At 43.8% G+C, this 1025647-nt stretch overlaps 53 protein-coding genes, 3 long non-coding RNA genes, 3 other non-coding genes and 1 pseudogene across 136 annotated transcripts; 30 read left to right on the top strand and 30 right to left on the bottom strand.

Moving 5' to 3' along the window:
* Nucleotides 1-33157: 33157 nt before the first annotated feature.
* On the top strand, nucleotides 33158-63114 carry LOC124052803 (heparan sulfate glucosamine 3-O-sulfotransferase 3A1-like). Its single transcript, XM_046377478.1, has 2 exons — nucleotides 33158-34079; nucleotides 60703-63114. Exons 1-2 carry the CDS (start codon nucleotides 33505-33507, stop codon nucleotides 61322-61324), a joined length of 1197 nt encoding a protein of 398 aa, XP_046233434.1. The 5' UTR covers nucleotides 33158-33504; the 3' UTR covers nucleotides 61325-63114.
* A 60618-nt stretch (nucleotides 63115-123732) lies between these two features.
* Nucleotides 123733-129427, bottom strand: fbxw10 (F-box and WD repeat domain containing 10). The gene is made up of 12 exons (XM_046376655.1): nucleotides 128458-129427; nucleotides 128044-128205; nucleotides 127653-127783; nucleotides 127374-127478; nucleotides 127180-127286; nucleotides 126883-127086; nucleotides 126643-126764; nucleotides 126006-126160; nucleotides 125725-125867; nucleotides 125385-125543; nucleotides 125022-125293; nucleotides 123733-124932 (listed from the first exon to the last, which is right to left on the bottom strand). The coding sequence occupies exons 1-12, from the start codon at nucleotides 128969-128971 to the stop codon at nucleotides 124343-124345; spliced, it is 2664 nt and encodes an 887-aa protein (XP_046232611.1). The 5' UTR covers nucleotides 128972-129427; the 3' UTR covers nucleotides 123733-124342.
* Nucleotides 129366-129436, bottom strand: trnag-ccc. Its single transcript has one exon. It is a non-coding gene; the product is annotated as a tRNA-Gly (tRNA).
* Nucleotides 129437-129533: 97 nt separating this feature from the next.
* On the top strand, nucleotides 129534-133953 carry LOC124052427 (histone-lysine N-methyltransferase PRDM9-like). Of its 3 annotated transcripts, none has more exons than XM_046376653.1 (7): nucleotides 129534-129817; nucleotides 130169-130311; nucleotides 130396-130488; nucleotides 130652-130929; nucleotides 131037-131104; nucleotides 131222-131412; nucleotides 131523-133953. In XM_046376653.1, exons 2-7 carry the CDS (start codon nucleotides 130212-130214, stop codon nucleotides 133598-133600), a joined length of 2808 nt encoding a protein of 935 aa, XP_046232609.1. In that variant the 5' UTR covers nucleotides 129534-129817; nucleotides 130169-130211; the 3' UTR covers nucleotides 133601-133953. The 3 variants fall into 3 exon arrangements, with proteins under 3 accessions (XP_046232609.1, XP_046232610.1, XP_046232608.1); XM_046376654.1 differs by having other exon boundaries at nucleotides 130172-130311; XM_046376652.1 differs by having other exon boundaries at nucleotides 129535-129817; nucleotides 130189-130311.
* LOC124052429 (neurabin-2-like) lies at nucleotides 133951-153061 on the bottom strand. Of its 2 annotated transcripts, none has more exons than XM_046376657.1 (11): nucleotides 152689-153061; nucleotides 149991-151476; nucleotides 142753-142885; nucleotides 140611-140731; nucleotides 140236-140340; nucleotides 138602-138734; nucleotides 137023-137175; nucleotides 136862-136915; nucleotides 136486-136715; nucleotides 136302-136398; nucleotides 133951-135424 (listed from the first exon to the last, which is right to left on the bottom strand). In XM_046376657.1, exons 2-11 carry the CDS (start codon nucleotides 151368-151370, stop codon nucleotides 135374-135376), a joined length of 2457 nt encoding a protein of 818 aa, XP_046232613.1. In that variant the 5' UTR covers nucleotides 151371-151476; nucleotides 152689-153061; the 3' UTR covers nucleotides 133951-135373. The 2 variants fall into 2 exon arrangements, with proteins under 2 accessions (XP_046232613.1, XP_046232612.1); XM_046376656.1 differs by lacking the exon at nucleotides 152689-153061 and adding an exon at nucleotides 151723-152656.
* An 813-nt stretch (nucleotides 153062-153874) lies between these two features.
* On the top strand, nucleotides 153875-157959 carry sgca (sarcoglycan, alpha). Of its 2 annotated transcripts, none has more exons than XM_046378288.1 (11): nucleotides 153875-154006; nucleotides 154252-154380; nucleotides 154469-154620; nucleotides 155448-155514; nucleotides 155614-155812; nucleotides 155887-156055; nucleotides 156535-156743; nucleotides 156984-157010; nucleotides 157327-157506; nucleotides 157605-157631; nucleotides 157746-157959. In XM_046378288.1, exons 1-11 carry the CDS (start codon nucleotides 153940-153942, stop codon nucleotides 157750-157752), a joined length of 1233 nt encoding a protein of 410 aa, XP_046234244.1. In that variant the 5' UTR covers nucleotides 153875-153939; the 3' UTR covers nucleotides 157753-157959. The 2 variants fall into 2 exon arrangements, with proteins under 2 accessions (XP_046234244.1, XP_046234243.1); XM_046378287.1 differs by having other exon boundaries at nucleotides 153887-154076.
* A 2027-nt stretch (nucleotides 157960-159986) lies between these two features.
* On the bottom strand, nucleotides 159987-176487 carry col1a1b (collagen, type I, alpha 1b). Its single transcript, XM_046377124.1, has 51 exons — nucleotides 176260-176487; nucleotides 174527-174721; nucleotides 173944-173969; nucleotides 173691-173726; nucleotides 172879-172971; nucleotides 172292-172360; nucleotides 172101-172145; nucleotides 171910-171963; nucleotides 171545-171598; nucleotides 171267-171320; nucleotides 171109-171162; nucleotides 170951-171004; nucleotides 170779-170823; nucleotides 170563-170616; nucleotides 170385-170429; nucleotides 170167-170220; nucleotides 169089-169187; nucleotides 168850-168894; nucleotides 168666-168764; nucleotides 168497-168550; nucleotides 168286-168393; nucleotides 167958-168011; nucleotides 167627-167725; nucleotides 167448-167501; nucleotides 167207-167305; nucleotides 166971-167024; nucleotides 166788-166841; nucleotides 166648-166701; nucleotides 166479-166532; nucleotides 166322-166366; nucleotides 166115-166213; nucleotides 165114-165221; nucleotides 164915-165022; nucleotides 164640-164693; nucleotides 164473-164526; nucleotides 164214-164321; nucleotides 163949-164002; nucleotides 163779-163832; nucleotides 163524-163685; nucleotides 163294-163401; nucleotides 162941-163048; nucleotides 162744-162797; nucleotides 162465-162572; nucleotides 162308-162361; nucleotides 162080-162187; nucleotides 161871-161924; nucleotides 161652-161759; nucleotides 161279-161561; nucleotides 160994-161184; nucleotides 160634-160876; nucleotides 159987-160530 (listed from the first exon to the last, which is right to left on the bottom strand). The coding sequence occupies exons 1-51, from the start codon at nucleotides 176339-176341 to the stop codon at nucleotides 160384-160386; spliced, it is 4353 nt and encodes a 1450-aa protein (XP_046233080.1). The 5' UTR covers nucleotides 176342-176487; the 3' UTR covers nucleotides 159987-160383.
* An 8171-nt stretch (nucleotides 176488-184658) lies between these two features.
* On the top strand, nucleotides 184659-212141 carry LOC124052950. Of its 4 annotated transcripts, none has more exons than XR_006842086.1 (4): nucleotides 185095-185336; nucleotides 185671-185866; nucleotides 210623-210744; nucleotides 211948-212141. It is a non-coding gene; the product is annotated as an uncharacterized LOC124052950 (long non-coding RNA). The 4 variants fall into 4 exon arrangements; XR_006842084.1 differs by lacking the exon at nucleotides 211948-212141 and adding an exon at nucleotides 210959-211928 and having other exon boundaries at nucleotides 185099-185336; XR_006842085.1 differs by lacking the exons at nucleotides 185095-185336; nucleotides 211948-212141 and adding an exon at nucleotides 184659-184997 and having other exon boundaries at nucleotides 210623-211928.
* si:ch1073-13h15.3 (inactive all-trans-retinol 13,14-reductase) lies at nucleotides 202253-208322 on the bottom strand. The gene is made up of 11 exons (XM_046377778.1): nucleotides 208019-208322; nucleotides 206572-206754; nucleotides 205925-206166; nucleotides 205643-205838; nucleotides 205197-205394; nucleotides 204989-205108; nucleotides 204740-204878; nucleotides 204213-204322; nucleotides 203928-204094; nucleotides 203612-203771; nucleotides 202253-203296 (listed from the first exon to the last, which is right to left on the bottom strand). Exons 1-11 carry the CDS (start codon nucleotides 208263-208265, stop codon nucleotides 203127-203129), a joined length of 1932 nt encoding a protein of 643 aa, XP_046233734.1. The 5' UTR covers nucleotides 208266-208322; the 3' UTR covers nucleotides 202253-203126.
* gngt2b (guanine nucleotide binding protein (G protein), gamma transducing activity polypeptide 2b) lies at nucleotides 210211-211009 on the bottom strand. Its single transcript, XM_046377780.1, has 2 exons — nucleotides 210917-211009; nucleotides 210211-210714 (listed from the first exon to the last, which is right to left on the bottom strand). Exons 1-2 carry the CDS (start codon nucleotides 210998-211000, stop codon nucleotides 210586-210588), a joined length of 213 nt encoding a protein of 70 aa, XP_046233736.1. The 5' UTR covers nucleotides 211001-211009; the 3' UTR covers nucleotides 210211-210585.
* Nucleotides 212142-213767: 1626 nt separating the features above from the next.
* On the top strand, nucleotides 213768-217910 carry tmem101 (transmembrane protein 101). The gene is made up of 4 exons (XM_046378326.1): nucleotides 213768-213947; nucleotides 214921-215101; nucleotides 216476-216622; nucleotides 216914-217910. Exons 1-4 carry the CDS (start codon nucleotides 213817-213819, stop codon nucleotides 217220-217222), a joined length of 768 nt encoding a protein of 255 aa, XP_046234282.1. The 5' UTR covers nucleotides 213768-213816; the 3' UTR covers nucleotides 217223-217910.
* LOC124053263 (toll-like receptor 8) lies at nucleotides 216538-219611 on the bottom strand. 3 transcript variants are annotated; one of them, XM_046378328.1, is made up of 2 exons: nucleotides 218820-219611; nucleotides 216538-216667 (listed from the first exon to the last, which is right to left on the bottom strand). In XM_046378328.1, the coding sequence occupies exons 1-2, from the start codon at nucleotides 219358-219360 to the stop codon at nucleotides 216639-216641; spliced, it is 570 nt and encodes a 189-aa protein (XP_046234284.1). In that variant the 5' UTR covers nucleotides 219361-219611; the 3' UTR covers nucleotides 216538-216638. The 3 variants fall into 3 exon arrangements, 2 of the variants coding, with proteins under 2 accessions (XP_046234284.1, XP_046234285.1); XR_006842120.1 differs by lacking the exon at nucleotides 218820-219611 and adding an exon at nucleotides 216927-217067 and having other exon boundaries at nucleotides 216584-216723; XM_046378329.1 differs by lacking the exon at nucleotides 216538-216667 and adding an exon at nucleotides 217228-217366 and having other exon boundaries at nucleotides 218820-219587.
* Nucleotides 219612-221747: 2136 nt separating this feature from the next.
* On the bottom strand, nucleotides 221748-228276 carry lsm12b (LSM12 homolog b). The gene is made up of 5 exons (XM_046378327.1): nucleotides 228087-228276; nucleotides 225928-226061; nucleotides 224980-225089; nucleotides 224082-224208; nucleotides 221748-222346 (listed from the first exon to the last, which is right to left on the bottom strand). Exons 1-5 carry the CDS (start codon nucleotides 228211-228213, stop codon nucleotides 222254-222256), a joined length of 591 nt encoding a protein of 196 aa, XP_046234283.1. The 5' UTR covers nucleotides 228214-228276; the 3' UTR covers nucleotides 221748-222253.
* Nucleotides 228277-228485: 209 nt separating this feature from the next.
* On the top strand, nucleotides 228486-232157 carry g6pc3 (glucose-6-phosphatase catalytic subunit 3). The gene is made up of 6 exons (XM_046378323.1): nucleotides 228486-228834; nucleotides 229813-229919; nucleotides 230003-230093; nucleotides 230213-230331; nucleotides 230718-230859; nucleotides 230979-232157. The coding sequence occupies exons 1-6, from the start codon at nucleotides 228617-228619 to the stop codon at nucleotides 231319-231321; spliced, it is 1020 nt and encodes a 339-aa protein (XP_046234279.1). The 5' UTR covers nucleotides 228486-228616; the 3' UTR covers nucleotides 231322-232157.
* Nucleotides 232158-234340: 2183 nt separating this feature from the next.
* tanc2b (tetratricopeptide repeat, ankyrin repeat and coiled-coil containing 2b) lies at nucleotides 234341-361297 on the bottom strand. Of its 19 annotated transcripts, XM_046378297.1 has the most exons (33): nucleotides 360687-361297; nucleotides 357304-357359; nucleotides 356657-356847; nucleotides 344100-344215; nucleotides 324288-324395; nucleotides 298420-298491; nucleotides 295820-295999; nucleotides 276133-276249; nucleotides 270632-270780; nucleotides 266436-266619; nucleotides 265269-265517; nucleotides 259733-259864; nucleotides 253803-253841; nucleotides 252641-252922; nucleotides 252338-252462; nucleotides 250271-250502; nucleotides 249290-249459; nucleotides 248580-248858; nucleotides 247521-247688; nucleotides 246450-246610; nucleotides 245878-245986; nucleotides 245638-245760; nucleotides 245298-245534; nucleotides 244993-245202; nucleotides 244194-244287; nucleotides 242242-242375; nucleotides 242018-242141; nucleotides 241108-241283; nucleotides 240324-240456; nucleotides 237936-238027; nucleotides 237585-237731; nucleotides 237311-237411; nucleotides 234341-237201 (listed from the first exon to the last, which is right to left on the bottom strand). In XM_046378297.1, exons 5-33 carry the CDS (start codon nucleotides 324352-324354, stop codon nucleotides 235131-235133), a joined length of 6357 nt encoding a protein of 2118 aa, XP_046234253.1. In that variant the 5' UTR covers nucleotides 324355-324395; nucleotides 344100-344215; nucleotides 356657-356847; nucleotides 357304-357359; nucleotides 360687-361297; the 3' UTR covers nucleotides 234341-235130. The 19 variants fall into 19 exon arrangements, with proteins under 19 accessions (XP_046234253.1, XP_046234256.1, XP_046234272.1 ...); XM_046378300.1 differs by lacking the exon at nucleotides 360687-361297 and having other exon boundaries at nucleotides 356657-356865; nucleotides 357304-357322; XM_046378316.1 differs by lacking the exons at nucleotides 253803-253841; nucleotides 276133-276249; nucleotides 360687-361297 and having other exon boundaries at nucleotides 357304-357384.
* On the top strand, nucleotides 336640-337616 carry LOC124053267. The gene is made up of 3 exons (XR_006842122.1): nucleotides 336640-336767; nucleotides 337226-337354; nucleotides 337477-337616. It is a non-coding gene; the product is annotated as an uncharacterized LOC124053267 (long non-coding RNA).
* Nucleotides 361298-361329: 32 nt separating the features above from the next.
* cntd1 (cyclin N-terminal domain containing 1) lies at nucleotides 361330-365296 on the bottom strand. 2 transcript variants are annotated; one of them, XM_046378324.1, is made up of 8 exons: nucleotides 365176-365296; nucleotides 364889-365080; nucleotides 363249-363324; nucleotides 363003-363174; nucleotides 362750-362912; nucleotides 362500-362644; nucleotides 361756-361852; nucleotides 361330-361551 (listed from the first exon to the last, which is right to left on the bottom strand). In XM_046378324.1, exons 2-8 carry the CDS (start codon nucleotides 365055-365057, stop codon nucleotides 361447-361449), a joined length of 927 nt encoding a protein of 308 aa, XP_046234280.1. In that variant the 5' UTR covers nucleotides 365058-365080; nucleotides 365176-365296; the 3' UTR covers nucleotides 361330-361446. The 2 variants fall into 2 exon arrangements, with proteins under 2 accessions (XP_046234280.1, XP_046234281.1); XM_046378325.1 differs by lacking the exon at nucleotides 364889-365080 and having other exon boundaries at nucleotides 365176-365272.
* Nucleotides 365297-365298: 2 nt separating this feature from the next.
* On the top strand, nucleotides 365299-367204 carry LOC124053265 (cytochrome c oxidase assembly factor 3 homolog, mitochondrial). The gene is made up of 2 exons (XM_046378331.1): nucleotides 365299-365645; nucleotides 366523-367204. Exons 1-2 carry the CDS (start codon nucleotides 365450-365452, stop codon nucleotides 366624-366626), a joined length of 300 nt encoding a protein of 99 aa, XP_046234287.1. The 5' UTR covers nucleotides 365299-365449; the 3' UTR covers nucleotides 366627-367204.
* Nucleotides 367200-405948, bottom strand: wnk4a (WNK lysine deficient protein kinase 4a). 3 transcript variants are annotated; one of them, XM_046378317.1, is made up of 21 exons: nucleotides 405616-405948; nucleotides 403975-404640; nucleotides 388862-389034; nucleotides 388264-388484; nucleotides 387073-387230; nucleotides 383950-384038; nucleotides 383377-383596; nucleotides 381879-382239; nucleotides 381057-381208; nucleotides 380490-380560; nucleotides 378981-379113; nucleotides 378447-378563; nucleotides 376447-376620; nucleotides 374531-374585; nucleotides 374121-374240; nucleotides 372009-372865; nucleotides 371763-371850; nucleotides 369907-370519; nucleotides 369367-369572; nucleotides 369171-369265; nucleotides 367200-369052 (listed from the first exon to the last, which is right to left on the bottom strand). In XM_046378317.1, the coding sequence occupies exons 1-21, from the start codon at nucleotides 405946-405948 to the stop codon at nucleotides 369050-369052; spliced, it is 4905 nt and encodes a 1634-aa protein (XP_046234273.1). In that variant the 3' UTR covers nucleotides 367200-369049. The 3 variants fall into 3 exon arrangements, with proteins under 3 accessions (XP_046234273.1, XP_046234276.1, XP_046234274.1); XM_046378320.1 differs by lacking the exon at nucleotides 405616-405948 and adding an exon at nucleotides 404904-405131; XM_046378318.1 differs by lacking the exon at nucleotides 374121-374240.
* A 25-nt stretch (nucleotides 405949-405973) lies between these two features.
* Nucleotides 405974-410655, bottom strand: vps25 (vacuolar protein sorting 25 homolog). Its single transcript, XM_046378330.1, has 6 exons — nucleotides 410505-410655; nucleotides 408587-408732; nucleotides 408052-408105; nucleotides 407850-407938; nucleotides 407102-407177; nucleotides 405974-406815 (listed from the first exon to the last, which is right to left on the bottom strand). Exons 1-6 carry the CDS (start codon nucleotides 410549-410551, stop codon nucleotides 406703-406705), a joined length of 525 nt encoding a protein of 174 aa, XP_046234286.1. The 5' UTR covers nucleotides 410552-410655; the 3' UTR covers nucleotides 405974-406702.
* On the top strand, nucleotides 408634-414567 carry LOC124053266. Its single transcript, XR_006842121.1, has 2 exons — nucleotides 408634-408807; nucleotides 413954-414567. It is a non-coding gene; the product is annotated as an uncharacterized LOC124053266 (long non-coding RNA).
* Nucleotides 411129-432620, bottom strand: arhgap27 (Rho GTPase activating protein 27). The gene is made up of 19 exons (XM_046378321.1): nucleotides 432468-432620; nucleotides 431985-432084; nucleotides 430622-431464; nucleotides 420511-420987; nucleotides 419715-419957; nucleotides 418858-418938; nucleotides 418602-418724; nucleotides 417874-417960; nucleotides 416412-416479; nucleotides 416207-416294; nucleotides 415029-415130; nucleotides 414707-414805; nucleotides 414233-414344; nucleotides 414008-414142; nucleotides 413054-413152; nucleotides 412890-412967; nucleotides 412596-412727; nucleotides 412363-412468; nucleotides 411129-412248 (listed from the first exon to the last, which is right to left on the bottom strand). The coding sequence occupies exons 3-19, from the start codon at nucleotides 431402-431404 to the stop codon at nucleotides 412077-412079; spliced, it is 2985 nt and encodes a 994-aa protein (XP_046234277.1). The 5' UTR covers nucleotides 431405-431464; nucleotides 431985-432084; nucleotides 432468-432620; the 3' UTR covers nucleotides 411129-412076.
* A 752-nt stretch (nucleotides 432621-433372) lies between these two features.
* LOC124053298 lies at nucleotides 433373-433486 on the bottom strand. Its single transcript, XR_006842128.1, has one exon. It is a non-coding gene; the product is annotated as a U5 spliceosomal RNA (small nuclear RNA).
* A 960-nt stretch (nucleotides 433487-434446) lies between these two features.
* On the bottom strand, nucleotides 434447-443111 carry mfsd13a (major facilitator superfamily domain containing 13A). The gene is made up of 9 exons (XM_046378322.1): nucleotides 442917-443111; nucleotides 440716-440978; nucleotides 440376-440455; nucleotides 438985-439434; nucleotides 438748-438868; nucleotides 438458-438554; nucleotides 437514-437685; nucleotides 436454-436647; nucleotides 434447-435574 (listed from the first exon to the last, which is right to left on the bottom strand). Exons 2-9 carry the CDS (start codon nucleotides 440881-440883, stop codon nucleotides 435324-435326), a joined length of 1533 nt encoding a protein of 510 aa, XP_046234278.1. The 5' UTR covers nucleotides 440884-440978; nucleotides 442917-443111; the 3' UTR covers nucleotides 434447-435323.
* Nucleotides 443112-444685: 1574 nt separating this feature from the next.
* sema4gb (sema domain, immunoglobulin domain (Ig), transmembrane domain (TM) and short cytoplasmic domain, (semaphorin) 4Gb) lies at nucleotides 444686-476645 on the top strand. Its single transcript, XM_046376502.1, has 15 exons — nucleotides 444686-444765; nucleotides 449993-450281; nucleotides 461209-461357; nucleotides 461743-461805; nucleotides 462117-462215; nucleotides 462302-462395; nucleotides 463276-463389; nucleotides 463719-463873; nucleotides 466748-466923; nucleotides 468799-468937; nucleotides 469030-469252; nucleotides 469651-469766; nucleotides 470125-470279; nucleotides 471671-471732; nucleotides 472362-476645. The coding sequence occupies exons 2-15, from the start codon at nucleotides 450137-450139 to the stop codon at nucleotides 473327-473329; spliced, it is 2658 nt and encodes an 885-aa protein (XP_046232458.1). The 5' UTR covers nucleotides 444686-444765; nucleotides 449993-450136; the 3' UTR covers nucleotides 473330-476645.
* A 2225-nt stretch (nucleotides 476646-478870) lies between these two features.
* mrpl43 (mitochondrial ribosomal protein L43) lies at nucleotides 478871-481334 on the bottom strand. Its single transcript, XM_046376504.1, has 3 exons — nucleotides 481041-481334; nucleotides 480408-480514; nucleotides 478871-479542 (listed from the first exon to the last, which is right to left on the bottom strand). The coding sequence occupies exons 1-3, from the start codon at nucleotides 481169-481171 to the stop codon at nucleotides 479325-479327; spliced, it is 456 nt and encodes a 151-aa protein (XP_046232460.1). The 5' UTR covers nucleotides 481172-481334; the 3' UTR covers nucleotides 478871-479324.
* A 150-nt stretch (nucleotides 481335-481484) lies between these two features.
* twnk (twinkle mtDNA helicase) lies at nucleotides 481485-486161 on the top strand. The gene is made up of 7 exons (XM_046376503.1): nucleotides 481485-481607; nucleotides 481860-482520; nucleotides 482712-483417; nucleotides 483732-483972; nucleotides 484370-484477; nucleotides 484664-484805; nucleotides 485113-486161. Exons 2-7 carry the CDS (start codon nucleotides 481885-481887, stop codon nucleotides 485440-485442), a joined length of 2163 nt encoding a protein of 720 aa, XP_046232459.1. The 5' UTR covers nucleotides 481485-481607; nucleotides 481860-481884; the 3' UTR covers nucleotides 485443-486161.
* Nucleotides 486162-495441: 9280 nt separating this feature from the next.
* Nucleotides 495442-521522, top strand: LOC124052251 (leucine zipper putative tumor suppressor 2 homolog). 3 transcript variants are annotated; one of them, XM_046376269.1, is made up of 8 exons: nucleotides 495442-495718; nucleotides 506017-506101; nucleotides 508050-508183; nucleotides 517124-517666; nucleotides 517837-518433; nucleotides 518639-518761; nucleotides 519316-519462; nucleotides 520140-521522. In XM_046376269.1, exons 4-8 carry the CDS (start codon nucleotides 517151-517153, stop codon nucleotides 520845-520847), a joined length of 2091 nt encoding a protein of 696 aa, XP_046232225.1. In that variant the 5' UTR covers nucleotides 495442-495718; nucleotides 506017-506101; nucleotides 508050-508183; nucleotides 517124-517150; the 3' UTR covers nucleotides 520848-521522. The 3 variants fall into 3 exon arrangements, with proteins under 3 accessions (XP_046232225.1, XP_046232224.1, XP_046232226.1); XM_046376268.1 differs by lacking the exon at nucleotides 506017-506101; XM_046376270.1 differs by lacking the exons at nucleotides 495442-495718; nucleotides 506017-506101; nucleotides 508050-508183 and adding an exon at nucleotides 511169-511313.
* A 1147-nt stretch (nucleotides 521523-522669) lies between these two features.
* LOC124052254 (PDZ domain-containing protein 7-like) lies at nucleotides 522670-530880 on the bottom strand. The gene is made up of 18 exons (XM_046376276.1): nucleotides 530649-530880; nucleotides 530028-530123; nucleotides 529634-529928; nucleotides 528672-528809; nucleotides 528408-528582; nucleotides 528150-528326; nucleotides 527917-528064; nucleotides 526920-526980; nucleotides 526633-526810; nucleotides 526239-526465; nucleotides 525980-526144; nucleotides 525717-525832; nucleotides 525466-525557; nucleotides 525019-525110; nucleotides 524844-524915; nucleotides 524080-524679; nucleotides 523812-523912; nucleotides 522670-523513 (listed from the first exon to the last, which is right to left on the bottom strand). The coding sequence occupies exons 3-18, from the start codon at nucleotides 529794-529796 to the stop codon at nucleotides 523370-523372; spliced, it is 2649 nt and encodes an 882-aa protein (XP_046232232.1). The 5' UTR covers nucleotides 529797-529928; nucleotides 530028-530123; nucleotides 530649-530880; the 3' UTR covers nucleotides 522670-523369.
* Nucleotides 530881-531631: 751 nt separating this feature from the next.
* LOC124052253 lies at nucleotides 531632-533852 on the bottom strand (annotated as a pseudogene).
* A 343-nt stretch (nucleotides 533853-534195) lies between these two features.
* On the bottom strand, nucleotides 534196-537421 carry dydc2 (DPY30 domain containing 2). 5 transcript variants are annotated; one of them, XR_006841977.1, is made up of 9 exons: nucleotides 537318-537421; nucleotides 536912-537066; nucleotides 536320-536442; nucleotides 535923-536072; nucleotides 535483-535746; nucleotides 535211-535351; nucleotides 534802-534942; nucleotides 534480-534642; nucleotides 534196-534297 (listed from the first exon to the last, which is right to left on the bottom strand). XR_006841977.1 is itself a non-coding variant. In XM_046376274.1 (9 exons), exons 2-9 carry the CDS (start codon nucleotides 537056-537058, stop codon nucleotides 534268-534270), a joined length of 1128 nt encoding a protein of 375 aa, XP_046232230.1. In that variant the 5' UTR covers nucleotides 537059-537066; nucleotides 537318-537421; the 3' UTR covers nucleotides 534196-534267. The 5 variants fall into 5 exon arrangements, 4 of the variants coding, with proteins under 4 accessions (XP_046232230.1, XP_046232229.1, XP_046232227.1 ...); XM_046376274.1 differs by having other exon boundaries at nucleotides 534480-534617; nucleotides 535483-535740; XM_046376273.1 differs by having other exon boundaries at nucleotides 534480-534617; nucleotides 534802-534939.
* A 1628-nt stretch (nucleotides 537422-539049) lies between these two features.
* On the top strand, nucleotides 539050-561788 carry scn4aa (sodium channel, voltage-gated, type IV, alpha, a). 5 transcript variants are annotated; one of them, XM_046377057.1, is made up of 27 exons: nucleotides 539050-539281; nucleotides 545127-545430; nucleotides 545720-545838; nucleotides 545957-546046; nucleotides 546140-546268; nucleotides 546437-546528; nucleotides 546759-547052; nucleotides 547144-547207; nucleotides 547403-547544; nucleotides 547674-547871; nucleotides 548160-548330; nucleotides 548427-548556; nucleotides 549057-549295; nucleotides 549389-549562; nucleotides 549669-550025; nucleotides 553205-553681; nucleotides 553794-553835; nucleotides 553926-554058; nucleotides 554203-554357; nucleotides 554442-554615; nucleotides 554730-554852; nucleotides 555142-555423; nucleotides 555514-555567; nucleotides 556519-556656; nucleotides 556798-556902; nucleotides 557220-557490; nucleotides 557611-561788. In XM_046377057.1, exons 2-27 carry the CDS (start codon nucleotides 545176-545178, stop codon nucleotides 558903-558905), a joined length of 5703 nt encoding a protein of 1900 aa, XP_046233013.1. In that variant the 5' UTR covers nucleotides 539050-539281; nucleotides 545127-545175; the 3' UTR covers nucleotides 558906-561788. The 5 variants fall into 5 exon arrangements, with proteins under 5 accessions (XP_046233013.1, XP_046233014.1, XP_046233015.1 ...); XM_046377058.1 differs by having other exon boundaries at nucleotides 539050-539204; XM_046377059.1 differs by lacking the exon at nucleotides 539050-539281 and having other exon boundaries at nucleotides 544672-545430.
* A 1643-nt stretch (nucleotides 561789-563431) lies between these two features.
* On the top strand, nucleotides 563432-568345 carry cd79b (CD79b molecule, immunoglobulin-associated beta). The gene is made up of 5 exons (XM_046377969.1): nucleotides 563432-563605; nucleotides 564683-565000; nucleotides 565130-565248; nucleotides 566463-566516; nucleotides 567701-568345. The coding sequence occupies exons 1-5, from the start codon at nucleotides 563509-563511 to the stop codon at nucleotides 567788-567790; spliced, it is 678 nt and encodes a 225-aa protein (XP_046233925.1). The 5' UTR covers nucleotides 563432-563508; the 3' UTR covers nucleotides 567791-568345.
* Nucleotides 568346-568408: 63 nt separating this feature from the next.
* ifnphi4 (interferon phi 4) lies at nucleotides 568409-570340 on the bottom strand. Of its 3 annotated transcripts, none has more exons than XM_046377971.1 (6): nucleotides 569580-569717; nucleotides 569380-569473; nucleotides 569177-569269; nucleotides 568942-569091; nucleotides 568696-568767; nucleotides 568409-568609 (listed from the first exon to the last, which is right to left on the bottom strand). In XM_046377971.1, exons 1-6 carry the CDS (start codon nucleotides 569591-569593, stop codon nucleotides 568511-568513), a joined length of 522 nt encoding a protein of 173 aa, XP_046233927.1. In that variant the 5' UTR covers nucleotides 569594-569717; the 3' UTR covers nucleotides 568409-568510. The 3 variants fall into 3 exon arrangements, with proteins under 3 accessions (XP_046233927.1, XP_046233926.1, XP_046233928.1); XM_046377972.1 differs by lacking the exon at nucleotides 569580-569717 and adding an exon at nucleotides 570149-570340 and having other exon boundaries at nucleotides 568411-568609; XM_046377970.1 differs by lacking the exon at nucleotides 569580-569717 and having other exon boundaries at nucleotides 569380-569511.
* A 629-nt stretch (nucleotides 570341-570969) lies between these two features.
* Nucleotides 570970-572327, top strand: LOC124053120 (interferon a3-like). Its single transcript, XM_046378084.1, has 6 exons — nucleotides 570970-571251; nucleotides 571358-571451; nucleotides 571560-571652; nucleotides 571747-571916; nucleotides 572088-572142; nucleotides 572229-572327. The coding sequence occupies exons 1-6, from the start codon at nucleotides 571238-571240 to the stop codon at nucleotides 572325-572327; spliced, it is 525 nt and encodes a 174-aa protein (XP_046234040.1). The 5' UTR covers nucleotides 570970-571237.
* A 2533-nt stretch (nucleotides 572328-574860) lies between these two features.
* Nucleotides 574861-585222, top strand: plekhm1 (pleckstrin homology domain containing, family M (with RUN domain) member 1). Of its 2 annotated transcripts, none has more exons than XM_046377417.1 (12): nucleotides 574861-575365; nucleotides 575888-575978; nucleotides 577018-577259; nucleotides 577493-578155; nucleotides 578248-578719; nucleotides 579395-579542; nucleotides 580742-581722; nucleotides 581988-582133; nucleotides 582709-582902; nucleotides 582992-583055; nucleotides 583152-583309; nucleotides 583967-585222. In XM_046377417.1, the coding sequence occupies exons 2-12, from the start codon at nucleotides 575925-575927 to the stop codon at nucleotides 584073-584075; spliced, it is 3231 nt and encodes a 1076-aa protein (XP_046233373.1). In that variant the 5' UTR covers nucleotides 574861-575365; nucleotides 575888-575924; the 3' UTR covers nucleotides 584076-585222. The 2 variants fall into 2 exon arrangements, with proteins under 2 accessions (XP_046233373.1, XP_046233372.1); XM_046377416.1 differs by having other exon boundaries at nucleotides 574861-575044.
* An 878-nt stretch (nucleotides 585223-586100) lies between these two features.
* Nucleotides 586101-593024, top strand: LOC124052672 (kelch domain-containing protein 1-like). The gene is made up of 13 exons (XM_046377187.1): nucleotides 586101-586449; nucleotides 587146-587216; nucleotides 587371-587488; nucleotides 588172-588284; nucleotides 588739-588829; nucleotides 589011-589109; nucleotides 589241-589315; nucleotides 589815-589873; nucleotides 589967-590082; nucleotides 590510-590582; nucleotides 590856-590940; nucleotides 591572-591651; nucleotides 592625-593024. The coding sequence occupies exons 1-13, from the start codon at nucleotides 586345-586347 to the stop codon at nucleotides 592758-592760; spliced, it is 1221 nt and encodes a 406-aa protein (XP_046233143.1). The 5' UTR covers nucleotides 586101-586344; the 3' UTR covers nucleotides 592761-593024.
* Nucleotides 592847-601847, bottom strand: LOC124052673 (LIM and SH3 domain protein 1-like). Of its 2 annotated transcripts, XM_046377188.1 has the most exons (8): nucleotides 601632-601847; nucleotides 600320-600414; nucleotides 599269-599353; nucleotides 597332-597439; nucleotides 596287-596394; nucleotides 594372-594441; nucleotides 594199-594287; nucleotides 592847-593786 (listed from the first exon to the last, which is right to left on the bottom strand). In XM_046377188.1, the coding sequence occupies exons 1-8, from the start codon at nucleotides 601698-601700 to the stop codon at nucleotides 593613-593615; spliced, it is 798 nt and encodes a 265-aa protein (XP_046233144.1). In that variant the 5' UTR covers nucleotides 601701-601847; the 3' UTR covers nucleotides 592847-593612. The 2 variants fall into 2 exon arrangements, with proteins under 2 accessions (XP_046233144.1, XP_046233145.1); XM_046377189.1 differs by lacking the exon at nucleotides 597332-597439 and having other exon boundaries at nucleotides 601632-601845.
* A 797-nt stretch (nucleotides 601848-602644) lies between these two features.
* LOC124052843 (dickkopf-related protein 3-like) lies at nucleotides 602645-624609 on the top strand. Of its 5 annotated transcripts, XM_046377559.1 has the most exons (6): nucleotides 602654-602899; nucleotides 608022-608117; nucleotides 622742-622839; nucleotides 623114-623288; nucleotides 623400-623601; nucleotides 624256-624609. In XM_046377559.1, the coding sequence occupies exons 3-6, from the start codon at nucleotides 622759-622761 to the stop codon at nucleotides 624314-624316; spliced, it is 519 nt and encodes a 172-aa protein (XP_046233515.1). In that variant the 5' UTR covers nucleotides 602654-602899; nucleotides 608022-608117; nucleotides 622742-622758; the 3' UTR covers nucleotides 624317-624609. The 5 variants fall into 5 exon arrangements, 4 of the variants coding, with proteins under 4 accessions (XP_046233515.1, XP_046233514.1, XP_046233512.1 ...); XM_046377558.1 differs by lacking the exon at nucleotides 622742-622839 and having other exon boundaries at nucleotides 602657-602899; XM_046377556.1 differs by lacking the exons at nucleotides 602654-602899; nucleotides 622742-622839 and adding an exon at nucleotides 602916-603063.
* Nucleotides 602686-602757, top strand: trnac-gca. Its single transcript has one exon. It is a non-coding gene; the product is annotated as a tRNA-Cys (tRNA).
* LOC124052842 (plexin domain-containing protein 1-like) lies at nucleotides 603696-616322 on the bottom strand. 2 transcript variants are annotated; one of them, XM_046377555.1, is made up of 13 exons: nucleotides 615749-616322; nucleotides 610109-610278; nucleotides 607493-607636; nucleotides 607342-607411; nucleotides 606672-606794; nucleotides 606465-606583; nucleotides 606232-606322; nucleotides 605506-605601; nucleotides 605332-605413; nucleotides 605187-605247; nucleotides 604978-605101; nucleotides 604594-604754; nucleotides 603696-604497 (listed from the first exon to the last, which is right to left on the bottom strand). In XM_046377555.1, exons 1-13 carry the CDS (start codon nucleotides 615822-615824, stop codon nucleotides 604444-604446), a joined length of 1371 nt encoding a protein of 456 aa, XP_046233511.1. In that variant the 5' UTR covers nucleotides 615825-616322; the 3' UTR covers nucleotides 603696-604443. The 2 variants fall into 2 exon arrangements, with proteins under 2 accessions (XP_046233511.1, XP_046233510.1); XM_046377554.1 differs by having other exon boundaries at nucleotides 603696-604474; nucleotides 615749-616318.
* Nucleotides 624610-627249: 2640 nt separating the features above from the next.
* On the top strand, nucleotides 627250-631342 carry tectb (tectorin beta). The gene is made up of 10 exons (XM_046378177.1): nucleotides 627250-627398; nucleotides 627784-627974; nucleotides 628222-628373; nucleotides 628482-628554; nucleotides 628754-628857; nucleotides 629000-629083; nucleotides 629373-629535; nucleotides 629909-629987; nucleotides 630472-630504; nucleotides 630931-631342. Exons 1-10 carry the CDS (start codon nucleotides 627266-627268, stop codon nucleotides 631002-631004), a joined length of 1086 nt encoding a protein of 361 aa, XP_046234133.1. The 5' UTR covers nucleotides 627250-627265; the 3' UTR covers nucleotides 631005-631342.
* Nucleotides 631343-631399: 57 nt separating this feature from the next.
* gucy2g (guanylate cyclase 2g) lies at nucleotides 631400-640087 on the bottom strand. Its single transcript, XM_046378085.1, has 22 exons — nucleotides 639713-640087; nucleotides 639145-639493; nucleotides 638938-639062; nucleotides 638252-638434; nucleotides 637991-638135; nucleotides 637370-637505; nucleotides 637181-637284; nucleotides 636894-637060; nucleotides 636624-636764; nucleotides 636243-636326; nucleotides 635844-635948; nucleotides 635433-635504; nucleotides 635025-635193; nucleotides 634731-634886; nucleotides 634255-634432; nucleotides 633735-633875; nucleotides 633364-633556; nucleotides 632912-633086; nucleotides 632647-632745; nucleotides 632146-632237; nucleotides 631954-632061; nucleotides 631400-631856 (listed from the first exon to the last, which is right to left on the bottom strand). Exons 1-22 carry the CDS (start codon nucleotides 640085-640087, stop codon nucleotides 631761-631763), a joined length of 3393 nt encoding a protein of 1130 aa, XP_046234041.1. The 3' UTR covers nucleotides 631400-631760.
* A 1304-nt stretch (nucleotides 640088-641391) lies between these two features.
* acsl5 (acyl-CoA synthetase long chain family member 5) lies at nucleotides 641392-649795 on the top strand. 2 transcript variants are annotated; one of them, XM_046377540.1, is made up of 22 exons: nucleotides 641392-641529; nucleotides 642577-642676; nucleotides 643135-643294; nucleotides 643541-643652; nucleotides 644044-644108; nucleotides 644210-644311; nucleotides 644399-644498; nucleotides 644857-645035; nucleotides 645182-645214; nucleotides 645314-645365; nucleotides 645675-645748; nucleotides 645837-645914; nucleotides 646016-646150; nucleotides 646267-646401; nucleotides 646481-646576; nucleotides 647020-647092; nucleotides 647712-647800; nucleotides 648063-648179; nucleotides 648355-648498; nucleotides 648585-648686; nucleotides 648956-649027; nucleotides 649635-649795. In XM_046377540.1, exons 3-22 carry the CDS (start codon nucleotides 643139-643141, stop codon nucleotides 649770-649772), a joined length of 2052 nt encoding a protein of 683 aa, XP_046233496.1. In that variant the 5' UTR covers nucleotides 641392-641529; nucleotides 642577-642676; nucleotides 643135-643138; the 3' UTR covers nucleotides 649773-649795. The 2 variants fall into 2 exon arrangements, with proteins under 2 accessions (XP_046233496.1, XP_046233498.1); XM_046377542.1 differs by having other exon boundaries at nucleotides 641446-641529; nucleotides 642599-642676.
* Nucleotides 649796-651486: 1691 nt separating this feature from the next.
* On the top strand, nucleotides 651487-764535 carry LOC124052499 (ankyrin-3-like). Of its 21 annotated transcripts, XM_046376813.1 has the most exons (50): nucleotides 655020-655260; nucleotides 701988-702089; nucleotides 702472-702570; nucleotides 703487-703585; nucleotides 705423-705521; nucleotides 708345-708530; nucleotides 709051-709074; nucleotides 711065-711163; nucleotides 712149-712247; nucleotides 712674-712772; nucleotides 712923-713120; nucleotides 714561-714659; nucleotides 715545-715643; nucleotides 716144-716242; nucleotides 716756-716953; nucleotides 718222-718320; nucleotides 718619-718717; nucleotides 719166-719363; nucleotides 719645-719743; nucleotides 719924-720022; nucleotides 720122-720220; nucleotides 720433-720528; nucleotides 720750-720822; nucleotides 721205-721264; nucleotides 722758-722793; nucleotides 725271-725394; nucleotides 727406-727417; nucleotides 729386-729473; nucleotides 731075-731181; nucleotides 732004-732036; nucleotides 733123-733347; nucleotides 736864-737018; nucleotides 737105-737316; nucleotides 737440-737647; nucleotides 737758-737854; nucleotides 737967-738195; nucleotides 738556-738681; nucleotides 739563-739685; nucleotides 740209-740235; nucleotides 740831-740912; nucleotides 751909-751983; nucleotides 753540-753671; nucleotides 753835-753978; nucleotides 758622-759318; nucleotides 759400-759568; nucleotides 759689-759772; nucleotides 761328-761411; nucleotides 761626-761871; nucleotides 762403-762474; nucleotides 763055-764535. In XM_046376813.1, exons 1-49 carry the CDS (start codon nucleotides 655192-655194, stop codon nucleotides 762448-762450), a joined length of 6153 nt encoding a protein of 2050 aa, XP_046232769.1. In that variant the 5' UTR covers nucleotides 655020-655191; the 3' UTR covers nucleotides 762451-762474; nucleotides 763055-764535. The 21 variants fall into 21 exon arrangements, with proteins under 21 accessions (XP_046232775.1, XP_046232769.1, XP_046232767.1 ...); XM_046376819.1 differs by lacking the exons at nucleotides 655020-655260; nucleotides 727406-727417 and adding an exon at nucleotides 651487-651831 and having other exon boundaries at nucleotides 729371-729473; XM_046376811.1 differs by lacking the exon at nucleotides 727406-727417 and having other exon boundaries at nucleotides 729371-729473.
* On the bottom strand, nucleotides 691642-695303 carry LOC124052502 (microfibril-associated glycoprotein 4-like). The gene is made up of 6 exons (XM_046376835.1): nucleotides 695203-695303; nucleotides 695082-695123; nucleotides 694020-694217; nucleotides 693254-693350; nucleotides 692749-692916; nucleotides 691642-692657 (listed from the first exon to the last, which is right to left on the bottom strand). Exons 2-6 carry the CDS (start codon nucleotides 695085-695087, stop codon nucleotides 692407-692409), a joined length of 720 nt encoding a protein of 239 aa, XP_046232791.1. The 5' UTR covers nucleotides 695088-695123; nucleotides 695203-695303; the 3' UTR covers nucleotides 691642-692406.
* Nucleotides 764536-764903: 368 nt separating the features above from the next.
* LOC124052501 (zinc finger protein 260-like) lies at nucleotides 764904-769043 on the bottom strand. Its single transcript, XM_046376834.1, has 3 exons — nucleotides 768809-769043; nucleotides 767886-768077; nucleotides 764904-767697 (listed from the first exon to the last, which is right to left on the bottom strand). Exons 1-3 carry the CDS (start codon nucleotides 768924-768926, stop codon nucleotides 766121-766123), a joined length of 1887 nt encoding a protein of 628 aa, XP_046232790.1. The 5' UTR covers nucleotides 768927-769043; the 3' UTR covers nucleotides 764904-766120.
* A 2359-nt stretch (nucleotides 769044-771402) lies between these two features.
* On the bottom strand, nucleotides 771403-773700 carry g6pc1a.2 (glucose-6-phosphatase catalytic subunit 1a, tandem duplicate 2). Its single transcript, XM_046376526.1, has 5 exons — nucleotides 773441-773700; nucleotides 773241-773350; nucleotides 772860-772980; nucleotides 772421-772536; nucleotides 771403-772328 (listed from the first exon to the last, which is right to left on the bottom strand). Exons 1-5 carry the CDS (start codon nucleotides 773668-773670, stop codon nucleotides 771826-771828), a joined length of 1080 nt encoding a protein of 359 aa, XP_046232482.1. The 5' UTR covers nucleotides 773671-773700; the 3' UTR covers nucleotides 771403-771825.
* A 486-nt stretch (nucleotides 773701-774186) lies between these two features.
* Nucleotides 774187-777215, top strand: g6pc1a.1 (glucose-6-phosphatase catalytic subunit 1a, tandem duplicate 1). Its single transcript, XM_046376525.1, has 5 exons — nucleotides 774187-775008; nucleotides 775094-775203; nucleotides 775819-775924; nucleotides 776022-776137; nucleotides 776522-777215. Exons 1-5 carry the CDS (start codon nucleotides 774710-774712, stop codon nucleotides 777028-777030), a joined length of 1140 nt encoding a protein of 379 aa, XP_046232481.1. The 5' UTR covers nucleotides 774187-774709; the 3' UTR covers nucleotides 777031-777215.
* A 3031-nt stretch (nucleotides 777216-780246) lies between these two features.
* Nucleotides 780247-783919, bottom strand: psme3 (proteasome activator subunit 3). The gene is made up of 10 exons (XM_046376528.1): nucleotides 783752-783919; nucleotides 783184-783216; nucleotides 783018-783080; nucleotides 782593-782697; nucleotides 782453-782501; nucleotides 782219-782337; nucleotides 781928-782064; nucleotides 781728-781782; nucleotides 780756-780842; nucleotides 780247-780659 (listed from the first exon to the last, which is right to left on the bottom strand). Exons 1-10 carry the CDS (start codon nucleotides 783791-783793, stop codon nucleotides 780579-780581), a joined length of 771 nt encoding a protein of 256 aa, XP_046232484.1. The 5' UTR covers nucleotides 783794-783919; the 3' UTR covers nucleotides 780247-780578.
* Nucleotides 783920-783946: 27 nt separating this feature from the next.
* Nucleotides 783947-795369, top strand: nbr1a (NBR1 autophagy cargo receptor a). Its single transcript, XM_046376524.1, has 22 exons — nucleotides 783947-784173; nucleotides 784522-784584; nucleotides 784677-784695; nucleotides 784844-784866; nucleotides 785492-785674; nucleotides 785908-785985; nucleotides 786199-786422; nucleotides 786702-786821; nucleotides 787097-787396; nucleotides 787734-787893; nucleotides 788287-788535; nucleotides 789382-789507; nucleotides 789619-789694; nucleotides 789885-789995; nucleotides 790572-790751; nucleotides 790866-791015; nucleotides 791234-791388; nucleotides 791508-791929; nucleotides 792165-792247; nucleotides 792499-792586; nucleotides 792766-792865; nucleotides 793682-795369. The coding sequence occupies exons 1-22, from the start codon at nucleotides 784072-784074 to the stop codon at nucleotides 793868-793870; spliced, it is 3201 nt and encodes a 1066-aa protein (XP_046232480.1). The 5' UTR covers nucleotides 783947-784071; the 3' UTR covers nucleotides 793871-795369.
* Nucleotides 795370-796602: 1233 nt separating this feature from the next.
* Nucleotides 796603-800936, top strand: tmem106a (transmembrane protein 106A). The gene is made up of 8 exons (XM_046377532.1): nucleotides 796603-796899; nucleotides 798184-798377; nucleotides 798641-798704; nucleotides 798823-798976; nucleotides 799423-799563; nucleotides 799653-799696; nucleotides 799790-799843; nucleotides 800385-800936. The coding sequence occupies exons 2-8, from the start codon at nucleotides 798212-798214 to the stop codon at nucleotides 800491-800493; spliced, it is 732 nt and encodes a 243-aa protein (XP_046233488.1). The 5' UTR covers nucleotides 796603-796899; nucleotides 798184-798211; the 3' UTR covers nucleotides 800494-800936.
* A 145-nt stretch (nucleotides 800937-801081) lies between these two features.
* arl4d (ADP-ribosylation factor-like 4D) lies at nucleotides 801082-804157 on the top strand. Its single transcript, XM_046377535.1, has 2 exons — nucleotides 801082-801922; nucleotides 802725-804157. The coding sequence occupies exon 2, from the start codon at nucleotides 802884-802886 to the stop codon at nucleotides 803490-803492; it is 609 nt and encodes a 202-aa protein (XP_046233491.1). The 5' UTR covers nucleotides 801082-801922; nucleotides 802725-802883; the 3' UTR covers nucleotides 803493-804157.
* A 17892-nt stretch (nucleotides 804158-822049) lies between these two features.
* dusp3a (dual specificity phosphatase 3a) lies at nucleotides 822050-837005 on the top strand. 3 transcript variants are annotated; one of them, XR_006842089.1, is made up of 5 exons: nucleotides 822050-822402; nucleotides 827317-827549; nucleotides 830575-830922; nucleotides 832192-833697; nucleotides 833811-837005. XR_006842089.1 is itself a non-coding variant. In XM_046377801.1 (3 exons), the coding sequence occupies exons 1-3, from the start codon at nucleotides 822212-822214 to the stop codon at nucleotides 830802-830804; spliced, it is 654 nt and encodes a 217-aa protein (XP_046233757.1). In that variant the 5' UTR covers nucleotides 822050-822211; the 3' UTR covers nucleotides 830805-830996. The 3 variants fall into 3 exon arrangements, 1 of the variants encoding a protein (XP_046233757.1); XR_006842088.1 differs by having other exon boundaries at nucleotides 832192-837005; XM_046377801.1 differs by lacking the exons at nucleotides 832192-833697; nucleotides 833811-837005 and having other exon boundaries at nucleotides 830575-830996.
* Nucleotides 832228-841697, bottom strand: LOC124053122 (centrosomal protein of 63 kDa-like). The gene is made up of 3 exons (XM_046378086.1): nucleotides 841650-841697; nucleotides 840331-841071; nucleotides 832228-832339 (listed from the first exon to the last, which is right to left on the bottom strand). Exons 2-3 carry the CDS (start codon nucleotides 841050-841052, stop codon nucleotides 832228-832230), a joined length of 834 nt encoding a protein of 277 aa, XP_046234042.1. The 5' UTR covers nucleotides 841053-841071; nucleotides 841650-841697.
* Nucleotides 837597-858199, top strand: sost (sclerostin). Of its 5 annotated transcripts, none has more exons than XM_046377799.1 (5): nucleotides 837598-837692; nucleotides 837822-837914; nucleotides 838041-838287; nucleotides 852460-853433; nucleotides 856052-858199. In XM_046377799.1, exons 4-5 carry the CDS (start codon nucleotides 853178-853180, stop codon nucleotides 856459-856461), a joined length of 666 nt encoding a protein of 221 aa, XP_046233755.1. In that variant the 5' UTR covers nucleotides 837598-837692; nucleotides 837822-837914; nucleotides 838041-838287; nucleotides 852460-853177; the 3' UTR covers nucleotides 856462-858199. The 5 variants fall into 5 exon arrangements, 4 of the variants coding, with proteins under 4 accessions (XP_046233754.1, XP_046233755.1, XP_046233753.1 ...); XM_046377797.1 differs by having other exon boundaries at nucleotides 838078-838287; XM_046377798.1 differs by lacking the exon at nucleotides 837822-837914 and having other exon boundaries at nucleotides 837597-837692; nucleotides 838078-838287.
* Nucleotides 858200-872937: 14738 nt separating this feature from the next.
* On the top strand, nucleotides 872938-932410 carry meox1 (mesenchyme homeobox 1). 2 transcript variants are annotated; one of them, XM_046377795.1, is made up of 4 exons: nucleotides 872938-873415; nucleotides 924059-925040; nucleotides 928912-929084; nucleotides 931616-932410. In XM_046377795.1, the coding sequence occupies exons 2-4, from the start codon at nucleotides 924539-924541 to the stop codon at nucleotides 931736-931738; spliced, it is 798 nt and encodes a 265-aa protein (XP_046233751.1). In that variant the 5' UTR covers nucleotides 872938-873415; nucleotides 924059-924538; the 3' UTR covers nucleotides 931739-932410. The 2 variants fall into 2 exon arrangements, with proteins under 2 accessions (XP_046233751.1, XP_046233752.1); XM_046377796.1 differs by lacking the exon at nucleotides 872938-873415 and having other exon boundaries at nucleotides 922164-924333; nucleotides 924423-925040.
* A 37866-nt stretch (nucleotides 932411-970276) lies between these two features.
* On the top strand, nucleotides 970277-1000158 carry etv4 (ETS variant transcription factor 4). The gene is made up of 12 exons (XM_046377789.1): nucleotides 970277-970507; nucleotides 971069-971159; nucleotides 971314-971361; nucleotides 975981-976034; nucleotides 989994-990123; nucleotides 991007-991189; nucleotides 991612-992039; nucleotides 995149-995217; nucleotides 995921-995968; nucleotides 996969-997141; nucleotides 998929-999030; nucleotides 999631-1000158. Exons 1-12 carry the CDS (start codon nucleotides 970451-970453, stop codon nucleotides 999856-999858), a joined length of 1611 nt encoding a protein of 536 aa, XP_046233745.1. The 5' UTR covers nucleotides 970277-970450; the 3' UTR covers nucleotides 999859-1000158.
* A 282-nt stretch (nucleotides 1000159-1000440) lies between these two features.
* Nucleotides 1000441-1008420, bottom strand: LOC124052957 (ATP-dependent RNA helicase DHX8-like). The gene is made up of 23 exons (XM_046377788.1): nucleotides 1008190-1008420; nucleotides 1007965-1008050; nucleotides 1007816-1007882; nucleotides 1007625-1007716; nucleotides 1007372-1007478; nucleotides 1006909-1007241; nucleotides 1006495-1006639; nucleotides 1006197-1006388; nucleotides 1006003-1006090; nucleotides 1005629-1005726; nucleotides 1004996-1005143; nucleotides 1004284-1004465; nucleotides 1003937-1004131; nucleotides 1003649-1003834; nucleotides 1003345-1003555; nucleotides 1003068-1003249; nucleotides 1002737-1002877; nucleotides 1002401-1002556; nucleotides 1002105-1002242; nucleotides 1001791-1001919; nucleotides 1001427-1001623; nucleotides 1001118-1001297; nucleotides 1000441-1000920 (listed from the first exon to the last, which is right to left on the bottom strand). Exons 1-23 carry the CDS (start codon nucleotides 1008290-1008292, stop codon nucleotides 1000701-1000703), a joined length of 3576 nt encoding a protein of 1191 aa, XP_046233744.1. The 5' UTR covers nucleotides 1008293-1008420; the 3' UTR covers nucleotides 1000441-1000700.
* A 203-nt stretch (nucleotides 1008421-1008623) lies between these two features.
* On the bottom strand, nucleotides 1008624-1018541 carry LOC124052956 (ATP-dependent RNA helicase DHX8). The gene is made up of 23 exons (XM_046377787.1): nucleotides 1018360-1018541; nucleotides 1017959-1018044; nucleotides 1017754-1017826; nucleotides 1017340-1017431; nucleotides 1016653-1016759; nucleotides 1016048-1016437; nucleotides 1015682-1015826; nucleotides 1015154-1015360; nucleotides 1014946-1015033; nucleotides 1014365-1014462; nucleotides 1014009-1014156; nucleotides 1013282-1013463; nucleotides 1012833-1013027; nucleotides 1012528-1012713; nucleotides 1012222-1012432; nucleotides 1011948-1012129; nucleotides 1011665-1011805; nucleotides 1011419-1011574; nucleotides 1010749-1010886; nucleotides 1010506-1010634; nucleotides 1009956-1010152; nucleotides 1009681-1009860; nucleotides 1008624-1009593 (listed from the first exon to the last, which is right to left on the bottom strand). The coding sequence occupies exons 1-23, from the start codon at nucleotides 1018472-1018474 to the stop codon at nucleotides 1009374-1009376; spliced, it is 3666 nt and encodes a 1221-aa protein (XP_046233743.1). The 5' UTR covers nucleotides 1018475-1018541; the 3' UTR covers nucleotides 1008624-1009373.
* Nucleotides 1018542-1025647: the final 7106 nt, after the last annotated feature.

Consider the following 1025647-nt stretch of genomic DNA (forward strand, 5'->3'; position numbering starts at 1 on the left):
GTTTTACTGAGGGTTACATGAAGAGCCAGTGTTTGATTTCTGTGTCTGCAGCTCTGTGAAGCTTTAAGCTCAATGTTCCGTATGCTTGGCTCTCACCAACATCCCCATGGGGAGCAGTTTCCAGTAAAGAAACTCGCATAAGCTCTGGATGCACAGTACTTTGAACATTTGCTTATCTTCTCTGGTTTACGAGCATCAGCAATTCCGTTTGCAGCATTACACACTGAGCTCAGTGGCTGAAGACCAGCAATGCCCATAAAAATACAGCTCAGACATCAACTTTGCATGATTAGAGTTTTGGTGAAGGCTCAACATCTTGATAACACTGAAGTCTTGGTTTTGTGATTTCAGCATTCGAGAGAAAGCTGTCTGGTAACAAAATTTGAATTCTTGTCTTGTCTTTACATTAGCACAACCACAGTGTGTTCTTTACAAGGTATTTGCCCTTGAAAATTATTGTCCTTTCCAGAGGCTTGTGTTTTTTTCCCCCTCAACAAGTCCTCCAAACTAACCCACAAAACCGGTAAGATTGCCATTTCCTTCCAAAACCCTTGTAAGTATTTTCTTTTGGTAGGACAGCACTGATTTCCAGTGCCATATGAATAAAAATTGCTTTATTTCATAGTCCAAATTTTTGAGTCCGAGGTCTTCTTCTCCTCACACAAAATGGGTCAGCAGGTGGACCAGAGGATGAAGAAGCAGCTTAAATGGGTTTATGGGACTGTATTTACTTCATAAGTGCAAGAAGAGTCCCCGTGGCCAGATGTACTGGTGTATGTAACCTTTTATGTGCCCACATGTGTTAGATGATAATTCAGAAGCTGTGCTGTGGTCCGTCTCCCTGAGGGCCTTTGTCTTTCAAAAGACCTCTGTCTTCATTTCACCTCATTTACAAAGCATTAAAGCTTTCATTAGGCTGAATTCCTTGGTTTTTACACTAAACTACCAATTGCCTGATGTTACGAGGTACACGTCTCCACACTAAACATTTTACACATGGTTTTCAGAGGAGTGTGTTTCCTGTGAATGTGAATGTTTGTGCATCTAAGGCGTGCACATACGCCAGAATAGTGTGTGTGTGTGTGTGTGTGTGCGTGTGAGTTCATAGGATGACAGGACTGGTTGTTTGAAACTTGACCCGGGGGGCCAGTTGGATCCATGAAGGGCCTCTTTCATGTCCCCTTCCCATCCGGTGTCAGACTTGAATCGTCCTGTCTGAATCAAGTGCTTCCTTATGCCAAATATTTACTCGGCTACTTAAGAATATTAAACAGGCCTTTCTACGAAGGGGCAAAAAACACAGACGACGTGTAGCGAGTGTGTGTTGTGGTGTCAGTCAAACGCCTGTGGATTTTAACAGAAAATAGACACTCTGTCATCTTGGTTTTTTCTAATTCCCTCCCACATCTCCCCACCTGACGAGTCAGAAACGTCAGTTCAAAACTCAAGAAGAATCCATATGAAATCGCTTAATACGTGTATATGCTATATCAGCCTCGGCATAACAAATCGTACTGATTTATTTTTTTTCCCCACTTGATTCTGTTTCTTTTGAGGACATTTGTGCCAGGTGGGATAGTCATTATCTGGCATTCGCAGGACAGAAGACAGGAGGAATAGATGGACATTCCGTGCTCAGGAATCCCGGGATACTTTATAGGACTTGAGAGCTGTTGTGACCGTCTCCTGTGCTGCAAATATAAGTTTAACCACCAGCATTCCTGCAAAAACAGCGCAGAGAAAAAGATGCTGTCTCGAAGCTGAGAGCAAAAGGATGTCTGCGATTCCAGATGTGAAGAGGAGGAGACTTTTTCTGCTTTTCCATTAAGTCACATAAAGAATATAAATGAATGTGCACAACACGCTGGTGAACGCTCTGTTGTTTGTTACCTGTTTGTGTGTCCCACAAAGACAGCATGTGCACCTTCAGTGTGTCGCCCACCCTGTGCAGGATAGAAATCTGCAGTGTGTGTGTGTGTGTGTGTGCAGCTGTTTGTGCTGTAGCTAAAAACATCTCTTGTCCAGGTTCAGGTGTGTGCACACTTGGAAGGGCCTGTAAATACTGTAGGACTAATTTGATTTAAACTAAAATGGAAAACATGTTTTGACCTCTCAATGAAAAACAGCTGTGCTAGGATGTGGTAGCCAGGCTGAGAAGCCATCTTTTTGGTGTGTGTGTGTGTGTGTGTGTGTGTGTGAGTGTTTTTATTCCCCCCGTGGCACTTTGTCTCCAGCTGGATACCTTTTACCACAATGCGGACAGGATTGATAGTGTGAAGCTTTTGTTACTCTTGTTGCTGATCAGCAAAACATTAGCTTTAACGAATTGCTGGCAGGTTGAGCACACCTGTGCTCACACTGTCTGGCGGCTCCCGTCTTAATGAACAATAATGGAGCTGTCGATGGATTCCTTTTTTGCTTTAGCTGATCTGCATGTGATAAATTTGGTATATTTACAATATGAAAAAAAATAACATTGAATATTGAATATTTGAAAGCTGTTGATTACTTTCCAAAGACAGAACCAATATTGTGTTTTAACAGCCTGAAACGTAAAACCTTCTGAAAGCAGTCCAACATCTTCATAGCTTGAAAATGGCTGTGAATAGCCATTGCGACTGGTCACATAATTCTGATTGAAAGCCTTGATTTCCTTCTACAAAATTAAATTTGCCGATAAAATTCCCAATCTGCCTTGGCCATTTGACTAAACGTATTAGATTCGCCCATGTCCAGACCATTGGAGAGTTCATGTACATCGAGGAAATGCAGTGTGGGAAATTTTGCCGTTCTGACCTTTACTGAGCTGTAGGCCACCATCCCTGGGAATGAAGGACAAAAACACAGACAATGGTTCATATTTTGTTTCAGATGTGTTTTGACCTCTGCTGTTACCACTTGAAGGATGTTCTTCCCTCATGACAAGTGTTTCTAATTACACCCAGAGCATCACTGCTTTCAGCTGTAGAGGTACAAAAGCACACAGATTTGTTTTCCCCAGGGGGTGTGTATTTCTTTAGAGCAGAAACAGAAGGTGATTAACTACTATGATCATTGCAACATCTTTTCTTTTGTTGTTGTTACTTAAAAGTAAATAAAAAAGACCGGTGATAATGGTGTCCATAAACTTTGTTTCCCCTCGCTGCTCAGTTTTTGCAACACTTCCTGACATGAAGTGGTTCCCATTGCTGGATTCTTCCAAGAGGAGTTTTCCATAAACAAAGTGTTTACTGCCAGCTTTTGGAGGAAACCAAAATTCAGTGGTCACACAGGTCACAGCCTTAAAAAAAAGGCAGGAAGAGATTACATGTGGTATCGCACAGAAAGCAAGTGAAAAAAAAAACATCCTCACATAATGGCACCAGTATCCCGTAATATCCACTTTCAGACATTTTGTATACGCTAACAGAAAGTGGATGGAAAGGTTCAACTGAGGGCAAACCTCTTCATGAACGGGTATCGTTGGAACAGCATAGTCTTTTTAATTACGGGGTGCACTCGTTGACTGCAGCTGGAATTCGAGCCAGTTCCGGACACACTCCCACATTAGGTGTTGGAGGAGTCCCTGCCAGTGGTTTGGATCATGTTCAAATGGAGGACCGGAGAAGTTTGAGCAGGGAAACAAGGGTTTTTGGAGACGGCTACGTTTAAGCCAAGAATGAGTGTATTAAGAAGATGAAATTCCCTCCCACACTGGTGCCTTGCTTGCACAAAGTGTTATTGTCCTTAGGGAGGAAATCTACTTGAAAATATAATCCTGACAAGATCAGAGTGGCATTTTGAAGCTGGGGCTGCTCTGCACTAAGGGGGCATTTTCTAATCAAAAACAAGTGGGAACAACTTTTTTTGACCGTAAATAAATTTTTTTTTTAAAGCTGCACTGAACAAAATTTTTATACAAAATTGTGATCACTTCATGTGTAATGTCAGAGGGGCTTCTCGCAGTGAGAAAAGTATCACCACACTCTGCGGCTCCCCTCAGCTTTATGAAGCATTTCAGTGTCTTTTAGCTCATTGTTTTGGTTTTATGGCCTGCTTTGGTTTCCTTTGGTTCAGTCTCACTGATGTTATTTCACTGACAGAAGGCAGCTCTTTTCTAGAGGTGCAACAGTCCATCAATTTAGATCAATAAATTGATTCGGTGATTAATGATCCAATGTCATTGATGGAAAGCGACAACATTGATTCATATCATCATCTTTAAGATGCACCTTTATTTTGAAATCACCCCTGGCACATCTGTGTGACCGTTTCCAACCAAGTGCACCTTCTCCCGAAACATTCAGACAGCGCTAGCACCAGACAGGTGACGGCAAGCGGCCATGAAAAAGATGATGAAGATATCAGACAAAGATAGCAGCCAAAGAATGTTCCATTTGCGAACAGTTTTGTTACGAGATTAAAATACTTGGAAAAGACTGCGGTCAGCTAACTCGTTGCGTTGCTATAGTAATATTAACCAGCTAACTGCACTGTTTGTGCAAGGTTAGGCTGAGAAAACATGCATGAAATTCAATTGGGAAATACGCATGACTTAAACCAACAATGACTATGAAAAAGTATAAATAATAAATGGAATTTGTCAGGCTTTGAGCAGAGGAAAAATCCACTCGCTAATTTTTACATTGTAAAAGGCCATTGGCTTCAGGATTAATGCAATTTTTAATCCTCACATTTCTTCCTGTAGCTGTCAATGAGTAAAGGTGTGAAAAATATCGAACGTGCTTTTCTCACACAGGACGGCAGAACAGCATTTGGGCTTGTGCACGTTTTCCTTCGATGTACTCAGCATTCGTGCATCCGCGTTTGAGCTGACGATGTCAGATAACGATTACGCTCTAAAGACATCACACGTGCTAAACACTCCGCACATCCTCGTGCCAGTGAGTCTTATTGCTTGGAGCTCATGAATAACTCAGCCACTTTTCTCATGTTTAATTCAATCTCAGAAAAGCTGTTGACACATGCTTTATGCCAACTGCCCATTGCTTTTATTACAATTTTATCACCGCTTTGAGAGGAAATGAAGTGTTGCTGCATGCGCAACGTGTGATCATTACGAAACAACTTTGTCAGCAATGGGAATTTCGACCTGCTCTTTCTGCTGGAGTATTGGTATCAGGCAGTATTAGATCTAATTGGCTTGTGTAAAAGTGCTTGTGCGTGTTGAGCGCAGACACATGTTCTCCCTGTCCTCCTGAGTTCCTCTGCTGTTAATGTCCCCTAGAAGATGGAAAGGTGAGTTAAATCCCATTTTTTTAAGAAAAAAAAAAACATTTTAAGATAAAATGATAGTGCTGGCATTTGTCTCCACGCGTGCATGATTGTGTGTATGTAGCCGCAGCCTTGAGGACACAGCTAATGTATAGACATTGTTCTGCTTGGGTGGGCAGAGGACCAGGAGGTAATCTCTGTCACGCAGCTGCCACCAGCACCGGATAAACTAGCGCCGGTTAAACGATGGTTGTGCTCCGGTCTGGGGAGGGGGATTTGTCTCTGACACTGGTGTCATATTTAATGCCCTCATATATCAGTAATTGGCTGGAAAAAGAACAGGAAGGAGCCATATGTGCGGGAAGGGCTCAAGCAGATCCCTAAAGATAATCTTGTGTACATTTAAAAGCCCTTTTACCATTAGTAGGTTGGTTCTCTTTGGGGCCACAATAAAATATCCAACATTACTCTGCACCGCATGGAGACAGCATACTCCTCATGAGACCAGTGAGATTGTTTATTACTGTTTGACCTTTAACCTAACAGGCAAATACCAAGGACTGATAATATTAAGATCATTTCATACGCTGCTTTTCTGTGTCCCTTTACTGTGTTTTGGCAGTGAAACACCATGTTATCTGCCATGTGTAGCCTTGATTCGGTTACAGATATGGAAAAAAATGAAAGTGTGAAATGTAAAAAAGAAAAAACAAATAGAGCTGTAAATCTTTCCTAGCTATTCATCAGTAATGACCTCAAAAAGTCCGCTGCAGTCGGGATGACAGCCTGAGGTCGACTACGCAGGAAGAAAACCTCCTCCTCCCTGCTGTCTTTTGATCTGATATGACATGGATTTAACAGCATGTAACAACGGTATCTTACTGAAATGTACACTGTTTTCACAATGGGAAAATATGACGGCGGCTGGACACCACTTTGCTATCACTCAGAGACTAATTACACTTTTCCCTTCCACCCGTTCTCCTCCTCCTCACAGCTCTCTCTTTTCCAAACCACACATCCATTTCCCCTTTCATGGGCAGTGATATGCACAAGTTCACAGACACACACACACACACACACACACATCCACTCACTGACTTATTTTCCTTATCTTTCTTCTAAGCTGAAGCCGCTGCACCTCCCCGGCTACGCTGCAGTCAGATGTCTGGCTGCCTCAGTCACTCCTGCCATTTCTCTCACTAATTTAAAGCTACTGTATGGATTCCTTCAACGTCCCCGGGCTGATTTCCCTCTTCTCACTCTCCCCAATCAATCAATCACGCCTAATTGCACAATTACTGCAGTGAAAAGCTCAGGAAGGGGAGAAGGAGAGGACATTTTGTCAGCTTGGATTGCTTAGTCTCCTTTAGTAAACAGACACAGGCTGGAGTGATAAAGTGCGTCCTCCTAGAGGACGTCAGGGGATGAGATTCCCTAATTAATCCAAACATTAGGCAAGCAGGGGCTTTCCACAGGCCCCTTTCTCACACTCGCACAGATTTGCTGTACAAAAGACTCACAGACAAAACACAGCACTTTCACTGTGTTTTCAAAGTTATCATGACAAGTCAGTAGACGGAAATTATAAATTCAGTGCACTGGATGTTATGTTCAAAGGGAATGACTGATCATGTACACCAGAGTTACAGCAATCCTCGCATTCATATTTGTGAATATGAACTGAATGGATACCGAGACAGTTTTGTAGATGTGCTCATTTGCTGCTTCTGCAGAGATGAGGAGATCAATACCACGTCTGTTTATGTTTTTATGAGCAGAGCTGGAGCCAGGGGGCAGCTGGCTGTCTGAAGTTAAAAAGCTGTAAAGCTGACTAATGCATTGTGTTTTTCTTTCCACACACACACACACACACACACACACAAAACAACAAGTTGAAGACCTGTTGTCCCTGTGAGGTGGCCAAGAAATCCAGGAAGGCACTGCACCTGACTGCTGTTTGTACACTAATAGTTACACCAAGTTATAGTGACCCTGTTAAAGCACAACTCGACATCTTACGTTTCAGTTTTTCCATTAAACAAACAAGATACGCAGTGTTACTTAATAAAATGTTGTGACGCCGATGGGCCTACTTTTCAAACAGGAGTCACTGGTATAAGAGTGGTTTCTAAAAACAAATCCTATAAAGAAAAGCTCTGCTTAATTTGGCATCATTCCAGTTCAAAAATGTAATTGCACTCACTAACTGCTGAGATTTGGAAATGTTGCAGAACTGCTAAAAAGAATAGAAGCAGGCCATTGAGCATGAGTTCAGAACAAACTTATTTAAAAGTGAAAATAAAAGTGAACTGCTTCTATCTTTTATCCCCATTTGCAAAAAGTTCATCATGCACACACAAATGCAGGAGCAAACAAAAGCTCTTTTTCTGGTTATGGTTAATAAAAACTGTCCTGAGGAGAGACATATTTTGAGTCTGAAGCTCGGAAGTTTCATGTTTATTCACTCAAACCGTCAGCAGACAGAAACGTCGCTGAGGAGGAACGCTTGCTAGAAGCTAAGCAGCTGGGGCCTCTGCTTGAGTGCAGACGTTATCGCGGGCCTTAGTCCACCGTGTCAGGGCTGAGTCCTGCAGTTTGATGAGTCCTTCAACTGAGTCCTGTGCATGGCTGCCCTCACTCTGCCGAGCTGGCACTCGGACTGTGAGTCTAATGGCACACTGGCCCTTGCTTTTATTAATGGCCCAAATCCCCTCACTCATAAAAGTGACACTTCCAGCATAAGCATCCCCTGTGGCAGTGAGGTCATTCAACTCTTCAGTGACACTGGGTGGCTGAGATATCCTGTTTGTCTTTCAGTTCTGTGATGACGTTTGGTGTCGCAGTGCATTACACACACCACTGTGTTTTGCTTTTTTAATGCTTAATCCTCCAAAAACATACGCTCATTTGTCATATTTCCATTAAAGTAACAAAACAAGCGCTTTTCCCAATAGAACCTCCTCAGTGAGTAAATCTCAGGGAATGTGCATGTCCTTGTCTGTTGCTCTCATCCAGACAGGCCCACATTAATCCTATGGGTGATACGATTTATCTCCCGCCTGTACCTCACTCTATAATAAGTCAAAGATACATTGGATTGAGGGTAGGAATTTTCCCTCAGATGCCTTTTTCTCTCAGTCCCTCTGTTCAGTGTCTGTTCTCCAGGGTGAAGCAAAACAAGACAAAGGCGGAGTGGAGTAGAAAGGAGCGATGACAGAGGAGAGACAGTATGAGGCGGCAGAGGGGTTGTCAAGTGACAAGTGGGATGGGGAAAATGAGGACTGACTCACTGGGTTGCAAGGGTCAGGAAAACATTTTTTGTATGCCCTGAAACCTGTGTTTGTTCAGTGAAAAAACTGAAACCGCACTGGACTGCAAGCAGAGTCAAATTCTTGTCCGCTCAGGAGCAAATTAAGTGTCTTGGATGGCATCCAAAAGTCTTCCTGCACTCTGCGATTGCAGAGCTTGTTAATTGATTTTCAGCCAGGCACGACATCGACAAAACATTACGCAAGAGGATTAGGGCCAACGAGAGGCCCGGGGGCACTTGTGATTGTGGGTGGAGAGACCCCCAATTAAATCTCTTCTCAGCAGAGTGGAGTTTGGTGTGTGTTGTTAATAATATACTGTCTTTTATTTTGTCCAGTTTATATGCATCACAAGTCCACAGTGGAGAATACAGCAAGGAAGACCGAGTACGAGAAAAGGCTTCTCAGTCCTTAACCCTCTCCCTTGTGTAAGCTTGCTCAGCCAGAATGCTGGTTTAGGAAAAGCCTCAACAACAAGTGGTGTTTGCTTCCTATACTTCAGACCTATAAACTTGTTAGAAGTTAAGATGGAGGGAGAAGGATACACAAGAAAAGGAAGAAAATGAAACTGAGAAGAGAATGAGCTACGAGAAGTCTTTAGCCTGGCTGCTGTTGTGGTCATCTGTTCAATGGTCATGACCACCTTGGGAGTCTGTTGTCTGGACCAAACCACTGATGGAGGGGGGCAATGGAGCACTTGCAGACGGAGCTCATCCCACCTCTGCAAACTGCCACTTATCAACAGGAGGAGGAAGAGGAGGAGGTGGAAGAACAGGAGGCGGAGAGATGAAAAATGTGAGGAAAGAAAGAGGAAAGGTGTAAAAGAGAACGCTATCAAGAGGGCAGGTTCGCTTGATTTTAACTAATCACACCTACATGAGCTGTCAGCAATAACAGGTGGAGGAGGACAAGGAGGAGGCAGGTAAAATTAAAGAGTCAAAACAGAGCAGTTGGGAAGGAGAAAACATAGGAGGGGAGGTGAGAAAGAGAGGGAGGAATCATCAGCAAGGAATTACATTAGGCTTCATTGTGTTTGAATGCATCACACCTACGCACAATTTTAGCAGTGGACAAGAGGAAGAGCTAAATGGGTGGAGTGCAAGAGGAGGAGAGGAGACAAAATGAGGGAAAGAGGAGAAAAGATGCTGAGAAGGAAAAGGTGTAAGCAGGTTTTTGTGCTTCGTATTCCTGGCTTGTACAGAAACTCGATCACTAGGAGTCAGCTGATGATAACGTGAGTACAAGAGGAAGGGAACTGGAAGATTCAATGCCATCTTTTGAAATGAAACCAAAAAAACTGGACAACATATTCCATTTTTGGAAAACTGCCCCGTCTGAACTACAGCAAGGTGTGAAAGTGAAAGTTCATTTGTCTTCGTGAGGATAATGAAAATCAGGGCATCATACTGCTTCAGTACTGAGGGGAAGTAATTACGACTGAAAAAGAGAGATGGAGCGACATTTTAGACAAGTAGCATCGCAGATTGTATGTACCATACAACACAGGGCTAATATCACAGCTTTACAACTGGTCTGGTATCAATTCTCTCTGCTTGGAAGTTAGATGGAAGAGAGTGTGATTTTGTGTCCCCCTTGTGTTCTCTCTTGTCTTATTAGCAAATTTAGGGAACAGATGGAGCCAGTTGTTCAGAGTGCACCGCCTGGAACTCCGCAGGCGCCACAGCAACTCAACAAGTTCAGCGACTTTCATGTACCTCCAAGACATACAGTTAGAGTTGTTTCCTCGATACAAGCTAGAGGAAAATCTAAGCGCTGACGTTGGCAGTCGTCCTTAGTAGGGCATTCTGTCTTTCCCTTTCTCCCTCTCTCTGTGTGCAGTTTTCCTTTTCCTTTTCCTCTTCAGTGCCTAACATGTTCACTGTCTCCCAGAATGTGTTCCACTGCATGAGGATCACTTCTCCTCATTGTCCCTCTGGTTTAAATACTTAGTCAGAGGTGAGGAGTACCATTCAGCTCTTCATCTACCATACTGAGACACAACTCATCGAAACCCTGTTCCATGTGACTCCGTGATCAACGTTAATCTTCAAATTCCGAACTTAAAACTCAAATAAATAACTACGCAAAATTAACTACAACAAGTAGGCACTGCAGTGTTCATAATCCCTGATGAGGGAAACTAACCAAGCGTTACGGTGAACAATCCTGTGCTGATGATGTGTGCATTCTCCAGTCACCGCTCTCGCCATGTTCTCAGGTCTCATGTTCCTGCATGTCAAGAAAAGAATAATACAGCACTTTTCGATAGAACCTTGAAACAGCAACACCATTCAGGCACATTCAGCTGAATTCTCCTGCACTTGAACACTTGAACATGATGCTATGTCAGTTTCCAGATAAAAAAAAAACACAAAAAAACAAACAAATATATATATATATATATATACAGTGATACAGCACACATGCTGCGTGATGAGGGTCTCTGATTTATGTGCTATATGTCTTCAAAACCAGCAGAATATTTCCTCCATGAATCATCACAGAGGTCAGTTTTCTATGCCAAGATGAGCTGTTAGCCAATAAATGGTTGACTTTCAAAACTTTCTGACAGTCAGTACAGCTTCCTGTGTGGAAAACACCACTCATCTTGAACTACAAGCTGTTCTAGACAAACGCTAAACATACAGGCTGACCCGAGGTTGGAGCCTGTATGGTTTCCTACTGCATGTGTGTCCCACCAAATCGGAGCACCCCTTCCTATCTCACATCACTAGATAGCATCAGCTGGTGTGTTGCATAAAGCCGATGGACATGAGCACGATGTTGGTGTGACGCCCCGGTCCTCAGGCAAAACAGTGTGGCACCGAGCCTAATAGAGACATCGCGGAGGCCTATTAGCACAGATGGTTGTCATATGTATGCAAATAAGGAGCAAAGTGAATCACGTAGCCCCATCAGCACCACCTGTCTGCCTCACACAGCTACACCAAAATCCCCCTTCAGCATCCACACACACACACACACAATATCTACCATCCAAATCCCATCGGAGGGACAAGTCTGTTCTTTCTGGTCCACAGCTGTATATTAAGAGGAGTAAAGACATTACCATAACATTAATCATCATTTTGCTCTTTTTTTCATGTGCAGACATTAGAAGATGGAGCTGGCAGACAATGCTGACAGGCAGATACGAGCAAAATGGCGAGGAAGAGGGCAGATCAGTTGTTCTTTGTCTCTGCAGAGGATGCGTTGAGGCTGTGCTCACTGGGGTGAGGTGTTAAGTGTGGCTTTTGTGGTCAGAGAACATTACGCCCAAGGGAGCTGGCACATTGCCCATTTCTTCAGGAAGGAGTGCATGCAATTATACCTTCCTATAGGTTTGCAAGTGTGGGAAAACTGAAGAGGCTCCACCCCTATAGCTTTAATGCTCGCTTTCGGCACCTGCCAGCAAATATTTCCTTTACATGACAAAGAAGAAGTCCCTGAATGGCATGATGACTAAAAAGTCAGCACACTGGGTGAATGTGTTTAGTCCTGGTTAGACTGCTTAAACCTATAAGCATTAAGAAGTGACAGTGAAGGAAGCACCGCTGAGTTGGGTTACAGTTCACCCTGAGGGGGACATGATTGCGTGTAGCAAATGTAATGGCAGACGGGCCAATTGTTGTTGAAAAACTTCACAAAAACCCAAAAGTGTCAAGTTGTTTCTGGTGCGTCAATATCTGTAAAAAAAAAAATCCAATTTATGAGTGAGACAGACAGACAGACCGACATTGTCCTCCCTGGAGCCCGCCATGCTTTAAAATGCTACCGGTGTAGAACTGAGCATTCAGGTTTGCATGTCACAGTGCAATAAAAACTGAGTGAAAAATCTCTTTCCCTCCTGTCTGTGCAGCATTAGTAATGACTGGGCATAATCCCATGGGACGGCTGTTTTGATAACACATTTTGCTGGTATTCCTGATTGGATGCCAGTGCGTCGTTGCCAACAGATGCTGTGGCTTAATATTTACACTGTGGTTTCCTAAATTCCACTATATTGAAAAAGTGAGTTGTTTTGGACCAGCCCTCGTTATTTTTTTCTGCTTCTTCGCATTCCTTCCATTGTTAATGCTGTAATGAAAGTGACTTTGAACAAAAAGTGATTTCCCAGTGGGGAATAATTACAGTATTTTGTGCTTTGTTATCCTGGCTGCTGTCCACCATGACAGTCAAAAAAAGTGATATCACAATTTTGAGAATAAAATGCAGAGGATCAAAACCAGCTGCTTCTTTGAAACAAAACCTCCACTGTGTCAGCATTTTGACAAGAAAATAACTAAAACAAAAATAAAATAAGTACAATAAAAAGCTATAAGAATTTATTCCCTGTGCTTATTATTATGCCTACTCCCCTGTGTACTTAGTGATGGATCTGTGGATCTGAGGCTCAGTTAAATCTTTAGACAAGACAAAAGTGGTGTCCAGTTGTGCTTATCACTCTGAATTAAGGCAAAATAAACTTCATAATCCCATGAGTTTAGTAGCTTCACACTCACGTTAATCCCATGTTATACTAACGAAGAACTTGTTCTCCCAGACCTCCGCAGGCACAATCTAAGAGAGGATTAGAGCAGAAAAACAGGGGGATTTAAAAGCTGTTAATACAGAGCTTTGAATCTGAAGTTGTGTACTCAATGCTAACACCCCATTTAGGTGCTAACAACAGCGAAAGCAGTGTGTGAAGAGCCCCGGGAAGCCCCTGTAGATCCTCATCTGCACCACATCTCCTCCATGGACCTCATATAATAAGTTTTTCCTTTTTTTTTTACACCCCCTGTTGACCAACTGCCACAACTATCAGAAGGAAATTTTAGTGCCACCAAAGGCATAAACCACCAAGTCACTACCCACGATAATGACAGCCTGAAGGGCCACCACTGATGAGTCACAACCTCCACACACTGCGTGGAGGTCCCACCACCACTGGGGCAGGTACAGCTGTTAGCGACATCAAGGGAGATGTTAGGAGAATGTCTTAAAGTTACCATATGCTTTTAGTATACCACAATGCTTTGACTTATTTATTGCAGTTCAATCTCCCTTTCTCACTCAGGCTACCTCTCAGGTTTAGAGGTTTGTCACTAAATTAAGAGGCAGTTGTTACTTCTCATCACAAGGCGTATTTGCTGATGTTTCGCAGGTAATGTTTGTCATATTTCCATATATCTTAGTTTGGTGTGTTTGCATACTGAGACTTGCTAATTAGCTAATTGTTTATAATTGTATTATCATTACTTTTTGCTGCAATTTGCACCACTAGCATGACAGAAAAACTTGTGAATTTCTTCATTTTATTTCTTCCTTCACTGACAAACAGTATTTGCAGCACTTGAGATTATTTGTATATGCTTATCAATGAATGGGTCAGAGTTAGGAAGAGACATGTTTGATGTGTGCACGTGAATCAGTTTCAAAATATTCAATTTACAATTTTAGAAACGCTGCTGTGCTCGTGATGCCAGATTCCAGTGCTAAAGAGGCCTCAGTGCATCAATTTATTTTACCCAACTTACGAAACGTCAAGCTCATATCAAGTAAGCACCATCCATCAGACTGCTAAAGCAGAGGCAGCAGGAAAGGGAAATGTGCAGATAAAGAGCAGCTCAATACAGTATTTACAACAGTAACAGCTGTTATCACAACCTGCAACAATGATGCAATCTTTAGCAATCTTGAGTGCAAATATAAGATTTCTGGTCATCTCATGCAGAAAGATCCCATCTGGTGCTCACGTCTCTGCACGGCTGCGCTGGAGTTAATCACAATGTGTAAAACCTTTAAAAGCGGAGCCTTCATTGTTAATGTTCACACTCTCACTCTCACAGGTGGGTCTGCTCTCCACCTAAAGTTTACTTTGTGGGAATATTCTGGAGGCCACAGCTGAAAAAACATATCAAACATGTGATAAATTGAGTGTCTCACAAGTGTTTGACAGCGCTGGATTTGCAAAGCATACAACACATCCTTTCTCTGGGTTATCAGGTATTCAGCAGCGTAGATTTTTGGGTTTTGGAATCAGCCGCCTTTGATGGACATCCATCATTTAATTCATGCCAAAAAAGTGAACTTATTTTGACTTCGCTGTCATATCTGTCTCCTTCAGCAGGGACAAAGCAGCGCATTGCTGAGATACCTGTGTAATCATGAGAGTTTCTGGTGCCTCTTGCCTTTTGACCCCGGGTGTATTATCCACTCCACTCCCTCTCAGTCTTATCCAACGTGTGGCCTGAGGAGGACTGTCAGCCGGGGCTAACAGTAAAGGAAAAGTAGCTCAAGCTGAGAAGCCTGACATAATGACCATGTAAAACTGACCTTGGCCGGGGATTCCTTTCTTAACACGCAATACATACGCTACACAGTGAGACACATCATTTAGTATTTGAATTAAACAGTACCAAAACTGATACAACGCAGACCATATGTGTTCATTCTGTTTCACTAATTGCCATTTCTAATTTTTCCCTTCACTGCTTGGCCCAAACAACTCAATAACAAAGATACAACGCAAAATCCCGCCCGTGGACTTTTCAAGGCTGAGTCCTTTACATGTCAAGGCACCGTGGCAGTTGTTTGGCAAAAGGAGTCCGAGTCTGATTAGTCTCATACCTCTCTCTGTAACGCCTCTAACTTTACAGCAGGACTTCCACAGAGTTAATAAAAGGAGCCCGGAGCCTTCGTGCAAAGCACCTCTGTGGATGGACGACGTCTCAGCTCAGCATAATGGAGTCTTTGTGAGGCAGAGGGAGTATTATGGAACTTCATCGCTCTGTCGTGTCTGCCAGGCCCAAATTAACTTTGTCATCAAGTCTTTGTAAGGTGCTTGCTACATTTATCACTTAGCAGTGTCGAGTTCCTACGCCAAAAATACTGTTTGCACATGGCTGTTTGAGAGCAAGCATATTAATATGACTCTGATTGTGTGTGTCTTTCTTCTGAAAAAAGAGCTACTGATGTAATGAGCAGAATCGCGTTCGTTTATTCAGCTCATCTAAAACCACAATGAGAATCCCCCTGATGGTTCCCCCGTCTGCCGAGCTTTCCAGTCAGACCTCAGCGCAAACAGTTTACAAATGTGTTCAGCAAGGATGTTTAACAATGAGTCAGAAGATAACTCAATCAGCAGAAAGAAAGTCTCTCTAGCTACTTCGTGTCTGGTTTGCTTTTGAACATATTTCAGTGAAAGGTAAATAAGCAGAGAATTATAATTTGTGGATTATTGTTTTTCATTCATATCATCTCTCATTCAAATCACTGGACGTCACAGTGACCGCAGCCAGTTATTGATACGTCATTAACACACATTTCTCCAGTAAAGCTGACAGGCTGTCGTAACCTGTTGTCTCTGTAATGAAAAACGACAATCATGCACATCCCTTTGATTGATTAGCGTACGCAATTACTGTCTGGGCCATAGAGCTGCATGAAAAACAGCTCTGCCGCGACTCCCGCCCGCTACTCTGTGTGACATTTTAATCTACCGACAGATTAATGGGACACTGGCAGAGTGGAGAATATCCCACAATTGATTTTTTTTTTCTGATGAATCAAATGTCTCTGTTTTAGTGACAGGTTTACCATATATCTAGTCAGGTCTGCCAGTTTGTGTATGTGTGTGTGTGTGTGTGAGAGAGAGATGTAAATAAAGGGAGAGAGTCAGTAGCTACAGCTGAATGAATGATTGTATGACTGAGTTTGTGAGCGAGTGTGTGTGTCCATGCATGTACATGTGTGTGTGTTGGCATTCCTTACTAAGATAGGACACCCACAGCGGCGTCTGTGCTCTGTAAACAGACTCATCAGGCGTCTCCTGTTCCCTGCCTTACTTCTATTAAAGTGGACCTGTTCACATATTTGTTTGTGGCTCAAGGGGAGTCCTAAATTCTGTCTGAGGTGTCCAGCGAGGAAAAAAAAAAAAAAGAAAGAAATATGAAGGGTTCCTTGGCCCTGCTGATTTACTGCTCAACTTTAATTGAGTTGTAAAATCAAAACCAGAGTTGTTTCAGGAATGCCAAAATGTGATTCCCTGGCTTGTTTACAGGAGGAGCCCAGCAGTCAAGGACACAGAGAGATAGTGCAGGAAAGCAAGTAAGATAGTAAGGGATGTAGGAGGCAAAGTGATGGTGGGAAAGCAGGACAGATAAAGGGCTTGTTATAAGAGAGGGAGCAGGCAAAAGAATGGAGACAGATGAAGAAGGAGGGAGAGGAACGGAGGAAGTTGAACTTAAGTTTGGCCCATCATTTACAGACCCGGCCTGCGCTGCTTCACTCTGATTAAAACCGCCTGTGATTTATTTCAGCCGATGTGCCTCACCATGAAACAAGCAGCAGCTATGGAGGCCCCACACAAAAGACCAGTGCAGCAATGTGCAGCCACTGTACAAACTCAGCTGCAGGACACACGCTCATGTAGCAAAACAGACACACAGCCGGCTACAAGAAGTGATGTTGAACTTGGAATTAACAGCCTAGAGAAGAAGGGTTTACAACCCAAACGTTGTGGGCCTTTAACACATCCACAAACACAAACAGTGCATATTTTCCTCTCGTGTAGTGAAAATAAATGACGATGGTGAGGCAGAGTTTTCCAGCGGCGCGACTCACTCAAGCCCTGTGTCGCGGCGATTGAAGCCAGAGGGGGATTTGAGGATTTTATCAGCGACGTGGGGCTAATTTGCACATGATTAAGAAAACACACAGTGTAAAGTCTTGCAGCAACACATTCGGATTCAGAGGGGAGTGTGGGCATTGGAGAAGCTGACCCTGGAAATGAATGGGAGAAGGAGAAGGAGGGGAGGGAGCACGCAGACAACAAACTTGCACTAAAAGACTTGAAGGGAAATACCTTAAAGCAGCTATTACTTTATCACTCATTATGGGTGATTAGCGTGAGGGAGACACTCACAGAGGTCTCACAATTCTTAGGAATTTGTGTCTGATTTTTGTTAACTTGGAGAAATTGATTAAGGTAAATATTTATCTTCATCTAATCCTAGAATCATTAAAATGTCATTAGACACGAACACAATATTGAAAATCAATGGGAAAGCCATCGTTCTTTTGGAATGGCCGTGGCAGTATAAGCGCACAGACATTTATATTTTCTAATGCTCCTGCTGAACTCCTGAACCCTCATGATCCATGTCCAAAATATCATTCTTCCTTCTGATCATTTACATATGCATCAGACTGTTATTATTTCTATTACGATTATGAGACCCCTGCCTCACATCCATTCCAAAGAGCACTTAGGGGTAATTAGGTGTAAAGCTTTGCCGAGAAAAACTCCTTATATGGAGTGATACTCATTTGATTTCTCGGTATTACACATGGTTGCATATTACTGTGGTTTTCTCCCCACTCTTCACCATCACCGTCTGCATCCGTCTCCATTTCTCCCGTTGTGCCTCACCCTTCCCTCGTTATTCCTCAGTCACTGGAAAAGAACAATGCATTTCATCGCCAGTGCTGATTTAACCTGCCTCCAGTGACTCCTCGCGTTTTAATGCCCTTCTCCAACGTATACAGGCTCTGAGACATGAGAGGAGGAGGAGGAGGAGGAGGAGCAGGAGACAGAATGAGTGACTGATACAGAGACAAAGCAAGAGAGGAAAAAGCAAGAGGGAGCAAAGAAAAATGGTCATTATAAGTTTGAAAGAGAACATGCGTCTCTCTGAGGGGTATAACACTCTCAGCTGTGTTAAATACAACTGAAAGTCCATCCCCAATGTCTCCTAATCACCCTTTGTAGCCAGATGGAGGTTAAAATATCCTAATCTACCATACACCACTAATCTTTACATTATTTAACATGCTGGGAGAACAGCAGTACACAAACTAAACAAAGCCATAAAGGACAGCAACCTCCCTTTGCTGTAAAAGTAGGCCAGCCATAAGCTCTTATGTGTTCACAAATAAAAACCCCAGCAGAGGCAGCCTGAGCTGACACTGAGGCTGGGTGATGTGCTACAAAATAGTTTACACTGGAAACATGGTGTTTCATTTAGGCAGATAAGCTCGGTTCAGAGGTCTTTGCATGGGGCTCAGCCTCCCTTTGCTGTCAGTACAAAGCCAAGCTCAGAGGAGGAGGAGAGGAAGGGAGAAAAAGGGGAGTGAGACAGCCTCTAATTAGCTATGCAAATCCCATGCGCTGGTGGATTGAGTTTTGAAATGAAATTGGTCCTTTGGATCTTCTCATCATCTTTTTTTTTCTTTTTCTTTTTTTTTTTTTAAATCTCTGCCAGTGTGACCAGTTAAGCAGGAGTGGTTTGAAATGGTGAACAGAGAGGATAGAGTGGTTTCTTATTAGTATCACTTCTTCCCAGTTCGAGTATAAGACCCCAGTGAGCAGATATCTATACAATTGCTGCACACACACACACACACACACAGAGTATGTGCCTAAACACTGGGCTGTCAGGGAACGGGGGTTTCATCAGTTTTCTGTCCATTACAGCTCAGTGTTCCCATGGGGCTCCTAAGCAGAGGTCTGAATCTGTTGCTGCTTGCTTCTGCAGAAAAACACAAAGACGTGGAGGTGAGTGTGGCACAGACTTGCATGGTTTGTTGAAACAACCCAAGCGCACCGAGAATATATAGATATACCATCTGATATTCCAGCTTCCATATTACTAATACCATTTTGAAATGCCAGACTGCTTGCACCACCGAAAATCCTAAACCTCAAACTAATTTTCGAGTTGACCAAAGCATAAACTCAGTTACTCTGCGACACAATGCATAATTCCCTTATGCAAGCTGTATCTAACAATTTAACATTATAGTCAAAACTGTTTTCTTTTGCCAAGAAATCATTAACCTTAAACAGTGTGGCTGAAATCCTAGCAGTGGCTGTGGTGGGCTTTTAGGGTCCTCAGGGGCCAGGGGTTAGAATTAAACCATGTAACAAGCCAAAATGTGGCTGTAGATTAATAAAAACTGGCCAACTCAATTTTCAACCCTTGTGCCTAATCCTTAATACTTCAGGGTTCTGTCTGAGAAACAAGCCTCGCTTTGTAATAATAATAATAAAAAAAAAGAAGGTTAAATCCCGGTGGTTTTGAAAGAACACGTTGTTGCCCTCTCATAAAAGCTTGAATGTAATTGGACCAGTGCGAGTCCCAACCCCAACAGATCAAAGGTTAGCAAAGCAGGTACTCATTTAGCATGTCAGGGATTAGTTGGCTCGATACACTGGTTTGGCAAGGCATATGTGTCTGCATCAAAGTTACGTCCTAGTATGTGAGTTGTAATTAGGTTTTCAGGAGAAGAGGAGAGGAGAGAAGAGGAGCCGAGAGGCATTTCGGGCTGACGTTGATGAGTTAGAGCTGTGCATGACACGAGGCAGCCCCAGTGGAAAGCCTTCACGTTTGTTTAGGGAGAGCTGACATCCCTAGAAGTTGCCACATTGCAGCATTTGGAGATGTTCCATCTGTCTGCGCCACTGCACACTCATGTAAGTAATAAAGATTGATTTAGGTGTAATATAAACTGTTATATGGCGAGGGCACAATGTAAACTTCGGCTAAAAAGAAAATATATTCACAGTGTACACAGCATATCTCAGTCATAACACACAAATGTGGGCTAAAGATGTAAAGATGTTTCACCATGTGGTGTTAGAAAAGGCCTCTAATTCTACTCTTTTACATAACTATACACAATTTAAATGTTGGCAGTTTGTGCTCCACATTAAAATGATTTGGTGTGAACCTATAATGTTAGTTTTTTTAAAAACCAAACATAAAGTGCATGAGAAACTTTGAGTTTATTAATTAAATGATGATTGCAGATTATTACGGCCTGTTTCTCATTTTCTCTGTTTTCTTTTTTTTTTTGCCATTACGTCTATAATAACATTTTCCTCACCAAGTTGATTGCTAAGGTCACAGAACAGACTGAGGCGACTTTGCGAAAAAGAAAAGTGAGAAATACGAGCATTCAGAGCAGTTTTAAACAAACCCAGAGGGTAGCCAAACTTATTTAGAGGAGAAAACACATTTAAACTGTAAAATCATTCCCCAAACTGTAAACTGTAAACATCTATCAAAGTCTGCGAGCCTTGTTCGTCGAGTCCAACATGACCTAAATCTCATATCCTTTGAGCTGACTTTCCTTGTACGTCCAGATAAAGTGTTTTAGATACCAGTAATCTGTCTAAAAGTTCTTTCTTCACCATATCAGGTCTTTTGTACCACTGCTTAAACAGCACGCTAAGAGCTCTGTGAGGCTGTACTTTGGAGCTGTGTGGCTTTTATTCGCTAAAGCTAACATCAGCATGCTAATATGCTCACAATGTTAATGATAGCATGCTAAAATGTAACAAGTAACACAAAATGGGATGAAATAAAACCAGATTAGGTCACCAAAGTTATTAAAATTTCTCCTGCTTGTGTAACTATGTACTATAGCGTGCAATAGGCCCAGTTGTTTAGACACAGTAGCTAAAAGGCTAATTTATTAAAAGGTTTAACAAAAAATACTTGGCCATTCAACACTGCAAATCAGTTTCACGTTGTGTTTTGCTGTTTCTGTTACTACTGAGTGAACTGTCAAAAACAATTTTTAATCAAAGATAACAGCGGTTCCTAAGTGGCACAATTTCTGTCTGCAAAGCGTCATCAGAATAGCCTCTTTCATTGATTCTCATAGTGCAGGCCCTTGTGCTTCTTTGTCTTCAACAGCAGCAGAGTAAACAGTACAAATACTATACTGTCACAGGAGAATACAGCATGAAGTAATTAGATGTTAAAACATCACCAGCTCGCTTACAAGTTATTTTTACAATCAGAGATGATACACGACCGTCCTGAAAAAAATCGTCTTACCCTTCCTTTGCCCCGCTCAGTAAGTATATGGCAGCTCACATTTTCAAAGGCAAGACGGTAAATCAGCTGCGAAGACTGTGACAGCTGAGGATGTTGTGCGTGTCCCTGTATGTGTATATGCTCACGTGCAAAGGTTCGCCCTTGCTTGTGTGTCAGTGTGTATGTGCCCAGACCGGGTGTGGCGTGCAGACGAGACGGGGATTCATCCTGTCTGACTGAAGCTTATCACCGGACTGGCTGTCACCTAATGAGGTATCAGCAACCCTGTGTTTTAAATGTGGACGACAGAAATCCTGTGTGTAAACAGAAGAATGACTGCTGACTGACTAACGATTTGTCTAGACGAGTTCAAAGTCTGTCCATAACACTGATTAAGTTATGGCCGTCTCACTGTTTCCTTGTTGAATTGTAGCCACTGATGCTGCATTAAATAGAGTACAAACACAATGACAGACATATTGGTGTTGTTATTCTGTGATTTACTGCCTTATTTGCTGCGGATTTAGCCTTTTTATTGTCACTCCTTCAGGAAACAGCTGAGATCTATCATGTTGACATTACTCTGAGCTCAGTCAGGGTTCAGTCATCACAAAGGGAGGAAGCAGGACTACAAATGTTTGGAGTCCAGCGAGACATGTCCTCACACTGATCTTTCTAATGCCGCGAATGCCCAAACCACAGCGACAATGAGCGACAGTGCACATTCTGAGGATCATCCCCATTAGCCCTCATTGTGCCCGAAACCATCTCCACATTCCCCTGTAGGCCGGGTGTCAATGGGCTATAGGCTACGCTAAATGTGATGCATTAGGTGCCGGCGGGTAAACAGAGACTACCAAAAATGTTATTGGTGCCCTCGACAACGGGATCATACAGAGGTCCAAATAAAGAATAAAGGCTACGGCATGTGTGCTGCAGTTTTTGGATTAGTGACTTTGAAGGACATTCTTTCCAAAGACGAGGGGACTAAAAGAGGGACACCACCAACTGCAGCCAGATCCCACTTGATTCAAAACGCCCAAAAGAGTGAAGAGCCCTAATCGCTGTTGCTTAAAGAACGGAAAAATGTGTGTGTGTGTGTGTGTGTGTGTGTTTATGAAGCTGATGTTTTTCCAGCCCATCTGGAGCCATCATAGTCCTGTTGACCTCCGCCGTGAAACGGGTGGCTGTCTGCATCTGTGACGCAATGACAGCAGACATTACTTTTGACTGACAAGGTGGGGTGGAAGTTGAGGTGCGAAATAACAAAGTCCACAACTTCACACTATCTGGCTCTTAAAATACACAAAATACAAAAATAAATACACAAATAGTTCGGTAGAATTTTTCTGGGACAGACTGATGTTGTGAAATATTTTTATTTTTTTAATTTTTTTATTTTTAGTTTATTAAAATGTAGAACTTGGCACGACCTTTGCTATTAATGACAAATCAGACTGCCTTGTCTCCCTCTAAAACGCCCGCCTTGCGCCACCATTAATCACGACTAGCAAACAATAAACAATCCCAAAATGCACCAGGCGTGCGAGACGCCTAAAGCTTCCTCAAACAGACTATGACATAAACTGCAGGATTTCCCAGGTGTTTGGGAGGCATGACATCACATCGCCTCGTGTCTGAACACAATGAGGACTTTGAGAGGTGCCGGCGAGAACAGTCAGCAAAACAAGCTCAGCACCATACATCAACAAAAAGGCCCCCTTCTAAATAATATGGAAAGTGGAGATGAGAGCCAAAGCAGTTCACAGGCAGCTGAATCCAGTTAACGCCTGGAAAAAATTAGAGAAACATTTGACGGGGGTGGAGGGAACACACCAATGTCTGACAATGTGGAGGGGCGTGTGTGTGTGTGTGTGTGATGACAGCTGAGGGGGGGTACACATATTCAGAGAAACAACATTCTTTATGTCGACGTGAACTCCTAGCTTGTCTATTTTTTGATTCAGGGACTCTGGAAACAACTGGGTGTTTGTGTGCAAGTCCTAAGCTGTCAGCTTTACCTTATTAAAATGTCATTGACTCTTAAACTGCATATTTATGCAGTGTTAACCAGCGCCTGATGGCAGAGCTTGCATATAGTTTCATTCTGGCTGGCAGGCTGAGTCAGACAGACTGTGTCACCCAGAGATAAGCTTTATTACACAATGTATGCACAGGGCCTGTTTGATTGATGCTTCTCCATTATTATTATGTCCTGGCAAGGTAATGTATTCCAGGCTTCCATAAAAGACCAGTTCTAAATTAGTTGTGTCAAATCGTGGCAGCAGAAGTGGTGGCCTATCGCTACTATCTGTACATCCAAATGAGGTTGCGCTGACATTGTGGTGAGGCAGCAGCAGGAAGCTCTGCAATCCTGGATTTCTTTCCAATTAAATGGTAGCTTTTTCAGTCTCCATGTAAAATGGACTAACACTTCTCATAGTTCCAGGGAATCAATTAAGAGAAGTACGTGAAAGAACTCGCGGTCCAGATTCCGGCTAAGGCTAATCGGAAAAAGAAACACCTGACACATATAAATCTGTCTCTATCGTCCCTTTAATAATAATTCTCAAAGCAATCAGACTGATTGCTCTTGCGCATCTGCGTTCCCCATCCTCATCTCGTATGAAGGGAAGCTGATGACACCTTGGCCGAACTTTCATTTTCACACTCTCTGCCATCCTACGAGTGGTAAAAGTGATGTGAAAGGTTGAGTTATGACACCATGTTTTATTCTCATTTCCCCTCCTCTGGAGACTCATCAGAGCGAAACCGAACAGGTTGCTTCTTTTTTCAGCCACACTTTATGGTAAGTAAGTTGTGTGGAATGTAACACATCGACCAGGTTGAAAATTGAAAGAAAATTGATAAAGCACAGCACCTAGACGGACACACAGCACACTGCGACTTCAGCCTGTGAGGGCGGAGAGAGAGCAATATGTTTGGGGTACAGAGGGGAAAGCTCCCGGGAAACATCCACATACCTAACTGTTAGCCCAGATGTGATTCTGTTTCGATTGTCAGAGCAGTCACATCTGTCTCAGCTGGGTGTGTGGGTGTCCCCATGAGTATTAATGTGTCTGCGTGTGTCAGTTTCCCAGCATACGTGTGTGTGTATATGTGTCTGTCTGCGTGTACACTATTTGTCTGCATCCTCACTGGTGCTGACGGATCTCAGTTAATGTTCTGCAGCACAGGGACCTTAATAGCTTTAGCAGTTTCACCCTGTGAAGAGTCCACCTGACTTTAGCAAAGGCCTGAGGTAGTTATGACAGTTTAGCAACTTATGGTTTTGGTGACGTTAGATATTCGACACGTTTCCAAAGTTTAAGGTTATGATAGACCAACCTAAAAGAGAAAAGAGGTTCAAACACACACTGATTATACAGCTTGGATTGATCAGTGCAAGGAAGCATTAACAGAATCCTGTCATCTGTTGCCATGTTTTGTTGTTACAAGCAACTTGTTGTTGGTTGAATTATGGCAGCATCTGTCCACCAACCCTTTCCTTAAATGGGATGAGTAGCTTGATTTCAAAACTTGTTCACTGTGATGGATGATGCATCTGTTCACTGCGTTCCAGGTTTTAATGGGGAACTCAGCAACAGTTGTATAATGTCTTCTGTGGCTCTGGAAGAGATCTGTTAAGTCTGTGAATATAATGACATCATCAGGGTTATCTCAGCTTCAGTCTGAAATATTAAAGTGGAAAAGAGAACTTGTAACAATCACGGTTTGCCAATTTGGAAGTTTTGGACCTGAAAACATTAGGATATCTTTCCTCTGCGGTTTCATTTAGAGTACAGAGTGTACAGAGTGTATAAATTTTATTATGAACTGAATTAGGTTTAAAATGGAAAAGACATTGTACATTAGCACTTCCTTTTGAATGTCCAATTTAACGTTTCCAGGTTGAATGATGTTTTCCCCTCTATGCTTTCTCTTCAGCAGCTCTATTTGTCTGTAGTTGTATGTGTAAGGGTACAGATGTAAAATTTCTTGTGAATTCTCGAGACTCGTGTGTGCAGGAATGTCAACGGCTCCATCAGTGCCTTCCTGGGTCTCTTGTTCTAACATGCAGCAGTAGTCTGAGGCAGCTAATTGGCACCACACTTAAAATGCTTTATCAAACCTTTACCTTGAACCTGTTTTTAGGTGAATCAGTAGTCCCCATGTGTGGTGAAATTACGTCTTCTCCAAAGGGTCGATTATAGAGTCTTCATATCCAGCGTAACTAAAGGCCTGATATGTTAGGAGCTACTTAAAGCTGCAATACTTTAATAGCACTCCAACAGACAACAATTGCTGTATTTTTCAAGCAAAAACAATCATTTTGAGGCATTGACTGCAAAGAAGTTAAAAGAAAATGGCAGCAGAGTGGCTGCTGCATGCAAACTAAACACTGTCCCTGCCTTTTGATAATGCGCCGTGGCTAACAAGGTATCATCCTCACTGCAGCTGTTATTAACAAGTCATCCAAGGCAGAAATTTAATTAGACTTGTGAGGTGTCTGAAACAAAACAAAAAAGAAGTCGGTAAAGGGCCGAGGGCTCACATTATTTCAGGAGGCAACACCATGCCAGGCTCTGACATTAACAAATAATCTTCATTACAGATTTTCCATGTGACCAGGCAAGATCCTCACTGATGTAAATATTGCCACGGTGGGGCGAGAGGTTAGCCCCTCACCTACGCATAAAATATGAGCCTTATCAGCAATGGGAGATGCAGAGTTTATTGTCCAACTGACAAAGAAAAATCACCTCAGAGAATCATTTCCTATTCATCAGTCCTGTTCAGAAATGTAATTTGAAGTGGTGGTTTGTGGTTAGGTGAAAGATTTAGACATATTTACCTCCTTAAACTTAAAGTAATAGCATCTAATGTGGCATAATGATTTCTGCCTTTGAGTTATTGTTTGAATCATTAAAATAATACAATAACATTTTTTAGACTTATTTTACACCCAGAGAATCACTTTGTTGTCTCTTGCTCACAGTTATTAGCACTTATTAACAAATTGCGTAGTGTATTAGTTTTCCTCATGCCCTACAGGTCCCTTTATAAGTCATCCCAAACACACACACACTTGCTGCCAGTCATTGCAGTTCTCATGACCTCTTAGCTGAGTGTTTGGTTTCCAGTCTGGATGCACCTGAGAACAAAAAAAACATCTTAAATCTGACAGCCATAAAAGGCTAGAGTTAATATCACGGCACACCTCACAGATGGCCTGGGAAAAGATGAAATGCCTGTGGGCTAAAATGTAAGGAGATCAATCTCTTCCTAGTCACCTCGACCATCCATTTGTCATTAGCAATGGAGCACCTCTCCAGAGGTAAGGCAATATCCGCCATATCCAGCACCACAGCCTTCTCTATCACTGCATCTCTGCTTATACACCCTTTGGGGAGTTCATTAATGGGAGGGAGGGCAGGCTAGGATCTCCAAAAACAGCCCCTCTCCATACATCACGCTGTAGGCCATCAGGTTTCCCCAACTCTGACAGCTGCCCCCTTCATCCTTGGCTTTGTTTTCACTGAGAATTATCTGACTATGCACAATAATCACACAAACCGGAGGTCTTGTTTGCCTTGGACGACGTTCTCGACTCTCGCATGTCCATCAGCGTAGAAGTTCACCTCGCTGTGGGCTGAAGACCACACAGAGCTCATTTGCAGGCCGACGGTTTGAGGTGTCGTGTCTGAGATTGGTATCGCTTTCAAAGAAAACAGGTGAGAGGGACAACATGATATTGCTGGTGAGCGAGGTGTGCTAACTGTGCAACATCACACCCTGAAAAGTCGATTTAAATTGGTCCGAGTGCTATGAAATCATCAAAGAGGTGATTTAAATCCCAGTTGTGGTTGTGCAAAATGCTTTAAAACCACAACATCACATATGCAGTGCTATAGCTAATATAATTTCCATATGGTCTGTGATACTGTATTTTGTCAATTATTTGACATGAAACATGGTCATTTGCCAAAGTAAAGACGGTTGCTGTTCTGCATGTACTGTACTACATCAGGCCTAGGCTATTCAGTGGAACACAAGCACCACAGAAACGTCATGCTGTTATTGCAAGCCAGGCACCAAACATTTGATTGAAGAAATGATAGCTTTAATCGATTCTGCTCGGGGCTCCATCATCGCATTACGACAGCAAACAGCATGCAAAGATCCTGGCCAGACCGAAGGCCCTAACCTTCAGCCCCACTGAATTTCAGGCTTGGTTAGCAACACGGTTAATTTGAACTCAAGGTTGGAGCATCTATGCATTACCCTTCACTGTGGTGGCTAAAACAACCCGCAGCCTAGCTGTCGTCTTTGGATGTATGAGCAGATACTTATCTGCAGGAAATGGCAGATCAGACCCCCACATATTGCTTTTTAATGAGCACGGCACGTCGCTGTCCAGAGGGGGGTTCCAACTGGCTCACATGTGATGCATCATCTGCGCCGGTCATTTGGACGCCAATATCAATCCCCTATCGTCCATCGCCATCTCCATATTTTGGCTTCGTCCCACACATGAGGTCAAAAGGTCAAAATAGTGTGCATTTGTTCCTGGACTTTGTGACTCTGTAATGATGCGATCATCTCTTCCTGCAGCCTGTTCATAGAGGGCAATACTGAGGGCTGAGCCTCTGAGAAAGGAAGAAAAAGGAGGCGTCAGTCGATGCCTTCAGCTTGAGAATATGATGGAGCCCACCATATTGTCTGGATATTCTGAGTGATGGGGCGCTTCATGAACACAGTTAGAGTGAACGTGGTTATTTTGCCATGAGAGATTTCTGTATTTGCGTTTTCATCCCAACTCTTGTCATTGATTGGAAGTGAAGCCCAGTTTGTACAAATCTGATGACAGCTGCTTGCTTTGTTGTGGGGCCACAACTTCACCCACACAATCCTAATGAAGCATATAAGCTACGTTTTTGAGTGTTAAACTCTTCATGCTTCAGTAAGTTTTTTTTCTCTGAGCTTTAACTTTTATTATTGCTTATTCAGTCACCAGTGATAAAGCCCCTGAAAACCAACTTTTCAGGGGCTTTAAGAATTGAATAGTAATCTTATATTAAAACAATCCATATTTTTCTGCTGTAATATTTTCCATATGGGACATTTTAAGGTTGTTTCGCATAATTTAACTTCACTCAAAGTCACCATGACATTTTTTTCCTAGTGCCAACTGGAGATTAATTTGGACGACTGTTTGTGATACAACAAAGCCAGCCATATGTGCCATTAACCTTTCTGTACCCACACCAGCTTGTCTTTAAACCTGACTGCTGGCCTGTAGAGACGGACATACAGCCACAAAACCTTCTGACTCGAGCGGCGCCTGCCTCCCGCCTCTGTCTCAATCAGCTGCATCCTGCTGCCTCTCGGAGGAAGGAATGTGACACAGAGTGTAACACACCACACACAAGCTGCTGCGAGACGACTCACTCCAGACGCCACAGCACACGCTTTGGCGTCACTCATCTCATACAAGAAGGTTTAATCTCCTCATACACCTCCACGTGTCCATGAATTTATCATTCTTTTGTTTTGAAGCATAGCCAATGGAGCAGACTGTAGGGTGATAGAAAATTGCTTTTATAGTTTTACATTAAAGGTATTTATAAACTAAATTATAACCATTGAAAAGAAAAGTCAGACAACACCTAATTATGTGCCATCTCGTCCTCCGCTTGTGGCAAACAGCAGAAGACAAATATCCGAAGATAAGATGAACGGGAGTGTAATTGTTTGTGTGCTTAATTCAAATTGGTTGTATGTTGACATTTGGAGACTATTTAGTGACACGGGCCACTTCAGATAGCATTAATCTGATTAGGAACACAATTTATTTGGGTTTCCGTGCTCAATAGAAAGCCTTCCTGTTCAGCGAGCGGCCTGCCAGTGAAGCAGAGGAACCCAACCTCGATGAATGGCCAACAGCTGTGTATATAGAACGAGTACATTTCCTCTAGCAGTGGAAAAAAAAAACCACCCCCTTTCAGTAAAACATTGAGTCATTGCTCACACACCATATACACATGTGCAAGCAGTGTTTGAAATTTGTATATATTCTGTATTAAACAGGTTGTGTACCAAGATTTCTTATAGCAAATGTATTTTTTAAATATCCTTGACTGAATATGCTCAAATTACATTATAGCCATCTGGGTGGTAGATATTGTGCTGTATATTTTTAGCCTTTTTAAGGTCTTACCTAATTTAGCTCTTAAGCTCTTGCCATTTCAATTTTGCTCAGAATGAGATGGTTTTAGGAGATGAACTTCTGGAGCCAAGGAGCCGCTCAGCCTGTGTGGAAATCTGCGACGCTGATCTTAGTTCAGGCATGGAACATGTCGTAAATTTCATCAGTACAATTTCCATGCGTAAATCTTTTTCTTTTTTCTAAATCCAGCTGCATCTGTTCCTAACCATGTTTGCCACATGGGGCATTGTACCCTTCTCGACAATATTTCAATACGAGGCATAAATTTTAGCAAGTTATTAAGTTCGCATGGCATTAAAACTTGGCTGGTTGGCCGAAAGTTAAAGATGAACATTGTCCTGAAAAAGAAAAAAAAAGGCAGAATTTTATTGCAACGGATTTCAGGTCGAGAAACGTAAAGCCATAATATTGGCAGTAAAGATGTCTCCTCCAAACTGACAGCTCCCAAACCTCAGTTCATAAACCTGTCTGGAGATTATGTGCATGGCTGAGACACACAGGCTAACTACTTGGCCAGCTCAGCAATGGAAACTGTTTCTGCATGACTATATTCTCACTGTTGATGGTGCATTTGAGAGCGCTAACGCACAAGTCTCTGTATGGTTTATGCATTTCTATGAAGCAACAATCGGGTTCAGATCCTTCAGCCGTTCCATATTTGGTTTCGCCTTGGCACAGGTTTGTTTTCCCATGGCATGCCCTGAGAATTTATTCAATATGCAAAGTAAATGCATGATTATATTCAAAGGATAATAAACAGTTTGTGTTTGTGCTCACTTTAGACTTAAAACCCCAACTCTGCATCCAAGATTCCAGGAAGGCTGCGTCAGTGTGACCATAGTGCTGCAATTTGGATAAACGGTGAAGATGAAAGCCGAATTACGTTTTTACATGCCTTCTAGACTGCTTGCACATTTTTCTAAAAGCACCAATGTCTGGGTGTGTAATTACACACTAAATGCTGTTTTGTTTTGTTTTTTGTTTTTAAAGCAAGTATGTGTCGCGGCACAAACATTAAACTCGGCTGAAAATGGGCTGCTGCACAAGGCGCGCCTCAGATTTAGGGCACCTACTCAGACGCCACTGATGACAACAGAGCTATTAGACCAATCAGTGGTCTCTACTGGCGGCCCCTCGCGACAAATGTAATATGTCTGCGAGTCGTAAGCAGCGGTTTCCCCTTCCCAGAGTGTTTCATTTTAATCATGTTGAAAAGTCTCAAGGGCTACAATCAGAGGTGAAAAGTGAATAATACATTTGCTCAAACACTCAGGTACACTTTGACACATTTCCACCTTATGCTTTTTATACTTCTACTCCACTACAATTCAGAAGGAAACATACTTTTTACTCCATTACAGGTATTTCACAACCACAGTTACTTTGTATATTTGAAAAAAAAGAAAAATTACTCAGAACATCACAGTCATTTTACTAAATATAAGACACTGCTTATAGATTTAAACAACCTAAGAGTACATAATGTGGTTAAAAGTACCACTACAGCAATTATAATGCTGCGTATAAATTAAGGCATCGATATTAATAATTTAATAATACATACAAACTATATTTTGACAGGGGCCATTCTTGTCCTATGAGTACTTTTGCCCTTTATACCGTATATTTGTTTGTAATACTTTTGCACTTTTACTTTAGTGACATTTTAATGCCAGACTTTTTAAGGACTACTTTTACATCGCAAAGCGTGCCAGTACTGTTATACACTTTGTATACTCACATAAGCATTCCATAAAATGAAAACTTTGTTGCGATCTTACTCACAGCTTAATATTTATGTATTGTACTACTATGTGTACTGTACAACTTTCACTCAAGGGAGGCATCTGAGTAGTTCTTCCAGCACTTTGTGAAACTATCCACTGTTTCACTAAAGGACAAAATTACCACTGTTTTATTTGGAAGACATTCGTTCAGGTTTCTCTCCTTTCGCATTAATCACGTCGGGCCCCTCAGATTTATCTTGCGACCTCTTTAGGGGGTCCAGACAAGCAGGTCTGGAACCTCTGTGCTCTGCTGTGAGATTGTCCCGTTCATAACTGTGTAAAAACATAACTCTAACAGCAATTCTTTTAACACTTTAAACATCCACTTCGACGTGAGAGGAAAGACACCTTTTGTAAGCGTCATTATTTTGGCAGGATTTTCTACGATGAGAAGAAGAGTGAAGTCATTTGACCTCCGTGAGGGAATGCTGGGTGTCGCCACAGTTGGTTTGAGGGGGATGAGCATCTCTCCGGTGTCAGGGGGAGACAGAGAAAAGACACGGGGTGTGATTTGTTAAATGCGGGACAACCCCTTGCATTGTTTGGACAACATGGGGGGACATCTGGCACTGGCAATGCAGCCCAGTGTTGAGGTCTCCATCCTCTTTCTCGAGCAGTGAGCTGTGCAGCATTGAAGCACTGCCTGAACATTCTCATGCTAATACCCAAAAGGCAGCAGCAGATGTGAAACATTTGGTTCTGTTCTTGTTCACTTGTAAAGAAATAATGCGCCCGGTTATCATTATTTTACTTTTTTTGTTCTGCTGCGTGTCATAAAAGGAGTTCGTGGCAGAGGCCATCTTCTTTGGTGGCCTGACTTCAGCGGCATGCGGTCGCTGTCAGCGAGGGCGAAATGGCCTCGCGAGCGTTTTGAAGATGGAAGAGAATCGTTTCGGCATCTCAAAGCATGCCGTTACAGTGGGGAAAACTGGGGAAGATTGCACTAAACAAACATCACGCCTGTGAGCACCGCAGCAGCTTCTGTCTGCCTGCTTGTGTGTGTGTGTGTGTGTGTGTGTTTGGCTTTTAATGTGTCTTAGCTGCATGGGTTTTAGCATTCAGGAGTATGTAGCAGCATTTAGTATTGCATGTTGAATGAATTTTTGTGAATTTCACTGTATTTGTCTGTACCTGTGCTGTTAATTTTTGTGTACTGGTCTCATATGACTCAGAGTTGTTCTCTGAGAAAACCATTTAAATAAAGAATTTAACTGAAATACGTATATTTGACTGGATTTTGCAGTGTTTGTATTTTAGCGTCATTGCATCATTTTTCCCCATTTCATAATTAAGTAAAGATTTATTTTGGTGGAAGAAGTGCTCGAATCCCTCCGTGTAAAAATAAACCATTATAAGAATTTAAGACACAACAACCAGCAAGCATGTCTGAGAGCAAATGTAAGTTTACTACTCCTTTACTGCTCCATGGTGAAGGAGTTCCTTCCAAAAAGTGGAAGGACTTTAGTTGTGTGGAAGTGAATTGGTAATAAGTAACTTCATCTGTCAAATAAATGTAGTGGAACAAAAAGTACAATATATATCTCTCACATGGAGTGGAGAATAAATATAAAAAGACGCAGTAAATGGAAGTACTAAAAAAATTATCTAAAAAATGTACAATATGTAAATAAGTAAGTATACTGGGTTACTATCCACCACTGTCATTTTGTACACGAGCTTTCATTTGGCTGGAGATGTTCAGTGCATCAGTGCGCCCTCCCACCTGGAATATCATTGGCTCGTGTCTGTTTCTATCTTCATCTCATTGGTCGGAAAGGTGCCCGTCAAGCAACCTGACGTGCAGGACAAGTTTACAACTCTGTACACGTGCGGCTGATGGAGCAGGGCTCGCGGTGGCATCCTTCACAGAGCGAGGATCGGACAGGAGCTCGTCACCTGCGAGCGCAGAGCGGTGTACACCTGTCCGAGGGCGCCTGTGGGCCTGTTGTTCCGCCTATTTACAGTCAGTTTGGGCTTCCTCACCTGTGCGCAGCAGGTATCGTTTGCCACTTTTTGTTTGTGGAGGAGAGAGAGGTGTTATCCACAGTGCACTGTGGATGGAGACTCATTCCTCCGTTTCTTCATGGCAAGAAGACCCCATAATGTGTGCCTAGCATGGCTGTGGCTCCCCTACCGACCACCCAGGGACCGGTATGGCTTTTAGCCGCATCAGTAAACTGGACCCCCCGTCCCGAAGCATCTTCAGGAAAGCGGCGGTCATGCTGTGCTCCCTCCTCACCTCTCTCTTCCTCCTGCACTGCCTCACCGACTGCAGCAGCACCAGCGGCGGCAGCTCATCCTCACCGCTCAGAGCGTCCTCCGGCCGGCCTGTGGGGCTATTCGAGGACTTGAGGTCGCAGAGGACTAAAAGACTCGTGTACGAATGGACCGCCGGGTCGGAGTCGACGGGTTACGGGGCCGCCATTCGCTCCTCGCGGGTCCTCGCGGATGAGCGCGCGGGGCAGGTTTTGGAGCAGCGCGAGGAGCCCCTCATCTTGCCGCCTCCGGATTTAGTTGCCTCCAGGAAAGTGTCGCCGAGGTTTGCAGGTAAACTCAGCCCGCTCGGGGAAGGGAGCAAGAAGCTGCCCCAGGCTCTCATCATCGGGGTGAAGAAAGGAGGCACCCGGGCTCTGCTGGAGTTTCTCCGGGTTCATCCGGACATCAGAGCCGTGGGAGCGGAGCCGCACTTCTTCGACCGCAACTATGAGAACGGACTGGAGTGGTACAGGTGAATGTTTTGGTAATTACTACTGTCAAGAGGAAAAACTTTATTAACACAATTTAAACACTTTTTTTTAGACCTACATTAATCTTTTGCATTGCTAAACTAAAGATATTAGAATACATTAATTAAAGTCCCTCCTAAAATCTGAGCTTCACTTCTGTATATTGTTATTAGTCATTAAATTGCCACGATGATAGATTGTGTTTATCCAACTTTTTATTTAGCCCACTCCTACATCACTGATAAAGATTAGTCTAGAGGACCCATAAATCTGTGTTTAACATCTCAGCTTTTATAGAAGTAGCCTAATTGCTGTGAGATGAAGAAGCACTGCGGACAGCCTGTTGATTTATTGCGCTACATTAGGCCTGCTTTCATTAGATGTTATCAGGCTGCTCATTTTGTTGCACATTTTAGGGTTGAGTGCCTTTAAGTTTGGTCAGGGCCTTAGTGGGATCACGGTTTACAGCTTGATTAGGCTGGGAAATAAGACAAGGATAAATCCGAGTAGGGCTGTTTGAAATGTTGAACAAGTTGCAGTTTACATTTTCTCAGTTTGAAGCTTTAATGCCTCGTATAACCACATCTGCTCCTAAAACTTGAAACAACTTTCTAAAAGTGTAACTTTATTTCAAGTTCAGTTCTTTGTAGGAGCACACAGCAACGTTTAACTATTTGTTCAGTAAACAGATGCTTTCACTTCACACACAACTTTTTCATTTATTTTCTTTAATATTTTCACTCGTTTTCTTTAACCCAATCCAGACTAAGACCTTAAAAAGACTCGCCGTCTCAAACTAATTATTTAATTATTAACGTAGTTTATATTCACTTGTCACACTGCAAACGGTTTTGTTTGCTTCATAAAGGCTTAAAGGAGCTTCTAATCTAATAGTGAAGCAGGGCTTTCTTTTCGAAAAATAATAATAAAAAAATGCCTGCATGGTGCTTTGATGTTTAAAGAAAAGGCAAAACTTTGAATTAAGATAAGTAGAAATGAAAGTGTTTTATGCAGTTAAATTACAGCAGTGTAGATTTTCAGTATTGTTTATACTGAACTCATAATTTAGTACAAACTATGTAGGGTTTTTGTTTTTTTGGTTTTGGCAAACACTTTTACACTCTGGTCATTCCTTTACACCAAAGGGGCAGTTTCAGTTCAGTCTGCATTTGCTTCTACAGAATCACTTTCACTCTTGCCTGACACACAGTGAAACTCGCATAAACTCCCATATTTACCCTCCTTTGACGTCTCCGTCTCCTCGTGGAGGAGTTTTCCCTCGCTCAGGTCGCATTTGTGATTGATTTCATCTGTCACTGCGAGTGTGTGTGAGTGAGTGCTGTGTGTTCGCATTTCCACAGGCCTGTGGGGAATAATGGCTCTCCCTCTCAGTGGTTCTCTGTCTAATGGGGCATTGCCGACATTGCGGCTCTGTTATTAAGAAGGATTAGGGCCATAATGAAAGGTTACCTGAGTGTCTCAGGAGGTATAATTCACCTTTTGATTGAGTTAACACTACACACAGCACCCTCTAAAAGCCTGGAGACAAAACTTTTACTCTCCCTCGCCGACAACTCCCTCCAGATCCGTCTTGCTCGACCCCCACCACCACCACCACCCCACCCCACCTCCCCCGCCAAACACTCTGGCTCTCTCCCATCTCCCACTCACACACCTCCCTCTTTGTGCCTCTCTGAGAGTGAACATTCTCTTTTCGCCATCACTCTTTCACACCCTTCTGTTTACCTATTCATCCATTGTGGGGTTTTATATCCATGAGGGTCCCATCTATCCCGAGGAGTTGCCAAGATTCTCTGGAATTTGGACCGTGCCTCCAAGGACAGACCTTAGTGCCGGGTACCCTTAATGCTGTCCATTTAAAACAGAAGGACCCTTGAATTGAAAAGAGGAATAAATAACTGTTACAACAGCATGGCCCACTCTGCAGGAGTTCATCTTGTCAGCTCTCCTCGACAGCGTTTGAGAGTCTTCCCGTTGATGGCTTTTGTGTTTTTGTGGAAGCTTTTGATTGAGGCGCACGCATTTGAAGCTTTTGGGGCTTGAGATCACATAGGGGTGGGGTGTTTTGTTTTTTTTTGTGCACTTCAAAAGTGCTTGTCGAGAACCAGGAAATCAGTCTGATTGCATCGCTAAACTTAGCAGGCGACGCTTTAAAATTGCCACAGTCTCGCTGCCTGTGAGTTACTGCACCGATGGCTGTAAGATTTCAAGGAATGTTTAAAACGTATCCGACACGTGACAGTTTGAAAAGTAATGTGTTAAGACTGTGCACCAAACCTCAAAATATACCAAGAAGCTGCTCCACACATGTCCGGTACACACTGGATAAGTAATTCTGTCTTTTAAAATAAAAATCTGTTTGTGCAAAACAAGGCCGGATTTTCTGAGACTAATCACCGTGTCCAATTTGCTTGAATTATGTGATTCCTTTCATTAGCAACGGCGAATACTTAAAACGCAGAGGCTTCCGTCTCAGGAGGCTCTTTGTTTATTGTCAAGGCCTCAGCATGAATCACTCGTCTCTGTCCCTATGGGAATGTGCAGAACATACTTTTAGCACCTCGAAGCTCGCAGCTCTCTCAACATCTACAGCCTCCTTTTCCAGCTTTCTCAGAATTAAACTTGTCTGGCTTGTGACGGGAATTTCCATCAAGTGCCCTAAGAAGTCAGTCACACACCCAAAGCTGTGATGCAAAAATCTGTAATTTATTGAGAAGAATAAAAGTTGCAGTTTTGACGGCATGGGCTGTCAAAGCATGAAACATTGCTAGCTTTTAAACTTTTAAACTTCACTTTTATGTGTCCAAAGATTCCAAATAGTCGGGTAAAATTCGGTCTCACCATCTGCATTTATTCAAATCTTGGTACTGACTTTATAGATATATAATTTTTGGGGTTTTTTTAACCATATTTTACCGTACACCATTTAGTGAGATTTTTGGGGGGTTTGCTTTCAGCTAAAAACACAAATTTAGCTTTCTGAAATAAAATGTAATTAGCAACTTTCGTGCACTTTTTGTGTCCGGAGTCTTTCGGTAAACACGGGCCTTTTGTTAAACAGGAAACCAACACCCGACTTAATCGCCCAGTCAGTCAGTGTTACATTTCACTACACATTTCTCAGCGGTGTATCCGTATAATCACATACAACCTGTTAGGCTTTTGTTGTGGAAATGGACACTCGAAGTGAACAAGGAGGTCAAGCACAAACGCTGTGAACTAAAGCAGAGGTCCATGCTGTAGAGCAGTCAGTATTAAGTTTTTGGCCTTCTTGGGTTACTGGACTCCCAGCTTTCACCTGTCTAGACCCAGCCGCACTTCCTGTTTGATGTCTGCAGACCGGTTGGATTAGCCCTCACCAGATGCCTTAATGGGTTAATTACCCCTCCTGAAAGCACGTGTGACCCGTTAAACACGGAGGGCAATGTGCCACCACCTCCGCCACACGCAAATTAATCTCGATACAAACAAAACGCAACCATGTGCAGTACAGGAACACACATATTCTTCTTTTTTGCTCATATGCCACACACCAAGCCTGGATTTCTGTGTGTCTTCTAGTCATTTCAGCTTGGAAAGGCCTTGTAAAGTTGAACAGGGGTGTGTATATCCACTTCAGCTTCTCTTTCAGCGTTTTGCTTAACACGTCCAACACTTAAAACCACGAGAAAGAGCGAAAAGAGTCCGTCTAGCTGAAAAATCACATTAAATTAGGGGTTTCCCTCTTCATAAAAGTGGCCTTCTTTGAAAGGACATTCTGTGGTGGTTATAAAAAAAATGGTCCTAATCATAAAAGCAGTGACCCAATGGGAATTTGTGTTCGAAAGCAGCAGTGCTGATCAGATCTGTATTTCTGTGGCCTGTAGTGTTCGGTGTGGGAAGACAGCCTCAGATGTGAATATACACATTTAAATAAAGATCTAGATCCAGATGTAAAGAATACAGAATAATAATAACATGTGCTCTGCCTCTGTTTAAATTCCATGAATGTTTTTTCCTCACTAGCGATTAGATTTTTCTCCTATATTAGGCTAACATGTTGGGTTTGTTGACACAGCTCCATTAAGAAAAGCCCCCCAACCTGACAAAAAGCAAAGAAAATAAAGACACATTTGTCAAGTGTGCTGACGATGAAAAGCCGTTGAATTCCCAGCGTTTGAAATGAGGCCGACTTCCAAGTTTCTCATATGTTGGCTGTGTTTAGAGTGGGTGTCAATTAATTGGGTGGCAGAGTTTAAACTCTGGCCTTGTTTGCTGCTGCCTGACATTTCACTTGTCATCCTGAGTGCAGAGAGGTTTGGAGGACCAGTGGAAAGCATGACACAACTCCAAATGGGAGAGGCTGGATGTTAGCAGAGAAGAAATTACTAAAAGGCTCGTCAGTTGAGTGTGTGTGTGTGTGTGTGTGAGTGAAGCTGTTGTAGCAGTCGCTCTGAAGCAGCCAGTCTGAGTTCCTGTAATTTAACCGACTCACAGATGCGACGGAAACGGTACAACATACAGAACAAGCTGTAACATGCATGTGTGTATTGTTTATGGTGCACCAGGTTGCCAAGACAAAACCAGCTGAAACACGAGGCCAGATTTAACAGGAACCCTTGTGTGATCCTCTGTGTATGTGTGTGTATGTGTGTGTAGCCTGCTACGTGTACATATTTATGTGAGCATGCAAACTGTAAGCACCTCCAGTGTCCTTGGATGCAACCTGACCAGAAATAAAGGAATGACATGTTCCTTAGAGTTTTAAATACGGCGATTGAGTTCAAAATAGTCTGGCCTTCACCACCCGCTCCCTTTGCACCATACTGTACACCAACTGTAAAATACTTTGCTTCCATATCTGGATTTGAATAACCAAAAATATGGAGAGGAGCATATTTTTTTGCTGGTGGTATGTGTCTGTGTGTGTGAACCCTTGGAAATGTATCTCCGCGGTCTCTTTAGTGAGGCTTTGAGAGGAGCCATTTGTTTTAGCATTTCTCCAAGGCACAGTCGAGATTTTTAAAACAGATTTAACCCATTTCCTCTAATTGATCCCCTGATTGATTCACCCTGTTTTGAAACTACATTGGAAAAACACTAAGCAGAAATGAAATATTCCTAAAAGGTCCCCAGAAACAGCTTTGCACAGTAATTTTCTAAAGTAGTTAGACGAGCTTTGTCATGAAACAGAGTGTGTGTTTGAATGTGAGGGATTTCGAAAGGGAGATGGTTTTATATACTGGGAAAAAGATTCTCAGTATATAAAACTCACAGGTCTAACTTCAAGTTTTAAATAAAATCCTTAACAAAATAAAGCACTTTTAGCTGGGTAGCCTCAAAGTCTTTGTCCTTGACTAAAAAGTGTCAATGCTTCACGAGAGAAGGGTTGAATTTCACTATAAACGTTAACCAAACTGCGTGTCATATAATGATCATGAAATAATATACCTAGTGATATAAAAAAGGATGCAAGCAAAGCTTTCTTACAGAATTATGAACGAAATGGTTCACACAATTACATCTGCTCACATAGGAGCAGGTTTGCAGATGGCAGGTGGAGTAGAGAGGACTGGCAGGGGTGGGTGGAGGGGTCATGGTTGGGGTTGTAGAGGGCACACACACACACACACAGAACGGACGTAACGTGATCTCTAGAGACCTCCTGAGCACGAGCTCTGAGCTGCCTTTGGATTGTGAAAGTGATTATCGGTGAGTATAATTGTAAAACCGGGACACTCACCTCCTGCTGAAGGCATGCAACCCACCCATGACTGTAGTCCCTCGCCACTCCTTGCCAACTCCTTGACCTCCGCCACCCCCCCACTGACATCTTTGCATGCCCTTAGCAGCTGACCCTTGGAGGCCCCATGTAGGGGAGGTAGATAGAAGCAAGCGAACTATCCAGAGAAGTGCCTGTCAGCAGCTGCCCTCTGGCATCCTGGGAATCTGCCCCCAATGGGTGAGTGAGGACAGGCAGCAGGTGCAGGGCGCTCTGCAGACACCACCTGGATCTCCACCAGACGCTCACACCTGATGCGTTCACCTGACACACCTAAAATAAGAGCTGTTTGTTGACTTCTACAGACCTAGCAAGATGAAGGAAGCTAACTGGTTACTTTCATATGAATATTTCGCACCTCAGGGTTCGGGAACTCGGGGAGCTTTGATGAACATGTGCAGAAAAGCACGAGTGATTGATCTCGGTCAGGAGGGCCACAAAGTGTGCCACCCTCAGGGTTCACAATGCCACCAGATGGCACAGTAACATTAGGATCAGGTTACATTGTTTCTAGGATTCTGTTGTTTATTCACTTTTGGGTTTCTGTGTACACTAGTCAGCAACCTGTTTGACCCCGTCGAAACTCAGGCCCATTCAGAGTAGCAGCTGTTGGTCTTTTTATGAGGTATTAGCCCTTACGTTATGAAGCATTTATTCTGGGATTCATATTTCAAAAGGAGTACTTGAGGTCACTTTTTTATTGTTCCTGACTGAACAGAAATATATTGCTCTGAAAAACTGTGATGCACTGTAATCCTTTACTTTGTTTTATTGTTTCTGAAGGCGAGATGTTTGACCTTTTCGAGACATTACTTATAGATCTGTAGCTCAACCTTTTATTTTCAGGTGATAATACCTGAATCCCAGCTAGTTCAGTGGTTTTCAAGAAATTCATGTGAATGTCAGTGATGTTTATTTTCCTTTAAGTCCACTGGAAATCTGCCAGGTAATGTTTTCTAACATCACAGCAATTCTGCCCTCAGGCACTTTGTAAGCAGTATGACCGAAATGGAAAAAAAGAAAGAATCATGTTGGCAATTTTCTTCCTGTGCTATGTTTCTGTTCCTCTATGTTTTAGTTTTTTTCTTCTTGGCAGCCCAAGGTTGATGGAAGTTAAGTGTTATCCTTGCACAAACAAAGAAAGACTGTAACCCTATCATTTGGCACTGGAGAGTCGGGAGGGGGTTTAGACTACACTGTTTCGGCTCTCCTCGTAGAAGTGAACTAAACAAACCGCAAAACAACCTCCAGAATTCATGCATATCAAGATTTTCAAAGGATTTGCCAGAGTGCTTTGGAAACGTGCAGCTAAAGCCATGTTATTTGGGCACAGAGGAGCTTGGTAAATGATGTATGGATGGAGCATGTATGCGTTACAGCCCTCAGTGGTGCAGATTGGCAGGGTAAACCAATGCATGCACAGCGTGATGGATCTCTCTTTCCCATCTCTCAAGCAACAGCTTTATCACAGGAAAGGGAGCCGTCCATATTTTCCACCAGAGACAGAGACAGAGACAGACAGAAAGAGAGGGAGAACCAGAGCTCTGGAAAGCCTGGGAACCAATAAAAAGAAGGAAGCCCTCTCCTCTTGGGTCCTCCATTTTCCGTTCCAAATGTAGTGTTTTCTTTAAAGTACTTTTGCCACATATTCTTGTTTTGTTTTGGGTTTTTTTTCTGGCACATATTTATGTCTTGTATTTCAGTTCCCTGTAATATAAAAAAATAAGCATTTACTACTCATCTTTCAAGCCCTTTACTTGTGTTCACTCAACAGGAAAGTCTTTCACTCTTTTCAAGGTGCTGGCCAGTCATGGGGTTGCTTCCCCTCTTTGCCTCTGTGCTTAAAGGCATGGACTCTGACACTCTTGCCATGTGTGCTATCTGCAGCTGCCTGTGTGGTGATAGGATGGCACCAAACATCCTTTTTTTCTTGTTCCATCAGGACATGGCCAGTGCCAGTCGTCTTGGCAGAGTCCAAACTGCAGACATGGAAGGAGGCTTTGCCAGACGGCACCTCGGGCACAACCTCTATTTGACTGCCCAACCTCTTTCTCCATGCAACACTCAGAATTGTACTGTCGCTAGGCTTGAGGCTCAAGTCTCTGTGTGTGTGTGTGTTTGTGTGGCTCATGGAGTCTATCAGAAATGAAGGATTGGCATTTTTTTGGCATGACCTACAAAGAGGCCAACACATTACTTCCCTCAGATGTCATTTCCCAGCTTTCAGCACCTCTACATCCAGCGTATTCTTTGTATTCCTGCTAGATGACGAACAAAGACTTGCTTGGTTGTGTTGAGGGAAATAAAACATGCTGAAGATTAGGGTTTGGCAGTACTGTAGACCATGACCAGAAATCCTGCACAATTTTTAAAATAACTAATAATGGAGGTGGTGAATGGGGGGAGAATGACAGAGTGGCATTTAATCTGCCTTGAGAGTTACTTTATTCAGACAGAAGCAGTGCAGATCCATTGCATTTGCGGTTTTGAAAAGCTACCTGGTTGCTCAAGTAGAAATCCAGCTGTTCAAACAAATGCTTTGCATGAAGTCTATTGTGTTTTAAAACTGAATGGTTGCATAGCACAAAAGAGCCATTCACAGAGCTCGATAGCAGGATTTCTCCTGACAAATTATCAATTACAAAGTATCACAAATATTTTATGAGCTCACAGACAGAGCGCAGGTTTACCCTCTATTTCTATTTCTCATTCATCAGTCAAGTCAAGTCGCCTGCTCTATTTTTAATTTTCTCCAACATTTTATTCATCTGGATAAAAGATGGCGGACAGCTTTTACTAACTACCCCTCGAATGCCAGGCTGCTTGATGAAAGAGAGGAATGTGTTAGAAAATGAGTTTGCCACCCCAGACTCATTTATTGATAGATGGAGTGCAACAGCACAGCCTGCGTCTTTTTACATAAAGATGGAGGAGGGTGGTAAAGGGTCTGTGTAGCGCACAGGCATGATTGATATGCCCACAGCGGAGTGCAAGGAAGCCACCCAGTAATTCAATTAATCTTAACCTGAACACTAGTAATTGCTACTGTAACTAGGTCTGACTGTACATTAGACAGGAGGAAGATTGCTGTCAAAGGAACATGTCCAGCTAATAGAACTAGGAAGGAACATCTTCAGTGCTCTGGGATTGCACAAAGGGCTTCCTTTATTCACTATTTTCCTTCCTCCAGAAGATGAGGATTTGCATGTTAACGAGAGGAGCAGGGAACAGATTTCCTTCAGTTGTGGACCAGTATGGGAGAAGTTGGAGATGAAGCACGGCAGGGAAATTATAGATGCAAAGTCTCGGAGAAGCTTTCCACTGCCGTTTAAAAGACACGTTCTCACAATAAAGTTATGTAATCGTCTGTGATGAAAATGTTAGCTCTCTTACCAAGAATAAGATGAACCATAGCACGACCCATCCTGCTCTTATATCTGTCTGTTAAATGTGAAGCCGGCGGCTGGTTATCTTCTGAGCGTAAAAACTGGAAGCAGAGGGAAACCGCTAACCTGCCTCTGTCCAAAGGTAACAAAATCTGTCCACCAGCACCTCTAAACCTCACTAATTTACACATTCGATCTCAAAGTGTCTTACACGGTTTGTACAAATTCCATCCAGAAGATCTAGCATGTTGGTAAGCTTTAGAGGGACATTTCCCAAAAGTACATATTTTGTGCTTGGACACTCGAACCAGAGCAGGAAGTCACATTTCCAAATTCTCGGCTTCACGTCGGGCCTTTCTGCACCGCTTTTCATCAGACAAGCACAGGTGTGGCCTACGCTGGCTTCAAAAATCTGAGCAGGTCATTGTTTTTCAGTTCTTTTGTGTCTAGCACCTATTGAACTTTATAACAAATGATTTTGGATTGTCAGAAATCCTTTGAACACACCCAGAGATATTGATCCTATTGTTTCCTGTAAGAGCACCACAGCGGTTTGAAGGTGTTGACCCGAAGAGGTGGGAAGACAAGACTTGTTTATGGGCTGGTTTTATGCTTTAGTCTTTGGAAAGTGGACACCTCGAGAACAGCAGATAAATCAAGTTTACAGTAAAATCTATTTTTCTTAGCCTCCTATATAATTCTTCCTGTACTCCTATTCCTTCTCATCAGCTTCTGTCCTGCCCCCATCTGAACCACATTAGTTCCTGTCACTGAGTGCAAGCTGGGTCACCGAACTGCAGATCCGAAGCAGAGCATCTGTAAAAGAAAAAACATAAAACTGACCCCGTTACGTGAATAGCTTACGTTTTATTTCTGCATTATTGTAGTCGTTTTTATTTACCCAGCTGGCCAGTTCTGGGTCAGTTAGGATGGAGGGTGTAACAACATTGTGGAGCCTGTGGGACTTGACATGAGCCCAGGTCATTTTAACCGTCAAACATGTGCTGGGGCCGGGGCTCATTATGTCATTATGTTGTCAGGCCGATTGTTTACTCTGACATCTTCGTCTAACACGGTCACATCCTCCCCTACAATCATACCATCAATAGGAGGAGGAAGCTGGCTATTTGGAGCCAACCGCCGGCACAAACAGATGCAACAACCTATAGCATTTGACCTATAGTCTTTTCTAACAAAACGGTTGTATGTTTTTTGGGGTTTTTTTCATCCGCTGCTGCTCACCGCCGCCGCCTCCTCAAACCCCCCCCTCCCCATATCAATTATTAATCCAGCCAATTAGCAAGGCTGCATTATTCACCAGGAAGCTGTGATCAAATCCATTAACGGCACTGCCGTGCCTCGTTGTGGCTCTCCCATGCGGCGTTCATACAGCCCACAGTCCCGCTACCCACTGCAAGACCACATTCCAGCATATTCATGTGGTGCTCTATGCTCATTTTCTTTTTACTTTATCCAACATAGCAATACTAGTAATAGCAAATACTAATACTCTGATCATGTGGGGCCCATTCATTATTCCACTGAATGTTTGTCATGCCTCAATTTAGGCTTTTATTTGAAGTATTATCCAGGAAAACCATTAGGAAGAGTGTGAGTTGGCAACCTTTTTTGCACAATGACAATGAGATTAAAGGGACAGTTCACCCCAATATCAACAAAACATTTTTTCATTGCAAATATATAAATATCAAAGATAGGGAAGTTGGCCAAAACTAAACAAAAAAACGTAATTAGAACCAAATGTAGGAACAAAGCTAAATCAAAATCAGGAAATAAAATTAACACTGTACAATCATTACCAAATGAAGGTTGATAAAATGCTTCATTTTTAGCTCTGAAGAGGAAGTAATGTTTTTGCAGTCCTCCCACTGTTTCCCATGGCTCTGCAAACAGAGCAGCGATCCTGATTGCTTGTCACTGGGATTTATGGACCTTCAAATCTCGGAACAAAATCACTTCCTGTTTTTCCTGTGTTTACCGGACACACGGGCGGGCAGCCACACATTTGATAAAAAGTGATTTATTTTCATTTGCTTATCTGCTTAATTGATGTCCCCCGGGCCTCCCTGACAGCCATAATTTCATTATACAAACAATTTAGAGAAGTTTGATTAACACAAATGAGAGTTCAGGGCCTCCACCGGTTTACATGTTGTTCCTACACTTTTGGAGTCACGCTTTTCTTCACATCGACTCTCCGTCTGGCTCAGCCCTTGTACCACAGTCATTTATAACCACTCCCAAACACAACAGACAGCAGCAGTGAAAAAGATTTTAATTAGCATTCTATTAATCAATATGAAATGTTGTTGTGCCATCACTCCTTGATTACAAAACTGCTTCTTGTTAGAATTACACATTTAGTATGTCAGAGTGCCTGTTTTGTTTTAATCATTGTGCTGTGATTTAACATGTGTTTCACACCTTACTGAGCTTTAGCTCACTGGAATGAGCCAATATGTGGCTGATTTAAAATCCTCGCCTTTCAACCAGATTCTCATTATGGCCATTGAGACACAACCGTATTGATTTTGCTGTTTAGGATTCACCACAAGCATTGATTTATGGCCCTTCAGAGACGGCTGTGTGTAATTAGGCTCATATAGTCAAAAGTTCACCCCACTACGGCCTCAGCTGTAGTGGTCCTCACTGATGATTCTGCGCTTTGTTTGCTGCACTAAATGTTATGTGAGCGCTAATGGAGAGGCCTTAATACACACATATGCACACACTACGCACTGGAATGCACACATGCATGTACTCACACATGCATGCACAGACTGAGTGGCTGTTGAGGGCAGGTCTGTTTCTGACATGCCATTTATTACATCATATTATTTTCCACTCAGCTGAGCAGCAGCAGTGAATTTTCTCTTTCACCGCCCTGTTTTTGCTCTTATGTTTTCTTCTCTCTTTCTTGTATCCAACTGGCTTTTAAACTGGGGTCGGCTCTGGCAAGGCCTAAATCCAGCAGGAGGGATTTCCCCCTCACCCACAAAAGCTTTTACTTCTGGCAATCGAGTGCCAGTGTGCCTTTCGAGCTCTCCCTGATGAACTCATGGATGCACATTATAGCAAAAGAAGTGGCCCTTTAGAAGAGCTCTTTCGAGTCTCCAGGTGAATGTACAAGCACACACATGCAGACAGATTCACTCCAGAATACATACCAACACAAACATATATTTACACCCAGCGTATACTGTGTCACACTTTCCCTGACACACATGCACACACTATACACATATGGCTATACACTGTACTCCTTTATTCATCTTCTGCATGCACACATATGCATGTATTCTCATATGCTCCCATGTTAGCTGTTTGCAGCAAATGTTACTTTTGCCTCTGTTTATTCTGTAGGGTTACTATTGCATTAGAGGCCCAATAATGTAAATGCAAATGTGACTGAAAGTAGTTTATAATGGCCTCCATTCAACTGTCATGAATATGAATGGCACTAATATGCATTTCGTTTTGGTTTGCTTCTTTTCTCCCGAAATGTGTTCTCTTGAATGATCGTGCACACCCAGCCCCACCTCGTCATTGTCTTTACTCTCTATTTATTTATTTTCTAATTGTGATTTGGACGCAGCGAATTTATTCATGCCACAGCCTCTCTCGCTCCCTCTCTCTCTCTGTATGTGAGGCACATCCGTCATTCAAGCCTGGCAGAGTTTGACTCAATAACAGCGCAAATATCCAGCCATTATCTCTCTGCGGAGTACTCCCTCAATGTTAATGTGTTTTTAGGACGATTACATCAGTGTGAAATACTGAAAAATATCCCTCTGATTGATAACATGAATCATCAAGCCGGCGCCCCCTCCCCCCTTGAACACTCCATTTACCATCTCTGTGGCAACGTGCTGCCTACATGCAATCACCTGCTCACACGAGCTCAGGTTGCGGCGTTGGTTTAGTAATCAGATGGTCTTTGGCGAGAATTAGAACTGTGATTATTGGACCCGCACTGCACGTGGGCCGTGCCTCTGTAATGCCGTGCATAAATACACCACAGACCTGCTCGTAGAAGAATGAAGTGCACCATCCCTCACAGAGATAACTGTTAATCTATAGCTGTGCAAATGCGAGAGCCGTTCAGTCAGTCTTCTGGCTCAGCTCCAAGGCTTAACCCTTTGAACAGGGGAGGTAAAGTATTAAACTGAGGGATTGGTTCTTCGAAATAACCAGTTCATCTGGATATCATGGCAGTAGGCAAAATATCCATCTTAAAACCAGTCACAGTGGTTTCCTCTTCCTCGTCATTCAGGGCTGAGCGATATGGTTGAAATCCTTGTCACAGTATTAATAAGCATATTTTCTGATAGCAGTATATACCAAGATATGGCTAATGTACTGTCACACTGCTGGTCGATCTGCATACCCTGCCATTACACCCTGCCTGATGAAGTGAAGCGAGTGAAAACTCCACGAGTTACCAGGACAAAGAACGCACTCCAGTCAGCCTCACCAAGAAATCACACAAATGAAACTCTGATGTTTCAGATGACTTTAAAAGACACTTCATTCGCGCTGGTGGTTCGTGTCAGGTTTGCTTCTGTGCTCAAACTCACTTTCCAGTTTCAGGAAGGCGCCTTTTTTAACAGGGAGGAAAAGGAAACCTCTGGTACACCATACGCATTGTCCTTACCCCGACAATGAGGGTCTGCCCTGTAATTACATTCTATTTCTAAAACCATCCGTCTTTGCTCACGGAGAGCTGACAGGCTAAAACATTAGCACGTTGTCAGCATCTCCTCAGACGCCGCAATTCCCCGCTACACCTCATATTATCTCGCGCCCTCAGTGCAGCTTCCCAGATGGGGTTACCTCTCTCTGCAGTCTGGGGAGGAAGAGGAGGTGTTTTCCTGTTGCACGGCCAGTTTAGTTCAGCTGGGACGGGGCCTCCTGGTTTCTCACTGGGGGTCTGTTGAATTCTGGGTCACAGCCCAGCCCCAGGCAACCGCTGGCTCCGCTTCAGCCATTCTGTGTCGTTTTAGCCCTGTGACATTCTGCAGTGGCTCATTTTTCACCTTTTCTTTCAGCGACAACCTGTTCTCCATCCCGCCCCACCTCACTGCCGCTGCTTACAATCACTGTGAGCTCGTGCAACTGGTGCTGATAACACACACGCACACACACACACACACACCTCAGCATCACCTGTTCGTCATGCACGGCACTGCTGCCCCAACACAAGCGAGCTGCGCGAAGTTCCATTTTCCCCCGGGCTATTTATTTAATGGGTAATGCACGGGACACAAAATGGAAATCACGCATTCGACCATGTCTTTAACCCCGGCGCCTCTTTGCCTGCCTCCCCAAACTGCATTCATTCTCATCCACGGTGAGCATAAATCATTTTGCTACCTTGTTATTGCCAAGCTCATTATTTATTCTCTGGGATGTTTAAGGAGCAGCAAAAAAAAAAAAATGCAATGAAATATTTAAAGCTCCTAGATGTGAGTAAAGGAACATAATCTTCACCTTCCTCTGTCTGCGTCTCTCTGGCACTACGATCTAGGAAAAAATAAAACCCGGAGAGATTGAGCGAGCCTGTTTGTAATGAGTTTATGTCAAAGACACGATAAGAGGGAGCATTCATACATGCTAATCTCTGCCCCCACTCTGCTTCTTCTGTGGTGGCAGGACGGCGCGGAGGGCGCGAGCTCGTTGGTGTGCTCTGCTGCAGCTTGGCACACAGATGAGGAAAGCGATGTGACCGTGCCAGGCGCTTTGTATTCTGAGCCTGTAATGGAGGGAGGAAGGAGGAAGGAGAAAGTGAAATAGGAAAAAGGCAGCAGACAGAGAGGAAGAGAGCATGGAGACAGCGTAATCACACTCCCAGATACTGCTGTCCTCCCGACTCTTATCCCCGGCCTTCTCCACACTCACAATATCTCACGCTATCTGCCTTAATCAAAAACTTGAGCTCTCATGTTTTGTATGTGTTGAACTGTTTGGCTGTCTTGTTAACTTTTTCCTTCATCTAGGTAAGCTTAGACTCCAGACTTTTATTTGCGCCTGAAACTTGGTTCGAGTTAACCGTCAAACATTTAGCTTCCACCAAGTTACAGTTATCGAATTTCATATGGAAATGGTGTTTTACTGCGTCTTGCCTCTGCTGGTCCTGAGACAAAATACAGTTAGAGAGTAAAGCCTGTAATGCGATTCAACGCGACGCCATGAAACCGACACCGGCTGTCTGCTGTGAGGTAGTGCACAGTGTCTTTGAGTTAAACACAACCATGTTCTGAGTTCACAGTGAGAAGATCTGCCAGCCCGTCTACTCCAGCTCCGTTGGCTCGGATGCTACCTGACTAATTTTGGCTTCCTCTATATGCTTGCATTTGAACAGGACAATGGCTCCTTTTCAGAAGTTGTTCTATTTTAAAAAATCCCAGGCGATTTACAGTCAGAGCTCTCAGAAGTGTGCCAGAAGACTTGGGCTTTCAACCTGTCAAGTTCTTGCTTTAACTCTGTGTGTGTGTGTGTGTGTGTGTGTGTGTGTGTGTGTGGTACAGTATGATTTTGAGTTGTAGTTATGCCGCTGTGAGATTACCAGGACATTGAAGTGTTTACCTGGAGATGGAAATTAAGTTAAAAGAGATATTCTGAAGTTTAGGGGTTTGAGGAGGCACATGACATCATCTCCACAAGTTTTTCATCTTGTGGAAGAAACCACACACACACACACACACACACACACACACACAGTCATGCCACCACACCCAGCTCCTCCTAATTCCTTTGTTACTTTGTTAAGCCCTTCCTTTTCTCACTCCCTCAGATTGAATCCTCAAATGTCTTTCGTCTTCTAGAGATTAACATCTGGCTAAATAAAATAAAGCTGCTAATGTTCTATGTTGTTCTTATTGTCAACAAACTCCATGAAAAGGCTGAGAATAACAACAAATCGAGCCTACTAACGAGTATCATCCATGCAGCAAAAGCCTGATATCTCATTCCTCTGTGCTCCTCCATTGTTATTCAGAAGCTAAACACATGCATAAGCCACACCATCACAATGGGTGACATCTTCCTTCACTGTCACAAACACGGGGACTGTAGTTTATTGGAAATCAATCCCATATACAGCACAATGACTACACACTCTTTCCTCCATTTTGAAAACTTTTCAGAAAAAACTGCAGAGATCAAGTGGACGGGATGGCTGAGAGATGGACTAACATTTTCTTGGTTTCGGTCTTTTCGTGAGACTTGCTGACAAAGGAGAACAGTAAACAGCCTCATCTTTACTCTAAATGATACACAACAGGCAAAACTTCTTCAGCGCTCCTCCCTTTAGGAGACCGTGACACTAATTCATTTTTACAGGAGCTCCCCGCTGGATGCCCGTCGACCTTTCTGGTGAAACACAAGCCACAGCAAGCCCTGCTGCCATGCTTCTTATGCTGTAATGGAAAACAGATGCAGGCAAAAAAAAAAAAGAAAGAAAACTGCTGGGGATTAAAAGTGACTCTGAAATAAGCTGTAATTTATCATTGACCCACTGTCTCAGGGTTTTTATAGCAGGATCAGTTAATCCAGCAACGCATGATAAGGACGCACACTGCACCGACAAAAAATAATTAAACAGGTTTTAACATCAGATGATAACAGACATGCGTGTTGCAGCAGTGCATGAGAAGCATTTCTTAGCCTTGGACACACTTCTTTTAGCACACCACCGCTCAGACAGAGCAGTGGCATTTAAGAAGCTTCCCAAGAGTTCAATGACTGAATGCTTTTTCTTTTTTTGAACGGCTGATCTTCAATCTGCTCACGTTTGCTCGTGCCGATAACTGTAATGAAAGCCTCATCTTTGATTTTACACGACTGTGTTTAACAAGCTGCCTCCCTCCCTGTGATGAAATCACAGAGGAGGAGCTGAGGAATATGGCAGAACAGAAGGGGTGGGGGGCACCATCATGTCCTCGTGGAGCTGGTCCTCGATCGAAGATGCCAAAGGAAGTAAATCAAAGTGCAGTACACACAATAGGCTGAATATTTGGGAGTTTTCACCCCAATAAAAAGGAGAAAATGTCAAACGGTTTACGTTTTGCTGGTGAAATTATGGCCACCGCACTGAGCTGAGGAGAAATGTACAGGGTCTCTCAGTCTGCAAAGGGAGAAGGCGAAGGGGATTGTCTTTTTGCCAGCCCATCATTTTGTGTTTGTAGAAGGATCTGAAACTGGGCTTAAGTTATCAGACTTTTGCTTTTATATTTTTAAATCACAAGCTTTTATGCTCCCCCCCACCCGAGCTGTGATATTTGAGTTGTTTCTTCTCTCAGCAACAAGAGCAGCAGCAGCAGTGGAGGCACACAAGCAGAATCTGTGCCAGCAGAAATGTGGCTCATAACATTTTTTTTTTAGTGACAATCTATGTGGCATATTCAGCAGACTGAAATGTTTATATTGAATGTTTCAGCAGCTTGAAAATCACCATGGTAATGGTCCCAAAGACAAAAGCCCTCGCCTTTTGTCATGGGTAATTATCGCTGAGCCCGAGTCCCCTCAAAGCCTTCCATTTGGCTCCGAACAAATTCACATTTAATTTTGCTCTCATGCATTTGACACAGGGATTTTTTATTTATTTTTATTTTTTTTGTATTCAAATCAGGCTTAAACGTAGAATTTAAATACGCGTTGAAATGGTTTCCATTTGTGACTTTTTCTTTCCCCTCCTCAGATTATTTCAGTACCAGAAACTATGGAGAGAGGATAAGGAGGACTATGGCGAGACCACTTGAAATTTCTTAATGAAACCATCTTCAGCATATAAGTGAACATTTAAGAAACATAATACCTTGAAAATGAGCTTTGGTATTATACCCCAGTCGAAGTGTCTTATCTCCCACGGGCTGTTGAGACCTAAAAGAACTGACTTGGCAGAAAGAAAAATAGCATTGAGCTGTTAGCAAAGCTGATCCCGCTGAAGTGTCGTCTCGGCGTGCTCTGTCTCCGACTCCGTGTAACTCTGAACAAGTGGGTCAGGGAAATATGAAAAAGTAATGTGAGCACTGTGTCTAAGAATCCACTCAGAGATACATACGCCCGATGTGATGACAGCAGATACAGCGCCCAGCTACAGTTTGGGTTATATTTAGCGGTTAGCTCTCGTAGTAAATTTGGTTTAATGGAACATTAATCACTAGATGCAAAATACAGACTCATCCCTGCTGGCTGGCTTTGAATTTGTGTGGGTTTTTCAGGCTCTCCAGGCAATAATCAGATTCGGTTCTGCATCTCAGCTAATTCGGACTCGGGCTTTCGCTCGGCTCACTCTCACCACATTTTACATCTGCCACTGAAATGCATCTCGAGCGATCGCATGTCTGTGTAATCACACGTTTCCTCATGAAAATGCAGGTGTAAGCGCAGCAAAGTGGCATCGTGGACATATAAAAAAAACCAAAACCAAATAACCAAAATCACTGTATCAGTAGCAATGTTACAGATAAGTAGTGCACAGTGTTGTTTCGATCTGAGCAGAAATAAATAAATAAACTGCCTCGGCCTGTAGGAAAGTTTTACAGAAGTTGAAATATATTGCCGTCACCACTAGTTCCATTAGTCAGGCTTGAAACAGCATTTGTGACTTCCTGTGAAAAACTTGCCTGACTTAGACTTAACGCATAAATCTGGTTTATTAAAACTTACGATAACATACAGACAGGTTGTTATACAAGCCAGAGTATCCAATCCATTTTATCCGGAGATAAAACTGGAAATGTGATTATAATACCTCATTAGACATAAAAAAAAGTAATGCTACAGTATTGGGTGGTCAAATGTTAGACCATGAAGTGCACCCATAAACTTTTTCTTTAGTTTCTCCTCCAAATTGGTTTGGCTAACTTGGGGTTTTGCATGATCCTCTGACCACTTCTGCTTCTTGTCAGAATGAACCTTTAAAGACTTCTCTGGGGGGAAAAAATCATATGAAAGGCCAGTTGTAAAAAGGGATATTTCTGTCTGTGTTGCTATTTTTGAGCTCTCCAACCAACTCCCTCTCTTTCTTTCTTTGTCCCTCACCCGTCTCACAAGCTCCACACCTCACCCCATGTCCCTCTCTGCTGATATTTCCTGTCGGGATCTGGAAGTGGCCTGAACTCAGCTGGCTGATTTGTAAAAGGCTTCAGATGGCTTGAATGCATCCTGCAGCCTCTCTCAGTCTTCCACCACAGTTGGAGAGGGTGAATAATTCACAAGCAAGTTGCCATAAAGATAAAGGTTATTTTTCTCCTCCCCCTTACGCAATAAACCGAGGACTTGAGCCCAGCACCGAGGCAAAAAAGGAGGATTCGGTTAAAAACACTCCTGATAAATTTATAAGAACACATCGCAAAGCTAACTCTATAAATTTTTTAACCAAAACGCATAGCTGTTGTATGGCAAGAAAAAAAAGAAGAGAAGAAAAAGTCGACGTTCAGTAGTGAGCAGGGAGATTTATTTTTGCAGGACTTTATGAAAAAAAAAATGTTTTTACTACAGTGTATGATATAATATTATTCTTGTACTCCCATTTACTGTATAATCAAGTTCACCAAGTAACAAATCGCACAGGTCTGATTATTTTTTCTTTCCAGACATTATTTATGAGGTCTCTAATGTTTGAGTGTACATTTTTTTAAGAAAAAAAAAGACGACTTAAATTGAAATTTTCCAAGTGCAGCCAAACATTTCAGCCGAGATAAATTGCAATGGCAACAGGCCAGCACTATTTTTCAAGGCTCGTATTTAAAGCTAGGAAAGTGTGAATGAATGAGTGCTTTCACCAGCAAACAGCCAATGTGACTGAATCTTAAATGAGAACAGACAACACAACTCGCGGGGCTGAGCTCCATTTCCACTGTTGCTGCCTCCCACCACCTCCACCTCCACCACCACCACCACCACCTCCAATCTGTTCCCGTGTTGTTGATTAACTTTCGTTTATTGCTTTTAATCCATCGAAGCCTAAGGGAGGACAGCAGTTTTTATACTCCATAAAGCCTCCCACTCGTCTTTGTCTGTTAATATCACTGGGAATTTTTTAAAAAAAGTTGTTTTATTAATGACTGTAACTTAAAAAATGTTTCCATATCAGTCTAATTTCCTGCTCTCCTCCGAGACATAAGCAGCATTAAAAACTCATTCACATCCTTTTTATATGAAACACACCTAATCAACAATCTGACATTGAATTTCTTGTTATTTAAAAGCTGACACTTTCAAAGTTCTTCGTCTGTGACGTTGTTATCTCACGCGTCCCCAGCGTCGTCCAGGGTTTCTTTCCCTTCCTACTTACTCTTTATCAAAACCACGCCATTTCCCAGAGGAAAACACTCGACCCATTCCTCCCATTTTGTTTTCCACGAATAGCCCACGTTCTTATCTTGTGTGGTATGTGTCTCAAAATTGCTTCCTACCCCCTACAGTTCCCATGTACCGCTCCAATTTCACTCTTTACTTCCAAGAGCCCACCTTGAATAATTTCTACTGAAGTTAAAAAATGTTGTTTGAGAATTTGCTAGGTTCTGTATCCTTAACAAAGTCCAGTGTCCCATCTTCATCATCTGAAATGATTTTGATCGAGATCTGGTCAGTTTGCTTCACTGCAAAGCTGTAGTACTACTAATTTGTGGGAAGAAAACCTAAAACAATAGCCAGGGTTGCATCCACACTGTTTGAGAAACAGAGTACTTTCAGATGCTAAGTCAGACTCTAATAATTTGACTTTTTTGGGATTGATTGATCCAGCAAGCCAGAGTTTTTGTCCAGGGTTTGGGTCGCCGGGGCCCCCGCCCAAAGCTGTCGCCCAAGACACATTGCACTGGTGGGCCTACGGGAGGGTGGACCCACGTCGCCTAATTGGGCTGTACCCGGTCGGTCCCGGCCACCAGATGCTCACCTGCGAGCCCCAACCCCAGGCCTGGCTCCAGGGTGGGGCCCCGGTAACGCCAATCCGGCCGACATACACATCCTTGATGTCGTACTATTCATTAGAAGCCTGAACGCCTCCCTGACGAGGTGTTTTGGGCATGTCCCACCGGGAGGAGGCCCCAAGGAAGACCCAGGTTTGTACTGACGATGGAAAGCTAAAGATACTCAGTCCTGTGTGGCCATGTTGGAGGAACTCTTAACTGTGGAGAGAAGGATGTAGAGCTGCAAGGTGCAGGTGTGGAGGCAAAGGTGACACAGTGCATGAAGATCCAGTGGAGGAAAAAAATGGTCAGACGGGCAGATCTTGGAGGTCAGAGACTGTCAGGGTCATACAAGGGATGATTATCCCAACTGAGACTGTGTGCTGCTGTGAGGCTCACCCCTGTAATCCCTGAATTATAAGCAGCCGAATTTGTCACCGTCCAGCTTCAGCTACTCACTGCCCATCTCTAAAAACCAAAAAATATGACAAATATAAAGTGAGGTAAATTATTTCATAGTAAACATGTCATTTTGTCATTGATTAGTGTTTACATAGGATTCCCAGAGTAAATTGCAGGGATTGTTGCATGCCAACATCCCGCGTCATGTGTTCCTGTATGCCTTTATTTACAGCAGGGCTGTCGGCGATTGCACAAGGTTGGCAGAGAAGTAAAGCTCCGAGCTCAGAGGAGTGGGCTTTTCCCCTCACCACACAGCAGCCATTACTCTAAATCACCCTCCCACCCTCCTTCTTCCCCCTCCTCCTCTTTTCTCTCTGACCTCCGCTAACATCCACTGACCTGGAAAATATCTGGTGAGTCCAAGCCACCAAGAGCGGCGCTGGCCTTTGCTTCGCCTGCAAACAGCAGAAATATTGAGCCAATTACAAGATTATTATCTGGTGGTGGTGGCAGGGGAACACTGGGGGAGTGCAGTTATGCCTGCCAGGGCTCCCCTGCTAGATGAGGAAAAATGAATCAAAGGCTTGTGGGGGAGAAGTGGACAGCACTTATGCCCACTTGCCTGTATGTCTTTACAAACTCCCGTCAATTGACAGACATTGGCCCAGATCCAAGCCCCCTTCTCAAAGCTGTGGGATAAACCTCCAGGAAATGGCCCTTTTAGAGCTGATCACTTGTTAGTTTTTTACTCCTCCCTAATTAATATGTCAAAGTTGTCATATCATGCGTGCACCAGATTTACAGTAAATAAGACCTTATGACACAGCCAGCCTTTTTTGGCTTTTATATAACAGGCAGACATGAGTCACAGCCTGTATATGAGGGCAAAGTTGAGTTAGTTTGCGAGCGAAAATCGTTCAGGAGGGAAACGAAAGCAGTGATGCGTCAGGCCCTTTATTCCAGAGTGGTTACTTTATAGATGAGCTTACAAAGGACGCATTGAGTGATGTACTGCATGTTACTGTGTACATTGGATTTGGTTTTTTAATAGGGAATAGATCTGCCTGAACGAGTCTTGGCGTCCTTTTACAGCTAGTTAGTTCCATATGAGAGGATTGACGTGCAATTACAACATGTGTTGTTCTGTCATGTACACAAGCTGTTTGCTATGTTCTAAATTTCTCCTCATCCTAAATATTTTATTTTATTTTATTTTTTTTTGCCCGCCAGTACTTAAATGCATGCCAAAGCAGTGAATTTGATTTAAAGGGAGGTCGGGATTCATGTACCGTGTTTCTCATTTCGGTCCGGGTCTGTGTCTTGTTTCATGAGTGGATCCCGCTGCCTGTGTTTCATGCATCACCGTGCTCAGGGAGTCGTATTTTAGCAGCACGATGAAGACATCAAAGCAGAATCTGGAACTGCAGTAAATATCAAGCACTTGGATGGTTTGTCATCTGTTACATCACCTACCCTGCCAATAAAGTTTCATTACAAAGTGCTGCATGCTTCTGCCGTAGCATGGAAAGAAATACCCCAGAGTAGTTCACTTACTGTGAAACCAAATGAGCCTTACTCCTTCACCAGAAAACCAAACTAAAACTTAAAAGCTGAGAACTGATCTTGACTGACTTCATTATTAGTCTGACATCGGTGTGCGCTAACCATTTAAATTGATTAGTTTATCAACAGAAATCAAATGAACAATATTGATGTCAAAAATGAATTATTTCCATCTCTTTGAATTTGATGCTTTACATTAAGAGGTTTTCACAAGAAGAAGCTCTTTTTAAAACCTGATTACACTGACTATATAATTAGGAAAACAACTGGACCACAATTACTTCTTTTCTCAGTTTTATATGACTGCAAACTGAACATCTTTGAGTCGTGGACGGTTGGTCAAACTGTGTATAAAACCCTTCGTGACACCAGTGGGAGCTATCCCATGTCTAATAAATTGTCTCAATCGATGTAACTTGAGGCACCAAGTGTTAAGGCTCAAAACTGAAAGTTTGAAAATGAAAATGTTGAGTGCACTTGTCATCTCTGCTTCAAATTTTATTTGCCAAAAGAAAACTGACGAAAATGGTGTTTGTCCAGTATCTGTTTCATGTGTTTGCACTTCCCAGGTGAACCTGAAACCATTCTCCCAATAACTATTAAATTTACATCAACCTGAATACATAAGTGCGTTATGGCCTCCATATCTGGACTTCCAAACATGACTGTCTTCATGTTGCACGCCATACCACATACCTCACTGACCCTGAACCCCCCAGCCCCCCAGAGTGCCGTCGCACAAACACACCACCAATATGAGTGCATCGACCACAGAACAGGCCCGACCCATGCCATCAAATATAGATGCTTCCTTTAGTACAGGTTCATTTCTTTTTCATAAAACAATAATGTTCTCTTTTGCATCATGAAGTTGTGGTACTACTGTAAAGGCTGTTTCCGAAGTGTAGTTTTTCCCAAATCAGCAGCAGGAAGACACTCAGGAAGACCACGTGCGTGCCAGCGTCTGTTAGCATCCACTTATCGATAATTAGTCTCTGTGTCCTTTATCATCGCCTTTCAGCTTAGTAGCCATTGTACTCCCATGAGACACTGAGGTTGTTTTAAAGCACCATTATACAGCCTCTTTCTGGACTCTTGGAGCGATGGGGCAGAGCTAATGTGAGAGGAAAGGAGCCTTGTCCAGGTTCCTCTTTACACAGCTGCCGGAGAGGTCGCTGACACTGAGCTGACTCTGGAGGTCAGGTGACGGTCAATGATGCAGACGGATGTCGACACACCGGTGCACCTGTGTTGATGCTCTTGCTTTTATCGACTACATCCTGCAAGTCCCCCTTGTGCTGACCTCGAGAACATCCGCTCAGAGTACTCAGCCACATAGCATGGATGTGTTTTGACATTGGCCTGAAGGTATTGACTTATGGCTTTTAGATCCGTTTCACTTCGTAAGCTGAGGCCACCCGGCAGCTGTTTTAAAGCGTGAAGCAACCATAAGGAAAAGTGACAAAGACACACTTGCGCTGTCACCTCAGTAATCTTCAGCAGTCTGGGATTCAACCTCTTACATGGTTTTAGTTTTATTGTCAAGCTTTGATCCAGATCATTCATCAAGTGATCATTAATTGTTTTCCATGCGTGTCCAAAAAGTAGTCCAAATTTTTTTTATTATGTATCTATTCTCTGAGTGAAGAGTGACGGGAGGGGAGAATATTGTTTCCTCTCAAGAAGAACAACAGCATCACTTGTTTCTGCAAATTCCCAAAAACTTGACATTTGCGTTTGAGTTAGAAGGCCTCTGGAAGCCAAATGATCATGGAGTCTGGAAAAGGAGTGTGAGGAAGAACTAATGTGAGTGTCTAGAGCCAGAAAGCCCTCAGAGGGTGGAGATCAGGGTGATGTGCCTGAACCTAAACAAAACTTAGGGTTGTTGGGTCAGAAAATGCTTTTATTTTTGTTACACTGATTTGGATTTTGTTGTCCCTCTGACAGGCACATTAGATCAGTCTGTGCTTATGTTGTTCTGGACAGCAAATGATAAACTATGGAATTTGTCGACTTGATTGGGGAAAGCCGTCAGTGAAGTCAGCCATCACATTCATCTTGACAGTTGGTGTCTTCTAGAAGTGCACTCTGTTTGTGTAAAGCTTGTTCTCAGCAGAGATCTCAGTGCCCTCCGTCTCATTTCATTCTGTGTATGTTAAACGGACCATGATTGTTTACCAGCTTCTTTCTGCGAGGGAGAAAGCCTATGCCCTTCACTTCAGAGGAAACAGTACTTGCGCTACAGCTAGCGCTTGCCGCCGCTGCTCGTATGGTCCTTGAAAACAAGAGATTGAAGCGTTGAGCTCTATTCAGAAGTTTCAGGGGACCTCCTTCCTTTGGGGGCTCAATGGTTTTGTCATGGGCAGCAAATTGCGTCCACCTCGGGAGTGGCCCGGGCCACTTTGTCAGCGCCAGTCCTCGCTTTAAGCAGCATCAGCCGAGCAGATGAATAATTGACGCCTGCATTCTGTACTTTGGTGAATTTTAAAGCTGTATTCTGCAGAGGCTCTAAATGGCAGAGGGGGGGCGCATTAATCATTCATGGGCTGCTTTTACCCGCTTTGCTTAAGGTCACTGTCCTGAAGGAAGCTGGGCAGAAGTAAAGCAGAGAGAGAGAGGAGTGGGAGAAGAGGGGTGGCATGGCCGAATGGATTAGCTAGTTTTCCATCCCTTCTGTGAGATCATGGTGGAAAGGACTGGAAAGCACATGCGAGGAAACTTCGCCGAATCACTAGGACAGGAAATCATCACTAGGACATAATATCATAGAGGTGAACGCGTTTGGAATACCAGTCTATATATTTACTGTATATTTACTCAGATTTCTTAAGTGGAACTGTTCGTAACACCTACAAACAGCAATTCCTCAAATCATGTTTCAAATAAATACAGTGTTAAACCACAAGAACAGTTCTGTGAGCGCTCGTTTCTCACTGTACTCCAGAGGGGAAAACACAATATTTTTCTGATGTTCTTCTTATCGTTGAGAAAAGTGAAAGACAGGAAGATGATCAATTATGCTGAGAGAGCTTTTGGCTCAAATATCAATATTTTATAACCAGCACTACCACAGTATGGGTATAGAGATTGAGGTTCTTCTTTTCGGGCCATGTGAGAGTGAAGAATACTCCCTTTCAAATGGACCCAGGGGGGTCCCCTTCTTGATTTCATAAGCCCTCGGGCTACATTAAAGAACACTTGGGGTAGCGTCTGCATACTATCACCACATGAGTGGTGCCTAGTGCTGCGCCAAAACTGCAAATCAACATTTGGTCCCAGCTCTTGGCAGCTAATTGAGCTTGGAGAAAAGGACATTTGATAGAAATCAAATAAATACTCTGCTGCTAACAAACTGTTCCCAGTGTTGTTCTTGATTGATTGGATTCAACGTTTCTGATGACATAGCCCCGAGTTCGTCCAGTTGAGATGTTTATTGTAATAGGAGCGGTTGTACAACTGTGACAGTTGCTCAGTGTGATTCAGTCAGGAGGAGTTCAGGTCAAACAAATATCTCACTTCCTTTTTCCCCCTTTTTTCTCAATTTTTCTCCTCCCAGAGAGCTGATGCCCAAGACCCTGGAGGGCCAGATCACCATGGAGAAAACCCCTAGTTACTTTGTGACCAGAGAGGCTCCAGCCAGGATATCCGCCATGTCCCGTGACACCAAGCTGATCGTGGTTGTGAGGGACCCTGTTACCAGGGCCATCTCCGACTACACACAGACTCTGTCTAAGAAGCCTGACATTCCCTCTTTCGAGAGCCTCACCTTCAAAAACAGGACTACGGGCCTCATCGACACCTCGTGGAGCGCCATCCAGATCGGCATCTACGCCAAGCACCTGGACAACTGGCTGCAGTACTTCCCCATGGGCCAGATCCTGTTTGTGAGCGGCGAGCGTCTGATCAGCGACCCGGCCGGAGAGCTGGGCCGAGTGCAGGACTTCCTGGGGCTCAAGAGGATCATCACAGACAAACACTTTTACTTCAACCAGACCAAGGGTTTCCCGTGCCTCAAGAAGGCAGAGGGCAGCAGCAAGCCCCACTGCCTGGGCAAAACCAAAGGGCGGACCCATCCGAACATTGACCCTGAGGTGGTGCAGAGGCTACGGGATTTCTACAGGCCCTTCAACATGAAGTTCTACCAGATGACAGGACGTTTCTTTGGTTGGGATGAATGAATGTGTTTTTGTCTTTTGTCTGAATACTGCAACGGAGTAATGAGTACTCCAGGTGGGGGAAAAAAATTGATTTTGAGAATAAATTTTTAATAGTCCAAGGAAAGTTGTAACGTTAGACAAAGAAGTCTAACTTTTAAATAATGATGCTGAAAAAATTTGGAAAAATAGTCAGTTATGTTAAGTCAAGCAATGCTTAAATGTGCATATTTAATGTAATCCAGCCTAAGTAATTACATTAATTAATTAACATTTTGGCTGTTCTATTTATTGTTATATTTGTCACATTATGACATTTTTTTCTAGCAGTGAGGTTTTATTTTAACTATGGTAACATCAACATTAACAATATAATTCTCATCATCACGATTGTATTCTAAGAACTATTTAAACACAAATTTTACAGGACAAGAATCGGCTTATTCTCAAAATGTCAAGAGTTTTGCCAAAATATCAGAAATATTCTCACAACATGATTTTATTCTTCGAACGTTACAACTTTTCAAAATATTTGGAATTTATTCTCAGAATCTTATGTCTTTTCCCTGAGCAGAGCTCCTGTCACTCCGTCCTCAGCACTAACGCTAAGCAATATGAGGCTGTTACAGGAGCAGAAGAGGCCCAGTCTCCCCTCAGTGGCAGACCCAGATATGCAATATTTCACAGACACATTTTCCATCATCACAGCTGCCTCTAATCCACAATCATGGAGATATTTTCTTCAAAAAAGCATACTGAGTTGTTGAAGGATTTGCGTCATATCTCCCTGCACTATCTGAAGATTTGTTGTTTTTTTTTTTGTTTTTTTTTAGTTTTAAAACTTTGGCTGTGAACAAAAACTGTATGCAGGAAGATGGATGAGGTCACATTGTGTCCAGGGACTTTGGATAAAAGCCTTTATCGAGTGATTTAATGCCATATTTTAACACATACATAGCTGCTTTCAAAATTTAACATTTTTCTAGCAAAAGGAATATGGAAAGAAAGTATAAAAAGTATATGTATTTTTGAAATGTATTTATTCAAGAAGTACACAAGCAGTATGTATGTATTTTAGTAACTCCTCAGTGATTATTTGCTCGATTATTTTTATTCGGTCATGCCTTTAGAGGTTTGTTTCTTTTATACTGAACACTTAAAAAAAAATCCTCATTTTAATTTACTGTATATTTACTCTCATTTTAATTTCAGGTCATCTGTTCTAATATGTGCTTCCCGTTCGAGGACGATCACTTGTCTCCACTTTCATTTGCAGAACTGTGAGTTTGTTAGTTCAGGGGCCGTCGTCTCCACCTCCAGTTAATGAAGTTCCAGGCAAAGATAAAACTCACTGTTATTCAAGCTACAGCGACTTTGGTGGAGGGAAAAGACCTCCGAAGGGCCTTCCCAATCTGTGACTCAAATTTCCTCAACATGCCTCCTTGTGAACTGAATACACTTGATGTCACTGGCCTTCCTTGCCTCGAGGCGACGTGTGTGTGTGTGTGTGTGCGTGTGTGTGTGTGAGAGAGTCTCTTTAAACCCAGGGAGCATGAGAACAATGGCTGAGTTGTGTTCCTGATTTCTGTCTACTTGTATTGTGAGCCACTTTCTGAAAGCAGATGTGCCTCAAAAGACACAAAATCAACAGTGTTTTTTGGTGTGAGCAGGAAAAGAAAAGACGTTAATATACTGTAGATTTTGGGGGGTGACGTCGTGTTAACAGTCTAACCGTGTTGTTCCGACTGCTGTTTTCTAAAAGTTGTTGGGGTTTTTAAAGACACTCCTTGAATAAAAGATGTTATATGTTATTCACACTGGCCTTTATATATTTTTTTATGTTTTCCATGCTAATGATTTCACCTCACAAATATATGCACACAGCGTAATGGGAAACCATATCCCCAACGTTAAGGAGAGAACATTAAAGTCATTACAGTGCTGCTCACGCGTCTAACAAGCTCAGCTTCCTGCAGAATCATAAGAGCACTCCCCTGCCTCTTCCCTATCTCCACTGTTACACCTTCACATATTGTCTCTGCTTATCTCTGTCCAGCCTCCAGGGCAGAGTGTCAAAGGAGGCAGTGAGGATTTTAAAAGGTGCTTGCAATCTGGAAGCCTCTCCTGGCAGCTGCTTGGCAGCTTGAAGACTCAGGAGGTACAAGCTTTTTGGGGGGACCGAGTTACGAAAGTTGGAGTAGCACTCCTGGGTCTCCTGGCTTCAAAATGCTCCTAACTAATATAATATATAATTTATTGCCAATTTATGCACAACCAACAATGCTGAAATACACAAAGCAAATATCCAGTGATAGTACTTCAGCTGGATTCCCTTTTCATAACTGATCCTGATACTGTCACACAACAACATGTTATAGAACAGATTGTGCAACTAAAATTTCTGACGTCCCAGAAATTCATCCAACAGCCAGGTCGCGCTAGTGCTTGCTGCACATTTATAATTATGTTGATTAATAACTATATAACTGACAAACAAGCACTGTTTGAGGCCTGACAGATGCTACGGGCTATCAGCAGAGACACCTTACATTTTACCTCCGCCTTCTCCCGATGATGGTTTCATACTAAAACTGTAAACCTGAAGCAGCAAACATGCCTTTGCCACTGTACAGCATAACTGTGTTCTGAATGTAATGATTCATCCCAATCACAGCTTCGTGCCTTTTTTTCTGCCTCTACTCCCCAAACACGCTTGTCCTGTCCTCCACCATCTCCATCTCTGCTTGCCTGCTCCACTGCACCTGTGTGTTTTTCCTCACTAATGGAATCTGTTGGGCTTCCCCTCCCGCAGTCTGCTGGCTGACTTGAGAAACTGCACTGACAGGCACTTAGTAGATGAACCATGATGAGAGGAGGTAACCTGTTGAAAGTCCGCAAATTTCTGGAGCTCATTCATGCCGATCGTCAGCGCGCTGAGATGATGTTGTGACTTGAGCGACCTGCGTGGAGGCGTGGGAGCAGAGGGACGGGGAGGCTCGCGTCCATTTGTTGACTTGTTCAATTTGCTTGTTATTCCTCCCTGAGTGGGTCAGCGGGGCCTTTTCAGTGACAGTTCCTCACAGTAATAAAGAGAGACAGTTTTCGTCCTCCCGCTCAGTCCTCTGAAGGGCAGCTAACTATGAAAGAGAAAATGGAGCGGCAACATCTGCTGCTGGACGGCATACAGACCACCCCTGTCAGAGAGCATTCAGCTCAATATCAATGGCACGGACCTGATGAGAACCTGAAGCCTGTGTATTGAAAAACAGCTGACCGCATGTGTGTGTGTATGTGGGGTGTTTGAGGGTGGGGCGGGCTGCTGCAGAAAGACAGGCATGTCTGGTAGCCTTGGAAATCCCTTTGATGTACTTATATTCTTTTCTTTTTTATGCATCACCCTCCTTCGTGAACACACTCGTGTAGAGGCAGCAGCACCTGCGTGGAGTCACCTTTGCACAGTTAGCTCACGCCCACCCTGCTTTAACTCTGAGCCACCAACCTGCACTCCCATAAACGCAACTCTGAGCCTGGTTTTGCACACACAGAAGCAAGAGGTGGATGGGCTCTGTGATAACAGCCGCCGGCGCTATAGAAAACAAGGTTCTGAGCATGTATGTGTGTGTGTGTATGCTTGCATGTGAAGTGCTCTAAGCATCATACAGGCCATGCGAAATGTGAAGGGATGAGAGGGATTGCTTTGAAGGAGAAGGCAGCAGCGAGCGCTTTTGAGCACAACCAGCATCTTTCTCTAAATGCACACAGTCACACATACGTATATACATGTGTCACATCCATACAAAATCGCTCATGCACAGACACTGACCCACTCGGACCCACACGCTAACACAGCGCCGCCCACTTGTGCCCTGCGGTGGGACACGGAGGGGATCAGGCCTCTGTTTTCTCTGGATCCCAGAAGAGAATCCCTTAATCCCTGGCCAAGTCTGAGCAAATATCTCCGGCAGGCATGTTCCACACACGGCCTTAATCAAAACAGCCGAGAGGTTGACTGAGTCGCACTTTCAATTTCAAGTTTGCTTTAACTGTCACGGACTCTGTATCATAAAGAGAGATCTTCAAACTTCAAAGCAGAATTTCGACTCTTATCTGGCGCTTTATATGGCCAGATGTGACCAAGATACCTGTGTTTCCACTCCAGGCTGGTAAACATATGCATTTACAGCAAAGGTAGGGTGGAGAATGTATATATATAATATATATTCAAAGCATATTTTTGCCATTAATGTTGTTATATTTGATGAAAGTCTTGTGACAACAATCAATAAATCAACTTCTCTGACCAACAAACAACAAAAATAGAATAATCTGATGTTTTTGGCTGTAGCAGGCCTGTAATAAGACGATCCACTCGTTTCATTTGGTCTGAATGAAGTGATGGGACAAGGCTCGGCAGACATATCGCTGCAGTCATTAGCAGGCTAGTCTCAGAGAAAGAATGGCTGAGAAAGTGCAACTCACACCTGGGGGCAATGTAGAGTAGCCAACTAACCTAATGTGCATGTTTTTGGGATTGTGGGAGGAAGAACCCGGAGAAAACCCACGCAGGCACAGGGAGAACATGCAAACTCCACACCAAAGGGCCCAGACCAGGAGTCGAACCTGGAAAAGCTAAGACAGCTTGTGGACCATGGCAAATTTGCTGCTCACGTTTATGTCCAAGCTGGAATCAGCAGCTCTCAGGACAGTCAGGCATCACGTGTTCACGTGTTTCGTACGGGTGACTTTGCAGGGAGGCCTGGATTTTTTTAGTTCGATACTTTCAAAATCTGATTACTCTTGCTTGTTTTTCCAACTTTGCCAATCTTTAAGTATACACTATGGCATGCATTAGCCATCAAGAAATAGGATTTGATTCGTTTTACTGATTTAAATTGGGGGCGAGGGATCTCTGCAGATGATTCATATTCTGAGTTGTCATTTCTTAATTTTATTTTTGAACCACACTGTAGATTTTCCTGTCTGTGACAGAACAGAGAGGCTGTGGCCTGCAAAAAATGTACAGAAAGAAATGTTTAGCGATGCTGCAGCAAAATTGTTGGTTTTAAGTTTAAAGTCATTCTCATGAAAATGACCAATTGCTTGTTCGTGATGAAAAGGCATTTCACCAATGGTTTGCGTGGTAGTAATAAAGCGAAGGACTGCTCTTTGAACTGTCACTTCTTTGCCCAGAGTGCAGCACAAAACACAAAATTAGCAATTAAGATTGTCTGGGAGCAGGACTCTTTCCAGACATGTGTGTTTTGACTTTGGAGTTTTCACGCATCTCTCCTTAACACAACCTTCTTCAAAAGAGCTGCTGCTTTTCAAAAGGGTGATAATTGGTCCTGACACATGATTAAAGATGTGTTCATGTTAAGCTCAAATTTTCCTTCTCCTGGATGAAAAGCAGGATGACAGATCTCTAAACAAGTCAGCCAGATCGTCTGAGCAGTCGAGCCCAAAGGAAAAGTTTGCCCTGTTAGTCGAAGGCTCTGCCACTTAGGACTGCAGCCTTTTTAGTCACAGAATAGCTTAGAATATTTTTGGTGCTTTTGTCTGTTTTGTGTCAAATTAGAGAAATACACATTTTTAATAGTTTTTTATAAGACTTATTCCAGCTTTAGCAAATTTAGATTAGCATAAAGAAATATGGAGAGACAGCTAGTTCTGTCCAAAGTTCAATATCACACCTGATTAAATTAATTGTTTTGGGAAATACAGCTAATCTTGTTTTCTCATTTAAACAAAAAGAAAGTTTGGTTTCTGCATGTTGAAATCAGTTAATAATAAAAATGTGCAACTACACCTCATCCAGGCGTCTGATCGCTGTCTGTCCTGCATGCAGGTTCGTCCTCAACCTAAATCAGGTAGAAGTTATTTAAACAATGATTCATGCAAATGAAATTCTGAGCGTATGGTCAGTTGTTGGTGATCAGAAAGAAGGCAAAGTCCATCAGAGGGTGATAAATGCAGCAATGATTCCAGGCAGAAAGACACCAAAGCAGCTCCTCCTCTGCTGAGGTCAAAAAGTATTAAAAAGAAATGAGAAACCTCAGTCATGTTACAGTCATAGATATGAGGAGATGAACAACCTGGTGGCTCTATGTTCCAGGAACATATCCTGATATAATCATTAAGGCTCATAAGTGGGATTCTGCACGTGAAAGAATTTACTTTACTTCATGTTGATTTCCCTTTGTCATTTTGAAAGAATTATTATTATCATTAAAATATGACGGCTGGGTGGAATGGTACAAACAGCTCTGTTTGTTTTTCTGAAATAGTAAAAATGAGGAGTATAGTCAGAGACATGGGAGGGGGGTTGCACAAAGATTCTTGGTTATTTTAGAGGGAAATTAGCCTGTGTGGCCTGAAACAAATAGCGCTAAATAAATCATCACACACTTATTCCCATTCACTGCACCGTCTCTGTTTGCCTTATGAATAAATGAAAACTTGCCCCTGTTTACCTCCCACTCATTACAGACATTGGCCCATCATGCTCAGGGGTCCACAGACACACACACACACACACACACACACACACACACACAGGGTACATTATTGCTGAAAAACTCACCAACCTCCTGACACCTTGGCTCACTTTGTGCCCAGAAACAACACAAAGTTCCAAACACTGAAAGAGCACACACACACACACACACACACACACACACCAAGGCAAAGAGCAACTTGTTAATAATTGACGCTGTCGGAGTGCCACAGTGCTGAGTGAAGGGACAGCATGCAAACACCACAGAAGAAAAGTCAAGGCTCCAAAGAGTAATTATTTATCACCCAAGGCTATTGCTGTGGAGACAAAGTGTTACTGGAGGGAGTCAACATGATGAACTAGCTTAGAGGAGTAGCCTTATGAGGTGCTACAGACACATTCAATATTACTTCTCAGACTGTATGTTTTGGTGGAGCAGGTCATGGCACGCTTGGGACTGATGTAAAGATAGCGAGCAGGCGGGAAACCTGAGCTGTTGCTCTTCACTGCAGAGAAATGACGAGAATTCGTCCCTTCAGTCGACTAAATTAGCCAGTCTGTTGCTTTTCAACCTGTTTTGGGAGTCGGGTTGTTAATACCAAGCACCCTATGACATATTATACTGTGTGTTTATGTAGCGTCACTCCCCATTCTGTCACTCCACCCAACTTGGGGGGTTCTCCAATCCCCGACTCTGACATTTAGTTAAGCTTTGTCTCGCTCTAACAAATGACAGTGCCATAGGGGTCATTGTGTGAAGTATGTACCAGCTCTGGCTGCTCGAAACAGAGGCCCTTGCACTCATGAATATGACAGGTATGGAGTGTGTTGCCATAGAGGTTTGGGTGTAATCAGGTGATGGATTTGTTTCTGGAGATGCCACAGTAATCAGTGAGGTTGTATGGAGGATCATTTACACCTGCTGTCAAGTGTTTCTCCACACACTGACTGCTGCGAGCTTTGTTTTGAGTGTGATGTATTGCTGACCATAATGCCGCCCGGTCTTTAGAAAAAACAGTCGTAAACTTTGTGGACACTTCTTCTTAACGGTGCTCTTTTCTCAGCATGTTTCGTAGTCATGCTGATGCATGGTATTTACACTTTGTTTAACAAGAAAACCCACAGGGAGATCAAAAATGTCTCTTCTGAGCGTATCCTGGCTGAGGAAAAACACTGAGTCACAGACACACAGCAGCACAAAGTAAAGCACAAGCACAAACATGGAGACTGAGTCCCTGTGGCGCCACTTCTACTTTGGCTGTAGCAAACGTTTGGTTGTATTGACTAGTGGGACGCTTGTTTAGTTATCTAGTCTTGCCCAGTAAACAGTTATGTTATATTAATAAGTGAAATATCAATCTATGTTTCCTGAACAACAGCAATGTTTGATGACTGCACAGTAAGTGCGAGAAAGGAACACTGTTGGCATTTGCGTCTGCATCCATGTGTGCACGCACACAGCATAGTCTGTATGTGTGTCAGGTAAGCGATCCAGGTGGATGGCAGCAGAGGGGCTTGGTTGGGTGTCCCGTTTCAGGCAGCAGCTGGTGAGCGAAGCCTGGCCGAGGTCACCCTCAGGGACCCTGCTCCCGGGCTCCGCTGCACACTCGCCCCGTCATCGTCATCTGATATCCGCTCTGCATGCACCGGAGCAGCAGCTCTGCCTGCCCGACAATGGAGCTCTTTTAATTATCAGGGACAGTGTCCCCGCTCAAGTGATGACAGCTAAAAAAGGTATTCGCTCCAGTCATGAGACGAGCAGTTCAGGCACTCAGGCATGCAGCCTCAGCGGCACGGTGATAATTGATCGCATTGTGGAGGCGTGTACACGATACAAAAGGCCGTGTCGGTGAGTAGTGTTACTTTAAGCCCATATTAGCACAGTGTCAAAGCCTCATGCACTGGGTGTGTTTCAAATAAGTGCACATAAAATAAAAACTAAAATAAATGTGTCTGCGTGAAGAGTAAGACTGTAGGTTGATTACAGCCGGTGTTTCACACATGATACACGAAACAATGCAATCACAAAACCCGAGAGGCCCAAACTATTCCTTTAACAATTAGTGTGTTTTGAAGACTAAGACAGGACAGAAAGGTGCTTAAGTAACACCATGAGCCTCAACAGGGCCTCCTCAAGCAGACAGAAGGATCCTCAGGAGGTTTCGGAGTTGAGGTTCCTCACACCAAGCTGCTTCTCTTTTCCTGCTATGACTTCATCTTCTAATCTAAGCAAATCCACTGATTGCAGTGATTCAACTGAAATGAAATAATTCCCTCCAAAATCTTGCTGTAACAAATGCTGAAGTTAATTGGTGGCTTTGTTTTTGTGTTCATTGTGGGGTCTTTTCTGACTTTTTAATCTTATATTACAAATTAGGGGAATGTACCCAAAACACAGCAGTGCGGTCAAATAACATACGGGAATATATTGTATTTTCTAACAAAAGCAAACTGGTTAATTTGTTTGGCCTCGCTTCCTTCTGCCGACAAATTTTCCACATTAAGATAACAGCATAAGGACGGGATGACAGAGATGACACACACACAACAGAGTGTGTCATTATTATAGTTACAAAGGGTCAAGACTCTGAGAAAAATAGCCGGATAGACATCCTACTGCTGCTGGTTCCTGGGCTCATTCACGCAGGACTTCGTCTGTCCATACCAGAGTGAGAGGTTCAGGAGGATACTGTGTGTGGGACAAATTAAACAGGCTTTATGTTCTGGGTTTTAAAGCATGGCCTCTTCAGCTCACCAAGGAAATTGAGTTTGCGACCAAAAAAATGCACTTTCCTCTTAACCCCCTGACCAGCCGTCACAGACACGCAAACTTTCTCTTTGAAGGCTAAACGGGCAGAAACGAGGGAGGATTGGCTGTTCTGGGGAGTTATGGAAGCCCTGATCCTATTACCCGCCCTCCTGAAAAATGTGTCTGCAGGCCCCAGGAGCTTTTAACCTTTCGCTGCTCTGCGCTTTGATTCACGGGGACGGCGGTGCTCTCATGTGAGCTTTTTTTGTGTCAATACTTGACTGGCCGCTGGAAAATGTGGAACCCGTGCATTTTGGTCAGGAGGTAAGCTTGACATCTCGTAAAATGCAGGGACTCCCTCCATCCAGAGAAAAGGAGGGAAAATTCACCTTGTTTGCTAATCACAGTTAGCGATGGGAGTGTAAAACGCATCTTCCAGACAAACACTCATGAACTTGCAAGTAAAGGAGACAGAAACGGGAAGAAGTCTCAATTCAGGCGTCAGAGAGGGATTGTGAGATTTCACATTAATGAGACAGACAGACAGACACAAGTACACAATGCATGCAGATGGTGACAAAGCCACAAACATGTTTATTTGATAAGATTTCAAAATGGTTCATTTCACTCAGTGTCTCAGGAGTTGGGAAAAGTAGGGGAGTGTTTCTAAACAAAGATGTCTCGTCAGTCAGTAAAATGGCACACTGGAAATGAGGCGTATTTTGTCCAAGGACGTGTATTTAATTTATTAAGAGTTTAAACTGTACAGCTTTCACATAAACAAGCCAAATCACAAGAAAATAAAGACAGATTGGTAGGGTGATGTTGATGTTTTTTTTGATTTACCATTTTAAGATTTTTAGATTACACTATTTAGGAAACACACATTCTCATTTGTGATGCTTGGCTGTAGCACAACTTTGCACATAAATCAAGGAGCCACAATATTAAGAAGAAGTGACAAAAGACGGTTTGGTATCAAAGAACTTGAAGGTCTGCTGCTTTGTTGTGGAGCGACAAAGAGGGACCTCGGGGGTTTTCTGCCAGTATTTCATGACAATCGTGTATTCGTCGGCCTCTGCAATATCTACTTGTGTGGCAGTTCTTAACTCTCCGTGCACCTCAGCTAACGTGTTGGCTCGAATACCAGAGAGAAGCTCTGAAAACAAGCATTAAAGTAGGCTAAATCCCCCCAAGTAGCTGTGTGCTTAGCATGGTCTCTGAAAGGTATCCAACCGTTTATGTGAAACCTAAGCACTTCTTGATCAAAGGCTTTCAGAAGACTGCGAGGTGAATGAGGAGCCTTGTAGAATTCTCAGCTGATTACTTTTTTTTTTTAGTCAGCACGAACCTGTTTGTGTGTCTGTGTGTGTGCATGCACGTGTGTGTGTGTGTTTAGTGTCTCAAAAGACAGGAATCTTTCACCAGGGAGAGCGGATTAACACATCAAATCCAGCCCTTCAATCAATATGGAGGTAATGGAGCAATGGAAAATATCTGCACACTGCCTGTCTGCACGGTAGATTTAAGCAGCTTTTTCTCTTGCACAGCCCAATTTATACGCTGTACTACAATCCCATCAAATAAGACAAGCACTTTTTTTATTTGGGAACAGGAAAGATGAGCTCGGCGATGTTGTTCAGCGATAATGAAGAAGAAAAAAAAGGGTAAAAGAAACTGGTTATGGATACGATGAACAAGGCAGGTGAAGCGGAGAGCAAACGTGGTGAGTAATTGCAGTGTTGTGCTGAACTCACTTCTTTTAGTTTAGAAAATTTTGTGATAAAAAGACACAGAAAGTCCAACTGAACCGAAGAGGAAGAAAAGACGTTCAGCTGCACAGGCTGTAACAGATGGAAACCAAAAGTTTAGGGACTGCAAATGAAAACGAGCTTTAAAGCCAACTTTTCTTTTCAATATTGCACTCGGTCCCTCACAAGTAATGTTTACATGGTTTATACAGCTCTGTAAAGCAAAGCCCACAGAAACATCAGACTACAACAGTACTGTGTAAAGTGTCTTCACGTCTGCACAGCCTCTGACAGTAGCTGCAACACAGTGAGTTTGTGCTTGTACAAACTTGACCCCCTGACTTCTTCCTGCGGGCTCGTGACCCCTCTCGCTGACCCGTCAACAAACTCATTTGTCAACAGTGACCTTTCAGGTTTGAACCAGTCACTATGGTTTTGCGCCGCTCCGGCCTCTGCAGATAGGACTCGCCTCACAATCAATAACAGAACTTTGTAAACACTTAGACGAGAGATAAAGAGCAGAGCCGTTAGTGCTGACTCATAAATATTAACTCACACAGCAGCTCCTGTTTTACACAAGTTATGTGGTGTTTAACACTGAGCCTGTGCAGTCTTTTTACCAACTACAATTTATGCACTGATTTGTGTGCCTGGTAGATGATATCATTCTGAAACATTCTGTACCATGACATAAGTAATATCACTTGCAAAATGATAACGAAGATTATTCATACTAGTTAAGAGTTCATGCCTGGTGACTGTCAACACTGAATTTTAACTCCCTTATTTAACATTTATAAACAGTAAGTAAACTGTTGTAAAGTTTCTAAATGTAATTACAAGTACCTTTAAAGACCTGTTGGAGTCATGTTTGCAAGACATGAGCTGCTTGTAGCTTTATATTAGAAAGAAAAGACAGGAAAGAGGGCAAGAGATCAAATCCATGATTGGCACAGAGGAGGGAGTTCAACACATGATTGGCACGTGTAGTTAATGACTGAAGGTGGATCCTGTGGTGTGGCCACAGTCCACCTTGTCGAGCCCCAGCGTGAGGCCAGCTGTGGAAACACTTTGCTCCACAGTTTTTCCATGTCTCCTATGACATAAGATATTAGCAGCACCCTCTTTATGAATCAGTGTCATGCATGAAAGCAGGAAAAAGAAATCAAAGAAGTCCTGGTAAAGGTAGTGCAAAAAGACCATTTGTGATTTAATGGTCCTTCTCCTCACCCTCTCTTCATCATCGTCTCCATTCCCGACAGTTTCTTTCACCGTCTTCCTCCCTGTAGTCCCTCGCTAGCAGAAACACTGCCAGTAAAATCACCAATCAGTCTTGCTCTTCTGACTTATCCAGAATCTCAAACATCAGAGGAGCAAAGCGTGGCAGTAGCTACACAGTACACGAGGAGCTCAATGACGGGTTGAAAATGCAGAAAACAGGAGATTTACCTGGAGGGAAACCAGAACCAGCAAAGTGTTCATCATTCAAAGATCTCTGCAGCCCACACATGTACTCATTTGGATGTAAATGGTGCTTTAAACCATGAAAAGCTGACTGGTGGTCTAAGCTGATGACTTCCCACCTCTGAGATCGTCTGTTTTTGGTTTTGGTGGCCATGATTCCACAAAGCAGAGCAGTGCTGCAAGCTCTTATCAAGTACAGAACACCTACATGCATGTGCGCGCACACACACACACACACACACATATAAATAAAAGCTGCATGTAACTGTCAGTGTAGCGGGTTGCTTGTGCGGTGCCCAGTGCCTCCTTGGCATGCAACACAGCTTTCAACAGCAGATGGAGAGCGTCTGCATTAACGCTGATGGTACTGCGATTCTCTGAGGCCTCGTTCCTCTCTTTCTCTCTTTTCAAGCACTTCAGACAAAAGCGGCATTTCAAAACTGTCAAAGCTGCAGAGAGGACTGTGTGAAAATGTGTGATAAGACAAAACGGCCGAGCACCGGGGCACAAAGGAGGTTCTGGAAGGTAGAAAGACAGACCTCTCTGGGTTTAACTCTTGACTGACTGTGTTTGTGAGGTGAGTCAGGAAATAAAATGGACAGACATACAACACACAACATGTTAATTAGCTCAATTAAAAAAACAAAGTTATATTATCAGATTCTTTTGTTGACCGGATCGGTTGGAAACGGGAAACAAACAGCCTCCTACCTTAAGGTTAGCTGCCGCTGTGGACTTTGTACTACGACCAAAAGGTATTTTAATTCATTTGTTTGAACCACACCCTACCTGAAGTTATTGCAGAGTGTCAGCTAATGACTGGAGAAGTGCTAAATATTTCAAAAGTTGTCAAAGTGAACATATGGATGCAGAGGTCAAGGGAAGGCAAGAAGAACATTAAGAGGCATTAAAAAGGTGCAAGTTTGAATGTGTAGCTGGATGGAGGAGAGTCGGAGCAGGCTGAGAGGGAGGGCCCTGGCATCGGTACGCAATCCATTTGTTCATGGCCCAGGCGTTAATGGTTGAGCAGGTCTGAGCCAGAAACATAAGGGAGCGCTTTAATCAAACCTTGCATGCATTACCTCTGCAGATTCAGGCAAATGTTTGCAGAGGGTGGCCAGGAGGTGAGCAAAAGCCAGTTCGGTCTCTCCAGTGAGGGGATGATGTGCGAGCAACTCTAAACACAACTCAGGTCCCCATACGTGGACCACATGTCAGGGAAATGAGGAACGTGTGCCGTATCAGAATGGTGGCAGGCGATGGAGGTTTGAACAGGGAGGTGGGATTAAGGCTGTCAATAGACTGCAGTGTAGCTGATCCTGTCAGAGCTGTGCCAGGGGTTAAAGACCAGGAAATCAGTCCCATAGCACACACACACACACACGCTTCCTCTGGTGGCTGATGAAGTGTCTTAGCTGATTAATGCCACACAGAAGTTTGGAGGTCATTTCCAGGACTTTAATTAGGCCAGGCACTGACTAAATCACACTTACACTATTGAGTTCTCAGTTGAGTATCTTCAATTAGGCTCAGCAGAGGGCCAGCAAACCTGATTACTGTGTTTACTTGAGGAGTAGTCCGACTTTAAAGGTCATGGGCGAATAATGGAATATCGGTTACCTACTGTAGACACAGGAAATTCGGACAAAATGAAAAGTTATGCAGGCTGTTTTCAGTAGCTGCGATAAGTGCAGAGGTTGTGTGGGAGACTCATGCTGAAGCCAGACACACCCAAATGAGATTAACAAGCCAAATTCAAGCAATTTCTACCAATTCTATGGAGAGGTTGATCCCATTACAACAACGACCCCTCCCTCCTGAAACCTCCAGGAACTGGCTTTTTATGGCCTCTAATTAATTGACCATCAAACCTGCCCACCAGCACATCTGTGACAAGTTATCTTATTTGCTGATTCATAGCTCCTTCCTGTTTCCAGACCTTTGTTCAAATAAACTTGTCTTTGTGTCTCACTATGGGGCGGCACAGTGGTGCGGTGGTTAGTACTGTCACCTCATGGCAAGAGGGTTCCAGGTTTGAATCCCGGTCTGGGCCCTTCTATGTGGAGTTTGCATGTTCTCCCTGTGCCTGCGTGGGTTTTCTCCGGGTTCTCCGGCTTCCTCCCACAATACCAAAAACATGCAGGTTAAATGGCTACTCTACATTGTCCCTATAGGTGTGAGTGTGTGGTTGTCTGTCTTTGTGCGTCAGCCCTGCGATTGACTGGCGACCAGCCAGTCGGATAAGCAGTATAGAAAATGGTTGGATGGATGTGTCTCACTACATCACTACATCAAAAGTGAAGAGGTTCTTGGTGTGTGGTCACGTGCAATATGCTGTGCTGCATTATTTTAAATATCTCAATTTAAGGCTGCACTAAGTAATGCTCACAAGGTGTACATGCCTGAAAACATACATTCACATTCACCGAAAACCTGTTTCCTTTTTTTTCTGTTTTTTTTTTTTAAGACTTTGGGAAAAATTTCCAGTGAGCCAAAACGTGGTCTCTTTCTCAACCGAACCAAATGGTTTGTGTGCCTAAACCTAACAAGACCTTAAACCGACAATGGACAGTTTCAAGATGTTGATGGCTCACTGTAATGGCTGTAGAGCAACAACACGGACATTTAGATTGGTTTCATTTTGTCTGCCAAAGGGCACAAAACCTCCTGGGAAAATGAAGGCAGACTGACAAACCAGTCGGGCTGGCAGCCTGGCACCAGTTCTGTCTGCTTCCATGACAGACTAAATGCATGAACACACTCTTTTGGTCTGTGCTGTTGGTAGTTGCTACTCTGAGGAAAACGAAAGGCGATTTGGGTGTCTTTGTGACAAAGATGCCAACTGTACTATCACATGGAAACACCAAGGGGGCAAGTTGTCTGTTTACACTTTAAGCACAGCATTTTATCATAAAATTAAAAACTAAAATCTACACAATGCAGGTGAGAGAAACACGGCTGTAGACAGACAGCTGCTGCTTTGAATATTTTGCATGCCATTCATGCAATCCACAAAAAAGGACTAAAAAAAGAAAAAATGCTTTGTTACAGACACTTTAACAGCCTTTTCACTCTGACTTTTAACATTTATTACAGCAAAGGAGCACAGAAAATGTAAAAGAGCTCCAACAGTGAATGACAGCTAATAGAAATGTGAGAAGAATGAAATGAAAATTTCAGCCAATTAGGAGTTTGCCTGCCTGCTGCTGCCGATGTGTCGCGTTAGTCAGCACAGCTAAGAGGCAGACTGATGAATGAAAGCCGCCGCCACACAACACTTCAGACGGATCAGACCATGCGGCTGACGAACTCGGCCTTGTGTCCTTGCGGTGCCTACCTCTCTCCCACTCCCTGTCTCTGCCTCCAGCCCACGCCCGCACACAAGAGTTCATCAAGTGCCATCAAAGCCTTGTGCGCTCAGAAGGAACATGTTTTCTTTCCTGCTTTCACCGTTTTATGAGCGACCACAACATATTTCCCACGTCTAATCCCTCTTCCTGTCTCTCTCCTCTGCCTCCCTTTTCCTTTTCTTCAATCCATCCTCCTCCATCACTGTGATGGCCTAATGCTCCAAATATCTGGCTAATGTTTTAAATGTTCAGTTAAACACCCATGCTCTGGTTAAGGCCATTGCTCTCAGGGAGAAGGCATTCATAATTTACACAGAGAGGAGAGGGAGGCTTGGGAGGAGACCGAGAGGAGAGAAGGAGCAGCAGACAACAGCACATTAGTCTGATCACGAGGGATATTCCATCTTGTTGAGAAGAGGACTTTCGTAATGCGGGATGTTTTAATGCAGCTCTGAGGAAAACGGTCGGCTGTGTGCGATGCACAGCGGTGAAAAGGAAATAGCGCACTGCAGCCCTTCAAAGGACAGACCTGTAGGCCACCTGAGTTACTGTGTAGCTTTCTCAGGTGATCATTTTGAAGGAATAGATGCAGACTGTGTGAAGGGGGCGCCTGAAATAAAGCAGCTCCTCTCTGCACGGGGGTCCCGACAGATGATGGACAGCTTCAGTTTTGGGCCTCCTGTGTAAATAATCAAACCTCGACCGGGCCTCTCTCTAAATGCAACAGGACTGAATTATGTCACAGTTGCATCACAGGGTGCAGCAGGTCACATTATATTGAATTATCACACCCGATCACCTCAGATGGTACGTTAGCACATGCGGGGGTTTCTTCCCCAGTTCATGTTTGATAGAGTTTGAAAAGATGTAAACAAATGTAAAAAGTGGGGACAAGATCGAGCTCAGCTTTGCCTCTGTAGCGTCAATGAGTCTAACATTAGAGATCCTGGGCAACCGGTATCAAGTTCCCAGGTCCAGTGAGTCCACCATCAAGGTCTTGGAGGACTGACAGAGGAAAGTTCAAGAGCCTGTGGTTGTGCAGACATGTTTCTTCTCTCCCGGACATAATTATCATTATCATTACTCGACATGTTATTGCAAAAATACTTTGGCATGTCAGGATGCTGAAGGGAAAGTGACTCATTTTTTTGCTGTGATCTCATTGGTCAGCAGGCACATTGTGTGCAGGTTTTTAAGTTCTGAAGCCGTGCAGCTTCTTAATGCCGGGAAAACCTGAACCCACTAATCCAGCTTCCTCGAAACAGGACGGCGTGTTCTGCAGGCAGAAAAAAAGGAAAGCGTGACAGAACTGTTGTGACGACGGCTGTTTGAACTGGACGCATTGAGAGGTCACAACAAAGAAAACAGAGCAACATGGCGACAGGACGTGTGGTGACATTCTTCTTGTAAAACTGTTTTTCTGCTCTTTACAGTCGAAGGTTAACGGCCATGTGCTTGTCCTGCACTTGTTTTCCAGTCTTCCCTTGGAATCCCAATAAAACTCATCACGTTTTTGTCTGTGCTCAGTATCCTGTGTTTGGACACAGCAAGGAGAGAGGACCCACTGAGATCTCTTTCACTAACAGATGGGAACTTGTGGGTCCATTAGGCTGAGAAGCACGCTTCAGCAGGTTCAGTCAGGAACGCTGCAGAATCTATTGATTCTCCGGTGGAAAGAAAATTACAAACCAGACATCTAGTTTACAATTCTTTAGGAGCTTGCCGGAAAAGCCGTCCCATTTATGTGATAGCAGCTTGCCGAGAACTTTTTCTCATTGGCAGCTGTGTGTTGTGAGAGCGGAGAGATGATGGATTTGTTGCACATTCACCACCTGCGCTTCCACAAATAAGACATTGTTGATTTGTTTCATATTAAAACTCCATCCATTAGAACAGACAAAATTAAGCTCTGCAGCATTTTCCTTTTACATTGTGCTCTTGCTGATGCAGTATGATCCTCACTTTGCAGAAGCAGAGCTGAATCAACCTCATGGCCCTGATCTCCCCCCAAACCCCAACTTCTGCTGGCTGTAGGCTGTTAATGGAGGGTAATGGGGCAGAAACTGAAAGTCTGTTTGGTGGGTAGAAGTAACTACAGGGCCGCTGCAGATGCAATCACAACACAGCATGGCAGTTGCCTTGTATCAGTTTCTGTGTTTTAAACAAGCTGGTTCATACAAAGTAAAGGCAAGTGTGTCAGTATCTGTTGCAAAGGCAGGGAGAAAAGTTTGCCATCATGTCGACCGCTGCAAATTGCAAAATCAGGGTCATGTGGCCTAAGGAGACAGCCAAGGCCGTCGGTAGGCTGCCTATCAGAAGCCTGACTGACTTGTGTTACTTATTCTGTAGAAGACAGAGAAAACCCCAAAGAAGAAGTGCATAATGCAGCTTCATGCAGTTTGCTGATGGCTGACCATTTGGCACAAACAAAAGGAATCCTGGAAGCTATTCTGCCTGCTGCCAGTATTTCACCAGCAGCTGCAGTCTAACAGTTTAAATATCTTATCACAAATTTTAGACTAATTAGTAGACCCTAGACAGACCTTAACTCTGCTCAGTTTTACCTGTCAGAGTCTGTTTACAGGTTTTGCAGAGTACAACTGCCTGTGTGATAAAAGCCCCTAATGTGTGCACCAGGTGTTGAAAAGGAAGGAATAAAAAAAAATAAACAATATCTCTAGCTCAGCTTTCATCCCTGATTTAGTGCAATGCTAAATCAACAAACAAACTGACAAACTGAGGAGGGAGCACAAAGACTAAACAGACTAATGAGAGAAGATCAAACGACACGCAGGTGAAACTAATCAGCGTAATACAAAGAGCAGCAAAAAGGACAAAGACAGGAAATGTAACGGAAAACAAGACGCAAGAGGAGAAAACTACAAAATAAAACAGGAAGTGACACTGAGTGCTCTATTAGACATGGTTACCGAGCAGGTTCCCAGTGTTACTTTTTCGCTACAAATGAGTCTCTTCATTAGGATAACCGCTGATGCAACGAGAAACGAACGCACTGTCAAATCAGTGAGAACGTAGATGAAGTGGCCTGCACTCCTCCACGCTGACAGCATTGGTGGAGGTCAGATGTGAAACTTTTACAACATCGTGTTGAGCTCATAAGCCTTTCACAACACAGAGCACTGACTTACAGCTGGGTTCAGCCAGAATCTAATGATGAAACTTCTGCTTAACTGTATTCCTTCAGTCTGAACCAGATACTTGACTAAACGCAGACTTTAAATGGGGACAGAACTCAGACTGTGACTGAAGTCCATGAGACAGAACGCAGACAAGAATGCAGATTGAAAAAGTCTTGGTGTCCTGACAAATTCAGGCTGTTCCAGAGTATGAGTGCATTTTAGATGAAATTATTAAAGTGGATCTTAATTGTACTGCCAGTATATGGAGTTACATCATGAGTAAAGGGGATGAGAAAAATACAGGACATTGTGTACTGTTAACCGAGACAGTCTGACTTTACTTTGCTAGAGCTCAAAGGGTTGGAGTAATTTATTACGGAGAAACTAACTTGTTGGAGTAGTTTTGAAGTAACAAAAAGTCCAGAACAATTAAAGTCAAATTATTTTTACTTTAAGTCTGCAGTAAAGTTAGTGATTCAATTTTGTGTTCTTTGTTGTTCATTAAAGTCCAATTTTTGAGACAAGTAAACTTGAAATGTGACGTGTTCACTAATAAACAGCACATTTATTAAAATTGTATTCAAAACGGCACAAAGCAATAAAAAAACATGTTGTTTGCTGCTGACAAATTTCCATCCTAGTAATATTCATACTTCTTTTTACATTGTGTCAGGGCAGCCCAGCTCTACATTTGATGATGGAATCAAACTGCTGTGTGCTACGAATTTGGACGAGCATTTCTAAATGTTTCCCTTTTCTTTTCCCCTCTTTTCTCTGTTTGTTCTCCAGCACAACACACTTCTTGTCCTCACAGGTGTAATTGCTTCCCTGCTGATTGCTGAGTGTCAGTTCTGCCCTTTAAAAGGAGATCTCACTGATACCCTCAGATGAAGGCTTCATGCTGGAACACATCAGCAGATCTGTCAGAAATCAAAATGATCAAACATCACCTGAACATGACGGGGGCTTTTTGTTCTGCTCAAGTGCTGGCTTTTCCCTATAATTTTTTCTGGGAAAAAAAAAACCAAACACATTGTTTTCCCGAAACATATTTTGTCAGACACGCTCACACAGTAGCCTAGAAAACCTGTTTGGGTATGTTGGTGCCCAGAAGGGAAAAGTCTGAAAGCTACCACCATAGTGGAACATGTTAGAGAGTGGCAAAGCAAGGACAGGCTGGGCGGCAATCTGAGCGAGGACAGCAGCTTGTTTGAGAATCCTATCTGCTGTCGGAGCTGCTGCATGAGCTGCGGCTGCTGCTGCTGCTGCTGAGAGAGATAATAGTTTTGTCCCTCCTCCAGGCTCCCTGTCTGCTTCTGGTAAAGCACACTGGCCCATTTTATGAGACAGGAGGAAAGTGGGGGAGTGGAGGGATGGATGAAAAGATTGGAGAGTGGGGTGCTGAGAATCTGGCCTCAGGCACTGAACAATGTCATACTGCCATGATTCATGTGCTGGCAGTTGGGACACAGTATTTCATGCCTTGTTTTGTGGCGGTGCTGGTAGTCGAAGCTGTGGTTGTAGCAACCTGTATGTTGCTCATGAGCATCCGTGTGTGTGTGTGTGGTTGCCAACTTAGAGGTCTGTGTACGTACGGGATGTAGCAATTATGAACCAACATGTCTGTCTCATCATGGCTCACCTCTTGGCTCGTCACTCTCACGTCCTTGTGGTCGCACTTAAAATAATAAATAAGGCCAGGAGGAATTTATTTACTGTGATTTATTGTGGGAAAAGGCTTGGTGGAATAATTAGATGGGCGTTTGATGAAGACAAAAATCTTGTGGGTAGAAATTAGCAACAGCGTTGAAGTAGCTGATTCAGTACTGATGAGACTTAAAACAAAGAGAAGTTCCGAATAAATTTATTACTTATTATTCGCTTTGTAGTCTGTCCGGGATCACAATTTAGACACCAGTTGACTGGTATTAGGCACCAGTCATCCTTATGCATCATCTCTATATTGCGATTTAATAGCATGCAATCAATTTGTCGTTAAAGAGACTCAGAATACAACTATGACTTATTCACGGCGACGATGAGATCCACTCGTTTGCTTCAGCACTGACGCAAGTTTGCATTGGGTGTGTGTGTGTAGTACTGGAGAGTGGCCAGCATACAGCATACCTGTGGTGTTTCTTCTCACTGAAAAGTACAGGGTGGTGCAACTGCTCCCAAACAGAGAGGTTAGAGCAGGCTGGAGTCCAAAACTGAGGCTAACTCTCATCCTGGCACCGGGCTTTGGATTTCGAGTACAGCATGTGGAAGTGCTTTTGGCTTGGAGGAGATCTGGCAGTTAGAGAGACAGAGAGAGAAAGAAAGAAAGAGACAGAGAGGGGGAAAAAAGAAATGAAATGAACAGTGGAAAAAGCAGCATCTGCACAAGGATAAAGGAGCAGGGACAAAGCACATTACTCTTCATTTTTGTCACATCCAACTTGCCAGCAACCATACGGTGAAAAAACAACACGCCACAGAATTATGATGAATGCAGTCAAAAGGGGAAAGCGGCTGCAAACTCGTAACAAGCTGCATGCATACCATCTTTAAATTTAGTCTCATTTGAGGGAGCAGAACATTTCGCATCTCAGATTAAATTACCGCTGTTGCCAAACTAATGAAATTTCCTCTGAGGCTTCCTCGCACTGCTCTTATCATTTTTGCGTGTGGCGAGACGGTATCAGTGTGGATCGGACGTCAGGACTGATTTTACATTTTTACACAAATATTTAATCAGCGGCCTGTAAGGCAGCTTCCTCTTCCTCCTCCTGGTTTGATCTCCTCTCTGTGACACAGCCAACACCCTGGACTATAACAGGCTTTCAGCAGTGCTCAGGGTTATCATCAAGTCCATCCAGCAGTCTCAGGGCTAATATCAATGTCTCAGGGGTGTGCAGATAACCATCATTTTCCTCCCTCTAAACCCTCCTGTTGTTGGTCCCCAGAGTGGAGGCTCAGCTGTCTCCTAAAGCCTGTTTTTACTTCACCCCTTTGCTGTTGTCACAACATTTTCATTACATTGCAGCTTAAGCCCTTAATGACCCCCTTCTAAGGCTAAACATGAGGTCAAACAGGGTGTTGCCTGGACAAAAAGCAGGAGAGGCGACGAGGGATCTGGCTCATAGACACCCTCTTTACGCCTGCAAACCGCTGATGAAATTAGCGGGATAACAAATTCTTGCAGCAGAGAAAACATATGACGCCTTTCTTTTTAAAAGTATCTCACCTTGGCATATTTTTATTATATTTGAATTTTTTGGTGATTCTGCAGACACTCCAAGTACCACTCGTTTCCCTCCAAATTGAAAGCAGCACAAACGTATTATCCTCTATTGCCAGTTTATGGAAATGGCTCCATTTTGGTAAAAAAAGAAATAGAAAAAGAAAAGAATTGGAGAAGTTTCCTTGGAGGAATATGTATGCTCATAGCCAATAGTGCCTGAGAAGACAAGTTCAAGGGAAAAGCTCCTCATTTGATATTGAAAACTGACTTTGGCTTTTAAAAATGGTTCTGAATTGGATTATTTTCATGTGTAAAGCTGTGGCAAAAAGCATGAAACCTTTGGATTTTAACATTTTTCAGAAAAATCTGTGGGATTTGGAAAAGAAAAGAAAAATTTCTCAAATATTGAGATGCCTGGACAGAGACAGAGACAGTTAAGCAGTTAGTGTTATTTTAGCTATTTGAATTCAGAGTAATCGCCATGTACTGTAGCTAAAGGGGAAAATGCCAGAGCTTCAAGTTTTATTAATCCACAGTGATTATACCAACTATTGAACCAAGATTTTCTCTTTCCTTTTACATCATGATAAATGTGAAAGACAGGGTGACCGGGGCATTTATCCTGGATCAGAATTCCCACAATTAGGGTCTCGATAATTGACCATGTAAACTCGAGACACGACCGCTCATGTTGCTCCTGCTGTCTTGTTGTCTGTGGTGGGAAGGCATTCGGTTGCTGCTGTCTAACTCAGTCTTTAATCGTGTCAATTTATTTTGAGTCTGGTCTACATGGCTTGTGCTGCCGCCAGCTCTGTGTTGCTGAGTTCAGCAGAGCTAGCTAAGCTCAGAGCTGGGTGTGATTTTTCTATGTGTTTGCTTGGTTTTCCACTGCAATCCAAATGAAATGATTGATGGTTGTGAAGGGCCAGTGTAGGGCCGGGGCTTGTTTCACAGCCCACAGGCTTCTGAGTCTGATTAACTTGTTTACGCAGACAGAGGACGGGAATGGGTGTAGGCGGATGTAGAGACATGGGTTTTGGACTGAGGAGAAGATGAACAGAAAGTGTCTTTATTAGTGTGGATTCCGATCATCACTCCTCCCTTTGGAGAAAGTAACATAGTTTTGGAAAGTATGGCAGGAAAATCATGTTTGGCAGGTTTTTTTGATTGACAAATGGAGCATCTCAGATTTTCAGACTACCACTCCCATGGCAAGTCTGCAAAACAGAGTGGACAATAAAGAGGAGTCATGCTGTGTTGCGGTCAAGACATTAAGCTCCTACGATGACATTCAGCTTTAGTTGTTAGGTGTTTGTGTGATATGTTTGGCACAAACTGAGGCTCTCTATGCAAAGAGTTGTCTTGTGGTCTGGGGTTTGCATTCGAGATAAACCAAAGTCTGCATCATAGCCCACAAAATAGGCCCGCAGCTGCCAATCACTTTTTCCAGTCAGTGTGTGACGTAGGTCTTCCTCGCTTGTCTTCTAGAGGATTAACTAAACATAACTAAACATAAACATTTTCTCACCATTTGGAAACCAAGGTAAACTTTTCAAATGGGTCCAACAGGGGGCCCTTTCTCAAACTGTGCCGAGGGGACGTTACTGTAGACATCGAGCAAGTATCCTCTTGTTTTGTATGACCAAATGCCTCAGAATTACGGCACACTGTGGTGTCATTAGAGCCGTCATTTTAACAACTTCCAAACAGCTTCAAGAGCACTTGCAATGTTATTTATAGAGAACTTTATGGTGAACTTGCATCTCGACCAGCTTTTAAAACAGCAGAGTTCCAGCGTTTCATTTATTGCACTTCAAATATAACTCCTTGGAGATTTATAGTAATGCCCTTGAGCAGTTCCTAATGCAGATAAGAATTCTGCTCTGGCATAAGGAAGATAAGAAATACCTTAAGGCACCTGCTCCCGGGGGAAAGAAAAACCTCCCCTGTGTGGAGGTTTCTGAATGGCCTTTCGTACCTGTTAACATTGCACTCTCTTCTCCCCTCCTCAGCCACAATTAGCTCACCTTTCAGTAATAAAGTCCTTCTTGGCCTGCTGCTGGCCAAGGCAGCAGATGTTATGTTGGCCTGTTCATGCAGACATGCTTGATCCAAGATGATTGGCCGTAATTATAGGCTGTAAGCTGATAGTGGGGGAATAGGCGGCCCATTGAGATGTCAGTCCTGCCAGTGTTTATGAATGCATTCAGGCACTGTCACGAGTACAGCCTCAACACTGCGAGGGTTGATGGAGTGAGGGGAGGTAGCTGTGATTTCAATAGGAACACCTGGAGAAGTGCATTGGGTTAAACAGTGAAAGGTTTGTAAGAGTGTGTGTGTGTGTGTGGAGGCGGACACGTTACAGCTGGTGTCTGTTAGGAAACCTGTTTTGTAAATTTGTCAGCCAACATTTCAAGAATCTGAGGTGCGTTATTTACCTTCAAATGCACCTACCTTTGAAAGGTACAGCGAGTAAGATGCTGCATCCCGCGGCTGATTAGCTTAGCTTGGCTTAGTTTAGCACAGAGATTGAAAGTGGGAGGACACAGCTTGCCCGACTGTCCATAGGTAACAAATTCACCTGTCTGCACCGCGAAAGCTCACAAATTAACTTTACATCTTGCTTGTTTAGTCCTGATAGCCCTGTAAAATCAATTCTGCTTAATTTGTATGAGTTAAACAGATGAGATTACCTTTCTGCTGCTTCTGTTCTTCTCTTCTGTTCTTAAGCTAACCCAACAGTGTTCTTGCTGCGAAGTCATGTTTAGCAGACAGATATGAGAGGTGTCATCTATCAGTCAGAAAGCATATAAGCATGTTTCCCAAAATGTCAAACTGCTCCTTTAACTGCTTGTCTAATGATCCTTACTGTGAAAGTTTTACTTGAATAAAGTGTTTCTTAAACTATGAGCTGGGCCTGCGCCCGGTGTGTCCCTACACGACCAGAAATGTAATTTACTTTAACGAGCTTTGGTCCCAGTAGAAAAAGAAAGTTTGAAACCTGCTGCAGGGGGGCCATCAGCTATTTGTCATCAGCTCGCTGAACGAATCGCAGGCTCGTTGCTTCGTCCCCTCTAGACTCAAACAAAACAAATTTAAGCAAATGACTTCAGCAACTTTGTCAGTGCGGGAGACACAGAGAGACAAACCAGGGAGCTGAAGAGGAGGGAGGACTGCAGATGAGATGAGGAGAAAATCAGAGAGGTCTGTATGTTGGGAGGCACCTAATTGTCTACTGCAGCATGTAATGACAAGCTTAGTTCACATCAATCTTTCATTATTAAGAGCTATTCCTGTCTCGATGCAGTGGGCAAGCAGATTCGTCTTCAGGAGGGAGACACTGGTCTGTCCACCAATCAAACAGGGAAAAAAAACAAGAAGACAGAATTGTCAGTAAATTGAAGTGAGAATTAGCTGAGGAAGTTTGCTCGTAGATCTTAATAAAAAAAACATGTCATGGTAAGACAACATTTGGTGATGGAAAGTAAATCAGTTTTACGTTGGAGGTCATGTGTTGCATGAACAGAAGTCGGTGTGATCTCAAAATGTCCCAGAAATGGTCCAGATTACAGTGTAAATTTTGAAACTCACATTATTTTATATAATAACTTGTGCAGTGATATCTGCTGCGCTAACGTTATGTCTTCATTCATTTTGCATTGAGAAATGTCAGTCCCACTGCCTTCGTTTCACCAGTGGCCTTCAGTTCACAGCGTCAAGTCAGCCTCTTATGTAGTTCAGCTGTTTCTGATGGCACTTTACCTTTGAGAACACTGCCCCCTATCTTTGAAAAAACTATACAGCAACTCACAAACGCCTGAGTGTAAGCCTCAGAACAAGAGCTCAGCTGATACAGAACAAACGTGGTAGATGACAGAAGAGAAGAGGAAGGCTTAAGTGAAACTTTTAATTAAAAACTACTGCTTCACTTTGCATGTACTGCATACTGCAGCGGCCCATTCAGCAGCTATTAGCGTGAACCAGTGAAACATTGAAATTGCTGTGAATGGTTGAGAACGAGCGAGCTGGGCTCTGTGCCAAGGCAGGTCGGACGTGGAGATGAGGAGGAGGAGGAGGAGGAGAGGGGATCAAGAGTGGGTAAATACAGGGAGGAGGGGGGAGACAGAAGGGGACGTCCGTGAGGATTTCACTCATCTCCATCCTCCTAATAACCCCACTGGATAAAATATGCTTTGAGTGGAGATGATTACCTCTTTATCGCTGTTCTCTGTATTTATCCCCCCACTCTCTTCCTCTCTGCAGCTTGTAGCTCCTCTCTCTCATCCTCTCTCTCTGTACTCAGGAAAATAAGCCTCAGTCTCGGCGATGCTGTTCACTTCTCAAAAGTCCTGAGGAGATTAGCACTTTGAACTCGTGCGGTTTTCACTTTCTTAACTTTTAAAGGTAAAGCACATCAGATGACAGAGAAGTTTGCCTCGAAGAGCAAGAAACTTGTGCGGAAGAGAAGCCAAAGTGAAACCCGAACTTCTGTTTGTTCAGTGTGTGTTTCAAAATCAAACTGACATTTAGTAATTATTCAAATAAAATCCAGCCCTGGAAACAAAACCCTGCTAAACATTTGTCCAGACAGTGATGGTGCATTTTTAACAGGTTAAAATAAGTCCATATGCACAAAACCCCAATAGTCTTCATTTAGGCTATATGTGCACACTGGAGTCAGAGCTGGGAGTCTTAAGCTTCTGTTAGCAAAATATATATATATATATATATATATATATATATATATTATTAGGCAAAAATCGATCTGAAAGTAAACAGGCAAAAAAAAAAAAAAAACGTCTTTGCCACTGTGATATTCCCAAGGAATCTGGAAAATATTTTACTTTAGCCACATGAGTTGAAAGTACTCTGTTTTGAGTATTATCCACTACGTCATACTTCTGCTCTCGTGTGGTAAATACTGCACTTTTTAAATTTAGGTGACAGCTGGAGCTACTTTAAAGATTTTTCATTAAAGAAAAACATTCGATAAGCTTCTAAAATTCAACATGTTGTTAAAGATTTAACCAGTGGTTCTCAACCAAGTTTAGTTTAGTTTTGAATCCTGCTTGTGTTTCAGATGCTTAGCCGTTGTTGCTGTACCACCAAGCGGAAAATGTTGAGATATCCAAGCCTTAACGAATAAGGAGTACTCGTACCTTTGATACATTTTTCCATAACACCTTCATAAAAGTAGGAAATTGAATGCAAGATTTTCCCTTGTAATGTGTTTTTACACCGCTACATGAGTACTTTCAGTAAAGGACCTGGATGCTTCTACCATCACTGCCCATGTTGTTCTGCAGCAACACTACTGTAAAGTGCTCCGCGGCTGAGCGGCTCTGTGGTGGCCTGAGATCCCCATTGTATGTGCAAATCGTCGGGCAGAGACTGTTTTCCCAGCTGTCTCAGGCACGCCAGGCATGAGAGAACGACGGAGGAGTGACGGATCCGTATCCCCGAGGATTAGCATGCAGAAGACATCCTGGTGTTGAGCAGGAGCGGATTTAAAAGCACTTTACTGATAATAATGCAACTCTGAAGTTGGCAGACTGGGGAGGAGGACTCGCAGGACGAGACCCCTTTGGGAAGAAAGAGCAGAGTGGAAAAAAGCGCACATGCTGGAGAAAAGAAAACATGGCCTCATCCCTGCACTCTTTGAACTGGGAGCCACCTGCTCACTGTTAAAACAACTTGTCTGGCTTTTTATTATTTTGCTGCTCACCACTGTAACACATGCTCGCATGGAGCGATGTTTCATGTGTTGCTCAGAGGAATTTTGTGGCTGTTGTTTTATTTTATTCCATGTGGTCGCATTTTTCCCCACGTTGAAGCGCTACATTAAAGGATTTCATTTTGCTGATGGTATGACATGTGAAACGTCCCATCGTAGAGTCCGCGCATATGAGCTGCTCTCCTGGACTGCATTTTATTTCATAGGCACTTTGGGAGGCAAGTGACATGAAATCTGAGCGTACTTAAGTGTACTTAAGGGAGAATTGCCTCTGCATGAACACAAACATGTGAGTGTGATATTCAGGTACATTTTACAAAGCAGAGGAGGAATCATTTGAAGTATTTGGGCGTGAGGAATCACACATTCGTTCAAATATCGACCTACATAATTCAATTCAAATTAAAGCCACATTAAGCTATTTTTGTCAACTTCTTTTCCAACTTTAATTTTTAAGGCCAACCCCAAATAAGTTTTTATTCTTTCCTTGAAAGGGAAAGTTGAGCGATGCCTCATAAAGTTTGTTTTCGGAGCTCTCTGTGTGTGTCTAGACATCTCAATCAGCAATGATATGGAGGCTGTCAGTAAGAGATATGTTCATCCACTGCATTCATCTCAGCAGGCATCAAAAGCCCCCCGAAAGCAGCCTCCGTCACGCCACAGGTGGAGGATACGCTGTGAAATGGCACCATTGTCATCTCTCCGCACCATCTGCCTCACTTTCTCCAGCCTCACCCTCACCCTCCCCCACCCTCCCCACTGCCACTTGTTGTCATCACAGGGCAGCCACAAAGGGCTGTCACCTCGTAATGAACCCTGAGGGTGCAAGGCACTGATTTAAAGTCCCATTACCGTCACAGCACAGAGGGACTGTAGGAATGATGGCCGAGGTATGGCGGTTTGCTGGCTCCGAGCACAGATGGTGCTTTTTCACACAGTAAATGTTTCTGGGTAAACTGCGCTGAGGCTGTTGGACAATGAAGGTGAAAGTGTGCGCCACAACAGATTGGCGTTCTTGCTTTTCTCATTTGACTCCTTCTGGCCAGTAAACTTCTCCAGGAATCTATTTTGATGAGTTATTTCTGAAAACCGAAATAAAGCTCCAATGTTCTGCACCACTGAGGTGGAAAATGAAAACAGGCATTAAAATTAATACATTACAGAGCATTTATAAAAAATGCAGGTATGCCGTCAACGTGCACAAACTCTCTGCAGTGATGAAGAAAGAACACGACTTCTGTTCTGGCTGACTGTGTTGACTCTTGTTCCCCAAGCTGCCCCGTGTCTTCGCTCTCTCCATGTGAGCTGTGTTTGAAAAGGCAGCGAGCAGCATGACTCCGGAGCGACTGTGTCCGCTCGTGTCACATGGCTCTTTTCATCTCTCTATGCCGCCATTATGGCAGGTCAGGGGGTGGAGGGCACCTCAGTGGCAAAGCATGCTGGGATACATGGACTGTGAGTCGCTCTCCCGCCGGTGCTCGCAGCCCTTGTGGGTTTGACGGTACTTGTTGCTAGGGTACGCTGGCAGCTGCTTCAGTGCTGTGTGGAAACCAGCCTATGGGGCATTAGTTCTGGTCAGACCCCTGTAGGATGTTTTTCAGCACCTGCATTTCAATTCTTCATCTGTATTCAAATGGAGGACGCTACGATTTAACTCTTAAGTTTTAAAGACATAGCATGTAGCATTTCAGAGTTTGTGTACTTCCATCACCCTAAATGTTTCCAGCAACAAGTCAAGACGAGAGAAATTCGGAATTTGATTCAAGGTTCCTTTGGTTGTCCGTTGCTATAACTCTTGGAAGTCAGAGAGTAAGGAAGGAAGTCAGAAAACACGACTTTGCGTGACGTGTTTACACTTTAAAACATCAGCTCGTTGAAGAATTTGCTGAGTCATGTCACAAGTCCTTGAGATCTCGAGGAATGTGTTACTATAAAATGTCCACAAATCAAAAATTCATAATGGAAAGAGTCACAAATGACCTTGTTTGCAGTTTGAGGTGTTACACCAACGGTTTTACAAATGTCTCTTTTATGATGGGGCCCTATAAGTGTTTCATTTTTATCTATCACTTTTTTCCCTCTATGTCTGATTCTTGAAGTGCTGCAACATAAGACTTATTTAAATTAATACAAGATAATCATAAATTGTGATGATCTATTATAAATAAATATAGCCTAGTTTATTGATCCCTTGCTGAAATTCACAAGCTACTCCTCAGTAAATGTGGTGAAAAATAAGCCCCATCCTTACCAGTTGACAACCGTTCCAAAATGGTTCATTTTACATGAGTAGGCCTAATTTTATTTTTGTTTTACTTTAAATAGTTTTATGCTAACCCTTAGTACTTTTAAAAATACAGGAGTTACTTTTGACAGGGTATTTTTACAGTGTTGCATTACAACTTTAACATAAGTTAAAAACTCTTCTTCCACCACTGAACTATAATCATAGCTAACATTAGTAAGCTATGCTAACTAGCTTCCATTTTCCAAGAGGAATACAAACTTAACAGTGTGATGGGACCACCCAAATGCTGAATGCTGTAAAGGGACGAGTGCTTCCAACAATATGTCCAAAAGTCATTTAGTCCGCTTTGGAAAAACTATAGGCTACACGAAGGCTGCAGTATCATTATAGTTTATGTTTCCTCGCACAAAGAGTGACAAGAATTCAAATATGAGTTTGACTGGAAGTCGGGGATTTCAGGCCTTCTCTGTGATGGACATGCTACGTGTGGATTTTCAAACAAAAACAGCCAAGGATTACAGATGCTGAGCTTGTCACATCACTCACCCTCCGGGACGAAGAAACATTTGGATCAAACGCAATCTCATGTCTCATTCCTGCTCTGCTTTCCCAAGAATCAGTGAAATGACTTGTGGGAATGATGGGAAAGGTGTTGCATTACACACTGGGAGAAGTCTGTTTGAAGCACAGTGTCAACACAGATTTGTTCATGATGTTGATGGTTTACATTTAGCAGGTTGATTAGTATATCATGTCGTCAGAGCTGACAGTTTTTTGTTTCCTGCACCTTTCTGGTTTTCGCAAGGTTTTCTGAATTTAGCCACGTCTTCTGAATATAAATCCTGCTGACCTGCCAACAGTTCACCATTTGCTCCAACAATGTTCCCTCTCTGTGCGGAGCCCCGTCTTAATCCTCCCAGACGCACTGTTATAAAACTGATCAGGCACATCTCAGGGACCTCATGTAGATGGAATTAATTCAAATGGCATCAAGAGTTTTATTTGTCAGAAATAAAAGTGGATCCGTCCCAGAAGATCAAACCAAAGTGTCATTTTAAGGCTGCTTTTGGCCACTGCCTTGACCTTTATTGAGACAAAGTGATAATCTCTGGACGGCAGTACATGCTGAGTTCACACTGTGAATGAGCCCGTGAATGAGATTGGTGCATCCTCTACAACACTAGCCAGCTCATCAGACATGCGGTCCCAGCTGGCGTGGAGGCAATATGAAACACATAAACCCTTCTGATATTAATGACTCTGTCGAGCTGAAAGCCTCTGATGCTATTCGGAGATAGTCGCTAAATGTCCCTGAGTACTGAGAACACAACATTATGTGCATTCATATAAATATCCTCTCAGCACAAGCCGGCCTGTCCTTGAGTTCCCATGAAAATAATAAAGAGGTGGGCCTCTTGTAACTCAATACCCAGATATTGCCTGCAGTGGTGGCGCCGAGAGATGAAATGAAATCAGAACAAGGTGATGACAATGATGCCACTTGTGGTCGAGTTGGAGACTTAAGGGTCCATTCCCCTCATGTTTCAACTCCCCCCACCCCTCCAGTCTCCCGTGTCCCTCTTTAGCCTCCCCTTGGTGCTCCTTGACTTTATAATGCTGGTAGAAAACAACCGTAATCAAAAAACAGGCTGCAAATTGCAAACATCAACTGGTAAATTAAAGATCTCAAGAATGATCACATATAAATACAGCAAAATATAACAGTTTATAAAAACTTGAGCAAAAAAATCCCAGGAAATACAGAGTGCATTACTGCTTATGTTCTTCTGTTCAAATTGTTCAGTTCAACAAGGCCCAAACAAGCCAAGTTTACAAGGCTGATTGTCCACCCATCACATTGAGCATCTGCAGCAGCGTTGCAACCTGATGTTTTATGGTTATAGGTGACATTTTTGTGGAATTTGCAGTTAATTGTTACATCACATCTGAACCGAGCTTCAAGTCTCCAGTGAGTCAGCGACACTTAGGATTCAGCGCACAACAAGAAGTTGAAGATCTCGTCTGAAATTCACTCACATGACTTATGATCACATTAAAATGCGTTTCAAAATTCACAAGTAACTGACAAATCATGCACAGGTTCTGACGGGGCTAATTATGTATATTGTACCACATATCCTTTTTTAAAGAATAGGAAATCAGAGGATTTCAACCCTTTCTGTGGGCTGACACCACCAGTGCCATATGGAAAAACTGCAGTAGAAGACAGAGGCTTAGATGTTGGTCGGGCATCCCCACCAGCCAGACCCCCTAATCAGTACTTGTGATGAGCCAAGAGGCTGTCATCTCTGGGGGGTCCCAAACGTCTTTTAACGCCCAGATCTGTCACACACCTGCCACTGTCTTTTATGGGGGCTGAGAGGCAGCTCGTACACTGGATCCGTGCCGATGAGACCAGCCGTCAGCCCCTCCTGCAGCACTTCAATAACAACGTCAGTGTCAGGTTCCCCTTCAGCAGCACACTGCACATGGATGGGGGGCAATCAAAGGCCACTCTTTAACATTATGGGAGATTGGCCTGAATTTAACCCTTGCCTGTCCTTCTCTCTCGAGCCTTTAACAGAATGGAAACTCGCAGAGAGCCAGTGTCCAATTTCTCTGCTAGTTTACCCTCTGAACTGTGAGGACGGATGGAAGAGTGGCTTAAACTCTTATCGAAAGCTCCCGGGACGGGTAGCACTGGGACTGGATGGGCCCAAGAGGTCCTTGATTTCATTACATGTCTGCCACGAGATGCACTTTGTCGTCTCGCCGTCCCTGTTGTTTCCTGTGTGGGAATTCCCCGCGAACAGCAAAGGAGCGGTGTACCATATTATTACTGATGTGAGTCCTGATTAATTTGCTGAATGCTGAGCAGACTCTTGTTGAAGATCAGGCAGGCAGACGTGTTCATCAGATTATATGGAAAAACTGGTTAAGAAGTCACTCAAATTACAAACTAACACGTATATTTTCTCACTTATCTCTAGCTGTGTAACCACACAGATAGTTTTGGTTTCATCCACTCAGGGTTTGACATTTCGGCCACCAGCCCAACACGACTGAACTGAGTGGAATTTCATATGCAATGGAAAATTACAGTTAAAAAAATATCAACAGCTGTATGTCTAAATGGGTTGTGCCAACAACCAGATGCACCCACAAAACTTTACAAGTGAGTAACTGAGCTCACACTGAAGGTCAAGTTCAAAGATGGGTGAGGTATGTCTGAACAACGAGTTCATGTAATAATGTAGTAGTGGCTACTGAGTACACAAGGCTTTGAACATCAACATGTGGTTGGTGTCCTTGCAAGATGGTTTCTACTTTTGCGATTAAGTAGTTTGGTCATTTTTCATTTTGTTAGTCGTTAGACATATTTTACCAACTTTGTATGCAAAGCCAAGTGTGTGACAGTGGATTTGGATTTTAGATTTTTTGAATTATGAGAAAGTAGTAAAATATTAAATTGGCTGGGGTTTGGTTTTTCCCCCAGCAGTGCACTGTTGTTTTCACAAGTGGTTTCGCTTTATTTTCAATTTTATTTTTCCCGATTTTTTTTTTTTCCTCTCAAGAATTTACACATGCAGTGATAAATTGTGTGTCATGCGTCAGGGAATATTATGTGCGTATTACTCAAATCTGTTTTAAATAAAGACAAGAAATATGAACTAAAGAAAAAAAAGGATCAACAGCAATGTATTTCCCCCCCAAAAAACAGAGTCTCTGCTGTGCAGAATAATCCATAGAAACAAGCTGTAAGCAATTTGCTTTCTTCGGATGAAAGTGGCTCCAATGAAAACTGCTGAAACACTGATCTGAGGATTATCGCAGTGATTTTGCAAAGTGCTGTTTGATTTTTTTATTTATTTTTTTTTTATGTAATTTTTCATTGCTGTGAACACCACTGACAAAATTCCATTGCCATCCATGGCAGTCAGGGTGGTGCCACAAATCTAATAAGAATGAATCCCAAAACCTGGCAAAATAAAGTCAAAACTATGCCTGCCTAGCTAGAAATCTCAAGTGGTGAGTGAAAAAATATTATCTTTTATGATTTGGATAACCCCAACCTTTTTTAAATGGCTGCATCTGCTCTAAAGTGAACTGAGGAAACTTTGCAGTTCAGAGTACACTGGCCCTGATTAGTCTGTGTGTAACGGCAAATTTGCTCAAATGGGCTCAGATTGGGGAGAATGTCAAGGAAATCATTATCGCCTTCTGTTGCCCAGAGTGCGGTGCCATGGTCGATCATCAGCGCTCTGCTCTGCCAATACGTCTTGTTGCCCACCAAACACAACATTCTCCATTAGCGTCAAGCCCGCGGCTCCACATTGTTGGGAGATTGTGTAGCTTTTCTTTCCGAATATCACTCATGTACCTGTTTTCTCAGCAAAATGGGAGGTGAGAGGAGGAATTACTGAGGAATTATTTTGGGATGTTGTACTCACTCTGAAATCTTCATGCCCGACATTTAAAGGCGAAAGCCAATGTTAAATTATGGGTGACAGACATAAATAAAATGGTAAACCCAAGCTGGTTGCAGTATTTGAGTTGGACTGTTCTGCCCTTCGTGAGACCGAGACCTTTAAGCAGCACTGACAAATACCACCTCGGGCCTGCAGCAGATGGCATAGCAATCCACCCAGGCAATGAATAAAAGAGTAGGTGTTGAGCCCTAATATCCCATGTCTAGGACTATTGCCTTTCTGAGAAGTCAGTCACAGCCAAGTCAAACAACAAAACTACACTGTAGTATCCACTACTGAAAACGCCTCCTCTCCTGAGCGGTTTAGGCTACAAGTTATTCCAAGGTTTTGGTTCCAAAAAACAGATTACCTCTTGATTACGGTCACATCTGTTCATTTATACTCACGTTATCCCAATGAGTTGCTTTGATCTTCTGATAAACAAATATCCCTTTGCTTCAGTTGGATCGGTAAAAGCCGCTAATTGAAAAGAAATTGATGTTCTCCTCGGGTTGTGTTCAACAGCTTCTGCACGACCAGGTGATTCATCTGTTCCCTGTGAGCCCTTAATCCATGTCAGACTCCATTCATGTTTTTCTAGCCTGATTTTTGCCACCATTTTCTCCACAATTACCGGGCGCAATTCGAGGGGAAAAAAACTTTTGAAAAGAAAGCTGCGGGGTTCACAGGACTGTGTCTGCAAAAAGTGTGCTTTCAGCATCAGACAGTAAGTGTGCAGGAAGCAGAGATATAATTCATAACTCATTTACAGCCTGTCTCATAAGATCAGGATGACTCAGAATTTATGACAAGCCATTATTCTTATTAGGCTTGTAAAAGAAGGCATTAGCCCAAGGCAGGCATTAGTAAAATTCACTTTACCTAACAAGGGGCAGGCTGAGGTGAGAGAACAGTTATACTTAATCAGAGCTCTGCAAGGTGATGGCAGGATGCCCAATTTCATAACTAGTATGAAGTGTTCTAAATTGATAAATGTGACTAATTGTATAAGCTCAAGGAAGAAGGAAGGAGCACAGCAGAGGTTGAAATTTCAGAGGAATAAGCCCTCGGGCTTTTAAAGTCTGATGTTTGCGTTGGACAGCTGATTGCATGTGAGGGAAGACAAGAGGCAACTCATCACTGCCCGTCAAATTAAACTCAATCCTCTTCCATCCTGGAGATAATGGTCCAAGACAAAATAAAATAAACAAAGCACAGGAGCTGCGATCCCCCACTAGAAGGCCCCACCCGGATCCCGATTCTGCACGGCAGCTTTGAGAAATCCGGCTGTCCCGGGGTGTGTCAAATCCCACACGGAGGACCCCGGAGGAGTGAAGAGCACAAGCCCAGTTTCTTTGATTTTCGCTTCGCCTGACACGGTTCTCACATGACCTGATAACTCTGCAGCCTCTGTCAGACAGCTGAGCCGAGCCCGAGCGGGCGAGAGGACGGAACAGGTGGGAGGAAGCCGCGTCATTTGGACGTGGTTTGCGGCCAGTAGCTATCTGTAAGGATAAACAGTTGAGAGGAGCTGCTCACGTTGGCAGCACAGAGCAAACTCTGAGCGGCTGTGGCCACAGAGCTGAGGAGCTGATTGTTTGATTTACACTGTGCATCGAGACGGACTGCATAGATGGAAACGACTCCAGATATTTTTAATTTTAAAATTGTGGGGTTTGTCAACGTGGTTCTAAATCTCATATTTCTGTCAATTATGACCAGTGTTTATTATGACACTTAACTCACCACCTCTGCTGTAGGGATTTTAGAAACGCATACTCTGGCCAGAAATTCGTCACTCCTGGGCAAAGACGGTGAGCTTCTACAGTGTTCCAAAAAAAACCTAAAATTTAACTGGGCCAGTGGAGGCCTGGAGGGTAGAGAAGTGAGACTGTGACCGGGTCGTCGGTTCGGTCCCAGCAGGATAAATCTGGGTGGGGAAAGTGAACAAGCAGCACTCGCCCCTCTCTCATTACCACCTCAGACGTCCCCTTGAGCCAAGACCTTTAATCCCAACCGCTCCAGTGGCCAGCAGATGAAACTAAGGATTTGAAGAAAGAAAAAGAGATTCAAAAAATAAAGAGAGCGACATTATGGTGCTCAAGAATGTAGCTCAGGAGAGAGACAGTTTTTCACATTTTATGTGTGTAGATAAGACGTGTTTACAGTATTTAAAGTATCAGTCTGATCATTGCCTGCTCCAAACAGCAAATGGTTTGAAGTTCATCATGTCAGTCCATGAAGTGTAGGTGCAGTAACATTTACACAAGAAGATGTGTGTGTTGTGTGTGCATGTTTGCAAATGGTATGTGCTGTTCAGTTTTCACCGACTATACAATCAAGAGAGGCTCCAGATGTTGCTAACTGCCTTACAACTGCTATACAATCAAGTCTGAATTTCCTAAACTCCACAGCGGTGATGGGTGATGTTATCATTAAGACCAACAGTCATAATGGACAAAAATATGAGGACAATAACATCAACTTTCCCACTGAAGCTAAAGCTCAGTGAAATTTTCAGGCCAGACTCCCAAGGGGACGTGTTAACAACTCGATATACCATTTGAACAAAAGCGATTAATCTGTGTGTTTTGTGTCATACAGCTGTCTAACCTCCAGGCTGTGGTATTAAATTCAAGATGACTACAGTCGTCAGGAGCATCATTTCCGCCACAAGTGATTGTTGTCTACTCATATGCACTTCAGTGTGAGAAATATACTTTATTAAGTCCCCAAGGGTGCAGGCACCATTAAGGAATATGAATTCCATCCTATTCGTGCCATCATCAATCCACTAAGAATCAAATTAACATCTGTTGTTGTTTTACTTCAAACTGACATAAAAGTGTCGTAAAATTCGGAGGGGGCTGCTTTTAGCACAAAGGACGTAAATATTTTGCTCGAGAAAATGTAAAATTAAGGCAAAGTCGCTGCTGCAATGTGATGTGATTCCCCGCTGATAGTTTGTTGTGGTTTTGTTGGTGAGACATTAGTCCACCATCTCCAGCAGGCACCAACCCCAGATCTCCTCATTGATCCCACATGAAACAAATGGCGCTCCCTGACAGTGGGACACAATGCTTCATCCTGCCCGATCCATTCACCCCTATCACGAGGCTCCCGCGCTGGAGATGAAATGTGTTGATGTCCCGCTGACAGACAGAAAGACGGAGAGGAGAGGGTAGAGGGTGGTGGAAAAGGTGCTGTGGAAGGAGAGGGTGGAGACAGGAAAGCAGAGACTGTAAGACTGACAACAGAGGAGAAAATTAAAAAAGAAAAAAAAATTAAAAGTGAAGCTGAGGTTCTGCTTCACTGCGTCTAATCCTCGCAAACAAACGTGAACAAATTCCTCTTTTAACACAAGGTACTTCCTGCAAAACAAATGAGATTTATGAGTACATGTTAGTCAGGTGCCAGGTGAAGAATTTCCCCTCTGGGATAAATAAAGGAATTCTGATTCTGATTCTGATCACATATCTCAAGTGTGGAGCCTTAGTCACATGACAACACTCGAAAAAGATCCATTGGCTAAAAAAAGCTGGTTAAAGCTCTGAGAGATAGTAAGTCGTCCTATGAGCTTGACTTATTCTGTGACTTTATTTCCCCTCGGGGATGAATAAAGTCATCTATCTATCTATCTACTGTTTCCAAAGGTCAGGAATGGACTTCAACGTTACTCATAAATATAAATTTAGCTTACAGGCATTTTACAAAGAGACAAAATAATATTTAACACTCTCAGATCCCAGTCATAAAAACAGTGCAACATAAACATTTGTTGTAATTGTGACAGCTCTGAGTAATCAAATCCTAAACCTTTGTTGATTGTCCACAATGACCTGCAAATCTTTTGTACACAACAGCTCAGACCACAGTCTTGAAAAACAGCTGCCCTGGCACAACTGAGGTTATAATTAGGCTTTAAATTGGACAGTGTGTGCTCCTGGCTTACGGGAAAACGGTAGCACCAGCAGCCACGACGCATGCCGGCAGGTTGGGGAGAAGTCAGAGGGTCTTCATTAAAAGCCAAACCGCAGAGAGGGGAGGAGGGAGGTCTCGTTCACCCTGCTCTCTCTGGGCGGCGTTGGCTTTGTCAGCCCTTCTCTGTAATTAGAACAGACCTCCTCCTCCTCCCACTGTAATTAACAGCAATAGGATGTGTGCTGTAACTCAGCCTCCTGCTTTGTCATGCTGATATGTTTCTGGTCCGGAGCTGAAGCTGGGTGGGCCACATCTCACACTGCTGCAGCATGAAAATATGGATATCTTTCCAACATAGTAACTCATTCTTATTTTTATTTTTTTTACTTGTTTGTGAAATAAAAGCATATGTACTTATGTAATCACATCCTGAGCTTTCAATAATGTAGATAACAGTCCATAAATTACAGTGTAATACATGGTAGGCTACCAGTGAAATACTTACTGGATACCTGTACTTGGACGAATATTTAGGTAGAAGACAAACTTAATAATTACAAAGTACTCAATAACAAGGCAGGGAAGGTGGAGGAATGGGGTAAAAGGGCCAATTGAAAACATGTTCGTGCCCTGTTTTCCTCATTTCTGTGACCTAACACCCCAAACACAAGGTTTTTAACCCCTTAATCGCTGTATTGTGCAGTAGATATCATATTACAGATTTCATATTACAAAATATCCACGCTGTAATTTGTGTGCCGTAATCTTACATGATACTGAGGTGACTTTACAAAAGTTTGCCAGTGACTGAAAGCCTCTGCTGTCTGAATCTGAGCTGCTTTTGGTTAAAAAGTCGCGGTCGGGTCTTTAGCAGGTCAGAGCAAGCCAAGGTCAACTGATGTCACGATCCTTTCGTACCCTTTTTCACTCCATCACAGGTCTGATATCGGTTAAATAGCTCCCAGCTGCACAGAGGAAGATGGAGCCCCTGGTCACACAGTAGTGAAGCAGGGAGTGAATAAGGGTTGTGACATATTTAAGTAGCCAAGACATCAGTGTAGACTGCGCTTAAGCTTCAAGATATTTATCATACCACTCTCCCAAGGAGTGTATCTATTTATTTTCAACTGATGAGTGTGAACAAATGTTCCTCAGCGACTCTCTGCTGACAAGTCGAGACATAGATGACTACCGTCAGACGTTCTCTGCATGCATCTTCTGTTTTGATGTGGCACAGAAGAGCTGTGGTTGCCTAATCCTGTGGAGACGACGACAGGGAGTCCACCGGTGGGTTTGATGCTGTAGGGCTCAGGCCAGATATTCTCGGAGGGACATCTTTGTTGATACGAGGTGGGTGTGTCTTATGTGCGTTGGTGGATCTTAACTCTCTGGTTGTCCTTCAGCGAGCTCAAAATTACAAAACCTGCTGCTGAAGAAAGCCGCCCCTCCCTGCCTCACCCACTCAATCTTCTCTCTCCAAACAAGACTGTGATTGGATGATATTTTTAACCTGTTTGTCCAAAGGTCCTTGGCATATTGAGGAAAGAAAAAGGAGAGAGAGAGAGAGATGAGTTGGAAGAATGATGAGCCGTCATTGAAACACATTTGTGTCAGGTGGTGTCCGATGTGTTGCAGTAATCTATGGGAGCACTTATGTCTGTGACATGAAGGGGCATTCATCACATTCTTCCTCAGTCTGTGGCAGGAGAACGCTGGCAGAAGAATATCAATGCGGCACTTTGAGCAATACATCACAGTGGACGTCCCTCCGTGGCACGTTCAACACATCCGCCTAGCATTTTGAGGACCCTCAGTGTTGGCATCAGGGTGCACCCGAGATGTCGGATCGAGTGGGCTCAGATTAAGGTCTAGAAAAACCTCTAAAACTTTAAAATGAAGGCATCCATTATGCTGTTTTGGTTAACCCCGGGAAAGAGCAGGCACGGGTCAAAGACTGTAAACATCTGTGTTGAAATGCTTTCGTCTAGACAACACAGAACAGCAGAGCGGTGGCCGTGGGCCAGGTAAACATTAACTGGAGCTCCAACACATTTTTGTTCCGGCCAAAGACTGGAAAAGCACTTATCTCTGTAAATGGCACAATATCATTTTTCACCATCCTGGGAGTTTTTATCACAGCTCAAACGTTCTGGGGTACTAATTAAAACTGAGTTGTGTCTCTTCAATTAGCTTTTTCTCTATAAACCAGAGTCTCTGGTCTTTGTCTTCTTGTATAGAGACTGCATTTCCTGCATCTGTCAGTGTAAGGTTCTCAGTAGCTCTCACTTCTCTGGTTTCAAGTACAGTGCAAATAAGTTGTCAAAGACGGGCTCTCGAGTGATGCCACCACTTCCTGTAATGAAGGTATTCATTCTGGAAGGTCTGTTCTTTAATAGGAAACAACCAAATAGCCGCAGAATAATCAAGGGATTTCTCCTAAGTGCATCAATTTAAATCACAAACACGTTGGATTTAGCAGCTCGAGTGTAGACATGAGCTGCTTTTGACTGCTGAGCCTTCATCGTTGCCTCGTCGTTCCGTATCAAAGGTACGAATGGGTGTGAGACGGCGAGGTGCTGCAACTCGCAACCAGGAGATTTAACCAACTCAAAACAACACAGAACAGACAACATTCAACTTAACGTCCACCAGATGAACATAAACTTGACCAAACTGGTGGCTGATGCTGCTCTGTGTCCCCTGAATGAAAACAGCCACCATATGTAACAGGTTATTGTTGTGTTTACAGCTTGATCTGCCGTCTGAAGTGGCCTGAGATTATTGCAGGTTTTTTAACAAAACATACAACATTCTCATAAACTCATACGGCAGAGGTTGTTTTATTTACTTTGTGTTTTTGGACTCTGTCTTAACTCCCACTTGCAGTAAGCTGTAAGTTTCCTTGATGATCTCAAAATGCTCTCAGTGTCCCTGGTAGAGAAAAGGACAAAAAACAAGTCGAGGCCAAACAAGCAGTACTGGAGAACCTGTTTATGTTAAAGAAGAAAGACGTTTTCACAACATCGGTGATTTAAAAGCTGCGGCGGCTGTGCAGTTGAGCGCCTCCGGGCTGAATCTCGACTGCCGCTTGAGATAAAAGGATGTGCTATTAATCTGTTCAATCTCTTAACTTCTGGGTCATGAAAAACATCAAGCATTAGAGGAGCAGCAAATGAACAATTACCCAACAGCCTTGTTTAGACAAGACTGCATGTGGCTGACATTAAATTTATTAAGGCACTCGAGAATAAAACTGTCAGCAGTTTAAAAATCAAATTACCCCCGATGACAAAAAACATTACCCAGTAAAGATTCTGAGAGATAAAGCTGCACAACAGAGGCTCGACGGTGAGACAGCAATTAAGTGATCCAGATTTTGTGGTCTGATGAAAACCTGAATTGATATCACCTGTGTTTGTTTATACTCAGCTCTAATAGTGTGTCACAAATGCAGTCTCTCCCTGAGATTAGTCGGCCTTACGCTCAAACCGTCTGCCATGCAGCCGTTTGCTTCATTGGATTTTTTTTGCTGTTGTTGTTGTTGTTGTTGTTGTCGTTGCCGTAATGCTGATGAGATCAGTGCATGGATTACACTCGTTTGACAGCTCTGTGTGACAAATCTGTTGTGGCGCTGTCTGCGAGAACGGGAGGAGTAATCTGTGGAAAACAAACTGAATTTATGATTCATTCCACGGCTGTTTTTGTCCGTGACAGGGGTGGGAGATAATGAAACCCTGACCTCTTTTATTGGTTTATTACGGTCCCGTCTGTCTCCCACTGATTAGCATAACATCATTCGATTCTTTTTCATATCACACACCAGCCTCCCTCACAACAAATTAGTTTGTCAGAGCTCGAACTGATACCTATTCAGTGTGACTTTATGAGAAAAATACAGCAGCACTGAATCAGAGGACTGTATTTGCACTATTGTTAGGGCAGGACCACAGAGTGATGAGGGCCATGACAGGAAAGACCGCTTCCTGTCCAGACGGTGTGGAGGTGGTGTGATGTGCTGATGTGGAACATGACCTGGAGCACATCCCTGCCTCTCCACACGGTGCCTATTATCTCCCATGAGGTACAAAGCAGCCCTGCTATGGCGAGCATTTCCTGCTTCCTGTCCGGCGGCAGAGCCAGGTACTCAGCCGGAGAACAGAGGATGCAGAGGAGCATCTCGCTGGGTCGTGGCCTCCAGATTTAGTGGGCAGGAAGCATTGTTAAAGAACAAAGACCAGCCTGTGTTTTGGTGATACAGTTCTACATGGAGCATGTGAGGGAGTGTACAGCCAAAGAAAATCCAGTCTGACCCTGTCATTGCAGTTGAGCTAAGCACAGTAAACTGGCCAGCAAAAGAAAAAATTATCCACCACGGGAAGATGTGATCGTCAAAAGGATCATTAACTCTGTACATACTGAGCTTTGCTCTGAAGTCACCTGTAGACATCATTTCAAAAATGTTTATGTTTTTAACTGGCTGCTTATTTCAGGTGACAGTCTCCTCCCTTCTGTATGCTCTTTCAAATTCTCTGTTGCTACGGTAAACAACAACAGCCTCCAAGCTTGCAGCCTACACAGTGAAAATGGCAAATTACCGAAATCCTAAACCGCATCTAGTAGCTGTTACCTTTTCTGCGGAGGAGATTTTTCCGTTTTGCCAGCGCTGTGGAGATCACTCTGTAGTCCGCACAGCCAGACCAATGACCGCTCCTAACCGTGTCTAAATTGTTTTACTATAGATGTGGCAGACAAAAAAAAAAAATCACTGACTCACATTTGTCAGTGAAAACAAAAGATGTCCTGCTGAGAGATGATCATAATGTTATACTGAAGTTTTGGAGGACTTGTTGAACAAAAACATGCGTGTTGAAGTGAATTTTCAGCAAGTCAGTTTGTGTATTTCAGCCATGAATCCAAAAAAGTTACTTCTTCATTCCCATGGGCTTCAGGTGACTCAATTCCACTGTGAGGGGAAAACAAAGAGGATGCGCTGTTTTGCCAAAAAATGCAAAGCAGCCACTTTGTTTAAACACTTTTGCTGAAAACACGTCTCTTTTTTTTTCAGGCTCAAATGCACAGCTTGGGCCTGAACAAAACATTTTTCTTTTCGTTCATCTGACACTGCCGTCCGTCTGCTGCTTGGCTCGGCTTAGCTTGATGCATCTGTTTGTGGGGAAAGAAACACCTGCATATCTCTCTCCCAGCTGAATTGCTCAGACGTGCTGCCAAGTAGAACCGGACAGATGTGGGGACTGGATCTGCAGTAGACAACTCCATCACTCCCCCGCCCCCCTTCATCCCTCTATATAAATCTCTGTCTATCACGGCTGCTGCGGTTGTCCCCTGAATCCCATTAGTTTTTGTCTGCTGCAGAGGGCACACGGGAAGGGCGTTCTGAGACGAGGAGGGAAGTCAAAACGTGGAGACAAAAGGGTGGCTGCTGCTCTACACGCCGAGCGCTGCAGGTCAGCGGCAACGTGTGTGGTCCGTCACGTCTTGACATACAGTCGTCCTATGCGGTGGCGCGTCCAAACGTCGGGCTAATGACGTGTCTCCTCCAGAAAATGTGCTCTCGTTCAGCAAGTCACAGGAGAAGTCAGTGAGGACAAGCGATCAGAGGCCACTTCCTGTAAACCGCTCACACCCCTGACCATGAGTCTCTTCATCACCATTAAATGTGGTTATTTTCTCTCACGCAGTCCGGTCCAGAGCAGGACAGTGTTGTCCACAGATGTGGGCCACTAATGAGCAAGTTTTCTGGAAAATTCTGATCTCTCTGTCTCTCTTGCTGTCTCAGTTTGTCCGTCTGTTTGACTCATGTTTCGCTTCCACGCAAAGCTGAGCGCGGTTTTCCTTTTAATGGAGTGAAATATTTGCAGGCGAATATCTCACAAACATTTGACTCTTCCATCTCCCTCCTTTGGTCTTCAGTTTTTCACTTGTTCTTCCTCTGTCTGTCCAGGTCCAGTCTTGAAGATCAAGATCATGGACTGTTACCATTCAGCTTCCTGGTTTGACTTGCTTCATGGTGGTTGTGTCATGAGAGGTTACTTGAGGTTGTCAGTGTGGCTACGAATAAAAATGGCTTCGATATCTGAATACGATACTGATTGTCGTCATTGTGTTGCTCTGTTGGATTGATGTGACCAGGTTCATACACGTCAGGACCCACTTTGTATTTGACTAAATTCCTTTAAAGCCCCCTGAGAATTATTTGGTATAAACATTTGGAAATGTACCAATTTAACAAACTGACTAACCAAACCACATTGTTAGTTCATTCTGTAAAGTATAAAGCAACACAGTATTTTGTGTGTTTGTAAGGTGATCGCATCAAGAAGATGGGACTACGTTGTTAGTCCGGCCTTCAGTCTTCACATCGTGTTTTGTATTTTGGTGTCAGGGAGACACTTTTGCTTACATTCAGATCACAGATTGCACCTTTAACCTCCAAGTGTTAAGTGGTGAGTTGTCGGGTCATTTTGCTCCCTCTTTTGGAAACGGTAGAATTAATGGCCTGTTTGATCATGTGAACCAGATGTGTGAGATGGGAACATGCCACCATTAATGCTGCTCACCCGTAAGCCTGCGCGGAGGTTTTGGCTACGAGGTGATGTATTTCACATTTCTGTTTCACACTCTATTTGTAAGTCAGTAGGTCTGGCTTTCGCACTTCACGCTGGTAAAAATGCACTTTGGCACCACCAGGGTCCCTTTGGGGTATTAGTTAAAAGAGAGTTTCCCGTTACAGTCTCGTGAATTCGACGATGACATTCTTCACATTGTTGTGTTCTATTAAAGACACGATTACTTCTCGTATTTTGGGTCACAGCTTGGAAAAGTGTCCAATCCTTTGACCTGTACATTGGTTCTCTGGGCCCATATCGAGTGTGTAACATTCCTGGTTACTTCCTTGGCTTGTCACTCGGTACATATTAAATATTGGACTTGAAGGGCGAGTGTGGTGGGGAGGGAATGACTACAAAGGCATAATTCACTGTGAGCGACAGAGCGGGAATGAAATCCAGATTGGACAGAACCAGCGAAGGTTGTTAAGCAGAGCAGGAGATGAAAGCCCGCTCAATTGGTTCAAGTGTCCGGAGAGAAGTGCTTTTTGGACAGTTTTGAAATGATATGCGAGGCAATGAAAGTCACAGCTACGGCGTATGGTTCTGGTCACGGCCGTTTTAACGGCCTCTCCCCTCGCTTCCCTGTCATCTGCCGGAGCATGAAAATAAAAACAACACGTCTACTTTGACGAGAATATGGGACTAATCAGTGCCAAAAAAAGCTGGCAGTCGCTGCCTTGACTTAGATGCTTGGATGGTATGTGACTCTTTTTTTTTAAAACCATCTCCTGATTTTGGGGGGGATTTTTTTTTTCCATGCACATGAGTGTTTGATTGTGAATGTTCAATAGGTAGTTTGGACTGAACAGGACTGAACTTCAAACAGGAAATTTAAAAGAGAAGATGAATTACCATAATTATCAGTGTATGACTTGTTGTTGTGATGTTGGGAATTTTTTGACTTGATGCTTAATAATAACTTAATAATAACTTACTTAAGAATAATAGTAATAACATGGAAGTGTGCTGAAAACCTGAAAAAGTCTGTCACTTTGGCCAGTTAAAACCTAATTAGATTTTCGCGTATTTTGTTTTGTGTTAAAGTAAATATATATTTTTCTCTCACCCAAGCCCTTTGGTTAGCAAGAACAGCGCATTTGCTGGGGACTATTTTCAGAGGCGGATTGATGCACATTTTGTGCTCCATAGAGTATACACAGCAGCAGAACAGCGTATGTGGGACTGATTCAAAATAAGCTGCAGGAAAGGTCACCCAGTGCATGTGTACGGCGTAGCTTATTGATGTGAGTTTTAATATGTTTGAACAACATTAGAAGTCTGTGACACAAAGGAATAAGATACTCCAGAGCTTGGCAACACAGATACCCACAGTTATTACTCAGTTACCCACAATGCAAAGAGAATCTACAGCTGGGCGAGACCTGGGTCCAAAGAGCATGTGTAAATCTCATTAGCTGTATATCCAACTGTCCTGGTTGTCCAATTACTAAATTACAAATGTGAAATTAATCAGGAAAAAGGGCTTGGTGTTTGTGCGAGGGAATTAATCTTGTCCTTGTTGCGCCAGTGGCGAGAGACATTATTCATGAAGCGTCCATTTCTCACTTCCTCCCCCTCCTGGAATGAGAAATATAACTCTGAGCCAAGAACAAGCATTTACTCTCCAACCTCATAGACCCCGACAAAACAAAGTTGTAATTATGTGAAATTACTGATACAAGCAAACTGATGAATTTGGTTTCAGTGTGTACATGTGTTTTTTAATGATTAAATGATATTTGTACTCTGTGTGTGTGTGTGTGTGTGTGTGTGTGAGAGAGAGAGAGAGAGAGAGAGTGAAGGTGCATTTTGGTTTGGAAATGCTTGGAGGAGGTCTTTGTTTGAGTGAGAGTCGTGTGGTGTGAACTGGAGAGCATTTCTAAATACATACATTTCATATTGAAACTGTTTTTAGTACAAGCAGAGGATGGGCGCTATTTCTACTACTCATCAAATGTGAAAAAAATTAAGTCGCAGATGAAGAATACTGAAAACGTTGACGAGTCCAGGAGGCACTCGAAACTGGTCGTAGCACTTAACTGAAAGCGTACTGCTCTCAAGAGAAAATATCTGTGCCAAACGCAGATCTGCCTGGCAGTAAAGAGGAACAGTTAGGGAATCTTTAACGGGCCGCAATCCATTACGGAGAGTCATAAATGTCCTCGGGAATATACACATCACTGCAGAGTGGGATGTGACTGTACTCTCGCTAAGACTCATCCTCATTTAAGTGGCCATAAGCTGAGCTTTTATGAGGACTTTGTATAAGTTTGTGAAAGTAAAGCCGACGCTGCGCTACGAGGTTCTCAATCTCCGTGTACCACGTTGTGCGTGTTCTTTTGGCGTGAAAGTCCTGGGAACACAAAGTGCGGCTACCGATCTTCATCTGTTTTCACATGACAATTTTTCATGTTAAAAAAGCTGACTTGTTGAATTCTTCAATTTCCTTTTAATAATAATGAAAAAAAGATGGCTTCCTCTGCTCTCCCATGGCATGGTGAACATACACAATGAGTCCATATAGACCTCATTCTCTGCGCTTTGACTCCACTTACATTCATGTCAATCCTGGTGATATATTCAAACCTGTAACAAATTACTCACTCCCCCGCCACCCCGTGGACGACAAGGGCGTCTTGTCTCTGATTGGTGGGCCTTGCTCTCATTTGTCTTTGACAACCAGCGCTGGTCGGCCAGTAGTGCCATTCATCTAACGTGTCACCGACAGACCAGGGGAGTCATGCCGTGAAAAGACGAGCCTGGTCCTCCTTACAAACCCCCGTCAGTCTTTGTCTCAGAGTGTTGTCAAGACCTCACGGTGAAACTGGCAGATTGGCAGCTGCTCCAGCTGTTGCACTTTTAAGCCGTGTGTATGCAGCACTGCAGATGTCTGCTGAAGTGATATCTGCTTGATATTGATGAATCTGAATATCATGAACCATCAAACCTCAGAGGTGGCTGACATTTTTGAGTCACGAGCTGAGATTTAATGCGGTGTCTTCCTCTCATATATCATAGGTCACACAGGCTTCTGAATCTCTGTTCTTAGAATGAGACCGTCTCAACTTGCTCAGAGGGCTGCAATGTAATGGAAAAAAAACATTATTATTGCAATTCTCTGGTTAACGTGGAGCTGTTTGATGCACTGTTGGGTAGTTTATTCTCAAACAGTGTCTTCTAATATTTGTGGAAAATCACATGCCTTGACTTTTTATTTTAATCCATAAAGTGAAATTATGGTTGTGGAGTAAAAATATTTGCCTCATAAAAGGAAGAGAAGTAAGCGTAAGTAAATCTAAATTTGTAGGTTTCAAATTAAAACACCTCAAAATTGTGTTTAAGCACAGCACCTTCTTTGGTAAATGTACTTGGAGACGTCGCACCGGTGGGTAAAAGTTGGTTGTGGGCGTGAAGTCGAGAGGGTTGAGGACAGGGTTTGGGGTAAGGACATGTGGACACGTGTGTGTCAGTGTAAACAGAGCATTAATAAGAAGTCACACTAGGTCCTGCATGGCGATGGGACTTCGACCCCATGACCCCATCGACCCTCGCTCCGTCACCCAGAGGAGACAGTTTGCCCCTCAGCGGTTTCCATTGTAAATACATCAAGCCAAACAAATCCGCGCTTTGAGAATGATGCCGAGCTGCTTGCCATAGGAGAAATTCCTCTGGCGCTCATTAAGTTTTCATAAAAAAAAATCATGTTTTTTTAATGATGACCTTTGAAACATGGAAAGAAATGACTCAAGAGGAACCTCATCGTTCCCCTTTTGTTCTTTTGTTCTGACACAACGGCTCGCCGCTGGAAGAGCTTGATCCCGCAGTGTTGGCGATGGCTCGATGCCCTGTGAGGCTGCATCAAAAGATCCGTCCGCATGTGGCGCTGGCTGATGCCACTTCATGACATGGCACGGCTTCACATGTGCGACACATAAAGCCATGCCATCTCATGAAGTTACTGTGAAATTCTTATGAAATAAAGTCAGGCCCCCCATTCTCCCTTTGTAAACTTACTGCAGCTGACGTGTGCCTGTTCAGCATTATTCACAAAGCATTCTTTGATCCTCCGTGCCAGCTTTCACTAAAGCATATTTCTGGTTTTACAGGCACTTTGGTGGGCAGACCTGGAAATTTCTCCATAAAGGTCACAAATTGAAGTATTACGAGTGTTACAAATCTGCTCAGCACCTATCAGCCTTGCCAAACAACATTCCTGTTGAATACTAAGCAGTTTAAGTCAATTTCTGTCCGACATCCAAGTGCAAAGCATCCCACTTCATCTTCTTTACTCCATTTCAAACTTTCTGCATCTCCTCATTCTCACTTTGTTTCTGTATGAGGTGACGGAGACGAGCTTCAAGTTAAATTCCCTCCCCGTCTCTCCGTGCATCTACTTGGCTCTAATTCTTCAGTAGACTTTCCACATGCTATAAAAAGACAAGGTTATCTATCCTTTTAGCCGAGCCGGAGCAGTTTACGGTCCTTCTGGATCTCTGCCACAGTGTGAGAAGTCTGAAAGGCTCCACCACGCTCGCCAAGACAGACAAGAGTTGTGCTTGTTGACATCTTGTTTTTCTGCGGTGCCAGAATGTCTTCAACACGTTAAAGCCCTTTGAACGTTCAGCTCAGGACTGAGATGTGAGGAAACGTAGGAAATTCACTCTGAGCGTTACAACACCCAGCAGCGGTGGACTGCAGTTGGATACGTTTACTCAAGTGCTGTGCTTGAGTGCAAATCTGAGGTACTTGTACTTCACTTGAGTCTTTTCTTTTCATGCCACTTTATGCTTCTACTCAGATGCATATAAGAAAGCAGGAAAATGTGGTACTTTTTTATTTCATTTATTCGACATCTTTAGTTGTTTATTACTTTTCAGATTCAGATTTTTGCATGCAAAACATACAAAGAACTTATAAAACACTACGTTTTGCTATGGACTAAACTGAAAATGACAGAAAATTAATTGGTGACTGTTTTCAGTCTTAAATAGAGCAGAGCTTGCGAGTTAGTTCAAACTGGGCTGCTATATTCACTCTGCAGTCATCACCAAGCACATCCTCCCAGTTTGGCAGCTTATTTAAGCTGCAAAAACTCTCTCCCAACTCCCCCCCTCTGCCTGTTGGGGTCACCGCTTCCTGTTCCCTCAGCGCCAGCATCCACCTGCAGGCTCCGTCTGCAGGCCTCAAGGTGTTCGTTCATCCCCACCAGGATCCCGTGTGGACGCGTCCGCGGGGAGCGATCAGGTCGGAGCCTGGACGCCGAACTTCAGCCGCGTTCAGCTGCTGTGACAGACATTTCAGTCTTGATTTGTCTTTCCAGGTCATTTGGGTCATTTTTCAAGCAGGCCCAACTTCACAGGTGTGAAGATTTCTGAGAAAAGGTTATTTGTAATCACTTTGAGGTTCTTGACCATTAGCTTGACAAAAGCAAGTTCGGGGTAAATGTGACAGCATCTCTTACTACCTTCTGAATTTTTACAAACCAAACATAAAATAGTTCAAAATGAGCTCCACCTTAACCAGCTGCAACAGTACTTTTACATGTAAGACATGACTGATAATCTACAAAATGTAACAGTAGCAAAGTCACAGGGAACAGGTTTTTTTTTGCATTTTGAAATTTTACTTTAAATACTTTAAGTACATTTTCCCAACTATACTTACACACTTTTACTTCAGTAATATTTTCAGTGGAGTACCAGTATTTTTACAGTGTGGTATTAGTACTTTTACTTGTAAATGGTGTGAAAACCTCCTCCTCATCCTGCCAGCCAGCTTATGTTCCCACTATACGAAAACGTGCAAACCCTTTCATGCTATCAAATGAATCGGCCTGTGTTATTTGTCGGACAGCTCAGAAAACAGTCAAAACAAACATATCCAACATGAATTACAGTCCTAATGGGCTGTCCATTAATCTCCGTGGCCTGCAGCTACATTCATCAGCGGGTTGTTGTCATCACCATGTGTGTACTGTATTAGGCTCTGGTGTCGCTCCGCTGTGGAGCTGCTGATGGCTGAGGAATGATAAGTGGAGGGATAAACCTTTTGTGGGGGTACACGGCGACAAACAGACCCTCGACCACTGCTGAGCATCCAGTTTCAAGACTTCAGGGGCACACAGAGTCCCATTCAGAAAGCTCTTTCTGGAGTCGAGTCTCGATGTAGACTCAGTCACCTTTGTTCTTCACATGATCTGGTGGCTCAAGACAGCTAATGTCCCACATCAGCTTACTGTCATCGTCATTCACCTCGTCAAACAAGCGCACTTGAATCATGATCAGTTGGGAAACATACAAGATTTCTTTCCTCAAGCACATATTTAGGTTGTTTAAGGATGAAACTACTGGCATGTCAAATGTAAGCCTGCACCGAACATATTTAAAGCTTAAGGACCATGCAAAGTTTTGTTTGATTGTTGAATGCATCCAAATATCTGAAAAACTGGAAGCATCATTCCTACTACAACTGAGGGTGCTTTGGGTCTTTCTCCATCGGCTTCTGTTTCCTGTTTAATAGGATAACTTGCAAGCAAAAACACAGACCTCTCGCTGCAAATCCAAAAACGCACATTGGTTTTTCAAGTATGTTAATCAATACAACAAAAGTGTGATTCACTGGTGATTTAAAATTCATTCGTCAGCCGGTGGTTGCCGATAAGCGAGCGATTATCTCACAGTGAGACACGTTAAAGTATAATAGCTGTGGCTCCTTCATGGCTCTCCTTCACAATTCTGTTTGTACTTCAAAGGCTCAGCGTCATATTTGCACACACAATCTGCTTAACTCCAGGATGCTGAGTTTGAGGCCCAAATCTGACTTTGCCCACCCTGACACAGAACAGTAAAAATTGCGTAAGAGTAGAGATGGGTTTAAAGTATCTTGTAGCTAACTGGGAGAAAACCAAATCAGTATGGCGAACTCAACACGCTAGGTCTTCCTCCTCATCACTCATCTGCTCCCAGCTGAGCCTGAAGCACAGCTGGAGACAGGATCTCACACCTCTCTTTGGCTCACACTTTTCCTCCTCCACATCACTTTTTCCCTTCCCAAATGGTGAGACTTGCACATCTTCAATTTACTCTCAAGGGATGCTAACAAAGGCACATTAAGACGCGTGTCTGGCTGTTGTCATTGTACCGAAGTGCGTTAGAAAAAGATTTAATTGGCATTCACTCTCAGCGAGTCTGTTTTCACTCCTGCTGTTTGTTTGTGCTGCTCAAAGAGCCACGTTACCATGGCACCTATCTGCATCTTTCATTTGCCGCCTTATCGTGTTGCCGGCCCCCACTTTGTGGGTCTGCAGATATAATTTCCCTTCACACAGCTGATTTTACGGTTGGCTTTGCTCTTTGCTTCACCCTGAGGGGCTGTTACCTCACAGCGTGACCATGGCTCTGTTTGGACACCGGCTACCTCAGAGGGAACCGAACAGCGGATCGAGTCCAAGGTGCTTGCTCACCTGTAGTTTTGGCTCATTTGGTCCTGATCAAGGAAACAATTTTACCTTTAATTTCTGGTCTTTTCCCGAAAGCATTAAGGGTATATGGAACACTTTTGTGATAACCTTTTTCTTATATATTTTGTTGAGTTGTGTACTCACATTATCTACATGATGATGAGTATTAATAGTTAAGACTGGACCTCATGTATCATGAATAGTGAGGAACAGATACTGTGGGACACAACTGAGTATTTGTAATGCTGTAGGATAGGAACTTCTCCTTGCTTTTGATTAGACCAAGACCAGTTGTTTTAGTGTCTTTGTTCTTATTGCTCTTATGCATTTGTACATAGAGGTGCATGACCTGCCCTCTCCAAATACAAAATGTCATTGACTTTTTGTGCTCTCCTTTCATTCCCCAACTCCTGTTAGCACCTTTTTCATCATCCAAAGTATGTTTATATGTGCTGTAACAGCACAAGTGCTGTAGCCACTGACCTACAGCAGACTGTTTACATATCAGAACGGGCATGATAAGTGATTCTTATCCTTCACTCTGGCCTTGTATATTACACAGTGTGGTTAGATTTGTGTTATTCTTTGCCTGCGTGTTTGAGCCACACAGATCATAAAATACCAGTGGGTAATGGTAAAATAAATTAAAAATGATAAAAGCCTTTAAAAAATAACAATTGTATACCTCCAGCAAGGTCGCATCACCGGTGGAGCCAAATGGAAAAGAATGATGAGTGAACATGTGGCACATCTAACTGATAAACAGTCTTCTTCAAAACTACCATCATGAACAACACTCACCCTGCCATCACACGGCGAGCAAAGAGCACGGCGTTGACAACAGGGCAGGAGGTGGATGCTGCACCCTTCCGTCTTAAAATAAATGAAAATTTGAACATACATGAAAAGACTCTGAGTCCCCGCCTCGTTCCTCTCAACGCTGGCGATGCCCAAGCGCTGAGAACAGGAACATCGTGGCACAGTTGTGTTATTGTTGCAGAGGCTGAGGAGGGTGCGAGCCAGGTATACAGAGTTAGTTCAATAAAGCTTAAACCAAAAACAGCAAATTGAGTAGGGAGGATTGAGAAAAGTCAATACTGTGTTTAGGAGTGTCCTTGAATCTTTATTTTTTTTTTCATTCTGAATGTTTGCAGGTATGCATGTAGAATAACAACAAATGAATGAACGGTGGAAAGACAAAGGCTCAGCAGTAATTCACGTACATGCATTTCCATAAAAGCCAGACTATGCACAATTAGGTTTAACTCAACACGCACTCAATCCAACTGTGGAAGGAGGAAGAGACAGGAGGAGTCCATCCTTTGCCAGCATACAGTATCACAACCCAGATCTCAGGTTTGATGGTTCGACCCATGCCAACAGTTCCTGGAATGTCTCTCTTTCCATGTGGAAAAACTTAACCTCACATGAGATTTGAGGGGTATTCGTTTTCACCTACTGTCACGTTGACGCCTAGCCCATTTGGGACGGATCAAGCACGATGCCAGAATCCGCCTTTGTGCCACTTGAGAGACATTTCCAGGGGTAAACACTTAGCTGAGAGGAAGCCAGTCAAATATAAAATATTCACATGGATGCTTGGAGTAATATTCCGGGCGCCTGTTTTGCATGGATATCTCGACATCTTCAGAGTGTTTTTCACAACACAGTGATGCCAGATGTGGCCTTTGTGCCGTCGTCCAGCCCGGCACTCTCACTCTAACCCGCCTGGGACACGCGCCACTGTTTTGGTCCCGAGAATCATGGGTTCTCTTTTTGAGGCAGCGGGCTGTTTATATGGGCTACGCCAAATGGATCCGTGATTGCAGGCCACTGGTTTATTTTAATTAGCCATGGAGAGCAGTTCCGATGGATTTTGTGTGTGACTCACCCCTTTTTCAAAACATTAGTCTCCACCAAGTCCCACTGTTTCCCTTTGAGGTTGGGTTTCATTTCAGATTAGTAAAAAGGAGGGACCATCCCTGATGTGTGCCCTGTGCTGTGTGCTGTATGTGTGGCTGTGTGTGAGACAGAAACTAAAGGACACTCGTGCATGGATACAGTGGTGTGGCGAGGCACTCTTAAAATGTTGTCCGCATAGAGACTAAGGCATAATCTTGTGTGATGGGATTTAAGAAACACTCGGTGGTTTGCAGACTGAAAAATGTTTGAGATGGTGGTGATGTGAGTCGGTGAAAGAAAAAGTGGTTCCACTCACAAGACTTCAAAAACATCTGGTTTTCTGTCGTTGGCCCTGGAATATTACAACTTTTAAATGGAAATTTGGCTCAAATATATTAGATTTTACATTCAATTTAGTGCACTCGAGGTGGTCGTCCAACTCATCCACCATTTGAAGTCACAACCCTGAAATATCACAGTCTGCAGATCCTGCTTTTAGTGTGAATTAACCGAGGGATAATGCACACCAACTGAGCTACTGGCCCGCAGGTAAAACTTGTAGAAGAAGATGAAGAAACAGACGATTATTTGTGAAATCAAACAGTTGCATTAGAGTTACGAGCTTACATTCTCGGCCTCCACTTTATTCAATGTGCAGCCAAAAACAAACCAGCCGTCGACTTTGACTTTTTTGTCTGCTTTTCCATTAACAAAAGCGTATGAGTTTACGTTTTGTGTTTAATGTGACAGGTGACAGGACTCTACATTGTCCTGTGGACCGTAAGTACTGATTTTCTAAAAAGTGATCATAAAGTTCTCTGTTTTCTCCACAGCAGTCTTTGATAACCTCACTTGCATGCAAAAATCAAAAAATGTGTTTTCTGATGGCCACAGTTTAACCAAATGTTTTAATACTATTATTGATGTAGCTTCCTAAGTTTGAGATATCAAAACAAATATTTGTTGATTCATGTGTTGATAGCAAGAAATAATGACATGAATCAATGGACCATCACAATTCCAAAAGTTGTAAAGGAGAATATTTCTAATCACCACGCAGAGTTTCATGCTGCAATTCAACTGTATCTGACCTTACAGATGAAGACAAAGAAAGCGATTTACATTCTGTGTATGGCAGAATGTAAATCAAAGTGGTTTTCAAAGGTTTTCAAAGTGAATTATTTCATTTTATTTCTTAGTTATTACATTCGTCATCAGATTGAGATCGCATGGCTTAAATGTGTGTGATCTGATGAAAGCGATCAGAAGTTAAATGTCATTTTCTCACTTTCTCCAAATCAGAATCTGTTAAATGTCCTAGAACAGACCTTTGTTATATATTATTCAACAGTGATACGTGTCTACGGGATCGGCTGATGTAATCACGATCCCGCAGGCAAAACTAAGCACATAAACTAAGGGGCGGTGAGGGAAGGCACAATGTCTCAAACTTTTAAACCCTGGTTTACCACATTAAGATTTCTGAAGATACTCACATTTGTGATTATAATTTTTTTCCATAAAATACATAACAGAGACTTTTTACACTATAATATCACTGGGGCAATAAGAGTTTTCCCCCGTTTTGAATCTACTTTATTCAAAACACATGAGCTGCAGTGGTGAAGAGGCTGAGCCGCAGCTTCAGACGTGCAGCAGCAAAGACGTCTTGTGATGCAGCCACATCAATGCACTCAGTACACAAACGTAGACACGTCGACATTTCCAGCTTATCACATGGTATCAGGTTTCCTTTGTGTGGCTGTGCAGTGGCTGTGCATTTTTTAAGAGCTCGGCGAGATAGTCATGGACTTTTGTTTCATCAGCCAAAAGACTATGGAGATACAGTTCATTATTCCTGTAACTTTAATGTCTGCTATCTCTGTGCTTCCATGCAACATGCGACGTGTGGTTTGGAGCACAGTTCACATTGTGTGTGAAACAGCTTCATACAGCAAACCAGCTTGGTTTCCACTGCAACATGAATTTTAGCTTTTTCACAGGCCCTGAGCACAGTTGTGCCTAGATGGCAGTCCTGTCCAGTGACTCGTTCTGCCCTGCACATATAGTATATGAGATATGTGGGAAGGACAACTCCAGATATGTCATTCTTACTTCATGCTTTTATTGTTGAAGAAAAACAGCACCCTTAACCAAGCGCCTCAGCAGAGCGCCTTTTAACTCCTAGCTGTTAAAAGCTGCAGCTGCATAAGGATCGGTTACGTTCTTTATCTCACCTTATAGAGCTTTTCCGAATGAGAACTATAAATTTTCTGACTTGTGCTGCTCAAGAGCGCCCGTTTGTGTATCCATAGTCCCCTTTTTTATCTCATTTTTTCACACTGGCTTCAAATTAATTTTCTTGCAGCTGTTAACAGACGGTGAAAGAAAAAAAAATGGGTTGTAATTATTAAAAGTCTGCCGGGGAAGGTTACATAAAACATTTGACTGAGCAAGCAGCCAAAACCATACAGTCATGGTGCTCTAGAGAAAGAAAAGAAAAATTACTGGCAGACAGATTTGTAAGAAATGGCCAAGCCTTTTCTGGTTGAATCACTAATTCTCATTTAGTCATTAAGTAACATAAACACCTTTTGAAAGATGTAAGAAAAAATCTTTTTAGCACTTAATCTGTACCAATGTCAATCAGAGTGATTGTAATAGAGAAAAAAGACAAATCTGGAGCCCGTTAATTCCTATCAGCCAGTAAAATCAACATCACTTTGGAGAAAAGTTGCCTGTCTTCGTGTTAACTCCACCAGTTTATCCTCCATATTCATTTCCCGCTTCAAGACATGCATCTCAGACATGTCAGCTGGGGCCAGACAGATGGATCACTGTGTGAATTATTGCACTTGGAAGATTGCGAGCAAGAAATATTACAGAAATGTTAAACACAGCAGACCCAAATGTGACGAGGAGCCGTATCATCCAGTAAGCCTGAACGGAATGTCTGTGGGTCAATTATAGTGCAGTTCATTTTGTCGCTGCCTTTGTCCGGTTTTACTTGTTTCATACGACCAAATTAAACGGCAATCACCTGAAAATGAGGCGGCCACTCAGGGGAGAAATAGTCCAAATTTCAGAATGGGACAGAAGAATGTCAGTAGTCAGAAAGTACTTTTGCCTTTTGCACCGCAACAGCTCTTAATTCCTGACTCATCCAACTTGGCACATTAAAATAACAGCCTACACACTGAAACAATTATGAGAATAATGTGGGGTGTTTTAACAGCTGTAGACCGGGGGAGGGCAGGGTGAGAGGCCGGGATTCAATGAATCATGGAGTGCCCAGAGAGGAGAGACCCATCACAATACCAGCATCTCAGTCAGCGATGACAAAAACGGCAGTGAATCATGAAAGTTGAAAACGAAACGCTTGACAAAGTGTCTGATTTCCTGTGCCAGTGGAGGCCATCCAGACACTGAAACAACTTGGGCACAGAGATACCAAAACAGCTGGTATTTAGGAATATTTTCATATGAATTTGAGGCACTAAGTCTTTTGGAAGGCCAGTGTTTTACCCACAGACATTTCTAAGTGAACAGATGGACCTTTAATGTCCCGTTACCCCTGGCAGTGTAGTATAGTATTATCAAAGTACGAGAGTATAGTTTGAAATTTTGGATGAAGTTAGATGAGAATTTCTATCTGCTAAATATGAAGCCACGGCCAGCAGCTGGCTAGCCTAGCTTAGCACGACTGAAACAGGAAAACAGAGATACCCTGTTTTATTTTTTACCTAAACAAGTGCAGTTTGGGTTCAGGGTCTTGCTTAAGCGCCCACTGTCCATATATGTTGTCATATGTGGCTGAAACACGCCAGAAAAGCACAAGTGGAAAAAAAGATGTGTGCATGTAGGGCGACAGTTACTGATAAAGCAACCATTTTTGGCCTTTTACCTTTCCCCCTCCAGATTATCAGCGTGGTCTGTAGTTTCAAGTGGCATCTTTCCAACAACACACTCTTCCCTTCAGGTTGCAAAATAACATCCTCATACGCCTGCCCCTCTGGTGGCCATGAGTGATACTCCGCTCGCCACACGAGCCCCTGGGAAAAGCAGGAGATGCTCCACTCCATGACCCAAAACATCTGCTGCTAATATGGTCAGCTTTATAACCCAGGTGCCCTGAAAAAAAAAATCCTGCACATGACTACTAAATGAAAAACACAAATGGCATGAATCAACGAGGCTGTGTGTTATTTCCCAACACTTGTATCAACATGCTAGGGAACCCACTGAGCTGTGAAATATTTAAGCTAGGACGCCCGTTGGTTTTCCTCGGCTCCAAAAAAGGCTCTTCCTGGGCCAGGGTCAAGCAAGGAGAGAGTGACAGCGGTCGAGTTATTGTGTCTGCAAATTTGGATTTGTTGTGACTGGTGTTAGGCGGGTTACAGAAAAACTGTGAATTCAGCTGCAGGGCGAGCATTTTCAGAAGATGCCTGAATTGTTTTAAGCAACAATGTAATAAGCTTTTGTATGAAATGATAACCTCATGAGGGGAGACTTTAGTGGGTCACATCCCTCAAAAGAGTCATGCAAGGGCAGCAGCAGTTCACCTCAGCAGTTTGTTGATTAATGCAAACTTAAGATCAAAATCCATCTGTAAAAGCCCCTCAGAAAGACAGATTTTTTATGTGTGGGTATGCATGTGCAGTTGCCTGACCCTCAAGCCATAGGGGCCCTTTCTTATCAGGTACCGTGGACTTCTCCAAACAGCAAGAACTCAGCTGGTATCAGGATTCAGAGGAGAACAGACATGAGTGAACAGCTATTTGTTTGTCAGACTGCTATTAAGTGCTTAACTCAAACTACAGGGAAAGTACTGATAAAGATGTCCATTAGCTGTCCCACATTCCCTCTCAAACTGTCGCCATGTTGCTGAGACTCAGAGCCTTAAATAGAAACACTTCTGTTTATTGTGGTGATGGAGCTGCAGCCAGTCACCATTTACTGCATGTGACAAAGATTATATTCCTCATGGAAACATGATGGTGATGCCTCATCGGTGAGATATCAAGAAAAGTATAACTGTGTCCAACACAAACCCTCTAATCCTCCGTTGCAGCTCCAGACCCATTTAAGCGTTTTGCTCTTCTTCTGTGGCGCGTGAAGACTTTTGTCGTCCAGTGTTACAATTAATTTTCTGTTCCGTTAGTGGCAGGAAGTAAAGTCAGATGCCATTTGCCGTAACTTTTGGTCTGTGAATCGCCTTTTTGTTCCAAGGTGCCACCCCCACCCCTCAGACGATACGCGTCAGCCCACCTCTAAATAGGGAAGTTTTATGCAGTTGACCTTAGACTTTTACGCCTCCATATTTATGTCTGAGAAAATAGTGAAATTATGACACTTAACACTGTCGCCTGCTTGTGTCTGGAACTGGGAGCCATTGAGACCACAGGTCAAACCATTGACACCCGTCTCTCTTGTTTAATGGTGACACACTAAATTACATTCACACCAACATGCCATGAAAACTTAAGAATTGCCATATTCAGATAGACCGTGAACCCTGGTACTAAAGTAGTGTCAGATCGCATTGAAATTCATTTCTTTCACAGCCATTTAAAGAGCATATGAAGACAGAAAGACAGTATGGTGCAATTTCACATGCAATTTACACAATTTAAAAAAGATTGCTTCCAAATCGTTGTGAGGTTAATGCTACACATTATCTTCACAAAGACCCGGAGAGGTCAGTCAGAAACACATAGGAGAGATGAGTGCTGAACCTCAGCATTGCAGAATTGGTTGAAACATTCACAACTTGCCACTGGACGGGTCTAAGAACAGGTCTAGTGGGCCCCCCAGAGGATAAGTAGCAGTGCTGTCAGTGATGGTGCAAAAACATCCAGCATTTAAATGTAATACATGCTATAGTCTCTGGTGCTAAAGCATAGCATGTTAGAGTTTGTTCTGTGTAGGACTGAGTCTCAGACAGAAACCAATCTGTCTGCGATTGCTGATGTACATTACAGACGTCAAATAACAGATGACCTCAGTACAATTAGTCTTAAATGACTATAAATAAGTTACCAAATTCAAGAGCAAAGGAAAAAAAATCTCACTACCTTTTACAGTCCGATTACATTCTTGATACTGAAAGAAACATTCACATGGACATAAGCTAGCTCAGGTGTCACCACCACAGCCCATATGTGAGTTCTCTGACATGTGTTAGCACTGAGCCATCGGTGAGTGACAGCGCAGCACAATCATCTGTTGGGGGTTAGTCTCGTAGATGAGGAGCCAGAAGCCAGCAGTAGCCTCTTTGATCATCTTCCTGATGTGTGGTCACAGTGGTTTCACTTGGCTCTTTTTGGCTCAATCAAGGGCCCTTGAATGCAGCAAGGTCCAAGTTTAGACAACAAGAACCTGCCGGCTGTGGAGGCACCACAAAGATCCAATCAATGAGCAATCAGATTTCCTATTATCTATTTGGCTTGGCTGGACGTGGACGTTAATCAGTACCATATCTTGGTAATGGTGTTCCTGTTAATTGCCTCCCTTCGTTCTGGCTGTATCCCATTTCGTTTGTGATCTGTATCTGCAAATGAGGTCAGAAAATCATATGGATCTTGTTTCCAGCCTGACTCTGCTGAATCCTAACAGCAGTGCTGGCCGTGTGGCCCGCCATTTAAAGCTGTACTCAGATCAAGGCACTTGTCGTCGCTCCCATGTGTTGATGTCACTGCATTGTCAGGCCTTGAAGTAGTTCATTGTGATCCTTGTTTAGGCTTAGCTTCAGGTCTCCAGTAGTTTCTTCCACAGCACAGGATATGGCTGCCTTTGAGAGATTTAGCCTCTGTTCCCATCAGTTCCCCCTGAGAATGGTATGATTTACATATTCATTGAGCTTTTGCATCTGATGCCCGTCTAGCTAGACCTGGTAACCGTGTGATATCTGGACAGCTCCAGGGCAAGGCAGCCACCCGTCTGAGTGACATGCAAATACAAAAAGTATCGTATACTATGATTTGGTTAATCCCATTCGATACCACGACTGGCTTGGATTGGCCGGGTCTGGAAAAAGGGTTCTGGTCTGAATCGAGTTAAGGGTTCAAACCTGCTGCTGACACAGCATGACAAAATTTGAAAAATTAATTTGACAAATGAACTATAATGCAAATATCCGCCTTTGGAGGTGGAGATCCATGTAGAGCAAAGGTCGGCTGGGTCATACTGAATCGTCTTTTGTCGCCTTCTCTCCAACCTCCAGCCCTTGCAACCTTCTTTCAGTGTGTGAGGGTTAACTGTCATTTCTGTCAAGCTCCTCCTCATGCATAAATAAACCTGAACCCTCCTGTCTCCAGCCAATCCTTGGGTTTGCACAGGGAGGCAGAAGGTCTAAGAGCATCGCTCCATGAAGACTTTCCCTTTTCTAACTTTGCTTTCATTTTACGCTCATTATCCCCCCTGCAGCTCTGCCGGGTCCTTGACAAGAGACTCCATACCTGATGAAACAATAGGGGTGCTGTGCTGCATGGTGAAGCTAAGTCGAGCTTGGGGGTGGGAGGAGGGGACTGCATTGAGACACCATTATTCCCAGTTTTCTGCAGATCAAATTAATTAGCAGCAGAGCACTCCTGAAAGAAGAGATTCTCCAAAGTGGGACGTCTTAGCCAGTCAGTTCTCCTCATAATCCCTTTGTTATTCACGGGTGCCCAGCTGTTGTGCTGCTGCTGTCAAAGCAGAGGACCTTCTCTGTGATCTTCAACCTCCTCGGCCCTAATGATGCCCTCGAGGCAGCAGGGCCAGAGGGCAGGTGGCTGGGTGAAAGGTCTCTCTGGCTGGGACAAACTCCTCACCACTCTGATGACTTCACCCATCTTGTTTTAGCTATCACAGAAGCTAAAAATCCACAAAGGTTAGTTGTTGCTTGATTGCTGAAGACCATTCAGTGGATGAGAATATTCTTCCTATGTGAAGACGTTTAACAAAACTACAAACAACAGGTTTTAATTTGAGAAAACATGTTTGAAAAGCCATTTAACTGGGGAAAAAATTAAAAACTGTGAATAAGTCATAATTAAGTGTTCAAAATTACAAAAATAATATATTTTTTTTTTATTTCACAAGTTTGGATGCAATCAAAGTATAGAAGCAAACTACTTAAAGTATGTCAAAGCTGTTAATTCACAGTGTGGTACATTTATGAACTGAAACTGAAAAACTCAAGCTACTTTCAACTTCCAAGAAAGAACAAAACTGAAATATATTACCGATGATAATAAACAGATTCTGAATAAACTTTTAAAAACAAAGAAACTAACTAGTCTATAATAACCCTGAGTCCTGGTCCAGATACAATCAGATGATACAATACTGACCCCTAGTGGAGTTTTAATGAAACATCACTAAATTTGGTGCCTTGGACAATGAAGAGATCGGCTGATGAATTATGCCATATAAAAAGATAAATTAGCTCCCATCAGTGCACATGCACACTGTTTTCTCCTGCTTCTTATCGCTCCTGCTTCAATCTTTGCTCACAGCTCTGCATTAGATCACTCTTGGCCTGGATGCAGTCTTCCAGCAGGGTCACTGTGGGCAGCCCAAATCCTGCTGATCCTTGGCAAGCTGGTACTGCTTTTCATGGAGTATTCTGGGTTAGGTAAGGACTTCATGAGCCTGCACTCAGGAGCCCGTGGCCCCTCTGTGGCACCTGCAGTGAGTCCACTCACTGTCTTGATTGCTCTGTGTGTGTCAGCGCTGTGAAGCTGTGCTCTGCGCCGCGCTCGGTCTTGGGCTACGTTTGTCATAATTTGACTGACCGCTCTTTTTAAAACTGGAACGCAGGTCTTGGCCCTCCTGGGCTGACCCTCACATGTGGACCACAGTGGATGTGTCTGTTTCTGGGCCTGCGGCCTGGAGTGCAGCGGATCCTGAGATGTGTGAGGACCCCAGGAGTCTCGCAGCCTTGCGTTGCACTCCATGTTCACGCTGACTTCGTCCGTGCGCTGCGCCCTCTGGACGGCATTGACCCTGAGGAGGAGGGAGTCGCGTGTCAGAGGATGATGAAGGCCCCTCCTCATCATCCGCTCACGCGTTGCCTTTTCGCTCAGCATCACTGACTCTTTAGCACAGCGCTCTGTGGCTGCAAAGGAAAGGTTTCGTCTACAGTAACGTCCAAATGATCTTTAAACATGGTCCTAATATTATTCACATCCACGTGAGCATGCGTACCTTGAGCTGATTTAGCTGTGGTAGATGGGAAGAGGATGGGACCAAGCAGCTCATCTCTGTCTGGTTTCTTGTTACAGCTCTGCATCTTCTGTCTGGGCGAAGACACTTTCGCCATACGATCGGCCCCGACAGACGTGACGGGAAGCTTTCCGAGCGAAGCTGCAGATTCCTCTGAAACATCACCTTGGCCTTCCTCTGCTGACTCAGTGTAATCCCAGAACACTTTGGCAAACTGGAAGCGCTTCACACAGGATTTCGTGTTCACTAATATACTAAAGGAGGGAGACAAATGCAGACTTGATCTGATGCATCTGGCCGCCGCAATAACAAAAAACTAAACAAGCAGTCATTAGAGTGCATCACCTGTTGTCATGGAAATGCAGGGACAATATTCGGCCTGTTTCAGCCTCTGCCGTGATGTCTCTCAGACAGTCTCCAGTGAGGAAATTAAATATGCGAATCTTCCCATCCACACAGCCGGTAACAACACGGAGGTAGACGAGGGTCAGAGATTTTACCTCCCTGCAGAGAAGTCAGCATTCATTTCAACATTTAGGGCTATTAGAGTATAACTGTGTGAAACAGAAGGCAAAAGTTATTTAACATCATTTGTTCGAGGTGCTGATACAATGAGAGTATTTCTACAAGCTCATGTCAGGAACACACAGCTCTGTGAGAAAAGCTTCATCAGTTTCTCGCTCACTTTGGATGACTGAAGGTCATAAGACAGTGTTTAGTGTCACAGCTGACGCTCCAGGCCATGACCTGACCGTTAGAGTCCCCGGATAAGAAGTGCCATTCGTCGAAGAACAGGCACTTCACTGAGCTCCTGTGGGCATCAATCACCTGCAGGAAAGGTGGACATCAGACAACGCAAACGCACACCATAAATTCTAGATAACATAAAGGTAACTCTGAGCGTTTAAAAAAAGGGTTTGTTAAAAGCGTGTAATTAAGCGCACAAATGACAGATAATATTCTCACCCTGAGCAGCGATGCGGACTCCATGTCCCAGACTTTGACGAGGCCCCGATCACAGCTGCTGTAGACTGTCCTTGAGCCGATCTTCACACACTGAACAGAACTCGGGTGCTTGAATTTAAAGTGCTCAAACTGCTTTCCTGTGTGTAGACTCCACACTGGCGGTGCGGCAGTGAGGTTTCAGTTTAGGTGTAGCATATCGGGAAAAACACACAGAGTTAAGCCTCCTCTTCCTCTCACCGTTTCTTTTGCTCTGCTCTCCATGCTGCTCCATTCGTCACCTCAGGCCTCTCTTACGGTTTTGTCAGTTGAGTTTGAAAATGTAAGAAGTGAGTGAGACCGAGTGGTAATTGGGGTGTGGCATTTTGCAGGCCAAGCGTCTTCCAGGTGAACAAAGTGCACTGAAGGATGTGATTTAGGGTTTTGCAAAATGTGATTTAACTAAAGCTTTTGTGCTTCGCGTTTTGTTTTAGATAGATGAGCTTTATGAAGATATTTTTTCCAACAGCCGTTTTTGTTTTGTTCTTGATGTTATTTCAGTCTAAGCAATTATAAAAGTGTTCACTGGTTTTCGCAATTTACGTGAAATATTTACTGTTTCGAAGTACAAGATAAAGGCACAGCTGGCACGACCACTTACCTTTTGCTTGACAGTCTTTAGCTCCTGAGACGAGTCTGTCCTCATGGACATCCAGGCAGTTGACGGTGCCAGTGTGACCATACAGCAGCATCACACACCTGTCTGTCTTCAAACTCCAGCACCTTCAGGTGTGACAAAACAGGAAAAACACACCCAGCCTCTCAGTTATCGTACTCTGACCACATTATTATTCCAAATCCGAGCTCTAAAGACATGCACCAGCTTGCGTCCCCTCCTCACCTGATACTGGCATCGCAGCTCGCCGTTATCACCAGGTCTCGGTGCTGACAGAGCAGCACTGCCCGAATGCTGCCCACATGGCCCTTCATCACCTTCACCACGCTTGTTTCTGATGCCACATAAAGCAGACGCACCGCACGGTCCTTGGAGCCCGTGGCCATTAAAGTTCCACCTCTGTAGTCCACCACGCGATGAGGGTCTTCTCTGTCAAACACAACTGGATCACATCAGCCATATCACATAACGTGTGTTTTCATTCTAACGTGCTGGGTTTAGTCAGGCCCTCTTAACACTAACTTGTCCAGCAGCACTGTGGTAAAATGTGCGCCACAATAAACATTTCGCTCTTCCATTGGCACTGTCTTGGTTTTGACTTTGGCATAAGCAGCTTCAAATGGCTCCCCCTGTGAGACAATCAAAGAAAAAATAATCCAGTCGGATCTCTGATACAGAAACAGGCGTTTATAGAGCTAAGATATTGATTTGTTGACCTTTTGGACACTAGAATGAACGTCCGCTTTCTCCTCTTCCATGACAGGTACAGGGACTTCGATGATGTTGGCGTAGGTTGGGCTGACTATATTAACTCTGCACCTCTATAAAGAAAAAACAAATGCTGACTGTGTAATATTGTGAACAGCTAAACTCCACCACCGCACATTTGTCACATCAGAAAACTGTTTGAGCTGCAACTTGGAACACTTCTAAATATACAAAGCCACAGTGCTTGATGAAATATTTATGCTACTGAATCCCGTAAAAAGCCACACCTTCATCATTGCCTTAACTTGATCCTGAAAAATTCTTCTGAACTTGACTTCCTCCGTGGTTTCCTGTGCAAGATGCTGCCAGGACTGACAAACCTTCTGGCAGCTTCTCAAAGTGTGCTCATCTAACAGGCCTGGTAGAGGACAAACATGTTATAATATATTATCTACTTACAGTTTAGAATGCTTTGACAACTTTACACAATTCAGAGACAAAAGCCAGCCAATTGGCTGCTTGTCAGGTCTTTAAATGTTCACATATCCTCTTGAATGGAACCTTTTTCAGTTGGAATTAGTTTGTCAGGGGACACTTCAAGTAAAATTCCTGCACTGAAAATGGGACTATATCATATAATAAGGCATGTGTGCAAGTGTTACCTATGTGCTGACTTGCCTAATATCCTCTTTGACAGATCAACAGGTAGGCAGCCTATGAAGTCTCGGTATCTGCTGACTCCAGACACAGACCTTGAGGATCCTGGCACCACCGTAAGAGCAGGATCCTCCAAGTCTTCATCACTGTCCTGATCGTGTTCAGTGCTGCAGCGATTACTCACTAAAAAAGGACATTAGATTTCCGTGTCAGTAAAATTGTAAACGTTCAAAATAAACACAAAACCCGTGTGTCGTTCAGCAAAGATTTTGTTTCACTAAACCATTTCATAAATGGAGATCATATGCCCTGGAGCTGCTAACAGTGCGACTCTGTTGACTTTGCTGACCTCTAGTGGTAACCACAAGGAATTGCATTGCTAGTCAAATACACAACTCTTGAGGTGTATTTCTGTGTTCCTGTTGTCCTTTTTACCATTCAACTGCAGAAATCCTCGTTTCTGTCTGACCAGAAGCACGCTGGACAAATTAGCGACCATGCGCAACAGTTCCGAGTCACACAATGAAAAAAGACAGAACAGATAGCGCGATTTTATCCAGTCGGGGCTGCTATTGAACCAGTCCCAGATCCCGTTTATGTCCAAGCCAAGTGGTTTCCCCTCCCGTCCTGGGTCTGCACTGCGACGGGGGTAATCTTGAGGAGAAGTTGGGCTCCTCGACCTGGCGTATGTCAGTAAAGTCCACGACGTTACACTCAGCATAGTCTGGATGCGTTCAAGCACTTTGCTGCTTTGGCACCGTAAAACGAGCCCCACGACGAATCTCCTTTTGAATTCATCCGACACCCTCCACAAACACTGAGTGGAGCCCGGTGGCTTCGGGGCAAAGGCGCAAGATGGGCACATGCCGCACATACTGAGACATCCGTCCGTCGTTTCACAGTTTAGCTCGCAAACCGACGCACTTCGACCAGATTTAACGGACTTCATTTCGACGCAATCGGTAGCTTGTGGTGCCTTCTCTCGTCTACGCCGTTGCTTTGAACAACATAAACAAGCATACAGACGACATTCAGCTGGTTGCCAGGCGACAGGTTCCACGCGCCAGCAGGGAATGGATGCTCTCGAGGCAATGTAGCCGAGCTAGCTGGCTTTTCATCCTTAATCTCCCCGCAGTATCAAATATTCAACTTTTCCAATGTTTCTGTTTTTTCACCTGCTTGTACGTACATTATAGTTAACTGTGTATATACAAACTTTGGGAATTTATCGATCAAAACAGCGTAGTAGTTACGGCGTGCAAGTTTAGATAAGTTTTTCGTACATTTTCAGAAATGTATTCAGTTACTTTAGTCCATCAGACGGTTTTATCAACAAAAAGTGGTGCGCCGCCCGGGAATCGAACCCGGGTCGCAAGAATGGGAATCTTGCATGATACCACTACACCAGCGGCGCCCGTGGAGATGGAGCCTGAGGTTGGCGTTTTGGATTAAATGTGACGCAATATTTTGAGTCCGATTTAATTTTATGATGTCATAAGTTTGGCGACAATGTTGCTGGTTGAACTTAGTGGCAAAGCACCGTAAGCAGTGTCGATAGTAGATAAACCGCAAATAAATTAACTGACAAAACCACTTTTATTTGGAAAACAACAGATAAAGTGGACCCTTATGCTGAAAGAGTGATTTATTTACTTCCGGGGGAGCGTCATAGGTTTCGAATAGTTTAGTTTCTTGATTTCAGTCCGCGACCATATGTTAACAGTTGAAACTAGTTTGGAACGGCAGCTAACCTGGTTAGCAATATAGCCCGAGGATTGTAGCCGTTGGAAATCGAGTGGGTACAAACGTTTATTTGCATTAATGTAGAATGTATTAACTGGAAATACACCGTTGAGTAGTATGATGCCAGTGCTCATGTTGCCGATGAGTCTGTGTTAGCCACATAGCAGTTAGTATCTTTAGAGGTGGCTAAGATAATGCTGTCTTATTAGCCATAGCAGCTAACTTGACTCCACCTTTTAAAGCTAAGCTAGTTAGGGTTCTTCTCTGCTTGTATGAAATGTAATGCTAGCCGGCGAAATTGTTCCCTGGACGATGTTTAGTAAGCCGTGTTAACATGCTAACGTTAGCTGCCAGTGTGTTGTTTCAGCTTGTTGTATGTGGCTATTTGTGTCATAAACATTAGTAGTTAACGGTTTCCATCAGCTCTGTCCACGGAGACTGCATTCATGTCGGGCAGGAGCAACGGAGTAGAGTGGGTTGAGACGACCGAAGAGGTTGTTATCACAGAGGAGTGTGTATCCCCCCCTGGAAACAACACTCCTGCAGGTGTGATGGTTTTCCTCATTACGTTGTGCCGTAGTTACACATGTAAGCTGATCATTTGACCAAAGCTGTGACTTTGTTCTTCAGTGATACCAGTCTTAGAGCCAGCAGAAACGCCAATCCAGAGGTTACTGGACACGGTGGGACATGGAGATAACCCAGAGGCTGATGATGGCTTTTGTAAGCAAGAGACATTCATTTCCTCTTCTGGTTGTACACTCAGCATTTCCTGGGCTAAATCAAAGTTTCCACCTTATCTGAGACAACTTGTAGAAACACAAACAAAAGACATAAATTTAAATGCCACTAACTGCATTCTTCCACCTTTTTGTATATTTTCCAGATTGTGAGGAGTGTCTGACTCTGTTCCAGGACCAGAGTGATCCTGCTAACATTAATGGCCCATCTTTTATTCTTGACTTTCCAACGAGCACTGGCGTCCCCCAGAGGGCCCTCCTCACTCTTCCCTATGGCCTGATGATAGGCAGATCCAGTATCCCCAGTGCAGGCATTGGGGTCATAAATCACGGACCAGTAGTGTCTCCAGGAATGCATTTTGGACCATATGAAGGAGAGATGACAACAAGGGAAAATGCCATGGAGAGTGATTTCTCCTGGGAGGTGAGCTTGGACATGTTTAACTGTCATCAGTAGGATGCCAAATGTGACATCAGATCCCAGTTTGTAGTTGTTACATGTCCTCTCCACATACTTCTCAATTTCTGCAGATTTGCAAAGGAAAAGATGAGTATGAGTACATTGATGCCGCAAGAGATTCGCACTCAAACTGGATGAGGTATGCATTAGTGCCAGAAAAGAGCTTTAACACAGAGAATTAAAATGAGATAACAATGCAACTGAATTCAGCATTCAGTTCCACTTGATGTCTTTTACCGCACCTGTTCTCACACAGGTATGTCAATTGTGCTCGTAACAAAGACGAGACAAATTTGCTGGCTGTGCAGTACAAAGGCAGCATCCTGTTTCACTGCAGTCGCACAATACACCCTGGAGATGAGCTCCTGGTGTGGCCCAGCAGCAAACTTCTCACCCATTTTAGTGAAGCTTGGACCCAGGTGTGGTTGATGAAGCTGAATGCAGCAGGTACCTTAATCACCTAACTCGTCATGAAAAATTTGATATTTAAATCAGTTGTTTTTAAATCTGGGCAATTAACGTTTGTTTTTTTTTTCTTTTTCTATTCTAAATTGCAGCGAGTAATACGTCTGCCACATCTCCAGTCTTCCTGTGCTCCCACTGTCAGCTGTCCTTCACCACAGAGGCCTTCCTACAGCGGCATACAGAATACTTCCATATACAGCCTAAAACTGACTGTACGTCACCACCTGCTGAGGCAGGTGAACCTGAAAATCCAGCCTCCGGTGCTGACACGGGTGACTCTGCAGCATCCCTGGTGGTGTTATCCGTTGAACCTCTTGAGTCCAACACATGTGGTGATTGCGGGAAGGTTTTCAAGCAACTACCTCACCTTAGGAGGCACAAGCTTTGTGTCCACTCGAACAAACGCCCCTACTGCTGCCCAGAGTGCAGGAGGAGTTTTAGCCAGGCGTCGGGCTTAATCAGACACCAGCTGGTTCACAGAAAGCAGGCTGTGATAAAGGAGACGGTCACTGTTTCTAATCAGAGTGAGAAGGAGGAGAGCTTGAGGTCAGAACTTGCAGATCCAGCTGTAAGCGGTGAAACAGAACAAATGAATGTAAGCGAGACACTACACGAATCTATGGATGTAACCGAAACCGAGAATATGTCTGCAGGAGAGGCAGAACCTTTCCAATTCAGTTGTTCAGACTGTGGTAAGAGCTTCACAAATGAAGCATTCCTGAAAAAGCATAAGGTGACTGTGCATGAAAGGTTGCGTCCGTATGTCTGCACTGTGTGTCAGAAGTGCTTTGGGCAGTACAGCGACCTGACCAGGCACCTGCAGCGTCACGAAAAGCAAAGCAAAACGGGAGAAAATGTAATCCAGGGCCCAGAGGAATCTACCTCCATGCCCTTTAGCTGTGCTGAGTGTTCACTAGCTTTTTCTTCCGTGGACAGCCTTCAGCAGCACATAAGTGAGCATCACTCAGAGGCGACCGCAGTGGAAAATCAAGACGATGATCCAGTGTCTGCGAGTGATGATCAGAGCCGTGATCCAGACTTCATTCCTCAAGTCTCGTTGGCTCAAACAGTTGAATCTGTCCAAAAGAGTCCCTCTCAGAGGCCTCAGCGACTTGGAGCTCGATCTAAAATCTCTGCCATAACCAAGCTTATTGCTCCAAAACGAAGGGCAGCCATCTGCAAGAAGCCGTTAAACAGCCCTCCTCAGGATGATTCAGAGGCACCTGCTGCCAGAAATGGAAAGTTAGCAAAATACAAGTGGTTTAGCTGTAATTGCTGCAAACGAACATACTCAAACCCAGAGGAGCTCAAAGCACATAAGTGCACTTTGAGACAGCACAAGTGTGGTCAGTGTGGGGCGACCTTTAGTAAGTCTGGCTTCCTGAAAAGACATGAACAGATGGTGCATGTAAATGCAAAATCTTACAGCTGCGATCGCTGTGGCAAAGTCTTCACAACGTCAGGTAACCTCAAACAGCATCAGAAGACCAACACTTGCATGAAGTACCACTGCACGTCTGAGCTTTTCTCGTGCTCGTTCTGTCAGTTCTCCTTCACCATGAAGAGCTACCTTATGAAACACATCAAGAGGCACCATCCTGTGGAGTTCGTGTCACACTGCGAGTCAGACAGCCTCATGGATCAGCTGGAGGAAGAGAAGGGGGATAAAGAGTGTGTGTGCCCCCATTGTGGGAAGAGCTGCGAGAGCGCCAAAGCTTTCAAATCTCACACGTGCTTCCAGCAGGTGAAAGTGCTGTACCTGTGCACAGACTGTGGGAAGGGCTTCACAAACCACTATGGTCTCAAGCAACATCAGCGCATTCACACAGGCGAGAAGCCGTACAGCTGCCCCCACTGCAGCAAAAGCTTCTCCTACACGGGCCAGCTCAACGTGCACCTCAGGACTCACACGGGGGAGAAGCCATACTTGTGCACGCACTGCGGCGAGAGCTTTCGGCAGTCGGGAGACCTGAAGCGCCACGAGAGAAAGCACACAGGGGTGAGGCCCTATAGCTGCCCTGAGTGCTGCAAAAGCTTCAGCCGACCGCAGAGCCTCAAAGCTCACCAAATGCTTCACCTGGGACAGAGAATGTTTAAATGCACCCAGTGCGGGAAGAGCTTTTCCCGAAACTATCATCTCAGGAGACACCATCAGAAGATGCACTTGTAGTATCACGAGTGCAGAAGAGCACAAACTGTCTCCAGTGTAAATTGAATTGCACTAAATGGTCAAGTACTTCCTGATTCTGAAGAGTTGGGAGAGAATTTTTGAATGTCCTGTACATAACATCATTTTAACTTAAGTTTGTTTATAGCTGAGGCTTCACATCTAAAAACATGTGTTTTGTGTTATGAATTTTCAATGTTTGTTAATTGTTTGAGAGGTAAAAATGAATATAAATGTCTTACTCATTCCATCTGCAGCTGACAAAAAAAATGAAAGGTACTCGCCAGTCACATAAACAAATGCTTACAGTCTCTTGATGTTAGTTTGCTTTGAAATAAAAACGAACTTGACCATCACTGTTGACCATTTATTCCACAAAACATACAATGCAAAGCATGTGCACTGTACAAGCCTTAATATTATGAAAATACTCATAACCATGCCTGTTTTTTTTTTCAATTCATTAATCTTAATTTTGTAGTCATCCTGATCTTCTACTTCTTCACATGACTCAGTATAACTGTCTAATGAACATTGCTTTAGTCAGTTTTTGTCCTTGTTAGCTCATATTTCCACCTTGACTATATTATAAATATTAGGTAAAATTAAAATATTTCAGTCTTACCTGAACTATACAAACATACTGGTATGACAGTTGACACAAGTAGACTCAGTTTCATTTTAGACTGTGCTGAAATTGAAACAGGTATAAACCTGGCAGTGTTTTCCATGTGCTACACACAGCGGTGTCAAGTGCAGCTGCTGGTTAGAGACACAAGCATTTTTAAAATCTATACGATTGCTGCTGGTAACGGTTTCTTCAACATCCCAGTCCAGTAATGTTTCTTAAATCAGTAGTCCTAACTAATATCAGATAACACAAGTCCTTAACAACATCCACTTTTGGGGGGAGGAAGGGGATCCATTTTCATTTGTGGCACAGCAGTTGTAGAGGCTTGTCCCTGTGGTCCTTTTTTTTCTTTTTTCTTTTTTCTCGAAAGAAGCGAAGGGTTGAGACCAGAGGATTGGACGCTCATGAAAGAGTCTTAATGTGTAAAAAAAAAAAACAAAACACAGAAACACTTCCGAAAGGTAGGCAGCAGGTGGTTCTCAAGGTTAAGTGACAAGACCCCTACGAAGGTTGGGTTACTGTTTGTACAATTTTGAAGATACTTCAAACACTGTTCCCGTTTATGTTCTCCATTCCAGCGAAGCATCTTGTCGATGTCTTCTTCAGTGCAATCTCCATCCACACATCTTCATCACATAAAATATACATCAACCCTCAATCTCATTAGTTTATATTCCGTTAAATGTTATACACATTAAAATTTTTTACAAACCAAACTTGATTGTTAAACCACACAGTATCACGTCTGTACAAATTCAGAAAAGAAAGGTCACAAAACTAGGCAAAAGAAAGAAAGGAGGTTGGTTTTTTTTTTGGCAATTAAAAGCAACAGCCTGGTCTGTCACAAAACCACAAATTAAGGGATTAAATACTGAATTCTGAAAATTAAAAAGGAACCGTACACATCTAGAGCTCAATGGAGTCCGTATTTGTGATGAGAAAATCGTTTGTCACGTTCGCATAAATGCTAACAGAAAAACATGGTTAAAAGGGTTAAGTGGCCGAAATACAAAGTCTGAGGACACACGAGAAGAGTATGCAACCAGAAACCAATCTCAAGTTCTAGACAAGAAATGCCCTGCAGGTCCTTGCAAGTACAATAACACTATCTTCTGCTTTCTGAGATACGGAACGAACAAAGGCTTTTATAAAGGTTCTGATTTGAGCTCCTCCACCCTGCACTCCAGGTCCGCCACCTAGAAAGGAGACAGAAAACAGAAGTTATGACCACAATTAGTTGTTTTCTCAAACCACACATCTACCTTTTTATTCAAATATTATCACCTGCTACCATTACACACCAACAGGGACTTTAATGACTTCTAAACACACAGACAGCTTTGCCGCTGTAACAGCTTCCACTCTTCTGTGAAGGCTTTCCACAACATGTTGGAGTGTTTCTGTGGGACCATCTGCCCATTCATGCAGCAGAGCATTTGTGAGGTCACACACTGATGTTGGACCAAAAGGCCTGGCTCACAATCTCCGTTCCAGTTCATCCCAAAGGTGTTGGATGGGGTTGAGGTCAGGGCTCTGTGTGGACCAGTCAAGTTCTTCCACACCAAACTCATCCAACCATGTCTTTATGGAGCCTTACTTTGTGCATTTCTTGCAAATGAAAGGTAATTTCATCTAAAGTGACCAAGCAATCAGAACAACTAAAATTACAGTCAATAATGCTGCAAACGGCTGCCATATTATGGTAAAAACTGATCAAAGCTACTTCTTTAAGGACCCAACATGCCAAAATGTCATTTATCTTTGCAATCTACTCTACTGTTTAAGTTTAAATTTATGGATCCAGACAGAGAGCTTAGCCAAGAAGGCTGCTGTGCACCAAAACTAAGTTCTGCACAGCATGTTGTCTCTGATGGCTTAAAGGAAGATGATTCATTTTCCAGCACTACACTGTCCCTTAAACATGCAAGTTCTCGAAGGCCAGTTAGTCCAAAGAAGAGTGCTTCTTTACAACAGATGTGGTGCAAAATAGATCAAATCTGCTGGAGTAGAATCAGAGAACAAAGGATCTCACAGATAAAAACTAAAACCTGGATTCTAGTTCACTTCCTGTACCTGCTCTTGGAGTTGTCCGGACTCCTCCTTGAGAAGAGAGGCCTCAGCTCCAACTTGTGCACAACGCTGGGTCTCCTTCTTCAGGTACTCAATCTCCCTGTTAAAAGGAAGCAGATCAGAGCGTCAGACTGCAATATATCACTCAACTCTTCTAGTTTTCCACCGTGTAGTCACACTGTCTCACTTCTGCTGGTACTCCTTGATCAGACGTTTGGCTTTGCTGTACTTCCGCTCCAGGGCCTGATACTGGGCCTGTGTCTCCTTCAGGTGCTCGTCCACTGCCTGGCAGAGGCTCTGAGCTTCCATCCAGTAGCCCTCCAGTTTCTCCATACGCTCCTTGTTCTCCTGCAGGGTCTGTTCCAGCTGGGCCTTGTCCATACGCCAGCGCTGCTTCTCCTGCTCTGCGTGGTGCAGCTGGAAAGACAAGGGGAATATCCATTTCAGTCTGATGATAATATGAACAGAAACTCTTTGGTTCTTCTTCCTATCAGACTATTATGATGATGAACTATTATTTAGTATCAGATAAATTAACAGCAAATGTGTGATTAAAAACATACCTTTCTTTTCAGCTGTTGGATTTCAGCCTGGGTCACAGCATGCTTTATTTGGAGCTTTAGCGCAAAGAAAGTTTTAAATACATGTGTTAATATTAGCTACATGACAGGAAATAAGCTGTGATTAAACAGGAAATGCTCCACATGAGGTGCTCATTTCTCACTTCTTTGTATTTATGGGCCAGTTTCTCAGGGTCGGTCTCCAGAGGCGACATGTCCTCATTCTCTGCCAAGTCAAACACCTCGATGGCACTTGGATATGGTGGACTGACTTCCTCGTCCTCGTCCTCGTCCTCATCTGTGCCATATTCACCACCCTGCAGGGATGAGGTCAAGGTGAGAGATCCACTCACAGGCAAACATCATTACATTAAGGTTTAACGGGCCAGTTCAACCTAAGGGTTTCCCAGTGTGTTCACAGTGTGATTTGAAAATAATTCTGTGTACTGCAATGAAGTTCTACCCACCTCACTGCAAAAGCAAAAATGTCAGATACTGATAACCCAAAAAAATACTAGACTAGCGAGGAAGGTAATGAGGGAGTATAAATATGTTTGCATTCTTTTTAGGGGTTGAAGCGACCCTTTAAATTCACAGCTTGCTTCTTTATTTCATGCATTTCCAGTTGAATCCATGTATTGCAGCATATGTACAGGATTCCAGTTTCATTTGAACAGAGAACACTTACTTTTTGTTCAGACATCAATTATGTTTGTAATAGTAAGATTTCAGATGTTAAATGTATGTAAAGAAAGGGATGAAATGTCAAACAGTCATTTAATGGTGCCTTCAAAGTGTGGGCTTATGTGCAGTGACACCAAATGGACACTAGATGGTGCAAAACTCCAAAGACCAGACTTGACTTTCTATTATACAACCTAATGCTTTTCAAGAACCACCCACCATCACCTTAGCATGAATGGGGCAACGTCCTCTCTGTTATTGTAATGAAACTACACAGATTCTGAGCACAAGCTGTGTTTGTGTCAAACTAAAACAAGAGAGAAAATCTGATACACATGGATTAACAAAGCAAAGGGGATCAGACGTCACCAAATTTGAGTCATCCTGATTTGTCCCCATTTTGGAGCCGAGCTTATCGTTTGATCAGAATGGTACTACGGGCTGGATACAACAGTGTGGCTTTTTGCCAGAAACACCCAGCCACACTGGAGAGGGTCACCTCTGTCCACTGTGGTGCTGGGACAAATTTCATAATCCTAAAGAGGAACCAAGAACATGATTGCAAAATAATTTTTCATTTGAACGTCTGAAAAGGTCACATAAAACTTTAAAGCTGTTTAGTAATGCTTTCGCTACGTTGTCAAGTACTCTTTTTATTATGCAATTCTTCAGCTGCATGAATTAAATAATCTCATCTCATTTATTGCTTTCTGTCCTTAAATTTCGATAAATACGTTCAGATCTTCTTTGATTGTAAGGTAAATGATCAGCCAAGAAGAAAGCTGAGCTGTAGCAGATCATCATACTCACATGCTCCATTATACATTTCAGTAGTAGTTAGTAGTCAGAACCTTCCATTTAATTCTCACAAGTACGTTTGTGTGATTATGGTAGTATATGTCTGTGCATGCAAGTAAAAGTGGGGGAGGGGTGGGAGGCCAACTGATTAGTAAGCATTGCACCCTTGCCTCTGCATGGTGCATGTGCAAACGCTGCAGCACCACCACAAATCTGAGAACCATGAGCAGCGCTTCCTGAGCCCTTAGCTTAAAGACTGACCTCTTGTTCATCCATGTACTGGTTGTAGCGCTGCTCCATCATCTCCCTCTGCCAGCGCTCCTGCTCCAGGGTCTGCTGGATGAGCTGGGCCACTTCGCTCTGCTCTCCCGGCTTCTCTCGCCCGATCACAAACCTGCATTTTGACGCCAAGCAGTCACAGCTCGTTTAGGATTGACTCTGACAAAAGCGTTAAAACCCAAACGTGTTCAAAGCGGCGAGCTGTGCTGAAACCGTCCTGCCTCTGATACAGTATGTGCACGTTCAATAATACATGATGGGCCTTTTTTCTCCTGACCACTGAGGAACATTCTCACTGGTTTCAGGACAAAGAAAGCATCTTTCATATATAATAGAAAACTACAGTCCTTTTCAGTATAGTAGTGTAATGTATTAATGTAGTAAGGAATGTGCTGGCTCTCTGATGACAGAAAATGGCTTCCTGTTTAAAGCTGAACAAAGGCAGCCTCTATGGAATGTGCTTCTTCTGTGATTAAAATCAAGACCTCAGCTCTGCCACTACTGTAGCTCATTGTGAACTTCATTATAGCGGCTTTACATTCCCTGACCGGGGCTCACAAACCTCTGTCCAATTAAAGCTACTACATAAACAGCAAACAGGAAATAATACAGTAAATTATGACAAAAGCCACAGACGGTTATTAAGCCAGCCGCTGCAGCCTTTCAATTTCTTATGCACTAACGGGTAATTAAATGTTCACAAACACACTTCCCGCCCCGGACTATTTGTCTGCCTGATGTTTTTATGAATAGGCCAGAGCTCTATTGCTCTCTGCCATCACTGCAGAAGATCCATAATGTATGAGCTATCTATGGAGGTCTCTGATCTTCACAAGTCACACAACACTAACAATTACCCTACAGTGCTGACCACTAAACCTTGAATTATGAATGAGCATAGATGACAAAAGGAGCTCGTAGGGAACAGTCGGCTTCACCAAAAACACCAAAGAGCTGGGCTACAAATAGCCCTTTGGCCTTTCAAAAGGATACTTCTGATGCCAATTGTATTTGTTCCTGATAAACGTGTTTTCTGTGGCTCTCCTTTCGACTGTATTCAGGATGTCTCAAAAAGGAGCTTTTCAACACTGAAGGGTATAATCATGACCCTGTGAGATTTAAGATATGAATCTGCAGTCTGGTGAGCCAAATGGGCAGGATGTGGTTGGAGTCAGTCCTGCGTGTAAGACTGGCTGTGGGTATATATCAAGAGGAAACCATCTCTTCAAGCATGAATGCTGGATGTCATAGTGAGGTGTGGCAACAAAATGCGAAAACAACACATGTCCTGGTCACTGATAAGGCACATAGCAACCCCAAGGGCACCACAAAAAGGCAATATGTTTAAAAGAAAGCAGTACTTTGAGATAAATGCTAACAAGCTCAGAATGACAATGCTAACATGTTGATGATTAGCAGGTAATGTTTGCCAGGTTCTCCATCTTAGTTTAGAATGTTAGCATTTGTTAATTAGCACTGAACACCAGAGTACAAATAAGACAAGGGGGTATGACCTTCATTTTGTACACTACTGGGCAAATCCAAATTTTGACCCGACGTCTGCTGTGCAATCGGTCGTTTGCGGTAAAATCACGACCATTCGGTGTAACTCTTACTTGACAGTTCCCGAGGTGTTCCGGAGAACAGAGGCGGCAAAGCTCTGGGTGACTCCCACCAAACTGGTCCCATCCACCTCCACAATCAGATCGTTCACCTGGATCCTGGAGGAGGTGGTTAAAAGACAGGTTTAGGATTCACAGGAATAGCTCAACTGTGGCTTCTGTTCATCAGACTTAAGCCCACACAAGCCAAACACCATTTATAAGTCCCGGTTCTTGGCAGCAGGCTCTATTTGCAGTTGCCAAGAATCAGAAAGACAAGTGGGACAATGAAGCATCCGCTCCTGGATATAAAACTGCAACTAGGAAAGCAAACCTCACGCTGACATTTGGTTTACAAAGCCAAAGCCATTTCAGTTTGAATGAACATACCTGCCGTCCCTGTGTGCTGCCCCCCCTTCTGTGACTGTCTTCACGAAGATGCCCAGCTTCTCCAGGCCCATGTCAGCCCCTGCACCCATCCCGATGATACTGATGCCCAGGCCATCGCCATCTGAAAGAGTGTGAGGGATAAGAGACCAGCTTTTAATCCATGTTTAACAGGTTTCGATAACTGTTTTACTGTCGTGCCACTGTGAGTCAAGCAAGGGAGCTCGACTCTGTGGGTGGCAAACCCACGGAGTTTGATTCCATGTTTGTGTCATCACCCTTGGGATTTGAATGTTTGGTAATAATTTGCGGTGATGGACTAATTGTAGAGCTCGTGACTGAAAGATTGCAGATTCAGTCCGAGGACCATTAGGATTCATTTGTGTGGTCAAGTTAAACAGCAGATGAGATCCAAATTAAAGGTGCCCTGTGAGGTTTTCTTGTAAACAAATTTTTATATACACTCAGTGTTATTCACCAAAATGCATGTATGTCCTTGAAGGCTGACGCTGCATTTCCTTCCTCATAAAACTTTTAAAAGCCTTTTTTCCATTTTTTTTTTCCTTTTTCACATCTTCAAATGTTTGCATACAAGTTTGTTTGTTGGTCTCCTTCCCTATTCTAGATTTCCTTGCACACTACTGCCACCAACTGACAGTCTGTGAAACTGCATTGAAACAGACAGAACATTGTTGTCATGTGCATGCATGTGCACATGACAACAATGTGCTGTCATGTGCATGCATGTGCATCCCCAAAACAAGGAAGCACATGTAAAAACATGTCCACCCCTAGTGGTCAAAGTATCACCTTCTATTATTATATATTAATATACCTTGTGGCTCTTGCAGATTAAGAATCTAAAGACTGCATAAAAATGGTAACCCTTTAAGCTCCCTAATGTAGTTCACAGCAGCAGTGTAAGGGCATTTTTAGTGTTTACAATTGTGCAGTTTGTCATACATTTGTCATCAATAATAACTTCCCCTATGAAGACATATTTAATATGATTAAGGCCCATGAATATCTTTATACAGCAGACACCACTTACATGAGCCCACAAGAAAAGTTACAGTTGTTGACAAACATGTAGTGTTATAAATCATTTATTCAGAATCCTGCTTATAAATGTTTTAATAAAAGCAGTAAATTCTAAATTTAGTAAATTTTTAATTAAGCAGAAGTGTACACATTAGTGGACTAACAAGGACAGGTTCTGACTGTCTGACTACACTGTTCTCAGACTCAGTGGGGGACTCTGTTCCAGAGGTTGGATCCAGAACTGCAGACGGCAACTTCACCGCAGGTCTTTGTGTGATTTTCTTTTTATTATTATTACAGTGAGCAGCAGACAGTCTGTGGGCATGAGGGAAGGGGGTCCACCAGGGACACGGAGCACAGCGTTTCAGCATATCAGCCGCATGGTCAGGGGCTAGTCCATGACAAAATTTCTGAAGTGGATCTTCAGTCAACCCTGAGACAAACTGGAGGCTTTGCAAGAACACAGAGTGATGTGAGCTCCAACAGCAGGGTTCTCTACGTTCCTCTACGTTCTCTGTATTTCGAAGGACAGAGAAAATGTATGACCTTCACATATGCTTGAAAGGATAGAATACTTTTTCATATGTGACTGGAAAGTTTGATAAGAATCAGTGATAACGCCCAGATCTCCTGCCTGAGGTGTCATGTGGTGAGGTCTTGTATTCATTTTCACTGCCTCTCTGCTTGTGCTTTTGTGCCGACAACCAGCGCCTTTATTTTATCCTGATTAAATTAGCACAGACAGTACACACAGCAGCACATCATTTATACAGACCATGGTCACATATGCTATCCTGAGCAGCCTGCCCTGTACACAATTGTACACAAAATGTACACAATTCTAAATATAGTCTTCTCTAAATATATTAATGCACCATAATGTTTAAGGGATGTTGGAGGTGTGGGTCACTGAGAAGAGATGGACGCTTTGTTCTGGGAAACAGGATGGTTGACAGAAGGCAGCTGGTGAACACAGAACGTCTTTTAGCATTTTACTTAATCATACACACAAAAAGTAATTTCCAATTAAACTTCTTTCAGTTACCCTTAAAGTCAAGATGTTTTCAGGTATGACAAGGAGAGTTAAAGAGGAATGTTCAGTACCTTTCTCCAGCTCCACGGGGAACAGGTCCAGCCTCTCCACCCTCTTCTCCAACTCATACTCAGCGGACGCCGCCATGGGGTCCACGTCTTCATTACGCCTGTCATAGTCCTCGTTGGGGTAGGTGGCAAATACCTGCAGGAGGAGACGGAGACATCAGATCAGACGGAGAATCACACACAATAATAAAAACTTTTTGGGAAATACTTGGTTCTATGCTTGGACAGAGTGTCTTCATATTCGGCACACAGACAGGGCAATTTTATCAATTTTCCCACCTAAATCTGTACAAGAAAGCAAAAACATGCAAAATAATGTCAACCTATTCCTTTAAACAAGTCTTCTCTTTACTGAAAACTGATCCTCAGTCAGTCAGTGTTAGCTTTGTGGATTTTCTGCTGACTGAGGTTTAAGTTTCTGTCGATGACCCTTTATGTTCTTCGCAGTTGTGGTGGCTTATGACTGATTCTTCTACCTGATTCTTCTCGTAGTCGCTCTAAATATAACTGCTACCGAAAACAGAAAACATCACTTCCTGAGCGCATTGGGGCAAGTAAAATGGTAGTAAAACTTTTCATTTCTGTCATGATGTCAGTGGGGCGATAATTCAGTGTGCTTAGAAATGCTCAGGAAGTTTGAGATTAAAACTTGTGAGCACACACTCGGAGGTTGTGGAGATGCAGCTGAGATACATGGTTTGACGTTAACTGACCACCACTGTCGACTGTATCGACCATTTCAAATGAGACGGAGGAAATGTGCAGCAAACACAGGAGGGGGAAACCAGTCACAACCACCGAAGTTGCTCTCATGGAGACAGAGGCCTCTGTTTGAGACAGGACCCAACTTCCTACATTCACTCTGCTCTACCAGCATGACAGTTTACATAACCGCCTCCAGCATGTTAATGGAGGCCCTCCGCAGCTGCTGCTCACAGGCCTCACACACACACACACACACACACACACAGAAAGCTGAGTCTTTAAAAGCCTCACTTTCAGTCTTCCAAGGTGATTATGCATGCAGCACCTTGCATGCTCCGCTGGCCACACTAATTCAGCGCTGAACCTTCTCCTTTGGCACATTCTTTCGTTTGTTCGATTACATTTCTCAACTTTTCTCTCCGTAATGCTTTGTTCCCTCTGCTGCAGCATTTTAACACTTCTGTCTCGAGTCTTTGTTTTGCTTTATTCCGTGCATCTCCCACTTCTTCCTCTGATGTTCAGTTCGTCCATCTGTGCTGAGATGAGCAGCGTCATGTAACTTCATTGCTATCCTTCAGTCAGCCCCGTCTCCCTGAAAACCCCAGAGGAAAGAGCCGGTCGGTTTTTACAGCGCCTTTGAAATGTAAACAGCCCTCCTCTCTCAGAATTATTCAGTATCGTTCATGCATCTTCATGCATCATTGGACACTGTACGAGCGTCTGCTTCTACTTTTAACCCCCCTACAACCATAAGAACAGGGCTGAAAGTGTTCTCGCCTCGAGCCAAATTACTGCCGCCACTGTATGTACATACAAGTGACAATGAGGCTGAGGCGTAAAAATTCCACGGTTTAAAGTTTAACCAGGGTCAAAGTATGATTAAATTTCACTACAGCTACTGCAAGCACCAACAGCCAGTTAGCTTAGCTTAGCATAAAGACTGCTGGAAACAGGGAGGCAACAGCAATTTTACAGACTGAACCACTAACCAAAAAAAAAAAAAAAAACTAACAAATTATTTTAGAATGAAAATAATAAATAATCGCAGCTGTACTGGTGTCATTATTTGAACTGTGGTTTTACTTTCCACTATGAATGGAGTGACTCAAACTGAACCCAACCCTTCTGCAGATGACAGACAACACGGGAGCAGCACTGAAGTCTAATGGCTTTTGATTTAGGTTACCTTCGTATTTAGAGGGATTAGCAGAATGTGGATTACAGACGCACAAAATACACTGTTTGCATCGTAAGTAACAGAGCACAGAGCAACAACAGTGCACTGCGAGCCTGCGTGCCCACTGTGACGCTCTCACGTGGCACTGCTTCACTCCTTCACTTTAAAGATCAAGAGGCCACAGCTGGTGGCTTGTGGTGCCCTCGTTTCTACGCCCACGATGCTGCAGAAGATCAAACGAGGAGGTCCAGCAGTGTTTAACGTGGCGCCGGAGGGGAAAAAAACTGTTACGATCACATGTGTGTCACAACCTCCTGCTCCTGCTATGATGCAGACCAGGCTTCAGTCTTGGCCCACATTTGCTGAGATTTTCCTGACTTTACTTTCCTTTTTCTCAAAGGAAGATTTTCTCCCTTCTTATCTTCAATGATCCCTCATGGAGCAGACAGACTAATGGGATCCTGGATGATGCAACCTCGCACGACAGCCTCACCTAAGTTTGCAGAGTGGCACAGTAGATGAACTCCTTGAACAGTGAGGTGCCTATCTTTAGAAGACAAACACTGGGATTAAAGGGACGGTGGTGTGTGCGCTTTGGGGGGGGGGGCTGGGCGGAAGGACGCTGTTCCAGTTGTGGCAGATTGTAGGTCAGAGGAGCTAACAGATGGCCAGGAAACTCCCTTCCTCCCTCCCTCTGCTACCAGCCAGTCGCATGGGATGTCCTACAAAAGCTCCGTGGGCAGCTAGCTAGAGCCACTCACCAGCTAGCAGACTGTGATTGTGTCTCTAAAGAGCACCCACTTGGGACTGTAAAGGGTATTAAAAATAGCCCCTGAGTGACAACTGCCATTTTACAATGGCGTATCGTGACAGAGAGATGGTTAAATGACAGAGCTGCTCTGGAGGCCTCCGCTCTCCTGCAGTGTGGTTCCATCTTGACGGCCCTCTGGCTACAATGTGATTGGGCAACACTGTGGTGGTTTAACTAGCGAGTCAGTACCCCCTTTTTTCTCCCTCCTCCCACTGTCCACAGCAGCATGTCAACTGCTGTGTCTCTTCCACCCTCTGGACTCTCCAAAAGCAGGTCTAATTTTGGATTCAGCCAATAGGATGTGTGGAGGTGGTGCCTTTGGTTTTTCACAACAGAAACGGCGTGTTTCCACTCTGTCTGTCCACATTCTGTACCCAACTTTCCATCTTTTTTATTACTCGCACTATTCTTGCTTACTCTCGGCTGGTTTCGGGAATGTGAGCTTCACTGCTACTCTCCATTTCTACCACAAATGCCAGAGTGAATTAAGGTTATTACAATGCACAACATGGGATCTGGTCTTGCCTCACTTGTCTGAGCAGACGCTGCAATTAGTTCACTATTCTTAGGTTCAGAATGCATGTGTGATGCAGCAGGCAGATAAAGTTAAGCATATGCAGACCAAAAAGAAGCACTTTTCCTCTCATCAGCAACACCACTGTTAATTGCTTTCCAAACCACCACAGGTTAAACGTGTCCAGAGGTGGCAGGTAATTGCATCTAAATCCTCCTTAAAACCGGGGGGTTAATCCTGATCCCAGATGTGCAACACGCACACAGAACAGGCTGCCGCCGCCCTGGACCGCTCTCCCCCAGCCAATAAAACAGACATGGTGACTTTGTCATAGCAACGGTTGCGTGGCATCAGAGTTTGTCTGGTTTGGCAGGCCAGTCTTTGGTCAGCAGTCATGCTTAGGCTTAGCGCTGACCCTGGGGAGACACGGCAGCATGGGAATAAGGTCAGCCACAGCTCAGTATAGGGACAAACATGTACAGTGTGTGAAGTTTTATAAATTTGGCAGATTGTATACACTTATGTCCTTATTCATACACATATTATTTACATTATTATTGTAATTTATAATAAAATATATGAAACGTTTAGTATGCCTGCTTTAAGTACTACATTAGTAAGGCATTTCATTTATTTGATTGTATTTTATGTTATATTGTTGAGCATTTTTTTGAAACAAAGATTTAATGGATTAAAATGTGAATCACACGCTCTGTAGCTGATTTTGAGCATGAAATTTACGAACTCAAAACAGTCGCCAGCAAATGCACTACGTACTCAAGTCTGAGGGATGTTGACTCCAAACCACGTAGCCCAGCTCTTTCTGGAAAATATGTACTATTAACATATTATTATATATTATATATATCGTGCTATACAGCTGCTGCCTGCCTCAAACAGGACTGAGCCTTAAGAGTGAGACTAACACATTCAACACATTACTGGCTTTGGCCTTCTCATCTGTTTCACAGGAAACGTTGACAGTAGTAAAAACAATGAACAGCATCAGCCATATATTTCAGTTTCCCCCTTGAGGACGGGGAGTCGCAGTCTCACAAAGGACTGAAACCACTGTCTGTTTTTGAGCTCGCCGAGACGATGGCAGGTTGGACAGGGCACATCAGCACTCAGACATCATGAGCGAGACATTGCATAACACGGCCTGTCGCAGTAACCTGAGCGAGTGGGCACAGCGCATAAATGCTTGCAACCCACCACCACCACTGCAGGACTAAGAAGTGGGGCACAGTGACCTTGCTGATAATCAGTCTGGTCTCCCACCCCTCCTGGCTGTGAATAATGCACTGTATGAAATACTGCAGGTCCGCTGAGTCTAAGTAATAGACGGTTTGAGGATACCTTTGACATATGGTGATGTACTGCCTGTCCCTGGACAATCCCTCATTGGCTGACCTAAGTGGTGAACACAAACTGCCAAAGGCTGCATTTTGACTATTCTGCTTTTCTTTTTTTTTCAGTTTGAGATGGCTACCTTAAAAATACAGTTTCTCCTTCCATGTTTGTCAAAATTCAACAGCCTCAGTTTATTACAATATAAGAACAGTCATTGTTTGTGTTAATGATACAGTGCGAAAAGAAAATCATAGGTGCTCTTTGAGCAGCCTGGCAGGACTGTTGTTCAGAGTTGCGTAGGCAGCAGAAACCCACGAGAAAGTGTGTGTGTGTGTGTGTGTGTGTGTGTGTGTGTGTGTGTGTGGTGATGGGGGGATTAAAAGTGTAAGAGTAAGCTAGGTGATGAGTGAGCAAGGTGATTCTGGTGCATGAAACATAAATGTGATTACTTCTGGTTTGGAGGGAACACAGTGTATTTTATTTAATTGCTTTTTTAGAAAATATTTCCTCCGACAGCAGGATAAATAATTAAAAAGCACAACATGTCAGGTGACGACACTATGAACTACAGTATTTATACCAATTATAGACTGAAGCCAAAACAAACAAGCCAAGAAAATAAATAAGACATGAGAGGAAGCTTCCTGTGTTCGACGAGGAGGCGGCTCTGAAGAGCGAGGCAAGTCTGTGACGATAACAATGCTGCTATTTTTACTAACAGTAGGAGACTGGTGACAAAGAGCGAAAGGGAGAAAAGAAGGAGTGAGAGAGAAGAAGAGTGTCAGGAGGAGCAAACAAAGGGTCTAGTGTGAATTCTACCCGAAGCAGAACTGCTATTTTTGCCAGTTTCAGAAGACAGACAGACAGACAGTTTAGTGTAAAATGGGGGACAAAGAAAGACATGCGCCCAAACCGTCCAACCGCCATCACAACAGCAAGACTCATTAAAAGCTGAATTGTTGCGCAGTGGAGGGAAATATGCGCTAAAAATGGGCACTTCCTGTTTGGAAGAGAAACCAACTGACACTGTGACTTAAGAGCCGGCAGTTATACAGTCGCATGACATTTGAGCTGCATAATAACGCCCCTCCCATTTGACCTCGCCACCCCCCCATCCCCTTTACTCTCATCCACCCCTGCATCAATCTCCATAACAAAGGCCACACTGATACAGTGTGAAAGGACCCAGTGGGAGGTTATTCCCCGATGACGACTGCAGGGTCACAGCGAAATTCTGCCTTTTTAATCAAAGCCTGGGAGTTATGACTTCTTTATCACAGCTTCCTCCTGCGATCTACCTCTGATCTCATGAGGATAAAATAAAGTGATGGAAGTCGAGTTTCGTCTTTTTCTTCATACCTTACAACTGCATGATGTACATCAGAAACTCGGGTGTAATTTGTATGGGATTTTGTGGGATTTTCCAAATGGCAGAGAGAGTTTGCTTCCATCCATTAGTGCCCAACACTGGCTTACCACAGATATGTAGTATTTGTACTTGTGTACAATGAGCACACACACTCATACAAATTACTGTACATCAACGATTTATAGGCTGCCTTTGTTATCTTTCTTAATTCACGTTAACAGTACTGTATTTATGTTTTTATTTGTAGACATTATTTAAACTCTAATCAATATCTAATATCTTCAGATCCTTGCCTGAGCTCCAACAGCCAAAGATTAGCGTGTAAAAAAAAAAAAAGGAAATATAGCAATATCGAGCTCTGGCGACGAGACACTACAGGGCTGATGTGCAGCCATGAGAGGAGAGCAGGAGTAACTTTCAACTTGACTGCTCGTGATGCGGGACAGGAGCCCTTAGTCACTGAAATGGCTTTTCTGCGTGAGGGAATGTGTGCGATGTTTAGTGTCAGGGCCCACTTTGGCTGGCAGAGTCTCTGGATGCCTCCGAGCTGAAGGCAGAGCTCGGCAGCGAGACTGTGCTGGAGAGGATCTGATGCTCCTCTCCAGATCATTACACCATCCCCAGACACAGAGAGACACTTTAAATCAACACTAACCCCTCCTCTTTCATCACACTGGTCCAAGAGGAGATCACAGCCTCTCTCTTCTCACTTCCTGCCTCTTTCTCACACACACACACAAAAAAAAACACTCCATTGCTCACCCAGCTCCCCATACACTGTCTACTGGGCCATTGACCACAGCAGAGTATCCACTTCTCTAAAAACAGGACCAATTATCCAGGCCTCTTTGTTCCTCCTCCTCCCCCAGCAATTATTTACAGAAGCAGCTCCCACTGCATTACAGATAAGGATCTACATCGCAGCTCTTTTGAGGCCCGTGTCAGCTGCACAGTAGGAATGCAGGACCATCCATTAGCAGCTGGCTACTGTGGAGGGAGGGTGTTAGTACGTGTGCAAAGCCCCTGCTGAAACAGTGCAGAATCAAAATGTCAGCATCATTCTGACACAGGCAGAGGCTGAGTGAGTTCATTAAAACAGCTGACCGTGGCTCTGGCTAAGACTGCACCACAGCTGATAAGCTTTAAGGTCAAGTTCAGTCTCTCAGCACACAAAAAACTCACATACATTTAGGAATCCGAAATCAGCACCTCAGTCTAATTTAACAAGGCTCTGAGGGTGTAAACTGAGAGATAACATCTTCAAGTTCCATCTCCAGTTATTAAAATTCATTCTCACTGCATATTTTCTCACCTTGATGGGCTCAGTGCTGAAGCAGATCTTCCTTGAAGGGGGCGGGTCCTCCTCCACAGGCAGCCCGGCAATCTCCACACAGCTGGACTCAGGCTCGTAGCGGTCATCAATTTCATCCTCCTCCTCATCCACCTGGCTTCCTTCAAAGTCCTCCCCCACCGCACTGTAGGTACTGATATCCACAGATTCGCGTCCTGACTGGTCGTCTCTGAGCGTCCTGTCTTCCTCCCCCTCAGCATCCTTAGCCGTCTCTCCCTCTTGCATGCGTGTCTCGCCGCCCTGCAGAGAGCTTTGCTTCTCAGCGGCGGTTTCTCCATTCTCCACCGAGATGTGGATGTCGCCTTGCAGTGCCGTGCTGCTCAGCTCCTTGGCGCCAGGGTGCTCTTCACTTTTGACCTCAGCTTTTGCCTCAACACCTGCATCTGAAACAGTCTTTTCTCTCTGCTCATTTGGCTCTTCTACAGTACTGAAATGTTCAGTAGTTGGGGCACCTTGGCCAACACTTTGGCCCCTGTTAACGCTTTCAGATGGGAGGGTCACCCTACCCCTAGGGCCCCTTGGAGTCCCCTCTTGGCCATTCTGATTGCTTATTTCTTCCCCCTTGCCTGCTGCAAAGGCACTAACCCTCTTTGTGATTATTTTGGAGTTCAACACACCCACCTTGGCGCTGACCCCCCTGGAAGGGAGCGGTGGTGTGGAGGACAGGCGGTGGAGGTTGTTCCGGAGCTCAGCTGCCCGTTCAAACACAGCACTGAGCTGGCTGACTGTAGGGGACACAGCCTCGCTGGTGTCCAGGCTGTCCAGAGACTCGGTGCTGCCATTGAAGCGAGCCACCACGTCCAACCTGCCGTCCTGGAAGCTTGAGGCCTTGTCTGTCTTCAGTAGCACCCTGGTGGTGGCCAGCTTCTCCTGCTGCTGCCTCTCCTGCTGCTCAAAGATGCGCCGGGTCTCCTGCAGCTTAGAGTAGCTCGGTGACGAGGCCCGCTGGTGCCCGTTCTCCGGTTTGGTGTCGAACTTGTTGACGCGCTCGGACACGGTGGATCCGAGCTTTAGCAGCGCGCTGTGGTCCACGTTTTCATTCAGGCTCCCGGCTCTGGGGAGGGAGAGGCGCACCGATTTGTCGGCGTTCCTGGCGACGTCCTCTCCCTCTGCATCGGCTGGGGATGTGCTCTGCATCTGCTGGAACATGTTTTTGATACGGTGCACATTGGAGCCGTACCTGCGCCCCCGGGGGCCCTCCTGCAGGTCCCCGTTCGCAGCATTGTCTTTGACGGGCTTCAGGGCCTGCATCCCCGCCTCGTACGCGTTCCTGTGCGGGGATGGGCTCCTGAGCGTAGAGCCAGAGCCGGTGCTCTTGGATGTGGATTCGGTCTTCATCATGGTCAGTCAAGCGTCGCAACGGATGCTCAGCGACGGCATGTCTCAACCCCCGGTGGCGAATCTGTGTTATCCACCAGCACCCGATCCTCGCGAGGTGGCGCTCAGACTAGACCGGCAGATGGGGAGAAACAAAAACAACAGATCGTATTAAAGGCCTGCTTGCATCCGCTGCAATTCTCGTCCAATGCAACGGAGAAAGTGGGCACGATGCAGCTGTCATTAGCTCGCTTCCAGTTACAACAATTCAAACCTAACCTTCACAGATAACTGCATTAGTCATTAAAATATTTGCAGGGAGAAGTATAACAGTAACGAGCCGCGGATTTACCGCAGCTGACGACAGATTGCTTACGTTTAATCCCTTTTTACAGGCAGCATCATTTTGATCTCTTCATTCTGTGAGCTGCAGATTTCTGGTCCTCCTCTCGCAGCGGCACGGTGCTGCTGCATGGAGGAGGGAGCAGCTGGGTCATAGTGCCCGTCATGTAGCGTCAGTCCAACAGCAGCCTGTCCTGGTGCAAAACTACTGCATATAATCCTAATGAATTATATTGAACACCAACATATTTACCATAATGTGCAGTAGTGAGGGGTGGGTGTCGTTTCTCATGTCTGGTAAATCAGTTATTCAGGAGAAGGCCTGCTTGCAGGGGTACAGATGCTAAAGGGCACTTTAGCATCACTCTATAGTGGTTAAACTAATGTGGAGGAGAAAAAATATGATTTAAGTAAAAATATATATCCACATATAAGGTAACATTGATTACATGTAGCCATGACTGAGAGCATGAAAACAAAGCAGGCAGAGACATCTTAGCATTATTAGCTTAGCTAATGCGAAACTGATCGATAAACAGTTGACACAATTAGCTAAAAATATTACGTTCCCGTGAACAAACTAAAAAGTAGTGGATAAATGACAAAAGAAAGTAATGGGAAGACTGTTAATGGATAAATTGTTAAACAACTACTTTGATTACCGGATGAAAATGTTAGCTTACAGTGGCGGAAATATGGTTGAAACAGCTTATAATAATTGTTAAACGGGTTATGCCTGGATAGAAGTGTTGGATAAACAGTGGAAAAGTTAAAAGTAGTGGATTAATGGCTGAAATAGTTGGCTAAAAATAATTAATAAAGTGTTGAGACTGGTCAAAGTATGTGTAGTGTGTGAAAAAATAGTCAATAGTTCCTCATGTCAGCACCATAAAATTTCATCGCTTTGCAGGACTACAGAAGGGTAATTTTAGAAACACAAAATATATAAAAACCCTGTTATCAGAAGTTAAATAAAAAGTCAAAATGGTTGACCAACTACCTTCAAAAACCCCTGGAATATCAAAGGTGGCTGTGAGAGTTGACTCGCATTAGGACCCAGTGAGACATCAGTCACCTCCCTGGCTAATAACACATCCGTTATATGCAGGCCACATTGTTGCTTCCTGCATTCTGCATCTGTGCTGATAGATACATTAAACAGTATCACTGAGGGTAGACAAAGCACTTCCTTTTTTAGGTTGAGAGCTGCTTTCGAACCTGCCCACATCGTCTCGGTTTCTGCATTTTGTTTTACGGAGGCTGAATCACCTACAAGGCCAACACACTGAAGCAGCTGTCCCACACGTAGGAAAGAACAACACACAAGACTTGTCTGCACACCATCCTCCACTTTCACTTCAGTCATCACAACAGCCCGCTCACTTTATCTCACTGCAGCTGAAGATCGAGTCTGAAGGACGCAACTGGAGGAAAAGACTGAAGTACAGTCGAACAGGATGTGCATCACTTTTCAGCAAGGCAGTAGCGCCATCTAGCTTTTCCTTGAAAGTGTGTAATTGGTGTGCAAGTGCGGGCTTGCAACGCCAGGCCCGTCCTTCAGCCGCTGCCTGACTGAAAAAGTAAATTGATTTCCACAATAACTCGCTTTTACAGTAGACGGAGAGTAAAAAAAATAAAATAACATTAAAAATCCAAAATTAAACAAAATTGCCATTTGATATCTGCAGATACAAGAAAATTCACGGGCTATTCCCTCAAGTGTTAAACCATTAATTGCTCATTTTGTCAGTTATTTGTGATATTTTCTGCTTAAATGCATTTTGTGGTTACTATGTTGAGAGACGTGCATTAGTGATAACCCAACCAGTGAGGGAAGAAGCAGGCAGAGCAGTAATTTAAGTAAAAGCTGACTAATCAGAAATATCCCTAAAGTACAAGTAAAAGCGTCTCCTTGCATTATGATTTTATAATCCTACAGTGTTTTATACCACTGAATTATCAGTGTTTTTGATGCATTACATGTAGTGCTGCAGCTGATCTCAGCAGAGCTCATTTTAACTGCCTTATGGTTGGTGTAAAGTATATAATGATCCATAATGGTTTCTTTCTTCAGTAAACAGTGACTTTCCAAGCCACGCATATGATTTTACTTGACCAGAGGGGATAAGGCAGGTCCTGATTTGCTCCGCTCTCTCTCTCTCTCTCTCTCTCTCTCACACACCCACACACACTCACGGATGTTTTTAGGTGTGGGAGGCAAAAATAGCTCTGTGAGAAAGCCCCTCTCCGCATGGCTCTGTCAATCACAGGCCAAAACAAGATGGCAGGCTGCGGGAGTTGGGTCTTCTTTTCAACAGGCAAGTTTATTCCTGAAATTATTCAACTTGACGTCACATGACAACACTGGGAAGCCTGCTTTAGTATCAGGTCTGTGTTATTTAGCGAAAACATTTGGTCCTGATCTTAGCTGTCTAACTGTTAGACTACAACATCAAGGGTTGTGTGCAGCCATATTTGAACGACAACAGTTTTGAACATTGAGTTAAATCCTTTGCTGGGTTCTGTTTTGTTTTGTTTTGTTGTTGTTTGCACTTCCACACAGTTTGTGCTGTCACTTTGCTTGGGGCCAATGCGGAGATCAAATTTACCATTCCTGTGGGGAAGTTTTTTACATATGAACTGTTGAGAGAGACCTTCCAGAATGACTTTGAGCCTTTGTCAAAGCTCTACGGTAAGAGCCTGAGTCATATTAAGTCACTCTTTTGTCACTGCAAAACAAAATTACAAGATTTCTACCATTTGTTGTTTGTGTTATAAAGCTGGACGCTTGTACGATGACCCCATGATTTTTAAGTGCAACCGGCAGAATTTCCCTGACCTTCCAGAGTGGCTGCGCTTCACCCAAAGGCACCCTTATGATAATGGCTTCCTGTACGGCACGCCAACATCTCCAGGAAAAAGTATAATTGAGGTATGACTCCATCGTTTACACCGACAGTGGCGCAAGCCTGAAACACTTGACGTGGTCAGCACGCTGCACATGGCATTTCTGGCCCTATTTTGCTGCTTGGTTGGGTATATTTTTGGGTACATTTTTCTGTTCCTTAAGGACCACAACAATCAAAGACTCCAACGCAGCTGCAGCGGAGATAAATCTGAAAAATATGCAGCTATCTGACACATCAGTGGTAAATGTCAGGTTTTGTTGTCAGGCCCTCAGAGACAAAAGCTTTGGGTTTCTCCCTCCAGAGCTGCTGTTTTGAACCAGCATTAAAAATTCAGAAAGATGCGTGTCTTTGAAGAAGAACAGAGAAGAGGCACACGTGTCTGAAGTGGTGCTTCAGTCTCAATCAAACAGAATGTCTTCTAGCTGGAAAACATTTTGGATGCAACCACAGATTACACTTGAGCATCAGATTCAAAACACTCCACTGGTAAACTGAAATCCCTTTCTGGACACGTGATTTAGTTATTGTTTTGCTTTCTATACATTAATTTCTTTCTCTCTAATTATGTTGTGAACTTTTTAAAATGTCCTCACACCACATGCACGGGGAGAATTTCAGCATCCATTTATTTCAGCATAAACTCAGCTGCAAGTCTGACTTCTCGGTCTCTGAATGTGTAAACCATAAATCAAATCAAAAACATGAACAACATCAACACATACCCAGAAAAATAAAGGGTGAAGGAATTCGAGGAAATGTAGCAAAACATTTCCTTAAGTGTTGTAAGTATCACAAACCAACAGTGAAATCTGGCTCGAATGGTGACAAACTCTCCTTCTCTCTCTGACAGGTCTACGCCATCAACAAACGCAGCTACGAGACAGCCAGACACACACTCGTAATCAAAGTCACTGCAGGTACGGGTGATTGATGAATGATACCACAAACACACAAGGAGGTGCAATAATGACAGAGGAAACGGCTAACGTGTCGAACATCTCTGCTGTCACCCACAGAGACCATTCTGCCCTATCAAGCTGAGTTCTTCATCAAGCTGAGGGAGATTGAGAAAGTGCTGCCCTCTACTGTCCAGGATGAGATAAAGCAGGATTTACAGAAGCTGTGGGACAACGAGGACTTGGAAATAGTCAACATTACCAACGCCCTCGACCGCGGCGGCAGAGTTCCCCTCCCTCTTGCAGGACACTTTGAAGGGTAAACAGAGATTTGAACTGTGATGTTTAGTCTCTGGAATAAGCGTGTGCTCATGAAAGTCTGATTTGTGTCAGCGTGTATGTGAAGGTGGGCTCCGAGCAGTACTTCTCAGACTGTCTAATGAGGGTGCTGACACCAGAGCACCAGAAGCAGTGCACAGCAGGGGCCAAAGTCAAGGTCCCTGGAGGCTGCAACTTCTGCAGCATTCCCAGCAACTGTATCACCTGGTGCAAGACGGAGCTGGTGAGGCCTGAGATCACACCTGGATGGTCGGTTAACATACACGCTACATGATAAATCTGAATGAGCAATGTCATGTTTGTGTAGCGACTGGGGGGGGAAGCATTTCTGCTGCACAAAATAATATGAAATTTTTATGACTTTGTCTCATTTTTGCTTTTTATCTCGTGAAATGTTATATAATTTCATTTCATCAGACCGATAAAAATTTATGAAATGAAGCCGCCTAAGAAGGAAAAGTCACTCGTTGTTCCATCATTTCAAAATGTTTAAAGTCAACGCATGAAAAGCCATGAATAGAGAAAAGTTAATTACCCACTGGAGGGATCTCCACCTCCAGTACGGGAACCAGTTAGGGCTGCAGCTAATGATTAGTTTTATTAATGAATCATTTGGTCCATAAAAGCATCAGACAACACTGAAAAATGAAGGAAGAGCACAGTAAGACTCCTGTCATCTGTTCCCCTTCTTTTTCCTTGCAGTTTGATCTGACAAAGCAGGAGCCGGCACCACCTGCCCCCACTATGGGGTCTGGGATTCTGGGGGCCAGGGGCGACTTCGAGCCTCCCGAGTCTCCCCCGAGCAGAGACCTTTTCCCGGACTACATTGTGACGGTGATCGTGCCCCTGATCCTCGCCATCATCCTGTCTCTCCTGCTGGCCTACGTCATGTTTTGCAGACGAGAGGGAGTGTATGAATCCATTCTGAATCTACCACATAAATCTATGAATTTATCTGCGTGTTGTTGTGATAAAGGGTCAGTTCACCAAATTACAGAACATATATTCCACTCACCCCTTGTGGAAATTTGTGCAGCCAATTCAATGGCCTGTGGGTACGGAGGATGAATTTATATGATGCGGTAAACCAACCCTTTAAGAAAGTGATTCATCGTGATAAACTGATAAACGCATTTTTCTTTTTTTTATAGTGACAAAAGGAATGCAAGAACAAACCAGTAAGTGCATTGATTGATTCTGTCACCAGAGTGCTTGCAATTTTTATTTTTTTGCAATAGGTGATGGAAGTAGATTTACTCAAGTGGTGTAGTATTAATACATTATAATGTATGAAGGTATTATGTGATTTTTATGTAAAAAGAATGATTGAATACGTGAGTATAAAGTAGCAGAAAAGTGCATGTAACCTACCTCAAAAGTGTATTTAAGTACGAAACTTGACTAAATGTGCTGAGTTATGTTCCACCCCTGCATGTCAGTCATGAAATCTGAATCTGTCCGAGTCGTGACTGTAAACCGCCGTGTGTGCCGCAGGATTCAGCTGTACCACCACCACACCATCCATGGGAACACAGATGAGCTGAGGAACATGGCCGCACACCGTGGCGTTCCTCCACCTCTGTCCACGCTGCCCATGTTCAACAGCCGAACTGGGGACGGGGCTCCACCTCTGCAGTCTGACAGCCCCAGCATCCCCCTCATCATGGCCCAGCAGTAAGGAGTCACCCTGTTTCTGTAGTGCACCGCTTCCTTTCCCTGGGAGGCCTGAGAAGTCTAATTAATTCTCAACCTGTTTTGTTCTGTTTTCATAGCGACCCTTACAGCGACACGCTGCCCAGGTAAACCCATTTCCTCTGGAAACACCTCATGCATTCTGGGCTACATTTAGGCTTCTGGAGTTTTTTATTCGATTGTTATTGACACTAAAATCATCATGCTGTGTGTTTTCACAGGAAGTGAGAACAAAGACGGATAAAGTGTCCTTGATGCGAGTACTTTGCTGCTGTGTTTCTATATTTGCAGTGGGAAATTCTGTTTTCTTTTCTCCTCTTTCTAGGTGCCATTAAAATACATTAATAGTGTGTACTTTGTCAAACTGTCAAATTGCTGGTTCTGGTTTTCTGTATGTTGCCATCTTTCACTACTAATAAAACAAAATATCAAAAACCTTGTTATGTCCATCAAGTTTCTCGATGCGGGTTCCACCTTCGATGATCAGATGTCCAAACTGACAGTCAAACAGGTTTCACCTTGCTGTCATCTTTCCTCCTGTAAACATCTGACTTTGGATTATTCTTGACTTTTGTAGTACTTGCTTTTCTTTTTCTCTTATTGTGTTTAAACTGAACTGAGCAAACTGATCATATGTGAAAACAAACCTGATTCTGATTCTAACTGATGCTGGCTGTGAACTTATTCCCCTCCTGATGATGGGAGGCAAAATCCACAGGCCATTTTCTGCACAAAGACTTTCATCTGAAGCTTATTTGACTCTTCAGCCGTGCTAATTAGTCAAATCAACTGGATATCTACCAAATTTAACCTCCTCAGTACAAAATGTGAGCTACCACCTTTTACCACCCGTTCACTGCAGCCCAGCAGGGAACCACAAAGAGGATTTTAAGCTGAAAAACAGCCACCTTTAAGGCTCAGTGTACCACAGGAGGACTGTGTCTGTTTTCACTGGGTGGGATCAAACATGTGAACAGAAATCCAGAGAGAGAAACCACTCGATCACATTGATATGAAGTGGTAATTGGTCAGCCTTTCCTCTAAGGGTGACGTTGTTTACATTTCCTGTGCTTGTTGTTAGATGGTGATCAGAAGTGCAATGCGAAGCCTGAAAGTTTCAGAAGTTTTTTGATCCTTCTGAGTCAGTGTTTGACTTCCTTTTGAAGCAGCTGTTGTTGCATGAGAAGTCCAGAAGAGGGCGCTCTTGCATCTTCTTTCTTCTTCTGCTTTGCGAGTCAGACACACATCTCCTCTCCTGTTAAACCATTTGGTCCAACTTCATTCTCACTTACATCTCCTTATTTTCAAGTGATTATGGAGATAAAAACAAGAGTGGTGTGAAAACTTCAATGTCTGATTAGCATTTGATTTTTGCTTTTCTTCTGTTCCTGCTCAGATTTCTGAAGGAATTTGGAGGCGGGTGTGATAAAAAGTAGGGTGAGTAGAGTGTTTGACATTGGCCTTGTTTTCTCTGCTTGGCCTTGTTTTCACTGCTGCTTAATCACAATGTACCCAATGCAACTGTTGTGGAACAGTTGATTCCTGATCCTATTTTAACACGATTTCAGTACCAGAACATGCAGGATCTTTTGGGGTCTCTGAAAACGAGAAACGCAGCTTCAGTAACTGGACTATTTCTCAAATCCTAACACCAGTTTCACAACAGTTGCAAAACAGGACAGTGAAAACTCAGCCACTGAGTAGACCACTTCACATGCTTTATTTCAGCACCCAAAATAATTAAAAACATCTCAATTTATTATACATGTACAAAATAAGTACAGAATCTCTCTTTTAAACCATGAAAGTGGGTCTGCTTCAAATTATTTTTTAAGAAACCCTTCGCGAAAGACATCAACAAACAACATAAACAACAGGGTGGGAGATGTGTGCTGTTTCTGTTTTTTTTCTTTTTTTAGTGAAGAGGAGTTTTCCACAGGGGCAAACAGACAGAAGGATCAACACTGAACACATGGGCAGGGAAATGATGTTGAACCAGAGTCACTTGCTTTTATCTACAAAGACATGATTTTGCATGCATTACATCTGCAGTGATCGTCTTTTCCGAGGACCTCTTTTCATCATACCAACACTTAAGAAGAAAACAATTGCACTGCATAGACAACAAGACAATGAGTCAATTGAGTAGCACCAAAGGTTCTGCAGGCATTAGTGGCAACAATTACAGTATGACAGTGAGAGTCTCACCATCAAACACCAATAACTGGACCTCATCGAAATGTTAATAGCACCTTTGACTGTTTTTAGATTCCCTCACAATGGACTCGTGTAAAATATACCCTTTTCATTTAAGAAAAAAACTGGTGGTGACTTCTTGTTATGAGGTAGCCATCTACATATTGCAATGAAGGTGAGCTTTTTGGTTCGTGTGTCTTGCTCTTTTGCTGGTCTTAGTTGAGCACCTTTTTTCTGTCTTGAATTTAGAACAAGAAGACACTTCACACTTTTTACAATTTATTTAACACCAGGAAAATGGTACATATCATGTTGTTTTCAATGTCCTTCCGCAGTGGTAGAAAATGGCAAAAGTCACCTGCATTTCATTGCGCGTGTGTGGATCGTTTTGTTTTGTTTTTTCTAAATCTCCAGAGGGGAAATTTTACACAAGTACATATTATTTTCTTGTTGCCAGTGGAAACAAAAGATTCTTTTTAAAGTGTCCTTGTGGTTGGCTTTGGTTGAAGTAGCAGTCCCAAAAACATAAACACGGTCTTCAGTAGAGTGGTTTTAAGCATGTGGACCAATGGCAGCCGAATGAGTTTTGAATGCATAGAAAAAGGATTTAGAGATGACTGCTAGAAAAAAAACAACAATGTCATGTCCATGTTTCTTTCATTTTTACAAGAAGCAAACAGGGCCAACTTCGACGCCAAACTCCTGATCAGGTGCACCAACATCCATAGGAGCAATGTCAATGATGGGCAGGCGGGATGTTTTTGATGTCTTGTAGTCGATGACTGTCTTGCCCCATGTGCCAGTGTGTGACTGTGGCGGGAAACAAAAAGGACAGAAAGTCAGACGTCGCTCAAGAAAATGAGTCATTGCATCGTGCAAGTCTGAAAGGAGATTTGCCAGAAAGAAAACTCACCGTGCAGCCATCCTCGCTGACGCTGTATGTGAAGCGGCTGTTGCCCTCGGCTCTGATCTCCACGTCGTTGGAGCCCTGGAGGAGCAGGGCCTTCTTCAGGTTGCCGGTGGCGGAGTCCATGTAGGCGATGCTGTTCTTGCAGTGGTATGTGATGTTCTGAGAGGCCTGGTTGGACATCAGGCGCATGAAGGTCATCTGGATGCTGACATCCTCGGCATCAGCTCCATCGCTGCCATACTGGAACTGCAGGGGCGCAAAGAGGAGAAGTGTGTTTCAATGTCACTGACTGAACACGACTATTTTCTGTCAGGTCGTGAAGATGATTTCAGTTAAAGCAAGAAACTTCTTTTCACTTCTTACCTGGAATCCACCGGTCATGGACTCGCTGAACCAGACGTGCTTCTTCTCTTTGATGTTCTTGCTGAGGTACCAGTTCTTCATGGGGACGCTGGAATCGCTTGGGGAGATGCAAGTCTCGCCAGTCTCCATGTTGCAGTGGACCTTGATGGCATCCAGAGGAGATCCCTGGTTGGGATCAACCCAGTACATGCCTGTAACAGAGGAACATAAGACAGTTGGCATCCTAGATCATTCATGCCTCATACTTCATGGACAAGCTGCATCAGGGCTCAGATTTGTACTCACCGCTCTTCCACTCAGGGTGGCACATCCTCAGATCACGGCACATGCGGGCAGGGCTCTTCTGGGTACCGTCAGGGCTGCGGATCTTCTCGACCTTCTGAGTCAGGGTCTTGAGGGTGGTGTCGACCTCCATGTCGCGATCGCGCATCACACTGGGGTCATCAGCACGGTAATGGCCGCCACGGAAGGGATCGGGGGCCTTCTCCTGAATAGGCTGGCTGATGAAGTCGAATCCACTGCCGGGAGGTCCAGGTGGTCCAGCAGGTCCTGGAGGTCCGGGAGGACCCTGTTTGGAGACACCAGGGATTTACAAACTGCAGACACATTCTAAGTATTTGCAGTATTTGGCTAAAACACAGATCATAGTGCAACTTACAGCAGGGCCCATCTCTCCATTACGACCGCGAGGTCCAGGGGGTCCAATGGGTCCGGGCAGACCGTTCATGCCATCCTTACCAGGGGCACCATTAGATCCAGAAGGTCCCTATGGAGCAAAAGCCATATGATGACTTAATGAAAGAAAACAACAGATTTTCCGTGTGCCAGATTCATAGTGAATCAATTTTTTGTTTAAATGACTACTTGTAAAGCTTACTCTAGGTCCAGCAGGTCCAGAGGCACCAGCAGGTCCTCTCTCTCCAGCGACTCCCTAGAGGCAGAACAAGATGTCAATATCAAATATAATGCATTAAAGACAAAATGTTTAACTATCCCATTAAGTTGAGACAAGTTGAGATTGTTTCATGCAATAATCTACAAACTTGTGCTCGCTTCTCTCTCTACCACATTGAAACAGTTACTTACAGAAGGTCCGGGCAGACCCTGCATGCCAGTGAATCCTCTGTGTCCCTTGTGGCCTCTCTCTCCAGCCTCACCAGCCTCTCCTCTGTCTCCCTTAGCACCAGCAGGGCCCTGAACGAAAGCGACAGGAGGTCAAAGGTGACATCTCACACCACGATCATTAGTCAAGGCAAGACAAAGATATTATGTTCATATGTGTTATTGATGCATATTATGTCACAATGAACATACAGCAGGACCACGGACTCCAGCAGGACCAGAGGGGCCGGCAGGACCAGCGGGACCCTAAAAGAAAATCAGATCATAATAAAATTGAAATTTATCTATACAGTGACTTACCAGATTTCAGATCTCAACAGGCTCAAAATAATCAGAATCAGGGGCTTACAGACTCTCCACGGTCACCAGTCTTGCCAGAGGGGCCGACAGCTCCGGGAGCTCCAGGAGCACCAGGGGGTCCAGGGGGTCCAGCCATACCACTCTCACCACGGTCTCCCTGTTGGAGCACATCTCAAGTGAGACAATGCTAGGCAGCTAAAGGTCAATTTAGTGTTTCTATTGGGAAGCTACAATTGACTAAATAAACCAACAAAACATAGCAGAAGGTTTGGAATTTACATATTATCTGAGGCCTGACAATGATAGAAATAATCCTGAGGAGGTTTACCTTGGGTCCAGAAGCTCCATCGCGACCAGGGGCACCATCGTGACCAGCTGATCCCTGTGGAAGAGCAGCAAGGATGGTCAGACATCATAATGTTGGGCTGTTAGCTACATGCTAGGAAGGCCATTCTGTGGCGAAACAAACTGATGAATGCATATCTCTGATTCAGAGTGAGTGTACAGCAGACTGAGGCCCCATACCTCACGACCAGCCTCTCCGGGAGCACCAGACAGTCCAGGGGGTCCAGCAGGTCCAGGGGGTCCACGCTCACCAACAATTCCAGAAGGTCCCTGCTTTCCAGGCTCACCCTGAAGAAGAAGAACTGAGGTCAATCCTCAAATTCCAATAATACTGAAATTATGATATTGTGTGTAAAGGTTAGGTCTACTTTCATGCAGAACTGCCCTGTCCTGATGCATAGAAAACGCAAAAGGTTGTTTTATTTTAAAATTCAACCAATACTCTATTTGTGATTAGAGTTTAGTCTGTACAACACTCTTTTCATCAGCTGGCTTATTTAGCAGAGTGCACTTTGGACATGGTGAATACTCACAGATGGTCCAGGCAGACCAGCGAAACCACGCTCTCCACGCTGTCCGGGGAGACCTACAATACCACGCTGTCCAGCAATACCTTGGGGTCCAGGGATACCAGAAGGACCCTGCACAGTTCGACACAGCAGCCAGTTAGCAAGCATATAATGGAAAAAAGACCACTGCAGGACATTTTAGGCAATCAAAAACCATGGCAGAGGATCCGTAGCAGATTAAAACAAGCACTCACAGGGGCACCATCAGGACCAACAGATCCTTTCTCTCCACTGGGTCCTGGGGCTCCAACAGCACCAGCCTCACCAGGGCGACCAGCAGGACCGGTCTCACCACGAGCTCCTCTTGCTCCATCTTTGCCAACGGGTCCGACAGGTCCAGGTGGTCCAGCGACTCCCTGGACACATGCGGATGATACAAGCCATTTAGTTCAACTCTGCAACCTTGAGTTGGTTATTGCTGATGGTTATGCATATTAGCTGATACTAACAGCAGGGCCAGGGGGTCCAACTCTACCAGCAGGTCCAGGGAAACCAGTAGCACCCTACACAGACACACAAAAAGACAAAAGAGATGACATTTCATGCTGCTTGCTTCAAACAGTAACCCTGAATTCACTACAACTGTCAACAAAATCTCACATGATAACAGAATACTCACAGGAGATCCAGCACCACCACGAGCACCTTTGGGTCCAGGAGGACCAGAAGGACCCTGTTGACAAAAAAAGAACAAGTCAAACAGGAAGCACAGTCTAATAATTATGATTAAAAAAATCTAACAAAAAGAGAAAAAAAAAGAAAATATGACCATATGAAGGTGCTTTCATTCATGAAGTTCAATGACTAATCTGGCATCAATAATGAAATAAAAATATTAAACTGGGACTTGACATGGGATGCTGGTACACATTTTATGGGCATACCTGAGGACCAGCAGCTCCAACAGGTCCAGCTGGTCCAGGAGCACCACCATCTCCCTTGGGTCCAGTGTCACCAGTCTCTCCCTTGGCACCAGGCTGACCATCAGCACCCTGGGGTTGGAGGGCAAGAGAGGGAACAGTTCAACACATGCATTCATATGTCCGCTTTACTCTTAAATTGGGATGAGTTTTGACATAACATAAAACTTCAAAACTTGTAGAAAAATATCAGTTTTGGTATAAAATATAATGAGATTCTTACAGGAGGTCCAGCAAATCCAGCAGGTCCAGCAGGTCCAGGCTCTCCACGGTCACCCTGTTACAGAAATGAAGAGTGAAGGTTTACGGTCATTCAGGCATATATTTAGAACATATCTACAAAAAAAAATCTATTTTTCAGGCCAATCATGTGTTTGGAGAAGAACTTACAGGGGAACCACGAGGTCCAGTAGGTCCAGAAACTCCAACAGAGCCAGGCTCACCCTAAACACAGAGGTGAAGGAGAAGGACAGGAGGTCAGCAAACGCATCAAAGTTAGTCAGAATTCCTGACAGACTACTATCATACTATTTGAGATGATGGTGTGATTTCTTAAAAATGAGACCAAGGAAGGTGATCAGAGAATAACAACAAAGCAAAGCAAAGATCATGAACCTGGACTGATGAGATTTGTAGGTTAAAACCAAAGTTGTGTCTGGTCTCACCTTCTCACCCTGAGCACCAGGGGGTCCAGGGACTCCAATAGGACCAGTCATACCACGAGAACCATCTTTGCCAGGGGCACCATCACCACCCTTGCCTCCAGCATCTCCCTGAAGAGAGGGGGTTTGTTAAGATCAATTGGTTACAGGAAGGAAAGAGTTTGAATTCAAGCAGGACAAGATGTACTGGTGTGATACTTACTCTCTCTCCCTTGACACCGGGCAGACCAGCAGCTCCACGCTCACCAGGCATTCCCTGCATACCAGGGGCTCCCTGACCACCGGGGGCACCAGCAGCACCGGTCTCTCCCTGAAAACACACACACACACAGAAATATACACATTAATATCTGTTGGTAATTCAATCGGCTGCAATGTGTGAACAATACAACTCACTACATGATCATTATGTGTAAATTAATTCACTCTAACAATATAACTGCAGTGTCTGTGGAACATTTTAAGTAAATATTATTGCTATTGGTCAAGTTCTCCTTGTTTTTTGTTTTTTTTTAAAACAAATTACACTTAAAATATGAGTGTAGTGAGAATGAGATACCAAAATTGTACAGAAAAGACCAGTTAGTGTCCACATCCACATGGCAACATCGCTGCTGGATTATTTACATGATATTATCATATGTGTATTATCAACACAATATCAATATTTCATTTTTACAGCACCACCAGATACATCTCAACGCCCCTTCTTTCAATCACTTGTTTCAAAGCACTTTAGCAACATCCACGATGGACAATGACAGAAAGGATGGACAGCAGTTTTAAGCCCAATGAGAAACTGCTGCAAATTGCTTGGTTACTCAAAAGTGTAAAATAAAATTCAAAAGGTCAAAACTTATCTTGTAATGATAAATGGATGAGCAAGAGGGAGTGAGGAGGCGCAGTTGTGTGCATATCAATGAAAAGAATAAAAAAAACACAGGATGCAGCAGTCAGCTGACACAGCTGCCTACACTGGACCATCTCAGCCATAGCCGTGCATGGAGGTTGATATGACAAGTGTTAAACATCCTACAGGTAGTTGTGGTTTTGCCAGCATTTACCAGACCACATGGAGTGTGAAAGAGGGGTGGGGTCACCTTTCGTGTTATGGTGTAAGGGCTGAATGTTTTAAACAGTCCTCAGCTGTGTTTATACCATTTACTGTTTACTGTGACAATATTTTGTGTTTTTTAATCCTACCTTAGGTCCATCACTACCAGCGGGGCCAGGAGCACCACGGGGTCCAGTTGGGCCAGCAACACCGGGAGCACCGCGCTCACCAGGGAAACCTCTGTCGCCCTGAAAGAGTGAAGGGGCACAGTGGTTATGATCAGCCGAAGACCATAGGAACAGTGTTTACTGTACATGAGTTACGTTTGTTTGTTTCTGAATGCAGGAGATACTCACTCTGGGTCCAGATGGGCCAGGGGGTCCAGCCTCACCGGGAGCACCCTGAACAAAAGAGGAAGAGGCGAGAAACTCGTCACGAAGCACATAATTTCACCTGCTTGATACAAGATACAAAACAAAGATCTAGAAACTCATAGTTCCCTGCGATTCTTACCTGCTCACCAGGCTTGCCAGTCTCACCAGTAGCACCTTGGGGTCCAGGAAGACCCTGCATGAGAAAGAAAGGTAGAAGATTTTAGGGTTGACAAGTGGACAAGTGGAACAGCAGAAATACATGAACAAAAACAAGAGACAGCACTCAGGCTGCTGAGACAAAAACCTACCTGGAATCCAGGAGGACCAGCAGGTCCCTGCTCTCCCTTCTCTCCAGCAGGTCCCTGAACAGGAAGAAGCAAATTAAATTACAAAAGGACATTTGCAACCAATAATGAAAGACTTTAATTCTACATAAATTCATACATACAGCAGGGCCAGAAGGTCCAGGAGCACCAACATCACCATCTTTACCAGGAGCACCCTGTGAACATACAACATTACCCAAAATGCTTATCAACTGTTTTTATGTTCTTTTGCACTTTGTCTTAAAAGAAAACACATTTTACTGAATTTAATCTGTATAGTTTAAAAAAAATATCTGAGTACTTACAAGAGGGCCAGCAGGACCAGCAGCACCTCTCTCACCAGGCTTACCAGCGTCACCCTATTAAAAAGAAATCCATACCTTAATGGGCAACCACAATAGATTTTACTTTCATGGGTTCAAAACCATCTGGACACTAACACAGATTTTACTGATATCTCGCTGATTAACAAATATTGACAAAGGGATTAATAAATCTATTATTATGTTTCAAAACAAAATGAGTGGGGTGGCTAACTCACAGAAGCTCCCTTGGGTCCGGGGAATCCCATAACTCCAGGCTGTCCTCTGGATCCAGCAGAGCCAGGAGGTCCAGGGCGTCCATCTTGTCCAGCAGAACCCTAAGGATCACCAGAGGATAGGAGAATACTGAAAAAAATACTCTCCTATCATGATTAAATGGACTGTTTGAAGCTGCTGTTTTTCTCAGACTTGCTGTACTAAGCCACTACTATCTGAAACCATTCATGAGTCAGAACTTACGGCAGGTCCAGCTTTGCCATCAGGGCCAGGGCTTCCAGGGCTACCAGTCACACCCTATGGAGAGAAGGTCACGTTAAGACAAAGATTTAGTGGGTGTGGAGACAGAAGTCATGTATTAAGTGTTTCCACTGTGTTTATATCTCTGTTTAGCTCTCGTTCTGTGGTGTTGCAGAACTCACCTTGAGTCCAGGTGCACCAGGAGCACCAGAGCTTCCAGACTCACCAGTGGCTCCCTGTGCTCCCATTGGGCCAGGGGAACCACGCTCACCAGGGGCACCCTGTCATACAAGTGAAGAAGAGTCAGGAGAAATCTCCACAAGTCATGACAGTGGATGAGGTTCCTGACCTGAAGGTTTAACTGCCTCAACATGACAATAAATCAGTCATATTACATGTAAAATGACATCAGCCAGCCTCGAATGCTTTAAGGATTTACTAAGCCGGTGACAAAGTTTGACAAATTTCCTCCTGAGCTGTTTGATGACCCATCGGGTAGGCTCATTAACTCACCTTGCCACCAGCAGCTCCATCAGCACCAGGGAAACCACGAGCACCAGGGGCACCCTAATGAAAAACAGACATAACATCCATGTCAGTGACTGTGGTATATTTTTGTAGAAACATCAATTGCAGGATTTCAACAATTTTAATAAGAGGGCTGCTGAGAGATTACTGCATGTTTCAGTGCTGGCTAATGTATATGTGGCACCAAGGACATTAACAACATTGTCCCAAAGAGACGATCCAGAGAGTTAGAAGTTTGTTCTCCTGCTTAAATCATGCTCAGTGGCAACTACGCTATCTGGCAGGAGTTGATGTGAAAGAGGAGGCAACATACACGCTCTCCAGGGGGTCCACGGGGTCCAGCACCACCGGGCTCTCCACGAGGTCCTCTCTTTCCCTCCTCACCAGAGGGGCCAGCAAGTCCCTGAACTCCAGCGGGGCCCTGGAAAAGAAAGCAAGGTCATTAGAAACATTTTATTTCCTAAAATCACACACAAATGGTGAATTAAAAGCAGGGTGTCTGTGTTATGGATCTTGAAACTTACAGGCTCTCCCTTGGTACCAGGCTCTCCCTTAGGACCAGGGGCACCGGGGTCACCCTGTTGGCAGGGAGAAACACATTTTATTTAGGCTGTCAAGTGATCATGAGTCTCTACAAGAACAATGTGTGCTGACACCAAAACTCGAATTTCACACCATCAACTGTCCACTCACATTGTTACCCTTGGGACCAGGAGCACCAACAGCTCCCTGAGCTCCAGCAGGACCACGGGCACCAGGGAAACCGGGAGCACCAGCAATACCAGCAGGACCCTGTGGAATAGAGAGTCAGGGCGTAAGAACACTTGCTCTGCAGGGTTCAAGTGGACTAAACAAGATCAATGTGTGCAGTACTTACAGGGGCACCCTTAGAACCAGCAGAACCATCAGATCCAGGGGCACCCTGTTAAGAGAGGAAGGAAATGAAATGTGGAAAAGGGAACAAATTGCACTCAGCATTTCAATTTTTCTTTGCCGTGAACAAAAGATTTTATTTGATGTAACAAAGCTCTTTCAAATAAAATAACATTTTACACATTACATATTGCGTAATTCTGAAAGATAGAATGCCCACAGAAAGGTCCAGTGTCTACTCACAGCAGGTCCAGCGGGTCCAGCAGGTCCTGGGTTACCAGGCTCACCACGGGCTCCCTGGGGTCCCTCGTTTCCGCGGCCTCCCTGAGCACCGGTCTCTCCCTGTGGAGGGAAGCAACAAAATCTCAGAAATCCGCAACTTGAATATTTGAATTGTCTTCATGAATCACAAATAAATTATGAATCATAAAACAAACGGCCCATCTTCGCATGTCAGCACAAAGACTGTTTGCATTAAATACGCAAGACTTAATGGTTTACTGATGTAGTTTTTGTCTAACTCTGAATTAAGTGTGTAAATGGAGTCAAAACAGTCACCACACTAATTGTAAACTGCATATCCAGAGAGTGTTTTCAAGCATTTTGATTGTACTGCTGTCACAGCTCAACTGGCTGCCTAAAACACACAGCTGAGTTACAGGATATTATAACAAATCCTTCACTAATGACAAGGCGGGGGGACCGAGGTAAGGAGCCGTCAGAGGTCTTCCAATGCCATCTGGTGGCTGCAGTGTTCACCTGAGGTCCAGATATGTTGCTTTCAGTGCGACACCACACTCGCTCAGAGTGAAGACTGTGTCAATTAGTGAGTTCCTCCACTGATGTGATCCTGCATATACTAACATCTCCTACAGTCAGAAGTAAGGTGACAGGGCCCAGTCCTTACAGACTGATCATGTCCTCCATTTTCAGACAGCCAGTCAGGTGGATAACAAAGGAGACAAAGGGCCCAAGTCTTGTTAGACATGGTACAGTAAAGCACAGTAGTACTGCTGCGCATCATCTGAGGTCGATCGTTTCCAGTGCAGGGTTTGCCCGTTTGAGTTTAGTCTCGGTGAACATATGCATCGATGTCTCCTCGTGCTTGTTTTGCTGACAAGTTTGACTCAAGACGAACACTAAAGATATTTCCATTATATTTTTAGTTTATTTTAGTTAGTTTTGTAAGTACAAAATATTTTTGGTTTTTCTCTTGAGTTCAGTTTTTATTTTAGTTTTAGTGAAATATAATAAGCTTGCTGGTTTGCCTATTGTTATGGTCAAATTTTAATGGATATGAAAAATGTTTCAGGAGACTTACCTTAGGGCCAGCACCACCAGGGAATCCAGGAGGACCAGCAGGTCCAGTAGGTCCCTGAAAGATAAAAACACAACGTTAACAGACATCCTTAAATTTGCTGGAATGCTAATTACAGAGCTGTGCATCAAACCCTTCAATATGGCACTGGGAGATGTTGTCAGAGCACAGTTTTAAATGGGTGATGTAACCTCACAAGTTCAAGCAAAAATAATACTTACAGGGGGTCCAGCAGGGCCACTGTTGCCATCATTACCACGAGCGCCCTGCAGAGGAAGAGGAGGAGATGAGATCAAAGTGATACATGCAGGAATGGACTTAAATCAACTCAGATAGCATCATAATCACGCCTTGCATGAGCTTTATGGATTAAACAGTTGAACTTTAAGCAGTGCTTACAGCGGGGCCAGAAGGTCCAGGGCGGCCTCTCTCACCAGGAAGACCACGAGCGCCCTGCAGATGATCGAAAAACAGAATAACACAAGGATGTTTACATACCCTTCTTTTTTTACATGAATCAGATGAGACTCAAAAGGCTGCATCTGATCTATACCCTTAGTACAGAAACAGAATTCTCACAATCAACAAATTCATTTAGACGAGACAAAAACGCACCATAACACCAGGGACGCCGTTCTCACCAGGGGCACCACCCTCTCCCTGTAGACAATCAAAGGGAGAAGAATGAGCTTGTGCTGGAATAACCTTGTGATTCAAACTAAAATACTGGTTCAGTTTTTCATGAGATTCCTGCTTTGGTCAGCAGCAGTACATCCTGCTGTCCTACCTTGGGGCCAGCAGGTCCACTGTCTCCCTTGGCTCCATCTAGACCGCTGAAACCCTGCACACAGAATCAGACAACATCGTCAGCTCAGCCACCACTCATTACAACACCACAGCAGCTGAAAATAGAGATTTTGGTACTCGATGATCCTCCAAACTCACTCTGTGTCCCTTGATGCCGGGGAGTCCAGGGGTTCCGGGGAATCCACGAGCTCCCTGCAGGAGGAAAGCAACAGACACGTCAATAACTAATTGCATTGAAGTATAACCAGGAAGTATAACCTTCCCCTGACCTTTTGCCCTCAGAGGGCATCACTCACCTGAGGACCAGCAGCTCCACGCTCACCGGGGCGACCAGCTTTGCCAGGCTCACCCTGAAGAAGTCACACAGAAATGAGGTCAGTATGTGTCAGTGTGTGGATGTATCTCCACTAAACAGCAACAGCGAGCATCCTTTACACACGAAATAAATTACAGCACAGTAATGATAACAACAAGGACAAGAGAAGCGTGGAAGGACCAATTTCCTTAATTGTGCATGAACATCCCAAGAAGGGCCTCCTAAAGGTGGACAGGCAAGAGTCAACAAATCACTTACATCATCTCCGTTCTTTCCAGGGGGGCCAGCAGGACCACGAGAACCCATGGGACCCTAAAGAAGACAAAGTAAATGACTGGATTAGCTAAGACTGAATGATGACCATCTTAAGTAAAAAACTGTGAACATTCATGGGGGGTGAGCGGGTATTCATCCCCGACAAAAAGTGGTCTGTGGATATGTGTGTCAGGGGGTCAGCAATGACAACAGGAAGAGGAACACAGAATACAGGAAGTTGAAAGGAACTATAATACAGAATAAGTAGCACTTCATTCTGGCTTTCCTCATTAGTTCTCCTCATAGCCAATGAGAACTAAATACAGTGTTGTATGTCATTAATGTGGATAAAGTTGAAATTTACTCACAGAAGCGCCAGGCTCACCGGGCTCTCCAGCGGGGCCAGTGAAACCCTGAGGGCCCTGATGGTCAACAATAAGAACAGATTAACATAATATCACAACATCATACAAATACTGGATTGTGATAATTAGCTAGCACAGGCCTGTTGTCAAAAGGAGAATCTGAACGGTCATGTAATTTATAAGGGACTACTTACACTGGAGCCAGAGGGTCCAGGAGGACCACGAGGACCCATAGGACCCTGTTGAATAATGCAAGGGGAAAAAAAGCCATTAGATTCTTTTTATGTGTCTGTGGGATGAGCAACATGACACTGGAAGCAAAAAGCAGAAAGTCTAAACTTTGCATATGTAGAAATGAGGGTATGTTCAGAGAAAACCTTCATACCATTGGGCCAGGAACAGGTGGGCCGCTGGATTTGGAGTGGTCAACATAGCCCATTTGAGGAGAGAAGTTCTGCAAGGGGAGGGGGAAGATAAAGAATTAAACAGAGCTTCCTAGAAACACTGAAGAATATCTTGACTTAATGCAGCACAAAAACATCATCATTCATAGTCCTGCTGAATCATGATTTCTAAGATCTCTTTAGCAGAGAAAGACTTTTCTAAGAGGAAACACAAGTTCTCTGTAGCGCAGATGCTAAGTGAAACTGGAACTTTTACGTGCCAGCTGAGGCCACTGGTCAAGTCAACAGTACATAGTCCACATCCTTCCCAGACCTAAATCTGAGGATCGGGGAGCTGTCTGCACTCACAGTGCTGACACAAATATGGCGGTTTCATAGTTGCCTCGTTCTAGCACAAAGCATCGGCTGCCTCATCAAATGTGTGCAAAATGAAGAATTATTGGCGGAGCTGTTGGAGGAACCGATCGTAGCAGAAATAAGGGAGCCTTGGAGATGAGCAGATGTTTTAAGATGGGTTGTTATGATGTGTCGTCGACTAAAATTAATCCCAGACATCTTGGAAACTTACTCCGCCAAGGCCAGGGGGGCCAGGGGGGCCGGGTGGGCCGGGAAGGCCAGGCTGTCCGTCGAGTCCATCGTTGCCAGGAGGACCAGGAATACCCTGTGGAAAAGTGAGGCAGACACAGTTAGATTTCTGTCTTATCCATGCTGATCAATTTGAATAGCAAACATAAAATTGTTATACTGCATATGCTTTAATGTCAATCATGATTTTTGCACTTTCTGCACCTTAAAAATAGATTATGCTGTTTTTGCTGTTATTTCTTGCTATAGTTACTTGACAGTTATTTAATATTACTTCATCCTTTTACAAACCAATTTGCATGATGTGACCTTTGAACCTTTGATGACCTCCTGACCTAATTATCAAAGGTCATCAGCAACAATTATGTCACAGCAGCTTGACCAGCATTTAGATTTGTTTTTAGGGACTCAGTCAGCAAACATATTAAACCTTTGTGCACATTTTCTCATTTTTAGTGACTGGTTAAATATATAACCAAGAAGAAACTATTGAATAATCTAAAGAAAAGAAACATAATGAACCACATGCAATGCAGCAAAGAGGTATGAATTGTACAGAAATGTTGCTGAAACTAAACAAGTGAATTTAATTTGTAAGAAAACTATGCAATAACAAACACGCCTGGGAAACACTGATGTTGGGGCAGTTTCATCAGACATCAGTTTATCTTGACAAACAGCACATGCTGTTATCAGTTTGTAACACGCGGGTGTTATTTGCAGTGGTGGATAGAAAAGGTCTCTTGAATAGTGTGAGGTGTGTGTGTGTGTGTGTGTGTGTGAGAGTGAACCTACCCTGTCTCCCTTGGGGCCAGGGTCTCCCCTTGTTGGCTATGGATAAGATGGGAAAAAGGAAGTTAGGATACGTTGCAATGTTTCACCCAGACCACAAAAACAAGTGCATCATCTAGAGTGTAAGCAGGCGTAATGACAAACTGAAACGGGCCATGCTGGCATCTCAACAGAGAAACCAGTACGAAACAGTTTGGCTCGCAGATCCTTGTCACACATACGTTTCAATATCAAACAAAGTTAAAGGGCAAAATACCTCGATCTCTCCTGGAACCTGGGGTCCTATGGAACCAACGGAGAGAGAGAAACAAAAAGTCAACATTTCTTGAACATTTATGAAAGACACATTCATAACTTTGGACAAATACAAAATAATGCTTAAACTTAACAATAAGCCACAAGCCACAACTATCTATAGCAAGTCCAGGCTGGGGGTCTGGGCTGATGCATGAAGGATGCATTTCATTGAATTTGATTCTAAATATTACATGACGTGAAATGCTGTAAAGGTTGCATCACGTCAGCCCTGTTGCACCTTGCAGTGTCACTGCACAGGTAGGCATGTTGGGAAATTACATATTCATTGCCAGACTTCCCCAAAGAGCAAGTATAATCCATCGTTAAAAGAATGCGCATTGAAAATGAAATGCACAAAAGGTAAATCCAAAGCGATTCTTTTCTGAATTAAAATCCTCGCGGAGAGCAAGCAGGCTTAGGGCCTAAGGTCCATTTGTGGCCAGTGAGCCATGGATGGATCAGAGATGAGGTCAGGGGGGCACTAGGTGGCGCCACACAGCTAATTAACCACAGAATTGGTGAGGAGGACGAAGGTGGAGTACCATCAACGTCAGGGCAGATAGGGCAGCACTCTCCGTCAGGGATGATGGGATCGGCACAGTCAGATGTGTCCTCACAGATCACCTCGTCGCACATGACGGTTCCACTGTCACAGACGCAGATCTGGCAGGGTTCTGGTTTCCATACATCCTTATCGTTGTACAACTGTCCATCTAATGTGCAGCTGCCGAATGTGCCTGAGAGGAGAAGACAACGGTGAGTTTGGTGACAGTGAAATAAGATCAAACGTGCAGAAAGAGAGCGGACATCCTAATATTCTGTCAAATAAATGCACAAAATAAGTTTGCATCGGTAAAGTGATATTTATGAACAAAGTGTGGGAACAAGATGTGAAAAGTAGGCTCAGATCAGACACCAGACTCTGCTTGTAAAGCAGCACAACGTTCAGCGATCATTACGAGCAGTTTCCCCATGCAGACCCAGTTCAGTTCAGTAAAGAGACGTTGCCGTCTTCTGACCACAGCCTTTCTTAAGTGGGTTTCTTTTTCCTCAAAGCTGCACTTTCAAGTTGTTTTAGATCTGTCCTTCAACCTGTGTCACTTTAACTACGTTTCATTAAGATGCAGCAAAATCCCCGAAACAGGCTTTGAGAGCAGGAACAGAGCTTCTAATGATGCATAACCTCAGTGCCTGTCTGCAGGAGGTGGAACTAATTTGGGTCTGGCAAGCGTTAGAAAACAGGCCTTGGAGTGCGACAGATCAATTACAGTAGAAGTCAACATCCAACATTTCTGTTCAGATGGACAAAATAGATTTTTTTTAAAAAATGTTCTCCTCAAAAAGCGTGCGTGGAAAATCACACTGGACCTCATCCTCTTTCAGGACGCTGGATGTGCGCTCGGGCCTTGGAGGAGGGAGGGTCGAGGCTTGGAGGATGGAAGCGCAATTCCAGTATTTACCACTGAGCGGCGCTGTTAGCACACAAAAAGAGACCATCCGCACCCTCCTCTGTAGGAGTGATTAATTGATGTCTAGACTATTTTACTGTCGACGTCAGACTTAAGCAATTTTTCCACTGCACTTTTTTCAACTAATAAGGTTCTACACAAAGTAGATGAAAATGCTGTTTAATTCAGTCAGACTTTTCTATGAGGCTTTAATGCAAAAGTTTAACCACATAACAGCATTAAAGAGCTACACTTTATAATGTTTGCTTCTCCAAAAAACTTTTGTCTGCTCACTTTTTAGAATAAAACTACAAAGAAAAATCCAAATGCTCGATTCTGTAGACTTTGGCACATATTCGTGAATTGGGATGCAAAACTACTCTCCAGCCTAAAAAGGCTACAATTAAGTTTTGATCAAACGGATTTGGCCTTTGTAAAAGGGTTTTATGCTTGTGTTCTGCTTCAACTCCCCCTTGAACCCGATGTCCTGTCATTGCGCATCAAGAGAGATCGCAGCTGCTCTGCTCAGGTTTGCGCTCCAGCAGGCAGACGCGCAGAGATCATGTATCTGCACGACGGTGAGAGCAGCAAACAATAAAGAGAAGCTGTACCAATTCGACCACCCACCCCACCCCCGAGATCCCCAACAACCCACCCAAAAGCCTCGCTGTGTAACTACTGTCACAATCTCTGCACAACTGGAGTCAGTCGCTCCGCAGAGGACGATCAGTTCCAGCAAACCGCTCAGCATCCCTGCGGGTTCTCCACATCCTGCGGGTGCCTCAGCCCCAAAGCAACTCAAATCAATGTTTGAAAGTGATACTTACTATCATCCTCGCCTTGACCTCTGGCCAAAAGTACTGTTGCGCTGAGCAGCAGCGCTAGCCGAATATCCACAAAGCTGAACATGTCTAAATATTAGACATGTAGATTCTTTGCGGCAAGGGGGGAATCCTCTGTCTCTCCTCAGACACCACTCATACACGGTAGGGTCCGGTCTGTGTGTAACTCCAATCCAGACCCTAGCAGAAACTCCCTACTGCCTAAACAAATGAGTTAGTTTGGCTTTTATATGCCAAAGCTTTTGGGGAGGTCCTGCGCGCACCAGATAACATGTACATGTTCAAGTCAGAGTCCCTCCTTCATCAGAGAGAGAGGGGCCGTCTTAAAACATGTCAAACAAGTTCACGTTTCGGCTCAAACGTGGATGATGAGGAAACTCATCACTTACACGACGGCTCTGCACCGTGCAGACGTGGGTTTGTTTGATCAGCCTCTGCTTCTTCGTGGACTTTCCTAAATGCAGCTTTTGTTGGGGTGTTTTGTATTTTCGGCATCCGACCTGAGACATTGTGTCGCCTGAGATGATTTTTAATCGTCTGGACAGCGGATGGTTTTATTAACAGATTAACATATTAGGCCTTAAGTTTTGAAGGACATGCAGAGCAGCTGAGCACTGGTTGGATTTTAGTTGTGCTGAAAGAGATTTATTTTGTGATAATTTGGGGAATAAACTGAAGGAAAAAGAAGCTCAGAGAGACGTCTTTGACGCGCGTGTTTTACGCACAGAGATTATTTGAGTTTCCTTACATGCCTGCAGACCAATCTGTGTACATGCATTTGAGAGTTTCAGTCTACCTGCTCAGGTTACTATTGGGCTATCAAAACTAATATTATTTTCCTAATTGTGGACCTGCAACTTCTGAGTGCCAAGAAAGTGAAGTTTCACACCAGCGTACAACATGTACAGAACACATGCATTAATGAATAAACATAACTTTACACACACTCTATATCCAGTTACATTTTTACATCTTTCACTGAAAAGTAATTAAAAATTGATTATGAAATGATTTCACTTCTTATGTTCTGTTTTTACGTATATGAACCCTTCCTCTTCCTCCATGCAAATGAAATGTAGACTGTCCAATAACAGTGTTTTCATCCAGCCTGTTAAGAGTAAACAGTAATCCAGAATTTAACAGTGTTTTAAAGCTTGTACAACAGCCTGCCTTAGATTCCACCTTCTCCTGGAGAGACAGGACCGTCCCGTGATGAGAGAGACAGGGAGGGAGGGAGGGAGGGAGGGAGAGAGAGAGAGAAGAAAATTTGGCAGATCCACAAAGCAGTCTGGTTACACTGTGGACACGTTGCAGCTTTTTACATCTTCAGTTTAGTCCAGTTTGACCTTTCCTTACTCTTTCCTGTTCTCTTCTTCTGTGACAGATTCACATTCAGCGAAGAACAACAATATTAGACACTTTGCAGACGTTTATCACAAGCACAAAAGCATGCTGCTGTTGTTGATGATGATGATGATGATGATCCAGAAAAAAATCAAATTACTGAATGGTTTTTTTTTCATTGTATGTGAGCACACAGGTTCAGTTGAATGTTTTACTTCTAAAAATGAAAGAAGAGTTTATATAAAATACAGCGAGACTCCTTGTGAAATGAATGTAATACAACAGCCTGTTATATCTTGTGTCCTGTGATTTGCCATGAAAAATGCAGCCGGTACTAGCGTGATTACATACTAGATGGATCAACAAAGAGTCAAAAAGACAACACAGAGAATGTATTAGATGTTCATAACTATCAGACAAGGCCAGGCTGACATTGGAAGAAATTTGCTGTTGCTGACAACAACACAATCCCACAAAGAAACAAGAGAGAATTAAAAATAATAGTGGCAGAAAGCGGATTCAAGTGGCTACAGACTTGCTGATGTTACTACATAAGCCTAACATTTAAGTTAGCATGAAATCATACCAAAAATGATTAGAATTATATACAGATCGATATAACAGATATTATATATGCTATATAATGGAAACAGCTACTGCTAGCTAGAATGAAATTATACTCGCAGTGAATATAATATCCAAAAGCATCTTCATAAAGCTTATTCTGGTGTTGATTCAAACAGTTCTTATGAGGGGTGAATTATTTTTCTTCTTTAAAAAGACATTTGCACAAAGTCAGTGAGTGCGAACATGTCGGCTTGATGTGACTTCAGCAGCAGGGAAAATGAAAAGTTTCTGGGTAAAGCTTAGTGATTTTGTTTGCGCTAAGCAGGTATTTCTTAGCATCTGTTCCCAGTCTAATGAAAGCTGCGTGTCTGCTCAAACACCTGCCAAACAGACAGACAGCTGTCCATCACCACTTCAGGTGTTACGGTACACCTTATGTCATGCACTTGTGTAAGCAGGAGGTTTAAATCACACTTTTTCAGCAAGGATGTGCTTATGTAACCTATGAGAGTGTAAAATACATATTTCATGATACTGTAACATAAAATAAAACTGCAAAACGGCTTATGCTGTCTTTCCATGGTGATCATTTCATATTTTTTCTGCAGTTATCAGCATGAAAAACTGACTTACTGATTCATTTTGGACAAAGAGCTTTGTCATTTACATGCACTACTTGCACAGTGCAACAATAAAGCGCTTTTAACTGCCACAAGTGCACAACGAGGGCACTTCAAAATAGGACACACCCATTTCAGTGACTTTTTTTGGAAAATAATAAGGAGGATGAGAGGGGGTTGGTTAAAGGCAGAATATCATAGGTTTCAGGGTGTTTTGAATGAAAATGAAAATAGGGAAATGCTGTTTCACAGAGTCCTGTTGGTTGTCTGAGAGGAAACGCATCTGATAAAAACTGTGCCTGTGTTCTGTCTCCGTGAGTTAAACTGAAACAAAAACTCACACCATTTTGACTCTTGGTTTTATTCTCTTTCTTTCCTTAATGTATAAAATGCTCTAAACCAATAAATGGAATCTGTCTTTCAAGCAGTACTCTCTGAGTGACTTTTCATGAGTTAAATGAAGCTGAGGCTCACAGGACAGAGTTAAAATAGAACTGGTAATTTTCTGGTGTTTGGACTTGCAATCTATAATATATTTTTTTTTGTGGCGAGTCTCTCAGAGTTCAGACTGGTGGTTTGGGTGGAATCCGTCAGTATCAGTTTATGGACTTTCAGCTGCATTCAAATATCCTGCCATTCTAGCTTAGAGCTACATGTTTTCTAACTGGTGGACAAGATATTTAGCATACTTTAGCAAAGAGACTTCTGTCCAGCTTTGTCAGCCAAGAGAATCAGAGATAATCCCCAACTTTCATCAGCCAGCCAGCTAGGTAACGACTGGAAATCCATCCTCGTCTGACAGTCTTAGTGCTGTAAGGGAAGAGCGAGTACAAAAATAATTGAATTGCAGCCACCAACCTTCGCAGACTCAAGGGAGGAAATTCCAAGTTTGTCATTGGCAGCTTGTGGGAGAACAGGAGCCTGCGATGTTACAGGTTGTGGGAAAAGGTGTTTTCACAATCACTGCTCAACATTTCTGGTGACTTTCTTCCTGTTAAGCAGAAATGTGCGACTCGTTTACCACAATGAAGCATAACAGGACTCCCTGGGAGAAGCATCTATGAATGGAGACTATGGCTGTTTGATGGCGGAGGGCTTGTGTGCTTGTTACAAGTCATGCAGACCGTCAGGAGGGGTCAACCTTAAAGCTTTCGTTCTAAGCGGGTCCTGTGCAGATGCTGAAGGAGCTGTGGGAGCTTTCAATTGATCACTTTGCTTGGGGTAATCAGCAGAAAACCAGTGATATCCTCATATTTTGGAGAGGGAGTCTTTGCAGAAGACATGCAGCCTTAAGACTAGGCAGAGCTTACAGAGTAGGCCAGATCTGTGCATTCCCCAGCAGGCCTCTGAGCTGTAGCCAGCAACACGTAGCATCAGCCTTCCCTCGTCCACGTGTTTCTACTTGTAAGTCGCCGAGCCTTTGCTGCTCCAAACCCGAACGAAGCCAAAGCCTCTCTGTCTCCCTCTCTCACTTGTTGCTATCACTTAGTGCCTGGAGGCCCATTTACCTCCACCTTATTTAAGGTGCTGAGGGGCATTTACTTGCTTTTGCTTTTCTTTCTTTCTTTCTTTTTAAACTATAATGTCTCCTTTGACTCACAGTCTCACTAGCATTTTGCAATAAGACCACCATTACTTGCTGTTAAACCTTTGTTCCAGGCCATGTTGATGTTTTTAAATTATTTCCAATTATGGGTTCTTGCAGACATTTCATGCTTTGTTTACTCAGAAGCCCACTGTGGGCCCACCTGCTTCAGACAAATTACAGGGTGCGATGAGGAAAATTGTACAGTATCGCAAATAAAATCAGTCACTGTACAATATATCTTTAAATCCTAAATGGCTGTTATCAAGTGTATACCAAACTGTAACAGTGCTTATCAGTTTTAACAGTTTTCCAAAATTATATGCGCTCATTTAGCAAATAATGATGGAAAAAATGAATTTCTGGCTCTTCTGTTATTATGTAGAATAACTTCCTGAAAGCTGGCACAAACCAGAGGTAATCAACTTCATTCATTCAGCAGTAAGAGACGAAAATAAAGAGATTTTGGACGCTAACCTGTGAGGACACTGTCGGAGTTGTTTCATGTTTTGAAGATTTACTCTTACCCATGCATACATGGTTTAAAATGAAATTGTTGGTGTTAAAACATCGACATCATCACATCAGTCACTGTTTGTGATTATACTGTAAGTTAGATTCTTATTGGGGATCTTTTTTTACATGTTATACCCCCCAGCTAAGCTAAGGAAATATTTGAGAAATGTCACTATTCACAGTTATGATTTGGCACTACTACAGCTCATTCAGTGGAATGAGTCATTCTCCTTTGTGAACCTATGGTCGCCACCAGGGATCCTCATTCACAGTCGGGGCAGCGATAGTCTGCCGTGTACGTGTACAGACGAGCAAATAACTATGTGACTACAGCAGTCGCCTCCGTGAAAATAAACCTTCCAGCTCTGGTCCAGACTCTGCAAGTCCTTTCAAAGCTGTAGCATCAGTTGGAAAAAAAAAACTTCCACGCGGCATTATGGGTACATGCTCAATTACAGGGTGAATGTTTCAGCCCACTTCTGACTGTTACTTCAAATGGAGCCCAATGTGAACTGCAATCATCCCATAAAGGCCTGACTTTTGTCTCTTTAGTCTGCAGGCTGGGGTTAGTCCTTGCTGGCTGAGCATCACTCTCACCACTACAGTAGTCATTTACGTTCAGGACAGTAATTTACAGCACTCACAGGCAATGGATGGCTTGAATCTACGCTACTGGATGTATATATTTGATGAATCCATTCTTGACCACGGCAACAGAAGTCTGACAAAGCAATCTTAATCACAAGCTTTTCCTGTAGCTTTCAACCATAATAAGGAATAGGAATAGTTTGACATTTTTTGCTCAACCTTCACTTTCTTGCTGAGAGGTAGGCAAGAAGAAGGCAGATATTGTTACCTTTGGACAGAACCAGGCTTGCTATTTCTCCCTTTCCATTCTTTATGCTAAGCTAAGCTAAAATGTCTTCTGGCTTCATATTTCACCCACAGACATGACACTGGTATAAATCTTCATCTTAAACTATCAGAGGGAAAATAATAACCATATTTCCAGTGTCTAAAATATAGAATTATTCCTTTAAGTCAAGGCCAGGATACTGGATTTTTAAAAATCGAATAAAGGGTAAATGCAAATTATTAAAATTAACCAAGTGTTTTGGAATCCAGAGCTCTGCTGCCTAATACATCCAGCCTCTCATGAGCTCTGCCCACCATGACACATCACTTCCTCTTTGGAGGGCGTGACTGAAAATGGTGGGGGACTAAAAAGCCTCATCCAACAGTAGCTTAATGTTAAAGTCCAAATTTTTAATTAAAATGTCAGATTGCTGGTTTCCTCTTTATACCCACATGACAAGTTCTATTTTCAGGATCTGATGCGGGATGTGTTACACGACTATCTGCTGGCTTTGTTTTCCCTCACAGAACACACATTTCAGCAAAGGCTCTTTTCCTCTATTCCTTGGTCTGGTTTTCTTCTCGTTTCTGCATCTGGATTTCTGCACTGTCCCAGCCCCCATCCAAACTCCAGCTCTCCATCCCTCCCTCTTTTTCTCCCTGCCTGCTCTCCTTTCTCCCACCAGCACAGACATCCAGTCAGACTCGGAGAGCGAATGGAAAATATGACTGGATCCTTCCTTGACTTTAGATAATGTGCAAGACTGCTGGCAAATGTGTCACCACTAAAAACAGGGAAAAGTAAAAGACAGAGAGCGAGAGAGAGAGAGAGAGAGAGAGAGAGAGAGCACACCAGACAGTGAGAAGTTTATCTGACGGGCTGCTCTTTGTATCTCATAACACCAAAAGCAAAAGCTGTTGCTGCTTTGCAGCAGTGAATTGAAAACTATGCACACAATCTCATTGGTCGCAGTTGATATTTTGTGGAAAATATGTCCAAAGATGATGTGCACAAACTCAAGACAAAATGACTTGTCTTCTTAGGTATGACACCATAAAAAATGATAGGAAACGCTCAGCATCCCCTAATCAGATGACATTTATGTTGATAATCTACATGTCAGAGGCCACAAGAGACAAACCAAAGAGCCCCAGTGTGCATGTGGGTGTCATATTTCACTGCCTCAATAACTGAAAATGTGGGAGAGCCTGTTAAAATGCAGAGAGAGGGGAGTTAGCATGTGACGTTGCAATGGATTATTCTAATCTGGATGGGAGAAACACACACACAGAAAGTGTCAAGTGTGAAAGTTTTCTTCTATGTTTGCCTGTCAAATTAGATACATGTGTCCATCAGCTATGTTGAATCATCAACTTTGAATTGCTTTCAAAACCTTTGAAATTATGTGGTATTTTAACCTTCCGCTGATGTGTTTATTGCTGCCATTTAACGGGAAATGCAACTAAAGAGATGCTCTGGTGTCTACAGCTTTAGCTTCCCTCCCTTTTCTCCCTGAATGCAGTTTCTAGTTGACCTGCAATTTTTTCAGGGTGGTTTGACACCGGCCTTTCCCAACATCTGGGAAAGTTAGCTGGTGCTTTTATTACACTGCCTTGTCCATTTATCCCTTGCTTTTTTCGTTTGCTTCCTCTTTGTATCATCTGAATAACACCTCACTATGCCTAAAAAGATTTTGGTGTTGGGAGCAGCTTCTTATGCTCGGCTCCCTTTGTAGTTGCCCTTGCAATGCCATGTTTCACAAATCTCCTGGTTGTCCTAAGTAATTTGATTTCTCCCGTGTGCTGTCAGTTGTAAACTTTTCACTTATAGGCTAAATAGTGTCAAAGAAGCACGATTTGAGGCTAAAGTAGGACTCCGTCACAAAGTGAGTTTGCGAGGAATGATTGGGGGGAAATGAGCTCAGAGATCCCGTCTGGAAATGTCGTTTCTCCAGCTGCCTGCTGCCCCTCTGCAGGCACTCATAAATACTGCGGCCTACAGACGAGCTCACATGTGAGGGAAGATGGTGGAATGTAGGAGGTATGGCTGAGTATAAGAGAAGGAAAAGAGCAAGAGAGACAAACAAAGAGGAAAGAAAAGTCAGTTTCACTCAGGAGGAGGATGTGTTAAGTTCTCAAAAGGATTGAAAGGACAAGTGGGACTTTTTAAGATCTGCCCTGAAGCTACAGCAACAACAAATAGAGCAAAAGAGGCAGAACAGACAGCAGGTAACCTCAAACTAAGAGAGGCTGCAAATGGAAATAGGGAAGCCAGTAACTATGTAGGGAAAAAATTCCCATCTGTCGGATGACTCATACTCTCCCCTCGGCCACAGAAACAAAAATCAACAACGTCCCAGTTTTTACGGTGTTAAAACAATGATATTCCAGGCACTTATTTAAGCACAGGCATATCGTAGGGTTTAAAATATTTTAATATACTCTTGATCTTTACATTTTATATGGTCATACTGAAACTGTTGCTGGAAGCACTGTCTGTCTGAAAGGAATATCACCCCAAAGTTTTCTTGAATCAAGATGACTTCAGGTTATCTGTATGTTTGCAGTAAGTGGGTAAATATGAATAAAACCTATTGTATGTTAAGTTAGTAAATGGCTGCCCTGTGTTATCTGTCCCAGGTTTTCACTACTGAGACAGTAAAGAACAAGCTGTCGTGTTATCACATTCTTGGCAGTCTGCATCAAGTAGGATTTCACTTTCAAAACTTTAGAGCAGAAGTTACAGACATTAACCTGACTGGCTGCAATGCTGTCCAACCTGAATATTTCTTCTGGACGACTGCAGAAGAGAAGAAAGGAAGGTTAGCTTACCTAAGCCCATGAAATCCGAGAATGTCAGTAGTAAGTGTCTTTATAGTGCACAGTATTCATCTTTTAAACACATGAAACATCATGTAAGCAAACACTAATATTTATTAGTTTCGTGAATTCAATAGTAAAAAAAATATATACTGTTTTATAGGTAACGTTAGGTAACATCTAGGTAATTACTGTGCATTATTTTCGTGCTTTATTTTTGCTTTATTTAGAACTATACGGCCTAGCTTAGTACAAACAGGGGACGACACCTAGCTCGGCTCTGTCAAAGATGCTTTCCAAAAACAACTTGTGTAAATCACATATACAGGAAAAGAAATGTTGTCAGGGTGCTTTTCAATGGTTTATTGAGCAACAGCCGCGCACCATCTTCGAAGTCCTCAGTGGGAAATTAACAGGTGAGGTTGACACCTGGATGGTGGCTAACGTTAGCTTACTGGCTAGCTAGCATGTTAACTTACAGATAACGTTAGCCGGCTAGCTAACGAGCTAAGACGTTATTAGCGGTGCTGCAGAAGGCGTAGTTGCTTTCGGCTAACACGATACAACATTTTACGTTCAGTAAGGCCGTTTCAGAGGAGTAGGAATGTGTATTTGTCTTCTCTGGAGGTTTCTACACACCTTTAGTGTTTATGCCAAAGGAGACTTAATCAGTTTTGATGCACCTGTAAAGTTACTTTAAATTTTTCATTTTTCTTATCGTATACGTCTGCAAGAGATCAGCAATTTTCAGATCGGTACTTTTATTGAGTAACCTTGGTTATTTTGCAGGATTAGTGATAAATAGTTAGTCAGCACAAAGGTGATATAAGGCTTTATTAAATTCACAAGCTAACCAGAAGACACCAGCTGGAACATTAAAGTGATCTAGCATTAATTTACCTTATTCCGTGCCTTAATCTGAGATGGGTTACTATGCATAACAAGTATTTTTACTTTCGCTACTTTAAGTGTATTTGTATGCTCATACTCATTTACATTTACTACAGTAAAATTTTGAATGCATAACCTTTATTTGTAACAGAGTAAAAATAAATTAAAGATCTGAGTACTACTTTTCCTTTGTTTCAGCAACTCCCTCTTGAGAAGGACAGCACTTTTGTCAGCTCTTCATATTCTGCCAACGTTGTTATCTAAAGACCCCGACATCCCAGTGGTTGACATTACATCAGCACATGGCATTGAAGGATGAAAAGATGCCTCCTGGCTTGGACTTGTTGGAGGTCCTCCAGGACCTAGCAGGAAACCACAGGAATGATGTGCTGAGGTAAATGACACTCTTTATCTTTGTTTGTTTTATTTTTGTCTTTTTAACAATGAGACATCTACAGAGGTCACTTCATTTCTCTCTGGGTAACTGCACACTTTGCCCAAATTCTGCCTTCAGATGCCATAACCTGCAAAAGGCTGATATTTTCCTTTTCAAGTTTATCTGACCAGCATTTCTGATGACCTCCTTTCGCTCAAATGGTTAACAGGAGAGTGTTTACAAAGGCAAGTTTTATTCATAAATAGCCCAATATCACAAATCACAGTTCAGCTTCATAGGCCTTTACAGTCTGTATTGCATCTGACACCCTCTGTACCCTTCAGACTATTATCCAGGTTACATTTTAATGTGGTATTATAATCTTTACATGATGTGATTTTAAAATAATGACAATATCGCTACACATGTATCTCCACAAATTCTCATTTGTAACACAAATGATCTGAATGAAAAGATGATCTGAACAGTTGATGGATGTTTGGAGTCTATGATTAGGTCCTAAAGACCACTGCAGCACCCATTTCACTCTCTTAATTAATAATTCCTCTATGATGCTTTTGGGAAGTTTTGTCTGTTTTGGAAACATCAGTCGCTACTGAGCATGTGCAGTAGACCACCTCAGCACTCTGTTAGATCTATACTGCAGTCCAGCCCAAAGTTTGCTGAGTGCTTCAGAATGGTTGAGAAGAAAAAAGTGACCTCAATAGAGAAGAATGCAGTGTGGTCTGTTTTCCCTCCCCTAACATCCAGCATGGGCAAAAATGACTTCTCTTAACCCACTGTTTAGCAGAGGGAGTGTGTACGACTCGAGCTGTTTGAATGGCCTCGGCCGCCGTCTTCTCCTCCTTACTCCTCTTCCACCCATATTTTCACCTCCTCTTTTCATAGGGAGGATGTGAGTTAAGTTGCCACGTTAAATGCTTTCTCTCGCTCCCTTTCTGCGAATGTTCTCACTTTGGAATGAGATGCTGGTGCAAACAAAGTTGTTGCTATCAGGATGCACTAAAAAGCTACAGTCGTTATAGTTCAGAACAGTCTATATCAAAGGCCGTACGATATGATGGAGTTTTGCCTCAGCCGAGTCTTTGAGAGTGCTGTTTTTTTCATTCAAGTAAACATTCTGATCAAACATGCTGATAGCAGTTTTTGCTTCCTTTTTCCAAGCCTTGGCTTCCTTTTTGATACTGTCTGTAATTGCTTAGAGTAGTAAAAGTTGTCCTCGCCTCTCTTGTTGCAGTAGCTTTCTGTGTTTTCCAGCACAAATCCGAGTTTTTGTGTGAATACTTCTTTTCTTCTTAGTACAGTACAACAGACAATTTGCATGAGAAATAGAGTGAGATGCACATAGTATTTAGGTTATCCTACGTGAACCCACTGTTGAACTTGAAGCTTTACAGGTTTTCAAGTCAAGCCCTAATTATTTCCTTGTTACCTAATACAAGTCAAATTAATGCCCACATTTTATCAACTGTGTCATGAGTTCAACAAGAAATTTAGCTTTTCCTGAGTCAAGTTATCGTGGCATGAGCGTCTCTTTGTGCCACTTTCATGCATTGTTTGCCTTGTTGAAATTCTACCTCAGGAGAAGAAATTTCATGCTTGATGAGGTGTCATGGTGCCAGCCACATGTTCAAACTCCACTGCTGCTGCTGGAGGAGGAGGAGGAGTCCAGATTTATGCTTGCCTCCTGTGTCACCCTGAAAATGCAGGGATAACAGCTTTCAGATGTGAGAGGAAGCACTGAGGATGGTGGTGGGGTTGGAGTGTTGTGTGTTTGGATTCTGCTGTGTAAATTATTCAAATGATTTGTTTAATAAAGGCATATCTACATTTTGTCATTAACAGTATGTGGAACATCGGAAGTAGGTGCAGGACAAGAGATAATTAACAAAACACAAGGGACAGCTGAGGATGCCCAAACAGTCAGGGGTACCAGTAAATATTAAGTTATAAATCCATGCTGACAGCTCACATTATTCATCTTCAGTAACAGTAAGAGCTTGGGCCTTGCCCACTGAAGGCCTGTACTGTCATTAAAAACAAGGACTGTAATTTTTTCGCTCCGTTCTTTGCACCTGCACATGCAGTTATGTTGCACGGACACCTGGATAATTTTTAAACCAGGTGAGCTCTCCGATCTGCATGCGGATTCTCCCATTTTCACTGTGCTGTGCGGCAACTGGAATTTTAACAGTGGGTGCATTGCATTCTGCATTTAACTGCATCTGTTAAAATGCCATATAAAGACAAAACAGTCTCTTCTTTGGCACCCAGGTTTCCTGACATGGTCTGCGTCTCAGGCCATAAAATATTATATCATACCTTCTCACTGTCTCTGAAACATTTTCTCATATTCTCTACACTTAAACTTATCATGGACGCTACGGTGACTTGAAATAAAAAGTAAAATGTGTTGTCTTCTGATGAGCTGGTCTTAGATGACTTTGGGGAGCAGTGACTGAGTATCATAGTGACTGACTCCCAGGCTCTTTGCATTGGACTTAGACTTGAGCTCAATAAACTCTCATCCTAAAATAAATGCTAAATTAGAGGGTTATAGAACGGAGGAAAAAAGGCCACTGGGCTTGGTTCTTGGCCCCACGCGCTCTGCTGCTGTGGAGTTTTCTTTCCTGTCTCCTATTATTCCTGGTCTTCTGCCTGGATGAGTCAAGAGAGGGAGAGAGCTGAAGAGAAGGAAGAAGAGAGAAAAGGGAAAAAAGAAGGGAGGGGGTGTAGAGACAGAAAGACAGACAAAAGACGCAAGAGAATGACAGAGAAGATGGCAGGGAGAGGTGAAGGGAAAGGGGAAGACTGGCCATACTGCCTCTCTCCTCTGTCTGACATGGCCAGTGTAGTATCTGAGTAAAAGTTGGGATGTGTTCAAGTGCAGACATTTTGTGAGAGCTGTAGTGTCAGTTCACAGTAACATTTAAAATTTTGCGTAAAAGTTGAGCTCACTGGGTAACTAGTGGTCGTCTAGAAGCGGTCCCCTATGTTTAAATCTCTTCTGAGAATTTTACTCATGCATTTCATGTGACAAAATTGTTATGGTATATGAAATAGGAAGCAGACTGTTCTGTCCCATGGTTGGCCACATCAGCATTTATAACAGATATTTTTCACGAGTTCAGCTTTGATGAAGTCTGACATGCTAATTCTCTACTTTATAAGTTACTGTGACTGTCTAGCTCTGTCATGTTCCTGGCTGGCTAGTGTGTTAGCTCATCAAATGCAGCATTTCACAAACTAGCCCTGCAGGTAGTCACTAAGTTACCAAGCTTCCCCAAAGCTCCCCCAAATGGTCCTAGTTTAGGGGAGCAACTGTAAAGAAAGATCACAGACAATATCCATGTTAGAAGACTAAAACTAAATGTGATCTTGAATGTTCCACAGTGACTGGAGGTCTAGACAGGCTGAATGCAAATGCAAAAATAAACAGAAACTTGTATGTTCCATCTCAGATTAGGTATGTTCTCAGGTGCAGAAATCCTCACAAATTTTTCCAAACACTGCTCTCTTTTTCTCCTCTATCTTCTGCCTAATATCTTTTCCAGTCACATCCTAAGATGTGTTTAATGGCTGGGCCATCTTCTGTCCAAGAGTGACAAAACCAGATGTTTGCTACAACCTGAGCGAACATTGTCATTGCAGCAGCCAACAATGTGATCGATATTTGCTTAAACAAGGCAACTGGAAATCTTCCTCAGTGAGGACTGATATGGAATATTCTGTGTGTGCTGTTCACAGTTTTACAAAATTATCTTCTTATCTGCATCTTTTGCCACATCTGCTGTCTTTTATCCTAAAAATGTATTAGGGAACCTCTGCCGTCGTAATGCAACATCAAAGAGCAGCTTCTGTTTGCATGAAGGAAAAAAAGACACTTTTACGTAAGTGTTTATTAGAGTAAGTTGAGATTCATATGCAAGGGCCCTCACAGTAGCAAGTCCATGTTTAGTCCATTTTTGCTGCGCTCACTGTTTACTAACTAAGAAGATCAAGGGCTTTTTATTCGAGGTGTTTCAGCACCCCTGGGTCTTTTACAATAGCTCTAGGTGCTTCTGTTGCTTAATTGGGAGCCAGAAAGCAGTTTGGGGCCCTTGCAAAATGTACAGTAGGGGGCTGGGGGTCTCACAGGTCCCCACTGAGGACTAAATAGGAGTACATTGTAATGTTTTATGGAAGTGGAAAATTGATATGGAAAATTGTGACCGCTTTCATTGTTGTTGTTGTTGTTAGAAGTTCTCCTTATTTTAATCTACTATGCTTTGTTTTTGCTAAAGCATATCATGAGATGGATAGGCCGTATAGTGGAAACCTGAAAAACTTTATCAAACTTTTCAAGCTTTAGCAAAAGTTCAGGCTTGTATTGTCTCTGCAACTTGTGGAGTTTTATAGTGATTTCCTATTTAGGTTATTCAGAAGTTAAATTAATGCTCATTGATTGAAACGTTTGTTGCTGTGGTACTCATTTCTTAACCCTACAAGTTCTTAATCAACAGCTGCTTATTTACACTTTCAACAGGTACAGTATTCACTCTCCTGTTAGCTCTGTTTTGGTCTCCTCCATCTCCTGAGAAAAATGTCTTGCTCTGTAAATGCTGTTAAATGCACCACTATGATCACCACATAGTTGCCCACTTTATCTTTGTCCCCTTTGGCGCTGAGCAGGTATTGTTCACTTGGGTTTTAGAGCTCCTTTGGACAAGAAAACCAAAACAGTGAGCTAAAATACCATAACACTCTGTAAATCTGAGGGGCACCAAAGAGTCAAGCAATGACTCTTTGTGGGTTTGTGGATTATAGCAGAGCAATAAAAACTAATAGACGTTAATTAATTGTTTTGGTCGAGACTTTGCTGCTACTTCCTGATCATACATTATAAAAAAGTATATATTTTTGGCAGACAAAATAAGGCATATGTCAGACATCCATGTTTAAATTTTGTTCACCAGAGCAGGAGTCTGGTTGTGTGAAAGTAAAGCGACTAGGATTTAATCTAGCTAAAATAATGTTAAGGGTCTTTACTGCATGAGCCGAAAGTGCTGATTGTTGCCACTGGGCTTTTGCTGGTTATTCAGCAGATTAAGCAACGCCAGGCTCAGGCTCCCCAGTGTCAGGGCTCCATAAAGCAGCCCCCTACTTCTCATCTAATGGGTAGCATACGACAGGTAGAGGAGTAAGGGTACCAAAGATAAGAGCTGCGGGTTTCACACAGCTTCAAACAGGAGTAGATGTTGTGTTCTCAGTCAAACCATGTATGCGTAAACCTTGACCCCCTGCCTGTTAAAAACCTATTGCTGTTCCATATGTGCAGCACGGTGAACTGGCAATTAAGCTTAATGAGATGCTGACAGGACTGCATCCTCACAACCTGGTATAATGTGTGGCTACTTATTTACAGTATAAGACAACCCCTGGACTGTTTGAAGTGAGAAGCAGCTCTGCGCTTCAAGACATTTGTCACTGTATATAAACATGTGATGTTTAAACGCCTTCTGTCGGTGATCAGGAGGAACGCAATTTATGTGACGCTGGCAGCTGCTCACGTTTTGGTGGGGGGAGGGGAGCCCAGATTCGAGTGGACAACACCTCTAAGGCCAGAAGCATGCTACAAGAATTGGATTCATCTACGCTCAGGCCGGCCCACATGAAACTGTACAATCTGGGTTAAGGTTCCACGTCACATCTCAGATGGAGCAGCTTGGTATCAAAGTTTTGACTTTAATGGCAAGTTTCGAACTGATTTCTTCTAATTTTTGTGATTTTTATGCTGAAATTGTTTCTGTTTAGCAATTAGCGACAAATTCATGATCATGGAAGCATTGAAAAATAGGTCAGACAGATATTTGGGTTGATGCTAAAGGGAATTTTTAACACTAGCAAGTTTTATAGATGTCATAGGTGTCAGAATAGTGATATAGTTTTCTGCAAGCGTTGTTGCATATTGTGGCACGGCCTGAGTGTTTCAGCTAGGACACAGACTTTGTGAATGTCTCCTCTGAGGAAATACCATAGAAAATGTTCAGAAAAGAAGAGACAGACACTCTGAGCCAAATGGGCTGGGGATGGTAAGAAGAAACAGCAGCATTTGTGGTCTCCACGTCACACGCTGAGCTACAATAAGCACTGGTAAAGAGTTTGGGGTGAGTTGGGAGTGGGCGGGGGTTCTTGATGCTTAGGCTCTCATTGGCTGTAACCGGTTGCCCATATTTAGATTAGTGTCATGTCCCTCCCTGGATTGTGTTCAGCTGTGCTTTGGAATGAAAGGCAAGATGTCTGAGTTGCTCTCTCCCTCTCTCCACATCACATCATGGAAACTCACTGGGAGCTCCTTCACTGGCTCCTAAACTCACCTTACTCTGTCATTTGTTAGCTGTCTTTCTGTTGGACAGATTTACATGTTGGAGAAACTGAAGCTCATAAAAGTTTTGTTCTTTTTCCTGGCTCGATTGGTGCTGTAGATGGAAGTCAATTCACTTACTGATAACACTTTAAAGAGTCTGTGTTTCCTTGTAGCACTTGAGAATCAGCATCAGGGGGTTAAAAGTCTTAACTTCTGCATGATTACACTGAGAATATGAGTGTGCAGTTGTGTGTTACAAGTGTATTAATCACTGCTGAACACATACAAAGATGTCAGAATGAAATTAAACAGAACAGATCTCCATGGCTGAGTGGCCACTGGCGGCCATTTGTTAAGCCTGACATTCTGTGTCATTTCTTTTAGCTTCCCAAATTATCTTTTTTTTTCTTTTCTGTCCACGTTTGCAAGCAAGAGTATAGAAAAAAAAGAAGAGGAGGAGGTGCTCTTCTTTGCCTGACATGAAGTATCAACTTTTCATTTCCCAGGCCTGCCACATCAACAAAGGGAGTATACTTGGCTGAGATGCAAAGAGGAGGAACAAAAACAGTGTCGAGACAAAAAAAATGTAAGAATCGACCACAGAAGGGAAAAAAAAGAGAGGGAGGAGCAGTCGATTTTGGCAAAATTTATTCTGTATCGTAATGCAGTGGCCTCTGACACCACTAACCCGCACTTCATCTCAGTTTCTGTGAGTACTGATGCTGCGTTTGTTACTACACCACAGTGTGGATGTAACACTGCAGTATTTCTCTCATTACAGCTTTCTCAAAATTTATATGGAAAATAAAGACTCAGAATCCGAAAGGAAGAGCAGAACATAATTTTTTTATATGAAAAATGTTCTTCGTCGCATGTCAGTGCTTTTTGGATGAAGGAAACACGTTTGTGAGGCCGAGTGAATCATCTTTGCAGTGCACCAAATATCTGAGTTCATTCAAAACAGATGGCCTTAGTTAAAGCTCGGGAAAGAATTTGAAGGTCCAACAATGGAATATAATCCACAGATTACAAAAATATTAAAGTGCCGCATCTGATACTGTTAAAATAAAGCAAGCAGCCGCATATACATGCCTGGCCTTGGTGTTAGAGTAAAGGTGAGTACGTCACCATCAGGTTACCAAGTGAGCGCCTCTGAATTTAACAATTACTTCAAGTGTGCAGCTATCAGTCGCAGAGGTTAGTCTTTTCATTAAGTTTAATGGTTATACTTAACCTGATAATGACAGTGGCCACCCACATTTAAGACAGGATCCTCCATTTCCTGCCCCTTCAGGTCCCTAATGACTGCACTTAAACTGCACAGCCATCTGGCTTAGTCTTAGGTTCCTTTTAAGACTGTTTTTTAAAATAATATTAAGTTTAAAACCTTAACAACACGGATGGTGAATGAAAAAACTGAAATAGTATCTTCAGGTAAAGGAACTAGACAGGTCTAAGATGACTTGTAGGGGTTCACAGCAATTGACGCCTGAGATTAAGGAGGATGTGAACCTGCAGCACTGGACTCCTCTCAGCCCACTGACTCTCCCTCAACATGTTTAGACACTCAACAGTCTGCATTCCTCCTCTGAACAGTTTTCCTGGAGCTCGGCCGCTAAACAAGATTGCCGAGTGTGTTCTGCTTCCCCTAACATCTGCGACAGAAATACTGAGGCAGTTGAATGTAATGCACTGGGCTGATTCTCCATGTGTCCTTTTTTCAGGTTTCTGCGCTCATCTGGCAGCTGTAGAAACGTTAAGAAGTGATTTCACTAAAAAGGGGAAAAAACATTAAGTAGACTGAGATTTGCTTGTTTGTGCTTCATCTGTTTCCCTTTCTTTTTGTCTGCCACATCTTCACTCTCCACCTCTGTTACCACATTCTGCTATCTCTTCCTCTCTCTCTCTCTCTCCTTTAATTTTCGTCCTGTCTCTACCTGTCTTGCGCATTGCTGAAGTTCTTTATTATCCTTTACCCCCCACCTCCCATTGCTTCCCTTTAAGCATTGCTAAGGAGAGGGAGGGAGATTAGCACCCAGTTAAAAGAGTAGCCACCCTGGGGCGTCCTTCCTGAGAGTTCATGAGGTGGGAGTGCAGACCTTGTGTCAGACTCCACCTTCTCCCACCCGCTAAACCCAGCCCGGTCACACCCAGCCCGGCCCTGCGTTGCCTAGAGTGTTTTTTCATAATGAGACAAATGCCGCACCGTGAAATCATACAGTTTGTCTTTAGACTAGTCAGATGATTGGAGGTTGTTTTTTGTAGACGCATGCAGATGCAGCAGTAGTTCGAGGGCTGTCGTTCCTTGTGCAGAGATTTTAATTGGCCACTTCACAAAATGTTACAGCCCTGAGATACTCCATAGACTTCTACCTTTGAGCTGAATTTTGTTCCACTTCTTCTAAACTTTTTTTTTAGTGCATATTCTTGAAATCTGATATCTTTTTCTTACATTTTCATGTCCAAAACACAAAAGACAGGTAACATTCTCAAAGTGATCTCTTTGAGTGAGAGCCTAACAAAAGGAAAAAAGGAGGATCACAGCAACAGAGAATAACTTGGATAAGCGAGTCCCCACACATGAGTTCAATTCTTAAAGCATCTGGAATCGCTTAACGCTGTTCTGCTGGCTGCGTTGAGCTCAGCTCTGCACTGTGACTTCAGCCTCGGAAACAAAACCTTAAGCAGGAAAAATGAAAACAGTCCTGCAACAGTCAGGCCGCAGGACAAAATGTCTTTTTTTGGGTCACTCAGAAAAAAGTTTGAATATGCCATAAGTCAAGGCTTCTTCAGCTGAATTAACTCCAACAAACCAACTAACTGTGTGATTTCTTTTTAATGTGCTTGTTTCAGGCAGATAATACATTTTGTGGTTTGTCCTGTAGGTGCAGCCTGTGCTTTATACATCCTAATATCAGAGCAGTTCTTTGTATACATGGATGTGTACAGGGTTTGAGTCCCGTCTGTGGATAGGTTTAAGCAACAAAAGCATTTTGGTTCAGCTTATGGAAAAGATTATACGAAGATGTTTTCAGTTTGTGAAACTGTCCCGAAATGTTATCTATAGGATTCACTTTGATTCAAGAAAAGATTGTGATTTTGTTCTTTAATCTTTAGGATTTGCTTAAGTCGTGCTGTAGTTCTGCCACAAAAAAAGGTGGACAATTTATGACCATGAGAAGTCAAGTCGGCAAAGTCAAGTTGTTCAGCCAACTGTAATGGCAAACCTTGCATCAAAATCAATAAGGTTTAGGGTAAGGAGTTAATGGCTTGATTCCCGCTCCATCACTGGAGACCATGGAAATGTGTACTGTTCATTATATTACACCCAACCTTTTACTGAGCTAACCATTTGAACACAGGATGTGTACTTGTAATGGACAGCATTTTTTCTGTTTTTGAAAATAGTCCCTAATGGTCCATTTATAGCTCTTCTCCAGAGATTTCAGTGGTTGCCTAGTAAGTCAAGTGAGTCAAGTGAGTTGCAATTATATTGTTAAACTACAAATTCTAAATTCATTCATTAATATTTTCAACATCCATGTTTGACCACGAGTTCTGTAATCAGTCATACACTCATGTCTTACCTGTTGTAGTCAGAAGTGCAAGGATAAACCATTTTTTGTTTCGTGTGTGCGTTTATGCATGTGTCTGTGAGTGTGTGTTTAAAGAGAGAGAGAGAAAGTGATTCGTACAGTCTCAGTGTGTGTTTGCTCCAGTAGCTTTAGGGCAGTACAAGCCACAACAAGCAGACTACCTCTTCTCTATTGCCTGTAGCTACATATATTCCTCCCACACACACACACACACACACACCTCCACCAGATATACAACCTCTATATTACAAGCACTTCACAGTTCACACTTGCCTTATTGAATCAATAACATAACATATAATGTTTGTTATTGGTTTTTTCTCCCTATTATACTAAAAATATCTTCATGACTTTCACATATGACTGTACAGAAATGCACTTTTCATTCCAGTACCTGACACTCAATTAAGATGACCTGTTGAAATGCAAGGAAAAGGAAAAAAAGGCAGAGACTTTTACATGACACAAGTGTACAGATACAAGCAGTCATGGCATGAAGGAGAGATAAAAAGCTTGGATCGGCAACTTCCTCTGTAGGAAAAGCTCTCAGATCAGGGGGCAGAAGGTGGAGTCTCTCATTGTGGTCCGAGTGATGTCTTTGTCTGTTTTCGCTGGGGGGAGTTTAATCACACTCAGTCTGCTGGCAGACCAAACATTTGAGGATGAATCATGAGCATCTCACCAGTAAGGAAAACCTTCAGTCTTTTCTCTTTCTTAATCGGACATTATGTCTGAATGTGAAGACAGTCCTGAAAATGACAAAACAAAAGGTTGTATTATCAGCCATAATGAGCAGAATAAGGAGTTCTAGATTACACTCACCTGGAACAATTTAGCTGTACACAAAAACTGAGAGGTCATCCTGTCAACGTGGCCTCAGTGCTGAAGTGAAAGCATGTTGGTACGACCCCTTTGGGATCACCATGCTGTGAGGCCTTGTCCTCAGACTGGGGGGGCAGCGAGCAAGAGGCCAGAGAAAACAGCCTGTCCCAATGGCAGAGCAACGCTTTCACTTCAGATTTCACAGGAGACTGGGACAGAGGAATTAGTGTCAGTCAGCTGGAGACCTGAGCCAAGACACAACAGATGACATAGCAAACCCATGTGTTTGCTTCTTAAACTCAGAGCAAATAGCACAGTGACAGTATTCGAGTTATCTTGCAGCAGTAAACCATGATGATCACAGGCTGAAGTCTTAAGTTACAGCTTTGACACTTTATGGCGGTGTTAACACATTTTGACAATATGTGGCCAAAATATTGAACCAAAAGTCATTAGAATTCTTTAAGGACTTGAGTATGCCACCTTCCGAACGATTGCCTCTCATATCTGTGCTAAGTGGAAAAATAAACAGATGGTGTGTAAAGATCAAGACCAGGGCTGTTCTCAGCAAACTGTGGTACACTTTGCAAAGTGTGTGGTGAAACAAATCTTGAAAAGTCCTGAAATAAAGAAAATACACTTGGAATGATCCATGCGTGTGCTGCATTTTTAAAGCTCATTCCCAGAACCTGAATGTAAATGTACTTTAGTTGCATCTGTTAGTTTACTTCTTTGCTGAGAAAGTTCAGTCTTCTTCATCAAGTCAAGTTTATCTGTACAGCCTAAAGTGACAAGGTTATCTCAAGAACTTTAAAATCTGCACAGCATTTAACATCTTCTACCCTTACAGACTTGATTCGGACAAGGAAAAAATGCCACATGAACTTTTCTGTTCACTGTCTGCATCCAAACCATGTGTTGAGGAGTCATCTCCCTGTGAGGGTTGGCTGGGATCACACCCACCCATAGAAGAGCCCCCTCTAGTGCCCCATCTAACATCCTAACCATCTCCAGCATTATTTATGCTCACCCCAACTACACAAGCTGGCTCGCCATGTAAACACAGCAGTGATGACGAATGCGGATGCACTGGGCTGATGAGGATTACTCAGCAGAGGGTGGGCATATTCCAAGAGGAAGGTGGAAGGGTTTGGAGTGGGGGTGGGGGGGCTTGAAGATGAAATGTGAGAACTCTGGATCACGTCTAAAGCATCCGCTGGAAGGAGGAGGTGTAGTCTCAGAGCAGATGGGTGTGAAAGAGAGCGGAGTTTAACTCTTTGATACAAACACAGTATTGTTATTATTAGTTCAGTGTGGGGTTCTTCCTCTTGTATGCAAGGTTAAAGTCTCACGTGATTCTTTCAGTATTAACAGCTTCTGTGTAACTAATTTTGCTTAAAATTCTCGTCCTTAACCTAACAACCATCTAACTCTGTCAGTACTGGACTAAAGCCAGAGATTCTTATCTTCGGTACAGTTCTGAAGCACTGTAAACTGTGATCACATAATAGAGTGTTGTGACTTTGTGGTTTAGCAGGTGGTGATTACTTTTGTTTTCTCTACAACAGTGTCTCCCTCCCTGTCGCTCTGTTGCACTTCTTAAATTAAAAGGACAAAAATGATGAGGTTCAGGTGGGGCCTTCATGTTGTTGTCAGAGGCTACAGGTCAGCTGCAGAGATTGTTTTTCCATATACTCATGGTACAGTCTTCAGTCACTCACGTAGTTCACAATGGAGCAGGAGCTTGTTGAAGCAGATGCAGTGAATACTTATTATGACTCTTATGAAAAAAACCTGGTACTGCTTTCAATAGAGTTGAGCTCCAAATGTTCTCCTCTCTTTGGGCCTCCCTGTTCCTGCCTCGTCTTTCTCTTGCTTTCCCTCTCCTCTCTCTCTCACCCAATCTCTAACATGCAAGATAATTTACAATCAAATGTGCAGCACAGCTTCACAGGAAATATTACAAACAGCTGAAAAGGGAAAGCAGGGGCCTGCCAAGGTGCATTCCTTTGTTCTAGATAGTGAGGCAGTTAATGTCCCTCAAGGTGGAAACATGATCAATACAAATTGCTGTAGATGTATTATAGATGTCTTAAAACTACTTGAAACTTTGTGAAAAGGTGCTCATATGAAGAGTGCTGTTTGTATTTACGACCTGCTGTCAGTCATCAATGAAGCACTTTAAGAAGAACATCTCAAATTACCGGCTTTCTCTAGCTTGAGGGTGTGGCAAAAGCTAACCAGCACATTTTTAATTTCAATTAATTTGACAGTTTGTTTGTTTGTTTTTTTAGTTAAAGCATCTGCAGTTAGTGTTTTTTAATGACAATGTGAAAGGTGTTACTCATAGTGATGAACCTGCAGAGAATTATCATCTGAATCTACTGTTCCCTTCTGCTTTGTGGAGCTTTATAGCCAGTTACTCTAACTGTTACTCTACGCATTGTTTCAACTGCAGCAAGCAGCTGTTTTTAGAGAAAAGGGTCTTAAAACCTGCTGTACACTATCTGATCAGCACCGAATGGCTATCTGACAATGTTAGCGACTTGAGGGTAAACATAGTGGAGTGTTTAGCAGGTAGCCAAATGTTTTCCTCTGGAGATGGTAGAGACCAAAAACAGAGCTAATAGAGGACTTGGCATTCCTCAGGTGGGTAGAAACACAACTTCAAACGAATGCTCATGAATGCTCTGGAACTGCCGGCAGTGTGAATAAGCAACTCTCTGCTAACAAGTTAGGAATATCAACTTAGAAGGAAAAAAGCTACAACTTCTCAAACCAAAAGTCTTGCTATGACGCAGTATATGACAATGAAGTGGAGCAGGCTGGACCATGGGCATTTATTTTTGCTTTAAACTGATTATCAGAATAGTAAGAGTTTATTTTTCTGCCAATCAAGTACTCAACTAATCATTTCAGCTTGAACTGAAATTGTGTGCTTATTTCTGTACTTACAACACTCAGATGACCGAGTAGAGTTTCAAGTAGGGAATGTACGTCTGTTAGTCTGATCTTTGTGCAGACATGTGGTGCACTAGTGTTTCAGATTATAGAAAGATTTTTCAGGCAGGAGGAAGATTTGGGGAAGATGCCATTTTCCTTGGATTTTCCATTTAGCTCAACAGAAAGTTGGCTTCAGGCAGCAGCTTTTAGCCAACACCAGAGAAGATGTCTGTGAGCTGTGTAGAGCAGGAAAAGAGCTGATTTGTTTTAATCCACAGAAACAGAATTTAAAAAAAGTCTCGGTTGGCTTATAAGCTTTTATCCTTCTGAGGACATCATACTTTACTGTTAGATGGTATTCAAGTTGGAGTGACCCTTTAAAATGGCTGGTGGTGCTTTATATCACCTTCTCATGCCTTTAAGCCCAGTCTGATCCTGGATACTATCTTCAGACCGAGTCTTCCTCTCATCTGGGTCGACTGAAACTTTCTTTTGAGAGTCTTCAGATTGGCAACAGCTGCGGTAGTTGGCTGGGATCAAGCTGTGGGAGGCTGCGGCAGGCCAGCAGGGAGGAGCTCCAACATCTGGAAAAGAAGGAAAGCTGGCTGAAACACTGAGACAAGAGCCTAGCAACATGAAAACTCACCGAGCCAAGCCTGTCGCTGCAGTGTCGGCAAGTTCGCTGTTTACTTTATGTAAATAAAAGAGTTTCAGGTGCCACTGTTGTTGGATTAGCTCTGAAACACGGCCTTTGAAGTATTCATTTAAAAGTGTGCATCTGCGGGACAGACCATACTGAACAGAGCAGTTGGAAAGAGTGGACTGCTGTTTTTAAGATCCGACCCTCTGGGCCTCTCCTGATGTAAGAGCGTGTCTAAACATGTGGGAGCCGCCTGCGAGAGGAAAAAAGAGGAGGAGGGTTGAAGGGGTGCTTGTGTTGGTCAAGAAAAACTTAAATTCCTCCTCAGATCTGCCCCTTTTATATTTCCTTTAAAGCTAAATATTGAATGTGAGTCGTAGTGAAATGACAGGTCACACTTCCTCTTCTGTTCCTCTGACGTTTTTCTGCCACTGCAGAGAAAGACTTTTTGTGAGGAAAAAGTTGTAAACTACTAAACTACACTGGTGATCAATCCCTAGAGCCATAGCCTGTTAAAACCACCATTACAAACCAAGATGAATCAAAATTTCTCTCTTTTACTTGGAATAATTGAGATAAATCAGGATACCACCTTTTGATAGTTATTTGTGTAATCATTGATAAAGCCATTATGGACAACTTATAAGCTGTTTTGAAAGTATTCCTGATATCCTAATATGTTATTTTGCTGCATCACTGACATCAGCCTAGCAGCTCTGTGAGGCTTTATTTAAACACGGTGAGTTTTTGAGCTCAATGTTAACATCAGTATACTGACATGGTCACAATGACAATGCTAATATGATAATGTTTATAATGTTCACTGACTTGCTTTGGGGTGTTTTTCTTTTCTTTATTTTCTAAACTGGATTTAACAGCAAATCCAGCTGAGGATAATGAAATTGTCATTAGTTTTGTGAGCATTTGGGCATAAACCAAACTACTGGACAAAATCCAATTTTGATTAGTGCTTACTGTGATTACTTATGTGCTTACTGTGCTTACTAAATATAGTGATCTGTTCAACAGTTATCAAGAGATTTCACTCAAAACAGAAATCTTATGGTGAGAAAGTCAGCAGGTTTCATCGTCTGGGTACCCTGACAGTCTGTAAAAAAAAAAAAAAAAAAAAATTAACTCATAACAATCCATCAAATGGTTGTTGAAATATTTCAGCGTGGACCATCTGCCATTGACATCCCCAAGGCCACGCTGCCAGCACGACTCAAGAAGGTTAACTTTATCCTGCACCTCAAAATATGGGTAAACTGAGTTTAGGTGGGTTTGTTTATAGCTCTGTGAGTCTGTTAGAGCACAGCATAGGAAAGTAAGAGTTACTGTAGTTGTCACGTTTATTTCGTGCCATGGTAATTATACGTTATGGCCTACTGAACTTCCAGCCTGGCCAAGTGAATATAATTAACTCCTCTCCCTTCTATTTTGCCCATCATTCTTTAAACTTGCCCAAGTTTTGTCCTTTCTTATTCACAAGTCTTGAAAGGAAAACTCTGACAGCAGCTCCTTGCTCATCAGAGCTCCAGCAGCAGGGAGAGCTTTGACTGGGTTTACACAGCAGAGGGATGGAGGTTAAGAGAGCCGGAGAGGTACTGGCATCCCACCGGCTGCCTGGACAGTAGGGGCATTCTTCTCCGAGGACCCCCCTCCAGTCGTCTCCTACAGGCCACAGTTTGTCAGCCCGTCTGCCCACCGTTTACTGAGGAAATGTTCACTTATTGCAGGAAGTCTGAGGTTTCCCCCAATATGTTTGATTTCAACAGTTACACAAACAACACTGGGGTTATAAGTCAGGTCAGAACAACATAGGTGGGAACTAAGAAACCCAGAGGGGACTTACAATCTCAGTTCACCAGTAAGTGATGTATAAATAACTGGCAAAACATAGCATTACATTAAGACAGATAACAGATTGTGCTGAAACTTAAAATTGTCCCCCAATACAGCCGAATTTAAGATTACTATATACCTGAATACGAATATTTAAAAATATTTACTGCTGTTTTTACATAGATCAATAACCAAAATGTTCGTAAAGAAAAACTTTTTTCCCTCATGATCTTTATGTGACACAATCACAAAAAATGCACTGCAAGCTATTATTGTTATTACTAGAATATTACAATCTTCAAAACACCAAACTAAACAATAAACTATCAAATAGCAAATATTCTTATTGAGTATAGTCTATTCAATTTGCTATTAAATTAGCTATATAGTAGCTATTTTATCCCTCTTGGTTTGAAAATTGCTGAAAACATTTGGGATAATGTAAGTACGAAACTCAATAAAACATAACAAAGATCCTGTTATTTTTTATCCATTTCAATGCAGAAATGTTTCAAATTTTATTTTATTTTTAAGTCATTAAAACTCACAACTAGAACAGATGTCGTTGTCAAAGAACCTATAACAGTTCTGAGGTAAATGTGACAAAATACAACAAAAACACGGACTTTATGATGAGCCAGCAGCTTAAAGACTGGTCATACTAGACTCTAGTATGTTGGCTTTGATCGCCAGACCGATTGATCCACCAGGAACACGTTGTTTTTCTGGATTTTTTCACAGTCTGTCTTCTCTCGCTGAAGTCAGCTGACAGGTTTGACTGAGGATGGTGTGACTGCTTCAGCTCAGAAAATAAGTTATTTGTGATGTTGTCAGTTTATCTGGACATAGTTTTCACCGCAGCTGGACAGGACAGCAGGACTTCCGTTCCTCGTAACTGTCAGAAAAGTGCACTTATTGGCAGTACGTTGTGTGGACTTTATAATCTTGGTATAGAAAATAGATCTGGTGGTGTGTTCCTTTGAACTTCCCACAACAGTCCAGGGTCCTTTTGCACCAGGTTTGTGTAGTTTCATTAATGTCCTGCAGGGGAAGTCGAGAGAGCTCTCACTGCATCTTCTTCTTAGCCAGCTGAGCCAACTCTCTGGCTTTCCTCCTCTTCAGCTTCTTCTTGAGGAGGAGCAAGTCAATGTAGACGATGTGATCTAACACTGCCGAGGCGCAGAGGAGTCCACCGTGCAAAGCGCCTGCTATCCCACAGCTGAACACGTCTTGACCTGGAACAGACATACGTACACACTGTACAACCTGCTGGATGAGACAAAACCACCTGGAGTCTGGATTCAAATTGTCTCTTCATGTTTTTCTTCACAACTTTTAATTCCTTCTGCTTTGTGACTTTCTTACAGTTACTTTTAAGAGTTTTAACTGTTCCAATCATCCAAGAAAAAAAATTACAGTGCAAAGAAACTCTCACATTTCAAAGCATTGTCAGCCCTCTCTCATCAAGTCAATCTCAGGGCTTGTTGAGACATTTCTAGCAACACGCCAAGAACTGCCTGCGCATGGCCAACTTTTCTAACTTTTCATACCTGAAATGTAGAGGTTTTTGACAGGGGTGTTACACCTGTTCCTTGCCACAGCCTCGGCATGGAAACGCTCCAGGTTGTGTTCGGCGGAGTACATGGCTCCACGTTGGGCACCCAGGTAGTGCATGTTGGTCAGTGGGGTCGCCACGTCTTGGAAAACCAACTGAAAAACAGTAGGAATATTACAGTGCAGTCTTTATTCAGAGACAAACAACAAACCCTAAATAAAAGCATGGAAATACTGCAGTAATCCTAACATACATTCAGGTTAGGGTTACTATACATATGTGCATATATTTCAGAGAATGACTGATCCTACCTTGTCTTTGATTTTAGGGAACAAAGTACAGGCCCAGTCAAAGAGATTTTTAGCGAATCTCATTTTGTAGTTGTAGTATTCATCGCCCCTTTTGCGCACTGTCGTGTCCTTCCATTCCTCAAACCACTCATACTTCACCATCGTCAGTATTGTCATGCAAGATTTTCCTGTGAATGTGTCAGACACAAGACATCACTTCTAATCTGTGTGGTCACTCAGATGGTGCTATTTGGTGTGAAGTTGTTGTTGCAATAGAACAGTAGAGGAAGTAGCGGGCGTTTGTACCAGGGTGTCTTATTTTGGCCTCTGGATCTTTGGCAGATGGCATTGTGATGAACATCATGGGGATGTTATCCGGTGCATCGTCTTTGCTCAATGCAAAGAAGTCGTCCATCCTTAAAAATAAATAAATAAACAAATGAACAAACACATGAAAATGTAAAATTCAGATTCTCAGAGCAGTCTGTGGCCACATACAAAATACTACATGAGTATGGTATTTAAATCCTGCAGCTGAAGCCTGACTGATCTTGTACTCCATCTAGAGGACGAAAAAGGGAACTCGAACTCATCAGTCGAATAAGCCACATGTGGTAATGCACAGTATGTTTCTTTATGTAAAGAATCAGTAAAGTTTTAGCTACACAGTGTCTTTTTTTTCTTTTGAAAGAAATAAAAACTGACCTACATGAAAAATGAACAGGTCTGTACTGAGAATTTTGCTTGCATAGATTTATTGCATTTCTGCTTCTAATACAACAGTACCCCCTTGTGGTAACTAAAAGCTACTAATCAGTGCTCTGCATACTTACGACTTGTCCATGTTATTGTTTTTGAACAGCCAGTAGTTGGTGGACTCGAGACCCAGCTCCTCTTGAGTTCCATCAAAGCCAGAGAAGACCAAGAATGATCCTCTGCCATGTTTCATCATGTTCAGCCTTTCCTGAATATCTGTAACATGTGAGGGTTAATAATCAGCCTGAAACTTTCTCACTATTTTCATGAGGAAATTTAATTTATTTTAGAATTCATCTATGTAGGTTAAAGGATTCTTTGCCCACCTGTCCTGACTTTAATCTCAGGGGGAAGAAGTTTTTGGAAGGTGGTGAAGATGCCGCAATTTGAAACAACAACAGGTGCATGAACCTCCACTTCGTCCTGACCTTTCCTCACTTTCACACCTGTTACATGGCACACAAAGGAAGTCCTCAGTTACCTGGGGATTTTTCTGCCTTTAACAGGTTAAAAAATTAGCTGAAATTAGCTTACCATAAGCTGCTCCCTCCTCATTAACCAGAATCTGGGAGACTGGGGCTCTGACCAGGCAGTTTCCTCCATATTTCTGAATGGTACGGATGATGTGGAAGGCGATCTCGCTGGCACCACCTTTTGGGTAGTAGGCACCTCGTTTGTAGTGGTGAATAAGGAGGGCATTGATCAGAATACTGGAGTCCCTTGGAGGCACGCCTGAGTATTTCATAAATAAAGGTGTAATTATTATTTAATGGTTTTTCAAAATCATGTCCACTCATCTAATTGTATACAAAGACTTCTCAATTAATGGCAAGATCCTTGAGAAGACCTACATGAAAAAAATGAGCAGGTCTACACTGAGAGTTTGGCCTGCATAGACTTATTGCATTCCTACTTCAAATACAACAGTAGCAGTGCAGTGAGGTTGGTTTTCCACTCTTGTAGCATCTTTGGAGACCCACCATAGAAAAGATAAGAAAAGATGACTTGGAGATCCTTGTTGCTGGTCAGGGTGTTCACCAGGTCTGTTGCACATGTGCCAGTGAGGCGGAAGACTGGGGAGACGAGGTGTGCGATGCCCGACTTCAGCAGGAATAAAGACACCCACTGCGGGATCAGTTTTAGAGTTGCCAGGTAGTGGGTCTTCTTAGCTGAGACCTGTTGGAACACATAAGACATTAGGGTCAGTTAAAATTCATGGTTCTGTTGTTGCGTTTCGTCGTGTCTCCACTAGCTAACCTTACCTTCATGATTTTGAAGAACGTCTCGATAGCCTCGGTGTCATCAGGGAATTGTTTAGACAGATGGGCTTTCATCTCAGTTTTACCAGAGAAGATGGTGTACTCTCTTTTCTCGTCACCCAGGCCAATCTGGATGGTGTCAAAATGTTGATTTAGCTGCTGGAACTCCAGCTGGCCTTCAGAGAGCTGGTCGAAGGCGATGCGCAGCAGACTGTTCTCGTGGAGCTGACCGATATAATGAAGCCCTGGAGACGAAAGACCGGCAAACAAGAACATGTTGTATGATTATGTCAAGTTGATTTGGATTCCTTCTCAAAAGTCAGGGTCTTCAGGACATCAGTTCTAAATACCCGTGTATATCTTTGTTTCTTTTGAAGTTACACTGTACAATTTTATGTTTTTTTTAAGGAACCATCACTGATTCCTGATGTCCTTTTGAAAGTGCAATGTTAATCTCTTTTTTTTAACACAAGAGATTATTGTCTTAATTAGTCTACCTTAATTGCTCAGAAGGCAGAATGTATGTAATACACATAAAATCTATAATCCCTGCTTTGTTCAGAGCTCCTGGCTGTAGGAGAATGTGGTTCACTAGTGGGAAAATGTCTGCAAAACATTTTAGATAAATGACAAATCACAAGTGGTCTTACCAACATCAAACTCAAAGCCTTTCTCTATGTAGGTGTGGCAGCAGCCTCCTGCCTGGTCATGTTGTTCCAGCACCAGGACTTTCTTCCCTGCTTTGGCCAGTGTGGCTCCAGTCGCCAGCCCACCAATACCGCTCCCAATGACAATGACATCCAGGTCCTGGGGCACTTTGTCAAGACTGAAACCTGGGAGGAAATGTACACAGTTGCTGTTAACATGCTCAAGTTTATGTTTCTGGTTCACACAGGTCTAACAAAGTTGCCTTGTTAATGTTATCCAGAGCAGACATCAAAATGTGTTGCACAATTTGGTTACATAATAGTTTGAAGGTTGTGCTGCACACCTCTCCTGTCATAAACACATGACTGCTGAACTAAATTCTGCTGGCAATAAACACATTGTTAACATAATCTCCCAGTCATAATCTAATTAAGATAAAAAACACAGACAAAAAAAAATAATTGCTGCACTTATGCTAATTTAGGTCTAATCTAAACTGTGAGTTACCACACAGCAAACCGGTCATTTAGAAAACTGTTCCAGCACACCTCAGCAGTTGTAGGATCTACAGTGAATTATTTGCAGTATATTAACCGTTAAAATCTCTATTTTACAGCATACTTTTGTAGACTTTGAACTCGTTCAGTCCCCCACTAGGTTAATTTGTGCTCGAGTATTTGCAACCCACCCAAGACTCATTTGAATTGGCATCAAGGAACCGTTTTTGTGTCAGACAGTACTAAGTGCAATTTACAAGTTCTTTAAATATTACTAGATGTGAGAAGATAAGATGAACTTTATTGATCCTACAGTGGGGAAATTCACTGGTCGTGGCAGCTCACAAGAACAGAGAAAGAGTGCAAAAACAGTTACAAAATATATAGAGGTAATAAATTAACAATTTACAGGTACAGTAAACACAGTACAATATACAGCTATATACAAGTCCTCATAAGGAAGGAAAGGAGGACCAGACCATTGAATGATGTAGTCTAACAGCAGTGGGAATGAAGGAGCTGCTGTAGCTCCTTCCTACACTGAGGGTGTAGCAGTCTGCTGCTGCAGGAGCTGCTCAGAGCCTCCACTGTCTGATGCAGAGGGTGAGAGGTGTTGTCCATGATGGATGTCAGCTCTCACCCACCTCCTCCACAGAGTCCAGTGGGCAGCCCAGGACAGAGAACTTTTAGGATAATGCGCTGTAGCTAATTCTCAGACAGACTTTTAACTTTTAAAAGCTTTTATTCTGAAATTCGGCTAGCAAAAGTACAGAGCGTTAAGGCTACAGCTAGCAGCTGGTTAGCTTAAAGTTAGCTCAACAGATTGCATGAGGACCAGAGACGGCCTTTAATTTAGCTTTAACAAAACGCACACGTCACTGTATTAACATCTTGAGCTCGCTAATGTCTGTAGGAAACAGACATTTATTAGTATTTTCAACTGAAATTTTACCTTGCTTGATGACTTTGTCCCGCTTCTTCTGGTCGAACTCGCGAGGCCCAGGGGGTCTCACTGACTCGAGTGTGAAAGGGCTCGGTTTGCCAAACAGGTACCAGTATGTGCCACAGGCCCATATGACCAGCCACACCAGGAATATCAAGAGCCACATCATGGAGACAAAATCACTTTTGTGCAGCAGCAGTGACAGTTTCAAAGCCGTGTGAGAACTGCTGGCCTCATGAGGCTCTTTATAATACATCGAGAGCCAAAGGTCTTGGAGAAGAGGGGCAGGAGTTTGATCTGCGACACTGTTAGTATTATGGCAGGCAGTAAAGATAAAATGGCCCATTTTCCTTATGACAGCTGGGACACAGTGACATTTAGACATTATTGCTGAGTAGTTAATTCGGTGCACAGACAAAAACATCAAAATAATGATAACTACAATACGATTATAATACATTTTTTAAAAATATTTATTTTGCATGTCTTTAAAGACATTCTTCCAAAAGCAAGATGAGATGAACCTTTCTGTAAATAGAAATGATGTAAGGAATCTGTATTATTCAGTGGTTTTAAAGGGAATTTAAAAGCTCCCCTGCCTGATCAGATGTATAGAATTAACAGTCACTGAAGGTTGCAACACATTGATGCGTTTGGTTTTTTTTTCTTCCTGTGTGCAGTCATTCCAATGACTTTATCAGAAATTAATTTAGATTAGATAGCTCCACCATCGTTCTTATCTGATAAGACAATTAAGATAAGAAAACACACTGTGGACGAGTCATGTAGACTTTACACATGCTTTACAACAGTGCAGTGAGTGAAATCACTGAGCTTCAGCATTTCAGGTCTGATAAGGACACTGTTGGTGTCCTTGGGGAAGCATTTGGACCTGGACGGATCAAGACTCAAGATAGTAACCACAATAATATCCACAATAGTTCAGTATTGGGGGGATATGTTGATATCGTTTCTTGTAGTCCACGTATGGACTTCGTACTCAACTTAAATACTAGTTAACTTTGAGCCACATATTTAATCTGAAACAAGCGATAACATGAACCACAGCATGTTTTGTTGTCCCCAACGCAGTTCAGACAAACTAAAAAGTAAACTTCAGACCGAGTTGATGGAGGACATTTTGACGTTACGTGTGTAACCGTGGACTCTGCATATTTCTATTCTTTTTAATTTTGTTGTTTTTTAACTTTTAATTTTACAAAATGTATAGTTCATGTGTAGTGATAAAATTCATTGGTCTTGTCTACATCAGAACCACTTTTATTGCCACATATGTTTAACGTACAAGCAATTTGTCTTGGCATGAGGTGCAAATACAAAATAAAAGTATGGATTTAGAATTGGAATTACGGTATTTACATTAAGAAAACAAAGTTAAGGTCTTAAAAAATAAATAAATAAAAAAGTCAGTAATCTTATCAATTTAACATGTTTTACATCAAAAGGACTTTAAAGTTTAAAGGTTGTAATTGCCTCTGCGTTTCGTCGAGATAAAATTTTGACCTTAACATAAATTGTTGGTAAACCACCAAGGTCCTCTGTATGATAAGTGACCATATGTGGGTCACTATCTTCTTAAGTTGTACAAAGGTGCTGATGATATATGTGCAGTCTGAGGCTGCTGGACTTTTGTGCTTGCAGTGGTGGTAATCAGATATTTTACTTTCATAAAAGCAGTTGTGTCACAGTGTAAAACACTTTATTAAAAATAAAAGTCTGGCATTCAAAACTGCTCTTAAGTAAAAGTACTAAATGTTAGCTTCAACATATATGCACCTACTAAAATGAAAGCAGTTGTTACGCAGAATCTCTCACTTCATATTCAGATATTATTAGATAATAATGAATATTGAGGCAATGATCAAGCGATGATGTTCTTTTGCTTTAATTACTTTTCATATTTCTTTTAAGTCTTTTAAGTAATAAATGCACTTCAAAAGTTACGCTCATACTGATAGTTGTGTTGCATATGTTGGACAAATGATGCACATTTGTTGTTGCCTGGGTTGAAAACACTAATTGGATGGAGAGCTGAAAAAGGAAGCCGGGATGAAGCTGTTGGAATAAGCTTAAAGACTTTGATACAGGAAGCAGCTCTGTGTCAACAGGCCTGTGGTGCAGCAAACAAATCCTATTACGAATTACACTGAGCAGTAGCTGCACGACCCCTGTGACTTTGCCCTGCATTGTGCTGCAACACAAGTGAGCGCCATGTTGAATTATGCCCACTTACAGTCAGAAAATTTGGACGCCAGTCAACCCTGCTGAACATGAACCGGCGGCCTGTCATATAATGAGATGAAAGTGAGATATGCTGAAGTGTATCAATAATGACAGCAGCCAGGTCTCTTCAAAGCTTCTTACAGCTATTTGAATTTAATTACAAATTGACAGAGAAACATTTTTATATCAACAGGTACATACAGTAATCCTGGTTACACTACCATTACTTAGTTTTCTTACTACTGTACAGTTTATCCAAAAGAATTCTACAGTAACATTACAGCAGTGTAACGGACTCTCATAAAAAACATTTTTCTCTGGATGTCCCTGTGTTATGTTATTATACAGCCTCCCTTGTCTCCCTTGTAGGGGTTCTTGTCATCTGGGACTCCTTTGATCAGCGGATCATTTGGTAGCAGTCCCTCAACAAAAGCGATGGTTTCTGCACAGTTTGTACCCACCTGTTGTTCAGAGGAAGGATGAAAACAAGTGTGAGTGTCTTCTCACGGGCATAAGTATGACTTGCATGCTGAACACACGTGCATTATGCATTAATCTCCACTGACTGTTTTCCAACACAGGAAGCACAGATAATATTTAAAGATTGTTCACAATTAATGCCAAGAAAACGTGACGTTCTGTCGTTAAAGATAGTTTGCTTACTGGTGTCCTCGGTGTGCTAACTTCCTTCTTCAACTGTTCCAGCTCCATTTTCAAGATTTCCTTATCTGACATATCCCGAGCCATCCTGGCTGTGAGAGGAAAGGATGAAATGTCAAATCAAATGCCTAAAAGTGTGCTCTTGTGATTTTCCTCAAAGTGCTAGAACTTTCTACTCTTACATTCATTCTGTAAAATCTTTCAGTTTTAAAAAGACTCCTTCAACAAAACAAATGTCAATCCAACACAAATAAATGCCTTAATGATCATTAGTTTTTACCTGTTGAATGGCGGGATCCCCAACAATCTGAGAAAAGTGTTGGCTCCTAAGAGCTCATCGACTGTATGGCTTCCTCCGGTCCGATCGCCGCTTCTTCACACTGACTGATCCCTCCTGTCCCACTGCTCTTCATCCCAGCTGATCCCTGGGGAGGTCGGCACAGGATTGGACCTGATGTCACCAATCCCCCGTGATGAGATTAAATAATCAGGAGCCGTGACCTCCTGATCAGGAAGGAGGAAGGGAAGGGAACGCAGGTCCTTACAGATCTGGAGACAACATGGTGGAGAAAGTGAAACACTTGGCTAGAAGTGACCGACGTGAACGTCACATCATTTGTTACTAACTGCAGACTGTGATATCGAATTCCCACTGTATGAGCTGTGGTGGGCTTCAGTATGTCAACTAGGAGAAAAAGGAATATCAGCTGCAAAATTGTTCTTAAGCGGTAAGAGTTGGGTTCATGACATTACAGGAGCTGCTGCCAAGAGGAAAGAGGCCAAATCTTCACCACTGATTTGATTATACACTTTAATCGTGCAGTCTATCCAATCAGGCCCTCTAAGTCTTACGTCATGTATATAAACCTAAACAGTAGGGGTACGCAGGAGGCTACAATCACCTAAAGTTTTTTTTTTTTTTTTATTTACAGCTGCTGCTTTGTTTCTGTTTTAACAACTGTACAGAGACATGTATGATACACATATACTTGTGTGGTAATATATTTTAACATGAAACTCAGGCTTTTTTTCAGTTCTTGTGGGCCAATGTGGTAGCATTGCTGTCTGTGTGGATTGCCCCCCACGCTCCAAAGGATGGGTGACATGGAGACTCTAAAGTGGCCGTAGGTGATTAGGGCTGCAACCAGTGATTTTGTTCATTCATTGTTGATTAAGCTGCCAGTTAATCTACTTTCAAGAATAAATATTTTGGTTTATGAAATGTCCAAAAAAAGGTGACATCTTCATGTTGGATCAGCGGTTAGGGTGTCGGACCCGTAACCGGTGGATCGCTGGTTCGATTCCCTGTCCTGGTGTCCATGGCTGAGGTACCCTTGAGCAAGGTACCTAACTCCCACTGCTCCCCGGGCGCTGCACGCGGTCGCCCACTGCCCCGGGTTTGCTGTGTGTGTGTGCACGTCACTTGGGTGGGTTAAATGCAGAGAACAAATTTCATTGGAGTGAGTTCCCTCCAATGACAAGATATGTCACTTTCCTTTTCCTTTCCTTAAATCCTTACATTTAAGAAGCTGGAAACAGCACGTTTGACATCATTTGTTTGAAAAATGACTTGGGCAAGCAATCAGTTATTTAAAATGTGACCAGGGACACAGATGGATGGATGTTGGGCAGCATCAAAATGGTTTGATGATATATACAGACTTCCTGTGCAAACTTACATTTGTGTAAGTGTGAAGCACATTATCCACTCAAACTAACGTCTCTTATGCTAAAGTTAAAGGATTTGTGCAAATTTCTTGCCACATGAAACTGGTCCCTTCACTGTGTGCTAATAACCTCCAACCGACATTTCATCTGAGACATGACAAGCTACTGATCCTGAACTAAACCTTCAGCAGGACTCACACTAAGCCATTTTCAGGATCTGGGTTAGTCTCATCAACTCAAGATTAACCGGAGACACGTCACTGTGGATCAGTGTGGACACGCTCCTGGCCATTATAAAGGCCTGATGTGTCACTGAGCGCCTGTTGAAAGACTCCCGTTCCCATTCATCGTCTTATTTTAGTCCCATACTTTGACACTGATGAGTGTAGAAATTTCGGTGTTGAAATGATTTATCAATAGAAAAATAATAATAATATCAGTCAACAATTTGGCATCCATTCAGTGTAAGCTAATGATAATGAATTAATAGTAATTCCTTTAGTGTGAAAAGTATTAACTGATTGGTACTGTGTGGGGAATGTATGATGATAAAAAATTTGCTGTAGATATTTATTATTTAATTAACACTAAATAATACAGAAAAATAATTAAGGACTTTTACAGGCTATTTAAACATTTCTTTAGGTTACACTGGGGAACATAGGACTCTTTACCATTGTTTCTAAAAACTTCTCCACTGCCCTGGTAATGGACATCTTTATGTATAGACTTAACAATTAATTGATTCATTCCTCCGAAATAATTAACAGACCAATAATGAAAATTATTCTTGATTGCCGCTCTAATTCACAAGTATTTCAGAGGTCAACTATTTCAGACATTTTACTTGGTCAAAAAAAAATACAAAAAAAGGATTTTTTAGAGCAGAAAAGGGCTGTTGAACCTGTGCGTAATTTCCTGCTGGAAAATAATGAGGTTAAGTGGCAAGAACATTTCTGTAATGATCTACTTTCTCCTGTAGGTGGCAGCGTAGAACTTTATCTTCTCTAAGGCGCCCACTGGTCCCTTCCGCCCACTTGGATCTGTCAGCCAATGGCAGGACGTCTTTGCGTTAGACCAGAAAGTAATTTCAAAATAAGAGCATCATTGTTTAAATTAAAGACATCATCTCAACAGGAGAAACATACTTAGTTTTATTTCGACACGTGTATGTATTTTTGGCAGGAAGTCATTGAATACCTGCAGTGTCGTTGGAGGATAGACGTGTAGCAACAATGGCAGCTCCCAGTAGGAAACAGACTTTAAAATTTTTGAGCCAGTTGGGAGCGTTTATTTTAACACGGTTCGGATTTTGGAACTGCTTCAGCATGCTAATGCTGTTTGCTGAACGAGCGGACTCTAAAAGGTAAAAAGCGTTGGTCAATGAGAAGCTATAATGTAGCTAACGTTAGCTAACAGCAGTTTAGCTCAGCGTTGTTAGTTTGCCTTGTGCAAATATCGCCTGATCTGTCAAGATAAGCTGGGCAGATGTAAGCAGTGAACAATATGTGTGCTAGATGTCTTTTTCTTATATTTTAGTTGGCGGTGGAAAGCTGTCAGCTACCTGACTTTTTCGTATATTTTTAGTCGGCGGTGGAAAGCTGTCAGCTAGCTGTTAACTTAGGGGTTGCATTTGAGCAAGTTAGACAAACCACGGACCATATGGAGTTGTTTAAAATAAAACGAGAAGATACATTTAGCCTGGCCTGTAATTTGCCACCGTTTAGGGGAGAGGCGGTAATTTTTTCTACTGATCGCGGTTTTCATCTCGTATGTACCCTGGGCGTATATTGTTTTGGGTTTTGGTGGGTTGCTCTTACTTTGGCAACCACACCCCTCTGAGTTATCCTGTAATTATGAAAGCTTTGGGGAAACGTGTACAGCCATTTTCATACCTGCGAGCCTTTCTTAGTGCGGTTATTTTTTTTCTCAAGCTCACATGTACCCTTTTAAAGCAAGGATATTTTAGTTTTGCTAAAGGGTTAAGTTACCATAGGCCTGTTTGACTTGGTGTTGATTGCGTTAATTTGGTAGTCTTGCTTAATTTCAAATTTAACATGTGCTGCTTACGGCTTCATGAATGAGAATGGTTGCATGTGGTTCAGCTGGTCAGCTGTTTTAGGACACTTGGGCTTATGGTTTAGGGTAGGCTCCTGTTGGTAGGAAAATTAAATGAACAGTCTGTGCTAAAACAAACACATCCATCTAATCTGAAATATACTTTACTTTCTGCAACGCTACTCAAAAATACTGTTATTCACTAGTGATGTTGTGCAACTATCACTATTAGGTGATCGCTGAGTTTGACTTGTAGCTCTTTTGATTTGTTTCATCTCCAGGAAGCCTGACATCCACGTACCGTACCTGTATGTGGACATGGGGGCTGCGGTGCTCTGTGCCAGTTTCATGTCATTTGGAGTGAAGAGGAGGTGGTTTGCAATGGCTGCTGCCGTACAACTGGCCCTGAGCACGTACGCGTCGTATGTTGGAGAGCAGGTGTACTACGGGGACTGGCTTAAGGTGACACTTTAACACCACAAGACAACATCCAAACAGTAACAGAACAAGCACACATACACAGTGAATACAGCTAAGACCCATAAATGTTAAAAAACAAAAAACACAAATAGAATAGAATAGAACCCTCTTGTCGTGTTCACATTTTTGTTATTCAGCCAGTGTTTGTGGGTCTGGGTGACCCGCTGCATTTTCGGGTTTTTATCTCAACACAAATATTTTTACTTTAAAGTAGTCAATAGATGTTTACATCTAAATTATAAGCAGTATAAACAGAATATGTGGTTAATATTTGAACTTTACCTTTAAGTGCAACTTGCATTTTCTTTTTTAATAAAATGTAATGAAAAACAAGATCAATTCTAATCAAGATATGAGTGGAAAACATTCAACAAATTTACAAATGATGCAAGGTTTTTCATAACTATTGATTTTTATTTATTTGAATATCATTAGAAATTTAACCCATGCATGGTCCCTGAATGGCATCAGCTGCACACCAATGGTGACATTAGGCCCAGCGTTGTAAAACGGGGGGGAGCCGTGCACCCACTTCTCCCACACTGTCCTGATGGCAGCTAGCTTGTCTCTCTGCCGTCTAGCAGAGATCGTCTTGGTTATCAAAGCAGATAATTATGGAAATTATGTGAAATTTATGTGAAATTTTTCCAGAGACGTTGTTGCCCAGAAAAGTTCTCTGCCAGTTTTTGCACCCCACAGGGATTCAGTGGATTCCCCTGTGGACCTGAAAACTCCAGCAAGGATAAGAAAAAGCTCAAAAGAAGCCGAGGGTAAAATGTGCAGGAATGTAAGAGCAGACAGGTGTTGGTGCTTGAAATTTGTAACAATGTAGAGTAAAGGTACACAGGACATACAATTTCTACACTTAAATTAGTCCAGCAGACCCAAACATCCTGTATGTAATGTAACTATGTAGGGGGGTACATAGTTGTTCTGATATATGTTCTTCACAGAAAATTGGAATTCTGAAGACTATGTATTGTTTGTATTTGTTTTTTCGCTGATGTGTTGTTTAAGTTAGTTATAATAGCACTACATAGAAGAACGACAGGCAGATGTTGACAGTAGACATTGGGTTTGTCAGTGGGCTTGGATGCAGTTCAACATGTAGATCTGGATGGAGAGAAACCCTCAGAAAGATACAGAGAGAGAGAAAGGGAGGGAGAGACACAAAACTACAAGGAAAACTAGACATAGTTAGTGACATAAAATAAAAATACCATACAAGGAATACATACAGAATCAGGGCAATGCATTTAATATTTACTTCCTGTTATGTTTTATTCTTCATACATATTTGAAAATGAGACCAGACTTCAAATGAAAATTTACAGGCAGAACTGTGTTGCCTTGCAGGTACGCATGTATTCCAGAGCGCTGGCCATCATCGGAGGCTTCCTGGTTCTGGCCAGTGGGGCGGGGGAGGTGTACCGACAGAAACCTCGCAGCAGATCCCTGCAGTCTACTGGACAAGTCTTCCTGGGAGTCTACCTCATCTGCATGGTAAGCTGTGGCAGCTTCAGGGTTTACATTTTTTTATGTGGACGGCTGCACAAAAAAATTCCAAGAGGAATTTTCAAGAGGTCAGTTTGTGCTCAAAGAACCTGAAAGTTAGTGTAGGATTAATTAGTGACTTGTGATTCACTATTCAACATATACAAACCAGATGATCATTATTTAGATGCTGTATTTCTGCATATGTCAAATGAATTCATTTTTTACCTTTACTTACTTTACTACTTCTATGTTTTCAGTGTGATTTCAAATAATGCAGTACTACTTTCCCCCCACTAGGTGTACTCCTTACAGCACAGCAAAGAGGACCGGCAGGCGTATCTGAACCACATCATAGGAGGGGAGATCACCCTGATGCTGCTGGAGGTGCTGTTCGGGGTGCTGGCTCTGGCCTTCCTCTCTGGCTGCTACATCCGCCTGGCCGCTCAGATCCTGGCCACCGTCCTGCCTCTGGTGATCCTGCTCATTGACGGCAACCTGGGCTACTGGCACAACAATCGCAAGGTGGAGTTCTGGAACCAGATGAAGCTGATAGGACACAATGTGGGCATCTTCGGCGCTGTGCTGATCCTGGCTACCGACGGTTGAACCCTCGGGCTCTCGGGGACAAGTTTTACACGGCGAGGTGTCCGCTCAGGTGGAGATTGTTGGCCTTCACGTCACAGCATGACTTCGTACTCAGAGCTGCCGTCGCTCAGTGACCTCTCAGGATTCAGACACTCAAAGCTGAGACTGTTGGATGTATGCAGCATCGATTACCTTTGCCTACCTGTTGCTAACTTTGCTTTTACGAGAAAAAGATAAAAACTGAGCTTCCTTTTTCGCGGTTTTATAATTTATTCAGATTCATGTTTACACTTTTGTCTCTTTTACGCTCTGAAACACAACACTGAGTATTCGTACTGTATATCTTCAGAGAAAATATCTTTTATTCCAAAAGAATTTAGTCTTAAAAGGTTCAATAATGTTTTACAGTATATGGTTCAAATATTTTACTATGAAAGGGAAGTTTAGAATTTAACTTCTGTGGTAATGTCCATGAAATGGGAGGGCTACGCTTACGGCCATTTAGTAATAAACACTTGTGTTGCTTTGTATTGAGGTTTCATAAGAATTTCATGGTATTGAATAAGCACAGCTTTTTTTATTATCTTCTGTAAATATTGTTCGCATTTTGTATGAAATTATTTCATTTAGGTGCACGAATGTGCACAAAATGCTGAAGATTGTCCATGTTTAAGTATTTTGACCATTAAAATTGATTAATTTCACTGAATTTTGATGTGTTCGACCACCTTAGCTTTCCATAAACTGAACAGTGTTGCACAGGATGAACGGCCGAATGTAACTTCTGCCTCACTGACTAAAAGGCATTTGTAAATCATAGATGTGTGGATTTATTAGGTCCAACAAGCTCAAACTAATGCAGTCGGACGCAGAAGTCGAGCAGTTAATCCTGACTCTTTGGAGGATGTGGGTTGTGTTGCTGTGATCTCGTCTACCCTCTTTGATAGAAATGTTAAAAATGTCTAAGTATAAAACGTGATTAAACAGCAACACGAGCTTGTCATAAAGTTGAATTAACGCCTCTCTAAAATCATTTTAACAAAAGCTGAACATTATAAGCTCCATGAAGAAGACTTAAGTGCAGGGCTGTTGTAGTTAGGCAACAGTTTAAGCTCGGCGCACTAACATCATTTCCTGTTCAGTGGGCACTCATCCGTAATGTTTTATGTTTTGCTGTAACAAACGCTGCAGGTAAGAAAGTCAGGGTCCTGGTTTTAATTTAGACGCATGCTGGCGAAGTGAGGGTGATTCTTAATATTTAAAATGAAAACGGTGACTGTGGCTTAAATATATATGTGTACATTTTAAAGATAACCTGTCACAAAACTACGAAATTGAAAAAATTAATCTCCTTAAGCTATGATTTTTAAAGGGCTATTCTGTACTTTTTCCCTGTCCAGAGTAGTTGCCGTAACACCTTAGCAGGAAATTAAGGTAATTAAAGAAGGAGATCTAAATACAGACGTAAGATCGGACCTGCTAAGGCCCGGATGAAACATGATATTGTGCGGTTGGCTACAATCTATTATGCAACAACATCCAATACGAGTCCACACCTCAGTCCCCACACACCTGATCAAGAATCAAACACGTCACTTGTCTTGTCTGTCTGACTCACGTGCATTTCGCTTGTTCTTGTGGTTGTGCTCTGCTTTGACCAGGACACCAATCACAGCCAGCATCACGGTGAGGGTGATGACGAGCACGGATGCTGTCTCACAAAGACACAGCTGGCTGTCCAGCGACGCCAGGGAGCTTCCGGCTTGGTGGGCGGGAGCGTGACAGGTGATGTCCTGGTAGTCGTACACGTGCAGGTGTCGAACACGCTTGATCTTGCCGAAAACTCGCTGCAGGTCGCAGTCGCAGGTCCAAGGGTTGGAGGACATCCGAAGGAGGGTGGTGGTGGTGGTGGTGTGGAGCTTCAGGAAGCTCTTGAACGTGACGCGCTGCAGCTGGTTGGACTGGAGACTCAGCAGAGTAAGACTCCGTAAAGGAGCCAGAGCTTCCGTCTCGATCACCGAGATGTTGTTGTGGTCCAGGAGCAGCACCTCCAGGCTCTGCAGCCTGCGCAACACGCCGTCTTTAAGCACATTCAGCCTGTTTCCCTCCAGCTTGAGAAGAATCAGTCGAGACAGGCTCCCGAAAGCCCCGACATCCATGGCCTGGATGCGGTTGTAACTGAGGTCCAGTTTCCTCAGGTTCTCAAAACCACTCAGCGAAGAAGAGTCCAGGTGCTGCAGCAGGTTGTGGTCCAGCCGGAGCTCCTGGAGGGAGGACAGACCCCGAGAGAAGTGCTGGGGGAGCCGAGGCAGCTGGTTCACACTCAAGTCCAGCCTCTCGAGAAACTGCAGCGATGACAGACACTGACATGCAGACACGCGTCAGAAACGACACGTTTGAAGTCACGTGTCACTGAATTCTACTTAAGTAGACTTTTGAGTAGTTTTACGTCAGTATTACTACACTGACGTAAAACTACTTACTTCCACATTTCAAAAGAGAATCAGTTTTACTCGATGACATTTGTTTCACTATAAAGCTGAAACAATTGACCGATCATCAAAACAAACATTGTCATATATAATAAATACAACAGATCAAGACAAAGCGCCAAAGGTTTTGTTTTGGTGATAGAAAATGACCACATTCACTCAGGTAGTTCATTGAAATCATCACAAAGTATTTGTGTTTAGATTGTTGATTGGGTTAAAGGAATTTCAGGCTGTAGTTAATGTTTTTTTGTACATTACATTAAGATACTGTTTACGCAGTAATGCAGTCATGAGTACATTAAGCTCATAATACACATGTACTTTAACTTTACTTCAGTTCAGAATGCATTTTTTTTTAAAACTTATAACAGATGTGTTTTTGCACTGTGGTATTACTTTATGTAATGCTGCTCCCACCACCGGTTTAAAGTAGAATATACACATTAAAAAATGTGTATAAAGTTTTTTGGTACCTGTGGCTGCAGAGTTTGGATGCTGTTGTTGGACATCAGGAGGATCTTCAGTGACCACAGCCCCACAAAAGACCCGGTGCCGACCTCGGTCAACTTGTTCTCGCTCAAGTCCAGAAGCCGGGCCCCGTGGGGGACATTAGGAGGGACCTGGACCAGACCTCGAGACTGGCAGTCCACCAAGCCAGAGGACGTGTAGCACAGGCAGTGGCTGGGACACAGCTTGAAGGCCGACACAACGTTCAGGAGAAGAAGCAGCAGAGGCATTGTGGAGAGCACCGAGCAGCCACTGACAGGCGTCTTTCTGTTTGGACGAGTGTCGTCGCTCCTGCTGTGTGGATTTCCCCTCAGAGGCTGCTGCACTGCCATAATGCTGGTGTCATTTCAGTCAATTCTCTGTGAGCAGACATTGAATATTCCTGATTAAAGCAGGATTATGAGCTTAAATGGATAATCACAAAACGCAACCATATCTGGGGAACAAACCCGGTCTGTTTTGGACCTCTTCCTAAAATAAGGATTTACATCTGCTACTGTATTTGCAAACAAGATGCTGTTTTTTTTAAATGAGTAGTTACTTCATCCTGGAATGGATCACATTACATGAGATTAAATATAAATATTTTCTATATATAACAATCTGAGGTGAGGAAAGCAGTTTGCTAACAGTTAAGGGACAGATGATGCTGCTTTTAATTAGTTATTACATGTTGTGTCTTTTGTAAACTCAAAATGAAACCAGAAACCCCTTATATCATTCCTTTGATTTAATTCTAATAACTGATCGACCGTTGAAGTCTGAATATTTGCATCTTTATCCTGTCAAAGTAGCCATTTTGGGTTTGTACAACTTGTCAAACAAACGTGATTGAGTGAGACGAGTTAACTCTGAGAAGTTGTGATCAACAATTTTCAACGTTTTCTGACATTTCTGACAGATTAATCAATAATGAAAGTATTTGTTGATTGTAGATAACTTTTTAATCTTTAACGAGTTATCACTAAACAAAATATCATTAAACCAGCCTACCTGAAACTCTGCTGTACTTCCACCCAAAAAGTATAGAAATCCCTGCTCTTCTGAGGTATTTTCCAGGTACAGCAGCGTTAGCAGTATCACCACGCACTTTAATGAAGGTTTCACACCACTGATTTTTCGGCAACTGCCCCTTGGCACCCAGTGGACAGCAGTAAATACCATCGGGCGGCTTGCAGAAACCAGAAGCTTAAGCCATTTAAATTATTAATTCGAAACAATCGCAGCTTCAGTTCCCTGTAGTTACATGGATGCAACACAGTCAGGCTACCAAACAGTCCCTGAAAACAAACCCAAGCATGGTCCATTAAAAAAAAAAAAAAAAAGACAAAAAAACCTGCTCAACAGTATGGACGTCCCCCTGAGGACAGTTAAGGGCGACTGATGTTGACCTCTCAAACAAAACCACAAATATGCAAGCTTAGCATGTGGACATGTCAGCAGCGATTCCTGTTACCTCAGGGTTAAAAACCAAGAAAGTGTTGGCAAAATGTGTGACTCTTTGCAAGACCTTCAAAAAGCTGTTGAAAATTACAGTATTACAGTCAGAATTTTTGTTACTTTTATTTTAGAAAATGTCCTTTAAAGTGTGGCATTTCAAGTCACATTTTGTTTAAAATACAGAAAATACAGACAGTAGAACATGGATACAGCAAAAAAGGAAACAATAACAGAAAATAAAGCTAACAAGCCTTTCTGACTGCTCTAGTTTTCTGAAATGGAACTGAAGGCAAAGGAAGGAGGGCGGAAAAAGAAAAGGTTTCAGGGACAGGGGGGAGGAGTGGGGGCAGGATGAGACAAGTTAGTTAAGGAAACTATGGTTGCTTTATGGTTCATGTTTAAATTATTCTTTATAAAGTCTAATTTAAGATTTAATCTTTCCTCTTTCTTTTTTGTCTTTTTTTTTTATCTAATGGTATTTTGATCTTCTGGATCCAGGGCCCTCAGCGCTCCTCCTTGTGGTCTCAGACTGAGGACAAGGAATGCCGACTTAGTCTGGCAGTGGGAACAAAACCACCCGCGTCGCCTTCCCCGGCCGACCCACACTGCCAACTCAAGAAGATAAAGTGGAGTCCTTCTGTGTTTGCTGTGCTTGTGAACGCTGCATGGACTTCTGACTTTCCACGTCTCTAAAATGTTTCTCAACCTGCAAGGATGGGAACAACATGTATGAACAACCTGGACACCAGCTGTGTGAGAAAGCAACCCTGAAACATGAGGTTACATGAGCGTGCAGGCCCAGCTGAACTCTGACGAGTCCAACCAGCAGTCAGGGAGCCAATTTCAGTCTCAGGTAGTACAGGAACATCACAGATAACAGTGAAGCAGGCCGTAACGAATCGCGTCTCAATATTTTGAGACCAAACCAGTAATGAGCAGCACCCAAAAGGACTACAATCCAGCGGACCGATTTCTGTCCGCACCACGTCCTGCTCGGTCCGCATTCAGCACGGCAATCACGACCTGCATTCACCGATGTTTGACTGCGCCCTAAGTGTTCAACTGACGGGGTAAAGTCAGCCTTATGCCATCTTACGACACCCCAAGTCTCTGTTTCCTTGCTGCAACTGGACGTTTAACTTTTCTGCTCTAAGGAGTGAGGATACACAAGAACAGCTTTCCCATGAAGTCCTTTGTCGGATGACACGCCCCCCTTATTGCATTATCAGTTATTGAGCAGACTGACCCTGTACATCACATCATCACTGGAGTTTCATACCAGAGTGAAGACAGACTGCACATTAAACTGGAGTGCATCACTGCCAAGTTTGTCTGTTAGTTGCTTAGTTAGTTATCCATATGAAAATGTGATAACTGTAGGTTTAAACAACAAAAGGAACGCAAACAACTTTATTCATTCATCAGAAAGATTTCGCTTTTCATTATCTGTCATCCCCCCCCCCGTTAACTTTTCTTACATAGTCAGAGTATGAGAATCTGTATCGACACAACATTTATCACCGTGTCCATTCAGTCACATGTTCCTCTGAAACATTTCACCTCTTCTTCCAGTGAGGAGTTTTGAATGACAAATTCACAATCAGAATATCAATAAATACAGATGCATAGAAATAAAGTGCGTTCTGCCAGTAGAAATGGTTCACGTGTGCAGTATAACTACAGAAGGCAGCTTGTTATTGGTGTGCTTGTGCGTTTTAAAGAGGTAACAGGCCACAGAGTGGAAACCCCGCGGCTCTGGCTCTGATAACTGTGCGACTTTATTAATATCCGCGCAGTGCGTCTGTGCAGACACAAAATTCATCAGAAGTCTCCACAGCTCGCTGAAGCCAACTGACCCAGCTGTGATCGGCTGCCAAAGTCATCACGAACGGATGTCGCTTCCGAGGAAAGGATGTCTCGTTACTCTCTACACTATGACACTGAATCTCTACCAGCTGGAAGTCAAAGAGCAGCAGATGCTGCGCTAAACCGAAAGCTAACCTTTTCACAGCTTCCAAGTGTTGGCAAGACACGACGAGCCCTTTCGCCACCGCGAGTCATGTGAAAGACGTCTTTATTAGTCAGTGCCGTTTACGATGCTGCCCATTCAAGTCGCCGTTGATGTTGTTTCTTTGTCGAACTGAAAACTACGCTTCACTGGAAAAGGACAGCGAGCGAGGAAGACATGTGCTGACGGAGGTCTGATCAGGCAGCACAAGCAGAATCACCAGCGAGTGTATAGACAAATATACAGCTTTTCAAAAACACTTATTCTTTGGCATATATAGCAATGAATTAAATCTCTTTGGGTTTTAGACTGCTGGTTGGCAAAAAAAAAAGCTGAAGATGAAACCGATAAGCATTTCACAGAATATTAACAGTGGCAGCGCTTGAGCCTGTATTGTTGGTGAAACGTGTACAGATATACAAAGTATACTTACTATTTTGCGTACATGACTTAAAGCGCTTCCCTCTTTGCCTTTGCAGTTCTCAACCTGGTAAGGCGGTGAGATTATGACGTCGTCCATCACAATAATGTTCTTCTCCTGCCATTTACAGTCTTTGATGCTGAAAAGAAAGAGTAAAGTTCATCTTAGCTTCCACACTCCTTACATTTCTCTCTCCAGTTTCTCAAGAACTTACATGACTTGGTTATGACTCGTGGAGGTCTGAATGCAGTACCTGCTACTCCACAGCTATTTCCATGTCAAGTGTGTTGCACAGATGAATTCAAATTTATTTCAAAAACCTACTGCTGTGTTGCATGAAAAATTATGAAAACATCCATACAGGTGTCCAATATCTGTCTGATCCGGGGCTAAACTAGTGTCTGATCAGATATCCGAGACTAAGATCTGATACCAGCAACCACGTCATATGAGGAAACACAATTTGACACAGAGGGATGTTTTAAGTTTTTCAGATGGCCCCAGGAGACATGAAGGAAATTATTTCTCATGTTCTGTTGTCTCAAATTTCATAAGATGCTCAGTGAGTTTTGTCTTCCTGTTGTCCTGAAGTCACTGAGCTCAGGAAATGAAAACAGACTGTGGCTTTTGACTGCAAGATATTTTGAGACCACTTAAAGAAAGAATTTGTTTTGGATCCCAGTTGTGCATTTCCCTTTTGTTCCTATATTTAAAACTTAAGCAACGTCACTTTTGTTAATAAGTATAGTATAGGTCAGCAAATAAAAGGTGGCATAAAATGCTTGATCATCAGCATCATTTCATCTGCTTTAAGACGTGCTGTTTGCTTATGATTTTCTGGCAAACACTGAGCAGGTTAAGCAGCGACCTCCCCCGCCCTGTTGATCCCAGTGCAGCATGAAATCCTTACGTTTTGTGAATAGTCTGGAATAGCTGTTGGCCCTCCACAGAAACCCCAGCACTGATTGCATAGGCTTGGGACAGCTTGTCCTCCTTTTCTGTCCGTGCTCGATTGGCAAGCTGTGAAAAGAACGAAGGGCATTCTTAACGTCAAACAGTATTTGTTTTGACAGCTTTGAACCTGGACTACATCACCAGTTAATCAAAGGGCGTAACTGACACACATACGATTTAAGGCAAAGCAAACATAGATTTCAAAACATATATTTTTTTAAAATATTGTTGTTTCCCAGTTCAGGGGCTGGATCCTCAGTAGTCATATTTCCAGACAGGATGTCACCATAGGCTGATGAGGCTGGTGCCATTTCACAGACTCACAGCCTACATTTTAAAGGGAACAAAGTTAACCATCTTTGTGATTGGTAAGATCCTTTGTGGAACACTCACTGACCCTCATCCACTCAAAGTCAGGAGACACTGGGAGACTGTGAGGGATCTGAGCTCAGTCACTGGTAAATACAGTGCTACTAGATAAGTGAAAAGTCACTCAAAGATGTAAATTAAAGTTATACATTTCTGATTTGTTCATTATGTACTGAGGTGACAAATCACAGTCGCCACTTTGGTGGCTGGTTGAGAAATCCTGCCTGATGATGGATGTTTTTGCTTTTACGCTGACAGGATCACATGAATGCACCATTAGTTTTGGACAGACTCACGCCGGGTGTGGCTTTCAGATACTGTGGAGGTCCAGCTGTCACGGGACACAGCTCAGACTAAATGACAAGCTTTCATTTACAGGTGTTCTCAAGTTCAGTCTCGCACTTACTTCACACCGAGAGTATCTGCAGTATAGGGTACCTTTTGATGTTTTTGGACTGAATCATTGCTCCACTCATCGTGGAGGCACACACATACCAACACATGTAAAGGACGACAACAAAGCTGACGAACTCACCTTGCCAACATTCAGTGATGCTAGTGGGGGTGGAGTCTCAGTGCGGTCATTTATTATGTCCACATCAGAAACATAGGCTAAGTTGATCAGGATGACGTCGTTGAGGTTTGGCTTACCGCTGGAAGAAGCACATTCTTCGAAAGAACTCAAGTCAAGGCACACACACACACACACAACATCATGGCAGTGCATCACAACACAAAATGACCATTGAAATCAGACCCACGGTGAACCTGAACACAGAAGCTTATGTCAGAACACAGAGGACACTGGCTGACTACCACTGAAAGTCAAATGTGGTGCCAGTTACAGCATGCAGCTACCAAAGACAGTGCTGCCACCTATAGCATTCATGGATGAATGAATAAAGATGCGTTTGAAATGTGTCACAACTTACAGATTGTGCACATAAATAAAGCAGCAAAGCAAGTTCATCTTCTGTGATTTATAAAACTAAATTAGTCTTTTCAGTCAGCTTGACTTATTTCATAAAGTGCCAGATTAAACTATGAAATATTGATTTTCAAGCATTTGCAATTTAATTAAGTATGTCTCCATTTTGCAAGAATTTAAAATGTGGGTGAAAAACACCAAAACTATGACTTTGTATACAAGTTTATATAAAGATTAACAGGAAATGGTGCGTGTAGATCTACTTTAGGATTTATGTTAAAGTAAATGTACACACACCATTGTGGTTTACAGACACACTGACAGACCAAGTGCTCAAGGCATGAATCCCGCTTGTCTTGTCAAGAACGCAGGCACAGCTTGTCACACTAGTCACTGTGATTCTGATGAAAAAAGACAGGCATTAACCACATGTTAAACCAATGTATGACACATTGTTGGCATCACTTCCCTCTCATTTTGTGGCCCATTGATACAAAAACCAAGGACATAATCTAGGACTGGATTATGACAGCAACAGCATGACCTTAAATGTTTTACCTAATAAGACCGCATAAACTTCAAAACAAGTGTAACGTGATATTCTAATTCCTGTGATATTTGTTTCATTTTCGGATGTGAATCATCAGATTTCATCATAAGGCATACAAAAGAAACCTTCAGGTGAATGCCCAGGCTCATCAAGCGCACTGCCTAACACAAGTGGCCTAACTAAAAACTAATGAAACTGTGGTGTTAGTTCTGTATACGCCGGATGGAAGTTCAGTCAGTGTCAAAGGGTTCAAACAAATATTAAGGCCTGTGATGCTAACTGTCAAACCTCCGCACTCTGTGAACTTAATTCATCTGCTGCCTCACCCCACAGCTCGGTCGCTTTGACGTCAAATACATCTTAAGCCTTGAGTCAGTTTAAGTCATGGGGTGGCCAGGCATGCCATAAGGTTAAAATACTCATACACACACACTCACATACACCCATAAAGGGGTGTAGACATTCCCACAAGCAAGCTAACGTTGGCTGTAATGAACCCATGATGCTTTAACCGTCACGTTGAAATGAACTAGAACTGTGGCACAATTCATTCCATTTATCACTCAAGGATTACAATATCACCAGAATTGGGTGAGACATAATAAAACCCCCAGCCGATCAGCTTGATAATGCTAACACCGTTAACTAAGCTAGTAGTTAGCGGTAGAGTAAGGGTTGACTTAGCATGTTAGCCAAGCTAACAGCAACTTGACTGTAGCGTGGAAGGACACTCGCTGTCCATTCAGCGGGCACCCGCTCTCATAACCGTTAGCGTCCCCTACCAAAGGCTTTCACAAACTACGTGAGGTAAATCTACGAACACAAGACAGCGCGAGATGCACTGAATGTCAGTTAGCTTGCTAAATAGCGACGGTATGTGCCTGTTGAGAGCACACAGCCATGATGCCTTACTAGGATTCGTTGCCAGGTTGAGGTCTGGCAGTACAATGAGTGGATTCAAAACACATGCACTTCCTAGCAGATATCGTGGAGCCGTAAAATGACCCGCAACACCAACACATTCTTCCACAGATAAGGGATGTGTGGGCAACTATCTCGCAAATGAAAATATTTTAAACGGACAAAGATCTTAAACTCAGCTACCACCAATTACGCCTGCGCGGATCACTATTTGACATATTTTCGGTTACCCTACAGGCCCTTGCAGCCAGGCAGGCCAGCAAGCCGACCGCAGCTCGAAATAAACAAAGGATACTCAGAGTCAACATCTTAGACTGGTAGTCAAACGCGACCACTTCTCCTTGCAGACGTTGGCCCAAGCAGGTGAGGCAAGAGACATGGCTCCCGACGCTGAAATACTCCCCCGGTCCAGGAGCCGCCATCTTCTCCGCCAGGAAACCGGAGCGCCTGCCTTACGTAAAACTACGCGATGTCGTATGGAGACGAAACATGGGCGTGTCGAAGCACGTCGCGTTATGGTCATTTATTCCAATACGATGACTTATATTTACAACTTAATCCATTTATCTTAAGATTGTATAATCAAATAATCTGCCAAATATCGTCACTGTAAATAAAATGTCAATATGATTTCATCCATCGAAGTAGAAAGTTGTGGCTTTGTCCCCTTTCAATCGCTTTCCAGTTAACGTGCTCCCCTACCGGACACATGACGGTACTGCTGGCTTTGCCGCAGCACTTCCTGAAGTACAAAATAATCAGGATTGCATTTCATTTTGATTGCTTTCGCCGCTGTTTATGTATTAATTGGGAGAGGGCGTAGGAATGGAGGCCGTTTACACCCAAGGCATCTGGATGGCTGAAAGTCTCCAGCAGAGGACAATGAGTCAAGAAAAAGTGTGGCTCGTAGTCACTCATATTGGAGATCCTAAAGCAGCCTTCCTGCTCGTCTTTCCTTTCACGTATTTCATCAGCAAACGAGTTGGAGTAACAGTGCTGTGGGTAGCAGCTATATCGGAGTGGCTAAACTTGGTGTTTAAATGGTAAGGCTAAAATAAGCAGCCAAGCTGTTTTAAACATGCTTTTAATGCGTAGCTGATTTTATTCTCCGACAATTTACGCGACCTCCAACATGTTAGCATGAAGCCAAAAGTCCAGTTTACGTTCAGTTCGGTCACCATGTGAGGTTAATACAACGGCAACTGCTGTGTTTACTTTTTTAAGTTTTATTTGCATCAATGGCGTTAGAAACAATTGTACAGTTTGTCCGGTTGACGTTGCAGCAAATGCAGTCCAACAGCTTGCACTGTCCGAAGTGAAACACTGATCACCGGAACCTTTCACACACGGTGCAGTTTATTTACAAGGAGAGGTCAGTGGTAGTGACATTTACACACTGACTTATCAAGAACCATGTATAAGAAAGAGACGGGGAAATTGATAGCTTATCACAACGTCATTACCATAATTATTTACATATAATGCAAATGAAAGCAGTAACATGCTTGGCTCTGCTGAAACAATATTCAAGACATTATCTGCACGCATTACCGGGCTGGTTAAAATAATTGTAATAAAATTTTTGCTTAAATACACAGTTTTAATAATAACTCATATCATATATATGATTATATTAAACCTTGAGAAACCTGGAATAATTTTTTGTTCAATACAAGCACACATGGGAGTAGATAGTAGATAAGCAGCAGTGGTGGTAATAGCAGAGATGGCAAAAGGAAAATTAGGAACTATGTGATCATTTCCAGAGCTTAACAAACAGGAAATATCGGACATGTTTGCTTTGTAAATGTGAGGTTAGTAACTGCAGAGCAACTGATGAGAATAGTGCTGGTAGGATGTAAGAGTTCACCGCAGGACGAGACAGAATTAAGATTAAGGCTAGAATTTAAAATGAGTATTAAATGACTGTCGGACAAACAAACAGAAATAATTCTGATCTCTTTAAGACAGAGAAATGTACATTATGTTAATATCATGTTTGTGATTTAAATTTTTCACAGGATGCTGTTTGGAGAAAGGCCGTTCTGGTGGATAGGTGAATCACGTCTGTTTGTCGACAACCAACCCAAAGTTCACCAGTTTCACTCCACCTGTGAAACCGGCCCTGGTGAGAGGTCCTCAACACGCATCAGCCATCACCATTTAATTCATCACAAAGTCAGAGCACTAAAACTGCTGTGTGTCTCTCAGGCAGCCCGTCTGGACACACCATGGTGACGGCAGCGGTCTGGTGGGTCGTGGTTTCCTCGCTGGGGTCGTTTCTCTACTCACGTACTCACAGGTGTGGCCACTACAAATCAACAGATATGCTGTTGTGGCTTTGAAAATGTTCATGTGAAGAAACTGAAATGGTATCGCAGCCTTTTTTAAAGGAATTTCTCTCCTTTTCTGTGCTCCCAGCGTGGTGTTATCAGCTGCTCCCTACCTGCTCTATGTGCTGATGCTGGTGGCAGTTGGAATCTCCAGGATCTTCATCCTCGCTCACTTCCCTCACCAGGTCGTTGCTGGCTCCATTACAGGTCTGAGTTCAGTTTCATGCACAAGCTGAAACACAGAGTTTGAGTAGAGAAATTATAGCAGTATAATGCATTTCCTGGAAAAACAATCAAGAAACCATTAATGGGTAACTTAACCGGACAGTCTTAGCGCTGATGCAAAAATGACGTAAATTCGAAATTGACCTAAAATGTCTTGCTCATTGATTTGCAACAATCTCCCACTGAAGCACAACACACTCAGAGATGTTAATCACAGTATAAATGGATTCACAAGGTCTCTGACAGGGAAGAAAATGCATTTTATCTCCTTTTGTTTCTTTTTTATCCCTTACTGCCACAGAGGTTAAGGAAGAACATACAGTATATTTTTAATTGCAGACTTAAATAGATTGAATCGTTCTCGCCAGGTTTCATTCTGGGGATTGTTCTGAGCCGCAGAGTACCAGAAGGTCGCCCCCTGCTGTTCTTCTTCAGCTTCAGCATCGGCCTGCTGCTCGGTACTCTGCTGCTGCATGCTGGACTGCAGTGGCTGGGAATCGACCTCTCCTGGTGAGCCTTTTTATTACATTTATGTGTATTGATGAGTTAGTTCAGTGCGTAATGACCTCCGTGAGGTGGAGTTGTAAACGTTTATTGCCTAGATTGGATATATTGTATCTGTTCCACAGGTCTATTGCTTTGGCCAAGAAATGGTGCAGCCGTGCGGAGTGGATCCGATTGGACACAGCCCCATTTTCCTCTCTGACCCGAGACTGCGGAGCACTTCTGGGTTTGGGTCTGGCCCAGTACTGGAAGCCTGGTGGATGGTCTCTGCCTTGGACCCCCCGAGCTTTGTCCGTGGCCATTTCAACCATGGGACTGTACCACGTCAATAGCCTGCCGCTCCCGGTCCGACCGCAAGGCCTCTTCTATGGCCTGGTCTTTGTTAAATTTGTCATCGTGCCTCAGATTGTCATGGTGCTTGTGCCTGGACTGGTTCACCTTCTCACACACAAAAAGAAGAAGGACTAGAAACAGTTTCTGTAAACGCTTTAAATGAATGTTTAATGTATTCCATGCGGGTTGAGGTTATTGTTAGTCACTCCATGCTGATTTTTTGTTTTTTACTTACAGCTCAGCTAGCAAGGCTTGTTTGTTTTCTTATGAAATTCAGGGGTCTTAAATAGGGGGACTGTAGCACATTTGTTGTAAATACTACAGTATTTTTGCCAGATCTTGAGCTTGTAAAAAATAAAGTGTCTTGTGGGAAATGTGCAGTTTTGGGGTATTGCACATATTGTAGACACATATAGTCCAGCTTTTGAGACAGATGTTGGACAACACATCTTGCGCAGTCTGAATCACTTGTACTCGATTTATTAGCAATGTTTCAGCACTCAGACGTTATCACGTGAAACACGGGGAAAATCAGACCAAATGTGAGCCCAAGTGAGACATCACCGGAGTTTACGAAGCTCCCTCGAGAACCACTAAAAGCCTTATACTTTTTTTTTCTGCTTATGCAGCAGTATCACCTGAGAGACAGGCTTTGTTGTGTAAAATGGGTGGAGTTCTTCAAAAACGCACAAACAGGTTAGGTGGTCAACAGATGTGTGCAGATGTGCTTACTTACCTGAACACATAACAATATAATGAAACCCAACGCAACAACACCAATAATGTAAACATTAATAGCTTGAGCTGGATTTCATCATATTGTACAGAAATTTCCTACTGTGTCAACACGCTGGTGTCATGTGTTGTCTTGTGGACCAAAATGAGAAATGAGATTTATATGTAATATTTCAATAATAATAAAGCAAATGACTGACATGCGGGGCGTGTTTCAGTTGGTAACCATTTATAAATATGTTCTTTTTTTTCCAATACATAGTTTTTGACTGTACAGATTACAATCAGTTATCATGAGATAAAAACCACATTCTTTTTTATTGTTTTTAATTAAACTTTTTATCACAGCGATCTGAAAGCTCACATTTACAGACAAGAGAACTCTGCTCAGCAAGCAAATACATTAAAATAAAATAAAAAGAACCTTTCGCTTTTGCCTGGTGAGTTTGAAGGAAAAATGATAAGGACAGTTCGGGGATAGCGGGCTCCTCATCTCGATCCGAACGTCACACACCAGAGTCAGAACACTGCTATACATGTTTCTGCTTGAGCTCATGGAAAGAATAGAACATGCATCAGACTATTTACAGCAAACTAATATACACAGACAGCTTGAAACCATACACCCTCAAATATTCTCAATTTAGAAGTTTTGTTTAACTTAAGTATAATACAGTTTATACCTTCATTTCTGTAAAGATAAGTAGGGCATCTCTCTGGTAACGGGCGCAACTGAGAAGGAACAGGAGACAGTCAGCCGTCTCTCTTTAGGTATTCTTTAACGGAGAACCAAAATTAAACGTTACAGACAAATGGTCTATAACTTTTCCCACATATACAAATAACTTCTCATTATTCGACCTTCTCTGGATACTGAAATATCAGCCGTTTTTTTTTGTTTCAGTAGATTAAACTTAATTGCGAGATGTGTGCAAGACCAGTGGATTAAACTGGCTAATTTAGAGTTAGAGGACTGTAATGGATATTCTTTTACGACGTGGAATACTGAAGTATGATAGACCTCTTGAAACAGACTGGCTAAACTGGCAGACCCGAGCTGGACTGAGCTGAACATCTGAGTCGGTATATACAACTTGTGCTAGAAAGTCTATACATCTTCACCAGTTTAAAAACAGCGTTTGCTCTTCATATTGTCATTCATCACTGCTTTGTAAATCATATAATAACAGTGTCTATGATGGTCTGGTTTCACTGGTCAGAGGTCTGACTGATCTCTCACACACACACACACACACACACACACACTTTCTCCAAATTCAACAATCGTAACTAGCAAAGTAAGTAAAATACATAAAGTGCACCCTTATTTCAGAACTTAACAGGCCTTTTTAGTGCAGAAGTGGTGGAATAAAAATGCGTTGTGGGTAAAAAGAAACACAAACTAATGCAGGAGAAAGGGAAACGTCTGTAACAGTGGTCGTGTATGCATTTGCTTGCTTTTAATCGCTGAGCACTATCCATGTCAACCCATCACCAGCACATGTATACTGTGTGCTCGTCCCTCTTAGGAACACACAGCATCATTACGTACGGAGGAGGGACAAAGGCCAACTTTGACACACCGGAGTTTCTCGGCATCATTTCACCAGCATCACTCAGGTAAGGAAGATTAAAAGGTTCAAACCAGAAGCAGAAACCAGCTACTGCAGATGGGCCACATTTTGTTTAGGTCTCATACAGCAATCTGTCCTCAAAAACAAACTTGAAGAATTCTGAAAAACAATCATATGAGCGTGTACATAATCACAGCAACTGGTGCTTTGCCTGTTTGCAGAGAGGCAGATGGTTAAGCAAGTATTCAAAGTTGTCCACTGACAGAATGCTGGTCCAAAATGTCAGACTGCAGCCTTGAGTTGTTTAACGTCACATTAAGGCATATCATGAGGTCTGTGATGCAGTAACGATACTAAAAAGGATCTGAATTTAAGCATCTGAACTTTACAAATGAGGTTAAGTGACGTGAAATGATTCACTCACAATTTGTGCAAAAATGCAACACTCAAAATTTTCGTTCAGACACGAGCACATCTGAACGCCAGCTTAAAGCTAGACTTTTGTCTGTTAATCAAATGAAATTATTTTAATAATCTTTCTCGCAAAAGTTCCAAATGGTTTCTGGTTCCAGTTTCCCCAAAGGAGGATCTGCTGCTTTTTCTGTTTTTATATCACTGTTAACTGAATACCTTTGGGTTTTGAACTGTTGGTCGGAGAAAACAAGACATTTGAAGATGTCATCTTTAAATGTGGGAAATTATACTGAGTATATTTTTGTATTTTATGACATTTTACAGTGTTTTTTTTTTTAAATTTTAACATTAAAATCACAATAGAAATGAACTGTTAGCTGTAGCCTTAGCTCAGATCACCGAGGACCTTTTGCAGCACAGAAAGCATTTTCTTGCATTAAACCACAACAGTTTTATTTATTTTGAAACAACAGATGCATTTATAATCACTCAAAGTTGGTCAATGTCCCTCATCCGCCACCCTGGATTGGGTTCTCCACATCCATATGACTAGCAGTGGGACGCAAAGGCAGGGTTAACAGAATACAGTTCAAATGCAAACTATGTTTTGTTTGATTTCTATGTACAATATATAACTTAAATATAAATATTGTCATTTTTCTCTAAGTACTGAGTCGTTGAGCCATTTGTATTTTCTGAGCAATGTACAGTATTGAACATATAATATTGTATTACATAGAATAGAGCCTACTAGCAACCTTGGTTAAGAGCACACTTTGAAAGAACAGAAGATGGATATAGAGTCCACAAGTAGAGTCCGATGATTAGTACTGTCACTCCTACAGTCCCACCTGTTGTGTTCACTTGTGGGAACTTTGTGCCACACAACATTTTTGGAAGTGCACCGGTCTTTGATTCAGTGTGAGATCAGAACTTAGGACCCTCCTGTTATCCTACCTGTGTGAAGAATATGATAATGAAATAATCGCTTCTTACTGTTAGTTGTGTTTTTCATATAAGATAATGTCTAATACCCTAAGTGTGCGTGTGCTGGCTGTGTGGTTTCCTCTCTGACTGGATCCGTCTCTCATGAGTTCCTTAAGGTGAGTTCGTCCATGTCACATACACAAGGGTCAGCAGGATCTGCTGTTGAGCTAATTATTTTACTCCTCTCAACACCACTGAGAAGCCCAGTCCAACCAACCAATCACAGACAGGCCATCACACATTTGACTCCACAAATGGTCTCTTTGGTTTGATGGGGGAGGTGGGGCCTTGGGTCCGGGAGTCACGTGAGAGCTGGCGGTACATGTTGTCCTGGTAGGCCTGTGCCACGGGGAGAGTCCTTGCCACCTTCACATCTGGGTAGGTGGGAGCCTGGCTGACCCGCTCCAGGATGTCCCCACTGCCGCGAGAGCCGTTGGCCAGCTTGCCCAGTGAAGGGGGCTGGGACTGGGAGTAGTAGTCCTCCTCCAACAGGTGTCCATTTTGGGCGTTGTTTGTCTTGTTGTAATAGGCGATATTGCCCAGCGAGGCAGGGGGACTATAGGTGGAGCCTTGCTGGACTAGCTGGCCAGGCGAGGTGGGGCTGATGGCAGAGTCCATGGACGTCATGGCCCTGGACCGCGAGGGCTGATGCAGGTACTGCTGAGTCCGCGCTGTCTTGTCAATGATGCCCATGAAGGGTGTGTTCCGAGAGCGGGTGGGTTCTCCCTGATACAGCCCCCCTCCACCCTGGGACGGAGAGATGGGAGAGATGTCATCACAGGTGCGCTCATATGTGGCTTGCAGGGGGATCTCCATCTGCTGAATGGAAGAGGAGGGCCTGAAGCCCGGTGCTAAATTCGAGGTGGATCCTGTCGAGATGTTGTTGCTCGAGGGGGAGAATCGAAGGCCTACGCTCTGAGAATGGATGAGAGGCCTGGGGGTGGGCACATGCTGCTTCATCTCAGTAGTATTGGCACTGACGGGGCGTCTCACCATATGGGGGATCTCGGGAGAGCCCAGCTGGCAGGGGGGCATGGCACTGGCGCGCTCCAGAACATGTTCGGAGACTGGGTAGTAGGCGGCTGACTGGCTGCGGCTTATCTGAGGTGTCTGGCTGTAACGGATGCCCCCCGGGCCCCCGCTGCTGGCGCGGTAGGCAGAGGAGGGGCGCTGGGGTAGCTCATCCTTCAACAGGCCCGACTCCATAACCCCTCCTCGGCCGCCGTGCTGACAGAGGGCCCCAGAACTGAGGCTGGCCTGGACCTGGGGCATGGACCGTCCATCCAGGGAAGGCTGGTACACCAACCGGCTTTCCACGTCCACCGAACCCCCTTGGTAACGACCACCAATGGAGTGGCCCATCTGGCCACCGTACATGCTGTTGCCCATCACATTGCTGGGCTGGTTTGTGCGGACTATTTGGGCTATAGAAGGCTGAAGACGAAGGCCTTGGGCTTGGTGGTGCTGGGAGGACAGAGAGGGCTGTGAGCTCAGCTGGAAAGAACGCTGGCTGCTCATCTTGGAGAGGGGAGATTTGGGTCGGCCGGGGAGCTGCTCGGTCTGGTAGCGCACAGGTGACCCAGACTGGGACCTGTACAGGCAAACGCTCTCTACTGGTGGACTGGCTCTGTACTGAGCAGCCCGGCGTAGAGGGGAAGGCGGTGGGCTCTGGTGATCCATTCCTTGACCCCCAGCACCCACAGAAGGCGGACTGAAGCCATAGGACTGCTGGTGCACAGGGGAGGTATGAGGTGGGCTGTGTCGGTAGTGTGAGTTTTGATGTGTCGGGGAGAGCGAGGGCGATGTGGGCTGGTATGTTCCGCGGGTTGGAGAAGACATTGAGGAAGAGGTGGGGTGATATTCGTAGGGCTGTCCCATGGGCGAACCTCCAGCTAAGTAGATCTGGTCTGGATGTGTGGGGGAGAGTGGTGGGCTCTGAATGATGGGAAGGCTGGAAGGATTGGTGAGAGACTCAGGTGGGGGCAGACCCACAGACATGGCCTCCAGCTCCTGCTCCAGGTAGTCCTCATCCTCAAACAGGTCCTGGACGGGCTCCATGTCCTCCAGACGGGGTTCTGGGGGAGGGGGAAGAGGCATGGACAAGGACAGGGACTCTTCCTCTTCTGGGGGAGGTGTAGGAGGAGGGGAGGGAGGAGGCTCCAGCTCCAGGTCCTGCTGCTGGTGCTCCTCCTGGTTGAGCTGGTGACACTCCTCCTCCACCCTCTGAAGGAGACGCTGGATCTCGCGGTTGTTGGGGCACTGCTTTATGGCTTCATTCAGGTCCTCTAAGGCTTCAGAAAATTGTCTGGAAGCAGGATATTGATGGTTATTTTTAACCATCAATGGTTGTTCAGAACGTAGCTACAGTTACAATTCAACATGTTTATCAAAGAGAGTATTTAAAAGGAGCGTACCTGCTGCTACGCTTGGCGCGTGCCCTGGCGTAGTACGCCTCGTATGATTTTGGTTTCAGTTCGAGAGCCTTGGTAGCAAATTCCTCAGCCATCCCGAAGTCCTGGAGAGATTGAGCAGAAGAGAACAGTACTGAACAACACCCAACATTTAACGTGGCCAACAGCATTACGCTCAGAAGTTTGATACTGTTTGGGTTGTTTTTGTTTTTAGTTCATAAACGTCTCCAAAGTTGTCAAAAGTTAATCTGCTTGTGCTGGTCCTCTGGCGACTTACGTTCATTTTCCTGCGACACCGGGACAGGTTGAGGAAGAGAGATACTTTGAGTTCCCTGAATGTCTTGAGGTCCTCGCTGAAGCCTTCACGTGGAAACTTTTTGAGGGCATACTGATAACGCTGTGCTGCCTCCTTCACCTTCCCCTTCTGCAGGACAAACAAAAACAGGTTAACCTCCCTCCACACTGAAATGAGACATAATTTGAAAGCTTCCCAATATAACCCAGAGCTAGACATGAAGATGCTGAAGATGCTGCTTTTTATGTTTCACATTTAAAAGATACGTATCACATCTTCACTGAAAACAATGAAATCTTGGCTACAGACTGCAGGGCTCTGCCGCTCTCTGACCTTGTAGAAGCTGTCCCCCTCCTCGATGAGTTTGCTGAGTAAGATGATCATGATGTCGGGTTTGGAGGTGGCCATGGCCCATGTGGCTGGACCTGGGTAAGACAGGAAGGAGCAGATGAAGGAAAAACACAGAGAAATAAGCAGGAGAGGAAGAAGGAAGGAGCGACTGGGAGTCACATTACACACAACAGTAATATAACAGGGATGAGGACGACAGCCAGAATGGGCAATGGAGGAGAAAAGACAGGCAATCCACCGCTGAGAAAATATTACAAGAATCTGCTCTGACACCTTGAGAACACTGCGACCTCGCTATGGGACATCAGACCTGGGTCAAATACTATTTGCCAATAATTGCGAGCTTTCGTTTTAATCCAGCTGGGAAGTCTAAATGGAGTGCAGAAGGAGCACATTTTGAATTGTTCTCACGTGGCTGATTAACTATAGCGATCTTCTGCAAATATGTTTTGGCCCAGGCGAAGCCAGAGTAGATGTAGAGTATAAAAACAACAAAAACAAACAAACAACAACAAAAAACAAAAATCAAAAGAAAGAATCACATCGCCATGTCTTCCTACTCAGACACATTTTAGGTCTTGTCAAGAAGTGCAGATGTTGTACAGTAATTCTTTAGCTGATTCAGGGATGTGATCAAAACCAGCAGAAGAGAAGCAATAAAAAAAAAAACAAAACCTCCCAATAAATGCAAATGGGAGTCACGTGTTTAAGAAAGAGAAGAAATAAAGAAAAAGACACGTCATCCCTGCAGACTCTCGTGTGACTGAAAAATCAAACACAATCCCTTGACTGAAACTGATGTCTCTTTTCTGCATCTGCGCAACAGCAATCCTTGACACATGTACACACCACGGAGATGAAGAGGAGGGGATCTTGCACATGGAGACACAGGGCAGGTACAATAAACAAAGAAAAAGGCAAGCAGGAGGGATATAACAGAGCTCTGCAGGCGTTAGCTGTCCTCTGAGCTGGTGGAGGTGGAGGTGGTGGTGGTGGTGACGGTGAGGCTAGGAATGCTGCTGGCTGGCCTAGCTGAAACGTCAGGAAGATGAACGATGCACAGTACAGTGGTTTATCACCTCAGTCTGTGGTGGCGGTGGTACAGAGGAATTACAAATACATGCACTTTCTGCTAAATCAATAGCACGCAAGTGTTAGTGAGGGCTTCCGTCATGCATCTGTGGAATGGAAGGTCAACACCTCGATACGACGTCACAGGCTGGAGGCCGGGCGGGCATGCTGTCATTAACCACTTGGACGTTAGCATCTACCTCTAGGCAATCCCGACTGCGTCACTGTCAGTGCTAATACCTTTGCGTGTTATTATTTGTCAGACTGAGAAGGTTTTGGTAGCTAAGCTGGCCTGCCGACACTTAGGACGACACAGACAACACAGAGAGAGGAGATAGAGCTGTCAAAATGCCTGGTGGGGTGAGAAGTCGACAGCCTTGGCTTTACCTCGGGGCCGACTGGGCAGCGTCTGACATCCTGGGGCCGGAGAGAGAGGCGGGGGGGTGGGGGAGGTATTGGGTGAGGTGGGGGGAGGGGGAAGGAGGAGGGAGGAGGTCATGAGCGGGAGAAGGAGCGTAAGTGGGAGGAGCAGAGCAAGGAGGGGGGCGAGAAGGTGAAAGAGAAAGAGAGGTGATGGCAGTGGTGGTGGAGGAGGAGGAGAAGTGAGAGAAAGGAACACAAAAAAGCAGCAGTGAGAAGCGCAGATAAGTGCCTCAGCAAAAAAAACCAAAAACAAAACAACAACAAAAATAACAAAAACAAAAAAGGAAAAAGCATAGATACTGAAAAGAAACACCGCAAGCGCTAATAACGACTCGTCTCTGAGCAACCGCAGAGGATCAGCAGAGAGCATGTGACCCAGGGAGAGACTGGGAGGACAGCGTGAGCGATAGAGACAAACAGAGGCGAGAGAGCCAAGGCAACACAACACAGCGGCCGCGGTAGTACAATAAAAAGAAACACACATCAGAGCCATAAATAGCTGAGAAGAAGCAGCACGATGAGGCCGTGTGGGGCGGATGACATACAGTAGCAGGAAGTGGTTTTAAGCTACATGGAGACACAAACCTGAATCCATGGGTTATTGCAGTAAAACGCTGCAGTGCTCTACAGTGACCAGCAGGATGTGTGTGTGTGCTTATAAAGAAAGTGCATTTTCATCTTTGGATCCTCCCTTCATAGTCTTTCATGCAGCTCATGCTTGACCTTTTCAACCAAAGTACAGTCTCAAATTGTATCTCATTTTCACAGCAGGCAAATAACCTTTTATTACGGCCCTCGAGGACAAGGAGGCTGCATTTAGAAGAGGTCCTTTGTGAACTAAGTAGTCGGCTCTTCGCTCGCTCAACCTTCTCTTACCTATCTTGGCTCCTTTCTTGAGCAGGGCGACCACCACCGACGTGTTTCTGCAGCCCACCGCCCTGTCGAGGGGACGCATCCCGCTGTAGTCTACGTGCTCTATCATGGCCCCATGGTCAACCAAGAACTGGACCTGAAAAGACAAAGAAACGTGGTGAGAAAAGCTTGCGTTGTCCACCCACTAAAGTGCGAAACGTAGCTGTGAATCAGGTCTCTCGTCTGCTCCAGGATCCAGTTAGAATTTCTTCTTTATCACATTAAGAGAATTGCAACACTTCAAATCCAAACTGGCCCTTTTAGCAAGCATCTGATGCCAGCTTGTGGTACTTGACACATTTCAGTTTGCACCAAACAAGAATCAAATATCTTCTGCAAACGTGTTTACAAAGACACTGTTTGTGCTGGACATTGTTTTTCTTCAAAGTTCTTTAAATTTCATCTATTCCTTTCCCTTCCTGAAAAATCCAGAAAATACTTTTTGTTTATGCAAGTAGTTTTCATTTCAGAACCAAGTTGTCTCCTATTTCTCTGACAGTCCATTCTCAGTGTTTATCCACTGACGGCTTTTAGTTTCCACATCGGACGCGTTGGATACCGGACCACGATTGGCTGCCGGTCAAATTTAAGGAGCGCACAGAGGAACTTCCCCCTTCAGCGGATAAATATGAACAACAACATCCGTCCGCACAGCGAAGGTCGGACATCCAACACGATGTAACTGCAAACAAAACACATTTCTGTGTAGGAGGTCCGATATCCAGCTCTTTTCCTCACAGCCACTCACCACCTCAGAGTCGCCGTAGAAGGCGGCGAGGTCGAGGGGCGTGCGCCCGTTCTTGTCTGCGTGGTCCGTGGCGGCTCCGCTCTCCACCAGGCAGCGGACGACGGGTAAATGTCCTTTCAGACAGGCCCAGCTCAGAGCAGTCAGACCCTCCTTGTCCATCAGAGACAGAGAGGCTCCTGGGAAAACAAACAAATCATTTCAGACCGCCGTTAAAAACACTCCATTTGCAGTTGCCTGATTTGTCATTTTTTGCAATTCCATAACTAACTGCTTAATTCACTTTGATGGATTTAATTTGGCTGTAATGACTGTAAACACAATTTGAAAACAGTAATTATGCTCATTTTTAATAGTGCAGTGTGTTTTTTTTGTTTTTTTTTAAATTGAATGACAAGAAAGCACCCTGACACACACAAGTCGTCTTGTATTCTTAGCTCATACGTTAGGAAGGGAGACAGTTTTATTTAATGAACTTTCTATATTTCAGCCTCCATGAGGATTTAGGGTCAGGTAAGAAGGATTTTTCCTTTGGCTCCTTGGATGTGTCAGATCTGACTTTACTGTGCGTCTGTCAAGTCTTTTTGTTTGCATCCACTTTTTCCAAACAGAGAAACACACACAGGAATTGCTGTCAGAAACACTGAGGGCAGCAGCAGAGTTAAGAAGACATGTTTAACAGAGCAGCTCAAAAAGGATGACCTGCATGAATCTCAGTCTGTCCTTTAAATGTACCATCCACTGTCACTCCGAATGTGTTACTCATTGCATTTCTTACATTACCTCCAGGCTCTAAGTACAAAAGATCAAGATAGATCCGCTTCCTTTGCTGATACTACTGAACATCTGTTGAGATGTTGTGTTATGGTGTTTTGAGCGCAAATTTGATCTAAATCCAGTTTTGTTTTTTAACCTTGAGCCAGTAAAAACTCCACAGTGCCCAGGTGTCCCTCTGAGGCGGCCATCATTAGAGGAGTCCGACCCTGCTTGTCAGCCAGGTTGACATCTGCGCCGTGCGTGAGGAGGAGGTCGACGATCTGAAACACCCAAACACAGCACGCCGGGCCATCATATCACAGCAACTGGATGACTTACTCCTTTACCGTTTTGAGAGATGAAAAAACGCGTTCTGCCAACCTGCCAGTGTCCCTGTCGGACGGCGCTGAACAGCGGGACGATGCCCCTCCTGTTGGGCTGGGCCACGGCCGCGCCCTGTTCCAGCAACAGACGACAGACCTCCAGCTTCCCCCGTCCAGAGGCTGCAGTCAGAGCTGGAAGCGCACAAACACACCACGAATCAGGGATCACTCAGGTAGGAATCAGAGGTTTAGCTTGACATACGGGTTTTACACAGACTGGATTTTTGCTAGCAGAGTTGTGGTTTACCTGTGAAGTGAGGGCCACTTGGGGGCGAACATCAGGCACACAGAATCATATCCTTTTAAGATTATATGGTGAACTTGTTAGCAACTAGTCGCTTATTTAGCACTTTAACGATATTTGGAGCCGTGTGTGTGTGTGTCTTCCTGGTGGATGCTGAACAGTTAAAAGTCCAATAATCACTCTCTCTTACCTCTCTTTTTTGCGTTTATAAACTCCTGAGGGAAATATTTGGCTTTAGAGGTGCTGAATGCTCCAGCTAGGTGCTAACCAAGCCGTGCACTTTGTGGTTTGTAAAACCTTTTTCAATATAAACAGCTGCGGCCCGAAAACGTGAAGCCATACAGTAAAGCAGCTCACTGAAGAGTGAAATAACAAGCTGAAACTCTCTGTAAAGCTTCATAAAGCTGATGCTTCTCTGTACCGCCTTCACATCATCATCATATATTGTTATTGTAAAAATATCAAGTAAAGCCAGAATAAAAAAAAATCTATGACCTTTGGCAAAACACAGCATGAGAGGAGAGGAGAGGAGAGGAGAGGAGAGAAGAGAAGAGAAGAGTAGAGGAGAGAAGAGAAGAGAAGAGAAGAGAAGAGGAGAGGAGAGGAGAGGAGAGGAGAGAAGAGAAGAGGAGAGGAGAGGAGAGGAGAGGAGAGGAGAGGAGAGGAGATGAGAGGAGAGGAGAGAAGAGGAGAGGAGAGGAGAGGAGAGGAGAGGAGAGGAGAGGAGAGGATACCCTTGAGACTTGGGAGCAAAGGCCTTTGAAAAGACATCTTCTGAAATGTAAGGATTATAATTGGAATAATTTACGCAGAGTGAACATATCTCAGGCCCAGAGGGGCGCAGAGAGCTGACCCTGATTCCTGCTGTAACCCAGTTGATATCTGATATCTGAAGCTGATATTAAAAACAAAAAAAATCTTTAAAAATCTCCAGCTTTATCAAACATAGACTCACCCACTTTAACCAACAAGCTTGATTAGGACCCTTCAGATTTGCTTTATAAAAAAAAAAAACTGTGACCAGGAGTGTGAACCATGTAATTTAATGTCTGCACTGCAGGTTCTTGTTACTAGTCGACCGACGTCACCGATTTCATCATCTTATTTACGTGCCTGGATTTCGTTTCGTCTGGGAGAACAGCCTGATCTGCACACTTCAGTAAGTATATCTGCTCATGCTGCCCCCAGAATAATGTGTTTTCAGTTGACCCATCCATTACGAATCATCTTCCACAACATCCTTCTCATACACAACGAAACTACAGCTGAGTGAGTACAAGTCCTCTCTTCAGCTGACAATCCGGCACGGCAGCAGCAGGAACGAGGCTCACAGTGAGGTCTCATAGCTTTCGGTGGCAGTGATACATTTCTCAACACCGTGCCACGGGGCGATCGGACTAGTCGTTTCAAAGCACACAGGATGGATCACAGTCATCGCCCCCCACCCTCCCCCTTCCTGTGAGCCCAGCCCTGTCTGAGCTCCAATGACACCACTGCACTGCCATCAGCATCTGACGCAGCAGCAGCAGCAGCAGCAGCAGCAGCAGCAGACACACAGGAACGATCTCTCATATCCGCACTGCAGCGCTCTGAAAAACCCTCCGTCTGAAATGCTACGTCTCGGGACAAACTGCAGATTTTTTTGTGCATTTCACAACTGCACGAACCATTAAGCATCCACAGTCGTCTCTCTGTAGTGAATGTACCTGTCTCTCCCCACAGCGTGTCAAAGTTATTGATTTGAGCCCGCTCCACCTCCTCTTCATCCTTCTCTGGCAGGTCCAGCAGGTAGGACACAATCTGACGGGGGGAGGGGGACAGGATTCAAGATGACACAGATGAATGTCCAGACAGGTAAACATGTTAGTTAAAAGATAACCAATAAAACCACGTTATCATAAATCTGCTTTCTTTTTGAATGTGATCTGATCAAAAATGCAGGCGGACACTCATCATTAGCAACTGCATCGACCACCAGACCTCCATCATTCTGCTGTTGGGACAAAACTGTTGCATGCTAAGCCTGTTTAGACGCTAAGTCGGATTTACCAGCACAGGATAAATCATATGTGTTTCCCCTCTGCTTTCGCCGACCCATCTTTCCATTCCCATCTATCAGACTCTCAGTCTACTGAGTCGAGTTTCCGAAGTGCCTTTTCTCTCAACTTGCTTGATTAACGTACCGCAGCGTAAGCTCAAATGACGAATTATGAGCTATTACTTATTTTACTGTACTACTGAATACATTCTATCAACAACCACAGCGTCAATGTGGTGCACCAGGGCACAGAGGAAATAAATTGGCATTTTAATAAAACCAAGCAAAATCAGCCTTAGCAGTAGAGCTGGCAGTAGCAGTAAACAGAGGAGCTCATTGCTTTAAACCACTTCACATCCAGAATCCCTAACTTGGGGTTAAGAATTCATTACGCCTCAGTGGAGAGTATGATTATCAAACCATTACACTGTTTTCCCTCCCATCGACCGCCTCCCTCCCCGCCATACCTCCGTGTATCCCATACTGGCTGCAGCGATGAGGGCCTGCTGGACCGCGTGGCTCTTGGTGAAGGCCGCCTGCTGCTGGGTTTGTGGGGACTGCTGCTGCTGCTGCCCCATGCTCCAGTCACACTGGATGAGGAACTTCACCACCTCCATGTGGCCCCGCAGGGCCGCATGGACCAGCGCGCACTGGCTGTTCTTATCCAGGTGGTCCACCTGTTGACGGGACACGGATGTGATGAAGAGGACACACGGAAAGGAAAACACAGCGCGGATTCTCACACACTCTCGCCGGTTTCCCCCCCACACACCTTCGCCCTCTTGCGGCAAAGCGCGGTCACAATGGCTATGTGCCCCCCAGCGGCGGCGTAGCCCAGCGGCGTGAGGCCGCTCTCAGACGGAGCGTCGACAGAGGCGCCAAACTCGAGCAGCAGAGCCACCATGTCCATGTAGCCCAAGTGGGAGTGGACACACAGGATGGGGGCGTTGTTCAGCACCTCCGTACGGTAGTTGACATTAGCACCGCCCAGCATCAGCAGCCGGCTCACCTGGACACACACAAAAGGAAGATCAAAAATAAAGCAGTGAAGCAGACTAAACCCGCAACATGTTGAAATATTTAAGTACGACTCCTCTCTGCCGTGGCTGTACCTTGATGTTGGGAGTGTAGAGGTTTCGGAGTGAAGAAAGTGCAGCTGAAAGGCCCTCTGTGCTGTAGGATACCCACAGGCCTTGCAAGATAGATGAGGAAACCCCGACTTTCTTGCTGAGACCCTTGAACACAGAGAGAAACGGTAAATATTCATCACTTTGGAGCCAGATCACAGCTGTGTGGGGGCGTGTGTGTGTGTGTGTGTGTATAGATGTGTGTGGAGACAAATAATGATATACCTTAAAGATATGTGCTTTGAGGATGTGATGGCCCAGCTCAATAGTCTGCTGCCTGTTCAGCTTGTTCTCCTGCCGAGAGAACCAGAAGGCCAGTAGCGTGTGGCCGCTCCTGCAGAGAGGACAAACACGTCTTTCAGCCCTCGAGACTGACTCATCAGGTCATTATGTCGTCTGCACAGTTGGTGCGATCAGTTTTAATTAGAATACAGGACATAAAACGCTTCACAGGCTAGATAAACACAATGTACCTGCGACAGACATAGAGGTGTTATTTTTAATACACGACCGATGATTGCGACAGCTGTAGATGAGCTTAAGATTCACAGTCAACGATTCAGTCACTTATTTCTGAACAACTTCCTCCTGCTATAAAGCCTGCGACAAGTGACGCGAGTGGCAACACAGTAAGGACAGAAATTTGGGGTGTTCACTGTCCAAAAAGCTCCTGTCCTTTCTGAGACACGACGGTTTCTTTTCTATGGGAACGTCTCCTCACCGACGTCTTCCTCACACAGTCAGAGCATCACGATCACGTTGAACCTCACAGAGAAAGAAGAGCCTCCCGCCCTCACCTCGGATCGCAGAGGAACTTGGTCTTTTCTCCTTCCTCTCTCCAGATCAGCCACTCCCTGAAGGAGGGGTGAACAAACATCCGGGTGCCATCCCTCCTCTTCACCAGGAAGACTGACAGGTTGTCTACACGTTGCTGGAAATCCTCCCAGTCCAGCGTGCCCTGCAGCCACACACACACACACACACACAACGTTTCCATGTCAATATTGGCCACGTTGCTCATTGTGGAACAGCCAACTCCACTACAAAGTGCTTTACTGTAGTTCAGTTCCTTTCCTGTGACGATGGACGGAATACTTAAAACACAGACTGAATTCATCACAGTTCTTAGTGAGTAAGTGCTCAGTTTGTTTCATCTTAACAGCAAACTGAAAGGCTTGCGCTTATTTCAGTCTTCCATCTCAAATTAAATATGTGTTTATTTATCTTTTCACGTCAATAAAATAAAAAAAGCAAGATGTTTTTTTCTTCAACTCATTCAAACCCGTAATGAGTTGAATAAGAAAAAACTACTAACTAAGCTGATTAGCCTCATCAGTACAGTGTGGGTGTGATCTGATCAGATTTGAAAAGGAAAATGACAGAACGATGTGTCGGCCATCTCAGATTTAGAGTCAAATTTTACTAAATCCTGATTGGTGCAAAAGAAAAGTACACAATGTCACATTTTTTCCCAGCTAAGCTCCGCCCACTACAAACCAGAAACAACAGCAGAGAGAGGACAAAAGTATTACAAAAATGTGATGCAAAAACTGAAATGATTCTTAACTTTGGCAGGAAATTTGTGCTTGTGTCAAAGCCCATCAGGCTTTCAGGGACAAGTTAAATAAACATTTGATGACTTGCTATGAATTTTGATTAAATCACTGATAATTTTAGTTCAAGGACAAACAATCACAGAGTAAGAGATGATGTCTAAAGGTAACTTTTCACCACAGCCAATCCTGCTCTTTAAATGAGAAGTCTGACTTTGACACCGACCGGAGCGCTGAGCCCATTTTATGATACATTAATTTAACAGACGGAGATATTAAAGGGCCTGACTTCTTGTATTATTCTAGGATCTCCACCTGCAGGGAACCAGCATTGATGGCCTGATAAATCTGCTCATCGGTCAGCGGATGAAGAGAGGCCACGGCCACGTTGAGCAGAGGAAGCGCCCGCTCGAACGAAGACTGCGTGGGGAAGCGCATGTTGCACTGCAGCAGGTAAACCTCCGCCAGGTTGACTGGAACCACCTGAGGGAGGAAGGAAGGAAGGAAGGCAGGAAGGAAGGCAGGAAGGACGGAAGGACGGAAGGAAGGAAGGAGGGAAGGAAGGAGGGAAGGAAGGAGGGAAGGAGAAAACCTGAGTCATAATTTCCTTCGGATCGGCTCTACGGAATATAAATAATGCATCGTGTTTGTACAGCGTGTCTTCAACTATTCCACGTGGTCTTCCTCAGAGAGAAGAATGTGAATTTATAAGATGTCATTTTTATGGAAGTCTGGAAGCACTTCTGAATACATGAAATTAAATTAAGCTGGGGGTGTGAGATAAAATATTTCATTATGAAATTCACACTAAAACTATCCGAATGCATTATGTATCAAAAAGGTGTTGGGCTCCGACTTTCAAAAAGAAGGTTTCATGAAACCACTTTTACACAAAGCACATCAGAGTGCAGATTTTTTTTTTAAAAAAATGCCCATCAGCTTCCTTTGCACAGGATTAGCACCATATTTAGTTTAGATCAGGGGTTTTGAACAGGGGACTGACCCAATGGGCCAATGGGCCACCCCTGAATCAAAATCAGTGAGTTGTTCTGTGGGCTACAACAGCCTGTATTTTTCTGCATTTTGTCAGATTGGCATCATTAAATTACGCCAAATTAGCTAATAGCAGTTCCTGTTTGCAGTGTTCAGATCAGATTAGAGACAAAACCCAGCGGATTACTCTGATATTGAGGGAAAGTTAAAAATGTGATCATTCTCGGGTTCTGGAGTTACAAAGAGCTTCTTTACATCTACCATTTCTCAGTGGATAATGACGCTTAGTGTGAGTAACAGTACATTTAACAATACGTATATCATGTCTTTGTGGTCAGATTACAGTCATGTCTAAGCTTAACCCGCGCAGTGGCTCTGTACCTTATAGCTGGAGCTTTTGAGGACAAGGTAGCCCTTCTCGATGAGGTCAAAGGTGAGCTTGAGGTACAGATAGGAGCCCTGGCTCAGGGCCTTGAGGTGGGCGCTGAGCTTGCCGAAGGTGGTGTTGTCCATCTTGCCGTTGAGCGAGATGTTGTTCTGGATCTCCGGGCTGCTGTGGATGCGGTGCAGGATGTAGCCCTGCAGGTCCTGGTCGATGGCGTCGTTCTCCTCCAGGCCGTCCAGAGAGATGCGGTGGAACGGCAGCGCGTTGGTGATCTCCTGAGCGGCCAGAATCATTTTAGTCAGGAACTCGTTTTGGATTTTTTTTAGTTTCTGCTGCAGAGACATCTTGATAAATGTGACAACAACCTACGTACTCACTCACTCCTAATGATTCATTCACAGGTCAAAAATAAAGTTTAACATGCTATGAATATTTCAATATGCATTAAAGGTAAAGAGAGAGGAAAAATAGAACAGTCTGAGTCTAAAAATACTTCTTTTCATATTCGCTGTGCAGGAGGTATTCAAGACCAATTCAACAGTCAGTAAATGACCTCCAGCTGATGCACAAATACTTGCTGATAACGTTGATCTAAAAGGCTCTTAGCTGGCAACAAATGAACAGCTGCTGCTTGAGACTTTAAATGCTGGATTAAAACAGAACCTTCACAGTAAATGAAACAGCAGATAAAAACACTGAACTCTACCTGTAACGTGGTTCTGACTGTGACCACCAGTTTGAGCCAGGGAGGGAACTTGTTGATGGTTTTGGTGAGGAAGGACACGATGGTGTCTCCGTAGTCCGGCTTGTGGAACTCTGCCTCATTCAGACCGTCAATGAGGATGATGAGGTCCTCCTCTGAGCTGATTTTCCTCTCTGAAAAGAAAACATGCATAAAAGATGGCCTGTGAAGAAAAACAATCTGGACTTTTTGGACTTTGCAAAGAGCAGATTGGCAAAGAGAAATCTGATGGTCTTCCTCAGCTGAAGCCTGGAAACAAACAGGTGGGGACCAAATTTTTTAAAAAGTTTTAAATTTCTGGCTAGGACACCAATATTTCACTTCATATTCAAAAATTAATCATTTCTGGTCTCCATTTATAAGCTTTGGGACTTTATTACCTGTGAAGGATGGTTTGATTGAATAAGTTAGGAGCTTTAAGGAAATTTAATTTCATGCACTGAGATTAAGAACTTTAATCTTGATCATACTGAGTACATTGTATTACAATGTACAACGTACTCAAGAAGCATCTAATATCATGCACCAAGGATTCGAGTCAAAGAATAAATTGGATGTTGAAGGTCTGAAGAGGCATCAATAGTAAACTGCCAAAAACCACATTTGAATGAGGCAGACAATTACAAATTCCAGTTTATTCTGAAGAACGACAAAATATTCAGACCAACAGAGCAAATAAATCAAGGTTATACCAAGTGAACAAGAGGCAGATTGACTTTGAAAGGTCTTTCAATCATTCAGAGCTACTGATTACTGTGGTTTTCTGGCTGTTTTTGTGTAAACATATGAACCCTTGTTTTCTACCTTCAGTCTATTGCTGGCAGTACTTTGACGCCTGCTATGAATACACTGAGATCTGCCAAAGCTTCACCTTAAATCACTATCAAGAACACTGAACCAATGCAACCAGCATCTGAATCTCCTGGGAGTTAACACTATTTTGACCTTTGTAAAGTGCATCCAAGGGCTCTAGGACCCCCCTCCTGAAGGCGGCCAAGGGGTCCTGGACGCAGGAGCGCAGACTCAGGATGCTCTGTAGGTGCGGCTCCCTCAGCAGCTGCTCCCTGTAGGCAACGAGGTGCGGCGAGCGGCACAGCAGAGCCGCCACGTTGTGCACAAACTCCGGCACCAAGCAGGTGTAGGCGTTATCTGCCTGGCAGTAGTGGTACGCCACCACCTGGGGGCGACAGAGAGTTGGCAGAAGAGTACAGCCGGGTCAGTCAGAAGAAATATTAAGGTGAGCACCTCCTTTCCCTTCCAGTTATCCAGTCCTTTATAAACCTTGGGGTTTGGCAAAACTGATTAAGGATGAGTGTCAGGGAGCACGAGGAGCCACATGACACATTTTTAGAAATAACACTTTTTCTGGCTGTGTCAGTGCATAGCCAGTTTTCCCAGAATCTACTACAGCTACAACTCATTTGGGACTGAGTCAACTTCATGGTGGATGATTGCAGTATAATGAAACATAATACTTCTCGTCTCGCTGTATGGTTTCATCCATTAATAATTCATCGCTTCCGGCTGCCAAGAGAGAGTGAGTTAGCTCATGCATGCTCATGTGTTAGATGATTGTGGCGAGAAGGAGTCAAGTGTTAAACCGTCATATTTCACAGCCTCGAAACACGTTTAAATAAATGACTGAATGAATAAAGAGCCCTTGCGCGGACATGTAGGGACACAGCCGGGGGGAGGGGAGTTTTCCGAGAGGTTAGAGAACAAAACAATAGCAGCAGGTGCGACCAGGCGCTCCTGGGGACTGAGAGATCACAAAGAGTTCGAATTTTCAGAGGCGGTGGCAGCGATCAGAGGGCAGTGAGGGAAATTGGGGGGGGCTAATCAAAATGGAATGTTAATTTTTGGCCACAATGGAATAAAGGACTTTAAAACAAAAGAGGTGAAAAAGGGAGTGAGCTCAATTATTAATGCACAGAGTTAACAAGATCTAATAGCTTGGCTGGGAAATGGCTTTCTGCAGGTATAAATATTTCATAAGGCTCCCTGGCAAAGTTGTTTTTTCTTTTTTAAACACATCTGCATAATGCATCAGGCTGGGACTGGGGATGCAGATGGCTAAGCAGCAGGAGAGGGGGACCGAGGTGCAACAGCCGACACGAAGAAGAGTAGGACAGGCGTCGTCGTACGGATTTATAAGTTAAATATCACAGCAATAATGTTTTTAAAAGTCAACATTTAATAAAAACAGAGCTGCACTAAACTGCACAAATGTTTGCTTTTGGTTTTTTTAAATTTAAGAGTCCCAGCTTATTGTTTTGAAGTCGACCACCTCGGAAGAAAGCCCGGCGTGAGTCCGCGACGGCTTGCAGGTGGCAGGAAACCTCGACTTTCCTTCAAAAGCTGGAAAACCATATCGTTTCTCACAGGACCTGAACCGCGTCCGTGCTCGCATTGTGAGGCATTTCAGAAGAGCAAATCATTGGCCATCCTGCCACCAACGTCGGCACTCATTAAAAAAATTAAGACATAAAAGGGAGCCAATTAAAATTATCTTGCAGTTTTTCAATTACAGGCCAACTGAAATTTCACGCTGAACCACAAACACAATGATATTTATTATTCGGTTAAAATGGCTGTTTTATTTTAGTGATACAGCAATGTAATATATGTAGTGCTACTCTTTGAGGAAGAAAAAAACGAAAAAATATATATGTACGTAAGTTTGTATGTATGATTCTTTCACAAAGTTGTGAAAGGAAAAAGAAAACAGAGATATGTTCATAAGTGGCTTGGCAATATAACAAGTGAAAACTGGAAATTTCATATTAGCACACTTGCTTTTGGAGCAACTGGCTGAAAAACAAACAAACAAACAAATAGACAATTTGCATTTGTTAAAGAAGCTAACAGGAGAAGAAGAAGTCGGCCAATCGGTCAAGTATTTAATTACTAAGGTTTCACCCTCATTATTTTGGAAGTCTTCAGGGTGTTTTTGTGTGTAAACCAGAGGTTGAAATGTGTGTGTGCACATGGTCACAGGTGTGTATCTGGTACCTGAGACGCCAGCCTCCTCATGGCTTCTTCTTGACGTCGCCTCATCTCCGGGGTCCCGGGACAGCTGCCTCCTCCCAGGGTGCCATGAGTGGGCTGTGGCTGAGTGAGAGGGAGCCCCTCTCCATCTGGACACAAGACATCACAACACGCTCAGGGACAGCTCTAACACGCGGCAGCACTCACGCACACTCAGCAACAAAGGCTGGAGAGAGGCTGTGCAGCATTTCGAGAACACCGCAGTTATGCAGATGGAAATAAACAAAATCACTCAGAAATCACACGCAAAGACAAGTGGCTGCCTACGTTTGGGTGAGGCCTGAGGGCTGTCGGAGGCAATCTGTCTCATGCGGGTGCCGTGGCAGCTGAGCGCCACCAGGCGAGAGATGATCGCGGTCTTGCCGAAGCCGATGTTGCCTACTATGGCCACGCCGCGGTTGGTGCTGGCGTTGGGGCTGTTGAGGTGGGCATCGATCTCCTGGAAGAGCCACTCGCGGCCCGTGAAGACGGAGTCCATGGTGATGCTGGGCACCTCAAACAGCAGAGGTTTGAGGGCGATGTCTTGAGGCCGATACGGTGCAAAACGCACTAGAGGGTGAGGAAAGTCAAAAACCGGTTAGTGTAATGATATGATAAGGGATCTGGGAACTGCAAAAAAGCCCCTACATTAAACAGTGACATTTATGTTATTTAGCATTTAGGATCACTGAAAAGAGCTAACAACCTTCTGGTTAAGTTAAACATACATTAATGGGTCAGTGATTCATATGCAAAAGATGTGTCATTGTGCTCCAGGATTTCATGGCGAACTGCAGCCTCAAGTGCTCACTTTGAGCTCGCAATAAACTAAAGATGAAGTTGGAATAATGTATTTTATGCAGTGCCGAAAGCAAGAAAAGTCTGCTTCAGAATCCAAATGGAGGGACTACTTTAACAGTCCAGACTTGTGTGCTTTAGGGGCATTTTGTTGCAAAAGAAAATCTGCAAAAAAATCAAGGGAGTGACTACTTTAACAGCCAATGCCGACTGTTGATTTTACTCACTAGGGGGAGTCATTAAACTGAAGTCCTCCAGAGGTTGGGCATCTTTTCAGCAGAACATATGGACCATTAAAGACTAATGAGGGTAAAATGAATCTGGTATGAACTTCTGAAGCTGTGTGATAAATTCAGTGGAAAATCTAGTTGGCTGCTTCTGGGTGTCATCTCCTGGGTGCCGTCTTTAAAACCGATTTGAGCTTTGAGGATAAAAACATGCTTTCTTCTGTCTGGCGTGTCGTTTCTTTAAAAGTCATATCAGCATCTGGTAATTACGCCTGATTTAGAATGTGAGCGGTACGTGAATAATCCAACACTTTGCTGGCAAGATGACTACAGCACTTTGACTTGTGAAGCACCGGCCAGCAAGCAGGGCAGCTGCGAGCAGAATGTGCCGTCTGATACAACAAATGAAAATTCAAGTGACTTACGTGACTGGGATTGCCAGGCATGGGTGTTATTAGCGGAAGCTGAGACGAGCAGCAAGCAAAAGACATAGACAGAGAGACAGAGAATGAAGGGAGACAGAGAGCAACGAGAGAGAAGAGAGAGAGAAAGGCAGTGAGGACAGGAGTGAGAACAGGCAGCAGTGTGTCAAAAAGGCAAAGTGTAGCTCAATGGAAAAAATAAAAGAGGAAGCAGCTGTAGCATCAGCACATCATGATGTGGGGAATATGGCAAACCACCAGACCAGGGTCGATTACTAATTGAAATCCTCTGAATTACATCGAGCGTATTTTCCTCAGCAAGTCGGGGCAGCAGGGTGAGGAAGGTTTGGGAGAATGTGAAGCAGCGTTTCCACCACAGGAACTTTAATCAGGGACTGGGAACCTTTGGAGGAACTCACTCAGACCGCAGGGACCAGCTTACAAATTAAGTTCCTGGGACACTTTAACCCCTGCTTGTTAGGGCACATGAACTTTGGAGGTGGGGCTCGCAGTGCTGAACATTTCCGAACACTTTACGACTGATGGGCCAATTGTTGTCGTCAGCTTTTTCATACATCAGCGTAGGAATTTGCCTAATCTTGGCAGATTTGTTGAAGGACCCTTTTAGTTCCTTGTAAAGTAGTTCCTGGAGCTCAAAGTTCTGGATACTTTGGGTGGAAATGCAGCTTAATTGGTTCCACTGTGCCACGGATGCTCAATCAGTAATTAAAAATAAGTGAATCCGCTCCTGGTAGTAAATTGACCCTGGGATGGGAGACTCCAAACTCATCTCCACAGACTGCTCTCTGGGTGTTACAGGCTGCTAATGTTAGCCCCATATTAGCATAAAGTAATAACCCTCGGTACACGACGGGTCCCAAAAGGAGAGTTATTACAGAAAAGCCTCAGACAAACATTAAAATCTGATTTTCACCTCAGTCCTTCTTTTGGCTCCTTCGTTGCGGTTAAATTTGATCAGATTCAGTGTGCAGTGAGCAATAGCTGCTGGTCAGATGACAGACAGTGCAGCAGTTCATTTCACACTCTGCAGCATATTAGCAATAAGCACACTGTGAGTCAGAGCCGTAGGAAACCTGTATCGAACATTAGACTGCTCAAACAAGATGGTGAGAGCCTGCAGAATTCTCTTGTGTCTGCACAAATTTCTATACTGCGTGCAGGTACGGCACTGCAAAATGCATCGGAGAGCAGGGAGGCTGTGAGTGCTGCATTAGAGCTGTATGTCTTCTGTGCCGATTAGGAGTACATAACATAATAAGCGGATATTACTCTTAATGTATTCTTTTTCCACACAGAGCTCAAAAGTGCTGCTTCAAGCATAACTTTTGTTTTTCTCCCTCGGAACGCTAATTATAATCTCAAATGAAAAGAAATGAGATGATCAGGCTGAGCATGTTCCTACTTATACAATAAGCAAAAAGTACAAACAGACAGTGGGTGAAAATCTGAGTATGGCCAGCGTTGCGTTTTACTGCAGTTTTGTGCCAGCTGCATCCTGATGTAATAACAGACGTATTCATCCATATTCCCCGGTCAGATTATTTTAATGCTAACTCAACAGACACACACAGTCAGAAAGACAGAGGGACAATTCTATTACGTCTATAATTCACCAACTGATGTCATGTTCTTCCAGTGGGGGGAAAAATGGACCTGATGCAACGCTGGTGATGGGAAATGCAAAAACTCCGAAAATCTGCCATTTACAATACCATAAGCCACTGAAGTAAGAGGCTAAATACCCACAGCTACTCTGTTTTAAGTGGCGCTAATCCAATTATCTTGAGGGTGACTGAATGCCAAACGTGCCTGTAAAGCTCCTGCCGTCCTCATGGAATTACTAAACACACCCTCGCACTATTGGGCACCGTCCTCCAAATGGCAGAAACGATTACGCCGCTTTGTGCACAGTAAGTCGTGCAGCCACTACTGCTCCACTGTGTCAGGTTTTCCAGGAAAAAAAACATGGCAGCCATGTTGTGAACGGGGGCCGAGGGAGTTGTTTCCAGGACGGTGAAAGCAAATGAGTGTGAGGGATGGATGGATGGATAGCAGTTGCTCATAATCCTGCCCATAACACTCCCCCTCAGGCGATGTTGAGCAAGGTATCACTCCACCTCCCTCCCCTCCTCCTCCTCCCCCTCCTCCTCCTCCTCCTCATCTACCACCAACCCACCACGGCCAGACGGAGCGAGAGTCTCAGACGTTTTAATTATTCACCAGGTGAGGATGACTCACGGTGGCTGAACAGCCTTGAAAAAAAATAAAAAGAGGAAGAGGAGGAGGAGGAGGAGGAAGATAAGAAGCAGAGGAGGAAGGGAAGAGAGGATGGGAAGTGGAGGAGAGAAGGAGGAGAAGAGGAGGGTGAAGAGGTGGAGGAAGAGGAAGAGTTGCGGTTTCGATGATCAGCTCGTTGAGGTGTGAGGGGTCTGGGGAGTGTGGTGGTGGGTTATCTCAGGTCAGGTGAAAAACTTTTCTCATGGCTGATGTGGGGGTTTGCGGACGTGTGATTTTGTCCCGCCGGCGTCCTCTGCTGTCTGGTTTTTCAGACGTACGGTTAAAATTACGGCATTTTCTTCAAAGAGTGGATGCAGAGCTACAGCCAGCATAAACAACAGGATCTTAGATAATTTATCTCATGTAATTTGCACAGGAAGCCCAGATTGACACCGTGAACCTGAATGTATGCATTTCTTCAGAAAATGTGCTCTCAAACCTCCATTTGGCTGCTAACTGACACTTAAAACGTACCATTCGCTGATTTATTTTATGTCTTCCAGCCAAGCAACGAGGACAAATCATGTCAATATGTTATATAAGCTGCACAAAGACAGACCTACGTATCACATCTCAACTATTCAGAGTAAGATTACAGAAAACAGATGAAGGCAGTGGTGTCAAACGGAGCCGCAGATAAAGGCTAAATCATCATGTGAAGCTCGTCACTGTCACTTGTTTTGTTGCAAACATGTTCGTGCTCTGTCATCAGATCTAGAGTTGTTATCTAACTTGCTAAGCTAAGACAGCAATAGGGGAGTCTGTGTTTGCCGTAAATAAATGTTTACTGTAAACAGTGCAGAAATTCAGATTCATGCAGACCTGCAGCTCCTTCTTTCAACTGATGTTCATCAAGGCTGCCATTAATCTACAGGGTCCTTGTTGCTATTAAATCTCATGAAAACCAACACGTTAGCCTGTGTTTTCGTACTCTCTGACATCCAAACTGTCCAAAACACAGATAGATCTAAATGGTGCCTTTGCTGGGAGCCGTTTTCAGCTGTGGATTAATACTAATTTGGTGCTCTAGCGAGTATTTACGGCAGCAGGACGGTGTGTGTTGGCCTGAGTCGAGATAAAAGACTCAATGCCCAGGTTCATCAATACCAGTGGAGATCTGTGGCACTACGTCAGGCTTTGAACAGATGGCGGCTTGACTTTGTGCTAGTTTTATGGGACTTGCTGACAATAAGAAATACACTCAGTACCAGCAGCCTTACAGTGCTCACCTGAATTTCTAAGACTTATTATTCAAGTTGCGCCTCCTGTCAGGGAGTCTATAAGGGAGTAATAAAACCTCCTGGAGGCTACTAACACAAGGCTTATTTTGTATATGTGAGGAGAGGTAGAAAGACTGTGAGGGAGGGAGGGAGGGAGGGGAAGGAGGGGAGGGGAGGCAGAGAGCGACAAAGACAAAGAGAGGAAAAGTAAAGATAAACGAGGGAGAAAACGTGTGTGCAGTGTACAGTTATGTGAGTGAGTTCGCGGTGAATAGATAAGGTGGGTGGCAAATCTTCGAGGTAGGCAGGCAGGAGCACAAGAAGGTCCATTACAGTCTGACTCACTCTCCTCAAAACAGCAGCACAGCTCGGGCCCCCGATGGTCGGCATCAAGAGAAGCTTCGTCGAAGCCAACCGAGAGAGAGACAAAGCTGCATCTGTCAGCTGGTTACCACCTGATCGACGGATAACCAGCAGCCTTCGCTTTCTCAGTTCATCTGCACGTCTGCATCCAACGATCTCTCAGGCAAAACAGACAACGAGCCTCTCAGCTCAGCTCATCAAGTCACCAACTAATCCTGTATTCAGTGATTCCCCACCTATAAGTCTGTCAGCCTAAATTTCAGGAATAAAAGCATTTCAGATTTGTCCTCGTGTCACCTGCAGGGAAAAGCCCTGTTCTACAAGTTGCTTGCCTCCACATCCCGTGTCCCCCTGTCTCAGCCTCAGTCTCTCCTGGTTGAAACGGCAGGAGCAGTGCACTCAGGGAGGCTCTGACGCTAATCCAAGGAGGCACAACGCATGCTAGGACGCGGTCGGCTGGCATGTAAACACACTTGGCTGCCCTCAGAGGAGGAAGGTTGAAACAAGTGGCTCTGGCAGTAACAGTGAAGCTTTGAGAGCAAATGGCTCCTCTCTATCCTCTTCTCTTTCTCCGTCTCTGTCCCCACTTTCCTCTGTCTGTCCGACACTCTCTCTCTGGCCTCGGGCGGGCAAGGGAATCACATCGCAGCTCAGCCGAGCGCACTCTCCGCTAAGTGGGGTCTTAACAGGTGTTTAAAACACACAGGGACGCATATTTGTGTTCGCTCGGATGGCAGAGGGCTGCCATTACGGTGCTCATTACCGGCTAAGTGACAGAGGAAGAAGGGCGAGGGGACACATACTGCTGTGACATAAGGCCATTTGGTGAAGAGGCAGAGGAGATTTGCTCGATCACGGAGACCGAGACTTGAGCAGTGTGCAGTGGAGCGCACTCTGACCGCGGATGTTAAGCACTCAGACAAATTTTAGCTTTGTGGTGACACAACCTGACAAAACGCTCTTTGCTCGCTCCTCCGGTCTCTCTCACTCCGCCGTCTCACACGCGACCACGAGGACACAACAGCTGACAACCTCCTGCGTCCACCACCAACAGCGCAGCAGCATCAACACTCTGTTACAGGAGCGCAGGCACATGTGCACACATTAGCATCTGAAACGCATTACAAACTGCAAATCAGAACCGTCAGCGACTTTCCTTAGAGTTTTAAAAATAATTCGCTTGTCGTGCAGCTTTGCCTTGCGATGCTCAGCTGCCTTGAGTTGTTGTTGCGGATGAAAGACAGAACACAGTGTCCTGTTGTGTGCTTTGCACGGCGTCTGATGTGAGGCTAATGGCAGAAAACAGCACTTGTAAGGTCAAAAGTGAAAGCAAGTGATGTTTAAATGCTTTGACTTGTTTGGTTTGCACAGCTTTTCACCTGCAAACGACCTCCGTGTGGGAACACACTACAGTTCTCGTGTCCACAGCCAGCAGTCGCAGTGCAGCATCACTTGTGGGGAAAGTGCTTTATGTTTTCCGTGTGTTGTTGCATTTTGTTGCGGTGAGCCACGGATAAACTGGTAATTACGGGTTTAAGATGACGACCACGCAATTGGAATATCCCCAGTTCAAGTTTAGCTGTGGACTTGTTGCATGTAATCCTCCTTTTCTGTCTCCACTCTCATCTCCTGTCAGTCCTCTACTGTCTGCTGTTCAATCAAGGCAAAAGTACTTAATAATAATGATAAGAAGAAATTGTAATATTAGCCTATTTTAACAGAAAAATTCTCTTAAAACTACTGACATCTTTATATTTTAGATTTCTTTTGGCATTTCTGCCTCAAAGAAAGTAGAGTCAAAGAGGAAACGGGATAAACAGAGAGAACCAAATGACAAGCAGTCAAAGTTCCTACAACCATCAGCAAGCATCATAAGCACTCGTTTCCAAGGACGCCTCCCATCTCTTTTGACTGCATCATCGTCTTTACATCCTTGTTGCACGTGCATCTTTTCAAACAGGAGCTTCCTGCGGACATGTGGGGTAATCAGGTTCTGTGTGTGTGTGTGTGTGTGTGTGTTGTGTGTCCTCTCCCACCCGCCTCGTTGCTCACCTCTCAGGTCCTGCCCGGAGCGACCCGGCCCGCAGGTGGTGCTCTGTCTGGGCATGCGCAGCGAGGTGCGTAACGGAGTGTGTCTCTGCTCATCCAGGTACGCCAGGTCCTCCAGGTGGGCTGAACTGGTAGCTGTTGTGTGTGTGTGTGTGTGTGTGTGAGTGAGTGTGATTCAGAGAGGCAGACAAAGAGAGAGAGAAAGGAAGAGAAGAAAATGTCAATGAAAGAAAAAAAAGCAGAGTACATATACATTGAGAGACACTGACAGTAAACAAACCCACAACAGACAGGCACACATGCATAAGTGGGTGGCACCAGTTCGTGTCCGGAGGCACTTGTCAGGTTCCCGCTCTCATGCTTGCTAACTCCTACAGCAAAGAGCGAGCCGGCCCTACGTGGTTCTGTCCTAAAATTCCCTCCTCTCGGTGTCTGTCACGCGGCACGGAGGCAGATGCCATCCGGCCCCTCTCAGGATTAATTAGCTCAGCAGACAAATGTCTTATTCATGGAGTGAGCGCCGTCTGACGCTGGCTGCTGATTGTTCACACCACGCCGTGTCTCCAGGGCCAACAAGCGAATGTTAAACGAGATCAGATGCCGTCAGTGTGAGTAAGCCGCTCCTTCGTCACACCTGGACCCGCCACGACTCAGTTAGAGACGAGGGCAGTCAAAGACGGGGAAACTGGAACAGGACTGAACCACCCAGAAGATGGCGGACAGGGGTCAGTTAGTTTGTCCATTTGAGATAAGCCAATAAATGCACTGACAGGATATTTGGTTAGAACAAACGCAGCAGTAAGGAGGTGGAGGACAGAATATTAGAGACACGAAATTAATCACAAGCTAGTAGTTTGTATTGCCAGATTAGTTCAATTTGGATGTGAATTTTGTAGTTTATGAAAAGTGTTATGAAAACACTGTAATCAATGAGGCGCTGATTGAACAGCTTGTAAAGGAGCCAACAGCTTAGCCAGACTATTGGAACTGTTTTATTTGGGGGTAAATGAAAAGTGAGTGCACCTCAGTTGTTGGTACTAATCCTTCATGACTCAGGAAAACCACAAGGTTTTTGACCTGTAAGGTGTGTTTTGCATTTCCAATAAACAGCTTGAATAATAACTCAACCATCTACTACTGTTTTCTCTTAAGATGAATTCAGCTAACCTGGATGTCTGATCAGCTGTTTGTGTTTGCTGTCCCATCTGAATTTTTCAGAGAATTCCCAGACATCAACAAATAACTCGATGAGTACAATGTCACCGTGACTGACAGAGCTGGACCACAAAAATGAGAGCCATCTTTGCAATCAGATGAATCGATCCTTATCAGAGCTGGGAACACCTGTTCTCTGACATTGTACCTGAAATACTCTGAGGTGCTGAAGTCCCAAGTCAAATTCAATGAGTTGGGGAAAGGTGCGACTGGCAATTCATGTTCCTCCTTAACGGTATCCTCTGTCTCTCTGCAGTCACTCCAAAAAGTAAGGCACAGTAATCCCTCCGAGCCTCTCCGCAGCACCTCAGCACCAAGTTTGTCCAGCCGTTGGTTCAAAGAGTGGTTTCTGTGCCACTGGAGTTAAGCTCGGTGAAGTACTGAGCATGTGTACTGGCAGTGTGTGTGTGTGTTACTGACAGCCACAGAGTCACACCAGCCGTGGACCCAAAAATGAGCCACATGGGTTTCCCAAAATGGAGGGAAAATGGCAGCTGAGAATGCTGGAGGCTTGGCCCTGATGGGTATGGGGGGGGCGGGGTGCTGCTGGTCATCCAACTGGGCTAAAAGTGGAGACAGTTGAGGCATTAATCTGCTGCTAAACCAAGGAAGAATGACTCAGGGCTACCGGTCTGAAAAGGCTCCGTTTCTTTCCCTTCTCTTTCAACTGCGTTCGAATGTGAGGACTCAAATCTGTGTGCTCATCATCATCATATCTGCAATGCAGCAGGCTGCTGGGGATCACATTCACAGTTCCTGAGCCAATGCGCTTAGACTGCACACATAGTCAAAGGAAATAAAGAGGAAAGGAAAACAGTACGGAAGAGCGAGGCTAAGAAGAAGAAGAAGGCGAGTGAAAGTGTAACTGTGCAGCGGAGAGCTCGGCTGCTTTGGGCAATGACAGCCACATCAGACACTTCCTGTTACAAAGACTGACTGACTGACTGCGTGAATGCACACACACACACACACACACACACACACACAGACCAGCTGGGCCGCCATCCAGAGCCAGTTGCAGTATCAGCCGAGGAGCCGACTCAGATATGAGGTGGCCTCACTGTTCGGCTCTCATCTCCCCACAGAGATGACTGCAGATGATAAATAATGAAGGTCCTGGTACTTAAACAATAATATTTCCGGGTATTACACAGAGTATATAAGCTGAGGTTGGGTCAGGGACAAAAAGGAAACCAGGATAAAATGGAAATCAATGACACTTGTCCGCCCCTGAAATTGAAAAACGTTATCTCGGCCGAGCTGTTATCTTAATTTAGTGAATTTAGAGCGCACAGAGTGAATTTGCTGAGTGTCTTTTACGCCCTCCCCACGTGGTTACATAAGCTGGTGCAGAAAGATCTTCCACCTTGACAATTTCAAAAGGACAATTCATGCAACTTTCCTCTTGTGGTATCAACAAATTATAAAGTTTGGTTTTGTTTGTTGAAAGCTCTTAAAGCTGGAACTCTACAGAAGAACCAGTCGCTGCGACAGCCAGTCACAGTGAGATAATCAGGGATTATCCAGAGGTGAATTTTCCTTCCATTCATGTGAGCACCGCAAAGTACTTTCACATCTCAAACGAACATCTCAAAACCTGGACAAATAAAACGGCCGAAAAGCACTTAGGTTAGAATTGTCTTATTTTTATTTGGGTGAATCCAATCCGAGTTAATGTACAAAACCCGTGTAGGACGAATTCTGATGGAATTTATCAGAAGTTGACTTCACAAACTGGATTTATTTTCATTTCACCTCTTATTAGTTGCTGTTAATTCACCTTAAACCACTGGAGGTCCGAAAAAGCTGAACTACCAGCAGGGTGTGTGGGAGGTCCAGATCAGTTTACTCGTCGTTCTCAGCCGGTGAAAACAGCTGCATAATGTGTATAACCCCCATGTACATCACACAACACGATGCAAATGATCACGGTTATATAAACTGTGTGATGTGGCTGTGAAAAGCTGGAGAAAATCAGGATTATCTTAGCTTGGCGTTAAAGAATACAAATTGCTAAAACACACACACTGATTGGTCAAACGTTCAGCAGCATTTGACCAATCAGATGCAGCCCTGGATACACGGGCCACTCATTCACACCATTCGGCCAATCGGACGAAGCTTCAGCCAACCATCGGCCACCTTCAGATTCATTTGTGTAAACTGGGCGACAGCTGCTGTGGCTGAGGAAGGAGAGAAGAGCCAACACAGGAACTTCAATCCCTGTTTATTTATCGCAAGCCATACTGTCATGGTGATTTTGAACGCACAACGTGGCTTCTGCTCACATGGCTCACAGGCCTGTTAGAGACTACAAGTCATAAGATCTCAGCCGCGCCATCAGCAGCCATTCCTTTGTTCGCCCAGCCTTAGAGAATTGCAATACTGACTCACTCTAATGGCCCTTTAATTTCCATTTTTAGGTAATGAATGAGCAAGTTACACTTTGGCTCTTCTTGTCCTTCCTTAATAACTCTGAAAAATAATTTTTAGAAATTCCGATCAACTCTGCTCCTCTCGAGTGAGCAGCATTAGCACCATGAAGGGAGAAATTTAATACTCGTTCTTGGTTACTCCGTCCTCCATATCCATCCTAAGCTCTACCAACGCACTGCCTTCATTAGGTAATAAAGCAGCCTCCCCCCTCCCTCCCCCCTCCCTCCCTGCTGGTTTGCCTGCCCAGTCTCCTCCTGCTCTCGCTCAGTATCTCTCTGCCTCGTCCTCCACACATCAAAGCGAGTCTCTCTCTGTCACTCTGGGGGATAGAAACGGTTAATGCCTGGGGCTTTGATGTTCCACTGCTGCGTGAGCCGAGCCAATCCTCTGCCGGTGCTCGCCTCCCATCCCTACATCATCTAATAATTCTTTGTGGAGAAGAGAGGGAGAGAGAGAGAGAGAGAGATTATGAAACTCTCTGCCGTTCCTCTTCCACATGTATGCATCTCCCCTCTCCTCTCGACACAGAATTCACGTTCCCGACAAACCCAGGTGCCTTCAGAAACACCGATCTCTCACCGCTTCGCTCTCTCCTTACTTTATTCGTTGCATCATCTGCAGCTCGTGAGCGCGTCTTTAAAGCCGTCTCCAGTCTCGCTGGTCCGGACATTGAGGGGCGGAGACGAGATCGAGATCATGAGAGCGAATCTGTAAGCCCCGGCAAGAGTCGCTGTGCTGCCAGACAGACGGCAGTGTCAAACAGCAGAACATGACCAGCATAAAGAGCGGGTCAGAGCTGCAGCGGCGCGCCTTGTCAGGCACATTACACTGTTTAGTGGGATACAGTACACACACGCACACACACACACGCACACACGTTTTCCTGTGGGAGTGAGAGAAACGCATAATAGAGCTCATCGTCTTCAACAGCCTCTCTGATGATGAGAACAATAATACAATCAGGCCCATTAGGACTGTCTCAGCGTTATGAAACTGACATCTTTTCCCTGATATATTTACTGTTGCTTCTGGCAGTGTTTTTGAGGCGGCTGTGGCCTACAATAAGAAACACACATCAATGAGACCTCTGCCAGCGACACAAATGCCAGTTTTCCCATGTGATATTCTTCCAGCCGCAGTATGTTCTGCTTCTTCTTCTTCTTCTCGTCTTTTTCTGCTAAAGCTGTTTTTTTTTGGGGGGGGGGGGTTAACAAGAATCTATTATTCTATGCTGTGGGTTTCAATCCACACCAGAGGGCTGCGAGAGTTTAACAAAACACCACTGCGGATTTGCAGAAACCAGAAATTTCAGCAACAAACAAGTGTTGTTTCCTCCCTTTATGATCAAAAAATGTTGCAACAATTGCAACAAATTGAATCAAATCAAAGCATAAGTTAGCTCTCAACAAGACCGAGCTCAGGTTGTAGGAAGTTTAGGCTGATTCATCCCAGATTTGTGGGAGAAATGTGTGCTAATTCACAGAATATCTGCTTACATGAAAAGTTTGCAGGTTAAGTCTTCCCCTCCTGAACTGCCGGCTGACATCCCAATAATTTACAAAAAAATGTGTGAAATTTATGGGTAAAATCTGATCATAATATCACGGCAAATAACCTGTGAGATGAAAGGGGGAAAAAAAGGATTTAAGGATACTCAAAGAGTTTAAAGGGAAGAAGCACAGAAGGAAACGAGCAAGGAAAGGAAGGAAGCTTGAAAGGAGTGAAGAGGGAGCACTGAATCAGAACCAGCAGTTTAATCCAAACCCGCCTACTTTCACATAATTTACATACTGCACGCTCAGGCACTTGTACTTCTGGCTCCTCGGACAAACTGCTGCCTCCTTTTCTGCTTTCACAGTGGGAGAAAGGGAGGGAAGAAGGGACTCACCGGCCACAGAGTTAGGGCGGGGCATGAGGTACAGAGGGATGGAGTGGGCGGAGTGGGAGGACATGCTCTCCAGGTTGCGCTCGGGGATTTTGTTGAGGCTGTAGGTGGAGGCGGTCATGTTTTCATCCACCCTGTACAGGAAAGAGTCCATGCCTGATTTCTGGGACTGCCACAGCTTCAGGTTTCCCCGGGAGCCCTCGCCATATTTGCCGCCTCGCTCCATGTTCTCGGAATAGCTGGTCAGCGTGGCTGCGACAGAACGAAACAACATCGTGTTATTGAAAACCCTTTGTCAAGCTGGGTTTGGCTTATGTAATGCCTCCCTCATCAAACCACAGGTGTTCAACCACTGACGCACGGTGACAACGTTGGCACCAGTTTAGACACTAAACGCTTCACGTCAGTCAGAGTTTTATCCGTTCTGTTTCCTTGCTAACAATACAAGAATGCCGCAGCTGACGGCAACATGACGCGGGTCCCTGAATCGTCCCGCAGTGGGAGTACAGACTGCTTCTGACAGAAAAAAGCACTACAGCATGACAGGAAACTGTACAGTGAAGATTTTCGGTCCACATTTTGAGGTGCAGTGGAGATCAGCGTGAACGTCGGCTATAGGAGCAAAGCCACGACCTCAGGTGTGCCCCGACTGACTGTCAGGTGTCCCAGACCAACAACCTGTCTGTACCTTTTATTTTTTGTTTGTTTTGAAACACACCTTTATTTGCTTTCTAAATTTACTTTGCCGGATATGCTTTTGACTGCGTGTGATCCGCCTTTGTCGTTTGAGAGTTTTGAGAGATAAATCCACAGTTTATCCACAAACAGAATAAAATCAACAATGACTTTTTCCGTGAAAGACGCATCATCTGTGTGACTGCCGACCTCCACTGCTGTCCAGAATGTGACCCACATCTTTGCACTGGGTGACGTGCTTTTCATTTGCATGACCCACGGCGCTGTACTTTAGTTTGACTCAGTTCCACATCAACTGCTCTGCAGCTGCAACGACACACTAAAGCACCACAGCACAGACACTAAGCGCTCCTGTTTGAGTAATGCTTGCAGAAATTACTTGTCTTTTATTCACGATAAAACAATATATTTTTAACTTTATTTATATATTTTAGATGCCATAAACAGAGCTGATGAAAAACCACTGCCTCTCACCAATGATCCCGCTGTCCCTGCTCTCCAGGGTTGAGGTGGGACTGGTGACAGAACCGTAGGCACAGTCCTTGTTGCCGGCCTGGCCAGGCATGGCAGGGGGGAGGGTGGAGCAGGGGCTGCCTGCAGGGGGTGAGGCAGTGCTGCTGGTCAGGGTGGAGCACGGACTTATCCTCTGGTTCTGGCCCTGGGACAGATGAACACACACACACATTTAGTACACACGGGTGGAAATGGCAAAGTACAATGTTTGAATTTTCATATCCGACTCATATAGAGAGGAAAATGTCACTTCAATGCTGCTGCCCCCCCGGCTTCATATAGTCATTCCTTCAAAAAGGACTCACTCTCCCACACACACACACACACACACACACACACACACACACACACACAAACACACACACATCTTAATAACTAATAATTTGTGACATTTCCAGAAAACATAATGCAGGTTTCACAGATTAGATGAGACAATACACTTAAAAAAAGTACATTTTCATTTCATTTTCATTTCAAACATGTTCAACCACAGGAGTTCTTTTCAGTAATGTTAAAATAGTTTCAAATTACTGTAGCTCAAGAGTTATTGGAAGAAAAAACAAATACTGGGGGGCTGATGCACGTCAGGGTGGTCAGTCGGAACATCGAAACGCAGGAAAACGGTCATTTCCCCTTTTGAAAAAGAGAAAGGAGTGGCTTTTCCAAAACCAGATTCTGTGCAGTCCCAAGGTACACGCGTGTGGGCGTGTAATGCACTTCTTAGCTCCTAAACATGTTGCGGGACAAGTTTTGACACGAATGCAACTTTTAATGGGTGTCATAATCCGGGTGGAATCTTAAAAAAAAGAAAAACTAACAAAAAACCACCATGATTTGTTGATACATACAATCTTACCCTCACTGACAGGCTGATTTTGATGCTTATTTTCCTCATAATCGCCACACACACACACACTCATAAATATTCCGGTGCACTGTTTTGGCACCCTGCAGTGACCCTTCATCTTTATCGGCTCAGGTTGGGAGACAAGAGACGGCAAAAGCAAAACACTCCGCTGCGTCTAATCTGCTGCTGCACACGCCCACAGATGCACCCTCACGCATACGAGACACGCATGCAGCATCGGCGAAAACGCGGAGGCGCAGGAGAAAAACGAGGGGGGGGGGTGTTTTTCAAAAGCACGGATGTCTCTCCTTAGCGGTGCTGCGGATGAGTTCAGGTTAACGCCAGGGGTGAACACGGACAGAGAGGAGGAGGGGTGAAGTGGCGCTCAAGGTTAAATGTAGTCTGGTTTAATCTGCAGGAAGAAGACAGGAAGGACACACTAAGCTAATACACACACACACGCACGCACAGCTGGGAGGAGAGCTGCAGCTAACAATTATTTTTCTTATTGATTAATCTGTCAATTATCTGTTGACAGCCGGCACAGAAGACAGACTGAGACGGCAATTAATCGTGGGGTTGGTGGTTTGATCTTCGGGTCCTCCTGTCCACATGTCAATGCGTCCTTGAGTGAGACACTGATCCCCGATTGTTCCCAATAGTCAGGACATCATGGCTCCACTGCCAGTTATGTGAATGTGTGTGTGTGTGTGTGTGTGTGTGTGTGTGTGTGTGTGTGTGTGTGTGTGTGTGAGCCACATCGAGGCGAGTGCTCTGCTTGAAACAAGAACTAAACACATGCAGTCATTTTTGCTGAATCATTTTTAGTAGAGAGCAGTGAACGTTGGGACATCTTTGTTTTATAAACGATCAGACTCGAGGCCATGCTAGCAGCTCTGTGAGCTAAATGCTCATGTTAGCATGCTAATTGCTAATTAGCACCGAACACCATGTACAGCTGAGGCTGACGGTGTCACTAGTTTTGTGGGTATTTGGTCATAACACAAAGTGCCGGACAAATTAAAATTTTGACCTGATGACAGGCGGTAGATGAAAAGGATCGTCGAAGTTATTACAATTCATAACCTGAGGGCAACACGAATATTTGCACGACGCTTCATGACAAGCCATCCAAATGAGACATTTCACTTTCAAAACCACAAAAATCAACCTGTTTGAACTGGACTCCACTCCATTGAGCTAAGTCAAATGTTTTGCTCATATTATAAACACATGTCAATACGATGCATTCCAGTACAACACCACCACCAAGTATGACATCAGTAATAAACGTTAAGGTGAACTAACACATAAAACACAAACCTTGGTCATATTCTACCTTTACCGAGATTTGTAAAGGTAGAATATGGCAGAGCTGTTGTACTTGATTGCATCAGAGTGTAAGGGTGTATAAGAACTGGGCAGAGCGTGTAGGCTGCCTTACACTCAGCTCAGGGGTTGAGGTTGAATTATAAAATAAAGACATCTGTAAACCAGTCAACACACTGTCCACCAGAGCACATGGCCTCTAGCCTGCTAAGAGCGTGTTTGTGCGATGGGGAGAAAAAAAAAAACAAACAAACAACATTTTGTCAGGCACCGCTGCCCTCTGATCCTCGTCATGGACGGGGAACCGCTTCACTGTCATGTTTACAGGGGCTGGACCCCCACACCAACAAACCTACATGGATCTCTTATCTGCTGCGTGTACGACGAACCTCGACTTGTGCGGGGCCTGACCTTAAATGTTGCACGAGGGAACGAGGATTGGATTGAACTTGGAGCATCGTGTCTATTCAGGGAGCGGGAGCACGAGAGTATGAAAGGCAATTAACTGCACGCTCTGCGAGTTAAGGTCACCTTGCTCCGTCAGCTGGCGAGGTCTGGCAGCAGAGACGCCAGCCTCTGAGGAGATTTAACCGTGTCACCGCCAGCCTCACTGGTTACAATGACAAACCTCAAGACGGACTTTCAACATCCTGCACTTATTCAGATCATATGTGTGAATCTAGCATGTTACTCTACTGAAGCACAGTAAATCCCAAGAAAATTAATAATAAAAATACAACAAAAGCCCACTCTAATCTGCTAATAGACAGTGTCTTGAGGCAGTCCTTGTCATATTCAGTGGTTAATGAATCAAACAAAGTGCAATCCAGAGAACAGTATATGGGGCAGATATCTTAAATAATAAGGTTGTACTGTGTGCACAATGCAGCAGGGTGCTAGTATGAGTCACGTCTCTAAAAAGAGCCGCTCGAATAAACCTCTCTCAATTTATACACCCCCACTGTTACAGCAGCGCTCACATCAAGCACAGGCAGTCCATCAGTCTAATCGCTTATCCACACTGCGTTAGTGCAAACCCATACCTGGGCCCGCTTTGAGCGCTCCAGCAACAGGTTCGCCCCCTTTCACCCACCCCGTCTCTCCTTCTCACTCTCTCTCTCTACTGTTTTCCTCCCTCCATTCGGAAAAGTCGTACCTGTCAAATCAGGTTTAAGTAGAGAAACCAGGGCATCTGCCGCAGAGCTTACAGCAGGCCCGATGTGCCAAGAACCGTTTGCTGAACAACTGCCAGATTCAAGAGCTGAAAGGTTACGACGCAGAAACCGTTAAGAGACACAGAAGCACGAAGCCGGACCTGCTGCCACGTCAACTCGTAAGTAAAGTTTAAAGTAAGCAGGGAAAGAAATTATTAAAATTATTCGCAATATGAAAATCTAATTAGACAAACAGATATCTGACGCATGATGTGGAGGTGATAAAATCGGAATCCGAAGCACTGTGGTGTCTCAGGGCAAATTACAGATAAGTCTTTTGATCTGGCTATCCTGTCTTCCAAAGATCTGTCAAAACCAAACGTAAACAAAGACATTGTGAAGATAAATGTCGAAATAGATCGAATCGGACGATTGCATGCTTGTGCAAGTTCCATATCATGTTATCTGACAACAGAAATGTGTCAAAAAATGACACAATGGAACAGCTAGATTAGGATAAACTCTTACAACAGCACAAAGGCGATAAAAACTTAAAAAAACAAAACTGCTTAAGCTAAAACAAGGTTGGCAACAATTCTTCATCCTATCAGTCTTGCACAACCCGAGACAACCATTCCCACAAAGTCAAACTGTCTACGTGCATCTGGTGACATCATGGGATTTGAATTCAAAGTCTGAGCTTCAGACTCAAAGCCCTGTGTAGATGAAAGAGCTGCAATTTCTTTTTCCGGACAGAAATGAGTCTCGTCAGTCACGTCTTTGCAGAGGATTTAGCTGTGTGTCCAGTTCATTAGCGAGACCATTACCTGTCTCGCCTCGGGTTCCTCCATGCTGTACTGGGTACCGGCTGGCCCCTCGCTCACTTTGTCTCCCAGAAGGAAACCCAGGCGCGTCATCAATGTGTTGGCTGCCTCATCCACCGACGGAGGGGGGCCCAGCTCCTGGCTTGACTCCCCTGCAGAGGCAGAGAGACGAGAGAAGGAAGGAGGTGGAGGGGAAGTGGGTGAGAGAAAGGAGAGAGAGAATAATAAAACTGTGTCAGTGGTGGGTAGAAAGAGAGAAAAAAGCCTTAAGAGACTTCATGTTCGCCATGTCTTTACCTGGAAACACTAAACACACAGTGAATCTCCTACACTTGCTTTGCATAAACCACAGCAGCGACAGCAGACCCGGATACAGGATACCCAGCACCTGCGCTCAGGACAGCGATACCAAACAGCCTACCTGAGCCTCGTCGAAGCTCAGACCTGTGCATTACAAACGCATTCCACCACAGCCGGACGTCTTTGTTCAGGTGTCTTCTTACGTAAACTCAGAAAAATCCCTTCAGCCACAAACTGCAAGAATCCTTTGAAACTGCTCACAAAAAAAATAAATAAATTCCTCTCCACGCCGACTAGCGAAAGCCCTCCACACTGACGACAGCTCCTTCCGCACCACTCATCAGCACTGCAGCTCGCATGACGTAATGAGATACGCCCTTCACCTGAGTGTGTGTGTGTGTGTGAGTGAGAGAGAGAGGCGGTGTGTGACTTTTCAAGACACAGTGGGTGTGTATCCACCGCTCTACCCTGTTTACAGAAACCTCCCAGCTCTAAAGAGAGAAAAGAAAACACCAGCGTGAGGGCCTGCATGATGATCAGATGATCAAAAACCACACACACACACACACACACAGAAACACACACTCGCTGAGCTGAGAGATTTTTAGCACGACCCAAAACAAAATCCCTGAATCTTTCCGCCGTGTTGCCTGGTTACTTTTCTTCCACAACAAACCATCACTGGTCATATCGTGTTTTTCAATAGCACCTGGCTATCCTGCCCTCGAGGAGGTGCCTACGATAACCGCTTCAATTACATTTCACTTTATTTACTGGAGTGTCACTCTCAGAGCTGAAGCCTCCACTAATTGCTCACCCTGCTGGTTGTAAAAAGAGTAAGTAGCGGCTAAATGCAAACAGCTGTGATTAGACGTATAAGCCTCTGAATTGGCCCAGACATTAATGACGTTGAAGGCACCAGCACGAGATGGCCGGCGCTTAAATAAACAGCAGCTGAGAAACTGAGACAGCTAGCGGCAGAGCCAGTTTTCTCTGTCCTCTCCGCTCCTCGCTCGATTTCCTGCAGGGCAGGTTGAACCAGACTGGCAGGTAGCTGAACTAAGTCCTGACTTGACGGCCATTAGACAGTTCCCAGCCAGTTCGCAGCACCTCTCTGGAGACAGACAGCTTGTCTTAAAGCCTGTGGCCTCTCTCTGGTCCCATTCAAAGACACAGAGACAGGACAGGCAATCTAAAGTCCGGCCTCCACTCTCCGTTCACTCATGAACGGACAGGACCCTCAGGATCCTCATTAGACTGACTCCGAGTCTGAATTCTGAACGAGGGCGGAAAAAAACCCCCAACAAAAAACAAAAACACATGGGGATGGGGATGACATGTTGCCGAGCTTCAATGAAAACACACAGCAGCCAATAATGAGGTAATCACAGCACACATTAGGTCTGCAACAGCTAATTACGTATGGGCCTTGATGAGATGGATATAGCAGCTCAGCAATGCAGCTGGATACACTTTTTATTTAAATATATTTTATATATTTTTAGATTTAGACTTATCTTGCTTTTAATCCTATTTTATATGCAATGTCTGTGCAAAAAAGAATTTCCCCTCGGGGATAAATAAAGGAATTGTGATTCTGATTTACAGGATATGTTTACGAGGGTCTCCAAGGTCAGTGGATCCCTGGAGGAAGAGCGTTTAATGCTGTAATATGGAAGGTCTCATTGCTCCACCTCCTTAGGGCCAGCGCATCGCAGGGGTCGGCTGAGAGGCGCAGCCGTCGTTGGGTGCCAAACATCTCATCCACGAACCAGTCTGAACCTTGTGAATGTATTCTGTGTGCCAGCGTGTCTGGACATGGAGGCAGTGGAGGCTTCCCAGTTGACAGACTGGTAGTAGTAAGCAGCGAATACATTAGCACTAATTAGTCAACTGCTCCTGAAGGGTTTGTGGCCTTGACCGTGATCAAACAGGGACTCTGAATCCTTCCTGTCTTTCTGTTGCTGCTTCGTCCAGCGGCAGCATCTTGGACCGCGAGCGGTTTCTCTGCGTTTCTTTTAATGCGGGAGCAAATTTGGATGCTGGAGTGTCACAGTAATCCCTCTGAGCTGCACACAGGCAATCCCTTCGTACATCCTTAAACTCTCACACTCCAAAATAAACCCCAACAACACACTCACACGCAGTTTGAGCAGAAACTGTCATGTCACATAAAACAAATTCTAAAGAAAAAAAAAAGAGACATCACTGCAACCTTAATGTAAGCGATACTAATGAGCTACTATCAAAGGAGATACATGCATTACCATCATGCAGCCTGTGTGTGTATCGATATCTTTCCATTTATAGCTCCAATCTCTGTTCTTAAATTACACATTATGACAGTCACACACCTGTGAAGCCACTGAGGACATTACATCGTTTCAAAGCAGCACGACAGCATCGGGGACACACACACATACACACACCACCAGCCTGAAGAGGAACTTCAGACGCCATCAGATCCTTAATAACAAAATCTGAACACGAAAATAAAAAAAATCGGGCATAAAACACATCTCTTCATTTCTCTGAACCAGCCCCCAACACAATGACACGCACACTCCTCTTCATTGGATTCCTGAGCTGCGAGGGAGACAGATGGTTGTCATAGCAACTATATTTGCGCACAGCTAGGAATGTGTTTCTGTGCAAGCGCATCTGTTTCTCTGTGGCCGTCCACAGATCTGCCCTCGCGCACCGAGAGAAGGTGGAGGGGAAGCATGTGTGCTGCAAGCAGGGGACTGGACGGGCCAGGGGACGGCCTTAATAGGACCGTGTGGCAGCTCTTGTCTCACCTGTACCTGCTCACGTCAACCAGGCAGGTCCACAGAGAGCTTCTTCATGAACGGCGCACACGTTTTCATATGGATAAAGACGCGATGTTCCAGCACTTCAAGAAGAGGCGGCATACGCGCTGACTGAAAGGTGAAAATGACTCAAGTTTCAGAGGTTCGGGTGAAAAGAAAACATGAATAGCCACAAACATACAAGCACAGACAGGTACGCTCATCATCCAGAAACCAGGCAGCGGAATCAGGAGATCAGAGGAGCTCACATTCCTCATGTGCACAGCGCTGGTCTTATCTATGCAACAGCATCTGCAGGTTTCATATTTGAAAGCACACAAGGACTCAGGAGACCAGGTCTGGGTTTGGAGAGGTTCATATGATGACATACAGCGTGCGCATACACCGTGAGACCACCGTCTACCATCACAAGCTGTCCCTTCCACATTGTGTGGTGCATGTGGGCAATGTTAACATCAGTGAGCGGGATATCTATTTCATTCTGGCATCAAGCACCTCAAAATATCAGCTTTTTAATTTATCCAAACCACGCTTTGTTATCTTGTTATGTCATCCAACATGAGTTTCTTAACTGATTTTCCAGAAAATATGTGTCATTTTAAGGCACATTTTGTTTTCATCTTTGTGTGCGTGGAGGGTTTTGGTGCATCTTTTGTACTTCTATGAAATAACATCCAAACTAAGGGGTGAATTTCTAGTTTAGATTTTTAGTCCTACATCCACTTTGACTTTGTTTGTTGTAATGCAGCCAACATGCGAGCGTCTCTTTGGTCCGTTGAGAAGCTGATGTGGGTTTAACTCCTCAGCACCTCTGCTGACACTGTCTGCTCATGGCGTCAAAGCTACGGCACAAATTTCTTTACTTTGGCAGTTGTTACCCTGCTGGAGTGGAGCTCGGCCCTGCCAGTTTGAAAATGAATTTCTCTGATTTCCCCAGGAACTTTTTTTCACTCTCTCTCTTTAAATGGTAAAAAATAAGGACACTGTAATATGAGATGGGCAAAATGTGGGTAAATACTGTAAGACGGTTGTGCTGTAACATCGTCAGAAAGCTTTCACTGATTTAAATAAGGAGGACGACTGGTGGTGAATTTTACAAGCTGCCTCGCAAAATATTCACAAACCCCTTTTACGACGTCACAAATTTTATCGCGGGCCATAAAAATCAGCTGGTATCTGACTTCCTCAGGCAGCAGGCAGTGTTAGCAGCAGAGCGTGGAGGGCCATGCGATCAGATGTTTAAGTCACCGCCCTGCTGCTACTCATGCCAGGAAGGCCTTGTTAAGAGCTAAGATGTCCATCTGTCCACCGGGGAGGTGCGAGTCCTCACCCCGGAAAACTCATCTCAACCTTCCTCCTCTTGTCTCCACCTCAAGTTGCTCTGGCACAGACACAAAATTCCTGTTTGTAATCAACTGCTTTCCCGCCTCAGTGGTGCTAGAGATTTACCATTTCAACCCTGAAATGTCACATCTGCGTGAGCTCTCGGCAACTCATCACAACTGATAGGCTATTCCACAGTCTGTTTCACAGGATTCATGCGAGATAAAGCCAGGGTCAGCAGTTTTTCCGTCCACGAGATTCAACAGCACGCCAGGTACCTACCCTAAGGTACTACATACTATTTAACCTTGTACAGATATGAGAAAAACTACAAAAATACATTATAGTGTGTTTCTATACACAGATCACCTACTTAGAACTCCCATTGAGCAGAGACTCAGCACGAGTGGCTGACAGACAGTCAAGGCTGGTAGCACTCTGTCGACCATTTTCCTCCTACATCAGTTAAGCCCTCAGACCCCCATCGCTATTTCTCTCATGTCTTCATCCAGCCCTGCAGTGCTGCAGCATTGTCCTGCTCCGCCGAGGAGTCCACACAGCCGGAGGCTGAGCCAACAAGACGGGTCAGGAAGCTAACGCTGCACTTCTCTGTGGCAACAGGAAGAGGAGCGGCAAGATGAGAAAGCAGATATACTGAAACCAGCTCTCGGCAGAGCACTGTCCTCGAGGAGTCTAGAGACAGAGGTTGGGGGGGGGGGTCAGAGGGAGATCTGGACTGTCCACAGGATTACCGAGCAACCGCCGACCGTGAAGTTAACAGAAAACAGAGGCGGCACCTAAACAAGCCCTGCGTCTGAGAAGCAGAGCAGAGCGAGAGAGGATTAGGCAGAGACGGAGAGGGAGGAGGCAATGAGGACGGACTCTGTGGGCACCAGCAAAGCTATTTCATTAATGACCTTAGCCATGTTTTCGCCTTTGCAGCAGCAGGCAGCAGCGCTGGCAAATGCATAAATTCTCCCAATCTCTCTCTCCGAGTCTTTCTACTGCGTTTACAGACAACATGCAAAAAGTAACACAAGGAAATGAGGGGTGAGCTGGCTTAAAACTTACCAGGGCAGTGTGTGTCCAGGTCTGGATTCTTGGCAGTGGTGGAGGTGTGTGTAGGGGAGCCAAGCTCTGATTGTGGAATGCGAGGGCTCTCCACAAACTTTGCTTTCCGCAGAGGGGCTGGGAGCAGAAAGCGTACACACATATAGAGAGGGAGACAACACACACACACACACACACACACACACACACACACACACACACACACAGATCAGGGAGATGGAGGAAGACAAGAAAGAGAGGAGTGACAGGGACAGGAAAGAAAGGGAGGAAGACAGAGAGCTTATGAACTTGAAGCAGCACACTGATAAAATGAAAAACATCCTCATGGCTTTCTTAGGCAGCTTCGTATTCGCCTCAGGTCACATAAAGCTAAAGCACGAGTAAACAAGCAGGATGGACAAGTGGGCCACAGGCCAAACCAAGACAGCGGCGGAACCTCAAGCACCCACTGAAATACCAAAGTATCAACATACGTCCCACAAAGGCCTACATCTCGCTCACAAAGCAGCAAACAAGACGGACTTTTGAACCGAAAAGATGGAGTGTGACAAATAATCTTGTTGTGTCTGTTTCTCCGGTGTCACAATCACACCAAGATACGCGAATGAGATCAGTTTTGGGAACGTTCTCGCGCCTGACTCGAGCACGAAGTCTGAGACATCAGACGAGTCCCCTTCCATGAGAAACTCAGACACGGAGTTGCGCGTTGAAAGCCGGGGGTGGTGTTTGTGACACGATTTCTTCCCGGGCTCTCGGTCGCGGCACAGCGATCGTCAGTGCACAGAGTGAGGCAGCGGTATCAGGTCTGCTAAGCCCAGAGAATTCACAATCACAACCGACGAACACGTGCTGTAAACACAGAAGAAGAACAAAGCCATCCGTTCAGCGGCGTTCCTCAGTTTGCAGAACTTTGCAGGGATGTTTCTGTAGAAGTGCTCTCACGCTTTGCACAATCAGTCTGGCTTTTCATGTTTTGGCGATTAACACAAAATTGCCAAGCTTGCTTGCACTGGATTCACCAAAACTTGAATAAACACAGCAGACAAAGACTTTTGTTACTCAGAGACCAAAAGAAAAAAAAAGGCATCCATCATTTCATAAAGGTGTGTCCACCACAGCTGTGCTCACATAGCATGAAGCAGAGCACATTTCTGAGCATCTTTTCTCTGACTCCAATCAAAGTCCTCACTTTGTTGAAGTGCCAACGCTGCTGATAACAGCTAATATCACCTAAACTGTGTGCATGCCGGCTCATTTGTTCAAGCTATTTTGTACTTGTTTTTGGGGCTTGGTGACATCATTTGTAATTATCCAGGTTTTATGATAGATTATGTACAGTATGCTGCAACTGTTTGCCATTCTTATTATGGGTGAGTGCACCTGTCTAAAGCCATCTGATGAAGAAACAGTGTTGTGAACCAGTGTGTGTGTGTGTGTGTGTGTGTGTGTGTGTGTGTGTGTGTGTGTGTGTGTGTGTGTGTGTATGTAGGGGTGGGGGTGGGAGGTACAAAGTCACGAGCAGCAGCCGAAACAAAAGACGGCTCTTTAATAGTTTTGTTTAAGGTTCATGTTCCAGCACAGTGTGTGTGTGTGTGTGTGTGTGTAATGGGTGGAGAGTGGAGTTTTCCATCTGTCTATATACTTTCTGTCTTAGTCTATGTGAAGACAGACGGGAACAGAAAATATTACAGCAGCAGTACAAACTTTTGGTCCGTGAAAACGCTCAGTGAAGCATTTGTTCAGTATCTGCATAAAAACAAATACTGAAACTGTTCACTGTCTTCAAGCTATTTGTCTTCAAAATGTGAACTTCTGAGGAGCTGAGATGGCTCTGCTTTAAGGTCACTGCCTGACTTTTCTTTCTTTTCCCCAAATACTGGTAATCTAATGGGTTTTATAATGTACATCACTGGTGGACTTTCTAGTGAGCATGTTGTCCTTCATTTAATCTGAACAACACTGAGAGTCTACAGCCATGCTGGCAGCTCTGTGAAGCTTTGCTGTGGGCATCGCAGAGCTTTGAGCTCAGCACACTCACAATGCTAACACTGTGATGTTGAGCAGGTATCATGTTCTCCATCTCACTTTAGTGTTAGCATGCCAATAGGCTAGCATCCACCAAACAAAGAGAGCTCCTGAGCCTGATGGAAAAGTCCTGCAGGTACCCTATATGGATAAAAGTATCCAGACACACCTCTTTATTTGGCTGTTTCTCAGGGTTTGTGCTCGGACCCTGACTTCCAGTGAAGGGAAATCTTAATGCTTCAGCATACCAAGACATTTTGGACAATGCTATGCTTCCAGCTTTGTGCCAACAGTTTGTTGAAGGCCCTTTTCTATTCCAGCATGACTGTGCCCCAGTGCACAAAGCAAAGCTCCATAAAGACATGGTTGGATGAGTTTGGTGTGGAAGAACTTGACTGGCCCACACAGAGCCCTGACCTCAACCCCATCCAACACCTTTGGGATGAACTGGAGATTGTGAGCCAGGACTTTTGGTCCAACATCAGTGTGTGACCTCACAAATGCTCTACTGCATGAATGGGCACAAATTCCCACAGAAACACTCCGACATGTTGTGGAAAGCCTTCACAGAAGAGTGGAAGCTGTTATAGCTGCAAAGCTGTCTATAAACCACCAGGCGGACAATGATGACTTACTAACAGTCATGGGATATCAGTGCTGGTATTCACGAGAAAAAAAAGTTTAAAATGACATGAGGTCTGTGACTTCATCTGGATCTGCACCAAAAATGACCTGGTCCTTGTCCTGTGATCTACCTTCCAACAAATTCCCTTCAATCTACTGTCAAAATTTGAAATTTATTCTACTCAGCAACAAACAAACAGTTGAATAAACAGCAACAAATTCTCCTCGGTGGATGAAATAAAAAACTCAGATCTTCAGATCTTTGTGTGTGAGAAGTAGATGCGCTCACTTGCCACACAAACAAGAGCGTTAATGCTGCGTTGGTGCGGTCTGGAGACGACTCCGCTCATTGACCACATCTAGGAAGTGAGCCAGCACAGATGCCACAGTGAGAAACTACAACTGACAGCCAGGAGGAAGAGGGGGACCGGAGTTATCCACGACTGGATCAACTGCCATGACAGCAACCCTGACAGAGTCATGCTTAATGTGGTCTGCCTGACAAACAGGCTTACAGGCAACTCAAACATCCCCGTTTTCAAATTACTGGTTAAAATTACAAGGGGGGAAAAAAATCTGTAAAATCTGTCAGTCAATAAACAACTATAAACATGTGAGTAGGTAAAACAATGCACAAGAGAGGAAAATTTCCACAGTTACTGACAGAATGGATGACTGAATATGCGGACAGCTCACATAATACTATTCACAAACACTTATAAATGTCCTATTTATCCATACTTTTTCTGTTCCCCTTTCATATACGCCCTCCGTTCACTTCCAAAGCATCTTGCTCATTTCAAAATAAGTGGGCCTTCTTTTCAAAACTTTGGTCACAGCCAGCGACTCCACATCAGATCTCGAGAATAAAAACTGTCTGCACACTCAAGAGGAGCTTCGGTCTCCTGTTCCGCATCACAGGTAATTAAACACCCAGAAATACACGAAGCAGTGGATGTACGTGTGAAATGACCTCCAGCAGAAGAGAAGGTAGCATGTCCTGAGGTCACTGCCACACAACAGTCTGCAATGTTGGGACCTTCATTTAAAAAAAGACTGCTTTCTTGCACCTACAGGAGCAAACTGGCCTCAAGGAGGGAGTGACGGCCTGAGCTTCCACAATGACAGCGTGACTGTGAGAGCATCCACAAAGGTTGCCTCGCATATTTATCAACGCTTTGTGCATTTTAAACCTCTTACAGTTCACCTGTGCACCTCCAAAGCTTGCACGCCGCTGAACACCAGTTGACAGCAACTCGGGAGACTAAAAGCATGTTTTATTCTTTTCCAGAATATCTGTTTTTGGATATACGCTGGCGAACGGGAGATTATGATTTCTTTTGGTCTTTATCTCCCTGATCTCACCTCTATAAAATGGTCGAAGTGAGGCTCTGTCTATCGGAGTAAATCCTCTCTGTAGCACTGGCTCCAGGAGACTAAATCCCAGGGACTTCTCTCCTGCAGTTCTGTTGTCAGTGTGTGCCAGGCTGGGGATGGGTGACAGTGTGATGGATGGCAGCAGGCAAATCCACTCCTCTAATGAGCTTATGAATAAATATATCTAGTCTGTGTGTGCAGATGCACGTGGCCGTGAAATAGATATTTGTTACATGCTCTGGATGTGAGGGTGTGAATATGAATATGCATGTGGCATGTATGCAAGCGTACATGTGAGATTAGCGTGAGGAAGGGGAGGGGATGCAGAGAGATTGGCGACAGTAAATAAGCTAAAGGCCCCCCTTTAGCTTATTTACTGTCGCCAATCTCTCTGCATTTCCAATGCGAAAATTTAAGAAGCTGATCTCTATTCCCAAGACTGTCAGCATGTACACACACACACACAGCCTTTGGTGAAAACATGAAGTGAAAAAAAAAAAAAAAAAAGAAAGAAAGAAAAGAAAGCAAGTCAATATTACGATTCAAATTCACGTATGCAGCGTGTTGTGCACATGAAAGAGCAGAGCTTCTTTTCAACACGGCAGTCCCCTTAGACACAACCTGGGTTTTCCACAAATAAATGACGAGATCTGAATATGAATTGGAAACTCTAATATGAAATGCACATTCTCATTTCTCATGTGCGGCAGATTAGAGGACGATAAAGCGAGCGAAAGGAGACATTTCTATGGCAATGAAGTCCCGCCGGCTCCACCGTCTCGGTTACATGCGACCTCAGGCGCGTACTCAGACAAAGACACGGGCGCCCACGCATTAACATACACACACACACACACACAGAACAATAATGTGGGTGAGGACATACATCGCCCAGCTGTCTGCAACCCAAGCTGAGCTTTACAGAGAGCGAGCGTGCGGCCCTGGTCACTATGGCAACAGCAGAGCACAGGGAAACGACGAGTCTCGTCCACCTTTCTGAAAGGTGGTGGTAACGTGGGGAGAGGGAGATTTCACAGGCACAAAAAAGCCTCAAGGTCCCGACACATTTGCTCACATGTAATCAAACAGGCTGTGCTGACAACTCTGAGCAGACCTTCCGCTCGTCACCTCATTTCAGGGAACTTCGGCTCTCAAAGACGCAAGCTGCCGCAGCTGAGGCTCTCGTCCTTTGTGCCGCGGTTGTCTTCGTCTGCTGTGCCACAGAGAGAGCTGAGGTGGTCCTCATCAAGATCATTTCCAAATGTGAGGACGATTAACGAGGACTTTCAAATGTGGCTGAGTCACTGGATACAATATGTCCTCCAGGAGGGCTGAGTGATGTGATTATATCAATGTCACAATGTTTTTCAACACCGATGTGGCAAATACACACAAAATATCAAAGTTAAATCAAAGTAATTTTTAAAAAAATTGCTCAGAATTATTTGGGCAACACAATTTTGTACAATAACATCAGTAACACAATGTAATCCCATTATGAAGCTATGGTTCCACTGTCAAATTGCCGATAAAAGAGAGACAAAGAGAAATATTCTCTTTAAGTCAAAACGAAAGCCTCAAGTATTTAATATAACAACATGTCTAAGTTCACTTTTTCAACTTTTGTGACTCCCACGCTGTAATAACAGCTCCTGGCATGATGCACTCAAATGTGCGACCAAACCGTCAGCTGTCCGGTTGCATTGTGGGTGATGTAGGCCCACAAGGAGGAAGAGACCTAAAGTCTCTGGTTCTGCTGTTGTGATTTACGCATTTTTTGAATTGGTCAGTGGAGTACTCTTTTAATACATCAAACTGCAGATAAACTGAAACCCAGATGTGGCTGAAAAGTCATGTGGGCTTCATACCGAGAACTTTCGGCATGTTCTGTATTAATTTCACCAGTCTTTGTGCATGACCCACAGGCCTGTTCCCGTTGTGTACAGAGTAATCCGGCTCAGAGAGCACGGATGGTTTTGTGTGCTCGTCTGGTTGACTTGTTGAACAAAACAATGCAGACCAGATGTTGCTGTGCAACACAGCAAACTGCTCAGTCACAACCTGAAAACAGAGGCTGCTGACAGCCAGCAGCAAGTGCAAGTCCATTAGCTGGGCTGCCTCTCCCTCTTTTATCTGTGAGTGAATGTCTGTGTAGCTACCATTACAGCCTTAGGAGGATTAAGGTGGGGAGGTGAGGCACAGGCAGAATTTTAAAAGGGTGGAGGGAGGGGCTGATTTTCTAAGCACGCTCATTAGCTGAGCTCTCTTGCCCAAAAAGCTGTTAATTCAACGTTTCACATAACCTCACTTGGCCCAGATTAGACCAGTAGCACAACCTGATATGAAAACTCCATCAACAAATGAGTAAATTAATCTGGAGGAGCCAAAGCAGGAGAAGATTTTATAGAAGGTCGTCTGAGCTCTTTGTCCATCAGAGCTTCCAAAATTTCAAACTGATTCGCCACAAAGCCTTAATGTGCACGCAGCAGTCCAGCCTCGGAACAAGAGCGGCGGTCTGGTATTTAATTGGAAAGATTTTGAAAACAACCAAAGTGGTTCTCAACTGATCAAACACGATGGGGTTTTCCCTGTCTGGGCCCACAGTGCTGTGGAAAATCCTGCATGAAGAGTCAAGGCGAGAAAATCAAATCAGTCCCTGAAAAGCACATTTTAGAGAAATTTTTCCATTTTTTTTCTTTTAACCAGATAGGTTTTCCTTTGACCTTGCAACTGTACAGTTATCAGGGTTTTTAACCAAACTGGCATCTTAGCACTATTTCTGTATCATTTCATCATTCAAAAACCACTTCATAACATTCTTTATAAAGCTGTTATAAAGCTGTAAGTGTATGTTGCTTGAACAGATCCCTGCAGCTTGACACTATTTCAGGGAGATCAGTCAAGTGCTTCATAAAATCTTTCCACACTGGCCCATTTATTTTGCTCTGAGGAGCTTTGTTTTTCAATCATCAAATCTCTGGTCTGAATCCCTGTTGTGTACATCCTCCTCATGTCCATACTGCAGGCTTTCTGGGCAGATGTCCCCACTAGTGGACAAACCCGTCAGTCCTGAAGGACTCGGCCTTCATGACTCAGCTGCGGCAGCACAGCGGCTACAGTTAACAGTGAGTGCTTCAGACACTGTTAATTTTCTTTTCTCATGGTCTCGCTCCTTCGGGGGGGTGGGGTGACACGGAGGTGTGACCGTGAACTTTTCACATATCGTTCCTCAGCCGGACACATGGGAAGCCTACGCTCCTGAGGCCTGAGGACAAAGTCATGCTGAACATTTACAACAAGATACCACTTGAGAAAAAAGAAAAAAAAAGAGAGAGAGAGAGAGACACATAATTGCCAAAGACACCCACTCGGTTCAGTGGTCTAATAATATCTAGGCTGCCTTGACCTCCGTTCCAACTGGAATTCAGCCCCTGGTGGGGATATTTATAACCTGCCGGCTACACTCGGCTTGAGGACCGCACCCTCGTCATTGAGAACATCGGGATGAGCTGGATGTTTGCCTGCTGTTACTCAATTAAGGAATTAAAGTAAGCACTCCAACTAGACAATAGATTAGGAAAAGCATTAAGACGACTCTGATAATCTGGCCCCATCTTTAGCATGACATAAGACAAATATGAACATCCCACCCGCGTCCCCAAGCCCCTCATAAACACGTTTAATGTCTGACAAAACCTGTAATCAATTGTTGCTCTCATTTAATCCCGTAGTTAGCCGGCTGACTGCAGCCGTACAGCGTCAGAGCTGTGATGGCGACAAATGCCTCAAATGACTGAACAAATAAGCTAACAGCAGACTGACCAGCGGTGAACGTTAACAGTGAGGCGGGTGCCGCTGTGCAGTCACCTGTAAGGTTCAGGACACGCATGGACACACAGACACAAACACACACACAATGACACACTTCTTCAGGCCAGTGTGTACATCACACCCAGAAATGTTTACTCAGCTCTCCACCATCAGCATTCGCAGAAAGCAGTGAGGCGGCACATGTGACCCACTGCTCTGTGTTGTATGCAAATCATTATCGTCGCTTTTAATAGCACATTGCAGGTTTCGCTTTTCCCCTCCACAGTTTTATTTTTTTTCCTGGATGAACTGCTAAATATCACAGTGTTTTATGACAATAAAACAGTAAAATACTTTAACAGAAACGAATTAATTTAAGAGAATTTAAGAGTAAAACCAAAGCAGAGATACATAAAAGCCCTGGATGCAACACGGTCCCCAAAGTACAGCACCAAAGAAAAAAGATGTGTCTTAGTAAATAAAATAAAATAAAAACAGATTTGCAGCTCTAAGGTCAAGCGGCCACCTCGTCATTTGTCATAAAATGTCTAAGACGGAAGACAGTGAAGGACTTTGCTAGTGCGGTCATCTTTGATATGCTGTTCAGGAAGTGGAAGGTCATATAAACTTTACAAAATAACTTTAACTTCCACTGTGCCATAGGCAGCAAGATAATGTGACTTCTTCTTTTATTTAAATCCTAGTCTTTGTGAAAGATACAGCATGTAGCTATGCTCATCACCTGATGAAACCGCACATTATAGCTTTGGTAATCTTGTGCAAATGGGAATAAAGATTTTGTCCAAACGCACTCTTAATTACATTCAGGTTTTAATCTGTTTTGCCAGATGGTTGAATATTGACAAAATCCATCTCTTTCTACTGTGTTCAACATGGAAAAAAATACTTTTACTCACTCTTTTTCACTTCTATGCACTGATGGGCGTAAAACATTGGAATCACCTGGTAAAACTGAAACATAACACGGTTAACTGTAATATATGTTATCCTGATGTTACCAAGTGAGATCATGTATATGGAAAATAGAAAGGGACCGAGAATGTTTCCTTGAGGAACGCCACAGTCAATATTACAACAATTATGATGATTTATTATGAAGGGAAACAAATACACTACCAAGACACCCACCCATTTCCCAAGACCGTCAATCAAACCGTGATGATCCACTGTGTCAAACACTGCGCTAATGATGGCCAACTTTTTGTCAGCACCAACACTGACTCTCAGTTCAGTTTTCTCAGGGTCGTTTCGGTGCTGCGGTTGGCTTGTTTTTTAAGCAGTGTGAAACTTTTATAAAATGCCGCTGTCATTTAGGCGATTAGGTACGTGGTTAAGAAACAGTTTTCTTTAGAAGTTTACCGAGGAAAAGAAAATTACAGCTGGGCCTGTAATTGCAAGGATCTGCCCGTTTCTTTAGCAGATAGTATATGGTAGCTGTATTGAGAGCTTTGGGGAAGATTTCTAATTGCAGGTTGTTACCTGGGATAGACGCTCGAAGCTGACTTTAAAGATCATGATGGGGGGGGGCGCACCAGGATGACCTCATCTAGCTAATGGCAACACAAACGGCATCTTCTCTCATCACAACAAGCAGTTGTAATTCTAGATCCCAGGGAGTTGTTACAGACTTAGCAATGCTGGCTCCCTTGATGACTGTTGCACATTCCCCGTAAAAGTGCTGTTTGACTGAAAAGGAAGTGGACTTCTTAGTGGACTGTCTTTTGTGCAGAAACGCTGAGGGTGAGGAGTTGATGGGCCACATGATTAACAGCGGGACAAACATGACTCCCTCCAACTTGTTTTCACCAGCACGCAGCTCATAACTGGACTCCTTGTCTAACCTTTGGCACAGAGAAAACAACGTGAGGGGTTTTTAAAGTGTCGTCGATGCTTGATTAATAGCCAGTGTGTCATGCATAGCACAGACTGTGCCCACCCGTCAATAGAGACCCTCAGCAGGCTGCTTCTGTATTCAGGACAGAGTGGAGGGGAAAAAAGCCTGCAGCTCCACCAGAAATCCAGATGCCAGACTGTCACTAAATGGAGAATATAACCTATCATCCCCTGGTTAACAAATTAACATCATGTTAACTTTGTTTGGAGCCCAGTTAGGGCTACATTTCATACACTGTGTGTCAGGTTAAGTGATGCCTAAAAACTGACCCAAGGCCTGTCATATTTACTTCACAACTTATCTTAGGCTTACGAGCCGTTTGTCCGACAGACGCTCAAGGGACTGCAAGCGAGGGAAATTGAGCAATTATATAAATCAATATCACTCTGAACCACTGCAGAGGGTATATGAGGTTTTATTTGGCTGATTTTCAGGTAAGTGGGCCACATCAATTACCTGCAATTCAAATCCCGGCTTAACTGACATGTCTTGTGAATAAATATGAGATCACAGGCGCCAACAGAGACTACACAACATTTGAAGAACGCGGGAGGAAGCAGAGATTGTAATGTATCAGTTAAGGTTGTATCAAAGTATCAATGCTTTTTCAACGCCACATGTTTAAAATGCTGCGATATCCACATTTGATAGTATCTCAAATAACAAAGCTGGTAAAAAAAAAAAACAAAACTGATTTCCATTTAACCCAAGGCTGCACAGATATTAACATTATTACAAATGTGTTGAGTGATCATTTTGTGTCTAGGACTTTTTCCATCGTATGACAAGAGGTATTGTTTTGTTTTGTTACTAGTGTTGTATCAAAGCTTGAAATTGTGTTATCATGACAACCTTAAGCAATACATTCAAAGGGTATTTTCACATAGTGCAGCTATGTATGTATATTTTCAATTACAAGCTCTATAAGTGCCTCAAACAAGACTTGAAGTATCTTCCTGTACGGTGGAATTGGTGTGTTTAAATTCTTGTGGGATAAACATCACTCGGCTGAAATGTCTGGGGAGGCAAAGAAAAATAATACAAAAAGCCTTGTGTCATAACCATGGAGGGATGCAGCTTATCTACAAGGATGAGACCTAAGTTCACCTTTTCCATCAGATTCAAGTAACTCCATCAGGGATCTGAAAGCCTTCCACCTTGGACACAATCAAGATGGCTATTTAGCCACCCTGAAATCGAAGTGCTTAGTGTCATTGCCCGACACATCTTGAATGACAGCTGACAAAGTAAGCTCATCAAAGAACGCTCCAGGTGGTGATACTAAGTGGTGTGAAAACTGACTGTGGGCGCCTCATCAACAACCATTCACCTGAGACTAGCAGCAGCAGCTGCTGATGAGGTGCTTGTGTTTTTCTGGCAGACAGTGTTATTGAGACATTTTGTTCTGTTCACACAGCAGCTAGCAATCCCCTGGGATCAGGCAGGGAGGCAGGCAGCCTGCAGCTCGGGAACCGGGAGGAGGAACCATATCCCAGCACATGACAGGGTGATTCTGGTACACAACAACAAGCTGCCGCCGCCACTGCTGCCGCCGACTGCATGCCGTGTGTGTATGGGGGGGTTATTCCCCACCAACTTCAACCCATTTACGCAACCATATGCTACATACGATGCAGTGCTCTGGAAGGAAAAGTGAGAAACAAAACAAGAACAAGCACCATTAGCCGCCCACAGCTTGTGCTTAGACGCACACACACTGCAACAGACATACTCGCACACACACACACACACCAACACACACACTCAAAGACAATTGAATGCTCACCCACGCTGACGCATGAAACAGAGCAGCTCGCCACGAAAAAAAAAAAAAACACTTACATTATCACACTCTGGTTGATTCACAGGTCCTCGAGCCTACATTGTCATTAGAGTGCAGCCCTTTGACAAATGCATCATTTCATGGAGAGAAAATACTTTGCTGCGCTCCTCCCATTAGCCCCTTGTCTGTACAAACGTCATTCGAACCAGCGGCCGACACAACCGCTCCAGCCCTCGAGATCGGAGAGCAGACAGACCTGGAGCAAGCTCTGGCCGAGCGAAAGGTGGAGCAGCAGGTGAAAAGGGGGGCAGACACACTTTGCGGGCACAGATGGAAGGAATGAAACAAGCAAAAGAGGGTGTGGCAGGGCTCACCATTCTCAAACCAGATCTCGCATTCCTGAAGGCTGGAGTACGGCACCAGCTCCCCTCCTTCCCCCTCCAGCGACACGAGCAGTCCTTCCTCCCTGAGCGATGACCAGTTCATCAAAAACACGACAGAGAGAGAAGAGAAAACAAAAAACAGCAGGGGAGAAACACCTGCAGCCGAGCAGGGGAGGGTCAGTGCGGAGGAACAGAAGCTCGCTCTCTTTCTCCCCTCTTGTTTCCTTTCGGAGGAAATCTCCACAGGTTTCAGTGCTGAGGATGCTCGCACAGTTCAGTCGCAGAAAATGATACGGAGCCAGGCAGATATGGCAGTGACGGGAGGAGCGAGAGGAGGAGGGGGAGGAGGAGGAGGAGGAGGAGGAAAGAGAGGGAGGAAAAGGGAAGAAGGAAGGAAGAACGCAGCAGTCACTGTGTCACTGGAGGACATGGAGGTGATACTTCTGCCATGGCGGTAGCACCGAGGACTGACAGGCGACCAAAACCTCACGTCACTATGAAAGAAAGCTTGGGGGGGGGGGGGGGGGGGATAAAAACAACACAGGAAGCTGTTTTCTTCTAGTGAGGAGCCTGTCCGCACAGATAGCACTGAGCTCCTCATTCGCCTCCGTGACTGCATTAGCGCTGAGCGTGTTATGTATAGATGTGAGAGGCGCACACTCTCTCTCTCTCTCTCTACAGGAGCAGGAGCCCAGGTCTCCAACAGATGAATGGTGCAGTGCTGCTGTTGTCATGGCAACCGCAGAGCAAAAGGAGGGGGGGAGGAGAAGGGTGGGTATTGAGGGAGGCAGGAAAATGGCATTGAAAAAAAGAAAAAGAAAAAGAAAAACGAAGGAGGGAGCGAGGAAGGAAGGGTATTATTATTATTATTAAAGGGACACAGTTTTGCAGTTCGTGGACGGAGCTTCGGGGACACGTAAGAACACGAGTGGGGAAAGAAGAGGAGCGGCATCATTTGACAGGAACAAGGGTTTCAATAAAACCTACTGCATTTTCCTCCGGGGCTCAGGCATCCCTGTCTGTCCTTGTTTTACCCTTGAAACTCTGTTTGTACAGCTGCAGCCATGTTTTACGGCTGTTTGGGGGGTTCAAACTGGCCAGTCTGAGAGTTTATCGTGTGCAGGCTTTGCTTTTGTTCATATCCGTCAGGCTGTAAGCCCGCTGTTTTCTAAGTGTTTTTTTATTAATCTCCTCCAGTCACACTTATTTCCCCAGGGTGACATCTCCGAACACTATTTACAGCATGTTACCAAGGAGCCTTAAAGACGTGCTACAGCTGCAGGTCAAAGTTTTTGAGTGCCACCAGTCCTCTGCGACAGAAGACCCAGGTCTCTCATCATGCCTGATCTCATCAGACATTTCCTGCAGACAATCGGACAACACAATCTTTTTTTTTCTCTCTCTCTGCCATTTTTAGTTCTGGAGGGAAAAAATAACTTTCGGCAACAACATGCAATGTAATTCAATGAGATGCCAGGTGGGGGTGGCTGATCACATGCCTGCCCATAACTGTAAGACACAATGACTATCATTATTAAAATGAGCACAAATACACTCACTCGAGGAGGTTGGATGAGTGCGAGAAACCGAAGCATCGGGAAACATTTACAACCTGCACTTTGTTGATGACTTGCGCTTTTTGTAAAAACTTGGGAGAAATCAATCCAGTCGAAAACTACGCTTTGAGAGCAACATAAATATGTGCCGTCCACAAAACTCCAGCGATGTTATGTGGTGTTTTGTCATTCTGAACATGCCGACTTCATCTTCCCTCAGCCTTTTTCTCCATATAAGAGAGAGTGGCAGACCCACCTTTTTATAATAAGCTACCCACAATCGTATTTATTATTTCCATCAGATGTGCCAACCCTTAAATCAACAGTTTTCTAAGTGGTTCTAGAAAACGTTCTTGCAGTAAACTAATTAGGGTCATTTATGAACCTTTTCTTTGTTTCTGTACTTGACGACAAATTATTCATTGCATGTTGAAAAGCCTTCCCTCTGAGCTGTGCACCTCCCAGAATCAATTCTGTTGCCTTTATTAATTTCACAACCATTGATTTCTTCATCTTTTTTTCGCCCTAATGTCTATTCACATGATTATTACTCTTTAATTGCACGTTGCATTTTTCTTTGGGATTTTAATCAATAAACCCCTTTGAGGTTCCTTCTGCTTCTCTAATTCTGAGATTTTTTTTTTTTTTTTTTTTCATGTCTGAACTGAGTAATTACAATATAAACAGTGAAATTTTGGAGTTTTGCTTTTGGTCGTCTCCAGTCCAAATTGTTCAGTTATAAGTCAAGACTGACTGGAGTGATCCGGGTGGTCGGGATACAGTAAAGCATCTCAAAGTGTTGGATTCCTCTAGTTAAGTGTATCATCATATGGAATAAATGTGTTTACTGGCGGCAGCTTCCATAAGAAGACCGATGGCACACTCTTGCATTCAGTCAGTTAAAAATGAGGCCACAACAACCAGTTGGTTAGCTTAGCTTAGCACATTAGACAGTAAACACAGGCAAACGGCTAGCCTGGCTCTGCCTAACAGTAATAAAATCCACCTCCCAGGACTTCTAAAGCTCAAATATTAACATGTTTTATCTCGTTTGTTTAAGCCACACAAACCTAAATGTGAATGCACCAATTCAAAAAACACCATGTGTTAATTAGTCAGCTTTAGAGGTGTTATTGGAAGGGTTTTGTTGGGATTAGACAGAGCAAGGCTAGCCCCAGTTTCTAATCTTTGTGCTAAGCTAACCGGCTACACTGTACACATCTGAAAGAGCGTCAGCAACCTTCTCATCATTCTCAACTGCTTTTGCCGTTCTGCAACAAGTTCACCAGCCGTGAATTTAATGAACTGCAACAAATGGCTGACACAGACAACCTTTTGTTCTCTCTTCATGAAGACAAGTCAGATTTGTAATGACATTTCATCACTGAATCATCAAGAGTACTTGGCTGGTGACCAAAACATGACAAGAATTTCTGCCACAGCACTTAATCCACCAGGTTCTTTAGTGCCCCTCCTGAGGGCATCATACCTCCGTTTCAATTACTCCTCTCCTTACACTCAACCCTCACTCTTTATTTTTCACCCGCGACAATCCACCTGAAAATGTCACATTTCCTTACAGCAGAAAAAATGATATGGAGGGTCCGCCGTGGCTGGGACGGTTGAAGCAAGAAATAATGACGATAACTGAAGAACGATGTTCTCAGGGTGCGACGCTGTTTAAGGAGGCGTGGAGATCGAGATGCCCCAAATGTCAGTGTTCATTTCCAAAATTCACAGAGGACAGTAAATGCCATATAAAACCAGCTGCTGGTTAAGGAGGCGTGAAGAGAGGGAGATTGAGACATCTCAAATGTCAGGCTTGTGTCCAAGGCGTGGTGCACTGCAGGTTTCTGTCAGATGACATCATGACAACCCAGAAACCAGGACAAAAACAATTCTGAACGTTTTATAGGACTTTTACTTAATGAGTCACCCGCAGCCGCATTACAAAGCTCACCTTTAAATCTTCAAGTCTGTAAAGTGCTCAAAGAAATTCCGTGACAACTGGGGAAACTCCTACTGATGAAACCGTGTGGTAAAATCATGTGGTTTGGTTTTGTTCTGAACTAAATCAAGTATTTAGTTTGCTATCAGATAAGACAAAGAAAAGCAGCAAGTCGTAAGAGTTTAGAAGAACTTAGTCAATGTTTAACTTGAGAAACAGCTGAAGCTCGATGACTGGTTGTTAAATGTTTGTGTTGGAAATAAAAAAAACTGCAGAAGGTTTAAAAGTAAAACTGAAATGCCTTCATCACTCCCCTCTTTCATCACGCTGCACGTAAGCGACCCTTAAGATGACTGAGAAGATATTTTATGATGAACTGAAACCTTTCGTTTTTAACAAACTTTTCCATAACTTGCCTCATCATCTACTTTAGGTAATGATACTTTACACTTACTAGAAACCAAAATAATGCGCCTCAACATGATCTTCAGCAACGGCATTTAAGAAAGAAAAAATCTTATTATAGTCCATTTCATCTGTGCAAGACATTTCCCAACAAGTGATCCTGTCATCTCCATTAAGACACTTAAACACCAAACAATGACACAAGCCCAGAGCTGCAGCTTTCATCACGAGCAGCTAATTTACCAGAGCTCGACTGTTTTAATGTGGATCCTTTAAGACAACCCACACAATGAGCCATAAAACCTGACTAAGCAGTTCTGCACAACGTGCCAAGCTAGCGCCGATCGTCCTCACTGCTGCCGAGCATTTTTACACCTGCATCACGTGACCGTTCAGAAGTTAGCGTGCTGTACTGCCGCGCAATCGAATATCACGCCATTACTGTAAGCACCGGAGACACAATGGATTTTATATATACTCGTATTACGTGATAATTGCAGCAAGAGTGGCAGAAAAATTAGGTGGTTTAATGAAATCAAGCCTGTTCTCAGGTTTTAAGGCCAAACGCAATTTTCCACCTTTATGTGGCGATCCATGGGGAGGCAGTAATTGTATTGATTGCTACCATTAATTAGAGGCAAGCGGTGTAATCTGGAAAGGGATGTTGAAAAGATTCCTTTCCATGTTTCAGAGCGGAGCAGGGCCAATCAATCAAGTGGGACGACGTCTCTGGAGAGCCTGACACTTGACGGAGGTGTTTATTAAGGAACAAATAAGCAATCAGCGATTACAACTCATAACGGAGATATCACTGCGAGAAGGAGAAATGACTGCCACTCATAGTCTTAACAAAAATAGACAACTTAAACACAGATTTGTTAAAAAAAGAAAAAAAAACCTGAAGATGAAGGAATGCTGGAGAAAACCCGGCTAGCGAGAACAGATGTTTTCATGAGACACAGAAGAGCCTTATATCATGACTCGATCTAAAAATGTATCGCAGAGTGAACGTTTTCCTTGAGAAACTGAAATAGCTTGTAATTATACATCAAATTACAATAGTTAGAGACGCTGTCCTCTCAGCGGACAATCCAGAGTCACGCCCAGAGTAAGTTAGTTCAGTTAAAGAAACTCTCCCTCTGACCGTGTAGTCCCACCTCTCTGGAGGTCAGAGGGATTAAAAAACACTTTCCCCCTGAGGGTTTAATAAAGTATAAAATTATTATTGTTGATTCAGCTGGATTAAAGTGAAAGAAGACTCCGGTTTTGACGAGTTCAGAGAAAGACATCAGCAGGCCGATTGCAACAGATTTTATTTTACTGAAAGAAGCAGAAAGTCTTATATTCACAACTGTAATTAAGCAGAAGTACAAAGGTACATTTAAGTGAAAAAAAAACCTGTGGTTCCACCAACTAAACAATCTGACATGAATCCGCTGCGTCCCCTGCCTTCCTCGCCGCTCTGCTTCCCGAGTTAACCCCTCGAGCATCTGAGGACCCCCTTGAGAGTCGTCTCACAGGCACAGGGGATCAAATCAGAAACTCAATGATTCTCTAAATAGGTCAGTGCTTTCATAGCGTTTTCATTCTATCAGAGCCTTGAGCTTGAATAACTCAAGTCCTCAGAGACATTCTGCGTCCCTAAGGCCAATCAGGGGCTACGCAGGAGCGCAAAGAGAGGCTGCGGTTGGCGGAGGCCACCGGGGGGACATCAAAGTGCTGCAGCCTTTAGACCTGCTGCTGTTTGCTCTCTAATGTGCTCCTCTGACACCACTTTTTCTCCCACCTCTGCCATCTCTGGCTTGGGAGGGGTTCTGGCCTTTGACGCCAGCATGCGTGCACACACACATACACACACACGCTTGGTGTCGTCAAGCTGTGCAGGAAGTGGTGCTGAGTTGAATTAATTAAAGGGTGAGAAAGCCGGGGTGGTTGAGACCTTATGCAATCTGGTGCTCGATGCCACTCGAGAGCAGACACGGGTCTTTGAGGACTTGGAAGGACGGTGGGGACACTTGAGGGCTTTTGTGCATGTTGCTGTAGCGCCAGACGTGCCGCAGAGTCACGTAGCGTCACATCGATGTGAAGGCTTCCCGCACACAGTATTGTAAAGGAGCAAAACGGCTTTTTCATGATGCCACGTCTGCCACAGTAGCTGCGCAAAGTCAGAAGATTTATGTTGTTTTTGAACTGACTTAATTATTACAACAGACAACAATCTAAGACACAATAGGTGGCGTGACAGAGACATAAATCTGGGAGGATTAACACAGCGAAAGGCTCATGCTGCCAAATTGATGTCTTTCGCACACATGAATACTTAAGATGACGAGTGTAAGCAGAGGAAATTATGCACAGGTGAAACAAATCAAATGCAGCAAGTGCACAGCTGAGACAGACAGGATATTAAAAATGAGAAAATACCTGATTCCCGAGTTAAAATCTAAAAGCGGCCCTTACGCAACCTGACAGGTGTAATATAACAAGCCAAATGGCGACATGTGCAACGATACTGCAGAGAGACCTCACGCAGGAACGAGACAGCACTGCACATCATTAATCAAGCTGCTCTGAAAACAACTTCCCCCATCAGGACAGCACATATGGAAATTTACAGATTCATGTACACAGTCAAAAATAAATAAATAAGTCACTTTGAGTCAGCCAGATGAAAGTGTAGACATCAAATCAGGCCATGGAACACGAAGTCAAAACAACACAAATGGAACCAACACGGCTCCTCCACCAGCAGAGACAACCACAGAGAAAAGGTGCGATGAAAACGGCTCTAATTCCCCCTGCTGGACCCTGTCACCCACGCAGAGGCCTCCACAGCTCAGTGTGGCACACCCAGTTAAAAATGGAAGAAAAATCACTTCTGGTGTGTTTCCTCTTTAAAACCCACACTTTGGATGACCCAGGAGAGAGTATAAATCATTCCCTGTGATGTAAAAAACCATGGTCCTCCCGGCACATCACAAATGGTTAACGATCTGAGGTAGCTGAGAGGCTGGTGCACCCTAGTGGTGACTACTGAATCAAGCTTTAAAGTCCTTCACACCCACTCTGCTTCTGTGTGGAGGCTGCACTGGTACTGCGTGAAGCTGCAATATCAATATTTCATTTTGGAGTCTGAATCCAATCCTGTACAGCAGCAAGCCTCTGATGTCCACGCTGTCCTGCGTACCAAACCACAACTTCCCCCTTCATAACAGCAAAGGAAACACGACACAAGTCTCATAATCCAGCTAATGGGGAGTCAGAGGGAGGGGAGGGCGATTTTCCACATTCTCTGAATGTCAGAGATGAGTGTGGAAGGAAACGATTAGCGGTGGGAGGCGCAGAGCGATAAAGAACTGCAGACTGCAGACCACAGCTCACAGTCCATTCAGCTGTTCTTGGCACTGTCAATTAGGTAGGACTTTGGTGATTACAAGAATTGGAAATTGCAGTGTTTGCCACAGGCCATAGAGGGCCCTGCTTTGAGTTTCTACTCACAATTAGCGGGTAAGCAATACGGGAAGTGATTACTGCTTATCGGCAACCACTGGGGTGAGATGCCATTCCACTCCTCTTCACTTTGTGTCATAAAATCTGTTTTAATTCACTGCGCCCGATTCTCTGAGTCCCTGCCTACAGAGCTACACTGAATGGTAAAGGGAGGCTGTATTAGTACAATGAGTCTGTGGGGGAGGACAGCTACAGGCAAGGAAGTGCCTTCAAGACAAATCTGAACAAGATTCAGCCCACATCTCTGTTGGCTTTCTTCCCAAAGCCAGGTTTTTGAAAATGTGACAACGCAGCTTGACTAATTCAGCTCTTTCACTTTTAATGAATCTGACTTCACTGCAGCGCTTTTACCTGTGAGCTTCTTCATGGGCTGCAGCCTGACGCTGATGGTCTGGTGGGTGAGCAGCGGCGAGGAGGGCAGCGAGCGTGACACGCCCTCCATTATGCGAATGTGCTGCATGCCCTCGGTCATGGAGAGCGGGGGCACGGCGTAGTCTCCTTCAAAGGCACAGTCGCTGTCTATGCTGCCACCTGCAGGACGGGAGGAGGAAACAAGACTGTATGAGATGCTTTCCTCTGTTTACTATGGTGCATTGAATCTAATGAGGTTCAAAGAGTCAGAGTGTATGATTCCCGGGGGTGTATGAAGGTGGTGTTTAACTGATGTCATGATGACCTTCTTCCTCTGCATGTGTGGACATCATTTCAGCTACACGGGAGGGATATTCTGCCAACAGTTGATTGGCTTTCAAAAAGTCTTAGCAAAAAATATAGCAAACAAATTCACAAAGTCAGTGATTTCAGTTAACTTTTTTCCTATTATGACTTGTTAACTCACTAAACTTGTTCATTATAGTTTTTTTTGGGTCAATTTTTAGTCACATTTAATGAGCCGAAACGTTTGGCACAGAAGACAAACAGCTGATTGATCAGTTTAGCACTAGTTGTGTGTAGTGAAGGGTTTCTACGCTGGACTGCACTGGATTCTACTGGTGTTTCCATTTGGTCACCCGTGTAGAAAGTGCACGAAAGATGTTAGTGCTCTGACAGAACCTCAGCCTGAATTCTGATCGCAGCGCAACACCAGTATTGAGCGCAACAAGACCGGTGTGACCCAGAAGAGAGAACAGCCCTGCAGGCAACACGTGCCGTTTCACTTTCACTGTTCGAAACCACAAGCCCGCCTGACCTCTGCTAGCCCCACAGAAACACAATACCCCGCCATTTTAACGTATTAAAGGAGGATTTTCTAACCATCGGGAATGTGTTTGAACAATCGAAAAAAGAGCACAGTCATGACCATGAGAGAGCATTTTATTTACAAAAAAAGGCTTGTACAATGAGTGGTAATTACAGACGAAGCACAAACAACCGCTCTCCATCATTCACCCACCCACTTTTCCTCTTTTGCTTCAAAAACCATAAATTACGACAACTTGGGGTTTTTTTTTGGGGGGGGGGACTGCACGCACACACACACAGATTCCCCAATGAACAAAAACCAGCTGTCTGTAAACACAACATCCATTTTGTGAATCAGCCCTGCCTCTGACTGCCCATTTCCCCGCAGACGGAGCTGTGAAAGCAAACTGGTCAAGCAACCGTCTCGCATCAGACAAGCAGCCGCCACAGTGAGACGCGAAGTCATTATCAGACACCAGTCCGTGACAATCCCAGGGCAAGCCCCTTATGACGCTCAAACCGGTTGTTGTCATGCAAACAGACCGGCCCAGAAACACTTGCGAGAATTAAGGAAAACACACACGTCCACACGTGGCTCCAGCAGTACTGGAGCCAGTCCATGCAGTCACTGGGGAATGTCACTGCAGAAGCAAAAACAACAGCCAGAGCAGCGGTTACATCCCCAAGCATGCAAATTCTCCTCATGCACGCAGAGCTCGTGTGAATACCAAGGGGAGCTCGGCATTCTGGATGCAATTATCAGTAGTCAAGATCCAATTTTATTGCGTTCCAATACTGGATGAAAACATTCAATTATAGTACTATTAGCCAATTACGATTCAAAAAAATGGCCAAATTTAGCACTTTTTGGTACACAATGTCAACGCCCAGGAAATTTGTTTTCCTCATGAAAACAGATATCAACCGTGATATGCTGGAGCAGAAATCAAGAGGTGTGATTTAGGGTAAAGACGGAGGGCGGAGAGGGAGGGAAAGCCGCACTTCAGCGGTGAGATCTCAGCAAACAGGAAGCGTCGAGGGGGAAATGATGGTGTTTTATTTTAGGATGATGTGACGAGAGACATGTTTAAGGGCCACTCCAAGCCTCGGAATAAACACAAACACCTACTCATCGAGGTGCTCGGCTCAAAACATGCACAAGGAGGGGGAAAAAAGCCAACGTGTAATTATAAATACTCAAAAGATTTTCTGATCGCTGAGCTTCTGACACTCCTTCTATGCATTCGATCCTTCTAGATCCACCGCTGTACACGCTGAATTTCCCATAGAAGTTGCTCAGATTTAGAGGCAAGACTTCTCTGCCTGTAAATGTAAATTCATTTCCCGTAGTTGTCTAGTTTTCTGCCATAAAGTCGAACAAAATACAACCTGGTAAACAGGTCCCCCGTGGGTTTCCACTGAGGAACATTAAGAGAGAAGAAATGGAGTCTGGAAAGAGGCCGACAAGAGAGAGGCATTACAGGAAATGAGAAGGTAAAGGTGGGAAAAGAGCGTGCACGCCATTTCTCAGCAACTCAACGACTGATTCACTCACATAATGCACATTCACAACTGGGAGCAGCTCAGTACACTCCATAGCAAGCAACAGCAGGGAAGACATGCCGGGCAGGCTTTAAAGGGCAAAACCGAGGCTCCAGACTACAACCTGCAACTGCTCTCCTTTCCGACATGTGAACTTTTACTTTTGGGGGGGAAAAAATAAAAAAAACCAAACAAACTCAGAACTGAAAAATTTTGTGCTTGCTTACCTTGGGCGATGTGGCTCAGGTGGGGGTCTAGACTGGGCGAGCGGGGGTCTGCCAAGTCCTCACTCCCACCATCTGCAGACGAGGAGCAGAAAGAGAAAGACAGGGAGTGAGCTCGCTGGTGCTGGTAGCGTGGCAAGGAGGTGCAGGCCAGCAGCAAGGCCACATCCTCGTCTCCGATCAGCCAGGTGTGGGACCGGAGGACGCCTAGCAAGCTGCTCACACACAGACCCTCCACACCCTTCCTCCTGGGGCCCAAGCGGCCCCTTATTGTGGCAAAGGGGTTCCGCGCCGCCAAGCTCCACTTTTTACGCCTCCCCATGTTTAAACTAAACAGTCGGTGAGTTTCTATCTCAAGGGCCTGCCCATGCAGATAACAAAATAGTTTACATTGCAGCCACTGTTGCATGCAGAATCCTGTGGTAAAGCCACAATCATAGAGCTCACTGGGCTCTATGGTTCAATGAGCGAGGACTAGCAGTAAAACAGTGGGCGTTTCCCAGGATAGATCCACATACGGTTAATGATATGAGGATCAATTACGCCCAAGGGAGCATGCAGGCAGAATTAGCCACAGTGGTTGGAGCTGAGAAGAGGGGAGTTGGAGGGGGGAGTAGGGGGGAGCATCACCGGGCAGCACAGGCAGCGTCACCCGGGGATTGTTTCATAATCCTGTTTGAGTGTGGATGGATCTACTGTAAGGCACAACAGGCCAGCAGAGGAACAGATGATTTATACTCAGAATAAATACACCCCACTGGAATTAAGTGAGCTATTAATAAAATCTAAATTACGACAGGCGTATGAAAACTAGTCGAAGCCAATGGATTCTCCATGTGTGGAGAGATCAAAGATTGTTGAGTTAAGGAGAAAGACAAGAAGGCCTGTTATCACAGAACAAAAAAGAAAAAAAAAATTGTGTATGTTGGCAAACCTCGCATCGCATTTCAAACATGTAGCTCACCACCAGCCCAGAAAGCCCAAATAAATACTCAAGTATTATCTCTCCCATCGCAGAACCACACAGTGTGTGCCAGTAGCCACACAGCAGGCTAGATTGGCTTGCTGGTGGAAAGATCAAGCTTGTCGATGGACAGATAGGATAAGCCGTGGGGCATGATTGTGTGAGAACTGGGCCAGCCTGAGATTGACACTGATTGTGGAAGGGAGTCCTGTGCAGAGGATTTTCAGCGCTGCCTTCCTGACCCGAGCCACAGTGTGAGCATACGTCAGACTAATATACCAACAAACTGTGAGAGGCAATCAAAAACACACAATTTGAGAGTGATTTGAAGCAATCCAACGTTTTTATTCTCTGTGTTTACAGACAAAACCAGAAATCCTTCTGCTGACACCTCTCCTCTGACACCTCCGTTTCTTACAGGTTCAACACCAACAAACCCATCAAAAACAGCTTCTCACCTCGTATACCTGATGAGCCATATCGTCTAGTGAAATCAGTGTCGTGAAAATCAATACAGGCTTTGAAGACGATACGAGCATCGCTTGCACAGCGAGCCGTGAAAACACACATGAAGCGTGTGGTGTCGTGTGCGGAAAGCTCAATGATGTACAGTAATAGATTCTGCATATTTGCAATGCTGCTACGGCGTATCTTATTAGCACCTTTGGCGACGTCTTGAGCAGCTTGCTTGTCATCAGACAAGTCGAGCGGCTCAAAATGTCATACGTGAAGCGATGAAACCGAGGACTACAACAGATCACAAAATTCAAAGTCTGTATCTTCTTCAGATGTGTGTCCATATTTAGATTTAAAAACTGAAAGAGCACTACTGATTGTGACACTTACTGTATTATACATAACAAGTAGCTTTGGTGTAAAGAAATTTTAAAAAAAGGACTGCAAGCTTTGCTGGCAATAAAACCATTTTTATTCAGCCACTGCACAATAATTGTACGTTAAACCTCCAATTGAAATTACTTTGTTACTGAGATTTGGAAAAATTCCACACAGCAAAATGAAGCTTTACCTCTTTATGGCAGCTTCCTCTCTCTGTCTCTCTCTCCACTAGCCTTTCTTTTTAAGCTTGGGAAACACATCTTTGTACCTCTTTTATTCGAAAGAGAGCGCTTCTATTCTTCTGCGCAGATTGCTCTCTTGTTACCAGTGATCGCAGTACAATGTCCTGCCACACGGATCAATGGCCTATTAAGCAGGGAACATGAAAGGGGAGGACCTATGGTTGACAGAAGACATAGACATGTTTTTTTCATTCAAACCGTGGAGACAAGCGGTGGACATCGTTCTGGTTCCTGACAGAACATCTGTCAACCACTTGTGTCAACAACAAAGACAGAACACAGCTGAAGACGGCTCAGACAAAGAAGACGGACTGCGCTCAGTAACCACATCCTAGTCGGCTGTAAAATCAAAGCTTTGCCCTCTCTGAAGGTAACAGACCATTTCCTAAACCGAAGAAATAATGGTGCACTTACTCCGTTGGCAGTTCTTTGGAGCTGTAACGCCACGCTGCTGTGTTAGGATGTCAAAGGAGCAAGCCAATTTCGCACTTGGACAAAGAGTCATTACGGGAGAAGGCAGCGTGACATCTGATAGTGATCCCATGGAGCACGGCGGAGAAACTCTGCTATCATTATCGTTCAGACCGACTTTGGTGAACCTGGCCGTGTTCACAGTGTTCAATGTGACCCCCAAAATGAGGCTTCTTTGCAAGGTACCGTCTGAGGATGATTATTGTAAATTGAGCTCTTTTGTGTGATCACTTTCTGCAAAAAAAAGAGGAGCTTAAAAGACAAGACGGTGTTTGACAAAAAGCTAAGTCATCACTAGTTACTCACAGGGACTGCCTCGTCCAAAAACTCCAAATGACTAATCTGTAGGAGAGAACGTTGGAACAAATTACGGTTTGAAATGGATTCGTTCTTTTTCCGTGACTGATCGATCATGTCACGACAGTCAGAACTGCACCAAAAGTACAATCGATCTTTTACTTGAAGACCCCCCGATGGAAAGAGAAAAGATTGCAACTGAGCCATGTAACTGAGACACATCCCGGATATTAGGAGCACAGAGAATTACATCCTTCAGCTCAACGACTTCACTCAGTGACAGACAGCGAAGCGATTCAGCATTCGGTTCAGCTCCTTTCTGACTCCTTACCTTTACAGATTGCCTCCGTGGGGTCCTAAAGTTGTCCTGTTGCCAATCTGTTGTCAATCCCCAGTTTCTCACCGGGAAGCAAACCAGCAGTCGATAATTAAACACCGATATTCTCCCTGTTACTCTCCATGTCACTGCTAATTTTTCTCACCATTCATCACAGTAACATCCCAGGTTAGAAACAGAGGAAGTCGAGAAATCTTTCAACGAGTTGTTCCAAAGATTCTTGATCCTATTTTATCACAGTTTCTTTGAAATGCATGTGCACAGAGATGTTCCTCTTTGCAAACCTTAAAGGCGTCTACCAAGGCAGAATAACAAATAACTGTGTAAGTGTGGTCCTCGCATGACACTTGGATTCTTTTACACATTCTTCTTGAGAAAGCTAAAGGTTAAACTATCTCAAATCCCTGCAAATCTGAATCATGCGCAAGCTACGATAATAAAACACGCTGACATTTATTTAGCACACGGTGGCCCACGTGCAAAAATGAATGCGTGTGCCATACGTCACACGGAGCTGTCATGTGAGCAGATGTACCACGGGTGACTTACCAAAATAGAGACTGATTTAAAGAGCACTAAAAAGAAAAAGTTTGAGATTGGAAAAGATAGATGCCAAGGAGTGAATCAGTGCTGTTTTCTGTAGAGAGCAACAATCGCTGTTGCCAAATAGCAACTTCTGATGCCACCGGAGAGGAGGCAGGGATGTGACGGCTCCTGTGCACTTGAAAACCCACCAATGCTCATCTCCAGTGATAAAAAGCTGAAGCTCCTGTTGATCTATTAATTGTCTCATCAATGAATCAACTGATCCTTTTGGCACTCTTTGGGTCTTAAGTTGCCAAAGTAAACATCAGATATACTGACAGCACCAACACCACCAGACTGTTCCTGCTATGGATCAGCTAATCGATCAGTCCATTTCACGCACAAGCAAGTATGCAGCGGCTGTGTGTTTGGTCTCAGACCAACGCTCTCCTTCTCCTCTGCTTTGGCGTCCATTTGAGCTGGATTTAAAATCATATTCACAACAAAGTGCAGGCTCTTAATGAATGCAAACGGCACAGTGAGCTGCGCCGAGCCATATGAGAGCACAGACGTCTGCTCAGCTGTAAAGTCGGCGGACATCTTCATTAGCATCGGCCTCAGTGCAAGCTAACATAAAAATGTGTGCGTGCTCCAAAGGAAACACACACGGCTTCTGTTAGAGAACTTGTCAAGTGTTTTCTCTCCGCCGCCGCACTGAGCCAGCCCTGGTTTACCACAGGAAGTGGAGGGTTCTGACTTCCTTCCAATGTAAAACAATGGGGAACTGCTCCCATCCAGACCACAACACACCCATTTACTGCATACATACACGCACATACACGGCCGGAGCAAACATGATATGATGTGATGAGACCGAAAATATTCTTTGCAGGGGATACTTCTGTCAACACAAATTGAGATTTCGCCAAAGAGTCAATGGAGGCTTTATGCCAGCTGCACATTTATGTCTGAACTCAGCAGCATACTGAGAAAATCATGTGATCCCCAACAACTATAAAGACAAACTTTGTATTCATTTCAGTTCTAGCTCCAAGTTTCATTAAAAGTAAATCTGCGGTGTAATGTTATCTGCTTTGGCTTCCTAACATGAGACAAGCTGCCAGCCCACCACTGGTCTGGAATCAGCCGCTCAGACTTTTTGTTTTGACAAATCACAGCTGAAAGAGGAAAGTGATGATGGAAACACAGCAGGACCACAAAATCAGAAATCCAGAAAAACAAAAATACATCAGCAATATACCAGCAGCAACATGCTTTGCTATAGTAAAGTCTTAAAACTCTGTGACATTAAATACTCAACAATCTCTACAACAATTCGAGTTTAAGTCTGAAATTAAAAAAAAAAGTTTAGCTTTAGAGTCAAAAAGCACAAGAAGTCCATGAATCAACAGAAAAGAAAACTAATTTAGATCAAATGTTTTTATGATGAACATTCAGTCAGTTTTCAAGCAAAAACGCCAAATTTTCTCTGCATCCACCTTCCGAAATGTGAGGACCTTCTGCTGTTCCCTGTTGGACGTCACTGAAAACTGAGTATTTTTAAGGTCAGGTGTTGGTCAGGCAAAATGACACATTTCCAGACATAATTTTTAGGCAACGTGATGACAAAATGTTGTCATCATCATGTAATCTTGGATAGAATACAATCGTAAATCTAAACTTCAGCTGAATTAATAACGAGAAGGGAGCTGCATCCCTACAAAACATGATCATGCTGCATGCATACAGGAGCCTGTTTTTCTGTAAGCAGCCATGTATCTTTATACTTTACCTTCATAGTATACCCAACAACACTGACACCCATCCTTGTTTAAACACTCACTTAAAATTAAAGAAGCATCTGATGGATGAAACACTATTAAGGCCAAGCTGCTCAGTGTTTCAACCTCGATGGGGATTTCAAAGCAGTACAGAGGACGAGGGAGGAGGCTCACCGAACTGTTCCTCACTGGCTGTTATACCTAGTGACAAGCCTAAAAGACAATCCTGTCTACTCTTAAGCAATACTACTTTAAAGGAGGACAAACTGCACCAGTTACGAGGGCTCGCAGTGGTGGGAAGATACTGTTATGGACCTTTGCTGTTGTGAGTCTGCTGGGACGGCGAAATGCAGGTGTGCTGAGTGGAACAGTAGGAAGGCGGGCCAACCGAGCCGGAGGCTTCACGAGCTGTTAACTGCGTTTAGGACATTGCCTGCATCAGCTTTGATTTAACATTTGGATCCTACTATTTTACAAGCAAGAGGCTTAGAGAAAGAAAGCCAGCCAACATGAGAGCAAAGAAAGTGACGTACTGTGTGGGTAGCAGACACTTTGAAATGTTTCTAATGCCTACTGCCTGCTGAATAGACCAGTACTATGTTGAATTTATAACTCACTGTAAACTGGAAGTGTTCAGACAGAGTATACTTTATACTCAAGTCTGTTTATTGGGTAAACATAAACAGACTTGAGTATAAAGCATTCTGGTTCATTTGCTCTGTAAGTGAATGAGCAAAATGGCTAGTTTAAAATAAGAACATGACAAGACAGGGGAACAACAGGAAAATATTTGCAAGGGAGTATTTTAGTGGTATTTTCTCCCATGAGATTCTCTGCAAATGTACTTTTAATGCATCATGATTAGCGCTCTTTGTTTGTGGTGTGGTCAAAAACGGTACCAACGAACTAGAAGACTTCATATTACAACTGGATATGGGATTCAAAAACACTTCTTGAAGGTGGCAGTCACTTCATAAACAAAGGGTATTTAATTTTTAAGATAATAACCCTGATTTAGATGAGTATTTGTCCTTTGAACCTGTGGCTCATTTGTTCTTTCTGCTTATTGGTTTACATGCCGAGAACAAACTTTAATGGCATCTTCCGATCCAAAAGGAAGAGCGGACGCAATAAAAGAAGAAATATTCCTACATCCCAGTTATGCCCAAAGCACTACAGGCGTATCTCTGTTTGTCCTGTTGTTACATAACTGTCAATTTACCCCATGGCTATGACAAATCCCAAAATAATAGCTTTTTTTAGCTCATACTGCTGCTGTTTTGTTTTGTTTTTTTGTTGTAGTTGTTTTGGGATACGTGTGTGATTAGTCCTTTAAATGTTGCTGCCTTCAGTGGTCGGCATCAGAAATACTAGTCAGTTATCAAAGTTGTCATCTTTATTTCATGACTGTAAAACAGAGCCATTCGTAGAGCTTAAAGTTAAGTACAAGAGTCACTATCTTTTAGCTCTATTTTTGGTCTCCACCAGGGAAATATCTGGCTCCTTAGCAGCTCCACTAATGTTCCCAGGTAGTGGCTAACAACTGGTGCATGTGACGGGCGACATATGGTCGACTTGATGTGTGTCAAGAAGCTACGGAACAAAATTTAAAAGATTTGAGGTGATTTAGAAACAGCATGTCCATTACATAGTTGTACAACTTGTCAGAGCACTGAGAAGTGTATTTTCAACTTCAAAAAGAACCAAATCTCAGATTCTTATCAAAAATGTTATTATTACTATAACCCTCAAATGTCAATTGTCTTTATAGTAACAGTATTTATATTATTATATATATTATATATATAGATTGATCAGGCCATAAAATTTGATGTTTATATCTTCAACAGATATACCTGCATAGTAGCGTTCTTGCCCCAAGCATGACCTGTGATCCTCTCCAACAGACAAATAATAATAATAAAAAAGACAGTGTTTCTTTAGCGTGAAATAACATTTGGTCTCCTCCCACCCTCCAGAAAAGCCCAGAGCCTCTGACCCCGGCCACTGAGGTATAGGTGGAGGACAGCGAACAGCACGCCGGCGGCGCCGGGCCAGAGAGGTGACGCATATGTGAGTGGCTGAGTGCGTCAGGCTCTGGCTGACAGCACAACGACTCAGCGGTGTCCTGGACGGGTGGAGGTGTTATGATGGAGGAAGCAGGGAGAAATAGAGCATGTGTGTGCGTGTAACACACATACAGAAAGAGAGGGAGAAAAAGAGTGATATGCCCTGACTCCTACACTGCCATTCGAGGCTGAGAAAAGCTGTGTCGCAGCACTGAGTGGGTGGGCTTCATTTAAAAATAAAAGAAAAATTTTTAAAAAAGCTAGTGAAGACGAGTCTGGGAATACAAAAAAAAAAAAACGGCGGCCGCATCTCCTGCCTTCAGTCTGACACACCACTGGGGTTACATCACAGAGCAGGGAGTGAAAAGCATGCAGTAAAAATAACCAAACGGAAATGGAAGTGTTATAGGGATTTTGCTTTGGCTGCCTTCAGACGTAGAGGGAAACAAAGAAGATGAGCAGAGAATTAAAAAGCTGGTATGGCTCCTGGTCTGCCTCCAGGCATTATAATGAAGAATGATGCTTTTGTTTTTATTCGTTATTTTTTTAATCCCTGACAATCACACACACACAAGGAAAGCAGACATCCCACCTGTACCCTCGACCAATTGGTCTATCCAGCAAGAAGTGAGACAATTTCCCTCATTTTCTTTTTGATGTCAGCTTCTCTTCAGACATTAATGTGTTAAGCCAATCTGACAATTATTTTAGCCTGTGAAATGCACAGAAATACGCATTGCAGTTTGTTAGACAAGCCGCAAACCGTCACTGTTACCAGTTAATGTTTGGAAATTTTTCGTCATGAACAACTCGGACAATTAATAAAATATCAGTTATCTTTTTGCTAAACCCCTTCCTTGAACAACAATTGAACAAATCCTGCTTTAGAAACTACAACTAGTTGCCGTATCAAATTTTAAATTTCCCAACATGCTGAAGCTGTAAGAAATGAAGTGCAAGTGCTAGCATGTTCAACTAGCTAGCTTACAACTAACAAATTGCAGCAAGGTAACACCCAAAGCGAAGAAGCATGGAGTTAACAAAGAACATTAGTTTGCCAGGTACAGGTTATGTTACAAAAAACCACAGCCAACCCATACAGTAGTTCCCACTGTGTAAAGCAGGGCTCTGGGATGCGTTGAGTTTAAGCTAATGTTAGCAACTCCGTCAAAGCCAAACACTCCAGCCGACTTAATACGACAAAAAGATAGCGTTACGGTTAGGTCTCATCCTAATGGCTTCTTCTCAATCAGGGTTATGCTAGAACAAAATAACAGCCTAAATTTAAATCAAATTTGTAACACTTGAGACTAACCACCCCTGCTGCAGCAAAAGAATGATATTTTTGGTCAGAATACTTGTGGAGGTTGAGAAATATCCCAAGCTATATGACCCACAATCCCATCGTTACAAAGACAAAAAAAAAGAAAAAAAAAACAGTGTAAGGCGAGCCACACCTCTGGAGATTGGCTTGTCAGGTGTGTGTGGTCCTACTGCTGATGCCCTATAGCACAGCACTTCCCATCAGCTATAGGCCGCCACCACAGGACACACCGGACCATCTCCATCTGATCTGTGCTGCCTCTTTTGCTTTGCTTCACATAATCCACAAATCTCGGCCTGCAGTACAGGAGCAGCATCACCTCCACTTTCCTTTGACCTCTGGCTGTCTACAGTAAGGAGGAGGAGGAGGAGGAGGAGGAGGAGGAGTGTCTCGGACTCCTGCTAAGGTTGCAGCTGCCTCTCTCTTCACCGACGAAGAGTGTTTAATGAGAAATGGTTGGGATCCTGATAAAGTCACACAGGGAGGCTGAGGAGAAGAGCTCCCGCTGTAGCCAGGGCTTGTTCATTATGGAGGAAGGTTTTTACTGCCTTTCAAATTACTGCCTCAGTGAATGGCAGACTGAGCTATTACCATAGCGCAGCTTAAAGAGGAATACTGCTAAATTTGATCCTTATTCCTCGCTGTACTGCGGGGATTTGAAAGCTTCACAACAAAACCAGAAATGTGGAAGGAGAAGTGTGCACCACACCCTAATCTCGCCTTTGCCAGGTCCTCTGAGGAGAATTCTTAGAAGATCATGCAGTGGATATCCAAGGGATTTCAAAAAAAGTTTTCTTCAAAGTCAACAACAAAATGCTGAAACTGGAATGAATATCAGGCTCGGAGAAAGCATCACTGCTATTCTATTAGCCACGCTGCAACCATTATCTGTTGGGTAGTTATTGCTCTCTATAACAATGCCAGCAGCAGCAATTATTTTTCCTGTTTACCTCTGCCTTTCACAAAGAAGAAAATGAGATTTTAACAACTTGACGGTTTAAGAAACAGATATCTCTAAATTAAACACCATGTTAAAATGCAAAGATGTGACTTGTGTTGAATATACAAAGCTCAACTCAGGATAATGAAATTCAGACAAACAACCCACCAGGGCAGCACTGCATTCAGTGTCAGAGACGCAGCTCCAGGCTGTGGATTAGTATATGGTGCCGCATTTAAAGTCTAAATCTCTCTCGCAGGTTCATGCAGAAGTTAATTTAACTTTCCACGGACTGTCTGCGGGCTGTATGACTAATGTAAATCATTTTGTTGAGTGGCTGTTTGGTAATACTCATTTTGAAGAGCAGTAACTCTGAAAATGAGTTATGTTTTCACAGGATTCCTCCTAACTGAGGGCTATTGTTTACTGGTACAGCAAAAAAGACTTGCCTGAAAAGAACAGCAACAAACACATAAAAACAAAAAATACACAAAAGCTGTACTAAATAAAAGAATGAAATCAATAGTTTATCTATTTATACAATGACTTAATGCTCTCATCTGGGCCTCAGAGTGCACCTCTCATCAGCTACATGCCAAACAAACAACAGATAAAAAAAAAGGAGCACAACAACAAAACCATAAAAAGGATAGAAAAAGGCCACAGGCAGACAAGTCAAAGTGTCATTTTGTTTTCTCCTCTTTCCAATGGGAGCGCAAAGCTTTCAACTTACAAGGAGTCTGACAATTAAGAGAGAGAGAGAAGGAGAAAGAAATGGAAAACAAGAAGAAAAAAAAGAGAGAGAGACAGAGAGAGAGGTTGGCGGCCATGACTGTGCCCGTAGTAACAGATGAAACATGGAGGACGGACAGAGGTGAAGCTAAAAGACGACAGAGGCCGTCCTTGCCGCCGCGTCCTCCTCCACAGCTCTCTGTTATTCTTATCCTGTGTTTGCCCACAGCAACGCAATAACTCATCCTGTTCTCGGTGTCAATGTGACGATGGGAGAGGGGGAAAGGAAACTACGTTCACACACAAGGGCATTACCCACACACCGTCTCAGTTGCAATGGAGATGGGCCTACAACTGCAAACAAGCAGGCCTGAATAATGAAAAACACATTAAATATGAACCAGACCGGGGGGGAGTGTCGAGCAGCAGACACTTGCACATGGTGAGGAGAAAGTGGGCTGTGAGGCTGGATGTCTTTCAGCCACTGCACCCCACAATACAGCATGTGTGCAAAACATACACACACATCCTGATCTGAAGTGCTGCTGCTGCTGCTGCATCATCCAGCCCAAACAGCAAGAATTTAAAAGTTCACACAGCATATTTTGTCAAGATGGATGGACTACAGCTGAAAACTGGATTGAAATTCAAATAATTTTCATAAAAATGGTGGACAAGTTCAGACAGAAATAACCTTTAATTCATCGAAATGTGTTTCCTGAGAACAAAGAATTCAACAAGGTCACAATCTCCAGGATATGGGTCAGTGTGTGTGTGTGTGTGTGTGTGTGTGTGTGTGTGAGGGAGGGATGAGTACTGCTTCTCACGGATCCAGCATGCTGGTCCCACATCAATTTTTCATGTGTAGCTTTCAGCTTGGCACCCAACTCTGTTTGGGTGTGGGTCTCATTGTTTAGATGTTTTCTTGTAGAAATGTACAGACACGTATATCAGCTGTGGAGAGATTTATGTTTGTTTTGTGCCGGCGTTTGATTTTATTGTTCTCACGGAAAGCGTGAGGCTGCAACTGATGACCATTGTTTATTGACAATCAGTTGTTTCATTGTTGTTCTACAAAATGTTGGAACAAAGTGAAAAATGGCCCAAACCCAAGAGTCCGAGACCCAAAGAAAGAAAGTTGAAAATTCTCATATTTAAGAAGCTGGAACCTGTTAACGAATTATCTAAATATTTGCTAATTTAAGTTTCCCTTGAATGACTAGTAAATCTATCGACTGTTTCAGCACTGTGTGAATGAAAAGCTGTCTACAGTCTATGCATGAGTGTGTGAACCAAAATAGACTTTAATTTAACATGGAGTCTGGTTTTATTTGGTATTCCTCAATAAATAATAACAACAACACAGTTTAATCAATTAGACACACGCACAAAAGCAGCTCTTCCCCCACTCCCTGCCTGCTTCCAGAGGGTTTACATGGTGACGTTACAGCAGGACTGAGGAGACTGTGGCTGCAGCTGATGATTATATTCACTATCATTTAATCTGTCCATTGTTTAGTCTAAAACATCTGGCAAAAATATGAAAAATGCACCCAAGTGAAGATAAGATCCAAAGTTCCTCTCTTCATCATTTGTTTTTTTTCTGCCCAACAGTCCAAAACCCAAAGATATTCCATTTATAGTTGTACAAAACAGACCAAAACAGGAAAACCAAAACCAAAATTGTATACGATTAATTTCCTGTCAAAAAAACTAATGAATGAAGTGATCAGTCATTTCATCACAAGTGGGGATGAAACTGTGACAGTATACGAGTCTGCATATGTGTGACACGCTCATCAGACCCGTCAGAACACATAAATTCATCTGGAGGCCTGATAAATCCAGTCCCTCCAGCGAGTGTCAGCAGGAGTTACTGCTGCTGAGAGTGGCAAACATGGCCGCCACAGACCAGAGAGGAGGAGGATGAGGGTACACCAGACAGACAGACGAGTACCCACTGTAGTTTTGAGATGGCACGATAGCAGCCATCAAATCCGACCTGCAGCTGGCGTGGGGTTCAGTCCACGCCTTGCTGTTGTGGTCATCACACTTGCAGGTCTTGTGAAGTGAGCCGATGCCTCCTTTTCGCTTATGCAACGTTGTGTTTTTCGTTGTGCATCGCGCGGCGCAGAGCAACACATCATCTCTCAGTATGCTCGGGCAGTGAGGCCACTTCCTGCTATTCAAAGGCACCCAGCGTTGAGCGGCGATAACGAGCCCATCCACATCAAGAGGCACAATGAAAGCCCCCAGTTTCCCAACTGGCAAAAACAACAGGATGCCGCTGCAGAAGAGGGTCTGATAAGTCCTGCGTGGCATCGGAAATTTAAATGGGCCACCACCATGTTATTTCATATTTCTCACGGCCAAGTGCACAATCTAGCAGTCTGTGTTGTTTATGGAGGGGGCCATGTGCCAGTGTGTGGTATGCAGAGAGGAGAAAACATGGGCAAATTATGAAAAGAAATAGTGATGGAATGCATTGAAGTCCTTGGGAGGGGAAAACAAACAGAACAAACAGTTTGACAAAAATGGAGAGCGAGGACTCGAGAACTGTTAGCACCTGCCATAATGAGGATAAAATCATGATGAACGGGTGGAATGAGTGGGTTTTGACGAGAAAGATGAGGGGAAGGAAGAAAATAACCACTTCACACAAGGAATGAACAGAAAGGAAGAAGAGGAGGAGAGGAGAGAGAGCTGTGATGAAAATGTTGGACTGACGAAACGAGATGACAGAGGAGGAGGAGGAGGAGGAGGAGGAGGAAGACGACAAAGACGGAGAGGGAAATGACTCCAGGCTGGGAGAACCCGAAGGGAGTAAGATGGACACGTTTGGTTATGAGATGAGCTGGAAAAACGGACACAGAGGGAGTGGAGGGGAAGAAAAAAAGGGAGGGAGGAGGGGATGGAGTGGTGAAGACTCATTAGCCTACGCAGGGCTGGTACACTGAGCCTTCCCTGCTCTTCTGTTTCATCTCCCTCTCTTCACTCTCTCTCTCTCTGCTTTTGTTCTCCAGAAATATCTGAGTGGGTGGGAGAGAGAGTGTGCGAGAAAGCAGGAGAAAGTTACAGTAAGTGAAGTGATGACAGAGTGAGGGGGAGAGAGTGACAGAGGAAGCAGATGACGAGTGAGCAGGCCTGATATCTTTAGAAAATGTTCTGCACAACACCAACAGGACCGAGCCATAGTAATAAAAGCAGGGCAGTAACTAAATACACACAGAATGACATTTAAGGAGGTGTCTGCAGGCTTCCCCGCAGTGTTTTATAGTGGAGGTGCCTCACCTCAGCCTGAAATAAAGAGCGCCTCCGCTAATGTCAGAAGAAATTTTTGTTGAAATGTGATAATAGGCTCATTAAAGCTTCATGAAAAACGGGCAGCGGAGCTAAATCACACAACAAAGGCCGCGGACTTCACGGGCGAGGAGACTGTTTAATCTGTCAGCAGTTTAAAAAAGGCAGCAACGATAAAATTATGACCAAAAATGTCGGGTGCAAACATCCATCACAGCGGAGCCATCAATCGACAGTTTGATGGTTTGATTAAGTGAATGTTTCGAGTAAAAAATGCAAACGTGCCCCAGTCCTGGCTTCTGCACTGAGCCTTACAGTACGTGAGGGTAAATTGGGTTTTGGACTGTTGGTTTGCTGAAGACATGTTGAGAAGAGGTCAACATTAAAACAACATTTAAGGGACATTTTCAGATTTACCTTTAAATTAGTTCCTTGATCGACTAGGATTAACTTTGCTCTCGTTTCCAACCTATCAGTCTCACTGCTCCTGTTTCTTCAGCCTTCGTACTTATTTTTTAACAATGACGACGATGTGTCGCTGTGACCTCAGCGTTTCACTCCACGAGTGAGACGTCATCGCAACTAAACGCACGGCCGAACCAAAATATTAAGCTCCAAGTTGTAATAAAACCTGAGACATCATGATCTAAATCAGGAAATAAAAGAATGATGATTAAGAGAACAGAAAAAGCAAGACTAGGAACATAACAAAGCAAGAATAATTCATTTTGTTGAGGTTTTAGTGGATGAGAAGATGGACGAAGGTGAAGGTGAAGCTCGGTTTTGTGTAAATGTTTCACCACTAGAACCTTAACAAGTGGAGTCAACTTCTCAAGTTCTCAAGTTAAAATGAGCATTTTAATCAAAACACCCGCAGCCTGAGACTCTGATTTAAATCCGCTCTGATGAGAGAACATCAGGACTTGATACCCGGATCCACGGAGGTGTGGAAACACAGAGAGGCGGCATAATTTCATGAAAACCGATCAGCAACAGCAAGTGCAGATACATGCTGTTCTTGATAAAGTTAAACGGCGTCACGCATTACATGCAGAACACAGCGAATCACCGTGAAGAGACACTTGATCTTTCATTCCTGTCTCTCACACGATTTCCTCTACTAACGACCATCTGTCAGACACTGTGTTATTTATTTATCTGCCCAGAGTAACACACACACACACACACACACACACACAGTGTCCATGCTTAAGGTGTGGCACGATGCAGACAAGACGCTGATCGCTGTGAGAGAAAACTACCTGGGTCAAGGTGACACCAAGCACAGCAGCCACAACAAACCCGACGGGCCGAAGAGGGGTTTGACACATGCTGCCACAGAGACGCTCACACACACACTTCAGCCCTTCACTGTTAAAAACACTCAGCGAGACGTACACTGTACTGTGCTTTTACACGATCAGGAGCTGCTCAGAAAAACAAATCCTGAGAAACAATTTAAGGGCTGAGCCTTGATGAAGAGTGCTTCTTTCCAAAGCCAGTTTCCACCACTCCCCACATCCACGGCTGAATTATCCATCCATCCATCCATCCATCCATCCATCCAGCCACCCACCGGCTCACCTTTGTCAATCGAGCTCCTCGTCTGCCCAGGCAATAAAAATCCTGCACCATATTAAGGGAGATCCTAACAAAAGGAGAAGATCGCAGGGGGTGGTGGGGGGGCACGAAGAGAAAAGGAAAAAAAAAACAAACAAAATAAAAAAACAACGCAGAAAAAGAAAGGCAGAAAGAGGAGGACAAAAGATAGAGGGAGGGAATGGAAGGGGAAAGAGAGAGAGACGGAGAGAGAGAGAGAAAGAGGTGGCCCAGACAGACAGAGAGCTCTCCACAATGTGAGCAGCGAGGGAGGGCGAGCGCCAGGTGTCAGTACGCATACACTCACTGAGCGGTGCATGCACACGCACACGCACACACACACAAACACAAACACAGGCAGACACGCAACTCTCTCTCTCCTCCTCCTCCTCCTCCTCCTCTTCCTCCTCCTCCTCCTCCTCTCGCTCTGTGGCAGCAGTAACTCTCCCTCATCCTCCGTCTCTCTCTCTCTCTCTCTCTCTCTTTCCTTTCAGCCTGGGCAGAATTCCTTAACTCTTTCAAAGCCAGCGTATCTCCAGCAGCTGCCTCCTCCACTTGTAGCCGGGGCTGGAGCCATTGCTTTGATTTAAACTACTGCGACCAGATTAAGATCTCCTTGTGCACAAACAACATACATTCTGGCTTGTACGCTCAGTAACAAAGCGTCTCGTTTCGCTCTATGCAGACCACAAACACATGCATTGTTTCATTCAACTGATTCCAGTAGATGCACATCCCAAATTAGGAACCTGTTCAGCCCTAACACACCCCCCACACCCCACACAGACACACACACACCCCCAACTTGAGTTTTCTCCTGAGTCCAGATCTCAAATTGCAGAAGAGCGACTGCTGAAAGTCTACATGTCCTTCTGTATGGACATGGACTGAGGCGGCACGTTTAGAGCTCCATTATTGCAGAGAAATGAAACGTCAGTGTGTTCGCTGCCCATCAGGGAGTTAAATCTGGAACATGCCTCAGTGAAGATTCATGAGGTTATCTTGTGTGGTGGGAGGATGTTCCTCAGGGTTAGGGTGGACAAACTTCAAGGCTTACCTAAATAAATGAGACAATGGCCATGTATCTATTGTACTAAGCAACTGAAACATCACCAGAACGCCTCAAAACAGGGTCCTAAATGCATTTGGTCAAGCAATTTTAGCATAAAATACCAGCAAAATTGGTAATTATCAGGTGGAACGTTGGGCCATGAGCCAAGAAACAAGTAATTACAGCAGTTTTTAGGTGCATTTTTCATTTTGCAAAGGACAAAAAAAAACAAAAAAAAAATCTGGAGGACAGCTCTACCTTGGCAGAGGCAACACGCTGTGAGTGCTTTTGAGCTTTTATGTATTTTCCAATTTCATTTTTAAATCAAGATTAGACTTTCAGGGTTTGAATATTCCTGTGTTTTTCTAGTTTCCTGCACAGTCTGTTTAGTCAATGCGAGTCTGCCTCCTCCCCCCACCGGGTTCACATGGGAAGGTTACATTCAGGGCATGTGGGCAGACACCTGAGTGCGTGTGTACAGGTAAAAGAAGGCCAGATGCTTCAGGCATCATGTACCACCTGCACAAAGGGCAACAACTCTGACAATCCGCGGTTATTTTAAGCAAAACCCGAACTATCTTAATCATCAGCAATAAGGCATCCGAAGATATCACCATGGCAATTATGATGGATATTTATCAGCATATTCTGACCTTTTACGAACATCTACTTTTCTCTCAACTCAAAAAAAAAATAATTTTGATTATGAAAACAGATCAGTGAAAGAAAATAAACACCAAAAGATAGCTACAGATAAGATTCAGTGCTTCTGCAGCCAAACACGAATCGATAAGTACTGATTTTCACTCGAGTTTCACGCTCCTCAACAATCCAAAGTTGGGTGTCCTGCCCCAGTGAGTTTTAACAGCAATTTACAGAAACAGGTCAAGCTATCAATCAAAACGCAGCAAATACACGCACCAGCGTTCCATGACCATAAAATACCGCCGACAAGATCCCTGCTCGGTCGCCACATGAGAAAGGACACCACAACTGGGTCACAGTAACACCAACTGCTAAATATCAGTCACACTTCAGCCTTTGTTCAAGCTGTCAGCACTGACGGAGCAGAGGGCTGACGCAGATCCAGAATTAAGCATCAGATGGGAGGATGCAACAGTCGTTACGAGCAAACTTTAGTGCCTGCAGCCGGCGTGAGAAACTTACTGTGAGGAACCAAAAGGAGAGGAAGAGACCATAGAGGGACAGCAGGAAAGCGAGTAGAGTACGAGGGTTAGGGAAGGGAGACGGAGCGAACGGGGGTGAGACTTCCCACCACTGACGCTGTGATCAGAGAGCGGAGGAGAGGTTAGACCGACGCTTCTTTACCCACGCATCGCTCTGCCCACTCCCTACTGCTCGAAAAAGCTCCCTTTTCACAAAAGAGCCACATGGGGAGAGACAAAACCACGGACTCCGGCGGCTGGTCTCCATTTAAATGTCACTACCGCCGCACACAGCAAGTGAAATTACTCAGAAAATTCTGAGGAGAGACGTCAAACCATGGGCAATGTCAGCGTCGGTGGGCTATTCGAGACCCTGCTGTGGGCAGTCTTTCGGCTGATGGAACAAGCCTTACATGCACTGTGCTGATGTGAGGCGTGCGTCAGGCCTTTCATACAGATTTACGAGGGCAATCAAACCAGAACAGCTGAATACAAAAGACACACGGGTGGCGGCGCAAACTTGACAGGATTGAGTTTTTTTGTTTTTATTTTATTCAAATGAAATAATAGTGTACTGTCCTTATGGCTTTCTTCAAAGTACTGTAGGTACTCTGTACACACAGGAGTACTGAAGGAAAAAAACACAAAAACACAGGTGTCACTAATGACAGTCGATGGCTGGTGTGATGGGAAGTCGGGATGCAGAACACTTTTCCTACTGTGCCCTGTCAAAATGTTTTGAAAAAGACCTACTGGTGCTTCTGTACTGAATTTTTTGATTTACGTTATGTGATTCACATATGATGGCCTCAGGTGAGCTGGCCACATATGGGAGATTTTTTGATTTCTTTTTGATCCAAACCAGACTTTACACGTGCAGTTATTGTATAAGCCCTTGATAAGCCTCAGTGGTGGTGTGTATTAGTTGACATTTTTACTAACTCTAGTGGTCAGGGAGAATAAAAATGACTCCTCACCTCAACAAGAACATATTTAACTCCAATAAGTGGATTTAAAGTCAAGTTGCTCTCTAATATCACGATATCGATTTCCTCCACATCCTCCTGCCATAACCACGAGCCTCAGAGATGATCGTAGACGAAGTCCAGGCTGTCACATTCTTGAGTGTGGAGGACTTAACGTTGTTAATTCAGCAGCGACACACGGGTGGCGGTGACGAGGGCGGCATGCGCATCAAGTGGCGCCTCTGAACCATAACGATGAGGCCATAAGTGCCTCCCACGCTCCACCAGATAGGAGAGTGCCTCCGCTGACACTTGGGGCTGTCGCCTCTGAGCCCTCAGCCCTCTCGAGGCTCTGTCTGAATTGTCTTTGACCTTCAGCACACTTTCGTTTTGCTATAACTTTGTTGCCATGGTTTCCCGGCGACGAGGCCACAGGTGCCTGCCGACGAGGTTGGCGGCTTCGGGGGCTGCGCTGCCCAGCTGATCGACGCTGGTTATACAGTCTCTGACCCCAGGCCAGGAGCAACTTCGCCCATCCTTTGTTGTTTTCGGAGAAGGCTGATGAGGCCACAGGCAAAGGAAGTGGCGAGTTCTTCCCACTGCCGGACACTGACGTCGCCACTCGTGAAACATTTACGGACCAACTACACAGTGAGTTGCCTAACAGACTTGATAAATGATGATGAAGAGCCTTCTAGAGAGAAAAGGAAAATATGCAAGAAGATCCTCAAATGAAACTGACCATGTTAGGAGCAGGAAACAAGCCTTTACCGACAGTCCTTCTTACAGTTTAAACTCTCAAGTTCTGATGTGAAAAACAGATTACACCCATGCATTTAGGTAGATGAAAAGGCAGAATCCAGATGCCATCTGGTGCTGCACAGTTGCTCAGTCGCCACTGCATAAAGGCACCTCAGAGATAAATGTCAACAGCAGAAAGACAAAAAGCCTGATGACACATTGCAGTGAAGCTCGAGGAGGCTGCAGACATCAGGTTTGTGTCCTCGGTAACGAAAGGTCAAAGCTCCCCGTGACAGCTGTCCACCATATTGATTCACGGATTCACCGCCTGCATTGCAGTCTACAGTTTGTGTTTACAAAGAATGTTAATGTTCCGATCTGAAGCCAATTAAGACATGCAGAGACAAAAAGCAGTTCAAGGCCAAGTCCATAATGCAGAGTTACAACAGCAGAAATAATATTAACAAACCTGAGCTGAATGCAAATTAAGCAGAGCTGAAAAGATTCAGCAATCGACAGAAAATAACTTGATAATTGATCCATCGCTTAAGTCATTTTTAAAACATTCTCCAGCACCATATTCTGCTTTTATCAGTTTCATATCATGTATCAATATCTGACAAATGCACTGAGATGAACCGACAGACTGGTGAATAATGAAAATAATTGTGAACTGAAGCCCCAAAAATAGAGCATCAGTCATTTCCGACAAAGTCAAAATTTGTGTTTGGATCTACAAACTGATCTTATAATCTGTAGTGAATGGAACAAAATGAAGCTAAACATGATATCCCTCTGCAGGAGAACAGAGCTCCTGCATGTCATCAAAACCTGGTCCACTGAAATCCCTCCATCCATTCATGTTTTTTCCCCTCCGGGTTCATTAACACAGGAAGGAAGGGGACATTCTGTGGAGCAGTAGGTGCCAATCTGTCGCTCCGTGGAGATCAGCCAGACTCAGCTCATGTTAGGCTGCTGCCGCGGCTCCTCCTGAAGCCTCTTACATCCATCCGAGAGGTGGAACGATTAATTTCTATGCAGCAAATGCACTCACTAATGTCACTACATATTCCATCGCTTGCTTCGAATGTAAGTGGCAATATATATGGAAATGTGCAACATCTGCATATGAGCGTTTTTCCACTGCATGTATTAGATTTTAAAGAGCACTGACGGGTGAACAGATAAAATCATAAGCAAATATCAAATGAAATAAATAATGGGTGCCAGTGTGGCGTGCTGATTTTCACATCAGAGTCTACAGAGGAGGCTGCTCATAAATCCACTCCACATGTTCACAGTATGCTTACACACCAGCTCTTCAACAGTCTTTCCATTTTGTTCACATCATCACCAACACAAACAGACCTGAAAATCTACAGCCACAAAATGAAAACAAAAGGATTGTGCGTTTATCTCTTCAACTCTTCAACTGAGGCACAGAAATCTTCATGTTATGCATTTCCTTCATATGAAACAAGGTGTGGGTGAAAGAATCAAATCTCGGGGGTGAAAGGAAGGCAATAAAACTACGTGCCTAATAGGCCAATATGCTTTGCATCTACTTGCACTGAAAGAAACATTTGCAATACCAAACTTATTTGACTTTACTATCTGCAGCTTAAGTGCCACAATAACTACGCTGCATTAGACATCAGGCTGTCGTGTCACTCCGCCTGTCGCTGTGCCTCGGAGCTCCAAGCATGTTTGCTGATGTGATGATCTCTAATTAGATTTCTCCACCACGGTGGAAAATGAGCCATCAATTAGAGTGCTGTGATTAGGGGGGTCCGGTTTGATTCCTGTCAAGCACCTGCTGCCGTAAGTCTCGTCGAGTTACTGGAACCTTCCTCATCCGACTGAAGGGTGCAGAACGAGGCTGCTTCTCTGCCCAAAGACAAAATTAAAAGGGTGGTGTTCCAGGGTGTGCCGACATCCTTTTAAATATGCGACGCAGTGAGAGTGAATATGTGATTTTAGCATGAATCTGCAATCAAAACCTAAACTGACACGTATTAAAACCATCTGCTGATCGTGAACGGCGTTTCTCGATCTTTGTAAGCAACGTTACAGGCTTTATTAGCACAAGACGAATGCACGTCACCACTCAAGCGCAGGTACTTTCCATGATAAATGTGTGGAGCATGCTGACCCTCATGTGAATTTTATCAACCTCCCACTAAAATGTGAATGTGGTGGACTAGTAAAGCTCATAGTCAGTGTTTTTCCTGGCCTCTTTGTGAACACCGAAGGAGATAAATAAACAAGAAGTGCAGTAAAATGAACCTGCCTTGCCGTCAGTATCATGAGTTTGACTTCCCCACATGCAGTTCAAAGTGCACTTTTTTGTTTTTTCCAGGGTTAAAAGTCATTAAATAAAAATTAATTCGAACTCCTGGCGTGAGCACGGGCGAACTACATCTGATCTGCTCAACTCCCGCGCTGAATCCTGTCTCCATCAGAGCTTGTTAGTCATGCAACGGCTCCCTGTCCAGACCCCCGAACCTTTCAACCCCATTTCTCATTTTCCAATCAGCCACAGCCATAAACTGTAATTGCAGTGTCAGCCAGTTGACTTTGTTTCCAGTCTAGACACACTGATGGGAGCAAGAAGGAGATGACAGTCAGAAATTTGCCCATAATGCCACAAAAATGAAACAAAAAGCCTCCACATTCCTCCATTTCTCCAGCTACAAAGTACGAGGCACAATATAACATCTGAGACCGTCAGGGGACATTTTCCTTCTCATTCACGTTGGCTTTCCAGATGGGTGTACTTGTATGTGAAACTGCCGCAGGCTACAGTAACAGTGGGCTGCCCTGTCTTAAAGAAAGCCTTACACACACACACACACACACACACACACACACATTGGTTGAAGTCTGATCTGCGTCTTAACGAAGAGGCTCAGCTCGAATGTGATATCTAAACACTGCTGCTGTTGTAACTGCAAGACATTCGTCCTCTCTGTTTAAACAGCCTGAATCTCAGGGTGTGAGATTACACAAACTCTTCACTGCAGATCTTGAAATCACAGATTAAGCACATAGGGGTCTAAGCTGAGGAGAAAAGCAGGAAGTGCGTGAGAACAAAACACAACGCATTTACCCCGAGATAAATAAAACACGAGGCTCGGTGGGAAGCACTACTTTCTGTCTGTCTCTGAAATCTGATTTACCTCATGTGATGATGCAGGATGACAGTCGGCAAAAACTGTCCAGTTGATGAGCTGTCAGTCCATATGATGTAATGATTACAGCCTTTTTGGTCTGTTTGTAAAAAAAAAAGTCAGCATGAAAAGGAACCAGAGCAGGACTAAAAGGCCACAATGGATCTTGTTTACCCTTGGATCAAACTGAAATGAGTCAAAATGTGTCTCATGAGACAAAACAGTGAAGCAGCATCTTAGCAGCCAATTATATCTTTAAAAAACAGTCTGAGGACAAAACAGGCTACACAATAGCAGTAGATTCCCATTCCTTGAGTGCGCTGCGACAGAGATTAACACACTCCAGCATCATCACAATCAGAGCCGCTTATCTGCGTTATTCAATTTAAAGAATGCCATTCACCAGCTTGGTAACTCGGGGCTCGCACAATTTCTCCAGCACAACTCAAGGGACATCCTGGCACATCTGTTGTCTTCAGATTAGCGGGGATATTCCCCTTCAGAGCTCATGGCATTTCCCAAGCCAGAAGCTCACCTGAGACCGCATCAAACACACGTGACGACCATCTCGTCTCACCATCGCACGTTTTGAACGCACGGACCAATTCCACGCACGGCGGCAAGTCCCTCTCTCTGAGGCGAGCGGTGGGACGAAGCTTTTTTAGCGCTCCCTGTCTGTCATAAGCTGATAAGTTATGATTGCCGGAACCAGTCCTGCAGATGTCCTTGGAAAGCTGGGAGAGCAGCTAAAAGAAAAGACGCCTGTGTATGTACGGCAGTGTGTGTGTGTGTGTGTGTGTGTGTGTGTGTGTTTGAGTGTGTGTGTGCCTTTTCGTATTTCCAGGGACACAGATGTTTCGGCGGAGGAGCCAGACTGAAAGATCAGCACTCGTCTGCTTGGAGGAGCAGATTCCCTGCAAAGCGACATCAACAAATCAAAACACTGGCGGGTCCTGCAGTCATGTGCTTCTGCTGGGTCTGCTCTCCACCTCACACATAAATACACAAACACGCCCGAAGCAGAAAGGAGGCAGGTCCTGTTAGCAGCACGTTCATGTAGGCCGGGACGCCTTGCAGTGAAGGACATGACCACACGTGTGGATGAACCAGAAGATGCACTCTGTAGATACTGTATGCAAATTGTCATTTTGAACGAAATGAAATCATCTGCAGCGGCTTGTGTGGAACAAAAACTGCAATGTAATCTCATTTTGTGTGTCATATTTCACCTAAATACGTGACTGCACTGACAAACCTGAAATGCAGCTCCTGTAGTGACAGTAAAAAGAAATCAAAGGCTTCAGAGCAGTCGGTTTCATAAAGCAAGACTCTGTCATCGGTTGATGAGCATTTTTATAAAAGTCAGCAGATGATTGCTAATGAGATGACTGTAGATGGAAAAGCGGGTTTAAACCGAGTAAGACTGATAACAACAGGAAGTCAGATGTCAGATGAGGGGTGTTTTTGAACTGAATGGAGGCCTGACTTCTTAAACTCCAAAGAATCACTTAAAAACTGACTACTGGGTAAAGTGCAGCCATTAACTCGAAACTCGAGGCTGCCAAAGAACATCACACGATCTGTAAAATTCAAAGATTTAACTTCAAATATGTGAAATCTTAAAAAAAAAAGTGGGTGGTCTATTCACAGGGAAAAGCCTCCAAACCCACTGCAAAACAGCTTGAAACACACGACATGAACACATTTACTGAAGTAGTCGAGTGAGGAGATGGCGACATAATACACTGCGGGATATTTCAAGCTTTACAAAATTAATTCGTCTGTGCAAATCAAGTTTTTGGCTGGTTGAAAGCTCTGAAAAGGCACATTTTCACACCATAATAAAGACCCCGGGACCCCGGGGAGACAGTTAAGAGAGAGGAGGTTGTTACATTGGCTTGGCAATAACCCTAAACTTATTAGATTCAAATAAGAGCAACTGTGTTACAAAATGAACACTGCAAGCTCTCCCAAGTGTTGCTTTTGGCTGAGATTATCTGCCACATCAAAAGGCCCCGCTGCTCTTTGTTGAGCTCTTCACGGGGATCGAGTGACAGTAATGCGTGTGCAGGAGCAGAAACGGCTTCGTGTGGCTTGGTTAACATGGTAACCGAGTTTTAATAGTCATTTCACCTGACAGCAGGGAAAATGGATGTACAGGTCAATCTGTCAACTGCACGGAGAAGTGGTTTTGATTCAGCTGTCTGCAATGCAATGAAGCTTAATACTTGATTCTGCCAATCAGAAATTGACAGAAAACCAACGGGGAAAATAAGCCCTGCAGTTATTAAGTACAGTATCTTAATGAATTTCACAGGAATCTTTTGTCAGCAATTCCTATTGGTGTAAACCAATAACTCCTATGAATACCATCAATTAGTCAACGTGAGCTGGAAGCAAACAAGCAGCAGAAAATGCACGAATGTGTGGATGATTTTAATGTGAAACGACTCACAACACCAATAACTAATGTCACCGCCCAAAGCAAGCAAAAAAAAAAAATCCTTTAAATCCTTTAATTAAGCCCTGCAAAGCCCTGCGACTGACTGGTGTCCAGTCCAGGGTGAGCCCCACCTCTCACCTGTGGTCAGCTGGGATAGAGTCCAGAAAAGAAAAACAGAAATAGAAAAATGAATGAATAATTAAGCCCTTCAGCTGTCCTGGCGTCTGCACTAATATGCATGATACAACAGCAAAAACCTTTGTTTTGACCTTGATGTGTTCAGAGGTTTGAGATTCGCCAACCTGCGAAAAGCGTCTCTCTGTTGAGAAGCTGCAGGAGCTGATGAGTTTGTTTTACAGGTAGATAAACCCTGTGTCTTCATTACAGCACAGGATGATGGCACAGGAAAGGAAAACGATCATTAGCAACACTGAGGTTCAAATCTCAAACCTTCTGGCGACAAAGCAGCAAGCCAATATCAAGCAAAAAAACAAAACAAAAAACTTGATGTAGAGAGAGCTCGACTGAGCTGGGAATCGGTGTGTTATGGCCACGTTACAGAGGCCGAACAATCAAGTGTTAAGTGAATGTATAGTCTCCACAGTGGACTGTGACATTGCGTTGCTAGGCATGTTTTTAAGTGCCAGTGGAAAACAGGTGTGAGTCTCTCACAACAGGAGGTAAAGCCACTCAAACAGCAGAACTGATGAGCTGGTCTGGGTCTATTTTAAGCAGAGTGCATGTTTCAAAAGGTCTTCAGCAGTCACAGATTACTCTTTAAGAACCAAAACACATTTCATCTCCTGAGCTGTGCGCCCCTGCTTCCTAAAATACATCGACGCGGCGAGTGACCGCCTTCTGTGCGAAGACAGGCAGATGCGTCATTGTTTGCGGCTGGCATCAGAAAGCAGACTCACCGCTGCTGCGACTCTTGCGGTTGGCCTTCCCTCCCGTCAGCAACATCTTCAAGCTGTTCCTAAACATGACTGCAGCAGATGCCCTGGACTAGACTACAGGAAAAAAATCTGTCAGGGAGAAAGAAGAGAGAAAAAATATTAGTATTTCTGACAATTTGAACAGCAGAATTCAGAAGTTGAGGACATAATTACAGATACGCTATATGGTCAAAAGTATTGGGACACCTGACAATTCCAACAACAAGGACTCTAATGACATTTTAAACACACAGACAGCTTTGTAGCTCTAACAGCTTCCACTCTTCTGTGAAGGCTTTCCACAACAGTGTTTCTGTGGGAATTTGTGCCCATTCATGCAGCAGAGCATTTGTGAGGTCACACACTGATGTTGGACCAAAAGGCCTGGCTCACAATCTCCGTTCCAGTTCATCCCAAAGGTGTTGGATGGGGTTGAGGTCAGGACTCTGTGTGGGCCAGTCAAGTTCTTCCACACCAACTTTGTGCACTGTGGCTCAGTCATACTGGAATAGAAAATGTCTTCGCATGCTGAAGCATTAAGATTTCACTGGAAGTAAAGGGGTCGGAGCCCAAACACCTGGAAAACAGCCCATACCTCACCTGAATTCAATAATAAAGAGTTGTGTCCCAATACTTTTGTCTATACAGCACATCACAGAAACACAACAAAACTACATTGTCAAGGCAGGAGGGCTACAAAAACATCACAAAGAGGTTAATGGGTGTTAGGTAAAGCTGAACTGTGGGAAATCTCAGTAAGCCACCAAACGAGGGAGCGATGAGGCTGCAGTGTCGTGGACTGAAGAACCAGAGATTGTAATTGCCGTTCGATGATCACAAAAATCAGGTAAATTGGGCAAACTGGTCAGGAGAAACATCTACAGCCGATGCCACCACTACATGGGACCCTTTCCATGTTATTGCATCCTTGTTATCAACAGATAATTGGCTTGCTTATCCATTATTTTAATCACCAACACATCCACACCCACAACAAATTCATAAATCAATTCTTGCTGTCTTCATGCATACTGATATAAATCTATGATATGGGCGGCTAACCAAAAACACTTCCAATACTGGCATAAAAAACAATCCCAGAGCTATAAGAGCGCTTGAATGTGAAGGCTACAACTGCTGACTCTGTGGTTACCATTATGACTACGGTGACTAAACACAGACTGAAAAACACCTGAATAAAACGAGACATTTGCTTCACCTTTAACAGACCAAGGCCATACCCAACATATAGCATGCAGAACAGACGGTTGGCACAGATAAAATAAACAATGTGTAGTACAGTATCGTAAAGCGACAGGCGTGGGAGGTTGGGCTTTCAGTACAAAAAAGGAGTTACACAGCTGACAGATAACACCATAAACCATACGACTGTCTTCATTTCTTCACTGCGGCTTGCTTTATCCCACTAATTCCTCCCCTCAGTCCCCCACTCTGCGACACACACACCCTCCCGCCACAAAGGCACACATATCTCAGCTGTGAGTAGTAAAAAGCATGGCAGCAGATGTTCTCCATTAGGTGGGAGTGACTCAGCAAAGCCCCACAGACGAGCTCCAGCTGAGGAGCCGGCTTTGGACCCAAACAATTCAAAGAGGAAGACATGGAAAAGCTCTCAAAAAGCCCTCCCTCTCCCAGCCCCCACTCCCCATGCTAAGCTACTGTTTTTCACAATCCCCCCTCCCCTGACCTTGAGAGGGGTCCTAAAAGGCTTCCAGGATCATAACGCCACAGACCATGCAAGGGACGCTGGGGAGATGCTGATGACAACGAGGAAACACATGATATTATGGTCAGGTGGGATCGTGAAACTGAGCCATAAAGCACAAGTCCTTGGCTTTACTGATTCACTTCTGAGTATGTTTTAGGAAGAATCTTGAGTCAAACCTAACGAATCGAGCCCAAATGAACTCTCCAGTTTAGTAGGGGCAGCTTCAGACTATCCTCCATCATGATGAGGTTGAACCTTCCATCTCCAGTCCCCGACAACGTTTTTATTAATACGTTTTCATCAGCCTGTCTCTGGCTGTGTCAATCTACAGAAGGCCTTGATGAGATTGAAAACTGAGTGCAATCCTGGCAGTCGCCAATTTGGAGCCGAGCTCAAGTGTGGAGAAAATAAAGAGAAAGAGAAGTCAATTTGAACAACAACAAATAGACCAGGGGGAAGCTGAGGGGAGCTACAGTAGCTGCCAAAATGAGACCAGAGCCAAATCACTTCAGACGCTTTTTGGAGATGCCTCCAGCTGTGTTTGTTTTGAAAGAAGGCCCGTGTTGACACACCATAAGTTATTCTTCTTTTGCAAAATGTCAATCTAAAAAGGCAGGAAGCAGAGAGAGAAACGAGCGGTGAGATGTCACCTGTCCGAGTTCGAATTCTTTCCAAGGCCAAGAGTAGAATTTACTCACTGGTGTGGGAGGAGCCTTCGCTGTGACTCTGCTGAGAGTCACATGTTGAAGCTTTGATCAAGCACAGGTTCACCAAGACGAAATAAAACCTCATTCATGTTGTAAAAGGGAAGTCTTAAGTCTAAACTCAGTATTGCTCTTCTAACAGTAACAACATTCTGTACAGAAGGAAGTACATGCTGTGTTACCAATATTAATACGGTGTGTGAAATTTCGGTCCAATTTCATGACTTTTCCAACTTTCTCCCTTCTTGCCACTGACTGGCTGGCTCGAGAAATAATTGCTGGTTATCAGCGGCAGTGATGGAGGATCCTCATGTGTGAGATGATCGTGAATCTAAAAACACTTTTGACAGCCGTTACCATTCCTCTCCCTCGTCGGCTATGCTGCCAGTAAAATCTCCCTCTCTCAAGGTCAATGCAAATGAGGGTTATTGCATTTTTATTGTTTCATTGTTTCATGTGGGCTCAGACTTACCAGTTCAGTTCGTATCTCAGGGGCTAATAATTCTGCCGCTCATAAAAACACTTCCCAACTGCTCTGATTTAGTGGGATCACAGACAATAAATATGAATGCTTTTGACCTCATTTGCAAAGCAGTGCAGTGTCACCCAGCCATCGTGACAGGTTCCACTAAATAAAAAATGAGCCCTGATGTGAATCAGTGGGTCCTCGAGGAAAGGCTGACATTTTATTCTATAACTTTTGGCCCAGATGGTGAAGCAGCCATTCTCCGGTGAAGCACAGAGAGCCCAAACAGTATCTGAAAGTGTATGAAGAGCCTCCTACAGGGCTGTCTATTCTAAACGTTATCAGCACCTGATATGATTGTCTTGGCAACTGAGCTGAGGCAGTGAGATAACAGCTGCTACAGGCAAATATACTCAACAAAAGACATGACTATTCTCTAATTGTTTTTAGAGAATTTTTGCAATTTTTGCTTAATTACATGGTCAACAAAAGGGCACAAAGTGTAATGTGGCGTTTTAATAATCACAGAACAAAGCAGCATCATGGCCACTCGCCTCTTCTCCACTAAAGTCTGCTGATGAAATATCGTCCTGCAGTTGCTAAAGGTTAATTTCCAGCTGCCTTCCCGTGTTACAGCCTCAGACGGCGCCTGCCCCACGCAGCTAATTCTTTCCAGTGTGTGGTCCCTTATGTGAGACTGTCCCAGTCCACCAGCACTTCCTGGCTGCTATGCTGAGCACCGTGACTGGAAAGAGGACACAATTTCATCACACATGATGCAAGTCAGCACGGCCTTGATTCCCCTCCGAGGCAACTACCTGAGGACTGGGTCAGGTTTAGTGTCTCACTGAAAGTACACTTAAACACACTCAGAAACCCTATGTTTAGAAACACTAAGAGCACAAGTGCTGCTTCACACAGCCAGGTAAGAGCAGGGCAGGTCAGCCGGAGTCAGGAAGACCTTGATAGATCTTTGAGTTAGGAATTCTCTTTTGGTTGGATTTATTTATTTGATTCAAGCAGCATCCCTGGATCTTACTTCTTGCTTTTTTTCTTTTTGCATATCTTACCTACAACCAATCTGTGCAATAAATAACATCATATGGTTTTATGCTGCTTCTCTCTCCCCTAAAGAGGCGGGTCATGACATCCCGTGGGTTGCTGCAATGCTGTGTAAGCTGTTTGATGCTGGGATCAATAGCCAACATTAAGAAATAATGGTGCACCATTTGGTCTTGTTATACCAAATGCTAAATCACTGGTAATCATGGGTCTTGTAGCAGTAATAGTAAAGGCTGGTGCAAACCTTAAAATGTAGGCTCTTCCCAGAACAGGCCTCTATTAAGTGCTTGACCACCTTTGTCACCTAAGGACCCTCATAGACGCACGGTGAAGCTCTCAGCGCTACGGTCAACTTCACTTGGATTAACTGGCACCGCTCAGCTTTGGGAAAGAACGAGTTAAAAGCCAGTTTAATCACGGCAGTCATTACAGCCGCCTCGTGATACAGCGACTCAAGTGATCCCTACACCTACCGGAGGGCTGGATGAAAAGCATTAGTCACATCAAAAGCGGCAGCGCTGGTTCGAGGTGGCTGAAGCGGTGACACATGCCATGAACGGCTACGTGGCGGTGGCGGTGTGGGCAGACTGGAATAGTCCAGATTTTCTTTTTACAGTCCAGGCTTTTTATTAGATTTTCATAGCTACTTACATCAACAAATAATTAATTATATCACGCTAACACTTTCAGACCCTACAAATTTTCAGTCAGAAGATGAAGACAGTTTACTCCAAAGTCAAAAATACATCATTTCCAGCTCACAACAAAACAGTCCTGATGATGAGGGGGAAAATATTTGATTTTGGCATGAACTGTCCATTTAAATAAACACTCCAGCAAAGAGGACTGTTTTTTTATCATGTAGGACCATGCGAGCCCTCAGCCCTGTGCCTGAAATTTGAATTCATTGATATTAATCATGCGCCTTCCCATGACAAGATGTAGACACCTCGTGAGTGAGTGTAAGGTGGCAGCAGGTCGCATCTATTGGCATGCGATGCAGCCGAGGCCGTGCGGGGAAACCTACACGGGCATCCACGCAACTCACCGCAAGTTCACCTCGGCATAAAACATGAGCGGGGAGCGGCTTATTATGTCTGGCCCGGTTAGCCCAGAGGCCACAAGGCATTCTGTGATTATAATACTAAATCAAAATCATAAAAAGCCATGACTCGGTAAGTACATATTGTAGCTTCAGCTCTCCATAGTGTGGCTGAAAGGGATGAAATACAGAGGACTTCAAGGTCTGGCCCGATAAATCTATTTCCATATGTACAGGAGTGAGCTAACCAGGCAAGGCTGTGGCAGCCAGAGCAGAAAATAGGCAGAGATGTTGCAGTTCATTTCTAGGGGAGGCAATCAATGTATGAAATCTTAGAGGACAGGATACTGAGTAGGCAAGTACTGAAACACACACACACACACACACAGAGACTCGCAGGTCGCCATAGAGAGACGACCACGCACACAGAAATGTACCCGCGTACACAGCTGAAGCAACGTTTCATCTGAGGGCGTAAGCACACACACACATCTCTGATTCCCACTCTCTCTGACCCTGTGTACCGGCCTTTGTGAAGGGAAGCCAAGAAGCAGCATGCTCTCACAGATAATGTGCGTAAGCGGATGCAGCCCATCTCAGGCTGCTCTTCCACGGTTGGGGCATGAAGCTCCTCCAGAGTGTCAGAAACCACTTAAAGGCACATTCACCGGCCCTGCGTGATGAGCCACTTTCATCTGGCCACCCGTCAGCGGCGCACGTGTTTGTTCTGATGGAAAATAAAACGCTGCCGACGCTTGGTTCATCTGTAAGACAAGACGCACAGAAGGATCACAGTCTCCAAAATGGGTCCACATTATGTGCCTTTTGAGCCCAAGAGACACGAGTGTGAAAGGCTTTAAACCAGCCTAAGTCCTTCAAATATGTTAGTTGAGCTTTAAACCTTGCTTGAAGAATTGCTTCGTCATGGCTTAATGTTGAGAATATTAGAGGATTAGTTTAGGTCTTACAACGCAACCCTCCTGTAGAAAGAATTAAATTTTTAATCACTAAGCCCCATCTAAATTTTTAAACATAAAAGAAATCCAGTTGGCAGCAGGTGCAGACGTCCTCTTCAGAGTCGAAGCCCGGACCGAGAGCCGCGGCAACCTACCATTAATTACAGAGCTTATTTACAATCAATAAAGTATCCTTTAATGGGGCCAGTGATGGCAAAGGCCAGTGTTGCAGGGCATCCAATAGGATTTATCTCATGTTACCCCTGGCCTCCAAATTAAAACTCGACTGAGAGGAAACCGCACAGACACAATCATAGAATTAGAGGGACGGGGACAGACGTTTCCCATGGGAGAGCTCTTACTGTGATTATCTGTAACACTGAAGCTACAGCAGTTGAAGAGCTGAGATGGAGGAACTTGTGCTTTTTTAACAGAGCCCATTGATAAAATTTAATTTTTCGGAGAGCCGAATGACTAGAGACATTTCAAGGTAAAATCTAATTTCTCCTAAAAGATTATAATAAGAATCTGTCTTAAAGTGAGTAATTAGGAGTCACAAATGAAAGAATCACAGCTCAATATTGTGGTTCCAAGAGTGTAAATCCCTTGAATGAAGCATCAACAGTTCGAGAAAGACAAATGGACTTGCCCTCAGGGACACACGTCTCTTGGAGCAATAACAGGAGAATCAGGCAGCCTGACTGGAAAGCATGACTGTCGGACCTTAATCAAATAAGAACAGTAGCAGAGAAAGGATTGTTCCAGAATATTTATCGTGAAACAGCAGAATAACCGAAGCCAAGCGATGAGCAACCCATCGATTTCCTCCCCTTGTTTCTACACACTGTCTTGCTTTCAGGGATCGGGGAGAAAGAAAAAGTGAGGGGAGCAGCGTGGCCGACGGACCTCGTGTTGCAGAGGCGCGTCTCTAAACACAGCAGAGAACATATTCTCACTCGAAAGGGAAAAGCAGGACTCAAGCTGGAGCCTGGCTCAGTCAGAGCCTCCTCCCTCGTTTTTCCCCAGCAGCAGACACCCTGCAGCATCAGACAGGGATAAATCACACGCCCATCTCCAGTTTGACGATGGCCGGGGGAGCAGAGTTCCATAAATCACACCGATATCAATAAGGGGAAGCGTCAGGCTCCGGCTCACGAGGTGAGAGGTGCACAGGGCGATGCAGAAACCACTTAAGGCTGCTGGTAACAAAGTTTCACTCCTGCCTCGCGGCAGATTATTTATTAATCTAGATGAATGCCCCCGCACTCGTTTCTCTGCAGGGGAAGGAGGTGATATCTGTATCCTGACACAGCCATTATCAGTCACAGATGAGACAGTTGTGGATACCAACGTGGCCAAGATTGTATGTTGCCAAGATGTATTGAATGTTCCTCAGCTTTTCATTATTGGTTCTCCATGGAACACGAGACCTGCTCAGATCACAGCGAAGAATTAAAGTTTAAGTTAAAGTTAAAATAGTTGATATCAGGGTTGTGTTCTGGCAAGAATGTGACAATACGATATTTATGGCTACAGTATATTGCAGTGCTGCAGTACTCTACCTTTCACTGTGCTGTATTTGTCATTCAAAAATGTCAGCGCATTTGCTGGTTCCAACATCTTAAGTGTAAGAATTCTGCTGCTTTTCTTTCTTGTTTATGATGATGAGTACGTGAAGAGAAACAAATTTGAAAAACAACAACACAACACAACAATTTGAAAACTCCTGGGAAACTGTGATGAGCATTTTTCACAATTTTAGATACTCTGAAGACTAAACAATCAACTGATTAATCATGAAACTATCGGCGTATTAATCAATAATGAAGATAATCGTCAGTAATGCTAGTAAAATGTGGTTAACTTCTTCCTTTCTCAGTTCACCTTGTCAGTTTAAGGACAACACCAAACGAAGCACAGCCACAAATCTTTAAATGTAAGCTATTAAATAAAAAAATACTGTTTCTGAGAATCAACACAGAATCACAAAAAATTAACCTGCTATCAACCAGGAGAACTTTATGTCCAGCCAAACGTTCAGAGAAATAAATCAGACTTTAACTTGGGGATTCCTGCAAAAGCTCCTCCTGTTTTGCAACTCTATAGCGATGGATACGAGTTCGGTATGTTGTCACAAACTGAAAAGCTGTTACTCATCTACCCTCCACTGACACATGAGCTGCAATCTAGACCTAATGTCAGCACACCATCTATGACCTCAGGCTTCGAGAGTTCAATGCTAAAGAGCAAAGGCGACATTCAGCACAGCTCTCAGGTTCCCAAAGCAACATGTTCACATACAACACTTCCATCTCTTATTTGACCTTTCAAAGTAATGGGCCTACACGCTTCTGGTGGGTCTGAGTCAGTATGTCCTCACTGATGGACCTTTATTAAAAGTCCATACTGCTTAGGCAAAGTTGGGCTTAATTTGCTTCTTCTCCAGCACTGCCCACATATATCCAAGTGAATTGTTATGTGCTCTGGTTCCCCTTTGGGGAAATAGAAGTCCTCCTACACAGGCCAACTGGCACACACTTTCATTACCAAATTTACACCCATTTTAAACCAGCTTAGATCTCTAACGCTCAAACCTATTCAAAAGGAAGCGACTGAAATAGTACGTCAACCTTTATCAGGGTCCAAGAGAGCCAAGCGAGGGAGGACGCAATTCATTGCCTTTTATTTTCCCCTGTTTGTTTTAGTGGATGTCTGGGCAAGACCAAATAATGGGATGAAATACTGTGAGCCATGTAGGCAGGTGTAGAAAATTCTCCGAGCCAGGCCTAGGAGGGAAATAAATCATCTAAATGCATAAAACCCATTTAGTCTCTCAGAGCTGCATGACCACAGTTTTTTAAAGTTCCGTTGCATGTCTCCTTTCATAACCTCTTCAACGGCAGACAGTGCAAAAGCACGCATTTGTCAGTGATTAATGAAAATGTATTTATTCCCCCGCAGACATCAAAACAGCAACGACTGCCGAGCCCTGATTCTAATATGTTGGGAAGGTGCTACTTTAATGTTCCCTAAGCAACAACAAGCGACTGTGTGGACTGAGCAGGTAGAAAGTGAGACACTGGAGTAAGAGGAATGAGCTGCTCGGCGTATTCCTAATTGTGATTATTTTCTGTGCGGTGGGGTGGGAGGGGACTACTGTAGTGATGTATCACCACCCTCAATAAATCTTACCAGATTAACATTTAAAGCTGAGCAACAGCAGATGAAGCCGGATGATGATGAGAACAGTCAAATGCTGCCTTAAAAAGCTGAACCCAGAGAGAAGGATGGTTTAACGAGACTGTTCAATTAATCTCACTGACTGCTGCTTCCAGTCCTCCCTCCACTACCTTTCTTCATCCAGAGACCTCACTGCTACACCTGCTGGCCATTCAGAGGTGCTGCTCTGCACCATCTGCGCCGACACACTGAGCAGAGGTGCCAGGAGTCACATCAATGAAACTATAAATCTGAGCCTAATCCAGATAATAGCTGTTCATCTTCTCTGCTGACATATGACACTGACATGCCCATCATCTAGTCTGTAGAATACACAGAAAATTTTGTTTTGCATAAATCCACTCGGAGGATCCCATTTGTATGCCTCTGGCGTCCTGATCCTGTTCAAACAAATAGACCAGAGCTTCGGGGAGAAGAATGGCTCAGTGTTTGACAGGCAGCTTAAAGGGGCAAACAGAGTCGTGACATGAGGAGGGAAGGTCATCCTGCAGAGGGCCACTAACGGTAGATAATCAGCGCTGGCACGAGCGCACATTAGCATTCAGATGGAGGTATTTAAAATCAGCCGGCGTCTCCAGTCCAGGCAGGCGCCGAAATTAAATTCCTAGAATTAAAAAGGCCGAGGTCCCATAGCATCTCCTGGTGTCCTTCACGTCACAGGAATCTTCCTGTGTGCTGCAAGTGACATTTGATAGCTGAGACAACAGAGCTGCAGGGTAAATAAATGATCTCTAATCTCTCAAAGTACCGTACAGTCCCATGCAGAAGGGGGCCTTAAACTGAACAGCTATGTTGGTAATAAAAAAAAGCATTCACCCTTGACAGCTTATTATATTGTTTTACAACACTAAATCACAGCGAGTGTAATTTGACACTGATTAACAGTTAAGGTCAACCTGGTGTAGCGGCAAATGCTCACCCGCCACTGCAGAGACCACAGATTTGATTTGTGGCAGCCGTACCTCTGGACTGTGCTGTCAAAGGCGCAAATAACTGGACGTGTTCACCAGTGGGAAGCCTGCAGGGGATCGTTTCACTGGGGAAGAGTCACTTCAGGGGGTTGGTCAGGGTGGCAGGACCTGAGAGGAAAACCTCTTTTTGCAGCTCCTCACTGGCAGGTGAGACGTTGCACCAAGGCTGGATCACCAACAGGGCAAAGCAGGCATCTGCCGCAACGCTGTGAGAACCTCGGGGGCCCCTGAAGCTCCAGTCCTGCTGTGTCAACTGGTTTGTGCTAATTAAGCTGAAAATTTGGACGGTAACTAAAACACAGTATCAAATGACAAGATTAAGACCTTGAGCTGGGTCCTGTTTTATTCCCTAAACACAAGGCCTGCTCTTAAAAAATTCAGCTTTAGGACCTTCATTATCTCTAAACGAAGGTATTCAAGCATATTTCTAGGATTCTGACAACGTAAATTGAGGATGAAAAAGAGAAAATAAATATCTTCATTTAAATTAAACGCATAGTTTGTAGTTTCTGCCTCGAGGGGTCTGACAGTAAAATAAAATAAAAAGCCAAAGCAGCATGGGATTATGGGAGATGAAGCCTGCAACTAATGAAAATGTAGCTGACGTGACTCAGGCAGAAATGTTTACTGACAAGGTGATGTTTTAAAGTTAAATTCACTTTATGTTCAGTCGCACTTGCCCTCTGCCATCCTCACTCTCTGACTCTTAGAGTGGCCAAATGAAACTCACTGTCACCTTAAATAAAATAACTATTCAAGGTGACGCTGAATAGTGCTCTCTGGGTTCGAACAAGTTGAAAATATCGGGATAATGTACACAACTCAACAAAATACAAAACAATAGTCATGGGTCAGACATTTTAAGGCAAAAATGCTACATGTTGTGTGATTCAGTGTTTTAAAAGAAAAGAGGGATGAGTCCTGTTCTTTCTTTCTTTTTTTTTTAATCTTACCAGCCCTCTAAATTAAAGCACAACATGTGATAACTTCTCATAACATTCTCACACATCTTGTCCTGGCACAGCTGTCACATGAATTCAGTGCCAGCCTGAAGCTGCTTTCACACGGACTTGTAACTGCCTCGGTTAGCCTGACATAACCAGGCTTCATATCACACCCAAACGGGTTGATTTGGCCACTTCAAGGGAAGCGCTAAACAACCAACCAGCACAGGCTACCACTTTGACTAATTTTGTGTCAATGTGTGTATCCCATTAAAATTCATTTTCTCAAAATGCTTGACCACACGCCACTTAGCCAGAGGCCTGTTGAGGGCTTGTAGCAAGTTTGCATCTCCGAGCAGCAGAGCCAGATAGAGTGTTGGACTTCCTTGCCTTAGGCTATTGTGTATCAAGTGCAGCCGAGTAGTTGATAGGCTTAGCATGGCTTCGAAGTGGAGTAAAGCCACAAGGGTACTCCTGGGTTAGTTTCCTTCATGAACTGGCAGAGTTACAAAAGTCTTCATCTCAAATCAACTTAAAACAACTTTAAAAAGGGCACTAAGAGCGGAGACACTGCAGCTGTACAAGACATTTGCAGCTGAGATGCGCGTCAGGCTGCACGTCGAAGCTACAGCCACTACTGAAGCTCAGCTGTTTGCAGCCAGAAAACAGAAGTGTGGCATATTTGTTCTTATTCTGCACGGCAGCAATATAACTAACCACTCAGTGACAGCTGAGTGCTTCAACTTGCTGTCTGCAGTGAGTTTAATCAATAACTATACATAAGGTAAGTGTCAGTAAGGTTAGCCGTGACACTAAAGCAAGCAAAAAGTCCAGGTTACCGTTACAGTCACAAGAGCACACAGTGGAGATTAAGACCACACATTCATTTTGACCCCTTTTTAAATTTCAGCTTTTTAAATCAGGCACACATGGAAACATCACGGTAAAGATGGTGGTTATGGCAAAAAAAAAAAAAAAAAAATTTAAGGTAGAGTAAGGCAATTAAAAGATGGTTTATTGAATGGTTAAATTAAAGTTAAATGTAGATCTGCAACGGGATTCCTTAGGATAATCATTCTATTAAAATTCCTTCTATTATTATTATTCTATTAAATTTTCCATTGACGGTTGTGCAAGATAACAGAAACAGAAATAGTTGTCTGACTGTAAGTCAGGTGTAAGCGGTAAAAACATGCTTAAGGGGATCAAATTTCCTAAAGAAGAAAGACGTGTTCATGCTGTCTATCGTCAGATAGCACCGCTGACGTCAACAGAACCCACAAGGAGTCAGCCCATGTACCCGGCGGATCCCAGAGGGACGGGCAGAGAGTCATCAGACATTCAGAGGGTGAGTACGGTTTCAAAACCACCAGACGAGAATAGAACAGATCAATAGGGTACTGCCATCCATCCAAACAGGTGGAGAGAGGAGATGGAGTAGCTTAAGTATGTCAAAAGGGAACCCATAATGACATCTGGTGCTGACCAAATGAGTTTCTGCCCTTAACTTGGCCTTCCCGCTCATAAATAAGACAGAAAAACAGATCCAGTTGTCAAAAGTGATTGTTGACAACTGCCTTCACGTCTGGGGAAATAAGTCTGTGAATTACACATGCATGGATATAAATGCACTTGCGAGCAGAGGCGCACTGACTGAGAGATTAATCTGCTTCCCGATGAATTATGCATTCGATCCTGTATTACCTGTTTAGCGCCATCATGTTCACATTCAGTCTGTGCAGAGCTTCATTGTCCACTTTGAATTAGCAGCAAACCTCTCTAATTTCCTTTCATTTCATCCCTCAGACAGTTTCTACAGGAGATGGCTTCATATAACGGTGAAAAAGAGCCGCTGACAGGTTCCAGGAATGCACCGTGTTACCGTCTCTTATGTGATCAGCCTTGCTTGTGGAAAGCAACCAAAAAAAAATGTAGGTCTACAACCAGCTTCAGCTCTGTCATTACAAATGTAACGTGTGCCTTAAATGCTTGTTTCTGACATGCATCTCAAGCTTCATAAATGCACTTTTCTTTTCTTTTCCTTTTTTTCCAACCAGACCATCAATTCCAGAGCCAGCGCTACAACACCACAAAGAAAAGAACACATTAGTGTGCCTCACAAGGGCAATGATACCTTCAGGGCTGCTATTTGTGGCTATGAATCTGGATCTGAGAAGACGGTTTAAAAGGAACGAAGCGAGCGTGGGCAGGAGAGAGAAAACATCTTAAATTACTTGCTCTTCCAGTTCAGCCCACCAACAGATTGCTGTCAGGCTGGACTGACGTTTGATGGAAAGCGCAGACGAGACCACAGAAAAAACGGAGACCCAATTAGCGTGTTAGCTGGCCACTGACCTCTGATGGCAATTTGATGACCACCAATAAAAGTCTCCTAGATTCCCAGTACCGTCGCTCCTTGTGTCAGTCACGTGGCTCAGGCACAGAGCTGCAGCTTTGCTCCCACGTTCGCATGTTCCCATGAGTTTGGCTTGTAAGAAACTGCATCTGAGGATGACATTAAATCTCTCACACGGATGCTGGCAATCATCCATGCTGTTTTCACTTCAGCAGCGATGCGATTTAGTGGCTTTTAATTGAAAGATACTTATCACAAGTCACTTCATTAAACGACTTTGATTGTTTTCATGTCACATTGCAATTATTTGTCTTTTGTTATTATGAGTAATCCAGAGTGTTGGCTTGATGAGGCTGTGGTGGGAAAATTAATGAGCTATTCATGAAAGAAAGGGCATCTTCACTCTAGTCTAGTCCCTATTCATTTCACTTCATCGAGGCAGTGTATTCGCTACAGGAATACGCCATCCTCTCCTGAGAGATAACGTCGGCAGGCACTGTGCACGTGTCTGTGTGTGTGTGTGTGTGCAATGTGTGTCCTCGCGCACGAGACGAAGACATGTGAACCTGCCAATCGGATTGAAGATGATTAAGCGGCGAATACAGAGACGAGTTCTCCGCCTCGTCCAGCAAAAGAAGCCATCAGCCGAGGGTGAGGAGGTATTATGCAGATGCAACATGCAGAATCCACGTCCAGTCCTTCCCCTCCGCTGAAGGTCACAAGACGACAGATGAGTCTGCCTTTTCGTCAGGCCTTTTGCCACGCACATTAGCAGGCTCAGCCAGCCCTTGCCAACATCAGCAAAAGAAAAAGGCTATGAGCTATTGGCCTCTTGAGACAGCATGTGTGAGACTGGCACAGTGTATCCACACTCAGGGCGAGCAGCACAGAACCAACAGGACGGAATTAGAAAAGAGAAAATAATCAAATGTCCGTCAGTGAATCGAAGTACTGCTACAGACGCATGCATATTCTGTTCGCTGAGTCAAGATTTCCGGCCTTGCAGTAGCCGAGGGAGGATGTGCTGTAGGTCAATTGCAGGTGATTTAGAATTACCATCACCATCTGTTTTGGCTCCACTGATCAGCAGGAGCCTAAACCTTTAATTATGAATAAATTTCACATCACAAGTGCACACCGACATTGAAAAGGAAAAACTCACGTGGCATTCATTTACATTTCTCTGCGCATGAATTACCAATTAATTCTTTAAAACTGAAGATCAGAATACAAGGTGGTGGTCGGCTCAAGGTTGGCTTTCATTATTGGACTTTATAGAGGCAGGCTGCCCAAGAGAGACCGCCTTCATAATGGACCCCTGCCAGACACTTTGTCCACAAAATAATTGGCAGCAGCCACCACACGTATGTATGCTGTGTGTGTGTGTGGTTTCAGAAGTCATGTGTGTCACTGAGGTTAATTATCACAGAAGTCTGAGCGTCTCTGATGTCTGGACTTGAATCAATCTTGGGCCACAAAACCAAATCAGTCCATATTATCATCATCATCAGGTGATCATCCATTCGCTTCATTTGTTGCTCTTGTTGAAACTGTTAAATGTAGTTAATATCAAATCCTCACAAATCGGTCCCTTGGACAGAGACGTCTGACCTGTAATGAATCAAACTGAAAAGTCCTTGTGAAACTGACAAGAGCTAAAATGATTCCCTTAAGAAATTACTCAACCAAAACAGAAAATTTATCAGCAGCAAAGAGGAGTCGCTCTTCGAGGTTCCTGCTCGTAGAGGGTGAATATTGGCTGCTTTTATCTGTTGTTATATTTCTAAAAGTCGCTAAATGTGTTTGCTTCTTGAATTTTGAAAAAACTAGTTGGCCAGCTGCGTCAAACTGTAATAGGTGTTCTTTACTTTTCCCGACATTTTTCCAACAAAATAATTAATTGAGAAAATAACTGGCAGATTAGCCAATGACGAAAACAATGGTTAGTTGCAGCTTCAAACCAGACTAACGGGGACCACCCACACATTCACTCCCGGCTTTACAAAACAATTAGCTCCCCCTCAAAAGCACGCTTGCTGGCAACTCTTTTCGTTTTTTTAATGTATTAGATTTTGGGGGAGGGGAGGCAGCTGTTCGTTGGGCCCAGCTGTCAATGATGGCTGGCGGAGATGAGAAGGGAGGAGTTGATTTTGAACAAACCTGTGCATACATGGTCCCAGAGGAACATCACTTTGAAGAATCCTCTCAAAAGCGCAGATGATGGCTGATGCCTCTGTTTACCTCTGTGCCTTGCAATCCCATGCACACGTTGATTATGCCGAATACTGTGACGGAGACGCGCCAACCACGAGTGACTTGGCAAAACGAGGCTCGATGTGAACTGTCTTGATGGTGAAATTTTCAGATTTGAGACTTGGGTACCTCAGCAAGTCCATTTACACCCACAGGCTGACATCCAAACACAACACAACAAATTGCAAAGGAAAAATTGAAATGCGGTTAGGCCAGGGATGGAACAGATTATGATTTATAGGCCTAAACTGCAGGCCTGAACTTAATTTGACAGGGTTTTTGAGAGAAGTGGTGGGGTGAAAAAAAAGTCCAGTTTTTGACAGAAAGAAAATTAATTCGCAACAACTATGCTGGGCCGAATCTTCCCCCCACCTCACACACACACACACTCTATTATTATGCATGAGGTGAACAAGAGAAGAAGGAAATTGTGGTGCAGCTCAGCTCAGTTCTGAACTACAATGCAGATTTGATTTTCATGCCGTCCACGCGGTGTTATTTCTCAAACCATACATTAGCACAGACTGATTTCTGTGCCCTTCATTTCCTGTGCTGGAGCTCGACTAGAACACTGTGGACTTGCAAGCTATTACGGAGACCACTGGAAGCCATTATACTTAATGACTTCGCTTTAAGATGGACAACTGAAGTCTGTTGTTAAATTGAAGATTTAGTAGTACTAGCCCGGACATTTTTTTCTTTTCTTTTTGAAAAATGACATTTGAAAATACTCTCTGCCAGTGGTGCATTAGCACATAACAACAGTTATTTTATTCATTAACACAGCAGCTTTCTGTCAGTCACAGTTTTTTGTCATCTGCACTCTGACTGAAAATATAAATGCATAACTCTGCTGAGAAAACAAACACAGAAAAAGCCTCTCAACAAAGCCCTTACAACTTCCAATGCCACCCCCCCCCCACCAACAGAGTGACTCCCCTCCTCGAACGCAGCTGCCTCCCATCTCAAGCCGCTGAGTCCAGAGACAACCGACATGTCCCTCTTCAAAGCCACCAGCCGCAGATGTTTTAATGAGCTGCATGGCAACTCGACTAGTTTGTAGCTATTAGTGTACAACCCAGAAGACACTGTAGAGCATTTCCTTTTACACCAGTGATGCGTCTGTGAATGAGTAAGTTAAAAAGTGCTGGCTTTCCTGGTTGTCTCCAGGCTGAGGTTATCCTGGAAGTTCATGCTGGATCCCCACCTCTCTGCGTTCAGGCTGGAGTAGCTCATGCACAGTCCCTCACCGGCTCCCCTCCTTAAGTCCTGACTCTGTTAGCTGGAATGCATGACTAAGCCAGAGGTAGCCCTACCAGGAATTGAGGCCAGGTCTCTGCGGGTGAGACCAGACAAGACGGAGGCACTTTTCTCAGTCTTTGTGCAACTGTCTTTAAAACAAATGGGCCGTTCAGTGAGCCAAGTCTGAGGCTTCTCTATGCTGTTGAGGACAAAGCAACGACGTGCATCCTACCTGCATCATGTCCCTCACACATTCCAGCGACTTAAAAATAAACTCATCTGCTCTAAATCTTCATCAGATTTGTGACTACAAGTCCTGACAGAGCACAAAGGGAAACTAGCCTACCTACCGCCATACGAGGATGACTACAGAACCAAAGGAACGAGATCACGCCAGGGGAGGGCAGCTCCCCCACAATTCAAACAGAATTTATCTTGCATGTAAACTGGTTTTCGTCACAACTGGCTGTCAGTGCTGGCGTTTGTGGGTTTCAGCGTGTCAGATCTGACACAGCTCCCCTTCAGTAGCTGTGGGCTGCAGCTAACCACCCACACATCCCACTGGGGAGCAACCGTCTTTCCTCAGATCCCCTTCAAACACTGATCACTCTCATCACTGTCCCCTCCAGCGCTCAGCAGAGATTAACAGCCTGAAACATCTGATTGGTAAGGCCATCACTAATACTATCCGAAGAATGCAAATGCAGTTGCCTTACTGTAGCAGGAACCTGAGGCTTGTAGAAATTAGTTACTCCGGCTTGCCCACATGCTGCAAACCACCACCACCAAATGTTTCCACAGGGAAACAGCACATCACGTTTGACGACATGCACAACTGAAGGACTAAAATCCAGTGCCTCGTGTGCCTGGAGGTGCTGTCAAGTTTGTGCATCTCCGCACCAGTGACCAACACAGGAGCTGAGTCCCGTCACTCACAAGCTGACAGATCACGGCTGCATGCCAAAAGGGACACGGCAGCCTTCCTCTGGTCCACGAATCACAGGACATCTCTGAATCAGTGTGTGCGTGAGGCTGCTTAACAAGAGAAAGCTTGGTGGAGGGACAAAATTAATTTGCTCACGAGGATGTGTAACGTGCAGGAGATGAAAACTGGAAGGTTTTAAGCATATAACCCCAATTAACGACTCAAACAAAGAAATTCCTTCCTCAACCTGTAAAATGTGAGTAATGCAGACCTTTGAGCCGGTTTATGGCATGATTATGATTTATGCCACCTCCTTAGCAGCACACTCGCAGACTGGCTCTCTTTTGTGTAGCCCCAGCTTCACGCCGGTGGAATCTCAGAGGCAGAAAAGAGCCAGTGTCACGCGGTCAGAAGGCATTTCAGTCAGACAAAAATTTGTGTCAGCACTTTCTCCCAGGGAGCGAGAGGCCAGCGCTCAGAGCTGTTAGCCTCTTTCTCAGAGGAGAGCCAGAGTTTAATGGGACTGCTCTTCCACACCATTTGCCGACCCGCATCTTACAGGCCACAGCTGCACATATGTGAGCCAGCGACTGTCACTATGCATACCTCTCTGCAGTCGGCGAGCCCCACGCTCCCTCTAACAGCTGACAGAATTTGTTGGTCTTCAGACACGCTGCAGACATAATGTGTGAGGATGACACCGCGTTAAATGCTGATAATGAGGTTGGAGAGGTCACTGGCAGACGGTTTTGCGAACTCCTTACTTCGTTCGTTGGCCGAGTCAATTGTCTTACCAACTCCTGGTGCTGCCACTGTCACATTCATCCCGATTATGACAGAACCGGAGGGCCTTACTCTTACTCTAAAACTTACGAAAGGACTTTAGATCTATTTCAGAGTCAAACAACAATTTCACGGCTGGCCAGTCACAGAGTAATTACATATGGCCCGAAGCCAACGCATCGATCAGCACTCGGGACACTCAAAAGTAAGACTTTTTCTGACAGAGGGCCTCTGCTGAAGAGATGACAGCACATACTGAAAAAAATTCACGATGGAAACAGAATCAGGGAACATGAATCCATCACCTGATGATGGAGTTTCTAGAGTTTTTCTGCCTCTCCCACAGGCGTGTCACAATTATTTACGTATAAAAGTTAATGCGTTGTTGACTGCTTAATTCCAAGAAAAGTCTTGTTAAATTTGGCAGCGCTGCCGGCAAGCACACAATTAGATTTCTTAATCATCTCAAATAACAAACAAGTTTGAGTCTAAATTAATTTAGAAGAAAAACAAAACGAAAAGTAGGAGCTTTTATTGATTAATGTCAACCATCAGGCTGTCAGCTCCCTGCCTTTGATGATGCTCAGTATTCCTAGCATATGACGTAGCATAAATGTGGTCCATTTACAACAAGTGCTACATGTTTACCCAGAAACTTGACATGACATGTACAGACAAGGTCAAATGATTTCCTAAAGTCTAAAGACACAAAGAGAAGATGGTGTTGACTGATAACGCAGCCACAGAGTGTGGTTTACACGAATCACACAAGGGTAAACGATCATTTTAAAAGAACTTTTAAATGATCAAAGGCAGACTGACTACTCTTTCAATTTCAGGGATTAAATGAAGAAAAGCACAAACAGTCAAGTGCAAGTTTAGCCGTGAATCCATCCAAATCACCACACACATAACAAATATGCTCACAATATGAGTCACCTTCAAAAACGGCTTCCAATTTCAATCGTTATTTGCTCCTTCACTTGCAAACACAAGGTTAATAATGTATGTATTGTTCTGCCATTGTTACTTCACAAGATGACCTCGATGTGGTGTTGCAATAGGTATAAAAAGGTCCCGGCTAAGTAGCTCAAGTGCCATAAAACTTCGAGGTGACTCACCATGAGCAGACAGCACGCAGGTCTTCAAATCCGGCTTCGATGGCAGGGAGGCGCTACATTTCGCTAGGCTGAACCACAGTCCAGATCCCTCTCCAGAGGGGGCACCCGGCAGCTCTCTACAAAGGCAACCACAGTGAAATAAAAACGCTTGGACTGAGAGAGAGAGAGAGAGAGGCAGCCTTGTACTGACACACAGGAGAAGACGCAGAGTCTGTGTCTCAGCCTTCGCCCTGCCGGTGATCTTTTCCCAACAGAGAGCGCAAACAGTGGCTGCTGATGTAAACAACGCCGCTCGAGACATCTACAAGGGCTGCTTGTCAAAGGACAGACTGGGACAGTAGACAGTTGTCACCCTCTTCAGGGGGCGGATCTGACATAAAGCACTGCTTTCAGAGTCGGGAAGCAGCACTGCTGAGTCCTAAAGCACTTTGACCAAATTTGTCATTATGCCATTAGGTGGCGAGTTAAGGGCGGAGGGGGAGGCGGGACCCCTTAGCCGTCAACACTAAAATGAAAGGGAACGGAGGCACGCGAGCTGAAAAATGACATGTTTGGTTGTTTCACCCTCGTAAATAAAGTCCATCACACAATATGTTAAACATGAGGACAACCAGAGTCTCTTTGACGCTTTTCACATTCTCTTTAACACTGCTGTAAAGCGTGCAGTAAAACAAACAACGGCCCAAATTAATCTTTACAAAGAATAATTAGTTAAAGCTGCACTGGCTCACAGAAACATATGTTCAAGTTATCAGGCAGTCATATAAACACAATTGGCATTTAAGCTGCTCTATAGAGAATAACTTAGCCCACACTTTTTGGAAAGACGACACTGAAATATGAAATTCAGCTGTGAGAGTACAACAACAACCAATTCAAAAAAACAAGTGTCCACACCACAAAAAAATGTCTCTCGTTGTAATTCAACAAAGTCATTCAAGGTACAGAGAGTCCTCACACAAACCCGTAATTCAGCCAAATCCTCCAGTGTCGAGGCAGCCGATTTCCTCGTGCTCATACAGATTTTCAGAGGGAGCAGAATGTCATTTCTGCACAAAAGAAATCTTCAGACAAAACTCACAACACAATCATCACGTTTCCTCAAGGGTGTCACACACGTTTTTTTTCATTTTCTAATTACAGCTTGCGCTCTGTAGGGAAGACGTTCTAAGACTTTATCTGAATTTCACACTGAGTTGCCAACACGTTCATTAAGCTGAACCAGCCAATGGGAGTCTAAGTAAGTTACAGCGACAATAATGAAAAACTGTAACAAAGTCGTATCTCTTCAAGTGTCGGTTTGATTATATTATATATTGATGATACAGGAAAATATTTTTTTGTTGGTGGCTTCGAAGGCTCGCAGGGGGGAATTTAAATAACTTCTGTCAAGCTGTGCTTTGGGTAACATTTGCCTTTTTCTTTTTTTTTAATTTAAAGTGAATAAAATCCCACACAGTGATCTTTTAATGAAATGCCATCTCCTCAGTCAAACACTATTTTTCTATATTTTGGATTTTCTTTAATTTTTTTTCTTGCTTTGCTCAAATAAGAAATGTCTGAAAAAGGTCTGACTGCGTAAGTTGTTTTTATATGTGTGTGTGTGTGTGTGTGTGTGTGTGTGTCACTGGAGAAGGTGGCTGATGGTTTAGGGTTAAAGAAATATGGCCATGAAACCTTTCCCAAGGTCGACTCCCCTTGTCACTTGATGCTAAAAGGGTCAGCAAGGCCGGGCAGCTGTTGCCACCCCCAACCCCCTCCCCGAGCTGATGATGATTAGAAGAGAAACACGAGCAAAACACCTCCCTGCGCTACTCGTCTGGTTAAAGACGATATGGATTGCTGAGGCACAAACGAGCTTTCAATTATTAAGAAAAAAGAAACATCCATTTAAATCTCAGTCCCATAGAAAGCCCTTTCAAACCCCAATCATGTGGCAGAATGCATAATTCTCCTTTGTCCACTGGGTTTCTGTATTATTAACTGAAAAGGCCAGAAAAAAAAAACCCCAAAAAAACGATCAAAACAAATTACGCCAGCAACACTCCGAGTCCCCGTTTCACTGATAAATATGGCATTTAAGCTTTCCCTCTCATCTCCTTCTCAGAGGCCATGATTGTTTAAGCTTTCATGTAATACAAATGCCTCTGTGTAAAGTCTAGCAGTTCATGTTTGTCCTCTCACGCTGCCCTGTTTCGCATCAAGAAGAAACCACTGCTGTGTCTCAGACTCTTTCTGCCTGTTTGAGAAATAGGTACTCAGACAAATTGGCCTGCTTAGACCAGACTCTGATCCCTCCCGCCCATATTTTCTCTAAGCCAAAGGTCTGGGAAGTAAAACACAGGTCACTGTGGACCAATTACTTACAAAAAGAGAAAAAAAGAAAGAAAAGAAAAATCACCTACCATTGTTACCATCAATTAATTTAGGTTACAGTGGCTGAGACAGTATATCAAAAGAACAAGCAAAGAGGCATTTGGGGCTCCCTTCACTGTGTATTGAGAGTAAAATCAATGCTATCGTTATTCCACGTCTCAGTCTGAGGTCATACACGAGGCAGTCGATCGCAGTGACTTTTAGAAAGGAAGGTGCTCTAAAAATCTCCTTCTCCTTAATGCTGGTAGGATGTGATAATACAGTTTATTGTTTAACAGTAATACATACATGTTTTTAATTACCGTTATAACAAACATACTGGATTTTTTATTATCTTCTTCCAAAAACGGTCTACTAGCACAAAACGCTAAATCACTCGTGTTAAGTTGAATAAGTCTGACGACGTCACCTCCACCGCCTCCACCTTCTCTTGTGTTGTGTGTCCATGCTCATCAGCCAGCAAGACGAACGAGTCACAATGAGAAGATGGACATGCAGACTCCATCACGTTCCTGAGCTTCCAGCTGAATTTCAAACTCCTTCACCTTTGCAGTTTCCACCCCTGCCTTTCACTGATGTTGCTGATCGGTTCCTTGTCGCCTGCTTTCCCACACTCGCAGCGCTCAGTAGTTCTTCACTGTTACTTCGGGCACAGTTTAATGTATCTCCTGTTCACATTTAGCACATAGGAAACCGATGCCACAAAGGTGACTTCACAAGCACATCGGCCTATCAGCTCCACAGATCGACTCATCAGCGGACACAAGGAGTATCCCCCACACACGCTTGGCCCATTACTCTTCAACGACCAAAGTTTCTAACATGACTCTCTGGCCTTTACACCTGAAGCACTGCAACACTCTTTTTCATCTCTTAAGCACAGGTGCCTTTTCATCCCAGGCCCAAAATGAGAAATGCTGCCACTTGTTCTGAAACCTTGACATGTTGTCAACGCTGGTATGCGGTGGGGCAAGCAGAGAGAGACTGAAAAGCACTCTGTGGCAAGCAAACACAAAGGACTTGCCATGGCAAAAGGAACTCGTCACCACAACCACCTCCAACACATAGCAGGAATCCAGCCCGAAATGTGCTTACTGTTCCACCACAAAAATAGAGCATCTGAGCAGCGGGTTGGCAGGTACAGGTTTGAATAACGAGTGTCGAAGCCACGACGTGAGAACACCGAGTTTAAACGGGATCCACTTCAAGCAATGCTAACCTTCTTAACAAACAACACTCCATCTGCCAGTCTACGCTCGACAAAGCATGAAAAATCTCCAGTTGCTTTACAGTCACTGCTATTTTGGGCACTAGACTGGTCTTAGTCAGTGATGATCAACATGAATGAGACGTTTAAGCGAGTACATTGTGAAAAGCTGTCCTGGCAGAGGGGCTGGAGTCTTCAAAAAGCGTGGAGAATGGGATACGGTTAGGGAGCTGATTTAAAGCACTGCCCAAGATTAGCTTCTTTCTTAAAATCCCATCTCATTACAGCAAGTTACATCTCATAAAAGAGTGGGAGATGACGGGAATATTACCCAGTCCTTAATGCTGCAGCTAACGTGGTGGTGAAGCCTCATGTGAACTGTGTTTCTGTCTTTTATGTCGAGATCCCAGACTAGAGTTGAAGGAAAAAAAACCACGACTGACCAAAAGAAGAACATACTAATGAAAGTGAGCGGTCCAAATTCACTGTCTCCTATCTATCTAACATAAAAATAAACGCAAAAGCAGCAACACTGAGTATGTACAAACGTGACTGTGTGTTATCCGCCTGTGCCCACGCAGTGAAAACGCTGTCATTAGCTCTCATTACCTCTGCGACTCTGTGTTAAAAATGTATGCTTCAGGGCCTCCTATGTCTTGTTGGCTAAATGAGGAGGCAAACCTAAGATAGTTTCCTGGGAAATGGCATTAACACTCTGTGGGGTTTTCAGCTGGATATCAATTAGAGGCTCATTAGGCATTTAAAGATGGCAGTCCCTCTGGCTTCCTGTCGCCCACTGCGAAACGGGCTGACCCTGACCTTGAGGGTGAAGCTGGCGCTCTCAGTGTCGAGATAAGCCCTGGGCTATCAGCTATCAAACAACTGTGTCTGACACGCTTCTTTTGAATCTCGCACAAAAAGAAAGCGTAGACACGGGAGGTAAAAGTTCACGGCTCATGACACAAACACACATGAGGAGGCAACCCTGCGTTAGCTTGCATTTTCACACCAAGCTGGGCAACAGCGTTTGGGTTCCAAAGGAGACCCCGTGATTTTTAAAAACACCAAGTGTGACGGGTCATTTTGATACTGAGAATGAGAAAAACTCGAAAGATGAGTCCGATAAAGCCGAGCCAATCAGACACTGTGTACCTCGGCCTGCAGAGGCCAGTGGTAGCATTTCGGAGGGCACCGCTAAACGTGGGAAAACATTCACAGGCGGAGAATACCTAAAGAGGGCTTTTCTTGAGCAGTGCGGAGGTCTTGTTTGACGGACCGCCAAATAAAGACCCCAGCACTCCCAGGGTTAAAGACTCGCCTGAGAGAGCAGCTGAGAGATGTTCTACTGAAATACTAACATAACTGTGACGACAGGGAGACTGAACAGTGTAAGGCAGGGATGTGCATTGTGCTAACTGATAAGTCAAGTTTGCATTTTGCCTTACTTGTAGCCTGCATCACGACACGGCTTTGCATGTGCAAATGAGTCAATGAGAGAGAGGATCCTGGGCAAATAACAGGCTTACAACTCACACTCCTGCATTAGTAAATGTGTGACAGAAGAGTTCGCCAATTCCAACTGACATCAGATCTTTTCTATACTGTAATAGAAAGCTGCTGTGTTTACACAGACTCTTACCTCAGGGCCTTCAACAGCTGCTTGAATTACTGGCTTTATACTGTTACTTCTGCATTCAGCTCTGCTTAGCGCCACATGTTTACTCGTCCAGCCTGACGCAGCTCCTCTTTATTCTTGCCCCTCTGTGTGCAGTTTGGGGCATAGGTGGTATATGGAGTATTTTTAGACGGACTCAGGGGGGGACTTTGTGTTCTGACTGCTAACACAATAGACTCTCATGTCTGAACAAGGACATATTTTAGTGACTGGAGGCTAAGCAGTAGACCACTCCCCTATCTCGAAAACAAGGCAGCGTTGAAGAAGGCCACTTACTGAAACTGGCCCTGTGGAGCCGTGTATAGACTCTAACAACAAGGCCATTTATCCTGTCATATCTGGAAAGCAAACTGAAAAATCCCTAAAAAGGTTTTAATGCATTTTGAAGAGCTTGTCATACAGAATGTTCTGCATTTGCACACAAACACAGGATGCTCACAATACTGTGTTAGACAAAGTGCATTATACCTACATTACACTAAGTGCCAGCCCAAGGGATGCAGCACTCCACAGTTAAGCCCGAGTGGAGGCTTGTCATTTGCAAAGGACAAACCCATGCAGCTGCAAGCACTGTGGTCAACAATCTGACATCGGTTTGAACTGAGAAAACTGTACATCTTTTTGATCTGCACGCACTTTCCTTTTTGAAATTTACAAGTGGCCTGAGAAAAAAACCATGTTGGCCTCAGTAAAATACAATAGTCTGGGCAAAAAGGAGTCTTAAAAATAGCCTGCATACTATGCCACGTAGCATTACACGGCTCCAGACTGACAGTATGCAGAGCGAGGGCCGCTCCACTTAGCTTTGACTCACTTCATCAAAATTTGCTGCTTGTGGGCACCGTATTCAGCATATTTAGTCAAGGACGGTCGCTGTGTAATATTGCTTCTTTTGCAACATTTAGTTTATTTTGTTATCCCCAAATAATATCTCACCACATGCTAGGAAAGTACAGTCTTGAAAACATGCTTCTGTGGGCTTTCTGCCCACAAATACCAGGCTACATGTTTAGTATGTGAAAGATTAAGCAGCTCAAATATTCTAATGCACCTAAAAGTAAAATTGCCACCACAAGAAGCTGAACAAATCCTAATTTTCATCTCATTATTTTATTGCAAAAATCTGCAAATGAGTAAGCTGTCCAGGCAGCTGTGTGGGATTCAGCGGATAATGATATGAATCAGAGAAAAACTGAAAATCATCTAAAACACAATACAAATGCAGAGGTGCTCAATCAGTTGTGGTGCGGGGAAATTTAAACTCTCTGATCATAGAAAAGTAGAGTTTTGTTAGAAGAAGGGGAAAAGTTATAACAAGCCTTTGGTTTAAATCCCTCTGAAGAGCCAGACTCCACTGATGTTCAGTGTTTTAGTGGATTTGGATTGCCTGAAACAATGAATCCTGTCCAATGAATTTTAATATTGTCATCAATTAATTTTCACTCCGTGATAACCAATAACTCTCTACTTCCAGACTGGCAATGCTGAAAGAAGAAAAATACAAAGTGTGCTGGCCGAACAGTTTTTGACTGCAGACAGGCTACGGGGGTTTAAAAACCCTGACAAAGTTTTCAAAGGCACAGCATTACTGGGCAAACTGGGCAAATGTGATGGAAACCCGCAGACTCTGCGACTGTGACGGAGTCAAATGATAAGGCGGGGATTTGATATCACAACCATGACGACTGAACACCCCACTGACAGCTGATAAGAAACTAACGTCATCAACTCACATCATGTGTGAACAAGACTGTGAATAATTTACACAAAAGGTGGTCAACGGCTGGATTCGTCGTGCTGTAAACTGGTCTCTCATTGGCTAACAGCTCACTGCACAGACGGATACGTGGTCCTTCCAAGCATTTTGAGAAGTTAATTCTTGACCTTGGAAACGGTAGTTGACAAAACCGCCAACTTAGTCGGAGGCTTAAGGTTGTGTCCTCTTCAGCTGTTGGAGTGGATTTATTTTCCTCAAAAAACGATTTACAGCCGTGCACTTATTGTAGCTCCTTAATACAAAGGGCAGCATTGAAAACAGTCCTGGCCCAGACTCGAAACAATGCTACTTTTCATAAAACCCTATTTCTCCTACGCTCTTGCACTCATCGTCACACCCCGTTTCAGCACACAAAGCCAATGGAAGCAGCTGTATTAACAACAACAACAACGTCTCCACTATTTTCTACGGACACAGAAATGCCTGAGCAAATTATAATGAAGTTAAGCCACTAACGGCACTTCACATCACAGAGCCGAGGTCCATCTCCCACTGCTAACCGAGGAACAGTGCGGCCATTTAGACATGACAAGAGCGCCAGTGTTGGACGGACAGCCTCACGCCAGCCCACAGATCACATTACAAAGCCTCGGCAGCAGTGGTGTCAATGTATAAGCATCAAGTGGGTGACACGGTGGTAACCCCATTTGTCTTGAGCTGAAGCCATTATAGCACCCCATTAAGATGCACGGCTTTCATGACGAATTGCAGAGCCCCTGGTAATCTGCTAATAGTGACAGCACATGCTGTGAGCGGGAAGAGCAGGGAGGACGAGTATGACACTCGGGCGATGGCGAGGAGGAGGAAGCGGGTCGAGAAACTACCTGGTGGGTGTAAAACTACTCACTCTCACTGTGAAAATCAAGCAGGGGCGGCAGAGGTCACCGGCTGCTCCCGAAAACATTGCAAAGAGCAGGTTGTTGGTATCATAGCTGTTGTTCCTGCTACGAGACGCAGCTTTCGAGCCCGATGAATACCCTGCCATTCATCCGCCTTCAGCAGCTGGGCTTGGCTCAAGCAGCTGCCTAATAGGCTAAGGGGCATCTCTGGTTCCCCGGAGGAACGTCTGAGTGGCAGACTGATTGGATAGAGCCGCATAGCTAATCTTTGTTATCTAAGAGCCTCGCAATCTTGGCAGAATCAGGTAATGTCATGTAATTTAAGAGGTAGCGCACATAAAATAATGCATGTAACACTTCCACTCATCCAGTGAGAAGCGATTAACTTAATTTCATTAAAGCTGCAATGCAGCAATAAGCTCGGAGAGTCCGGCCGCAGCAGTAACTGCCAATATGAAATGTATCAGTGCAAACTATGGGGATATGACTCGAAATGACTTCCCACACATCCCTCAGCAGGAACGGGCTTCTGGTCTCAGCTTGAACATGTTGTTTCATGTCAGCATCTTTCAGGCCTTATTAGCTTTTTAAAAAGATAAACATCCAACATCCACCATGCCAAAAATAAAAGCGCACCACTTAAAATTTCTTCCGCAGAGCATTTAGAGGCCACTGGGGCCCGCAGCCTGACTGCATTTCCTCCAGTGGCTTTCCGCTGTTTCCAGAAGTGTTGCTTATTGTTCAGCTGTGTTTGTGATTATCAGCTGTAGGTCTGGTTGGAGAAGCGGTGTAATTAGCTCTGACGTCTGCCTTCATCAGGTAGGTGATGCAGACGCAAGCAGGTGTTCACTTGTCCATTTGTTCATGCTAATGACTTAACTCAAATTTCCATGCAAGTAACTACATCAAAGTGGGCTTTTTTTGTTTGTTCGTTTGTTTGTTTACATATTTTATGAAGCAGATGCTGGCTTTAATCGAAAGAATTGTGGCTAAAAATGAGAAACCAGCAGTGAAAGGTGTGCATACCACCAGCCCTGATTTTAAACAGCAGATCTTATTACACACACCTTCGCTTATGGGACACACAGTCGTGTTGTAACAGCTAACACGCTACTATAATGATCTGTAAACAACGACTCGAGGCAACCCAACATATGCTTCAAAATTCAACACTCTGAACAGCAGGATGACTACAATATTAAGTAAAAATGATACAAAGACAAACCTCGAGTTATGATATATTGATGCAGTGCTCCCATTTGTTGTTATGAAACTGTAACCAGGCCTTCATATCATAACAGTCTCCCTTGTATGTAGCAGAAGAAAACACTAAAGTACTTTGATCCTTTCTCGTCGAGCTGCTGGATTCTTTTTAAGGTGCATCCAACTTCCTTTGAAGAGAAACAGGCAACAACATGTACGAGAAACACAAAACAGTCTCTGCAACAGCTTTCTTCAAATCTGTTTATGGCTCGTAATCACAGACTTTTCCCGTTTTTCACAATCCTGCCGCACTCTTGTCGTGGCTTTTGTCAAAAGCGCTCATCTGCAGTAACAAAGCGACGAATACAACAGGACAACCTCGACTGCAGCGGCATAAGGCCGACTCCTCACACAAAAACACCAAAATCCTTCCTCTAGTCGAAGGCGAGCAGGTGAGAAACGCAGTCGAAGTGGAACCCATCACAACTCAATAAACGTCACCGACTCCCGGCAGCACAGGAGACAAAAGAGTAGCCAACAGCTAACCAACAGCCGAGATGAAACAACCTCCGCTTCCACTCACCGACAAGAAAGAATGAGGCACCAAGGAGACGCCTTTTTCGCATCGTTATTACATAATCAAAGGGCCGCAGCGCAGTGAGGGACATGCCTGGGGAGAACCCGTCCCTCATTAAAGGAGCCCGGTGCACCGTCGGCTCCCCCAAACGAGGCCATCTAGCAGTGTTTTACGGGTTATCAGGAACATCCTCGTCCTCAGATTTCTCAGCCTGTTAAAGCGGCTGCTGGCGTTTCTGTTTTGTGACAGCCGACTTTCTACCGCGTGTGACGCCGTTGCCGTGGTTCCTCTTTGCCGTCGCATTTCTAATAGGACTGACTCGCCCATTCTTGGACCTTAGAAGTGCTGTTACCGGCCAAGGGAGGAATAAATTATGACCAAAATATCAATTTCAATTCCCTTTGCGCTGCGTTTTTTTTCCCCAAAGTGATGATTACGCTATTCATACCACAGCACACACACATACACACACACACACGCACATAAACACATCAAACTAAAAAGCTTTTTTTTCCAGTAGGCTTTCCTGTTTTTCTTGACTGCTTTTTCCTGATTAAAACAGTACAAAGAGTGAAACGAATCCCAGCATCCCTGAGGATGACACCTTTTCTATCCCCCGTACAGGAAATAATCTCATATTTCCAGAGCTGACTGAGTCTGGCTCGGTCACGGACGCACACCGAAAGAGCAGTTTTACCTCATTAAACAACAGGCCGTTTCATATCTGAAGCAGCAGTCGAAGACTCCAGCGCTGTCAGAAGTCTCTTAATTACGTCTAACCACTTTAAAGAAAGCAAAGCGCAGTGTCAGATCTATGTTTTATGAGGCCAAGTTGTATAAAAGTATAAACAGCTGCTGGTGTCACTTCAGGAGTTTGAGCTTCAGTGCAGCCGTTTGGATTTCTGATGACTGAAGGTGCCCGTTTGGTGACGACTCGGCTGGGCTGAGTTGAAGGAACAAACAGCGGCCTCCTGGTGCGTACCCATCCATCCATCCCATTGTTTCAGGCCTCTTCACGGGGACGACAGACGCCCCTGTGCTGTTAACCGGGGCTTGGTGAGTCAGGCTTGGAGTAAGATAAGCGCACCAATCAACACTGCAGATTAACAGATTAGAGTAAACGCTAAGGTTTCTATCAAATACTCCCCACTGAGACCCAAACTGAATTTCTAACATTTCTGCTCAGTCAGGGCTTCATAATTAATCACACATTAGCTGCGGTGACAGTTTGGCTCTCTGCTTTTTATCCGGTTTCAAGTGCCCACTTTTTGTGTCAGTTTTGAAACCTGCTTTATTATTTTTACACTCTGCATTTCTTAAATACGGTTTGACGGCTGTTTTCTGTCAACTCAAGTTTCCCCCCCAGGGCCCACCTGCAAGAGCAGAATCTTTTTGTTTTGACCTTTGGCCCGTCTGTAAACGTGACAGCAGGGACTGCGTTGGACCGGACTGTGGAAAACAAGGCCTTGTCAACCGAGCCCGCCCCACCCCACGATAAGCACTGAAAGACAAAAAGTTTTGGGCTGGTCGTCTGAAAAAAGAAACAAAAAACATCATGATCTCATAATGGAAACCCTCCACAGTGTGAACTCAGATGTGTGTCAGAAGTCGGGTAGCAAGAGAGAGAGAGCGAGAAGCAAAACCAGCGCATGTCACTGATGTGATGAGAGAACACTTTGAGGATGACTGTCTTTTATCTGTGCCGAGCCGAGCTGACAACCCAGAACTTGAAGAAGAAGGGGGAATAAAAAAAAAAGAAAAAGAAAAACTACAGCGAGACAGCAGTCATCTCCAGCCTCATACAAAAACCATGAGTACTGGAGCCCAAATCTTACCAGTCTGCAGACCTATTTTTCTGATAAATGCTTTATCACAGCAGTTCTGTGGAAGCTATAAAAGCACAGCTTGTGAATATGAGTGTGTGTGTGTGTGTGTGTGTGTGCTGCGCTGTGCCCTAAAAATGACATTTATTTTTTACTTCCGTGACAGTTTTGCCATTTTACAAATACGCCACATAACCACATAACCCAGAAACATAAAACATCCAAAACAACTGCCAAGCGTCTTCGCGTCTCCTCACATCCAAAGCAGACTTCATTTGCACCACATATAAAAGTGCTGAACGGTGATCATAGGGAAATAAGCGTTTTCCCCTTCCAAACAACAGGCATTATGCAGATTAACAGCCTTTGTTGAAACATACTATTACCACACAAGTGTGTGTGTCTGGAAGGACCAGATGTCAGATAACAGGCTGTGCAGAGTGAGGTAGGTGCTGGCCTCAAGCCACTGAACAAGCAGGAACAGCTTCTTCCACATAAACCTCCTCAGTTTATGGACAGCTTGTAGTCTGGGTGGGCAAACCCCCTTCCACCTGAGACGGTGTGTGTTTGACTACAGCTTACACAAAGAGGAAATGCAGCAGCGTTCACCACACAAGGTAACTACAAATATCCGAGTACAAACGAACACATAACAATCCCGATACCCGGGCGTCTGTTTGAACATCATCTGCACATGACCCTCCCTCGTCTTTACAGGACATGCACTAAAGACTGTGACCGATAGATCGTGCTTGCTCGGTTCTCATATAAAAGTCCTAAAAAATACATCAGCCTACACGTGTTGCAGTGTGCTGACAAAATAAACCCCCTGCTTGTTATTGTGTACAAAGGAGCAGCTAAGTCCATCTCATTAAACACTACTGGGGGTGTTTATTGGCTTAGCTGGCTGCCTGGGCTTTGCCTTTGCGGAGCTGCAACATATAAGCATTACAGGTTATAGATCGGCTGCCGCAAGAGTCTGACACCTCTGACGAACGCATTTCATCCAGCCACATTAACTTTAGAATGAAGATGGGTGCAGCTGAGCAGAAAGTGCTGTGCATAAGAAGGACAGATTACCTTTTTCTAGACTTGAACCTTTGTTTTTTCTGGTCAGCTTTGGCATCACATCCGCGCCTCCCGCGCCGCTGCCGCCGCCGCCGCTCCGGTGCCGCGTCTGCTGCAGCGCTCCGTGCGGACTCCCTCAGCGCAAAACCACCCGAGCAGGCTGCAGGTTTCCCACTCCAGTCCGAAATAGCTTCTGAAAGGAACTGCACCGATCAAAGCGGCTACAGTCAGTCAGTCAGTCAGTCCAAATGTGGAAGACGGTCACAGTAGCGACACCCATGGGTGTACGCGGCGCAAAGCTCGGTCTGCAGCAGGTAGCAGAGCCCGGACTGACGGCTGTGCTTCCCGCCCGCAAAACGTGCCAAGTGTCGGGGCCAGGCGAGGCTAAAGTCGTGCGTGGTGCAGTCGCTGCAGGTCGGCGCCCAGTGCCACGCAGCGCCGCAACATGGAGCGCTGACCTGCCTATCGCTGGGTCAAGTTAGTTAAATCTATCAAATGTGATACTTCCGGTGCCGGCTTTCAAAATAAAAACCTGAACAGCTGCAACGTGTGAAACGCCTGGTGCAAAAGGCGCCAAGCAAAATCAAAACACAGCTCTAAAATATGCACGAGCACAAAGATGCTAAATATAATTTGATTTATCGTGTTTTTGTGATTACCACTGCCGTGCTTCCGGTGTTATTCGGGTTCTTCTCCTCCGGGCGGCTTGACGCAGCTGAAGTCCCATGCGAACAGACGGGAGAACAGGAGCAAACATACAGTGGGGGGAGGGAGGAAGGCGGGTTTAATGAATTATTTATGATGAAAGAAGGCACTAATACCTAAATCATTCATAATTATTCAAGAGAAACAAGGCTGATGCCAATCAAACTTCAATTCCCCTCCGCCTGCAGATCGTGGCTTTTGGCATTTGAAATGATAGATGGAGAAGAGGTTGTCCAGTGTCAGGAATTATCCTGACCTCCTCCCCAGTCAGTCAATAAAATTACAGGTCCATCAGCCAGAATTACAACCAGGGGTGCTGTATACGGAGGAATTAACTATAGACAGTGCTTGGCTGTGGCACGCAAGCTAAAAGGCCCACATCTAATATTTAAATTGATGCTCGATTTGATGTAATGTTTGCTGAAAGGGTCATCTAAAAGGAAAATGCAAAGTTTGAAGGTTTTGAAAACATCTTATATTGGTTGTGTTTGTAGTTGCTGTGGCTATGATGAGTGGTGGCCATAGCCTAAATGCCTTTTTTTTTTTATTTAGCACCACATTAGTGCTGATTATCCAGTGAACAATAAAGTGCTTATCTGGCATCTGCTGTAATAATCTACTTATTCTCTTATTGTGTGATTGATTTCACAGCCAGCATTCACAAACACACTTAAAAGAAAGGACTCTTCATTGTAGCTCCATCCATAAAGTGACTTGGGGGGTTTACTTAATGAGGATTTTATTTGCACACAAATCCTCACAATAACTTTCAATTACTGGCTAGTAAGTGCAAGATCTTCTCCATTATATCTAAAGAAGTGTGCCGCGCTAACCCCAGTTAAAAAGTCTCAAAGGAGAAGGTAAGCCTTTGCTGCCACAGGATTAAGACGTGCCAGCATCATACACGCCAGCTTGTAAGTGATGTGACTTAATATAACCTTCAGTTGGCAGGCATAACAAACACACCAAAGGACATATTTGTACTTTTAAAAGGTTGCCCCTCTGCAAATAGTAATGAGAAATACCTCAGGGAGGCCCTGGAAACTGGCTTTTGTGCAGGGCTGCTGTTAGCGCAAGCGTGATGGACGAGGTGGTCACATAGCCGAGTGGCTGAGGCTCCCAACCTCACATGCCTCCACTACTGGCACTGGATCAAATCCAGCCAGAGCTTCCTCTGTGTGTGTGTGTGTGTACCCTTGTACCTTCCCCTCTGTGTGAATATAAATAATGAAAACGGTAAAGGTGAGTGTGCAGCCCACTCTGCCCTGAACAGCGAGACGAGGTGAGATTAATGGAGCCTAAGACGAGATTGCGGGGAGATCAGCAGAGTCTCGGGGAGCCAGAGGAGCAAGAGAGTGACTCAGTCAGGGTTGGGTGGGGATCTTCTGCTAATCTACCGGAGCTCGTCTGGCACAGACGGCAGTCAGAGTCACAGACTCTTTGTTTCATCAGTTATGTGTGCCGAAGCTTGTGTCGCTCAGCATTTTCAGATGTGAGCAACAATAAAAGTGACCCACAATGATGGAAATTTTTAGTACTGCTCTGAGGTACTTGCACTTTACTTGACTTTTTCTATTTATGTTTTTTTCTATCTCTCTTTTCTGTCTCCATTTTCTGCTAGCCTCACTACATTTATTTGATTCAGATTAACAACACAAAGCCTCACCACCAAATCAATGAGGGTGTTTTATTGTTGGTTAAAATTAAGACTGTCGTGATCCTGGAGGGAAATTCACTTCATGTTTCATTACATAAAGTCATTCAATTTAACTCCAACTTCACAAGCCGAAACACTGAGGTGATGTGCACATTAAGGCTTTAATAGTTTTAATAATTTTATATATAACCACACAGTGACAACAGTAAGCGTCAGTTGCTCGGAAGAGGCTGATTTGTCAATTTGGTAGGTCAGCGATTTAAATGAAAATCCACTCAGGACTTTATTTTCCAGGATGACTAAACTCAAACAACATCCAAGAAAACCGCAGACTGAGTCCCGCACATTTTAACGTCACATTCACGTTCAACGCTACGCTCTACGGCGACGACGTCTCTACGTAGCCGGACGTAGCCTCAGTTGATCTCCATGGAAACGCGTCAGTACGGACATCTGGGTTACCGCCCTTATGCACCGAAAGAGTGAACCAACAAAGTATTACTGGATGCTAATATGAGGACAATTGAAACTCAATCCTAATACTTTTATAAAATGTTATATCATCTTCTTTTTCTATGTTTCTAATGTGTGAGGGTCCGACACTCCTCTGCCTCGGTGGCTTCAAAGCGCACAGTCAGCACACCTGACAGTGGATGCAGGTGTTACACCTCGCCGCAGTCCCCCTTTTCTCCAGGATTATTTCACACCTGATGGTATCTGAGCCCGCAAATGTGAGCTGCCATCTGTTGTGATGTTGCAATTACATCCCAGACACTTTAAACCACTTTGTGTTTCAGCTGTGTACCTCAAAACTGGGTGTGACGGGCTGCTTACTACTGATTACTGAAGGAAACGACAGGATGTGGACCGCCGGCTTCTGAAAAGCTGCTGATCTTCCCTCGCCAAGCACTGTCTCAACACGTTGTGTTCAATCCGTCAGAATCAGGACCAAAGACCGGATGGAGAAAAAGGTGGACACAGAGGTGACGCCGACACTGACGCTGTCCACGTCAGTCACGAGGACGGTCTACAACTTAAACAACACCACAACGGGGACTTACACCACATAGAGAATTAAAAATCACACCAGCTGTGGAATATACCCACTGCTTATGACCACGGTTTCATCACAGCAGCATCCAACGGCCCTCTTTGAGTGACACAGCTTTTGCAACCCGACACCTGCTCGCTTGCCACCTGCAGCTCTGGGAAATGTGCATCGTCTGAGCCAGGATGTCCACACAATAAAGTCTCAGTGTCCTGCCTTCAGGTTGTCTCACAGATATGACTGCAGAGCCGGCAATGAGTTCAAAGATTCCTCACACCCCCTGTGGTGTCCACATGTGAGTTTTCTAAGGAACATTTTAGCTCTGCAGGTTATGTCAGGGTGTTTTGTTTTTTTTTTGCTTCTATTTCGTGATATTAACTGTTATTTTAGATTTGCTGTGTCGGACTTTATCGCAAGCCAGCACTGTTTGATGTCTTTTGGAACGCAGCTTTCAGGCATCTCCTTTTCCAAGGTGATAAAGAGCACCCTGGTATCACAACAAGCACAGGTCTGAGCATGCGAAGGACGGAGTATTAAGCGGCTCCACCTACAGGGAAGCAAGCAAGCAAACACAAAGCCAAGACTTCCTGGCGAGGGAGAACAAGATCAAACACATTTTCAGCAAAACACACCTCGAGAAGCTCATAGACTCCGATCGGTGCCGAGACTCTGGACAACTTCCTGGGAGGTCCCAGCATCATCCCATGTTTGATCAACTCTCCAGTGAATCTGAAGAAGAGGAAGACGTATTAGACTCCTGGCAGGACACATACAGACACAGTGATCTGAAGACCTTTCTGAGGGGCAGTTACTCAAGACCTGCCGTCTTTCAGTTCACAGTTAAGTAGATCAACATTTTCAGGTGAGGCACCCATTAAAAGTCATGGATCAAGTCTCGCTCCTCTCCCAGAGTAAACAAAGCAACCTCATGTGGCAGCACAGCCACCTACCACTGACCAAATTAAACGATCTTTTTCTGGTTTCAGACGTGTTAAAATATTCTGTGATGATAAACTTAAGGACACTGTATGGAATGAAAACAAGTGATTTTGAAAACGAAAATCCCTATTTGGTGTTATTAATCCTACTCAGAAGAACCACCAGAAGCACCTGACACCTGATCCTCAGCCGGACTCCATTTTTTAACATCTCGGGTGACGCGGAAAGAGACGCAGCACGATGAATTTAACAAGTCAGCAGATCAGTGTGGCACAGGCCATTAAATCACTGCTCAACACAATATTCATTACATTCTGCACAGTACAGCACATAAGTTCAACTCAAAGAAGTTTTAATCACTTATGAACACTCCACCAACACCTGGAAGCAGAAAACAACTTTAACCACACAGTGAGAGCACAAAGCAGCGTTCAGCGAATGACGATGTTGATGTCATATGGGAACAGGGATTCCAACAATGTGCATCAATGTCACATGAGCGAAGTCTCTGATGCTCTTCTGAGAGATTCCTGTCATGTGACTCAGCTCTCCCACAACCTGCAATGCATTAAAATAAAGCCCACAGTCAGCACCAACAGTTTGGATGGAATGTGTCTGTGACAGATTGAGTACACATTAACTTGGATAACTTGGTATGGCTGCGAATTCGGTCTACAATTTTGTCATTTGAAAGGAAACATGCTGCTGTGAAAGCAAGGTTTTAAGATTTTAGTAACACTAATAAAACCTCAAGTGTTTCACCTGTTCCCATTCTCTGACACAGAGGATGAACGAAGCCACAGCGATGACACTAACACCAAGAAGTATGTGGTCTTCAGTCACTGTCGCAAACTCCTCTCTGTAGAGAGAGAGAGATCATTTAGTGGTAAATCAGCTATAATCAATATGTTCGATTTGGCTTTATGGCCCGCAGCTTGTGTTCTGGTTCAGCCTCATCACTGCTTTAAGCTAAAGAGCGCTAAAAAACTGACCTATGCTAGCAGCCCAGCGCCAAACAACAGACAGACAATGTTGGTGACGAGATGGGGAAAACTGGGGAGCCTGATATTTTCCTCAGGTGTTGGTGGAAACCACAACGAGCTAAAAGGAGGGTGGACGTTGTGTGTGTGTGTCATTAGAAACACTGAAATTGAAAGCTAACGTTGGTCCATGTCTGGGCGTGTGGACAGGCAACCGTTCGCTAACAAGTCTGCCAAATTAACTTAAAAGCTGCTAATGTTGTGTTCACAGCTTGTTTTCCGCTGCTACCTCCAAGTGGACAAAAAAGGAATTAGAAAATCCTTAACCAAAAACATTATACTGTAATGAACCATGACTATTACATTATGGTGTGAGCCATGAGGAACACGAGAAGCCAAAACAATGCAAGACATTTCCCGGCTAGTCTTCTCGACTGCCTGTCCAGCAGCTTGTCCGCACTACCACGACAGTAACCACCTGTCCCACAAAAACCGGAGAACGTGGCAGAAAAGGAAATGTTCTTACCTCTGTTCTCTGGAGGGGCTGACACACTGAGTGGTGATCACTAACAACGAGTCGAAGATGGCCGTCCTCTGCAGGCTCACGAACTGGAGAATATGCCGGCACAGGTGATACAGGCGCTCCACGGGGATGGACGGCTCGTTGTGTGCTACAAAAGTTCAGTCACCCCTCTCGAAGTCAGTGCAGAACCTTTGATTTCATTTTCTTTAGATCATAGTACTTCACAAAGGCACCCTGTGTTTAAATATCTTACCGAGCACCTCCAGAAGGATTTCCACATATGTCAGTGGGTTACGGGTATTTAGCCTGAATTCAAGCCCTTTTAAGACCATCAGCTCTGACTCCAGCACGGCCTGCTTGGACACATTGTGGCCGACTGACTGCAGAAAGCGTACAGCAGTACTGTTGTCAATTATCTGGAAAAGATTTGAAAAATTACAGGAGGTTATTTTATTTCTATTCATAAGGTACGGAAATTTTTCAGTCCTATGCGTCGCTGAACTTACACGACTGAGCAAAGACACTTTGCTTGCAAGTTGCAAGCAGGTGAGGATGATGAGGGGGAATTTCTCCTTGAGCATGTCAAACACAGCGTCCTCATAACCTCTCGGTGGATTAGCGGTTGCACCTTGAGGGGCGGGTGTGGTCAACAAATCCCTCAGGTGCTTGACCATGAACCTAGCAGAGGTAATTATTCACATAAAGGCACGGCTAAACCAACCAACACAGGGAAAGGCAAACGTCCTTCTTACCTTTGAAGTAATTCGATGGCTTGGTATCCCACTAGTGGATCAAGTCTTAGTTCTTCAGTCATCAGGAAGATGTATTCTAAGCGACACCAGAGAGGGATGCAGGGCATTAGCAAAAGCAGAGAATAAAACAGAAAAATCCTTTTTTTGACTGGACGCATGAGCTCAGCATATCAGGACAGAGTTTAGAGACAATAATCAGGACAAATGAAACACAGAAAGGAAGGAATCTGAGAGGTAGTAAAATGTGTCTGGGCAGTAAAGAGGGTCCCCTTGAGTCATTATTAGTTATTCACTTTCCTGTATGAACGCAATTATATAAACTGGACGGTAAAAATTACAAATAGTTGGCATAGTTTCTCAAGATCCAAATCTTCCTCTAGTTGATAAACAAAATCCTTGAGAATCTTTTCACTGTGACTGAACGCCACTTATTAAAACTGTGATTTACTTTTCTTTTTACTTCTTGCATGAAACAGCAGCTGAAACCCATGGAAGTAAAACATTTAACACTGAATCACAGCCACGCTGGGTTCTCGACACCACCCACCAGCCAACATGAGCAAAACTGTATCGTGACTGGACATTTACACTAATGACAGTTTGAAAAAGACTGAATTTATTTGGCAGTTCCTTCCATTTTCAGAGAACTGCAGGTTAGTTCAGTAACACGGCACTGACACCAGGAGAAGCATTATTAAGAAACAGACAAATCCACTAACAGGGACGTTCATTCATTTAAATAAATCATTCTTTATGTGTGGCCTGCTCATTAGAAGTCATTAACGCTGCTTTTCCATCTGCTTCCCCTGACTGGCACCGTTTGTCTGCTGAGGTGCTGACAGCGGCAGACACTCTGCCACCTTCTGAGCAGTTTGTATTGAGAACTGGCCTCCATAATGACAGGGCTCCCAATCCCAGGTGTACAAAAGACTGTGTAGTTGATGACAGGGTACACTGGAGCTTAGGGGGACATACAGAGATGGTCCTCTGTAGTTTAGTCCGTCCCATCTGCTGACAAAACCAGCAGCTTAAAGCTATCGAGACGGTCTCCACCGCAGCTGAAATAATTACAGTATGAAAATACACACAAGTCTACTAATAAAAGCTTAGTTTATGTAACAGCAGTTGTAAATATATATAAGCAACCTCACAATATGCAGTTAGACATCATGTTTTAAAAGTACACACATTTGTGACAGCAGCGTGTGTCAAAAATAAGCACTCTACGAAGGGGATTTATTTGTCTAATCATACCCATTGTCAGTGCAGTGTGAGAGACAACAAAATTAAAAAGTCCTTGGAGTTTACTCACAGTTTGCAGGTGGGCTTACCTGAAGCTCAACAGGAAAATTGAGAAATTTTGAATTTGCGGTTAATGCCCCCCTCAGCTGAATAAATAAATAAATCATAACAATAAATGAAATTAAAATTATTTTATTTTTTTGTCAATAGTTGGTATAAACGTGGATGCCCTTAAAACTCATATTTTGGCGTCGTACGCATTTAAAACGGGCTAAAGTGACGTTGTAGCAAACGTTAAGCAACGTCACGCAATTTCTGTTAGCAAGCTAGAATGATAAATTGAAGTGTTAGCATTATTTAGCTTTAGCTCTCTATGTGGCACAAGGGACGCTACTCACCCATTAGTCTTTTGTCTTTGAAGATTCCGCTACATTTTGGTAAACTGTTGAGGATTTCTTTGTTTACCTTGTTGAGGTTATTAAGGAAATCTGAGAGCAGGTCAAAAGAAGCTTCCCGAAACTTCAAACCAATACTTTGGTTTGCAGAAGCAAGGAATCGTTTTGCCATTTACACTGAATAACGGTCGTCTTCTGTAAGCACAAATATTACTTTTACAAATCACTCTGTGATTAGTCAGTGTTTCACTAATGTCAAAAATACACTGGAAACTCAAACTAAACCTTACACTTCCCGGAAGATGGCGCCAGTTCCGCGGCCTTCACGCGAGCACTTACTTAACGTCTCCTAGTCGGAACCTTTGCAGCAACGGGGGCTCATTTGAATGTTGCACAATTCTGTTCCGTTCGCAAAATAGTCGGGCGGCGCTCGTCGTCCTCAACGCAGATCCCACAACGTACTGATGGGCTACTCACGGCGCTGCCAACTCAGTAGATGATTTGAAATACAGTTGGGCTCATAACTGTTGCGAACCAAGCTTTCGTTTCTCACTGACAGCAAGCATGGCTGACAAGACGCCGAAGGAGTCCAGTGCTCCCTTTGCAACAAGAATAGACCCGGATAAAGAGGGTCTTTCTCGAGAACAGATGCATTTTATCCGTCAGGTAGAGCTTGGACAGTGGAAGAAGAAGACGCACATGCTGCGGACACGAAACGTTGTGACGGGTCTCGCCATTGGAGCACTCGTTATGGGAATTTGTATCCTTGTCAAGTGTACTAACGTCAACACAAGGTGAACTATGTAACGTTAGCTTAGCATGCTAAAGGTACTGTGAGGTTACTTTGAGTTAGATAACCCATATAAAGCTTTAGCTATTTTTTTTTGTCATTGTCGCATGATGTGTTTGAAACTCTATTAGTTGCACAATTATTTGGCTGCCAGATGTCGCAGTTTTTTTTGTTATTGTTTGTTTGTTTGTTTTTAGGGTTCAACGTTTCCCATCCACTCTATGCTAACATGACAATTAGCTGCGACAGAAATTTCCAGGTAGAGCTAAAAGTGAAACTTAGCTCTTTTAAAAACTCTTGGTAATTAACACCCAGTGAAAGTTTTTTGACATTAATAATTATATCTAAAGATATATATATATTTGTCTTGAGTCTTTTACATAACGAAGCCCGTTTTTGTCAGAAAATTAAAAAGTAGATGAAAAATTGGGACATAACGAAAAAATACTTGGGGGTTAGCTAGTTTACAATGTCAAAGCTATTATATGATAAGACTGCACTCCTACAGTGATTCTAGAGATAAATCACTTTTTGTAAACCACATTCAATAAACTGTGAACATCAACACCTTCATGGATTTAGGATTTGGAATTGTTGCACTGCATTAGACGAGGTGCACATGAATTGAACTTAGTGTATATGATTAAAGAAAACAGATGATTTGGGAATATTTTAATGTCAATGAGCAGAGACATCCTTAAAGTGTCCACACAGACAGTTAATATTCTCTGTTTTCAGGTAGTGTGATACAAGCGCCTGACTGACATGCATCGCTCCCTTGTCATGTAATGTTTGTTATAGTTTTCCTCTTGCAAACATTTGCCTTGACCCTTTGCTCCCCTGCTAGACGGCTACACGTTTTACTCAGTCTCCCAGGAGCGGATCATGGATGAAATGGACGAAGAGGCCAAGCGTGCCAGAATGAGCGCACCAAAGACGGGTGCCAACTGAGAAGCACGTGATGCCTGCCTGTCTCTGGACTGTGTGTCCGTCCTGCACTTAGCAGAGAAGGGACTGACGTGGACACTGATGCCACTGATTTATATTCAATGGCTGGTTGCTGTTTTTCATGTTGCGGCAGACCTATATTTTTTTGTTTTTTGTTTGTTTTTTATTGGTTTTGAAGGGTAATTGTGTGGTTCTTCTACTGGCTAATACTAAACACATCTTTATTTTGATTCATTTTGCCTGTCAGTGGAAAGGACTAATCCACTGACCTTAAATGACCTTTGACTCTACAGAAGGCACAGTAGCTGTGACCGTTACCTGACAAGCTTCCAGCGTTGATGATGTGATGTGAGGGGAACATCAGAAACATCAGTCAGCTAATGATGGTAAATCTACAGTGGCCTTTAACAGCAGAAAATGCCAGTGACGCTTCTGAAATGACACGCAGATGAAGATGTTGAAACATATTTATGTCGATAAAGTGATTTGTAAAATAAAAGGTAATGTATTAGATTTTGTTTTTAAAAAAAAAACAACTATGTCTTGAGAATGACAGTAAAGACAACAAAAGATCTGTGGTATTTACAGTTGTGTTTATTTTTGTCAAAATTTGATACATGGAGTCTGATCTTGCCACCAAATTTTGAGATTTAAAAATATAAAATAAGACATTGTAAGGGAAAGGCACAGATTCAGCATGGCAGGACAGCAGCAGCTTCAGAAAGCAATACAATTATGTATTTACATTCAAAATTTTGTTAAGAAACCCCTTTGAATATATTATGAACTTTGGAAAATCTTACAGGAGTTCCACTGCAGGGAAAGTTCAGTGTGTGTTGTGAATATTTTATAAGGCAACAGCTTCACATTCACAGCTTGGACTGATTTCTGTCCCACAGTGTTCTGAGCATTTAAAACTGTGAGAGAGCAGATCATCATCATCACTGTGGTCCGATATGAAATACTGGGATCAAAGATGAACGTGTCAGCTCCTCCCTCAAGGGAACACAGTTTTGTCCACAAATGTGTTAAATGATTGAGAGCTAAAGTAGGATTTACTAAAGTGCACAAGGTGCTTGATCTATAGAACAAACAAAAAATCTGATTTTTTTTTTTTTTTTTTTTTTTTTTTTTTTTGCTTGAGCAAGAATTAAGGTTTGGTTTACTCATAACTTGTAAACATGATCTATAAATGCACTCTACTATATACACATGTACAATCAACAGGAAAGCCAGTAGTCTAAAACCTAGGTGGATTTTTCACAACTAGTCAATACAAAGAAATCATTTTTTAAGTTTTAAACCAGGTACAGTCTGTGAAAATTGATGCGTGATGTTGTCTTTGCTGACACCTTCTGCATCATTTCAATCAAATCTCTTCCCGTTTAATAGTGTTAAAAACAAGTTTTTTTTCTGCTCAATCAAGCTACACGCCAACGTTTCTAACTCTTATTAGACAGCTTTTTCCCTCTCCCGAAGCGTTAACATCTTCATATGTATGTGTTGATAGAAATGATATCTCTGTATTATACTCCTGTACAATGTGAAAAATCATTTTGACTACATCTGAAAATGTCAGGACTAGAGACAGAGTGTAGAGAGTGTGTTTCATCCTATCAGGTGTCAAACTCACTAAAGAAACCAAAAATGTACCAGGAAAAAAAAAATGTTTTCATAATACATATTTGAACAAATCAAACTGTACAAAGAATCTAGACTGCTCACATCAGCCCCTGGAAGGCAATAATCGGAGTGTATTCACTGTGCAGTCAGCAGGTGCCGAGACATCATTAACGAAATACAGCAAATGTGTTGCGAGATAATCCGAAATGTTGCCAGTGAAAGCGTCAGAGCCTCGCTGTGGTTCACGTTACTGTGCTCAGGTTGATTAACGGCAGTGAAACACACAAGCAGGAAAACAGCAACTATCATCAGTCTAAGTCAAAGTCGTGGTTCAGTGCCAGCGTGGCTCCGGAGGCCACAACTCTGCAGCACTTTGTACCATCAATTGACTGCGTTCATGCTAAATAAATTAGCTGAGAAAACATTTAAAACAACACGTGGCGTTTTGCAGACTCCTGTGGCAGCCCTGGACTGAATTAGTTTCGTTAGGAACCACAGAGTCTGACAGTTTATTTACATGAGAGCGCGAACATGAACCAGACTGGTGGACACTCTGTGCTTCAGCAACAAATTCACCAGATCTGACCAAAGGGCGGAAAGCCGGATGTTAACACTTCCTGTGTAGATCCAGCTTTACTGATGACACTTCATATGTACGTTGAGGTAAATGGCCACTGGCAGATGGGAAGCCGTTTGCCGATCGGTGTGCCAGTGAAAGGTGTCGAAGTGATCCTCCTGCAGGACCACTGCAGTCACACTTCACATGAGGTAGTCCTGATATACAGCGTGCTTGGCTGAGTTTCTTACTAGGAAAATTAGAGGACAAAAAAAAAAAGACAAAAACAAAGTGAGAACAAAGCCCTTTTGTGTCATGTTTAACAGGGAGAATGACGACGACGGAGAATACGAAGCTTGTTAACTTACCATTCTGTTAAGGTCGGTGGCGAAGGTGACGCCTTTGCTCGGTTTGTCCTGGGAGCCGCTGCTGCTGCCCCCAAGGGAGTTTCTCCTGATGATACCTGGGAAAACAAACACAACATGTACACATTAAGTTGTAACATTTATCCGGTAATAACTGATGATTCCCCAATCAGAAACAAATGTGGATATTCTGCCTCACCCTGGAGTGGCAACATGTCCAACCTCTGCAGGCTGTTCCTGCGAGATGAGGGGAAGCCGTTCCCCTTGGACAGGCGGCGCTGTCGACTGGACAGCATAGCAGCAGGAGAGACGATGCCTGCAGGGGGAACCTTCCCCATCTTCTCATACAGCTCCTCGATCTCTCTCTTCTGGGCCGCCTGCAGGGCCTGCACTTCTGTCAGATGTCTGACGAGGGACGAAAAGCAAAACAAATGCAAGCTGTTAAAGGCTCACATGTCAGTGAAAAAAGGGCAGCTGATGTCTTTGTCGACCTCCAGGGCTTTGCTTTCACTTGAGTTAAAAGGACTGAATATAGCAACAGCATCCCTTATCAATCAATTAACCAACTTACAGAAAAGTATTCTATAATTCTACTTGCATTATTCTACAAGCTGTGAATTTCATAAAGTCCCTGAAGTGTTTCCATGGCAAGAAAAAAACCTTTCACCCTAATTTTAATTTCAAAAACTTTTTTTCCCTTTAATGTGCTGTTAAAAGCTTCTTCAGTGGTGTCACTCACTTCTCTCTGAGCTCCTGAAGCTCTTCCAGCATGTCTGAGTCGTCACTGTCTGAGTCATCACTGCTCAGGTAGGGAGTGCTGCGGTTGTAAGTCATCATCCATAAGTGGTGAAGGGCGTTGCTGTACTGCGGGCTGCCTGCCGCTCCGTCCCACAGCCTCCCCTCCATCTCAGCGGCCGTCACAGAGAGTCCGCTGTCCGCAGACGTTCCCATCAGGCTCAGGCTGTACGCTCTCCTCCGACTCCTCTTCCTCGCCCTCTGTCGTTCCCCGACAACCTCTTCCTCTTCCTCCTCCTCCTCTTCTTCCTCCTCCTCCTCCTCCTCCTCCTCCTGCTGCTCCTGGCTCCCAGCCCATCCTACCTGCCCGTCAGCCTCCTGGAGGAGCCCTGTCAACCCTCTGTGGGGGTGCGGGTGAGGAGGGGACATGGTGAGGGAGGTGGCCAGGCTCGTCTCAGACTCACCCTGCTCCTCCGTGCTGCTCTCTGACGGGGAGCTGCCGCCGGCTGCTGGTTGTGGGGCGACAGGTGGAGGATCCTCTGGCACAGGAGGTGCAGGGATGTGCATGCTGGGCGTCACCTGGAACCTCCCAACAGTGACTGGTACGGGCTGGACTTCTGTAACACAGAGGAAGACAAGGTGTTCAGTCCTTTAATCCTGCAGATACTTTCAAAAAGCTCCCTTCAAAATAAAAATGAACATAAAAGTACCCGATTAAGCATATAAACACAAATATTAAAAAGATACCGTTAAACATCAATTCTTCTATGCTGTAGTACCCTCTGCTTACTTATAGCATCCATGAATAAGAAGTTGTAACACATGGAGGCTCTATTTATATATGTGACAGCCAATCAGTGGCTGAACAGTGATGATTGTTCTGTAATCTGATCAGAGCTGACTGATCATCAGAACAAAGTTTCACACCTTCACGATTGTCAGGCATTGGTTAAAATCTAATCATCTGTTTCTTATCTTGAAATGAGTCTCAATGTGTTTTCATTGTGTCCTATTTCCTAACATAGCAATCTCCCAGTGTAGGTGGATGTGGCAGGGATAATAAAACATAATTTAGATGGACTTAAATTTTATGTATATTTGTGTTAGGGACCCCTTTGAAACCATGCTGGTTCAGCTCAGGGGGTTTCTCATAAATGTGATGCCAGGTGACGCAGACGGCTGACGTCACTGCATGTTCTAACATCTGCAGACCATTTCAGGGTTAAAAGTCCTGCAGTGCTTCAGTTTGCCCACTAAGTGTCCTCACAGCAAACACAGAAAGCATCTGGGTCCATGCCTGCTGAAACAGAGGGACTCTGTTGAAAGTGGGCTTCTGAGGAGGGTATAAATACTGACAGGTGTGGATATGGGAGGAGAGGCCCGTAACGAGCGTGGACGCTCGCCCATTGGTCACTGCTTGTGGGTAGTGCCGTGATCACACCTACGTTTGTATTTGTTTCGAATGGAACATTATATCCAGACTCGAGGTTACGCAATGGCTCCTGAGGCACCGCTAATAGGTGATAATGTCGCCAAGGATACAGTGGAGAGAAAGAGAGGGAGCTGAAAGCAACTCGAATGGCTAATTGGCCATAAAAGAGACATCAGCCTGTGTTTATACCTAATACATCATAAAACTGAGCAGGGGAAAAAAAGACATGTAATATTTGGCCACGGGTGCATTGGTGTGTATGCACAAGCATGTGTATGGGTTTGTTTGGGGTGCAAACATAAACATCTTACAGTATGTCATTTTCCAGCTCTTCCAGCCCCTGCCTTACGACACATAAGGTGTTTATGATCACAGAGGCGAAACAGAAACTGTTTCAGGAACATGAGAACACGCACAGAACTTCTTACCAGTCTCAGCGGAGGAGGCGTTTGGTTTGGGGCTACTGGCGTTCGTCTCAGGTACAGTGGGGTGCAACTGAGTGCTGAAGGACGATAACTAGACAGGAAGAGTAAAGAGTGTTACATAAAAAATAAACACACCACACGTGACCGATCCACTTTAAATACAGTTTATTTGTCCGCATCACACATTTTATTTCATTTTAGAGGACTCTCGATTGAGAGAAACAGAAAAATCAACTAAAGGTGACTCACAGTGTTTTCTGGACTCTCTGGGGGTGATGGGGAGAGATCTGATGAAGAGTTTGAACTGGAGACTTGCAATCTGGGTTCAGCCTGGGCTGGAACCTGTGCTGCGTATGGGGGCGCATATCTGTGAAGAGTGTCCTCCTGGGTCGAACTTGGGGGACTCGAGACTCCAAGCTGTTGTGAAGGCTCCTGAGGAACCAGTGGAGGAGTGGAAGGCATAGAAGGAGGAGAGACAGGATGCAGCCAGCCGGGACGACTGCTCTGAGGAAACCTATCCATCTGCGGCGTTGTCTCAGGGCTGTGGTAGGTGTTGTTCTGTGCTGGGATGCCTGCTGTGGGGTAAGGGACCTCTACTGGTGGGCTCTGGTAATGCTGTGGGTAGATGGAGGGGTAACCTGACTGTGGGGCCATGTGAGCGGGCAGCTGCGGGTGAAAGCCCGGATAGGAGGGCATCCCTTGGGTCGGCAAGCTTGCAGGGGGGATGAAAGACTGAGCCATGCTCATGGCCATGGAAATGACATTAGCTAGGGAAAACAGAGGTTGCGTGTGAGGGGGCCACATGTTGGGATGCTGAGTGCCAGGCGAGGACATGGTGATGCTCTCGTTGCTGCCGTGGCGTGGAGTCTCACTGAGAGGACTTGGGGAACCGGGGGCCGGGGAGGGAACAGAAGGGAAGGTGGGGTTACTGGCTACACGTGTGAGGGGAGGGTGGCTGGCTGGCTTGGGGGTACCTGGAGAGCCTGGGTATGGGAATGGGAAGTGACTGTTTCCCATGTAGGGCGAGTGGTAGTGCTGGTGGTGGGGCAGGAGTGATGCAGGGTTGTGGTGGTGGTGGTGGTGGTGCTGATAATGGAGTGGAGACCCTGGAAGACAGAGGTTAAAAACAGTTTGTAATCACGTAACTTGGGTATAAACAGTGCAAGACAAAACAGGAAAAAGTTTGTTAACGTCTTCGATGCACTTAAGCTTAAGCTTATTGAGTATAATTCTCCACAGCTGCAGTGGAATGTTGGACAGAGCTGATCCAGAGAGACAAGTTAGATCACTCATTCGTCCTCTCTCCTAAGGGTTTGGTCAGTCTAATTGTTCCTTCAGCCCCCTGCCAAGACATACGCCATTCAAATAATGGCTTTCCAATATGAACAAAGATGTTTTGTTTAAACCAGCATCCGACTGTAATTGCATTCGTAAGCTTGAGCTGTTTTACGCTGGGCTTCCCTGGCTGCGAGGGCTGCAGCATCAATGGAGCGGGTGTAGCGTTTACGTACCACATTTTCGAGGAGTTTAAATGGAACACATGTGTGTCCACGGCTTCTTGGGTCTGATTGTAAGACTAAAGTAGTCAGGATTTCTACAACAGTCCCTGGGGGATAATTTAGGATACCAATGCCCTAAACTCATCCATTGATTTGACATTTACCTCAACAATGGCTCTATAGTTATAAAGCACACCTCCTGTTGCTGATGATGCAAACCAGCCTCTACTTTTCCATGCGGACGGAAACATAGTTTAGGCAACACTCTATAACAGTGGCGGGTGGCCAAGAAGCATTGCGCAAGCGTCCATGCAGTGAACGTCCAGCGGAGAGGGGACACAGGACGAGAGGACGTTCAGATGGCGGCTGAGGCTGAAACAGGGGGAATGTGGAGGATATCTGTTCTTTAAGTAACTTCAAATGCCCCTCCTGTGGGGAAGGAGACTCTGACGAGGGAGGAGGCTTTCTCGGAAATTCTGTAGAAGTTTGTGCTGGCAAGCAGATGTTGCCGACTATCGCAGCGCTGGAGAAAAGCACAGGCTCCACAGCGACAGCATTCACAGCTCCCTAAAAGCCAGAAAGCGCCCTTCAGGTGAGGTAATTACCCAAGAGGCCCTGCTGCAAGGCAGGCACAGACGGAGGCTTTGAGGTGTGGGGATGGTGGATGGCGCCATGCGAATGTCTGAACAATACCAAGAACGGGGGCTGAGAGGAGGAGGGGGGGAGTTTATGAGGTAGTTGAGCTTCACTTTGACTTATTCTTTGCCAAAGGACTGTAACAATTTTTCAGTGTGCTGAAACAGTAAACAATGCTCGGCCATTTCACACAGGGACCGCAGGGAGGGGCGGAGGCGCTATTTACCTGGGGCGTTGTGGAAAGACTGTGAGCGTATTAGAGGTCGCCCAGGTGAAGTAATGTCTGCATTGAAGACGTCTCCACTGGGGCCACGTACCCCAATACTTGGGTTAACCACACTGAAGTCTAAGACAAGACACACACACACACACATGCATGAGTGGATGCCCTTGCGCACATGTAAGTACACACACACACACACACACACAGGTCATGCAGGGTTAAAAAGAAGCAACACACAAATGCAAGTTAATGTGACTCGTTATGCACTTCACACACACTTAATTGTAAAGAGGCTGAATTGCATTTCAGACTTCTGTGAAATGACTGAAGAAAAAAAAAAGGCAGGGGTGCATAGTCACAAGACATCCGGTGTCATCTTATTATCTCATCACCAGACCAAACGAGAGGCTCACCAGGCAGAGAGGAGGAGGAGCTGCTCCGAGGCAGGGTGTGACTGTGCAGATTAGGCTGTTGAGAGAGCACATGTGATAAAACTCAACCTCCACTTCTGTTCCTCATTAAAAATGTCTTCAGAGACACAGATGACAAAACAGAATCCATTAGAGATAAAAACGTACATTTTAGTCCTCAAAATGAGTCAAGCTCAGAAAACAAAAACAGCAACTGCAACCGATCAGCATCTTTAACTAGACCCTCACAGGTCTTTCAAAGTCCCCATCCCAGTTAGTGCTGAAGGCTTTCTGCTGAGTTATGATGGTGATGTGTGTTCTCAGAGTGTGTACTGCTTGTCAGTGTGGTCAGTATTAGGAGGACAATAAAGTTAATAAAGCTCTAAAGAATTTACTGTTTCCATTATAAATCTCTTGTTATTAACCACTTACTATTTTTACATCTTTATGTTTTTTATGGAAAGTCATTCAACCTCCATATTTGGATAAAAAGCTGCTGTGATCTGAGGTGTGTAGGAAATGTTTGAGCTACAGAGCTAAATCAGCATACCTGCTTTAATCAGCGTTGATATTGTGAGCATGCTAGCACGCTTATATTAGCTTTTACTGACACTTTTTTATTTCCCCCTGTGTTTTAACTTGTGCGTCAAGTGTCCTTGAGTACCCTGAAAAGTGTTCTCCAAATAAAATATATTATTATCATAATTATTATTTAGCTCAACACGCCGCCTCACTCATCACTGCAAACTGTTATTCTTGTTCTTTAAGTTGCAGGTAGAAGAAAACCAGCGACAGGCAGCAAGCACGACTTTCCAGGGACTCAAGCTCCATTTGTACAAAAGTGCCTCTTTGCAGATCTCTCAGAATAGCGTCCTGCCTCAGAGTTACAACAGCCAGATAAACAGATGAGTCTCTGAGCTTGTGGGTTTCTCATCCCGACTTAACTGGCTCGGTCTGGTTTTCTGGCTGGACGGCGCTGGCGAGAGAAGCCCTAACAGTTCTTGGGGGATGTGGTCCATGCAGTGTTTTTAATCAGGTGCTGGCATGGAGCCAGGAGAGATTTGTCCACAGTGGTTCAGGGTAATTAGGCGGGGGGGGGGGGGGCAAGGTAGAAGGTTGGCGTCAAACGTTTACTGCTCTTACTCATCTCTTGTAATACATGAAACTGCACATTATTCTGTTTTCCAACATTTCTGAAAATGTTTGAGAATTTTTATTAGGGGGCAACAGAAGATTTTGTTCTTTGTGTTCTACAGCGTGGAGCACAGTCTGGCAGAACAGACTCTTCTTTTCTATTAAGCGGACAAACCGTACCTGATTAGGCATTAGTTTATATCTCGTACAGGGTGGCGCTGGTCCTAATAATTCCTTCCTTTTCCTGGAAGTCTTCAGTTTACAGTTGCAGAGAATCTTGAATCAGAAAGGTTTAATAAATCCCAACATAAATTATTTTACCCATTCAGTGTGGGCAGATCCACTGGAAAGCTCATTACGGTGTGCGCACGGGAAAGGATTTGTGGTTGTGGGAACAAATAAATGTGGAAATAAAAAGGGAGCGTGGGGTATGTGTTTCCACAAATCACAGCAGTTTTTTATGACAGTAGTGCTTTTAGTAACATTATGTACTAAATGAAAGCACTGCCTCAGGTGGCTTTAGGAACACTTAACCTTCTATCTTTCAGGGCAGATCTCAGGAGGGACTGTGGACGGGGAGGACAGCACCGCTCTACAGCTTTCCATTTGCTGTAGATTTATGGGTCGGCCTTAGATAAGCGTTGCTCGGCATACTGTGGCCGATGTGATTTATGATGATCGGACAGCACAGTAAAACACACGCTCACGTTACTGTTACTTCCTTTGTTCTCAGCTAACAGCGCTGCAATGTGGGCAACCGAAAAGGAGCAGGTGCTGCTGCTGACCTGCGAGGAGGACAAGGAGTTAATGCCGCCGTGCAAAGCTGGCTGGGGAAGTCGGTGCCCGCTGGCGTTGACCGGCTGCTGCTTGGCCATCAGGGACTCGGCCCGTTTGATGATGTCCCCCATGCGGTGGATGAAGCCCTCCTTCTCTGATGGCAGGATGAACTCGTTGTGCACCTTGAAGACAGAGCAACAATAACTGAATGAAATATTCTGACATCTTACTGAAGTTAAAGTAGCAACACTGCAATGTGAAAATACTCAATTACAAGTAAAAGAAGAAGTTTTCAATGATAAATAAATAAGGTGGAACAAAAAAAATATTTTGCACCAGAATGTTGAGGAGTTAAAGTACAAAGTAGCAGAAAATGGAAAAAAAGGACTTTAAAACTATGCTTAAGCACAGTACTAAATGTGCGCAGCTTTTTTCCAGATTACAAAACATATTTGTTGTGTATTTGTGTGCCCATCTATGAAATCTACTCACCCACCCTCAACTGATGCTTATTCTCAGGGGAAAAAAAATACATAAATCATCTCATGTAAATCCATAACACAGTAGTTTGTCAGAGGAGGGTTTGGGTTTTGCATATTCACGCAGTTTTGTGTGTTGCAGTGAATTGTGGGTTGGGGCGTGGTGACCGTTTCCTGTCAGCATGGCATAATTCAACTCATTTAAAACCCTGCGCTGAGAACCACGGGGCCTGCGGTGATGCCAAGCGTCCCTGACGCGCCAAGACTCAGTAAACAAAAGCCTTCTGTGTTTTAAGAGTCGGGAAAACAGTACATCCAGTGAACAAGCACACGCTGCCTCAACACGGCTTGCATGTGTTGCATGTGTGTGTGTGTATGTACGTGTGTGTATTACCTCACCGCGCTAATGAAGCTTAAAGACAGAACAGAGGGATGGGGCTGCTTACCTGTGTCACTCACTTCACAGGAAGTTAGATGTACTATCAGCCAGAAAAATAAAAGGCTGCTGACTGGAAACAGGATGAATCACTACCTCTGAGGCAGAGGAATCTGTCAGATTCACCAGCTGACATTTATACCTGTATACAAATCTTAGAAAGTTCTAAGAGGCTCTAATGAAGACTGACTGTTTCCACTGTTAACCTTTCACATCCCCTTTGCGTCTCCTCAAGTGGCTTTAAGGCTCACATAATCTCATTCCACCCAGGATTCCAAGTTTATCCTGGCTGCACCATTCAATCAAATGGAAACATGATACAACCCCGATTCCAGAAAAGTCGGGAGGTGGGGGAAAATGTAAACAAAAACAAGATGCAACCATATGCAGACAAACTGCTCCAGAGCAATCGTGCGTTTCACAAAGTTGGTGAACTTCGCCCCATCCTGGCTTGTTAGCGACTGAGCCTTTCGAGGATGCTCCTTTCATTCTCGATCATGATCCTATCACCTGTTACCAATGAACCTGTTCACCTGTGGAAGGTTCCAAACTGGTGTTTACTGAGCAGTACACAACATTTCCAGTCTTTTGTGGCTCCTTTCTCTACTTGTACAGAACCTGTTGCTTCCACCAAATTCAGCACAAGCAGAAATTTACAAAAATGAGTTACATAGATATTTACGTATAATGGATTTGAATGGGTCAATTTACAGACTTGACAGGTGTTTTTTCCTACTCGTCCTATTGTTAGAGTTTTAGCGTGTTAATTCAAATCCCAAAAAGATAATTTCTATTAGACAAATTGAAAGAAAATCAAGTTCTTCGGGTTTAGGTTCAAGACTAGCAGCACTTCTTTCACAGCTACAGCTGAAATAATGGTGTTTTTCATGGTAAATGTCATGGATCAGAATCAACAAATCTAATCAGCTCTTACTTGTTCCAAAGTCCCGTTTCAAAAAACAAAAAAAATACTATTCACAGCTAAATTAAATAACTGGGATGAAAACAAAGAAAGCCTTAGTTTTTTAGCCTGTTTGCTGTGTGTTGTTGTTGACATCATGAACACACCCACTGACTGTCAGTAATGTCTCACCATGACAGCGGCGATGTCTTCAGGGTTATCTCCATCCAGGTCGAACTTGAAGGTCACCATCTTGTCATTGTGTGTCTGCAGCTGACACTCGACCACCCGGTCCACTTTATCAGAGAGCTGCAGAGACAGACAGGATCAGTCTGTTTACCCTCGAAAACACAGAGTGAAGGTAAACACAGAAGGAACAATATGTTTTTGTGTGGCCGTGTGTGAGTCTACTGTAAAATGTGGTGTGTTTAGAGCTGTGCACTCTTTGAACCACACTGTTTTTCTCTGCCTGCAGTGCAAACAGGCTCATTAAAACACCGCAGAGTGTCCTGATCAGAAGCGATATGTCCTGCGGTGGCCGGGAGGAAGGACTGCATGGCTACTGATAAACTTACACAACCAGGGTGGAGCCTCACCACTCGCTCATAAATCAAATAAATCTACTAATTCAATCACTCAATCCAGCAGGGGTTGATTTATTTGTTTATTACGTGCTGAAATGTAGTCACAGTGTCGTAACCGAGCAAAAGTTCTGATTTACTGTACCCCCGTGATGCGCAGCCGCGAGCGCGCCCTCCTCCTGAACAGCTTCCCAGCAGTTCGCCTCGCTGCCGTTTTCTCGCCCTTCTCCAGGCCCTCGTAGCCGTCGCTCAAGCCTGAAGTCACATCAGAGGCGTAGCTGCAAAAACAAAAATTAGACATACAATATATGCCTCTGGTTTGAAAACACGCCTCCCAAAAAGCCACAGGAGCATTAATCAAGGATTCATTTCAAAGCAAATTCATCATCTAAAACAGAAGCGTAAAAGGAATTAAACATCCATCCTCACTAATTAACTTGGCATCACAACAATAAACAACAATAAACAGCACTCTCTTGATGCGTTGTCTCTTGGAAAGCTAAAGAATTCAGCTTAAAGAGGGCTGTTGAGAGTCTATACGGAGCTAACCTTCATCCACAGGAAGCCGCATGTCCATGTGAACTGTTGTATTTATACAATGAACGAGTTTTAGGTTTCAGAGAACTGGAGAACATTCAGCGTGTTTTATAAAAAGCTTTGGTTCAGCTAATTGTGTCTCATGGGTCTTTTTGGTTCTCTGTGGTCACAGACTCCCCTCCATCTACAGGCTGCAAACATTTACAGGCCTACTGGTTGGCAGCGTCCGCCTGTCTCTATTTAAAAACCTCCATGTCACGGGTAACTTTAGTTAAAAGTAAAGCCTGTTTTCACCTTTTTACTAACACAGAGTACACGGAAATTAGACGTAACATTAAACATTGGTGTTGACATTGCAAATGACTGCTCTGTTTTCTGATGAAATGTGTGCTCATCAGTAATGCAGGGCTTTTTCTCAGAGGCAGAATTAAGCAACCGTGAATATGTTTTGGATCCTAAACAGTGTGTGCACGAGCTGTAGTGAAACATGAGACGCAGCCTGACATTTAACTCAATCTACAGGGGACAAGTCAGATAAACCGTCAGCCACGGAAGATAAGCAGGTGATACAGGAAGATCGCAGCATTAACTGTATGCAAGCACACAAATTAAATCTAAAAGGTATAACTAAGAGATTATTATACAAAACGCTGTAGTCTCTAAACAGAGCAGAAGATGGAGCCCATATGACAACCTCGCAACACACACACACACACACACACACACACACACACACACACACAATATCTATCGTCCAGCGTCGGCTCTCATGCCAAGAAGAAAGCAGCTCTCTGCTCAACATCCCACCAACATGGAAAACAGGGCCTCCACAACATCTGAGAGGCAGTCACACAGAAACCTGCAAGGGTCCACTCGGCCTCACTGCAATGAAAAACACTGCAGAGCCTGCCGAGGGCCCCGAGCTTGTTGTCACAGCCCCACAGATGTGCCAAAGGAGGAGGAGGAGGAGCCTTACAGGGAAGACCAGATTCACTTTGATTTTCAGGTCTCGAAGTTAAATTAAAAAGGTCCTATTGAACTCCATGGTTCAGTGGGTGTTTTAAAAACAAAGAGCAGAGCGAGGGAGGGAGGAGAAAAGAGGGCCGAGGAGCGTTACCTGTCCACAGGGGAGTTGAAGCCACTCTGAGGCCCTGAGCCATGTTCTATGTTGTTGGATACAGCGATGCTCTGAGAATAGAAACAGATTGATGAGGTAAGGTAAAGGTGGATCAAGCCTTCCTTCGAGTCATTTTTCTTTTGATGCTTTTGTTCAACAAAGTATGCGAAAAACAAACACGTGGAAACCTGAATTTTAAGAACTGTAAAGTAATTCATTTGACTTTGACTGTCAGAACAAGCATGTTTACACGCAGACAGACACACACTGCCAGCATCAGCATCAGCATAAATGTGTGTGTCAACGTGAAGAAAAACACAGGACGGATAGACTTTCATTAATCAGTAGAAAAATAATTAAACTATTATTAACCAGTAGTAAGGTACTGGGTAGTTGACAAGTGAGCAAATCTTTTCATGCAGGGGTTACTTTCCAACAGTATATTGATTTATGTAACTCCTCATTAGCGTGGAAGAAGGTCTCGTAAAGTTTTGAAAGTCATCCTTCCCACCTCCGGCCCCCTGCACTCTCTGCTCTGATAACAAGTTCTCCATGGAGGCCACTCACCGAGGGGAAGCGGAGGGCTGGGACGGGGAAACCGTTTGCAGTCGGTGTGTCGGTGTGTGTGGTGGGAGGTGTCACGGGCGAGTTGAAGCTGCCGGCCTCCAGCGGATCCTGGAGCCCGGAGGAGCTCAGATAGCCGTCTGTCTCACAGTCAGCTGTTTCAACAAAGGACATAAACCATTAGCATGTGACCAACTGTGGCCTGACCGATGCAAGCTGTGCTGTGCTCGCACACACACACACACACACACATATATATCTCTAATGACCCTAATGTGAGACATACCAGACACTCACAAACAATAAAACAATGAAAACTTTCACTGTTCTGGAGACACACAGGACATGTTGACATTATTTAGATGAGCTCAGACTGATTGAGAATATTTGGGTTGTTGTTTTCCATAAAAACAGAGAAATATTCAATAACTACAGCACAGCATGCATGCACACACACCATGAGACTTACAGAGACTGAATAATTTAGTTATCCACAGTTTCACATTTCACTGTACTTCCCCCGCGTGCTCCGAGGTCTGTGGTCAGTTTTTTATTTGTTCAGCTAATGCAGTGAAAAACATGTCTCCAGAGTTTCTGACAGATCAAACCGTCAGAAGTGGACAGAACAGAACACATACAATTACTAGTCACTTTTCAGATTGAACAGTTCTTTCAACAGGGTTTAGGTCACTTTGTCACTTCATTGTTCATGTGGTTTTAACAGGGCTGTATGAGCCTAAAAAGCTGCAAATTTTACACCTGAAGACATGACAATCACTACAGATGGATCCTACAAACTTTTCATGGTTACATTAGGCAGCTCACAGTTAGCAGATGAAAGGCTGTTGTGGCGCATGTGGAAGTGCTGGTCTGCCTCAGGCTCCTCTGGCTCTGTTGGGTAGTTGGAGCTGACGCCAGAGTCCACAGAGCTGGTGATGGGCGACGCAATGGACGCCGGAGGCACAAGGGCCGGCGTGGGGGACTCTGCTGCGACAACGTCACTGACTTTTGGTAAAGGAGGCTGAGGCTCTGGCTCTTCTTCTATGGCTTCCTGCTCCTGCTTCTTCTTCCTCTCCTCTGCCAGCCGCCTCAGCTTCTCTCTCTGCCGCTTGATGGCCATCACCCTGTCCCGAATGGCCTTGGCCACGAGCTTGAAGTCTGCCTCGCACACGAACCCGAGCACGACCTGCATAACAACACACAGACATGGTCAGGGCACAACATGAACATATGTGTTTAAGTCACGGACCGTGGTGTGCTGTCGCAACATGATGTCCACATTTACGCAGGTCTGTTGCACTCAGTGACCTGATCACGCAGGCTGTGTGACGGTTCCTGCTTTGACAAAAGCTTTTGTCCTAACGACATGTTGTATGGTGAAACCAACGCACGCTGTCTGCATTCCCTGTCGGTTTGCACAGCCTTTTGTGACACCAAGTCCAGCAGAGTGGGACACTCAGTTTGAACCTGCCTCTCAACACATAGTCAGATTACAGCAGATCAGCTGGACTAGATGTTCCCTGCTGATACCAAATTTGATCTTGATGAAAACTATCACAAAGAGGTAAACAAGTAAGGAACCATGGCGTGCATTTTCATTAAAAGTGACCTCTACGGAGGGGGTTCTGGAGGACATAACGGCCTGTTTCATAACAAGCAAGAGGGCCTTTATATTATTAAAGACGTGACCTCAGCTGCTTCCTGAGACACGCTCTCACATTTCGAACCACTGATGATTAAATGTTGAGCTGTGCCCTTGACACACTCTGCAAGCCGGCCTCTTTATGGGCTGAAGTGCATTTCAGAGCTTCTGCTGTCATAACAGAACCGTAAAAGAAGCATAATGATGCCAGGGTGCATTAGAGAGGCTGCTCTCACTGTTTGGGGTCAAGTGTCAAAAGACAGATAGAAATGTTTGACTCACTCAAATCTGACACTCCTAATGTCAGACTGTGATGTGGTGTTAGCTTTGTCTGTAAAAAGGTTTCCAAACCTAATATCTGTGTGTACATCAAAAGTAAATGCTTATTCAAAGGTTTCCATGACAACTCGAAAAAAGGAGGAATTTGGTGCTTATTTGAAGAACATTGGGGTCAAAACCAAGTCCATATCCAGTCAGCCTTCCCTCAGAAAACCTTTAGAAACCTATCATCATAAATCAAGATCAGGATACAGACAGCATGTGGGGGGGTTGGCTGAAGTGGCCTTTATCTGTTGATCTGGGATCAATTACTCAATTTCCTCACTAATGGCTGCTACAAAATGGGCCAGTAAAGCAGCAAAGGTTGACCTCGCAACAAGGTGTCCTCGCGCGTTGACCTACCATCTCCTGAGACACCTCCTCAGGCACGTCTTTGTAGAGCTCAAAGAGGAACTCGATGGCGTTGTTGTCCTTGTACTTCCCATGGAGCTTCTTGGAGTCGTCCATGCGCAGCCACAGCTTCAGGCCGGGCTTCACCATGTCGTCCTCCTCTGCCAGCTCCACGTGCACGCCATTGTTCTCCTGGAAGAAGGGGTGATCCAGGAGGTCCTGAATGGTATACCTGCATTAAACAAATAAAGTCTGCTTATAGACAATTGGGCCGCTTTTATCATACAGTCTAGGTTGAAAAACAGCAAGTATATTCTTGAAAAGGCCCCGCAATCACTTGCACTTGAGTCATAGTTTATACCTTTATTCCCTAACGTGATATTTTAATCCGTTTCTGACTGTGTAGGTGCTAGAAAAGAACGTTCTGTAACTGAATCTGATTCGATTATTTGGGGTTTTTGTGCTGAAAAAATAAAATTTTATCTGCACAATATCTGAGTTATGAGCTAGATAAGAAACAGGAAAAAAGATGGACAGAAAAAGGATTAGTTCACTTCAAAAGGACCAGTTTTTACTTGAAAGTACCTTTCATCATTGTTCATACGAATGCAGCCCTCGATGATCTCCTTCAGCTCTGGGACTTTGACTTTGTAGAAGCTGTCAGGTTTAATTCCCTGTGAAAACAATCAGAAGAGTTTTACCTCATTTGCGAGGCTTCGGCAGAATAATTGAACATCGGCAACATAGACCCTCTTCTTGCACATTTATCCCACATTTTTCCGTCAGAGGAAGCAGCAACAGCCATGCCCACCTGCACTGCATGTTAACTGCTTTGTTGCATCTGTCACTAACCAGCATGACATTCGGCTCTGCGATCATGTCAACACCAGAGGAGAGCAACACCAAGAGTTCACGAAAGTGGAAAAAACCCAAGATGCTCTCCTGCCTCATCATTCAAGGGACAGCTGGAGCTCCTCTGCAGAGTTTATCTCAAAACAGATTCACGCAGGGCTACACGAAATGAGGGAGTTAAATGCTATCACGAAAATGTACGTAGATTACAGCAGAGCTCCCAGCCCTGTAAAAACACTGATACCGACGCAGAGAGTCGAGGTCAGGAAGATGTTTGGCCTGCAGATACCCAAGCAACCAGCTGATGTTAGGTCAAAATACTCAAATAATTTGATTTAGCAGGAAAGGCTGAGTGAGCCATTTTGTTATCACATGTAAAGGCTGTCATGTCACACAGTAACTGCTGTCTTTTTTGTTATGACCATCAATTATTTTCAAGGTGTTTCAGCCTCCTGTTTCAGTGAGACAAATCTGTGAGTCCGTAAGAGAGAGAGAGAGAGAGAGAAAATATATTTCTGCTCTTGACTTTTGTTGCTGTCTTTGAAAAACAAATACTGATGTGTTACATAATAATTTCAACCCAAAAAGGTTCAGCGCAGTAACCAAAATGCTGTTATAAGGTGAAATGTGAGGATCTGAAGCAGAGCACAGAGGTGTCTTTGTTAGAGCAGTTTGCCTCATTGTCCTGACAGGCACCTTCAGAGTAAATCAGTTTTCCCTCAATCCAAATCTAATTTGTGACTCAGCTCCCTTCCTGTGGTGACAGAGGCCAAGATAAGATCGTCAGAAATATGCTGGTGTCATGTTGACTTTGTTCAGTGCATCACATTTTAACATTATTAACATGAGTTATTTTAATGGTCCCAAGACAACGACGCCTCGTTTCCACTCTTGTTTTTGTGCTCTGTGTGATGTACGGAGTAAACCCCTGATGTTCAACGCGAGGAAGTGCATTTCTTTACAGATGGAACAGAAATGCCTCCAGACACCACACAAGCTCATTTTGTCAGTTTTTCACCATCCAGTCTTACCAATAAAGCAGATAATTGAGGAGCTTGGCCCTCCAGGTATGTAGCCAGTTTTCCGAAATATTCATATAAACCGCTATGCATGCACGCAATCTGACTATCAACATAGTGAGCAATTGAATGAAATTTTTGGCTTAAGTCAAAAATCTGGCCAGGAAATGAGACTTAAGAATAAAACACGTTTATGACTTACGAGCAAAATGTGGTAGCCAATTAAGCCTTTGGGGAAACCTCAATGCCACAGTATACAGTGATCATAACAATGCACTTCCAATTCCCCTGCTTTCAGGGAGATCCTTTCCTTTCCTTTGTATAACAAAATGAAAATATTTGAACAAAGCAGGAGAGATTTGAAGAAGCAAATTCAGGCTCTCGGGATATGTGATGCAATGTCTCAGTTAATGAGAAAAATGATCATTCGCTGCAGCTCTAGCTGAACAGGAGCAAATGCCTGTAACCCAAAACGTTCTGGAAAGATTTCTCAAGCGTGAGTGCAGGCCGTTACAGCCGCAGATCAATGCTTAAATGAGATGCGCAACAGTCACATATGGGTGTGAAGTTTAGGTGCCCGCATACTTTTGGCCATGTGGCGTATATGAGAAGGCATTTGTTTACTCATCAGTCCATTAATTTCATGCTAAATTAAAACATATTATGAACAAGTCTGCAGCCAGCTGTGACCACCCACATGGAAAATACCTTCCAACATCTGTATATGTTCTGCTTTTCAGAAGCTATACGTCTCACTCTCAGTCCCTTCACTTCACTTACAAGTCAGTCATACAGGTATAAAGTTACATAAAGTTTATAGGTTAGTGTTTAAAGTTTAAAATTTAACTGCCATGACAACAAATTGACAGATGTCATCTGCACATAAACGTAAAGCGTAAACAAATGACGAAAGCCACAGTTAACGTGGCCTTGATGAAACCTTGCTGGGTAAGCGTCTCTGACTGCACATGGAACATTCATGTGTCGTCTTGTGCGTGGAGGAGCCAGACTCTCTCTGACTTGTTGCCATCCTCACTTTCTCACTCTCCTGCCTCCGTAAGACACTGTTTGTGCTGCATAGGTGACACGCAGGAAAGAAACTGCTTTCTTTGTGAAGTCTGGAGTGAGACACAATTTCCAGAACATATAATTCTACCATCGCCTTCTCCTGCCCACCGTGGCGTCATTGGCTGTGCCTGGCACCAGGGAACAGCTTGAAATACAGCAGCTTACAGCTACTGCTGTAATGCTATGATCTTAAAATTTGTTACACTGCTTCTAGTCTTTACTTCTAAGAGGTCCCTCATTTTTTTCCTGTATAAAAAGCCATAACATGATCTGTTTCCAGCATCACTTTATGTCCTGTAAGTGGGAACCGGGCTGGGACTCAAGCTGAAAAATAGATTTAGTAGATAGATTTAATTTTTTAATCCATATGTGCTTTCTGGAAGGCTTAGAAAGCAGTTCAGTCCAGCAAAAAAAAGGTTTTCCATCTAAAAACTATTTCAACATCCATTCCAGTGAACACGATAGCCAGAACCAGTTAGACCGGATCTTTGAACTGGTAAATACACCAGCATTTAGTGAGTCAAACATCTGCGTCATGACTGGGGGGCTGAAAACAGCAGTCATGGTACGGACAAAACTGAGCCCTTAATAGACAAAACGCAGCTTTCATTCTATGTGGGCCCCACTTCTTTCCAAGGATTCGGGATATCCAGACGTATACACAAGACATCCCGGTTCCTCTCAGTCTAATTCCAGTGTGCACATGGAAGAAAGTGGACACATGTGGACAATTACATTACAAGCGGGTCCCCCTCGTTCCTTTACTCACGCTGGTGACTTTGCGGTAGATCTGGGCGGCGTTTTGGCACTCGGAGTACGGGTACTCAGAGGTGGCCATCTCCAGGATGCACATTCCCAAGGCGTAGACGTCCACCGCCTCGTCGTACTTCTCCTCGTACATCTCTGGGGCCATGAACTCTGGTGTTCCTGTCGGGGTTCAGAGGGCAGAGGCAAAGGTCAGCGGCTTTTCTATTACTGCGACCAAATCAGTGAAGGACAGTCAAAAGTCCAGCTTCAGCTCGAGTCAACATGTAAACTTTAGACTTGTACTCGTTGACATCTTGGACACCCGTGGACAGCACAACAAGCTGTAAACACAACACTGACTCAGTCACATGGCAAATGTGTTAGCAAACAGGGGCTTATTTACACACCAACATTCATTTAGAGTGTCTGACCGCCTGATAAATGAAGACCAACTTTCACTACTTTTAGCTTTTAGCTCTCCTTTGGTCCCAACTCCCAAAGTAAATAATACTAAAATAAATAAAGTTGCTTGTTGTTTAGAGCTTTTTAATTAAAAAATTGTTGCTGGCCAATTCTGGAAACAACACTGATAAAAGTGGTGAGAGGACTGTTGTTATGACCCCAGTCACAGGCTGTAAAACCAAACCAATGCACTCGGTGCTTTCATCCAGTTTGTGGAAGACTTTGGTGCACATATTTGGTAGGTCGTCTGAAATTTATTCTGATGAAGGGCTTTTTCTCATCGTCTCCATGTGGCTGACTGAAGCATTTCAAAAGTTAATAACCAACTAAGTCCTTGTGTGTTGTTTCTGTTTTTATCTCACTAAACAACATACCGCATAGTTCCCAGGACAAAGAACAAAACAAAAATAAACTCTGTTTTCTACATCCCTGAGCACAGCACAACTGTCCTTCATGAATTATTTAAACACCCAGTGTCATCTGGACCGTGTGGATTAAACTCAAACTTGAAATTTAGTGTTGCTTTCAACATGAATCAAGTAACAACAGCCTGATGACTCACACTTCCTGCATGTACTTCAAGGGAAAGACAGGCGTCCACTGAAATTAAAAGCCATTTGAGTAATGATGCTTCACGCAGGTGGCAATTTAAACACATAGGAGGAGGAACTAGTGGCAGACTAATTTAATTTTTTAGGTTTTTCGTCCTGATATCAGCTAAAGGAGATATGAGCACCAGATTTAAACTTACCAATGACACTTTTAGCAAAAGAGGCACTTTTCAGCGTGGCCAGTCCTAGATCGCCTATCTTGACGGAGCCGGTGGGGCCGGTGATGAAGATGTTGTCACACTTGAGGTCCCGGTGGATGATGGGAGGAGTGCGGGTGTGCAGGAAGTGAAGCCCTTTGAGGATCTGACGACTCCAACGCTGCAGCAGCTTCAGCTTCATCTCCTTGAACCTCTTCAAGTACCTAAAACAAAGGAGGACATGACTAAACACCCCATTCCAAACATATCAAAATACTGGAAGAAGAGAGACTGCCATAAAGTAGTTCATCTCTTCTAATTTTGGCAGCCAAGAGGAAGTTTTAAAGTGAGCCAGTTTCCTGAGTTTTCTCCCAGAGCGTTGTTTCCAGCGCTGAGCTATTCTCTTGTCCTTATTCTGAACCTTTTGTCACAATTTTAAAAGCAAGACAAAGTGTAAGACATGACACAAATCTCCTCTTTTCTATGGACGACCTTAATTTGGAAAAACAATATCTGACCTATGAGAAATCTAACACTTTCTTACAAGAGGAAAGACGGTAAAGGTATTTTTTTTAAAGGGGAACTGAATGGAGAGACTCACGTTTTGAGCGTGCCTGAGGTCATGAGTTCGGTCACCAGGATGATGCACTTGTGGCCCTTTACCGTCGACTTCCAGGAGTCGTGGAAGCGGACTATGTTTGGGTGCTGCAGCCCCTTCAGCATCTCCACCTCCTCGCTGAAACGCTGTCGCTCCGCCTTGGTCAGCTTACGGGTCTGCAGAGGAAAAACAACACTCAGGGTTATTCAGCTCCCCGTGCATGTGATTGTAATACATGTGCACAGTCTCGTCTTTGATCCATCGACATCGTAGTGACTATCCTTTCAGTATAGAACCTGATAATCAGACTGAACTGCCATTTGGTTTGGTTCATTCATTCCGTCAGACCGTGTTATCTTTAATAAAGCGAATTTCTGTTCGGGGGTGGGAGATATTTTGATATGAAGAGCAGTTCTGACGTCTGGAACTGAAATTCACCACGCTGCTGCATATACTGCTATGCTGGCTTCATCACCAGTAATAAAAGAAGAGAGCATCAGACACTTACTTTCAGCGTGTATATCGTCATTACATTCTTCATCAACATGTTTTTTTGCTCTGCAGATTAGAAATTCAAACATCTACAATTGAGAAATGGACAAACTGCATCTGCTGATGAAGGTCATGTGATACTCCCGAAAGCTCCACTACCGTGACTGAAAGGTCCTTGAAGTGAGATGGTTTTGTCAACCCTAAAAAAGCAGTTGTGTTGACAGTTGAGTTTCAGACCTCTGATTTGGTTACGTAAGTCGACAGCAATAAGCACAACATACAAATCCACGGGACCAATTTGATAAATCACGGTTACTTTAACTAATGAGCTCGCTGCGGGGACTGGAAACCACAGGTTCATCCATCTGGGCCACCCTCCGATTACATAATCTCAGTTACTTGCCAATAAGGGGAGCTCTGACTTTACAAATTCAAGGGGGAGGTTTCTTAAATGCATGTAAAACTGAACCAAACACTGCAATCACGCTGGATGAACAAAGACATTTTTGTGCTTCCTCTTGGATGAATGGCCCAATTTAGCTGCTGCTGGTGTAACTCTGCCTGTGGTGGGTGGCTAGTGGAAAACTCCTGGGAGACTTCAGGACCATGAATCCTGCATTGAGGCAGATTTCTGGGAAAAATGCTCTGCGTATGTTTTTGCTTACAATCAACTCGACCGCCACGCTCACTCGAGTGCAGAGGTGCTGCTGCTGCTGCTAATGCCGAACCTCGGCATCAACACAGGAGGAAGACTGTCTGAAGGCCTGCACTGTCTCAAGTCACTCAATGCAAGGGCCCGTTTACCTGCGTCAGTCACCTGTCAAAGTGTCATACTACACCTGCAAGTTAAACACGAGGCCCTGGGCTCAAAAGCAAGACACAGAGGTGACTTCTGACCAAGCAGTTTGCTTTTAGGGTTGATAGCGATCAGTTTGCAGCTTATTCCTCACGTGTAAGACCTCTCTCAGATATACTAAATGGTGTGCAAAAAAGCAAAACATCTTGGGTTAAGAGGAAAAGTAACGACGAGTATACAATCATACAAATGTCCATACTTCAGACACTTTACTGTGTGTGTGTGAGAGAGCGGGGGTGAGTGAGTCAGTGGGTTTATGGGCTGATGTGCATCTGATATTTATGTATGTAAGCGCGATAAACTCGGATCCCTGTGCCGCAAGCTTCGTCTCCTGTGGACAGTCGGCTCTTTGCAGCACAGAGTCGGAGTTTAACAGGCTTTAGCTGGGGGCACGCAGCCGAACCGCTTGGAGACCCGGACACTTCCAAAACCGCAGGATTTACTAGAGCTTGGCATGCTGGGTGGAATGATTGCAAAATACTAAAATGGGACACGCAGATGTTTGGCAACTTGAGATGAGGAAAAAACTAAATTCTGCTGTGCTGTTGAACAAACAGATGATTCTTTTGTGTGACTCATCAAAACCCGTCCTGCTCATACAAAACGTAAAAACCAAAAAAGTGTGAAACGATGTGGAAAATGAAGAACAGCTGGAAACAAAGCACAGAATATGTGCTGTGTTCACATTGTGATGCTGTCATCTGATTGCATTGTTCTTCATGCTGCCTGATTTCAGGGTAGCGTAACGCCTCCTCCCAGTAAACACATGCACCCTTAATCTGTGGCTATTAGCACAAATGAGAAGCAGACATACAGTAATGCTTCAGTTTGACTTTTTTCACATCTTGACAGCCAGCAATTCATATGAGAAGAGCCTAATAATCATGATTACAGATAATGATTGTGTGGCTCAATTAGACTTAATGATATCTGTCCTTAGTCAGAAGCCCTCTGGCATTTCCCACAGAAAGAAAACCTCCGTTGAAAACTGCGCAACTTTTCCATGGGATATTTAACCACAAATATCTGCCACCACCTCTCCGTTCCCCCTGCCCTCCTTTTCAAGATGAGGCCAAAAAAACATTGCATAACAGTGGAGAAAGCGATGCAGGGGGTAGCCACAAAAACAAACCTTCTCCAGTCTGAGAAGACACGTGGGCATGTCCATAAATCAGACGTGTGTGTGAAGGAGCCTCTGCTGAAGGTTTTCTTACACCAACGTCTCTTCCAGATGGATGTTTTATTCTTAGCTGCTGGGAGGTGAGAGTGTGTGTGTGTGTGTGTTGAGTTGGGGGTCTGCAACAGCTGGGGTTGGAAATACTTGGGCTTGGTGCCACATAAGTGGAGTTACATAAGCAGTGTTGATGGTAGAGGAGCCACCGGTATTCCGGTAGAGTCCCTGTCAGCACCCCTATTATGACAGCCAGGATGAGAACACGACATTTGCACCAAAACCAGGTGGTGTACAGTGCTACTTCGTACAGGAATGGACAGTTTGCACTGTCCTCATGTCACACTCAAACACACACGGGAAGTCTGAACAGGATCTGAGGAGCATCCAGTCAATGTGGACACACTGTGGTATCTGCAGGACTCCTGACTAAACACAGAGAGAGAAGTAGGGCAAGTGAAAAAACGGATTCACTCATACTACTTGTAGCCTGCTGGGATGAGTGTTGAGGGAGGCAGCGGAGTGCAAATTCTCCAAATACAGAGCTAAAATGAGTCAGCAAGAACAGCTAACAGATAATTACTCAACAGTTTAGATACTGGATTGATGTGAAGCATTAATTTCTCTTATTGTTTTTACAAATAACAACATCCATCTCTCGATAGTTTCCTGTCTGTGGCGTTCAATCTTCCCAAGCCTGATCCTCCCTACTGAGAAATAAATTAATAGATTATAAATAGAATGATTTTCTAAAACATCCAAGTGCTGTGGTTTTTACCAAACATTATGGCAACAAGAGTAAAAGATGCATTTGTCTGGGAATATTTTTATCTGAGGATTAACACACGTTTGAAGCTCTCGTGAGTCTTTATACGGCAGCAAGACAGTACATGTCAAAATACAAAATACACAAACAAATCTGAAGGTGTCATCTTGGGCTTTGGTAAACTGTGACAGCCTATTTTATACGCCAACAATGAAACAACAAATTGAAAAAAATAATGGAAAGATGATTAACTGATGTCTATCATCAGTAATCTGTTAGTTGAAGTCACAACATATGAAAGAACAACTTTTTGTGTGATTCCAGAGAAAACCTGATGACTAAACATACTTTTTCCATCCACCTTGACCTCTGTTGAACCCTTTTAGGGACTAAAATGGAAGCCTTCCTTCGTCTTCCTGTCACTGACTTAATACTGAAGGTGCTGTTAACAGGCCATAACTCCTGAGCTCCAGATGCTGACAGTCATGCAGATGAAGACCAGAGTTCACAGAGACCTTTACATGACAGAGCAGACAGGAGAGAACCTGCACAGCTTCAGAAGCGGTGACGACTGGCTCGCCAAACTCTGGGATTGAGGTCAAAGGTAGAGAGAACGAAGAAGAAAAAGGAAAAAAAACAACAACAAAAAAAAACGGTGTGACCTCACAGCTCTTAGCCTGACATGCCCGTCCTGACTGACATACGCTTTGTACAAACACACACGTAGGCACTTACACTGGTACAGTGTTGCATTTAGATGTTTGCAGGTGAGAACTGAGGTGGCAGTGTGCTCTTTCCAAGGAAAACCTGACATGTTCTGTAAAGGGAGCGGGCAGCGGGAGGTTAGCCATTAATCTCATAAGGATTGAGGACTCAAACCAGCCTCTGACTGCTGCTCTCACACTGACAACCTGACCCGACTTGTGGCGCCCAGCTAATTACCTGAGCAAGAGCCCCAGACTCGAGATTACGCTATCTCTCATGTATCTCAATAGTGAAAAGTGGCCTGTCGAGCAAGTCATTTTCCATTTGGCCTAGATGCTCTCTCCAGATATCTGATAGCCCGACTGATACTGAATTCTTAAGGCCCAGATTGTTGTGATTTTTTACCATAAACACATAACATAAACTAGCAATCTTAATGTGGTATTTACGTATTTATTCATTTAGAAACTTTTGGCCTAAATAGACATTTTACAACTTAGAAAGCAACTTGTTAGTGTTCTCTGACGGACAAACGGTGACACTGTTTCCACCTGGGCTGAACATTTAATCAAAACCGTATCAAACTGCAATACAAACAAGTGTAATATACGTAATAGTTGCAAATTTTTTCATAACCTTCATAAATGAAGCTTTGTGGCACTACAGAGATGCCCTGGCACACAAATCATACTCTCCAGCCGTAACAGCTAACATTCTTCTTTGTTACATACCCCAACAAAAATCACATCATCATCATTTTTATTTATTTTTTCAGTGAAAGTGAACTACTCCTGTACTGCTATTTCTTGTCATTTACTAGTACCATAAGAATATGTCTGCAATAAGCTAATATCAGGCTGGTCCATACATCAGTCTAGTTCAAACATATTTGCACAAGCACAAGGTGGTCCTGTGTACCGTGCAGGGCGAGTGGCCTCAGAAAGTATTGCATCACCTTGTTTGAGAAGTGATCTTGTATCTTCAGTCTGTTTGTGTTGTTATTCTTAACATCCCTGAACCTGCTTGGTGTTTGCTTTTAGTGACTCACTAAAACCTCACTTAGTCCTAAGCAAACTGTGCTGCCGTCCTCTTCTTAAACAATCCTCCTACCTTTCATGCTGTGATTGCTATTGCGCAATTACAGTAAGTGGTAACTTTTCATTGCACGCTACCCGCCTGATCCACCTCATTCCTTTACATCTGTATGCTGAGCAACTGAAATGTCAGCACAGTAAACACCAATATGTAAGATGTTTAGGGTATTGCCCAGGCTAATCAGTCATTCACAAACAATGCTCTCTTTGTGACTTCAACACTTAACTTGGGTGGCGTGTAAGTAACAGCGTAAAGACCAGTTTAACCTGTGACACTTTGCAGCCGACCCCTGGGGCGTCTCGGGTCAAAGTTAAATGGAGACGAGAGGACATTCTTGCTCCAATCTGATCAAGTAACCCTGTGAGGGTAGGAAATGCTGGAGGGGAGAGTATATGGGCGGTTTCTCTCACTGTCGTGGCATTTGAAGAGAAGACAGTGAATGCAACAAATACTTTGTCCTCCTCAGCGAACCGCAGAAAGATCACAAGATGCCGGAAGCATACAGCCTGTACGAGTTTTGTCTTCAAAAACACAGCAGAGCAGTCGGGTCCACATGAGGAGCAGGAAAAACAGCAAACGGGGAGCTGGAAAGAGCTTATTGATGACACACACAATCAGGCACAAATATGATGACCCTGCCCCTCCCCCGTTTTCTATTAGGAGTAAATGAGGGGTCAATATGTATGACAAACAAGCAGCAATTTGAAGCACTGAAATCTAACAAAGAGAAAGTTTTGGAAGCTGACATAAAAAAGTAATTTTATCAGCTCGTGTCCGGCGCTGCTTTCTGTTTATCTGTGTGAAAATTCAATAAACAAGTAGTGTGTCACATGAGATTCATCTATAATATAAGATATATTTAGCTGTTGCTCATCCTGCACACTGAAAGGCATCACTGAAGGCTTTGTGTTCGGCACACTGCCACAGCGGACACAGCAGCTTGTCGTGTTCCGTCACAGTTACGTCTTCTGCAGCTATAAAGGGCCGAGGCGAAGCTGCGGGCTCTTAAACCTGATTAAACTGAATCAACAGGCCAGGCAACAACAGAAACAATCATCTTTGCAACAGAGAGCCGTTCTGATCGGTTACTGCAGCTCAAATTGAGAAAAATCATTTGACCGTAAATATTTTATTGTCCATGAATTCACGTCATTCTTTTTGTCAGCATTTGTACTTTGTGCGGGTCACATTTCTTACACATTGATGCAAATCAGTTTCTGTGATGTGAGCAAGAAATAAAAATAAAAGCTGTAATATTTCAACTGCCTCGCCATTAGTTCTGACATTTTTTAATGGCAGCCTTGTAGTACACAGACTCCATCTAATCCTGAGCAGATGAAACCTCCCAATCTGATTATAAGAATTGTCTCAGCTCTAATTATTTTAAAATGTTTCTAAAAGTTAACATCTGCGTTACCGACTACAGGCCTCAACTAGTTCAGGAGAATATAAATCTGACAAGTTTTGAAGGTATGTCCCTCCTGGGTGGATCCTTAAGATCTTCTGGCGCCAGCTTCTTTTCTTTTTTTTATGGGGAAGATCGGGACTGAACAGTATTTGCACATACTTGTTTTTATAGTCTGTTTAAGCCTACTTAGGGGTCACAAAGGTGGGCATTGCCAAGCAAGACATGGAGAATATGAGCACCAGAAGATCTAAGCCAATGGTTCCTAGACTTTTTGTCATGTTTAATTTAAAGGACAATGAAGATTAATTCAAAAAAAATGAAGGGAAAAAGAAACCATTTCATAAAGGCTTTATAAGTTGTGCTTAATGTTTTTTTAAGTTAATAAAGCCTTACTGATCAGTCATTAATATAAACGTACCACACAGTACGTATAATGTTTGGGTGAAATAGTGCAGTTACAGACAACAACAAAGCTGTCACGGTTTGAACAGCCCTGATGCAGCGAGCTCCACACATCCCGCTAAGCTTTGTTGGGAACTTGACAGAGCTCTGACCAGGAGGGCGTTAGAGTGAAGCCTTTTGAAGTTGTTATGGCCCCTGGCAGAGAAGGTGCTCCCATCTCAGTCTTTTTTGGAAAGAATTGAAACATTCTTTTAGTAATCACAAAAGGATTTGTTTTGCAGAGACATTTTCGGGAAAGGCTGAACAAAAACTGAACAAAATGAAACATTTCTCTGGATTTGAACTTAACTGGAAACCTTTGAGATGATGCAAATACTCAACAAAATATATAACAAAGGTCCGGTTGCTATGAGTCATTCTGATGCAGAAATGTTACACATCTTCAGCTGAAATGAAACATGAATCCTGTGTTGCATGTTGAAACTGTTTGCTAACTAGATTGTTTGTACTCCACTTGAGCGCTGGCTGCTGGAGGGGTGCAGGCTCATAGTGTTACACTGACAAACAAGGATGTGCTATCAAGTGCCACTGGCAACCAGGACCGGACATAGTTTAGTGGTCGCATGCACGTGGTGCCCCGGTCGCAGGAAGGCTGCAACGTGAAAGATTTATGAATGCTGGAATGGCTGCTCTACTTGAGTCCAATAAAGAGTCAAAATGATGAATATTTTTGGAGGGTGAATGTGAGCGCTGATTTTAGAAACCCACAGAGGTGGAAGATAAATGTGAACGTAGGCAGCAAAGGTCAAACCTGGGAGCAACACAAATGAATACTTTCTGTTGACTGAGAAAACACATTACAGTGTTTGTTGATGTGTACTGCGAGGTGCCGGACCCCAAACAGGTAGAGCCATTACTGTACACCAATGGCCGATTCATGCCAGGACTCACATGGCAACTCGGAGCACATTTACACCCTTGACACCTTCATCCTGCTCGCCCCGACACACATGGTCAGTTCACAAATGACCAGAGGTTACCCCGGCGGAGCAGTCTTTTCCCTTACCAAATGTGGCCTCAGAGCCCCGACAGCTTTTAAAACTTGAGGTCTTTAGTTTGTTTAGGAAGCAGGACTCAGGCCTCTCCGGGGTCCGAAACACAGGGCGATCACGTGTTTTCCCCGAAATGGAGCACACTGTCGAAACCAAGAGATTTCTCCAAAGGGCACAAATGATTTTAAGGTTCCTATATGCTATGTGTGATATTGGACTCTGTTGGGTCAAAACTGACATTCATGAGAGAAATCATTGCCCATAATACTGAAACAATTAGTCACTTAGATTGATTAATCGATCGATAGAAAGTCAAACTAGAACAATTCTGATGACCAGTTAAGAGTCAACTATCATCTTATCACATTTCCTATATTTTCTATCCACCTTACATTGCTGTAAGAAGAAAATGTTTGAGTTTTGGGCTGTTGACTGCACAAAACAAGCAATTTAAAGACGTGATCTTGAGCTCTGGGAAATTAGGATCAGTATTTGTTACTATGTCCTGGCAATTTGCAATCAGGTTCAATTAATGAACTGTTCAACAAGGCAATGGACTATGCTTTGCTATGGTTTAATCGATAATGATTAAAGTCAATAGCTCTATGACGGCCAATTTTACAGTTGGGCAAACAAAATTCTTGCTGTCTGAATTGAGTGACTGAAAAGAGTGACTGTTGCATTGGGCAACATGTATAAACCAACCAATCTGAAAAAGGTGCAAAAAAAAGCAAGGCACAGGGATAACACAGAGTGCAGTACACAGTATAAGTGTTAATATTGTTCTATCTGACACAGATTGCAACTAAGCTATTTCAGCTCCAACACACCCAGTGCAAAATGCAATTAACCTGCAAGCCCGCTGCTATTGCACAAGAGAGGCCTTTAGTGTGTTAGAAATCATCTTTAGATGATACAGTTAACAGCGAGTCCCAGCGGAGACATGATGTCGATATATTGTATTTCAGCAGCGCACGTGATCGTATAAAATATGGGTCACCAGAACAACACTACTGCTGGACAACTTCAAACAAACCTGGACCGTCTCTCACATGAAGAATCGATCTACAGAAGGATCCCAATAAAAGCAGTGACTCAACAGAGATGAAGCCTTTGCCAAGAGCACGCTGGCGGACGTAAAAGTCATTACGTCTGGCAGATGGGACCAGTTCCTCATGTGTTTTTTCCACTTTGTGTGCCCAGTCTGTGGCTTTTGGAGTCATTTAACTCCACTTGTGAAGCTTCGTACTGCTGACAGATGAAAATAATCCTGATTTTTATTACAATGACTGATGATATGTATATAATAGGTCGAGTCAGAAACATTCTTTTACATATCTCTGATATGACTATATTTTGGATGTTTGTTGAGGCCTTAAACATAACTGAAAAACAAACAGAAAGTCAGATTACAGTGTTTGTGTGCCTGGTAGCCTGAATGGCTTATCTCACGTCATGTTTAGCTTGCTATTAATCAAAACTACTAATCAAAGCTACCTTACGGAAGCTTACTCAAGCTATTATAAACAGATTATTGCAATAATATATCCCAGCTATTAAACTGAACAATAGGTATTAATATGAATTACACAAGACTCTGTTTTTTCATATGAAACTCATTCCTGTAATTAATGGAGCCAGCAGTTTGTGATCCTGCTGACAAACAGACAAACGGCACCGAGAACATGACTGCCTTGGCAGAAGTAATAATGATGTGAGCATGCTCAGTGGGAGCAAAATAAACACACACGAATGCTGTTCCAACTGTTCACATCAGCAGGAATCCGATGGATATCCGAGTTAGGACCATATCTGTAAGTGCTGTTCACACCGACGGATCTGAGTCACATACGAGCAAAATAAATAAACAAAATCAGATTTGGGCCACCTTTGCCTGCAGCATAAACGTCGCTACAGAAAAACACGTTCACTCTCACTTTTACACCTGTGAGCAGTTTCATTTCCAGTGGAAACACACCGACACACCAAACAGCCCCAGGCCCCTGAACACCGACACGCCATGCTGCCCCGGCTTGTACCTACAGTATCCACCCTAAATAAGGCACTAACGTACTATCAACAGCAGCCAATGAGACACTGTTATCTAGTTTCAGTGCTGAGTGCACACTGTGTGATCCTGACAGGCTGTATCTTCCAGGGCAATCACAAATGGGTGCACATTTAGTACAGTACAAGTTTTATAGGTGACGCAGCGCGGCCTTCCTGTCAGGACTGCGCAGAGCTAACGCAAACAAACAAACAGCCCTCGCGTCAAAGTGACGCGCTGCCATGTGTAAATGTAGGCTATCATTGTGGGCCTGCTTCACTTTCTCCTCGGAAAACATTGGCAGGCCCTGATAAGCTGGATCTCGTTGCACCAAGGGCCCTGCGAGGAACGACGGTGTTGATGTTGGCTACAGTGGAACTGATAGGAAGCCTACAGCTTGTGTTATGTCACCGAACACTGGCCACATTCAGATAAAGGTTACACTGCCAGGCTTGTAAGAGGCCCTGGCAAGCACAAAAGAGGGGGCACACAGAAATCCGGGTTTTGTGCCAAACGAGATTTATTGTCAGAATGCGAACTGCGCAGAGCAGAGCAGCAAGGCGTTAATAAGGTTTTATAGCTTTGATTTAATCCAGTGCTATTATATGAGCTTTAAAACGTTTAGCTAAAAAATAAACTGTGCGGCCTCCTCCAGCTTTTTCGACGCAATCAGCCCACTTTCTCTACTAATGGCTCCGGCTCTTACTCCAGCAGGGCTGATGTAAATCTTCCACACCCTCCCTCCCCCTTCCTCCTTCACTTTTGTCCTTAGCTGACTCTGTGTTCTTGAGACTAATGACTTAAAACATCAGGAGTTGAGCTGAAACTAACGTAGACTAATCTGTTGATTCTGTTTTACATTGTTTATCGGCTTAATCTATATAATGTCAGAAATTGGTGAAAAGGTTCCCGCAGCCCAACACGCCCAATTTCAAATTGCTTGTTTTGTCGATTTAACAGTCTGAAACACAAAGATAATCAACAGCAACACGGCAGCAACAGCACATACTCAAATCTGAGAAGCGGGAACCAGTGAATGTTTGGCATGTTTGCTTAATAAGTAGCTGAAACCAGTTAATCAGTTCTCCCATTTGCTTCCAATTAATGTTCTGCCATTGAAGATTGCTACAAAACCCTTTTAAGAGTTTAACAAAACCAGCCAAAGTTTGACATTTTAAGCTAAACTAATCTACTGTTGATATGCCAAGATGGCGGCGTGTGTGGACGCAGCCACTCGGCTCTCTTTCGGGGAAAAAAAGACAGGATTTCATTGTACTTGCAGTATAATGACAATTAAGATTATTCTGATTCTGATGTAGCTTCATAGTTAGCATTCAGACATGAGAGACTCTACTCATCCAGGTCTCGACAAGAAAGCAAATAAATATACTCTCATACCTGCTGTTGCCTCTAGTTGTAGTTCATCATTTTTAAACTTTATACTGTGTGCATGCTAGACTTGATTCTGCAGCCAAAAGCCAACAAACTGATGAACGTGTTAAATAAAAGCCCACACCAGGCATTATAGGAGACATTTTATGTGCTGTAGGAAAGGCTACCACAAAAAAGGGTTTTCATTCCTCCACAAAAAAGAAAATGTGACCATATACAAAAACCACGAACACACGTGTGCACCAACTCTTCATCAGCAGAAAACTGCCTCTCTCCCGGCCTGTATTTATGCATCCCGGGAATTGGCTAATTGGTTGTTGGCGCTGCAGTATTTTTAAATGCACTCAAGCCAACCTAGCATGAAGCGCAACCCTTATAAACACAGATAGTGATAGCTGAAAATACAGGTGGCCGTGATGACGCAGAGCACAGTGAAGCTGTTTATATAGAGTATAATGAAAAGAATAACTGTTGGCTTAGGTTTAAAAATGAAACAGGAGAGCGTAAAAGTGTCCGAGTGTCTGCCGCAGGCTGGAGGAGCTGCCCGTGAATAAGATCAGACATTGTGCAACCGTCTCCCTTTAAAGGGGCTTAGCAAAAAGGATATGTGCCTCAGTGCACCCTTTCCTATCAGTTACTCAGTAGCTCCCTGTGCTGTTGAATTCACAGCGAAAAGCGTCAGGCTCATGATTCAACACAATAACTGATGAGCAGTATTTCATTTTTTTGTCGCCGTTTTGCGCAAGCAGCAGTTACACAATGACACACGGCAGCCAATACAGAAGGTTGTAAAGTCTTTTTCACCTCATTGTAGATGAATGGAAGTGGGAGGGAACAATGGCTCATCCATTTTTTATCACCTCTGTATTTTCTGCAAAGCCCAGTTTATGTTGCCTATATGGCACCTGAGTCACCTGGGAGCCTGTGGGGGAGGGGTTGCTAAGTAGCTGCCACCTGGGAAGTTTTTGTGTGTATTTGTGTGTGTGTGTGTGTGTGTGTGTGTGTGTGTGTGTGTGTGTGTGTGTGTGTGCTCCTTCTTGTAGAAACAGCCCCAAACTAACGTTCTGAAGCAACTGATAAGTTTATTCCACTGCGCGTCATTACCCTCAATATCCTAATTTCTGTGAAATGAACGACTAAATTGGCCTCATAATAAGACAGAGATTTGGTTTCACCAGATTAGATAAGGAAGGACACAAAGTGCGGTGCAGAGGTTGAGACTATCTCATAGTTAACCTGTGTCCACTGACAAAAATGCTTAAAATTTTTACAAAGCCAAACTGTGGTAATAACAGTAGAGGGCAAATAATAGGAAAACCGTGCCAAAAATTAACTTAAGCATATTTGGCATTTCTGTACTGATATTTATTTCAGCCGACACATAGAGTGATGCTGGTATATCTGTGATAAACTAAAATTAGCTGATACTTCGGTCCATGGTTGAGAATCTTATTATTTCATAACAGCATGACAATAAGTTTGTGTATTTAGTGTAAACCCCAAACTGATCCTCCTCAGACATTAGATACGTTATGTTTGTTATAGGCAGTATATTATGTGTACATATACCATTATGTAAGTGTGAGGAAGATCCATGTGGGTCCAAACAACACTAACCTAAACTCTAATGAGTGGCTGCCTGTCTATTGTACTGCAGCCTTAAAATTAGCCAGTCAGTTTATGGACAGTGACGTGAGCCCTGTCTTATTGTTATAAACTGTCCTGACTGAGCATCGGTGTTGCATGTCATGGAAGAATCTAAATGTATTGTTTACTTTTTGTTTGCGAGCACAAAAAGTTCCAGAGGACGCCGCCCAGACGGCCTCGTGTTCAGCGCAACAACACCGACAAAACACTGTACACCGGAGAACACCTTTAGGTGTCACAGTAAAATTAATGACTGATTCAAATAACAATCTGCAGAATTGAGAATCGTTGTCTGAACGTCCTTTACAATCTGGACTGCCTGCAGATTACAGCTCAGGCTCTGTAATTCATAGTTAAGAGAGCTTAAGGCATTTCTACCTGACTTGCAATGACGCACCTTCAGCTGCTGCTCTGTCAACATTACAGGGGTGATTGTGTTTAGCCACCAACAGCCAGCTTTTGTGTTCACTTGAAGCAATCAAGGGCACATGGAGAAGACGGGGCTGGTGATTTCAGTTAAGAAATGTGCCTGCGACTGAGTCCGTCTTTGAGGTTAACTTATCACAACAGTAACCATATCAACAATGGCCACCTTTAAGCTTATTAGGAGCGATTAAGGAGCTTAACCAGGCTCATGTCTCATTTAAAGAGATGAAATGGCATGCTGGTTTCTAGCATGGCCCCTGGCCAAAGAGTCGCAGCTCCCTGTGCTGCACTTTTCACTCCACAAAAGTTAAAAGCAAGTTGCCTTAAATGTCAAACCACAAGCACTGATGGACCCCCGATTGTGTCCGTCCCGAGGCTGTGAAAAGTCCACCACCTTGCTGTGACGGTGCAGGTAAAGGGACGCCTGTGCCTCTCAGAGTCCGGGAGTGACTCTGTTTCTACCTCCCCCAAGACACCTGTTGTGTGAACTGACAGGTGGGCTCTTGAGGCTCTTGAAGTCCCAGCCTGTTGGTGCTGGAGCTTGAGCCTCGAGGGCAGATTCACTTCACCCCGAATAATCCCTGACTGTGTGTGCGCCGGTGCCTCCTGCAGAGCTTAACTGCAGCACAAAGCCTACCTCTGTGCATCGCTTATTGAGCAAAGTGAGACAGAGCTATCTTAAAACAACTTCCCAGTGTCTTTAAGATGAGACTGATCAGAATAAAAGTGATTGTTGCTGGTGTTTATGTAGTTCGATGTCAGAGCTTAACTCGAGGTTTAGAGGGTATGAGGGCACAACTCCTCACCTGAGAGGGCTTAGACGGCTGCCAGATACTGACACCAATGCACGTCACACACTACAGCAAATGTTAAGGGAGGACTTAAAGCTTAAATCTTTAAATCCTCCACTGTGCTATCAAACCATGTAAGCAAGAGAAGAGGCAGCTGTTACCCAGGCTGTCTGGTGCCGGCATGCCAAACACTGTGGCATAAAGAAAGAGGACTGATATCTCTGTATGTTTTCATCAGACTCAAAGAGTGTGTGTGTGTGTGTGTGTGTTCAACTGTGCTCGGTCTTACTTGTGATGTTTACATGCTACAGGTGAGTGTAAAGCACCAGACATTATCTCAGAGATCCCTTAGTCAGGCTGTAAACATCTCAAAGCACAAGAGGAACTAATGTCACACTCAAAAATACCGTAGGTTGATCGTCAGAGCTGAATATAAATGATCGCACTGTTGTTCTTAGTTTGCACGTGAGGCGTTCAGAGAGCTAGCCTTGTTAATGAAAACAGAGATTATGAGGGGATCATGGCAGGCAGAGTGGTTCAGCTGGAGCTGACTGCTGGCAGCATGACCCGGGTTACCACGAACAGGCCTGACACAGCCCGACTCAAGGTCAACAAGGAATAATATGCAGCAGATTAGCTGCTTCACATCAACTCTGATGACCTGAGAGGGGGATTAGAGCTGAGTGGGGCAGGAAATGAAAATATCAGCTTAATGCAGATTGAACTTGAACTGGAAACCAAAGCACCTTTGGTGTGAGAGTGTAAATAAAGGGAATTAGTTTTGAATATGAGTAGAGAAATTATTATTTGTAGATTTGCAACTATAAGTTTCGTTGTGAAGTGAGACATAAAAGAAGCTGTCCTACCTGTAGCTCACACCATGCCACCTCCACTGTGGTCTCTGTGTCCAGTCCTTTATAGACTGTCTTGAAAGATCCCCTTCCAATCTCTATGTTGAATTTGAGATATCTTCCATCAGGTGAGGTTGCCACCGCTTTGGTCTCCACGTCCTCCTTCTCCTCCTGCTCCCACTGAGCATCAAACGGGATGCGAGACAAGATCTTGTGCTGTTTGCTCTGAAGTTCATTCTCAGACTCCGAGCTGACGTCCTGAGCGCTGGGTCTCGGTACGGGGTCCCAATTCCCACCGAGAGACCCGCCGTCGGGCTCCTGGCTGCAGGGGGGCGTGTTGGAGCTGGTGCCCGGGCTGGAAACGGGAGACGTCGACGGCGGAGAGTCGTCGGTTTTTTCATCCTCTGCTCTGGACTCGGGCAGTGTCAGAATATTCTCAGCCGACCAGGACAAGGCTTTGGAAAGGGCGCCGCTGTACAGAGGCGAGTCAATGTCCATACTAATTTTTTGCAGCCCGTAAGAGTTCCTGCGTGCGCCCAAACCGTGCGTCCTCAGCACGGATGGGACCCGGGACAAGCAGTCGTCGGTCATATCCATAGGGAGCGCTGGAAAACCGCGTCCTGGTATCTCAAACTGTGCATGTGACATCGTAGCAGGTTCAACGCCTTCTAGATTTAGAGCCTAAATGGGGAATTGGCATCGGGACAACAGAGTACCGTTACTTCCAAGTTCTATGTTACTTTTCCGTGATGTCAGAGGCTTCAAACAAAGGTTGACCACAAAATAACAGGTCTGTCACAAGACTATCAAGACAAGTTTAAACATGCCTATCTGTAGTATCTCAGCTGTCGTCACCTGTAGCTATAGTTAAGCTTAGGAATATCATCTCAATGTGTGTAATACAACAAAACAAAATACACATAAAAAAGTAAGAATGTACTCACTCATCACAGCCGCTGCGTAAAAACAATTCATCGACGAATTGCGCACGTAAACGCACGTTAACGCATGGTTCCGGTCAAATAATAAGAGCCGTACTCTCGTCTTCTCTTTGCAAAGTTCTCTGCCATAACCCCCGGTGAAAGGACAGAGCTGCATATATCAACAGAGCTCCGGAGGGCTGTGCGTCCTGTGCGCTCCGACAGCGCGCTCCCAACTCCGCCCCTCGCAGCACTGACGCGCTCAGAGGACCTTCTAGAGGGAGTAATTAGAGTACGATCCGAGAACTGTTTGCCTACTCTTTAAACACCAACGTTTAATTAGCACGTTTTTTGCTTTCATTTTCAGCTGTATTGCTTAATTGGCGACCAAAAGGGATTTGTGGGATACATATGAAATTTAACTGTGAGCTGTTGAAGACGTAAATAAAAGGGATCGTGTTCCAGAGAAATGTTGTTTATATCACATTTCCTTGTATCGATTAGATGGAGCTGTGCCAGGTTAGGCCTTCCTCTGAATTCACAGGCTGCAGGCACAAAACAGAACAGGATGTCTCCTCTTCTGAAGGGTCCGTCAGCGTAACCGCTCTAGTTTCTATGAATTAAAACTGGTGAGTCATTCCACTTCAGCTTCATCTCGGTCTGTTGTTATCGGGTCAAGCTGAATGAGTGAGTTTTGCGGTCTAAAAGGGGGGGATGTGCAGCGTGCGGGCCTAACCTGCAGAGGGAGACACACCGCAGACGGTTGTTGGCTGCTGCCGCTGCTGAAACAGAACACCTTTATCAGCCAAGGCCACGCTGGGCCCCACCTGTCACACATGTGCACACGCTGGGTGTTATCAGAAAAAAACATGCAGGATTCCCTGGAGCTGTACCGTCCCCACAGCACATGATGCGAGTGGACCATCCAGTGCGCAGGCAGTCCGTACAGCTGCGGGCAGAAAAGTAGAGCACAACATCTCCATCGCTGTGGGTCCACTCTGCACGTCTGCACACTGCGGGGCGCCGTTAACAGTATCAGACACAACTTCTCAGACAGTGAGGAAGGCATTTTTGGAAAGACATAAACGAGCAAATTTAGCAAATTTCTAATTTATTTTTCTATTGGATATGAAAAAATGAGGTTGGATATGCAGAGAGAGAGAAAGAGGATAACAGGAGTGTCACAGTAGCTACTGCACAATAATAGGACGACAGCAGTCTGTACATGAAGTCCACTATCACTACACGCAGCTGAGTCTCTGCAGTGTTCCTCTTCTGGAAGCATTCATTCTCAAAATAAAAAGTCCCCCTGGTGTTGTGGTCTGGGATTTCTTTACGATGTCTGGCTGGAACAGAGGAACAGCAGCCGAGCGCAAGGTCCACAACTAATTATACCGAGGAAATTTGTTAAGAGGGAATATCTGGATAAAACTGGTCGTATTTACAATAAGAGAAAGAGAAAAGTTACAGCTGGCAGGGGGATGTTTTCCCCAAGACTATTCAGACATGATAGTGTTTACCCTGATAGACACATTGCATGTTTAAATGGCAACAAACCCCAAGAACAGTGACAACGTAAAACACAGTGTCACCTATAGTACCCCCCCAACCCCAAACACTTAGAGATGATATTCGTTCTCTTCTGATAAGAAAAAGCTTCAAACTCGGGCAAACCAAAAGGCAACGACAATTGCAGGACCAGCATCCTCCGGGCCGGGTGTCGAGGTGTGTGGAGCCTTAAATGGCTCAATCTGAACATTTTCCTGTTAGGTACAGTATGACGGCTCCCAGACAGAGTGTGTGTGTTGAATTCCAGCACCGTTTCAGAAGAACTTGACCCCTTTTCCATCGTCCATGGTGATGATCTCTGCTCTGCCTTCTGCTTGTAACGCCTGCAACGAGCGCAGCAGCATCCACTCCTCTAAACCGTGGAACTCTGGAGGAACAGAGCGCAAGGAACAATAAGAACAACAAACTACACAACAGCTACAAGGTGCTTTAAATGGGAAGCTCAAGACTGAAACATCTCAGAGCTATAAACGAGAGACGTCAGGCTATCGGAGTGAAACCAACAACTCTTTCCTTACATCTGAGAAGTGATTTGATCAGGGTATGTAATTACATATTATGTTACTCTGAGTTGTCACATTTAAATATGCTAATCAATAACCAGAAATAATACTGATGCTGATTCATCATAATGTTTTAAAAAGTTATCATACCTTCACCCTCTGTGTCATCGCCGTTGGACAACTCGTAAAGCGTAAACACGGAGTTGACCATCCCGTTTTTGGAAACCTAAAATGTTAAAACAATAACTTTCTGAGAACAGGATGGAGCAAATAAGGAGTTAAAAGTAGGAGTGAAAGAAAATATCGCAACACTTGATATTATGATCATGTTTTGTCAATCTCAGTTGGTGTTATGTGGTGCTCTGGTTATTGTTTACATGTAGCAGGTCGGTAGTCAGATTTCTGCCCAGTCCTTGACCGTATTTCGGAAACATTACTCACTTATTTTGACTAAAGGAGAGATACAATATGCTGCCTCCTGATTTGAGTGTGTTTTGGAGGGCTGGCAGGAGGAAAGACTCTTCAGTGAGAGAACAAAGCCTTTCCTGACGAATACTCAAATGTTCTGGTGTGGAAACAGATTCATTTAGACACAAAAAGACCACTTTGTCTTACTTTCTCTTTTACTTTGACTTTGGATTTGAATTATTTGTCTGAAGTCTTAGTCCAGCACATGCACATGCAAACAGCTGATTAACAACCTGGTTTACATGTGTACATGAGCAAGAAACATATAAGAAGGTAAAACAATACTTACTGTTTATCCATTTTTATATTTAGCTTTTATTGTTTTTGCTTTAGAGAACACTTTCTTCTTTCCCACTATCAGCCCCACACATGTTCAAAAAAGCACACTTTCACAGACTGTACAGTATGTGTCCTCAGCTTGATGACTCACCCACTGGTATATTAACTTGCCCCACTCCTCCGGTCGCCTCCACATGACTAAACACCGGGACTTGTTTTTGTCCAACCATTCCAGGTTCCCTGAGGTGAGAAAACACAACGATAATAAAACATTTATTACCAAATTATTATGAATCAAGTTCTCGGTGAGGCGGTGAGATAAGTATTAGTCAGTTCGACAGAACTAAATTTACCTTTTTTCCTCAATTCTTCAAACACAACTTGAATTGCTTCCATTGACAGTTTTCCTGAAATCCAGTTAAGGTCAAATAAAAAGAAAACAGAAAATATTTAAACTTATGCTCCCGTTTAGAACCTGGAAACAGACTTGTAAGATCAGCTCCTCTTTAACTCCAGGAACACCAGGAGAACTGATGCAGTCGGATCAAAAAGAGAAGTGACTTCAAAAGTAATTAAACACAGGCTGCTGCAGTGTTGCAGAGGGCAGCCTGCGAGGCCGCATTATAATAAAACGCATTTAAACCTATCCTGATTGTAAACATTAAAATCGTGAGGGTAAAGTGTAATTTCAAATCCCTATAAAAGGAGGCAGCCTATAAACCCCTGACTGCCAATCCAAATCAAACAATCTACGCAAACACGGGAGTGGAAGTGGATTTGAAACTGGTGTTTAAGTGTAAACAGTTCATTAGAGGATCTTGGATGGAGCTGTGTGATCTGAAGTCAAATTGTGGCCTCAACTGAACCACGTGTGGACTGTTAGGATACGTTCTATCTTCTTGTTGTTGAACACAGGGCTTTCCTGAGCCTCCATGACGTCCAGGGTGTAGAGCTTGTGATGCCGGCAGTAAGACAGAGCCAGAGAGCACCATGCCGCCAGCTGTTTCTGTCTCGTATCAACATTGGGCTGTAGTCTGTCCACAAAGAGATGAACAGAGGATGTAAAAGGACACACAGCACAAGGACACCAGAAACACTTCACTCCATCTGTAAGTAAAAACAGACAATTGTGCTCCCACTCTCAAAACATTTCACCTGACATTCAGGCTATTTTGTATGGAAGCCTTCATCACTCAAGAAGTGTTTGGTGGTTTTATCCTGTGTTGTGCTTTAATTTTACAGCTTCTTTGTCTTATATTATGCTATTTGTAGTTTGTTCCATTCTGTATTTTCTTAGTCATGTTTCTGCACATCCAGCTCCACTGTTGTTTTGTGTCTTACGTGTTTTCCAACACCTACGCCAATCATGAGCAAGACCATATCATCCAACATCAGTGTTGGACCTCATTGTGCCCTTTCGGCTCAGTGGGAGGCAAAGCCCTGGAGCCAAGTTCCAAAATGTGGTGGAGAGGATACCTCGAGGTGTGGAGGCTGATGCAACACCAGATTAACAGCTCTGGCTTCTAATGTTCACATATTGAACATCTCATTTGTATTTTAGGGCATAGTGCAAACCATGAAAAACAAAACCCAGACATGTACAAAATGTATAGCGTATGTCTTTTCATTTCAGGGAGCATGTAGACCACATGACAGATAAAACAGGCTACTACATCACATTCTGTTTGAGCCCCGTTAATTTAACTAGTGATCATTTACAGAGTAATCAGCATTTCTAAGAAGAAGGGTCACAGTTAATAAAAGTCAACATGCTTATCACGCATTCACAGTAATTTATAACACTGGCCAATGGCAACATCACCGAAACTTCTTCTAACACTTCTAAGAAAAACACTTATCAGCAGCCCGTGTGCTGCACAGTCACTAATGGTTGGTTAATTTATCTATATCATACAATCCAAACTTGGCGTCAGCGCACAGGAAACTGGTATGTTCCATGTATTTGCCTGGTATCAGCATTCAGTTTGATTTACAGGAAGTTAGCATGGAGTTCTCAGTATCAGTGTGTCCAGCTAGTGTTACACCCAAATCTGTGACCTTGGAGGATGAGCTACATGAAAAACACTGATGTGCTAACCAAACTCTGTCGTGTGAGATGTCAGCTTTACACACACACACACTTCGACACTACTGACCACCAGTTTTCTGCTGTCTCGCCTATCAACAGTTGTGACCCAGACACTCAGGAGTCACAAATCTCTAACAGCTGTGACCCAAATTATCTGCAGGGTCACAGATTTTGGGAACAGCTATTGAAGTATAGCGTGTGACCAAGACAACAGAAGAGATGTACAAAAACAATATATAGCAGAAGTTACAAGCCAAGTCAGAAAACCTGGTAGGTCACGGAAATGGCTGTAACTTTGGTTAATAATGATATAATTGTTATGTTCGTGATTTGCTAGCTGACAGCTTAAGTTGAGACAGTGCTGGCTGTCAAAACAGCTAGTTAGAGCTAACAGCTAAACTCAGTCCCTCAAACTTGCACACACCACAATAAATTAACCCCATGTCGATGTGTATAAATATTCATATGTAGCAGAGCATCAACGAGTCGCTGAACAAAAGCAAGTACTGCTGTTACGTAAACTTTAGCAAACCTGTACGTGTGTAAATCCACTTCCCTAGCAATCTGGTTTGCTTAGCCAATTAGCCGGCTAACATAATGCTAGACCGCAAATCATCACGCCTCGACTCTGTAATGGATAAAAATGGAGGATAGCATACAGAGTTAATATTTAATTAAAACTATGGTTTCAATGCACTTCAGAAAAAGCTAACTCACGTAAAAAACGGGGGAAAATTGTACTGCCAGGGCCACTCAAAATTCATTGCAGTTGATGCGGTGTTCCAGGCTGACAGCTTCCGGAAGCGCGTCCAACCTCTCAAATAGTTCCGACTAACTACACCGATTTACCGAAAACCAAAGACTGAAACAAAATAACTATGAATTCAAAGGGAGAAAAAAAAAACATTTAGGACAATAAAAAGTAGCAAAGAAACATCAAACAGGCTGATAAAGTGTAAGTAAATTTAGTATTACTTCACTGAGAACATGTACTAGGCTACCCAAAAGTATCTAAACTACAAAAATAGGTCCAATTTGACCGAGCTGCAACATATAAAGACTGCATCACATTAAGGCACCGCAAAAAGATATGTAACAAAAACACTTAATATAAGATAATTCTGCATTATGAGTACTTTTACTTCTTGTTTAACTGCGTCTGTACACGAAATTCAATAAGATAGGCCATTATTCACAAAATTCACTATACATATAATGTCAAATTTAATCCTTTTTCAGTGAATTTCAGGTTATTAATTTCCATGCACATGTTGCTTACTTACAGACACATCATCAGTGTTTTGACAGGAATAAATACAGCAATAAATACACAGCTATTCATTTTTTTCTTTATAAAGTTATTTTTATTATGGCATAACTTGTGCTTTTTCAACAACTTTCAGCATAAATATGCCATCTACTTCTATTTACAGGTCTTCTAGAATCCATTTTCATGGTTCATGGTCAGACTGCTTTTATTTCTATGTTGAGTTCCCATATAGTTCCTTCAAGTACAGCATGATTGAAAAATTAAGTTTTACAATTCAGTGGAAAATAAACTATAGGCTGAACAAGCATTCTATGTTATCATCTATTTTACAGCAAGATGTTGGTATTAATATTTTTTATACATCTCTATATTACAATACAAGTCATGAGTAAAAATGAGACTGAAAAACAAAAACACAATATTAGAATACAACCTCAGTTATTGTCACATGTGACACACTGTAATTTCAAATTCAAGACAATATCTAAAAGTCATTAAACTTTCTAAAATAAAGATGAAAGCAATAACTGATCATTCTTAAAGGAAGCATTAATGCATCTGTCAAGGGTCGACTGTGGGTTCAGTTATCTCTGCGACGAACCAAAAAAAACAAACAAACACAACAAAAAAAATCAATTCAAATCTCCAGAAAGTGACTTGTGAGATTAAGAGAGCTAGATTCTCAGAAAGCTAGAGCAATCTGAGACGGTCCTTCTTTCACCCAAGCAATAAGCTCAAGCTCTGAAATGGGAAATGAAACCACATCTGTTTACACCCGTGTGGCTCGCTTTCCAGTCCAACAATACTGCTTTCAAACAGCTTTCAAATATGTTCAGCAGACACCATTTGAGGAGCCTTTTATCTAATTTATTATGTGGTTAAACATCAAATATTGTGAACAGAAAAAGTTATTTTAAAGGAGGAGTTTCATTTTAGATGTTGCACTAAAGCACTTTATGTCCATGCAAAGATAAATCTAGTTCACCCAGGCAGGTCTGCACTGGAGGCTTGTGACCGTTTTAGTAGAAGATGCGCTCATATTCATTCAGGATGAACTCCACTATCTGGTTCTGAAAGACCATGTGCATGGTGATGTTGGACGACTCCATCTCTGGCCGAAGCAGAGTCGGGCCAAATACAATGGCCACATTCTGCACAGTCATGCGATTGTCCTCCCCATATTGAATGACCCTGTGAGAGAAGAAAATGGGATGATTACGTCAGGAGTCATAATTTTCCTTTTGTTTATCAGCTATAAAAAGTGTTTGAAGGGTGGGATGAATTTCAAAAAACAATTTAAAATACCTGCGTAAATGCCCAAAGAGGAGTTTCATGGTGTCACGATTTGGATCAGGAAGTGAGACGACCAGTTCATAAATGCTACACAGTTTTGCGTTGTAATCAGGAATTCCTGAGAAAACAGGACAAAAGTTATTTATCTGTTGTGAATATAATTTACATCTACCAAACATCAACTGCAATATTAATGTTAATTTAAATGTTTGCTGTTCAAAATGTGGATTCAATCATCTGCTTACTGATGGCTGAGATGAACTTGTTAAAGTGGCTGTACGGGAAAAGCGGCTCTGGAAGCTCTCGGAAAAACAGCTTCAGCGCTCCGGTGATGACGTGAACGTCCTCCCACTGGCCGTCCTCGAGGTCCAGTTCCTCTGTTTGAACACAGCAGGTGCGCAGCTCATTAAAGCACAGCAGGGGGCGCTGCTGTCAGTGAAATACCACACTGAGATCCTTCACTGTCCTATGAATGCTCAGCTTTCTCTGTGTGTGCATTCACTGACCGAATTATAAAGTTGAAAACACGTTAACGTTACCATGATCAGCCTTGAAGCGTAGTTTCTGAATGACGGCCAGGTTCCCACTCACTCTGTAGAGTCCATCAATGTCCAAACCTGTGCATCAATCACGTCGACTTCCATGTTACACAGCAACAAGACTTCAATATGATTCAGGCAGCGATACAAGCAAGGCAGATTACCTCTCTTTTCCACTGCTTTGATGCACTTCTCCACAAAAGTTGGAACTGTGGTCCTCTCTTGTGTACACAGCGTGGCCAGATGGCAACCGAACACGTTGTCTACGGGGAAAACAACATTAGTTCTATCAGCAGCAGTAACAGTAGTAGTCGCTGTTGTAACAGGATTCTCATGCTGTTACAGACATCATTATTAAAGATACTGTAAATCCTTGTAACACATAAGATAAGAAGACAGAATGAATAAAATACTCAGTTTAGGAAAATGTAAACAGAAGGAAATATAGGCCGAAATGCAGCTGCTTTAAGTGTAGTGCATGTCAAACTTCAAGTAAAAACTATAAATGACATTCTGGAATTTAAATAATAAAATAATACATAATAAACATATATAATATATGCAGCAGGAAATGAGTACAAAATAAATACAATTTGTACAAGCAGAGACAAACACAGAGTAACAGAACAAACAAAAAAAGTCCCATAATGCGTTATCACACAGACAGCACTAAGACTGTGCAGGCTGAGTTAGCACGTTAGCTACTCCTCCAACAAACTATAGGAACTTCATTTAAATATGAAAATCAGTGTCCATAAGGATGATTTGTTCAGTAAGGAAATTTAAACATGCTTCTTCTGAGCAACACTGCAAAGCACAACTGAGCATCTCGATGGCTTTATTGCATTTAGGTTATATTATATGTTTTGATGTTTTGGGGGTTTTTTATGTTGCATGTTGTCAACTAAAAGACCTGAACTGAAATGTGCACTGGAACATAGAAAAACAGCTTGTTTCTAAACACGTGTGTAACCACAAACACGAGTGTTCAAAGTGTGTCGGGGTGAAAGTCGTGTATTTCACAAGCTTGCTTGGCTGGTTTTCTCTCTTTTGCTTCCATTCAGATGAGCCACAGCCTGACGTGAACCACATCACGTTCCGGCCATCCGAAACCGTACCTCGGATGTAGCCTTTCTCCTTGACGGACTGCAGCGTGGGCCGTTTCATGAGGAACTTCATCAGCTTGGTGCGAACCCTCTTCTGGTCCGCGTCTCCAGCAGAGCTGGATGAGGGTGTGACAGTCACCCTGGAGGCTGGAGTAAAGCCACATTAGACATTTATAGACGCTGCCTGTAATTGTAGCCTAACTGGGTCAAAACGACGACATCATTCACGCTACTTACACCTTCGCTTCTCCACGCTGCCTCCGGACTTGTCGTCTCGTGCTACATCGAAACCTGCTATCTTCTCGTATAAGTCGCCGTCCTCCTCCTCTGAGTGATGGTCCTGGTACTCCTGAAGCACAGACGTACAAAGTGACTAAATTTCTCACAGTTAAACTTGAATTAAAAAGTATTTCATCAGGGTATTTGAACCTCCACTACACAAATCTTATTCCTCTCGAGTTATTTTGTCTGTGAATCAGTCCTGAAACTATTTATTTTTTAAAAATAACAGAATATTTCCAATGTAAATCAACTTGTGGAAAATAGTTTCTAAAAATAAAATGTCAGTGCTGCAAGCTAGCATATTTGTTCTTGTTTTAAATAATGTCGAATTGTCACAGGGAGAAACTTCTCGGTAAGAAGGAGATTTATTTATTTATTTATTTATTTTGCAGTTCGTTGTGAATAATTTTGGCCAATGAAAGGTCTCACCAGTTGTCGTATGGTGTCCGTTAAGACTTTGTGCCAGTCATTGATGATGCTCTCTGTGTCGTACTGAATCAAAAACTCCACGCCGTTCTTGCCTTTTAACTGGAGATAACGAGATACAATTCATCAAACTTACTTTGGGGGAAAATAATTACATGAATCACATAATCTTACCCGTATTTTCATGTTGGGGTATAAACACACGAGCTCAAGTTATATTTGAGAAGCAGAAATACACAGTATAAATCATACAAAAAATAACAAAGCTAAAAATATAAACACACGTGTTATAACGGGCACCGCATTACGTTTCACGTCAACAAACCTCTAAAACATTCTTTTTGCTTGATTTGTCCTTCGAGGCCCAGCCAATCGTGGCTCCTCGCAGGTCCACCGTGAACTCTGGAACAATCTGATTGGTCTTGTTCTGTATGGAGTTAAAAAAAAAAAGAAGAAGAAGAAGAAGAAAAAAACACAGCTGTTTACGAAACTGACGGCGCCGCATTCCAAGAAACACAAGTTACGTAAAACAAAAGCTGCAGCAAGCTGAACGCCAATCCGAGCTGGTTTTTTTGTTTTGTTTTGTTTTGTTTGTTTTTCTTACAATCAAACCATTGGAACTATATTTTTTTAAAAAAACATTACAGGGGAAACAAACAAAGACAAAAATAAAACAATAAAGAGGTAATTCAGTCTATTACTTCCCACCCGGTCGAACCCTCTGAGAAATGCACAGAATGCCACATGAGCAGGTATGAGGCATTCAGGTGTCAGAGCTCGCTCACCACTTTACTGTGGTGAAAGTACTTATACCACACTGAAAATACTCCATGACAAGCAGAAGTCCTGCACTGTAAAAAAAACCCACATTTCTCCTCTCACCTGTAATGCTGTTTAACCATCTAAATTAGTTTGGTGTGAGCGGTTCTGAGACATCCGACTTTTGGACATAATGGAACGAGATGACGCTTCACTCGTGGTGCTCAAAGCGCCCAAAAAATTAAAAATATCATTTGAAAAACAATACAGCATGGTCTCTTTCCAGAAACCATGACCTGCTTACTCAAGATAGTCCACAGAACTAGTTGTGAGCAGTTTCACGAAGGAACTACCTTCTTTCTACGAAACTACACAGTTTCACTGCACAGCGAAAACGCACACCTGCTCACAAACGAGAAGCTCGCACTCGCTCATCACAGGACGTAAACATTAAAGGCGTCCTCCTCGGATGAGCTGTAACGCAGACGGTACCTCAGAAACTCTGGGACTCGAGCCAGAACAATCTAGACGAACCAACAGCAGTAACAGCAAACTTGTGTGTTTTTCAGTTCGGGGTGAGCTGTCCCTTTAAGCAGTAAATGTAGTGGAGTAAATCAAGTGCAATATTTCCCCCTGAATTGCGGTGGAGAAGAAGTATAACGTAGTAGAAGAGAAAAAACTTGGTTACATTCCAGCACTGCGTACAAACACAGGAGTCCTCTATAATTAATGCTCATATCGTACCGAGGCCCCCGTAGTCGCAGACTTCGGGTCTTTGTGGAATGTCAGCACTCCCCCGTGGAGAACCGTCCACGTCTGGGTCCAGTTTTTCCTGAAATGGGAGAGGGAGGTATAACCATTCATTACCACAGAACAAAGCAGTGGAGAGCTGCAGGGGAGATGACACATGACTCCAAACCGAAACACTCCAAGCGAAGCTTTAGCTTACCGTACTTTCTTGCCGTTCTCACACACTTTAGTTTTGTTGAGAATTCCTGCTTTCTCCAGGTTCTGCACCTGAAAATGCAAAACATCATGACATCTTAATTCTCTATGGACTGCTGGTGACTGCTAGGCTTACGTGCAAAGTTATGCAATGATATGAGAGACATGCAGTTCTAGTCATGACGCATGAACGCAAACTTCACCAACAGCCACTCGTGCAGATTAACGTCAACAGCATTACAGTACGAGACAGAACTGATGACTCAATCGTCAGTCCATGTTTCCCAGGAAGAAACTCGACCCCAGAGGCCGGGAACTGAAAAGATGTTTTGGTTTGATTATTTGGTAAATTGTGCCAAAAGATGAGCAAAAATTCAACACAGAATATTTAACAGAATATTTAGTCTGTTGTGTGTATGATTAAAGGGTAAGACTGCCATCGTTCTGTCGAGTCGAGCGCAGTTAATTGTAACAAAAATGTTTTGTTTTTTTAAAAATGGGTCACAATATCTTTCAGCTCAGTAACTTTCTGGGCACTGCAGTTGGATTTTAACTGCAGATTTGCTGAGCACTTCAGGCAGCAGGACAGTGAATTGGAAATAATTCAGAATAAACTACGGTGTGTTAGTTCATGGCAATAAAGAGCATTTAACAAAGTACAACAATGTGCCTTGTTTTTGCTGTTGTTTTTTTGTTTGTTTTCCTACAGATTTTGGTCATCAGTGGAGCTTTGGAGGACAAAGAACCTAATCGACTGTTGGATTGGCACTTTTCGTGAGAGATTAGAAATGTAGAATATCACCAGACAGATCTTCCAGTACATATTATTATTTTTGCGGTTGGCAATTTGTCAGCGACAATGGAAAACAAAAAACAATTGTGGAGACGTTTAACAGTCATTAAGGATGACTGTAAAGCAGCACGTTCTGGAACGGTGTGGCTCTTTATTTTTAGGCTTCTCCGTCATCACAGCTTCTGCTTTTGGTTGTTCGCTGTACATCTTCAGATCTAAAATCTGCAATGAAATGTGTGGCGGATTACCCCCTGAACTACCTGGAATAACAATTATAGTAACGGTGCATTTTATTTATAGGCAGCTTTAGCTCAAGGCCACCTTACGAGACACAGACATTCAGACATGACCTCAGACCTCATTGTGGGACGGATGAAAATGGGCTGAGGTGAAACAAGTGTACCAAATGCTCCTTGGCTGATCTAAAGTCACACCTTTTGCCCACCATAGATAGACGCTGCTATCTATGCATCGAGCGCATGTGACTGCTCAAGCTAACAACCCACATTATAGCGCAGCCACCTCGAGGTCAGATAGTAGCGCTTCCTCCCGGGTTTAAACCCAAAAGCCTTAAGAGAGAGAGACACAGAACGGCGTTCAGATGCACGGGGAAGGTCACCATCAGCGTGAATAACTAAAGTCTAAACAGACTGGAGACTGAAGTCAAACTCACGTTATGATGCATCTCGGGGGAGTTTCCTGTGCTGGAGCTGTCGCTGCTGTAGTCTGACGTGTTCCTCCGGTGAGTTTTGACGAACCTCTGAACAGCAGGGCAGAACAACGGAAGGAGACTTTAGGACTTGAATTCAGAATAATAACCAGAAATCACCAGATAAGATTTCACATTTCCTTGGTCTCTGTTGAAGCTGTGATTGTGGGAATTAAAAAAACCACGGTAACATACAGTAGCAAATGGTCAAAAATGCTTTTATGTGTATGTGCATGGAAATTTCATGCGTCCACACACTTTTGCTCATGCAGGGTTCACACCATGTATGTCCGACATCTGTTCAGTGTGTGTGTGTGTGGGGGGGGTGACTGTGGGATGAACCCAGAGGTCAACCCTTCCACTGCTGTGCCCTTGAGCAAGGCGCTGAACCCTTGACTGCTACAGTTGAGCTTCTCAGTGAGAAAACAAAACCCTTATTTGTGTCCAGCTCTCCCACTGCACCTCTGATCTCGAGCTGCACCTGTAAATATGAGAGCACTACAGGTGATTTGACTTGCTAAATAAGGGTTCAAAAACGTGGGAGTGTCAGTTGTTAAACAGGAACTCACCCACACTACTTCTGCCTGACTAAAGCTTTGTGTTGAAGCTTGCCAACGTGTACTTACAGGTGCGAGTGTGTGTGTGTGTGTGTGTGTGTGTGTGTGTGTGTGTGTGAAAGAGTGTGTCTGTACCCCATCGTCCTGGCCTGAGCTGAACTGTGCAGGTCCCATGGTGTGCCTCCAGTTTTTGATGACTGACGCATTATCTGGCTCGAAGCCATTCTCCATCCTGGACTGGCCAGGACCTACAGGGGCCTGCAGGGTGTAAAGCACAGTTTAGTTTCATTTAACTTCTTCCTGCCTTTTCGGCTGGATTCATGTCCACAATGACTCATATTGTCATCTTCTGTACATCCTGAACAAACTGGTTTTCAGCGAGGATCTTTACCTCGGGCAGGTTCCACTGAGACCTTGTGCCGTCTCTCAGGTAGTAGTAGGTCTGCCCTTGATCATCCACAGACTTGATCCACTGTTACATAACAAATATGTCTCAGTTAATGACTATTCAAAACCATCAATGTTTTCAAAATAATAAGTTTAAAGTATACACAAAGCAACTTTAGTCTACAGTAGCTCATATTTATATATTTACTTTCCACAACTGATAATTTGATAATTCCACAATAGCTGTGTGACTGAATGGAGAACATTTGTTCTTCCACTATCTGAAAAAGCGACAGACCGCCATGAAATGTTGTACAAAGATTCGCGGCCCCCCCAGACGGAGTCCCCTAATAAGTCCGGGCATCACCATGAGGCTGATCTTTGTGGTTCTGAGTGAAACAGATGCAGTTTGGATCGCCATGAAATTTGGTACAGACAGAAATTCTACTCTTCCCGTCTGCCTTAAATGTACGTTGTGTTCAGTGCTAACGTCAGCATGCTAAGGGGGTGGAAATGGCGCACATGTTGCAGCATGTTTAGCAGTGGCTAACAGAAAGTATAACTTCACAAATATGCAAACATTTTCACAGCTTCTTCTGTCACTGCTTGTGTAAACACAATGAATGTCTGTGAGGAGAGACGGTTTGACAGCGCGCAGGCTTTCTACGCCTTGTTTTAAACCTAAGCAGGCCTCAAGACTGAAGACAGACCAGAGCAATCGCATATCACAAACATCATGGGGGAAATATCTGTTAATGTTGGCCTCAGTGTTTTGCAGGATAAAATGAAGGCCATCTAACTGTGTTTAGGACCTTCTTCCTCCATGTCCCTCAGTGCTTATCAGTCTGTCCTTGGCGCTACCTGCTCTGCGGAGTGTTCACTGGTGAACACCCAGGTCCCGTTGGGATCCACAGTGAGGTTCCAGCCAGGTGGGGTGCTGCGGTCCAGGATGGCTCGGGGGATGACTGTCCGGCTCACGTGGCTGAGGGTGTACTCTTTAGGGAGGGTGGGAGGAGGGCCCCTAGCGAGGAGATCCTCGTAGGCTTCTGATTGATCAGCAGCTGGGTAATCCTCCGTGGGGTAGTCCTCCTCAGGTAAAGGAGGCTGGGGAACGTAAACATGGCGGAAAGACGGCACACGTTAAACACACCCACAAATACATTCGGTTCAGTTTTTGTGTTGAAATGTTGCTACATCTACAACAATGTCAGCTGAATAATTTCCCTCTTTGGCCTTGACACAGAGCTCAATGACTTTTCCATGACTTTGATTAATAAGTCTCAGCTATTCTGAGACCTCAAAGTATTATTCTTCCTTGGCCCATTAATGTTGTGCTCTCACTAACAAAAAAAAAAAAAAAAAGACATTGTGGGACAGGAAAGGGGTCACTTGATGCTTGTGTAAAATTATTAACCCCCCACACCCCCAAAACTTAAAAAATTCAAAACAAGAATAAATGTACAGTACATGTTCTGTTAAAGTTGGGCCCGTTCTGCACTGGTGCTGTGAGCTTTCCTCCTGAAAACGAGTCCAGTCTGCTATGTAGGTGCAGGAGATTTAATTCCATTAAAAGCAGACTGTATTTACAGCTTTCCCCTGGGTGAAGCTAAAACAGGAAAAAGAAAGAGGCTAAGTGGAGCAGCCAGGCTGTTCTTACCGGCCCATCCTCGTGAAACCTGTGCACACTCATAGGCTCCATCAGAGGGGGATACGGGCTCAGCTGCTCGGGAGGCTCCCAGGACGTCTCCCCAGACATCGGGTTGTAGAAGTAGGGCCGACCGCTGGTCTCATCCACCAACTGCTCCCAGTCTGAGGTCCACACAGGAGGGGGGGAGGCGGTGGATGACGCAAGGGTAGGAGACAGAGGAGGCGAGGGGGAACAAGGCTCCTCCGTGGGGAGCGACTCAGGGTCTGTGGGGGAGTCTACAAAGGGGTTGTCCCAGGTGGTTTGCCCCGTGGTGGGGTGGTAGTAGTACTCCTGTCCACTTTCTTGGTCAACATGCACCTCCCATCCCTCTGGGTCAAGGTAGGAGGGCGAGTAGGACGAAGGAGCCGAGGGAGGGGACTCGGAGATGCTTTGTCGAAGTTGTGCTACATTGACGTACACGGCTGACTGGAGGCTTTCATTGTTCACCTGCGAAAAGGCCGAAAAAACGCAGATGTAAAAACTAAAGTTAACGTAGGACCAGTACCTGGGTGCTTCTGAAAATACACTTTTTAAAGTAGAACAAGCTGGCACGTGGCAGTCGTGTCACTTTTACGCAGCATTTTACAAGGAAAAAGCATCGTCAAGTAGCAGCCATCAGCCCACTGTGCTCATTATAGCTCTTTGTATGTCAACCTTCCGCATCTTACAAAGCAGCAGAGCACAGGAAGTAGCATACAGCTGCCAACAGAACACACACACACTCCACAGAGGTGTTCCTCATACAAAAATAGAAATAAAAATAATACCTCATACTAGTGTCAATTTCTTTCACACAATAACATCCACAAACAAGATTCAAATTCACAAAACAAAAAGACTAACATCCTCACCAATGACAACCTCTGACCACAGGCCGACTGCAGAGCACTAAAATGCTTAAACTACATGCCCCTTAATGAACACCCCCCCACCACCACCAACACCTTCAGTTTTTTTCTGTTCTAATTGAAACCACATTTTCTGTTTGCTGGAGACATGCAGTTGTAACCTCCCTGTCATGTTACTCCGGCAGGATGTGACATGCAAAAAGAGACCAGAACATCACAACTAATTTGTATAAAGAACAAAAAGAAGAGTGAAACCGGGGGTGTGACGAAAGGCCTGCAGCGCTCGGAAACTGTGACGCAACGACGGCTCCATCTGAAATGAGCCCAGCTGAAATAAAAACAATCCGATCTCTCTCTGAGCTCTTCTTCTCTCACCTGAGCTCCGCCGGGACCGTTCAGCCTGACCGCGAGGCTCCTGGGACGTGACGCCCTGCAGGGTATTTCGCTCGCCCTCATGGTGGCACAAATGCAGTGAGATCGAAGGCTGATGAGACTGAGCCTCTAACTGCCTCAGGCTTTATCTTTACCAAGACTTGAGACCTGTGTGTCTGTGTGTGTGTGTGTGTGTGTGTGTGTGTGCTGCATCACTGTGCTAAATATGAAACACCATCCTGCATGACATCTCCTCGATGGCTGTAGTTACTTTTAAACATATCACGTTGTTCAGTGGACAAAGTCTGACAGCACAGAGAGGAAGTTATCTACACAAATCCCCACACAAAGTTGATTTTTCTGTTATTCTTTCACAGCAACCCGGCTTATTCTTTCTTGTTGAGCGCAACAGACATGCCTTTCTGGTTGAACACAATATTCTTGCTGCAAAGACAATGACTTTTTCTCTTAGTTTTAGGATGATATTGTGGATTTTCCAGATTACACTGCATTAAACAGTACCTGAGCTGAGGAGCTAACACGAATTTAACTTACGACAACTGAGAGCGTTTGTGGACTCTGGATTTCACGATGAACCGCGTGTTTGTCACCCGTCTGCTCAAACTTGCCGCTTTGCTCGTTTTGCTTCATCATTGATCCCATTATAACCGTGAGGCAATCGATGTGCACAGCCAGACAACTGACCCGGAAACGGATTGATTCCAAACAAGGCACAGAGGCAGACAGAGGAAATGAAAGAGCTGCATCATTGATCTCTGAAACGGCCACACTGGAATGTCCCCATCCTACACGCCACGAAAAGGAAAACGATAGACGCACATCAACAACAGCTCTGAAGGGAAACGTCGCTGAGCATGTAAACACGCCAGTTCATCTACATTTACCCAAGCAGTATACTTAAGCTCAGTGTTGTGGCACTTCACATTTATTTGACAGCTTTAATTGCGAATTCTTTTTGAAGATTCTACGTAGAAAAATGTTTATTTCCCCATAAAACTTAATGCAAAGATTAACCAGTTTCAAACAGTTTTGGCTTTTGGTGAGATGCCTATGAGTTGTTCGACCAAAGAGACATTTTCCCTCTAAACTTCTCAGATCATATCTTTCATTCATGACCACCTCTCAGATTTATCCTGTGACTTACTGGCGGTTGACCTTATTAGCTTTGAAAACCACTGAAACACATAACTTTACATAAAGAAGTTAAAGCTATCTCCGTCTTGGCCAGTACAGTAAGCGAGTTTTCTTTCCTGAGGATGGTGGTGGATGCCTACTGTGTCTCTGATTGGCTGACCCAAAACAATTATTAGTCCTCACACCTAAACCTAACCAACCCAACCAACAAAGGCGACGAGCGGGAGCCAATCATCGTTCCATCCGCGTCCCAGGAAAAGAAAACTGGCGACAGTAAATAACAGTAAAATGTTCAATCAACAGTTTCATAATATGCATAAATTCATCACTCATACGGGAAACTTTTCTGTTGTTGTTTGTTCATGTTTGTGTTTTCACTTAAAAGTTCTAAACGCAGTACTTGAAAAGGATTTCTAAACACCCAAAGTTTTGGTGCTTTTGCTTCAGTTAAGGATCTCGACAATCTATACACAGCTCGTTCGAAGTCCTAGTTAGCATCTTAGCAGCGTAAACCCGTCTGCTGTCTTCACCATAAAACACAAAATGTCCTGAGGAAAAAGCCAATTTTGTTTCGTTCCAAAATGTTCAGTCACTCTTGCATTTTGTGTGGCATTACACATCATAACACGTGTTCCCTGATCCGGCTATTGTGATTGTAAAGAGTTTCCAAACCGAAAGACTCGATGACCGCAGCTGCAAAGAAACAAAACCATCAAATTCAGAGCTAAACCCATGAATACAGACTTTCTCTCGCCCGCTTTAGGTTTTAAATGACATTTTTGAGACCGAAGCCCGTCGAGGAACACATAAATGGCTGGTTAACATCCAAACTAAAACATCAACACCAACGTTCATCATGGCTGAGCTCTTGAGCGGCGGCTGTCGCTGCACACTTGACTCAGGAAAAGAAACACGAGCAGAGGCGGCACTTTTACGCAAAGCAGGAAGCAAGACCGTTATCAACACACACAGAGACAGATGATCACAAAAGCTGAAATTTTATCACGTAGTGATAATAAAGCTTCTTTGATGTCAGCGTGATCGCCTACCTGAGGGACCACCGGTAGAGTCAAACCCCGCTTGGCCCGCTGACTCAACTGAACCCTGGAGTACATGTCCACCATGTTTACACACTTCTACTCAGAGCAGCCATGTATCCAAACGAGCACCGAACCCAAGCAAGTCAAGCGCGCAACCGCGTTCGATCGACTTGTGCTGTTAGAGAGGCGAACGTGTACGTTCATCAACGCACCCTCACACACACATCCTCCTCTCGCAGCCGTGACTGTCGCAGCCCAGATAGAAAGGAGAACTGTGACAACAGCAGCAGGAAAGCACTGGGCGAGGAGTGTGTAAGAGTGTGTGGGGGTGGGTGGGTGGGTGGGTGTTTGTCTGTTGATGTGCATCAATTCCTGTGAAGGATAGAGGGTAGAGGGTAACAGTCTGAGTCCAGGAGCCGAAAGCAGAAGGAGACAATGAAAACAGAAGGATTAACGTAAACACTGCGGGTCACTTTAACCTACTTCCTGCTTGTGTGCCCATACGATAGAAAAAAAGGACCCGTCAAGTCTACATGACACACCTTTTACTTTCAGAAATACGCTCCAAAGAAGAAAGAGTTTTGCTCTATGTGTGCAGCAGCTGTGCAGCATTTGGCCCCCCACTGCTGGATCACTCCATTAATAAAGAGGGGAATTAAGGGAAGTAATCATTTCCCACAACGATATGGGAGAGCTGCTTCTGACAGGCTGCTCTGAAGAGACATCGTGTTGGGTGAACGCTTGAAACGGGAAGTCTAATTTAAGGACCAATTGTTCAATCAACACTTCCTTCTACATTAGCCGAGTGCAGACATCAGGCGGGCCAAATTGTGGCTTTTTTTGTGGAGGCTTTTGGGGTCAGGGTTAATCTGAAATTAGGTCTGAGGCTTGTGGGGAACGCTGACTGCTACCTCTATGCTTATGCTATGCTTAGTGTGTTTTTACAGCAGTGTAAGAGCATATATGGAGGGTTTTTAAGGATAAATGACTGAATTTCTCATTGACATTTCTGATGTGTCGACGTCACAAATGTTCTGGAAAAGTGGGGGGTAGCAGAAAGCAGCAGAGAGGCCACTGACAAATTACTTTGTTAATGTCTTTTTACTTTTGATTCTCTTTCGAACTCTGATTGAACGCAATCTGACTGCTGCTTGAACGGAGACGGACGGAAAACTGTTCACACACCAACATTCGAAACTTCAAAGCGCGTCATCGCATCACGCCGGAGAGGAGGTGAAAATTATCACGACCTATCGGGGTGTCGTGTTCGCGTCACTGCTGGAGGTGGAGCCAATAAAAACCCTCAACTACTGCAGAGATATTCGACCTGATTGTTCTGCTTCCCCCTGAAGAAAAACGCCAGACATTAGTGGGTTTTGGTCCGGTGTGAAAGAGAATTATGTTGCGCAATTTCTGCCATTATGGGTCTCTCATTCAAAACAGTGTGGGATCATGGGAGCTCTTCGTCGCTTGACAATCAACATTGCAAATGAGACGTCATCTGATGTGCCTCAGACCAAAATGTTCCGTTATCAACGTTATGTTTAGCAACATTCGCCGACCGCCCTCCTGACCTTCTGACTGAAGTTATAACGCCGGGCGACCAAATGAAACACCACGCATGAACTTGTATTAAATAAGATTTGGAACATTGTTCTCCAGGTTTGAAACTCCTACAGCTCTCACAATGCATCCTGGAACATCCAAAATATCTTACATTCCATGCCTGGTCAGAAGACAGTTTGCCACTCAAACGTGTCCAGGAAAAACAACCTGCTGTTGTGTCTGAATTCTGAAATATTTCACATGCTCCCTCAGTTTCGTCTGGTCTTTCCCAATTTGCCAGTTATTGGACTCGTAAAGGATTATCTTATCTTAAAAACAGTTTGTGTTGAAGCTTGTTTTCCTTGGAAAGTGACCATTCAGTTCCTCTACTTTTTAAATCCTGCAGCACAGAGCAGCAGACAACTCTCTGACCTCAGCAACGCGTGAAGCAGCAATCTGCTTGATTACTTAACCACATTACCGCTCATCCAATCACACAATGGAGCACCAAATTGGGGCCCAAATCACGCCACAAAGCACACAGTTGAGCTATTGAATCAATGTGGCTCCACCCCCCTCTCCTCTTACATCACACCTCTCATGGCCAAAAATCCAGGATATCTCCAGAAATGCCTGATGTGGAATCCATCAGCTTATCGCGTTCTTATCTTTGCGCTGCGTGCCGACACACAAATCGCACCAACACTGCTGGTAAACGGCAGGTTTCTCCCACTCGTCCTCTGAAGGTGAAGTGTTTTCTGTGTGGGATGGGAAACATTTTAGCACCGGCTGCTGTGATGCTCTCTGAGGAAACTCTGAATGGAAACCCCACTCTTTTGCAAAGACGACACCTTGACATTCAGTTGCATGTGCACTAAATATCGACAATGAGCAGGCAAACAAACCAAAAAGAGTTTGCCCCGGAGATTCAGGACTCCATTTGTGACTTTTGGTTGTACAGCATCTGTGTGATCGAGTACGTCAGTGAAACTTTATAAAAGATTCTACAAAATCGTAAAAGACACAAAGACTTCCTCGTACGTGTGACCCATGCAGCTCTTGATAAAGTCCGGCTGAGGCTTTTGCTTATGTTATGTTAACAGTGGTTTGCAGGTCAGTATTGTCATGCACGTTGGGTGTGAGCACCACTTTACAATCCTGAACCCAAAAATCCTGCTGTTCAAAAAACACATTTCTGAAACACACTCTTGGGCCCGTCTTAGCCCCAGTTTTTGCCTCTCGTGTGTTAACGTTACATATGAATCACGAAGCCAATCATCAGTTTGTCAGAAAAATAAATGCCCAGCTTTCTGTTGAGGCATTTCCAGGCTCCTCAGAGACTTTTTTAACCATCCGGATGGGAAAATCAGCAGTCTGCTGCACGCTAAAAGTGTTCACACAGTTGTGAGTGTATTTGCTGAGCCAAAGAAAGTAGCTGGGAACAACACATGTCCCTGATCAATCTGTATGGTCCAACAATTATTACATTATACTGGTTCATATTGATATTTCTTTTCAATATTTTCTATTTAAATACAAAATAATGTGTTGAAATTTACCTTTTTTTCACAAATGATACGTGTCCTATTTTAGAAAATAAAGTCACAGCTTTCAGTTAAAAATCATTTGTATTGTCCGAATGACGTAATATTTTTTCATCTGAATGGCTAGAGGAGTCTTTGAGGATCGTGAAAACACCCTCAGAACAGCCATAAACCGCGTTAAACGTGAGAGGCACAAACAGGAACCGAGTCTGCTCACCTCCATACTGTCACACTGTGTATTCTGCATGCAGAACATACACCATTTCATTACATTCACCTGTTCACAGATTGCAGTCGCTTTTCTTTTTGGGAAGCTTTGGCAAAAAGGAGGTAGAGGAGGTCTTCCACTGATCGGAAGGTCGGCGGTGGCGGCGAATGGCTGAGCAAGTCCATCACTCCTGACGGACACGTGTGTTGTGTCATGCGGGCACGTACAGAGAAGTCTGACGAAACAGTCTCACACGACCTGTTGGAGCAGTTTGGGGCATTTGATTTGGTCTGTTTGACAGAGCAACAGGAATTACTGCACTCTTGTAGGCGAGGTGCTCTCCAAGAGGCGACACTTCCTCTCAAAAAACATGGAAGAACGCGCTCAGCTGTTCAGTTTTAAATGCCGAAATGTCAACTTATCGTAGCTATGTTGTGCTCGAGAGGTCAAAACGGGGTCACTTCTCTTTTAGTCTCCAAACATCAATGGGACATCGGACACTTTGTGGAAATGATCTAAACCACATGATAAAGATCCATTTGACATGTTGTGTTCAATACTCGTCTTTGGACCTTAAGAGAGGACAGACAGACTGGTGCCATAAACAGCCACAACAAAGACTGCAGCTTAATGTAAAAGCTCCATAAGCACAAGAGCCGTGACTCAAACCAGGCCTGAATGTGCACTCGAGTACAACTTCCTACAGGCTGAAAACTAACCAAACTTTAGATTTCCAATCCCAGCTGGGTTTGTCATCCACTTACAAAACTTAATATCCCATCTGAGAGCAAAGGACAGCCTACATACCCACTCATATTAAGCGACCTACATTCGAGCTAATTGCAAGTTCTGCACATTACATATGCACACACACGCCAACTGCATGGCAGGGCTGGCAGCAAAGGCTCCAAAGCCCTGTTCAGTTGGTAGTCAGGCCAGACCCCCCCCGCCCCCCATCACCATGGAGACGGCCCTCCATTGTAGGGGGGGTGGTGGACAGAATTAATGCACTTGAGGGGTCCTGGCACGTCCACAGTCCGGTTACAAGTGCGGGACTCATTCATGCTTCACCGGAGGAGGAACAGAAACGCACAGACTGTAAGAAGCGCTGGTTAAAACGAAGCAGTTCTTATGACACAAACCTCCCATTACAGCGACAAACCCGGTGCTGGTAATTACAGTGTCGTGATGCACACAATCACCGGTTATACTGGGAGAGCTGCAGCCATTACAGGAGCCAAAGCGCCACACACATCGGAGGAAAACCTCGCTGTAAACCTGCAACAGGTGTAACACAACGGAAACTTACCTGAAACTAAACTTTTTTGTCGCTTACACCCAACAAACTACATCCATGAGGGTGGGGGTGGGGGGAGGAAAGACGAGCTACACTCTCAAACGCTTCACCCTGTCCTCACGGAGCTTTTAATCAGAATCCTCCAGATCGTCATCGGAGCTGGGGAAACCAGGTAGCAGCTGGGGGTTTGGGAGTGGCTGGCAGCTTTCGGATTTTAACTCCTTCCACCCCTCCCGCCCCCACAGCTGACGCCACCCAGCCGACACGACCTGTTTGTTACCTGTTCTAGTCTGATCACCGGCTGTGCGCACAAACTCGATCTAAACGCGACAGCAACGCCTCCAGCTCTTCCTACACGACGTACGCCCAGGTTAACCAGCCCTGTAAAGTGCAGTCTGGAGGCATACACACCCGGTAAATGTGACTCCACTCCCGCAGAAACTTTCGCCGACCGAAAACTGAGGGCTCGAATCAGCTGCTTTTGCGGAGGTATTCATGAAGCACCTCTGCTCACCCATTGAAATGGCATGTAGGGGACGGCCGGCTATTCATATGCAGATGAGCTGGCACAGATAGTGTGAACCCGGCGAACACGGTGCTCCAAAACCAGGACCCTCCTCCCTGATTTCTAATCTGGATCAAATAGTCCCAGTCAGTAGTGGGAAGTAACTAGATTATATTAATGTAAGTATTAAAGTCGAGTCTGTACAAATACAGCAGCTACTGCAAGTCTCGGGGAGTCCGTAAACTCTTTGTTTTGTTTCTTTAAGCTGCCTCGAGTGATGTCACTTGAGTCGCCATCGATTGAAGCTGGAAACTTTTGGAAAAGTTTGAAAGCAACAAGAAAAATAAACACACATGTGGACCCCACTGTGGCCTCGTCTCTGCTGTGGTTCCAGCCTGAGTTCACCACTGCAACACGCATAACACACCCAAAACTGCAAATTAAAACTCTTACGTCGTTGCTGATGCATTGTGGGTAACGTAGCGTCGAGTTTTCAGAATTAAAGCAGAATGCGTGGAATACCACTAAAATAATTAAAGTTAGTTAAATAATAATAACAAGTGACACTATTTCACCATTCGAATATTTTCTTACATGATTCAAGAGCGTTTGCGTCATTAAGGCAGGATTATGCAATGAAAATATAAAAAGACGACATGAAAGCGTCACAACACTGAAATCAAGACGTCTCGCTCGCCCCCTGGTGGTTGGCTGCGGTATTGATCAGAAACTTTCGCTTTCATCATGTGAGCAGAAGGGACGTGCACCAAACTGCATAGCTTGTACATTTAAAGTACTGTACTCAGCTATAATAATGAGGTAGTTCTACTGCTTTAGTATCACTTTTACTGCACCATACTAAACTGGACTCTTGTACTTGACTCCACAACATTTTTCTGACAGCTACTTTCAGATTAAGAAGTTAAACAGAAACGTTTTTTTTGTTTGTTTGTTTTTTAAATCCAACATATTTAACTTTTAGGGTTAACATATGAATGTCCACACAGGTGAACTCCACTTTGACCAACTATGACATTAAAAGGCTTCTTACATTTCTTCATAATAGATCTGAAATAGATCTGAAAACACCAAATGATACTTAAGTATATCCTTTATGTTTATGACGTGTCCTTATGATACATTATGAAGATTGTACCTCATTGTTCTGTTCATACTCAAGTTTTGTATTAAGGAATGCTGTTGTTGTTAACAGGTTTTAAGGCACCACATGACATGAAGAGTAGGCGTGCTGAGATTTCAACTGGGCTGCACACATCAGCAAAGGCCAATAATTTCCAAGCCTTTTTGGCCATAACATCCCTTAAAATGCAAACAGATCATTTGTTTTCACGTTGACTTGAAGGGTTTTGGTCTACTGATTGGTGTAAAAAAAAGACATTAAATCTACTTTGGTTCAATGCTGTAAGACAATAAAGTATGAAACCTAAGTGAAATATTTCATATAATAAAACTGCGCCCTCTCCTGGCTGTAAGAGCACAATGACACATTTTGAGCTCACTACATATGCACACATATGGAAAGTGTAATATTGCATGAAAACTTTACCTGCTCGGTCGAAGCTGCATCTGCAGAAGTCGTTGCCTCTCCTGTTTGACTGAGACTCTGCTGCTCGCACATTAACGTGTCATTTGAAGCAATAGGATCGGGCAGCTCAGAAAATGTGTCAAATTCTGGGTTGGTGTCATACACAGGCAAATCAGGGGGTAAAGGGAAGTCCATATCGTCATCCTGCAGAAAAGTCTGTGGCTGTTCCACTTTATCGTCCTGTGGCGAGCTTTTGGACTGTCGTCGTGTGTTCCTGACCTTTGGAACAGCCTGAGGTTTTGCATACAGTTCCAAGCCATCAGTTTTCAGAGATGCTGAGTTAGACAAAAAACTTCCTGTTGAACTGTTTGGCTTTATATTATCCTTTGTGCCTCCAAAGCCGCCGGCGATCTGTCCTTTCTTCAGGGTCTTGCAGGGCTTTACATCTGATATGTCCTCACATAATCCAAAAGTGGAGAACCGATACGTCTCTCTTGAGGCACCTTGATCTCGTGCTTTCGTCGCTGTTCTTGCTGGTGTTTTATCAGCCACTGGCTTACTGTCACTCACACACTTGAGTGGATCCAACTTTATGGAGCTGGTAGAGTCTTCAGTAAGTAATGAGAGCTCCTTCACATACTGCGCAGGGACATAAAAGGGTCTGGTGTGCTGGTCTTTGCGGACATGCCACCAGTGCTCATTGGTCTTGGAGACCAGGATGTAACTTTCGTTGGTCTTGATGGACACAAGGCGGCCATCCTTCGCTGTGTACTCAAAGTCATACTGCACCAGCACAAGCTCCATTCTCCCGTGTGCCCGTGTGGCCTCTGTGTCAATGTGGATACAGAGCTGACATCCTGGAAACTGCAAATAAAGGAAATGTGAAGCTGGTGTGGCTTTTACAAATGTCACTCAGCGGCTCACAGCTAACTGACGCACACTTCCAACTACAGGAACATGTTTGTTTACCTTATGGCACGTCAGTGTCATGGATTATGAGACTGACAGACATGAGAAAGGCTCCCCAACCCTCTGACATAAGATCAGTAGACTAAAAGTTAATCTTAGCGGTTGTTTTGTGTCTTTTTGTAGGCATTTTTGTTGTTTCAGGGCCCCACCAACCACTGGGACCCTGTACCCTGACAGTGATCCATCTATGGTTAGTGTTTGACATTATCATAAGAAAGGTTGACGTAGTGTGGAGCTACGAGTTTGAAAAACAGACTGGCAGAGGTAAAAGGTTGTGTCTGTTGTGTCTGTGCACACAAATAGACAGGAAGTTGCTTCCATTCGCTGCAAAACGCTTCTAAGCTAAACCTACACAAACCACCAAGAGCAGCAGACTGAAAACTGCTAAGCCGCAAAACAGGAAGGCTGCACCAACCTCGACTCAGCGTCAGTCCGACGTCACCCGGCAATCTCAGTTTGCCCCATCAGGCTCCGTTGTATCCTTGAATTGTTGTCTTCTACGGCAACACACAATCCTAAGGAAAAGACAGCCGTGTCAGCAGCTACTTCACATCCAAAAGGTGCAACAGTGTATTTTGGTTGTGTTGTTAAATCATTTGTAACAGGTTTGAGTCAGCTTGTACATGTTGGAATTAAAAGTGTGGTGTGAAAAATGTCAATGTAATGTAAAAGTTAAATAAAATCCAGAAAACGGTTAACCAACATAGAGAGAGTCACGACTCATGTGCAAGTTAAATTTAACTGCCAGTGTCAAAAAGAAGAAGGAAGGGTAAGTCAGTGCAACTCGAATAAATTAGAATACACTTTAAACCTAAAAACAGACTCAACAATGACAGAAATCACAGTCTGGACTTCCATACCACAAGGTTTTAGTGGACATAATATTTCCTCTACTTACCTGATTTAGTGTCCAAAAATTTCCGGTCACTGGTTGTCTCTCAAACAACCTTGAAGCAGTTTTGTATCTAAGCAGCCGAAGTCACAGAGCTCAGACTGTTGCTTACATGCGTCGTTCGCCACTTGACTACCACGAGCTGATTTCCTGTTCTGTGTGTGTGTGTGTGTCTTTACTGAAAGCAGCAACCGGCGATGCATGACAGTACTAAGACTGCAAAAAATGGGAAGTCTAATTTAAACCGTACTTCTCGATATATTCTTGTGTTTCATGCATGCTTTGTATGGAATTGAGTGAGGGTGAACTGGAAAGAGTTGCAGGGCAGTGATTCATTTTGACAAACTGCATGTTCACATTAAATGCTAATTATTATTTGTACAAAACAAAAAAACACGAAAGCAGCAAACTCTTGATATCTTGATACAAACATTCAGTATGCTGGTACAGTATGTCAGAAATGTGGTTGTGGACGACTCAAGGCTACATGCATCTCTTTAAGGAGATTTAAACAGAGCTAAGATGATTAACTGGAATAGTTTATATGTAATAAAACAGGATATTATTATAACATGATATAGAATGTTCTTGTGATTTCTGCCCTCTTGTTTCAAGTGGTTTTAGAGGAATTTAAACTATTGTTATTTTTATTATCATCAGAATCAGATTCAGAATTCCTTTACTTATCCCCAAAGGGAAATTCCTTAAATCGTTGTTATTTCATTTTCATTTTATTGTTATTTCCGCTCATTCACCGGGATAAGTGAACTTCCATTTTAATGAGGCATCAGCATTAGGCTTCACGCCTGTTACAGCCGCTTCACACGCTGTGTAACTGTTAAAGTACGCAGAAGCACGACTGTTTTGACGCTCATCAAACGCAACATTGAGTTTCATTTCACAGCATTACAAGCCCCACATGAAGCGGGGCGTCAAAAAATTAGATAGAACTCATGTTGTTCCTCTCCACGGAAATCTTTAGTAAAAGGCGAAAGATTTATACGATCTGAAGAGAACCATGAGTGAACTATCAATTAAGCGGTTTAGTGACACTTATGACTCTCCGACCTACACCTTTCAGTGACGGTGGAAATGCCACTGCAACTACAACTGGATGTTTTTATTATCAAGAATCTGTACACGACATAGAAACACGCGATGGATTAAACACCTTAATTTTAGATAAGTGATTAGAAAAAATGAAAACGATAGATGTAACAAACTTTTAAAATGCTGCGCGCGGTGCATGACGGGTAGCGCTACGACGATGTCTACGATATACAGTCTTAGGAGTGTTTCAATCGCAGTTGAACGTAGGTAAACAAAATAATTATCAAATAAATTATAAACGTTTTGAACAGTGAAATTAAATGCAGTCAAAATGGAGTGAAACAATATAAATAGAAATCACACGCATGGGCAGTAAAAGGCATTGATGACCTCTTGCTACTTCCGTCTATCGTCAGGAGGTGCAATTAAAGAAACTAAATGTCGTTAAATGTTAATGTTAAAATGTGTTTCGTTATCTTAAGTTTCCCGATAAAGTTGCAGATAAAATTGAACAACAGCCGGCAATTAATAAATGATTGTAGACCGCAATCGGGCCAGCTGGACAAAGTGGGACCTTCGCCTCGTCAGCACAAAATAAACTGAAACTGCAAATAAAAGTCCTAATCGTCACCTCATCATGAAGCCCCCTCTTGTAAGGGGGCCCTCTCATCAAAATGAAGTTGGAAGAACTGTATTATTTCAGTGTTGTGTGTCCAGGAACAACACTTACAGATTAGACTTGCGTTTTCACTTCCCTTCCATAGCTTTTGCAGGGACAGATGGTCCAACAATGGTATTTCAGTTTCTTTTGGACCAGTAAAGCAAAATCTGAACGACATCTGTCTTCTTATTTTGATCTGTTATGGAGCTTGAATGGTGTCTATTGTGGCTCGACAGGTAATTTGTCATATAAAAAGACATCACAGCACAGCAGATTTTGGTCAACTTTTAACATAAAGTAGATTTATTTGTGGTAATGCCTCACGATCTTTGTATAATCTGAAAAATTACAAAAGTAAGCTGATAAATATGGTTACCAGCACAAGTTCCTAATTCCAATGGTCGTTACTACAGTACATAAAGCAAGTCACAATCAGAATGTTAAAAGTACAACAGACAAATGGCAGTTTTGTGCAAAAACATCATCGTCATCACTGAATGTATCAGAAAATACAGTTCTCAACATCAAACTGGCAGGGTTTCATGTGTAAATATAAAGAAACACTACAACAATCAGCTCTGAAGTGCAGTTTCCATGCAGCATCAATAGCACAGTTGAATGCAGCTCTGTGATAAATCTCTTCTGTTGTTTGTTCGTTTATTTTTATTCTTTTAAATCAGACTGATGTTACTGACAAATTACAAATCGGCGCGGCCAATCAGACTGCAGTCTAGACCAGAATTATGCTTTACACACAGTTTTAAAGAGGGCGCCCCTTCTTTGGCGCGCACCACGTAAAGTTGTCGCCTTGGTCCGTCTACATCCCAAAGGATTGATTGGTTGTACTTTTGGTCATCTGTTCAAATATAAATATAGGTCAATATTTTAATATAAAAAAATAAGGCAGGTTTCATGTTTGGAAATGTTGTTTCATGTTCTTCCCAGAGCGGTTTGTCAGCCCACTGGGCATTTTTCCACTGTCCACAAAGCCACGTTTAGTGGTTCATATTCTTGCACATCAGACTGGGCTGCACAGTGAAGACATCAGCGCAGCCTTCTGCTTCATGTTCTTCTCATCCATCATCAAAAGGGATTGTAAAGCAGGCAATTTCAAAGTGTCTCTGTGCAGCTTCAAGCAGATCTTTTTCAGTTCATATGGCCTTGACATCGATAAGGTGGCCATGCTGGGCCCCCTGCCTCAGGGCCTTGATCCCCTGCAGCTTGCGGCCGTGAAGCGTGAAGCGAGACCAGGCAGCCAGCTGGAGCAGGGCACAGGTGATAGGCACAAACACCAACATGTAGAAACAGCCCAGGCGCAGAGGTGGAGTCCCTGAGCCAGAGGCAACGTCAGGCACAGAAACCAGAGAGTCCTTCACAGGTTCCCTCTCAAAAATATCATAACCTGTGGAGACAAAAGGTGGACGAGGAGCAAATGAAATCAGACGACATTTTAGTCCTCGGTAAACAGCAAACGAACAGCCTGACTCTGTCATAAGGTTCAACAGTCCACCATCTTGACAATTTTTGGTAAGACAGTGATTAAGCCTTTCCAAATATGTTCTTTTATTATAAATACTAGGGCTGCGCAATTTAAGACGTTACTATCACATACGTGTCAATGCAATAATTAATTAACGCCAACAATTATTTTAGCTCACAGTTGTTTTCATTATAATAATTATTTTTAAAGTCTGTTGCTATCTAACTAACTATCTAACTGTTGCTCACTAAAAACACTGTATTAATGCATGACAAAATAAAAAATAATAACTGCCGGCGCTAATTAATTATGGCGCTAACGCGATAATAACGCGTTGACTTGCCCAGCCCTAATAATTACTTTCATTTGTTTTGTTGGTTGTTGAGCCAGTTTACACTGGTAAATAATAATACTGCTAGCAACAACAAAAACAAAGTTGCTGAAAATGCTGGGCTGGCTTCTGCTAATCAAAATGCTCAAGATGTGACGCGTAACAGTCTGGGTGGTTTACGCCTCTGCTAAATAACTTCCTGGAGAAAACCCTCAGCGCACCATGCAATACGTGAGGTCTGTGCAGGTCTGTCTTATTTATCAAGTTGCACAAGTCGCACTTGTGCTGATCACAGATAAGGCAGGAACTCTTGCAATTTACTTTGTCTGTCAGAAAGACACGTGAATGCAGCAACTTGTGCCGGCATTTGAAACAAGGCAGTTCTGTGATTCTCCTTCTGTAGCCCCACACTGAGTGTGTGTGTGTGTGTGTGTGTGTGTGTGTGTGTGTGTGTGTGTGTGTGTCTGTACCTGTGTAAACACACAGCAGCCACGTGCCAATGAGAGGGGCGAACGTCTGGCCAGGTTTGGTCAACAAGGCAACCATCCCGAAGAGCAACGCGGAGGCGGCCTGCTGACGCCGATTCACCACAAAGTCCTCATCCACCAGGTCGGAAATGACCAGTTTCAGCAGCTTGCACGTCCCCTCCGTAAACACCCGGTTACTGAGAAGACGACAAGTCAGGTTACAGTACGTCAGCCACAACAGTGGAGGCTTACAACAGGAAATGACAGCTGTAATCTGTTAAACTTAATAAACTGTCTCGTTACCAGCAGTTTATCAAAGGCAGATTATTCAGTTCTTCATTTTAGCATTCATATTAACTAAGGTGTGTCAATGATCATTCACAAGTTAACTTTGTTTGACAGGCAATGGTTACATTTTCTAACCTAATACAGGATGCTTAGGCGTGCCTGTGTGTTCAAAACCACACGGCATCGTGTGAAAGACAGTGGCAGCTTTACCGCTTGTGGCTGATAAGCTTTTGCATCAGCTGAGCCTGAAAGCTTTGACAGAAAGAACCAAAAGGATTCACACACTGTTGAACAACTACCACGACTGTGACCAATATGACTAACCACTTTCTCCATCAGAGCTTGTTGGTGGGCTTTTTCCCCTCTCCGAATCAAGGCTCTGTGGATACAGAGTGTTGTGTGTTGTTCAGGTTTTAAAGCCCCCTGCAGAAACTGATTTTGGGCTCAATAAATAAAGCACCTTTGAGTGGCAAAGTCACAAACTGAAGCAAAGTTTCCCAGCTGATAACAGACAAGAGGTGGATTACACGTCACCAGTTCTTCACAGGGCTGACATACAGAACCAAACAACAAGTTTATGCTTTCACAAACAAAATGTATCGTAGCAAAGTTAGCGCTACACTCAGATACAGCATGTAAATGAATGTTGAGTTAACCCAGGATGTGTTCCAGTGTGTTTGTGATCAGCTTTGGAAAAACAAACAAGCAAACAAAAGTACAAGCTGTCACACATCACATCCCTGAAGCGTGCGCTGATGTGTGTGCGTGGCCATACCTAGCAATGAAGATGCACAGCAGATAAATGTGGTCAGCCCCCGCCAGCAGCATAGCCACACTAAGTCCCAGTTTGAGCATAAATAGCCAGCGGATAACTCGGTAAACCCCGTATCGCTGGCACAGTGTCAGAAAATACAAGTTGTTCAGATGTGGGGCAATGTAAGAGATGCCTGTGTGGAGCAGAAGCAAAGCTCTATTAAATAAATACTGATCAGCAGAAAGAATAGTAACTGCCAAAGAAAGATGGCAAAAATACAAAAATTCAAATCTATTTTAGTCACAGACAGGTTGGTCTCCATCTCATAATACTGACAATATATTCATCCAGTTACTGGCTACTTAAGTGTGCTTGATATAAAAAAAAGGTTGTGTCACTAACTGGTGATCCTTCAGTCTGTGGAACCGCTAATACCACAGTCGCATCACTGTTTGTGATTTCCTTTAACTTGTAACCTAAATAATACTGTGACAATGGAAGGCCCTGAGAGGCAAGGCAGATCAAGAAAATATTCTGGTAATACTAAGTTTGTTTCCTTCTTTTGTAAAAACAGACAAGAAGTTTTGTCAGGAACATCTTTTAAGCGATTGTTGCTGTAATGCTCACTTTGGCCACAAGAGGCTCAGATGAACCAGTATTACAGGCTAAACAGGACTACACACATCCATGTTTTCTTCTTTACTCCCTACACTCTAAACACAAGGTGCATTTATTGTGTGTGAGCAAGTAACAAATAAAAACAAAAAATACACCAGAATATTATTCTCTCTCGGGGCTTCCGCAGTGATCAATGATCAATGATACTGCAGTATTAATTTTGTCTGAACAGCCTTGCTCTAAAACTAAAAAACATGAATAAGGTAAGATAAGAAAACCTGTATTTGTCCCACAAAGGGGGAAACTGCAGTAAGAAAGACTTAAAATTTGTTAGTTTTGTTTCTTACCGAGTAAGATTGAACCTGTGGAGGCGGAGATATTGTCAGAGAGAAGATGCTCCAGGAAAAGAGGGAAGAAGTTGCTGTTGAAATGGCAGTGAAACACCTGCAGAGTAGACACGACAGCAAAATGTGACTGCAAATACAGAAAAGCAGCAAATCTTTACAAGTAAGAAACGTTTGTTGCTGCGTCCATGTAATCCACACATAATTCTAATGTTGTTTTCCCCCTTTGAGTAGGACATTCAGCTTCATCTCTTCTATCACCTGTCACACATCCTTTGTGGTTAACACATTACCTGAACAAGGTTCATCGACACGAACCACATGAAGTTCCTGTGTTTGGAGAGCTGCTTGAGGTATTGTCCAATGGTGACAGGTTTTTCTGGATGGGTAAGAGGAGCGTGGCCAAGACTCAGCCTGGAACACAGAATAAGAAAACCAGAAGAGTGAAATAATGGGAAGAACAACAAAACAGACCAAAAACATCTCAATCAAAGATATTGAGAATGCCCAGATCCTTAGAAAAGCCTTACTCTTTGAGCATCTGTTCCTCGTCGTGTTTTAGAAGGACTTCCTTTTGGAAACGCTGTTGCAGCGACCGAGACACCGAGAAGAAGCCCAAGATGGAAAAAACTGCCAGAGTCACACAGAAGAGACGGAACGAGTAGAAATCCTCCTTATCCCAGAAGGAGTAAGACAGAAATACTGAGAATGAGCCGAAAGCGCTGAACACAGAGCAGTGGAAGTTGAGGCGCGTGCGGTCGGAGGCGGACACAGCGAGGTCAGCCAGCAGGGCGCTGTGATGGAGGTCCACCAAAGTGAGGAAGCCATCGTACAGACACAGGCACAGCAGGAACTGCAGTCCCGGTCTGGCCCACGCCACCCAGAAGGCCAGGAAGGACAGAGCGAAGAGAGGGCCATTTGTAGAGAGGGCCTTCAGGCGCTTCAGCACCACCTCTGGAGTTGTGATCTGAGAGCCTGACCTGAGGTGGACCAACAGCCAAAAATTAAGATCTGTGATAACCAGTAAACCAAACAAACACATAAAAGTGCAAGTGGTGCACATCCCTGCTGTTCAACACAAATTCAGTTTAAAGGGTGCAGTACATCGTGATCTACCTTATGACAACACAGAGTCACGAGTTGTTTCATGAAAATGTAATGCAAACACAGATGGCAGCTTTAGTTTGACAACTGTTGCTGTGAAGACGTGCTCACCAAGCCTCTCAGGCCTTACTGCAGCTCATAAAAGAGCTCCTGCTGGAACATTTGCGTGTACATGGGTGTGTAAATGTCTCTGCCCTGAGAAGTTTCTGGGAAATGTGTGCTAACTGGAAAGCCAGGAGAGACTGGAGGGCAAAGGGATGTCAGAGTCAAGAAGCTGATCTATTTACATCAAGTATGCATCTAAATACAAATATATTCCTGAGAAATGCTGCAGAGTTTCAAAACTCTGCTGTGTGAAAAAACGTATCTATCAGCTGATAGATGGGCTGTACTGATGCACGTCACAGGACCAATCTGATGCTGATATTTAGTCAAGTCAATTGTCTGGTGTCAACTGATCTCTGCTTAAAGAGGATGGATAACTAAAAGTAACCCCATGCTTGTATATCTGACTTATCTTCAGACTAAAGCACAGATTACAGTATGTTATCCACGGAACAGACATGTTTTCAAAATGTATCTTCTATATCTGAAAATTATAGTCTTTCCTTTCCATTAAATAATGTCAATTTACTTTACTTAATTTCACCTCTTAATCTTGTAGACATGTCATCTGTTGTAGTCACAAGCCTAACTTAGGAAACCTTTATATATATATATATATAAATGTTCTACATGCATTGGGTGGAAACCTTATTTACCACAGTGTTTTCTGTGAGGAAAAAACGGAGGAAGAAGGCAGGATGGAAGCACTTACTGAGGAGAGCTGAGGAAGGAGCGGTCACTCAGCCAGCCAAAGAGAGGATCATTCAGACTGTTCCATATAAGGAAAATGGTCTGTGGAGCAGCGGATAAGAAACCAGGAACTGCTTTATTAAAAAATATCAACAAATAAAGCTATAACATGACAACAAGCCCAAATGGTTTCACAGACAGAAAACTGTGGCTGTGCATGGTGACTACCTATCAAACTGGTTAGCGGGACGGACATACAGCAATTCAGGTCAGGCAAATTAGTACTACATTTCAAGCCTGGATTATAAATCAAAATTAACATCATCTGCTTAAAAGACACAGACTCAGTTCTCGTCACTCACCTCTCCCACCCAGAAGGAGATTTTATCAATCTTGTAGATGGACACAAACGTCTCCACATAGTAGAGGAGGAACACATTGTGCAGGATGGAGGTAAACAAGGCCAAAGAGCCGTAGAGCAGTGCAGTAGAGAAGACGCCTCGCCAGCAGCCCCAGACACTCCTGCCCATACTTCTTTCTCAGTCACTCTGCTTCGTCTTTTCTCTGTGCCAAGCTGCAATCATCTCACGGCCTGGCCGACCCAGGGTCACCACCTCATTATAGTCTGCAAATAAACAAGTGGATAAATCCACTAAGACTTGACAGAAACATTCAGAAACTTGCTAGTAGTTCAGCACATAAAGAGGAAAAGAGCACTCCCTCACCCCGATTCGTAACTGAACACGGCACATCTGAGGGTTAAATGATTTAACCTTCAGATGTTTGAGCCAAAAACTGAGCTATTTTTACAGCAATGGTACAGTAAGTACTCATTAGTTTGGCTGTGGGACACAGTTCCTTTCTCCGGTGGTCCACGCCCATGTGTATGTGTGTGTCAAACTGTAATTTTCCTCAGTTATTTTTATGACCACTGCTCTCCTTGTGTCACCATAAAGCAACAAAAGTCATATAATATCCAGTCATTCTCTTTAAGCCAAGTTCTTTCATTTATTGCCTTCAGCCGTCATATTCAACACTGCATTCGGACGTCACACTACGTGATCTAACACCTACCATAAATGTAGGTGTAAAAGTGACAGCTTGAAAAGCACATATAATGGTGTCTCCATGTCACGTCTCCTTGTGATTTACTGTCTTTTAACAAAACAAACCGACTTCCCCCCCCACTATGACTGCAAATCCTGCAGTTAGTCACCAGCATTGTTTCATTTCCCTGATGAAGAACTTACTGCAGGCTCATACGTAGCACCTTCGGGAGCAGAATTCACTTAAAAAAAACCAACAGGCATCTCACTTCACACCTGACTCCCACAAGCTCAGACTTGCCCTGAATATAAACAATCTCTCATATCTTCAGGTGAGGGGAGGGGGTCATATAATAGCTCGTAATAATAATGCCTCAAGGCGATGCGATACTTTCTGGAAGAGCCAACCACAGTGTCTGAGCAAAGCCGCCACATCTGAATGAGATAGCAAACTCTGGCAAAGCAGCCTCTTTGGAGCGCCAAAAAGCTTTCCAGTCCCTTTCCTATCAGATCCAAGGAGCGGAGCGGGATGACTCTCAGCTGGCTGCTCCATATCACATCTCACATAACACATATCGCACTAAATCATAACAGGTCTACTTGGTAACAGGCAACAGAGCGGAACTTGGATCTGCAAATATCCTATTTATGTCTTCTCAACCACAGCAGATTTAGAGCTGTTTCCATCTGGGGAGAGGTTTCTGGGCAGGGAACCCGTGATGAACCTGTTGTATTCATGCTGATGGCTGAGAGATATGGTGGCTGAACTGGTAACGTCTGATCTGAAGACAGTTTAGCAGAACACGACAAAAGGTGCAGCCATCACCACACTTATTACTTATTGCACACATTTAGATTTTAAGTGTAACTAATAATGTCGAGTCCGGATGCAACAGTCCGCTCTACACGTGTGTAAAACCACGTCCACGTAAGGCTGCAGGGTTATAAAGTGCTCCTGGCAGCAGATAAACGTAATAATTAAGCATTCATAGCGTCCTACACGCAAGCAGGAATGGGAGCAATGTGGCCCTGAAATTAATAAAGGAAAATGTTTCACAAGGAGTGTCTAAAGCTGCCACACGCAATATAAGCGCAGTTAGAGAACCCGTAGTGTTGTTGGTCCTGAAAAACGAGATACAAACTACTGTGATAATTTATTCACTAACCTTATCTCATAGGATTACACCCAGCTGGCTAGTTAGCGAGCTAGCTAATTAACACACTGGAACTAATGTCACTGTCATATAACGGCCACTTAAGCAACAAACAATGTTGTGTTAACAGTTGATCTTCCATATCTGCCCATAGCAGCTGGAACCGTCAATAACTCCCTGGTAGGGCTGGAGAACGTATCCAACTGCCGCTAATGGTTAGCACTAGCTAGCCTTCGTTTGATGCTAGCATTAGCCAGCTCGTTAACGATTACGTTAACAGGCAGCGTGTCGGAGAGAAACGTTTTCGTTTTTTTTCACGAAGCTTCAAGTTTATTCCTAACAAAGCAATGAGGTGTTACGTACCGATAAAAGGAGCTGCTATAACCAGAACAAATAAACCGTGTTTGTCTCGCTGGGAAGATTAGTCTTTGGCTCAGGCTCTTCTGTTAGTCAATAGCAGCTGTGCTCCGATCACTGAACGGCGAGCCGTACGATGCGGGCGGACAGAACACGTCATGACAATTACAGCCTGTTGCCCACATCCGTGACGAAAAGGTGTCCCGGTAGTGTAGATTCATACAGATAAGCGTTAAAGTTACAGCGCCGCCTAGTGTCAATGTTGATAAAAACTTGGATGTTAGCATGTAGCTACACATTAGCTGACGTGCAGCTCTTTTAGATACAGTTAAGGAGCGCAACTTAGAATTTTTTCACTGCAGTTTGGAGGGAAACATTACACAGATTAATGATACAAAATACAATGAATACATTGAGATAACCAGCTATGTTGCCTAAAATAATTAAAATACCTTCACTAAAATTATGGTCCAATAATTTATTATGCATTATTTGAAGTGGGCAAAACTCCATGATTAATATGAGCTTTATTTTTTTTTTTATTTTAAGCATATTTTGATACTGTCATGCTTTATTACTTGTAACAGCATATTTCTATGCTATAGCATGGCTATTTTTACTTAAGCAAAATATCTGAGTACTTTTTTTCTCCAACTCAGAAGGCAAACAGCTGCGCCATAAACGATTCACACAAGCTGTCTGTTTAATTTTGTGGTGAATGCCTACAAAACATAGAGAAGAAAATTAGGCACACATCTTTTATGGGAAAAAAAGGAAGAGAGGAGAATTTGAAGACAAATCTGGCTCAGTTCTGAATCTCTGTATGTATATGTTATTGAACGTACAATGTAATGCCCATGCAAAATGTGGACATGTCTGATTGAGAGATTTAAAGCAGAAAATTGAACTAAAGTTTGCTTAATAGCAAGTTTCTCTGGAAGAGTGTTGGGCTATCTGAAAATATTCTTCTACTCTACTTCTACATGTATATCCCTCTATTATTAAATAACCATGAAAAAAGGGAAAGCGGATGCAAACAAACACAGGAAAAGATCTTGTGCCTTGGGAAGGAACCGCTCTGAATCTGTGAACTATGGATGGGTAAATTGAATAATAAATATACACCCTAAATGTGATTTAATCCTCTGTCCTCAAACATCTCTAAACAGGTGGATTTTCATGCAGAAGTGGGAAAGAGGGGGAAGGAGAAATTTGAGTTTCTGTCTTTCTGCCACGTCTCCAGCAGGGGTCAGTCACAAGGCACACATCACGATACTAATCAGACTTTACAGGCAGTATGGATGTTTTATTACAGTTTTCAGACGATCTAAAGACACAATGACGCCTCTATATTCATGCAGAAAGGCGTATGTAAAATGTGTCAGTTATATTTCCATGTGGGCTTCATAGCTTTCTGAACTATCATGACGTCCTTTATTAGTCATTTCCACCCATCAAGCGCTATGTTTCAAAATCTATTTCACCTTTATTCAGTGGTGAGACCCTCACTGAGTGTCCGGGCAGCAGTAACACTGAGTTTCAGACAGTATTAACACACATAGCTTATAACCTGACAAATGATGACAACATCACCAGAAGGTTGTTGTGCTGTTTCCAAATTGCTGCATCCTCACTCAACGTTTAGGTAGAAAAACAACGAAAAGCTACGTGAGGAAAGTGTGTTTATATGGGCTATGAATCCAGTGTGTGTGTGTGTGTGTGTGTGTGTGTGTGTGTGTGTGACACGGGGTGGGTGGGGGGAGCCTTGGCTGTGGGTAACTGCAGCAGCAGCAGCAGCAGCAGTAGCTCGCCGCGCAGAGGAGAGGACGCATCGGCGGAATTTCTGTGGACTCAGGTGAGTTCATTTTCACCGCTTTTTATGCCGAGCTCATTATTTTACCTCTCACAAGGCGTCTCTTCCACTTTCCCTGCGCACACACTCCCTGTACACGTCCCTGCCACCCAGGTGAAGGTGATCAAAGTGTGCGCGCAGCACTGTTATCCCCTGTCAGCGTTGCAGTCCAGGTCGGACAGGTGCGCTTGGTTGGATGTTTGACCACATGAGCCTTTGTTTTACTTAAATCCATACTGGATCACGTATGTGCGGAAGTGTTTTGGTATCATTAGGACGTCGCTGGGGCAAATTAAACCTCCGAGCTGACTGCGTTGTTCCTTAAGCCAAAGGTATGGTAGAAAATCATGCGTGGTGTGTTGACCGTATGTTGCTTTTCTGTTGTGTTCCTGTCCTAACTTGGAGGGGAAGTGCGGGTGAATGAATACTGATGAGACAAAGACGAATGGAAAGACAGAAGGAGGAGAGAAGACTGTTGGATCCTCAGTTTGTGCTGTAAAGGTCTTTAAACTCAGCCGTCAAAACTTGTAAAATTGACTCTTAATTGTACGTGAATGAGAGCAGCTTTAGTTTAATAGATCAAATGATGAAGATAATCATCAGTGTCTACTAAGCTGCACTTTTTCATGAAGAGTCTAACGCCTGCTACTAGTGGCTTCATTGATGGTTAGCCTACTACATCATTCACTGATGCTTAATAGATCAAATATAAGCTAAGTTCTGTTGAGCAGTAGTGAGTAAAAGTGGAAATATCATAAACTAAAATACTCCATTACAAGTAAAAGTCTTGCTTTCCAAAACTTGCTCAGATAAAAGTACTAAAATATATAAATAAAATGAAATAAAAAGAATCTGCTTAAAATGTCGAAAGTGATATGTGAAATAGTGTTATTAAGAATGTTATCAGTGAAATATATTACTGGATTATTGCTACTGATGCAAGAATGAGTAAACAGTATTTCAGTGTTAGGGCCAGATGAAGCTATTTTCAATTAATTTATATACTTTTTTTTCTGAGAGTTTTATCTTTAACAATCATGTGTGAGGTGATCATATGTCTTACAGGTAAAATCTTAATTTGAAAAGTATTTCCTTCTCAAGTACGGTGGAGGAGAAGCTTAAAGTAGCACAAAATAGAAATGCTAAAGTTAAGTACAAATACTTCTAGGATACTCATGTACTCGAGTAAACGTAAATTGTTACTTGGCAGTTATAAAAAAGAGTTAATCCGTCTGACTGCAGCTGCTGTAGAAATGTTAATAAATAAATGTTAAGACGTTAATAGATTGACCCTGTGATCTATCGGGTCTGCTGTTGTCACTGCTCACAAGTTGTTCACAAATGACTTGTGGGCCAGAGGTCAAACGATCCATTGGAGGAGTCTTCATACTGGAAAAGACAAAAAAAAAAAAGACAAACACGAGCCACAACCTGGCAACCCAACAGCCGTTCTTCTAACAAGCCCATAACTGATTGACCAAGTGTTAGTGATTGACTTGTTTACTCACCTTTAATAAAACCAGCCTTTACACGTAATGGTTTCCTCATTGAGCAGTACAGATGACCAATTTACACGTTAGAATATGTGCAAATCAGATCATACAGTGCAGTTCAGAGGCAGAAAAGACCCTTTTTATTTTTAAAACTCTCATATAATGAAGAAGAAAATGAAGGAGATCTTCCCCAATGAGCCATGAACTCACTTTTTAGATAATCTGCCTGATTCTCAAATCAGAATGTTTATGTTAATTGCTTTTCTGGTAAAGGCTCCATCTTATGATGTGACCTCAGGAAAGACGAAGATGGTGAGATGATGCGTCATCACATCTCATGTCGAGTGTGAATTTAATAATAGTCCAAGCACAGGCCACAAGAAATGAAAGTTCAAACTCACTGATATCCCTCCGAGTCCTGAGAATTCAAAACGTATTCTTGTTTTTGAGTACGATGACAAGATGTACAGGCTCACCAGCTCCTTTTATCAAACGTGCCAAAATAGAAAAGCACTTAATCTGTAAATTTGATATATTTTCAATGTGTGAAGAGGCAGACTATTTGCGAAACAATCATAATTTCATGCCTGTGTGGGAAAACGTGTCTGAAGATTTCTCCACGTCACAGTGAACGTGGTCCCCGGGGTGAACCCACTCATTCTCCCTTTAAGATGCGAGTAATCTCATTTATGGTTCAGCTCTATGCCAGCTCCCAATGGTTTGGGACAAAGAAAGAAAAAACATATAAAGAAAAATCTATAAATATCATGTTTGACCTTATGTATTCCATTTTGCCCGTATTAAAGCATATTCATCCAGTCTTTGTCGGTAGATGGCTTTGTCACAAGTACGAGAGTTTGCCTGGCATTTCAGGTGGTATCAGCTGGAAGAATAGATCACCTGCTTTATCGATCTTTTTCTCTGCTGAAATTTAGAAATGTCAGGCCGGACACTTTGCAAATCATTCTGTCCAGCCTGATGGATGCTCGTGAAGAAAACTGCTTTACCACATGCTGCACTTCACAACTTCAGTTTAGGATGTTTGATGAGCGGAAGAGAATAGACTCACCAAAACTAGGATAAAACGTGCTGGTAGATCTGTTGCGAAGGCAGCTCGATGGCTCAATGAACAGGAAGAAAGGATTTTTGGTAAGTGAAAGGTGTTTCAGACGCCGCCTGCTGCTTTGTTCGATTCCCTTCTTCTTCCATCGTGCATGACACATCGGTCGTGCCACCGCCAAGGCAGATGTGTTTACCTTTCCCTCCTGGAGCGTCCAAGCTTTCGTCAGTAAGGCAACACCACATTGTCAGGGCACTTTCCAGCTCCTGCAGAACAATATGCTCAATGCAAAAACAGATGGGTTGAAACAAATGGTGTGTTTGCCGTGTTACATGAGGGCAGCAGGTGACAAAACCACATTAGACGACTTCTCACCCGCATGCCCGCTCGTCTGGTTGATCTGCCGTCCTGTTTTGGCACAGCTTTGGCAGACTGTCTTCAGTTGTTATGTTAAAGGGGAATTCCACTTTAACACATCATAGTCTGTTTACCGCATGTGACCCCAGCGATGTCGCTGTACTCAAGTGACATCACTGGGGTCACCTGAAAATGGAAAAATAAAATCTGTGGGTGTGGATTTAGAAAGGAAAGAGTTTACCAGACCTTTGAAGCTCGCTTCTCATCTCTGCTCAAGGCTACAACAGCTGTTACCATCATAACACACCAGAATCTCTGAACCAACTGTCAGAGGTTGAGTTGCATTGTGGATAATGTAGGCACCATGCTTTGACAAGGAAGAAGAATACATGGAAAACAAAATGCCGTATCTCTGGGTTTTTGGAGCAATCTTTCAGTCTTACTTTATTTGCTACCACTCGGTGGTGGAGCTTCTCCTTTATCGTGTGGTGTTGTAGTTGATGCAAAGTTGGAGCAAAGGAAGATCTTTTGGCCTCCAATTTCTCTTCTGTACTACGAGCAGGCGCACCACCTGCCTGTAGTTTGCGGGTACTAAAACTAGAAATGTGCACACTGAATAGATTTGAAGTCACTGAAAGTTTTGATTTGGACATGAGGGCTTCATTGGAAGTGTGACACCAGAGGATGAAAGGATGAAAGCTTGGACCCCCAGCTGAGATGAAAAATGAGAACTCCTCACAAAAGAAACTTGCCTGATGAGAATTTACTTTTGTGTTTGTGGAATATCAGAGACAATCACGTAAAAACCCCTTCGATCCCTGATCTCCTTCGTGGTGCTTCAGTTCTTGGAAAAACATTGGCAAGCACTGAAACATTACCCAGAGCAAAAATATCAACAAAAATATAAGTCACAATCCTTGCTGAAACTCTTTTCTTTTATGTACATCTGTGATGGATTTCTGCTGTATTTCTATTTTCACTTTTTGCTTGCGTTCATTCTTGACCTTTGGAAGAGCTTGACAGAATAATCACTCAGCTTCCAGATTATTTGCCAAGATGACAAACCCGAATGCAACTTTAATTCCTCAACTTTTACTTTAAACACCTTTTGGACTCTTCAGAAAAGAGTTGGGTAACACAATAATGGTAGGATTTATGAAGCAAAAGCATGGATTAGAACATCAGAAATACTCTGGATGAGGTGGGAGCATCCCTGCACCGTCGCTAACTCTTTCCCATCTCATCTCTCACTCTGTCATCTCATGGGTTGATTTCAAAGCTTAGCACCCAAACTGCTAACAGAGAGGTCATTAGCCTCATTGTGCTTCATGCTGCGAGCGATTAGCAGCAGCAGCCGTGGAGATTAAGCTGGGAAATTCTCCTGTGTCACAATGCAGCTGAGCGGGATCCACCGTGTTGACCCTTTGATCAGCGACGGAGCCGGAGAGCAGAGGCAGCCAGGCGGAGATTGTGCTGATGGCACGAGGCCTAATCTCTAGATTACCCATCATGCTGTTCCAGTGTGCACATAGCTAATTAAGAGAGGAAGTTCTGTGTGTTGCAGTGTCACTTGGGGGGGCAATATTTAACTCCCAAAACTTTTTAAGAGGGTCTTTTATGTACCTTACTCTTTCACTTTGGCTAATTGGTTGTAATCAGAGAATGATGATGCATATCGGCAAGTAATTTTCATGCCCATTCTGTCAAGTTGGCAAGAAAGTTCCTATCGTATCTCTGCAGCAAAGTTCACCACACCCGTCGTGGATATTTAAGAACGTCTTAAGGCGTCATTAGTGTTTCTGTTGTTGTGAGAACCACTGAACAAAGTTGAAAGTCAAGTTGAAACTAACTTCAACCTCAACTGGGTGCAGCAGCAGCAAAATCCAACTTGCATATTCATGCTTATTATTAGCAACAAAAATGGCAATGATATTTCAGTCACTATGTTTCTGCATAATGAGTACTTTTACTTTTGATACTTTCAAAAGTATCAGTACGTTCAGTACATTTTGCTTTTATCTGAGTAGGATTTTAAATGAAGGTCTTCTTGTTTTGTGTGTTTACATTGTCATTGGTGCTTTTATGTAAGTGACATGTCTGAGTACATCTTCTACAACTGACTTTGACACAAATTTGAGTATTAGCAATACCTTCAGTACAGTATTCCCCCTCAGGTAGAAGAATGTTTGTTCTGCAGGTGTTTGTTTTGTTTTTAATTAACTTCTCTGAACTCCATTTCCACCTCCAGACAACAGCATCTAGTTTGCTTTGTGGATCATTTCTGTCTTACTGGTACACGTTTTTTTCTTTCTCTGCACAGACTGTGTGTGTGTTGTCAAGTGGAGGACAATCAGAGAGTCTACAACTGCTTGCTGCTGGGCCTGAAGGTTTCTCTCACTCAGATTTTGGGTGTTAGACAAATTGCAACCGAGGTCGTGCTTGGACTGAGGTCTGTGTGTCAAACATGGGAGACCAGAGATCAGTCCAGCCCCTCCTGCTCCTGCTGCTGCTCCTGATGCTCCTCGCCAGGATGTCACAGCTGTGGGCCTTCCCCTTCAGCCCGTCCCTGGATCTGGATGTCACCCCCAGGACTACTGTCTTCTCCAAAGGTGAAGGCCATTTCATGTATTTCTTAGTTGAAAAGGAAAACTGCATGCCAGTGTTCTTATTCAGTGTGACTTTCCCGTTCCAAAATATCATGATTTTACTTTCCATCATGAATAAACATCCAGAAATCTGCTTAGAAATCATAGGAAAAAAAGACAATCCTTATAATTCAGGAACTTGTCTGAGAACTATTGTGTTTTTCATGCTTTCTTAAGTAATGCATCTGTATATTAATGGGAAAGCCGCAAAAAGGAACCGGCACGCTTTTAATGGTGCCAGTTTGCCAAAATGGTAACAAATATGGGCTAAAAGTAACTGGGCTCCAGCTGTAGCTCACAGTGTAATCCATGGCAACATGATTATGCCCCAAACAGAAGTAAGACAAAGAAAAATAACACAGTAAGACTAACAAAACCTACTGATATCACTGCTCACAGGGACAGTGTCAGGCTTGGAAAGTCTCTGTTCCAGATGCTTCCACACAAACACAAAGGCACAGGCCCATTAAACACTCACCTCAGCGTCCTTATTTGATGCTGCTCGGGCTCCTTCCTCCCCTGCCCGTTAAAGAAGTGGCACAGTTTTCGAAAGTTGGCCCTGAAGACAGCTCCTTCATGCTCCGAGTTATTAATCGCCTCTCTCAAGCCCTGTCCTAGATCACACGCCTCAGCAAACACTTCTAATGAAACAATAGACGAGAGGCCCCCATAAAAGAGGACCCGAGCACAGTGGATCTGATTAGTGTCCGTGCAGAAAATACTGCTGAATAGGTGTATTTTGGCACAGAGTGGGTATTTACAGACATCATCAGCACCTTCCTCCTTCTACCTTAGCCCACTCGCTTGCCACCAGCTCACCTTTCCCCTCCCTCTCCCTCCTCACTCCCCATCACTGCGGCAGAGGCTTCCACCACTGCTGCTGCAGCAGCGAGAAGGGGACTCCGGCACTGGCGGACTGATCGGACGGCTGTGCTCTTACCTCCACTCCGCCCCTCTCTGCTCCTCTTCAGTCCTCTGAGGACGAGTATTATTAGAGGAGGGGTGGACTCTGTTGCAAGCCGAGCTCTCCGGTGAAATGTCATGAGAGCTGTTGAGAGTATTGCAGTGTGAGATGATGTCTCGGCGTTAGGATGGATATGCTGCTTGACGTTCTGAATCATAATAACTCAGAGGGATGAGAATATAACAGAGGAGGAGCCACTTCTTTGTGTTTGTTTGCAGCCTTATGGCACATTTTCTTGCGAGGGATTGTTGCAGAAATGAATAAATGGTTTGCTTGCAGTTTGCTGGAGAGACAAATTGTGTGAATATTCCTCCTTCAAGGTCCAACTTTTGCTTCACAATGAGCTGATTTGTTGTGCTGGAGAGAATATTTCGGAGAAGTGTACTCATGGTAGACCCTGCAGCACTGACACACATGCTGAACATGGCGCTGCTGTTAAGGCTGCTGTCGAGGAGCTGTTTACTGCAACCAACTGGAGCTGACAGCACTGGACTGGTTACTGGTATCAGTGCAGTTATTTATCAACCGAATGAAAAGGACACACTCAATTAACTCTGTGGAGCTCATTAGATGCGACTGCACCGATAACTTATTAGGCCTCATTAAGTAAGTTTGCAAATGCATCACAGACAGAACTCATTCTCTATTCTGAAAGCCTTCTCCCAATTGTCACGCCTCCGGCCATTTATTTACACATCTCTGGGTCTGCCTCGGATTATAAATCTTACATACTCTGCTTACTGTGGGCACTTATCTGCAGCTAGAGCCAGTCTATCATCGCAGATTTTATTTTTTTCTCTTTGCCCTCATAGAAAGTCGTCCTTGACCTACTTTCTAGTCACCAAGGGAGGCTGTGTGAGTGCATGTGAGGGTGCAGGATGTGCACGTGTGTCAGCATGCATTTTCATCAGTTTCCATGTGTGTCTGAGTAGCTACCGCATGTGGGTGTGAGAGGCGGGAGGGCTGTTCGGGCATGCATTTACTCACATCATGTAAAATCCGCACACATGCACCCTCCACCACTTTCCCTGTGGTGATACGTGTCACTCGGGAGGGGGATGGAGACCGGCAAGCTCCAGCTCATGAAGAAGATGTGTCTGCCTGGGTGTGCAGTGCTGTATGTGGAAATAGAGATGGATGTTGTATGTGGGTGTCACTACCTATGGGAGCCACTGTGGGAGGATTTATATTATGTTTCTCAGCTGGGTGTGTGTGTGGAGGGCTTGTTAATTTACAGTATGCTTTGCAGATGGTCTGTGTGAGTGGGAGGACAAGGACATGCTGTATCGAAGGAAGACCAGATTCATAAGAAAGGAAAATGACATTTGATGACTTTATTCACTCTTGTATGGAAATCTCGATGGGCGAAAAACTGCAGAAGAAACGACAAAGAAAAGACCTTGCAGCAGTGGAATTTTATCAATAAATGCTCTACGAAACATTTTTGTGTCTTTCAGCTCTTTGTTTTGGTTTTACAACCTCAAGTGGAGCTGAAGCAGGCAGATGTTCTCAAGTGAAAAAGCTCTCAGCCAGCTAATGTTGCCCTGTGTGCGCTGAATGTGTAAACAGCAAACTGCTGAGAGTCGTATATCAGATCCAGTAGAATTCAGCTGATCCACAATAATGAGTCAATCAGTGAGTCAACTGACAGAATAGGAGAGTTAACCTGCAAGAGATAATCGTAATAATCTTAGACTTAGACTACACTTTATTGATCACTTTGGGGAAATTGAATTCCCAGCAGCTTATAAAAGTAGAACCAGCACACAGGGCAGTTTGAAAACAACAACAAACAGCAACTGATGCAAACAGGTATAATAATAAGATACACATAGATAACAAGAAAGATAAGTTATTGAACAGTGAGTGGCCACCACTCCTTCCCTTCTGTCCTTTGTACCTTATGTGTACCCTATTTCCTCTTCCTCCTCCCCCCCCCCCAAGTGAGGGGTTGTAAAGCCTGATGGCATGAGGGACAAAGGAGTTCCTAAGTTTGTTGGTCCTACACTTGGGAGGGAGCCGTCTTTCACTGAACAGGCTCCTCTGGTTGCTAATGACAGTGTGCAGGGGGGTGGCTGGCATTGTCCATAATATCCAGCAGTTTGTCCAGTGTCTTCATCTCCGCCACCGTCACCAGAGAGTCCAGCTTCTTGAGTGATTTCTAAGCTAAGATGACGAACATTTCTGAGTGCAAAGTCCAAGATTGTAAACTTGATGTTTGTGTGTTTTGGACAATCAATTGGACAAAACAAGACATTTTTTGACATCACCTTGAACTGTGAGAAATTGCAAAAACGCATTCAATCAACTGATGGGTAAAATAATCATCAGATCCATTGTTCGTCGGCACTTGCAGCCCTGGAGTCCAGTTTTGTGTGTAGCTTTAACAGGCAAATTTGACGACTCAACCTAGATTGTGTTTAAGGGGCAAAGTTGCTGTTTTTTCTCCCAGACGTGAGGTCACAGCTTGACTGGGTCCTGAACTCTGCTGTTTGCCCGTGGGGTCCCTTCTTTGGTGCTTTTCCTTCCTCTGCCACCAGACCTGAAGTAATGTGGTTTTGAAATATTGATGCACTGTAAGTTGTCTGTTGCTACAATGACACGCTGAGATGGCAAAAGAGGCCGCAGCAGTGAGATTGCTTAGCACTATTATTACTGTGGTGACAGTAATAAACCCTGCCAACTTGATGCTCTTTTTTTTTTTTTTTGCAGATGAAGATTGCTCTTCATCCAGTATGGTAATTACAGCGTCGAGGAGACAGGTCACCAATTTGCTCTTCAGCCAAGTCTTCCCAAAAAAGCCTCAACGGCTGAATCTACCGCATATTAAACAGAAAACATTGCAGACTGGCTCACGTTATCAGCACGGCTGTGGCTGCTTTCACTGAAGTTGTTTAATCTGTATCTCAGCCGTGTGACAACATTCTCACACCACGTTGGCGTAATTTGTTTTTACCCTTTCTTATTTTTCTCTCTGTGGCGACATTTTCATGCTTTGGACCCTTAAATCCACCGAGGCCTCCATGACGCTTTGATCTTATTCCCATCTGATCGTGCTGATGTGAGATTCTGACACAATCTCGTTGGTGAGTCACTGATAGCATCTAGCGAGACCTGAAACAACACGAGGACTGTTTGTGTGTTGTATGTGGAGCTGGTTTTCTTTTCTCAGATGAAAGTCTTGGCTGTCTTTCATCTCAATCTGCAGTCTCCCGCGGTTGAAATAAGTCCTACAAAAGTTTTGGATCAGACACGAGCTCTGAAAAGGTGTCGTGCTGCGTGTCGGCAGAAGACGTGTGGTAACATAACTCTGCCTCTTTGACGTGATGCTTAACAGTGGCTGGCATCTTCATTCACGAGGCACTGAGTACACACATCTGGATAGAAGTTCCTGTTTTTGTTTTGTTTTTTTAAACAAAACAAAACAAAACACAAAATTTCTGAAAAAAAGTGGGTTGTACTTAAAATATTCATTTGAGTTCTCATTTTAAAGGGTTTGTTCAGCCAAAGTAGAGTATAAATGCACTCACGTTTACTTCTAGTGGTGTCTGTTCATGCCAGCAGTGGGCTTATTGCCAAAACTTTGAGTAGTACAATGATATTACTGATCAACAATGAAGGTGAATTAATTTTCTTTTGTACTGGATTTGACCAGATCCAGAATGGACCCAAACAGACCAAAACAAACCCAAAGGGAAAGAGGAAACTGGAACACTGGCGGCTGCGTGATGCACTGTGAACAAACAAGCAATTCATGTCAATTTTTTTCCCCTTCATAAGAACCGCAGACCTGTGAACTGTGAAGAAATGGTCCCTGCGAAGGCTGTTATTATCCACTGTAACACTGCTGTTGGAGGAGATGTTTTCTGCATCACTCGCCTGCAATGTGTTTGATGGAGGCAGCAGATGAAGTTCTGGCTCAAAAAACTTAAAACTATCTGAGCAACATTACATCAGGAAAATGAGAAATATGTTTTTTTTTTGCCATTTGAGTGAACTGAACCTTTAAGAATGGATGTAAACACACACACATATGTATATATGGGTTTATTATTATTTAGAACATGTAAAGGACTTGTTGCTGGTGGGCTGGTGGGTGTAGTTAAACTTTAACCACTGCTCAACGTGAAATCAAACAACAGCAAGGAAACTAAAAAAAAACAATTCACACTCATTATTTCAAATAGTTCAGATCTTTTTCCTTTAAAAATCCAATCATACGAGCATGAAAACACACGCAGAGAAGTCCAGAAGTAGAAGATAATGGGATATACTGCTATATCCATACACTGGGACATCCAGTCGTGTGTTACTGCTTACATAATATGTAGTCATGTTCATTGAGTCTTGAGTCCAGTGAAGAAATGAAGAGAAGCTTATATAATGTGGATAAAGCTGACGACAACTGACAGTTCTGACACTGTCCGAAGAAGTTAAGTCAGTCTTTCCTTCCAGCATTTGTTCCCAAATCTTTTAGTAAGCACGTGTGTGTGTGTGTGTGTGTGTGTGTGTGTGTGTGTGTGTGTGTGTGTGTGTCACATGGCCTTCACTGTGTGCCCAGTGATCAGTGAGTCACACAGGAAGTCACACACTCTGATGACTGCTGTGGTAGAGACGCACACACACACGCGCGTACAAACATACAGTGGATTTACTATCATCCCAGACCCCACATGGAGGATTACAAATATGTCTGAGTGTGAGTGCACACATTCTGGACTCACCACCTGTGACGGCTCAGTGTTGAGACTCGGTCGCTGTGGCAAACACACAACACACACTCGTCACATCCCCTGAGTCACTGACAGAAATGTCTTCACTCTTTTTTCAGCAGATGAATGAAGGATGAAATAAGTGTGAAGTGTGTGTGTGTGTGTGTGTACCCAGTGGAAAACCTGACAGATGTTTCTGAGGGGCAGTTGTTTTGACCTCCTCCCCTCATCGAACCATGTACCCTGAACATTCACAGAAACAGGACTCGCACACACACACACACACACACACACACACACACACACACACACACACACGTGTGCATACAGAACGACAACAGTAAATAGAACTCAGCCAGCAGGCTGAGAGGTTTCTGGCACACCTCAGCGCTCTGTTGACTTTCCTCATTGATTTTGCAGCAAAACACAAGGTAATGTGTGTGTGTGTGTGTGTGTGTTTGCATATTCCTGTAGTTGTGGGGACAAAAATCTGTTTACACAGTCACATTGTAAGGACCCGCCGTACTTATGGGGACAAAATTCCACAAAAGTCCCCACAATGTAAATCATTAAACATTAGGATGAAGAGGTAGCAGAAGGTCAGGGTTAGGCTCAGGTTTACTGTTATGGTTAGGTGGTGGTGAAACATCCAGGAAATGAATGTAAGTCTATGTAATGTCCCCAAAAGTGATGGAAATATGACTATGACTATGCGAGTGTGTGTGTGTGTGGGCGTGTGTGTGTGTGGTTATTACTTAGACACATTTCAGGCTTAAGACCAGTTAATTGGGGACTGTTGGAGCAAACAGCTGATTTCTGGTTGACTGGTTAAGATTAGCATGATATTCAGGCTTCGTGTGATAGGTGTGTCTACAGTCCTTACACCAAACTCTACTTTCTGTGTGTGTTTGATAGTGTGTGTGTGTGTGGATTCAGGTAAAAAAAAAAAAAGAAAAAAAAAAAGACCAATTTATTTTCTTTATAATACAGCAGGTTTTAAAAGTCAGCTGTGATTGCAACCCATTGATTTTTAAACTAAAGTGTGTGTGTGTGTGTGATCACCAAAAGGTTTAGGGGGCGTCAGGTGTATACTAATGTGCCAACAAGCCTGTGTTTCCTGCATGAAACAACAGACAGTCCAGCTGTGTAAGGCCTCGGGTCAAGGTCTCGGTTCCTGTGCCGCCTCGGGTCCGGGGACATTTCGTACGTCACCACAGTCCTTCTCATCAGCACTGTGCTCGTTATATGACACAGTCACTATTTTTATAAGATAGAAATCGAGGCTCTCGCTCACTCTTGGATGACTCACGAGTAGTAGCTTCTTTACGTTGCCTCAGGCTGCCGTTGTGTTTGCCCGACGCGTTCTTTACAGCGTGACCCTGGAGAACGTTCATCGCTCTCGTGATGAGGATTGTGTTTTATTATGCGAGCGCGTGCTTTTGCACACACATCCTGTGTATCGATCCGGTGCAGTGCATCAGTGTGCATGTACCTGTGTGTGGTCGAGAGTGTGTCCCGCTGCATGAATCTCACCCCTGGCGTGTCCTGACCTTTGGCTGCTCGTTGCTCACTCAGATCTGACAGTCACAGCCAGTCTCATCAGTGGATTTCATTTGGAGTCACGTCATTATTTATTTATTTATTTATTTTCTTGTTTTTAGCAATCCTCACCAACCTTGAAAAGTTTGGTTTGTTAGAACTGATGCTGATAATGACTGGGGGCTGAAAGCAACACATACACAGCTCAACACAGGAATAAACTTTAAGTATATAAATGTAATTTTTTTTACAACATGGGACTAGTTTTCATAGTTCTAGCTGTTGTTTCTATCAGTTATAACATTATATTATAACTTAGATGCTGCAACATGGCAACATCACTAAAAAGAAGTCAGAAGGTGAGCAAAATATGAACAATCAGACCAGTTTTAAGATTCACTTGCAGGGGTTGGGTAGGTCTGCTCCTGTGTTCAAACTTGAACTGGCACAACTTTGTTTAAACCAACTGAACCAGTTTTTGTCTGGTGTGCTTGGAGGGAGCTTGCTGTTAGTTAGCCAGTTAGTTAGTTCCCCGTGTTTTGTTTTTGCTTTGCGATTTGTTCGTTGACGTTAGCAGCACAAGAAGGACTTCAGTGAGTAGACCCCATCGATGTGAAGCTTCTTCACTAAGGCTGACATGATGATAGCAGAACAGAGTACAGGCAGTGGGTTATGGTTACGGTTAGAGGTTAGTTTACCTCCAAATAAAGGGATTAAAATGATCACCAAGTTGTCATAAACTGAAATTATCCATCTGTTCTACACAGTGGATCTTTAATCAGGATGATCATACTCACAGGTATAATTTTACACTTCCTTCATCCTTGGTGTAAGTTATTGTGCGCCCCAAGTTGAGATGATCAGCCTTTCTGCATGTTGTTCGTGTAATCAGAGGTGAGACCCAATGCTCTGCATCAGTTTCTTCACTCTGTCGGTTGACCAAAGATGTCCGAATTCGTTTCTCTCTCTCATCTCTGCCTTCTCCTGAAAACAGTTTCTCCTCATAAAGTGAGATGCAGAGACTTTTACATAAATGGCTTAAAAATAGTGTTTTGAATGTTAAAAAAATGCAGTATTCTCAAATGTGACTGCTCTTAAAGTGCAGAGTTGATGTTTTCTGACTTATTTGGAGGGTTTCCTGTACCAGGAGCCAGAGGCGCAGCATCATTCCTCCCAGCTGTCATGCACATAATCGGTGTGATGGCCGTGACAGAGCCCGTATGAAAATAGCTAATTATTGACCGTTGAGGATGTCCCTGTGGTTGTCTGGCTGTCAGTGATAAAACCAGTAAGAGAAGGCTGGCAAGGTGGGCAGTAAGAGAGACTGCAGCCTGACTCACCCAGTCCACCCAGAGTGTCCATGTGACAGTCAGACCAGCAGCCCGTCATGTGGGGAGCAAAACGCCTCCCGAGTGAGGTTGGGGAAACTCAAAACAGTTTTCATCGTGTTGTGTTACGCAAGATCAAACCGCGCTGGGATGCTCGCTGCCGTCCGCTGTGTCATCATTGTGAAGCAGAGCGGTAAAACGCATCAGTAGTTTAGTTGGCGCGAGGAACTCGTGTGTGTTTGTCCTCGTGGGTCTTTGTTTTGCATGAACAACCATTCCAAATCCTTTAACCGGTTTGACAGCTTTTCCCAACTAACTCAAACCAACAGGAAACTTGTTATTTTCTGTCTCTTGATGAGTCTGATGAAACTGTAAGTATAAACCCCAGTTCACCATTTTAAACAAACTGTTTTTGTCTCTTGAATGTGTGGCGACAGCAGCACAGATATGTAGACGTTTCCGGGCTGAAATGTCACCCAGTACTAACTAATGAACTGTCAAGTTCCAAAAGTCGGCACTGAGTGCTTTATCAGATTCTGGTCAATTCTTTTATTCTTTGTCTTGATGGGTCCTGACTGAAATGAGGACTGGGAACAATCGGTTTATTAGACCTGTGTAGCATTACTGTGTGCTGTGGACTTGAACTGGGAGGTTTTTTTATGCGAGATTTGGTCTAACCTTAATGATATTAATCACATAAATTTAGGGAGTATGTATAATTTTATGACCTACTGCCACTCATCCTGGTCTAAACCAGTATGTTGAAGTTAGTAACTTTATGGAATATAAAGACAACACTTAAGCTCGTCTCACTGGCTAATCATCTGTACACTTGCAGCAGCTACACTGTGATCCTTTGGCCCTCCCAGATGCGCTGGACGCGTCTCGCTCCGTCAGATCTACGATGAACGGGACAACAGATTAACCACGACAAGCGCGCAGGACCTCACGGTGCAGTAAATTGATTGGTGGGGGACGGATATAGGTTGTCTTCTCAGTGGGCGCTGCGCCACGCTGCCATCCGTTCACAGCAGAAGGAAAAGCAGAAGAGGTGGAGAGGATGTGTGGCGATTAACATGCCCATCTGCTCTCTCTGCTGACTCATACCCCTCAGTGCAACACTGTCGATACCTTCACGCATTCTCTTCTTATTCTGCTCTCCGATGACAGCTGTTCTTTCTGCGCGTGTGGTTTTCCTCGTCCGCACGTCAGATTTATTTCATCAGACATTAATCTCCTCTTGCGCCAAACTTTTAGAGCAAAGCTCTGTAAACCTACTTCTGCAAAATCTTCCACAAAAAAAAAAACAAAAAAAACAATGTCCTCCTTTTTATTGCCTCACAGCAGCAGAGCAACCTGCCCCCATTTCTGAGGTGCTACATCAAAGTGCGTACGAATATTCAGTTTAGTGCACCAGGACCGGTTTGGATAAATAATCTGTTTGTCTGCGTGAAGGACAAGATTAACAACCCTAAAAGCACCAGGTTTTACTTTAGTGACACATATTCAGTGAAGGAGCTCACCCTAATGTGTCCGACTTACTGTAGGAACCTCCCAGCTCCATCACCTTCTTTCACACACACACACACACACACACACACGCAGAGCAAATGATGATGCCGTGGCAGTGCTGCTGATGCGATTTGGCATTACTGGGGCACGATTCCTGCTGAATGCCCTAAAATTTGGCCTCCCCTGTGCCCCCCCAACCCCCCACCCCCATTCTCAGCAGTCCTCTCAGCAATCACGCCAGCGACGCCCCGCCTCCCAGATCTCTTGTCGGGTCTCACCCTCGTGCAGTCAGGCTAAGCATGTTTGCGCTGGGTAGATTCTGCAATAGAGGTTTTCATAGCAAAATGATCTTAACGGTCTTGAAGATGTTTCAAAATGTCACTGCATGGGGCTTGGAAAGTGTTTGATTCTGCTTCAAAAGTGTTGGTATTGGCACAAAAACTAGGATATCATATTTTAGTACCAAAGCTGCTGGAATATGTACAAATACATGTACAAAACACCGTTTAGATTTTTATTTAGCAAAGTAAAGTAAAAACTTCAAATGCATCCCTGTTTGGTGTTTTCTAAACCCAAGCAGTCGAAATACTCAAACAAACAATCAAAACTCAAACTCCAGAGATGCTGGATTCAACAGTACACCGTGTCCACATACTTTTGGCCATATAGTGTACGTATGATACAGTGATTGTTTTTTTTGTTTGTTTATTGATGAAATAGCCGGATGAGAACTGCCTTTGGTCAATACCTGATCAGTGATTTGCGACACAGTCTTTGTGCACAGACAAACGTGCTGTTTTCACTGTTGTATGAAAACGGGTGTCGTATATTTGCAGGTCTGCTGGGCGGCGCCCGTTTCGCCGGCTCGTCCCGGAACTACAGCACCCTGCTGCTGGAGGAGGAGTCCGGGCTGCTGTACGTGGGAGCCAGAGGAGCTCTGTACGCCCTCAACACCTCCAACATCTCCACACCTGCCAACCTGACAGTGAGTGCCGAGACGCTGCGAGCCTCAGATCACTTGCACTGTTGACAAAGAAATGAGACAAGTTTTCTCCAATTTCCCAAGTGTTAAAGGAGGACAAACTAATAATAGCCTTAAGCAGATTGTGCAAATCCCATTTTGTTCCTCCAATTTTATGGATATCGGATTAAATGCACCGGGCGTTTGTTCAAGGGTTACTGAAGAGAGTCAGAACTCAGTGACGCAGCCAGAAAATTAAGTGTGCTGTCCTCCTCTCTCTCTCCTCCTGTTTATCAAACACACACTTGTCTCCTTTTCTGTCCATAGATCTTCCTATATATCTATTTTTCCCTCCCTATTTATTGAGCTAACTGAGTCATCCTCACCCCCCACCCCCTGCTGTTTGCAGATTGATTGGGATGCTTCCCCTGAGCAGAAGAAGCAGTGTCTAAACAAAGGCAGAGACAATCAGGTACACGGCTGCAGCAACACTCTCCGCTTTTTCCTTTGAGGAAAAACTCACAGGTCTTACTTTCATTGTTGAGTTATTATTGGAGGGCATAAATGAAACACTTTGGCTTTGTGATGTGCAGATGCCTCCTGACAGAAACCCTGATAGCCCTTTCAGCTGCTTCTGAATCCAGCAGCGCTTAAGAAAGAAAGATTGAAAGAAAAATAGAATAAACTGTAGATTATGTGCATTAACTGGCCTCTGTTCTCTCCTGCCTTGCATGTTGTGGAGCCAGAAATAACCTGCTTCTCCCCCCTCCCTCCCATCTGCAGACAGAGTGTTATAATCACATCCGCTTCCTGCAGCGGTACAACGAGACTCACCTGTACGTCTGTGGAACGAACGCCTTCAGACCTCTTTGTGCTTACATAGTAAGGGCCCGCATGGTTTCATTTCAGCAGTTACGGCTATATCAGATTTAAGATGAAACAATGAACTGAGTGTTTCTCTCTGAAAGGATGCCGAGCGGTTCAGCTTCTCCTCGGGCTTCGAGGAGGGCAGGGACAGGTGTCCTTATGACCCAGCGAAGGGGTACACTGGTCTCCTCGTTGGTAGGTCTCCCAAATTTGCATTTAATCTACTGTATGTGGGTGTAAACAAAGCAGCATGTGTGGAAACGACAAGCTCCCAAACTTTAACTTTTAAACATGATAGCTGCTCTGTGTGGCTTTCAGCTAAATGCTAACGTTGTGTGAAGATCAGCCATGCATGTCGTGGTTCGTCCAGAGGGGTTAAATCAAAGGCAGCTGGTCTTTAGATGCAAACATGCTGATGTTTAGCAGATCATGTTTACCATCTGAGTTAACGCGTTGGCATGCTAACAAGATGAGGCTGGTGGGGTTTTGCCCACGTGTACACTGAAAGGATTCCTGTCCAGAGTTACCTTTCTACCACGCTGTAAGAAATAGGGTATAAAATCCTCATTCCACGTGAAAATACTGTCCACAGCAGAAATGTTCTAATTTAAACTGTTTGCTTTTAGTTGCCTGATTTTATTTAATTAATCGAGACCCCCCCTCCCCAATCTGAAGCGCTTTGGTGCACTGATAAATGAAGTTTTTATTACTGGGGGGAAAAACAAAAACGACTACCAGAAGGAAGATTCTCACCTGAACTCAACCTGCTGAGGACTCATGTGTTTCAGCTTAAAGCTGAAATGCGTTTCTGCACAGGGAGGACCGTGGATTTTGTCCCCACATTTTTGTTCACAGCATAGTTGCTTTAGCAACAAGTTTGGACAGGAGGAATGAGTTCAACCAAGCCTTTCAGATTGCACGTGGGCATGTGAATGTTGCATGAACACCGACAGACTTAAAGCAATAGAATTAAAATTCAAATCATACTTAAGCACGCTGCCATCTTCTTCTAATTACCATTTCCTGACGTTACAACCACACTTTTCTCTGTCTTCACGCACAAACTCCTAATCAGACGGCGAGATGTTCACGGCCTCTCAGTACGAGTTTCGCAGCTCTCCAGATGTGCGTAGAAACTTCCCCTTTCCCACGCTCAGAACGGAGGAGGCCCCCACCCGGTGGCTTCTGGGTAAGTGCAACACATGACAAAGACGGGAGATAATCCTCAAATACATCACATAAGGAATAAACATGTGCAAAAAGACACTGACGCTAGTTTTTCTATTTGAACTTTCAGTAAATTACTAAATGGACCAAACCTCATTTCACATTTTTACCTCGTGATGTTTTGCGTGTTAGGAACAGAAACTGATTGACCTGCAGAATGAAAATCGTTGGCTTAGTTATGGCACTTCAGTCATTCTTAAAAGCTCCTTGTTTAGTTTCCAAGGAGACGCTTCCTTGGCTGCTAATAGGTGTGTGTTTAGACCTGTGCGTGTCTTGTTTGTGTGTGTGCAGAGGCAGATTTTGTGGGCTCCGTGCTGCTGAAGGAGAGCATCAACAGCTCCATCGGTGACGATGACAAGATTTACTTCTTCTTCACGGAGAGAAGCCAGGAGCAGATTGCCTACCCGAGTCAGACCAAGGTGTCCAGGGTGGCCCGGGTCTGCAAGGTCAGAGAGAGCAACTGGCCCAAATACTGTTAACCATAGTCATATTAATGGTTTCACTTGGTTTGGGACGTTAGCAGATTTGTAATGCCTGCAAGGTCACGGAAAGAAAAGGTTGAAACGAGGGAGGAGTAAAGTTACAAAGACACGGGGATTATTTCATGCTTTACATCACCGATACAGAGTGAAGTGGATTTGGGGAGACTTTCTGTTCTCGATTTCTCTCCCTCAGCTGCCTTCTCCTCCACTTACGGTAATTTCAGTGCTGAATGAACCAGCAGTTGGGCATCTCTAATCTTGGTTACTTCAATGACTGTGCCGCTGTTGCCAGGCAAACTACGAGCCCGCCGACCTCCACTTCCAATGGCAAACCTTCTCCCTCTCTTTACTCCTCCACTCCTCCTCTCTTTTCCCCTCGCAGCTCATTTCACTTGCGATCAGCCTCCTCGGTCTAGACGGCATGCCCAGCAGGCATTGCGGGAGGTCTCTCCTCCTCTCTTTTCTGACTGGTTGACACTGGGAAATAATTTCACACCCTGCAGTTGTGCGTCACCCTTTGTGTCAGAACGTGAAAAGAACTTGAACATGAATGTGTGTGTGAGAGAGACAGAGAAAAAAATAAAGAAATATGAATGAGAAAGGTACATATGGAGCAGCCACCCAGGAATCGACTCAAGCCGGTTAAATTGTCCTAACGAATCAATGCAGATCGCAGGCGTGAAATGTCACCGCAAATTAAACTGAGCAAACTGAGAGCTAAAAGTTTCTCCAAAAAAGTTTCTCTCCTTTCAGTCATTTTTACATGAATGTTCATTGTGTGTTTATTCAGACGTGAGGGACAAGAGCTTTAGGGGAAAAGCCAAAAATACTTATTTGCGATATTTGGCAAGTCATATGAAGCAAAAAGAAGAGGGTCTCTTTTCACTCACGGGCTGCATCAACACTGATGGAGAGTTAACTTATTTTGCCTTTGAAGCCTTAATTAACGACCATCGTTAGTTGGAGGGATGATCGCTCCAGTTTCATTATTTTTATATCGTTCAACGGTGCATGAGTACAGAACGACAGGACAATAAGTTGGCCTGCGTTTAATTCCTGTATAGACTTTTTCCGTCCAGGTGTCACGAATAAAAGCGTGAAATATAAAGCACTGGTCTGATTACGTTTTTCATTGCCCGAGGGTTTTTCTTTGTTTGACACAGTGTATTTTTTTGGTTTAATAAGCTTCTGTGTTGATAACTGAGAGCTACATTCATTACAGTGCTCTCTTTAAGCCCTTTATTTTCTCCCTGCATGGTTCACCTTGCGCTTCTGCAGCCTTTACATTCATCTAACAGCATTCAGTTGACATGTTGAAAATGCTACTTCGGTGCGACCTTGTAAAATCTGACCTTTATGTAAAAGTGATTCTGGCGCTTGTTCAGACGTGAGACAACGAGCTTAATTGTCGTCACATTCGTGTAACGAGGGGCTTGTTTTTCTTCTCTGCAGCTCCTCCAGGTTGGTTTGGCAGTGAAGCGATTCCTGGACATTTCATCTTGTTTTCATACTCAAACAGTTCATCTCGCTGCATCCAAAATAATTCATCGGTGCTGTGGAGTTGTCGGAGCAGTGGAGAGTGTAATAAGTCAGTCTGAACTAGGCCACAGCAGCACATGCAGATGTCGAGCTGGTCCCCAGCTCGGCCCCCGTGGCAGCCAGACTCCACGCTGGCTGGAGGCAGATCTGCAGATAGCGAAGGCCCTGGCAGTAGCCTCTGGCCTGAAACCACCAAGGACTCGCCATTTTTGAGCTGCTCCTAACTAGTTGTCCTCTTCTGTTCGTCACTTCACAGCCCGACGACATCTTTGGCAGTCATGGCCTATTTTCACAGAGAGGGAAATGAGGTCTTTTCAGGAAGCACAAGAGCAGAAATCGATGCTATTCTGACACTGTTTTAACATATCCGGCAAAGAAAGAAAGGTCCTGCACTTTCTCATTTTTCATCCTGTATCTTTAGACTTCATGTGCACATTTTCCTTCATGTCGTCGTGGGTTAATTTCCCAGCAGGCATATCTCTCTGGTGCTACACTACGGATTCTGGACTCTTATTTTCTCAGACTTACAGTCATGACAGCCCGATGACCCGCATGACACTTTGACTGACATAGATTGTAATCTATCAGAGCATCCCTTTAGCACTTTTCCTTTTAATATACGGGTGTCCATCGCTATAGGATGTGCTTCTGTTATTTACTCGGTGGCATCCATCTTTACTCTGCTTTACTAACCTGCCTGCGAGCACCGACTCTCTAGAGGTTTTTTTCTGTGAACAGAGCGAATCCCAAGAGCGGATGCCACTGACTCTTTCTCTTCTACCTAAAACTGGCTTGCTGCGCAGGCACTTTTGTTTTTGATGCAAATGTGTTATGTCGATTTGTGCAACGTTGCCTTTTGCCTTTGCGTGGGAGGCCGAGGCGTTTTGATGAACGACAGGTGTCTGCAAAGGACATAAACGAAGAAGGATGAGATGTTTTATTTCCGACAAACAAAGAGAAAAGAAGTCTGAGTCTCTTTCTTCTCTCCTCTAAATGAGCTGTGCTAAATTACTCTTTTAGGGAGAGGTTTCTCGCAGCCTCGCCTCCCAGTGCTACCGAAATGCAATTAGAGCAAATGTGCTAAAGTAGGAACACACTAACATTCAGCTCCACTTTCACCAGACTCCTCACTTCTTATGTGTACATTACGATTTGGTAATAATCACACATTAGTGGTCACTGAGTATGTGAGTGGTGGTGTGTAAATGTATGTGTCAGAATAAATCAGCTCAGGAGACTTTGTTTAACCATCTATCCATCCATCCATCCATCCATCCTTCTTTCTTTCTCTGTGTGCAGAATGACTGGGGTGGCCAGAGGACCCTGCAGAGGAAGTGGACCTCCTTCCTCAAGGCCAGAATGGTGTGTTCAGTCCCAGAATACGAGCTGCACCTCAACATCCTGCGCAGTGTGTTTGTCCTGCAGGGTCGAGACGCTCAAAGCAGCGTTTTTTATGGCATATTTGGCCTGGAATGGTAAGAAACAACAGAAACTTTGCTTTTATTATAACTTTTCCCCTTCAATTAACTTCAAGGAGTTTGTAAAAAATATTCCAAACTGCCTGACAGTATCACTGATATATTCTGTATCAGCCATCCTTTGGAGCATTTTATTCACATTTCAGCCTGGCAAATTTGAAAAGTTTGTGGATTTGAAGTGAAAGCGCGGTGAGGTCTCTGTACATTATGACTGTCAGTGAAGTGGTTTTCTATCCTCGTCAGACATAAAGGCTTCATGCCTCAGCCAGGTGGTGCAGTCAAATCTCAGTTGGACAATCAGGTTTTGCTAAACAAGAGAGAGAGGGGGAGTAGGTGCCATTTTAAGGATTTTAAAGTGGTAATTTTACTTCCCCCCCCCTGCAAATCAGTGTCAGACACACATTTTTATGCATGCCTTAACACGTGATGTGGAAGGGATCTTTAAGAATAACCACGATTGATTCCTTCTGGAGAACCCAGCAGCTTAGCAGAGTGAAAGGGAAGATAACTGCTGTTGGCTGTTTTTTGTTTTGTTTATTTTTGGGATACATACATGGCCAAAAGTATATGGACACCCGACATCTCTCTCTTTCCAAACCCATGGATATACAGCCTCCAAACTGTTTTTCACAAGTTGTGAACAGTCATTTTTAAATTAAGCAAAAGAGCTTAACATTTTCTGGTTCCAGCTTTTCCACTGTGAGGATTTACTTCTTGTCTCTGGTTTATGTCACGGCACGCTGAATATTCTTGGAGACATCTGCAGACGTTGGGCTCTGGCAACTTCTTTTTTCTATGTTCTGACATTTCCTAGACCCAAAGATTCATTGTAAAAATAATCAAGAGATTAACTGATAAAGAGAGAATTAATTTGTTTATCCCCTGCGCGAGCTGCAGTCGGGGGTGACGTGACAGTGTGAGAGTGGAAAATCTGGCAGCGATGTGAGTGTGTGTTTGTGCTGATATGCAGAGTCATGCTGCATGAAACTGTCCCAAGGGTGTTCAGATTCTGATGGCGAGGATATCACTGCAACAGGACAGTTTGTTTCTCCCTTGCTTTTACCTTTTTCTTTTTTTTTTTACTGCCACACTTCCTTTTATGGTTATCCGATCTCCTCATTCATGGCAGCAGCTGCCTTTTCTTGTCTTTCTTCATGCTGCACACCTGTGCGAGTAGCAGTCGTCACCGTGCCTCAGACTCAGGCGTGCATGAATGAGTAAGCCCCTGAGCTGTGCTGCTCACCACTTTTGAAGACAGACTCTGGTTTCACTTCCATCTCATTTCTCTCACCTGAATGCTTTTGAAGGCTGCGGTTGGCCCACAGTGGACTTAAGAATGTGACGCAGACATTTCTCCCACCTTCAGGGCTTAAGATGAAGGGTCACCTGCTTCCCAACTCCCCAGCTCATGCTGTTGTGATGTTGTTGGACAAATCTTTTCTTTCACAGGTGCTGCGCCAAAACCACAAATGGGACTGCTTTATTTATGACTCACAGCGTTTCAGTCCTGTGAGTGTGGTGTTGAAAAGTCTGCTAAACAAACATTTCCTTCTGGAGTGGATGCTGGGAGTAGCTACTGGAGATAAAGAGGGAAAATCACACACCTGGCAGTGATGGCACTCCCACAAATTGATAAGATCCAAGAGGGAAATGTGAGCACAACAGACAAAACTTCACCACCATTACGCCCACAGGTTTCAGACAATGGAGAGGAGCGCTCTGCAGTGCTGTTATATTTTTCTCCTGTCACCTATAATCTTTGATCTCTTTGAAAATTGATCTGGGTGACCTCTCAGTGTTTATCCAGCACTGAGTCATTAATCCTGAATGTGTCCTCTGGGTGTGTTTTCGGGGTGGGGGATTGCTTTGCAGGAAGAATATCAAAGCAACTGCTATCTGCCAGTACGCCTTCTCAGATGTTCACAAGGCATTTGAGGGACCGTACATGGAGGTGCAGGACTCAAAGTGGAGGGAGTTCACCGGCAAAGTTCCAGAACCAAGACCTGGAGCCGTAAGTTTCATCTACCAAAACCACACTCATCAGGATTCACTGTGATGCTCTTTACTCTGTGGCGACTCCTTTGTTTTTCTGCCTGTCATCAGTGTATAACAGATCTGCACAGGTCCCAAGGCATCAACTCGACTCGAGACCTCCCGGACAACGTCCTCACCTTCGCCAGGAGGCACCCGCTGATGGCCAGCCAGGTGCACCCAATAGGGGCACGCCCGCTCATGTTCAAGAGGAGCGTCAACTACGTGAAGATAGCCGTGCACAAGGAGCCGGCGCTGGATGGGAACATTTATACTGTTCTGTTTCTGGGAACTGGTTAGTTTTACTGCTGAGAAGTCAACAGATCACATGAAAAGACACAATGTTAACATGCTGATGAGTATAGCTCAGCACTGATCAGTTTAGCCTGTTAGCATGCTTATCATAAAGTACAGCTACAGCTGATGGGACTGCTGTTAGTTTTGCAGCCGGTTAGCTCTAAGCGTTGCCATCACTTATCACATTTTATATGAGCAGTTTGTTACATCCTACATGTTACGTCCTCAGGAGGGATGAATGTGCTTGATGCTGAGAGCCACAGACTTTTGTTGACAGTAGGAACGTAGAGAACGACAACATCTTTCACCGAACATAAACGATTTTGGACTCACCTGTGTCACCTCTCAAAGTTAGTATAACTTTCTTGTTTGATGAGTGTGTACCTTTTCTCACAGATGACGGGTGGCTGCACCGAACTGTAGACATCGATGGAGAAATGCACATCATAGAGGAGCTGCAGCTGTTTGACAAACCGCAGCCCATAGAGAGCATGGTCATATCCTCTGCTCTGGTATGTATGTTCATGTATGTAGGCTTATACTGAATGAGAGTTTAAAACAGACTGTTTACGCCAGAGTTCAAAAGGAGTGTAAGCATGCTGTTGACATTTTTGGAATATTTCAGTGCTTTTTTGTACTAACTAGATGGCTGCATAAGTTAAGTGTTGGTAATAAGATAATAATAAGCTGAGCACTGACCAGGCAATGGAAATCTCTTACCAAATTCCAATCAGTAATTGATGATTGATTACCAGATTCCAGTTGTTTCCAAAACTTGTGTTTCCTATTGTAATTTAAGGCTTTAGAGTTCAAAAAACAAAGAGAGAAAGATGCAAACCTGGTAGGAACAGATGATGTTTTGTTTTGCAGCGGAGTATCTACGTCGGCTCCGGCTCCGGACTGGTGCAGGTGCCGATGTCGGTCTGTCGGAGGTACACTTCCTGTTATGACTGCGTGTTTGCCAGAGATCCGTTCTGTGGCTGGGACGGGAGGGAGTGTGTGGAAATATCTTCACGTGCTCAGAGGTGAGGGAACGCACACTCGTACACTAACAAATGCTGATGCATCTTTGCACGCAGACAGCAGTGCACATTTCCAGTGAGGAGACAAACAAGTGACACGCATTTAGCGGGACGCGAGCCAGACTCTTGCTGAGATGGTTAACTTTGCTTTGCTTCATCACAGAACCAGAGTCTGTATTTCCATCTGTTTATTTTGCTTGTTGGTGTCTTTCATTTCCTCCTGAAACTCCCTTTTCTTCTCTATGTGCTGGTGCATGTATTTATATGACAGCCACAGGAATTTTCAAAACTGGGGTTCCATGAATTGAAAGTTTTAGTAATTTCAGGGAAAATATTTTGTGACATTGTAAGTATTGATAAAGTAATAAAGATTAGAGAGTAAATAAATGTCAAACTGAGAAGAGAAGGTGATGACATGGTAGTTAAATACATCATTACTGTTATCAGCTCTTGAAATGCGTTATGAACCTCCAAACAGAGCTGAATCATTTCTACATAGTGTACATTTTTGCATTACATGACCTTTTTGGTTGATGTTTATTTCTTTGTCCTGGGCCCAACAGCAATACCAGAGTCTAATTAATTATTTATACGGCTTAATTTCCCCTTCCAACAGAATTTCTATGAAAGCAGGTCTAAGACAATATAGTCGACCTGGATTCTTTCCTTTCAGCTCAGCAGGAGCTTAGGAGATTAGACAAAAAGTATGAATTTGAAAACAGAGCTTCTCTCTTACATGTAGCCCATTCAGTGCAGAAAACATGTGAGTGTTAATATGAGTGCGGATGGATTCAAACTAGTGCACATTACACTCAAACTCAGAGACATTAACAGACATTATTCTGGCTTGGTTTTTGAGGCCGGTCGTGCTTCTCTTTACTCGCTCTGCATGAGTGAGTAGCAGACATCTAAATCTCCATTACAGCAGCAGCAGCAGACACATCAGCCTCTCCTGTGGATTTGTGTGAAGGCAGCATCACATTTGGAGAAAGCAGAGAACTGAATGTTAATGGGAGAACATACATTTCTCTCGTTAATGCTGTGCAATGTCCATTTAATTTCTCAAACAAATTATTCAAGAGGAGTGAAAAGTGTAGGAGGGGAGCTGTGGCGGGATTTTCCTTTAGCACTTTGACTGCTGCTCTGCATTGAACTGGTTAAAACAATCCTCTGTGCTTGGATCTAAAATTGCAAAAATTTGCGTTGCTGCTGCAGAAGCTGGATGCTGTCTCTGCTGGCTGCTTCTGCTGGTTCCATACAGCCATGCAGGTTGTTTTCACGATGTAGAAATGCTGTTCGTGTTGTTATGTCACATTTAATTCCCGATTAATTTAATTCTCAAGGTTTGTCTGGCGCTCGCTGTTGTTGTTGCCTATATTGTCACCCTATTTCAGGTCAAACCTAACCCAGGATATCTTGAGAGGGATCAGGGGCTGTAAGGAGAACTCAGGAAATGGTATGTGCACAAACACACACACACACACACACACACACACACACACACACACACACACACACACACACAGAAGCACACAGTGTACATGCACTATGTAACAAACATCACTTTGAATTTTGCAGAAGTTTCACTTCCCATCCATTCCCTTCTAACTCTCTGTCTCTCTCTCTCTCTCTCTCACACACACACACACACACACAGATTATGGGGTGAAAAAGTCCAACACTCTTTTCTCTCTGCCTGAAAACCCAAGCATTTAGCAGTTATTAAGGGATTTCATAGGTGTACGCTCCTTACCCATCCCCCAGGTCCCAGCGCACACATTTTAATCAGTTCTTCTCTCCTGCTGGAGGTCAGGCGGTCGCGCTGGCTGCATTGCGGGGCTCACCACATTTAAAGAGGCTTATGAAATGTGATGGAAGATGATTCTGAAAGGTTGAGCCGCTCAGGTTGCTCACCTGCACTTTGAAAATGTAACCGCAGTGACCTGACATCTCACCACTTCACTGTCCTGCTGTCTTTCTCACGTTCTCCAACCCTTTAACTTCCTCTCTCTACCTCCTCTCACTCCTGTTTTGTTTCTTTTTAGCCCCGTCTCATGTCTCTTGTCCACACTTTCTGTTGCTCAGTGGTCCTTCGGAGGCGTTCTGTGATGGCGGGTGATGATGTGCTACTCCAGTGCGAACTGCGCTCCAACCTGGCAACTCCACGCTGGACGCTCAACGGCAAAGAACTCCAGGGATACGGCCTCAATTCGGGCTACCGCATCGGCACAGATGGCCTCCTCATAATCGGAGCTCGTGCTCAGCAGAGCGGGTCTTATCGCTGCTTTGCTGTCGAGAACTCCGTCTCAGTCCTGGTGTATCTTTACATGGTCAGGGTGCACACAGACTCGTACTTCCCCGTGGAGCCCACAGCTACAACTAACCCTACGACAGTTTCAAGCCCGACCATTTTCTCCAGCAGCAGCCCCACTGAGCAGCCCCTGCCCTCACCTCCTGCCCCGCTGCCTCCAGCGCCCGAGTTCCAGACCTACAGACACATGGAGGCTGTGTACATTTCCCTGGTGGCGGTTCTTGGAGGGCTTTGCCTGGTGTTGACTGTGGTGCTGCTTTATGTGAGCTTCTGCACCAGGCGGGCCCCGCAGAACAGAAAGTTTTCCCAGCAGGGGCTGCACGTCCTCGGGGCCTCTGAGAGAAAGAGGAGCTCCCATCTTGAACTTAAAACAATCTCCAGCCACTGCAACGGCCGCCAGGATCGTCGGTCCATCTCGGTGCCAACTTTCGGGGACTTGGGTGACGGCTTCCTCCAGATAGTTCCAGGTGAGGGGCAGCTGTCTCCAACCAAAACACCTCCCCCAGCCCCACCTCTTCCAATGCCACCTCCTCTGCCCAACATGGACTACGCCAACGGGCTGTCAGCCACCCTGCCGAGCGTGCTGAGGAAGATGAACGGGAACAGCTACGTGCTGCTGAGGCAGGCCGACTCCGAGGGCATGTCGCCGCTCTACCACTCCTTCACGGAGGAGCTCAACAGGATCCTGGAGAAGAGGAAACACACACAGCTGGACTTGGAACCTGATGAGAGCTCCATCTAGGAAGGACTTCTCAGTCTTTGTCCCACAGTTATTTATTTTTACCCCAATGGTGACCCGTAGATGTGGGGAAACTGACTGTTGTATCAAATGCTGCTGTTATTTACCCAGTGTCAGAGTACCTGCAGGCCGTGTCCTAACCTGATCTGAAATGTGCAGCCTCCTGTGTCTGCCCTGACAAATAGCCCATTATTTCACCTCAACAATGGACCACACTAACCTGAGACTGCTATTCAAAAAGTGGAGCTGTGAAAAAAAATTGCCCCATACACTGCACTATTACAAATGACAATGAGTAGGGAGCACAATGATGCTACCTCAGTGTCGGCTCTCTAGGGAAAGATGGTGGTCAGACGACACAAAAAGGCGAAATGAGTAAATAAATTTTTTAAAATCTGACAAGGAGGCGATTTTCTGAGACTGTAGAAGTGTTCATGAGGTTTTTAATGCCATGTCATATTAGCCTCCTGTGGAGCTTAAAGTAATACTCCACCCAAAATCCGAGCTGAACCCCCTCAACTCTCTTTCTACAAATGCACTCATCTACCAAACTAAAGGACTATTTATCAGTTTAAACAAGTTCCAAGGATATGCAAGTATCCAGCAAGCATGGGAAGAAGACTGAGCTGCAAGACTGGTTCAGCAAATGTCATTTTTAACAATGAAAACTTTGTCCAGATCGAGGCTGCAACTAATGGTTGTTCTCATGATTAATCTTTGGCACTTTTGCTTCATAAATGATGATTAATCAACTAACTGTCATGAATTCATTCTGACTGCAAGCCTCTGTTCTCCATGAAGCAGAAATACAGTCGTTTTACAGCCACCCTTCAAGCCCACAGGAGTTGTCTGCTTGAAACTATAGACCTTGTGTTGAGAATCATTTTAAGGGTTCTGTTACAGTGTAAGACAAATCATACATTTGAGTTTATTTAAACCACTCTCCATTTTCCTCTGTTCTCATGTTGCAGCCGTTGGTAGCAATTTGTTGTGTCGTTGCTGGTGGAAACACTTGTGGCAAACTGTGAAACAATTTGGATTTCTTTTCTTGGTGTCTTTCTGTTTTTAGCATCTGTGTGAGAAAAGACATGCAGCTGTAGGACAGTAGCTTATTAAAGAGCAGTGCCAGTGCCAGCTATGTCAAAGAGGGATTAAAACACCAGATTATTTCAAAATGATGTTACAAAGAGGCAAAATGCTCTTCATCAGGTTTGTGTTTGTCCTCCGCTGTGAAAGAGTCGCTGGTGGCGAGTCGCCAAATCGCACTGGAGAAGACCTTCACATGTGCAACCCACAAAGGTGTCCTCTGTGTTTACCTGACATCAGAGCAATGCCAAAACAACAAGAGCTGCACAGCCCACAGTATTTCCTTGGCAGGGTGAACAGTGCTATGATTAAATAGCACATGTATAACTTAGAGGGAAGTGACTGAAATGAATCTCTGAGTGGTTTGTAAACGTGTCACGGCCGGTGGAAAATAAAGATCTGTCTTTATTGCAAAGTGTTGAATCAGCTTTGTAGCAGTGACTCAGTGGCAGCCCTCTGTGGCGACTCGACTGTGCATTTGTCAGAGTCGCTGACAGTAACAGCAGCACTTGGCTCCCCTCCGCAGAGAGAGGAGGGGGGCTTCTTGTCCGTTTGCATAGGGCGCTGTCGTCTCTGCAGGTAGAAGCAGACAGGAAACATTTGACCTGAGTGTCCTGGTTAGCCATGCAGGGAACAGATGATGATGCGACAAGGCAGGAGCTGTTTTGCACTTGCAGGTCTTCTTGTCTGCCTTGTAAAACACTTTATTCTGAACTTGTTTTGGTTGAGAGTATAGTCCAGACGATGCACTTTATGGAGACTGATAAATGCCCAAATCTGGATGGAAGAAATTCAGTCTGACTTAAGGCCTCAGTATGATTCAAATAAAGCATTTATGTGCTTGCTTGCTTGCTTATGAGGTTCTTTTTTAAATCTTTGCACAGCAAATTTAGTCACATTTTGTATGTACATCTGAGCGTAACGCCATGAGTATTGTTGAGGAGAGATGGCCCAAAACTGTGTCCACAGTCACAGGGAATGTTGGCAGGCATTTTGGCCATCAGGAACAGGTTTAACACCTTTAGACAGATGATTATAAGCATACTGAAAATTTAAAAACTGTGCAGTCCTACATTATTTCAAAACATCAGACAGATTTTATTATAAATAGATTTTTTTTGATGGAAGAAATCTTTTTAATGTATGTTATCAATCATTTCATTAGATGCCATAAAAACAGTAGATTGGGTTGAGTGGGCTTACTCAGAGTTCGGACCAGGAAAATATTTTTAGAACTTGGCTAGAGCTGTTGTGTTTCTTGTGTGGCTCCAATAAAAATATTTCTAAATATTTTCCTATTGACTGTGGCACAAGCCAGGGACTTTTGCTGTCCTTATGAATGAATCCAAACATGGATATTATTTGGGGGGGAGCTGGACAGAAAATCTCACTGTATGCAGATGACCTGCTCTTATACATTTCACATCCTATCGGACCAATATCGCATGTACTTGACATACTTTCACATTTGTGGGGAATATCCGACTATAAATTATCTGTCGGTTAGTGCTGAAAAAGTGTTTAATTTTGCCTGGCCACTGGACCTGAAATGTGTGTCCTGGACAGCCATGCAGAGAACAGATGACAAAACAATTGGACGTGTTGGCAGAAGCTGTGTATGTATCGCATGTGTTCCAGCTTTCCTTCTCGTCAGCCTTTTTCGTCCTCTCGCTTGTTTTCATCCTCATCTTCATTCCTCCCCTCTCTCGCTCCCTGCTGCCTACTTTGTTTTCCCGTCTCATCACCTCTGCATGACAGTATCATCTATTACTCTCTCTGCTCACACTCACACTCTCTCAAGGACCCTGCTGAGTTTACAAACAGCCATGATGGTCCCCCTCTAACCAATTAGAAGCAGTTTTCAAAGGGTCCTGGAGTTTGTGTTTGTGAAAGCATCAGAAAACAACTGAATTTTCTACATTAGCTTATAAACACAATATATTTCTAGCTGATGTTATGATTTGTGGCAGCTTAGATATGAATCTATGTCCCTAAATTATAATGTAGAAAAAGTGCTCAGAAAGATTTAAAGATATTGTTTTCTGATCTGTGCTGACAAATCATGTGCAAATCATGTGAACATTTCATTTTATTTAACTCATAATTGAGAGGAAATGTTTGAAATGTTTGTATCAAGTTCAGCATGTCACTGTATGTATGTATTATATGGAAGCTTCCAGAATCAAGTTCTGTCACCATCCTGAACAAGTTAAAAGCTTCATCTGAATCTGAATCACCGCTGCTGCTGCTGCTGCTGCTGCTTCACTCTCACTTAAAGACAATCTGCGCTCAGTAAACGCTGGCTCTGCACTCTATATTGTACCATGGACTTTAGGTAAAAATAGCTTATGTTTTGGCTACCAGTTTTACATTCACATTGTTTGTGCACGCAGTTCCACAGTGAAGCACTTGTTTTTGCTAATTCAGTGACTTTAATTACATCTAGTTGTGTCAGTATGCAGGATATTTTATGTTGATAATTTCTCAAGGTACTGGCCAAGGAAACTGGTTCGAAGAGATAATTTGCACAAGTACTTTGTTAAAAGTCATGTAGTATACTTGTAAGCTGTGACACCTTCCATTAAGCTGGTTCTGTAGTATTTTCTGTATGAACTTTGTGGTTCTCTCAGAATATAACTGACTGAATTGTCATCTTTGCATCTTGTAAGATATTTTTAACACCTGAGCTGTTTACACACAGGACTCTTTAAAAAAAATTGTCTCTCATGTCTTATTTATTTGAGTTCATTAAATTTCCACTTGCTTTTGTGCAGATAAAAAGTAATTTGCATTATCTTCAGTTTTGGGGAGGAAAAAAAAAATGTCAACAACCCTGAGGGGGAGTCAGGAAATTACATGCAAAACATGTTCACACCAAATCCTTTTGTCAAGACGCTGGCCATTTTTAGCTTGTGGCAAACATTAAGGCCACTGTCCTCCACTGGGAATGGAGCCCACATGATCCCATACTCATTTTCATACATACATGACCCTGACAGAGCAAAGGAATAGCTTAAGCATAAGGGTAGGGGTGGTGTAAAATGACCATTTTCAGAGCAGCGTTCAAGGCAGTAACTTAGCAACAGTTTCTTTATTTAGAGCCTTTAATGTCCTCGTGTGGGTCTAGCTGTGCCAGATCCCATTGGGGAGAGCGGGTGTGATGACAGCACAGTGGCTCTGATATCTGCATTTGGTGCCACAGATAAATTAAAATGCAGGAAGTGAGCATGAGACAACAGAAAACATTTTCGCATCACCAGCCATTAACGCCTCGATTCCACACTTTTATTAAAACCAGGCTAAAGCAACCACTCTGTCCCTCATGAATTTGTTTAATTTTACCCACAGTTTACAGATCGTTTAAATTCAGCCACTTTTATGGGCTAAGCGATTAAAAGCAGCTTATATGGCTGAGGATAATTTAAAGCGAGAGGGCGGCCGCATTCTGCTCAAAAATACAGCACAAGAGTGGATATTTGGTGGCAAACGAGTGGAATCAGCATCCGTGTCCCGCCGCAGAGGTCGACTCCACCGTCTCTCGCTCATCATCATCCTCTGCAGTCATCTCACGCTCTTTTTCTACATAAATTTTCACATTTAGCCATTTACCATTTCCTGTGAGCAGAGTGATATGTATGACTGGTATCCATCAATCCACAGAAACAAGCAATCTGACCCTTGGGCATCTTTCATGTATTCTGCTTATTTGTATTCATCTGATTACAACTTTTGTTGAGAAGAACACTGGGGTCACCGGCGGAGAAAAACCAGGGTCAACCAGCATGCCTTTTGCTGTCAAAAAATGATGAATTCAGGGTGAGAAGTGCAAAGAAAGCAGTCAGTTGTTTTGCCAACATCTGCCTTGTTGAATATGAACAAATCACCCACTGGCAGAGTGTTAGTCTTCTTTTAACAGGCGATACAGAGGACAGCTCAGTGCGGAAGGTCAAGGCTCGCCCCTGAAGCTACCACATCAACCATCTGTCACGTTCATTTCAGCTCATTTAAAGTTAAACAGCGAAGAACCTCCAAACAGTATGAAACTGTAGAAACGTGTACATTCCTCTTGTCATGCAAATAAAAAAAAGGTATACAGCTGACATGCGTCTTTACATGTGAAGTAATTTGACTGCGGTTAAATCATCCATCCATCCATTTTCTATACCACTTATCCGTCAGGGTCACGGGGGAGCTGGAGCCTATCCCAGCTGACTACGGGCGAGAGGCGGGGGAAACCCTGGACTGGTCGCCAGTCAGTCACAGGGCCAACACACAAAGAACATGCAAACTCCAGAGCGGGATTCGAACCTGGAACCCTCTTGCTATGAGGCGACAGTGCTAACCACAGTCGAACTTAATGATGCAGACGGCACCACTGCAGTCACGTTTGCTTTGCTGCTGTACTTCTGACAAGCTGTTCAAACACAGAAGAAAAATCTAAATTTAAACACAAATGCCTGCATTTGCACAATCTTTTCTTTTATTCTGTACAAAGTTTCATCTACTCCGAAGTGTTTTAGTTTTTACACAAATCATCAGTTTACCTTGAGATGAAAAACATGCATCTGCTTTTTAATGTCAGCTGACAAGCCCCTGGTGGATTCACGTAGAGTCTATTCAAATGTGGCATTCAGAGTTGGCGCTGTGTGCACTTTGCTGCTGCACAGCTGAAGTGACTTTGCTGCCACAACGAGACAAAAGGGCACAGCAACACATATTCAGTGGATAGTGGGGTCTTCTGCAGAATTATCCAACAAATGCATTGCGACTGCTGTAAACATGAGAGCTGCTTTAGTTGTGACTGAATTTGGATTGTAGACACTTGAGCAGATTCAAAAAGAAGAACACATCTTGCAAGAGTAGTCAGAAATGGAGCACTCATTGAGCCTAACTTTTCAACTTTGGTTAGTCCTTATTTAGCTTCCTGTTTCTGCGGTCTGATGGGGCCGATAGACGGGGGCCGGTTGGTGAACGGGTGCCACTGGCCCTGGATACTGGGGCTGTCTGTGTGGAAGGGCTTGCGGATGCGGATGACGTCCAGGCCAGACTGATTGGTCAGCTTGGTCATGAGCTCTGAAATCTGCAAAGACGTTTTGTTTGTGACGACTTCTTCCCTCACGCTTCCGTTTACTGCAGGGAGGAAAAAGAGGAAATGAATCAGCGTGACTGACTTGTGTGCAGCCTTTTCTTGCTGACCAACCTGCCTATTGTGAAATGAAACAGTGTGAACAAGAACAAATGATTCTGGGCGAGACTCAAACGTCAAATGAAACTGCCAGTGGGACGTCACATCTACCTGAATAGAGGTCTCAGAAAAACCTGTTTTACACTGCCCCCTACAGTATCTAGGAGTAATAACATATATAACAGCGTTGCTGTTGTGCTGCAGTTCTCTGTTTCCTATTGTCATATGGTTTGATTTCTTTTGAACTTTAAGTATGGTTAATTTTCAAAAAAAAAATAAAGCTTGTAGGTTTCTCCGCTGACACGTGGTTTTGCCGTCTTTAGTCTCCAGTAGAGCCTTTGTTGTTAGAGAGGCCCTAACATTTTCACATTTAGTGCAGAATCTTTCCACAGACTTCACCAAAAGGGCTGATTACATGCCTGAACCTGAACTTTTGTGTATGATTTTATACAAGCAGCATTTTGATGTTTTAACTTTTGATAAAACAATTTGCCTCAGAAGACTGCTTTGAGTTGCTTTATTGTTTGTTTTAATGTGTGTACCACGACTCTCTGGAGGGCAGCTTTGGCACTAAGCGGAATATACTAGTGAAATGAAACAAGTATTCTAACTAATTTGTTCACTAAACAGGCCATAAATAATTTTTTGTGTAAAACAATAAACTTGAATGATGTGATTCTGAACACCTGTCTAATCTGGTCCTAATTATAAGGAAAACCGAGTCAGGGGTCTACAGGCCAGCATAATAAACATTAGCATATACATAACACACGTAACATCCCATCAAAACACAAAGCCATGGATACTTACAGTATTCTGCAACTATTTTGGGTATCCTGCCTGACTGAGGAGACACATACACAACAGTTGAAGGGTTCTTCTTGGCATAATCCACCACCCCCTCTTCAATAAACTCCCTGAAAAAGAAGGGAGGAAAGCTGGGGTCAAAATGCTTTTTGATGTGGAGGTCGTGCAGGAAGACTGTGGATCTGGTCTGCATCACTTTTAAATCGAATCAGTTCCCAGTGTCCAACATCAACAACGATCAGATGATGTGATGATTACTTACGTTACTGGCCATGATGTAATGCCGTACATTCATTCAAGCGAAAGCAGTTTTGAGGTATCTGTACTTTACCTGAGTATTTTCAGCCTCTGGACATTTCAAATACACTATATTTCAAACTAAAATACTGCCATTGTTTCTGTACCAATAACTGTATGCTAACTAACTAACCTTGACTTGTAACTTGTGAACTGTGAACATGTTTTTATTAACGTAAAGTAATGTTAACACTACAACAGAATCTTAGCATATTTCTTTGCTGTCGACAGAGAGGAAAACGGTTATTGAGTCCTTTTGTCACCTACTCAGCATCCATACTACACACATTACCACTGATATAAGTACACTGTTTGTGTTTGTTTGTTTGTTTTTTTTACCTGACTCCCAACGAGCTCTGTGCCTTTTTGGAGAAAATGAGGGAGATCCGCTTAAGCTGGCAGACGTACCGGCCGACACCGTTCTGAAGAACGCTTTGAAGGAAGCGACTCGGCGTCCCCCTGGATGTCATCGTTAAACCGCCGATCAACGATTATATTATTTAAGTTAGATATCGTAAAAACCTCCCGACAAATCAGCCCGCTAACCACGTAAAACAGCAACAACGAGCACAGAGGACAACTTGACGGGCATGTACACAGCGCGGTCCGTCGAGGAGAGGCTCCGGAGTGAAACCTAAAATCGATACGATATTTAAAGTAAATACAAATTCATTATCACACTTATTCCATCGGGAAATTCAAATTCTGAGTGTGAGTTTAATTTAGTAAAATTCAATTGAGGGGTTTAAAATGTTTGAAATGTAAAATTGTAAAATGTAGCATGACAATTTTCCGTATGTTCCACACGGACTTGTTTCGACAGCACACACAATAGCCCGGGATTGAGCTTGAGTGAGCATGGGGGGAAATGAAGTCAAGCAACGGAGCCAGTAAACTGGATTTCGAGTGTGTTTCTTCTTTTATAAAACTTAAATTATTTGTAGTTGAGGTTTTCACACATAAATAATTTTTTTGTGTATAGCCGACGTGGGCTAATAGAAAATAACTTACGTGCGTCACTGTCTGTCGTTTCTTTGAGTAACGTTAGCATAGGTCACCCACGACGTGTCTTTGTGATATTGCTGTGACTTGTTTTAGGCTAATGTTTCTTTTTATTTTCATGACTAATGTTTCTTCTTGTGTTCATGTCTGTTGCAGGTTCAGTGTCCTAACCAGATAACTCATGTGGGGCAGTTTGCTGCCAAATGGAACTACCTGCATCCTGCAGGTGGCAGCCCAGAAGCTCCTCCACCAAGGACGCTTTCCATCCCTCTGTCTAACCCTTCTCAATCAGAGGCACCTTCACAGGCCTCCTGAGGCCCCATGTCGTTTACAGCTTCAGGGTAAAGGCTGCTTCCTGCAACAAAGTGTGACCAGGGCTTATACAAAGCATACTAAGTATACTGTAGAGTTTCCTGCCAGCCCCATCAGTGTCACAGATATCAAACAGTATCTGCGCACCAAAGACATTAAGTTCCACGATGGCTACAGCTGCCTCCACATCCAGAGCATTTTTGTTGACTCGTCTGCCAGGAAGGACAGCTTCTCCTTGTTCATCGACAAAACCACCGGACAGTTTCTGTGCAAAGACACGCAGGTGGAAGGGAGCTGGGAGGATCTCCAGGACTGCCTGGAGGTGATGCAGAAGGAAGAGCAGGGATTCCTCACCCCCCATGTGCTGCTAGGATATCCAGAGAGTGTGGAGGAGCAGGAGCAGAGGGAGAGAGAGCTGCGGGAGGTGCAGAGGATCTGGTCCAGCTCTGTGCCCTTCACTGACCTCCCTGAGGATGAGGCTCACTTGATTAAAACCATGTTTCAGGTATTGCTGAGTTTGAATTAGCGAGATATGTGCTGGTGTGTCCAAAGGAACATGAATGATTGCATGTGTCCTTACATTGTATGAGGGTTTTCTTTTTTATGCCAGAATAATCAAAGGAACAACACTGTTGTCAGACGCCATTTCTTATGGCTGTTTTCTGGATGATAAGGCTGATTTATGTTTTCTTTCAGATCTCAAAGTTCTCAAATGCAACACTCAAGAAGTTTTCTGTGAGGCTCTTCAAACCTACCAAGAGTCTGGTTTTACCTTGGTTTGGTGGACCGGACATCTCCTTAAAGGGGGTGAAGCTTCTCTCCGCCCAGCAAAGCTCAGACTCTGACAGAGTTATTTATAATGAAGCTACCATCCCAAAGAGTAATTCTTACTACAACCTGTTTGGCCTCCCCCTGGTGGGCCATATGGACTCGGAGGTGGTGCTGACTGGACATGAGCTGGACACTCTGGCTGTGAGTCAGGCCACTGGACTCCCCAGTGTTGCCCTTCCACGTGGGGTCACCTGCCTTCCACCGATCCTGCTGCCTTATCTGGAGCAGTTTAAGCGTGTGACTCTGTGGTTGGGAGGCGACATTCGCTCCTGGGAGGCGTCAAAGATTTATTCGCGCAAGCTGGGTCTGAGGCGTTGCTCACTGGTGCGGCCCGGGGAGTGCCGACCTTCCCCTGTGGAGGCGCTTGCTCGGGGGATGAACTTCAGCCAGATCATCAAATCCTCCATTCCAGCTGCCCACAAGTCCATAGTGTCCTTCAAGCAGCTCAGAGAAGACGTGTACGGGGAGCTGGTGAACACGGACCAGGTGGCTGGAGTGAAGTGGACGAGGTTTCCAGAGCTCAACAGAATCCTGAAGGGACACCGCAAGGGGGAGCTGACTGTGTTCACAGGTATAAGGACACATGATGTCCAAAGGCTCAGTCGGTCGTTTTCTTTTTTTGTTAAAAAGAATCTAAAAAAATTGTCCGCACTTAACTGTTTAGCGCTGATGTAAATACACATTTTTTTAGCCCAAAAACATTAAACATTAAATCTATGTCTAATCAATATTTTATATTAACAGTGACTCAAATGACTGTGTTCAATTTGAAAGGTGCCACACGTAAAGATGAACCCATATATAATTGCCCAACTCCTCTGTTGCTCCGCTTTACATCCTTTGAACATCACTTTATTTTAATACATATGGTGTTGTGTTTATCAGGTCCTACGGGCAGTGGGAAGACCACCTTAATCAGTGAGGTAGCCCTGGACCTTTGCATGCAGGGCGTCAACACGTTATGGGGCAGCTTTGAGATCAGCAACGTGCGACTGGCTAAGATCATGCTGACGCAGTTTGCCATGCAGAGGCTGGAGGAAAACTTGGAGCGGTATGATTTCTGGGCAGACAAGTTCGAAGAGCTGCCACTCTACTTCATGACTTTCCATGGTCAGCAGAACATCCGGTGAGTCTTACTTGTCTCAGGAACCCAACTAGGTTTGCATGGATAAAGTCTTCTTTCTGTTTAATCCCATTTGTTATAGCAGAACATCAGGTAATTCAACCAGATGACTTCAGGAGCAGCTGAATAACATCTCAGTGAATGCTTCAGTTTTAAGATAAAGATAATTTTTCCTACTTGAGTCTTTGAGATTTTATTGACCAAACACTTAGTCATGAAGATAATTGTCAGTCACAGCACTAAATCTGAAGTACTTTTGTAAAAATACATGGAAATTTACTATGACATGTGTTAAATGTGAGCTGAATTTGTTTACCTGCAGTACAATAAAGATTTTATATCAACAGATTGACATGAACGAGTCATTTTGGTCTGACCCTTCTCCGACCCTTTGCTGTAGGACAGTGCTGGACACAATGCAACATGCTGTCTACATGTATGATATCAACCACGTCATCATAGACAACCTGCAGTTCATGATGGGCCAGGAAAACCTCACAGTAGACAAGTGAGTAAGAGTCAACCGATGACACTTAGGAAGATGAATAATTTCTAGCCTGTGTCAGTGTGAATAAAGCTGCTGCCAAACGCTTAGCTTAGTTTGACTTTGTAACGTCAGCATTGTAATCTGAATGTAGATTTCTTGTACATCAGTGCACACATATGGAAATAAATGGTGTGTCACGTGGTCCAGGTTTGCAGTCCAGGACCACATTGTCGGAGCGTTCAGGAAGTTTGCCACCAACAGCAGCTGCCACGTCACTCTGATCATTCATCCCAGGAAGGAGGAGGATGACCGAGAGCTGCAGACAGCATCCATCTTTGGTTCAGCAAAGGTAACGCAGAGGAAGGTTTACCTTAGTTTGATTAACCTGGAAGGGAAAGACAAGGGACAGGTTCCCTTTTCTACTTCATTATGACTTAGTGGGATGTGGTTATTTCATGAACAGATTTAAATAAATCCAATTTCAGAAATTTGTTGTTGTGTTAATACAAAATAGAAATAAGTAGTAAATTATATTAGTCCATAAACATGCTTTTGTTTTACAGCCATTAACCCTCAGAGCCTTCGTTGTGTTCACTGACTCGACGTTATCTTGAAAACACACGTCTCCTGACACATCTTCTGTTCTCCCCCTCTAGGCCAGCCAAGAAGCCGACAACGTCCTCATTCTGCAGGAGAAGAAGCTGGTGACGAGTCCCGGCCGCCGCTCCCTGCAGGTGACCAAGAACCGCTTCGATGGAGACGTGGGCATCTTCCCCTTGGAGTTCGTCAAGTCGTCGCTCACCTTCTCGACTCCCATCAAGGGCAAGCAAAAGCTGAGGAAGGTCCCCACCAAGCCAGAAAACGAGGAGGTCACGCCGGCGGCGAAGAAGGCAGACGTTAAGAAAGAGAAAGCGTCCGAAACAAGAAAGACTTCCCGAGCTACTAAGAGTCCTGCAACTGGAAATGAGAACAGGCGGAAGGAATAAAAAGAGTTTCAGTAATGGCTCATTTTCTCTGTTGGTTGTGGATCACTTCCACATTTATATTTGAAGGTTAGAGAGATGCTGAGATATCTTGTGGCCGATCATATTAGACAGTTTTATGTCCATAACGTAAGGTTCAACTAAGCTGAACATCAAGTATGTTGCAACAATGCAAAATGAGGTTTATATGTATTATACAGTATATGAAATAACAGCTCTGATGATGAAGATGAGGTGTTCGTACATGTTAGGCTCTAACACAGTTTGTAAAAGTTTTCTATGAAGGAACTACTGTGCATTAAGACTGAATTCTCTCTTGAAATACTCTTCTTCAGTTTCAAAAACAATACTGTGATTCCAGGAGCTACTGTTTTCGTGTCAGTGCTCAGTATTTCTGACACCGTCTGCTTGCCAGCACTTACATAGTTACCATAGTGTGCTCTCTACTGACTTTTTGTCATACAGTTATGAGTAACTGAATTCCCTTTTTTAATAAAATGCCTGTGGTGCAGCTCACTGTCTGTTTTCATCTGTGGTCAGCAGGGGGCAGTGTGTGCTTTATAGATGACAGTTCACTACAGAGAGAGGCTGATGAGAGTGAAATATCACTGACTTAATTCATCTATTTTGCCTCGTGACAGGAAATGGTTAATTATGCACTGTTCATTACTGTACTGTAGTCCTCTTATGTGATTGCTTTTCATATAAATCTTCTAGTTGGATCTTTGGCCTCCTTTTGCCCTGCTGCTTTGAGTGTTACCTGCTTTTAACACCGATAATTAAGTGGTGTCAGTTTACACGTGTTAATTAGGTCATGGGTTTCTAGAGGTTTCAGTGCACCTGTTTAATGCTTTCTTTTCACTGTCTGTCTCATCAGACTGAGACCTCTCCAGTGTCACATTACACAATCCATTATTCAAACTGAGTGACTTTTAATAAATGTGTTTCGAAACATCTTCACATGAATATTTCAGGGGTTAAGTCCCTGCTCTGGTGGTGTGGGGTTATGTGTAGAATCAGCAGTTTTCAGCTGCACTGTGGGCTGCTGCAGGACGTATTGATGGTTGAGGGGTCGTTTTTCATCCCAGTCACTGCAAAGCCAAATAGATTTCAGATTTATGATATGAAGCGAGTGGTTCACAGTGCGGGAATATGAAGGCGCCCGTGTGTTTGATATCAGGGCCTTTGATTTTCAACCTTGGCTCCCACACAGTGATTTTTTTTTTGGTTTTTTTATCACCCAGGAAGTCAGACTCCTTAAAAAATTAAAGATCTTTGCACTTTGAGAATCTCATTAAGACACTTAACTCCCGTTGCAGCAGAAATGTATGGAAACTAAACCATAGATAACCGACATACACACCTTTAATGCATTTTAATGCATCAATTTAGCACACACACACACACATAGAAAACATATTAAAAAGTGATGCTGCAGAAGTGAGGTGTTTTCTCCTTGACAAAATCTGGTGTCTACATTGCCCACAATGCAACTCAACCGCAAGTTTGTCCAGAAGTCCAGGTGTGTTGGGCTCACAGGGGCTAATGTAGCTAATGTAGCTAGCTACAGAAGTCTGGTTAACCCACTTCTCTCTAAGCTGCACACCTCCAGTTTTTTTTCATTTCCAAACTCTTCAGCCCCATTTGACGCCGACTCAAACGACATCACTTGAGGATTTTTATCCCACATCATACAGCTTCTTCTTGAGCCACAAAGGGCTTTTCTTCACAACTCTGCTCACCACTTTGTTCACATATGTGCTACTCCTGTACCCAGACTTTGATGTTTAATATTGGTGGCACTCTCCTTCAGTATTGTCCTCTGCCTCAGTTTGCAGTTCTCAGACTTTGGGGCCTCTCTGTCTGCCTCTGAGATCTCTGCTGGCTCTCTGACAGACCAGTCCAGGGAAGCTCCTGGCACCACACTCACTTTACACATGGTATGTGGACCTCTGAGCTCCTCGGGTAGCCGACGCTGTAAAATATTGTTGTAAGCTGTGGGAGTCATTCCTGTGTATGTCTGATGAGATGGCAGGAGGCAGAGAGTTCCTGGACAGTGTTTTTTTATATCTTCTGTCCTCCGTGCTCCCAGTATTTCTTCTCTGAGGCTGTCTTTAATGCTCAGTGCTTTCCTGTGAATGTTTTACTGCAGTGCGAGCACACATCACTCTCCGTAATGACTCCAGGCTGTGTGCTGGATAACTCTGGGTGTCCTCTTGACTGTGTGGGTGTGGGATGTGGCTGCTGAGGCCTCTGAATGGGGCTCTTTGTGTTTCGAGGCATTACTACACCCAGATGATGGCGGCTCTGTCGCCTGCCAGCTCCTCATAAGAGGGAAAAACACAAAAAACGAGTGCGACACAAATGCGTGCAGATGTGCAGAACTTTCTCAAATACTCACACCCTGCAGTTGTCAGTCATACTTTGTGGTACTTTGTGAACTTCATCTGAGCAAGCTTTCAAGGATGACAGCTCAAGTTTTCTGTTTCTTCCCACAGAGTAAACAGGTTCTGTTCAAGCCTGAAATTGCTGTGTATATCAGAGTGCGGCGCTGTACGTGATTGCTGTCTTTGTTTTGAATGGCCTGCGCTGATCGGAGCTTTGCATGCCTATTCAAATAGCTGCCATCTGGAGATGAAACAACTTGAGTTACGCAGCTCTTAATCACGACGGAAACAAATTGTGCGGAGACCAAACGCATTCCTCTTCATTAAAACGCTGTGGGATATGAGAGGATGTGAATCAAGTGAGGCTAAGAAAAGATGTTTCAGCTGCAGATAAACCCTTTCTCTTGTGAAGCACTTGACCCAAAGTCCACTGAAAACATCATGATCGGAGGTCATAATGAAGAGTATCAGATAAACAACCCCACAAACTGATTCTACAAACGGTGAAAAATCCAGGCATTGTTACAGCCAATGAACTCGAGGCCCCAGCTGCTCCTGGCACCGCTGATCATGGGATACATGGATACATGACATGCATGCATAGCTCTCAGCCCCATTAGCTGCCCTTCTTTAAGGCAACTATTTGACCAAGTCTGGAGGTAATTTCAGGGCCTTCCATTTGAGTTAGTCAGCCGGGGGCTTTTGCGTAGCAACTGGACTTGACTTGACATCCAAGATGAGATCATGTTGGGTTTTTTTTTTTTTTTTCAGCTGACCTTGGTTATGATCTGTATGATCTGTTTCTGATAATTCCCTTTCTTGCCAGGAGGTAGATGAGAATTATCAATATCACTCCGCAACCGCTTAGCTTAAAGACTAGGAACAGCTCGCCCTCAGTCTTTTCAAAGGTAACAAAAACTGTCTGCCAGCACCTCTAAAGTTCACAAATTAAACACCTCATAACTTGTTTGTTTGAGCGGGACAACACCTGAAGTGTAAAAATGAAATTGTGGTTTTACAGGTGTGTTTGTGCAGGACTGACTGGAGCCAGGACACCTGTTTGCCTCAGCTTACAGTCCTCATGCTAAACCAAGCTAACCAACTGCTCCCCATAGCTTCATATTCAGTATACAGTTTAGATCTGTGTGGTGGTGCAATATGCACATCGACAGTTAAAGGAGTCGTACTTTAAAAAGACAAAGATGAACTCCAAAAGGGAATTACCTGAATATTCTGCTTGTGAGTTTTCATATTGTGTTTGATAAACCCCATGTTTAGCAGCTTGAAGAAGGAGCGAGAACATGATTTGACCCAGAGTGACATTAAAATAGAAAGTGTGACAGAGCACGCTGGGAAGAACATTGAGAGCATGTAGGGACACAGTGAGTATGTAGAGCAAGTTCATCAGCACACAGAGTCTGTCACATCACACTTTCTGTTTTTGAAGTGAACAGAGAAACTTTTCTTTTCCTTTCGAAGCGGGACCCGATATTTCTACCAGGAGTCTCTGCACAGTCTTTGCTCTGATACTGTGAATCTACCGAGCTGCGGTCTGAAATGTTCAGAAGTAACATCCGTTCCCTTCAAAGCAACACAAAGTACAAATGCCTTGTTACTCTGTGTGCTCGCAGCCAGAGCTTGCTGAGGACACATGTGGCTCGCAGACAAACCAGAAGCTGTTTTACACTCAAAGCTGATCCAAGATGCCCCACCATCCCCTTAATGTCGGGACAAAGGGGTGGTTTGGAGGACGGGGGTGGGGTGGGGGTTACTCTGCCTCACTTACTCACGTGCACTCTGCACGTTTGACCCACATTACCCAACAGCATGCCTGCCACTGTGTACATTAATAACCACATGCACATCATTCTCCCCTCTGTGCCTCCAGAACTCGTCTTTCAGCCCGTTATGTGAAACTTAAAGGCTAATGTTGCATTTTTCTTAATGCCAATGAACCCCATGAAATGACCAAAACTGAGGCCACAGCCTGATAGAGTTTCTTCCTCTGTGAGGACACCTGCACAGAATCACTCCGGCTCTTCTCTGAGCTCCTCGTGTTTGATTCCAGACCTAAAACAAACTGACCAGGTCGTTTTTTCTGACTGGCTACGATGTTGAGCGGACACAATGCTTAATAAAAAATTCATTCTGTCGTTCTTCTCTGCTCCTGAGTGTGCCAGCTTAAAGCATGTGTGTCTCAGACTAGATTTAGTGGAACTGAACTGTAAAGACCTTTGTGAGTCAGAGAAAAGTGCAGCCGAGTGTACATAATGAACCTCTCCGAGAGTGCCTGCAGTGCTTTACCTCTCTGTCGGTGGCAGGTAGAGTGGTTCACCTACAAACACCCAAAGGTCAACCGGCATGTATCGCATTTGGGTGCACTCGTGTCGAGATGGGGACTGTCTCGCACCCGTTCCAGCATCCTTGCAGGTGCCATCACTTCTTCAGTTAATGTGGCCCTCTTCAGTCGCTCAAACCATGCTGAGGATACCATGTGGTCGTGGCTCAGATGCCGGACCGTCTCGTAGGATTAGCAATGGGCCTTTAGCCGATCATCCAACCCCAGTAACGGAGCTTTACTGTAAACACCTGCATGCACTGTGCTCTCGGCTGGCCACTCTCTGCCTTGTGAGCATGACAGGGAACGCTTTTGAGAGACACCAGCATGCCCAGGGCTTATGTAACACCAAGATGTGGCCAAAAAAAAGCGTTGAGGGGCTTAATCTGCTCTGGCACCACGAGTGCGGAGGCTTTTCAAGAGCCCTGAGGGGACTGGAGAGGATGAACCATCTTACTCTGCAGTTCTGGTTTGTCCGGATACTGGAGAGGTTAAATAAGGGGCCAGGTGGGGTGACAACAAGAGCATAATTACAGTGGTGGTAGTGGTGGGTTTGAGGTTTGAAAAGTGGAGTCTGAGTAGGAGGGAATAGTCGATGGGGCTTTTAGGAGCACCCATCTCTGTTTTTAATGAGTCGAGGGCCTCATTTCTCTCATGCAAGTGGTCAGAATCCTACAACCAGGGACAAGTGAAGCTCCTGGCAGGGCTCCAGCACCTCACACCAGCCTTTCTTTTAATTCACTCCGACAGCGAGAAACAGAGAAAGGGAGATGGAGACAGCTTTGCCAAGCCAACCAGGCATACTCCAGAGCCAGGCCAAAGAAAATGGCCATTCACTCTCAAATTAGCCGTCTGCATGACCACCTTCAAAGGAGGCCCCTCTCTGCCTAATCTTCTCAGACTGTGTGCACACACTGGCTGTCCGCTTCATGAAAGCCTGAGCCCAGAAAACCAGAGCCGGTGCAGCAGTTAATTGACGCTTTATCAGCATAAGCATGGTCATTTGAGCTGATTAGCTAACAGTGCAGTATCCTCCATAGAGACATGAATGTATGACGACCAATTTTCAGTTAGTTTTTGTAGTATGCATAAAAAATGTAGACCAACAAATATGGATGGTGGAGAGTTTTTGGCAAGCGGTTGAATTTTCCACTTGTGCTCTGTGCGTAATGACTATATATTTTAATTAAGCTCCTCAGTTACAAAAGGATAACAGTAGTTGATGGGCATCAGAGTGAGTGCACGTTTCAGTAAACGACAAAGCAATTCCCTCGACGCAGTGATCCACAGATTAGATGGCTGACGGCTGAGTCTCCCTCGCAGCTCCAGCCAATAACAACAAAAGAAGCTGAATTCCTGCAGAAAATGCAAACAGAGCCAACATGGAACCAAGCCAAAAATGTTAATATTCATATCAAATGACGTGTTCTGACTATTAAGTCCAAAGCTGTTTAAACTAAAGCTGCAGAAATATATCAAAGATGGCTCCTGCACAACATCTGTTTCTTGGAGATTAGTGCAGACAAGATTGGGACGACCGTTACTGATTGCTTGGTTATTACAAGACACATGGAAATATGATTCATAATCGACTTGTTTTTGATTAGGTGAAGCTTAAAAACCATATGCTCCGGTCAGATGACAGACAAACTCTTCAATGTGAGTAAATTAAAAACAATACTGACTGTGCAGCTTCCATGGAAACGCAGTTTATAGCTGCTGTCAAATTCACAGCTGTCAGTAAATCTCCTATCAGACCCTGAAATTTTCTGTAGTCTGTCTTGCATGCTGTGTTTTTTCTTAAGAAGCTTTTATATTTTCAAACAAAACAACCAAAACCATTTCAAAGAGAGCCAGGGCCCGCCTCCCCCCGTGCAAATGATCCACCACAACACGATCCGCCCTGGACGTCTGATACTGACTGGGACGCGTTTGCATTAGAGGTACATTAAAGTCTCATCCGGATGGTAAACAGCAATATTAGACATCCTGTGAATGACACCAGACTCAATCACTGCCCCCCCAAAGGCCCTGAGGAAGCCTGAGTCCACCCCTGAAGGCCACCGTTTGTATCCTGTTTTGAGTCGACACTCAAGTTCTGTTTTTGTTAAAAGCATGGTTGGATTTGTTCCCTGACTTTAATTGCGTCCTTATGATTGTAACCATGACAACCAAGGTCCCCTAACTTCATGATGTAGTCATCTTAACTGTCACCACAATATTTCCCTAAAGCTAACCAAAGAGTCTTTAGCCCTAAACCCAACCAAACTTTAACTGTAGACCTGTCAGACTGTAAAAACGCAAGCAGTCAGATAATCAGGTTTTACACAAACCATGAGGAGAAAATGAAGGTCAACACTGGAATTATAACCAAAACTGTCAGTTGTAAACATCCATCACGGTTTACAGTCCAGCTGGCTCAGCTGTTCGCTTGTTTACAACCTCTCCGTTCATCAGACTGCTTGTGATTCCTGCTCTGGTGGAATTTGTTTTATTGAAATCGTTGTGTTCCCAGATCTCAGTGATTAACTTGTCATAACTGATAGGAATGATGGTGGAGACCGTGAACACGGAACCCAAGTTTGGAGTTAAGAAATACTTAAATACTTCTGAGTCAGAGAGCACAAAGCACATGATACGAGGTTTTTGTTTGTTCCCCTTCTGGGCTCCCAGTGCTGTGAGAGCAGCAGATCAAGGTACACCAAGGCAGTGTTCCTGGGTTCAGGTATCAGCAGGTCATTGCTCTGGTTCCCTGGATTTCATGGGCTTTGTTTTGGTTCCTTTCCTCCTTGCTGATCAGTGATTTTAGGTCAGACTCTCTTGAGCTTCCTGTGAGGGATTCTGGGTGTCTTTACTTGTTTCTTTGCATTGATAACATCCTATAGGTTCTTTTTTCCGTGTTGTTATTTTTTAACTGCAAAACACGTAGAGTAAAATGCTGAGAGAGGAGAAGAACAACACAGGAAACACGTGAGGCCCACATGCAAAAAGACATGCAAACGAAGGGAGAAGAGGTACCTGGGAAAATCCTAAAAATGTAAAAATGTTCCTGGCCTCCTCTGCACTTGTCTAATGCATCATGGAAAGTACTGCAGTTGCACATTCAGGAAATTGACTCTCAAATAGAGGAGATCCAGGGGCCATTTCTGAGCAAAATGAGTTGCAGCGTCATTGGCCAATTACTTTTTAGCCAATTATCTCCATCCGGCATGTTTGTGAATAAAATGAGCTGCACAGTGGACGCAGAAGGGAGGTGGTTATGGGCCGACACAACATAATTGCAGAAGGGCTGGCTGCGTTGAGGCAATGATAAGCATCTTGGGCATGCACACCCCGGCCCAGCCAGCAGCAGAGAGCGGCAGAAACAAAATGTACCCATGCTCGAGTGGTGAAGAGCAGGCTCAGAGGTTTGACTTTTGGGAGTCATTATCAACAGACAGGCTGCATTCAGCCCACATACAATTATCAATTACTCTAACAACTCTTCTGAAATTCCCTAGAGGCCAGATAAGAGCGAGACAATTTTCCTCCACTCCCATCAGGCCTGATTACTGGAGCCCCACCAGCCTCACAAAGCCGCCCAGTTCGGTAAACCAATTTCCTTGCAAATGGAGATCAGCTCTTTGAAAATTTAGGAAATGTGTTACATGCACACAAAGTGAATGTGCCAACCTCTGCTGTGTGTGTGTGTGTGTGCTGCTGCCTCACAGGCACAAAGTTCATATAGTGGGCTCTGTCAAAAGCAGGCACACACTTCACATCTGGTCATGATAATCCATCTCACAGGGCTGCTAATGTAGACTCTTTGTGCTGTTTGTACCTTTTTCATAGCCCAGAAATGTTTTAAAGACTGGAGTTTGCAGCATGGTGACTTGTCACATAAAATTTAAAAAGTGGCTGATTTAATGCAAGTATGTACTAGAAGTATGAGGCTTTATGGCGTGCAGGATGAGCAAACAGGGAATTTTAATTATTACAATGCTTCTTTTAGCTTTTCTTGCCTACGTGGAAAAAACAAACAAACAAACAAACAGCATGCTGACATTCACCATCACAGTCTAAAAAAATAATCTCTGTGCAGCCCTGTTTTTCTCCTGTGGAGCAGAGAGGCTTGTCCGGGAGGACTGAGGTTAGTCAGGTATGACCTTGTTCTACATATTTAGAATGCAGAGCAAAGAACTGGTTCTGCAGGAACAGCCTGGGAATCTAGGGTACTTTATCTTCGTCACAGTTCGTTGTACTGCAGGCCCGGATACTACGATGCCTTCACAATGTGACCACGCTGGTTTATTCAGCCATTGCTGGACACTGCTCAGGTATCATTATGTGTCTGATAGGACCAAATTATGACATAACTTTGTTGTGTTCTTCACACTTGCGGCATCACTGTCTCTGTCTGAAATTAATCGTTGGTAAAGTGTTTATGTATTTACCATATAATTGTAATAGACCCTACTGGGCCCACAGAGCGCCCTTTGGCTTGGGACAGACAGTGCAAAAGTGTGTTACTACTGGCGTTTGTAGGTTAATAGTCAAGTTCCTCAATACCATACCGGAAGCTTGCACATTGGCCTTCAAAATAAAGTCATTTCAAATCAAGAGTCCTTTCTGTGTATGCCTTTCCAACTGCAGGCTAAAGGGAATTTTAAATCCTTTTGCGTTCAGTATTTATGTTATGTTTTTTTGTCACTGTGTGTCCTTTGTGTAGCTTACACAGCCTCTGTTCGTTAAACACACTTGCTGCGGTTAATGATGGGTTTGTGTGTGCAGAGGAGAGTGTGTGTGTGAGAGGAGCTGATTTAATGTTGCAGTCATTTAGGAGGCAAGTTTCTGCTGTTGCATTGTACTATTATATTATGATATTATATTCATAAGAGTGGATTAAATATCAGAACCACATCGTAGAATTCACCTCCTTAACCTTTAACTGAAAAAGTTGTTTTTATAAATTCAGGGCAACAAGTGAATTTTAATTCTTATGGGTAAAAACAATCATTTTGTGCCTTCTACAGATAAATCTGAAAATGCATATTTCTAAATATCATTATTTCAGTTTTGTGCGAAATCCTGGATATTTTGACTTCCTCTCAAACAAACAATAAAAACTTTAAATGAACTTATGTGGGGAGAAAAATCAGTCTCAGATTTAACTGCTCAGGATAAAAGATGAATAAAGCTAAAGGGGTCACCACCCAAAAAAGTTGAGAACCACTGAATCGCAGTAGATCATAAGTAAGGTATCTTATTTTGAAACTCACAAGCGGATGTAGCCGTCCCGTTTCATGCTAGCTTACTACTGGTGTCTTAAACACGAGCAGCTCCTGTCCTGCTCTCCGCACAACAACAAACGCGCTTTCCGCGACAGGAAGACGAGCGAGACAGAGACACGGACAGACATATAGCGTGTATTTTTGACGACAGAGATCCTGGTGAAGTTGCGAGCGTGTGGATGAGTGGATTTAAGGGGGACAAAAAACACGTCGCATCCACATTTTCTTGGCAGACTTTGGAGGACAGAGCAGCGGCCGCGGACTGTCCGCTCCACCGTAACCTGGTAAGTTAAGCTTTTACTGTAACTAACTCTAAATAATAACGTGAGGCGTGAAGTCGACACTGCAGCTGTAGAAGTCCACGCGTGTACTGATGCCTTTGTAAGCTCATGGACACTTTATAATTTATTTAAAAAAAAAACTTTGCCACACATTCCTTCCCTCTGCGCAGGTGTGTGAAGGTTAAATTAATTCCTCTGGCTTGCCGTTGTTCCCTTTTTGTCTGAAAACACACTGTAAATAAATCATGGAGGAAGTTAAGTTTAAGTTAGTGACTTTTTTCTCCCTTTTCGTCAAATCTCCCAGCTCTCTCATGTAAAATGCCCCCCTGGAGGCCCCTGAAGTCTTTGTGGTCCTCTTTTTAAAAAGCGCATTTCCATTCTTATCAAAGTGAGCATCGGACAGGGCAGGTCGACTGGGTTTAGACATAACAAAGTGCCTCTTACAGTAACCATATCCACACTCATTTCCTGCTCAGCCTCAGTGCAGATCATAAATCAACAATTTCCGTACGGACCCAAAACAAATCTTATTGCTTTTATCTTGTCTTTGTATAAATAAAGGCCGTGGTCCCGCTCCGGCGTGCTGCTCTCCATGTTGTCCCGGTTGTTTAGTGTATGGGACATTATTTCTTATATTATTGCTTTATTCTATCATCCAACTTTTTTAGTCCTTTTGCAGCAAGGCAAATACTACAAATGTCTTCCTCTGGTCTGGGACAGTTTGTTCCTCACCTTTTCAAAGCTGGAAAGAATATTCGTGAACTTGTAGCATGAACTGGGACCTGAAATCCGGGTCTGTCCCACAGACGGTGAACTGGGTGCTGACTTTGTAGGTGCTAAAATAAAAAATGCTAAATCCCACAAATGGGGTTTGCTGTGCAACTGGGTGCAAGAGCTCCCAGCAGTCGGTCTTCATGTGGATCATGTCTGTGGGTCCAGCGGCGGCAACACAATCCGTACTCTTATTTATTCAGTCTGTATGTAAGAAAAGAAGTTCAAGTACCGTCTGACCAGACCCGCCTTGGGGCGCAGCAATAACATATGTGAATTCTTAAAATGAATGGCATTCCCCCTGCGTCTGCAGCCACTTTTGGCCCGACACAGAGACACTTTTCACAGAATCATTACGCTGCCGGGTGGGACCAGAAGTCCACAGCTTGTGTTTTACTGGGAGAAACAAGAGCATAATTCACTGCTTTGCACACATTAAAGTTAGCTTGTTGGCTTCCTGGTGCATGTGTGCATTACAGGTCTATAAATATATATATATATATATATATAAAAAAATGTGCTTGTACGCAGCTGCTTCATTTGTAAACACAGGAACAAGTAAGATGACAACCTGACAAAGAAGAGCAAACAAGCTGAACAGCAGAGCAACTTTTCCCAGCTCTGCAGGATGTTCGCTTCAAATTTCTGATGCCCAAACACACAGGGAGGTCAAATGCTCACCTCAGCTTGCTGGCTCAGGGTGGACTCACTGTGAGCCTCGACGGGGGACCGGGGGAAGGGGGGCGGTATTTGCATTGATAATTTTTCATGTGATATTATAAGCACATGGCAGAGGATCTGCTCCGTCAGCGTTTCAGGACGTTTCAGCTCTCCCTCGTCTCATACGTGACAGGAATGTTATGACTCTTAATGCAATAAACTTTTTCAGGAACCACGGTTTGGGGAATAAAAAGTGTTAAATGGAGAAGTTATGGCAAAACTTTAAAGGTCTAAAACGGGGTTTTCCAGATTGAGAACAGCTTATCCCTCTCATCACGGATGATTTGGAAGATTTAGCACAGATTTTCCTAAATCTCGCCCATCGCTTTGTCGAGTGTCATCTTTCAATGTGGACTCTCCTCCATCTTTTACCACCCACTTCGTTGATGTATTCCCTCATTAATCTGTCATCTACAGGCCTGTGGGTACAGTCGCAAATACATACATACTCCTCCGGCCTCGGGGTTGGAGCCATTGTCATTAAAACGATTGTCTGAGGCGGCGGCGGCGGCTCACCGTTTCATGTGTAATGGGTTGTTAAAGTAAGCACACTTATCACAGAGCAGGTCTGCAGGAGCCTCGAGGTACAGCATAGGACTGCGTACCTGGGAAGGACTGCGTACCTGTGTGCATACAGTAAGTACGTGTGTTTTTGTCCTGATGTGTGCAGCCGACAGTCGACCCTGTTCAGTTACCTACAGGGAGGGACGCACCTCGTTGGTTTCTGGTTTGACTTTGTGGAGTCAGGGAGCTGTGAGCATTTATTGGTCCGAAAGGCCGAGTTTCGTAATAGAAAACGTGTTTTCTGTAAGCGATCCCTGCCCGCCGAGCTGCCGCGCAGGCTGCCCTTGAGTCGTTTTCAGTTGAAGGTCAAGTCCCTCCACGCTTTGTTACCGGCTACACAAACCTTGAGGAACAAATGAAAAGAGAAACCTTAGAAGACAAGACAACAATGGGAACATAGTGGGGGATGTTTGGCCATCAGGCGACATGAAAACTCTGTTGTGTTTCTAGTTTTCTCGAGGGCCCAGCATGACAGATGAAAAGCTGATTTAGCATTTTGTGGATTTCAGTGTTTATTTAGTGTCTCATTGTGTTGACTCTTCTCTCCTGTCACCGGTTGCTTACTATAATTACAGATGTTGCACAGTTTCCCACAGCACAGTATTTAAAACTGCCTGAGATAATGACTCCGGGACTCGGTGTGGCTTTTCAAACAATGAGCCGTGACGCAAAACAGGCTGCAGGCTTATTTCTGTTGGGTCTCTGCTTGACTGCAACGTGAGCGAATGACTGCAGTGATGTCTGAAACGTCTTCAGATTAAATTCCGCTAAAGTCGCTGTGTGCTGATTTGCGTGCTGTGTCGGGGATTTCACGGTGTGGTTGGCAGGCTGGTGGCTGTTAAGGATCTGCTGTAGTGTCACAACACGCGGTACAAAACCCAGGCCGAACAGGCTGAATCCACAGCACATGCAGCGTGTTGACAAAGCAAAGTGAGCACAGTTGGCCTTTGGCCGTCGGTCCTCGTCTTCCTCCTGTAGAGTTTGGTCCAAATAGATGTTCTGACCCATGTCGTGCTTCTTTGAACCTGTGTGGGGACATCACATCCCGCACGGCGATTCAGGTCACTTCTGATTAAGTTGTCAGCCACAGAAATCCAGTTTTTGTAAGAGTCTTTGACCCCGGTCTGCCGGGGACACGTGTCTGTGAATGACATGGGAGTAAATCTGGTGACTAAGCCCACTTTTTAACCAAAAATCCTAAACTTGAATCATAAATGTATCCTTAAATATATCAGATTTTTTTGGTGTGTACTCTTGTCCGTTGTTTTAAACCTTTTTAATCAGGTTAAGAAAGGTGGCACAATAAATGATTAGGAATGACTGGGCCACTGAGGGGAAACGTCCTGAATCGTATTGTATTTGTTTTCACTCAGAAATGATTTATGAAGTTTGTGTGACTTGGCTGTAATGCGGCCCTTTTCAGACCGCAAAACAAAAAACATTTAAAGTTACCCTGCCAAGTTTTCTTTCAAACAAACACACTGGTGTTTACACTCTGTGTTTCTTCCCAAAAGGCACTGATGAACAAACACATTTTTTTCCCTCCATCATAAAACATTTTCAGAGCTGATTTTTAAAAAAATATATATTTTGGAAGCAGCATTGACTGAACCCCTGTCTTCATCATCCAGCAGTCGTCTTCTTCTTCTTCTTGTCCCTTGTTAACTGGCATATTGCAGCATTTCTTGGCGCTTCGTCAGTCGGTGGGATCTCATGAATCCGAGGGTGATGATGATGTGATGATGTCCCACAGCCCCGGCTTCATGTTGTGACCGACATTTGTGCTCCACGTACTCATCTGTGTGGTAGTAGAGGATCAGATACAAACAAAACAGGGACCTGCTCATTAAAACGTCCACAGTCCATACAGAACCTTTAAGGACTCGGCATCGTGTAGAAACGATCGTGTGTCTCGTCTCATTATAAGATAAGAACTTTATTGATCCCGCAGGAAATTGTTGAAATTATATGGGAATTGGACACGAAACAATCAGAGTAATAGTAATAATCAGAGTAATAAATCGGCGGCCATTTTGATGATCATCATTAAATGGTTTGGTTGGTCTCGTGTGAGAACAACTCGCCTCCTCCACAGGACTGGTTTGGTATCCTTGTCCAGGTCTTGGTTTTGTGCACAGCTGGACTGCACATCTGTGTGAGAGGCAGGGGCCGAGGTTTCAGAGACTCCAGCGTGGAGCTGAGTGTCTGTCCTGAGCCGAGCAGGTGACATCTGTGACTGTGATTTATTTAAAGAATACTGAGGGTCTGAAGCATCTAGAGGATACAGGATCAGATGTATGACTCCCACTCTGCTGAAACCTCATGTGGTTTTTGCTTTGTCCCGATTTTCAGGTGCAGACCACAGCAGCCATTAATCTGCAGGTATGTTTTACCTCCCAGGTCGTCACATCCTCCTGCTGCTTTGACTGACCCAATTTCAATGCAAATGGGCCGCAGTACCAAACCAACCAGCATCCATATTTTAGACCTTTAAACTTCCTAATGCCAGTCGAAGTCTTCTTATGCTTCTTCCAGAAACTTTTGCCCAAAGGTACTCCATTTGGAGAACCACTGAAACTTCCTCTCTGCCTCTTCATCAGTGCCACATTAATGTCACCCTTTTCTCCAACTCACACAGTGAGTTTTCATGTCAATGAAATGACTTTGGTCCCCTGAATTCCTAATCGCTGACGTGCCTCAATCTCCTCTACGGGGCTTATGTGTTTATTAGGCCCGTTTCACATGCCGCAGTTGGAAAAACGGTCGATTTCTCCGACATCACTTACCCTCCACTCGGCCTGTCCTGGCTGAATGAGGCTTATTCACATTCCTCACTGCACTGACAAAAGGCAGGATTGTTTCTTATCTGATGCAAAGTGGGAATGATGATCTGGCTCTGTACTGCTTTTATTCTACTAACTGCTCAGTGTTCGTCTCCTGAATCCTGATGACTGTGAACTAATAAAAGTCCCCTCCCTCCCTTCTGATATGCTGCATAGAGAAACAGAGATCGGACCCCCCTTCTGCATCTGTTAACTCAATCACTGCTCCATTACTATAAAAACGTTCCGTGTGCCCTTTCTTCCCTCTGAACTGACCCACGTCGTCGCAGCATCCTGTCCTGCAGCCGCACTGAGAATGAGTCCCGAGGAGCCGCCGCAGTAATGATTTGATTTACAGTTTGGTAAACAGCCCTGATAAGATGCCAGAATGGCTGGAATTTGCTTTCCCTTCAGGGCAAAGTCGGCGGCGGTATCACTTAGCGACTTCGGGAGGGGGGAGGAGGAGGAGGAGGAGGAGTGTCCTTGGAGGGAAAAACACTTCATATTCACTGGACTCTAAAGTCGCTGGATTAGTCACACTGCATTGGTTCTGGTAGGGACTCCTCTGAGCAGATCAGTGTTGTGCTGATGGTTCTGTTGGTTGGTCAGTGCACCTCAACACCTGTTAGATGGACTGAATTTAAATTTTGTGCTGCCCAGAGGATGTTCTGACTTTTCCTCTGGTCTACTGTCATCATCCGGTCAAAATTCAAGTCCGTCCAACTTTGGTTTACAACCAAATACCTGCAAAACTAACGAGCTCCACAGCTGTTCTCGTTTTTAACACGAACAACCGAATTAAAGTCGGCTAACACGCATGCTAACACAGTAAACACGTCACTGAGATTTCACCATCCGGCTGGAAGCGGTGATGTGTCGTGCAGCCTTCAGCATGATAACATTTCCCTCCGACTGCCGTGTAAGTGCTCAGATTACACAAGTTCAGATGTCAGGATTAGTCAGAGAATGTGGGCACAGTTTTGTTATGTTATCCCAAGCTTACACCGAAAACAGTTGCGTCAGGAGAATATTTCACACTGCATTTACACGTCTGTTGTCGCTTGCGGATGATTACGTGCGTAAAAGAAATGTGTCAAAAAGCAACATGCCCTTTTCCCGCGAGCAGCTGTGATTGCGATGGTATTTAGTGTGATCGTGACTTTCACAGCTGCTGCAGGGAGGCCATATGTGCTGATGTACAGTACGAGCCTGCAGCCTCTCTGACTCCTACGTTTCCCCCACCACTCACACACTCTTCAGCTGGGTCGCCTGCCTGCTGTCCTGCTGTCATCCATCTCGCACCTCCTGATTGCGGCGTAACGCGCAGCCAAGCTCGCAGACGGCGGTTGGGAACGTGAGGAAGCAAGCAGGTCAGCAGTTTGAGATGGAGTTGTGTAGCGGATTAAAAGTTAAGCTGTGTCCTTCGCTTCTGCAGCAGGTCCATTTTATTACAATGTGAGGTAGCATCGTACTCACCGAGTCCAGAACGAGGACACATGAAGAAGACAGGTTGGATGGGCTCTGCTTGAGAAACTTCGTATCCAAAATGTGTGGCTGCTGATCCCATAGACCTGACTTTTGTAGGCCTGTTTTTGACCCAACATGCTGAAGGTCCTGTGAACTGGAGACCATCAGAGTCAACACTGGATGTTATCGCTTCATTATCAGTGACTTACTGATGGACAGAATGAGTTTCATTTGAATGGTGAACAAACTACAATGTGATGACAACGTGTGATGCGTTGAGTACAGCCAGAAGACGAAGTTGTTATAAACCGGAATTATCCTTTACATTCAAATCTCGCATCTGCCAGCTTCCCTTCTGTTTCGTTCTTCTCTGTTTAAATCTGCAATTCCGTTTGTTTTGTTTTGTTTCTATAACCCTCACTTCCTCCTTTCGTCATATCATTTTTATTTCTTTGACGGGTTTTCAAAACATGGTCAAATAACAATGGCTTTTTCACTTCAATCTGGAACCCACAACCCCACGCTAATATTTTGCACTGTGTTCTTTGTTGGTTAAGTTTAGAGTTGGGGGAGGAAATCGGCCTCGCCAGCCGATCGCCAGGAGAGTTCCTAAAATTGCTGCAGCGGTTCTCATATTTTTCTGCCGTGCCTCCCTTCAGGACAATGACAGTGGAAGCAAATAATAAAAGAAGGATCCAGGTTTCTGTTCCGTGTTCACATGTTTTACATGGGACGCAACGCTCCCGCCCGGAGCGGGCTGCGTTAAAAAGGGGCTAGTGTGTAAGTGGGACGACCCCTCCCTGAGGTTGGTTGTTTGGATATTTTTAAATACATTCCTATTCGCTCTCTGTGTGTGATCTCTGGCCTGATTATCTACTGCTGAGAGGCCATGAGATGGACAGGACACACACACACACACACACAGACTTAACGATAAGCACAAAGATGCTGATATCTCAGACACACGAGGCCCAGTCCTGGAGCGAAGGCCAACCGCGTGTGGTGGGAGGCAGGCTGCGAGGGCGCGGATCAGAAGCTGCGGGGGTGGTGGGATGCACGGCTGCGTCACAGCGTTGCATAAGGGCTTATGCAGGCAGAGGGCCGCTGGATCTGATGTAATTAGCGCTGGAGAGCCGTCTGTCCCGCCTGCGCGCTCGGAGAGGACGCAGTTCATCCGTCCACGCTTGACAGAACACTCGAGGCTGCCTGTTGTCACCCTTTTCAGTTACATTCATTTCATTCTTTGTAATCTCTTTCTTTGTTGAGAGATAAAATTTCCCTCCCCTTGCAGGCTTCCTTACATTTAAAAAGTTCAATATAAAAGTTAAACAAAGCGTTTTTCTCTTTTTTCATGCTTTTTTCAATGCAGTTTTTTCAGTTATTTTGATAATCTGTTGGATACAGACTCAGCCATAGCCAGTGATAATTACTTCAGATCCACTTTATTTCTTCTACAGTTATTTGCCATTCAGATTATTATATGCAGCCTCTCCTGAGCATAACTCATAAGCTGTCGTGTTTTTGTCAGGCTGCAGAGGAATTCTGTCCGCCTTTCAGTCCACTATGTTGCACTGCCATGTTTCTACAGTAGCCCAGAATGGACAAACCAAATACTGGCTCTAGAGGAGGTTTTACGGACTTTTAGCGCTGCGATCTGCAACCTCATGACTATTTGCCACCAAATCTCACACACGGGAACTTTAAAGTTCAAGGAAGTTCAGTCAGTCAGTGGGTAATTGGGAGCTTTATCGAGTCCTGGTTGCTTGGTTATCTGAACTTCTGCTAGATGTCATTGCTTGTTGTAGCTTTTGTCAGTTTGTAGAAATTTGTGGTAAACTGTGAGCACATTTTTTTGATATTTTTGACATCCGCCATCCATCTTAACATCCGCCTTCCTCTTCACACCGGAAGTCTAGTCAGAAATATGTTAAACATTAATCTGATTTGATGTAGGTCTTCAGGAAAAAGGCTTTGGATAGTTCACGCTCAACATGTAGACCACAATGTACCACCTCCTCACTGACAGCTGCAGTCCTGGTCCTCCGTCGTTTCCTCCTCATCCTCCGTGGATGGAGTTTTCTCTCTGTAGGTTTTTCCAAAATGTGGGAGGATGTTTGAGGTTTGGCCTGGATGATCCTAAACAAGGATGTCTGAGAACATCCAGGGACTTTGCGCTGTTTAATATGTGATGCTTTCCATGTGGGCCATCTTCTCGCTGTCCAAACAAGGCCGACATGCCAGTTTTCCCCAGCGGATTCCCTTCCCACCCCCTGCCCATTTTACCCCTTCAAATAAACAACCGTGTGATTTCTGAATTTCTGAACACGAACTTCCTAGTATTCTCTCCGAGTTGATTTATGCAGTTATGTTCTGGATCACGACTGTGCTCGAGCAAATGGCTGTGAAATGTCAACAGGTGACAGATTTTCAGCATTTTTAGCATTTGGTATCAGATGTCCAGCACTGTCATCATGACTGTCCGTATGATGTGATTTTATTCTCCACCGCTTCCCTGCTTACTGGAAGGCCTTTGTTCTGGGTGTGTTGCTTCCACCACCTCTTAAGGGGTTTGTTAACTTGACTGGAGCTTTTGGCACGCGGCTGAACATTAGAATAATAAACCTGAGTGCTGTGGGGTGGCAGTGTTTGGATAAGGAAGAAACGGTCGACACCCTGTTCCTCAGTCGTCCTCTGGCTCTGTGTGTCTGTGTGTGTGTGTGTTCATTTGCTTTTGTGTGTGCGGATGTGAAGGCCTGACAAACACCGAACCTCATTTATCCTCCTTTCTCCTTCTCTATTTCACTGCCCTTCCCAGTAAGTATCTAAATTTATGTCCTGCACCACTTCCTATTTAAACCTGCAGTGTGGAACTTTTGTCTCCCCCTTCTGGCAGAGAGAGTAATTACACAAACACTGTCTGACGCCACGAGCTCCACCTTACTCCTGCACCTCTTCCGTGTGCAGGTTGTTTACGTGTTGTCTTGTGAGAGATGAGATGGACTGGATTGTTTTGGCCAAACAGACTTGGGATACTGAATAGAAACTCCCAAAGCTCTTTTTTACTTTTACTATTTCTTTGTTCATCTGGGAGATTGACAGCCCTCCTGGCCACAGATTAAACCTAAATCTGCATTCTCTTTCCCCTCATGTGTCTTCTGTCTTTGACTCGTGAACATACAAACTTTCCTTGACTGGGCTGACGCGTTATGATGTGCAGATCAGTTTGAAGACCACACACATTCAAAACTTTACCTGTTTTATTACCTGTTCGATGTTCCAAGGCTTGGGAAGGATGTGAGAAAATCCAAAATCAAAGGAAAGATGGTCAAGATGAGGAGAAAGTTAATGTTATGGAGGGATGTTGACTCTCGTGTTTTTCACAGGTCGAATAAAAAGAAATCTCTGACCAGAAGACATAAAAATAAAACACGAAGTACTTCTATCAAAGCAGCAAATCCCACGTTTGTGTGTCTTGTACCCGTCGCATACACACTCGACTCTCAGTGTCTTATATTCAGGATGAAACGGTAGTTTTGTTTTACAATGCCATCTCAGCCCAAGGACACGCTTAGGACATTAAACCTTCTTAACGCTTGAAATGACGCTTGGTCACCTGTTCAGTCGATCACCATTTCAAACAGAAAGTGCAGGTGCTTTATCTGCTTTGAACTGTCATGAAGACAATTCACGTCCGCTTCAAAGGGACTTTCTGAGAGGGGCTGACTCGCACTAATTCTTCTAAGTCGGCTCTTTCTCCTAAATAAAATGGCTTTTCTTTCCGATGGAGAAGAACTCATCTTCGCTCCTCTTCTCCATCGACTGTGGATTGACTTACAGGTCAGTTCATGTCATAGCGAGACTTAGTGGTATCGAGGGCTGTGTTTGAAGGTGCACGTTGAGCAGATGAATAATATCATGGTAATCTCAGTGCCGCCCTCTGCTCTCTTTTCAATTCAGACCTCGTGCTCCTGTCTCGGTGTCTCTCCCTCTGCTGTTTGGTCCTTTTTAATGAGGATTATCCCCTTCAGTGTCGGAGCAGCAGGTGAGGCGAGCAGCCCTCTCAAGCTTCAAACACCTGTTTATGATCTGTGGACACGTTACCGTCTCTCTTTAAAATAAGCACTGCTTTACGGGGCTCGAAGTACATACTGCGGCTTGGCACTGTCACTGTGCGACATTGAAGAAGCTGTCTCGAAGCCATCTGGATTGAGCTGCATTACATGTGGGAAGCCTCAGTCTCCACAGCACTTCCATCTGCCTGTAACGTACTAATAGAGCGTGCCTGGCACAGATGGAAGGGCTGCAGGTTTGTTTAGCTTTAAGTAAAGCTTGTGCATTTGCAGTCACCCTGCAGGCATTTGGTAACAGTAATTTCAGCAAACATCCCTGATCCTGCTGATGAAACAGGATGCAGATTAACCGGTTAGCTGCTCCTCCACACTCCTGCTGCAGTTCACCACGACCTCATCGGGTCAAGACTTCGGTTTCAAGTCCAGATCCAGTCCGGTGATGTTTTCCCAAGGTTTATTATTTTAGGTTGCCTGCTGTCTATTCTGTTTGCTATCATGATTTGTATGCTATGGATTTGTATTGTTTTGTCGCAGGCCAAGACAAATGTTCCACGTTTGGGACAGTGAAGTTGATCTTGATCTTATTACATCCCTGAAAATCCTACACGCAGGACCTTTACAGTTCAAGGAAGTTCAATCGGTGCATGTTGTTTCCGAAGTCACTGAGTAATCGTGGGCTCAGTATTAACCAAAATCCATCTTTGATCTTTGCTTTTATTGAGTTCCTTTCTCATGCTCTCACTCTTTATCCTGTTTAATTACAGAAACGCCATCTGGTGACGCAGGACTGCTGGTTGGTTAGCTGAACTTCTGGTAGATGTCATTTGTTGTTGTAGGTTTTCTCAGTATATAAAGCTCGATGCTAAACCGCGAGCGCATTTAGGTCGGTAAGAGATTCATAATATGAAAATCTGGATTCATTGCACGGACCAGTAACATTTTACCTGTCTGTCAGTCTGCAAATACCGTTTGAATAATTCATGTACAGCATTACTTGGAAATATGATCTCTGGAGACAGAACTGGCAATTAGTCCACTGCTTTGGTTTTGATATTTATGAAATTCAGTTATGCTTTCACATGAGCAGGGACGCCTTGACAAGTTGGCCTGCAGAGTTGAGCTTTGGGAGGTGTCTGAATACGTCGCCAGCACCTTTTGTTGCCTTTACGTCTTCCCCCATTGGTGTTAGTGGTTTGTCCTACCTGACCTGATCTAACGTAGTACTTTGCAATGGTAACGTCGTCACGCAGCAGTACTGCGAGGAGCCAGTCTGAAATGATGACCGTCTGGTTTCATGCTCTCATGCTCTTCTACGCTCAACTTAAATGCTGCTTTACCACTAATGTACCACTTTAATGAACAGCAGATGGAGCCTGTACTTCTTTCCAGATGGTGGCAGTGCGCTTCTCACCTTTCTGGTCTTTTTCAGTGCCGAGACCAGAATTTGATCCAAAATCTGTTTGTTTTATTAACATCTTTCACGCTTTGTTTCCGCAGCACAGCCTGGTTCACTGTGAAACTGTATTTGTCTTTAGATCAAACCTCGCATGACCGCAGAAAATGACAAAAACCTGTTGTGAAAACCCACAAACCTTAGTGGCCATCCACAAATGTGTACAAGAATCAACACTTAAGTCATCTTTAGTCGACCCGGGGGGATAGTTGTTGGTGGACTGAGTGCGAGGTTTGCACTCGGGCTTCACTCTTGTTGATGTGGAAAATCCCCCTCAGTCTCAGCCACCTCCATGTGAAGCTTTTTACCCATCATGACTCAGATTTTCCTCTTTTTTGCTGACTTCTATAAACACACTTGTCACATTTCAGGTTTTCCAGCTCTGCACGGTGGTTGTAGTCTCACTGCTTCTCCTCTGCTGATTCAACAACACGTGTTTTTTGTTTGTTTGTGTTTTATCCCCTCAGTCTGAGAGGAGAACACAGCGAGCCAGTGAGAATGAAGATCTGCTCAGCGGTGTGACTTCCTGGGATGCTCGACCGACCTGCACCTCGCGCTTGTCTAAGGCCTCCAGAAGCTGAACGCAGGGTGTCATTGACAGGTAAGTGGAGCCTTTTGGATAACATGTGGCTTAAATTTGAACAAAAGAGGACAGCTGAACAATTTCATATTACTTCTCTCACAGAGTTGCTGCTGTAAATTGTGTTTAATTGAGGCTTTACTGACGTTAAGAACCGGATGAGGCTCGCCGAACACGTAACGTAATTGTGCATCCTACCATGTGTGGATGTTAACACAATCGCGCTGCGTGGGACTTTACAACAGATCTTAATCATGGATAGGGTTCTGCTGTAATTCCAGAGCAGGAGGCGTATCCCTAATCACTTTGGCACAGTAAATCAGAGTGTGGCTAAGTCGGGTCCCTGCCAACTCGATACAGCCTTCCCATTTCTGTGGATTTATGACTGGACTCACTAGGAGTAGTTATTTCAATTTACTGAGCTCACTCCCACTCTCCCTTCTCTTCATTTGTGTCTAAAACAGATGAAAACCTCCCCCTGCTGTGGGCCAAACCTTCGCGCTAGTTTTATTTCCGAGGTGTTCGTGGATTGCTTTGTGCCGTGGTGGATTATTTTGGAAGTAAGCGGTCCAAAGGGTCGCGTCCAGTTTTAGCTGCAGCATCCAGAGGGAGAGATGTCCCCACGCAGAGGCAGCGCGGACATTGATGGATGGCCTAGCTTTCTGTCGGTTCCGGGTCCCAGACGTGAGGCGTTGTTATGAAATTGTAGAAGGAAGCAGGCTGACGGACCGCAGAGAGACGGCGGTTCAGCCAATGATGAATGACCCTCTGCTGGGCGTCAGCTACAGATACAGATGAGCTAGAACTGCTGCCACAGACGGCACATCTTAACATGTGGTGTAAATCTGCATACATAATAATCGTTAGATGACTGAAGGGGAGAGACCAGAAACTGTACCCAACATTACTGCGAAGCCAGTTTTTTGTTTCAGCTTAGGGTTTTATTTTAGTTTTCCCTTGTCTATCCTGCAGTCGGGGAAGGAAGCCACGACGGAGTTGTCACTTTGCTGTAGCGTTTCCGCCTGTAAATCAACTGCCTGGAAAGGGGCTGAGTCATGTTAGCCCCCCCCAGCCTATAAAGTGGTCATGTTAATGGTGGCATTCTCTGAGGTGATTTGCAGCTTGCCTCTTTATCCCAGCGCTGGTGGCCTCGGGGCGGCTGATTGATGGTGTTTGTCGTCCACTCTTGGACTCAAACCGAGAGTGGTTTCTGTTCCTTTGGCTTCAGCAGGCCAGGACTTTGCCTGTGGCGTATTCAGTGTTCTCCAGGCCTCCCACTGAGACGTGGCCAAGAATGACCTTGAACTCCCTTGCTGACGTCTCGTTGCCTGAAGGACAAACTTCTTGCCTGCCAGTGTGACCCAGTTATAGGAGAAGGGAGTGGGACAGATCTGTGTGTGTGTGTGTGTGTGTGTGTGTGTGTGTGTGTGTGTGTGTGTGTGTGAGAGAGAGAGAGAGAGAGAGACTGTGGCAGGGCATAGCCTACTTCTCGTAGCCTACTTTACTCCTCTCCTCATCTGGGAGCCGAGCAGCTGATCTCCGACTTCACCATCCAGTCCTGTTGCTTCTTTTGTTTTAATTTGTTTTGGCCAGATGGGTGGATTACAGGTCAAGGAAAAGCTGAATGCTGCTGCTGTCACTAGAAAATACTCTTCTGGAAGCTGACTGACTGGTTGCTCAGGATGTAAAAGACTTTGTCACACTTTTAGTGATCATTTTATCAAGGAGGTTTCAGATTCAAGGTTCACCTTCCAGTTTGGTTCACCCTCCACAGTCTCCACAACATCATTTCCAAGCAGCGGTAGGCAGCTGTTTTCACTGACAATCCTCTTACAGACCAACTTTGGACAGCTAGCTTTAGCAGCTAAAGAGCCAGATGTTTCCCTCGTGAGCCTAAACGAAGCTAAAGGAAGAGCCAAAAATGGACTTTCATTCATCAGGTGGCCACAATCATAAATCATGACTTGTGTCTGTTTGTAACTTATTAACGTGATATGGCAGCTTGTTGTGCTGCCCCTGAGAGGCCAAACAACAATTAATGCAGCGTTTGGGGTGAGGTTCACCACCTTGTCAAACACACGATTGTACAAAGAATCCTGTTTTTATTTAGGCTTTGCACGGCATGCCGACTTTTTTGGAATGAGGGTTGTGACTGTTGAGATAACGTTAAATGCTTATCATATTGTCTTTTATCAGTTTTATCTCTTCAGAGCTGACATGGACAATGACTGCGTTCTTGTTAACTTGGCGGCTGCTTTGAGTTTTTAAGGTACTTGGATATGAGTACTGATCTTTGATGGGTTTACCTCCTTTAATTCAAAGCTACGGCTTCTTTAATTAAGAATTTGCTCAGTAATTCACTGTGTGCCTGTGTTTGATGAAGATTCATAAAGAGAGTTTTTATCCTACCGTATATCTTATTATAAGGTTTGAGTGTTTTTAAGCGTTCGCATTGAACAGTCTCCATCGTCTCGCTCCCACCGGCTTCACTGCTTGTTAATTTTTTTCCTTCCTCTTTTTGTTTGCATCTTTTCTTCAGTTTTTGTCTGAAATGCGCTCAGACGAAGACTCAATTTTGACACATGAAAAGGCTGGAATCTAAAGGCAAACCCAGACTTTCCAAAGTGAGCCGATATCCTCGCGCAGCCCCACTTTCTTTCTACTTGAAATAGGAAGGGGAAGTGGAAAGGTCTTTAACTGACAGACAGCTCGTCTTTGCCCGGCTTTCTCCTTCTCCCTCCTTTCTCTTCTTTTTACCGCCTGACAAAGGCAGCAGAGGACTTTGCAGAGTGTATTTTCTTTGGTCAAAGGAAATGGCAGAGGAGGAGCTGGAGAGGGACAGAGGAGGTGTATCTGTCAGAGGGAGGCTGGGCTCTGCTGAGGAGGAGGAGGAGGAGGTGGGAGGAAGGGGAGGGGACTGTGCTCCCATTCACATTGGCGGCATTTGGCTTGAGAATGAGCTGTTTCTTTTTTTTTCTGAGGGGGTTAGAGAAGTTTTCCTCAGGAGAGTTGGTCAGAAAGGCAGCCAAACATACAGGAGAACGCAGTGAATGTTTGAGCCGACTGAACCTGAGACGCTGAAGGAGCTGAGGCTGGATGATAAGAAGCCGCCGGGCAGACAGCAGAGCAGATATGCAGGGAGCAAACGGGGGTAAGAAGCTCGGAGGGGAGGTTGGAGGTTGGACGTTGGAGATGTTGGACAAAAGGGAAGCTGACTTTATTACTTTGGCAATCAAGATGACTGTGATGTTTACTGAAAGCTGTTTGACTTTGACAGAAATCCCATAGAACTGGACATAATTAGGGCTGCGATAATTAATCGATTAGTTGATTGACAGAAAGTGGGGCGGCTCTTTTGGTAATTGATCATCATCTCAGTCACAGATTCTCTCAGCTCCTTGTTTTTTGTTTTTAAAAAGTAAAGTTTTACTGTTAGTCAACCAAGATGAAAAATGAAGTTACTGTGGCTTCTGAGAAAATCTGAATTCAGAATGTTTTTTTTTTGTATCTCACAGGTGATTAATCAATAACAATCCAAAGATTAATTGGTAAAGAGAAAAATTGTTAATTGTAGCCATAAAAACGACAAGCAGCAGCCAACTTCAGATGAAGACTTACACAAAAACAATGACGAGCAGAGGATGTGAATCCAGTTGTGTGTGTGTGTGTGTGTGTGTGTGTGTGTGTGTGTGTGTGTGTGTGTGTGTGTGTGTGTGTGTGTGTGTGTGTGTTGGGGGGGTGAAAGGAGGCCTCTGCTGACAGGACAGCGTTCAGTGCATCAGACACATCTCATGTGAAACGCCTGTTTAGTTAACTGTTGTCGTTCTGTGTCGCCCACCACTTCTGTCAGTCTAAAGGGGCTCCTCCGTCTATAATTTACTTTAATTTGTTTTTACATTTATTTGACCTTTTATTTACCAGGAGTCTCACTGAGATAGAAATCTAGTCCAACAAAGGCAGCAAATAAGACGCCACAGAACAGTTAAAATAATGACCATTTGACACGGTGACCAGCGGTGTCTGCCGGGGGGGGCGTGAGGTGTCTGCCTGAGGAAAGGTAGGTTGTCTACAAAACTAAAATAGCTTTGTCACACTTTTTCCCCCACTGTGTTCCAGTTTCCAGTGAGAGGAGGGGAAGAATAAGGACATGGGAGGTGGGGTGCAGAGCAGAAACAAGAGAGTGCGAGTCAGGAGTTTGGGCAGAGGAAGAGGAGGAGGAGGAGGAGGAGGAGGAGGATCTGCACGCTCATTTGTTTGTTCCCTCATGCAGACGCTCCCTGCTGAAAACTGAGACACCCATCCTTTCATTCAGTCCCCACTTATTCCTCTCCACATCTTCCTTCAGTCTGAGGTGAGGGGTGATGAGATGAGGGCCAGTAATAACAGAGTTTCCACCGGCAGCCCCAGCACTTCACCTGGTGTGGGGAATATTTTTAGACTCTCACCTCTGTGGATGTGTGTTTATGGCGTGGTGCTGACAAAGAGGGATTTAGTGCAGGCTCTTTCAGCTTGTGTCAAAGCAGGTTTGTGTGACGTTGCAGCCTCTGCAGGGCACGACCAGTAAACTGTGGATACTGTATCTCTGTAATGTGGCCTCTATAAAAAGGCTTTTATGCTGTTTGTTTCTCAGATGCAGCCAGACTAATGGCTGCCCTGCATGCCAATGAATGCCAGTGAAATTTATCTCGACTCACTGCTGTACTGTATATGCCTTTCTGTTAGCAGAACAATGTAGGAAACATTCAGGTAGCTTTAATCTTCGTGACAAATGCACAGTTTGATAACCTGACCTGTCCTTTAAAATGTCAGTGTGAAGAACCTGACTGGCAGCTGCTCCAAGCTGCAAGTTAATGTCTAAAGGTGAACTGTCCCAATACTTTGGTCCATATAGTGTATATTAGTTTAATGCAGCCAACTAAAACTTGAGCGTCTACCTTGGAGTGTGTTTGCTTTTTAGTTTGTAAGTTTGTGGCCCACACAGTTTTATGCAGAGCAATCAAATTTTAAAAAACAGACACTGCACCAAGCGCAGACTTTCTCTCTGTGCTGCTTTCATCTATTTGTGCAACTCTGTAAAACTGTCAGTGCTGAAAGCTCGGGGATAAAACCCTGAAGGCCTGAGGCGACGGCAGATCTCCCCAGAGCTGCTGCTGAACGCATGAGAAATGCTGCTTTAACCCTCCTGTCCTGAGCTGCGAACGACGACGAGGCATCAGAAAAACCGTCCACACGCTGACCACTGCTAACTCTGCCCATGTTTAGTCTTAACTCTCATTAGCTGGTGCGGCGGCGCATTCCTGCAGCTGGAGGAGTGACCGACTGACTGAGTCCGTCTGTCTGCTGCCTGACCGAGGGGCATTAAAGCCTTCAAAAACAGTCTGCACGCAGTCCGGCTCAGCTGACACTCTAGACGCTGTGGGGCGGTAAAAATATTGATTTTTGTAGTGTGTGTGAGATTTATGTTTCTGCGGTATTAGTCGATTAATCACTTAAGCCGATGCAAACAAGTTTGGCAACGCTTGCAATAATTAATTTAACAGTTATTCAGACTCTTCTTTTCCCTCAGAGTCGCACCCACAACACAGGACAAAAGTGAGAGTTTCTTCATTTGCCTGACTGTCAACGTTTACTTCAAATCTGTTTTCAGTTTAAATAGTTTAGTTTACATCTTAGTTTCATATTGGCCAGTATGTGTTTTGTATTTCATTACCAACCTGCACACAACCAGCAACATATAAACACATAAATGCTTCTCAGAGGTGAGGATTTGCTGCTATTCCTCATCGGTTCTGAGAGTAAATGGAATATCGTTGGGTTTTAGACTTACCATTACATTTTATTTACCAAACAGTTCACCAAAAGGTCATGGAAAAAATACTGGACGGATTAATCGCTAACAGTTCCATCTGTACTACGGTATGCTTGCACATCGTATTATAGGAATATTATCTCCATTCCCTCCCCGCGTGGTTGTCACGGATTCGTCAGCAGTCACTGCTTGTTAATGTCCGTTTATCTTCAATCAGCGCCAACTGGAAGCGTATGGAAGCTTGTCAAAACTAAAGAACTGCTGAAGGCTTTAAGATGCTAAGGAGGGGGTCCTGGCCTCCCTGTCAGCCCTCTGACCCCCTCCCCCCTTCTCATGTTTGAGGCCCTGGTCGCTATGGCAACAAAAAAAGAAACCAGGGCTGCATGGTCATGACAGGGGCTTTGAAACCAGTTCGAGACCCCTTTGCTTCCCTCTGTAGAGTCTCTGCATAGTTTCAGTCATCTCGTGTCTGGAGGGATTAGAGCTTATTCACTTATCTGGAGAGAGTGGGAGGGCAGCGAAATGGGCTCCCCCCACTGATCTGAGAACAGCAAGAGGAAGCCTTGAGAGCCCCTTTAGACGGTGCAGTTAACGTATCTTGGTTAGTTTTCACTTGGAGAGGGCTCACTGACTGGGGCGCTCGTCATTAAAATCACTTGTAGAGTTCACGTTGTAAGCGAACCGAACTTTCAGGAGCTTTTCTGACAGCTGCAGTTTGGAACAAACTCGAGACGTTTGTGCCGCCTTTAGTCTCCAGCTATTCAGACAGGATTATATGGAATAAATATGGTCATGGACTAATTAGCTTTTCTCAGTGCATAGAGAAATCACATAGGATTAATCCCACGGGCTCCGCTCAGTGGGACGGTTAAATCTTCATTCATGTGTTGCTCCTGCCGTCTTCATGTTTTCTGTAAAGCATCAGTGATGCAATAATTGAATTATGCAGTATGAATGTTTAATGGCGCACATTTTTAAAATCCATTTCAAACTGCATTCACCGGATGAAAGAGAAGAGAATTAATGGATGGAGCGTTTCTTCCTGTCTGCCCGTCCCACACAGGAGTGAGCAAATGGATTTTAACGTAAATATATTCTGCAGTGCTTTTGTTTGACTTTTTATTAATAGTTTGCTAAAGCTGTTTGCCACAAGCAGAGTAAAGATGCTGACAGATGCTGGCGCAGTACAGATTACATGAGAGTGATTTCTTTGTGGTCTCACAGTTTTTACATAACGCACTGCAGCACCAGATTAGGTCTTGGCCAGTTATGAGTCCAAGTCGGGTTTATCCCATCTTTAAGTGTGCTAATTAACGAGTGATAATTGCAGTTAAATCACAGCCTCGTAGGCTCTCAATAAACTTGGCAGGTTGGAAAGTGACTTGGCACGGCCCTGTCCTGTCCTGGCAGGTAAGCGTCTAGAAATGTGTTTGGCCTGCATGCCTGCTGTCAGCCCTTCTTCCACCTTATTAGCCATCTTCCTTACTGACTGACTGTGGACACGCTCCTCCCCCACCAGGTTTTTGTTTTTTCATCCCCATTGAGTCAACAGGAAGGTTAAGAGTGTTAAGGAGTGGAAACATGAGGGCAGGTCTTAGCAGGAATTCATTGCAAACGTGCGGCTGACGCAGTGAGAACTGCAGTCTTCTCATGCTTGAAAATCTTTGGGTCCATGCAGACGAGGCTGAAACTCGAGAGCAGGAAACGCCCGTCAGTCGGATATCCTCATATTTTGTGACTAACAGTGATGTTTCTCAGAGAACAACCGGCTCCACTGTTTGGTGACCTCATAATCATGCGTCCTGTTGGCCATTGTTCTCCACACAACACTCAACTGTTCACCATCCACTGTTGACATCACAGTCTGCATGCGCCTGTTAAGAGTGTCAATATTTACCGCCGGTCCTGCGAGAGCGACGGGAGCGAAGACGTGAGTGCGTGACATCTTGTGCCTCCTACGTTGTTGTGTTATTCCTCGCAGCTGTTTATTTTCTGTGTACTGTTTGATGTACTCGGCAGCTTATAACAGCCACAGTATCACAGCAAGTTCAGCCTGTCTCCTCTCTGTTATCCACAGCTATGAACTTTTAGTTATTCCTCAAGCTGATAAGATGTGTGCAGACAGTAGCCTTTGTTGCTGTCAGGGGAAATGTCAGCATGTTAGAAGCCATTTTACATCTGAAATGAAGAGAGCCTTTTCTTCTGCCGCCTCATGCCTCAGGCCGTGTTTGTGCTGCTTGAATAGGCTTCGTGAATGGCCTTGTCCTGTTTCTCTGTGTGTGGGCCACCCTGGTCTTGGGGGACATTTGTTTGCTTCAGTCTACTGTATATCATCTCTGTTCTGCTGTGTGTGTTTTTATCAGGGGAAAGTTCCTTGAAAGCACCCTGGTGTGGAGTTTGAACAGCTAGAATCAGACCTCATCAGTGTCTGGGAGAAAAAACATGCCCTTTCAACCAGTGTTTAGTTTCCTAGATAAGATGAGTAACAGATATTTGTGCCAACTCTGTGGATAAAAACAAAATTTGACACAGATTTGACAAGAAAGTATTCAGATGTCAGTTTGATGGTGGACCTGAAACTCCAGCAGTTTGCCTGTGAAAATCTGTGACTTGGCCTGTCATTTAGACTTAACTTGAGACTTGGTTTTTTTATGACTTGTTAGTTGCCTGAAACTCAGCTTAAGGCTTGGCCTTGGCTAGGACTGGACTTTGTAATGACATTGTTGTCTTTCCCAAATTGGTTTAAGGCTTGATTTTGACTTCTCTCAGATGACTTGACTAAATTAAATAGAATATGGTCCCGACCTGCTCTATTTGGAAAGTGTCATGAGATGACTTTTGTTGTGATTTGGCGCTAAACAAACAAACTGAATTGAGATTTGGACTTTGAAGGACTGGCTTTAAACGTGCCATTACAAAGCTTAAGACTTGACAAAATGTAACACTTCACTTGCACTTGCCTAAGAAGACTCGAGATCGGCTGTTGGATTTGTGTAGAACAACACGAGACTTGGTTTGAGACTTGTTAAGACAAGACTTAAGACTTGACTGGCAGTTGACAATTGCTGTGAAAAATCTTGACCAGGGCTTGACACCAGGCTTGACCTGGACATCGTCTTGTGTGACTAACACTGTTGTTTTTCCTCTCTCAGAGCAAGTGACCCCTCAGAGCTGCCATCATGGCCCTGGTTCAGGCTCTGCCCATATCTGCTGAGCCCCACAACCCAGGCCTCAGTGGAGGAGCCCGCAGGAGACACCCCTCCAGCTCTTCACCCCCCACTAACGCACCATCCTCCACTCTGGATCCAATGGGTTCTGTCAGCAGTCTCATCGCTGCACGCCCTGGCCCCTACCAGGACCACCGCTCTGCTGGTGAGCTGGGAGCCAGGGTCCGGCGGCCAACACCAGGCGCCTCCTGCCTGGGCTCTGAATCACCACTGGACCCCTTACTGCAGAGCATCCCGCCTCTCAAGAAGCAGAGCTCCACAACGTCCAGCAGGCCGCTGGAGAAGGAGAGCGGGAACGGGAACTACACCTATCTGAACGAGGACTATGTGGATGACTGGAACGACAACCACATAACACCTCCCAGCCCTGGGAGTGACATAGACGAGATTAAAGAAGGATTAGGTTTGAATGGGAACATGGGGGGACCTCCACCAAAACTGATCCCTGTGTCAGGAAAACTTGAACGAGTGAGTGTATGAATTGAGTTTACTCACAAAGTCTTATCTTACGGTCAGTGTTGTTTTATGTCACGATGAGACACCTGTCAGTATAATGCAATATAATTCAACAGCACCAATGACTGTTGAAAGAAAACAGCAGCTCTCCACACTCATCCCATTTTATATTCCTTCTCTAGAACATGGAGAAAACAGTGTTGCGGCCCACCGCCTTCAAACCCATCATTCCTAAGAGCCGTACCTCCATGCAGTACCTCTCCCCTCGCCACTCGTCCAACGCATCAGAAAGCCAAAACAACCTGAACCTGCTCAGCCCCACCCACAGAGAGGTGTCACCCTCCTGCCCCGAGAAATGCAACTTATACAGCCGGAGCCGTAACAGCGGCGGCGGCGGCAGCAGCCAGTCCTGTCAACTCTCCGAGGCTGAGCGCACCTCCCTCTCCAGCCTCCCGCCGTACAGCAGCGCCGGCTACAGCCAGGCACCAGGGGAGGCCCCCGCAGGCCAGCTGGAGCCCATGAAAAGCGCTCCGCCAGCCAGCGGACACGGACACTCGAACTCGGACAGCGGGCGCTCATCTTCCAAGAGCACAGGCTCCAGCTCGATGAGTGGCCGAGGACAGCCGCCGTCTGACAGCGGGTCCTCCGGGCGCTCCCCAGGCCCCGTGGAGGGTTATGAGGGGGTGGTGAGGGACCTGGAGGACAAGCTGAGGGAGAGAGAGCTGGAGCTGCAGCAGCTCAGAGACAACCTGGATGAGAATGAAGCTGCAATTTGCCAGGTTGTAGATAATGCAGTACACACTTTACTTCAGTGGTGTGGAAGCTTCAAAGTCAATGTTTATGTGTTTTTCCAAGCTTGAGTCTCACTTTAACATAAGATTTAAGCTCTGTTAGACAACTGGACACTGACTTGTTGTTCAATGACAGGACATTTTCCCTGGACTTTATATCCTAAAGGACTTGCTGTCCTGTCTCCTGTTGCAGGTTTATGAGGAGAAGCAGAAGCGCTTTGAGCTGGAGCTGGAGGAGCTGAGGCAGGGCTGTGCCACCAGGATGCAGGTGGCCTCGCAGAAGGCCCAGCGAGCTCAGCAGGTGCTTCAGTTGCAGGTCAGCACCTCTGACAAAAAAGCTCCATCAGGTTTTACTACAAACAGTGCTGCCATATTTCTGCAGGCACAGGAACAGATGATCAGGACATGCTTACTAGAGCCACTTAAGTTATTTTTAAAAAGCTGTCGTCTAAATATTTTAATTAATTTTTTTTAATATCAGCAAAAGGTGTGTCTTTCTGCCTCACCTCATACCCATTCACAAGCTGCATAATTGAATTTATCAATTACTTAATCTATTTATTTAGTCCTCTGAATAATATGCGCTGCCTGACTTCTATCTCCTACCGCTGAAAAAAACCCTAATGTCTGCTGGTGTAATATAAGGAGAACTCACAAGGCAGGTGCTGTCAGTTTTAGGTTGATTTGAGATTTATAGATCACAGGTGTGTGTGTGTGTAAGTTACAAATGGGATTCACAGAACCTGCTTAAGCGAGATTTAGTATGTCAGAAATGATCGCAGTGTGAATCTAAGAACATTTTTAAAGATGAAGAATGAATTGAGGAGACGGAGATCACCTTTGTTGATTGTGGCTGCGTCTTGGCCACAGGTGTATCAGCTCCAGCAGGAGAAGAAGAAGCTACAGGAGGACTTTGCTCAACTGCTGAAGGAGAGGGAGCAGCTCGAGGAGCGCTGCACCTCCTACGAGCATGAGAAGATCCAGCTGGGCCCTCGGCTGGAGGAGAGCAAGTGGGAGGTGCGTATGCTGACACTTTATCCAGAAGCTACAGTAACGACCACAATAAAAGGTAAATGTTTGGGCTGTAAAGTTAGTTTATCACGCTGCCATCCTTATTGATTTCACCATTCCAATCCCTCCTTAAACTCGTTATTACTCATATTGCTTTAAGCACTGCACATATTACACCACGACTTTTATTTTAGAGCATCAGTCTGACCATGGCAGATTCTCTATAATATATTTATGGGTACATTTATTTCCCTAATTAAAAGAAATGTTATTGAACCAGATGATTATTGTGCAGTGCGTCTCAAGCATTCAGTCAGTGCAGGACATGACAAAATGTGGCTGTAAAGGTCTTGTGGAGCCCTGGTCACAGTCTGACAGGCAACAGTAGGGGTTTGTTCCTGAGACGGCATGGATGCAGGAATACGAACTTGTATAAGACGTTGCCTCAGGAGCAGCTGTTCTCAGGAGTCAGGCAGACCAATGGAACAGGCTGCCTTTATATGCTCCAGACACGGATCATTAATAAAACTGATCTTCTTTGGTGTTTGAGGTAATTAATCGAGCCACAAGGAATCGTTTCGAGAAGATCTTAGTCGGTGTGTTTGATCCCTGAGACAGATTTACAGATCTCCTCAGTACAGCCTGAACACCAGACCTTCATTTATTTTTCCTCCCCCCACCAGGTCTGTCAGAAGTCCGGGGAAATCTCGTTGCTGAAGCAGCAGCTGAAGGAGGTGCAGGGAGAGTTAGCCCAGCGTGTGGGAGAGATCGTTTCACTGCGTGGACAACTCAGAGAGACTCGTGGCGAGCTGACAAACACCCAGGTCCTGCTTCAGGAGGCCCACGGCATGACCCGCACACGAACCCTGGAGCTGGAAGTGTGTGAGAACGAGCTTCAGCGGCGCAAGAGCGAAGCGGAGCTGCTCAGAGAAAAGGTAGGACGCCTCGAGGGAGAGCTGGCTCATCTCAGAGAAGCTTTGGCCAATCAGGGCCCTGGAAACCGACAGTGTCAGGTGTTCCAGGAAGCAGAGGAGCACCTGCTCGCCTACGAGAGTGATGAGGCAAAGGCCCAGCGGCAGAGCAGCAACGACGCATTGCAGAACATGAAGACGCAGTTGGACAGGATGAGGGCCGAGCTGGCTTTCGAGCGGCAGCACGCCGAGCAGCAGACAGGAAGCTTCGAGGAGGAGCGCAAGATATGGCAGGAGGAGAAGGACAAAGTTATCCGCTACCAGAAACAGCTGCAGCAGAACTATGTGCAGATGTACCGCAGGAACCGAGAGCTGGAGCAGCTCCTGCAGGAGCTCAGTCAGGAACTGGAGAGCAGAGAGGAGGACGAGGGCAGCGGCAACGAGATCAACTTTGACGAGATCGCCGCCACAGAAATTTGACCCTTGTGTCTCTCCATCTTTTGATTTGCACTACCGTCAGCTATTTTCTCTTTTGTGCCGTCTAGATGAAAAACGCAGTTGTTTAAAACGACACACAGTCAGATTGGCATCAACACATCTGCAGTGTAAAATCAGCCACACTTTAGTCCTGCCTCATTAGTTTGTTCTCCAAGGAGTCCCACTTGAAAGCCAGTGGCCTCTATTAGCCGTTAGTAGGCCACCTCAGTCCTCTGCCCCTCCGTTGATGTCTGTCTTAGCGTTAGCACTAACTAACGAGACTCCCCTGTCCCTCTTTCCCAGTTTTAGACATCTGTGGGAGACTTTGTTGTGTGTGAGTAACTTCTCCCAACCTTTAACCATCCTCGTGTGTGGGTGAGGACTCCACCTTCCCTGCTGGGTTTAGCACTGCACACCTACTCTGCATTAGCAGTCAGCTCTCATTAGTGCAGTCAGTTTTAATGGAGCCCACGCTGTTGTCATTTGACAGTGAATGTGGGATACCACACATTCAGCATGTCATGATGAGAGTGAGTGAATCAGAGCGAGGCGCTAATGATGGCAGCTGCACTCTGGGGGTGACGGCTTGGTTTTATTGTCCTCCCTCAAAACCACTCAAGCCTTTATGTAAATTACATCATGACCAACAAGTAAATAGATGTTTCTTAAACAAACAAAAAAAATCAAATTTTCTGACCATATGTGGCACAAACGGTTGTTTTTATAGCAGACAGAATTAGTTTCTGGACTCCGGTCCGGTTTGAGGGGAAACATTGTGAGCTTCTTTAACCTAAATGGTGGCGTCATGGTGATGTCATGAACACCTGTGCAGTCTGATGCAATCAAACACAGTAACAAAGACTTCCTGAACACCTTACATCCAGTGCATGTCAGCTTTTCTCTCATGTCAGAAGATCGAGTCGCTTTGCCTGTTGAGTAGGTGTGGGACAAATCTTCTCTCACAGTGTAGGCATGATATTGTAAATGTTCAGGAACCTCAGCAGGCCAGACATTTTGTCCTGTCATGGCAGGAAACAACAACAGATGTAGTTAATAATAAAACACAAAGAGGCCCGCTTCCAGCAAATAATAATTAGTATTTTCTTCAATTTGTCTCTTGATTTTCACCTGAATCGATTAATCACTTAGAAAAATGCGTATCAGATTTATCCCAGAGTGACATCTTCAAATTGTTTTCTTCCAACAATCCAAAAGCCAAAGACTCTTCAATTTATTATCATAAAAAATCCTGACATTTAAGAGGCTGAAGGAAGGGAAATCATGCACTGGATGAAGGGCATTTTGGTGTAAACTACTTTTGACCGTGGCGTGATTGTTTTCCCCGCCAACCTTTCCAGGATGTTTCATGTGCATTTCCTGTACAACAGAACCAAAAGACGACATTTTTGTTCCTCGGTTACTGCTGATTGAATTATACTCTGTAAATAACCCTGACAAACGATGAAGTTTTCTTCCAGAGATGTCTGCCCGTCTCAGAAATAAAAAACATAGCCACTGTGAATAGACCAAAGCAATGTCACACATTATATTTTGCTCCTACAGATACGACGCCTGTATATTAATGTTTGTGTGAATGTTTGTTCTGGTTCCTCAGTAAAATTTTATAACCCACAATATTTGTATGAAGACATTAAATGTATATTTTCATGCTGTACATTTCTTGAACAAACCTACTATGTTTTTAAATTAAAAAAAGACAAAATTTAAAAGCTGTGTGTGGTACATGGAGATTTGTCCAACGTCATAAAGACTGATTTTCACACTTGATTTGTGTTTCTGCACTGAATTACATACAATATGATTTTTTTTTATATATATATATTTTATTTCACAGGAAAATAACAGTTTTATCTGGATTGCAGTTCTCTACAATGGCAGCCTGGTTTATTTTTCCTGCAGTACTCATTTCGTTCACATTTTGGGCCACATTTTAAGGTTTGTTTAAGGTTTCATTCTGCTGCTGCCAGGAGCAGAAATGCGTCTGAACAGCTCGTGTCTGCCCCCTGCAGGTTAACGTGTAGATTGCAAGCCAACTTAACAACACAGGCTTAACATGGGGCTTTTAAAGGCACTCGGGTTACCGTTTGTCATCAGAAGTAGAGACACACTGTTGATCTATGATTTATGGAAACCTGGATGTTAAAATAAAATGTAAAAATAATTTTCTGGACGGGCTGTGACAAGTAAGATAGCAAGGCATCAGGAGTACCGTTGTTCCAGGCTTTGACAACAAAGCTCATTTTGCTGCATCTGTGTTTGAGGATTTGTTTATGTGTTTAATCTGAAGACCTGCGACTCGCTGCCTTCGTCTGGTCACTTGTTTTTCAGCGAGTTGCTCGTGTCATCGTTCCTGACTTTGACAAAGTTTAACATGAATGGCAGTTACATACCTGACCTCAGAGCACATCGGTGTGTTCGAGTTTTCCTGTCTCTGTCTCTGTGTTGGTCCCATATGCTGGTGATCACAGGACATTGTTCTGAATTCATGTGTCTCAAGTCTCCTCTCAAAGGTTTTTGGGGACTTTGACCACAAACACCATGGGGTCTTTGGCCTTATTGCTGAAGGCTTTTCGGATGGCGTCCACAGCATGCTGATGGGTAACTCCTCGCAGGGAGACTCCGTCCACAGACACCAACTCAAATCCAGCCTGAGGACACGGGGTAATGTTACATAAACACTAACTTCTGTCTGAGATCTGAAATATTTACTCTTACTCGCCAACAGAAGCAATATTGGTTATAAAATGGTTTTGTATCCGACTGCAGGTAGCCAGGAGACGTAATACACTTTTAAACTAGAAGCAGGACTGGTTTCACTTGTTATTAGTTTCAGTCCGCACCATCACTACAACTGCAGCTAGGAAGCTCATCAGTATCATTTCTAATGAGTTAATCCCTCCATCCGAGTTTCACATTTCATTTGGGGAAACCGGCAGAAACTCTCACCTTGAGCACTTCACAGGTGGAAGCAGCTCCTCCAGGAAAGATCTTCTCGATCTTCACCACCGGCTGAACCCTCGACTCCATCCCACCGGATATACTGATGCCTGGAACATCGAAACAACACAAGTGGAAGTCAGTCATGTATTTTATGTTCGTGTACTTCACGTTGTTCATGTTTTGGAAAACTGCACCCTGAACTGTTGTGATTCAGGTGAACTGAACCTAAACTGTATCCACTGGTTCTGGCTGACCGCATGTCAAACACATTTACCCAGTGACTGTTTGGTCTTGGAGATGCTGACAGTTTTGAGCGCGTACTCCTGTTGGGACTCAGAGCCACCGAGTCCGTTCTCTGAAGACTCCTGATGTCCATTCATCTTGTCGCTTCCCACTTGTTGATCTGGACTTGAACCAAACACCTGCGACAACAACGGCCGACTCTTGCGAGCGACACTCTGCAGCGTGAACACGCCGTCTTTACTCCTGTCTCCGCTTTGTTCCTTTTGGCTCCTGGGGTGGCCGTTTCTGAACGTGGACCTTCCCCTTTCTGAAGTCGAGTGCAGTGAAACTTCGTCGAAGTGGACGGAGCGAATCGTGCCGATGTCCGTCCGCAGAGGAGGGCGGGAGTCATCGCTGCGAGCCAGCAGCCAGTTGGGGAGCACGGCGCTGGCAGACGGGGGTCTGAGTTCTCTGGACCCTGCGTTATGTCCGTCCAGTGGTATGTCCAGCAGCGGGGTGAAGGACCTCGAGATGTGGGGTATCTCCTTGGAACCCCTGGGCCCAGACAGGCTGAGCTTCTCCAGCTCTTCCAGTAGGTGGCTCTCCTTCTCCACCTCCTCAGCATTGTGGAGCTCAAAGCCTCCTCTGTAATCTGGAGGGGAAAAAGAGTTCGGATGGTAACTTTCCCACAGGACTTACCAGCAAGACGGCCACTCTTTTTAATCAGTTCAAGAAAACAACTGCAGAAAACCAAAAACTGAAAATCCGAGTTGTGTTTTTCTGTACACATCAAAGAAAAAACTAGAAGGCACTCACCCGGGATCGGAGTGATGAGGCGGCGCTTGGGGGCTCGACCAGAAGTTGGAGAGCGAAGAGGAGGACTTCGGACTACAAAACAGAAACGGGGGAAGACAACTTTGTTCAAGTTGCAGCTCAGAATTCGGCACACAGCCACTCTCCGAATACGACACTGGATATGCATCACACGCACTTGAACGATACTTGAGGATATCGTAGGCCTCGCCTTCGATGGGGGTCACCATGTTGTTGAATTCACTCAGGTCAGAAGGAGGGAGCAGCATCCTGCACAAACAAGAAAACGCTGACTCAATTTTCACAGTTGCGTTGGACTATAAACCATTTTTAATTAGTCATCAGTGTCTTATTGTGGGACTCTGGGATTTAAGAAGATTATCCTGAAAAAGACTTAATCCCCCTCTGGCAGCATTTGTAAATACCAAAGTTTCTCTGGCTGGATTTAAACAGGAGCCGTTGAAGAGGCAGCATCGACAAAGTTTATCCCCGTAATTGTGATTTTCACCAATTAAAGACTGTGCTTTTTCTTATATTGATATCTGCTTTAGTGTCTATATCAAAGTAGCCTCTGGAGTAAATATCTAGTACTTTGTCCCTTTTTGCTGTTCCTCACTCCTCTTACCTGACTTCCCTCAGCAGCAGCAGCTTTTCAGGTCTGTCCAGCACGACCAGCAGGTGGCGTATCAAGCTCTCCACTGAGCGCTCGGCCACATACTGTTAAGAGTAACAATAAAAATCAGTGATTCAGTATCCAGGTGATAATGACTTAAACTGAGAACCAACATGTCAGATGTGTTGTGAAGAAAACTGCGTCACAGGCAGTTTAAAGATGAGCACCTGAGTCTGTCTGCAGGTGTGTACAAAGCTTCTTACCCTTCGGCACGTCTTCATCACAGCAGCCACCTCCTCCTCCGTCAGCAGCCTGCAGGCCATGTCCTCCACCACTCCAAGCATCTCTGAATTTGGCGTAGCGGTGACGCGCCGTCCGTCTGAAAACATCACAGATTAGAATCAGTGTTGGGTCATACGATGCGCGTCTGCTGAGCGACTGACTGACGGGAGGAAGTAGAAAAACCTTCACATTTTCTACTCCAAACTAATTTGTGGAAAGTTGGAAGCATCTTAAATGCAGCTACCTTTCCCAGCTTTGTCTGTGGACGGGGACTTGGAGCGCCCCTTGGAGGTGTCCCTCTTGCGTCCACCCTTGAATAACAAGTTGACGAAGGTCTTTGAACGCTGCAGGGTGCTCTTCTCCTCTGGGTCCTTCCCCTTCTGCTTCTTCTCTTTCTGCTGCTTGATTTCTACGATTGGACAGCAACAGTAGATCATTTATGCTGTTCATGCGCTCCATCTTTTGATGAGCTTTTTACCTGCTCTCGACTTGCCCCGCCTCACCTGCCACGGTCACTTGGCTCTGGGACCTGCTGATTGGCCGGCTCGGCCTGCTGAGGGCCAGCAGCACGGCTGTCTTGGGGGACTCCTTCCTCCCTGCGGACTCCTCTGCACGGATCACGGTGTCTCTGAGCAGAGTGGTTGGTCCCAGGCTGCGAGTGGTGTCTGCACCCGTCCTGTGAGAGGGAAGGTCCGTCTGGATGGCGGTCTCGGTTCGCTCTGACTCAGACCTGGACAAACAAACCACCGTGATCATGTCTGGTCTAGTCTGTGTATCACAGTTTAAAGAGGCAGGAAGAAGTAAAAGTTTTGCTTTTAATACTCTGCTGTTTCAGTCTACCATTTCTTTCTGACAGTTTAAGATGATTTTGAATTTGGGTGAGTCAAACTGCCTGACCTCTGGTCCTCAGTGGAGATGCAAACATCCACCATGTCTGAACCAAACGGCAGGCTGGGAGGGAACATGACCTGCGAAAGGCCGCTCAGAGAGCTGACCGGAGTCCCAGACGACAGAGAGGAGGCTGAGGAGTTGGAGTCTGAACCCTGGGAGGAGGATTTCTGTGTACCATTGGCCACTGAGGAGGAACACAAGAGATCATCCAACTCAAATCCATCAAAGCTTATCACAAAGTGTCCTGTGTTCCCTACAGACAGACAAAAAAAGATGACACTTCAGATACATACGCTTATTGAGCCACCTGTATTCTGCCACCATCTCCTTGTAAGCGGGATATCGTCCTGCTTCCTGTGAAGATATGACCACAGATATGCAAATGAGATACAGTAGAGACCTTGAAACTTTTATGGGATCACTATATTTGATAAAGAGTAACACTAGAAGCACTCAACAAACACACACCTTCTCCAACACATTTCTTTCCTTGACTTCTCAGTAACCTTTGACAGTCTGGATTCTTTCTAACTCGAGAACGTGTTTCAGCTTCCACAGGGCAAAAAGCGAGGGATCCCGAGACAAAAAAACTTGCACTAAACACGACTCTAAGCTTTGATCAGCACCTGATCCCGGCTGCCTGGTGAATAATGCACACGGCCTGGCTATTTTTCACAGCGCGAAACCCAAGCTCCGACAAGTAAAGTGAGCGAGGAATATTACGACTGCGTGCCAGCTGTCGTCCCCGCCGCACAAACCGCCGTTATGTCCGCTGTGCAGCCACGCAGCTCCGGTAGTCTGGATTTAGTTTTCATGAGTGTGAGAGAAGGTAGGAAACAGGCCAGAAAGTTCATCTAACCGAGGCAGTAATGGAAGAAACAACATGCTTTCTAATAACAAAGAGTCAATATGGAAGATGATACGTCCTCTTCAGCACCAACCCCCCCCCATCCAACTGAGACAACTTTACTTCTGCTAACTATGTTGTGTAAGATGAAGGCTCCCACTTCCTGTGCCAAAGGATTTTCTGTCAAACTGGATTGGTTTCACAGAATATTAATGATGACTTGTGAGCAGTAGTTTCTGTGCTCTGCTGACTGCTTATTCCCTTCAGTTTTGTATTTGCCTCACATGATGTTCTTTGTTGTAATGCTTAAATACCGCGTGAAATCGTTTACTCTCGTGCCAAAGTAATGAAACACATGCACAGTTTATATCATCTTTCGTACAAAACATTCAAAATATTTTTCCTTTCTGCACCTGGACACGGAAAGTCATCTCCGCTCTCACCTTGATGGTCAGCATGACATGTGTGTGGCTCTTCAGCACCTCCACAGCACTGCTGTGGCTGATGTCCTCAAAGCTCACTCCGTTGGCAGCCAGGATCTGGTCCCCCATCTTTATCCCGTTCTGCTCAGCCAGTCCACCGGGATCCAGTCTGAAACAACGAGACGGACAGTAAATTTACTGAAGACGTGATTAAATGACCGAATGCCGCTGCTCTCCGGTTCAGGAGTTCCTACTTGGAGACGTAGATGCCCAGACCGAACTCCTTCCCACCACGGATGTTGAAGCCCAGGCAGTAGTCGTCCGACGTGGTGTAAAGGTGGACGATCCTTTGGAGGGCGCCTCCCGAGCTCGCCTCCGAAGGTGTCTGTCCGCTCTCCTCCACCACCATACGCCTGTGTATCAAGTCCACCCTGAGAGATATTCCAGTCGGTCAATGTCGGATATTTTTGCGGTAAACTGAGTTGATACCAACAGGAGGAATCCCTCCTCACCAGGTAGTCTTCTCCTTGGAGTAGCGAATGCCGGGGACTTTGCCGACACGCCTGACCACCATCCTCAGCCTGTTGTTGCCCGTCAGGACCTTCACGGCGCTGCTCATCGTGATGCTCTCCAGGCTGATGCCGTTCACCTCCACCAGCTTATCGCCTACAAGCAGGCCGGCTTCCTCTGTGGACAAAAAAAACCAAAAGTGTGAAAATGCAGAAGAGCAACACCGCAGCCACGTCTTGATACCACACAGCAGCACGTTAGCTTACCCGCGGTGCTGTTGTCCTCCACCTTACTGACAAAGATGCTGAGGCCATGTTCTGAGCCTCCCCGCACGCTGAAGCCCAGCTTGCCGTCCACACTTTTATCCACCGTGATCGTGTGGAGGTCCTCACTGTCGTCTCCGCCTAAAAATATCACGTTGGCGAGTTAAACAGGTTGTCACAAAATGTTTGATTGCATGGCACCGACATAAGCACACATCGTATTTTGTTTTACAGGAAGAAAACATGATTGGATTTTGAAACGAGAATACAAACAGATGTTTTATTGTATTTGACTCCTCCATCCTATTTGACCATTCATAATGTGGTTCACCATCTTTGGAGCAACACCTCTTAGGGGGTCTTAAGGTCAATTCTTAAGATTATTTTAGGTTGTCAGATGGTTTGTGTCATAGCATCTAAATATTTGTTCAATTTCTTCTCTTCTGTCTTCATTTTTCTGTTTCTAACGTATTAAAATGATACTGAGATCTTCAGTCGTCCTCCTAGTAGAATTTTTTGGTCCTGAGTTTTGCCTATCAGGCAATCCAGAGCAGCTGATCTTACTGCTGCAGTTCTGCATCACAGTTTAAAAACACCACAAACGTTTACATATTTTCTGGGGGTAAAAAAATAAAAATTTAAATTATGCCTTTTTAGTTACAGTTCATATTCTCCTAAGAGGAAATTTTATGTTTTCAGCAATGTAATGCTGTTTCATTTTATGTTTGGCTGGCATATGGAGTACTTTTGTCTCATTTTTCATTTTTCTACTGACTGTCACAGTCTGAAATGTGTACTTAAAGACTGCTCGGCTCAGTGTAACGCAGTACTCATACAAGACATTAAAGAGTAATAAAAGCAATACCAATAATCCTCTGTCTGCCAGACTAAAGCAGCGTGCCGCCCACAGCAGACTGTGGGCTGTAATATGCACCAGACGAGCAGCCGGCCCAGCCACTCCTTACCATCCACAGGAGAGTTGATGAGGATGACCCGACCCATGGGCGACGAGGATCGGATTCCACGCCGACGCTGCTCCTTCTTCCGTAGGAGGTTGCGTGTAGCCGTGTGTGACCCTTGAGTCCCGGGGGTCCTCTCTCTGCGGGACGGGTCTGACGAGTGAGCCATGGAAGCTGACGGGGTCCCCTTTCACACACACACACACACTCAACCGGGGGCTCAGCTCCTCCGGGTGGAGGAGTCTGCAGCAGCATACAGAGGAAGGAAGCGGATCCTCAGGCCGTTTGTCCTCCGTGTTCCCTGCACACTGAGACTAGATTATGTTCACAGAAGATCACAGCTGCATTTCAAAACACACGTGATATGTTTTAGCAGCTTGCAAGCTGAGCTGTAACTCACCGACGCAGGCTGCTTTGTGACGTGATCGCTGACTCTTTGGCTTCCTGCAGTCACATTTTGCTCCATTCCTGTCCATGTTGCATCTCTCTCACCTGCCTGAGGCCCACAGGAAAACCAACAGGTGAACACGCAAGACATCACAGCACGTCTTAAATTTCAAGATTTGATATTTACATTCACCTTAGATGAAGGACATTAAACCGCTGATTTAAAAAAAAAGTACGACAAATAAGCAGTATTTGTCACAGCAACTGAGGTCAGAAGTAGGATTTAAGGGGTTTATTTAGCTCAGAGCTGACCCACTTAGAGTCAGGATGTCACATGGTGCTGGTGCCATGGTTACATGTCACCAAACTTAACCCGTGATAACACTTGTGTCCTCATGTCGTCACCTTGGGCTTCCCCCAAACGCCTCACTGAACTTCAGCACCGGACGGCGGCGTCAGAAGACGTCATTTAACGTTATGGCTTGTAATATAGATTTAATTGAATTTATCTGCGTCTTAACTTACTGCGCAACTCCAGCACTTGTTCTGGGACACTTGTGACACTTGTGGGAACACCTCCTCTACTTTTTTGCGCAATAAAACAAAGAAACGCACAATAAAACAAAATACTCACCGCACATTTTACGTTTCAGACAACAAGGCAGCTCTTCTCATGTATCCTCTTTAAATACAACCCGACGAGAGACACTGACGGGAACAGGAAGCTGGACAGAAAACAAGTGCTGAACTCATCCCATGGTGTGTCAATGACAAAACCCAGTCGCCTCGTTTGCGCACCTGAGTGCGTGTTGAGCAAACCGAGCCCATTCACCTGGCCAACATTTGTGTCGGCTGAAAGCCCCGCCTCTGGTGGATGTCGATTGGCTGGATTGTAGTTGAATTGAGAGGATCCGATTGGACAACAAACATGCCAATCAAATGACAGCGCGCGTGAACTTCGTCTACCTCAGACACTCACCGATGCGACAGTAATGCGGTAAGCAAGTGACAACACGAAGGCGGTTCACGCTGAAGTCATTTATGTTTATGAAAGATGACACCGACAAATCCGTTTGATCAAAGCATTAATCACGTGTTTTGTTCACCGTTTAGTTGTTTTTCAGCATCGGTGGTTTAGCAATAGCACAGAAAACAAACAAAACTGAAACAAATCTACTCCCGTGATGCTGGAGTAAAATCAATGACTTTAATACGCATTTCAAAATATTCTCCACTTTACTGGCTTTGTTTGGATGTGTTTTGTTGTCATATAGTAACCTTTCTCAGTTTAAGAAGCAGGTAACCAAAGCAGACTCACAGGATGTAAACTAACAAAATACCAACCTGTTTCCACAGCTGGTTCAGATTTATGAGAAAATATTCAGCGAGTTTATGCATTCTGCATCCTGGTTCGGTTACCGTCACGCAAACGCACCGAGACGTCTTGTGTGGATGGGACAGGAACCCTGGTGAAGATGGTCGAAGCCTGTGCAGGAAACCCGTCTGGTTCTACACTGTGATGTGGCCTCAGCCCTGCACTGAACCCTGTGGAATTCAGATGACTCAGAAGTCCAACATCTGAACTTCTTCCAAGCACTGAATAACAGAAACAACCCGTAGAGCACAAAGCCATGTTTTATTGGGCAAAGGTCACAGTTTCTTGGCTCCCAAAATAACACAACAGTACGGCAGAGCAGTACAGGAACCTGGGCATGAGGCATCAGGTCTGCTTCCTCCATCGAGTTTAAAGGCAGGCCGTCATTAACACACTCAGAGCACCTTTACTACCCGGTCAGTACTGCAAAATGCATCCTGGTTTTCCTGAGCCCAATGCACCAACTCACAAATCCAATGTGCATTTATAAAGATTATTTTCTCGCACAACTGAGACGTTAAAGCGTTCACACAATCCGCTACAGTGCAGTTTGAACATTTTGCAACATTTATTCCATCATTTCTATTTCTGCGAGTTGGTTATACGGTTGTAGATTTTCCTCTGCTGCTCGAGGACATGACTTTTATCTCAGATATGAGATTGTTAACCAGCAGGGGTGATTCAAAACATTATTTCCTGTCTAAAGGCAGAAGCTCTTGTGGTATTCTTCTCGCAGCTCGGATGACATCTTCAGTGTTGACTTTATCTCCAAATTCAATCTCTCTGTGCTCCAGAAGTAATCCCTGAGGGAGAATAAAAACAATGAGGGCTTATACTCTGGTATAATCCTTTGACATGATTTATGATGGAATACATGAGTTTTATTATGCAACTGATCACAAATGTTGGTAGCATTTGACTGTAGAGGTTTTACCTGCTGTCCTCGTCCAATGACGAAGACCCCACCGAGGACGAAGCCCTCTCCCAGAACGTTTCCCATGAAGCCGTTCTTAAAGGCCCTCAGGCCGTTTATCCACACCCCAATACGCAAGAACGCCAGAAGGCCCATCTTCCTTTCACGGGGTCCATAAAAACGCCTCTGTGAAGCAAGCAGACAAACCACAGGCCTTGAATGATTCACTCAGACCCACAATGACATCCCACAGATCCCGAACGGCTTCACTGTGTGACGCTGAGAAACTGGATAAATCTGGTCTGAACATGTGTTTCAGTCAGGGAAACCGACTGCACAATGGATCGATTTGTTAAAGACAGGCCCACCTTCTCATCCAAGAAGACCTCCCCCTTGAAGTACGGTCTGAAGTTCTGGACCTCGGTGCCGACGTCCTCCTTCACCACAGCGTACAGAGGGACCCCGAGCTCATCCAGCTGGGGTTTCAGAGAGGACAGCTCTGCAGCCTCCTGCAGCCAACGAGGATACAAAAACACTCTGAAGAACACAAAAACTGTTCTGTGTAACGAATCTACAATCGGACTACAAATACATGGAGTACAACTGGTGAACAAATACTAGGCCTACTCGAAGTATAAATCCTGAAATGTTTTGTGATATTAGTTGTATTTTTTCACATAATTGTGAAGGTTTTGTTGCTTGTGCATCGCAGTTACATTTAAGGTTTTATTTTGCACAGACTGCCATTTTTACTGGTCTTGTTTTGAGGTGAATCCCTCACAATTAACCTTTGATAAACTAATCACTAGAGACCCCTGAGCTACACTGACATCCTCTTGGAAAACATTTTAGTCCTGCGGGGGCATCATGTCTTTCACACTTTCTCTTTTTATTATTAGTGTGCATGTACTGACGGACCTCTCTGCACAAAAATCATCCAGGTCTCCGCACGGCCATGATGACAGCTCCAGACTTCTCCCACAGAGATTTAGCCTTCAGGGTCCTGCTCTCTGAGTGTCGCAATGAGGCAAAAGGGTAACAGAGTTGAGCAACAGATGAATAATAGCTGCTTTCAGCCCGCCCATGACATTTTCACCGTTCATAAACGGATTAACCGAACTCACTGAACTTCTGCGGCGGATGAAAAAGTTCCGACTCACCTCCTTGCAGAGTTTTGAGCTCAGTCTCCTCCAGGTACTTGAGGGTGGCCTTCAGCGGCGGTGTCAGAAACATATCAGTGAAAAAATTCATAACATCAGTTACGAGGCCAACGGCAGTAGCCACGGCGGCGGCTACGAGCCCCATCGTCATTTCTTTGCACCTTTGTCCCATATCATTCAACGCATCCTGTCCGCTGCCATCGGAGCAACAGCCGTCTGACAGCACCGGCGGCTACAGGCGCATTTAAACTCCAGCTGAAGGTCGATCCTCCCCAGACCCAACCCTTCTTTGGCCCGAGATACTGATCAGGCGACTTGATTACGCGCAGCTGTGCCTGATCAGTGACGCCGTCGTCGAGTCTGCAGCCGGAAGTCAATCGCAGACACCGAAACACTGAACAGAACATGCGCCACAGGCGGACCTCCTTCAGTTCAAAGGTCACTGAGGAGGATGAAATCTGCGCCGTCACGTGGCTGCAATGATGTTGCAGGTTTCATAATAATAAAAACAGTGTTGCAATCTGTTCCATCATTTCCAAAATGAAGTGGATTCATTGGCTTGACTCGGTTTGGAGTCACGTGAACATCAGCGCCACTAAAAGCTCTCAGTTTCAGATGGAGTTTAACCACATAAACACTTGATTTAGACACAGAAGCAGATGAATAAACGTGGTGATAGATATTCACTTCACATTCACTTTATATTTGCACATATATATCCACCAAAAACATGTATCCTGAAGCTATAAAATCATTTATTAATCTTGGTGTTGGGTCGGTGGTTTGTCAGCCAACACCGACTTCATCACATCTGGTCTGCTTCCTTTTCTTCCTCCTGAAAAGCAACACAAAGCTCAGTTACACCTCATTCACCACTGAAACTAAAACAGTGTCAACTGTCTGAAGTGTAAGTGCACAAACTAAGATCAGTCTAGCCCAGGTGAATTTGTTTAAGGGATTTCTTTTTTCACATTTGAAAAAAAAATCTTTTGTTTTCAGCCGGTCTGCGGGGTCTACCTTCTCCTGAAGGTGTCCCGTGTCAGGAGGAGGGTTTCCAGGTTCCCCTTGTGAAGTCACGGGTCTCTCGCTCAGCGCCGTCCCCTCTGCTGGAGTCGAGCTATCAGCGCTCCCGCTTGTGCGTTGAACGTCTGCCTCCTGAGATGAGGCGGCGAGAGCAGTTCTGGTTAACCATTAAACAAATAAGTCTTTATATCTGAACAGATTCTTCCCTCTGGCTGACTGTCTACTGCTGCTGGGACAAACTCATCACTGCTGCCTCCTCTGGGCTGCCATAATTTTCCAAAGGAAGGTTGAAATATGCTGCAAAAAAATCAGCCACCTTTTCCTGGTCCTGTGCAGGTGGAGAATCTGATTTCTGAGTCCCCCGTTCAGTTTCTGCCACCTGCTCCTCTGGTTTGAGACCTTGGCTCTGTGGGGCTGAAGGTGACTCCAAATGATCAGTTTCGCCTTCATCAGCCTGCTGGTGAGACAGCGTGAAAATTAGTAGTGTGTAGTAAAATTAGTAGATGAGATTTCCTGCCTTTGCTCAGCCTGACTTCTGCCTTGAAATTTGGAGAAATCATCTCTAGCATCCTCATCTGACTTGGCTATCTTCAGCTCACTTTGCTTCAGATCTTCTTTAGCGCTCTTGTGTGTCTGTCCACTGTCTGTCCTGCATGTCTCACGTCTTCACTGTGTGTGTGGAAGCCTAAATGAGCAGCATGTGATCAGTGTTTCAGCAGCGGCACCTCCTCTGTGTGTGGAGGGCCAGTGGAACGAGGGCTTTGTGTGTTGGGTAGCTCTTCTGTTTTGTCTGGTTCGAAGTCATCGGCGTCTTGGCCAGAAGTCGAGTCTAATGCTTCGGTCCGCCGGTCAGCCGGATCAACCACCTGCAGAGCAGCAGACAGTAATTTCACCATCATAGTGACACACAGGCAGATGTTTGTTTGACCCCTGCACTCTTTTTAATTTCCTATCAATAAAATCATTTAAATCGCCAGAGTTTTGTGCGTCTCATCACCTTATCCTTGTCTTGGTCGACTTCTTTCACTTCTATTTCATTGGTGCTTGCAGTTTTCTCTTCCACGTGATTGTCACTCGGCTCCACTTCTGGTTTGCCTTCTGCTTCATTGATCCTCGGCTCCACTTGGGCGTTTTCAACAGGCATTTCTGTAGACTCCTCTTTGACCTCCGTGCTGAGGGCCTCAGAGAGGGATGAGCTAATGACCTCCACAGGTTTTCCCTCAGGGGACTCAGGACGGGTTGCAGCATCTGTAACCTTCACCTGGCAGACATACCGCCTCCTTAAACCATTTGAAATCATTTACTGACTATTTCTGAGTCATGCATTAGAGCGATCAGAGCGCCGCCACCGAAAGGTTAAAAATAAACATCACAGAGAAAGAAAGTGACTGGAAATCATCACAGAGGCACACAGATCTGAGGTCTACTTTTTATCACCTCTGGTTCAGCGTCAGTTTGGTGTTCTTCTGTGCCCTGCTGGTTTTCTGGACCAGGGTTGTTTGGTTTTTCTTCTGTCACAGGTTTGTTGTCTTCAGCAGCTCCTGCTGTGGCTGGCGTGGGCGCATCAGACCCAGTGGCCTCAGAATTCTGGTGATGTTCACAAGCTTGTAAAGCATTTTGCTCAAAATGTCAATTGAAGAGTTTAAAGAATACCCTCCAACTGGCGCACATGTAAGTGGTGCACATCACAGAGATAACTTTGCTTTTCTGAACCTTCCTCTCTCTTCTCCGCTTGTCTCGTTTTTCTCATACATGTAGCTTAAAATTAACTTTTCAAAGCAGGTTCTAAGTTACAACACACAAACTCTTGTAGGGATTTTGTCATACAACATACTCTTTTGGACTCCTCCAGGGCCTCACTGATCTTTCGCTCCTCCTCCCTCAGCTTCTCCTGGTGCAACGCCTCTTCTCTGGCTTTGGCCCGCTCCTCCTCCAGGAGTGCCAACTTGGCCTTTTTCTGCGAATAAAAAAGTGCCTGTAAAGTACAGCTTTAGTACTCTTAATACATGTAGCTATCAAAAAAGGACACCTTTTAAAGCTTGTAAGGTTTCGCCCTCTGACCTTTAATTTCTGATGAGCCTGCAGCAGCCATAGATACCCAGACAGGGCTCTGAATGGGAGCTAGAAGTACGAGATGACTGTATTTTTGTTGTCACAGCTCCAATAAGCTTTATAGCTCTATAGCACTCAGTCCTGAGGAGCTGAGGCTGTCTACATCTGTGCAAGAACTTGGTGTACTTCTTCTTTACTCTCTGTTTTAGGTAAAATTACATTTTCACACTGACTTCATGGTCTGGTCATATGCATGTATGAAAACAGACAAAGGCCACACTAGTATATCGTCTATAATTGAAACTTTGCAGTGTATACACACTACGTTTCGCAATGCTGCCCCCTACTGACAAGAACACAACGCAGCAGGTTACCTCCTTCTCGTATTCTACATTTGAGTTGTACTTGTAAAGCCAGTGGCCGAGGTACAGGATGGGGTTTACAGGGCGCTGCTCGGCCACTTCAGCGAGTCCCTCTGCCAGACATTTTCCCACATGTCCTTTTAAATACTCGGAGTCCATGTTTTTATCTGCGTGAGAACATGAAACACAACTTAAATAAACATTGTGAATGGTTGAAAACAGGAAAACAATAAACTGTATGAAAAAGCGGGGAGATTTTAGCTCCATCACATCAAACGAACCGGCGCTGTTTAGCGTCGGTCAACAGGAAGTTGCTCTAAAAAACAAACTTTCGCTTGCTCTTTTGACGTTAACGTTGCGCTACACAGCAGTTATGTCGTATTTTAAAACTGTATTATTAATGCAACAACTCGCTTACCAACTGAGCCACCAAACAAGGGCGAGGTTACTAAAACAAACGTTTTTCACCGAGCATCCGGATGTAGCCGTGTCTCCATGGTAACACGGTGTCACATCATTAATGCTCCCCTCGAATCCTTTTGATGGGCGGGGAGCATTCTTACTACGTTTGTACTTCTACGACTACTGCTACTACTACTAATAATAATAATAGGCTGAAGAAGAAGAAGAAGAAGTTAGCTTTTCAGTTGAAAAACATCAGATTTTGGGTCATAATTAGGAGAATAAAGGTTACATCTGAACTGGAAATAATTGTAAAACCTTTTTGTTGAAATTGTAGAATGACTAGTGTCTTCACTTTTTCAGAGAGCCACACAGTGATGTTAAATTTGTGTCTAATTATAGTAGCTGTTGTGACCAGTTGGTGGCATGAAAACACTGAAAAGATGTCCCACATTTTACCCCTCCAGGCCACCACGTATACTGAGCAAATTAAGATCCACGATTTCAAAAGCAGCATTCAAATCCAGGCACCATAGTAGTCACCAAGGGCAGTTTCACAATGACAACCCAGTGTCACAGTGGCTGTGGAACAATCTTTTTCTTTTGTATCAGCTCAGTATCTTTGATAATATTTAATAATTTAAATTCACCCTGTCCTGAGGCTGGGACAGTTTGCTCACATGGGAGAGGAGAAGGTGGGAAAATTTGCAGCAGGCTCCATTTCCAAGAACCAGATGCCACTCCGTTAACATTTGTAATCACAGATATCATTTTCCTTGTATAATCATACTACACACCTTTCAGCCAAATATAGCCTTCACGTCGACAGAGGGCTCACCCAATCAGCGCACTGATGCAGTCCAGACCCTCTCACTGAAGTTGTCTGATCAAATGTCATCAAAAACCTGTATAGTTTGACATTTGAGTGGATTGCTTCTACTCTCCCCGCATCAAAACATCAGCTATTGGCAGTTCTTGGCCCACTCATCAGCCCCTTGAACATGTCTGGGAACTGCTGTCAGTATATTATTTCGTTAATTATAAGATGGTGAATGAAGTGCTGACATTTTCACATGCTGTCCATGGAATGTTCAAGATTTATTTGTTTCATCTAATAAGTAATAAGAAGATACCAAGAGTTACCAACAACATAAACAGTGTGTGTACAAAGTATAGGTTTGAGTAAAAGAACAAAATAGGAAATTAAACATCCATTATGCTGCCCTCTGGTGGTTGACAGCTCGACTGCAGTCCAAAGGACACGCTGTTTTCTTTCTACTTTAAATTTTGGATGAATGCGCAAGAAGGTCAAAGGTTAAAGAGGCAATGCTGTGATGAAGTGGTATAAAATGTACCCGTTTTGTGCATACTGCATCCTGTATGTGCTTTGTAAAGTGCAGGTACTCAAAGTAAAACGCAAACCTATGCAGAGTTGGAATGCAGCCCCAGTGTTTCTTCAAAAGAAAAACAATGGCTTTAAATTATTTGTTTTTTTTAATTCCTCTATTTTACAGTGTGTTTGTGATATTAAATGAAAAGCGAGAAGAACACGAGCTTCCTGTTACAACAATAACATAATGAATACATTTGGTAATCGGTAGGAAGCAGTGATTTCTAAAGGCTCTTGCGGATCCATCGCATCGCACTTTGACATGGGAGGAATCTGCGCTCGGAGCTGCAGCAGGACGAGCACTGCAGGCCTCCTGCAGGGGCTCAGTCTGTCACGCAGGGGCTGTGCAGCTGTGTGGGAACGCCAAGCACTTCCGCTGCCGAAGTGTCAAAGGTCTGGTCTGATCCTACCTGGAGCGACTCCTCCGGTTTCACTGCAGGACGCCACTGCGTCAGCAACAGCTGTCCTGCAGCCCCGCGCTGGCTGCCAGAAGGGGAGAATTACGTCCTCAGTGTAAGGCTTCACGGAAGACTTTGATTTTTATTCCAAGTTTTGGGGATTCTGTGGATATATTTGCTATAGCGTGCAAGGTAACCCACCAGCTGCATTCTGTTGAGCCTAAAGATGAGCTGCATGAGCCTCAGAATATGAAAGTTTCCTGCCCGGCTGCAGCTTTAAGGGTTTTCCCTCTCAGGTCCCGAATGGGGTTTGTTGATTATTTACATTTCGGTTTTATTTTGTCTTCAGTGGTCGTGAGTCTGCTTTTGTTTGTTTGTTTGTTTGTTTGTTCGCTTTCTCCGGATAACTCGACATCTTCCTGGTGTGTTCGTTTCGCTGTTTTGTGCTTTAATTTTCTCTCCTCATGTGGACTGTGCTGAAACCTGCACGGTTTTCCATCGAGTGGCTGAGGAAGTTTTCATTTAGAGTTTAGGTAAGATGATTGTGTGAGGTAGTTTCTTTCCTCGCGCTCGAAATAATCGGTTGCCTGGCAAAGAAATTAAAGGAAAGACGTGTTTTAATAAGAGCCCCTTTGTCTAATAATAAACCTGTAACTGAGCTTGGGTCAAATATGGAATTGGTAGATTTATGGCTTCACAGCAGAGTTGTTGAATATGTGCTTAAGAGCAAGCCTGCGCGTGTTTGTGTCGGGATGTGCGCGCACATGTAGTGGCGAACTGGTGTTTTTACTCTTATGCTACAGTATCTACAGTATGAGAGAGCAACTGCGCATGCGCATCATAACAGACCCATGTCTTCACCTGCCAGGTGAATGTCTCCCGTGCATTGCCACTGCACGGCCCTGCATGTGGACACTTTGCAGCCTTCTCAATGCCCCCACTATGCCTCCTCCCACGGGGCCAAAGTCTTATTTTTAGCTCATGTCTTCATGGCAGATGGGAAAAATACTGTGATGCTGTGGATGCTCGTGCCCCACCGTTTCTCTGCCGTTAATCCATGCTGCCCAAATCAGAGGTGTGGGACTACACAGACAGCCTGGCAAAGCAGATCTTGTGGACGCAGTGGAAAATGTGGAGACTGGTGTTCACATTAGATCCTGAAACTCCTCCTTTTTATGTAACAGGACAGACTCCTACAGTGGAGCCCCAGCAGTAGGGCCACGGCAGGTTTCAGCATGGATGGGGATCGTCAGGTGGTGCATTGAGTTGTTGGAGTGAGTTTGTGCTGCCATTTGCTTTAAATACGAATATCTGTGACATAATTGGTAGATTGCATAAAATCGACATATTTCTGTAGTGTGAGGATGTATCTGTGTCTTCCTTTGCCTGAGAGTGTTTGTGTGTCTTGCATCACATGTTCCTGGACGCAGAAGGTGTTGGTTTTGAGTTTCTTCCACCAAGCGAGCCCATGTGACTGCTTGGCTTGGCCTCTGTGTTTTCCAGAGCATTCAAAAGGTGAAATAAGGTTAAAGATGAAATTTACCATCTCATTTGTTCACCAAGTCAGTCATTTCATTTCAGTAATAACCGTACTTGACAGTTTTGTTGTCTTCCCCATCTGAATATTGTGTGACAGTAATAACAACACGAACAGGTCCTTCGTGGAGGCTTGTGATTTCTAAAGAACGAGTGTCATGAATATGATAATAGCTCCCCCCGTGCCGTCACAAGCTCCTTGGAACATTCTCCATCTCACTCCCACATGTAATCTGCTCAGATTTCTGTGCAGCGAGTGCAAAGGCCAAATGGGTCGGTTTGAGATGGCAAAAATCTGTGCCACAGCAAAGAGTGGAGTATTACAGCAAAGAACTTCTTCCAGATGCCCCAAAAAAGTTAAACTTACACTCGGGGTTCATTTTAAAACATCATATTATTCCGCTGTTATCATCCAGCAGACCAAAGTGGTTGTGGTGAAACACTGTCTACACCAACCAGAGACACATCATTTGGCTGCGTCCTCTGATAAAAGTCTGGATTCATAAATCAGCAGGCCTGCATGTCTCCGCTGGCCGTCTGACTGCACCAGGGAGATTATGCTTGGTCTTCACAGCTCCTCGGTATGCAGTGACAGAGGCATAGCGCGAATGACAGCAGCTGTCCTCTCAGCAGCAGCATAATGCATGTGGGGATATACTGCAAGCGAGTCTACTGTGCACACATCTGATAAAGACATCGTAGGGGCTTGACCCTGAGCAGCTACTGGGGCCACAAACGCACTTCAGTCCGGTTTGGCTCGGCGCGCAGATATGGTTTTGAAGTGCAAAACTGCATCTGGTGGCGACATACAATGACACCGTGGCGAGCAGGAACAGGTGGAGAGGTCTGTTTTAATGTGGGCTCCCTATAGGGCTCGAAATACAAGGTTAACTGGTGGGTGACAGGGTGTTGAAGCGAGCTGGGAGAGAGCGAAGTGCAGCGCTGCGATTTGACCCCGTGAGAAAACGGGGGGAACAGGAGCATGGCGAATGTCAAAGGACATGTGGATAAAAGTCCTTGTTTGCTCTCTAGATCTGTTGTTTACAACTCGAGCACATTCCAAGACTGCTGTTTAATGAGGGGGCTGAGATGTTTGACCCACCGGCACCTTCGGGGCACCAGAGTTAAGCCAATAAGTCATTAAAATCGAGTAAAATATTAGGTAACAATTGTAACAATTCACCAAGTGTGACCCCAATTTAATTTGTGCCACATTAAAACAGCTATGATACAAGACAACCTTCCAATGATCGAATTGCTATCCTGGTGTTTCACTGATCAAATTTGCCAAATTTAATTCTTAAAGAAAAAGTTCATCCCAAAGTATTTCTCCTCTTACCTGTAGTGCTGTTTATCCATCTAGACCTTTTTGGTGTGTGCAGCAGAGCTTTTGAGATATTGGCTGTCTAGATGTCCGCCTTCCCTTGAATATAATGGAACCAGATTTCACCCAGCTTGAGGTGCTGAAACCACCAGAATTTTATTTATCTGAAAAACTCGACAGCAGTGTTTCTTTCCACAAATTATGACCTGCTTACTCAATATCAAACTACACCCACCAACCATCAAAGCCCAGAGGGAAACCTACTCATGGACAACAGGCTCATGCATGTGACAGATGAAAACATTAATGGCGTCCCGGTCAGCCAACCTGATATAATATATCTTAGTTAGCTTTGTTAGCTAGCCTCTTGTACATGCTTCTACATGAATCTTCTCATGACGAACTGGAACGGAGATTGTGAGCCAGGCCTTTTTGGTCCAACATCAGTGAACTCAGATTTCAAACAGCACATCCTCTCCTCCTGTATGAACTCCTGCTGCCCTTGTGACAAAAGCCAAAAGCGAGTTCATTTAGTTTCCGGAGGTGAATATTGGCATTCACATTCCACGGCCGTCTACTGTAACGGAGAGGTATCCGCATTACACCGTCTATATCCTCAGCTGGAATGTCACAGGTCACATGGCCTTTACTGACATGCAAGGTGATATATATATTACTGTCAGTGAAGACTTCTGAAATCTAACGTACCCCCCCTTCCTCCTCTGTTTGCCACCGGTCCACAGTGTGACTGAAGCGCATGGTCATGTAATGAGTTGTCTTCAGCTACACATTTACTCAAGAACTGTGTGGTGACAGGTACATTTTAAGGTACTTATTTACTTTGCTTGGCGATATAAATGTGCAGATTACAAAAAAGTCTCAAAGATCAAAGAAAAATCTGAAAAAAGAATACAAATAAAAGTTGCAGAACTTCCTCTGTTCTTCTTTCCTCTTCCATTATTCATCTGATGACCTCTCACATTTATCTTGTGACCCATTGGATGGGCTGACTCCCAACCAGCAGACCGAAACTACCTGAATTGCTTAAACTCACTGCACTTTGACCAGCTCCAAAACGAGCTCCAATATTTCTCTACCCAACATCCACATCTAGAGGGCTTTTTCGAGGCTGGCAGACTTTCAATTGAGGGATCAAGCTTTTTAAAAAAAGGACATTTGATGGCTTTAGCAGTAATGCTGTGATGTAATGCAATCAGGAAATGTTCCCCATAAGCTGCACAGAAACACATCCATTCTCAGGATGTGTATTTTAAGGTTGGCTCACGGTTGAGGACGACGGGGCCCACGACTCCCAGAATGGGGGTTTTGAAATGGGATGATGGGGGGGGGGAGTGGGGCTAGGAAGGTGGTGTGAAGAAACAAGGTGTAGGGCTGGCCAGGTTGCCTTGTGTTCAGATGGCACTCAGAAACTCTGCCACATTAAAAAAAAAAAAAATCCAGTATACAGGAAATACTGCACATACATGTAGTATTACCACTCAAAGTGAAAAGAGACCTTGTCAGTTGTGTTGTTGAGTGATTAGGAATGCGGGCTTTGATGAGTGATAGTGTTAAGATGGAATGACTGAGGTCTGCGTTGTATGAAAGAGGGATTGAGAGCCTCAGGTGTCATGTAGCGGGATGGTGGTGGTGGTAGTGGTGGTGGTGGTGGGGTTGTCAAGTGCCGTTAAAGGTGCAGAGTCGGAAGCTTAGTGTGTTTGGGGCCCCGTGTAAAGTAGAAGGTAGTAGAGAGAGGAGTCGGCTCGGCGGGTAAGATAAGCTGGCGTGCTGTCCTGTTTATCGGAGGGATGTGAGGCGCAGAACGAAGGCTCAGCCAGGCAGGAATGAGCAGAGTCATCGGGCCGCTGTAACACGACGCTCCGTCTTGACGGCCCGTAGCAGCTGGGCAGCCACCGTATCTGTGTGAACGTGTGCTTCTCCTCACATGTGTGTGAATGCCTAATTTTCTGTTCAACTGAGGTTTTTGGAGGAAGAGGGTGTTACGCTGCATTAATGTGCAGGATCTGTGCCTGTGCCTTTTTATGTGCAAGCTCAGGAATTCCTCTCTTGCCAACTGGTTTGTCTGTTTCAGTGGTTAATAACATGTTTGTGTTCCTTGTGTCGTCTCTGTATCTTAGTTTAGTAGAAAATCTGCATGTTCCTGAAGATGGTGAAATTTGCAGAACTTTGTCACTTTTTATTTGTTATTTGTTTGTGTTTCTGAGAGGTTTTGTGTATTCACACAGTTTTCCTTGAATGTATTCATTGTTAGTTTAAGGCCAACTTCTAGTCTTGATTTTAGCTGATTCTACTCAGAAAATAAACTTCTTTATTATGTCCATGTTGGCAGGAGTCTCACCTTAGCTGCTCCAGACAAAACCAGACTGGTTGCTAAACACATCGAAGGATGTAAGCAAATGCCACTTGGACTTGAAATGGAGCGTCTGCTAAGTTAATAAGTAATCTGATGTAGACAAGTAATGTCATGGTCTCCTTAGAACGGTGGGAAAGTCCAAGCTCTCGTCCTGAGTGTGTCTTGTCATTTTGTCTCCATCTTGACACTGATGGACACCACAAGTGCTGGTGGTGTTGTCAGGGTTGTGGGGTCAGAGATGTAGGACACCGGGTGGAGGGCAGGAGCGAAGGAGGGTGGGGAGTTTGGACGTGGATCAAAGCAACTGAGATCTATAGTCATTATCAACACTCGGGATTTAAAAGCTTTATCCAGGTCCTAACTACCTCATCACACACACACTCATGAGACTTGAATGGTCATTAAAGATCGTTTATTGAGTAAAAATACCAACCATGTGGTCACTTAAGTTGAGGTGCTGATCAAGAACCTCAGTGTCAACGCCTCTGGTGACTTAAATGAGGAATTTGTGGTTCTTTTAATTGATTAAAAGGTGCAGTAGGCGATTTGGAAGAAAAATAGATGACTCTTGAGTTTCACTCTCAGGTTGTCACATACTGGCAGTTTAGATTAAATCCAGATTGACTGCTGGTTTGGTCTGAATGATAATAAATGCACAAGCACAAAGCACCCAGAGTCAAAATGGTTAAGGTACGGCGTACATAAGTGGATGGTCATAGTCTGTCTTGTCTCGTCTCATGCTGCAGCCAAACTCATGTCAAACATCCTGCGTTCTCTGTATTCAATCATTGTCCTCCCATCAGCACCTTCTAGGGAAACCCCGGTGTGGTGGTATCCCTTCGCAATGCGAAGATGGCGACCCTGCTCCCTCCCCCAGGCACCGATGCTTTCCGCCGCTTCACCCGGGAATCACTGGTGGAGATTGAGAGGCTCAAGGAGGAAAGAAAAAAGGCCGCAGAAGTAGGCGGCCATGAGGAGGAAGAGCCAATAGGCCCACATGCTGATCTGGAGGCGGGCAAGTGTCTGCCCTTGATCTACGGAGATCCTCCACCAGAGCTGCTCAACACGCCTCTGGAGGACCTGGACCCCTTCTACAAAGCACAGAAAGTCAGTCTGAGCACATCTGTGCTCACACGGAAACACACTAAGTCTGTAATGAGCTTGTCTCCGTCTTCTCATAACCTTAAAATATGACAGGATGTATTACTTAAATTTCAGTCATTACAGCTGCTTACGGTATCCCTTACGTGATGTATACGATTTCATTTGTGGCATGCACAAGTTACAGTTAACATATCATTTTAAGATTGTCATCACTGAATATTTACTGAAATGTAGTCAGTATTTTTGGACTGTGCTAATTTGCATTTAAACGGACGATCTCTGTGTTTCTCAGACATTCATTGTGATCACCAAAGGAAACACGATCTTCAGGTTCAATGCTGAACCGGCTTGCTACATTCTGAGCCCCTTTAGTTTGGTTAGGAGAGGAGCCATAAAAATTCTCATACATTCATATCCTTTGAGTTGTTGTAGCCTAAGATTTTGAACTATTTAGTGTATTATGGCTTGGACATAATTTTGGAAAATGTCTGCTATGTCTGCCATGTTTGTTTCCTTAACCCTGAATTAAATTATTTAGCATGTTCATCATGATTACAATTCTGTCGAATTGTGTATTCATGACCATGAGCAACCCACCAGCATGGAGTAAAACTGTCGAGTGAGTTCTTCACCGTTGAAGCTTAGACTTCAGTAATTTCTGTGTTGCATCTAACGCTACTTAGGTAACTTGTGTTGCACATTTTCTTCCCAGGTATGTTTTTACTGGTATCTATACCTTTGAGGCAACGGTAAAAGTGTTGTCCAGAGGTTTCTGTGTTGGATCTTTTACATTCCTTCGAGATCCATGGAATTGGCTGGATTTCATGGTGATCAGCATGGCGTAAGTATCTGAGAATCAAAACAGTTCAAAAACTAAACATTTTTGAGACGAATTATCATCTTCTATGAAAACTGAAAATGTGCAGATATGGAAAACTCTTTTATATGCAGATGTCATTTGAAATTGTTAAATGAGCAGATAAGAAGTCTGTTTTATGTTTTTTCACAGGTACATCACTGAGTTTGTCGATCTTGGCAACGTGTCAGCCCTCAGGACGTTTCGTGTACTTCGAGCCCTTAAAACAATTACTGTGATTCCTGGTATTCTTCATATTTCACTTTTAATCATTTGCATGTGTGTGTGTGTGTGTGTTTTCTTACTGATTATGGGAATGTAATTTCTCATAGGAGCTGCTATAGTAGTTTTAACTTTTTTGAGTAACTGTACTCAGTACAATATAAATATTTTGTTAAATTGATTATCATGTGCTGTTGAAGGGATGGTTGGCTTTCGGAGTTGTGCCACTGACAAGTGAACTGTGTTTTGTCAGGCTTGAAAACCATCGTGGGCGCTTTGATCCAGTCGGTGAAGAAAATGGTGGACGTCATGATTCTGACCGTCTTCGCTCTTTCTGTTTTTGCCCTTGTTGGCCTTCAACTGTTCATGGGAAATCTGCGACACAAATGCGTCCGATGGCCCATTGAAACAAATGAGACTGCATATGAATTTTTTAACAGCACCAATGCATTTAATGACACCGCGTCCTTCAACAACACTGTGGGGTTCAATGAAACAACATATTCCAACAGTACCTTCAATTTCATTGAGTATATTGAAAACTCGGGTATGTTTAATACATATTTCACCTTTTATTTTAAGCTGATGTTGTCCTCAGTGGAACATATTTCAGTGTTTGTCTTGTTAATTGGCTTTAGAGAATCACTATTACTTGGAAGGCAGCGCAGACGCTCTGCTTTGTGGAAACAGCTCGGATGCTGGGTATGTATTGTACACAGTGACACTATGATGCTAATTTTGTCTGCCCAGTCTGGTTTGGTGTTTTGGCTTTAATTTGCATGTCAATAAATCCGAATGAAAAAATTAATTTTATTGCTATTTTGCACAGTTGTAAGGTCCTGATTGTCATTTGGAGGCTTGGAGAGCTATTGTAGCATGCTGACTCTTTGTTGATAGAAAGTGCCCGGGGGGATACACCTGTATGAAGGCTGGGAGGAACCCCAACTTTGGCTACACCAGTTTTGACTCTTTTGGCTGGTCCTTCCTGGCCCTCTTCAGACTCATGACCCAGGACTACTGGGAGAACCTTTTCCAGCTGGTTGGCACTTCTTTCATAAGTTCCAAGCAGATTTCTGACCCCTGATTTTGAACATTTCGTTTTATAATCCAAGTTATGAAAAGAAATTTGTCCTTAGTTCTCGTAGCTTCTTTTTTGTTCCAAACACAGATCCTGCGGGCGGCTGGTAAGACGTACATGCTTTTCTTTGTGGTGGTTATCTTTCTGGGCTCCTTCTACCTCATCAACCTCATCCTGGCTGTGGTAGCCATGGCTTACGATGAGCAGAATCAGGCTACTCAGCGAGAGGCCATAGAGAAAGAGGAGGAGTTCCAGAGGCTATTAGAGCAACTCAAGAATCAAGAACAGGTAACTTTAACAAGCACTAAGGAGTAAGCCAACCTTTCACATATTGTTTACTTCAACATATCTGCTCATGTCTTCATAACAAGCAGTACGTTAGATCAGTTGTAAAAGGTTAGGGTCAGTTGTTTAAGTTGATGTTCTTTTATACTTGACAGGTTTTTTTTTCACTTGTTTTACTTAAGGACATTTTCTTTTGTTGCTTAGAATAGAATTATGATAAATATGTGTAATTTCATTAAGTATGATAACATAAGCTGTTCCCCTCTCACCTTTTTTTCACCACTGTAACAGGCTCACATTCTCGGGAGCCGAGCCACTCTGACCAGTAAGAAGTCGCTCAGTGATCACACCACATCTGAGATGGCGGACGATGAGCGGAGCCTCGAACACGACGATGCTGTCAAGGACTGTAATGGGAGACTCATCCCCCGTCTAATAATCAGAGCGCCCACCATGGTCCAGGTCAGTCAGTCTTGTTTACCGTATGTATCTGGTTGAGATTCTGAGGTTCCATCATGAATTTTTGACTGACCAATTTATCGACATGTCCTGCTACAGTCTGCTGCAGATTATGAACTGAGAGAGAGGTCGGTAGGCTCTGTGCACAGCATGCTTCATCTGGAGGACCCAGGCCTGTCACAGAGATGTGCAAGTGCTACGACTGTCCTCACTGCAGCTGCCATGGAAGGTACAGTGCCAACGGAGATAGAAACACAAAGTCGATTAGCTTTGGTTGGACTAAAATAAGCAGATGACACAGCATCACCATTATGTCTATTTCAGGCAACTGTTTTTATGATAAGTGGCGGGTGTAAGCATCAAGAAGTGTCAAGTTCATCTGGGGAATGAAGAAGAAATACGCAAGGCTTAGTTGCTGGGTTCTTAGAGGAGATGCTCTAATGTGAGCTGTAATTGCTCAGATTATCAAGCAGTTGTTAACATCATACACATGTTTATCCAAGGCCAGTTCAGTAGCATTGTCTTGAGCTCGCCATAGTCGGACTAAACACATTGTGTGCTGAAGAAATCCGCATTCAGTGTCACGCTCTCATGGTGTTAAGCTTTGGCTATTTCAACTCTACTGTAACTTGGCACAGATGACGAAACACAAATTGTAATGTTGCTCTCTGTTAGCTGAGGCACATGCTCTCATGGCGGTAACTGTTCTTCCTGTCTGTCTTTGTCTAGAGTTGGAGGAGGCTCAGAGACCGTGCCCACCCGGCTGGTACAAGTTTGCCGACATGTTCCTGAAGTGGGACTGCTGTGAGCCGTGGGTTGTCTTTAAAAAGTGGGTGCACTTTGTGGTGATGGACCCTTTTGTCGACTTGGCCATAACCATCTGCATCGTGCTCAACACCCTCTTCATGGCCATGGAGCACTACCCCATGACCCCAGAGTTTGACTACATGCTCTCAGTGGGGAACCTGGTGATTATGGCACACGTTCAGTTTGTAACTCATTGCAAAAATGTTCTCACATCTCAGACTTGAGTGTCTGTAAAAAAACTCTATCCCCTACAGGTTTTCACTGGGATCTTCACCGCGGAAATGATCTTCAAACTTATTGCGATGGATCCCTACTACTACTTCCAAGTCGGCTGGAACATTTTCGACAGCATCATCGTCACTCTCAGTCTGGTGGAGTTGGGACTGGCCAATGTCCAGGGCCTGTCTGTCCTCAGGTCCTTCCGTCTGGTGAGAAGCACCGACTGAACTTATTCGTATCTATTTACTCTAATAACATTATCTCCCACATTAGTATTCACTCTCCTTATTTTTGTCTGTCCTGTGTGGGAGATAGCTTCGTGTCTTCAAGCTAGCCAAGTCCTGGCCTACGCTCAACATGCTAATCAAGATTATTGGTAACTCAGTAGGAGCTTTAGGAAACCTGACTTTGGTGCTGGCCATCATCGTCTTTATCTTCGCCGTGGTGGGTATGCAACTCTTTGGCAAGAGCTATAAGGACTGTGTGTGCAAGATCTCCTCTGAGTGCGAGCTGCCACGCTGGCACATGAACGACTTCTTCCATTCGTTTCTCATCGTGTTCCGCATCCTGTGCGGGGAGTGGATCGAGACCATGTGGGACTGCATGGAGGTGGCTGGAACTGGGATGTGTTTACTAGTCTTCATGATGGTCATGGTCATTGGAAATCTAGTGGTGAGTGCAACTTTTATTCATTCGCTGTCAGGGCTGCCACAGAGGATTATATTTATTATCTCCTGTAAGTTATTTTCACAATTAATTGATTATACATTTAGTCTTTAAAATGTCAGAGCACTGTGAAAAGGGCTTACTACATTTTTCCGTAGAGTCCATAGTGACTCTTCATTTTCCTCTTTTGTCCAACCAACAGTCTAAAACCCAAAGAGTTTTCATTTACTATCAGAAGCGACAAGAACAAAAAAAAAAAATTGCTTTAAAAATGGCTGAAAATGATTAACTAAATGTCTTTCAATCGACTAATTGATTAATCTACTAATCGCGGTGGCTCTATTCACTACTGATCCCTGATGTTAGACAGACTAGAGGAAGAGTGTTACTTCAGCTACCAGACAGTTGATGAAATACAATCCAGAGGCCAGTTTGAGTCGTAGATCATTGAGTTTGAAGGCTTATCAGATGTCAAAGCACTACACTGTGGAGGACTTCATGACTCTTATAGACACTCTCCCGTCTCAGCGGTGTGTGTTTCTCGACGATGTCTCACAGGGTTGAGGAGAAAGTTGAACCCAGTTGTTATTTATTTTTATTTTTATTCTTGCAAAATGCCACAGCATTTTTTGGTTGGATCCCACTGTGTCAGCACCCCTGCTGTGCCAACACAGCTGTCTCCTTCAAATGAGTCGGAAGGCGGTGGGGCTTCTCACAAAGGACTACTGTCAGTGTGAACACGGCCTCAGGCTGATACATGTAAAGAGAAAGAGGAAACTTTATGATGTTACACCGCTAACTTTCACTTGGATTAATCATTTCTCAGTGTAGGATCAGGCTGAACAGAGATGGTGTTGTCAGCGTGTCTCTGTATATCCAGCGCTCATATCAGCGCACAGTAAATCTTAAGCCAAAGGTGACAATACAGTATTCGAACATCTGAGCAACTGTCACCACTGTGAAGCTGTAAAGCTGACAAACCGCTCTGAAAAATCTCTCTGAATCTAACAGTTATCTTATTATAATACCAGGAGATTTTGTGGCCTCAGCTGTCTATTGTTAACCACTCAAATGGGAAATGCCAAGGACAGACAGACACAGCTGGGGGTGTTGGTGTTATGCACAAGAGCATGAAAGTATCGTAGGTACTACAGTATGGGTATTACCTAAACACAACATGTATATATGTGCATATTTTGTTTTGTTTTGAAGTATAAGCATCAAAGTTCACAAGTGTCTTGAGCTACGCTGATATTCCCAGATTCTGGTTTATTTTGAAATGATTATTGTTAAATTGAATCGGTTGCACTAACTTTCCACACAGTCCACCTTTGGATGAAGACTGAGGAATCATGAGAGTCATGGAAATACTGTCCCTGACATTTTATTTTGGCCTCACAGGACAAGGACATGCGTACATAATCCAGCTGATCACTCTCAGACATAATTTCAGCATCACATTTAATGACAAGTGCCAAAACCATTTCCTGTTAGGTTATTCATAGAAATGGAAAGGAAATGTCTCCTTGTCAAGCTGACAAAAGTATTATGATGTCTGCACTGTGGCCCAAATTGTCATGGCTGTTTTGTGCCTCACACTGACGCCCGACCGTCCACCATCACTCCAATGTACGCTCACCCTATGCATACATGCACGCCATCCACACCGACATGAAAGCAAGTAGTACACTTACACATGTCGTGGGGTGGGGTGGGGTTCTATTTAAATCAAATGACTTGAGCCACCAAACAGTGGTTTTGACCTTGAGTATGTGCTAAGATCCGGCTCAAGTAAGCATGCTGCCACTGAGGGAACAAACACAGACAGCTGAGCGAGCAGAGCTCAGGTGGCAGGGAGCACTGAGTGTTAGGGAAAAGTCACTTTATGGCAGACTGAAACGTAATTGATAAGGAGGTAATAGCATTGGGTCATCGGCTCCACGGCACATGAAGCAGAGTGGGCATTGCGTGCATTTTTAGGGACCTTTGCTGGTCGTCTTGTGTTTATTGTCTTGATCGAAAACGCTCCTGAATTCACACATGCTCATCTGCACTTTAAATTGAATTTTGCCTCTCTCTCCAACCCCACTCTCCAAAGCCACTCCATTTTTAATATTATTTTCTGCAATTTTAAGGCCTGGGGCTGTCATTATTAATGTGGAATTCTTTCTCAAAGCTAGAAGTAACACTTAAATTTGAAGCTACAGCAAGCAAATAGTTAGCATAGTTTAGCACTGAGTCTGAGGACAGAGGGAAACAGCTAGCCTAGCCCTGTCCAAAGGTAACAACTCATTGTTTTTTTGTACAGATTAAACAACCAAGATATTACATGTTTTTTAACCTTCGGACAGGGCCAGTCTACCTGTTTAGCTCCCTCTCCAGATATTAAGCTAAACTAAGCTAAGTCAAGCTAAGCTATACAAAGCAATAACTGTCTTCACATGATAGTTTTATTGCCTCTAACTCCAAGCAAATGGCCATATTTACCAAAATGTCCAACCTTTAAGATAAAGATTGAATTCATCACATCATGTGGCTACTAGACCTTCAGAAGGAGCAGAAGGAAAATTTTTGGTGCGTCAACAGCACTTAAAACTTCTGCTCCAATTGCTTTTTTATCCCATCACAGCTCATCGTATCTGTTTTCACTCCTTCACCGTCTGGCTTGCATTTTGTGCAGCTCATCCTTGCCCCTCAGCCATCTTTACTGATTCACAGCTCCTGTACTGGAATGAGACAGATCAGCCTGACCCCGGTAACCATGAGCTCCCGCTAAACCTAAGAAATAAGAACCGAGAAACTGACTAACGGGTTTTGAAACTAAAGATAGCCGTGTCTGCAATAGGAGGCAGACGACATAATGTGCTGTCACAGAACCAATTTGGTTTCTGATGTGTATTTGAGCTGGTCCAGACTTTTTGTGTTTGATTGGTCAGTGATGGCATACAATTCTCATTCAGTGATCACAGATAAAAACTAAAAACGATTTTGAGATATTTCATATGCTGAGAGCTGCATGCAAAATAAAGACTTTAAGCATCTTTTGCAAAGCAGAGTGTTTGTTTTTCACACCAGGTTACAGGAAGACATTGTTGAAACTGTGTTAATTTTACTTTTTTACTTAACACATTTCAGTGTATAATTGGGGTCTTTCCTTGATCAATCCTTCACGTTTGCTTTGACAGGTGCTAAACCTGTTCCTGGCCCTGCTGCTCAGCTCGTTCAGTGGAGACAACCTCTCAGTGGGGGACGATGATGGAGAGATGAACAATCTCCAAATTGCCATTGGCAGAATCACACGGGGCATCAACTGGTTCAAAGCGTTCGTCATCCGAACGGTCCTTCAGATTCTTGGCAGAAAGTCCAAGGAGGAGCCTGAGGAGAACACGATGGATGAAGGGGAGCCTAAAACAGAGGGAATTGAAATGAACCACTTGGACACCAGTCAGGATTGTAAAATGGCAGACGGGATATCTAACTGTTTGGTTGAAGGCCGGCCTTCTGGATTTATTGTGGATGGAGAGCTCAGTCTCAATGTGCCAATCGCCCTGGGAGAGTCAGACTTTGAAAACCTGGGCGAGGAAGATGAGGATGACGAAGACGATGCTGATAATGCTGATGACTCAGAGATTACAGATGAGGAAAATGGCCAACATTACTCTGTAAGTACAGTAGATAAATAAAGGCAAGTTCACTCTATTTATCTGTCTGTTGGGCATGATAATAATTTTAATGCTTATGAAAGCTCACTCTTCTATTCCTGTGCTATTTCAGGAAAACACAGAAGAACAAACTGGTGTGAGTGGTAACGTCAAAGTGAGTAACACTGTGTGAGACTGTGTGAGTCATTACTTTACACTGAGTTCTGCTCAAAATAACTGAGCTTCAATTGTCATTCTTGACTAGCTGATGGGTGCTTTGAAGGATGGGGATTCTTCAGTGTGTAGCACAGTGGACTATCAGCCGCCTCAGCCCGAACCAGAAGAAGAGGAAGAAGAAGAGGAAGAACCCGTGGAGCCAGAGGCCTGCTTCACTGAAAGTATGAACAACCACTTTAAAACAGAATCATTTAACCTACTTAACCCAACAGTCCCAATTTTTTATTAGCAGTAGTTAAGGTGCTGAAATATAATCTGACATCTTTTGGAGTAATCCCAAACCTTTGACCTTCCTCTCCTCTGAGGCTGTGTGAAGCGCTGGCCATGTCTGACCGTGGACATCACTCAAGGTAAAGGCAAGAAATGGTGGAACCTTCGCAGAACATGCTTCAGTATCGTGGAGCACGACTGGTTTGAAACCTTCATCATTTTTATGATCCTCCTCAGCAGTGGAGCTCTGGTGAGTGCTGGCCTCAGTGCAGCGCGAAGATGCTGTGTTACTGTCGGGACACATGTCCAGGTTTCTCCTATCTTCTTTTCGCAGGCCTTTGAAGACATATACATAGAGAGACGCCGAACCATCAAAATTATTCTGGAGTTCGCTGACAAAGTTTTCACCTACATCTTTGTCATTGAGATGCTGCTGAAATGGGTCGCATATGGCTTCAAGACCTACTTCACCAACGCCTGGTGTTGGTTAGACTTTTTCATTGTCGATGTAAGTTGAGATATTTCAGTGCTGACCTGTATGCATAACTTTCAGCAGGGCATACATACATACTTCAGATAAAGTGGTAACACTTGAATAGGAAACATTTCAACTCTGCCACAGATTTCCCTGATTAGTTTATGCGCAAACTGGATGGGCTACTCTGATCTCGGACCAATCAAATCCCTCAGGACTCTCAGGGCCCTGAGGCCTCTTCGAGCTCTGTCAAGATTTGAAGGGATGAGGGTGAGTCTTGAGACAGCGCAACCACGTTTGAGGAGTGTGCACGCTGATGTTTAGATTTAGACGGTGTTAAAGCTGTCATGCATTATCGTACTAACTTGACTGGCTTTTCCCCTACAATGTTTGATGAATGCATGCTTACACCACGGTAGCTGCCACAGAGATGACTGAGGTAAGAGGACTGGTAAAAAAGTTTGTTGCTCATTTATACAAACAAACAAAGGACTATGAAGTATTTCTATACATTTCTACATAATTCCTTCAATTTAACAACATGCTCTCTTTGGGGCAGGTGGTGGTGAATGCCCTTGTTGGAGCAATTCCCTCCATTTTCAACGTGCTGCTGGTGTGTCTGATCTTCTGGCTCATCTTCAGCATCATGGGAGTGAACCTGTTTGCTGGGAAGTTCTACCGTTGTATCAACACCACCACCGAGGAGCTTTTCCCCATCACGGAAGTCAACAACAGGAGTGACTGCTTGGCCATTAGAGAAGCCACACAGGAAGCCCGCTGGGTTAATGTCAAAGTCAACTACGACAACGTGGGAAAAGGCTACCTGTCCCTGCTTCAAGTGGTGAGAAGTGCTTCTATACACTTGGAAAATCTTGGAACGAAATGTGATGTGTTCAGTGACATGTTTCTAAGCAATGCTTTGTATTTTCAGGCAACTTTTAAAGGCTGGATGGACATCATGTATGCTGCTGTTGACTCAAGAGAGGTAGTTATCATTTACTGCAATATGATGTATTCAAACATTAAATTTAGCGTGTCTTTGTTTCACAGTCATACACTGTATAGACAGAAATATTGCAACACCTGACCATTACACCAACAGGGACTGACTGAGTATTTGTGAGGTCACACACTGATGTTGGACCAAAAGGCCTGGCTCACAATCTCCGTTCCAGTTCATCCCAAAGGTGTTGGATGGAGTTGAGGTCAGGACTCTGTGTGGGCCAGTCAAGTTCTTCCACACCAAACTCATCCAACCATGTCTTTATGGAGCTTTGCTTTGTGCACTGGGGCACAGTCATGCTGGAATAGAAAAGGGCCTTCAACAAACTGTTGCCACAAAGTTGGAAGCATAGCATTGTCCAAAAGATTTCCCTTCACTGGAAGTCAGGGGCCGAGCCCAAACCCTGATAAACAGCATCATCCCAATACTTTTGTCTGTATAGTGTATACAGGCAAACACTTATAGTCTATTATTTTGTATTCATGTAAACTTTGGTTTTTGTGTTACAAAATGACATTACATAGTTTGAGTAGAGGCAACTCTGAAAATTGCACAAAAAAGTCCTGAATAACTGACTATCTTTTATGGCAAATTTATTATGTATACTAAGATAGTCTTTTATTGTTTATATGTATAGAAATAAGATCAGTAACAGTAAGAAATTCACAGGCTTTGCCAGGAGTTCACCCTGCACTTTAAGTTAATTGAATATATATATATATATATATATGTGATATACATGTGACAGATGGTGGTGGTGGTGAAATGAGTCTGGATCAACAGGTGCTCCATCTTGGCTTGTATCATGTTCCAGTATAACCTTTTATCCTCTGCTGTCCCTGCTCTTTCTCACAGTCATCTTTCTGAGTGACAGGAAAGTGACTGATTTATCCTAAAATATTCCTGGTGATTTGAATGTTTTGTTCTTTTCAGGTGGAGGAGCAACCTTCTTATGAGATCAACCTCTACATGTACATGTACTTTGTCATCTTTATCATCTTTGGCTCTTTCTTCACACTCAACCTTTTCATTGGTGTCATCATTGACAATTTCAACCAACAAAAGAAAAAGATAAGTATCACACTTTTTATTAGAAGCAAATCTGCCAATAGAAAAGCATTTGGTGTTTTTCTTTTCAGCCAAGTGACAGAAAGGTTTGTGTCACCTGATTCAAACACCTATAATGACGTTTCTTTTATGTGTCGTCTGCAATTTGGAGATAAAGACATCTTCATGACTGAAGAGCAAAAAAAGTACTACGATGCCATGAAGAAACTTGGCTCCAAGAAGCCACAGAAGCCAATTCCACGTCCAACTGTACGTCACTCATTTAACATGATTATTTCCGTCACTGATAGCATGTTTTATATTTTATTTGTGCACACATGAGAGATAGACTCTAGACCTACTGTTTAACCTCATTGGTTAATGTTGATAAGTATGAATGAGGCAATGACACATCGGTTTGGCATGCGTGGCATGAAAGGATCACGAGTGACCCCTGTGTTGACCTTTTCTGCACACTGCTGGTGTGAACAGGCCAAATGACCCTATTGGATTTGTGTTTCTGTTCCTCACCTTCACCCTCACCCCCACCCACCCCACCCCCGCCTGTGTCTCCCTTTGACCTGCAGAACCTAATCCAGGGAATGGTGTTTGACTTCATCAGTCAGCAGTTCTTTGACATCTTCATCATGGTGCTCATCTGCCTCAATATGGTGACCATGATGGTGGAGACAGACAACCAAAGCCCAGAAAAGGAAGATTTCCTCTTTAAAGTGAACGTGGCTTTCATTGTTGTCTTCACTGGAGAGTGTGTGTTGAAGCTTTTTGCCCTGCGACACTACTTCTTCACCAATGGATGGAACATTTTTGATTTTGTTGTGGTCATCTTGTCCATAGCTGGTGCGTATCTTACATGTTACAGGCACAGCTGTGAACGATGTTGCTTAGAGAACTGATATTCCAACAGACCATAGCTGTTCACGTTACTTCTGACAGACGTCTATCTCCTTTTTATTTCAGGCACAATGCTGTCAGACCTGATCGAGAAGTACTTTGTGTCACCAACTCTGTTCAGAGTGATCAGACTGGCCAGAATAGGCAGGATCCTCCGTCTTATTAAAGGAGCGAAGGGCATTCGGACACTTCTCTTCGCCTTAATGATGTCACTTCCTGCCCTTTTCAATATTGGTCTCCTGCTCTTCCTCATCATGTTCATCTTCTCCATATTTGGCATGTCAAACTTTGCCTATGTCAAAAAGGAGGCTGGAATCGATGACATATTTAATTTTGAGACATTTGGCGGCAGCATCATCTGCTTGTTTCAGATCACGACCTCAGCCGGCTGGGATGGGCTTTTGCTTCCGATGCTGAACAAGGAGCCTCCAGACTGTGATCCGGACTTCGAGAACCCAGGCACGGATGTAAAGGGGAACTGTGGCAACCCGGGCATGAGCATGGTCTTCTTCTGCAGCTACATCATCATCTCATTCTTGGTGGTGGTCAACATGTACATTGCCATCATCTTAGAGAACTTCAATGTGGCTCAGGAGGAGAGTGGTGATGCACTCTGTGAGGAGGACTTTGAGATGTTCAATGAGACTTGGGAGAAGTTTGACATAGATGGAACTCAGTTCATTGAGTACAGCCGCCTCTCAGATTTTTGTGATGCCTTGCAGGAGCCGCTGAGGGTTGCCAAGCCCAACCGGCTTCGCCTGATTGAAATGGATCTGCCCCTGGTCATTGGGGACAGGATTCACTGTGTGGACGTCTTGTTGGCTGTCACACAGATGGTCTTGGGAGACACGGTGGAGATGTTGGCAATGCGGGAGAGCATTGAGACTAAGTTCATCCTGAACAACCCGACCTCAGACTCCTTTGCGCCGATTACCACAACAGTACGCCACAAAGAAGAGCAAATGGCTGCTGTAGTCATTCAGAGGGCTTACCGCAAACAATTACTGAAACGCTGCATATGCCATGCCGCTTTTATTCACCGCTGTAAGAGGATGGGTAGAAAGGATGAAGATCCACCAGAAAAAGAGGGGATGCTCGCACGAAGGATGGGAGTGCTCTATGGGAGCAACGTGGACCTTGCAGAGGAGATGGAGTTGGAGGCTTTAGAAACTCTAGCAAGCCAACAGCCTCCCAGTCCTGAGACTCTGTCACATTACCCTGAGGCCCACTGCGGTCCAGAACCCCCTGAGCCACATATCATGGTTGTACCTGTAGAAATTACTAATGAGGTTTTATTACATTCTGCCCCCAACCAACACCTCCTGGCCTTACAGGCAAACCTGAGAGAGTCGATTGTATAACAAACAAGTAGAGTTAGCAGTTGATGCAAAGTCTCACTGATAGAGCTGAGCTTACTGGGCTGATGTTACACATGCAGTGCTGGGGAATATTTAAACAGAAATTTTTATAATTAAACTTAGCAAAAACAAAACTTTTTTAAATGCCATATTTAAGTGTCTTTTTGGCTTGAAGGTGGAACTGGAGTGCATGGTTTTCTCTGACAGTAATGACCATATAGACATGGGTAAATAAAAACCACCTTCAGTGCTAAATGCACCATTCAACAGTGCAGTAAGTAAGAAAGCAGGCTGTAAAAACGGAGAAAATTAACACGCTCAAATATTCAGTTACCAGTTCTAAGTCTTCTTGTAGCACCTTCTTTTCTGTACCAGTCATCTACTGTATTTTCTCTGTGTATTGCTGGACATAAATGGTACTTTAATTGGTATTTCCAAATTAAGGCCACTACTAAATATAGCTTATTAGCAATTAAATTAAACTCCTGCAGTTTTCCTTTACATCTGCCGTCAGCGGATTGGTGGTGGGTGAAACATCATGATGGACCAGAATCTGGGATGGTAGTTTGCTGGTGAAAAATAAATGTTGAATTTGCAATACAGAACAAGGTTTTGTTCAGGCTGTATTTCAGGGAAAAAGAGTCCTAAACACATTTCAACAATATTTCCAGCAATATTTATAGCAGCAGCCTTCTTTTAAGTGAGCAATACATTTTTTTTTAAATCAGAAAACCAAACCATGTGCCCCAGTTTCTCTCCAAAGAGTAACTTGAACAACTCCTGACAGAACCTGATTGAACCTTTACAGGGTTTTATGCTGTGTTTACTCTGATATGACATGAATGCTGCACTATTATCCAACTCAACAGAACAATATTTGAAAAGATTATTACCAATTTTCACCACCAGTTTTTCACTGCTGCTACAGATTTTTCCCACTGCTTCATCTTGAACGCCACGCTTAAATTGTACCATCTTACGACTACAAGTGGTCACTTCATTTGTTTCAATTTTTGAGAAATTAAAAAGAGTAAAATCCTGTTGCTGTTTACTTTAAGTCACTTTTTTACATGGAATCTCCTCAGGGTGAGCGCTCTAATTCTTTAAAACGATTTTCCATGGGGGAGTCATTTTTGTGCATGAATAAATTAAAAACAACAACAACAAAAAAAAGAAATAAGGCTTATACGATCACATTTCTGTCAACTCTGATGTCTGTTATTTTTTATCAGTTAACAGTAACATGGGCCAGCTAATGCAGTTAACATCTGTCCCTCAGTGGCTCACTCAGAAAGGCCCAGTTTATATTGCACTATTTATATCCCTTCCAGGTCAAGTCAGAGCAGTTGACTGTGTAAGACTGGGAGGCCTTCCTGTTTTCTAAGATGATTTCATCACTGATACACGCATGTCTTATAAATGTTTTGTCTTATTCTTTTTCTTCCTTTTTTTCTATTTTTGCTCCCCTCAGATCAGACCTCCAAAGTCAAAGCCAGCAGTCACTTGTTTTCCATTTCGGCATTTGGGTTTAAACGTTGTCTGCGACTGCAAACTTAAGATGTGATGTTTACATTAACACGGTTGCACAGCAGAACAGCTCAGCTCCCCGTGCGTTTCAACCGTCTGTGTCTGTGTACCAAATGACTCTAATCACAGCAAACACTCGAGCACTTTGACACTCGCCTCAGGTCGGATCAAGTGCCGAGTGACTTGATCTGATATGCTGAAATGTTTAGTTAAAAACATGCCCTCGCTTCCCAATGTGTAGATAATCACGCCTAATTACGTATTCACAATAAAGTGCAGTGGGATCTAGTCGTTTCAAGTCCGTCCTCATGTGGAACGTCAGGCTTCACTTGCTGTTGTGTAAGTCTTAATTTAAAATGTCTTACTCTGAACACATGAACAACATAAGCACTTTTACAGTTTTCTAGTTTGTTTTTTGTTTTTCTGTTTTTTAAAATAGGCTATAGAGGGTTGTCTCTTCTCTTGTTTATGTATTTCAAGATCAACTCCGTGGGGATTTAAATCGTTTCCTCTTCAAGGGGTCTCTTTGTCTTATCCTGCTGTCGCAGCATGGCAGTTATTCCTGTCAAACGTCTGTAATGTGAGCTGCCAGCAGTCCTGTTTGAGATTAACTGTCATCTCCTCTGATGCTACGGTCAAATACACAAGCCAGTGTCCTCCTTTTGTTTACATTTCTAATGGAGGGAGAGCCACACGGGGAGCTTTAATGGTACACCTGCAGTCAGTGTTGCCTGTATATGCCTTTTTTGTTGTTTTGTTTTCCTTTGGTGTTGTATATTAATATCATTTTGTTATTGTAAAAACTGTAACAACATTGTGAGAATAAAATACTTTCTTGTAGGGAAAAGTGAGCTGTGAGTTGATGTGTGTGAAACTACACTGACGCCCCCTGGTGGTCATGTGATGAAGAGGCCGCACTGCTCACTGACAAACTCGCAACTCTGTCACCTTTTGTGTCTAATTCTGGGAGTAGACATGGGAAAACAGTCAAGAGTGTCATTTGTGAAATACTACATCACGCTATTTTGAAAGGGACTCTTTGCAGCCACGGATTCATATACATTTGGGTGTGTCATTGAGTACTTCGAGCAGCAGGTTCAATTGTACGTTTTAAGTACACAGACAATACTTGTTAGTACTGTAGGTTCAATTCTGTGTTAGTTTTGGGCATGAGGGTTGCTGACAGATAAGGAAAATATAGAATAATCGTCAGTGTTTTCTCTTTTGTCATTTCTTCACACACTGAAATCATAAGCACCACCTCTTACAAGAAACAAGGAGATGGGGTCTCTGATTTATTTGAATGTAGTTGTGGTTGCATGCTGAGGTTAGATAAGAGCTATGTGGGCTCAGCTGGAGGGCTGCTCTGCACGTGTGTGTTGCCAGTTATGGCTGCCTGGCAGAGTTTAATCATTTTTGGGCAGCCACCAGTGCTCATATAAAATGAAAGATTACAGGCCCAATCTGAGTCACCTGTCATTTACATGTTTTTAAAGGGAGGTGCAGTATTTCCTGTCAGGGCTACAGGGTCGGGGGCAGCAGCATATATCCTGTTCACCCACTGTGAAAAATGATCAAACTCCATACAGCCGATTCAAACTGAGAGACTGCGCTGTATATTCACTCAGGGAATTAGGGAAATGCGATCAGCTTGACTGACCTGGAAACTTCACTCTTGACTGCACGTGGATGTTTCACAACAACACAAAGAGTTGACGACTGGCAGCTCGCTGCAGGGCTGCACTTTGAGACAAAATGACTGTGTTAACATGCTGTTTTGCAGCTGTAATGTATAATCTATAACCATGATCACCAACATAGCTTATTAGCACGTATGAATAGTTTGTATAAACTGGTAAGCATTCAAATTTGTTGCAACATTTTACTAAAAACCACAAGTGTCAACCTCACAGGGGTGCAAAGACAAGTCAACAGGAACTTTGAACTTCTCACCTGAACAATGTCGTGACATTTCACAGAATAAATCTGAGAGGTAAAGTCAGGGCATCTCTGGGCTCTTTGTTTTTGCTCCTGCAATTTGAATGTCTGAGCTTCACTGTGTGGGATGATGACGGTGAAAAATGTGATTTTAGGAGGTGGAGCCTACGAGCCTGATTTGTGACATCACAAATAGTTTGGAAGCTGATCCTGGTCCAGTATTCAGAGTACACAAGTGCACACACACGCACACACACACACACACACACACACACACACACACACACACAGTGAAAGAGAGAGAGAAGGAGACATCTTATGTCCAATGGTTAAACATAAAAAAATATTCTATTGCTTTAAATTGAAAAGTTTGAGGACTTTAATGTGATAATTTGACTTTTTTCTGCAAAAAACAGCCCCAAGTCAGACACACATCAGTGGACTTTTAATGCATGTGTTGAGAAGACCTTTTAAGTCAAGACCAAAGTGACCCACCAAATGGTGCACAGATTTGGTGACATTTCCATTCCTAGAGCCATGCTGCCTGTCTGTAAAAAACACTGTTGAGGAAGAGGCTTGCAGGATGGCCAAAATATGCTGTTGAGACAAAGAAAACATGTCTGACCCTAAACACTTCAGCTTCCCACCTGCAGAGGAGGCAAGATTTGAAATATTCAAGTTGAGACCTTTTGAGTCATTTTCACATTGTTCTATTTAACATGTGAGCACGGACACAGTGAATCTGCTGTTCAGGAAAGCAAATAAGTACATCTGTGGTATTGATACTGAAACTCAGTATCAGTAACTCGCTGATCGCAAGTATCAAAATGGTTAAACAATATGAAGTCTGACACCTGATAATAATGTGCTATCAAGAAAATGTCCCTACGAAATGATCTTCTAGCCCCTCTATTGTTCAGGCTAACAGCGTTGTTTCACCTGTCCCTAAAAATGGCACATGCGTGAATGAATTTGCACAGGAGGTTTTAATGTAAAAAAGGTGTGGCTCGACGTTACGCTGCTCTTCCCCTAATTTGCCTGATATTAAAGCATGTGTCACAGACAAACACGCCCACTGGTGCAGACGCTTCTTCTCTTTGTTCACATTGTTTTTGATGACTGCGGAGACACTGAGACAAACATGTGGATGTCAGCGCTGGAAAAGCTTTTCTTTCTGCGTTCCATCATGCGCTGGTTGCTGGTTGGATACTGTTGGCTTGGACTGATCAATATCTCAGGTAAGTCAATTTAATTAGTGGCTGAGAAATGAAAATGATGCAAGCAACGATTACAGTCCTGGCACTAGATATTAACATTAGTGAGTGTTACTGTGGCAATAAAATCACCTCAATGATCTCATGAAGCCTCCCACACTCATTTAATTCTTATTTTTATGTGTTTAACCACAGTTAACTGCATACAATGGTTTTGCATGTTATTTTTGACACCACAGTACCATTACTTCCTGGCCATCTGTGGGCAAAGAGGAAGTTGTCTTCCGAGATAAAGACTGATGCTGTCTTGTTTGTTTTAATGTACATTACAAACAAAAGTGTCCCATTCTGTCAGCTGACTAGCAGGTTACTTTATTTCAGACTTTCAGTCTGTTGTTAGACAAAGATAAAAGAGATAGCAGATAAGAAGAGAAAGACTGATTTCAACTGAAAAAATATATATGTAAACATGCCAGGCACAGTACATAAAGCTTATTTTGATTATGAGTGATGTGTTTTCAATAAAAAAAAAAAAAACTAATAATAATAAAATTTACTTGAAGCACATTTTTACCCAAGGACACTGTACAGTAGTGGCAAGAGGCAGAAAATGTGAAAAAATTGCTCTCAAAACTGACCGGAGCCAAAAGTGACCTGTTATATCTGACCAAAACAAACATATCCAGTCATATAAATACAGGGGGTGGAAAAGGTAGCAGTTTGTCGTATTTTGTTTGATGAATGATTTCAATATCTTGACTAATTGGTTCATGAAAAAATAACTGATCCACAATTCAAAAAAAAGCAACAGGTGAGGAGTATACTGGCATAACACAAGCCCATAACACAAAGACATCATTTGAGCATGTATGATTTTCAGATTCAAAGGTGTTTGTCCTCAGTCACTGATTCTTGACATCACTGTTCTTGGTAGTAAATGATATGTCAAAGCCTGCATCGTCTTGTGGGAGAACTACACTCTGCTGGACGAAATACAGCCACATATATATCCTGCATGTGAACGTGTTTGTCAAGAGAGAAATTTACATTAAGAGCTGCTCTAACTGTGTCGCAATGTCCCTCAACCTTCTCTCTGCTCAGTGGCTCAAAGCAGCAAGCTGAAGGTCATCCAGAAACCCCGCTTCTATGGCGTGAGACTCGGCCTCAAAGCGAAGTTTTACTGTCTGCCCTTGAATACAAACCTGAACGGCACAGTGACGTGGTACAAGGTCAATAAGTACGATGACATCCCAGAGAAAGGAAGAGAGATACAGATGGGAGACAGGTTTAAAGTTAATCCCACAAAACTGGTTGAAATCGGCTTTCTCTACATCGATGATCTGCACCTAGAGGACAGAGGAGTGTACTTCTGCAAGTATAATGATACATGGGGACCTGGATCTGAGCTTCAAGTTGCCAGTAAGACACTGGAACAACATATGTTTCATGACACATAAAGCATCAATACTTTGAGAGGTCATTTACTATAATTCATACCGTGTTTTCATTTGAAAACACACAGTCTAACACACTTGGTTCCTCTCACAGGATCAGTTAACAAAAGACAGGCACAGTACAGGACCAAGATGAAGGATGGTCTCATTATTCTCCAGGGCCTGCTCCTGTCTATGTTTGTTGCTGCTGTGCTGCTACGTAAACAAAAACTGGTGAGTAACAAGAAGAAGAAAATAAAAAAAGAAAGAAAAAGAACACAGACAAAATGTTATCAGACTGTACTGTTGTTTAATCTGAGACAAAACCTTTTTTTGTTTATTTGTTTATTTTTTAAAAGACACTTTTTAGCTTATTTAAGTCAAAAGATCACAGCCAAAACATAGACACACATGCATTTAGCTGCTGGTTTGTGTGCACAGTTTTAACAAGGGCAACAACGACTATTGATTATTTAATCTATTGATAACTTTCAACAGGTTCCCAGAGGCCAAAGTCTTCACATTGCTTGTTTTGGGGTTGTGTGAGTCTTTGTGGGATCTGAGGTTGTCAAGTTTTCACATTAACTAAAATCATAATAATCATTAAATAATTGGATTTAATGAGTATTTTGCCCTCTGTCAAAAATACTTAAACAGCTACCAAACGTCTCAACAGGCTAAGTAGTTCACTCTGCAGTCAGAGCATCGGTATTTTGCGGTATTTTGCAAATGAAACAACATGGCTGAGATCCACCGATGATTAAGTGGTTTGTAGAGTTCCCAAGAGTTCCTCAGCAAAAGGGGGAAACATTTATTTTTATGATTCCACCCATAAGTAACACAATGGGGGACAAAGTCTAATTTTTGTCCTCAATCTGAAAAGGTTTTGGAACCACTACACCAGCTAACATACAGCTAACAGCTAGCATAATTGTGTTGATAATGAAAGGATGAATGTCAGTGGCCATTGCCGCCATGAGTCCCGTTTTACATTTCTTGTGAGAAGTTGGCAGAGTTTCTCCAGCTGATAAATAACACGTACCCAGTTTAGTCCCTGAAATACAGTTTTTGACACTGAAAGCAGCAGTGAAGCCATGAAGTTAGCGCCGCGCTGTGGCTTCGGGTCTCACAGGCTTCGACCGCTAAACGTTCATTTGCCACATCCAGTAATTTAGCTTAAAACACAAAGCATCACCTGAAGGGGTCCATTGATTTCCTCAGATACATTTTTTTATTTACCTTTAGGCTTTTGTTATGAAGGTATGCCACTGGGACAGCTGTTGTTGCAACCTAAAATCCTTTTCACTCTTTGATAGTTGGAAATAAGCAAAGCTAACGTTAGCTGCGATCTAACGGCACCATTTTTGTTGTCAGTCACATTTTCTGTCAGCAATGTATTTATCCATAGCTTTTGCTTACATTAATTTGTTTTTTCTTTTGTTAAACAGTTGGAAAAGAAGGACGTTGAATATGAGGAGCCTGAAACCGATCACATCTATGAGGTTTGTCAGTTTGTTTCTGTTTCGCAGTACTTCTCAAAGACGAGCATATATTTTTATCTAAAATTGGTCATCTGGTCACATTTGAGAAGACAAGTCACAGCTGTGCGTTTTTACATGAAAAAATTACAAGTGTGAAGAACAGACATTACGCACCACTGAGCTCTTAACCACAATTGTATCTTGTTCTGTCAACACGGCACTCAGTTTTTTGTTTAATTTTAATGAATACAGCCTGTACAACTGGCTGTGTGGAAGCATGTCGAGTTAGCTTTCTTTCTTTTTTTTCTTTTTTTGGTAAAAATACTGACACAATAACTTTGGAAAGCAGCATTTCTTGTAAAAAAATCATAAGTTAAAAAAAAAGTTAAAAAAATAAGTTAATGTAAAGTATTTATAATGAAACAATGAAATAGAAGTAATAAGTAAATTGGTCAGCTTTTGACAGGTACTTTAAAGACCCAGCTGAGGGTGTCTTCATGTGATTTATCCTGTAAGGATCTGCTTTTTGGGACTTCCTGTTGGGAAACATGCCATTCTGATCTGCCCTGAGCACTAAACCACGATACTTAAGCACGTAAACACGTCAAACAAAGCATATTTAGGTGAAGTATATTCTGAAGATTTACATGTGACAAGCATCAAAAGTGTGAAGCAACATTCCATAAATCAACCTTTAATCTGAAAATTCTTTGTTGGTGCAGATCACAGTTGGTAAGATTCCCCTGCAGATAATCAGAAACCTGAAAACTGTCAGAATCATGCAAACCAGGCTTCTTAACACACGCTGAATATGATCCAAATGAACATTTTTAAAACACTTGAAAGCGGGATGTTCGCTTTTGATTGTTGTTACCAGAGAACTGCAAGGGACAGCCTCGCTGCAGCTGTTTGCCTGACATTTTCTTTAAACGAACACAGACCTGCTCTAATGGCTTTGAGGAAACTGGAAAGTTTTAACCAAGGGTCCTCTTCAGCAGGAAATAATGTGAAAGATATTTAAAAGTCATCAGCATCTGCTCTGTGACATTTAGCAGCTGCATGTCTTTATTTCTGAGTCATGTCTTTATCAATGATGCAAATTAAAGCTGTGCCCAAACATAGTCTAAAACTGATCCCTCAGAGCCTCGTGGGACTCACACATATACGTTAGATGACTAAATCGTAACGGTGCATCTGTCTCTCAGGGCCTGACAATTGAAACGTGTGGAGGAGGTCTGTATGAGGAGCTCACAGTGTATTCCCAGCCGGAGGGAACCGAGGCCCCGTGGGAGTGACCCCGAACTGCTGGCCACCCCTACAAACTCACAGTAACGTACTGCTGATAAGTAAGGTCAAAAGGATGCGTTGTCAAGAGTCCTTCGTGGGACCGGTGAGGTGTGGAGATTTGTATTTTTCTCAGTAAAACAACAACAACAACAAAAAAAACTTTGTTTGTAAATGTGCAAAAATATACTTATTCTAAACTGCTTGTCACATGTGCTGTTGATTTATCGCTGGAGTGAATTGATCAGATGTGATATGAGTCTACAGCTGACCTTTCAGCTGACATTTTTGGTGCTTTGAGAAGCTTTGTGTGTGTGTGTGTGTGTGTGTGTGTGTGAGTCTGTGTATGTAAATGTTTATATGTATGATTTCATTATGTCTGACTGATTATTTAAGAACATGTTCATCACAAATAGTTGTGGCAGAAAATGTTCTGGGGTGTTTCAGAGCCTGACGAAGGCCTGTTTGATCATACTGAAGAATACGTTTGCCTTTTGTTGATGTATAACAAATAAAAACAATAAAATCATGTGTGATTTCTGGAGAAAGTCTTGTTTTTATTGGCTTTTTTTGTATCCATGAAAAAATAGAAAACTTAAACATTAATAAAGGTGCAGGCATTGCAGAAAATTAATAATATAATTAATAAATACACACACAACTCCATAATTAAATAAATAAATAGATAAATGAAGATAAGCTACGTGGAAGCAAATAAATTAACACAATCTTCAGTTTGTGGGGAGCAGAGATGAAACCAGCAGGTCTGTGCTCATCAGATGGCTTTTGATTTGCTTCCTGACCACCTCCCAGACGTCAGCGCTGTGGTCCTACACACAGGAGGAGGTGTTATTAAAACATGATCGATACCATGGATTGACTGACACATCAGATAAAAACAGGCGCAGAAGCTTACCATCCTCTTAACAAGGCTCGACAGCCTCTTGAAATACATGTGCAGCTTCTTGTTCCTCTTGTGGCTGCCAGTCTGAATGAGCACAAAGCAAGAGAAAAAGATCATTAAAAACAGCTCTGCGTTCATTCAACCTGCCCACTTATCACATGTGACTGATCCTCTGAGCCCGGCAGGACTTGACGTCACTCAGAGCGCCCCGACGCACGTCTTTAACTTTTAAATGGACCAGTCCACACTGAGGCTTACACAGGAGCGAAGCTCGTCGGCCTGCTGGGTCACAACATTCACAAAGTCGTCCGCCGTGTTCTCCTCCCATGATGCCGAGCTGTGATCCTCCTCAAACAGGCCCGCCGTCTCATCCAGAACCTGAACTGCGAACGCCAGTTTACCCTCAGCCTGGAAGAAGAAGAAGAAGAATCAAACATCACTTCTTACGTTCTGCATTTCTCGTTGCTGTGGACAAAAGCTGAGGACGACTTACTGATGCTTGGGACGCCTGGTTGTACAGATCATCAGGGAAGGCCACAGCGTCCTGCACTTCAGAATCCTCAGTGCTGTTGGTGGAGTTGTTACCCTGCATCACACACACACACACACACACACACACACATCACGTGTTTGAGGTGAGCAGACAGTAAACTCAGTCAGTTAAGATCATTCGGTGACCCAAAGAAGTCCGCTTACCATCACATGCAGCAGATCCAAACAGCTCTCGCTGTACTCCTTGAACTTGTGATCCATCCACCTGCAGCTCAGCGAGGAGGCCACACTGAACAGGCTGAGAGAGAGGCACACACACAAAATCCTGCTGAGCATTTTTACAAAGGCAGTAAACTGTCTCTGGATCAGATTCGAACGCGTCCTGCTGTTGTGATGGAGCAGACCTGCCGAGCCTCATTTATGCTGCACCTGTTTCACTTTCCAGACACCTGTGGGAAACACAACGTGGACTGTGGCTTCTGAGGTTTCCAAAACTCAGCGTACATGTGTGATATCAGCCATTTCAGATTTGAATTAGAGTCATTGTGAAAACCAATAAAGACACGACAGCACAGCAAAGCTAAAATGTTACAAAAGGCTCAACCAAACAAAATATATTGTAGCTCCTCAGTCAGGGCAGCCGTCTCGTCCACAATCTGAACTGTGAACGCAAGCTTACTCTCAGCCTGGAAGAAGAAGAAGAAGAAGAAGAAGATGATGATGATGAATCACAGATTACAACACAGTTACTTTTGTGGCACTTTTGGCAGGATGTACACAACATCAATTAAAGTCAAAATCACAGTAATGCAACCACACCACTGTCCCTCTTGCCATTTTGTCTTTAATTATACAGTTTCTAATTTTGTTCAATATTAATCTCAGCCTGTGAGCGTTTGCTTTATTTGTTTATCTGTGGCCCCCAGTAAACAGACGGGGTCTTACAGACTCATTTCACCTCACCTCACCTCACCTGTTCACAGTCTGCCGCCGCTTCACACCTTCAGCCTGAGAAACGTAAAGTGAAAATGAGTGTGAAGATGAGGGAGGACTGGAAGGACATTCCCGCGTTCCCCGATCTTTCTCCGGGTCTCACGGCTGAAACAAGCCGAAATGTCACCGCCCAGTTCTTGTGAATGAGCGTCAGAGCGCAGGCCACAAGTCACGCAGCCGCTTTCATTTTCTCTCGACGGGAACTTCCGCTTTATGGCTCCTGCTGGACACGCAGAGTCAACTGTCTGTATGAATGAATGAGTCCACACAGGACTGGTGATGCACCTCCAGCTCGAGAAGGCTGATTTAAATGTCTTTAACGTGACGTGAAGACTTAAATGGAGATATGGATTCATATTAAACGCTTTAAACTAACGGAACTGAATGGATAATAAAATAATAAAAATAGCCTAAAAATCATTATTATTCATTTCAGTTCAAGGACAGGTAGCATGTTTTGCGTATTTATTTATTCATTGATTTTCTACACCGCTTATCCGTGCAGGTCGTTGGAGCCCATCCCAGCTGACTGCGGGCCAGAGGCGGGATGCACCCTGGAAGCAGGGCTGACACACAAAAACAGACAACCACACACTCACCTACGGGCAATGTAGGGTAACCATTTAACCTAATGTGCATGTTTTGGGGATTGTGGGAGGAGAACATGCCAACTCCACACAGAAGGGTCCAGGTCGGGATTCGAACCTGTAACCCTCTTGAGGCGAACCACTGCACCACCGCGCCGCCTATTGTGCGTATTTTTTTTCCATTAATATTGGTTTAAAAATCCAGTCCTTCCAGTTCAGATTGTGGACGAGACGGCTGCCCTGACTGAGGAGCTACAATATATTTTGTTTGGTTGAGCCTTTTGTAACATGTTAAACACGTCGCCAGCGTGACATTTCAGCTTTGCTGTGCTGTCGTGTCTTTATTGGTTTTCACAATGACTCTAATTCAAATCTGAAATGGCTGATATCACACATGTACGCTGAGTTTTGGAAACCTCAGAAGCCACAGTCCACGTTGTGTTTCCCACAGGTGTCTGGAAAGTGAAACAGGTGCAGCATAAATGAGGCTCGGCAGGTCTGCTCCATCACAACAGCAGGACGCGTTCGAATCTGATCCAGAGACAGTTTACTGCCTTTGTAAAAATGCTCAGCAGGATTTTGTGTGTGTGCCTCTCTCTCAGCCTGTTCAGTGTGGCCTCCTCGCTGAGCTGCAGGTGGATGGATCACAAGTTCAAGGAGTACAGCGAGAGCTGTTTGGATCTGCTGAGTGTGATGGTAAGCGGACTTCTTTGGGTCACCGAATGATCTTAACTGACTGAGTTTACTGTCTGCTCACCTCAAACACGTGATGTGTGTGTGTGTGTGTGTGTGTGTGTGATGCAGGGTAACAACTCCACCAACAGCACTGAGGATGCTGAAGTGCAGGACGCTGTGGCCTTCCCTGATGATCTGTACAACCAGGCGTCCCAAGCATCAGTAAGTCGTCCTCAGCTTTTGTCCACAGCAACGAGAAATGCAGAACGTAAGAAGTGATGTTTGATTCTTCTTCTTCTTCTTCTTCTTCTTCCAGGCTGAGGGTAAACTGGCGTTCGCAGTTCAGGTTCTGGATGAGACGGCGGGCCTGTTTGAGGAGGATCACAGCTCGGCATCATGGGAGGAGAACACGGCGGACGACTTTGTGAATGTTTTGACCAAGCAGGCCGACGAGCTTCGCTCTTGTGTAAGCATCAGTGCGGACTGGTCCATTTAAAAGTTAAAGACGTGCGTCGGGGCGCTCTGAGTGACGTCAAGTCCTGCCGGGCTCAGAGGATCAGTCACATGTGATAAGTGGGCAGGTTGAATGAACGCAGAGCTGTTTTTAATGGTCTTTTTCTCTTGCTTTGTGCTCATTCAGACTGGCAGCCACAAGAGGAACAAGAAGCTGCACATGTATTTCAAGAGGCTGTCGAGCCTTGTTAAGAGGATGGTAAGCTTCTGCGCCTGTTTTTATCTGATGTGTCAGTCAATCCATGGTATCGATCATGTTTTAATAACACCTCCTCCTGTGTGTAGGACCACAGCGCTGACGTCTGGGAGGTGGTCAGGAAGCAAATCAAAAGCCATCTGATGAGCACAGACCTGCTGGTTTCATCTCTGCTCCCCACAAACTGAAGATTGTGTTAATTTATTTGCTTCCACGTAGCTTATCTTCATTTATCTATTTATTTATTTAATTACAGAATTGTGTGTGTATTATGTGTTATGTGTATTAATTAGTATTGCTACATTCTATTATTATCTGCAGTTGTGTTAATTTATTTGCTTCTTTGCAGTCTATTTATTTATTAGCATATCTATTTATTTCCTGAATTATTGAGTCATTTGTGTATTCATCTCATTTGTTTATGTTGATGGACGCATTTATTTTTTAAAATTGCATCGAACAAAATGAAATACTTTTACAGCCAATAAAAATCCTTCCAGCAAATATGAAAGGTGTTTGTTGTTTGTATTCCTCTAATCAATTTGTATTACTCAATAATTAGCATATGCTGCTAACCTAACCCTAAGCCTAGCCAGAAGCCAGGGGCCCCTACCAGTAATCACATGGCCCTCTGAAAGATCGCCCCCCCTTCCTCGCTAGGGCTTCTAGCAGCTAGAGGTCATGGTAGTCAGAAGTCAGAGGGCCGCCACCCCTCAGCCGTTTTCATTAGACTTCTTATAGCAGGCCTGGGGACCCTGATAGCCAGAGGACCCTCTGAAAGCACCCCACGCACACAAGGGCCCTTGATAGCCAAATGTCAGAGGGCCCTCCACCCTCCCTGTTTTTATCAGAGGCCCTATAACAGGGTCAGGGGCCCCCGGTAGTCAGAGGATCCTGGAGAATGGAGGCCCACTGAAAAAGACAGATGAAAATATATTACTGATAGGCATCACAAATTGTTTGGGCTAGGGGCCCCTGGGCCCCAAGGCCCCCTGAGCTCAGGCCCTGCTGGCCCCGTCCATAATCCATCCCGGCCAGTCAAACAAGATGCATTAAGACACGGGGCCTCCTTCAGATTTCTGTACCTGATGTCTGATGATCACGTACTTCCAGCCACCGGAGACATTAAGCTGTCAGACCAGGGAATTCAAACTGATCAGTACCACGAGTGCACAAGAGCAATTTTGGACTCTTAAAATCTCAGTTCAATAAGCCAGACAAACAAACATCACATCAGGCTTTGTGAATTAATTGCTGCAGTGCAATCACTTTCACTTCTTTGCCTTCACATTTGGCTCTCGGCTCGGCCATCAGCCTTGACCCGACTCTTGACTGGCTGAGACCACGAGTTCTGACAGACCGAGGAACAAGAACATTTCTGTCGTTAACGTGTTCATTTTGAACGTCTTGATGAGTTTCAATGTGGTTTTCAGATAGGAATCACAAGAGACCACTCACCTCCCCACTCAGCCTACTTAATGTGAAGAAACAGGAAATATTACTGATTGAATGGGACTTAAGAAATAATTGATTATTATTATACCTGATTAGTGAAATTACCATCACCTGCATTTTTGTGACTTACTGGTTACTTGCTGATGGGACAGAAAAACTACAGCTTTGAATATTGATTAATGTGACGCTTGTGTCTAATTCCCCACTAGATGGCAGTAATGAGCACAAATATAACCTGTCGATTGGAGTTTGGTGTTTGCGATGAAAAACATCAGCGTTTAAGCCTTTCTTAGAGTGGATAGCAGTTTAGTCAAGAACTGGAACAAACACTCAGATCTTTTAAGGGAACACAAGTGACAATACCACAGAGTAGGAATACTTTGCTAGAAGTGAAAGTCAAACAAGCAAAAATTCAGAAATAAATGAACAAAAGAAGAATTGGATTATATTGGATTACTGGATTAAAATTATTGATGCATTAATGTGTGCATCACTTTGAAGTTGCAGCTGGTGAAGTTAGAGCTAATTTCAATTGCTGTATATAAGATAATTGTTGATATTTGGCATTATTATTCTGATTCTGTAGAACGTACAGATTACCACATCAATATAGCTAAGTAAAAACAGTACAGTATTGTTAAAATTTATAAAACTGTTCCCCAAGAAGCAACCGACAATCGACTGTTAAATAGCCTATATGTTAATATTAAAACTAAATAAATAGGTGATTATCAATGAAGCTGTTGGGTCTGTGATTGACACATTTCGAGCTGTGCTGTCAGTCCAACACGAGCTGTCTTGTTCAGGACGCATGTCAGCACACGCAGAACAACATCAGCACGCCTCAAAGATGCTCCCTTTACGTGTTACTCGTAAACTACACCTGTTGCCTTGATCCCACCGTTACTACGCGCTTCTACTGTTAATTAAGGCAATATCAATATTGATTTTCATAATTAAGTATGTATAATAGATTAGACCAATGTTTCTGTGCGATTTTCAAATTCGATGAAACAAAAACACTCCGTCACTACGCATTTTGGAATATGTGTAGGTAGATATGAAGATGTACATGCTTATTCGTAGTATAATAAAATGTGAAAGAATTCAGTGTGCGAGTAGAAGTGCAACTGACAAACACACGAGGTGTAAGAAAAGTTTAATATCGTTAAAATGCGTTTTTTGTGCGTCTCTTTCTATTTTCCTGACAGATAGTGAAGGCATCATCGGTTGGCTTGAGTTCCCATGATGCATCCGTCGTGGGTAGTGACAACAGAGCGTCTCTCTCGTCTCCCGAGAAAACAAGTCTTAGCGGACGCAATTTTCGTGCGATGGAGAGCGACTGCACGGACTGAATTGCCTTCAACCCACATTTACTAAGTTTACAATAGTTTACAAGGGATACGCGCTTGTCTTTGGATCTTCATGACAAGTTAGCCAACCTGTTTCGGTAAGGAAGCTAGCCGTGTAGCTAAAACAGCTATTTGACGTCCCGTGCTAATACCACACTCAGGTTAACGGTTAGGGTCATGTTCACTGCTTCAGCCTACTAACTGCTGCACAGGTTAACACCGCACGTTTAGGTGTTCTGTGTCTGACATTACGATGTTTCCGTGTTCCCTGTGGAGCTTCAGTTGGCACGCACACGCCCAAATCAGAGGCTAACATTAAAATTGCTTAAAACTTGCTGCAAGTTGATGCAAAGTAGTTCTGGAGATTAGAAAGGAATTTAATCCAACAGATTGTCTCTCCTCTTGCCTGCCCACTCCTGGTAAGTACACCCTTTTTTGTCAGTGGCTTGTCCTTGACGGTATTCCGGGCAGTCTTATCTGGGTGTTATCACGTCAAGGAATCTGGTGGCGTGCTGTTCCTATCCACATTTGCTCTCAGAGACACATCCATTTTTTATTGGGGAAGTTGGACTTGAGGCATGTGTGTCTACTTCCCTGCGGTCAACCTCTTTAATCAGCACCTCACATGACTCCGCTGCAAAGTGGTTACTCAGGGAATCCATGAAATCGCAGATATGTCACAGAATGCGGTCTTGTGATGGAAAGCGCACTGATAGCCCTGCTAACGTGAAGTGAGGAAGGAGGGGTGGAAAAAAAACATATTTCCTTATCGTCACATGCTTTCCCTGTCTGTCAGGGCGCTCACGCTTCCTCTACTTGTTTATCCATCTTGAATGTCAAAAGTAATGGCAACAGGGAAGCCAGTCTCTGTACGGTTCTGACTGGAGATGAAACGTACTTTGAATGTGTCAAAGGAACCGTTTTTTGTTTTTCTGTTGCAGTGTGCCATGTGGGAGTAAACCTTCCCAGGTGGGTGCCATGCTAGCCATACAGATGCCAGACACGCCACCTGAGGCTAAAGATGTCAGACAGGTAAAACCTAAAGTGTCTTGTTACCATGTAGACTTCTCTTCTGTCTGTTTGTTTTCTCCTTTACTGCGACGCCTCCGATGAAGGTGTCAGATTGGATTTATTGGCTGCTGGGATGGACTTTTGCTAAACATTGTCAGGTTATGACATTTAAGAAGGATATGTTGTAATATTACTGTCGAAACTGTCGGCTACTCGGCAGTGTTCAGTGTTGCCCCACTTTCATCCCTGAACTTGGTGATCCCTTCTCTTGCCTGCGTGTCATCAGACTTGTTTAGCAAACAAACTAACGCTTTTAGTGAATCAATGGCAAAACAGTGGCAGCTGGTCTTATCAACACGAGGGCAGGTATTTGAGAATGATCGCAGACGATTCTTAGTTAATGTTTAGCCGAATGTATTGCATGTGTGACTGATTAAATGTGATGTATTTAAGCAGCATGGCTTTGCAGGCGGTGTATAATGTGTCTGTGATTTCTTGAATTAATGTATGTGAGGAAGCAAGGACAGCAGGCAATGATTTGGTCCCAGAGAAATCTATTTGAGTGGTGCTGCCAAGTCAGGCACAGTAAATGAAGGGTGCTTTGATACTCAGAGCTGAGAGCAACCAGAGCATGAGCTGCCCAAGTATTTAGTGTTGTTGATGAAACAGTTTTCATTCTGCAAACTCTTTCACAACGTTAGCTTGCTTGTTAAATGTATATGTTCCCTGTTTTTCCATATCAGCTGACTGTAGGTGTCATGTGACAGTAGGTAACCCAGAGACCATGTTTTATAACAGTATAACAGCTGAAGTCATTCTGTATATTCCTCATCACACCAGTGAAACAAAGTGAGTGGAATTCAAAAAATGTTCTGGCTTTATTCCCCGCTGCACATAGAAATGCGGCCCTCAGGTGTGTTCTTGGTGAACAGAGAACTTGTTAATGTTAATCTGTCAACGTCCTTCAGGGCCACGCCCTCGTTGACCGGTTTTCCGAAAACAAACAAGGAAGCTGATAATATTTTCCTTCTGACACAAGCGATCACACCTTGTCACACAGATCAAAGAGAAGCTGGCACAGTCGCTCAAGGCTCTGCAGAAGCGATATGTAACGTCGGACGCCGTGGTAACCAGCGAAGATGGTGATGCTAACCTCCTCTGCTGCGCCCTGGAGGCCATCTTCATCCACGGTATCAAGAGCAAGTACGTCCGCACGGTGGCTGGGAGCCGCAGTAGGAAGGGAGACCGGGGGCCCCTCCCTCAGCCTTTCTTCTGGAGCCTCCTCAAGACCGTCACCCACCGGTAAAGGCCCACAAAGACGGTGTTAAAGCTGAATCGATTAGTCGATTGATCAGTCAAGATGTTTGCTGATTCCTCTGACTCTCGTTGTCTTGTGAGGTAGTAAACTGATTATCTTTGTGTTATAGATCAGGAAAATAAGTTCCAGAATCAGACATCATCAAATTATTCTGTGAAAACTTGGCTCAAACTGTCCTAACTCTCTCTCTCTCTCTCTCTCTCTGTTAAATCCCCAGTGATGTGATCACAGAGCTGGAGAAAATCAGCTTCGTGAGCACAGACGTGGGTCGCTGCCGAGCGTGGCTTCGGCTGGCCCTTAACCACGGCCTGCTTGAGTGCTACCTCACATCGTTGTTTCGGGAGGACTCGAAGCTCCAGGCCCACTATCAGCCCAGTGCCTTGCTCCTGAACACTGAGGAGCGGGAAGTTCTGCTCAGCTACCTCCAGGGTCTGGCATCACTGACATTCAGCCTTTCTTACAAGTCCGCCGTCCTCAACGAATGGACCACCACGCCGTTGGCTCTCGCCGGACTCTGCCCCTTTCTCCAGGCAGACGCACTCGACCTGCCCGTCAATGGCGGAGACTTTACCCCCTCCAAGTGCAAAGAATCATGGGATACGGTTTCTCAGTCGTCAAGCTCATCTGACGCGCTGGATCTGCAGAGAGGCTGCCCAGCGATGCTGTTGGCGAGAGGGTCAGGTGTGTTTCAAGGTGATGGGACTGGACTCAACTCATCTAATTTAAGCCTGGACACCACTGGCTCCTCTCAGCTCTCCTCCAGCTTGAGTTCTGACAGCCTCTTGCAGGGGCAGGACCCCCGCAGCCTGACAGGAGAGCAGTGGTCTTCATGTGACCTGGACGCACCCATTAGTGTCAGCACCAAGAGGCCACAGAAGGAGTGAGTGTACCTCCTGGTTGTGTGTTTTGATATGTTAGAGTGAGAAGGTCAGGCTGGTGATATTCTTTATTCTTCCTCAATTTTCTCTCCAGTTCTCTGACTGAGTTTCGGGAGAGCGGCCACTGCAGTCAGGACTCCATGCGAGAAGACTCCTTTGTCTCCAGTACGGGTCCAGATCAGTTCTCAGAGATGGCCATTTTCAGTGGCTCTGACAGTGAGGCCCAGGATCCCCCCACACCATCGCAAGACCAACCCCCAGACTCTGTGCTGTCTGACTCAGAGCCACCACCAACACCCCTCGAGCTGCCATCATTGGACGAGAATCACGTTGACTGCAGTCCCTCTGAAGAGTACACTGGTGCCTCTTCTGAGTTAGACTTGGACGCAGACGTGGTCTCGACAGTCAGCGAGCCTGTGGAGGAAGTGCACACAGCCGAGGTTGAGAAGACTAATGAACCTGTTCAGGAAGACATAAAAGCTGAGACCTCGGAGCCTCCAGCACATCAAGTCCCGCGTCGCTCAACTAGCATCCTTAGCAGGAACTTGTCCACAGATTCCGTGTCAGTAAGTAGATTTGCAGATGAGTAGCTTTTAGTTTTTAGCCACTGGAATTGCAGGCTTCTGTTTATGAAATCACAATATTTGATTAGATTTAAGTCCATGTCTCACATGCTCTTCTGTCTGTTATAAAAGCTTCCTGACTCCAACTTAAGACAGAAATTTTAAAACATTAAAGGATAATTAATGAGGATTCTTCTCTCTTGATTTCCTTTCTGGTTATTCCCATGGAGGAAATGACGAAGAGGATGTCAGACTCTGGATAGTGGAAGCTGGTGTGGAAAATCAGCACAAGCTGTTCAGTCTAACTTGGAAGGATTTGTGGGCACTAGCTGGTGTTTTTTTTTTTTCCCCTCAGCAAGATCATGAGTAGTCACGCTATTCTCGCTATGTCTGAGAAATTCTCTGTGTGACAGTCATGGTGTCTGTCTGATTATAATGGCCAGGTAGACTGGGAAACAGCGCAGCTCCTGTGCATTAAAATAAAGTGTGGAAAGTTCCTGTGCAACTTAAAACCCTTATTCTGTGTTTTCTGTACACATGATGAGCGAGCAGGGACACCCTCAGGATATGTCACAATATATATATTTTTAATATAGTTATTTATTTCGATCTTTGTAGCCCTAAATAGGAGGTATCAGGGGATTTAAATAAAAAAAACTTCTGCCGTTTACCTTCCAGAATTCTCGATCGTGGATCTCTGAGGACGACATCTACAAGCCCCACCTGGAGCAGGTGTCGGACCAGGATGAGGTGCCTCTTTTTGCTCCAGCAGATGAGGTCAAGGCTTCCCAGATGCCTCCCAGCGTGGTCCATCGAAGACAAATAGGTATCCTGTCTCTGTGACTGGGACAACTGAAGAACATTTTCTTCTCTCTGTGTGTTAGCGTATGGGCAAAGGGTTGACGGCCCGCCTGCCTCCATCTTTAGGGAGGAGACTCGCACTTATATCTGTCTCATTTAGAGCTGACATGATTATTTAACATCAACAAAATCATCCACAGATATTTTAAATCTTCATTTGTAATAACTTTCTTGCTTTTGTTTGCCATTATGAAATGAATATCTATTTTTTAGACGTTTAATAGACCGACGGCGCCCTCTGGAGCAGTAAACAAAGTTACTCTTTACATTCAGTGTATTCAGTGGCGTTTTTTTTTTCACCTAAAACATTTGGTTTCTATTTGTATGTGAGTGGAAAGTAGAGAAACCAAAGATGGGGAAAAGGTTCACCTGCTCCACAAAGACTCCACTCGGTACCTTCAGTGTCAACACACCTCGTCAGTAAAGGTGGCCACCCAAGACACAAAATACTGTTCACGCTGGGCAGAAAATTCCAGAGGAAACTTTAGAATGAGACAATCAATATGATGCAAATCAAACCCCGCCCTGAGCTGAGGCGTCGCCTGTCAAATGGGAAAGCACCTGTTGTTACGTCACTTACTGGGATGCGGCCAAATTGCACCCGAATGCAATAAAGCCGTACTTTGTTGTGAAATGTCGCTTCAGTGAATCAGATGGCTTATTGGGCGGGAGAAGCCGTCGTGTCAGTACACAACAGGGAAGTGCTCGATGCCTTTGTTGTTGTCAGCATGGGTCGTATCCCATGAACAGCTACTGTATAATGTCACTACATCACATGTTAAACCATGAAAACGACCGCTGCTGGTTTACTTACAGTTCAGCAGACACCGGATTAAATAATTTGTCAGATCATCTCAAGCCCCTGTGAGTCACTTTGGTGCTAAAGACCAACACAGTTTTCACAGAAGAACTGATTTTTAATGGTTACATTCTCAGAAGTGGTATAAATGATTAAATCTGGGCTTTATTTCAGTACTTGACTGATGCATGTTGACTTTTCACTCGTTCATATTTATAACCTTAAGAAGAAAGACAGAATGGAAAGTTGTGAAATGCTGAAAAAACAAGAGTTAAAGAGGTAGAACAGCAGACCAAATGTCATGTAAAATAACTATTTCTGACTCTCCTTCACTCATTATCCGCGTCCATCTTTGTGTCCGTCAGGGCTAACCAACCCGTTTCGTGGCTTGCTGAAGCTCGGTCATCTGGAGCGGCGAAGTGCCGTCGGGTTGTGGCGGGACTACTACTGTGAGCTGTCACTCTACGAGTTCCGCCTCTACATCAACGCAGAGGAGCGGACATGTTACGACAACTGCTCCCTGGTGCGCTGTGAGGATGTTCGCATCTCCTCGTCGGAGGGACGCTTCGAGTTGGCCTTTCCTGGGAAACGGCTGTACCTTCGCGCAGCCAATCGTGATGAAGCTGAGGACTGGGTGGACCGGATAGTCGAGGCCGTCAACAAGTGTCGGCCGACATCTCGTGCTGATGAGCAGTGGGAGGTGCTGGTCCCCTACAGTGAGAACGGGGTTGATGTGTTGTCTCCGTCCTCCACCCCATCCAGCCCTGAACGAGGTTTATCATCCACTGACTCGGGGACATGTGGAGGGCAGGAGGCAACTCCTCCTCCTCCACAGGAATTCGACTGGACTCGGACTGCTGATTTGGAAACAGATGCCATCAAAGAAGCTGTTTTGTACTTGTCCGTAGATCCTGAGGCTCGGACGTGGGTACCTCTGGTCTTCTCCCTGTCTTTGGAGGCACTGAAAGGCTTTCAGGTACAAGAGGGAAGAAAGTTGCTGCGGCAAACTTACTCTATTGAGGAAATCCGGGATGTGGTGCCGGACGTCTCCCTGGGAGGACCGGCCTTTTTCAAACTCCTGACTGTCAAGGAGACTCTTAGACTGAGAGCAGAGAACGCAGAGGAGGCTCGCTCGTGGAGGGTTTTGGTCCGTGGAGCTCTGGACTCCTACCTGGAGAGCGGGGACAATGGGGGCTCTGGTGAGCCTGCAGTGGCACACCTGGGTGTTACTGGAAATCTCCACAGACTGGTGCAGTACAGACTAAAAGAGAATGGAGCGCTTCTAGTTCATCTGTGCACTGTGCCCTCAGAGAAAGGCCTGGACGCGCAGAGCTTCAAATGTGCAGGTAACACTGACTTGTTTAGTCCAAATAGTCAAATAATGGCAAAGAACACACATGATTATCGTTGTTGTTGTTAATACAGTATGATGAAACGTGACACCTGATTAGACCAGGCGAGTCTGATTCAGTTGTGTGATCCCCTTGTGTGATCTGCCTCATCATGATTATTTTAAACATTTTTAAAACAGTTACTGGATTCGGGACGTACAATGGAGGAAATAAGAAAACATCTCATTCCAGAGTAAATCTTTGTTCGTATCGTACGCAGGCTGTCCTCAGCAGATTGGCCCGTCCCTGGGCCGAGCCAGGCTGTGTCAGTTCTCAGGCCAGTACTACTGTGAGTCCTGTCACCGTGGTGACACCACCATCATCCCCTCACGCATGGTGCACAACTGGGACCTGGCACAACGTGAGGTAGGTGCAGCACCCGCAGGTCGCTTCTGAACGACGTGAGGAGGCTTCAGATACCACGAGGGTTTTGTTGCTTATCTGATCATTCAAAGGGGCACCAATGCAGAGGCAGCCGTGAGACGTGATAAACCGAGTCTGTTTCTGTTGGGGCACAAGATGACTGCTGATAGAAGGACTGACAGACTACAACAATAAAAGCCAAAACTTGTACATGTTTTTGTTTCATGATGTTGTTGGATTTTATTGTTGGCCGACAAGATTCAAGTCATGTTTTATTAAACTCACTGTTCTACACACTCATAGTAAATTCTTTTAGCTGGAAAAATTATAGTGTCATATTTGTATTGCAAATATTTGTGGGTAATCATATCAGTGAAGTCTGCACCATGAGTGGACTCGCTGTAGAAAAGTCTGCCTGACGCACCTTGTGAGCTGCACGAAATGTCCAAGTGGCTTGGAGAGCCTGAATGCGCCTGCTGCCTCATCTCAGCGTTAGTCAGCCTCAATGAAAACACACCCAAACACCCACACACACACCCTGAGTTCTGAGTGTGACTTATGTGTGCGTGTCTGTCCAGGTGTCTAAGAAGGCCCTGCGGCTGCTGGCTCAGGTAGAGCAGGAGCCGCTGCTGAACCTGGAGCAGCTGAACCCTGAGCTGGTGAGGCACGCTGAGTCCATGGCTGAGGCTCACAGCCTGCGGCAGAGGCTGCGCCTGCTGGGCGACTACCTGCTCTCCTGCCGCAGCGGAGACTGCAAGAAGCTCCAAGCCAGGTGTGTGTGTGTGTGTGCACATTTTACATTTTACCATATTCATGGAGACATTTTATCACGTGTATTTTCTGATTTAATTCTCTCCCCAGAATGAAGCAGCGAACGTACCTGTTGGAGTTGAGCCATCTGTACAGTGTCATGGACCTACGACAGGTATGTGTCAGCTGTGTGGAGGATGTTATCTCACCATCTCACCTTGAAACATCTTAAATATGTGTGTGTTTGGTTGTGTTTTTTTTTTTTTTGCAGATAGCAGAGGGCCAGTATGCAGCCTACCTGATGACACTGATACAGTACGCCTCCAACCACGTGTTGCACTGCGACCTGTGCACACAGCGGGGCTTCATTTGTCAGATATGCCGCTCTGACGACATCATCTTCCCCTTCCAATTCGACAGCACCACCAGGTATGTCATCCTGGGCCACCGCCTCCCCCCTTTTCTCTGCACCTCATTCGTCAAGTCAAGACTTCAGACTGAAACATCTCTGATGTGTTTGTGTTGGCCTGTGGAAAATCTTAAGTTGTGTTTGTTCGGTTTTTCCAGCTTGCATTTTGGTCTAATGCTAATGACACGAGCGGGAACATTTATTTAGTTGTGACGGTGCATCAGTCCAGTTTGCGTTCTGTTTTTATTCACTTTTTAAACAGTGACCCAACTTTTTTGCAACTGTGTTTGTATGATGTGCACATTTTTCTCTAAATGCATGCATTTGCTGTGTCATACTTCAGTGGAAAACATGAATTTGCGGACTTTAATTGAGTGTTTATTTAGTGTAGTTTTTCATTGTGTCATGAATTTTTCATGCCACACTGAAAATCAAATTGACAAGACAGAAGACAAAGTGAAGCGATGTTTTGCGTCCTGTCTTAGTTAAGTCCTGATTCATTTTCCATGACTTGCATACATTGGAAAAAATGAACTGGATGCACAGAATGTGTAAACCAGAAATGCTCCATTATTACTTTTTATTCTAGATGTGGTTTGTGCCTTGCATTTCTGTCTAAACTGCTGTCACGTTCACTCTCAAATGCTTCTGTTTCATCCCTAACTCCTCCCCTCCAGGTGTCAAGACTGTAAGACTGTGTTTCACCTGAGCTGCAAAGCTGCTGGCGACTCGTGTCCTCGCTGCCAGCGAATGAAGAGATACCTGGAGAGGGATCTGCAGGACTGACCTGCGGCTACAGACCTTTTGTTCCCAGCCTCTAGCTTTCACATGAAGTAACCTCAAGTGCAATTACAAGCGCGAGTCACCTGCCCTAACTGACCTTAAAACCTGCGAGGCTGGAAGAGCCTCAGCGCCGCAGTAGCTCGACTCTCTTGCACTAATTAACGATGAGGACGTAACGCAGCCGAACGTTACTAACCGGTGACTTTCACGCCTCTCTCGACGGGGCAGCGTCGAAGGTCGCCGCCAAGATATGTTGACATTTTACTTTGTTTGTCTTACTGTGTCGAGTGCTGCATTATCGTGCCATCATGTGGTACATCCTGCATTTGTGACGGATACACAAAGTGACACATTCAGCCGCGCTGCAGCAGCGAGGTCGAGTACTGCACATGCAAAATGTTGTTGAAATCAGCACTTGAAATGTTCTAATTAACAGATTTTGATTGTGCCTTCTTTTTAATTTAAGCTTTATTTTCCTCTTGGTGCGTCTTTAATTCAGGGCTGGAAAGCATCACATCAGGCTGTTTTGTTAATTTGCCATAAACATGAGACGAAGTTGCAGTGCTGCATTAGATGCTCATATGTGTGACGGTAAAAATCAGTTGCCACGAAGACTTTGTGGAATGTTTCTCTCCTGTGTGTGGTCGTTTAAATCTCACAAACAGGCGTTTGTGTATGTGATTTTAAAATAACGCAAAATGTTCAGAGGGGACATTTAAGGAATATATTTGGCGAAACATTTGTCATGTGATGAGCCACGCTGATGAAATCCACAGTTGCTGAAGTGAACGAGCGGCAGAAAGATTTTGAAAACATTTTGGGACGGGGAAATGATCAGGTCCTGAAATCAAAACATTTTTTTGCACATTTGCACTCAGCTATGACTGTTAAATTCATATTCACACCCACTCAAAACAACTGCTCAAACGTCGTCGCAGCAAAACCTGAGTTTTCTTTCTCATTCTCATTCATTCTTGAATGTTTAAGGTTTACTTATCAAATCCATTTTCTTATATGCAGAACATATCAGCTGTGTGTGGCAAACAGAATACTGCAGCACTGTTACTCCTGTTGTTTTTTTACTTTCATTGCAGTGATTGTCTATAATGTATAAAGGACCATTATGAAATAAATATCAGCGTGATCTCTGTTTTTCTGGCACAGTTGCATCTTGGATCGTTAGCAAGATTTAATTTTACGGGTCAGCTTTTAATGTCTTCCAAACTTCGTGTTTGTCCAAACATGCTTTTGCATCGTGGCAGGCCACAGTAGCTTGTTTTTACATAAAGATGGTTTGCACTGATACTGCAGCGAGGAAGAAAATAAAACAGGATGAAAAGCATCAAAGCAGCCACCTGGAGGAATGTAGATTTACTGGATATACTGTACGAACTCAAGGTATTTGTACCATGTTTGTACTGTGGCTGCACTCGGCTCAGAAAAAAACTTTTCAGCTATGAGATGATGCATTTTCCTGTTATCCAACCCTGAGAGAACTGAACCCTGAACTCACCATCTTTCATTTTATCAGAGAAAAGTCACTGCGCAGGAAGAGGATGAAAAACTAAAGTGACATCTGTGTGAATACTACAGTGAAGTACCTCCTATCTGTTTTTACCTCTGCAGTAATTTGCACCACTGTGTGTGTGTGTGTGTGTCATGGTGGACATGTGGTCACAGGCAGAGAAGCTCAGCTGCAGCTCATCAAGTCACTTTAAAAAACAACAACAACAATGACTTCAATTAGCCACACCTGTGTTTGATGAGTCACGTTTCTCTCCTTCCTATTTCACTTTCTTAGCCGAACTTGTGAAATTCCGTGCAAACCAAAAGCAGAAAAACATGGCTGAAACCAGTGAACCATCGAGGCCCTCTGTGTGCCCAAACCCCGTCAGTACATAAATAAATAAATAAACACACACTCTTAATTTAACAATCTATGCATCCCTAAAGGTGTTAAACGAGCTTAAGTACCTCCTCCTCCTCCTCCTCTTCCTCCTCCTCTTCCTCCCCCCCACAGCGCTGAAGTGGAGCTCACATAACAGCAGCTGATGGGAGGAGTAAGTAATGACAGCGAGCTTGTAAAACACGTTCCTGAAAGCGTCCGGTCCAGTCCAGTCGGAGCGGCGGCAGCAGCAGCAGCTGTGCTCCGCCTCGGCGCTCCTACCTGTTCGCTCCTACCTGTGCGCGTTTCCCTCTCAGGAAGCCGTTTTACTCGTTTTTATTGCGGGGAGTCGCTGCTCAACAGGCGGATAACCAGGAGAGTTTACGGATGGATGCTGCTGAGGGAGCCGCCCCGGGGAGCCGGCTGGAGAGGAGCGGCCACACGGCGTTCATAGCAGACAACAACACGCTGTACGTGTGGGGAGGTTACCAGGTGAGGCAGGCTTCTTACCTGTGCAGGTGTATCTGCGAGAATAAACTGCCATTTTCCCTCCGTCCAGCCGCCTCATGTGTCCTCCACTTAAAGTTCACTTTTCTGGGTGCTTGATAGCGTTTGTTTTTGTTAAAACTTTTGTTGAAGCTTTTTTTTATGATCATTTTGCAGGATGTGTTTCGTGGTGTCGAATGGTAGACTTATGAATCCTTTTATTCTGATGGTGGACAAAATATTGCAGACACCTCAACACCAGTCGCCAGTTCACTCCAGCCTGAGCACTCTAACCTTCATAAAGGTGGGACTTGCTGCAAGGCTGCCTGAGCTTTGATTGGGTTCACCTCGTGAACGTTTGAACTGAGTGTGCATGCGCATGTAAGGAACAAAGTCGGCCTGGAAAGCGTGCAGAAATGCTGTTTGAAAACAACTTAATCAGGAGGAGAGTGTGAGGAGTCAGAAGAGAAGCTTTCCTGCATGTTTCAACAGGAAAACCTTTTATAATCCATATGCTGCTGCTGCATCCTATGGGCTCAGTATCCACGGACAGCCTGAAACCGGACAGCATCATCAGATTTTTAGCTTTTAACCCCAAATCTCTGCACCCAAAAGCTGCCTCTTTGTTGTTCAGCACATAAGGCTTGGTGTGCATTGTGTTTTCAGACTTTATCCCCTCGTTGTTTTTATTTCCCCTCACAGGTGGTTGCTGGAGAGGACGTCATGTTGCCCAGCGATGAGATATGGCTCTGCGATTTGGAAAGCGGGACGTGGTAAGATAGAAAGAAGGCCGTGTCATCTTGACATCTTAAACTACGGATGTCAGCCTGGAGCGTGTTTGTTTTGTGATAAAGTCAGTTATTTTAAAAATGGTACAAACAAGATACTGTGTGTGTGTGTGTGTGTGTGTGTGTGTGTGTGTGACAGGGAACGGAGGGAGATCACCGGAGACAAACCACAAGACTTATCAGGCTTCTGTGGCTCTCATGTTAACAGCACGCTCTACATCTTTGCAGGGTGCGACCCCCTTGGATACACAAACCAGGTGAGACGGAGACGAGGTGGGCCCTGGTTGGTTGGTTCTCGTCGAAGCCTCTTGTATTATCACTTGAGCTGAGCGTAATCTTTTCTGGAAGATAAATTCCTGTTCTTTGAGGAGCCTTTGTATTGTTTAACAACATGACTTCCTGTCCTGAAGACCCTGCGTCCACGATGTGTCCGCTGCACGAGATACAAGATTTTTGTCGTTTTGTCACTGTGGCTACAAGGACAGGAAACGGGTTAAAACCGACCCTTCAGCAGCCTGGTTCTTGTGAGCGTCATGTTCCCCAGCGCATGTGTTATAATTTTGGTTATCATTTAGCATTTAGCATTTAGCTTACACAGAAAGTAATTTCTGCTCACACGAAACCGCGAAAGATAAAAGACAAACTTTGACTTACTGAAGTAGTGTGGGATCATGGGAGTTCTTTGTTAAATAACCACCCCTGCTGATGAAACTCGGACGTGACTGAAATGTTCACGAATGGGGTAATGGGTTCAACCTTCGCCAACTTCCTCCCTCGCTCTGTGACTCGGCATCCAAACAAAATTATGGATTTCTCACCACAACTCCACCACGTGTTCAACAAAGGTCTGCTTGATGTTAGGCGGTCTGATTTGTCCTTCTCACTCGAAGTCTCGCCCGTTGGTTTTTGTTTTTGATGTGTTTAACTCTCCTGACTGCAGATGTTCAGCGTCGACCTGACGGAGCAGCTCTACACGTGGAAGAGACTGACCGACACCAAGGGCACGACGCCGTCGCCGCGGAACAAGCACTCCTGCTGGGTGCACAGAGACAGGTCCGTCCTCCCCGTGAAGAAGAGCCCGACCGCAGCCTACCAGCGGCTGACAACGGGCTCCGACTAACCAATCAGCTGTTCACTCATTCAGAGTACATGCTCACAGCTCCATAGGAGGTCGTTTGGATTTTTTATTTTGGTTTTCCATGGTTAACAGTTGTGGGTAGCAGAAAACTCTTCTTTTTTCGGCAGCGGTTCGCTTTGTGGCGTTCAGCCTTTTCTGAAACATAGTTTGCCTCCTTGCTGTGACAAGCAGCCCATTGCTTCGATCCTGATGATGTCATGGCGGTTTCACGCGGTGCTGCGTTCACAGTCCGCGTCCGAGTAGAGCTAAGCACGGCTTCGGCTAAGGGATATTTTTAAGAGCTTGTGTATGTTGAAATAAGAAAATCTTCTTCTCTGTCTTTCATCTGAGTTTTGAACTTGGCTCCACCCACCTTTTCCTTTGCTGCAGATTAATTTACTTTGGTGGATATGGATGTAAGACCATCAGGGAGGTACGAAACACGTCATCATCGAGCTTCATCGTTGAAGAGATGTCCTGGGTAAATAATAACAATATGTGGGAACAGCAGCTGCACATCAGAGAGGAAGTAGATTGAATTATTTTCTCACTGGAACAAAACTAAACAGTGTTTGTTTTGTTGTTGTTCTGTCCTGCGGTTACTGTGTGCTCGCTTTAGTATGAAGCTTGTTTTGTGCTCGTATTCCATTTTTGGCTTTTAGACTGCAGTTGGAAATGCGTTATTCAGATGCTGGGGCTGGAACAGTGAAGTCAATGTTTTTGACACACATACTGATACGTGGAGCATGCCGGAGACTCAGGTGAGTAGAGCAGCATCATGTCACTTCTTTTTACTTTCCTTGTCTCGCGTGCATACTTTTAGACAGTAAAAATGTTGGCGTTAATGTGACAAGATGATGAGCTTAAACTTTTTGTTTCTTGTCATGTCCAGGGTCCTGTTCCCGCCCCCCGAGGCTGCCATGCGAGTGCCCTTCTGGGGAACAAAGGTTACATCTCCGGTGGTGTGGTGAGTTGGCTCGATGTTGACTACAGTTAAAACAACAAATCGCCAAAAATATGTGGACACGCCTGCTGTTGTGTACTTGATCTTCAGCTATTTTCTCCGCGGCACTGTTGTCTCGGTTAAAATAAAACGAAATCTTCACGATACAGCACACCAAGATATTTCAGACAATAGCGTGCTCCCAACTTTGTGGTAACAGTTTGGGGAAAGTCATTTCCTGTTTAAACATCCCTTTCCTGTTGGTGACGTGACGGTGCCTGCACAAGCACGAAGTCAGATCCGTAAAGAAAAGGTTTTCATTGAGCGAGCTGGGCCTCAGTGCCCCCCAGTGTCACTGTTGGACATCTGAAAGGGAGCAAATCCCTGCAGCTGCGTTTCAAGTCGCTGTGGAAAGACTGAAACCAGAAGAGGCTGTTGTAGCAGCAGTTTATTGCACGTAGTTCTAGTGAAGAGGATTGCTTTTGGGAGGACTGTTTACTTGAATATGAACATGTGTTTGCAGGAAACAGCGGAATTGGACCTGTTCTGCTTGGACCTGGAAACGTGGACCTGGACTCGATTGTAAAACTTCCTTCACACGTACAGTAATTGTAACCCTTTTAGGTTTGATCTGTACAGCTTTCCGTTCTGACTTACTCCTGCTTTGGTTTTCAGCTGCGACTCCTCGCAGTCCTGCACGCCTCTGGGCCGCTCCATGTTCACCATGACGCCCACGTCGGATCACACGCTCTTCATCTACGGAGGACTCGGCGCAGACGGAAAAACTCTGAGTAAGTCTCCTCTCTGAGCTGTTGGTCTTCGGTGCCTCTATGTTTGACTCAAAGTCTTCACGGTGGGTGAGTGAGACAGTCTCCCGGATGGAGGCGAGAGACGGTGGACCCCACAGGCCCCTTCTGTGGTGACAGGACGGACGCAAAGAAGCACAAAACGATGTTGTTGCCTCATGTTGTGTCTCTTTGTAGACATCCTGCATCTCTTTATGAGTCGAAGCTCTGGCCCTGCAGTAATCCATGGATGCTCTGCCTGATGTTGAAACTGTTGGGAAAAACATTTTATCTGTGTGTGTGATCATCATCATAATGTGTCATAGTCTGCCTTGGACAGCTGTCCCCATTTATTTATTTATTTTTTTAATGCAACAAAGGACGCCATCATTTCCGCTCTTAATTGTTGTTTCATCGTTGACTCCTCTGCTAGACGATGCCTGGCAGTTTAACACTCAAAAGAGAGAGTGGACCAAGATGACGCACCCCCACCAGGACAAGCCCAGGTAGGTCATCTGAGCTAAGCCTAACATGATGTGTGCTTAAGTTCACATAAAGAGAAAACTGAGCAGTGACCCCAAAATCCCTGTTAGTCCTAGAAATTGTTTGATTTCAGCTTCTTAATATGCACATTAAGAGGGAACAAAGTGATGCCACAGTGAGTCACGAATTCAGCTGGAAGTCTGTATGGGTTAAACCTGAAAAAGGTGCTTTGCGTGTCACCGGAAAATCGCTGTGTGAACTTTGCTTTTATTCAGCCGAACGTTTGCCTTCCTCAGGGTGTGTCACTCGGCCTGTCTGGGAAGCGACAACGACGTTGTTGTCTTTGGGGGAAGCAGCAACATGCGCATCCTCATGGATTCGGTACGTGATGTGATTTTTGCCAAACAGTTGGTTTATTTTTCTAACTGCACTCACAATAGTGAAGTCTGGAAGCTTTATTTGTAGCTGCAGAGGAGGGCATTGGCCAGTAAAATGTAGCACAGTGTGCGATTGTGCATTCTGCCTTTAAAACCCCCTCGTTCCTTCTGCAATATTGGTTTAACTTATGCAATTGGTCATGTGAGCCAAATCTAACTCGGTAATTAAGTAAAAGTGTTGCATAAAGAAAGCTTAGGTGGTTTAAGGACTGAAAGTATTTGGGGGCAAAGCTGTACAGAAAATGTGGGGTTGTTTTTATTTGTCTTTAAGGTCTGAACAGGATCGGATTACTGACGATGTGTAAGTTGGATACGTTCAAATGTGGCCAAGTTGTGAAAAGTCTGAAATGATCTGCTCAGGGAATTTTACAGCAAGGAGACATAAGACCTCACAGCCAGGCTGGTGTCATGAACAAGCTAGTGTGTGTGTGTTCTTTATAGACATCCACAATACACACGGATAAGCTTGTTGCTAATTATTGTCAGCACACTGCAGGTATTTAAATATAGAAAAAAAAACAAACACTAACAGTCAAGTTCATCTGTCCTCATGTGATGCTTGATCCTCCTGTCAGGTGGCTGTTCTGGTGGCTCCATCGCAGCATCACTGCAGAGACGTGTTCATCTTTCAGACCCAGCCGTACTCCCTCTTCAGGTATGATCATATCTCATATTAAATATGTACAACCAGCAGCTCTGATTTCATATCTTGTTGCACGGGGATTTGGCGGCAGGTCACGTGCGGTTATTTTCAGCGTGGAGTTTTCATGTACGTTGGAGACGTGTGGGAGCATGTTTGCATTTGGTCTCTTTACACGTGTGATTAAGCAGTTTTAAGCAGAGATCCTCTAAACACTTGGAGCTGTTCACGCTGCGTTCAGGTTCACATGGAGCGGAGGATTTGGTGTTGGGCTAATGAGCTCGCTGAGGCAGCAGACTGTGCTGACACGCGAGGCGATAATCTGACCTCACAAATGTTGACCGACGCTTCAGAATGCATTACAGCACGTCACAAAATGACCTGCATGGGCTCGTTCACGCATAACATGACCGACTGGTGCTGAATGTGACACACGTGGAAATCAGTTTGCTGACTCTTCTTCTTTTGGTCGTAGTTCAGTACTTTTGCAAAGCGGAGATGCAAGTTTTAATAACTGTGTCCATTTCTGAAGCATCTCTGAAATCGGTGAGAGTGACAAACATTGCAGTCAAAACGTGGGCCGTGAACATACAAATGATACACTATGTGTACAAATGTATTGGGACATCACACCAACGGGGACTTTAATGACGTCTCATTCTAAACACACAGACAGCTTTGCAGCTCTCATAGCATTGTCCAAAATGTCTTGGTGTGCTGAAGCATTAAGATTTCCCTTCACTGGAAGTCAGGTGCTGAAAACAAGCCCTGAAAAACAGCCCCATACTGCACCTGAATTCAATAATAAAGAGGTGTTCCAATACTTTTGTCTACATAGTGTGCAAACAGAACAACCAGCGTTGTGAAATCACTTTTCAGTTCTTGATAGAGCAGGACTAGTTATTCATTATGTTCAGAGACGGCTCACTGGTGTATTTGAGAAGTAGTTTTGGAGCATCTGAACGCTCTGTTTTAATTTCCTCTCCAGATTGTGTGAGGACCTCATAGGAAAAAACCCACAGCTGTTTGGAAAGCAGCTCAGCTGGCTGCCATCGAAGCTACGTAGCAAAATCGACAAGCGAGTGGCCTTTTTCTCTGCCGCGACGGCCGTTCTTACAGCTTGAAGAGGACGTTTTTAAGATTCTGAGCCAATCGGTTATTAGACGACCGTCTTCTTCTTTCTTTTGTGTCTCTATTGTCTTTTTGTGTGTTTAATGATTTATTAAAAAAAAAAAACATGCTAAAGTTTGTTTTAACTTAAACATAATTTATAAATAAAGTTGTTTTTGGCCTTATTTTAAACACCTGGTTTAGATTAGGTACAGTTTTACTCCTTGTAGTGATGTGATGTGCAATCTGTTTTTGAATAAAGGTATCGACATGTTGTATATTGGTGTGATGTTTATCATTTCCAGGAAGAACAATGAGAGTAAAACACTCCAATGTTTAAATATTCCTCTTTTAATCAAATCGGCTCACATGGCCAAATCATTAATCTGTGATTTTTTTTTTTTTTTTTTTTCATTCTCAATAGTAGTAATAAACGGGTTTTAAAAAACACTCTGGACTGCAGAAATACTGACAAATTACACCTGAAGCGGCTTCGTTCGGGCTGCACCGCTGAAAGGTGTACATAAGAAGGTAAATGTTACCTGAGAAATAGAAAAATAACACATGAATTATTGTCGTTGACTGTAGGTTTAATATTCTGTTTTCCTGTGTCGTTTCCTCTTTCTGTGGGTTTCACTGCAACCTTTTTTTTTTTTTTTATTTTTCTTCCATAAAGTGAAATTTCTTTAATCCCACTTTTCAAAAACCCATAATCCCTGGACGTCTTCTTTACTTTTATTTAAACACAAAAGAGAGAAAAAGACAAAGCATAACCAGTCTGGGAAGTTTTTAAAAACTTTCTGAGAAGCCTGATTGCTGGTGCTGGAGGTGAGCCGCCTCACGTGTGTTGGACGGGCGCGTTTGCCTCAGACGGGTCGGACGTAGTTGGCGGGCAGCAGGCCTCGCTGCCCCGTGCGCTGGTTGCATCCGAACATCCAGCCCTCGTCTATCTGCTCCACGTCCGAGATCAGGTCGCCTTCCTGCAGGGAAACTTCGTCTGCCTCCGCCGCCGTGTAGCTGTACACGGCCTGGTAACCTTTCTGTGGCGTTCAAACACACACACAGGAAATGAACAACCGGAGGCCCTCACGCACGCACACACACACACCACAGTCCAGAGTCCAAACTGCTTCATTTCCATGTATTTGCCTACAGAGGGAGGCATGAACACACACACTCTGCATTGTGACACATGCAGATGAACGTGGACACACAAGGAAATACATGCAGCACTGGGTGGTCAAAAGTATGTGGACACCCTACTTTAACACTCTTAGTTCCAGTTACAGGAAACGACAATACTGAGCTTCCAACTTTGTGAGCAGTTCCCTTTTCTGTTTCAACTTGATGACACCCCACACCAATGAGATGCTCAGCCATCACGCATCGATGACATCTTCCGGCGTCCACATACTTTCTGCCATGTAGTGTTTGTCCACGGATTCGCCTTACCCTTCCACCAGGTGGTGCTACAGCAGCAGGACGCATTTGTCCGACCGGCTGAGTGAATCGCTCAGGGCTGGATGGTTGCACTTCTTCTTCTACACACACACACACACACACACAGTTAAAATCGACTATTTAAAGCAGCATGTCTCACAAGGTGTAACGATGTGTTTTGTTACCTTGTCTGTTTTCTGGAGGAGGTGCGTCACTTCGAATCCTGCTCTTCTCAAATTCCTCATGGTACTTTATCTGCACACACAGGCGGCAGCGCATACACACACACACACACACACACACACATTAATCAAGTTCTCTCTGAGAAGTAGTTCACCATTTTAGGAGGTGCTGAGAGATGATGGGAGGTGGTGGTGATGGTGATGGTGTATCTCTGCTGCAGAAGGTGAAACCTCCAACCAGGACAAAGAAAGAACCACCTGTCAGTTTTAGGTTTCAGATATCCTTCGTTCTACTTCATAGAAATAAAAAGATGAAACGCACCAATAAAAATGAAGATTTGTTTCTTTACTTTCACACTTGCTGGGCCTTGTGACTGTTAGTGTTTTTGATTTCTTTGTATTCTTCACAGACATTTCTGTCTAATAGACCGAACACAGATTCATTTTTGACTTCTTCATGCGCTCATGAGTTCAAAGAAACCGTGTGAATCTACATCAGTCACGCTGTAACTGCGACTGTTCAAAGATTCCTGACATCGGCTTGTTTTGTGCTCCCAAGTCTGCACTTCCTGTCTCCATTCCACTGAAGAGAAGCTCTTGCGCCGTCGTGCAGCGAGGACACGGAGACGCGGAGGACGACCTTCGTGAACCTCTGCGTTATTAATCAAACACAGCTCCAGCCTTTAGGCGCTGGGAGAGGAAGCTGGATGCTGAATAAGGAAAAGAAGGAGCAGCCAGCCAACGCCTTGTGTCCTCAACAGACCTCAGGCAGGAGGAGAAAACGGGAAGAGAAGATACGATGGGGGGAATAAGACAGGAGGAGGGTGGTGAACTTAAAAAAGACAAAAAAAAAAACCAAACGGGAAGGAAGGAAAGAAAGCCACCAGTGGAAAAAGTGGTCACTAGATTTTGCTCTTTTGACATGCAGCTTATCACCCATCATTCCTTAATGCAACCAGTGCTCTCATGAGTGTGTGTGTGTGTGTGTGTGTGTGTGTGTGTGAGACGCTGACTTTGTGTCCACAGCTGAGAGACTTTGACCATATAGGGCAGCTGCTCCTCAGTGGACGAGGCAGAAATGTCTGAAATGTGCCCGAGCGTCTCTGCAGGGCTGCACTCTGACATCCTGCACTGCACACTGAAACAGACCCCAGATCTGCCGTCCTGCTCCGAAAACGACTCCTGTTACCGGGCCGTGATGTTTGGCTCGGCTTGTTGCGTGCGTCTGGCCGTGTCGTGCTTGTTTTCCTTTTTCTTTTCTTTCTTTTTTTCTGTCTCTCTCTTGACTTCATAATTTGTGGAAGCCGGCGACCAGATGTTTGACTTTGAAGTTATTTTCTTTAGACTAGAATTAAGTAGAATTAAGTTTCTACTGCAGCTTCCAGTGGAAATGCTCAGACCCATCACTGCAGTATCTAAAGTATAAGTACTCGTTGAACAGTGACTTTGTGACTGACACATAAATGCATATGGAAAAACTGTTGTGTGAGATTATTAATACTGATGCATTTTAATGTTGAGGATGCTCGAGATGGAGCTGCTTTTATCTTATATTATATACAACCAGCTGGTTTAATCCAGTGGTTCCCAACCTGGGGGTCGGGACCCTCCAAAAGGTCACCAGATAATGTAATGTTTCTTTATGGAAAATCTGCACCTAGTGGCCCAATAAATATCGCAAAGTGTGATGAATAAATAATAAGTAAGTAAATATGTTAACATTTCCCTCCAAAATGCATTTAAATATAACTAAATAGTAGAATAAAATGGAAATACTCAAGTAAAGTATTCAAGTATTTAAGAATTGTACTACTGTGCTTTTTCAGGGCCAACTTAAAGCAAGACAAGATACCAACACTGTGAAACTTAGCAGAACCGACTCTCTGAAGATGTTGTTTTTCAGAGGGACCACACTTACGTTGCTGATCTGGTCTTGTGTCTTCTTCAGTCTCTGCATCTCTGGCGTGTCGACCACCACGCTGAAACCTTTCCCCTTGCTCTTTTCAAACTCCTCCTTGTAAAGAGCCTGAAATGTACAGTTAATTACAAGATCAAAAACACACCAGCCTTACTTTATATTTTGGGGAATACCAAAAACCTGAGAAAATGCTAAATATGAAGCAGCAGGCTAGCTTAGCTTAGCTTAACTTCCAGGAGTTTTGACACTTCTTGGAGATGCAGATGGAGCTTTAGAGCTGCTGGTCGGCAGATTGTATTTATGCTAAGCTAGGCTAACTGCCTGCGGCTTCTAACGTGAATAAACATACTTTCCATGATGTCAGAAGGATTCCCTCTAAGATTGTTGACAAGTTTGTTAAATGACACACATCTGGAGTAAAGAAATAAGTTTGTCAGATTTGTTAGCCTGTATTTAGAATTCATGCAAAGATTTAGGATTTAGGTTAAAATAAATAAATAAATAAATAAATAAAAAGCTGCATTCATGGTGTAATGTGTGTGTACTGTTTCCTGCTTATTACAGGGTTCAGTACACACACAGGACAGTACAGTGTGCTCTTTCATCTGAATCATTTCTAGAGGGCTGAAGAGGTCAAGCTACATGTTACTTACAAGCAACAAGCAAACAGAAGAAACAGAGATTTCATCTGAAAAATAAACATAACTGATAGCGAAAACTGCTCCTTTTTGTGGAGCTTATTTTGCAGGTTGGGAGCGAATTAGTCAGCAACGATAAATTCAACCTATAACCTGAATGCAGCACTGGATTAAAACCACTTTATACTGATTTAAGGTACAGATTTTTGTAGAGGTGCATGCAGACATGCGGACACATACACAGAGGCTGGACAGAAGTCACAGCTAAAACTACAAAAATGACGAAAAAGGTCAGTCTGTTGAGTCTGTAGAGTCGTAATGAAGAACTTTAGAGAGTTCGGAGGTAAGATTCAGTGTTATTAGGTCATTCGATGCTCAGGTCAGCTTGCGAGGCGACCCGGACGTACGTTACTGATCTGGTCTTGTGTCTTCTTCACTCTCTGCATCTCCGGCGTGTCGGCCACCGCGCTGAAACCTTTCCCCTTGTTCTTTTCAAACTCCTCCTTATAGAGCGCCTGCAAATTTGTAATTCATCAGGATTTTAAGAAACCCAGCCAAAAATTAGACAACAGGATCTAGAAAGACCCCGAGGTGAACTTCTCGGCCCAAACAGAGCTGGGTAAATGTCAGCAGCTGGATGATAAGGTTTGATTTTATGAGGTGGCACACACACTTTTGTTCAGTCTACAAACACACACACACACACACACACACACACACTGCACGGTTATTTGTCAAATCTCCTTGTAAGTTTAGGCCCAGAGGAAACACATGCAACATTAAACAAAGCCAAAATGTTTACTAGAACATAAATCTGAGATCCTCACACACACACACACACACACACACACACACACACGCACACACACACACATGAGTCATGTTCTTGCTATGAGGGGTATGTAGCCTCAGTAACAGAGCTCAGCTGCCGAGACTTTTATGGTTATAAAAAATGAACTGGGATGGTTTGAAGAGACGAGAGGGAAGGACGGAGAGGAGGAAGCAGCCTTTGCTGTAAATTTGATCATGATGTTATCATAACTGTCATGCAGCACACTAACATGGGTGTATTACATGACACTTTTAAAGATTTTTAACCAAACATGGAGCCGCGCTCGCCTTGCCTGCGTGGTTCACACGAGGCTGCTGTTTCAGACGTTTAAACGTGCCATGAGAAGAAACGCTGCTTCGCTTATTCTGCTGCGTCACTTTTTTGCATCCCGAGTTTCCCGAACATGTTTTGGCTTCTTGAAAGCTTGAAGAAGGAGGCGCGTTTGCCGGATGGCCAGATGTGTGTCGCTTCTGCAGCTGCCACCGAACAGCCGTGCTAAAGAAAAAGAGAAAGTGGGACGCAAGGCAACTAAACTGAAACAAGCTGCCGAATCAGTACAACCAAAAAATAATTAACTTTCCAACTGATCCTGTGTTTGTTTTGTTTTTCAGATAAAAAATGTATCAGCAAACTCCAGAAGAACCTCCAGAAGCAGAGTCCTGGTTAATGTAAATCAAGAACACAATAATTTTCAATGTTGTGAACACCACAAACAAAATTAGCTCACCTCTTTTGGGGGGGCGGAGGCAGAAGTCTCAAAAACCAGGACGAATCAAATGAAAACTGCTGCTTGATTTAGTAAGATGACCAGTAATCAAAGGTCCTTCAGCACGCTGCCTTCGGTGATAAAACTTCACTTCTTCTGTAAAACGTTCTAGATTTGAAAGGTGAAACTAATCTGCAGATTACAGATTGTTGGCGGGTGAATTAAAGCTTTTCTACCTCTTGTAGGGGGAGGGAGGGAGAAAAGCCTCCACGTGTTGAGCGACAACACAATCCCAAAGGTAAAATTCAAACTGTAAACAAATCTCTTTAATTTTGCGTGACTCGGGGGACTTATTCCTTTGATCGAGTTAAACTGCTGGCTTGAACAGTGCGATTAGATTAGAGATTAAGAATAGTGAAGTTCAGTCAGAGAGGCTGAGTTGGGCCGTCGCCACACGAGAAACCGAAAGGAAGACAGAACTTTAAAGCTACTGTCCAGTTTCTGATCATTTAGGACACTCTGGAGAAACGTTAGCACCTCGTAAAGCTCCGATTTGGTCTCAACCGAGTCTCACATCTTTACATCAAAGCCAAGCTAGCGTGCTCTCATTTTAGCAGCTGGCCAAAGGGTTTATTTGATTCAATAGAAGTAATCCAATTGCCTTGAGCGCCGCGTCCTCGTCTCCCGCCGTGAGACGGACACAGAGCTGAGCGAAGGAGACAGGCAGAGAGGGACGGACACACCGAGTCACGATGACGCAGTGAGACTGGGACGGGAAAGCAGAGACAGATCCGCGGCCGGCTCACCTGGCTGTTGAGCATGCTCTGTTGCTTGAGACGCAGGTTCTCGGGGGTGTCGGTCACTATGGTGAACGAGGTTTTGGGGTAATGCCTGGGAAGAAAAAGAAGAGGATGAGCTGATGTCATCTTCTCACTCACCAAATCAGTGTTAGAGGTTAAACCAAGTCTCGACTTACATCGTTTAGGCGCCACGTCTGATCTGATTCCAATTAATGGAGAAAATATACCAATCATGATTTACTCTACTTGATCAAGTGTCACAAATTTTCTCTTAAAAGTCAAATTTTGGGTGTATTTTTTCTTTTTAGCTCCTTCAGAAAGTTTTGGTTATGAGAACACACAAAGGTGATGCTGAACTGTGCGGCAGATTTAATTCCATTAACCTTTTGGACTCTTTTGGCCACATTTCAAGTTGAACTCCACACTAATAATTTATATGCTGAATCCTCAGATCAATCCATGAGAAAAACACAACAAAAAGCTTTATGTTGGTCTTGTTTAGATGTTAAGATCTCTGATAAAGTCTGTAAAATCAGCAAATAATGAGTTTTGTTTTTACCACATAGCCAACAGTGTCGTTTTTACAAGGTTTGCAGATTGGTTTTCTGCACCTGAAGGCAGCAAAATTAGTAATAACATAAAGGGGAACTTAAACAAGTTACACATAAAACTGGACTTTTTTTGGCTTTGTCACAAATTGTCAGTCAGCCTCTCATCTCAGGCTGCACTGAGGAATTGCTGGGGTCACGTGACTCAGTCTGTCAGCTCACGCTTCCCTTTTCCATCACGTCCACACACAGCAGCTTCCACTGTCCATCTGTGCGTCTCAGCCGCTTCGAAAAGGAAACGTCTGCTGGCGTCGTGACACGTTTTGTTTGTGATGAGGAGACCAGAAGTCTCCCCAGAAATAACCACCATGCTGCTCATTGTGGCTTTGTGTTGGCAACTCGTACAAAATGATTCAGAAGTGTTGCGGAATCGGAGGTCTCGTGCATGTGTGAACCGGCGAGCCAGCCATCGTAACCAACAGGCTGATCTGTGTGCTGTAAACACTCACATACTGCAGTAAGGTTTCTTCTCAAAGCCTTTGTAGGTCGTCATGCTCAGCGCCATCTTGCACACCTCGCAGCTGAAACAACCTTTGTGCCAATACTGCAGTGAGGAAGAGAGCGAAAAGGGTAAAATATTAAGTCAACTTCTGTCCACTGAGACGAAAAACGTCCCGGTGGTCTGCATTAAAGTGTCTTGTTGATTTGACTTGGTATCAAAGAAAAAGAGGAGTTCAGTGCCAATGGGAGACGAGCACAGCGTGAAGTTACCACATGAAAATAATACTCTTTGTTTACACGCACATTAAAACTCCCACAGCCACCTGCTGACACGGTTTGTGTGATCGAGTTGATGTTCTGACACTCGTGTGGTCGTCTGAGGGAAGCATTTTATTAGCACCGCAGAGATAAGTTTAGCTGTTGAGCCAAAAACGTGCACGGTGTTTGAACGCGCTCTGCTACCTGCACAGCTGCATGGAAACTGTGTACTTTCCCATGTGACTTTAGTCTGTTATCTTTAATGCACCAACTCACAGGAAGATCAAATCAAAACGTCAGATTACTGTACTTTGATTGTGTCCTTAAACTGATTAAATTAACTTTAAATTAACTTAACTGACTGATATCTTTATCTGGTTATAATCACATTATCAGTCAGTCAGTCTTGCAAGCTCATGACAGTGAGGTACATGCGTGCACACACAAACACACACACACACACAAACACACACACACACACACACACACACAAACACACACACAGTGTCTACTTGCCCTGTCCTTTTTTTTAACATTTTGAGGTTTGTGGCCAGAGTTTATACAGGCGTGTGTTTTCTCATCCTCACTCCTCTCGTGTGTGTTTGTGTGTGTATGTTTTGTATGTTAGCGTGCATGTTTGTCAATTGTTGGTGTTCATAATAATGATGACCCCCTATAGTGGTAAAGCGTGTCAGAGGTGATAGGCTGTGGAATGAAGTGTGCAAAGAGACAACTTTTCTGGTTAATATCAGATATTATAAATATAACAACTAGTGTGGTCTTACAAAAAAGTTGCTGTCAAATAACCTTCACAGAGGAGGAAAATACTTGTGCCTCTAGTGCTGGCCTTCTTTGCAAATTTTAAACAGCATGACTTTTAAACAATCTCCTTGTGAGAAGTGTACAATCAAAAGACGGTCAGGTAAAAGGAAAATAAAGCCTATGAAGTTTCAAGGGACGTGTAAATATGTTAAACTTATTATCAGACATGAATATTAGTTACATTTGGAATATCAAAGTGACATTTGGTTAGTGAATGTGGTTAGATTTATTTCATCCTACCTTATCGAGGCAGTTTATTTTTTCTGTGGGGTAAACTGGTTTATTGCATCTTCCACAGGGCGGATTCATGATAGCGCAGTGATCCCTCACACACACAAAAATCCCTCACTGGTTCAGTAAAAAGTACTCAGAAGTAAAGGAGGCACAATGTGATGTACAGCTGGGAAACAAACGGTCCTCTTCGCCTGCAGGCATTTCAATTAATATACGGACGCGATCTCAAGTCGAGGAGGAGTCAAGTGTGAAGCACGAAGCCCTCATGGTGCCTTCACGAACAGTGCGATAGAACAAGTTTATGTCCACACACCGTGCGTATTGCGAGCAAATGATCCGCAATTATAATGTCTTAATCAAAACAAATATCTGTTGGTATAGTTTGTTTCTGGTGGATTTCATAGCTTAAGATAAAATGATTAAAAATTTCAATGACAAAGATCTTGATCTTCAGTTGTATTGACACAGTGGGTTAGATTACGGGTTTCTGTATAGCACATGAAGGCAGCATCAAACGCATTAGAGGAATCCGTATTAACCTTATAAGGCGTAGCAACTTACACTGAACATAAGACAATAAACGGCATCATAATGTAATTTAATCGCTATGAAAATATCATGGATGGGCTGTAGACTATAGACACGCATATGTATATATCTATACCTATCTATCTATCTATCTATCTATCTATCTATATATATATATATATATATATCTATATATATGTGTGTGTGTGTGTGTGTGTGTGTGTGTAACGGCAAAAGTATAACGGTTCAGGATTAAACAAAGTGAATAAGATAAAACATTTAATAACCAGTCGTGATCAGTTTGTCAAAGTTAGTCTGTTTTGACGCCCTCTGGCGGGGAAGAACAACACTTACAACTGCCAGAGTCAGCTTGTTTTCGCTGTGAACGAAAACTGAACGCAACACATGTCGTAGTGCTGTATAAAAAACGGTCAACGCATTAACGGAAACATCACATATCAACACAGACTATACTTAAATACAGAGCACAGGTAAGGTTAAATACAGAGCACTATAGCATGTAGTTATCATCGGGGGTATAGCTCAGTGGTAGAGCATTTGACTGCAGATCAAGAGGTCCCCGGTTCAAATCCGGGTGCCCCCTCTTTTTCTTACTTCGCCAGTTTTTCTTTTTAGTTTTGCGTACCAGGTGGAAGGGAATCTCAAGCAACAGTCAGGACGCTTGTAGTTTAAAGCACAAGCCTCAACCGACCCATATTGACAACGATAACTCAGGCTTCACAAATGTATGTTTCACTCATCGTTCATTTTTTCCTCACTATTTCAACTATTGTGCTACTATGCCTTTAAAATATGTCGCTAATGCCAGCATTACGTGAGTAATTCCAACCTGCTCTTTAGAATGGTACGTTCCACTTCCACTGTTAGCACCTTACAGCCGTACTTGTTTGTAAGTGAAAAAGGGTTTTCTTTCTTAATTTGGTACCTGAGTCAGGTGTTATTAAAACTACCTTCGCTACAGTGTGCTCCATCTAACTGTAAGTCACATATTGACACAGTTACGTGTTTGTTCGACCTTTGTTAATACTCTTTGAGGGCTGCTTTATGGGACCAGTTAATATCAACCGACAAAAGTGTTAGCTTCTCGTCTCTCCTGAGGCTGTGGCCATCGTCTTTAAACCCTCATTTGTCGCCATCAGTCATTTTGATTTTCCGTTTATATAAAGTTACAAGCACTCATCACGCCTGTCTGTTACTCGGCTGTGTTGTAACATCAGTTGTTGTTTTAAACACCAGGTCAGTAAGCGTCTTTGTTTGCTTGTTGTGTTATGGCGCCACCGTGCGGCAAGCGCGCATACACGCACGGATATTTGTGCTTGTAACGCAAACAACAAACATTGTGGATCACCTTTTCTTTTAACGGTTTGTTAAGTTTCAACGAATGACTGCGTTTAGAGCTTCCTGGGACTCACCTGACAGGAACTGGTGTTTTAAATCCACTACGCCATTTTCTCAGTGATTGATATGCCTGGCACATATATATCGGATTGTTTTTAGTCTTCACCAAATATGAGATTAGTGTCAGCACTCACCACCAGCTTTTATTAGAAGACATTGAAACAGAAAGGCTCAAAGAAAACTCTCATATCCTGATGTTTCTAAAATTCATCCAAACAACATTTCTCCAGAGAAGTTCAAGATCATCATTATAATCACTATCAGTTATATAGCTAAATATCTGTTATAGTGAAGTCCACAGAGATATCACATGTTATGAACCAATCATTGGTCGCGTAGAAGTTTCGTGAAACAAATGTAACTCCATAAACTGAATGAAAACAGAAACATATAGTTAAGTTGAGCTGTACATTGGTTTGCAGTATGAAGGCTAGTTTGATTCATTCCCTGACATCCCCTTGCATTGATGGGTTTTATACAATTACACGGTTGCATCTCATCATTTCTGTACAGTCGGCCTCCTCTCACTTCCTCCAAACCCTGGCTAATATGGCAAATCTCCTGTGTGATGGCAAAGAGCAAAGGACACAGAGAAAGCTGGCAAGAACCACAAGAGCAGTTACAGTAAACACTGTTCAGTCACCAAGGTTGGAGTAGGGACCTTCTGCTTCGATGGTTGGCCTGATCGTCCATATCCATCCCCTTGTGATACATTTTGCAGTCCTCAAGATGTTGTCTTTTCTTCGTCTGACTGAGTCCTGCAAGTCCAGAACCCATTAGCAGCACTGCTCGGCTTCGATGAAACCTTCCTTTTCATGACCCCCAAGCTCGACTTCGGCATAACTGGAGTGACAGCCCTGGTTGCGGAACTTCATGGAGGGCCAGTAGTTATTGGTGCGTCGCTACGAACAACAGACAGTAGTTGCTAAAGGCCAGGCGGCAGACAAACATAAGAGTGCATGTGGGATATCTTAAATAGTAAAATAAACTGTTGACACTACAGAGAATTTGCTTTTCTCACCTGCATGAGGTAGAAGGGTGGAGCCACTGTGGGGTGTGTGTTGATGTAGTAGACGGCCAGTAAGGTCAGAGCTACAAGCAGAACCAACGCGGCCACTACACCTGCTATGATGGCCGTGTTCTCTGTTATCCCCTTACGGTTTGGAGGACCCGTTTGTAAATCTGAACGGAAGGACAACAGAGATTGTTGTTCTTGTTAAAGCAATGATGCATCTCGACGTGGCTGGGCAAAAGAGGTGACTGTAACAGACGGAGGCATCTGTGTGTGGTGTGACTTGATCAAAAAAAATCCCAGTTAAAACTCCAGTACAGTGATTTGGCTTCACTTTTCTCCAGACATTTCTACAGACCAGCTGGGTTATTGAGATGAAGCGTAGAAGCGTACCTCTAGTGACAGGCTGGTCATCGAGCACTGCCGAGGAAGGTGTTGGAACTGGGGAGGTGCTGTTAAAGGAGCTCATAGATCCCTCGGGTAGCACCGGGTTGTAGTCCTCACATGTCCCTTGTGCCTGAGGAAATGCCCACAGGAATGATTTAAGAAAGAACGAAACGGCTGCCCATTTCTCTGTTGCATAAGTGGGAAATGTGTCTCACCTCTTCAGGGCAGTTGTAATCTAACCACTCTTGTCTATGCCGATCGATGCCATCAGAGCATCTGAAACCCAGTGAGGACAAAATGAGAAGAACGACGCTGTCTGCAGTTTCATTACAAGATAAATCTCTCCGAATTTCATCCTACCGTTGGAGTGTGTTGCACCAGCCGCAGCCGCTTGTCAGGTTGGACGTTAGGCAGAGCTCGCAGGATGTGTGTTGAAGACAGGCTGGAGGAGTTCAATGCAGAGAGTTCTGGGGTTGAAGAGGTGAATAATGAAGCTTGACTGTCACATGAAGGTCAGTGTGGGAGGATACTTACTGGGCAGGGGTGTGAACTCGAAAGCAGATCCACTAACGATCTTTGTGGTGTCAATCTCAACACGGTGATACTCGTAGATCGTTCGCTGTTTCACATCTTCAAGACAAATATGAGATGTCAGTATGCTTGCTGTGTGTGTGTTTAAAACCAAGCATTGCTGCCTCTGCCAATAATTCAAATTACTGGGATCACTTCCTTTGATTAAACAAGAAATTACATCCACAGATTAACTTACCATGTGGTAACAAATAACTTTTCTAATTATAACAAGAGAAAATAGAAGAGTTTGTATTTTTTCATGGACAGTGAAGTCAAGATCTGAGAAACATTTACACAAATTAAGTATTTTATTCTTCAGGTGAGAAATGGTGAGATTCTGTTGTTGAGCACTTTTTTATCTGACAGATTCATACACCAAAAAGAAATGTGTCCAGCTCTGCAAAAGAAACCGGTCAGTCTGACCTCCTAGAAGTAAAACCGTTAATCGACTGGAGAGACGCGGCAGGCTGCAAGGATACGAATCCCTTTGTCGTGGATTAAAACACACGATCCGCTGTAGCTACACACTGATATTTAGATATTTTATTCAACAGCAATTTTTTATTCGCCATGAAGTCAACATTTTGTAACTAACAATGTTCCTAACAATAAATATTTCTTTTTATAGTGATATTTACATCAGTGTCATAATAACAAGAAAAATATAAGAGGAAACAAAGGACTGACCCGAGGCGAGGAGGAAGGCCACGAAGGCATCAGACAGTCCCACTTTCACTGGGTGTTCGGTTGAATTAATGTCTGCCACGGGTACGGGGACCTGGAAACAAGCAGCAGTGTTTGTTTGAATGTGGCTAAACATGACATGCAATCCTAAGATTGTTCTCCCTGCAAATGAAAAATAAACTGTGTGAATAAAACTGAAGAGATGATGAGTGAGACAGTTGAAATCCCCCACTTACATCTCTGTAGTTGAAAACTATGGTTCCATTTTTGTGGAGGGCTGCCTGGAAAGTGAAAGGTCCCTCAGCTTCTCGGTCCTTTAGTCGCACTTTGTCCCACTGGACCACAAATAGATTACCTGAGCAGAGCGGACAACAGAGGCTGGTCAAAGAACAAAACCAGGAGCTTCCACCCACGAGCGACTTTGCTGAGGAGCTCCTGCTTACCGTTGTCCGAGTACCTCACTGTTGAGTTTTTGGAGAAGCTGGGGTCAAAGTTGGCCATGAGGGGAGCAACGTACTGCGTGGCAGTCAGCATTCGATGAGTGATCTCCCCCATGAAGATGAACCCTGGAGGGAGGGGACAGAAACAGTACAGGTGTTGAACCACCAATGCATCAGGTGTTCTTTCAAATTTTTAATATTGAGAGGTGTTCAAAACCTCAGTGCTTTCTCTGTGTCGATCAGAATGTGTCTTTGATCAGACAGTTGCTAATTAAAATGAAAATTTTGCCCGTTTTTATTCATGCAAAGTTCTTGTGCACGACCAAGATTTCATGTGTGTGTGCTGCCTGATCTTCATGCCATATGGAAACTGAAACCAGTGGCTGCCTTGAAGCATTCCCATCCCCTGCACATGCATTAGCACAGTAACGTTATTGTGAAACTGAAGCAGGAATGTTGAATCTAACAAATGTCTTTAGGTTAAAAAAGTAGGTCTTTAAGCAATTAAAATCATCAAAAACTGAAGGCATTCACAATTAACCAGCTTTATTAAAGCCTGGTGTGCTTGAATATTTCCCGAGGGTAGGACAAAGTCTCCTTCAGTACACTTGGTAGACGTTGGAGCTCCTGATTGGAATTGTTTTGACATTGAGTAATGTCAAGCGAAACTCACCGCCAGTCGCCACGATGATCTGTCTCAAGTAGTGTCCGTAAAAAGGGAAATCAAAGGAAAGAGCTACCCTCTGCGGGAAAAGAGAAAATGTCAGACACGGCTGTGTGTTAAAGTAGACGGTTTTGTGTGTGTTTGTGTGTGTTCATCTCACCGCTGCCTGTCGGTGTGTGTTGGACAGTATGCCATGGATTTGGACTTGACTCTTGTGCAGGGCACTCAGATCCACCCACAAGTCTTCAGTCCGTCTGTCTGTTGGACCAAAACTCTGCCATCTGTAGTACTTCTGGGAGTCCTCCTGAGAGAAAGAAGGCACTCGTTTGAACAGCTTTCACAAAACATTGTTCACAGCGGGGTCGGGCAGAGTAGGCTTAACAGCCGTTGGTTTGCTTTATTCTAGAAGTTAAACCCAAAGGCATAGCATTAAGTAACCAGCAGATTTGTACCAGGCATCACAACAAACGTATTTATAGGTGCTCGTTGTTGCTTTGGTCGGTCAGTTAGAGAAAAGTCAACTTAAGTCACATCTAAAAAGTGACTTAATAACTCAAGGAGCTAATGCTAAGCTACAGTCTGCAATTTCACACGTTTTCACACACAGCTTCATGTTGTAATTTACATTGATGACACCCTGAAATGAAAGGATATCTAATTAAGTTATTTTGTTTGTTTGTTTTTTCCAGAGAGGTTCAGACATGATGCTACATGAGGACAGCGGTTTCCACGCTGGGGGTCAACAGCCCGCAAGGAGTCGCAGGATGAATAAAATGAGTTGTAAGGTAAGAAAAAGTCTCGTACAAGAATTCTGGCATTTTTTTAGACCACTCTCTTCTTTCTTGAAATATTCAATCAGAGAACAACTCAAAGACAAACAACCAATCAAGACTGGTTATGAGAGGAGACTGCTTTGTGTTAAGAGGCTGGTTGGGAATTAGACATCTGGGATTTATCGCTTCTGATTTATCTCTTCTATTTCTGAGCACACACTTCCACTTGGGGGAGCTGTTTACACATTACACATGACACCGAGGGCCCGCGTCCTCGCACCTATCTCAAGTCTTGATGGCATTATTAATGTATGCCACAGTTCAAGGTGACAGAGAGCAATGGTTCTGGGGTTTAGTGTGGGCTCAGAAAGTGGAGCAGTTAAATGCAGCACTCTCACTGCCTCTCTGGCTGCTCCATATACAACGAGTGACCCACTTTTTTTCTCCCATCTTCACTGCCTGACACCAGCCGGTGTTTTCTAGAGGAGGGCGAGGGATTTCTGTGTGAGGAAAAGGAAACAGTTACGCTTTTCCCTCACAGCTGACTGACGTATTGAACAGATTCCCATTGGACAAGAGATGGAGGGCCTAAGAAACTGGGATCAGACCCCCCCCCCCCAAAAAAACAGCACAACAGGAATACTTGTGAGCTTGTCCAAGTGAGTCATTCATGAGCACACACACTTGGATGCATGTGCATACGCGTGCACAGCTACGCTTAGACAAACACTGTAAGCTGGCAGGACGAGACTGTGGTCTGTTTTCAATTTGAATTGTGTAGGGGTGGGGGGGGGTGTACAACACGATTTATTTGGGTTGAATTTTATTGAGGCTGAGTGAAAGAGTCTGGGATGTCAGACAAAAATAAAATCTCATCACACACACACCCACACACATAAAAGGTGAGTCCACCTCACAGAAATATAACCGCGACCTCCTCTCAGAGCTTCTCTGTTAGTATCGTTACCTCAGGTGACTTTTATAGCACAGTATTATTATAATCACACGCTCATAGTCAAGTTAAAGCTTCTACGGTGTTCATGTTTGCTAATTTCTTGTTGGGACAGGGAATATTTTGTTTTGTTTTCCCTAAAATAATCAAGAGCGAGTGATGTATCTGTCTTGCCGACATCATTTTCAGTCATAAAAGCTGAAGCAGCAGTTGCTAGGAGCAGCAAACAAAATGTTTTTCACAAAGATCTAAGACATATGCCTGTTGTCACGTCACTTAGTGAAATTACAACAGCCTGCAGAGGTTCAGTATGTTGAGCTCAGCTGTGTTGGTCACCGTTTTTATGTTGCAAGTTTCTATGGTTGTATTAGCATGTGTTTGGTTATGTAAGATGACAACCTCCCTGTTCTTCTGGATTTCTGAATGTCAGGAGTTCAGTGTTCAGCCCTATTTGCAAGGCAGTCCTGGATGTTTCCACAGAAAAGTTCAGGGAATCAGCTGTGTGCTCATCTTTCATGGAGTTGGGGAATCAAACCAAACAACTGATGTTCTTTGCTGTCTCTTTAGTAGAGATGAAGAAATTTAGACTCCAGCAACTCTAACTGTGCTTGTTGCTTAAGCTTTATGCTTGCCAAACACATCCTCAAGGCCTTTGGATGCTGATCAGCATCAGCATCCAAAACTGAAATAATATTTTCCATTTTCCTTATAGCACAAGGGCTGCTGCTTTATTCCCATGTCTTGTGCACAAGCAGCAGATCTGAGACTTGCTGTGGCTTTGGCCTCAGCCTGAACTTACACGATCTCATTCCTGTTGCCTTCAAGAGGATGTTCACAACCTTTTTACGGGGTTCTTACATTAAAACATCGAAGCTGCAGAACCTGCTCACTTAATTAGCCAACTAGCTGCGCCTGCTACAGTTCAAATCATCTGTGCTTGTCAGCCATAAAGGACAAACCTCTTTTTTTAATTGCCAAGAGTTTTTAAGTGGTTATTTCCACCTTGAATGGAAAGCTGGAATGAGCGAAGGGTCAGTGGTTTGGATCTCACCACGATGCGGGTCACGTTGTCAGGCAGGGTACTGATATCAACTCTTCCTCCTCCTTCAGCCTGTGCGTTGCGGACTTCTCTGTGTTTGTGTGGGGTCTGCTGGTCCCTCCTGGTTCTGTGAAGACCGGACAGATCCCCATCTGTCCGCAGAGGAGTACCTCTCAGTGCATCTAGAACAAGACAGGCATTATGGTGACTGAACAGAGTCAACACGCATGGCCCTGAGACAGAGTCCTGAAGAGCTCTGCAGGCTTCTTGCTATGTTTTCTTCACGCTGCAGCCGTTCTTAAGTCGCTACTGACACATAATACGCACTTTCAGTTCCAGACTTTGAGAAAAACATGATAATTGAATTCTCGATCTCAAATTGTGTGAAAAGAGCTCTAAAATTATCTGCTAAAATGGTGTCTTTAAATGGATTTCAGACGGTTTTGCTTTTAAATACTGTGGTCACATCTGCTCTTTATTGGTTACTATAATTTGGATCATTAGCAGGCAGACATGTCTGCAGAAGATAAAATGCATGCTCAGAGGTTTTAAAGCAATAACTCACACAAAGACAGAGAAAAATCCCCATCCAGAAATACTGCCATGATGACTTCTTTAATTTCTTTTTTGAATTAATAATCTAACATGTGTTTTGGTTGAACCCCAGATGATTGTTAACTAATTGTGAAGCATGGGCACAACCTTTGTGTTGTGCTGTGGTTGGCTGAGTATTCCTGTGTGCGCACACAATGCATGTGTTTGCGAATTCTAAATGTGTATTCACATCTCTGCATTTGTGTGGGTCATCTGCTAAACAGATCATAAATGGATGTTTATATTTTTTCACATTTACTTGCCCTGAGTAGTGTATTTCTTTTCTTTTTGGACAGTGAACTCCATGACTCACAGTCTTGTGCACATTTTTTGGTCAACAGAATTGCGAGATCAGCAGAACTTGCTGGTCGTTCGGCAGGTTTAAAGTGTCTGCTGTTTTCCTACTAAAGAACAAGTCGGGGGATTAAATTCAGTGTAATGTGAGCTCTTAGTTCACTAGCAGCTGACTAACAGCATGTTATGATCATCTTGAGAGAGGGAAGGACAAGAGCCAGCTCGCAGTTCAGACTTCCCCTCTCAGCCTATTTCTTTTTAATCTGTGTTTACAACATATGATCAGAAGTATGTGGACACCCTGGATCACTTCCACAACCCTTTTTTGTTGTTGTTTTGGTCTGGAGCTGTTTTTCTTGGTTTGGCTGGATCCGTTTGTTCCAATTAAAATCTTGATGCTGCAGCATTCAATGATAATTTAGACAATAGTTCACTTACAGCTTTGCGGCAGCAGTTTATGGACAACACTTTCCTGTTTCCACATGGCAACAATGCCCCCCACACTGCACAAAACCAGCTCCACGAAGAACTGGTTTTCCCAGTTTGGTGTGGAGGAACATGACTGGCCTGCTCCTGAGGACTCTGACCTTTAGCCCATCCAACACCTTTGAGATGAATGGAGCACAGACTGGGACCTGATCAGTGCTGGACCTCCACTGTTGCTGTTGTGGCTTAATGGGAACAAACCCCTGGTGAAAAAGTATGTGTTTTCCCTCTGTGCTGAAACATAAATGGTTGAGATGGCATCTAAATATTGCTATGACTTGAAAAGCTAGAAAGGTAAATACAGTGACAAAGCGACAACCAAGATGAAGAGACTTGAGGAACAAATTGGGACAAGAGAAAGAAACGAATAGCAGATATCACACACACACACACACACACACACACACCACACCACACACAGGGGAGATGGCTCCAATGAGGAATCTTGTTTGATTGTGGTGCAGTGGAAGCTATTTCCACTGCATCAGAACAAGAGGCTCCTAAATGGGTCAGATTGGCAGCACTCACGATCACAAAACAGCTGAGGAGGCGTCAGACAGCACAGGGAAGAGCGGAGGAAGAGCTTAAAGGAGGGGGACGGTGCCATAGATGTTACGAACTGTAAATGTCAAGGCCTTTAGGAGTGCAGACATCTCGTATTTGCTTGTGCATATATTCTGCATCCTTTACATGCAGAAAAGGATGTAATGGGTCACATTCTGATGTTGCTTTACAAACGTCTTAAGTGTCCAGTGTCTTCTTTCCCAGAAAATCTCTAACCTTGTCTAATCATCTGCATGTGGGTCTGGATGAACTTGAAGGGCTAAAAGAGTTCCAGAGTGGGTTGGGCTGTGCATTAGGACTTGAGATAAGCTGACCTCAGTAGCATCAGGTCTGGCAGACACATGTGTGAGTCGAACCTGCAGTGGGAATGTGCAAACTGGAGCAGAAAAGAAACCATCCTGGTGAATTTGAAAGAGGGCGCAAAGGAATCCAATGACCAAAGTGACGGATGTGACAGATTCGCTTTTGTACCGCAGGTGGCTTGACTCTAAATATACACTTTGACGCCCCCTCTATTAGAATAAAACAGCATAGAAATGATTCTGACAGTCCTCTAAATTTACATTTTTTTCTGTTAACTGCCAAGATGGTGTCAGCTTCCATCCGTGCATCTGCAGTACGTCAAATTTGCTCCTGTTTAATCCTTAATCCAACGTATCTTGCAGTGCCAGGACTCCTGTACACTTACTGTATGATTTAAAAGAAATAAAAATCAGCAGTTTAGAAACAGTTGCACCTCCGCGGCAGCAGTGTCCACTGTTATCTGTTTCTTCACATGTGTCTGCATTGCAGCAATCACCCCTGTGGGTGTTGGGAGTCACGTCGAACTAGGACACAGCATTGTGAGCACATACACAATGTGATTCATATATATACACTGCATTCATTTATCCCATTACTGACTCCCACACACCGACTCCACATTCCCCCGATCTCTTGCTCTTTTTGTCTATTACCAGAAATGGACAGTAGCTTTCACGGTCTTTTATTACTTGTTTTAATATCTTTAGCAGAATTCAAACTATTTATTATTTCTGTCGTCATTCGACATTGACTGAAGGCATGAAATAAACATCACGGGTCTCATTTTTTTCTTTACAATTTGAAAGCAACTTTTGAAGACCAGACAGCAACTGAAGACCAACCTGCGTTCCTCAGCTGAGACAAACACTAAATGGTCTTTCAGTCTGGTCATCTGGAGGAAAACCAGGCCTGAAAAATAAATTTCCGCAGAAAATAATCTCTTTCTTGGTATATGCACAACACTTCGAAGCTCGAGTTGAATCAAAGATACACTGGGGGCACGAAGGAAGAGGGAATCATCTGCAGCACCAACACAAGAGAACAAAAGGCCCACATCTTTGCTCCAGAGACACCGAAGACACTGAACCGTTATGTAGTGTCCAACCACAGCAGAGGCGAGCTGATTAAATCTCAAGATACAAAGTCTTGACCCTGTAGCAGTCAGGTTTTCTGTGGGGTTAAAGATGAGACGCAGTTTTAGTGTCAGGACGAGGATTAGCAAAGCACCTGCAGTAATCGCAAGGTCACTGCTTCGTATGTCAATGTGTGTGTGTCACAGTGGTTTTTATTGTGGTTGGATTTTAAAAGGGCGATCCGTGTTAAAACCAGCCTGGAGCTTATGGCGTGGGAGGAAGCCATTTGGCGCCTTCCACTCAGGAACAGCAGTAACCATAACACACGATCACAAACACTGGCAGCTGGACTGATAAGAACCCGAGAAGAAAAGGGGAAAAAAATGGACAAATGGATCAGTTGTTTTCTGTTACTATTTGGAACTTATTTTCCATTTCTAGTGCAGCTGACATGCAGTTCCAGTTTGCTGATGGCGTTCGCCAGTTCGCTGTCTGCTTTTTCAGTGTGGCAGTATTTATAGCTTTCACAACGGGAGATTATTTTACAGTAAGCAATGTACAGTATCTGCAGGCTCATGTGAATCCCCTCAGATTCAGACACGTACAACAGTAAACTGTTGGGAAAATCTGTGCTGTTTGTTATCATCTCGCGTCTGTTAGTCTTATGTAAGACGATAAGTGGGGTTCAGATTGATATTTGGAAGCTGTCTTTACAGCATGAAATTCTTTTGGTGTCAACCTAGAAAAGTCTTGAGAGAAAATATTGGTGTTACGGCATTTTTAGCTCATTCAGGTCATTTGTCTGAAACTTCAGGGCCACCCAGACTATTGATCGGTGCAGCCTGTCAGATTCAGAGAAGCTTGAAACCTGTTGATATCTCCATCAGGCTGAACGTGTTAAAGCTAATCAATAGCCTTGCTGTTCTTTTCAGACAATGATCTTGACAACTGTTGGGAACTGCTTTTAAAATCAGTGTGGACAGCAGGCACATTGAAGTATATTGGAATTAATTAATTGGTGCACACCAACTTTTTGACCAAATATCTTATTATGTTTGAATTTTATGATGCCTGAAGTCACATACAACAATCTCAGTTAACATGCTATATGCTAATATGGTACACATACCTACAATACACATAGCATATACCTGCTAAACATCAACGTGTCAGCAGAGTCACTTTTTCTAAACTGCCAACCCAGGTTGTGCTGTTGCTCAGTTGCAGACAGTCTCGACGGTGTTGAGAATACAATTTCATGGTAGCTTCTGATGTCTTGATCGGTTCTCTGGTCTGCTGTCTGGCTTGTCACGTCACCGAGCCTATTTAGCGAAATGTTGCTGTTCCACTTTCTGGTGTGAGCAAACACTAAAATGATGCTATCATGCTGTGGGCAAAGGGCCCAAAATAGGGACCCCTGCTGTACAGGTGAGGCTGACAGCTTGAACTGAATCCTGGGTGTTCAGCGGTGTTTTGGTGGCGGAGATGAGCGTGGACGCTTCATCTTTAAATTGTCTCCTGTCAGTGTGGTCTCTCTCGCCTGTCGGGTTGTCCTCCGCAGCACCGGGCCCCTGATCAGAGGAAGTGGGACCACAGGAGAGGCCAGAGAAACTGGAGCACCGCTGATTGTCAGAGGAGGAGCGGCAGCAGAAGAACGGGGGCTGGCTAAAAATAATGTATCTCCAAGGAGAACAAAAATACATACATGCGCATACACCCATGCAGACACACACATGCACAGGAAGGCAGAGGAGTATACAGCACACACAGTGAGAGGCGAGAAAGCAACAAAGAAAAAAAAAACCTGAAAACTTTCCAAATGTAAGTATTCTAGGCTCAGCTGCTGCTCTCACTGACTTTATAAAATGCCTGCTGGAATGAAAACACCAGTCGTAACTGAAATCACTGGTTAACCTCAGACATTTATCTCCTGAAATGCAGGATTTCCGATCATATGATTCGTATTTTTCAAGCAAACGAACACCAGACACTTTTTCAAATGGGAAATACAGAGGTTTGGAACGGCTTCCTAAGAAAAATCTGTTTTATGTGCTTCCTATGTGACTGGTAGATACACACACACACACAAACACACACACACACGCACACTTGCAAATCCCCCCCCCAAAAAAATGTTAACAAAATAACAGGTTTTAAGTTTTCCTTTTGGTGAGTTGATGGCAAGATCTTCTATCTGATAATATTTCTTGGATGAGAGTTCAGACTTTTCCACTCTGTCTGTTCCGAAGACAAGCCGTCACAGTGTGGTTTTAATACTACAGAATACCTGTGAATACCTGCGTGTTGTTGCCGTTGGTAAGGAAGAACGGAGGCTTACCTTCATGCTCCTCAGCCCAGACTCTCCCCAGCTCAGCCTGGGAGAGACAGATGAGGAGAACAGCACAAAGCCCCATGTCCAGCCGGCTCTTCTCCCTCCTTCCCCGACTCTTTATCTCTCCGCTGTCCTTCTTTTCCCCCCCGTTTCCCCTCTCACTCCGCTGGAAGAAAGGGGCGCCTCACTCCTCCACTCCCCCGCCTTACGTCGCTCTCTCTTCGCCTCTGCTCTCCCACACAACTGCCTTTTCCTCAGCACAGCCAAGGTTTGCTGCTTTCCTCCCTCCTCTGTCTGCCTCTCCTCTCTGCTTAAGTCCTGGTTTGGCCCTCAGAGTAACATCTGGGATGACGGCTCCATGGCAGGAAAAGAGTTCACAAAGAGCTCACGAGTTGCAGACTTGAGGTGTTTTCTCTTTGCTCTACCTTTACTCCAGCCTCATCATTTTCTGCTCCTTGAAATAGCTGTCCTTTCCCTCCTCTGTCTTCCTCTTCTGTTTATCTGTCTGTCTAACAGAGCTCAGGATTTTTGTAAGACTTCTTCCGCAGAGAGGAAATATTTATCTATTTTTACATTTTTCTTTTCTTCCAAACCAAAGGGGAAGGGGGTGAAGGGGGTTGGAGTTGGGAGGAGCATGTCTCCCCCATGTGGAAGCTTGTTGAACCAAAACAAATGTGATGTTGTCAAGTGCTTGACATTGTGGAAAAAAATTTCCACTGTGGTTTGTTTGAAGAAATATTGCATGGAATCACACAATTTGTTGGCAAGTTTTCTTTTCTTTTTTTCTGCAGTTTTTTTTTTTAAATCAAAACTGCAATTTGATCAACAAGATCTGATATTGCTACCATCAAGTCAGCTTAATTTCATAATAATTTCAGCTCCTGATGGTTGGGTGAAGGTCAAATGAGTTTAGCTTGTTGGTGGAAAAACCAGGGCTGCACAAACTGTTTGATGGAGATGATCTACTGGGTTTGTTTGGACACCATTCAACACACACCGGCCAAAGAAGGTTCTGTCTTGTGATTCCTCATAAACTTACGTAATGTTTGTTTCTTGACATTGTAATACACAAAAACAATGACTTCAGTGTGGGAAATGAAACAGTTTTTATGGGTTCAGTAAATTTTTTCCAAATCGCTGGACTTCTTGTCCCCTATTTCTCAGACTGTTTAGTTTGCAGATTGATGCGACGTTATTAGAAGAACATTCACTGACTTTGTTATAACATCCAGCAGCTTTGCCAAATCTCAGAATTTCCATTTCACTCTGCACTGACTCATCTGCAATGAAGTTTTTAAACTCAGCTGTTTACTGTAAAAGAAAAAAAAGGAAGTTTGGGGATTTTAGCACACTGTCAGCAAATTGGGATGTCTTTTAATACAGCATTTTGAAACAACAGGTTACATCACACAGACCCTCACTGGGTTTCCCTGATACTGGCAGAAATACAAATCCAGATCAGTAGAGAAACATACAGTGACAAACACGGATGCTTCCAAACAGGTCCCGAGGGATCTCTGAGTGCTTTGATGAGTGTCAAAATGATGGGAAGATGCAGCTAGAGAGGCAAAGGAGGGCAAGAATCCCCGTAATTGATTTGAAAATGATTTTAAAATGAGGATTAGTGACTGTTGGCCACCAGTGACCCTCCAGATTCTCCTTTGCTCACTTCTTCTTCTTCTTAAGCCTGAAGACACAGGGCTGTTTCCCATTAGTTCTGTCTCGTTCCATTTGGAAATAGCTTATACATGTCCTTCGAACATCTGATGACAGGCTTAGTTTATTTGAGGTTATATTATTTGAGGCGTGTGTGTGTGTTTACTTTGCCTATAGACTGAAAACAACGAGCACATATAATAAGTCCTCGTCAAAATAAATGTTTAAACGATTACTGCCACCATGTGTAAATAATCGTAAAGGACAGATGTGGAGCTGGTTGTTATTCAGTGAGGCAGGGTTATTATTGTCATTATTGGAAAGTGACAGGCCATTATGTCTCGTGGTTTACTGGTGAAAGTCTGGGCTGGGCACACAGTGTGCTCGTCTAATCCAGAATTATTCAAATTCAGTTCCTGTTTCGCTGCTTCTCTGCTTTAAAAGGTTGCAGAGAAGAAGTTTATATAGGTATATATTTATGTATATAAAAAGCTTCAGCTTCAGTCTCAAACCTCACAGTGGACGTAGTTGCCCTTAACTTTACCCGAGTTAACATCTGTCTCATTAACAATAAGAAGGTACCTTACTTTTAAGATCAGTTCATGACAAGTGTAGACATGACCTCATCATTCCAGACAGATGGAGTATAGCAAGCTCATTTGTGTTCAGAGTTGCACTGACTGTGATGACAAAATAATCAAGAATCAAGTTCAGTTTCCTGTAAGGTCTAAATATGAGAAAGTTCTCTGCTTTATACAGCGATAATGATGGGAATGCAAGTCGTGATATGAAGCAGGTCACAGGTAAAGCTAATCATATGACTGCTATCACTATCAGCATCATCTGTAGACTATAAAAACTACCTACAAATGCCTGGAAAATCCCAGCCAAGGGTTTAAAAGGTTTGAAAATTGGTGTAATAGTCCTTTAGTTGAGTATGCAGTGTGCACATCATGGTGACAAACCACTGGTTCTTTTGGTATGTCCAATGTCAGCTTATGACAGCAATGTGACATATAGTTTGTAGAACTGACAAAAACACTAATAAATGCTTAAAAATATCCTTCTGTCTGCCAGCAACTGCAGTACAGTGTGTTGTAAGCCGTTTATTAGATGTTTCTGTGGTGTGCTGCTCATACATCTGAAGGAGGGGGTTAAATTCAGTGTAATAGTTTGAATGTAAAAATATAAATAAGGCCTTACTTGAACTAATACTATATTTTGTGTAAAACTGACCCATTAGCCTTCTCCATGAATATGAGTACATCATTACTCCATTTAACAGTCAGGGACAAGTTTTACATCACTTCAGAATAAAATGAAAGAACAGTCAGATTTTAATAGTTTAATGTCCCAAAGTTTTGTTTGTGTTAACATTTACTGGCTTCATTTCACCCCTCACTTCACTTCATGAGGCGTGATATAAAACCTCGGTCCTGCCTGTGGAAGGTGTGGAACGTCTGCCCACTCACACTGAGTAATGGCTCTGAGGCTTTTCTAGCACCTCCTTTTAAAATGTGACATCAGTTTAAGATTTAAGGCTGGAAGAAAATGTCAGAACACTGTGTGCTCGGACTTGGACATCGACATTACCAGGTGTATTAAAGAGCCTTTGTGCTTTGTCAGTGCTGCTTGACGCTTGAACAGTGTTGGAACATTATGTTTCTTGAAGACACCATCCATCCCAGTCCCTATGAAGTGTTTATGTCAACTGCTTTGAATAGAATAAATCTCTGTCTGTTGGCCGGTCAGTTGTTCAGGCCACTATAATGGTCCAGAGTGAAATGTTCGGCCAGGTAATGGATGGATCGCCGTGAAATTTGCCTGAGCCATTCATGTTCCCCCCATGATGGACTCTGATGGTCCTGCGCGTGTCATTGTAAACATGTTAGCATAATAATGACGATCATATATACTTATTGGTTGGCTTGAAGATCTGCTGTCTGCCATCTCAGGAAAGTAACACCAGAATGTCCGGATGTAAGAAGGTATTGATACATTTGAGTATTGAAGTGTTATGTTTTCTGATACTGTAGTGATTCTTAAAAACGCTCCCAAATTTATTTAATAGTTTACATGCAAAGACTTGTGGCAGTTACTGTTACAATTGTTTTTTTCCTCATTTGTTTATCCAAAGGATCCTGCAAGAACCATTATTTTAATTTGATTTAATTTACTGATATAGGCAATTGTTAATGTCTTGTTTTCAAAATAATTAATTCCTCAATTCCAAAAACCAGCACTGATACAAGGATTGCAGATCTTACCATTCAGATTTCTGTTTCTATAAGATCACAATATACCAAATATAATATACCGTATTATGATGCCGTGGTATTGCCAAGATTCTCGCATCCTTATTCGAATGTGTTCGTTAGCAGAACAATACTGAAACTACACACTGGATCCTGAAGAAACAACATTTACCTCATTGTTCTCCCATTCCATGAATACACATTCACTCTGCCAATCATCCATCCATTTCTGCGCTCAACATGTTATTTTTTTTTGGGGTGGTGGGTTAGGCAGGCTCCTCGTGCCCTCCACCATTGAGATCTCCCCATGGGGGGTCAAGGTCCATTACAATGGACAAACATCACCCTGCCCGTTGTTTTTGTTAGCCGCTAATTGCAAGACCCACAGCAGTGTTGGTTGTGACAGTGAGCACATTCATTACGAACGTCATTAGCAGAGTCATTAACACTGGGGGGGCTGTTTGGGGGACACTTATCTGCTGTTGGCACTGGGTAAATAAAGGGGGGGGTTGGCAGTCGTAGTTTGTACTGTAATTCTTATGCTGCAAAACAGTGGAGGGGAAAAAAGTCTCATTAGGAAGAGAAGGACAATGTATTGATGAGTGTCTGCAAATTTTCAGATTATTGGTGATATAAGAAGCTGTCAAACACTTTAAGTCTGACTGACGATGAATCTGCAAAGCTCATAAATCTCCTTGACTCAGACAAGATAAAGTTCACATGAAAGCATTTTTAACTCTGTTTTTTTTTTTAATCCCCATATTTTTAGGTCTTTCCTTAATGCATCCCTTGCTGTACCACTAAGTGCTCAATACACATAAATCAGAATAATTTAACTTCAGATGGCTGCATAATCACGATACAATACTTATTTAGATATCCCTAATTGATCCAGTTGTTGCTATTGTTCCTACTAATTGACCACCAATTACGCCATTAGTCTGCGTTAGCCTGTTTTGATAAGGAGCTGAGATGTCTCCGTAACCAATCTGTGTTGTCTGCCACTCCGAAAATGTAAATTACGAACAATTATCCAGGCATCTGAATCTGAGAGAAAATACCGGATGCCATTGAGACAATGAGTGCTAACGTTGGTTAAAGCTACACAGAAGTTAACTGACACAGTTAACAGTTTTGGTTGGAGAAAACATGAGAGACTGAATGAGAGCGAGTGTAAAGCTTCTACGGTGCCTTGGAGTGATCATACGAGAAAAAATATTACAGGAAGAGAGAGAATACAAGAGAGAGGACATCTGTCAAAGAGCTACTTTACACAAACTCTAATTCAAAGAGTACAGTACAGAATAAGATATGAAATCTAAAGTTATAAAATCATCAGGCAGGCTCATCACATACAGACCTGCATTCCTGTCAGATTTCTTTCGAATGTGAATTCTGCACACTGTTGTAGTTTTCAGCGTTGAAATTACCAAAAGTTCTTGCTCTGAACAGCTGAATTTCCTCTCAGGGATCACAAAGCACCAATTATAAAAGGACCTGAGCAGTCAACTCTAAGCCACCGCATGCCAGTGGAGAAGAAAGTGTAATTTATGAATGCAATTGTCCGCTTTTGTTTGCGTCACAGCCAGTGATTTCAGCCTGGAGAAGCTGTTTCTGGGCCCCACAGCGAAGGCAGCACTGATTATGCTTGGGTCGATCAGAGTTGATTCTGCTTGACAGCAATATGAGCACAGTTCATGTAGCTCGTAGCCCAATGCCTAACTTGGGTGTGAAGGAAAGAAAAAACAACAACAACAACATAGCTATCAGGTGGACTGACAGCCGCCTCCTTTTTGCGATGAGACCACTGCGATGACATCCGAGTGTTGGCCAGCAAAAACGTGAACCTTTGCTCAACTTTTGCACACTGAAAAGCTGCAGAGAGGATTCCTTGAATATGACTTATTATGATAAGAAGCTGAATTATACAACAGATTCAGACAGGAAGAAGGAAATGACCGAAACACAAACGTGCTGTTACTGTCAGGCTTGAACGTTAACAAGTGGCTTTCACTTTCACTCCATGACCTCAATGCTTTTTTCTCTTCCTTTCACTTATGACAACAAATTACCAAACATTTCACTTAACACAGTCCCATCTTGACTCTTAAAATGAAAGATCTGAACATTTAAAATGTGAAATTTTTGAATGTCAACAAATACTCTTTTTCACTACTTCACAGTCGGCATGATGTGTGTTTTCGTTGCTTTTTGACAAGTAAAAAGAAACAGTTGAAATTGTCGACAAACTTGTGCAGAAATGAATGTCAGTTTCCCTCGAGCAACTTGTCTCCCCTCCATTCACTCCCCTTCTCCCCCACAAGAACTAATGGCTGATGGTAATTACATTTAATGAGATCATGGGGTCGTCTGCAGGGTGCACTTGTGCAAATTGCTCTCAGCGTGGGGTCTGAGGTGGGATAGGGTAGGGGCCAGCGGGGCAGCTGAGGTCGGGGCCATGAGTGTTTGCCCAGCGTGTGGGGGCCACAGAGGCTTTACCTGTCACTCTGTGAGTAGTGAAACATGTCATGCGTTTGTCTGCCTTTGTCCTCCTCATTTGTTTGTCTGGCAGAGATAACCACAGAGGTGGTTGCTTGTCTCGGCTCTATTGTGTCAAGCTGTTGTCAGCCCATCATGTCCATCCATCACCTCCCGGTCCCCATCTCCCCGCTTTCCGCTCTTTCTCCCTGCTCCACGACTGGTCATTTTGCCATCATTTTCTGGCTGCGGGGGGTGACCCGGGCAATTTAGTTAATCCATTAACAACTAATTGTCTCCTCCTACCCTGTTGCTTGGACAAACAGCCCAGTGGGGGGATGTCAAGCCTTGGTGACCTATAAAAGTCATGCTGGAAGAGGAGGCTGCCACTGTCACTGCATGGATCCCTGCAGTCCTGATTCTCACACATTTACTGGGACTTTTAAGCTTTGGATTTTTATTTTGGCGTTGAGTCATAGACCACTGACTAGTTTCTTTCTCTTTGAGTCGCGCTGTCTTGAGCTCTTATTTTTATTAATCTGGTTTCTGGTGGAAATGTTGGGGAATCTGTGGATGCTCTTCCTGTGTCTCTGCTTCTCCTGGGCCGAAGCTCGTATATGGGCCTGGATGCTCAACATGCCTCACAGCCCTCCTAAAGAGGCAGCAAAAGCACTTCGAGAAAGCGCCCCCATCGCCAAAGCAAGCACGGTAAGATACTGCTGAATTCTGTGCTTTAGTATGTCTCTCTGGAGTTAATTCAAACTTTTATTGAGAAAATAGTGTAAAAATGCAGCCCAAATTCTATTTCTTCTTAAGCTTAAAAAAACTGTGCTGTTAATGCTTTTGCAAAACCACAGGACAGTTTAGTATTCACGTGACTCCATGCCAAATGATTTTCATAACGTCCGGGACTTCAGTTTTAGATCAGTATTTAACAAAAGTCTTAAAGTAAAGTTTTCAGTTTCATCTCTTTTTCTTCCAGGCTGTCTGCGACCACGACAGGGCCTGTGGGCGAGGTTTCTCCTGTGATCGACACTTTGGTCTTTGTGTTGCTCTCCGAGGGGAGGGTCAGTACTGTCGAAGGGACGCCCAGTGTGTCCGCGGACTCAGCTGCATGTTTGGGAAGTGCCATCGCAGCATCCCCAACGGACAAGAGGGTAAGAGCATGACGGCAAAACCATTAAAACCCTACTTTACCAAACATAAAAGAGTGAAGAGATTAACTACGGCTGAACTTGGAAGTGACCCTCGTTTTTTCCTTCATCCAGGTGCCAGATGTAAAGTTGACAGGGACTGCGGGGCATCCATGTGCTGCGCTCGACACCACGGCGAACAGGTGTGCAAGAGACGTCTGATCCGTGGCGAGAGCTGCTATGTTCCCGATGGAGGCCTGGCATTCAGCATAAACCAGATCTGTCCCTGTGATGAGGGGCTGCTTTGTCGTGAAAGCAGTGCGTCACACCAGAGAGAGTGAGTACGACAAAGCAGGTTTTCACCAAGTGTCCAGATCTCAGATTTATCTAATGGCTGTCAGGGAATTTTCAACACTTACAAGCAATACTAAAGTAGGGTACCGGAGCTCAGGTGTCAGTACGTAGCGAGTTCATACTGTCTTTAATTTAAAACTGTCACAGTGAATATTAGAAAACCTTTGATTTTTAGACTGTGTTGTTCACCGTTACCCCACAATGCAGTGCAATGCAGAGCTACTCACGGCTAGAAAAGATTCAAAGAAATCGTGATTTAAAAAAAAAAAAAAAAAGCAGCTCAGAAAGTCCGAGAAAAGTAATTAAATCGTGGGGAAAACATTTTTATATCCGTTTGTGAAGTTTTATTTAGCAGTGACGCTTCAGAGTCGCAGGTTTTATTTGATAAGCATTGGCACATAGATTTTATCATTTCCTGTTTGTATAAAACAGCTAATTATGTTGTTTCTTTGTACACAAGTTTATTCAAACTTGATTGTTGAGTGAGGGGCAATCAGTGATCCAATTTTCATGATTCTAAACCCACAGAAAACCTGGTTTGTGTCTGGGTCTCAGTAGCATGTTTTTAAACTATGCTTCAAAGTGTTTCATGTTAGCGCAATTCACGTGAACTTATCTCAGTTTGTTTGTCTTACAGGAGAGATTTTATTTACCAGCCAGAACAAACAAGTTGGACCTGCCAAGTCCCCAAACTTTGACATCAGCCTGAAAAATCAAAGCTATTTATTTTGTAAATGTGTTTCATATGATTGTATATAAAAAGTATTTCCAAATATGTTGTATTAGTACATGTTTTTAGTAAAGTCTTGTGGCAAGGATGTTTTTTTTTATTATTATTATTTTGTTGTGTAAATTTTGACTAAAGCACTACACTGTGTGGCTGGGATGCCTTTACGTCTCATACAGTGTCTTCCTCAATGCATTTAGCAATCTTTATTATGGCTATAAATGTCTATCACCCTTCAATTAAGAGAATAAAAAGAAATCTTTTCCAAAAAGCTACAATTCTGCCAATATCATTCTTTATCAGTAATTAATACATGCAGGAGAATGTTTTGCTGTTCTCTTGTGGTGGACATACAGGAGGTGATCCATAGGTTTGTATGTATGACTTTAACCTGTTGTTGCTCAGATGGTTAAACATGCAAAAAAAAACTTAAGCTTGTCAATGTTGGAGGAAGAAAGAAAAGGAGATTTTAACAATGGAGTTGTAAAAGTTTTATCGACATGCTTTTATGACCGCGACCTTAAAGATTAATCTCATTTTCTTCCCCTGAATATGGCTTCACTACGCCATCATTTGGCCAAACATATTTGGTCACACACAATATATTTGGGACGTACAAATCATACAAACACTGGAGAAGTTATTTTAGAAGCTGTATCACAGTCAGAATCCACTGGTTGTTGAATTTGGCTGTGCTTTCATGTTTTACAGGAAGGAGAAACAACAAATCTTTACAGGCATGTTTCAAGTGTTGACGGAGTAAATGTTTCATTCTTGGTTGCGCTATCACTGTAAACTCACAGCTCATGAAAATCAAATCCTCTCACCTGTAGAGTCATGCATGAAACTGCTCACAACAAGGTCTGTGGATTATGTTGAGTTACCAGGTTATGATTTGAGAGAAGGCATACATGTCTACAATCGATAAAACTCTACGACTCACACCAATCTAATCTCGATGGAGAAACAGCATTACAGGTAAAGGGAGAAACACGTATTTGGGATGAAATGTCCCTTTAACCCTCACAGTGGACCATACAGACTCATGTGCACAGGCTGTCCCGCTGAGCACGTTTCTTGGATCGCAGGCCGTGGTTGCATAACATGGTGGAATCTTGCAGCTCCTGATTGTTGCACCACCAGATGCTGTAACGCTAGCTGTCCCCTGACCCCTTCTTAGATTGGTATCTTCCTCGGACTACCCATTACAAAATCCCCTCTCGCGCCATTCAGATGCTAATCATCTGCAGTTTGCCCCTTCAATCGCTGGGTGACTTGAATTGTCCTGTGAGGGACATTAGTGTCCAACCCCTTTGCTATCGTTTTACAGCTCTCATCATTGAGTCTTTGCTAGGAGGTTTTTGATTGTGTGACTGGAGCTGAATGTAAATAAAAAACAAACAAAGCAAGCAAACAAAAAAATTGAAAACTTTTTGGGAGGTGTATTGGTGTGATTTTTAGTGTTTCTGACTTTGACATGAGAGCAGAAAATGTTCTAAATGTTTCTGACATTTAATAAAACAACAAAGTCAAATCTAAAGCTTTAAGCAACATGATATGAAGTAATAAAAATGATAAAACAGGCCGAGGAGAGCATGTTTGAAACACATATGAAAGACAAAAGTGATATCTAGTAGCACAAGATTGTGAGAAACCTTATATAACTGAACACTGCACAGCTCAGGCCTATCATCTCCACCTCAGATCAATAGTTAATAGTATATACCAGCTCTTATCTGAACTTCCATCACATTTTGAAGGCATCTATACACGTATGTTTGTACTGGTTAGCGTCTTAAATGGTTTTCTGTTTCTGGACTATTGAACCCTTGGACCATCAGGACAGAGAACAGGAATGGGGCTGCCTGTTTCTGTCCCCAAAATACAACAGTGACATTAAAAAAAATATATGCTGTTAAACTTTGAGATATGTTCTCTTGAAACACAAGATGTTGTATTTCAAGATGTCATAGTTTGACGTTTTGGGAAACTTTTCGTTTTAATGATGAGAGATGAGAAGATTGACACATCTCTTATGTCCATTTAACGTAAGACTACAACAAACAGCTGGGTTAGCCGAGTTAGCATAAAGACGAGAAAAAGGGAGAAAGAACTCATCTGGCTCTGTCCAAATCTCAATAATTAACACTTAAACATCTTGTTTGTTCAATTTCATTCAAAGAAAAAAACCACTGATAGCTGTTTCCTTGTTTCCAGTCTTTATGCTAAGCTAAGCTAAGTTAACAGTCTGCTGGCTGGCTGGCTGGCTGGCCATCCAAGACTGATCAAGAGTACCTCTCAAGATGTCAAACAACTGCTTTACTTTGAGTAAAGCTGGGTGAAAAGAATCGACTCCAAAAGTCAGGCTTTTTCCCAGCCTTTTTCTGGCAAACTTAGTCATGTTACACAATGTGAGTCTGTGATTGATATTGAGCTAGAACTTGTGGCTCGTCTTCCTCTGCCAAAATCCCGATAGCAATTGGATATGAACTACACTAACTGCCATCCTACAAGTCATGTATTTTTGGTATTGATGCTATAAAATTGAATAAAAAAATTCTTTTGTCTCCAGAAAAGGTGAGTCATTAAGCACCTTGAGTGCTAATCCCGCGAGACGCTGGTCATTTGAAAGTCAATGTCCAAGCAGCACAGAGAGCTATTGTGAGCAGCCCCACAATGGAGCTCTTAAACCAAACCTGCCAGGGGGGACGAAGTAGAGACGAGAGAACGGGGGAGAGTCGATTACCCTCACTTGTGACAGTATAAAAGACCTCCTCAGGTTGTCAAGATGTTAGTTGTAGAGTCACAGGTGATCTGTTGAAGAGCCATGAGGGTCCTCTGACATCACACTATTCAAAGGTGTTTTCCTCCCCCGACAGGTGAGTCTTTTATTATTTATGACAGAATTACATTTTGTTGTATGATGTCCTTAAATTTTCTCTCATTGCTGAGGTCTTATTATGAAATCTCTCAGCAGCATTGCAGCATGGCTTCTGTGGGTGCGTTATTAATGTTTCTGCCTGTTGCGTGGACATGCTCTCCCCAAAAAGCAGGTAACAGAACTGTTGTGCATAGATTAGTTTGTATCATGAAACACTGGTCGCTCTGCAGGTCCAACGCACCATTCATTAAAGGTAATCTTTTGTTAGGTTCACTGGGAATTAATACAAGATATAATCCTTAACATATTTGTCCCAGAGGCCTTCTTGTACAACATATAACACCCTGTTATCCTTTCATGAGGAAACCTTAAACTAGAAAAAAGGGAGAAAGCTCAAATGGAATGACAGGCTATAGACGTATACATAAAAGAAGCAGCAGAAAAATTACCTTATGGTGAAATAGGATCTCAATATTTAGTAACAATTAAGGCAAAGTGTTTGGAGTAAATCATAAGATTTAGTCATAAAGTTTGTCTCTGATTGTGTCTTACTTCAGACTACGTTATGGTTTCGTGCTTCCCCAACGCCATCATTGCCAACGTCCCAGAGTGTCCTTATGGCTGGGAGATTGACCAGCTGTCACTGGGTGGCGTCTGTTACACTGGGATCCACAGTCCGGGCTACTACCGCTTCGTCATCTCAGACCTAACGCCCAAAAACCACTCGTATTGTGGCACACAGTCTGAGGTGAGACGCCAAGCAGGTACTTGGGTTTAATTCACCCCAGATTCTGACAGATCTAACCACCATACGACATCCCTGTTTATTTATATGATACATTTCATTAAAGATAAGTGACTTGGGAACGAGGCCCACTAATCTGAATAATATGCTAAATGCTGCATATTATGCCTTTAGGTGAAGGATCTCAGTACTTCCTTCACCACTTTCTGCAAGTTGATTTGAAGGTACTGATGTCCATTGTTCTCCACAGTACATGCCTGGCAAAGACCCCAAGTACATCTTCTATAACTCCATTGTGTCCAACGACACGTCGCTCACAGTCAGAAACCAGCCGGTCAACTACACCTTCAGCTGCGTGTACCGAGCAGCCTACCTGGTGAACAACGCAGTCTTCAGCCAAAGGTAAGCATCCATCCAGGACCCGAGGTGACCGCAGCTGCTGTGTGGAACATCTGTGCATTCTAACCCAATGACTTGCAGCGTTTTTACTAAACCCTCTGCTTTTTCCAGAGTGGCTACAGTATATGTCAACAATGGGAGTTTAGGCACTTTTAAATCACAGTTGTCTATGAACGTGTTCACGGTGAGTCGATGCCAACAGATTTGGTTTCTCCAGTGGAAACTAAACATGTTGTTTTCTGTTTTTTTAAATGTGTTATTCCATCATTTCTGTGTGGAACAGCTGTCTGGAACAATAAAGATAAAACTTTATTTGGTGTGCAATGTGTTAGGTGCAAACAGAAGATTGTCTGATGAATACAAAAACAAATGATATTTTGTAGAATTCAAAGTTCCTGTATGCCAAGGATGCGCCCTATGTGATCGACACTTCTGAGATCGGCTCTGAAGTTTTCATCGGCATCGAGGCCAAAGGACTAAGTAACAGGTACATCAACAAGTGCCAAATGTCAGCATTTTCCTGGCATTTAATGATTATCTTAACATTCATACCAGTATATTCAACTACAGAGTAGATCCCAATGGGTACCTAACTCTTTGTTTTGTTATGATTTATGACTTTAATTCAGATTCAAAGTTGTAATAAACAACTGCTGGGCCACTCCCACCCCTTACTCAACAGACAAGAAGCGGTGGAGTCTCATCATTAACAGGTACGTATGTGTGGGTTCAGTTTAAAAACGGAAGACAAAAACAAAAGTCAACCTTCTGCCTTGAAAATGTGAGTTATAACATCTGACATGTCAAGTAACCAGACTTCAAGACTAGAAACTTCAAGTGTAGAATAATATCAGTCAGACTGATTTAGATTAATCTAACCTTAACATTGAGGTGGTCACTGATAAAAGATTAGCTGAATCCACTTACTTCCTGTGTGATGTTGCACAGTGTAGTTATTCTGTGTACCTCGATGAACAGATCGAACGTTTTGTTTTCCGCCAGCTGCTCCTCTGACAGCACGGTGAATATTTTCGAGAACGCCAAAGACAGCCGCTCCATGTTCAAGTTCAACTCTTTCCGCTTCCAGCGGCTGGAGAAGGTGTCCACAGTGTGGCTTCACTGCGAGGTCCAGGTGTGTGATGGAGACAGGCTCATCTGTCAGCCCGTGAGTACTGAGCACCGACGTATGATTTCAAGTAGACTGGATGAGCCAGTACTCAGCTGGAACTTTTATTTATTTATTTTAATTATTTGGTAAAGGTTACATCAGTGCTTCCCAAACTTTTTGGCTTCAGCTACAACAGAAAACACTGACGCATTAGTTTGTATTTGATTTGAAAACGTGCAGATGTGACACACGTGGTGTAAAGAGCGTGTTCAAATCAGTTCCAGAGGGAGATAATATGGAGCAGAGCACAGGAGACAAGCTCAACCTAAATGAGACTCTAACAGAAGTTCATTCTTCCTATTTGTGTGGTTAATTTAATTACTTTCACAGTGATTGCGACTGATGTTTCTTCTTTGTGTTTTTCGCCCAGGGCCCCTGCTCCTCCAGAAGTCTGTCATCAGAGGCAGAGCCAAATGGGGGGGTCCTTACTGCGGAGTTTCACATTAAAGGTACAGTACGCCATGTGTGCCACACCTGCTCAGGTGTTAAGAACTTTCTAACATCAACTCCAGACACGTTTTAAATCATTTACAACATAAAAGTTGAATTATCTCATTAAAAACTCTTAAACTCTTACATCTGCTCCTTCTCCCTGAAGAAATAATTCAGAATATGCAAATTAGTGATCATTAGAAAGCTCATCAGAACCTCCATCAGCCTCAAAACCAGTTGTGATTTTACCAAATCCTGCTCATGTGTCCACGTCTAAACAAAGAAACTTTCCTCCAGATGCGAAAAACAGTTTTGAGTGTTGGGGGACTTTTTGAATAAATAAAAAGAAAACTATAGCTTTGTTATTTTTATATTAAAAGGCTGCAGTAGCTGACTGCTAAATTCAAGGCAAATAGATAAAAGATACTTTGGGGCGTTTTCATGCTGTATAAGCTTTAATTCTGCATTATGATGCCATTCATTGTCTTTATCTTTTGACAGGAAATGAGTCCTCCAATAATGGACACATAAAAGGTAAACAATTGTGATTTAGTAATAACTCTGATTGAAATATAAAATTCAGAGCTGTAGCTGTGACTTTAGGGGTCATGAGTCCAATGCTGATATGGCATTTATTCAGTTAACTGTTTATTGTATATCATATTACTGAATGGTAGTAGTAATCTTGTTTTCCACGAACAGAAATCAAATTCTCAAGAGGAAAATACTTGATTAATTTCTATGTTAGCCTAAAAATTCTTAAATTTCACAATTAAATTAAATACACTGAAACTAAGAACACTTAAATCAACCTATGAAATACCCAACAGTTGCATGTGTTGAAAAAAAAACTCAATTTCCCTGAAAAACATAACAAAACAAAGAAAATGAATTGACGACTCAGCTAATCTTGTTAACGTGTCTGTCATAAACATTTCTGTATTTTCTTTCCCACCACAGACACGTCGGTATTCATCCTGCTGGTGGTCCTGATAAACACGTGTTGGTATTTAGTGAATGTATCCAGAATGTAGAAGAAAAATCATCCTTCAGTGTCATTTATACATCACTCATTTAGATAAAAACCCACACTGAGTGGGAGTGTCACACAGGACTCAGGGAGCGTATGAACATGTTCCTCCCCCACCTTCCAGTGATTCATTTCCTCATTTTCTCACAAATGTTATTTGTAATTAGTGCATTTATTGAGATTTTCACATCCTTTGGTGAATGCATAATCTTGTAAAATGTCACATATGTTACTTCACTGCTTTCTCTGATAAAGGTTAATCTAAAAAAATTTAAATGAGTCTTGTCTTTTTGGTTTACATTACACACAAACATTTAAAAATCTTTTGAGGACTCCTCACAAAGTTCACAACATATCAACAATGAAATAACCACAAATCAGATGGATGAAGCTTTTGTATTCATTCGACTCCAGTGATACAAATCGTGTTTATTTAAATAGATTTAAATGACATTTTGATTGCATACTGCCCTGTTAAACCTCAATCTGATTTCTCTTTATCTTTCATAAAAACATCTGCAATTCTCAAGCTTTCTTGTGATTAGAAGCAGTCAGAATCATGTGGTGTTTGATGTGTTGTAATCCAGACTCCATTTGCTTCTAATGGGGTCAGCGTTTGCAGCCCCACTTCAGTTTCTTCAGTCCACCTTTTTGTCTCCAGTCCTCCTCTTCACAAGTGGGGGGGACTTGAAACTTGTGTTGCATTTGGTGAGACCAGATATTCCTGTTAACTTATCCAAATATGCTCTTAATGTCCACTTTAAATGTGCACTGAAGTCATCATGCCATCGGTCATGTGAGCTTTGGTCAGGGTTTTATGGGCCTTTTTCTCAGCACCTCTGGTCATTCCTAGTTTCTTGAGCAGAGATATTACAAATACAGGTCAGAATGCAACGTATAGCACCTCTGGCTGTCTTTATTTAAAAAGGTGTTGTGAGGTGCGTTGACTGTACCTCTGTTTGTACTTTGACACTGTCAGCTGGCTGAGGGTTGTGAGCAATAACAGGAGGATTAAATCCCTGTTTGCTCAGCAGCCAGTAGGTCTTATGACTCCCTTTACCCTGTCGTGGACACAAATATACTCCAGTAAACATGGCTTGTACATTTTCATGGGGAAAACACATTCCTTCAAGACCTGAAGTCACCTTCATTGCGATTTCCCCTCTTTCCTCCAGCTCGAACAATCCAGCCTGGACAAGAATGTCAGCAGTGCTCTGAGACAGGTGAATCTTCAGGGCTGTGTAAAATATAAAGAAGAGAATGACAAACATTTTAAAGGTACGCTTTTTAAGATTTGGGTTTTTTTTTTTGTTTGTGTCTAATAAATGCTGATGTTTAGCACATAATATTTACAAGTTCACCCTCTTAGTTTGGCCATGTGACCCTTTACTGATTAGCATCAAACACAAAGTACAGATGTGGTTGTATCTGTAATCTGCTAGCACAACAACCTGGTGTCATGAATCCACAACGTTCCATCACTGTCCCTCTAATTGTGGTTATACAATAAATAAATATAAAACTAATGGCATTCCACACATTTACAATATTCACTTTTGAGCATGCACTGCTGTGACACTTGCTCAGGAAACTCTGATATTAATGGTCCCAATGAATGTCCTCAGGTGTTACTTCAGTTCACTCACGTAAGCTGTTACTTTCCATGCGGGAGGCCATGTTGACCGTGTCACCAAACAGACAGTAGCGAGGCATCGTGGTGCCTACCACTCCAGCAACCACTGGACCTACAAAACCCATGACACACTGTTTGTTTACCTACAATCAAACTTCTCAAATGTCATCCATGTACAAAATTCAGCAAAGCTCTTACACACCTTTAAGATATTTAATAATAATGACCTAGGATTGGATGACTGTCAGGAAGCTGACTCTGTCAGTACTGTCGCTTACCAGAGTGTATCCCAATGCGAATTGCAAGACTCTCAGCGGGCATATGGCGGATTCTGAAGACCTTGATGGAACTTAAGAAGTGCAAAGCCATTGTAGATATTTCGAAAGCGTGCTGATTGCCATTGCTGATAGGTACACCGCTGGCTACCATGTATGCATCACCAATTGTTTCCACCTAGTCAACATGCAAATATGACAGAAATGAAAGTTTCACTGACAAGTTTTACATTAACAGTGTCTTTATACAAAACAGAACCATTTAATGAAAATGGTGAGAAAAGCAAAATAGTACCGCCATTTACAGTTACAAAGAAGTGACAAACTACCATGGCCTCACGTATAAACAGAAGGCAGATCATCTGCAAAATCTGCAGCCTACGGAAATTTACTTTTCTCTACGCTTCCGATGCATAGAGTTGAACGTGGGACAAAAAGTGTCCCATGCAACTCACTTTGTAGACATCGTACATCCTGATGATGTCATCGAAGAGGCTGTAGAGGTCGTTGAGGAACGTCACCACCTCCATCGCAGAGCTGACAGAGCACATGGAGGTGAAGCCCACAATGTCAGAGAAGAAGATGGTCACGATGTCATAGCTTTGCGGCTCCACTGCTTTCCCTGCCATCAGTTGATCTGCAATGTACCTACGACCAATGAAACCCTGACAATGTAAAGGATGTCGTCATGGAAACCCATCTGACTGGTGGCATTGTGGTCATATGATTTGAATAGGTTACCATATGTTTAATTTTTGCTCTACTTTTGTGATTGACAAAACGTAAAGTTTGATATTGATCATTTTGATGCCTTTACACCTGGTACCTTGGTAACATGCTGGAGAGAAGCTTGTCTGCACGGGTCTTCTCTGCTGTGAGCTGATTGGTCCTCTCCTCCACCACCTCCTCCAAATGATTTGCATATTTCTCCAACTTTTCCACCATATTATCCAGTATATTTGCATGACTACAGCACAGGTTGATCAGTCAGTTGCAAGGATATATCAAAATGTTGTTCAACAGATTTCAGTGAAATCTGGTAGAAAATTAATCGGTGAGCCAAAGAACAAGTAATGCATTTTTGGATAATTTTTGGTCCAGATACAGGAAATTTTCAGCAGTAACGCAAGGACATTTTCACGGTTATCAATTGTATTAACTCAGTGCCTTTATGTTGAAGCATATAGCAAATCTAGAGGATTTTACAGCTCTGGTAAAGGTATGTGATATGTGAATGCTCTCACTCACAACAAGCTGCCTGATTCTCATTTGTATTGTCTTACCTAATAAAATGAAGGTTTGGAGCATATAATGGGGTATGAATAAACAAACGTTTGAGGCCTGACCTGTCTGGGCTGGTGTCCCTCATCTGTCTCCTTATAGACCCAAAAGGTGGTCGGTGGTCAGGGTTTTCACTCCAGCAGGCCCTCAGCAGTGAGTTGATATTCTCATCACACAGCTGCTCGCACAGCACTGGTCGGAGGGGTTCTCCCTGGAAAGGTGTCCGCAGCTGCATGATAATCTCTGGAGATTGTAATCAGGAATTATCGTGATGCTGGAATTTGGAGATTTTACTTTGAGATTTTTTTTAGCTATGCTGGCTATTTGGCTCTAGGTATGGCCTCTCAGGCATTTTGTACAAACTGAAATTTCTTTTTAACTATTGGTTGGATAGCCATGAAGTCTCTTGACAATGAATCTCCCTGGCTTTGGTGATCCCCTGAGTTTTCTCCAGGCCAGTATTTTGATTTGTCCTACCATTTAAACCTACAAAACCAATGACATTCCCATCAGCCTCGGCTATACTTTGTGTTCTGCTAACCTTTGGGTTCCAGGTTGATGTCCTGATATGGGCCACCCTTAGAGTTGTACATGAGTTCCCACAAGATGATGGCAAAGCTGTAGACATCACCTTTGGGGGTTCCATTGACGGGGACACCGACTTGCCTCAGAAGCTCAGGGGCTGTCCAGTACATTTCTGCAATACAGCCAGCCAACCAAATGGTGAGTAAACAGCAGTTAAAATCACCTTACCTGTGTTTCCTCTTCTTCATGCTGTGATAAGCATTGCTGTAAAGACGACATTACTAAACACTTTGGTTTTGCCTACACTGACCGTTATAATTGGAATTTTCCAGTGGGATTATCTTGTTTTTGCTCCCGTATTTAAACTCCCACAGTCCGAAGCCGGAGAGTTTTATCTGTAGTCGGCTATCCACCAGACACGTGCTGGGCTTCAGGTTCCCATGAAACCTCAGGTTACTTTTGTGAATAAATTCCATTCCCTAAAACACAAATGAAAACAGACAAAACATCAGTCCTGCACTGTTTCTACAGTTTGTTTTAGTTTTCATTTATGGACCTAGTTATTTCGCCTTTCATAATTTAACAGGTTTATAAATACATTTGAGGAATACATGGTGGATTTTATTACAGTTGGTTATTCTAAAAGTTATTTAGTACTATTTTTGTACTATATTTGCCAAGTCCTGGTTGCGGCCCTGGGTACATTCGTTTGACTCACATTGACAATGTCATAAGCAAAGGAGATCTTAAACATCCCATCCAGCTCAACATCTGAAGCCCTCAGAACATCCTGAAAGGGGGAAAAAACAATGTAAAAGATTTTGAAGTTCAGTGTCTAAATTTGACCCAGCTTACGTTTCACCTTAAAACTGTCACACAAGTATTGTTGGTAATAGTAACATGGAAGTTTAAAAAGAGCTGGAGTAGACAAGAACAAGTTGAAACCCTTTCAATTTGGGTAAATAATAGTCACATATAGAAAAAAGTAACTAAAGCCAGTGGTTATCAGTGTCTACCCCATGGATGAACCCTATTGCCTTGATATTGACCCAAATAAGACAGAGTGGGGAGGAGTAACGATACATTGCTCAAGTAGTATGCAGCATGTAGCACAGGCTGAGACACTGACCTTCAGACTGCCTTTCCTGCAGTACTGCAAGACCAAACAGACGTTCGGTGGCTCGATGCAAACACCAAAAAACTGCACCAAGTTCTCATGTTTCATCTCTTTCAACTGCCGCAAAGAGTTGAAGATTGTTAGGCACAGAGAAGATCAACTCATGAGTGAGGAAAGAACTGCTTCATATTATTCTTAAATCATAGCATCTTTACTGTTTAAATGGTTCTTTGTTACAAGAGTAGAGTAAGATCTGCACCATTGTTAAGATGTTATATATGACTCGTTTTTGTTTAGATATGCTATGATACGCAGCAGCAGATTTTTATTTAGTGTGAATGAATCCAATCAAGGAACCAAAAAATGCAAAAGGTAAGTTTTGTTTGGTTTAAAAATGGCGAGGAACTTTACCACGTTGAATTCTGCGATAACTGAAGGCTTCTGGATGTTACTGCTAATGTGGGTCTTGATGTACTTGATGGCCACTTGATTTCCCTTCATGGAAAAAATATGCAGTGAGATTGCAGCAGAACAAATCAGAATATTGCTTGTATATCGAAACTCACTACTTTGCAGTGTTTATCTAAACACATGCCCTGCACCCCCCACAAAAAGAGGACCTGAACTTTATTATATCAGACTTATTGTCCCTCTCATGAGCAGTCATGCCTCATTAAGTTCCTGTAGGCATGTAAGGCTCTGCTTTTACCATCAGTCTGTAATCATGGCCACAGAGGCTGCTGTTCAGGCAAGTTGCGTGGACTCACTTTAATCTCTGAATAAAGATGATACCTGGTAGAGACCAATGGTGGTGTAGATGTGTTCCCTCCCTGTCTTGTCCTTCAGGCCATAGCTGTTGTTGGAGAAAGTGGACTGAGAGCCGCCGCTCCCAGTTTGACTGGCTGTGGTGCTTGGAGATAAACCCTGAACTCCCTGGAGGAGACACGGACACACCGAACAAACCAGTGAACACCAGGCAAGCAAACACACACACACACACACTGCACGCTTATGTATTTTTTATTCTTCAACCAGAAAACATATGTGCCTTACCTGCCATACTGAGCACTCCCTGATGATGGTGATGTCGCTGTAGTTGATCAGCCACCAGCAGGAGTCATCGAGCCTCGTCTGGAGTCGAAACTTCTGCAGAATGAGGACCCCGATGCACGCAACTGCTAGCACACCCATGGCAGGGAAGGTCACGAGCAGAGCCAGCAAGGCGATGTCTGTGTCCCATCAGGGCGATAAATCATCATGTTTTTATCAGTGATCCAATGGGAAAAACTGAGGTAAGTGGTGTTTTACTGATTGCTTGAAAGTCACTTCTGCCATAGATATTACTTTACCATTAATCAGCCATTCACAGAGCTCGTTGTTGAAACCACATTCTGGTTTATCAGAAGGGGGTCTTCCTTTTGGCCAGACCACAGAAGCAAACATAGAAGTTGGCCTGCAATGACATGTTTTTTGTGTGATTTCCCAAAGTGTGTTTATCAATAAAGTGCTTTTTTTTTTTTTTTTGACAGTATAGTTACCGGACAGCTTTGGTGTGACTGTCAAAATGCAGGATGGGTACAAACTTTGTGACGTCACCTACATGCTGCAGGTCATAAATGGAATAGTCCAGATTCCGCTCCCCGTCTTCGTCAAAGTGAACTAGTCCAGACGCACCTGCAATGATACACCACTACTGCATCAAACTGTGCAAGCCCAGTGGTATAGTGTGGTGGGACCAGCAGGGGATCTGTTAAAGGGTCAGTTCACCTAAAATAACTTCATGAAAACAACAATACAAAATAAAATTATCATAATTCTCTCACCATGCAATTTTTAAATTTTGATTGTCTATCTCTGAGTTTTCCACTGCCATCTGTACCGTTCACATGGGTGACTTGTCACTTTCACAAGTAATATTTCAGTATGATATCTTTACTTCCACTCAAGTAGGACCTTTGGGTACTTTTTACAATATTGATTGCATATACAATGTGATTACGGGTAAAAAAACGGGTTTTTTACGGGTTGTAAAAAAACAACTTTTAGGTAATTTATTTTGAGAAAAAAAATGTTTTTTCTGACAAAGTATTGTAAGGTTGTCAGTAATGTGATGACTGACTGGCTGATGGTATACATAAGTGCAGAAAGCTGCCACCAACCATAAAATCTGATGCTGTTTCTATTTTTTAGTCTGTGTAGCAGCTGCCGACCGTTGTGAGGGTCTTTGCCATCTTTGAGGACTTCCTTCAGTCCCATCGCATAAAGAAGCACTGCATCATGCAGATAGGCAGAGTATGGGCTAACCTACAAAAAGAAAAAATAAAATGACTGAATTTGTGTTGCTTTTCTTTTCCTTTTTAGAGAACAATGCATTATTCACCTGTGTGATTTCCTGCTTCTTCCCTGGCTGCTCAGCTTACCTCTCTTTCAGATGTCAGGTTGCTCCAGAATGGCTGCCCTTTCAGTCTTTCAAAAACTTGTTCAAAGAAGTCATAATACTCATAGCCTTCATAGGATTTCTGGCCAATGATAAAGACCATGTCAAAAGCTCTGATGGCATCTCGGTTAAGCCTGCTGTTCAGGGCGTGTTTCCACAAGTTATCCTGCTCCGGAAAAAGATCCACATGTAGAATACTTAGGAAAAAAATAATAACATTGATTAAGTGGTCAGATTTATGGGAAGATGATGATGATGGTGATCAAATACAGCAGCAACTAACGACTTTTTGACTGGGACATGTAGGTTTGGTGGAGTGAATTGCAGTTATTACATCGTGGCTGCAGGGGTCTCACTGAACACTGGACTGATTTCAAAAATTGTAGTCCTCATTAGTCACTTAGACACAAAAATAGTGGACAATATGGTCAGTAAACAAATATTTTTGTGCCTGTAATCACAGGATGATGCCAAATCTGGCAACTTCATTGTGGTGACATCAGGACCCTGCACCAGTAATAGTTCTTGTAAAACCGCCAAGTATTTTAATCAAATTAAAGCTCATCTTTTTCACACCTTCAGTATAGTTTGGTTTCCAGTATTTTCAAACCTTACCGTCCAGAGTTGGGATTTTTGTTTAAGTTTATACGTTTTAAAAGTTTTACTCACCACACTGCCACTGACCTCAAAATGCTGCACGAGGAAGAACACGTAATTGCCGTTCATCAGACCCTGTCTCTCAGCCTCCAGCAGCAGAGCCATAGAGTCCTCTTTGTTCGTTAGCACCACAATCACTGGAGGACAACAGCAGCCAAATTCAGGTTAGCTTTAAAAGACCCCGAACAGTTTGACACAAAGTGCTTGTTCTTTACTTACCTCTGCTGACTGTTGCGATGTATTTAATATTCCGATGAACAAGCTGAGGGTTGCTGGTATCAAACTTGACCGCAGTAGCCAGTTTGAATTTGGATCTGAGCGGAATCTCAATGGTTTTCCACAAAGCGTCAACTTTGTCCCAAGTGTTTGACTCTAATCCCCCTCCAATCATCGCTATGTGATTCCACCCGAAGAACTCCAAGGTCTTCACCAAGACCTCCGAGCTTCTTTTAAGAGGGGGCACAATTTTGATGTAGGAGTCATAGATATCGTTGTTGTCCATTTTGGAGGATTGTCCCACAAAGCCGAACATGGGGATGTTCCATGTGGATGCAATAAGACCAGTGACCTGTAAAACAGGTTAAGTTTAATTAGTATGACTCTACAAAGCAGGTTTTATGAAAAATTATAAAATCTTTTCATATTTAGTTTCTTGACTACATTGTTGATGAGATCTATTTATTTTATCAACATATTCTGCATTTGTTTCTTTTAGAAGACACAAAAACAAGCATGAATTACCAATTTCTATATACAAACACATCATATCACATCATGTGAATCATACCTCGGCTTCTTCAGGACATGCTGGACCAAACAGTGCAGACACATTTTCTTTCCACACCTGCTGAATGAATCCTCCCAGGGAAACTTTGGGATTGCAGTCTGTATCTATGTACACAAAATCCAAACTGTAGTTCCCCAGGAAAGAGGGATTGGTGTTTACCTTCTCCACGGCTATCTGCATGGCTGAGCCCAACCTCAGGGCACTGAAGGGCAAGGACATATTCCAGGGAGCCTGGAAGCCAATGATCAGCTTGTGAGGTTGAGACCCATTGTTGCTGTTATTGATGACAGCAGCAGCAGTTAACACAAGTGTGAAGTGAAGCACAAATGTGTGCCTCTTGCTGGAGATACATACTGCCCTCAACATCACTCGCATCCTATTAGTTGCTTCATGTTGCAGGGCTTAAATATCCAGCATCTCTGGTGATGCTGGACAGTTGGTTAGGGAGGAGAAAATGTAAATGTGTGAGTGGGAGGTACAAAGAGACATTAAGTCCATCACTTTCTATTCAACTCCCATGCTTTAATCCACCATTAAACTGATTGGTCCTCTTTAAAGTGATCAAAGAGGACTACTTTTAAGGTCATTATACTTAAAAGGGGCCTATTATTCAAATTCATAGCTCTGTAATTTTCATTCTGGGACCAGACTGGCATTGCAGGAATATAGTTAAAAAATTCGTCAGTTATTTTAAACTGGTCCGTCAGTTCAACCTCTGTCTGAGACATTTAAAGGCTCTCCTAAAAGCCAATTTTCTTCTGACTGGAGAGACATCCAGCAGCACTCATGAATCATGACCAATTGCGACTTGAAGATGGCACTACCTCACCTCCGTGCTAGCCGGTGTGCTTGATGGCTTAGCAATATGGAAGCCTCAAACTTTGAGACCAGGCTTCACTGATTGTGGTGCAAAAACACAACTTTTTTGATTGATTTTTGATAAAAAATTATTCAATGGAGAAAATCGTTTGTTGTTGTTGTTTTTTTTTTTTTAGCTTGTTAGCTCAGTTAGCCATGCACCTACTTAGCTCAGTTAGCAGCTACAGCTAGTGGTTCTATGAGCAAACTGACTCTTTCAATTCCTTGTTGTGGTGGTAACCTGGAGAATCAGCGAATAGGACAGCTAACTACATGGCTAAATGAGATAACTAGCTATCGTTACAATAGAAGCTACTTTTAGAAACAAGTAAAGCGTTTTATCCATCTGGAAACTCCATAAGAGTCCATGCTGAGAAAGCAGAGGACATCGAAAGGAAAATTGGAAAATATTTTATATTGTATTGCACTTCAAAACTGTAGGGGTACCAAGCTGCAAAAAGCACAGATTCTTGCATAATGTTGCTTTAAAGTCAGATTTAGATGAGATAAACCCCTGATTAGATTTTATCAGCCATAGATCAGTAAATTCCAAAGGTGTCATACACTCAGCTCTTAGTTATCACTTCCCTTCATAAATTCAGTGTCAAAGTTCATCATAATCTCCAGCAGGGACACACACAGGTGAAGGAAGTGGAAAATGGCCCTAGAAAGTTTTATTTGAAGAATGCTCTAATTGAATTAAGAAAGTCAGTACAGCAAAACACAGGGGAAAACTTCTGTAGATCTCCCGGGAGCGTTATCTGCTGGTGCAGGGCTGCAGATGAGGCAGGTTGAGCCTTGCTTGTTGTAGAGAAGTTCTCACACCTGTGTGCAGTTTAAGGTGCTAATGACCACAGGCGAGCAGATTGCACATTAGTGGTGTTGCTGGCTTCAGCTGCTTTTTCCCGGGGGAATCACTGCTCAGCTTGGCCCCAAACTACCTCTGCTAATCCGATCAGGTAACCTCTCAAAGCTTCTCCTAATGAACCTTCAGCTCGCTGGCCAGCAGAAATCAAATCACTCACACATCAGAAGCTGGGTTATTACGGATTGTGTTCTTTGGAAAGTGAATACATAAAGACTGGACTTGAGATGTTTCATTGTTTAAGTGTGTTTGCTCTGAAAGATTACTTATCTGAGAACATTCAGACTTTGTAAGCCCTAAAGTCAGTAGAAGATGAAATACCAAAATCTCTCTCACCTATGTGAAAACATGAGTGTTTTTGTTGTTGCAGCTTTGTTTGTTCTTGTAGTCTGTTAGCTTATGGTGGCTAATTTTAGCTAGTTAGCAAACATATTTTGGTATTCACCTTTTGTATTTTGTAATGTATCCATTGTCCCTGCTGTCCAGAAAATGTTGCATTCTCAGTATAAGGGGTGTTATCGAATACATAGTGCAATTTAAGTAGCTGCTCACATGCTTCTGACCTAACTGACCTAAAAAAGTTGGTCTTTTTTTTTTAAAAAAAAAAACAAAAACCAACATACAGCTGTGTTTGTGGATCCACTTATTTCTAAAAGTTGCCTGTTTATTAGGTACACCTAGCAAAAACCAATACAGTGTACTGGTTTTATGCTAAGTTTTATATTGAAACTCTTACACAGGAGTTCATCCGAATGGTGCATAAGTCACTACACTTCTGTAACATTTGAGAAATCTTAATACAACCTGCACTGATGCGCTGTGTGACGTCCCTGACAGTTATTATAACTAGTGCACAGTGTTAAAATCTTTTCAAAGACAGTTTTCAGGGTCTGTAATGTAAAGAAACATGATGAACTGGAGATGAGGCTGAACTTCAATCAGCTGCATCTTGACATGTTTCAGATGAAGTTTTCAATCATAAGCTGGCAGCTTAAAAGAAAGCTTAAGCAGCTTGATAACTTACACAATACACACTTTAATATTATGACATATATAGAGCCTTTTCCTTTTTTTTTTTTTCTTAATCAGTAGCCAAGGTTCAAAGGTTCCTTTTTTTTTTTTTTTTTTTCTCTCTCATGAGTTCTCTGCATATTCACATTCAGAGCAGAGGAAGAGGAACTGCTGTGCACACACCTGCCTACCTGTCTGTCAGCTGGAACACCTGAGAGAGCCAACAGCAGGTAGGAGAGTGGCATTTCGCTGCAGTGTTACTCATTTTTAAATGTCTTTTTGAAGGGCCATTCTTACAAACGGATGGATTCTTCAACTGAGTTGTTGTATGGTGGCTAAAATATGTTATTTTTCTTTTTTTAACACATTGGAGCAACTTTATCACAGGTATCACAGGTAAACTATACAAGGACTTCGATGAATAAAAACTGTTTTTCTTTTCCTGTCTGAACCCTTTTTATCTGCATCATGAACTGTACCTTGAGTGATTTAGAATTAAGTATTGCACAAGTCATGTTGACTTTGACCTCAAGGTTTTCATAGATGATATCAAGAGCAGTGTCAAGGAGCTCAGAATTGCGTAATATGACCATATATCTTTAACCATAGAATGCTTTTAGACTGTACATATGTATTTGGAATACAATCAAAGTACTGAATCTTAATTCAAGCACTTTTTGCATCCCAGCACCATGGACTTCCTTTTCCAGTTGCTGTTCTCACCTCTCCCAACCTCGGCCATCATCTCCCTGTTAGCCCTGGCGGCTGCTACCCTGTTTTACCTCAACACACGGCCCAGTCCCGTGCGGTCACCCATCGACCTAAACCATCAGTCTGTGGGCATCAAGGTAGATTGCCAAGCGGACAGTTTTATTTAACCTAAATGCGTCCACATGGTGAAATGTTCAATATTCAATAGATAGATAGATACTTTATTGATCCCAAGGGAAATTCAAGTCAAGAAATTTTTTCCCCTGGAATCTTGGGCTTACTATTAAGTATCTTTGTGCTATGAACAGCGGCGCCTACAATATCGAACATTTTATGTGTGAGGACTGCTGTTCCTCCTTGGTTACTCTGCTTCATGTCCACAGGATGGAGCAAGGAAGTCTGCATTGCTTGAGGATAACAACAACCTGCTGTCGTATTTCTACGACAACGCCAAAACCATCTACGAGGTTTTTCAGAGGGGTCTGAAAGTTTCAGGTGATGAAAGCTTGATGCTGCCAGCCTCTTATTTGCACTTGTCTGTTATGCTAGGAATTTAACAAGAGGATAAAATAAGATTTTACGCAATTTTATTAAACTGGTGTTACTAGTCTGTGAATGTAGTTGTTCATTTTGGCAATACCTGGATGGCAACAAGAAAATTTAAGTGAGTTTAAACTCAAAATAGTCAAACATTTTCTATGTATAAATGACATTCATGTCTGTATGCTAAACATGAAAATACAGTTAGCTTAGCAGTTGTCTGTGTTTCTTATGCTAAGCTAACCATCCTCTCTCTAAATGTAGTCCTGTGGACCTTCTTACTGCACAGAAATCCAATCTAATGTTGTACATGTCTTTAAATGTTGGGCCCATTTCACATCTGCAGGTAATGGTCCATGCTTGGGCTACAGAAAACCAGGACGGCCATACCAGTGGCTAAAGTACAGACAGGTGAAACAATGTGCAGCACTGCTCAACATCTGATGAACATGTGAAAGATGAGCTGCTGTAGCCTTCAGCTGACCTTGACTTTACTCATCTTCCTCTTGAAGGTGTCTGACAGAGCAGAGCACCTGGGGTCAGGGCTTCTTCACAGAGGTCTGAAGCCAAACACTGACACTCTTATTGGCATCTTTGCTCAGAATAGACCTGAGGTAAGTGTGAATGTTGCTAAGGAAATAATGCAGGCACTTTGTGCTTTCAACAACATGTAAATGCTGTGTTGCATGGGTGACTCACAGTGGGTTATTGGCGAGCTGGCCTGTTACACCTACTCCATGGTAGTGGTTCCCCTGTACGACACCCTGGGTCCTGAGGCTATCGTGTTCATTATCAACCAAGGTAATTGGAGCTTCTCTTGCACCATAATGCTGCTAATTACAGAGCTGAGTCTGAGTCCAGTAACTCTCTGTTCCCAGCAGGATTCTGTGTCGAATGCCCACTAATCTCCTCTCACTTATTTATCACACCTGCTCTTGTTAATCTATGCTTCATTTTGCTTTTGATTGACTCTGCTCGGCATGTCTCATAAATCCAGTTTTTTACCTTGTGAATTCACTGATTCTATGACATTAGTGTCGACAAATGGAACTTTAATCTAGTGCAGCTACTTGCTTCATCAACATCACTCGGTGTCAACTTTTGCTGCTTGCAGTGTTGTCTATTTTCTGATAAAACTGCATTAATTTTCTTCTTCCAGCTGAGATCTCCACGGTGCTTTGTGACAATCAGAAGAAAGCTGAAACATTGCTGCAGACCCGGGAGAAAGGCCAGACTCCTGTTCTCAAAACTATCATCATCATGGACTCCTTTGACGCCGAGTTGGTCGAGAGAGGAACAAAGTGTGGGGTGGACATCCTGTCCATGCAGAATCTGGAGGTATTGCATGCTGAACACAAATAACATACTGGCGAGTCATTGCTTGTGTTTATGCTGGCTTTATCTCAAGAACAAAAAATTGTTTTGAGAATCCTGTTAGAAGCACAAACATGATTGAAAACATGTGGTGTTTTTTTGTTGTCCAGGCTCTGGGGAAAAGTAATCTCCAAAAGCCAGTTGTAAGTTTGTTTCTGGTATATTCATCTAATCAATTTCAAGTTTTTGAGATTGACAAAAGCTGCATGCGGTTCTGATGTGCTGATTTCACATCCCAACAGCCACCAAAGCCGGACGACCTCAGCATCATTTGTTTCACCAGCGGGACTACAGGTGATCATTTGATCATTAGATCTCTTTCTAAGCCTAACCTAACCTTAACCTCTAACCTTAAGTGGTGTTTGTGGCTTTGTGTATTGGCCACAGGTGCTAAAAGGCACGTTGTGCATCTGGATGAGATGTGTGACAAGCAGGGATGAGGATGTCTTGTTGTTAGCATTTGGCTCACAGAGCTGCTAGCATGACTGTAACAGTGACTTATGTTCCATTTGTCAGCCAAGTCTTTCTAAATAATTACATGCGTGTTTCCATGGTATAACCCGACTTCATCTTAAAAGGTAACGCATCTCGTATCTTTCTCAGGAAACCCCAAAGGAGCGATGTTGACCCATGAGAATGTGGTCTCTGATGTTGCAGGTGTTCTCAAAGGCTTTGAGGTAACTGTCACGGGTCAGTGTGTCTGATGTGGAAACTCAAAGTGCGGTTTGTCACGGACCTGTTGCTAACAGACTCTGTGTCACACAGACGTCGATTGTTCCAAGTACGCAGGATGTCAGCATCTCATTCCTACCTTTAGCACACATGTTCGAGAGAATCGTACAGGTGAGGTCCATTAAGATCGGATCATGAGTGTGTTTACAGTGCTTGTATTTATAAACAAGACTTGAGTGTTTTCTAATGACCCTTTTGTTTCTTTCTTGTAGTCAGCGATGTATGGCGCTGGGGCCAGGGTGGGATTCTTCCAGGGTGACATCAGACTGCTGCCAGATGACATGAAAACTCTGCAGCCCACAGTTTTCCCAGTAGTGCCTCGACTCCTCAACCGCATCTATGACAAAGTCTGATTTGTGTTGGCCACAGCAGCCACCGTTTTTCCATCACATTCTGCTTTAAACATCAACACAACACTACTGGTTCTGTACTTTTTAAGTGATGTAAAATATCCCATCACTAGGTTCAGAGTGGAGCCAAGTCGCCTTTCAAGAAATGGCTGCTGAACTTTGCTGTGGAGAGGAAATATGCTGAAGTGAGGGAGGGCATCATCAGGAACAACAGCATATGGGACAAACTCATCTTCCACAAAGTCCAGGTACCGCTTTGTGTGTGAACAGATTATGATACGGAGACAGAAAGTCGCTGAATGTAAACATACTCCGCCTCGGCTGTAGGAGTCACTGGGGGGACGAGTGCGGATTATGGTGACGGGAGCAGCACCCATATCTCCATCTGTTCTCACCTTCCTCAGGACTGCTCTGGGTTGCCAGGTAATGAACCCTTATCCTCCTCCTCTGATGTGTGTCTTGATAAATGTTTAAATCCAAGTGATCTCTTGACTTGGAAACTTGTTATTGGAGGATTGTGTCACTGATTCTTACACCCACATGTCGGTTTGTTACCTCAAACATGCACACTTGCTTCGAATGACCTGCTTTAAAAAAAAAAAAAAAAAAAAAAAAGCTAAATTCGGTTCAGATAATGTTGACCCAGTCACTACAGCAGTCTGTACGATGTTTGAACCCCAGTAAACTCGAAGTGTTCTCGACAAAGCAGCGCTGACACAATAAGGCCTGTTTTTGGAGGGAAAAGAGGTTGCACAACAGTGTCCAGCTGGTATTGATCGCTTCATGTTGTCATGATAACCTAGTCGCACTGACCTTATGCCAATTTATTTAATGTTTGTTTTTGTTTTTTTTGACGATACTCTCAGATCTTCGAGGGGTACGGCCAGACAGAGTGCACAGCCGGCTGCACCTTCACGGCACCAGGAGACGCCACCTCAGGTCTGTAGTTCGACCACAACTGTCCAACATTTTCAACTGGGACCTGCCCCATAAACAGCAGTGGGAAGTAACCAAAGTACATGTACACACAACATTTACACATGAATTATATTGAAGTTAAACTCACAGCACATAAAATGAGCTTAAATTGATTAGTTTGAGTCCCCCCTCATGCAACATTTTTGGACTATTGCTCTGTCACAATAAGACAGTTAGAAAACAACTGGCAATATTTGCTGTTTGTTGTTTTCCCTTTTGTTGTAAACTGCACAACAAATGCATTGATCAGCAAAATAACCAGCAGATTGATCAGTGATCAGCCCTGCCTAAAATGGTTTAAACTTCAACCAAAAAGAGTAAAATGCTGCTTAAACTTTAGTGCACAAGTAATAACTGATTGCTGATATTTTAAGTACATTTTCTTGATTGTCCTCAATACTTAAGTAACATTTTAAATGCATGGGTTTACGCAAGTATTGGAGTATTTTTACAGCACTGGTACTTGAGGAAGGGATCGGAGTACTTCCTCCATCACGGCATATAAATCATACTGGCTTCATGTGACTTTAGACACTAAGACAACATATACATTGAGATTTGGTATGATCTTCCACCACAGGGCATGTTGGGGTCCCGCTGCCTTGTAATATTATCAAGTTGGTGGATGTTGAGGAAATGAACTACTTTGCTTCAAATGGTGAAGGGGAGGTAAGATGATGGAGGCTGACCAGGTGGGGTGGTGGGGCGATAACAATACTAAACAACTAAAAAGTTAAAGAGCAGGATCAAATCTATAAATTCTGACATGAAATCACTTTTGATCAAGCCTTTCCAAAAAAATTTAAGCCAAGTGAGATGTTGCTGTTAATGGACTCGCAGAGTTTAACCACTTTTAAGAGCTTGCAGTGCTTGTAAGACAAAGTAAAATATCCTGATATCATTTTGTATTGCTGTTTCTTGGTCTCTTCAGGTCTGCATCAAGGGTAGAAATGTGTTCAAGGGGTACCTGAAAGACCCAGAGAAGACTGCAGAGGCCTTGGATAAAGACGGCTGGCTCCACACTGGGGACATTGGAAAGTGGCTGCCGGTAAGAACCTAAACCTTAAAGTTTAGTTGACTTGTAGACGTGAGTGTGGTATTGATCGTCTCATCCGACTCTCGACAAGAAAGTGAACTGAACTGCTGCTTTAAAACAACAACTGGATTTCTAACCCTAACCCCACATAGTCAAAGGTTCTAAGTTATTTCTGTTTTGGGACCAGAGTGGAGTTCTGAAGATTATTGACCGGAAGAAGAATATCTTCAAGCTGGCTCAAGGGGAGTACATAGCACCAGAGAAGATTGAGAATGTGTACATACGCAGCGAACCCGTGGCCCAAGTATTTGTGCATGGAGACAGTCTACAGGTACGGTCAGACCAGCATCTTGGCAGTCTGTGCATATACACACTTTAAAACTCTCTTCTAAGTCTTCTTTCATTCTTTATCTGCAGTCCTGCCTGGTTGCCATTGTGGTCCCTGACCCCGAAGTCCTGCCAGGATTTGCAAAGAATCTGGGCTGCCAAGGCTCCATTGAAGAACTCTGCAAAAACACAGTAAAGCTTCTATCTGGTCCCCTCTCACACCCGAGGGCTTTTTGTCCCTCAAACTGTAAAAAGCAAATGGATAATCAGAGGACGCTTTGATTCAGCTCGGTGTCTCCACATTGCTGGGGTTTGGGGTAGAAAGTAAACACTTATGTTCTGTAAACATGATCAACGCTAAAAGAAGCCAGCCGGATTGTCTGCAAATCAAACCGAATAAAGAGCAGGGTTTAATTTGATCTTGTTGATTCTAACAGCGGTTTTCCTTTTTGTGTTTACAGGAAATTAAAAAAGCCATCCTTTCAGACATGACCAAACTGGGTAAAGAAGCAGGACTCAAGTCCTTTGAGCAGGTAACAGCTCCTGATGAATCCTCCAAATGAAACAACTAGTGTACACACTTTAGTTAAGATAAGATAATCCTTTATTAGTCCCATAACTGGGAAATTACAGTTGGCTGTTATCAGGGTAATGTGTTATTAGCAGGGTTTTTTTTTTTTTTGTTTGTTTTTTTTTTTTAAAGAAACTCATCAAATTAAAATATATATATATATATATTCCCAATTCTGCAAGCAAGAAAAGTGAAAGTTAACATGACACTTAAATTCCACACAGTGAACATAGATCTTCTGGTGCTTCACGTCACCAAAACTGGCTCAGTGCGCCCTCTAGTGGTTAAAGTGAGTTTTTGTTCAAAGAAATGTCCTCAAGTAACACCAAGACTCAAGCTTTCCCACACATGACTCAGTTCTTTCCCTCACCAACCCCAAAGCTGACTTATTATCCGGGTATGTTGGGATTCCTGTAACTCCTAAACAAAGTCAGACTCAGATCATTTAAAACGCAAGCTTTTTTTATTCGGTTTGCATCTTCTACAGAATCTTTAATCGAAATAATGTTCAACCATTTACACCCCCACACCCCCTCCCCCCTCCCCCCTCCTCTCCCCACCTGATGCAGGTGAAAGCTGTTTACCTCCACCCAGAGCTGTTCACCATTGAAAACGGCCTGCTGACTCCAACTCTCAAGGCCAAGAGGGCTGAGCTCAAAACTCTCTTCCAGCCACAGATCGACAAACTGTACGCTGACATGCAATAAATGGAAGAAACCTACAACAGCGACTTTTGCTTTGGTCATAATTTTCTTTTTTTTCTTTTTTTTTTTTTTCCATTAAAACATGTGTACTTTGACCTCTTGTGCAGTAGTAGCCTCTCTAAACAAAACACTTAAGCTCTGCTATGTGTTTTGGTTTCAGAGGCCTGAGACAATGAGATTCTGTTAAACTCATCTTCCTGCAGAACAAATACTGCAGCTCAGCCTGGGGGTTAGCTGGACGGACTCCCGGGCTGCGACCTGAGCGAACCATCCTTTTTACAGTCCCAGTCGAAGAGCCGACTGCATCAGGTCTACTTCACAAAAGGCTTGAATGCTGAAGTGTGTGACTGATAATTTGATGTTAAAACTCTAATTATTGCACTGCACTTGATGACCAGGTAAGTAGAGAAGATAGAATTGGTTTTCAAATTTCATCTTTTGGTTTGCAACCCAGGCTCCGGTCTCAAGCCCAATCAGAGATGACCTTCATGATGACATCACTGGTTAAAGTTCCCTTCAGAGCCACAGAAGACGAACCCTCCCTGGCCACTTTGTTAGGGACATCTGTGTGATCCAGCTATGCTATAGCCAAGTCAACTTTTAGTTGCACAGATGTGGTCTTAACTGGGGAAAACAAATCCAACACCGCCCTCATGTGTTACCGTGCAAACACTGCATGCACTGAAGCTCCACTGCTGAATCATTGAATGGCATCATGGAAAGGAATGAATGGAAAAATGACAACAAAGGTTCAATGATGGTTCACATCATCAATACAGAATTATGTATTTACTGTCCTCCACAAAGACATTAAAGATTATTCGAATGACGATAACCTTAAACAAATGAGTTCATTTCAAGTCTTACTGGCAGTTTTGCATTTATTTATTTATTTTAATCCCGTAATGGGTGTGCAACCTGTCCAGGTTTTGTGCTCTGCAGGTCAGCTGAAAACGAAGAGGGAGCTTCGTCTACAATCACAACCAAGAATTCAGTTTCAGCAGTAACTCGCAGATATTTGAAGAAATCTGACAGCTAAATGAAACCGAAATCACATAGTTCTCAATATCTGAGAACTTCATGTCTGTTTTTTTCATTTGAATTATCACCAAAGAAGAATTAGGTTATTAGTAAATGACCTCCTAGGCCACCGAACGGTGAAGCATGAGCTAAATCAAACTGATTTACCAGATGAAAGAGAAACATCTGGCTGACTTGTATCTCAGTGAGAAATGATTCTTTAGGAACAAACCGGAACCCTATTCAAGTAGTCATTTAAATAAAAGCACTGATAACATGCTGTGAAAATGCTCCTTAACAAGTCCTGCATGTAAAACCTGACTGAAGTAGAAGTATCAGCAATCGTCGTTGTGCAGTAAGGTGGTCCCTGTCAGGGCTTTATATGTTAAGTTTAAGTTTCTGGATTAAAATCTCCGCCGCCTTCATGTGTATGTTATATTTTACTGCTGCAGATGTTTAAGGTTGAGCTAAATGCTGCGAGCTGAATCTACAGAAAAGCAGAGATTTTCAACCCGTAAGGAAACATTTCATAATTCAGTTTAACAGAAAAGTCCCATCTAAAGCCACGAGACAGGAAGTGAAAATGTGCAATGTGTAAAACAACAGGTGTATCCTCTGAGGCAATGTTGGTATGAAGTTGCAAAAAAAAATGAAGTACAAGTACTTGGGTGTGATTTGTAGTACTTTCTGCAGTATATTTTCTCAGTGGGGGTAATGCTGCCACCTTGTGTTGGCTCCCCTCGCCTCAGAGAGCCTCCCTGGGGCTGGAGCTCTGGATAGCACTCCGCTTCCACCTGGGACGTCCGTCGGGACAAGCCTACGCTTTCACCGCCCTATCCGGACTACTTCGAGGTCCCTGAAGACCCTGAAGAGGTCCTCCAGTCAGTCAGTCAGTCAGAGCGCGAAGCTGAACGCAAATGTCCCCTCTTCTCACGCGTGTTCAGAGCGACTGGTTCACAGCGCGGCGTGAGGGTTTGCTCCTGTGATTAAAAGTTACCTGTTCAACATGGCTTCTTCCGCCACAGGTGACCGCGAAGAGCAGGTAAGCGGACTTTTGCTTGTCCTGCCTTTGAAAGTAACCGGCTGAATGTCAGGTTTGCTTTGTTGCTGGGATTGTGAAATGCAAATGTCAGGGGATGCGTTTTTCTGCTGGCTGTCTCTTCTTCCTGTGGGGACAGAAAGATCTTTTAATCACAAATCGCTGTAGGTGTTGGTTAACTTTGTCGTGCAAACGGCGCAGTCCTCTGAATGGCTGTTTCTGACCAGTTTCAGCGTTAGTTTGTCATCTCACACAGCAGCCCTCATGTCGGTCGGTGGTGAAGTTTTTACTTTCACTTGCTGGCATGACTCCGTGAGACTGACTTGACTTACCTGTGTTCACCTGGTTTCCTGTTAAACACACCGTTGCTGGCAGCAGTTAGCCAGAGAGACTAATGCCTGGAGTAACACGCATCAGTTTCATGAAGGCAGTTTTAGCCCCTCACCTGCCTGTCATGTATTAATGATTTGAATGTGTGTTGCACAGCCATTTGCTCTGAGTTGGATGTTCTTACTGTGGTGCTGCTGGCAAACTGTTGAAACTTGAGCTGCAGAATCCATCTAAAGATTTTTCATTCTCCCAGTTTTGTTTCCAGGTTCTCAAATGTAAAAACGCGTGAATATGATCACGTGAATATCGCAGCCTGGCCTGTTTGTACCAACCCTTTTGCTGACCACTTTTGAACATAAGCTGATTAATTCGCAGATTCTTTGAAGGCCGTTTAATCTACCACGTTCATGTTAGTTAAAGTGAGATTATTGTTGTCTGCAGTTTAGAGCAGAAGTGATTTGTTCAATCAATTCTTGTCTTGTCAAAGTCCTTGTCAAATGTGGTTTTCTTGGTCTTTTTACAGTAAATTGATTTTCTTTGTTTTGGGCTGTTAGTCAGATTCTTCACTAATTTCTTGAATGAATGCCAGTTGATTTGAAGGCTTGAATTATCCACTAATTAGCCTGCAACTTAATTTTCATGCTGTGCAGAAATGAATGTAAAACAATGGCTGCCTGAAACATTACTACCACAGAATGTCTGAAAAGCCCAAGAGCTCAACCTTGACCCAGTGGAAGAATGTGTTTTACTGCAGGAAAAACACACCAGCAGTCCCTGTTATCAGGCTAAATAATCAATCACATGCCACAACCACAACCAGTCGGCAGATATCAAAATGTTCCTCGGGTGTCTGACAGATCATATGTCACGATTTGTCCGTCTTTACTTTTTCTCTCCTGGTGTTGCTCATGCGTTCGCACTGATACCATGAAGCCTAAATTATATGCTCAGGTTTCCGAACGAGTTTTGGGGGGTGAGTTTGCAGGAACTTAGTAGGCCGCAGGAAATCTCACGTGAAAACTGGCAGATATGAAGCCGATCACAACCTCAGGAGGTTGCTGCCAGTTTTCAAATTTGAACATGTCATGAATAACCCGTCAAACGTGCATTTCCGTTGATGTATTGGCCTCACAGTTCCTTTTGGTTTTGACACTGCTCCCATGTCAGCGCTCAAAACAAACAATTGGACTCTTCTTGGAGCTGATTGGAAGTGGTGGTGCGAAACTGAGAAAGCAGAAAGTTTCCTTTGCAAATGAGACATGCTTGAAACATGAGGGGGCACTTCTTCGAAAGAGGATTCAGATGCTCCTGATACTGGTGAATGTTTTTTAAAGGTTGGGCTTGCCTGAAGCCATACGCCCTTTCAGAAAATAACAGGTGTGTAGGATGATTTCCTGCAGTCATACTGTCTGTCTTGTCCATGTTTGTTTTCCAGCCTGTTTGTGCTCCCATCTGACTGTGGTTCCTCCCATCCATCCATTAATGGTTGACCACAGATTGTAATGGCAAATGGAAGGCGGTTCAGGCTCTGAGTGGTGGTGGTAATAACTGCCTGTTGTCAGGACACCGTGCAGGAGGTTTATTATGGCAGAGCAAACACAGCGAGACTCCACCTGTGTCCCAGTCCAAATGGACAACACGGTGATCGCACTGCACCTGGAGCCTGCAGAGCTGCAGCAGTCTGATGGGTTCACACCACGTGGCATTCGAGTGTTCGGTTGCAGTGAATTTTTGCTTTGTAATTACAGTACAAATGCCAGCTAACTGTGGGGTTGCGCTGAGTTGTTGGTTAGCAGATGTTGTTAGTCTTCACAGTCAAACGTTTTCTTCAGTGTGTTGTACAGTGAAATGTGTCCTGTGCAGGAGCCACAGCTGCAAATGACGACTGTGTTCCCATCACACGTCACAGTCAGCGTTTGCTTTCAGCTATCGCCTGACTGATGCTGGATCCTCGAGACCAGTACCAGGACAGTGTTTCAGAGGTTTAAAAACTGGCTGAAGTATTGCAGCAATTATTTTCCACAGACCAGGGAGACGTCTTCAGATGCCTTGTTTTATCTGACCAATAGACCAAAGCTCAAACATATTCTGTTTATTTTATCTCTTATTTTTGAAACAGCGTATGCTTTAAAATAAGGCTTAATAATCAAATGCAGTCTAACGGTTGCCTAATCAACGAAACAACCAATTGCTGCAGCTCTAATTGGCTGATAGACGTTACAGTAGTTGCATCTTTGCCAAGTTTTTGACTTCTTACATAAATGGCAATTGCATATTTCATGCCTGATGTCGCTTCTGAGTTCAGTTGAGTGCAGCATTAATCTGCAGTAATGTTCTCAGCTTTTGACACTTGGATTCATGCTGATGAACAGTAGCAAGCTGTCCTGAGAGTCCTGACCGTCGAGGGTACAGAGAGCCAGAGTCCAAAATAGAGGAAGCTATTGTAGCTTGTTGTAGCTGTGTTACACCATCAAATTTTATTTAATCTCCTCTGTTAGACTGCTCCGCAGAAGAGGAATGGTTCTCAGGCAGTTATAGACAGGAGACAAAACATGCCTCTTTGATAAGCTGTGCAAACTTGTTGACCTGTCAGCGACTGAGCTAAGCTAATGAGCTGATGAGTTCGCTAACTGGCTGCCAGGAGGGCTCGTTAGCTCACGTTATTTCCTGTCCTTGCTGAGTTTTCGTTGAACAAAACTTCAAATTAGTGAACTGCATATCAAGAGTGCACGAGTGACAGGAGAAAGCCTCACACTTTAACCACACACAGTTGAGTTGAATTGGTGATAAACGACCGTGACTCATGTTGGAGCTCGTGTCAAGCTTGGCAATACAGCAGTTGTTTACACATGGTTAGTTTTGTAATGTAATGATTAAAACAACAACAACAGACAAAAAGGCCATGAGAGCTCCAAAGTTTAGCCTAGTCGGCTTAATCATTCTAGTTTTCTGTTAGTTTTTACTGCCTGAGCCTTTTCACGGTCCCTCTTCTTCTGGTTACGTCTCGTTGAGCTGAGTCAGCACAGCGGACTGATGCACACACACCGCCGGCCTTCAGCGCAGGGTGCTGTAGTGAGTAAACATGACCTCATCTGTTGTGAGGTAACGTCAAACCGCTCAGTTAGTGTTTGTTTGATGGAGAAGATGACTTTTTGTTTGCTAAACAGACCGGCCAGACAAACATGATGTTGTTAGCAGTGGGTGTCACGTTAGCAGCGTTAGCATCTATCTCCAGCTCCAGTGTGAATGTGTTCTGTTAGCTCAGTGTGTGTGTGTGTGTGTGTGTGTGTGTGTGTGTGTGTGTGCTGGTCTGTGACTAGCTGAGCCAGATACACAGTAGGCCATAGTGAGACACACCAGAGTCTGTTAAAAGTGAATGGAAGCCATTGACCGGCTCTCACAGACAGGAGGAAGGACACCACTGTATGAAGTCTTATGGCCGTATTTTCCATTTGCAGCCTTTTCTAGGCGCAGAACTGTCAAACTGTATTTCTCCTTTTGTGCTAAATGACAACACTGGTGTTTTGCACCAATAAAAAATTGAGCACGTACGTAGAAGTTACTTTATATTTTGCTAAAACCTTTTTCTTTCATAAGTAAATTAAGTGACCCGTTGAGCACGTTGGACTCGCTGGGGGCTGGTTGAGTGTGTATGACGGACCATCAAAGCGCCGGACTTTGACTCCAGAGTGTGTCAGGGTAATGCACTTTGGTTTGGGGTTAGCAGTTGGAGGTTAGAGGTTTGCATGTTGTGTCTAGCGCTTTGAGTCACACCCTGACAAACCAAAAGCCTTTTGTTGTATAAACACAATCATAAAAACAGTTTCATAATGCTGTGGTCACTGCGAGGTGGATATTTTGGCGGGAAAAACAAATGAAGTCAATTTAAGGGAATGTAAATTTAAACAAATACGGTCAGTAGCTCACCGCAGGCTGACCGCTGTGGCAGAGGAAAATGCACCTGAACTGTGACTTCTTTATGCAAATCAGAAGACCTGTGGCTTGGCTCGCTGATATCTAAAGTCGTAGTAAATACTCCGACACCTGGTAATTTGAGACAGGCCGCATAACTAATGAGTCCGTAACTGACACATTTACACGTTTGTTTGTCTGGTTCGATGACGTGGACATGGGCCTGCTCACATATCTTTACATTACCCAGATTTGTCTTAAGGTTTTAAGTGAGGATGATTGTTTGCATTTAACAAAGCAAACTTCAGATTAATCACCATCATAGTGAATTATTTTACTCTGCTGGTGCCAGTGAAAGAAGCTTATAAAGAAGAGCAGACAAAAATCAGACAGTGAAAAATTCACCTGGTTTATTTTGTTCCTTGGCTGCACAGAAACTCATTGTATTTACACATTAAATAGAACAGTTGTAGTTTGTTTGAGAGGTACTACTAAGTACTGTAGTGGCCCTAAGGCGTGTGGTATAAGGCTCTGAACTGTATTTTGAATTTATGATGCCATGGGTCAAAAGGACAGTAAGGTAGAGACACAGTAGAGCTTCAGGTAGCTCACCGGATGCAGTTTGGATCGGATGCCGAGGAGTGACGCTGGGCCTCAGTCAGAAAAAGTTAAAATAAAAAACCAAAACAAACACTTTTCAAAAATCTGTTTCACCAAAGTTCTAAATTATGTCCCAGCAGCATTTGAGATAATTTTGGTTTCTCTTGGTTTGGTTAGTTTTCATATCCGACGTAAATGACACCGTGGGCCGGCAGCTCTTACTGTCTGAACATCTGCACGCTGAGCGAACGGCTGGATTCATGAATGAATGAGTACCAGGCTGTAAGCAGTAATGAGTGAGAACCGGACAGACTGATTTCAAACACACACTCTCCAACACTGCATGCAGGGTGAGAGCACCGACTGACACCAGGGTGTTGGACAGTCGGGTGTATTCTGTGCTTCTCTTACACATCTGTATGAATGAGTCAGTGTGTGTCGGCTCCTCCGCGAGCTGAACGTTGGTCCGGCGTGGGTCAGCGTTCCCGTCAACGGCTTCAGAAGAGACAGTGTGAAGTACATGCTGCAAGATGGCAGTAGATCATTTGAAGTCTTTCCATTCCAGCTGGGCAGATAGGATTTTATTTTGCGTGTTTATAGGCTCTATAACTGCATAACAAAATGAAAACATCTTCTTTATCCCTGCTGCGGTCCGCCTTAAGACGCTTCCCAGCTTTTCATGTTTGACTAACGATTTGAAAGTGTTAAAGCATCAGCCAACCAGACCCTTCGTTTGGGATGTGAAAACACTGAAACCATCAAGGCCTCGAGTGCTCCCAGAGCTGGTGAATGAACTGATGCTACCAGGCCACAAAGACAGTTTAATCATCAGATCATTTTCTAGTGGTTGCAGAAGAGGCTTGCACGTCTCTGGGCAGATGACGTTGAGATGAAATAACGGCGCCGTGGTTGTATACGAACTGAAGTGGGTGCACGGACAGCAGCTTGATGGTAGAAAGTGAGTCAGGATCCAACTTTCCAGCTCTGCCGCTGTCACTGTGTGCCTCGCTGGGGTTGGCGATGAGACCATTTTAGGCGTGGAACCGCGTCCTTTATGCTGCCATTAGCATTGTGTGAGAGAGCTGGTCCCGAGACAAAGACGGATTGTAAATCAGCAGGAGCCTGGAAAGTCCGTCTCTTTGTGACTGCTGTTGGTGTGTCTGCTTTTTCTCAAAACCCGTTGTGTTGTGTGTGTGTGTGTGTGTGTGTGTGTGTGTGTGTGAGGGATTCCTTCTCTTCTGTGTAAATGGGCCTCTTTTACTTTACAAGTCTTAGTTAACCTTTTCAGTGTGACACTTGACTTGTGTTCCTCCGGGGTGTTGCAGAAACAGACTCGTCTGATTGGTCAGTTAGCGGGGACATGGCACCGCTCACAGTTCCCCCAGTTGTTGGTTGTGTTTATTCCAGTCCTTATTGCTGCATCCTGTGCTGGAGGGGTTGTGGACATCCATGTGCTCCCTCTGGCACACACCTGCCTCTTCTTCTTCTTCTTCTTCTCAGTACAAAGTGAGACTCTCCCGGCGCTCGTGAGAGAGAAAATATGAGCTCTGTTGATTGTGACGAGCTGGTGGTGGTCATGCTGATTGGTTCACTTACAGTTCATGGGGTTGTCATGGTTATTTCTATGGGGATTCATCTACTCCCTCCAGTATGAGTTCACACTGACTTCCTCCTGGTTTGTCATTGGCAGGATATCATTAATATGCAGAGTATCACTGAGAGTTTGCATGGGTTGCAGTTGAGTGCAGGCAATCCCTTTAAATTTACAACTGTCCAATCTGCTGTGTGAAGCCTCTGTGTTGTTTGAGAGGAGAGAGGGAAAGTGAGGACAGGAGATAGAGAAGTTATGGAAATGAACGAGAGAGGTGAAAGAAAAGAAGAATGGATAGGAAGCCAGCAGTGAGAAAAGGAAAAGAACAGAGAAATGTTTTTAATTCTGGCATCGTTGACATGAAATGCTGATCTTATCAGGTGGCTGTGGTTGGATTAGAGATTAGGTGTCAGGGAACCACAGATACTGGTTTGTCAGATTGTCAGACCTTTTGTCAGATTGTTGCTTTGATTTTCGTCTTACGTAAACTGTGAGAAAACTGCAAATTTGATATTTACCGAAACCCAGTGACACCTGAAACAACATTTGTGTTATTGCAAATTGGGATGGGACCAGTTCTTCAGAGCTGAAGAACGTGAACTGATGGTTGTTGTGCTGTGTTATCGCTTTGTCTATTTTTATTGCTAGATTTCACAACCCACAGCTGCATGCAAGTTCACACCCGTTTATCAGGAGGCATTCTGGGAAATGAAATGTACAGGATCAAACACTGATGGGGAAGTGGCCAGGGTAAGTGTTGTAGACCTTAAATCTACTCACAGTTACGAAATAAAGTAATTGGCGGAAAACAAAGAGCATCACAGAACAGTGTAGTGCAGTATATCAGGGCGCGAGTCTGGTCCTCTTCAGCCACTGAGCCCATTAGCTCACATCAGCATCCACGTCACAACAAACCCACGGCGAGTTAGGCTCACAAACACAAACACACAAATCTCAGGCTTTAGTGCAGAACCACACCTGACATGTCTGCAGGCTCACACACACACACATTGAGGGCAGGTCTGCAGTTTGCTGAAGCAGTGGACACCAGTTAAAACTGAATTTCTCCGCAGACAAAACAAACACTTTCATCCAAATGAAATAAACATAATCCCTGGGCCTTTATCCTTCACTGGAGTTCGTCTTTTTCTGCAGCAGGTAACTCCCGCTCAGACAAGCAGACACAAGCCCTTTGGTTGCACATCCTGTCGAGTCATTTTGGATTCAACACAAAAATCTCACATGGCAAGTAAGCAGCGTTGAGGCAAGTTACTTTAAAAATGTACTCTGTTACACATCAATACTTACTTCTATCTCAAAATGCTCAAATCGGCTCATTTATTCAGCCCTAATAAAGTTACTGGTTAGTTTTTATTTTGCAATTTATTGTGAAATGAGAGCGGAATAGTCACTTTCAATGTCTGCTGGAAACTCGTGACCTAATCGTGTCGCCTCGCCATTAGAGTTAAAGCCACTTACTATGCTTTCATACTGCCAGCACACACACACACACAAACCAGCCATCGTTTGAAAGTTCACACCCTCCCCGACTGAACTCCAGCCAACCAGCACATGAGCGCATCACTGTTATGTCTGCGTGCACATGATCGCCGTCGCTGCAGTGAGGAATGTAACGTACAGATCTCACAGTATAAACGTGAAGCTAAATATGGACGGGCGGCTTTCTCCTTTACTGTCTCCCTCTGGTCCGTCCCATCTGTCTCCTGTCTCACTGGGACAGCACATGAGCCATAACCGAGAGACAACGGTCATCTCCTTTGTCCCATAATCATTTACCTACTTGTGCTTTTATCTCCTGTAACCGGCGGTTCTCTTTGCCTATTATAACTTATGGTTATGGAGGCCTCGCTGTGGGGTTATGAAGCCACGTCATGTTTTCCTGTAGGCCTTTAATGGCTCACTGAAAGATAATATTGGCGATAAAAGTATTGTGTTACCTCTGGGTGCACAGTTGTATCCGTGTTGGAGGCACATTATTTTGTGTGTGTGTGTGTGTGTGTGTGTGTGTGTGTGTGTTTGGGGCTGTCGTATCAAATTCAGGCTGTAAGATGAGGAGCCGCATCAGGGCGACGGGGCTACAGGAAGAGAAAGGGAGGGAGTCTGCGAGTCGAAGAGATATTAAGTCAAATCAAATTAAATCATCAAAACATTTTGATTCCTCATTTATTCTTTATACCTTAATGGATAAAAAATGCTGCTGTCTTGTAAGGCCATTTGTGAATCTCCCTTTAATGTGATGTAATTCCTGTCAAAGCAGGATTTAAGAGCTAACAAAATGGAAACCGGTGGAATATTTAGTAGAGAAAGAGCGATTGGTTTAATTGTCGGTGCAGAAGGGCAGGATGACTTTGAAATTTGCGATGGCTTTATTGGTTTGATTTTATGCTCATAGCTAGCAGTGGCAGATGAGGTCATCGTTTAAAATTAATTTCCAGGAAGTGATAACTTTTCAGGAAATTAAAAAAGTGTCCAGCTGTGCCACAGTCCTGCAAGCAGGTTCTGCAGAACTAAAATGGAAGTGTGCACATGTAACACAGCAGAGTCTGTTAGTACTCCTACAGATGTGGTACAACTTGATTCGCACTGTGGTGTCACATTAAAATACACACAGGAAGTGAAGGCGATGATCATAGCTGTGTGATTTGCAATGGTAGAAAGTAAAGTACTGTACAATTTTGAGATACTTGTACTTCACTACCATATTTCCATTTTCTGTTATACTTTGTACTCCTACTCCACTACAGTTCAGAGCTAAATATTGTATTTTTTTAAACTCTGCTACATTTATTTGAGAGCTTTACAAAAATGTAATGCATGACTTTTACTTGTAACAGAGTATTTCTTCACTGTGATATTGCTACTTTTACCTAAGTACAAGATCTGAGTACTGCTTCCACCTCTGGGATTGTAATTAGGGTTAAATCTTTGGAAAAACACGTTGCTTTCTTTAGGCAGGACATTTTCTTATACAGTACACATACATTTCATGTATACTAACCGCAACAACGGCGTACTGTAACGAGTATATAGAACATACTTTGTACAGCTGATATGAAGTATAAACTTTGGTCAGAACATCCATCTCACTGAGAACCCTAACAGGTTTTTGGGATGTAAGCAGACTCCAGATTGTTGTCGTCGTCATAGCAAGGCTCGACCACCAGATGTCAGTCTGGACCCTTCAGTCTAAGCAGGAAGCATTTCAGTAAAACTTGAAAAGCTTTACTCTCTGTCCGTTAACGCCAAGACATCACTCAAAGCGATTAACCTCAGGTGATATATGGTGCACGATTCTGCACTTTGTGGACTCCACCTGGGAATGTCTGCAGAGACACCTCACACATGCTATCTGCTTAGGTTAAGTCTGTGTGAGTGTGTGTGTGTGTGTACATGGCTTTGCAGTTGCAGTGACTGCCCTTTTCCAAAGAGAGAAACAATAATGAATGGCTCTGAATCCAGTCCTTCAATCCCTGTGCTTCTCAACGGATGATACTGTTATAATTGTGCTGGGCAAACTGGCTCACATTGGCCTAATCCACTCACAGCACGCGCACACACACACACGCACTCACAGCACGCGCACACACTCACAGCACGCGCACACACACACACACACACACACACAGCAACAATCCACAGTGATCTGCTACCAGGGGTTTTCCTCTCTTTGTTCATTATTGATAAGGATGAAGCTGGGGAGGAGAGGGACTTTGCTTTATCCTGCTCGACTGGCAGGAATCCATCGCTGTCCCTCTTCCCCACATTTCTCTTCTTATGTTAGTCTTACTAATAAACATTTGGACACGATGTCCCTCGCTGCCAGCCTCTCCTTCCTGGGTAAAGTAAGTGACAGACAGCACTCGGAGGAGAGGCGGCTCGATGTCAGACAGATTTCCTCACACCGACTGAGGGGGAATCAGTGATTCATCGGGAGCATTTAAGTCAACTCATCCCCTCCGTGTCCTCAGTCTCTGTGAGGCCAAATGGAAGCATAATGGCTGAACGTTTTGACAAAGATATCAAATTTCTTTCCAACCAATGCTGAAATTACAATTCACATTGTGTTTATTTATTATTGTTTTCCAACTAGTCAGAAAAAGATCAAATTTTCAGTAAGCTTGCCTATTTTTTTAATAGCGGTGTGCCAAATTATGTTCAATAGTGTTCAGCCAAAATATGCTGGATACGAGTGCTGCCATCTTGTCCTGGTGATGTCATTTGGAGCCAGAGTCTGTGCAGTAGTGATCGGGCGGTGCATCGAGCTGCGGTATCGAGGTCCCCAGTTCTCTGGGCCAGTCAGGAGCAGCTCAGCTCAGCTGCCAATCGTAACGTTTCACCCCGCGTCCTACGTGTGTCCTCTTCTGGAGCCAGCCCACAGGGGGCGATCAAGATATTGATCTATTTTGGGGAGCTGTCATGTCATCCATCTTAATATGGCGACATGACATGCTTATCTCTGTTTACGAGCTGTCTGCTGTTTACCTGCTGGCTTCCTGTGAGACTGATCACCACCTCCAGTGTTTATCTCAGCTCACAGCATCTGCCTCAACATTACTTTTTCTTGCTTGGCCAACTTAAAAAAACTAGCATTAGCTAACTACAGCGAGCTAAATTTTTCATATACAGATACGTTTCTGCCTGATTTCACTTGCCGAAGGAACACACCATCTTTTCTCTCTCCCTCCACACACACAAACACACACACACACACAATTGCAGATGAGCTGATATTGATTGCTATTAATACTCAAGCCCCCGTAGCTTGTTGCTGCTGTGCTCTCACTTGTGGAGTGTGTGGGAGGCAACCGCAGCCACGGACAGGTAGAAGTGTTCAAGTGTGTGTGTGTGTGTGTGTGTGTGTGTGAAGGAGAAAGAAAAGACATAAACACACGGAGAGAAAGAGCGAGAATGTGTGTCTCACCATCGCTCCACCCGGGCAGCCTTGTTGGCTCCTCTCCTGGCAGACAGAGTGTGTGTGAGTGTGTGTTAGTGAGTGTGTGTGTGTGTGTGTGTGAGAAAGTGGGTGTGAGCATTTGAGCGAGTTGGTCGCTATGCACGTTGAGAGTGGCCGCCACTCCACTCTTCTCCGCTCATCCATGCTGGATTAAAAAAATAAACGCCTTTTTTGGACTCGTACACACAGCTGTTTGGGACACACACACACACACACACACACACACACACACACACACACTCTCGCAGCCGCTGAAATGAGCGAGGAGGTTAAAGAGAAGGCTACGGGGAAGTCTGCTCACCGCAAGAAGAAAGGAAAGAAGGTAAAAGCATTCATTAAGCCTGTCTTGGGTTTTGTAAACAACATGGTGTGGCTGCTTCAGCCGAAACAACAATTCATTCTCAGCTGATTCAGAAGACAGGAAGTCGAGGGCTGCGGTTTCACCTGCTTAATGCAAAAGTTAGAGAATATTTTGATGCCTGATTTGGATGATTGTTCGATTCTTTTGCCATTGATTCAGAAGTGTAGATGTTGTTGATGGAGAGCGTCTCTTTTGTTGTGTTCGCTGTCAGCTGATGTTAACGGGCGGTTTGATGACACTCGCAGCGCAGCGGGGACTCTGAGGGTTAGTTCAGTCGTTTTGTCCTTCCGTCATTCGATACAAAGATCAGTTCGAACTCTTGTGGAAACACGAATCGTCCATTGGCCACCTATTGGAGGCAACGTTTGTGATGTTGCTGGGATGTTTTGATGTGTTCATTTTGTTTTTCATGCGTCACGAGTTGCCTTTTCACATCTAGAAATATTTTCACAATACTTTACGACATTTCCTTCTTTTGTTGTCGGTAAGCCGAATGCAGATCCCTTTTTATTTTAGCACCACAAAGTGTGACTGCAGGCATCGGGCACCTGTTAACCTGCCAATGTGCTCTGTGAGAGCAGAGCAGAGGATAAGAAATGACAGAGATCAGATTCAAACAGAAGATAAAAGGATGGAGAGATGGGAGGAAAGACATTACGTAAGCAAATGACAAAGACACGGAGTAAGAAGGAGAAGAGAGGAAGGAGAATAAGGAAGGATGGAGTGGACAGGTAAAGAGGGAAGTAGGACGGGAGGTGAAGGTGAAGGCGGGAGGAAGGAGGGGAGGTCACGGTCGGAGACGTGAGTGTGAGAGTATGAATCAGCAAAGAGCATCATCGAGCAGATATTTCCCTTTTGTTTTTGTTTCAGCTGCTCTGCTTTCAGTGAACAGCTGTGATGAATCCACAGCAGCAGTACAACATGAATGAGCCGATATGGCAACGATTTGTCATGATGAGAAGGCAGCAAATGCCTTCTCAGCGGCCGATCGGTGATTTAAAATGGTTTTCCGTGTGCTAAGTGCGGACGCTAGGAGTTATAGTTCTACATTAGCTGGCTGTCTGGATGAGTGGGTGGAGTTTGTGTGTGTGTGTGTGTGTGTGCGTATGTAGTCTTTGTTTATGCCTGTGATTCAACAACAAAAAAAGCATCTGAAAAAGTGATCACTGCAGAATATTTGCCGGATTTTATTTGCAGGTTCACAGGTTCTTGTTTTTTGGAATAAGATTGTTGGGATTGCAAAAGTGAGAATGAGATCTGGTTTTCAAGGGACAGGGTTTGGTTTTGTCTGACATGTTTGTTTATACTTTGAGAAATATGAGCATGTTTTCCTACAAATTTCTGTTTTGTTTCATTTTAAATGTTCACGTCGCCTAAACACAAGAAGCCATCAGAACAGTCTAAAAGCAGCTCGCTAGCACGCTAGCCACATGCAAATGCTACGCTCTGCCTATTTTATCTGTGCTTTCATGTATATTTACCCTTCCTTGCATTTTAACCTCAGGCTTGTACATCATTTAATTCAACAAAGAGTTCTTGAAGAGGAGTAAAAAGCTCTCTGTTGCTCTGCTGCTTTCGCTTGCTAACTGACTGCTAGCATTAGCTCATGGGAGAAGTTTGCTTTCGGGGCTCTCAGTTTGAAAGGGTATCTTTTTAACTTGAGCTGTGATCTTTTCCTTAACCTCACCAAGTAGTTATGTTGCCTATGCTAACCAAACTGCACAAGTCTAAAAATATTGGGTTTCAGATGAGCCATGAACCCTGTTGTGCTTGCTTAAAGTCCCATGTTTGACCCAATCAGTCACTATGTGGACTTTGTCACTCTTTAGACTACATCGACTGACTTCTTAGGACCTTTCTGCCAGAAAGACCTGAAGGCAAACGTCTTCCACTACCATGAGGCATTCCTACATACAGAGAGTAAATTTGTGTTTAAAGGGTAATTATGGAAAGATAATAATGGACACTGTGTCCTCAGTGAGATGCCGTTTGGTGTGGTTGTCCTGACTCGTACACATCCAGTCCAGAGGTGTTTTCTGGTCTTTATAATATGTATAATATTATTTTAATTGTACTTTATTATTGCCACCAAGTGCAACCCTGGATGGGATCGTTTGTGATTGTGTTTGTTTGTGTGTGTCTACAGTTTATCTTGCAATAGTCCATCTTTGACCCATCGGGCTAATATTTTTTACGACTCGAGGACGTCTCATGGTTGGTATTTTATTGGCTGTTTTACTTCTGCCACCTCCCTTTACTTAACCAGCTAGTAATCTTTCAGGGCTATCCAGGGTCTTTACACAATCTTCATGTCAAATTTCATATGTGTACGTGAACATTTTCATGTCTAATTACTATACAAAAGTAACATTTAAGCCGCACTTAAGCCAACTAAAATTACACCTTTACTGCATAATTTAGAGTTTCTGTAGGCTTTTATGTTATTGCAAAGGGGGAAAGCACGGTCTCGGTCCACAGCTAAATCACAGGCGATAGCTTCCTTTTGCTGACTCTGGTTGGCAGAGTTTGGATGCATTTCAGTGAGTATAATAAATTGATAAAGTATTGGAGGAGGGTAAACTGTGGTTGTGTGTTTCTATGCGTTGATGGCCCTGTGTATGCAGCAGCCTGTGTGTGTGTGCTGCTTTGCAGAGCCTACTGCTGTGAAAGAGGCTGCTTGCTAAGCACCTTTATTCTATAAGATTCTGCCTTGTGTTTAGTCAGCTGTTCTTAATTGCGTCCCCACAGTCTTCTGTGTCTCTTCTGTGTAACAGGTGCTTTTGACAACATACAGTGTGTATGATTTAATGCATCTTTTGATGCTGTGTCCTTTGGAAAGACTTTCAGAGTTAAACGTATATGAGTCTTTTTGTGTTTGTCAGATGCAAATACTCGCTGCAGAGAGGGAGCTGCAGAGAAAGGCCCAGAAAAGTACAAGGGAGTCAAAAAGGGTGCACAGGAATAGAGGAGGGAGGAGCAAAACCATGAAAATATGTGGAAGAGTAGAGACAGGATGAATGAAGATGAGGAGGGGAGAAAGAGGGATCGTAATGATGGATGGAGAGAGAGAAGAGAGCTGGAAGGATTCTGTTGTGTCCCGACTGATGAGATTCGACTGTCGTGTCGCTGTGACGCTGTGGAGAAGAGACAGCCGGGGAGTAATGGAAGGAAAGAGGAGGGAACAAAAGACAGCAAAAGCAGATGAAAAAGACGAGTGTAAAGTATAGTAGATGAAAAAAGGGAGCTTGATGGCTCTATTTAAGGGGCGAGGCAGGAAGGGAGATGAAGATAAGGGAAGGCAGAGAGCGAAGAGCAGGAAAAACAGAGGAAGGCTGTTAACAGAGAGAGCCGACAAGAGAAGCAGAGAGACCAGGAGGACGGAGAGAAATATGGAAAAGAGGAGAGAAACATGCTTTTTTGTTTTGATGAGATGATTGTTACCTCCACTCTCCACCTGTTGCTAAGCACACAGAAAACCACAGTAAAAACACATCGTATGCAGAGAGGAGCAGCCGAATGCTTGGGTGTGGGTGTGTTGAATGTGAGAGTTTAAGTGAATGCTGATGATGTTTAGTTGGGAGGGAATTTTGCTGGAGGACAGAAGAAACGATTTGATATCCTGATTCTTATTAGCTACAAGCTACAAAATTGTTAATTCCCTCAGTGCGGGACCATTAAAGGCCTGTCTTATCTTATCTTACCTTAAAAACGCTGGGGCCTAAACTTCCCATCATGCAACTGAGGAATGTTTTTGCCCCAGGTCTTTCTCAACATCCTTAATTTGTAATTTAGACCATTTTGTAAGATATTTTCTGTTTCTATTTTGGTGCTGAACTGCATCAAGATGCTGATTACAAGTTAGTTGCGTGCATCGCTTTTCATTGTCCCCTGGAAACAGTTTTCTTGGACGTTTGTGCTCTTTGTGTTTCCTTATTTAGTTTTATTCTTTCTATTTGCATGTGTTTTCATAACCTGCATTGGAATGAGCTTGATCTGAAAAGGAGAAGCTTACTGACTTACTGTTACGTACTGAAGATGCTTTGAAACATTGTCAATTCAAAATTTTATAAACAAGATTTTTAAAAAAGATGTCTTTGAGAGTGACAGATACGACACGGCGTGACACGACCTCCATATTTGCCTTTTTGTTTACTCGTTCCTCGTCTGTCTGCTCGAGCTGTAATTACATGCCACCAGTCTGCTGTGACTGTCTCAGAAATGGGAGGGAGGGAAGGAAGGGAGAGACATGGGGGACCTGAGAGCTTAGCAGGTGCGTTAATGGATGTAACTATGACAACCAAAGGCCCGATGGGAGAAGGAGGAAGTGAGAGAAGTTAGTCATCAGCTAGAGGAACTGCATCCTGCTCAACGGCAAATCCTGGACATGTTGGTGTTAACCCGAGTGCTTCTCGTATGTCCAGAGTCTGACGTCTGATTGAGCTGAATGAGGATGAAAACAAATTGATATGGGCTGTCACGCCCTGCACTCTGGGTGTGTGTGCGTGTTACATTTTTACTATGTAACTCAAAGCCCGTCTGGCTGAGTCCTGCATTCGAGGAGGAAAACAGGAAGACGGGGACTGAGGATCCTCTCAGACAAAGTCACTTGTACCGAGAAATACCTCAACGCAGTGCGGAGGCGTGGATGGCACCCACATGCCACATAATCTGTTCAAGCTGTTCTAAACTGTTGCTTGTCTGTCTAAAAATGGATGAAAACTTTGTACTTTATGATCAAAATCCTGAATGTGATATAATCAAGCTCCCTAATGAAAGCTGCACTGAAGTAAAACATCCCATCTGTGAGAGGGAGGTGAGCAGCACATGTATGCACGATGTCTCAGTGTTTTTGTGCTGTTTCAGTAAGAGAAGTGGACTATTGCTTATGTAACGCAGCTGCCCACATTCAGTCATTTCCAACCCACACCCTCTCCAATGTCAATACTGTCAATGCTTTCAATAGGCATGAAGTGGTAGCACACGGGCTTATCTGATTTATCCAAAGTGCTGGGTAAGAAAATAGAGCCGCTAGCTGAAATTATCCTTTGTCATTTCAGATCAATACAAGAAGTCTTTAAAGAAACCTTTACTGATTGCTCTTTATACCTGAGAGACCGGTGCACCTGTGGTATTCATTCTTACCGACTGCAGCCGAATTCATGTTACCTCAACAGGAAGTGTGTTCAGTGTTGCTGTGATACTTTGGAGCAGGTTACCCGTAGTGAAACTCAGCTGCTGACCGTAGGCTTGTGTTTCAGGTGTGCTGTGTCAGCAGACGTCCTCAACCTCCTCTCATCCATGTTTTATTTTATTTATTTGTTTACGGGATGTCGTCCACACCAATATGTACAGTATGTATGGACTTGTAGTGTTTCTCTCTTCTTTTCCTGGCCTGCGGCAGACCTTCTCAAGCAAATGAAAACAGGTGTTATGCACGTGAGCCATATGTTTGTTCCTACTCTCTGATGGTTCCAGGCAACATGAGGGTATTTCCACTCTGGACTGAGTTTCCTCCTCTTCCAGAGGGGAGTGCTGGGTGGAGTCACACAGGTTACTCTATACCGGGGTGTAATCCCAGCTTGAATTCCCGGTGCACGGCATTTCGTGAGCATGGAGCTGGCTGCCCTCATCACTCCTGACAGACGCCGCCAGGGAAACGTGATAACTCTATTGGCCAGGTTATACTGTTGGTGCTTCTCTGAAAAACAGGAAGTGTTGGCTGCACAGTGTAACACTAACCGATGAGAAACTCATTCTGAAATTCTGCTGGCTTGCTCATAAACTTGGCGGTGTAAGTAACACCCCTGGCATGAAGTACCACTGGAGTAAAAACAATGGAACCACATAGAAACACTGAGCCAATCAGAGTCTTTGTGGGTGGGACTGATTTGGGGGGGTGACAATACCATCAAGAGTGGGGAAAAATGGGAACCGTTTGATTTAATGAACCATCATTGGTTCTTTCAATGTAAAACTCATCTGATTCCTGCTGTTCCTGTTTATCTACTTATGGGAGCAGATTATCGTTTCCATCATTAATGTGATGTGTAATTCAAATTTCATTAAACTGCTTGTAGATTTCCTTATTTTAAGTAATAAAGTTAGAAATGGGAAAATTCCAGTACTGCCTAACAAGGTTTCTTTCAGTTAAGTTCCTGTTACATAATTATGAACAATTATATTTCCAAAGAGTGTTTTATGATCAATTAATCGTATCACAAGTAATTTGGAACAGGCACATCTGGAGTAACCTTCTCTGATTGACAGGTCACGTCAGTCTAAATGAATAAGACAAATAAGATCAATAAATTGAAATGAAATAACTTGTGTGCTAAAGGGCAGTCGCGTACGGTGATTCCTTTTTACAAAGGATTATTCTAATGGAGAAGCACTCCTCTGTGCTAAAATCGTGACAGTAGCTGAAATAATAACCATCAGTCAGACGCTCTGCATTGTGAGAGTAGTTTGTAGTGTAGCCTAACAGAGCGTCCTTGAATCCTAGAAGAAAACTCAATGTGCAAAATGTTATAAAAATTTCAAATGTAAGAATGAACTCAAAAAAGTCTCGGGTTTTGATGATGAGGTGATGAGAAAATGTAAAGCAGGTACGAAGCAGGAGCAGATTAATACAGTGGGTTGCAGTTTCCCCCTCCTCATCATGCAGTGATTCCCCCCCCTCTGCCTCTATTTGTCGTCCTGGTGGATATTCCAGCCAAATAAGCAGCACACAGCATAATGAAACTGATGATATTCGTCGGGGTGAGAGTTCCTGCCAGCGTGGTCCTTTAGAGCCAGCATATTGTGTTTTTGCTGAGGCAGCCGTGGAGCAGAACACTGCGCTTGGCTCGGTTTCCCTCACTTCACAGGAACAGGATGACGCTGTGCTCTGTTAGCATGGTTTGTTCAATGTACAGGTCTGAGAGAGAGAGAGAGAGAGAGAGAGAGAGAGACGGACGAAAACGAGGCCCGTGGAGATGCTCAGGTGAAAGGGTTGAGCGAGAGGGACAAAGCGAGATGGAGCCACTTATTGGCCTGGACTTGGTGATTCAGTTCCAAATGTACATTGCTGTGTTTGCTTTGCTCAGCTGTTGACTTGGACGCAGGACTGCAGAGCTTTTTCTTTTCTCTGTAAGATCAGTGCTTTAATCAGCTCCTAATACTCAGCAAGAAAGGATTTCTGCACAACACCCATTTGATGTTATGATCATTTTGTGGCTGTTAACATTCAACCAAATTTTAATCATTGGGCTCCGTGTTAAACTATGCTGAAATAGTTACAGCAACAGATCACATCACACATGTAGTAAATGTATTAGGTCTGTGTATGCTGGACAAACACACCATGCACTGTGATGATAATTGTATTTTTTAATTGAACAGGCTGATGGATACTCTTTTGTTAGACTTTTAACTCTGTTTTTGGTCTCCACCCTCTCCTCACTATAAGGCTCAGTAAAGCTGCATACTCGGGTGACAAGCCTCTCACTTGATAGATTACTATAAAAATATTTATTTTAGCTACTGTAATGTGAGGTCTTGTTAGTTATTAAGATAAGCTAAAAACGGCAAATGTCAGCAGTGGGTGAAGAATTTCAAATTAAACTACAAAATATGTTGTTTGTCATTGCCCCCCGGAACAATACATTACTATTATTCCTTTTCAAAAATGTCATAATCAAAACTAAAACACTGCTGCGGTTCAAAATGACTCACTTTGGTTGAGGAAACGTCCTGGTTTGTCACTTAGTCTCCTGCTATCTTATTTTCCTGCTGCTCGCATTGAGTAATACAGTAGCTCAGTTTACAATGGAAAGGTAAGAGTACGTTTCTGCACAGTGCCAAACAAATCTTTATAAATCTAAATCTAAAATTAAATGTTTACATGTATGAATGCATTTGATTTCAGACGTGATCAGGCAGTGCAGCTTCAGTATTCTCTTTCCGCTTTCTGTTCTGCCTTTTTTTTTTTTTTTTTTAGTTTACTGTATGATTTTTGGACCCTTTTGTTTTTGGTACTGCAGCTGCCATTAGTGAAATCATTCCATTCATCACCATGCCGGCCTCTGAACAAACTGGGCTCCTGTAATGAAGCTTTCCCAGCAGAGCTACACACTGCTGCCACCAGCCTAATCTCCAAAGTGCGTTCGCGTCATGTCTCTGAAGTGGTCTTACATCGGCCACTTCCACTTATCCAGTCAGGACAGGAGGCGGCAGACAAGACGAGTCTGCCACAGTCAAGTGCATGAAGCCTGAGGTTCAGGGATGGAGCTCGGGTGGAGGCTAAGTGAAGGTGTCAGACGGTCGTATGATTTGGCTAATGTGACTCTGTAGCCATGGAAACAGGAGTGTGCGGGAGGTGATGTAATCTTTTCAGGGGAAAGCGTCCATCTCTTTCCCTTCATGTTTGCACATCATTCAGTCTTTCTTTTCCTTGCTTTCTCCCCTTTCGTCCCTTGAACGCAGCGTTTCACTTTCAGCCTCTCATTCATGTGTCTTCGCTCTTTACCTCTCGTCTTTTGTCTCACTCACACGTCCACCATTACATCCTCCCTTCTTCTTCTTTATCTTCCTCTTCTTTCTTGCTTTCTCAGATTTTTCAGTTTCCCAGAAGCCGATGGATGCTTCTTTTTACGTCCATCATCACGGTCCAGAAGACAGGCAAGACAAAGATGGGAGAAAGACGGACAGTTAATGTAGGTCGGATGTTTGGACAAATGAACTGGCACAGACGTCTTAACCCTTTGAAGCAACATCTGTTTGGGCTCAGTTTTAACTCCCGTGACAGGCTTGTGGCGCAGTCATTAGTCAGTGTCTCAGGTTGTTTCATCAGGTTGTCGGGATGAATTAGGCTTCTACTGAGAACTGCTTTAACGTGAAAGACTCCCGGTGTAGCCCAGTACCCCATCCTGAACGCAGCCTTTCTTTGAACCAGGCTAGCAAACTATTAACACATTATCAACACTTTCAACCATCTCTTAGCTGCTGCCACTAAGGAGCCCGAAGTGACTTCCTCAAATTGCATCTTTTGTCCAACCAGCAGTCCAAAACCCAAAGACTCCTCATTTACTGTCAGAAGTGACCAAGAAAAGCAGCAAATCTTCACATTTAAGAAGCCAGAACCAGCAAATGATTGCCGTTTGGGAATGAAAAACGACTTAATGATTGACTGATCAATAATCAAACAAATTTTCTTGCTACTGGCTAATCAACAAGGAAGAGAAACAGCAGAAAGCAGATCGGGTTCTGATGCAGAACACTGAGAGTACTGGCAGGTCGCCTGCTGGAAATACCCAGACTGTTCCTCACACACACTGAGATGCACGTCATCGTGTGTGTGTGTGTGTGTGTGTGTGTGTGTGTGTGTATGCGTGCGTGCATGCGCCTGCCACTTGTGAATACATTGTATGCTTACAGCTAATCGTACCAACATCAATCATGTCCTGTTATACCACTACTGCTAAGGGTGCTGGTAGGAAACACACACACACACACACACACACACACACACACACACACACACACACGCCGGTGTTCACTCTGTAATATCAGCTCAAAAACAGCACACATGTACAATAAATGAATCGGTTTCATTAAGCAGTTCAAACTCAAATTGCTGAGCTGACTGCATGCTATAAAATCCACAATATTAATACGTGCAGCTTCTGCATCCAGATGTGACCTCAAGTCACCTCTAACTCTTCTGCTTTGGTTCTGATGCTTTTAACACAGCAGACGTGCGTAGAGACGTAAAACAGGAAGTACTTCCATAACGACGGAAATCCAACATTTGTGTGGCTTTGATTTCAATCACAAACTCCTCTGTGGTGGAAGTAGTAGAGGTTCCCTGTCAAACTGAGACAAAGCAGATTAATTCATGACTTATACTTTCCTATAAAAGATAAAAAAAAAGGTGTTGGTTGACACCTGGAGACCCATAGCCTCCTTATTCACTCCTTCATCACCTCATCTTCCCCGCCTGACATTTTCCTCTCTTTAATCTTTCCCTCATCTGCCGATGCTTCCGTTTTCCTTTCGCTCCCCCATTTTTCATTCCTTTTAAATAATCTCCTACTACTCCTCTTTTTTCCTCCATCCCTCACCCCTCCTCCTCCTCCTCCTCCTCCTCCTCCCTCCGTTTCCTGCCAGTGGCCACATGCCTGCTATTTGGTGCGTTGCCATGACAGCCTGCCAAGGTGTCATCTCCAGGGTCATTTGCATAGGCCTCTACTGAGCACGCCCACCGGAGTTAGGTCAGGGTAGCCGTCCTGAAGCGGCTGCGTCCTGTTGCGTTCGAGTACGCTCTGTCAGTGTGGGGAAAACACATGCTGTACGTGTGCAAATACACGGATTGGGATGAGCTTTCAGTGCCTATAATGGAAATTTCGTGTCTGATTAACCTTTCTAATGTCAGCGAGGGTTTACGTTTCGAGTGCGGCTTCGAGACGCACACGCCACACGGACATGACGAGTGTGATGGACACGTTAGGGTCCGCTCTCCACACATGACCCGATTACAGTGTAATTTCAGAGGATCCTTGAGGGTTTGCTCATTAGTAATCACTTGGGCTTCTACAGTGTTGTTGAGCCTGAAACATTTATTTAATGTTGTGTCATCTTGTTGCTAGGCTTAAAATAAAAAAGAAATGCTGCTTGTGCTCTTCTGTCATGAGACGACTCGGCACCCAGAAGTTATGAAACTTGCATCATTTTTTCATTAGAGGAAAGACTGTGGTTGTAAAACATTAAATCTTTATTAAAAAAACTAAATATTTTGCTTTTATAAGTATTTAATACATAGATCTACGGCTGTAACTTGATTTATCTTTCGCTTCTTTTCTCTGTTAATCATTTTCCTTATAAAATAGTTAAAAATAGCTGTTAAAGGCGGATTTTAGTTTAGACCAACAGCCTGAAACACAAAGACATTCGGTTAACAGACATAATGACAACGAAAAGCAACAAATCCTCACATTTGAGAGGCTGCAGCCGGCAAATGTGTGGTTGAGTCGATTATCTGAATAGTTGAAGGATAATTTTCTTTTCCTCATTTGCTTTTTTAAAATTTTTTATTGTTCATTATGTTTGTCTGAAAAACATCATTAAATCACAGTTTCTCAGGGACTAAAAGATTACTTATTCAGACTGTTTTGCTCAACAAACTGTCCAAAACCAGGAATTATTCAAGTTATAACTAAATAAAACAGAGAAAATCCTGTTTGCTATTTTTTACTTTATATATCACTTAAAGTATTCACAAGATGTCAGAATTGTATTAACTACCAGCACACTCGTTCTGATCTTGAGGACCTTAACAAAAGTTTTACAGTTTCTTCTAGCTCCTCGATTTATATTAAAGGCTTTATTTAGGCTCTATTTAATTATTTAACATATTTGTACTTCTTGTCCTTTGAATCACACTGAGATGGCCCCCCTGTGATACACTACAGACAAATATTATGAATTTGGGCGAAGGAGACTTCAAACCCATTCAGAGTTCCTCCTTTTCTTTGATGAGATCTACCTGTAGCTGCGGAGGGATGTGAAATATGAAGGGGGCGTGATGTGGTTCGATATGGCCCTGGCACGGCGGAGGGATACTCTGCTCGGAGGAGCTATTTGTGGCTCGTGTATCCGGTTGCCTTGGAGACAGCTGGCAGAGTGCCAGCAGGAGACCGAAGCTGACCTCAGACAGACAGACAGGCAGGCAGGCAGACAGCTAGAGATAAATAAATGACCAAATACTCAAACAGGCAGATGTAAACATCGCAGACAGACAGATCATGTAAGTTCACTTAAGTGCTCTACTACACTGGTGATTGGCCTGTATCTCTCTCTGTAGGTAAGTGGCTGTGATGGTGTCTCACTCTCTGTCTCTCTCTCTCTGTCTAAATGTCATCGCAGCCCCTCTGTTAACCCTCATTTGTCTGCCGCAGTTGGCCTGGAAGCTGTTTTGACGTTGGGAAGTCAGCAGGTAAAAGCAGCTGTGACACCAGAGACGAGGTTACAGTCTGATCAGGACCAGAGCTGTCAACGTTTATTCAACGGGGGTTAACATTCTCTCTGACCTGTTTGAGTTCAACGCATACAGCCTATAAGTAGCATCTGCCTGGTTTTAGTCGTTTTTAAAACAAAAATGTAAAATATAAATGTAAATATAAAGACCTGCTGTTTGTCTTTGTCATTTATGACAGTGAATGAAGAGTGTTGTTAGGTTGATCTATTTCCCATTTGGTAATGTGTAGGTGGGAGGGTTTATGACCTTTATACTGCAGCCAGCCACCAGGGGGCGATCAAGCTGTTTTGGCTACTACTCCAATGATTAAGTGATTAGTAGGAGCAAAAGCGTTAGTGTCTGGTTTCAGTTTCACGGTTGCGGTTGGTTTTGAAGCAGTGATGGGACAAAACAAGCACGAACCATCGCCTTCTCGATCTGCCTCCCCCAGCTTCATGTCTGATGTCAGTCAGAATTAATTTGAGAAGCAGTAGTTTGCGTTTCTCATGTGATTACTCGCTCCCGTCTCGACATTCGAGAAGCCATGCAGGCAGCGGTCCTAATGGAGGTTTGGCATGATGGCTACCGTCACAGCAGTCAGCCCACATGATCTCAGCCGTGTTGTTAATGGACGTTTATCTTTTTTTACGGACTGTCTGGCCACACCCAAACTCCCCCCACCCCCCCGATGCTAAAGTGATCTCATCTGCCTGTCTGATCCCGCAGGCCAGCAAACTGCAACCATCATCCAGCAGCCACTTGTACATTATGCACTCACATGTGTCCTTATCTTGTTTTTGAGTCCATTTACAGCATGTTGGACGTCTGGATTTCTTCTTTTCGCTCTCTCGATGGAGTGAGAGAGGAAGGAAGGAAGAAAGAGTGTGAGAGAGTGACGGAGACGGTCGAGCGACTCTGTCAGACAGAAGAGAGAGAGACAGGCGGGGGGGTGAGAGGCCATGTTACATCTAAACAATAAGAGCACTGCTTAGACATGACAGACGAGAGTCTCCTCAAGGCCTGCACTCCGTCATTTATTTCTATATTTATGAGAGACTGACTGATGATGGGCTTTTGAGTGCAATACAGAATATGTCGCCCGATACGTGAACAGTTAACCCCGGAGAAACGTTTCAGACGAAAAGATAGAGTGACCAACAGATAAAAAGATAGATAGATACTTTATTGATCCCAAGGGAAATTCAAGAAAAAAAAAAAACTTTAATGTATATTTGACTTTAATGTGGTTCAATATAGTTTGTTTTGATTTAAAGTTATTTAAATCAGTTGATATTTTAATAACGGTTCAGATTGTTAAAGTGTTAAAACCTTTACTCAAACACTCAGTTTCGTTCATGTGGCGCGTTCAACAAGATTCATTATTGTTTTTGGCCACATGGGGGCAGCATAGAAAGCTGTAACTTCTAATCTCACACAGGAAGGCCCCCTTCAAGGGTCGTGGGACCACCAGGACATGCGTGGGTCCTGTTCTTAGTGATAAGGCTCGACAATCGGTGGCTTCACTGCTGTTTTCTGACAAGATAAGGACAACCCGAGCTTGATTCTGGTTTACAAAGGCAAGTCAAAGAGAATCACATAAATCCCAGCAACGCAGGGAACCACCGTCACCACTGCATTGGTCTTAAAATCCTGCTTTTCTTCAAACTAGTGGACACAATCAGCTGGTGTGGTGAGGTGGTTTTATTTTCTTCCAGCTCAGCTTTTGAGCTTTGTCTCGAGAGAATTGCATTATCCGGTACCAGCAAAGTACTTCTTTTTTTACTTATCAGCGTATTTTGTTCGTGCGTGAGTGCAGTGAGTTGTGTGCTGCTGTTGTTTGTGCTGTTTGAAGAAGAGCATCTCTGTTCAGACTTCTGCTGGGAGCCAAGATTAGACATGTAGGTCAATGAGGGACACTAATTACTGACATCAAGCTAAATGATTTCTGAGTATTGGAGTCCCCAGCTACTTGTTGCTTCAGTTCCTGACAATGAGCAATCTTTGCCCATTTCAGTGTTTAAAAACTCTTTGTGGTCATGAGTGAGTGTCCATGTTTTTGTGTTAACATGGGTTTGTCTGCCAGACGCCGGAGCACAGAGGCGGACATGCTTTAGTGGGAAAACCAACTGTTGCACGCAAAACAAACCAAATAAATAAATCATTTGTCATTCAGCTGTGTCCCTTCTTGAGAAAAACCACACTCCTAATGTGCCCAGGTGTTGCCCCGTGATATTTCCATGAAATATAGTAAAATGTAAAGAGAACGTAAAGAGAAAAACATGCACAAAGATGCAGAGCAGGAAGTACTGCACGTTATATGAAGAGGAGTAACCAGAAAAGGACAAAACTCAAAGCTCAAATTAAACTTGACATCCAAAGCAGTTTTTTCATCTATTTACAGTACGCCAGTAATGACGGACTGCTGTGGATGGTGCATGAAAATGCCATATGATTGTTAACACCACTGAAACAATGAAAATAAGCTTAATTTATGGAGGTAAGGAAATACCCTTCAGATTGTCTTCCAATCAACTAATTTCTCTCAGCGTGTTGCTGCCTCCTAGTGGTCAGAAAGAGAAGTTCCTCTTGTACAGATTGTCCTGTACCAGCAGAAGGTTTATGCTTAGCTTTTGCTGATGCACCAAACCATCACACCTCTACAGTAACACACACTAAACACTCTCATCTGTTCGAATCAAAATCATCGCTCAGTGTTCCCTCGTGTTGCACTGATCCCAGCTCGGAGGCAGCAAACTCACGTTACTGAGGGTTAGTTTCCTGCTGTCTGGATTAGTTTCTACAGTATTTATTAAACTTGTATCTCCAATGGCTGAAATTGCTTTGCACACAGCTTCCCCCATCCTGTACAGATGAATAATTCACATTTAAGATTTAAGGTGTTCTGAGCTGTGAAAGTCTTAGGTGGCCACTAGGTGGAGCCATACACCACAGGAAAAGTAACACCAGTGTTGGTGGATGTAACACAGAATGAAACCGAGCCTCTCAGGCAGTATCTTAGTCGAGTAGTAGCTTTTTATATGCATTTGTTGGGTTTTGAACATTATAATAACCTCTGATCATATCTCATGGGAGGGAGGTAAACGTAACCCGGGTTATTGGCTGGGGAACTGGCAGGCACTCGTGGAGGATAAATCGAATCTTTTCTTGTAAACACACACACACACACACACACACACACATGCATAAACACTCTTTCACTCTTCGTTCCTCTCTGCTCACTCTCTTCCCCTCCCTCCCCTCATTGGGCTTTTACTGCCCGTCCCTGATCCATTAAGGCTCAAACAAATATGACCAACTGCTTCACATTTTTGCCTGCAGATGAGATGGTGACTGTGTACACTGTGTGTGTGTGTGTGTGTGTGTGTGTGTGTAGGTAGGTCAAACAGGATTGTTTGGTTTTTGCTGACATTTTGCTCAGCTCTGCCAGACGAATCTGATGATTTGTGAGATTGCGTGTGTGTCGAAAGCCTCCGTCCGTCAGTGGTGCAGCCAGTCTGAGTTTAGGATTTGACCTGTTCGTGGTTTTACTGTGTGTTTGCTGTGTGCGTTTCTTACATTTCATGGCGAAAATTCATTCAAAATCAATAATCGCAGTAGCTCTAAGTCAAACAAATTCCAGAGGAGTTTGGTTTGAATTGTGCTTTCCAGCCAGCAGTTTAAATTACACAGTGATATTTTATGTGTTGTTATGTTCAGGTTGTCATTTAGGAAATGGGTCTCAGCGCTCTGATTACCCGTCGGCGCCACACCGTGTTCATCCTTCCACAGTGCAGTATTGCTTCTGTCCTGTGGAGGCCAGCAGCCAACACACTCAGCCATGGCTTGATTAACTGCAGTTTCATGGCTGTGTGCACTGAGCACTTTTGCTGCAGGCAGCGGGTAGCATTAGCGGCGGTCAGATCAGCAGCATGGGGGGCACAAAGATTGATAAAAGGAAAACGTAGCAGAGATGCGAAAAAAAATAGCTGAAAGGATGCAGAAAAAGGAGCAGACGATGAACGAGTGAACAAAGGAATAATGTGCTGACATGTCTGCTGCTGACCCACATCCAGAGCCTGACGTTACCCCTGAGTGTGCCGCTTCCTGTGCCGGCAGGTACACCGGCTGCCAAGCAAAGGCAGAGAGACGGAAAAGGAAGATGTTAAATCAAGAGGAGTGTCATGTCGCTGTGAAGACACCGGACAAACTCTAAAACCTTCAGACACCCTCGTCTTTTTGTTCGGCTCGTTTTAAATTTCTGATCCACGTACAGAGAAATCACCTGAGTCTCAGCAAGTGACAGAAGGCCTTTAAGGGATCGCACATCCCGTTCATAAGCTCCTCTTACAGATGGAGATAATGAAGGATTAGTCCAACAAATCCTTTCTGCAGTCGCTCTCTGACTGATGACTTATTACAGGACCGGAGTTTGCTTTGTGATTAGCCTCAGAAACAAAACTCACTGAAGTTTTTCCCAAAGCCTTGCAGCTTTGAGCAGATTTGTACCATCCACAGTAAACATGCTTCAGTTTAACCTTTAACAGCTGCAGTGTGCAGCTGTGCAGTCTGGGACCACATCTGCAACCAGTGATGTGATCAATAAGTTTCCGTACTTCTACCAAAACCATTTTTACTTTGAGGGAAGTTTCCGTACGAAAAGCAAAGGGCCATGCCGGCAGCTCTGTTACGCTAACCCATTTAGTGCTTCTCAGAGTCATGGATGCTCCCTCGGCTCGAGATGACAGTCAGAGCTGAATTAAGTTGAATAGTTTTGCAGGCATTTGGTTTTAAAAATTAAGATTCTTGACCAAAAAGGTTTAAGGATAATCAAAATCATTACAGTTCATCCTGATGATAACATTGCTTACATTTTCTTATAAATGTCATGGAAATGACATGATGGTGGCTATCATACTTAACATTGATCAGTTAGTGCCATTCGAGGAATGTCCAAGTGTTCACTCATTGGCTCGTGTTCCCCGGAGGGAAATATCTGGGCCACAAGCTGCTTCACCACATTTCCTGTGATGTCACTTATAAATCGTCATACAACATGCATTGTATGTCGTTTGGTCTCATCACCTTTGGCCTATAATCTATGGAGGGGGCTCTCCTCTTTGTTATTGTCATTTTAAGGGTTGGCTTCCCCTCTTCCAGGTAGCCAATTGCTGCTCTCTCACTCCGCAGGCAGCCAATAGCGAGCCTGCTCTGCCGTCACATGCCCATGTCACGGGCTATGGTCCCACCCCCTCTCCCATGTCATTAATATTCAAAGGCTGCAGCGTATCGACATGAGCTCACACACACACACACACACACACAAAAGCAAAATGAGACCTAAATACATTCATCTCTCTGCTGTAAGTTACACTCCTTAAAAGTCACTGTGGTGCATCGAGGAAATGATTGCAGACCAGCTAAGAGCACTCTGGAATTTTACATTGTTGTCTGGTTTTAGCTCGTCGGGTTTTGATGGTATTCTGGTCTGGGAAAACTAAAATCCTTTTTGTCAGCCGAGGCAGCAGTGTGGAGTTTCAGCCTCTCATCAGTTCAGAGCTAAAGGGTGCAGCTTCCTTCAAAATAGCCAAAGTATCATAATGGCATCACCTTATGGTCTGATTCTCCCTTATTAATCTGTTATGAACAACACAGTAGTGTCTTAATAATTGATTTATTAGTGCACAGCAGCCTGCATGCACCTTTCTTGTTTTTTCTTACTTGTTTCAGCTTTTCCAGGCATTTGTTTTAAATTAAAACATATACTGTTTAGAGCACATGTGGCCCTCTTCATCCATTCATTCATATAGTGTTAATTACTCATTTTCGTTTAGCCAGGAACATGTTAGAACACATACATCAGACTGAAGGGAAACACTGAGAGAAGACAGGCCATCTTATCAATATGCATAACGTCCAAAGTTCTGCTATCTCACAGCTCAGTCAGTTAGGGGAAAGTTAGTTTCTTTCTTTTCTTCTTTCTAAACAAATTCAAGTCTGCGTTACGTTTTAGTCTATTAGTTTTAAAATCTGTATGAAGATAATTAATCGCGTTTATCTTGTCCACAACAAAGGTAGCAACATTTTTTTTTATCCATCAGTAGATGAAATTTTCTTTCTTCTACTGACTTGCTTTTTTTCATTGTTTCTTTGGGTTTATTATTCGCTTTATGTTGATTGGTTGGTTGAATTGGTTGGGGATTCAGACTGTTTTTAAACCTGAAAGCTGTGAGGAGAGAAATGAAGGTGGGGAAAATGAATTCAGTTTATCATCAGATGTTGCTTTGCTGCAAAGGAGGACCAGTGGAAGAGTCCAAGTTTCATGACGGGAGCATCGCGGCTCCGTCATCCCTTTCTCTCTCTTTATCCCAGCTGGTACTAGGCAGAGGTATTCATCCATCCCTACTCCCTCCTTTTCTTTCTTCTGTCCCAGCTGCTCTCTCTACCTCACCCCCCCGCATCCCCCTCCCTCCTCCTCCTCCTCCTCCTCCTCCTCCTCCTTTCTCAACCTCGTTTCCTCTGTCATTTCCATCCAGTTCACATGTCCCGGCGAGACGTTGTGGACTGAGCGTGTGTGTGTGTTTGTGTACATAGAGGATGTGTTCAGGTGCAGGCAGCAGGCTCGGGGAACCAGTCGAGGAGGCAACGGGACCAGTTTATTTACCCAGGAGACGGAGCAGTCAGCTGGGCTAGTGGCTGCAGCTTGAACCCCTTTTCCTGGACCTCCAACCCCGGAGCTCTGCTTCTGTTTTGATACATTATTCCCAATCAGGAGGACACTTTCACCTGACTGTGGATGAATAAATCATTTTTGTATTCACTCTTCCTGGCACTTGTTTTGCACTTTGAGTACTGGCCAGTGGGAGCAGCTGCCTTCACAGCAGTGGAGCTAGAGGAGGTGAAAGAGAGGAGCATGTACTGTCTCCATCCTGCCCCACACTGGACCTTTGCATCTGCACGGTGTGGATAGCTGCTGAGGGAGATAAAGAACAAAAGAACGACGAGGAAAATCCTTGCTAGACAATCACACACCTGTGAGGGCTCCCCTCTCTGACGAGAGCCGAGTGGAGGAGCAACAAAGAAAGATAATTAGGAGCCTGGAAGAATAGACTAAAGAGGAAGACTTTGAGTCCAGACGCCATCCCTCCATTCATTCCTCCTTCTCCCGTTCCCACCTGTGAGGATTAATTGGACCGGAGCAGCATGGCGCATGCCGCCTCGCAGCTGAAGAAAAAGGCGGACGAGAACCTCAACGCTGCAGAGGAGGAGAAGGAGAGGAAGAAGGCGAGGAAGCGTTCCCGCGAAGTGAAGAAAAAGGTATAGAAAAGAGAGAGAGTGAGGGAGAAGAAACTGTAAAAGCTGAAAGAGAAAAGAGGGGAAAGTAATGGAGGAATGGGAGCATGGAGCTGACAGGCTTGAGACGAGTCAGGTCTGGTTGAGTCTAGGAGGTTCTCTTTTGTCATGATGCAGCCTCCTCTCACACACACACACACACACACACACACACACACACACACACACACACACACAGATGCACACACATGATGCACACACATATACACACACGATAAGCAGGGTGGTCCCATTGGGAATACTGGGGCTGGGGGGTGGAAAAGACAGAAAGATGGATGAGCAGAGAGCACAGACAGGAGAAAAAAGAAAAGATAACAGGAATCAGCTATAGAGGACAGATTGGTATTTTAGCCAGTGGTGTTGCTATTAATATGGTGTGTGTGTGTGTGTGTGTGTGTGTGTGTGTGTGTGTTAACGAGACACAGATGATCACTGGGACTCCTGAGTTATAAAATATTTGTGACCGAAACCCGCTGTTGTTGAGAAAAATCTAAAAAGATCAACGAAATGAATCTTCTTCTCGAAAATTATTTCTCTCTCATATCGAAGTTTGTTTTGTAATAAAACCTGCGTGTGTGTGTGTGTGTGTATGGCAGAGAGAGAGAGAGAAAGTGTGTGGGCGAGAGAGAGAGAGAGAGAGAGAGAGAGGCTTGTCCTCAGCCACCAGATGCCATGTTAACTTTCTTGTATGAAAAGATTTTTGTTCACGCCATCAAACTGTACGTCCCACCTCCCGTGTCACACACACACACACTCCCCCCAGATAACGTGTGTGTTTCAACATGGACATCTTGATATGAAAGGTGTGTGAATTCACAGGACGAATTCTGTGCTGGAGCCAAAAGCGTCAGCAGTCACACCCTGCGGTTTTGCGGTTTGAGGTGTGTGCGTTGTTTATGTGTGTGTGTGTGTGTGTGTGTACATGCGTCATTGTGCAAGGACAAAGCTAAAACCAGGTTTTGGACAAACACAAATATCCAGAAGCTGATCAATAGGTCTGACCTGAAATCAATACTCATCTACACTTCAGTGACGGCGTTTGACAAGACAGTCCAGCTGACGTGGACGATGATCAATATTTTAATAACTTTGTTGACCCGTGTGTGTGTTTGTCTAAATGTGACTGACTTGGTACTTAAAATCATTTCTGTGTGATGAAGTGTGTACATGCTGACATTTAGGTGTGTGTGTGTGTGTGTGTGTGTGTGTGTGTGTGTACATGCTGACTAGCCTGAGGCCATCATGAGTCCAGGGTTAGCCACCTGTCACACAGCGTCAATACCAGTGACCTCATTAGCATCAAGGTCAAAATGGATAGAGAGGTGACTTCCTGTGGTCGCAGGAAGTTGTGGTTGTTGTGTGGTATTTGTACCACAAAGACGAGCGCCAAAAGGAGGAGCATCTTGTAGACCTCCCAGGAAAATAAAACCCATAGAAAAAGGTTTGCCTACAAGTGGCAAATCCTCTCAGCTGTCGTATTAATTATGACTCTTGTCTTGTCAGGAGCAAATTAAAAAGCCAGCTAAGAGAGATAAATGATTTATAAGACCAAAAGAGGTCCTCATCAGGTAAATTTGGACTAATGAAAACCAGTTCTCTGGTGAGGAGGTTTTGTGTCTTAGTGATACACAGAACATTGATATTTCTGAGTGGATTTTTTTCTTCATGATTTTAATAGAATCATGCCGTTAGACTTGGTTTCCACCAGTTCAAGGCAGAATTGTGACACACCGAGGTGTCACAATGGCTCGAATGTGACCAGAAATGGACGAGCGAGGTTTGACCTTGACAAAATAAATTTGAGACTGTGTCACTTATGGTTTCCCTCCAAAGGCAACAGGTGAGGGGAACATGTTGCTGTAGTATTATGTGTGCAGGGTGACATCAGCAGTTTCTCGGTGTTTGTAGTGTAACGTTGTAGGGAAGGTATCTGCTGTCCCGGGCCCACTCAAGGTAAATCTATAACACTGTCTGCTCTGGGCCAATTCTTGGCACCACAGGGCAAAAAATATCCTCTCACTCCTCGGATCACATCGCCTCACTTTGCTTTTTTTTTTCCATTTCGTGCCTCCCTTTGCCTCACCCACGTCTCCCCATGTCTCCTGTCTTTACCTGGCTTGGCTTTTTGTCTCCCTCTCTAACAATGCGAATTTACCAGATGCTACTCAACGCTAAACATCACTGTCTCTTCCTTTATTTTTTATGCACTCTCCCTAAATAATTTGGGAAATGTTTATATTTCATTGAAGATAAATAAAAATAAATATGTAAGATAAATAAATACATTTTCATATATATATATATATATATATATATATATATATATATATATGTATGTATATATATAACAATAAATAAGATAAATATCAGTTTTTGTGATATATTTTGTGATATTTTGGGAATTGATTTAATTCACTTCTTTCTGAACTGAATTCTTCTTTGGGCCTCTGTTGTGTGTAAACAGTCCAGCTACATTACTTTAAAAAGCTACGCAGCACCACATGAAATAGCACTCCTTTCAACTGTACGTTTCTATAAACATTGATTTCCGGGTGTGTTTACGCTTCTTACAGGAAGACAACAAATGCCAGGCATTACAAACACCACTCAGACCAATTCACAGTGCAGCTGCCATTAAAGCTATTAGCTGCATGCAAAGCTATGCTTTTAAACTACAATACATGAACAAGTTATGTCACACTGCAGTCAGTCACGCTTTTCAGATTGGCTGGTAAACCGACTAGTACACTATAGGCTGACTGACTTATTCATTAATAGGCTGTCTGTCTGATTAGCTGCTCTGCTAACTTAGTGTCCATCTGTATGGCTGGAAGTCTGACTGCTGGGCTTAGCAAAGCTGAAACTAAATATTGCAGTATTTAATGGGTAGTGCATGTTGGGGGATCATCTTCTGTGTTTGAAACGTCATTTATTTTGTTATTTATGCTAGAAAGACATCTGTGGACTGGACCTTCCAAGGCAGTAGAGGAGGGTAGCGTTTCTTTCAGCAGGGACTGGGAGTTGGCAACGGGACAACACGTCTCTCAGTCAGTATTGTTGGCTTCATTTCCCGTCTTCCACTTGTTTCCTTTGTCATTTTGGATCTCTGCAGTGATGGTGTGACTGGCCGGCGGCGGCTTCACCTCACCTCCACTTTGTCCTTTGTCTTCAACGACACACATGCACAATCTCAGACATTAAAACAATAAAAGAGCAGGATTTTTAAATAAAGTACACAGAATAATAGAAGCTAAGGTGGGGAGAAACTTGGGTAAATAGAGATGATGTCTGAAAGAAACAAACAAAAGGTACAGACAACAGTTGTTCTCTTTCACCTGCCAGTGAGTTCACCTCCAGACTAAAATATCTCAACAGCTATGAAATAGATTTTCATGAAATGTAATTAATTTAATTTAGTTATAGTTTTTTATTAGCTTTTCATCTACTGCCATCAACAATTTGTGTCTTGGCACTTTGGACACCTTTTAATCTTTATTATCACCAGAAAAGCTAATGACATTCCAGTCATCCTCAGCTGTACTTGATGTTCAGTGATAATTAGCAAATGTTGCTAAGCTAGCTTAATAAAGTGATGGTGAACTACGTAGCTGCTGAAAATCAGCATGTCGGGCTTTAGCTCAAGACACTGCTGTACATAAGTGCAGCCTCACAGAGCTGCTAACGTGGCTGTAGACTCTTTTGGTTTAAAGAGATGTGACAAGGTTACGATCAGATGACTGATGATATGAAAACAGAGATCATATTCAGGGATGACTTAGATAAGAATTAGTGTTGGGAGGTGGAAATGCTGCTTCTCCTGAGGTTTATTTTTGGGAAGGACTCAATTATGGCTTCTTTTTTTTTTTTTTTTGTCTTCATCTGCAGCCTCCTCTCTGCTCCACCACTCCATCACTCACCCCTCGCTCCCCCCCTCCCTCCCTTCATGGCTCTCTCTTTCATTGCCTCCCTCCCTCCCTCCCTGCATCTCTGTCAGCTGGCAGAGGCCTGTATTGTTCTGCCACACTTCTTCTTCTGGGACTGGGGGGGGGCAGACACACACACACACACACACACACACACACACACACACACACACACACTCACACACTCACAGGTCCCTTGTGACCAGGCATTGTACCACATTAATCCCCTGACACTCATTTAAGCCAAGATTCATATTTTGAAACCTACTCTTGCTGCTCTACAGCCAGCGTGTTCATGTCTCTTTGTTCCCTGATGCTCCACTAGATGGGCACGATATTCAATGCTTACATTTGGTTTTGTTTAATTTCCGTCTTATTCTGCATTAAAAAAATAAAAGGAACCATACAGCATGTAAAGTGTCGCATGAAAATTTTAAGAAAGTTTGCAGGGGGAAAAATGTAAGATCAGTTGCGCTCGTGATGCACACAGATCTTTTAATGCAAGGCTGCTCCAGACTTTAACTGTAAAATGTAAAATAAAATAATAGACGGGAAATTAACTTGCAGCCATTTTAATACTCAGTTACTCATTCAGCTCACTTTTAAAGCATAAGATCTGCTGGTTCAAGTTTCTTAAAAGAGACAACTAAATGCTTTCCTTCGTCTCTCATGACAGTGAACTGAATCTCTGTTGATGCTGAACTGTTTTGTTGACTTTCCGATTGGCATTTTTTACAGTTTGCTCCCGCTGCTTGACAAAGTCTTGGCAACGATTGATATTGGAAATAATCGTTAGGTGCGGTTGTTTCTCCTCTCCACCTTCTTGCCTGCTTCACGTCTCCTGCCTCTACATCACTGTCATCCTGCTCTGCTCTTCCCTCTCCTTCATCCTCTCCGTTGTCGCAGATTTTTTGTTGTTGGCTTGTATTGCTCATCACACGGTGACGAGCTGAGCGAAAGCAACTTATTGCTGTCATCAGCAGAATGCAGAGTCATTTGTGAGGTGTGGAGGAGGCGCTCAGCAAAGATGACAAAGTCAGAAAACTGGGGGGAGAGCGACATGAATTATAGAACCAGTCCATTACGGAGCAGAGGAGGGACGACAGCTGGAGTGGAGAGACGACAGAATAGAGAGCTGAAAAGGAAAGCAAATGTTATAAGGGAGAGTTAGAGGAGAGAGGAGAGGCACTGTGGGGAACAGAAAGAGCTGCTGGGAAGAAGTCGATGAAGGTATCATGTTTGATGCCACCCTCGCGGTACCAGGCTGTAACATCCACCATAACAAGGCTGTGGATGGGGGTTGCTGGGCCATAGGGGTTGGTGCAGAGTCTGCCAAGCGTCGTGATTGGTGGATGAGGACCACAAGGAGGGGTTGGGGTGGATAGATGTGGGGGGAGAGGTAACACATAACACATCCCCAACATACTGCAAAAAAGAGATAGAGAGACGGGGAGGAGGAGGAAGAAATCAAATTAAAATGAAGGGGAATTAGAGAGATGTGAAATTAGATCGAGGAGAGCGACTGATGAAGTGCGAGAGCCGAGTTTGGGCAGAAGAAGAGGAGGAAACTGGAGATTGTCAGCATGTAGATAGAGAAGATGAGGGTGTTGTTAGTTAGTCCTTTTATCCTGCCTTCCTCTGCGTCCCTGCAGCTCTTTTCTCTAAAGTGGAAGATCGACACTGAGAACTGGGACAGTCCATTCATTTACACACACACACACACACACTCGCATATCAGCACATCCTCATCTCGCTGAACACGCCACTGTTTGTGTTTTTCATTTTTCAACAGGCAGATTAGTGTTCAGCACGGTCACATTACAATATACTGAATCAATCTGACTGGAATGAGACGCCTCCTTATTTGTAAGCACTGTAAGCAGCCTTCACAGGCAGATTCGCTGGAGCAGAAGTCCTGCCGGGCTCCTGCAGGCTTTTGTCGTGATTTTTGTAATTCATATGGCCCAAAAACTTTTGTTTGTTTTGTGGTTTGTTTGAAGTTCAAGGGAAACATCGAGCACAAGGCTTCGTTGTCATTTAGCTTGATTAGCTTGAAAGAGTTTTTTAAAAAGATCAACACCTCAGCAGACATATTTTTCTTTTATAGTCCTTTTTTTATTCCATACAATCTTCCTTTTCACAACCGAGCACCTTTATTACCCATAATGCAACTGCCCACAGCCGTCAAGCCGTGACGTTTAACCTGTGATGGTTTTTGGGCTTCTGGGCAATAGAAATAACAGAAATATTAAGTAGGCGACAGTCTTTGGTTTTGTTTTTTGGTTTGTTTATGGAATGAACACAACATGCTGTTGAGAGAGACTCCGTTCCAGGGCTTTTTAGTTGATTAATTCATTACAAATGTCTATGGGATTTTGAATGAGCATTTCTGGAACAAGACACCGACGTTCTGGTTTCACTTCAGCTCCCTTTGATTAGCCACAGCTGAGAAAGGAAGGATGAATACAGAAGGCAAGCACAGCCTGTCTGGCCGTGGCCATGAGAGTCAGCAGAGAGGAAATAGCCATGCTGATGTAGTTCATAACAACTAAAGTGCTCTATCGATTTCCTCAGCCATTCCTTAATTGCCTTTGGACTCTGTGAGCTGAAGAGCTGTTCGTACGGTGCTCCTGTTCCCTGCATTTGCGGTAGATTTCATAATCTCCTCATCTGGATGAAATCCAGCAGAAAAACAAAATATTCCAGCAGGTGCCAGAGCCGCAGTATCAAAATGATTAGCAGAATGAATAACGGACATCAGAATCCCTCATGTGTCTGAGTCACTGCATCGTGATAGATTTTGCAGACGTTGTGTGTGCATGAAGGGGCCTTTTGGCTGTTCAGCACACACTCGCTTCCCATCCCTGGTGGTGCTGTGTGTGCTTTTTGTGTCGGCCAGATGTTAATTTATTCATGAGCAGGACTCTGTCTCTGTCAGAAGAGATTAACCAAGCAGCTTCTTTCTCACTTCTTTCTTGGGCCTCGTTGCCGTCGTCGTACAGTCAAACTGAGTTTTCCACGTGCAGTGCGAGAGTGGCTGCTTTGAGAGGACTGAAGACAGATGGATGTCCGTCTTCAGGTCTTTCTGTCTGGTTTTCTCCCTCTGGACTGGCCCGTGTGTCTACCTAAACAGTCGACACACACACCAACTTACAGACACACAGCCTTGCATCAGCACAGCGTCTGAACTCCAGCAGCGGCAGAGCAGCGTCATCTGCTGTTATCCAATGAGGCGCGAGCGGAGCAGCTCTGCCAGCCAATGGCACGGAGACCTAATGAGGGACAGAGCCTGCAGCTGACAATGAGAGACGGTCGAAGGGGAGGGCTTCCTGACGCACAGCACGTGCGTCTGATGTCCGATGGAGTTTGAACATCTCAAAAAGAGACTAAAAATATGTGCAGCTTGTGATGCGGCGCAGCGAAATGTGAAAGTGGGGACGGAGGAGAGGAGCTGAGGAGTTCGTATACGCTGCGTTTTCAGCCTCCTCTCGAGTGCTGTGAGAACACTGACACTGCAGTAGCCAAACAACCAATCAGATTGCAGCACGCAGCACGCAGTCTTTCTCCCTCACACACACGCACACACAGGTTGGCTTTATCTGCCCTGCTCTACTGCTTTCATAACATGTGCAATAACAAATGAAATGGGCCTTTCTTAATAGGGATCACACTGTATTGATCACAGTATTGATTTGTGCAATTTTATTGCTTTTGTTGATGACAAACTCAGACTGTCTGTACTGTTTACTTTTAAGAACATTCGTTACACATATCACACCACATTCAAATGCTTTTTCCTCCTGCTGCGGTTGATGCAGTACTGCTTACAGACCACTAGGGGCTGATAAAGTACCTGAAAACTAATGACCGGTATGTGTACTTAGTGTGCTACATGCGGTGTGGTAAACTACTTGACATTTGCCAGGATTGCAGTCTGTTTTTGTTTTGTCCATCACACATGCACACATTTTAGTTTAATACATCAAGAGGCTGGTTTAATATCCCAGCTGACAACAGCATTGGCTTCTGATGATTTATAATCAGGCCTTTGTTTCAGTCATTTTTCATGCAAAAATACCAAACATTTTCTCATTCCAGCTTCCCAAGTGACGATTTTAGAGCTGTATGATGAATAACTCAAGGTTGTAGACTGCTAGACAACCAAAATAAGAAAACTGATGGCGTTGCTGTGGCCTTTTTTTGTTTTTGTATTTTTTAACACCTCAGAGACTAAAACCAAGGCCCAAACGTTTACCTGTGAGTGCTGAAAGATTTTTCTTGTGCTTTTCTTCAAAACCTTTCATGAATGGAAGAATCTAAGCGTTTTTATTTAAAACAGACCTACCTGATTGCATAGTAATGCTAAGAATCTGACCAGATTTGACCTGTATTCAGAAGGTCCAGATGTGACGCTGGTGTCAGTCCTGTCACGTTCATACTGTTCAGGTTAACACAGTCGTCAGTGATTATAGCTTCCATACATCCCACAACATTCAGTGCACGCAGGATAATGCTGCAGAATTTAGGAAGCTGCAGTCGCCATGGCAACCCCTTTTCTCTCTCTCGTATCAAGGCCTCGCCCCCACTTCTCCCCTTGCAGATGTCATAAAACACCAAAGACGGACCATTAAGCTGGTGTGTGTGTGTCTGTGTGTGGAGGAGGATGATATGAGTGTCTTTATCTCATGGTTGACTTTGATGTTGCCTGCCAGCCGTGATGAAGGAGACAAAGTCATCCGCCTGAAACAATTAATCGATCCACAAAAACATAGTCTTCAGCAGTCTTGAAAATCTCTTTTATTTCATTTATCAAGAAAAAGTACCAAAACGTACTCATTTAAGTTATGACTTGCTGCTTGTCTTGTTTGTATATCACTGGAAATTGATGATTAAGTCAGACCAGTGATGTGAAGATTTCAGCTTGGGTTTGCACGGTTTTCGTGTCATATTAATTTGTTGAACATTGAGACTGGGCGTCCTGTGAATCTCTAGACGTTGGGTGTGCACACCTGAAACTGTGGAGGAGGTTTTGGCTGCAGAGGAGCCAGCGAATGCTTGTTTTGTAGGTGAAGTACTCAACCTGATACTCCATCCACAAATAACCTGCCCTCTACAAAGTCCGTATGCGGTATCTTTGTGCTAGCAGAAGATCACGATTTTGTACTTTGATGAGATTGAAGACCACATCATGGATTTTTTTGTTTCTGGGAGTAAACAGTGCATGTGTTTGGGACTATTTTCATCTGCGGGTTAACACATTTGACCTTCTAGTGGGTATTTATGACAGTAGGAACTGAGTGGACATAAAATAAGGTGCTCGTGTTCTTTTAAGTGAAGGAATACTTCAGTACACAGAGAGATAAGGTATATCAGACAATACTCTCCAGTAGGATAAATTAATTGTTGATTTGGTCAAGAAAAGTTTAGAATCTGAGTCTGCAGACTGAGGGAGGCGTTAGATGATATGTTTCCATGTGAAATAAATATTAATGAAACTTTATTTATGATTTCTACCATTCAGACTGAAGTCGATCCAGCTCCACTTTATTCAGCAATCGGCCTGATCTTCATTATCATGGTTTTCAGGGAGTATTCGAGTCCTTTAAAAGTGCTCCATTGCACACCAGCTGCACGAGGTGAGGCTCCCCAGGTGTAGATCCCGTTGGGGTTCGCCGCAAAGCACGCCGCGTACCAGAATCCTCCGTAGGCCAGCCTGGCACAATTTGAACCATGAGTGTCTTGATCTTTGTCAGTGGTGGTGAATTTCTGTCCATTGTGAAGATGTAAAGAGTCTCCTGATTGAGTAGAGCAGAGAAAACAGTTTCAGCACTTTAGAATTTAAGTACATGTTAAAATGCCGGAGAACAGGCTGAGAAAAAGTCCCACCTGCTGCTCCCTTGATGAAAGTCCCCAGGTTTAGTACGTATCCCTCCACCTCTGGACCAACAGAGAAGGAAGAATACAAGGCAAAGACCTTCTGGCCCTCAAAGTCTTCCATGTCAACCCTCAGCTCGTATCTCTTGGCCGTTGTCAGCAGGTGCATTGTCTCCAGGCCTGAAGGGGTAAATGGTGAGAAAACTGTGATCATCTGAAAGGAACTGGTGTTAATCAAAGTAGGAGATTCTGTAAACGGATGTTAGTGCTGGGGGACCCAGGATCTGTATGGGGATTGACGTTTTCACAAGAATTTAGTCGCAATCTCAATCTTGATGATTTACTGATGATTAATTAAATTTTATTATTTTCCTACTTCCCAATTGTGAAGATTTTCTGTATTTTATACAACTGAATGTTCAGGTTTCTGACCAGCAATAAAAACTAAGTAATTTGAAGACTTGAATTTTGAAGAGGTGAGGATGAATTTTACAAAGGCGTAGAGTTTCTGCCATACCCAGCCAGTACTCTCCAGCAGCGCTGCCAAATCCATTTTTGTAGTGCTCCCACTTCATGAAGAAGTTCACTGTGCCATCTTGTCTCCTCTGAATGACCTTGTTTTTAGACAGAAGTTTAACAAGCAAATGAGACCAAAAAGGGAGGAAAAGGCAAGGGAAATGAAAGGAAAGACAAATTAGAGGTGGATCATCATCATCGCTCATCGAGACAAACCAACAGTTAAATATAACCCAACTCCGGCTCAATGGAGCATTTCAGCGTCTTTTAGCTCATTGTTTTGGTTCTTCTGCAGCAGACAGACAAGGTTAGTGACAAGCTAATGATTTTAATGAAGAATTTAGCTGCTAAAGAGCCAGCAAGGAGTTGGTGGGGATCAAAACAGAAGCCTGAAAGGCTGATGTTGCTCTGTGTTGACTGATTAAGTCAGGAACTGCATGCTAACACTTCCACCAGCTCAACTTTATAAGGTGATAATATGTCAGTGGCAGGTTTAGCGTTTGCTCTGCAGCCTCCAAGTGGCAAACAAAGTCAATGCATACAACTTTATTTAAAAAAGCATGCATTCTTTCCAGGCCTTTGACTTTAATCAGTTTGTCCTGTACATTTTAATTTATCATACTGCTAACTATGGCTTACACTAAGCATACCCGTTGGGTGGTGTAGATGTTTGAAATGTCCGAATGAAGCCTGAAAATTTGAGAGAAACAACTCATGGATGTTTTTGTCGAGATCAGAATCGACAAAAAGGTATATGTCGTGCTCACCGTCCATTTTTCTGGAGATTCGTCGATGTTGTCCTTGCTCATGTCACAGTAAACCTGCACAGGAGAAGTGGGGCCTGCTGGGTAGATGGTGTACACTCCGTCCAGGCCCGATCCAGATCTGTAGATGTCACTGCAGTCTGTGGGCAGAGGGGATTGATAAGCTGCCACTGGCAGCAGCACTGCTAGCACAACTCTGAGCTGTAGCAAAGAGGAAAAACAAGACACAGCATGACTTCACCTTTAGCTTAACACCTTTTCATGTGAAGGCAGGTAAGCCCATGTTAGTCCACTTTAAACTGCATGAACATCTTAAATGAAAGGTTGTTCTGCAGATGATTTCATGAAAGCATGAGTGTTATACCTCAGTCACTAAAAGCACCAGTGACTGTGTATCATGTCCAGCTAGCAAGACATTAAGTACTTTAGGTGAGGATTCAGTGTCAAGCTCAAGGAGACTTTAACAACCAGATTGTCCCTCTAATCTGTTGTGGTCATGAGTCAGGCTCTGGTACCACCGTATTCAATAGTCCAGTGTTCATGCTTGGCTGCCAGGTGGCAACGAGTAGGTCTGTCTTTGTCCTTTACATTTTGTGGTAATAAGTGGTCCCATCCAGCATGTAGACTCTGCACTCGTTCTATGTTGATCGGATTGTTTTACCACATAGTCCGCTCTTATTTCAAAGAAGAAAATTGCAGAAGAGCAGTTTGAGGATTTGTAGGTCATGAAATCCATTATTAGACTGTCTGAGTGTGGTTTTAAATGAGCCAGTTTTGACAGATTTTACACATTAAAGTCTGTTTCCTGGTGAGACTAACTGGAGAACTGGTGGGAAGAGGAGGGCAGCTAAACCGGTGGAGGCTCTTTTAAGAAGCTGATGAGACAGCAAAGCAGCTTATCTGTTAGCAGCCAACAGTGACAAGATAAATGTAATGTCCACCAGGAAGCTAAAGAGGGAGGCTAAAGGAGTCAGAAAGATACAAAACAAATGTCAAAAGGACCTGAAACTGATCATCATAAAACGTCTGAGTAAAGTTGGGTTCTAAAGTGACGAACAAACATACCATCATACTTTCCTCAGTGGTTTGCAAAGAAGCTGAAAGTTCCTGAAAGGAAAGCACAAATATTTTAAGTATTTAACGTTATTGAAAAGTTCATTACGGTAAGAGGAGTGTATGAACTTACCAGTAAGTGAAGCGTGTGTTTCTGATGCAAGCAAATCCTTTTAAATCAGTGCTCTTCTTCCTGTTGCAACAGCCAGTGTTTTCCCCGTGTTTTCCTTTGCGCAATAAGTCAGTATTGATTTTCTCTGTTTTTTGTCTCTCTCAACAGTCAGTGTTCGTACATCAAATATAAAGCAACCGCTGCTGTAGTATTGCTAAACAGTCCTCAGTGCATGTGCGTTCAGTTTTTCATTCCATTTATTTCGTTTCACCTGATTTTAAATTGGTTCACTAAACCTCACAGGGGGATGTTTGTCATTACCTTCTGCTCTCGTTTTAGGGCTGCAGCTTTAGTATCATTTCCATTATCGATTGTCTGTAAATGGTGAGAAATGGTCATCATAATCTCTCTCAGGAAACAGGAAACAGCATGTTTTTCTTTGATCCATGACTGCGCGTGTTTCCTCACCTGAACCTCCTGTTTGGTAATGTAGTATTGAAGCTCCCCAAACCTTGATCCAAGTCGCTTTTTTAACCCAAATCACAATGTTTCCCCAGTGTTTATGATCTTTACTAAATCTAAACCAGATTGTTCCGTCTGAAAGTGTTACTGACTCTGACCTTATCGACTGGTTGCACTAACTAACATCTCACTTTGTCCAGCGTCTCACTGATTTGGACTCTCAACAGGGAGCTAAACTGACCGGCAGGCCTTCTGCAGCACCAAGTTAACCCATGCTGCCTGCCTCTTTAACACCTGAGGAACCATTCAAATCCTGCTAATCTGTCTCCTGGGCTCTGGGCCCTGAAGCCTGATCTGCGCTTGTGTCTGCTGGACTAAACGTGCCGTGTTGTGCTAGCTAGTCGTCTCTGGCTTTGTGTGAGGAAACCAGAAGAGAAAAGTTTGAGAATATTGGCGGATTTTGCCGCCACATGAGGGTCTCCACAGATGCTGGTTTATGTGAGTAAATAAGCCGGCGGTTCTCAACAGTCAGGCTTTCTGTCTGGAGATTATTTTGGGCGCAGTAGCTTCTGTGTTTACCATGCAGCCACCGGCCCGGCTCAGTGGAAGCAGGAGATGGTGGATTCAGATATGGTAAGCATGTTTCGCGCACACAGCCGGAGATATTTATTTATTATCGGTGCCCTTTGGAAATTTCTCAGAGCCCACAGTGATGTCTGCAGATGTTTGGTTTTGTCTCAAAGGTGAATCTTTATATATTGAATGTTTAAGAAGACGGACCCAGCAAATGTTTGGCGTTTTCACGTCTTGTTTCAATCGACTAATCAACTAACTGTTTCAGTGCTATCAAATGCTCCATTATGTACACTGATGACGAGGTGTTACATGTATTTCAGCACTGAAGTTATTCATTGATGAACACACAACGAAATGCTGTGGGGTCAACACAGTATCAGTGCACAAATCGAGAAGAAGCTTAGAAAAGTTAACAGGGTTTGGGCCCCTCCAAAAGCTCACAAGTTAAACCTGAGCGGTTGTCATATGATCGATCAAAGAGGAAAACACACACACACACACACACACACAAATCTGTTAAAAACACTGTTCTTCAACTTTAGGAACTAATGGATGAGTGGACCTCTTAAAGTCTCAAACAGCACAACTGAGACATTTTACAGGTCGAAAAAGGTTGGGAACCTGTGGTTAATTTTAGTTAAAATCTTAATCTTTGAAGAAACGTTCAGATAAATGCGATGCAGTAAACAGCACAGTGTTTCTCTGCTGAACGAAATGAATTAAAACCATCATTTGAAGCATGATTTTTACATTCTGCCTTGAATGCGATGCCATTCACACACACACACTCACACACACACACACTCGTACGCTCAGAGCAGCACATTGTCCTCTGATCCCATGTTGTTCCAGGGAGAGTTGGTTTGAGATTAACGCCGGAACTCTTCTGTCTCCCCCGTCCCTCACCCCTCCTCCTCCCCCTCCTCTATGTTCTGGACTTTCTCACTGCAAGCCAGGTATTTTTAGCTGTGACATAATGCCCCTATCTCTCTCTCTCTCTCTCTCTCTCTCTCTCTCTCTCTCTCTCTCTCTCTCTCTCTCTCTCTCTCTCTCTCTCTCTCTCTCCCTCACACACACCGACCGTCCCTCCCCCTCTCCTCTCCTTTCTTACCCCCCATCCCTCTCTCCCTAGCTTCCAGGCTGTAGGGCTAGCTGCTACAGTAATTGAGTGCTCAGGTTTCACACTTTGTGCTGCAGGCTGAGAAACATGGCAGTGGAGGAGGCAGCAGACTATTTGGCAGAAGTAAGTCTTTACTGTCGGTACTTTTTCTGTGAAGTCGCCGGGCTCACTGACCGTAAACAGACTTGGCCTCCCCTCTGCGTTGCATTAAAGGCTCACATGGATTTGGTGATGTTGTGGCGGTTACCGGGCTCCACAGATGGGACATTGTTGGGTGAAAGGGAGACGGGTCGCAGTGGCAACTCTGCAGCACCACTCTGCTGCAGTGTGTGTGTGTGTGTGTGTGTGCGTTTTGTGTCTGTTTGAATTTCCAACTGCTTCACTGTGATTTTTAAATTCCTTATGGATACATATGAGCCCGTGCGGTCAGTGTTTCATGTTGCACAGTGATGTGAGTGGAAGCACCTGACCTTGGACAGTCACGCATGCTCTGTGTGTGTTTGTGTGTGTTGAAATGGTGAATAAAAGGGCCAAACGGAGAACTAGAAAATAAAATTAGAGGGACTTGCATTAAAAATGGCTGTTAATTGGCTACAATCCCCTCAGCGAGGTGAAAAGAGAGACCTTCATGAGCCCCTGTGATAAGAAAAATTCTACTTTAACCTGGTGACATGTGATACACAGCATGCAGTAAATGACTGAATGGCTTACCGCAAGACCTAAGCAGCAGTTTTATGGTAGTTGAGGAGACATCAGCTCAGATTTGTAAATAAAACCCAGGAGGAGGATGTAAATCTAATGTGCCACAGTGTGAAAACACAGTTTGGCTTTAAATGCCTGTAGGTGTTTCTGTTAAACTAAAAAGGTTGCGGGTGACATGTGTGGCCAACGCCGTCCCGTCTCGCGTCGTCGTCGTGAAGCTCCCATGTTGGAATGCATGTAGTGCAGTGAGGCAGGGAGGTCTTGAAACAGAGCGACTGCAGCATTCTTTGCATGTCTCTCATGGATAAATAAAGTTGCACCGGAGTGGCTGAACAAGCAGTCACAAACCTCAAGACGTCATTAAACTTAAATGATACACATTTCGGGTTCACAGCAAATCAATTTAAACGGTAGTTGGCGTGTCCACCAGATTTCATGCAAGTTTGACTAATTTCAGGCAGATTATTGGGGAGATAATGTAGCCTGTTATGAAATAATTGGTCACAAAACTTGGCTGCCCTTTAAATCCCTGCCCAGTACCCTCGTATTTTCAGATCAAAAGTCTGTTTGATGTTTTCTATGAAGAATCATTTCAATTATCAGTTAATCCTTAGATTATTTTCCCTCATTAATCACTTCATTTTTTTGGTCTAAAAATGTCTGAAAATGCCGAAAAGCCCGAGCTGACGTCTTCACGTTTTCCGTCTGGCAGCAGCAAAACCTAACAAGTGAGAAGCTGGAACCAGTGAATGTTTGGCAAATGGTTTTACTGAAAGATTTATTGATTATCGTCTGTAGTTTTGTAGTAAATTTGCTGCCATTCGTCTAATGGAAGAATGGAATAATTGTTCCAGCTCCAGTGTGGACACAGGAAGATAAACTGCATGGCGACAGCTGCATTCCTGGCTCACACGAAGCAGCAGCCTGAGAGGCCTGATAATGAACACAGTGGGCACTGATGGCAGGAGCTGCGAGCATGAACATCCATTCAAATGGGCTTGTAGTCCAACTGCGGTCTTATTTTTCTGTCTTTGACTCTCATGTTGTCTCATTTTCTTTCTTTTTTAAGCAGCAAAGGGTTTTATTTTTTCACAGAGGACCCAAACAAAATGTAGTATGAATTTCCCCGCTGTGGGACTAATAAAGGCCTATCTCATCTTATTCTAAAGGGTTTACATTCCTGAACGCACTGAAAGTCCTTGTCTGAATGTATGTAGCACATGTGTTTAAGCAGTTCTGGTGGATGTCGTTGTCGTAGAACTTGGGAACGTTTTGGGAACACGTGTCAGACCGTCAAGTTGTTTGTTTGCTCTGTAAGTGCAGCCAGAATCTGCAGTCCGATTGTCCGCCGTGTGATGAAAGAAGGTAAAGGCTGTGACAAGTTGTCGACTGGCAGGACTTTTGTTCATTGTCACAAGATGTGCAGGCGTCGGTGACAAGTTCTACAAAACTGAGGAATACTCAGCGGGACTCTGGCGCTCTGTGGCTAAGACCACTTTCTAGGAGTGTGATGCTTTGAGCTAGAATTCTGATAATGCTCCGAGTTATGAGCAGCCAGGCTCGGTGCCACATTTAACCTGACAGGCTTGGCAATGTGCCTTACAACCCTTCTCAGGGTTATAAACCTCCACAGCGCCTCTCGCCACAGTCTGCTTTTATGAAACGGAGGCAGAAATCCTTCACAGGAAATGAGAGAAACGTTTAAATAAAACTCTTCCCACTTCTGTTGCTTGTCTTACGAAGCCTGGGCTGAAGTCGATGAATTGTTTGTGCAAACAGCTGGCGTAAAACAATCGCAGCAGTCGTCATCCCACAAACTGGTGTGTGACGTCATGGTTGCAGCCTGACCTCCCAGTATCTGCCCCACAGGGTGGATGCTGACACCAGAAACACTCCCTGTGTTTGTGTACATGTGGTGATGAACTCACATGAGGTCCTTTCACTAAGTGGGAAATGAGCTCAGCGAGCAGCTTTGGCCAACAATCTGTCTGCAATAACAAAGTCCACGCTACAGCGAGCAGGACGAGACTTTAAATTACAGACGGACTCAGTGTTCCTCTTAATTTTCTCTTCAACCTCAACATCTGATTTCATGTTACAAGGCAAACCATAAGAGTGTTTTTTTTCCTTCAAATATTGCTTGAAATTCTGATTACACTCGGTACTGCTTGTTTCGGTCAGGGCCTTAAAGTTATCAAGTACGGATACCCAGATGTACTTTTACTGCATGTTTTTACTTGCAAATTAATATAAGTTTGGGGGCTTTTATTGCCATCAGTTATCTTCTCAATCTGAATTCAGACCCAACAAAACCCGCCGATGAGGCAGAGCAGGTTTTATGCCTGAGAAGCAAAATCCAACCAAAAAAATCACAACACAACATTTTGATCAACTCGGAGCTTCTCACGTCTGCAGCAGCAGAGTAAGAAGACAGTTTGTTTGTCTTTCAGCGAGTCAAACTGTACTGTATTCCGCTGATAACAGCCTCATAATGGATTTCTTCTTCAGTCATCAGTGTCAGTGTTGGTTTGCAGCATCCTGCGTCGGACACAGAGCGTGTGCGTGAAAGCGTGTTTGTGAATGAACCTTTCTGCGTGTAAACGAGGACATCCTGCGCTCTGTGTGGGCATCTGTTTGAACACACGGGTGTGGCCGACTGTCGCGCCGCACTGCAATCACAGAAATCGTAGCTTGACGCTCTGAGACTCTCTGCCTGACTGCCTGCAGCCTCACTGCCTGTCTGTCTGCCTGCCTGCCTGCCTGTCTGTCTGCCTGTCTGTCTGTTTTTCAATCCTTCACCTCCCCAACGCATTCAGTCGCTCAGCTTCAACAGCCCGAGCCACCACCCGCTCTGTTCAAAAAACCCCCAGCATTCACACACTCCTGCACTCAGCCACACCCTGAAATCCTCTCTCTCTCTCTCTCTCTCTCTCTCACACACACACACACACACACACACACACACACATATCTTGTGTACCCTTGTTTCAGCATGATAACGGTACATGTGTTCAGTAGTCACACGTTAACTGCAGATTGCTCTGCTTTTATTGCTGTTCCACTGAGGAGTGAGTGTTGGGCACAGAAGCTGCTGTGTGTGTGTGTGTTTGTGTGTGTGTGTGTGTTTGTTTGCTTGTTTGTCCCACTTACACTACCCCTCTGAAAAAGAGTTTTGCCTCTCAAGCCACATACAGGCTAACCCTAACTTACTGGTGGACACAAGCTGCACTGTGTCTGAAAGGAGGACCTGCAGACAACACTTCAACGTCCTGTGTATGCTTGTCGGATAATTTAATATTTAACGTTAACTCCTGTTTTTAGTAATAGTTCATATTCTCCTGAAAGATGCTTGAACAGAACACCAATCAAAAAATAAAACAATGAAACATTATGACATTATAAACTTCATCAAAGACACTAAACTCTCCAGGACCAGTGAGTAAATCTGTTGGTCCTTCGACAGGCTGGTTGTTCTTGACTTGGCGTCGTAAATCTCTACGCCCTCAAACCTCCATGTTTTCTCGTGTCGGCCTTCGTTCAGCTGCCGAGAGCTTTCACAGGCCTCGCCACACAAAACGGAAACAATTCCAGCCTGAAGGGATTTATTCAACTTATCTCTTATTGCATGGATCCAGTGGGATGCTTTGACACGCAGAGCTTCTGACTGATGCTGTAATGTGTTAATCGTTTCCAACACCGAGAATAAGCCCTGATTTTTAAAATCAGGCTGTGTAATTTATGTTTCTATATAATGTGTGCTCTTCCACTGCAAAAGCTTTGCTGTTTTGGAATCAGTTTTGTGTCTTTTTAATCCATTGATTTTACCGACCAGTAAGTTTTTTTTATTCCTGCTTGTTTTCCTGTTCCTGTCAGCTCGCTGCAGTGCTGTGAAGACGTTAAGATGACTAACCGACCTGTTTGTCTCTCTCTCTGTGTGTCCCCACAGACGGATGTAAATGCCTGTTATCTGCGATCAGCTCGGGCCGGGAACCTCGAGAAAGCTTTGGACTACCTGAAGAATGGAGTCGACATCAATATTTGCAATCAGGTGAGCCTTCTGACGTACAGTCCTCAGAAAACGGGCCTGCGCGAAGCGAAGCTGAAGCTGAAGCTGTTTTCAGGCTTTGACTTTCCCACTGAAGCTGCCAGTAAAATCTGTAGCAGACTTAAAGTGATAGTCCCCGCAAAATAAATTTTACAAGACGTTGATGAACTGGTGATGTGGCTCTATGGATGGCAGAGTCCGCCACCGTGGGCCAGACTGGAATAGCCTAACATTAAAAATCGGATTACTTTAAGTGTCACTTAATAAAAGTGTAGGAAGATATTTAAAGGAAGGGGTTAAAAAAAAAAACAACAACAAAGAGACGGTTTAATCTTCCTGTTTGTCCTCGATTTCAAAAGCTGCCCCTCTTTTCTCTCCCCACCAGAATGGGCTGAATGCTCTCCATCTGGCCTCCAAGGAGGGACATGTGGAAGTGGTGGCTGAGCTCATCAAACATGGCGCCAATGTGGATGCAGCCACCAAGGTGTGTGCCACACAGAAGTCACACACACACGCACACAGTCACAGTGTACGCATGAATTCACACACACACAGGCCTACTGTAGTTTGCTTTGTCAGCTCCTTTTCCAAAGTCGCATTGCTTAAGCAGCACTAAAGCAGATGAATGGCCGTGTGTTAGCAAACTGGTGAAAGGAAATGATCTCTCTTGTCGTGAATGTGAGCGTTTCCCACATGAACACGTCTTGGGTGGGCGGTGTTTTTCAGTGAAACCCTGCAGTGACGGTCATCGACGCAGTAAATGTCAGTGCTAATAACATCAAGTGCGGTTTGTTTGATGGTCATGTCAGCTTTTGTAAGGTCTACAGCTTGTGTCTGCTGTTAATGCAGGTTAGCTCCATTCTGCATTCAACTCCACTGGTGACACTAACTCAGATTTTTATTCTGAGCTGCGGTTGAACAGGAGGTGAGGCACGAGGGGAAATGGAGGTACAGCAGCTTCGGACTCAGGAATGAAGGGAGGTGCTTCTGTGGAGCTTCCAGTGGCAGCAGGAGTGACAACATGGCAACAGCTGCTGCATAGCTGGTGCATAACATGGATGCACCATAACAGGTGCATCCATGAGGGGTTCACTTTCACTGCAGCGCCGCCTCACTTTTCAACATCCCAGACTTGGACTGTTTGTACTAAAGGTTTTTTAAGGTGTCACGTGCCAAGTGGGATAAATCAGTGGGTCAAACTACAATAATTAACTTCCTGTTGTTTGACGAGCGTCAGCGTTATCCATCCCTCTTGTCTCACATGGCATCGTCGGCTTGTTTTTGACCTCAGTTTCAGCCGTCCAAGCCGTCCATCCGCGGCGTCGCACTCCTGCACACGTGCTCGAAAAATAACTTGGAAACTTCTGAATGTTCTCCCTTTCCTTTTCTGTTTAAAACAGAAAGGAAACACGGCCCTCCACATTGCTTCTCTTGCTGGGCAGACAGAGGTGGTGAAGGAGCTCGTCGCCCACAACGCCAACGTCAATGCACAGTCTCAGGTAAAACACACACACACACACATACACACACAAAGCCCTCCAGTGTCTTTGTGGGAAATCCATGTTTGAGTGTGTGCGCTCATGCAGATGAATGCATATACAACTATTTTACACACAGTGTCCCTCTGTGTGTGTGTGCTGTGTCAGCAGCTCTGCTGTGCTTCCTGGCTCGCATTCATTTGTCAGCATGCACACACACACAGAGCTCTGGTCACCACGGCAACCATAATACTGGTAATGCCAATGTCAGTGTCTTGGTTGGCGCTGAGAGGAAGAAAATTAAGTTGGTATTGATGACGAGCTGTAACTTTTCAGTGCTGCTCTGAAGCTTTTAGTTTGTTTTCCTTTCTGTTTTGTTCTTATTTGACTTCTATTTCAAAGCCTGTGCTCACATTAGAACACTTTAAGCAAAGCAGAAAGCAGGGAAAGCTGATGTGTAATTAATAAACAAAATTCAACAGTTTTGTAGTACTAATAGTAGCCCAAAATCCCTGATAAAACCACAAATTTTAGCTTTTGTGTTTAAATTTCTCTACAGTGTTAGAGGTTTAGAGGTTGTTAACCTTTTGGCACATGCAGGCTGGCTGTTTTCCCCCCTGCTTCCAGTCCTCATGCTAAGCTACGCTAGCTAGCTTTACAGACACACAAGTGATTCTGATCGGTTCATGCAGCTCTGAGCAGGAAAGGGAAGATGTTTATCCCCCCAAACACTCTGACTATATTCCCATCTTAATAGGTCTGCAGTGCAGTTTCAGATGGTGTTTAGTTATGTAAAAGGTTAAAGTTTTATTTCCACTGTGTCTCTTGGCTGTAGCTACAAGAGAGTGAAGTATAACAGAAAAGCTTTTGGTGCATTGACACCAGAATAAATACAAAGACGAGGAGGAGGAGGAGCAGCTTTTTTGCATGCTGAAGTGATTTTTGGATCCTTGTGTTGCTATGGAGATGTGTTGTCTTGGCCATGTCATAGTGTTGCACCACACACACACACACTTAAACTGGAGCTGCAGATCAGCTTTTATCGGCGCTGTTATCAGCTGTGAGGTATGTATGGAGGTGACAGTATGTACTCTGATAGTTCATGCTCATGTGCTGCTGCAGAGGTCAGAAAATTAAAAAGAAAAGAAAAACACAAGCTGGGAGAGATCAGGTTCAGATCAAATCATAAATCCTGGCACTGGATATAACGACGATCAGTCGTGATGAGGCAGATTTTCCTGAAATTCAATCAAGAAACCATTTATAGATTAAAACAAAACATGATGTGGGTGTTTGTCTTTTGGCTGATCCAGTAGTACCCAGGTAATGTAATGAAGTACCTGACAAATTAGGGTACTTCATCACACTAATGCAAAAATCCTGTAATTCCAATATTGCCATAAAGCAGTTCTCCTCATTGATTTTCAACGCTGCCTGCAATGACCTAATGCAAGCAGAGAAATCAACGAGATGGACCGTCGTATCGGCCCACCCCTCTTTGAAGGCAGGCCCTCTGACTTAAGTTGTTATTTTGAATTTCTTTTGGTTTTGCTAAATGATTCAGATTCACCTGGGATGAAAACTCAGATCAGATTTTCCGCTTGTAGAGCAACTATACTGCCGCCATATTCCGGTTCATTCTTAAAATGGTGTGAGTTATCTTTCATTTTTGCTTTCTCATTTTGAAGTCTCAATTTGAAAAAGTCAGCAAATGCAAACATCATGTAGAGGTGAAAATGTGTTTTGCACTGGCTTAACTTCTTGTTTATAGCAGATTCAACAGTTCCATTCAGCATTTAGGTGAAACAGAGAGGATTGGCAGAGTTTGAAACAGAGTTTTCTGTTGTTTTTCTTCCAGAATGGCTTCACTCCGCTGTACATGGCAGCGCAGGAGAACCACTTGGATGTGGTGCAGTTCTTATTGGACAACAGCTCCAGTCAGAGCATCGCCACCGAGGTACCTGAACAAGCACAAATACACAATGCACAGCTCGTGTTGACTTGGTTCCTGTTTGCACACACACACACACACACACACACACACACACACACACACAGCCCATAACAGCTTGAAACAGCTAAGCTTCATCCCAGCTCTCATGCTGCAGCATCAGGACCGGCAGAGTCTTTGTTGTAAGCATTAAACCTGTGCTAAAAAAAAAAAAAATAATCAGATGTAATGGTTTTTATAGCATCTGTGGATGGAACAGTATGGAGGGAGGTTAGCGGGAGAGCAGGCGGCAGCAGCGCGACTGCATTCGCTCAGAGTGACCTTGACTTGTCTTCAAATGTGGGAACGAGTGACGTCCACAGGAGTGTGACGATGTGAGGCGTGAGCGGGTGGTACGCTGTGAGTGTGTGGCGGCACGATCCATCATCTGCTGTAGTGCAAACAAGACGGCCAACAGCCGCTGAGGTGTGACACACACATCCTCACTTAAGCCAAAAATCTGTGCGGGATCGTGTGAATATCTGCGCTCACACGGCCACACTGTGCTGAGTTCTGTGCCGTGACAGGAAGTAAGAGATCATATAACAACAAAGTCAAAATGTTGATAGTTTCTATTGTCCAATAGCTTCAGCAGGGGTTAAAACATTTTGATTATAAATACGTTATAAATACCATAGCAATGCAATTTACACCATCTTTTAAATTACTCATTATTACATTTTTGTATTATTTTTAAATAATAATTAAATTTTTTTTTTAATTCAACTAAAGAGGCCAAACCTCTCAGTTATTAAGTATTTCAACAAGTATTTAAAGTTATTGACTGCGTATAAAGACAGACGACATGAGAACTCCTTAAACGCCCCCTGGTGGCTGGCTGCAGTACAGCTCATAAGCCTTTGCCCTCCATGTTAGCAGATGGGACCGCAGCCACACTATAAAACCTCAAAGTTCACATCAGATGAATTTTTCCCAAAGATGGTTTCTGTCATTTTAGGTAGTTCTAATGACTGAAGTATGCTCAAATGTTTGTTTCTCTGATAAGTTTGGATTTAATTAGATAAAACCTCACGTTTGACAGCTGAGCCGTGGAAAGTGTTTTTTTAATATCTTCATCCCGAATCAATTATCTTACTGAAACAGAAGGATCAGCAAGGTCACGGATGCAGTAGTGACCTACATTTTCCGAAAATACAATTAAAGCAATCAATATGTAAATCAGCGTGGTGCACTTGTTTACAGAGCTCTGCCCTTGACGATTGCTTCTTCTTCTCCTCCTCCTCCTCCTCCTCCTCCTCCTCCTCCTCCTCCTCCTCCTCCTTCCTTCATCCTTTTGTCTGCCTTCTTCCCCTCCCCATCCCGTTTTCCCACCACATCTCACCATCCTCTTTCTTCCCCACTTGGAGACGAGGTGAATTATTCATGTGGGGAAATATATATCCACGTTTGGAGCAACTCTCTCTGTTTAATAATTCATGTTTTAGCATTTCAGCATAGCATGAGGCAGAGGAAATCAGAAAATCCTTTGTTTGGGTTTTTTTTTCAGTCTTTTATCTTTTTTATTGCATGTATTTCTTTTAGCTTTAAATTAGATGGATATATTTATTTTTTGAATGTCAGTCCACTACAGTACAAAGTGTAGAAATGTTAAAATTCTTTGCAGTAATATTCACATCTTCCTCTGTGCAGGTCAGATTCTCACATCTGTTTGTTATGTAACAGAGTCACAGTTTTCCATAGTTTAGATTTGTGCGATTTAATGTTGTGTTTTTGAGGTTTTATCAAATTTTGTTTCACTGAAGTGAAATTGTGCTGTGTCATTGCGAGTTTTAACGCTTGACGCTAAAGATCAAAATCCCTCCTTTTCAGCGCCCTTTTGTTTGCTTTTGCTGTCTGTTGTGTCTTGAAGTATTTTTAGGACATTAAAGTGACTTTGTGTCTTTTCTTGGAGATGAAACAGGAGAGTGGTGCTTTGGGAAGGATCAGGACTTTTGAAATTCTTTAAAAAAAAAAAAAAAGGCTAAAATTATGCATGTTTGTGTGCCTGTGTGTGTGTGTGTGTGTGTGTCTTGCAGAGAAGCCTGTGGATATGATTATGAATGTGTGTGTGCTTGCATGGGCGTGTTTGGTTGTTTGTTTCTCGCCGTTTCTCTGCAGCGTTGTGTGTGATCTGTGCAGGGTCTCAGAGGGGAAGTTCTGCTTTGATGTGTGGGCGTAGAGATGCTGATGAGTTGGTTTTATCCAGACAGTCGGCAGGCTGTGTAAACACTCGCAGACACGCACACACACACACACGCGTCTGTGTTTGACTTATCCTTGATTCATGGACGCTGCAGAGTAGCCTCTGCTCTCTCTCTCATTTATAATCCTGCCTGTGTGGATATGAGTATGTATGTTTGTATGGATCTGTGTGTGTCTTGGTTTTGACCCTACTAGCAGCTAAATTTCCCTTTTGACTTCTCCTTGAGAGCCACTGAAACCTCTAGCCAAGCACTTAAAATATCTGTATAGCATTAGCTGAAATGGTTAACCAGCTGTTAGGTTGTCCTGTACTTGACGTACTGTCCTGTACGTCTTCCACAGGGTGTTGAACTTGATGTAACAGTGTCAAAAAGCCTGCTAGATTTGAAGTGTTGTAAGATACATTTAATTAGTTGTTTTCTGTAGTCAGATTTAGTTTGAAATAAAGTAACCTGCACTATGTTAAACCAAAGATATGTTAGAAATACAAGCCTTTTTTTTGTTTGTTTGTTTGTTTGTTTAGCTGTTGGTATCCGCTAGCAGCTAGCATAATGTGTCCCTCTCACTCCTGTTTCTGCTGGTCCACAGGATGGTTTCACTCCCCTGGCGGTGGCGCTACAGCAGGGTCACGAGCAGGTGGTTTCCCTCCTCCTGGAAAACGACACCAAGGGGAAGGTCCGCCTACCTGCGCTGCACATCGCGGCGCGGAAAGACGACACCAAGGCCGCCGCCCTCCTCCTCCAGAACGACCACAACGCTGACGTGGAGTCCAAGGTACGCGCTCTGAGGCAAAACTGCACATGCCATCATGACTTACTGAGAGGAAGTGATTTCATTCCTTGCCTCATGATACCTCGTGTGAATTATTGTTTTGAATTCAGTATTTTTTCTGACGGTCCCTACTGAGGAATCACTGAAGGCCTGGACTTGTTTTCTGTGGTGTTTAAAAGCCATCACGTGTCACAAGTGCCCCTCGGGGCAGTAAGAGTGTAGTCTTTGTTGTATGAAGGCAGTAATGCAGACATACCTACCACGATAACAGGCTGTAAGGCAGAGTCTCAGTCCATCGTCTGGTTGTGTGTACCCCTGTGTTTCAGTTCTTTTCATTACCTCCACATCCTCACGTTACCCATCCTACAGCTTCGTGCAACCATGGTGCTGGTGTTGCTGTTGTAGTTGTGGTGCACTAACCGCCCCATTTTCTCCTCCTCCTCCTCCTCCTCCTCCTCCTCCCCCTGTGTTCGTTCCTTTTTCTTACCCTACCACCTTCCCCGTTTCCCCTTCTCCCTTCTAGATGATGGTGAATAGAACAACAGAGGTACATCTTCTTCTTCTTCTTCTTCTTCTTCTTCTTCTTCTTCTTCTTCTCTTCTCCTTCTTCTCCTTCTTCTCCTTCTTCTTCTTCTTCTTCTTTTCTCATTGTTCCCTCACAGTCACCATTGCAAAGCCAAAGCCTTCTGTTTGCCAGCATGAACGCTAAATGCTGGCTTGAATGCTTTTGCCTCACCTGTGCGCCTGTTTTTAAGCATGCATCGCATTTTGACTTCTTTTGCGTGCATCCTGTGGCTTGCTGCTTTTGTCAAGTAGGAAGTTAGCTACGTTAAGTAAATCTTTTGTCCATCACAGGAAGACTTTTTCAGCAGTTGTTGCAATGAACCATAAACTTGCGTTCAGAAGGAACAAATTAGCGAAGCGCTCTCACACTAACGCCAACAGATATGAAGCTTCTGTCAACAAAACACAACACTTCCTGTAGATTTTTTCCTTGAAACACCCCAGAAGTGAGAAAGCAGGAGTACTTGTAGTGTGGAAAGTCTGTTGTAGAGTCACATTCATAGCAGCATAACATCTAAAATTTATCAACCGGTAAAGGTGGAGGAGGTTTTGAATTTACATTTACTGGGAAGAAGTTGAAATAAGGAATAAAATAAAGGCACAGTTCTCCCTCTGAGTGGTTACGCAACGCGTTTGTTTAATCCTTCCCAAAATCAAATTGTAAAAAAAACATCATGTCATCTCAACCGCCGTGTCGGGCAAACTCGCAGCGAGGAAACCTTCAGGAGGTCCCTAACTAGCTTGTTTCTAAATGTAATGCTATAAGCTAAGCTAACCGGCTGGGCTGTAGCTTCATGTTAACCGTGCAAACATGAGAGTGGTATCGATCTTGTCATCTGACTCTAGAACGAGTACGTTTTTGAACTTTTTCAAAATCCAAGCTGACAACGTGACCGGCCGGTGCCAGCTGTGGCAGGTCTCAGCGCATTTTAGTCACAGCAAAAGCTCAAAAGGACAAAGTTTGCCTTGTGGTCTCTGGCTGTTTTACAACAACAAGTGATTTTCCATCCATCGCGGCACCTTCTGTATTCTGAGCCTTCTCGAGTTTCAGTGATATTTGTGACATTTGTCAGCTGGAAAAAATGCTGTTGTCCCTTCACGCTGCTTGAGGGACTGCTTGTGATGCTTGTGATGTTTACCTCCGTGTTGTGTGTTCTGCAGATTGATTATGTTAATGGAATCAGATTTTGGTTGTTCATGTGACCATCTGTCTCTCATCCAGCCGTCAATGAGAGGAAAAACAGAAGGAGTGAGGAGATGAAAATGACTTTGTTTGAGCTTTAGCGTGCCGACAGAAACTTGACATTGTGCTGACCATCCTTTGGGCTGATGCTAATTACTCTCACTGTGCCCACAAAGCAGTTTCATCAGCTTTTAATTGATTTTACGCGATCAATAGCACGCTGACCTGTTCTGTTTGTTGCTTTGAAAAACTGAAATAAAAACTAGAAAAACGTTGATTTATATTCACCTATCGAGACCAAAAGTTATTATCTTCCGTTTATCGGAATAAATTAAGGATTTATGTATTTTATGAAGACTTGTGCTGGTTACTTCAGCGTCTTAAAGTGGTTGCTTTAGGTCAGGCTCCTGAACTGATGGCGTTAAAGCAGCATTTTGCAAACTTCAAACTCTGGATTACCTCTAGCTAATCCAGATGCATGCTCACCTGCATGTCTGTCAGATGGATGCGTATCACAGAAGAGTAGAAATTTATTTTAGGAATTGAGATAAAAACTTAAACGGACACTCGGTATTTAAATGACCCAAAGTCAAAAGTTTTGCATGGTTTTCATTGGACGGAAGCTTAACGTGCTAACGCCGCTCGGCTCCGGTCTGCTGTGCTCCGTCGGCCTGCCGCGTAATGTCCCATCATGCTTTGCTCACGGCTCATCAAGAGAGACGTTTTTGCTTCTTTCCCTCCGCTTTCAGGTGATTCTCTCGCTTCTCTCCCCCTTCTGTCTGTCTCTCAGAGCGGTTTCACGCCTCTGCACATCGCGGCTCACTACGGCAACATCAACGTGGCGACGCTGCTGCTGAACAGAGGGGCAGCTGTGGACTTCAAGGCGAGGGTGGGTACTTCGCTTCAAAGGTTCCACACACACACACACACACACACACACACACACACACACACACACACCCCGAGACCTTTGAAGTGAGTGCTGCTGCAAGTCCTCACTCCAATATGAGTGTGTGTGTGTGTGTGTGTGTGCAGGAATCTAATACTGACTCACATACTTGTGCAGCTGGGCTTGTCACTCTGCTGGAGGACACTTAAACGTGTTGTCTGTGTGCTACATGATCCTACAGACTGCAGGAATGCACACTGGGTTTTGTGTGCGGGTGTGTGTGTGTGTGTGTGGGCGTGGGTGTGTGTACGTGCACACCCACAAAATCATTAGTGTCAGTCCGTGCTTTATCAGACCAGATTCTGACAGTAAACTGCTTTATTTAAACGATGAGGCTGGCGATGATGCTGAAAAGACTGTTCAGTCCCGTCTGAGTCTGCTGGAAACTAAAATGCCCAGCTGCTTCTTATTAAATTACTGAGCCTTTGGTCTTAGGGCTGAGTGTCTCAAACAGGACTGTGAAGTAGGAACATGTCAAAAGACAGATTATTCAATTTGTTGACTTTAAGTAAAATATAGAAAAACGACAATCACGTCCTTTAATACCCAAAGTTGTTGAAATTTTGATAACTGGCAAATCACACTGAAGGAGTGTGTATTCATACACATGATGTAATGAAAAGAAAGGTAGTACCAGTCTGTCAGTGTGTAAAGATACTGCTGGCTCTCCTTTAGGGGAGGATAAAAGAAAAATCAGGAAACTGTTTTCCACTAGAGGGAGCTGTTCATCAACTTTCCTCCTGCTCTGTCAAATGCAGAACTTGGATCAGAATTGAATCTGAAATGTGCTGCGAGGCTTTAGCTTTCACGTTTATCGGTTCCTCGTCAGCGTGTGACAGCCAAACGGGGTCGAGATGATCCGTGTTGTTCTCGTCTCTGTGGCTGATTGACGACCTGCTGCTTCTTTTTCTCTCGCTCCGCCCAGAATGACATCACGCCGCTGCACGTAGCCTCGAAACGCGGAAACACCAACATGGTGCGGCTGCTGCTCGAGCGGGGGGCCAAGATCGATGCACGGACCAAGGTAACACACACACACACACACAATGAACCCCCAAAAAATCCACATTTTGAACATTTAAAGGGATACTTCGTCAATTTGGTGTGGACTTTTCATAACGCAGCTTCATGGTCTCTCCACGTCAGCTTTTCTATTTAAAATTTGTAGTCCTCGAGCCCAAGTCTTTATTCTTTCAATACAGACACACACACACACACACACACACACACACACACACATACACGGCCACAGTACCTACATTATCATCTCCAAGGTGGTAACAGCAGCTGAGGGATTTTCTCAACCTTTAGACAAACGTTTAATCCTTCAAATGAAACTAAATCATAAATCACTGCTGTATGGACCTGAAGTGTCCCCTTCAGTCAACGCTTTAGGAGTGCTGTCAGTGGTGGTACGAAGTCCAAAGCTGGACGTCGTTTGTTTTCTCAGGACGGTTTGACTCCCCTCCACTGTGGAGCCCGGAGTGGCCATGAGCAGGTGGTGGAGATGCTGCTGAACAGAGGAGCTCCAATCCTGTCAAAGACCAAGGTGCGTCGCTTTCTTCTCTCACGCTGTCTCCTCTTCTGTCGTGCTGTCCGTCTGTTCCTTCTCCCTCTCAGGAAGGAGGTGACAAATTGTCTCTCACAAACACTTCTTTCCTCTGTCCCCTGTCCCGTCCCCATCCCTGTCTCCACACAGAACGGTTTGTCTCCGCTCCACATGGCGACGCAGGGCGACCACCTCAACTGCGTCCAGCTGCTGCTGCACCACGAGGTGCCCGTGGACGACGTCACCAACGACTACCTGACGGCGCTGCACGTGGCCGCACACTGCGGCCACTACAAGGTGGCAAAGGTCATCGTGGACAAGAAGGCCAACCCCAACGCCAAGGCGCTGGTGAGGATGAAAGGATGGAGGGTGTGGGGCGGGCCAGCAGGGAAAGAGGGGGGTCAGCTGATCCTCTGGAGCTTTGGAAGGGTTAGGGTGTGTAAGTGTGTAAAGAAAGAGGAGGGAGTCGAACTCTTTGTGGGATTTAGTGAAGCAGTTAATGAGCTGATTTTTGGAAGCTCTGAGAGAAAAGTGGGGGGGGGGATACATTTTTTTAATTTTTATTTGTGAAAACAGGTGAAATTCAATTTTTGCCAAGATCATTTTTCTCGATTTTTGTTTTCATCTGTTAAAGTTTTGGCAGGTGGTGTTTGTGTTTGTAATACTCATTTTGGCCACAAGAGGCTGAAGTCCGGTTCCAAACAGGACTTGAAGAATTTAAAGTTTTCTACCAGGTGTTAGCATGTATGTAAAAGAGAAGCAAATACTTTGTCTCACTTGTGATGTATTGTTTTCCCCATTTAGTCCCACAAAAAATAAATCAAAGCACCAAGAAAGTTATTCCAGCACCCTTAGAAGATGGAACAAGATGCGTGTTGTGTGTTTGCTTTAACGTGCACATGTTGTAAAAGGGGCTTTAGAGAACAAAGTGATTTAAACGTGTTGTGACTTTCTACAGAATTAAAACAGAAAAGAGATGAATTTCTGCAGGGGGTTGTGGCCGTGGAACATTTACAATCAGGTCTTGATGATTTCATCCACCGGCCAGTCAGAGATTTCCTTCTTCTTTTCAAGTCTTTCATCCTAACATCCTTCATTATCCCTCCCTTTTTGTTTCTTTACAACAAAGTCAGAAAGAGAGAGAGAGAAACATGGGCTTTAAAGTTAGAAGAAAAGACACAGGAGAGAGAGAGAGAGAAAGAGAACCAGAAGGAAGATAAGGAGACTGAAAAAGTCTTGCGAGTGTCTTGGTGTGAGACAACCATCTCTGCTCTGTAATGGGAGACGTCTGGGTGTGGTTAGAGCACTGGGACTTTATAGCCAGAGAGAATGAGAAGGGGAAGGAAAAAAGGACATGGAGAGGAAAATGAAGTCATAGGATTGAGCCAGAAACCTCAAAGTGAAGCGATTCGGGGAGGGTGGGGGGGCTGAGTGTACGTGTTGGCGAGAGAAGAGTGAGTAGTAAAGAAAAGTTCCTGTTTCACTGCGGCGTACTTTTTACTTTTTGATTTTATTTTATTTTCTATTTTTTTAACAGCTCAGAGTTGAGTCAATTATTTCCACACATGCTTGTCTGGTTTGCATGCGGAGGGTTTGAGAGAAGAAGTGAATGAAGGGGGTGAGGGGTGGGGAGGGAAAGTCTTTTGTACTGTATTTTCCATTCAGCATTCCAGTTTTGTCTTCCGCCAGACGACCTGCGAGGCAGCAAAGCTCAAAGAGGTTTTTCTGGACTATTTTTAACACCTGAAGATGTTCGTGTTATTTTTGTGCTGCTTTCCTGTGTTTTAGAATGGTTTCACTCCCCTGCACATTGCCTGCAAGAAAAACAGAGTCAAGGTGATGGAGCTGCTTCTGAAGCATGGAGCGTCCATACAGGCAGTCACTGAGGTCAGTGTGTGTGTGTGTGTGTGTGTGTGTGTGTGTGTGTTGCGGAAACACTCTGGCATCAGTTGTTTTCAGTGTCTTGTACTCTGTGAACTTGTGGCAGCGTCACTGAAGGCGGCGGGCAGGTTTTCTGTCGGTGTAGTTCTTCACAGGGGTGAAACACCTTGTGGAAAGACACTCAATTTTATCAATTTTCTTCTACTTTATACTTCAGCTGCACTGCGTTTCTGAGGGAAATAAGCTGCTTTTCACTCCACTGCCTTTATCAGGCAGTTATTTTGAAAATAAAGATTTCAGGCACGCCAATAACTCATATTTTTGCCTATTATTGAGTCCTAAAAGTCTTATTTTCTCAACTGTGTTTAAACGCCAGCCAATTGGTCCGTTTGACTGTCAATCATAGCAGTGTTCTTGTTCTTTTGCACAAAATCAGCCCTCACACTTGGTTGTAAGCCTGAGCCTGACCTTCTTGGACTGAGGTGACCTTTTTCTTCATCCTGATGCCTTATTCTTCTGTCTTATTTTAAGGGTGTCACATTTATTTCTAAAAAATTCTAGAAACAAAAAGTAATCTAACTACAGTCTCAGCATAAACTGCAATTGTGCAGCCTAAACACGATAATAATCAGCAGATGAAGTAGTTGTAGTTAAGATCAGTTACACCAGCAACAGTAAAATACTGAATCCAAGTTAACATCAAAACACTGAAAGGGCTCGTACTGCAACAAGTATTTCTACTCTTGAAAAGTTATACATATTTGACTGGTTGAATTGTTCTGTACTTTGGCTTAAGTAACGTTTTAACATCTGTTTAAGCAGTCATTGCTTTTTACATTTGGTCATTTTCATTAATTTCTCCCCTTTTCTGTGTGTCTCTTGGCCACACAGTCCGGTCTGACTCCCATCCACGTCGCAGCCTTTATGGGACACGACAACATCGTCCACCAGCTAATCAACCACGGGGCTTCGCCGAACACAAGCAATGTGGTGAGTTCAGGAAGTTGTGGTTCGTCTTTCTCGCATGCTTCTCGTCTTCTTCCTGAATTGCCTTGTGGAAAAGTGAGCAAAACCTGAATGTGGTTCAGGAAGGCCGAGAGCAAGTAAGTAAGTAAGTAAAGTAAAACGAGAGTGTGAGATGGAGAGATGAGGTGGGAGAGAAGTGAACGAGAGGGACAACAAGAGGGGGAAAAGTACTGCACATTCAACACGAGTGCTCGGTCGCCCACGCCGTGTCTGTGGCTGGGTTACCGTAGAAACAGAGCATTATGGGACGTCATTATGGTGAGTTGGGTGTGGAGAGCAGGGGGGTCTCTCTCTGCCTGTCTCTCTCTCTCTCTGTCTGTCTGTCTATCTGTACATGTGAACGCAGAGGGAGTTTCGACTTTCGTGTTTTCATGAGGAAGAAGGGCAGAGACAAGTCGAACCTTTGGAGTAACTGACAGTCCCTCTTCTCTTTGTGTGTGTGTGTGTGTGTGTGTGTGTTCCAGAGGGGGGAGACAGCTCTCCACATGGCCGCCAGGGCAGGACAGTCGAATGTGGTCCGATATCTGATCCAGAATGGAGCGCGAGTCGATGCCACAGCCAAGGTAGACCACGTGTGATGTTTGACTTCAGACAAAAAGTTTTCCCCCTCGAAACAGAAAACACATTGAACCCGTTTGGCGACGACAACACTGCTGTGTGTGTGTGTGTGTGTTTGCTCGAGGTGCAGTAATGTGTGTGTGGCTGCCTCTTTGCACATGTCTGTAAACTGAGGGACTGCATTACAGGACATTCGTCTTGTGTCCAGTTTGAGGCTTTGAGAAGGACTTTGTCACCGTCACAAGACGAGATGACACAAATAAGTTCTGCAGATATTCTAATATTTTTATTCATTTTAATGCAACGGTCGTCTACATTTTTTCTATTTTTTCATTCCAGGTTGTGTGGGCCTTTTAAGTTGGCTTCTCTGATCTAAATCATATTCTCACAACATCTACCAAAATTGCTTTGGACTTTTACACGAGTGTGAAGCTAATTAAAGAGAGCGAACGCACAAACTGTGTGAGATTTTGTCTTCGTATCAAAAACAATTTGGTCTAAAAATGTTTGTCTTTTAGGACGACCAGACTCCGCTGCACATCTCAAGCCGTCTCGGTAAGCAGGACATTGTCCAACAGCTGCTGGCGAACGGAGCATGCCCAGACGCCACCACCAGCTCCGGATACACACCTTTACACCTCGCCGCCAGGGAGGGACACAGAGATGTGGCCTCTGCGCTGCTGGACCAAGGAGCTAATCTGGGCATCATAACCAAGGTAGATACCACCCCTGAGAATCTGTTGTGTTGGATGGATTCTCCCCTGACACTGGTGGTTTTTGTGGCTAAATGTTGATAACAGAATGTGTCTCATGGCAGCAGAGTCCAAAAAAGCATTTGAACAGTGCAGTGAGAGAATCCGAGTCCTACATGAGTCCTGAGTGTTCAAATGATAAGGGAGTGAACGGTCGTAAATCTCCTACGCGAGGCTGATTCTGCAGACTTGATGTGTTGTTGCTGAGCTGCTGGCCCACCTTAAGGGACCGAGGAACATGACTTACAGTTGAATGTCAGTCAGTTGGGTCAGAATAACTTCTCCACTGTTGCTGGAGAGGCTTTCTTTGTGCATTACTCATTTCACAGCATCCATTGAAACTGTAACGGAGCGTGTGATGGCCTCAGTTTCAACACTGAGGAAAGTCCCTAAACTCTAAACGCAGTCAAACACGGGAGCTGCTTCCAGGTCGTATGCGGACAGCGAACGCAGCCACTCAGGAGCCATTGAGTTTTCATGCATGAAATTTCATTCTTGCATTTTTGTCAGATCTTTAACTGTCGCATGTGTAAGTGGACGGCTGATAATGGTTTATTAAAATGAGGCTCCAGTACAGTAATGTTTATACAATCCCCACCATCTCGATTGAGCTCGTTTGTATGCGAAGGTTTGCCAATTAGCAATAAACTCAAAGTACAATTAATTTGAAGGATAAATAAAGGACAAATGTGGACTACAGCCCTAACATTCCAGGAGAGTTGAATGTAATCAAGTTGCAATAATACAAACTAATGTGCGTTCAGTGCTGAGATGCTTTCAGATCGTTATCATGCATCCATCCACCATCGATATGGATTCATCTTGTTGAAATTCAGCCGCCTTGAACCAGAAAACTGATCTGCAATCTGTCAAGTCCCATAACTATTAGTCACCCCTCAGTTTATGTGCATGAACAGACGTACACATACAGTTTACACACACACACACAGAGTTGGTTCAAGGATCTGCGTTGACTCATGGCTGAAGAATCCACACCCCGAGCTCTTATTTGTTTCATCAGTTTTAAGCACTGAATAATGAGTTTCTCATGTTGTCATGACATAACCCTGCAGATGGCTCACTTATAGCTGATTGAACTCATATGTGCTTTGTGGAGCAGCCATATGCATGGAGGACGAGTCATGAGCAGAAGTGTAACTATACACTGAATCAGATGACTGGATTTTTGTAATGGATTTAACACTCTTTCCTGTTGTCGTGCGTCTCTCCAGAAGGGCTTCACTCCTTTGCATGTGGCTGCAAAGTACGGGAAGATCGAGGTCGCCAACCTGCTGCTGCAGAAAAACGCTCCGCCTGATGCTGCCGGGAAGGTAATGCAATCTGAGCTTCTGTGTGTGTGTGTGTGAGAGGAGGATGTTTTGAGAGAGAGCAACAGAGGGTGTGTGTGTGTGTGTGTGTGTGTGTGTGTGTGTGTGTGTGTGTGTGTGTGTGTGTGTGAGCTCCCACACAAAAGAGGGAGACGTCAGCCTTCATGTGTTTTGTAGCTACACTGAAAGCTTTCTGATGATCACCTCTGCTCACTGCGCTGCACTGTATGTGCATCACCATCTAACAGTGGTTCTGTGTGTGTGTGTGTGTGTGTGTGTGTGTGTGTGTGTGTATGTTCAGAGTGGACTAACTCCACTGCATGTGGCAGCGCACTATGATAACCAGAAGGTGGCGCTGCTCTTGCTCAACCAGGGGGCTTCACCACACGCTGCTGCAAAGGTAAGATTCGGTCACCGTGGTAACGTCGAACGTTCCTGAATGCATCAGTGCACCGAATCATCTCTCGTCTCTCCGGGCTCTGAAAGCAGGCCGACCTACTTTCAGTCACACACATAGTGAGGTGGCTGAGCGAAGCCTTGTGATTGGCTGGATGAATCTAACAGCATCACTCCAGAAGGAGTTGCCACTGAAATTAGCCAGGCCCCCCAATAAAAATAATGTGTTAGCTAATAGGCAGATAAAAACCACTTTTTGTTACACTTTTTAGTGGCAAACTGAAATGAGACAAAAGTTATTTTGTTTAAATCTAAAGTAATGTCATAATGAAATTTATGTGCGAGACAACGATGGCGGTTTGAAGAGAATAAATACATGAATAAATAATTGAATAAAAATTTAAAATATAACCTGAACAACCGAACGACCCTGTCGGTTTCTCTGTGCCCAGAACGGCTACACGCCGCTCCACATTGCAGCTAAGAAGAATCAGATGGAGATCACCACCACCTTACTGGAGTACGGTGCCTCCACCAACGCGGTGACGCGCCAGGGGATCACTCCTCTGCACCTCGCGGCGCAGGAAGGCAACGTGGACATCGTGACGCTGCTGCTGGCTCGAGACGCTCCTGTAAACATGGGCAATAAGGTACAAGATCTGTGAGATACAAGCATTTCTCTGTCTGTGTCCAGCTGTTCAAGCTTTTGGTGAGAAACATCTGCACTAAGTTTTAATGGCGATCAAAAAACCTCCAAGTAAAAGAGGACTTTATATATATATTTATATATATGTATATATATATATATGTATATATATATATATATATATATATATATTAATCTATTTGCACAGCTGTTACTGCTTCTCTCTATCTATACATTATTTAATTTTGTCTGTGCATATTCACACGCCTCTCTGTCCGTCCTCAGTCCGGTCTGACTCCGCTCCACCTGGCTGCCCAGGAGGATAAAGTCAACGTCGCTGAAGTCCTTGTTAACCACGGAGCTACGATAGACCCTGAGACCAAGGTACTTAGTGTCTACTTGTCTTGTCTCGTCTTCTGGAGTGTTGGTCGGTTTCGTCCCAGTACCCGGGGATCCCCGAGGATGGAAGCTCTCCTCTGCTGCTCATCATTACTGTTTTATAAAATGTGCTTACACGTTTTAAGCAGACAAAGAAGATTTGCTAATGATTTTCTGTGTCATCAGCTGGGATACACTCCTCTCCATGTGGCCTGTCACTATGGCAACGTGAAGATGGTCAGTTTCCTGCTGAAAAACCAGGCGAAGGTCAACGCTAAGACCAAGGTAGCGTGTGTGTTCGTGTCTTTGTTTCTGTGTGCAGAAGATCCGGGCGAGTGTTTCCTAACTCTTACCTCACGCCGTCTTTTTCCGCGTGCTCTGCAGAACGGTTACACACCCCTCCATCAGGCCGCACAGCAGGGACACACACACATCATCAACCTGCTGCTACTTCACGGAGCGTCGCCCAACGAGCTCACCGCTGTGAGTGCACACAGACGAACGCTATACACTCCAGACCTTTTAGGTTTGATTCTGTCTCATGACAAGCTGTTCTGTACCTTCAAATCCTACTAAGTGACAAATAAATGAGGTTTGTTGTTATGGCAGGTGCACCTCTGAGTCAGAAGAACATTTCCTGTTTCAAACCAGCCTCTCACCTGTATCATCAGTATTACTTGTTTTATGTTGTCCAGAATGGGAACAGTGCTCTGTCCATCGCCAGGAGGCTCGGCTACATCTCTGTGGTTGACACGCTCAAAGTGGTCACTGAGGAAACTCTGACCACTCAGGTTAGTTATGTCTTAAATCATCGCGTGTCGACTGAAAATCTCTCCTACTTGAAACGACTTCATGTGTTCATTCTGGCGGTCTGTCGACCATCAGTTTAAGAGTTTTCTGTTCAGACTGTTTTGATGGTGTTAAGCAGTAGAAACCGGACCAGAGGAGTCTGGTTCTGCATATGTCTAAGTCGCCATCAGCACCTGATGAAGAGTTTGTCTCTGCTCCACAGACTGTGATAGAGAAGCACAAGATGAACGTTCCAGAGACCATGAACGAGGTGTTGGACATGTCCGATGACGAAGGTAGGCACCGGCTTTGCAGCTCTATTTTACAGCTTCTCGATGTAGAAATCAGTCTGCTTCACATTTGGCTTTTCGGCTGGAATAAGATCCCAGTTTGGGCCCCTTAGTGGCCAAATATCCCCGTTTCTGTTGAGGAAACTCTTATTTTGTTGCCGCAGTTGCTGTAACAACAACAACAAAAGAAAACATTATTTCTCATTGTCACCCTATTTCATTTTACTTGACATTTAAGCTCCAATCATGATGATTGAAACCTTTATTTCTAAATATCCAGCCACTGTACATTAATCACTTCTTTTCTTTGCTCATGATTTTGATGATTTTTTCCATATTTTTCGGTTCCTTTTCCTCTCTAACACTATCCTCCATCCCAATCACACAGTCTGTAAAGCCAATGTCCCCGAAATGATCACGGAGGACTATTTATCTGATGTGGAAGAAGGTATTTTTCATCTTTCCTTTTTTTTAATTTTTATTCATGCCTTTGTATGTCAGTCTTCTGTCCTTAACATTTCACATCTCTTTCATGTTTCATTGAACCTTTTTCCAGTTGTGTCAATATTTATGTGCACTTGTTCAACTGATTAAAAGGTTTATTCTTCTGATGTACACAAACTTTAGCGCTGTTGTGCATGTGCGATACACCACATCGCACTGCTGGGTCCCCGATCGCCTCTCTCATGCTGTGTCCTTGTTGTTGTTGTAGTAAAAACCTTCAGGATTTTCACGCATCGAAATGCTGGGAATACGTCTCTCTCCCGGTTGCCATGCCAACTGTCTGCATATGGCGTTGCGGCGTGTGTAGCAGAAGTTTCTTTTCACGGCGTGAAGTAGACGCACACACTTGATCCTTTGTGTCTGGAGGCTTGTCAGCGACGCTTCCATTGTAGTTTCACACATTTAGGCCAAAGCAAACATGGTGTCAGCTGCTGGTGTGTGTGTGTGTGTGTACGTGTTTTTATGATCTCATGGGGACAAAAACCTGTTTGCACAGCTACACGTGGGGACTCACCTACCTTATGGGGACAAATGCAAGTCCCCATGGGGAAATGAATAACTTTAAGGGTGAAGACCAGGTTTAAGGTGAGGTTGAGTTTGAGGTTTAGGTTAAGGTTAGGGTAAAGGTTTGGGTTAGGCTTAGGCAAGTAATGGTTTTGGTTTGAGTCAGTCTGTAGGAAATGAATGTAAGTCTATGTAATGTCCCCACTGGGCATGAAAACCTACACTGTGTGTGTGTGTGTGTGTGCTCACTTTGTCTACTACTTTTCTCATGGTCTCTAGTATGGTTCTAAAATCTAAATTGACCGAACTTGAACTCCACACAGACTGTCACAGCAGACTGGGGGGTTAATGTATTGAGTTTTTTCAGTCAATAGTGCATTCATTTATTTATTTATTTATTTATTTATTTTGTTTTAGCTCTGCCCTTCAGGACTTTTGCTTAACAGTCTGCATTGATGGTACAGAATAGCAGGCTTTCATTTTTAGGTAGTCACATGTCTCCGGCTTTCTGCAGTGCTCAGTTTTTATGGCTGTTAAATGTCAACAGCTTGCAGAAATCCTTCCTTCTATCTTTCTATCTATCTATCTTCTTTCTCACAGCGATAAGGTGTCTGTGTGGATTTAACACAACACATATTCAACATAATGTAACACAGATATCTGTATAAAACAGCCTGTGTGGGATGTCATTAAGTGAATTATGGTTCTTCGCCTGAATATTTAGGCGAGTGCAGAAGGCAGAATGGTAAAAGGAGAAGCTTTGAGCAGTGAGATGAGCGCAAAAAGGAATCAGAGGAGAATTTACAGGCTCTTTCACATCATGAGAGATGCATTTTATACGCAGACTAATGTCTCAGGCGCTAATAATCCCAAATGCATGTTTGCAAAGGTAAAATAAATGGTTGAAGGTGTATTTCTGCTTTGTTCAAACAGACGTGGATGCTGGAAATGTCTGCATCAGCTACACCTGTAAGTCCAACAAACAAACAAACAAACAAAGGAAACCAGTGATCTCACTGTAACTAACTCCAATAACCAGTCTGAAGTGATGCAGCTGAACTGCTGTGTGTGTGTGTGTGTGTGTGTGTGTGTTTTGATGTGCACGTCGTCTCTCGCACTGAATTTGCTGTTGTTTTGTTGTAGAGCTTTAGTCGAGTGTTTCACTGCTGATCTAAAAATATATGAAGTGTAACTGAAGGCACACACACACACACACACACACACACACACGCACACACACAAGCCTGCACACCAGCTGAGCAACAGCAATGATTAACATCTCCAATAACACACGCACTACATGATCTAAATCAGGACAACCCATAAACCCAGCGGTCTTTAATCAACTGAAAAACTGTAAACAGGCTTTTCAGCGCGTTTTTTCCCTTAACTGTTTACAAGGGAAACACGTTAACAACAAGCTGGCTTGGAGTTCGACTTATTACGAATTTATGCAGCTGATAAGCTCATTGCAGCATAATGAATCTCTAAACTGTTGGCAGTTGGGTTGCATTGTGGGTAATGTTATAGGCACCAGGTTTTGGTAAGGAACAACACTGTGTGAAATAAAAAAGAAAAAAACATATCTCTGGCAGTCGCACTATGACAGTGTGAGCCTGAATTTCGGACGCTGTCTGAATCAGAAGACGGTGGACGTGTCTCGCAGCGTGATTTAAAGCCACCGTTGTGGATTGATGACCCAAGATTTCGCCATATTTTTCTCAGAGTTTGTCAACTTTATTGCACAGTTTGTAACAGACTCTGACAGACTGGAGACCTGCCCGAGAAAACCCTGAAAAACAGCTCTGCGTTGTGAGTCGCATCATTTGTCCACATCAGGGTCTGACAGCTGCGATCGCACACATCCTGGAAGACGCTTCTGCACACGTGCAGAGTTATGCGTTTCTGCCTCCAGATGTGACGTAAACCACATGCTGTCGGACACACAGAAGTCGGCGGAAAGATGTGGAGATCGAGGCGGAAAAGGAAGAGGATGAGCACATTGACAGCAAAGAATTTGTGCTATTTAGCAGATGGAGATCAAGAAGCAGACGGACGGGTAGAGCAGCAGGGAGAAGTGAAAGAAAAACGAAACGCAATATATTCACAAACCAGTGTGTGCAAACGGTAAAACATAAAGCTCAAGAGATGAAAGAGCGAAGGAGAGCAGCGAGGAAAATGTCACATACTGTGTAGAGTTTAGATGTTAGACAACTTAGCCTGAGTCACACACACCCTCTTACTATTTCTGTCCTGCCGTGAGTTCGAGGTGTCTATTCTGAAACACACACACACACACACACACACACACACACACACACTGGATAATCCCAGAGTGGAGAGGAGGGGGGAGCCGGGAGAAAGCTGATCTGTTTGTGTGAGCGCCGGGCTGTGAACGAGAGAGAGAGAGTCAGTCAGTGCATGCAGGAGAGAGAGAGAGAGCGACTGAGAGTTGAAGGAGTTAGAGAAAGTTAGTTCGGGGGTGAAATCCTGCAAACTGGACTGAATGAAGTGCTTTAAGGCAGGAGGTGGTGAGTTTTCTGCGGGGTTTGCTGTCGGCCCTGGAGAACGAGTTGGAATGTGGCCAGATGGAGTCTGTGGTGTGTGTGTGTGTGTGTGAGGGAGAAAGTTTGGGGGGGAGGGGAGCTGTAGCAGCAGGGGGATGAGGGGACAGGAGGGTGGTGGTGGTGGTGGTGGTGGGGGTCTCCGGTGCTTTGTGGTTGCTGGAATGCCTTCCTTTTCTTTCTCTTCGTTTCTCCGCCTGCATGCACTTGTTCCTCTCTCCCTTTTTAACTCCTCCTCCCTCTTTCCACTCTGCGGTCACCGGTTCACCAGTAGGCTCGGATCTACAGTACGTCTGCCGGGAGCAACAGGCTGCTAACTGTTGTCTTTGCAGGGCCTGAAACGTATGTGTCAACCGCTTGTTCTTTCTGCAGCTCGAGCGATTTGTTTGCCGTGACGACACGGAGGTCTGCTAACTTTATTTAGATGCAAAGCTGTTAAACTGTCGCTACTGGCTCACTAAACTAACCTGACGTGATGCACTGTTTGTTTGTTTGTTTGCAAGCTTTACTGTCAACATTTTTTTGTCACGTGGCCCACTGAGACAAAAAGCCTTCAGTGACAGTAAGACTTGTCTTTGTGTGTGTGTGTGTGTGTGTGTGTGTTGGACCAAAGCTGAACTGGAAAACAGCCTTTGGGCAGAGGCTGCACTGATCTGTGCCACTCTGTTACGGTCTGCATGGACGACAGAATGAAAAGAGGAAGCGCAGAAAGAGGCCAAACATTTTGAATTTGCATTGTGGCTCAGCTTCCTGTGGAGGAGCTCACACACTCCTCACATTGCAGACCTGGAAAGTCCTCAGACCTGAGTGAGAAAAGACACATGGAGAGAGAAACGGGCTCTCATGAACTTTTCTTTGGTCCCGTGTGCTTTTGACCAACAGGTGACGATGCGATGACGGGGGACACGGACAAATACCTGGCCCCCCAGGACCTGCGGGAGCTGGGGGACGACTCGCTCCCTCAGGAGGGCTACATGGGCTTCAGCGTTGGTGCGCGCTCACAGAGGTAAGACACACCCCCAGTCAATAATCAATATCAGGACTATTCCTGCAGCTGCTGTATTTGACACCGTCGACCAATAGCAAGCCATTGTGACAGTTTTATCCCGAAAGTGTAAAACTGTTTTTTGTTTTTAGTTGTAGTACATCTTTTTAACCTCTTGCAGCATAAACCTCCCTGCTAAAGAGGAATGGGTTAAAGTTGAGATATTTGTAAGACAGAAGTCCATGAAGTCCATTTGACTTTTGACTAAACTGTCTGACGTCACTGTCCTGTTAGCAGCCAGTCTTGTTGACCGACAGTCAGCTCCCCCCATCCACTCACTCACTCTAGCTGACACAACTTACAATCCTCAGAGCAAAATGTCAGGGCTTTACGGCACAAAAGTAAATCAAACTGCCCTTTTTGTTCAAAAATGGTGTAAACTCCTCTCTTAGACGGGAAACAACAGGGTTATTGGCAGTTGTGATCTTTTTGTTAATTATTGCTGGCATGCGCTCCGAAGCTTTGGTCTAACTCGTTTGTGGTGGTTACATCACAAAGTGTCACAGTTAATGCACTGAATTTAGGTGCGCTGAGGAGTCTTTTCCAAAGCTCAGAGATCATCAGGGATCAACAGGGGCTACACTGTAGGCACACAAACTGGCCTGTGACAGCACATGAAGTCTTGTGAAAGCTCATGATCTAAAAGCCAACACGGTCACCAGGTCACAGAAGGCTGGAGAACATGAAGTGTTTCTTTTGTAGGCAAACTATCTAAACCTTCTTTTTGAATTCTCACATTACCCAGAAGAAGTAATGTCACAGTGAGGCCATACATTACTATTATTCTGACCTCTGACCAGCCTTGTACGTGCACAAATTTCCCTCCGACCAGCCCGTGGTCATAGTTTGCTTCCTGCGGCTGTTGAACTCACACAAAAGTATTGATTGATTCTCGTGCAGCCGGCTGAGGCGGGAGGAGGGGCGACACGCAGGGGGACACTGAGCCAAAGGAAATTAGAAACACGTTCGATTCGGTGGCCTTGAGCGCTGGCTTAGATCAACACAAACACACACACTCACTGTTTTAGTGGGGTGGGATGTGTATTTATGTGTGAGTCACCCAAAGTTTAACAAAGCGTCAAATCACTTCTGGTTGAGACAATTTAGGAAGTGAGTTATCCACAAAATCAGTATGAGATGAAAGTTTATTCATTCATTTATGTCGTTTTCGGTGATCACTGTTTCATCTTCTGGTGCCTCATATGTAAAGTTTATTATTATCATTCTAAGCCTTTCCATATGAAGTCACTTGAGGTTTTAAAAATTGTTAAAACGTTAAAGTAAAACATGCATACCCAGTGGAGCTGTGACGTGGGAAGAAGTGGAAGAACACCATTTTAAAGTTTTCTTTTCCAAACATTCTCAATGTTCCTCAACACAGAAACACAGGAGTCCCTGGAAAACGTTAACAATCCTTATAGAATTACTTCCTCCTAATTCCTGTTTTTTCCATCAGATCTGCATAGCAGATGGCTCTAAGAGTCTCAGCCTGATATTAGCAGCACAGCCAGTTAAATTTTAATGGTTGTGACTGGATGTTTCTGGCTCCTTCCTGCTGAAAGCTGCACTGATGAACATCTTTATATTAGCAGTGGATCAGTGAAGATGTTGCTCACAGTGATGAACGCTGCAGCCACCAGCTACTTCCCCCCTCCCTCGCCTGCAGAGCGTTTTCACCTCTTCCAGCTCGCCGTTTCGGGCTTTATTGTTTCGGTTCACTCTCAGCTCTCTCATAAATTCCGGCCAGTTTCCCATTTGAAATTGTTTGCATCTGGAAGTGAAAACAAACTCTGTGGAAGCTGAAGTCACTGAGTATGCATGTGCGAACGCCGAGACGAAGCCTCATTGGTTGTGGGCCGATCGGCGGTCAGTCAGCGACATCTGACCTCATTCTACCAACCTGCATCTCAGCTCCACTCCTCTGTTTGTTCACGATCTTTTATTCTCTCCTCATGTCCGTTCTTAACGTTAGTCCCAAAGTCAGGTAAGACTAAAGGCATGAAGAGGCCTCCCCTCACCTCCCCCAGTCCTCACCCCACCCATTTCACCTCTTTTCCCTGCCCTCCGGTCCCCATCAGTGTCATGTCTTTGTGGTCCAGCGTATCAGACTTTTGCTGTGTGTTTGACGACTAACTTCGTGGTTGTGAGCAGTGTGTTTCTTTGTGTGTGTGTGCGTGTACCGTGGTGAACTTCTGTGATCTTTTATGTCCAATTTCTTGCTTTCAGTTGAAAACAGTTCTGCCGTGTCCCTTGCTTGTCAAGAATATCCTGTTGTGTTTGCTTTTTGTTTTTGACTGTGGTTACCGTGTCATTAATGCCTGGGTTTTCTGTCGGTTAGCCACAAAGGTGGAGCTTTGCATCAGTTTGATTTCCTTGTGGGTTATTTCTTCATCGAGCTTCCAGGGACCTGAACTGATACTGATCTTCAGTTTAGTGTCATATAGTGACATTGTTACTCCTAAGGAAGATTTATATTAAATATTTTTTAAAAGAGAAAATACTATGTATTTATTTAAAAAAACAAATACACAAGATTGTTTTTTTCACTTGATCAGAGCAGTTTTTTTTACACAAACACAAAGCTGAACTTGTGAGTTAATAGGTGTATTATAAAGACCAATTTTAGTTTAGAATTATTACTTTTAAATAACATGAATTACATCTTTGCCTGACGAAAGAAACCAAGAGCAGCCACGGTAAGCACGTTTTTACCTCAGGATTTTTAATGGGAGATTTGCTACAATTTAAACAAGTAAAAAATAAATAAATAAAAAGAAAAAAACATTAAAGACAGTGCTCATTGTTATATGTATTTTCTCTTTATGTATGTATTTGCTATGCTATAACTCAATTAAAATATATGTCTTTATTAAGTTTCAGTTATAGTTTTAAAGAGAAAGACAGTGTAATAACATTACGGTGTTATCCTGTTATCCTGAGAAAAAGATTTTGTCAAAACAGGATTATGTGTATCCATATATAAAAGCCTCTCCGGGCTTCCGTAGTTTTGTCTTTTCTGAACTGTGTTTTTGCCATGTTGTGGCTTCCTCCTGGCGCAGGCTAACTGCTTTGCGTCGGCTCAGTGGTGTGCAGCAGATAACAGTGTTTTAATTGCACAGTGAGCAGGCAAACATTCGTTGTATGTCATTGCTGAAGAATCCTCTTTATTTGCCTCGTAAAAATCCATCACAAGCAACACTGCGATGCACATTCACTGACGAACGTATTGAGACGGAAGCTTCAACCTGCTGCACAGTCTACAGCTTAATGTGTTGAGAGAGACGAGTAGAGATGAGTTTTTCATCACGACGGCTTCCTGTCCCAGTACAGTGTCCATTGTCTATCACACAGTAATCTGCTTAACTTTCATAAGCTACTCTGCGTCCCACAGGACTTTCCAGTTGTGTGCTTGCATGCTGTGAATAGTTCAGTTGCTGTAGGCGAGACTAGAAAATATTTTTCCTTTTTGTTGTTGTTTTTGGGTTTTTGTTTTGGGTTTTTTTTGGCTTTGTACACTCACATTCACCATCCAACAGGTATTATCAGCAACTGCTTTTGCATCTGAATTTCCACAGACTTGAGTTTCCAAAAATGTTTTTTGTTTTTTTTTTGCAGTAGCCTTTTGCACAACAATCGTTTCTTTCTCAGCTCTGAGTTTGGTCTTGGAAACACTTCAGTTTCCTCCTCAACAGCGTCCTTTTTTTGCCTTGTGACTGTTGCTGGTGGCATACAGGTCAGGTTCCTGGAAGCTGCATGCATTTAATGTGTTTATGTTTGTTTTTTTTTTTCTGTTCACTTTCATGCCCCCCCCCCCTTACATCCTCCACTCCTCCTCCCAACTCCTCCTCCTCCTCCTCCTCTTCCTCCTCACCTCCCCTCTCCATCATTGTGACTGTTGTCTTGGTAATCCGTGACTTCCTACGGCAACCACACCAAGCCTGCGTTCCTTCAGTTCTGATAGGTCCAACACACTGAACCGGAGCTCGTTCACACGGGACAGCATGATGATAGAGGAGATGCTGGCATCCAATAAGGACATGGTACGTACCCCGATGGGTCTTATGGGCGTGTAAAGGTGCATATCTGTTAACTGTTTTGTCTCCCTGTGTCTCTTGTTGGCTTCTGTCTCTACTTTTCTCTCTCTCAGACAGTAAGTCTGCAGGTCTTTAGCTTCTCGAGAGACTCAGCGCTGTCTCCAAGTGTGCCAAGCTGTCTTGGTGCTGTGCCAAAAGCCAGGCTATTCACCAATCCTCTTACACCTGAGTTGGCGTTGACACAAAGACGACCAATCCCGTTACATTTTACTGAAAGAGGAAATGAGATTAGTGGTTAGCGCTGCTATCTAACAGGGATTACTGTTATGGTCCACCTACTTTTCAGGATGCAGCAAAATAGAACTTGAGGTAAAGTGGGAACCTAGATGGAAGTTTATGTAGATAGGAAATATCCCACGCACGAGGCAAGATGTCAGCTGTGTGTGTAGATAAGGCAGGGTATCAGAAAATTTCCATTTTCATTCCCAAAATGATGCTTGAGTTTTGCTGCGGGTTCGGAGCGTTGCACCTTCCATACAGCTGGTGCAAAAACTGATGGAGCGAAGGTCAAGATATCCTGATATGTCCAAAATAAAATCCAGATTGTTCTACACCGTCGCTAAATGGTCTCTGAAGCCCCTGTGAACTGAGCTTATTGGATGAGATAGTTTCCAAGCTCAAAACCAGATTTATTACTTGCTTCATGTGTAAAATTAGTGAAGTGCCCCTTTTAAACGGGACCACTAAAGCCTTTGAGCGATGAATATACTGGAACTTTTTATATGATTCATGAATGTAACCGCTTGTCTCCTCTCACGCGGCTCCAGATGCTCTGTAAGGAAAGGTCTTTCATTGTAGAGCAACACAATAAGGTAGATGATCCGGTCCTCATGCACTCCTTCATCCTGTGCATGTGACAGGATGCCATTCAGGCTTCATTATCATTTGTTTTCTGTCGTATGATTTTATTTTTCAGTTGGGCTATGCCATCATCAAAGCATGTGCTGCACATATTTAGCATTTATTTTATTCATTGTTATAAAGTGGACTGACATGTGTGGGTGATAATAATCAGAGAATCAAAGCTGGACTGATTAATTTAATTAGTTGATTAATTAAGAGTAAAATTCCTAACTTTGTTTTTTTCTGGAGGGTATGAAACATTAAATTCTTCTCATGTAAGAACAGAAATATTGCGTGCAGTTAAAAGTACGTTATTCTGTTTATGTGGAGGTTTTTGGTATCTCCAGATTTTGTTAATTCATGACAGCTGCTTGTGTCGAAATCGTCTTATGACTCGGCCGTAAATCCTGCACGATGTCGTAGTAGCGATGCCCTCCTTCCCCAGAGCAGATGTAACTTGAAATATGTTGGCTTGCCATCTTGTTATGTCTGGCTTGTCATCTTGTTGAATGATTTAAAGTTCAGGAAATCTTCACTTGTGAGATTTTAGAAGTCTTAGACATCACTGATGACAGGCTGCGTTTTCTTGATTTTGTTTTTGCTCCCTCCTTTGCATGGCTGTGACTTGTGAACCCATTTCTTTACAGAATGTGTGCACAACATCTCTCTCATGCTCTGCAATGACCTTGTTGTCTCCTCCGCAGCATTTGGCGGTGGCCAAGGACAACGACAGCGACTCTCTGAGGAGGTACAGCTGGACTGCAGACGCGATGGATAATGTCAACCTCGTCTCCTCGCCAGTGCACTCCGGGTAAGCGTGTTTGAAAGGATGAATGGCTGAAGACAGAAGGAGAGGCAGGGAAGAAGACAAGGATGAATGAATGTATCAACCGTGCTGTCTCAGCGAGGATAAAGCGAGAAGCGGAAATAAGAATTAGAGGCGTGAACCTACCTGTGATCTTCTCTCTGTCCGTCTTGCTTGCCGATTCCCTCGCACTCATTTGCTTTCCCCCTCGAGAAAACGGCTCCTACCTGCAGCAGTTTCTCTTCACCTTCTCTGATTGTCTGTTCATTTTAAATTTTAAAGCTCATGTCTCAGCAGAAGTTTCCTCATTTCTGAAACTACTGTGTGATAACAGAAATACTCAGAAGCTGCTGTTTGAGAGAGATAACAACTCGGCTCTGCTTTGGCTTATCTCAGTAATAATACTGCTGACTTGCCTTAACAATACATGAACATGACTTCAGTAATTTTTACTGGCTAATTATTGCCAGCTCAGTTGACGTGTATTTGTTTGCATCAGAATGTCTCCAACAGCCAACGTGATGCCACAACAAACAGCAGGGTTTTCCCGGTCAGATGAACAGATAAAAACTATGCCAAATGTTTAATATTTACTTTACAGAGGCATTTTATTTATTGTTATGGTTGTGTGGTTTTATGTAAGCTTATAACAAACATACAAACATGAGAGTGGATCTCCTCTGTCTAACTCAAGCAAGCAAGCTTCCCAAAATGTGGAGCTGCTCCTTTAAAGGACTCGTCGGTAGTCGTTTTCTCAGTGATATTTCCAATGACAAAGATTTGTTGTTGACCTGTCACTCCTGCGCTGCTTTGTCGTCCATCCTGCAGTTTTTCCTCTCCGCTCCCGCAGTACGACAGCAGGTGATTGACTGTGATTGGTTGCCGTCTTTATCCCCACCACTACCTCCTTTGTGTTACTTCCTGTTTCCAGTGACATCACCCCCCCACCCTCCTTTTCACTCACAAAATCTGTGTTTGCTGTCCTCACACATGAACTGTGTTGTTACAGATTTGACATAAAGTGGTTTGGATTGTCGGCCTCGTGTTTATTCCTTCCGTTTGAAGGAGGTCTTTGTGAGTCCCTAACTGATCGGATTGCGTTTGTGTTGCAAACACCTGGCAGGATGTGAATTTTCACCGACTGTCATGGACTTGCACTTAAGTTACAGATTCAGGTCATTAATCTGTTAAACGCAGTCATGTTCAACATGAATATATTGCAACCACAGATAACATTTGTGTTAGTTAATCAAACTCTTCAAAGGATTCATTGATGAAAAGTTACATTTATTTTCACACCATTTTATCAGCAGCTCGACACAAACTAACAAGACATCTCGCTCACCAAACTGCATGGTGTGTGTGTGTGTGTGTGTGTGTGTGTGTTTGTGTGTTTTCTTCTTCCTTAAGTCAAAATGGCAGAAGTACATGACCTTCTGATATGGATAAAACACAGGTTACACTGGAGGCTCCTGTGTTGGCATCTTGGCTAATCCATCCAAAATATAAGAGCATTTGATGTCACGTTTGCTCGACAAGTTGTGCGTGATAGCAGTCGGTGGGTTTTACCGAGCTTCAGAGAATATTCCTATAGAATATTTATTTTTTCTGGGAAAAGATGTAGTAAAATCTCTTTTGAAAATGCCACCACTGCCAGCACAGAAACTCTCTTCACATTTCTGTTCTCCCTTCTTTTTTAATCTTGTCTTTTGCTCACACTTTGTGTGTTTTGAAGATCACAGCATGGGAGGGGATGTCACCTCAACTAAAGCTCTTCTCTTTCCATTTGTATTGTTATTTTATTTCTAATTCAGTTTTTCTCTCCCTTACTGGTTATCTCTTCTTCTCCCCACATGCTCCGTTTTCTTTCACTTCCCTCTCCCTTTTTTACTCTTCCGTCATTCTTTACTGTCTCTTCCTCCTCTCCTCCTCCTGTTTCTCCTAAAGGTTCCTGGTCAGCTTCATGGTCGACGCCAGGGGTGGCTCCATGAGAGGAAGTCGTCACAACGGCATGCGCATCATCATCCCGCCCAGAAAGTGTACGGCGCCCACCAGGATCACCTGTCGACTGGTCAAGAGACACAAACTGGCATCGCCTCCTCCGATGGTGGAAGGAGAAGGCCTGGCCAGCCGACTGGTTGAGGTCGGTCCAGCAGGAGCTCAGTTCCTCGGGTAAGACGTCCTTTATTTTTAAAAAAAAGCCTCACTAGTATTGTTGCTTAATTGTTTGTTTTTATTCTCACTTTTGTTCCATGACTTGACATCTCTTTCCTTCTGCTTCTTGCATCGCCATTTCCAAACCATCTCCGTTTATACTTGAAAGTGTGAATGTGTGTATGTATGCATGCTGAGATGCAGTACCTGCTGTTTAATTAGCAGGTCAGTTGTAACTGTTGCAGTGTGCTCACCCTCAAGCATCAAATCCAGCTGTTGTTGCCATTGGCAACGACAGTGTCACTAATGGGTGTAAACTGTGTAGAAGTGCAGATACTGAAACAAGTAAGGCAAATATGTGTTCACGTGTCAGTTTTACACTACGTCTTACTGTATGTCAGGAAATGAGTCAAAACCGACAGAAATGATCAAGTTTGATCAACTGCGTGATGATATGTTTGATTTTTTCAATTACAGTTTGATGGGAATTAAAAAACTGGGATTACTTGAAGAAATGTAACACACAAGTATGATTACAAATTGGTAAAATTAAATAGATACCATAAATCTGAATATGTACCTTAAAGTGTTGGATAAATGGCTGAAATGTCACCCTCCAAAGTGCTGGTAGCATGAACACAAACCCACTGAGGAAAGATAAATTGAAACCTGACAGCTGGTGTTGATGAAGAGGCACTGGAGTGTGTCTGTTAGGGTTTTGTCAAATAAAAAAAGTCTTGGAACCACTGATGTAGTAAAAATTCCAGGAAATACTCCAGTTTTCCAGAGCCCAAGGTCGTGTCTTAAGATGGCTTGTTTTTTCCAACTAATACTCCAAAAATGCCCATTATAAAATCAGAACAAACAGAAAGCAAGACCACATGCTCACATTTGAGGAGCTGAAAGCAGAATTTGTTTTTTAATACTTCTGTTTGCGTTGTGCATTTTCTGACTATTCGCTGGATACGCCCGAAGCCCTTTAACGCTGGTCTCTGCCCCCAGAGGCCACAACGGCATCAGACAAAAGTTGTTGGGTTCGGAGATTGTACTTTGCATAACTTCATGCTTACTATTGTAAAGCTAGAACTCGGTGGTGTGTGTGCTCTTACTGACTTTGCAAGTGTGTGTTTTGTGTATGTTTGTGGGTGCGTGTGTGTTTGATTATCTTGCGGACACAGTAAACTACATCTTCCCAGAAAGCTGCCAGCCCTTAACGAAGGCGAGAGCCTGGTTAGTCCAGTGCTACAGCTGGGACCCAGAGGAACTAGATTTGTTGGGTAGGAACCAAACATAGCATCCTCCCCCCTTGCTCCTCCCCCTTTTGTACCTCTTCCCAAGGAAACAACATGACTGAAGCTGATTCATGCTGATGGATGTGATTATTTTACCCATCTCTGTTGACTTCTTTTAGGATATAGCATTACTCTTATATGGTTGCCATGTAGTTTTGGGAAGAAATCAATGCCATGGTGATGATTCATTTTGAAGGGAGGACAACTGCTTAATACAGACTTGTGTTCACAGTTAGTTGGATGATGGGTCCACCGCAGCAAAGTGGATTTGTTTAGGCTCCGGGGAGTAACACTCCAGAGAGATCATTTTTACATTTGAGATTTTAAAATTCTTCCTAAAACTACACAGTATAACTTAAAATCCATTACAGTTACTTTCTAGCCACTTTCACTTAGAGACCATTGTATTTTTGATTTCGGAGGCTTTCAGTGGGCTTCTGATGTCGCTGAAAGTAAACATTTTGATTGGCTGCTTGGACTGGACTGCGCTTGTTGGGCATGAGCCTTTTCCTCCTCAAGCCGAGCATCATCCTGCTTCCCATAACCGCTGTTACTTTACTTCACCTTCGAGATCAGTTTTATGTCATCCCACAGTGTTTTTTGTGTAATTACTTTTGAGATCCACTGGTGGAAAGAGTTTGGTGCTGATAACTGAGCAGTGTGAAAACGTGTTTATTCAATGAAATACATCAAATTTCAGCACTGTGAAACTTCAGCTCAACTGAGAAAGGTTCGTTCTTTATGCTTTCGTGGGTTTGAGACCAAGTTTGTCACCTTACAATACTGATTATATGGGAACTGCTTGTCACTTACGCCTTTACTTTACTGAATTTGCTCAGCACCAGAAACATTTTACAAACGAACCCAGCAGCTTTGTGTTCTCATGATTACAGCGGTGGCGAGAGGTGGGGGATTCAACACAATTTACACTGAGAGGGAGCCAAGATGTTTTGGGTTTTCGCAGTCAGTGAAGTGACTGTCAAGTGCTTTGACGTGGATAACTTCCACATTACTTGTTTGAGTATGACACTTTGGGGGTGACCAAAAATAACATTGATGTACCACTTCAGATTCTTTGTGGAGCAGAGCTAGCTTAAGTTAGCTAACATTAATTTAACGCAGCAGAAGTTTCTTGCTAGTTTATGATTTAAATAACCATAAGCCCGTTTTTTTCTTGTGATCAGAAGAATGTCATCATTTAACAAAAACAGGAAGCACAACACTATAAAACTTGGGAATTTGGCAAAGAAACATAAGGGAGTTAACAAGCTAGTGAGAGTTAAGCATGCATGGTGGTGGTTCCCAAACGGTCCTGAAATCATTCGGGCTGTAGTGGCTCATGCTAAGCCCTTTGTTAGCAAGACACAATTGAAACATGAGGGGTTAATGGAAATTTGTGAAAGTTGAATGGTGCATAGTCTTCTGACTGTTGGAGCAGATGATAACAGCACAGAAGAGTTCAAAAGGTATTATAAAAGATATTTTTCTGTTCGAACACTCTATAAGTTTGTTGAAAGAGTAAGATTAAGATTTTAACCAGTTCTACCTAAAGCACTTAAATCCTTTATCCTTTAAGTGAGGTAAAGTCACGACTGCTTGTCTACATCCGTCTACAACCTGGTTCATCCATAACATCAGCAGAAAATAGTCAATAGTGTGTTCATGTAGGATCTCTCACATCGTTATATTTTAGCGGATTTTACGAGATAACCAATAAATATAGTTCCTCTGATACCACCACAGTGGGTATTTTAGTCTGTCTACTCTGAGTGAAAACAGTCCTCATGCTAGAGTTAACGTTCATCCTTCTGTCTTGTGTTGCTTTCATGTCTTGTTTGAATAAGGGCTGTGCAGCTTTCTTCTCCCACCCCTCACTCCATTCTATGTGTCCTGCCAAGTCATGCCAAGCTATGACATACACTCTGAATGTCCCATCAAACTGCGGCACGGCAACAGCTGTCATTACTAAGCAGCACTGTCATCGTTCACACCTGTGCAGTTTGTTTGTGAGACCACCTGCAGAGTTCCTTATTCATATTTCACTTTATTTGTAATGAATTAAAACCAACTTTAATGCATCAGTCCCTTATAAGCTTAAAGACAAACTTTTACCAAGTCTAGGTCAACTTTAAAGATAAATGTTAGAATTAAGTTCTGGTTTAACTGCTACCTGTCATTTTGGTCTCAAATGAAATAAAGTATGATTAATTAAACCATATTTCCATGACATGTACCTAACTAGGCCTGTGATAGTGGAGATCCCGCACTTTGGCTCAATGCGAGGCCAGGAGAGAGAGCTGATCCTACTGCGCAGCGAGAACGGAGAAACCTGGAAGGAGCATCTGTACGACTACAAGACTGACGACCTCAATCAGCTCCTCAGCGGGATGGATGAAGGTGAAGCTCACATCAAATTAAGACCACTGCAGTAGTGTCATACTTCTTAGCTGAGCTGCTGATTTATGTGTTTTCTCTCCCTGTAGAACTGGACAGTCCTGAGGAGCTTGAGAGGAAGAGAATCTGCCGTATCATCACCAAGGACTTCCCACAGTACTTTGCTGTCGTGTCTCGAATCAGGCAGGAGACCCATCAGATGGGACCAGAGGGTGGGACTCTGTGCAGCCGAAGTGTCCCATTGGTTCAGGCTTCTTTCCCTGAGGGGGCATTAACCAAAAAGATAAAAGTTGGACTACAGGTGAGATGTCTGATATTTTTATTTATCTGTCCCACCTTAGAGATGAGATAAACATATACATGTAGGTTCACTAACCTACACAGTAGTGAAACACACCTCTTCCTCTTCCTCTTCTTCTCCCAGGCCCAGCCGGTACCTGATGAGACTGTAAAGAAAATCCTGGGTAACCGAGCAACCTTCAGCCCCATCGTTACCGTGGAGCCCAGAAGAAGGAAGTTCCACAAGCCCATCACCATGACGATCCCAGTCCCACCCCTCTCAGGGGAGGGGCTTACCAATGGCTACAAGGGAGACTGTACTCCATGTCTCCGCCTCCTCTGTAGCATTACAGGTGTGTACGTGTATGTGGTCATACCTTTATGCACCTGTCTTTGTGAGGACCAGTTTGAGTTTAAGATAATGTTCAGGATGTTTGATGGTTCCTGTGCCATTGTCTAACAGGTGGGACGTCTCCAGCACAGTGGGAAGATATCACTGGCACAACTCCTCTCACCTTCATCAATGACTGTGTCTCCTTTACCACCAACGTTTCTGCTCGGTGAGACACACACACACACACACACTTCTTTTTAGGAAGAGACACGTGTCTGTGTCTGTTGTATTTCTGTCTGTGTCTGAACTGTTCATGTTTTTATGTGCCACTTGTGCAGATTCTGGTTAGCAGACTGCCATCAGATCCCAGAGACGGTGGGCTTGGCTACGCAGCTGTACAGGGAGCTGATCTGTGTGCCCTACATGGCCAAGTTTGTGGTGTTTGCTAAGATGAATGACCCAGTGGAGTCCAGATTGAGGTGCTTCTGTATGACAGACGACAAGGTGGATAAGACCCTGGAGCAGCAGGAGAACTTTGAGGAGGTGGCCAGGAGCAAAGACATAGAGGTAAATAATAATAGGTTGGTTGTTATCTGTTCTAATCTTGTAAATAACAAAAAAAGAGTGTACTTTAGGGACTTTGAAGCATTATCCAAAATTAATTTTTAATCAACCCCATTTTAGGATATTAATCTAGGCCAAAGCTGCAGTGCTCTGAATATAATCTTGCGACCCAAGCGCTGAAAGAAACAGAAAAAGATTTTGTTAGTATTTGTGCTCATGCCAGTTTGTTGGTTACAAGCAGGGTTTGAGCTGTGGGCTACCTCTAGACCTTATCATGAATAACACTAACATTGTAACAGTGACTGATGCATTTTGTTGTTGAACATGACCGATGTTCTCACGTTTTTTTATATGCTCTCTCAGGTTCTGGAGGGCAGGCCCATCTATGTGGATTGCTATGGAAACTTGTCTCCTCTGACCAAAGCTGGTCAGCAGTTAGTTCTCAACTTCTACGCCTTCAAGGAGAACCGTTTGCCCTTCTGTGTCAAGGTACTTCATACACTCTGTTGTCAGCATCACCTAACACGCCTATAATTCAACACCACAAAAAAACTATTGAAAGTTACTAAAATTAGAGCAAGGTATAAGAATGTACAAGACATAAAACTGGGGGAAATCAGCAGTACCCAGTACCCCTTTCTTGCTGTTAGAATACTGTGGCAAGCCATGATTGTTTTAGTTCCGTTCCCCTTTGCTGCCCTACTTCCCACACTGGTTTTCAATACACTGATCCCAGTCCACTGAGCATAACCTAGTACCCTTTTCCTAGCACCTCATGTCATTGATCGTCCCATTAACGCCATGTTGTCTATAATCAATCCTCTTGCATCATTTGGTGCTCTGTTATTATGAAAACGATCCTTCCTGCGTGTGAACTAGATCGAACACCAGTTTACTGCCAGCATAACTAATTAGAACTACAGTAGCAGAGCACTATGTGTTAAACAGTATGTACATTCAGGGGTGTTCCATTAGTCATCATACCATAGGATGCATACTCAAACACAGGAAATAATTATTTTGGGCTGAAACCACTAGTACTCAAATGTTCATTTCAATCGTTTGTTGGTCAAAATCTTGATATTGATTAGAGAAAGATGACACAGTGCTATGGTCAAAGTGTATTTACTTAACGTAAATCATAAGCATTGTTACTGACTTTCTCATTAACACAAGGGTCGTGATTATCTGAGGTGAGCAGACTAGAAATATCTCCCACTGTCAAGTAGTATCTAAGGTTCGTCCTGTTTAGTAGTGGACAACATTTGCGTGTATTGCACTGACATACATGGTCACCTTTAACTACATCATTACTTACAACCATCTTAAAAAGGAACAAAGTATGTAAAGAAGCACTGTCCCGTCTACAGGTGAGAGATCCCAGCCAGGAGCCCTGCGGTCGCCTTACGTTCCTCAAAGAGTGTAAGATCACTAAAGGCCTCCCACAAACCGCCGTGTGTAACCTGAATATCACACTTCCTGCAGTGAAAAAGGTAAGGTAGCGTAAACTCATCGTTCTCTGTTGTCACCTCCATAACCATAATCATGGTTAGGGTAGTTCCGGCCCCAATTACACTGAAAGATGAAAGACAGAGAAAGACTTTGGCCAAACTGCCGCCACTGTGTCTTTTATCTGTTTAAAGCTTCTCTTTTACATGTATCGGTTATCTTTGCTGTGGGTTCTCTCCATTGGCTGTTTCATTTTGTTCCTATCTACCTTTTGATTTGGATGACTTGCTTTTGGCTGAGGGCTTTTGTGCAAAAGGCTTTTTTGATTGTCAGGCTGGCTTTTTATGGCTTGAGTTCATTTTCTGCTTTTGCTCCTGTGTGTTGGCGCTTTGTGCTTTTATTTTTTTGGTGTTTGTTTAGTCTTTTTTTTTTCATTTCCTTAAGTGGCTTCTCTTCTGCGTTTGAGCTTCGGTCTATCACTCCTTTTTCACACCCTGATGTTTCTTTTCCCCCCCTGCTTTCCATTATGTTACTCCCCCTGTTTCTGCAATGCATCTTGGGAACCAGGAAATGGAGTCAGATGCCGAGGATGAGGTAAACCACACCCTCCCCATCATGTGCTGTCCTCTGCGCTAGATCTATAGCGGCCCTGCTCTGCTCATCATAGCCCTATTCTTTCCGCTTCTTTAAGGCCCAAAGCTACATTTAGCTGCTCAGTTTTGCATGATATACTGTAGAAATGAAAAGCCATTTGTTTATGTCCAATCCTAATCCCGTCTACTTGTATATGATACAAGTGGCATTGGAGTTGTAATGTGCTGACATTGTCCTAAAGTTAAGATAAGTAACATTACCTTGAATTTAATTATTTATACTTTTTTAGTACTTATACATTAGAGTTTGTAGCCTTATTATGACTAACTTAAACTCATTTGATTAGCTTGGCATAGTAACACTTACTAAGTAGTGCTAACAGTACTTATAAAATAGAAGATTGAAGTGCAGTGAATACTCTTAAAGGAGAATTTGCTGCTCTATTGTAGGCTTTGTTTTTATCCTAATACCAACTAATGCAGACTATTGGGTTTGCTTTAATTTGACATTTTAAGGTCCAAATGTTGCTCATTTGGCAGCACTTCATACTCTGTAGGGGGACCTAGAACTGATGTGTTGTTTGCTATTGTTGCAGACTGAAAAGCCAGAGCGACGTCATACCTTTGCATCCCTAGCCTTACGTAAGCGCTACAGCTATCTGGCCGAGCCTGCACTGAGTGAGTTTGACATTTTCACTAACAAACCCTTGATGAAGTTAATAATGCCAGTTATCGTGGATAAGTTAGTTTTTTGACAAATTAACCTGTAAAATGCGTGATCAATATGTAGATCGATGTGACTTAATGTAATCAATGCATATTTCTCATCCTACATAACATGCACTGTTCACATGCTTGTTTACAACATGGTACATATTTTTGCATGGGTCAGTGAGTGGTTTTTAAGTTTTTGTGCTGTGCTTGCCCACATTGTGAGTTGTACTCCTTCTGGGTTTGTTTGGTTGATTTCCACTGCTGAGTTTTCGAAGTCCAAATGCATCATGCAACATTTTTCTTTGACTTACCAACACGATGTTATGGGCATTGGGAAGGTCAAAGTAAAATCACGTATTTCTCATTTGTCCTCTCTGAATTTAAAGCTCTTTTTGGCTTTGTGATGGTGAAGCAGCTTCTTGTGAGACAAAAATGCATGTTAGGAGGTCTTGAGTTTGGTTTTCGTTCAGGAGTTTGTTGTCAGTTTTTCACACTCTCTGCTTGTTACCAGTTCTTAGAGATCATTCTTGCATGACAAAATGGGCCAAAGCTTAAGTCTTGGAAAACACATTTTGTCGTATTTTGTTTGTTATATAGTAAAAGGAAAAGGAGAACTTCTGCAGCCCTCGGCTCTATTGTACTATAGTTGTACCATAGTAGTTATTGTCTTTGGGGAATCATCATTACATAATTTTTGGACCAAACAGATAAAAGGCACTTTAAAAAGCGGACTGAAATTAGAGTAAGAATCCATATGTGATTTTAGAACATCTGAAGTCCAAAGAGAGAAGCTGATTTTGTGTTAATCCTGGTGCATTTGTCTTGCCATTTTCTGTCGTCAGATTTTGTCTTTGCCATAGTCTTTGGACATTTACTTTGCTGCTGTATGTGCTTCATTCAGTTTATTCATTATGTTGTTGCTGTTGTTGTTTGAGTCATCTCCCCTGTTGTGCTGAATCACACAGGATCACAACCTTTTTTCATAATTCCATCTTCAGTCAATATTCAATTATCTTATCTGGGCACATCATAAAACTGCTTTTTCCCTCCTTGATACCAGGGCTGTGTCACTGACCAACTCTTCCTCCTCTGATCTCTTCTTCTTTCACATTATTTTCTTCCTTTTCCTTCCCCAACATAATTTTGTTTTACTTTTACTGTTCCACATTCTTTTGATTGTTTCTTCCATCCCTTCTTTATCATTATTTTTTACAAATTCCTCTGAAGAAACAGCAGTTGAACGAAGCACAACAGCAAGAACACTGCCTGCTGGTTACCCTCACAAACCTGTCTTTCCAACCAGACCTTACCCACCATGGTCGACTGCTCCTATTACCGTCCCTGGCCAAACAAGGCCCGTCGGAGTGGGGTGTTCCCTCACCTCTACCGATTCACCGGCAGGCTCACCAGCTGCTTCTCCATTGAAAAATACATGGCCCCTCTCCTCCCCATCACCTGCATGCCCTGCAACTATCAAAACCACCCTTGGAGCTCCACCACCAGCACCTTCCATCTCGTCCCCAGTTAAATCAGTTAGCGACATAGTATCCTCATCCCCTTGCAGGTCTTACAGGACTATGCCTTCACCCATCAAAACTGTTGCCCAACTGGGTCAGTACCCTGTCCAGGGGTCCACCAGCCTTGTGTCCTCTGGAAGCCCAAGTAAACCTGCCACAGATCCAGCTTCCATCAAAAGCCTTGCTTCAGCATACACGTCAACTTCTCCACTTCACTCAATACCCAATGGCTCTGTACCAGAGAGGCCATCAGCCCATATTACTGCTCCAGCATCACCAAAGACACCTTACAACATGTACAATGCTAACCTGCCTTTTAAAACTGTCCTTGGGCCCACAGTTGCAACAGATACGGGGGCACTTAACCTGTCTTCTGTTAAAAGCATCTCCAGCCTGTCCTCTTTGAAAACCTCTGTAGATTCAACGCTGTCATCCAGAGGAGGGAGGTCATCCCTTTCGTCTCTCTCCTCAACCGGGCAGACAACCATTGCTTCCTCAGAAATGATGAATGGATCAGTTACGCCTATTAAATATCCATCTTCCTCCTCCACACCATCCTCCCCTTCTTTTCGCCAACTCTCAGAAAGAAGTAGCAGCCTTCAGGAGAGGATCCAGGCCACCACCCAGGCAGCAACCTCTGGTGTCAGTGCAGCCATAAATGAAGCTATAGACTCACATTCTGTGTCTGGCTATGGCTCTCTTAGATCACTGTCCTCCTCGCGTAGGTCTGCAACAGCAAGCTCTGCTTACGGTTCTCTGAGATCTGTAGCTGCCACCTCCAGCTCGGCAGTTTTATCTAATACCATGACTATACCTGTGTATTCCTTAGTCAACGTCATTCCAGAGACCCCAGTCAAACCAGGGCCAGGGTCTCTCAAAATGGCACTGCCTGATTCTCCTCGTGCCTCATCCTCCCCTTCTTCCTCTTTGTCTTCCTGTGTTACAGCATCGAAAATAAAGTCGCAACTGAAATCCCCTCCTTTTATCACACCGCCCATCATCCACCCAGCTGCAGCTTCCAGTCAAGAGATACTGAAAGATGTAGCAGACATGAAAGAAGATTTGATCAGAATGACAGCTATCCTTCAGACAGACACACAGACAGCAGCTAAAACTGTCCAAACATCACATACTGGCACTCCTAAAGAGAGCAAGTTGGAGGACGAGGAGCCCTTTACTCTCGTGGAGAAAGTGAAAGAAGATTTAGTGAAGGTCAGTGAGATATTACAGAAAGATATCGTGAGTGAAGGTAAGGCCATTGCAGGTAAAGAGAGAGGCTCAGACGATGAATGGGAGGAATTTTCTAAAGATGAGATTGAGGAGGCACAAAGAAGTGCCCTCTCAGATTATTACCCTCCTTTTGATGAAAACACACTCCTACTCAAGCGCCAGTCCATGTCAAGCAAAGACTTAGAATTGGCTAAAGTAGTAGATTTTTTAACAAATGACATTGGTGCCAGCTCTCTTTCCAAAATGGCAGAGTTAAAATGTAGGTATGAGGAGGAGGCAAAAAGCGAAGGGGAAGAGAAACAAAAACGTGTTCTCAAACCATCTATGTCAATACAAGAGCACAAGCTCAAAATGCCTCCACCAGTCTCAGGCATGCTCAGGTCTCCCTCAGAGAAGGACCTAAGCAAACTTGCAGAATCTTATCAGGGGACAGACACTATTTTGGAATCACCCGAAGACCTGTCCCATGAGCAAGATAAGAGTCCCCTGTCAGACAGTGGGTTTGAGACCAGGAGTGAAAAGACACCCTCTGCTCCTCAGAGTGCAGAGAGTACAGGACCGAAGCCTTTGTTCACAGATTCACCCATCCCACCATGTGTAACTGAGACCAGGACTGAAGTGGTCCACATTAGGAGCTATGAGCAGCCTGATGATCCTTGTGAGCCTTTACTCATGGATGAGGCCACATCTGCTATTCCTCCTGTAGAGCCAGATTCAGTTTCAGCAAGCTCTATGAAAGCCTTGCAGATGACAATGCCAGAAGAGGACTCGATGATGAACAAAAGTGTTTGTCTTAAAGAGGAAACTCATATTACTACTACAACCAGAATGGTCTATCACAAGCCCCAACTGACTGATGGCGCAGAGATGATAGAAGAAGGCATGTCGGTTAGAGACATAATGAAAGCTTTCCAGTCAGGCAGGGACCCATCTAAAGAACTGGCAGGCCTCTTTGAACACAAAGCTAGCCAAGATTCTGTCAAAGGCGATGAGCTGACTCCTAGATTTCTTGACAGAGACATTAAGTCTAAACCCAAAGTGGAAAGGATAATTGAGGTTCATATTGAAAAGGGCCATAGTACAGCAGAGCCAACTGAGGTTATTATCAGGGAAACCAAGAAACACCCTGAGCTTTACGTCTACAAAGGGGACCACGGAATTAAAGAACTTACTGATTATGACGAGACCCAACAGGAAGAGGAGGAGCTTACGGCTGAAGAATCCCTGCCCTCTTTTCTAGAAACATCTCGCGTTAACACCCCAGTGTCACAGGAGGAGGACAGTCGTCCGAGTTCTGCCCAGCTGATAGCAGATGATTCTTATAAAGCCCTGAAACTGCTGAGCCAGCATTCCATAGAATACTGTGATGACGAGCTGTCAGAACTCAGAGGCGAGTCATATAGGTTTGCTGAGAAAATGCTGCTCTCAGAGAAACTTGATGTGTCATCGACTCATTCTGACACAGAGGATTCAGCAGCGGTGACTGGCAAAAACCGCCACCTAATTTCTGAGGAGAGTGGTAACCGTGGCACTGAGAGTGTGAGTCTGCAGCATGGTAGCCCCAAAAGAGAGTTTGTTTCTAAGTCATCAAAAGACGGGTCCCCTAAATCTGGCAAATTCTTGCACAGGGATGAACCATCTCAGTTTGATAAAGTGACAGTGCTTCATTACTCCACCGAGCAGGGTAGCCCCAAACATGCTGTTTGGATGCGATTTACAGAGGATAAACATGACAGGAGCCGGGATAAGCTCCTTTATGAGGATAGGGTGGATCAAACTGTAAAGGAAGCTGAGGAAAAACTCAGTGAGGTATCACAGTTCTTCCGTGACAAAACAGAGAAGCTCAATGATGAGCTGCAGTCCCCTGAGAAAAAGCCTGTGAAACGAGAACCAAAAGAACCCAGGTCCTGGCCTGGCTCAGCCTGCAGCAGTCCCGAGAAAACACAGCAGAAATCTAAAGCAGGAGACGAGAGCAGTACTAAAAGCAAACTCAGGGAGCCTTCTGTTGGTAAAATATTTGGCAGTACGACTACAGCTGAAAAGAAAAGTTCAAGCTTACCAAGCAGTCCCCAGAAAAGCATGCCATCTCATATCAATGAGGATAAAATTAAACTACAAACTAAAACCAGCGAGTCTGAACCCTCTTCTCCCTCTCATGTAAAATCAGCATCCAAAGTCAGTGCTGTGAGGATGAAGTTTGAATCTGTAGCTCAAAAACAAAGCCAGTCTAGTCCAACCAAAATTCCTCCTCCAGTGCAGCCAAAACCTTCAATAAAGAAATTACAGGAGAGCAAACTTCCTGTCTACCAGTTTTTTGCAGGATCAAAAGCATCAAAAGTATCGGAAACAACAGAAGGAGTCCCAAAAAAGGATATCGAGAAGGACATATGTGTTTCCACAGACATCAGCAAATCAGCTTTGATATCATCACTGTCTAAAGTCCCAAAACATACAGTAGAAAATTTACCAAACAAAAATATCCCAGAGAACTCATGGCAAAAACAAATTAGTGATACCGAGACTCACAAAGCAACTACTGAAGGAAAAGATGTCCATTCTAGTGCTACTCAGGAACTTAAGGAAAGCAATAAAGGTCAGAAAGGTCAGACATCTCTTGTTCAAGTCACAAAAACTGAGTCTGCTTCTAAAGAAATGAAAGCTGAGGTGTCAACAAAAGGCACAGAGGAGTCACTAAACAAAAACCTTAGAAAAAAGACAGAATCCCAGATTCCTGTAAGATTGTCTTCTACTTTGGATAATGACCTCACGAAGAAACAGACAATAAATAAGCCCTCACAGATACCTACATTATGTAAGAGTGAAATACAGACAAGTCTTGATGAAAATCTGACATTTGAAATTCTAGATAATGCACCCAAAGATTCTAACTCCAATAACCTCCCGAGCCCCAGAGAAACACTAGAGAAAGTCATAACTGCTCCAGCTGCTTCAACAACCAAAGAGAATTTCAAGGGCATTAAAACATTACCTGTCTATGTCGGTGTCCAGGTGGGGAGGCAGGCGGAGAGAGAAGCCAAAGGGACACTGTACACAGTCAAGCAGAAATCAAACTCAGCACTCAGCCCCATAAGCCCTGAGGATGACACACTAGAACAAGTATCTCTCATTGATAGCTCAGGGAAAAGCCCCCTTACACCTGAGACCCCCAGCTCTGAGGAGGTTAGTTATGACCTCACATCCAAGACCCCTGATTGCTTTATGGGATTCATGCCAGGGAAACCCAGCCCCATTATGGAGGTATCTGAAGAGTCAGAGGAAGATGATCAAGGCAAAGTTGTTTTCTCATTTAGAGAGGCCCTACCAGGAAGCAAAGCTAGCGTTCATTCCACCCAAGCAGACCTTGCTAATGCTAATGAGGAAGAAACAAAAGTGAATGATAATGAACTGGAATTAAGTAATAATCTCAACCAGCAAGAAACAACAGACAATGGCAGACATGATGAAATGACAGGGCAGGAGCAGCAAGAAGTCTCAAGAGACAAAGGTATTGCATATATTGAGTTCCCTCCCCCTCCTCCTCTGGACTCTTCAGACATTTCAGACACAGAAAGGAAAGGTTCCTGTGCCTCTTCAGAGACTGAGACAGAAATGATGGAGGTAAACTTACAGGAAGAACATGACAAACATCTACTGACTGAGCCAATTATACGTATCCAACCCCCCACCCCGGTGCTCCCTGGGGCAGATGACAGTCAATCAAATGATGAAGAGGCAGAGGAAGAGGATGATGAGTCAATCTTCCAACCAATTCCTTGTAAGAAATTCACTTTCAAAGTTCCTGAGGAGGCGGAGGAGAAGAAGAAGATGGAGGAGAAGGAAAAGGCGTCTAAATCCAAAAAACATGACAAAAATGGAAACAACAAAGATCCTCATGTTGGGACCAATGGCTCCAATGGTTCAAATGGTTCAAATGGTTCAAATGGTTCTAAAGGTTCTAATGGCAAAGGAGAGGACTATGAATATGAACAAAATGGAAATGATCAGTCAATAACAGACTGTTCATTAGCCACAACAGCTGAATTTTCTCATGATACAGATGCAACAGAGATAGACTCACTAGATGGATATGAACTTCAGGATGAGGACGATGGACTGTGCGAGCAGGCAGATCTACGGTTGTTCGGTCTTCCAGACAGTCGGAGAGACGTGTGGGCAACAGACTCATTTAGGTCTTCTGACCGCTCTTTTCCTCCAACCAAACTGGAAGTTATTGAAGAGGAGAAAACCCCAGAGGAATGTCAGAAAGACACTTTGAAAAAAGACACCCTCTTGAACGGTGACAAACCTGATAGTGTTAGTAAGGATGGGGTTAAAAGTCAGGAACAAAAACACTCAGATAAAGAGGGATTTTCAGACACTTACTTTAGTTATAAGTTGGAAGAGGAGTTTAATTCTCCTTTTAAGACTGTTGCCACTAAGGGGCTGGACTTTGACCCCTGGCCCAGTAGAGGTGGAGAAGAAGAAGTTGTTGACATGGAAGGAACACAAGTCAGCAATGGTGAGCCTAAGCCTTTTGGACTGGCAGTGGATGACCAGTCTCAGGCCACAACACCAGATACTACCCCAGCCCGAACACCAACGGACGATAGCACGCCAACAAGCGAGCCAAACCCATTCCCCTTCCATGAAGGGAAGATGTTTGAGATGACACGCAGTGGTGCGATTGACATGAGCAAGAGGGACATGGTGGAGGAGAGACTCCAGTTTTTTCAGATTGGTGAGCATTACTTCTCAGCCGGCAGGTACAGGGTTAGGGACCCTGAGGTAGATGCTTACTCACAACACAGGGATCATTTTGATACACAGGATCCCACAGATACCTTAACAGGCCTTCAAGTCCCTATTCAAACTACTACAGTCCAGCTAGAAATATCTAATGTGACTGGCAGTTACACCACGTGCAGAGACTCAACTCCCAACACTGAGCCCAAATTCTCCACTTTTAGAACAGGATTCAAATTTTCATCTGAGAGAACCTCCAGTGCTTCAAATAAAAGCTCTGAAGGTAAAATACCAGGCGTCGCTGATGGTTCTAATGACATAACCTCAGGAACAACAGTAGATAGTTCTTATTCTGTCACTTCAAACCATACAGATTATTCTCATTTTAATACATCAGACACGACACAAAACTCTTTGAGTGACAGACCATCAGGCATCACTGATTATTATTCATATCACAGAATTTCTTCAGGTACATCTAAACAGCGGGACCATTTGGACTGGGCCTCAGAAAATCAGAGCACTTATTACCAAAGCACAGATATTTCTTCCGCACTTTCACAACAGATTAGCAATACCCAAACAAGTAGCAGCAATACCTGTAGCAATATCCCTGAGACCCATTCAGATCTTCAGGCTGGCAGTATTGTGTTCAACTTGTTGTCCTCTTTGGGACCTGTTCTGCAGGAGGTCAGCAGGATAGAAGCATCCTTCAGCCAGCTAGATGGGCACAACAAGGAAGGCAGCGCCTTTACTAATGTAGCAATAACAAACCAAGGAGCCAAAGAGGTCAAAGGCAAGATATGCAAGTCCAGGTTACCAGTGAGGGTGCGCAGCCCCACACTATGCAGTCAAAGTCGACCAATTGTGAAAGACGAGGCACAAGAAAATGTTAATAAATTCCTCGTCAGGATACATGCCATGCATAATGTCAAGGAAAGATTAGACCCTTTTGAGAATTTATTTCCTAAATCTAGAATCCCAGTAATGAAAGCCAAGAAGTATTACTTTGGTTCCCGCGATCAGAAAACCAAATCTGTAGTCAGTGATAGATGCATTAAAACGACCATGGGTAATAAGCAACAAACTAAAGGAAGAACCAAAACTGAACACAGTATAATGAAAACTCCAAGCAAAGGTAGCACGAATAAGACAGGCAGAAAAAGCAGTGCAGTTGTCTCTAAAAACTCTAAAACAAAGTCCGTCACAAGTCAGGCAGCCAGTGTTTTGGACCAAACCACTCCCAAGGAAGCTGAGACAAAGTTAGAAGGGAAAACATTGCCCACTGAGGACGAAGAGAGTTGCAGCCTCAGCACTACCAGGAACACCTCCTTGTCAGAGCCATCTAGAGCTTCTAGAAGTTCCTGCCCTTCTCGCACCTCTACCTCCACCTCCACCAGCACCACCACATCAACACCATCTGCTAGAGATGTGAGAGCTGAGGTTGAGCAGGCCAGCAGTGAGAGGATGAGGAGGGGCAGGAGGAAGAGTAGGCGGACACATGGAGTGAAGGAGCAGAAGGAGGAGGAAGGGAGTCAGGTTGATCAACCAATCACGGCTCCTGTCACGGAGAACGAGACTAGTTTGTAAACTCTTTCTAAACACTTGTTATACTTTACCTTTCTCTATGAGATGCATGTAGCTGTTGTGGGTGCGTTGTGACGTGACTTTGTAAGTGTAGCTGTCACTTCTTCTTCCTGTCATTCTTGTTCTCTGTGTCCTGTGCTGTCTGAGTTAGATAAGCGGGTAAAGGCTAAGTTGTGCATTAGTTACCTCAGACTGTAGTGATTTCTTTGACGGTCAGAACTGGAACTACAATCTCAATATCAGAAAATATAAGCACACTTACAAGGGCTGAGTTAAGAGTTAGTATGAATAATCCTAATACTGTGGGGTTCTACATGCTACCACACACACCTTCACTTTAATTTCACACTAGAGGTTAAGTTAGCCTTGCACTTCACCACATGCCACCACACCATTCACTTCCACCATCGATATGGTCAAGACTTACAGCAGATTGCCTGGGGAAATATGACCTTGTGTTTGTTTTGGTCTGCTTGCCTGGTTTGTAGATATCATTTGGTGGTCCTTTTGCTCTCTGGAAACACCGCGAAAACAATTCATTGGTTGAACTTGACAATCATATGAACGTCAGCTGCAGAAGAGGGTGTCGGCGTAGTCAGCCATGTCACACCACAGCTGGATTACTTTTGATTTCAAGTTGAAGCCATGAATTGCTTTTATGAGTGGGAGGGAGTGTCGCCTGACGGTAGATGTTTTTTTTTCTTTTGTTAGTGATGTGGTACAAAACTCTTTAACTCCTTGAACGCTTAATACTAATTCTACTACTACTGAACATCCAACATTTTAGTGTGATAATGTGAGTTTTGTTCTTTCTTTTCTGGCCTCACAGATCCTCATGTTTTGGATTTTATTTCATATTATCAGTTTTATCTGATCTTTAATAAGCATAGTCCTAAAGTTACTGCAACGATCCAATCAGAGATTTACTTTATGTGTACTTATCATTAGCCATGGCATGAAAAACAGTCTAGTAAAGATGTTAAGATAGAAAATCTTCACTATTGCAGTCTAATACTTCTTATGTCCTATCTAGTGGGCATATCTGCATTTCACAAGGTTTAATAACTAAGAAAAAGAAAGAGAATAAAGTCCTACTCACAGTTTGTTGTAAAAGTTAAAAGAATTGTTTGACATTTTGGGAAAGAACCATTGTTGTTTAGTCTGTTCCTGGCCAAAAGATTACCTGTCACACAACCCCATGTAAAATCCCAAGTTCTTATTTTTATGCTTTTGCGCTAACTGAAAAAAATATAAGATGTTGATTAGTGAGCTTTAGAGATGCTAGTAAGCAGGATTTTCTTCTTTTGTATTTGTTTTTGTTTTCCTGTGGCATCGAGCCTCTTTCCAGTCTTTATGCAAAGCTAAGCTAATCACAGAAAGAGAAAAAGTCTTACAGAAACAGTCATGACCTCCTCTGCCACTGCAAGCACGTGAAGCTTATTTCCCAAAATGTTAAACTATTTCTTTGCGTGAGATCTATTATCCAAACTGAATCACTGAGGAGAGTCTGGCCAGAAATTTGGTTTTGTTTGGTTTTGTTTTCTGGGACAGTGAGCTAAAGTTAGTCTTTATGTTTGTTCAGTAGCCAGCAGTACGGGATTTGATATAAATATTTATCAGAAAATGGCAAAAAGAGACAACAACTGAGGCTAGTGGGTGTTCGCATTAACTAGGCATGTCATAGGTTTTACGGTTTAACCACATTAAAGTTTACAGACAAACTTTCAGTTCACAATCCCAATTTTTCTTTCATTACAGCCATTTTATAAAAACCATTTTGTGTCTGTCTTACTGAGAACAACATTTGATTAACTGGATATTCACATGTCTCAATATCACAAGGTAACTGTTTGTGTCCTGGCCTTCCCTGCTTCCTCTCACAGGCCCTCAGAGTCCCTGCGAGAGAACAGACCTCCGCATGGCGATAGTAGCCGACCACCTCGGACTCAGCTGGACTGGTGAGTCAACGCTCGTCTCAGTGTTCTCACCACATAAATCCCACTCATAAACAAGCATGACACAATGCAAGAAAAACGTCTTTGTCACGGTAATTGATAGGACATGGAGAAACAGCTGTAATGTTTCAGTAAAATCAGTTTCATTCCAGTCAGTTCAGCATCCAATGAGATAACTTTTATTCTTCATTCCTTACTGGATCAAGGTGTTTAGAAACATAACAGCCACTGAAAGTACAAGTGAAAATGATGAAGTATCACTCTCTGAAATCACTATATATAAAACAACAAATGCACAAATAAAAATAACCCATAATGGAAACAAAATAAATAAATAAAATTTTCAAAAACACACACATAATAGGCATGAAATCGTATCTAAGTAAGTAAGTATATTCAGTATTAGTTTGATTGATGCCTTAAACTGTTTTCAGTCTCATGAAGCTTGTTAAACTGATTCACTTATGATAATATCTGATATACTGACGAGCAGTCACATACGATATCCCTCTTGCAACACAGAGGATTCAGTATGAGAACCCTCGTGACTGAAGGAGACCATCAGTTTTGCAGTGTGTGCTGCCATCTGGTGGACATCTATGATAAAACATCTCAACTGAGCAGCGTGATGAGACATATTGGTTGTTGGGGGGGTGAAAATATATATAGTAACAGATGTACTATTAATTCTAATAGCCAAAAACTTGTAGAACAGTGTGTTCATGTTCTTTCATGTCCTGTATGTTTGTTTTTGAGTATTTAAGAGGAACCGTAAGACGATTAAGAGAATAAGGGTGTGGCCTCTGCAGTTTGATCCAAGCCTGACCACCTGCACTGCAGCACTGCCCCACGTCTGCCCGCATGCGTGTGATTGGGCGTCACCCAGTGTGTGTGTGTGTATGTGAGAAGTGTGTATGAGTGTGAATAGCCGAGTTGTGTAGCCGTGTGTCCAGCGCAGTGACTGAGTGAGCGTTCAGCCTCGAAAAGGAATCTAATCCATATTTAATGTGCGTTCCTGTTGCAGAGCTGCAGCGAACCAGCCGATCAGCTGAACGTTATGTCCTTGCGGGCAGCATTTCCCTGCTTTGCTAGCTTCACACTGTGTGTTAGTCATTTAACGAATGAGCACTGAGGAAATAAAATACTGACACACATCACAGGGATTCTTTTCAATTTTCATCAGATAAAGATATGTCATTAATATCATCTGGTCTCATAAGAGGGTTTTGTTTGTGCCATGAGAACTGATCAGGTGGAAGGTGAGATACCTGAAATCTAATTTAAATGCCTCACACTAATTATCGCTGCTGTTTATCCCTTGATGTGATGTGTCAGGGATGTGGTCAGATAATTGTTTGCCAAAGTTTCTGTATCTGTAGAGTAATTTGTGTGTTGCAGGGTTGTGATTTTTTTTCCTAAACAGAACAGAACATGCCATTTATTGGATGATAAATCGCAATGCCTCACTGTCAGTGCAGACATGTTCACCATACGCTTCCTCCATAGAAAATGAAGTTCTCATGCCTCACAATGTTAACGTTTTGTGCTGTCTGTTCCAGAGCTGGCCAGGGAGCTGGATTTCTCTGTGGACGAGATCAACTTCATCAGAGTGGAGAACCCCAATTCCCTGACAGCACAGAGCTTCATGCTCCTAAAGAAATGGGTGCACAGGGACGGTAAAAATGCCACAAGTAAGCAGAGTGTGTGTGTGTCTTCCTTCTCTACTCGTGTTTCAGTTGCTAGTTTATGAATAAAGTGGATCCATATGAGTGCCAGTATGACGGTTTTGTGGTAGGACGACATGTGAAACAAGTTCCTGTACATGAGATGTCTGTGTCTCTCTCTCCTCTCCAGCGGATACTTTAACTGCGGTGCTGACTAAGATCAATCGGTTGGATATTGTGACTTTGCTGGAAGGGCCCATATTTGACTACGGTAACATTTCAGGCACACGCTGCTTTGCCGATGATAACGCGGTATTCCCGGATCAGTCCGATGGTAAAGTGTAGCCCACCCTAGCTGAACTTTCAGTCTGTCTCTCAGTCTATCCCTTCATCCTTCCTCACCTCCTCTCTCAGCCAGATTGTCAGACTGAGTACACAAACACAGAACCAATCAGGCCGGGACGAACAATGGATGTGATTAGAGTTTAACCAAAATGGCTTCATGCCTCCGGCTGGTTCATTGAGCCGTAGCAGTTAATGGACCGTTTGAGTCACCTTTATCAAACAGTCAGCCCAGCCGACTTGTTAGTTAGTGTTATTTATTTGCAGCACTTAGTCATTCGAATGTTAACGGAGAGTGACAGAATTTTTTTTTTGTTATTATTAACATACAGTATATTTTAAGATACTTCTAAATATATGTTTAAAGCGTGTATACAATATGGGCGCATGACACTCTTTAGTATGTGTGACTGTTGGTATAAACTTTCAGCAGCATGAAGCAAACATAAGCCACTAATGAACTGGTGTGTGGCCCATCTGATCGGTGTGTTGATAATCTTTTTGAGCCGTTAATGAATGAAGCACGTTTTTCAGATGGCTCAGGGCACTGGTTCATAACTTGGTTTAACAACAGTTATGTTTATGTGTATGTTAACTGATGCCCAACACATCTCCTTTTTGTCAACGTGCGTCATGTGCTATTAGAAAATACATTAAAAAACGCAATTATAACAGTAATATAATAAGAGCATGCTTGCTTTAAGCAGGACGGCAAGTCTTTTTTCCTCTCTTTCTAACTTTCTCTCTTTCCTCTTAAATAAAAAATGAAATGTGGCAGCTGCCAGTATTTTTCTGATTCTGACAGACCCAGTGAGGCACATTTCAAAAATTTGATGACCATGTGCCCGATGACAGCTGATTACAAAATGGAAATAAGCCCCAATAAGATGTTTCTCGGATGCTGCTTTATATGCAAACGCCTTCACTTCTGTTCAGAGGTGCAAAGGCGGCCGGATGGGCTTGACTGTGACCGTGTTGTGCTTTTTTTAAATCAAGCATGTGCAGCGGGTGCTTTTATTGAACTGCCCTCCCCATTACGTCTGTTTGTGCATCCCCTTATATAATTTAACAAAGGTATCCAACCATTATATGTATGTGGTTGGATGTTCAGCATAAATAAAGAGCCCCTGTTAGCGCTCTTCAGTAATCAGTGGATGAATTAGCCACTGGCACACTTGGAGACAAACTTCTGAAATGGGCCACATCGCCAGTCTGTCCGTTAAGTTTTCTGTAAGTCATCTTGACACAAAGGTCAGTGTTATCGCTGCTCTGAGTGACCGATGAACTTTCTGCGAAGATGATTTAAATTGAAACCAAAAACGGGAAATCTACAAAGTGCATGGCTATGGCTTTGTGTGAGAGGCTGCCTGCTCTGACGTACACTTTAACACTCTCCAAACGGGTGGAGGCTTTTCAACACATCCACGAGTGTTCAGGATGCGCTCCGACACTCGCGGGTGGGCTGAAAATGAAACACCTCTTTTCAAAGTGTGCAGTGTATAATAATGCTTCTGTGTCAACTGCTGTTAGCTGTACTGTACCTGCCGTCTCCTGGGTCCCTCCGAGCCTCCCAGCTTCTCCTGCTTTGAGACCAGCAGACTGCCTGCCTCTTCCTCCTCCTCCTCCTCCTCCTCCTCCTCCTCCTCTTTTTGCTTCTGAGCGACTAACTCCTACAGCAAATTCCTCTCTCAGTGCTAAGCACCACTAACAAGCTAATTTCCACCAATCGCTACCTTGTGCTAACTTCAACAGTGACTGGATCCAACCCCAGCTTCTGCTCTTACCTTCTCTGCTGAGCTCAGACTGGAAATGCAAGAGCGCCCCCTGTTGGCACTAACAACTGTTCACAAGTCGTGTGGGAAGGCTGTGGTCTTCAGTTCAGCAGTTGTAGAGTTTGAATTCTACAATTACACACGTATTATAAATAATGGATTTCATTTTAAAGTGTAGTCAGAAGTTAAATTTGACCCATTTTTTTTTCTGGCAAATAATTCACAAAATCTCAATAAAGTAAGAGATTTATTTTCTCTTATATCCCTGGTAATGTGGAGAGGACAAATCCTCCAACTATGAGGAAATACAAAAATAACAACAATAAATATTGGTAAAACAAACAAGATGAAATACTGGCACCTAATGTATATGTGATATACTGTATGAAAATCTTTTTTACAATTTGGCCTTTTAAGCATTTCCAGTTCCCATCCTTCCTGTTCTTAGTTCCTCGATGTGAATGAATTTGCAGCTCAACAGACTTGCGACCTCCTGGATCCCAACATGTGTCCTCATGCGGGACAAAGCCAGGATGTGAATGCCATTTGAACTGTTTTCCTTGCTGTTGGAGGAGATGCTTCTGCTGTTGAGAAGCCTTTGGTGTGCAATCTCTCCGCTGCTGCAGCTTCTAAAACATTAACAGCTTCAACAGTCAGCCGTTCACTCCACTGTCTGTGCATTCATGTCGTTTTTCAGTTTCCAGATGCTGTTTGTCTCTTCATCTCGTCTAACCGTCCTGTGTTTTTTGTCTTTTGTTTTGTCTCTTGTGAAATGTGATAACTGGAATAGCTCCAAAACTCCTCAGGTCTCCTACGTTCCCCCTGTGTCCTCAAACGCCTCAGCCTGTCGCACCTCTCCATACTCCTCCTCCTCCCTCCTCCACCTCCGTCTCCTCTTGTGTTCCACCCTCTCATCCCAGCCATGTCACCTCTTTCCCTTGTCCTTCCCCTCCTGCTGACCCACCTCCCTCATCTGTCTTTGTCTTCCCGTCTCCCCCTTCCACGCCTCCCGTTTACCTCCTGCCTGTAGCTCCTGTTCTCCCTCACTTCTTCATGCTGCCTTACTCTCCTCCTCTTCCCTCCTCCCCCCCTTTTGGCTGCTCCTTGTTCTTCTCCCCTCGTCCGACTATTCCTCACCACGTTCCTCCCCCTCCCCTCCGTCTGCCCTCCTCTCCTCCCTCTTCCTCCATTTCTCCTGTTGTTCTCCACCCTCCTCCCCATTCTGCGTCTCCTGCACCTGCTCAGTCGTCTCCCCCACTTTCCTCTCCACCTACTTCTTGTGCCTCCCTCTACGTGTCTGTTCCTTCCTCTCCCATCTTTCCGTCTTCTCCTGCTCATGTTTCCCCTTCTCCCCCTTTACCTTCTTCTCCCTCCTCACCCTCTTTAATGCGTGCCTCCCCTCCTCCTCCACATCCTCCCACTCCTACATTTCTCTCCTTTTCTTCCCCTTCATCATCCCCTCTTCCTGCCACTTCCCTTACTTCTCGCCCACCTTATCGTTCCCCTTCTCCTCCCTCAAGTCAACACTCCCCGTCTCCCCCTTTGTTTCCCATCTCCCCTCCAGCCTCTCCCCTCCCTCCTGGTGTCCCTTCTTACTTCAGGCGGGATCGTTCAGTTCCTGAGCTCTACATTTAAAATGTAACCCGCGCTGCACGTCTCTGCCTTTTGTTGAAATCAACACAACTAACCTACCTGAATTACAGCTTTAATTCTTTTGCTCACGCTCAAACCCTTACTGAGACGATGAGCTGAAGTCAGGCTTGTTTTAATGTGCTGTAATGAGGACTCCTCTCCCGTTCTCTAATTTCACATTTCTGTGGAAATCAGTAGCTCTGACTCTGACGTTAAGTGCTTTAACAAAAGGCTTGGCCGACCTTAAGTGCCGGTTTGAAACCCAAACTACTGCAGCCGTTGCTGAGGAACAGATGACATTAGTGAGACTGAACGTCCACGTAAACACATTTATACACATACAGTGTATGTGAGGTTTCTAGCTTACATTTTATATTCTGTTTCCATCTCTTTGTGATCTGGTCCTGTGTCTTCTCTGTCGTGCTGGTTCAGAAGTCACACTCGAGTCCCCACACGTTTGAGAAATGTGTTTGCTGATCGAGGCGGATCCTTACAGCAGAGTTAATTGACCTTTTTGGCCACTTGGGGGCAGCAGAACAAACGATAACATACCAAACATGTTGGCAAACAGCTGCTTATTCACACATCCAGCAAATGATGAGCAACATTAGCATTCATTTATAGTCGTGTTTGTGGTCACCTGGCTTGTCCAAGTCCAATATTCCCTCTCCTTTTAGCTCTGAGAGAAATATCTGGCTTTAATAGCTACATGTTTGCCGGCTGTTTGTTTGCAGCTGTCATTTCCAGTGGATTAATTAATGATCAAAACCCGCAGCACCAAAACAAAACAACAAAAAAAACTGGTGAACCAGTGGAGCATTTAGCTGCTAGAGACACAGATATTTCAAGCTGTGGGAGTCCAAAACAACAATATTGGACAATAATGTTGCTCCATGTCTGGGTGTAGATGGGCGACCCTTTTGCTTTATAAGAATCAGAATCAGAATTCCTTTATTAATCCCTGGAGGGAAATTCTTGAAAGGTGATAATGTGTCACTGTTATTTTACCAGCTTGTTCTGCTGCCACCAAGTGGCCAAAATAATCCATGTTAAAGTGAATTTGGGTTAGACTTGTGTGACTACTGAACAAATCTGACCCTTAGATGTTACAAGTGTTTCTCATTTCATCACCTCCACCACTCTACCTCTCCCCTCCTCCTCTCCTCTTTTTTCTTTCCCTCCCTCTTCGATCCCCTTACCCTCTAACCCTCTACTCCTGCCATCCACCCAGGATACCAAAATATAGATCTGGAGCTGAAAACCCCCTCAGACCTGAACTACGTGCCCCCCACCCCGCTGCGCTCAGATGACTTCTTTAGCGAGGGCGATGCTAGCACAGACTCCCCTACCAGGACCACCCTCACTAGACCTAGCGACCTCTCTCTCACTCAGACCACCAGCACCTCCAGCAGCGACCCCCTCACGGTCGTCCCGGCCCCTCGCTCCGATGCCACGGAGCCCCCCATTGTTGTGGCTGAAGACACGACCTTGACCACTACAGGAGCAGGGATGTCTGCGGAGGAGAAGTCAGGGCTGGTGTCTTACGAGAGGCCGGATAATGACAGGAGGGCAATAGAGCAATCCAGAAAGGAAAGAGACGGGCATGCTGAGCTTGTTTTGGAGCATCAGGGAGGAAAACAAAAAGAGGACGCTGCCACAGTCGCTGGTCACGGAAATGGAAGGCAGGAAGAAGAAGCAGAGGAGGAGGAGATGACCCGGGAGAGGCTCCAGAGTCTGCTGGAGGATATAAACCTGGAGGGAGGCTTGGAGGATGTGGAGATGACAGAGGAGGGGGTGAAAGCCATCCTCGAACAAGTACAGCAAGCAGAAAAAGACGTGTGCTCAGTTCCAGGCTGGAGAAGCGAGACGTCCGGCGCGATCGTAGAGTCGGCAGCTCCTGGCCAAAGCCCCGGTGCTGAGGAGGGCAGGTAGGATGTGATTTTGTTCTGCCAAGTTCTCAGTTTTTTCGACAGCATCTCAGTTTATGTCCTCGTTGTATCTCATCCCAGCCCAGACAGTCTGGCTGATTCTCTGGAGCAGCCCCCGGCTCAGGCCGACAGACACAACGGAGATCGCAGTGACGAGGCCAAGAAGAAGGGCTCTCAGGAGGACAGCAGCACAGCAGGACCAAGCAGGGGACACGAGGACGGAGGTGAAAGGTCCCAGCACAAAGTCCAGGTGAGAGTCGTGTCAGCTATTTACTTTGTTTTCTTGACGCCCAGATTGACGCTATATTGGACCGATATTTCATTTGAACTTACATTCGGGTCGTTAATGCCACTGGGCTGCCTCTGTCAGGGGAGCCTAAGGGCTGACGAGTCCGGCTCTGACGAGGAGACCACCGTCACCACCCGGGTGTACCGCAGACGAGTCATTCTGAAGGTGTGTGAGGCCTGGTGTGTGTGTGTGTGTGTTAGACGGCTCGCTGCAGAGTGAACTTGCTTAAGATCTGTGACTCAAAAGTGTGAAGAAGAGTGATTCACTGAGAGAGAGACAGAACGATTGTGACTGTGCGTTTCATAGAGTGACATTCAGACTGGGTTTGTGTGCAGTCGCAGTGTTTGTATGCTGAGTTCACAGAGTGGGTTTCTGTCCAACTGTTTTTATGGTGTATGGATAAAAATATGTTGCCGTAAAGTGTGACAGAGACTGACAACAATAACTCATGTGACTTAAACGTCCATAGAAGGAAAGAAAATTAGCAGCACACGAGAGGCTGCAACTTTCCTCAGATGGTCACAGGAAACAAAGATAAACCCCTCACTTATGTTTAACCTTTTAATGACACCACCTTATTGCGCCATATTCGCTGTACTGAGTCACCTGACTCTCACATGACAGCAGTGAATGGAAAAGTGCTGATTCTGATTAAGTGGCATGCGGTTGCGTCAGTTTGGACAGAAACTTGACTGTAGTTTGGTAGGAGTGTGAGCGTGTGGACGTTGGGTCTCGCTGCAGCTTGATGTGCTACTCACTGCTTGTTGGTGTGAAACTCTACACCACCAGCCGGGCTGTTCGGTGTTTGGTTTTTGCTACCTGGTCGGTGGACTGTTGGCTGTGCTGTGTGTTTGATTCAGGCCAACGTGTCGAATGTCCACTTCAGGACCCTGAACCTGAACCTGAACCTGACCCTGTTTGCTCTCTCTTAATTCTGCGTAAGAACATCGACCAGATGCTTCAACATTTTATTTATGAGCTTCAACTAACAACTACATTTATTATCGATTAATCCCTTGGTCTGTAAAATGTTATGAATGTTGAAAAATGTGCACCCAGTTTCCAGGTGCTCAGATCTTGTTTTTACTAGAACCAGAATTTGGGCTTTTTTTCAGTAAAGAAAAGGTTGATTAACCAATCATCAGAAGTGTTATAAAACACAGATGATGTCTCTCTGTGTTAATGGAGCCTCAGTTTGGAGCTGACAGTGTTTATCTGTGTGGTCTGAAGGAAAAAGTCATCATCATAGCAGAGTTTGCAGCTAAAAGTTTGAATCTTTTGGGGGTTTTTCGTCCCTCTGGACAGAAACTGAGATGAGCTTACAGTAAATGATTAACTGAAATTGTTTTCGCACCACAACAAAGTCGAACCTTAACCAAAAAAATGCAAAAATTTGGTCGTAAAATAAAACTGAAATGAGCAACAAAGGTTTCTTCAGAACAGCGTGAGAACTCGTGTGTCATGCGGTCAACCCTGCATCACAAATCACGGGTTTTAGTTTCAGGATTTATTTATTTATTCTTGATTATAACAGTAGGAAAGCTTGACAGGTGGGCTCACATGTTAGGAAATGTTCTCTGCTTTCCAAATAACAGGATGAATAACAACCACAATTACAGATAACCTTGCAAACCTTTTCCCAACCTGTACCTCCACCCTTCTCTTCCCTCTTTCACTCCTCCATCCTCCTCCCACCCCATCCTTTAAACCTTCACCTCAGGGAGAGGAGGCCAAAAACATTCCTGGAGAGTCTGTGATGGAGGAGCAGTTCACAGATGAAGACGGGAATCTGGTCACCAGAAAAGTAACCATCTTCACCTCCTCCATCACCACCTGTCACACCTTCATTTAGCTGATGACACACACACTCAGTACAGTAACACACATGGCATCTCATCCATCCACACACACACACTACACCCTCCTCCTCCTATTATTCCTCCTCACAAAATGCTTTCCTGCCCTCCGCCTCCGCCTCCCGCCTCCGCCTCCTCCTGACATGCTTCTGCCCCCTACAGGTGATCAGAAAGGTGGTGCGCCGTGTGGTCAACACGGAGGACAGGAGGATAAGTGAAGGCGAAACTGTTGCAGAAGAAGGTGTTGGTGGTGTTGTTGTTGGTGGTGTGGCGACAGGTGGAGCAGATGCTGCTCTCTCAGCAGGAGGAGGAGCCACTGGGGGGAAGGGCAAGAAGAGGGGGAAGCGCTCCCGTCAGGGCCACAAAGCGGTGAAGTCCGGAGAGGAGACCCTGAGAGGGAAAACTGAGGTTGGCGTTAAAACCAGCAGCCTCACTTGGTCAGCTGGGTTGCCCTGACCCACCTACACCTGCATGAGGATGTAGCTGTGTGTACTGTTATTAACGGCTCGTCGCGTCCTCTTTGCCTGCACTGGTTCGGTGACACCTGGTTGGAGAACCACCAGCTGTTTATCTAGCCTGGCAAGAGACAACATTAAAACAAACAAGAGCAAAAAAAAGACATGTTGTGCGGTTTGCAGTGGTTGTGTTGTGTTGTTTCCTCTTATTTTTTTCTTTCTCTTAACATGTGTCCATGCATGTGTGATTTTCTTTGCAAATGAACAGGAGTAGTCATTTTAACCTCCTCTTTTTCTCTCCTTGAACTCGTCTTTCTTCCAGCATGTTGCTGTGATCTCCTGACGAACAGTAGTTGGGCTCGGCTGTGCTTCATTAACGTTCACGGGTCGTATTCAGCCTGAACACAACGTTAACTTTTTGTTTTCTCTCCCCTTACTTTCTCTTTTTACCTCTTGATGAACTTCGCTCTCTCTCTCCGCCAAGCCTGGAGACGGCGCCGGCAAGAAGCAAGGGAAGAAGATTCAGTCATAACAATAGAGCTCTCAACTAAACCAGGTGAGAGGCTAATAAGTTGCCTAATACCCACCCATGAGGTCAATAAATATCATTCTGTCCAGTCATGAGGTCAAGAGTGGAGGGTGGCTGAATCTCCTGGGAAGCAGCATCATAGACCTCCTCCTCCTCTGTGCCCAACCCAACACTTCCAACCCAAAAAGAGGAACCAAGTGTATGCAGTCCAGTGCGGTGGGTTACGCACAGACTTACCCTCAATCTACAGTCACTGATCCAAGTGACATCAGTGACTGGAGAACAGGTGAAATACCTTCAGCCTCCCCCACCTGGACTGGCAGAGCTGACGAAGCCTCTTGGATGGGAGGTCAAACGTCTACAAAAACCGACAACCAAGTTGCCTTTACTCATTATTTGAGGGTTATCCACTTTTTTTGCTGAATTAGATGAGAAGGTTGATACCACTTTAATGTCTGTACGCTCAATATGAAGCCAGAGCCAGCAGGCGATTAGCGTAGCTTAGCATAAAGAATGAAAGCGGAGGGAAACGATTAGCCTGCCTCTGTCCAACGTGCTGAATGCCTGCCCGTTTGTTAATGCAAACCTGTAATCCTTTACCCTCCAGGTCCACTGACGTCCACCTGAGACACCACACACACCCGGGGAGGAAACGCCTCGTCAATCGGCCATAACGTGTCTGAAGCTTTCACCTACAGCGCATGGTTTCTACAGCAAGACAACGCAAAAACAAGTTACTTCTCTTTGATTTCGCATGAGCATGTCACCAAAACTCACTCAGTGTTGGAAACTGACACCGAAGGACACGCATGGACGTGAGCTGGAACTTTCCCATCTCTGTGAGCAAAGATGGTCCAAACAGGAATCTGAAAACCGCTGACAGAAAAGGAAAAAGACGTGCGATTCGCGCTCTCTCAGACTCGCCTTATGTGGTCTGTTATTTTCCTCGCGGACCCACGTTATCGGGCTGTAACACGCGGTTCTTTTTTTTAAACAAAGAAAATTAAATCTAATAGCAAATGGGTGATTTTGATGTATATAAATGACACTGTATAAAATCTGGGGGGGAAAAAAGAAAAAAAGAGTAGCTTCACAGATTGTTTATGCACTGATTTGAGTCAAAGCTTTGCAGAGTCGGTGCGTTCGTGCCGAGAGGTCGACGCCATTTGAGCAGCCTCGAGTGACCCGCCACGCTCTTCCAAATGAATATAAAAGAGGAAAAAAAAAAACAAAACAAAACAAATGGAGAGAAAAAGAAACTGCCTGATGGTGAACAGAGGATGTTTCTTGAAAGCCAACAGCTACTTCCGCTCTGTCTGTGGGGACTTTCTCCAGAGAAATGATATTTTGCTGCATGTGACGTCACTTTAATTTTATTGCTTTCCTTTTTGTTTTTTTTTCCTCCTAATTCAAAAGCACTGTAATACAACTAGAGAGGGATGATTTTTGATGGTACTTCTGTGTGTGTGAGCACTCATAATAACACAACCATCCGTCATCTATAACTGTTTTTACCAAGATGAAAACGCACTCGAGTGGCGCAGATAGAAAACGCTTCGGTCTCACGCTTCAGGAAGGTCCCTGAATGTAACCTGCAGACTCTGTGTGTGCGTGTGTGTGTGTGAGAGCGTGCGTGTGTGTGTGTGTGTGCACGCAACATCTCCATCTGTAAGCCCATCATGCAAGCCAGAAGTGTACGTCAAAGCTTTTAGGTCTGCTGTGGTTTTAAAAAAAAGGGGGGCTCTTTTCATTTTGACGGTTTGATGACTTTTATCTTTAACGGGCTGTTAATTACACGAGAACAGAGAATCTCGTTTTTGGCGGCATCATCCACGTCTAATCGTTTTTACCACATCACATAAATCATAGTATTGATCACACCTTGTTAAAAACCTGATTTTCTGTTCCTGTGTAAATCTGTTTGTTTTTTTTTAAAGTTTTGTCTTTTCTTTTTTTCATACAAAACCACCCTGAGCATCCACTGTTGATGAAAAATCTGGTACCGACATGTATGAAGAACCAACATAGCCTACACTGGATGATCCAAGTAATTATTTAAGCATAAAAATAAATTGTGTTTAAACCCTGCGAGTTGGTCTTGTGTCTCCCAGTCAGTTCCATGAGGCCTTCAAGACACGTTAAATGCATAAAAACTTTCACCTTCAAAGCCTTCAGTTTCCACATCGTATTAACTTTGATTGGATGTTTTTCTCTTCAACATTTAACGCTTGATACTTTCCACGCCAGAAGACGACAAACAGACTGCTGATTAAAGGAAACTGATCAGTAGTTGATCAGACACTGAATTTTCTTTTTGAGACGAGTTCAACACATTCAGCGTCACATAAGAGCTCGTCGGTTAAAGACGAGATTAAAATTAAACTTGTGCAATAATCGAGTCATTGTTTAAGTCAGTGAAACAGCTGTCGTACGTATTGAACACGTGACACATCCGATCCGACTGACGACGCCGTCTTTTTTTGTTATTTATTCACCTGTTGCGGGCACAAAACAAGGTCACACAGTCTTGCAAACTGATGAAGGGGATGTCACAGACCAGAACCTCATCAACAGATAAACATGAGCCACAGTCAGCGTCATCCCATCTGCTGTGAATACCAGCCGATAAATCGCTGCGTCCCACATTTCAGCTAATGTCAAATCCTGAACAAAATGGGTATTAAACTTTCACTAGATGTTCTGACAATTCGGTCAAGTTCATGTAAGATTCAGTCTGATCTTCTGAAGAAGGCTCGATGTATGGAGGCAAGCTGGCAAAACAAATCTTCTGTGTAGCCTAAATATAGCAGGACACATTATTGTAATTTACTTTATATAAATGACGGGGTTTTGAAACTTTTTAAACAAGAATGCACTGCTAACTACAGTTTTCTTTCAGCACTTTTTCTTGTACGGTGGACTACCATTTAAAGGAATAGTTCAACATTTGTGAAAAGATAAAATGGATAAGATTACAGCACAACTTAACATATGAGATTAAAAAACATGGAAACCAGACTTGGCCTAATAACAGAAATGTACCACTGACTGGATTTAAAGATGGATGACATGAGAACCCAAACATCTTGACCGCCCTCTGGTGGCTGGCTGCAGTACAGCTCATAAACCCCTCCCCCTCCATGTTAGCAGATGGGACATGGGCCAAATTAAAAACTCTTAGCACACGTCAAATAAATGTTTTCCAAAGATGGTTTTTGTCATTTTAAAATGCTCTTATCATGCTAATGTATGTTCAAGTCCTAATTTTTCTGATAAGTCTGGTCTTAATTAGTTATTTCATGATATAAAAAGGGTTGAAACGTCATGGGTGAAAGCTGAGCTGCTCCTGATTGGCTCAGACGGGTGTTTGAGCGGGAACTCAATACTGCAGCTCCATCCTCCGATCGCTACTGCACAGACTCTGGCTCCAAATGACATCAGTAGAACAAGATGGCAGCAGTCGCGTCTGGGATATTTAGCTCGCACTTTTGTGCAGTAAGAGGAAGTGGAGACGTGTCATCCATTTTTATATGCATCAGCGGAACGCAACAAGTATTTCATACAAACAAATGTCGGAAAACAGTCAAAAATGCCAGTTTTGTTGGTTTGTCTGATCAACAGCAGCTGCTCTGAACTGAGAAAGAAAAACGACAAACGATTCATTTCGTCATCGTCACTGAAGACTCGTCAGCCTCGTGGACTGTGAGTCCCTGTGAGTCTGAGCGTGTCTTTTCAGCTCCTCTTTCCTCAGGAATCCTTTGCCGCAGACGTTGCAGCCGTGCGTTCGCTCGCCGTCGTGGACGCCCATGTGTTTGGTCAGCGAGCCGCTCGCCGTGAAGCTTTTCCCACAGATGTTGCACAGATACGGCTTTTCGCCCGTGTGGGACCTCATGTGGATCTTCAACGCTCCGCTCTTGTAGAACCTTTTGTCACATATGCCGCAGCAGTGCGTGGACTTTCCCGTGTGGATCATCATGTGGGTTTTCAGAGTTCCCCTCTGCCGGAAGCCTTTTCCACAGACGCTGCAAAGAAACGGCTTCTCGCCCGTGTGGATCCTCATATGAGCCATCATGTACTCTTTGAAGCTGAAGCTCTGACCGCAGACGCTGCAGACGTACGGCTTCTCCCCCGTGTGAACCCTCATGTGTCCCATCAGGTTCCCGTTTTGGGCGAAGGCTTTGCCGCAGACGGCGCAGACGTACGGCTTCTCTCCTGTGTGGGTCCTCATGTGCATCTCCAGCTGTTTGTGCCCGTCAAAGTGTTTGCCACAAACCTCGCACTCGTTCGTTCGGATGTACGTCTGCAAGTGAAGCCTCAAGCTCTCCTCGGACTCGAAATGTTCGCCGCACACGCCGCAACGATCTGTGTCCCGCTCGTCTTCTTGCACGTGCTTCAGAAAGGAGGCTCTGTAGCAGAAAGACTTGCCGCACACTTTACAGCGGTATTTCAGATGAGATAAATCCTTATTTTTAGGCGTCTGAGGTTTGTTTGATGCTTGATTTTTTGTTTTTGGTGGATTTTGTAAACACGTCTCAACGTCTCCATCGTCACTTCCTTCGCTGTCCTTCCAGTCCTCGTCACCGTCAGCCACTTTGCTGCCAGAATCCGTTTGATCCCTGCAGATGTTTTCTTCACTGTGGGTTTGTAGGTGCACCTTTAAGCTCTGGTCCGAGTCCAGATGTTTTCCACAGGCTCCACACAGATCTGAGCTCTGTTCGTGCTGAAGGACGTGTTTCAGAAAGGAGCGTTTGTACCGGAAGACCTTTCCACACACCCTGCAACAGCTCCGCCCTGCAGCTCCAGTCTTGTCAGTTGCAGCCATTTTCCTTGCGCGTTTTTTCCTTTCCGCCCGTTTGCGGAAACACGTCCCGCACTTTTTGCCACAATCGGCACCCTGACTTTGAAATTTTGCTCTTTGGTTTGATCTGAGCGATTTCTCATTTAGCTCTTCATCACTATCATCATCTTCACTCACAGATTCTGAATTGTTTGAAGAGGAAGCCTCCTGGTCGCTCCCTTCTGCTCGTGCCTCAGCGTCCACCAGAGCTGCGATGCCCTTTTCTGCTCTTTGCGTTTGATGAAGATGTGTGGCCTTACCGTGGGTCAACTCACAGCCGTCTGTCTCCGTGGACGCGTCTTTAATCCGCCGTAGATTTGAAGTTTCCCGCGCCTGACCAGAGCCGTTCACCTCCTCACGTTTGTGCTGCACACAGGAAACGTCCTTTTCACCGTCGCACCCTGAGAGTCTGTCTGAAGGTAAGATCCAAGAGAAAACTCAGCTTGGAGATGCTGCAAATTGTAACTAAATCTGACATCAAGGCCACTATAGTATTTCCTATAAACAGTCAAACGAGATTTTAGAATCGCTTTCTTTCAAAATTCACAAAATTACACTCAAAGCTGTGCAATAAATAAATATTATTTACTGTAAAATCCACCTGTTCTGTGTGAGTTTTTCTCTGTTTTCAGCGTGATGTCCAGCAGCTGGCGCTGACGTTGGATCTGCTCGTGGGAACCGGAGGCTTGTGTCTCGTGTTCGCTCATCATCATCTCCAGGATCCTGAAGATCTCATCAGCAACCGCCGACAGCCGCTCACGCACAGCCGCCCTCTGCTGTTCACGAGACATTTCTGTTGGCGGGAGGAAACTAGTCAGAGTAAATACTGGAAGTAATATTCGTAGTATTTTCCATCAGGATGAGGGTGAGTAAAGAAAAGGTGAGTATATAAAGACTGAATTTTCATTTTTGGGTGACATATTCCTTTAATTTGCCCTCCCACAAGAAGGTTGTTTTGTGTTTCTGTATTTATTACTGAACTACATGTTGAGTTGATTTGATTTGCTTTAAAACACAAGACATTGTTTTTTGTCTTAAATTTGTGAATTTGCAGCCAAAATATCACCGTCTTCAGTATCATCCTTCCCTGCTCAAAATAGCACAAATGGTCCTTTAAAGTCCACTTTCGTACTCCTTCAGTCCAAAGCGCCTCAGTGTTGGTAATCTAAAGTCACATCTTTTACAGGAAACACAAATGAATCAACGTCTAGTTTCTGTTTCGCAGGTTAACATCTGTGTTATTTTACTTTTTTGTTATTCAAACAATTTCAAATCCAACACCTTTTTCCACAAAAAGAAAAAACCAAAACAGGAAAGAGTCTTTCACGAAACAAACCGCACCAGTTGATAAATGTTACCGGGTTTGCCCCCAAATAAATCAAAAAGTCGCTTTTCACGGAGACTCTAATACACCTGTCGGTTCTTTGATGACTTCCTGGACAATCTTAACCAGAACATGAACTGCTGAGTTCAGATGATGCGGTGTTTGGCAGCGGAAGCTCAGTACAAAGTGTGTTTACACACCTGGCGTGTGCAGCATCTTCCTCTCTGTTGTCATCCTCTCGACGGCGCTCAAAATCTCCTCCGCGGCCGCCGTCAGCCTCTCGGCCACCAGCGCCCTCAAAGCCTGCATTTCAGCCATGATGGACCGATGAGGACTTTATTTAACCTGCGAGCATTTTAAAGCATAACGGCAGACGCTCACATGCTTCACAAAAACCATTAAAAAAACATGTTTAAAAAAAACTAACTCGCTGTAGGTGTGAACCAAAATACTTCCGGGGTCGTCGTCTTCTTCTTCGGTTGATGGTAAAACACCGCCACCCCGTGTTTCTAAGTGGTACTACAACCACTCACAGACTGTAAGGTCGTGTAGGAAGTAATTCGATCCTTTACTTTAGTACCAATACCACAATGTGAAAGTACTCCATTGCAAGTAAAAGTCCTGCATTTACTTAAATTAAAGTACAGCTGTATTATCCGATAACTTGACTTACAGAGGACTAAAAGTAAAGGTGCTTGCAGCTGTGCAGGATAAATTATGTAGGTTCAAATCTTTTAAACCTGACACCACCTGAGTAATGTTGCTCACTTTTTATTTTGTAAAAAAGGCTGTTGATATCATTGCTGTGTGTTGATGCCAACGTGTGGAGGAGCTCACGTGTCTGTGTGATCGTATTCACACACACACACACACACACACACACACACACACACAACAGCACTGCAGAATCAGCAGTTCAGCTGAACTGTGGACGAAGGGGGGGGGAGTTTTCTGCTAAATTGGTTTACTTCTAAATAAACTGAAATACTGATTTTAAAGTTGAGACGGATTCTTGTCTACTGGAAATTTTGTTTGTACACAACTAACTTGCAGCAACAGATACTTCTTTTTTTTTTTGAAGGAACTGGACATATAACGACGGCAGAACAAACAGATATTCCTAATGTCTGCTTTTTGTGCACATACAGCCTAACAGTCTGTTCCTCTGCTTGACGAACTTCACCCAAATCACCAAAGTCTTCCTTTTATTTATCTCTTATGGTCTACGTTAGCGTGAAAAATCTTCAGGTAGAATAAAACTTTTGTGGTCACGAGTTTGTTTAAATCCATGCGAACTCATTTTGGATTTTGTAGCGTTGAGTCTTGACCTGGTTTTTGTGGCACGGAGTTGAAGAGCACATCCATGGTTCACCAGGGATGCTGTGTGTGTGTGTGTGTGTGTGTGTGTGTGTGTGTGTTCTGCAGAACACAAACAGACAAATATTGAATGTTCGGCTTGCACCGTTGGCCTTATGTGCACTGGCTGACACACAGACTGTTGTGTGACGTGTGGATTTATGTCATCGCCGCGGGTCAGGCTAAAGGCCAGGGCTTTGGTGTTCAGCTGATCATTTAATTGGGTCATTATAGACTTTGTAACAGATATTTTATTGCAAAAAAATATAAATAAATAAAATAAACATCTGAAATTAATGTCTGAGCCATCTATTTAAAAAAGGCTTCAACTTGAGTTTAAAAGTGTGATTCGTGATTTATTTTGAGTTCTGCTGAAGTTATAAAAACTTGACATGTTTGAAATGTTATTATCAACCTGCTGAAAACTGCTGCAGCTGCTGGTTGTTTGACCAGCTGGTTCGGTCCGCTTACTTCTGAAATCTGAACATAGAGGTGATAAATATTTTGTTAGATTCAGTGTGACCTACTCTTTGTAAGGACATCCTCAACCAGGTCCACAAATCTGCTTAGAAATTATAGAACAAAAAAGACTCCAGAACCTGAATGGGAATCATCATGTTTTTATCAGCTTAATCCACTGATGGCTGTGCATCAAAAGGCACATTACAAACTAGACCTGCTAGCAGCTAATCTGGAAAACTGTTCATGGTACTAGTTTAACAAAGTGTATACAAATAGTAAAAGTAGAATTACCACCTCGAGGTTGTCAACTGCTGCCAACCAGTCAAATAGAGGTTTACATCCATGTCTGTCCACACTCGTATACTGCATGTTGTGGCAGGTTTGAAGGAGTCTTGTATCTATCTATCTATCTATCCATCCATCCATCCATCCATCCATCCATCCATCCATCCATCCATCACTATAATGACCTGCGTGATTCCAGTGAGAAACATGCCGTCTTCACTGACAGAGGAGTCCAGAGGACTGACAGAGACCTTCATCACGTGATGCAACAGCAACCACCTGAAGCTCGGTATCATCCAAAACCAGCGAGCTTGTGGTGAACCACCATTCAGTATGTGACCATATGTGATATCTGCTCACAATCTGGTCTTGTGTTCCTGAGCTCTGATGCTGAACGATGCACAGAAAACACGCAAAGGTCAACTTTCCTGTCCAACCACCATCACCTTTTGGATATACAATTTCATCTCGTCATCATTTGATCCTATTCGATATTTACGTGAGGTTTTGTTATAATTAATTGTTGAATTCTTGGGTTATGGACAGGTCGCAGTCATCTTGACCTTTAAATTTTGACTACCAAAATCTGATCACTTCCTTCTTGAGACCAAGTGGACGTTTGTGCCAAGTTTGAAGAAATTTCCTCGAGGTGTGTTTGCTAAAAATAAGAAATAAAATATGAACCAGGTCATACATTTTCAAGATCTTTTTTATTAAAAATATTCAACACACTTTTCAAAAATACTTTCTACAACATTTAAAATACATTAAAGCTGACATAGCGCATCAAAGCGACAAGTGACTGTCACTGTCACTCGCCGCAGACAAATGTTCATCGTTTGTCCTTTTCCAGGACTCAAAGTAATTGTACAGATAATATTTTGCTGAACTGAGAACTGGTCTTTGACTCAACATCCTGGATGGTGCCTTCACACAGTGTCACACAGCTCACAGAGTCCAGCCTACAAATGACACCAGTGACAATTTCCCATTGATCTCGTAGGCTTTTTTCTTTTTTCCTGAGGATCGACTGGACATACGAACACAATGAGCACCAGAGGAAAGTTTGTTTTTGATCCGGAAGACGTCTCACTGCGAGACCTGAGTTCATCGCTCACACTCCCTTTTTGTTGGGCCGGCTCAGAGCTCCGTTCACGCAGTACGGGATGATGCTGACGGTGACCAGAGGAACGGTGGCGCTCTTGCAGAAGGACAGCAGGTAGAACAAGGCGGCCGTGTGCGTGGGAGGCTTGAAGGAGTCAAACAGGTGCAGCAGGACCAGAGAGCTGACCACGCAGCATGCTTTGACCAACGTGCTGCTGCTCTTCTTGGTCTCGGTGTACAGCGGCGAGTGCAGGCCCAGGCCCAGGCCGAATAGGGTGCCCATATTGCGCAGGAGGCTGGCGAAGGGCGTGGTGTCCAGGTGGACCCACTCGGGCTTCACGCACCACTTCTGGGCTTTCTCCATGGTCCACAGCAGGTCTACGCCCAGGGCTTTGAGCAGGACGTAGAAGCCGACAGCGAAGGAGGTCAGGAAGAAGGTGGTGTAGAAGTATTTCTTCATGCTGGCGCTGTAGATCCACTGAGTTCTGTTGAAGGCTTCAGCCACAATCATACCTGCAATCCAATGAAACGTTTCAGTCAGCATGTCATTTTACATCCAAAGCATAACAGCACAGGCAAACATAGTCCCAGTGAAGTCCACTGACCTGTGATAACACCTGCAACGACCTGGTGGGGGAAGTGGGCAGCGATGAAGACCCTGGAAAGACACACACACACCTGGACTCCACAAAACAGCGTCCACAAAGCAGCCTTCAGATACCTGTCAAAACACAAGTTCAGACAACTTTGATTATTTTACTTTGAAAGAAGAGCAACAAAGGATGCAGCACTCGGGATTTAAATCAGTCGGTCATCGCCTGGAACAAGTCAGCCAGTAACAATTAACACAGTTATTCTCTGCCGTCCGAATGTCAAAACAAGTCACGGATAAGCTGCCCGTTCTGACCAGCAGTTCTCAGAAGTCAATGATCAACCTCACAGAGCAGATAGAGTGTCCACAGCGATAAGCTCTGGATGGAAAATGGTAAACAACACCCACAAGTGTGTGGACAGCAGAGCAAAAAGCTGAGTTCTCTGACTCACCAGTGCTCGTTGGTGGATTTCTTGCTTCCATATTTCTTCTTGCTGGCCACGATGGCGAGGATGGAGGTCACCAGGGTGTAGTAGACGCCTGCGGCTCCCATCGCATGACCTGAGGGGCTGCCTGGATAACACAGACAGAGTGACAGAGATATGAGTGACTGATTCACTCAGGCACAACACTGAGCTCACTATTCATCTGTCTCACATTTACTCAAGTACTGTATTTCACTATTGAGGTAATAAAAAAATACTTAAAATTACTCATTCTATATTGTGTAATAAATCACATCGAAGTCATTTACTGCATTCACATTGACTCAATATAGTAGAAAAATACTGCATTAAATGTGACCACTTATCCTCCCCTCCAGTATTTCTCACCTGGCCCAGTCTCGCAGGTCATGGGGTACTGCTCGATGTGAGGACGATCACTATTTGCATAATAAGCCGTCTCATGGACCCACCAGTAAGGCCTCTCCCCAAACAGAATCCTGAAGGAGGCCAACCAGAAACACAAACTCAATTACAGCCATTAAAAATATCGAGAACATTTGAAACATTCAAACCCAAACCCGACTCACCATTTGAACACCAAGTTAAGCCAGTCTCCAATCACAGCCACCCAGATGAGCTTGATGCCCACTGAAGCCCGCAGGTGGATCCACAGCGGGAAGAAGATGAAGAAGGTGTTCCTGAGGTCTGCCGCCCAGGAGACCCAGAGAAACAAGCCCTGGGCATCCTGATAGTTGGTCTGCAGGTAGTGGGTGGTGCTCACCCCAAAACCCTGCATGGCATCCATTATAGCATTCATCTTGGCCACGAGAGAGAGAGAGAGAGAGAGAGAGAAATCTCAGTCTGGTGCTGTGTGAGTCAGTAAAAACAAAAAAAGACTGTTGCTGTCACAAAGACAGCTGGTTGGTTTTATACCAGAGGGACCCACCGGTCGAACGCATGCTCGTGCTGACCTTCGGACCTTGCACATGTGTAATAAAACACCGGGAGTCAGGAGCATTTGGGAGGTCCGTCACACAAACAAGTTGAAAAGATAGCGGGAAAACAAAACATCAATTGGTATCTCTCTCGCTGAAGAGGGAGGAAGTCGGCTGAGTAGTTTCACAATTCTCACCCGATATATCACAACCAGCTTGCATGGAAACATTTCTTCTTTTCAGTGAAACGCAAATCATATTTAACTCTCAGCTCCTCTTAATTTCTTACAGAAAGTAAGAAACTCTGCAGACTTCTAGTTTAGGCAAACCTTTCTGCATGTTACCTTCATTTCTTCACCATTCACACATCCGGCGAGTAATAATCTGTCAGTTATGTAATTGTTTTTTGATGGTTTGCTGAGAGGTAGTGTGTCCGTTACATAAGGAGATCAATGATTAAATGTTCGGGTTTGGACTGAGTAGAAGCTGAGGAGATAGCCGGCGATAAAGCGCAAAAGGGTTGGACGTTGTGTGCAATTTACTGCCATGACAATGAGATCGAGATGAACGCACATTTCATCCGGTTTTTAGGGACATGTTTGTTATAAGACGGTCATCATTACTCACACTGGGGTCCCATGACTGAATGATGCTGGATCTACGCTCATTGTGGGACACATTGTGAGCCAGGATCAACAGATTTCACAAGCAGCTGGCCCAAACTCAGACTTCATTGTCACTAGCCAGAGAAAAAAAGGTTTTCCTAGAAACCGGTGATCCGTCAGAGGGGAGGCAGCTGATTTCTGTCATGATGGATTTCAGCAGAGGGGGCCTCAGGGGTGTAAAGGTTGGGGAACCTGTCTGCACTGTCCCAAAGGCAAACAAATTTGCTAGCCTTGAGTAAAGTCCAATGGGGCTCACATGTTGGCAGAGCGGCGGGGACAAAATAAGACAAAACACCCCAGATTCAGTGCACCATCTTCAGGCAGAGACTGTGATATCATGGATCTTCTCCACAGCTGGGGGGTCGAGCTGGCGGTCCATCTGCAGACCCGATACAGCGGGTACGAGGGCCTGTTCAGCCTGGCGTCCACAGTGGCCGACCTACACACCACGTTCTTCTTCTTCTTCCCAGTCTGGTTCCACCTGCAGAGGGACACGGGTCTCAGGCTCATCTGGGTGGCGGTCCTCGGAGACTGGCTCAACCTGGTGCTGAAATGGTACGAACAGAACGGTGAAGCCAATCCAAATGCAAAAAGAGAAAGAGAGAGTGTGATGAGTTTCTTTTGGTCTGTTCCACGGCAGGGTTCTGTTTGGGGAAAGACCGTACTGGTGGGTTCATGAGACCCAGTTTTATGGAGAAGGACCGGCCCCTTCTCTGCAGCAGTTTCCCATCACATGTGAGACTGGACCAGGTACAGTTCCTGACAGGCCTGAAGTTGATCACATCTGTGGCACACTGAACTGGTTAATACTTATCTTTGACAAGTGATATCTTTAGTGTTTGGCACATGGCTTCTTCTGAATGAATATAATCTCAGATGTGATAAGTAGGTTATAAACTCCAGCACCTTTGGTCATTCATTGTGCTTTTTATCTCTTAAGCTATGTAAAGAAATTTCAGTGTGCATCGGAGTGCAAATAAGAACACTCACACAAGTACTCTTTAGACTACTTCATACTTTTACTCCACTACATCTGAGAGGGATGAATTGTACTGTTTGCAAACAGAACAGATGAACAGCTTGTAAAATGTGCTGCTTTGTCAGAAATTAAGGAATAGAATAAGAATACAAACACAGCTGAAACGGTTAGTTGAATACTTAAAAATTAACGATATTCTTGTTTTTCTTGTCTTATTTTGGTAGATTTTAAGTCATTTTTCAGTTCATGGTTCATCAGTTTCTCTAATATGGGAATCTGCTCCTTTTAACTAAAAAATATTTTTAATATGCTCAAGTTTTACAAACCAAACCATCAATCAATTGATTAATCTTCTCTGAGGGTGAGGCTGTCTCTGTCCCCTGCAGGAAGTCCATCGGGTCACGCTATGGGTGCCGCAGGCGTCTGGTATGTGATGGTAACAGCGCTGCTCTCTATTGCAACAGAGAAACGATGTCCCCCTTTAATATACAAGTGAGTCTGTGGTGTGCAATCATTAATGTCTTTAAAACCTGCCAAATAAATCCTCCAACATCGTCGAACTGAAACTCATTGTTCAGTGTTTATTCAGATTCTTGCAGGTTGGCCTGTGGATGCTAATGGGCCTGGTAGAGCTGGTGGTCTGCATGTCCAGGGTCTACATGGCGGCCCACTTCCCACACCAGGTCATCGCAGGGTTCATCACAGGTTAGTCTGATTTTCCTTAGTCGATGTGAGGGTCTAAGGGCAGAGGATGTTGCTATGATGCTATGTAAAGTTCTTTGCGTGTAAAAATGGGAAGTTGTCTTGTCTTGTCTTGTCTTTTACATACTTAAATGTAGATTTAGAATAACACCACTCCAAGGCTGTTACAATTTTTTTGTATTCCTTGTACAATGATGATAAAGGCTTCTGATTCTTCTGATTCTGATTCTGTTTGTAGTCAGAAAAGGCTGGTTTTTGTTTAATTTAGAAAACATTTTGATTTGTGCATGTGGTCGGGTGAGATTTCAGTGAACGGTGCATGCAGCGACACCATTACTCACCTACATATGCAGCATGCAGGCTCTGTAGGCTCTGCTTTTGTTTCAGGTGTACTTGTAGCTGAGGTTGTCTCGAGGGACAAAAGGATCTACAGAGCTAGCATGAAGAAATACTTCTACACCACCCTCTTCCTGACCTCCTTCGCTGTCGGCTTCTACCTCCTGCTCAAAGCCCTGAGCGTAGACCTGCTGTGGACCATGGAGAAAGCCCAGAAGTGGTGCGTGAAGCCCGAGTGGGTCCACCTGGACACCACGCCCTTCGCCAGCCTCCTGCGCAATATGGGCACCTTGTTTGGACTGGGCCTGGGCCTGCACTCGCCGCTCTACACCGAGACCAAGAAGGAGAAAACAAGCATCAGTTTCAAGACGGGATGTATTCTTGTCTCCTTATTTCTGCTTCAGCTGTTGGATGGATGGACATTTTCATCTGAAAATCTTATGACTTTCTACCTCCTGTCTTTCGGTAAAAGTGCAGTTGCACTTTTGATCCCAACCGCTCTGGTTCCCTGGGCGCTTTGCTGGATCTGCAAGGGAAAGCAAGAAAAAAAGAATTTGTGATTCAGGTCCAACTTACTGTTTAAAGTCAATTATTAGTTTAATTTTCAACTGGGATTGTTTCACGTCACGTCTCATACACAAGGACAGTTAGACTTTCAGGACAATGTCCCTGTACTGGTCTGGATATCAGTTCTTCAAAGGGATGCGTACTGTCGGTCAACCTTTCGGGAAATGTGCTCATTCAGTCTCTTTGTAGAGTCAGCAGCTGGTTAGCTTAGCTCAACAGAGTAACAGCTAGCTTTGTCGAAAGGTAACAAAATCACCAACCAGCACAAGTAAAACTTTTTGAATTAACATGTTAAATGTAATTTGTACAAAAGCATCAGTACAAAAGTGTCAATTTGTGGTTTAAATGGGGTTTCATGTCAGACTATTTCTTGGCTGGTAGCAGTAGCTTCCTGCAGTCCCTACAGATTTTGTACAGATTAAACAAACAAGATGTGTTAACTGGTGCGCTTCTTAGGTGCTGTTAGACATAATTTTAAAGATTTTCTTAAGCTAAGCTAACTGCCTCTGGGCTCAGGCTCCATGCTGAGCGCACAAACACCAAAGAGGTATCAACCTCTGGAAATCAAATCGGTGCTGTATGCTTAGGACAACTGTTTTCACTCTTGGAAAAAGTCTGCACGCACTGCAGCCTGTAAACAGATTTTTATACAAACCGAATTAGCACCTTAGCCAACAAAAGTGCGGTGCTCCACCATCGGTTTTCCCCGAATGTCTCAGACTGATACTGATTAATTCTGTGGCAGGAACAACCATTAAATATTAACCAGAGCATGCTCCCGTCACTCGGCAGTCCCACATAGTGACACTCTGCCTTTTAACACAGCCCTGAGCTTTCAAATGAGACTTGGAGGATCAAGGGGCACGGTGCCTTGCAGACAACACGTGGGTCACTTAAAAGTGGTACATTGCTCTGGTGACATATCCGAGGATTATTGGATGCATGATGTACTGAGATCAGCAGGACTGCAGACACACCTCTGCAGCTCTGCTAATTAGACTCATTTTGTGATGAGTGCAAGTAGGTCACCTGAAGTCAGTGTAGTGTGATGATTAAAAAGTAGGATAATTATGTTCTAAAATTGGTGGTCAAGACATCAAAAATTGTGTTGTTTTATTTTTCACTTTATACGTACTTTGACATATTTTCATCTTATTTTAGGCACATTTTATTGTGCACAGCTCGGCGGACAAGGCGAGAGGGAAATGTGAGAAACCATCTGATGATATAATATCAGTGGGCCTTGTGACATTTTCCCATCGGCAAATCACAAGTCTCCTTTTAAAGCGTCTTATCTCTGAGGGTCCTCTCAGCTCTTTTCCGGTGCTTATCTCCTTGAAGCCGTATCTATATTGTGCTGTTCCATATGCACTGTGGGGCACAGACGCTACAACTGCGTCAGAAACATTGAGCAACGCTTCATATTTATGACACTTCAGATTGGTTGTTTTTCTCAGCTACAGTGTGCGGATCTTATCGCTTCACTTCAACCAAAACATCAACCTCACACTGAGAAAGCCTGTCAGATGTAGTGCAGTGTCCTGAAATGTCTGGGAAGGTTTGCACTGATCGAAAAGGCGAATTGGTGAAAATGGGTCAGAAATTAGCTTGGAAATGCTAAATTATTTTGCAGACGACGGTCACCAGTCAGCACAAAACCTCCGTCATATCCACAGTAACAAACAGGGACACGGAGTACCTTTTCTCCTCCTGTACTCCAAAATAATGTTCTGATTAAAAAATAAAGAACAACCGAAAAGCAAACCTCTGCTGTATTGTTAATCCTTTATAATCATGTTTAGTTCCCTTAATAGATACAACAAAAGGTACAGTGCTTTGCTGATTTTTATTTGATTATTATGCATACTGGTCGTCCATTTACGTTTTCAGTCTTAGTGTGAGCACATCAGTATTTTTTATCAAAGCTTCTCTCATCTGGACAACAATGAAGGGACAGCCAGAGGATTTGTATTTATTTATTTATTTATTTTAAAGGATGCGTCTCTTGCATTCTCAGCTTTTACATGAAAAAAATCATCTTGGATTTGTCAGATGAAATCAGAAGCAAAAATGTCCTCAGCCTTGTTGATATTTGATTTAAGTGGAAAATCAAATCTTGCAACAAAATTCACGTTATAGTGATGACCTTCTGCAGATCAAGTAAAAGTAGCAACACCACAGTGTAGAAAAACTAACTACAGTCAGAAGATGTCTGTATACTTTTGGTCAGCCTTGTGTTTTCATTTCTGCTGACGTACACAAGCGGAAGCTAAACGCCACAGCGACATCTGCAGGCCAAGAGGTGACACCTACCCAACGCTTTAATGGGTATTTTAGGCCGAGTCCATACTTGCAGACTTCAGTGGTATGTACTGCGACACACTTGCTTTCATCACATCAAATCTGAGTGTGTGAGACTGTAAGGATATAATAATAAAATGGATTTTGATGACGTCCGTAGCCGACACGTCATTTGTTTCACAATGTGGTTAAGTCATAAGTTCTGGCCCACAAGATTCAAGTAATGCTTTAACAAAGTCGCTGTTTCACACATTTATAATAAGTTCTTGTTATTTTAGTCAGTAGTTTGGAAAACTACAACATCAGGTCTATAATGCAATGGTTTATGGGTAATTATATTAAAGAAGGCCTGATGGGGACCTGACATGGGTTTGAACAACCCTCAGCACTCGCAGAATTCTCACAAACGCAACCACCAAAGTCTGCGAGTCCAGACGTGTGGACTGAGCCTTAGATCGACTGATAGATACTTTATTGATCCCGAGGGAAATTCAATGCAAGCCTTACTGTGTTACAAGCACTAAAAAAAAAAAAAACAACTCCTCACTTTAGTTTTATCCAAAATGTCAAAGAAAAAGAAAAAAATCAAAATAAGAAAATGTTTTATTAGAAAATGTTTTATTCAATAGAATCAATGCCGCATTGTAAGAGATGCTTTGGTGACATGAATTTTCACTGAAAACTGATAAGCCTGTGGACCTAAAACCTGCTTAGATGTCTTAGTTAGTTACAATTCAACTGTGTAATGTAAAATGACTGGAGAAGAAACAGTTTGTGTTGTGTGGCCGACAAATAACCATCTTTCAGACGCAGCAGGAGTCTAACAAACGACTTTAAAAAAAAAATAAAATAAAGGAAAAGAAAAAAAAAAAATCAAGAGCTATAAATGAAGCAATTTCACCAAGAGCTGAGGACGAAATGTTTAATTAAAATTAAAAAATACAGAGCACTTTTTGTTGTCTATGATGGTCTATCTCTCCGTCTCCTGAGAGAATATTTATGTCTTCAAAGGGTTTAAAACAAGAAAAATATTATACAATTAAAACAAAAACATGCGCGTCGTGTCCATCTATCAGAGCTACGGTTCTGAACGGGGCTGAGTCGATTGTACTGAAGTGGGTGAATGTCTAGATGAGGTCCTGTGGACGAGGGCCGGCCTACTGCAGCTCAGGGAGGGATGGCAGGGAGGTGGTGGTGGGGGTGGAGATGGGAGATGGAGGCTGAGATGGCTGGATGAACATCAGTACAACGCGTCAGTATTACTGCTTCGAGGCCTCTTGATCTTCTCGATGTTCTTCAGGATCATGTCGTGTAACGTTACCTTCACAGGGGGGGAAAAGGGACAGTATGATCATATGGAAATACAGCAAAGATACTTGCATTAACAGTGAAGTGAGAATTAACAATCGCGACATACGTATTGATTTCGGAGCTCCGAAACTATGATCTTCAGACTGATGTATTCCTTCTCATCAATCTCGGTTACTGTGCGCCGATAGTCCTCCTAATAAAAACAAGAAGATCAACAGATTTGATTAGTCACATCAAATGTCAACACATTTCCTGTTTTTGTGGCCTGAAATCAATTCAATCAAAAGATTTTCTTTTGGATAAAGTAACCTATTAACTTAAATTGTTAATCTTCTGCCACCAGCAGTTGAATTCCTACAGCAAGTAGAAACGGTTGTTTCTCCTAACACTGTATCAGAGCTGCAAGGAGTTACTGCTAATGCAAATCGAATGCTTTCTACTGCTGCTGCTGCTGCTACTTCACATTAATTAACTAACAAATGTGGGTGCTGCTTCTTTTATGGTGAAGTAGTCACAAGAAGCAAAATAAATTTGTTACAAAGGTTAGGGCCAACAACAAGCATCTGGCACTGAAGCTAACAGTGTTTTACAGCTTATGTTCATATCTCACAACAGACACACGGCCTTAATGCTCCAGTGTCTGTTCAAGGATGATTTGGATACACAGAAACACACACGCAGACAAAACAGTCAAAGTAACCTGTGCATGTGGTTGCCGTGACTGGTGCACCGATTGACCAGTAGGAGGCGCTTTTAGACGTTTTGATCTGTTATCTTAGTCCTGATCTGCTCCGAAGCAGGTTAGGTGTAAAACACAAGTTACCGTGGTGATGTAACCACCTTCATAAATCTAAAAGCCCAGGGTTAACTTTGAAGTTAACTCACATTACATTCCTCATGACTGACAGGACTGAATGCTTTAAACAGGCCAACTGTTGTAGTGCTGCTATACTGAGCTGAATTTAAAGCCCCAAATTATCATGAAACCTCATCAACAGAATCATTTTAAATGTGTTCTGTGTTCTGTTCTCAGTACCTTCAGCTTTGTGTTCTTTCTTTTGAGATGATGTCAACTTACCACATGTGGATATTTTGCTATTTTAGAAACCAGCTTTGCCCTTGTGATATAGTATCTATAAGAAAAAGAAAACCATTCATGTAAATTATAAAAGACATGAGCAAGTAAACAAAAAACAAAAACTGCAGCAGCTAAGTGATCTAATGTAGAACCAGTTTGAAGCCTCATAGTCTACTGTAATGTAATACGGTTATACAAACCTTGATATCTGATCGAGGTAAGATGCTGCCTCCCCTTCAACTGTTCTGAGTTCAGCTACCGTCTCCTCCTGGATAGACACTCCAAAGTTGTTCCCATCCTCTATCCTCGGGATAAGCAGCTGAACCCACATTTTGACCTACGGGAAAAAAGAAAACTGCTAAGAAAAGAAAAACAAAAAAGGAATACAACATCTGGATGCTATCAATCAAGTCGGCATGTATGAAAGTTATATCCAAAACACCCACTACTACCTGTCTGGGAAGCTCAGCACATTAAAAGACATTACTTACTGTGTTACATTTCTCTATGAGAGTCCTGATCTCTGGCTTGACCTTTTCAATAAGATCAACAAGATTTCCATTGCTCTTCATCATCCCACCAGGCATGACAAAGACCTTGGTGCCAGTCACTGGGTAACACAGGAAAAGCCGAAAGGGGTAAAATAATTAAGTTAAGGGTGTAAGCTAAGACTGTTGCATAGGATGATTTAAAGACATTTAATGACTTACTAGTCTTATACTCACCCATGTCCTCCCCACCTCCATCCTCCAGCTTCCTCTTTTTGGCATTTTGCTGTGAAACAGATTAAACAGATCTCACTGCTTCTCTGCACACATTTTGAGCAGAGATTAAGATTTAATTCAGCACTAGAACAGAGCCTCACCGCTTCTAGTCCATCATGCAGGTTTGAGAACAGGATGGGGTCTGGCACCGTCAGGTTTATGTCCGAGTGGATCTCCTTCAGTTCGGTGATGTTTATGCTTGGATCCTGTAAAACAACAAGGATACCAGCTCTACAAAATTTCACATCCAAATTACATTAAGTAACTGGACAAGACTAGTGTTCTGGGTATACGACATAAACACTGTGAGACTAGAGAAATTTGTCAGCTGTGTAGTAAGACCACACGAACTGTGGCAGATATCGTTTTAACATGTCTAACTATTTTACACATACGTACATATAATGTGTAAAACTACATATACTGTGAAAGAGGATTTTATCCATTTGTCACCCACTCCCGCCCAAGATGTCCACAAATACAAGACTATACAGTGTGTATTTACCAGCATTAACACATAACTGACCTTAAGGAATTGATCAAGTTCCAGTAACTTCTTTGGGAAAAAATTTGCAACGAGATCTTCTGCCTGAAGGAAATGCAAATCTTTATTTGAGCAACTGAAAAACAAACAGCTGCGTGTGTAACAGTGCCCACAATACATACATTATTTTTGCGTGTAAAATACTTACTTCTGAAGTTATACGTTCCCTGAAAGCATCAACCTGCAAACACAAGTGTCCACACATCAGGTCGGCATGTGCAAAACCATATTAATTTTTGGCCTTGCTAAACGGGCCTGAAGGCACAAGTTTCATTCACCATTAGTGGGTTTATTTCGTTATCACCGCGGGCTGCAATAAAAATGGCTGGCAGTGTGAAAGATAAACACTACAACATTAGATAACATGACGCTATCACCAGGACTGCTTGTTGACTTGGCTAACTTGGCAGCTGAGGCCTCTCTTTTGTTCGTGTGGTCTTCCAGCAGTAGCAGTTATTCATACACACCGCAGTGTAACGTGAACGTCCCTTCATCCCACATGAAACTTAACGTTACCGAGACACGGTACCTGTTTAAAGGGTTGACAGGTGAAATGTAGCAGGCGGGAAATGTGCCGGTTAGCCGCTGCTATCTGCTATTGGCCTGGCCTTATCAGAGCTCTCACATCATGCTACAAAACGTGGCTAACATGCTAGCAAGCAAATGGCAACAACACGTCGTATAACTTTGCCCGGGGTTTCCAAACCAAACCTTACCTTGGTTTTAATTTCATTGTCCACCTTGAGGAGTGAAGACATCTTATGTGATCAGATCTGCGAAGAGCGATTGTCCCAACAGCATTAAATTCACTTGTAAGCGTGTGGCTTATTACCTGTCAGCCACACTTGCGAGCTTAAAGATGACGCCTTTGACACGCGACCGACGCGATGTTTTGACTGCGCGTGCGCGAAACGTCACCGTATTTTTCTAGACGCAGCTGACGATGTAAACAAGAGAAGACAGTCGAGGGCAACAGGGATCAAGTAGGCCGGTGTCGCCGCAAATGATAGCCATTACACACTCATAAACGGCTGACATGGGGCTGCCTGTTACTATTAAAGTCAATTTCCGGGGGAATGTGAAGAGATTTCTGGCTCAGGATTTGGACAAATTGGAGTGGGAATCCGTTGAAGCCTGGGTAAGCAGCTAGCAGAGCGTGTTGGCTAAACGCTGGCGCAGTTTGGTGAAAGGCAGGCCCCGACATGGCCTAACCGCGTAAACACTAGACCGTTTGAAGGACAGTCGACAAAGTAGCGACAAAATGTGTGCTTAGTTTTTAAGCCAGAGAGTACGTTACATTACAGACGAGGAAAGGGAAACCTCCTCGGTTTGACATAACGCGTTGGTACAGTAGCTAGCTGTGGAGGTATTTCCTGATCGTGTCGTTACTGATGTTTTCATAACACGTGTGAGGTAAAAAAGTTCCGGTCAAATATGATGACGTTTGCTGTGCATTTGAGCTCAGCTCTCTTGTATTATCTTTCAGATCAAAGCATCTTTCGGGATCAACCATTTTCAAGTCAAATACTTTGATGAGGATAATGAAGAGGTAAGGAAGTGTGTACGAGTGCTGTAGAGGTGGAAGTTGTTTTGCATTAATACGAAATTCTGATGATGCTTTGCTTTCACTTTTTATTTCAGATATGCATAAACAGTCAAGGTGAGAAAAATGCATTACTTTACTTGAGATGCCTTTAAAGTAGAATATAAACAATATACAAACATATGAGATAAAGATTAAACAGACTGTAGAAATGTATTAGTAGTCTATTGTCCCAGCAACTTACTGTGACTTTGTTTCATTTCAGATGAATATGAAGAAGCCATCAAGGTACTTGGACACCACCGGACACTTTAGAACGATGAGGACACATGGTTACATTTCACAGAAGTGACTGCGCTGAATGTTTTTGTGACTGAAGGAATCAGCCATTCACAGCATAAACAAAAATAGAAAACTCGACTTTATTCATTTAGCACCTTTCATACATACAGAAGTGCTGGCTAGTGATAGCAAAATTGAGAAAACAGACACAAAAAAAACAACAACACTGGATAAAACTGTTATCGCTTTGAAAATTACCACAATAAAACGCATTAAAGATCAGTACGCAAAATGACAGTAAAACAAAACAAGCAGTGTAAAAACCAATGAATAAAACTTAAAAACAAATCCTATAAATATGACTCCAAATTTGAAGCCAGATTTTAAAAAATCCTCAAAAGCCTCATTCATGTTATGGGCAGGATGTGCTGTGTGACACACACATGTTCTTGTTCCAGTTGTTTTTCCCGTCTGGCAGCATTCAGCAAACTGCTGCCAGATGGGAAGAACGTGGTATTAAATTCTGAACAGCTTATTGTTTTTTATTGTCACATGCTTTATTTAGCATTTTGCATATTTCTGTGTCAGCCTCCTGTGGTGTGTGTGTGTTACATGCTTATTTTACACACAGAGTGCCGAGAAGCAGGGGAACCAGTTGCACATGAACGTGTACAAGATGAAAGGGCAGGCCTGTGGAGGCCCCCTGAAGACGGAGGTGAAGGAGCTGAAAGGAGACCTCCGGCCTGCTCCTCCGTACCCGTCGAGGGTCAAAACCGTGGACAAAGGCACACAGGTCACCCCGGAGAGAGAAGCTGTAAGCAACCAAACAGATTTCATCCACTTCCTCTGCTTTCTCCTTCTTAAACACATGCAGTGTTTGCAGTGTTTTTGGCATTGACAAAAGCTACAGTAAATTTTTGCTGTAGAAGCACATCCGATAACAACTGAATGTGAGTCAGTTGTGTCTAATTATTTAAATCAGGCTCGTCTCTGAAGTTAATTTAACTTGGCACGTGTTTGATGTAAGTCTGATGTGTTCTGATGCAGGTGACAGTAAAGGACACCAAGGGGAACAAACCGGAAGATGAGCCACCTCCCATGTGGTTCAGATCCTACATGGAGAAAGTAAGATTTAATTTTTAATTTTATTTGTTTTTTAATGTAAAGCAGTGCCTTTACCTTTAATCTTTCATGTATGATTAATACATATTTTTTATTCCAAATGCACCTTCAGCTGCTGCACTTTCAGTTGCATTGTATAAGTGACTGTGCAGTGACAATAAAGACTATTTTATCTTATTTGGAATCAAAACAAAAACAAACTGTATTTTTTCACAGTTTAAAGATGAGGTGGTGAAAGAGGTAGTGGAAAGGATGTGCAGTGACTTTTCCGGCCAGTGTTGTACCCACAAATCATCTGATGGGCCCCATGAGGCCGGCGGGGCTATTGGCGGTCCAATAGGGCCCCGGCCGGGCCCCTCCACCGCTAATGGGTCCCTTGGCTACACCCCAAACTGCAGCAGCTGCAACAAACTCACCTCTGATGGGGCCTACAAGTGCAGGTAGGCATGGAACACGTTCTAATATAATGAGACGTGTTTTGACGAAAGGAGTAAGTAAGTTTGAAGCTGGGGACTGTTGGATTTTCAAACGCAGACTTTGATCAAACGTGACACACATCATGCAAGTCCAGAAAATGTTTTAGCTGATGAATCAATAAGTGTCAGACACACTTTTTATGGTCCGTTGTGCGTTTGAGTACACTCTTTGTCTGTGAGTCTGTTTTCTGTGTCCTCTAAACAGATTTTCCATCTTCCATGTTTTTTGTGCTTTCCTGCCAGTGTGTGCCCATCCTGCATCCTGTGTGAGATGTGCAGACATAGCCATGACCCCAGCCACAACCTCGTGAGAACCAAGACGCCTCTCTCCATCCCCGAGCACGGAATGTCGGGAGAGCTGAGGTAAACCCGCAAGCCTGAGAACAAATCTTCCCACGTCTAAAACCACTAAGACATTTTTAACTTGTAACAGTGTTAGCCCTTGTTGCTGTCACTTCTTCTGTTCTTCTGTCTGGAATAAAACATCAGTATAAATAGCCGCAAAGCAGGACTGAAAAAAATCCATTAGCAGCTAGATTACTGTAAATACTGAATTACGAGTGTGTATGAGTTTTGCTCTTGGAAAATAAACGTTTGATAGTCAACAAATAGGTGTTCCTGATGACATTTCAAACCAGGTTCCCAAGGCGAGGAGACAGGACAGTGCGCAAGGCCGAGCGACAGCGCCTCAAAGCTGAAAGGAGGCAGCTAAGAGCTGAAGTGAAGGAAATCAAGAAGAAACTGAGACTGGAGAAAAGGGGGCTGCAGTGGAGTGGGCCCTCTACCTCAGGCAGAGCCAACCTGACAAACATGGCCTCCGCATCAACACAGGTCCCAGCCCTGCCCCCCCCTGCTGCCTCAGAAACAGCCTCAGGTCCAGCCCCAGCCCAAGGTCCCATCCCTGCCCCGGTCCCTGATCCCCAGGCCTCCAGTCCAGAGTAAGCGCCACCTCGGAAGGGCGTCCGACAGTGCTGGGTACCTCGAACCCAGCATGGATGCAATAAAGTCTTTTTTTTCCAAGACAAGAAATCAAAATATGCCATCTTTGTAATCTAGTCTGTATGAGTGTGTCGCTGGCTGCTCTGGGGTGGTGGAAAAACTACCTCAATGTGAAAACTGCTGCTGCTGCTGCTTCATAGATTTTCTAAGAAAATTTGCTTTTGAGCTGCAAAAAAAATCTGGGGTCCTGCTTTTTTGATTCGTAGAGAACAAAAGAGATGGGTATTTAAAGAAACCAGGGCCGTTTTCAACAATGCTCTGTACACTTGAAACTAGGGGTCCCGGGGTCTCGCACACGTCCTTGGTGCCCACTATGGCCGCCTTGTTTCTGGATGAAAATCTGCCGGACGGCACCCGTCTGGAGCCTGGTACCAAGTTCATCAAATACTGGAAGATGAGGAACTCGGGCACTATCAGCTGGACCTCAGAGACTAAGGTACCCCCCACCACCACCACCACCCTTCAGGAGGACAGGCTGCACTCTCTCTTTGCCCCCCCCCCCCTGCTTCACTTCCACTTTGAGTCCCCACTCAGCTCATTGCCTCCTTCTTCTTATCCACTAACACCAGCTAAGATTTCTTACCCAGCCAGAAACGACTAGCACCCTTTTTGTTTTGAGATGTTTATCATTTGAATTCAGTTGAATCTGCGTTGTGGTTTAAGTTTTTAAGTCTTTGTTGTCGTTTGAGTGTGTGTGTGTGTGTGTTCATCCCTCACTTTCGGTATTCTTTTTCTGCTGCGTGACTTGGGTTGCGTGCTCTTGTCTTTGTGCTTTTTCGCATGCGTATTCCTATTTTGTGTTTTTGTGTATGTGTGTACGTGCACCCAGCTAGCGTTCATGTGGGGAAACCTCAGCCTGGCGTCAGAGGAGAAGAGGGAGGTGCCGGTCCCCTCGCTGCTGCCCGGACAAGTGGGAGTGGTCAGTGTGGCCTTTGTCGCTCCCGTGATGGAGGGGACGTACACCTCCCACTGGCGGCTGGCGCACTGCGGGTGTCAGTTTGGCCCGCGTGTCTGGTGCAGCATCGTGGTCGAACATGGCGACAGCCGCAGCGCTCTCAGGCATCAGAGCAATCGACTGGCAAGTCCGCTACCCAGTGACACCCTGTGCAGCAGAACATCAGCTGTTGACATGTGCATCTAGAGTATTTGTGAGGCCTCAGTAACAAAGTAGATTTACTCAAGTACAAGTTTGAGGTGCTTGTACTTTACTTGAGTATATCCTCGTACTTCTGCTCCACTAATAAGCTTATGAAATACAACACATAAAGATGAAACCAGTGGTTCCAAACAGTTTGGTGTCACAAATACAAGCAAATAAATAAAATTATAAACAGATTTGTGGAGCAGGACTTTGTTTTTTTTTGTTTTTATTTCCTCTCCCATTAATCGCTTCATGACCCCTCTGATTTATCTGGTGACCCTTTGAAGGGGCCTGACTCCTAGTTTGGGAACCACTGGATAAAACTGTAGTAGTTAAAATCATCATGTCCATACATTTTATCAGATTAACAGTCGCAGTGGACATTTTACTGCACAATCAGTACTATTATGTTTGTTACTTTAAGTATATTTTGCTGATAATGCGAGTAGGAGTATTTTCACACAGTTGTATTGATACTTTTATTTCAGTAAAGAATTGAAGTACTTCTACCACTACAATTGCCTTTTCTGAAAAAGTATTTAAATGATTTGATGGCAGCGTAAGACAGTCTATAAGTCCTGGTTCCAGAATACAACTGTAAAAATACGTGAACAGAGATGTTTGTGATTAGAGTTTAAAGAAAAGAAAACCCCCAGAAACAATTAATCCAGATTATTACTGGAATCCAAAGGGACACTTGACTCTGACTTATACAACACAAAGGGTCGTCTTTGAATGCACACAGTAGTGACACTAATGATGCCATTGTTGTGTGTGCTTCAGAAGGAGGAGCTGAGGCCAGTGGAGAAGGAGAAGGAGGTTAGGTCCAAGGACAGCGGCCCTGGCTTGTCTGTAGACCTGAACCATGATGACTACTACTTCCCTTCGGTCGACCTGCTGACTGCACAGGTGCTCACTCAGAAAGCTCAGGCGTTCAGCTCCCCAAAACATGTTTTAGTTAATATTCTTCTTGAGTAGAACAGCATTTATTCTCTTTGCATCCTTTTTTTTTTTTTTTAGGATCTACTGTCATTCGAGCTGCTGGATATAAATATTGTGCAAGAGCTGGAGAAGGTTCCCAATAACACGCCTGTGGGTAAGCATTGCCTGAGGCTCAATCGATGGAGAGGAATTCAGCTTCATTCCTTCCAAAATCGGCTTTTGTCGGGAACATCTGTTACCTCCAAAGTTTGTTTTGACTCTGTCAGGGCTTGGATATGCACTAACATTCTCTCTCGTCGTCAACACTTAAATATGTTAATATGTTGTAATGTGTCAATGTGTAGACTTGACGCCCTGCATATCCCCTCTGCCCCATGACGCACCAGTGTTGGAGAAGGCCATCGCTTCACAGATAAAAGAAGACGCAGAGGTCACAGGGGTCAGAAAACTGTTTGGTAAGACTGCTTCTGTCCCGTCAAACATCCGCAGTATTGTGTGATTAAAGAGTGTTCACGTGATGATGATGATGGTGATGATGGTGGTTACAGGACAAGGAAAGGCAAATTCAGCAAATAAAAAGGATTCGCTGAGGCAGAAGTTCATGTATGTCAATCGTGGGTCATTGAGCCAAAATGTTAAAGGGTGAAGGTGAAGTTTGTTTGGGAGCGCTGCTGCGTATATGAGAAATGCTGTTTAAAGCATCTGGTGGCTGCTGAGTGGTGTTGTGTTGCGTCTGGGGGTGTGGAGATAGAAAGAAGTGACCTAACTGGACTTTTCTGTAGTCTTTTAGCCTTGTTTCTGCTGGAGGTTACGTTATCGCTACTCACATAACACACCTGAATCTTGGGCCACACTGTCAGTGAGCGAGTTGCATTGTGACTAAAGTAGGCCCCAAGTTTTAAGGAAGAAGAACAGGTGGAATACAAAAGATGATTTCTCTGATTCTGCTGCATTGTTTCTGATTCCGTTTTTTTTCATGAAGTGAAATATTCAAATATCAGCGGCGAAACCTTTTAATATATTTTGCCTAGGAGCGAAGCTGACGCAGCAGAGGGAGCTGCTGGAGCCTGTGGCCCAGGAGGAGGACAAGGAGGAGGACATCAGCGGGGCCCAGTTCCTCTGTGAGACCGTCATCCGATCCCTCACCATGGAGGAAGCCCCTGATCACAGACCTCTGCGCAGAGCTCAGCACAGCAGCCAAAAACCACAGGGTGACCGAAATCATCAAGCAGAAACACAGAACATTTTGTGTTGCGTTCACAGGTTGTTACATTACAAGATAATCACACTTTGTCTTTTCTTCTTATTTCCTAAAAACTTTCCAGCTGTTTCCCGAGGACCCAGCTTTTGCTTCAAGACAGCTGAGACTTTGCAAGAAGGAAACGAAGAGATCTGTGCAGTAAGACTTGAGAGTTCAGCTCTGCCTCCCGACACTGGACTCAGTCAGATCGACCAGGAAGAGGAGACAAAGCCAGGTGAGGAAACGACTTCCAGGTCCAATTCAGGTTCAGATTTTCGCTAAACGTTTCTCTAATGTCGTTATCCTTTTCTGTACATTACGAAATATTTCAAAAAGCATGAAAAAACTGCCTGAGTTAACTTATTTTAAAACATTTCCTCGTCATAACTTGTAGCATTGAATTAGTCAGGCCTCGCTTGTCATTTTGATGTCTTTGTTTTGGTCACATTTAAGTTCTTCTGCTGGAACCAGCGAATGAAAACCTGCGTCTCAGTTCATGTCTTGGTAACGAGGATGAAGACGTCATGGGCTTAGATGACATTCAGAACTTGAGAGACACTCAAGTAGAGAAAGATGGGGGTGCAACCAGAGGAGAAGACTGGGAAGAGGTGGAGTTTCAAACTTTTTATTTTAACATTTATGTTTTGTTTTACAGGCCAAAGCAGATCATAAATTATGATTAGTATGAAGTCCATAACTGCCACCATCTTCTCCTCCTGTGTCTCAGGTCAGCAGCCAGACCTCCTCAGTCTCCTCCTGTGACGATTACATCATTGTCCTCCCAGACTGCTTCGACACCAGCCGGCCTCTGGGCGAGTCCATGTACAGCTCTGCCTTGTCGCAGCCCGACACGTCTGCTGCTGCGAATGTAACCAGTCCAGACATACTGCAGGAGAAGGAAACTGACTCGGCTCCCAAGTCAAGCAGGGCAGCACCACCGAGGGAGGAGCAGGAGAGCACAGAGGAGGTCAGTGCTGAGGATTCACTGGTGAACACGTGGCCTCCGGCTGTCCCTCCCACCCACAGCAGTGTCAGCCAGATGCTGTGTGCCTCCCAAAACCTTGATGCTGTGACGCTCACCCCTGAAGTGGTGCCACCGCCGGCGCTGCCCGACCCCCTGCTGCCCCCGCCGGCCCTCTACTCACCCAGGTGAGTGTAATATCTACAGTGATATTATAGACATTTAAGGTGTGTATTTTATGTGGGTTTGTATGGGCTTGGGGTTTAATGTCTTTTTAATCAAAAATACAGTGAAATTATGAAAGAAGTAGAGCAATTTAAACTGTATTTATGTGTTGTGTTTGTTGCCTGTCGGGTATCCCTACACATTCAGATCATTCTCTTGTCTTTGCTTGAATTCTTCTCTCTGCTGTTTCTGTCTCAGGTCTGAGGCACTGTACCTGGCTGAGGACCCCAGTCCTCCCGTTGATCCATATGAGCCACACCAACCGAGGGTCCACCTAAATGGTGAGTTTTACTCTTTGAATCGCTGAATACGTGTATATTACAGTAACACAGTGCAAACTGGCTCACATGGAGCAGCACATTGATTTCACCTTGGATTGTTAAGAGTTATGGGCTCTCAACGGAAACATGTTTTCCCTCTTTGTGGTAATACAGGAAGTAAGATGTTTCAGGATTTGTAGCTTCAGCAGAATTCTTTGTTCCTCCTCTCACGATATGCGTGTTGGTTATGTGTTGTTATTTCTGCTCTGCAGTGTCATCTGGTCTGTCAAGATCAGCAGGCTCAGCATCCAGTGCCTTTGAGACCTATAACCCCAGACCCAGCAACGCTTTGCAGCCAAGGTGCAGTGCGGCAGAGACTTCTGCACTTCAGTTTCACCGGTCTCTGACCGGATCTGTTAACTTTTGGCAAATAACAAGTTGGTATAATCAAACATTGGTTAACAGGAACTTGGCAGGAACAGGTTGTTCTCTGCCGTGCTGTTAAATAAACCGGTTGTAACCACATCTTTTGTCTTTAGGGGCCAAGGAGGCATCACGGAGGGGTTTGTCAAGGGGGCCCTTTCTGTGGCAGCGTCTGCTTACAAAGCTCTCTTCACTGGACCAAATTGTTCAATTCAGGTACATCAGACAGCAACTCTTCAGCATGCATAAATTACAAGAGCAAACACGATGGCAATGTTACGTCTCCAACAAAGAAGTCAGCTGACGATTCTCCAATGCTACGAACTCCCATAAATTTCCCTTGAAAGTCGGTAGAGACTGAGACACGCCTAAAAAGGGAGTGAATGTTAGGGGACGGACATAAACATGGGTGTTGTTCTGAGTCAGCTGGATGTGTAAATGGGTAACTACTTGCTAACAAGTTCATCATAAAAGCTTTACAAGATCATGTGTCACAGTGTTTCCACGGCCTCCTCCCAACTCAGCTGCTCAAGAATGTGACTGTTAAAGGAACCTGCTGATAATCACGATGTCTAGTCTGACTGACAAGGGTGACTTTTTAAATAGATCGAGAGATACTTTATTCGTCCCCAGGGGAAATTTACTCTCACACAAAACTCATGCAGTCTATGTAGTCAGTGAAACAGGAAGTTGTGTTGTAATCCAGTTTTCCCTGAATTGTGTCAACTACTTAACCTTAACCACCTGGCAAGTCGAGTTCTGGGGAAGCAAAAGTCTTTTCTCTGTGGTTCCAAACCTTGGGTCTTATTTTGTTAAAGCTGGCTCAAAAAAGTGGTAACTGCGTTATGTTCAGGTAGAAAGTTGTGGAAGTCGGTCAAACTGACAGCGATCCTGTTAAACTGCTCTGCGGATTTGAAAAACTTACGAGTTGCGGGCTCCAATTCGCACAAATTCTTGTGATCACACCAATAATCCCACCTTCTCTACATTTACCCTCATCTCACCTATGCCCCACCCCACATTTCCTTGTAGCGAGGCATCGACCCAGCCACCCGACAGGACCCATCCATGATGGCGATGCTGCTGGAAATGGGCTTCAGAGACCAGCGGCTCAACCAGCGGCTGCTGAGGAAGCACGGCTACAGCCTGCTGCACACGGTCAACGAGCTGGTGCAGATGGCCGAGGACAGCCAGAACAAGGCTGTCAACGCTCAGCACTGAGGGAGGGAAAGGCGACGGCGAGGATGTAAAGGACTGACGGGAAGTTGTTTTGCTTTCAAAGTAAAGAGAATATTTAGATAACGACCTGCTTATCTCTCGCCCTTTTCGGTGTCTAGATTTATTTTTTAATTGCTTGAAAGAAGAGACAGAGGAAACCTATTATGATTCATGCATCTGATTTGATTTTTAGAAAGCGGATCGTTTGTTTGGATCAGCAGTCATAACAAGACACCAAGATCACGCAAAGCATAAAAATGAAAGAGGAACATTTATTTCTAGAAATTCGCTTCTCCTGCCTTTGCCTTTAATTTACCTTCAAAGTAATTGAATTAATCCACAAACCATGCACACTTGTAAATGATTATGAGTACTCATTAAAATGCCTTGTTTACCTGGGCCAGAGAGCCTTACCTGTTGGTCAGAAGGAGCAGGAGCTGCATTTGAGTGCGCATTTCAGCTCTTCGTCTTAGTGTTTGTGTGGCTGTCGTAGCTGCTTCCTCGGCGCTGAAAAAAACTTGTCTTTCTCACAAACAGAGCCGTGAAAATAAATATCGCTGAATGTCACGAAAAGATAGAAATGTTCTGAAAAAGCAGCCAGCTTGCATTTAGGACCATGCTACCGAAGCTACACGGATGTTCTGGGCGTTAAGGGTCAGCAGCGCAGTAGTGAGAACAACAGATATTTAGGACTTTTTCTCGATTATCGTAGTGAAATCTGCCTAAACAATGCAATTTTTTCTGTATCAGAGTACTGTTATTTTAGACGTTGACATGTGGAATGTATACAAAACTGTCCGAACGGGTCGCTGTTCGGACTCGGATGTTTTCTACTGCTTTTTAGGAGACACCTGCATGACAGGTAGAGGCTTTAGAGATGAGTCGTGTTCTCGTGGTCTTAGCACAGTCACAGTGGAAAATGTCCCGCTTTGCATTTTCAAACCCCCCCCACCCCCAGCCCAACCACACACCTCCACCCCCAGCCCAACCACACACCTGCACCCCCCAGCCCCAACCACACACCCCCCCACCAGCCCCAACCACAATCACACACACCCCCCAGCCTGCATTCTCACATGTCGTTATTCAACCACAAGCCCAGCAACAGTCACATAGCATTAATTCAGGATGTCTCTAACAACACATTCCTCAATCTTATAGCGGAACCAAGTATATTTTATTACATTACATTGCCTTTATGAGAGATGATTATCAGTTTACTGAAAAATACATGTTGTGATTTGACATTCGTGGCGTGTGTGTGTGTGTGCGTGTGTTTGCAGATTTAAGTTGATGTTAATTTGAATTATTCCTCCTGCGTGTGTGTGGTTGAGGAGTTTTTGAACCATATTTTTTCCTGTCATGTTTTAATGAATCATGCTCTAGAGAATAATTCTGAATACTATCTACTTCTGTATGCTCGTCAAATTACTCCTCTGTCACCGAGTGTATATGTTAAATACCCTTCAACTGTCAATCTGCCAATAAACTATTTGCACATCTCTTGTCTCTTTGCCCCTCTTTTAGTTAAGTGTCTAAATGTAGGCCACCACATTGTGTGCGCTGTGTATTTTATATGCAGTGCATTTTGTACTGTGCTAACTGTACAGTGTGAAAAGCACTGAGGTTGCAGAACAAAGTGTGTACTGCAGCTTTGACAGGAAAGAGGAACATAGCTTTAACATTTTCATAGTACCATGAACTGCAGTATCAACTAGTGCAGCATTATAATACAATCTCAGGGTCTCGTAGAGGAGCTGATACAATCTAAATTTTATTTTAATTATTTTTCTTGCGTTATTGTGCATATAACTAAATTTGCTTGCAGCAAAAGTTTAACATTTTGGTAACTATTCGCTTTTTGGTGGAGAGTTGATAAGATCAATACGAGTCACAAGCTAAGCTACACACAGCAGTTAGCACTTAGCTTAGCTTAGCCTGGCACAAAGGTTGGAAATGGGCCTCGTCTTGGCTAAACTTCAAAAATATACACCTACAAAGCTATCGTAAGTGATGTTGGTAAATGTTTTTGAACCCTGAAGAAAGTCAGGCTTGCAGTTTCCTCCTGTTTTCCAGTCTTCATGATAAGCTTAGAGAACCAGCTTCAACCTTACAAAATCTTCTCATCTCACTCACAACAAGGTGGCGAATATTTCTGAAAATCTCTTAATTATTTCCTAATGTCTTTGACAAATGTCTTTGTCTTTGACAAATTCCTCCGACTTCAAGAACAAAATTTTGTCTTTGCCAGATGAACCGAGCAAAAATAAACACCACACATTTGTGTAGCCTATAGCTTTTGCTGTCTGAAGATAACTGGCTACTAAAGCTCCCAAAATGCAGGTTTCTCGTACCAAAGTCCTTCCATCGTCATAAGAGTCATAATGCCTACAGCTACTACAGAGCGATGTTACTTGAATGTTCTCAAACTGTTGTTATTTTGGTTTTGTTTGGTTTTTTAGGAGGATGGTGGTGTTTGCTTTCTGCATGCCTACACAATAAGTTTGCATGTACAGACTGGAAGCACCAGAGTACACAAATAATACACACTGGGCACAGTGTGAGGATTGGTGGCCATGGGGGGCCCAGCAACAATTTTTCCTGCCCCTGCGTGTGGCCCCCGTAACGGCTTTATACGGCAGTGGTTGACTAAACAAGCGCTCGAGGTGAAAATGGCGTAACCCGTAACGCTTCTTACATTTAAATAATTTATAGTGGATAAGTTTAATGTGCGTGGACAGCCTTTGGGTTTAGAAAACCGTACGGCATCAAATGAAAGTTAAAGTTAAACTGCACACGTGATCCGGCAGCCTGAAGTGACACCTAAAGCAGAAGAAGGAGGAAGTGTTCCTCCCACTTTGGTTTAGTTTTACTTCAGTTTGCGCACACACTTGAAGTAGTTGGTCAGCAGTCTTTGTGTTTCCCTTCAAAGCTCAGAGGATGGAAAAGCAGGTGTAGCAGTCCAGTCTCCAGTCCTGGTGATGTCCTGGTGATGTCCGGGAGCCAAAACTCAGCTCGTTTCTTGCGTTAAGGTAAGCGCTCGCGTCGCTCAGTTCAACCGCGTGTTTGCTGCCAAAGTGCGACAGGCCATGTTTTCACTCAGAGCGGCACGTCAACGAGCCCTGCTGACACAAACGTATGGTTTAGGTCTGAGTTTGAAATATTCAGATTATTAAGAAAAAGTAGCAGTAATGAAATATAAACTTACTGCGTTGCATCTAAAAGTCCTGTGAGTATTTTGATCAAAATGTACTTTAAGTTCCTGTCAGTCGTCATCAGTGTTTTACTAACAAATATTTGATGTTATTGGGTTAATTTTCACTGGAGTATTAATGTGTAAGTTGTATATCAGTGCTTATTTTGACTTCTTTAACATTCTTGGTGTTTGTAAAATCTTAGTTTGAAAACTAGTAACTGCTGCAGAAAGAGCAAAATACAGTGCAGTAAAAGTTCACTGTAAAGTAGCATAAACAACTTGAGTGAATATAGTTAGTTAGATTCCACCACTGAATAATGACGAAACCTGAAAATAGTCAGACGTGTTTACTTTGTTTACTTTGTTTACTCTTACTGGTTCGTGAACTTTGGCTTACTTTCATTTTGAACAACTTGGAAAACACGCTTAGGTTTGATCAAGGAATCACAGGAATTAAAGTTTGTTGTCCCATCAGTTACTGATGTATACTGATCAGGCCTTTGCAGTAAATGTGATCCTGGTTGATGAGAAACGGTTCATCAAAAGTCTGGATCCTTTCCCGTCTCCTTTGTGTCCCCGGACACTCGGGGCCTCTCAGGTCAGCAACCGTGAAATTAAGCGTTTCTTTATTTCCATACGTTTCTAAGACACAACAATTCATTATTAGTTTGCTGTAAAGCCTTTCTGAGGTTTTCTGTGTCATTGTGAAAGCAGAATGACCTCAGTGCTTCGCTGATGAAACTCAGCTTCCACTAAAGTTTTGCAAAAAAAAAAAAAAAATCATTTTCATTACGAGAAAATGTTGGCAGAAAGCCTGCGTACGTCTGCTTTATCCAACAGGAGACGGGACAGCGTGGGTGATATTCACAGCTGATGCACTTTGGACTGTAAAACGCTTAAATCCAGAATATCTGAGGGAATAACTACTGCATAAGCACATAAAGGCCAGAACCGTAAAATCATGTGATGGACTCTGCTCGCATCCTGACACGGAGCTCAAGCATGAGCTTTTACTGATCTTTTACAGTTTTGTGAGGAAGGCTGGTCTTCGTGCTGTCAGCTCGGCTCACCTTGTCGGTGGAGATCACAGCCGCGTTCGCGTCTTGTTTCTCTTCTTCAGAATGGGCCTTCTGTCGCCATAAAGTGTCATGGTTACACCAGGGATGAGCGGCAAAACCACAGAGGGACCTGATGTGACAAAAGGGATGGAGAAGGTGAAAACACTGAGGCCGTACACTTCATATGGAACCATGAATGGAAGCTCAGCGGGCGACACCTGCCCCACGTGCCGCGGCACCGGGCGAATTCCCAGAGGTATGGCTTTCCGCCGTGAAAAAAGCTGTTTTAAAATGCTTGGACTTCAGAATGATTTCAGCTGTGGTTTAATGCAACGTCGCTGGCTTGAACGCAGCCAGCTGAGACCGTGTTGCACCATTCCTCATCCTCAGAAATAGCTCTTTCATTTCACGTTCAACAGCTGGGGAACTAAGTCCATGCAGCTGAGCCACAGGTCGCTTTCACATCATTTTTGTGGTTAAAAATAGCAGTATTTCATTCTGTCTTTTCGGCACTGGCAGGCCACGAAGACCAGCTAGTTGCTGTAATACCATGTAATGATGTCAGGCTGCAACCCAGACGCACGTAAGTGCTGCCTTACCCTGCATTGTGTTACCTGTATGATTGGACTGTTTTAATTATAGAATTGTACATCATTGTGTTCGTAATGGTTGAATTGTTGCACGTTTGTATTGAATTTTAGGAAGCTGTACGTGTGTGTGTCCATGGCCGTGTGTCTCCTTGTTTGCTGTCTGATCCTCTTCTTCTGCTTCCCCCGGAGTGTCACCATAACGCCCGTCTCTGTGCTGTCGGTCGTGGTCTACTTGACCCCAAAAACAGTGGAAATGGAAGTCACAGTAAGAAAGAAAGACTGCATCCGGTTTGCGTGTAAAGCATTTCACTGAGCGAGAATCAGGCTGCACAGGGATTACTTTGGTGTTTGTGGTACAATAACCAGAGAAACTACAGTACAGTATTCTGGCCTTTGGCATGTGTAAAGATGCACAAAGCGTCTTGACTTCCTCCAAGTTAATTAAAATGAAGCCTAAATATCCCGCATACGAGCGCAGCCGTTTTAAAACCAAACATATGGGAAAAATAAACACTTGAACAGACATCAGCCTTATGAGAACCACCTAAAATGACAGAAAACGTCTATGGGAAAAATTTATTTGACGTACTTTGACCTCACATACTTTGTCAATCACGTAACTGTAGAAAGCTGCTGTATGTGTGAAGGACAAGGTTCCCTGAGCCTTCAGAGCTGCTTGCACCTGACGAGCTGAGTGTTTTCCTCTCGCAGAATCTCCTCAACATCACCAACAAGAACTTTGTGCCGGTTCAGATTGTCGAGTTTAGCGTTCAGGGTCTGATCCTTAACGCTGTTGTTGGCAAGACCAAGATAACCAACATGACCGCCATCCCGTCCAGAACGCAGAAATCGGTGAGTTTCACTCGGGATGGTCCACATCAGAATGCACTAACCACATGTTTGCCATGCGGTGAATGTCTCTCCCGTCTTTTCCTTTGCAGTACACCTGTCAGATCGACCTGTCGGTCACTGATAAAGGCTTGAAGTAAGTTTGAAGTACACCTTAATTTTCAGGTTGCTTTGTTGAACAGAAATATTTTGTGACAAATCGTGCATCTCTGTTCTTCATCTCTTTCAGCTCTTACTGCAAGTCGAACAGTTTCAAGATTCACACGCTATTTTTGGAGCTGCAGTAAGTGTCAATCAAAAACATCAACACAAGACGCACGCACGTTAGCAAACCCACAGGGTGTCAGATGCATCACGTTGTCAAACCACGACTGCAAAATAAACTGCCTTCAAAAGCACAAATCTTACCTGCCATCTTATCTTTCAGAGTCTAATCTTTAAATCTGAAATGTTCTTTTTAAATAACACGAAAAGACGTGCGAACATAGCCGCTTGACTCTTGTTGTCAGTGGTCAGAGAACACTGGGGGGCCACTTGGGGGCAGCAGAACGATCTGAAAACACAACACTCACGTATTGTCACCCAGTGAACTTGTGATGGTGACATGAGACGTTCTTGCTGATTCGTATTTCTCACCTTTTGAAATGGCATTTCAGTCGTTCCCAAACTGATGGGAAAAATCTCTGTATCTCTCAGACACTCTCAATACGAAACAGACTGACTGGTGCTGCTTTATGAAGCTTTATGAGAACATAACAAAGCAGACACGAGCTCCGACTGTCTCTAATATCATTTTTTCTCCTTTTTTGTCCCCCCGTCCTCAGAATGACAGTGAATATTTCTTATCTCTCTCACACGGAGCAGCTGTCTCTGGACACCTTTGAATATATTGACTGTGGCAACAATTCAACAATCCCGCATCCTGTGAGATGATGAAATCGAAATGAAAAACACAGAAGTGGGAGTGTGAAAATGTTAATATTCTGGCTGCATTGCACCTTTTTCTCTCTCGTGTTCGGGATGTGAACGATAACTACTGTGAAAATGCATCTTATTCTGTATGTTGTTTTAGCATACCTTTAAACAGAAATCAGTCACTACAGGAATATAAAAATAATCAATACAATTCTAGGATTGCACAAACGTTTCTCTCATATGTTTGAGATCCACCTGTAAATCTGTGTTGTTGGCAAACTATATATTTCCATTAAAAGGCATGTAAATTTCTTTAAAATTAAACTAATTTCACAACATATTTTTTTAAAACGGCTTCTTTTTAGGTGGCAGATATTGTGTAAATAGGATGTTAATCCCTGATCTCGTCTGTTAATCTGATCTTTTGTTTCATTTGCACTTCATTAAACTGTGGCATTTTAGCAGATCGTCATTCTTTAAATGTTAAGACAGTTTCAACATGAACGATCCTTCCACCATCGCACTGCAGCACAACGTGGACAAAATGTCATCCTCGTTATGTCAACATGGGACTGAAGTAATAGTTTTCCCAGCGCATTCAGTTCGGCTCCTAATTTATGGCAAACACATGACAACCTACTGAGAGTCATTCCCATAGAGAACACAGTTTATTCTGACCAACTTAAGCCTCTACCAAAGACCTTCATTAACAGCCATATGTTGGAGTTCTTGGCGGTGAACACAAGGTGGCGCCAGTGCTTTCCCAGACTGACAGTGCAGCCGAGCTTTGGTACATGAAGAGAGCAGAACTGATTGTCCTCCCAAGAAACCCTGTCACCGTTTCTGTTTTCGAAAGTATTTACAAACAGCAAAGCCATTGTTTTATCCAAAGAGCAGAGCTAAATGAGAGCAGTCAAAGCAGTAGTATTTCCAATTCTACTTCACTGTATTTCATTCTGTTGTTTTTTTACTGCACTGCTGAGTTTATCTGCCAGCCATACTTTCCAGATAAAGTTTTTATACATCAAACACATGATAAGCTTATCTCATTGACCCAACTGTATGTAACGTTGTTAAAATCAGCTGCTCTGTGGGTCCATTTTTTCCTAGTGAATGCTTTTCCTTTTTAAACTTCCAGTACGTGTTGCTGCTAATACCTCTCTTTGTAACAGAGTTTTTCTACACTGTGGTATTGCTGCTGTTTTCACTCGTCAAGTGACGGGTGGTTTATGTGCAGTTCGTCGCCGTGCCGGCAGGGGGCGCGGCGCTGCCTGTCCAGGTGGCCGTGACGTCACCCCGGGCTTTAGGTGCTGCGCGCTCGAGCCTCCGCGGAGCTCACATCAGTGCTGCTGGAGGAGGACCGGAGCGGAGGTGACCGCCTTGTTTACAAGTCAGCTATGGACGCGTTCACTGCCTGTGGATGATGTTTTCTCTGCGCATTTAAAAGGTATGAACATTTTATTTTATTTAGGTGATTTGAGTCTGAAAGGTAGCGTTAGAACTGCACGCATTTTAATGTGTAATGTGTGTAGTTTATCCCGTAAAGTTAATCTTGCAGGCTCTCGGTGGGACATGTTGAACTTGTTTAATTCATCAGCACACGTCGGGGTTGATCCTTTAGCAGAAAAGCAGATGGACACGTTTCGTGCAAGAGAGGAAGCCAACTAAGGTGGCTCATTCCCAACAGAGCGCAATTTCAAATTCACTCAAGTAACAAAACCGCCGATTCACAGTCGTGACTGAGCATTTGAGCTCGATAAACAGCAGAAATAAGCACAGCAGGATGTTCTCGTGTGCAGATGACTGATAAAAAATATCCTCCCGCAGACACGCAGTGTCTGAATTCTGTCCAAAAGCAGCTGTTTGATGGGTATCAGGACGTCAACAACAGCCGGATTAGTGCTGCTGCAGCGGTGCTCAGAGGCAGCAGGCAGAGAGGACGAGTGAACGCATATCATCCATCCACTGCTGTGAAATCAATCTGCCCCCGAGAAAAGCCTTTCAGGGTTTAACAGTATTAAGGGGATTAGGCTCTAGATAACTTCAGCCACCCAATTAGTTGTTGTTGGGCTCTGTAATGTGGCACTGAAAGCCCGAGACATTTAAAGAATCAGAGGAGAAGTCACCCCAGTATGCAAAGCATGAGTTTAATATGTGGGGCTGCTGGTTGGGGACCCAACAGGAAGTGCCGCCTCGATGAAACTGAAGCACGTTTTGGTAATGGTCGTTATCTCTTCTGTACTCCTCAGGTGACGGCCATTGTCCTCTCGCTGAATGTTAACTGTGGGTGTGTGTTGATAAGGTCTCCAGCCTCTGAGGACAGGGAGCAAATGCCAATCTGCTGAAGAAAAGATTAAATCAGGAATCTGTCACCTCGCCCAAGTGGGTGTGAATTGCTGGCTGCAGTCATGGGGAACCAGCTGACTGATATGGCTCCCAGCACGCCGTCCTTCCTGCCAAACTTCCACTCTCTGCACGTGGTCGTCATCGGCCTGGACTCGGCCGGCAAAACCTCTCTGCTCTACAGGCTCAAACTGAAGGAGTTTGTGGAAACGATCCCCACCAAGGGCTTCAACACGGAGAAGATCAAGGTGGCTGTGGGCACCTCTCGGACCATAAACTTCCAGGTGTGGGACGTGGGCGGCCAGGAGAAGCTGCGCCCGCTGTGGAAGTCTTACACCCGGCGGACGGACGGGATGGTGTTTGTGGTGGACTCCACTGAGCTGGAGAGGATGGAGGAGGCCAAAGTGGAGCTCCACAAGATCACCCGCACCTCAGAGAACCAGGGGGTCCCCGTGCTCATCCTGGCCAACAAACAGGACCTGGATTCGGCCTTGTCCGTCAGCGAGGTGGAGAAGCTGCTTTCCGTCCACGAACTGAGCTTGTACACGCTGCATCACGTGCAAAGCTGCAGCGCTGTGGACGGCCGCGGTCTCCAGCCGGGCCTGGAGAAACTTTACGAGATGATCGTCAAGAGGAAGAAGATGGTGAAGCACAACAGGAACAGAAAGAGATGAACTCTTGGCTCGCTGTGTGGACATTACCCGGGGAGATTTATCCACTGCTGAGACACTTCCAAGCTTAATGGTCCTTTTTAATGGGAGAGCGATTTGTGCCAACGAAACAACAATTACGAACGGCCTCGGGGTCAGCAGGAATGGATTTGCTCATAACAGCTGAGGCAGTGTTGACACGTTCTTTGTTCTGCTTGATTAAGTTAGAGATTCAGAAGGAACCTTGATAGCAGTTAGTCTTCACTAAGTGCTTTTTTACACTTGTTTGAAAAAAAAAAAGAATTCAAAGCATTTGCATCTGAACATCTGAACGCACTCACATTAGTGTGGCGGACGTGCGGCGAAGAAAAAGATCCATTAAAACGTGTCCCAGTCCTTCACAAGCTCTGACCCACTAAATGGCTGTTTTTGTTCCATGGATGCTTCCCCCCTCAATATGTTTAGTCCACTTTTCTGTTTTTGTAGTGGTGGTGATGGCACCCCAAATGATGTGAACCGCTCTGAAAGCAGCAGTCCTGTGGGTCCCTTCATGACCTCAGAGGTTAAGCTTCAGTTAACTACAGTGTTTATACAAATTGTACATTTTTGTAACGCTGAAGACTTAATAAATCAACACACTGCACAAAACATTTATTGCTTTCCTTGAAGTCAGTGGAAGTGAATGAAGGAAAACGTTTGGGGTTTAGGTTGAAGCAAAAACTGCAGTCGAAAGGTTAGCGACTAAACATTTAGTGGCTAAAGAATCAGGTGTCATTTACTTCAGTGTGTTAACTAACACGTTTACCTCATCAGCCTAAGTGTTGGTGACATTAAAGTGTCGTTTTAAAAAGCTGGTGGCCCAAAAGTCAGTCATAACGTTTTTATATGTCAGCATCACGCGAGACAGACATTTGTTGGATTGTCAAATGACTTCCATCCAAAGTTTGTGGCTGAATCAGCAGACAGAAGGCCTCTTCTCCTCCTCCCCCTCCCCCTCCCCCTTCTCCTCCCCCTTCTCCTCCTCCTCTTCCTCCTTCCCGACACAAGCCAACACAATCCCCTCACTTTGATTCCCACCCTTCACTCTGCCAGCTGCTGAGTCTGTATTTGCATGAGTTAGTGGTGAGGCGGTTCACAGGTGAGGCGGCTCACAGGTGAGGCGGTTTAGTTCTTCTGTGTGATCGTGGGGGATTGAGAGCCATCTGAGGCCATCAGCCGCAGGATCTCCGCTTTACTGTTTCGCCTGATGCCCATTTTATTGAAGTCAGTGATTCCACACCCTGCGATTGACTGGTGACCAGTCCAGGGTGTCCCCCGCCTCTCGCCCGTAGTCAGCTGGGATAGGCTCCAGCCCCCCCGTGACCCTGACGGATAAGCGGTATAGAAAATGGATGGATGGATGATTCCACAGTATACTGACCTCATGTTCATGTGTTTAATGAGCCGCCCCTCAGATAACCACAGTCTCATCAAAGTTTTTACTCTGATTTGTCATGATTTTTATTTCCTTTTGGTATCTTTTCTCAAACGTATCCCTAACGTGTATCAGAACATGATATACGATGTGTCCTTTAACGCCTCATTGTGGCTTCGTCATTTCATGACCAGCAGAAACCATTAAAGCTATTTCAGAAATCCTCTAAGTGGTCTCAGTTAATCCACCTGCTTTTCCACAAATCTCTTAAGTTGCCCCTCAGATGTGATATTATGCAACAAATACCAGATGCGGTCTACAGGTCACATAGTGTTGACCTGTATGCCTTCAGTCTGTGTGTGTGTGTGTGTGTGTGTGTGTCGGTCGACGTGATGAGATAATGACTCGTTACCGACTCGGAAGCCTCCTGCTGGGTGCTCTCAAAGGCTGAATGTCAACACGGGCACAAATGCATGCACACCTTGACTCCTGCGACCTCGTCGTCCTCGTTACCAACAACGGTGAGCTCATTAAAACTTTCAAGGATGTCTTCTGCAGAATCATCTTGACACGGCAGCTGGTCCATGAATAAATTAGCATCGTGATGTGGTATTTTGTTTTCAACAGCTGAGACACACTGTGGGCCTGTGGAAGCATCGATCAGCCGAAGAAAAACTGAGATCCTCTACGCAAAGCGAAAGGTTTAACGGCCGCTGCAGCCCATTGCAGGTAAGGGAAGGTGCTGCTGAGCTGACACAACACTGCACACTTGGCTGACTTGCTGCTTTGGAGCCGTGACCCATCCAGTGGGGTGAAAACATCAAGTGGTTGAATGTGCATTGTCTTCTTCTTCTTCTTTTGGTTTTGTGTTGCATGTTTCTGCCAGATCGTACGCTGTTACTCTTGCTTCTGAACAGTGAAGCCTTGGGGGACTGTGAATCAGGGATTAGCTGGGGGTGTTTGTCTGGAATCGTGACATAAATCAAAGGTTCGAAGGTTTACCATCAGTCAGCCCAAGGACATAACCAACCCTGACGTTTCTGTTTCTCCTCAAAGAACACGCTGCAATGACGAGTAAACAGTGGCTAGCTAGTCATCTTGTGGGAACATATCAAGTTAATCTGCAAGGTATTTGTTTGGATATATTAACGTGGAGCACAGCGGTGGACTGACTGACAAATGGACTCATCCACTCTGGTGTTTTCAGAGCCAAGTCGGTTCCAGCTGAAAACAGGAGCACAAAAACACAACTTCCAGTCTGTCAGCTAAAGGGCATAAACAGCCTTTTCTTCCTCTTCTCGAAGGAAGCAGCACTTTAACAAAGTTACGAAATATCCAGATACGTAACAACAGAGCAATAAGGCTCTGCTGCAGTGTCTTTTTAGCCCCTATGATGAGAAACAATGGGGCTCTGGGCACAAATCCAAGCCTCGTAACATCTCCAGCTGGGGCCTAGACGTAGTTTTCTGTCACCATGGCAACCAGAAGTTGGCAGTCACTAAAGGGTGACCTGCAAGGGTCAATTTGCTTTTTGTGTGGCTGGATGTCCAATCCAGCTGAGGTTACTGAGCAGGCAGGGAGATTAGGAGAAAGAAGCTCCGATCGATACTGGAATCCTGAGATCACCACCCAACACTGTCCATCACTTCGTCTTTATCCCCTCCGTCCGTCGAAGTTGCCGGCACCCTCTTGTTTTGCTTGCTTTTTTGCTCTTCCTCACCTCCAGTATTCGTTGCTATTGATGTCAGTCTCTTTGAAAATATCTCAGATTTCACACACAAGTGGGTCCTTCCAGGAAATCGACCTTGCCGACATTGCAGTGGATGGAGGGGGGTTGGTTTTGCAGAGGAGAGACATGCGGCACACTGAAGGCCTCTGGAAGGTTCAGAAGGGACGATGTTTGTGGGAGGGCTGGATTAGTTGCTTTAGCTTTTATTCCTGAAAGGTCGTAAAGCTGCCACTTGGCCTTCATTTAGAGCCGAGCACGTAGGATTGAATGGATGGGAAGGGACTGCGAGAGAGAAACTGAAGCTTGACTTTACCACGCAGTGCACTCTTTCACCTGTGGGACTATAGAGTGAAGAAATGCAAACACAAAGGCTGTATTTCTTAGGAACAGAGAAGACAGCATCGCAGCGGGTGGGGATTCTGTTTGAATCAAGTCACCTTTAGCTCCAAGGTGATCCTGCACCAAAACATATGGATATGATCATCTGTTCTATTCATCCTTTGCCACCAGCTGAAAGACGGTAATCGTTTTTATTTTATTTGTGAGCCGTCAGGGAGAATTGATTCATATTCATAAATAATCTCGTTTCACTGCAGAGTCAGCCACGAGAAAATTACATTACTACTTACACACACTTTTTTGGGGGGATTTAAATTTTATGGCCAAACTTTTCCATAAGTTGTTCAGCTGCAGGGGAGGTATAACCATGACTTCAAAGATGATTTCATGCTTCCACACAGACTCTCAAAGGGGTCGAGATTTTCATGAACAATGTCTCCTTTCACTGCGTGATGCATCACGCCGTCATTTTAAAACATGGGACAAATCATACTGCTGTTTGTGTTTGGCATTAGTACGCACCTCTTCGCGTTATCTGATTTATTTACTTTTGTCTTAATTTGGCAGCGATTAATCCGCTGTGGATTCTGTACACCCACATGGTCACCCCGGGTCTGCTCCTGATCCCACACTGGGATTACCTACAAACCCATCTGGCGCACGGCAGCTGTAGCGGGGGGTACATGAGCTGCGCCCGCTGGCCGCTAAACACCAGCTCTCCTTAATCCCCACCATTACTGCTGTTTAAAAGCAGACAGGCCGCTGAGCTGCAGCCCAGACAGGCCGTGAGGCGCTCTATCAATACCAGAGCTGTTTGTTTGTCTCACCGTGGCAGTGGGCGGATCTGGATCTGTCATCGTGTGCTGACTTGGGGATTTTGCGGCTTGATTCAATAGAGGAGAATGATTTAATGCGGTGGCGTGAGACGTAAATAATTGAAGATGGACTCAGAGAGCATAACTGTGACTGCTGCAGCGGACACTGAGCATTCAGGACTGTTAGGATGGGTTACAGCAATACAGACAGTCTGCAGAAATAAAATTGGTTTGTTTAAAATGGTTTAAATCTGTAATATCCAAAATAACACTGTATCAGATGTAAAAGCAATGGGAGTGTGAAAGGGCTTTAGAGCCAGTTTCAGCTCATCGTTTTTGCCATCTTTTTGACCTTCTCTCGTGGTGCAGTTTTCAGTTATAAATGTAAAATAAATTGAACATGCACGTCGTATCTGGGAACATTTTGTACGTCGTTGATGCACTGAACCTCTGCTGCGCCTGATGATCAGATGAGTCAGTCCACTGCGAACGCACACTCCATCTCTGAGGTCGTACCGTCTCTCTCCACGTGCCTTTTGTTGACACTGCGTCCTGCCTGGCAGATCGAGATCGGATCTCCATCGAACGTGGGACTCCTGAGCTGTGAATCTCCGCTGGACGCAGCAGCAGCAGCAGCTGTAATGGCCGACTTTGGGGTTTTGAGTGAGGCTGCACGTGAGCTGTGGAGCTCATGTCAAAGCAAATGATCCTGGACTGACCGGTCATGTCGGGAAGGCTTTTCTATCTGTTTCTGACTGCCTTTCTTATTCGCTTTCTTTTTTAAATTATCTTCCTTTGGACAATAGGACAGAATGTTTTAATAAGTTAAATTGAAACTGCTGACCTTGCAGGTTGGTTTAGTGATTTTTCACTTTGATTGTGGGAGTGTTTACTGTACGTTATGTGTAAACTAGTGAGTAATAGCGGGTGAGGGTTTGTGTTTGGAGTCAGCCACTGCCTGAACTCGACGTCGTCTGTCCGGCTGGGCCTCCCATGGGCAAATATTTTTTGCAGGATTTGAATATTTTCAGCTTGCAACACAAATAATGTGAATTTTGCCTCATTTGCAAAACTGGTCATTTGCATAATATGTGTTGCCTGTCGAGAATAGACACAAAGACACACATCTTTTCATTGACTTTGTATTTAATCTCATCAATTAAAAGAAGTTCATTCACTTCAGGGACAAACCAGAAAACATACCTGAAAGAAAAGGCAGAAATATCAACAGGTGAGAAAGAATTCCCAATACAGTATGGCTCATGTGCCAACAGCTTGTAACTCATTATGTGAGTTCAGTGGACTGAAAGCCGTATCGTGGACAGGAACCCAGGAATCTTGACAAAGGTTATGAAGGGGAACCCATGCGGATCAGATCTGGTATTTGAGGCTTGGTCTCCCAAATGAGGCACCCACAGTAGCCTTTTTGTTCATCCCAGCCAAGGCTCTGGTTTTTCACAAGCCATCACAGCATTCCTGTTGTTGCTTTTTCACGTTACTGTATCAAAGATTTCACTGTTTGAGGGTCTGAAGTTGGCCCGACTGTCAGGCCACCGCTCCAGACCAGGACACTTCAGAACAGGCATCATGCTAGGATAATCCCAGTCCTCCGGCGGCCATGACTACACAAGACAATCCAACCAAAAGTGCTGATTTGACAACAGTGAGCTCATTCCCACAAGGAGATGAGGTTGTTTGCTCAAATCTATAACAGTCTGGATTCCAGTGACTTTCTAATGCACAGAGCAGCTGGCTGTAAAATGATTAGGCAGGGTTTCAATTCGCTCATATTTTGGCCTGATCTGCACTTTGTCAGCTCGTTTGAGTGGCTGAGTTGACTGTTTGTCCTGTGTGTTGAGAGTGAAACTTCAGATCAAACAGCTTCTTCAAGCCTTGGTTGTCACGTAACGCTGCTGTGCATCAAACTTCAAGAGCATCATAGCTGTTTGTTTAAGCACATCTCTACTGACCCCCCCATGTGCACAGGTGACCCACAAAGTCCTCCAGTGTTGTTTTAATCCTGTTAGACAGACCCAAAGCTGGGAGTGTTGCCAGGAATCACCGGCGGAATGAGACCAGCAGGTCACAAATAGCCTTAAGTCCCGTCTAGACAGGAGAGCTAATGGATGGCAACACCCTGCATGTGCAGACACTTGCCCTGCAAAATGATTAAGAAATTATGTGTGAAAGAGTCAAGCAGGAGAAAGAGACTTAAATACAGACGTTTTATTTTCAGGTGCAAGTTTCTTAAATGTTTGGATTTGGTGCTTTTTTTAGTTCCATTGTAAACTCTCTTTGCTGAATGTCTGTAAGGATACTGGACAGGTGCACCCTCAAAATTTTCATTTCAACCTTTTTACATCTTAGTGTTCCTTTTCTAGGGTTTTGCCTCTTATTAACAGCAGGAGAAGATGAAGAGAGATTAAAGAAAATGACATGCAACAGGTTAACTTTGCTGAAATCAAATCAGGATGCCCCACCTTAATCTACTTAATGTAGGCTACCAACCATTTCTGTATTTATGCGACCCGGTTGGTGAGCCTCAGGACTGAAAATATTGTCCTCATCAGCACCAAACAATTTCCACATTTTCATTTTCAGTTCCAGTTGTGCCTTGTTGATAAAAGAACAGAAAGAAATTTGCAGTCGACTTTGATTTCCCTCCTTACTTTTTCACATGGCGCAATGTGGTGAAATGTGGAGTTGGTGCCAGAAGTATTTGTCTTACTCGATTGAGCGTGCAGCTTTATTTATTTATTTTACAATGATGCCAGGGTGCACGCTTGCCATTTCCAAGAAGAGGAGGAGGAGGAGGAGGGAGGGCTCGACATTGTGCTTTCCCTTTGTCTGTTGCCTGAGACACCCCTGCTTCCATCATTATAACAGCAGAGGAAAAGTAGCAAAGTAAATGGAAAGCCATTGTGTGAATGCTTTTTGGACTATGTCCCATGGCACACATTCAAATCACCCTAAATGGAGCATCCAATGATCTGTAACTGTGCAGAAGAGATCGACTCAAACAGCTTCCGCCTGCCCTCGTTCATTAGGAACTTATTAAACCTGAATGGAAACTGGGAGAGTGCTACAGTTAAAGAAAAAACGCCTCAGGCAGCAGCTGAATGCCACTAAATACCCTGTCATTCTGTCAAGGGTGCACTGCAGTTTTAGGAAAATGCAGAGGGCTTGAGACTACAGCGTGGAACTTGCTTTTACTTGTATACAGCTCCATTAAGGCCAAGGTTTGCCACTGCATCCATTATTCACCAGCTGCGTTAAGGCACACATGCTGCCGGGTGAAAAACAGCCTGAGGTTCACAGAGAAATACACTGAGCATCTAAATATTCGTTAAGGAGAAGAGGAATAAACGTGATTTTTCAGATCCAATCTTTTTTTTTTTTTCTTTTTTAACAATCGAGAACCGTACAATCAACGTGTAGACATTTTCTATTCCTGGAAGCAAAGAAGAGGGCAGTACTTCCTCATCACTGTCAGCCGCAGCTCGCAGCTCGCAGCTCGCAGCTCGCAGTGCGTCAGTGTGTCATGGGACAGCAGCTCAGAAGGTGAAGCGGGAGGACGGAGGAAGTGTGTATCGTGTTACTGGACGTGTTGGCCCGGTGGTCTGGGATGACACACGGTGCATATGCTCCCTTGACAGCATCAGACACTGCAATGCAGAAACAGGGAGGGGGGAGAGGGGGAGAGAGAGGGGAGGACACAATTACAGGTGCACGCTGACACCAATAACGCTCATTCTGTGGTGTAAAATGACTATTATTAGACAATCTCGCACTGACATGATTGAATGGATATTAAGCATGCGTGAATAGTTCCCAGGTAATTTTCTCACGCTGGGAGGAGAGATGATGACAAGTCGAGGTACAGACAGTGTGATGAGTGATGGAGAGAGGTTTGACTATTAAAATTATTACCTTCCATTCACTCACATCCCGGGCAAAATATCTCAGAATCTTATGGTTGATTTTATAGTCATCCTACAAATGAATATGAGCATTTTATTTCTTACTATAACACACCACCTTCCACATTTACCCAAACCCCCACTGTGGGCCATGCTGTGCAAAATCAACAAGCTCTGCACCAGCATGTGCAAAGGAGGAAAACAGGAAAGCATCTCACACCATTAGTTACTACCGCCCATGTGCATAATATGCAATGAAATTATATGCAGCAGAGGCACAAATGATAACTGGTGTAAGCACAGTTTGGTTTGGAGCACATTCATTTATTAATAGCAAGTGTACTACTGACTGCATTCAATATATCTTTCAGCCAATAGGAACGCAAGTGTGTATCCCGTGAGGCCTGTGGATTGTAAGTTGCCTTCAGGCAGGAATCAGGGCCACTCAGGGAACAAGAGTCAGTCTTTCACTCTGCACCAAGAAACAAACATCAAGCTCGTGGTGGGTTTTTTTAATCCCAGAAGTAGGTTGCTTCCTCTAATCTGCCCAGTAACAATTATTCAGTGTGCATATGTATGCTACTGTAGTGTGTGTGTGTGTGTGTGTGTGTGTGTGTGTGTGCAAGCATGCATAAGTGTGCACGTTTGCATGTGCAGCCAGCAGTGAGTGGGCTGAGGGGAGTGGAGGAGGAGGAAGAGTAGGAGGAGGCCAGTGGTGAAAGCTTCAACAAAAGCTAAAGATAGCACAATGCTTGGAGGCACTCAGTGAAGCTTAGCTTTCCCTGTCAAGGTTACACACACACACACACACACACACACACACACACAAAGAGGACCACAACAAGGGCCTGAGAGTGCATGAGCAGCTCTTTTTTACAGAAAAAGTCAAACAACTACACTGAGTTTAGGGCGTAATGTGCAATATTGTCCATAATGCAGTGCAGCGATGTGTAGATCAGGTCTGGTCTGAGGCGCATAATTAATATTTATGATATGAAAAAATCAGTGGTGTTGAATGCAGTCTGGAAATTATGCAAGCTACGCCAGCTTCCAATAGTCACATAAAAACCAAAACAAAAACAAAACAAAATGCTCTTCTGGAACATGAATTCACATTTCATTTTCATCTTCGGAACATTATGACCCCCAGTAGAGGTTTACATTTGTAATGTACTTAATGTGTTGTTTCCTGTTAAAACGGAAGTTTATTTTGAAAAGGACTCTATATGCTTTTGGTAGAGCAATAAGTGATGATTAAAAACAACAAAAAAAGAAAAAGTAGTCAAACTGATGAAAATAAAGCTGGAGAGTAAAGTAATGGCAGTTTAGCTTCAGTTGAGAGTGGAAACAAGGTATGTTAATTGCATTAATTTGTGTCTAACGATGTTCATAGATTGTGTCAATTTAACCTGCAAGTAGTAGTGTGTTTTTAGTGTTCCTTTTAGCTCGTTCGTTGGTTTATGAATTGGACCAAAAGCAAAATGAAACGCGTCAAACCATCAGTGAGGGCCAACTCTTTTTGACTGGAAGCTGCATTATGTTTGCTGAACATTTGGGGCCATCATTAGCTTTGAGAACAGCTTCAGTGGCTCAGAGGTCTATGGAGCTGTAATGGAGGCCTGATGTTTCCCTCGCTTGGTGTTATGATAATGTTGGTGGCAACAGTTCAGCATACCGCATACGATTCCCTTCTTTTTTAACCCTTCAGCGAGGCCTTACGCTCAGACTTGTCTTCCTCCTTCATACCATCAGTCCGATGGTCCGACTGATTCATGACGATTCAAGAGTATGGCAGACTGCATGGATTCCCATCAGCCCTGCAGTGTTGGCAGTAACTTTAAACTTCACACCAATCTTGACACAAACTGATCCTCAGTCAACCATGTTAGCAACCTCAGGATTTCTCAGGATTTGGAGCTCCTCACTGGTCAGCAGTCGATTGGTTTAGCGGCCTGACCGCGTTGTCCATCAGAGGGCGGTGAGGATCCGCAGGCTTCCTGTGAACAGCAGCCTCTATAGGCTCCTCTCAGTTGAGATGTCGTGAGCAGATCCTAATTGATCTTATTTGGCAGAGCAAACCTGCTAAACGTGAGCATTAAGCGGCTAATTAAACAGAAATTACATCAGCAGCGGCAGTGACACGCTGATCTACTTCCCCTCAGCCACATGTCAATACGTCTCACCGGCTCCATCCAGCTCACTAATAGCTTGGGTCTAAAGATAGAACTGAACTAATGGAGACTGTCCAAAAGACTGCACACAGCCATGAGCTCAGTCACACAGGCTAAGAACTCCATTTGGTCGATTTGGAGCAATTCTGTCATCTTGGTGGTTATAACAAAGCGATAAACCTCAGATTACCTCCCACACCCTCGTGTCTCCTTGCAGCCTAATGTCGGGATCAGACTGCAGATTCTTTGAGGCTCGTGGTGTTTTGTCCTCTGTCGTCAAGTTTCACGGAGTCTGGGCGACGATGTTAACCCCGCGGTGCACACAGAGCTCATGCACATCAGTAAACATGGCCAAGTGAAAGAGGAAAGTTTTCAGTGAACCTGTAACCATTTGATTATCAACCTCAGGCCACAAATCTCAAACGAATGCAGCCGAATATCCCGAGGAATTACGTCGATATTCAACCAATCAAGGATTTTACAGAATCATCCAATACTGATGTTCTTGTCTGCTGATAGGATCGAATTGATCACACTTACAGGTAACTCCCGGCGCTCTATACAGCACACGCTGTGCACCCACAGACTCAAGGAAAGAAAAAAGACAACCTTCAGCGTCAAATGGTTCCAGGTTCATCCATAGAACTGAAACTCCGTGTAAACTTTCAGTACTGCTGCTTTTGCTGTGGGAGAGTGAAGTTGATCTTTGGTCCTTGACCAGGACCATCTGTGTGCTGTCCTGAAGGTGGTGAAAAACAACAAGCTGTGATTGATTAAGGTTCAACGCGTAGTCTCACATGTCTCATGACCTCGTCGCACCGAGAATTTGTAATTCAGCGATCGTCCAACGTGATCTCATGGGAGGGGGTATAAATTACTTGCCTCTTTTGAGAACATTTTGTATTTCATTTGACACATTTCAAGCTTTTCACCTGTAACTTAACTCCTTCTGCACCGCTTGAGTTTTGGAAAGCCAGGTGACTTTTGTACGTTATGTATTAGAAACTGTCTTCTGCAGATGTCCAGTGCTTGTCACGAGTTTGCTCTTCGACCAGACTGTGAGCAGACTAACAAACCGGCTGAAACCAAAGCGACTTTAACTGAACACTTTTACATTTTGGGACACAGTTTGTTGCCAAGAATTAGAGAAACTGAAAATACTTTCTCCATCTATTTCATTTGGAGAAAAAAGACTCACAAATCTTTCAAATTTTACAAAACGTTATCCAGATGAACAAAGCAACCAACACAAGACCTCAGGTGACGCACGTCTTTAGTTTTTAAAAGCAGGTCTGTGGATTTACATGCAACCAGATTATCTGGTGGCTGCTGTTTAAAGTGAAAACAATCCAGTCGTTGTGCTATAACATGATCTATAGCAAACTTAGGTAAGAACTGCTCGATGGATCATGAGTCGGTAATACGACACAATCACACGGGACGGCGTTACAGATGACTTTTATATCATCACATCTGTGTCAAACGATGTGCTTGCACAGGACTCTGGTTATGGTTTCCCCCAAACCTCCACAAAGTGATTGGTGTCAGCCCAGACAAATGGTCCACCTTGGCGTTACACCCTCTCACACTCTTTTCCTGGGGGTCATTATTTGATCAATATCCAAACTCTGATTACCCGAGACAACACAGAGTGTCTCTCTCTCTCTCTCTCTCTGTTGTTTAAATAGCGTTAAGCCTAATCACAGTTTGACAAAGGGGCCATTGTGAGTCCAACGCGAACATGCTGGCTGTAAATCGCAGATCAGCAAACATGCTGCTCTGCTTGTAAGACTGAGGTTTATTTGTGGTGGAAAGCGAGTGTGTTGTAGAAGGAGAATGTTGTCGTTTTTCCCAGATGTTAATGGGTTAAGCACCAAGCAGAGCCTTGTAATCCCCGTAAACTCGCACTGGGCAGCTTTTAATTGTTATTTTAGTGAGTTTTGGAACAAAGTAGGTTATGAAAATATAAGCTGGAGGGAGGGGGATCCAGTTAGGGTTAGCTCTGATTTAAAGGCCATCTGCATAATATGAAGGACCTTACTAAATAATGCATTCATGTTCCTTCATTTATAATGATAATAATTTAGATGATTGGAGGGGAATGAGGCAGGAGGGGTGGTATGGTTGTTCATTCATCTTAGAAAATTGTAAAAGTAGAGAAGTTTAGAAGAACTGTGGCCAAATATGTAATCATACTAATAATAATAAGAGAAATCATGTTTTGCCTCTTACTGAGTAATTCGCCCTATAAATAAAAACTGTGCAGTGTATACAGTATGTGGACAACATATGGACAGTATGTGGACAACATATGGACAACATCTCAAAGCTCTTTATTTGTGTTCTCTATTTTTCTGATGGCTAAGCTTTTGATTCAAGATTTTTCATTTAATTTTAATTAAACACAGGGGAAATACACAGCCTGGCGAAAGGTTGCTCCTTCAAGCAACCAAGCTCTGCATTTACAGGCCACATCAGGAACAAGCAGACTGGCCAGACTTAAAATGACCTCCCCTGAAAGAAAAACACCCGAGGTCAGGACCTCATCTCTCAGCTGTGACCACCCACAGACAGTCACAGATTAAATACACAAATATATGTACTCAAACAGCCAGTATTACAGTAACTTTCATGCTGTATGATCACACCCTTTTGTGATCTTCGCGCTATCCCACACCATCAGCATTCACATTACACTCCTCAAGTTTTAGTCAAGGTGGCCAGTCAGGCAGATGGTTATATCAATCACACTTTACAATTGTTGTTTCCCCCTCCTATAGAAACTTCCATTGTTATATTCCCTCTGACATAAGACAAATAACCTTCCACCGACTGGCTACAAAAGCTTCTGGCTAAAGCTGGACCGAGCAGTGGTCACTGTGAATAAAAAGAACTCAGATTGATTGAGACGCACTGATTCTGGTATGAAAAGAGCTCAGGGCTAAAAGGCACCACGTGCAGATATGCATCACAATGGAGAGAGCATGTAGAGAGGCAGCTCCAAGTGACAGAGTACAGCACATGCAGAGACCATCTGGATAATTCAGCAAAAGACTGCTGTTAGGTGGACATCTTGCCTCCGGGGTTGAGAGAAATAACTTTGCTTTATATTTTAATGATGGGTTTTCTTAAAGTAAAAGGTTGAATATTTCATAAATATTCATGGAACTCAATTACAAACCCAAAAATCACCAGAGCCGGAGTTGCTGTGTTTTACTTGCTGACCTGAGGTAAATGCAGACATCCAAGATCTCCGGAACCAGTAATTTCAACAGGGGTGGGGGGTGCTATCTTGGTCATATGTTATTTTCTGAGCATAGAGCATACACCATTAATGCTTGTTTCACCCACACTATTTTTGAAGAAGATCGAAGTCTTTGGACTGAGGATGACATGAAATGCAAACATATCTGCCCACTGAATGTGCACGAGGAAAACCCACATTAAAATTTATATGCGTATTAAAAAAATCTATCACATGTTGATAGTGGGCTGCAGAACGTGTAGCTGATAAAGATGGAAACTAAACCATTTCCCCAGTCACAGCTTGCTTTAATCCCCTGGGGAAAAAATTGACAGTGATTACCAGGCTTGTCTTTCTGTGTCGATTCTTTGCTAACAAATGTAGAAATGGAAAACAAAATTTAGCTTCGACACTTTATTGAAGAAAATCATGCTTGACCCTGAAATTTAAATTCTAAATTCTAAAGTGTATTCTGTCATCCTTTGCAAGACATCAGTCAGTCTAAGGAAAATTTAAAACACCTTAGACATGCCACCCATACATATGAGCTTTTTGAAATGTCCAGGTTTACTCTGATCATGCTGCCCCAGTCAGCCACTCACAGACTCCATGTGGGCTTTTCATATTACGATAACGAAGATAATGTTATATATAAGTCACACAGGGTCACTTCAAATCAGATTTGAGCGAGCAGTGTAACTCCACTGCCTGCCACTGAGAGCTGATTTGCAGAAGGACTCAGGTGGTCGTCGTCCAATTAACTCGTCATGCAGCATCGTGATGCAAAATGGGGAAGGGGGAACTGTCAATAAATATGCTGCTAAATCAATGTTAAGCCTTGACTTCTCTCAGCCAGATGGGGCTTTTGGTGGCCTCTATCACGGAGCCCCCACGTCATTAATCCATTCCACAGTTTACATTATTGCTGCAGTGCCTGCTGCTGTCCATGCTTTTTTTTGAATGGGCTATAAATAAAGGACTCATTATGTAAATTGTCCAAAACGTCACAGCTCCTAAAAAGAGAAGGGGGTGATTTTAAAACAACTGCAACTGGGGAGATCATGCAAATGTTTATTACATGGCCTCCAGGGTAAACTACGTGCCGCAGTAATGCTACATTAGAGTTGGCGTAATTGTATGCTCGCTTCACAGCTCTAACATGTATTTTACAGTGATTATGGTGGCAAACAATGGCTGCTTGATTTTAGACATGTACACAAAGGCAGCTTCTCAATTGTAGGCGGCCATAGTTGGTTTTGCTGGCTGAAATGAGCTGTCGGTGGCAGATTTGTTCAGCTGTAGCTGGTTAGCTAATTAAACCAACGTTAGCTTCATGAGTTGGTTAAAAATGGTGTCTCTCTGACGTTTTATCATGTCTGGCTAGCTTGTTTCAAATTGAGAATCTCAGAACTTTGTTGCTAGCACATAAATGATTTTGTGCTAAAAGTGTGAAGCTAAAGCTAGCTGCATGGCCCAGGCAGAAAGTAGTCATGATAAGGAAAAAAATAAGATTGTTAATGACAGACAGTTAATGTGTGAACATAACCCTGTTCAACTGATTATCTCATGCACTTTAAATGTTTCAAAAAGGGATTTTAGGAGAATTAATTCCAAAATTCTTTAAAGAAAAATCATAGCTGCTAATGTCAGCCGAAACACATTATTGAATCCATTTACTACATGTTTGCTCTTTTGTTTCTGGTTTTGGGAAGGCTATAAAAAGATGCCATCCTCCAAACTCTCTACAGAGTCTGCTGTGCCACACATAGGCCTGTGAATATTCTCATTCATCCAGGTCATGGTTGACTAGACTCTGACTGACTGACTCAAGCGAGCATGAACTGATGAAGCCTCTTGGATGAGAGGTGAAACGTCTTCAAAGACAAATAACTAAGTCCAGTTGCATTCGATTGAATTTCCTTGAGTGCCACACATACCACATCTACATGTCGACATCCAAAGCTCGGCTGCTGTTATGTTTGCTAAATGTGGCTGGACGAGGAGACGACTTTGGAGAACTGTGAACTGATGTATTGAAATATAAATATTTAATTGAATTAATCAACTCTATGTACTGTTCTCCCTAACACGGATATGCCACACTTCACGGCAGCTCATTACTCGAGATCTTTTGTACAGAACTGAATCAGTGTCAGGTTCCCTTCATTTGCCATCAAAAATATTAAGTACACACACACACACACACACAGGTGTGTGCACAACAGGGAGCTCAAATTTCATTCCACAAGATCTGTTGTTGCCATGGTGTTGCACTGCATATCCTTACATTGCCATGGAAACGCAAAAATGATGACTGGCATGGGGCTTTAAGTGAAGTGGGTCAAGAGCAACCGAGTCGAGTCAAGTCAAAACAAATGTATTAGTTGCCTGCTGCCCAGTATCACACCAGCACACAACTCAACGGACCCAGGAGAGGATCTGTAAGAAGAGGATGACAAACCACAGAATCACTGATCAGACTGCCTGTCATCTGTTTGTGCAGCTGATCCACTTCAGGTTACACAAATCGTCCAAAATTATTTAAGTAAAACAAAGGCTGTAGAAAAATACAACAACCTAATAGTGAGATCAAACGATATGAAAACCTTTTAGTCAGCAGCAGTCAGCAAACTTTCAAATCTTTTGCAGGCCACTGAACGACCATGACTGAATGCACATGAATCGTAATGACTCATTAACCTATTTTATAAACCTCTCATAAGGAGTCACAGAGGGCTTTCGCTGCCCTTCTAACATGCTGTTGCCTGACTAGTTCAATACAACCCGCCGTGTTCATTATTCATTTTTAACACAGTTTTTGTTTGGTTTAAATGACCCTCCTGAGATGACAGCTTCATAATGTCGCACCAGTGTGTTCATTTCTTGAAATGTGGCTCCATCTTGTGGTTGTGAGCACTACGGTGATCAGCCTACCTTCAGCCTCACGGGAACATGCGTTCACTGCAGTGAGACCACAAGGCGTAAAGGTTTAAGCTACAGTTTGTCCGGCAGCAAGCAGCAGGATTTGCAGATCACAACCTCAGTGAAAAATCTAAAATGGGTCATCAAACACATGTCATCTAAAGTTTTACCTTTTCACATCTGCATTCGTGTGACAAGACACATACATTAACAAGGGCTAAAAATAGCATTTTTCATCCCGGCATGCAATAACATCACCACCATACAGCTGAATAAACTGTTCACTAGAGGCTTGTGCTGACATCTAGGGGTGAGCAGAGTCAATACATCAATCGGGACATGTGAAATGTGTTCATTAAGTAAGTCAGCAGATAGTTTGGAAAATGATTTACCCCAGAAGGATGACAATCTGGTGATGTTTGCTGTGTAGCACAGCTTAGGACTCACATTGTCCATATCACAATGACTGGGATGCTTACATTTCAAATAGTCAATACAAACCCTTATCTCGAAGGTCCCTTTCTTCCTTTTATGTGGCGCTTTTGTGATATTTAAAATGTTTTTGTTTTCAATTATGCATTTTTATTTCAAATGAGGGATGATTCATTTCTCCTGCTTAGACCAAGATAAGGTTCTTAAGACAGATAAAGCTGACTGGTAAAAATCCTGTATATATTATGAAATTGACCTGAACTTTAATCAGAGACAAAATCTGAGTGTTTAAAATGTAAGCTGTCTACTCCAGCCTTGCCAATATTCCCGGTTTGAAGATGAAAAATAATAACAATAAAAACACTTGTAGATCCACAGAAAGCACTGTCATATGGTGATCTTCAGAGATGATCCTCAAACAGCTGATCTGTAAAGCAGGGACTTATGGGTACTTATGGTAGCCTCCTTGTCTTTGTTATGAAACCAAACCAAAATGGTCGGTGAAGACACATTTTGGGACCTTACGAGCGGCACTTGAAGGCAGCACGCCACCACCCTCTCCTGTTGGCGTGTGTCACCACTGTCTCCCTCCGGTCCAGCTCCCGTCTCCAGAGTGTCTGACTGCCGATGGGGTGTGTCTGCTGGAGATAGTGGTGTCGAGAGGCAGCTGCGTCAAGTGAGCCGCAAGCAGGCGAAATGACGCCGGAAGTTGGACGACTTTGCCTTTAAAATAAAAGCACTGCATTGCTCACTACTGGCATTAACTTCAGGAAATGAACAATTAAGAAAACTGAGGATGTTAAAACATGACTGCTGAGTGTTAACAAAATGTAAGAAATTCTGATGTATGTGTAAATGGATAATTCCTACAACAAGTGATCCCCCATCCCCTTAAAACACAGGAATGCTGGTAGGGTTTTGCCCACTAACAGGTTAATCTCAACAGTTTATGAAATCATCAGATTTTCACCCCCATAACTGGTGTGATTATTCAACATGTCATCACAAAACCAAATTCCTTCAGTCCTCTGGTTTCAGGTTTTATATCAGATTTTAGAGACCAGGTCGCAGGTATTTGCTTTCATTCAGCCTCAAGGGCATCAGTGAGGCCAACCAATGAAAATGACAAACTCGTAGACTGTGATCGAGTTTATCTCAAAGTTGTTGCCCAGGGCTCAGGGTTTTGTGTCAGCCAGACAATTTCTTTGATACCTCCAAGACACAACAGCTTGTGGCTGAACTGATGATGTGTCATCTTCCTCTGTATCCGCTCCTGTGGCATACCATAAAGTTCAGTTTGCTTATTTTGTCTATTTTTAGAAAATATAGCACTTCCATTTTCACACAGGCGACACTCAGCAACGAGAAGAGTTCACCAACTCAGCTAAATAAGAATAAAATGTTTCTGCAAAATCTTTGTCATCTTTTATTCTGGTTTACAAATTGATGAATAAATCAATTCCAAAAGGCAAAATGAATGAGCATGTCTCAGTGACCTTTTCGCGTTGAAGAACGAGCTAGCTAGCGAGCTGTTCTTTTACTCTGAAAGTTTTCACCGGAATTTCATTTTAAAACTCGCGTGTACTTCACGTTGGTGGGACAATCAGAGAGCTGAGCTCCCGCCTCATTACCGGACACCTTGTGGACAAGCAGACAAGGCGCTCACATGCGGGGCTAAAATGCATCAGAATAACCGGACGAGGCTCACGAGTCTGGTGCGGGTTGTGGTCTAACAGTAGTCTGGCAGAAGAGGAGCCATGAGGAAACACCTGAGTCCCACAAAACAACAGCAGCAGCAGCAGCAGCAACCACCGGCTGATGTCCCGGCTCCAGGCGGCGAGGTTACCGTCCAACAGCTCAACGAGCTCCTGTCCAACGGCAGCGGCTTCTACAGCCTCCCGACACAACACTTCAACGAGGTCTTCCCCCGAATATACGTCGGCAACGCGTGAGTCATTTATCATTTCATCTAAGGGTGAAGTGTGCTGTCGGTTGTCAGACACTGACAGGTAGGACAGTTTTTATTTTTACATTTTTTTTATTTTGAAAGATGTTTCCTCTTCCTCCACCGACCAGACGCGACAATGACAACAGTGTCGCATGCCGGGCAGCACGCACGCAGCGCGGGCTTGTTGTTCTGGTGTGTCCGCTGTCTGCCGTGCGACAGCCTGTTGTTGTCAACACATTGTGTTGTCGTCGAAATAACAGGCTGTACCGGCAGCGCTAACGTGCCTCGGTAGCCATACAGGTGGGTGTTGTGTAACAGGGGGCCATAATAAGAAGAAGAATTATTATTATTGTCATAACAAGACAGCTTGGAGGCATAATCGAGCCTTTAGACAGGATTCAGATGTGCAGGACCCACGCAAAACCCTGTTGTTACTCCGTGAACCTCCTCCATCATTAGTGACACCGCCGTGTGCTCTTCATCATCGAGCCGCTCCCATCGCCTCCAGCTGGGCTTGCAGGGCTCCAACAATCATCACACGGGAGGGAAACGAGGGGTTTGTTTTCATTCACAAACTGAAAGACAGGCGGGTCCCTGCAGGACAAAGAGGGAGGAAGAGGAGCACGTTGATTTTGTAAAGGGAACATGTTCTTGTTAGGAGCAGAAATGAAGTGAGGGGAAAACATAAACTATACGCCCTAATGAGCCAAATTCAAGACAGGCTGGTAGTCAGGAGTCCTGAACCCGTTCAGACTGGAAGCGCGGGTGTGTCTACACCTGACTGTCATAACTTACTGCAATCACAGGAAATGCCTTTTATTCTGGAGAGGAGGTGATTAGTCGGCTAATCGAACAGAAAATTTATTTGAAAATATTCTGTTATTTTCTGGCAAAAATAATCAAACATTGTATTGTTTAGCCTCGTTGTTTTGTCTTATGTGATGGAAAAATTGAACATGTTTGGGTTTTGGACTGTTGGTCATGAAATTTTGTCGGCTTCTGCTCCCAGAAATTTTTTGGTTTTTTTTTGCAATTTTCCAGCCTTTTGTGGACCGATTGTTCCAATTACAAATGAGTAGTTGCTAAATTCAAGCTGTGTAACATTTTGAAAGCTGTATAATATAGTTCAACCAGTACTGTGCTTTTCAGATTTTGCTTTTCTGATATTGATAACAAACACTGATATTTGAAACAAAAACAATCAGATGTGTGTGTGTGTGTGTATTAAACATGGCAGATGCCGAACCATAAATCCATAGTTGTTGGCTGACTGGTAGCTATTGGCTTTGTGATGAACGTTTAGGCGTTCCTGTAAAGCCACTTCACGGTACTTCCTGTTCACATGTGCACAGATTGTGTACAGGAAGTCAAGTGCACGGCAGCCGTCGGCCCGTGCTGTCGGTGCATTAACGGTGATTAGGAGCTGATTTTCAGTTGCAGGTTTCGTTCAGTTCACAGTATCCAGTAACATTTTGTCAATAATGAGAACTTGTTTCTGAACATCAGTAGTTTTTATGAGATGACCAAAACGTGTCTGATTATTACGGTTGTTCACTTATTGAAAAAGCTGTATTGTTTGTAGTGTTGTCGGCTCACAGAACATCTGATGTGGTGCACATATGTGGTCAGGTTATGTAATGTAGTGGGATGTGGTCAAATCAGGAGTGACGTGATGATGCAGAAAAACATGAGAAATCATTTTCAGGTTTCAGGTGTCAGATTTGTCTGAACACCTGAAGAGTAAAGGGAAAAAGTTGCAGGAAATCTAACTTTCGAATGCCTTTTGGCGTGCTGTGATGTAACAGAAGCTTTCACAGAGCAGCCCTTCGCCTCGCTGTTCGCGAGCGCTTCAGGGACGCCTCAGAGAAACGTATTGTCTCTGTGCAGTCCATCATTTGGCTCCAGCCGCTGCCAAGAGAGGGCCGGAGGAGGGTGAACAGGACGGGATGCGAGCACATTACTGTACCACAGTGCTACAACAAAATCAATCTGAATGTGCCAGTCTGCCCGTCCAAGTCTGCAAACAGAGTGCTGATGGGACGAATGAGGAAGACTCTAATGTGCACTCGGCTTGTGACGTTTTGATTTCCAGGATGAAGAACAGAGTCAGGCAATGTGTGGTGATTTATGTATCACAGACTGTCCAAACGAGTCAGAAATGTTGACGAGTAAGATCAAACTCCACTGCTTAACACAGGATACGCTGTATGTGCTGCAGTTCACACACACACACACACACGTTCGATTACGGTTTGTGTGAAAAAGACTTTGTCCTTGAAAATATTCATGAACATCTCTTGTCATGGGGTCCCACAGGGAATCGGGCTTGTGACCCATTTTAGGCCCCAGTCTACACTTTAAAGCAACCTTTTCCAGTTCAGAAGAAAATGAAACACAGGACTGTTGCTCTGACTCATGACAGCACATTAAAGGACCAGTCAGAATATTAAAGTCATGATGTTCGCTGACAGTTCAGCTGCTGGTGCTGGTGTGGAAAGCCTGGCGACGGTTCAGCCTCCAATCTCCCTAACTTTTCTTCTGGTTTTTATTAAAAACAGTCTGCGTCATCATCCGGGTGAACCAGTGGTGCTCCAACAATAACACAGCAGAGCTTTAGAAATGATCACCTGCGGGGCGTGTCAATCGCTCGTGGCACTTTGGTGAACAAGGCAGTAAAATGTTCCCCTCCCTCAAATGGACTGCGACTACAGTATTTTCCAAACCCTGCCACTGTTTTCAGATCAGTCAGCACTATGAGACCTCCTCTGTGTGCAGCTCAGGGACGCACTTAAGGTGTGCTTGTTTGCTCAGAGAAACTCGTCGGCTCTTTGTGAAGCTGGTCTTTAATAATGGATGCTGTGGGACTGCGGAGGGCGAGGAGGCGGGGACAGGACAGGTGAGCGGGACGAGCTCGCTTGAACCTCAGTGTGTCTCTGCGTTGCGTCGTGTAGAAGTACAGTAAAATGTTCGAGCAGCGCAGCTCGGGTACGTCAGTACTGTCGGCGCTCCTTCCACACACACACACACGCACGTGCACACGCACATGCTCATCCTGTACATGTAAGCACTTACTGTAGGCATTCATGCACACCAGAGGTCCAACTAAGGATTATTTTCTTTATCGATTTAACTACAAAATGTCAAAAAGGTGGCATCTTTTTTCCAGATCTTTCATTTACTGTCGAAAATGACCAAGAGAAGCAGTAAATCCTGACATTCAAGAAGCTGGAACAAGCAAATGACTGAAAAGATTTGATCGATTATCAAAATAGTCGGGTCAGAGTCTCCGCCCCGCAGCCGACCCACCAGCACGTGGCCGTCTTCATCCACCCTCTTATGGCCGTAAAGCAAAATGTTGGCAGGGAGGATTTTTTTTTTGATTGATTCTGGCAGAGGTGGCTTTGCAGCCTCCACCTCAGGGTCAGGGTCACCAGAGTCACCTCGGCTCGCCCGCCTCCAATGGACTGGAAGCACACAGCGCCATCAGGGTGAGCGTGTTCCGGCAGGATTTATGAATGAATGAATAGAGTATTATAGAATTTTTAAAATAATAATTTTGTGTTTGTACATTGACTTTGGCAGCATGCAGAGAGTCACAGCTTTGGTATAATTTGAGTTTTGTGCATCTTTTGTGACAGAAGTCATGTCACTGGTGGTTTGATAGAGCAGTTAGCGATGAGACACAGTGGAGAACAGACGTCACAAGGCGACGCACTCCAGTTGCTTCTGATCTGAAGTCTTGGTTTGTCAGCCTCTGCTACGGTGCAGTTTTTGTTCTTTAAACATAAATTCTGCACAGCTAATTAGTGACTCTAACTGTCCCATAAAACCTTAATACGACAGACACAAAGGAGCCATTTTATCTAGAATCAATGCCCAGTGCCTTTGGCCCGGTTGGTTCATGGCAGTGGACGCAGGCATCGAGCCAGGCGGGCCGGAGCAGCCAAAACCCTGATCTCTTTGTTATGGTTTGTTAGTCAGGGCTCCACTTGCTCTGTAAAGGCCTCATATGCAGTATTGTAGTTCTTAACAAACAAAGTAGAGTACAAGCCTTTTCATGTGGGGACATTTTGACGTGTTAAATTAACTGGCTCCACTCAACTGAGGTCAAATCAGCCAGAACAAGTGAAAACACCTGCGTGGTCCACCTCGATTTTGGCTGTGAGAAGTCGTGATGCACATTTTTCTTGTTTTTTTTTCACATTTTATAATAAAAGCAGTTTTCAATGCTATGCTTCCAAATTTGTGGCAACAGTTTGTTGAAGGCCCTTTTCTATTCCAGCATGACTGTGCCCCAGTGCACAAAGCAAAGCTCCATAAAGACATGGTTGGATGAGTTTGGTGTGGAAGAACTTGACTGGCCCACACAGAGCCCTGACCTCAACCCCATCCAACACCTTTGGGATGAACTGGAACGGAGATTGTGAGCCAGGCCTTTTGGTCCAACATCAGTGTGTGACCTCACAAATGCTCTACTGCATGAATGGGCACAAATTCCCACAGAAACACTCCAACATGTTGTGGAAAGCCTTCACAGAAGAGTGGAAGCTGTTAGAGCTGCAAAGCTAAAATGCGTGCAGTGTTGTGGTGAAAGATGCAGCCTGCATTATCAGTATATCACTAAAATAAATCGTGCTGACACGCTCTTCTGCTGTGTCTGCCAGGTTTTTATTATTAGTGCTGTGACTTGTCCTGTGTCTTGTTCTGCTGCTGTCAACTCATCATTTTGAGTCCTTAGAGAAAAATAAAGTTTTATTTCACTGTCCACAGAGGCGCATTCTGAGCTTTTACCAGTTTGCAAACTTTGTTTTGGTGCAGTCGACTTGTCACAGGCATCAGCAACTCGCTGAAGTGATTAAATTGATTGTTTTGTTTCTTCTCACCCTGAACCCGACCCTCATCTCGCCATCCCAGGTTCGTAGCCCAGAATGCAATGCGTCTGCAGAAACTTGGAGTGACGCACGTCCTCAACGTGGCGGAGGGCACCTCGTTCATGCACGTCAACACCAGTGCGGACTTCTATGCCGGCACGGGCATCACATACCACGGTATCCAGGCCAATGACACGGAGCAGTTCAACCTGAGTGCCTTCTTTGAGGAGGGGGCTGACTTTATCGACAAGGCCCTGGCACACAACAATGGCAAAGGTGAGTTTGCGACGTGTGATACGTGGAGGTTTTTTAGCTGCTTCTGACGGGAAGCTCAGCTCCAGCCACAGTGTGTTGACAGACTGTTCAGCTAACTGGACTAATGAGCTAAATGCTGAAAGTGGATCTAATTAATGTCTTTACATTAACATTCAGCACATGTAGAGAGGTTCCAGTGCTATTTTTTCCTTCCCAATACCCAATTCCAATGACTGAACTTCGGGGAAAACTGATCCGATACCAGTGCGTTTAAAATTATCTTTGTTATTTTTCCTTTGGTAAAATTATTGTGTTCTTCAAATGCTTTATAAGGCTGTTGGTGTTCAAAGTGGCAAAATGGATTTCCCATGTATAATTTTTTGCCATATTGCAGATTCTGGTTAACGTTACATTATAGAAAATCAATTCTTCTTTGCTGCTCTAAAACGGTAGTTGCAACTTGTTGTGTAAATTACTCAAAGCAGCAAAGAGAAATTGTTTTCCACAGAAAAGGAAAGGATGTTGGCGCTGTAAAATCAGCATCAGCGCAGCCAAAATGGCCATGAAAATGACAGGTTATCAGAGATTGTTATCAGCATGTGCTGATGCACCCGAAACCCAAAGAGAACTGAGAGTTTATGTCTTTAACAGAACACCTCAAAGGTAGACATCAGAACACGGCGTCTGTCACGCTTCAGCAGCTTCCACTTGAAAGCAATTGACTTCAAGACTTGAGACGTGAAAACAAGCTCCTCCTGCTGGCTCGTCTGACGAAGGATACAACATTCAGAGTGAACACGCTCTCATGACGACGGCTAAATCTGACACACTCCTGAGCCCTGCTCCATATTCCGTTATCAGATCACGTCCCTGGACGTCAGCGTTGTCAGAACGTTCCGTACGTAACACCTGTTGAGCCAAATCTCAGTCCAACTCGCTGTTAAACAGGTGACAGATTAGGACTCAATTAAACGATGAGACAATGTAGGACAAAACAGTCAAAATGCAGACATCACAGGTGTTAAATTTGCCATCTGATGCAGCCACCAGGTGTGTGTGTTGTAACATGAACAGAATATTTAGATTGAAGAGACGATCAGTCCCGGGAGGCCTCAGCTCTCCTGAAGCTGGAGCTAAATTTAGAGGATTTGTTACCACACATGAGGGATGTGTTTAATTAGTGAGCTGAATCCTGTATTTTATGGCACAGACTTTTTTGAGCTTTGACACATAAAACGGTCTTAATTCCCAGGAAGTTTGGTGAAGGTGCACCAACACTGTGGTGAGTGAGGAGTGTAAAGGTCCTGTGTCACGGACTGTGGAGGAGGAGGAGGAGAAATAGTCTCACCTCCACCTGCTGCTGCTTCTGCTGCTGTAGTTTGACACTGTGCTGTGTGACCCGCCCCCCCCCCCTCAGCTGAAACGGTCATAGGTCCAGGATTTTAATGAGCAACTGCACTGATGCAGTGAGCCTGCCATAATGAAGAGCTTACTGGATGTACAGCGAGTGGTCGCGTTTTCAAGCTGACGCTGCATGATCTCATCCAAATATTAACGGTAAAACCTATCAAGAAAATTATCAGCACGCTGCACTGATCAATATCTTTATATTAATGGTGGATCACCGTGTGTGTGAGGTTAAAGGTGTCTGAGAGTCATCACCTGACTTAGCAGTGTCCCTCTCCAGAGGCTGGCTGAAGCTGCCATTTAAACACACAATTCAGATTATATTTGAATGCAAGCCATGTAGCATAATGAGGGCGACGGTGAACACGGTCGCGGTCGGCGATGTCCACTCGTGTCTTAACCCTCAGTACAGTCGTCATTGTGTGTCACGAGTCAACAGTCGGACGAGGTCGTGCCAGTGAAGCTACCAGCTGGAGTCTTGGATTTGCTGTGGTTGTGAAGTCGTATCTTTGTTGGTAATTTCTGTGCAGAATCCAGAATCCTTCCCAACACGCTGCTGCTGCTCAGATTGTTCCATCAGAACGACTTTGCTTGTTCTCCGTTTTTTTTTTTTTTTTTTTCTTAATCATTAGGTCAGGCTGTAGGGTGTCCTCTGCTGGACCACAGGGACAGTAAATTTGGTCAGTGTAGTTTGAATACTTCATTTTTTTTCCCCCACGTTTGTAAGAAAATTCAAATTTAGAACAAAGTGTTGGTCGTAGTGGTCGAGTCAGTGATGGCGTCTGACAGGAGGATACAGGAGAATCAACATCGATCTGTGGCAGGCGGCGTGATTAGGTATCGAAGAGGTCATTTTGCTGGCAGCGGACTGTTCTGGGTGGAGTATGGAGGAGGAGGAGGAGGAGGAGAGGATAGAAGCAGAGGGACTCGGGGAGGTGTTGGGTTTCACACAAAGTGCAGAATCTGCAGATCTGACCCGAGGCCGGTGCATCGGCTCCTCATGGGGCTTTGGCTCGTCAGTAATGAGAGTGTGAGTCAGACGAACGCGCACCTTACAAGGCAAACAATTCGTTGTCAGAGCTGCAGCTCAGAGAGCATTCATGTACTCTGCACGCAGCGCAGAGTCTCGCGGCTGCAGTCAACATGACTGACTGACTTTGCCGAGTCTGCAGCAGAGGTCAGATCTCGTATTTGCATCTCCTGGCACAGAAGATGCTTTGCTAGGCAAGTTTTGGTCACAGCATATGTTCCCCGACCCAATTCTTCCTCCTCTTTGTTTCCTTTCTTATTTTGTTTCTTCCATCCCACCTCATTTTTCTTCTCCCGCTCCGTTTTGTTTTGTTCTGTTGTTTCACAGAGTGGAAAGCCACCATAAAGCAGGAATCCTTTGTGTTTTGCTTCACGTTCACGCCGGGTCGCAACACATCATGAAATAAAAGTCCTGATCATTTTTTCTGAAACTATAAGGTATTTAGAGATTTCATTTGTTGCTGTAGGGACACGGTAGAAAACTGCCAGCCTCGTCTTTTAAAATGTACTGAAAGTAAGACTCTGTATTTCTCTGGGGCATGTGTGTTTTTTAGGCTCTTGTGAAACTGCTCACTCATCGTATTGTTCTGATTCTCTTTGTACCTGCCAGGGAAGGTGTACGTACACTGCAGAGAAGGCTACAGCCGCTCCCCGACCATGGTTGTTGCTTACCTCATGCTGCGCCATAAAATGGATGCCCGGCTGGCGGTGGCCACCGTGAGGCACAAGAGAGAAATCGGCCCCAATGACGGCTTCCTTCGCCAGCTGTGCCAACTTAACGAGAAGCTGGCAAAGGAGGGCAAGCTGAACGGGGAGGCGGGCAAACTAAAGACCAAATGAAAGCAGGAGAGGCCCTCTGCGCCGTCTCCTCCCATCATGCCTTTCACAGGCTTCAGCTGCTGTCAGAGACTGACCCCCACCCGACCAAACCAGCACCCACACGTCTGACACACCAGGGGTATTCTGAAAAACCAACACATGCATTCATCTGTGTAGATAATTATTCCTCATGCTCACGCACACACAGTGTCACACACAGTGTCACACACACACGTGCAAGCTGTCTAATCTCATGTTCACGTCTGTCACTGCTGCCCCTGGAACGAGTTCGATCTCAAACGGTGAATACAAACAAACCACCCCCCCCCTTTGTTTAACTCGCTGCTCGCACCCGAACGCTCACAGTTAAGGATCTGAGCTACTTAAAGCATTCCTTCAATCCCCACAAGTCGAGACAGTGAAAACTTCACTCCAACTTTTTACAGCACACAGCACAATCATTCCATAGTTTTCCACTGCCGGGAATGTCAGTGGTGTCTCCGCCGGCGGGAGGAGCAGAAATTCCAGATGAACTCTTAGACATTAAAAAGTCACACGTGATGCAACCTGCGGAGGAAATAAGTCAGTTCGGCGACACAGGAAGTGATCCGTGAATCCCAAACATTCCATGGAAACAGAAAAGGCCTCTCAGAGTTTCGTTTGCCCGCTCATTCCTTAAGTCTCCTCTGCGCGTATTTAAACACAAATTATTCACACTCGTAATTCAGGCTGTAGCTCTGCGTAGCGTTTGAGTCGGCGTCCTTCACTCTCCGGCCCCCAGTTTGACTGCGGTAGCTTTAAATGTGTCGTTGACAAACAGCAGCCGCCAGCGAAGGTCGAGCTAATTAAAAATAACGAGCAGCGTGGTTTGTGGGTTCATGTAGCAGCCGTATTTAGCTGCTGATCCAACGAATTCATTTATTCGAGCTAAATACGATGTTTAGTTTGGTTTTGGTCCATCAGTTTGCACACCAGACAGCTCACGTCCATGTAAGTAGGTAGAGTATCTGGACTGGATATTCTCTGAGAAACAAGAAATCATCTCCTGTACATCAAATAAAAAGAGTGACATTCATTTAAAGTTTCTGTGAAGGAAGCTGGAGATGAGGAGGACTGCAGGACTGCATGACCCAAAGTCATTTTGAGGGCTGGATAGCATCCAGATGGTTTACACTAGATAAACATACTTGTTCTGAGCACAACCTGCTGGTTCAGTTTGTGTGTTAGCAGGAAAGACTTTCAGTAAATGCTGTCACATTTTACCAGAGCTTAGCTGATCATTTTCTGTAGCTGGTAGTCGTAAATGTGAACAGACTCGTGGCTCATCGACATACTAAACTAGCTAATTTCGAAGCTTGAGGAACAGTAACTAAAACCCTCCTCTTCCTCCTCTTTTGGTCAGCCACAGCTGACTTTACCAGCTTCAAGCTAGCAGCCTTTGGTTTTAGCTGTCAAATGCATCAACAGAGGAGGATGCCACCCGCTTTGAACAGAACGTTCCAGTCATCTCTGCTGCCAACTCCCTGACACAGCCGTTCGGCCAGTATCCAGTTCCACTGTTTCATCAACACAGTTTGTCAGAGGTCCATACACAACACGTGTCACTCCTAAGTGTGTGTGTGTGTGTGTCACGCCGTAGTGACTTAATGCACACACAGGGTCAAATCACAAAGCCTTTTTCTTTGGTTGTATGTACTAAAGCATTGCAATATATGTCAATACCCCATCAGATATATAGAATGTAATCACATCGAAATATGACTATCCAGGCTGTAGTTGTTTTATATACGTAGTCTGACTATACGTTTTGAAGGATGCTATTTATTACTGGGCATACTACTGGAGACTAGACCCAGTGCCAGGAAGGACAGGGATGGAGTTTCTTTAAAACCTGCAGCACGTCGCTCCCCAAGTTGCCTCCGAGGCAAAATCCCATGAAAAGTCTGAGAAGTGAGTGAGACGTTAAGGCAAAAACCGTTGAGCTGGATGACCACCGGCCTCTCTTCGGTTTGTGTCGGTAGTCCAGCCTCTTGTGTGGTTCTCCTGAACAAATGGCCCTGGGGCGGGGGGCCGTTAGCATGAATCCAGGGGGAGTTGAAACTAGGTTGTCTCACCTCATTAATGGCACTATTTATTCCTCCTTTGATATATCTGTATACATATGAATATATACATGTATACTATATATACATATTTAAGTGTTGACATATATGAATGTATGAGCAATGTGTCTATAACGTGTAGGTGTCGTCGGTATGTCTTTATATATCACATTGTATTTGTATATGCTCCTCCATTCTATCTGTTCCACGGCTGATTACATGTACACAACAATATTCAGATCCAGTGTACATGTAAAACGTGGGGTGTGATTGTGATACTCTTTTATCACAATTGTGCAAAAGTCGCTTGCAGTCGCAGGGTTTTGTTTTTCCAAGCTTAGCTGGGATAGCGGGGCATGTGATCATTGTCTTTTGTACAGTTTTAAGTTTCCACGAAGATGCTAACTTACTCACATAAAGCAAGATGCAGGTGGCAGCGTCGGATGGATACAGATTATTGTCCTGCAATTCACGACATCATGTCAAACTCACCCCATCACGCGCTCATTCGGTGCTTCAGAACATTTACGCCTCAACAGCAGGTTTTCTGTTAAGATCTGGTTTTCCTTTGGCTGAGAATGAAGAGATTCCCCAGCTTTACTCTCCATTTCAGTGCAATGTTTTTAGCTGCGGTAGAGCTACAGGAAAGAGAAGTTGTGGCAGCAGTAATGGAGACCGGCACTAAATTGATTTTATAAGTGTTCTTTTATTTATTTCTGTTTCTAAACTATATCTCTGATCTAGGCATAACGTCAAACCTTTTAGACGAGTGACCTAGAATCAACGTGCCAATTTTCTTTATTAGTTTAAAAGTGAGTAAATGTTATGTTCATGTGCTCTCTCATATTGAAAATCTTTTGAGTTTTGGACTGTTAGTTGAACCCCAAAACTGATTTTAATCTTAATTTCTTAATTTGTCTTGTAGGTAAGAGATTAGTCAAGGAAATCACCAATTAACAGTGAAAATAATTATGACGTGACTTGCTTCCCTGCATTGTACGATGAATTCTCTCTGGCTTTACGTAAGTTGGAAGCAGCCCAGCCAAATGAGTGGGGAAAAACGTCTGCAGACTCAAATTTACATAAATCCGTCCAGAAGAGACATTTTTAGGCTGCGTGTTTATACGGCGGTCTGTTCTCATAAAATCCAATCTTCAAATAAAATCTCGAGACATGCATTGAAATGTGAAGTGCTGCTGTAGCCTTTGGCCAGGAGGACGTATCAGAGGAGAGAATATCATCACAGGGAGGTAGAAACGAGGCCAGACTGTCTCAAACTTTGCCGAGTGAGAACACGAGTGCAGTTGTGGCGTCTCTCCTGGGGGGCTTCGGGGCTCCCAGCGTTCGTACGCTGGATGTTCCTGTCCGCTCTCAGCCCTGTCATCTTGTCGTCTCATACACTTGAAGATGTCTCAGATTTGTGAAGCAGCGCGCTTGATTTCACACATTCCTTTGGCAACATAAATCGGGTGCAGTAGTTCAAATCTGAGACCGTTTCCCAGTGCAGTTTAGAGCATGTGCCACTGGACTTTTTCCCACCACCTCATCATGAACCCCAAACCAAACAACACTGACGTTTATACTGAAGTCTACAAGCAGAGAGAACCACTCACCTCTGTGCCCAAACGTATAACACGCCAAGCCTGTCTGTGCCAAGTCTTGAAACACTGTTTTGTACATGTGTTTAATGTTTAAGGTTGGCTCTTTTGTCTTTCAGAGAAACTGGGGGGGTTCACTTGTACAAATACAACCACTAACTCTCCGCACTTCAGTGTTCCTTTTGAGCTTTACATGCAGTTTATTTTTAAATTTGGGAATTACTGGTCTAAAATTGTTCGAATCGGTCCAGGATGAGGGTTTTTACTTTATAGCATCAACTGCCTACACCAACCTGCTTACTGATTGAGATCATTGACATGTTTTACGCAGTCTGTGGTAGCCGAAGTAGCCATGGTAGAAGTTTTCTGTCACATTTTTTAGCCACTAATTACATGATAAAAATTGTACAGCGCTTCCTTTTTGGGTGAAGCAGAGATGCAACAAAAAGAAAGCTTCTATGATGTCTACACTGCCGGTTTCACACTCCTTTATGCATCGAGTAACAGATAAACACTGCCACCTGCTGTTCAACAGATCTATTGCAAAAAATGCTAATATTCATGATGTTTAGGGTTGGGTTGGTTTCCGGTTTTGCCGTTCGGTCCGGTCTGGTGTACAGTCTTATATCAGTTCAGTTCCAAGGAAACTGACTGAACCGACATTTGTCTACAGGTGGAGCTAAGAGAGCTAAGATAGCAGCATGTGGCTAGTTAGCAGGAGGACAGCAGGTCACGCTACGTTGCTTTAATACAAAGCCTCGTTTTGAGCCTGTTAATGTTACTGCAAGTTTCAAATTAAAAGCCCTCCGAGGTTTCACTGGACAGAAATCCCTTCATCCTCTTTCAACAAGGCTTTTATTGTGAAACATTTGTGGGAACATGTTTCCAAGGTTCCCTTGTTGCACTTGAACTGTAGCAGCTGCTATCTTTTCTTGCCGGACTGAAGTCTTATTTTATTTATTATTTGTTGATGGCAAACCTTAAGAAGAAAGAATAAACTGGGTGGTTGTGAGAAATAGCAGCACCATGTGTCACAGCTGTCCTGATGGATTGTGGTGCCGCTACACTCGTGTGCAGGACGGCTGCTGCCTCAAGTGCGACACCTAGTGGTAAAACCCGGTCCGGCTTTAAACCGGTCCAACCCTAATAATGTTTGTTACTCATGATATCATAAATATTTCAAATCCAACCACAAAACCATTTTTTTCTTCCTCATTGTGAAACCCTGTAATTTCTTTTGTTTAATGAAGTACCAGCATCATTCTGTGGGTTATACTCCAGGTATATACTATGTTAATGAGAATGTCAAATGTGAAATGCCATTAATGTATATCGTTATATATTCTGAGTATGTAACACGCACTAAGGCAATTGTGAATTGCTGAATTTTGCTATCTTAACTGGCCTAATATATAGATAGGACATTGTCTGATATTGAGTGAGTTGAAACTGCAGATGAAACATTCTGATTTCTTTTCTCCTCAAAGTAAAGTGAGTTAATTTTTTTAATTTGAATTTGTCCTGTTACAAGGATGTGATTTGATTTTGTGTTTGGATCTTTGCTTTGCTAGTAAAGAAGGCAATTTTTTGTAAAGTAGGAAAGACGAAAAAGTTAATGAAAGTGAGATTGTAACCTGCTTCTCCAACTTGGCCATTAAGCTGACCACAGTTTGTCATTATCCATGTTGTTTTTGGATCTTATGGGAGTCGGTCTGGGAACAGAAGGTGATTGTTACTGATCCCCAGTGCTTGTTGCCTTACCAGAGTGGAGGATTGTAAAATCATTCGCAGGGAGCCTGGTAGTGTTCTATCACAGAAAAATACTTCAAATTGACTTTTGTTCCAATTTGCTGTCCCGTGTGGCATATCTCAGCCATCTGCGCTGAAACAGTGAAAAACCTGAGAAGTTTAAACCCTCTGTGACTGACAGTTGATATCCTCCATCATGGAAACTCCTCTGGCTGAACTTTTGTCCATGATGCAGTAAACTCCATCTGGTACTCTTGAGAGCATTCAAACAAACACTGGGAATTACTTACAAATCCTGCTTGGCCCAGGTGATGTGCCGACACCAGAGCTCCCGTCTTCTTCTTCTTGCTCCCATTACAGCAGGAGTTTTAGCACAAATGAGCCCACTGCCTGACTCCTCCTGGAGTCCATTCCATTGTCGACGTCTTGTCTCACGGTTTCGTTTCTGTTAATGTGCAGATGTCGCAAAAGGACCTCGTTGTGGCGTTGGATTGTCTGTTAATGGGTATGTTCTCATATGTGTTCGTCGCCGCCACTGACATCTCAGAAGTAACGACACAGCAGCCCACCCGAAGCCTTACAGTAAAGATTGATTCCTTAGAGTGTTTTTGAGTTTGAGTGTCTCACTTCACACAGTAGGAAGGGATGGTTCCCTTACAGAACGAGGCAACGTTGAAGTGCACTTGATTTTAAACTGCAATGTTATTTTTCTTACCTTGGAGAAGTCCCTTTTTTCTTATGTTTAAGAAATAAATGGCTGAGGTATTAACAAATGATCATGAGTGGCTTGTTTTTGGCAACTGAGACAGCTGTGGATCAATATCCCAGTGGTATAAACAAATACTGTATATACACTTAACAGATGCAGAAATGTGATTGACCTTTTATTTGATTTTAATGACTAATTTTTGATGAATTTTCTGCATGTTTTTGTATTGTGGGAAGAAACCTGAGCACCAGGAGAAAACCCACATGGACTCGAGGAGAACATACAAACTCCTCCACCTTGTTTCTGTGAGGCTCAGCATGTGGACAGGAGGAGTTGAGTGTTGAAAATGTGAAAGTTGATGAGGAAGAACAAATTAAGGGACACGATGATGTAATAAGACATGAATGTGTAACCCAGGTTAATATAGCTGTGGGCAAATGAAGGATTAAACCAATAAGAAACATCGTGTAAACGAATTAAATCAGCACGAACAGTCATAAAAGTAGCTCAAGCTGCTTATTTTTCCACATTACTTTGCGTAATGGTCCTTTAACAAGTGCACGGAAGCAGCCAATCAGAGCAAGTGCAGCACCGCCTGCGTAAGAGACGTAAAACAGAAAAGTAAAAGCTATCCACAAGTTTAAAAAACAAAAAGGATTTGATTTTTATTATTATTATTATTATTGGAGGATTTTCTGTTTACCCGCTGCTTTGCTGGATTTCCTTTCTTTGAGTTTTGAACGTTGATTTGGTGAGTGTAAAGTATTTTCTTCAGTGTCAGTTAGCATGTTGTTCCGTTGCAGCCGAAATGGCCAGTAACTACGCTTCGATAGTGTGAGTAAACTTTACGTTTCGTATTTTGTGTTTTCTCTGTGTGAAGCCTTCTACGAGGTGACGGCGACATGCACGGTCAAGTTTAGCATCTTGGTTGTAGCTTGAGGCGAACGCTCCGCCATTTTAGGGTGCGGTTCAGGTAAATCGAACAGTTAAATTGTATTTATTTGCGAGCTCTCGTCTGGAGCTTTATTTTGTTATGAACTATATAAAACTGAAATGTTTCTACGTATACTGCACTGCTTAACAATAGGCCAGGTTTCAGTTGTGGAGATCGCTTGTTTGTGTTCATACACTCAAAGCTGGAGAACAAAATGGCGAGCCACCCGTTGGAGAAATCAGGTGGATAAGCGTCAACGTCCCCACGACCGACCGGCCTCTCAAGGATAAGGACATGGATTCCCGCATCGAAATGGCGGTAGGACTTAACTTCAAGTAAATTGCTGCAACCCGCAGTTGAGCTCATATGGACGTGCAAAGAACTTAACGAAAAGACTGATACACACCAAGCGGTGAGTTTTAAGTTTGATGGAGAATGCATAAAACGATGATTTGTGAAATTTGGTTGTGTTCAAATTGTATTGTATTTCCCACTTATTTTGTACCGAATGTTGTAATGTTTCTTCTAACTTGTTTACTGGTTAAGTAAACTAAAGAAGGTGTAGACTTACATTCCTGAATAGACCTAAGTAAGATAGAAATGATTAAACTCGGACAGAAATCAGAAACTAAATAACAACTTAAAGGAACATAGGCTGAAAATGATCTTTTAACTCGAGTGGATTCTAATCAAACCTTAGTGAGGTAAAACAGGAGTAAATGCTCATTTTTTTCTGAAATCTGGGTTTTGATGCTTTCTGGGAATTTGAGTGGATGATTACTTTTTATGTGAGTCGGTGCCAATTGTATGTGTACTTCTATTTTTGTTACCATTTCTACATAAATAAGTGTGCCTGTAAATCCTGATTTCTTGTTATACACTCTTTCGCTGAACCTAGATCCTGGCGTTATCCATCCATCCATTTTCTATACCGCTTATCCGTCAGGGTCGTGGGGGGGCTGGAGCCTATCCCAGCTGACTACGGGCGAGAGGCGGGGTTCACCCTGGACTGGTCGCCAGTCAATCGCAGGGCCAACACACAAAGACAGACAACTGCACACTCTCACACTCACACCCAGGGGCAATGTAGGGTAGCCAATTAACTTAACGTGCATGTTTTTGGTATTGTGGGAGGAAGCCGGAGAACCCGGAGAAAACCCACACAGGCACAGGGAGAACATGCAAACTCCACATAGAAGGGCCCAGACCGGGATTCGAACCTTTGTTAATTTTTATTTTTAATTTAAGTTACTTTATTAATCCCAAGCTGAGAAATTACTTCTCTGCATTTTCATCAAGCGCCCAGGGAGCATATATTGGGGGTTAAGTGGGGCACATCAGCCGGCTAATGAGGGGTGGAGACATTATCACTCCACCACACTCAAATTTTTCCTGCCCGTGTGGTGGGGGAATCGAACCAGTGACCTCACAAGCCGTTTCTCCAACCTCTAGGCCACAGCTGCCCCTGTAAATATCTACAGTGCTATGTATGTTAGAAATTTAACACGTTTGTGGTTTGCAGAAGCATTCAGTGGCAACATTTTATTCAGGTGACTGAGCGGTTGAGAACAGTCCTGCAGGCTACTTTCGATCTGCTGAAGAGGCTAACTAGCTGCTAAACAAAGCAGCACAGTTGTGGTTTTCCATCTGACAGACTGATTGGTAACAAATGTTAAAAGGGTGCAGGACATGTTGGTTTATGCTTGTTGTTGTTTTGCTTTTGTCAGGACGAGCAGCGTGACCACGACATAAAACTGAAACACAAAGTCAGTAGCAATGAAGCTGAAGAGCAGTTGTTCAAAGTTACCTTCATATCCATTTTGACCACTGACGCATCACAAACCTCTAAATCCTCAGTTATTTGACTCGTCACCATAGCTTTGTCAAGATAATTAATTTTTTTTTGAACATTTCTTTCATAAAATCTGGAGTCAGATTTTATCTTTGCTTCTGCTTGTATTATACTCGGTATGTTTATTCAGAGAGACAAACATGTTGAAATATGAGGTGTTTCTGTGAGCCGCTGTGCCGTCCTCGAATTGGGAGCAATTTGAGCTTCAGTGTCTTGGAAAGAGGTGGCTGTGAGAGAGAATGGGGGAGTTAGGAAGGTGGAAGCGAGGTGGGGGGAGGAATGAGGTGGAAGGTGGAAAGAGGAAGGGGTGATGGAGACAGAGGGTGAAGGGAGGGTGGAGACAGGACAGACGAAGGAAGAAGGAACTACTGTTGATCGACCTGAGCCGAACAACCAGCAGCCTCCTCCACCACCCTGTCGCTGTCGTAGTTCTTGTTGAACCTCCGACCCCAGCGGCCCTCTGCCTTCTTCTCCTCTCTTTGTTTTTTCTTCTCCTCTTTTTCTTTCTTTTTCATCTCTGCCTTTTCTTCCTTTTGTTTCTTTTTCATCTCTTCTTTCTCTTCTTTTTCTTTCTTTTTCATCTCTTCGAGTTTTTTCTCGTACAGTTCTTTCTTCTGTTCCTCCAGGTGTTGCTTTGTGTCCCAAACCTGTTCTTTGTCGCTGAACTTCTCCTGCAGAGCCTTGTATTTGTCTTGCCAGGCTCTGTTGCTCTCCTGAAATTCAGCTTTGTTGGCTTTAAGGATTTTGTTGGTCTCAGTGAGGCTGTGAAAGAGGCTGTCATTGTGTTTCCTGAGAGTCAGGTTTTCGTTGTCCCTCTGACGGAGCTGCTGTTCCAGCTGCTTGACCATGTTCTGCAAATCGTTCTGCTGCAGAACAATCTTTTGTTTTTCTAGGTTCAGCACGAGCAGCTCGTTGGTTTTCTCTGAGGCCTTTTGTCGCTCTGCCTTCAGTTTGGCTGCCATGTGTTCTTTCTCTCGGATGCTCTCTTCCTGAACGCTCTGCATGTACTGGAGACTTCTCTTCAGGTTGGAGATTTCTTCTTCATGCTGTGCGATGGTGTCACGGCTCTTTTGTATTTCGTCACTGAACTTTCTGTCCCTGAGGTCTATGAACATGTCCTGTCTGTTGACCTCATATTTCAGTTTGTGGATCCTGTGTCCCATCTTTATTCTCTGAGACCCCCATTCCTCCAGGACGTCACGAGCGTGTTGAAGTTCGCCCTGCAGTTCGACAGGATCTGAGGGAAGCGCTGCACGGGCCCTACAGACCTGTGGAGCAGCGAAAGCAGCTTGTTGGCTGTTTCTGGGATCGTTTGTTTGGTCCATGGTCACTGTCTGATGTAGACTGTAAATATAAAACAGCACAAGAGCAACAATTACTTGGGATGATGTTAGTTAAACACAATTGATGAAAAATATATCAACAAATACAAAAGATGAGGGGTAGACAGGCTCTCTTTGCATGAGCTGACTCATAACCTGAAACCCCAGTCAGAGATAAAGAGCATCACGACGGTGGTTATCAACTTGCTCTGTGAAAGCTTTGTGCTTCAGGCTCTGTGCACACTGACATAACGGATGTTTTATTCTGTATTACAATAGTTAAGATAGATTTGATTGATATCTATTTCTAGTCAGGAACCTGATTATATTTTGTGAGAGCAAAGGTCTTAATTTAAAAAGTAGGTTTACATGAACTTCACAATTAAATCAGTTATACTTGAGGATTTTTCTCAATTCAACTGTTCAAACATGCAAACAATAAACAATTAAACAGATAAAATGTAAGAAGAAATCAGATTATGTTTAGATTTTCTCAGGGTGAACACACTTTGTAGTTACTGGACATTTTACTGCAGTTTGTGTTTGCTAACAAAGGCTGACATGGCCAGTAGCTGACAGAAGGATGGGTTGTTTACTTACCTGTAGTAGACTGTGTTGTCTTTCGCAGACTGGAGCTGTCTGTTATAGACTGCGTTGTCTGTTGTACACCGTAGTTTGCTGTTGAGAGCTGTAGATTTTTCTGGTAAAACTCTGCAAACCCAATCATGCGTTGCTTAGCAACAGTCTTGTTTGTTTTTTTTTTGGGTGGGAGGGGCTTTTTGCCTTTTATTCAAATAGAACAGCTAAAGATATGACAGGAAGGGGAGGGGCAGAGAGAGAGGGGATGACACCCAGCGAATGAGTGGAACCTATGGAACCTATGACCACTGCAGAGGACAGACAGCTTCAGTACATGGGTCGCATGCCCTACCACCTGAGCTACAGGGAGGCCAGTGTTAAACATTTTTCAGCCTCATTGATTCACTGAGAGTGAACCAACCTCAGTGGTGCTAATGAGGGAAGGACAAGTTCTGCTTTTTCACTTTCCTGACCCAGATTTACTGAACCAATGACGTCCCCATCACAAACTCACTTCTCTAACCTTTAGACCACTGCTCACTGACAGTTGAGACACATTTTATTTATTCATATATGTGTACAGTGTTGTTACAAAAGGCATGTGTATTTTCGATACGGCATATGTTTTACTTGCACAACATCTGTCTGTCGAGTACCATAACATCTGATGAGATAAGACATCTTATTAATGTAATAAAAATAATAGATAGATACTTTATTGATCCCGAGGGAAATTCAAGATAAGGTAATGGCCTCATAGTGGAGTAAAATAGTACAAGTATAACAAAATGGAAATACTTATAGAAGGTGCCAGTATTGCAGCAAAGAGCTCTTGTGTGCCGCCATGTTTACACACAGACACCAGACTGACATATACTGTGTGTGCTTCTGTAGCTGCTGCATTAGATTACCACTAGGTGGAGGCAAATCCCTGTAAAACACTCCACTTGAAACACAGCAGTGAGGACAAATAATAGAGAGAGAGAGAAAGCAGGAAAGTCAGAGGGGAAATGGCATCAAGAGTGGGAATGAGATGACAGAGAAAGAAAGAGAAAGTTTTCCAAATGCAAGTGTCCAAGTGTTGATGCAAATGCTGTTTTATGCTTCACAAGACAGGACCAACACACCTGGGATGGACTAGTCACACAGCAGGGTTATTGAGGGGGTCACACCAATTGCAGTTGTACCTTCTGCCCTGCTCTTTTTTCTCAGGTTCTTGCACAAACAATTGTTGCAGACCAGCTGTGTGGTCCCTTATGGGTCCCAGTAAACCAGGGACCCCCTCACTACTCCGTCGGTATTCAAACTATTGCGCTATTTCAGTTGGTTTAGCGAGAGAGGAACCATTTCATTACTGCTGAAGCTCGGAAAAGGTGGACAGCTGAATTTGAATAAAATGACCTCTGCTAAAGCCAAACCTGTTGGACTCCATGTCCAGGATGTCTGATGGAGAAATATGTCAGGTGCAGGATTCACAAGGGAGAGGCTAGGGTCAGGAAGCAGCTCGAGTGAAATGGAGGGATTATGTGTTGCAGCAGGTTATAGGTCCCTCTCTGCTGCTTATTTAAAGGAATCCAGGACGCCAGTTTTCCTGAAATCTCATCAATAACAGCACCGGGCTCTGTGTGATGAAGTGCCATTTATTTCAGCTATGTGCTGCTGCGGTTTTTGCAGCGTGGAAATGTTTATAGCTAAAGCCGGAATCAAAGCAGACAAGTTCCTGTGTTCAGTAACAGTGGAGTCACATGCACTGGTGACACTTTAATTAGTGACTCAAAGGAAGGGCATTTCAAGATGGATTTGTTTGAGATGTTATTACATTTCAAATAAATTTGAATTAAAGTGTCATGTTTTAGCTGAAAAATGTACACTTGTATTTTTTTTTCCTGCAAAGATGAAAGTGTGCTCTGAATCATTGTCTTGTCCATACACAATCTCACATGGCCTTAGAGTCACTCATCATGTTGTATAATATGGGTGGAAGCTTGTGTTTGATACTTGTTTATGAGGGGAAATGATTCATCGGTGAGAAAGAGGATATTCAATCAGTTTTGGCTCTGATGAACTAGAATTTTTCTTCCATAATCTCACTAAATAAAGTTATCAGTCTCCTTTGAAACTTTTATTGCTAGTGGACTCATTTATCCCATTTCCCTCAGTCCCTCAGGCTTTATCCAGAGTCCAGCGAGTTGATTTTCAAACCTCCAGAAAAGCATTGTTCTTTTCTCGTCCCCCATATGTTTGGGTTCATTAGACTATTTAAAATATGATTGCAGTCCTTAAATACACTTGCTTATAATTCGCCGCAGCACCCCCCCACCCCATATGGGCTGTTCAGCTTTCATCTTTGTCCTCAGTTTTAGTGGCTTTATCAAATAGAAAGCATATGATGCTCTCTTTAAATCCTCATCCTAATACCCCACATTCAGAGGATGGAAAGGCAGCAGGGTGAAAAGGGAGAATTGCACATCTGTGGTGCAGCACTAATTATTAGGAAATATTAAGAACGAGAGGGGAAAAAAGGAAGAAAGAGAGAATGCAGTTTTGAGAGATCGTCAGATCCTCTTCCAAGTGCCTGCGCCCGTGGTGGTGTTACTTGTTTAATCTCTCAAGTGCTATTTTACTGCGCTTGGTGTGCTTTATGTTGATCTTGCCGGTCGAATGTTTAAACATCAAAACCCACACAAAGATATGAAGATAAAGCAACAAAAGACACTTAGTGAGCACTTTTAGTCTTCTTTTAAACCCGTGGCAGGAATTAGTGTATCTCTCTTTATGGATGCTTGATTTTAATAAAGACTGGAAACACTTGATAGGAACCAGTTGATTGCTGAGACAGAAACAATGTCCTAAACTTACCCGTAAACCAAAACACCCTTGTACAAAGCTGCGGTTGTAGAGTGAGATTGAATACTCGTGGAAAACAGTCGCCGATGTCGAAATACAGGCCTTGTTTTCAGCTTTAAAACAGATTTTGCAGCCACACTAATTGCAAAGAGCTGCACATTATCGACCCGTTGTCCCCAGAAGCGGAATATTTGACTGCAAAAGCGCAGCACTTGTACCTCAGTAACAAAATCAAGTATTCCCCTAACCATTACCATACAGTATCTGCTCATTATGGGCATGCAAATACAATAAAGTGGGTTGCACACTGTGACTGTATCCATGCAGGAATTGTATTTGAGTGGTGCATTTTGTTTAATCACCTCCAGATGGGCTGTACCACTCAATTAGTATCACCTGCTCAAATTTAACTGGCCCATATTCATAACTCACTAACTACTCAGGCCTTATGCTGGAGCAGTATGCATTTCATTAATGAGAGTGTTGGTGTATTTTTTCTTTAAGGCATGCTTTAGGTGTTACAGAAAAGCATGTGTGTGCAGCCTTTTAGTGATTACAGCAAGTGAGGTGACGCCCTGTTCATCTTAAAGGCGTCTTCAAAACCTCTTCTAATTTTTACAAATATATGCACCCGTCTCGAGACTGAACCCATGCATTTTTACTTCACATTCGGTGTGTGACAGGACAGATGGCCAGGCTCTGATCCATCCCAGTGAGGGTTTATTGCAATATTCTTTCAGCTGTATCATGACAGCAGTCATTTCTGTCTGAACAGTGTGACACGTATGGTCATAGTTTGTGAAAATGTGCTGGAAAGCAACATTTGTGCATAAAACAAAGGCTGGACTTTCTCAGGAAGCTGCACAGTGGGTGGGCTTGGAACTGACGGCGAGCTGCAGCACCTTCACGTGACGAGCCGAGGCGTGACCTCTTTTAATGCTTCTGCTTTTATTTAGCCTTTACTGGATTAGATACAAGAGCTGTGGATTATTCTCACATGCTTGTTATCTTGTTTTACTAATCTTGTAAAAAAAAAAAAAAAAAAAAAAAAATCAAAGTCATGAGCGTCTCTACATGCTGTATGTTCTCGCGGCAGCTGAGCCTGTTTGTACTTTCACGCTTAATTAGCACACCTTGCAAATTATTCTGGGAGATTTTGACAGTCAGGAAGAATGTACAGCTTTCGAGCTGAAGCACCTCCACATTTTTCATTCACCACCTACATATATTACAGCACGCTTCTGCTTATATTCTCATAAGGCTTTGGTGAGGTTTTTTTTTTCTCTCCAGTTTCTAAAAACAGTTTTAAGTCATTACTTGGCACCTGGTGCAACACTGAAGAAAGCTGTAGTGTATGTAGCTTACAGTACAGCATACGTGATGACTTCAGCTCTGTGTAAAGAGACATTAAAAAGCGCAATGGAAAGCATATTTGCTGAGACTGAAATACAAACACTGATACGAAGCTCAGCCTAACAAACAGCTAACCGTGCTCTACCTAACATACAAAAACATGCCTACCAACACCTCTAGGTGTTGATGAATGAAGCTTTTGAATATCCAGGTCTGTATTCAAAGCACAGACTTAAATGTGATATCATCTTCTCAAAATGTCAAAAGAAAATTGAATAGTCATAATTCCCGAAATGCCAAACAGTTCTCTCTCTCTCTCTCTCTTTCTCTTTTATTTATTTCTTTCTTTTTTTGAGATTATTTGGGGCATTTTTGCCTCTCATTGAACAGTTTGAGAGCCAAGAGGCAGACAGGAAATATACAATAGCTGTCCTTAACTGAAAATGAACCAGCAACATAGCGGTTATGTACCAAGGTGCTCCTGCTTCCTTTAGGCAGTGACAGTTGGAGGGAGACCAGAAGGCTGGTGGGTAGGGGGAGTGTGACATGCAGTGAAGAGACCTGGAATCGCATCCAGGGTGCGTCAAACTTTTCTGTAAAACAATAATGAGATTTGTGCTTTTTTTTTTTGCTTTTTTTTTTTTTTACTTTTACAGCCACTGAATTTCAAACAAAACATGTAGACAGGCAGATGAACCCAAACTAAAGTGAGGCTCTTTGCCTTAACACAAGAGACAAAAAGCACATTACATGGCCCACTATATGCAGTGTATGTCAGGTAGATGAAGTGTGTTTCTCGTTAAGAAGCTCTACAAAGCTTATGACAGCAGCAGCAGTGTTAATTAACCTGTTTGCTTCCACGTCTGTTGTTCAGGTTTCATTTGGCAGTTTATGGTGCTGCATACAGCTTAGATTGAAGGGACAGTACAGAAGAAATTAATGGGGAGGTTCCCAGGTCCACGGACTGCTGTGAGCTTGAGGCACCTCGAGAGACACCACGCAGTCCTATAAACCTGCAGCTTGTATTGTAACACAACTTGGTCATGGATTTTATTTACCTAATTATAAAATATAAAACTCTCTGTTCAAGTTACTTGTTGTTGGGTGTTGACCATCCTGTGTACAAACAATGATCTGATTTACACATAAGATGTTGGTATTTAAGTGTGCAATGGTCACAGAGTTTAGGCTAAAATGAAGTGAAAGTGTTTAAAAGAGGATTGATAGCACTCTCATTTCCGTATGCTAATATGTAGCCAGTGGGCGATGAGGAAACAGCACTGACGCTAAAAAATACAGACCTTTCTAACACATCACATAAGTATCGCATTAGTAAGCTTTAAAGGTGTGTATTTATGGATTATGGACAAAGTCAAGCTAGGTGCCGTTGCCCATTTTTGGTCTTTATGCTAAGCTAGGCTAAAATCTTTCCAGCAGGAAACATGCAGGAATGAGAGTGGAAGCAGTTTTTTAATCTAACTCTCTGCCTGTGATTTCTTCTAAATTTGGTAGAATTTGAATTTTTGCATCTGTTTAAATACTGCATACTGTTGCTGTTATTTGCCAGCTGGTTAACCTTGAGAATAACATCCTGGGCTGAATCACAGACATGATACACACAGATGCTCATGCAAAACAACACCCTGGGCTGCTGTGTGCATGTATGTAAGATAGCTGTCAGCTTTTAGCTTTTATGTCGTGAATAATTTGTTGGGTGATTTCTTTTTTCTTTTTTTTTTTTTTTAATCTGCTAAGAATAGCACCTGCGGCCGGCCGGCTGGCAGGCAGCGTGTTGGTGGTGAGCGCTGCGCTGAGATGCTCGGGGTGGTTAGCGTACAGCTTAGTGTGGTCGCTGAGGGCCAGCCAGGCTAACTCCCACAGTTTCTACCACTTGGCTGCAAATCTATTTGAATGGGTGCACTTTCTATTTTGATGATTCTCTGAAAAGCCTTAAGACAAACAATGGAAATGGCTGCAGTCTGATTTACAACAGCCATGGTTTAATCTCCTGTTTTCATGTGTGGAAACCACATAAAAGACCGGAGTGGAAGAGGAGTCCCACTTTGGACTCTCAGGCTTATCATGTCTCGGCTACAGCTTGGTCGGAGCAGTCGGTGACCTCCCCGTGACCTCCTGCCCTGCTAAAGAAAACCATCAAGGCTGCCAACAGACAAGCAAATTGTATTTATAAGAGTGGATAATAAAAATACAAATCACTGGCAGCATCCTGAGCTGCAATTCATTTTATAATGTTTAGTGTTTTTTTTTCCCCTCTCGATTCCACTTTTTTTTAAAGCTAATCCGGTGCACAAAAACAAGGGAGAGTCTTACTTTGTTCTTGCGCAGTATTGTTCAGCTGAGCAGTGATAAATTATTTTCATTATTCGCCAATGAACAGATATGGTTTGGAAAGAATTGTGTGTACATGAACAGTTGATAAATCAGTTGTCCGAGCTGTTGGAAAGCACAGAGAGAGTCAGCTCTGGTATTCTCTGCAGTGGGATATACAAAGTGATACAGAGCAGAGCCACTGTCAATAATGAAACACTTTCAAATACGTCCAGGGTTAATGCAAGGCAATCGATCAACGTTACAGCTTTACTTCATAGTGGCTTTTAGATTCTTCACACATGTACGAATGTATGTGTGCAATGAAAATGTAAGCGCAAGAGTGCAGTTATTTCTGATAAGCAACAGCAACAAAGATTTTATTTGCCGTCTTCTGTTGCATTTAAATTTACAGTAAGGTGACACGAGAAAACATATTTTGTGTTCCAGTCATGAATAGGTGTTTACTCGTGGAGAAAGCTGAACAGATTTGAAAGTGCAGCGCTTCGACATGTGAAATGGGAGTGCTTCACATCGTCTGATTTAAACATCTCCAGATGTGCAGCCACTCGAAGTGTAGATATGATACAATCTGCATTTCAAATGCGCAAACACTGAAAAATATCCGCATGTATACTTTATCAACACAGATTTTCCAGGATGCACTGCTTTGGAGCTTCATGTCTTCATCTAAAGTTTGTCCTGTCACATGTGAGGCATCCTTATTTGTCCTAATTTGTTTGTGTTTGCTCTTAGATTTGCAGTACCTCACAGCTTTTGTAACGCACATTCAAAGCACACTGAAACCTCAGGGTATTCATCGCTGCTGCCTGCATTTAACATGTTGTGCAGCGTCTTCCAGTCATATCACAAAATGGCTTGTGATGAGTGTCAGATGTGGTTTGTGAATCATCTTATATTGTATTTTATGAGGCAGGCTTAAACAGCTTATCAACAGGTGTGCATCCAAAAAATAAACTTGAAGTATTGCAGACAGGTTTTACATTTTGCTGAGGTGACAAGGAAAATGTGATAAAGTGTAACAGGGATAAATTTAGCAAATAAATGATGAAGGGCAGAAAATGTTATTGAATCACCCACTGAAAAGACTAAATAACATCAGATCTGAGTGGAGTCATGAGACTAAAGTAACACATGAAACAATCATGCATTAAAAACATTGCAGTACTTCTACTGTTCTGCCCACCAACTGTTTGTCTCGATGGACCACCCTCTAATACTTTTATCGCAGCAGTGCACATTAACTTGAGATTCTGTTAAACTTTGTGCTATTTGGAAGGAGAACAGGCTTTTTTTCCAGTCTGTGTTTTTTCAAAATAAAAATGTGGTAAAGTGATGTTTTTTCAAAAAACAATACCTGTGCCAGTACTCAGTATGAATACTTTACTTTGAGAAAAATAGTCCCAGTGGAATGAAAAAATATTTTCTGGCTCCAGAAAAGATTCGTGAGCGTAGTGAATTTAACCTTTCACACTCAACTAAAATATAAATAAAACACTTTTTGTTTAGGTTATAAATTCACACCCCAAATTTCTCTTTCAATACAAAACTGCTCATTTTAGAGTGGCTTTTTATTGAGATCAGGCCGAAGCACACCTGTGCAATCATCTTGCTGTCTAATCAGCATTTTTATATGCCTCATCTGATGGGTGGAGGGTTTATTTTGGCAGAGAACAGGAAGTAATCTTTTTTGTGCATTAAAAAGCCTTGAATCTTGTGGAAAATGGGAGCGAAAATAAAAGTGTTCATATTCTGTCGAGTGTAATGCATGGCATGGTCACAGCAATGCGTCGCCTTTTGCTCCAAAGTAAAAACAAAGCTTCTGCTGTGTTATCTCTGCAGCGATTCATGTGGGAAGACAGAGAGCTGAACTTGAACCTGCTTTGCATAAGTGTGGTGGACACATGAATAATTCATCCTCTCAAACAGAGTTTAACAGTGCAGAGTTTCAAATACGCAGCTTTGTAACAGTATCTCATTATTTATTTTCACTGGCTTGTAATTGTGTTGGAAAAATTTGTTTTTAACCTGTGTGATCAAGTAGTTAACAAACACGAATCACACTTGCAAAAACAAGGCACAAGGAACTGGAAAAGTCTGCTTATGGCCTGTTTTTTGCCATTTCCATAAAACTCGTGCTCATGCCGGATGCTTTCTTGAAATCTGTTGAGCATCTGATTGTTATTTGGGCCTCATTGTACTGTTATCATGATAAAAAACACTGCGCTGGGGCCCAAGGGCTCCTTAAAGAAACCCAGCGTGGTCTAAATTGAGACTGTGACTGACACTGCGACGCAGTGTCGGCGAGAAGGCTGTAATCAGTGCTGGCTTTGTGTAGACAGTGGGACCATCCGTCGCTCACAAAAGAAAAATTCTGGCACCATCTCAGAGCTGTAGGCTTACAGGCAACAGGAGGACATACAGTAGCTGTCTGCTCCAGTTACTTCGGGACATCTTGGCTGAGGAAACGAGAAGCTTCAAACGACTTCAGAGTTCGTAAATGTTTCGGCACCATCAGCACTTGGGAACGTTGACGACCCTTTCCGAGGTTCGGACATCGTAGACTAGCAATGAGATATACAAGATTTTCCTGTACGCAGAGTTAAGTCAGGTATAACGTTAATGGTTCAAGTTGAAGACATAAAGCTGCAGTATCATTAGGTTTACAAGAGCAGTGGAAACAAGCGATTCGTGTAGCCTTTCAGCCATCAAACGAAAGGTCTAATTTGGTGATTTTTGTCACAAATCGATCTCCGTTAGCCAAAACTTCAGTAAACGTAGGCCGCAGCTCGTCGTGATTCCATGTTTAGCTTCTTTTGCCGAGAAGAATGATTTAGTATTTTGTTTAAATTCATTTATTCACTCTTTAAACAAAAATCAAAACTTTGCTGTTTAAAGTCCGGAGAACCAGTCCCTTCTCGCTGTGACAAACTTTATAGTCCAACTCAGCTCCACAAAGCATCTTAGCTTCTTCTACCTTGTTGTTTTCCAGCCCACAAATGGCCTAAAATCAAAAGAAAGGCAGACAAAGTTAGCTACTAGCTAGTGAACATAGCAGAGCGTGTAGCAGCTAAAAGCCAGGTATTCCCATCTAAAACAACGCTAAAGAGTGAGAGTTGCACTTGCACTGGACACATGATCATTAAATAATGGTGTTGCTTGAAAGTGTAAACAGGCCACTGTTTGCTAACTACTTAGCTGTGAGATCTTTATAAGGAGCACATATGTCAGAGAAGCCAAAAACAAATCATTTAGTGTAGATTTGATATTGAAATCAAAGTAGTATAGTATATTCCAGAAACAGAGACATTTTTAATTATCTGTGTGGAATGAGTCCAGACATTGTGCTGTGCTAAACCACATCACAAACTTAGCTGAAGGTTACAACAACAGAATTTCTACATTCACACAAAAATATATCCAGTGAATGCAAATTATTATTGTGGTAAGACTTCAAAAAGGGCACCAAAGGAGTGTCGCTTGCCTTGACGAGAATTTTGATGAAAGGCTCTGTTGTTACCGGTCTTTCGGAAGAAAAGAATAATGTTGACTGACCGAAGCCTCAATATCATTATTTTAATTTAGTGTCTGTTTATGTCCACCACCTTAAATCAACCAGTGGGCCACAGCTCTCCAAACCCTGATTTATGGCTTGTATAAAAGTAGATGAGTAGCGGAGTACATATGATTATGGAAGCTGCTCTGTGCCTCAAATGAATGGGTGTCAAAGCTGTGATATTGAGATATGAGGGGTTTTCTCAACTTTATAAATGTTTCAAGCTATTTTTATGACTTATTGCCCCTGGATGTTTAAAAAATAAAAAAGGCCTCTGTGATGCTAATGAATCCCTAATCCTGTGTTTCGTCCCTCCTCAAGACTTGTTTACTCTCCCTCAAGAGGGCAGTGTTTGAATGAAAGAGCCTCAATCTGTCAGCACTCATCGAAACACTGGGATATGAGGGATGCCAAGAACTGTGAGGAGGGTGCACATGCAGTCCTCGGCCCATGCTATTTTATTTAAACCAGATAGACCACAAAGGATATAGCATATTGAGTTCCCATGTAAAACTTTTATATAAATTCAAATCATGTACACGGCACATGTTGATTAAGAGCAGGAGGCCGGAGGAGATGATGAGGAATCTCTCAAAACTGCAGGCGAAGTTGGAGGCCCCGCTGGGATCTTTTAAACCGGTTTGAACTCCTCCTCTGAGAGCTACAATGGTGGATAATTAATGTGAGAAATGAGTGATTAACTTGTGTACATCCTGGTGTCAGCAGACAGGGTGAAGCCTGTTTTAGGAGGAGTGTGAGGCGCATGTTGCAGCAGTGGAAAAACTTCATTTCTGCGCCTGGGGACGCGGTCCAAAATAAACCACCTCAGAAACGCCTGGATGCTTGTGGGACACGTAATGCTGCGGAAGTCATTAAAAAGGGGGAGAAGATGCATTTTGTTCCCCTAATTCCAACAATAACAACAACACCACAGCGAGATGTGCAGATCAGCTGAATCACTCAACGCCCTCCAACATAAGTCTGCTCCTCCCTCTCTCCCCCGCCTCACCTCCCACCTCTCCATCTTCTCCTCCTTTGGGGTTGTTTTTAACCTCCCCTCTCCTGTCTTTTCATCTTTCTCACCTTGCCTTATCCTCTTTCCGCTCCCCTCTCTCCCTCGCCTCTCCCACCCCCTCCCCTCCTCGTACTCACCCAGTCCTCTCCCCCTCCTTGTTTTCTCAATGAATCTTCCTCCCAGGTTCAGCCCCTCCCACTTCGTGTAAGCGCTTAATTGTGAGCCTTGACGGAAACTTGCGTAGGTTTAAATACCGTGCGCGCCTCTCGCACAGAGTGTGGAACTGACCAACTTGTCCAAGCGGGCATCTCCTCTTCCTCCTCCTCCTCCTCCTCTCTCTCTCTCTCCTCTCTTTCTCCGGTGTCTTCCCCTTTTTGCTCTCCTCCTCGGTGCGCTTTGAGTTCATTTCTGCCGCTGAGACCGACAAGCATGCAGGTGTCTCTGGCCCTCCTCGTCTCCAGCTCGGCGCTCCTGCTGCTCCATGGATGCTGCACGGCGGTGAAGGGATGGAAGGTATTGACAAACGACGCCACGGAGATTTTACCGGAGTACAGAGAAAACAGTCGGACACCTCAGGAGGCGATCAAACAGGCGTCCAACGGCAGCAACGACAACAACAACAACAACAACAGTATGAACAACAGGGCGAAAAACGGTGGAAGAACAGCAAACGCAGTCTCCTACAGTAAGTATGATGTTAAAATGAAATTGGCGCGTTTGAGGATATGTTAAAAGAGATAAAACCAATTATAAAATTTATTAAGGTACATACAAAATAACGCTATTTTTTTTTTTTTTTATAAAAAGGTTCAGGATTTTAATCGAGGCCCGATGCGTGAACATAAGGAAACTAACAAAATGAATAACGATAAAAATAATAATAAATTTGTGCACTGAGGTGAGTTTCAAAGTCGTCAGTTTGTCAGTGAAATCTCACCGCACGTGAACAGACGCGCGGGAGCGTGAAAATAATTTAAATAACCGCAATTGCAACTTTCTAAAATAAGTTCATCCTTTTTATTTAGATAAAATGTTTCACTTTCAGATAAAATAAATTGATTTTGTCGACTCTTTGTGGGAATTCAGTTGTCCCGTGACAAACCGTCCTGTTGACCCCACAGATGTTTTATTTATTACATCAAAAGTGTTCATTAAATTTAGCACGTTTTTAATCAAATGCTGTGTCTTTGGTTCTGAAGGAGTAAGTGGTTTAATTAGACTCCACCTATTTGACATTTTTGTCAGACTGAACCTTGTGATGGGTTGAATCGAGGCTGTTGGTATTTGTTGATGTGACTTATGAAAACACACACAAGCAGCCTTTTCATTTTCACACTGATTCCTGATTAGGAGCAGCTCCGCTGTGTGGGAAGTGTGTTTTCTTGCTTAATCCTTTGCCAAAGTTGAGGGCGATGAGCGCGGCGCAGACACACATTCTTGTGGTTTCTTCCTCTACACAATCTGAAGTGGGGCTTTCAGAGAGACATCAGCGCTCTTTTCACATTGTCTCCCAGGTTATTTCCTTCTCTCTTTAAACTATTAGTCAAGCTCTGATTACGTCCATAACTATTTGATTGCAACAACATGTCCTCCAAATAGAAAAACCCAACAGTTTGTTCTTCAGGGGGATGTCTTTTGGGGGTTTTTTTGGAAATTGCTTTTTAAACGCAACACTGCCTTTGAGAATGACTCCCACCTGTGGCCTGTAAAGGTTGTAAGTTCTGATTGAGCAGCTCGTGCAGAAGACTCTCACGCTTGCTCTCATGGATTCAAGATGGGTGGTGCAGTATTCCCATAGTTTGGCCCTCGTTTAATCATCTCCGATCAGAGATCAGAGAAGGAGATTGATTAGATTAGAGGAACAACAGCTGACGGGGGGGGGATTAGCAAGTTGAGAGCTGTTAGTGTGACTGATTTTTGTCTGTTGAGGATATTCCCACCTCAGGAGCAACAAATCCACACATTAAGCGCTTTTCTAGTCTCCAAAAAAGGGGTGGAAAAATGCATTGACTTGTTTTCATATGGATAAGCAACATATGTGCTGACTTTCGCACAGGGAGGCAGAAATCACTCGGATTATTTTCTTCATCCATCTCTCAGCTTTTGTCCTGGGATGGCTTCCTGGGTCCCTGTGGGGTCACGGCAGAGGCTTTGACCACCGCCTGGCCCAACTCCAGTCCTCTCCCAAGACTCGACTCTCACCGCCGGGGGAGAGGAGCAGCTCACGCAATCCTACAGTAGTCTAGTGTGTTATCCTTTTTTATTTTTCAGGCCACCATCGTTAGTATTCGGGCTGATGGCGGCCTGGAGAACAGGAAATGTAAGCAGCGGATTGAAACTTTTTGGGTGGTAATTGGTGCGAACCGCTGCCAGTGCGTCCTGTAGACATTGTATACTGCTGTGGTCCCTTCAGCGGCGGCCACAGAATAACACCAGATCAAGTTCTCGTGGGGAGACAAAAAAAAGGAAGTCACCTCACATAAATCCTTTGTTCAGCCCTTTTTGCAAAGAAAGCCACAGAGGAAAACAGATCCCTCTCAGAGTGTATCATTTCTTAACCCACAGTTCCTTTGCCCCTTTTTACACACTGCCTGTAAAAGAACACACAGGACAATAACTCATGCGTACGGCTGTTAAAAAGCTGCGGCTGAAACGTCGGATTACAGGCTGAGTGCGTCGTCTCAAACCCGTCTGGCAGATGTCCAGTTTGTGCAGAATTGTACAGTTGCAGCGCTGCCTTAAAATAACCAGACAGCTCTTTACTCCTCCATCACCACATGCATTTCCTGAGGGCCAACGCAGTATGCCAGCTTTTTCTTCCAGCCTGAACCTCCATTAGTTTTGATTGAGCTGTTTAATGGCTCTCTGGTCTGGATTTGCTATCAGCTGATTGCTGCCAGCTGTATTTCTCTGTCAAGCCCCGTCGGCTAATGATCGGACCACGAATCAGATTCAGAAACTCTGATCTAATCTCGGTGGCTTAATTCCTTACTGAAATGTACAAATTGTTCTAATAAGCTAAATTAATAAGAGAGCATTTTTCGGCTGCTCTTTTGAGCTTCAGAACGTCAGGATTAAAACTGGAAGTGCTGCCTGCTCGACTTGTGCCTGACATGTTTGTTTGTTTGTTTGTCAGCTTTGAGTGGCACAAACACAATCAGAGAAGATCAGCACATGTTGGGATTAGCTGCAGCGTTGAAGCGGTTAACCTGCAGAATGTCCATTCAAGTCTGCGGCCCTTCAGGGTGTTTGCTTTGGGCTGAAGCCACGAGTGTAACTGTGATATCCCGCTCTTCCACCCAGGTGCCTCGGAGCTGAGCTGTAGGGAGCTGCGGTCCACCCGCTACATCACCGACGGATCGTGCCGCAGTGCCAAACCCGTCAAGGAGCTGGTGTGCTCGGGCCAGTGCATGCCCGCTCACCTCATGCCGAATTTCATCGCTCGGGGCAAGTGGTGGAGGAATAACGCCTCGGACTACCGCTGCATCCCGGCCCACTCCAGGACGAGGAGGGTCCAGCTGCAGTGTCCCAATGGCAACACTCGGACTTACAAAATCCGCGTGGTCACCTCCTGCAAGTGCAAGCGCTTCAGGCCCCACCATAACCAATCAGAGGCCAAAGAGGTCCCGAAGAGGCAACGCAACAAGAAGCACAGTCGTTTGTCTCAAGACCGGAGCAAGAACAACACGCCGCTGATGGGCAACTCGTACTGATGCTCCTCTTCAGCATTCAAGGACAGACACCAAAGCACACTCATACGCACGCACATGTTACACAACACTCCAACCAACATAACTCCTGCAAATAGGGAGGAGATGCAATAAGAAATTTAAAAAGGAGCAAATTCATAAGCTAATCGCTGGGCTGGTTTTATGTCATCAGTCTTTGTTTTTCAGCCACTTGTCAGCATATTTGTGAACTTTGCTTACTTGCATGACAAAAATGAGTCAGTGCCAGGGCTTGCCACAACTGCGACTGGTCTGGAGTCGCAGCAGCATGTTGGATAACGAGTATCTGATCACCCCCACAGCTCAAAACCTCCCTGAACATGGCTCCGTCCTCCGCTCAAACAGATTTCATGTAAGCATAATGAGAACCCCCCCGAGGCTTCGAGCCCATCTGTACAAACATCCAGCGGATGCAGAGCTGCAGCTCACCACAGCCCTGTTTAGAGCTGAGAAAGCGTATCTTCGCTCCAAGGTGCTTGTAATCCGGCTCCTTTTGGCTGTGTGTGTGTGTGTGAGTGTGAGTGTGTGTGTGTGTGTGTGTGGAGGAGACGGTGGCAGCTCTGGGGGCCAGCATGTTGACAGGTTTTTGAGAGGCCCTGACCTGTAGGGCCCTCTGACAGCCCACCAAAGGCCTGGCCCTACAGCCGTCTCCACACTGCAACAGCCCCAACCAGGCCCATCATTTACACTTTCCCACGACCAGATACAGAGAGTCAGGAGGGTCCGAGAAATAGAAAAGGTGGAGAAAGCAGTTTTGTCAGTGGACAGTCCTCTGAGTCCGTCCCTGTGTTATTTGAGTCATAAAAAGCCATTCCCTCTGCACATAAGCAGTTCCTGTTTGCTGGAATCACACATAAAAACAAAGTGCACATGAGTGTAGGAGGCATCAGAAAATTGAGCGTGGTTGTCTTGTTACCAAGAGGCTGAGTGTTCTCCAACACGCCCACACCTGAATTCATCTGTAACGCGGCCAAGCAGAGCAGCAGTCGACCATCCGCAGCCAAGAAAAGCCGTCCGCTGTGTTAGCCCGCGGCGTTCGAGACACCTCCACTCCCCTTCGCTCTCCGCTCCCGCTCTGTAAATAACTCGAAACAGGAAAGATGGGAGGAAAAATAACATAATGAAAACAATAATTCAGTTTTTATCGTCGTATTGACTGATTGAATCCGGCGGGAAGAGGAAGTGGCGATGACCCGTCTGTCAGTGCAGACGACACAACCTCCTTCCTCAGCCAGGCCTCAGACGGGACTGCGCTTCACGAAGAATATTCACAGTGTTTTCCACATATTGTCAGCAACCCCGTTGTGTTTCCACTCATGTTGCTTCCTGATTTTGGTTGTTTAAACTGTACTGACAATGTTTGCTTCTTTTTCCGACTGTGTGTTTGATTTAGCAACTGGAAAGGGGGAGGGTTTGTCATGTAAGCTGAGAGCCGTGATGCGTAACTTGATTGTACATATACCTGTGTGGTCTTCTGCAGTGGTGCCCCCACCTGTCGGGGTGTCGAAGAGAAGGAGGGAGGGAGGGCTGTTTCCTACAGACACAAAGAAGGACTGTTATAAAGAATGAACTGCATATTTATTTTTTATTTCCACATTTAAATTATTTATGCAACCTTTTGTAGTAAATGATAGCCATTATTGTCATATAGTACGATAGAGACTTTGAAAATGAAATACTGTACAGTACGTGAATAAAGTAAAAAGCAGATATATTTGAAAGAGCTGGCTTATTTGTTCTTGTTTTAATGTGTGCAAAACTGTCACTCCACTTTAACCGCACATGTAGGACTTATGAGCAACATACAAACATTTAATAGTTTATATCACACTATAATGTCATTATAAACAGACATAATTGTTTATTAATGTAGTAGTAACTCCTGTGATGTACAAATGCATGCAAAGCCGTAATAATATAAAATATGTCATGATAGGAGGAATACTGAGCATTAATAAATCTGCTTTAAAGCACGTTATAGTGTGTTAAAACCCATTTATTCAGTGTTGATGTAGTGATTAGAAATGCTAAACGTAAGGGTTAAAGTGAAGTGTTGCCTTTACGTGCGCGTGCATTCTTGGGAGATCTGGATGTCTGATGTCTGTGCAAAGAAATTCAGGCCGTTAAAGAGTTCAGATTTCACCGCTGGACTGTCAGCACAACTTTGCAAAAGAAGGAGAAGAAGCGGAGGAGGAATCTTCAGTCGCAACACCAGCATTTCTTTGTTTATGAGGGTGGATTTGAGCCACGGCCATCATTCAACATCATTCCTTTCCGCCTCGGCTCCCGGAAGGCTTCGGGCTGGAGACGCCGCGAGTTTGAGAGTTCGAAACGCATCTCTCTTTGTTTTATTTGAGAGCTCTGTGGATGCTGCTACCACAGGGCTCGCTGAAGCTAACTGAGAGTTATGCAATCCAGGCACAGAAAAAAAATGAAGTGTTTACGCTAAGTTTTATCTGCAATGTAATTTTTAATCGCGGGGACAAGAGCTCCCTTAGAGGGCCAAATGAAGTTGGTGTAAACACAAAACACAAGTTTTCTGTGGAAACTGAGGCTGAGAGCTCGTCTTCTGTCGTGCCAGTGGAGAACAGTACAGATTAAATTTCATGACGTCATCCGTAATGTGCAGTCATTATGTCACCTTCGAACCCTGTTTTCCAAGAGAGAACAGACATGCCATGCTTTTGCTCCGGCAACTAGCGTGGAACGAGTTTCAGAAGAAAGTCAGGAACCCACTTCAGAGCAGTAGGTGAGCAGTACCCAAATATATTGGCGCTGACAAAGCATCTGCCCCGCGTTACGGTGAGCGTGCACGCCGACCTGCAGGTGACCCTCGCGGTCCTGGGGAACATCGAGCTGCACGAGAAGTCAGGGATGATCTATTCCCAACAAATGCAGCAAGTCTGCGACACTTCGTTCGGGCCCCGGTGTTGAGTGTCATCAGCAAAGTTTTGAATACCAGGTGCAGAAGTCCCCTGAGGATCCCTGCTCTGTACGAAACTGGACTGGATTAAGTACAGTTCCTGGTTAACTCACGGCCTCCATAAGGAATATTTATAGCACTGACATGCTGACCACAATAAATGAGACTCGGCTTCCTTTGTCCGAACGTGGGAGAAGAAATGACAGGAAAAGAATCGCGCTGCAGTCACTTCTCTGTGCACACACCACGTTAACCTCATCCTTCAACTGGCTGTTTCCTAAAACAGCCACTGCTTCCCGACAACACTCTACGCTGATCTCAGTGCAGTGCGAATCAACTTGTCTGCTGAAGGAGTGAACCGACGTGGAGAAAATGTTGAGCAGCTTTGCCCAAATGCATGTCTTCATTCCTTCCTTTGGACTCACATAATGGATCGGTAAAGTGTCTCATTTCAGCTTTGTGCAGTGCAAAAATTGTTGTGCAGCTCAGAGCCAGAAAGTTCTCTAGAAGGCAGCCACTTGAAGGGCTGAGGGACTGTCAACACCGACTTAACTGATGTCCTGCCAGACACAGAGGAGACAGTCAAATAAAATATTTTGTTTATCATCTGCAAATAAAAAAAGATGCGTCACTGGTGTGTGTGTGTGTGTGTGTTTGTCAGTGGAATCCGTGTTGCAAAAGCAAGCAGGTCTCTCCTGTTGACTGCGAAACACACAAGTGGAAACTGACTTGAGGTGACGTTCATAGCATGTGAAGCTGTTTCGCTCACACGCCAAAAACTAACCCCCATAAAAGTCTCCAGAAATGCTGTGTTTCTGGTCAGCTGCCTGTGCAACTGAATTGCTTAACAACGCTGCAGGCTGTCCAAGACGTTTATTGAGATGGAATATATTGATGGAACACGGAGCGTTCGGACCTTTGTAAAGGATTACATGAGGTCCAAATGCTTCTGCACCCCGGTAGTTTCACCTCCGTTTCCTCCAGCCAAAGTTTTCCAGGAGCGGATATTATTGCTCAAGTCAAACACATATGGACGATGACGGATGTATTCGGAGACGGATGTTTGTGCTCCTCCAGCCACTCCCTTATCAGGTCATGAGTGCTAATAGCTTAAAACAAATGGAAACCAGAAGACACGTCTGGCTGCCTAAAGGAATGAGGAACGCGGACAGTGCAAGTTCAACTAATTTTGTGTTCCTCCAGTGACGCAGGATTTGGAAGGTGGATACTGTTGCCTGCAAGCTGGGAGTATAATTCTCAGCAGGGGAAGGAAAAAGCTGGAGTCAGGACCGAGGCGAGACCAAAGATGTCCTCCTCTGTTAGCATCCAGACTGCATCTGAGAAAGTGATGAGAGTGTGACAGCACCTCTGGATGAGGCAGGCCGCCTCTGCGTCCGAAGACAGACGCACGAGTCGATGACGCTCTGGCAGAGAAGGACAGTAGCGCCGTACGGGTCGGGGGCTTCCACTGAGCCATGTAAGCCTCAGTCTGTCAGCTGAGGCCAGGCATGCCGAGAGGCGGCCAACCACATGTGCTCAGGACTGCAGGAGGTGCAGGGGATAGGAAACAGGGCTGTCAACAAGCAGTTCTAAACAAGCACAGCGAGCCCCAAGGTTGTGGAGGCAGAATGCACTTCCTCGCTTAATCATCGCCTTATGGACTTTGTATGTTGTGGAAACATCAACAAAAATATCAATTCAGTGTCATGGTTCAAGAGATGAGGTGTTCAGTTCTGGGGGTTTTGTGCAGTTCTTGCGAGTCGCCTGTCAGTTTTCAGACGCTCAGCACAGATTAAATTAAGAAATAAATAAATAAAAATGTGTTAGGTGTTTGTTATTTTGACTGAGGGGGTCATGTAAATGCCAATCTAACGCATGTCGTACCGCGAGTTTACACAACCCGTCTGTCTGTAATTAGCTGGAGGTCAGTGGGCTCAAGGAAAGCTGACACGAGGGAGGTCTTCTCCTCCACATGCAGAGGCAATTAAAACGTCCGCGCACGTATGACGTGTTGTAAACTGTCCCGCCGTCACGTATGACAGTCAAACTGCAAATCCTCTCCCTCCACTTCCTCCTGCCAGTGCAGAGAGCCTTCTGGGCTCAGTCGGAGAAGTAAGAAAACCTCGCTCGAAACCCCCGACATTTAACTCTAACAAATAACGAATCCATTTCCCAGCATTACGGCTCACTCCGTATGTCTACGTAAGCGGATGTTGTTGTTTGTATAACATTCATTCTTTATTTCGACTTTGTGTGCGATAGACGTCACTGGTTCTACCACGTCGCTCCGACACGTCTCTAATAACAGCACAGAGTTGACAGTGTGGAATCAAAACAAGGCTTTCACCCTGTAACATATTTAAAAATTAAATTAACTCGTGCTGATTCAAAAGAAAAAAATGTTAATGAAAATGTTAATGGATGAAGCGTTTTGAAATTAAGGCTGACAGACGAAAACCACAGACAGCTTGTTCAACCACCAGCACTTACAACCAATTGCCAGTTTGCTGTTTGACAAGCACACGTTTCATTAATTTGCTTAAATTCAGACGAAATGAGCTGCCTCACTTCACTCCTCACTGTCAGCTGGTCGTTTTCCAAAAGACAGCGACCCACGTCTCGACAAGCCCGGCCCAGCGCCGCCTCCCGCCGCAAAATGGCTTTGAGGTCGTCCTGTCTGTGACTTTCAGGAGTTTCCATCAGCAGTCGTGTCATCTCCAGATGGCGTTTGAGCAATAGAAAGAGTTTTCTTTTCAATTTTAGCCACCCGCATTGCACATGTGTGCACACTGGTTTAACCTGTACAACATACAAAAACACACACACACAAAATCACGTGGAAACTCACATAAAACTGGAGGCCACCCAAAACACTTGAGCTGACGCATGTTTCCAATAAGGCCCCGTTAACTCAGCAGACACTTCTTTAAAACAAAACAAAAAAAAATCCAATGACTAGAGGGATCGTTAAAGTTAGCCTCCTTTAAGAGTCGCACAGAAGCAATTAAAAGTACTGCGGATGATTTTTAAACAGCAGCAAAATATTTGTGTGGGTGGTAGACATGGCAAGTCGAGGATTACGCAGCCCATGAGGAACAGATTTATGACAGGCAGTAGTCAGTCTGTAACCAAAACCTCCCCTCGCCGTTTGAATCATTACACAAGTACAGAGGGTGAATCAAACCATTTTTCTAGATGTCATCAGTGCTAACCACAGTCATGCTGATTGTATTAATGTGGTGGTGCCAACCAGACCGTGACTGGTGATCCCTGTACCCTCCCTGTACCCTCCCTGTACCCTCCCTGCACCCTCCCATCGCCTCCACTCGTCTCGAGGCTCTGTGGACGGTAGCTCGCCGATGACAGCGGCGTCTCTGTCCTGTTTGAGTTGGATTCATTTGGCTGTAGAGCTGCAGTGGCTCTACCCTCCCATGAGGAGGATATCCTATCTAGTGTAGCCTATCTTGGAAAACCACAGACACCACGCTCAGTTCACTGGCATTGCAAAATAGGCCGTGCAGAATTGAGAAGTAAACAGTGGCGTATTCTCCTCCCCATAACAACAAACTGGAGTTTTTTCCCTGAGGGTTTATGGCTACTTCCACAGACAGGCCGGTGCCTTTGTGCTTGTGTGTATGTTTATGTCATAGTTCCTTAGCTGAGGAGGTTATTTTAGGGCACAGGCGTAGCATTACATCTTTCTGCATGAACCTGATAATATTCCTCTAATACGTACTCAGTCAGAAGTCAGTGAAGTCAGCCCCCCCTCACATGGAAGCAGTTTTATTTTTGAGGCCCGCTGCTGATTAATCAGGCGTCAGCGTCTTTTATTTTTTTCCTCTCTTCATTCTCACCCCCATTGGACCAAGTCAGTGCACTGAGCTCCAAGTGCAGAGGAAATTGCTTCCTATCCGTGTGGCCGTGGGTGCGCGACCCAGAGGGGCCGAGGCAGATATCTGCTCAATCTCCCCCAGCTTAGGAGAGTTTAAGATCAGGATCAATTCAGCTCTACAGCCCTTATCAGATGTCAAAGAGCCTCTGGAACTGAAGGCCTCATGTGGTGTCCCGGTTTTGACCCAGGTTGCAAACAAGGACGCTGAAAGTATTTTATTTCTATTTGGTCAGAAATAATAAAACAGATGATTCTGGGAGGATCCGTCAACCCTTATGCCACTATGAAGTAATATTTTCCCCAGAAAACTATAATCTTTTCTCAACAAAATGTAATTTGTGCTTGACAATCCTCACTTTTCATGACAAACACCACCATAATGGATAGCTGGGCATAGCTATTAGATGCTATAATCATTTTTCTCCTGGAAACAGTTTTATAAGAGAAATATGTGGTGTGAGAGCAGAGCAGTCCGATACGTCCGGGCGTGTTCAGGTCATCACTGTTATGACAGCTAAGGCTAATTGTTCATAAAATACTTCTGTGAGAAAGTGTCTCTCTTTATGACTCACAGTCTGCCGTCTGTATTTTCCTGCGTAGAACTTTTTCCACTTAAAACATTACGTCTTTGCATCATCTCCAAATCCCCGCCGAGATCAGTGGAAGCGCCGGGACCGGACTCAAGAATAACCCGCAGCCTTTGTTTCTGCTGTTTACGATGACGTATATGACCCGCAGCATATTCATACATGAATATGCCGCTTCAGCAAAAACACCGACGGAGGCCGACGGCGTCTTTCCTCACTTGCCCGCCCTTCCCGGTTCTGTTGGGCCGAATTCACGAGCCTGAATCTCGCTGTGGCTTGACGAGGCCTCGGATCGTTTCATGTCGTTATCACAGCACGCTGAGATTGCATATCCGAGGCGGCAGGAAGCGACACGGGGCAAACACTGTGTTGTCTGCCTCCGCTGGAGGAGGAACAGAAGGGGAGAGAGTTGATTCACCCAGCAGATGCCTCCGGGTCCCTTTGCAGACAAACAAGCTGGATGAATATAGATAATTAAATACATTACAAAACCTTAACAGGCTTCTGTGTACGGTGCCTCAATCAGCAGACGTCAAAACAGCAGCACTTTAAAGAAAAACCCACAGCGTGTCGTTGACTTTGGAGGGAAAATTGCACGTCTCTGCACTGTTCTGCTTACAGAAAGGTTTTTTTCTAGCAAATTTGAAAAACAGCTCAGCGCCAAATGAAATACGACTGCCAGACAGCGAGGCCAAACACCTTATTGAAAGATGGCTACATCAATGAGGATGGGACTTTTTTTTATGACATTGCTGATCATATTTTGCAGCAACTTGGCAAGAACAAGTCACACTTAACTCAGAAATGCCATAAATTAAATCAGAGTGCTGTTGTGTCAACACTGTGTTTTCTCTCCAATCGCTCAGCCTGGACTGCGATGAAAACACTCATTGAAGTGTTGAACTGAAACTGGGAGAGAAAACACATAAGCAAACGCAGTACAATTTACAATTCCAGTCATTCTTTTCTGATTAACTTTAAGCGTTTTGTAATCTCGTAGCCTCCGATGTTAATAACAAAACTTGTTTTTGTGTGGAATGAATTCCCGGAGTGGAGAGCCACTTGGGCACGCTAATGTGTAATCCCTTAAAGTCACAAAAACGCAGACCCTCTTGTAAAGCCTTGTTGCAGCCAACAGTCCAGACCCCCGTCAGGCCCTGTGACCAGACTCCAGGTCTGAAGTGGCTCAGGTCACAGTTTGAGGCACACGCGGCCCACCCAGAACAGCACAACACCCCTACATACACTGGCCAAAAGTATTTGGACACATCTCAGTCTGGGCCTGGTTGTCTTTCCTTTAGTTGCAGTTAAAGGAGTAATTAATCACAAAGTGATATTTTAGTCATTATTGTCTTTCCAACTTTGTCGCAACAGCTTGGGGAAGGCGGTTTTCTGGCTAAAACTGAAGCGCTGACTTCAGCACCAACCGACTGAGCACCGACTGTGTTGTGTTCTGTAGAGGATTAGTCAGTCGGCTGAGTTTTTCTTGAATAAAATGATGGCAACCAGCCCTCCAAACCTCTGGATCAGCAACCCGTGGACGATGATGAACATGATGGGAACAGCAGACTAACTCAGGATGTAGTTCTGGTGGTCTGCCTCTGCTTCCTTCTCTGGAATGTCCATATTACAAACTGCAATCACTTCCTATCTCCAGCAGAACTGTTACAAGCGCGTAGTTCATTTCAATGTCAGATGTCTTTGCCCCCCCCCCCCACCACGTAATGGCATTCACTCGCTGTGCTCGGGGACAGACGAGGAGTGCGCTTTCTGCTCCCATAAATAAGGCTGATGTAGGCTCCGGCCTGTTTCATCCATCACTGGGGCTGGAGCTGTTTGTGGAGCGGGAGGGAGCCGGAGGGGCAGGTTCATCCATGTTCCCAGCAGCCGTCCCCCTGTGGGAACTTCGCACAGCCATTAAACACCTCATGGCAGTCCGTAAGCTTTTGGGCCAGCTGAGCTGGAGAGAGAGCTGCAGTCCCACAAGATCCCCTCACGTCCCCGTGGACGTGTCAACAGGTTTCTCAGTTAAAGTTTTAGTGCACATCTCGGGCACATAAGTCTGCTGATATGGGACAAATGTGAGGCACACACATCCGAGTCACATGAGTGTGAAATGCAGTGAAAAGTCACATTTGATTTGGTCTCGCCAACGGAAATAATCGTTCGCATACAGCAAATCTGACACTCAGATTTAAGTGAGTGTTCATTTATCACAGCTGAGAATCATAATGAAGCTATTTAGGAGAATTGCAGCTGATCGGACTTTGGAACAGGTGTTCAAAATGATCCGAAATCAACTCTGATGGCTGTTTGAACTCGGTTTTATTGTACGCTGAATGCAAACTGACAGCTTTTAACAGTTCAGAGCTGAGGTGGTTCACAACGATTCAAACATTCAAATATTTATCTCGTTATATCAAAATCTCCTTGATAAAACGTTACATAATCAGCGACTCTGTTCAACTGCTTTGGGGTTTTTTGTCAGCACTTTTCTTCGCTGGTAATCGAGAGGTCATCTCGAAGTCCTCAGAATCCATGACGACGGCGATCCTTCGATAAACACAGATGACTTCTGGGATGTCGGCAGGGCCGATTAAACCCGCTGCTGCGGTCTGAGGGGATGTGATCGTGTCTAGCGTGCCCTGAAGTCGCCCTTGGGAGTGAAATGAGGTGGTTTTTATGAGGGAGTGGAGCGCAGGTGTTGAAATTGACAGACTGTGCTGCAGATTCCCAAGCTTTTTTTAAAAGCATGCATCTGGACTAATAAAGCCCCTGCATTTATGAAGAGAAGGCAGGACGCAGATACATGAGCGTGTTTGGTTATCATCACTTATCACATTATTAAAAATCTAATGAAAAACATAATCATAAGCAACACAACAAAACAAACATTTCTCCCTGCGCCGTAATCCCAACAGCCCGTTAAACTCCCCAATGCGAGCGTTTCTCCCCACCTTGATGTCGGAGGGCTGCGTTTGATCCCACCCCGCCTTGATTAATTAAAGGAGAATGCCACAGACTCTCAGTGTCTCCATGGGTTTCACATAGTCATCCCCAAAGAGTCAAGTTTTATAATTCAGGCATTGTGTTGTTGAGCAAGACTGAAGAGGAGGCCGCTTCCTGCACTCCTTTAAACCGCACTCCACATGCCAGGGATTCCTTCTGGCCGCACAACTGGGCACAAGCAGGCGGCTGATTGATGAAAAGACTTCGCTAAGTGTGTTTTCTTCATCAAACAACTGCAGCGTCTTTGAACTTTGTGACATTTACTATCACGGTGGTTTTTAGTCTTCAGTGCCAGGCTATGGAGTTACACTGCTCATAAAAAGCTGATTTACACCTGTGGAGAGCGAATTTATCTCTGCTTTTATGACTTTTATGATTGTCTATCCATCTATTTATCTATCTATCTATATTTACAAAGAATGGCTAATAAATCTTTTTTAAGTACTCCATAAATCAGATAGAAGCCATTCAAAAGGTTGACATGTTTTTCCTGACGACTTTGAGTCCTAATTTTTTGTGAGCCTTATCTCATACAGAAGTGAAAATGTTAAAGAGTGAGCAAACTGGAGAAGTATGGAAAGTAAAGTAATTTATGATAATAAAGCTCCTCTCTTTCAACAAGCCATCGAGTCTGCAGTCACAACCGCTGACAAGTCATAAGTAAGGATGATAAACACGTCTGCAGCTATAAATGTTAAAGTAGGCTGATTAATAAATAATTTAAAAAAAATCTATAAAAGTTATTAACAAAGATAAACAAACAAAAAAAGTAATTGGAATAAAGTAGAGTATTAATAAATAATTATTAACAACAACTCATAAACCTTCTCATCTTATTTGCCTTTCAATCTTTTCAGCTTTTCCTCCTTCAGACTCGTTGGTTTCGCTGAGACTGAAGGGAAAACCTTTGGCCTGCTCTGTGATGGAGTGCGGCTGTCCGAGGGATCGGCTGCACGATTATGAAGTATCTCTCTGGGCTCCATCATGCAGCGTGACAGTAAGGACGCGGCCCTGGACCGCTGACAGGACCCATAAGTCTCCGCTGGGGCCCCCAGGCAGGCTGTCTCGTGACTCTGTGCAGGTGCCTCCTGTTCCTGCCGGAGTCGCCAGCCAGTCAGGCCCTAAATGGCTCTCCTCCTCCTCCTCCTCCTCCTCTTCTGTCTCGTCTTGCATCCTCTTTAAGCTGAGCTCCATCGCGTCACTCAGTAAGATGTTCCACAGCCATGCAGGGGCTTAGCGTACGACGCCATGTTTAGTCATTAGTGAGCAGGAGAACGCACGAGCAGGCCTGAACGCAGTATCAAATGTCACATCTGACGGCGTGTGTGTGTGTGTGTGTGTGTGTCAGTGAAGGGGCAGAGGATCAAAGAAAAGGATGGCGCTAACTTACACTGCGGTGACAGCACAACATCAAGAGCACACTGCTTGATGTGCTTGTAAAACAGGCGAGATTTGAAAACCGAGATGCGTTTAGCTGTCAAGCATGAGTGTGACTGCTGGGGGATTGTGCTTGTTCACTTTTTTTCTTGCCCAAATTTAGATGAGAAGACTGACATGACTTTACTTTATTTTGCACAACATTACACTGTTTATTTGTTTATTTGTTGTCTATACACTTTTTTATATTGCCTTGTATGTTGCTATTTCTAACATTTTGTATAGCTTATTGTGTGCATTGCTGCTGCTGCACTGTAATTTCCCAGCCTGGGATCAATAAAGTATATCTATCTATCTATCTATCTATCTATCTATCTATCTATCTATCTATCTATCCATCTATCTGTCTATCTATCCATTTAGCAGCCGTTAGCTTAGCTTAGCATAAGGACTGGTAGCAGGTGGAAACAGTTAAAACTCCCCTGGAGTCTCTGCTGGTTGTCTGGCAAAGACGTCGAAAAGTGATGACATTTGAAATAAAGGCGAAATAACTCTAAATGAATTTTTTCTGTGTCTGTTTTCCTTTTGTCCTCGTGCGTGTGACTCATCCAGCGTCTCCTCTTCCATGATTTGATTGGCATTTGATCACCTGGCGTGAAAAGGCGCGCTGCTGAGTACTGAGTGTGCTCTTCTTTACTGCAGTCAAGCAGCTGTCCAACAAGCAAATTATTACTCTTTCATCTGATGCCTCCACAGCTGCGATTTGTCAGAAAAACAGGAGGGCTCCGATTAAAAGTAAATAACTCGACAAACAATTAGTGCATCTCGTGGCTTCTCATACGCCAGACATAAGCCTGCACACACACACACACACAGTTCTTACAAAGGAGCTGGCATAGCGCGTGTCTGCATGGGCCAACTGGGCTCAGGTTGGACAGTTTGGTCCGCAAAGCAAACACTCAGCAGACAAAAAGGCAAACATCCCACTGAGTCTGTAAAGACCTACTCAGAATGCTAACAGAAAAACACACGCACATAGCAGGAGTATGAGAGAACCGCCGCTGCTAATCGTCACATCACATCATGTTGATATGCTGACAGAGGAACGTGTGGAGGGGCGGCTCTAATTGTTCTCTGTCCAATACTGCGAATATCAGCCTATCTGTAAGGTTTTTAATGGAAGCAATTCTGAAACTCGTTCGCTAAATAAAGAAGAGTTAGAGTCAGATAAAAATGAAGGAGGGAAATGATGAGAGAACTGGAGATGTTCATGTGTGGAATCAGTAAAGATCAACTTCACCTCCCCATGAGACCCACAACACAACAGTAAGTCCACAAAATTAAGAGAAAAAAGACTTAAACTTAACGCAACACAAATCTGTTTGATAACAGATAACAATTTGTGTGGATCCCCTTTAGCTGCCACTGAGGCACTAACAACAGGATTCTGTTTCACGTAACAGTCCTGCAATTAAAATGTTACTGGACCGAATTAACGAATTAACATTTCAGTGGCCTCAGGAATGTTGTGAGCAAAAAGTAAAATCTAAGCCCACCATAAAATTGCAGTTCGCCGTTTAAATGTTATTGTTGATATAATCTGTTGATGCAGTGTACCATATGTGTATAAATGAGTGTGTATACTGTATTACCGGGCAGGTTTGTATTGTGAAAAGTACTGGCACGATATTTGCTTTCTGTCAGTGCTGAGCTCAGCTTTTGACTCTGATCTGTGTGAGCATTTCAGTTGTTATTATAATTTATTTCAACATAAAGTCTGAAATAAAGATTGATCAGTCAATCAAAGTGGTGTCAAATAAAACGTGTAATTCTAGAAACAGCGCACAGTTTTTGTTTGTTTGTTTGTTTGTCTTTTGCATGGTCTGCATTTGAAATGCGTCTTATTCTCTCTGCTGGGAGGATATTTTGTTTTCAAGCCAGCTGCAGTCCAAATGTTTTTGGAGAGGTTTCATTGCCCTGAGGCATATTTCTGCTAAATCACAAGCACCCAAAGGACTGAATTAGCACAATTTAACAAATCTTAGCTGTAATTACACATTTTTGCATTACGTCTTGCCTCGAATGGTACAAAACCATAGATCTAGTTGAAATGATACTTGAGATTGTTCAGCCAAAACCGCCTGACAAACACAGCAAACATTTGACTTCACGTTACAAGTTCAGCAAGTGAGGGGGAAAGCAAAAATGCCGTAGGATTCCACTGATGTTTGCGCCATTAAAAACATGCGTCCTCTTGTGAATAACAACAGAACGACGTCCAAATGGGCTGTCGTGTCGAAACCTTAGATCACCAAAGGGACAAAGAAAAACTTCTTCTTCTTCTTCTTTTTTTTGCAAGTTAATGTCTTCCTTTTGGAACAACTATTACACATATATCTGGGTTTGGAGAAATATAGCGGCATCTGACTCCTCTTGTATCTAAGAGCTAAGCGGGATGAACTTTGGACGGGTCAGATAGGTGTGTGTGATTTTACGGTGGCCATCGGAAGGTGCTGCAGGATCCATCAGGAATAGCGGCTCTGTGGACAAATAGAGCCGGGTGTCTCCGAGGTGCTGATTGAGCCGGCAGATGGAGGATAAATTATGATGAAAAGGCACCAGCAAGGTTGACCCCCCTCCAACTATGCTTAATCTGCAGCCAAGGAGAGATTTTATTTTCCTTGCAAGATCAGGGGGAAAAAAACGGCCGGGGAATCATTCGGCTAAACCCTCGGTTGGCAGGCTCAGTCTCGGAGTGGTTCAGCATCTGTTGCATTATTTTCCAATGGAACTCTTTGCTCTGTTTTTTTGTCTAAATGATTTCTTGCACCATGTGAAATTGATTAAACCTTCGTAAAAGCAGGACTAGCCTTAATTTTGAAAACGTCCCACATCTTGAGTCCAGTTTATAAAATGTTTTGGCAATAGTCAGAAACAGCCCTGAGGTGCTATCAGCGTAATGGAGGTCAGAACGTATTAAACGGAATGAGTTTGTTCAAATAAACATGGATAATGGCTGGTTCTGGTCTGAAATGTCCCTGCAATGTTTTGGTAGTAAAATTTAGGTTAGTATCATAGCAATTAAACACAGGAGTCGTAAAAATGATAAAATCCAGTAATAAAATAGCAAAGACACAAATTTACTGAGGGCATTAATATACCACAGCTGGCCTCTCGATGCATGTGAAACTATCAAATACAGTTACCAAGGCTGTGAAATCCTCTAAATTTGTTAATTTAATTACACAGTTTTAAAAAAACTTTCTTTTTTTTTTTTTTTTTTTTTTAAAAATCTACCTTGTTTAACTGGAAGATAAATGGACGAAAAGGACCAAAAGCATAACTTCCCAGGCCATCGTAAGAGCACCGGTCAGTGATCGCAACTGGGGGGGATGACATAACTCTTTTCACTTCCACAACCTGACTCGGAAGAAAAAATAAAAGAGCCGAAGCCTTTTCCAATCCTGCACAGTCAGTTGCAGTGAAGCCTGACTCTGACCTTTTTCCCTGTGACTCCATCGTGCACCTGTGCAGGCGAGGACCTCGGGGACCGTCCCTGTTCAAACCATGCACGGGGCCTCGGGCCTCCCTGTCGTGCCTGATGAATGTCGGAGCGTCCCGAGGTCCTCTCCCCGTAGGTGTGGGTCTCCCTCCAGAGGCCCGATTAAAACGGCCTGCTCTCTCAGCTGTGTTTGCCGCTTGTCAAACTTGTCTGGTTTACGGGCTTCATTAGTGGAGGAGGTGGGTTACATATGGGGAGTGTGTTTTACTGCCACTGGCTGTCTGTAAAGTCCAGAGATCACGACTTGTCCGACACTCAGTAAATCAGCCAAGATTTCGCACATTTCGGTACAGTCGTGGAACACAAGTTCAGACCGGATGAGAAAGAGAAAGAGAGAAAAAGAGACTCAAGAACAGTTTCAATAAATGGGAAATGCTTCAAAGTATTGCCAATACAAAACACTATACTGGGCCTATAAGATTTCATGACATGTAATCAGTGCCTGACTGTGTTTATGGGAACCGTCCTGTAGGAGTTTTTATGCATACACGGGTCAGTAATTACTTCAGTCTGATTTTTCTCCAGTTTTGCTGCAGCTGAGTCATTGTTGAATGTGTGTGGCTTAGGTTAAAGGGCAAGTCCATTATTTTTTGTGTTTTTGAGGTTTTAAGTCATTCTTCAGCTTCTCATCGGTGTTCCTCATATATTCAAAGGCACACATTCAAGTATTGGCCCAAATAATGTTTTATTATTTTCCCAAGACCTTCTAAAAAGTTTTTCCATGTGACTTGACACCAGTGTCTGATGACGATGTTGCTGCCTCTGAACCTGCTAGCTGGCCTATGTCTTCAGGACTTGTGAGATGTGAGACTGTGTTTGAACCACAGACTGCATATAAAGATGGACAACATGAGAGCTCCCCAAGGCTCCAGCACAGGCCATAAAAGGCCAAGCGAAAAAATCAAAAAGTACACTCAAATAAAATTTTTCCCAAAGATGGCTTCTGTCATTTTAGGTAATTCTTCTAATTTATAAGTGAAAGTTCTGCACTGCAGGTTTAAATGCTTTAAATAGAAAAAAACCTTTTTAATCAGAGGTGAAGAGTCGCTTAATTCTGCGTTTATTTTGACGCGTTTGTTCTTATTGGTCACGGTAATTGGTCAGTCAAATAACCGGTTGTGATTGGGTAGTAGGTGAGGAAAAGAAGCAAAGATGGCGGCTGACTAAGGACAGAGACAAGATTGGTCGGCCGGTCGGACTAGCCCCGACTGGACGTTAAATGACAGTTATGATGCTGTCGCGCATCTTTTCGAATCTAATTTTGGCTAACTGGGACGTTAGTGCTCGTCTGTGTTAGCGGCTTAGCTCGCGGAAATAAGGGTGCTAATCGCAGAGCTACGATGCTAATTAGCTAGCTATAACGGCCGCCGTTAGCTAGCTCGTCCGAATGCTAGCTAAACCACAGGAGAGTGAGCTTGGAGGTCCGAGTATTTCAAGGTCAGACAGTCCACGCAATGTCCGGGAAAACTGCGTGGCTTCTCTGATGAAAACCGGCGTGGGACTGGTCAGATGCCATCGGTGACTGTCCGACAGCATTGGGACTTATTTACGAAGATTTCAGTAGCTGATGCGGACGGTTTCTCCGAACTGTGAGTTCTACATTTTATTTATTTTCTTTGAAATTGGTGTCTGCTTTTTGTTTACCGTGTATGTGTGAGAGACTGTGATATTTTGAGTGTAAGAGCTTTAACAATAATGGAAAATTGGTTAAATGTCGCAGCATTTACAGTTTGGTTAAACGTTTAAGTTTATTCACAGTCAAGAAATTGAACTAAGTAAATTTGCTGAAGTACTGCACTTCAGTGCAAAACTGACACACATTATATGAGTTGAAGGGACTGATCGGAGAATTAAATCCGTTTTACAAAATAATTTGAAATCACAATTGTTGTGCTGTACTGCATTGTTTGGGGTTGTTTATTTATATGTGAATGAGTCTAAGTCGAGTTGTGTTATTTCTGTATGCGAGCTGTGATCATCTCGTGTAATTGGTGCCGACTATTGAGTTACAGCCCCATCTTTCCAGCCATGAACTCGGTTTATCTTAGTTGGTCAGCCACTGCAGTCCTCAATCTTCTGGGATCAGATGATTGGAAATTTACCAGAGTGCTTATTTCATCAAGTCTCTCTGCCACAAATCTAATATTTTGTATTATTTGGAATTATGGGCCAGAAATCTGTGTTGCTACCAAATATCTCCCCTAATGCTCTGAGACATAAGAGCATCTAATGCCTGTGAGTGAATACACATGGGAGTAAATCTGTTCCATCTCGTAGAGATTTAGTTGGAGGTAACATTATATTTTCTGAATATTTCTTGTGGGGAGTTGACTGACTGAGGAGACGTGACTAAGGACCCATGACAGAAGCCCTCATCTGTTCCACTTAATGCAGACTGACTGTTAGCTGTGACTGCCATTTTAATTCTTACCCAATCAGTCCACTTTCACTATTGATGTGCTGGAAAATAGCGATGCGCACTTCAAGGCCCGTGCCAGACATGGCAGACGGGCTGCTCTGTGGTGGTGAAAGCGGTTATGTTTCCCAAGACGTATTTCATTTTAATGATGCAAAGAAAACGAGGGCTTTCCCTTGAGCTTGCTTTTTGACTATTCCTATTTTTCAAGCAATTTCACCTGTCCACAGCTGGCTTTAGATCGCAAAATGATGTTGTGCTGAGGCATGACGTTGATGTCTTTTAGGTTTTCAGACTTTGTTATGGAAAACCAGGAAACAAATGACTTCAGTCTTAACTGAGGCATTGAAATACCTGTATGTGGGTGTGCTGTCACTATGGGCTTTTTAGTATTTTGGCACTGAGCTGAAAAGCCAGCAAATCTGGCAACTTTTGTGCTTCTTTGGCAGTTTTCATCATCCACTTTCCTGGTGGTCTTCAACCCACCGAGTTGCATTCAGCCGTCTAAATGCTCGGAGAAAGACCTGGCAGGGAGGCTAACCTGGCAAAGTGGGCTGTCATGCAGAAAAGCAGGAGTGTGTGTGGCACATTACATGCAGGTACACGAGCGAATGCATGGTGGTGGAGAAGACATTGTGTGGGAGCAAGCAGCTCTGTTGTGAATTTAAACAGCTCACTGAGGACGAGGCACTGGCAGCCTAACGTACATCTGAGGTGACGCATCATATAAAAAAGGCAACGAGCGTTTAATCTCCTTCTTGAAAAGGAGCAGCTCCTTCTTTTGCTGAGTTCCTAAAAAAACACTGCGTTCTCCAACAACGCAGATGGGGGTTGAATAATTCATGGCAACACAAGCAAAGTGTCCTCATGCTGCAGTTCTATAAAAATAATCCCATAACATCATCACAATCACCCCATAGCTCGCGGCGCTCATACAAGGCAGCTGGGAGAGTTTGAGTGGCCTTTAAGCCTCATGACTCAGACTTCATTCACTGGGCCTCCTCTATTCTTTGTGGGGAAAACTTTGCAAAAGAGAGGCATTTCATTAAAATAGAGCACAAATCTTGGGTTATTTTTTGACAATTCCAAAAATGTGGGGCGTTGTGTGAAATTTCCATAATATACTATTATTATGTGTACTTTTATATACCAACGGTACGTGACATGCGTACTTTTTGAAGGATCTAGTACAGTATGCAAACACTGGACACTACGCTCACATTTTATCCCACCATATAATACAGTAGATAACAACAATATAACAGACGTGGGTGAACACGTCAAGGCCGCTCTGGTATAACGTTAATAATTCTTCAGGGTTTTACTTTTGCTAGGTGTAATTTTTTTTTTAAATTGTTCATTGCTGGTGCAGATTATCACGGTAACATGTTTCCAACCGGCAAGAAGGCTCTCAGAAAGTGATGTGTTGAGCAGACAGGTTTATGTGTTTAGTGATGGTGCACGTATTGGTCATACAGTGCATAGTGGTGATGTTGGACGCAGTGCAGATGTGTTGCTGCAGCCTGACCTCATTTATGAGAAAACTTCACCTAAAAGAAAAAACCATCAAGAAGCTGTGCTTTGAGCGAAGCGCTAACATCAGCAGCCTAACATGTTCTCAGTGCCAACGTGGCAGATAATGAGCGCACTGCAGAATGAATTTGTAGTATTAGTGACCACAATGCCATCGATAGGGGAACCTCACCTGCAGGAACTAATAACCTTAACCACTCTTTATCATTAAAGGTCACACAGGTTTAAAGCTAGACCTTTGACAATAGACATCATTTCGATTTAAAAAAAAAAAAAAAAAAGTTAGATTTTTTTACAAAATCAATAGAATTCATCTTGAGGTAGATATGCGTGCTTCATTTCATGGCAGACAAATATTAAGCCGATGGTGGCATTAGTGGTAAAGTCAGGGGATCAGCAGATTCATGAAGATTAATTGTCTGGGAACCATTAATATCTGTCCAAAATTTCATGGCAGTCCATTCCGTGGTTATTGAGGTATAGAGATATTTCAGTCCCAACCAAAGTGTTGGATCAACAGATGACATTTCTAGGACCACGCCTGTGTGAATACAAGGAGAGAAGAAGGATAAATGCTTCATGTCAGCAGAGGCAAGATGGACTGTGTGTTTCCTGAAGCGAATGTGTCTGAGCTCAGCTTCCAAGGGGGCAGCCTACTTATTTTGGCAGTTTTGTTCATCTTGGCCGAAGCAGCGTTAACAGTTGTCCACCCCTTCCTTTCATGTGCTTCCAAAGTCAAGTCGAACAATTTCATTAGAACAGCTCTTTGCCGTGCTGGGAAACAGATAGGGAGACAGTTGACAGGGATGAAAAGAGCAGGAACTGATGATTAAAAGATGAAAAAGCAGTCAGCAGCGGGGAAGAAGAAAAGGACATGAAGAATGAATTGGTGCAATACTTCACCCAACCTGACAGCAGAGCTGTGTTAAATGCAGTGAGTACAGTTAACTTGGCTTTCAGTTTTTTTTTTCTTCAGACTTCCTTTCTGAGGGGTCAGACAATGACAGATTGACATCTCATGGCTCTTTGCCAAACACCCCCCCCCCCCCCCCCCCCACAGTGATGTGATCTCCCCCACAGAGGATATTAGTAGTGACCTCTCATGTTCATAATGTGACCCGTGGACAACCTCGCTGCTCAGTTTATTCCTAATCTGTATGCTGTTGTCAATTTATTCAAGGTTTCCCAATGTGGTTATGATAACATGAACTCCAAAAAGACATTTACATTGTGATAATGTTACAGGCCAACTGCCTGGGAGCAATACTGTTTAGTATGTGTACGCAATGTGTGTACAGCATGGAATCATAGGCTGCAGTCAGTGTATAATTCTGTTTATTAGTGTTTCTATGCAGCGTGGAAATATTGTTATTATGCTCATAATTCTGCATTAAACCTAAAATATAATGTAAGAAAAAAAGCCCTTCAGCTTGCTGGCCCATTATGTTTGATTTTGACTGTAATCTGTGATCTGTAAAACAGCCTAAACAGATCACATCGCCATAAAAGTAACTGTTCTTCACGAAATAAACCATCATTTCTCCACACATACATTCCTGTAAGTACCACTTGTAATTAAACTCTGCATGCATTGATAAAAATACTTCAAAAGCTTTCCTGTTGCCAGTGTTTTCACAAACAAGCAGTGTGCTGGTGTGAAAAAGTGACTTTATGAGCACATAAAAGCAGATCCTGTTGCAGCACACTGGCTTGTGGTCAAAATCTCTTAAATGGTTAAAACAACAGTTTGGTTTTGTGGTCTTTTTTAAATCACCCCTTTCTCTCGCTTGAACTTGGGTCAAAAGAAGACTGTGGCACACTATGTTTTAACTTCAGTCCATAAAAGGAACAGCTCAAAGCAGGGCAATTTATGCAAAATGGTTGTGGTTGAACATGATATACTCTGTTTCATTAGAGCAGGTTAGTATTGTAAACCTGCAGAGAGGTCCTTATGGACAGCTCAACAAAAACCGTGACCATAATATTTAGTCATAGCTCAAATGGAATCTGCAGATAGTTAATAAGGACCACATTTATCTTCAGAATTGTAATTATTGTTTGGAAAAATAGGAACACACTGGGGAGTAATGTTGTATATCTGCACAAGTAGAGTGATTGAACTAATGTTCTTTATTTCAGTAAGGGACTGGGGCTCATCCAGACTTCAAGTGCATATAAACACACACTCATACCCGTGGCCACATTAGCGCGTTCTTGCCCCATGGGCCAGGGTGAGTCTCTTTCTCTTTGTTCTAGTCCAGCGCCTGATTAGAAACATCAAGCATAATTTCCTAATTGGCCTGTCTTAACCACTTTCATCTGGGAGATGCAAGGCGAGCAGGTACAGACGTAATCTAATAACCATGAACGTGCGGCCCGCTCCAACAGACACATGTAACAGAGGATGTTCGCTCAGTGACTCAGGCTTTTCCATGGAAGAACTGAGTTATCGTCACCGGCATCATACGTCCCCCTCCAGTGCTGCGTTGTCCACAGCAGATCTACTGGTCTTTGCTGTACCTGCTACCAGGCACCTGTGTCATTAGCATTTGGCTCTTGTGGCCTACACTTAAAAGCTACACTTAATATCAATATCAATATCAATGTTTTGATGTTAAAAATGGATCAAATGAGGAAGTTTAAGGAGAAAGAGGTCACTCATATTGACAAAATCTCAGCTCTGGTGAGCATTTTAGTGTTTTTCAGCTCATTCTTTCACGGGCTTTTACTGTTTTTCCCGTTACTGTTCAGTCTCACCACACTCATCAGCTTTGTTTTTAGGCACAAGTCGTCGTAACTTACAAATATAGAAAAGCTGTCCGGACAGGTTTAAAAGCAGATTAGATTGATGTCACTGACAAGCCAGCACAGTGTTTTCTACCAGCCTCTGTGGACTACTCATATAAATGTTGCTTTGGCGTATTTCTTGAAGAACTCCAAACTTTCAGTTCAAACCCTCCTTTGGGACAAACAAAAATGCTCATACAAATAAATCAGGCTACGTCAAATGCTTTGATAAATGAATGTAAACAAATGCAAGTCAGATGTCGATGGGAGAAATGCATCATGGCCGTCCACAGAGGGCCCCAATCTCATCACTGCAGTAAAAAGCTGATGTCGGATGGCTATTCTAAACGGACAGCGACTTTAGAATTGTTAGTACAGTATTCTCAAACAGTGATTGAGTCATCTCTCTTTGGGGCCGTAGTTTCATATGGCACACATGTTATACACTTAAAGAGGGCCTCATACATCTATCAAATCTGAGATCAGAGTGTGATTGTGCCTGCGAGTGTGTCTGTGTTTGTGCGTGTGTCAAGGTGTCTCTGTGTACTGAGCTGTGTAGCATACATGTGCGAAACATACGCAACCATATGAGAAAGAGGAATAAACCCATCCCGCGGGCATTAGAGGAATGCAGATGGTGAAGAATGGAGAGGAGGGAAGGGGGGTGTAGACTACGTCCTCCTATTTACCCCACTTGTGGTGCTTAAACAGATGAAGATAGGGGCAAAGAGTGGAGTCTCACAAGCCTTATCACATGCTCCATCTCTGGGTTACGCAGCTCCGGCGTCTCTTGGGACAGCGTTACAACCAGGGAAAGCCCTGGGGTCAAGGCCGAACCAATAAACCTTCACTATCTTTACCTCCCTCGTACCCTTGTTCCACCATCCCTTCATCCCTCCATCCCCCAGTCTCACACAGTCATCCTCCCCTGGCTCTCTAAATAAGGGCATGTTGAGTCTATCAGCACTTTGGGGGCGTAGAGGAGACCCTCTGCTTACAGCGCAGGAGGAGGTGAAGTTAGGGGAAAGGAAAGTTTTCATCTGATACAAGCAGAGTGTAGCAGGAATTCCTCAATTGGTTGTTTTTAGATTTAGATCATGAGATCCTCACTGACGTTGCTGCTCTTCTGTCAGTCAGAGGGTAATTTTCAAAATGCACATGCATGCGCACACAAACGTGGTACAATCAGTTTCACAGTCAACTTCTTTTGCGCCCATTATAGCAATTTTTAACAGAGCATGTGGCTCTGCACTTGTGTTCCAGTTAAGATAACAGATTGTCACTTCTTACCTTTGGTTTCACACGGGACTCAAACACTGGTCTCAGCTCCTGGGTTTGTTTGACCAGTTCACATCTTCCAAGTGTAGATTTTGTCGCTCTTTATACTGTGTCACATGATATTTGTTTCTCTCTGACATTTACACCTAAAATTACATGAGAAAAGCTTAATGCTGATGTCAGTAACATGATGCACGAAAACCAAAAAAGGCTTTGTGACAACATGCGAAATGACCTAAGACCTTGGTGTGTTATTCATAGGCCATTTGGTGAGAGCAGACTGGACATCAGCACGGGATGTGCTCGTAGGGGAGGGCTTGGGAGTGGCAGTTTGAGGTTTGTAGTTTTGACAGTTTGGATGGTGGAGTGAAATGGATGATGGATGGAGCGAAAGATGAGAGAGCAAGTCCAAGGCAGATAAATGTTGTGGCCAGATTCTTCAGCTGCCACCCTGTGCTGGCATGGCAACGTGGGAGTGACCCACACAGACACACGAGCATAAGACACAGATGCACACACACTTCCAGATACAAGAATGTTTTAGTATATACATGCACAAGCATAGATGAACCATGTAATTTACTTACAATAGATTACAGTATGTGGACTTTCAGTGTAAATATTTGGAGTGGCTGTCATACTGGTCACTGGCTGTTTGAATGTACCTGCAGGGTTTATGTGTGTTGAGAATTATTCCATTCTGAGGGAGCTTTTAGTTCCGTCTTCAAGGTGCTCCGGGTTAATAAATTCAAGCTGCGTTAGGAAGCTTTTCCGTCTGTCCCACGTGCGCACCACTATACGCTCATCCATGCATCAACTGCTCGCGGTGCTTTGTGTTTGAATGAGTACGATGCTAAGTCCTCTGCTTCAGTGTGGAGGCTTTAGGTTGATTCTATGTTGTTCTGAGAGTTAATAGCAAAAAATGTAGTAAATGCAGGTCCAAATGAGAACCAGGGCACAATGTCAGTGTGCATTACATGTCAGCCTTGTGCTTCACCTCTCCCATTGGATGCAGAGAGCCAGTAAACTGCCCAGAGACCAAGAGCCCTTCCTAGAAATGCTGTTGAACCATCACAATCCTCCCAAAGTGTTTGCATTCAAAGTATTACTGGTCAGCCCCCATCAATTACATTCTTGGCAGTCGTCGCCAGTGGAGCCAAATTTATTTAAGGGTGGTACCCAGTTGAGATGCTTGCATGGGCTTTGAGGAGGGCTTTTAAAGATTTCAAGGTACAAGGGGGTGTTTTGCTTTGAACTGTCCCCTTTATCGTTTCAGCTTAACATCCATTAGAATGCCACAGACATCAATTGTGATAGATACTCTGCCCATAAAGGCTGTGCTCGTTTTTGACATCTTAAAATGATTACTAGGGTTAAAGAGGCCCTTTTAGCATTGAAAGATTGTACTTGTGGGGGTGTAAAAGGCCTCCCAGGAAAATGGCACATGGCTTCTCGCTGTGGGAGTCTGGCACATCAGTTGACGCTGCTCATGCTCTGCATTAATTTTTTCAATCAGGGCTACAGAAAGCCTGCATTTACAGACATAGTTGATGTCATGCTACACATAAACAATGTCACTTCACACTCACTGATGTCGAATAAATACCCAAACAACGCCTCTTGTCTGTGCGAAATAAAAAACAAAACAAAACTGTGAGACAGACTTCTACAGTACATTGACGTAGACAACAGCAGCCATTTCTGAGAGTCTGTCGACCGTGGAGGCTGACCCGGTTGCGTCTTGAAAGTTTAAATGCCATTTGAGCCTCTTCTATTTTCTTTCTCTGCATTCTAAGACAACACCCAGGACACGATGCCTGATGTGTGTCTTTCTCATCCACTCGCGGAGTTAAACGTTTCCACAGCTCCGTTCATGTGCCTGTTGAGCTGCACTTTGTATACCTTCACTTCCCACACACCTGAATCACATTTTCCTGTGTTTGAGGCTGTGTTTGTCCTCCTTGACCCGCCCTGATGATGAATAAACAGTCTACCGTCCCTGCCCCAGCTTAGGCGTCCTTGGTTGGGTGATTTCCCTCTTTCTCTATGTGTGTATGTGTTTACTCATGTATGAACACATGGTTCAGTATGTGAGTCCAAATGTGCTGTTGTGTCACTGCTGAGAGTCTTTGATAATGTGCCTTACACTGTAAAATCTGGGCACTTTATTAGCTCTTTCAGCACCCAAGAGTGCAAATTCACTGTGACTGTAGAGTTACCATCAGTGTTACAAACTGGAATGTTTTGCATATATGTCATTGAAAAGGTGCTAGAAGTCCAGACTACATAATTTTTCTGTACTGTTTGGATCAAGCGGCTGCAAGATGATGCTCTTGGTATAATTAATGTTTTTCACGCTGAATCCAGGGTTCTGTTGAGGTGGTACAAGTTGGACGGTGACCCAAAACTTTTCTCAGCTGTATAAACCATCTCCTCTTTTTTTCCCCCAAAGTTTCACTATGTGTATTCACATTCTTTATTTTCCTAGAATCTTGTTTAATGACTCGAGGGATTGTCAGTCTCTTGGTCGGTTAATTCGCCACTTTGATTCAGACTAAAATATCTCAGCAACTATTGGATGTATTGCCATAAAATTTATACAACACCTGATGATCCATAGATGATGAAGATAGTGATCGTGATGAACATGATAAACGTCAGCATTTTAGCCTTTTATTATCATGTTATTATTTAGATGAAAGCTTTGCTGTAGATGTACAACCTTTGCAGAGCTGCTAGCTTGGCTGTAGACTTGCTGACTCCAGCTCTCTGAATGGCCTCATCTCCCCAGCGGTCAAATAGGCCTGAATGTGTACATGACTGTACGGTACGTTTGCATGTGAATAGAGGAGATGCTAGTGGTTTATGTAAAGTGTAATGAGAAAAGAGGATTTAGAGATCCCTTTGCCTTTGAGTGGCAACTAGCCATGAACATCAGCCAAAACAAACCCATATGCTGGTCACACACTGGAAGTTCTTTTGTCATGGATCTGTGATCACTTCTTCATCCAGCCAGTGTTTACACTGGTGCAACTCCAACCTCTAATTGAGTAAATGGTACAATAGTTTTCACCTTACCTTTTCAGTCTTTCAGTAGATCCCTGGTGAGGTTTCGCCTCATTTGAAATGCTGGATGTGAGTACGACTAAATCTTTAGCCACTTTCAGCAATATTCCACACCTGCAGTTTCACCTTTGGACTAAACCTCTGAAGTGATTTACCATGAAATCTGTATGATGGCTGATGCCAAGAAAAAGCTTTTTAATTTGTATGCAAATGATCACAAATTGTAGCTGATTTTGGCTCTTGTCTTTTTTTTTTGTCTTGATCATGTCATAACTTTTTACACACTCTCTCTCTTTCACACACACACACACACACACACACACACATAGTGCAGCTGTCTTAAGACATTGTATAGATTTCCATTCATTGTGGACAGCTGAACCCAAACCTCGACTTAACCACAATTCACATGTTACCCCTAACTTCAATCTGGAGCTCAAAACTGGCGTTTTGCCCCATAAGGACCGGTCTTTGTTCCCTATGAGGACTGGTCCGGACAAGGTCAGTGTTTATACCAGAAATGGTCCCCAAAAGGGGACAGTAAAAACGTACGCACACACACTGCTGAAGTCAGCTCAAGAATAAAATGTCAGTGATGCAACGATGAAATGATTGAATTCCAATAAAAGAGACTTTTTCATACTGCACCACAGAGGAGTCATTATTCTCAACATCACAGACGTCTTGTTCTGAGAGGAGAAAGTATCTCATCCCTTTATTTTCTATTGACAGATCTCTCTGTTGACTCACTTAAGAGGTCGTCCAAAACTTCATGTCTATAAATCTTAAGTGATGGCTGCGTCTCTCAGAAGCTCAACAATGTCAAGACATTGAGCCCCTGTTAAAGCAAGATTAAAGGAACAAACCAACCCCTCTCTCATTGTGTTTATTAACCAAACAAACCACATAGTTTAAGCCAGCCTTGCTCCGCTCTCAGATACATGGCCAAATCAAGGAACTCAGATTATTAATGACTGAACAACACAGCCACCCCCGCAGATAATGGTCCAGCCCACGCTTTGAAAGACTGGTAAATATTTTGTTTGCCGAGGCAAAGATGGAACTACCTTCCGGCTTCTTATTGACACTTTATGTGGGAAAACAAACTCAAAAGGATGAATTTGATTCTCCCAAATGCTGCCCATATTCCAGCACTGTTCCAGCTTAAGGAATGTAATTCTGTTTAATTAGGGAGTGCGAGTGAGCTCATGGGAAGCCCACGATTTTTAATTACTGGTCCCCATGGCTCCTTGGGCTGTCTCTAGCTGGTTGGGGGTCACTGCTGCAAAGCCCAAGTCATAGTGCCATGCTGCCAGAGGTTACCAGGGCCAGCTAGTTCTCAGACAGCGTGTGTGTGCGTGCGTGTGCACGTGCACCAAGTCTAATATTCTCCTTACCTTGTCAAGACTCGTTTCATTGGATGGCATGCTGCAGGCCTGTTCAAAACACATTTTCCAAATATTTGTAAACCTAAATGGCTTCAAATATTTGAACCAACATGAAAGGTTGACTACCAAATCAGTCTCGGAACCCACAAGCTGTGCGAGGCCCTGTAAGGTTAGTTCAATGAACGATTCCACATGAATTTTCAAATATTTTCAAATGTATTTTTCTAATATGGTCCAGCTCTTGTATGTTTATGCCACCGCCCATGTAAACACCAGAAACTATTTGGCCATGTCACAGATTAGAAGTCATTACTCAGATTCAAATACTAACTTTGATCCAATTGAGGAGAGAGGCTTTGGTTTAGTGCAGCCTCTAATCCAAGAGTTACATGTACATGAGTGGCTTATTTTACAAGCGCAGATATAACCACAGACACATATGGAAAGGAACTTCCCATTGTGCAAGAAAACCCACTTGCCTTTCAGTTTGCCTCATGTCTCTGACCTGTGAACTCCACTAGTTACTTATAATGATGTTGAAGTGGGAAAATAAAAACAAATGGACCATTTCACAACATCAAGTGCAGTCAGCGGTATAACTTTTTCTACCACTACTGTAGCTGCTTCAGGGTTTAGACAACAGTCTTGTCACCACAAAGACACAGGTTAGATCAACATACTAACAAGATGTAAGTGGAGCACAGGTGAATTGGTGTTTGTCCTCCCTGTCTTTGATCAAGATACATAAATGCATCAAAAATGCTCAATTAAACATGTAATCATTAAGGCTTTCTTGAAACCAACCTTAATTTGATGCTATTTCTGGTTGGCATTTTCTCAGTAGTTCAGTGGATTTGCTGCAGTTTCTAACGTTAGAGGAGTGTTTTGCTGCAGCCCGTGAGCTTTGTGAGCTTTTGCACCACAACAAAAGCATCATCCAGTTATTTTTCTATGGACAGACACCACACTTTATATATAAATACATCTTTGCATTGGGTGTTGTCATTTGATCCTTTCCTAATAAAAGCATATTAGGAATGGATCAAATGATAGCATCTGTACATCTTTAATGTAAAGATGGGTGTTAATGAATGGTCGGTACAAAGCTTAACAAAATAAGTAATGGTCAGATTTTTGTAAAATGCCTTTTTAAGTTTCTGTAATTTGTTCTTTATCCTTGTAGACACAAGAGTTGGTGCCTTTGAGGCCCATTAAGTACAACTTAGCGTGAGTGACACCCGTAGCAGTAGGCTGGTGGGAACAGATGATCAGAGGTCAAAGGGTCTCAATGTTCAAACATATTGACGATGCAGCTGTTTGACCTGACAATCCACCCATCAACCACCTCCTTACCGGAGAACAGGCACTATGTCAAAGGCATTTAACAATAAGGTGACACTTAATGAACCAGCTTAAAATAAATTTCATTTACGCTCACAATAGAAGTTTGACTGATTGCTGCGTAATGAGGTACAAGTAGTCAAAGCTAGTGGTGGAAACACAAATGTTTTATTTTCACATCAAACACTTAATCTTGCAGTAGACTTAAAGCCTTAAATTTTAGTTATTCCTGAAAATGTTTTCTTTTGTCCTCCAGGAGTTTAAAATCTGTTTACTGTTGAATAGAACTGGAACTGAAGTAAGCTCTTACAGTTTTTGTGTTGTTAACAAAAACACAATCTTCCCACAGGCAGACAGGAAAAACAAAGGAGGTGAAAGACAAATGAGCAGAAGAATAAAGGTGAAAAGCTGACTACATCCTATATTTCTGGAGAATTTCCTCCCCGGACACATTCTCACACACATTCGCACACAAACATGGGACAACCTGTTCCGAAAGAACCATTGACCTTCTGCGTGAAAGCCACTAATAACAAAATGAGACTTCAGTAAGCTGAAAAATGATACTTTGCAAGCGGAAATCGCCTCGGCACATGGAATAGCCCCAGAATGCCTGTTTAGAGCACAATTGCCATAATACTGTAAAGGAGGGGATGTGCTTCTGTATTGTATTGGCCAACAATAGCTGACTGCAAACTCACAGCCACACCACCCTATGGATTTAGCAGCTCCTCACAGGGCAAGCTATTGTCCTGTTCTCAAAGAGCAATGCTTTATGGCTGAGGGCCAGTGTGTGTCAGGTAACAGGTGGTGAAGATCAGTGGAGATAACAGAGACGTGAGACGCAAAGAGAGAGAGAACGCAGTAGAGAATGAAAGACGGAGAGAAAGAGAGAGTGAGGAGGAGACAGAAGTGTTGACCTTTTTATTTTCTTTCTGTTTTTTTTAAATTTATTTTGATTCCTCTTCAGCTTAGGCAGAGCAGGCTTAAATCTGTTCCAGTAGTTCACAAAAGGGCAGTGACAGTGGTATGATGCCTCCATTCACTGGGCTGTAGCAAAGCATTTAAAGCGTCTGGAAACAATCCCACAGTGCCCAGAAACAACACCACGCCGTGGCCTCTCTCGTCCTCCACTTCAGCTCCCTCTAAATAAACTGGAAAGACTCACTACATGTGAAGAATATGGCTTTGAATGCCAACTTAAATGTTAAAATTTCATTATTTTAAAGCTGTACTGACATTTTTTTAAATATCGGATCAAATGACTATGTGTCATGTGAAACAATCTGAAGTCATACTCAGCATTTTATTACCACATTTATTTTGTAGTTGCACAATATCAGTTTTTTTCAGCCAATACTGTTAACCAATAATGACTTCTTTCTCAATGCCAATAAGATAAGCAGTGCTCCTAAAAGTGGTTTATTTATACGCTATCCCATGAGATTAAGTTGCAAAGACAGAAAAGTTCAGCCATGGTAAATGTGCCACTCTAACAACATCCCACCATGTTTATGTGGGGAAAAAAAAGATATTTCAAGAAAAATAACTTGCAGATTTCAGCTTTTAGAATGAAGCCTGCACGCAAGCAACATGGAGCCAATTTCAACCTCTAAGGACCTGTCTCCAAACCACCTGGCCTAAAGCAGATCTCTCACCCGGGAGAGGAGAGAACCTGGTCTGGTCCAGTGTGGTCAGGTCTGGCTTGGACTGAACTGGGAAGACGAAGGTGCAGGTAACATGGATGATGGTCCTGTCTGCATCTGGACAATGAGGCACGCCACATTCATGGATCTGCCCAGATCACACCCTATCATTCAGCCCTGAGTGGTTGATCAGGATCCAAGAGGGTACGTCCAGCACGATGCCCTGGAGGAAATGAGGTCATCGGAACAGACTGTGCGGAGTAAATGAAGTAAACCATGCCGATCCAACTCTTTCGCCTCTGCAGTTGACCTGTTATTCCTTTCAACTGGAACTCAGTTTTTACTGTCAGAGATGACTTCATTGATATACCTCCTGGTTGTCTTTGAACGCCTACTCCACTACTGACGCACACCACCAGAGGTCTTATGCTCAAACAAAGCTCCTACACATATGTCCATTTTAAGACACTCTAAGGTCTGGTGAGCACGCTCACATCGTCCTCAGTCCTGTCCAGCTTCCAAACAACAAGCTCAGAGATGAGGGATAACTTGGAGAAGAGAAGAACGAGTGAGCTTTATATGCTCTTTGTTTTTCTTTATTACTCAGTCTACAGCGGAGCGCATCAGCAACGATAATTTAGAAGCAGAAAAATAAGAAATAAAGCTCATGAGCCAACATTTTACATCACACAAAAAGAGGCTGCACCTTAGCCTGTTGATCCTCCAGAACACCCCAAAGTGAGGGAATTTAGAGGAAGGGTAAAAAGAGCTTGTGTCTTCATGCCAAGCATTACGTCTTGCCTTAGTCACCAACCCATGAGCCTTCAGTCTTGGCTACATTTGGCCACATGGCCCAAAGGAAGACAGCCACTTAAACAGATGATTTTTGTTTTCAGCACAACCGCAGAAACTGCAGGGGGAAACAAGAAATTTCAAATGGCATGGATGTCAGATTTCAGATCAAAAACTGCTGAGAACAAACATGCGCAAAGATTTCTTGTTTCATCATTTATTTGTGTGTTTGTTTTCCAAGTAAGCATCAGCAGTGTTTTTTCCACTATCACTGGGTTTTGATGTTTTCGCCAGTTTTTTCAATATGCATTATGATCTGGAGATGAGCGAAGCCGAAATACAATGGCGATGAAAACATTTTGGAGACCGAAAACGTTTTTTCTTTTATTATAACTGGCAGTGAAAGCTGGTGGTTTGTGCTGTCTTAGTAAAAGGAAAATGTTATACACAAAAGTCTCCCATTTAAGAGCGAGGGTCACTTAACTTTTGCTATTTATGGCCATGCCGAAGAAGCCTGCAAAAGCAAAAAAAGACTAGATTTTTGGTCATTGTTGATGAATTTCACCTTTTACCCCTTTTATTTCATTATGCCACACTTATTTAAAGCTACATCAGGCAATATTTCACTATTACGGGCCAAAAAATAGACCCTTCATGTTGGGCTTGTAAAGTTTTAAAGTGGTACTGTATAAAATGGTGTGTACACATAAGAAAATGCAGGCAGAAGGCAGAGTCTCTGCAGATACTGACACCACCACACACTTCTGTTGTGTCATAAGTGATGATTGAAAGGGATTACTTTTGTATGAGTCTATACATCGCTTTTCTTTAGGACGTTCCTGCTTCTTGTGCCTTTAAACACACCATTTTCACAACTTAAAATTGCAACCTGAAATGTAGAAACTTCAAATATAATCCTTATGTGTGCAGAAACGTTTATTCTGGCAATTCTGTTAGTAAAGCCATCTTTCAACATGATGAGCTGGTTGAGTGGAACCACTGGACGTGTTGTGAACCAAAGCCCTAAATTAAAGTGACTTAATTTAAATAGCTGCAGACTTTGTTATTCATTCTTCGTGGAATTGGCAGGGATAGGAACAGATTCACATTGCAAGGACTAATTTGATTTTTAAAATATCAGTTTTAAGGAATAAAGCGGCAGAGCCTTCATTTGCAATGAGCTTATCTAGTTTTTATTGCCAACATAATCAGCAGACACAGAACAACACTGGCGTCCCACCTTTCTGACTTGACAAATGTGGGTCCAGTAATCACCCGACTTTGACTGGTTTGGGCCAGTTTGGACCAAAAGCTCCAGTGACAAAAAATATGTGCTTCCTTTGGCTCACCACATTCAAATGTATCACTTATTTACATTGGCCCTTTGCCTGTGGTTTTTATATTGTGAAGTTGGTGAGGACCATTCAGTGTTAGGCACAAAATAACAACAGGGTGATGGTGGTTTAAAGCTTCATTCTCAGCGGGATTGGCCGCACTAGTGATTCATTCACATTGCAGGGACTAATATAATTAAAATCCGTATCATAGAATAAACACAATCAATTAAATTTTCTGAACAGTATCGACATAGATACACTGCAGAGTTGCTACATGATGCAGATAGAACTCTAAAATTGCTCAAGTATAGCAGGCTTTTCATCACATATGTTTTGCAGAATCCCTCATTGGCTTTGTAGAAGTACCAAAGCAAAATTGCTCTTGACATAGATAGGGCCCACTTTGGAGTGTGTTCAAAACACGCTGTATCTAACAAATATGTTTGCCTGCAGTATGTGAGTGAGCTTGTGGTATGGGAACAATTGCTCGGAGAAAAGCCTGGCAATATGCTTACTGTCATGTGAGGCAAGCTACGTTGAGATAACAAAATGCCCTAAATGACTCTAACTCCAGTGTGTAAGGTTTTACTTCTTTGGAGCAAATGACAAACCAAAGTAATATGATAAAAGCAGGGCACATGTGCAGTCTGAGGACTGTAGCTTCGAGCAAGGATAAGTGTTTAGACATAGTGTGACTGCTTCAAGTGAAACATATATAGTTCCTTTAAAGGGGTCTGTGTCCGTAGGAAGTACTTGAAAGAGTATACTTTAGCTCCTTTTTATGCGCAGGCACAAAGAAAAGCCATCACTTGGACAAAATATGTCATGAAACGGAAGGTCCCACCCATGCTTTACCTGAGTCCCATTGAAAGAAAGTGTGCAGAACAGGATATCATGACTAATAAAGAGGAAACGCGGCTTAACCAGTGCCAACAACCTGCTATTAAAAATATGAATACCTCATTGTGTTGGTGGTCTAAAGCTGAATCTTGAAATAACAGGGTTTTACATGGTTCTCACTCCCCTAGGCAGTGAGTTGTAGCCACACTTGCCTTTCAAAGATTTTTCCTTTCCTTGTAATCGACGCCCCAGTTCACATGGTTCCTCACAGAAACTCCTAAAACAAGGTATGAAAAAAGGGGGTTGGCACTCTCTTATTCGTCGATTAGTATTCTGAGAGGCAGACAAAAAGGGCCGCAGCAGAATTAATAGCCTTTGACACTTTGAACTTCCTTTCCAGGATCCAGTTTGATTGGTGGGAAGGTTTTGTGCGGGTGATGATAAGAATGCCGGAAGGCAGGCTGACATTGCAAGTCCCCAGACAACTGATTTCATTAGTAATGTCTGGCGAGATAGGTCTTAACCTGAGTCCTCTTCTCTTAAAGTCCTCGTCTTTTTCTCTCTGGGGCAGAGGAGAACAAATTCCAACACATTTATCACCTCAATGTAAAAGCCAAGAAAAGAAATTAGGGGAAAAGGGGGCCAAGCTTGATGAATCAAGCACTTTTCTGTGTGCTGTGCATCAGGTTGGTTATTCCTTCATGCTGTCTCAACCAAGAATATGATCCTGTCCCTGCGGGTGTTGTATGTGACTTATTTCATCACAGTCTGGTCTGTAAAATGATCGAGGCCGATCAGTAGTGATGTATGAGAAAGATACGCAGGCAAGATGAGTTGTTTTACTCCCATCTACTGATAAATAACAGCTGCGATGAAAAACAAATACTGTACATCTGTTAAGGAGTTTGTTTCAGGCACTTCTGCTTGTGGGAAATGGTTTGACTCTTACATTTAATGAGTATTTTGTTGGCTGATTCTACACTTTACACACAATATAAGTTTGATGACTTTTAGGGCTACAAAAGCAGCAGTTGTCAACGAATACACTTTTTGAATTCTGTGATTGTTTTCGATGTTATAATGTTATGTTATTATCCTAACAAATGTGATCCACACTGGTGTTTTTTTTCCTATAGAAGGCGTACTTCTCTGGCTGCTGTGAGTTATCACTGACACTGGGAGGACCAAAAACAAGCAACTACATCATTTTGTCAGATTTTCTTCATGTAGAATTAAGTATGGGAATGTTATATAGTCCACAAAGAGATGAGGATGACATATTTTAAGGGAAACTATTTAAATGTTAAAAGTTTAATTAAAACAAATCATTTTGATTTCCCGAGGTGGGAAGGAGCTTAGACTCAGGACTTGTGATGTCAGTGTTTCCAAAATACTGACTATGGCCCTGCGCGTAATGGTTTTTTGATGGAAACACGCACTGATTTTATTTTGCTGACATTTCAGTTTCATTTTAATGGAAACACAAGTTTGGTCTGCTTAGGTGGCCTTTGTGCTTTCAGGCTTTGCCATCTCCCAGCATGCTTCACTGTTTGCAGACCTAACACTATGCCAGTCAACTTGCCATTCTGTCCTTTATCCTCACGGGCGAACTTCACTAATTCAGACTGACCCCACCACGTTTGTCTCCACTCCTCTCCTCTCCATTTATAAACACTCCTCCTGCTTGGCCGACGAACGCAGCGCGAGACAAATCACATAAACAGGAAAGTCAGTGAATAGACCCGACCTCCCTCCGTTTTACATGCCTACCACCACACTGTCTGTCAGTCAAGAGGCTGCTGGCCCATAAAGCGCCCTTCGTGTGCGTGTGATGTTTATAGTGTTATATTCCTGTGTTTGATACTCACATGTCCTGGCTTTTAGGTTTTTGTTCTTCAGAGAATTTTCTCCCACTGGATTTTTGAGGCGAGCAGCGTGTGAGATTGACTGTGGGAGAGAGTAATTGTTCTTGACAGGGGAATATCTGTCACAAGGGAGTTACAGCTCTGTGGTCAGATTCACAGTGAGAGGAAAGTTCTCTGTCTTAAATGGAAGATTTGCCTTGGAGTTTGTAGTTTCCACCGAAAGATGCTGACTTTGAGGGTACACACGCGGCGCAGTTTGAGTCATCCTTTAAGTCCAGGCATTATTTTTACTGTCAAACGCTGGCCAAAAAAAGATTAATAAATTTTGATCAGAATTTCCATGAATGTAATCTTCAGTACGTTATTTTAAATCCTGAACAGAATTATCGAATTTCCAATCATCCCACAACGTAATGATTTTCCAAAGGAATGTGCGGCTGCCCTCACGTAAAGGGCGGATCCCCTCCTTGGTGCACATAAATCTGATGTAATGTTCACCATGAAGGGTGTGTGCAGACAAATCGTCATCATATCCACAGAATACAATCGTTTGACAGCTCGTTTGCTTATTTTTAATTTTTTGTACGATTAGTAACATTTCTGTGGTGGCAAGGAAATGGATTATTATTACTCAGGCCAAATATTTAATGTTCCCATTATTCGAGCAAGCGCATAAACAAATGCGTCATCAGCAATTTATTGCGCGTACAATAACACAGAGGCTGTTTCCCACAGTGGGGCCTGTCCTGGCAACGGTGCTCGCCCCTGCCTCGGAGCTGCTGGGAGGGAACCAGCTCGGGGTTCAGACCACCACAGCACTGACACACACACACACACACTTACAGACCACCACTGTGCAGTCACACTCACATGCACACAGCAATGCATCTGTGGCCACTGCAGTCACAACTGCTCTGCATCATGGACACAAGGGTGTTTGTTCCATCAGTGTTTTTACCACCTCCTTTGGTGGCTAAACCTTCAATCTATTTTTCAGTTATAGCTATATGTCTTTCATAGATTCTTAACTATTGTGAAAATTGCTTTTTGCCTGAGTTGTTTGCTCAGGAAAATGAAGTTCATTAAAATATAAAACTTTCAAATATACATTTTTATTACTATATGTATTAATTTCAGCATGAGGCACAGAGACTACTGTTTACCCTTTCTTGATTGATGGGCCATTTTCAGTTTTCTAACAATGACAAACGCATCTCCCAAGAACAAAGACAAAGCCTCACCCACACCTCCCATACAATAAAACCCGTCACATTTTCATAATAATATGCAGGAAATTGTTCATTGCGAGTCCAGAAAGTGACTGGAAAAACCTGTTGAGTAGTTGAGATTGCCGCTCTAGATGTGAGTTGACTCATGTCTGTGGTATGTTTTGAGGCTGCGCTTTGTGGTGGTGTTCAGTTGGACTGCATTACATGGAAATGAGTTTGCAACATCCGATCTGCTTCATAGTCATTTGTGGAGGAAACAGTAATGCCCTAGATAAAGTAGTAATCGCTTTAAGACAGTGATAACACTAATAACATTGCTTTTCACCACGTAGCATGGCATGGCTCTTGGGATGGCAGCTTCAGACAGTCAATTGGTCTGCCATTTTGGTCCAGACTGAAATATCTCAACAACTAGGGAACTGACTGCTATGACATTTCTAGCTATTTGTAGTCATTCGTGGTCCCCAGAGGATGAATCTTACTGATGTTTGTGTTGCCCTGACTTTTCATCAGTGACTGAACAGACTGGCACAAAAGTACAGTCATGTCCCTCATGATTAATTGCAGTAAATTCAGTGTTCCTGTGACTTTCATCCTTCATCAGGTCAAACTTTCACTGTGTCCAAATTTTCATTTAATTAAAGTTAAATTCTAGCAAAGGCAATGACACCCCCATCAAGTTGAGAAGCATGGTCCCACTTGTGCTGTAAGTCATTGCCACTGGTTAAAACCAATTGCATCATTCTGTGTTCAAGCTCCTCAGTGACAGACTGGAAGGTCATGACCGGCACTCTTGGTCTTGGTCATCATTACAGCTCCAGGGAGTCGTACAAAGGAGAGTGATGTCATCATATGCGGCCTCCGACACATTCCTGGATCGAACCAAAACCTCCAGCAAAGTCAAATAACATACAACTGCACTCTCAATGCACGCAAATGTCACTGACTGCATTTACACACTCAGCATAAACCTGACATGTTACCCACAGGACTCAGGCTGTACTGGTAACACACATCTGTTTTTAAGAATGTTGTGGCACAACTGTGGTCACTAAATAACATCCTAAATTTGAGGAAAAAAAATTTCATGCGGTTTCCCATTTACTTTCTCAATAGGGAGAAGGTCATATTAATGCCATATCCTTACAACAAATTTTAAAAATAATAAACAAGTCTTCCAACCTGCGTGCACATCTGGTCTGAACGAGCAAAATAGTCTGTTGTTCAACCATTTAAACAACCTATTTTCTGGACCAAAACCACTTTGAATGTGAAATGTCCTGCTTAAATTAAGCTGAGTTAGGACAACAAATAAAACATCGGATGTGTGTTGCCTAAATGGAGGGAAAAGAACAGATTTTAGTCAGCAGTGCAGCCATGGTGGAGCCATTGTATCCTGTGTCATCGAGATTAACAGCTACACTGTAGTGTGGATGTAGCCTCTGGGATCAGGGGAAGTGTGTTGTGAGGTTAATGTAGTATCTCAATTCATTTCACTTCGTGGGAGCCTTTCCAGACTGCAGTGGCTGAAGCGAGACCCCGCTGTTCACTTTTTCATTCTTATGTTCTGACATGCTGTGCTTCCAGGGAGGAAAATCTGAAATCTGAGTGAAACTGATCGACCACAGGGAATACTGCCACAGCTATGGTCATCTGGTTATAGACTCTAAATCAATAGCTTTAATGGACGTGACAGGAGAAACCGCCGTTAGCCGGCAATACAGCAGTGAGGCAGAAATTTGTTAAGATGTATTTAGTCGCTTGTTAACATGAGACTAGCAAAGGTGTGGCTGAGTCATCATCTCAACAGCTAATCCTCAGACGAAGACGAGGCAGCGGGCATCAAAAAAACCCCACATCTGTAATGTGTGTGTGCATGTGCAGTATTCATGTGGTTGTTACTGTGCATGCGTGCATGTGTGTGGTGGTGGTTAGGGAAAAATAATCGTGTTCTGATTTGATCTGAGATATTTCCTTTGGCTGGGTTGCTATTTACAGAACTACTGTAATGACTCAGAGTGCAAACGCCAGCGAGCATGCCGATACCCATCGCCAGAGCCTGGCACGCGGCCAGGTCTGAGCATTCGACTGGGTGCACAGACATGTAGCCTGACCTCCAAATAATGAAACTGTATTATTGTCTGGATCACAAGGCAATACGGGACAAGAACACAAGGGGCATTTGTTTGTTCATTTTTATTACTTTGTGCAGTGTACAGTGTGAATTACATGTATGTGCTTGGCCATGAGGACATGAATCAGCACAAAGGGACATGTAGTACAGTTAAACATAAGCAGACCTAGTGGCTTATTGTTATACTTTTTGGGAAACACATGCTCTCTAGTTTAAAAGATCAACACCGCTCTCGTGTATGATAAATATTGAATCTACAACTAGTTAGCTTAGCTTAGCAAGACTTGAAACAGGATTTGCTGGCTGTAACCTGATATTTACTCAACAGGCATGAGAGCAGTATCAATCCTCTCATCTAACGCTTAGCAAGAAAGTGAAAAAGTACTTCCTGAATTGTCAGAACTATTCCTTCAATGCTTGTTCAACCCACAAATGACTTATTTGGCATTTCTTGAGGCAACAGTCAGCTACCACTGCACTTCCCAATGCACAGAAGGAGGTTTTAGATCAATTCTTCCAAAACCGCTCCTTTAAAAATAGCATCCAAATGTGCACATGCAGTGAGACACACACACACCTTCCTTTGTGCTCATCAATCATCCTTTTTCCACAGGAGTGTCCTCCAGGATTGAGTCTTAATGTCTGTTATGAAATCTGGACCATGTGTTGTAAACCAATATTAGTTTACAGTCCCTGGGCCTTTCAGCCTAGTTTGGTCCTATGCCTAAGTACTTCTCAAAATCAAATCCATTTATAATGCAGTGGTGCATGAACATTTGCTTTCCCTTAAAGGCCCAAGCTGAATTCAGAACAGCATCATTAAAATCACCCTGCCAACTTTGTTAAAGCCTGCGTCATTGTGCTGACATTCTTTGACTTGACTGACTGACCCAGACTTGAGTTTAACACGCATTTTGGAGCTGTTTACAAACACGGGAACAAAATACATCTTTGTTTTCAGTCGCTGAAAGTTTCAGAGTGCTCATTTTCCACCATAAAGTCTTCCACCGCAAAATGCGCATTTCTTTGACTCGGGATGAAACCCTTTTATTGCAAGAAATAGTTATATGACGATGCAATGTCATTTTCTCACCCCTCCCTTAATCTTTTTGATTTTTCTCAACCGCAGTGGAGAGACCACTGGGTCCTGCTTTCACACCAAAATCCAGAAATTGTGACCGTGATGAGGGAGAAGGTGTGGGAGACATGAGAGCCTCTGCTGGGTGTGAAGTTGTGGTCAACTGAGCTGACAGCAGGGAGAGTTTTCCCTCAAATCTGCATTATTTAGCTGCATGTCTGCATCGTTAACACATGCTCTAGCAGCTGTGTAAAGTTTCTTTTTAGGTGGATGTGGAGGGTTAGATGAATGAGAGCTCATGATTTCCCCACATGTATGTTTCCATGAAACAAAAGCAGAATAAAGTAGGCACAAAGGCAGAATCAGATAGAAGTGAGACGGATGTTTCAGTGGAAGCATTACTTTGAAAGCCTGACATACTTTCTTTATTGCATGTCCATGCGTGCGGTGGTTGTAATCGTAAGCTTGGGTGTCGTCATGTTTTTGCATTCAGGTATGTAAGAATAAGTGTGTGCACATTCAGCGTGTGCACATGAGTATTTCTGCCCCGCTTGGAGGCCATGTTCGTATCCACCCTGTGGGGTTTTCCTCCACAGATTCCTCCCTGACGCTGCGCCCAGGAGAGAAGACGAGAGAGCAAAGGAGGGTCCCTGTCTGACAGCACAAGGGAATGACTCCCTCCAAATGCTATGCAGGGTGACATCTGCAAACCATAACAACCCCCCAAAAATGTGATGCCGAGTACAGGGCCACGGCCTTCTTCTGCTCACATAATGAGGCCACGGGATAAGCATCTTCACAGAGAGGAGAAGGAAGAGAAACTCCTCAAAGTTCAGCTTTGTTTTACGCAGATTAATTAATAAGATGTCACTTTTTTGGTAAACATTTATATTAGAGCTCGGTGCATGTAATTCCAGTACATGACACAACAGCTTGAGCATCATCTTGTTGAGCAATTCAGCATGTTGGTCCTCATGTATCCCAATGGTCACCTTTAACCTGATTGTTATTTATCAAAATTATTTCAAACTGTTTTACTCTTGCTGAGATCCACTCCGCTGGGCTTGAAGGAAACTCACCCTGCGGCACCCCCCACCCTTGTTCCCATTGTGTGGGTCCGTCGACTCATGGCAGATTTGGGACTGGTCCTTAAATAGAGGCTGGCTCCTTCAAGGATCAGCTCCATCAGACGCCAAAGCAGCCTGAGGACTTACTGGTTCACAGCCACAACATTTGAACATGGAGACCAGTTTAACCCAGTTCTCTGTTTACTGTGAAATAACTGATAAAATCCATTGGCCCTGGTTTTGTCTGACTTTACATCTGAAAACACAAATTTACAGTTATTTGTACTGAGAAGTTTTAGTGGGGTGACTTACATTCAAAGCTGCTGGGACACTTGGTATCAGCTTGCGCAAGGTGGCCGACAGACACTTCATAAAAGATCTAGAATATCTGATATTAAAGGGACAAAAATGAGCCTGCAGACCTTGAAGCCGTGCAAACTAGCCCTGCGTATCAAGGCTTACAAAAGCATATGGGCTGACGTCCCCTGTCAAAGTGATATTCAATCAGACTGAACTTGGATAAAGTTTGCTGGTCTGACCCAGAGAGGGAGTTGACCAGATTCCTTATCTCGGCTAAGACAGTCAGGGATCAGTGTCAGAAACGCCAGCACACTCCACCAAAGCCCCCCGGCGATTCCCGGTGCAACCTTACCTCGATGGCCGACTTACAGACAGCTGAAGAGAAACCACGCTGCTCAGACTTCACCTTGGCTTCCTTTCTCATTTCCTCCTCTGTTGCCATTTTTGTTGAACACATGTAATTGCAGTGTACTTTTACCCTTTTCCTTCTCTGGCGAACAGGGAAAGCCCTGTGGATTCATAAGCATTGAACCCTAATTGGGCTAATGGTGGTGGTATATCTAAATTACCTCCCTCCATCCATGAGGGTTGCTGTGTTTATGTCTGCTGCCTTAGGTAAACCCCCACCCCGTCCTGTCATTTATCGGGGCACTTGTTTGTTGTAGAATGCAGCTCCACAGCAGATCTTTATCACAGTGGCCAACTGACCTGTCTGGCCCATGCAGACGGTTAAACAGCACTGGATTTTTTTTTTTATTTAAGCCTGTAGTTTGTGCTGGTCTTTCCCTGAAAAGTCTTGAATGGTTTAAAACATGGGCTACAGCTGTTTAATTTGGTTTGGAATTGGAATTATATACAGTGTGAGTGAAATACACAACCTAGAATAGTAACTATGAAAGTGCATAACCTGCATGCATAAATAAAAGTACCTGCATCTCTAGAGATTTAAGGAAGTGGTTATATTGTGAGAAAGTCTGCACATTTCATTCTGAGAGCAAAATGAGAAGTTGGATACCAGTTTCATATCTGTGCATTTAGCTGGAGACAATTGGTTGGATTGCTATGAAATTTGGTTCAGACATTAATATTGCCTTCAGGAGGAGCTGTCATCGGGTCGGACTTTAATTTGTCCAGTGCTTTGGCATATGGCTTAACACCTGAAAAATAAGTATATTCCTGTGCTGACATGCTAAATTCTGACATTGAACATTGTAGGTATTTTGCCACATAGCCATGAACTTGGTGTGAGTACAGTGTTGTTATCACCCACAGAAACTGTGGTCAAAACTATGAGAATAAGATCTAAATTGTGTTAAACTGAAATGTTCCTTTAAATTGTTTTTGAATTGTTCTTTGTCTTGAGGCAAATGTATTAAAATTTTTAACACTTGGGAAGAATGACAGTTTTTGTGATATATTATTTCTTTTACTCAGAGCCAGAGCATGATTAGATTTGTTAAGCTGGGTGAGCAAAATGCCAAGATCTTTTTGAGAAACACACTGTACTGGCAGTCTTGGTTACAGTATTTATCTACTCTGACATCCACTGTACATTTCATGACATGTTATTGTTCTCTTTCACACTGAATTAAGCAGAAGAAAAAACAGAGAGCAAAAATGCGTCTACCAGACTACTCGTTCCCATCGACCAGAAGTCATGTTTATAAACCAGCACTCTGAATACTAACCCAAATAACACTTCCGACCCGAGCGGGAATGAAAACAAAACTAGGACGAGGAATTACAGTTGGGCTCCTCATTGGCCATCACACCGTTCCCTTCCCTCAGGAAACAGCCGCCACTGCTTCTCCCTAATGACTTCAGCGTTGCATGTAGCTGACTCCTGCCACTGAGGAGGAATAGTTGCACTGACAGATGGGATGTGTAGGCCCGCATCAGCGCAGCCTTGTTAGGCTGCAGAGTCACATCCTCCTGCAGTGCCTGCTGGTGACCTGAGGCGACCTCTGGCTGCCCCCTCCTCTCTACAGGATCCATGTGAACGCACTCTGCCTCTATGAATCCTGCTGTTGACACGGAGTGGTGTTGAGGGAAATCCTTCAGAATAGAGCATGTCCAAGCAAACTGAGGAGAGAGGGAAAGAGTGCTGCATTCAGTGCTTTTTTTTTTTCACCAGCAAAATCCTACCTAACCCTCTTTCACTGAAGACGAACAGTACATACTGTTGTCCCATATATCTTGTGAGTTTGGAATTGTCTGTCCTCAACGATGCAGGTTAAACATGACAGTGAATGCCATTTGGACAATTATAACAGGTGATTTAGCATGTCAGCATAACCTGATAAAGAGTCGGGGATCCAAGATGAGACAAAAGAAGATAAGACAAGGACAGGAGAGAGGACAACCGAACAAAAGTGAAGAAAGGAGACAAGAGGATGTGAGATGAGAGGAGGCAAAACAAGATGAGATGAGACAAGAGAAAGGAGACCGGAGAAAAGGAGACTGACAAAGGAGAGGTGACTAAAGGAGGAGAATGGGTTGGAGACGAGACAGAGAGGAAAGAAAAGGAAACAACATGAGAGGAGAGGAATCAGGAAGGATAGGAGAGAGAAGCAGAATAGAGGTGTGTGGAGACATGATAAGGAGAAGAGGGCACGCAATGAGAGATTAAACAGATCAGATGAGAGGAGACAAAGAAATGAGAGGACACGACAGGAAGGGAGAGGGGACAAAATGAGACAAGATGAGAAACATGTAGGAGGAGAGGAAGAGGGAAATGGAGATGAGAAACTGATGAGAGACCTGAGTACCGAAAAGGAAATCAAAGGAGGACAAGATGAGAGGGCAGAGAGAGGAGGCAAGAAGACGATGGGACATAGGAGACCAAGTGAGGTTAGATGATATAGAAAAGAATATGAGAGGGAGGGAGACAAAAAGATGAAAATATGGGTCGACGTGAGAGAGGAGAGGAGGAGGGGAGGGGAATAGACTAGACTAGACTTGTCTAGAAAAGAGAATTTGAAATGAGACACAAGACCTGAAGAGATGAGAGGAGAGTAGACAAGAGGAGACAAGGAGATGCTATGGGAGGAGATGACATGAGATGAACGGAGCAGAGGTATGTGAGAACTCATTTTTGTCCTCTTGTTCTCTCCTCGCTTCCTCCTTTTGCTCTTTTTTCCCCCTCTTCCATTCCTCCTCATTTACTCGGTTCCCCAATGTTCGTCCTGGCCCAGGTTGAGGAGTCCTGGAGCAAAGGTCTGCCTCACAACCTGCAAGGTCTGCAGGAAAAAGGTGATTGAAACCATGTGAGATGAAGCAAGCTCTGGAATCGACTTTCCCTATGAGCTAACCCATTCGAAACCTTAGCTGACAAAAATCTGGAGAGGATGAAGAGGTCCCAGAGCTCGGCCTGAACAAATAGAGACACAAACAAAAAAGAAAACCAATAAGCCTGTATGTTCTGCAGGAGGAAATTTGCTTGTATACTGAACACAGGTGCCAATTCACAAACTATACACGCTGATTACGGTGAAATTTGATCAAAGTGTCATTACTAACAGACTCTGGTATTCATTTACACACCCACGTCAACACACCCTTCCCTTAGTGACCTTGTACCTGGGTCTACAAAACATAACAGCCATGCATCAGATGCTCTGTTTGCATCTTTGATGGCAGCGACACGTGATATTGCGTGTTGGGAGTGGGGTTTCCAGGAGGTTCTCAACAAACTGAAACACTGCAAGATTCCTCTACGCCCTGTGCCACAGTTACCTGAGGAGGGAAATCCATCTGTGAGAAGCGTGTGCCATTACACATACACGTGTGGGAGATTCACTTGCACTCTGTCTCTCACACACACACACACACACACACACGTTGCCCAAACTTCTTTTGTTTATTTGTTTTGGGTGTAACTCTGAAACCATGGTGCTGAGCCACACATCGCTTCAGTTTCAAATGGCAGTCAGACATACCAATCCGGTAAACTTGTCTTACTGTATTTCCCTCCTCTTTTCTCTGTTCTTATTGTCTGTTTCTCTTTTCCACACACACACACACACACACACACAGTGACAAATGAGAACTGGCTTCCTTGGAGCTGGCAAACCACCACAGCAGCTCTGCTAATCACACTCAGGCACCGTTCACTGTGAACTCAACTGTTCCAGTGGTGTGGCCAGACTCCCATCTCCATCGCCACCTCCTTTCTTCTGCTGCGTCATGCAAAATAACGACCTGCCATCGATAGCGAGGGCTGAGGCGAAGCAGGGAATAAAACGCCAGCGGGTAGTAATGGTGTCATCTCTAGCACGTTAGTTAAGCCTGTAATGATTTTCTCAGAGTGCTCATCAGTCCCAGTTGTTGCTGGTCACTGTGTTATGTGTGTGGCTGTGTTTGCTAAGTTAAGTAAGGTATTTAAAACTACATTCACTCAATCGCTGTATAAAGTTGATGTGGTGTACAGTTGGCTCTACTATAGCTATATATAGCTCTGTTTTGGTACACTGACTTCCAAGGGAAATATGTAGTTCCTTAACTGTTAGATGCTTCGTTGTGTTCACCAGGTAGTTTCTAACTTCTCTCAGCCATTTGGTGCTGTGCAAGTAGTGCACAGTGCGTTGTTCATAAGCTTTTTTGCTGGGAAAAAAAAAAAAAAGAAAAGAAAATCAAAACAATGAGCTCATCAAGTGCTAAAACATTTCGAGCTGTGGTGCCAGGTGATAATTCTCCACCAAGAGACCTTGTGGTTTACCAAGCAGCCAGCCTATGGTTGGGAGGTATGACCTGACCATTAACAGCTAGCTTAGCCCGCAGCCTTCCAGCAGTTCCCAGCCTCACAGTGAAGCTGTGATTCCTGAATGCCTAGCAGTGGCAGGCTAGCCAGCTAATAAGACACCACATATAAAGAAAAGTTTGTGTCATTACAGGGACATTGACGCACCTCCAGCCCCTGTGCCAAGATAACGTACATCCGAGTCCAGTCTCTCCACCCTAACAGTGCTACAGCTGTGACCTGCTACTCTTATTCTTATCTCTATACCATTCTTAACTGTGATGAGTACTTGTTTCACGTTTCTTTGCCCTTTTATAGATTAAATGATCAATCATTAAATCATGAAATTAACTAGAATATGAATCGATAATGAAAACCGTCGTTATTTGCAGCAACACAGCACTCATAATGAGATAACTCAGTTTGTCCATAAGCAGTCTCGTATTGCTTGATTTTTGAGTGTCAGATTTCTAACTTGAGTTGCATTTGTTTGGCCCTCATTGCCTTTTCTAACAGAACAAAGTTGTCAGACACCAACCACTTCCAACAGATCCCAACAGATACTCGAGTGGCGTCTGGTCAGTGTGGTCTACCGCCATGTAACCAGCCCAGGTTACACAGACTATATCTGTGGTGAAGTAATCAAACCACCAGGTTATCCCCCCCCTCCATCCTCAACCAGAGGATTAGTTCAAGATGGTTGCCTCAATTTGGGCTCTTTTAAAGTGGTCGGCTCTTGGTTAACCGCGACACAACATGTGGTGCAATCCCCCTTCAACACAGGGAAGCCAAGGACCGCAGCACTGTGACTTTGTGTTCCTGGGGGAAAGAGGATGAAACGAAATTCTGACACACTGGCTGATGTTTCACAGAGAGTGTGTACGTGGACTTTCAAAGGAGGTCAAACAGTGTGACATGCTTGTACAAAAGGCAAGAACAAGTTTCTGTTTCTTAAGGATCCTAAATATCGGCTTGTGTTCCACTTCCAGAAGTTTTCACAAGTCTGAATTATTACGCACAACAGTGTAAAGAACACGGTCGCTGTTTGTCTTGTATCATGTTTCGGCTTTAGCAAAGATGGAGCTGAACTTTTCAACTACTCCAGATTATACCCTTAATGATGGTTTTTATGTAAGAAACTTCATGTAGCAAGCCTCCTGCTGACACTGTGAAGGATACAGTATTTTTCACATACTGAACTGAGTATAATGAGCACTCTGCAGTCCCTGTGGGACATACTGCGTCCTGTAATGGGTTCAGTAGAAGTCGGTGATCTGCCCCTCAGTCTTGGCATGAGCAGAGGGCATACAGGAATGTGTCTGCCTCTGTCTATGCGTGTTCATGTATTCCTTCAGGGACTTTCTTGTGTGTCAATGTGGAGGTGGGGCTGTTCTAAGTTCGGAAGGGAAGTCAGAGCAAACTCGCTGCTAAGAAGGAAAAGTCTCCCTATCGGAGGAAAACAAGCGCGATTGGAAGTCAGCAATTACCATGTTGGAGATAATGAAATGGGAGAGATAAGAGTGCCACGATTTAGCTCAATAGGCAAATCCCCCGTAGGCTCCTGTGAATGCAGCTCCACACGCACAGCACACGCAAACTACACGGACAGACACGAGTCCTTTTTCTGACACCCTTTCACTCACAGAGATGTAATGACGGATTAACATATTCCCTACTTAGCATTTCTCATTCAGCGTAAAGTTAACATGACATCAGATTGAGAAAGCACTTTGTCAGAAGAGAATTTTTTTTTGTCTAATCAAAAATGACATCTTCCAAATTGGTCACACGAAATCATGGGGTCACGTCGTCACTGACCTCTGCTGTGCAGGACGGAGCCTCAGAAGGCCCTCTGAGGGGATAGCAGGTGGTAAAAATAGAACTGACTGGTGACGTTATGTGTCAGTGATGTAGTATTGTCGAGTAACGATCTGTACTCTGGCCGCAGAAATGTACTGTGAGAGAGCCTGTGTTCATGCTATGAAATCAGTTTGGAAAATACAACAGACATTGTTTAAGCATATAATCTGGCTCAGCTGCCAAAACTTGTCAGAATTTGTACGCAGGAGCAGCATACCACATCCAAATGATTTCATTACCTTCTTATCACATAACTATTTCCAATAAACCTTTACAAAATCCAGTTACTGGTGGGGAATTTACGTGTTGTACTGAATTGGTTTCCAACTAGTAAGGTAGCCTATATTCTTTTTTTTCATTTCTTTTTAACTAACAGTATTTTGTGTGATGTGGGCTCTACTGAAGTTATGAAAATCTTACTAGTGTTATGCTGAAAGCTTTTTGTGAAGTGCCATTTTTCTCTGTAATTGTGTTTGCTGAACAAATACAGACGTACTCAGGAAGGGCTGTTTATGGGTGTTTCAACAGCAAACTTAACTCTGCTGTGAAATCTGATTTTAATCTTGAAGCCTGTTTTAAATGTCTCCTCACTTGTGCAAACATTTTTTTTCCCTGATATTAATCACTTCTTAACACAATATTGTTAAGCCTGGTGAAACTACCTCACCTATTGTGCAACACTGTTAGTTTTGAAAATGCGCCACATTGATTTTTCCAAATATTTAGGCTTGTGTATTAAATTGTTTGTATTACGTTGTGTATTATTTAAAAAAATGTTTCTACAAACACATGCCCAGTTATCCAATTAGAGAGCAAAGTGTTTGTATCTGGTGTGTACCTATGGATAATCTTTAGCTGTGTTGTGTGTGTAGGTATATATTTGCATGTTCTGCTTTGTGTGTGTGTGTGTGTGTGTGTGTGTGTGTGTGTGTGTGGGCGTGCGCACACAGGAGTGTGAACACAGTTGTGCAGGACCTGTGTGTATGTGCGTAACACAAACAGAGTTTCTGTTGGCATCCTGCCTCTGCTCTCTGCCAGAATAACCACACACTTAATCTCTCACTCCTCTCCTCTTCGTCCTTCTCTGCTCTCCTCTTTTTGTCTCTCTGCCTTGAATGCCAGCCCCTTCATCAAACACAAGCATGTCTCCCAGATCCATGTAAAATAAGACTCCAGCTCTTCAGCAAGCACACAAACAAGCAGGAGTTGTTGTTGTCATCATATTCTCTCTCTGGCTTGGCCCCAAAGTCGCTTCTTTTACTAATCCGTGATTTTACTGTTTCTCTTCATGTTTACGTCTTCACCGAGGTCAAGCATAAGGTGAAGGCTCCGATCGGCTTTTTGTGATGTGCTCTGTCTTTGCATTTTGGCCAGCAAGTGTGCTAGTGAGAAATGCAGACAAGCGCTGAAACAGCTTGGCGTTTTCCTCCAAGCGGTGACATTGCCGACGAGAAAAATATCATTCAAAACATAATAAATCAGTGCTGGTTTTAACAGGATTACGATAAGAGGGGAACAAAATGACAAAATGCTTGATTCTCAGATCCAGTGAGTTATGGACTGTGTGGTTTCACCAAGAGCAACGGTCTCGATCCTGAATCTGTATAAATAATCAAAGGGAAAATTAGGACTACTTGAGCATATAAGGTATCAGTCAAGGCTGTGAGTACCATCTGTTTTCAACGAATGCTGAATAGCAGCGCTGTTACGACCCAAGGCTCAATGCAAAGAAGTGTGCTTTTGACATGACGCAGCTGCAATAGATTCACAAAACAGACAAACACCTGTTAATATCTTCCGTGAGCCAGCAGAGGCTTTACATTGCACACAGATAGCAATAAAGGGATTCATGGCCTCGCAAAATCATGACGCATGTCAAGCTGACATCTGAGAATCTGAAACATGATTGGGCCATCATTTCTTTACAGCCAGCAGAGGTTGTTACTGTGTTCAGACGCCTTCTGCTGCTATTGTGCAGATCCATGCAGACTTTCTTGTGCTTCCATTGCTGTGATGGGCTTGGGTGCACGCTCTGTAGTGGTAATCCCTGCTGATCTGGCCAGCAGAGAGTATATGGTGTAAGGTACACCTGTCTTACAGTGATGCATTTGTGCCATACGATTTCCGTGGGGAAATCTGTAGAAATCATAACAGGGCGAGGTATGTAGATCAAAGATGTTTAAAACATGGAGTGTTCCCAGCCCATATTTCTTTTTCCATCTTATCTGTCTTTCCGTCTTCGAGCAGTGGGTCATATGATGATTTACCAAGGAAGGACCAAAGGCTGTGATCTTTCCAAACACTGCAAAACCAAACAAACACATCATAGCCTCAAAGTATTTTTGATATGATGCACAGACATCAGTACATAGTAACAACGACTAATGTTTCTGTTTGTTAGAACAGCTTGTAAATCCAGGAAGTGTAGGGAGAGAGTCAGTAACCGTAACTGTACAGAAGTATACAAAATACTTGTGCTTGACTAATCGTGAAAAGGCAGACAGATGAACTGGTTGAAGACCTATATATGATCAGCCCATATTTGACTCCGATCGTTCTTTGGATGATTACGTAAACAGACAACAATATAAACAGCCCAACACACAGGAAATGCAGAGCATCCGCCTGACAACTAATCACCCTTAATTGTGTGCTAATAGTGAAAGCAATGCATGTGGAGGGGAAAGGAGGAGCACAGCGGGCAGCGGGGGGGAAAAAAAGAAAATAAACAATGCCAATAGGAAGGGGAAAAAGGCAATTTCAACCAAAAAAATATTAATGCAATCAAGGCAAATTAGTAAGTTTGGGATAACATTCCTGTGGTGTGGTGTGTTTATTTTGTAAGCAAGTGATGGAAAGTAGGTAGAGTGGAGAGAAGGCGAGGGCATAGCCGGTCTCACCTACCAAACTGCATGAATGCCTGCACTGTAATTACCACTGTTTTCTCAGCTCTAATCTTCTCTGTTTATTGGAGCTCGGCTGTAGATTGTGCACAAACCAGCAAAAAAAAAAAAAAGAAAAAAAGGCACAGCAATGCCTATAAGCAAGTTTGAGGCTTAGGAAGAATGAAGTGATTCTAAAATGAATACAGTTGTACCTTTTCAGTGTCATAAAAGCCCACTCCTGCCAGTTCGATGAGAAAAGCAGCCTGTAAGTGAACATAAAGACTTAATCATTATGAGTCATTAATGACTTACAGGAAATGACAAACAGGAAATATAAAATCTGTCTCAAGGTAATGATTGGATGATTATCTCACAATAATATATTAATTCATTAGAGATTCATAGAGAGTTTCTCATTTTGATGTTCTGACTTGTTTTGAGACACTGCATTAATTTTAAGAAAATTCCTCATTGCAGTGACTTACAGAATCTTTTTTTTTTTCTACACATTTGTGCGAACGGGCTTCTTGAGTCTCTGCAAAATTTGTCAAATTCAGTACAAACACTGCGTATGCTTCATTGAGAATAGTTTAGTTACTGTGACCGTCATGCCCATTCACATTCAGTGGCGTAGAGGATGTCATGATAGACTTAGAGCACATCCTGTTTTGTTTAGTGTGTCCCTGTGTGTGCATGTGTTGTGTCCAGTATTGTGCGAGTGCATTGTGGCTGACTGTGTGTGTGTGTGTGTGTGTGTGTGTGGGTGTGGGCCTCTCAGTCAGTTTTATTTCCCCCCTGTTAGCAGCGGCTGAGTGATGAGCAGTGGGGAGGGAGGATGGAGACAGCAGCACAGAAACACTGCCATGCTTAACTAAACAAGATGTCCGTTAGGGCTTGAACTGTGCACCGTCCTTCATCTGAAACACAAAGCTGTCAGACACACAGATAACGCACACTTCTCGCTCCTCGGTTACATTTGCACTTGTGCACACGCACACACCAGTGACTCCTGTTTATTGAATTGGATGTTAAATTGTCCTCCGGCGAGGTGCGCAGACGTTCCCAAGTGTTGAAACAGACTGCACCTTGTGTGAAAGATATCCAAACACACGTCCAAGTTCGCTCTGGAGACGGTCCTGTCAGAGCTCGACCGGGCCAGAACACAGTCCTTTTTCTAGATCAGTTCAAGCCTCTTCTTGTCCAAGAGCTACAACAATCCATCTGTGCATTGTGTGATGTGGAAAGAAAGGCTCTCGCCCACTGAAGTCTTGCATGAGCTTCAGTAGATTCATATTTGAACAGAAGTCCAACAGGCACCTGTGGGGCAGATTTGTTTCTCAAATGCTAAAATAAATTGGTTCTGTATCTTTAACATGGCTGGATTCTGTAAATACACTTATTTTTCTGTGACATCTGTGGAACCACATGATTAATGAGTTGGATTTCAGCTGAAAATCTCTCTTCTGTTTTCTCTGAGTGAAGGTTTTTGCAGGTTAGATGGCCGAACATGATTTGGAGTGCGCAGTCACATAGCTCCCACTTGTGGTTGGACAAAATACAACTTTCCCAGTCCAGATCACATAGGCCTTCACTCGAGAGATGCAGTAAAACCTCTGTTGCCCATCAGCACAACAAACCCCCAAAACAAATGACACCGATCTAACAAAATCACACTTGCCATTACTCTCTGTAATTCAGGACTCAAGAGGGAGCTTGTTTTGGGAAAAGAACCTCAGCAAGTGTTGCACAGCCTTTTCAGTCGGCAGGGGCTCGTTGTCGAACGGCATAAACAAAGATGACGTAACCGGACTGGTGTTAAGCATGAGAGTTACTTGTCTATGAATAATGAGTGGTCATGGTCTCGGTTGGTTTGCTGTAGATTGGACGCAGATGTGGGAGAGAGGAGCAACACATGGGTGGCGTTATCTGGGTCAGCCTCACTTTGGGAGAGGCAAGTAAATCCAGACAGGAGGTCCGGTCCGAGCGTCGTGTGACCCTGTTCTGGTGGCCGTGGTTCGTCACTGTGGCTGCTCCTGAAGGCAAACGGGGAGATTATTGGGTCTTATGAGGAAGACGTCGAGGTCAAGAATGAGACTATATTTAGACGGCTTCTTTCTTTGTATTAAAACTCGTTTACAGCTTCATAAAGGTATACATTTCAAAAGTTCATTTAGAAAAACATTCTTAAAATTAATAAACCAGAACAAGTTTGATTAATATTTCCATAATTTAGAATTAGGTTTTCAAGAATTTTGAGTTATAGAAGCAACCAGTTTGATATTTCCTGGCTTGTACAAAAAAAAAATAAAAAGATTTAGGAAAATGAATTAACTCTTTACATTGTACCTTAATTTTTATGTGTGCACCTTTTAACTTATATGTTTTTATTAAGAAAATAACAGGAACATCAGTATGTACCACATGAAAAGTCACTAATTTAATTTCTTTTTAATTAATAAAGAACGTCAAGTAAAAACTGACGTAACTTTGCACAGAACTACAAATTTTAATCTCCATACGGCACAGGTATATACCATACTGTAAAACAACTCCACATCTATTCTCAGGACTAAACACAATAAACTAAATTAATCAGAACAAACCATACCATCATAAATATTGCACTGGCCCAGGGTCATGGACGGAGCAGTAAGACTTGAGCCAGTTCACTGCTCTGACTTTTTTTAATGAGTAAGACACCAAGCAGCTCGTGTACTAATAATATCTTTTAAAGTGCCAGCACCTGCCCAACACATGTGGGTGTGGTTAATGAAAATGTGGGGTGAGTAACAGATGGAACGATAATGATGTACACCATAAACCCCTCTTAACCACCACACATATGCTGCTTAGACACAGTGCCACAGTGTGGGGAGCGTATCTAATGTCAAGTACAAATTAGTTGAATGTCAGTTTGGAGTAGTTTCCTCTGAGGAACAACTTGGTATACGTCTTCAGAACTCCTAAAGATTGTTCAGAATGCTACATTATTCACATCTGAGTCCAAGTGTTACCAAATGTGGCCTCCGTAACAAAATATTCAATATTTAAAGATGTTTTAGAGCTGTGATTTGTATGAATGCTGTCAAGGCAAATGGTTTATAAAGACCATTAGCAGGTTTTTCTTTGTTCTCTAAAGCTCAGAGACAAGTTTTAGCTTCCACGAGGATATGCCTCCCTGTACTTAAAGCCGCATACATCAGTACATTTATGTTAATGGGTCAGATGACTCGATGTGAGGAGAAACTCGATGCTTGTAGTCACAAACCCATGGAGAGAAGTTTCCCCTCACCTCTGCAGGATGTTCTTGCATCTTTCAGCTCGTTTTTTTTTTCTTTTTTTTTTGCTTTATGTCCCACAACTGCACTGTTTTGATTAGTGACAGGAGGTATAATTTTCCTCCCAAAAAGCTTCGAGCGCCATTCATGCTGAATAGTTTCTCAAATAGTGAAGCATGATTACCTCTGCCGGTTTCAATTACAATCAGAACAAAGTTTCAGCATCCAGCTGCGGAATGAGGCTTGGAGATCCACAATAGAGCTCATTTGGCTGGAAAGGATTGTCAGTTGCTTTTCCGGTTTGCCCTTTGTCTTAAATGCTTTTTTGGAAAAGATGTTCATGGATCAGTGTTCGTGGCTTCAGTAAAAGAAGCCTTAAATGTTTCTATTGGCATTGACAAGCATGTCAACAGGAGTTTGGCAGAACAAGAGCACAGTTGAGGCTCAGCCTATGAATCTACATACCCCAGGCTCCACAGTGCACCTGACCCACAGGAGGTGGAGACGGAGGAGGAGGTCTCGGTTTAACTACTCATGTTTTTTCTCTTCTTGACATCCAGCCATCACTCTCTCACTCCCTGCGGGGAGCAGAAAGGTCACGGCGAAGCCTTTCTTCTGGCTCAGGTTTAGCAACACGCAGTTCTGGCCTCCAGAAGAACTCCTATTCTCTCTGGCACACGTTAAGGCGCTCTATCATCTCTCTCTTTGTGATACTCCCTCGTACTCTCTCTCCCCCATTCTCCCCTGTCAGATCTGTCTTCACAGGGACTTGTAAAATTACCTGGCAAGAACAACTCAAAGCACTGGACAGGACCGTTGTCCCCAGTGTCCCACAAACTTTTACGAACCTTTCTGTTTCATTAAAATGAAGAGTTCACTGAAACAAGGTCTGCGTTTTGGTGCCAAAGGGTCAATTATGGCTGAATATTCTGCAGACTTACAAGGTGATTCAATATAAATTTATCCGATTCCAAACTTTTCCGAACACTGCTTATTAAATTTAATTTACTGAACATGTTGAAACCATCGTGGCCCGATGGGTGTGCAGTTTTATTTCCTGTTCTTGGACAGGATTGCTGCTTCAACATAGGTTCTGACAAAAATAAATACATAAATAAACTAAGGTTGGTTTTGTGGCAGCACAATTTGTGACTATTCAAAAAGATGGTCAGGGGTTTGAGTGAAACACTTTGAGCTTACACTACCCCTAATCTTCAGTCTGACCTGCCTGAGGAGATCAGGACCGCAAACTCAGTCCTGTCTTTCAAATGACATTTTAGTTTACTGTTAGTCTCTCTAAGAAAACTGACATGCAAAGACACAGATGCACACAAACAAGGAAATAAGGGCAGGAAAGCACACTGTAACTCACATTATCGGCGATGCAAGAAGTATTCAGATCGACATCCCAAGGGAAATCGCTGCGCGGCAGTTGCAGTATAAAGCAGGAAAGAGTGCAAGCATATTTAGTGCAGCTGGCTGCTGCTCGTACTTGACCGGAGTAAAAATAATGGTAGAAATACCACAATGTGAATGTGTTCCACCTGCAAGTAATGCCTACAATGTTGTCCAAATACAGTGCACAGGATGCTCAGTACACACATTTCACTGAAATTCCTTCAGCTGCAGGTAGAGGGCAGTGTTGTATAAAATCTCATCTGACAGACATGATGAGGCACTCATCTGTGTGAACGTATGGGCTTTCTTGCCCGCTGGTCCTTGAGCTGTCATCAGGTTCAAACAGGCCTTAAGCAGATCTAGATTTATATAGAACAGAGTGACTGGGTCTTAGAATTATCCTGCAGATACGTCCATTAGACCAGTAACATTTATAGATGGTGATTTAGACCACATGGAGAAAACAGGTTCACTGAAAACACTTGTTATGCAACAAATGATTTAACAGGAAATGTGAAAGTGTAACCTGGAGAGAGAAAAGTGGTGAAACAAATTACACTTGCATGTGTTTGTTAGCTTATATTTGATTAGAAATACACATCTATCTAATTTAAATAAGCCAAAAATCATTTTAGAAGTGTATCATTCGTCAGGCATGTGAATTACAGAACATATAGTGAAGGACTTTGTTGGCTGTTTCTGCAGTTTATAGATCAACAATCAAGTAAATTGTCTTGACGTTTGCTGTGACTACAGACGATCTGTTTAACAGAGATGAATATGTAGAAAGACTACTGTACTTCACTTTGCTCGACGGTTTACATTTTCTGCTTTGTGATACACTATATAGACGAAAGTAACCACACGAGGTTTTCAGGAATCTGGGCCCGGCCCCTTTACTTCCAGTGAAGGGAAATCTTAATGCTTCAGCATACCAAGACATTTTGGACAATGCTATGCTTCCAACTTTGTGCCAACAGTTTGGGGAAGGCCCTTTTCTGTTCCAGCATGACTGTGCCCCAGTGCACAAAGCAAAGTCCATGGGTAAAAATTCCCACAGAAACACGGGGAAAGCCTTCCCAGAAGAGTGGAAGCTGTTGGAGCTGCAAGCTGCAATGCTTTTTACGAACAATCAAATTAAAAAAAACAAAAAGAAAAGCACTCATAGCTATAAAATGCTGAATATTGGAGCCAATAATCAGTCCGAGATACACGCACATGGCGATATATGGATAACTTACTTTTACTGGTACTTTTGGTACTTAAGAAGGCTAGTAATACCAGTTTAATACCAATATCTTCACTTTTACTTAAGTATGACTTTTGGGTGCTTTTTTCAACACTGCTGATGTATCTGTCTCTCCTTACTGCATGTTCTGGACCTAAAAATAAGAAAATCCCAAGGTGGCTTAGCTGCTTTCGCCTCCTGAATAACTGTAACACAGAAGGCAGTGACCGTCCAGTAATTTTTAGCAGAAGCTATAAAATGCCTTACAGACAAAGGAGTATATCATTATGTTTAAAGTCTCTTTTATTACAGGCACTTTAAAATCCAGTTTTCAAAGGTTGAAAACATCCATCATTTGAAAGTTGTAACTTTTTAATATCACAGTCATTCATCAGTTTGAAATGTGTCAACATGTGCTTATTTTATACTTTAAAAATGTTAGGTTTTATTTTAGAGACATCATTAGACGGCCATAAAATGTTATTTTATTGGAGTGTTATTTTCTTTAAAGGCAGAAGTGTTTTAGATTGCAAAATGATCACATTTACACAACAGAAATGTGAAAAATATTTCATTCAAGAGACACAACAAAGAAAGAAACAAAACCAGTAAAGATGATTACTGCTCATGTCTTTGGCAGCCTGTAACAAGCCATGTATGCAGCATCGTATTTCCTCGTGCTTGTTTGGCAGTTGTCTCTCATTTCTTGGTTGCAGAACATCTCTGAGAGCCCCTCAGGGGAGCCCACAGTTGGCTGGGATACATGAGAGAGCCACCCAGGCTTCATCATCACATTACACAACACTCAGCAAGCGACGTCTGGTTCAACTCAATTCAAAGTGAAAGTGATGGAGACCATTTTCCCCTTGTCCAGGAGGGATGTGGGGTGGCTGGTGGAGTAGGGGGGTTGGTGGTGGTGGTGGTGGATGGTAGGAGGGGGGGTGATTGTGGTTAAAGCACAGCCATGGGAAGAAGAACATGGAAAAAGTCTTGGAAATGAAGCATGTCCTTCTACAGAGGCGATAAATAAACTAAACAGGAGTTTGGAGGACAGGATGATGATTTTGGAAACCACAATCTGCCCCCACACCTCCACCATGACCCCCACCCACATGGACACACATACATAAACACAAAACACATCCACACAAACAGAAGAGCAGAGAGGCGCACAGTAACTCAAATTGTTGGAGGAAGATGTGCTCGGGTCCTTCAGTAAAAGAAGAAATATCACAGTGTACTTGAAGACTACACTTCAAAATTAAAAAGTGAACATTTTTATTTTTATTTTAGCTTTTTTTATTTTTTTATACTGGTAGTATTATTACTGATGAGTAGAACTTGGCAATATTGGTTTGTCAATCTCTTGTGTTATTATTTAACTACATGGCCAAAACTATGTGGACAGACCTGTTTTTGTGCTCAGCTCTTAACCACCCAGCATCAACGATGCTCACGATCAGCCACACTGATGCTCTTGTTGCTGAATGGGAGCAGCTGGGTTCTAATGTCTGATCCAAAGCCTGAAATCAGAGCATTGGAAGCTGTTAGTTAATTAAACTAAATTTAAGAGTTAATTAAAAACTGTTGTTTTAGAAGGAAATGTTCAGCTATCATGTATGGGTGTAATGTTTAGACGTTTACATACTTTTGTTCATATGAAGTATTTTATGGCTCCTCATATAACAAGCACTATTGAAGTTAAGTAAAAAGTACAATATTGTCTCTGAATTGTAGTTAGACAGAGATTAAATGGAAATAAAAGACCTCAAGTTTGTACTACAGTACAAGTAGCTGTACTTTCCTACACTCATAAACACACGTGCAAAAACACACAACTTTCTACTCATTCCAGCAGGAAGGTATATGCTGAAAGATTACACAATGCCGCAGGATCAGGGCGCACACCTTCATCTTCCTCCTCACTTCCACCCTGTCAAATTAACAGTGTGTTCTTGGGAGAGGGAGCCGCAGCAGCGTCGGGCCCACGTCGGACAGCTTGATTGAAAGGTTTCCGAGAATTCTCTAGCTTTGTTGTGCAGCTACCCCAGCGCAGCAGCCGGAGGTAATGGCTTTAGCAGGAGCAGGTACACAAAGCTCCAGTGGCCGCAGACCGGAGCTGGACAAACTTTACTGTTGACATCTGGAATTTCTTTCCCCGCTCTTACTTTTTATTTTCTTCTTCCTCTTCTCTTCTTTTTCCGCCTGCTTTTTGATTGAGGGCTGACTCGCTCGGTACAGTATCCATCACCGTAAAAGCGCCAGCCAGCTAAATATAGACATTTGTTTTCTCGTGCCCGTTCTGGCACTGCATATTTTACCACACGTGATATTATGCCCTCCACGGCTGTGGGCTTGACCGCACGCTGAACCCCGATGAGGTTTCACTGGTGCATGTACACGCAGGGTAATTATCATAATAGAGGCTGTCACTGGCAATTTATCTCACATCACGGATACTTTGTGTCTTATCATCTCTCGTCTGCTGTGGCTTTGAGAGGACAGACGCTGCATTAACTTTACTCTGCCTGAAACCTCAAAAACTGTGGTGCTTCCACATTGTTGTTATGCAGCGGATAATGTCACTTTTTTGGCTCGTCTCGCCTCAGTCTGCTGCTCTTATTATCTCCACTGCAGTGATCGCGAACTCTGGAACTTAAAAGAACACAAGTGCATACATGTGCGATTTTGTCCCAAAAGGGAAAAAGTCTAAACAACATTTTCGAGTGATTTGGCATCTCAGTGCTTCGTTTGTTTGTTTTTGTGTTTTAAGACAAATATCCAGCTTCTTTACTAGTTTAGGAGGCCGTCGCTGCTACGGTGCTCTGCTGTGAAGCTCCAGAAATGTTTTGCAGACTAAGAAACTTCACCTGACTCTCCATTGGTGTGAGTGTGAGGAGATCATTTTCATTTTCTGGGTTAAGTGTTTCGTCCTTGTGTATGCTGTTGTAGGTTGGATTTGACTTCAGGACGTTTTGTTTTGTTGTTTGGTGTCTTTTTTTTTGTATTTCTTATGCACCTGTTGGTATACATTCACAAATATTACATATTGTCAAAAATACTGGTGTTGTCAATGTCCAAAAGGTTTCCACTCAAAGGTTAGTGACTGATCAGCTTATGACCAGCTCATTCAAATATATATATTAAGGGTGTAATCAAGGCTAGAAAAAAAGTGCAGGATAATGCAAATAATTACTGAGACAAACACTAGCAGAAACACTAAAAACACACACTAAATACACACTAAAAACAGAGACACAGTCATATATACATGGACAAACTTGACAGACATGCACATGCACAGTACTTCAACCTGAAGTGGCAGTAATATACATGTGCAACACACACACAGAATGCTGTACAGACACATAAACAAAAACAGGATGTTGCTGTTCATACAGGACATCATCCTCCCGCCTTCCTCCCTGCATCCCTCCTTTTAACAGGAATCATATGAGGAATGAAAAAAAAATGTAAACACCAATGACAACCAATGACCACTGCTGGGAAATGATGTGTGTGAGGCTGTCTGTACATCCTTTATGGTGATGTTCCTTCCCTTTTTTGTGTGTTTGGGAATTTTTTTTTCCATTGCTTGTGGGTGTGCATTTTGTGTGTGTGTGTTCTTGCATACATGTTTGAAACTCTTCTTTGACATGCTTAATGTCAGTGCTACTGGGTGTAGCGCGCATGTGCTCACATGTGTTCTAGCATTCGTCCTGCTTGCGTGTGAACAGCTCCATTCCTCCGTATGGGCTGAAACTCCCCACGTTGAGCATTAGGGAGTTGTAGCCCCTGTGCTTTGGGAGTGTAAACCCCAAAGAGTCTATTCAGCGATTGAGGAAATGTTTGGCCCGGTGAGGTGTTTGTTAGCCAGGACTGATCCTGACAACGCTTCAGGGAGGGCCCTCAGTAGGCCTCTTCAAAGAGTTCCCAGCTCCCAAAGCAGGAAGTCCAGCCCTGCGCTGCTTGGAAACAAGATGAGACAGACAGGAAGGAAGGTAATCCATGAACACGCAATAACGGTACTGTCCACACACACACACACACACACACACACACACACGCACACAGGCATATCTGATCAGGTTCTCCTGACGCCCACGAAAACTGGGGTATACCGTGGACCCCACAGACATTTAGCTTGATTTATCTTGTGTTTTGTACTGCTAGTAGCCAAGGTGATCACAGACAGCTCCGTGTAGATTATTCCAGTTTCCTGTAGTGCAACTTTTTGTGTGTGTGTGTGTGTGTGTGCGCGCGCAAATATTCTAAAGGTCGCAACAGAAAGCAGCTTTGCCACAAGAACAGCACACAGCCCTGTGGCCAGAGTCTTACCTTCTAAAATAACCTGACATTTGAATGAAATTTGGTACGCTCTATCAAATATGATGGATGGGAGGTTACTGTTTGGAGCCAGGCTGAGTTATTTGTCTCCGGCAAAAGTACAAAAGCATGAGTTGCACAACACTGGAAGCAAGTGAATGTATCTGATTGTTCTTCATGGCAATAATGCTGCGTCCTGCTGCTAAGCTGTTCTGCACAACAGCTGCCTTTCAGAAAAAGATTAATGAGTAGCATTTTGTGGACCACTTGAATAAGACAAACAGCTGGGATGTAAGGTTAAAAGGTGCCTCTGCGTTGAATACATGTACATGGGTATTATGAAAGACATTAATCCACACTCTGTCTGAAATGTAAAAAATCCCGCTGACAGTTTGTCTGTATGGAGATGAACTGACTCCTCAGTGAGTGACAGTTTGGGCTTATTTCAGCTGTTCCAACTGAAAGCCACTAGAGAGCAGTCTCCAATAGATTTTCCATGCATGAAGCATTGACTCACACTGTGTCCCGGAGCTGAGTGAGAATGTGACTGGAACAAACAGTCTGATGTTGTTGCCAATGAAATCAGTAGCCTGGCTTCCACAGTCAGACCCGGCCTGGCTCATATTATACACTATGTGGTAATACTGTGGCAGCATGGAAATTACTTTTTGTGGTGTGGTGTCAGTGAGGTAAAGTTTAGCTGGTCTTTGTTGTAACGTGACCCAACATGGAAGCGGGAGACCAAGACAGCATGTTTGGGGTCAGTTCACTCAGAACTTTAGTTTACTCTTAAAACGTTTTGTCAGAGTTCACTCTGAACTCAAGTATTCAGTGGGTTTCCATCCCATTTCAAAACTTTTACCATTTAAAAAAGTTCATATATTTTCAGCTACTCTATAAAAAAAACCTGAGGAGAAAGATTTGAATGTAAAAAACTAACTTACTCAGCTGAAGTTTCAGCGCGAGAAGACTGAAAGTGGGTGAGAAATTTTCCATCAAACACACAAGGTTTGGACTATGTACAAGAAAGATGCTTGTTGTTGCTGCTAAATTCGGCTGTAATCAGTAGTTTTATACTGATAATGGATCCCATGTCTGCTTTATGTTATCGGCGCTGCTTAATGTGGTGAATTATCACCCAACTCTCTCAGATCAGTGGAGCGTTTTGGTGTCTTTCAGCTCAGTGTTTTGATTTTGCTGCCTCCGTTTGTTTTCGCTCTCTGTCATCACTCTGATTGGGCCGCTGACGGCAGGCGGCTGTTTTCAGCACATTAGCTCTGATAAAAACACCCCAACCAGCCCAGCACCAAACGGCAGGCGGGTGAACGTAGTGCAGCATTTAGCAGGTGAAAACTCCAGACCGGCACATCGTTTTATGTGGACCGCGAGAGCTCACAAAGAATATGATTTATACAGTTCTATCTTTTGAAGTACAGTGTTCATAAACTACATGTCCCAGAATGCTGTAGCAAGAAGACAAAGGTTGATGCAGAGGGATGGCAATTTAATAAGAGATGGGAAATTCAAAATGTTTGTGCTTAATGGAGACAAGCTGATATGAGTTCTTGGCTTCGAAGCAGTGCCAAAGGAATACGATTTCTGACTGCACTTTGACACCATGCTAACCTCAGCCACCAAGAAAAGCAACAGAAAGCGGAGAATTTAAAGGCACTTTGCTTTCTGAACAGAACAAGCTGTGGTGAAAGCGACACAGCAGTGAAAAGCAGATTGTGGCAGAAGTCTTTTACAGAAGGTGAGTTATTGTTGCAGAGTACGCTGAAGGTATCTGAAAATATCTTGACTGTCTGCTTGCTTTAGCTATTAATATTAAAGTTTTTTTAAAATAATGAATGCAGAGGCTGTTATATAGCATGTGAGCAAGTAGATAGATTGAGTTTGACACCTCTGACCTAAACACACTGAAATCATTTAAACTGACCAGCTGACCAACTTTTCAGACCACCTCTTCCTCTGGAGTGTTTCCTCTAAGAATGATCCATCATCTGTAATTTCAGACACATATGTTCTGGTATAAACCGGCTTTAACCTGTAAGATAGACTCTGAAAATCTGACTGTGGAAAACTGGTAAACAACTTCACAGTGTGAGATGATGAGCAGCCAAAGCCTCAGAGAGCTATAATATTCCCTCACAATAGCAAGAACCTGTTGCCAACACCTGATTCCAATCATATGTGATCATATGTGATTATTAGCACCTGTGCCCCCCCCCACCCTCTCTCTCTCTCTCTCACACACACACACACACACCAGAATAATATGCTGTAATAGCCTCAGACAAAAGGTTTTCAAGAACAGTCTGCAGATTGTTGCTAGTATTGGTATGATATTGGAACAGAAATTGTTTCTATGATGGATCGTTCAGTCAGTCAGACATCCAGACATTTTATATTAATATCTGAGCCAAGTCTTTGCAACAGAACTGTGAATAAGAAATGCTGAGTGCTGTGTTATTGTGGCCAGACATTACCCAAAGTGCCATCACTGTCTGCTTTAGAGAAGGCTCATCGTTTGCTGCCATTTGTTCATGAATTCAGACAAATTTCATGTGCTGGTTTGGCCAACATGATGGCTGTGTGGTGATGTAATGTAAGCACATCCTCAGGTTGTTTATTCATTAGCATGGACACTGAAGTAGTCAGAGTTTACACCTGGTTAAAACTATCGCAGCCCAGTCCGAGCTGAATTTACATTAATGAGTGCAGGCTGAAAACAGAAACACTCCTGAAAACAAAAAAAGACAGCAGTAACTGTTTTCGCAGTCAGAAACTCTGGCTGTGTCCTTAAAATCCAGTCCATTTGTCAGGTAATGACTGTAGGTTATACTGCTGAAAGAATTAAAAACACACCATCCATTTCACCCACATCTCACGGTGCCTGAAGCTGTTTATACACTCTATTATGCATTATAAATTGTTAATTGAAACAAGTTGTGCCTGAATAACCGCTTCCAGCCATTCAGCAGTTTACCTGGTTTCTAGCAGACCTCGTGAAAGACGGTTTATGCAGAAAATGAGGAATATGTAATGTTTTTAAGCTAACATTAACCGTTCTATTAAATAGTTACAAGCTGTTTATTTAAATGCACAGGCGCTATTTAATTTGCAGAATGCGGTTTTGTGTGCCAAACCGACAAAGAGCTCATAAAACATGGCCCGCAGGAGTGAAGGAAACCAGTAAGGAACTGGTTCCTTTCAGTCTGTTCGCTGGGCGGCAGACGGCACCTAAGGGCCACTGATGTACAGAGAAGGATCTCACTGAATCTTGGAAATAAACATTTGGTTATTAGGTTGAATTGATTCAAATAACCTCCTCCTTTTCCCCGTCACTCCATCTCAACCCCCACCCAGTCCTCCACAGGACAGTAGCAGCGGTAAGGGGCTCCCACAGTCCGGTGAGACCCAGGTGAACGTGGGGTCACTGGGGGTCGCGCTGTCAGACTCAGGAGACTGATGGAGGGCCCTAATCCTGCCAGCGTCACAAAGATGGATCAGATGAAAACACACACACACACTCACTCATACACTGTCACACACACATTCTTGCAAAATGCTTGAAAATGCTTATTTAGAAATGCAAAGACACACTCATGTAACAACAGAGCAATATTTTACAAAAGATATGTGTGCACATATAAACTTTCTTACAGTTTTTTTTTCTTATTTAATCCTTTCACTTTGTTTCACACACGCACACACACACACACACACACACACACAGCGGTAGACTGACAGAAACAGGTTGTCGGCAGGGTGAGGGGAGATGTGACTCATCTCCAGCTCGTTTATCCTCTATCTGTGGAGTGCATGGCTGAGTCCAAACACTCTCACTCTTTTAGAAATAGAGCTGTGGACACGCTCGCACGCACGTCATTATTACTGAAACATTTTGAAACTTAATGTAAAAGAAATGAGTCATCATACAAAGCACATTTCAGCAAAAGGCTGGTGTTATGCTTATTTTTCTCACTGTCTGCAAATCCAGCGAGGAGACCAAAACATGTTAGTCAGCCTCTCAGTGCTTTCAGCCCCAAAACCTCGTGTTACTAATGGGAACTGTGAGGACTGCTGTCAGCTGCAGATGAAAACACATTTGGTTCATCAATGAACATTGAGAGTTTTGTGTTTCAGGCTGACGTAAAATAGAGTGTGTCCATGGTAACAAAGGAGCACGTCGCCCAGCGTGGCTCATTAAAGTTTCTATATCACAAAGGGAAGAGACATGTCAGACTCCGTATATGCAGACAGTACTTGTTAAGTCACATCACTTCAGGAGCTGGTTTTGGTCTTGCTCCAGAGCTCAGTTTGAAGGCATCCCAACACTGCTGACCTTTGAGTGAATAAAGAACTGGAGGAAGTTGTTGCTATCTGTGCTACACCGGCAACTTTTATTTAACCTCTTCTGCTGGAACTTTTTCTGCTCTTCATTGAAGCTCCTTGTTGAACAAAATAATGAGAGCAAAATGCCGGAGCACAGTTTAAAATAGTAGTGAGGACGTCCGAGGTTTTGTGATGAGCGTTTGGTTGTTCCCAGCTGGCTGTGTTGTGTTTGTGGTTGTCCTGTAGCTTACCAACTGCAGGAAGTCACTACCCAGAGACCCCCAGCTTAATTATTCTGTTCTACTTTCCGGTTTGATGAGGCCTTTATTTTATATAACATCCAAAACCTGATTGAGACTTTTACATATCTGTGAGACACACACACACACACACACACTCTCACTGATGTATATTTTCACAGCAGACACACACTCTAATTCATACTGACACACAGATGGCCCCTGGTCTGACCACAAATGTAGTGTAACCTCTGCTCCCTGCGGTGCGACCAGGGCTCAGACTGCCAGTAAAAGCGAGGGATGCTTCATGGCTTAACAATTCGCTTGGTAAATGGAAAGGGTTTGGTGTGTGACCTCAAACACTCTCTTTTTCTGCCTCTCTGTTGGACTTTTTTTCCTCTCGTTCTGTCCACTCCTGGTCTTGTTGGTTTTCACTTAATCTGATTTTTCTCTTGGCCTCCTTTTACGTCTTGTGTTTCTTTTTTTTTCATTTGTCTTTTTGGTAGTGGATGTCTCAGTCAGTTTTGTTTATTTCTTTAAGCCTCTTCTTTTTTGTCCACTCTTTGTCTTGAACCGTTTTATGGTAACTGAATGCAACACATACAAAAGAGGGTCGGAACAAATTACAGATACAGGGTCATTTTATTTTACTTTCTAGCCTGTTTCTGTCTTTCTTTCTGGCTGGGAAAAAGTCACCGGCAGAGGTATAAGACAAGTTCTCCCTTTCAGTTCCCCTTTATTTGTTTATTTTTCAAATCTCATATTTTCTGTTTTCTTTCTTCTCCAAATCTCTAAGTCTTCTGTCCTTCTGAATGCCATCACTGGAGGTGTGATCCACCTTCCCCTCCAGTCTGAGAGGTCAGGAGCAAAGTGAGGACACACGAGGAAGGCAAACCTCAGCTCACAAATATGAGCAGTATGAAGGACACTGCATTTCTGTAAAGTGTGGTTCAGTGGGTTTACTGGGTAACGGATACGCTCAAACTGAGTCCAGGTTTTGGTTTAGCCAAAATGTTTTAATGTTACTAGAGACATTACTTCATAGTGAAGTGGCTTCTCTCGTGAGCAGCCTGCAGAGATTAAAGATTAGTGATTAGAAAATTGAATAAGTACAACTCTGCTGATCCAAATGTGGTTCATCCACATGTGGCTTCTGTCACCCACAGTTGCTACTGCTTTCTTAGTGTCTCAGCAAGGAGGACAACACACATATATAAAAACATTATAGTGCAGTCCCTCAGCCACAGCGCTTGCTAGGAGAAAGTATTAGCTTGTGTTCTTGAGGTATGGCTCTGAAATTTCATCTTGTGTTTCTCCAAAGTGAGAAAACCTCAAGAGGTGCGAGATCCTGCACGGCCAATATCAAATCCAGTCCTCCTATCACCTCAAAAACAATAACCAGGTGGATTTGGGTGTGTAGCATAAATGTGCATGCACACACACAGAGTCATAAAAAAAGAGAAAGAGGACTTTTCAGATTGGAGAGGACAGGCAGGGATCAGGGTTGCAGAGGGAAGTGGTTAGGAGTAACGTTCCTCTAAAGGGTGCCACAAAAGGAACTAAATTGGGTGTCAGAAAGCACTAAGGAGCTGAAATAAGCCGGGGTCCCCAGCTCTCATGCGAGTGGGTGCTCGCTTTATATTTTACGGACAATGTCCCTTTAAAAAGTCCCACGTCTGGAAAGCCCATTAGATGTGCATATAAAATTTCCCCTGTGATTAATAGTTGATGAGGCAGGGTTGGTTGGAGGGTACTACCAACATGTGGCCGGCAGGGCTCCTCCTCTGCAATCTCACGTTACACTCCATAAACTTGCCACTCTTTCCCACCTATACGTTTAAAAAGGAGGAGGGCTCACTTGTCAAGAATGCCTTAGAAGAGTTGTGAAAACAGCCAGCCCGAGAAGGGGAGTCATGCAGTTGCGGATGCAGCTCTCCCGCCGAGCCACAAGCCAGTCAGATCAGTCAGGCAGAGGGGAAAGTGTGTGAGAGTGTGTCAGGACCGGAGGCTCCAGAGGACGTCACACACACTCCCAGAGAGAGAGGGAAACACGCTGCCACAGGAAGGCGTCTATCCTCACGCGTTCTGGGCTGTGGAAGAGTCAACAGCCTCTGACAGAAGTGAGTATTCCTGAGGTGGATGCAGTGAGACGATGATGTGCATTTAGTCAGCTCAAGTGGATTTTTGTCAAGATCTGACAAATACGCAGGGTTCCAGTCTTAACTGACTTTCTGAGAGAGCGGGGAGGGGGGTTTAACTCCTCTGCAAGGGACAGACTCGTGATAAGACGCTAATCAAGATCGTGTGAGGCGTTATTTCATCACCATGGATCAGCCGGCCAGCAGCTGCATGCGGAGCGCCCACCCCAGCAGCCCGATCTGGGGCTGCATGAGAAACCCTCACTCAGGGGTCTCTGGAGCCAACCTGCAGTCGCCCTACCAGCAGGCCCCTTTCTCCCTCCACCAGAAGCCCGAGTTCCTGGCCTACACAGACTTCACCAGCTCCTGCCTGGTGCCGAGTGCGCCCCACACAGCCTACCCCCGCGATGACAGACTGTACCAAGAGAGCCAGGGGGGTTACCAGAGAGCCGACTGGCAGTTCAACCCCTGCGAGACGCGGGTGAGAGTGCCCGACGCCTGCCCGCCCGTCGTCGCCCCCGTAGCAGTTGGCGCCGCTGGAGGTGGAGGGCCTGAGCTGGACAGTGTAGGGGGAGACAGGCTGCCAGGGGTCGTGCCGGGCTGCCTGGACGGAGAGTACTCGCCACAGAGCGTGGCGTCCGCCGACTCGGACAAGAAGAGCTCCAGTAAGAGGAAGAGAGATGTCACAGGTGAGTCAGGGTGCACTGGGATAGATGGGATTCATCTGGGGTGTGTCTGTTTTTGGGGGAAAAGAAAGAGCGTGCAAAAACTCACCACAGGAGGAAAACGTGCAGAAATAAAATGCACATTTGGGATTATTAAAAAGTGATAAGACACAGTCCTCTGTCTGCTGTATGCGGGGGTATATGGTGATGGATACTCAGGGAGGAAACATGGAAATGTGCCAGGGCAGCAGCAGAGCTCTTGATCTGACAAATAATAAAAATGAAAAAACAAATACTAACTCCATCTTTTTGCCAAAAGTCTGCACACAGGTGTAAAAATACAGCACCATTGTTTCTCCAGTTAAAGTTGAGTAAATATTTCTACAGCGCCTTGTGTCACAGCTGGCAATGAGACAAATCTCCTCTCTATTTCCTCACCAAATTGGTCCTAAAGCAACATTCTCACCAGATTGTTATGCGAAGGGTAAGTAGGTGACAAGACTTTTGTGTTCAAGGCCCACACTTTAAGTAGCAGTTGCATCCTCTTATTGTTCAAGGGCTTTCAAAAGGCTGAGCTGATTAATGGGGCATGTGAACGTTTGATTGCGCCGCTGCATCCGTTGGAAGTCGCCTATTGTTTTATAACAGTGTGCCCGTGTTCGGGATGATGGCGAATGATGATGGCAAAATGACATCAGTCCTCTGTGGGGAAAAGTGCATCACAGGTGCTTCAGATTGCGTTATTTAATATCGATCTTTAAGCCTCAGAAGCGAATTTGTGAAAATATTATTGAATTTTCACCTAAAACTACCGACAAGACAAAGTTGGTTGTGCACAAAATCATTTTCGGTGATTATTTTCACGTGTTTCGTCAAAGACAAGAGAGGCAAAATAAGATCACATTACACACAGTTCTCAGTAATGTCCTCACTTATCCTTCTTAATGTTCTGAGTGTTGTTGTACTGAAAAAGTATCGTTGCTTTTTGATTACAGTGCAAGTTATTCTTCAGATCATATTTCAGTACTTGCTAATAGGAAGGAAAAGTAAGTGATATCCATAAGGAACTAATTAGTTAACGTGAACACCGAGAGCGACGGGCTAAATGAAACATTCATGTTTGAAGTGGACCTAAAGGTGTAAAAGTTTTAACTCGGGCCGAATGAAAATAAAAGCACATCTGGAACGTCCGCGTTTCATCTGTGAAAACCGTTCAGCCTGTTTACTTTGTTTTCTGCACGGAGGTGATGGTTTGTGCACTGAGATATTTGCACCTTAAATCAGTCTGGCCTGAACAGTTTTTTTTTCTTGATATTTTAAGTGAGATTTTGTGAACAGGATGGAAACGAATCTAGCAGATGGGTGGAATTTGCTCCATCTTGACACCTCAGATTTTGTCATCTGACCCGACCACAACTTCTTCTCTCTGATCATCTTTTTGGCCCGAACAAAACAAACCTTATCTGATTATTAAGAGCAATGGATAATTATTTGGACAATGTCTGCAACTGTCTCATTTAAGAGGATGGTGAAGAAGTAAGGACCCCCACCACCTCCCCCCTCCGTTTCTTACCTTATTGTAACCTCCACTCACTCCACTGAAAACATGCCAGACCACGTCTGGTAAAATCACTCCGCCTGTGAGCCCACTTTTTGCATTCTTATCCATTGACATTTTCCTGTCGTTAAGCCGTAACACAATCTCCCACTGAGTGCATGCAACATGTCTGACCACTACATCAGTTCTCGGTTTGAGAAGAGAGCCATTCAGTGCATTGCACTGGTAGAAGAGCATATATTAGGAAAATGTCCTGAAGGCATTCGCATTACAGACAGAGCTGCTGTACAGTCTGCGTATTTTTTTACAGATATGGAAATGTGGTGCACATAAGGTGATGTTTCCAAAGCCATCAACTCCAACTGCTATCTGACATTAACTTTAATCCAAAGTTTAACCAGTAATTCAGTCAATACGGGACAGCATGTTACAGGGACGTTCATGTATGCTAAAAATACTAACAGCAAAGAAACAAGTTGCTTGTTATTATTATCATTATCATTATTATTAATAATGATAATAATAATTATTATTAATTAATTTATGTAATCATTGGAAAGTGAGGTTTTAAAGTGTTAATGAAAGTGTTCAAAGACCGTGCATTATATGTAATTCAAGCATACATTATGTATCTGAAAACAGATCCTGATTATAAAAATAACGTAAGGAGGTTAAAATAAAGTGTAAAACACGCTCACGTGTAATTTTAACCTCCTGGGGTTTTTGCTCTAAAACGATCACTAATTTACAACGGCTTTAATTCAGTCCTGATGAAGACAAACTGCTTTTGCACCATCCACCCGAAAAGGCACCAAATGTTGTTTGTCTTTGGGACCCCGCTGAGTGCAGAAGCCTTTTCCCCACAAGTTTATGGTCTCTGGCTGCGCTGGATATTTATTGGGGGCCTGTTTAGTGAGGAGCAGCATGTGCCCTGCCAGGTGTTCAGTAACTAAACCTGACGCAGCTCCAGACCAGACCTGACGAAGGCCAAGCGGCACACTCAACGCAGCGCGACAGTAATGACACACACACACACACACACACACACACGTCCTGGTCCTGGTCTGCCCGGTCACATCTGGCCCAGGTCCTGCAGTCCATTTCACATTCTGGTCCGCTGCTTTGGCAAGCGCCGAGCAAAACTTCTCACTCTGACAAATTAGAACCATTTTCTAGAGGTTACATCAGCTGCTGGTGTCGCTACTAATGCATAATTATTACCCAAAGTCTTTCCCTTTTAATGCTCAGGAGAGGTTTGACTTAAAGTTAGATCAACTAGCTTTCATTTATGATTATTGTGCTAAATGAGGTTTCAAATTCTGCTATTTCCTGGGAAGTATGAAGGCATGGGAATCTATAAATCTTAGCAATGAAACACGCAGCTCTTGTCTTGCAAGGGCTGCGATGATGACGCTCGCAGTTTTAATACTGAACCGTCAGCGTGGTTCAAACCTCGTTCATTGGTGGACACCCGAACGCCACTTTCATAGAGATATCTCAGGCTTTTCCCTGACGTATTTGCTGTCATGTAAAAATGAGTTAATGTGAATCTCACCTTCAGTGCTCCGGAGGGAAATCTTCACACGCACACACACACACACACACACACACACACACACACACTCACCCACGTAACGCTCAGACCTGGACACATCCGCACCTTTGTTCTTTTGTTAGAGGCTTTAACGATGTTCCGCTGCATTCCTCTCCTAACTCGGTCCCTCTGCGGCTGGTTTGGTGGCCCCCTGCCCTGTGCAGACATGCTCTCTCACACACACCACAAACCAACGGTCAAATGCGCAAATTTGTACTCGCTTGCACGTAAACAGCTGAATAAAAGGCAGAACGCAGGCAGAAATGCACCCGTGCAGATGTGGAGACTCGCTGCACATGCTGCAGGTGAACCGGACTCGTAAGCTCAGGTCAGGGTGGTCTCTTTTTAAAGGGCTGGTTTTGGTGTTTACTATATGAGGGGCCTCCCATTAAAGAGTCTTTGGAGTTGTGGTTTGTTGGTTGGAAGGGTCCTTAAGGTCTGTTTAATAGTCAGCTGGAGGCTGGTCACAAAATGACTGGAGAGCTAATTCAAATCAGATTAGCTGTGTATAAAAAAAGGAAACAGAAGAAGAAGAAGAAAGAACACAGGAGAGCCTGTTGATTAGAATGAAAAGTATCGCGACCACCTTCAAAACATGTCATATTTAATATATTTCATACAAATATGATGAGCAAAGTAAAATTTGTACACACCTACAATGTGTTCATCTGCCACCCAGCAGCCTGAGCAGGCCACCACACCTGAAACTGCACTGATTTCTCCGGCTTTCTGTGTCTCTCCAGACATCCAGGAGTCCAGTTTTAAGGTGGACTCCAGCTGCAAGGCCCGCAAAGAGCGCACGGCGTTCACCAAGGAGCAGCTGAGGGAGCTGGAAGCCGAGTTCACCCACCACAACTACCTGACCAGGCTCCGCCGCTACGAGATCGCCGTCAACCTGGACCTCACAGAGCGACAGGTACAGCAGCCCCTGCCTCACACACGGTCCCCACGAGGACGGGAAAATACATTATCATCATCATCATTACAACATATTAACTCTTCTGTTCGCAGGTTTCTTTTCGTTCTTGTTTCTGTTTCGAGTCAAGTGTCATATCAGTCCCCACCAAAAATGCAAAATCTGGCGGAAGTGTTTCTTACAAATAGTAAAAAAGAAAAAGAAAAAAAAATAGTAAAAGTTTCCAAAATTAAAAGTTTTGTTTTTCCCGAGTGCATAAGAATCATCCACCAGTGACTTTTCTCCTTTTCTGCTTTTTCCAGCTGCAAATTCCATGTTAAAATGTTACCAGAAAAACAACTCACATGTTTTGCTTTCTGTGTACGTAAAATAGAAAAATGTGACAAAATAAATAAAACAAATAAATTCTTTAACATTCATTACGTATGTACGGTGTACGGTTCTCCAAATGTCTCTCTTCCCACTTTAAGCTGCATTTTATTACAACTGATAATAATAATGCAAGCACACAATTAAATTAAGTTTTTTCCACAACATTGCTCATCCTGCGGGATGTCGCGCCGCAGTGGGCTGCAGCTCCAGACTTGTTGAAATCGGGCGAGCGCTTGTCGATGCTGCTGGATGAAACCCCAGTCTGCCTGTCGGGCCCAGCGTCCCAGCTCCTCCTAATGAGGCCACGGTGCCACGGTGACCACACATGCTGCCGTCTGCTCCTAAATCTATTTCCCAGACCTCTGGAACGCTCGCGCTCTCGAACAGACAGACGCACGGCCAGGTTCCATCTTTACTCTGAGCTCCCACTGCAGCTCGCCGCCTTTTTCCAGCTCATCCTACACGCTTTGGCGCTTCGCCGACCTTTCAGTCAGTCGCGATGAGCAGAAAAACTCGGAGACGAGGAGGCTCCAGTATGTGGGAGCAGATTCATCTGAATCCCACAGTTGCGGATTCCTGCCTGCTTAGTGGGATGTGCAGAGGTCACCCAAAACTTCTCCCTGAAGAGAGAAAAGGCTGCACTCATCTTAGAGCTTGCGTTTAGTTTAACACTTTATATTGTATGATCATTATTATCAGCTTTTCAGGGAGTTAGAGAAAGAGCTTTGAGCTTAGTGTTGCTGCATAATCCAGCATAATTCTGTATTATTACATGAGTATATCATATTTTCCTTCAACAAATCCCATCAAAAGTCTGAATCCAACCAGCCTGCTTCACACTGACAACATATCAACACCCTGAGCATCCAAAGCCTCGTGCATCTTGCTCCATTGTTGTGCTGAAGTGATGCACTGGACGACTCGTTCCTTGGCTGTGGTGAACACCGGTGCATCGTTAGCTGGTTTACAAAAGTAAACCACACAAAAGTGACCTGACTGTTAAAGATTCAAGTCTTTGAGGTCAGACAGGGAAGCGCAGTCTGACAGGCGACACATAAACTACTGATTAAATCTCAAACATTCATATCATTTCATCTGCTATATGAGGGAGGGCTGTATGATGACCCAAGCAGCAGATTTAATTTGACGTTAAGCCTCGTGTCAGTATTGAATTAACGCATCACGTTTATTTGGCCTGGCTTGTCTAAAAGCAGTGAATGTTGTCCGTCACAGACTTAACGGGCCCTGGCTTGTTGTCCTCTTAATTCCCAGGAAGTGTTTTTGCTGCCATTCTTGGCCGTGTAGTTAAAGCATGATATCACTCTCGTTTCGGCGCGGTGCAGTGACACAGATGAGTACTACTACACACTGCGAGTACATCCTGTGTAGGCTGACATCCTGATAGTTGACTCCTTTGACCTGCTGTCCATACGATACTCTCCGCCTGCATTTGCAGAGGGGTTTCTTTTTGAGCCAGAAGCTGATAATCCAGGCTCCCAGCAAGGCCAGCGCACACACAGCCGGGTTCTGCACTGCGCTGGGAGATTTGTGAGGGATTATTTGTCTGTTTTTCTGCTGACCGTGTTGTAAATTTTGCTATAAAAATTGGAAAACAGAGAGAAAAGCCACAGTGATCCTGTTACAGGCTCAGACTCGGTGAAGAAATGCATCCTGCAGTCTGAGTGTTATGTGGTATTTACCGTTTTAACTCTCTGTGTTGAGTATTTAATTTGCTGCTTTGGTGTGCAGCTAATGATTATTTACAGAATCTGATCATTATTTTATCAATTAAACTTCCTCAACTATTTGTTCTATAAAATGTAGGAATTTTTCCACAGCGAAGTCTTCAACTTGTTTTATGTGACCAGCAGTCCCAAACCCAAAGATTCTCACTCTGCTGTCATAAAAAATGGCAAGTATTGAGAGGCTGCAAAGAGATTCTTTAAATCTCTGCTTAAAAATTCAGTTATTAGATTAAAATAGTTGGCAGTAATTTTCTGTCGATCCACCATCTCTAAATTCATTGCGTTTTGTCTGAGCTCAGGTTTTCCTCAGTGTTTTTGTGCTTTCATGCTGACGCTCAGTAAAACGTGTAAACAGACGTTAACTTGGCTCTTTCAGCATTTTGACGCAGCGTTTCCTGTACGTCTCTGCCTCAGGTCAAAGTGTGGTTTCAGAACAGGAGGATGAAGTGGAAGAGGGTGAAGGGAGGACAGTCGTCTTCGCCCAACGACCTGGAAAACGACGACATGGACTCCGCCGCCTCGCCCAGCTCCGAGTGAACAAAGGAGGGTCGACTCTGTGAAACAGGAGATGCAGAAAACCCCGGAGAGGCTGAGCTGAGGCGGACGTCGGTGCAGCACAATGCAGCCGTCACTCATTTCTTTGGAAAGCTGCCGGGAATCAAACTCACTTTGACTCCCTGGAAGAAATCACTGAGCGTCTCCTTTGCTGTTGTAAATAGTCGATTTGTGTCCGTAATGAACTGCGTTTTGATCCACTTTTGATTGATACTCTGTTCGAGAGGCCTCCCCTTGTTGCATTGTCTGTGTTTGAACATGATCAGTGACGTTGTCGATCGGTGGCAGCAGCTGTAAGGCCGCTGACGACACATGAGCCCGTGATGTGATTGTGTTCGAGTGCATCCAGTTCCTCCGGTTCCAGTTTTGTAATCATGGCCTGTGACGCTTCACTACAACCACCTGGGAAAACTCAGACTGCACGAGTGTTGCCAAGCCGTAAGTGCCTCCGAATCAGACGATTTTGTTTCTTTCATTTGTCAGTTGTTTTATTTTATTATTATTATTTTTTTTTGTCCTAGAATGCTGTTTTATTTTCTGTCAAGCCTTTTTTTTTTACTCTTCTTTTTTATACATGTTGAATGTTATTGATAAAACACAGATGTTGTCTGTTTCTGCAAATAGAATAAATCATCTGCTGCAAAATGGGGAAAATATCTCGATAATTTCTTCCACCCGTGACAGCTGGGTTGTGATTGGACGGTACAGTAGGTCGATCTGTGTTCTTGGCTCGTGGTTTCGTCACGTGTGGATCTTTCGGTCAGACGTGACAATTGCTAAGAAAAAAAAAAAAACATTAACTGAGGAGAAGTTTGCTCCCACTTGCTTTGGATGTTGGCAGCTGACATCAAAGGTAATCTCTGTGTGTGTGTGTGTGTGTGTGTGTGTGTGTGTGTGTGTGTGTGTGTGTGTGTGTGCCTGGCTCCATGGATATGCCGCCTGTGTCTCAGGTTATTTTTGAGCGATTCAGACAGCCCTGATGTTGTGCTTATTGATGTCTGTTTCCTTTGCTGGAAAAACAGCCGAGCAGCCAGCGGTTTGTTGACGTGATTGACATGAAAATCGTGACATATTTTTGTGCCAAAGCCAGAAAGGATCAAAGGATTGATTTAAGGGATTGCCCTTTGTCAGCACACAGAAAGAACGACGTCCAAACTGCCAGATTTTTTTTTGTTGTTTTTTTATTTATTTATTTTTTGCAACATGACAAACATTAAAGTTGCACAAATCCGTTGTTTAAAACGAGCAGCCGATGTGAACGGACTTAGTCGCAGTTACAGGCTCACCTCTCTGCTGTATGGAGCGTTTTAGCATCTTGCAGCTCCTTGGTTTTGTTGTTTTGCCTCACCAACAGCTTAAAGTAGAATCAACACTGGAGCCAGCAGAGGCGCATCTCCAAAGGAAAGCTGCTGGATGGAGATATGGACAACTGTTTGCTAATATGTCCATTTTATGGTGAAAATATGTCAAATGGCCTCAGAAAATCTGTCAGTGCTGCTTAAAGCTAAGTGTCCCACACTGCTGCCACAGGCGGACTGACAGTAATAACAAAAGTGGGCCTGATGTGTCTCTTGGTACTGAAAAGGACGAGCCGCTCCAAACAAATGAAACATAAACATGAACATGAAGCATTTCTGTGTGGTTAGACTAAAAGCATTGGTGCTCGTGTGTGTGTGTGTGTGTGTGTGTGTGTGTGTGTGTGTGTGTGTGTGTGTGTGTGTGTGTGCGCCTCTTTGGCATCCTTGTCCCAGGTCTCACAGACCCACCTGTGAAGGAGGGGGTAGGGGGTCACAGTGATTACACAGCACTAGTGTGTCATACGTGTGTTCAAAATCCCTTCCAATGAAGGCGTAATTATCTTCATTAATATCTTACATGGAGGTCGGATATCCCCGAGGTCTGATCGGAATCAGCTCTCATTAACGCCCACGTGGATCCTGTCTGAAGCTCCATAATCCTTAAGAATGTTTTCATAACGCCAAGTGGTCTCCTTCAGGCCTGATGCAGATCGCTCTGATTGGTCCGAGGTGACCTGACAAGCACTGACGGAGCTATAAGTAGAGTGTGTGTGTGTGTGCGCGAGAGTAGGAACATCCATTTTTGCACACCAGCACTGTCTTTCCAGTCAGCCCACAAAGGGCCATTAACCTGACAAGGTGGAGTCGGGCTCCAAGAGCTAAACTATTTGGCCCCTGTGTGCTATTTTCAACGGAAGCATCTGGATGGGGCCAATTTGATCTCAACCTGAGTGGAACCTAGACAAACCCACGCACGGGGCCCCCAGGACCAGAGCAGAGAGGGGAAAAAAAAAAGAAAAAAGCTTGCTGGCTGACCACTTGCGTATGATGGAAAAGGGAAATAATAGGTGGGTATGGGTGAAAAGACGGCTTCTCAAGTACAGGATGTTGTTGTAGCAGGTAGCCAGTCATCCAATTTCCTGCTTCCCAAAGAAAACAAGAGCTCGAGCACAGCAGTCCCAAGACTTACAATGGTGGGCCTATGCTCAGACTCCGGCCAACCAAACAAAGCCTTCAGAGGTTACTGCCCTTTCTGCTGGTCTGCAGGGACTGGAGTTTGCAGGAGGGTGGGATGGTTGTTCCACACACACACACACACACACACGCACACACACAGAGTAGGGGGTCAAGTGTTACTGTACATCTGACCCCTCTGGGCCCCTGCTGCAGCTGCTGGGGGTGGAATAACTCCAAGTCGATGCTGTGCCCGCCCCCCCCCCCCTCACTCAGCCTCTATTAGGCTCTATTATTGTATTAGTGGTAATAGTAGTCAAAATAAACCCTGTCCAATTGTAATGATAGTATTAATATCAGCAGTGTAAACTAATGAAACTGGAATGTTGTTCTTTCACCAGAGGTTCCTTTTAAAGGCACAGGGGTGGTCAGATTTATGGATTAGATTTAATTGGTGGTGTTGTGATTGTGGGATGTTCGACTTTGCCAAAACACCCAAGAAGGAGGAAAATGTTGGTTTCCTTTTCGCGTCTCTGACCTCGCCAACAACTTTGAACACCTTGTTCTGTTTTGGGGTTTTTTTGTTGTTGTTAATTTAGGACAGGCTGACTGACTCGTAGAAGTACAAGTTGAGTTCTAACATTTTCTACTCTCAGTCGACAGATTGTGCAGGATTTAAGGCTGCGACGGCCACCAAAAAGCGAGGACGGATTCGGTCGCAGCTCTGTGTCCTGAGATGTGATTATAAAAGCAGATTCAGCTGCTGGAAACATTCTTGAAATAACTGCTCTTCTTTCTGTGGGCAAAAGAGCAATAAGAAAACATTCAGAGCTTTCTTAAAAAACGCTTTGGACGCACGGAAGGCATCGGCACTAAAAGCACAGATTACCAGAGAAATTCAGCCAAAAGCTCGATTTGAGTTAGCAGGATCTCCACGTCACCAGTGCGACGCTAAAAGTGTTGCATTTGTGGGCAAAAGCAATTTGCGGTTACATGAGCAGCTGCGCTAAACTGTTTCCATTTTTAAAACATTTCCAGTCGTGACCCTTTCATCTGGATAGAATAAGGATGCCTGCAGTTAACCTCACAGCATTCAGCAATGCTGCCGTTGACACCTCGGTCCAAATCCAGGGAGTTCACGTATTTTGCCACCTTTTCTATTTCCGTCTGGGATAAACACTTTGAAAACAGAATAAGATTAGAGTGTGGCGATGTGAGTTCGACTCGAGTCCTGAATTTAAGCCTGAATGAACTAATGGATTTGAGTTTGCTGTTCCACTGAAAATGTGACTCTTGATGAAGTTGAACCAAAAAAATGTTCAGCAGTCCCGTCTCCTCCAAACTACGCTTACTTAAAGCAAATAAGTTTCTAAAAGAATCATAATGCCTGAGGGGAGTCAAACACGCAGTCTTTTCCAAAGTGCTTCTGACGCCTAAACCACAGACCGGACTGTGGACTGGAGCCCCGGTTTGTGGTGTCGGAGTCCTGCACTTTGTACGGCCAACCAACCCAACGCATCGCGACTCTGGTGCATAAACGTGATGTTTTATTCAGTCAAATAAACGTTCTCTCTGAACGTAATTCAGGCTTTTCCTTCAGATGTCTCCCGCTCCATTTTTGTTGTATATGAACGTATTATTGTTTTTATGAGATGAACTTTTTGTACTTTTAACAACAACAAAAAATTCTGAACGTTTCAACATGCGTCAAAGTAAGCTGCCTTAAAATGTTTTCTCAATTCTTTTGTTTTAAGGCGACTGAAAGGAAAACTGGAAAGTGTCGACACGCGGCGGGTATCGCCAGCGTTTCTTCACGTGTTTAAAGTACGTGTGGTGCACCTTCACCTGCTCCCACAGGCCGCCGTGCATTTACTTTGAAAACCCTGTGCTCTGCTTTCAGCCCCTGCAGCTCTTGGCGGGAAAGATTGTGATGGATCGCCGGAGGTGTGAAGGTCAGCGCTACAAGAGGCGAGCGTAGAAATGAAAGCATGTCCTCCTCCTACTGGGCCCTGAGCTCTGCTGCATGAGCTCCATCTGCACGTTGTTATTGTGCGCTGAGACGGCGGCACGTTGGTCACATCAAAGAGTCTTTCTGCAGAATCCGACAGGCTGACACGGAAGGACGCTGCTGCGCGAACGTGAGATAGTGGGAGTTTGACAACATCGTGATGGGATAATATTGTAGGGAGGTTATGAGAGCGTGTCTGACTTTTACGTTTGATGATACAAGATTTTATTCTCTTTGACAGACGCGTCCAGCATGAAAAACATCTTTAGACTCTGCCTCTTGTTAATTCTCATCTTCTTAAATCTGACAGAGAGTCTGTCGTGAATGCGTCCGTCTCACCTCGCCGATGGCTGCAGGGTGCGCTGGGTTTTGTCAGATGAAATGGGCCCGGGAGAACGTTAACGTAACAGCACCGCTCCCCTGCCTTCCTGGCCCTCAGCTCATGCACTCCTCTCTGTGATCCTTCATCCACGTACTCTCAGAGCGCCACACGGCCTCTTTCTTCTCATCCTTATTGTTGTTTTAGACCACCTGCAAATCTGTTTCTCTGTTTCAGTTCTTCTCCGTTTTTGCACGTCTGTTTTCAGCCTCTCACGTGCATAACAGAAACCACCAAACAGTAAGAAAGGGAGGAGGAAATATGTGATGTCTTCCGCACATCCTCCCAAGACGGCCGTTGTGTTGAGGGAGGAATACAAGGAGTGTGTGTTTGCGTGTGCGTCATGTCAGACTGAGCATGTTTGCATGTGTGTGAGCTCGTGTGTCAGTCTGTGTAACTGCGGGTAACAGAGTAAGCTTGTGTGCAGTCAGTGCTGGACACTCATGCATCCCGCCTCTGCTCATCCACCCCCCACCCCCACCCCCCCATCCACCCCCCAAGCCTCTCGTCTCTGGTGATTAGCGACTCCTGCAGGAGTCATAAATCTTCAATTTCCATTGCACAATCAGAAAAGATGGGCCAAAGTTGAGGAGCTGCACAACATTAAATTATCTGAGACTTCCTACAAAGGCTCCTTTGGTTGTTGCGTTCTGAGCGAAGTGGATACCAGAACCTACAGCCACGGGACTTTGGTCTACGGCTCCCTCTGGTTGGTTCTTGTGACCTGCTGTGTCCTGCCTGGTGTGGAGCCAGGAAGTCCAGCAGCAGTTTGACTCTGCAAATCATCACACAGAGGACCACTCAATCACACTGTTTGCTGAGCAAAGTGAACACAGAGGGCCTTGTTCACGAGAAAGCGCCCAGCGAGAACGCACAGCATGGCGGTTAGAGAGTGAGGCTTCGCCGTCCGTCTCAAAGACGTCAGCAAAGTCGGTGGAAAACAATCATACATCCACAGTCCACATTAGTGTTCCTGACACCACAGGACACCTTTGATCTTTTAGTAAGACCAAATGCACATGTTCTGAATACTGTGGTGGACGTGTCGTTTGCATCTCCCTCAAATATGCGTCCAAGTCAGATGAAAACTTTGCATACTGAGCGCAGTACGAGTCCACCTCATAACCATGCATGTACCTTTTCCGGTTTCCAGGCAGAGCCAGCTGACGCATGTTGGAGACTCCACAATCTGGATGGTTGCCCACACATATGGATGGCAGGAGGTAACGTACGGACCTTGTGGAGTCACAGTGTTATCGTATAAATGAGGTGTTTTCACTGTTTTAGAGCTGTTCCTGTTCTGATGATGGTGTGTTTCACGTGATCCTGCAATACCACGTGTGACCACTATGCCGGTATCATCTCACAGCCCAGAGGTGGGGGTGGAGGTTTGGTATGGTGCAAATAAACATGGACTGTAACTCACTAGCACTTGTATTTGCACGAGTCATTAGCACAATCCAACAACATTACACGACTTGCTAATGAGAGAGAACGCTTTGTCCTTATTCACACAACCACAAGAGGGCGCTCATTGGGATTGCTTTCTATTGTATGTGTCACAGCTACTCCCATAATAAGGCACTGGTTTCGCATTTTTAACCACTTTCACATGTCAGTTACCTTCATTATTTTGAACTTTGGTCTGTGAATTTTCACGTCGAATTTTCCCACAAGTCGATAGCGTGTGATGTTTTTGGATAAAAGATTCAGATTTCCCAGAACTTGGACTGGGACATCCTGTGAAGGTTAAGTTTCAGAAGAACAATCATAGACTTGATCTCCAGTTTGGCCTTATTTATGTCACAGCACTGCAGCTAAATCCTTACCTGAAAAGTGTATAAGAATAAGACAAGTCGATAGAAAAACATATCAGTCAAAAACGCCAGCAGCTGCTCGCTCTCTCTGCTGAACAGTACGCTTTGTTCTCACGGTAAGCCAATCCCGCATCTAGAACTTCTAACCCTCTGCTGCAACCAGCAAGCCTCTCCATCACACACAAAAGCTCATTGAGCTATTGTGACCAGGTCTCCATTCATCCTCCTCGTCTCACAGGTCCCCTGTCCAAACAGTCCCGGCTTGGGGAGCGCCGGGGAAATGGTCCTGGAGGCAATGGCATCGGGCAGCAGAGGAATCATCCATCAACACGAGGGCTACCAGAGTGCACTGGGATCAGGCTGCTGTCATAAAGGTGTCATGGCTGCCAGACAGCCGAACCAAGGACAACAAAGACGCCCATGTCCGCCCATGACTGCAAGGATCCAATGTGAGTCTGGCTTTCGCGGTCTGGTTTTGCAGAAGCATCTGAAGATTAAGGGCACTGGAAAATGTAGATGCAAGAAACCAGCCAGGTTTTCAAAAAGGGTTGTAGATAATATAAAGTCTCATTTCCAAGAGCTTTGATCAGGTTGTAAAGATAATTTTAACATCTTTAGGTTTCTGGTCTGCGACTTTATTGTTCTGGTTTAGTCTTTCATCAGCCGATCCAACAGGCGGCTGTTGTGAATGGAAAAGTTCTGAGGAATCCAACAGCACCAAATTTACAAATTTAGCATTTTGGCAGGTGAAGAAAACCACACATAAAGCAGCTAATAGATATTTCCCTCAGGAGTTGGTGAAGACCAAAACAGAGCTAAAAAAAAAAATGAGAGAGAGAGTGAATGTTGGCCTTAACTTTTGTTGGCTGCAAAGAAACTCAAGTCTAAATGAATTCCAGTGTCTGCCAGACGTATAAACTGTTTGCTAAGACATTTGGTTTATTAACTTTCTAGATTAACAATACGCACTGTTTGCTCATTCTACTGCTCCCAGGTAGCACAAAGATCAGCAAATGCAGCTTTAATGTATTTGGGCAAGATCTTAACTAATCAATTAATCATGCAAAATGCAAAAATCTTTAGTAAGACTAAAATAGGGTTTGATGTTCGTTGTTGCATGAAAATGGACAAGAAGAGGCTGCAAGCTTTATGGATAATAATGATGTAATGATGAAATATGAGATTCTTTCACATAGTTCATACATTATGTCAGAAGCAGGACTTTGTTTCCAAAGAGCCTTTTGTGTTAGCATGAAAAGGCTTAACTCTGACGGGCTGATCAATAAATAGCAGGCTTACTGACCATCAGCCGTACGTTTACTGCCCCCAATAAATTCCAGGGATTTGGGTTTCCATACAAAGTTTTAGACCCGAGATGGCAGAGGTTCTCAAGTACAGGTGTTGTCATAAAAAAAGATGATCTAACAACGAGGAGCCTGCATGAGGTAATGCCATCAAACACAGCGTGGCATCAGCAGCCCGCGTTTGAACAACCGGTCATTTTTGAAGTGTTTGAGGTGAAATGTAAAAGGCTGAGGATTCCCAGTTTCTATGTATAGCAAACACAGTTTAGTCATGGGAGCAACTTGGGGAGAAAAGGTACCAATTTCACGCATGGCTGTTCTATAATTCACTAAACTATATTTCACGTTGTGGTCTGTCTTTTAATGAATCACAGCGCTGTGAAATTTTAAAAATGTAAATAAATGTGGAAGGTAAACTGGGCATAAAAGTCGCAGGAAAACATCTGTTAGTGTCTGGTTAGTCACCACATGTTAAATGCTAAATTCATTTTCAAATAGTGTAGAATTTTCCAACCATCTGGTCCTCAAGCAGACTAAGCACAAAAAAAAATCTACACAAATATTTGCAAACAGTATTTCATCCAGGTCTGTAGATGATTTCAGTGAACGCAGATGTAGCCCCGCAGTTAGCCCAGCTCCATTTGAAAGTGCACAGACTCCCCAGCTCTCTTCCCTCTGTGCTTTAATGATCTGTGGGGGCCACTGTGAGCCAAGAGTGTGACTGAGCTCACCTGTGCCAGCACACTTAGCCTGGCCTGCACCCAGACCAGCCTTGAGCAGAACCAGAAGTGGGCTCAGCCATCGTGAACCAGGATTCTTTGAATCTCCTCATCCATCCAGTGCATCCATCTATCCCGCTACCCATCTCTCCACCCACACTCCAACTCCCACTGGCCCTCTAGTCTGGGCCCGGCGAGCCTGTAGCGTGACAGTGTACCTTGTGTGCATGTATATCTGTGTGTGGGTGTGTTTGCCTGTCTCTGCAGGTACGTGTGTGTGTGTGTGTGTGATGTATGGTGTCTATGAACCTGGAGTTTGTTATTCTCTCTACAGTCACACTGTCTTTCATCAGGACCCGTCCTGCAGCCCACAGACCCTCAGTATACAGTTTCATAGTCTAGGGCCCCTGTCTGCTGTAGCACGTGGGTGGATGATTTCTAACACATGGGAACCTTGGGAGCCCACGCAATGCTGGAACAATAGAGGACCTGTCAGTATCAGGGCACTGGAAGAGGACGAGACGGCAGGCGGTGATGATGTCAGAATCATTCACACCCGCCCACGCTTCATCCGCCCTTCTAGGCTCTGCATGCATTCATACAGAAGCATCCACAAGTGTACAAAAAAATAAAAGCTTACTGAATGAGAGCACAAATCCCCCTTAGTCACATACTGTGCATTTGCATGAACGGATGCATGAACCTCGTGCCAAATTCGAATGAATAGGAAATTCCAGCTTTATTAGAAGTTTGATTTTATTTTCAGTCACTTTATCTGCATAGATTTTGAGGTGACAGCGTCAGTCAGTCAGTCAGTCAGTCGGTCAGTCTGTCTGCCACTTTGGTCCAGACTGAAATATCCCAACAACTACTGCATGGACTGGCTTCATGCTTCCCAGGAAAAAACTAAAGACTTCAGCTTCATCCGTACTTTGTGTTAAGTGCTGAACATCCAGAGGTGGTCCAGAAGTTCTCAGATGTTTTACAGTGTAGAAATGGTTCAACGAGGCAAAGTTCAAGTCCCATGACGGGGAAAGAAAAGTGAAGTCAGACTTTTTGCAAGTGATGGCGTTTGACTATAATATTAGATGGTGTTTTAAAAATGCGCTCCTGAATGAAACACAACATACTCTTGAATAAGATCATGTTTGACTTTGACTGAGCAGAACCCGGTAGTTGTGGTTGTACTTCATGTTTACACAGAGTTTAAACAAGCCAGCACATTAGTAAGCTGGTTCTAGACGTCTTTATTTGGAGGGAAAGTAGAAAAAGTGCACCAAATATGTCAGCCATCGTTTTCAGTGGACAGTAAGACTAACAACAGACAGTCTGCGTCACAATAATTTTAAGTTCTCCTTCATTTCCTCTGTAAATCTGGATGATGTTTCTTGCTAGTTAGTACTTAATACCAAAATTAATTCCAAAACTATAAAAATAAGACCTAAGTTGTTTGATGTTTACAATTTACCTTCAGATCCAATTTTCAAGGTCTTCCGAGTCTGCCACAGTGACTGGTGTTCACGTCTGTGTACGCATACGCACTGACGTGTGTGTGTGTGTGTGGGTATGTGTGTGCAACCTGAATGGACAAAATCCCACTCAAAGCCCCGAGGATTAGTTCTCTCAGAGCAGCCGTTCTCCAGCTGCAGACCCTCTTGCACGCCCAGCAGATAGCAGTCTGACTTCCTGTGACACCTCCACCTCCCTGAAAGTGAGAACCAGCTCTCCAGTCCCATGTGGCCAGTGGAAGGTCTGCATGCAAGCAAGCTGGCAGAATGAGCCCCGCCGAGCTCGCAAATATCCACAGGATCATGTTGGTGTTCTCCTCAACATTGTTTGTCAAGTCCTGCTGGGCTGGATGTGTGTTTGTGTAGCGTGCAGGCATACGCGAGAGCACGGGAGGGTTTACTGTCAGTCCCTTTTCTTACTTCTTCTTGAACGGGAACCAAAGGGCAAACGCTGGTTTACTTTTCAGTGCTGCCTGGAAGCAAATTCAGAAGCAGCAGTACAGTCCACCCTGCTCACCTGCCGGCGCTGGAAAAATAACATGCGACACAACATTGTAGAAATGCAAGGAGGGAACGTGGATAACGAGTGGAGTAGCTGACTGTTCGGAGGTTTGGAGTCAGGGAGAGGGAAAACAGGGCAGTTCCCAGTGGTCGTCTGGAGTCCTGTGAGGCCACAGCACACGCCAAGCGCCGAGAGTGAGGAAAGCAATCCATCAGTGGAGGTCCACAGGAGGAAGGGAAGGCGGGGGGGACGGGACAACGCTGGGCCAAAGCATAACAATATGTGTGTGTGGCCATTGTTAGCTGTCCAGGGTCATTGTGTGTTGCTGGTCCCCTCCACACCCTCTCATTTCAGTGGGAGTCAGTACCGTCAGATACTCCCAAGAGGGGGGCAGCAGACAGGACCTGTGGGAATGAACAGCAGAGGAATCTTTCCATTCCACAACTGAGCGCCAAGCAATGGGAGTGGCCTGTTTAAAGTAAAAGCAGGAAAACAATGTGCCAGTAGAGCTTCGGCTTTTTCGTTTGGTTTGGTTTGTCAAAGCTCCGACTGTGACTGACAAGCTGAATAATCTTAAGCCTAAAACTGATGCCTGGTGTTTCCTTTCTTTGTGTTTCAGAAGTTAGCGAAACCTCTAACAAAAAACAACGACGTTGTGATCCGCCATCTTGAAAAGTGCCTCAGCGTGTTTCTGTCACTGTCTCTATTGCTGTCTGTTCACTGATAATCACAGTTTTGAGTGCATTACAGATGTGGTGGAGTTCAAGGCAGCATCCTGGGCCGCCTTTGTCTCGCTCATGCATTTTAACTGATGTATATTTACATGCAGTCCAACCCACTGCTGTGCTTTGAAGATATATTATATATGTAATTTTATTAGCATAAAGGGGCCTTAAAAGTTTTGTTTTATTTATTTGTGTGGAAAATGCTCTCATTACATTAATTCTTTCCTCTTCGTGTTATCTTCATTATCATCATTGTTATTGTTAGAGCTCCATCAGACATGTGAAGCAGAGTTGAGTTGTGACAGTCGCTGTGACACGTCTTGTGATTCTCGTCTTGGCAGACTGACAGGTTGTTATGCCAGTCTGCAGGCTATGTGGGCCTAACCTAAACAACCCTGGGATTACCCCTCTGTTTGTTTGACTGTTTATCCTGGGCACGGCAAGCTCCCTCCCCACCGACAGCAACACGAACCATTACTGACCATCTGTGGACACGAGTCAGTGTTGACCTACGGCTCTCTAAACACCATTCAGCTCCTTCCACAGGGAATCGGTCAGACCAGCAGCAGCACAAATATGGTCCATAAGAAAATATGTTGCCTGTCTGTGCTGTTTAGGCTCAGGGTCCTACTGAACCATGTTTAAAAATGAAGTCACAGTCTGATTTGATACCACGGTTAAAAAATGTAAGCCCGTTCTAGATGATCTTGTCATTGTTTAGTTGAGAATGTGGGTTTTGTGTTTAATCGGTGTACCTGTCTGCCTGTCATTTTCTGGGAGTTTTAAAGTTACTCGCTTGCTGATCCTGCACATCAGGCGCGTCGCTGTGAGCGATCAAAAGTGGTCTTGGGACTGAAAACAGCCCTCCATTAAACAACGTGAGAGGCTGCGTTTAGTGGGGTGGGAAATATGATCCAGGAAGTCCAGTTTGAGTAATAAATCCACTGTTTTGGCTCATCAGACACCAAAATGCGGCGTAGCAGTTTGTAATAACCTGACACAGGGTTTTTACCACTGTGGAAAGTTATCATGGCAGCAGTCCTTTGGTTGCTGTGATTTCCAGGTAAACAGTAAAATGGCAAACCAGAATGTGCTCTTACACATACATGACTGCTTGCACAGTAACATATCCTGCAACGTGATTTCTGTTGGGGCAAAAGTTGGACCTGATGAAACTGTTTTGCTTTTGCATTTCACTGTGAGCTGCATCAGTGCAGCAGTCGCGTTCAGATGAATGAATGCTGTCTGCCTGAAGTCCACTGAGACTGTGGCCCAGACGGACGTGTTGCTTGTGTTGTAATGTAAGGACTGGCTTTCGCTTTGACTCCTTATTCTTTTTCTTTTTTTAAAGCAGGCACTACACAATGACAGCTTTGAAGAAAATCTGCTGGGGATGTAAAGCACTATAAAGTGAGAAATGTATCTGAGGAAGTCTTCAGTAAACTGTGTCCATTTTGTAGTCGAGGCTTGGAATTAATCTCTTTAGGTCTCAACACTTCCTACTGTCAGACTGCTCGATTATTATGGCCATTTAACACCACATCAGAAAGAGTGGCAAATAAACCAAATACACGCTACAATCTCAGGCGGCAGCTGGTTTGAAACCAGCGGCCTGTATCCTATTCCTTAATCCTGTCCCACAGCGGACAGGAACTCTCACAGAGACTGTCCAAAACCCTCGCCTCTCGGCAAAACACCTGGTGGAGGCGACGGTCAGAAATGCCACCTCCCTGTGATACATCATCATCACCAGCTTTCATAAGCCCGTAGTTCGTCTTCATCACTCCGTCCTCTTCCATCATCCAGTTTCCATCGCCTGACTCGCCGCAGGTCTGTGCATACAAACATTCGCAGACAGGAAAGCTACCCTTACAGCGATTACATTGAAGTTTGCCTCAGTCTGAGGGGGGAAGTCTCAGCATCCACAAGTGTCGACTGCCTTGGCTGTAAACCAATTCCTGCCAGGCTATCGCCTTTCAGCCCCCCAGTCCCTGAGTTATTACAGTGCGGCTGTTTGCAGCAGCGCTAGCTCAGCGTGGTCTGGTTCGAGCCAGGCCGAGCCGCCCCCCCACCGCCCTCCGCCCTCGTCTCCAACCAAACTGTGCTGTGCTGAGAGCTTCCGCCGCAGGTGTCTGAGACGTTCTTCTCCTCCTCTTGTCAGTCCCTCTCCTCTTTGACGTCCTCTCGCCGCTCCACTCCCTCCCACGCTCCTTCTCTCACTCCGTCTCGCTCTCTGGGTTAGTCGGCGCACACAGGAAGCCCAGATTGTTCTCATTTAGCCTGGTGAGTTCAGGGCTCGCTATCTCAGTGCAGACCCCAGAGTCTGCCTGCTGTCCATCACACACACACACACACACACACACACACACACACACAGACTCCTTTCTTCATCAGTCCTTCTCTTGGTTTTACAAGTCTGAGCAGCTGGTTTGGCTACTAAATCTCTGGGGATTTGAGATAGTTAAGAAGATAAAGCCAGAGGAAGGTGACAGAGGGAAAGTTCAGGGCTCAACACCAAAGGCACATTACAAAGGTTGGTTTCGGTGTGTATGTGTGGTGTTGGGTGGAGGTTTCAAGGAAAGTGAGTCTTGTTCCCACATTTGCAAAACAAAACAAAACAAAAAACCAAAAAAGGTCATAAAATGTTGCGTTAAATGACACCCAAACAACGACAGCCGAAGTTTTCACGTCATCACATGAGATCACTTTAAAACGTCTTTTTTGTGTGTTTGTGTGATAAACTGTTCCCCCTCATGCTTTTCCGCCATGCCGCTCTGACAGGTGACTCAAAGACATGAGCGCTGTGAGGCCGCTCTTCGTGCTTGTGATTGTGGAAATCCCGTCTCAGAGTATTACATTCTCTAAAAACGTGCTGTGTAAATAAAGTTACTTCCTTCCTGGATTGTATTTCAGCATTTCGCATGTATCTGAAGCAGCTTTGCAGTCTGAACACAGCGTTGAGCTCCTCTCTGTTCCCTCCTGCTCTCGCTGTGTTTTAATATTCATATTCATCATTTAGCTCTAAGTTTCGGCTGTCCAACAATTGAACAAGCGTAGAGTTTGTTCGTGGCTTATAGCTGCTAATCTTACAGCATAATTTCCTCTGCAATAACCACACAACATATTTAATTTCCCTAATTACCTCCCTAAAGAATAGTTTTTATTGACATTGGGCGGGACGTGCTCTCCACATGGATTGTTGTTTGGTCTTCAGGACTCGTCGTGCTGCACTGGAGCAACAGACAGGTCAATAAAAATCATTTTTATGTGTGTGCACTTTTAATGCCAGTTTTTATTTTCTGCACAGCAGCTGTGGCACCGCGAATGACCTTAAAGTCACTTAAGCACTGTGTAATTTCCCTCCGACACAATCCACAGAAAGCGAGAAGCTGTCCAACACGGTAGCACCACCTCTGCCTCAGCTGTCCCGCCGAGTGGGAGGCCATGTTGTTTGTGTTGTGTAACTACCACTGCCGAACTGAAGCTCCAGCCGGTAATAAAGCCCCAAAAATCACAGCCCCTAGCTGAATATTTACCTTAGACTAATCGGACCTGACTGTTTATATCATCCGAGCTGCGTGAGTGGATGGAAGCTGCACACCGAGGAACCTCGTCCTGACCCTTTGCAAAAACCAGTAGACACTTTTGAGGAAACCTGATCAGCAACGAAAACAAGAGTGAAGTCAGATCTTTATTTAAGGTAGTCAGCAGGAGCACAGATCTGTGATATCCAGAGGAGAGGAGACGGGGGGCGGGAGGGTGGAGTGCCCCCCCCCCCTCCTCCACCCTCACCCCTCCTCCTCCTCCATCCTTCTCTCCTCTGAGTTGTTTTCTGAATGCCTGCCAGGAAAGTTTAATGGCTGTGGAATTTGGACAGGAAAAAAGCGGCGCTGGAAGTTTCAGAGGAAGTGGGGATTTGTGCCTCACGAAGGCAGCACCTCTGTTTGTGTTCTCCCAGTCCGACGGAGAGAGAGACAGACAGAGAGAATGAAAGACAGAGGAAGAGCGTCAGAGAGCTTTTCCAACGAACAGCTCGGGCCTCTTGGGGAGGCAAACCTCAGACAGGCCGTGATCATTTAACCCCACATATACATGACCACGCATAGAACAATACAGAGACTGACTGCCAGACACACACACACACACACACACACACACAGCAGTATTCAGATGCACATGTGTAACACACACACCACCACAAACATACGGCATCACACACCATTTACATCTTGTCCCGAACTGAAACCAGATCTCCAGTTCAACACACACACTCGCGTTTAACCTCAGCCCAGCTGTTTCTCGCTGCCCCCACAGATCCTTTCGCTTTCACGATATTTAGATTTGCAAATGAACAGCAGCATGAATGTGATGTGTTGTGTTTCTAAACACTATTTTGTTTGTTTTACTGCCTCAGGTTTAGAGGAAGACAGTACGTCTCTGAGATGTCAGTGGAGGTAAATGGTTTATTGTTATAAGATACACAGTTTATGATGTACATTTAGAATAAATATCTGAGTAAAACTGGGCGTCTTCCCTGTTTTAACTTTGTGTAATCCCTGGTCTTCCCACAGGTTCTCAGACCCAAGACTTTCACCCATGTCACCACTTAATGGCTGCACATCTGCCTGGCTCCCCATCCTTCACCCCACACCTCTCCGAGACGAGCCCAGAGACAGATGGGTAGACATGGGGACAGACGGGCCAGGCGCCCCCAGCCAGCCAGCCAGCCAGCCAACCAGTCAGTCAGTCAGCCCTGATCCTGGAGACCAGTGTATCCATTACACACACACACATGTAGACATGTGAAACGTTCATGGGTTGCCCGAGCATTAGCTACCAGGGGATTCCTTAACACTCACACGGATGCAGAGACACACACACAAACACGTGCATCCAGTAAACTCACATCCTCAAAACATCGGCGAAGCAGCGCGAGTCCTGACGGGGACGCATCCACCTTTCATCACTCTGAGGAGTTTTCAAAGAGCCACCGTACAAAGAGCTTTTATCAGCGGACAAACTGCAGCACATGTCGGTCACGAAGGTGTTTTAATGAGTGCGATGACAGGGCCTGCGATCTCGTCCAGTAAACATCAGCGTTCAGAGGCGGGCCTCTCCATCGGCCGTATGCACGAAGTTCAGGTTATTCATCATGGAGGAAACCACAGAGCCTGAGAAAAGTCTTCTGTGTCGTCCGAGATGCCGGGAACTGGACTTGAAACCAGGCAGGGAAAGTCTAACAAAATGTGGTATTGTGTTGCATCATGGGAAATGTAGGATCCAGCCTATTGAGGAATGACCCATACTAGGGATGAAAAGTCAAAAAAACTAAATTCTTCTTGTACGTAATTTAGGTCTTTGCACTCAAGTCCCAAGTCAAAGCTCGTGCGTTGATCTCACTGAATCTCCTGTTGATTCAGCATTTCTGTCATGAGGAGCTTTCATTTTGCTGTGACGTGAGTGTAAACTAATCAGATGGCTAACAGAGGAGAAGATTATTGCCTGACGTGCAAAACGCAACGCAGCAGCTTTCAGTTGAGGCGCCACTGGTGTTTTCTCGCCGGGACTTTTACAGCGTTTGCTTTCACCCCGAAAGGGGGCGTCGACATTCTGATGACGTGGAAGTGACGTTTGCTGCCTTTGAGTTACGAGAAGCGTTTTGTAGCTGGCATATGACACATGAAATTGACTTTCAAATGCCACATGTGCTTCGTTTATTTGTGTATTTACGGCAAATTCCGAGCGGGAACTAATCCAGAATCCATCTGTCCTGCCCCTCAAAGTCCCTCAGCTGCAACGTCGCCCTGTTTCCAGATCTCAGCACTTTAATGAGTACAGTTTCATCCTAAAGTGAAAGAAATGGTGACCAAATTATCCAAGTAAATGTTGTCAAAAGGTGTCGCGGAGTTGTTTGTCACGCCGCTGCAGCTCTGTGGTGGGGTGCGGGGCGTTGCGTTCAACACTTTCAAAGACAAACACAACTAAAAGAGGAAATGCCCATCGACAAATGGCCCCAAAAGTGAAGCGACCTCCGTATACTGCGTCCCTGTCTCTTCACCTGTGAAGAAGTGGACGACGGCGGGCGTTAGAGCTGTTAAATCCAGTGCCGGGTTGTTAGTAGAGAAAGCCGCCCTGCTGGGTCTCCAACATAACATTTGACACCGTGGCCTGACATGAGAAACAAACTTCTGGCACCAGAGTGAGTCCTAAACAAACCGGGAGCTCTGCCGGACACAAGTGGAGACAAACCTTGACAAGTTACAGAAACAGTGCGCAGTTTTACGAGGAGAAACGTGTTCGACTACGCGTTCGATTTGACACGTGGTGCTCCGAGACGTGGAAACTATTTTGCGTTCTTGTGTTCTGTTGGTTCAGGGAGCGACTGCTGCAAAATAAAGCTGCTCTGAATTCCATATGCTTCTGGCAATTATGTTGTTTTCTGGCCACAAGTAATGCCTTTGTCGTCGAGGTATCTGTTTTGATTAGCCGTCCTGTCAGAGCACGAGGATCAACAGATTAATCTGGAAACCTGCTGCCAAAGAGAAAATCTTTGCGAGAATCTGGTCTTACTCACAGTGGATATCTTCACAAACAGGCAGACAATATTCATCCTCCAAAAATTCATGTGGTTTATATAAACCTTCACATGGATTTTATGAGACTTTTTTTAAAGAGAAAATTATTTATGGTTATTGTTTATTACTTACAATTACGAAATGCTTTTGTCAGAGTAGCAGAATATTTTTGATTAGAGTAAACTCGGTTAATGTAACTGATGTACTGAAATGCTGGAATAATAATTTGTCATCTTTGCTCCCTGCACAGCCTCTTTTTATGCTTCACAGACAAAAGCGTTCATATTTTTTCTCTGCAGGTTCCAGGAGCCGCAGAACTTTCTCATCGCATACATTTTAAAGAACATGTAAGAAAGTAATAAATCTGCAGCCACTGCGTGTTTCTCTCATGAACTGCTTGACCATAAGGGGCCAATGTGTGTGCGTGTGTGCCACACATGTTTCCCGTGTGAGGACACGAGGATGTTTTTCCTTCACCCACTGACACCCAGATGACTTTTTGTTGGATCTCTTGCACAAGTGGAGTGTCGTGATATATCTGGGCCCTCGGTGACTCGAGCGGCGCGGCAACGTTCTGGCAGATCTCGTGAGTTTCTACCTGCAGTTGTGGTGGGAGGGGGGTGCAGGGGGATCCCCGTCGACCCACCTCAGACCCAGGACCGTGGCAGCGGGGTAGAACAGCGGCTGGGCCTGTTTACTCAGCTGTGGGGCTCCCCAGGTCCAGGGGAAAGAGAGGATGTGTTCAGGGCCTCATTAATCATGGCTGCTTCGGAAGAGATAAACAGGCAAGGCCCAGCAGGGATGCTGCAGCTCCTGCTGCTGGTGGGGGGGAGGGACAGGAGCATGATGAGGAGGGAAAGGAGGAGGTGTGGGGGGGATGGGTGGGGACGCGGAGAGGAGACGATGGACTTGCACACCAGGGGATACACCAGAACACTTGCTCTTTGGTTCCACATCTGCATGGCTGCACAGGCTTGTAAATCTACATTCCTCGTCTGGCCGGATGCAAACAGGGCGCCCGATGCAAGTGCACGAACCCAAGGCCGCTTCTTTAAACAGTGTCGCATTGTTGTGTGTTTCAAAAGTGATGCCAAGTGTTACGTGTGCATCCGTGAGCCTGGATCGGGACGTTTCCTCCCGTCAATGATTGTAAAATGCAAGAAAACAAAACTCAGTTTTTATTTCTCTTTTCATGTAAGGTGAGCTCCAGCACGTTGTGTGGGGAAGCAAGAACATTACAGGATACAACACTTTTCCAAACAAAGTTACCAAGTGAACCAGGACTGAAATGAGGCAGAAATTAAAAGTACTAAATACAAAGCAACAAAATAAACACCATTAATAAATAACAAAGCAGAACAGACGCGTCATATCAAACCCATTTCTCTGACTTTTTCTGTCTCTAAACACTCAGACGTGTCAAAAATGTCAGATGCAAAACAGCCAAACTCCGTTCACTCACTCACACACACACACACACACACACGTTAATGCAGGAGCACATCTAAAACCTGGCAAAATACTGCTTTAAGATCAAAAAACCAAAAGCCACTTCAGCGACTTTAGATTTGGAGATTTGGAACAACCAGATGACACAACGGGGTTCATAAAGTGACAGGAAGCTGGTGCTGAACGTGTGTGACGTCATCCAGTTTGTCCTGTCTGGTTAAAACTCATGTGTTTGAATGCTTTGAATTCATAAAAGTTCACTCAGGAGGTCAGTCTACAATTTCTATTAATCTGACAGACTGCATGAACAAAACAAGAGTGATTTCATTCGGTGTCGTTTTTGGTGCTCGATAGCTTCCCGACATCGTTCATCACAGCCTGCTTAGTTAATTTAAATCACGATATGCAGCAGACAAAACATTTAGTCTGTTTTATTTATCAACGGGAGACTCTGGCCTCCAGAACTGTAACCACCAAATATCAGGCTTATGTGATATGAATAAAATGTTCGCCGCTGACCCCGTTGGCTCGAGCCCCAGCAGATCTTTCCCCTGTCGTACTTCTCACTTTCTCATTAAAAGAAAAGAAAGCTTGTGAGGTTTGTGCTCAACTGGAAGGAAAAGACAGAGAGAGAAATAGTGTTTCTGTCCATCTGTCAGTGTGGGCGGCGTTGTGTTATTCTACACCCACAGGCTCTGAGATGTCGGGGCGAAGAGGAGCTCGGTGAGACCTGCTCCGGCCGGGTTCCCCTTCCAAAAGGCCCAGCGTTATGACCCGCTGCTCCTCTCTCTAACAGGCCAGGCAAGACCTCATTCATCTCCTGCACCATATTTCATCAGTGTGTCTGAGGGCGAAGGAAAGAGACAGACCAATCAGTCTGAAGGACCTGACAAACGCAATAAGCCAAAGGTTTATTTCACTGCTCCCTCTAAATGGGTTTTAAGATATTGTATTTCTCTGTTTATGTAAGACTATTGCTTAATTATAGTGTGTGTGTCTGTGTGTGTGTGTCTGTGCCCGTGTGCACGTGTCCTTGTGTTGTACACTAATTGGTCTTGATAGGCTCGGAAAAGTGACATCATTACCAGATTGTCTGGATTTCCCCCAGAGGTCAAACAAGTGGGCGAGACCGAAATGCGGCTCCGCGATGCGGTGAGGGAACCGGATCCGTGGAGCGCAGATACACGCCGTCCTCCACGACCGCTGACTGTAACTGAGTGGGACACTGTGGACGGACTGTCTCTCGAACCTTCACAGAGTGCTTTGACGGGGTGTGTTCAGGGCTTTTTGAGTAACATCTGATATCTGAAAGAGAGAGACGGCGAACCCGTCCAGACGCTACGCAAGCTCAGCCTGAGCTTTTACTCAAAATGTTAGGACATCATCTCCATATGATAACACAACCGCATATTATGTGTCACATAAATGGATAAAAGCACCCAGAAAAGAAGTGTGTGACATAAAGCTGCAGCACAGGCTCCTTGTGTGTCACAGAGTTTCACTTTGCTGTTGATTTACTGAACATAAGAGTCCAAACTAAAGGCAGCATTCAGTTCACATGCAGCTCAGATGTGGAAGAAGCTCGCAGACCAACTGAAGTCTGCTTGAAGCTTCTGTGTTGGTCCCTGCTGGTTGGGACTGTTTCTTCACATGTTGCACTGCAGCTTGATTCATCTCTTTTTCACTCTTTTTAAACCTGGTCTTTTTTTCATTTCATTATTTCATCTTGTGTGCCTTCTGAAGCATCTGAAGCACTTCGAGTCGAGGTGCTACACAAATAAACTTGTCTTGCCTGTACATCTGGCAGTAGACATTTTTCATCAAACCTTCCATTCTTAAATGGCCTCAGCAACACTGGAAAATTGAAAATCATGTGTTAATATTTTCTATAAAAAGAAAACAAAGAGACTGCTTTATCCCAAAACAAATGCTAACATGTGACAGTTTGTGTGTCCTTTGCAGGTTTGAATGACGTCTGCACATCACGTTGTTCGATAAACAGGACATTTGTGACAGTTTAAAGGTCAAATGTGACTTTGGGTCAAAATAATCATATTTTATTTTAAGTAACACCGAGTCCAAACTGGCACTGAGTAAAGTCAAGTCCGAAGTGCATCTGTGCCACAGTGGCTTTATTTTAAATCCATGATGTTAAAATTTATTTTAAATATCATAACATCTTTCTTATCGTTCTTATTGTCCTGTTTATGAACGTGGACCTTTGACCCTGGCTGTGATCACATGTTTTTATCACAAAACGTCTCTGTCGGCACATTTTAACTGATCACTCTTACAAATAATCATGAGCTTAAACTTTAAATTAGTTACGTTCACTCTTCCCTTGTTCTTCTTCAGTCTCAGACTCAACACTGCATGTCATTATGTTGAATTATAACCTTCTAAATGGTTTGAGAAGATCAGGCTTCAACAGTGGGTCTCTGACACCACCTAGTGCTCGGTTGGAGCAGATGGATGAGGGCACTCTGTGATCTACTTCTCTGGTCCAGTGTGTTTAGGCTGCGTCACTGGCCACATGAAGGATGTGCAGACCACCACCACCACAGGACCCCGAGACCCTGACGAGGACCCCGCAGGATCATTTCAGCTCTTAGTTCATTAGTAAGTACTTAATTGGCGAATTTATGATATTAAATATACAGAAAGTGTCCTCCCCAGAAGCACACATGGTACAAGTATTCACTTCAGCACTGCACTTAAGTATTTGTAAGGTATTTGAGGTGCTTGTTCTTTATTTTTTATTTAAATTAGTCCACCACATTTAAAATATGATGCATAGACAATGAGACTGGTGAGAAGTGTTGTACCTTATCCTGTAGTAAAACTGACTGAAGAGTCCTTTAAGTCTCACTGTATGTATACATACATATATATATATATATATATATATATATATGTATATATTACAGAAATCATCTTTCAGGACTTTAGCAGCCCTGTAATTTCACACACTTAGTCCGGATATGTTTCGTGGAAACACGGCATACAGCCATCACTGGTGTCACTGTTCACACCCTGTACTTTTCCTACTGCGACAGATCAACGTGGCCCCTGTGAAAAAGTTCACATCACCTGAGCCACACACAAAGAGGACGTGTCACGAACAAACTAAAGCTGCCCGCTAAAAGCACATCGTGTCGAGCTGCATTAGCTGATGTTTTTCTCCAAAGCAACTTACAGTCATTTGGCACATATTCTTTTGGCAATATATTTCTGTTTTCCTTTTCATTCTTTTGAATTCAGTGACAAGTTTCAATGCTTAAAATGTTGCCTGCATTTCCGTTCCTCCACCCTGAACCTTTGTCTCTTTTAAGCAGCGGTGACATTAATACATAAGAGCTACAAACAGCAATTCACAAATGTGTGACTCACGCTGCTCTGCTGCCGTAAAGCAACCAAACGAGTCTTTTGTCTGGTATTAAAAGTCCTGGCATTTTGGATTTAATTGCACATGAAGTTTTATGCTTTCCCCCCTAAGCAGCAAAAGTTACTCTGTGTAAAATAAAGATTATGTCACAGTCATTCAGTCTCACAAAGGACAAACATTGCACCAAGCCAGTAGATGTTTTGTGCTCTACCAGAAGCAGCCTCATGGTGGCGTCTGTGACTGCAGCATGACCAGTGTTACACTGAACCACATTTTCAGGTCTTAGGCCCCCCTCCTCCTCCTCCTGCCTCCCTTTCCTTTAAAGAGACCATTACTGGAAACAGTCAGCAAACAGTAATCACAATACACAGTATCCCTCCTCATTCATGAACGGTGGCACTGAGTGTGTCAGCCTTCTCACACGGTTGCCACCATCCGCCCTCCAAAATATTTACCCAAATCAAACACGGCTCCAGAGTTTTATCTCAGCCACACCGTGTTGCCTGGGGACGTCACCATAAACCTTATCGCCCTCTGTGAGTTCATCGCCTCGGCCATCTGCTCCCACTTACGCTCAACAGGCCGAGGCGCTCGCTCAGGTAGAAACGTGGTCTCACGGTGGATTTTAGGAGTCACCGTGTTGTTTTAGCCCCCATGTTTTCCCCACGTCTTCCTCTTTCGTCCGTCACTCTGTCCCGTGTTGTGACCTGAACAACAGAGACACAGATCAAAAACATGAAAACAAGTCTGCACACGTCCACAGAATGTCTCTCACGAATGAGCCTTTTTGTAATGGATTTCACATCAAGGCAAAGATTAATGTGTCCCTGATGTTTTTCTAAAGGAATTGTTCCAGTTTTCTAAGTATGTAAATGTGTAAATTATTGGTTTTCTTGCCAAGATTTAGATGGTTAACAATTTTATGTTCAGTTTAGCCTTTAAATCCATAAATAAAACCACAACTTTACATCAGCAGGGACTTTTAAACCCCGCTCTCTGGTGAAGAGCTTCCACAGCATGTTGGAGTGTTTCTGTGGGAATTTGTGCCCATTCATGCAGTAGAGCATTTGTGAGGTCACACACTGATGTTGGACCAAAAGGCCTGGCTCACAATCTCCGTTCCAGTTCATCCCAAAGGTGTTGGATGGGGTTGAGGTCAGGGCTCTGTGTGGGCCAGTCAAGTTCTTCCACACCAAACTCATCCAACCATGTCTTTATGGAGCTTTGCTTTGTGCACTGGGACACAGTCATGCTGGAATAGAAAAGGGCCTTCAACAAACTGTTGCCACAAAGTTGGAAGCATAGCATTGTCCAAAATGTCTTGGTGTGCTGAAGCATTAAGATGTCCCTTCACTGGAAGTCAGGGGCCGAGCCCAAACCCTGAGAAACAGCCCCATACCGCACCTGAATTCAATCATAAAGAGGTGAGTCTATATAGTGTGCCATATAATGTGTTAGTGAGCTTTTTTCCTTTGGACTGAGCCATGCTAGCTGTTTCCATTCATTATGCTCAGCTAAGCTAACTGTAGATTCATGTTTAACAGATCAGTATGAGAGTGGTGTATTGATCTTCACACCGAAGCCTCGTCCAGAACTGTATTTCCCAAAATGTCCGTTTCTCTAAAGCGAGTCCACATCACTTTTGCTGGACAGCAACCGCTGAGGCCAAAAGCAAAAATGACAAGAAAACAGAAGAGTCGCTAATGTCAGTTACACAAAAAAGGAGAAGAATTTCTTCTCCTCCAGGTTAGTGTCACCTTAAAGACTTATTTGGTTTGCCAAACATTATAGCAGATTAATTTCCCATTGCAATGAGGACACGTACTGTACCATTCAATAATACTGCTATTGCATTCAAAGTGATTTTTACTTTATTTACTGTAAATTAGTTACTGAGGACCACATGTGTAAAATAAAACTCTCTGAAGAAGAATAACGTACAATAACATCTCTGCAGCTGAAATGTGGGTTGCATACAACTTAATGCTTTCTGAATCAAGTCAATCAATCATTCTATCTTTATCACCCAATCAATTCCCATGTGAAAGTGGACTCCAAGCCAGATCAATGAGCATGACTGTCAAAACAGGTCCTCCAAAGATCTTAAATAACAGCTGCCTCAATGACCTATTTAGAATCACTTGTGATTATGCAACGCGGTGTGTAACCGAATAGCACAGGGAAAATGTTTGCACTGAACCAGACCCTCCCGTATCAGATGCTCTCTGTGTCATAATATGACATTATTAGCTTCAGGGATATAACAAGATTTTTTTTTTTCCAAATCCAGTACACTGGAGTTTAGGAAGGTCACTAATACGTCATAAGACCATCTGAGCCACGCAGTTCTGGTTGTTGAGCCTTTTACATGAAGCTTCTGTATGTGCGAGTGATGTGCTCATTTCTTCTTCATTAGCACGCTACCACAGGGTGTACGTGTTTAAACAATATTAAGAGTCCTTAGTCATGCTGGGGGCTTCTTGAAACCGTATTTTGCCACTGCAGTGCTTTGAGCTAAATGCTAACAACAATATGCTGACATGCTCCCAATGACACTGATGCAGCTATCGTTATCACCAAATTTACTAGCTTAGTTTTTTTGTGTTAGCATGCTAATGTTTGCTGATTAGCACTTGGTGGGGTTTATTGGACATTGACTGAAACTTTGCTAGATGAAAAGCAAGAGGGCCGCCCAAGTTCATGCAGTTCATCCTGAGGAGACCATGAATACCTGGTCCCAGTTTCATGGAAATCCATCCAGTAGTTGTAGTAGTTGAGTAGTCGATGTGCTGTATGATCGCGCTACCATCAACATTTTTTATTCACATCTGCACAACTTCACAAACATGAGATCAGAGCCACAGTAAAGCTGAGGTTGTGAATGATGGTTTGCCTTTGCTTTATCTCCATTTACATCTCAACCACATCTCCCATGAGAAAGAAACCTGAGAGACACATGATACACCTGCTCTCAGCTCAGGAACATGCTCTTCTTAATACAAACGTGACAGGAATGTGTGGGAAACATGCTAGCACCAAACGTGTGGATTACCTGCCAAGAAAGAAACTGGTTTGAAAATGAAAACGTTTTCTATTGATTCTGATTTACGGCAACTGTGTCTTCTCAGGTATAACGAGGCTAAAGTTTAAATTTGTGAAATTATTCTGTTCTGCCATTATGTGTGAGATCCCTGTGCATTCCTTCCAGTAAGGTGATTACTGAGTATCATTTCCTCTAGCTGTGGAAACCCATTTTCTGGGTCAGTGGACCCCACCAAAGGACTGATTGAGTCCTAAAAGGGGCTCCCTCATGCATACGTTTGCCCTCCTTGTATGCGAGACAATGCGCCCAACTGCAACAAAGCAAAGCCCCAGCAACGTTACTGGGAAATGCTGTAACATCAGTAGAAAAGGGCGCTTAAGTCAACAACACAGGCCTCTCATGTGGCCTCAGCCTGATTTACAATCTAAATGTTACCACTGTGGTTTGAATCCTAGATTAAGCAAATGTTAATAAAATAAAGACTTGTTGTTTTATTTTAGGTTTTTGTGATTTCTATTAACACACATTAAAGTTGAATAAATAGATAAACACAAATGAATGAACAAACAAAGTTATTGTGTTCTTACTGACCATTCATGTGTATTTAAACTGGATTGGATCCAACTTCTTCAGGTATCACAGTTCCACTTTAATATAATCTATTGTATTCTGGTTGGTTCACATGTTGTCTAAACAGCGAGCTTGATAAAACCCTATCTGGTAGATGTAGGAACATTTCACTGAATAAATGAAAACTTTGACTTGCTGTTGAGACAAGATGGAAAGTCAGAGGATCTTTTAAAACCATTCCCATGAAACCATAAATATGTCTACCCAAATTCATGGTTTCGGTAAGTAAACAGCTGTAGAAGTGGCAGACCATCTGACACTCTGACCTCTTGATCCTCACAGCTGTAAGGTCTAAAGTGTGGTTAAAACTGCAGGCTTTGTGCATGTGGGCACACATTTTTATGCGTCAGTCATCAGGAGTTAAAAATTGAACATTTGTGTCTGTGTTGTCAGTATTTCACGAAGTGATTTTTCATCAGCATATGACCGAAATTACGATCTTAAGAGCTTTTGATACCAGGTTTTCTGGAGAAAAAAATGTACATTCATGCCCATGTACCCAAATCCTATAGATTAGATTCTGTGACTGCTGGACAAACTCTGTTGTTCAGTTTAGACAGAAATGATTTGGATTCATTAAGGTCCAGGGTGCTTTTGTGATTTTTGGGTCATCTGTAATCTGGTGTTTGGTTTGTGTATTTTCTTACATTAGCTCCTGCTTCATCTGCTCATCATTCGGCTCATTCTGCCTGTCAGAGTTGCTCTCGCATGGCATCAGTGATGGAGGAGGAGGTGGAAGAAGGGTGGATGGATCCGTTGCTCCCTGTGTAACGAGATTCCCAGCTAATCAGTGACTTTCCTGCCTTATCTCTGCCATCAGGACACTCAGGAGGCCAAGTAACCCAGGACGAGCTGATGTCATGCTGAGATGGGTAAAGTGTGTGTGTGTGTGTGTGTGTGTGTGTGTGTGTGTAGCCCTGTTTGTTTGTGGGCCCCAGTGTTGTGTTTCATGTTGTTTGTTAGTGTGCTCTCACAGGTGTAATGTGCCTGTGCAGGGCTTCAATTAGAGTATGTCAGTTATTACATGTGTCTTGTACACTTACACGTATGCATTCCTATTTGTGTGTGTGTGTGTGTGTGTGTGTGTGTGTGAAAGAGAAAGAGACAGAGCCAGATACAACACTAAACTAAAATGATCCGAATCTTTCAAAGTGTATTATTTCTGTAATCACATTTTTGTGTATTTCTGAGTACATTTCCTTCCGCGTGTTTCATTTGTCAGGCATCAAAATTGCAGTTCATGTGAAACGCGTTTTTGTTTGCATGTAATCCCCTGATAGGTTTAGGTAGGGGCATGTGCTGTGGAAAAAACAATTAAAAACACAGACAAAAGCCAAACAAACCGTGGTGAGCTTTAGAAAACCATGAACGACAGAACAGCGAGCATAAAAGCAGACAGACAGGCAGGTCGATAGACAGGCAAGCAGGCAGGCGATTGCCACAAGAGGTGTCCCTTACACTGCCCCACTCTGCAGTCAATGGAAAAATGATCTCACTCCTTCAAACACCACTGACTTCATCCCCCGACGAGAGGCCGAGAGGGGGCTGACATCAGTGCAGCTTTACCTGAACACAGAAAATATTGCATGACACGAGAAGGGAGTGGTCACTCGGCATCGCCCGCAGTACGGGCCCAAGTTTTCTCAGTGGAATATTGTTTGTATTATGTCATGCCGCATGGCGCTATACCCTCAAAAGAAGAAGAAGAAGAAAACAAGGTGCCATGTTACATTACACTGCCCACACCCTGTTTCTACTTCTTTTTACATAAATATAAAGCTGTGAGCTGAACACATTTCACCATCAGCAAATGGTGCACGTGAACACACTCTTTGTGAGCAGTGTGATCATCTGATTTGGCCTTTTCACAGTTCTTGTTGGTGGTGTCGCCTTCCCGGTTCTCAGCCATCGACTTGAGGCATAGACACAACATTAGGTGTAAGAATTATAGTCCAAACTGAATACAAACGTCTGATGTGCATGAGGTCTTATCCAGCCTGTCTTTAGAAATCAGTTTATGTAGGATACTGATTTCCAGGAACAAACTGTTTCACTACTCCCGGAGTGTGTTGCATTAGAAGTGAATACACAGCACATGTTTACTGTTTATATTAAGTGAGCACAGCGTATTCCCAGTGTTAGGTCCCAGTCCCAAAGTCCACCCACTTACAACCCTCCCACTAGCTCTGTGACAGCTCAGGGCTGTCACACTGTGAAATCTGCAAGTGCTCCAGGGCCCCTTCGTGGTGTTTTGTGGCCCTTCATGCACACTCTGAAAGCAGCAATTACCCACAATTCACAGCTCCATTGTGTTAGAAAACACGCGTGACGGGGGAAACCCCAAACTCATGAATAACAAAGATCTTCTAGTGTTAATTTTTACAGGAAGGTATTTTGAGTTAACACGTGTTGATGTGAGAGCTGAATCTCAAAGCACAGAGATGATTTGGTCCCCCAGACTTTTCAAATGTGTTGCATTAAATTAACTACGGTACAGCAGTGATTTTTACACTCTCAAAGTGAAATTCAGACCTGTGATTAGACTTTCAAAGAACACAGGGCTCTGTACAGAGTACGTGCTCATATCGAGGCACCAGCCCCCACCAAAAGTAACCTGCAATTACCATAAATGCAGTGCTAATATCACTGAGAGGCATCCAGTGTCCGTCAAAGGATACCATTCATTAGGGCCACACCGCACAAACCCACTGGCATTCCCTCCCCCCACAAGGGTAATAGCCCCTAAAACATGTCCTCACTGCTGCTGAACTCAGTCCCAGATACGGCACAGTACATGCACCTCCATCAAGGGCGGTCGTGCACATTCCTGGCCCGGCAAAGCCCCAGATGTCGCAGGATGGCACAGGTGCCAGTCCCACATGCTTCAACTGTTTGCTCACTTCAAAGACAGCGCGGAGTGCCAGGCATTTCGTACATGTAGAGGCGTCAGCTTGTCCTTACAGGTGCAAAGGGTCACCTTTTATCTTTCATTTCAAGTAATGGACGTATCAAGAGCAGCGTGAAAAGCACGGTGACATGGAAAACAGATGAATTGACTGTATAGCAGTACTGCTGCTTCTACAGAGGTCACTGCTGAGCCACCGTGGATGAGGAACATTCATGGTCCCCAGACAGGGATTGAAAATTACTTTGGTGATACTCTGACTTTTTCCACCACCAGAAATGTCTCCAAATTGCTGTGTACAAAATTACCATGAAATTCTACATATATTTAAGGCTCCCAGAGGATGAATCTTAATGGCTTTTAGCATCTCCCGACTTTTCGTCTAATAGCCAACGTTTAGTAAAAGACCTTCTTCTCATCTACTCCTGCAATTGGCAGACAATTTGGCGCTGAAATTCATGGTCCCCAGAGGATGAACTGTAACAATGTACGTCATCTCCTGCCTTTTTAAAAGTGTTATCTACCTAATACAATCTTTAATTTAATTTTCTTCCATTTAGATACTTTGTCTAAAATCTATAAAACTGACAATCCCATCAACCTCATTTTGTTTGGTGCTAATTTGCATGCTAGCACTACAGTTTTTCCTCATCACATTCAGGAAAACTAACTTCTTTGACTTCGGCTTTCATCAATTTAACAGCTAAGTTTTCTTTACAGTGAGCTGCTAACATGGCTGTAGACTTTTGTTTTCTGTTTTCTTGAGGACCAAAAACAATTCCCGATAATACAACATTTCCCGATAACAAAAATACCCCTTGAACACAAAAAACAACACCAAGAAAGCAGCATTTACTGCAAGGGATCATAGAACCATTAAGAACATTCTGTTGTTGTGTATTTTTCTGCAACCTTAATATCCTCTTTAATCCACCATCACCCATGTTGGGACATCTGCGGTCAAGCTGAGTGACCTTCTGTTATCAGGTCTCCTAGTACCGGATAAACTCAAACTAAACACAACCGCCCACTTGTTCAGGCCTCCAAACAGGCTTGTGTGTTGTTTTGGTGGAAAGATCTGGAGGCATTGTTTACACCACAAAGTTTACAAGGATTGAGAGTCATTACAAGCAGGAATCCAACAAAATTAGACAGGCTCCCTTGTGAAAACACTACAATACAGGATTGCAAAACCATGTAACCCCAACAGAAAATGTGGAGCAGAGCTCAGACAAGCTAAAATAACTTGCTATTAATCTGGCCTTTGTTTGATTTTCAACTCAATACTGAGAGTGTCTTTATGTCGACGTCTTAAGAGACGTCTTTATCGTCAGTATGCCAAACAGTCCCACCATGTACACATGCCTTTGATTCAACAGAGGCAGTTTTGATGAAGGGGAGGCCGTGCCCCTGGGCCAGCCCCACTGGTTTTCCCCTTGTATGGATAGATAAACCAGCTGCATCACTATAAATGACATAACATGGGATTTTTTTTTCTTTTGCACCCCCTCTAAATTAGCATGGAAATGAAGTGGAAAATGTGATATAAATGGAAATGTGGGTGCAGAGGGGGCTTGTGGCAACAATAGGAGGGTTTACACAAAACGAGCGCTATGTGGGCAGCGAACTGGTGAGCAACACAGAAGGAGCACGAGAGGGAGAGAGACATCAACAAGGCTCCTCTGTGTCTTCTCAAAGCCGCCCTGCTTTCAGGACAAAACAGCGTCTCCCACAGCACTCTTTGGTCTCCACGACGAGCCTTTGGCTGGTAAGAGAAGGCCGGTTTTATGGTGTGAACGAGAGAATGCGCGTGAATGTGAATACATGCATATTTGCATGTCTTTAACAAGTTAATTTGAATAAACAACAGATGTCATCATGTTGAAAAGTCAAAAAAAAGGAAATGGACTCAGATTACCTTATACATTATAACACTTAAAGGATCAAAACTGCTGATGTTCTGTATTTATATTATTCTTATCAAATCTTATGAAAAAAGACCAAAACAAACTCATTCTTGTGTGCTCCATTATTGTCCTTTAAAACAGCGAGCCACTCTGTTGTACACGACCCATTCGGCCACTGTGGGTGATTTTGAGGCAATCCCACAATCACTCTGATGCTGCCACAAGTACTCATGAGTACACCAAATGTGTATTAACCCACAGCTGAAGATGTAGAACTGGCTTTGGGTCTGAGCTGCAGACTGGAGGACCAAGAGAACGGGACCCACACGTTGCTGGTTTTCGGTCTTTTAATGGAATTTGTTGACAATTTTATGCCAAGTTACAGATAAATCCTGTCCAACAGTTGAACTGCGAGGGAAATGCTTTCGATCATATTTGATCAGAATCAGCTTCATTAGCAAATTATGTGCACAGTTTGACTGCAGCTTAAAGTTGCCCTCAGTGAACAGCTGCAAGAACAGGAATAGACATTCAGCTAAAAGCTATTTTAAAAAGTTGAAGCTTTATTTATTTATTTTTTTATTTGTCAAACCGCTCTGCAAATAACTCGAGTTTACACTTTGAAAATACATGCAGCACGTCTGCCAAAGTCAGATGCTTTGCTTGCTTGAGCCTTCTGTGAATCCGTGAGACGTTCCCAGTGACGAGGAGGCAAAGAAACTATTTGATGAAGGTGAGTTAGTTAGCGATTCAAAGTGCAATATGGGTGATTTACTAAAAAGAGTTAACAAAAAAAAGTAGAAAGAGACGCATAAATAAAGCCAAAACAATGAGCGGCTAATCCAAAAAAGGTCATAAAGGAAAGATTAAAAATAAATAATTAATAAATAAAAACAGGACTAATATTATTAAGACTTTGCATTTTGTTTATTGATGATTTTCTGCTGTTTCCGACCGTTCGAACGTGGCGTTTTGCAGCGTGTCTGGTGTCGGGGGAGAGTTTAGAGTCAGCTTTGTGTTTTATCTGGCAGCTCAGCTGGGCCGGTGCAGCTGCATGGCAGCTACTTCTCTTCGGGGCTGCCAGTCAAAAACAGCCCTATAAATGCTATTGTGCTCACCTGATTGATCTTTCACAGGCCCAGCGCAGGCCAGACAGGCCGACTGTGGAGGGGAATGGCAAGGAGTGGTCGGCGAACAAACAAGCGAGCCAGTGTCTGCGGCAGAGGAGGCTGGGCCGCAGGTGGCGAGGAGGCACACTTGGGTTGGCGAGCTGGCCCTCGTCACATGCCAGCAGTGACATTTCCTGACTATGGCTATACAGAAGCAGGCATCCCAGCAACGGTGCGGCGTTCCTGGGGGAATGAAGAACAGGCCTTGGGCGGATTTTACAGCACACAGCAGGCAAAGGAGGCGGCGAAGAACGGGAGCGTGCATACGTGGACACGTGCACGCACACTTTGTCATAAACACACTCATAAAGATCTCATCCTCCTTCACCTCACACACATTGCAGACACCTCCACTGAAGCTCATCTGTTGCTGAGAGCAGGCGGGGCTGGACCGGGGCGACTGAAGCCTGTCTGGGGTGTTGACTGAGCATCACTGCCAGGAATTCCACAGGGGTGGTGCTCGGGTGGGAAATCGGCCGACTTGTCTCTGTGGTCTAAAGGCCCGGCAGGCAGTGACGATCCCCTGCGCCAGCCTCAGGAGCACATCGCCAAGAGGTGTAAATCAAAGACCTGGAACATCTCCCTGCTAACAACCAATCATGTCGACAGAAGTGACTCACAAATCAACTCGTGTCTTTGTCGTGAGCGCGGGCTGAAATACTGTATGCTCACTGTTTAGGTGATCTCTCATAATCAGGGCACTGATGTGCGTGTCTGGTCAGGAGGAAGTGCTCCTGGCGTTTTTAAAAATCATGCAACAAACATAGCTGGCTCTAATGTGCCTGGAGTTATTTTCAGGTACGTATTGTTTGCTGAGGAAATATTCTCCTGGATGTAAATCAGGCACTGTAGGTTTCACGCCGGCAGGACACGAGACAGTCCTGGGGGGTGTCCAGATTTGGCAACACGGCGCGGTAAGGATGTGTGATAATTCAGGAAACTTACATGGAATTGATTATTTTTGGTCCTGTGGAAGAGAAACTGGAAAGGGTTTGTCTCTGGGTACAGACACGCAAGCGAGCCACAAGGCCATGTGAAACGACGGACTGGCCTGTGTTTCACACACTGAGTGTTTGCATTAGGAATCATTTTTCAGTTGGCGTGGCACGGGAAAGAGGCTGCTCTTCCTCCAAACAAACCAGGGCTCTCTGCCCGGGAGTAAGTCCTGTTTGTTTAACCGGTGCTGCAATGCCCAGGATTCATAACGAGGACTAACGTGATCCATGTAGAGTGACGGAAGTCCCGTGATCGACGGCTTTTTGTTTCCTGTTTCTTCTGTGAGTTTTGAAGAGAAACTTTAAGCGAGCAGAATGTCAGAATTGAAAGCAGCTGTATGCTCACATCATGAGTGGATCACACCAACAGAGACTTACCAGCCCACTCTGCAGCTCTACGAAGCATTTTAGAGTCTATCAACTCTTTCTTTTGGTTTTCGGGTTCAGTTCGGTGTCACCACCCTCATCGGCCTTGTGTCCGGCAGCACCAGGCGGCTGTTTTCTGTACCACAGATTGAAATTTCACTGGTGAGCTGGTGGAGACCAAAACCAGACCTACAAGGAGGGTGAACATTGGACTTGCATTCGTCGGGTGACCAACTGACAGTCGATGCTGTGCTGTCGCTCTGCGTCAGTATGAACTGTGACAGTTAAGTTAAGTTTGTCATATCAGTTTAACGGAGGACAACATGTCAGAGTTCACAGCTTGTTTCTGCTGCCCAAAAGCAGTCAAACAATAATCTGTTTTAGATAACTTTATTAAGAATGGCATTCAGTGTCAGAGCGGCATATTCATGTATATACATAAACGTTTTGTGAGTGAACTTTTTTAAGGAGATAAAATGTCTTATCGAAATTCAAAGTAAAAGCTCTGAGAAAGAATCAACGAAGACAAAGTCGATTCGTGGGCAGGAATTTCTACGTCGCTGCTCGTGGACTGAAGCCACGCGGTTCGGTCTGTGTTTTGGCGCCGCCTGGCAAAGCAGAGCGACGCTTGTTATGGGAATCCATCACCGTCACGGCGGGTGTGTGGCGGCTGCACGCTCGCTGCGGACGGAGCCGCTTGATGAAGACGACCGAATCCGAGAGCTGATAATCATCGACGGTTAAGCCAAATACAAACTTCAGCTCCGGAGCCTGGCCGATGTTTTGATGGGAAATCAAAGCGCCATTAAATCCACATCAGTCATGTAGTGGAGGGTCAGACGGGTTGGGATCACAGAGTGTTAATCAAAGACACGAAATCAGAGTTTTGGTGAACTGTTTGTTTGTTTGTGCGCGCTGCTCGTGGCTCGTGGCGTCGAAGTTAAGACTCAACTTCCCCCATAAAACCACGTTCGACATCTAGAGCCGATGAAGATCACGTGACGGAATCAAAAACCCCAGAACAAACACTAAGTGGACCTTAATATTTTCATACACTCAATATTGTGACAGCCCAGAGAAGAAAACACCGTGTGTGTGTGTGTGTGTGTGTGTGGGTGTTTCAGCCACGCTTCCGGTAAGCCCCTGTGTGGTGTCCTTGTTTTTATCAAACATCTTCACTCGCTTATCAGCCACCATCAGCCTTATCAGGAGCGAGGGAGGAGTGGGAGTGATGGAGAGAGGGGAGAAGCTCCAGAGAGAGGAAGACGAGAGGTGTTGTCGACAGGCCGTCCAAACAGCACCCCCCAACACACACACACACACACACACACAGGCGGGCTCAGCCTCGGGCTCCTTCTGTCTTCCTTCTTCTCCTCGCACCTCCTCATTCTTTCATTCTGTCTGTCCTCAGCGCTTCTCTCTGAGTATTTCTGTCCGTGTGTCGGTGCATTCCGGCGCACCTCGCTCCCTCGTCCCGCCGTAGCGGGACCAGCTGAGGCTATAATGACATTTCACTCATCCATCAAGGCCGGCCAGCTTTGATCAATAAGCACTTTGAGTCCACTCCACAGCACCGCACTGAACTTAAAATGTCTCCCGTCTGTCTCTGTCAGTGCTCATCTCTGTGCTGACAAAGCTATATTAGACTGGATGACTGTTACAATAGATTTCACAATGCGCGCGTGTGTGTGTGTGTGTGTGTGTGTGTGTGTGTGTGTGCTGTAAGTGAAAGACATGGCGGTGATGTATGGCAGCTGCTCGTGTTTTTTAAAATTTCAATCCATCTTAAAGCATCTGAAGAAGGTGTAAACCCTGAAACAGCGCGCCTGTCTCAGCACAACCCTGAACGTATGACTGCGTAGGCTGTTTTATTTCTTTTTCAATTTAAAGGCCTCAACCACACGTCAGGTGAAAAACACGCATGCGTCCCAAACAAGCGTTTGTTGTTTTTGTTTTTTTTTCCTGTCAGTTTTTTACTTCGGAGGTTTTTACTGCACTTACTTGAGCTCACGTCAGTGTTTTCACATGTGAGAAGTTGGTTTCACACACAGGGAGGCGTGAGAGGGGATGATTCACACGCAGCAAATGTCATTTTCAGACGGAAAACAGGAAATTTTGTGCCCAAAAAGCTCATGTGTCTTGATGTCACTGATCACGTGTTTATTTATTTATTTTGTGCAAAGGCAGAGATTTGCCAGCACTGCGGTCACAACACAATAATGTTGAGTCATGCTTTAACATCTGACTCAGGCCATCCAACCATGAGCACAAACTCCTTCCATTTTCCTTCCAGTTCGTACAAGGAGGAGGCCTTAGCATAAGCAGACGCAGCCTTTTTCTTTGGTGAGCTCTCCGCACAGGCCTCTGGTGTGGCTTTGAGCGGTAATAAAACATTTTTCTTTCTCTGCCTCTTTCGTTGGAAAGATTTTGAGCCGCCAGCAGCTGTGACAGCAGCCCTGTGACGCCGTTTTCAGCAAAGCGCTTTGAGCTAAATGCTAACACGCTCACAGTGAGGTGACTTTTAGCAGGACTAACGTTTATGTATTATTATATCCTGTGGTGATCGATTAAGTAATCAATGCAAACACAACAGTTTGGATTAAATCCAGAACATTCAGGAATCACTAAAGTCCCACCATGAACAGGCTACAAGAAAGGAGTCAGAGTTAGTGGGATACATCCTGTAGGGACCACGAACATTACTAATAATTTAAACTAATAACTAAACTAATAATTTGACAAAAAAAAAATCTATAGGCAGTCGAGGCATTTCAGTCTGAACTAATGAACCAAACAATGGACATCCCAGAAACTGCTGCACTAATGTGGGTTTCTCTTAAAATGGGTCCATGTTTACTCGTTTTGAAGCTGCATGTGGTGTAACAGTGGAATAATGTGGAGTTTTGCTATAACGTCTGGGATCAAAGGAGCTAACTGATGGAAAACAGAGTCAAATCTCAGTCCGCTTGTTGCCGACTGTCCTGGCATATGACGCCATATCACACAGCCTGAGTGTGCAGAGCGACTTTCCTTCCTCTGATTGTTTCATCTGAAGGATTTTTAGAGGCCAGACATTAAAGAATCCAGTATTTAACCCAAGAAAGGCTGAAAAATAAACTAAACTTAATGCAACTTAGGTTTTAGATTAGCTTTCTAATCTAATTTCAAATCTAATACTTTTCTTAGCTCACATGGTTACAGAAGAGTTTGGAAAGGGGCTTAAATTTAATGAAACACCCACCAAACAAGCATAAATGTTTGCTGTGGTAATAACCTGGAGCCAGTCCTGTTCAGTGCTGGCTGCTCAGCACAGGCCTGATGTAATACTTACAGCCTGTCCTGTATATCTAAATGTACATCTAAATATCATTAAGCAGGAAACAACATGTCCAGTATCACCTGTTATGGAGATTGGATCAGATATCAACAGAGGAGGAAGAGGAGTGTGAAGCTAAAACTTTGTTTCCTGTTTCCTGACTTCCTACTCTTAAAGCGAACAAAACATCTTCATCGTTTGGCGGTTTAGTTTCAATAAGCAGCGAGCCTTTCCTCATTCTGCTGGTCTGCTGGTCACAAAGCTTCGTGGAGAACTTCAAATCCTGTGGTTTTCGTGGGGTGTAGACTTTGAAACCGCAAGAATGTAAGAGTGCATATTCCTGAGCTGATCTGCTGTCAATGCACAGCCTGCAGCCGCGGCCTCCACCTTTTCCTGCTTTATCACTGCTTTTCACGGGGAGAGGAGCTTCAGACATGAAATGAGGTGGACAAAGTGAATTTCTTTGACTTTGTCCGGGCGGAAAAAAAGAAAAAGCGAAACATGTCAGGACTTTCGTGCCAGGGCAGGTTTTTTATGAATGGACGCCTCCCCCCACCTCCAACTTTCCCTCTCTCTCTCTCTCTTTTTGTGAATGAAAAACAACTGGAAAATCCAGTATAAAAGCCCGCAGCCTGCCGGGAGATGATTGGCTGCTGAGGCGCATGCTCCGCCCACCGTTGCTAGGATCCCGGCTACCGGGCTTCTGATTGGCTCACAGAGGGAACCGAGACTTCATTCATAAGTCAGTGTATTCATGCGGACAAAGGCAAGAAATTCGAGCCCCTGAAAGAGGAAATCCACCAATCACGAACCTCGTCTGGCCCGATCAAGAAACCAGGTCTCGCTGTTATCCCCGAATCACGTCTGAGAGAAATGACAGCACAGCTGGCGCCCGAAGATCACCTAACCTGAACACAAACACACTTAAACTCACCTAACAGCACGAGTCATTTTTTAAGCCGAAATAAGGTTTGGTTTTTGTCGCCGCGACTCGAAATAAACACAACATCTGTTTCCCGTCACAGCCTCGGCGCTGGACTGCTTCCTAGAGAAAGCAGGAGCCTGGCGATCCGGGCAGACGTGGCAAAAAGCCCAAGAAAAACGGCCTACAAAATAACAGTCAGAAGTCACGCGCGCTTTCGGATCCGTCCGACATGTTTGGAAAGCAGACTGAGGCCCCCTCGCAAATAAAGCCAAAATAAAAGTGCATTACTCTGCAACAAAAAATAAACAAACAAATAAATAAAACGGGCAGAAATTGTTGCATGTAAAAGTAGCTTCACCTGAAATTATAATGTGACGAGCCTGTCTGTCACACACACAAAAAAAGAGATTTGTAGAGCGGGCAGCAGCCCGCTGGGTAATCACTCGCCATCACTTCCCCTCGGCGTTTTTTGTGAATGGAGCTCATTATGCATGCAGCCTCCACGCAGCTCCATTCACAAGCTGCGCTCCCTCCTCTCGCTGCAGGCTGCGTGGGTCTCACTCAACTCAGCCTAAATGACCACAAACGGTTAACGGATGGATTATAAGATGGATGGATATTTGGACCAGCAAGTGCCTTACACTTTAGCAAATGTACGTATGGATGAACTCTTTGTGTTACTTCCGTTGCTTTTCGCCCGCTTTCTTGCGTTTCTCTGTCGCTTCTCTCGCCTCTGCACGAGTTTTGTGCCGAGGCAGCAGCTGCGTGTGCGCGGTGGAAAACTAGTTCTCACCCCGCTCGAAACGAGCTCAAAACCTCCACAAACTAAAGCCGAGCGACAGTGTTGCATTTAGTGTTGTTTGTCGGCGGGTTTCTGCTGCGCGGTAGCCCGCTTGAAGACCGTGTCAAATGTGTGCCAAGTGGTCACTTTCTTCAGACGCAAACAGCTCGTTTGTTTTTCCCAGCTTGCCTCCACAACTGGGAAATGTGTTGTTTTCTGAGGAGCTCCGTGTCCACGCACGGCTGCAGGAGGCTCTCATTTGCAGCTCATTATAAATTATTGTTACTATCATTATTACTTGTTGTTGTTGTTGTTGTTTTTTCTTCTTTGTCAAATGTGCCCAAGTGGCGACCGCACTTTCCGCATGCCACATTAAACATGGCATGCAGTCTGTGTCTCGCTTCTCCTGTTAACATCTGTGCGTTTTTTGCAGAAATCGCATGGAAATGGGCCCCTAAACAGACTGTTGATGGCAGCGAAAAGGAAATGCGTGGACACAGAATTACCCCCTCAGGAATCTGAAGGTAAGGTAGTGGACTCTCTCACTTCTGGTGGTCTCTTTTACGTGTTTACATCAGGGTGATGTCAGTCACTGCTTTTAAGTCACATAGTAGTAAGTCAGTGGTCACTCTGCTGTGTGCTCACCATACACTCTTTCTGTTTTATCTCCCTGCTCAGACCTCTTCCAGGATTTAAGCCAGCTCCAAGAGACATGGCTCACAGAAGGTGAGATTTGCCTGCAGGCTGTTTTTCTCCACATGTGTGCTTTTCTGTGATGGTTTCCTCATTGATAACGAATCAAGAGGCTTGATGATGTGTCTGTCTGGAAAGACTGGGGATCGCAGACCCGTGAAGAAATACACCATTGTATCATCTTCTAAATTGCACTGATCTCTTGAGCTGTGATGTGGCTTTGGTGAGGAAGATGACCTCCTTAGTTCAGCTGAATCTCACTCCAAACTTTCTGATGCAACACACATGCTCACAAACCATACAACACCAAAGAAAAAGGAGGCCAGAGAGAACACAGACGGGACATTATTAGCTTTGAGCATGTCCTATTTTGGCCATGTTGGCATGTAGCATGCGTGCCTGCCAGCGGCCAATGCAAACAAACAGGCTATTTGGCTTGTGTCACTCAAAGGCACATAGCAATGAAATGAGGCCCAGTCGGAGGCGTTTGTCAGCTAGTGGACTTAATAAGTGCAATGATGATGTGAGCCCTAATAGAGTAATTATACTCTGTGTCAAGAGGCGGGAAACAACACGAGTCGTGTTTGTTGGTGCTAACCTGGAGCCCAGCAGTGGCAGGACGGCAGTGAAATGTGCTTAAAGCTGCGAGCAGAGAAATGAGACCTGCACCAGGAGGTGTGAATTTTGTTGTGTTGGTAGCTTTGATGTGCTTTGATGTGGAGGTTTAAAGGGAAACGCCACTGATTCCTGACATTTAATGTGAACCACGTCGACCTGATAAATCCTGTTCAAAGTGCCCCTCCACTGAAAAACAAAATGTTATAGTGTCTTATCGTTCCTTCACTGTGCAGAGTGCGCACAAAGTCAGTTTCCACGTTCGTCTGATGAAGGGAGGACGTGTGTGTGCGCTCACTTTAAATCTTGAGTTTAAATCGTGCTTGTACAAGAGATTTTGTGGCATCAGAACCTCTCAGGAAACCAGTCAAGGTCCACCTGGCACAGGTCTGATGTGGAACGTAAGAGGACTGTGGACTTCTCTGTTATCTTCTGTCTTGTCGTTAAACCTTTGAGACCGTATTTGCATATTATACTTATAATGAGGGAGAAGCAGATGATTTTAATGTCTTTAAATATCTTCAAGTTATGGCAGACGTCATTTTAGATTCCAAGAATCTGCTGTTCTCATGACACGAGTTCGCAGTCCACGTCTGCGTTTTGCTCTGTTTTATTGGCAAAGCAGCAACTTGTAAGCAATTTCTCATGTTTAAAAATAGTCTGTCCCCTTAAAACAGTGCGAGTAAACTAGGGAAGTGAGACATTTACAGTCAGAGACAATGTGGAAGAGGTTTGTTCTGCCCGAAGACCAGATATTTAAACAGCTGAAAGTGCTGATGGCGGACAAAGCTGAGTCCACGTTAGCTTTCTCACCTTTTCTCATGCAGCGTCAAAAACCAGCAAGTTGACTTCACACCAGCGTCTCACTCACACAGACAAAGACGCCAATAAAGCTGCAACAATGGGTGTCGCTTCAAAGTTACTCGTATTCACAGGTTTGACTGTGGAGGCTGCACTTAAAGGTTCATTTCGCTCTAAAGCGAAAGCTTTGTCTCACTTGAATTCCAGTGGGAAACTTTTTGGATAATTTCACATGGTGCTCGAAGCTTTGATAAAATAAAAACATTTTAATTGGAACTACTTTCTTGCAAGGAAATTGTCCCTCTGAAAACAGACAACAGCAGGGGACAGCGTTTCAGGGAGGAGGGCTTACTGTTGATTTGTCATTTTTCATCAGTATAAACAACACAAACTACATTACATCCACCTTCGTTGTGTTGAGGTGGCAGCAGCACTCAGAGATGAACTTAAAAACCCTTGCAAGTAAAACCCAAACTGTCTGCAGGGCGAGGTTACACTGTGAGATAAATATGTATTTTCGTCATTTTGGTGAACCAACCCTTTTAAAAGGAGACTTTTAAGTACTAAATTTACAAATTGGGTGGCAGCCTCTTGTTGAGTCACACAGAAGTGAACAAGACCAAAGAAACAAAACAACTGGCAGGAGAGAAAGATGGAAGTGTAACTTTATCAAAGTGTTATTTAACCCTAAGTCCTGGCTTGTTTTCAGCTTCCCCAGCTTAGACCTCTCCTTTCCTGCTGCATTAATTAAAGACCTTATCAAGACTGATTGCAGTTGTGAGGGATTCACCGAGATTGTAAAAGCTGGGTAGCTGGAGGGAGTTTTTGGGTTTTTTCCCCCCCTTTGCCAAAGCAGAGCGGAAGCAAGAGAGAGAGAGAGAGAGACAGAAAGGGTGAAGCAGTGAATGGCAAGAGTTCAGGAGCTTGTCACATCTTGTCTCATTTTGGCCTTTAGGTTTATATGACTGAGGCTGCTTAGCTCCTCCCAGGATCTCCCACTGAGAGGCCGAGAGAGAAAAAAAAAGTCATTCAAGGTGCCTGGAAGCATCAGGGAGAACATGCGTCTGTGCTCGTGTAAACACACTTTCCTTCTTGTGCTGACTTGCATCTCAAAGCCCCTGACGAGGTGTTCCTGGAAACAAATCAGATACACATGCAAGCGCTTCTGCGCACACACAGGAAAGCGCAGAGACGCGAGCACACACCGGCGCTGTGATAGTGTCTGATGCTCATCATCCTCCTGTCTTTCCTGCTCGCCTCTTTATGAGGTCCGGCGTGTTCCGTTTTGGACATGTTGAAACTAGCAGAGATGATTGATTGTTGGATCTGCAGAACGAAATGCCGGCTGCTGCTCTGTCTCATGCAGCAGCTTCACCCCCCACACCCCCACCCTCCCGACCCTCGAGGGCCAAAGACTGAAAAGTTAAAAGGGGGTAATTTTATTATGGTATAGTAAGCCACAGGATGCGACGTTGTATAAGAAATCGAAGTCATTTATCTGAACATGCTCCAAAGCGCCGTGATCCGGTTTCCTCTGGACAGGAAGGAGGAGTGTGACGACAAGAAAGTAGATTTGAATTTCTTATTTCCTCTTTTTGTCCCCTGTCTCCGTTGCTCTGTCTCTCTCTCGAGTTGTGGTTTCTGTGTTGTGTATCGTTGGAAATGGTGGGCGAAGTGGGAGTGAGGAGGCTCTTGAGGTTGAATGCTGGGTCAGATGTCAGTCCAGCTGGGTGACTTACATCCTTTTGGTGCAGATCAGGGTGGATTCTGTAAAAAAAAAAAGAAAAAGAAAAGCTAAAGGAAATGCAGAGATAAATCTACAAGGAAGTCTCCGAGTAGCCCATTATGCCTCTGATTGAGTCCATGATGTTTAATGATACCCATCAACTTTTCCCCACTGATTAGTTTGTACCATGACGTAAGTGTGAGCCCTGTGCAATGGAAACACTTTAAAAAACAATAAAAAAAAACAGAAACTTGTGGAGCTGGACTGGTGCCCGAATAAAAGGTCGCTGGCCTCGGTTTTACTCTGCATTCAGGGTTTGGTTGTTAATTCTCACTCGTGGGTGAATTTGACCTCCTCACCCCTCGTAGGGTGTTGGCAGTGAAATGATTTGGGCTTTTCAACCTGTCTGTGTGACTCAATGTCCGAAGCTCCAAGAGGACAATTGTGAATGTGTTTGGATTCCTAAATAAATAAAAAAAAGAAAAAGAGCTGTACAATAGTGTCTGTCTGCTCTGCTGCACCTGGGCTTGGCACCACTGACTGCGCCTTTTCAGTTCGATCCTACACCAGTTTCATTATAAGAGAGTGTCAAATCGAGGCCGGTGAAATTCTACACCACTGCAGGTCATTATGTGTGAGATCAAGACATCACACACACCACATCGCTGCATCGACTCGTCTGTTTTTGCAAATCATTATCAGCTCGTCTCTGCGCCTCCCAGGCTGTCATATGGACTTTTCTTAATGGGGGGAAAAAGCGACGCGATCTGCAGAAAACAAACGAATTCAGCGCTGATTTGACAAGAAGATCTAAGAGGGGCTTTAACCTTAACCTGCTCTTGTTTCACCCCCCTCACTTCTCCTCTTGATCAGACACTTGAAGGTTTCCTTGTTCTCGATTGTTCTCGAACTACACAGCAGACGAAATCCAGACTACTTTTTTAGTTTGTCCCCGACACTTTGGGACAGAGAGAAGTTCAATCTGAGCAGCAGACAGGATTTCACACATTTCCTCACTTGTTTTGCCAGAACAGCCTGTTTAGTCTGTCTGGATTTCTACACTGGAAAAAGAAAGAAACTGGTAAACGGCTGGTAGCACAGACTTCATCCTTTGGTGTCTGTAAAAAAGGCAAAGAAGGCAAAAGTTTTGATGAAGAAAAGTGGCGTCGTGAAATAAAATGGTGGCTGGGGAAAATAAAGTTGTGAAATGTGGAAAATGGGACTCCATACATGACGGCCTTGTTATGGTGTCTGATGTCAGGGCGGCAGGTTGACATCTGTGATGCAATTCAGGAGCTGCAGTATGTGTTCCTGTGCACTGATTTATGTGTGATAAGTCGTATAAGTCGCCTGAATGAGGCCCAGTCGGGCTCCGTCTCCAGTTTCAGAGAAGAGGAAAAAGAAAGACAGAATGAGCACGGGAATCAGAGAGGGAGAGAAATGTTAAGGTTGGTTTTCTAATAATGACGTTAAACTTATGGTTTCTCTCTTTTTTTCCTTCTATTTTCAGCTCAGGTTCCTGACAGCGACGAGCAATTTGTTCCTGATTTCCATTCTGAGAACTGTGAGTAGTCTGCTCTCGATTTCTGTCTCTTCTGTCTGTCTGTGTAAATGCACATCAAATAAGTTGATGCTCCAAAGATTTTCTGACCATATATTGGATAGATCAGATCCTACTGTGATCTCATTGCTTATTCGATCAGATATTCATACAGACCTTTCAGCTTTGGCCAGTTAGTCTGCTCCTGTACTTCCAGCTGAAGTATGCATGTCATGAGAAAGTGAGGACGACACCAGCGGTCAAAACTGGACTGTGAAACCGCCAGAGGCTTAGGTGGGGATACTGTAACCCGCTGATGTTACAGTAATCTCTTTGGCAGACAAAGCTATGCAGAAACAGAAGGCCTAATGAGCCAGTCATCATGAGGTGAATTTGGATGCTGGCGTTATGTGCTGCCGTCATCCATTTGCATGCCTTTGAAAAGCTGAATGGGTACAGCCCAGGAAACCAGTAAAAAAAAAAAAAATATTCAGGGCCCAGGTACAAAGATGGCCCTTTGTGCACATAGGAAGGTGTAAAATGGAAAAGCAAATTCCTTGGCTGTGCAACTGAGCAGCTATTTGAATGACTTTCTCTTTCTTGTTGTGTGTTTTAACAATGGTGATTCAGGATCTGGGTGGGCGTGTGTGTGTGTGTGTGTGTGTGTGCGGCATTACAAACCGTTTTTCCTGCCCCATTCAACACATACTGCAGGCTTCCCCCTCTTCTCTTTAGCAATGACACTGAAATGTTTTGGAAAAGAGAACTTGAAGACGAATTACCTCGTCCTCAAAGTCAAACTGACAGCTCTCAGTCCCGGCCAAAGGCACTTCCTCTCTGTGAAAAACCCATGTGTCATTTGTGTGTAAACATCATGTGATTTAAGCGGCTCCGAGTCGCAGCTTCTCGGCCGCCCGGCGACACATGTCCTGTGCGATATTGTCACTCTATGTTGGCCAACAATGCAGAGGAGGAAGTGCAGATGAACCCCGGGGCATGCGGGGGCCATGTCTACTTAACCCCCTGACCTGTCAGCCAATCAGCTGTCAGGCCTCTGCTAACCGTTGACCAGGGTATGATTTGCAGGGTCACGGGGGCTCCACTTTGACGGGCAGCTCACTTAAACACGGCAGAGACACTCCCGCGTTGACAGACAGTGTCCCTGCTGGTCACAGTCAATAGCCACAGAGCGTCTTTATTCAGCTTTGACTTCCAAATAATTGAAGCTGACAAGCGACCATAAATATATTCATCTTTGTGTTTGTTCTACGGCCTGTATGCGGTCTATTAAAAGCACACAAAGGCTTATCTTTTTCCCATACTGAACTGAGAGGGCATTCTCAGTGTCTGGCGTACTTTTACAAACAGGTGACTCACCTGTTTTGGAAACTCTAGCACATGAAAAAAGAGCATAAAGCAAAGCCTTAATCCCAGGTGACCGGAATATAATTGAGGCTTGCATTGAAAACGGCGCCCTGGTAAAATTAAACGTGGTTGTTTACTGAGTCAGGTTGTTACCTGCAGCGGGTGTGGTGTTGACGGAGCCACTGTAACAGGGACGCAAAAACAACACTGGGACATGTTGGAATGCTAGATTAGGTAAAAGGAGGCGGCAGAGGAGGGATTGTGCAATACCTGCACATCTGGTAAATCTATCTCATCTGGTCCATTTTCCCTCAGTTCACAGCTAACAAGCACGCTCTGTCTGCAGGCTGCCATTGAGGGGGGTTATGCAAACATGCAACTTTTATGTACTTGCTGACCTGTGTGTGTGTGTGTGTATTTGAAGCTAACTGAGCCACTGGTGATAACAGCACCATAGTTTTTCCATTGGCATATTCTGCATATTCTCTTGCTTGTCGGCAGGACGGGAGGATTAATCTTTGGTTTTCGGGGCTGACAGCACCTTCAGGGGTTACGCTCGTCTGACGCTATGCTGTCGGACTGATTCCTTTGTCTGTTTGCTGCCTGCGGGGGAGAAACACATGGAGGTGTCAGTCAAATTTATAGCGCTCATACTTAATTAGAACAGTTTGAACATGCCACTACTTTGCTTTGTGTGTGTGTGTGTGTGTGTGTGTGTGTCAAGAGCACTGAAAGGCCTCGGTCAGAGCGTTTCACCGAGGCATCGCCTGCGCCGAGAGCTCGTTCTTCTTTGTCCAAAGTATGTTGTTTACACTTGGAGCAGCTCGAGAGATGTGACCCATTCATAAATTTTCTTCCCTGCGTGCGTAAAAGGAAGTGTGCCTCCTCCTCCCCCTCCCCCCTCCTCCCCTGTCTCTCTCTCTCTCTCTCTCCCAGTCCTCTGCTGCTCTCTCCTTCAGTCTTCATTCATAAAAAAGCCCTACAGTACTACAGACCCCCCTCCCCCTCTCTGGCACCCCCCCTCCTCTCCAAGTGGATACTCCAAACCCCTCCCTCCCTTCCTGTGTCTGTACAAACTAAGTTGAATTTAAAAATCTGGACCCCCCTCCCCTCCCCTTTCCCTTTTCTCTCTGCACACACACTGAGTGTTCCAAGATGTGAACTAATCCAGCGATTTCAGAGCTGTGTGGGACGACTGTTTAGTTTTGTGCCTTGCAGTAATTATATAGGAAGTTGTGGCTATAGAATGGCGTTACAGTGCTTTTCGGAGAGCAAAGCTTAGTGACGGAGAGGAAAGCCAGAAGAGGGGGGAGAGAGCGGGAGGGAGGGAGCAGAAAAAGAAAAATGTGAAGGCGAGCTTCGTCAAAATCTCCAGTCATCTTTTTTCCTTCTCACAGCTGCCATTTAATTCGACTGTTAAAGTACATGTCGTCATGTAGATTCTTAGTTATTTTAAATGCTTTGTGTGCAGTAAGTTTCTGTTCATGCACAATTAATTTCAGGACTAACTGTTTAGTCTGTGAAATCTCAGAAAGTTGTGATAAAGGTTGATAACAGCTTCCAAATGTCCACACCTTCAGATTGTTTGTTTTGTCTCACTAACAGTCCAAAAACCCAAAGATGTTGGGTTCACTATCAGATCAGAAAAGAAGACCAGCCAAGTGAGATGGTAGAAGCAGGTCATGTTTACCGGAGCTGCTTCCCGAAGTGACTGCCTGATAACCAACAGAGCTGCAGATGTATGTGGAAAGAACAGAAAAGGTTCTCAGCTTTAACCAAATCCTCGCAGCAGTTTGTCTCTGGCTCTGCGTGTTCTGCTTTGTCATGAATTTGCAGCCTTCTTCTTGTTTGGGTTGTTTTTCTGGATCAGAACTGGCCCAATCAGGCCCTGTTTGGAGCATGGGGCGATGGGTGACTCCAGCCCCTCCCCCTCCGACTCCCTCTCTCCCCAAAAGAGAGACATGCAGCTCTGTGTTCTCGACTTTCCAAAATACAGCTGCTATGCAACAAAGTGTGCAAAAACAGCCCAGGTGCCTGCCAGAAACGCGTGGATACCGCTCGCTTTCCCGCTCCGGGGAGGCCAGGCTTGTGTTGGTCGCGGCGTTTTGTTTTGCTCATGAGTAAAATGGTTGATTTCTCTAACGTGAACAGATGATTTCTGTTGACGGCGTCTCATCCACTCGCTCAGGCAACACGCATAAACACACTTGGCCTGATGGACACACACACACAGTTTTATGAATGGCTTACTTGTGAAAGACTGGCTGAGGCAGCACATTGAGTTAAGGGGAGTGAACCTTCATTCATGGCACTGAGGGGGACGTTACTCCAACACTAACACATATGAGAGGCGACATCCTATTTTTCTGTCAGCCTTCTTCTGTCTACAACATTTTTTTCAAGATCTGACCTTTCACCGGGGAGCATATAACTCACTTTTTCTCCCTCCTTTGATGCAGTCACATCTCTGGTTACCCCAGGGTTTTAGAGAATTTAGTTTGAATTCGTTTTCAGGTTAGGATTCTGAAAGGTTCACAGCCCTACTTAATCATCTTTAGTCAATCAAATCCAATGAAAATGGGTTTGTAAAGACCAAGCCTGCAGAGTAATAGGCATTTAACAGCTTCCAGTGGGGGAAGTAAAAGCTGCACTCCTGCGTGTTGGTTCAGAGCAGCTCTGTCAAAGCTGGGGGGCCACGGGGATTTGAGCCGGGCAGCACAGCCCGAGTGTCAGCAGCACAGCTTTGTGAATGGACGGCAGTGTGTGTTTTATTACAGGAGAGTGAGGGGAGGTTTGTGTGTGTGTGTGTGTGTGTGTGCTCGTACATCCCTGTGATGCTCATGCGTGCCTGTGCATTTCTGTGTCCGTGTTGGTGCGTTTCCTGCAGCTCTGCTCTCTGCAGCTGGAATGTTTTCTCTTTTCGAAAGCGAACTCGGACCAAAGAGGGGACCAGATGCTGTGAAAAGAGACGTGGCGAGGCCAGCAATAGTTAAATCTGAAGCAGTCGTTAATAAAAAGAGACGGGGAGTGTGACAACTGTGCATACATGGCAGCGATGGCTTCCAGCTTAGACATCCTGTCTGTTGGCAAACTGTCACGAGGTTTAGGTTTTCGCCTCCAGTTTTGCTGGAAAGATTGTACTCAGATTAATTGGCGAGATCCAAAAATGCAGCGATTTTGGTAAAAAGAAGTCAGAATGAGAAGCGTCTGACAGATTGTAAGTTTGGCTGGCCAGGATTCAGCCACCCATCACGGGTTATAGACAAGCTTCCAAAGTCAGTTTTGTCTTGCTGTGCTTGTGCGCAGTTTTATTGTGCAACTTTCCCAAACCAACAAGCAGCTGGCCAGGTGTGCAGAGGTGTTTTAAGTCTTTGCTCAGCCTGCAGGCAAATCAAATTTGTTTCTTGAATCAAATCTTTAACACTGACTGTCTGTGAGTCGCTGCATGAATTCAGCTCAGCCGCTTTGATGCATTTTTTTCGCTCTGGACTTGATGTCCTCAGATGTTGTGTTGCAACTACTACTGAAATCTGGAGAAATCGCATTTCAAACCACCTCCAAATGTGGTTTAGATTTCATTTTCACATGGTTCTTTTGCTGTCCAGAGTTTCTAAAATCAATCTGGATACAATGTGGATATGCAAAAAAAAAAAAAAAAAAACACTAACAAAAAAAACCCCTAAAACCCACACTTTTGGGCAGGCGGTCTGGACAAGGACAAAGCAGGAAGGATTTGGGCTTTTGTTCATGTTTTACACAACTTCTGTCACTTTCCATACACGTAGGCCAATGAACATTGAGTAAAGTGTGTGTAGTTATTTGAGCAACGGTCGAGTCTCGTCCCTCCCTATGGGGCAGGCTTTTCACCTCTTTAGTAACAGCTTTGAATACTTTTCCCTTCAGATGTTGTAAGATGACACGTTGGACAACGCAGATGGTTTCAACCCCCGATCATATGACCTCTCCCTCTTTCTTTCCACCTCTGAGTTTGCCGTAACAGCATCACCAAGTTTCCAGACCTTAGCAATTACATGAGTACAGCGTTGTCATAACTGTTAAAAATAATGGCCATAAAATATGAAAATAAAGCCCAAATCCTTCCTTGGCCAGCAGTCACTCTCGGATCTCACTCCGTTTTCCTCTTTAATATGCCTGACAGTCCAACACACACACACACACAGTGCACGTGAGTGGAGGAGGCGGCTGCATGGGGTGGACCTGTAGTAACCTGCTGACACAGTAGGTGTGCAGGGCCAGCGTGCGACCGTATTGATCCTCGCTGATCCAGGAGGAGGAGGAGGATGAGATGGAAAGGGCTGATAGAGGACTTGATAAAGATAAAGCACAGATAAATCAGCATGAAGGCAGATAGGGGAGAGGAAGGGGGTAAGAGGGGGGTCAAACGTGCCGGGAAGCATTACGCTCCAGATCCTGATCAAGAAGCTGAGAGAGGGTGAAAGGGCGATTGCGAGAAGAGCTGGAGGAACTGTGGATGTGGCATGTGCGCTGATAATTTCCAGCAAGGTGTCCCGGCCTTTCTGTGCATGATCTCCTTCTTGATAAGGCAGATTTTACCCAGAAAGAGGAAGTCGACAGCACGCGTACATTCATGCGCTGCCACATAGACGAACAAACAAAAGAAACGTTGCACATGCACGCCCCCTCCCTCACATCTATGATGCCCTTGTGGGCAGCGGGAGCTCATTATATCATTTCAGTAACAGTGTGAGGGTGAATCGATCGCTACATTAAACATTAAGAGGGGACAGCTATATTGGGGGCTGAGGGATTGAGAGCGTGGAGTCAATATTGTGCCAGATTAATTACATCCACCCCTCGCCTGTGACGGGCTGTCCCTCTCGCTGCACATGTCCCGGGACAGGGATGTATTGTATTGGGTCCACTCAACAGCAATGGAGCGGTGAGATTTATGACTGGTCAATGGCCATTTATAAAAAGCCAACTCTGCACAATTGGAAGTGAAGTGGACAATAGGGAAAACGTGAGATGTCAGAACCTTTAGCGATTAAAATTGTGATCCCTTGATGCTGCCAAGACCATGGAAATATGAAGTTTATTATTATATTTTTTCTTTTTTTCCTCAACAATGTCAGGGCTGTGTAAATATACTGTAAAATCTCATTTAGACTTGTTATAGACTTTTTACTTTCCTTCCCCCAGTCTTTTATGTTCTCCTCCATCACATCCTTGCTCAGGCTGAATCCATCTCCATGTATTGTGTGACTGTTTACAGCCCTCTAACAAGAATAAATTAGGATTTTTTGTCAGTGGCCGATATCCTGCACCACCGCTGACTGATCTCAAGGTCACGGCGAAGATTCAGAACTTAGAAGAAGAAGAAGAATCAGCTTTATTGACAGTATATATATTTTTACATACACACACTGAATTTGTCTTCTGCATTTGACCCATCCTTGCTGAACACACACATGCAACACCCGGCAAATTACATGCAGTGAAACACACACAGGAGCAGTGGGCAGCATCAAGCGCCCGGGGAGCATATTGGGGGTGCCTTGCTCAAGAGCACATCAGCCGGCTAATGAAGGGGGGGAGCATTTTATCGCATTAATCACTCCACCACACCCAGATTTTTCCTGCCCGTCTGGTGGGGGAATTGAACCAGTGACCCTCTGATCACAAGCCGCTTCTCCAACCTCTAGGCCACAGCAGGGATTGTTCTGAGAAAAGAAGAAAAGAAAGCTGAGTGTACTTGTTAAGACAAGAACATTCCCATCACTGCAGACCAATCCTGCAACCTGTCTCACAGTTGACAAAAGGGAAGTGAAACTTTGAAGTTTGCAAAAAATGTACTGTGCTGCGACCGTTCACATGATGGGAGTCAGCCATGTATCAGAGATACATCCTGTTAGCCAATGCAACTTGATACACCAAAAGAACATTTTAACGGCCAACAGCTATACGCAAAAAAAAAAAAAAAATCCAATTTGTGAGAAGGGCCACAGGGCTGTCCCGGCCAATCATCCGTCTCGCTGATACCATAGTACTTTCCATCAATCTCGTTAGGCTTGTTTGGCAGGTATCTGACAACCATCCTTTAAATATTCAAGGAGCCTGAACCATTATCAGATGAGAGAGGACGATCTGTAAATCAGATAGAGCAGACACTAATGGAACCAACACTCCTGGGCTCCCTGAGCAGACTGATAGCCGACTGAAGCCACTCTTGGGCCTGTTGGCTCTCAGAGATGAGGATGAGTTTGTCAGAGCTGGCTGGACTGCTCTTCTCTCTCTCTCTGCATCTTCCTGATTGTGCAGTGACCCGAGAGGCACACACACACACACACACACACATGTCCAGCACATGTTTCCATGCACCAGTGGAATGATTGGATACGATCTGCAGTCCAAACGGTCTGGATCGTATTGTACCGCCTCGCTTCCCTCCACTCTCACTGTCTCTCCCTTGTGCTCATAGTTTTTCCACTGAAATATAACTTACAAAACTAAAACACAGTAAATACATTTGGTCAAAGTGGGGTGAAGATCAGAATCAGACTTTTTGTCATTTGTTATATCTAGTGAATTCATGAGTCAACTTGTGATTAACTTGCATACAAAAATAAAAATAACAGTACTCAAGTACTCAGTACAAAAGTTTTGCATTGAAAACTTAATAATCCCAATTAAAATATACCTAAAGTAGCAAAAGTAAAAGTGGACTTTTCAGAATTATACATTGGCCTATTAATTATTATTCATTATTAATGGATTAGTGTGTAAACATCCCTAATGTAAAGATTTTTAACTTGAGCCTGCTACCTTGTAGCAAAATAGCTAATACAGTTAATTGTATTTGTATTCAAACTAAAGCTGTCAAAATAAATGTAATGGAGTAAAAGTATATTATTTGCCTCCAGACTGTAGCACATTAGAGGTATAAAGTGTGGAAATACTCAAAGTATGAGTACCTCAGAATTTTACTTGGGTACAGTATGTTATGTTTTTTGACACCCCTTAATGTTCAGATGTTTAAAATATTGTTATTTTCATATTTGTGCACTAAAAGAAGTTAACAAAATTTAAAAAAAAAGTTACTAAACTAACTTGTGAGATAGCCACTGCTAGCCTTAGCCAAAGCTAAATGTAGGCTGTGGTTTCTCACTTCTTGTTATTTAAACTATTTGATTAACAAACAGTTTAATACAAAGGTTCTCTATCCACCAACGACTTGTCATGCTCAAATGGTAGCTAAATAGCCTAGCTTAGCAGAACAGCAGTTGTGTTAGCTAGCAGTTAGCTATTTTGTGCTGTTACTTGAATCCCACATTTGACACCGAAAGCAATTTGTAGATGTGCTTAATGCTTTCATTAACACATGCCACTGATTTGGGGGGGTAAAAATACGTTTGAGAACTTATGATCTTGTTCTCGTCTTTGCTCTGTTGTTACACTTGGTGTGAAGCTCTATAAATCTGAAACTGTGCTGTCAGCTTTTTATTTTCATCACAATGATTAGTGCCCATAGAAAACGGAGGAACTTACAAAGAAAAACATACCACTGTGTTTAGAACTTTAAAATTACCATCAAAGTATAGGCTATGACTAACTTGTGTTGACAGTCAAATACTTTAAAATTACACTGTTTTCCCTGTTACGCCTCCCTCTCACCACAATGGAGCCATGATTTCAGCTAAGCAGCTAATGTCGTTTGGAACCCATGTGAATCAATAGCTTTCTTTTTAACCTTTAAAACCACCAAGGCCTTATTGGCATCCTTGTTTTTATTGATCCGTCGCCACATAAAGGGGAGAGACTCAGGTGTAGCCTGTCAAGTGTTTCCAGCTTGCTTTTAGCGTTTCCACGCAGCATGAGGCCTCATGATGTACAACACATATCATGTGAGATATGAACCAGATCTCTAGATAGCCCAGAGATGGTTCCTCTCAGAGTTAAGACTTGAATTGTATTTGTATGATTGGACCCATTAAGGGTGTATTTATGTTACGCTCACATGTTCTTTGGTTTAGCAGGATCCAGTCACCCTGTTTGACACTGGGGCTGATGTCCAATGAGTTATTGTGAGGAAGGCTGTCATGCGCTGCAGACTTCCAGAGGCTTAAGACTTGGCCAAGTTGCACATAAACACCCAATGTAAGACTCTCCAGATCCACTGCTGTCTTCAGATTGGAGTTCCCTACACGAGGGCCTTTAATGGTAGGAAATACTCCATCTAACATAAGATGGGGGGAGTTCATAGTGAGGTCTTCTCAAACAGCTCATTCACAAGTGATATTATAACTATTGCTGCAGTTTAATCCCCTAATTTTGTCTCTTTCAGTTCTAATGACAGATGTCAAAATCACATTTCTAACGCTGCAAACTTGATATATAACCATTCTTAGTTATGTGCAAATGAAATCTTTTTTCACAAGCTGTTATGGTAAATCTGTCCGTCAGCGCTGCTGTGTTTTTTAGGAATCCAATAGTGTTTCCCAGCATGTTCACAATACCTCCGTATGGCTCAGCTCAGGGGCCCATTGTGTAGAGAGCGTATGTGATAGTGTGAGTGTGTGTCATCCCTGCTCTTGCGATTTGTTTGCGGTGGGTGTCTGTTGAATGGGACTCCCCCCCCCCCATGTAATGATCCCTCTACTTCCTAAGGCACTCAACCATGACCATCACCTTTCACCCTGCATCCTCCCCTTCTAAGGACTGACATTTACATATGTAAAAGTCAGTCTCCACCCTGTCTTTAGCTGGGGGTCATCTCTATACATAGCCCCCAGAATGTGAGAATGTGGGAAGTGAATGGGTAAAGAATACCTCAAAATAAGTAAAGAGGACAAACAAGTTTGGAGTGAGGAAGAACCCTTTGACCTCATCGAACTGGGACTCTGCAACAGTTCGCCCCCAGTCATACACATCGTCATATATATACTTTACACATTTCTGCACTGCCTCAAAACTGTCCACTTTATAAGGCAACAGCCATTGTGTTCTGTATCTGTCTTTTCACTTCTAAACACCTTTCAGGTTCTTCACACTCTGCACGTCAGTTCATGAACTGACCCTCCCCCTCAGCGACGAAAAGAAACAATGAAATATGAGGATCTCTGTGAAAGGGTGATGTAACATTTAACAAAGTAGTTAGAGGAGGTCATATTGCCCCAAACAAAAGCAGGAAGAGAAGGGACCCCGAAGAACATAACTCTCCCTGGATCCGTTTACAAGACTGCCACTACCTTATAAACTTTAGCAGCAAATTTGACATCATTTGGACAGGGAGATTTACTGTAATTTGCCAGAGAGTTTGTAATAGTTGGTGGAGACCAGAGTTTGTTTTAATTTAAGGACTATTCTTAGAACTGGATGTTAGATTAATTCCTAAATTATGTTTTCAGCCACGCTAGTGGCAGGGGAAACCGACGTCAGTCTGTCACTTATGTCCAGTCTGAAATATCTCAGCAACTACTGGATGGATTGGAATGAAATTTGGTACAAATATTCACTGTTCCCAGAGGATGAATGCTAATGGTTTCTGTGATCGCATGACTTTTCATCTGATGTCACCAAAGGGTCAACACTTTAACTCATCTAGTGAATGATCCTAACATTAACTGAATGGACTGGCAGACAGTTTTGTAGTCTTTAATGATGAGGTTGACATTTGTATTTTTGAGTTCGGTTTCTCAACAACTGTTGGATGGATTGCCATGAAATTTGATTCAGAAATTCATGTTCCCCTCGCGATGGGCTGAAATAACTCTGGTGAACCACCAAAATTTTTAATGCATCAGGCACATAAGTTTATGACTTAAGTTTATTTAGTATGTTTAGTCTATTTTTCCCACTAACAGTTAGGCCTTGTTTGGTTGTTTGTATACTTACTTTTGACTAACCTACACTGCTGTAATGGGCTACTGGATGCTTGAATTTCCCTTGGGATCAATAAAGTATCTATCTATCTATCTATCTATCTTAATACTTGCAAATGCATTGCCATCTGCCTCAGCTGTACTTTGTATTTAGTGCCATTTAGCAGATGTTAGCTTAAACATTAGCACTGTCGCTGTCTCTGTGAGGTACAGCCTCACAGATCTGCTTGCTTGTTGTTCAGATTAGTTTATTAATCAAAATCATAATGTTGATCAGAAACTGAGGATTAAAGTCTGTTGATTTCTTCAGTTTTCTCTTCAACTTGGCGATCTTTAGCTTTACAAATTGTTGTATCCTCAGCCATCTTTGTTGACAGCACTGACAATGACAGGCAAATACACAAACACAAGAAAAAAGCTCTCTGATGTTCATTTATGAGATTAATTAATATTCCATAAAGCTCACACACACACACACAGACACACATGCAGACCGCCTCCATCTACAGCTGACGCCGTTCCCAGGACTGACTGCTTGAAATGGAACATCCTCATAAACCGAGCGCCACATCAAGGGCAATATTCCTGCCAATCGCATTAGTGCCTCGACTTGGCTGCACTGTGAGTGGACTTGTGTGCACTCTCTGAGGATTGTTTGCAGTTCACGACCATGGCAGAGAAAGGAGGGGTGGGGGATGTCAATAGGCAAACACACTAGTATTATTAGTGCTGCAGTCATGTGCCACCCTGTGTACCAGCAGACGAGCTGTCGCAGACCCAGAGGAGGCTGGAATCCCATTGCGTCTGTCTGGGAAATCTGGGTAAATGCTCTCTAATCCTGTTGATCCTCTGCTAAAGCCAACACTTCCTCACCTGCCTGCCTGCCATGGGAGAGTGAGTACAGACCAAAAATAGGAAGGTTATGATGATGAGCAGTGCTGTTTGATTGTTAGGTTATGTTCCTGTTCTCAGTCAAAGGCAAAAAGGTTCGAGTGAAATAAACATCTGAACTGCAACAGGAAGGAATTTTAACTCTTTCAAAGCAGAAAGACCACAAGGATCCTTCATTTTAAGTTCATTTTTTGAGCTCACAGGATTATGTTCATGAATGACAAAACACCAAAAGCTGTTTGGTTTGCAGTCATCACTACTAACACCAACCCTAACCCTGTTTTTTATTTCAATTCAACTGTATCATTTTATTTATTTTTTTAATGCGACTTGAACCCAAAGTGACATCTTAAACTAGCCTTTGTTTTCTGACTAACAATTCAAAATATTCAATTTAGAATCATATAAATAAAAAATAAACAACAAGGAAACAAATCTTAACATTTGAGAAGCTGATTAACTTTTGCCATTTTTAACTTATAAATGCCAAATGATCAATGAAGTCTAATGAAGAAAACACTAAATGAAATGAATCCTTTCAAATCTTTGCTTTTTATATTCCAAAAAACAACCACTATTAAACAACTACTTTCAGCCAACTTCTTCAATTCTGGAGATTTGTGCGAAAATCCAGTGTGCCGGCGTAACAGCAGATAGTCAAGGCTGTTCGTGGTTTATATCACTGTAATCTTGTCTCACTTTTCGTTCACTCTATTCTTCCTCCTTCATTTTTTCACTTTCTGTCTCTCGCCTTAATGGAGCAGCCTCCTCTGGCCTTCATTCAGTCTGCCAGACATTTTTTCTTCTCCTTTTTTTGTGAATGAACGACAGTATGTAATTACCTGGGCTGAGCTTTCAGTGTGGCCTGCTCCGTCAGCTCCACACCCACTGCACGCACACACACACACACACACATTCACACACATAGATTCAGACCAGCCAAGATTGCTAATACACACAACTGAGCACTCTCACACTCTTGCACACACATAAATACAGGCCTCCCCAGCTGGAAGTGCACAGCTGCTGCTGTTTACCCTGTCGGGACCAGAAAAACATCCTGTACAGTTCTCCTGGTGAAAACCTCCCCTCACATAATAAACACAAGCCCTCGGCACAGTTTGAAGCTCCACTTTGGGTGGTTTCTGTGGCCATCGAGGCAAAGGTCCCCTCCAGCAGTGCTGCTTGATAGACAGTTTGGTGTGCTGGAGATTGAGCGGACGCCTTTGGGGAAACATGAAATGGCGAGAAAACGTTGCTAAATATTTCAGACTTTGAGGGAATATGTGTCGCTACCCGTCCTTTCTTTTTACCCTCGTGTGAAAAACAAAGCTGGCAGACGACAACCAACATCTGGATACCAATAGGAAAGAATGCCGAGACGCAGAATCAGTGTATATATGCTGCTCTAATAGAGGTGTGACATTTGCTTTCATCAGTCCACAGACATCTCTCTGGCCCGTGGAGTTGTTTAGCTTTAAGCTTGACTTTGACAGGGGAAGTTTTGGCTGCTGTTGTGTCTGGAAGAGTGAAGAAAAGTGGGTGAGGATACTTCCAAATGACTGCTGGAATGCAGTCGTGTGTGAGCGTGTGTGTCTTTGTGTGCCTGCTCTCCTCAGTGTTTATGTAAGTGTTTGTTTATACGCGTCTGTCTGCTGCCTTGTGCGCTGCAGCTGACGGTCGCTTAAGCGTTTTGGCTGGCACGTAAAAGAGATTCCTGTGCAGACAGAAGTATTCGCTTTTGCCTTTGAGCTTAACAATTGTAGTATCGGGGCAGGGCTGAGTGAGAGAAGAATATAAAAGTCCCGCTCTGTGTGTGTGTGTCTGTGCCAACCACCATCTCTGTTTTCTGTTTACTGTCTCGTAGCGGTGGCATTTCACAGCCCTCCAGTCACTATCAAGAAGGAACCGCAGAGCCCGGGCTCCGACCCCAGCCAGTCCTGTAGCCACAAGCAGAGCTTCAGCTACCCCAGCGGAGAGCAGTGCCTTTTTGCCAGGTACCTCCATGTTCACTGTGTTCAAGCGTATGTACTGCGGTAGCATCTTGTGGGCCTTTTAAAGTGCTCACTGTCCCTAAACCTTTACTGCTTTCAAAGTGCAAGTGCACCCAAATTACAAAAAAAAGACACAATTTCTTAATTGCTTTAAGTGTGTTATATTTGTCCAAAGTTTTGAGATATGATGTCGCTAAGATTTTGCCTCCACCTTTAATACCATAGAGGTGAATGGGATTATTAGCTGGTATTGCTCACAGCATTTAAAAACTGAAAAGACGCTGGATAAGCGAGAGAACATGTTGATAAAAGAGAGAGTAGTAGTAGGCTGACTAATGTCCATAGCCAAGTCATTTCACAGTGCTTTGAGCACCACAACTAAAACCAATCAGAGTATTACTGTCAACATTACAATGCGATCTGTTTGTATGAGGAATCATACTTTGCACTGTTTCTCTTTTGGGGGCTTGTCATGTCCTCCTTTTTATTCTCGTCTGTGTTTTTCTTTTTTCTTTTAGCTCTTATTTTCAGCATTTCTAAAATTTTATTAGAGCAGTGATGCACAAGCATAAGATTTATTGTCTCTCTGGACATTCACTGACATCCTTTGTTACTGAGGGCAGAACGACTGAAACTATAATGACTTTATTTCTTATTATCTCAGTAACAACAGTTATCCATGTCCAGTGACCCAGCACTGGTCAGCTGTCATGTCAGCTCAGCTGAAACACACCGACCACAAGCTATTGACCACAACCCTCCAATACCACCACCATTAGTTCTGTTTGTTCTATTGACTGAAAGCAAAACTAGCAGCCCTCCCCAGTACAACCCAGCTGTGACGTGTATTTCTGCAGGCCCTTATGAGTGTGTTCATGTTTTGCAGTGCCTATGAGCAGAAAAGGGCTGCAGGAGGAGCCAAGAGCTCCTGCCCAGGGACCCCCATGTCTCCCATGCAGCAGCACTACTCACCAAAACCTGCCACGGCCGGACGGCCCGATGCTGGCTACATGAATCCCGCTGCCACCTCGCAGCCGCTGCCCAGCAACAGTTACTCCATCAACGCCAGGTGACACAGAAACACAAGACTTGGCAGCCGCTGTGATTGACATTTTACCTCATGACTCATGACTTTTGGTAGTTCATTTTAAATCAGCTGTAGTTTCAATCTGTCATATAATTCTCACCAAATCAACCAATTAACGATATTTTGATCACAATATCAACTTTGTGGTGACATTTCCCACAATTAAATAAGCATTTTTAAATAGATTAATTATAATAAGTTCATCACATCAACATTTCTGTTTGCCAAGCAACAATATTAATTTATTTTAGGAAAACTATCGTAATGTAATATTAGAGTAAAATCTGGAAGAGAATCTAAACTGATGGTTTCGGCACCTTGAAAGGTGCTGGAATATTTAGTCCTGAACCGTGGGATTAAAATGCATGAGGCTCTGAAATGAGCGGCTGTGTCTCACCTCTCAGCTCCAGGTATCAGGGCCCATCAGGAGACCCCATGTGCCCCCAGTTCCCACCACCAGGGCAGGCCTTTCAGCGCATGCCATCTGCCCCGTCTGGACATGGCGGCAGTGGAGCCGGAGGAAGCGGGGGTGCAGTGCCGGGTGGCGGAGGCGGAGGTGGAGGTGGTGGAGGTTATCATCGGCAGCACTCTGACCCCTGCATGCCATACCTGCAGCAGAGCTTTAAGCAAGAGTACCTGGACCCGTTGTACGAGCGGGCGGCTCACATGGGTGGGTCTGGACACGGGAGCGGACCGGGACACGGACACGGGCATGGACCCCACCCCCACCCGCATCCAAATCCACATCCGCACTCGCACCCCCAGCCACACAGGTTCCCACCAGCCCACATGATGGTGAAGCAGGAGCCCACAGACTACACCTACGACCCTGGTGAGTCATGCAGACTTGATGTCAATATATTTCAAGTAGTCAGGTTTCATTTCTCTCAGTGTGTCTGGGGACTATGGTGCTTATTTGTCTTATTAATCAGTTAACAATTGAGTCTATGAATAATTGGAGAAAATGCTCATCGTTGCATTTGAGGTACAAGGTTGACACTTGCCCAGACAAAAGTCTGAAGCCTGTCTATAAACTATGATTTTTTTTGTTTGTTGAATTAGCTAAACAGTTAATCACAGTATTAACTATTTGTTAATTTTCTGTAGCTCAGTTAGCTTGCAAGGTATCTCAAGGTCAATTTTATGTGTTTGTTTTGTATGGACAGTTTGAACTCCAGTTTAATTTAGTTTGTGTACTAAATAGAGTGTGTGGCTAACACAGTGTGTACCTGTGAACTGAAACTAGAATCCTAGCATTAGTTGGGATTATTTATTGGGGTTATTTGGCATCAAATCTGCCTCAGAAAGTCCCTTTGAAGACAAACCCTCCCTGGTGTGCACAGCTAACTCAAGAACAAAATGTCCAAAAGGCAAACAAACTGCTTCACTGCATCGAGACTCCTACCAGGCTCCCTCCCCTCCTCCAAAACTCCTCCTTTCAACTCTTTGACACTTTGCAAAGAAAAGAAAAAAAAAGTATTTTTTTTTGCTGCAGCTCCACTCCTCCCTCCTTCCTCCCCCCTCTTCCCCACTGTCTGTGAGAGAGGCAGAGGAATTTCATTGAGAAAATGGAGGGCACTGGAAAGACTAGAGTCCCTGGTGGAGTGCTCCAGGGTTTCAGGTTGCACCAGCGGCTTCCTTTTTCTGCAGGCAGATGAACTCATAATGGAAAAATGAGCGTGGCCGCAGTAACCCGAACCTCTCACTGGCTGGGCTTTGGGAGGGGGGTGAGGGGAGGGAGTGATGAGGGGGGGGGGGGGGGGGGGGGGGGGCAGCTCAGGCACTTTAACAACAAGCTCTACCACTGGAGAGCACAGAAACCAGCTCCTCTGCTTGCCTCTGTGAATTTAAAACAAGGACTGAGGAGTAAAACACACACATTGTGTCCTCATTATTACAGCAGCTTTAGGACTTACAGCATAGAAGCCGTTGTTGAAATTCCCTCAGGTGGATGGCTACAAGTGCTCAAACCTGCCTACTTAGTGCATAGTAAAAAGCCAAGGAAAAGCTAAGCTAATTCCTGTCACTCTCCTGTGCTTTTATACTCCCGTCTTCAATGGGGGCACCGGATAGCACTGAGAAGATCTCACACGAGCTTGTGAAAGAAAGAGGCAAAGTACAAGAGGATGTTTTTCTGTGGATAAGTGCTGGCAGGAGGAGAAGGTTGAATTTGGTGTGGTTTCCTCACAAGTGTCTCTGATGGGAGTTTGACCAACAGGAAAGGCCGAGCAGACATTAAAGATCAGAGTTTATTGCTCTTTGGTAGAGATTAGAACAAGACACCATGTGTTTCTTGAGATAATAAAATACAGCAGAACAAATCTCGAAATGCTGATGTGAGTAGGAACAAATTTCTGTCCTCTGTTGATGATTAGATCTCCTTGTGAAAAGCCTCTCAGGGAATAAATTGTGCGTAAAATATTAAGTGTGAAGAAGGATTAGTCATGGTAGTCTTTGAAAATCCAATTAGAAACATCAACATAAACGGGAAATATTAATCCACCACCATTTAAATGACAAAAATTAAAGCACATAATTGGATAATTTCTGTTTTTGAATGAATTCACCCTGTAAACACAACCTGCCTTTTATAAAGGCAACACTGCCAAACTGTCTGCAGTTCTTGTTCATTTGCTGATGACTTACCACATCAACCATTTATGGCCCTTTAATCGAAAGAAAACGTGTCCCAGACTGTAAGGTCATGAGCAAGAAGGTGATGGAGCATTCAAAAGATGTGTATTGAAGTGAATAAGCATGTAAAGACAACAACACCTGTCTCGTCTTTCAGTGTGCACAATGCGAACAATAGAAGCCAAATGCCACAAGTCTTGTTTTTAAAGCAGGCCTGTGAATGAGACTCCTGGTTTCACATACAAATTGGCATTCCAGCGCTTAATCACTGCTATTGTGTCGCATGAAAGACACAAAATGGCCATGCCTCTCAGGACATAATTAACCCCGGTGCTCTCACACCCAGTCTACCCATCACTCCCTGGTGGGAGCCTGCCACTGCCAGCAGACATATTATTTACAGTATGATCGAGTGCTGCTGCACCAGAATGGAGGGTTTGATTTTCCCCAATGGCACCTTATCAGAGCCACAGTGCTGCAGCTGCATTCCCCAGGAGTGAGTCACGATCCAGAGCCGCAGGCAAAGAGCTGCACCTTTCAGTTTTTGTGCTCTCGCTTGTCCCGCTCACACATGACAAATGGTATAAAAACAGACCGACTCAAACAGAACAGTCAGAGACACGCCTGTTTTTTTGTTGTTCTTTATGCAAAGACAAAAAACTTCTGAGCAAACGGCAAGGTGAGCAGAGCGGTCGCAGGATGTGGAGCACCAAACTCCTCAGATTGCAGAAGCCATTATAACATAAATGTGCGTTACAAGTGTTCTGACTTGTGCAGGATTTTGCTTGAGGGCAAGGAGTGGGATATAAAATCTATTTCACTGAATTTGAGTCAGTCAATGATGTGCCCAGATAAAGTGCAGACACTCTATACTGTACCACTTTTCTGGTCTGGTGAAGGTGCTTGCTCATGGCCTAAAAATACCACCAGAGACAAGAGAAGTGATATGATAAATGCAGCATTTGTCCTTGCAGTGCTCGGGCTGAACACACACACACACAACACACACAACACAACCACAGTCTCTCATGCTGATATGGGCTCAGTAAGCGGTTTATTAGGGTTTTTATTTGCTCAAACTTCTAATTAGATTTGCTATTCTTCAACAATTAGTTTCCGTTCTGCCACTTTAATCGATGGTTTAATAATATATCACGGTTTTGGCCACAAAGATCACACTTTCAAAATGCGTGGCAAATTGGAAACATTTTGAGAGGACAGGCGATGGATGGATGTACATTTATCCAATCGCTGTGCTCCGTGTTGATCACTGTTAAAAGTTTGACCTTCAGATGTTTTCCTCACAGATGTGCCTGGATGTCCCTCCATGTACCACCACAACGAGGGCTACCCGAACCCCCAGCACAGCAGTGAAGGTAAAATGAATTTCTGCACTTCCTGCTAGACTTTCATCATGATAACCTTCGTTTCAGGGGGCCAAATTAAAGTTTTTTAATTCAGTCGAAGGAATCGAAGCGATGACAGCATTGCATGTATCCGATATCCTCCTCTCCAACGCTTTATCTAAATCGAGCCTTTGCTGGTTAGAGCTCTGTGGTCATTGGCTAACCGGCGCAGAGTGTCCGTGTTTCCATTGGCCAACCAGCGGTGTGTCTATGTTTCCATTGGCAGGGGTTCTCGCCTCACCCCTGCCTCAAGAATCCCTGAATAAACAGAAGTCCTGGAAAAAGCACTCTGTTGCCCCAGCAAAACAGAAAAACAATCCTTCCCTTCACGCACAGTGTTTGTTACACTGTTTCGAGTCATTTAAATTCTTATTCGCCAGCAGATAAGAGTTTTAGAATGACTCCTGAAGGCCAAAGAGATGTTACAAAGAGTTCATTAACCCTGAAGCGGGGAGCAAAAGTCTCTTCTCTCTGTTATTGAAGTGCTCTAGGCTGCCTCTGTAAAAGCGAGTACACACGCTTACTGGCTTAACGTTATTCAGTGCGTGAATAGATCTTTGTATTTTATTTATGGTGGCATTCAAAGCTTGGCGCAGACCCCAAGTGAACCACCAAGTTGTGCTCAGATCAAGGCCCCTTGATGCTCTAACTCAATTATCCCTTTGTCTCCCAGGCTATCTGTTTGAAAATGACTCCCGTGTGGTCCCAGAGAAGTTCGAAGGTGAGTCCGCCGTACCCACTCGCACGCAATTTCACTCGCAGTCCTCTCGGCGAGGTGTTAGTTGGATGACAGCAGGTATAGGAGAGAAACACTAGCTATACAGTCACTCCAACTGACCTATCATCTTATATCGTTGGCCTTGTGTAAGAGGTACTTGGGTCTTTTGTGTACTCAGAAGCTTAGTTAGTGGGTTCGGTTTCTCCACACACACACACACACACACGATGTAGGGCTCCTCTATCATGCTGAGAAGAGAGACGGGCAGTTTCCCATGGTGTTGGTGCTGCTGGTGATTGACGCTAAAGGAGATTGAGTGGAGAGCCTGAGGGTGTCAGCACTGGTTCAACCAGTGAAGTGTGCAGGTTCTCAGAGAGACAACAGCAGTAACTTAGCTGAGCTTCTCATGTTCCCACACTTTGTGTACAACAGATCAAGTAACCGGTAAACAACCAAGGACCAAACAGGAATCAGTGTCCGTTTACATACGCTTTGCTTCACCCAGTGGTAATCTGTTCTGTTTCAAATATCTATGAACTCTTTCACTGCCCTAAAATCTCCCTAAAAATATTTCTATTTCTGTCTCAGCTCAACGCACTGCTGCCATTTTAGTGGTCAATTTGATAAGCTGTTATAATGAGTGTTTGATTCGGTTTACGTCAGTATGCAAACATGAAACATCAAGATTAGATGTACTGGCTTCATTAGAATTCAGATACTTCCCAGCTGTTGTTAGTCAGAGTTTCCTTGTTTGTACATGTAATGTAAGAACCACTTCTGACCATAATTTAATGATTGAATCTTAATGGTCTGATGCAGATTAATGTGCAGAAAATGTACCAAATATCAAATGAACATCGGGTAAACCCTGGTGCAACCAAAACTACAAACTGCATAACAAGCTGGTCAGATTCAGTAATTCTTGGTCCAGATAAATCATTCCTACAAATGTGATCACAGCCCATACACATGCTGACCTCCGGTCTGTTCTCCCCTCGAACAGGTGAGGTGAAGCAGGAGGGCGGCAGTGTTTTTCGCGAGGGCACGCCTTACCAGCGCCGTGGCTCTTTGCAGCTCTGGCAGTTCCTGGTGGCCCTGCTGGACGACCCGGGCAACGCCCACTTCATCGCGTGGACCGGCCGCGGCATGGAATTCAAACTCATTGAACCCGAAGAGGTATGTCTGAGCCTGCCTGTCCTGAGTGGAGGTGCGGTCTTACAGAATTTCACTGATAAATTACAGTATTTTAAACACAAAGTAGTTTGGCATTTCATTTGGGTGAACTGGTGCCGTACTCTGCCTGTTGAAAGGAGATCCTGACTGATGAGCAGTCAGTGAGAAGGCTGTGTGGCACCATCCTTTGCTCACTAAGGGACATTTTAATGGTTGAATTTGGGTTTGCAGTCACTCTCAACCCCTCTTTGAGATGTTTTAATTATTTAATTATATGTTAACATATTAAGGCCATAATGTTTTGACAGAAAAATGTGTTTTATTTAGAATTTGAGAAAGACGCTGGTACTTCTTGAATTGACTTAATTAGAGGCTGTGGGTCAGTCGTTTCTGTAGCGAGCATCAAGCAGCCATTAAAGGTATCTCAAGGCCTTTATGCACTGGGTTCAGGTTTTGGTGACTGTTTGGCATGAACCCAAGTTGATGATTTTCACTTTGAATATTATAAGGATGTCTCTAGGCCACAGTGTTATTGTTTGGATTACTGAGCTATGATTTAAAATTTTTACAGGTATGGTTTTACAGGTTTTACAGTATGGCCTCATCCACAGATAGTGGAGAAGTGTTGATAGGGATCACGATGTTAATATGAATCTGATAACAGAAGTTATTCTCGGAATGAACTTATGTTAGCAGGGTCTGAAGGCGCTACCTAGATTAGAACGATCAGAAGCGAGATTTGGCCACTTTGCTCACAGGTCTATTCTCTGATCCATCTTCCATTAGTAGCCCATTCATTATTCAGCACATGAAACGCTGGATTGATAAATGAAGGACACGCGCTATCACAGAATCATCCAACACCCCCCGTCCTCTCTCTCTCGCCTCCTCGCATTTCTGCGATGTTTAAGTCTGCAGTTTGATTGGTCGTATCAGACAGCGTCCATTTGGGTGGGTCCTAATACGGAGAGGCCTACACTGTGTTTTCCATTATCTTTTTACTGTACATTAAAAATGAATGGGCTGAGAGTTTTTACAAGAGCAATTAGAGCTGAGAGCACACTCTGAGATCAAACAGGGTTGCTGGCTTGATGGCCACTGCGGGATACAACCTGTCTCTTCCTGAGTCATGAGTCTCAGTGTCTCACCCCCCCCTCCAACGGTCAGGCTTTACGGTTTCTTCCTCTATCTTACATATTTGTCAACACACACACACACAAAAAAAATTGCTCACTGTTGCAAAACGATCTGACTTACTTTCCCTTGCCTGTGTGAGGTTGTTGTTGTCTGACACTAATTTTCTATCGGAGTTGGTGGTCCCTCATCAGCTGAGGGTTCAGTTTTGGGTTGGAAGCACATTTCATGGCCTGCCCCTGACAAGCAGCCACGACTCCCATTTCACTGCGCACACTGTGGGACTCTGGCTGCATTCAAGTGGTAATGGGTTACATAAAAAGGAAGTGAATCCACATGTGGGGACTCGCCCTGGTCTTGGCAGGTTGATGTTGTTGAGTTAAACAGCAGAGATGACTTTGATATACCGCTGAGGACCCCTAGTGGCCACACTGTGGAAACACATGCAAATGTGTCTGATTATGATTTGGGGAATAACGAGACGCAAACGATTCTGTTCTGTCAACGTGTCACTTAAGGACTCTGTAGTCTTAAGGCCCTCAAAAGCAAGCAAATAACCAGTCCCCATTAAATGAGCAACACCAGAACTTAACTCTGCATAAATTGTAACCACAGCCATCTCCTTTCCTGCCTTCTTCCCACCTCCTCCTCTTCAGGTTGCCAGGCTGTGGGGCATGCAGAAGAACCGTCCAGCCATGAACTACGACAAGCTCAGTCGCTCTCTGCGCTATTACTATGAGAAGGGAATCATGCAGAAGGTACAACACACACTCTTCATACTTTAAATCTGTCCTCATTTTGAAAGATATTTATCTTCTATGTGTTCCGAGTGAAGTTACAGCAACAGGATCACTGCAATCAGTGCACAATACCACTTTAATACAGTGCATCCTGTATCAATTGTGCCTACATATAGATCTACAAAATATTTGTGAACTGTATTAACCCTTGTAAAGACAACAGTTCTAAATGTGGTACTACAAAATGACAAGGGTGGATCAGTTCTAGTTATCCTGCTGTGAATACATATGGAAGACCACTAACATGCTTTAATCTCTGAGGCCTTCAGCATCGACCTTTGCTGACCATCGACCTTTTGTCTCGCGTCAAAACTGCATGTGTGAAAAGGCAGCGAATTGATTGATTAATTAGTCCCACTTCATCACCACCAACCACAGCTGATTAAGTTTTATCAGATGAAATGTGGGTGACGGCATCCACCCGTCCTTGTTGGTGCAGATCTGATCATTTACTGAGTATCTAAACACGGCGAAACCACAACACTAAACAGTTAAGACTCGACCTGCGAGCCAAATGTGTCTGTTACACGCACGTCAAGCCGTTTCCTCTCTCTCCAGGTGGCAGGTGAGCGCTACGTTTACAAGTTCGTGTGTGAGCCCGAGGCCCTCATCTCCCTGGCCTTCCCTGACAATCAGCGGCCCAGCCTGAAGGCCGAGTTCGAGCGCTACGTCAACGAGGAGGACACGGTGCCCCTGTCCCACCTGGACGAGGGCGTGCCCTACACCGCAGAACACGCATCCCAAAACATGGGCCCTCAGCCCTACTCCAAAGGCTACATGTACTAAAGCCAACCCCCACCCTCTCTCTTTCCTCCCCCCGCCCGCCTCCAGAAATCTTCCTGTTGTACCGACCCATCATCATACACACCCTGAAACCCCGCGCACCTCTTGCACATGCCCACCCCATCCACTTGTATATAAGGCTATGGTGTTTTTGTTTTAAATTAATCTCATTAGGGATTTTTTTTGTTTTGTTTTGTTTTGTTTTTAAGAGCAGCATTCCTCTCACATCCGAGGCCTATTCAATCCATAAACATGACTGTGGTTGAAGAGATTGCTTAATAAATACGCATAACAATACCCAAATCGAAGTCCAGACTGTGTTTTTGTCATGAGTCACATGTGGCCACTCTTAAACTTGCCCCCTTTTTATGATCGAATACGTTGCCTCATTTGAAGAAATGCACTTAATTGCCTTTTAGCTGAGAGTTTGACGCTTGGCCACTTTTGCACTTTGGATTTTGCACGGGTTAAACACACAAGATACAACATATGACAAAACTTCAGTGGGGGGAGGGTGAATAAATATTAAATATTTGCACATATCCATCAAGAGGCAGCAGCAAATAAGTGCATCCAGCGTGTATCTGCGATCATGAAAAACAATTTAACTTGCAAATCACAAATATTTTGAACACTTCATAGAAAATACTACAGGAACTGTTGTGCATCAACACCTTCTAATGACAGCCCTAAAAAGGCAAAACCAGGTATTTCTGAATTAAGTTATGGCTTAAATAAATTTCCAGTAAGACCATTAATTAGAGTGTTTTTTTTACCTTCTGGCAGACAAAGTGTCTTGTCAGGCATCAGTCAGTCTTTCACACAGTCTTTCAGAAAGGCGACCTTCAGCGCCGCCTGAAGGCGCGGGAAATTCTCCAGGCGTTGGGCTCCTCGTAGCGGTTGTAGAGAGGCTCCAGTTTCTGCTGCCTCTTCTGGTGGCTGAGGCGTGTGGGGTCGCCAACTCTGTAGAAGGCCGGCGCAAACTCCACCAGCCAGCGAGGGTCGATGGTGGTCACCTCCCGCATGTACTCCTTGGTGGTCAGCACCAGCTCATGGTACACGAGCCTGAAGAAAGTTTAATGAGGACAAAGTGCAGTAAATCATGACTAGAATCACAAACAGAGCTGACAAAAAGAATCGGCAACTAAATATCTTTGGACTGTTGGTCTGACAAGAGATGTGAAAACATCACCTTCAGCGCTATGAAACAGAAGCAACAGCTCTAGCTGAGGCCCACATCATGGATCACGGTCAGGACTCACCATTCTGGCTGGCGGTTGAAGAGAGTGCTGGCGGGGTGGAGGTACACCACCTGCTGGTCAACCAGGGTACGGTACCCATCGTGGGGGTGCTTCTTGGCAGCGTTCCTGAAGAAACCGCTGCAAATCGCTTTCTGGACCCGCACCGTAGCTTTTCCACAAGATATCACGTCCAGCTTGTGTCTACGGAACATTTAGTGTTGTTTAATATTAGTATACTGCACTCAGAATGGCTTACCTGTATTCTAATTGTAGTTTTTTTACAATAAATATTATGTGACTGTTTTGTTTCTTTTTAGTTTAAATTCATACCTGTCCATGATGCTCAGCATCTGCTTGCGTATGTCCTGAGCTCTCTTTAAGGAGCGAGCTTGGATGAAGTTCTCGAAACACCACGGATTGGAGAACTTGTTGTTCTTCCAAGAGTTATAAACAGCCAGCAGCGTAAGGTGGTCTCCCTCAGGCTGGAAGAACTTTGTCTTTTTCTGGTCTGCAAGGGCCTGCTTGTCCTGAAAATGAAAGAAAGGAATTCTGATGAAGAGCTCAGTCTGATTCCCGTCATTTCACAAAGGTTTGAAGCTTTACCATGACGCCACCTTAAGAATGGTTCTTAACTTGCCAGTTTGATCATCAATCAAGTCCTGCGTGTGTCACAGTACGTTCAAAAACCACAAACCTTTGGTCTGTAGAAGATGTTCTGCACAGACAGCATTGACACGATGGTGAGCATCTCTTCACTGCAGCCCAGATGGACAGACATGATCAACATCTTACACAACATGGGCTCCAGAGGGAACTCAGCCATCTGCACAACAGAGACAGGTGTAAGGACTCTGTAAGGTCTCGGCACTCAGTCTGGTCATTCAAACACTTCTCCAAGACTGTGCAGACTATTCCAGTGAATACAGACTTCTTTCAATAGAATAAAAGCCACTTGAAGGTTATAATGCAACAATCTGACTGAGTAGTTGCATTTCTTTCTATCCTCACCCTTCTTCCCAGCCGGGTGAGTAAGCCTTCATCATCCAGAGCTCCCAGAGTGTAGAGCTGCTCCATGGCTGTGATTAGAGTCTCCATGGGGGGCGCGTCCATGAAGTCAAAGGACAGCAGGTCATTGATGCCCATGGCCTGGAAGAAAGGGACAAAAGAATACAATTAATGACTGGGAAACGCAACTTTTTTTAAACACAGCATATTTCAAACAAGAAGGTGATTCACGCTGCTTTCAAGACACAATGAAAGACATTAGAGTGACACCCAAAAATGACACAAACCAAAGAAGGTACCTTCAGAGACAGCACAGTGCTGGCCAAGTTGGTTCTCTGGATCTCAGGCACGTTGGACACGAGCATCTCGTCTCTGTAGGCTCTCTCGGTGTACAGCCTGTAGCACTTCCCCGGGCCTGTTCTGCCGGCCCGCCCTGACCTCTGCTTGGCCTGGGCCTGAAAACAGATCAGGGAGTTTTTAGAGGATTATGTAGCAAAGACATGTTCATCTGTCAACATGTTACCAATGAGGATTTTTCAGCTTTACAGCAGAGGATAAAAACCAATGAGGTTGCCAAGAAGAACAATCGTGACATGTTTACTTCCAGTTCTAAGGATTGTGGTAAAAAGGATGACCTGCGATATGGGAGTCACCACAAGCTGGTCGATGCCCGTCTTGGAATTATACACAATCTGTTTCACAAAGCCAGGGTCCACCACGTAGTAGATTCCATCGATGGTTAAAGACGTCTCAGCGATGTTTGTGGCAATGATGACCTGGTAGCAAACCGAAAATGAGAGAATCAGACATAAATTACTCTTTAAAGGTTTATTTTGATTTGGTGTGTCCTGCATGAAATAAAAAGGCTTTTAACTGACAATAAAATCTAATCCAATTCAGCAAAGAAAAACATTCAAGTGGTTTCAGTCTACCACAACTTTAATCTTATTAAGTGCATTTTGTTACCTTCCTGCTGCCTGGAGGTGCAGGGTCAAAGATCCTGGTCTGCATCTCACTGGGCAGAGCAGAATAAACTGGCAGAATAATCAGTTCAGGAACGTCAGGCCCCAGCGACTTCATACGCTCATACAGGATCTCACAGGCGGTGTCGATCTCTTCCTGTCCAGTCAGAAACACCAGGATGTCACCTGGACAGAGGACAGGGAATGTCAGAACCATCTCTTGTAGTCAGGACCTTAAATTCAAGGTGCTTTAAGGAAACCTGTTTCTGACACGGCCGTACCTGGGGGCTCGGTCAGATGGATCTGCATGACTGTGATGAGACTGGCATCCAGGTAGTCCGTCTCCGGTTCTTTGGTGTAGAGAACCTCCACTGGGAAACTTCTTCCTGGGATGGTGAAGATGGGAGCTTCAAAGAAATACTGGGAGAATTTGACAGCATCCAGTGTAGCAGAGGACACGATGAGCTTCATGTCTTTGCGTTTCTGTATTGTCTAAAAAGAGACAGAGGATGTTATTTAACGGCACTGTGGGTAATTTATCCCTCATCTTTGAACACGTCTTCACGTTGCAGAATGTAAAAAAACCTTTTTGAGAAGGCCAAAGAGCACATCGGTGTGGATCGTTCTCTCATGGGCCTCATCTAGCATAATGAGGGAATACTGGCTCATGTCTGGGTCCACCAGACACTCCCTCTGCAGCATACCATGGGTCATGTACTTGATAACGGTCTCCGTGCTGGTGCAGTCCTCAAAACGAATGGTGTAACCCACCTAAAATTAAGGTAAAAACAAAAAAAAACAAAACCTGCTGTAATAAATGCCACAGGAGAGCAGAAAGGAGGGATATCTCTTAGGATTTAGAAGGTTTCTCACCTCTTGGCCTAGACGGCAACCATACTCTTCAGCAACTCTCTTGGCCACTGACATGGCGGCCACACGCCGCGGCTGCGTGCAGCCAATCTTCCCCCGGGAGGTGTAGCCTGCCTCTGCCAGGTACTGAGTGATCTGTGTGGTCTTACCGGATCCTGTTTCTCCAACTACAATCAAGATCTGATTATCGTGGACAGCCTGTGAAGAGAATGAATGGCTTTTTATTGGAATGTGTTAATACTGACTAAAGAAAGAAAAACTTGGAGGCACTGGTAGCTCAGTGGGCTTCGGTACAAGTTGTGGGTTTTAATGAGGGTCAGTTGTGCTCAAAGTCATCTCACCACGCTCACCTGAACGAGCTGTTCCTTAAGCTTGAAAATAGGCAAACTCTCTCTCTGCTGCAGGATGGAAAGTTCTGTCTTCTTGCCATACGACACCTGGTTCCCGCCGAAGGCGTATCTTTTCCACTCTGGTAGATTGACAGGCATAGCGCCGATGCCTCTCATGTTGGCAGCGATCTGCCTTCCTTCATCTGTGCAGGAGGGGAACAGAGAGTCGGGAACAATGTTAAGTTCCTGCATGATTCACCCCAATCTCCCAGAATCTATTTCTTTATTTAATCAAGATGAACTGCAATGATAATAAACTTCCCAACAAGCTCTTTCCTGTTTTAAACTATGAGTCAGAGGTAGTAACCAGGGCGGGTAAAGCCTCCGATATCCCCTCAGGTTACGGAGGTCACAGCGCATTAAGACTCTGTGTGTCAGCGTAAACTCATAGGGAAGCCAGATAATCATCTCCAGCCGTGCCGTGGTAACAATGTAACTGCGTAATAGGCCTGGCACAAGACAGATGGTTAAATTTTGTTCTCTTAATTTTAAATCTCTGACACAACATAGACGGCCTTTTAATTAATTTCCAGTTGAAAGACAAATTCGTGGCAGATGTTTGTTTCAGTGAAAATTACAGCAAGAAGCCACACTGTCAGGGCTGCACACATTTAAATCTACAGCCTCATTTCTGTTCAGTGGATCATTAACAACGTGCAGTCCAGGTGCTTACAGTCGGGCATCGGGTCGATCCAGTGCTTGTTGAGGCCGGTGGGGATGCTGTCCATCTCTGCTGCGCGAGCCGCCTGCTTCAGCTCTCTCCTCTCTTTAGACAGAGCGCTCTGCATCATGGCTGCTTGGGAAAGGGAGCCATCTGGATTCTAATGGCCAAAATGAACATAAAGGCAATAATGATATGATCACACAAACACACACAGAAAGCCACGCTTCAACTACTGAACCTGTAATTTCACTAGAACAGTTTTTGACTGTGTAAGCCAGCTTGATAGGAGCTTAGAGAGGGACAAATGATCAATTAATTTCAAACGCTTTCAAAGGTAACACTCAGTGTTTTACAGCCATGAACTAAATTTAATTTCAGCAATTAGGCGGTAGTAGATGCTGTTAAATCTAATAGACAAATCCATCTGTAACACTTTGGTTTGGTTGCTATCCAGTTACGTCTGCTGGTTGCTTTAACTGCAGCAGCTGTTGACTTTGTCTACTGAAGGCGACAACAACTTGTGTGGCTTTTATTCTGTCATTCCTACAGAGTCAGTAATTCAGGTTAGCGTGACAGAACTGATTGGACAAGAGCCCAGTCGCAGGCTGCTAAACGCGATCTTTGCGCAGTGTGAGAGCAGACCTTTACTATTTTGACTGGGCTCATGTTCATGCCCCATTTAGTCTGCCCCCTCAGGAATGGCGGCTCCTCTTCGACCAGATCAATCTCCAGTTCTTCATCTGTGGAGGGAAGAGTGAAAAAGGAGACATTATCGTGCTGTGTAACTTATTTACAAAACCTTAGAAGACACACGTGTTAAAGCCTACATAAGAAGCCCCTCTTGTGCATACTGAGTACTGGACCAGGATCGGCTTCCAGACTATTTATGATGTCACAACCGCGCTCGAGGAGGACAGGGAAGGTTTGCACTTTGAGCAGTCAATGTGAAAACAGCCTTACAGTGTCAGCCTTTGCACATACATCATTCTACACAGTGAAACTGGAGGGGAACTAACCTTCATCGTCATCCACTTTGGGAAGGATTCCCGTCTCCTCATCAAATTCTGGAAACTCTTCCTTAGGAAGCACGTTGGCTGCAATCATCTGAATGGAAGAAAAAAAACAACATTTTTAACATAAAGTGATTGGTAACATCCAGTCCTCCTGAAAGATTCTGCTTCATCTCCGTGCGAATGTGTTTGACGAGCACCTGTTTAATCTCCCATTTTTCAAGGTCGGTGATCTTGGCGAGTCGTTTGCTTTCTGTTGGGTTTTCCTGTATATCCATCATACTGGCTTCAACTGGGCGGTCGGGGTTCCTCAAGGCTTCATCTCCAACTCCAGTGTCCAGGTTTCGTCTCCGGTTGGGGTTCAGGTCCTCCCCTGTCTCCTGGTCGACGTCCTGGCAACACGTAAACACGAGACCACTTGTTATTATCTCGCATGGTAAGTGGATTTCTTTCACTTCCTGATGGTGTACAAACCACGTCTGCTGCCACAGGACTCACCTTCATGCTAAGGCTGGCTTTGGTTCCGGTGAAGGACAGCACTTTGACCTTCACCTTTTGTCCTTTGGTGACCACGTCTGCCACATTGGCTATACGTCCTTCTTTGCGCAACTCTGAGATGTGCACCAGGCCCTCCCAGCGTTTTCTGCACACAGTGACAGGTGCACAGTACAGGTAAGGATCAAAACCTTTACAGGTAGGCCCAAACTAATCTGAGTGTAACATTTAATGTCATCAAGTGGGTGTTTTTGTTTACTAAAGTATCTTATGGAACCACGTGTCTTTTAGCCCAGAAGAAGAAATAAAACCTGCATGTGGAAGAACTGTTAGTAGGTTACAAGATAAACACACAAGCAACAGTAGAAATGCAAAAAACCAAAATCTTTCTCTCTACTGGTGTCCAAACACACCAACCTGAGGCCCTCCAGCTGCACGAAACAGCCAAACTGCATAACACTGCTGATTTTGCCGTCGTAGATGTCTCCCACGACGGGCTCGTCCGGCGGGGGTCGATCCACATGTCTGTCTCGCCAGCCATCAGCGTCTCTGTCGTTCTTGCTGTTGTTGTCGTCATCGTTCCTGTGTGGGCTCGGCGGACGGTCGCTCCATCGAGACACTCGTTTCCTTCTGCGCTTCGGGTTTGTTTCCCCATCACGGTCTTTTGATCTGGAGCGAGAACGACTTCGCTTAGGTCCACTCTCTCTGCCTGTGTCTCGACCTCGCTCAGTGTGCAAAGTCTGGACCGACCTGAGGACCGCAGAAACAGAAAATCTGCCAATGTGAAGTGCTGGTCATAAAGAGAAGAAATATATCATAAAAAGTAGCCTGCTCTCTTGTTGTATCAGTGAGTGGCAGGTATCCACCCGTTTCAAATCACCCGCTAGCAGAGCTGGTCCCACAAAAGCCTGGCATCAGCATCTCCAGCTGCTTCATGGCCGCCGCTGCAACCAGCTCATCTTCTTTATCTGTGCGGCACGGTGCAATCTGATGGAGACGTAACAGAGAGCGACAACAGCTGCATAAAGGCTGAAACAAATATTTCACTTTAGATGTGCACCAGAGGATACAGGAGGTGTGAATGAAAACGAGAGAAAATGTTTGAGAGGAAATTGCCATGAAGCGAGCCTTACGGTCCACACAGGAGCATCCGGCTGACATAAAGCAGGGTATTTCTCTTTCAGCTTGTCCTTCTCACTCTTTGGCTTAACCTCCGGCTGATGAGCTGCCACACACAACAGAGAGGAGATTATGACACAGAAGGGCTGCAGCTGTGCAATATGAGGTGTTATTGCACAGAACATATGATTAAAGGTCTCTGTACCTTTACTTGTAGACGGTAAAGCCCGCATAGTGTGAATAAGTCTAAGCAAATTACCAACAAGGGTATCCTGAAAAGAGACGTATGGGTTTAGAGAGAAACACAACGTGACAAACGTGACGGTTACGTTGTTTGTTTAGCTGCACACTTACTGTAAAATCTGCTCCATTCTCAGTCAGAACTGCTTTGAACTCCTCAAACGTTGGGTGTTTCTCGGCCAGACTGATGATGAATTCAGCTGCAAAAACAGCAGCCGGCGTTTAGCCATCAGTGGATTGACACGCTGACACAGTGAACGGTATCATTCCTGCTTTAAAAACAAGCAACAACAGGTTAGCTAGCTTTGAACGTAACAGAACAACGTCGTGTAACGTTACCCAGATCTTTCTCGCTTATTCCCAAGTGATTCTCCAACTCGGTGCACACCTTTGACACCAAAGACAAATATTCAAGACGTTTTATTTCGTCCAAGGCAGCCATTCCTAACGTAAATATAAAGTGGTTCTACTTCTCTTCTTCAGTCTGAGCTCGGACCAAGAGTCTCAGTGCTGCTGCTGCCCCCTGCCGGCAGATAACAGCACTTACACAGCTCATATTAAAGGACAGCACTGCAATTTTGAGGTAGTCGTACTTCACTCCGGTATTTCCGTCGGGTGCTGCTTTAGATTTATACTTCACTAGATTTCTAAGCCTGATATTGTACTTTTTACTCTACTACATTAGTTTGACAGTGCGAGTAATAAGTTAGTTTACAAATATAGAATTTTACAGATTAACTTGATTAGGCTAAATACAATATATTGTTCAGTGGTGGAGTTGGTGAGATTCTTTATTTCATTGGAAGCAGTAGCACTGAAAAAACCTACTTATCACTAACAAATCAGCTTTTCATTTGTCTTTCAGCTAAACTCTACTGTAACCAGACTGAATAACTCATTTTAACATCGACACGTCTTGATCAGAGTGCTCGGTCATTTCTACATTTTTCACATTAAAAGTGTGTTTTATTGTCTCACTTCTGTGTGATTTCTCACTCTGAAAAATACAATATTTCTGGCTGTATTGTACATTTCCATTTACAAAATCCAACAGGCTTAAAAAAAAAAAAGCATTTAATGAGGACACATTTTCAATGTTTCATCCGTCAAAAGCAACAGCCTCACATACACATACAAGTGAGTCAAAGTTGTCTCAGTTTAGTACAAAAGTTATCAAACAAATATGCAGTCTGACACCAAAGTATTGACTAATGAAACATAAACGTCCCGTTACAATTCAATCACGCTTTACTTATCCGGGTGAAACCTTTCGCTGTTAAAACTTACAGTCAAAATAAATAGTCCACGAGAATCTCCTCATCGAAGATCATCTTTAAAACCGCTGCTTCAAAGGACAGATGTGGGCTTTCTTAAGGTTCATTTACTGCCCGGGGGGAGAAATGTTCCATGTTTACAAGTTTAAATGGAGGACTGAATGCACAGCTTGAAGTCGACATGTGAAGATGCTTCCCACTTTGTCGCTTTCAAAACATTTTTGTTCCGCATTTGCCGTGTCGCGCACATCAACGCCGCCTGAAGGCGCGGGAGATTCTCCAAGCGTTGGGCTCCTCGTAGCGGTTGTACAGAGGCTCGAGGCGCTGCTGCTTCTTCTGCTTGCTGAGGCGGGTGGGGTCAGACACTTTGAAGAAGGCCGGCGAAAACTCCACCAGCCAGCGGGGGTCAATGGTGGTCACCTCACGCATGTACTCCTTGGTGGTCAGCACCAGCTCATGGTAAACAACCCTGCAGATAAGAGATGCCACAGAAATATTTTAATATCTGACACTTGGAGAGTAAAAAGGCATGTTTGTTGTTTGGCTGCTGTCGTACCACTCAGGCTGGCGGTTGAACAGAGCACTGGAGGGGTGGATGTACACAACTTGCTGGTCTATAAGTGTGCGGTAGCCCTCCTGGGGATCCTTCTTGGCTGCATTCCTGAAGAAACCACTGCAGATGGCTTTCTGGACCCGCACCGTGGCTTTGCCACAAGATACCACATCCAGTTTGTGTCTGCAGAGCAGAGAGCATGTGGGCGGTTCATGAGAAAAACGTCACTTTACATTCAGTCGCTGGCGTGTATTGTGGTTCTGCCTTGAAAATCTTACCTGTCCATGATTCCCAGCATCTGTTTGCGGATGTCCTGGGCTCTGCGGAGCGAGCGAGCCTGGATGAAGTTCTCATAACACCAGGGGTTGGAGAACTTGTTGTTCTTCCAGGAGTTGTAGACCGCCAGCAGGGTCAGGTGGTCACCCTCAGGTTGGTGAAACTTTGCCTTCTTCTGGTCAGCCAAAGCCTGCTTGTCCTTTAACACGAGAACGAAAGGAGATACATGAACAATTTAAGCACTGATCGGATCTTTGCACTCAGAAAATGGAGATCAACTGATAAATGGACAAACTGCCACAACATGATAAATAAGAAGAGAATCAATCAAGACAGCTAAACCTTCTATTTTATTACAAACTTCAAGCTGCTTTTTTTTTTTACTTCAGGCACAGACACATAGCAAATCAAACTTTTAAAATATTCATTTATAAGTTTTCACAGACTGTGACAAGCACAGCAACGTTGTATCCCTAATTAAATAACTCAGGAAAAACAAAAAAAAAACAAAATCTCTCTTATATTAAACCTAAATCTAAGCTGCAGCTCTACCTTCGGCCTGTAGAAGACGTTCTGCACAGACAGCATTGACACGATGGTGAGCATCTCTTCACTGCAGCCCAGATGGACGGACATGATCAACATCTTACACAACATGGGCTCCAGAGGGAACTCAGCCATCTAGAGGACAGATTCAGAGAGAAGAAAACATCAAAACAACTTCATGCAACCACAAAGTGCATATGTGTGATTTGATTTCTCTGCAGCTGAGGGATATAATCAAGCATTCCTCACCCTTCTTCCCAGCCGGGTGAGTAAGCCTTCATCATCCAGAGCTCCCAGAGTGTAGAGCTGCTCCATGGCTGTGATTAGAGTCTCCATGGGGGGCGCATCCATGAAGTCAAAGGACAGCAGGTCATTGATGCCCATGGCCTGATGGAAACATGCATATAAGAACAAAGATGACAATTAAAACCAAGATTTCAAAGCTCTCTCTCTCTCTTTTAAATTATATTCAAAATGTTCCTGCACTGCCAAACTGTATGCAAGAGGTGGTGAATTCTCCCTAAAACTAATTACTTCTGAAGGTCACATAAAAGCAACAGGACTGGCCTTAATCTCTAAACTCTGATTACCTTAACAAAGAATGAGTACAAGACAAATGAAGTAAGACACTTGAATTAGGTGTGACCTCATGTTTCAGTTATATATGAGTGAAGCTGCACTATACCAAAGACTTTAAACTGTCTTGCAGAATACTGCACACATACTTATGAGATAGGAGAAGATATGCTGCCTTTAAGGCCCTGTCTGAGTGGCCATAGAAGCTCCTCTGTGGTCTCCATATACATATCTGCTCCACTCCTTAGATATCAGAGTTACACTTCTACCTGGAGTTCACAGTGAATGCAAAAACATCACATTCTGCGTAGGATAAGATGTGGTTTGCAGACTGCCTGCTCACCTTCAGAGACAGCACAGTGCTGGCCAAGTTGGTTCTCTGGATCTCAGGCACGTTGGTGGTCAGCATCTCGTCTCTGTAGGCTCTCTCGGTGTACAGCCTGTAGCACTTCCCTGGGCCTGTTCTGCCGGCACGACCGGCCCTCTGCTTGGCCTGGGCCTGAAAACAGTTCAGCAAGACAGTCAGTTACTCGAATGACACGATCCGATATATGAGGAAACATTTGTTACATTGTAAAAATATTCTAACCTGCGAGATGGGAGTCACCACCAGCTGGTCAATGCCGGTCTTAGAGTTGTACACCTTCTGCTTGACAAAACCTGGATCCACTACATAATAGATTCCATCGATGGTCAGAGACGTCTCTGCAATATTTGTGGCAATGACGACCTAAAGGAAACAAAAGATTATTCCAGATGTGCTCCAAACAAACTTCAAACAGCTGGATGCTGCAAACCCTGCACGGATGTTAGATGTGCCATTTTTGGCTCAGAGTGATTTTGTTTGAAACATTACTGTTAAATGTCGTCACCTTCCTGCTGCCTGGAGGTGCAGGGTCAAAGATCCTGGTCTGCATCTCACTGGGCAGAGCAGAATAAACTGGCAGAATAATCAGTTCAGGAACGTCAGGCCCCAGCGACTTCATACGCTCATACAGGATCTCACAGGCGGTGTCGATCTCTTCCTGTCCAGTCAGAAACACCAGGATGTCACCTGGACATGGGAAAAGACAGATGATGAGATGGACTGTTGTTGGGGTCTGCTGGTGAGAACAAAACTTTATGTTTTCAAGACATTTATCATACCTGGAGGTTCTGTCAGATGGATCTGCATGACTGTGATGAGACTGGCATCCAGGTAGTCGGTCTCAGGTTCTTTGGTGTAGAGAACCTCCACTGGATAAGTTCTTCCTGGGATGGTGAAGATGGGAGCTTCATAGAAGTACTGAGAGAACTTCACAGCATCCAGGGTGGCTGACGTTACAATGAGCTTCATGTCTGTGCGCTTCTGTACAGTCTGAGACAGACAAAAACACGGTAATTTACCAGCCACAAGCGAACCATTTTTCCCCTGGTCATATGAATTCATGCGCCTCTGCTCATCTTTCTTACCTTCTTGAGCAAACCAAAGAGAACATCAGTGTGGATTGTCCTCTCGTGAGCTTCGTCCAACATGATAATGGCGTACTGGCCCAATTCAGAGTCGATAAGGCACTCTCTCAACAGCATACCGTCTGTCATGTACTTGATCACCGTCTCAGGGCTGGTGCAGTCCTCAAAACGGATGGTGTAACCCACCTAGGACAAAAAGCTTTACATGAGTCTCCTGAAGGTAAAACTAAGTGGACACCAAATGTAACCTTTGTGTTGTTAACACTATCCTCAAAGGGGAACACAGTTCAGGACGGATCACTCACTTCCTGTCCGAGACAGCAACCATACTCTTCAGAGACTCTCTTAGCCACTGACATGGCGGCTACACGACGGGGTTGCGTACAGCCGATCTTCCCCCTGGTGGTGTAACCTGCCTCCGCCAGGTACTGGGTGATCTGCGTGGTCTTACCGGATCCTGTCTCTCCAATCACAATCAGGATCTGGTTGTCATGAACAGCCTGTGGTGGATGAACACCAAGAGCAAATGTTACAAACTGGCGCTTTAATGGAGACCATTTCATCTTTGGACAGCAATGAGAGCTAAAACCAGAATTAAAACACATCTACCCGCACTGTGGTACTGGAACTTTCCACAGGGCTTTGCTTTAGACCATGCTTAATAAGCACCACACAAAAGCAAAATGAAGAAATCTTTTTACAGCCCAACATCTGAAACTTCAGGCATCGAAAAGTCTCCCCATCATGGACGAACCTGAATGAGCTGCTCCTTCAGTTTGTAGATTGGCAGGCTCTCCCTCTGCTCCAGGATGGAGAGCTGCGTCTTCTTTCCATAGGAGGCCTTGTTGCCTCCAAAGGCGTGCTTCTTCCACTCTGGGATGTCATTGGGCATCATGCCAATGCCTCTCATGTTGGCTGCAATCTGCCTACCGTCAGCTGTAAATGGAGAAATATGCTCCATAATTAAGAAAAACTGTCAATATCAAACACATTAACTAAAATCTCATCACACCAACGTAAGATCCACCCAGTCATGGCAGGGTAATGCCCACCCCTGCACTCTGTCTAGTCCACCTCGGGCCACGAAGGGCATATAAGCACACTGAACCATGGCAAGACGATTCCATCCGGCCAGATATGAGGCTGCAGGAAGACAGATAAGCGTCTCCAGTGCTGAGCCTGAGGGGGGGCTGCCTGCCATCATGCAGCAAGTCTCATTTCTGACTCAGACCGCATTGTGGTTTTGATAATGCAGGGCAAACACAGAGACTGAATTTCAAAATGGATTCTGACAATCAAAGTGCCAAGAGCGAAGATAAAACTCAAATTCATATTTAAATAAAATCTGTAGACAGTGGTTAAAATGATGAATATGTTAATCTAAAGCTGGCAGGTGTTTTTATGGCTTCCCACTTGATGAATCAACATCAACGTCTGTGACTTAGAAATCCTTTAAACGTGAACACTAAGTAATTTCTAACCGTCTGGCAGTGGGTCGACCCAGTGTTTATTCAGTCCCATGGGGATGGAGTCCATCTCTGCCTCTCGTGCTGCCTGCTTCAGCTCTCGCCTCTCCTTAGCCAGAGCGCTCTGCATCATGGCCGCCTGAGACAGGGAGCCATCTGGATTCTGCAGGCACAGGGACACGCAGGGCATTTTATTAGGCTGTGGGTGTTGTGGAATATTTACAGACACTGAAAATGTGCGTTGAACAGCTCCAGAGTCAGTCGTAATGAAATACTAAATATTTCAGCATTCTTCCCTTATATTACACACCGTGGTCCTATCGCCTCATCAAGTCCCAGTGATAACAAGTTCAGACATACTGTTACTGTACCTTTACAATCTTAACAGGGCTCATGTCCATGCTTTGTTTGGTGTGTCCCCTCAGGAACGGAGGCTCCTCCTCAACAAGTTCAATTTCCAAATCTTCATCTGAATGGCAGCAAAGGAGATCAATCAGCAAGCAACATAACTAATCAGCAAGAAAATAAAGCAAAAGACAAGACTCAAGAGTCTACGGCCATCTTAGCAGCTCAGCTTAGCATCTTAGCTCCGTGAGGCTCGCTGTCGCCTTGAGCTAAATACCAAGCACAGCTCAGGCTGGTGTCAATGTCGGTAGTATTGGAGGAATTTGGTCATAAAGCAAAGTACTTTTTCAAATCCAAACTTTCACTTGGTGGTGACACTGAATGAAGAGTTGCTGAACAAAACTCTGGACAGACATTCATAAACGAGCTGAGACATTTCAGTCAGCACTTTTTCAGTCAAAAGCGGTCCTTAAATTAAATTACACAATCAACAAACAGTGGGAATAATCATGTTTCAATTCTAACAATAATTAATTACAACACAACTTAATAATTAAAACAATAACACACTTGTTATTAAAACTGGCTCTGTGATGAAACTTCTCACCTTCTTCATCATCAACTTTAGGGAGGATCCCGGTCTCATCGTCAAAATCAGGGAATTCTTCTTTGGACAAGACGTTGGCAGCGATCATCTGAGGGCCGACAAAGAGCAGAGTGCTGACATGTAGTTAAATAAGTCAAGTCTTATTTAAAGGCTCGAGTACCTTCTGCCACCCTGAGTGTGTGCAGAACTTCATACTGTGCATACTCACCTGTTTGATCTCCCACTTTTCTGGGTCAGAGATTTTGGTGAGCCTCTTACGCTCCAGGGTGTCGTCCTGCTCCAGCTCGGGGGCGTGGCCCAGGTTCAGGTTACTCGGTCGGTCAGGGTTCCTCATGGAGATCTCCTCCCCGCCCTCTGGGCCTACATTTCTCCTCCTGTTGGGGTTCAAGTCTTCTCCTGTCTCCTGGTCCACATCCTGACAAAGAAAGGAAGAAAAGATAATTCACTTACATGTTAACCATTGCAGGTTAACAACATGTTGTATTTCCAAACACAGGCTGCAAATACCTTCCTGGAAAATTCAGAGCAGGGTTAATTACTGATTTATCTGATAATGACAACACTGTTCCAAACCTTAACCTGCTCTTATCACCAATTCAGCTATGAAGATCTCATTTTTTCCAACAGGGATCACACAAACAAAACTTAAAATCATCCCCCTGAATTCTGCACACACAAAAATCACTGAATTTATTCTAATTCACAAAAATCAGCTCAGGAAGTCTGTTCTTCTTACCTTCATACTGAGGCTGGTTTTGGAGCCAGTGAACGAGAGCACCTTAACCTTGACTCTTTGGCCTTTACTGACAACGTCAGCCACGTTAGCCACACGGCCTTCTCGACGCAGCTCGGAAATGTGGACCAAACCCTCCCATCGTTTCCTACAAACAGAGAACAACATGAATGACTTGCAGGTTGTCGGACTGGAAACTGCAGTCCCTTCTTTATGCTCTTTGTATGTACAAGACATCATATGAATTCATATGAAATCTGAGTCGATATATAGAACTGATGTTTTGTTTTGGTGGGACAAAAAAGAATAATTCATTAGTAACCAGTAGGCTTTGCCACCCTGAAGTCAGTCTGGTGCCTTTCAACTGACCTCAATCCCTCCAGCTGAACAAAGCACCCAAACTGCATGATGCTGGTGACTTTGCCATTGTAGATGTCACCGACAGATGGCTCCTCTGGTGGAGGACGGTCCACGTGTTTGTCCTTCCAGCGGTCAGAGTCTCGGTCTTGGTCTTTTCTGGGACTGGGCGATCGCTCACTCCAACGAGAAGATTTGTCTCTTCTTTTGCCACGATCTCTGTCTCTGTCTCTATCTCTGTCTCTGTCTCGGTGGCGCTCACGGTCTCTGGAGCGAGACCTGGACCTGGAGCGAGACCGGGAACGTTGCCGCCGCCTCCTGTCTTTCTCCCGATCTCTGTCTCTGTGTCTGTCTCTTTCTCTGCTTCTGCTGCGACTTCGGCTGTAGCGTCTGTTCTTTTCTCTGTGAGAATGAGTGGGAAAAGTACACAAAAATAAATACCACAAGCTACCACTGACATGTAATTAAAAAATAAAAGTTGTAATCATACTACAAACTTCATAGCAGAAGTGCATATTTCCTGGTTGTGGTTTGCTATATTAAACAAAGTGAACACCACTTACATGTTTAAGTTTTGTATTTCAAGAAGGCAAATAAAAATGCGACCAGTGTCTTACTTGCTCTTGCTGCTTTTGGAGTCTGTCCCACTGACACTTGGCATAAACATCTCCAGCTCTTTCATGGCATCAGCTGCTACTTTCACATCATCTTCATCCAGTAGCTTCTGAGGATGGATGGATGGATAAATAAATAAATAAATAAATAACACTGTAGCATTTACCTTTCAGCAGCTTTGACAAGTTTTACATTTACCTTTACAAAATTAAAAACATACTGGACAATTCTTCTCAAGAACTCCATGTTTATTCTCCAAACATTTTCTACCATATTGGCTTCACTAGACTGGTGTCTACGTCTGTTTCCAGTTACCTCACATAAAGTTCACAGAGAAAATCCTTGCATGCTATTTGAAAACAATGTAATCTCCATCAGGATGTAGTGACAGTTTGACTACAAAGAGGAAGAATCAAGACCTTCGAGAAAATTATGTTTGTATGGGAAGTGTAAAGACACAAGGTGCAAATTCACAGGAGCTAAAGCTTATCGTATGGCATCACAAGTACACAGCAAAGGTTACAAACTGTCAAATTATAGGGTTAATGCTGTGTAATTTAATTAAAGTCCAAGAAAAACAATCAGCCCACGTGTAAAGACATTGCTTTGCATTAATGGTGACACTGCCATTAGCACCACTATGTTTCCAATGGACACAACCTACAAAATAATGTGTTAAAGCAACATACCTTCGGTGCTGGATCATTTGGTCTACACAGTGCTGGAAACATTTCCTTCAACCTCTCCTTTTCAGTCTTCGGCTTAACCAAAGCTTCTGAGTCTGAAATTTGTTAATTAATTGAGGTTTTTATTACTTCGAGGGATAAAAGTAAGAGGAAACAGCATATAGCAATGTGCAAGCACAGTATAAATATTGACAACATACAAGCAAATTAAAGTCTATGTTGACTAAAATAATACTTACATAAGGTCAAGACTATTAAAACAGTAACTGACATTTCAGTGAAGTTACAGCTGACAGCTGTTTGGATAGATAGATAGATAGATAGATATACTTTATTGATCCCAGGCTGGGAAATTGCAATTTAACAAAGGAACCTGAGTACTCTAAAAGTTAAGCAGATATTATTTCATTAACTTACCTTTACTACTAGATGCTTTGGATGGAGGTCGCATAGTCTGAATGAGCCTGAGCAAATTACTGATGAGAGAATCCTACAATGAACACAGACAACAAACCGAATTAGATCCAAAGCGACCAGCTTTAGTCATTTTGCTAATTGTTATCGTTAGCTTGAGGTTACAACACTTCATAACTCTCAATGCAGCACATAGCGCTGAACTTACTGTGAATTCGGCTCCATTTTGGAGCAAAAGAGCTTTAAATCCATCAAACGTCGGCTGTTTTTCCGCAAGACTGATAACAAATTCGGCTGCAAAACAACGAAACAACACATTATTCGTTAACAGAAGATTATCTAACTGTTAGCTGTGAATTAGCAACTCGCGCTGACTAACGTTGATCGAAACGTTTTCTCATTCCTGCGTGGGAAAAATGTCTCTACTTGTTTCTGGTTCTTACGAAAAGATCACCAATAGTCCATAGAGTACTTTATGTGGTGGCAAAACATGTCAATTTACAGTTTAGTTAACATCGCAGCTAGCTAACAACGGCTACGTAGCATAAGCTAGCCAGTTAGCCTGGCTTGTTCGCTCAGAGCTGCTACTCTCGGCCACAAGATACACACCTAAATCTTTGTCACTTATTCCCAGATGGTTGTCCAGCTCCGTGCAGACCTTGGACACAAGAGACAAATATTCAAGCTGCGAAAGCTCATCAACTCCAACTCCACCGTCTGCCATTCTCCACGAGTCTTGTTTTGCTCAGGGAAGCTAAACGCAAGCGGACATTTAGGACGTAAGAACGTCTGATTCGTACGTGCTTCGCTATTGGTTTACCCCATTTTACGTCACCACCCCCAACACACTGGGGTTGCTAGTTTTGGTCCTATTTGCCGCCCGATGGCGCTGATTTCCCTGTATGTGCGGTTTATTCTGTAAAATATCAATGTGTCACTTGGGTTTTTGCAGTGAGCTGTAAAAATCTGTCATTTATAAAGAGCCTCGGTAAATCAAAAGCACCTCTGAGGTATATTATTTTCATACAAAGTGAATTACAGACATAGCCTATGTATTTTTTAAATATTTTTTAACACTGCGGGTCCTTGTTTTATGGCTTTTATATGGCTTATGTAAATATTTAATTCATCTTTTGCAGACTTGACATGATTGTATGCAATACAGTCTCCAAAAACCTGCCCAACTTAACTTATTTATGTTTGTTGTTCTGTAGGCCTATGAATCCAGCTATGGCCCTGGGGCTGCACAGCAAGACCACTTGTGTCTCTCACAGCCTTGTTGAGTAAATTATTTGCTACAGTGCAATGAAGAATTTAGTAACTCCGATGGGTTTAAGATATTTTAGATGTTGAAAATGCATATTGCTCATTCCATTTCCATCCATCCGTGAAACTTGTAAGGGCCATAAATATGTGGTGCTCTTGGTCTGGTGCGGATTTGTGTGGTTTGGACTCCTCTCAATTAAAGGAGATCTTTATACATCCTTACACACAGTTATATTTTAGACAATAGTGTGCTTCTGCTTTGTGGCAACAGTATGTGGAAGGTCCTTTCCCGTTTCAACATGGCATGCTCCCATGTATAAAGCAAAGTCCATAATAACAGTAACAATTTTCCCCAACTCGGCTGATGTGCACAGAACCCTGACCTCAACTCCATCCAATACCTTTGAGATGAATTGAACCCTGATTGAGACTGACCTCATGTGAGCAAGTCTCTGCAGCCAGGCTCCAACATCTTCCCCAAGGCCTGGAGGCTGTGATAGCGTCACATGTATTAATGCTCACAGTTTTGGAATGAGATGTTCGAGAACTCTGGCTTCTACTGTGCACAATTTATAGCAGGAGAATCACTCCATGCAATCTTGAGCACTTAGTTGAAGCTGCTCCTACAGTTTTATCTCAGTTTTTATCTTGGCCGGCGCAGAAGGCGTCGCTGCAACCAGCTTTGATTCATGGATCTGAACTCACTGTCGAGTTTTTTGAATCACAGAGGCTTGGAAGTGTGGACCAGTAAATCTAAGCTGCATTTTGCATCACTCTGTATGTGCCTTCAGGGTCTTCACAGTCTATTGTACAAGGTGCACTGTGTTCATGTTGGACTATAAGATGGTATGCAGGACAGAGGAGACACTGTTTCCCCCCCTTGTCCTTGGGTAACCCTCCATATACTTCCCATCACACCCTCATCTCCTGGACCTGCTGTTATGAACCCGTTGACACTCACACACTGTTCTCTGCCTGTTTGTTTTACATATTTCTTTCTGCTGGTGCTCAGCTGGCTCTCTCCTCTCAGACTCCCCACCTCTAATCTCCTTATTAAATTTAATCCTCATTACCCATCCATAAACATACCATGTAGTTAACAGACTGGTGATACCTGACCAAGAAACCTTTCAAAAGTTCTTGCATGATCCTGATTTTCAACCAACCTCTAACATTTTTATCATTTTAAGAAGGAGTAAACCTCTGAGATTACGTCTGCGTGTGCACTATGATCACTGAACTGCTGTAATCTTTGGTAATTATTTTTGCTTCGAGTTCCATTCTCTCTATCCTGTTTAAAATCATACATTTTGCATTTTTATGATTCTATGATGACTTAGACAGTAATGAGTTTGTTTTCCTCATACGTCCCACATGATTGTTTCCGACTCATTTTGTTTCCAACATTTTTTTATTCCCCAAATATCCCTTAACTGTAATTGAATGAAGTAACTATAGCGTTGATAAACACCCCAAATGTATGCAATGCTTTTGCAGCTAAGCTTAATGTGCATGGCCAAAAGTATGTAGACACGCAGGCTTTACATCCATGTGAGATTATTATGGCAATAATTCAGCTGCTGGAGGAGCCTCCAGTCTTGTAGGTGGACTTTGGCTGCAGGAATTTGCTCACATTCAGCCACAAGGTTGGTCACTGATGTTTGGTGACTTTCCTGGATGTAACTCCAGTTATATAAGAATGTGTGTAGGCCACAGTCTCTCTGTATGGCAAAGTAAATGATACAATGCCAACACTGTTACTGCAGGGGACATAACTGAAGCCCAGTGCTACAAACAGAGGACGTCTCTTGCATCAGCTACAAATTCGGGCTAACTGCTTTCCTCTGATTTCAGCCTTTAAGCTAAGCTAAGCCACTCCCTGGCACTAGCTCTATATGTTTTTTTTCAAAAGTCTTCTTCTCTTAAGGGGTCCACCCCAAACCATGAAACGCAAAACCAGAGCGTATGGAGTCTGAGTCCTCAGCAGCGGCTCAGGTTTGAGTCCAACCTGGTGACCCTTTGTTGCACGTCTTTGTGTCTCTCTTCTCCTTTCCTGTCTCACTCTGCAGCTGTCCTTTTAAATAACGCCTAAAAAGACAAACAAACAAAATCTAAGAAAAACAGACTAACACTGGCTGATCAGCAACAGCAGAACCATGATGCTGAAACAGATGTCACCTTGCGGCTTCTTTAGATTCGTACAGATTCTGTTTATTTTCTCTCACTGTCCATTCACACTGCTGCGGATCCAACCAGTGTTTATGAAAAACGCTCCTCAAATACCCCCCACCAAGTGGCACAGGCTTCCAACGTTATGTATACACTTTACCTCACCTGACCACAGCAGTTCCCTCACTCTGCCGTCCTCACCTGACCTGATTTGAGAGGAAGCAGGAGAAAGGGAGGGGGAGGGGGAGGCCCCAGACTTACATAAGAGGCCTGTAATGTATACAGAACACATGCCACATGTACTTGATTTTTATCCATGATTTCTGTGGCGAGTGGACACAAAGGAGGGAGAGTCTCCGAGGATTAGACAGACTAAGAAATAAAGACGAGAGGAGGAAAAAAAGAGAGCTGCCGTTGGCGTTGATCCACATAAGATTCTTTAGAAGGAGAGAGTGTGTGTGTACAAGAGAGTGAAGGAGAGAGAGGGGGGAGACGGGGGGGACGTATTAGCAGGCCATCCCGTCTCCCTTGGGTCCCGGATTTGCATTCTTCTGCTCCACTGTGCTGGTAAACACACATGGTCATGTTTGCGAGATGTGCCTTTAAGCTGTATTTGCAAGGAACTGAGTACACACAGAGAGGTGAATGTGAGAAGGTTTGCTGCTATGCGTGGAGTACATCATGTACTTTGTGAAGCTGTACACCTGGGGAAAAAGCCAGAAGAAGCGAGCTGGAAGAGAAAGGGGTGGGGGGGGAGGGTGTCGACAAACAGCCTTTGAGATCCAACCATATACTGCAATTGACAGTGCAGCTGGATGCAATGTTCTCCTGCTGCTGAGTGGAAAATTCCTGTTATGACGGAGAACGAAGTGGGTATGTGAGGGGTGTGTGTGTGTGTGTGTGTGTGTGTGCAGGACACACACATGAAAGAGAGAGAGAGAGAGAGAGAGAGAACGAGAAACGAAGGAGGGCGATCCGAGGGGGCTGGGCTATTGCCGAAACAGACAGCGAAGGATTGGCTGGCGGAAAAGCTGCCTTTGTGAGCTCACGGCCCCCACAACAGCTTCCTCCCACATGGCGGACGTCATGTGAAAAGATCCAAATTAATAAAAACAAAAGGCCCGTGTTCCTTAGGAAGTGCCATATTATCACCTGCGACATAATAATAGACCTAATTACACACTCCTCCAGATGAGTCTCAGAGGAGGAGAACAGAAACTAGTGAAACAAAGCAGCTGTCCTGTTGCATGAATCATCGTTTTCCTTCATAAAAAGCGAGCGCAGTGACAAATCCCATTCATATGCTGGTCACCTACGGCATTAATCCTGTTGTGTGTGTGTGTGTGGGGGGGGGGGCAAGAATGAACTCACAACTTTTATCCTGAAAACAAAGTGGAAATGATGCATTTCAAAACAAACAGACAGAAGTCCTTCAAGAATTTCTGGTGGTTACTAACAAGGCTGCGAAGGTTTGGGATGTTTCTTGCTTTATTATGTGACAAGACATTCTGACATGTGTTATTTGATTATACTTAGACACTACGATTCAATTCTGCAGATAAAAAGAAAAAATCTACGTCGTATGCCACGAAACCAGAGTACTGCTGCAGCACAACATACACATATGACTACATGTGATGTGAAAAAGATCATTTGTCGTCACAAACCTACAGAGGAGCAGCAGCCGAGTCTGCAGTTCCCCTCAGGAGAGTTTTAGTGTCCTTTAGCTCATCGTTTCACGCCGACAACTTTACTGTCCTGCTCTGATAAAGTTCCTGTGTTCCCTGAATCAAGTGGCAAAAAGACAAAGCTGTGACTCGCTGGTGAACACAGCGGAGTATTTAGCGCCGTAAGCAACAGGTATTTCACTCAGGTGGAGACTGATTATTGATGATATGATTTTGGGCTATCATCAGCTGACCAGAAACACGACTACAGACGATTGCTAACATTGCTGGATGTGTAAATCATCAGCCGTCTGCCAAAATGTTCACCCTAACAGTCGTATAAAGTCATATTATGTCAGTGTTGCGTTTAGAATTGGTTGTACTGCCCCCAAGTGGTGAGAAATTATATTAATGCTACTTTAAAAAGACGGCGGCATTTTGTTTTATTTTTCGGTATAAATAATTTTGCAAAGCATTTCTGCAAGTTGAGTTTTGCATGATCATGTTACCTATTAGGTTGTTTGGGGTTTTCTTGGATTTACATCTTTTCCAGTTGTCTTTTTCCAAAAGTTAATAAAAGTTAACATCTTGTTCTTTTTTCAGGATGATCACAATGTGAGCTTCATCGCTTGACCACCAGATGGCGACACACTGTCAGAGTGGACGTGTCACCCTCAAGCGACCCTTTATAACCCGGCCTGTCTCCACAGACCTTTACTCCACATCATCTTTTATGTTGTCTCCAGTCTCCGATTCCATCCGGGTTTCTTGTTCGTAAAAGAAGCCAATAACTGAAAACCGAACCATAAATCCTGTTTTACTTGGTACATTTTTGTGCCTCACAAGACTTCTTACTCCATATTTTTACTGTATGAGTTTGTCACAAGGGAGCTGATGACAGGCTTTCCACAACTTGCTGAACTGCTCGGCTGCTAACACTAATCCAAATTGCCCCAACTTGAAACAAAAGCATGTATCATAAACCCCCATGACACCAGGATTTACAGGGAGGGCAGGTGCAATAATGTCGATTTGATTCAGATTCAGACCGAAACAGCTGGAGCTCATTGAGAGGCAACCACAACAACACATCATCATCATCAGCAGCAGAAATGCACCGAATTAAGCAAATTTATTTATTTATTTTGTTTGGACTCGGCGCACAGGCCAAAAGTCATCCCATCTGTGTCGACGAATCAGTGCGGGTTGAGGAATTAGCCGTCACAGCCTTGTGACCGTCTGTCTCTCACTGGGAGACCTCAGAGTGCTCTGAGAGACGTCTGATTTGATCTGTCAATAAGTCAGAGAGGATACGGTGTGACATGTGCTGATGAACTGAGCAGTGCTGCCAGCGACCGTCTCTGCACTCTGACGCTGATTGGACCAGACAAACCTTGTTTGCTCCTCATTTAGCTGTTACTTCAGCCCACTGAGCTTACATCATTGCAACTGTTAGGAACATTGTTTTTCAATTATGCAAATATTTATCATCAAAGGGAGGTGCTTGCATTAAAAAAACAGAGCTGTCCTCAATCTAAGTAGGATTAAGTGCTCACGGTGGATTATGGCGCACAGATACATTTACATTTTTCATCTATTATAAGTGAAACCTGCATCAGGAGAGCAGAGGACGTATGAGTGAAGGGTAGATGATGTACTTTTCATCTTTTATTTTGGTCAAATCATCAATTCGGAGACTGTAAGAACAATAAACGTCTCTGTGATGCATGTGGAGTGAATGAGGATTAGAGATTAAGAAGATATCCAGCTATAATCTTCAGTTTCACCAGTCTGGGCAGCAGATATGATACGGTCACGATGGAGAAATGACATTTATTCGTGTGCACAGTGACTTAAAGCTGTACATACACAAGTGCAGAGACAATGAGGTGATGACAAGAAAAGGTTTTGGTTTTTTTGTGGGTTTAAATTTATTAGTCCATTAATGAAAACCCACCAGCACATGACGTAGCTGGCCGGAGAACTGAGAGCCAAAAAGAGCCAGTGAGATGTAAATTTAGTCACATATTTATTACATAAATATATAGTAAAATAGACCAGCGACAATTACCATAAAAATATCTTCCTTTAAAACCCTGACCATAAACAAAGATTTGAAAATCACACATCGACATTTACAAACACGCTGATTGTCCGGACCTGTTGTAAGCAGCCCACCACAAAAACCTGACATCACACCACCCACTGGACTCGTGTTGGGACGAGGAGGACAAGGAGGAGGGGGAGGAGGGGGAGGAGGAGGAGATGGAGGAGGAGGAGAAGGAGGAGGAGGAGGAGGAGGAGATGGAGGAGGAGGAGAAGGACGAGGAGGAGGAGGAGGAGGAGGAGGAGGAGGAGGAGAAGGACGAGGAGGAGGAGGAGGAGGAGATGAAGAAGGAGGAGAAGGAGATGGAGGAGGAGGAGAAGGAGATGGAGGAGGAGGAGGACGAGGAAAGCACAGGTCCAGGTGAGAAGGGGCTCGGTGTGATGAAGGTGTGGGTGGTGTGTGAGGACATCACAGTAGATATTCGGATGTTTCCTGCGCAGGTGTGTGAGTGTTTCTACTGAAAGACAAGACAGTGTGTGTTTATTTAGCCCAGAGCGTCGCCTAAAGCTTGACCTTGCATGTTTGTTTGCCCCTGTGCTTCGTGGGAAATCAGTCCTAAATGTTGTTCCTTTGCTTTGCACGCCTGTGACACCGAGAGTTAAACAATAATTACTATCGTTTAATAAAAATAAAATAATAATAATAACAATAATATCATATATCTTACTGTGTGGTTCAACCTGCACCA

The sequence above is a fragment of the Scatophagus argus genome, chromosome 21 (genome assembly GCF_020382885.2).
Source record: "Scatophagus argus isolate fScaArg1 chromosome 21, fScaArg1.pri, whole genome shotgun sequence".
Lineage (NCBI taxonomy): Eukaryota > Metazoa > Chordata > Actinopteri > Scatophagidae > Scatophagus > Scatophagus argus.

Excerpts from the sequence above, each read along its gene's own strand:
- LOC124052803 (XM_046377478.1), top strand. The coding sequence starts at position 33,505 with ATGGCTTTTAGCCGCATCAGTAAACTGGACCCCCCGTCCCGAAGCATC. Across the intron at positions 34,080-60,702 it reads AACGGACTGGAGTGGTACAG|AGAGCTGATGCCCAAGACCC; the intron begins GTGAATGTTTTG and ends TTCTCCTCCCAG.
- fbxw10 (XM_046376655.1), bottom strand. The coding sequence starts at position 128,971 with ATGAAGTCCGTTAAATCTGGTCGAAGTGCGTCGGTTTGCGAGCTAAAC. Across the intron at positions 127,287-127,373 it reads TTCATTCTAGTGTCCAAAAG|GGGGAGCCATTTGAAGCTGC; the intron begins GTCAACAAATCA and ends ATTGTCTCACAG. Across the intron at positions 126,161-126,642 it reads TAAAGACTGTCAAGCAAAAG|TGTGGAGTCTACACACAGGA; the intron begins GTAAGTGGTCGT and ends CCGCACCGCCAG.
- LOC124052427 (XM_046376653.1), top strand. The coding sequence starts at position 130,212 with ATGTCGGGCAGGAGCAACGGAGTAGAGTGGGTTGAGACGACCGAAGAG. Across the intron at positions 130,489-130,651 it reads AGAGGCTGATGATGGCTTTT|ATTGTGAGGAGTGTCTGACT; the intron begins GTAAGCAAGAGA and ends TATATTTTCCAG. Across the intron at positions 131,105-131,221 it reads TCGCACTCAAACTGGATGAG|GTATGTCAATTGTGCTCGTA; the intron begins GTATGCATTAGT and ends GTTCTCACACAG.
- LOC124052429 (XM_046376657.1), bottom strand. The coding sequence starts at position 151,370 with ATGATGAAGACCGAATCCACATCCAAGAGCACCGGCTCTGGCTCTACG. Across the intron at positions 142,886-149,990 it reads TCAGCACTGAGCCCATCAAG|GTATTTGCCACCTACCCCAA; the intron begins GTGAGAAAATAT and ends CTCCTCCTGCAG. Across the intron at positions 135,425-136,301 it reads CCGGACAACTCCAAGAGCAG|GTGGCGGACCTGGAGTGCAG; the intron begins GTACAGGAAGTG and ends TCTCCTTTCTAG.
- sgca (XM_046378287.1), top strand. The coding sequence starts at position 153,887 with ATGTTTTTAGGTGTGGGAGGCAAAAATAGCTCTGTGAGAAAGCCCCTC. Across the intron at positions 154,621-155,447 it reads CAGGAAAAAGTATAATTGAG|GTCTACGCCATCAACAAACG; the intron begins GTATGACTCCAT and ends TCTCTCTGACAG. Across the intron at positions 156,744-156,983 it reads TTTTGCAGACGAGAGGGAGT|TGACAAAAGGAATGCAAGAA; the intron begins GTATGAATCCAT and ends TTTTTTTTATAG.
- col1a1b (XM_046377124.1), bottom strand. The coding sequence starts at position 176,341 with ATGTTCAGCTTTGTGGATATTCGGCTAGCGCTGCTGCTCAGCGCAACA. Across the intron at positions 165,023-165,113 it reads CCGGTGTCAAGGGAGAGAGA|GGAGATGCTGGAGGCAAGGG; the intron begins GTAAGTATCACA and ends CCCTCTCTTCAG. Across the intron at positions 160,531-160,633 it reads TCAGCGAGGATGGCTGCACG|TCACACACTGGCACATGGGG; the intron begins GTGAGTTTTCTT and ends TTCCCGCCACAG.
- si:ch1073-13h15.3 (XM_046377778.1), bottom strand. The coding sequence starts at position 208,265 with ATGTATTATAAAGAGCCTCATGAGGCCAGCAGTTCTCACACGGCTTTG. Across the intron at positions 204,879-204,988 it reads TGAGATTAAAGTCAGGACAG|ATATTCAGGAAAGGCTGAAC; the intron begins GTGGGCAAAGAA and ends CACATGTTACAG. Across the intron at positions 203,297-203,611 it reads CAAAAACCTCTACATTTCAG|GTCAAGACGTGTTCAGCTGT; the intron begins GTATGAAAAGTT and ends TGTCTGTTCCAG.
- gngt2b (XM_046377780.1), bottom strand. The coding sequence starts at position 211,000 with ATGGCTCGGGATATGTCAGATAAGGAAATCTTGAAAATGGAGCTGGAA. Across the intron at positions 210,715-210,916 it reads TTAGCACACCGAGGACACCA|GTGGGTACAAACTGTGCAGA; the intron begins GTAAGCAAACTA and ends TCTGAACAACAG.
- tmem101 (XM_046378326.1), top strand. The coding sequence starts at position 213,817 with ATGGCAGCTCCCAGTAGGAAACAGACTTTAAAATTTTTGAGCCAGTTG. Across the intron at positions 213,948-214,920 it reads GAACGAGCGGACTCTAAAAG|GAAGCCTGACATCCACGTAC; the intron begins GTAAAAAGCGTT and ends TTTCATCTCCAG. Across the intron at positions 216,623-216,913 it reads GAGTCTACCTCATCTGCATG|GTGTACTCCTTACAGCACAG; the intron begins GTAAGCTGTGGC and ends TCCCCCCACTAG.
- LOC124053263 (XM_046378328.1), bottom strand. The coding sequence starts at position 219,360 with ATGGATGTCGGGGCTTTCGGGAGCCTGTCTCGACTGATTCTTCTCAAG. Across the intron at positions 216,668-218,819 it reads CAAGAACAAGCGAAATGCAC|CCGTCCACATAAAAAAATGT; the intron begins GTGAGTCAGACA and ends TTTTTTGTGCAG.
- lsm12b (XM_046378327.1), bottom strand. The coding sequence starts at position 228,213 with ATGGCGGCTCCTGGACCGGGGGAGTATTTCAGCGTCGGGAGCCATGTC. Across the intron at positions 225,090-225,927 it reads CATCACTGAATGTTGGCAAG|CTTGCCAATCGAGCACGGAC; the intron begins GTGAGTTCGTCA and ends TTCTTTTCACAG. Across the intron at positions 222,347-224,081 it reads TAAGTCATGTACGCAAAATA|GTTGAGAAACATTTTAGAGA; the intron begins GTAAGTATACTT and ends CCATCCTTGCAG.
- g6pc3 (XM_046378323.1), top strand. The coding sequence starts at position 228,617 with ATGGAGGCCGTTTACACCCAAGGCATCTGGATGGCTGAAAGTCTCCAG. Across the intron at positions 230,332-230,717 it reads CGTTGCTGGCTCCATTACAG|GTTTCATTCTGGGGATTGTT; the intron begins GTCTGAGTTCAG and ends CGTTCTCGCCAG. Across the intron at positions 230,860-230,978 it reads CTGGGAATCGACCTCTCCTG|GTCTATTGCTTTGGCCAAGA; the intron begins GTGAGCCTTTTT and ends TCTGTTCCACAG.
- tanc2b (XM_046378297.1), bottom strand. The coding sequence starts at position 324,354 with ATGTTTAGGAACAGCTTGAAGATGTTGCTGACGGGAGGGAAGGCCAAC. Across the intron at positions 240,457-241,107 it reads TCTACGGCGACTCTGAGGTG|GTCCAGTTCTTGGTTGACCA; the intron begins GTGAGTGGCTGT and ends TTGTCTTTTCAG. Across the intron at positions 237,412-237,584 it reads GGTGTCGCAGGAAAATGAAC|GACTTCGGGATGGCTGAGGA; the intron begins GTAAGTCGCCAG and ends CAATCTCTCCAG.
- cntd1 (XM_046378324.1), bottom strand. The coding sequence starts at position 365,057 with ATGGCAAAACGATTCCTTGCTTCTGCAAACCAAAGTATTGGTTTGAAG. Across the intron at positions 363,325-364,888 it reads CAAAGACAAAAGACTAATGG|AATACATCTTCCTGATGACT; the intron begins GTGAGTAGCGTC and ends GGTGTCGCTTAG. Across the intron at positions 361,552-361,755 it reads GTGTCAGAGAATGGGAACAG|GTTGTGGGAGAGCTGAGTCA; the intron begins GTGAAACACTTG and ends AATGCATTGCAG.
- LOC124053265 (XM_046378331.1), top strand. The coding sequence starts at position 365,450 with ATGGCTGACAAGACGCCGAAGGAGTCCAGTGCTCCCTTTGCAACAAGA. Across the intron at positions 365,646-366,522 it reads AGCACTCGTTATGGGAATTT|ACGGCTACACGTTTTACTCA; the intron begins GTATCCTTGTCA and ends CTCCCCTGCTAG.
- wnk4a (XM_046378317.1), bottom strand. The coding sequence starts at position 405,948 with ATGCCTTCCTCACTGTCTGAGAAGTTGTGTCTGATACTGTTAACGGCG. Across the intron at positions 388,485-388,861 it reads ACCTCAGGCACGCTCAAAAC|GTACTTGAAGAGGTTCAAGG; the intron begins GTGAGTCTCTCC and ends CCTTTGTTTTAG. Across the intron at positions 374,586-376,446 it reads ACTCCTTGTCCTCCTCGCAG|CCTAATCTGCACAGTCACAC; the intron begins GTCAGCAGCAGC and ends CTCTCTCAACAG.
- vps25 (XM_046378330.1), bottom strand. The coding sequence starts at position 410,551 with ATGAATTTTGAGTGGCCCTGGCAGTACAATTTTCCCCCGTTTTTTAC. Across the intron at positions 407,939-408,051 it reads TGAAGAATTGAGGAAAAAAG|GGAACCTGGAATGGTTGGAC; the intron begins GTAAATTTAGTT and ends TTCTCACCTCAG. Across the intron at positions 406,816-407,101 it reads CGATGACACAGAGGGTGAAG|AGTTCCACGGTTTAGAGGAG; the intron begins GTATGATAACTT and ends CTGTTCCTCCAG.
- arhgap27 (XM_046378321.1), bottom strand. The coding sequence starts at position 431,404 with ATGGAGCTTGTGCTGGTGCAGTATGACTTTGAGTACACAGCGAAGGAT. Across the intron at positions 418,939-419,714 it reads GTGAACACTCCGCAGAGCAG|TGGATCAAGTCTGTGGATGA; the intron begins GTAGCGCCAAGG and ends GTTATGTAACAG. Across the intron at positions 416,295-416,411 it reads GAGAACGGCAAGAAAGTACG|GAAAAACTGGACCCAGACGT; the intron begins GTAAGCTAAAGC and ends CTCCCATTTCAG.
- mfsd13a (XM_046378322.1), bottom strand. The coding sequence starts at position 440,883 with ATGGGCAGGAGTGTCTGGGGCTGCTGGCGAGGCGTCTTCTCTACTGCA. Across the intron at positions 439,435-440,375 it reads TCCTTCCTCAGCTCTCCTCA|GTCAGGCTCTCAGATCACAA; the intron begins GTAAGTGCTTCC and ends GGTCCACCTCAG. Across the intron at positions 438,869-438,984 it reads GAGGAACAGATGCTCAAAGA|GCTGAGTCTTGGCCACGCTC; the intron begins GTAAGGCTTTTC and ends TCTGTGTTCCAG.
- sema4gb (XM_046376502.1), top strand. The coding sequence starts at position 450,137 with ATGGGAGACCAGAGATCAGTCCAGCCCCTCCTGCTCCTGCTGCTGCTC. Across the intron at positions 463,874-466,747 it reads GGGTGGCCCGGGTCTGCAAG|AATGACTGGGGTGGCCAGAG; the intron begins GTCAGAGAGAGC and ends CTCTGTGTGCAG. Across the intron at positions 468,938-469,029 it reads CAGAACCAAGACCTGGAGCC|TGTATAACAGATCTGCACAG; the intron begins GTAAGTTTCATC and ends GCCTGTCATCAG.
- mrpl43 (XM_046376504.1), bottom strand. The coding sequence starts at position 481,171 with ATGACATCCAGGGGGACGCCGAGTCGCTTCCTTCAAAGCGTTCTTCAG. Across the intron at positions 480,515-481,040 it reads CAGAGCTCGTTGGGAGTCAG|GGAGTTTATTGAAGAGGGGG; the intron begins GTAAAAAAAACA and ends CTTCTTTTTCAG. Across the intron at positions 479,543-480,407 it reads CAAAATAGTTGCAGAATACT|TAAACGGAAGCGTGAGGGAA; the intron begins GTAAGTATCCAT and ends TCCTCCCTGCAG.
- twnk (XM_046376503.1), top strand. The coding sequence starts at position 481,885 with ATGTGGGGCAGTTTGCTGCCAAATGGAACTACCTGCATCCTGCAGGTG. Across the intron at positions 482,521-482,711 it reads TGATTAAAACCATGTTTCAG|ATCTCAAAGTTCTCAAATGC; the intron begins GTATTGCTGAGT and ends GTTTTCTTTCAG. Across the intron at positions 484,478-484,663 it reads GAAAACCTCACAGTAGACAA|GTTTGCAGTCCAGGACCACA; the intron begins GTGAGTAAGAGT and ends CACGTGGTCCAG.
- LOC124052251 (XM_046376269.1), top strand. The coding sequence starts at position 517,151 with ATGGCCCTGGTTCAGGCTCTGCCCATATCTGCTGAGCCCCACAACCCA. Across the intron at positions 518,762-519,315 it reads AGCAGGTGCTTCAGTTGCAG|GTGTATCAGCTCCAGCAGGA; the intron begins GTCAGCACCTCT and ends TCTTGGCCACAG. Across the intron at positions 519,463-520,139 it reads TGGAGGAGAGCAAGTGGGAG|GTCTGTCAGAAGTCCGGGGA; the intron begins GTGCGTATGCTG and ends TCCCCCCACCAG.
- LOC124052254 (XM_046376276.1), bottom strand. The coding sequence starts at position 529,796 with ATGGCTCACTCGTCAGACCCGTCCCGCAGAGAGAGGACCCCCGGGACT. Across the intron at positions 525,833-525,979 it reads CACAGACAAAGCTGGGAAAG|ACGGACGGCGCGTCACCGCT; the intron begins GTAGCTGCATTT and ends TGATGTTTTCAG. Across the intron at positions 525,111-525,465 it reads CTGCTGCTGAGGGAAGTCAG|GATGCTGCTCCCTCCTTCTG; the intron begins GTAAGAGGAGTG and ends TTGTTTGTGCAG.
- dydc2 (XM_046376271.1), bottom strand. The coding sequence starts at position 537,058 with ATGGACTCCGAGTATTTAAAAGGACATGTGGGAAAATGTCTGGCAGAG. Across the intron at positions 536,073-536,319 it reads CCCTGGAGGAGTCCAAAAGA|AATTCTGAGGCCACTGGGTC; the intron begins GTATGTTGTATG and ends GAACATCACCAG. Across the intron at positions 534,298-534,479 it reads CGGGACACCTTCAGGAGAAG|GAGGAAGAAAAGGAAGCAGA; the intron begins GTAGACCCCGCA and ends GTTGCTTTTCAG.
- scn4aa (XM_046377057.1), top strand. The coding sequence starts at position 545,176 with ATGGCGACCCTGCTCCCTCCCCCAGGCACCGATGCTTTCCGCCGCTTC. Across the intron at positions 555,568-556,518 it reads CTGCTGTTGACTCAAGAGAG|GTGGAGGAGCAACCTTCTTA; the intron begins GTAGTTATCATT and ends TGTTCTTTTCAG. Across the intron at positions 556,657-556,797 it reads TCAACCAACAAAAGAAAAAG|TTTGGAGATAAAGACATCTT; the intron begins ATAAGTATCACA and ends TGTCGTCTGCAA.
- cd79b (XM_046377969.1), top strand. The coding sequence starts at position 563,509 with ATGTGGATGTCAGCGCTGGAAAAGCTTTTCTTTCTGCGTTCCATCATG. Across the intron at positions 565,001-565,129 it reads ATCTGAGCTTCAAGTTGCCA|GATCAGTTAACAAAAGACAG; the intron begins GTAAGACACTGG and ends TTCCTCTCACAG. Across the intron at positions 566,517-567,700 it reads AAACCGATCACATCTATGAG|GGCCTGACAATTGAAACGTG; the intron begins GTTTGTCAGTTT and ends TCTGTCTCTCAG.
- ifnphi4 (XM_046377970.1), bottom strand. The coding sequence starts at position 569,511 with ATGCTCAGCAGGATTTTGTGTGTGTGCCTCTCTCTCAGCCTGTTCAGT. Across the intron at positions 568,768-568,941 it reads CCGACGAGCTTCGCTCCTGT|ACTGGCAGCCACAAGAGGAA; the intron begins GTAAGCCTCAGT and ends GTGCTCATTCAG. Across the intron at positions 568,610-568,695 it reads CGAGCCTTGTTAAGAGGATG|GACCACAGCGCTGACGTCTG; the intron begins GTAAGCTTCTGC and ends TCCTGTGTGTAG.
- LOC124053120 (XM_046378084.1), top strand. Across the intron at positions 571,452-571,559 it reads TGGATCTGCTGAGTGTGATG|GGTAACAACTCCACCAACAG; the intron begins GTAAGCGGACTT and ends TGTGTGATGCAG. Across the intron at positions 572,143-572,228 it reads CGAGCCTTGTTAAGAGGATG|GACCACAGCGCTGACGTCTG; the intron begins GTAAGCTTCTGC and ends TCCTGTGTGTAG.
- plekhm1 (XM_046377417.1), top strand. The coding sequence starts at position 575,925 with ATGCTAGCCATACAGATGCCAGACACGCCACCTGAGGCTAAAGATGTC. Across the intron at positions 579,543-580,741 it reads GGTCCATCGAAGACAAATAG|GGCTAACCAACCCGTTTCGT; the intron begins GTATCCTGTCTC and ends TGTGTCCGTCAG. Across the intron at positions 583,310-583,966 it reads CAATTCGACAGCACCACCAG|GTGTCAAGACTGTAAGACTG; the intron begins GTATGTCATCCT and ends CCTCCCCTCCAG.
- LOC124052672 (XM_046377187.1), top strand. The coding sequence starts at position 586,345 with ATGGATGCTGCTGAGGGAGCCGCCCCGGGGAGCCGGCTGGAGAGGAGC. Across the intron at positions 588,830-589,010 it reads TCGTTGAAGAGATGTCCTGG|ACTGCAGTTGGAAATGCGTT; the intron begins GTAAATAATAAC and ends TTTGGCTTTTAG. Across the intron at positions 589,110-589,240 it reads GGAGCATGCCGGAGACTCAG|GGTCCTGTTCCCGCCCCCCG; the intron begins GTGAGTAGAGCA and ends TGTCATGTCCAG.
- LOC124052673 (XM_046377188.1), bottom strand. The coding sequence starts at position 601,700 with ATGAATCCGCCCTGTGGAAGATGCAATAAACCAGTTTACCCCACAGAA. Across the intron at positions 597,440-599,268 it reads AGAGCATGCTCAACAGCCAG|GCGCTCTATAAGGAGGAGTT; the intron begins GTGAGCCGGCCG and ends ACAAATTTGCAG. Across the intron at positions 594,442-596,286 it reads CACAAGACCAGATCAGCAAC|ATAAAGTACCATGAGGAATT; the intron begins GTAAGTGTGGTC and ends CTGTGTGTGCAG.
- LOC124052843 (XM_046377556.1), top strand. The coding sequence starts at position 603,016 with ATGGTACGTTCCACTTCCACTGTTAGCACCTTACAGCCGTACTTGTTT. Across the intron at positions 603,064-608,021 it reads CCTTACAGCCGTACTTGTTT|AGAGGTTCAGACATGATGCT; the intron begins GTAAGTGAAAAA and ends TGTTTTTTCCAG. Across the intron at positions 623,602-624,255 it reads AGTGCGTCACACCAGAGAGA|GAGAGATTTTATTTACCAGC; the intron begins GTGAGTACGACA and ends TTTGTCTTACAG.
- LOC124052842 (XM_046377554.1), bottom strand. The coding sequence starts at position 615,824 with ATGGGGCTTTGTGCTGTTCTCCTCATCTGTCTCTCCCAGGCTGAGCTG. Across the intron at positions 605,602-606,231 it reads GGCCTTCCTCCTCGCCTCGG|ATGTGAAACAGCGAACGATC; the intron begins GTCAGTCCTTTG and ends TTTGTCTTGAAG. Across the intron at positions 605,102-605,186 it reads ATTACAACTGCCCTGAAGAG|GCACAAGGGACATGTGAGGA; the intron begins GTGAGACACATT and ends GCATTTCCTCAG.
- tectb (XM_046378177.1), top strand. The coding sequence starts at position 627,266 with ATGATGTCCTTAAATTTTCTCTCATTGCTGAGGTCTTATTATGAAATC. Across the intron at positions 627,399-627,783 it reads ATGCTCTCCCCAAAAAGCAG|ACTACGTTATGGTTTCGTGC; the intron begins GTAACAGAACTG and ends GTCTTACTTCAG. Across the intron at positions 628,858-628,999 it reads GCCAAAGGACTAAGTAACAG|ATTCAAAGTTGTAATAAACA; the intron begins GTACATCAACAA and ends ACTTTAATTCAG.
- gucy2g (XM_046378085.1), bottom strand. The coding sequence starts at position 640,087 with ATGCGAGTGATGTTGAGGGCAGTATGTATCTCCAGCAAGAGGCACACA. Across the intron at positions 637,506-637,990 it reads AAACAGCATCAGATTTTATG|GTGCGTCTGGACTAGTTCAC; the intron begins GTTGGTGGCAGC and ends GTATCATTGCAG. Across the intron at positions 634,433-634,730 it reads CATCAACCTGGAACCCAAAG|AGATTATCATGCAGCTGCGG; the intron begins GTTAGCAGAACA and ends TACAATCTCCAG.
- acsl5 (XM_046377540.1), top strand. The coding sequence starts at position 643,139 with ATGGACTTCCTTTTCCAGTTGCTGTTCTCACCTCTCCCAACCTCGGCC. Across the intron at positions 647,093-647,711 it reads ACCAGGAGACGCCACCTCAG|GGCATGTTGGGGTCCCGCTG; the intron begins GTCTGTAGTTCG and ends CTTCCACCACAG. Across the intron at positions 648,499-648,584 it reads TGCATGGAGACAGTCTACAG|TCCTGCCTGGTTGCCATTGT; the intron begins GTACGGTCAGAC and ends CTTTATCTGCAG.
- LOC124052499 (XM_046376811.1), top strand. The coding sequence starts at position 655,192 with ATGCACACACACCGCCGGCCTTCAGCGCAGGGTGCTGTAGTGAGTAAA. Across the intron at positions 714,660-715,544 it reads CCATACAGGCAGTCACTGAG|TCCGGTCTGACTCCCATCCA; the intron begins GTCAGTGTGTGT and ends TTGGCCACACAG. Across the intron at positions 718,718-719,165 it reads CACCACACGCTGCTGCAAAG|AACGGCTACACGCCGCTCCA; the intron begins GTAAGATTCGGT and ends CTCTGTGCCCAG.
- LOC124052502 (XM_046376835.1), bottom strand. Across the intron at positions 692,917-693,253 it reads TGCTGGAGAGTACTGGCTGG|GCCTGGAGACAATGCACCTG; the intron begins GTATGGCAGAAA and ends TTACCCCTTCAG. Across the intron at positions 692,658-692,748 it reads TTTCATCAAGGGAGCAGCAG|GAGACTCTTTACATCTTCAC; the intron begins GTGGGACTTTTT and ends CTACTCAATCAG.
- LOC124052501 (XM_046376834.1), bottom strand. The coding sequence starts at position 768,926 with ATGGCTGAAATGCAGGCTTTGAGGGCGCTGGTGGCCGAGAGGCTGACG. Across the intron at positions 768,078-768,808 it reads GAAGATGCTGCACACGCCAG|AAATGTCTCGTGAACAGCAG; the intron begins GTGTGTAAACAC and ends TCCCGCCAACAG. Across the intron at positions 767,698-767,885 it reads GAAAAACTCACACAGAACAG|ACAGACTCTCAGGGTGCGAC; the intron begins GTGGATTTTACA and ends TCTTACCTTCAG.
- g6pc1a.2 (XM_046376526.1), bottom strand. The coding sequence starts at position 773,670 with ATGAATGCTATAATGGATGCCATGCAGGGTTTTGGGGTGAGCACCACC. Across the intron at positions 772,981-773,240 it reads GACCTGCGAGACTGGGCCAG|GCAGCCCCTCAGGTCATGCG; the intron begins GTGAGAAATACT and ends TGTGTTATCCAG. Across the intron at positions 772,329-772,420 it reads CGTTGCAGGTGTTATCACAG|GTATGATTGTGGCTGAAGCC; the intron begins GTCAGTGGACTT and ends ATTGGATTGCAG.
- g6pc1a.1 (XM_046376525.1), top strand. The coding sequence starts at position 774,710 with ATGTTGGCAGAGCGGCGGGGACAAAATAAGACAAAACACCCCAGATTC. Across the intron at positions 775,204-775,818 it reads CACATGTGAGACTGGACCAG|GAAGTCCATCGGGTCACGCT; the intron begins GTACAGTTCCTG and ends TGTCCCCTGCAG. Across the intron at positions 776,138-776,521 it reads CATCGCAGGGTTCATCACAG|GTGTACTTGTAGCTGAGGTT; the intron begins GTTAGTCTGATT and ends CTTTTGTTTCAG.
- psme3 (XM_046376528.1), bottom strand. The coding sequence starts at position 783,793 with ATGTCTTCACTCCTCAAGGTGGACAATGAAATTAAAACCAAG. Across the intron at positions 783,081-783,183 it reads GGGAACGTATAACTTCAGAA|GCAGAAGATCTCGTTGCAAA; the intron begins GTAAGTATTTTA and ends CATTTCCTTCAG. Across the intron at positions 781,783-781,927 it reads TACCTCGATCAGATATCAAG|ATACTATATCACAAGGGCAA; the intron begins GTTTGTATAACC and ends TTTTTCTTATAG.
- nbr1a (XM_046376524.1), top strand. The coding sequence starts at position 784,072 with ATGGGGCTGCCTGTTACTATTAAAGTCAATTTCCGGGGGAATGTGAAG. Across the intron at positions 792,248-792,498 it reads ACCGAGGGTCCACCTAAATG|TGTCATCTGGTCTGTCAAGA; the intron begins GTGAGTTTTACT and ends TCTGCTCTGCAG. Across the intron at positions 792,866-793,681 it reads GACCAAATTGTTCAATTCAG|CGAGGCATCGACCCAGCCAC; the intron begins GTACATCAGACA and ends ATTTCCTTGTAG.
- tmem106a (XM_046377532.1), top strand. The coding sequence starts at position 798,212 with ATGGTTACACCAGGGATGAGCGGCAAAACCACAGAGGGACCTGATGTG. Across the intron at positions 799,697-799,789 it reads GTCACTGATAAAGGCTTGAA|CTCTTACTGCAAGTCGAACA; the intron begins GTAAGTTTGAAG and ends CATCTCTTTCAG. Across the intron at positions 799,844-800,384 it reads ACGCTATTTTTGGAGCTGCA|AATGACAGTGAATATTTCTT; the intron begins GTAAGTGTCAAT and ends CCCCGTCCTCAG.
- arl4d (XM_046377535.1), top strand. The coding sequence starts at position 802,884 with ATGGGGAACCAGCTGACTGATATGGCTCCCAGCACGCCGTCCTTCCTG.
- dusp3a (XM_046377801.1), top strand. The coding sequence starts at position 822,212 with ATGAGGAAACACCTGAGTCCCACAAAACAACAGCAGCAGCAGCAGCAG. Across the intron at positions 822,403-827,316 it reads CGAATATACGTCGGCAACGC|GTTCGTAGCCCAGAATGCAA; the intron begins GTGAGTCATTTA and ends TCGCCATCCCAG. Across the intron at positions 827,550-830,574 it reads GGCACACAACAATGGCAAAG|GGAAGGTGTACGTACACTGC; the intron begins GTGAGTTTGCGA and ends TGTACCTGCCAG.
- LOC124053122 (XM_046378086.1), bottom strand. The coding sequence starts at position 841,052 with ATGGACCAAACAAACGATCCCAGAAACAGCCAACAAGCTGCTTTCGCT. Across the intron at positions 832,340-840,330 it reads GAGGAACAGAAGAAAGAACT|TGGAACTGGATACTGGCCGA; the intron begins GTACGAGAAAAA and ends TTGATGAAACAG.
- sost (XM_046377798.1), top strand. The coding sequence starts at position 853,178 with ATGCAGGTGTCTCTGGCCCTCCTCGTCTCCAGCTCGGCGCTCCTGCTG. Across the intron at positions 853,434-856,051 it reads AGCAAACGCAGTCTCCTACA|GTGCCTCGGAGCTGAGCTGT; the intron begins GTAAGTATGATG and ends TCTTCCACCCAG.
- meox1 (XM_046377795.1), top strand. The coding sequence starts at position 924,539 with ATGGATCAGCCGGCCAGCAGCTGCATGCGGAGCGCCCACCCCAGCAGC. Across the intron at positions 925,041-928,911 it reads GAGGAAGAGAGATGTCACAG|ACATCCAGGAGTCCAGTTTT; the intron begins GTGAGTCAGGGT and ends GTGTCTCTCCAG. Across the intron at positions 929,085-931,615 it reads TGGACCTCACAGAGCGACAG|GTCAAAGTGTGGTTTCAGAA; the intron begins GTACAGCAGCCC and ends TCTCTGCCTCAG.
- etv4 (XM_046377789.1), top strand. The coding sequence starts at position 970,451 with ATGGATTATAAGATGGATGGATATTTGGACCAGCAAGTGCCTTACACT. Across the intron at positions 971,362-975,980 it reads AGAGACATGGCTCACAGAAG|CTCAGGTTCCTGACAGCGAC; the intron begins GTGAGATTTGCC and ends TTCTATTTTCAG. Across the intron at positions 990,124-991,006 it reads GAGCAGTGCCTTTTTGCCAG|TGCCTATGAGCAGAAAAGGG; the intron begins GTACCTCCATGT and ends CATGTTTTGCAG.
- LOC124052957 (XM_046377788.1), bottom strand. The coding sequence starts at position 1,008,292 with ATGGCTGCCTTGGACGAAATAAAACGTCTTGAATATTTGTCTTTGGTG. Across the intron at positions 1,004,466-1,004,995 it reads GATCGACCCGATGCCCGACT|ATGAAGGAAGGCAGATCGCT; the intron begins GTAAGCACCTGG and ends CCTCCTGCACAG. Across the intron at positions 1,002,878-1,003,067 it reads CACCTCCAGGCAGCAGGAAG|GTCATCATTGCCACAAACAT; the intron begins GTAACAAAATGC and ends GTTTGCTACCAG.
- LOC124052956 (XM_046377787.1), bottom strand. The coding sequence starts at position 1,018,474 with ATGGCAGACGGTGGAGTTGGAGTTGATGAGCTTTCGCAGCTTGAATAT. Across the intron at positions 1,012,433-1,012,527 it reads TCTTTGGTTTGCTCAAGAAG|ACTGTACAGAAGCGCACAGA; the intron begins GTAAGAAAGATG and ends TGTCTGTCTCAG. Across the intron at positions 1,011,806-1,011,947 it reads CACCTCCAGGCAGCAGGAAG|GTCGTCATTGCCACAAATAT; the intron begins GTGACGACATTT and ends TGTTTCCTTTAG.